At 37.7% G+C, this 1,153,433-nt stretch overlaps 1 protein-coding gene, 1 non-coding gene and 1 pseudogene across 5 annotated transcripts; all 3 read left to right on the forward strand.

Moving 5' to 3' along the window:
- The first annotated feature begins 50,206 nt into the window (after window positions 1–50,206).
- On the forward strand, window positions 50,207–50,266 carry LOC116854836. Its single transcript, XR_004380226.1, has one exon. It is a non-coding gene; the product is annotated as a small nucleolar RNA SNORA40 (small nucleolar RNA).
- Window positions 50,267–87,651: 37,385 nt separating this feature from the next.
- Window positions 87,652–588,683, forward strand: DIAPH3 (diaphanous related formin 3). 4 transcript variants are annotated; one of them, XM_032836998.1, is made up of 29 exons: window positions 87,652–87,949; window positions 115,393–115,425; window positions 134,586–134,753; window positions 166,309–166,413; window positions 211,193–211,323; window positions 236,622–236,696; window positions 236,787–236,856; window positions 241,145–241,281; window positions 243,495–243,600; window positions 259,371–259,481; window positions 259,770–259,888; window positions 260,711–260,827; window positions 264,982–265,100; window positions 267,082–267,146; window positions 273,247–273,351; window positions 276,601–276,909; window positions 277,679–277,793; window positions 302,330–302,374; window positions 312,922–313,017; window positions 318,740–318,834; window positions 322,916–323,017; window positions 360,655–360,894; window positions 375,799–375,928; window positions 394,144–394,268; window positions 402,313–402,477; window positions 423,231–423,366; window positions 457,358–457,453; window positions 457,952–458,011; window positions 587,448–588,683. In XM_032836998.1, the coding sequence occupies exons 1-29, from the start codon at window positions 87,773–87,775 to the stop codon at window positions 587,708–587,710; spliced, it is 3,615 nt and encodes a 1,204-aa protein (XP_032692889.1). In that variant the 5' UTR covers window positions 87,652–87,772; the 3' UTR covers window positions 587,711–588,683. The 4 variants fall into 4 exon arrangements, with proteins under 4 accessions (XP_032692889.1, XP_032692890.1, XP_032692891.1 ...); XM_032836999.1 differs by lacking the exon at window positions 115,393–115,425; XM_032837000.1 differs by lacking the exons at window positions 87,652–87,949; window positions 115,393–115,425; window positions 134,586–134,753 and adding an exon at window positions 136,541–136,604.
- Window positions 588,684–908,866: 320,183 nt separating this feature from the next.
- Window positions 908,867–914,483, forward strand: LOC116854823 (annotated as a pseudogene).
- The last annotated feature ends 238,950 nt before the right edge of the window (window positions 914,484–1,153,433 follow it).

Raw genomic sequence — 1,153,433 nt, forward strand, 5'->3', positions numbered from 1 at the left:
CACATACTTGCTAGCAGGAGAAGGAGAGAGACCGCAATATTGAAGAATAAAAGTTCCATTGTTCTGTTGCCTCTAAAGTAAGTGATGGAAATTATAAGCTAATTTACATATGGGAGATTAACAGGGTATCCCTTTATTCCTATTAATATATTTTCCCTTCCTAATTATAAAGATTTGAATCTTTTTAAAACAACTTTATACAAAACATTTGTGTGGATATAAGAACTGCATGTTAAATGCTAATTCTGGATGAGTTATTTGCATAACCTCACAAAGGAGCTAAATTGCTTGTATTTAATAATAAATAGAGAGTTTAAAAAGGATTGCGGATATCTTGAGAGAATGTGAAACAGAGAAAAAATTTGCTTCTATTTTAAGATATGGAATTTTTTTTTTCCCGCTTTGAATTTAAAACTACTTCTCCATCCTCTAGGGAAAACTTGTCCTAACTTTCTGATAAGCTTAATATTCCAGGGCTCCTACAATATGGCGATTCAAATACATTGAAGGTGAAGAGCTAATAAGTTTTTAAATGAACATGGATAGTTTTCAAAAGAGGATAAACTGCATTCAAAATAGATTTTACATTTGGGAAGTGGAGACTTTTGAAGATTATAGTGTCTGCATGTGCTAGCAAAATAGAAAGAATTATAGAAGTGATGCAGAGAGTTCAGGGAGAATCAAAATTCAGAAAGGAAGAAAGATGAAAGGCTTTTCTTTAAAGGATGGGAATTTGACAGTGTCCCTGACTTAGATATCAGTAGTCATTTCTGCAGGTGAGCAGGAAAAACATGCACGTAGGGAGAACACGTGAAATAACTAAGGTGATAAACATCAAATTGAAATGAGATGTATTTCTGTTGTTGGGAAGACTGGAACGGGTCTCTCATCAGCGTGTAGGATGGTAGCCACTCCGTCCTTCCCTTTCCCCTCTGCCCCTCAGCTCCCTGCTTCATAGACGCTCTATTCTCAGTTAACTTGCCATCTCTTTGCCCATTCCTCTTCATTCTCCTTTGCAGGCCCCTCTTTCTCTCTTTGACCTTTAACCATTGACCTCTAATTCAGTCCTGAGCTTTCTTTTTTTCTCCTGTCATCCGCTCCTGAATGACCTCTTCAGTTTCCACGGCTTTACATTGTATCTCTGGGCCCTAAATACCAAACTGACACCCTAACACCTGCCCTATGCTCTGAGCTGCGGTTTGCGGATGCTTGCCTGTCACCTCTTCTCAGGTGTCTGCCTGCATCCCGCGTGCAGCAAGCCTGTTCAGAACTACATTCCTGATGTGGTCTGCCACCCATACCTCCCCAGACTTCTCCACTTCAGCGGTTCGTATCCCATCCACCCGTTCTAGCTGCCCAATAGCAACACATCTCTGTCAATTCTTTTTTTTTTTTTCTTAAAATTTTATTTATTTTAGAGTGTGTGCAATAGTATTGGGGAGGAGCAATGGGAGAGGGAAAGAGAGAATCTCGGACTCCCTGCTGAGCATGGAGCCCCACACAGGGTTTGATCCCACAACCCATGAGATCATGACCTGAGCTGAAACCAAGAGTCGGCGGCCTAACTGAGCCACCTAGATGCCCCTCTCTGTCACTTCGACGTGGAAAAAGCCTGTCAGATTCTTCCACCATTCATTTCTACCACTGGCACTCCCATGTAAGCCTCCATCTCACACAGACAATTTTGTTGGCTTCTCTGACAGCTACTGTCACTTCCATAACCAGTTTCTTCAACAACAGCAACAAGAACAGCATAATCTTTATATCCTAAATTGTTACCAGCTTCCTCTCCTTAGAATTAACAGGCAGATTCTATACCCTATTGCAAAATGGCTACTCTGGGTTACTGCAAGTTTGACCTGACCTATGAACATGCCACTTTTCTATTAAAACCCTTTCAATGGCTCCCTTTTGCATAAGAATAAAATCAGAACTCCTTACAATGGTGTTACAGACTGAATGTTGGTGGCCCTCCCCCCAAATTCGTATGATGAAATCCTAACCCCCAAGGTGATGGTATTAGGAGATGGGTTCTTTGGGAGGTGATTAGGTCATGAGGGTAGAGCCCTTGTGAATGTGATTAGTGCTTTTATAAGAGAAACCCCGAACAGCTTCCACACTCCCTTTTGCCATGTGAAGACATGACAAAAAGACAACTATCAATGACCCTCACTAAACATTGAATCCCCCGGCACCTTGATACTGGACTTCCCTCCCTCTAGAGCCAGTCTCTGGTATTCCACTATAGTGACCCAAATGCACTAAGGCAAGTGGTCCATAAGGATCCCACGTGATCTGGCCCTTGCTTGGCAAAATTTACCCATCTCCTGTGCTTCTGTGTTTCTGACTTCCCTCCAACCATACTGACCTTCTTTCAACCCCTTAAATGTCCCATGCTTTTTCCAGTGTCTGAGACTTTAAACATGCTTTTCCTCTGGAAGTACCCTTTTCCCTGCTTTTTATGTAAGCGATCCTTTGAATTCTCAGCTCTAATGCCACGCCCTCAGTGAGATCCTCCCTGCCTACTGGTTCTGAGTAAGCTTGCCCGTACGATTTACCATGTAGCACTCTACCTTATCTGTTTCCTTCAAAGCACTCATCATAATTTGCATTTAATGTTTTTTTATTTACTTGTCTATTGACCACCCTTCTACTAGACTGCTAATACCTTAAGAAGAGGGATAATATTTGTTTTATTATCTGAAGAGCTTAGTTTAATACCTGTCACTTACTAGACTTTCAATATTTGTAAAACAAATGAAGAAATAAATAAATAAATAACTGAGGGCCATTATAGAAGTAAGGTTTTCTACAAAATTCTTGGTGAGTGAGTAAAACTAGTCAATGGCTTAGTATCTGGAAATTCAGTGGCCATAGTTTGCTACTTCAGGACTTAATAACAGTTTAGGGAAGAAATTGTGACCTATAGCAATATTTCCATGTCTGGAGAATATGAAAGGTTTTGGAATGTAGTCTTCAAAATGTCAAGTGCCTATTTTATTGAGGTTTTTAATGTTTTCAAATGATTTAAGCTAAATTGCATTCTCATGATTTACTTACAAAACACTTGCATGGCCCCAAGGAACAGAGTTAAGCCCTACAATGAAGACAGGGAAGTCAGCAGACAGAGACTGAAGGGGGCTGCCTGAGCACATCTCCAGTTTTCCTAGCATGAGACAGAAAAAATCATGGCAAAGTGACTCTACAGTAGAACTATACACCAGGGTGGTCTGGGACCAAACAACTTTCGCTCTGACAATATATGATTCAGTGATTGTCAACATTCAATGAGTTGATATGGTTCCTTGCATTTCTATGCCATTTTCTCTGTTCTAATATCATTTTTCCTCAAGTCCTGAATATTGCTTCTGGAGTTATCCAGAATAATTATCTATGCAAGGATTATATCAAACCCGAGGCATTTCCAAAAACAAAAACAAAAATAAAACCCCAAAACCAAAAGCATTGTGACCTGCTAGGGAATAGCCTCCGCCCTGCTGATTCCTTTGAGTGACATTTCAAAGCTGATTACTTAGCTCTATTCAGACAGATATCCCACTGCAATCAACATCCTTCTTGTGTTTGCCTCAATAGGGATTTTGCCTTAATAAGAAATATAGAATTGGGTTCTTAGTGATAATTATGATAATTTTCAAAGGACAAGTCTTTCCCTTAATAAATAATCCTTCTCTAAGAGCAAGCATCCTTGAATCTTATCTGTGCTGTCTTTCAAATGAACATTTAAAAAAATCAATTTTGATACTTGAGACTGATGCAAGGATAAGTGGAACTCTGAGATGACAGACTCTGCTTTTATGTGGATATTAACGTGTGCCTAATGCCAACAGTGGGGGCGGGGGGAGACAAGCAAATTTATTAAGGCCTTCTCTAATCCTCCAATACCAAATAGCCTGAGATTTATATTCCATAAAATACCCCATCTCCATCCTAAATCGCTAATTAAAACCGACGGAGGTTACCAGATCAACATATTGCTACCTTTGTAGTTTAATACAAGGCAGGTGGTGTTTGGATGGTTTGACGTGATTTAGCACCTATTTCCACTCGCCGTCCGTCTACCTCTAATAACAGATAATTCAGTAAAAACAGAGTATTTGCTAGGCTATCGCTATAAGTCCTCTGGCCTTCCTTGAATTCACATTGCTGCCTCTAGGCTGCTTGTATTTGGGAATTCTGGACCCACTACTGATCCAACAAAGTAAGCGTACTCTTAATCCTTTTTACCTATTTCACCCTTTCCCCCACCTACCTCCCCTCTGGTAACCAGGTTTGTTCTCTGCATTTAAGTTTTTTTGGTCTCTCTCTTTTTTTTCTTTGTTCATTTATTTTGTTTCTTATATTCCACACATGAATGGAATCATATTCGTCTTTTTTTGAATGACTTATTTCACTTAACAATGTATCCTCTAGGTTCATTCATATTGTTGCAAATGGCAAGGTTTCATTCATTTTCATAGTTGAGTAATATTCCTGTGTGTGTGTGTGTGTGTGTGTGTGTGTGTGTGTATGTACCACATCTTCCTTATCCATTCATTTTTCAAAGAACACTTAGGTCGCTTTCATATCTAGGCTATCATAATACTGCAACAAACAGGTGTGCATACATCTTTTCAAATTGCATTTTCATTTTCTTTGGGTAAATACCCAGTGGTGGAATTACTGGATCATACAGTATTTCTATTTTTAATCTTTTGAGGAACCTCTATACTGTTTTCCATAAAGGCTGTACCAACTTGCATTCCAACCAACAGTGCAGGAGGGATCCTTTTTCTCCACATCCCCACCAATACTTGTTATTTCTTGTCTTTTAGCCATCTGACAGATGTAAGGTAATATCTCATTGTGGTTTTGATTTGCATTTTCCTGATGTTGAGTGATGTTGTGTATCTTTTCATGTGTCTGTTGGCCATGTGTATATCTTCTTTAGAAAAATGTCCATTCAGAACCTCTGCCCATTTTTTGGTCAAACTGAGGGGTTTTTGTGTGGTGAATTGTATGCAAGATCTTTATATAGTTTGAGTGTTAACCCCTTATTGGATATATCATTTGCAAATATCTTCATTCAGTGAGTTGATTTTTTGTTTTGTTGATTTATTTTTTCTGTGAGAAAGCTTTTTGTTTGAAGTAGTCCCAATAGTTTGTTTTTGCTTTTATTTTTCTAGCCTGAGGAGATATATCCATAGATACGTTGCTAATGGTGATGTCCAAGAGATTGCAGCCTTTATTTTCTATAGGAGTCTTATAGTTTCAAGTCTCACATTTTGAGTTTATTTTTGTGAATGGTGTAAGAAAGTGGTCCAGTTTTATTCTTTTGCATGTAGCTATCCAGTTTTCCCAGCACAATTTATTTGAAAAGGCTGTCTTTTCCCCATTGTATAGTCCTGCCTTTTCATAGATGGCATGACCATGTAAGTATGGGTTTATTTCTGTGCTATCCTGTTTTATTGTTCTATGCATCTAGTTTTGTGCCAGTACCTTATATTTTTGATTGCTACAGCTTTGTTGGGTTTCCTGAAACCTGGGATTGTGATACCTCCAGCTTTGTTCTTTCTCAAGATGGCTTCAGCTATTTGGGGTCTTTTGTGGTTCCATATAAATTTTAATATACTTTGTTCTGGTTCTGTGAAAAATATTGTTGGGGTTTTGATAGAGATTGCATTAAATCTGTAGATTGTTTTGGGTAGTGTAGACATTTTAACATTATTGGTTCTTCCAATCCATAAGCATGGAATATCTTTCCATTTGTTTATGTCATTCTTCAATTTCCTTCATCAGTGTTTTATAGTTTTTAGAGTACAGCTCTTTCATGTCCTGGATAAGTTTATCCATAGGTATTTTATTTTGGTGTAATTTGAAAATGGGATTATTTTCTCAATTTCAAAGATCTGGTTCTTTGAAAAGATAATAACTTTGATAGATTTCCTGTATGGCAAAGAAAAGAGAAGACAGATTATCAATATCAGGAATCAAACAGAGGCTATCACTAAGAAAACTGCAGACATCAAATGATATTAATAATAATTATTATTATTAATAAAAATAGGTATACACACAAATTTGGCAACTTAGAAGAAATGAACCAATTCCTCAAAAAACACAAATTACCACAATTCACCTAATATGAAATAGATCATTTGAATAGTTCTGTAACTATTTAAAAAAATGAATTCATAATTTTAAACACTACCCCAAAATAATTCTCTACTCCTAAGTGGTGCTATGGAGAATTCTACCAAATGTTTAAAGAATTAACACCAATTCTACACATGATCTCTTCTGGAAAATAAAAGAACAAAGAGCACTTCCTAATTCATTTTATGAAGCTAATATTTTTCAGATATCAAAACCAGATGAAGATAGCACGAAACAAGAAAACTACACACCAATATCCTTCATGAATATAAATGTAAAATCTTTAATAAAGTATTAGCAAATAGAATTCAGCAATATATAAAACAGAATTATTATACCATGCACACGTGAGATTCATTCCAGAGATGTAATACTAGTTCACTATTTGAAAATTATTCCATGTAATCAATTTGATATAATTTACTGTATTGAAGAAAAAAATAACATGAAATCAATCAATACAGAGCATTCCTTGGACAAAATTCAATAACCATTCATGAAAAATAAGAGTAGAGGGGAATTTACACAACTTGATAAAGAACATCTACAAAAAAATCCCTACAACTAACATACTAAATGGCACATTACAAGGATGTCTGCCTTTACCAACATTATTCAGTGTAGTCCTGGAATTTGTAGCCAGTGTGATAAGACAAAAAATAAATAAATAAATAAAAAATAAAAGGCATATAGCTCAGAAAAAAAGAAATAGAACTATGTATTCTATTACAGAAGATATAATTGTCTATGTAGAAAATTTCAAAATTTGCTAAAAATCTCTTAGAACCAAGTGAATTCAGCAGTGTGGCAGAATGCAAGATTTACACACAAAAATTAATTACATTTCCATATACTAGCAAAGAACATATGGACACTAAAATTGAAAACACAACACCTGTACATAAGCTCTGTGTGTGTGTGTGTAAATCTAACAAGACATGTACAGGATTGTATACAAAAACTATACAATGCTGATATAAGATCTAAATAAATGGATTGAAATACAGTTATTCATGAGTTAGAAGAGTTAACATAAAGACATCAATTCTCTCAAAATTGATATACAAGTTTGACACAATTTCTGTAAAAATTCCAATGTTTGTTATTGATATATATAAGATTATTCTAAATTTTATATGAAAAGGCAAAGGAACTAGAATAGCTAAAACAATTTTGAAAAGAGAATAAAATGGGAGGAAACAGTCTACCTTGTTTACAGATGTATGACGTAGATATATTAATTGAGACTATGGTATTGATAGAGGGATAGACACACAGATCAGTGGAACAGAATAAAGAACCTAGAAATACACCCATACAAATATGCCCAATAGATTTTTGACAAAGGTGCAAGTGTGGGAGAAAACTAGTCCATTCAACAAATAGTCCTATGGGAATTGGAAATCTTAGATTTAAAACAAAACAAAACAAAATATACTTGACCTAAGTCTCACACCTTATTTTAAAAAATTAGCTCAAAATGGATAACAGGCATAAATGTTAAAAATTATAAAACTTTTAGGAAAATCTTCTATAATGGGAGCTAAGCAAAGACTTCTTTGACCTGATACGAAAAATATCCATAAAAGGAAAAATTGATAAATTGGACTTTATAATTTTTTAGTAGCGCTGGGTGGCTCAGTGGGTTAAGGCTCTGTCCTCGGCTCAGGTCATGATCTCAGGGTCCTGGGCTCGAGCCCCACATCAGGCTTTCTGTTCAGCAGGGAGCCTGCTTCCCCCTCTCTCTCTGCCTGCCTCTCTGCCTACTTGTGATCTCTACCTGTCAAATAAATAAATAAAATCTTAAAAAAAATTTTTTTTAAATGTTTGCTTCATGAAGGACCCTGTTAAGAAAATGAAAGGACTAATTAATTACAGGCTGGCAGAAAATATTTGTAGATCACCTGACAAAGGGCTAGTATTTAGAACAGAAAAAGAAATCTCAAAACAGATGAAAACAAACAATCCTATTAGAAAATTGACAAAAGACACAAAGAGACAGTTCACCAAAGAGGATATAAAGTGGCAAATAAGCACATGAAAAAATGTCCAACAGTATTAGCCTTTAGAGAAATGCAAATTAAAACTGCAATTAGATATCACTGTATGTCTATTAGAATGGCTGAGATACTGAAAAGTGACACCACCAAACATTGGTGAGGATGTGGAGAAATTGAATCACTCATATGTTACTGGTGGGAATGTAAAATGGTACATTCACTCTGGAAAACAGCTTGGCAGTTTCTTAAAAGAATAAAATAAATATGCAGTTACCACATGACCCAACAATTACACTCCTGGGCATTTACCCCAGGGCAATGAAAACTTACGGTTACGCAAAAAACCTGTACCCAAGAACAGATCGTAGCTTTCTTCATGATAGGCAAAAGCTGGAAACAATCCAGACATCCTTCAGTGAGTGAGGGAGTAGACAACTGTGGGCCAGCCATAGCACAGAATACAAAGGAATACAAAGGAATGTTCAGGAATACAAAGGAACAAGCTATTGATCTACAACAACTGGGTGATTCTCCAGAGAATTGTGCTAAGTGGAAAAAAAGCCAATCTCAAGAGGTTAGATTTCTGTAGCTTTATTGAAATGACAACATCATAGAAATGAAGAACAGATTAATTGCCGCTAGGAGTTAGGGAGTGCAGGAGTTAGGGAGGGAAGTGGTGCGGCTTTGAAAGCAACATGAAATATGCTGACTATGATGGAAGTGTTCATTAACTTGACTGTATCAATGTTAATATCCTGATCCTGACATTGAATTTGAATTTCAGTTTTGTAAGATGTTACCTTTGGGGGAAAATGGATAAAGGATACCCAGGACCTCTCTGCACTTTTTTTTTTTTTTTAAACAACTCTGTGGATTGACCATTGTCTCAAAAAAAAAAGGGGGGGGGTGTCAGTCTGGGTAGTCTCTTATACCACTTTTCGATTCACTAACGCATTCAGTTATTATTTGTGTTGAATAATTGTAAATATAAAAATGTAAACTTTAGACATAAAGGCTAATTTAAACTAATAAATTTTTAGCATTTATGACTACAGGAGAAATAGGTTACTGATTTGGAAATTAGTAGACCATATTGAAAATGGCAAATTCTCTTCACATAATCATCTCAGTTTGAGAATAGGAACTTTAGGGTCAACTTGTGATATTCCAACTGCAATAAAACAAAAATCTCAGATTCATTTCAAATAATCCCATAAAAAGCCTGTGGAAAAAAAATTCTATCACACACATGTGGCCTGGTAGGATGACGAGGAGGGAATGAACGACAGTTTCCCATGCACTATAAACATGCTTTTCTAAAGAACACAAGGTTACATAAATACTCTATTCTTTCTGGCAAAAACAATGAGAAAACAAACTGCACACATCAAAATAATACAAAATGAAACAAAACCCAACAACCTATTTGCACGGTATAGCTTTTTCTGAATGTAACTCATCCATTCATTCTAACTGAACTCTTAAGCCAGAATTTAGCAGGATATGGGCTAAGGGAGGATGAGCTCACAATGTGCTATCTAGTGCTGAACTTGTGTCAAGAATCATCCCTCAGGGTCAATACAAAAGAGAAAGTTAGGCAGGCAATCCAACTAATTGCATTCTGAGAAGTCCAAGATAGGAGGTGAAGTCCAGACTTAAAGCCACAGGTCAGAAACCAGGAGGAATAGAAATTCCACTCAGAGTAGATGAAGCCTGAGGTAATTAGCTACACTATTGGGGCATCACCGAAGATACTTCTGTAGGGTACGTGTGTTTTCACTATAGGTAAGAGAGCTGCTAAAAATTCCAGTTCAGTTCAGACATAGTTATTTGACAGATATTTATTAAGGACCTCCTGTCTATCTTGGGCTTTATGCTAAGTATTGGGGGAGCAAAGGACGTTAAGTTCTTACAGCTCAGTTGAAGAGAGGGATAAGGTAGCAATGGCCAACGCCTATGAAAAGTGGAGGGCAAGCATGGGGGGATATGTGTGGCCTCAAAGATGCATTTGTGTTGTTCTGTGGGTCTGTGGCAGTAGAAAGACAGAGAGGGTGGTAGGCCAGAGAAAATGTTCCCAAGAGCATGCCAGTTGAAGTGGGTCTTAGAAGGAAAAACCTTTCAAGGAAAGAAGGATGGGGAGAGAAATTTCAGGCAGAGGGAAAAGAATCTGAAAGAGATGCTGAGGCTTGGAAAAAACCATGGTGCCTCTAGAAAAATTGCATTCCAGAAGAAATTGACCAGGTAAAGCTGGGCCCTTGGAGGACACTAGCTAGAGCCACTGATGAGGGGAGGCAGCAAACTGAAAGCAAGGGCATTAAATGGAAGCCGGCACAAAGCAAGGTATATCTTGGTTGTACTCTTGGTTCAGAATGCCAGCTTCCAGGTTTTACCACCCGAGGTAGTGGTTCTCAAACTTTAATGCATGTTTGATTCCCCTGGGATGTTTTTAAAATGCACATTCTGATGTGTTAGGTTTGGAAAGGGCCCTAAGATGCTACCTTTCTAATGGGGCCCCGGATGATGCTGATTCTGTTCGTCCATGGAAGAGTACACTAGTCTTTAGAGTGGATGTGGAAACGTTCCTTTGGAGTGAGGGAAGAAAATGTTATGACTTATATTTATAGTCCTTATCAAAAAAGTAGGAAATTAAACTTTGCTACAGTAATACACAGATTAACTCTGGCTCCTTCATTCACTCTGTCTGCTAGAGAGTTGGCATGTCTAATATCTAAGGTGTCCTGAAGGAAAGGAAGGCATTCTATCACTTGGAGGCATTGACAGTACACCCTTTATTCTAAGTCAGATTTCAACCTATAGCCATATACTGCGGTTGTATTGTTCAGTGGATATCTGGATTACATAATCTAATGTCAACCAATCTTCATAAAATGAACAAGCGGCTTCAAAGGACTCCTATGCCCAAACCACTGACTAGAAATAATATTGGGAATATAAATGCAAGTGAACATTTCAGTGGTCATGAGAATGCTTCTGCACCCAGGGTGAGCTCTTGAGAACCACACTGTGATGTCAAAACGATTCCAAGATCTGACCCATTGGTTAGAAATAAGTAGAAATGATGAGTAAGACTATTTGCAGTATGGATTTGCACCTAGCAATAGCAACTAATTCAACTGTAAGTGTGTAGTGTTCCCTGGGATCTCAGTGAAACCATCATGATTACCAAGACTTTTAAAAACTAACTTCATAAAGCAGACCTCTACCATTTTTCAGCTAGATTTAAGACACGCGGTACTTAATCTGGGACAACATTTCATTAAATCTGATGAAAGTTTTTAAAAAACCAGTTTTGTGTTTTCTTACATAATAGTGGAGGCAAAAATTCACCTGTTGGGGGATGGCTTGGTCTTTTTGGTGGAGTAAGAAAGACCTGAAAGACCACATGAAAACAGTATAGCAGCCAGCCACATCAAATAGCAGTGGCTCAAGAACCCCAGGTCCTGGAGTCATCTCCATTCAGTGAGAAGTTGAAAATGGTTCATGGGAGATTTTTGACAGGCCTGGAAGTGGCTTATATCACGTTTGCTCATATTCTGTTGGCCTACCTCAAAACTTGACGCAACTCACTTCAAGGGAGGCTGGGAAATACCATCTGCCACCATTTTCAAAAGAACTGAGTTTGAAGTCAACAATTTTATCAAGTAAGACTGGGGGCTGAGAAGAAGTGGGAAAGGGAACTATTGTCTTTATGGTTACACTGTGTGCATATGGATTTTTTGAAAATTATTTCAAAAAATAAGTTTAAAAAGATATTGATAATAATAAATGGGCATCCAGTCAGGCATTTAGAACTGGCAACCAATCTGTTCTGAGTGCATGATTTTCCTTTTCAAGGCTCTATTATTTTTTTGAGGGTATGCACATACTTAGACCTACTTGAAAGTGTAGATAAGGAAATAGGAAAATAATGCTTAAGGTCTGCTAATATTTTATTCAAAATAGATGTAAATGACTTTCTACTAGATTCCTACAAAAGTAAAGACAACATTAATAGATTTTAGGATGTATAATGAAGACTAAGCATTAAAATATATGAATCTAGATGGGTTTACTTTCTTTCAAAATTAGTCTATAGACTAGTATGTAAAATACCCATTTCTGAATGCTTAATTGATATCTAATAATATTCTCTAGAATTTAGGGAATTTAATTAATTTTGCTAGGCTGACAACAAAAAGCATAGAAAACAACTCAAGAAATGCAGACCATGTAACAGATGACTATTCTTATTACCTCTGGAAATAATAATTCCCAGGGAAGATAAAACGTTCATCATAGTGTTGTAAAATGAATGAAAGCTGCAATTTAAAATTCCAAATCCTGATAACATAACTGTACAAGAGGGGAAAGTGAAATTTACAAGGAACAATTAGAAAAATTATAAATACTTAGGTTTTCTAAAATTATTTTGTAATGTATTTGATCGCTGAGCTATTAAGATTTTTCTCTCATAAAATTATAATAAATCCTAGGCAGTCTGAAAAATCCTATCAGCAGGAAGCATGTGTCTTTTTTTAATGCAATGTGGCTTTAAAATGAGCAATTCCCAATTATTAACCTTAAAACATCTCAGCAGACAGAAATAGAGATAAATGCTTTGTTTTTCTGGAGCTCCACACCAGGCACTTTCATCCTCTCCTCTTTCCTTCATAGGAAGCAATTAAATCTTTGCATAGAAGATTAACAAGTCTTTGGGAAAGCAAAAATCATTAGAACAAAACCTGTGGCCATTTGAAAAAAGTACAGGTTTGCCTCACTATCCAAAAGTAGAGCCTTCCCAGAAAACGTTTCGTCATCTAAAATGGACTCAAGGAAGGAAGTAATTACCATTAATTTATATGGAAAAATTTTGAGCATTCTGAGACTCAAAAAATAACCTCTCTTAGGCTTTTCTGATACCTTGCGACACATCTTGCTAACGGATGCACAAAATAAATTGAGATGAAGCACAGATGCTCACAGACACAGTTCAAAGCTATGGTGGCTGGATGCTGAGCGCAGTTCCTGGGGAAGGAGTTCCGTGGTGCCCCTCTCGCTAGAAAGAGTGAATGTTGTCTGTATTAAGGCTCACTCCAAAACAAATGCTGAAAGCTATTTTCACTTTTCACCTTTTTTTTGTAAAAGCAAAAATCCTCTTCAGATTTCTTTCCATTAACAAAAACACACGCATGTAGGTCTTCTATAAAAGCAAAGTGACATAAACTTTCGAAAAGCAGGGGATATTTGTATCACGTTAGGTAATAACAGTTGAACTTTTGAGTTATTAAAGCAATAAATTTTTTAATCAATTTGGGAAGTATGATGAGTATCTGAAATCTTTACTTGGTATTAAATGATTTTTCTCTCCTAAGGCAAGAATTCTCAGACTGACCTCTTCAGGTTTCTTCCAGACCTAACTCAATTATTGTATTTTTCTCTCAGACTTTCTAGAGCAATGAAGTATATTTAAAAATCAGTATGGCGTTTGTCTTATTTTGTGTATTTATGGTAGTTAGCTGTCAAGCAAATGTAGAATACTTATAAACACACTTCTTTTAAACCTGACATGATGTCTAGAGTTGCTAGAAGGAATATTATCCCTGCTCTAATCAGAGTTCAGGTGAACATGTAATGATGTTTGGCAGGTCATAGTTGATGATCTCATGTTGGGACGGTCCCATCAAGACAAGAATGATGGAAGGCTCTGAACAGATCCAGTTTTAAAGGAAGCATATTTGAGGCTGCAAACAGGAGCTGGGAAACCAAGATTGGAATTTGTTTCAGATCTTCTGGGAAACTTCTTCAGCTCAAGAGAGTGCAAGCACCATAAAAAAAATCTTTCGGTTGTCAAACAGCTGAATGCTGATGAACGTGCACCTGAAGTGCTCACACCAGCAGATTTGCTGAATCTGCTACTATTTTGGGGAGTCAGCACATGCTATATACTTTTGACCTGCCAGAGTCCAAGGACAGGCCGCAGCCCAAATACATGAGCAGCAGAAGACACAGTTGAGAAACACAGCTGTGAGTCAGGACCAACTCAAAAATGTCCCAAAATATTTTCAAAGGGATGAAACCATGTATTTAGCAGCTACTTCCAACAAAACAAAAATCTTTATGATACTGCCTCTATCCTTGATTTGACCTGCTATGAGCCAAATGTCTGTGTTGCTCCAAAAGTCATATGTTGAAATCTTAACCTCCAAAAGATGGTATTAGATGGTGCGGCCTTTGGGAGATATTCAGGTCTTAAGGGTGGAGCCCTTATGAATAGGATTCATGCCCTGATAATAGAGTCGCCACAGAACTTTCTAGCTCCTTCTACCATATGAGGACATGGAGAGAAGGTGCCAGCTATAAACCAGGAAGAGTCCCTTCACCAGAATGCAACCATGCTAGCGCCTTAAGGCTTCTTAGACTTCCCAGTCTCCAGAACTGTGAGAAAGACATTTCTATTGTTTATAAGCCACCTAGTCTGTGATATTTTGTTATAGCTGCCCAAATGGACTAAGACATGACCATTATATCTTTTATTAGAGTTACTGACTCAGCCCCCTATCTCCTTCAATCTCTTTCATGACTTCTCGTGTTTGAGTGTGAGTTCTTGCCAACACAATCTTCCTAAAAAGATATTCTCATGTTCCACCCCACCCCCACCCCCCACCCCCTGGCCCACAACTTCTGTACTTCAGTGAGTTTGGCCCATGTGGAAGATTATTTGTAAAAATGGCTGCTCCCTGAAGTCTACACCATGGGCAATGTGACTTTGCAGCTCCTTCCATTGAGAAATGGAATCTAATTCCCTACCACTTTAACCAGGCTTTGTGATATGCACTGACCAAAATAATGTGGCAAAAATGACAGAGTGCCAGGTTCACATCTAGAGGCCTTGGCATGCTTCTGCTCTTGCTCTCTTATGTCCCTGCCCCTGCCAAATGAGAAAAAAACACACAGTAGTCAGCTAGAGCATTAAAGACTGTGGAGACAAGCTTGGGCACTTCAGCCAAGAGCCAGCTGACAAACCAACCAGCAAGCCTAACATATAAGTGAGTTATTCTAGACCAGCCAGTCCCCAGCTGACCTAGTTGACTATAGTCCAACTGACAGTAAGCCCAATTAAGATACACTGAGCCAAGCCCACACCAGCAGAACCACCCAGCCAACCTAGGAATAATAGGCAATTGCAAATGGCCTTTGTTTTAAGTTGGGAGGTGATTTGTTACAGAGCAATAACTAAGGAAAGTGTCCCCCATACAATCGATGTTTATTCCTAGCTCTGTGTTTATATGTTGTTCTTCATAGAATGCCTCTTTCCTCCACTTGTATCTGTTCACTTTTAAGACCCAAGTCAAGTGCTGTCTCATAAAGGTTTCTTTGACTGCAACCCATATGAATCTCTCTTTAATCGAGTAACACATTTTTCATTTTTCTCTGTAATATTTCATGTATCCCATATTCAATTATACAAACCCTGAGTTATATCAACCCCAAACACAGAGCTAGTTCGTTTTGGAGACTTCATAAAAATTTACTAGCTAAAAACAAACAGATTTGCTGTTCTCCCCACCCATCCAACCCATGGCATGGTTTAGGCATCAATACCAAGTGCCACAACTGATTAACAAGTGCAAGAGTTTCCCTGCTAAAGATCTTTATAAAGAGCATTGATGGATATATAAATATAGTTTACTTAAACCATCAGTTTCCTTTAAATAGAAGAACTATATTGATAGATTTTTTTCTCATATATATATGTGTGTATAAATATATATACATACATACATATATGAGAGAGAGATCTATACATCTCCTTAAGAGAATTCTGCCTTTGTAAGGGCTATCAGTTTTTGTTTCTGCTTATTAAGGATGTACTTCATATTCATTTTATTTGACACCATAGGAAATTGTGCATGACTCAAGCTACATAATTCTGAGCTTATTTCTGAGATGCTTTGTCTACTATTTCAAATTGTCACAAGGTCGGTTGACTCTTTACATGCATCAGGTAAAGTAAGAAATATATATTACATACCAATTTAAATACCATAATAAATTCCCAGATTCAGTATCATCCATGACCACCTCATGTTCTAACATCGTCTTTTTTTTCTAGAATGTATGCTACTTACATATAATACTGCAAATGTTATGGCATTGGAGTTTTAGTGCAATAAACAGTTACAGACTATTTATCACTTTGAATTCATCCATCACCTCACTACAATTCCGACAATTATACTGAGTAATTTATTTAAAAATTAATTTTTATTTAAGTGTAGTTTTACAGGCTTTTCCTTAGAAATCAAGAAAAGAGTTTTCATTTATAAAAAATAAACTGTCTCAGCTCAAAACTCTTATGCTAAGATTAGTGTTAAATAATGATATTATTGAATATTATATATAGGCCATTCAAGAGGCAAATTTAAGCCAATTTATAACTTGGCTCAGAAATAGTTATCTGTTAGAAGTGGTACTAGTTAGAAGGGATAAGAGTAGCTCTTGCTTATTTAAAGGCAACCATTTACTGACTTTTGGCTGTGTATCAGGTACCTGTAAAGAACTTTAGCTTCATTATATGATTAAATCCTACTATATTCCCACAAAATGAGGATTAGTATTAGTTTGAGGTATTAGTGTTTGCAAACAAGGAAATGGAGATTCTGAGAAATATCTTGCCCATAATCACATAGATAAGGAACTATGGCTCGTTTTTTTTTCTTACATGCCTCCCAGATTGTTCTTGTTTTCAGTAGTCCAGCTCTATCTCTAAAGTTCCTCTTGAGATCATTCTGATGGCAAAGCTTCTTCCTGTTTCCTGTTTCCACGGCATATCACTTTATCTAGGTAGCTGCTGACTTCTGCACATAACCAGTGCTGGGGAGTGGGTGTGCGGCATATACGGCTTCCTTGTGTATATAATTGTAATGCTTTTGTCATGATTTAAAAGCCTGCTCAACTTAGTTACTCAACTTAAGTAAGGAAATGCTAAAGGAATGAGGATGACACATCAAAAGGAAATAGGAAACAGGTTCAGGAGAATCCCACTGCCTAAATCTGGAGCAATTTGAGTACCAAAATAAATACAATAACTTACTATAATCCATTTAATAAAATAAGAATCCATGAACCCTTACTGATACCAATTTTAAAAATGAAAGTTAAATGAGGGACAGGATATTTACATAGTCTTGAAGCATGTCCCTGCAGAATACTTACTAATTAAAATCGGAAACATGCAACTTTATAGACAAGGCAGGCAGACACCAGTTTACTCAGGTGATCAAAGTTAACATCATCAGTAAGGAGATGAATCAAAGTCACATTCCATCAAATAGGATGCAATGACAACAGCACCTCTTCTGCCAAAGTTGCATAACATGAATCTAATCATGAGGAAGCAAAATGAAGGGGACTCTATTATTTTTAAAAAATTATTCTGTAATCTTCATAACTATTGAGATCCTGAAAATCAAGGAAAGTCTGAGGAACTATTCTAAACTGAAGGACCCTGAAGATACATCACAACTAAATGTAAAGTTTTCTATAAAGGACATCATTGGGAAAGTTGGAAAACCCTGAATGGGGGCTGAGGACTAGATGGTAGGAAAATGTCACTTTTGATCTCCTGATTTGGGTATGTGTTGTTATATAGGAATATGCCTTTGAACTAAATATTTGGGGATTATAAAATATCAAGTCAGCAACTTACTCTCCAATGGCTCAGGAAAAAAAAAAATCTCTGCATTGTATTTGCAGTTTTTTCTGCAAGTTTGAAATTGTTTCAAAAAAATTTCAGTGCACTGGAATTTATTAGGAAAGCTCAGTGAGGTAGAGAGTTGCATTTACATGCTTTTCCCCAAGGAAAGCAGGAAAATAACAACCCTCTAGATACTAGATATGCTAAACTACATGAGAATTTGCTAGGTAAGTATAAAAAGTCTAACCTTCTTGAGTTTGCAATCACTGGTCTTACTATGCTTCTAACATTTAGGACTCCTGGGAGTAGAGGGAGCTCTCATAAGGAGTATGACTATTTTATTTCCTTCTCAGAATTCAGTGGAAGAAGGAAAGCGTCCTTCTGAAGGATTGAAGAGAAAGATACGCCAATAAGCAAAGCCCAAAGTTTCCACAGCAACTATCTAACAAATTTCAACACTTAACTGAAGTTAAAAAAAAAAATCTTTTAAGTACAGACATTTATGAAGTTTCAACAAATATTTCACATATTTTTTTCAGAAGTACACTAAGTTTTTTTTTTTTTTAATGCTACTTCTTCTCAGAGATAATAAAAACATACTGTTCATTGTATCAGACCTTAAAGAGACCTCTGGAGCTCATCTAACCCAAATACCTCCTGCTGGATTACAGCCCCAACCCTTTTGTTCTGCCCTGGTGGGTATAGAGAACAGATGGAAGTCATCCTCTGATCCTGTGAGCTCCAGGGTCGGCAGATTGAGAGCCTGACCCCCGTGCAGGGGGCAGCCATGCCGTGCCTGACTCCCTGTGGATCTCCTCCAGCCCACGTGGATGTTGATATTTCGTGGTTCACAAGCTCCACGGGCAACAAGTTCTTTGGGACAGCAATGCTTACCTCCCAGCTGGTGGTGTTAATCCTCCTGAATTGTGTCGTTTGTGGACCAAGCTAAATGCAAAAGGGCGGAAACTGACTTTCATTATACTCTGAGGCTATGGAGGGGACACACAATGGTCATAGTTCAATGCTTCCCAGAGTACAATCATCTTTCAAACAGGATGGCTTCTGACAGTCATGTTTCAGCGTCTCTTCCCAGGCATCACCTACCCTGCAGAAAGAACATACATTCAGTCTCGTGTTCCTCCTTCTTCACCCCATATCTCTATTAAACAGCCACCAAGTAGATTGACTGAATTATCCTTTCGATTTTTGCTGTCATCTGTTAGGAGAAGAGCCCATGATGTGGAAAGCACCACAGGAGAGGGAAGCAAAAGACAGAAATATTGCTAAAAATAGAGAAATTAGCAGAGAACTCTGTCCCTGGGAAACCTGAATTCATATGTTTTATACCTGAAATAAACCCCAGGAAACCAATGAATCTTCATAAAGCCATAGAGCAGGAAAAGACTGTGTCGTCCTTTGTTTCAGCTGAGTCCTGTTCACCATGGATATTCACAGAAGTTCTTGATCTATAATCCATACTTTTCATTTACAAAAGCCTTTTTCTTTTTCCCTTAAATCCAGAGGAAGCAAATGTCTGTAGTATGACTGAGTCCCTATAATTTAAGTCCTTGCCCTCTAAGTGGATAAGGATGTATAAACCATATTTCTGAAGCCACTTGACCTCCTTATGAGTTAGGAGCTATTATTTCCCCCATTTCTCAGATGAGAAAGGGGATTCTTAGAGAGATGAGTCCCTTACCCAGGGCCACACAGCTTATTAGTGGCAGAGCCTGGAGTTGTGGCCAGAACTATCTAATTCTGACTAAATTATTTTAGTAAACTCATTTTTGAAAAATAATCACATCTTTTGATGTGTACAAAAGAATGTATGTAACACACAGTATTCTGGTTATCTACTGCAAAATAGACCACTTCAAGCCATTTGACTTAAAACAGCAATTAGTTACTATCTCACAGTTCTAAGGATTGTTATCAGTTCAGCAGGGCACATCCCACGTGAGTTTCTCATGTTATTGCAGTCCAATGGGCTAGGATCATCTGTAAGCTCAACTGTGCTGGACATGTATGATAACTTCTTCATACTGCCCGACATAGCTGGTCGGGCATCTCCCTGTCTTCATTCAGTCTCTCCATGTGGCTAACTTGGGTTTCTTCACAATGTGGTGGTCTTGGGGTAGTTGGACTTCCTACATGGTGGCTTGCTTCCCCGGAGTGTGTGTTCTAGAAGGCTATGAAGGCAGACCCAAGTCTTCTTAAGACTTAAGCTTGTAAGTTGCACAGTGTCACTTCTGCTGCATCTTCTTGATTGTGCCCCCAGGTTTAATTGTTGTTCTCCAGGGAGGGAACAACATGAGAGTATAAGTATTAGGAAGCATAGTGCACTGGAGAACCATCCTTGCAGACCGGTTACCAAATATAAGTTGTATAATCAAAACAACAGCAGCTATCAACCAAAGTTCTCACCAAACTCATCCCTTTATCCTCTAGAAGTGGTAAATGCTATCCCAAATTGCGTGTTTTTATATCCTCACATGGTTGAAAAACTGTGTGTATATACAGACTATTTAGTTTTGCTCGTTTTAAAACTCTGAATAGTATCATACTGTAGGTAGTCTTCCATTACCTGCATTTTTACCCTCAAAATCATTTTTAAGATTAGCTTATTCTGTTGCAAACAGACTTGACTCACTCATTTTCATTGCTGTGGAATATTCTATTGTGGGAAGATACCAAAACATATCCATTCTTCTATTAGTGGATATTTGGGTCTCTGTTTTTTGCAACTAGACACACCACATCTGTGAACATTCTTGTTTATCTCCTGAGGTCCATATATTAGACTTTCTCTCAGACATATCTCCAAGAGGGGTTGCTGGGTTGTGGGTCACAGGGAAAATAGAATTTTAATTGGCCTTTCTATCTCTAGGCTCCTGCCTCTCTAGTCCATTCTCTACACACTTGGTAGAGTGATCTTTCTAGAATACAACTATGGTGTTATTCCCTTACCTTAGGGCCTTCAGTGGCTCCCCACTGACTATACCAGTTGTTTTCAAACTTTTGGGTAGATTAGAAGAACCTTAAGGGTTTGTCAAAGCCATTGGTGTCTTGGTCCTGCCACTGGAGATACTGATGCCATCATTAAGGCAGACTTATATGTTTGAAAAAGCTTCCCAAATAATTCTGTTGCATATCAGAATTTGAGGATCACTGGATATATGATTAAGTCTCAACTCCTAAGTATAATGCAAAACCCACTCCACGATTTTGTTTCCTCCTATACCTCCAGCTTTAACTTTTGGCCCACCTTGTCAAATACCCTGAAGCAAGCAAGGCCAAAGGCTTAAAGTTTTTGAAATGCTCCCATCCCTTCCATTTCTTATTTTTGTACCTGTAGTTCTTTATTGTGATTTCTTTTTTTAAGTGTCAATCTCTTTTTACTAAGGGGAAAGAACTTGGAAGTCAAGGGGCCTTTTCTATTGCCAATGTATGTCCAAACATCTTGCACAGTACCTAGGTGCTTAAGAAATATTTATCAAATTCATTGATTTTCCCAAGAATGCAAAACCAGTTAATGGTGCATCTGGGATGAGAACCTGAATTTCTTCATTTCTAGCCCAATGATCATTCTGTACCATGTAGTGCGTCTAATGATGAAACCACGTTATCATAATGTTCTTAGTACCTGGACTGAAAGGAGAAGAATGACCTTCGTTCTCCATTCTTAAGAAAGGAATACACATGCACTTCTGAAGCATTATATTGAAGAGAATGTAGAAATAAATGTAAATCCTCAGACCTCAATTTCACTCCCAAGGGACTAAATTAGTTTTCTCCAAAGCATAGGAAATTTTGCTTCTATTTGCTTTGGTAAACACCTGAACTTGGGTAATCTACTATTGTTTTTAAGGTTGCCTTTGGAAAATCATATCAACTTATGTAACCACTCATCTTGTTCCAATTTGTTATAGCCTTATTTTCCTTCACTTACCTTATACGTATTTACGATATGATTTACAGTAATTTCCATTGTTTTAATAAAAACCCAGACAGAAAATGTGGAATCTGTATAAAACTCCCCATATTTCAAAATGCATTTCTGAGAGATGTTTTTTGAAGATCCTCCATTGAGCTGAATGTGAATGGGTTGTTATTATTGTGCTTGGATTTGGCTGCTAGCTTTAGAATTCTCTCCAAACGCTTTCTCAATCAGACTTTGCAGCTCTTCTACAATGTAGTGTTTTCATGCTTCTGAATTCCTGCTCTTTGTAGAAAAGCCGTCCTATATGCAACTTCAAAGAAAACGTAACCAACAAAAAGATTTATCTGGAAAATCAATTAAGGTGATTATCAGTTAAATGAGGTTAATTCCGTGTTGAAAGAAGCCAAGATATTTCCCCTTTAGTGACAGATCCTATTTTGCTAATATAAATTCTTGCCCTGACCATGAGCCCCGGAAATCACTTAGAGACAAGAATAATTAATTAAAAGATACATTTCACGAAGCGGATGACACTGGCAGAGTAAGAAAATAAGCAAAGTAGAAAGGTAAAGCAGAATTTACCAACTAAAGATAAAGCACCAAAAAACATTCAGCCTTTTCTAGTGCTGACGGTATTTTCTTCTGAGGCCCAAAAATGCAGAGAGCAATTCAACCCTGTAGAGGTCTGTTTTTCATCAGCTTTGATCTGAAAATTGAGACAAGTGTTTAGAGTACTGTCGCTGATAAGGAGGAACGTGAAGGCTGGAAGCGTACTTGAACAGAATGTGGTTACTCACACCCCGAACGATTAAACACTCACTGCATTTTTTTTAAAAGGCAAATTCTGCAAGTCACACGGTTTCAGAAATCATTACAGAGAAAAAGAACAACACACACAGTACTTTCATAAGAGCAAAAGCTGTCATGACCACAGAATACCAAAGTGTAAGCCGTGCACATATTCCCAGTTTCATCTTTAGTTTTTCTTATTTGTTTCTAGACACTGTTTTCTCTGCCACCGACAGTGTTTATAGGCTCTGGCTGCCACATAATGAAACAGAAGCGGAAAGTCTTTATTATGGTGTTAGTACTTTAGAAAGATACCAGCATAGCCGGGTATCAGACTTCCTTTTTTTTTTTTTTTTTTTTAAATTTTGTTTTTTTTTTCTTTTTTGGGGGGGGGGGGGGGGGGGGGGGATGTAATTTCCTTGATCTGAGGCTCCTGGGGAATCCTCAGTCAGCAGGTTGTTGAAAGGTCAAATTCATAGACCAGTTGCGTTTTTGAGATGCAGTCCAGTAGAGACCTTCCATAAGCCAGCCCCTCACTAGACTCCTGAGACCTTAGGGTGCAGGCAAGAGGTAGACTGATAAAGGGTGAAATTTCCCCAGCTGGCCTGGTTCAGCTTGTGGAAAATCTGACCGTTTTTTTTTTTTTTTTTTTTTTCAGGACCCCTCTCAGGTTTTAGGGAGGCAAGTCTTCACACTCTACAGCTGAAACACGGAAACTTCTCACTTACCCATTGGGCTTTAGTCTCCTCTTTTGCATTAGCAGAATGTGTGAAATCTCTTTAGAGTGGTACCTCTTTAGTATCTGTGCTAGCTGTGCATGTGAAACAAAGCAGTATCATTAATGAAATCATTGAAACATTCCTCAGCACCCACAATGTGACAGATACCACAGGGCACCAGAGACATGAAGAAGAGTAAGAAAGAATTATGCCAGGCCTCGAGCGGTCAAGGTCTTTGCTGGGAAGACAGATCTGCAAACAGCCCATTACAATCTAATGACAGAGTGTGGTAACTGCTAGAGCAGGGCCTACACAGGGAGCTGCGGGAGCAGAGAGGGGGTGATCTCACTCTGCTTGGTTTTGAGGAAAAAGGAGCCTGGGACCATGTCACAGAGGAAGGGAGGTATTCATCAGCTGAGCTTGTGTTCTCCCAGTAGAGAGGGCTCGGGAAGCCCTTACAGAAGCAGAGAGCTGCAAAAGCCAGGGCGGCTTGAGCAGTTGAAAAGGGGTAGGGGAAGCAGATAGTTTGGAAAGTTTCCTATCAAGTGACCTCTTCTCATAAGAGGAAACTTTGGAGAAAAAAAATTAATCCCCACCTGTCACACCAGCAGATAGAGGAGAGCAGATCAATGAACATCAGAGCTGCTTTCTGAAAGAAAAGAACATAGAGATGCCTCATCACAAGCAGAACCCCCAGGAGAGGAGTGGAGGGGAGGGTTAAGCATGCCTCGGGCCAGCGCCCTTTCTTTCCCAGCTGTTCCTCCACCCATACACTTATCTGGTGGATTCTGTTTTTTTTCTTCACACATTACCTTAGAAATCTGGTGTTTGGAGCAGTAGTGATCCCTTGAGGGTCTGGATTCAAAGATGTTTCCAGGCTTAACAAAGTCCCAGGGAAAGTGCTAAGAGAGAGGTAGGCTAGAGGTCTTCTCAGAAGATCAAAACTAGAAGAGGGACAAACACTCCCTCCACAGAATTGGGGATCTCAAGGGGGTTGACTCTTTGGGAGAACTGAGCCTTTGACATCAGTAAAATTGAAAAGAAAAGCAGAAGCCTGTTACCTGAATAACCAGTGACACCCAGCCAGAATTATTACTGATGATGAAAATAGTGACTGAGGAGATAGAATTTCCAATCCAGATGGGGATCCTCAACAAGATTAGGGGCGGATTGAAATTTGAATGGAAGAAAAATTTCTCAGGGAAGCCTTCCCTTATCCAATAATGGATCAAGATCCTTTGTTATAGTCTCTCCAACAACTGCTCCTCTTACACCTTAGCACTTACCTCAGTTTAGATGATTCAGTTTCATTTTTAGGATTATCTCCTTAATGTATTTCTTTGGTGCCATTAGACGATAAGCTCCATGAAAGAAAACACTTTTTGTTCATCACCCTGCCCTCAAGTGCCTGGTGCAGAGCCAGGCACATAGTAGGTGCTCAATAAATAGTTGATGACTAAATGCCAAGTTGGCTGCCATCTTTTGGGAGATTGATCCATAATTATCCATGTGATCATAACTGTACAACACATGGTATGTGTTTGACCTATGAGAATGCTATACATGACTTTCAAGGAGGAGATAAAGAGGAGGGTAGAATTTGGTAAGTGTGAGCATCAAGGGGGAACCCAAACCTCTGGCAATGTTGCTGAAGGCAGGTGTCCTTCACTCAAGCTTTTCTCCACTTTATCCTCCACCACACTGAATGTTTTTATGCCTTGAAGGTGGCATGTTCTCACTGTCTCCAGGTCATCACACATACCATTGCACCTGCCCCAACTGATACTGTATCACCAGTTTCTGAAACTGTTTTATTGAAACACAGTCATTACCCCTGCATTTAGTATTGTCTATGGCTGACTTTTTGCTACAGTGCCAGACTGGAGTAGTTGTGACAGAGAACTTACAGCCCAAGCCTCAGGTATTTGCTATGCCTCCATTTTTCCAGAAAAAGCTGGCCAACTTCTGTTCCAGATCTGTCTTACAATTTTCAGGAAACAGAGTGGATGTAAGATCGAGTTAAATGATGCAACAATGATGCAATCAGCCAAATCTAGAATGTGGCACATTCTACCTCAGTTTCTTCAATAAATCAATTGCATTGAAAAGAAAGGAAAGATACGATAGTACATGAGAGACTGAACAAACACAAATGCTCATGAGGGGACAAGGAGGAAAAGAGATGAGTAAAATTCTGTCACATATAAAACAAGAGGGAATGAGTAGTAGGACCTAAATGCATTCAAACTCAGATTTTATATATATATACATATATATATATACACACACACACACATAAAATCTGGCTCCAACAAAACACATTAATGGACTGAATTTGACCAGGTCAACCTGACTTGTGAGCTCCTGTGTAGCAGAGGAATGCTCCTTAATGCAATTGATTGCTATTATTCATTTGTTTCTCAAGCTGCTTCGGATCAAATATCTATGATTTTATTGTATTCGTTATTAACAGGCCTATTTATCACCCCCCAAGCCCTGTGGAATTTTATCCTCTTGGATTTCTTTTGACTTGCAATACCAATGTTTTTCCCCTGCAATGAGTATCAGTAGGTGTTTTCCCAAGATGAATCACATGTCATAATCATCTACCCACACATTTGGAACCTTGTTAGTTCCATATGTGCTGTGTTTCTATTCTTCCCTCTGTTGAAAACACCTTACTTAGTACCATCTGCGAAGTTTAATAAATTCTTTATTTGTTCTTTCATAGAACTCACAAGGATATTAAATGAAACCTTTTAAATAGAAATCAGAAATTGCACAGCTCAGTCTTTGACTAAGTATGCAATCTTAGTGAAGCTGTTTAATCTGATTAAATCTCCATTTTAGTACTTTTCTCCCTTGTTTCACTCTTTCTACTTCTTTATTACCTTGAGTGCAATGACTTAAGAGGCCCTCTCCTACTTTTTAGAAGAATGAGTGTCAGAGTCATAGAATGGCCAAGTTGATATACTTTCTTTCTTAAAAAATGTTTGTTCTAAGTAAATATTTCATGAAGGGATTGCATGAAGGAGTTCTTGCATGAATTTGTTTCTTTGGTTCTGCTGGGTCACTTAGTCACATTGTGATAAAAATGTGTGCTTATACAATGCAAACAGCATTAACTACAATAAAATATGTGAAGTGCCCTAAATTTCTTCTAGTGAAAAAAAAACACAAACCATGGGATATGTACACTAAATGAAACTCTATAAGGTAAATGACATTTATCAGGTAAGCAGTAGAATGTATATAGATTTTCAAATGACTCATCTATAAAAAGATGTCTAAATAGCCCCTTTGCAAGTTGAGGGACAAAAAACAAAGAACTTCATAGAAAAATGGGAAAAGATACAAATAGCAATTCCCCCAAAAGATATAAAAATGGTCCATGGTATATGAAAATATGTTCAATAATATGTTTCTCATAATTAGAGAAATTCAAGTTAAGACAACATTGAGATATAAGTTGTAAACTATGGACTTAGTGGGGTTAAAAAGTATAAGAATATATTCTGTTGGCCATTCTGTGGGGCAACAGGCGCTTTCATATACCTCTGGGAGAATGTAAACTAGTACAACCAGTGGGGGGATAATTTGGCAATATCTAACAAAATTACAACCCACTTCTAGGAATTTACCTTGATGATATATCTTTAACAATATGAAGAAGTACTTGTACACAGTTATTCATTTCAGCATTATTTATAACTGCAATGTATTTGAAACAATCTAAGTGCCCATGAATCAAAGACTGTGTGGAGGATATATGTACACAGTAAAGTATCATGAGGCTATTTAAAAAAGTGAGGAAGATCTTTATTAACTCATATGGATTAATTTCCAGGATATACTTTTAAGTGAAACATCTAAGTGCAAGAGAATATCATAATATATATAATACAGCATGGGAAAATATATGTATATGTTCTCATGCAAACAGAAACATAAGAAGGATACACCAGAACCAAGAAGATTGGTCACCTAAAGGAAATAGGAAGGGACTGGGTGGACAGAATGCCAACAGGTATAAGGGCTGAGGGAAGGGACACCTGAGTAGGTATGCATATGCATATACATATATATATGATTCTGACTCTGGGAATCATGGTAGTTCCATGAGTAATGTTAGCCATACTCAATAAATAGTTAAATCAAGAAGCAGAGGAAACTCAAAATACACACAACAAAAAATTTGGAAAATAGTCTTTGAACTCTATATTGTAAAGCTAAAGGAAAAAAAAACACTGGGTTGTTAGTTACTAAATTTGTTTTTCACTGGGGTGTGGGTTAGCAATTCAATAACTGTGTGTATTCTAGAATGAAGCAAATAAATGAATATACCCTGGATAATCAATGACTAGTTTTTCACTGTTGGAGAAAGGAATGAGGCAGAATAGAATGAACCATGAGGTGAAGGTTTGGAATCAGAGATCTCAGTATGAGCTCATGGTCTTTAATATATTTCGAGATAGAGAAAAAGATAGAGATGAGTGTATATGGAATGTATATAAAAATACACATGCACAAAGTTCTCTCTTTTCTCTACAAGAGCCCAGGAATAGTGACACCTCAGTGAGCCCAACTGGCACATGATTCTTCAATAAAAGGAACCAGGGCTCCCTGGCTGATTCCAGGGATGAGGCAAGAAAAATAAACAAAGCGTGTCTGAAGTATCTTGTGGTGCCAGAAAGTAAAGGAATGCTCAGAAAACTGACCGGGCCATGCGAAAAGGACACAAGCGTTCATTTGAAGGCACTCCCGTGGTCAAAGCTGGGAAAAGCCACAAAATATATAATGAGATTAATAGATTATAGCCTATAGAATAAAATAAAATTCCACGAGTTCATGCTAATGAAAGCAAATAATTACTATTTTTTTAAAGATTTTATTTATTTGACAGAGAGAGAGAGAGGGAAGCAGGCTCCCTGCTGAGCAGAGAGCCCGATGCGGGGCTTGACCCCAGGACCCTGAGATCATGACCTGAGCCGAAGGCAGTGGCTTAACCCACTGAGCCACCCAGGCTCCCCAAATAATTACTATTTTTACGTGAGCCTTTCTTTCCCACAATATCTTTATCTATACAGATAGAGCCAGTAGTATTTATTTTGCAATATTGTTGTAAGGATGCATTGAGACAGAGGATTCAAAACAACAGTTCAAAACATGTGGAAAATATCTGTAAATGTTGACTTCTTTTCCCACCCCATTTTTTTTTTAATACAGTCCTCTTCCAGAAAATCAGAGTTCACAATTTTGAGGTTAAATAGCTGGTAGAGTTTTTATTTAGTTTTAGAGACATCATCTTAGTTCTTTTCAGCAGCCTCCTTCAGAATGGTACTTTCTACCTATTGTCTTGCTGGTGATAGTGAACCTAGACCATTCACTAGGAATCCATCATTTCCCTATGTATTCTGCCACCTGCTTCATCTTCCCTCCAGGTAAGTGGTGGAAGTGCTGCTCAGACTTGAACTCTGTGATTCTGTTTAGAGCCTGGAGAGCTGGCCATGAGAGAACACTGCAGGCTTGGAGGAGGTGACTCATTTCCTCCTTGGAGTACAGCCCTCTAGGTAGAGCGGCTGTCATCTGCATAAAGATACTAACCTACCATGAAAGAAGTTCAGCCGGGCCCTTCAGCACTTTTCTTTTTTCTGCCTTAATATTTGGGTGGTCCCTTTTTAGATTGGTTAAAGTGTTTGATGAACCTGTGTTTTCTATGTGTATTGTCTTCTCCTTCAGAGTTAGTATGATCCTTAAAGGCAGAGAACATTTTCTACTTTGCTTTGCTAATCCTTTAGCATCTAATAATAATTTGCACACTGGAGTTGACACTATCAATCCAGCTTTGGGTGCAAACTAATCTTAGGAAACAGATATAAATCCAATTTTTCTGTAGGAAACAGATATAAATCCAATTCCTCTTCTGTTAGAGAGAGATAATACTACCTGTTTTTTTAGCTGTTGTATAGAGATGTGTGGTCACGTAATTTTGTAAGTTAGAAAAACATACTATGATGTGTGTATAAGTGCTTGGAATCTTTGGCATAAAGACAGATAATTCACTGAATGTACTACTACTTCATTTATTCAACAAATTTTTACCAAGCATTCATGACAGCCCTGGCACTGTGTTACATAGGATAAGAATAAGTCTCAGAGGCAAATAAATGATAGTATCTGACCTCACTGGGTTTGGAGTCAAATAGAGCAGGACACATGTATAAATGTTTGCAGTGAAGTGTCACACTGTATGTACTATGATAACCATCTGTACAAGATACACTAAGGCACAAGGAAGGTCCAGTAATTCCACCAAAATTATTGAGAAGAGCTTCACCAAGAACCTATCAATTTGAGCCAAGTTGGAGAGATCATTCAGCAGCGGCAGGAAGAACAAATAGAGACCTGACTGCAAGCAGGGAAACCGGTTAAAGGACAATTCCAAGAGCCCAGGCTGGAGACCATGACACCTGGAGAGCAAGAGAATGGGGAGCACCCAGCACTATGCAGGGCTTACAGGAGGGGCTGAGTAAATGCTTATTGAATATGCATAAGAGAGAACTAAGAAAGACAATAAATGTTCAAGTAGATGTGACAGGAATTCATCATTCATTCACCTAACAAGTATTTATTGTGCATCTACTAAACGCCAAATACTGTTCTAGGTGACGAAGACATAGAGTTAATACAACAGACTCTACCATCAGGAAATTTATATTCTAACAGGGAAGGGAGAAGAAACAGATAAATATGGATAAGTCAGGCGTGTGTAAGTACGGTGAAGAGAAAGGGAGCAGGACAAGAGCACTGGAGGATAGGAGGGCAGTGGTTGTTATTCTTATTTGATGTGGTCAGGGAGGGCCTCTCTAGTAGAGTTTTCTATCAGCAGACAGCTGAATGAGGGAAGGTGGGGAGCCATGTGAGTATATAGAGGAGAAAGGTCCAGTGAGAAACAGGAAGGCTAGTTTTTGTGGCACAGAGAGAGTACAGGGGAGAGTGGCAGCAGAGGAGGACAGAGAGGAATATTATGATGGGAGGATCTTGGGCAGAAAGCATGGCGGGAGGTCTTTTCAAGAGAGCAGGTGTTGTAAAGGTTCTGTGAGCAGATATTGAAAGGAGTTCTGGGGCCTCCACTGACAGCTCCATTTTATGGCGGAGGCATCCCTGGGAGCATACAGGACTGAAGAGCCCCAGACCGTTGAGGAGAGGGAAAACCGATGTGTCCACTGATCAGTAGATAAAACTATCTCACACACACACACACTGGAATATTATTCAACCATAGAAAAGGGAAAATCCTGCCATTTGCAACAACATGGATGGACCTTAAGGACATTACGCTAGGTAAAGTAAGTCAGACAGAGAAAGACAAATACCTTGTGATTTCACTTATATGTAGAATAAAAAAAAAACTGAGCTCATAGATACTGAGAATGGACTGGGGGTTGCTGGAAGTGGTGGTAAGTGAGGGTGAAACGGGTAAAGATGTTCAAATGTATAGACTTTTGGTTATAAATAAGTTTTTGAATATAATATACAACATAGTGACTATAGTTAATCTTGTGTTGTATATTTGAAAGTTACTAAGGGAATAGTTCTTAAAAGTTCTCATCATGAGAAAACACAGATTTATAACCATGTATGGTGATGGATGTTTATTAAGCTTATTGTGGTGATCAATTTTAATACATATATCAAATCATTATGTTGCATACCTAAAAACTAATATAATAGGTCCATTATTTCTCAGATTTGTTAAAAAAAAAATGACTCCAGGCTTCCTTATTTGATTTCCAGTGCCATCCAACCAAATATTTTATACAGGGAATACAAACTGGGGAGGTGTCAAATGATTTTAATTTGGATATATTGAGTTTGAGGTGTCTAGGGGATGGCCCAGAGGAGATGTTTAGTGAACAGTTTATATAAGAAACTGTAGCTCAGAGAGACTTTGGAGCTGGAAAAGGGAGTCATGTACTTATTTATGACAAAAATATCATGGGGATGGATGTGGTCACCAGGAAGTTTGGGGTGAGGGGAAGATGACTGAGGTGCACCTGAGGATTACCAACATTGGAAGAAAGGAAAGAAATAAATGAACCTGCGAATAAGACTGAGAAGGAATGCTGAGAAACAGGAGAAATGATAGAAGTGTGGTATCAAAGAAGTCAAAGAAGAGATTCCTCAAGAAGACAGGAATAATCAGCATTGTTTCCTGAGGAAATGCCAAAGGGGAAGGGAGAACATAATGACATTGAGCATGAGTTATTTTTTTCAAGAAGCTCTAGTGTAAGAGGAAAATGTGAGGGAGGTGTTAACTAGGAGGGAATCAAGGCAACTTGAGCTTTTTTGGAGAAGACTTCTTTCAGAGGAAGCTAAAATCTAGGGGAGAGGAAATGGCTAACGGAGCAAACTCTCACAAGAGCCAAGAGAAAATGGGAACAAGAGCATTCCACTTGGAAGACTGGTTTACAAGTGAGAACACCCACCCTTTTTACGAAATTACGATCCTGTCATTATTTTAAAATTTAATATTCTAAAAATTGTGGGTTCTTTGCATGAATTTTGATTGTTTAAACATTAAAATTTTTAATTTAATTTAAAAATATTATTTATCTTGATTATAACAGTTTTTGGTGTCCCTTAAACTTTGTGCCAGAAGCAAATGCCCCATTTGCTTCATCCCAGTGCCTGTTTCATACAGTCATATACCTTGTCCACCAAGGAAAATGTTGTTAGGATTCATCCAGAGAAGAAGCTATTCTAGAACAAGCACTTGGGACTGGGCGTATAGGACGTAGGCAGGGATGGACACTAAGGCTTAGGGGTGTCAGGCCTGGAGTCCAAGAAGGGAGAAATGCTCAGTGACTTGTGGATGGACACTATGCAGAAAGGCACCCACAAGTACAAGAGACCCCCCTCCCCTGACAAATTGACCTGGCTTTGAATGTGAGTGTATGTGAGAGTCATTAAGTATTCCCTCAGTCATTCTTCTGTGATCTGACTCCTGTATCTTCAGTAAAGTCTTCTTTCTACCAGTAACAAACTGTTTACTGCCCAGCAAAAATATCACAGATTCTTGATAATGAGCTTACATTATTACGAAATTATGAACCCATGCAGTACATTTCCTTATTTTGGTACATTTCTTTCCTTCCACATAGCACAGTTTATACCCTTCCTCTTGTGATGGCTTTTTCTCCATCTCAGTCTGATATATTCATGCAATAGATTTATGAGTTTCATATCTTTACTCCTTTTCTAACAGTATAAAGTGCTACCCACACAGTTGATTGGCATAGTTTTTATTTCTTGTTTAAACCTAACCTAATTCTTTATTGCTACTGACTTAAAATTTTCACTGGTGATAAAGAGAGAACAAGGGAATCCACTTGTGTGTATCAGAGTTCACAGCATTATAAAAATAGCTAGTTGACGGCAAAATGTCCCACTAGCCAGTCATGTAAACAGAAGTAATTGTTTTGTCAGGTATCGGCAAAGGAGTAGGTATCTATTCATATGTTCTTTGCCAGTGGTGTGATCATAAACATTTAAAAACCAGCTCTCCAGAAAATAAAGCCCCAATTTTTTTTGTGTTTACCAAGTTCACTGTTATAAATCTATGACTGATTTCAAGCTGCCAACCTGACAGGGCAGGATATGAAATATCCTTGCACACTATTGTATGATATTTCCGCCATACAGATACAAGGGACATATCAGGGTAGAGGTATTTGTAAAATAACGAGGAAGGGGTGGGTTTTGAGTATCTGCTACTCTTTTCTGCAGCCAATTTTACTTAGTCCTAAGTTTACGGAATTTAATTTTTAACAGTAGCTTGCAAAATTCCTGAAAACTTAATGATCAGCTCTAAAGAGCCTGTGAGTTCCAGCCATGGGACATCACTGCCCCTTCCTGACTTGAGTGAAAAGGAGTGGGTTATGAGGAGACAGACCCGAAAGCGTAAAATTCCTTATGCAAAGGACTAGTAGCAGTTTGAGGGATGGTGGCTGCCTGTGTTGGAGAAATTGGAAGACTCAGGAAAAGAAACTTTCAGTGTAAGGGGTACAAGAGTAAAATATATCATGTGACTCTCTTGTCCTCTGAGAAACTCACGATGCTTGGACACTCTAGTTTTGTGCTATACCAGGAGGGTCATGCTCCTGGATCTGCCTCATTCCACTTCTCTTCTGGGTAGTTTTCTTTAGGAACTGGAAGGTTTTTCTTCTCTAAGTTTGTAAAAACCAAAGATCTCATTCTGGAGTTGGAAAGTGAAGGCTTATCATAAAGATGGCGAGTCTTCTTAGCCAATTATCATATGGTTTCACTTATTTGTGGAACATAACAAATAGCATGGAGGACATGGGGAGTTAGGAGAAGGGAGTTGGGGGAAATTGGAAGGGGAGGTGAACAATGAGAGACTATGGACTCTGAAAAACAATCTGAAGGGTTTGAAGAGGTGGGGGGGTGGGAGGTTGGGGGAACCAGGTGGTGGGTATTAGAGAGGGCACGGATTGCATGGAGCACTGGGTGTGGTACAAAAACAATGAATACTGTTATGCTGAAAATAAATTTTAAAAAATGATTAAAAAAAATAATACAGGGGGTTAATATTTGTAGAGCAATGTTTCTAGGATCAAGGCTCTTCTCTTTTCTTTTTCCTTTCCTTTCCTTTTCTTCTCATTCCTCTTTTCCCCCTTCCCCCCCTTCCCTCCCTCCCTCCCTTTCTTTCTTTCTTTCAACAAAATAAGACTGGGCACTTGGATAGGAAGAAAAGCTCCATCTTCCCCCGTCTTATGTCCAAGTCAGAGCAACTTAGGAGATAGTCTTTGTACTACCCCTGCTATAGGTACTTCCGGATGGGCCATATTCCAAACATGGGCTGTGCAAATTCTATTTATTAGGAGAAGAGTCATTTGGGAGAGAGGCCAACTGATACTGTGTTGCTCCAGAGCTCTAGCTCATTACACCTGGAGGAAAGTAGGAAATGCAGACTTGAAAATACAGTCTTAAACCCATCCCCTCTTCTATTTCTAGTGAAGCATGGTGAGGCATAATACTGTAATGCAACTTTTTCATAAATTTAGTTACTACACATTATTAGGTTCTATTTATGTGCTACTTAATGAATTCCCATTCTCTGCGCAAATCACATTTTGATGGCTTCTCTGTTCTAGCTGTGAACTCTGCCCATCAAACAAGGCACTTTTGGCTATAGGGCAGTGGTTTTCCAAAGATCTTCCTGATAGGAGAGCCTTGCTGAGCAATTCCACTCTGCTGTTGAGTTCTGAGTAAGAGTCTATTTGATAAAAGAGTTTTCAATACTCAGAAGTCAGGTCTGAAAAACCACCAGTAAGAGAGAAAAGAGGCTTTACCTGTGCTGCATGACAAAAGTGAGAAAGAATTAATCCAGAAGCATTGGAAAATCACTGTTGGAATTTAGACTATGATACAGGCCAGTTGGTTTAAAGCTAAAAGAGATGTGAATAAAGCCCTTAATATTAAATTGAAGATTGTTGTCCTGATACCATTCATACTCAAGGACTATTGATTTTTTTTTTTTTTAAATCAAGCTGTTTAAAAATGTTGTGCTGAGGATGAAACCATATTCAATGACAAATGGACTGCATGAACTGTCTTCACGGGGGCCTTATCAAAGCTTTTCACATGGTGCTTGGACGGTTTGTTTTGATGGGCAGAATCTGAGTCAGGCACCCTTATCTGTCTTCATTATTATGGATATGAACATGGTTCCCGAGACTCTCACTAGTTGCACAAAAGGAGATTTTTTTAAAATGCAGCCTGATAAATTCTCCATTCAACGAGAGCTGGAGAATGTTTTCTTCCTCTGCACCGTAGCTTAAAGACATCTGACCTGAGTTTCTGCAAAAGTTGCTTTTAATAGGGAGAATATTGAGGTTACAGTGTTTGAATATTTCTCTCCTCTCTTCTCTTTCTTCAAATGGGCTTTGAGAGATCCCCCCACCTTCCACATTTAGTAATCTAGGAGAACCTACACATGAAAGACAGCCATCAGGAAAGACGAGAGTGCTGCCAAACATCTGGAAAAAACATCTGGAACATCAAGCTCACTTCATCACTGTATTAACTCAGACCAGTCCAATTCACTCACAAAAAAAACCCAGAAAAGAGTCGCTTAGATCTAAAGCCCCACAGCACCACATTTTCTGCTACTGATGCTTCCTGTTTGTAGGGTAGTTCTCTTCTGTTCTTTCATAATTTGAAAGTTGGAAAGTGTAAGGACCTATTTAGCCAGAGCAGCCCCACCTGGCTTGAACAGCTATTTTGTTGTTTACACAGTAAAACTTAAACTGACCACCTCCCACCCTCCCCACCCCGGAAACTTACTTAAAAGCAAGTCCGGGAAACCAGTCCCAGGTAACAAAGCCCAAATACAAGATAGGGTCAGGCCAGGTGGAGACATCCAATCAGTGGGGGCACATACTGTCTCCTAGCTACTAAGGAGTGTGGGCCCCACCCTTGGGGTGCATTTTGGGCGCCCATTCTGACTAAGGTGATAAGCTAGTTCAAATAGCTTCTATGGGGCTCTTTGAACTATGGGGTTTCTACTTCAATTGTAGTTCAATTGGCCACCCGTGTGTGACCTAGCATGACTGCAGCTTTCTCTGTGTATTGCAATCTCATTGGCCACCTGTGTGTGGCCAGGCTCAACCACATGGCCTTTGCTCTATAACAGTTAGTCTGTGAGGCAGGGAGGGGTTGCTCTCTCTGTAAGGGGTGGCCCCGACCAGTCTGTTTGACGGTCAGTTTGATTCTTGATGCTTGGAGAGAAATAAAGCTTTGCTTGACCTTCAATTTGTATCAGTCTCGCTCCTTTGACCATGGACCCAACACTGGGGACCCAACAGAAAGCACTAACATGGAGGCCAGGAGAACAGGAAGCCTGTCCTTGATATGAGCAACATCGGGTTTTCCTTTTACTGGCAGATATATTCACTCCAGGTGGGCGCTGTGCAGAGATAATCTGATTTCTTTAGGTTAACAACACCGAGGAAGGACACCTTATTATCCCTACTTTGTAGACTATGAAGTTGAGACTTACCCAAAGTCACTTACCTGGTAAATGTTGGAAAAAGGCTACAAATCCAGGCTGTGGGACCCCAGGCTCTGAGCACTGAACTGCAAATAGGAGTACTGTCAAAGGAAGTGATAGGCAACTTTCCCAGCCAAGAGATCCATGCAGGGATGGAGAGACCTTGGAAAATGGAGAACAATTGCTCTCCTTCCAGTGGAGCCCATTTTGAGCCTTGCTTCTGAGCATTCATCTATGCACTAGACTTCTTTTTGTTTCCCTACATAATGTGAAATTTTCTACATTTCTAAAACTGCATTAAGTGTCTCAGGTAATTGTTTATTTGTATAAGGTCACGTTCGTGTAAGTCAAGTGCTGAGTCATCCAATGAGCATCTGTACATCACTATGCTTTAACTATGTTGAAAGGGAAAGGAGAAAGATGGGGAGGATAGGCTTTTTTTTTTATTTGGAGACTCACAGGGAAAGTACTGTATGGCATAAAGAAGTGGGAATGGGGGCGCCTGGGTGGCTCAGTGGGTTCAGCCTCTGCCTTCGGCTCAGGTCATGATCCCAGGGTGCTGGGATTGAGCCCCGCATCGGGCTCTCTGCTCAGCAGGGAGCCTGCTTCCCCCTGTCTCTCTGCCTGCCTCTCTGCCTACTTGTGATCTCTCTGTCCAATAAATAAATAAAATCTTTAAAAAAAAAAAAGTGGGAATGGGAAGGAAAACAGACATGATGCAAGGAACAGTGACTAGAGAGAGCAAGTTAACTCCTACATGTACTAATGCTTCAAAAGCCTCCTGACTTTGGCTTCTTTCTGTGTAAATCACAGCTCATGCTAAAAGGAAGTCTCATTTACTCATTCTTTCCTTCAAAGAATATTCGGCATGAATTACTCATCGCCCTTATACATTCCCTTAATTCTCATTTCTCCCCTGTGTTGAATACTTTCTAGAACATTTGACCAGTTCACAAGAGTCCCCTTAATAGCCCCTGTAAGTGTAGACTCAACAGTCATTTTGTACAACCTGAACCACCCAAGGACAGCCAAGCCCTTGCTCCTGGCCTCATCACAGACTGTTGTGTTTTGCTCCAACACAGACAGAATTCAGCTCTTTTACTAGTTTCCATGACAATTTCTGGTCATCGGGATTATCTTATAATTTTTGTAGTTTCTACAGTAAGTTGGGTGAAAGGGAGACGGGTCATGCAGACTCTTCCCTCCCTCTCCTTCTTAACTTTCTTTCCTGAGTCACACTTGTTCTTCTCCTTGTGTCTGCACAGTAGTTTAGAGTAATCATCTTTTGCAATTTGAGCGTGCCCTGAGGGCTGACCCCCTAAGCCAATCAACTTATCAAAGTATTACTTCCAAGCTAGATATTCTCCCTCAGGGAAGCTCTGGTCAATATAATGATCTTCTTCAGATAGGTTTGTCCTTGGAAGTTGTGACCACTTTTATAATAGCACTGATTGGTGAACAAAAAAATCAATCTTTAGGAAAAAACCAAGAGAAGTAGACAGCAGAGTGAGAAAGAGAACACTTCTTGGGGAGGCATTGGCCCTCCAGCTCCTGGATTCTGTTCTCCCTAAGGTGGGGCTGCGCTCCACCCTTCTCTGCGAAATAGCCCATTACCTAATAATTTCCTTTTTAACTTAGATTAGCTAGGCTATTTACTTGTCATCCAATAACCTTAATTAAAGTCCTTCCCTATGAAAAAGCATCACTTTTTATTTTCATCACCAGTTATTTTGTGTGTACTTTCCACTTCACTGAAAGCTTCTTATGGGCAAGGACAGCATTTATCTTGCTCACTATTTTATTCTCAGCACCTAGCATATTTCCTGGAAACTGAGTAAAAGTATTTGATTGACTGCCAACCAGGTACCAAGCACTACTTTGGGTACTTCGATTATCAAAATGGAAGACATGATCCTAGACCTTCCATGGTTTAGAGTCTAAATTATTCCCAAATCAGCCCAGTTCTACTGCTATTCTAGTTATTCCTTGTACTAGTCTGGAATCTTTGAGCTTCAGTCAGGGGGCAGTGTTGGCTCAAGTGATCAAATCTCACAAGGGAGAGGGAAAAAACTGGGCCTTGGGGATAGCTGGAACCGGAGACAAATGTGGTCAGAACTCTTCTCCCTTTCTTGTCTTTATCTATGGATTGCCTTCACCATGTCAGACTTCTTTCCTCCTGGGTATGTAATAGTAACCACTAGCAGCTTTTATGCTTCTTTTATTCCAACTTCATCATGATTGTCCATGGTTCTACTTTGGGGGAAAATCCTAGTGGAGGAGCCCACCGCCACCCCCAGCTGGTTCAGCTTGTGTTAAATGTGCTTTTCTGGACCAATTACAGTTGAGGGAAGGCACTGGAATTATTTCAGATTGGATCATGACCAGTAGAATCTATAGGACAGTGGGAGCTTCCAATCTCAGGCCCATGGATGGGCCATGGCCAGAAAGGGGGTGGGTGATCTTCTGGGAGACAAAATAGTAGATGTTTGCCCACTCTATCCCCTCATCCTCACATCCACCAACTTCTTTCCTTGGCTTTATTTAACAGGTATCTATTAAATGGTCATTTAGTGCAAAGCATTGTGTTAAGCTCTTTGACTAAGCACTTACATTTTCATTCTCAAAATTGATGTTTTCAAGGAAAACAAACATCTTTTCTTAGTCCTTATGATCATAACCTAGTTTTTCCTGCATTTATTTTTCGGAGTCAAAGCATAGCAAAACCTTCAAGCACTGGCTTATTTGGGCCATCCCAGTGCACATGAATCAGATGATTTTATCTTTTGTTCCTATCCTTGCCATCCCTAATCTGTCAGGCAGTCCTGAATCTATACCATCAGACTTGTTTGTTCTACTTTTCTATCCTTTTATCATGGTTCCATTAACTCACATCCAAGGATGTCAAGAGAATAAATAGCCCAATAAAACAAAAGAATATACTTCCAGATTTAAAAGGAAAGAAACATACAAGAAATACATAAATCATGCTATATGACAATAGCCTGGAAGACGGCATGGGAGGATCTTTGTGTTTTCTGTAAAAGAAAAGAAAAATGGAATTTCCATGCCTTGCATCAGCACTTGACAGCGGGAGTTATAGTATACTGGGCACCAAAAAGGAGGGATGGTCTTCAGGAATAATTTGCCTGAGTAAGCATAATGGAGGATGACAACACATTTCCTCTGGTGATCATCTGATAATCGGGGATAATTGAAGCACGGATCTAACCTATGAGTTGTCTAAGAAATTACTAATCATGAACATTTCTTCCTCATAAAGCGTGGTTCCTTACAACATGGCTTTGGCATGCCAACGTCCTAGCGCTTAATGTCACACCTATGTAATGGAGACTCATGTCTAAATGCCCTCTTTCCAGATAAACAGAAGGTGCTTATCCAAGAGTAATAAACACCTGGCACACAGGTTGCTAAGAGCTCAAATAAAGATAAATTTGTTAGCCTGACCTAACTGTTCTCAGGATCTCAAATTAATCTAATGTTATCTGACATTTGGTACTTTCTCTATCTAAACCAAAAAGACCACTCTTTGATCAAGGTTTCATCCCTGTTTTTCAAGAAGCAATTGTAACTTTGCCTCCTGGTGCTCACCTGCAACTCCGATCTGATGCTTTGTGATCTCCAACTGTAGCACCCAAACTTAAGCAGAATATTATTCTAAGGCATTCTGAATCAAATGTTTGGTTCTTGGGGTCAATACTAATGTCAGCTAAGCCTAACATCAAAGGGGAACTTTTTTTTTTTTTAGGATTCTCTCATGACTTGAATTCGAAATATATTATATTAGCATTTAAAAATGCACTTTAAAGATCTCTTAATTTAAGCTCATAGTTTTACAGTTGAGGAAACTCAGATTCCAAGAAGTAATTTCCCCAAGGTCACACAGATCTTCATAACAGCGCTAACTTATGCTAGAACATAATTTTGTTTTACCTTCATTATGGAGAAAGTGAAACTATTTAACTGTTTAAAATATGTTCTATACATTTTAATATGTTTAGTTATGAAAATCAGAGAATTTTTTTCTCCTGTCAATAGAAAGCTGGATTGGCACGCAGTCAGTTTACCTGCCACTTTCTATAGATTCACAAGTTAGTAATTACCTTACCTTTCTAGGAAATAGGATTCAGTACACCAGGCTCTGAGAAGGAAAAGGCAGTGCCAAGGGGGAGAGAAACTACTGAGAAGGTCACCAGCTGTGCACATAGTAAACACCTGCCCCAATCTCCTCATTCAGTAAGATCAGACTTATAGTACTAATATTATTACTACCATGACTATTATTATTTAACATAATCTAACTTTGGGTGTCGTCCTGGAACAAGCTATGAATGCTCTCAATGTTTGCAACTCTTACGAATTTCTTCTCCTTTCCTGACCAAAGCCTATCTGCTATTGTCTAGAAGCCCGAGGTTTACAAGCCTGAGGTCACTCCCACTAAAACCTAATCTGATCTTATGCTTGAAACAAGGAGATGGCTTTATGATAGGGCAAAACAAGACCTCTGGAATCAGGCTGCATGTGCCTCACACCCAAAGGCATGTGTGATCACCCTGTGTTTCCTGCAAACACTTCCGGGCTTGCAAATTTCCCTTGTGTACCATTTTGGCAGGCTCCGCCTACTCTCTGCACAGGATCACCACACACGGCTACAGATTTCCCCAAGTATCTGGCCATTTTGTTTATTCAGAAGTACCAAGTCTCCAGCTGACTCATCTGACCTCCTATCGGGACGAACTGCATTTAAGGGAATTTTAAAATTATTATTATTTCAACTTTCTCCTCTTTTTTTTTTTTAAGATTTTTATTTATTTGACAGAGAGAGAGAGAGAGAGAGATCACAAGTAGGCAGAGAGGCAGGCAGAGAAAGAGGAGGGGAAGCAGGCTCCCTGCTGAGCAGAGAGCCCGATGCGGGGCTCGATTCCAGGATCCTGAGATCACGACCTCAGCCGAAGGCAGAGGCTTAACCCACTGAGCCACCCAGGCGCCCCTCAACTTTCTCCTCTTAAGAAAGTTTCTTTAATCGTGCATTTGTTTAACATCAGAGGGAAATAGAAATAAAAGGAAATTCGCTAGACTTTCTATGTTCTGCAGGAGGCAGATGACAGAAATTTTAAGTCCAGTGACAATTCTACAAAGCAATGAAAAAGATGGAATCCTCGTTACATGCACATCATGGATGAGTCTCCCAGATACAATGGTGAGCAAGAGAAGGGGGACGTGAAAGAATACATGCTGAATAATTCCATGCTTATCAAGTACGAATAACAAACCTAATCTATGGTGATACAGGTCAGATAGTGGTGGCTGTGGACAGGGCTCTCAGGAGAGCTGTCTTGATCTGGGTGGTGACAAAGTAATGTATACTTATATAAATACTCACCCACGTACAGACTTAGGATTTGTGTACTTCATTATATATGAATGTATAGATTGATATATGAACACACACTTAAAATATTTATATATAATGTATATTACACTCATTTGTATATACTATATAAGTATACATTTACTATGTATAAATGTATATATAGCATGCTTTAATTTTTTTAAATTATAAAAGTATACCTCTATTTTTTAGAAAAGTTTTTTAAAGAACTAGTGACATGCTTCAATCCCCAATACGTATAAAGTGCATTCTTTAGGCTCATCATTCCTGTAATTACAAATTTCCTTTTCAGGCTGCATAGTCTATAGTCCCAACCTTTGTTTCTGGCTCACTCCCAGCATGACTGCTCCTCCGGGGAGACCCCAGCCAGGCTGCTATGCAGAGAAGGTGGGTTCCCCATCTTCCTTGCGGCCCTCGGTTTGGTTCTCCACTGTCACTATGATCACCTCGTGTTTTCTCACCTCGTGTTTTCTCCTGGTCAGAATCATCTAGACATCCGGATCACCCATACATCTTTCTGGATATGCAAGACATAGCCAAATGAACAGTCAGAAATCCTCCTTCGGTCCTCCTTCGAATATTTAAAATGGATTTTACTTCATTTTATTTTTTTTTAGAGAGGGAGAGGACGGAGAGAGGGACAGAGAGAGAGAGGAATCTTAAGCACGCTCCATGCCCAGTGCAGAGCCTTATCTTAAAACCCTGAGATCATGACCTGAGCCCAAATCAAGAGTCACTTAACAACTGAGCCACCCAGGCACCCCTAAAGATTGTTTTACATATAACAACAACATAGCACCAAGAACATTGTGGTGGATTCATATTCCTCACAAAACTAATAGGAGAAACACAGGAATGGGATCCCAGTGATTACAGCATGCTAACAAATCACTTTTTTTTACTGTGTCCCTTTTCTTCATCCAGGTTTTCCTACATGTATAAATAATTTAAAATGTCTAATCATTCATATCTATAACATTTTTCCTTAACAAGTCATCATAGAATATTGGAAAAATATTTCATATTATTATTCAACTCCCTCTTCTCATTTTGTAAAATGTTTGATGTGTTTTCACTTTTTTTGGAAAGAGTATCTTTGAGCATGCAACTTTTTAAATGTTTTGACACTGAGTATAGCCTAATTTTCTAAGTACAGGATTATTGTGGGAGAAGACGTGTGCAGCTCTTGGAACATATAGACAAATTTGTTTTAGAAAAGGATTATACTAATTCCTCACGTGTTAGTAATGTATAATATCTATTATATATTGTTCATGTTGTATAAGACCAGTTTCGTCAACAACCCACACCTGTTAGCAGTCACTCCCCATTTTTCCCTCCTCTCAGCCCTTGGCAACCACTGGTCTACTTTATGCTTTTATGGATTTGCCTATTCTGGACATTTCCTATAACCGGAACCCTACGGCATGTGATCTTTTGTGTCTGGTTTCTTTCACTGAGCCTGTTTTTTAGGTTCTTCCATGTTGTAGCATGAATCAGTATTTCGTTCCTTTTCATGGGTGCATAATATTCCATTGTATGATATAATGCACATTTTTATTAATTCATCAGTTGATGGACAACTGACTTGTTGCCACTCTGGGGCTATAATAAATATTGGTACTATGAGGACTTGTGTACAAACTTTTGTGTGGCTATATCTCAAATTCTCTTGGATATATAACTAGGAGTATAATTGCTACGTTGTGGTAATTCTATGTTTTACTTGATGAGGAACTGGTAAACTGTTTTGGAGAACATCTGTATCATTTTACATTCCCACAGGCAATGTCTCAGAATTCCAATTTCTCCATATCCTGGCTGATGCCCATTATTATCAATCTTTTTTTATTGTAGCCATCCTAGTGCATATGAAGTGGTATCTTATTGTGGTTTAATTTGAATTTGCCGAATGACTAAAGGTATTGAGTATTTTTTTCATGTGTTTCTTAGCCACTTATAAATTTTCTGTGGAGAAACACCTATTCAAATCCTTGTCATTTTTGATTGGGTTATTTACCTTTTTTTGTTGTTGTTGTGTTGTAAGAGTTCACATATGGTTTGTAACTGTTTTTGTCCATTCCTTGGGTTATTTTTCACTTTCTTAATAGTGTCCTTTGAATCACACATGTTTTTAATTTGGATGGAGACCAGTTTATTTATTTTATGTCACTTGTGCTCTTGCTGTATTATCTAAGAAACCATTCCCTGATCCCAGGTCATAAAGATTTATGCCTATGTTTTCTTCAAAGAGTTTTATAGTCTTATCTCTTATATTTAAATGTATGGACCATTTTGAGTTAATGTTTTTGGGAAGCAGTGTCCAACTTTATTCTTTTATGTGGATATTCAGTTGTTCTAGTATTCTTGTTAAAAATCAGTTGGGCTTATGTGCAAGAGTTTATTTTTGGATTCTTAATTGAATTCTATTGATCTATATTTCTATCCTATGCCAGGTACACACTGTTTTGATTACTGAGTCTTTGTATTGAATTTTGAAATCGAGAAGAGTGTAACCTGCAACTTTATTCTTTACCAGGATTGTTTTGGCTATTCTGGATTTCCTAGATTTCCATATGAGTTTTATAAGATTATCAATATCTACCCCAAAAAGAGCAGCTGAGGTTTTGATAGGTATTATGTTGAATCTGCAGATTAATTTGGGGTGTGTTGCCATGTTGACAACATTAAATCTTCCAGTACATGAACATGAAATATCTTTCCATTTTTTTTCAACATTGTTTTCTGGGTTTCTGTGTATAAGTCTTAGACACATTTTGTTAAATTTATTCCTAAGTACTTTATTCCTTTTGATGTTATCACAAATGTGATTGCTTTGTTAATTTTATTTAAAGATTGTTCATTGATAGTCTGCAGAAATTATAGAAATACAATTGATTTTTGGATATTGAACTTATATCCTACAACCTTGCTAAACTTATATAAGTTTTGATTGTTTTTTGTGAATTCCTTTAGATTTCCTATATATAAGATGATGTCCTGTGCAATACATATAATTTTACTTCTTCCTTTCTACTTCTTTTTTTTTTTTTTTTCCATTTTCTTGCTTACTTTTTCAAACCTCTAGGACAATATCAAATGGAGGTGGTGAGAGCAAACGTTCTTGTCTTGTTCCTGATCTTAGGGGAAAGCATCTAGTCTTTCACCATTGAGTATTATGTTACCATAGGTTTTTATAGATGGTCTTTATCAAGTTGAGGGAGTTGCTTTCTATTTTTAGGTTATTGACCGTTTTTCTCAGGAAAGCGTATTGGGTTTTGTCAAATGCTTTTTCTGTGTCTGTTGAGAATATTATGTGTGTTTTTCCCCCTTCATTCTATTAATGTAGTTTGTTACATAGATTGATTTTTATGTGTTGAACTACTCATCCATTCCTGGGATAAAACCTATTTGATCATGGCATATAATCTTTTTTACATGTTGCAGGATTTGGTTTGCTAGGATCTTGTTGAGGACTTTTGCATTTATATTCATAAGCGATATTGGTTTGTAGTTTTATTGTGTTTTTATGTGGTTTTAGTATCAGGATAATGGAAGCACATAGAAGGAGTTAGGAAGCCTTCCTGCCTCTTCTATTTTTTAGAAGAGTTTATGAAAGATTGATGTTTATTCTTTTTAAACATTTGGTAGGATTCACCAGAATATAATTTCCTTTACACATCTAAATGATATGGTATTAACACAGTGTTATTTTAGCTTGTATTTTTTTTTTTTTTGATAACTAACAAGGCTAAGCATTTTCCCATATGTGTGCTTGCTAATTATCTCTGTTGGATGTATTGTTTGTTCATGTCCTTTGCTCATTTTCATATTGGGGTCTCAGTGTTTTTCTTGTCAACTTTAATGAGCTTTTTATAAAAGTGGCTCTTCTACCATTATATTTTATTCTAGTAATTTTTCATTATCTAGAAATACTAATGTATTTTAGTCATAAAGAGGATAAGTCAGATTTTAAAAACTTCTGTTTACAATAATTTTCTCACAGTTTATCCTGTTGACATACAAAATTATTTCATATTTAAGGGCAGAAACAGGAGGTCACAAATCTAATTGACATTTTTATATTCCTTGATGCCCAGACTAATTTTTAAAAATGTATTTTTTTGAATGTTTATTTGTTTTTACTACACCAAGCTAGGCATATATATCAGACATATCAGATCTATAAAGTTTTATCCTTCCTCTGAGTTCTTGCTGATAGTTCCATGTGTGGGTTTGATTCATTGAGTACATGCTTACACACTCAGTTCAACATCAGATTCAATGTCCTCTGACTTTTTTACCCCAGGAAGATGTCAAAATGAGAGATAAATAATTTAATCAATATGTACATTAAAAAATTAATTTTGTTTACCATGCTAATGAAGAGGACTTGATGAGTCCTCTAAGGTGTCTGTCAAACATTTGATTAAAACAAGACCAGTTGGCATAAAGTCTAATTAGGGGATTTTAAGCTATTATAGCATTCCCTGTGGGCCTATCACATGTGCCTAGGACACCTCCCACTGGAAATGTATTATTAATGATTAGATCTGGAAAAGTCTTATTACACATATACTTCATATGTAGCGTGTGTGTGTATATGTGTGTGTGTATGTGTATGAGAGGGAATGTGGGTGTGTGAATTTAAATACAGAAAAAGTAAAACTCTCACAGGCAGAGGGTGCATTTTTGGTAGCACAGATGAGGAACCAAATCACTCTTAGAGTCTGCTTTAAGAAAGTAATTTAAACTAGCTAGTGTAGACGTTTTTTGGTATTTTGCTTTTTATCTCTGCATTGTCACCAAAAACAAATCACAAATAGCAGCGATAGGAGATCTTTTATAAAATGTTCTTCACTAATGTATTTGTTAATTTTTAAAAAGATTTTTAAAAAATTTATTTATTTGAGAAAGAGAGAGAGCACACAAGTCAGGGAAGCAGCAGGCAGAGGGAGAGGAAGAAGCAAAAGCCTGATGGGGGTCTCAATCCCAGGACCTTGTGATCCTGACCTGAGCAGAAGGCAGACACTTAAATGACTGAGCCCCCAGGCACACCGTGTTAGGAAATTTTCATCTCTGACTCTCTTGTCACATTATATAGGTATGTACACAGTTATATGTCATCATTCCACATCTATACAAAATAATATTCGTGCTGACTATATGGAAGGTGGGGATAAAATTTTGTTTTAATCATTCCCATGTTTTTCCCTCCTCTTTGGTCCATTTCTCCTGATCATAAAGGTTACTATTCCTATAAATTTTATTCCTTTAAGAAGCATCTCCACAGAATACATCTCTATTTGTGCAATTTAATCAAGCATGGCTATTGCTAGAAGCTTGCTAGACACTATATTTGACAAAATTCTTTTTGCCTAAGTTTTTCTCATTCCATGTTTCAAACTAGACAAGGCTTCATGCTCTGTCATTTATGTCTACATGGTCCTTGTGCAAGGTACCTAACCTCTCTGGGTCTCAGTTTCCTCTTTCTTAAAGAAGATAATTCTTTCCTTTCAAGGTTGTTGAGAGAGTCCACCACATGTTTGCTCCAGCCCTCTTGGCACATGGCAAGAATAGAGGCCATTGGCCAAAGTACAGATGGAAAGCATCATAGGACAGAAGGAGCATCATCAAAGACCCAACCCTGTCTTCTCTGCTGCCTAGATTATTTATAACCTTTGCCCATTAACTGAAAAATGACTCCAAGTGAAAGGAAGGAGTAGAGAGAGAGAAAACAAATCCTGAAATAATGTGAGTATGTAAAACCATGAGTAAGCCAAAGAAACACAGGAGTGCCTGAGTTCACCATGAATTGGCCAGATTGACTTTTCTTCATTAACCTGCAGTTGTAAGGCTCCTTCCATATAGTTTGGCAAGTGCCTCAATCCTCAATATTCTCTGCAATCATAATTGCATCTAGCTTGGGAGACTAGCTGAAAGATTTGGGGAGGGGGATTTTTAACCCCGTTTTTATACCCTTTCTTCTTATTATATCCTTCATGGGTAGCCTATCCATTATTATATCCTACGTATTGACATCAGCACTCAGGCATCTGCTTCCTTTTGAAGGAGAAAAATCCGTGAGTCACTGCTTGAAAAGTTTTCTCCCACCTTAAGTCACCATTTATTTTGACCTATTACTAATGGAAATATCCTCCCAAAGTCCAGGGCAAATGTCCCCTTTACTCACCTTACTCCCATAATCATCAAATTATGGAAGTCTCTACAGTCCTGACTAAGTGTATCAACACTACAAATAATTCCAACTAGGTCATCACAACTTCAAATAGTAATAAGCGGTACCATTAGCAAGAGTCCAGAGAGCAGAGGTCAGGAGTTAGGTTTTCATACAAACTAAAGGCTTCTGAAAGCTTTTACATAGGAAACTGTTTATCAACTCTTTACATCCAGTCACATGGATATGTTTTATTCATCTGGGGAAGTACATATCAGTGAGGCAAAAGAAAAACTTGCCTCCCTAAAGACAACTTTTTTATTGCCATTGGTAATGATACTTCCTGATAAGAGTCAACACTGCACCTTCACATTATCTCTTTCTACAACTGTGAGAACCGTCCCGCCACATCAGCAAGAGCAGGAAAATGAAGAGCAAATGAAAACCTGAAAACAACTTGAAGAAAACGGAAACACCTCGTGTCTCATTACAGAGTTTAATTGAACTGAAAAGTTCTCCCAAAGTTTGCTGCAAACTCATTTGGCAGCAAAACTTGAACTGATATAAGACTGTTTAAAAAGATTATTTATCCTACTTAGTATGAATATTCATTTCTTTATGGGCCTAAATAACTGTGCTTGATTACAGGACACACATCATTGGGGATGCTCTGTCTCCATACATGACATAAGGCATTTAATTACCTTCCTGAAACTCAAAAGCTTCTGAACCCTAAAACTCTTCTAGTCTCAAAGGTTTCAGGTAAAGAAGTATGAATTAGTACTAATTTTTCCACTTAGGTTATGTAGTATTACTCTAGACATTTTTTTCTTTATATGGTATTGTACTTGGCCCATGTTCCTGATCCTCATTTCTTCATCTGTTTCCATAAATTATAACGTATCTAAATGAGAGTCCTAGGTAATTAATGATAATTAAGCACTTAAAATCATACTATGTGTGCAAACATATATAGGAGACATATATATATATATATGTTCATGTGTATACAAATATACACCTTGAATTTAGCAAACACAAAGGTTATAACTGATACTTTGATTCAACAATCTGTTCTCAGAAGCAAAGCTTTAATCAAGAGCCCTGGCAGTAGGTAGGAAGGAATACGACTGAAATGTTTGGCTTTAGAAAGGGTATCTTCAGGCAGAGAACTCACAAATTTCTCTTCGAATTACTAACTATCTTAGGGGAGCCTGATATTCATGGAATCTAATCTATCTATATATGGTTTAAAGAGCTTATATGTGGCATCTATGTCTATGCCGAGCACTGCAAGCATTTTTTCTTGATTATATTACAGGAGCAACTAAGGTTTACATTCATTTTGCATAATGGGGATAATAATAGTCACATCAAGAGTTGTTTTGCTGATTGGATAACACATTAAATGTCAAGCCCCACGCCTGCCACAGGATACCACTGGGAGGTGATACAGTGAGCATTATTATCCCCAGTTTACAGGTGAGGACCGAAAATTGTAGGTGGATTGCCCAAGGTCACATGACTAGTAAACTGGAAAACTGACACTTAATCTCATTCTGCTGGTGGCAAATTCAGTGTTTTTTCCATATCTTCTCACTATCTAAAATAAATAACAATATCTTTTACCAGTTTTTGAAAATGGAAATGGCTTTGTTGCTTTTGTTATTATTCAAATAATAGACACTCATTATATAAACAATTGCATGGTTCTAAAATTGGACAGATATAAAGAAAAGAGTACAATAAAATAACTCATTATTGAATCACCCAGAGAGAACCATGTCTAATTGGGAGTATAACCTTTAAGACATATTTTTCATGCATAAACACATGTAAATGCAAATGCAACACTTAAAATAGGATAATATATATCATGTCTATAATGTGCTTTTTTCATATAAAATATATTATAGGCAAGTTTCTAATAAATAAATGTTTTAGTTATGAATTTCAAAGTATTTACTAAAGATGCCCAAAACTGTACCTTTTTAAACAAACAAAACAGAAACAGAATCATAAATACAGAGAACAAAGTGGTGGTTGCCAAACTGGAGGGCTTCTGGGGGGTGGATGACATAGGTGAAGGGGACTAAGAGGTACAAGCCTCCAGTTATAAAATAAGTAAGTCACGGAGTGAAAAGTAAAGCATAGGGAATACAGTGAATAATATTGTAATAATATGGTGAAAAAGACCTGTACCTTTCTGAAACTCTACTTAATTTATTCTTGAAGTCTACAAGTCTCCTCTTTTGCAACCCAAAACTCATGGCTCAGTATGAGTTTTGATACAGATAAGAAAGAACAAGATCTGGGGCACCTGGGTGGCTCAGTGGGTTAAGCTTCTGCCTTTGGTTCAGGTCATGATCTCCGGGTCCTGGGATCGAGCCCTACAGAGGGCTTTCTGCTCATCAGGGAGCCTGCTTTCCCCTCTCTCTCTGCCTGCCTCTCTGCCTGCCTCTCTGCCTGCCTCTCTGCCTACTTGTAATCCCTCTGTCAAATAAATAAATAAAATTAAATTAAAAAAAAAAAAGGTCTACAAGTCAACCTGTCCAATTCATGGCAGAATCAGTCACTCCTGTGTTTTCTTGGTTTTACATAGTTACATCACTTTAGGACTTTTGTTCTCTCTCTCTTTTCCTTCACTTGGGGCAATTTTTCACATCATGGGCAAGAGCTATGAATCACTGAAGGCAGCAAAGACAAGATTGGACACTTGAGGATGCTTTTTTCTTCTACGTTGCCTGTTACCTGCCTTTTGGCTGACAGTTCTAATCTTGCCACACCTGCTAAGAAGGTTGCAATCATTTTTTGACAACTGGCTGTCAGATGGTACATTCTACATCCACCTTATTCCAAACACAAGGTCTCTTCAAGTTTTCCCACCATCCCATCTGTCTTAGTTCAGTCTGCTATAACTAAAATGACATAAACTGGGTAGCTGAAAAAATAGATGTGTATTTCTCATAGTTCTAGAGGCTGGGACGTCTAAGGTTAGGCACTAGCAGATGCATCAGTGCCTGAGGAGATCCCATTTCCCAATTCATAAACAACCATCTTCTCACTTTGTCCTCACCCAGTGAAGGGGGCAGGAGAGCTCTCGGAGTCTCCTTCATAAGGGCACTAATCCCATTCATGAGGGTTTCCCTCCCCATGACCTAATCACCTCTCAAAGTACCCCCCTCCTGAAACCATCACATTTATGGGTTAGGATTTCACATATGAACTTCAGGAGACACAAACATTTTGTCCATAACCCCATCTGTGTCCTCTCAACTGCTCTCCATGTGCCCAAAGACGTTGCCCACGGGGCCACCTGCTGACAGTCACTGCTATTCTACTACTAGGGTACCATGTTGTGGTAGGCTGAAAATAACCCCCCAAATATTTACATTCTTCTCCCCAGAACTTGTAAATATGTTACCTTACATGGTAAAAGGCACTTTGCTGATGTGATTAATTAAAGATCTTGGTAAGGAGAGATTATAATGGGTTCTCTTGGTGGGCCCAGTAAATCACGAGGCCTTTCTAAGAGGAAATTGGAAGAGTCAGAAGCGGAAAAGGAGAAATGATGTAAGCAGAGAGAAAGAGAGAGAGACTAGAAGATGTTATGCTGCTGGCTTTAGAGATGGAGGAAGAAATCAAGAGTCAAGAAATGTGGGCACCCTCTGGAAGTAAGAAGAGATGAGGACAGATTCCCTATAGCCTTCAGAAGGAAGGCAGCCAGCCTCTCAGCCACCTTGATTTTAGGCCATTGAGACTAATTTTAAAATTTTGACCACTAGACTTAGGAGATAATAAATATGTATTGTTTCAAGCCACTAAGTTTGTGGTAATTTCTTGTAGCAGCAAGAGGAAACTAACACATGCATGAAACATAGAGTTTCTTTAGAAGTCCCGCAGTGTCCCTGGGCTTTATCTAGGGGAATGAAACATAGGTGTCCTCTCCGTTGGTCCTTCCCCAGTCTGCTGCCAATCTCAACTGGACTTCTATTGTCCCCATTCATCCCTCCTTCAGAACTTGGCCAAGAGAGATGGAGAAAACTAAATTCCTCTCAGCACCACCAGCAGACAAGTCTATTATCCTCTTCTCTGTGAAGAATGAACCTGTTTCCCTCCTTGACACAGGAAATAACTGGCCAATCATTCCTCCAAATCTATCATTTGTTTTAACACTTCAGGGCTTTGGCTTCTAATATACAAAGCCAAATTTTCAAACTAAACCTCTTTCTCTCACAAAGTCCATTCAGGCAAACCTAAAGCTTCTCAATTTGAGTTTACAATTTCATTCACAAACATATGTGTTCTGTTATATTTGTCCTTCTCCCGAGCCAGTGAAGGCACTGCTTCAGTGATGTGTGAAGAGAAAAGCTGGGCAAATATCATGGCAATTGAACCTTGTTCACATAGACCTCCATCAACATTTTTAATATTTGCAGAATATTTCATTATATGGTTACTCCAGAACTTATTTACTCAATTCCCCTTTGATGAGTGTTTTGATTGTTGTCAAATTTTTACTAGCATAAAAAAATGCAGACATGAATATTCTCGTATATACATTTCTGAAGAGAAAAATAAAAGAGTATAAAATCATCTCTTTAAGGAAAAGCCTTAGAAACAGATTTTCTAGATCAAAATTTATGCATATTTTACATTTAGGAACTTACTGCCCACTTGCTTTTCTTTTACAGTGGAAGTAAAAGAGGAGTCAACTTCTGCTTGTACCAATTTTTTCTTTCGTCTGTACTCAGGGTGTGCGGTCCTAGTTTGTCCATATTCTGGCTAATTACAGGTGCTATTCATTTTTCCTTTATCCTCAGTGGACCCAAAATAAGATCAAACTGGTATTTTACTTTATCTATCTTTGATTATTAGTCAGGCTAATTTTTTTTGTTTATTGGCCATTTTATTCCTTCTCTAGATTCACCAATCATATTCTCAGCCCATTTTTCTACATCTTCAGATTAGTCTTTGTACACCATCCCAATTTCCCCCATGCTTGTCACTTACCTTTCTCTTTGTATTTATTTTCCCTTTTTCATTTTCCTTTTTTGTTGTTGTTTTACTTTTTGAAGCATAGTTGACACACAATGTTACATTAGCTGCAGGTGTACAACATAATGATACCACATCTCTCTACGTTATGCTGTGTTCGCCACGTGTAGCTCCCATCTGTCACCATACAAAGCTATTGCTATACCATTCCCTATGCTGTGCCTTTATTTCTGTGACTTACTCATTCCATAACTAGCAGCCCATGTCTCCCACTCCCCTTCACCTATTTTGCGCATCCCCCAACCTCGTTCCCTCTGGCAACCATCATGAGTCTGTTTCTGCTTTGTTTGTTTTGTTTTTTAGATTCTACATATTTTGCTTTATTTTAAAGATTCTACATATTTAAAACTTTACTTTTATGGCTTCTCTGCCCCGTGAGATTGGCAAGTATGTCAATCATTCCTTTAAATGTTCTGATTTGGGTAGTACTCCAGCTTTTAATTTTAGTGCTGTTTGTGATTTGCAGAATGTGGTATCTGAATGCTTGGATCAAGGAGGCATGTTTAAAAAGAAAAACTTTTTTGGTGACACATATCAACAGGCTTTATTTCATAATAAATAAATAAATGTACTTTGATTTAATGGAAGACTTGGGGCCTTTAAAAGCTGTCAGTCATAATTGAATGACTTTCTGAAGTTATATAGTTATGTTTATAACAGCTTGTCCCCAAGAAAGCAGTCATTTAATGTTGTGGTTCAACAAGTTATGCTTCACATTTGGGAGCTCTTCCTTCTGCAAACTAATAGCCTTTCTAAAACCCATTCACCTGACACTTCTCTTCCTGCCATGCCTGTTCTTTGCAGAATTGTTTAGATTTTCAAAAGAATTTGGAACGCTTAGACTCTAAACAGTCTCTCAACAGTCTTAGGTAACAGGACTTGAATCACTACTGAACCTACCAGAGCTACCTATGTGTCCACTGAGAGGCTAGACTGCTTTGTTAGGTAGGCATGTATCTCACGTCTTTGAGGGAAATGTATCCTCTACAGTAACCAGGAGGAAGGAAACCCTGTGAGGGTGTTTACACCAGATGACCAGATCAAACATCTGGACTAAAATGAATGGTTAGTTCAGTGAGGGGATTTATCTGGCATTTGCTGAAGCAGTTGTTGGTGTGGATTAATGGAAACATTCTGCGATTTGGTATTTTGTGAATAGAAATCCTATTTTGGATTTCGCAAAATTGAAATCACTGTCATGGCCTTCATATTTTATTTCGATACCCTGTTGTCTTGATACTCTGGAGTGTGTGTGTGTGTATGCGTGTGTGTACACGTGTGTGTGTGTATGTTGGGAAGGAGAGGCAGGTGGTAAAGAGAGAAATTAATGCAATTGTTTTGTAGGTAAAAGTGTTTCAGCATGGGATTTTTTTCAAACATCAGCAATTCCTTCAAAGACATTCTTAATTAACTGATATGAATAAACAGTTATCTAAAAAATACTAATGTTATTATGTTCCAAACTGAAATATCCCAACTTAAAATAAGCTAAAGATCCTATGGAATATTACACAGCCATTAAAAAGAATAAACATAAATTTAAAACTCATGTTTGTTGAGTTTTTTCCCCCCAATGTACTTCTACCAAGTGAAACCTACTAAATCCAACTGATAAACATTTAAGACTTGTTAAACTATGAATGGAAGCAAAACCAATGCATTATTTAAAAAAAAAAAAAACTTCTGGCTCAAAAATACTATATTGAATATTTTTAAATGTCAGATAACTGGAATGCTAGAAATCTTTAATTTGATTTTGCTAAAACAGCTTGGTTAAAAATTGAGTCCCTGGGTACTATGTTTTCTTCCTGATAAATTCAAGTAGCTTGTATGAAAAATATCTGATATGTTTTCATCTTATAATCTTTTCTATAGACATTCAGAAAGCTTTGGTTCCTCTTGACCACATTCTATCTAAATCAAATTCATTTTGTCCAACAAAAAGTTCGGGAAGACTGCACAGAAATATTATTAATGTTGAAATACCAGACATTTTCTAGATAATTCTATAGAAAAGATAATTCTGAATAGGATTTTTTTATCTTGATAATGTGCTGTTATTCATTTCTCTTGGAACTATTTCTTCCTGATATATACAGTTTTTGTCCCATGCTGGTAAAACCACTATTTTGTTAATAGTTAACAATGTATCTTCCACATGGTCATTCCCTCTGCTTTGTTCCTTGACCTTTTTCTTCAACAGTGCAAAATTTTTTTCAACAGATTCTTCCTAAAGTTATCCACTAACTTTTAACAATGAGATTTCCAAGGAATCCAATAAACCCTCTGTCTAATTGCTTTTCATCTCTGACCAAATTGTCATTTTTGGCTGCTGATTTATGTGTGTCCAAAATACCTAAATTCCTTATGCTTGTTATGAATTGTTACATTGGGAAGATCTTTTCTACTTCCAAATTACACAAATTCCTTTTCATTTCTATTGTTAAAGAAAGATTTTTTTTAAACCAATTTCAGTATTTTAGACATTTAAGGGACATAATTAATTTCATGCTTGTCCTCATTTATCAGCCAGCTTGCTTCCTTTTTCTGTGTCTCCTTCCCCTGATGTATTTGTTAACACTTCACTGAATAGTGTTAATCCTTTATATTATTAGAATATTTTGCTTACTTGCAAACACATATCTTTTCAAGGAAAGTTGTCTCCTTATCTGATGTGTTCACTTGGCTTCCTTCTCATCTTCTTATTTCCCAAACAGATTTTATCAAAGTCTTTTAGTGCCTTTTAGTGACTTTAGCAAGACTTTTACCAAAGTCATGCCACTTGTCCTGTAGAGTTCTTTTTCCTGGTGGAGTTAAAAGATAGGCTGGGTTTTCATTAAAATCCTTTCAGCTAAATAGGTCCTTCATACCCCTTGATTTAAATACATTTATTTCCTGAACACTTAGATTATTTGGGATTTTTTGTGTGAATTATTATATACTGAAGTTTCTACTGTTATACTGGAATCAATGATTTTCTGCACCATATCTGCTTTATTTCCATAATGTTCTATAAACACCCATTTTATGTCATCAACAAAACATTTTTTTTATTTTTTGAAAGTTTTATTTAAATTCCAGTTTGCATACAGTGTAATATTAGTTTCAGTTGTGCAATATAGTGATTCCACACCTCCATACAACATCCATTGCTCATCACAACAAGTCCACTCCTTAATCCCCAACACCTATTTAACTCCTGCCCCCCACCCACCTTCCTTCTGGTAACCATCTGTTTGCTCTCTACAGTTAAGAGTCTGTTTCTTGGTTTGCTTCTCCTCTCTCTCTCTTTTTTTTTGCTTTTGTTCATTTGTTTTGTTTCTTGAATTCCACGTATGAGTGAAATCATGTGGTATTTGTCTTTCTCTGATTTATTTTGCTTCTCATTATATTCTCTACCTCCATCCATGTTACTGCAAATGGCAAGATTTCATTCTCTTTTTTTGGCTGAATAATATTCCATTGTGTATATACAACATCTCTTCTTTATCCATTCATCAGTCAATGGACACATGGGCTATTTCCATAATTTGGCTATCGTAGATAATGCTGCTATAAACATCGGGGTGCATGTATTCCTCTGAATTAGTATTTTTGTATTCTTTGGGTAAATACCTAGTAATGAAATTGCTGGTTCATAGGACAGTTCTATTCTTAACTTTTTGAAGAACCTCCATACTGTTTTCCAGAGTGGCTGTACCAGTTTGCATTTCCACCAACAGTGCATGAAGGTTCCCCTTTCTCCACATCCTCACCAACAATGTTATTTCTTGTCTTTTTGATTTTAGCCATTCTGAGAGGCATGAGGTAGTATCTTATTTAGTTTTGATTTACATTTTCCTGATTAGTGATGCTGAGCATCTTTTCAAGTGCCTGTTCACCATTGGTATATGTTCTTTGGAAAATGTCTATTCAAATACTCTATCCATTTTTTAATTGGATTGTTTTTTATTGAATTTTATGAGTTCTTATATGTTGGATATTAACCTTTTATTGGATATAACATTTGCAAATGTCTTCTCTCATTCAGTAGGTTGCTCATTTTCTTGATAGTTTCCTTTGCTGTGAAAAAGCTTTTTAGTTTGATGTGTTCTCATTTATTTATTTTTGCTTTTGTTGCCCTTACCTGAGGAGACAGATCAAAAACATCTATCTGATAAGATAAATATCAAAGAGCAAACACATTGCCCATGTTGTCTCCTAGAAGTTCTAGGGTTTCAGGTCTTATACTTATGTCTTCAACCTATTTTAAGTTTATTTTTATATATTTTTTTGTGTATGGCATAAGAAAGTGGTCTATCTTCATTCTTTTGCATGTTGCTGTCCAGTTTTTCCAACACCATTTATTGAAGAGGCTGTTTATCCCCCATTATATATTCTTGCCTAATTTGTCACAGATTAATTTACTGTATAATCAATCATGACTTTATTTCTCGACTCTGTATTCTGTGCCATTGATCTATATGTCTGCTTTTGTGCCAGTACCATTCTGTTTTGATTACAACAGCTTTGTGGTACATGTTAAAATTTGGGATTGTGAGACCTCTTTCTTTTTTTCTCTTTCTCAAGATTCCTTTGGCTATTTGGGCTCTTTTGTGGTTCCATCCAGATTTTAGAATTATTTGTTCTAGTTCTGTGAAAAATCCCATTGGTATTTTGATAGAGATTGCATTGAATTGGTAGATTACTTTGGGTAGTATGGACATTTTAGCAATATTAAGTCTTCCAATCCATGAGCACAAAATATCTTTCCTATTGTTTGTGTTGTCTTCAATTCCTTTCATCAATGTCGTGTTTTTCTCCATCTAATGAGATGATCATTATCCTTTGTTTTATTAATGTGGCCTATCATATTAATTACAAGAAGTAATTTTGAGAATAAAATAAGTGCATATTATTAAAGGAATTATGTAAATTGTAATATACTCTGCATAAATTAATTTTTATTAAAACTCCCTCTTTGTTTATGTAAGGAATCAGAAAATGTGATGTTAATTGATTTATTAGTGCAAGTTTGATCTAGGGAAAGTTTATACATAAAATAAGATAAGGCACAGGAATTGAGGTTGGAGAAATGAGGGAAAAGAGAGGGTTTCCTATTCTCCTTTTGGAAACTTTAACTCTCTTTTTGTCACTTCTGAGTGGTTAAAATTAGTTAAAAGGGCTCCTGTAATCTCTCCCTCCATCTTTGTTTTCTACCTTTCTACCTACTCCATCGGCTCAGAATATCTTTGACATTGAGCTAGACAATGCAGCCAGGTCATATCTACACTGTAAGACAATGTATCATTATCACTACCCCAAGGAGCCTTCATAGACATTTTATACCTAATCACCTCTCCCCCATAAATATTTAATACTCTACATTCAGTGTATATATGTTCCTGTACTTTGGGCCTTTGGAAAACCAGAAACCATTGTAACTAACTATAATTTTTTTGGCTCTAATTATCAATTTTAACCCTCTAGAGGATTATTATTGTCCCCATGGGGAATGTGTGATGGGGAACAGGTGAGAGAACTAGTACTTCAGTTCAGCATCTTTCTCCTGTCCAATGTCATTTATAAGTCTCCCTTTAGCTGAAAACAACTGAAAACCAGGAGGCAAAGGAGTTCACAGATAGTCTATGCAAGTCAAACTCCTACAACACAGAGCTGGATGGAGAAAGATCAAAAGTGGATCTGGATGGGTGAATAAAAGATATTAACACAGACAAGAAGCCAATAGCCATGAAACACATTTTCAATGTGTGGTGGTTTTGAGAACAGGTAAAGTCAAAAGTCGGAAGAGCTGATATATCTAGCAGAGACAGGGCAGATGGGAAATGAAGGTAATAAAGAGAGCTTAAGGGGCACCTGGGTGGCTCAGTTGGTTAAGTGTCTGCCTTCAGCAGTTTCATGATCCCAGGGTCCTGGGACTGAGGCCCACATCAGGCTCCCTGCTCAGTGGGGAACGTGCTTCTCCCTCTCCCTCTGCTATTGCCCCTGCTTGTGCACTCTCTCTCTCTCTCTCTCTGTCAAATGAATAAATAAAATCTTAAAAAAGAGGGAGAGAGAGAGAAAGAGAGAGCTTAACACAAAAAACAAACAAATAACAATGGCTAGACTGATTCGTGATCTAGCTCTTCTTCTGAAATCTTAAATGCAGGAGTCCTCAAGCCTCATGCTGGAATTGACACTCTCCTGGTATCTCACTGGGCTCTTAGTTCATGAAGCTTCTATCAGGGATGTGGTACAAGAGAATTGATTGCAACATTTCATTTGATAGAAAGATAGAAGAGGCTCAGGGGAAGTGAGGTGCTGGAATGAGAACTTGTGTCTAAATCTCTAATAGGCCCCAAGACTTTCTTGTACATTATACCATTGTATAGCTCTTGCTGGCCCAAATTTTCTAGCTCTTCCCTGAAGGCTTCTTCTTAATTCTTTTCCATTTCACTTGCCTTCTCTTTAGCTTTTACATGTAGTAAGAAAGTCATAAGGAAGAGAAAATACATTTACAGTACTGTACTATATCTATAAAACAAAAAAATCCATGTATAAGTGGACCCACACAGTTCAAACCCGTGTTGTTCAAGGGTCAACTGTATTGATAAGTTATAAACATTGACATTGGGAAATCACATGTAATAAATTATTCTCAAGCATTCATAAATTTGACTTTTCTCCTTATGACTAATTATGAATGACCCCAAGTTTTCCTGTCACAGAATAATTTGTAATTTCATTAGGGGTGCTAGTTTTAGTTCTTCATGTTACAAGGTGGCTGTCCTTTAGCTAGTGAGTAAGGTGAGCTTACTGTCCTGCATTCACATTCAAATCAGCTTTGTGTTTAGCGACTTTTATGGCCATACACAAAATGAAACATAAACACAAAATCTTTGTGTGTAGTGATTCAATTGTCATTTTATGGCAACAATTATGCATTATGGTGGTATTTACAGACAGAGGGATTTGCAAAGATATGGTGAAGGTCCACTATAGTTGAAAAATCTAAGACTATAAAACATAAAAGAAAGATTTTCTCACAGGATTTTAGTTTTGTTACTGTTGTAGATAGCACATAAGAGAAGTCTTCAAAAGTGCACAGTTAGAAAGGAAAAAAGAAGAGAGACTGAGTCATTATTTTTCTCCCTTATAAAGTCCTAGAACAAGCTGGGTTTTCTTAATTTATCTAAAACCCTTTATAAGAGGCACAAAAATGAAACAAATGGTAATTTTAAGAGAATAAATACTGACTCTGTTCCACTTAAAATAAAATTACATATTCTCTTGTAAAAGAAAAGATGTCAGAGTTAGCACAGAAGAATGAATTCATGTTATTAAGAATTCACAACTAAAATATTAAAATTCTGACATTATAAAAATGCTCATAAACCCACAACCATCACTTGATGTCAAGATGATATTATAGTCATTAAAAAATAATATTACCTAGACATTCCATTCTGAACAAAGACATTAGATATAAGAACTTTATTAAATAAAATTAGCATTTCCAAAGATGTTTGAAATCCACTCTGAGTAACTTCTGTGATTGTGAACTGTAAATATGAACATTAAGTACATATTTAAACTAGGTGAGTTACTTTGACTTTTTATTTTAATCACATATTGGGTTTTGCAATTTGTAGGGAATAGTAGCAAATTTATATTTAGAACAGCTTTCAATGTTTATGTGCATATTTAAATGTTAGAGGTACATTTCTTAGTGATATGACACCTCAATAGACACTATATATAGCCAACTTAGCACTGTGGATAAATTGTATTTATGTATATGTTCACCAGTAAAATGCAGAACATGCTTATTTACTTATTTTTGTCTACATAGTACAACAATATTGGCAGGTAGTCAACGTTTCAATGAACGTCTGAACTTATCCCTTAGGTTAACTGTCTGACATTAGGAGCTAGAATCAACTAGTAATGACGTTTACACAGTTGGAAATGTGTAATTTACCTGCATACTTATTTACTAACGTGTTTAATCACACAAATGATAGCATAACAATAAATGGGCATTATAAAACTATATTTTCCCCCAAGTCATGTAAAATAGAAAAAAACCCATCTAAAGACCATTGCGAAAAATCAACTTTTTTTCATTTGCCAAGTTTCTTTCCATTCTAGGCTATATGCATTAGCAATAAAATTCTCCAAAATGCATTAACAAAGATATCATTTGGTGGAAACACATCTTTTTTCTTCATGACAGAGAAAATGATATTTACTAGTTTACAGAGCATGACATTTGGCATTACCATACCGTGAATGCAGAAACAAGGATTTTATGAATGGTTTTCTTTTCAGATTTTAGGGGATACTTAAATTTTGTATAACAAAATTACCATTTGTAATATACTCCAAGAAACTGTTATTCTCAGTGCATATGTTGACTCTCAAAGGAAACCTATTTTGAAATCTCAAGGTTCATTATAGTTCTACTACATATATCTTCAGTTTAACAAGAAATGTCTTTGCAGATCATACCATGTTTCTTTTTTCCACATCAGTTTTTGTATCCATAGTATACATTGTTTTGACTTCATGATCTCCCTTAATTTGTAAATAAGGCAAATATGTAAGTTCTGCCATAAGAATATTTTAGGTACTTCGAAGTAGAATGCTCTAAGACATAGGACATTCTGACTTCAGTTATTTATTCTACTTCTATGATTAGGAATTAATATTCCATACTTTCTTTTTCACTACTACCCACATAATATCCCTCTTCTCAGCCAAATATAATTCCTCACCTTCTTCACAGTCTTCCTGAAGTTTTGTAATTCTTTTGAAAACTTTTTCCAAATAAATAGAATTATACAATCACTTTTCCTGACAAATAGCAGTAGATATTGACCAATGTGGAAGGCAGAATAATGGTCTACCAAAGATGTCCATGTCCTAATCCCTGGACTATGTGAATAGGTTGCCTCACATGGCAAAATAAAACTAATGGTGCAGGTGGAATTACAGTTATTAATCTGTTGACCTTAAAATAGGGGGATTATACTTAATTATTACTTAAAAGCGGAAAGCGAAGACTGAAGAGTCACTGAAATGTGTCGTGTTACATGAAGAAATAGGAAGATTTGAAGCATGAGAGAGTCTTGATCTGCTCTTGCTGGTTTTGAAAATGTAGGAACAGGGCTGTGAACCTGGGCATGAGGTGGTTTCTAGAAGCTCAAAACAGCTTTCAGCAGACAGGAAGAAGAAATGGGACTCTGTACAACAACAAAGACATGGATTTTGCCAACAACTTGCTTGAGTGTAGACTGGAGTTCTCCTTTAGTGTCTCTAGGAAGGAATGTGGCTCTTCTGATATCTTAATTTTAGCCTGGTGAGACCCATTTTGAAATTCTAACTTTCAGAACTATAAAAGAATAAATTTCAGTTGTTCTAAACCTAGTTTGTGGTAATTTATGTGACAGCAATAGAAAACTAATATGATCATATTCACCTCAAAGCATTAATTATATATTTTTTATTAACATATAATGTATTGCTTTATTCAGGGGTAGAGGTGTGTGATTCATCAGTCTTACACAACTCACAGTGCTCACCACAGCACACACCCTCCCTAATGTCCATCACCCAGCCACCACATCCATCTCCCCCCGCGCCACTCCAGGAATCCTCAGTTTGTTTCCTATGACTAAGAGTCTCTTATGGTTTCTCTCCCTCTTTGGTTTCATCTTGTTTCATTTTCCCTTCCTTTTCCTATGATCCTCTGTCTTGTTTCTCAAATTCCTTATATCAGTGAGATCATATGATAATTGTCTTCTTTTTTTTTTTTAAAGATTTTATTTATTTGACAGACAGAGATTACAAGCAGGCAGAGAGAAAGGCAGAGAGAGAGGAGGAAGCAGGCTCCCTGCTGAGCAGAGAGCCTGATGTGGGGCTCGATCCCAGGACTCTGAGATCATGACCTGAGCCGAAGTCAGAGGCTTTAACCCACTGAGCCACCCAGGCGCCCCTAATTGTCTTCTTTTGACTGACTTATTTGCTTAGCATAATATCCTCTGCTTGTACCCATGTCATGGCAAATGCCAAGATTTCATTTTTGATGGCTGTATAATATTCCATTGTATGTATGTAGCACATTTTCTGTATCCTTTCAGCTGTTGATGGACATCTAGGCTCTTTCCATAGTTTGGCTATTGTGGACATTGCTGCTATAAACACTGGGATGCAGCGGCCCCTTCAGATCACTACATTTTTGTCTTTGGGGTGATTACCCAGTAGTGCAATTGCTGGGTCGTAGGGTAGCTCTATTTTCAACTTTTTGAGGAAACTCCATACTGTTTTCCAGAGTGGCTGCACCAGCTTATATTCCCACCAACAGTGTAGGAGGGTTACCCTTTCTCCACATCCTTGTCAACATCTGTCATTTCCTGACTTGTTAATATTAGCCGTTCTGACTGTTGTGAGGTGGTATCTCATTGAGGTTTTGATTTGTATTTCCCTGATGCTGAGTGGGGTTGAGCATTTTTTTATGTGTCTGTTGGCCATTTGGATGTCTTCTTTGCAGATATGTCTTTTCATGTCTTCTGCACATTCTTGATTGGATTATTTGTTCTTTGGGTGTTGAGTTTGATAACTTCTTTATAGAATTTGGATACTAGCCCTTTATCTGATAGGTCATTTGCAAATATCTTCTCCCATTCTGTCRGTTGTCTTTTGGTTTTGTTGACTGTTTCCTTCACCGTGCAAAAGATTTTAATCTTGATGAAGTCCCAATGTTCATTTTTGCCTTTGTTTCCCTTGCCTTTGGAGTTGTGTCTAGCAAGAAGTTGCTGTGGCCAAGGTCAAAGAGGTTGCTGCCTGTGTTCTCCTCAAGGATTTTGATGGATTCCTGTCTTACATTTAGGTCTTTCATCCGTTTGGAGTCTATTTGTGTCTGTGGTAAAAGAGAATGATGCAGTTTCATTCTTATGCATGTGTCTGTCCAGTTTTCCCAGAAACATTTGTTGAAGAGACTGTCTTTTTCCTGTTGGATATTCTTCCCTGCTTTGTTGAAGATTAGTTGACCATAGAATTGAGGATCCATTTCTGGGATCTCTAGTCTGTTCCATTGATCTGTCTGTTTTTGTGCCAGGACCATACTGTTCTGATGATCACAGCTTTGTAATAGAGCTTGAAGTCTGGAATTGTGATGCTGTCAGCTTTGGTTTTCTTTTTCAACATTCCTTTGGCTGTTTTGGGACTTTTCTCATTCCATACAAATTTTAGGACTATTTGTTCCATTTCTTTGAAAAAACTTGATGGTATTTTGATAGGGATTGTTTTAAATGTGTAGGATTCTCTAGGTAGCATAGACATTTTCACAATATTTGTTCTTCCAATCCATGAGCATGGAATGTTTTTCCATCTCTTTGTGTCTTCCTCAATTTCTTCCATGAGTATTCTGTAGTTTTCAGAGTGCAGATCCTTTGCCTCTTTGGTTGGATTTATTCCTAGGTATCTTATGGTTTTAGGTGCCATTGTAAATAGGATTGATTTCCTAATTTCTCTTTCTTCTGTCCATTGTTGTATAGAAATGCAGCTGATTTCTGTGCATTGACTTTATATCTTGCCACTTTGCTGAATTCCTATATGAGTTCTAGCAATTTGGGAGTGGTGTCTTTTGGGTTTTCCACATAAAATATCATGTCATCTGCCAAGAGTGAGATTTGACTTCTTTGCTGATCCGGATGACTTTTGTTTCTTTTTGTTGTCTGTTTGCTGAAGCTAGAACTTCTAGTACTATGTTGAATAGCTGTGCTGATGGTGGTGGACATCCCTGCCATGTTTCTGGCCTTAGAGAAAAGGTCTCAGCATTTCCCCATTAAGAATTATATTTGCTGTGGGATTTTCATATATGGCTTTTATGATATTGAGGTATGTTCCCTTTATCCCTACACTGTGAGGATTTATAATCAAGAATAATCAAGAAAGGATGCTGTACTTTGTCAAATGATTTTCCTGCATCTATTGAGAGGATCATATAGTTTTTGTTCTTTCTTTTATTAATATGATGTATCATGTTGGTAGATTTGCAGATGTTGAACCACCCTTGCAGCCCTGGAAAAAAATCCCATTTGGTCATAGTGAATAATCCTTTTAACATACAATTGGATCCTATGGCTAATACTTGGTGAGAATTTCTGTACCCGTGTTCATCAAGGATATTGGTCTATAATTCCCCTTATTGATGGGGTCTTTTTCTGGTTTGGGGCTCAAGGTAATGCTAGCCTCATAGAACGAGTTTGGAAGTTTTCCTTCCATTTCTATTTTTTGAAACAGCTTCAGAAAGATAAGTATTAATTCTTCTTAAATGTTTGGTAGAGTTTCCCTGGGAATCCATCCAGCCCTGGACTCTTGTTTATTGGGAGATTTTTTATTACCACTTCAATTTCTTTGCTGGTTATGGGTCTGTTCAGGTTTTCTATTTCCTCCTGGTTCAGTTTTGGTAGTTTATACATCTCTAGGAATGCATCCATTTCTTCCAAATTGCCTAATTTGTTGGCATATAGTTTCTCATAATATGTTCTCTTTAAAATTTTTTTAAATTTTTTCAGTGTTCCAAGATTCATTTTTTATGCACCACATGCAGTGCTCCATGCAATATGTGCCCTCCTTAATACCCACCACCAGGCTCACCCACCCCCACAACATTCCCCTACAAAACCCTCAGTTTATTTCTCAGTGTTCACAGTCTCTCATGGTTTGTCTCTCCCTCTGATTTCCCGCAACTCACTTCGCCTCTCCTTCTCCCAATGTCCGCCGTGTTATTCCTTATGCTCCACAATTAAGCGAAACCATATGATAATTGGCTCTCTCTGCTTGACTTATTTCACTCAGCATAATTTCCTCCAGTCCCATCCATGTTGATAGAAAAGTTGGGTATTCATTCTTTCTGATGGAGGCATAATACTCCATTGTATATATGGACCATATCTTCTTTATCCACTTGTCTGTTGAAGGGCATCTCAGCTCTTTCCACAGTTTGTCAACTGTGGCTATTGTTGCTATGAACATTGGAGTACAGATGGCCCTTCTTTTCACTACATCTTTTTCATTGGGGTAAATACCCAGTAGTGCAATTGCAGGGTCATAGGGTAGCTCTATTTTTAATTTTTTAAGGAATCTTCACACCATTTTCCAAAGTGGCTGCACCAACTTACATTCCCACCAACAGTGTAAGAGGGTTCCCCTTTCTCCACATCCTCTCCAACACTTGTTGTTTCCTGTCTTGATTTTTGGCCATTCTACCTGGTATAAGGTGGTATCTCAATGTGGTTTTGATTTGAATTTCCCTGATGGCTAATGTGATGAACATTTTTTCATGTGTCTGTTAGCCATTTGTATGTCTTCTTTGGAGAAGTGTCTGTTCATGTCTTCTGCCCATTTTTTTTTAAAGATTTTATTTTTTTGACTGACAGTGATCACAAGTAGTAGGCAGAAAGGCAGGCAGAGAGAGGGGGGAAGCAGGCTCCCCGCTAAGCAGAGACCGCGCCAATGCGGGGCTCAATCCCAGATCCCTGGGATCATGACCTGAGCTGAAGACAGAGGTTTTAACCCACCAAGCCACCCAGGCGCCCCTCTTCTACCCATTTTTTGATGTGATTATCTGTTTTGTGTGTGTTGAGTTGGAGGAGTTCTTTATAGATCTTGGATATCATCCCTTTGTCTGTAGGGTCATTTGCAAATATCTTCTCCCATTCCCTGGGTTGCCTCTTTGTTTTGCTGACTGTTTCCTTTGTTGTGCAGAAGCTTTTTATCTTGATGAAGTCCCAAAAGTTCATTTTTTGCTTTTGTTTCCTTTGCCTTTGGAGACGTGTCTTCAAATAAGTTGCTGTGGCCCATGTCAAAGAGGTTACTGCCTATGTTCTCCTCTAGGATTTTGATAGATTCCTGTCTCATGTTGACGTCTTTCATCCATTTCAAGTTTATCTGTGTGTATGGTGTGAGAGAATGATCAAGTTTCATTCTTCTATACATAGCTGTCCAATTTTCCCAGCATCATTTATTGAGGAGACTGTCTTTTTTCCACTGGATATTTTTTCCTGCTTTGTCGAAGACTATCTGACCATAGAGTTGAGGGTCCATATCTGGACTCTCTACTCTGTTCCATTTCTCTATGTGTCTGTTTTTGTGCCAGTATCATGCTGTTTTGGTGATCACAGCTTCATAGTAAAGCTTGCTTGAAATCAGGCAACATGATGCCCCCAGTTTCTTTTTTTTTTTTTTTTTTTTCTTCACCATTTCCTTAGCAATTCGGGGTCTCTTCTGGTTCTATATAATTGTATCTCTTTGGTGTTGGTTGTGAACTCTCCTCTTTCATTCATGATTTTATTTTCTTATGTTCTTTCTCTTTTCTTTTTGATAAGTCTGGCCAGGGGCTTATCAATCATATTAATTCTTTCAAAGAACCAGCTCCTAGTATTGTTGATCTGTTCTGTGTGGTTTTTTGTTTGTTTGTTTGTTTCTATTTCATTGATTTCTGTTCTAATCTTTATCATTTCTCTTCTTCTGCTGTATTTAGGCTTTATTTGCTGTTCTTTCTCCAGCTTCTTTAGGTATAAGGTTAGATTATGTATTTGATACTTTCTTGTTTCTTGAGAAAAGCTTGTATTGCTGTATACCTCCCTCTTAGGACTGCCTTTCCTGCATCCCAGAGGTTTAGAATAGTTGCATTTTCATTTTCATTTGTTTCTGTGAATTTTTAAAAATCCTTCTTTAATTTCCTAGTTGACCCATTCATTCTTTAGTAAGATGCTCTTTAGCCCCCATGTAGTTGTGTTCTTTCCAAATTTCCTCTTGTGATTGAGTTCCAGTTTCAAAGCATTATGGTCTGAAATTATGCAGGCAATGATTCTAATCTTTTGGTATCTTTTGGTACCATTTGAGACCCAATTTGTGATCCAGTATGTGATCTATTCTGGGGGATTTTCCATGTGCACTCAAGAAGAATATGTATTCTGCTGCTTTAGAATGGAATTTCTAAATATATCTGCAATGTCCATCTGGTCAAGTGTGTCATTCAAATCTCTTATGTCTTTATTGATCTTCAGCTTAGGTGATCTGTCCATTGCAGTGAAGGGGGTATTAAAGTTCCTTACTATTATTGTATTATTATCAATGTGTTTCTTTGGTTATTATTAATTGGCTTATATAATTGGCTACTCCCATGTTAGGGACATAAGTACTTACAATTGTTAGATCTTTTTGTTGGATAGACCTTTCAATTATGATAGAGTGTCCTTCTTCATTTTTTTTTTTTTTAATATTTTATTTATTGGGGCGCCTGGGTGGCTCTGTTGGTTGGGCATCTGCCTTTGGCTCAGGTCGTGATCCTGGAGTCCCACGATCAAGTCCCGCATCGGGCTCCCTGCCCAGCGGGGAGCCTGTTTCTCCCTCTGCTTCTCTCTCTTCCTTTGAGAGAGATAGAGCAACAGAGAGCACTCTGTTGCTCTATCTCTCTCAAATAAATAAAATCTTTTAAAAAAAGATTTTATTTATTTATTTGATAGAGACAGAGAGGCAGGCAAAGAGAGAGGGGGAAGCAGGCTCCCTGCTGAGCAGAGAGCCAGATGCGGGGCTCTATCCCAGGACCCTGATATCAATACCTGAGCCGAATGCAGAGGCTTAACCCACTGTGCCACCCAGGCGCCCCCTTCTTCATTTTTTATTGTAGTCTTTGGTTTAAAATTTAATTTGGGGTATGGAGAGAGTGGTTGGGTTATGGACATTGGGGAGGGTATGTGATATGGTGAGTGCTGTAAAGTGTGTAAGCCTGACCATTCACAGACCTGTACCCCTGGGGCAAATAATACATTATATGTTAATAAAATAAAAAAAAAAAATTGGGTATGAGGACATAAGGATTGCCACTCCAGCTTTTTTTTTTTTTATGTCAATTAGCATAATAAATGGTTTTACATCCCTTACTTTCATTCTGGATATTTTACTGTGTCTAAAATGAGTCTCTTGCAAACAACATATCATGGATCTTGCTTTTTTATCCCATTTGTGGATATCCAACCCTGTCTTTTGATTGGGGCATTTATCCCATTTACATTCAGAGTAACTATTGAAAGATACAAATTTAGTATCATACTATTACCTGTAAAGTGACTGTTACTGTATACCATCTCTATTTCTTTCTGGTCTAGGTTACTTTCAAGCTCTCTCTTTGCTTGGAGGGTTCCTTTTAACATTTCTTTTAGGGCTGGTTTGGTGATCTCAAATTCCTTAAGTTACTATTTGTTATGGGAGATTTTTATCATTTCTTCTATTTTGAATGACATCTGAACTAGATAAAGTATTTCTTGGCTGCATATTTTTCTCATTTAGCACCCTGAATATACCATGCCAATACTTTCTGGCCTTCCAGGTCTCTGTGGATAGGCGTGCCGCCAATCTAATGTTTCTACTCTTGCAGTTTACAGAACTCTCGTCCTGAGCTGCAGGACGTGGCAGGATACAAAGTCAACGTACAGAAATCAGTGGCTTTCTTATACACTAACAATGAAAATACAGAAAGGGAAATTAGAGAATTGATTCCATTTACTATAGCACCAAGAACCATAAGATACCTGGGAATAAACCTAACCAAAGAGGTAAAGGATCTGTACTCGAGGAACTACAGAACACTCATGAAAGAAATTGAAGAAGACACAAAAAGATGGAAGACCATTCCATGCTCTTGGATCGGAAGAATAAACATTGTTAAAATGTCTATTTTAAGTATAGAGCAATCTATACTTTTAATGCCATTCCGATCAAAGTTCCACTGGTATTTTTCAAAGAGCTGGAGCAAATAATCCTAAAATTTATATGGAATCAGAAGAGACCCCTAATTGCTAAGGAAATGTTGAAAAATAAAAATAAAACTGGCGGCATCACGTTACCTGATTTCAAGCTTTACTACAAAGCTGTGATCACCAAGACAGCATGGTACTGGCATAAAAACAGACACAGAGACCAGTGGAACAGAGTAGAGAGCCCAGATATGGACCTTCGACTCTATGGTCAAATAATCTTCGACAAAACAGGAAAAAATATCCAGTGGAAAAAAAGACAGTCTCCTCAATAAATGGTGCTGGGAAAACTGGACAGCTATATGTAGAAGAATGAAACTTGACCATTCTCTTACTGTACACAAAGATAAACTCGAAATGGATAAAAGACCTCAACGTGAGACAGGAATCCATCAAATCCTAGAGGAGAACATAGGCAGTAACCTCTTCGATATCAGCCACAGCAACTTCTTTCAAGACACGTCTCCAAAGGCAAAGGAAACAAAAGCAAAAATGAACTTTTGGGATTTCATCAAGATCAAAAGCTTCTGCACAGCAAAGGAAACAGTCAACAAAACAAAGAGGCAACCCATGGAATGGGAGAAGATATTTGCAAATGACAGTACGGACAAAAGGTTGATATCCAGGATCTATAAAGAACACCTCCAACTCAACACACACAAAACAGATAATCATGTCAAAAAATGGGCAGAAGATATGAACAGACACTTCTCCAATGAAGACATACAAATGGCTATCAGACACATGAAACAATGTTCATCATCACTAGCCATCAGGGAGATTCAACTCAAAACCACATTGAGATACCACCTTACACCAGTGAGAATGGTCAAAATTAGCAAGACAGGAAACAACGTGTATTGGAGAGGATGTGGAGAAAGGGGAACCCTCTTACACTGTTGGTGGGAGTGCAAGTTGGTGCAGCCACTTTGGAGAACAGTGTGGAGATGCCTCAAGAAATTAAAAATAGAGCTTCCCTATGACCCTGCAATTGCACTACTGGGTATTTACCCCAAAGATACAGATGTAGTGAAAAGAAGGGCCATCTGTACCCCAATGTTTATAGCAGCAATGGCCACGGTCACCAAACTGTGGAAAGAACCAAGATGCCCTTCAACAGATGAATGGATAAGGAAGATGTGGTCCATATACACTATGGAGTATTATGCCTCCATCAGAAAGGATGAATACCCAACTTTTGTAGCAACATGGACAGGACTGGAAGAGATTATGCTGAGTGAAATAAGTCAAGCAGAGAGAGTCAATTATCATATGGTTTCACTTATTTGTGGAGCATAACAAATAACATGGAGGACAAGGGAAGATGGAGAGGAGAAGGGAGTTGAGGGAAATTGGAAGGGGATGTGAACCATGAGAGACTATGGACTCTGAAAAACAACCTGAGGGTTTTGAAGGGGCGGGGGAGTGGGAGGTTGGGGGAACCAGGTGGTGGGTATTAGGGAGAGCATGGATTGCATGGAGCACTGGGTGTGGTGGAAAAACAATGAATACTGTTATGCTGAAAAGAAATAAAAAATTAAAAAAACAAAAAAACAAAAAAACCCTTAATGTTGACTAGAATTATAACTATGTTAGGGGATGGATTGGTCCCTGGTATTAAATGTAAAGCTTGTGAACTTCAAAAATTCCTTTCATGTAGTCCTTACTATTACTACTACTCTTACATATTTATAGGTTTTTTCCCTGGGAGCATCATGAGGTAGAATAAAGGGGCGTAGTTTAAAAATACCAGATATCCTTCTTTGAGACTCTTTATACATGAAATGAGTATCTCACCAAATTGTTCTAAGGATTGAATGTGTTAGTATATGGATGCCTGATACAGGGACTGCACAATTCTTATTAATATTTCTTTTCTTACTTCAGATTTTTTTTTTCTTTTCTCCCTCTTAATCTCTCCCCACTTTCTCTAACATAGCTTTGGCCCTAGATTGTTGAATAACTGAAAGAAAAAAAACTGTAAAATTCTCTATGGAATTTTGCATTTTAGTTCTTACCTATGTCACATATGAAAAGACCAATAAAATTCTGTTATTGAAACAAAACAAAAAAAGGAAATTGGTTCAAAAAGGAGAGGAAAACTTTTTAAAAAAGGAAAATAAAATAAACAAATATTAATGTTGAAAGACTAGAGAATCATGAAGAAAAAGCCATGAAAAAGCCATGAAAAAGCCATACTACCCTAGTGCTGGAGTTTTGCAGGTCTTTTTGATCAGTAAACTTGGTCTTGGTTGGATGTTCTTGCTGATTTTCTGGGGGAGGGGTCAATTTCATTGATTCTCAAGTGTATTTGCCCCAGGTGATTTTCATTGCCCTTGCCAGGGGCCAGGCTAAGTAATCTTCTCCCTTTTGTTCTATATGGCTTTTGTTCCCTGAAGGCTTTCTGCCCAGCTTTAGAGGATGAGAATGAAAATGGTGGCCTCCCAATCTCTGGCCCCAGAGTGGAAAGCTCACCACTCCTCTATGAGCCCTTGGAGAAAAGCAATCACTCCTGTCTCACTGGGCTCTGTCCGCACTCTGTGGTCACCCAGACTATGACCAAGTATTTCTATCTCTGGTACATGGCCCCGTTTGGATTCTCCAGACCCTGCAGACTCCTGCAGCGTCCTCCTAGGCTGCTACTCTTAGGGGAGGAAGAGGGGGGCGTCTCTCTGCTGCTTGTTGGACTCCTGCTCAGAGACCAGTGGCCCAACTGTGTTGTGGTTCATGGTTTATGGCAACCCCAATATGAGAGGCCACTCCTTGGCTCCCTGATTTCAGCCAGCTTCTCCATTCAGAATGCCTGGGAGCTCTGCCTTACTCAGTCACCCCAAGTCTTCCTGTGACCCTGAGAGTCCTGAGATCACACTGTCTCAGGTAAGGTTTTGTCCCCACTTAGCAGCCTGAGTGATGTCACTCACCAGAGCAGATTCCTGAAAGTTCTGATCTTATCCTCTGCTGCTCTATCATTTGCCAGTAGCCAGCTGAAGGAGGCTCCCTCCCCCTGCAGTCTATCTTCTCATATATGGTCTTGGATTCACTTTTCTGAGCCTCCTACCTTACAGAGGTGGTCGATTTTCTATTTGTAGAGTGGTTGCTATTCTTTTCTTAGATCTCTGGTTAAGTGCACAGGTATTCAGATAGCTATCTAGTGGAATTCCTGGGAACAGATGAAATTAAGGTCTCTTAATCCTCTGCCATCTTGGACTCTCCTATAAACCATGTATTTTAAAAAAAAAAAGTTTAATTGTGGTAAAAAACACATAACACAAAATTTACCCATTTTAATCATTTTAAAGCACACAGTTCATTAGTGTTAAGTATATTCACATTGTTATATAACAGATCTCCAAAACTTTTTCATCTTGCAGAGCTAAAACTCCATATCCATTAAGCAAAATAAATGTTTTTTATGTTTATACAATCATGAAGAAATATCAAAGGATTGTTAATAGGCTGTAAACATTTGTTAATGGGGAAAGGCTATGTTTCTGAATGAGGGAGGGAGAATTACACAAAACAAAAATAAAAATAAAACCCAGGAAAAACCACATTAAGACAAAACATGTACCATATTAGCACATTTATGTGCTTATAAATGCAAAAATATTTGTGTGAATATATGTAAATAAAATAAAGGTAACTAATCAAGCAGAAATAAAAGATTAGCAAAAATTGAGCATAGGAGATAGCAGAGGGAGTAAAAGTAAGATAATTTTCTTTCATAACAGAGTTGGTTGATACTGTTGAGTACCAATAAATTTAGAAAACAAGGCATAAGTATAATATTCAGTAATATAGAGGTAATGACCAGAAGAACTTGAAATTAAAATGGCTAAATATGGTTTATCTCTGCTAAATAGAAATAGGAGTAAAGAATGGGAAATTTTTGCTCGGTGTTTTATAATCTTCTGTAATCCTGGATTTTTTTATTACCATGTTTAATTCATTTTTATAATTAAAAAATGGTAAACTTATTACTTATTCGCTGGGTGCTTACAATGAAGTTACATACCACATAAGAATTAAAGTCCCACATACGGCAGTATCATTCCACAATATAATTATCTGTTTCTAAATATGTATATAATATAATTTTTCCTTACAAAGTGAAGTTTAGTAGCAGCATTAATAAAGAAAAAGGAGGCACTACATTTAAAACTTCAATGATCATTATGCAGACAGTAATGTCTAACACCATAAAATACCAAGATGAACTAAGGTGAGTAACAGGACAGCAGTAAGAACATTAACCTAAAATTTGAAACCAATTTAAATATGCTATGGTCAGCTATACTATGTAATAGAACATCAGTGTCCTCCTAACATGGATCCAGGCACTTTAACATCACTAGTATTAGTCAGACATAATAGAAAAATGGATCCTGATCTAAAAGGCTTTCTAGAATATGCTTGATGTTGAGTAATTTTAGTAGAAGTCATTCATTTCTTTCAAAATAGTCACATGTAAAGCATGGCTTTAAATATAATTGTAGGCAAATTTCCAGATTTCTGGAGAATATGAATATGGGAGGGGGGTAGTGATCGAATTTTCCAGAATTTGTGAGTAAAAATCAAATCACCTTTTACAGATGTTAATTCTAACGTGATAGAGTGCTAGCAGCTGTATTTGTTTGGTTTCCTGCTGCTGTTCTTGAAAGAGTGCTCTTTGGCATTTTTGTACGGACCTAAAGAATGGTGTGGTTGTTTAATCTGTGCATGGTGTAAGGTGGTGGTTCTTTTCTGTAAGTTTTGGTATCGAAAGATGACATATTAATGTGAGAAATTAGATTTTGTTTACCAAGAGGATCAGAAGATTCGATTACAATTTCTCAATACTAATTTTCAGAATGAATCATGTAAATGGACAGAATGAAATAAATTAGCAAACCACATGTAGGAGAACATCTGTTGTCCTATCTTATACATGGTAATTAAGGCAGATAGACCATTTGTTTGATCCCAGCTTTCTCTGAATGCATGTGAAAATCCAGCTTGCAGCTACTGCTTTTCCAGGACCATTCATTACAAAGGCTTTGAGTCCTTGGAGTTGAGAGAGAGAGAGAGAGAGGGAGAAAGAAAGAGAAACATAGGTTGTATATTAAACACTTAGCATGCTTTCTCCATGAGAAAATAAGGATTAAAGAGATTAAAGGATAAAAGAGAAGGCTCCATGAATCAGGACACGTAAAACTTTACATTTTCAATTATATTTTATATTTTACAAATATGCACACCAAGAACCTGCTAGTCATCTACCATGATTAAAATGTTTTCTACTCTTCAGTTTAGTTCTGAAGGTATAGTCCCTATTAACAAAAGTAAAGTAGAGTCGATGATTAAGGTAGTTAAATGATTTTCAGAACGTTTAAGCTTTTTAGAAATCTGGCCGTTTACACTGGTGATTGGGCAATTCTCCATGTTACTCTGTGTAATGAAAACAAAACATTGATTTTACCTTTATGATTTTCTTTTACCAATTCTCTTGTCTATAATTCCCTGCTCAGCTCTTCCTAGAAATTAAGCATAATTCCTTTCTCTCTGAAGGTGTAGAGAGCTCTTTCTAATCTTCAACAAGTTTTCAGTAATGCATGGGTTAAAGTATACTCACACGTAAAAATAAAGGGAATTCTGGAATATTGCTCAAAAGCTGGATGATAGAGGCCCAGACATAAAATAATCTGGGTACCTGAATAGGTGATGGCAGCTGGGAAATGTCCATAAAAGGGCTTTGTAGGATTCTTAGGAAAGTTGCATTTGGTAAATTTGTAAAATTCCCTCTTGTTATCTCCAAATCCTCATAAGAGTTTTGTTTGTCATTACAGACTGTTCATCTTTACTGAACCGAACTGGGGACTGTATGACTATGCTGGTCATATGCTTCAATTTCATGGGTTCCTATGAGGAACTCCACAATTCTTTATGGCTTGACTGTATCTGTGCCTCCCGGGATCCCCCTTGTGGCGTTCCACCTCACACTGCTGGCTGCCCGAAGCAAAGTAAGGCATTTCACTCTTGTATGATCCATCAGAGATCTCTCTCAACTTAATTTGCTTGAATTAGCAAAGAAGAATGATTGGCTAAGCCACTACAAGAAGGACAGAATGAGGAAATCATTAAAAAAAAAAAAAAGAAGGAAAAGAAAAGGAGAAAGAAAGAAAAGTAGATGTGAGATGTCAGGGAGAAAGCGAGAAGGGAGGTTCTGGTTGACTCGAATCTTTAGCAGAGCTAGCTTTACGGGCACACGACCTGCACAATCATACAGGATTCTGAACTTGGAAGGGCTAGCGCATAAGGTTTCATGCTTTGCTATCGTCATCTTGAAATTCTCAATGATTTTTAAACAAAGGCATCTTGTTTTTTCATTCTGTGAATTTTGAAGCCAGTTCTGAGATCAAGTTCCTTCTATAATGTGAACGTCCTTAGTATTTTTCTTTGTTTTGTAGGAAAATAAAAATCCTTCAGTGTTTATGCTAGTTTGAGTTGAGAATTTGTAACTTGCAATGGAAACAGTTGCGACAAACATGTCTTCAAATCTGTGCTTTCTATCAGTCCTCAGGTTGTGATACCAACAAACCCTGATTATCTCTGAAGAATAAATTATTCACTTATGAATGATTTATGACACAGTTTTAACACTAAATCTTGTTTTCCTGTCATCTGTCATGCCTTTAGCTGACTTCACAGCATCAATTAGATAGTCCATGGAATGAAAACTAATGTTAAATACGCCTTAAAAATATTTATATGTATATATATTTCATTTATATGTAATATTTTATTATATAATATAAATACTTAAAATATATTTTTGAAAGTAGGAATACATAGGATACCTATATAGCATGCAACAATACATGTCAGGGAAAATGATTACATTTTTAAAGTATTTTCCAGTTTGTAAAATGCTTTTACACACAATGTATTACTATAAGAAGTTCTCTATTTTGAATTAAACCACTGGGCCATTGATGGGTAAGCCATCTCCCTGGTAACGGGTCCATTTTCTCATTTTAATATTTTGAAAACAAATGAAAATGCTATCTTACTGCCATATAAAGGCAGGTTTTATCTACATCTGAAATTCAGTTTGTGGTACTGGTCATCATAAGTTAGTACACAGAAAAGTCCCTCTACTATCAACCAAAACAATAGAACAGATCAGGTGCTGCTTTATGGAGACAGAACTCAAAGACACGAATGTTTTTGGAGGACGTGTTCAGGATGCAAGAAATCACATGAATTCATTAGATGGAAAGCTCATGTGCTTCACATTCTGAAATATTATAAGGTTCTGTCCTCTGAAACCTCACTGTAGTAAGCTTGGTGGAACTAGAGGTACTACTTAATTTCAAAAAGCAGATGGACAGATTTATTAGGTATAGAAATACGCAGGCCTGAACATTAAGGTTTAATGTAGATCTGATGGAGGGCTGACACAGGTTTCCACAGCTCTGTAGTTTTATCGTTCAAGAAATTTCTGGTCTAGGGGCGCCTGGGTGGCTCAGTGGGTTAAAGCCTCTGCCTTCGGCTCAGGTCATGATCCCAGCGTCCTGGGATAGAGCCCCGTGTCAGGCTCTCTGCTCAGCAGGGAGCCTGCTTCTCCCCTCTCTCTCTCTGCCTGCCTCTCTCTCTCTGCCTGCCTCTCTGCCTACTTGTGATCTCTGTCTGTCAAATAAATAAATAAAACCTTTAAAAAAAAAAAAAAAGAAATTTCTGGTCTAGACAGCTCTGAGGGTTCATCTAGCCAGAGTACTTCAGCAGGGCCCTGAATTGCCTTCCCAGCTCCATCCATAGTTCTCCTTGTTTCTTCCTTTGCGTCCTTGCTCGAGACCACTATCCGGGAGATGAGTGAGGAACAGCTCTTCCATGTCACAGTGTAAATGAAGAAAGGATGTTTTATTTTGTTTTCAATAGTTCACTCCCTCCTGTTAGTAAGAAGTGGAAATTAGGTTGAGGGACTCATATAACTAAGAGAGGTGAGGAATAGAGTTATAGAAATGGCAAGACCTTAAAATGAATTCAGGATTTAGTAACCAGCTGAAGGACAACAGCAGATGGTAAGTTTAGAGGTGTACAAATATAATGGGAGGAGGTCAGATGAATTTCGATAGCAATTGCAGAAGAACTGCGTGATAGTTTTGAGGAATAAAGAAGAGAAGAGAAGCCATATGGTGAGATGATAATTAGGCTCCAGTGTTTGCCTTTAAGAAAAGGAAAACCTTGGAAACTTATTTATGAAGACACAACCTAAGGTAAAGGAAAAGATTTATTGGAAAAGGAAAGAAAGAGAGGTGGCAATCTCGGTCTAAGCTGCAAAGTTGGAGAGAGGTTTTACAGTAAAATTAAAACAAGGGACATGAAGACAGGAAATACTTAGTAATTGAAACAGTACAGAGCTATGAATACAGAACAATAGAATAGTACTGAGAAGTGGAATAGAGTTTTCCAAGAAATTATTTGTACTAAGTAATCAGAAACATTTTGACACTGACAATAAATGAGTGAATTTGGTGCTTATTACAATGCGAATCCGTTCTTCTTGTCCAGAAAGAAAAGACAACATCGCCTTAGAGTGCAGATGGGCTAACCTTTGCAGAGTGTGGTGGTCGTGACCTGCAGAATGAGTGGAGGGATCAGAGTGGAGTCTGAGAAAGCAGACTGAGGCTGACTCAGCCGGGAGGGTGGGCAGGTGACAGAGCCTGATCTGAAGCAGGGACAGAGAATGGGTCTCAGGGGGGATTGAGGAGGAAGAATTGACAGGATTTAGAGACTGGATGTGAAATGAAGCAGGTCTCTGCTTGGATAACTGGGTTGGCTGTGTTGCGATCCACTGTGGTGAGCTCACGGGGTGAGAGGCAGGTAGAGAAAGATGCCAAGTTCACTTTTGTTTGTGGTGCATTTTAGGTGTCTGTGGGATAGTGTCATTTTTTTCTCCTTCCCATTTCTGACCACCAAACTCTTCATGAACACTTTTCTTTTTTAAAAAAATTTTATTGATTTATTTATTTGTCAGAGATTGAGAGAGAGAGAGCACAGGCAGGCAGAGTGACAGGCAGAGGCAGAGGGAGAAGCAGGCTCCCTGCCGAGCAAGGAGCCCAATGTGGGGCTTGATCCTAGGACGCTGGGATCATGACCTGAGCTGAAGGCAGCCGCTTAACTGACTGAGGCACCCAGGCATCCCGTTGATGAATATTTTTCTTTACATGGGTTAAGATACTCTTGACATCGAAGTTGTCAGTCTTCTAACCCAGAGATGACAACAACAACAACAACAACAAAAACAACAACTTCCCATTATCTGCTAATGTAATTAGTTCTATTCTTAGAGAGGCAACCTTACTTCATTTCTCCTTCCCAGATTTTGGGGTGTCGCTCATTGTTCACCCTATATCTCCTCGACTTGGGTGTAATTCATCAGTGAAAAGGAAAAGTCATAGAGAACTTTCAGGATTTCTGCTTGGAATCATGAAGAAGGGCGGTGGTGTTGGCAAACACTGGCAGTTGGAAATGGAATTGTGAGAGGTTCAGTTTCAGTTTTGTTAGGTGTTTAAATGAGGAATATCCAATGGGATTTCATAGAATGTCAGACTGAATAGGGATATCAAGGGGAAGGAAAATTAACACTTATTGATCATAAAACATGTACCAGGCACTTTGCCAGAGCTCTTTCATATATGTTACCTCAATTAATCTTGATAACATGCTTGCAAATTATTTCTCCTGTTTCATAAATAGAAATAAAGATTCTCAGAGAATAAGTAAGTAGCTCAAAATCACTCAGTTATTCAGGCGGTTATTAGAGTATTTTGAACATAGGGGGAAGGTTGATGTCACCCTTTGTGCCCTATACCAAAGATATGAAAATTGTTTTTTGGAGGGAGAAAAAAAATGGTCTCTTTTAATATATAACACACTGATATATAACACAATGATATATACATATCAGTGTTTTACATATATGTAAACAAATATATTGTATATTTAAAATATTAAAGTTTTATGGGGGTATATAAGGAAAAATGTCTGTAATAACTCTTAAAGGGGGATGAGAATAAATAAAAGGTTGAAAAACAGTGATATAGGCCCATTTCATTTAATAAAGTTTTTACTCTTTTTTCCTTTTTTGCACAATTCTTTTTTGTTTCATGTGAAATCTCACATTAAACCATAATACATACAGCAGGTAAAAATGGTTTTGGTTTAGATGTCACTGGGAAGAGGGCCTATAAACATGCCTTTTCCCTCACCTTCTGTGGCAGCCCTTGAGGTCATGATATGAAGGTTAGAACTTTGAGTATCTTAGTTGGAATATCTAGAGGACAAAATTCAACCTCTTTATTATACAGATGAGTAAACTGGGGCGAGCTTGTAATGTGTAAGCATGAACTCCTATGGTAGTTTTATTGTTCACACAAAGTGGAACTGAACCAGGCTTTCTATCCTGAGGCATACTACGGAGGTGAGACACACAAAGGGGAAGAAATGAAAAGTCCGAGCAGAAGGCAGGTAATGGATGTTTAGAGAGATGACGAAAGAAATAAGTGAGAAGAGATATTTAGGAAGGATACTCATCAAAAGAAAAAAAATTGGGGGGAACTGTGTATGGTGACTAAGTGTGATGAACACTTCACAGTATATACAAATATCTAATCATTATGTTGTATATCTGAAACTAATACAATGTTATATGTCAATGATACCTCAAAAGAAATTAATTTGAAAATTAATTTGAAAATACTGTACTTAGCAGCAGCAAATGGAGAGGTCGCAGTTTCAGGATGCTGTGTGGGCAGAGCTTGGTTTCTGGATATTTCAGACACCATCAGCGAATAGGTAAGGATGTTAATTCTGCTAACTATTGCAACTAATTACCCTTCCATGATCGAATAGAAACATCAATACGCTAATCACAGCAAATTGAGAAAACAAATTTTAGTCTATTGTATTAAGATGGATTCAGCTGAAGGATTAGAGCATGAAACAAATAGTGAGCAAAATGGATGCCTTCAGGACAGACCTCAATAAAGACAGTCCTTATGTCCTTATGTACATTTGATTATATAGAATGTCTGGAACACAGCAAGTCACCTGAGGCTAAAAAGGGGAAAACAGAGATGATGATGAGATAGAGACATGGATAAAAGGAAAAGAAAATTTGAAAATCTCTCTCGAGCACCACAGAATTCTTTCAACTTATTTTATATGCATTTTTAGCTTTGAGTGACATTGTTACTGTTTGCTATTGTCAGACAAATTATTATCCAAGTGACTCAACAAATTATGGTTTTAGTGTGTAATTGTGCTTTAGTATGAGGGAATTAAAGTATAATCTTACAAGAGTCTTAATAATTATTTAATTCTTTTTTGCTATTTATTTCCAATATTGGGAGTGTGATCTGGTAGTGACATCTAGCATTTTCAATTGAACCTTAGTTAAGTGTCTCACACTAATGGGAATATTCCTGTTCCTCTTTACACAGCTCTATCATCTACAAACATGGGCAGATTAATTTTCTAATCAAAGCATTCTGGGAAACTATTAAGCATGACATTAAACTGTGTAATACTAATTATATTCCCTATGAAGAATTTCTATCTAAACTTACAGCACAAGACCCTGGAGAAAACTTATCAGAGCACGAATTGCTTAAATGTATTTTAAGAAGAATCACATAGCCATATAATAATTTTGCTTTTTGTCCTTACCTTAAATCAACGCTGTCCTCCACAGTGATTCATTATGGCGGCAAGATCTTGTTGACCTTGTGGAACAGATTTTTTTAAAAGGTGTTAAGGCCTGTGTAAGTGTGTAACACAGCAAAGGGAAGTACTTAGCTCTATTGTGAAAATGTGTCCAAAATTAATAGTTGCTTCTTACTAGAATGCTACTCTCATTGAAGAAATAGAAATAACGGAACAGAATTAATCGTGATATACTGAGGGTGTGTGTGTGGAAATCATTTAGCGGGGTCAGAAAAAATTTTCCATAAAGGGCCAGATAATGAACAGTTTAAGTTTTGCAAGCCAGATGGTCTCTGTTGCAACTACTCTGGTCTATAGTGTACAGGAAAAGGAAGCTCTGGACAATATGTAAAAGAATGGGCATAGCTATATTCCAATAGCATTTTAGTTACAAAAGGAGATGGCTGATCAAAATCACAATGATAGCACTTCAAACCCACTAACATGGCTAGATTCAAAAAGTCGGTTAAAAAAAAAATCAGTAAAGATATGGCAAAATTGGACCCTCATGCTTTACTGGTGGGAATGGAAAATGGTGCAGCCACTTTGGTCAAGTCTGGCTGTTCTTGACAGAGACTTGCCATATGGTCCTGCAATTCCTTTCCTCTGCATATATCCGAGAAAAATGAGTAGTTGCTACCCACAGAACACCAAGTACATGAATATTTATGGTGGTATTATTTATAATAGCCAAAAGAACCCAAATGTCCATCAGCTGATGAACTGCTAAACAAGAGGTGGTATATCCATACAATGGACTATTACTCAGCCTCTTGGGGAATTTCGGCAGTCTTGTGGAATTGTTGGTGACATCTAGTGGCCGGGGTTAGAAATACTGCTACACATCTTAGAAGGCACAGGACAGCCATCTGTCCTTGGAAGGCACAGGACAGCCCTACCCACCCGTTACAAAGAATTATCTGGCTTCAGGGGCACCTGGGTGGCTCAGTGGGTTAAGCCTCTGCCTTCAGCTCAGGTCATGATCGCAGGGTCCTGGGATCGAGCCCCACATTGGGATCTCTGCTCAGCAGGGAGCCTGCTTCCCCCTCTCTCTCTGCCTGCCTCTCTGCCTACTTGTGATCTCTCTGTCAAATAAATAAATAAAATCTTAAAAAAAAAACAAAAACAAAACACACAAAAAAATTGATGACTTTATTAAAAAAAAAAAAAAAAAAGAATTATCTGGCTTCAAACGTTAATAGGGCCAAGACTGAGAAACCCTGGTTTACATGCACACATTTTATGACTCTATCAGTGAGCATTCTGTGCATAGAATTTGCTCTCTCCCCATCTTACATTATGTTGTAGAACAGCAGCAATTTAAACCAAGACGGACAAGCAGGTGGAGAATGTGGCAGGAGCCAGCCCTCAAATCCTGCAGGGGAAGCAACAGTAGTATACCTTGCTACTGAAGGTTTGAAATCAAGGTGCCAGGTCAGTGCTAATGGTCAGCTAATTATTCTAACACCCTGTAATTAAGTCTGAAGTGCTATATAACTTTTGTACAATGAGGTATGCTTCCACTGCCTTTGAGAGGTAAAGCAATGGAAAAAGTGAAGTTATGTAAATTAGGCTTTGAATTGGGCTTGCAATTATGTTTCTTGTTCTAATCCACTGACTCCTCGGAGATCATGCACAGTAAAGCACTGAATTTGTAATTTTTTTGGTAGTGCTTTTGTAGAACTACAAAACTTCTTTTGTAGAACTCAAATTTGTAGAAAAAATTCATAGAGTTTTTTTGGTTCCTGGTTCTCTGTCTTTGATTTACTTTAAGGGAGAGAAAGAAAATGATGTGATAAGAGAGAATAAAAGAGAGAGGAGAACAAGTAGAGGGAAGGGAATAGATTTTATTATTCAAACTTTAAAAATATTAAGGTCATTCTAAAAGGAAATTATTTCACTTTTCCTTATGTGCACTTAATAGCTCGTTGTGGTCTCAATGCCAATAAATGAAGATTTTTTTGGAGGAATGGAAAGAGTTAAGGTAGTTATTTCCAAAGTTCCTATATTTCTGTTAATTTGTATATTTTGTTAAAAACTGAATATGAAATATTTCTGATAAACAGAAAATTATAGAAAATAGTAAAATAGACACAAATACACCCACCGCTGAGATTAAATACTTGTTCATATTTGGCTAGATTTACTTCAGCTCTCTCCCTTTTAATAAATAAAACATTACAGATACTATAGCTATAAAGCTGCAGCTTTGATTTTTTGCCTCTTCTTTCTTTACTCTATGGAAGTAGGTGAAGATTTGGGGTACATTTTCCTCATTTTTTTTTTAAAAGACTTTATTCATTTAAAAAAAAAGAGATTTTATTTATTTATTTGTCAGAGAGAGAGAGCACGCACAAGTAGGGGTAACAGCAGGCAGAGAGAGAAGCAGGGAACCTGATGCAGGGCTCAATCCCAGGACCCTGGGATCCTAACCTGAGCTGAAGGCAGAGGCTTAACCCACTGAGCCACCCAAGTGTCCCTTCCTCATGTTTTTATACACACAAATGCGCACACACATACACACCATATATATATGTATGTATGTATGTATATATGTGTGTGTGTGTGTGTGTGTGTATCTCCACTTGATTTTTCTCTTTATTCTTGAGGTATATCCACAAGTAGACCCAGTTATTTATTTTATTTTATTTTTTTTTTTTTTAAAGATTTTTATTTATTTATTTGATGGAGAGAGAGATCACAAGTAGGCAGAGAGGCAGACTGAGAGAGAGAGAGAAGCAGGCTCCCTGCTGAGCAGAGAGCCTGATGCGGGGCTCGATTCTAGGACCCTGAGATCATGACCTGAGCTGAAGGCAGAGGCTTTAACCCACTGAGCCACTCAGGTGACCCCAGTTATTTATTTTAAATGTAATAATGGATTCTACCATATAAGAACCCTTTGTGTGTTTTATTCTTTCTGTGACTTTCTGCAACCGCAGGCTGTGAAATAGTTTACTCTTTTTTACTATTATGAAACAAGAAGTATCTTCGTATGGTATCTTTGGGTGTCTCCAGGGAGACATGTAGACATGGAAGTGCTGGGCCACAGGTGCATGTACCTTCTTCTCTCCTTGGTCCTACAAAGTTTGCTGCCCAATGTGGCTGCACTCATTGTATATGCTCGTCATCTTTATAGGAATCCCTACATCTTGGCCAAAACTTGGTGATGTGAGACTGTAATATTTGCCAATCTGGTAAGGGTGAAATGGTATCTCATAAAATTGTCATTACAAAAAACCGACTAGGAATGATCCATCCCTTCCCTCAACTTTTCACACCTTTCTCTCTTATATAGCCATTGAGAGTGAACCCTCACAAAAGTTACATTCGTAATTAGATGTTGAGACTGAACAGAAATGATAAAGGAAGAAAACGTATTTTTGGATTCCAAGCTTCTCCGGGCCTGCCTTTTGTCTCATTAAGTTTTGTCCTAGCCCTGTGCACCTAGCACATTTGGAGCATTCCCAAAACTGCTGACTCAGTGAAGTATATCATCTTCCTGTGGGGGTGTCAGAATGAGAAACAGTGCATGCTGTTGTGAAGTTTAAATAATAAATTAAAAATGTTCTTTTAAAAATGTAAAAGTTAGGCAAAAGTATTATTTTCACAGATGCATTGCAGTTGCAAAGAATTTCTTTTTCTTTCTCTCTCTCTCTCTCTTTTTAAAAGATTTTATTTATTTGAGAGAAAGCATGAACAGGGAGCGGGGCAGAGCTAGAGGGACAAGCAGACTCCCCACTGCACAGAGCCCTATGTGTGGCTCAATCCCAGGATCCTGAGATCATGACCTGAGTTAAAGTCAGACGCTTAACTGGCGGAGCAACCCGGATGCCCTAAGGATTTCTATAAGAAAAATTTCAGAGGGATCTATGTGAATCTTGAAAATTAATTATAATAACTTCTGTTGATAACTTGTTTATTTATACTTAGTATCTTCTACATGCCAGGGACATGAGAAAGAAAAGAGCAACCCTTCACATAAGGTAACTAGTTTGACACTTACAGCAAGGGCCCAATGTTTTTAAAAGCTAGCCTGACACTCAAAGCTAAGCCACGTTGTTCTCCTCATGGACATAAACAATCTCTCAGAGCACCAATATCAGATAAGGTCACTCTGACTGTGTTGACATCAGACAGAGCAAGACCACTTCTAATTTTATCTACGTACAAACAACAGCAAGGTCAAGTGCAAATCACAAAATACCAACCCTTCCCTCCTGATACTATGAATTACTGTTGTTTTGTTGTCAGTTACAACTCTAGCTTCATTCATTACCTGTCATTCTTTTAGATAAAATTTATTAAGATATCCAGTCATTAAACTGTCCCCAATTCCTGACAGTACTGAAATCCAGAGTAACCCTTCCCATCCAGTTTCTAAGGAGCCTTACAAATCACCTAACGGAAGTCCAAATCCTTTCAGTCCTTTCTAAGACGTTTTTACTGAGAAACCCCAGGGTTCCCCATAGAGGATGGTCTCATCCCCAGGGAGTAATAAACTCCACCTGCTCAACTGCAGGTCTTTCTCCTGGTGGTCTTTGATGGGAAGGGTTTTCACAGACATTTCTAAGAGCTTTACATATGCTATCTCATGTAAGCCTGACAATACCCCTGTTAGGTATTATTATTATTATTATTATTCCCTTTTGCAGATGGAGAGGCAGAGATAGTTTAACATCATTTCCAAATGTCATAGCTAATAAATGACAGGAATACAATTTGCACTTGGGTCTAATGGTTATTAAGACTTAATGAACTGCTTCAGTTTTATGGTTCCTGATGGTCCTGATTCTCCTGGACTTTTTCCCCTGAAGATGACTTGCTCTTTAAAGATAGAGACTGGCGCAGAAAGTCTGGCACAGTATAAACAAAGAAACATTTAAAAACAAGACTAAAAACAAAACAACAGTGAAGCCTGAAGATATACTTGGAACTAAAGCCTCTTTTCTGAACCTCTGTGCTTATCTCCCCAGAGTTGCTAGAGTTGTTTCTTGTACCCAAATCGGTACCAGACGTTTACCAGAATCTTGGCCCACACCACTTCCATGTAGTCAGAAGATGGATAACTTAAGGAAATAGTTCAAAAGAAAAGATGACTTTAAAGGCGGGAAAAAGCACACCGATGTGTGGGGAAACTGCTTTGGTCTTGAGGCTTGACCTTGGGTTTACACAAGGAACTCTTGCATGGTTGTAGCTCAAGGCCCTTCATTGTAAGCTCTTGAAGTTTTCTCAGCTTTTTGGTCTTGAGTACTCCTGGCCTTGCTCCTGACCTCCAATAGGTTACATCTAATGTCCTGCCACTCTTTCCTACCTAGTGAAAATCCATGGGCTCTTCCTTTTGTCTTTCTAGATCTGCTCCTTCAGATTTAATATTCCTCCTCTTTGTTCTCAATGAATCTTTAAAATAACTGCTATATGTGTATATTATTTTGTTATTCGTGTGAAGATTTGTGAACCACATACTGTCCTTAAGGATGTGGCCGAGCCCCTTCTGATTTTTGGTGGCCCTCTCTGCCACCCCACAGCGGGCTCTCAGCACTTAGGTACTCAGCAGGCGTTCAGTATGTCCAAAAAGCATCCTTTTGGAGCGTCATGGTTGCTGTTGTTCTCACCTTCCTCGCACACTTCCAAGTAAGTACAGATCCTGGAACTACTTTTCCAGGCGGCCATCGCACCAGGGCTTCCCAAGTGGGGCAAGGCAGGGTTAGCAGATGATTTCATATTCCAGCGCTCCTCACTCAAGTAGTGGTTCAGAGGGTCTCGCCTGCCTTCCAAGTTGGCAGGAACCGTTCTCCAAATTCCAAATAAACCCACACTAGCACTAGTGACTTCTGGTAGGTTCTCACGCTCTTCCGACTTGATCCTTGCGGTGCCCTTAAGACGAGCGGCCGGGACCGCCAAAGGGATTGAATGGCGAAACGAACGGGCCGCACAGCCAATCACGTTTCGCTCTGCCCGGAAAAGGCGTGTCCCGGGTGTGTCATTGACAAAGCCGCGCGGGATTGGCGGGTCCGGAGCGGTCCCGGGTGGCGGGAGTTTTCGGATGTGTTGGCGGTGACCTCGGCAGCAGCGGTTGGGCTGAGTTGGACCCCAGGGGCGGGCGGCGGAACCGGGAACGCCAGTCCGCCGCGGATTTCTGAGCTCCCGTCTCGCGGGGCTCACTGCGGACGTCTTCTTTCCGTCCCCCAGAGCTGCGGGGAAGGATGGATCGGCACCGGCCGCGGCTGCACCACCCGAAGCAGGGCTCCGCCGCGGGGGCCCCCTACCCAGCCTCTGCTTCGCTCCGGAGCTGCCGGGAAAGCAAGATGCCGCGCAGGAAGGGCCCCCAGCACCCTCTGCCCGGCGCGGCAGAGGAGCCTGGAGAGAAACGCCCCAAGTTTGTAAGTTTCTCCTGGCGCTGTGGTGGGGCAGCTCCTGCCTTGCGGAAGGGCTGTGGCTCACGTCCTGGGATCCTTCAATTTCGTTACTCTTTGACTGGGTTGACAGCCGTGGGTGGATCCGCGGGGCCTGGGTTGGGGGAGGGGGGTAAGTTTTGTTCTAGGTTTCTAGGGCTGCCAGTCTCCTTATAGATTTACGACGACAAGGTCCATTTCTGTTTGGATCCTCTGACAAACCCACTTGATCCACTGTGTTGCCCCACGTTTGTTCTGGCTGAAAAGCCGTTCAAGTGTCTGTATTGACGTCACCTAGGTGGACATTGCATTTTTTAAGTTGAAATTCTCCCCACCCCTCTAGGGTCTTGAGGGTATGAGACATAGAAAAGTGAACTTTTAGGGTGATAAGAGGTTTTTTTTTTTTTTTTTCCGGTTTACTATTTTAATCCACGAAGAACTTTTTAAGGCAGATGTAATTTTCCAAGTACAAAAAAACTCGTTGCAATAACATGGCGGGCTATGTAGTCACTGCTAAGGAATGTTTCGCTTAGATTGGAAAGAAGTCTAAGTATTTGAAATTCGCTATTCTGGTTGCTTCTCTTATTCACTTTGGCACGCAAGGGAGAGATACCATGATAAGCGGCTTGCGAATCTTTTTGTTGGTGTCATCTAGTGATGCAATGCAATGATGATTGTTTTGCATATGTATGTGCAAATAAATCACTGAAGGTTGATAGCTCTGGGGTGAATCTAACAATTGAAAATTTAATATTTGGACCCGTCCATTTTACTTAGGAGTACGGAAAACTTTTTAAGTTATTGGTAAAATTATACAGTACTGCATGTGCCTTCTGTGAACAAACACTCATTAGGAACTTAAGTCAGGATACACATATGAAGGGAATAGAGATTTGTGGAGAAGGAGTGAGTTGCTAAGTATACAGTTAAAAATGATGGTTGACTAAAACTGGGAGCAGAGCTATGATATGTATCAGAATGCTGAAAATGAGGGACAACATGGATTAATTTTGCTAAAGTAAGTATCAAGGTGGCCATAGGCCATGTGACGTTTTACAGGAGCATCAACTATGTTGTTATTGTTATTTTAGCTGAGTTGAAGAATAAATGGGATTGAGTTAAACTGGCAATGCAGGATTTTAGCCAGTAGGAAGAGAATCCTGGGGCAATGATTTTTCTTCCTTTTAGAGTCTACTCTCTGTGTTAGTGATGTCATTCTATTTTGTTTCTCACTCCTATGCTCCAGAGTGCATGGGATGTGATTTTCTCTGACTTCCCCATCAAGGACGTCATGGAAACAGAACCTCAGCTAGTATTTAGGTTTAGTTTCATTTTACGATGTATCAGGTGATTTGGATTCTAGTCTGTTTTTCATTTCTTAAGTATGTTAAAAGGGTTATTGTAAAGATGAAATGAACTCCAAAAGCAATACTTTGAAGCTTTAAAGTTAATAAACATATCTAAAACAGTGTTTTATTTTTTATTTTTATTTTTTTAAGATTTATTTATTTATTTGAGAGAGAGCATGCATGTGCATGGGGAGAGGCAGAGGGAGGAGGTCCCAGGCAGACTCTGTGCTGATTGCAGAGCTTACCACTAGGCTTCATTTCACCACCCTGAGATCACAACCTGAGTGGAAACCGAGACTGGGTCCCTTAACTGACCATGCCACCCAGGAGCCCCACCCCACCCCCAGTGTTTGTTTTTGGATAGGAGTCTGATTTGAATCACGGCTTCATAATTAATTTTGAGGTAATTTTGACTATTTATAATCCCTGAAACCAATTTAGATTCTTGCTGACATGGTAGTTTCTTTAGCTGTATTTTCCATTTCACTAATTCTCTTATCAGCAATGTTTAATCTGCTATTTAACTTGTTTGGAATATTTAAGTTTAGCAATTACAGTTGACTCTTGAACAACATGGGTTTGAACTGCACGGGTCTAGTTATGCATGGATTTCTTACAGTTCAGTACTATAAAGTTATTTTTTCTTATGATTTTTTTTAAAATATTTTATTTATTTATTTGACAGAGAGAGATCACAAGTAGGCAGAGAGGCAGGCAGAGAGACAGGGGGAAGCAGGCTCCCTGCTGAGCAGAGAGCCTGATGTGGGGCTCGATCCCAGGACCCTGAGATCATGACCTGAGCCGAAGGCAGAGGCTTTAACCCACTGAGCCACCCAGGCGCCCCTTATGATTTTCTTAATAGCATTTTCTTTTCTTAGTTTTTTGTAAGAATAGAGTATATAGTACATATAACATGCAAAATATATGTCAGCTGGTTATCAGTAAGGCTTCCAGTCAGTAGTAAGCTATTGGTAGTAAGTTTTTGGAGAGTCAAAAATTATACACGAATTTTGACTTGCATGGAAATCCATCAGTGCCCCGAAACCTTGTGTTGTTCAATGGTCAACTGCATTTTTTATTTCTGTAGGTTCTATTTGTTTCTTTTTCAGATCTGTGTGGTCATTCCTGATAGTTTGTTGTTTCTTATTTTTTTTTTTTTAGTTATTTCCTATGTGACTCTTTTTATTCTTTCTTTGATAGTTCTGGTGTGTGTAATTTTTGGACTGTCTGTGTTGGCTTGCATTCATGGTGGCTTACTCTCAATCCTCCTGTGCTTATAGATCTTTAGAAGCTCATTGCTTTATCTTAACCTATCTTTCAAGAGGCCTTAGTGGGGATGCTTTTCTCCGGTGTCATTTTCTGGGAGTGCCACCAATTTGGGACCATCTGCTATAGGAGTAGGACTCATAGAGAGCCCAAGGTTCCATGCTTAATCCTAACTCTGTTCCTGGCCTAAGGCGTGGTATGCCAATCTTAAGGCTGCCCTCTGAGCAGCTCTTCCCAGTCAGCCTAGTTCCGCACTGCTCTCAGTCTCACCCTAGTAACTCTTACTTTGAGGTTGGAGATGACCGCTCCCTCATGCGATCTCAGCAATGCCTCTGTATGTGATTGTTCTGTAGTTCTGTTTGCTCTCCCTCCAGATGTCACGTCGGTTCTTGGCTTCTTCTGATTTCATATGGAGCCACATTAGCCTGAGTCTCTTTGCGCCGCTGAGTCATTAGGTCACCTACTTGCCAGGGGCAGCTGCTTTTGACTGGAATAAGTAAGGTAGGTTGGTGATGTCACAGGAATAGGGATAATTTAGGTATTTGGTGTTTTACATGCTCCATAAAGCTGCAAACTGGCAGTTGAACTGAATGGGAAATTGGTCCCTTGCCCCAGTCTTAGATTAGGAAGGCATAAGTTCTGGTGCCCACTGAAATCCTGCTTTACTCTGAGCCTTGATAAAGCAGACACATCCTTGTTTTCTAGTGTAGGTCTAGTCCTGGGTCTCAAGTTACTTTTGAATTGTGTATACAAGTTTGTGGTATAGAATTTCTCCCCATAGATCCTTGTAAAGAGTAGAAATTAGTCTGTTGTAAATGTATGCTAGTTTGGCTACACTGACTTTTGGGCTGTTTGGGAACTAACCAACTTGACTTCAGTAGAAAATATGGTAAGCAGTGAGGTGTTTTTTTTTGTTTGTTTGTTTGTTTGTTTGTTTTTTTTTTTTGTAAGCAGTGAGTTTTGAGATGCTGGGGATAGATACTAGGGGACAGGATGCAACTATTGGAGGCTGGGGGTGGGGGAACAAGGTAGGTGTCTGGATGAAGGTTTTCAGAAGGTAGATAGAATTCAGGAGGATCATTAAACTTTGTCCTGCCCTAGGTCACACTCTCAGTACCTGAGCTGAAGTCCTATTTCCCTTTTAGAATAGAACAAAACAGTTGCCTCTTCATCATGAAATGCCTCTCAGTGATGCTGGGCACTTTGTTCTTACCTTTCACTGCTCTTAGAAGCACACAGCACAGGCAGCGGTGGCCTCCCATCCAGACTGAGAGCAGGATGTGTGGCTTCTGGAGAAGTTCCCGTCTCTAGGCTGTGGGCCTATTTTTTGAGAGGAGGCCTGTGCATTTGGTGATCCTGTTGGGAGAGCAGCTCTTCTTTATAATTAGGAATATCCTTTAAAACTTCTCATAGACTTTAGTGTAAATCTTGCATCTAATCTTATGGTTTCCATCGAACGGATTGTTAATTATTGTTTAATTATGTCACTACAGTACTTTAAATTTTGGTTGTAATTTTTCACCTTGTCCAGTGATATCTGTCTAGTAATATCTGTCTACCATTTTGGACATCAATAATGATAATAACCCTAATAATCGAACCAAGTTCTGTTCTAGGTGCTGTCCACTCACTCACTCTTTTATCCCCTACAACAACCCTATGAGGTGTGTGCTATTACTGGCCTTGTTTGTTGGGTGGGAAAAGTAAAGGACAGAGGTTGAATTGCCTTAGGTCACACAGCTGCCTGTTGGTGGGATGGGGTTTGAACCCAGACAAGCTGTCTCCCACATTTTTAGCCACTGTCCTGTATTATCTCCCATGCAGTTGGGAATTTTAATCTTTACTACGGTTCTCATTCAGGAGCCATTACAAATACTAGCACCTTTAATAAATACAGAATTAATGATTTCCTGATCACAGGCAGTTTGTAAGGTGGGAAGAGGTAGGAAGTTGGAGAGCTGTTTGTTGTACTGGGAACTTGGGGGAGGTTAAATCAGAGTAGACTTGAAGAGATTAGTGCACGCTCACCTTGTCGTTGTTTCCGGTGTATTTGGAGGCCGGTATGGCAGGCTGAATAATGAGCACCTCCCCCCACCCCACCCCAGAGATATTCATGTGTTAGTCCCTGAAACCTCTGAGTGTTACTTTCTATTGCTAAAAAGGACTTTCGGTGAAGGCTTTTAAAATGGGGGAAATTATCCTGGATTACCAGGCCTGGCTCTACATGCGCGCTAGGTGTCCTTTTAAGAGGGAGGCAGAGGGAGATTTGACTGCAAAAAAGGAGAAGGTGATGGGACTCTAAGGCAGAGATTGGTGATGTAGCCCAAACCAAAGAATGTTGGCAGCCATTGGAAACTGGAAGAGGGAAGGAACTGGTCTCCACTCGAGCTTCCAGAGGGAGAGTGCTACTGCGAACACAGTCACTTGAGCCCAGTGCAACTCATTTCTGACTTTGGGCCTCCAGCACTGGTCTAAGTTCTAAGCCATCTGGTCTGGTAATTTGTCTTGGCAGCCCTAGGAAATGACCACAGCAGGTATGCTTCTGAGGGTGACCACATTGAAAGGTGTGGTTTAACAGATTTTATATATATATATATATATATATATATATATTAGGAGAACCGTCGATTCATCTAAATCTCTTTGTTGTAGTATGGTTTTATTTTGGACTCCTTGTGATTGGGGTGGGGTGGATAGAAGATACATACAGTTCAGTCCTCTGGAATAGCAACTAGAACTTGAACTCATCTTGTTCTGCTGCATCATTTTCGTAGTTGCTAGAAAGCGGAGCAAAGGTGGAGGTAATTTCTGGGTGCTTTTTCCTTCTTTCTTTCTTTCTTTTTTTTTTTTTAAAGAATTTTTTTTTTTTTTATTTGACAGAGGGATCACAAGTAGGCAGAGAGGCAGGCAGAGAGGGGTGGGGGTGGTGTGTGGAGAGAAGCAGGCTCCCTGCTGAGCAGAGAGCCCAATGTGGGCTTGATCCCAGGACCCTGAGATCATGACCTGAGCTGAAGACAGAGGCCTCCCTGGTCCTCTTTTTGAGTTTATTTCTTCATCGAGTCCTCAGCTAAAGTGATGCTTTCAGTGGTCCTAGAGTTAAACTGGCAAGAATTGGAGACAATGTTGTTCTTTGAAGGCTTCAGGCACTTGAGTGGCATTCATGTCAAAATCCACCTGACCCATCTGACACGGAAACCTTCAGAGGTAAGATCATTTATTTTATTCAGGTCAGTCTTCTAAGCGAATTGTCTGAATTGCCCAGACTTTTCTTCGCCACCGTTTACCCTTCCGAACAAGAGAAAGGAAGTTTTTTGTTATTGTTGTTTGTTTGTTAATATATGACTTATCAAAAGAAACAAAATATATCAAGTGGCTTTTGGGAGTATGTTTAAGTTGCTGAAAATAGATGATATGTGGCTTTTACTTCTGGATTGCTCTGGATCTTTTGTGTGTGTGTGTGTGTGTGTGTGTGTGTGTGTGTGTGTCGTGGGAGGTAAAAAGGGGTGGGGGTAGGGATAATTGTCTCAGATTTAGAGTAAGGCTTAATTGCTTTTTTCAAAGACTCATGTCTTTAATTATGAAGCAAGCAAACTGACATACATTTATTACAAGATGAAACCTTGCATCTCATCTAGTCTGTCTTGTAGCAATTGCTTCTGAACAGATGTTACCTGAAACACCTTTGTGCCGTTGGTAGAATGCTAAAATTTGTCATGCTTTTATTATTGTTGTCGTGAATTAACTCCATTTTATGGCATAACTTTATTGCTGTGTCCTAGAATCTTTATATATTTATTGCCTTATAAATTGGATTTAAAATTGGCTTTTTATATAGAATGTAAATTAACATGTGTATAACTTGTTTGTGCTTGCAGAATAATCCAAGAAAAAACTGCTACGTATTACACTAATGTAATTGTCTTTAACTCAGCACGTAGTATCCTCCAAACAGGAATGAAATGAATGCTACAGAATATGCTTACCGTCACACTCTGCTTGTTTCTCCCAGAAACTGATTTGACTTTTAGATCTATAAAATATAGATTAAGCATAACCTTTTACTCCATGGGATATTAAGGATCAAAGCACGAGCTTTCTTTGAACAGGATCTACAAAGGTAACTTTTCTCTCCAGAGCAGCAGGGTGGCATTGAAGTGCTTTATCACTGGGAGTAATTTTCTCAAATATCAAATCAAATAATCATTATTAACTTAGGGGAGGATTTAAGAGTTTCAATAAGTTAAGTTTTGGTGTTGGGATGTTTCAGTTACTAGCTAATTAATGAGAACTCTTTGGAAATGCTTGCCATAGATGGTATTCTTTAAAAAGACCTGCTGCCATCCCTTCTTACAGTTTTTTGTAGAATTGGGAATAGCATTTATGAGCGGTGATGTGGGCCCCTGTTATGGCTCATATCCTATAGCTATGTTATACATTCATTGGGGCTAGTTCCTTCTCTCTGGGCCTCTGTTTCCTCATGTGTAAGATGGGATTGTTGGGAAGATTAGAAGCTACTGTGTGATAGGTCTGGAATGGTACCCAGCTCATTGTAATCCCGATGTCAGTCTTTGCCATTTATAGGATTGCTCTTGCTGTCATCATCAGTAGCAATAGTAGTAGGGCACTGTTTTCTAGGTTTTAGGGCCTTGGGGATATTACATTGTGTATTTGAATTACTTTCCTATACTGGAAACTTGTCACAGGGTCAGGCTTTTTCCTCATATTCCTTTATTCCTCAAACTTAGGAAACAAATCCCTGTGATGCTCCAATGTGGACTTGAATGATAATAAAAATAATGTTACTTATATATGTATAGATATCGGCTAAAAATATGACTCCTTATGTTTATGGCTCTTTTACAACTATGAAACTCAAACAGATTTTCACATAAAACCTGAAACAAAACTATAAAACCAATAAAATTCAAATGAATAACAACATTAATTTAATGTGATTGATGATGATGTTTTGCTGAAATTAAGTCATCATTGTTGGATTTAACAGTGGGAAGATATGTGTATGGTTTGTGTTTTCCTTTTTGTCAGCTTGACTTTTGGATGGAAGTGGAATCCCGGAGGCTGAGGAAGCAGAGGACAGTGATAAAGACAAAGACTGTCCCACACTATTGGTAGAGACCTGTCATCTACCATTATTGTCTTTTTCACAAGATCTTAACTTGAGGCTTCGGGTGAAGTAGTGATTATGATATAATCACTGGTTATGATAAAAAAAATGTAGCCATATGTAGATATTTTCTACTCAACTGTATGAAATTGATGAAAAGGAGCGGAAAGAATCAGAACCGAGACCACCAGCATCTATATTCATTTTTCTCTTGAAATTAACCTTGCCATAGCTCTGAGTATTTGGTTCCTTGAATAGGGACATTTTGGAATTATGGACGACCTTTTGGAATGGAATTCTTCTTAAGTAGAGGAGATCATGAAAACCTAGGTAGTGTGATTGCTGTTGTTTGGCCTTCTTCTAGTGCCCTGTTGTGGTGTACACAGGCGCACACACACACACGCCTACATGGCCACATGCACGCATGCAAGTGTGGCCACCAGAAGCCACACTTCTGATGAAGGACCATGGTGTAGAGTGGTCATTCAGATTGTCCAGATGATGCTTATTTTCCTTCAAATGTTTAAGATAATCTTGGAAAAATACAATATTTAAAAAATCGTCTGGACCTGGAGAGTCCGAGAAGGGATCAGCAGACTCAGTTTGAGGAATCCAAGAGGTGACTTAAGAAGTTAGTTGATTACTGCAACCTGGCAAAGGTTTTGTACCTTTAGTTCTTCATCTAACAATGAGCTCAAAGTGATTAGTAAGTGTTTCTCAGTTGTGAAGGATGTATACGGTGTGCTTCAAAATAGTTTACTTCTTCTTGGGGCGCCTGGGTGGCTCAGTGGGTTAAAGCCTCTGCCTTCAGCTCAAGTTATGATCTCAGGGTCCTGGGATCTGCTCAGCAGGAAGCCTGCTTCTCTTCCTCTCTCTCGCCTGCCTCTCTGCCTACTTGTGATCTCTGTCTGTCAAATGAATAAATAAAATCCAAAAAAACCCGCAAAAAACCCAGTTTACTTCTTAATAGTTTATTGAGGGAAGACACTTCCCTTGCAATTAAAAAAAATGTATATACATATATATATTCCTTATATATATTCCTTATATATATTCCATTTATATATATATATAACAAAAGAAATATAGAACACCATGTACTCACAGTGAGTGTCAGAAATGAAATTTTGTAAACGCTATTGAAATGTCTGTTTTCTCCTTTCCTATCAGTTTCCTTTTGATCTTTGCTCTTCACTTCTTTGAGGTAGGGGCTATTTACAGGGCTTTTTATTTATTTCATGAGGGACCTTCATGGGTTAAATATGGCTAACTACCTGTTCAGCTCTCCAAGGAAATTATCATTAATTCTAGGTTATTCTGGAAGTTAAAAAAGAAAAGTACATGCTTCTTTTGGAGTTATGATGTAGAATTTCTTGAAACTCTTAGTGAGATACATGGATTAGTCTAATTATTAGATCTATAATAGTGCATTTATTTGGCTTATTTTATTATAAAGTATCTTCCCAGGATGTGGGGAGTTTATCCTGTAATTGCTGCATTTTCCTGAGGTAGGTTGTTTATTTGGGCATCAGAAAATGTAACTTTGTAACATTCAATTTTTAAGTAGGATTTACAAATTGGTGACATTAATTATGGACTGTACTATACTATTAAACTGTTGTGTTGATCAAATCCTTGGGGAGAATGCAATTTGTAAGGACAATTACGATTCATTTCTAATGTAAAATCTGACAATCTGAGAAATGAACATGAGAACCAGAATGCACATAATCTGCAATCAGAAATTCAATGTGACAGTTTCATTTCCTTATAAAAGGTGATGGTCTCCAATTAAAACCAAGCTCAAACCCTTATTCAGCCTCTCTTCTGAAGGTGTTATTTTGCTATTACTGATATGTTATCTTGAACCTGTTTTCACTTATGTTATGCACATGTCTGTGAGCTTTTGGAAGTCACTTTCTCTCTCTGCAAAGCTTGGCATAGGCTTGAGCTTACTACAGTAGGTCTGTGAACGCTTGGCTAATTGAAAATCTATGCAAAATTACTCCTGTAACCTTACACCACCTGGTTCATTTATCTATTCATGATTAATTTAGATTTAAACGTTATTGATATACCCTAAATGTCTATTTCTTTTTATAAAAGATTTCAGTGGTGGTGGGGAAGGACATGTAAAGGCTACCAGAAACATATCTGGGTCCCTGGAGAACTGAACCTGCCCATTCAGGCTCCTCCAGGGGCCAACAATGTGGCTTTCAAGCCCTACTGTGGTAAAGAGGGCGTAGGATGGATTCAAATATGGCAGTGTATCCTTGGCCAAATCAATGAACTCCTGTGCCTCAGTTTTCCTATCTGTAAAATGGAATAGATAACCACAGCACGGCCACTTGTAGCTTGTTGGGAGGATGAGTTGAGGTAATGGATGCTTCAGTAGCTTGGGTACAGTGCTTAGCAGTTAAAACGTGACAGCTATTGTGAGTTTTACTCTTAATTCTTTCTCAGATACAGGAGTAGGGGGGAATCTCACCTGAAGTGTTGAATCTTCTAGGGCTGGTCATTTGGAAGGAGATGTGATGGGATCTCAGTTATTGGCAGCATTTTGACCATTTTTTTCAGCTTCCCACCTCCCTTTCTCCCTGTGTTCCCGTTAGACCCCTGCATTGTGTCCCTGAACCCGACCTTAACTGGAGTGGGGAACACACCAAGAGGTTTGGCTCCTGGGCGTACACCCCTCCTTTCTGTTTCATCTAGCCCTCCGGCCCTTTGACCTCTCTTTCCCTGTCGGTTTCCTGCTGACTTCTGCTCCACACAATACCCATACTCCACAAAAGTAACCCTAGCACTTTTGAACGAGGACGGCTTCGCATTCCTCACCTCCTCAAGCCTGCCATAGGGTAGACGGTAAATAAGTAGTACAATCTCTGGTTTCCTTGACCACTTGTGCTGATGGCCAAGCCTGCAGCAACCCGACAGGCTCCCTGGGTCTTGAAGTGGGCTGCTACCTCGAGGTGGAAACCATCCCAGCTCTGTGAACTGATTTCCTTACATTCTGTATCTGTGGGTCGGCTGATTGGCTGGGTCCTCAAAGCTGGAGATAATCATCATCATCACAATCGCTTTCCCAGTGGGCTGGGCGCTATCTTAATCACTTAATCCTAATTCACTGCTTTGAAGGAAGCACTTTCATCACCCTGGTTTTGGTTGGGATGGGACTGAGGTGAGGAGAGGGGTTTGGGGCCTTTTCTGAGCTGCCACAGCTGGGGATGGGGGTGATGGATACCAGAATTCAGGTCTAACTCCAGAGCCCTGGCTTTGAACTACCTCTCTGGTTACCTTTTCTATTTCTATTAACATTTATGCTAAACCATTATCATTACTCTCTGTACCTTTGCTATGGGCCTGATTCCTTTTTGTTGTGAGTAGTTTTTTAAATTGAAAAAGTAATGTATGCACCTCTTAAAAAGACCAGCAGTGGAAGAGTACAGTCTCGCTCGGAGACTTCCTTACGTCCCAGACCACCAAATCAGCTTGTTCCCAAATGGTGGCCGCGGTGACTTCTATTAATTTCTTTTGTATCCTTTAATGATATTCTGTGTGTATGTGTAAAATACCCACTTGTATCTACATGGGAACATTCCACCGCTTTCCTTTAAAAGATCTTAGAGATGGTTACCCCTGACTCTTAGCACTCCCCTTGACACCTTCTTTGGATAGAAAATAAAGGCCGCTTTGCTTGAACTTGCTCAATTTCCTGCTGTCTGCACCTGTAATCTTCCCTATCTGCAGCTCTTCCTCCTTTCCCCCTCCAGTATCCACAGAAGAAATGTCTGTTTTCCTGTTCAAGGTTAATCCCTTCACCCCTGTTCTTGATCCAGTCCCATTCCATTAGGTGTGTTTCACTCTTTATAGGTTGCAATCTCTAAGAATGCTCCGGTGCTTCCCATTATAAAAGAAAAAGCAGAAGCAAAACCAAACAGCCTCCCTCTCTGACTTTCTCTTGACCCTTCTCCCCCTCTGAATACTATGCTCTGCTTCCTTCCCTTCTAGTCAGTTAGTTCTTTTTATTTATTCAGTAAATACGTGAATGCTCTTTATACCAAGTAGAGCACAGGTAGATACAATTCGGTCCTTGTCTTCGAGAGGCTCCCATTCAGTCTGGTATAAAGAGAGGTGTGAACCAACAAGTGGGAAGTGTTACCAAGGAGTCCGTTTTAAGTCATCTTGAAGGACTCAGGTTCTGAAATAACCTGGATTTAAATCCTGGTTCTGTATTTGACAGCTGTGTGACCTTGGAAAATTACTGTGTTTCTTTGTTTGTTTCTTCATCTCCAACTTGGGAACCTATATGGTACATTGGATATAATGATTCAGCGTGTTAGAATGAGGGTTGACACATAAGTTTTAAATAGGTCTTAGCCTGTTGCTGCTAGCATGATGGCACTGGTGAAGGGTAGAGTGTTCTTGTTGAGGAGGGATTCAGCCAACTCCCATTGGTTCCTCAACCTTCCTTTGCCTCTGTTCATTCCACTGAAATTGCTTTGGCAGATCCACAATTACCAACCTGGTGGCTGATTTTCAAACTTCATCTTACTTGACTTACTTCATAGGATTAGCACCAACCTCTAGCTTCTTGAAAGCTTTGCCATGATGTATGTGTACTTCTCTTCTGATCTTTGCTCATCTTTCTTTGCACCATTTTAAATTAGTGTTCCCAAGTACTGTCTCCAATCATCTTCTTCCAGTTTATATCTCCTTTCAGCCTGAGCTTATCTATTTCCTTAGCTTTTACTACCTAGATTAGTGTTTTTCAGGAGGACTTTCTGTGATGAGATATTCTGTTCTGCCGCCCCTTAGCATCTTCTCCGATAAGTCAGCTTCCCTGATGGTGATGTGATGATTTACCCCTTTTGGAGAACATGCACATCTTATTCTGGCCAAGATGGTGCACTTTCATAGCCCCTGATGCCACCATCAGTGATAGGTTTATGAGCCAAACAGCATCAGCAATGACAGAACCAGGTGTGAGATCATACCCGTTAGAAGGGCTGTCATCAAGAAGGCAAGAGATAACAAATGATGGTGAGGATGTAAAGGGAACCCTTTGTACTGTTGGTGGCACTGTAAATTGGTTCAGCCACTGTGGAAAACAGTGTGGAGGTTCCTCAAAAAATTGTAAATAAAATTACCATATCATTCAGCAGTCCCACAGGATATATATCCGAAGGAAATTAAGTCAGGATCTCAAAGAGACATGGCACTCCCATGTCTATTGCAGCATTATTCACAATAGCCTAGATATAGAAACAATCTAAATGTCGAATGAACAGACGAATGAACAAAGAAAAGATGCATTATGTATACACACACAATAGAATATTTTTCAGTCATGAGAAAAGGAAATCCTGTCCTTTGCAACAACACGGATGGACCTGGAGGACATTATGCTTAATGAGATAAGCCAGATATAGAAAGATAGATATTGTATGATATCACTTACAATGTGGAATCTAAAAAAGCCAAACTTGTACAGACAAGAGAGAAGAATGGTGGTTACCAAGGCCCAGGGTGGTGGGAAGGATGGGGGAACTGGAGAGATGTTAAAGGCTACAAACTTCCAACTAACACATAAGTTCAAGATCTCCAATGCATAGCATAGTGATTAAACGATACTGTATCATCTACTCCAAAATCACTAAGAGACCAGAACTCAAATGTTCTCACTACAAAAAATAAGTGATAATTATGTGATATGACAAAGGTATCAGCTAACGCAATGGTGGTAATCACTGTAATATATAAATGTATGAAATCAACACTTTGGGCACCATTAGCTTACACAATGTTAAGTGTCATTGATATCTCAAAAAGAAAAGAAATAGGGGAGGATTATCTTCACACCCTTGTGAGATCTGCTGTCCTCAATAATTTGCACTAGTTTATTAGGATCATTGGGCGCCTTCTCATGGCTGTGGCTGTCAGCTGAGCACTTCCCCGTAATACTTGTTGACCTGTTTTATTGGTGTCCTTGAATAGTGCAATTATCAACATGGAACCATGGACTTTTAGAAGTACTTTGCAAATATACTTGGGCTAACGTTAGAAAGAGCTGGATTTTGGTATCGCTGGAAGATTGCCAAGGGCAATTAGGCTGAAGTTGCTTGAGCTTGCAGCTTGACTGCAGAAATTGGTGTGTTCAAAACCCAACTTTTTTTTTTTTTAAAGATTTTATTTATTTATTTTATAGACAGAGATCACAGGTAGGCAGAGAGGCAGGCAGAGAGAGGAAGGGAAGCCGACTCCTGGCTGAGCAGAGAGCCCGATGCGGGGCTCGATCCCAGGACCCTGGGATCATGACCTGGGCCGAAGGCAGAGGCTTTAACCCACTGAGCCACCCAGGCGCCCCCAAACCTAACGTTTTGAACATAAAATGCCATGTGTTGGAAATTCATTGTGCCATGATATGTCACGGTGCAGATTTGGTGCAGTATTGGGCTGCTCTCTATCTGATCCATTCAGGGATTGATCTTTCTGGATACCTCAGGATGACAAGTGCAAAGAAAAGCATTAAGATGAGGAAACTTTGTATTTCAGTATGGGTAGCCCTCGTAGGACCGTTACTTTGTGATATTATTTTTTGAATCACCAGAAAGAGAAAGTAAGTGACCCAGGCTCTTTTTTTTTTTTTTTTTTCTTTAGAGCCTTTTGGGTTGTCAACTTCTTCAGGGCTGCTGACATGTATGTAGGTCTTTTCGGGCCAGGCCTACTGTGGTGTTGGCTAAGCTTAGATGCTAACTGTATAACCAGCTTGGGTAATGTTTCTAGAAGAAATGTAAAATGAACTACATTTTATGCATAATACTAGGACTGGATATAAGAGTTGGGATTGTGCTCTTTTTTCTGTTTTTCAGATGTTAACCTTGTATAATATGCACTCATCCTTTGGGCTCATTTGCAGTGAGGAACCAATGTAGACACTAGTAACAAAAAGTAATAATCAAATTATGCAAGAAAAAGTTTTTGGCGATTTAGTTATTATAGAGCTCAAACTTCATCAAGAATTAAAAATACTTAATTTTCTTTGGTTGATGTTGCCCTGTAATTTTTGATTTGGATATGTGTGTGTGTGTGTGTGTGTGTGTGTGCGCTTTTTCTTGAATGTGGATATTTTTGTGACTTACATTTTAGTCTGAATTGGGACGGCATGGTTTTTCTAAGGCTTGTGGTATATACTGAAGTTTAAATTCTACAAATTAGAAATAAAACTACCTACTCCATCTCTATTAAACCCTTAAGAGAGCAACTTTAAGACATAAATGGGGAAAACTCCCTAGCAAAACATATTCTTGGGACACCTGGGTGGCTCAGTGGGTTAAGCATTTGACTTCAGCTCAGGTCATGACCCTGGGGGGTCCTGGGATTGAGCCCCTACTTGGGCTCCCTCCTCAGGGGTGAGTCTGCTTCTCCTTCCTCTTCCTGCGTTCACACTCTTTCTTCCTCTTCCCCTTCCCACACTCATGCTCTCTCTCTCCCAAATAAATAAGTAAAATCTTAAAAACAAACAAACATATTCTTATTAGTTTATAGAAATCACAATCTGCCCCTTCTTCCCCCCAGCTTGTTATACTCACTCACCAGAACTTTTAAGGTGTAACTTTGTGGTCAGTGTTATAACACTTAATAATCACCCAGTTGGAATTGTGCTCATTTTTCTTGTTAACATTTCATTTTCAAATTTCTTTGCCTCAGAAACTGCTTTATTTCCACTGTGAGACCTCCCTAGATTTGGTAACAGCAGCTGTCCCATTGTAGCAAGTGGGGACTGAGGGAAGGGGAATGAGCCTGGATTTTGGAGTCACAGGGACCGAGGGTCCATTTCCAGCCTGATCACTTTTCACTCTGACAAATAAATCACTTCTCTGACACTTCATTTTCTGATGTCTAAGATGGGGATAATGGCTAATTAATAGGATTGTTGGGTGTGTTGGTAATTACGAAGAGTGCTCAGGAAGTGGTGGTGATTATGATGAGGTAGGCTACAGCATCTGGGTACTGAGGGTCTTGGGTTTTGTCTCAGTCAGAGCCTTTTTTGACTTAAAGAAACAGACCCCCATACAATATCTAGTTTGAAATTGGAAAGGGCAGTTGTAAAGACACAGGGGGGTATATTCTTGGATCAAGCATAGTAAATGTAGCTGATCTTCCCAAGGATTTGGAACCAAGAACTGAGAGCTGGCAACTTCTGTCATTCTCTCTTTTCAGGGGTTAGACAGCCTTGTTTTGCTTCTCACTAGGCATATGTTCCATTGTTGTGTCTCCACAGAGCACAGCTTCACACAGCCAAGCTCAGAGCCTCGCAATTCCAGACCTACATGCTCTCGACCCATGCGAGAAAAGATTCTCATTCTCATCTCCGAATCCCAAATCCAGATTTTTTGGTAGAGTGAGGATCTGGTTGGCTCTGGTTGGATGTGGGGGTTGAGCTCTGCTCACATCTGTGGTCAGGCCTGGCTCACAGAGAACAACGAAGCCTGCTGGGTCCACCCCGCTGACATAGAGAAGGGGTTCTGTGCATGAGGCAGAGAAGCCAACGAGTATCTACCATATCGACATGTGGGTCTTTGGAGATTCCTTGATGATAGTCTTGGCACTGGAAGACTGAGCTCAGAAGACTTTGTCCAAGCTAGTTTTTTTTTTTTTTTTTAATTAACATATAATGCATTATTTGTTTCATGGGTATAGGTCTGCTGTTCATCAGTCCTACACAGTTCATAGCACTCACCATAACACATATCCTCTCCAATGTCCATTCAGACACCCCATCCCTCCCACACCCTCCCCTCCAGCAACGCTGTTTGTTTCCTGAGATTAAGAGTCTCTTATGACTGTTTCCCTCTCTGGTTTCATCTTGTTTCATTTTTCCCTCCCTTCCCCTATGATCCTCTGTCTTGTTTCTAGAGTTCCTCATATCAGAGAGATCATATGATACTTGTCTTTCTCTGACTGACTTATTTCACTTAGCTTAATACCTTCTAGTTCCATTCATGTTGTTGCAAATGGCAAGATTTCATTTTCTTGATGCCTGCATAGTATTCCATTGTGTGTTTATCTATCTATCTATCTATCTATCTATCTAAAACATCTTTATCCATTTAACCCTGGTTGCCCATTAGAGTCACAAGTAGTTTTGACAGGCTTTATAAGTACTTGTGACAGGCTTTACCTTCAGATATTCTGATTCAGTTGGTTTGGAATGTTAAGAAAAGAAAACAAAAACTCTTCAGCTGATTCTCAGGTATGGTCAGGTTGAAAACCACTGACCTACAATGTTCCCTGTACTAGGTCTAGGCATTCAAAGATGAGGAAGAACCAAAGTCCTTGGCATAGTAAAAAGAAAACCAAAGACATAAATACAAACTGCAAACAATGATCAGTGACCCAAGGGAATTGTAAACAAAGAGCTTTGGATGAAGAGTGGCGGGCTTATCATTTTTTGCTGATAATGAAGGGTGACACCGCCCACCCCCACCACAGGTTTATTCATGCAGTACCTACTCAGGTCTGCTTACCTCCATCTCACTCACCCAGCTAGCTGTCCCTGTCCTGAGGCCCAGGCTGTAGGCATGGCCTTGGGAAACTGCCACTGCTTGAGTTCTCAGCCCCAAAGAAAAATGACAACATTGTGAGGCCTCAGCAGCTGTCAAGAGAATGGTCCAGTATAACTGACACCCAGCAAATAGAGCTGCTGGCAAAATGACCATGACAAAAATCCTGCTCTCAGGAGCCTATGCCCACTCTGGGGAGGGGACCTGCACACATTTACAGCAGTAACAAATGGATTTAACTGGATTAGAGGATGATTTCAGCCCTCAGTGAGTGGAGACTGTTGGATGTGGTTTTAAGGAGAATGATGGTGACCTGAACCAAGGTGATACTGATGAAGTTCTAGAATCTAGGTGAGGTTCGGTGGGGCGAGGTCCAGAGCCAATGACCAAGAAAGAATTCTTGAGACCTCTTTGGTGCAAAATGGTGGTTTATTAAAGCACAGGGATAGGACCCGTGGGCAGGAAGAGCTGCTGCTCCCAATTGTGAGGGATGGCAGGTTATGTACCCTGCGGTTGGGGGAAGGTGAGGGAAAGGGAGGTTTCAATGGCGCTTTCATATGCTAAAGAGGGCCTACTAGGTGCCGGGATACTGGAGGTCTTGTGGCTTGATCAATGTTGTCTTTTCTCTTTTGGCCAGCCATTAACATCAAGATAGTTGGGAGATTCCTAAAGAATGTCACATTTGTCCCACCCTGGAGTAATGGGGGTGAGGGGGAGATTGCGAGGTATCAGCCTTTTGCTTTGTCCTCAGCCAGCCTTCTGCTCCCTCATCAATGCTGGTGGGGATGTTAGTGTGGGAAGGAGGGGAACTTGTAGTGATTTTTTCAACTAAGGCTTTCAGACGAGCCTGTGAGGACAGACGCTTCCTACTCAACTGGTACCAGGAGAAACTGATGTTCAGGGAGTTTCAGTGCCTGGGGTCACACAGCTGATCCCTATCCGAGCTGGATTCCAATCTAGGTGAGTTGGCTTCTAGGACCCAGGGTGTTAGCCTCCTGCTGGGGAACGCAGGGCAGTATGTAAGAGTCACGGAAGAGGCGTGCTTGTGTGTAAGTTAGAACCTTCAGGAAGCAGGCGATGTTTGAAAGGTAAATGTGTGAAGGAACCGAGTAGCAAACTGAGTAGCAAACGGCAGGAGCACGGGTATGGAGAAGGACGGGACTAGGACAGCCTCTCAGTCAGAGCCCAGAGAAGAAATAAAAACATTGGTGGAACAATCTAACAGGGGAATTGCTTACAAAAGTGTTGGAGGGGAAAGAGCAAAGAGGGCATGCTGCCCGAGAGGGACCCTGTGGCGGGACTCAGATATCTGTGGGCACTTGGCTCTTTGTTGACCCCTTGGGGGAGGACCCCCTAGGGCTGGGGCTCAGACTCCTGTGGGGTCTGAGGGGTTATGTTGTAATTCAACCGCTGTAACTAAAAATTTTTTTAACTTTTTCCAAACATGCTTGGCTATTCCTTTGACTACTTCTGCCCCCGCCCCCCCTATCCTCTAGTCCTGTATTTGAAAAGTTTTGTTAATGCAGTAGAACTAGGTGAGTTGGTCCAAAAACTGCCTTTGTGGGCTTTACAGTGTTTTGAGAGTATTTCTAATATTTCTTAGTAAATAACGCCTGGCAACAAGCCCCTTAAGGAGCCCTGAAGGAAATGGTTGAGAATAGCCACTGTTCCTTCCATTCCCTCTGGGGCATTCCGTCTGGGGCGTCTTGTATCTCTTGTATTCAACTGTTGTTTATTGGTTAAGTTGATTATTCATAGCATGTTTTTGTATTTTTTGTATTTGTGACTGTTCCCTAAGAGGAATAAAAAAGCCCCTGGCCTTAAAGTGCTCTGGTGTCCACCTGCTGCGGCTCCCTCCCTTTCTTCTGTCTTGTTTGCTGTAGCTGTACTGGTCCCTGTTCCTTGAGCGCCCCAGACTTGCTCCATTCTGGGGGCTGCTTTTCCTCTGAGCTCCTTTCCTCCATGTCCACACAGCAACCCCCTTAGTCCGCTTTCAGCTCTGCTCCAGTTCCACACTCCCTGTCAGACCTCTGCCGGCCCAGTTCCCCACATTTAAAATTGCAAACTGCAGACGCTCCCGCCTGGCTTCCTAGCCTCCCCTCGCCTTGCTTGGCTTTTCGTTTTAGCATAACAAGCGTCACCTTCTAACATCCTCTGTAACTTATTTATGGTGTTTACGGTCTCTTCCCCAAGAGAAGGAAAGTTCCTTTAGGACGGGAGTCCTTGTTTTATTTACCAGTGTACTCCTTGTCAAGAATATAGTAATGTTTAATAAACATTTGCTGAGTGCCTGCCTTCAGATTCTGTTATGCTGTCAGAAGAGGAAATTTTCTGTTTTAGGTTTTCCCCGAATCATGGCTGAAGATGAATGTGACTTCAGTCTTCCATCTTGGTTATAATGTTTGCCTGTTAATAGCATGTATTTAACCAGATATAGTTAGCAAGGAGTGATTGCTTTTCCTTCTGGTCGCCATTGAACAGCTCTGATGTGTGCTGCCCTCACTGTCTCTCACCGCGGTTATTGTCTTGCTGCTCTTTTGGTTTTAAGCTTCTCTGGGCAGGGACTGAGTCCTCTTCATTTTTGACATACTGTCTTGCCCCATGTTAGCAGCCTAATCATGCAGTAGAACGATTAGGAGTAGGAGATTAGGTTTTTGCTTAAAATCCTAAATCCTGTTTTATTTTGGTACCATGTCCTTCTTTGCATGAAAAAGTTACCAGGTGAGTGGTATTTACCTTAACATTCTCAACATAGCATGAGATCGTTTACATTTACAATAAAGAAAAATGATAGATTTCTTTTATCTCTGCCATTAATAAGTGTCATAAAATAGAAAAATAAAGCTAAGTCAATATGTTATTGCCACAGAAATTGAATTTGTGTCAAAAGGATTTGTGCTTGTGATGTAGTGATTCGTATATTTTTCTTGGAATTAAGTCTCCAGCAGGTTGACAACATCAATAATTCACAAAACCAAGGAGCTTTTTGAAATTGGTTAATTTATATATGTGAATTACAAAACCAGTGAATAATGTGCTTAATGTATTCTGACATATTTGCAAATATGCATTAAAAAAACCCAGTCTGTGTTTACAATATTAGATTTTTTAGATTTTTTTTTAACTTCATACATTATTATTTGAAAAGGAGCTTATCTATATTTTCTGCTTGGTATGGAAAGTATTATCCATAGTAATGTAAAAAAGCTTTTCTCATTATAAAAATAAATAAGCTTATTCTAGACAACTGGGAATATAGAGGAAAATGTGGGGGAAAAAATTGCTCCAAATCCCACAATCCGGATATATAAAATTAAAAATAGTTCCTGTCTTTTTCTCCCATAGGAGTGTTTATTAGTGGAGTTGGAATTATATTGCATATGCAATTTTAAATGCATCTTTTTTTTTATGTAACAATTGTATGCACTTTCCTATGTAATTATAGTCCAAATGGCAGGACTATAGTTATATAATCATTCCCATATTCTGGGAAGTTCTAGGTTGATGACAATTCTAGGTATTTAAGATAAACTATAGTAACAAATATCTGTGTACACACTTCTGTTTTTATCTTCTAATTCTAGAAGTAGAATTACTAGGTTAAAGAATGTGAACATAGGATTTATTTCACCAAATCCTCCTCTAAAAAGGTTCAACAGAACTTAATTTCCTTATGGTGATGCTAGAATGAAAAAAAACAAAATCCTTTTTGAACCGATAAGTGATGCATGGTGCTGTGTTAGCTTTGGGAATATTCAGGCTGCATTGGTGTCTGGATAAGACCTCTAGGAGACTGACTCATGCTCAGAAACAACTTATCTAAACTTAGTTTAGATAGGCTTCAAGGTACTCTAGGACCATTTCTGGCAGTGAATACTTTAAATACTTTTCAGCATTCTCCAGATGGCTATAAAGGTCATGGATTCTGGTGACCTAGAACCAAATCGACTTGTAGAGCTGCTCAGAGATCTGAATTGCCTTTTCTTGGACCCATTGCATAGGAGTTTTTGATGTGGTAGTAGACGTGAAAAGAACTGGAATGACTGAGGAGAACATCTTAAAATAGGTATTAAAATAAGTTCAAGCTATTACTAGAATTAGCCATTCTGTTTTTCCTTTCATTTTTCCTCACCATTGAAGTTTATTGAAGGAAAAAGAACACTGGAGTTGAGTTAGAATTAAAAAAAAAAAAAAAGAGAGACAGACTTGTTAGGTGCCCAGCTCCTGTGTTGTGTCATCTAGGAGAGAAGTTCAAGTAACAATTTGGTAATTGGTTTTTCTAGAGAGGTGGTGGTTTTCTAGCAGTTCTGTTACTGCCTTTTGATCCTTCTGAAAATGTTGAGTTTTCTTAGAAATTAATTTTTTCACTTCTATGAATGCTTGGCTGATGTCTCTTCCTGAAAGCTAATGTATCTCAAGGACTCTCCTTTCCCAAAGGAGGAATTATGGAGAAGGGAGGTTAGATTTTCTGGCGGGTGAGAGTAGAGAAGACTGGGGTAATGACCTGGTGTTTATTTTTCTGAGGTAGGCACGGTTTGGTTTTGAATAAATGAACAGATCAAAAGAAGCTGGAGAGATTTTACTCATTCTCACCTGTCCCTAACATGTCTCACCTTCTCTGCCGGGGACTAAAAATATGACCGCATGAAAAGCCAGTCAAAAGCTTTTCTTTATGTTATCAAGGAGCCAGCTCTACTCTTATCCTCGGTGCTATGAAAGCTTCAGTATTATTTTTGGACGTTTCTGAGCTGTTAAATATGGAGTCCTTGAATATTTTCACATCTAGGTATGTTGTATCGTTGCCTGGGAAATGAACCTTAGGCTCTGTAGGTGTGGTTACTGTCATGATTAGTCCTACACCTTTACATTCCTGCGGTCTTCACAATTGGCATTGACATTAAACAGGTGTGTGGGCCAGAAATGTTGTTAGGATAAAGCACGCGTTAGCATTTGGTGGAAAGGAATAATCTGGAATTGGAAACAAGTGTGAGCAGTGCATTACCATAGCATCACCACATCTTTTAAAAGAAGTTTGATCCATTTTTCCTTTTGGATGTAAATTTGTTGCGTTAGTAACCCATTAGGCACTTACTTTGACAGGCAAATAGTTTTATGTCCTGGCTTGATCTAATGAGCAAGCCTTGATCCTTTAGTACTAAATATATGCTTACAGGGTAGAATTATTGTACCTTTAGGGATAGACTAAGCATTTGAATAAATGACGCTATAATTCACCCTACCCCCCTAGAGAGTGTTGAATTCTCTTAAAACAGTACTAATTGGTGCCTCTCACTACATGGCAGTAAGACCTGTTCCAATTGTACCAGCTCAGTGTTTCTCACTTTGAAAAATATCTTGTACTTTCTACCTGTACCCTTCATTTAGCTTGTTTTGGGGACACTGGTTTTTAAGAGAGCCACCTGACAGAGAGTTTCGAATGTGTGTGGGCTCAAGGGATATTTTGTGGCTGGTGGTGGTGGAGTGCAGAGCAGTGTTTCTCATGGGGTCCTGAGCTGGTGGCTGCATTGCCACCTGGAGCCTGTGGATGCCTAAGCCCCACTTTAGACCTACTGAGTCAGAATGTTGAGAAGCCGAGACCTTGTCATCTTCTTTTACAGAGAAAATCTTGGTGTGTTCTAGTGCACACAAACAAGGTGTAAACCAGGTGGCCGAGAGGGTCTCATTGATGAAATTGGGTTTGAGTCAGGCACCTTCAGAGGCTTTAATCTTACAAGTTTTCCTCGCTAGTGATTTGTCATAATGACTTAGTTAAAGGATGTAAATTGATGAAATTAAATTGCAACAGCTAAAAATTATTTTTAAAATTGTACCATGTATTTGACTTTGACAGTGATCAGAGCTTATTAGCTTGACATTTGGTAGTGGGTGCCATGTAACTAATGACATGAATGGACAGATCCTTTGCTTCCTGCTGGTTGCAGTGTGCTATCCAATGAAAGAAAATAGAAAATTTGCTAAAAGTCTTGGGCTACAGCTTGGATTCTTCTTCTTGTCTTCTTCTTCTTTAAGTGTATGTGGACCTTGGGTTTTTATGTTGCTTTGTATTCTGTAGTTTAACTGGTCTTGTTTATTTCCTTGTAAACTAAGTTGTCTGGGGAGAGACCACTTGATATTTACAGCATTTCATACAGTGCTCTGCAAGCTCTAGATCTAAAGGTTTTGATGCCTTGCTTAAATGTGAATGTAGAGACCTATGTTCTGTATTTCTACCTTTTTTTTTTCTTCAAAAGAACATAGGATCCAAAAAAAAAAAAAAAAAAACAACAAAACAACCTATAAAGACTTTTTCTCTTTTAGTTCCAGAGTGATCCTCTTGACCATTCATCCTAGGAATTGTCATTACAGAAAACATTCCTCCCTATCTATATGAGGTGTTCTTTACTTTTTCAGGAGAAAGTAGAATTAGTAAACTGAGCAATGTAGGAACACAGAAAGAAAGGTGAGTTTTTTGGCTTGGGAAAGGAGCCCTGACGTGCTTTAATACCACACCTGAACCATTTACCGATGGTTCTGCATACAGAACTGTTTTTGAAATTATTGCCCGTTTGATTTATCCCATTGCCATAAAGCATAAATAACACCTATACAATCATAGACCAGATAACGTAACTAAAGATCACAAAATCACATTTAGGTATGAATGTTTTAGTAGGTCTAAAACTGTATGCTTTCGATTTCTGTGTATGTGTGTGGAGGTACAAATACAAAAGTTGCTATTAGGTTATTTTTAAAGTGGTCCCATCTGCTTCCGTTGAATGTTTCCATTCCCTTCTTGGTATGGGTATCAGCAAGTGCTACTTGTGAGCTGGATTGATGGGTGCAGTTCCTCCTTCCCCCAAGCAGAAGCCAGAGTAAAAAGCATTGCTGGTAGCTATCAAACAACTAACTACATTTTTTTAAGTGTCTTGGCTAGCCAGACATAAATAGTATCTTCGAGTAGCAGTAAAAAGGCAGTAACTTTTTATAATAAAGTTCTTTATTTTTTAAATTAAGGATGTCACCCTTGTAGTTTTAGATCTACTACAAAAAGGCCGAAACCCCACAGAATTACCTGAGGGTTTTATGTCTATCCTTTCCTTTCTCCTGCCCTTTGGACTTTTTAGGGAGTCTGTGATCTAAACATCGACATAATGTCCACTTCATAGAAAACTTGAACTAACTTTGCAAATATCTTACAAAAGGGTACCTCTTGATAAAACTGTACATTTTAAAACTAAGCCTTGTCTATTTTTCCTTTGGGTCGTGTTTGAAGTTGACTGGGATTGGACATTTCAGTTTTTAGGAAAAATTACTCATGCGTAGATCTATTTAAATTTTTGAGTGCTGATGGGTTTTGTAGTAGTCTTTTTCAGATTGCATGCATATAAACAAATAGTTATGCAATTTCTTTCTTTTTGAAAGCTAAATCTTGAAGTAACGCTTATTTTGGTTTCCCTGTTTTGGAATAGGAACCAAAGATTTTGGATTGGTTTTCCAGCTCATTACTCTGTTAGTCACTACCTGCGGTCCTGTCTAGTGTCCTTGAATTTGCCATCACTTCCTGCCCTACTGGTTTCTCTGGGTCTTGGTATGGATGGTGGGGAGAATTGATAGGCAGGTGCTTTCCAGAGAAGGAATAAGGAACTTGACCTTGGCTTCTTGTTTTTTCTCTCAGACTGTTGTTAGACTTCCTGAACTTGGATCCCTTTGAGTTTTCTTATCCCTGCATTATAATTCTGTCATAATTCATCACATGTTCTTTTTTGTAGAAGATTGTTTGTAATATAGCTAGTAACTGGGCATACCTATGTGCTTACATAGTTTTTAAAAAAACTAAAGCATTGAGCAAATGGAGTCCTTTTAAAAGCTAGATTCTTTAAGTTTTTATTTGAGAGAGAGAGAGAGAGAGCGTGAGCACATGAGCAGGGAGTCCAATGGGGCTCGATCCCAGGACCCTGGGATCATGACCTCAGCTGAAGGCATTCGCTTAACCGACTGAGCCACCCAGGTGCCACTAAAGCTAGATTCTCAGTGAGATGGTTTCACCATCTAAAGAAGTTTTGACCAAAAAAATTGATCTTACGTACCTTTCTTCTACATAAGGGTGACTGTTCTATTCTGAGTTGTGAGTTCAACTCTAACTGAAAGGGCTATGTAGCTTTAGACCTTCTGAGTTTTACAAAAAATGTTGTTTCTGGGTATTTACATGTTCTGTGTTTTGCATTCTGTAACCTCCACTACCCACTTTTCCTGTTTGGTATTGTACTTTCTGTATCTTTTCTGCAGTCTTTAGATCATGAATCTTCCTTTAAAAACTCTAGTTTTTAAAAATTGTTTCTTCCATTCCTTCGACGTTGCTTTTCCTCAGGCAACCCAAACTGGTATTTGGGACTGTTTCACTGAGGAAGGTGTTTTCTTTTTACCATGGTGTACTTCTCTAAACAGGATTCCAGCGGGATCCTTTTTCTGTGGCCTGACTTTTTAAGCATTAGGTCACTTAGAATGCCATTGTCTTGGTAATTGGCTGTAGTCCTCTCCTCTTGTGAGAGGAATGCAGAACGACCCCTTTCAAGTGCCATGCCCATTGGGATTGGGGTGGTATCTCTGGTGGAAGAAGAGAGATGTGTTAACCGCGGGCAGTGGGCTGGAAATCTCTGTTGGCGGAAAACTGGTGCATATAGCAGGCAGTTAGATGGAGGGGCTCCCCACACAGTCTTTCTACTGCTCCTTTTCCTGCAAACTTGAAAGCCATGTAGTCTGGTGTCTAATTGTAGTAATGGCCTCTGGGAGGAGACTGTGACCCTAAGTACCTCAGAAATCTTAATAGTTCTTCCCAGGGGTATACCCACTCTTAAGTACTTCTGTACTTGTTATTTTCAAGGACTGAAGGTAATATTGAAGACAACTTCTAGCCCAGAATTAAATACCAGTTAATTCAGTACTCTCCTTTCTTCCCAATTGAACAGAGCGTTTAGGTTAGAACCTAGTGGTGGGGCTGTTAAGTGTGGTCGGTTAGTTACTCAGCTTTGGTTATACACAAAGCTTTTTCTGGGCCCCTCCAGTTACTGCATTCCTTGCCCTAGAGGAAGGAACGTCTTGGTCAAAGAGCAAGAGAATCTGGGATAGTGATTTGTTCTGTACAATTTTTTAATCTGTATCATCCTTCAGGTAGCTTGATGAGCATAAAGATGTATTCCGGTATACAAATAATGAATTACAAATTTCATCCCATCCGCGTTGAATTCAGTGCCACTCAGGCTGTTAGATGATGAATGCTAACACATGTTCTTTTATACTTCTAAAATCGGTTCTATTTAGGAATGCACTTGACCCTTTCTCTGCCCTTTTAAATGGTCTAATGCTACTGAATAAGACAAGGAAGCATTGGAAATTGATTCCGGCTCCTTGAATACAAAATCTTGCCTGACTCCGGAATTTATAAAACTTAGATTTCTGGTTGTCTTTTTTTCCCCTAAATACTTTTTCTTTTGAACACCACTTTGTAAGAAACTAATTTATTCACTTTGTAAAGTGGCCTTATGTTTGTCTAGCAGGGAAATCAGCAAAAGGGTTCTCAAAGAAGCTAGCAATGAAATTGAAAAGTGTCTACTGTCACCACTGGTGATAAATCAAACTGATGTTAAAGATGCAAATAGTCATTCCAGTACTCTCTTCGTTACTAGAATTGTTTAAGTTAATTAAGCCAGCACAGTACTTCATTATCTACTATGCGGCATGCTAATGGTAGATTTAAAGTTTCACTGTCTTGTAGTTCAGATTTTTTTTCATGTTTTAAATCTCCCTATCCATTGTGTTCAAAGTCCATATACTTAATGGTAACAAATATTGTTAATCAGGACTATATATTTGTTGTAGCACAGGTTTCTAGTTTATCAGGTTTGCAAGTCCAAGAAATCTGGAGAAACGTTTGAAATTACACTATTCAGGGTTCCTTTTGTCTATCTTCTTGAGAAGGTGATTAAAGCAATATATAATTCATTTTTATTAGACTGTCAGGAATTTAATTACATTCAACTTAGCATTGTAGAATTTTTAAATGTATTCTATTAACTAAAATAAAAAAAGCTTTTATAAATTACTGATATGATTGGTTTCTTTCATTTGCAGCATTTAAATATTAAGACACTGACGGATGATATGGTAAGGTTATGCTCAACATTTCTTCCGTTGTGAATCTTAACTAACCATGAAATGTGGATGCCGTGCTATGCTAACACCTTTGAAACTGCTTGTTTTGGAAATATGCTGTTTTTTATAGTGCCAAAGTAAGAGGCAGAACGGATTAAAAAAAATACATGACATTTTTTGCTTTTAAATAGTAAAAGGAACTAGTTGATATGTTAATTTAAAAAATTTGTTTAATTACAAATTGTTAGTCAACTTTGAATCATTCAAATCAGCTCTCATTCTTTGGGGATGAATTGCGCACTTCAGAAAGAGGTAAAAAAAATTGCTAAAGATATTTAGCATTTTGAAATATGTAGTTGCTAATTAAAGTAAATCAGACTAAAATCTCATGCATGTATTTAAAAAAAAAATTGTTCAAAAACGAGAGAACCTTCCTATTTGTTCTGCCTATTGTTAATTATCAGTAATGAACACTTTATAGCACCGTTACAGATTTCTTGTATATTCGAGTACATGTTTTTGAGAAATAGATTTTTGAATGTAACTCGTGGCTAATGATAAGGGATAATAAGAACAACAAGGTCCACCCAAATAATAATATTAAAAAAAGTCAGCATGGTGGGACAAAGCACAGTGCCTTGTTGACCTGGTTTTGAATTTAAATTCACCTTTAATATGAAATAGGGTGCCTAGAACGTAGTAAGCCCTCAAAAAAGTGTTTGGCATCCCTGTTATCCAAAGGACTCTCTTGGGTACTTGGATAAAGTGGACATGTGGAGTTGAATGAGATCTAGATCTTGACATGCAAGATGGAAGAAATTCAATTAGAATATTCTGTTTTATTTCTCTGGGTAAGATCTAAGCAAAGAAGGTTGAGGTAAGTTTTTCTGGATAATGTTTTTCATATAACAGCATTTAGAAAGTTGTAGTGATATGGAATGCTTACAGAGAGGACATGTAATTTCTTACCTCACAAGGTAGATGTTGTCCTCATCTTGGCCCTCGGTTACACGGAGGGTCAGCTAGGTTAAGTAAGCAGTTTGCCCAAGTATGTGCAGCTGGCCAGGGGTGCAGCAATGGCTTGAATCTTGTTCCACAAAGCTCCGAAACCATATGCTTACTGTGCTGACTTAGCCTTCATATGGCTGCTTATGACTGATAATAAAACCACCTGCAATTTTTGGTTTGGACATCCATGAGAATATACAATGAAAGAATTGTAAGAGCCTTCTTAAAATAGTTCATCTAGCATATAGTTCACCCATGTAAAACGTACAACTGAATGGTTTTTGGTGTATTCAGAGTTGTACAGGCATCGCCACAATCAAATTTTAGAACATTTCCACCACCCAAAGAGAAGCCTCCTACTTATAAGCAGTCACTCATCCCCAACTCCGCCAGCCCGAGGCAATGGCCAGGCTACATAATCTAGAGACTGCCACTTCTGGACATTTCCCGTGAATGGCGTCATGATACATGAAAGCATTCGGTCACAAAAGACCGCTTTGCATCATGTTTTCAAGGGTTATCCATGTTGCGGCTTGTATCGCTACTTTGTTCCTTTCTATTGCTGAACGTGATTCTAGGACATGTGAGATTTGTTCATATTTTATGGGCACTAAGCATTTTTTTCCTCTCTTCATTTAGCTGCTGCTCTTACCCTCGTTAGGATTGACCTTGCACATTGCCAACCCACAGCCTCTACTCTAAGTTCTAGAAACAGTCCTGTTTCTTTTCTAGAGTGGCCTCAGCAGGTCATTCTGGAAGCCGCCTTGCTCTGATTGTATAAATGGGCTCCTCCTCAGTGAAGACTGTAGTTTTCTCTCTCCCTTTTGCCTCCATCCCTGCTCTACCCTCATCCTTGTAATCGGGCTTGGGAAGGTCAGAACTTTTGGGAAGTTACCATAGTGTCTTGTGTGGTATTTCTATCAAAGCAGTATATCACTCTATGATCTTCTCATCAGTTTAAACATCTTCAAGGAAGAAGCAGTATTTTAATTCCAGGTATGCTGTCTGGTACATGGTAAGCATTTTCATTAGTTTTTCATTGAAAGAACAAAAGAATGAATCCCTGTTTTTGATTACTTGCGTAGTATTGTGGTTTCCTTGGACATGGGGATAGCTTGGTCCTGGTTGGGCTTTCCAGAAATGGACCCTTGCCTTTGCACAGGTTAAAGAAGCTTTAAAAACAAAACAAAAACAAAAAACAGCTTTGGTAAGAGCTTGCTGTCAGACTTTTGACCACCTGCCTGGATCCCTGATGGTTGCCTTGTCCCTGCTTTTATCTTCAGTGTGCCCGCGAATGTTTCTTCTAGATTCCTCCTTAACCTTTTCCCCCTTGACCATCTGACTGGCCTCCCCAGCTCCCACTGCTCACTTCTGCTCTTGTACTTTAGCCTGGCTCTTGAGGGCTCAAGTCCAGGGAAGGATCAAGCAGGCAGCTGCATGCTTTGCTGTGGAGTGTAGAGAAGAAGCCTGGCTCTGCTGAATAAGAAGCTCTGAAAAGCAAACCTTACTCATCGATTGATGCACTGTGGAAAGGGCATTGGATGAGGAATCTGGAAACTCTTGTGGAAAGACCGAACTTCACCTCTTAGCTCTTTGACCTTGGCAAATTTTACTTATTTGTAAAGCAGGACTAATTATACCTTCTCTACTTTCTTCATAGAGTTCCGAGTTTTGCTTAAGCTGAAATGTGTTGAATGGTACATTCATTTCTGTCCTTTTACACCCCTTTAAAAAATATTTTCCAAAGTATAGACAGTGGGGTGATGTGATAGATCTGTAGTTGAGCCTTATGCACTGTGTCACAGACCAGCGCACAACTTGGAGGAAAGGAGGTAAGGGTAGCTGGATATCTTAGAGCCTCTGTAAAGTGTTTCTGGGGAGTTAGAGCTCAGGGAAGCATTTGCTGTGGAAGCTTTAGTGTGTGCTGCTAATGTTTTCTAATTAAAGTGGCTGCCCCACATACATGTCGCATGTGTATTCTTAATTTAGAACTTTTTAAGAAAGACTTTATTTGACAGGGAGAGGGCACAGGCAGGGGGAGAGGCAGGCAGAGGGAGAAGGAGAAGCAGATTCCTCGCTGAGCGAGCCTGATGCGGTACTGGATCCCAGGACCCTGAGATCATGACCTGAGCTGAAGGCAGACGCTTAACTGAGCCACCTAGGTGCCCCAATTTAGAACTCTTTAATGTGAGAATAGCGTGTTTTGGGCAGAACTTGAGAGAAGGTGCATAAGAATGGTGTCACCTATAGTCACATGTTTGAATGAGTATTTTAGAAACATTAAGTTGAAACATTCTGGGAAGCATTAATGTTAAAAATCCATCTCTTTTTAATTTGTCGTGATTAAGGGCTACAAAAATATTTCACGTTTCAAGTTATTTCTTGAGTTACAGTCAGGATTTCATAGAACACTGTCCGGTTGTGGGAAGAAAGTCCTGCTCTGGTGTGGAGATCCCTGGGCAGAGTTTATATACTTGAAACCATGTTCTTTCTATAAGTATTTGAGCATTCACGATGTATAAAGAGCAATGCAAGGTGAAAAAGTCGGTTAGTTTACACAACCATCCATTGTCTACATCTGGGTTGAAAAGAACTCTTTCCATGGAGAGACAAAAGGATTGAGACAAAGGCAGTGAAGGGAGCCCAGTTTGGGAAGGTAAACAGAAAGAAACTGAACGTGGATGACACGATGCTGAATTCTCCATCAGTGTGTCCGCAGAGTGTTTTTGTGGTCTAGAAGTTGTTTTAACTTGCTTACTGTCCCTCACAACTATTTGTTTAAAGTGTGGGGCTCCTGCTGATTGTCTTGTCTTTTATCTCTCCTGCAGCCCATATTACTATCATAATCTCTGGTGTGGCCTGCAGTAATGATTTACAAACTTTCTTGGCCAGGACCTATAGCAAGAAGTACCCTTCATTTTGTAGCCCAGCACACATACACATATAAATTCTCCCACAACTGAAACAATTTTATAAACAATTATTTAATGTTTCTGAGCATTGCTAACTCTTATCTTTTCCACTCTTTTCTATTGTATTTTTACTCCTCTCCATTCCATTAAAAAAAAAAAAAAAAAGTTACGGGTGCAGATCAGATCCACTGCATTGATTTCTTGTCCCACACATGGCTCACAACCGTAGCTTGAAAATGGACATTGGCTTAGACAGCAACCAGAAGAGGTCCTCTGGTCTCTCCAAGTGTCTGCTCTTTACTTTATGACCTGTGGTTGAAAGTGGAAGTCTGGGTTCAGGTGCTAGTTCTGCCACTTACTAGCAGTGTGAATGGGCAGGACTCATTTAGCTGTGGAGCCTTGGTATCCTTGGTGATCGAGCTTTTTAAGGGAGAAATACTGCCAACATGCTTGGTGAACTATACATTCACCGTACTAGTGGTATAGGTAGGAATATGCCTTTTTTTTTTTTTTTTTTTTGAAGAAAGAGGAAGGATTTACTTAGAACATAGTGCACCAATTTTATGGGTGTAACCTGATGAATTTTGACAAATATATGCGATCATGTATACATGATGATTATGATAGAAAAGCTTTCCATCACCCTCAAAAGATTCCCTTTGTGCTTTTTATGGTCAATCCTTCCTGCCCTCCCCCAACCTCCCTGCTCATTTTGGTTCTTGGGAATCATGAATCAGCTTACTGCACTACACAATTCAGTTCCTAGGATTTCATATAAATGGAGTGTCTGGCTTCTTTTACTTAGCATAACGCTTTTGAGACCCCTCTTGTGCTTTGGTGTATCAGAAATTTGTTCTTTTTATTAATGAATAGTATTCCATTGTTTGGTCATACTACAGTTTCTATATTCAGTAGTTTGGGTCTCTAGTTCCTGGGGACTGAATAAAGCTATGAACATTTGGGTATAGTTCTTGTGGGCTGGTTTTCATTTTGGAAGGGGAATCAGGTGGTAACTATGACTAACTTTATAAGAAACTGACAAATTGTTTCCCCTAATGACTAATGATGTTGAGCATCTTTTACTGTGCTTATTTGCTATTCCTATCTTGTAATGTCAATCACAAGATACAGGGCCATTCAAATCATTCTTGAGTGGGCTTTGGGCTTTCAAGGAATTTTTTCATATCTGTATTTTGAATTAGGTTTTTGTGATATTTCCTTATCCTTTTATATATAGGATCTTTATTGATTTTTTTTCCCCCCCTTTCTAATCCTGATTAGTAACTTGTCTTCTGTCCACCCACCTTCCCCCCGCCTGCTATTTAGTCTGGGTAGAGATTTGTCAATTTTATTGATCTCAGAAAAACAGTTTTAGGTTTCATTAATTTCTGGATGATAACTTTGCTTTTATCTTTCCTTTTTCCTTAATCTTTTTATGGTTTCTTAAAGTAGAAATTTACATAATTGATTTGAGGCTTTTGCTTCCTAATATAAAAAAAATTACACTATAAATTTTCCTCTGAGAGCTACTTTAGCTGTATCATTTTCTGAATATTCAAAATATCTTCTAATTTCCTGTTGATTTCTTTTTTAACCCATTGGTTATTCAGATCTGTGTTTAACTTTTAAATATTTGACTTTTCCTGATCATTCTGTTACTGACTTAAAACTTAATTCTCTTGTGACCAGGGACCATAGTTTGTATGACTTCAATCATTTTCATTTTTGAGTCCTCTCTTTCCAGAATGTGGTCTGTCTTTGTGAATGTTACGTGTACATTCTGCTTATTTTAGAATTAGTCTATAAGTCCTATTGGTTGAGAGTGTTGTTCATATATTCTGGATTTTTCTGTTCACTTGTTCTAATAATTGAGAGAGAAGAGGGAAGTTTCCAACTATAATTTTGGATTTTTATTTCTCTTTTCAGTTATATAAGTTTTGCTCCATATATTTTAAAGCTCTGCAATTAAGTGCATATACACTTGGGATTGCAGTAAATCTTTCATCATTATGAAATGACTACTTTTATCCCCAGTAATATTCATTAAATTATAGTCTTTGGAAATTTACTAGATTTATTGGCTATACTTGATATAGTTATTTCCTTCCTCTTTGGACAAATATTTCTTGTTTTTAGGGACAGAAACTTTATTGATTTTTGTATCCCTATGACCTTTTTCTATTTTGTGTGGTTTTCCCCTGCCTGTCTTAAACTATTATTTATCAGGTTTCTTTCTTTCAGCCACTGCTCTCCTCTGTGTATAGTACTGGACTGGGGTGATCCCCTTAGTCCATGTCTTTGTCTATGACCTTTAAGTTGAGACCTATTACTGCATTGGCCTACTGAATACCTTTGTATGGATGTCTTATCTGTACTTGAAACTCTACATGCCCCACATGAAACCTTTGACTTTCTTTCCTCTTAAGCTTGTTTCTGTTGCTATATTCTCATAGAAGGTAGCTTCTTGATGATGATTTCTTGAATCTATTTCCTTTTCTCTATTCCTTCTATCAGAACATAAGGCTCCCTATCTCTTGTCAGGATTTCTAAGAAACTTTGTTGCTCCCTAAAAAGTCAGCTTCCTGCACACCACGCTGACCCATCTAAATTATATATCTGACCATATTTTACCTCATTTGAAACTGCTTAGGTGCACCTCTTATCTATAAGTCAAGCCCGAGCTCTTTAATATAACCTATAAGGCCTTTATGGTAGGACCCTGCCTCTCTAACTTGATAGGCATTTCTTAGTCAACATAAAGACCCTCTAATTGTTAGCTTTATGCTAAGTAGTGTTCCAAATGTTAGCTTTATAAATACTTAATGCCCCCTTAGAAGCTTGTGAAAATTACTAGTCCCATTTTGAAAAATGGCAAAACTGAGCAAGAGAGATTTAATAACTTGTTCAATGTCATGGGGGCGGTGAGAAAAGACTATGACAGTCTGATTTCAGAGAACATGGTCTTTACCAAAAAAGTTATATTGCTTTTTAAATACTATTCCTTTCTCCACTGAGAGTGCCAGTATAAAATCTCAAAGTATATTTCTTGTTTTCTAGTTTTCCCCCTTGAAGCCATTTGTATGAGACTTCTGACTTTTAAATTGATAAGGAAAAATTGTATCCTAGTCATTGATCTTAATTCTGAGAATTACAATTATAAAAATATTCTAAGAAGTTTTCTATAATTAGAAATGAGTTATTTTTAGGATTTCCAGTAAACAAAACTGAGAGACCTTTATGTGTGCGAATGAGAGATGTCAACGAGTAAAGGATATGAATCTCTTTTTTTTCTTTTTTTTTTTTTAATTGTAAAAGACATGGGAAAACTCTGTATGGGAAACCAATTCACGGATCTAGTAATGGCCTTCGAGCCATTGGTCTTGGAAGCCATTGAAGGTAACACCTGGGTGTGGGTTCTGATGAGTGCTTTGAGAGGCTTTCATTGTTCTCTGTTGGCCCTGTGACTGACTCAATATAACAGCTACCAGATGACTCCAGCGTGTTCCTAAGTGTGTTATTTGAGTGTGATCTGCTCAAAGAAGAGTTGCCCAGATGAATATGTTTAACAGGACTGTGTTTGGCCTACCTGCAGAGATTCTTGGATCTACCTAGATGTGACCTCCCTTGTGGGATAAATGCTAAATTGGACTTTGTACTTATGAAAGAAAATAATCATTTTATCTGATTATGTGCCTCACCTGCAACTCACTTAGCAGAACATAAATCATCAACTTTAAAAAAAGAGCTTAACTTAAAAGGATTACTTAAATTTTCTTTATTGGCCTAATGGGACATAAAACTTCCTGTACTATAATTTAAGTTCATTTTGCATTTTTATGAACTTCTATTTTCCTTGGTACGTTTAAAAACCGTGAATAATAATGCAGAGAGTATGGTATTTTCCAGTTTTTCTTTGAAATGATATATTCAAAAGAAACTTTTCTTTGTGAAGTAGATAAACCAGCATGGCCTGGGACAATTGAATGTATGTGGTGAAATACATCAAGTAAGTTCTATAAGCTTAAATTATTCACTAAGTCAGGTGAGCCTTTCTGAGCCCATTAATATGAGTTAATTAGAGCTTCCTGTACTTAGGTTTTCAGTAGTAACACTTAAGTACTGTCTTAGAACCTTTAAATATTTATGGGATAGTTTAGAGAGCTCCTACTCAAATCAGTAGAAACTTGGGAATAAGATCAAGAGCTCTCAGAGTTGAATATACTAAGATGTAGTGGGTGTGCAGACTTGTTTATTCATCCTTTCTCCCTTCATTCATTAAGCATTTGAGTGGTTAGTACTGTTAGAGGAATACAAAGATAAATATGACGGTCTCTGCCTCTGGGAACAGTGGGAAAGGAGATGTGTATACAGTTTACCGTTGTATAGGTATACAATAATGCTGTTCCAGGCCCATTGCGCTGTATTTAGTGTTCACTGGAAGTGTAAGGTCAGCTTTGATGTTGGGAGAAGACTTGGTAGAGAAGGTGACTTTTCCGCTATTTCTGAAGCACAAGTTGGAATCTAAGCTGGCAGAAGTTGTAGTGATTTTTTACTCTGGTAATTTTACTTCCTGGATACTAACTGAGTGGATTCCTAATGGAAATGTTGGGTTGGCAAAAAGCAATTGTTGATGTTTTTGGGAAATTTTGTTTATCGGTATTACTCATCTATGTCTTCTAAAAGGTGTAATATTTATCTACAGAGCTAATTTATATTTCCTTTTATGTGTATAGTATTTGCATATAAGAAATTAGAATCGTATTTAAAGATGTGAGTAGGTATAACTTAGGGATTGTTTTGAATATTCTTTTTAAGTGACTGTTTTTTCCTTTGAGTGGGTATTTTTCTTCTCACGTGGTGTTGCATTACAGAAGTCAAGGTTGTGTTCAGTCTAGGGGACCAATACTCAAAGGATCAGTGTCGGGAAGAGTCTAGGTTATTTTCAGTATATAAAACCATAACACTTGGAGTTCTTCCTGATATTGTTGGGAAGGAATTGGCAAAGCAAGAAGCAATGGCTTGTATCCCAGACATGGAAGATAGAAAGCTATTTATTATTCACTTAACAAAAACGAATAGAACACCCACTATATGCTTGGACGATGTGGAATTCTAGGAGTAGGTCCAGTAGTGAATAAAAAATAATTCTGTTCTTATACCCTGGTTGAGTAAACTTATGATAGAGGTAGTTTCAGAATAGTGTTGTTACTACGTAATGGCAGGCACCAGACTTGTGGGCATCTTGCCCAGTCTTGAGTTGGGAAGGCTCCTACCTAAGATGGAGTTAACTGAGAGCTGAAGAAGGAGTTGAAATGAGCCAGATTAAGGGGATGGGATAGGAGTTGTGGTTGTGGATAGGTTTTAGGCACAGGGAACAACATGCACTTTTAAGAGACTCTGGCTTTTTCATTACATCTGGATCCTACAACGTAAGAGGGCTGGAGTGGTAAAGAGATTGTCTGGAGTGAAAGTGCAGTTCAGACCTTCTTGAGCCATGGTAAAATTGGAATGTCCTTCTCTGAATAATGGGGATGCAAAGGTTGAAAGTTTTTAAGCATAGGAGTGAGGGGCTGGTTTGGATTTGCATTTCAGTAAGATAAAAATGATGTTAATATAAAGAGTAGCTCAGAGTGTTTGGGCATAGCAGACTTAGAGGAAAGTGAGGAGGCTGTGGCTGTTGTCCAGGTGTCCAGAGGCAGGACAGTGGCAGTAGGGACAGAGAGAAGATGATTTAAGAGGAATCGGTCCGTATGGTTTCATGATTTGTTTCCTTATTGGTTTTCATTATTACTATAATTCAGATGATTTTCTGTTGAAAATCAGAAAGTCATAGCCCATCCATATCAGCACCTAGATGCCTCTCTGACCATCCAGGTCCATTTATTCTTTTTCTCTGATATCCTCTCCCAACTCCTCTGGTCTTCTCAAGCCCTCCTACTTTGCCCGTTGGCAGTCAAAGCCTGTCTTTGAATGTTTGTTTTTCCTTCTTGCTCTAATTGAAACCTAGAAGTTCTTTGAAGACTTTTCATTCCTGTTAGCTTCTTCCTTCAAAAGCTTCTAGCTCTTTTTGAGCATTTCTGGTGCAGTTCTCCTGGTTGGTCTCAACTTGAGGTCTTGTAGTTTCTGCCACCAATGCATGAAAGGCATTAGAACTTGAGTTGTTTACTTTCTCACCTTGATTTCTGTTATTCTGTACCTACCAGGGGTTCTTAAACTGCAGGCCATGGACCACCAGGGGTCTGTAGTAAAATGCATGGTGTCCTTGAACTAGAAGAGAAAAAAAATTAATTTCTTTATCTTCATTAATCTTTAAGTAAAACTTAGGGTTTTTTTTTATTTAATTATGAATGTAGGTGAAAACAAATTCCAAACACACACATACAGTAGGATTTGACCTGTGAATTTATTATACCACAGAAAACAGATACATTCAGAGCACATTAGTGATTGAAGATACTTCAAAAGGTGGTTTGTGTTCAACACTACGTTGAAATTAGATTTCCTATTATCCATGTTCTATTGATGAGTTCATGAAGACCTACTACTATAAAATTTTAAAATATTTTCATAATACTGTTTTTGTTATTATCCCTATTTTAGTCATTTAAAAGTATCCTGTGAGGAGCTCTGTATTAGTCTTCTGTTGTTATATAATTATCCTAAAGCTGAGGGGGTTAAAACAAAAATAAATATATAACAATTCAGTTTCTTGGGTCTAAACTTTGGAAGCAGCTTAGTGGGATAGTGGTGGTTTGAGGTCTTCCATGAGATTGTAAGCACAACCTTGGCTCAGGCTGCAGTCATGCTAAGTCTTGCTGGGGCTGGAGAATCCATTTATAGGGTGTTCACTTCTGACTGGGAAGTTGGTGCTGGTAGTTGTTGGGGGCCTCCGTTTTTTCCTGTGTGGGCATCTTCAGTGGCAGCTCTGCAACAGTTGGCTATAGAAGGCATACTGCATATTGTAATTTATTTTATTTTATTTTAAAAGATTTTATTTATTTATTTGACAGAGACACAGTGAGAAAGGGAACACAAGCAAGGAGAGTGGGAGAGGGAGAAGCAGACTTCCACTGAGCAGGGAGCCCGATGTGGGGCTTGATCCCAGGACTCTGGGATCATGCCCCAGCCAAAGGCAGACGCTTAATGACTGAGCCACCCAGGTGCCCCTGCAATTCATTTTCAAGGAATTTTAATAACCTAGTGAGTATGCTTCTCATTGAATAAGATAAGCTATGAAATTTAAATGTGAATAAATTACTGTAGGTAGGTACATTTCTTAGGGGGTATGATGGTAAACTTTCTTGTCAAAGCCTCTGGCTAAGGAACGTCTTAGAATTTCACTAAAACCTAAATATAAGGGCAGGAAGGGCCATTTCTAACACTGAGGGCTATTAAAGTTAGAGTGTTATAGTGGGTGGCTTGGTGGGAATTGTTCCTGAGTGCTAGGATGTGGCCTCAGACTGGGATGGTTAGTTCTTCACACCTGCAAGGATGAATGGCCAATTTCCCATTAACAGAGTTCTATCTTAGTCCTAGTGATGGCACCAGCACTTCAGTTAAGACCATGGAACAGGCAAGCATGTCTTTGGACTGTCAACATGTACCATCTTCCATAATTCTCCCATCAGCCTCACAGGGTTCCCTGATGTATCCTCTTTTCAAGCCTCTTTTTGAGGTTCCCTCACCCCAGAATTAATCACTTATTCCTTTCCGTTGCTAGTTTATTTGGCTTATGATTTTTTTTTCTTGGGGACATCTATGTATTTTATCTTTATTTTTAGTAGCTTCTCCTGTTTTTTTTTTCTTCAGTTGGTGAGCCTCTTCAGGGACGGTACTGTATCTTATATATTTTATCCAGTAATTGCACATTCACTTACACCACGTGCTAATTGATTGCTAGCTATCTGCTAGCTTCTGTGCTGTAGGCCGAACATACAGCAGTGACTGTAACAGTTTCCTGTTGCTGTGTTAACAATTACTCCAAAACTTAGTGACTTAAAACAGCAATCGTTTAGTTTCTTGCACTTTTTCTGGGGGCAGGAATTTGGTAGTTGATTCAGTATGTGGTTTTGGCTTGGAGTCCCATGAGGCTGTAATGAAGATGTTGGCTCGAGCTATATAACTCTTACTCTCTGAGGACCTAGTAGTCCTCTGTTGCTTTATAATATATAATAAGTCATCTGAAGGTTCAGCTGGGCTTCCAATATGGCACACTCGCATGGCTGTTGGCAAGAGGTTTCTCGGCCTCTTTAGTTTCTTTAGCTCATTTTTTTGCCATGTGGACCTCCCCCAGGTCTTGAGTGCCTTCCTGGTGTGGTCTTTTTGATCTGGTCTTGGAAACCACACTCCATAATTTCCACAGTACCCTACTGTTTATACAAGTCAGAATTATTTGGGACCGTCTATAGTGACTAAGACAGTTGATGGTTTGTCTAGCATGCCCCTTATATTTTAGTGGGGAAGAGAACATCAACTTTCTCAAAATAAATGAAGAAATTACATGTTTTCATAAGTCTTGTGAAAGGACACGAAAAGGGAATAAACTGTGTGCGGTGATGATGGGGAGTACAGAATCCATTTGATAGAGTGGTCACCGAAGGCATTTCAGGTGTTAACCCGAAGCAGAAAGGTGAGAAGGAGCTTCATTTCCTATTAACAACTCTCGGGGATAGGTATTATTATGAAAGATTTAAGTAGCTTCCTTAGCTTTGACACAACAAGCAGGTGGCTGGGCAGGATCCAGAATTCAGACTCAGGAGCCCATTTTTTAATCAGCAAGTTGCTTGTGTAGTAATAAAGATAATTAAAAAGCCAAGCGATTTTAGCTGTTAGGTTTTTTTTTTTTCCTTCTCCTTCCTCAATTTTTTCTTTTTTTTTAAAGATTTATTTATTTTAGAGAGAGAGCACAAGCCAGGGGGAGGGGCAGAGGGAAGGAGGGAGGAGGGGAAGAGCGAGAGAGAGAGAGAGAGAGAGAGAGAGCGCGCGCGAGAGAGAGAAAGAGAAACAGACTCCTCCCTGAGCACAGAGCCCAGACCTGGATGCGGAAGTCCATCTCACCAACAACCCCCCCCAGAGATCACGACTTGAGTCAGACACTCAATTGACTGAGCTACCCAGGTGTCCCATCTTCTTAAATATAGTACAAGATTGCGTGAAAATTGGTAGATAATTTTAAGTAATATTTTTCTAGATTTCAGGTATGCATTCACATGGAATTGACTTATAATTACAATGAACTTTTATTTGCTTCATTCTCTTGGATTGCATGAAAATAGGTACTCCCTTTAGAGGTTCTAAGGAAGTAGATTTAGGATACTTTTTCAGGCTTTTCAAATTTAAAATGCCTAATAATTACAGTATCTTCCCTTTGTTTTAAATTTAAAAAATATCACTGCTGTTAGTATTTAAAACATTGTAAAAGAACTTTGTCACTATTATAGTGTTATACTATAGCTTAAAATCCAGATAGTTTTTTAGAGCCTGTTTTTGGTTTAATTAATTTTATTTAAACTGTAATTACTGATTATCAGTGTGAGATAATACTCAGTAGGGTGCTCATTTAACTTCCCGTGAAGATAAGTGATATTAATTTATAAAACTCTGTACACCCCAGACACAGCTGAAGCCATATTAATTAAGAGTGGTGTACCACCTCCAAACAGCATTAAAATAGAATTCTCTGGGTCTTCTGTGTGTTTAACCAGTTCTTCAGCAAAGGCAAGTCATTGATATAGTTTACCTCCTTGGGTTGTGTTTTTAGCTCAACTTCAAGAGAATTCATGTAAAATGAAAAGTAGCTATGCAAGTGCACAGATTGCGAAACCTCCCAGTGAAACTGCTGAATATAAAATAACCAACTTCTAGTCAGCATAACAGGGATTCCTATTGTGTATTTATGGACAAAATCATTTAAAACTTTTGCTCTTGGGTTCCATTGTGCCTTTAAGCAAATTGAGTAATTCCGTGAAAGAAAAATTAGGAGTGTTTCTCACACCCACCCTCATTTCTGTGTGGAGTCACAGCATCCTTCCTTGAAACAAAAACAAACCCCCACCCCACAACTTTAGAACGTTTAAAATGATTTGATGAGTAAAGTTCATTTTGTACCTAGCTTTGTCAGTAGTGCCCAGATGATGGGAATATACCCATAGGGTTCCGTAAGAGCATCACATACCTGGGGATGCTTTTACTCTAAGCCGGAGGTACTCAACAAATTCAATTAACTGTTCCAGCATAGGAGGATTGTATGTATTTTTCTCCTACTCCTATGGCTCTTTGTGCTAATTTTTCCTACCTTGCCTTTAGCTATCCTAGTGGTAATGTGTGAAATTGTTTTCCACTTGAATAAAATCCAACCTTCCCCCAGAGTTTAGGTGCTAAGCCTATGGGGGCGGTGTGCTCATTCTATTTTATAGTTGTTGTGGTACAAATTATGATGCTGTTTATTGAAACAAATGCAGCTCTACTTCTAAAAACATAATGGAATTTTTTTCATTTATGGGGTTGTATAAGTTAAATACTATGAAATTGTTATGTATAAAAGTGTTTTGGAACTCATCCTTTATTATTTAGCCAGGCAGTTTCCTTATTTTAAAAATTAAATGCAGGACGCCTGGGTGACTGAATCGGTTGAGCGTCTGCCTTCAGCTCAGGTCGTGATCCCAGGTACCCAGGATCGAGTCTCGTATCGGCCTCCTTGCCCAGTGAGGAGCTTGCTTCTCCCTCTGCCTGCCGCTCCTCCTGCTTGTGTTCTCTCTCTAAAATCTTAAAAAAAAAAAAATTTAGCAAATGCATTCAGCCTGATGCTGCCTTTCAAGCTCTGAGCACAAGTGTATAAAATACAGAAGGGGCTCAGTGACTGAGATAATCTTACAAAGTTTTGGCTCGTGGTGACATTAGAATTTTTTTGGTAACTATCACTGATGGAGCCATTGGGTTATATATTTACAAATTAACTTGTGAATTGCTTACGCTTACTATTCCCATTCATTGACGTGTTTACATTCATAATATTGATGCTGCATTAATGCGGTTTTGCTTAATTTCACTTCATTATGAGTTTAACATATTCAGCTACTTTGTGTGTGGTGTGTAGAGTCAGCATGTGTTTAACACTCAGGAATTGATCTCTGGAGAAGTTACAGCAATGAAGTAGTGATTCAGAGGACAGGGGGAGGAACCAATCCCAATTCTTAAATTTTTGGTCTAATTTTTTAAAACCAATATCAAGAATTGGGGTACTGAGGCACACAGAGTCACTTGCTTTGGGACCTCTAATCACGTGGAGACAATTGTGTATTTCTTGGTTATTTCCAAAGTAAAGGAGTATTTATGTGGTCGAGTTGGGTGCCCTTTTCTCTGCTGCTGTAACTCATTGTCCATACCTCTTGCTAAGTTTTTTTTTTAATATCCATATAGAATTGCTTCTTTATATGCTTGTCTCTGCCACTGGATTGTTACTCAGCTTGAGATGAATATAGCTTTTCCTTTTTTTTTTTTTTTTTTTAAATTATAAACATCCGATGGAGTAACATTTCTGTTCTTCGTTTTATGTATCTGGGATTCTATCTGGTGTCATTTCTTTTTTCATCCTGAAAAACTTCTTTTGACCTGTTTTGGAGTATAGGTCTGATGGAGACCGAGTCTCTTAAGTTTTAGTTGTCTAAAAGTGTTACATTCTGCTTCTATTTTCGAAAGGTATTTTTACTGATTATAGAATCCCATGATGACTGTAGTTTTCTTCCCAGGACTTTTAAAGATGCCCTTTCATTGTCTTTTGTTGTAGTTTCTGGTGAGAAATGAGTTATTTGTGTCATTTTTATCTTGTATATAATGTATCTTCATATGTCTGGCTGTGCTTTTATGGTTTGCCCTTTGCTTGGGATTTTCAGCAGCAGTAGCTAGGTGTGGGCTTGTTTGTCTGGATATTCTTCCTCCGTGGCTGTGCTTCTGGTAGTCATGAACCGATTTCTAGAAAATCAATTATTTCAGTCATTATCTCCTGAAATAGATTTCCAATATCCTTTTCTTTTTCTCGTCCTCAGTTACGCTTGTATTACAGTGCTTCACACTGTACCACAGCCCTGGGGTTCTTGGTTCTTTCATTTTTCTTTCCCTTCTTCCGTGGTGTTGGAGTTTGCATGCTTTTTCGTGGGTTTAGGTTCACCAGTTCATTTCTTAGCAGTGTTCTGGTTACCCTGAAGTTCATCTAATGAATTTTTTGTTGATACATCTTAAATTTCTAACATGTTCTTAAGATTTTATTTATTTATTTATTTGTCAGAGAGAGAGAGCGAGCGAGCGTGCATATGCACAAGCAGGCAGAGGTGGAGAGAGAAGCAGGCTCCCTGTCGAGCAAGGAGCCCAATGTGGAACTCGATCTCAGGACCCTGGGATCATGACCTGAGCCGAAGGCATCGGCTTAACCGATTGAGCCACCCAGGCATCCCTCTAACATGCTCTTAAAAATGATTTCCATGACTTTATAAATTGCCCATCTCCTACATTGTGTCTGCTTTTTATTATGTCCTCCAGAATTTTTTCAAGATTTATTTATTTATTTGACAGAGCCAGAGAAAGAGAGTGAGAGAGGGAGACAGCAAGAGCAGGAATACAAGTAGGGGGAGTGAAAGAGGGACAAGCAGTCTTCCTGCCGAGCAGGCTTTGATCCCAGGACTCTAGGATCATGACCTGAGTCCAAGGCAGACACTTAACGACTGAGCCTCCCAGGTGCCCCCTGTAGCATTTTTATAAATATCTTTTGAGATGGTGTGACCCGTGAGTCCATCATCCAGGCCATCTCTAGGTCTGCTTCTCTTTGACTCTGGGTGACACTTTCTTGGTCCTTAGCAAATTCATCAGTAGTTGATTATATGGTAGACATTTTATTTGAATACTGTGGACATAATCCTTCTAAGAAAGGGAGTGCCTTTCTTTAGGCTGCTAAAATGGGGGGGGGGACTGAGTCCATGGGGTGTCTTGTTGAGCCGGGCTTGGCAAAGCTGCCTTAATTTGAGTAGTGTCCTCTGGGCCTTCAAGGTTGTTTAGAACGAATGAGGCTCTGGTACTCTGATTTTAGCTTGACGACTGAACTATTCATTTTCAAGACTGGGATAACTCTTTCTGCTTTAAAGTTCAGATGCCCTTTTCAGGGTTAATGTAAAGTTCTTTGTGTTTTCAGTTTCTTCAGGAGATACCTTGCTAACTTGGTGTCTGCCCTTGGCCTTCAGGTGGTAGCTGCCATTTACTCGTTGAACATCCAGAATATGTTTTGGGGGCTTCTCTCCCATCTTGCGCTTAGTTCAGAGTGTTTGGGAGGACAGTCTCTTTACCTAGGGAGAGGCCTCCTAGGACACTTCATGCCTGGGGATATCTTGCCCTCCCTCCAGCTTTTGGCAGACTAACTCATGCAGTTGGTGAAGGCCTGAGGGAAAGTCTTGGTAAGTGGGTGTAGACTTGCTCCATGACTGGGGCTCCATGGAATTCCAGTTTCTCATGCCAGAACCCATGCTGTTAATAGTTCATTAAAAATTTGGCTTTTTTTTTTTTTTTTTAATCCTTGTTTAACTTCTTAGTCTGTAACATCAGGGATCAAAGCAGCTTGTCACTTCCTAGTAGTCCTTCCAGGTTTCCTTATGTCCTCAGCTGCCTGATGGGTTGAAAACAACACTAACTGTAACTTGGGAGGTTTTCTGGCTTGTTTTTGTTATGAGGATGAGAACAGTGGTGGTATTTTGTGACTACTTTCTAAATCCTGCTGGAAGCTGTCCTATTCTTAGGACTTTCATGATTAGGTCCTGTTAGACGGACCATGTGTGAATATAGTACATGGCATTTTTTTCTAGGCTTTGTATTCACAGTGAATTTGAAGATCTGTTTTGAAAGCTAAATATCTTTGCATCTTACTTAAAGAAATCCTATTTCTTTTGTGAACTAATACTGCGACTTTTTGTCCTTTTAAATTCAGTATTTTGTATCCCATTTCTCTACTGGGCTATACTAGCGCTATCCAGTAGAATTTTCTGTTGGAAATGCTCTTCATGTGCTTTGACCAGTATGAGGGCCAACAGCCACATGTGGCTCTTGAGGGCTTGACATGTGGCTGGTGCAACTAAGAAACTGAACTTATAATTTACATTTATTTCTTTTTAAATTTTTTAATTTTTTTTAAGATTTTATTTTTATTTATTTGACAGAGATCACAAGCAGGCAGAGAGGCAGGCAGAGAGAGAGGAGGAAGCAGGCTCCCTGCTGAGCAGAGAGCCCGATGCGGGGCTTGATCCCAGGACTCCAAGGTCATGACCTGAGCCGAAGGCAGCGGCTTAACCCACCGAGCCACCCAGGCGCCCTATAATTTACATTTAAACAACCATACATGGCTAGTGGCTACCATGAATAGCACAAGTCGATAGATTATATACATTATGGCAAAAACAGTGTAAGATATAGTTACACTGAACAATTCACGGAACCATTGTGGTTTCTGAACATACTTCTGTTAACTACTTTAAGACCTTCTTTGCCTTTTTGATACCACTTGAAACTTTGAGTCTGGGTTTTATGTGAGGAACAGAATTTGTGAAATCAAGCAATTTCCAAAGAATAAATAATTAGTTTTATAAAGTAATATCTACATACTTGCAAATATCAGTGAACTATTTGATTTAATATAAGAAATCTCATCGCAGCAAAATCCCCAGCTTTATCTCCTGAGGCTTTAGCCATCCTACTCTATAGCTGCTTGTGAAATTCAAACACGGACCAGCCTGAATGAAGAGAAATGTGTTATTTATCACACCAACAAGCTCTAGAGATATAAGCAGAATTCAACTCTTAGTGCATATTATGAAATGTGATTGACGAATTCTCTGAAAAGGACCCTGGGCAAGGGGGCTGGGAGTTAGGACACAAAATATTGGTTTGATTGCCCACCCCCAAATTAGCCCAGTTACCTTTGTAAAACTGTTTAGTTTGCTAATCTGTAAAGCAAAGGTCACCTGCCATTAGAATCTTAATTCTGTAATTTAAGATTAGAAGGAATCTTTGGAGGTTGCCTGATCTCTTTTCTGTCCTTAGACAAGATGATTATGGAACACTTTTGTGTTTTAAAAGATCTTAAAGATTCTAGTGCTGAATGCCTTCTGATGAAATCATAGTGATAATGGGATCGACCCTGTTGGGGGGGGTTATTTTGGCAACTAGATACATGTTGTTGGAGGAAATATTAATGCATGTGCTACTTTGCCTTTGTAGCTGGACAAATTTGCCAGCATAAGAATTCCAGGGAGCAAGAAGGAGAGACCTCCGCTTTCCAACCTGAAGACTGCGTTTGCAAGCAATGATTGCTCTTCCGAGGTGATGGAAAATATTCCAAAGCCACTGTCACAGAATGAAGTCTTAGAACTTTTTGAAAAGATGATGGTAAGAATTTTTTTTTTCCCCATAAAATGGTTGATGAAAAAAACCTTACCTTGTTAATGGACCAATGAACATTTAAGGCTTGTGTTCCATATATGATTTCTGATGTCCCTGAAGATAGCAATTTAGGCATACAGACCTTTAGGATTACAAAAAAAAAAAAAAAAAAAAAAGAAAATTGACACACTAGGTTTTGTGTGTGTGTGTGTGTGTGTGTAATATACAGAATACATAAAAACCCTCTCAAGTATCATAATGGTACATTTTGAATCTTAAAGATTATTTAAGTGGTCTATTAGGGTTTGTTTGCATTTTAGAATGATCATCACAGTGCTGTGTATGTGTATGCTGATTTTGTTCATCTTTTTTTCTTGTTTGATTCCTTTCTTAGTTCTCAGGATAACCAGGTTCATAGAGTTCCAGAACATTTATATCTGAGGAGACTAGAACTTACTTATTTTGGGGTGTGTCTTTTTTGGTGGAGATAGTGCTGTACAAGCTGCCTTTGGTTGGTTCCAATAAATGGGGATCCTGACTCTGCTCATGGGTAAACTAATTTGACCAACAACCCACTGTGTTAAGTACGTTCAAAATCATTTATCACAAAATGAATGCTAATTGCATCTAAATAGTTTCTCATATAGTTCTTACCCTCAAGTTGCTTATCTTGGAGGAATCAAAATAAACATTTTGAAAAATTAAATGAGTAAGAAATGCCAGAGGGTTCTAATTAATGGTTAAGTTCCGTGTAAGTTCAGAGTAGGAAGAAATTAATTTTTGAGATACCTCATTAGCTTCAGGGGAAGCCAAAATTAAAAGGTTATTATAGCAGCTTAGGAAAATTTCATGGAGCAGATGGACTTAGAGGCAGGTGTGGCCTTATAGGGTTGGAATAAGCAGAGGGAAAGGGCATTCTCTTAAGATGGGGAAATGACAGTGAACCAGGACAGAGCAAGGTACAAATAGCTCAGGGGGAATGTGTGAGAGGTTTGAAAAATTAGACTGGAGTGATAATTTAGGGCTGATTATGAGAGGATTTTTTATACCATTTTGAAGACTTGTGTAATATTTCAACTCAGGATTTATTTTCTCTATTCCTCTATTATTTTTGACAGCCTTATTAGTTTTTAGGGAAATTGACTTATTTAGTGTATAAAATGTGTTTGAAATTTGAGACAGTTAATAGCTGGCCTCCTCATTATTCAACTGGAATCAACAAAATATTTACCCTTATATTGCCTTATTTTCTATTCATCAAATATTTGTGTTCAGTGTTATACATGGAGCTTTAGAAGGCCCAGAAAGAGAGAACGCCTAAGTTTGTGTCTCCATAGGATTAATTAGTGTTAGTGATTCCTAACTTTTCATCACTGAGCATATGTTAGTATTGTTTTGCATGAACCCTAGACTTGGGACATTCTTACCTATCATGTCAGCTCTTGAAGAAGGACTAATTTTGTTTTTAATTAACCACACATGTATAACTCCTTAATAACTCTTTTGTCTCCATGAGTTGGTATCATTTTAGCCTTGAACAAAAAACCTTTTCTTTCCCCCCAATTTTAGCGTATGTGCCACCAAAGTGAGGACTTTTGTTTGTTTTTGTTTTATATTTTGCTGGCCTTTGCTTCTGTTAATGAGGCTTGTATAATTGTAGTTCTCTTCAATACCACGTTGGAGGACTCAAGATAATAAAGTGCCCTTAGCTCCCTTCTCATTCCATGTACTATGTGTGGAACCACTGACCTGAATTACCTAGGGGATTCTAGAATTGTACTACTTTCATTTCCTGGTGACTACTTTGTTAAGATGTTTTTCTTTTTGATCATGATTGCTAGTGGCATCTGAGTATGAGTGAGTAGGCTATTAATGTAAGGTGTTTACGAGGCCACATCTTAACACCACAAGCCATTAAAAGTATAGCTACCGGGAGTACCGAATACAGTTCACGGTATTCTGTACTGACCATGATTACTGGAGGTATTTTTCAGTTACTGTGAAAAGGGTCAGTTACCCAGAGAAGGGTAAGACTTTCAGTGTTTGTAGTTATGAATAGGGCAGAAGGATATTGACATTTCTGAAGTGTTTACACAATACATATTTAATAACTGGGCCCGATTGCTTGTTAAATCTAAACAGGTATCCCTGTTGGCAGAAAATCATTTGCAATCAAACTCATTTTACTCAGCAGCAGTAAAATAAAATTTTTGATGGGTCAGGGCTGCCTAGTTTGCTAAGTGAGTTTGTGAGAACTAAGGTCTTGTTTTTTTTAAAAAAAAAAAAAAAGGAATTAGGTTCTTCTTCCCTTTCTGATTGCTTGACTGACAATACATTGTAGGGGAAAATCCACTGATGGTTCTGGAGTTGAGGAAGTTCTCTTCCCTTCCCTAAATGGAGATGAGTGATATTTGTCAGGCTTTACAGAGTGCTTCATTTTTGACAAATTTAAAGCTGGTCTATGTCTGTAGAGAATGCTAGATGAAGCGTTGAGTTTGAATTTTTTTATTTTTACTTACATATCTAGTACTTCTTAAAATTTTTAACTTTTATTTGTTTAGTGAGTGGAAGAGTGAGAGAGCAGGGGAGGGGCAGAAGATGGAGAGACAGAGAATCTTGAGCAGACTCCCTGCTGAGTGCGGAGTCCCACAATGTGTGACCCTGCGATCATGACCTCAGCGGAAATCAAGAGTTGTCACTTAACCAACTGCTCCATCTAGGTCCATCGTACCTCTGTCCTTTCGAAGAAGCTGCATCAAATCTGCAATCTTAACGTCTTGGCATTTGCCGCTACAGGGATTTTCTATCATTTAAAATTTACATCTAAATTCCTAGTTTTGATATTGTGCAATTTTTAAAAACTTATTTAACTTTATCAAAGGTATTGAAGTAATTTTTACATAAAGTAAAAACTGTTCTTACAGAACCCTTTTTTTTTGAATAGTCTTCAGTGTGCTGACTTGATAGAGTTAAGGGTATAATGCTTGAATATTTGTAATCCTTTCATGTTTATTTTAGAGATGGATTTACTTGGTCTCTGGGAAATAGTTTATTGGGTTTTTCGGTTGAGGTTGGGTCGAGCCTTATTTTTTTAAGCAGTGATGAATGTTGAGACTACTTTAGGGCTCTTTTTCCCATTTGTCTTTTGGTAAAAGTGGAATTGTTATCTGAAAGCCCTATTGGTTTCTGTGTGGATCTAGCTTTGTGAAATAGCTATGTGAACATCTTGTATATACAACTTTGATTTCTGTAAGTCAAGTTTCAGTGCTTACTATTGGACTCACCGTAGGTCTATGTTAACTGGTTTTTGAATGATTTGAGCATGGTAGATACAAGCTGAAAGTGACTTGATCATTGTAGCTGTTGCCTCTTTATATCAGCCCCCTTGGCTTATTCTTGTGCTCCTAGGTGAAATCCCAGGCAGGTCTCAGACTTTCTCTTGGCTTTGAGATTAAACAGAAAAAAATTATAAAAATAATTTTGATCTAAAAAATAGCTCTCCCTTTCCCCCCTTACAGGCTGGCTTTACTTCAGGTCTCTAGTTGGGGCAGTGGTTAGGGAATGAGCTTGGCCTCTTTTGTTTCTCTACTTTACTTGTCTGTGCTCTACTCTCCAGACTGCCAACTATTTCCTCCAGGACTACATGGGAGGTGAGGAGAGGAGGAATAAGAGTTTGCTTCTGGTCTAGGGTGTTTATAATCTGTCCTTGGTGCTCTGGGGTGATGTTGGTTTTTATTGCTGCTGTAACAAATTACCATGGTTTTTGATGGCTTAAACGCCAACATACTGTCTCCTAGTTCTGCAAGTCAAAGTCCAGGTTGACTCACCTGGTTTCTCATGTTTCACAAGGCTAAAATCTATGTCCAAATGGCTGGGATCTTACCAGATGCTTTGGGAAGAACCTCTTCCAAGTTCATGGTGGCAGAATCCAGTTCCTCGCTGTTGTAGGACTGAGGTCCTGGTTGTCCTCTGGGGCTGCCTTAGCTCCCAAAGGCCTCTTTCCTATCGTTTGTGTGGGCCCCTACCTCTCTGTTATATGAAATCCATCTCCTGTTTAAAATTTCTATGCCTTCTCTTCCTGTGGCATCTCTTGTCTCCCTCTACAGAAAGTTCTCTGCTTTGAAGGACTCCTGTATTAGATTAGGCTCACCCAGATGACCCAACATAGTATTGCAGAGTCCCCTTCTAACAGGTAATGTAACTCATTTATAGGACCAGAGATTAGGGCATGGACGTGGGAGACTGTTCTGCCTTTTACAGGTGTAGGAAATTACAGATGCTGATTCTTTTCTTCTGTAGCATTTTTGTGCTCTCTGGTACCCAGTCTCACCTGCAGTTCCCTTGTCACTGTCATTGGTGATGTATCCTTTGGTCTTCTGCCCTGGTTTTCCATGAGCCTGTTCCTCTGCAGGAGTCGCCTTCTGGATTCAGGACCTCTCAGAGGCCCAGGACTGCTGCTTCCCTGGGATGTACATCCTGCCCATGGGAAGCTGATGTATCCTTTGGCCCTTGTTCTTGTCCTTTATCTCATTTCCTTCAGAAGTTGCCCTTTAGGGAGTATAAACTACTTGATTCTTTTTTGCTATTCCAGATTTACCCTCCTAACTATAAGTGGCTTTCTAATCATTAGATCTTATATGTAATACATTCCACTCCCTCTTGTCTGCAGCTCTCTTTCCTTTAGTTACCATGACATTCCTTTCCTTCTGATTGTCCTGTTTTCTGCGCAGTTTTTACCAGGTTCCATTCCAGGTTTCCTGATTCTGACTTTCATTTCCTCAGGGCGTTACCTCTGGTCCTCTTATCTTTTCTTTGTCCACTTTGGTTCCTTTCACATTTCTCATGGGGGATGGGAGCCCTTTCATGTTAGAATATCCCCAGTATTCTGATGCTCTGCTGTCTTTGCAAGAGCAGCTATAATCAAACTCTGTAAAAGATGCTAAACCTCAACAAACCAGAAACTGATCTCATTCTTTTCTTTTGATGTTTTTCCAACTTTACTGAGATACAATTGACCTATATAACATTGTGTAAGCTTAAGGTATACAATGATACAATGTTACTTGATTGATGCATATATATATATATATATGCTTTATAATGGCCCAGATATTTATTTTATTGTAGTACAGTTGACACACAATGTTAGTTTCAAGTGTACTACATGGTGATTGGAGCATCTATATTTCTAAATGATTACCACAGTAAGGATAGTTAACATGTCTGTCACCTCATTTAGTTACCATACCTCACCCTCAGTCCCACAGTCAGAACTTTTAAGATTTAGGGGAGCCTGAATGGCTCAGTCGGTTGAGTGTCCAACTCTTGATTTCGGCTCAGGTCATGATGTCAGGGTCCTGGGATCCAGCCCCATCTCTTCTTGGGCTCTGCACTCAGCGGAGAATCAGCTTGAGGGTTTCTCGTTCTCTGCCCTTCCCCACCCCTTCAGATAAATAAATTAAAAAAAAAGAACTTTCAAGACTGACTTTGAGCAATTTTCAAGTATACAATACAGCATTAGATTGACCAAGTTGTACATTAGATCCTCAGAATTTGTTAGTCTTAGAACTGTAAATTGTACTCTTTGACCGCCTTCATCCACTTCCCTCCAGCTTCCTTCATCCACTTCATTCACCAGCTCCTGGCAGCCACTAATCTGTTTCTGGGAGTTTGTTACTTCTAGATTGCACATGTAAGTAATATTATGTAGTATTTCTTTGACTTATTTCACCTAGTGTAATGCCCTTGGGGTTCATCCATACTGTTGCAAATGGCAGCATTTCCTTTCTTACGGCTGAGTAATATTCTATTATGTATATGTATACACTAGTTTCTTTATTCATGTATCTGAACTGATAGTTTTTTTTTGCCATTTTAGTTTCATAAATAGTACCGTAAACATGGAGGTACAGGTATCTCTTCCCGAGAGTGATTTTCATTTCCACTGGATGCGTACCCAGAAGTGGGACTGCTGAGATCAGACAGAAGTTCTGGTTTTATTTATTTGGAATATCTGTACTATTTTTCACAGTGCCTGTAACAATTTACATTCTCACTAACAGTGCACGTGGGTTCCCACTTCTTCATTCTCACTAACACTTGATATCCTTTTGATAACTCCCATTTTAACAGGTATGAAGTGATACCTCTTGTGGTTTGTTTGTTTGTTTTTTAAAGATTTATTTATTTATTTAATTGACAGAGATCACAGGTAGGCAGAGAGGCAGGCATAGAGAGGAGGAAGCAGGCTCCCCGCTGAGCAGAGAGCCCGACTCGGGGCTCGGGGCTCAATCCCAGGACTCTGGGATCATGACCTGAGCTGAAGGCAGAGGCTTTAACCCACTGAGCCGCCCAGGCACCCCTCTTGTGGTTTTTTATTTGGATTTTCTTGCCGATTAGTGATGAAGAATTTAGCCACTTCTTTATCCTCTTTGGAATAGAGGTTTATTCTGTTCTCACTTTTTTTTTTTTTTTTTAAGGTTTTATTTGACAGAGATCACAAGTAGGCAGAGAGGCAGGCAGAGAGAGAGAGAGAGAGAGGGAGGAGGAAGCAGGTTCCCTGCCGAGCAAAGAGCCTGATGTGGGGCTTGATCCCAGGACCCCGGGATCATTACCTGAGCTGAAGGCAGAGGCTTTAACCCACTGAGCCACCTGGGCACCCCTGTTCTCACTTTTTAATAAGATTTCTTTGTTTGAGTTGTAGGAGTTCCTTATATATTTTGTATATTAACCTTTTGTCAGATGTGTGGTTCGTAAATATATTCTCCTATTCTGAGGTTGCCTTTTCATTTTGTTGATGGCTTTTTTGCTGTGCAAATTTGATGAAAGCCTACTTGCTTATTTTTGTTTTTATTGCTTGTGCTTTTTTTTTGTCCTATCCTAAAAGCATTACCCAAAACAATGTCCATGAACTTTCCCCCTGTATTTTCTTCTTGGAGTTCTATAGTTTTAGGTCTTAAATTTATGTCTTTAATCCATTTTGAATTAATTTTTGAGTGGTGTAATGTAGGGGTTTAGTTGTATGTTTCTTTTTTGTCTGTGGTTAACCAGTATTCCCAACTGTATTTATTGAAGAGACCATCTTTCCCATTAGGTATTCTTGGCTTTCTTGTCAAATATTAGTTGACCATATATGTATGGTTTCTTTCTGGGCTCTTGATTCATTTGCATTGATCTATGTATCGGTTTTTATGCCAGTATGGTATTTTGGTTACTGTAGTTTTGTAATATAGTTTGAAGTCAGTAAGCATGATCCCTCCAGCTTTATTTTTCAAGACTGCTTTGGTTAATCATGGTATTCTGTGGTTCCATAAAAAACAGTGTAAGACTGTTTTTCCTATTTATATAAAAATGTGGTTGGAATCTTGATAGGGATTGCATTTACTTTATAGGTGGCTTTAGGTAGGATGGATATTTTAACAATACTAATTGTTACCTATGAGCATAAAATGTTTTCCCATTTATTTGTGTACTCATATTTTTCACCATTGCTTTACATGTACAGATCTTTTACCTCCCTAAATTTATTCTTGTTTTATTGACTTTCATCCTATTGTAAATGAGATTGTTTAATTTTTTTTTTCAGATAGTTCACAGTTACTGTATAGAAATGCATCTGATTTTTGTGTGTTGATTTTATATCCTGCCACTTTACTGAATTCATCTGTTCTTGTTTTTTTGGTGGAGCCCTCAGGGTTTTCTATATATAATATCCTCTGTAAATAGGTGACAGCGTTACTTCTTCCTTTTCAATCTGGTTGCCTTTTATTTCTTGCTTCTGCTCTGGCTATGACTTAGAGTACTAGGTTGCTTTAGGTGAGAGTAGGCATCCTTATCTGTTTCATGATCTTGGAGAAAAAGCTTTCAATCTATAACCAGTTGAGTACAGTTGGACTATGGGCTTTTTATACGGCCTTTAATATGTTGAGGTCTGCTTCTATTCCCAGTTCACTGAGTTTTTATCACGAATGGATGTTGAATTTCGTCAGATGAATCCCACTTTTTTGTGGTGTACAGTCCTTTTAATGTACTGTTTAGTTTAGCTTGCTAGTATTTTGTTGAGAGTTTCTGCTTCTAGAATGGATAAAGAAGATGTGGTATATATATACAATGAAATACTATGCAGCCATCAAAAGAAATGAAATCTTGCCATTTGCGACAACATGGATGCAACTAGAGGGTATTATGCTTAGCGAAATAAGTCAATCAGAGAAAGACAATTATCATATGATCTCCCTGATATGAGGAAGTTGAGAGGCAGTGTGGGGGGTTTGTGGGGTAGGAAGGGAATAAATGAAACAAGATGGGATGGGGGGGGAGACAAACCATAAGAGACTGTTAGTCTCACAAAACAAACTGAGGGTTGCTGGCGGGGAGGGGGATAGGGAGAGGATGGTGGGGTTATGGACACTGGGGAAGGTATGTGCTATGGTGAGTGCTGTGAAGTGTGTAAACCTGGCGATTCACAGACCTGGGGCTAATAATACATTATATGTTAATAAAAAAATAAAAAATTAAAAGAGTTTCTGCATCCAAACTCATTGGTGATAATGGCTTAGAGTATTCTTGAAGTGTCCTTGTCTGGCTTGGCATTAGGGTAATGATGGCTTGGTAAAGAGTTAGGGAGTATTCCCTCTTTCCCTCTTCTTCAGTCTTTTGGAAGAGTTTGAGGAAAATGGGTGTTAATTCTTCTTTAAATGTTTGGTTACCCAGTGAAACCATCCAGTCTTGACTTTGGGCAGTTTTCGTTATTGATTAAACTTCAGTGTTCTATTGGTGTGTTCAGATTTTTTGTTTCTTCATGATTATGATCTTGATAAGTTGTGCGTTTGTAGGAATTTATCCCTTTCTTATAGGTTGTCCAATTCGTTGGTGTGTATATATAGTTTAGAGTAGTCTCTTATGACCCTCTGTGTATTGGTGATAGGATTTGTAATGTGTCCTCTCTGATTTCTGATCTGAGTGTTCTCTTTTTTTTTTAAATTTTTTTTAATATGCGCCACACCCAATGTTCCATGCAATACATGCCCTCCTTAATACCTCCTTAATTTCTTAAGGAATCAACAGGCTCACCCAACGCCCCACCCACCTCCCCTCCAAAACCCTCAGTTTGTTTCTCAGTGTTCAGTCTCTCATGGTTTGTCTTCCCCTCTGATTGCCCCCAACTCACTTCTTCTCTCCATCTCCCAATGTCCTCAGTATTATTCCTTATGCTCCACAAGTAAGTGAAACCATATGATAATTGACTTTCTCTGCTTGACTTATTTCACTCAGCATAATCTCCTCCAGTCCCATCCATGTTGATACAAAAGTCGGGTATTCATCCTTTCTGCTGGAAGCATAATACTCCATTGTATATATGGACCATTTTATCTGTTGAAGGGCATCTCGGCTCTTTCCACAGTTTGGCGACTGTGGTCATTGCTGCCACCCAGCAATGAACATTGGGGTACAGACGGCCCTTCTTTTCACTACATCTGTATCATTGGGGTAAATACCCAGTAGTGCAATTGCAGGGTCATAGGGTAGCTCTATTTTTAATTTCTTAAGGAATCTTCACACTGTTTTCCAAAGTGGCTGCACCAACTTGCATTCCCACCAACAGTGTAAGAGGGTTCCCCTTTCTCCACATCCTCTCCAACACTTGTTGTTTCGTGTCTTGTTGATTTCGGCCATTCTACCTGGTATAAGGTGGTATCTCAATGTGGTTTTGGTTCGAATATCCCTGATGGCTAATGATGATGAACATTTTTTCATGTGTCTGTTAGTCATTTGTATGTCTTCTTTGGAGAAGTGTCTGTTCATGTCTTCTGCCCATTTTTTGACATGATTATCTGTCTTGTGTATGTTGAATTTGAGGAGTTCTTTATAGATCTTGGATATCAGCCCTTTGTAGAATCATTTGTGAATATCTTCTTCCATTCATTCTATGGGTTATCTCTTTGTTTTGTTGACTGTTTCCTTTGCTGTGCAGAAGCTTTTGAGCTTGATGAAGTCCCAAAAGTTCATTTTTGCTTTTGTTTCCTTTGCTTTGGAGACATGTCTTGAAAGAATTTGCTGTGGCCATTGTTGAAGAGGTTACTATCTATGTTCTCCTCTAGGATTCTGATGGATGCCTGCCTCACGTTGAGGTCTTTTATCCATTTCGAGTTTATCTTTGTGTATGGTGTAAGAGAATGGTTGAATTTCATTCTTCTACATATAGCTGTCCGAAAACTACATATAGCTTTCCCAGCACCATTTATTGAAGAGACTGTCTTTTTTCCACTGTATATTTTTCCATGCTTTGTCGAAGATTATTTGACCATAGAGTTGCAGGTCCATATCTGGGCTCTCTACTCTGTTCCACTGGTCTATTTATTTTTGTGCCAGTACCATGCTGTCTTGGTGATCACAGCTTTGTAGTAAAGCTTGAAATTAAGCAATGTGATGCCCCAGTTTTGTTTTTCAACATTTCCGTAGCAATTTGAGGTCTCTTCTGGTTCTATACCAATTTTAGGATTGTTTGTTCCAGCACTTCGAAAAATGTCAGTGAATTTTGATCAGGATGGCATCAAAAGTATAGATTGCTCTGAGCAGTATAGACATTTTAACAATGTTTATTCTTCCAACCCATGAGCATGGAATGCTTTTCCATCTTTTTGTGTCTTATTCTATTTTTTTCATAAGTGTTCTGTAGTTCCTTGAGTACAGATCCTTTGCCTCTTTCATTAGGTTTATTCCAAGGTATCTTATCGTTCTTGGTGCTATAGTAAAGGGAATCGATTTTCTCATTTCCCTCTCTATATTTTCATTATTAATGTATAAGAAAACAACAGATTTCTATGCATTAATTTTGTATCCTTTAACATTACTGAATTGCTGTATGAGTTCTAGTAGTTTGGGGGTGGAGTCTTTTGGGTTTTCCATAGAACGTTATCATGTCATCCACAAAGAGAGAGAGTTTGATTTCTTCTTTGCCAATTTGAATACATTTTATTTCTTTTTGTTGTCTGATTGCTGTTGATAGGACTTCTAGTACTGTGTTGAACAACAATGGCAAGAGTGGGCGTCCTTGTCGTGTACGTGATCTCAAAGGGAAGGCTGTCTACTTTTCCCCACTGAGGATGATACTCGCTGTGGCTTTTTCATAGATAGGTTTTATGAAGTTGAGGAATGTTCCCCTTATCCCTATACTTTGAATCGTTTTAATCAGGACCGGATGCTGTATTTTGTCAAATGCTTTTCCTGCATCAATTGAGAGGACCATGTGGTTCTTCTCTTTTCCCATATTGATTCGTTCTATCTCATTAATTGATTTGGGAATATTGAACCACCCTTGCTTCCCATGGATAAATCCCACTTGGTCATGGTGGATAATCTTTTTAATGTACTATTGGATCCTATTAGGATCTTGTTGAGAATCTTAGCACCCATATTCCTCAGGGATATTGGTTTGAAATTCTCATTTTTGGTGGGGTCTTTGCCTCGTTTGGGGATCAGGGTAATGCTTGCTTCATTGAAAGAGTCTGGAAGTTTTCCTTCTTTTTCTGTTTTTTGAAACTGCTTCAGGAGAATAGGTATTATTTCTTCTTTGAATTTTAGTAGAGTTCCCCAGGGAATCCATCAAGTCTTGGGCTCTTGGGAGGTTTTGGTCACTGCTTCAATATCATTACTAGATGTTGTCCTATTCAAGTTGTCAATTTCTTCCTGATTCAGTTTTGGAAGTTTATAGGTTTCCAGGAATGCATCCATTTCTTCTAGGTCTCTTAACTTATTGGCATATAACGGTCAATAATAATTTCTGATGATTATTTCTGTTTCCTTGGTATTAGTTGTGATCTCTCCCTTTTCATTCACAGTTTTATTAAGTTGGGTCCTCTCTTTCTTTTTGGATTGGTTTGGATTAGATTAGATTTATCGATCTTATTTTTTCTTTCAAAGAACCAGCTTCTAGTTTCTTTGATGTGTTCTACTGTATCTCTGTTTTCTAACTCATTGATCTCTGCTCTAATCTTGATTATTTCCCTTCTTGTGTGTGGGGTTGGCTTAATTTGTTGTTGATTTTCCAGTTCTTTAAGATGTAAAGAGAGCTAGATTTTTCAATTTTTTGAATTCTGGATTTTTCAATTTTTATATTCTGGATTTTTCAGTGTTTTTGAGTGAGGCTTAGATGGCTATGTATTTCCCCATTAGGACTGCCTTTGCTGTATCCCACAGATTTTGGACCGAAGTGTCTTCATTCTTATTGGTTTTCATGAATTGCTTAAGTTCTTCTTTGATTTCCTGGTTGATCCAAACATTCTTAAGCAAGGTGGAATTTAGCTTCCAAGTGTTTGAATTCCTTCCAGACTTTTTCTTGTGGTGGAGTTCCATTTCCAAAGCACTGTGGTCTGAGCATATTCAGGGAATAATCTTTTAATATTGGTTGAGCCCTGATTTGTGACCCAGTATGTGGTCTATTCTGGAGAAAGTTCCATGTACACTCGAGAAGAATGAGTATTCTGTTGTTTTAGGGTGGAATGTTCTGTGTATATCTGTGAGGTCCATCTGGTCCAGTGCATCATTCAAAGCTCTTGTTTCTTTATTGATTTTCTGCTTGGTTGATCTGTCTATTACTGAGAGTGGCATATTAAGATCCCCTACTGTTAATGTATTCATATTAATATGACTATTTATTTTTTAAAAGATTTTATTTATTTATTTGACAGAGATCACATGTAGGCAGAGAGGCAGGCAGAGAAGAGAGAGGGGGAAGCAGGCATCCTGCTGAGCAGAGCGCCCGATGTGGGGCTCGATCCCAGGACCCTGAGATCATGACCTGAGCCGAAGGCAGTGGCTTAACCCACTGAGCCACCCAGGCACCTGACTGTTTATTTTGATTAGAAGTTGGCTTAAGTAGTTGGCTGCTCCCATATTGGGGGCATAAATATTTACAATTGTTAGATCTTCTTGGTGGATAGACCTTCTAAAAATGTAGTGTCCTTCTGTATCTCTGACTACAGTCTTTAGCTTAAAAATCGAATTTATCTGATATGAGAATCACTACCCCAGCTTTCTTTTGAGGTCTATTGACATGAAAGATGCTTCTCTATCCCTTCACTTTCAGTCTGGATATATCTTTAGGTTCCAAATGTGTCTCTTGTAGACAGCATATGGACAGGTCTATCGTTTTATCCAATCTGCAACCTTGTGCCATTTTATGGGAGTATTTAGGCCATTCACGTCAAGAGTGATTATTAAAAGGTAAGTTTTTATTGACCTCGTGTTGCCTTGAAGTCCTTGTTTCTATAGATTGTCTCTGTATATTTCTGTTCTATGTCACTCTTGAGTTCTTCTTTTATAGAACCTCCCCCTCCCCTTAATATTTCTTGTAGTGCTGGCTTGGTGGTCGCATACCCTTTTAAACCTTGCTGGTCTTGGAAGCTTTTTATCTGTCCATCCATTTTGAATGTCAGCCTTGTTGGATGAAGTATTCTTGGCTGCATGTTCTTCTCATTTAGTGCCCTGAATATGTCTTGCCAGCCCTTTCTGGCTTGCTAGGTTTCTGTGGACAGGTCTGATGTTATTCTGATGGTCCTTCTTCTGTATGTAAGGAATCTCTTCCCCCTAGCTGTCCTTAAGAATTTCTGTCTGAAATTATGATTTGTGAATTTCATAATTAAGTGTCTGGATGTCTTTCTAGACTCGTTGATCTTGCCTCTAGGACACGAACACTTGTTCCATTCCCCAGATTAGGGAAATTTTCATCCAAAGTGTGTTCAACTATATCTTCTAGTCTTCTCTCTCTCTCTACCCCCACAGGGATCCCAATAATTCTGACGCTGGAACATTTCATGGCATCATTTATTTCCCTAATTTGGTTTTCATGGCTTCTAAGCTGTTTGTTCCAGGCCTCCTCCTTATCCTTCTTTTCTATTAGTCTTCTAGATCACTAATTTTATCTTCTGCCTTGGGTTACTCTAGCTGATAGAGTATTTAGATTAGATTGGATCTCATTGATAGCATTTTTAACTTCTGCCAGATCAGCTCTCACTTCCTCCCTTAGAGATTCTATGTTGTCACTAATGGTCTTCTCCAACCTAGCCATTGCCTAGATAATTGTTACCCTGAATTCCCTTTCCGAATACTGTTTATGTCCATATCCAATAGTTCTGTGGCAGAGGGCACAATCTCTGGATTTTTCCTCTGTTGGATGTTTCTCCTTCTAGTCATTTTGGTGAAAGGTGGTTGAAGGGATCTATAACTGAATATATCATCCATGACCCAGGCAAGGTGCACCCTTCCATCCACTCATAAGATATCCCGGTGATCACACTCTGGGTGTCACAGTAAGCTGGACTATGTGCCTTGATCTGAGAACAGCAGATCTGACCATGCTGACATCCTGATCTTAGACTTCCAGCTTCCAGAACTGAAGCTTGCTCATGAAAGCAGTCCTCAGAAGGGTTGCAGCTTTAAGTTTTAGCTGGCAAGAGAAGGGTTATTTCTGAATACTCAGAACACTGAGTGTTTCTCTTTGAGTTGATCATTTTTTTTTTCAAATCTACCTCTTTGTTTCATGATTTTTCCCCCATTTTAAAAATATTTTTTTTTTAAATTTTTTTTTTAAAGATTTGATTTATTTATTTGACAGAAACAGACACAGTGAGAGAGGGAACACAAGCAGGGGAGTGGGAGAGGCAGGCCTCCCGCTGAGCAGGGAGCCTGATGTAGGGCTGGATCCCAGGACCTTGGGATCACGACCTGAGCTGAAGGCAGACACTTAAGGACTGAGCCACTCAGGCACTCCTAAAATATTTTCTAATCCGTTCTAATCTTTATTATGTCTTTAACTTTGGGCTGAGTTTATTTCTTCCTTGAGATATAAAGCCAGCTTGTTAATTTAGGATATTTCTTTAAGGATTTATTTATTTTAGAGGGAGAGAGTATAAACACACATACACAAGCGTGCGCGTGCATACACACACACACACACACACAGACACACACACACACACTCTGGGGAGGGACTGAGGGGAAAGAGAATCCTCAAGCCAACTCCCCGATGAGCCCTGACCTGGATGCTCTGAGATCATGACCTGACCTGAACCAAGAGTTGGCGGCTCAACGACTGAGCCACCTGGGTGGCCCTAATTTGAAATATTTCTTTTTTAATGTAGGTATTTGTTGCTGTAATCTTGTGTCATACTGCTGTGGCTGTATCCTACTGGTATTGGTATGTTGTGATTTTGTTTTCATTGGTCTTCAGGTAGTTTTATTTTTCCCTTTTCATTTCTTCTTTGTCCCATTGATTGTGCAAGATGGTGTTGTAAAATTTCCACATATTTGAATTTACAGCTTTCCTCTTGTTACTGTTTTCTAGTGTCTCACCATCATGATCAGAGAAGATACTTGATAATATTTTATCTTGTTGAATTTTGAGGCTTGTTTTGTGGCCTAACATATGCTAAATCCTGAAAATGTTCCATGTGTGCTTGAGAAGAATTAGTATTTTGCTATTCCTGAATAGTAGACTTTCTATATATCCATTCTATAGTATTGTTCAAATTTGCTCTTTCCTGACTAATTCTGTCTGGATCAGATTGTGGTGGTATTATATTGTTTAACTATTGTATTGCAGTTAATTTCTCTTTAGTTCTGTAATACCTACTGGATATAATTATGTTCTCAGATGTTGGGTGCATAAATAGTTAGACTTATTTTTAGCTTCCTGATGAATTGATCCCTTTGCCATTACATAGTCTTCATCTTTTGTGACCATTTTTAGCTAAATTCTGTTTTTTTCTGATAAAACTGATTTTTTAAAAAATTAAAGATCTTATTTATTTGAGGAAAGTGAGAGCAAGAGAGATCATACATAAGCATGAGTGTGGGGAGGGAGAGGGAGAAGCAAACTCCCTGCTGAGCAAGGAGCTAGATGTGATCTGGGAGTTGATCCCAGTACCCTGGGATATATGACCTGAGCCACGCAGGTACCCCCAAAATGATATCTCTTGGTTACCATTTGTTTGGAATACATTTTTTCATTCCTTTACTCTCAGCCTATGTATGCCCTTACAGCTATAGGGATTCTCTTGTAGGCAGCATATTATTGGATCTTCTTAAAATCCATTCAGCCATTTTGTGTCTTTTGGGAGAATTTTATCCATTTGTGTTTATTGAGAAGGACTTTCTGTTGCCATGGTAATTGTTTCCTTTAGATTTTTCATTCTTTCATTGTGGTGGTCTTTTGTGATTGACTTTTTATGGCAGCATGTTATGAACACCTTTATAGCCTTGTGCTATATAAAAGATTTTCCTTTATGGTTACCATGAGGCTTATAGTAAATATCTTAGAGTTAAAATATCCTGCTTTATGCTGACAACTTTAATAGCAAATGAAAACTTTATACTACTTTCACCTTTTAGGTTGTGAGTGTTACAGTTGACATTTCTTTTAGTATTGTGTAACAATAACAAATTGTAGTTGTAGTTCATAGGTTTAACTTTTTAAAACTAGCATAAATGACTTGCAAAATCAGAATTTGGCTTTTTCTTATTGATTTCTTATTTCTTTTCCTATATATTTTTGTAGGGATCAGTGTCCTTTTATTTCAGCTTGAGAATGTCTTTTAGCATTTCTTTTTTTTTTTTAACACATGTATAAATATGTATTTATTTACTTTTTACTTTAATTTTTTTATAGACATATAATGTATTATTAGCTCTTTTAGCATTTCTTATAAGACAAGTTACTGGGGATAAACTCAGTCAGCTTTTGTTTTGGGAAAGTCCTATCTCTCCTTTATTTCTGAAGGACACCTTTGCTGGATATACTATTCTTTGTTGACTTTTTTCTTTCAGCATTTTGAATGTTTCATTCATTTGGCTTATGAAGTGTCTAGTGGGTAATCTGCTAATAGTCATATGGGGTCCCCTTATTTGTCACTAGTCCCTTTTCCTCCTTATGCTTTCAGAATTCTCTTTGTGTGTGTCTTGTGGCTATTTAATTATAATGTGTCTCAGTGTAGCTTTTTGGGTTCAACCTATGTAGAAGTCCTTGGGCCTTTTGAATCTGGACGTCTATTTCTCCCCCTAATTTAAGGAGGTTTTTAGCCTTTATCATTGTAGACTTTTTCTTATCTGCACCCACCCCACCGCCACAGAGGTTTATACTTGATATTTTGTTTCTCTTGTTAGTGTCCCATAGACATTTTTTAAAAAAATTTTATTTATTTATTTTGACAGAGAGAGATGACAAGTAGGCAGAGAGGCAGGCAGAGAGAGAAGGGGAAGCAGGCTCCCCACTGAACAGAGAGCCCAATGTGAGGCCCAATCCCAGGACCCTGAGACCATGACCTGAGCTGAAGGCAGAGGCTTTAACCCACTGAGCAACCCAGGCGCCCCACATAGACATTTTTTATTTTCATTTTCTCCTTAGACTAGATAATTTCAAATGATTTATCTTTGAATACCTTGACTTTCTCTTTTCCCCCTTTTGATGGTTTCTTTGAACTTCATTTTGCTCATACTACCTTCTAATTTCATTTAGTTGTCTGCATTGTTTTAGAACACTTTAAAGAAGATTATTTGGAATTTTTTGTCAGCTGGTAGACTTCTATTTTTTTTAGGATTGTTACTGGAACTTGTTTGTTTCCTGTTTACTTGATTTTAATACTGTCTTCACCATCTAGCAGGGGCATGCTAAAGCTTTATTCCTTGTTTCTGGGATTTTCACAGTGCTATTTTGCCTATGGAGAGTTAATGGCCTTTGTGGAGGGTATTATTGACTTTGGCAATGACCTATGTTGCCATCTTGTTGACCTCACCTTTCTGTCATATTTTTTAAACAAAATTCCCCCACAGAAGTATTTCTACCTTAATTCTCTCTCAGAAGCCCGCAGTGAGACTCTGAGATTGGGGAATCCTTCTTGACCACCCCTCGGATATTGGTCACATGCATTCATTTCTGTCCTTAATAGGTCCTGATTTTGTTTCTTCTTTGATGAACCTTTCATTACCTCTTCCCTTGGCAATTGCACTGGACTTCCATCTACCCTTCCATACCTCTGCTCAAGAATCCTTATTCACACTTTAAATCCTGGCCAAAACATTACTTTTCTTTGATGCTTTCCTATGTTCTGTCAGGCCTAGTACTCATTAAACCTGCTTCTCACAGCTGCTTGTGTGTAATCCCTTGTAGAACTTATCCTTTGTGATTTCGATAGGCCTTCCCTACTAGATTAAATTAATGCAGTATCATTCAACTGGTTATCTTAATTGCCTGTTAAATGCATATTCCTAACTTTTAAGATTTCTAAGATCCCACGTTATTTTTACCTGCAATTCTATGTTTGGATGGAAATTAGCCTTAATTGCTAGTTTTCTCAGTTACGCATAAACATTAAAATAATGAATAGAAAGAGAGATTTCATGCATTCATCCCTTCCTGTTTCATTTTTCACTTCTCTCTGAAAGAATGAAAGCTATGCAAGAAAGGTCAGCTATCTAGATGTGATCATTAACAGGGAGTAAATGAGTGCCAATGATGATATAATTCTGACAAAGTTTTTAAATTCTGGACTTCCTGTCATCACTTGTAAGTATGGAAGAAAAATGGTCCCTAAATTGCACAGAGTACGTAAGTATGAATAGTGATGCCCTAATCTTTTCTTGGGAAGATGTTTGTCAGCCTTTATCTAAAAGGGAGAGAGCACATTTATAAAATGCCATCATTATCTCTTAAGCGTGTGCTTTAGGTGTCTACTAGTATTAAGAGCTTAGATGACCTGTTTAATATATATATCGGCTTTTAGTGTGGGGAAACATAGATAATAGTAAAGGCATTCACAATTTGATTTTTTGAAACTATTTTCATTGTATAATGTTGAATCTACTTGTTGAAAGATGCTTTTTTAAAATAAGATATTTCAAATATACAAAAAATAAAACATAATCAACACCACCACAGATACCACTGAAGTGACTTATATATTCATAATTCCGTTCTTCTTCTTTAATTTCCAAAGGTGAATAAAACCCAGAATCTGATGGTTTCATTCCTGTTAAACTTTTTCTCTGTAGTAATGACCAACGTACAGAAACTTTTTTTTTTTTTTTAACCATTTGTTGGTAGGTCGCTGACTCCATGTTCCATAATCTCCTAATTCCATAATCCTCCTAATAACCACACTGCAACCACCCAAATCAGAAAGTTAATAGTGATCAATTTCTATCAACTAATCCTCAGACCCTGTTCACGTTTTCTCTGTAGTACCAAAGTGGTCTTTGTAGGAAAAGAGTATAGTTTAAAATCATGTGTTTCATTCAGCTGTCAAATTGTTGGTGTTTTTTAAAATCTCCTTCATTTTGGAATAGTCCTCAGTTCCGTCTTGTATTTTATGAAGTTGACATTTTTGAAGATTCCACTTGGTTAATTTGTAGAATGTCCCCGAGTTTGCATTGGTACTATAAATCTTTTTTTTTTTTTTAAAGATTTTATTTATTTATTTGACAGACAGAAATCACAAGTAGGCAGAGAGGCAGGCAGAGAGAGAGGGGGAAGCAGGCTCCCCGCTGAGCAGAGAGCCCGATCTGGGGCTCGATCCCCGGACCCTGAGATCGTGACCTGAGCTGAAGGCAGAGGCTTTAACCCACTGAGCCATCCAGGCGCCCCACTATAAAGCTTTTTAATTATAAGTCTGTTCATTGTAAACAGGTTACCTCCTACTTTAAATAATTCATTTTTTAATGATCATGAGAATTTTGACCATCTCACACATTTACCTGCCCTTTGGTTTATTCCTTCATAAATTTCTTGTTCATATCTTTTGCCTGTTACTGGGGTTTTTGTCTTTTTTTTTTTTTTTTCATATTGGTTTGTAGAATTTGCCACTATTTGGACTAATGATCATGTGTGTTTATTAGCTGTAAAGCATCCTTGTCCCAGTCTGGGTCTTGTCTTTTTACTTTCTTTAGGAGTAGATGGATTAAAGTACAGAACTATAAAATTGCATGGGGTCCGATTTATCCATCTCCTTATGGTATTGGCTTTTTGTATATTTAAGTAATCCTTCTCAATACTGACATCGTAGATCTGTTCTGTATTTCAGGATTCTGTATCTTTATTTCTGTGGGATATGGATGCAATTTTCTTCTACATGGATTAACTGTTTTTTCTGTCAGCACTGATTTAATATCCTTTTTATCCTTTCATTTATCATACTTCACTAGTAAACATCAAGTTCCTGCACGTATGTGGATTTGTTGTAGAGGTTTGATTTTGCCCATTAGTCTATTTGTCTAGCTCTCATTTACATTCATTGTCTTAATTACTATAGCTGTATAATAAGCCTTATTATCTAAGACCCCTCCCTCTGTTCAAAATCATCTTCACTATTCTTGAGCCTTTTTTTTTATATTAATTTTAGTATCAATTAAGTTCCATTATAAACCCTGTTGGGATTCTGGCTGGAATCGTGAATTTATTGATTTAGGAAAAATGGATATTTAGTGATATTAAGTTTTCCCATCTGTGATTATTGTATATGTTATCTCTAGATTTTTTGGTTCCTAACAGAGTAAATATTTATTTTTCTCCCTAGGGGCATCGCGCATCTATTAGGTTTATTCTTTATTTCTAATATTTAACCATATTAAAATTTTTTTTTTTTAACTAAGAATATTGTCACTTTTTGTTTATGAATTTTGGTATCTGGTAATGTTACAGAATTCTCATTTTTATTTGTAGATTCTTTTTTTGTGTGTGTCCTCTCAGAGTATCTGTGAAAGCCTTATGTTTTTTACTTCCTTTCTTTTTCATTGTACTGAGTAGAATCATACAGTAAAAGTTAAAACCGTTTTCTTGACAGTGGTGAATATTTTTCAAAACTGAGATTTCCCTCCAGACATAATAATCTCTGAATTAGGGGAACTGAGAAACTGCTCTTATTTCTTTGTACTCCAGCTTCTTAAAGTCCTCTTCTGCCTCCAAATATGTGCTCTACCTTCTTAAAAGTCCTCTTCTGCCTCCAAAATGAAGATGAAATGCAATCCATTCCATAAAGCTCTTTCTAAAAACAGTAGACAAGAGTCAATATGTTCTATTTTTCTCTCCCTAAAGTATTTAGTGAAGGTCTTTTCTCATTTGACATTTCAGTTACTTGAGTTATGGCTAGTTCCCGAGTTGATTGGCCTTCCATTAGAGTAGATTCTTGATCCTGCTAACTTTTTTTTAACTGCGTATATCCTCTATTACTGATTAAATGAGTGACTCTGATATTTGTTTTACTGTTGATTCATTAGAACTATAAGAACTTCTTTAATGGGAACTTTGATATAGTAATTTTTTGTAAGAGTATCGTAGTGGACTATGGACAGTCAACTTTACTCATCTTGTCTCCTTACTGCCTTCACAGTGCTTATTGGATGTTTGTCAAGTGAGCTGATCTGTTCCCATCCCTCGCCCCTTGGTAAACACTAAGTTTAAACAATCAAATGATAAAAACCAGAACAAATACAGTTAAATACTGAGGTGTCTTTTTATAATCAGTTCAGATGTATTTGAAGCATAAGGTCCAGAGGAAGAAAAAAGAGCTTAGGTGAACTTAAAAAATTGAATGTGACGATGTACATATGTTTTGATACTTACCGTAGATGGTGGGAGGAGGCCTCATCTTGCTAACTTTGTACATTTTTAAAGACTATTTGAGTGAGGGAGTGCAGGCCTAGGGGGAGGTGGCAGCAGTGAGAGAAAGAGAGCGCACATATGTGGGGGTGGCGGGGAGAGGCAGAGGGAGACAGAGAATCTCAGGCCAACTCTGTGGTGAGTAGGAATCCCACGTGGCGTTGGAATTCATGACCCTGAGATCATGACCTGAACTGACACCAAGAAGTCAGTCGGTTAACTGACTGAGTCACCCAGGCGCCTCATCGTCTCGCTAACTTTATTCCATGTTCCCACTGTTTGGGTACCTGTGAAGGACAGTTCCTCCTTTTTCTTTCCCTATCATATTTTCTCCTTAATCCTTGGTTGTAAGGATATGCATAGCTATTTCTTTAGTTGGCTAAATGCATGCCTGTTGTGTTGAATGTATAGGTGATAGCTTACCCAGGAGTGGGAATGAAAAGAGAAACCAACAAAGACTTTTGTGTTAATTATGTTTATTGACTGCTATAGATTCCTACTAGCAGTTAGTTTATCTCAAGTATTAGTGTTCTTTACAAATCTGCTTTTCTATATCATGAGTATTTTTTTATTTCTTAAAAACTTAAACAGTGTATTTAGGGTTAGCCAGATAAAATGAGAGTGGTTGTGTGGGAATGGTTTGTTTTGATCTATTAGTTGTCACCTTTTCCCTTTCCTTTAGGTAGAAATTGAAAAATTTAGGGAAAGGTGGTTTAAAAGCAATCTAAATAATAATCCAAATAAGAGGAGGAGGAGGAAAAGCGTATAGAAGTATAAGGCAATTGTCAAGTTGATTCATGGGTTGTGTTTGTCAGGGGGGAATAATGTCAATGCCTAGTTGTTTCTCTTTAGATCCAGATAAATGAGAAAATAAATGATTTAGGAGCAATGGATTTTGCCTGATGGGAGTTCGTTGAACCAATAAAATGGTTAGAGGAATTTTAAGAAGAATAGGTGTTACGATAAAGTTTAGGCATGCTCTTTCACCAATTAGGAAGTGTGCAAGTTGGTTCTTTCCCAACAGTGAGGGCTTTTTCTCTGTCTTCTTTCATCTCTAGAAAAGTTGGCTTTTGTCTGTTCGTTCTATGACTATTTATATATCCTTCAGGTAATTGTTGAAGATACGGCTATTTGTTTAGAAAAGTTGAAAAGCAAATAAAAAATTTTATCACTAGCTGTGTTCTTACCTAAAAGATCACATAACAATTGGTGATTATAGGTGCTTATATATATGCTTGAACAGTTCCAGTAAGATATTTCAAAATAAATTGTACGGTTCCCTACCTATTAATTTTATTTCTTGGCTATTCAGCTAAAACTTATATGGAAGAAGAGTGATGCTTGAGGTTCCCGCCCCCCCCGCCCCCCTTTGTTGGCTTTAGGATGAAGTGAAATTTGGTTTCAAACTGAGCTACTTTACACTTTCCATAAGCTCTAGTTAGAATGTTTGGTCAACATTTTATGTAAGTTCTTTGTCAGTCTCTGGATAAATGCTGTTTTTTGGCTGCTGTCCTGTTAATGAGCTAGCTTGTCTGGTTTCTGATTAATTTTAATGGGGATTGAGTAAAGATACTATGGATAGAACAGTGAATATCCAACGTCATTATTGGCAGAACCAAATTTTATATGTATGTATGTAGATACACACACACACACACACACACACATAAACTTCTCTATAATCAAACTGTTAAGTAAAAAAGTTGCTATAAAGGCATATATAAGAATATAGTAAAAGATCAAGAGAAAGATCAGCTATTCTGTAGCATTAGCATACTTATGGACGTGTTGAATATAAAGTAGTGATAAAGTTAATTCTGAGTTCTTTTTTCCAAGGTTTTTCTAATTTTTCTAATTTTAACGCTTCTCCCATTTTCTGATTTTTTTTTCTAATTTTATGTAAACCTGACTTAAGAATAAAACAAATTGCAGAACTAGATAGATTCAGTTAATGGACACTATTTGAATGTATATAATGATCTGGAATGAGATCATGAAATCTTTCACTTTATTTGGCACTAAACTGTTCATGGTGGTAAACAGTACCTTAATGTAGGGATAAACATTATTAGCAAGACCTTTTTGGCACATGGTATGGAAGATGAATTCCAATGTGGTTGAGAACAGAAGAACACCTTTAGAGGAAATACAGGTAAAATTGTGCTTATAGGTTGGTGAGCTCTTAAGTCTCAGGAGAAGTAATTAGGGGATCTTGTGGACCTCTTAAAATGCTTAACCAATTTGTTGCTGTGGTGATAAAAATGTGAGCACAAGAGAGACTGTTTCCAACAACAATTCTCTTGGTTTTAACCCATGAAACAGAAGCCTTAATACACTCTTTAAATGAGAGGATTATTTTTGATTTAAGACTTCATGTTTGGTTTTGATATTGTGCTCCCAGTTTTACCTTCTGATATGTTGCTTTTTGGTGCACGTGAATGTTTGGATCTAGGACTATACTATCTTCCACATACATTTTCTAAACAGTATGCCTCTGTGCGTCTGTAGAGCTTTTCCTCTCTGGGTGAATTTCCTCAGACCTGACCATCTTCAGCTTGCTCCCTGTATATACTTGCTTAATTCTCCAAATAGTCAATCATTTTAAATTTAATCTGACTCTCCATGGTGTTAACTATCCCACTCAACTTGATGTATGTAAATTTAATGATCATGCTGTCTTGTAAAATCTACATCCGTGAATGAAAATAGTGAGGCTAATGTTTGTAACTTGGTTGAAAGTATGTCCATTCTGTTTGCCATTCTTTGCTTGATTGCTCCTTAGTGCTCTAACTAGTTGCATGTATGTGCGGGAGCATTAAGATTGCATCTTTTTTCCTCCCCTCAGTTTTGCCAAGAAAATGTGGAAAATATTTATTTTTACCAGTATTTTGTCAGTCTAAGATGGGGTCAAGGTGTGTAAAATACAGTAGCAAACTTTCAACTTTCTTGTTGGTGGGAACTAATGACCCCATCCAGCACATAGAAGAATCCTTTGCAGTAGCTTAAAAGCTGCTGACTTGACTTTATTGCTTTGACCTGGTTTCTAGTTCAGGGCTGCTTTTGACACCTAGGGTGTCCATGTGCAATTTAGAAAAAGGTGTATCCTCATTCCTCTGGCTGGACACAGTGCATCATAGAAATGGACACAGTTTGAGGGAAGTCTGGAGGATCTCTACTCTGTTCACTAGTCCCCCAGATGCCACCATTGTCCCAGGTCACCAAGGTTGTGTGCAGTTCTGCTAGTGCTTCCTGAAAATGTCCTGGATTTCAACCTGGCCATTTTTACCTATGTCTGAAGAATCTGTCTCTGGCGCTAGACCTTGTTTCTGTCATTTTTCTCAGGTAGGGAGGTGAGTGTTATCTCTAGCTCCAGCTTCATCCTTCAGAAAATTATCTTCAGCTCATGGTTTGTCCCAAAAGAGGATTAGCAAATTCTGTTTGCAAACCTGTGTTACGTCTTACTTAACAAATACCTGAAAGGAAATCCACTGTGGTCTCTGCATTGTGAAAGTGGCAGCGAGTGTACAAAAAAAGTTCTTTAAAAGGTTACCTGTGAGGGAGAATGAAGGAAGCCATATATAAAGGAAAGCTAGGGTTGAGGGAAGGCTCTTTTTCTTTTTAATTTTGATCCATTAAGGATTAACGTGTTTATGTATTGAGACTCAACCAACTGAGAACAATTTAGTGAGACAGGATTGAAAAAAGATAATTGATATGCAGTGCTCTTTCAGGAGGTGAGAGGAAGGAGGATTCAGAGCATAAATGAATGGAATTATCTTTGGATGGATGCAAGAATTGATAAAGATTAGTGTGCAAATAAATTGGTAATATAGGAAATGGGAAATTGAAAGCTTTCTTTTCACAGAAGAAATTGAAATTTGCTTACTGAAAATGATAGGTAGAATTAATAGTTTCATAGTTCTCTGGGAAGGGCAAATTTGAAATAAGGACCTTAGGGAATGTGAGAAGGAAAAACTAGTTGGATTTCCATAAATGTAGTAAATGATGGATCATGGAATTAACCTGCTTTGGGGAAAATAGAGGGGATCAGGGAAAGAGGTTTTATTGAGGTCAAGACCATGGTGGTTTGGGAGTAGAACAAGTGAAAAGAGAGAAGATGGAGGTCAGAGAATAGAGTTGTGGAGATTATGATGATCCTTGAGGTGCAACAGTTTTTACATAATGAAAAGGTATATAGATGTGGTCATGAAGACTGTGGCTGAGAAAAGGGGAAGTAAAGACTGCTGGTGGTGGGGAGGCTGAAGACTGGATGGCAAGGCATGGGATGGAAGAGGAGTCAACACCAGGTGCTGGCCCACATAAGTGTTAAGTCTGATAGTATTAGCCCCAAAGGTAATTCGATTTTAGATGATGATGGAGACTAATACTATGGGAATAAGAATGGAGAGTTAAGATAGACCAGAGTTCAAATTTCAGCCATAGGACTATGGTCAACTGAAAGAATTTCCCAAGCTTCCATTCTCTCTTCAATGAAAAAGAGGCTATTACATACTTATAAATGTTGAGCGCCGTGCCTTGCCCAAGAACTTATTTAAGATGACAGGAATACTAAATCTTTTTCAAAAGCTGTAGAAAGAATTTTGGGAAGAATGAGGATGATTAACAGGGCAGGTTTGGAAGGAAAATAGGAAGAAATGTGAGCAACATGAATTTGGTTTGGGAAAATTCTAAAGGGTGCCTGGCCTTTAGATTTGGAATGGAATTCTGATACCTGTGTCTTAACTCTACCTTTTAGTAACCTCAGATTTGTTTTGATAGTGGTTTCTGTACTTCCTTCCCCTCTGTCAAGTCTGTATTTATTATAGCCAAATACACTGCAAACGTACATTATTTACTAGACTTAAAAAAAATTTCTAAGAATGAAGGATGTTCCATTTCTTCATTCTGAACTTATTTTAATGGCAAAAATTCTATAAATATTTCAATTTTATCTTGCAATAAGATTTTGAAACAATCTTAGATTTATAGAAAGGTTGTGAAGAGAGCACTGACAATTCTTAGATACCCTTCATCTAACTTCCTCAAAAGTCAACATCTTATATAACTTGAATGCAGTTATTAAAACTGAGACATTAATGTTGGTACAGTACTAAATTACATTATTGAGGTTTTGCCCATTTTTCTACTTGCATTTTTTTCTGTTCTAGGATCCAATCCAGGATCATGCCTCGAGTTCAGATTACCATGTATCCTTCGTCTCCCCCAATCAATGACATTTCCTTATCTTCCATGACCTTTATACTTGAGAAGAATCCTTATTTTGTAGAGTGCTCCTTCATTTGGATTTCTTTTCTGCAGCATTTTTTCTGTTTCTAAAATCTATCCTTAGTTCCAGTCAGACTTGCATAGTAAAATAGCACAGTGGTTCAATTAAGGTATAGTTTTTAATTAGAAAGTAATTAACTAAAGGAAAATTAGTTTTTGATGTTGCAACTCCCAGTTTCCCCAGGCAAAACCGTGTCTCAACATGTGTATGAAGGTAGCACTATAAGTGAGTTACTTTATAATGTATGTTAAGATATTTATAGAACGTTAACAACAATACTCTTCAGACAGTTTTGATTTGATAACTGCTAAGATATTTTTGACATCTAGTCACCTAAATAGCCAACTGATAACTAGAAGTGGGAAAACTTTATCTACTATCCACTAAATATTAGCCTCATTCAAATTACTCATCTGGTCTTTTGCAATTACGTGTTCTCTGTATTTCCTGCTCAGTATTTGATTTATAATATTTAATGAATTACATACATATGTCTCAGTACATTGATACACTGAAGTAAACCACATTTCAGGAATCTCTTAAAATCTGTTCCTGAACTATCTTTTTGTCCCTACGCAGTGTGGTAGATGTCCCAACCTATGTTTGAATGGAAGGATTGGTTCATACCGTGATTTGTATTGCTTGTTGAGGCCCTGTATGTGAGTTTCTGTATTATTTGGTTCTGTTTAAAAATAAGCCTTATTATACAGTAAGTTGTTTTCAAAAGGTGTTGTGGGTGCTGTTGTGCCCCTACAGGACACCCTTTACCAGGCTGGTGCATGCAAATCCCAGTTGATTCATATTGGTTCCTAGTGGCTCACAGCTGCCCTCTCCAGAGATCTGGCCTCCGGGAACTATGATCCTGTAGCTAACTGACTGATTTGGAGGTGTACAACTGCCTTCTCGCTCTAGGTAGTACTGATAGCAGTGTAATTCGGGCTGAAGCAAGACCAGCTGAGGCAACATTTTCACATGTGTCTTTCCCCAGCTCTGTCTTGCTTTTTTTAATTCACTATCATGAAGGCATCCCCTCCATTAGGCATCCCCTCTGCACCAGAATCCCTGTCTCATACTCTACCTCTAGGAAACCTGACCTAAGGTAGTAGAGATGCTATGTGATCATTTTGGACAGGTATAAACTGAGTAACATAAAAATTGATGACTTGCTTTCAAGGGACCTATTAGAATTACCTGGAAGCTGCACTAGACTGGAAGTTGGGGATCTGGGTCTCGAGTTTCAAATAACCAGCTATACCTGAAAAGTCATCTGATTTCTGTGAGCCTAGATTTTCTATTCTGTAATTCATGGAGTGTAGACGATGTGAAAATCAAATTCTCACAATGAAGATTTTCCCCTAAGGCAGGAGGTTATTACATGAAGATGCTAGGCTCCTCCTGAACCCCACTTCCCCACGCCAGTTTCTGGGATAGCCTTCAGAAATGCTCAGCTTAGCTCCTCTGGAATTAAACACAAAAACACTGAAGTGGTTCAGAGCAAGTTTCCCCAAAACGTGTCACTTTGACATGTGCACTATTTGAGCTGAAGGCATTTGAGACCCTGCGGGCTCGAGAGAGATTTTTTTCCCCTCTCTGAACCACCTAGAAGAATCTAAATTGGGAGACTTTCCCAGAGAGGAGTTATGAGAGAGAAGTTTTATCTGAGTGACCTGTGTAGGAGGACAACTATCTGATTACCAAACTTTTCTTACCGCCTGTGAATTGCCCTCCTTCCCTTGAAACCCAGGGCTCCTGTTCCATTCCTTACCTCAGTATGGCATATAAGCCTCATTTTACCTTTCTGTCCTGAAATCTTTCATGTGTGTGATTTTCTCCCATTAATCTGGCTCATGAGAACTTAATTCTTTAATTAGCTAGAAAAACCTATAAAGGATGGAAGGAAATTTTGTTTTTCCACTATAACATAGATGTGCATTTGTTTTGGAAAAAGCTTCTACTACCTTTCCCAAGGACTTTGTAGCCCCTGACCCCGCAAATCCAGTGTCCATGCCCAATAGGTCTCTCTTCTTTCAGACTTTTTCTTTGTAGAGCTAAATTTTGTACTTTTTATGCACAAAAACATATTCTTCCTTTTCAGTGCTCCTGAATTTCCTTTTGTAAATGACAGAATTTCTTTTTCCAGGTTTTTTTGATCAAATAGAGTTACCTGCCAAATGAGAAGGGTCTGTGGTACTGTGTAGCTGATTCCAGACTTCTTAGTGTCCTTTCTTGTTTCCTTTTTGCTTTTAAACTGGTACTGTCATGAAGCGAGTGCTGTATTTAGACAAGAGAGTTGGGGTATGGCAGAGGAAACGGGTTCGGAAAACTCTGGGTTTCTTCCTTAATTCCAAATATACCACTTTTGTATATGAGCTGCTGTCATCTTGAATATACCTTTCCAAAAAGAAAGCATTAGACTTTGTAGTTTTTCTCATATTCTGTATTTACTAAATATTTTAAATTGCTGGTAAAGAGGCTGAGTCATGTTTGCCCGTTGGACAGAAAATAAAAAATACAGTGAATAATTAAAGACAGAGGTTCTCAGTACTCTCATGTCCTTTGCCTTTTTAGAGCAACTACTCCCGTTACTTCCCTGTAACTTCCCCATTACTTTCTTCCAGTGAAAGTCTTTATAGGTAGTAGAAGCCATCTACAATCATAATTTTAAAAATCCATTTAATGTCTTACTATACTGCATAATACAACCACATACGTTGCAATGTAAGCAATTGGCCATGACTGGTCAGGAAGGTACAAAAAAGTCATTCTTGAATCTTTGCTTCACGTGAGTATAATAGCTATTGTGCATGTCAACATAGCTTTGCTATTCCGGTGATTCAGATACAACAACCAGTGTCTTCCTGGGGTACCCAAATTATAAAAATTGAGCACAATTGATGGCAAAGCTTATTTAAAACAAAAACAAAAAGCCAGTATAACTATAACTTGCAGAGTAGTTGGATTCTTAGAAAAATCAATGTCTATTAAAACCACATACTGCAAAGTATTTAATCAGTAACAATTTACATATTAATTCCATTTTATATTTAATTCTATTGAATTAGTCAAAGCTTAGGAAGTTTTTGTGTTTTGTTTTTTTCTTCCTTCTTCTTCTTTTTTTTTTTTTTTTTTTTGGTTTGTGCATCTGTCTGTGGGACACAGAATAGTTTATCATGCAGGATTAGCCCAGATGTTGAAGAATGTCTAGCATACCTTAATAAATGCTGATAGCATCATCTCAGTCATTGACAACCAAAATATTTCAAGATATTTTTTAAAATCCTAAGTGGTATTAAGGCCTATTTAGAGTCCCTGGCATAAAGTAAAAAAGAAGAAAAAAGAGGGAGAACAAAACAAACCATTATTCACATAATAAGATATTTCCAACCTGAATGGGCAGGCGTGACATTACTAATTACTACCTTTTATTAGGGTCAAGTGGAACAACTTCTAAAATCTGAAATATTTATATCAAAGTGAAATGAAGGAAATTTTGACTTTTAAGTGCTTGAAGGGATTAGTAGCCAAAAACTGAGTCAGCTCAAGGCATAAATAACAGTGTCTGATGAGTTGTAGCACTTTTATAAAACATTTATAAAAAATTAACCTGCTGGACTCCACAGGTCATCCAAAGTTCTGATTTTTATACACCTGTTTCTGAGTGGATATAGGGTTGGTATACATTCAGGTGTGTTATATTTGCATATCACACATGACCAAGGGCTAGTATCTGGAGGAAATCCATTTGAGCTGTCATTTTAATTCAGTCATTTTTGTCTCCCTGTAGGCTCCTTTTTCTTTGCCAGAGCAGCCTCTAAATAAGACAGCTTGTAGCAATTCCCACATTTAAGTGGGCATTCTTGACTTGTATTTTTAAAAGTTAAAATGAGACCTGTAGCACGATCTAGGTTACTTAAATCTTTATTTTGATGGGTGCCCTTGAGAAATGTTAGATTTTTGGGTGGTACCTCTTTTTATGAGTACAACTCTTAGATGATTTAGAACACAGAATAGACTAAGTAGTTAATGGATATTTTTGATACGGGTAGACAAGAGACCACTATAGAATGCTTTGCCTTTTGCCAGGGATCTATACCAGGTATTTGATCATATGATCTTGTAGCTACACAATCTGGAAAGTGGTTGGCTTATTTACCTTTTAATTTTTGATACATGGAGCAGCTCTTTCAGAACTAGTGCAAGATAGCTTCAGGTACAGCTATTTAAAAAACAAAACAAAACTATAGTGTGTGTTGCGTTTGTGGGTGTGTATGTGTGTGTGTGTGTGTGTGTGTGTGTGTATTTAAATTGTGACTCTGGATGACCTTCTGAAAGGTAGAAATCTAATCTAAGTGTCTAATTATCTGTAGTGATGAGAATGTAATTTTACTAGCTTGCTGTGAATTTTAAAAAGATTTTCTGGTAAGTGTTTTACCTGTTAAAATGATCTAGAACATGTTTTTGTCTGTATTTCCTGCTCTTTCTTTTCTCCAGGCAGAACTACGTGTAAATCATTCCAAAACAATTAATGCTGCTTTAGTCACAAATTATTGATTTTTCCGTTCCTAGGGTATGTAGAATTGCTACTCTACTTAGATTCTAAAATGAGGCTTTTTAATTGTGTTTTCCAGGAAGATATGAATTTAAATGAAGATAAGAAGGCACCATTGCGGGAAAAGGACTTCAGCATCAAAAAAGAAATGGTGATGCAGTACATTAATACTGCTTCCAAGACAGTAAGTAAAACTGTCAAGTTGAAAAATACTGCTGAACCGTGTTATAGTGTGGAAAACAACACATTTGTCTAACGAAGTGCTTAAATTTTTGAGCAACTGGAATCACAGGGCTTTTGAATGTATAAAGGCCACAAGTAGGATGTTTATTTAGTTTAAAAATATTTCTCCTACCTTCTAAGACTGCTTTTGCTTTTTAGCCCCTGACATTGATGAGGAACATGGACTGGGTTGGTTTCCTCCAAGACTTCTTTCCTTGTTAAGGAAAGTGGATTAGGATGGCTATTGATCTCTGATGTCACTTATAAATTGGGATAATATTTGTATTATAGAAAAGGAGGGCCGATCTTACTCTAACTACCTAAATCAGTTCACATAATAGTGGCTGAGAGGCATATCTTTAATGTGAGGTTCCCTATGGATAAAATTATCTCGTAACAAATAAACGTTAGACGTTGAAAAGAGGATTAAGCCTCCACGTGGCTGCCAGTTTTCCAAGGAAACATGAAATATGTGGGTGGAAGTAATGAGTAAATGTCTAAGAAACCATGACTGGCATGCAGAATCAATTACATTTATTTCATGGGACAACAAATGAGTTTGACCAGTCATATAGAAATTGAACTGATGGATGGGATGAAGTCTACAAAACAGGAGCTAATGAAGAAGCAATCAGAAAGACAGTAGAAAATGATTTTGGCTGAATTTAAAACAGAATTGGTTGGAGAAGAATAACTTAATACGCTGCAGTTTTCACTGGATACTTTAACCAAAGGCCAAGTTACAAGAATGTAAGTTATTTATACATAAGCTCTATTTATCTACTAGACCAGTCAGTGACTTGGAGGATTTTCTTTTAGAAAGCAGACTCAAGTGATATTTAATTTTTAAGCATGCCTCATGTTCTGCAGTTTGATGTTGAGTTGTAGAAATCAGAGTACTGTTCTTTTTCTGGCTCCTTATGTAGATGGGTGTTGTTTCCTGCTATTGTGACAAAAATTGCTTTTGCCCCTTAATGGTCCCTGGATATCACAAATGAACGTTAGGGACTTAAGAGAGCACTTGTGTTGTGGATTGACTTATCATCCCTTTGATACTGGGCATCTTATTTTACCTGATTCTCAACATCCTTCTCCACAAGATGGGACTTAGAGCTATATCACAGGCTTGTTGTTAGAATTTAATTGTTTATGGGGATCCTGGCTCACTCAGTCTGTTAAGCATCTGCCTTCAGCTCAGGTCATGATCCCGGGTCCTGGGATCTAGTCCCACGGGCTCCCTGCTCAGTGGGGAGCCTGCTTCTCCCTCTCCCCACCCATCTCCCCCCACCCCCACCCCCTTCCCGGCTCATGCTCTCTCTTTCTGTCAAGTAAATAAAATACTAAAAAAAATTGTTTATTTCATGAGTGGAACATAACAGGTTTTATACCTGTGGCCGCCTCTTTTGGTAGCAGTGGTGGTTGTTAGCAATTGTTTCTTATTTTTTTCTTTGTGATTTGTTCTTGCTGTTGAAATCATTACACTGTGATTATTGATGGACATTGACTTATATTTTTGAAAATACAAATTGACCATTAGTGAGTCTGCATCACATTTATTAAGTGTCTGTATATCAGGCAATGTTCCAGGCATTGGAGTTGGAGTACCAAGATGGTCAATCATGGTGACTTACGGAGCAACATAAGACACGTAACAGAAACACACAAACACACGTGATAAATGAAATGCGATGTGGAAAAAACATAGAGGACGTGGAGATGGTGTTATTTTCCTTTTTTATTGAAGTGTAGTTAACATGCAGTGTAACATTAGTTTCAGATGTACAAGAGGTTTCACTAATTCCAACATTACTCAGAGTTCATCTCTGGTAAGGGTACTCTTAATTCCCTTTATCTATTTTTACCTGTCTCTCCACCCCTCCCTGTGCTGTAACTGTCACATGGAGTGATCAGGGACGACTCCCCTATTAGACAATTTTAAATCCAAAGAACATAAATTCACTTAATAAAATTATAAGAGATACTGTATTAGTTAGAACTGGTTTAGAAAACATTGGTATAATAATGCATTTTAATTCTTGAATTTCAGATAATAAACAGACTTTTTAGAGCAAACTGCTTTGAACTTCATTAGAGTGGATCTATTTCAGTTTGCATACACTGATTGTAAACTTTAATCCTCTAATCGTTTTGGACTGAGGTTGGAATTTATTTACTAGAATTAGATAATTAGATTATCAGGATTGAAATAGATTAGTTATCTAAAGTATGATTAAAGCATTCACTCATTTAATTAGTGTGTGGAGGATCATGGCTTTTCCTAGGAGGATGCTGAATAATTTGGCGGTTGGTTAACACTCTAGAAAGTTCAAGCTGACCAGTCATCTATTTTTGCTCTGGAAGTAGAAACACATTAACTCTTAGATACAGACTTTGTCATACCAGTGTATTGAGGTTAATGAGGACAAAAAATCTTCTCTGAGGAAAAACCGTCAAAATTTATAGATGAGTTATTCTAGAGAGCATGGGGGTGTTTGTGTCAGATAAACTTTGGTTATAAATTTAACCTTAGACTTGCTTTGAGATTGTTTTGTGGAGAAGCATTAATATTTTTGAAAATAGCACTGATGCCTGCAGTTGATAATCTAAAAATTCTTTAGAAATATTAATGCTCAAACCAACCCTAAAGTAGCTAAGCTGGATTTTTGGAATGGGGGAAAAATAACAAATCCTCAATCAAACTAGGTTGTTTCTAAGACCTTAAGTTTGTTTCAGTAGCCCAATGGTAATGCTGATTTTTTTCAGTTAGAAAAGATTATTAACTATTTTTTTTTTTTTTTAAGCAAAGAGCCTATTTTAGAGGCCGAAAAATGCCAAAGTCACATTTTTCCAATTTACTACAGCATGAGTATGTGAGCCAGGTTTGGCCAGTACTGTCTGCTGGGGCTTCTGAGAAAGGTTTCCCTCCCTCACAAAGAGATCCAGGGCAGAAAACTACTTTTATCCCCGTTATTTGACATGTTGTGAGAGGGCGTGGGATGGTTGGCACATGACTTCTTAGAGTTGCTGCTCTGGCCTTATACAGCCCTGCCTCCAAATTTTTCTGTCACGTGAGGTGATGCATATTCTTATTTAAACTACTTTAGGTGGGGATTTTGCTATGCTGTTGTGCACATCTGGCTGGACCATCCCTACCTATAGCCTTCTGCCTATGCAGGGTCTCCATCTCTAATTCATTCTGAAAATTACTCCCCCCTCATCAAGTAGACTCTGCATACTTGAGAGCGAGTAGTACAGGGCCAAGTGGCCATTCCTTGGTAGATGACTTGCCTCAGATGTTCAGTAGCAAGTTTATTAAAGAAAATTTGTTTCGGAAAGAATGAATACAGTCTTGACTTTTGTTTGATTACTAGGGGGCTGGTAAGTATTCTGCAGTAAGGGGTAAGGACCTTGAAATGAGGCTCTAACATGACAATCCAAATGGAAGAGACTCCATAGTTTCCAAAAAAAAAATGTAAGAAGAAAATTTTGAACCCAACACCAAGGAGCTCTTAAGCCACAAATTGTGTAAAAATTTCCCCTGTTTTCTAAAGGGAACTATAATTTAATAAACATCTACCCTGTAAATGTATTGAGTCATGCTTACCCTGGCTTTGAGTGTTGTTCTCGTTCTTTATTGTGGTCTAGTTATTTTCCCCCTTCAAATTCTGAAAGCACCTTTGCAGATAATGTTAAACGATGGTTTTGTTGTCAGGAATCCTGTACCTTGAGGAGACAAACCAGGCTTTGGAGATAAATCCTAATAGACGAGCTGCCCTCACCAAGTTTTTCTTTTCTTGGTGTTGGTATTTCCTCCCTGTGTCTGTGATACCCGTGTTGATGTTGGTGTTTATATTCCTGCTGGTGCTTGAGTTGTATTCAGGGTGAACTGGCTCTGGGTAGGTGATGTCTGGGTAATGTGAAAGTCACAGGAAGCCATGGGTTACTTTAAAAACCACTGGAAAAGGTGTTAAAAAGGATACCTTACAGAGGGGAGGATTTAGAGCAATAAGATGCTTCCCTTACCCACCCCTCCATCACAAAGGAATCCTAAAAATAAAAAAAAATTCATTCTACTTCTTCCATCTGTTGAGAAGAAAGAATCTTCTTTGTGCTGTTTCAGTTGGCTGCTTTTTCAGGGTAATATGTGGCAATGTAAACTGGAGGAGTCCTGAGAAGTCAACATCTACAGCCCTTGGAAGTGAAAGCAAATCCCCGGAAGAAGAAAGCAGCTCAGAGGGTGAGAGGGAGGGAGGGGGTGGAATGTAACACTTTTGCCTCCAGGAACTAAGTAGTGGGCTTGAGTGTTTGCTTATCAGTGCTTTTGGAGTTGACATTTTCTCCACCCACCCCCATATATTAATTTAATTTATTTATTTGACAAAGAGACAGAGTGAGCATAAGCAAGGGAGCTGCAGGCAGAGGGAGAGGGAGAAGCAGGCTCCCCAAAGAGCAGGAAGCCGGGCTCCATCCCAGAACCCTGGGATCATGACCTGAGTGGAAGGCAGGTGCTTAACTGACTGAGCCACCCAGGTGCCCCTCCACAACTTATTTTTAAACACAAGATATGAGACAGCCCTGACAGTTTATCTCTATACAGATGACAACCAGACTGCTACCTGTCAGCATGTGGTCTTATCTTTTGGGTTGTACCATTAGGTGTCAATAAAAGGCTCAAATAATTTCTCTTCCAAATACATACTTCTAGTTCCTTCTGAATTCATTAGCTTGGAATAAAAAATTCCTCTAAGCTCCTGCTCCTGGACCTCCCTCCCTCCATCTGTATGCCATAGGAAGCTGTATCACATCTGCAAGTAAAGAGCTGATTTTTAGTGGGGGCTGATGACTGGTAAGGCCTAATTTCACATTTCTCAGCTTCTTCATTAGAACGTCCGTCCTTTATTTCCCATTTATATTTAGTTTTTTCCTTTTTGGTCCATCATCCGTCTCTCCCCACCTCTCCCCCAAAGAAGCAGAATTAATCTTTCTGCTCCTGGAAGTCTGCTAGCTTCTTTGGACTTTGTTTTCAGCTTTTCTCTTTCCTAGTCATTCGTGACCACAGACAACTGACTGCAAGCCTCCTCTGAGGCGTGTATTGGAGAAGTTTGCTTCGTGTTGAGCTCTCCTCCTTCAGCCCTTAAGTATTTCTGTAGTTCTGGGTTAGACTTCTTTAGTAAGAAATAAACACCAAATATTAGAACATAACTTTAAAAAGTCACATAGAAAGGGTAACAAGTTTTTTAAACAATGTGATAAAATGTGCCTTCATGGAGTTCGTAAATGTAGGATTGTAGGTTCTTGTACGTATGTGTACCTGTGTGTATATATAGTATATTTTGAAAGGTGTTACCAGGTACCTCTTGTCCTAGCCCAGTAGGGCATGATGTTCAAGTATGAATGACATGGTTTTGTCCAGTGTCGTCCATCTAGGCACATCCTGATCAGGAAAGAATTGTTTTGGGAAAATACTAGTGATGGTCAAATTTGTATATTTTTCCCTAGGTAGAAAACCCGGAGTTCATCTCTTTTAGCTCTGATTTGTTAATATTGTATTATATTGGGGGCATTTTCATACCTTTCAGAGTCTTTTTTTCTTTTTTTGGAGGGGGTTTATTTTCATGTTTATTTTGGAAAACATTGTCAGATGGAGATACACCAAGTTTTGTTTTCTCTCGCTTTTCATCATTGTTATTACTTAAAAGCGTTATATTTCAAGCACTGGGAACTTAGATGAACCAGACAGTTCTACACATTTTTGCTAGTTAAAGTTAACATGGATTATTTTTTGGCTTCCATTTCAGGTTAGGGATTTGATCCAAGTGTACTTGTAACAAAAGCTTAGTAAAAATTTGTGACTGGTACTTGGTATTAGACACTTACCTATTTATCGGCAGTGTCCTTGCTTACATTATTTTGTCTGTTTGTCTCCAGGTCTTTCTTGCTGACTAGGAGGAAATATCAGAGCCCCAGGGCAATGAACCAATTTCTTGTTAGGAGTATTTCTTAATAATCTAATGGCACTTTAATTTCCATTTCTGCCTCCATAGGACAGGTTTTATTTATGTACAATTAAAATGATCTTCCAAGAGTTCAAATCCATCCAGCTTCATTATGAGTTGTTTCTGGGCAGCACCAGGGGCGAATAATGTGCTCTTGCTATTACTGCCCCGTGTTCTTGCTTAGGCAGGAGATGATAATGAGGAACCCAGTCATCTTTTCTTCATTTATTTTTTTTTTCTTACAAGAAATTATATTAGGTTCAAATTAGAATTGTGTGTTTTTGGTCTTTTAAAAATCTTAAGGGTGCCTGGGTGGTTTGATTGATTCAGCGTCTGTCTTCGGCTCAGGTCGTGATTTCAGGGTCCTGAGATCTAGCCCCTCATCGGGCTCCCTGCTCAGCAGGGAAGGAGCCTGCTTTTCCCTCTGCTCTCCCCTCCACCCCCCACCCTGCTGGCGCACACACACTCTCAGTCTCTCTCAAATAAGACCTTACCAAAACAAACCCACCTTAAAGATACCTTTTCTTAAAGCAATTTTTAAAAAGACTCACCTGATATAGAAATAATGTTATTTACTGGTAAAACCTAGAATTTTAGAACCTGATGTGGTCCCCGATGCTTATACCATTTGTGGCATTGGAGATCATCTGAGGTGGTTTTTTATCTTTTTCACTGAATTGTTTCTTGGTCGGAGATAATTTGCTCTGCTCTTGCTTTTTAGATTTTGCAAATGTAATTACACTTATGACCAATTACAGCAAGCGTAGTAAAAACTTGGAAAGTGCCAGAAAAAAGAGGCACGTGATTTGAGGGAGACAAAAGTGATGAGCAATAACCCTATGGAATGAACCATTTGAAAGAAGAAAGAGTTCTGAAGGAATGTGTGAAAATGAAAAAAATGTTATGTATCTATGGTTGCCTTTCATGAGTGAAGGGGACAGGTAATTCATGAAATGAGCGGGGAATGAGAGTGGACAGGAACGTGGGTTCTCAACCTTGATATCCATTAGAATCTTCTGGAGAACTTCAAAACAAAACAAAAAACAAAACTGTGTCTGAGGCCTAGCATTTAGCAAGTTAATTCCTGCAGGTAGGATCCAGGCACCTGGACTTTGTGAATTTCTCTTGGTGATTCTAGTGTATAATCAAGGATGAAAAACTCTCCTGGGCTGTACAAGATGATCCTCATCACTAGAGGTCTATGTAGTGTAACATTAATTCAACGAAAGACTAGGAGTTGATAGAATTTAAAGGCAAAGCATAGAGCATATTTACAAATAAAGCCACTTAGGGTTTAAGGCTAGTTTGCCTGGGCATCAGATCAGAATGGCATACTGTAGCTACGAAGAAATCCTAATGTTTGGCCACTTAACCTTCCCCTCTTCTGATACTGTCTACTATGACAGATGGAAGGACCTGGTCTGTTTTGGGAGATGTCCAATGGGGTATTAGTAAGGAGGAAAAGAGTATGCCTGGTGTAAAAGCTTCAGTGGACTGATTGATATTCCTAGTTGGTGGCTGTAATCTTAAAACCCTCCTTAATTTAGTTTGGGCTTAAGAGACAGCCTTTCAGTTCTTAATTATTCCTAAATAGAATACATTCTATACATACTTAAATCCTTCATATGTTAATCATCTCGATGTACAAAAAGCATTAATTCTTAATTTCATGTTTCCCTGACTTAATACCATTTCCTAAACGGTGCAGTATCATGGTTCCCCTCCACTTTGAAGAAAATAGGGTTGGTATATCTTCTTACCTTCAGTGTAATACAGAACTATTTGAAATCCTTTCAATATCAGAAAGCCTTCCAGGGATAGACCAGGTAAACTGGGAACTCTATCCTTGGGATTCACCAAAATCTGAAAAAATAGTCCAAGAGTAAATATACATGTTATCATTGTTAAGCTAATTTTTTTGGGAGGGGGGAGGGTAGATTTTTTTCTCCCCCTTGGGAAGGCTGTTCTATCACTCTCCATGACTTAAGTCATTTTCTGGCATGATTTTTGTAAAGAATGGCATTATACTCATTTAGTAGACATTTTTATAGTTTATTTATTGTAGGTCTAGAATATATCTTAGCGTACCTTTACATTTTGAGCATGAGTAAAGGCCTAGGAAGTGACATCCACATGTTCTGCAGTTAGAACTAGAAACCAGACCTTTAAAAAACAAAAAACAAAAAACAAAAAACTTTTTTATTGTAAATTAAAACAGTTCTAGAAAACACCAAAAACAAATATGTAGCTTAGTGAATTATCATAAGGGAAACACCGCCAGGTTAATAAATAGAACCTTGCCATCTACCCTAGAAAGCCCTTCAGCTACCCTGTCCATTTCGAATCCCTCCGTCCATGCTTTTTTTGAACTATTCCTAATCACTGCCTTGACTTTTATAGGAGTCACTTCCTTGAGTTTCTTTATAGTTTTATTACCCAAAAGTACATCACCAGACACCATAATTTATTCATGATTTTTTAAAAATTTGGAATGTCTTTAAGGTTCCCTCTCCACCCTTCAATCTTCAGGAGTCCCATCTATTTATTTTTATCTAGGACAGTCTGGCTTTTGCTGATTGCATAATCCTGTTTCTTATGTTTCATTTCCTGCAAAATGGCAGCTAGATCAAGAAGCTTGATCAGACTCAGATTTGATCCCTTTGGCAAGACCATAGGAAATATTATGTTTTATTGTCAGGAGTTTCTTCATGTCTGGTTTATAATTAAAATTCTATAATTTCATTTCCATTTATTAGTTGGAATACTTGTTCAGTCTTAGGTTTATTTTAATTCCAGTATAGTTAATATGTAGTGTTACATTAATTTCAGGTGTAAAATACAGTGAATCAGCACTTCTGTACAACACCTGCTGCCCATCACAGGTGCACTCCTTAATCCTCATCAGCTATTTCACCCATTCCCCCACCAATCTCTCCTCTGGTAACCATCAGTTTTGTCCTCTCTAGTTAAGAGTCTGTTTCTTGGTTTGTCTCTTGTTTTCTTTGCTCACTTGTTTTGTTTTTTAAATTCTACATATGAATGAAATTATATGGTATTTATCTTTTTCTGACTTGTTTCATTTAGTGTTATATTCTCTAGCTCCATCAATGTTGTTGCAAATGGCAAGATGTAATTCTTTTCTATGGTTGATTAATATTGCATCATATATATAATATATATAACACACATATATATTATATATATATTTACCAGCTCCTTATCCATTCATCTATCGATGGACACTTGGGCTGCTTCCATAATTTGGTTGTCGTAAATAATGCTGCTGTAAATGTAGGGGTGCGTGTATCTCTCTGAATTGGTGTTTGTGTATTTTTGGGATAATTACTCAGTAGTGCAATTACTGGATGGTAGGGTGGTTCGTTCCATTTTTAACTTTTTGAGGAACCTTCATACTGTTTTCCACAGTGGCTGCACCAGTTTGCATTCCTACCAACAGTGCATGTGGGTTCCTGTTTCTCTACATCCTTGCCAACATTTGTTTCTTGTGTTGCTGATATTAGTCATTCTGCTGACAGGTGTGAGGTGATATTCCATTATAGTTTTGATCCGTATTTCCCTGATGATGAGTGATATTGAGCATCTTCTCATGTGTCTGTTGGCCATCTGTATATCTTCTGTGGAGAAATGTCTATTCATGTCTCCTGCCCATTTTTTATTGGGATTATTTGTTTTAGGGGTGTTGTATAAGTTCTCTTTTGGATACTAACCCTTTATCAGATAACGTTTGTCTTTTAGTTTTGATGATTGTTTCCTTTGCTGTGCAGAAGCTTTGTATTTTGATGTAGTCCCACTAGTTTATTTTTGTTTTTTGTTTGCCTTGTTCCAGGAGACAGATCTAGCAAAAAGTTTTTTTGTGTGTGATGGCAGAGAAATTACTGTCTGTGCTCTGTTCTCGGATTTTTATAGTTCCAGGTTTCACATTTAGGTCCTCAATCCATTTTATTTTATTTTATTTTATTTTTAAAGATTTTATTTATTTATTTGACAGAGGGAAGCACAGCGAGAGAGAAAACCCAAGCAGGGGGAGTGGGAGAGGGAGAAGCAGGCTTCCTGCTGAGCAGGGAGCCTGATGCGGGGCTCAATCCTAGGACCCTCGGATCATGACCTGAGTGGAAGGCAGATGCTTAATGACTGAGCCACATAGGTAGCCCCCTTAATCCATTTTGAATTTATCTTTGGATATGGTATAAGCCAGTTTTCCCAACACCATTTGCTGAAGAGACTGTCTTCTTCTCACTGCATATTCTTACTTGGAATACACTTATAAAGAGACATTTCCTCAAATACTGACTACTTCATGATATAGGAAATTTAGGATAAATACTTGATTCTTTTCCATTGCCAGTTTTCACTATAGTGGATTGGTTTCCTAACAACCTCTGAAGGTAACCAGTTATTTTTAATATTAAGATATGATAATTATGATAACTTATGCATTACAATTACTATCCTTAGTGAAGCTCAAATTGCCCCATCTTTGACTAGTTGGCTCCTAGTCATTTTGTTATGACCCTAGGAATTTCGGATTGTTCATTCCTGCCTGGTGAGTATGTTGATTCTCCCACACTATGTCTGGGATCCATCTTTTCCTTCAGTGGGAAATGGTATTTCAAGAACAGTCTGGGCATAAGGATGCTTATTGCTGGTGGATTAATCACTGTTTCTGGGCCTCTTCAGCAGAGAGATAGTAAAGGAAAAACATGGTGTGGATATGTTCAAAGAAGTGTTCTTTGACATATGCGGTCTCCACCTGCTGCTTTTGTTACACTCTGTCTCCATTGAACATAGAGCTGTAACATTTTCTAGTTCTTTCTAGTCCTCCTGTAGCTTTCCCGTCTATGAGTAACTGAATTTAGCGCCCCCTCTCTTATTTCTGAGTAACTATATTTTAAGTCTCCCCACCAGTCCTTAAGTTCTTATTTCCCTAGACGTTTGTCTGAAGTTTGCTCTGCAGTGGATTCCTCTGTAGGGCTCCTGGGAAGAGCATTTCCTGATTATTGCATATGGGTAACCGTATACGCCTTCTTTCGTTTAGTCAGTTTTATTGGATATAAAATCTTTGACTCATGTGGTTTTGTTTTTGTTTTTGTTTTCGGATCTTAAATACATTCTTTTCTTCGGTCATAAAACATGACAAAAGTTCTGCTCTAACTAACTATTATCCCTTATGGGTTACTGACTCTTTTTATCTAGTTGTTTGAGTTGGGATTATCTGATAAACAGTATACTTTTATTATGTATTTCTTAAATCTTTAAAATTTTTTTTTCTTAATTTTCATGAAAGTGTTCTGTTGACCTGCATTGGGCTCTTCTTCAGAGGTCTTATTATCTGTATGTAAGATTTTTGTGTATCCCCAATATGCGCTCTGTCCCAAATCTTTCTTCTGTATTTTTGTTGTTCTTCTTTCTAGTTTAGTTTTTACTTCTGAAGTGATTTTCTTAGTTATTCCCCAACCCCCCGCTCCAAATTCTCTCTCTCATTTCAGAGGATTTTGAAATTTGTTTTTTTTTCCACTATGTCTTATATGTTGTCTCAATGTCTCTTTGCACAGTTTGAAATTGTAAGTTACTTTGCCATGTTTTATGGCTTTGTTTTTGTGGCAACTGTTCATTTTCTGCAGGAATATTCTGCTCAACTTCGATTTCGCCGTCAGCACTTTCTCTCATCGTGCTGTACTCTCCTGCAAGGGACCCCAGGCAGCTCAGTGCCGGGAGTTCACGGGACACATCTGCCCCAGTCTCCTTCGTTTTTTTTTGCCACCAGAGCTCATCCACAATTGGAAAAGGCCAAACTCCACCTAGTTTGAGCTGCTGTCCTCAAATTGGCCTACTGAGGCTTCTAATGAGGACCTCTGGGCTATTTTGGGCTTCTGGTGCTTTCATGTTCATCTGCTTGCCTCCTCTGTTTCTTCCTACACAGACATTGTTATTGTGTAGATTTTGTGGTCATTAGTGGTTTGTCTCCTACTGCTTGTATTTTGAGGATCACCGAGATAAGTTGTTGCTTGCATTGTTAGGTCTGTGGTTTTGCCCTTTAGTTGTTTTTTTCTGTAGGAATCCAGTGAGTTTCAAAAACTGTACCGCTGCTGCCATCTGCCCAAAGCCTCTAGTTTTCTTATTGTGAGTTTCATATTCTTGATGTGATGCCAATGTATGTCTTTGGTTAAAAAACAATTCTGGATTTTCAGGATTTCTTCTTCTTGCCTGCCCCCACCCTCCTTGACTCAGGATGGACTATCATGATCGATTAAGGAATGACATTTCTCGATGTGACCTTAACTGATAGCTTTGGCTTTTGCTGTTTTTTCCACCCATAAACTTTCATCAAACCTTGTAATGGTCCATGACCTACAAATAGATTTAAATAAAACACTAGTTTTAGTTTTAATTTCTATATTATGTTTATGCAGTGCTATCATCTTCTCAGACGATTTCGATAAGTTGTGCAGAATGCTTCCTTTTTTATATCGCAGTGATAGTTGGAAAACTCAGACTGCCCTTCTGTACTTTACCCCATCCCTGGAAAAATAGGTCTCATCTGCTTGTGTGTGTCTATAAATTAGTGAGTGTGTTAAATCTATCACAGCATGAAATCACTTCAAGCACTGTGAAAGACCATCTTAAAGAATTTAAATTGATTGCAGATGTTGGTGCAATTAAGCAGGCCTGATGAGCTCAGAATCCTGTTTCTCAGATTTGAATATGAATGCATTTTTAAAAATTACAGCAATGTACTCCATGTAAATGGAGTTCATAGGCACTGGAGAGTTTATTTCACCTTGGATTTTAAAATGGTTTGGTGATGTGAAAAGTACTGTGTGACCCCTTTTGCAGATACCTGTATTACTTCGAAAATGCATTACTAATGAAAATGTATCACTCCTTTTAACTATATAGTTCCATGCCATCCTTAACCAACCAGAAGTGACTTTGAATGATTATTTCCTTTGTTATTTCATTTGTCTACCAATTTGTTGATCTACTTTCTGTGTCTGTAATTCATTTAAAAATTATTCTATAGACAGAGAAGTAGAATAACTCCTCCCCAATTTTAAGGGGGGGGTGGGGGAAAACGTATAACAAGCCAAGGGAATCGGCTTAGAGCATGAAAGCCTGGGACCTTTCTTCCCCTTGAGGTCAGACTTTGTGACTGCTAGAACTCTACCTTCCTGTAGTTGCTTTGGCTTTAAACTGCTGAAATAGAAAAGAAATCTTCTATCTTAAAATATAGCCTACTGGGTTGCAAATTAGAAAGTGAATTCTGAAACAAGACTAACAAGATTAAGTAGAGTGTACGGTGTGTTCATTTTCAATTTATTTCAAATTGATCTGTGCACATTAAGTAATTAAACTCATCAATTTTGGTAACACATTGTAAAATATTATGGACATTAGGACTTTATTATATATACAGTAGTAAAATAGATTACAAAAATGGTAACTGTATTTAGATACTGCTTTTAAATACCAAGAAAATTGCTGAAATATTATTTGAAGTATAGTAATATTAATGACTGGAAGTAGGAACAAAGACTACATTCTATCTTTTGTGGAAGGTATGAATTATTAAATTTGTGTTCTACAATGTTTTATAAAAGCTTGTTTTACTCATCATGGCAGACTATGTCTTTTTGAGTTCAGAATCCCGCTTTGTTACTTTTAGCTCTGTGATCTGAGAATTCATTATCCCTAAGACATGACTTACTAAATAATAAAATTTTAGGGGCATTTGTTTTGGAACATATAGGACGGGAAGTAGGGCAGTGATTACATACGTTCAAGTCATCAAAGTTTGAAGTGTCAAATGGCACTGGGCAGCTGTATGCTACTGCTGAAGCATTCTTACATTGGCTTCATAATGGAATAAAGTTGAATAAATTACTAAAACCAGGCATCATAAAAATTATTTCTGTTCCTACTTAAAAAATGAACGTATATATTCTCATGTCAATCTTTGGATATAGGACCACGTTCTTTTCTCTGAGTAGGAGTGGTTTCTACTTTGGTTTTTTCTGCATAAGGCATGCCCATGAAGCATCGTCTGTGACCCACTGTGTGTTTTAATTTGACCAAGAATGTATACTTACTATTTTTTAACTTAAATTCAATTAGCTAACATATAGTACATTATTAATAAAGCAGTCTAAATTCAAACATAGATTTGTCTGATTTTTTATAGTATGATCTTGTCAGTTATATTGTCCCTACTTAATTTGAAAACAAGTTTTTTTTTTTTTTTTTAAAGCACTCATCCTAATCTTATCTTTTCCAGGCATTAAAGTAATTTATCACAGAAACAATTTATCTTTCATTCTCCTATGTGATTATATTAACTCGAACAGATATCACAGCTCATTAGCAATTTGGGGCACAAAAAATCAACTCTGGGTAGTCACAGAATTCAATTCACAGGAGTAAGTTTGTGTAGTTACTATGGCGGGCTACAGCATGTGTTGGGCACCTGCCACTGTAAGTTATAGAATAATAGAAAGCGTGATACTGATCATCTATATCCAATACCTTAAGGAAGTCACATTTGAATGGATTTTCTTCTTCCCTTTCTCTCTCCAGTGGAGTCATAAAAATATAATTTTCCATAATTTTATTTTTCTCTTAATTGTTCTACCCTCTGTTAGAAATAATGGTTTCCGCTCAATTGTACTCAAAAACAGGAACATATTGGCTGGCGCATCTGAGAAGCTGTTGGCTTCAGATGGGCCTAGATCTAGGTTCTCAAATGACCTAAGGACTTAGTCTTTCTACTTCTGTTAGCTCTGTTTGACTATGTCTTGGCTTCATTCATGCAGGTTTTTTCCCCATGATATATCTAGACGGATAGCAGAAGTTTCTGGCTTAACTCCTATATTTTAGATTAACGGTCTCTATAAAAATTCTTGATCACTTACCCATCAACTTAAAAAAATTGATTATATATGCCAATAAATATTGGCTTACTATAAGCATGTCTACTGTACTGGTACTTCATATTTGTTCTATTCATTTTATGTATAAACTAATGTATTAATATTTTATCTCAAGTGTGTGACATGAATTGAAAATATTAAGATGGAAATGATTTCATTTGAGAATATTGCCTCCTTCACAAATGTTTGGTTTTTCTTTTGTTATGAACACATTTTAGCTATGCCAGATTGATGATATAAGCTGATAAATATGCCCTTAATCTTCTCAAATGTTTTCACACAATCTACAAAGTTATTTAGCGACTTGCTGTTTTTAAGAACTATAAGATTTTCTGGGCTTGGTACCCTTTTTAAGGTAAAAGAAAAGTTAAATTTTTTATCTGTTTTCTTCTAAATATTATACTCCCACCCACCCTAGATTTAAATGTCTTAATTTTTAATTACCCATCCTGTTTTTTCTAACTGAATCAATCCTGTCCATTCAGGAATGTTCTGGGAGCATGCACCCACCTGCAGTACCCATTGCAGTTCTCTGAAGTTTATGTTGACTTCCTTCTTACCCACATCATCCTTTTCTTACTGTTGCCTCTACTGGTTTCTTTGTGGTACCATGAACCAGGTCTCATCCTCTGTTTAGCCACATTGGAAGACTTGCTTGAATTCGCTCTCCTGCTGTCCGCTTTGCTACCTTTTATGTGTGCTGAGTTAGTGCTTCAGGACTAAGCTATGACATGCCCTGACTCTGCCTTTATATGTTATACTTGGAGAAAAATGTCATTAAGGTCCTGTGTCACCTGGACAAGATTGATCCCTTTAGGACAATCTTATCTTTGTGAATTTGTGATTGTCGACGTGTGATCGAACTTGAAGGCTCACAAACTTGATCAATCAACATTGTAAGACTTAGCATACATTTTGTGAACAGGTATACCTTCTAAGCTAATAGAGACTATGTAAGAATGCAAATGCCATTTTAATGACTTAGAAATAGCATTAGGGAGGAAATTGTTTTCTCATCTCTTTGTAGACTAATCTATATAAGAAGCCAAATGGTAATTATTTACTTGGTTTGTTGGATGATGTGCTGTGAAGATAATGGGCTGCGTACCCCTGGCACTGTGTGCTTTTCCTACCTTAACTGTCCTCCCACTTCATATAGTCATCCACTGAATTAATCTGATAGACTAGAAGCTCCATGAAGACAGGGAATAAGTGGTGCAGCGTAAAGTAGGTATCTGTGTTGGTGTGCCTGGTACTCCCTTTCCTGGAAAGTCTCAGTGGAACTCTGCTGAATTCTGGACATGTCACCAGGTAGCCAAGCAGACTGCTTCCTCCTACGTTAGAGTACCCTGAAATGGCTAAGGTCATATTTTTTAATGGTTAAAAAAATGCATTTTATCTTGAGGTCATAGTTGATCTTGGTGCACATGTATAATCTCTTGAGACATTTTAATAGGCTTGTATTTGATAAATTTGGTTTTTCTGAATTTCATTATCTGAATTTAATTGTAACTTAAGTTTTGTGGGTATCTCAGAGTTGGCAAAATGCATCTCCCCTGAGGTTCATTTCTATTAGAATGTGACCAGAATTGATGTTTTCATTTTATTTTTCTCAATACATATTTAAGTTTCATAGCTCATAATTTTTATATATTTCCCCCTGTAATTTTGAGAGTTTTCTTAGGACCTAGAGTGTTTCAATGACTAAAGTGATTAGAAATTCTAAGATCAACTTGTTTAGTAATCAAGTAACATTGCAAGTGTCATTCATTTATTCATATGTTCAAATTTAAAATTATTAAAATCAAAGATACAACTTAAGATAAAATAGCACTTAATGTGATGGTCTACGACCAATGTGGAAGAATTTCTGTTTATGGCTTTGTTCTCTGGTGAAAAAAGATAGATGATTTCTAAGTACTTTTTACATTAAAAGTTCAGGAGAAGGAATACTTTTCTTGTAAGTTATGATCAGAATTTAAATGCCATCTTAAAGCATAATAAATAAAAAATGAATAAATGAATTGAATGGCTTTAAGTAATTACTTTTATATAATGCTTATTTAAAATTAATAACAAAATCTAAGTTAAGAATGTGACTAATGGGAATGCACTAAAGAAAGGTATTTTAAAACAGTAATTTTAAGTTTTTCTTACTTCAAAAAGGATGCATTGCTATAGAAAACTTAGAAAGTACAAGACATAAAGAAGGAAAAAATAAATCCTACCAATCCAAAGAACCAGCTGAAGTGTTAAGGTCGTTTTGATTTCAAAACAGCCTAAAAAGATATTAAGAGAGTAAAACTAAAGTTTCTATAGCAGAAATGTTAACTGTGGCTTTTTCTGTTATGTCAGTTTTGTGGAAGTCTAGAAACTAAAGATAGCAGGTGTCAGACTATTGTGGTCATGGGAAGAGATTGTGAGAGTAATCCTGCTACTGTTAACTTGTCACTCAGTTCTAGGCTATATGAGACTAGGTTCACAAATGCTTTAAAAAATGGAAGATCTATCAAGAGAGGCTTTCTTTGGAGAGAGTGGTGTCATGGTGCTAAGGCATTATCTCTAACTCTTTGTGAGGGAATAAAGCCATATGGGTGGCCCTTTGAGAGAACTTCTCAGAGGTTGACTGCATCCCTTTCAATATGGGGACATGATGATTGGAAAATGACTCTATTTGCAAATGGTGGACTCTAAAGACAAGAGGCTGTGTTAGCTGCTCTGGTGGCAAAGCAAGTATAAAAAAGTAGACCTGCTTTTGGAACAAGTTAGACTTGTACCAAAACATCAACTGGATATGGACCTCTCAAAAGGTAGTCGGGTTTGAGAGATCTTAAGGGCTTCATCTAAGGGGACGATCTGCGATGACCCCAACACAGTCTATGCAGAGTAGACTTAGAAAACCCAGCAAATGACTCTCCGAGTAACCCACATATGCAAATGCTGCTTCTTGGGATGCTTATCAGCCACAGCTGGAGGACAATGGCATCGGAGTATAGCTGCGATAAGCAAGGACAACAATTTCCTGTATCTTACCTCTTCCCTCCCCACTGTTCTCAGCCCTGAAGGTATTGGAGAAAACCTGATGAGTTGGGATAATGGATTTGAAGAATTAGTTGGGAAAATAATGAAGACCCACAGCTCTGTTCAATACTATTTCCTGGTCTGAGTGATGGTCACACTGAGGAAGGGGAGGAACTTTAAGATTGAATTTTGTGATACTCTACTTGTTTTTTTGAGATAAAAGAACTCCCTCTTCCTTACTATGTTGGATAAGTGGTGTGAAATGTAGAGTTTTCTGAAGCAAAATAATCTTGGGTGAATATTGTTAAGTACATTAAATTCCAGAAATTGTGAGGAAAAAGATTGGGTATGTTGGTTAATATAACAACTAAAAATTTCCATATGGGTGGTGATGGGGAGAGAAAGGGAGTAAATATAAAAATTTAGAAGAAATAAAAAAAATGGAGTAAAATATTTGCTCTGTATCACTGCTGGGTAAAGAATACCTACAAATCATTAGGAAAAAGACGAATAACCCAATAGGAAAATTTTCACTTAATATGAATAGGCAATTTACCTAAGAAGAAACATAAATGGTGAATGGCTATTTGAAAAAACATTCAATCTCAATACGTAAATAAAAATCGGTATGGAGAGCATTTTTCATCTGTCAAAATAGAAAAGCTAAACAGTATTGCTGACAGTAGTGTTTAGTGAAGGAGTAAAAATATATAGCAATGCAACCTTATTGTAGTATAATTTGGTAGTATTTAAATAAAAAAACTGCTATACCCTAATGATCTAACAAACCCCACTATTTTGAATCTATTTGTATAACAATAAGTTGAAAGTATAAAGTTGTACAAAGTGAGTCCTTGCAGCACTGTGTAAAATGTCAAGAAACTTACCCAAAATTCCCATCACTGGAAAAGTGATGAATTTATAGCATATTCATATAGCAATGGATAATATAGCCATTCAAATGAGTGCATTAGATATGACTTGGAAAGTTAGCTGATTAGAAAAAAAAAATAGAAGCAGGTGGATGGTACAAGTTTGTGTTTAAAGAAAGTTTATACGTGTATATGTGAGTGAGTAGATGGTCTGTGTGTTCTCTACCCATTGAAAAGGAAATGCCTGATGGCTTCTCCCTAAACTTGCAAAAGCACTCAAAGTGTCCTCTTAGGCTGTGGTTGGAGAAACTGAGGCAAGGACATCAATTTCCTTGTATACTTAAAAAGGTCTAGTGGGATTGTGGGTGACTTGTAGTTTTTGATGTTTTTGTGTATTTCTTAGGATAAACAATTTGGTTATTTTTGGACCGAAAATGAAGACGATGATATGGGGGAAAGAGGGAGGGCAACCATCAACCAGATTATATCCTACTTCTGGTTGTAGTGAGACATGACCAATGAACTTCTGTGCTTGCCCCTTGACTTTTTTTTTTTTTTTTTTTTTTGGGCTATAGCAATCCATTCTATGTATAGGAAATTTGGGGAAGCTAATGTGTATAAGACAAGGTCTTTAGCACTTTTCGCTTTAACAGCAAAAAGAATGCAATGGGATATGTGGGCCATAGGTGCTGGATTCTTGCCCACTGCACCGGGTGGAGAATGCATTCTACTCTGTCTTGGGGAGTTGGTGGAGGAGACCCTGGACTTGCATCAGTCCCCAGCTGGCATCTAAGCAACACCACAGACTGCTGCTGCTGTGGCTTCCTTCTGCCAAGTCTTCTGCCTTGGTCCCAGAAATTGTCTTTTTAGAGGAATATTCCTTAGCAGAAACAAAATCTGATGTTGTTCCTGACAGAACACCATTTTTGTCTTGTTTACTAAGTCATTTTGCCACGGTGCAGATGGCCTGATAACATGGACCACATTTCAATTACAAAAATAAAAACAAATCGGCAGAGCTAATAGTGTGCTGTTTGCAAAGCTTTTAAATGTAACTTGGAATAGCGCACAACTTCATTTTATACTCTTGGAGTAAATTGGCACTCATTTTATAATCACTTTTATTTGCAGACCTTAAGTTTTGGAAACATCTGGATAAATCGCTAAATAAATGTTCAGTTTGTGATCATTGCCAAATAGCGTTTATTAAGCCTTTACCTGTGTGTGACAATGCCGACTGCTGTAAATACCACACTAAATGAGATAGAACCTGGAGACTCGATTCATGAGAGAGGTACATTATTACATTGAAGTACATGAAAATTCTTATTTATATTTGAAGTATTTCATGTGATTTTTCTGTGCCTTTAGGAGTTATTACTTAAACTGATTTTTTTTTCCAATCTTAAAAATTAGGGGAGTAGATCTGATAACCTCCAACTTACTTTCCATTTCTGACAATTCTTTGGTTCCTGCTTTTACCAGGAAATGTCCCTCCAGTACAAACCCTGCTTTCGAAGCCATTTGGTTGAAAACTTGATGTCTTTATCTTAGTGTTTTCACTCAGTAATGTTTTCATTAAGTAACGTATAATCCTTGCAGAAAAAACGTACAAACCAAAAAGAAGAAAATGAAAACCATAATTTCTTTGCCAGAGAGAAGGGTTGTTAGCATTTTTGGCTACTTTTCTTTGAATCCTGCTAAAGGAAGTTGAGAATATCAACCTCAAGATGCTTGTGAAGAGTAAATGAAATTCTGCGCGTTCCTGGGTGTGTGGTGTGTGGCATATATGTTAAGCATTCAACAGTATGTACTGATGATAGGTGTGTATTCTAGTAATTTTTAAAGTGTCGGTCTTATTTCTGATATTTCTTATTCTAATACTATCCTGATAATGTTCCATCTGCTTTTATTCTGAGGCTTATGAGAGACCCTTAATAACTGTGACTTGTAGGAGGTAGTGTTAGGCCCTCTTCGAGAAAAATGCATTTGTCATCTAGTGTTTTCTGGTCTTCTCCATTTCAAGGAAAATTTTAGTGTTGGTATATATAAAAGTGGCGTGTGACAGAACCCTTGGCTGTAGAGAACACCAGGGTGTATAGATTTTTCTCTGAAATTCATGAAATTGGTCATGGCATGCCGAAGATTAGTTTTCACATTATTGGTGTAGAGACATGGTTGAAAACTTACCAATAAAGTTAGGTTAGCAAGGAGAGAAGAGTAGTAGAGACACTGTGAAAGCCTCTGTTAAGTGGGGAGAAGAGGAGAAACAAAGGAGAGGATTTTGTGAAGTTGCTATAGCTAGATCTGCAGTTTTAGGTAGGATGTAGGGCAGTCAAGAAAAATTAGATGGGATAGTGTTAGGGAGAGAAGGGCTCAGGTGGGAAAATAGAACAGAGTCGTGCTTCAGGGAGATTGCTGGCTGGGCCCTGAAGTGAGGCCCAGAGATGAGGTATTCCTTGATGGTCATTGGTAAGAGATACTCTAGGAGAGACTTGATGGGGCAGGTAACCAAATCTGGGAGGGCTTAGGAGAAGTGGATATAGTGAAGAAGGGGAATAAGATAGTGAGATTACACCATGCTTGTCAATTTTGTTGGTAGTGATAAAGAAGAAAAATAGTAGCCTGATAGGAAGCAGAACTGAGGGAGGTGAGTGTGGATATGGTTGAAAGGTTTGCGGATAAGAGGTGCTTGGACTAGATTGATGCTTTAGTGTTCTGTCTTAAAAATAAGGAAGCACACAGTTTTGCTGTGTGGGCGATTGAGTAAAGCTAGAAGAATACTGATTTTCTTGGTAGAGGAAAATGGACTCAGTACTGCCTAGTGTTGCTGTTTTCACAGAGGGAGGGGCAAAGTCATATGTCAAGAGTAGGGCAGAGACAGATAGTTTCAAAAAGAGCCGGTGGCTTTTGAACAGGTATTAAAGGGATGGAACATGAGTAAAAATATCTGAAAGCTATCTTGAGGGCCATTTGAGGCTAGGAAATAGAAACAAATACTATTGAAGAATAATGACTTCTAAATTCTGTTTTGTGAAAGAACCCTTTTTATAAAAATGTAGTCTTCCATGACACTCCCCATCAAATTGCAGATAGAAGCATTAGCTTATCTTAGAGGCCATAGTTAATCCTCATATGGTCAAGCTTGAGGCTCAGCTCCTGAAGCCTAGAGCTCCAAGGGACCCTATCCTGGGAGGAGACAAGTATCATGCACAGAAAAGATGATCTAGATAAATTAGAACCTTGATAATCCCCTTCCTTTTGACTATGAATAGGCCAGAACAATCCCTACTGGGCAAGTAATGCCAATTCAATGATCTTGAGGTCAAGGCTAGGCTGAGGAGTAGATGCCAGAAGATCAAGTCAGAAGCCGGAGCACAAGCCTAGCAAACCACCATGGGAAGAAATAACGTGTGGATCTGAAGGGTTTGCGTTAAGGAAATGGTTCTACAAGTCTGGGGAGCAAAAGCTCTGGAGCATAGGAGGTTAATATTGTCTGGTTGATTTTCGGCTTGTTTTCATACATCAATTGGGCCATTGCAGGCGGATAACAGAGTGTGGAGTGATGTGTGTGTGTGTGTGTGTGTGTGTGTGTGTGTGTGTGTGTGTTTTCTCGGGGTACACGAGGTCTGGTGGCTAAAGGGAAATGCTTCTTCTAGAATTGTGGGTGGCTTTTGTTGGGAGCAGGGTACTGGAAAGCTTTCTCAAGATCCCACTTCACAGGTGCTGCTCGCAGCACCTGTGATTCAGTGACTCTCTCGTTGGCTTTGAGGTTGGCTTCTAAAGCTCAGGGAATGAGTTGCAAGTAGCTTCATTGACTATTGGGTAAATAGGTAAATCGAATGTGAGCATTATTGTAACTTCCTAGAGCTCTCGAGAGGGGTTCATGGATTGATTTTTGCCTCAGATTCACAGTCTTTCATGAATCCTTTTGCTGACCTGTTCGGTGAGCCTGCATGTCTGATTGTTTCTTTCCTCCAAGCGTGAGATGATCTCAGTACAGACTATTTGGGGCAGCAAAAGGTTGATAAAAATTTTCTCTTATGTAGTTTTTACTCAATGGTTATTATGTAGTCCATTTTTTTTCCTCTTCTTTTAAATTTTAAGAAGGTAGAAGGGCATCTGGGTGGGCAGTGAGTTAAGCATCCACCTCTTGGTTTCAGCTCAGGTCGTGATCTCAGGGTTGTGAGATCGAGCCCTGAGTGGGGGCTGCTTGCTTAGCAGGGAGTCTACTTGAGATTCTTCTCCTCTCCTTCTGCACCATCCCCCGCCTCCTCCTCATGCTTTCTCTCTTTATCTAAAATGAAGTAAATCTGGGAAAAAAAAAAAAAAGAAACATAGAATTATGTAGGAATAAAGCTATTAGGAATCTGGGTTTTAAAATGAGAACAAACATGTAAAATTATAAGTACTTTCTAAAATTAAGTATTAGCCATCATATCCATAGCTTGTGAACCCGGGTATCTGGAAGTAAAGCTTCTTTCACTTCTGGTATAAAAATATAGAACATTTTAAAGGATAAAAGTTGTGTGAAATTGTGTGTTAAGAAAACGACACATTTGTCAAACGGAAACTAAGTGTATTATTACTGTAGTTCTTAAGAGTAATTTAAATAATACTGTCAATTATATGTAAGTCTCAAAAGCATTAGCTATTGTGCATTAAGAAATAATTAGATTTCATTTTTCTTAAACCATGTAGTGATATTTTCTTTGTATAAACATGTGGAGACTTAGGAACACTGACATGGGTGGTGAGAATGGGGAATAATTTATATAGTACTGATTTTTTTTTTCCCTGATACATGCATAAAACCTACAGGGTATCAAATGTAGCAATTCATTTGGGAGAGTACATCACAGTGTTAGTCAGACCTGTGCTGGCTCAGTTATGGAAGCCCAGTTTGAACTCCCTTGAGCAAAAGAGGCATTTTGTTGACTTCTACCTGGAAGAGAAGGGATAAGTAGAATGAGGGTCCAATGCCAGGAATTTTCCCCTTCTTCCCTCAGCCTCTGGATGTTGGTGTCTTCACCCCGACTACAGCACGGCTTTCTCCAAGAAATGGGGACCTTGCAGCTATAGGAGAAAACAAAGGCATAATTAATTGTTAAAGCTAAAACCACTTGTTTAACAAACATCATAGGCAAGAGACAAATAATCCTGTAAAAAATAGATTTCTAATGGTTTTGACAAGAGATTAATACCTATCCTAGGTATTATATATAAGTATATATATATATATACACACACACACACACATACATATGTGTATATATATATAAGTATGTATATATGTATATATATTATGTGTATATATATAATATATATATTATGTATATATACACACACATATATACACACATGTGTGTATATATACATGTGTATATACACACATATGTATATATACTTATGTATATATACACATACACATATGTATATACATACATACACATACATACACATACATACATACACATGTGTGTGTGTGTGTGTATATATATATATATATATATATATATATACTTATATCCTAGAGTGAGCTTTTATGAATTGCTAGAAAAAAAATCAATAGAAAAATGGGCTAAGGGTCTGAAAAGACCATTGAAGAAGAAGAAATCTAAATAAATACAAATATCTGTAATTGTGGATATTCAAACTGACACTTTAGTTTATATCCACTTTATACCCATTGCATATTTAAAAATTTTTTATTTACTTGAGAGAGAGAGAGAGAGAGGGTACGTGCTGGATGTGGGCTCTATCCCAAGACTTTGGGATGATGACTGGAGCCAAAGGCAGACGTTTAACAGACTGAACCACACCCAGGTGCACCTCCTCCCCCACCCCACCACTGCCATTGCATATTTTACTATTCTAGTGGCAATGTGGGGGAAAAGTACCTTCATACGTGGCTGGTAGAACTGTACTATGATACAGCATTTTGAAAAGCTATCTGAAATGTCTATGAGAAAGAAGAAATGCACATGCTTTTTGACCCAGGGTTTCCACTTCTGGGATTCTATGAAATAGAAATAAAAGCACCAATAGATGAGGACATTGCACAAAGGTCTGTTTTTTTCAGTAGTAGTTACTATGTTAAAAACCTGGAAACAGAAGGGAATAGGTAAATAAATTACCTGTATCATTGAATATTCTGCCAACATTAAAAAGAATGAATTAGAATAATATTAGATAATTTGAGAAACTTCCATGTGGTATAAACCAGAAAAGATGCAGAGAATTATATAAGATGATGCCATCAAAAAATATACTCTCTAGCTGTATAATTGTTTATGTGTGTGAATATATAGGATTATGTGTGCCTGGGTTAAAATATGGAAAGGTACATACCAGACTTTTTACATGAATTGCCTTACAATGAGAAGGGGGATATAGTAGCTAGGTCAAAGAAAAAAAATCACTTTTATGGGTTTATGAAACATTATATTTTTTATATAAATTATGTATGTCACATTTATTTAAATTATATATTAAATATATATATATATATATAAGTATATATATACACACATACACACAAATGAATAAAGAAGTTAAACGAGTTTCCAAAATTAAGAAAACCATATTAAAAGGGCAATACAATTTTGGTTACACTAAAAAAGAAACTATTAAGGGATTATAGAATGCCACATTTTAATTCTGCTCAAACTGAAGTAATTGAGAAACATGGAAGAACCCTAACCTGTGGGCATAAATTGAAGATGGCAAATAGATTTACTGTGAAGGAAATAAACTTGAGGTAATTCCTTAATCAATCTCATATTTCCTTCTCCTAATAAGAGATCTGCTATTCATATATCTGGCACGTAATGAATGTTGGTTGAAGAGAGTTGTGTATAAGGCTTATTAAACAGTGTATGTGTATATAAAATCAGGCCATATATATATATTGCATTTACCAAATACTGGTTGAGTAAATGTATTGAAGGCTGTAAACTGAAAGAGAAATGGACCTTCAAGAAGAAAAAATTTTAAAACGCAGTTTAGAATACCAGTTACATACATATAATCATATAACTCTTCAGGAAGGAGCTTAATTTCATTGACATTTGATACATTTTGGTTAACTTGGTACTTCATATGGCAATGGGGGTAAGCTGGGATTGGTGGTTGAGCAACTGAAAATAAGTATAAGCCATTGCCAACTGAAGATGAGATTTGTCTTAGCTTTTTAAGTGATTTCAGTACAGACGTCTTTGTGCCATTCCAGTTTACACAAAAACCGTGACGCACCCAAGCACAGGGGTTGTGTCATTGCCCTCATTCCTCTATCCCAACCTGGAAGGCAGTACAGGCACACGACGTTAGCGAAGGATTGATTTCTGACTACAGCATGTGCTGTACACAGATCAGTCTAGCACGATGTACTGTGCATTAGGTGTTCTAGAGCTGGTTTGCCTCACAGTGATTGAAACTGGCCGCCAGGGAGTATGTACATAGATAGAGATTGGCAAACGCTACCAAAAAGTTTTTTTTCCTGAGAGGCGACTGTGAAACACTTTCCAGCAATATCATTTAATTTAATTATGAATCAAGACCTGTGTCATGGTGACTAAAAATTGGAAAACAAATTCTACATTTCAGAGTTTAGTTGTGATTTTTATCAAGAATTAGTAAGTAGGACATACAAAATAGGGTATTTGCTTTTTAAAAGTGTTCAATTTTATTTTGATATTTAATAATTAGTAGGGAATATGTAAATTTCTGCAGATGATCATCAGAGTTATTCTGAAATACATCATTTAAACGATGATTAAGCAGTGCCTCCAGGATCATGTAATTCCTCTTTGGTTTTTGGAAAGATACTTAATTCCACAGCCCTCCCTACCCCCCAGCCTTATATCTGAATTTGTGCAGGTTTTTGTTTTTGTTTTTTAATTAGATCTTATTTATTTATTTGACAGAGAGAGACACAGCGATAGAGGGAACACAAGCAGGGGGAGTGGAACAGGGACTTCTCCCTGCTGAGCAAAGAGCCCGATGTAGGGCTCGATCTTAGGACCCTGGGATCATGACCTGAGCTGAAGGCAGATGCTTAACAATGGAGCCACCCAGGTGCCCTTGTGCAGTTCTTTATAGAGAATCTCTTTTTGTTGCTTAAAGCTGTGATAATGGGCATTTCCCTCCTCCTGAGTTAGCAGTGATTTGGGTAGTTAATGACAGCCTATTTATAAACCACTCTGAGAATTTAAGATCAAATCCAGAGATGAAAAACATGTTGACAGCTTGACAAAGGGCGTGTCTCTTGAGTCATGATCTTTATTGAGTCCTTCCAGGATGAGATGAGTAGAAAGAGTTGATGAGTGGAATTCTTTAATCTCATTCATATATTCATATCCCCTCCCCCCACCACGTAAACAAGTATTTTGTGCTAGGCCCTGTTCAAGGCGGTAGGGATAACTGTGATAAACAGAGCCGACAGTAAGTACCCCTGCTCTAGTGTAGCCTACATTTTAGTGGAGGAAACAGATGTATAATAAAAATATAAGACCAGGTCTGGGAGCACAAAGAATTTTTTTTTTTTTTTTTTTTTTTTTTTTTTTTTTACTGTTAAGGCCTTTGTTCAAGTTCTTCCATAGTACTATAGAGCTTGACATTTGACCCTTTGATCTTTTCTGCTAGGACACGTGTCCTTATTTATCCATGTGATTCAGGAGGGGGCAGTGCTTGTAGATATAGGAATGTGAAGTGTTTGAAGAGAAGTATACTGAATAACTAGTCTGGGCAGTGATGATACAGAAACTACCCTGGAAGGGAAAGTATTACCCCCCAAATTGGTAAAAATCCCATGAGCGTATTTCCAAAGCTTAATAGGGATTTTTGCTGGTTTTGTTCATGATTTGTAATGTGTGAATCACTGCTGGCATTGGAGAGCTGCTCAGCAGATACTGTTGAAGGAATGGGTATAACTACGTTGCTTTAACCAACTTCCCTAATGTGGTTTTGATCAAGATGGGATTTAAAAAAATTTTTTACGCTGGTTTTTGAGTTCCTATTTTCTGCAGTGCATACAAAGATGAGCCCAACATTTATCTTATTCCCAACGAGGTTTTAAGTCTTCTAGGAGTCATATTATATATATATACATATATATATATGTATATATATATATATTCTGCTAAAAGAAGCTAGAAGTAACTAACACACAATAGAGAAATAAACCTTAAAGTGGGAATTGGGAGGTTAAGATCATCTCCTGCTGGGGTGAGAGAAGAAGTTTCCATGGGGAGTGGCATTCAGCAGGATTGGACAGGTAGGGATGGAACCGTTTGGAGGTAGGGATGTGGAAGGCTGCTGGAATCACATCAGCAAAGATGTATTTTATGTGTGGGAAACCATGATGTGCATCTGTGCATTGGAAGTTGTTTATTTTGTCCAGAGTGAGGTTCCTTTCAAAGAGAACAGTAGGATATGAGGCTGAAAAAGCAGGTTTGGAAATATTTTTTTTCCTCCCCTACTGGAGCACTGAATATTTTTGAGGAGAGTGGGATGGTTAGAGAGAGGCTCCTTTGTGTCTGTTAACAGGAGAAACCGTTCTCCCCCTCTGTCTTTTAAGCGCCTTGGAGATACAACATGTTAGGTCTCCTTGTGTGAGACAAACACACTTTTGTGCCCAACTCTAGTAACACTTTCCAGCTGTTTCTTTCTTCTTCTTTTTTTTTCGATTTGTTATTTCTGTTTTTTTTTTTTTTAAGGTTATAATAAAACTGAGAAGATGAAATCTTTCTTACAGATTCACTTGAACTGGCCTTGTGTCTCTAACCTCATAGGCTCATGACTCTGTCTTCCTCACTGTTGCCCTAGGATCTTTCTGACACACAGCTTTTTGATACTTGATTTCCAATTAGGCAGTGGCTTCCTGTTAGCGTGAGCTAAAGTTGACTTCCTTTGGGGTGAGGTAGGCACCGTCCACATTCTGGTACCCGCATGTTTTGTGCCTTCATCGTCTTCACTCCCTGCACCATCTGTAATGTAGCCATCTAGTTTTAAAGTGCCCCATCTCTTTCACCTTATTTTGCCTGTGTTGTATGTGGAATCCTTTCCGCTCCCCATCTCTTAACACTCAGTTCTTGAATTACTTTTACTGGAGCACCTTCCCTGATTTCCTGGGTGACGCTTGGGACTTGCCCCCCTTTCTGCCCACCAAGGATGGATTCCCATCCAGGTTCTCCAACCTTGTAACTGTTCAGGTGCTCTTTCTCACCTGATGATGACTGTCTCAGGGACAGAATTTTCTCTTACTATTTTCTGAGTCCCATTATTGGCCATAATGGTTGGTCCGCAATAGATCCTTCTAGCCATGTTTATTGACGGGCTTGTTAGATGGATAGGTAGGTATTACCAGATACCTTAGAAACTATGAACTTGTAACATTGTTACCATGAGACTGTAAAATTTTTTAAACTTAGCATTTTTGAATGCTCTTGGCAGGAGCATAGTAGTTGAATAAATTTGGAGCCATTAACTTTTTTGTCCTCTCATTCTGGGAGATAGAAATATGAGCCAGTTTTAGCTTTTGCGTGTATGTGCTTTGTTATAAGGTAGAACACAGATGAACAATTAACTCCTTTTTGTTGGACTTCAGTTGCTTCTCCTCATTTTAATCAATTTGTTAATTCATGTTGCTTCCTCACTAAACAACTCTCCAGACTGTGGGTCCCTCCTTTGCTTTGCTGTATAAACTTGGGCAGCTTTAAAAATAGTTAAGTAGGGGCACCTGGGTGGCTCAGTGGGTTAAGCCTCTGCCTTTGGCTCAGGTCATGATCCCAGGGTCCTGGGATTGAGCCCCGCATCGTGCTCTGTGCTCGGCGGGGAGTCTGCTTCCCCTCCTCTCTCTGCCTGCCTCTCTGCCTACTTGTGATCTCTCTTCCTCTGTCAAATAAATAAAATCTTAAAAAAAAAATAGTTAAGTAAAGAGGAATATATGATTTTCTGTAACAAAAATCACATAAGACACGTAAATTCCAAGTGTATTTCAATTTCACAGCTTCGTCCACTCTGTAAGAACTGGGAACATTTGACATTGAAGGAACCAGAAGCCAAAGTGCCACAGCTGATCATAGTGGGATGTGATTCTGACCCCAAGATCTTGTGTTTTCCTCTCTACTATTTTTTTTATCCCATATTTAGCTGTTTTATATATATATATAAAATATATATATATATATATACATATATATATATATATATATTTTAAAGATTATTTGAGAGAGAGAGAAAAAGAAAGAGCAAGGGAGCCCACCAGTTTTGGGGGTGAGGAGGGACAGAGACGGAGGGAGAAGTAGGCTCCCCGCTGAGCAGGGAGCTTGATGTCCCGCTTGATCCCAGGACCTTGGGATCATGACCTGAGCCGAAGGCCAATGCTTAACTGACTGAGCCACCCAGGCGCCCCTATATAATATATCTTAAATATTTTATTTATTTGACAGAAAGAGAGAGTATAAGCAGTGGGGAGAGGCAGAGGGAGAAGCAGGCTTCTTGCTGAGCAAGGAGCCTGATATGGGATTCAATTCCAGGACTCTGGGATTGTTAGGTCCGTTATTAAATGAAATGAGACTGAGACAAAGTGAAAGTTTTTTAAAGCTTTATTCTATGCCAAGCATTAGAAGTCAGTCAGGGCCGCCTCTGAAGAGAGCGACCCCTCCCAGCCTCACAGAATTTTATAGAGCAAAAGCCTGGCCACACATAGGTGGCCAATGAGATTGTAATATTGTATAGTCATGTTAGGCCACATGCAGGTGGCCAATTGAACTACACTTTACCCTTTAGTAGCTGTTTGAATTAACCTATTACTCTGGTCAGAATTGGCGCTCAAGTTTGGTGCCCAAAAGGCGGGGTTTACATTCTTTGGTGTTTGGGAAATAGTATGTGCGCTTTACTGATTGGATGTTTTCACCTGGCCTGACTGGTCCTTGTATTCTGGGCTCTGTTATCAGGAACTGGCCGACCTGGCCTTGTATTCTGGGCTCTGTTATTAGGAATTGGCCGACCATATTTTACTGGTTTCCCAGACTTGCTTCTAAGTAAGTTTCTCGGGGGCAGGGTCAGTTTAAGTTTTACTGCACAAACAACAAAATGGCTTTTTAACCAAGATGGAGTCACTCTGGCTAAATAGGTCCTTACAGGATCATGAACTGAGCCAAAGGCAGATGTTTAACTGACTGAGCTACCCAGGGATCCCTCATGTTAACTACATTAAGAACAATCTGAAGAATGTTACATTTTGTGCTGTTGTATATTGATTTTTTTTTTTTTTAGGTTAGATTTGTAGGTTGGTATGTGTATATGAAGAAGTTGGTTTTCTTCTATAAACTAAGAAAAATGAAAAAAAAAAAAGACTTATACTGTAAATATAACAATGACACTTGAAAGTGCTCAGAATTGTGGAGGCAAATAATTGCAATTACCTGGAGGGACTGAAAAACAAATTGCCTGATTTTAAAGACTGGAACAGCTGGTGTTTTCTTACCTCCCTCACCCTTCTTTTTTGGTAAATGCCCAATGAAGTTTTGTTGTTTTTCTTCTTATATAAACATAATCAACACAATAAAGAAGATAATGAACCAATGACTAAGAGCATCAGCACATTTTTTACTCTGTTCAGATGTGCCAAATAGATCTTTATCCTTCATTGAACCATCAAATAGAGGCTGGCAAATTAGAACATCCATGTTTATTTAATCAGCCCCCCCCATTTTTTTCCTTTTTTTTTTTTTTTTTAGTTTTAAAGTGCAATTTGTTGTTTAGGTTGAACTAAACATTTTCTAGTTTTAAAAAGTTATGTTGAAGATGCTAAATATAAACCAGTGGCCTCATTTGACAACCTGTATCTTGTTTCATTTAATTTTATTTTCAGCAAGAAAACATCACATTCACTGTAAGACCTTTTAAATGGCATGCTTTGAAATCCAAAGATTTGAAAGGGCTTCAGCTCGAATGTAACTGTGTAACCTTAGAAATGGAATGAAGCATAAAAATTAGTCAATTTGAATAGGGTTTTTAAGTGCTTTTAAATGAAATTTATATAATACAGTTGACAAATCTTTAGTATGCTGCTGGATAAAATAACAGAATAAACACACGTGTGTAACCAGTACCCAGCTGGGACAGTGGGACACTGTTGGCCCACATGCAGCTCCTGGTCCTTCTGCTTCCTTCTCTTGAAGATAACTGCCGACTTCTAAGATGACCAGTTTTCTGTTTTATAAATGTCTTGTAAAACTTTTTTTTTTTTTTTTGGTGGAAAAATCTACATAATACAAAATTCACCATCTTAACCATTTTTAAGTGTACAATCCATTACATTTAGTTTCTTCACAGTGGTGTGCATCACCACGGTCTAGTTCCAGTACCTTTCCGTCAGCCCCAATGGAAAACCCCTGCCCTCGAAGCAGTTACTCCATATCCTACCCTCTTGCCTATAGAAACTAATGGGAACCCCTTCAAACTGGTTCCTCTTACTGTTGGCACATCCTTACCGTTCTTTGAGCACTGCTTACCATCTTGTGAAAAATCTTCCAAGGTCCTCCTGTAGTGTCCTAGCCCCAGCCCTGGAATCAGTTCTTTGTCCAAGGAGTAGTTTATTTTAGTGGAGAATGCTATTTAGAAATCAGGTCTTCTAATGGGCATGTACACACACACACGCATGTAGATGTTCATATGTTTATATGCATAAGACACGTGTGTGTGCATATTTGGAAATTGCCTATATCTATGTATATTAAATATAAATCCATATATAGCAAACCTATAGTCTGTGTGTACACACACCCATTTTATATCTATTTTTTTATTTTTTAGCTAGCTGTATCGAAATACCTCTCCCTTTTCCTCAAACCACAAGTTTACACTGTTTCCTTTGATTTTTATATTCTAGCTGATTTTTCTGCAATAAATATCTATTTGAAATACAATTAAGTTCACTTATATGGATTCATCTTACTTTAGGATTTTCTTCCTATTCTCTTTGATTCTATTTTTTCCTTTCTGAGTATATGAAAAAGCAAAAGTCAGAACGTACACAGAAGTAGACTCAAAGCATTATCACTTACCTTCTCTCTTAGGTGTTCTACTCTCTGTCTTACCTCTTATATTCCCATCTGCTCCCTGAAGGTATACAATCTCAGGAATGTTCCCGATTATTTCTTCCTGCTTTTTATAAAATAAACAGATGTTTATTGTCTAATACTTTTTCATAAACAGTTATTAAATTCTTTGCTAATTTTTCCACTTCCAACTTTATCTTTTTTATAACTGCATGTTATGGTTCATGCCATGTGTTCTGGTGTGTGGCTTCTGTTCTCTGGCTATGGGTGGAAGCAGTTGACTGTTAACAGTACATCCTTTTGAGGTTTAAAAGCTGAAAGAAAGAACAGGGGCGCTTGGTGGCTCAGTTGTTTAAGTGTCAGGCTCTTGATTTTGGCTCAGGTCATGGTCTCAGGGTCATGAGATTGAGTCCAGTGCTGGGTGGGGAGCTTTCTTAAGATTCTGTCTCTTCTTCTTCTCTCTTCAACATCTCTCTCTCTTCAACATCCCTACCTTGTCCTGCCTGTGTACTCTCTGTCTAAAAACAACAACAACAACAAAAAACCCTAAAACAAAAAAACAAAACTAAACTAAAAGAACGCCTCAGTTCTGGTCATGGTAACCAGGCAGAAGTGCTATAATAGCAGGATATCGCATTCAGCAGTTGAAGAAAACTTCTTAGATACACCAAATAGTTTAAAAATTCAAGTGTCCTATTGAAGGCAATGGGCTAATGTGAGTATGCTTTCCTGTGAATGCAGGAATGTTGATGCTAGTTAGGTATTGATGGATAATGGGAATGTAACGTGCTGAATTTCTTTTATTACTTCAGGCTAATTTCTGAGTTGCTAAAATTAGTGTTGGATCAATCTGGTTTCTTTTTTTAATCACGTTTCTTTATAAGATGTCCTTGATAATTCTAAACGTTTAACATATGCTGTTTTTAATGTGTACTAAAAGCAGCCTCCAAAATTATAGGCAGAGCTCTTGGTACATAATGGTGCTCATTAAGTGTTTATGGAAAAATATAATAACTCCTAAAAGGAACTCTTTGCTAAACTTTTTTTTTGTTGTTGTTGGTGAACGCCCCTTTCTGCAGTACTTTTCATTGCTCGTAGTTGTCTACTATGAGTTTGCATAATATCCTCTCTGAATAACAGATATTATTGGTACTGGAGCTCTGTTGGGGTTGTAAATGTTCTGAAAACAAGTAATTCATAGAGCAATGACAGCTTAGTGTTTCTGTTGATCAGTGACATTAGAGATGCTAGAAATCATTTGAAAAATGCAAGAAAATTGTTGCAATGCATTTTAATAGTAATATACATGATAGTAATTTAGATTATAATTACCCACTTGGCAACAACTGTGCTTACCCTTATTTTGCACAGTGCTGACTCTGCAGTTTTCTTAAAATACTGTCATTATCGGTGCAAACTATTTCTTTAAATAGTTTCCACATTTCATATTATCTTAGTTATCTCTGCTAGTCTTATCACCTAAATTAGGTACCAAGAATACAGGAGTTACAATGCTAAAGAGAAACTGAGACAGTTAACTTCTAGTTACTGACATACAGAGAGAAAGAGGCATACACTCCCCTCCCGCCCAGGTAAGACTGTGTGTGTGTGTGAGTGTGAGTGTGTGTGAGTGTGAATGTGTGTGTGTGTGTGCCTGTGTGCGCGTGTGCGCGTGGTGCGCATATGCACGCACACACGCTTATATCACTATGACAACTTAGGCTTTTTGACTCCTTTAGCATCACATTGTTGGGAATTTTTTGTTCTTTGCAGAATCTTTTGTTCTTTACCTGCTAAAAATTACAAAGTGAATGTCATGGAGAGGGATCTGGAGTCTAATAACTGCATATAAAAATCAGTTAAGGTTTTAATGCTTTCTTACAGTCCCTCCAGTTTTAAGTTTTTAACCACTAGAGGTTATATATTTTGGGTCATGTTAAATAAAACATGCTGATTTTTTCCTTATGGGTTTAGATGTAAGCGACTGTTACCTGCCATTGAGGAGGTAGTACAGGATATTTGGGTACAGGCTACACTCTGGGAGGAATAGGATATGATTTAATGAGTTTAGTAATAGTTTATAATGATTGTAGTTGTGTGTAAGAATATAATTTCTAACTTCTGTGATGTCTCAGGTAACGTAGACAGACTTGCTTAAAACAAGTGTCATGTATTAGACATTCTACTAGGATTAAAAGTTGATTGTCCTCACCCACATATACCTTAGGGGGTGTCCTCTTCCTACTGAGCATGCAGACTTTCTAGGGACAGCTTTTTTTACTATCTTTGAAATTAGGTCATCATTAAAGGGTTTCCATGCTTGTGGGGGAATCATTCAATATTGTAAAAGTTCTTTAATACTTTCTACTGGTAACTGGAAAGGAGATATATTTTTAATTTATCATAGAAAAGGTATTTCAAATTCTGCAAACAAGTTAATGAAATAGGATAATGGAGAAACTTAGTGAACAGGTCTGATACCTGAACGGAGATGAAATGCAGGCATGGGCATAGGTACAAAAATGACTACCATTACCTTGAATAGTATGTAGCAAAAGAAGGAAAATTTGGTTTTAGAAATACAGAAATTGTGAAGGAAGTATGTGATGAAAGTACGTATTTTTTTTTAATACCTTATTACTTTTTGTACCTTAGAATACATTTAATAAGAATCTGACAAGGGAAATGTTATGTACTTTTCTATCTTGCATTTGGTATTTCAGAATAAAATTTACTAGGGGATTAAAAGATTTAAAAATTATGTTGGATAAATAGCCTTCTAATTTTTGTGATGTCAGGCAGACATCCTTATCTCACTAATGTGTTTTGATACCACAGGGGATAAAGCTTTCTAAGTATTTTCATCTTCATGGCTAATGGAATCAGAGATAGGCAGACGTGAGTGTCCTTCCTCTCTCTCCCTACTTCCTGTTTCCTTTGAAGTTCTGTAAAATGAAAGAAACACAAGAAGAGCTGCACTTAAAAGGAATATTTCTGATTATTCATATATCCTATTTCTCCCCACAATTTCATTTCTTATGTACCTGTATGTTGATAGTACTCTAATAAAAGGGAGAAATCTGCCAAAAGCTGATCACCCAATTATCTGGTCTACTTCCTATGTCTTTAATTTGAGATCTTCTTTTCTAAGTGTTCTTTCTTCCGGAAATTTTTTCTGGTGACTTATCTTCCTATCCTTTTTTGTTTTAATCCTTCGTCTATGCATACCTTCGATTTTATTACAACCTTTCATTCATTCATTCACTGAACGCCTGGCATATTCTGAGGGACTGATGGCACAGTCATGACTAAGGCAGCAGAAGATGTTGTCCTAGTGGATGCATTTCAGTGGAGAAGGCCTCAGACAAAGAGGTGCTGGCATGAACTGACAGACTCCTTAGTTGTAGCTCCCTTCTTATTCATATGGCTCCCGAGCCTTTGCTTTTCCTCCTGCTACTACTGCTGCCCTGCTATCATTATTCACTTAGAGGATCCATCCAACATTTCCATCCTCTCATTCCTCACATTTCTCAGTTCCAACAGTCTTTGTTTTTCTACCCAATCTCAACCACTCAGTGCCTCGGGTTAAGATACCACCTATAAATAGGGTCTCCAAACTTTCTTGAGCATTCTCGATTTTTCTGCTTACTTACTATTCCCACTGTAAGAATCCATAACCGTTTTAGAATGGCTGATCCACTGACTCTACCATTTATTTGCATCCATTGCCTTCTAACAGCCATGCCCTTCTTTTTTTATTGACCTTAGACACATTCTCTGTTGTTACCTTGAGGAATAATCTGTTCGTTTGCCTCTCGGTCCATATAAACCCTGCCCTTGGTTAAACTCAACTTCCTGCTTCCTCTGCCTTTGCATCTCCGCACAGCCTGCATCTGGGAAGAAGGATGCAGCAACACTGACAAGTGTTTTCTGAATGACCGCAGTCGACAGGTAAGCCCGTAACCCCACCACATGGCCCTTGTCAGTGCACTTCGTGACTTTCTGAAAAAGATTTCAGACCTTTTCTTCTATCTCCAACTCTGCGTCCTCACTTTTAGCTGATTATATTGCTATTTCTATCCCCAAGAAGGTGGATGCAATCAGAAGAGAACTTTCATACCTCATTTCCTGACCACCAGGTCTAACAGTCTGCCTGAATCTTTCCCCTTCGTCTCTGCTTTGGCTCTTCTTACAGTGCTGGACCTTACTGGTGACGGTGTAAAATCAACCCTTCCTCTTGTATCCTAGGTCACATCCTGGGTCATCTGCTTTAGTTTTTTGTTTACTTGTTTCTTGTCCTGCATACGTACCTATCTTTGCTTTTTCTTTCCTTTTCTTTCTTTCCTTCCTTCCTTCCTTCCTTCCTTCCTTCCTTCCTTCATTCCTTTCTTTCTTTCTTTTTTTTTTTTTTAAAGATTTTAGTTATTTATTTCACAGAGATCACAAGCAGGCAGAGAGGCAGGCAGAAAGAGTGGGGTGGGGGGCGGGGAAGCAGACTCCCTGCTGAGCAGAGAGCCCGATGTGGGGCTTGATCCCAGGGCCCTGAGATCATGACTTGAGCCAAAGGCAAAGGTTTAACCCACTGTGCCTCCCAGGCGCCCCCATATGTACCTACCTTATGCATTATCAATTTCTTTCCGCCTGCTTAGTTATTCCCATCAGCATGCAAACATGGTGTTGTTCCAACCTCCCCACCCCCCAAAAATCCCACTGTAGGATCCCTTCCAGCTGCTGCCCCCATTCTTTGCTCTCCTTTATGGGAAATCTACTCAAAGGAGTTGTTCATTCTTCTTGCTTTCCCCTTAACCTTCTGACCAGGTTTATCCCCAATCTACGACTCATGCCACTGTTGACAGGGTCTCAGTGAGCAAGTGGATGGCAGTACTGCTCACTCAGTTTTTAAGACCAAAAAACTTTGGCATCTTCTTTGAATTTAACTTCTTTCACACCTCACCTCCAGACTCTCAGCTAGTCTTGTCTGATCTAACTTCATATTGAGCCTATCTTATGCCTTCTGTCACTGGCTCCTTAAACCAGGCTGCTGTTAACTCTTGACCAGACAGTATGCTAGCCCTCTTATTGGTCATCTTGTTTCACATTTTACTACTCAGTCTGTTGCCACACAGTAGCTAGAATAATCTTTTAGAAGTGTTTGATTTTAATAGACCTTAAAATTTATCTGCTGGGTATCTTCCAGTAGCTTTCCATCCACTCAGAATAAAATCCAAAGCCCTCATCATGGTGTGTAAGACTCATTAGGGACTGGCAAATTTTTGCATGAAATGGCCTGACAGTAAACATTTCCGGCTTTGTAAGTCACCCAGGGTTTCAGTTACTTGTACTGGTGTCCATGTTTTGTCTTCCTGTTCTTCCTTTTTATAAGCTTTTAAAAATGTAAGAAATACTCTTAGCTCTAGAGTCCTATAAAAACATTTGGCACTCAGGCTGCAGTTTGTCCGTCCTCTACCTCTGGGACCAGGTACCACCAACCAGTTTATTATGTCTCTCCTTGTCCTCTACAACTCTATGTCACATTCCCTGGCATTTTGAGTGTCTTTTTGCTGTCCTTTGAATCTATCCAGCTCTTTCCTGCCTTTTCCTTTGGCTCGAAACTCCCTTCTTGCAGATGTCCCTTGTCTCCCCCTCCTCTTCATTCTGGTCTCTGTTCAAATGCTATCTCCCACCCTACCTCCCTCCCTTCTTTCCTCTCTCTTCCTCTCTGCCTCCCTCCCTTCTTCCTTTCTTTTTGTCTCTCTTTCGCTCCCTCCCTCCCTTCCTTGATTTATTGGAGAGAGAGTGTGTGTGTGTGTGTGTGTGTGTTTGCATGAATGGGAAGAGGTGAACAGAGAGAATTTTAAGCAGACTTTCCTCAGTGCAGAGCCTGATGCGGGGCCCAGTTTCATGACCCTGAGATCATAACCTGAGCAGAAATCAAGAGTTGGACACTTAACTTGACCAAGCCACCCAGGTGCCCCTCAAATGTTATTTCCTTAGGAAAATGTTATTTGCTCAGACTTTGGACTCTCAAATAGCTACTTCCCTTACCACTTATTTTACTTCTTTCATCTTCCCCATTTAAGTAGATAGCATTACATTTTGGCTTGGGCCAAAAACCTAGATAAGGAGTGGTCTTTGACTTGGACTTTATGTATACAAGGTATCTGCATTGTATCTACATCAGGTATCTACATCATGTAAATGCTGTCTGGAAAGAGTAGGTGCTCAAAATGTCCTTTACATAATCAATAGTAGTTAAAATTATTTTAATACAGAGTGGTGACCATTAAGAACAAGGAATCCATAGATGGTGGCTCATGTATTGTGGCTCACTAAGGGCCTGTTCTAGGAAGTTAGTTTCAGCCCAGGAGTAGACCTGTGCCAGGGTGCAGTAGTGATGGTGAGGGTTTGGGTAAGGGGGAGGGTGTTAAGAGGAAGGAATCTCAGGTGAAAATGCAGAAGTTCTTATATGATAAATTGCTCAAACTGGAAACACTTAACTATGGCTGAAATAAAGAATTATTTTTAGCCAGATTATTCTGTCTTTCCCAGTTTTGATTGGTAAAATCTACTTGCTGTCCAATTTAAAATATTGCCTGTCTTTACCTCTGTCTTTCACCCAAACACAGTAAAAACTGTTTACAGATTTGCTTCTATGCCTTGAACCAGAGATTGTTGCTAGACAAAAGATTGACAGCTTCGTCTTGGCCTTTCATGTACATACAACCTACATTATGTAATTTTTCTTGCTTGATTTAACTCAGCAGGTTTTTGTTTTTGCTTTTGATTCACCTGTCTGGTTGCATTATCATTGAATTTTTTATTGTTGCATAGTATTCTATTGTATAGATATACCACAACTTGATGAATGCTTGGATCGTTCCCAGTCTTTGATTCTTACGAATGAAGTGGCTCTGCACTTTGTATGAATGATTTTTTGTTGTAAGTTTTATTTTTCCTTCTGTGCAGGGGCGCCTGGGTAGCTCAGTGGGTTAAGCCTCTGCCTTCGGCTCGGGTCATGATCTCAGGGTCCTGGGATCAAGCCCTGCATCAGGTTTTCTGCTTAGCAGGGAGCCTGCTTCCCTCCCCCCACCCCGTCCCTCTGCCTACTTTTGATCTCTCTCTCTTTCTGTCAAACAAACAAACAAACAAACAAATAAATAAAAAACAAAGAAAACAAAACCACCTAGTTGTGCAATTGACGAGTCCACTATTCTGTATATATTTAAAGGAAACAGCCAAACTTTCTGTCAAAGTGGTGATACCATTTTACATTTCCATCAGTAGTGTAGGTGAGTTTTAGGTGCTTTACATCCTCCCCATTCTTGGGGGTGTACAGTGATATTCCATTTGTGGGGTTTTTTTGTTTTTGTTTTTGTTTTTTGTTTTTCTTTTTTTAAAATTTACTTTCTGGTTTCAAACTGAATTTCCCTGGTGACAAATGATCTTGAACATTATTTAATGTCATTACTGGCCATTCATATATCTTCTTTGGGGGAAGTCTTTGATCATTTTTTAATTGGGCTGTTTTATTTGTACTGAGTTGTAGGACTTCATTAAATGTTCTGAATACAAACTTTTATGCAATACATTTATTGCTGGGAGAGACAGTCTGCCATGGGCCCTGAGTATCCCTGTATATTTATTCTGGTTACCCCAAGAAGACAAGGCCCAACTGCTCCTTACCCAAACCATTTCTCAGTGTTGCATTTGCAGTGAGCTGCCTAGAGAGGTAGTTAGGTCTTCTTGTAGACAGTGAGCAGACTTGTTATTAGTGAGTAAAACACTAGGGAGTCCCCCAAGCTTAGTGTGCTATAATGCAATGCACTCCATGTGCAGGCATCCGTCAGGGAGGCCTCTGATGCCCCTGTGGGACTTGGGGGGTCAGAGCACCAGTAGACGCATCATAAAGTCCTTTGTCTCTAACCGAGGACTCCTGTGTTTTTTGCCAGCACTAACCAGTAAGGGGCTCACGTAGCTTGTTATGTAGAGTTAAGTCTTATTCTGCACACTTCTTAGTTTGTACTGCAGATATTTTCTCCTAGTCTGTGGTTTACTTTTCATGGTCTTAACGAAACTATCTTAAGAGTTGTTTGCAAAGCAGAAGGTTGAAATTTTAATGAAGTCTAATTTATCAATTTTATAGTTGATGCCATTTGTCCTAAGAAATCTTTGCCTTCCCGTAGGTAGTGAAGATTTTCATCTATGTTTTCTTGTAGACATTAAATTTTAGCTTGTACATTTAGATCCAAGGTCTAGGTTCACTTTCTCTCATTTGGATGTCCAGTTCTTCCAATACTATTTGTTGAGGAGATTCTTGCCCCATTGAATTACATTAACACTGTTGTTGAAAGTCATTGACCACGTAGGAACAAGTGTATTTCTGGAGTCTGTTCTATTGATACCATTCTAGCTTGATTACAGTAGCTTTATAGTAAGTCTTGAAATCAGGGGAAATCCCCCCAACTTTATTCTTCTAAATTATTCTATTTTAGGTTTCCTGCATTTCCGTTTATATTTTATTTATTTCCATATAAATTTTAGAAGCTGCTTCTCAATTTCTGCAAAACTTACTGATATTTCAATGGTGAATGCATCGAAGATATAGATTGTTCTTCAGAAAATGTATTTCTAAACAATGTCTTAAAAATATCAAGTCTTCTGTTGGCATGTCATGAACCTGGCATAACATTATTTATTTAGGTCACCTTTAATACCTCCTCACAACGTTTTGTACTTCTTAGAATATAAGTATTTCTCTTCTTTTCTTAGAAATTTTTCCGAGTATTTTGTGAGGGCTCTTTTGATGCTTTTAAAAATGAGAAATAGTAAAATTTTATTTCCCCAATGTGAGTAGTATTTAGAAATAAAATTAGTTTGAGCTTTTATTCTGTGATCTTGCTAAATTCATGTAGACTATTTCATTTGCAAATAGGCAGTTTTACTACTTCTTTTCTAAATGGTCTATTGCTGTTGCCTTACCACACTAGCTAGTATCTGCAGTACAATACTGAACAGGAATGGTAAGAGCCAAGATGTTTCTTGTGTTCTTGCTTTTAGGGGAACCAACGTGTTGTTTTAACCAACATGGGAATTATAGTAGCTGGAAGACTTTATGAATGGGGGTATATGATGTTGTATTTTGTATCATGAAACAAACTAAAGAATTATTAAGTTCAGTTATCCAACAATCTCTGAATCTCCTAGAACTTCCATTTCATGGAATTGACCTCTTTTGGCTCAATTGAGTTTACCTTTAACTGTAGTCAGATGGTGGAAGAGTACAAATTCTAATGTTTTAAGATGACTAAATCATTACCTTTCATAATAGAAGTCAAAGGTAATACTGAAAACTTACAAGTTTAAAGAGAGCAGAGTAAACATCTGATTTAGACATATTAAGTAGCTATCAGAAGAAAGTTAAGGGAATGAAATTGATTGCCTCTGAAAGATAGGGTTAAGTGGTGGGGCAGGAGACTGCTTTTTTATTTTATTTTTTTTTCAAATTCATTTACTGCTTTTTATTCTTACATTTGAAAAGTATTGACGAGATGGTCTTACCCATTTATTATTGAAGGGAACCAGTTGATCACATCAGTTTTGATTTGTTTTGAACCCCTCTCCCCGCCATCATCATTATTTCAATGATAAATTCAGAGTACTGAATCAAATACTACAAATATCAAGTACTCCAGAAAGATCATCTGGTTCAACTTCTGTTGGCATACATTTGGATTAAAAATATTGGCCTGATAATATGCACATGAAGCTTGAAAAATTAAGATACCAAGAAATTGTGCTAAACAACCTACTTGCCCAATGATACTGGTCTAAATTAGGTAAGTAATTAAGTATGTTAATAGTCTGTAGGCAGGAAAAAAAAATTTAATTGAAGATGCTAGGATGTGTTTATGAAACATGACTAAAAATAAAAGTAGCCTACGGAACAGTGTGTGTGCTATAATATTTTTGAAAGTAAAGTACAGGTGTTTATGAATGTATATGGGATATTATGTACATATTCTTGTATGAGGGAAAAAACACCTCAATACCAAATATTCATTTTGGGGCTTTTTTGTTTTCCCTATTGCTTTTTTGTTTTCCAGATTTTCTGTGTTGAACAGGCAATACATAATTTAAAGCAGAAAAAGACCCTGATAAACACTGTGTCAGGACAAGTTAAATATATTCTCTTTAATAATACATAACATAGTCACTGATTTTTTTTTTAAAGTACTTATTTTCACTGTTCTCACCATTTCAGTTCCGCTTTCCACTTTATTTTCTTTATTCTGAGATTTTGCTCATAAAATTTTCTTTAGTAAATTACCACATTGCTGTTGATGAAAACCATCAGTCTTTCCCATGCCAATTTGTTTTGCATTATTGGGAAAGTTTCCTTGGACAATATTATGGCAAATTAATAATAAGAAAGAAAAATGAAAAAGTGCATCTGATTTCCTGCCATCCCTACTAACCTGCTTTTAAACATGTATTAATTCCTTCCCCTTGGATGTATAATCTGTAATTGACATAGATACAATTCCAGACTTGACTGTTCATCATGCTCATCATTTTCCATCTGGACTGTCTTTGTGTCTTCTTAACGGGTCTTCTGATGCTACTGATCTGAGAATAAAAGTCAAAGTTCCTTTGGTGGCCTGTAAGGTTACAGTCCCTTCCATCACAACTTTTCAGTTACCAGTATGCTTACTTCTTTCTCCTTCAGATCTTTACTCTAATATTCAATTTTGAGGCCTTCGGATTCTTCTGTGAGTCTTTCTGTGAGCACACCGTTTGAAATTGCCAACCACCTCCTGGGCTCCTTAATCCTCTTCTCTGCTTTTGTTTTTCTGGAGCACTTTCTACTAGCCACAAAGCAACTATTTTAACTGCTTATTTCCTTTATTGTCTGCCTGGGTTTCTTCTTCTCCATGGAGAAGAAAGCTCCATGCATCTAGGGATTTTTGTCCCTTGTTTACTATTCTCTGTGTAATGCTTAGAACAGTGTCTGGCACTTAGTAAGCATTAAATACTGCCTGATGAGTGAACTCCAACTCTTACAATCTGCCAGAGTTTGCCTTCCAATACTGCCCTGGAAAATCTAATTGGAGAGTGGTGCTCTGTCCCTCCATGATCTGGCCTCTAGCTTCATTCTGTTGTAAGTGCTTCTGGGGTTTTTTTTTTTTTTTTTTTTTTTTTTTTTTTGTGGTCCTACATGTGTGCCATGTATTAGTCTGGAAGGAGTTCCTAATTCTTAGTCTTCTTTACTGATTTCCTTCTCCGTGTTACTCAAGCTTCCCTCCACCAAATTAGGGCTTTGCCTCATGGCTCTGAGTGTCTTGGTACCCCGTTATAGGAATTAGACTGCACTGAAAAGTGTTATTCACTTGCTTGCATTTCTCTTTCCAGACTTAAGTTTTGATAATCTCTGTGTTTACTGTGCTTAGAACTAGGCACCTGGTGGTAGTTGAGTCAATTAATGACTTACCACCATTTTTGGTGGTGCTCAGAATACTAATTTTAATAGGGTGGTTCCTGTATTGATGTTTGCTTTTTATTTTGCATGGGCCTAAAATGGATGACTATATTTTCAGATATTTCTGTGGTAAGTACTGTCACTCTTTTCCATGATATTTGGGATTTGAAAAAGTCCTTTAAAGTTGCAAATCTTTTTGGTGTTTTTATCTTCTGTGACTATCTTGAATTATGCTCTATATTTGTGGGCAGAAGGAAATCACACGCTCAGGGTAGGCATGTGCGGCTGCTAATATGAAAGGTTGGATTAATGTAATCGATACTACTTTAATGAAGATCGATTTATTTATTTATTTTAATTTACAGGGAAGTCTTAAGAGTCGGCGACAGATCTCACCTCAGGAATTCATTCATGAACTGAAAATGGGGTGTGCAGATGAGAGACTTGTCACGTGCCTGGAGTCCCTCCGAGTGTCTTTGACTAGTAATCCTGTGAGGTAATTCATCTGTCTGAATGTCATCAGGGCATGCTAGTAAATGAAACAGATGTCATTAATCTGTTATTATTATTTAATACTTTCTTCATAGCACCTGTAAATAGGTGGTATATATATCAACGATGTCTCAAGGTAAAGAATGAATATGTAATGTTTATATGGATGATGAAGTACGGTGTCAGTAGGACTTTTTGTATTTATTACCAAGTGATAAATAGCCTATGAACTTTAAAACAAAAACTTTTATTTATTTTTTAAAATTTTTTTAAAAATGGGGTGCCTTCTTGGCTCAGTGGGTTAAGCATTTGACTCGTGATTTCTGCTCAGGTCAAGATCTAATGGGTTGTCAGCTCAAACCTCACATTGGGCTCTGCGCTCAGTGGTTAGTCTGCTTGAGATATTCTCTCTCCTTCTCCCTCTGTTGCTCCCCCCACTCACGTGCATGCTCTCTCTCTCTCTTCCCTAAAATAAGTCTTAATTTAAAAAAAAAAAAAATTATAGTGTTTTTTAAATGAGAACAATCATGATTAGAAACTGAGTTTCACTCTGAATTTGGGTATTATATATACACTGGCTGAAATTTTGTTTGACATAGAAATACCATTAATTAACTTTTCCTTTATTGGAAATAATATCTTTATAGGAGTACATAGGTTAATATTGTCAGATTTAGCAAGTAAAAATAGAAGATTCCCAGTAAAGTCTGAATCTCAAACATACTAACACTAAAAATTTTTGTTGTTTATCTGAAATCCAAGTTTAATTAGGTGTCCTGGATCTGGCAACACTAAGACAGGTGTCTCTGTAAATCAGGTTTTAGACTTTTAGGCTCAGAGTATTTTTGAAAAACTTCAAGCAGAAATTGTTTAAAAAAAAAAAAAGTCTGAGCAGTCACAAAATCAGGATTTCAGAGCTGTAAGGGTCTAAGGTAGATCAGTTTTGGCTGCTTTTGTGTAATAAATGAATGGTTGTTTCTGTATGAGAATGTATCTGTTATATATATATATATATATATATATATATATAAACATATATATATATATATATATGTATATTCATTCTTAGGGCTAGAATGACTGACTGTGGAAGGTAACATATAATAGAATCTCTTTGATATCCTCTCTGATTAGTACTTTACTGGACACTTCTGAAGTTTGGCTATAGTATGAAAAAATCCTTGGCAGTATGACTATTTAAAACAAAAAGACCCTACCTGCTGAGACATGAAAGTGAGTGAGGTTTAACTGGGGCGTATGAAGAGTGAGCAAAGTATAGTTCAGTATATTTCAACTGTATTTTTGCTTTTCCATATTTCTTCACTTCCAGACTCTTCTTTAGATGGAAACATGATGGGGAAGAGGCCAGGACCTTCATATATCTTATTTATTTCTCTTTACCAGGCACTGTGCACAGCACATATAAGTCCTCAGGGAAGACCTGTTGATTGAAACATGAAGTTAAAATTTTAGTCTCCTTCAGTTTCACCTTGGTTGTTGTTAGAGACTAGGTTGAATTGAGATTTTGACAGGTATAATCATACATGAAGAGCTCTGGTTTCCAGTTTAATGTGTACCTGTTTTAATATATTCATTTAAAAAATAATTATTGAGTACCTGATACTTACCAAACACTGTCTAAGATGAAGGGTTTGGGTAAATAGCAAAGCAGATCTAGACCCTGTTCTTAAGGAGTTTAAGTGTAGGAAGAGGGTGTTTTGGGGTTGATTGGGAGATGCCCTATTGTTTTAGTTTATCTGGCAGCCACTGAGCAATGGATTTATTCATGGCTTTTTAATTTAATTAGAAGTAGACTCTTCGGGGGGCGCCTGGGTGGCTCAGTGGGTTAAGCCTCTGCCTTCGGCTCAGGTCATGATCTCAGGGTCCTGGGATCAAGCCCCATATCAGACTCTCAGCTCAGTGGGGAGCCTGCTTCCCACTTTCTCTCTGCCTGCCTCTCTGCCTACTTATGATCTCTCTCTCTGTCAAATAAATAAAATCTTTAAAAAAAAAAGTGTATTCTTCCCTTTATTTTCATAACTTGATTAGATGAAAATGGTAGCAAAAGAAAAACTGTGAGAGGTTTTTATGTATGAATTCATCTGTATTCCAGTGGATACAATTTTATGTGATTTCACCTTAAACTACTGGAAAATAATGCTATGTCTCTTTCACTTGAACCTTACTTTAAAAAAAAATTGTACTATTATTTTTCCAAGAAAGACCAATTCTAGAATGTATTATCAGCAATCCACAAGCTGTGCATGTTTTCTATAAAAGTCTTTTTAATTGGAAATGATAGAAATCTTACCATTAGAGATGTTTTCCTGAAATTGTGGCACATGATGTAGAAAGAAGAGGCTCAAGAGTATCTCTGTGTGTGGTTCTCCAGGTTGAGGAACGACTCACTTCGATGTGTAAAAGTTGAAGTTATGCCTATGTTCAAAGTTTTGGACTTGGCTATTAGTTTTATGTCTGCTATTGTGAAGTCAGGTTTCATATTTTATTATTTTTTTAATATATACTGTGTGACTCAGTTTCAAGAGAAAAAGACTTTTTGTCACTTTTTGAGATCATTGTTAGACCTGTAGTATTGAGTAAATCAGCGTTAAAATTCTTCAGTGTCTGTGACTAGAATTAAGAGGGAAACACGTGAACTGATGAATGATGATTCTGCAACACTGGTTTGGGATTGAGTTTTATTAAATAAAAAAATCAAGTAACAGGAAGGAAATCTCCGTCTACCTCACCCCCACCCAGATATGCAATACTTTTAGAGCCATTTATCTGCTTCTGAAACTCCGCTTACCAATTATGCGCCACATCAGCCTTTGACCATCTGGACAGTGAATTGTATGAAAACCAGCACATTAAATACCATGTTATTTGCCACCTTTTATGAAGTGTTGATTTGAAGATCACAAAATTCTTCTGTTTTGAAGTTTTATTGATTATTCAATATACTTGGTGACAATTTAAAACTAAAAGACATAGTTGCTTTACTTTTGGAACACAAGAAAAGACCAACTTCAAATTGTCAATTATAACTTTCAGTGGATCTTGACATAGGCAACAATTATGTTCGAGCTATCGAACACTTTGAGGTGGAAACATAAAAGAGTAGACACTAACATTATTATGATTGATTTCTAGCATTGTAGTCCATAGTCATCTATGTATATAGCAAATTAGTTACAGAATACATCTTCATTTTCTCAATTTGATGTAGCTGTCAAGGGCACAATTTCTGTCTCTGAAAATCCAGTCTATCAGGTCCTATGTTTTGTGATCTTAGGCATTATTTTCCATTTTTGTTTTGTTTTGTTTTGTTTTTTAAGTATATGTGCTGCTGAAGCGAGCACTTATATTCCTTTACTTATGGTTAACCTGTGTGTTTTGAAGTTTACAAGACCTATTTTCTTGCTAACATCTTTTAAATTTCTAAGGAGGTTTTGGAACTAGGTCTGATGAAGTGAATAACTAAGCTCAAAAAAATCACTTTAGAAAAATGTGCAGTAAAATGTTTACTGCCAAGCAAGTGAGCAGACTTTGTGTGTCATTATTCCACTTGACCAGTGTCATGTTTGGAATCTAATTTTTCTCCATTTCTGGGCTTAAACACAAAACTGGTGGAAGAACTTAATTTTGGAATTGACATACTTTGTGCCATGGTCCACACATGTGAGGAGACAAATAGTTAAGTTTGTGGCAAACAACGAGATGGACGTACCCATTGGTATCAATGTGATCTGGAGAAAAAAGTCAAGACCAATATTTTGAGATTACCAATACTTATTAAAAATCTTATATTTTAAAATGTTAAACATATAAAAAAGGTTTCATCATTGGAGTAAAACAAGTACACACTTGCCTACCAATGAGGGCAAGCTAGAAATACTGCTTGTAAGTTTGAGGTTCCCATGCATCCCTGCTAAACTTTATGTCCCCTTCCTCCACTGTGCTGAGGTTAGCACTGTTTTTAATTTCAGGCTTATCTTTTCTTTCTTTTCATTATCATTTCACCATATATGTCTAATTCATCCATGTATGATTTGGTGTTTTATCTTTTTGAACTTCGTGTCAATAGCAGCATCTTCCATACGTTCTTCTGGGGCTTTTTCCGTTTCTTATATTTATATATGTTGATGTGTGCAACCGCTCTCATCATCACAATTCGTACTGTTCTTTACCTTTATTATTATTTTTTTTAATGTTTTAGGCATAGCTATTGTAAATAGCATCCAAATGTTTTTTTTTTTTAAACAATTCTGATAGTCTTTATCAGGCAAATGCTTTTTAAAATAATTCTGATGGTCTTTGTCTTTTTAACCACTGTAAAAATGTATTGGAACCTGTATCTGATATTTCATTCTGAATTTTCACTTAGTTTACACTTCTTTTACCATGTTTGTCTCCCTTTCTACACCCCCTGTTCTACTCTTTGTTCCTTTTCTGTATTCTTTCTCTTCATCCATAAATTCTTTTGGATAGATTTTTTAATCTCTCATGTCACTTTTTCCTTACTTACTAATTTGGAAGACCTATTGCCTTTCTGATCATAGAAAAGAAAGTTAACTTGTGCATACTCAAAAAGGAAATTTAATATGCATGTACATAAAAGGGACAAAAATCAGCAGTATCCCTTATTTTGAACCTAAGAATAACACAATCACCCTCAGTTAATTTGCATGATAGTTTTATGTGATATTTTAATTGTATATTTTCCTTTTAATATCACAGATTAGCTATTACTATTGAGTTAAACTAAAGATATGTGTATATGTATACATGTTTATACATGGATATAATCATTCCTTTTTAGGTCTTGTGCTTTTGTCTCTGATGATTTTACTCTTGCCTCAAGTATATGAGTAGGTTCCCTTGGGGAAAGTCTTTTGAGGGTAAAACTTTTGTCGGAAAGTGAATTTATTTGCCTCTACTTTTTAAAAAATTATTATGTTTTTTAATTTAAATTCAGTTAAAATATAGTATATTATTAGTTTCAGAGGTAAAGTTCATTGATTCATCAGCTGTTTATAACACCCAGTGCTCATTACATCATGTGCCCTCCTTAATATCCATCACCCAGTTACCCCATCCCCCCACTCCCGTCCCCTCCAGCAACCCTTAGTTTGTTTCCTATAATTAAGAGTCTCTTATGGTTTTTCTCCCTCTCTGGTTTCATCTTGTTTTATTTTTTTCCCCTCCTCCACTATGATCCTCTGTTTTGTTTCTTAAATTCCACAATTTCCATGAGATCTTAAGATCTTATAATTGTCTTTCTTTGATTGATTTATTTAGCTTACTATTAATACCCTCTAGTTCCATCCACGTCATTGCAAATGACAAAATTTCATTTTTGGTGGTTGAGTAATATTTCATTATACACACACACACACACACACACACACACACACCACATCTCCTTTATCTGCTCATCTACTAATGGACATTGGGCTTTTTTCATAGTTTGGCTATTATGGACATTGCTGCTATAAACATTGGGGTGCAGGTACCCTTTCAGATCACTACATTTGTTAGATTTCTACTTTAATACAAGGAGAAAATGTATTAAATTTATGTGCCCCAAATCCAAATTTCTCAGAAGGGTATAAAAAGAAAAGTAAAAGCCTTCCTCCTTTCTGTCATTTGATTTTTGGATCTGCTGGTCAGTGGTGAAATCCTGTTAAGTTTCTTGTGTGTTTTTGCTCCAGATTTTTTAAGTGCATATGTTAATATATTAACATTCTCATTTTACTTTACCTTACTCTTGCATACTTTATTTTTTTTAAGATGAACCCTTGAAGTTGCAGTTTTATTGCTTTGTAGGATATCAGTCTTGTAGTTAAATTGGCATTTTTCTATCTATTAAGTCGCCTTAAATTCTTTGATTTTTCTAGTTCTTTTTGAATCAGGGTCATCATCTTGCTGTTCCTTCATTAATGTGGTAAATGAATATTCGACATTGTTCACTTTTTCTGGGTGAAGTGATATTTATCTTTTTGAAAATCATGGATTGACGTTAGAGGTTTGTGGAATGTGGTAATATTCAAAAATTTCCCTAGAAATTCATGGAGGGAGTGAATGGGTAGAAGGACTGGGTTTCCTACATCCTCTGTCCATCCCTGGGTTGGGGGAAGGGACAATGCATATGAAAGGTAGGGTGTTCCTTGAGTGAAGAAGACCTAGTGTCCCTCCTTGGTTGTCACTGCCAATCCTCCAGGCCTTCATCCTTCTCCCCTGCCCACAGAGCCCCTGCTCTTCATCTGTGGATCTGAATGTTGATGTGTAGGATGAGGTAGGAAAGGGGGTTGTAGGTTCTTCAGAGCACTCAAACTAAATCATGGACAAGTCAAACCTTTCTCTTACCAAGATGGACCTCTTCTTAAAGCTTAATTTTACTGCATTATGATCCTAGAGGAGTCTCTGTGGCTTATGTCAGCCTTACCAAAGATGTTTTCCTAGGAAGGAGATGGAGTGGAACCAGGATGAGACTATGCACATGCATGTGTGTATCTGTGTATGGTGTATATGCTGTCAGAGTCCTAACAGGAAGACAGACACCAGAGAGCATGCTGTAAGGTCGTTTTTTTTTTTTTTTTTTTTTTTTTTTTTTTTTTTCTTTTAAAGTTAACACCAGAAATTGGTTAAATAACTGATGGAGAGACAGAGGAACCAAATAGGAAACAGTGAGGCCCTTGATTAGCAGCAGCAGCAGGAAGCTGCTCCTCTCCTGTGCTAGAGGGAGAGAAACAGAACTCTGTTCTGGAAGGTAATGGGCTGGTGTCAAATGGCAGAAACTGCATTCATGAGGAAGATGCAGCTGTTGCCAGAGAAACCTCCTGGGCAGAGAGAGAGAGGGAGAGAGCATTACCCTTGTTTCTCCCTTCTTCCCACTGCTCAAACCTAGCAGGGAACAGATGATCACAAACCATGGGAGCTGAAGACTGCGGAGTCAGCCCCTTTGAAACTAGAACAGAGCTGCAGAAGGGGATGAGAGGAAAGCGAGGACAGGGGTCAAGCATCTGTACGTTATTTAGTGGGACACAGTAAATGCTGAATTCTCGTTTCTTTCAGTTTTTAGTTTTGTTGGATAATTAGGTTCTTTGTCTTACTACTAGGAGCTGTAAATAAGCGTTCTCATAATATGCTTCAGGACTTGAGTCTGGTCATAAACTTTCTAAGAATACAAAGGACTATCTTACTCTGAATTTCCTGAATTAGCTGAATTTCCTGAAACTGTCTTGATTTGAAGGTAGTCAGCTGGAGTCCCGAGCTCAGCTCCTACATGGCCTTCAATACTTTTTCAGTATCTCACTTTTGTTTTGCCTCACAAAGATCTTCTTTTTCTATTTATGACTCATCCCTTGATTCCATTTAAAAAAAAAAATATTTTACTGTTTATTTCATTTTCTCTAACAGCTGTCCTGTTTCACACATACACATGCAAATGACTGGTTTTGTGGAGATACTGATAGACCTGGTTGTTGCCCTTGAGTTCCAAATATGTTAAAGCAGAGAAGTAAGGTTAGAAATAACCTCTGTACCGATAAAAGACTAAGTTGCAGAGCACAACTGGGACTTCTGAAGGTGAAGTGTAGTTAATCTCATCGAATCAAACTTGCCCACGTTGTCATGAGTAGAAAGAGCAGACAACTGTCGGTCAGAGTCAGTATCCCTTCCCCACTTTCACCAGTTGTATAAATCAGTCCTTCTGGGTAGTGGTGTTGGTGGGGAAAATCTTCCCATAATGAGCTGGAGGGAGTGACTGGAAGTAATCCTAATGTGAAGGCCTCTCCCTTTGTAGAAATGAGAGGAAGAGAATAGTAAATGTTCTCAGTAATAATAGGCTCCAGCTTATTTTTATTCCCCTGATATGTTTTAGAGTTTTAAAGTAAGACATGAGCTATACATTTTTTTTTTCTAAAAGCCTTAGAAAAAAGTTTGAGAATTAGCAATGTACAGATGTATGGTGTTATTAATAGTGATAATTTCTGAAGTGGTCGAGATTAAGGTTTTCCTTCATGATCTACATTCTTAAATTTCTTCCTTCCTTCCTTCCTTTTTTGTCTTCTTTCCTCTAACTAGTGATATCAGAGAGGTAAGTCATTCACATGGTTCTGTTTTCCTTCCTGTGCTGTTTTAGTAAGGTAACTGCTAGTTAGTTATGGCATTTAAACTGATTAAGTGTGTGTGTGTGTGGCGGGGGGATTCCAAAACATTTCAAGTGCTCAAGTGGCACGTGTGGCTAGTGGCTAGCAAACTGAACAGCACCTGTATAAACCATTTGTATCACTGTAAAAATATTCTATTAGACATTGCCGCTTAAACACCTTGGTTCCTGTGTGTAACTGCTTTCTTCTTTCACCTAAGTACTGCATGATGATTCTATCCCCAAAGTAAAGTTTGGAACTATGGGAATATATAAAAGAATTGAAGTCTGGAAGATTAAAGGATTTTTAAAACCTCTAAGGATTAGTGAGCATTTATACCAAGGGTCCTGAAAGAAGAAATGAGTGATCTCAGAGAGACTCTCTTCAGTGGAGAGTGCTGTCTTGAAAGAATAAAGCAAAGGGAATGGGTTTCATACCAGCTATTAAGAGATAGAAATGGAGAGGTGAGGTGTGTCTGACAGACAGTCCAAAAGCTATGGTCCGTGACAGACTTCACCGTAGCTGGCTGTAGCCTGGATGAGGGAATCAGCAATATGGCACTCCATAGAAATCATAGAAACGTCGTCTTTGGTAGGTTAGAAATATTAGTTGGATGCATATTTATTTTACAGGACTTTTCTGAGGGAGATACATTTTTATCTCTTCAAAGTGGTTTTTCTAGGTTGTTTCCAATAAAAATTCATAAAGTTTAGGTAAGTTGTTAATATTCTTTATTCCTTAGACCATAACATATATCTTAGGATATGCTTTGTATTATGTCTAAATTAACATTCAGGATCCATAACTTTTATGACCCTTAATATTGCTTATTACAGAAATATTTGTTGGAAATGCCCTCTAATTTTAGGTCATTTTGCAGTCCTTTCCAAAGTGTTTTAGAAGAATGAAATATTAATGAAAAATGCCCTGAAAGAAAATATTAATGTTTACAAATGAGTACTAACCTGATATTTTAAAGGGCATGCCAATACATTCCAGTGCTTTCACAGTTCTACCAGAACTGGTGTAATTTCTTTGAGAGACCTTCCAGAAGACTGAATGTTCCACCTAAGTAGACTTTCTCTTTTGCTTATTGTCATTCATACTATAGCTTGGTTTTGGCTTGCAGATATATTAAAATGTGTTATAATTATTCGGTTTCAAAGTTAACTCTATCTGTGTCTGAAAAGCTTTGACTTTGCATGCAAGGTTAACATTAAAAGTACAGTACATTGAAAATATAGTAATTGCTTTTAACTGAGAAATACATATTTTCTGTACATGGTGACTAAGAGCTGTAGAGCTCAATTTATACTTGACCTGAAAGGTCCTAGAATTGTAAAATCCTCCCAATCTACTTTATAATATAAATATCTCCTAGTCTATTTAAAGTAAAATATAAATTGCCATTTGAATAGCTAAGATTAATTTTTAAAAAGAATTCTATTCAAATGTAAAGTCAGTCACAATTAACATAGGGTCTCAAACCTCTTTTAAAATACAGTAGTTTGATATTCAGCATAAAAGAAGGAGTATGTGACTGAAAACTAATTATTCAAAAAGACTAGATTACTGTTTAAAAGACAACAAAAGAATAGAGTGTTAAATTTATATAGTTACTTCTGACCATAGAGGTGAAATTCAAGAAACTTTACTTTTTAGTGATAATTGTCTGTGTCCTCAGAGAATGTAAGTCTTCTATGTTCAACCTGTAATAGTTATCAGTATGATGTCACTTACTGAATACTTTGGTTTCTTGTAAAGATAGATACATTCAGTGGAAAAATTACTGAACTGAAGACCCTAACACACCCTGGTTATTTAGAATCCTACATTCAAAGAATCTATATAGTTTTAAATTTATATTCATTTTTCTGCCTTGTTATGATGTTTTAAAAGTATTGCTTGGTGTGGGGTACCCAGGTGGCTCATTTGGTTAAGCATCTGACCCTTGATCTCAGCCCTGGTCTTGATCTTAGGGTCCTGAGTTCAAGCCCTGTGTTGGGCCACATGCTGGGCCTTCTTAAAAAAAAAAAAAAAAAAGTATTGCTTTGTGAGCTAAGTAAAGAATTAAAAATTCAGTTTTTGTCTTGGTAGTCCCTGTTGTCTCTATACATAAAAAAGTACTTAACTGCAGTTGACCTTTGAGTAACACAGGTTTGAATTGTGTGTGTCCATTTATACACAGCTATTTTCTCTTAGAATTTCTCAACATTTTCTGTAGCTTTCTTTATTGTAAGAATACAGTATATAACACATATATAATATATGTTAATTGACTGGTTATGTTATAGGTAAGACTTCTGGTCAACACTAGGTTATTAGTAGCCAAGGTTTTGGGGAGTCAAAAGTTTATACATAGATTTTCCATTGTGCTGGGGGAGTTAGCACCCCTAACACAGCCACGTTGTTCAAGGATCAACTGTACATATAAGACCTTAATACAGAGGTAGGTGAAATAATATTGGAACTAGAAGGAAGTTTTAATTTTTGTGATTCAGAAAATCTTGTGAAATAAAATTCAACTTTATCATCCATATTGGCCATGGATTGCTAGGTCTTTTGTTATGGGGTAATCAATATATATGAGAAAGAAATAGGTGTAGTTTTCATATGTTAAACATCTTTCATATGTTGAAATTCATAAAAGTTAAACACATCAGGGTTAGACCTACTGAGGTCACTTGGAGTGCCTATGTGGAGCTAGAGAAAGTAAGATCATTTGAGCAGAAGTCCAATAGAATTTTGTCCAGGAAATGTTCTTTGTGCTTTCAGTACTCAAAACATGTGACCAGTCAGCACTTGAATCGTGCTTAATATGACTTAGGAATGGAATTTATACTTAAATCCACATGTCACTAGGGGCTTTCCTTTTGGATGATGGTTTTACAGATGAGAAACTCATGTGATATTCTTGGTGCGCTTGTTTTGAGCCTTTGCATTCTTGAGTCTCTGTAAGTATGGGGGCTCTCTATACCATGCTGTGGATTTCTGAGGTGGCGCACATAATATTATGTTGTTGTGGAACTGTGATATGGAACTTTAGATCAGGGTGTTTGTTAAATGGAGTTGAATAGTAAAGAGAACAGAGAAATTAAAGCATGAAGTAAAATGCATGAGATGATATACTGCTCATTTTTCAGGACAGGGCATCAAGTATTTTGAGTGCCTTACACACTTCTCTGTTGGAAAACTAGTACAGGTACAAGAGCTTCTCCCTGTCTTCAAATTACTGAGATTCCATTTGGAGAGAAATGTCTAACACATCATAGAGCAAGTGATATCACCAGCTGTTACCTGATTAAATCTTTGTGTGGTTTGGATAAAATGTAGCAGAGTAGCAGAGGATGTATTTGTTAATGTACTCATGCAGCAAGAATTCTCAGGTGCTGTGCTAAGTATCACAGTAATGAGGCATATGGGGGAGAGATCTAGAAAACATGTAATAAGTAGAAGATATAACTTTAGTTAAAATAAGGGACTGAGAGTAATGGGTAGAGGACTTTTAGATGCAAACTGGTCAGAGAATGTCTTTGAGGTGGTAAATCTTAAGAGCTTAAGAAGACAAGGAATTAGCTAAGAGCAGCTCAGGCTTTGGTGCAGGGCCTGGACCACCCCCTGCGCAGCAGAGACCCTGAGGTGGGGAAGCAGTTAGGCAGGAGGGTGGAGAGAGGGAAGTGGAGTCCCAGAGGCCATGGAGCCATCAGAGAGTTGGGCAATGTCCAGGTCATGAGAAGTCTTAAGGTGATTTGGGAGAGAGAGAAGATTTTTAGTTTAAATATGTGTGAAATGTTAATGAGTTTTACACAGGAAATGACCAATTTCTAAATGTACTTGTTAAAAGGAACTGCTATGGGGAGAATGGATTAAAGGGAGGAAAGAGTGGACAGGGAGATCAGAAAGGAGACTATGGCATAATCACAGGAGTGATGAGCATGGCTTGGATGAGGATTATAGTAGTGGTGGGGCAAGGAGTTGGGTGGGGTTTGCAGACAAATTGAAGGTAGAAACTGTAGGGCATGTTGACAGATTGGATGTGTGGTGTGAATGAGAAGGAGGAATCAAGAATGACAGATTGTGTGACCTGAGCATAAGTGGATAGTAATGCCATTAACTCGGATAGGGGAAGATGGTTTTGTTACTAGTTTCATGCATTTTGGAAAAAATCAAAATACCTGTTTTACCATGTAAAGTTTGATGTGTTTCAGTTTCATAGTTTGAGATATCAAGCAGCTAGATAATGGGGCCTCGAGCTCAGTGGAGAATGTACAAATACTTGCCTATTGTTTATATGTAGACTGCACATAAAGCCCTGAGAATTGTTGAGAATTCAGGTAGGAGAGTGTGTGTGTGTGTGTGTGTGTGTGTAGATATAGAAGGCCCAGAAGAAGTCCTGGGGATCTCCAGCAATTTATCCATGGTCTAGAAAGGCAAGAGGAACCAGGAAAACAGATGAAGGAGTGGTCATTTGGGAGGAGTAGAACCCAAAAAGACTGATTTCCTGAGCGTAAGAGAAGGAGAGTGTTTCAATAGGGAAAGTGATAAACCACCCAGAATGGTCCTGAGACCTGGTGCAAGATATTACTGTCAGAATTGGCAAGAGGAAGATGGTTGGTGACCTTTGAGAAAAGCAATTTTGTGGAGTCTGGGTGGCAGAAGTCAGATTAAGTGAGATGGAATAAATGGATGGTGAAGAACTCCTGACGATTATTGTGATGAAATTGAGACATTTTCCTATAAAAGAAAGACAAATGTGCATTAACCAGAGGGATATCTGGGCCAGGTGGGTAAAACCCAGTAAGCGAATGGAGAAACTTAAATTAATGGGAGTTCAAAGAAGAAGGACACTTGAATTGGCTCTTGAAAGATGAAATAGTTTCATTTGCAGCTGAGTGAACGTAGCAATGAACTTGATAGAATCAGGAGCAGATGATAGACTTAATAATGAAGTTTATGGGACAAGTGTTGGGCAGCAAGTACTTAGGGTGAAAAACAGATGATGGAAGACCTGCAATGTAATGATTTCTTCTTCCCCATACATTTGTGGTCAAATTAGTCAATTTAAAATGAATAATTCATTAATGCTTTCCTGAAGTAATGATTTTTTTTATTTGATACTAAGAAACCTCCTTACTCATATTTCATACATTCCCAATGATTGCTTTTTCTACAATGTTTCTTTTAGTAGTAGACTGAAGTTTTGATCAGAGCACATGCTAGGATATGTTATTTTACCTCCGTAGTTCTCTTACTGTTTTCATCTGAAGATCAAGAGCTCATGTTTCTTATATTGGTCATTTGTTTTTCATCACTGCAGTTCTTCTGGTTTTCTTTTCATTTTATTTTGAACACTTTAGACATTTTATACCTTCCAATATATTAGTTAAAAAGTAACCAGGAGAATAAACTTGTTAGTTTGTTATTCTACTGTTTCATCTAATATCAGTAGTGAGAATAAGTGACTGGTTTAAAATACATAATTCCTTTAAAAGTCAGTTCCCAGGAAATATACATTATGAATGGTTGTATTTTGAAATTTGGTAGATTTTTAAATCAGAATGTTATTTAGTTGCTGAATTTCTAAATTCCCTGTCTGGCTGTATAATTTAGTGTAATCTTTGTGGATGGGCCATTGGTTGAGATGTGGGTATATGTTTGTTTTGCCCTACAGGGCATGTTAATTGCTTTGTACCCCTCTCCCCACCCCGTTCATTTTAAATATTTAGTCACCTTGCTTAGAGTAGGTGAAAATGAAAGGTAAAATAAGCTATAATTATATTCAGCATTGGTGATATATTACTCTGACAGAGGAATGTAAATTGGATTTGGATATTACATAGTATTAAAGCTGCCCTTCTAAGGTTAAGGTATAAAATTTGTTACTTTGTCTCATGTGACCGGTGATATTTTTTTCCCGTTTCAGGATGTTTCTTATATTGATTTTTAACAAACTAACTTTGTGTTTCCCTAAGCGTTTATGTAAGATTATTCTTTGGGGTAATTAAAAATTATTTTTTTCCTCTTTTTTAAAAATTATTTTTCTTATGAAAAGAGTTCATTATAGGAAAGTAGATAATACATAAAAGCAAAAAAAAAAAAAAAAGTACAATAACACCTACTTAGAAAGGCACTATAACTTCTTGGGTGGAAGTGTGTATGTGTCTACTGAGGACGTCCTTTTGTTTAATGCTATTGGTTTTTGGAAAAATGAGCTAAAGCAGGGAATGATAAATGATTCACATGTATCCTAAACATCCTTTGAATTCAAAAGATTAAGAATCCATTTTTTTTTTCCTTCTAGACTTTTGATGTGGAGGTCAAGGTAGTGTCTACTCTATTTCTTAGTAGAAATAGATGTGGAGGCCAGACTTTACCTATTCTACTTCTTAGGGTGGGCACAGGTTGATTATAGGTTGATTATATAAACCACATCCATGATGCATTATTTTCTTCATATTGGTACTTAAAGGTGGAAGAGAAATGTAGAGAGTCTTGCAAAGTATAGAGTACAGAATTCTTAAGTCATTCTGCTGATGTCTCTTAGTATTACACACTTGTCTCTTAGTATTACACACTTGTGTCCATATCTACTTCTGTGGCACTTTTTAAAATGCCACTGAAAAAACTTTTTCAAAGCCTTAAGCTTAGTTTTCATAGAAATAGCTATTTTTACAGTGATTTGTCTGTTTATGTAATTTTAATTAAATTATCTAATTAGGGTAATTAATACCACTGGCAAAAATAGATTTGGAAACAAACCTCACCTCCCATTGGTTCCAGTGGAGGTTACTTGAGCATAAAGAAGCAGTCTTACTTCTCCCTGCCAGGGAGGTACCATGGACGCCATGTGGGGAGCTGACTCCCAGTCATGTCCAGCAATAACAAGAAATCTTTTCCAGGCATCTGGGTGGCTCAGTTAATTTTCTTTCTGCCTTCCACTCAGGTCATGATCCCAGTGTCCTGGGATCGAGCTCTGTATTAGGCTCCTTGCTCAGTGGGGCATCTGCTTCTCCCTCTCCCTCTCCCTCTGCTGCTCCCCCAGCTTGGGCTTTCTTTCTCTCTAATAAATAAATAAAGTCTTAAAAAAAAGAAAAGGAAGAAAGAAACTCTTCCTAAAATGTCAGTGAAGGCCAGTTGGAGATAACGGACCTCTGTTTTCAGTTGGCAGCATTGAGGTGATATCCTTCATCCTATCCTTCATCCACTAGAGCAGTCTCATAGGATGCAAGCTAAAAAAATAAGAGATTGAAGTAAAAAATGGAGTATCATAACATAATAATCTAAGTGTCCAGGTTTCAGTATAAACACTTGGCTTACTAAAAAGGTGGAAGATCACAAGCTGAATGCCAACTCCATATCCATATCCATCCATTAATAATGGGTGCCATTATTATTAGATGCCAATATGGAGTTGACAGAGATATTTGAATATTATTTTAAAAGATTGTATTTATTTACTTTAGAGATAGTGAGTAGGAGGAGGAGCAGAAGAAGAGGGGCAAGCAGACTGTCGGCTGAGCAGGGGGGTCCAGTGCAGGGCTTTATCTCCCAACCCTGAAATCATGATCTGAACTGAAATCAAGAGTTGGATACTTAATTGACTGAGCCACCCAGGTACCCTGATTTGTTTGAATATTCTGATAAGGATGCTTAAAGGAGCCATAATAAAGGTGTTTTAATGAACAATTATGAATATGCTGGGAGAAAAAGAATAGTCTCAACAAATATGTAGAAGAAACTTTATTCTTTTTTAAAGCTCAAATATTAGTTTTAGAATTGAAAAATACAGTAACTGAAATGAAAAACTTACTGGAAGAATACAACAACAAAATGTAGGGATGAGAGGAAAGAATTGGTGAACTGCAGTATAGAATAATAGAAATTATCCAGTCTGAACAGAGAGAAAATTAAAAAACCAGAGCCTCAGTGACTTGTGGTGCTATAATCAAAGATTTAACAGTTTCTTATCTAAATCCTAGGTTTTGAGAGAAAAGGCAGGATAAAAAAGTATACGAGGAAATAATGGCTAAGTATTTTCTATATTTGGCAAAAGATGTAAACCTACAGATTCAGGAAACTGAATGGATCATTAATAGGATGAACCCAAAGAAATCCTATTAAGACGCATCCTAGTCAAACTTCTGAAAACAGAAAGAAATCTTGAAAGTAGCAAGAGATGCTGCTTTAGTTACAGGGAGAACCAATGGAATGATACTGGATTTCTCATCAGAAACCATGGAGGCTGAGGGGCGCCTGAGTGGCTCAGTGCGTTAAGCCTCTGCCTTTGGCTCAGGTCATGATCTCAAGGTCCTGGGATCGAGCCCTGCATCGGGCTCTCTGCTCATTGGGGAGCCTGCTTACCCCATTCTCTCTGCCTGCTTGTGATCTCTCTCTCTCTGTCAAATAAATAAAATCTTTAAAAAAAAAAAAAAAAAAGAAACTATGGAGGCCGAAAGCATGTGGTAAAGCAGTTTTTAAATAAAGAATACAAGGAACAGTCAGCTCAGAATCCTAAGTGCTGTAAAAGTATTCTTCAGGAATGAAGGGGAAATCTAGACATACTCAGATGAAGGAAAACAAAGGGAATTTGTGGCCAGAAAATTCACCCTAAAAGAATGGCTAAAGAACATTTTCTAAATGAAGGAAATAATAAAAGAGGTCATTCTTGAAATATTGGGAAGAAAAAGTGTGCAGTGTCAGTAAAAATAAGCATAAGTATATTTTTCTTGAATTTTATAAGTTAAGTTTGGTAGAAGCAAAAATTATATCTGTCTGATATGGTTCTAATTCTATGTAGAAGAAATATGTAAAACAACTATACTCTAAATGGGGAGGGTAAAGATGCATAAAGGGAGGTGTGTTAGCTTGGGCTGCCATAACAAAAATGCTACAGACTGGGTGGCTTAAACAGAAACTTATTTTCTCACATTTCTGGAGGCTGAAAGCCTTGAGGCCATGGTAAAGTGCCAGCAGGGTTGGTTTCTTATTTGGCCTCTCTCTTTGGCTTGTAGATGGCTGCTGTCTCGTAGTGTCTCCACATGGCCTTTGCTCTGTGGGTGTGCAGTCCTCGTGTCTCTTCCTCTTACAAGGACAGTAGTCCTACTGAATTAGGGCCCTATCCTTACAATCTCATTTAATCTTAATTATCTCTGTAAAGGCCTTATCTCCAAATACAGTCACATTGTGGGTTTGGGTTTCAACATGTGAATTTTGAAGGACACTGTTTGATTTGTAACAGGAGAGAAAGTTTGTACAATTCACTCAAGCTTGTAAAATCATGATTCCAGTAAAAGTATTCCTGAAGAATACTTTTATAGCATGATGTCAGTAAACTTTGATATATTATGATGTACGCAGATTGACCTCTAGAAAAGCTGTATGAGCTATAAATAAAAAAAGTGATGAATAAAAAAAATTTAAAAAATGGCATTCTAAAACATGTTTTAGTAAACCACAAGAAGGCGGAAAAGAAAATGAACAAACAGAATGAAGAGTATCCAAAAAAAATACTAGAGTGAAACTTTAACATTTCAATAATTACATGAAGTGTAAATGGTTATGCCTATTAAAGGAGATTGGCAGAGTAGGTGAAGAAACATCACCTGATTATATGCTTTCTATTAGAAATTCGCTTCAAATATAGTGATATAGACAGATGGAAGTGAAAAGATAGTAAAACATATTATGCAAACATTAAAAGATGCTCCTGGCTATTTTAATATCCTATAGTGTTGACCTCAGAGTAAAGAAAAAGGTGTATTTTTGAGTCAGTCCATCAAAAGACCCATCTTAAGTGTACACTTTAAACCTCAGATGTGCACAGTATATGAAGCAAAAATACTAGAATTGAAAGGAATAGATATATCCACAAATAGATTTGGAGACTTCACAATTTGAGTCACAATCAGTAGAACACCTAGTTGGAAAATCACCAATAAGAACTTAACATTACTATCAAGTAAAAGAACATAATGCGTATTTACAGACCATTCCATCTAACAGCAGAGTACGCATTCTTAAAACATATACCAACATAGACCATATCTTGGGCTACAAAGCAAACCTCATCAAATTTAAAAAAATTAAAATCCTACCAAATGTGTTCTTCCCCCAAAAGGGTCAAACTAGAAATCAATAACAGAAAGATAGCAGGAAGATATCCAAACATTTGAAAAATAGAGAACACATTTGTATATAATCCTTGAATCAAAGAAAAAATCTCAAAGGAAATAAAAAAAATATACTGAAGTTAATGAAAATACAACCTTTCAGAACTTCATGGCACATGTCTAAAGTAGTACTGGGAAGGAAATCTGTGGCATTGAATAACTACGTTAGATAGAGAAAAAGAAAAAGGGCTCAAGTCAATAAATTTTAACCCAAAATAAAAACATCCAAAATAAATAGGAAATAATAAAGAGTTGAAATCAATTAAATTGCAAACAGAGTAACAATAGAGGAAATCAATGAAACAAGGATGTAGTTCTTTGAGAAGATTAATAAAACTGTTAAATCTTTATTGGTGAAAAAAATAGACAAATAACTAAGGTCAGCAATAAAACCGAGTATCACTGCAGACCCTGTGTCACCAGAGTAGTAAGGCAGACAACAAACTTTAAACACAAATTGGAAAACTCGAAAGACCAGTTCTTCAAAAAGCAAAGTACTACAACACCCCATGGGGAAAAGAAAATTTGAATTGTTCTCTATTAAGGAAATTAAATAATGATTTTAAGACTCCCTAAAAGATCTTCAAGTACAGATGACTTCCGCGGAGAATTCTACCAAAGATTTGAGGAAAGATTAATATCAATTCTACACAATCTCATCCGGAAAATACAAGAGCAGGGAACAACTCAATATATTTTATGAAGCTGGGGCTGTTAGTAAAACCAAATAAAGACAGTAATAAAACAAAACCCCAAACCCCAGATTTACAAACTCATGTCTATCATGAATGTGGGCATAAAAATCTTCATCATGATGCATTTAATCAACAAGGCTAAAGAAGAAAAATCATATATCAATAGATGCAGACAAAGCTTTGACAAAACTGGACACTTACTCCTGATAAAAACTGGGGAAAAATAGAAATGTGATAGATTGAGTTGTATCCTGCAGAAAAAAACGTTTTTAAGTCCTGATGCCTTAGAATGTGACCTTATTTGAAAATCGGGCCATTACAGTTGTAATAAGATGAGTTTATAAAGGAACAGAGTAGGCTCTTAATCCAATTTGTGTCCTTTTAAGGAGAGAGACAAAGTGTCATGCGGTGAGAGGTATGGAAATCCTGGATTAGCCATTATTCCCAGAAGCTAAGAAGAGGCAAGGAAAGTTCTACCCATAATCAGAGAGGAGGCCTGGCCCTATTGACTTTTGGCTTCTAGTCAGAACTATGAGAATAAACTTTCAAGTTTTCTATTTTGTGGTACTTTGTTATACCTACTCTAGGAAACTAATACAGAGGAATACTTTCTCCACTTGATAACATGAATCACAAAAATTTTAAAGCTAACATTAAATGTGAGAGGTTCAAAATTTTCCTCCTCAGGCTGGGAGCAAGGCAAGGATGGTTTGCTCTTGCCACTCTTGTTCAACACAGGGCTGGAATTTCTAGCCAAAGCAATGAAGCGCAAATGAAACGAACAAAAAGTATTACTTTATTTACTTTACATATAAGTAATTTACTATTTATTTACTTTACATATAAGTAAAAAAGGAAGGGTTATTAATTGTCCCTATTTGTAGATGGCAAGGTTGTTTACATAGAAAAGTTGAAAGAATCTCCAAAATCTAGAACTAATCAGTAAGTTCAGCAACAGTGCAGATTTAAGATAAAAATCAATTGTATTTTGCAAGATGCAAAAATTTCAGAGATTTCTTGTACAACACTGTGGTAAATATATTTCTTTTACTAGCAACGAACTTTTGCAAAACTCCATTTACTAGTGCTTTCCTCTAACACCACTCCCCTCCCGGGGGAGAAAAAAAAAAAAAAAACGAAAGAAAGAACGAAACTGGTATATATCTAACAAATCATGTAGAGGACTTATGCTGTAAACCACAAAATCAAAATGAAGAGAATTGAATTTCTGAATAAATGGGGAGAGATCTTGTGTTCTTGATGTTTGCTTGATTGTTTGGGTTATTGGCAAAATTCAATTTCTTGTGGTTGTGAGACTGACATCCCTGGCTGTCATGTGAGGGTTGTCTCAGCTCTAAAGCGCCCCTCCTCCAATTTCTTGGCTCCTATTCCCCTTCCTCAGTCTCTAAACCTATAAAGACAGAGTCCTTTTCATGCTTTTACATCTCTCTTCTTTCTGCCATTTTATCTTTGATCCCTCTGGGAAATGCTTTCAACTTCATTGAACTAGGTAATTAGATTGGATTCACCTGGATAATTTAGGATAATCTCTCTATTTTAAAAATATTCTGATTAGTCACCTCAGTTTTCTTTTTTATTTCCTCTTTTGCTATATCAGATAACCACAGCTTCTGGTGTTAGGCCATGGGCATCTTTCTGGGGGTAGGGGTACAATTACTCTGCCTACCACATAGGTCTAATGGTTTCCCATTGCCCATGACGTTGTATAGAGTTTTTTCCAGAAGTTCTTTCCTACCTTTTGGGTTTTATCAGATACAGCGACCTCTAGTAGTCAGCACAGGCACATCTTTCATATTTAATATGTTTGTATGTATTCTCCCTCTGCCTCAGAAACTGCTCTTTCTCTGACTTCAAGACTCAGGTCAGACCTCAGCGGATTTGTTCCTGGGAGAGGTAGATCCTTCTTCTGTTTTCCTTAGCATCATTTAGCTCAACATTTGTTTCAACCACTAGTCTGTGATCCTTTCAAGGACAGAGAACATGTTTTATTCAGTTTTGTATTTGCCATACCTACTGCAGTCTTGGGCACACAATGAGCCCTTCCAAGAGGCTGAGTGGCTTTGTTAACGAACATTTGTTTCAGTGGTAATGAACATCACCCTTTGAGCCGCAGTCAATCAAGTCCTAAAGTATGATAAGGACAAGGACTCTAGATTCATCATCCTTGGTTCAGTACGGATAAGTACCTGTTCCGAAATCAGAACTAATGTTTTCGACATGAAGGTTGAGACAGGCTCAATGAGAACGCAGGGGAGGCGTCACCGCTTTGTACCTTTTTTTTTTTTTTTTTTTTTTTTTTTTACATCTATAAAGTAAGGCTGGGAGCCCGGGCACTAGCAGACCTGGATGCTATTTCTAAGTGACCTTAACCTCTCTCTGTGTGTTCTTTACCTGAAATAGAGAAATGGAAGGAGATTCAATTTTAAAATTGTTACTGAGTGCTTAGTCTGTTCCAGGTGCTGGGGAATTTAAAGACCAATTAGAAATGGCCTTTACCCTCCTGGTGTCTGTAACTGGTCAGGTTGCCCTTAGGATGTGGTGGGTTTATTCCAGCTCTGACTATCTCTGATGCCTTTGTCTTTCTCTTCCTCCGAGCGCATTTGGGAGGAGAGAGGGTAACTCACGGTAGCCTGTGGGAAACCTACAGGGGTAGTGTTCCTTTGGCCAGGGAGTAAATCTGAGACCTGATGATTGCCTCTCCTGCTCAATGAGGTGACTGTATTTGCTTCATAACGCCAACAATACCTAGAAAACCACTTTGCATACCTTTGATTTCATGCTGAGGAAGGAAGAACTGAATTTCAAAGGCTAAGCTGCTTTGAACATTTATTTAAAGATGGTTTGAACATTTAATCCTAGAGACCTGCTCTCCTTCTCCTTTTTTTTCTCCCCTTCTGTTACCTCTTCACCTCTTCTTTGCTCCTTCGTTGAGCCCCCTGCTAGGAAAGTGCTAAATGGCAATATACTTAGAAGATTTTTTTTTTTGAAGCAATTAAAAGAGAAGAGTTTGATATTTCCTGTTATAGAATTTTAAGAGGTAGATTTTGTGTTAAATTAGTACTTAGCACATTTCTTTTTGCTGTTTTAAAGCAATTTTTTCCCAATACAAATGACATACTAATCTCTATGTCATTTCTATTCATGAAGAAGAAACATTTGCTCAGTGCTCATTCATCCATGAATGCAGTTTGTAGCTAAACCACATAATGCCTGATGGTACTGTGCTGACAGGCACAGAAGAAACAGAACAGATTTTGTTTTCTGAAGATTGATCTTTTATAGATCAGTTGATAATTTTTTCTCCAGGTGGCTTCTTACATTGATGATGAGAAATTTTTTACTTTTGTAAGAAGCTATGGATTTCAATGAACCTCTGTCAGTACTGCAGACCTACCTACTCAATATCACTTTTTATCTTGAGCATCTTCTCCAGAAAAGATAAGAAGTAATATTGGTCCCTCATTTTAAAAGTAATATTGCTGAAAATAGTAAGGGTAGGGGGTTGAGGTTTTGAGAAATTGAGTTTGTGAGTGACAACTTGTTCGTACAACTTTATCCTGGCCTGGCAAGTTTTTAAAAAATCAGGGAGCCTTATTATGCATATCTAATTTGTGTTTTAATATTACTTTTCAATAAGTACTTTTACCAGCTTTTTACATTTAAATATAGTGTTTCTTTGTTATCAAGCATCTTTGCTTCCTCCCTTGTGCCCTGTCTTCAATTGCTTGTTTTTGGTGTTTTATGAAATGTATAGTCTGACTTTCATTAGGTTGTTACCCTTCTCTCTGATTTTATTGAGATTCCTGCCATGAGTTAAAGATTGTAGTACAAAGTAATTTGGTATAAGTCCTCTTTACATTCAATTTATTAAGTTTATTTTATAGAGAATTAGTTTATATGTAATATGCATGAGTGGTTGTAAGTTTTATTTTAATGACTCACAGTCTGTAGTGCGGAAGAGTTATTTCGTGGGTCCAGAAATAACTGATTTGAGAACTTATTTGGGTCCCACTATTCTGGTTATAATTGTTATATTCAATGTGATTTTAAAAATAAAAAAGGGATATGTTCTATTAATTACTCAGACCACAAGACTTAACTTGATTTATTTGGTTTGATAGGCTTCCTAAATTTTATAATGGGCTCCAACATAAGCATGTTAAGTGAAACGAAGTCTTGTGATCTTAACATAATTTAAAATTTTTTTGGTATAAGGCAGTTTTAGGAATAGTGACTCTATTTTCCACAATGATTGAAGGAGATGGTAGTATGAACAATCCTAAATCATATTAGCTTTAGAATATCTTCATGGATATACTTGATATATAGAGATTGTTAAGAATTCACTTCCAATAAAATACTGATGTCCTGCTGTGGGTTTAGTAACACAGGGGGGCCTGATGAACAGAATCTGTCCTTGTGTCTCAGTGTCAGCCCAAGTAACACTATCAAGTTACTTCCTTTTTTTTTTTAAGATCTTATTTGTCCATTTAGAGAGAGCAGAGGAAGGGGGAGACGGAGAGGGAAAGAGTATTTCAAACAGGCTCCACATAGAGCCTGACACAGGGCTTGATCTCACGACCCTGAGATCATGATCTGAGCTGAAATCAAAAGCTAGATACTTAGCCAACTGAGCCACCCAGGTGACCCTCTCAAATTACTCTTTATGTGTTTGATTTCAAGCTTTTCTGCTTCATTTGAAATAAAAAATACAGAGTAGGATGTCAACAAGGTAAACAGTTAAGCAGATGCTGTTGGTATTTCCATGAAACATGAAAGTGAGATTTGAAATGCCTTCAGGTAACCTGTGTGTTGTTGACAGTGGAGAGTAAACTCATCACTTTTGAAGTAGCACCTGGTTTCAAAACACTGACTTCTACTTAAGTTGTTTTTCTCACCTTCACTGTAATAGTGATCTTTAGGCTTTTCCTCTATAGGAATCAGTATGTTTATTGCTTAAGTACATTCCTGATTTAGTTAGGTGGTGGGGAGAATCAGATTCTGAACACTGATAGTTAAGTAAGCTGTATTCAAAAGTGTATAAATGAAGATGAATTTTTTAAAATAATATTTTTATTTTTTTCATTTAAAAATGTGTTTCATTTTTATTGTTGTCATGGGGAATGTTCTATCGTGTCAAGAAAATGATACATACGGGTATGCGACTTAAACATGTTCTTCATGTTTAAGAACTGCTTTTAATTATTGGATGAAATTTTGCCCTTAATGTTCCATTTTTCAAGGGTTACACACAAAATCATACATGGAAACATATATACAAAGAAATAAACAGTTATATATCTATCTTTTCCTTCCTCCCTCTTTTTTGAAGATAGAATATATTCTTTATTGTTCACGGATTTTTAAATCACTACTGGAAAAGTATATTAATATCCATTAAGGTAGTTTTTCTATAATCAAGGTGAGCTGCTGACTTTTGGTGGTGATGTCCTCCTTATATTACAGTATTGTGGATTATACCAGTTGGTTTATGAAAAGAGGTGGCTTGGTCAAGATGAATATATTCATTTAAAAATAACCATGAACTTCTTTAAAAAATAAAAAACAATTGAACTTTGAAACTTGGGAAATTAACATTTGTAGAATGCATGTCAGTGGTTTGAGAAATTTTCCTAAGACCTCCCTTTTGATATCTTGAAATTTTTTCAGCAATCTTTATGTAGATCTGAGTCTTACCTCTTTCTCTTTTTTAATTAAAATTGTTTTTTTAGGATTTCATTTTTATTTGTCAGAGTGCATAAGCAGGGTGAGTGGTAGGCAGAGGGAGAAGCAGATTCCCCACTGGGCAAGGAGCCCCATGTGCGCCTAGATCCCAGGACCCCAGGATCATGACCTGAACTGAAGGCAGATGCTTCACTGACTGAGCCACCCAGGCATTCCTGAAGCTTCTCTCTTTAAGTCTTGCCTGATTTCTGCTCTCTGGGTCAGGGGAGATGCTCTCATGGGCAGCATTTGCTGATTTCTGTGGTATAAGACTCCTAACATGGCAGAGTTTAGTTACTACATGATGTCACTGGACACAGAGAGTGGAAGTGATGGGCACAGTCAGCTCTCACAAGCTGTTTGATTCCATCACTACTCCTCCTTTCACGTGATGATGAATCATGATTGATTGTGCACCTGGTGTTATTCTTGGACTGTGTTATAACACAACATGGGTAAAATATTTGTGACTAGTGTTATTGTGCTATTCCAAACTAGAATACTGACCATGTGTAACTGCCTTTTATTTCTGTTTATCAGTTGGGTGCAAAGCTTTGGACACGAGGGGCTTGGATTACTACTGGACATTTTGGAAAGACTGATTACTGGCAAAATGTAAGTATATTGTTCATTTTTATTTTCAGTTAAGCTACATTTATGTGTCCAATTATAATTCCAATACTGATATTTTTTATGCCAATGCAGACAAGAAAAAATTGTAAAGAAGAATCAGCATAAAGTTATACAGTGTCTAAAGGCTTTGATGAATACACAGGTATGTACATAGGTAGTTATATTGTATTCTTCACCAGTTCTTAGAGAATTTCTGTGAAATAGAGTTGTATGTTATGAAATTTGTACTAAAGAGATGTACTGCTTTGATAAGCTTTTGCGTACATAGAGGACAAAATATTACAATGCATTGGCTTCTAGTTTTGTATCAAATCAACCATCCCTCAACAGGAGAAACTTGAAAATTGAGTAGCATCTCCTGATGCTTAAATCCTCATGTGCACATTAATCCTCTCTTTCTACTCTCTTTTTTGTTCCCCTTTCTGGCCATCCCTTCCTTTTCAAAGTATAGCATGAATAAGTTTTGAAATCATACATGATAATCAGACATGGTCTGCAGTAATACTTATTACCAAAGAATCAAGTAGGAAAGACAGTTTTTATAGTCGAGGAACTTAAATCTGCAAAGAAATTAATGTGAACCGATAGGAAACAGATCCCAGAAATGGATCAATGATGTTTAATGTAAGTAATATTGAGGTTAAAGGTAATAGGGCAGGTCTGCCAAGTCTGTAAATGTGTATCTGACAGTGTTTCCTTGTTTAATGGAATTTGTACTGTTAATTGTGGAAATTAGCTCTATCCCATGCCACGTCTTTAGCTTCAACATCTAAACATATCTACCTCATGATGGGTGCAGTAATGATAGGTATTATTAATGATGGTGTTAGGATGATTTCAGTTTTAGGAAAAAAACTGTCGTATATTTCTGATTAATTTTTAATATTTTCGCATTTTTAAAAAAATATGCCTTTAGAAGACTACACCCTTAAGTACTGGTACTTAAATTATTAACATTCATATTTCTTTTTACTAAATATAGCAAAAGCTTATATTTTCTGATTATTTCTTATTTATTTTTCAGCATTTTCTTGAGCTGAGTTTTGTTTTTAACCAATGAAATATTTTTTACCTCCTTGCCTTCTCTAATCAGAGAAGATTTCAAGCAGACTATCTGATGTAGAAATCTGCTCTGTGTTGTTATATATTCAAATATATTCTAGATTTGAACTCTTTGTTCTGTAAGAATTAGATTCCAGGTGTTGTGAACGATCTTGGGCATCGTTCTTTGAATTTGAGAAAACCCTAATTAAAGAGAGGTGAGGTGGTTTCTATAGACCATAATATTCCTGCTCGATTTGAGACTGAATTGGAGAGCTGGTAAACTTTATGTATTTATGTTCTAATTGGTATAGTGTGTTCTTTTATAAGAGCCTGCTTTTGCTTATAGTTTGTATCTGTGGAGCTAGAATATATTGTCTTTGTGTTGATTGCTATCACCTGTACTAACACGAATAAAAAGTTACTGATACTTGGAATTAGTATTCTAATGTCTGAATTCTAAAATTAATAATATATGAAATAATTTTTCAATAAAGACTCTCCTGGGATTTGTTGATGATTTTTCATTTATCTCACTGTGCAGTATTTATAGGAGTTCTTTGAAGGATGGAAAAAATACAGGTTTTAAGAGAACAGTGGTACCTTATTAGGTACCAGTATTTGGTTATTAATGTAATGAACAAATCTGGCAACAGGTGAAAGTGGATTTCATGTAATAAACTAGACTAAATAACATTTTCTAAGTGGAAAAAGACTGAATATCTGGGGGAAACAAAGGGATGAGAAGTTAAATACTTTTGCATTAAAAGATAATTATAACAAGGGTTTCATTCTGGTCAGTTAACTGTTTGAGTGTTGCTTTAAGGTGTGCACCTGCAGCGAAGGTGTTTTGTTCCTGAAGCCAGACCCCTTACCAGTCCCGACCCTTCTCTTTGCTCCTGGGATTAACTCACCATAGGGAATTATTCAGCACCAGTATTCATGTCTCGTTGATCATCCTCCACAGGGATCTGAGGTCTTCCCCTTCTCCCACTGAACACCCTTGCAGTGGCTTGAAATTCCATCTATTAGGTAATAATAGGTCTCAAGTAGAATGCAAAGGGAACCTGGCTTTAGTCTTCGGTTTAGAACACGTGAGTTTTCGTATAAACCTGGGTGGGTCCTTGACATTCAGTAGAGAGACATCCTTAGACCTTCCAAACTTTGTCACTGCCTCTAACCTTATAATAGGCTTCATTTAATGCACTTTAGATGCTAGCACTGGTAAGTTGATGATTTGTCTCAGAGTCGACAGTTTTTGTTTGGTTTTGCTTTTTTTTTTTTTTTAAATAACTGAACAAGAGTAATTTTATTCAAGTAGGCAGGATTTCTGTCTGTAGTTCTAGGTGCTCAGTAGTGCTAACCTGGCCTCATTCCAGCCTTAAAATGAGCACTTTGTGCGTTTATGTTAGCAAAGTCAGAATGCTGCTGATGACGGACCTTCCAGGCTTTAGGGGGTGCTAATCAAAACTATGAAATCTGAGAGTGCTCATATTCTGCTCTCCCCACATTAATGGTTTAGGGGTGGAGGGCTTTGCAGAGAAGGTAGGGAGTATCACCTGGAGGAAATCGGTGTGCCTTGCCTTGAGTGGTTGGAGGAGCCACAGGATTCTGATTCCAGAGGTGCAGGCATTGGTTAAGGACGTCCAGGTGGGTGGGAAATAAAGGGGGAAATGCTTTACTCGGTCATCCTCAGTTTTCTTAGGACAGAGCCAGCCCTTTGGTTCTTGGTAATCATTGACTGATTGACTCTTTGAATTGGATCTAAGTGGTACTTTCTATGCTTCTGACAATTCCCTGGAATGATTATTAAAGAATGTTGTGGTTCTTGGTCCCATGCCTGCTTTTTTTTTTTGTTTGTTTCCAGTTATGAGACAGCCCAGGGCATCACAAAAGTGATCACTTCCTGGCTGGTTTCGCTGTCTGTTTGTAAACTTTTCCCTATCACCAATAAGAGGGGGAAGTTTCTCCAGAAAGCATTTCTTGGGGCCCTTGGCCTCCGTGCTGGTGCTGCTTCCTTCATACCTGTGTTCCTTAGAAAGCAGTTTAAAGCAAATGGGATATTTTGGCACAGTTAACTAATGGCTTCTTTATATAAATGGCATCAGGGAGATAGGAAAATTATAAATAAGATTTCGTTCTCATAGCATTTGGGTCTAAGCTTGTTATAGATTTAACTTTGATACTTATACCTTGTGTTAATTTTGAGTTAAGCCATAGTTCATAGGTCTGTTATTGGGATTAAGGTTCTTTTTTGTGCTCAGGAGTAATTCTAATCAACCAATTTCTCACTCTTTAGAAAGATCCTCGGGGAGGCATGGAAGATAAATCGTATCGCTTTATTGCTTCTATTTATCCTCTGTTATTTGATACTTATCTTCCATAGATTGTAAGTGGGCCCTAAGAGATGTATACATCCTTAAATCAAAACACGAAGTCATTAACATGACTCCTTATCTTCTAATTGGATGTGACATCCTAGCAGTAGCAAACAAACTTTATCCTTGTCTGGCATCATCCCATTTATATAATGTGTTTACAACTGCATTGTCTTTCTGATGATAAAATATTCTGATTAGAATACTTATGCTCTTCATGGCAGTTTCTACATGGTATCTGCCCAAATCATCTTTCAACTTGGGCCCATCTTAGGAACTCAGTGTTACTCTTTAGGTCTGCCCTGTTCTTACGTGGTTACCACATGTGGCTGTTGAGCACTTCTAGTGTGACTTGTCTGAATGGAGATGTGGTCTAAATAGAAAATAGACACTGGATTTTGAATATGTAGCAAAGAAAAGAAATAAAATAATCAACGAATGTTTTATATTGACTGTGTTGAAATGATTGTATTTTAGATATATTGGATTAATTTCACTAAAATTTTACTTTTGGCTTGGAAACCTGACATTGCCTCTGTGGTTCTCATTCTGTTGCTGTGGGATAGAGTTGATGTGTGTGTTTACTTGTGATAGTGTATCCGTTATCCACCTGCCTTCCCAGGAAAGCTCCTCATGCCCTCAGGGTCTGGTTCAGAAACAGACTGTTCATTTTGTGTGCTTGTTTTGGGAAATCTCAATTTTCCTCACTGCTTCTCCCTTTCTCCAGGGGGTTATTTATCTTACTTACTTAATAGTTATATCAGTCCTACCATTATCAAATCACCTTTGAGAAGTTACTTATATTTGCTTGACTCTCCTACTTCTTGATATGAATACTTTTATGAATTTTTATTCTTTTTAAATTTTTTATGATATTTATTTTCTGGCTTTTACTAAATGTAAAAACATATTATCCTATCAACTTTTTAAATAATGATGTTTCCTTTAGGTGTTGTTATTTTTTTCAATAAACTGCTAACATTTAGCTTCTTATTTCCAAAATGTTTATAGTATGGCTTGGAAAGAATTATGAGTGAAGAGAGGAGTCTTTCTCTATTAGCCAAAGCCATCGATCCCGAGCACCCAAGTATGATGACAGATGTGGTGAAACTCCTGTCTGCGGTATGCATTGTAGGAGAGGAAAGCATGTAAGTCTTCTCAACTCATTTCTCTAATACTGTGTAACAGTATAATTTGATTTGCTTAGTGTTTTCGTTATTCTAGACTGGAATTTATTGTTAATAAATGAATACATCTTAAGCAACCGATTTAGATTCATAATTGGCTGAACAGAAATGTTTGAGTAATAATGATTTCTTAGTATAGTAGTTCTAGGCTAACATGTTTCTATGAAAAACTGATTTTGTCATATTTATTTTAAAATGTTCTGATTTCTAACCCTAAACAAAAATTCTCAGTGAAGACGTAAAAAAAAAAAAATACATATGAATGGATATCTTATTTCTTACGTATTTTTGTTTTTCAGATAGAGTTCTTAAAATTCATGTATATTCCCTTATAAAAGCGAACATCATACTATTTGAAAATGTATTTATAATACAGATATGAGAAATGTTCTATGAAAGAATAGTACTTCACTGGTTGAGGGTACATAGTCTGACCATAAAGTACATCCTGAAGTTTTAAACTTTAAAGACATTATCCACATATGTTAAGGTTGTAACTAAAAGACTGTTACATACATATTAACGGATAATTATAAAAATAAACTTTTTTTAAAGGTTGAGGTACTTATTATAAGATGCATTTAAAAATTATTATAAATGCCTTTTAAAAAGACTAAAGATAAAGGCACTTGTGATGAGCACTAGGTGTTACATGTAAGCAATGAATCAATAAATTCTACTCCTGAAACTGCTATCATGCTATATGTTAGCTATCTAGAATTTAAATAAAAACTTGCAACAAAAACAGAGGGGCGCCTGGGTGGCTCAGTGGGTTAAAGTCTCTGCTTTCGGCTCAGGTCATGATCCCAGGGTCCTGGGATCGAGCCCCGCATTGGGCTCTCTGCTCAGCAGGGAGACTGCTTCCTCCTCTCTCTGCCTGCCTCTCTGCCTACTTGTAATCTCTGTCTGTCAAATAAATAAATAAAATATTAAAAAAAAAAAACCAGAAAGGATTAAGACAGTAGAAAATGGAACAACTAATAGAACAGAGAGAAATAGCCCTTTCATGAAGGCTGGGCAAAGGCCTGTAAGCCGAACCTTCTGCCCACATTTGAAACTTGTCCTTGTGGTGAACCTGCGGGGGTGCTGAGGAGTGTCGGGCTGTCCCTGTCCAGTGTGGCCTCACCGGAGAGTCTGCAGGCCCCACTCTGGCCTCGCCCTCCAGCTGTCTGCACACATAGCTACAGCGCGCCTCCGTGGATGAGGAGGTCCCCAGCGGCAGCCCAGCACACGAAGCCAGGCACAGCTTCAGCACATTCCCTTTCCCATTTTCAGAGTACCCTATTAATTGTATCACAGAACCCTAAGAGTTTACTTATCGCTAACACACAGGTTGCTCCTTCTGCTCCCTTTCCTCCTCTTCCATCCTCCTCCTCCTCCCTCTTTCCCCTCTTATTTCTCGGTTCTTCTCTTTTCCTTCTTTTTCCTTCCTTCTTGTCCCTCTGCTTTCCCTCCTCTTTCTTTACCGTCTCTTTTTCGTCCTCTTTTTTTCACTACCTCCTTCCTCCATTTTGTATTTATCATTTCTTGACTTCATAGGTTATCAAGATGATGAAGATAATGTTAACAGCCCACGTCTGTGTCTACAAACTGAGTTTTGCCAGTACGCTAGGTTGTGTTAACACACTGGTCTTTAAAGGAGTAACAAGTGTATTTCTCGTGTTGACTATAAATCCTTACTACGATGTATTTTTGGCTACCAGACTTCTTTATACTCAAAAGGAGGGATAGGGATTAAGAGTGCCGAATTCATGCTCACCACACAGACTGTCTGATTTCAGATCCTTGCTCCATTTAGGAGATGTGAGACCTCAGACAAATTGCTTAACTCCCCCCCCCCCCCATTTCCTGATCTATAATAAGGGATAATAAAACCTACTTCATAGAACTATATACATTAAAAAGAGTTAATATTTGTAAACTGGTTTAAATAGTGCCTGATGTGTAAAAAGCACTTTATAAGTGTTTGATAAATAACCCTCATCATAGGGTTATTAGGAATAAATGAATAAAAACATGTAGCTAGTACTTGATACATGCTATGTACTTAGCTTTTAAAATGTTGCTTCTTGCTTAGGAGTAGTGATTCTGGAGTTCAGTAGATTAAGCAGTTGTAGTTAGGCATTTGGATTACTTGCTATTTGCAATTTAATTAATTTCAAAATTTCTGATAGCCTTGAAGAGGTTTTAGAAGCTTTAACATCAGCTGGAGAAGAAAGAAAAATTGACAGATTTTCACCTATTGTGGAAGGACTCCGACATGATTCAGTTCAACTGCAAGTAGGTTTCATGTCTAATCCTATGTACTGTTTTGTAACCGTTAGCTCACTGGCTTTTATTCAAATATGAAAACCTGCACGTTGTCCAATATTTTATAATATTTCAAATAATGTATAGAATTCTAATAATGTATCTTACAGATGTAACTTGGCGTGTACCTATTATTATTTCCTTAGGTTACTTTCCTAGAAGCTGACTTACTAGAGATCTCTATAAAACATATAATCATAGTCCATAAATTGTTTATTCTTGGTTAGTCTCATTAGTTGACTATTACAAATTTTAAGTTTGGGCAATTAAGTGAATTATGGCTTTTCATTGATCTATTAGTTTTTATGTTGGAAAATTAAGACTTTCCATAAATAATAATGAGACCAAGTTACACTGAGATTTTCAAAGATATTTAAATATTTAAGTTCTCACAGTCACTTTTAGACTTAACCATTATATTGTCCAAGCTGTATAACTAATATTCATTTAATTTTTCCTTTTTTTTAAAAAAGAAGTTTTTTTATTACTGTAATTACTGTTACAAGTATTGCTAATAACCTGAGTATCTTTAAGGAAATAATAGATACCGGACTCCCACTTCCCAATATTTTTAGAATTTAATTGGCGTGACCTGGCTTTTGGGATTTTTAAAGATTCTCAGATGATTCTAATGTGTAGCAATATTCAAATAAACAAAGATGTACTAATAGCTATAAAGTAAATTTATTTCACACTTAATTAGTAAAAAAGTTAGTTGTTTTATTTTTTTTTCAAAGATTATTTATTTCATTTATTTGAAAGAGAGAAAGCAAGAGAGAGCACAGGTGAGAAGAGGGAGAAGTTGGCTTCCTGCTGAGCCAGGAGCCTAGTGCCTGGGCTTGTTCCCTTGGGCTCATGGCCTGAGCCAAAGACAGACGCTCAACTGATTGAGCCACCCAGGTGTCCCTAAAAAATTACACTTTTAAATTTTATTTTAAAGTTCTGGGTAGCTTGACCTTCATATTGTTTCTCAGTGTGGTAGGAATAGAAAAACCAAATCTCCATGTTGCATTTTAAAATAAAATGGTACTTGATTTACAGGCTGAAAATCTTAAGGATAGTCAAGTGAATAAATTTACTGTGGCATTTCTAATGATGGTATTTGTGATGGTGATCTTCCCGATGACAGTCTTTTTGACTGGCTAGCACAGACCCCTGCTTTCTCTGGGCAGGAGGCAGGCCTGGAGATTTGAGTGTGTGGTCCCTGTTGCATAAGTCTCATTACTGGAGCTTCTGGAAAAAAGCCCCACCTGACTAGTCGGGGCTTGTCAGAGAGCATAGGAATGGGAGTCTGGGATGTGTTGTCCACTCTGATGTGGACCCCGCTCCTTCAGTTTTTTTGATGTGTGCTCTAGAGTCTTTTTGCTTATGCACCATTGGTCTCATTTCTCTTCTCGTCTCATCTGGCTCCAGAGCTCCCATTTGCCACAAGTCCAAGGAAAAGCAAACTAAGAAGAAACTTTGTAGAGAAAAGCTGAACACTTACCTTGTCTGAATTTTCCTTTGGTAGCCAGGTTACCTTTTACTCATACAGTATTTGTACAAATAGCACCAGTTTATCAGATTCATATTAATGGAGCATATTAGAGTGGAACATATTAGAGTTCATGTCCAATTCTTAAAATTTCACTTAGGAAATGTAATAATCACATGTAAACATTATGGCCTAAATACTTCTTATGCTAATCTATACTTTTTTTTTCTTTTTAAAGATTTAATTTTTTTATTTGAGAGTGAGAGGAAGTGAGGATGGGTTGGGGATGCATGGTGGGGGGGGTATGGAGCAGGGAGCTGCATGCGGGTCTCCATCCCAGAACCCTGGGATCATGACCTGAGCCAAAAGCAGACCCTTAACCAACTGAGCCACCCAGGTGCCCTTACCAGTGTGTACTATTTGATCTAATAACACACATGTCCCTAGAGTGGGAGGTATGGTGTCTTGTGATGCAAGGACTAGAGTTGCGAGTCTCGCAGCTTGAATTTAAGCTCCAGCCCTTGGCATCCTGGCTCTGTGACTTGGTCGGGATTATGCCCCAGACCACTTCTGTGCTTCAGTTCTCTCACTTGTAAGAGAAGGATAATATTGATCACTACCTCATTGTGGATGTGGGGATTACATAGATTAATTTATTTAAAATGCTTAGTTTTTTTGCCATAAATGTTGAGTAAATGCTAGCCTTACAAAGTAATTTTGTTAAATTAAAAACAAAGTCAGTGGAAAATGGAGATTGAAGGGGATCTTCCTTTTTCAGAAATATTAGCTGTGTTGATAGTCAAATTGTTACATAACTATAACACAGCAGTTACACTCATGAACATAACCCAGATGAATGAAATGCAGGTTCATACACATCCCCATCCCCATATTGTTATAGCAGCTTTATTTGTCATCGGCTCAAATTGGGAACAATCCAGATGTTCTTCAACAGGTGAATGGTTAAACTGTGGACACCCATAGCGCAGAATACTTAGTATCGAAAAAGAATGAACTATTGATGCACCCAACAACTTACATGAATCTCCAGGGAATTACCTTTCTTGAAAAATGCCAGTCCTGAGAGGTTACACACTAGATGGTTCCATTTATATAGTAGCCTTGAAAGAACCAAGTTTTAGAGATGGAGAACAGTTTAGTGGTCGCCACAGGTTTGGGATAGGGTCAGGGAAAGTATTGGGTGTGGCCATATGTAAATGGCAGCAGAGAGTTGTGTGTGGTGAAACAGTTGTGTATATTGATTGTGGTGATGGTGGCAAATTTGTACATACAGCGACCTTGCACAGAACCTTACTTGGACACACAAATGAGTGTAAGGCTGTTGAAATCTGAATAAGCTCTTGTGGGTTGTACCAATTTCAATTTCTTGGTTTAAATGTTACATTATAATTATGCAAGAAGTTCCCATGGGGCAGAATTTTGCGAAGAGTACCTAGGACCTACCTGTAGTTTTTTCTTTTTGCAACTTTCTGTGCATGTACAATTATTTCAGAATAAAAAGTTTAAAAAGACTTGGTAAAAGTGGGGTCCCAATTTGTTTGCAGCAGTATTATTGTCACTTAATATTTTAAAGCTCTGAAGAGGGGCACCTGGGTGGCTGTTGGTTAGGTGTCTACGCCTTTGGCTTGGGTCGTGATCCCAGGGTCCTGGGATCAAGCCCTGTGTTGGGCTTCCTGCTTGGTGGGGAGCCTGCTTCTCCCTCTCCATCTGCCTCTTCCCTCTCCTTGTGCTCGCTTGCTTTCTCAAATAAATAGATCAATCTTAAAGCTTTGAGGAAAAGGGTAAAGAATGTCTTGTTAAGAACAAAGCCATGTTTCATCTAGACAAATAACATGATTGACTCATTAATTAAAAGATGGCAATTACAACCTTAAAATTTTTGGTAACATGCATATGAAATTTGTTTTGACTATTGAGGTAGCCATGTTTAGCAATGGCTAAACATTGAGGTAAACTTGTCTAACCTTGTAGGATTATCATTGATTACCATATGAACCTGAAGGCAAACTACGTGTATCAAAAACGTTCCTGGATATGTTTAGTCATTTCTGTTGGTTAATTACTCTCAATTTATTGAAAGTGCTACCATTTGGAAAATAGATATCTATAAAATTCTCTGAAAGAGAATGGCCAGTTAAAAATTGAGAATGGATTATTAGTTTATAGAAGACACTAAGACTTGAAATTAAAACATATTTAAAGATTTGATGTAATTTTGAAATTATTCCTTTTATAACAGTTTAACTGAGATAAAATACACGTATCATAAAAGTTATCCATGAAAAGTGGGCAGTCCTATATATTTGTAAAATTAGAGATGTACAATCTTCTCCATAATCAAGAACATTCTCATTACCCCTAAAACAATCTCCTCACCCCGTCTCCCAATCCCTTCATTGTCACCTTGTAATACCCTCATTCCCTTTAGCTCTAGGCAACTGCCAATCCACTATCTCTATAAATTTTCATATTCTGGACTTTTGATAAAAATCATACAATATGGGGTCTTTTCTGACTGGTGCTCTCACTTAATATTTTTGGTGTTCGTTCTTGTTGAAATATGTATCACAACTTCATTTTCCCCCTCCAAATATTAGGCTATTGTATGGATATTCCACATTGTTTATCAGTTAGTTGTCAGTTGGTGGAAATGTGAGTTGTTTCTTTTTGCCTTTTATGGATAATGCTACCTGTGAATATTGGTGGGGATGATTTTATTTATTTATTTATTTATTTATTTAAATGATTGCTTGTTTGCCGTATTTATTATTTATTTATTTATTTATTTAAAGATTTTATTTATTTTTATTGACAGAGATCACAAGTAGGCAGAGGGGCAGGCAGAGAGGGAGAAGAGGAAGCAGGCTCCCTGCTGAGCAGAGAGCCCGATGCGGGGCTCGATCCCAGGACCCTGGGATCATGACCTGAGCTGAAGGCAGAGGCTTTAACCTGCTGAGCCACCCAGGCGCCCCTTGTTTGCTGTATTTAATAAGGACTGGGGGCATGACTAGCCAACAACATCTCCCTTAGATAGTTGTTGAAGTCAACCATTTGACTCAGTTTTTAAAAAATTTTACCAAGACATGGGTGGTTGCTTATATTTGCTCTTTTGAAACTAATTGCCTTAGTTGTGAGTAATTACATTTTTTTTTATGTTTAGTTATTTTCCAAAACACTAAAATGTCTTGATATGGGTTGTAAAGTTTGTTAACTGTAAAGTTTAATTTTCATTGAAAAGTGAAAGTTCATTTTAGCATTATTTTTTTTTCATTTTTTTGATAAGTTCAGATTAAAATTTCCATGTTCTTGATTATGAATAAATGATGGAAAGAATTTTTAAAAATTTTTTATTTTCCTACTCAACCTTTTTATTCTGGGTCTTTACTCTTGAAGGAAGGTTTCTCATTACTAAACCTACCTAAACTAGCAGGTAGAAAGCTTAAGTTAGGAGTTAAAGGTATTATTTTCCAGATAGCTAGTTAACTTAGGGAGTTCAGGGGTGGTGGGGAAGTAAGTAGATTGTCTTTCCTGGGACTGCTGGTTGTTCTCTCTTTCCTTTAAAAAAATTAAGCAACTCTTCTTTTTGAGTGCTTCTGAATTTTCTGTAAGTAAAGTATATTTTAGAGCTAACTGGTTATCAGTTTTCCTATTAAGCTATTGCTCTAAGTGTCCATTTTACCATTACCTTTTAATTTGTATTTATTGAAATGTACTAGTCTGGCTGATATTAGCAAGTGACCAAATTAAAAATAAAACTTGTTTATTGTTGAATAAAAGAGAACCCTATTGTTTGCTTTTAAATTGGAGGAAATGGAAGATAGTAAAATTTTAAAAATTCTTATTGTTCTTTTATATATAACAAAGTACTATATAACAAAGTACTTTTTCAAGGAGGATTGTTAGACCTTTTTTGAGTCTGATAATAATAATAATGAAGATAATGTGACTGCCCATGTTTCTGGTAGAATTGAACATCTTTTCATTCCTCCTGCTCATATGATATAGTAAGACAGTTTTAAAAAAAAAAAAGAAGTGAGTGTTGCAAATAACCTAAAATTATTTTCAGGCCTTAGAGAGTCTTCCATCTCAGGAAAGAAAGTACTAATATAAATATCAGACTTAAATATATACTACTCTTCTCAAGTATATGAAAGAAGGGCTTTCAGAGTCAAACAGCATAATCCACTATGGGTAATTGAAGCAGGAAATGTACTGGGTACCTTAACAGAATTTTTGGCAGGCCTAGGGAACTCCATGTGGATGATACTAGCCAGAACTAATGTAGAAGTGCCAGACCACATCCGGGAATGTTCTAAGGGAAACTCCATGCCCAGCATTCTACGCTGGTTAGCATGTGGCACACTAGGACACATGGCTGTGTTTCTGCCACAGCAGCAAACCTTGCCTCAGTCACTCCTCATGTTGGCTCAGTCATCCTTACTAAAAGAGGGTGCGAAGAAGTACGGGTGAGCCAGTCTCTAGTTTCAACCACATGTTGAATTTATCTGTTATTTTCATTTCTTTCCTTTTATTTTTCTTTTCTATGTGTGTCTTGTCTCTTCTCTTTTTAAAGCCATCCTTTGCTAGAGTATCAAACATGAGGTAGATTCTAAAGAGTTTGTCTAAACCCTTGGTGTTGGTCATGGAACTGTTTGAGTTGTGGTAGATTTTTGTCAGGAAAGGAATCAGAGTGGAAATCCTAACGTTCTTTGGGTGGATGTTTGCTTTTCTGTGCATTTGTTCTCAGGCCTGTGGTGACGGCATACTATGTTTTCCTATGGTGTCTTCCTCTCAGTCCTTTTGGACCCATGGGAGGAAGTATCAAGAACATGATTTTTACATCACTTGTTAGTCTGTCATAGTTTTACGGGTGCTGTGAGAAGACATGAATTCCTGGGTCAGCAACAAAGGACTTCATTACCCATAGCAACAGTAGTGTTTTGTATCAGCCTCAGTTTCCAGTCGCAGCAGGTTGTGCTTCAGGAGAGAAACCCCGAGTATAGGAAATTCAAGTCTTACATCACGGGCAGTACTTATTCTGATGGATGCAGGCGATGATGAAATCAGTTCAGTTTCTCTCAGAGTATTTAATTAAAGCTGTTGGTCAGCCAGACTCCAAGCAGCAGGTTGAGGCTAACCTGCAGTATGGATCCCAGCCAGGCCTTCCAGGTCCCAGATGGAATCAGCCGAACAAATCCCCCAGACCGTCAGGGTCTAACTTAGAACAACAGAATCTTAATTTTTTCTATTGATCTTTCCAGTTTGGCTGAGGTAGTCAGGTAAAGAATGATGTATTAGTGATTGCACAGACTTCCCCTGGTTCAGCAAGAAGGAAATCTAGGACAATTCTTTTATCCAGAACAGCCCTAGTGAGTGAGCTGAAGCCGGCTGTTTTCCAGGGCCAGGGCAGTATCAATGGTAATTTCAACTAAAATCAGGGACAGCTATCTTACCTCCTTTTCTAATTGGGCAGCTCCCATCATGGAGATAAATGCCTGCAGGGTACACAGATATAGTTAATTTTTTCTGCAGGACCAATGGTAGCCTCAGTTTGCAGAGCCTTCATGGCTGTCTGAGGACTGAGCGCTTGTGTTTGCTTAGACGCTTGAACATCTCTTAGAATCAGCTCTGAGGTGAAGGGCAGCATTTTTAGACAAGCAAGTTAACACCTGGCTGCTTCATAGCATATATAGTCTTGAAGGTCTACATGGTACTTCTGGAAGGAAAGTATTGTTTGTAGTTACTGGGGTCCTCCAGTGACCTTTATCGAACAGGCGGCTCTTGGGTAATAGTCCTTTCACTGTGGCCTCCTACTGGCTGATAAACTGTAGGATGCTCCGTTCAGGATAAAATTGAGTCCAATCCTTGCTTTTGGAGCATGTGAAGACTTGGTGGAGAGGCCAAGTTGTACTACAGGGGAGAAACTCTTGGGTTTAGAAAACCTTAATCTTTTATAGTGCGTTGTAATTGTAGCTGCCTTTTGCTCCAAAGAGATATTATCTTTATTATTCTGGACATGAAGCATGCCTACCTATTTGCTATTCAAATATCCTCGAAAAGAACAATCAGAAGATGGCCCACCAGTGCCTCTACTTGCAATGCACCCAGAAATGTAAGAGACTCAGGGTGATTTGTCCAGTGGTGGGGAACAGACCACGAAACCTTCTCCTGTCAGCTTCTTGATTTTGCCTTCAGTCTGATCCTCTTGGTGTTTTTTTCCTATAGATCCATTGCACCTTGATATAGGCTGAATAGAATGAAACCTTCATTTATTTTGGTTCATGTGATACTATGGAGTATGTTCCCTACCTTAATTACTGACTAAAGGGACATTGGACAAGGGTGGTAGGTGATATCCTAGGACTCAGGGGACAGAGATGATTGGTATGTCTTTCTAGGATTCTCACAGTAGATACTGCTCTATCCTAGAAGGTATTTTTTAAAGAGACAAAAGGCAGAAATATAATCTAAGTCTTTGGTATCTCTAGAACTGTTATTAGAGGAAAGTCAAATTTCAAACACATTCAGACACCTGGCATGCACGTGGTCTTAACAAATATCTCATGGTTACATATTAAAGTGCATAAGGTGTTCACATTTAGAGAACAGGAGGAAAAAGTGAAAGTATCCTGTTGAATACGAAGTCGCATTTATAATACTTATGAATCATACAACTTGAAAACGATTTTTTTGCTGAAACTTGCTTTGTAGAACAAGGCTGTGTTAATCTGGGTCTTCTGAGAAGCAAGAGATTTAGTATGCATGGCACTAGGGGGAAGGCCTTCTAGAGGGCCTGGAGAGGGCTGGGGAAGGTGGGGAGATGTCCAGCTCCCTGCAGACCTGATACCAGGTGGAGGAGAGAAGGAAGGAGGGTTGAGGGAAGTGTCTTGGGCTGATGTGCACTTCCAGGAGAACTTGGCAGGTTTGTTTTGTCCTCAAGCCAAAGCCCCTTTGGCTTCCCATTTTATTATTCTTGCTGTGTGTTCAGACATTGGCTGGGAAAGGCCCGTGGGGAGTGTGGCCTCAGCTCACCTGCTGTGATGGATTTCACAGGGTAGCAGCTGGGGCTGGGCTGTTGGTCATTTATACTCTCTGTAGCCAGAGATTGAGAATTGCATTCCCATGGCTGCTGCAAAGACAGTTTTTCTTAAAAACAAAACCGAAACAAAACAAAACATCTTCAATTTCTGTATTTCATTGAGTTCAATAACAGAATAGATATTTGTAAAATTGATTGGGTCACATTTTCTTATGTTTCAGTAAGTAGGAACAATTACCTTTAATGGAGTTATGGTCACTGTACTCTGAAATTTGTTACTAGGCAATAATTGAGAAATATGACATTGAAACAAATTATAGGTTACAGTGACTTTTTAGATATAGCCAAGTTTATTTGCTTCTCTTTCTTTTTGTTTCCTGTACCCCCTCAATGCTTAAAATATCCCCAGGTTTAATTTTGCTTGAGACCAAACAAAGGTCTTACTATAATGAATAGTCATATCTTAATTTATTATTTCTTTTTGTTTCAAATATCTCCACCTCCCCCTGCTCCGCCAAATTACTAACCAAAGTTTTTTTCAATTTTAAGTAACTTGTCTTCACATGTAATGAAGAACCAAATAAAGAACAAAGATGGTAGCAAGTTTTTATATTTAGGACCAGTGTTGGGGCATCCCAGAAGGATGCAGAGATCAGTTTGTTTTAATTCCTCTCTGTTTTGACTACTTTTATTGAGGTTTACATCAGTAGGATTAATATATCAATATAAATCCAAACACTAAATGCATTGAAATGGACTGGTAAATAATATGCCATTAAACTAAGACGTTAGAGAAACACAGTGGAATAATAGTCTAATGTGAACTCACGCTGTCCTAGGGAGCACACATCTAAGCATAAATTCGTGGTGAAAATTTTTGTCTAGAACATACAGCCAATTTTCTGAGCTGACATAATAAATTTCTTCATTTACGCTACAGTAGATCACCAGAAAGATAAACTTACCTCATGCTTCAAAGGTAACTGCACAGAGTTTCATAATTAAGCAGTCAATTAGTTAATTGTTCAGCAACTGATGTGCATTGAGTTATACAAGAGCTATAAGAAGTATGCTCCTGCCTGGGCCACCTGTGCGGATCAGTTGCTCAAGCGTCTGCCTTTGGCTTAGGTCATGATCCAGGGCCTTGGGATCTAACCTCACGCATCCCTGTCGGGGCTCAGCGGAGAGCCTCCTTCTCTCTCTCCCTCTGCCCCTCCCCCTACTTGTGTTCTCTCTCTCTCTCAAATAAATAAATAAAATTTTTAAGAAAAGTATACGCCTGCCCTTAAGAAGCTTATACTTGGGAATCTAAGGCTAGCTAATGTTTCATAAGTAAAATGCAGTAGGAGGAGTTCTAGCAAAATGCATGAGAGGACACAGAAGAAATTAATGCTGTTGCAGTGGGGAGTGTCTGAATAAATATTTAAATATCTGTTTGTTTTTCCAATATTCCCATTCATATAAATTATAGCTTTTGAATTCTGCGCTTTATTTTCTGTGTTTGTATGGAAATTATGCAGTTACGTCATGCTCTGATTTGTTCTCTTACTGTGTCGATCATTTGCAGAATACTCAATTGGAAATCTAAATAAAATTAAAAAGAACTTTACATCTGCTGATCTACTTTACTGTTTCTGTGTTTGTCTGCTTAATGTAGGCTGGCTAGTTTTTATTCTGAATTAACGCGTGTGCTTTTTAAATTCTTTGGAGTTTCTTTGCACTAGCGGCAAACTGTTTCTCTGTAAGCATCATTTACTCATTTTAACTTGATAAATATGGAATTTGATTGTACAAAGAGAAACAGATGATTTCTGCTGTGGGGTAGGGAAGATGAATAGCAGACTATGTTGTATCTTCCAGGCCCAGAAAATAATTATTCACAGATTCTGATAGAATTTTTAGGTAAGTACTTGACTGGTACTTGTTTATAGTGTGAATTTAGGTTATAAAGCTGATATATTTTCAGCGTCTTACAGTCATCATTTTACTTGTAAAAACACCTACTTGTGTTCAGGATGAACATGTTGACCAAAGTGTGAGCTTTCTAAAGAATATTCTTGCGTTGGCTGTGAGATACCTTCTCTGTTCCTTCAGCACAGTCGCTGAGAAAGCATTTGCTCTGGTGGCTTTTGAACAAATTGGATGAGCTTTATGTTTGAGCCTCCAGGCATCACACCTGTTACGGTACCTTGAATTTTGTGCTTCACTTTCATCTGAAAGGGTCAAAGGTTTTGCGTCAAAGTTTAAAAATGCATAAAGTATTTATTTCTTTCTCACCTTTGCATTGAGCATGGTGTCAGGGGTAAGTAAAATTGTGTACTGGAGGAAATTTAGGTGATGGGTATTCGCAGATGAAGAAACCTGACTGTTTTCAAGGGCAGAAAGTTACTTTGCTGATGAAGTGTCGGAGATAGTGGCATGTTCCTTTCTTTGTCTTGCTCATTAACCTCTTGCTAGGTCTAATGATTTTTCTTTGATCATTTGCCTTGTTCCTGAGATTGCCTTTGACCGGATCTATTCCTCATATTGACTATCTTTGAGATTTCTGTTTACGGTTTATTTACTTTGCCCCCTGTTGTGTATCTGTGCCTTCTAGTTTACTGCATTGCTGACATTTGTTCCACTATTTGTAATTACACTCTGGCTGCTCATTTTCCTTGGCTTGGTCTGTGGGCTTGGCGGATCCTAGTCCTTGCAGTGCACCTTCTGTTTGCTGCTGCTCTTGAGGGAACCTTCAACTATCCTAAGCCCTAGATGGACACTGGTGCACGTGAGCGCATGTGTGCACCACGCACGCACACACGTACACACCCTTCCAGCTACAAATTATGCTAAAGATACATTTTCTCATATGAGGTTCCTTCTTGGTAATTGAGACAAGAATAACAAAATGAGCTTGCAGTATCTGCTTTCCAAATCATTAGAACTGAGTCCATGATTTAACACCTAAAGACAAGTGTCCTATACGCTGAGACTAGAGGTTAACAAGCAGCATTCCAAAAGTATAAAGATGACTTTGGAGGAAGGAGAATATTTTAGTGCTGATCATCTTGGTTGCATGTGGTACATATGAGAAGGCAGGTGTTTTCCTACTTGGGACAACAACTGTCTCTTTATAAGAAACTGTTCTTGTCAAGTCACCAATTGGCCTAATGCAGTGGTAATTTATTAGTCATCTTAGCTGACCTATTAGAGCCTCTGACTCAGTTGATCATTCTCTCTGTTGAGACCGTTTCCTCCCATAAGTCCTGGGCACCCAAGTTTCCTTTTTCTTCTACCTCACTGATGCCTTTTAACTTTATCTCCCCAGCCTTTAAAACAAAACCTGCAACTGAAATGTCCCATCAGCTCCTGTACCTCTTTTCTCTCTGCTACTGTCGGGTGGTTCCACGTAAGACCGTGAGTTTTATGTGCAGTTGTTGTGGTCATGTTTTTCTTGAACCCGGGTCCCCTATAGCCAGTTTCCTTCTCCACTTTTTTCAGTGCTGCTCACTAAAGATATTTCTAACTTAACATCTCTAAAACACAGCTCCCCTGATCTGTCTTCCCAAGCTTCTTTCTCCCATCTTAATGAATGCTTTATTTTCCACTCTGATCAATGATAACCCCATCCTTCCAATCGCCCAGGCCAAAAACCTTGGAGTCAGTCTTAACTCTTCATCTCTGAGAGTGATTTCTGTCTCTTTCCATAGCTGTATCCCCAGCACTTAGAAGTGCTTAGTGGGCACCAGTAAAATAGGCTTGGAGGGAATGAAATGGTTGAGCAGGTCCACAGGGAATTCTGTATTTTGATGTTCAAACATAGACGCTTTAAATTAGGCTGTTTCCAGGAGGGCAGAAGCTCTTACTAGTTTTCTTACCCTCATCTATTCCACAGGGAAGTACATTTTGTGACGCTGTTGAAACAATATTTTAAATGCAAATTAATAAAGATTATAAAGGCTACATTTTTGAAACCTCAAGCAGCATGGGAATTGTTTGTGATGAATATCACAGTGCCATTATGTCCTTGAACTTCTGTTCATATCTCCAGCTGACACAGTCTAGGTACCCACTAACTAGGTTTTTTTTTTTTTTTTTTTTTTCAATGAATGAATGAGTCCTAATGTACATCTATTTTTTATTTTTTTAGAAGAAATTGTGGTGGGGTCAGAGGGAGAGGGAGGAGAGAATCTTTATTTTATTTTTTTTTTTAAGATTTCATTTATTTATTTGACAGACAGAGATCACAAGCAGGCAGAGAGGCAGGCAGAGAGAGAGGAGGAAGCAGGCTCCCCGCTGAGCAGAGAGCCCGATGCGGTGCTCGATCCCAGGACCCTGAGACCATGACCTGAGCCGAAGGCAGCGGCTTTAACCCACTGAGCCACCCAGGCGCCCCGGGAAGAGAGAATCTTAAGCAGGCTCCATGCTCAGCAAGGAGCTGGATGTGGGGTTCTATCTCATGATCATGAGATCATGACCTGAGCCAAAATCGAGAGTCAGACATTTAACCAACTGAACCACACAGGTACCCCTCCTAATGCACATTTCAATCTCAGAATTTTAAAAGCAGGATTTATCCTATTCTCTAAAACCTCCTTCTCTCCTTACATTTTATAGCTCTGTTAGTGGTATTACCTCCTATTTAGTTGAAGAACAGAGGTGAGGAGGCTCTTCTGAATGCTTCTGCGTCAACCCCATGTCCACCCAGCCATCAAATTCTATCAGTTTCTCTTACATTTTTAATGTTCAAGCTCTTGTCATTGTTCACTCAAGTTGCTTCTACAACAGCTTCTTAACTTATACTGTTCCCTCCACTGTTCCCTATCCTTTACATAGAATCCCTTGTGGTTTCCCCTGTTTCCAGCTGAGCCTGAATTTTCTGACTTGGCACATGCAGCTGTACCTCACCTGGCCTGTCTTCTTGTCCTGCCTCACTTCTTGTGACTCCTTGCACTGCTCTCTCCCTTCTCATCCTCACAAACTGCTCAGGAAATCAGAATTCCTTGTAACTCAATGGAAGGTCCCATGTCCTCTAACAGGTTCATTCTTTAGCTGTTTTGAACATCTTACCTCAGTCCTTCATCAGGCTGCCTTCCTCTTTATCCCTAAGGACCTATGCTTTTACCCACCTGTCCTTGTCTTCAGTTTCTCCACATTCCTGCTATATATGGAACATATCTCTTCTACGTGGTATATTTCTACCATTGCATCTATCTTCATGAGGGTAGGCAGATATATCCCATTTACCTTCATAGTTCCTACTGTGTGTAGTAACTGATTTCAATGACATAGATGCTATATTGGCACCTGCTTCTGCTAGTATGCTGTTTGTATGAAATTCTAAGATCAAATGAGTCTATATATCTCAGTGTACATGCTAAAAACCTAGAAGGAACTCTTTGATCTTTATCTTGATGATAGAATTATTTTTCTGTAAGGAAACACTACATTTTGCTGTATGCTTGCATATGTTCATAGACATATATTTACATGGCATTGATTAAAGAGTGGTTATAGGTAATAATAATGGCAGATTACCATTAGAATCAGAAGGGATTTTAGATAATTAACTTCATTATTTCAGCTTAAATCAATTTTCTGTTTTTCCTTTTATAGGAAATTGCCATTTAGGGTGTTTCCTAGAAATAATTTGGTTTATCTTTTTCCCTTCTTTCTCTTCATTTCAGGCTGCTACTGTTCTGCGTGTATTTACTTTACATTTAAGTCCTATTTCCTGCTAATGTTTTATGCTGCTTATTTTTGCTGCTTTGAGTTGTCTATAATTCACGTCTTTTCCAGAAACCTAGCGACTAATACTAATTTAATTGCTCTGAATGTAGAGAAACATTATTTAAATATCCTTTGAGATCTTTTAAAACTATATACTACTGCTGAAAAACTATTTTTGTGGTTACCAGGTAATGATTGGCATGGAGGTAGAAAGAAAGCATCTTAAACTTTGTGATGTGAGCCAGTTATAGCTGAATGAATGTGTAGTGGAAAGGTCACCTTCATTTTAAGTTTATTCTTTTTTTATTTTAAATGTTTCCCTTTCCCCTGTTTATCTTCTGGCACATTTCCTTCCTCCAGTTTAAATATTCTTAAGTTTTGACAGTAGAGGCGTGCTGGTCAGATTTTAGTATTTAGACATCAAATACAATAATTACGATATATTTCAACCAGCAGGACCTAAGACCCCTGTCGGTGTCTTAATCCAAAAAAAGCATTTTAAATTGATATAAACCTTCCCTTAAGGGATGGAGAAAGGACAATTTAGGGAACAGCATGAGGTTAAACATATTGATCAGTAAGCCAGTCATTCTTGTTAGACTCGGGTAGAATGTAGACTTAGAAAAATAACATCATCATTATTAACAAAGAATACTTTGCTTTTCTTAGAGATGATCACTTTTGCCTCCTATCTCTTTTCCTTTGATTATATGGATTTCAGACAATGAAAGATAAATTTCAGCCGGGCGTTAAAAAAAAAAAAAAGATCCACTTTGAAATTTGGAGTGTTAAATAACTGGAAAATACAGTGATTTTTGCACTTTCATCATTGAAGGTGTATACCAAAGAATTTAATTAGTTATGTAATTTCTTTATACCTTCGGAGTAAACATGACATATATTATTTTTGAATTCTTGCCAAAGTGTTTAAACCATTGCCTGGTTAATTCTAATTAATTGTGCCATGATCGTGAGATAGGGTTTTGTTATAACAACCCCATTAACCAGATTCAGGACAATTACTGACCTTCAGGTGTTGGAAATTTTGGGTTTTTCTTGATGAATGGCAAGTTACCATTGTATTTTAGGTAAGTATTTTATATCCAGTAGAGATCTATAATTTTTCAACTAGGGTGTTCAGTTTTGTGTTGTATGTGCATGGAATGATATTTTTGGACAAGAACTTAACTTTCGGCTAGAGTGAATTTTTTATGGAATGGTACCAGTGCCTAATGTTTCTCTCTCTTAGTCCACAAGAACTCCCAAACAAATGGAAAATTAAACAAACAAACAAACAAAAACTTCACCGAAACGATATTTCTTACTTAATTTGTAATTGACTAAAATAATTTACATATGGATTATTGTTTTAGTAAGTTCTCCCCTGAAGGAAGATACTTCATTCTTGGAACAAAACCTTGATATTTCAGTTCTATGACTCTTTTCTTTAATGTTGGAATCTGAGCCTTCATCTCACTGTGCAATCTATTGTAGGTAGCGTGTATGCAGCTCATCAATGCCCTTGTTACATCTCCTGATGATTTGGACTTCAGGCTTCACATCAGAAATGAATTTATGCGTTGTGGATTGAAAGACATCTTGCCAGTAAGTGCCCTGCAGTCTCCTTATTAATATTTAAATTAGAGGAGTACTTGAATAGGGGGAAATTTAGATAAATTACCTTCAAGAATAATTTATCTGTGGGGGAAAAAAGGGCTCGAGTATAAAAATTTGTGAAATATAGATAAGATGTGAGTATTATTTAACACTTTAAGTGTTTGAATGCTATAAATCCAGCCAAATGGTTGGCTTGTTGTTTGTGTTTTTCATTAATTTTTTTTTGCATTATTAAAAAGAAAACCGTTGATTGTCATTTCTATTTAATATCTCTAGAATTTAAAACGTATGAGGAATGATGGCCTGGATATCCAACTTAAAGTGTTTGATGAGCATAAGGAAGAAGATTTGCTTGAATTCTCTCATCGCCTCGATGATATTAGAGCTGAACTTGAATATCCTTTTGTTCTGAAATTAGTGAAATATGAAAAATTCTTGCTAACCCCCAAACAACCAATCTTCACCCCCCAAAATATTGAACTTCTGAAGCCGTTTCGATATAAACAGTATAAAGTCAAACCTTTATGAATCAGACTGATTTTTATATAAACTTTTCTGATTAGTTTAATGTGTGTATTTCTGAGTACATGCATATATAAATCAATGTTACAACCTACAAATGGATTTTGTTAGGCCGTGTGTGTGTGTGTGTGTGTGTGTGTGTATACTACCTGTTTTTTCTTTTCATGTTTGGCAGCTCCTCTCCTTTAGTGCTTTCCAGCATTAGGGGAAGGGTGTCATTAGCTTGCTTGTTGGCTCCTGCCCTACACCTTGGGGGAACACTCACATGGCCTCTGTTAACTCTGTGTGCTTTTCCAGAAATCCGCCAGGTTCCTGTCCTCTGCTGGGACTACTCCATGGTGGATAATGCCTGGCACCAGCTCTCTTGGTAAAGAAAACTTAACATGGTATTTACAACCAGTTGCCTCTTACTCTTGTCTCCAGCAACATCTTGGCTTGAGAGAGGCAAATGGTTGGAGTTGATGGTGGAGGAGAAGCCAGGGAGTGTCAGGTCAAGTTGTCATTTGCAAACTGTTTTCCTCTACTCTGAAACCTAGAGACCTGTGTTTTATTTGATGTTAAGTATACATGATGCCCACTTTAGACTAAGGCACATAATAGTCTTTTGAAGCCTCACAGAGTAGATTCTGTGCTATGTTATTAGAGTTGTTTGGTGTAGAGGATGAATAAATTGGTGTATTCCTTAATCAGTTTACTGAAGCATATGATATTTACAACATGGTGTGGAACTCAGTTAAGGAAACTAGAGCGGAAGGATATTTCATTTCTATTCTTCAGCATCTTTTGCTGATTCGAAATGATTATTTTATAAGGTAAGAGGAATTATTTTGCAAGGTAAGAAGAAGCTATGTTCTAATGTTTTCTTTCACTAACAAAATTCTATTGATTGTGAAAATCTCCTGATGTTTGGTTTGGGCAAGCAAATAATTTTCAGATACCTATTTATGTCGTAATACTGACTCATGGGTGTGTATTTAGACAGGTGATGGTAAAATGATATTACTGTTATGTTTTAAGCTCCAGCAGATTCTTGGTAACAAGTTTTCATCTGAATAAAAATGCACACTAGCAACAAATTACTAATTTATCATGTGATGGATACTATTTTCTGTTTAGTGTTTAGGTAGTAGGAGTGATGTTGATAAGTTTCTTTATATAAGTTACATGAAGGGTACTAAACATTGCTTTTATTAGTGTTTAAGTAACTAGCAAGTGTCTTGATAATACAGTTGCATCTAATGTTGCTAATGTATCAGAAAAGCTAGACAAATGACATTTCAAGTTTGATTATATCCTAGCCATCTTGAGTTTAACAGATTGTTTATCTCATCTGTGTGTTGTCTATCTGTAGCTGTGTGAAGATATTAGCACCTAAGTTGCTTGGTTGTTATGAAGATGGAATATAGTAGCCTGGGTAAATCTCCTAGCCACATGTTGTATCCTCAGTAAATGCTCTCTATATCCTCTTTCCACCTTGTTACTGTTTTATGAGGGAAGCCGAGATCCTTGAATTTAAAATCTTTTTTTTTTTTCCTTTAATTTAGCTTTCCTGAAATTTCATTCTCAAGTCCTTTGGGCAATAAGTATTTTCTTACTCTAATTTTATGTAGAAGAATTTGCTAGACATGTCTCATTGAGGCCGTGTCCTCTGGTTGATGTCAGAGGGTGTAATTCTGGCTTTTTATATAACTGACAAGTGAATAGAGTAGAGTCAAAAAAAAAAAAAGGTAAAACTTTAGGTTCTTTGGGATGAGTATAGATCATTCATCTTATCTTCTTTTGTAAATACTAATGTAAAATATTAATATATGGATCAAAATATTAATGAAAATAATATGAATGAAAATAATAATTTGATTAAAAATATCGATACATGGATTAAACAATATTTTTAAATATCAGAAGTACCTTGCTGGTAATTATACTACTATTTTTTTCCTAATATTCTTAAAAATAAAATTGAAACTTCCATTTACTCTAAAGTACCCTATCCTTTTCTTGATTCCCATATGGTTGGTTCGGTCAACCTCCAGTTGTTCAGTGCTGTTTGAGTTTTCAAGAATTCAAGAATATTATTTGCTTTCAAAGTTTTCCATGTCTTAGTGCTGCTAGGAGCGTTATATCTTATTTTTGATCCTTTCATTTTAACCTGATCCCTTAATCTGTGCTTCAAGAGCATAGGCGGTTGTGTCTACCTTTAAAACAGATTGAAAAGTGCAGCTCTCCTAGGACCTGCTCAGGAAATTCTATCACTTCAGTAGAATTAAGAGTCTCAGAAAAGTATTAAACCATAGTATCCCCAGAGCAACATTAGTGAGGTATAGAATGTTAGTTATTTCGGTCATTTTTCAAGTATCCCATTTATAATTGATACTTAACCATGCTGCATTCTTCCTTGACTCTTTAAGCCCCAGGACCTTGGTCTTTGTTCCAGATATGGTCCCTGTGAAGGCATCGTTCTTCCTATGACTGCTCTAATCAAGACAGTTCCATCCATTTTTTTGCCCATATTCTCAAATTCTCATAGGTATTTGTTATTGTTATTTATTCTAATAGAGAATATATTTTTATTATAAGGTTGAGTCAGATTAGGGTCACTTAAGTTTTCATATATTCATTTAAAAAATTATTTAACTTTTTATTTACAGTAAAATTTTCATTTAGTGGTGTTCAGGTCTATGGATCTTGCTCTTTTGGTTTTAGCTTCATTTTTTTTGGTTTTCACTTAGAAGGACTTAGAAGGACCTGGCTTATACCTTTTAGAAATCCTTGATTATTGGAACATTTTTTTGTTTACTGAACATTCTAAACACATATTGAAATTTTTTAAAGGTTTTTATAAATGACGTTATTTTAGAATGCAAGTTATTCCCATTTAAAAGAATTAGTGGATTGGGAAATTAGAAATTTTGCTCACCTTCTCATTTGGAACATTTGTTCCTCTTGGAACAAGAGGACATTTTACTGAAATGGAACTCGATTGGAGACTGTACATGAAAGGTAGCTCCTGGCCCCAAGAAAAATGAAATGCGGAAAGATAATTGGAGGGTGGAGTAGAAGATCAAATCCACTTTTGTAATAAATACTCAATGGCTTACATGTGCAAAATATTCTGCTAGTTGAATGTGCATGGGAGATAATTTGATATTTGGTAAAAATACTAAAGAGAAAGTGAAGATGATTTTAAAATTCCTGCAACAAAAATGATGTATCAGTGAAGTAATGACAATTTATGTTCATCCCTTAATTAGGTTATTCACGTATTCCCTGACATAGTCACTAACTCACCAATATTGCTCATAGAGTTTATTTTCTAGATTTATTTGTCTGGAATCCAGAAGTACATTATTTTATTTTATTTTGTTAGTGTTGCCTTTAAAGAGGTTTTGCATGAAATTTCAGCTACTTTGTAAATGAGCTTATCATTGGGGGCTATGGAGTGAGAAAACATACTGAAATTATGACTTTAAGAAAAAAAAGGCCACAAAATTGCCCATGTTAATTTAAAACCCATTCATATTAACAACACTAGGATAGGAATGCCTGGGTGGCTGAGTCAATTGAGCATCTGACTTCAGCTTGGGACATGATCTCAGGGTCCTGGGATTGAGCCCCCTCTGAGTCAGGCTCCCTGTCCAGCAGGGAGTCTGCTTCTCTTTCTAACTCTGCCCCTTCTCCTCTTTCTCTAGAACCTCTCTCTCTCTCCATCTCTCAAATCAATAAATAAAATCTTAAAAAAGCCAACGCTAGGATAGCATTGAATAAGGGGAAAACGGAATCAAATGTTTTCATCTCATCTCAGTTTTCAAATGTGATATAAACGTGTACAGTTTTTGCACTTTAACAGTAAATGTGGTTGGTTATTATGGCAACACATTAGGGAATGGGAGACTACTTTTTAAAGAAAAGTTTAGAATATTGAGGAAAGCATTAGTAATACTATCTTGCTTTGATATGTACCCAGGAAAAGTGTCTTAAAACATTTTTAGTTTATGACAGTCCATGACCATTTGTCATCTTTGCTAATGCTGTGAATTTTATTCAGCATAGTGGGTCATTTATTAGATGTGAAATAAGTAGATGAAGGGCAAGTAGGTCACGGTGTGTAGGGAAGAGATGCTCAAATGACTAGAGACTCCATCACATACATGACGAGAAAGATTTGGTGAGGAAATGTGTGCCAAAAGTCATTGAGGGAAGAAATAAGTCTTGGGGCTGGCTGGGGATGAAGGACTGACCTCACTGAGATTGCACCTACCCTTTCTGTCACTCTAGTTTGGTTTTGTCACTGTAATCTGCTGGGTATTTCTTTTAAATTTGTTGGCTTAAGTTTTAAGGGATGTTCTTTTGCTTATTACAAACAGGTGGACTGAAAACATGATCCCAGTTGGGGATTGTAGTTAAACTTTAATTTTTGGACCAAAAAATGTTATACTCGATTTTTTCAGTTGTCTTTTGAGTAAGAAGTATTCATTTGGTATTTATAATTTACAGTATCAGTTTTTAATTGGACTCCACAAACATTCCTAAAACTCTATAGTTTTAAGAACCTTTTAGAGAATTTTTTTTTGGAGAAAAAGGTATGCGTTTGGCTTGTGTTAATAAAATGAATAGTGATAGCTATGGTAGTGGCAGGTTGATCTCTTTTGAGGACTGCTTTTAAGCACATATCACTTCATCTTACTATTCTTTTTTATTGCTTACTAATTAAGTCAAGGTTCTGATTTTTGTAAGCAAATCATCATTAAAGCACTCTATTTGCTAAAAGAACAAAAATTTACTCTCTTAAGATCATTAGAAGGAAAGCAATGCCTGTTGAGTTTCCTCTCTCATGTTAAATCTGACATGTCAATGGTTGAAACTGCAGAGGTGAATTACTGAACTTAAAACAAGCTTACCAAACTGCTTTGATGGAGAGTTGCACTAATAACTTGGATGTCCATTCATTCATTCTTCTCGGTTTTAGGCAACAATACTTCAAATTAATTGATGAGTGTATATCTCAGATTGTATTGCATAGAGATGGGATGGATCCAGACTTCACATATCGAAAAAGACTAGATTTAGATTTAAGTCACTTTGTCGGTGAGTATTTCTCTATTATTTAAATGGAAATCTTTTATTATCCCTTAACCCACAGGTCAGCTCTGCAGCATTGGTTGTCATCATGTGACCTGTAGAGCCCTGAGTGCCCTCGATACCCTCCCTTTCAGGGGATCTTAAGGATCCTAAATTGTTTTCCATTTTCCATTGTGTTGATACTTGTGCTGGTGATGAAAACAAAGGTGGATCAATCTGCTGGCCCATGGTTAGCAATCAAGGCAGTGACACCAAATTGTGTTAGTAGCCATCATATTCCTCACGCTGAGTAAAACAAAACAATGAAAACTGCCATATTTTACTTGAGTGTCCTTGATAGCTGTTAACTGAAAAACATTTTGTTAAAAATCTAACCCTTGAGTACACGTTACTTTAATATCCCCTAAGACAAAACGTCTTGTCTTTACACATTTAGCACTTCCAGGTCCCCAAGTACAATGAGCACATAGCTGTGGATTTGCTTAAATTGCAAGCTGAATTGGTTGATTTTTACTTTGAAGGAATGATTGTCATGAAAAGCTGGGGCTATTCAGGCATGATTGTTTTGGCACACATTTTTTAAAAAAAAGAAAAGCAGGTCTATAATGTCAGGGAAAACAACTGATAGAATTTGTTACCAATGATCGAATTCAAGCTTTCAAGTAAAAATTTGAGTTTTGGAAAACCTGCATCTGCTACTGTTAGCTTGACAGCTTCCCTGTACTCAAATTTGTTTCTGATGAAATCAGTGGTGATTATTTTGATATCATACGATGAGATGTGTCAGTGTTTAGAGACTCTGCAGACCACTCTTCTCCGAATTCCAGTGCCTGATAACCAATTCTGCATGGGTAAAGAATTCATGGATTTTAAAGTTAGAGAACAAAATAATCATTGATATGTGATTCCACATAGCAACTAATGTGGAAGGAGTATGTGTATGTCAAATTTTGGCATGGCATGAAAAAAGAATATCCCTTATTTGAGTGAGGTGGTTTTTTTCTTCATAGGATATTTGAGTCCAGGAAGAGGTATGGAATCTATAAAATGAGAAAGAAAAGAGTTAATATTAGTGGCACTGATAAAGAAAGTACTTATTTCTCTCCATAGGAGAGAAGCAATAAGTTCCTGATAGTGGGAGGGACAGAGAAATAAGGGAAAACGTCTTATGAATACGAAGCAAACTAAAATGTGGAGCAATTTTGAATAGTTTCTGAAAATCAAGTTTATTCTACCTGGCAATCGATTAGGAATGCTTTTACTTGAGTAGATGAGAGGTTTTAGACATTGAACCCTTGAGAAGGAAACAGATGCCATGACTACTACTTGGCTCTATGAGTGAAACATATTTACTTAGTTATAACAAATACATTGTGTGTGTTGATTTTAAATATTTACAAAAAACTTAGAGGCACGATGCAGAGGACTTAAAGAAGAGAACGTCACTGTGTTCATGTGAATAGGTGAGTGTGAGGACCTGGGGTCGGACATTAGGGTAGAAAGATGATAGAAAGTATGGGATGCAGATAACTTCAGATATTAGAGTGGAAATCAGGAGATGCTGTTTTCATAACAGAGATCAGAGGTTTAAGTATTTAGTGTTCTAGAACCAGCCATTTTTGAAAGCAAAATTATTAAAATAAATGGGATTAGACAAGGAACACTATTTTCATTTTCTATTATAGGAAGCTATCTGTAATATATTAAATAGATAAATCAAGAAATTATGGTATATACATTTTATGTAGAGTTAGGAAGCTAACTGCCAGAGTAATCCAATAAAAGAAGAACTGTAAGAGGTGGCAGTTTGGAAATGGAATTGAGTTTTTAGTGTAGTGATTTGTTGTTACTTTTCATCATAAGCCTTCTGTAATGTGTTTTCTAAAACTGTGTTTATGTATTTTATTTAAAAAAGAAAGGCACTATTAAAGTCCTAACAATTTCAAGAAGTACCACAATAAAAAAAAAGTTGTCATTGTAATTTTAGATACTTGCATAGACCAAGCCAAACTAGAAGAGTTTGAAGAGAAAACATTGGAACTTCACAAGAAAGTAAGTAATTTTGAGTAACTTTGGAAGACTCTGTGAGGAGACTCCTCAGGTGTGCTTCTGCTTCAGGGACTTTGCTTGGTGTTCCCATTCTCTCCTTTACCTCCTTCAGGCAGCGCAAATGCCATCTGAGAGGAGGGTTTCCTAGACTATTTAAAAATTCTAACCTTCCACTCCCAACCCTGACTCTCTCTCTGTTACGTTTTCTTCTGTTGTATTCTTTTTCTGACATGCCACGTGGTGTCCGTGGATGTATTGTCTCTTTCTTCCTCCAGAGTAAACTTTAGGAAGGATTTTTGTTTGTTTGTAGGTTTGTTTGAAGGATTTTGTTTATTCACTGTCCCTGTACCTCGGACAGTTCCTGGCCCTCAGAATTAACAACAACAACAACAAAAATACGTGAATGAATAAACGAACAAAATGTATTTTCCTCAAGAAATCCTGTAACTTAGGCTCTTAGGGTTGAAATTATATCTAAAAGTTTTAAAGCTTAATTTTTGTTTTGGGTAAAGTTGCTTTCTTAGATCTAGTTAAGCATATAAAACTGTCATTTTTATAGGTCAAATGTATCTGATATAGCAGTTTGTTTGTTTCTGCCCAGTATTAGTGACAAGCCATTCCCTACTTTTCTTTAAGGTGCTGTTCTGTGGTTTCATCTTTGTTCAGCATGGACCTGTTAGATTTCTTCTCTGTTTTGAAAAATTTACGTTGGTGTTCTTCACATTTTAAGTAGTCACTCTGATTTAAATTCTTGTGGCTGGTTTCTCACATGGGAGGAATGAATAATAATCACTACTACCAGCACCTGAATGGACATACACTAAATGAATATTTACTCTGTGTTTTGTATCATGCCTGAGGGGCTACTTTTTGGATCTACCAGGACCTAGATAAATCTTGAGAGAATTGTACATTTTTATAACTTTTTTTTTTTTTAAAGATTTTATTTATTTATTTGACAGACAGAGATCACAAATAGAGAGGCAGGCAGAGAGAGAGAGAGGAGGAAGCAGGCTCCCCACTGAGCAGAGATCCCAATATGGGGCTCGATCCCAGGACCCTGGGATCATGACCCTGGGATCATGACCCGAGCGGAAGGCAGAGGCTTTAACCCATTGAGCCACCCAGGCACCCCATAACCTTTTAGGGTAATATAACTTGCAGATGATAGGCAGTCTTTCATTAGTTACTGGGAATTTATGAAAAACTGTAAATGTCCTATGTGAGAAGTCCTGAGATTCACCACTTAGTGAGAGATGACTAACTCCCGGCCGTTGGCTGCAGACTAGGATAACAGCTGCGAATATGCTACTGTCGTTGCCCTGCAGTGATGTAGGAGACAAATTAGTGGGTCATTTAAGTGTCATATGGGCTACAGTTGATAGGTGATTGTGTTGTAAGGTGTCCCCTCACCCTGATCTCGTATTCCAACCTCACTACTTCTCTACTGTTTTAACTTTTCATGAGAAAGTAGTAGTAATCTTTCAAGTACTTGATTTGGTTGCATCCCAGATAGCGTAAATTTGCTTTTATAATCATTTTTAGGTGTATGGTATATAGGAGTATTGTTAAATGTGATACCCTTCTCAACATATTGTTTTAAAATTGTAAAGTTTAAGTGGAAGTGGAAGAAAGACCTTGTTCAAGGTTATTTGTCTCCTTTTAGTTAGAAGTTATATGTCTTAGGTATATTCAGAAAATATTGTTGGCTCCATAAAAGATTTCTATTGCCATACCATTTTGTATATATCAGCAAGAACTTCTTTCTGATAGCTTTATAAGGACACATGTAAATACTTTGCTTTAGGCAGGAAGCTATCATAGTTGCTAGACACATTCTTTATTTTGGTGCATAAATTTGAAAAATGAAGACCAGAAATGTCAGAAAGTACATAGAGAATATTGAATTATCAACCTTCTTGTACAGATGCACTAATACATTTACCCTAGGGAATGAAATTAAGCAGAACTTCAGCCTTAACTGTGTTTCTTGACATTTTTGCGTGTAATTTTGTAAGTGTAATATTGCTTTAGTAACTCTTTTTGGAGAAGAAGGCTATCATATTTGTTTTTATAAAGTATGTCTTTAATGGAGATTCATTTTATCCCCAAGGCTACTGTGATTTGACTATAGATATTATAAAAATGCTAAAGCAAAGTTTATATTTTGTCTCATCCTGTTAATAGGGTAGGATGTAGAAATTTCTCTCTTTGTTAAATAATAGAGATACTTTAAGTAAGACCAAGTTAATAAATTCCTTTAGAGTATACTAATTATGAGTCTGGCAGTTTTGGTAGTTTTATCTTTTTCCATTAAGTAGTCCTTTTTCCTCCCAAAAGTTACTCTATGCCATATGAGATAGGATTGTGTACATATTGATATTGTGAAGAAGACTTCATTTTAACTCTCATAAGACTTTAATTTTTTATTTCTTGCTAAGCAGCAGTAAACATTGAGCAGTCATAAAAGGGAGAATAGAGAACATGACCTCTCAAAGATTTTTCATGCTGGGAGATTGAGGAACTTTAATATATGATATTGACATATTTATTCACAACATATAAAGGGAGATTTGACAGGAATTGGCTCCATCTGTTCATTCAAGAAATATTTATTGAGTTTAGTTTAAAATGTAAGGCTTTGGAAAGGTGATGAATAAAATACGTTCTCACTATTAATAAGCTTCCGGGTTGGTGAGTGTTACTGAGGTATGTGATAGTGCATTTCAATATTTTTATATTACAGTGTAATAACTGTGATGGTAGTTAAACCCTCTGCTGTGTGTGCCTATAGAAAGGGTTCCTCATCTAGTCTTGGGTGGCCAAGGGAGGCTTAGCCAAGGAAATAACTAATATGAGGCAACAAACTGAGATAGCCAAGAGGGAGGTATATGGAAATGTATTGCGAATTTCCTATAGGCCTCTCAAGATTAATATTTCTGAAACCAAATTCATTTTTCTTTTCCCTAAAATGCTCTTTCAGGAGCACCTGGGTGGCTTAGTCATTTACACGTCTGACTGTGTGATTTCCATTCAGGTCACATGGGTCGTGAGATCTAATCCTGCGTTGTTGGGTTCTACTCTTAACGGGGAGTCTGCTTGAGATTCTCTCCCTCTGCCTCTCCCCCTGCTCTCTTGCTCTCTAAAATAATCTTTTTAAAAAAATGTCTTTCCCCCAGGTATTTTATATTCCTATTTCCCCCCTAAAATTCTAATATTTAGTTTCCAGCTTACAAAGCAATAAAACACCTTCATCTTAGATACACTTCCCTTATTCATTTCCTACATTGTTAAACACTATTTAGATTCTGGTTTTTGTTTTGTTTTGTTCAGTTTTTTTTACAGATTTTATTTATTTACCAGACACAGCGAGAGAGGGAATACAAGCAGGGGGAACAGGAGAGGGAGAAAAGCAGGCTTCCCACTGAGCAGGGAGCCCGATGTGGGGCTCAATCCCAGGACCCTGGGATCATGACTGGAGCCGAAGGCAAACACTTAATGACTGAGCCACCAAACGCCCCAAGATTCTGTTTTTTGTTTGTTTTGTTCTGTTTTATTTTAAAAGAGCAAAACGAAACCCTACATTTCTTCCCCCCATCCCTCTGTCTTCTCCCTTTGTTCAGGTAGGCCTTCAGTTCTTGCTTGAATAACTGCAATACCATCCAAACTCATTTTCATGTGTCTGGTGCTTCTCTTTCAGACCACCTTCCACCCTGCTGCAGGTTGGGTTTTTCGAAGGGCAGATTTGATAATGTTAATTTCTTATTTATTTATTTATTTATTTATTTCTTATTTATTCTCCATGGTTTTCAGGTAAAAGGGAAAACTTTTTGGCTTATTGTAAAATTCCTTTGAACAGTTTTTCATTCCTGGCTACATCACTGACTTCATCCCTTGCAACTTCTCTTCCTCCCTCCTTTTATGGCCCTGACATGTGGTTGCTTGTCTTTTATGCACGGTGCTAGACCCTCGATTTGAAGTGCTAGCTGCTCTTCTCAGCTGCCTACTTTAGTTCTTTAAATGTGGGGTCAAACACCATTCCTCCAGGAATCACTCCCATGCCTGCAGTCTTATTTCTCTGTTGCTGGTAATTTTCATAGGTTTTGGGTTATTAGTTTGCTTTTATTTTGCCACCAGACACACTGCACATTCTAAAAACAATCACTGTATTCTATTCAACTGTGTATCTCTAGCACGTACCACTTTGAGGATTACACCAGACACATGCTATTACTTACTATATAATAGGAAATAGGTAGTTTGGGGCCAAGTCCCAGGAGGTTCCTAGAAATAAGGTTGAGTGTAGTCTTTAAATAAAGCCACTGAATGTTTAAGAGCAAAAGGAGTCATGTTTTTTGAGCCATCCTTTAGAAAGAATAGCATTCAAAGAAGTTTGTAGTGGGGGAGGTAATACTGTTTTTAAAAATACTGGTCTTGTTTTTTTGCCTTGAAAGATGTTCATTGACTATTTGAAAATCCATTTCTGGACTGATTAGTGGTGTGGAATTCAGATGAGAAGCTGAGCTAGTGGTAGGGTTTAGGACACCATTGGTGTATGAAGGGAGATTGGAGCATGTGGGTGTAGAAGATACCATTCTATCAGATATGGAAGTGAGACCAGCAGAGGGGTGAAGGAAAAGTCCTATAACACAGAAATGTTATAGGGTAGGACTGGGTAGTAGGAACTATAGAAGAATTTGTAGGAACAGTCAAGGAGTTAGTAGGAGAACCAGAACAGTGTGTTGTAATGGAACACACTGGCACACAGAGAATGAATATTGGGGCAAATTTGCTTACACTAAAATATGGGGGTATGAGGGGAGGAAACACTTATGTGGAGGTGGGTTTCTGAAAAATCTTTGGAACTTTTGCCTAATTTTGTTGTAAACCTAAAGGAGTTCTGAAAAATAAAATATATCTTAAAAAACAAACTATGAAACTTTGCCTAAATGTAAGTTGTAGGAAAGTGGTGTGTTTTCATCGAAACTCCGGTTGGAAGACAAAATCTGGCTTTTATTTTCCTCTTTACTTACTGGCTGTATGATGAGGGACTAGTTAACCACTTCTCTGAGTTCAGGACAAAATAAGATTCATAAATTTTTAAGTGCCTTTTGTAAACTGTTGATTTTTATATTTTTTTGGTGTGTGAATTGAGGTTTGACTGAATTTTAAAGTCTAAAGTCTATATTTGGGAAGTAGTTGTATATTTTTTTGATTTTTTGTTTGTTTTTTTCTTTTTAAAAGAGTCAAATAAATGTTCCTGGTTGTGAGACACTACCCTAATGAAATTCCCTTCTGCTAGGAGAGGTTTTTAGTCATGACAATGGTAGGGTGAAGCTATTTGAATGCAAGATGGGAATTTGTGATGAGGGGCTATATAAATTAGAAAACTCACTGGATTCACCAAATTTTACTGTTTGCCTTCCTTCCACAAGGTATTGTACCAGAGTCTTTGAAAGATTAATTTACCATTAATCTCTCAAAGATTAATCTCCCAAAGATTAATGGTAAATAACACAGATTTTATTCTCTTAAATTACCATTGAGGGGTTAGAACTATATCAGGGCCCTTAGCTTTCATGATGGTGTAAGAAAAAGTGACATGTTTACAAAATGGAGTCCTTTAATTATAAGTAATATTAAAACGGAATTCTTTTAATTCCTATTGATAAGCTTCCCATAAATTTTAAGTAGAAGTTTTTGCAGGTAGGGGTCATGGAACTCAGTGCAGTGCTTTGCTCTCTATTATTGTACACAAAGTTACAATGATATTTAGGGACTTTTAAGAAAAATGTCAGTGTTGAAGATACCTCTGAGCCACTTTGCTCTGCCGAGAGGAGAAGGTCACAGACTCCATCTTTGGCTTTGTCTGCTCTCTTGCAAATTGAATGATTTTTGGTGGTACCTGGAGAGACCTAGGAAAAGACTTTGGGTGACTTAGCAAAATCTGCCATTCTTTTCATAAAAAGTTTGTGTTCCGCTGACAGATCATTACAGTCATATTTTTCTATGAAGAATAGTGCTTTTCAATGACCTCTTTCTCCTGGTTTTTTTTGTTTGTTTGTTTGTTTGTTTGTTTGTTTTTTTCCTCCCTCCTCTGCAGTTTGAAAAAGAGTTTACTGACCACCAAGAAACTCAGGCCCAATTGCAGAAAAAAGAAGCAGAGATTAATGAACTTCAAGCAGAGTTACAAGCTTTTAAGTCACAGGTAAAATACCATCTTTCTTGATTGAATTTGGGTATTGAAAGCTTACCAGGGAAACAAAGGTCATGTCATATCTTCATAGCTCAAAATGTTTCAACTTTAATTTCACTAGTATGTTTTCATGGTATTGTTTCTATGTATTTCTATTCTGTAAATTTTTTAAAAAATGACTTTGCCCCCTTTTTTTTCTACTTGCATTTTTAAGAAATGTACTAATTAATCTGCTTCCTTATGTTTCATTTGGGTTTTGTTCTTAATGTCACGTGTTTTATATGTAACCATAAAGGGTAAGAAAGTATTTTACTCTTCGATTTGTCATTCATCACTGTTCTTTATCCCACTACAGGAAATTATTGCTCAGGCTATTTGTTTTTCAAAACCTTCAGCCTATGGGTACCTTGCAGTGAAAGATAACCTCTAGCTGAATGAGAACATTTTCTGATAATTTTTCAATTTCCAAAAGTAAACAGATTTAAAACATGACAAAAAAGAGAGCAAATCTGGATTATGAAGCAGATAGCTCACATACACCCTCCACACATAAAACATTTAGATAGCAAGAAATATATCATCTGCATGTTGTAAATGGATGACAGTAAGGAATAGAATATTCATAGCTAAATTTCTTCGTGCAGATTTACATATAGGATGATGAGCAGTATGTATGTTTTGGCTCATTTTCTTTCATCCCAGTTTATGGTTGTGTCAAAATAGTCTCAGATGTACCATTTCCTATATCGGGTTACTATTTCCCATATTATTGGCTCTTTTGTTTTCTTTTAAATACTTAGTGGATAGTTTTGTTACGGAGATTGTAAGAAGGTACCCGAAGACATAGTTCAATGTTAAGTGTCCACTTTTAAGGGAAAAAACCTCTTTTCTGTAAGAATATGACTCTCACTGATCTTTCTTTAGTGTGCAAGAAGGAAGTACAACTTATTGAAACTTTTCATCTTTCCCATGTGGCTCCTTGTCTCTCACACTAAAAGAAACATTTGATTGTGTTTTATATTTCAGATTGAGTTATAGGCAGGGGCTGAGATATTTATTTGCAGCTTCTCTTGGTCTGGGCTAATAGAAATTTAAAAAAACCTTTTAATTTCTTCTAGTTGAAGGATTACTTGTAAATCCAATCTAAAGAATCCCTGTTGATTGAAAAAAGAAAATAGCCTCCAAGTTTGGATATATTATTGCTGCTTGTGTTTTATATAAATAAGGGAATAAATTTATTTTACAACTGAGATTAAGCCCAGGAATGTCCTATGTTATTTAAAAATGTGGATAAGGGAGACTAGTTTTGTACATCAGAAGCAAGCCTGGAATTAGACACTTAGTATTGGCCACCATATTAATTTTTGAACAGTAGGAATTTTTTTTTTTGATTGGTGTGTGTTTCTCATGAAATCCATTCATTTGTCTTAAGATTCTTCTCTCTGTTCAAAGCCATTTTAATTATGAAAGGTATGAATAAGACATATTCTGTTTTTTATGATTTTATTCCTTTATTCTCTTAACAACCAACTAGTGTCAGGTGCTTGGGATATGACGGTGAGCAGGTTAATCACAGGATAATCTGACCTCCCGAATGATATATTTAAGTCAACCGTACTCATCAAATGAGCTAATATAGAGCAGAAATCCAACCATATCTTTAAGACATTTCTAGTTAATTATAAAATGCATATTGAGTGTGAATATAACATACATACTTAACATTCAGAGGGCAGTACTATCCATTCTAACAGCAAAGCAGCATAATGCTGGATTCATTCTACTGTGTAGTTAATGTTTTTGTTAAGATACATGCTTTGATTTTTGGTTTCAGTTTCTTTTATAACACTTTTTCTTTGTGCTGATCTCAGATGTCGGTTTCAGGCTTTTATACATGATCTGTTTTTCCATAATTGTGCCATGAAACTTTTAAAATGATTTATTAACATTTATTAAATGCCACCATTTGCAAGGTGTTTTTTGTGTGTGTGTGTGTGTGTGTGTGTGTGTGTGTGTGTCTCAGAACTGAAGTAATTATAGGAAAATAATCCTATCACAAAAAATTGTCAATTCTCATCTTTATAACAATTAAAAGACATTTATTCTTATCATGGCATGGAGACAAAAGGACAAAAGTGACCAGTGACCATATTTAGCTCTTTTTCACTCCTGATTTTGCATTGCTTCTCTGTGACATTGGACACTATAGACCAGCACCCCCCTCCTTCTCATGTGACTCATGAACCTGTACTTGTCTGCTTTTTCTCTCACCTTTCATTCATTCATTCATTCATTCTACACAAATTTCTTCACTGGCTGTTATTTGCCTGTTGCCACTTTCAGTGCTGGAGAAAGAGTAGTAAATTCTGTAGACTTTGTCACTTCCCTCATGGAAGTTACAATCTTTCAAAGAGATAAATGCTTATGATCCAGTGCAACCCAAGAGAAGCACAAAGTGCTCTCAGTGTAAGAGGAGTGGTCAGAGCAGGCTTTCCTGAGGAAAGAATGTGCTAGCTGACTGAAAGGATCGGCGGGAAGTGAGCCATGTGCCAAGACTCGAGTTCCAGGCAGAAGGAATAGCATGTGCCAGGGCCCAGAAATCGCTGTGAGGTTGGCATCTACTTGGAACTGTATGTGAAAGCCAGTTCACGAGGACCATGATGTGCCCCCTGCAGGTCCTACTTAGGAATTTCAGATTTTTTTTCTCTCTCAAGGTAAAGGCATGATGATCTAACAGTACTATTATAGACTCTCTGATCTTTTTGTTGTTTAACTTCTCATTTAAATGCTAGTATTCTATAGAATTCCGTACATAGACTTTTCTTTATGTTATATGCTCTGTTCATACTGAGTGAACTTAGCTACGCTCATGACTTGAACTATCACCTAGAAACTGCTGATTTTCAAATCTTCTAGACTTTATACCCATATCCTTCTTGGACATCTCTTCCTAGATGGCCATAACAATCAAAATAGGAAATAATATTTCTGGCAGTTACAGTTTTATGAAAACAAAAGTGAAATTCTTTAATTGGGGGAGAAAATCCAATTTGGTTGGAATTTTATTTTGTTTTGTGGGTTTTTTTGTTTTTTTTTTGTTTTGTTTTGTTTTGTTTTGTTTTGTTTTGTTTTTGGTTAACCCATGTGAAATTGCTGATAGTGAATCATCTTTGACTTGAATAATAATTTTTGAGGAAAGTGTACCTTTACATGCATTGTAGATGTTTTTAGTCATGTTTCTTGTTTCTTCTTCTCCTCTAGTTTGGTGCCTTGCCATCTGGTACAAATAACGCTTTGCCGCTGTCCAAAGAAAATGGAGCTGGCCCCCCAGCACTGGCTCCTCCCCCGCCACTGCCCTTCTGTGGAGGCGGGCTGCCTCCACCCCCTCCACCTCCTCCTCCTCCACTTCCAGGAATGCCAATGCCCTTTGGTGGTCCTGTGCCCCCACCACCTCCCCTGGGATTTCTCAACGGGCGAAACTCTCCTCCTCCACTAACCCTACCATTTGGATTAAAACCAAAGAAAGAATTTAAACCTGAAACCAACATGAGAAGATTGAATTGGTTAAAGGTAAAACAGAACTAAATGGAAGAAAAATACACTATCACCTATATTAAAATTTAATTTTATATTTGCCTGTATTTAATTTCTAGTGGAAATTCTAATCACAGTGACATTAAATAGACAGGCATTATTTGAATTAAACAAAAGTGTTGAGGCAAAGTCCTTTTCTCTCCACTAAGGCGTTCTAGTTTAGAAATTTGGTAAGAGTTAATAATTGTTAAATGGGATTTGATTCATAATCAAATTGGTAATTCAACATTTCCATTGAGCCCATTGTGAAGTGTTTCTCAAAAGTACAAAGAACGTTAATGTTCTTTGGAACTTTTTTGTGTCGGTAGCCATTGGAAAAACCAACACTAGTTGTCGAAGTTAATATTCATTTAACCAGGACACAGAAATTCTGAATCCTGCAGAAAGATGGTTTCTTGGTCACACAGCCTTGGAAGGGGATATGTAATGTATCCTGCACTTGAATTGTTGCTGTGCACACAAGCATATCAAAGACTCTGAGAGGTATAATTAAGAAGAAACAAATTTTATTTCACTCTGCTTCAAACCCTCAACTATGTGACAGTGGAACTTTTTTTTCCCCCTTAATAAAACGTTAGCTTCTTGAGGAGCTTAGATTTTATTGAACACACTTTGGGGAAAAATATTACAGGGATTACTTCATAAACATCTGCTGGCAGCTATGGGACCCTGGGTCTAAACATACTGATTGAGCTGGGACAGATGAAACACCCAACTATTTATGAATCCATCTCTCTGATTGCAGATCAGACCTCATGAAATGACTGAAAACTGTTTCTGGATAAAAGTAAATGAAATTAAGTATGAAAATGTGGATTTGCTTTGTAAACTTGAGAATACATTTTGTTGCCAACAAAAAGGTAAGTTGAACTTCATGCTTACTTGTTAATTTTAGTACATTAATGTTGCCAATTTTTATACATTAACTTCTAGAAAACATTATTTTAAGAGTCTTAGAGACATTTTTGCTTCACTTATGGTTAAATAAGTTATCTAATGAAAAGAAATGTTTAAAATACAAATTTTGTTATTCGGATTACTGCATGAGAAATCTTTAAAATGCAAATGTTTAATACCGAACTTTGTCAAATTTTCAGTATAATATCTATTTTGAAGATGTTATGAATTGGACTTTTGAAAAGGAGGATGTTTTCATGGAGAATTTTGGCATGAGAATCCCTTTTAGTCAGTGGGGCATAGAAAAACAAACAAAATGTGAACATTTTTTCTAGTCAGAATTTTACCACCCTTTAATATTAGAATGATGGTCACAATAATTATTATGAATCACATGGGACAGAAATAACAAATTTATAGAATACCTTGAAAGTTAACTTAAAAAACAAGGATATGAGTAGGTTATGTGATCTTTTCATTAAAAGTAATAGCATTCATTTCCAATTATTTTTTGTGATAGCTTTTACTTGTTTGGTGTGATTTTTGTTTTGTTTTGTTTTGAAATAACTCAAACATTATTCTTGTCTGAACATTGGGTTTCCACCACATGTTTCAGAGCTGATATGCACTTAAGCTATTAAGTTAATTTTTAAATTATGTAATGCTTACATTTTAGGTCTATATTCAGGGTACTTAGATCAGTGATTACCTTTTAATTTTCAAAAAGAAATCTTTTTCACCATAAACTATGCCACTTATGACCCTGGGCTCATTGATCACAGAGAGCTGGAGAAGAGAGACTGTATTCCATCTGGAGTTGGGAAGGCTTGCTATAGACAGGGAAGAATTAACTTCTTAAAATACCTACTGTGGGGGCACCTGGGTGGCCCAGTCAATCAAACATCTGCCTTTGGCACAGGTCATGATCTTGGGGTCCTGGGATTGAGACCCATGTTTTTGGGGGGGGTCCCTGCTCAGTGGGGAGCCTGCTTCTGCCTCTCACTCTGCTACTCCTCCACCCCATTTGTGCCCTCTCAAACAAAATCTTAAAAAAATAAGATACCTACTAAGTGATAGGCACTATGCTATGTATCTGATTTAACTTGACAATCACGGCAATGAAAGGATATTGACAGATACTAAAAAAAAATTGCATTCCTTTGAAATGCTTGTAAAATAGAACTATAAATTAGAATCTCTTTCTAAAAAGTAGTTGTAAGTTAAAAACTCTAAAAGGTAATTGTGAATGAAGGTGGTTTCCCAGAATTTGGGATAAACTCAAAGCCTTCAGCAGATATTTTTGGGCACTGTCCTTGTTCAAAATAGTAAAACTGATGCATTTTGATCTTTGAAAACAGTAGGAATTTTCTCAGCAAGCTTATCCTAGGAAAACTTGTGAAGTAAGCAGATCTTAATTTTACCTTTTGATTATGGAGAATGAACATTTTCTTTGAATAAGATTAGTGCACTCTTCAGGCAATCAAGGAAAATATATGGCAGTTAAAATGTGTATTTACATGTAAAACACTTCAGAATTTCAGATTCCATAATCTGGAATTGATTAGTTTTCCCTTCGCTTCCCTAGTAGGTACAAATGGTGGTACCTTAAAGCTATTTAAGTAATACTGCCATCCAGCTACTGTCTCTCTTTTTTTTTTCTCTTTACTCTGATTACTTTCTTAATTAATGAGGCTCAAAAGGGAAACTTGTTAGCATGTATTTAATTTAGCTGTAGTGCTAGCCCTAAATGAAATAATTGGACCTTTAAAAAATTCTTAAGTCATCTAACTTTAGCCTTGAGATTCAAGGTTGAAAAAAAAAAAACCAATGTATTTGCTGAATCTAATGTTAGTTATGAAGCGTGAGGTGAGGGAAGGATGATCTTTTTCTGAGTGTCCTGTACTTCCATCCCTCTCTTTTTTGGACATGCTGTCCCCTTGGCCCGGAGTCTCTCATTTGACTTAGAGGCTGTCAGGGACGCATGACTTCTATTGTCTCAGCTCAGATGCTACCTTCTTTCTTTTGTGACAGTGGAAGATACTTCCATTGATCAGATTTCCAAGGTTGTCATCTTGGGTGATGCCAGCATTTCACAGTCACAACAGCAAACAGGCTGAGAAGGTGACAACTTTTTGGTCTGGATTTTAAAGAATAATTCCTAGAGAACATTATTCATGGAGAATTAAGAGCACTTTTTAGTATTCCTAGTACTTAAGATTATAGTGGAAAACAAAATTGCTGCTTTCAGAGAAGCAGGATTTCTTATAGCTATTATGTAGAAAAGATCAGAAAGGAAGGCCAGAGGAAAGTATCTGGAAAGCTTAGACAAGACTGAGGTCTGGTGGAGTGGACATGTCTCTAGTTGTCTCTTTATTCACAACCTGGCCCCTGAGGCTTTAGGTCCAGGTCTTAACTTTTTGCCCATCTCTTGTGACTCCTGAGGTTACTTTGAATCAATTTTGTGATTTTCGCAGAATTCAAAATTAAACCTCGTCACTTAGTATTCAGTCCAAGGTGGCCCTACAGTTGCTCTGCTCCCTAGCTGTGGGAGTTGGGGAAGATTGAGGCATTGTCTACTGGCTGATTTTTCATCACTGGTTTGGATCACATCACAGCTCAACAGGGAAGGTCACAGGGCTCTCATCACTGGAGACTCTACTCGGTTTTAGAGAACTACCATTATCTGGTTTTCACTGCAGTAATTATTTTGCCAAAGAATTAGGGCATTTTGTGACAACATGGATGGGCCTCGAGGGCATTATACTAAATGAAAATAAGTCAAACAGAGAAAGACAAATACTGATTTCTCTTCTATGTAGAACCTCAGAACAACAAACAATAAAAGCAAGCTAAGCTATGGATACAGAGAAGGGATTGGTGGTTGCCCGAGGCCTGGGTAGGGGAAGTGGGCAAAAGGGAGTATAAATTTGTTAAACAAAAAACCCAGAGCTATTTCTCTGTTTACCAAGGTGGAAGTTCCATCCCAGGAATTTAAAATGGTAAATGCCAATCAGTTGTGCTCCCTAAACATTTGAAACAGGTAGAAAATAAAAAGAACTGAATTCAATCATTTACTCTCTATCTGTTCTAATCACGTACTCTTTTTTTTTATTACTTACTGTTATTATTATTATTATTTTATTATGGAAGACACTGCTTTGGGTTTTACAGTCTTTCAGGTTAAGATGACTGGGTTTCACTGGTTTTTAAACCCCTGAAACTTGGAAAAGGAAAAGGGCCTTATGGTAGCCTAATAGTACCCATAAAGCACCTGTGGTGTACTACTCCCTAAGCTGGGCCGTCTTCATATTACTTTGTCTAATCAGTACCACATCTCTGCTGAGATCTTTCTCCTGCACAACAATGCTGAGTCCCCAGAATACCACCGTGACCCACGCTCTGGTAGACATAGCAAGGTATCCTAGTTGTGAGCTTGAACATTTCCTCCTGACTCATGTTCTTTATTATATCTCCATCTCGCCCGCTCCCACCCGTTAGATTTTAATAATGTTGTCTTTTAAACTAACCTCCTGTGATGTTTATAACATTGCTTTAATAGGGAAGTGCCTATGCCCTATCTTGAGGAGTATAAGGAAATTCTCTCAGCCTTTTCTTGTGAAATCAGGAAGTTTCCCTGATTCGGTTGTATCACTTTCTCTTTTATACCTTATTTTGCTATCAGGTATCACTTTGGTTTCCTTGCCTTTCTCAGTCCTAAATTTTCGAGCTCTATCTTAGCTTTCCATATTTTAAAGTCTTCTGAAAATAACACGTAGACACTTTTCCTGGCTATATTTCTCTTTTTTTCCTTCTTCTTCATTCATTGCTCCTGCCTTTTCTCTTTCTTATATTTGGCTACTGATGTTCAAGTCAACAAATATTTATTGGGTGTACATTTTATGTTAGGCCTTGTGATTGGCACTGGGGCACTGTAGAGAGAAAGGCAAACATGTGCCCATCCACATATTGCATTCACAATCTCTGCGAAACTGTCAAGTTCTCCGTCATGTTGAAGCATAAGAATGAGGAATGAAAGACAAATGTTGATTTTGATTCAGAAAGGACTGCCATGATTTACTCTCTTGGGCTCCTGTTAAAATTTAACAAGATTATAAAATAAAATTGTGTATATATCTCTTTGAAATGTAATCACAATATTCATATATTGAACATTTGGTATCATCAAAATAATGCTAATGACCTGCGTATTTTTTACCAGATTGGAAGCATCTGTTGGCTAATTTTTACAGGCTGTTGGGAAATGGATTAACGTATATTAACAGGTTATTGGTGTTGGATTTATCAACTAAAATTAATATTAACTACTTTCATTATTCACAAACTGTTAACTTAATAGGGATTAAAGGGCTTTCTAAAAGTACGTGAATAGTCTAATTCACTTAGACTGATTTATTATAAAAATGTGATTCCACAATTGTTAGCTTTCTGAAGTAATCACATTGTATAACAGGTGCATCCTATTTGCCAGATAGGGCCAATAAACTGGTTTATAAATAATTCCTCCACTGAACAGTTATGGCATATGGAAACAGTTAATGGATTATGCACTTAAAAACAAATCAAGCTTAGATTTCTGACATCATAGTTCAGTGGACAAAGTGTTGGGGTGGGGAGTGTAAACCATGGATTATCCCAGGGACTTGGCTGTGTTCAGGATGTCGCTTTGTATTTGAAACACAATTTATTCCTCTGAACAAAAGTGTATTAAAAATAAATCCTAAACTACCTCACAAGCCTACATTAAGATGAATAATATAATTTATAACCATGTATTTTGGGAATGCATGTTAAAAAAGTGACACCGAGATGAGTGCAACGTATCTTAACGTTTTCTGAAAAGGCATTTGACAAACACTAATTTGGAAAGATTGAGGAGGAAGTGTGTGAAGAACTAAATATTTCCCTAGGGATTTATCCTTTGGTTCTTGTCTGCGTCTGAATCTGTAAAGAACTAAAGACTTAAAAAAAAAATGATAGTATAGGTCAGGAATGTCTTGCTTCACCATTAGGAAGTATCTCATTGTTACCCATTATTTGTATTTTGTGTTGGGTTGCTAAAGAAACAGAATTGTATTCTGAAAGCTTTAAAGAAATAGAACTTAAAGAAAAAGGCTAAAGAGGGTGGGTTTGTTTAGCTGGAGCCACAGGCGACTTTCAGGTCCCAGAATGGTTCAGTTACATGCTTAGTTATACAGCATTATCTTTGGCATAGTGTGACGGGAATGTTAAGGGCCCGTGTAACTAGGCGTATTACTTGTATATCACACAAACGTTGCATACGGAAAGGGAGAAGGCTTGGACGTGCACATGGTGGGGTGAGGCGCTCACAAAGCTCCCCCCACACCCTGCCTTTTTTCCTCTTCTCTCTTTTCCTTTTAACATTGGAGAAAGGAATGTGGTGGGGAGTACTGGATTCACTGGAGTCACTTCATGAGTAGTAGACTGGGGTAAACCGTGTTCCTTCTAGATTACAAAATCACCTTGGTGTTTTAATTCTTGTTGTTTGCACCTATAGCTGTCCTCTATTGACAACATTGTAAGGTTGTTGCATTTTACTGTCCTCACACATTTTTTCCACTCAGGACTTCTCTTCCATTTCCTACATCTTCTGTCTTCTCCCCGTTGACTCAGGGCATCTCTTGTTGCCCTCTGGTTGCTCAGTGGACACTTCCCTATTTCAGGTGGCTCTTCTTTGCCTTGTCTGCATTATGTTCTAGCACTCAGGACTCCCAGTCATAATTAGTGTACAGTATTATTCTCCTGAAAATATAATAGAGACTCATCCTTTGGATGCACAGTTTTAATCTTAAAATAATTTAAATAAATCCGGCTCTTCACTGCCCCTTTCCCTTCCCTCTTCTGCATTCTTCCCTGTCCCCCATGCCTACCTCCACACACACTTGCCAGGCCTGGATGGAATAAGATCCCATGGCGTGAGTATTGCAACCGACGTGACCGCTGGAGCCCAAGGAGAGAGTGGTCGTGGTAGGAGGGTCCTAAGGAGCTAGGTGTGGGAGGCTTCTTGCTGGGTTGCGTGCTGTTGGAATTGGATGCTAAATAAACAATGTAGTAAATTCTTCTGTAACAGGGGAGTAAAGAAAACCCTTTATGAAAATAACTTTTTTTAACCTTGAATTTTCTAAGCTAGATTTTGAGGTAATTATATATTTGTGTTTAGGTGAGCTGGGTGTGTTTTGTCCCTCAAAGTTAAATCATTTAGTCATAGCTTATAATTTGTAACATGTTCTGTGCATTTAACACAAACATTCATGGGTTTGCTGGCATTTAAGGAGAAACACCAGGTAGGAAACCTTTGGTTATCACAGCTCTTGCTTGTCTAGGTGTTTGTGTCTTAAAAGAGTGATTCTTTCTGAGCCAGACATACTCTAATCCAGGGGTTCTTAACTTGGGGTCTTTGAACATGGCTAAGGAAAAATAATCATTACTTTCACTAACGTCTAATTGCAATTTAGCTTTTCCTTCGGTTATAAATACAGGCAACAAACACATCCACACCTATGCCATTTCTACCTGTAAAGTTTATATATCCTTTTATTTATATCCCATTAGAATTATTTCAGATATATTAAAACAGTGTTAAAACCCCTCACTACTACAAAATTAGAGTAGTTGTGAGACCTGCAGCTAGATCTTGTTGTTCAGTACATTAATAAAGAAGCCTCTTTTGTCAGTTGGGTCCTCCAAGAGCAGATGCCGAGAGAGGTTGGAGTACAGGAGACTTTTGGGGCGTGTGCCGTGGGCAATGCACATGAAGGATGGAAGGTGGGGAAAACAGGATTGGGTAGAAGAACTTCAAGCCATGATGTACTAGAACAAATCCTCAGCCACCATGGTTGGGAGGGAGCTCTGGTGCAGAATGCCTGTTAGGGGAGTCCCAGGATAGGCGCTGGGGGCCTGGGCTCGTGCTCCTGCCATGCTCAGCCATTGGCTCAGGCTGCCCAGGAATTGTGTGGCCTGGATTCAGAAGCTAAGGAGTATCCTGAGGGTGGTAACAGCTTGGATCTTGTCAGCTAAGTGTGCTCCTTTCTAAAGGGAGGTCTCCTATATATTTTATTTTCTGCATTTAGGAATTATTTTGAGAAGCCATGCACCTCTCTGACTGCCAATGGGGGCCCATGGCAACAAAGGTTGTGAAGCCTGCTCTAGCCTTTCTGCCTTGTACAGTGCTGGGTGTGAGGTGGGGTCAGGGGCCTTGGCCTGAACTTGACTGCTACCTATTTACATATATGCAATTTTAGTTAGTTTGTTTTTAAGATTTTATTTATTTGAGAGAGAGTGTGTAAGCACAGGCAGTGGAGGGAAGAAGACTCTCAAGTAGACTCTGTGCTCAATCTCAGGGCCCTGATATTGCTACTGAGCCCAAACCAAGTGTCGGAAGCTTAACCAGCTGACCCAGGTGCCACCCCCAGTTTTTTTTTTTTTAAATTCAAGGGACCAGTACCCTATTTGTAAGGAGAATGAGTTACTTCATCCAACTAAGAATATCATTTTACAGTGACTTTAACAAGTCATCCATTTTGGGGTCCACTTTAACAGACTTCTGTAAAGCATTTGTTAATACAAGCATTATGTCGAATCTGGCAGAAATACAAAACTCCTTAATTAGACAATGACACAACAAGTATTGGTAACTTTTTTTTTTTTTTTTTTAGCATTTGTGTTGACCTCCTATTATTTTATTTGTTCCCCAAAACAATCCTGCAGAAGAATCAAGGCAAATATCGCCTAGATTTTATGTGTAAGAAAAAGTTGCACTCTTGAAGCAAAGTTGAGCTAAAAGGATCTGCCACTCTGAATGGAATACAGATCTGAGTCTAAAGCCATTGCTCCTCTGCTGAGCCTTACGGCTTCTCTGATTAAAAGAAATCCTATTATGTTTTATTTAAAGTGCTCTTCTTTGATTTAAAATAATTTCCCTCTCATCTCCCGCCACCTTACCGCTGCCCCACAGCAGTTCACCCTCATCCCACAATTTATATTAAAGGCTTTTAAAACTTGCCATTTTTTATTAAGACCATCTTTCATCATTTGGTCCCTCTATTCACTTCTGTAAGTATTTGAGCTGTAAATACTAACACCATGCTGTGGCATGTACAGGAGGAGAAGAGAGACTGTGGCGTTGCCCCACACCCGTGTGTGACCCCGCCTTTGGTGGCCGTCGTTCTTTATCACATGGAGAAGATGATACCCATCTCACAAGGTGATGTGAGGATTATAGCATGAAGATTTTAAAGCATCTTTTGCAATGCCCAGCTCATTGTAGTTGCTCAGGAATTATGAGGCAAACTTAAATTTTGAGAATGCGGGCTCATTTCCACTTATAAAATTTTGTTTGTTCCACGGGACCTGGCCAGCTTTAGTCTCACTTCCAAATGGATTTGCCTGTCAAACCATAGGACTGCTGAGTGAACTGACCTATGTCAGTGGTCATTTCAGAAGATTGCCGTAACACTGATTTGTACTATCAGTTTTAGAAAATACTCATAGATTCTGTACATCCTGTTTCTTTCATTTTTGTGTATGTCTTCACTGTCAAAAGCTTTATTAAGTTCAGGAGAAAGAGGGATCTGTTGAATCAGGAATAAAGACCTGTCTTTCCCCCCCCGCCCCGAGTTTTTCCATGATTTTTTTTTCTTTGGGTTTACAAGTCATGAATGGAGCTGAGCCAATAATTTTTGTGATTTTATGAAATTTAAAAACAGAATTTTTAACTTTTAACTTGGTGTGATTCGGGTTTCAGATGTTGAGCTAATGATTCGTGCGTGAACTCGAAAAGCTCAGTCCGTACTTTATAAAATCTGACTGGTTCTTGTTAATTATTCATGATTATTTTTGACAGTTATTTACAGTTTCAAAGATTAGCAAGGATGGTATATTTGGCTTAATGTAATTACAGAAGTGGGATGCGTTAAGACACAGGGAAACCGTAGTTGATAGGCACATACAAGAGCCAAGTAAAGCTTATGGCCTAAATCCTCCCCAGGGTTTGCAGGAAGGGTGATAACTGTTAATTTTCTTTTTCACAGAGTGCTAGCAGAAGGTTCAGAGGAGTGATAATTTTTCAGGAATAGGTTTTTTTTCCCCCTCCTTCTCCTTTATGATGTAAGTTAAAGAAATTATTTAGGCAAACCATATACAATTGTTGAATTTCTGTTGTTTTGATCTATTAAGAACTTGATGGGTTCTGGCCAATTCTTGTTTCCTAAAGTGGTGACTAATTAAGGAAATGCAAAGAGCTGTCTTTATAACTTAATTGATAATGAATATTGGTATTTCTACCTTTCTTATAGCATGTCAAATAATCGATAAGGGGGTGGGTGAGAAGTATTTATTTTGGAAGACCTTACAGCCCCCAAATCTAAGATTGGAAGACAGCCTTGGAATTGTACGTGCTGTATTGGTGTATATAAATCAGTGTTTTCTGGTGAATCTCTGAGGAACTTTGCCTGCAAGAAATGGTATCCAGCTGGAAGTGATTTACACAAGTCTGATGGTTGATTGTCTCAGATTTGGTAAATCTGTCAGGACTCAGGATAAACTTCTCTAATTTTTTTAGCTTTCTGTCCATTTCCTGCATAGGGTAGAAGGAATCATTATGCTCACCAGTGGGGCTTTGTATTAATTTTCTATTGCTGCTCTAACAAATTACTGTGAATTTGGCAACTTAATGCAAATTTAGAGTTTTACAGTTCTGTTGGAAGTGCATCATGGTCTCACTGGGCTAAAATCAAGGTGTCAACGGGGCTACATTCTGGGGGGCTCTAGGGGAAAATCTGTCCATTCCTTGCCTTGTCCAGCTTCTGGAGCTGCCCACGTATGTGGCTTCCTTAATTACATCCTCCTCAGACTCTGACCTTTGCCAGGAAAGTTTCTTTTGAAGAACCATGTAATTAAATTGGGTGCACCTGACTAATCCATGCCCATGTCCCAATCTTTGGGTCTCTAACCTTAACCACATCTGCAAAGTTCTTTTTCCATGTAAGGTAACATATTTATGGTTCTAGGGATTAGAACATGGTCATCTTCCATAGAGGAGGGTGGGTACTAGGATGAGTGGTGATCATAAAACTGCAACATTTCACAAAGTACTCGGCCCTGTTAATTCCACTCACTAAAATTCTATCTTCCTCCTTTAACTCTGTGTTCCATTTACAGGAATGCTATCTTAGGGTCCTGGGGTATTTTAACTTTATAAGTTATTTGTTCTGTTCACTAAATGTTACTGAGCTTCCGATCTTTACTGATTGTATTAACATGTTTTGGTTACCACAGCTAAGTGCCTTTCTGGAGTTTTAGGAAAAATCCTATACATGTCTTCCTAAGTGCCAGCAAAGATTGTTTTTCCCCTTCTTCATTCAAATATACTATGTTTAATGAGCAACAGATATCACAGTCTACTATGTATTTCCTGTTTGTAATGCACACTATAAATTTTATTTTTTTGAGAAATTATTAAATTGTGTGTGTACATAATTTTTTTTTTCTTCAACCCAGGAACATCCTTCCAAAACCTTGAGTAAAGAACCATTAACATTTAAAAACAAATTGGTGGGGTGCCTCGGTGGCTCTTTTGGTTAGGTGCCTACCGTTGGTTCAGGTCAGGATCCCTGGGATCTAGCCCTGCATCAGGCTCCCTGTTCAGTGGGGAGTCTGCTTCTCCCTCTGACCACCCCCTCCCCATTTGTGCTCTCTCTCTCAAATGAATAAATAAAAAAATCTTTAAAAAAAATTTTTTTTTTACTCTTATTTGTTACTACGTTTTTTAAGAAAGACTGGTTCTAATTTAGAAAAAGAAATGTGTACTATTTATACATTACTAACTTTTGGGAGATAACTTATGATTACGTTATTAACTTTCTACACTGCCTGTTGAAAAACAATTTCCTCACTTTGAAGTTTAGTTAAGTATGTTAAAATACAGATGATTACTCTTGTTCTATGATGTTTCACAACAAATTTTTCAGAATAACATTTGTTTTGTGATAGAGACCCTGGGAAGAGGGACATTTTCTTGGTCAGGATCTTACTCAGACCTCATAAGCATCTAGAAATGGATATGAACATATAATTTCATTACTACCTGGAAAATATATGTTGTTATAATTGCATATTCCACTAGGCATGTTTCAAATACAATATATAAAAAGTTTATTTTAATTGGAAAAATTCATCACTTAGGAAATCCCATTTATCAGAAAGATCTAATGCAACCACATTTCACACAAAATAAGCAATTTATTTTAATTTAATTGTTGCCTGGCTCCTCTTCCATCATGACGCTGCCTTAGCCTCCTTCTTCCCGGAGCAGAGCTCTTCTTCCTCCTTTCATCTTCTCCTCTTTTTCAATTAGAGAACCAATTATTTTTCAGGGTTTCACAGGTCACAGTGAGACAGTTTGGCGCTCTGCTCCTGTAGCATAAGATTTAACCCAGAGGAGTCAAAATAGCCAGGGGAATAACTGTGTTTGTTTTTAAATGAGGGATAATAGTGTTGGGAAATTTAATGTCTGTCAGTTTTAAAATTATGCATTTTCTGAATAATACTTTTCTCAAGTTTTACTGTGCTTCATTTCAAATCTTGCCTATCTATAGAAAAGCGAATATGAGCTCTTTCCACTGACCAATCATTTGTATTTCCATTACCCGCTTTAGTAGATTGGGCGGTGTTTTCAGTACTGATAACGAGGAAAGCAGCAGTCTGTACCAGGTTCTGTGTGGTAACAACACTTTGGTCATAGAATTTCCTAGATGTGTGTGTGTATGTGTGTTTGGTAAACTCATGTGTTTATGAGAGAATATCTTCCATAAACCAGATAATCCAAAATTGATCTCCACTGGATTGTGGCTTCATTTTTTACCATCTGTTTTCCTTTGCAAGACTGTGAGGTACAGAGAAGGCAACTGATGGGATCATCCCATGCCCATTTTTGTATCTCTGAGGTGTGCTTTATCAAAAAAGCTATTTTCGTGAATGTGTTCTTGATGAATAAGCGTAACTTACAAACTCAATAAATCAAAATTTCTCATTATTCTTGATTATATTAGGGCTGTAAGAAGTCCAGAACAGCTGTTGGAAGCAAAAAGCAATGAGAGAAAGGCGCTGACTCAAACAGTAAAAGGGAAAAGGGATGCCTACTCGGCCATAGTAACTGTACCCACTCCTTACATTGTGATATTCAGGCCTTCATCCCATGTTCATGTGTAGAAGCTCAGAGAAGTTAAAAATCTGGCTCTCTAGGTCACATCACTGTCAAGGAGCTGGAAGTCCAGAATTCACTTCTTCCTGACTTCATACCTTCTTTTCCCTCTCTGCTGATTAGACCAAAAGGAAAGGAGAGAGAGAGTGTTAGTCCACAAGCGCTGCTCTGGCAATGACCTTGGTATCTGCTCCCCGGACTACCTGTGTGGCACAGTGACCTCTTTTCTTTTATTCCTTTTAACCTTCGGAAGCTCTAATAGCCATTTCATCCATTACATACGTACTTCCAACCCTTTTTTCCCTTAAATACCTTTATGTTGTTTTCGCCTATTCTTCCTCCTCCTAAGACAGTAATGCCAGCTGTCTGCAGATTTTCCACCCCTACAAATAGCACATTTATTATATCCCATGTGTGCATGTGTTCTAAAGGATTAAAAAGAAAAAAAAAAAAACAAAACCCTTCTCTGTTATTGGTAGCTTTTTGGGGTCTGGTCCAACTTGTATTTCTAGCTGTATTCTCCTTGTTATTTTTCTGCTTTATACACTAGACTTCAGTTAACTTTGGTCTATTTTTTCACCAAGTTTGGCTATGCATTTCATTGCCTCTCCCTGTGTCTTCATCCTTTACCCTGAATGTTTTAATTTTCAGTCTCTACCCATTCTTCATCTCCTAGGAAAATCTCCACAGGAACTGCTTGCTGCTGAGGTCTTATTGGCAGAATGTCTTCCACTGGGTTAGGCTTGGAGAATTTGCTTGGGTTCTGCCCCTGGCTGCTGCCTTGTGTGCACTTTTTTGCTTTCACATGGTTGAACCCTTTCTCCTTTCCTGGGAGAGTGCCAAAGCCTCTGGAAAGGCTTCCCTCTCCTGCTGCTCTGCTCTCTCTCTCCATCTCCTTCTACCTTCTTTGTTTCTCTTCAGCCACACTGGAGAGCCCCCAAGACATCCCCAGAGGTTCCCTTCCTTGGACATGGGAGAGGAAAAATTAAGTCTCTTATCAACTCTGAGTCTTGACTCCAATGTCACCTTTGCAGTGAGGCTCCTGCACTTGCTTTCCAACTCAGTACTGCCACGGTTTTCCATGAGTTCTGCCCCTAGGTCCCTGTGCCAGTTCTTTCTACCTGGGTTGTTTCTTTCTTCGTAAAAATCGTTTATCAACTTCTGGTGTATTCTCATTTACTAAGCATATGTTTATTTTGTTTATTCTCTGCCTTCATTGGAATTTAAACGTCTTTCGGAGAGAGATCTTTGTTTTCCTTTACTGCTGTGTTGCTATCACCTAGCAGAATGCCCGACATGTTAGTGGACTGTGAATTAATGTTGAGTGAATGAATGATGGTTTCTCATTCCTTTAAAAGGGAAATATGATAATTTCTTCCTCTTCCAACGAGCTATCTTTTTTTTTTTTTTATTTAAGCAAATAGTAATTTTGGAGAGAGAAATATTTAAGTGATCAAGACTCCAATTAACTCTGTCCCTGATGACTTTAGCTCTGAGTGAATAACAAGCTCTTCTGTAAATTAGGTAAAACAAACAAACGAACAAAAATTTGGAACAATGAAAGTGACTGAGAGTGGGATAGGTTCAGGATCTAGATGCTGGAATATCTTGCTTGGTTTAGCAGTAGGAATCTATATAAGAAGGAGGGAAGAGTTGAGGTAAATTTTGTCTTATTGTTGGATGGACCTTGATTCCATTGTGCAAACCAAGAATAACTGTTAACAAATAGATTGTAACATATTTTATAGTCACCACCACCCCCCAAAATTGCACCTTTGTTAGGTATTGATTTTATTTTTTTTGGTATGAGATGAATTTCATATCACATAAAAACCATTTATAAGTGAAAAATTCCGTGGCATTTAAGACATTCACAGTGGAGTGCAACCACCACTTCTGTCTACATTTAAAACATTTCCATCAGTCCAAAGTGAAACCCTGTACCCACTGAGCAGTTTCTCACCCTTCGTCCCCATCCTTTCTCTCCAGCCCTGGCAACCACCCATCTGTTTTCTGTCTATGTGAATTTATACTGGGTGTTTCATAGAAATGGGAGACCTGCAATATGTGACCTTTTCGTATCTAGCTTCTTTTACTTAGCATGATAGTTTTTAGGATCAGACACATTGTAGCAGATATCAGTATTACATTCCTTTTCTGTATATACTATTGTGTTTATATACCATCCTGTGTATATATGAAGTTTTTATTCGTTCTTTGCACATTAAAGCTGTCCCCCCCCCCCCGCCTTTATTTGCTATTGTGCCTAGAGCTGGTATGAATGTGTGTGAACATGTATTTGTTTAAATACCTGTTTTCCATTCTTTGAGAACAGACTTAGGAGTGGAATTGCTGTATCACTTGGTAATTGTGTATTTAGCTTTTTGAGAAACTGCCAAACTGTTTTTCAGAGTGGCTGAGTCTCTTTACGTTCCCTCTAGCAATGCATAAGGGTTCTAATTTCTCCACATCCTTGCAAACACTTGTTTTTTTTTTCTTTTGTTTCTTTTATTTTTATTTTTATTTTTTTGGATAGGTGTTGACTTTAAGCTTTTAAAAAATTCAAAATTTACTTAAACTATTCTTATGTAAAGATTTGAGCATAACAAACTGAAGTATATTAACTCTTCTTATAGAGGCTAATACAAGGTTTAATCAAGTAGAGAAACCTTAGGATACAAATAATATTGCCAGTTTGAATAGTGGTAGAATTCAAAGGTTTTTTTGACAGTGTAGCTTGCAAGTTTACATGAAAGACACATGTATTCTGGGTTATTCTATATTATAACTATAAAATATCACCTGTGAATGAAGTAGACATGAAATATTACTTATGCTGTTTAAAATTTTGTGAAGATACCTGTTTAAACTGCTATAATTTATTCAGTATAAAATAATCATTACAGAAAGTTGAGAAATGGATGAAAGAAAGAAGTACCACCCTAAACTCTACTACCTGAAATCAGTGTAGGGTTTGCCTGTATTCCCTTTTATCTTTTCAAAATATGTGTATGTGATATATTTTCATGTTATTTGCACATATGCTTTCTATATTATTAAATGTTTTTATCGTATCTTGACTGACCATATAGTATTACATCTAGTCATTATATCACAGCTGTTATACATATTTAAGAATCTATTGATTGAAACTAGATTAATTAGAAAAGATCTCACGAGAGGAGGTAGCTTCACCTTGCTGACCCCATGCAAACTCTTTCTTTGCTCTAGTGTCATTTCCTTTGAGAAATGCCTTCTAGCACTTTCTAGATTGGGATAGATCCCTTTGTAATTCAGTCCCACATAGCTCCTTTTCACTCACAGTATTGGTTTGTGATTCTTATAAAATTCTTATTTGTATGTTTACTTAATGTTCTCTTCCTAATAAACTGTAATCTTTCCATGGGTAGAACTAGGTCTGCCTTCTTTCCATTCTATCCCCTTCACTGAGGCCAGTATCTGATGCTTACTATTGCTTCATAAGTTTATTGGATGGGTTAGTGAATGAACACACAGGGAGAAGGAGAAAAAGAATAAAGACATGGACATGTGTGCTGGATGTATTTGGGGAATTATATGTAGGCTTGGGAGCTAAAGAGTATAATGTTGTGTCCTTCAGTTTCCATGGGATCGCCGGAGATGGACCATGAGCCAGGGCACAGTTGTGTCCATATTATGGAGGTCTTTGTATGGAAAATTCAGGCATTTAAATTTAATGCCATCACATAAATATTAATAATTTAAAATATTAAATATATTAAATTCTGTCACGAACATTGAAATGTATCGAATAGAGATAAAATGTGATTCAATCCGTACTTTACCATAACAAGTCAGTATTGGACAACTCTGTGTTGTAGTAAGTAAAATCCACAGGCTGGGGTACCATTAAGAGACCATTCTAATTACCCAGGGAACTGGTGATAAAGTCCAGAATCTAGGTTCCTTCCATGGGAGTACAATAGATATGAGAGAGAGTTGTGGAAGTAGAATCAACCAGGTTTAGGGGATCATTAGCTAGTGGACTTTGGAAAGAATTGCAGACCATAGGCTGATTTAGGGTTAATAGCATGAATTAAGCTGGTGTCTATAGATTTTAGGCTGAAGATAAGCAGCTTTTAATTTTACCCAGTTGACTTGAGATACTGTTATGGATTCTCATTATAGGTTGGCAAAGCTTTTCTGTTTAGTCCACACAGTAAATATTTTAGTCCCTGTGGGCCATATGATCTTGGTTATAGCTACTCAGTTGTGCCGCTACAGTGCAAAAGCAGCCACTTACTTTATGTAAACTAATGGTCATAGCTGTTTCCAGTAATATTTTATTTATAAAAACAGGTGGCAGCTCAGACTTGACTCATAGGGCTGTAGCTTATTGAGCACTGGTTTAGATTACTGAGGTTTTATTTCAGATTATAGTATTAAGTTATAGTGTATCTTAATGTGAATTATGTGATTTCTTTGGCCAGTGATCACTAATTGGAAGTAGGACTGGAGAAATGGGCTCTTGTATTTTCTTAGATTTGACAAATTACCTCAGAGATATCTGTGACTAAATGTCATGGAAGTAAGATAGAGAAAAGGGTATAGTAGCAACTACCTGAAGAAGATTGGTTGGAAAGTCTAATTTGGATGGTGAGAGAAATGAAGGTAGAGGGATGTCAAAGGGAAACTAGTTAAAGTACAAAGACTAGAGAGTATATGAATTTTAAGAACAGGCTTCTTGGACATGACAATAGTGGGAAAATGTAGAATTTTAAGTGCTGTATCTTAGAATAAAGACCTTTCAGGAATTGGTCTAATTCCAGAGAGTCAAATAGTTGTATAGCCAAAATGCTGGAATAAAATAATGGAAATAGAAGCAAGATTCTAATACCAAAAATTAACAATGAAAACTTCATTTTTGGAATTAGAATACCTGGTTGGAATCTTCTCTCTGATTTTTTTTTTAATTTAGATGAATTTGCAAATTCAGATTAATTTTCTCATCTGAAAAGAGGTTAATAGCTATTCACAAGATTATTAAGAGACAATGTCCTGAATGCCTATCATGATACCTGATTCACATTACTTCATAAATGGAAACTCTTCTTACTGGTTCACAAACCGGTTCCCTCTTCACAGAGGGCAAGGAGAGACTATAGAAGGAGGCAGACCATTCCAGATTGGTAGGTGGCAGGTTTAAAAAGCAAGGGAGCTTAGCTTACAAGACATGCTTTGTGTGGCTGCAAGATGAGAAGATGTCTGTTCCTACCCATCAAATCTTGAAAGTTTATATAGAGGCTTTAACTGGGTTCAGTTATGTATATATCTGGATATTTTCAATAAAACCCTACTCTCTCAAGGCTATGTTTTTGGAACAGTGGAGCATGCATTCCAAGGACACAGGTGAGGGATCTCCAGTTGCCTGGGTCAAGCTTGCGGATCAACTGGGGATCATGATTACCTTTTCATTTGTATTGCCTTATGGCAAAGAAGAGTAGCTGTTATGAATTAGGCATTTGGACTGAATATTCTCTAAGTTCCCTTCCATAGCTAAGTTTCATTTTTTATTGATATTTAAGGTTTTTTCAGTGATAAATTAATATGAATTCATCTTTAAGACCTAGTATTCAATGCCATTTTTTTGAATAGTAATGATCTTAGGAGATTTAATATAAAACAACTCTTGGGAAGGTGTAAAATGTTCCCTTCCCTTGTGGTGGTCTTTAAATTAGATCGTAAGTTTAGATCGTATCTGACTCCACGGCATCAAAATGGCTGTTTTCATTCATGAAATGGTACAGTTACTGGGGTCATTGGTTTATATCAAAATAGTGAAGCATTAAGAGAATCAGGCAGTGAGCCATGCAGGGTTGAAGTTAGAGGGGATTGCTGTTTTTGCTAGTGACACTTTCTTAACTTTTTTTTTTTTGAAAAACTATTGAACATGAGCATATGACTCTTTATACTAATTGTAATGCATTACTGTATCCCATAATCTATGAGAATGTTCACCTCTGCACTCTGCCTGTCCAGCTGTTGTCTTGAACAATTATCAGCGAGTTATTATTCCGGTATGAGCTGTGTCATGCTCGAAAGTGGGATAAAAAAAAATGTTAATGAGCATGCATGAATGTTGGTTGATGAAGGTTAAGTGCTTGCAGATATGCTCTCTGCATTCTTCGCCGTGAATGTTCAGACGGAGGCAATGGGTTCTGATGAGGGATTACAAACAAATGGTGCTGATTGACAGTTCTTGATTTAACATTAAAATGGTATCTAAAGGCAAATTCTCTATTTCCGCTGAATAATAGACACAGTGTTGTTGACCTCTGGTGCAGCTCTTCATCATCGGTTTTATTTCACAATTTTTTTTTTTTTTTGCTGCTGTACCAGATTTTCAAGTTCTCTCATTTTGTATTACACATTATTTTAAAGTTGTGCCTGGTGAGGGTGGTGTAGTTTAAAAAGAAACATTAACATGTCCATTATGTACTTGGGTTTTTAGAATAATAACTTTTCAATTTTAAGTATGAACAAATTAAAATCCATACAGTAGCTTTTCAGGCTGATAAGCATGGTCCAGTACTCATCAGCAATATGTTCTTTCTCTTTGTGTCTGTTTGCATGTAGTTTTAAATGAGGACCCAAGTGCTTTTTCAGCATTTGTTATTTGTATGCTAATTAAAATTAGCTGCATATATATTCTTTAGAAATTTTTGGAGTTGATTCTGTGAACATTTCATTTCCCATGCTATATATTGAACTTGAACTTCAAATTTTTTTTTTTTAAAGAAATGACTATGCAAAGAACAATATTAAGTAGTGTTGATGAGGCTTTTTTTCTCATCATTTTATCCATTATTAATAATTGAGAAGTTGGTGTTCCAACTGGAGGTTGTCCTTTATAAAGTGTAAAATGGTACACAAATGTTTGTTTTTAATCAATTTTAGCTGAAAGGACAACACAGAGGGATCACAGTGCTTTTGCATCTTATAATGAAAGTGGGAATGTTGGTTAGGTAAAGAGAATTGTAAAGTTAGTATGATCTATAGTAATCATTTTATCATTTAATAGATGAAAAGTGTGATAGCTGAGCACAAGATTAAAACCTTTGCCAGTAAAACCATCATTGGTTCATGTCTGAATGATGTATCACTCAAATATTTTCTATATGCGTCCTATGGAGACAGCACCCTTTAATTTGGTGCCTATTTAGGAGATTTTAACAATATGCTAGAATATTCTCTGTTTTTTTTTATTTTTCACACATTTTTAATATGTGAAGCTTGGTTTGTAAAATTTATAGGGTTTTTCCTGATAAAAGGAATCATAATTGTTATGGAAAATACTGCTGCCTTAACTCTGAAATCTGAAGGAAACAGGACAGGAATACCCACCTGTAGCTCTTGGCACTGGTTCCCATATCTATCCTGTATATTGATACTCCTCTGCAGAAGAGGGCCTCCTTATCTCCTAGCCCAGCAGCTTTGTGCTTACGGACTTTTTCTCCTTGGAGCTCCGTAATCCCTATTGTATTAAGTGCTTAAGACTTAGTGCTCGTGTGGCTTTTTTTTTTTTTTCTGTCAGCAAGTGAAATTGGATATACAAATCATACTCCCTCAAGGCTAGCTACTTCTTAATACTATGCCTAGGATTGCAGTTATCTGCCATCAATCAGCAGGCAGAGGCTCTGGTTTGGTTATTGAATCAGTCATGGCAAATCATGCAGCCCAGCCAACCAGCCAGTCAGCCAAACGACACATTTCAGACGCCCCTACCCTGAAAGGTACTGTCTTAGCTTCTGGAAGGGAGTGCTGAACAAGACAAATAGAATTCTTGACTTCTTGTAGTGGATTTTCAAATGGCGAGGGTAGAAAATAAATTGGTAGAAAAGCAGCAACAACAACAACAACAACACTGTGGTTTTTTTTTTTTTAACGTCCTCAGCAAGTAATGAGCAAGTTATGGTAATAGGTGCTACATGGAAGAGGCTGGTCACCGAAGACCTCTGATGTTTAATTGGAGACCTGAAGGGGAATTGAGAATTCGCCAGGCAAGCGAGGAATTGAGGGACAAGCTCTACAGATGTGGGAAACAGCATGTTCAATGTCCCTTAGGTTGGAAAGAATTTGTAATCTAGAATCCTTCAGACACTCAGTGTGGCTGGAGCATTATTATATAAGGAGGAGAAAGGCAGGAGATGGGGTTTGAGGTCTGGATGGTAATGGAAAAGCTTTAGGCCAACATTTGAGATGTTTGGGAGGGTGAATGTGGTTTATGAAAGCAGGAAGGAAAAGAGAAGTCTAATCCTACAGAAGGCATGGTTTCATCAGAGGATTTAGCACACCATTGCTGTGTCTGCTGTCCCAGGGCACAGGACCTAGAAGGTATTGCTGACCTGCTGGATGTGGTGGTAGGTGATGTTACAAGGCTACACAGTGGTCTGCTATGAGCCTAGAATGAGTGATGCTAAGGACATGTTCTTTATAGATGCTTTGCCTCTCTCCTTTCTAAAAGATGGTGTAAAGGACTATAGCCCCCCTTTTTTTCATCTTTAAAATTTGATTTAAATACTATTAATTAGCATATAATATAAGTTTCAGGTTTAGAGGTCAGTGATTCATCAGTCTTCTAGAACATGCAGTGCTCATTACATCACCTGCCCTCCTTAATGCTCATTGTCCCACTACCCCATTCCGCCGACCCCCGTCCCTTCCAACAACCCTCAGTTTGTTTTCTATGACTAAGAGCTTCTTACGGTTTCTCGCCCTCTCTGATTTTGTCTTGTTTTCTTTTGTCCTCTTTTCCTCTATGATCCTCTCTTTTGTTCCTTAAATTCCATGTACAAGTGAGATCATATGATAACTGTCTTTCTCTGATTGACTTAATTTGCTTAGCATAATACCTTTTAGTACCATCTACATCATTGCAAATGGCAAGTTTTTTTTTTTTTTTGGATGGCTGAAGCCCCTTTTTTCTAACACATAAGAAAGTTATTTGAAATAAGTTGGTGTTAAACATAGCGGTTTTGACTTAACTATGCTTTAACAAATAAAGATGTATTTCAATAAATTTCAAAATCCTATTGCATACAAGGTATGGATGACAGTAGAAATCAGATGTCTCAGCTCCCCTCTCCAAATCCTGTTGTTGGAATTCCACTTCCCTCTGAGGACTGGTTTGCCTTGTATCTCAGAGATGCAGGATGAGTTCATGTGTGATGGTCATTCTTGAAATAAACCCTTTTGTTCTTCAACTGCCTTGTGTAGAATGAGACTGGAAAAGACGGAAGCTCTTCTCTTTTGGATTTATGTTTATACTAAGATTTTTTTCTACATTAAAAAAAAAACTTAGAACTGTAGTTTACTTCTTTGTATATATGTATATAAACTCACATATTTACACCTAAAAAGTGACTCTTCAGAGCGAGAGGAGAGGGTTGCGTTCTAATCCTGTCTCCTGTTCAGCTTTCAAGGCCCACACCTCAAACCGCTTATTCCACGAAGATTTTCCTGACTAGCCAGATATATTTTTTGCTTCTTTGAACCTCCATGCGTCGTCTCCCTTAATTGGTCTCATTTCTTTCAGTCACTCAAAAATTGACTGATTTTTCAGTAAACTCTTTCAGTGGGCTTCTGACGGATTATCTCTCAAAAGACCCCTTTAAAATGTTTCATTTTATATAAATGATTCTACTATTATATAATTTTTATCTTTGTACCTATTACTGCTCCAGTTTTAATTGAAATCCTTTAAGGACCAGAATTATGTTTTCTTCTTCTCTATCCTTCCTTGGATGTCTCAGTGCCTTATGAATGAGTGAGTGATTGAAATTGCTTAAAATAGTCTTTGCAGTGACAAAGGAGCCTGTCCTATCCTTGGAGGAGCTCTGTATTGATAAGGATTACAATTCTAGTTGTTTTCATTGCTCTGACAGGACTTTCATTGCCCTGGGTGTCCTTTTTCCAAAAACGGAGTTTGGTACAGTGAGAATAGCCTAGAACTGAGAATCTGGTTTTTAATCTTGAATCTGCCACTAGGTAGTTCTTTGGCCTTGGAGAGGGGCAGTTTTCTGGGCCTCAGTTCCATATCTATGAAAATGGGAGTTCTAAATATTTGAGATTTTTTACAGCTACTTATCTTCATTAAAATGAAGAACTAAGCTACCAAAATAAACTTTGGGAAAATCACTTTAAAATCCATGTATCTAGGCTTAGTAGAGGAAGAACGGTAGTAATGATGGTAAGCTTGATCACATATCTTTTCTCAAAAGGGAATGAGATTATCACTTAGGCATACTACACTGGAGATTCAATGAAGGCTTATATACATATGGAAAAATACATTGCAAGAATGTTTACTGTAATAATATTGATGGCAAAAATTTGGAAACACCTTCAATAATCATTACGGAGAATAGTTAATTATGGTAAAATAGGGTACATGGGTGACATACTATGGAGCTTTTTTTTATTTTTTTTTTTTAAGATTTTATTTATTTATTTGACAGAGAGATCACAAGTAGGCAGAGCATCAAGCAGCGGGGGGGTGGGAGTGGGGGATGGGCTCCCTGCTGAGCAGACAGCCAGATGCAGGGCTCCATGCAGGGCTCAATCCCAGAACACTGAGACCATGACCTGAGCTGAAGGCAGAGGCTTAACCCACTGAGCCACCCAGGCGCCCCCTATGAAGCTTTTTTAAAGAATGTGGTAGATCCATACATATGAACATGGAAAAATATTCAGTGTTCATTGCTATATCAAATAATAAAATGTAAAACAACATATATGATATAAGCTTATTTGATTAAAAAGGAAAAACCCTTAAGTCGTATATTTGGATGTGTGTATATACATCTGTTTGTGTTTACATAAATACTTAGATATGTATATTTATATTTTATGTGTAGCTTTTTAGAAGATACCAACAATAGCTTTTGTTACTAGTAACTATTTTTACCAGTAGGTTTTTTTCTTTTTTTGGAGGAATATTTATAATAAAATTTAGTAGGGTAAAGGAACATTTGCTTTATTGTTTGAATCACTTTACAGTGATGTTTAAAAATTCTTTTTCCTAGAAAACATTTTCAGCATAATAGGACAATTAGCTGGATTTTTATGCTTAGTTGTCTGTTTTTTTAAACTCTGTGTTTTATATGTTTAACCGGGAAGTAAAAGGTGACTTTGCCTTAGTCAATGTAAATGAATCTCAAAAATTGTAACAAGATATGTGAGTCATTTGTTTGATTTTTTAAACAGTCACCGCTTAGAAATGACCTTAGCTTTCCAAAGTGAAAGAAATTTTTGTCAAGTATATTACATACACAGGGTTCCATTAATTCAGTAAACTGCATTCAGAAAGCAGTATATTCGATAGTTAATTATTCCAAATGGTGCCAGTGATCAGAAGGGACCCCCATTTGTAATGAAGGGAGTCTGCGTAATGGTTATCCTGAAGAATGTTTGCTCAAGTGTGAGGATATAAGTAATTGATGAAGTGAAAGTTGCATATATCTTCCTCAGGCTTTAGAAGGAGAGCTTGTGAAAAGCTGAGAAAGCATTGTGAGTATCAAGTAACCAAATAAAGAGGACTAAGTACAGGAATAAGATTTTAAATTTCAAATCATTTGATATCAAGTATTCTGTAAGTCAATAGAAATGCATGTGTTGTAGGTCATATTCCTTTGGGACATTTTTATGTATGCATGTTGAGAAGAGTTTTTGCAGTCCTCATTGACTTTGTAAAATTTCGATAGCATATTTGCTGCTGGTATATGTCTTCCTATTGGAATTGTAGGGGAATTTATCCAATGTGAGTCTCTATTATTTGTAAAGTCTACTGTACTATAGCCTGTATTTCTGAAAATAACATGTCTCCTGACCCATGAGCACCTGCACATCTCCCATTCACCACTTATGGAACAGGATAGCCTTGTAGGCAGGTGCACTTGCTGTCTCAACGTGCCGTGCACTGCACTTGCTTTCCAGAACTTGTGGCATATGGGTTGAAGGCCGTTCTTCCTATGGAGAGCCAGATAGGAGGCGGGGCACGAATACCCTCTGCTCTTAGGTTTCCAAACTCTATTCCATCGTCTTTTACCTCAGATCTTTCTCCCACAGCCCATTCCTATGTGTGGGAGGAGGAAGGGAACACAGCCTCTATGGTTGGGTCTAAATTCTGATCCTGTTGCTTCTGGTTTTCTGCAAGTTTTTTCTTGGTCTTCCTTATGCCTGAGACTCTGTCCTTACCTTCTCTTCTGCATCTTTCCTTTGCAGTGCGGGCAGTGGGATCCTGTCCTGTTTTAAGTAAAAGAAAACATGGTGAGCTCATTTAAGCATATTCTCCCTGTAAGTACCCAGCTCCTGAATTGAACCACATAGCTTTCAAGGCCATCGGCTCAGCGTAGACCTTAACAGAAACCTAATTTTACACTCCATGTTGAGGAATGACATCTTACTCTAAGCGTTATCATTCCCCCGGAGGAAATAAATGCCATTGATCCTGAAATGGCAAGGCGATAGGAAAAATCTCTGGATAGAAAAAAAATAATAATCTTCAGTTATCATCTCCAATTATTATCTGGCTCTACTTTCTCTGTAGGGTAGAATGAATCTTAGTCATTCTTCCTTTAATTCCATTCAGCCCACATGTCCTCACATTTGTAGTTTCTGCTGATGTCCACATTGGCTCTGAATGGCCAAGATGATCAATTTCCAGAGAAAAAGCACAAAAGTGGGAGTTTAGAGTTCTGATGTCCATTTGCTGACTCTTCGCTACTCTGCTTCAGTTTTTTTACTGTAAAATAAGATCTTTATTAGGTGATATTTTACTATTCATTTTAATGGGAGAGAAAGGATTTGAAACTTTGAGAAATTCAAGTAATCATTTGAAATATGGATTCCATGTTTCTTGGGTAAACAAAAAAAGTAAAATAATAAGAAAATGATATGATTTATTAAAATATTTTAAAGTTTTGATATTTTGACATGCACCAGAGTCCCCAATTTATGGGTGTTCCTAGATGTCAAAAATATTCTTAGTATTTTGTTTTATGTTCTGTATTGGCTTGTTGGTATATGTGTTTTGAACCTTAATTTTTACTGTTTGACATTTTCGTGAAACATTTAAACCAGAGATAGTTTTTAAGTAGTAAGATTGGGTAGTTTACAGTAAAGGATATTTCATTTCCTATAAAGATTGTTCTCTACTAAGATGTTAATGCTTCTCTGCTCAAGTGTCAGGTGGCCCAAAATCATGTGAAGTAATTGAGTTTAAAGTGAAATTTTCTAATAGGATTTAAGCTATTGCACTCCCATTAATAAAAAGTTTCTTCCCTTTTCCTTTCACAGAATGGTTCTGTTAAGTACTTTCTTCTTTTTCATAGTCTGTTTGGTTAGTATGCTCAGGATATGATGTTTTTGTGAGGCAGGCTGGAAGATACTGGAAAATGATGGTTTTATACAAAGCCTGTAACTTTAAATATGGACATTAGGAAGGAGGTGGAAATGTTGCTTATCTTAAATTCTTCAGAGTTTTCATGGGGGTTTTGGGGATTATAAAACATCAGGACTTTTTCAAATCCTGTCTTGATTCAGCTCTCCTTTTTTCCGTAGTAAGATACCTGTCTAGTGATCCACAACAAAGGAAGATAAAGCACCATTTATTGTTAACATGGTTGTCTGCAGATACTAAAGACTGCCTCTTTTTCTAGAATGCAATATGATAGTTTCTCCATGTGCCCACAACTTATGTGGGGCAAAGACCCAGGAGGTGAAAGGGTTGGTTTCAGTGATGGAAAATGTCAGGCTCTCTTGCCCGTGGCAGCTTTTGAAAAGGGAAAGAGATAAAAGATGAGGGGGCTACACTCCAAAAGGGGCTGAACCTTTTAAAGTGGAGGAGTAAGAAGATGGGGGAGAGAGGAGCTATGATCTGCTTTCCATGTTAAAGACTACCCTTGCTTTCTCGCTCATCCTCCCTGATGACAATAGTTGACCAACGTGGCCATAGTCTTAGAAATCTGAGAGCCGGGCTGTGACATTGGAGAAACTGGAAATGGGATTAGGTTCTTGAGACCATGGATAGCCAAGAAGTAAGGTTCTTAAACAATTTGGAGAGGTAATCCAGACTGAGGTAGGAAAAACGATTCTTCTGGAGCTGCATTTTCTGTACCATCTCATGAGCAATCAGACTGGAGTCCATGTTTGAGGTGCACTGTGCCTTGAAGAAGCACCATCTCTGTCCTTGAGCAGATCTTGAGAAAGACCACACACATTTTAAATGATCCCAGTTTGATCTGATTTGAGATTGAGGGTCACTTAAGATTTATTGTTTTCTTGTTTAAAAAAAAAATCACCTAATCCCTACATACATTTTTAAAGCAAAATGAGGTCAAACTCATATTATTTTAAAAAAAGTGGTTTGAAATCCAGCCAGTCCAGCCTTACTTTTTTTCTATATTTTTTCATGCTTTGTTAACATAAAATCTTATCACTTAAAGCACGCTTACATCTACAGTTCTTTTTTTTAATTTAGTTTTTTGTGTTCCAAGATTTATTGCTTATGTACCACACCCAGTGTTCCATGCAATATGTGCCCTCTGTAATAACCACCACCAGGCTCACTTAACCCCCCAACCCCCTCCCTTCCCAAACCCTCAGTTTGTTTCTCAGAGTCCACAGTCTCTCATGGTTTGTCTCCTCCTCTGCTTTCCCCCAATTCACCTTCTCTTTCCTTCTCCTAATGTCTTCCAGGTTATTCCTTGTGCTCCACAAGTAAGTGAAACCATATGATACTTGACTCTCTCTGCTTGATTTATTTCATTCAGTGTAATCTCTTCCAGTCTTATCCGTATTGATACAAAAGTTGATATTAAGTCTACAGTTCTAAGGCATTACGTACATTCATATTGTTACATAACCATCACCACTGTCCATCTCCAGAGCTTTTTCATCTTCCCCTGCCAACACTCTGTACTCACTAAACACCAGCCCCCATTCCCTTCTTGCTCATGCAAAGGTCATTTTTAAAAACATTTCCATCTTCCTAGTCTATACAAACTCTGTTAGTCCTCCTTAACCACTTCCTTATAGGTAGAAGGTACACGAGGGACATTTGGGTTGCATATAGGAAGAATGATATACTGGAAAAGAGGTCTGAACATGAGCCAAGAGTTTTGTATGACTATATAAGATCTACACAGTATGAGATCTAGCTTGAAGGGATGATAACGTAGATACGTACCAAAAGCCCACATTAAAAAAAAATCTTAAGTTCAAGTGGTTGTGAGATAGAAAAGAGCACTAGTTGATTCTAGAAAACAGACCGGGCAAGTAATGGAACTCTAGCAAGGTAGACCAATTGGAGACCAGAATGCTCTGGAATACTAGCTTGGAGCACCCTTGATCACAGAGGAATAAAGATTCAATAACTGAGACATTGGAGAAATGACTTGAATTTTCAACTGAGCTCTCAGAGATATGAACATGATTATCAGAGGGACAGAGTAACTACTTACCAGAAAGGCATATGATAAAGGCTGTGTAATAAATAATTGAGTCGAATAGATACCTAGGTATTGTTTCTACTTCCTCCTCTTTTACACATGCTCACACACAACCACTCTGAAGTATTTTTTTTTAAAGATTTTATTTATTTATTTGACAGAGATCACAAGTAGGCAGAGAGGCAGGCAGAGAGAGAGAGGGAGGGAAGCAGGCTCCCCACTGAGCAGAGAGCCCGACTTGGGGGTCAATCCCAGGACCCTGGGATCATGACCCAAGCTGAAGGCAGAGGCTTTAACCCACTGAGCCACCCAGGTGCCCCTAAAGTATTCTTTGATCAGATATGATGTATATACTTCTTTCCTAGGGCAATGTTAAGCCCATAGTTAAGACAAGTCCATGGTTCTTATGATAGGGGTAGGGTAAAAACTTCATTTTTCTAATACTAAAACAAATGTTAATGTGAAATATGCATTGATGCTCTACATTCTGATTCATTTTTTTGCAAAAACACAAATCTTGAAGAATACAAGCATGCTGTCATTGAGTCTAATTAAGATCATCGTAAAAGTCTGCTGCTTACCCCTGAAATTCTTTCTCATTATTTTGGAATAATGGTCATTTTTATGTCTGATCACATTTCTTCTATCAAGGTTTAGATAATCACTCTCGCCATTTTGATAAAATTCTGTCTTTGTTTTTTCTGTCTGATACTCTAGGGATAGTCTGCTCACAGTTTAGTACAGCATTGCTTCTTACCTATTAGTTAAGACAATTTATTGTTACTTTTTCTATTCCCAAGTTGCTTAGCACTGTGTGTACAAATACTAATAAGTTGGCTTATTAAGTCTTTCCATTCTACAACATGCTAGATATCCTGAATTTCCTTTGTCCTCATTCGGATTTAATCCTCCTTTACTGAGTTCTCATTCTTTTTATAATAGGTTTTCCCCCCCTTTAGTACATTTTCTTATATATGCATTACTATGCCATGCATTAACTTTTTGAGTCTTTGCTCTGTAATTTCTTTTAGCAGGGATATATTTTTACTTTCTAATATCTGCTGGAGGGTACATGGGAGTAGGTTGGACTGGCAAAAACTAATAGCTAGTAGAAAAATTATGTATTATGAGTACATGTAGTATTCCATGACTGGGAAACAGTAACATCCAGGAATAATTCCTAGGGAGCAGTTCCTTACAGTTGGGAGATTTTGAGGATATGTAACACAAAAAACGCTGAGAGATGTTTTTATGAATCGTGATGAGCTAAGAAAGATCATGTGACAATAGGCCTTAATTTTTTTTTTAAACTGAATTTTTAACTCTTTCCTGATTCTTTATTTTCTTCAAGGATACCTTTGGTCTATTTAATCAAAGTTCATCGCAATTTGTAACTTAATTTAATTATAACATTTAATACCAATATGTACATGACAAATAAACCTAACTGAATCAGTTATTTTTCTCCCCAGTGCATGGCTTGTTAAGTTAAACATTTTGTTGAATATGTGAATTTGAAGGGTATTCGTATTTTCTTTGGTTTGAGTTCCTGTATTTCTGTTATCTCAATCTTGGTTAAGAAGGGGTGTTTATATATAAGGGGACCTCAAGAATGTGGTTCTTTTAGTTTGTGGTGTAAATACCTTTGAGATGAGCAGAATTGCTCATTTCTATGATTACAAGTGTCCTTAGAAATGGAGCAGTTTTTATAACATTCTTCAATTGGCTTATTATTGTCTATGGGAATAAAGAGGGGGAAACAAATTTTAGGTCAACTAGGTAGAGATCATTATAGTTTTGAAGTGTATTTTTCACTTTTTCCCCATACCTTAGTGTTCCTCTTGTACATGTAGTAACTGTTAAAAAAAAAAATGATACAGCTTTAATGAAAGATTTGTGAAATAATGAAATCCTTTTCCCTGTCCATAGAGGGCTTGAGTTGTAGAGAAAAGTCCTTGAAGACCATTTGTTTTGTGACATTGGTTACTGAAATAGAATGTCATATAAAGAGAAATATGTATTTGTTTGCTATACTTTTGATGATTGCTCTAGTTGAAATAATCTATTCCACAAAATTTTAGTTAGCGTGTTATCCACTCTTCTTATTCTATCATTCTTAGTCTGGAATTGCCAAGCAGACATCTCTTTTCTAGTAAAATACTCTGATTAGTTATGGCAGTCATATATTAATATTTGAGTAGGAAGATAGCCTGTTTCTCCTCTGTTTATTTTCTATGTAGTTAGGTTCATAGTCATTTATGTGCCTAGAAATACTAAAACTGGGTTTGACAGATCAGATATGACTAAAGCTATTTATACAATTATGGTTTTCAATACCAAAGCATTTACTTTGACATTTTGCCAACGGGGTATTGCCAACTTAAAAAATAATTCATTCCAAGTTTGCGCTTTCTTCTATGTATTCCATATCTTCTGCCTTCAAGCTGCCTAAATCTTCTTTGAAAAATATTCTCCTATCACAACCACCAGTAGTAGTAACTCTCAAAAATCTATTTTCCTTCCCCAGCTATTAGATTATTCTCAAATTCTGACCCTTGAGATTTCCAGGTATATATTCCTTTCAAAATGTATTGCTGGATAACTGAACCACATTCTGTTAACCACCATTTGAAGAGAGGTAGTGATGGGTGAAATTAAGAATTCCCTTTGGAACTGTACATTTTTTCCATAGCATTAAATCCTGCTCATTGTGCTCAAGAAACGAAGCATCTCTCTCTCTTCCCCTGGATCCATTCACCTTCCTGCTTTCTCTCCCAGTGAGCATGTAATACAAGGGAAAATTCTATCAAGTGTCAATGCGAAGCTTATGTGCAGGGTTGCAGATCATTTTCCTCACGTGGACATTCCTGCCCCTGGCTGCTCTTGGCCTGTAGTGTGGCAATCAGTTTCCTTGTCCCCCAAGGGGGCCGGTCGCCGCCTCGCCCTTTGTGTCACTGTGGGCAAGTAGGTCATACACTCTGTGCTTTGGCTTCCTCATCAGTGAAATGAGGTGGCAAAACTTCACAGATGGTTCTTCTAGAATCTGGACACTATAAAATCTTGATACTCTCTGTTAGCATCTTAGAACCTCAACAGTTAGAAAGCTAGAAGAAAAACAAGTGCCATTATTGCAAAGAATCTGTAGTTTATGGATGTCTTCTGCCTCTGCCTTTTGCCTTATATGAAGATTGTGCTAGGCCTCTGTTGTCATTTCCTAAATACATGATATGTGCTTGCTTTATTTCTGTAGCTGAGTTGATTTTATTGGCTTCTCTCAGTGTCCCAGAGAATGCTTATTTAATCGGGGACACTTCTTTTTATCCTCTCAAGGCTAGTGTAATCTAATGAACAAAGGTAATTTATTGTGAACATCTAACACATAAAATTTAATAGCATTTGTGCCAAATGAATACCAGAAAAAAATTGAAATGTGTAGTATTTTAAAAACATACTGACATGAGTTACGTTTAACCAAGAAGCACCAATAAAAATAGAATAAACAATTATTAGTAGCATTCATTGATTTAGAATATTCCATTATGGAAAGAGAAAACTGTGCTATTACCTTTTGTGCCTCCACTAGCTACTTACGCATTTAGAACTGCATGTTCTAGAAGTTTTTGCAGTGGTGAGATAACATATGATAGAATATGTAGAATCTTACTCCTGAAAAAAGTCACATTTTTAATGACTCTGATTAGAACATAATGGAAAATGAACTGGAATAAACTGTATAACCATGTACCATGGAATTATGATTTTTAATGGAAAATTTAGTATGAAAGCAAAGATTTTGAAAGGAGATTCTTTATATAATTTTGCTGCTATTTTTGAAACTTTGAAAATAGAAAAAGAATAAAGAGAAAATGTAATTAAAAAAGACTTTTTCAGTTCATGGCTCTTGGCAACATAGAAAGTTTTGTCATCTTTGACTTCATTCTGACATAAAATCCTCATAAAATGCGGCATATGCTGTGTTAGTGATCAGAACCGTTTTTGAACAGTATTAATCTTCTGCTGGAAAAATGGCTTCTTACACAACATCTCTAGGAAATAAGATTAAACACAGACCTAATGGCAGAAAAGCTAGATCACAAGTATAGACGGCACTAATAGTCTGACTTTATGATGCAGAGCTTCATCTTGAGAAAATCGAGTCTTTTTTTAGTGAAAGTGTGTTTTATAATAGCCTTAGAAGAAGAGCTCTACCAGTGGATGGGATGAGTCCAAAATGTCCTCTGTCAGCTCATGAACTCTAGTAAGGCCCTCTGATTCTTGTCTCTTATTTCCCTGTCACTGTGAAGGCTGAGGGAAGGTTATGGGAAGGTCATTATTATTCTATTTCCTTCTCACACCTCTTCTTTGAGGTCCAGTATCCCCAGGTCCTAGAGGAGGGATGTAAGCCGCGGTGAGGTTCAGTGGTGGGTATATGGTGGGGCTGGAGACGCAGGACCTGGTTAGAGACGCCCAGCCCGAGTTGCCTGCAGGACCCCACACTCTGTCCTGGCTAGTAGCTCACAGAAATGATGTCACCATGGCTACATGAAATAAGATTTTGTGTATGAACTTCATTTCCATTAAACATCCTCATTTGTTCATATACCTCTTGAATGCATCTTTATTGTTGCTGACAACATTTGGATCCTGCTTTATCAGGACTTCGGCATAAACATTTTCACTGGTATTACACTGAGTTGAGGAAGTCTGTTACCTGGCTTCATTTTGTTTTTTTTCCAATCTCACATTTTATTATGGTTTTATCCAAATTTATTATTAGGTTTTATTATTTATATATTTATATTTATATATTTTATTATTTATTTGTATACTTATTATTATTTATTATTAGGTTTTATCCAAATCAGTTTATTTGGCTAATAGAGTGATCATCTGATTTCTAGTGTGTGTGTGTGTGTGTGTGTGGTTTTTTTTGTTTGTTTGTTTTTTATTTTTTGTTTGTTTTTAATCCTGTTTTGTCTCTCAGAAAACTTTGCTGCTTCGTATCCCTTTGCCCATATTCTGCTCATTTCAGTTTCAGTGAAGGTGGCCGCCAGACATCCAAGTAGAGATGATGTTGAGAGTAGGCCCTTAGATATTCAATCTGGAATTCAGGAAACTGATGTGGGCTGGATTCTACTCTTGGAAATCATCCCTTCTTTTCATCCCAGTGGCTGCTGCTATACATGAGGGCACCAGTTACTCTCCTTTGGATTGCTGTATTACTTTTGCCATTCTTTCACTTCACTTTGAGGAGCCCGAGTTTTTTCTAAAATGCAGTTCTTTTGATGTCTGTCACATACTTGAACCTTGGTGGCTCTTTTCATTGCGTGGAGGATAAAATCCAGATTTCTTAACCTCGCTTAAAAGGTTTTGCATGATACGGTACCTGCTTGATATGGTACCTATGGTTTTGCATGATATGATACCTATGGTAGTTTCTCATGTCCTTTACTTCCACACAATATTCTCTGCCCTTATTGTTCTCACTTCTTTCTGTGCTTTTTAAGTTCTTGCAGCTTGAGACCTTCAGACACTATCCTTTCATTGCCTAATCCCTCTTCCTACCACCTCAAAACCTTCTCTTACACCTAACTCCTTTTCTCTCTCAAGCTTTTGATTAGGCATCATTTATTATATGAAGACCGTCACTGGTAAGTATGGGTTATGAGGTTCTTTATTCCAGTGTGGTTCTTATCAAAACATTGCAGACTTATCTAGGTATTGTAGTTGACATTTGCTTCTCATTCACCACTATTGGTCTCTAGATTCTGTGAGGCCAAGATATCTCTATTTTGTTTAACATTATATCTACATTGCGTAGCACGGTCCCTTTTAATTGGTGCTTAATATTCATTTGAATGAAAGAATAAGTAAAGTTGCTGATTATAAAACATTAATGTAAAATTCAACAAAGTTTCTATATTCCAGCAGTAACTAGTTATGAAGTACAGTGAGAAAGGTAGAATTAAGCAATATCTCTGTCTCCCATCTGAATATTTAAGAGTATATAATTTAGATATATTCAGGACCCCTAACACAAACAATGAATGTACAGGTTGCCGACAAAGAACACTGTGCTGAGTTGAATAATTATAAACACATGTCATGTTGATGACTGGGAATTTTGAAAATTGTCAACATATCAAATCTTGAATCTATTTACAAATGCCTCATGAGTCAAATACAATTCAAATGAATTTTATTTCTGGAACTCTTGAGTTGCTCTAATGGTCATGTGGAAAAATAAATGAGAAAAGGGAAGAAAATTTAAAAATGGAAAAAAAATAATTTGAACGTTCAATTAAGATATAGTACTTCAAACAGTGATACAGAAATAGAAGCCCAGAAAAACAAGTATAGGATAAAAGTGTAATATGAAATCAGTTGAGAAAGATGACTAATAAAATAATTACTTAATAAATATTTTGAAAAATATAAAAGTTGATCCCTGTCTCACACTGTGTACCAAAACATGTAATTATAATAGTCTTTTTTGATATAATGTAGTGATAATGTGCCATCTTATATATATGAAGATGCTTTTGGAAGCTCTTTTCCCTGGTATTCGTGATTTATTTGGACATACCTAAAACACTTCAGTCCATTATTTTTTGTTATCAAGATTTTAATTTTGCAAGATGACTAGCTTTGACCCAGCAGTGGTATCCGTGGATACAAAGGAGAGGGAAGATGATAGGATCACTATTGGTTCCAGCTCTTAACCTTGACTGTCCTGTACTTTGCTGTAAGGACAGGTCTCGGATTGATGTTTAGCGTGATACATTTATTCTCTGGCTTTTTACTAAGGATAGGGAGGTCAGATGCATTTTTTGCTTCTGAAGTCCTCATATAAAATAAGTAAATGTCAAATTTTGACTGTTTTCAAAGATTTGGAAAACAAATTATAAACCACCTACTCTTCCAGTTTAGTAGAGGCTATGTTTTTAAGTAAATGTGATCTCTCAGACATAAAATAACTGTGTGATTGCTTAGCACTCTTAGAGCTAACTTCTTAACCTACCCTAAGTATAAGTATACTCATTTTTATAATCGTTTCCCATATATGGTTCAGATAAGCTAAGTAAGTATACTCATTCTTGTACCCAGTGGCATTGGTTTCCAATAAAGCACATCAGTTCTGTTTTTGCTGTTAGAACTTCCAGTATCTACTCTAAGGTTTTGTAGCATAAGAACGATTGGTGCCTATCTGAAACAGTCTAGGTCTTGGGGTGTTATTTTTCTAACAATGTTATTTAAAAGAATTCTTTTTTTTCTTTTTTCTTTTTTTTTTTTTAATAGTAGTTCACAACCTGTCCTTTTGCTACCGAATGCCTTACTGACATGGATCTATCCTTGGTTTTACAGAGAGAAGAGAAGAGGAAGATTTTGAAGAGAAGAAAGCTATCAAGAAAAAAATTAAGGAGCTTAAATTTTTAGACTCTAAAATTGCCCAGAACCTTTGTATGTATGAAACTTGAGTACTATTACAATAGCAAAACACTGGAAGTAGTTCCTGTAAATTATTTCATTTTCTTTATGACTTCTTTTTCATTTCATTATTTTAATATTTTATTATTTGCATAATAACTTCAAAGATAGTTCCTTTCCTTTAGGCTATTTATGGGTTAAATTCCTCAAAAAATTAATATGTATTAGAAAATAAAGCTAAGAAAAGTATTTAGAATAAAAATATATCTTCTATAACTAAAATCTATATATTTTAGATATATTCTAAAATCTATCTTCTATATACTTTGTCTAAGTATATAAATAACAAGTTAAGAAATTTAGGTGATGACATAACATTTTAAAAAGTGGTAGCAGATTTTTTCTTCTATACCTTCGAATCTCTATTTTTGATACTTGATCACACACAAAAGAGGTTGGAATATTAATGGAAATTAGGATGATGAATAAAATGAATTCCATTATCCCATCTGAGCAGTTCAAAGCCTTTCCTCAAAAGTAATGACTGGAAATATTTTAGATTTAATTACTGTTACAGGAGCTAAATACTTAGTATTGAATTGTCTCCCTGACTGAATTACTGTGGGAGGAGAGGGCAAAGAGTTTTGCTTCTAACTCATTTCTAACTGTAACTTAAAGGCATCAAAGATAGTTTGCTTGGAACTGAGATAATACCCTATGTATATATTGCTTTCTGATGTTGTGAGAGGAATACAATGTGGAGAATCTAGAGGCATGGAAAGTTAACATGGCTTTTAGTCTGCCTTTCAATTATTACATGCCTCAAGAGAGCTTTTAACAAGCATTGGGAACAAAAATTCTTTGGTGTGAGGCTAAAGATCCATGCTATCGATTAAAGAAGGAATTATGTTGGAGGCAGTAAGCGTAAAAGACAGAGTTGGCATTCCTTCTCTGAAAGTTTTGAGATCTCCTTCCTTTCCTGCTTACCATGACAGGGCCACCCCTTTCCTGCATTGTGGGTGTGCCAAGATACTACTCGGTTTCTGGGCACAAATTGATTGCACATCCCTACACTCTTGAAGGTAGATGTCACCATGTGACTTGCTTGGGTCAGTGACCGTGTAAGTGGAAATGAGGTAGCTTTTGTGTGGAAGCATTTATTGCTGATGTGAGAAACTCCAGTGTTCTTTCTCCTACACCCCAGAATGCCAGTCAAAATGGTATCCATCACCCTGATGTGAAGATTGTGTCAGGGCTCTTTCTGATGTGTAATGGACATGTAGTCTGAATTAGAAATGATTTGTGTATGTATGTGTATATGTGCACATGCTTAGACTCCTGAGATTTGGGGGACTGTTACATAATACAGGTATTTCAGGGAATTTTCCCCTTTAAAGGAACATTGACTTCAAAGCATTATTAACTTAGATAATCTCAAAAAGTTCTATTCTCTGGGATCGGAAAGAGATTTTTTCCTGAAAAGTGTCCATGACTTGGGTTACTGATTCCTAGGGTGAACTGTAAATAACCTCGTTAGGGATCCTGAAGAAATACCATTTTATTTATTTATTTACCTGCAAATCTATTTATTCATTTGAGAGAGGGAAAGAGAACGCTTGGACAGGGGGAGGAGCAGAGGGAGAGAGACAAGCAAACTCTTGTGGAGCAGAGAGCCCTATACCCTCAGATCATGACCTGAGCCAAAGTCATATGCTTAACCGACTAAGCCACCCAGGCACCCCAAGAAGTAGCATTTTTAATAGAATTCTTTTCAGATGGGTCAGCCATGATAAGTTAGCACTGATATCCAACTCAAGTTGCATAATTGACTTTGGTATTCTTTATATGTGACAGAACATGTGCTAAATGGGATTTCAAATTTAATAATGGCTAATGATTATTGATTACCTTTATGTGTTAGTTTTATATTTGGCCCTTTAATCTTTACTATAACCCTATCACAGAGGTAGGAAGATTGACGTTATGGGTGGATATAGCAGTTCAGTGTCTTGAATAAGGTGGTTTATTTTGAAAATGGTCAGTAGGTATAGGTTATACTATTCCCGTTTAGAGATAACAAAATCATATTATATAGAGGATATTATTTTTGTTTTGTTTTATTTTAGCTAGAGAATATAGATCCATCCATTTTATTGTCAAACACAATCTTAAAATTTTAAGATTGAGAAGTCTAGAACTTAAACCATGTCATATTATGAACTAATCCATTTCTGGATTCTTCTTGTCCTCTTCGATTGTAGCAAGTGTTATGATTCAAGCTTTAAGAAGCTTTAACAACCTATAATTATAGTCTGATTCACAGCTGGTTTTTGTCTGTGAAATTCAGTCCTTTGAGATACTGAATTCTGAAAAGAGTCTTGTGATAATGACAAGGCTCTATGTTGTCACTTGGAGATCTGAGATACTCTGTCTTAGATTTCTCTTCATTGAAATATTTGATAAAATTTTGAAGAAAGGATCTAAAAATCTACTCCTTTATTTACCTCTTTATTCAAACGTCTGTTAGGTTCTCCCTATATTTGAGTTGATAAAGGGTTTGGCAAAGACCCTGGGCTCAGCATAAAAGGTTGAATTGCAGCCCCTCCAGGCTCAAGAGATGCCTTAGGAGTTTTACAAGGTTCATATGCTTTATCAGATTTTTGGAGTATTAGAGCTATAAAGGGAGGAACCCTGGAATCTATGCATTAATGTAAAGGTTTAAATATTTATAAGTTCCCTTGAAGAAAACATGTGTGACTGGTTCTAAATCTGCACACTTTACACTTCTTCACTGAACTCAGTTTCCCACTGGGATCTATATAATCACATTTTGAAGGATAAGATGCATGTTAGTAAAAATACTCACTTTAATGGGTCTTTTGGAGGCTTTAAATGAGTATCTCATATTCTCAGTAACTTTTAATTTGTTTTTTAAAGGTCTAGGCTTGTCTTCTGAATTTTGTGTTATACATTAGGCCATTTTCAACTCTTCTCTCTTTTTTTTTTTTTTTAACCTTGGAGCAAATGTTCCTAAAATCTTATTCATAAGTTATAAAAATGACATAGTTCAGTTTTTATAAATACAGACATGTTATTTATAACAATAACATGATGTATATGTTATTTTAACTATATAATAATCAATACCTGAAAGCAGTGGGTGGATTAGAAATATAGAAGAAAGACAAACAATAAATTATGTCCATTCCCAAAGTAAACTCTTGTATTAGCCTTTTATCTTATTTTGATATGTTACTGTTTTCATTATGCATGTTTTGTATATATATATATACACATATATATACATATATACACATATATGTTATATGTACATGTATATATATAAAATATATATATTATATATTATATATAATATATATAAAAATAATATATATACTTTAAAAGTGTGTGAGCTTGTATAAGGTTTTTTTCTGCAATTTTTTTTTTTTTTTTTTTTGAATCTCCAAGGCCATCTTTACTTTGGACACCAGTCACAAGTTTGGGGGTCCCCAAGACCACTCTTTTTTTTTTTTTTTGACAGATCACAAGTAGGCAGAGAGGCAGGCAGAGAGAGACAGGAGGAGGCAGGCTCTCCGCTGAGCAGAGAGCCCGATGCAGGACTCGATCCTAGGACCCTGAGATCATGACCTGAGCCGAAGGCAGAGGCTTTAACCACTGAGCCACCCAGGCGCCACACCCCAAGACCACTCTTAAATATGATAATTTGTTAGAAGGACTCACAGAACTCAATGAAAGCTATTTGACTCAAGGTTAAATGATACAGTTTAAGGGTTAGCTGAGGAAAGAGGTACATGGGGCAGAGTCCAGGAGAGTTCTAAGGGTCAGGTTTTTAGCCATGGACAGCTCTAGGTTCTCCCAGAAATGATGAATAATAATACCCACTAATTATTGCCAACCAGGAGGCTCATTTAAGCCTTGGCATCCAGCATTTTTACTAGGTCTTGGTTATGGGTGAACCCCTGCACGACTGACCTTAATTTTCAGACCCTTGAGAGGTCAGGCTAATACTGTGACCCAAACCCCCCCCACCATAAATCACATTATTAGCATAGTCTAGATAGGTATTTCCTGATTAAGATAAAAAAAATATCCTTTTCAGGTTGGAGGAGATAGATATTTCAAGGGCATTTTTCTCCACATTGCCATAATAGCTTAAATATATAAAAGTATGTATTTTTTTTCTCTCAATAACTATGTTATGCTTCAGAGTAATTTTATTCTTTGATCTTTGTATTTAATGTTACAATCTTTTCTGTAGTTCTGTGTTGTATCCATAGACTAGGTTTCTTGAGTGAAATTTATTGCTTCTCAAAGGGAATTAATAATTTCAAAGATTCTGCTTAATCTTACTAAATTTGCAATTCAGGTATATTTTAACAGTTTACATTTTCAGTTTGCTTATGTTAAGGTTTAACAAATTATTACTTTTCTTTTGTCTTTTTTTTCTTACTCTTTTAATAAAGGTTACATATATTTTGCTCATTTTACTTTTTAGATCTCAGGGTATCTTAAATGAAGAAAAAACAAATGCTTTCAATCTTGAGGCAGGTTTATCCCCTCAACTTCCTTGCTTTTTATATACAACTTGTTTTGTACATGATGTATAGATTTAGATTTTTCTCTACCCATCAATTACTTACTGAGGATTTCTTTGAGATCATATAGTTAGCATATTTTTGTGCTTTTTTTTAGTGTCTACTACAGGGTTATCCTGTTAGAATTCCATTAATCTCTGTTGCAATAACATTTATACAATTTTCTTATCCCATTTTGTTGGGATATTAAGGATTATAGCCATCCATAGTTTCTAGCACTGTTTTCCCATATTTATGACTATTTGCGTTCAGAAATGTGTCAACAAAGCTGGTGATGAGAACACAGACGGTACTCTTGTTGCTTATCTGTAGATGATCCACGGTATACTCAGGTATATGGAATACAGCCTTCACGAAATAAGTAGACTGTTTTCTCAGCCTTGCCAAACATGCTGTCTATGAAAATACCTACAGACAAAATGACATAAGTTCAGCATATAAAATAAATTAGTGGGCTAGGGGTAGCCCACTACTACTAATGTAAAGTTGAAATTCTTAGTAATTTTATCCAATCTATATTGGATATGTTACCCAATCTAATCCATTTTTGGATAGTTTTCCAGGAAATTTTGTTTTCCAATATTGGATATTCGAGGTTTAGTTACCTGCAGAGGCTATTTTTATGGGATATTGTGTATAATATTTTGAAACAGGGAAGTGCTCTTATAACTTAACAATAGTGTTAATGCACTACTTAGCAGTTAAAATTTTTTTTTGTGAACTACTTAGTAGGGCTGGAAGATATTATACAAGCTAATAACATACATGTTTAGACAAATATTACATGTGCATCTTGGAGTTTCATAGTTCTTTTTATTACAATGTGATATTTTTATGGCATACCAAATATATTTCAGCATTTTTTTTTAATCACATGAAAATTGGCACCATTCTGTGATAGGCTAATAACTAAGCATTAAAAATCAACCTTGTAACCAGCATAATAATAAAGGACTGTTGCTTAAATAGTAGTTCTAAAGCTAGAATAGAAAATGTGCTAATGAAAGTTTCCCCCTAGTAACTACGTTTAATGTTTCAAGTCTCTCATTTTATGAATTATTTTTGATTTTTTATATAGAACTACATCTCAAATTCTTTCCTTCCCTTACTCATCATGAGCCTCTCTCTCCTCCTTTTAGCAATCTTCCTGAGCTCTTTTCGGGTGCCATATGAGGAAATCAAAATGATGATACTGGAAGTGGATGAAACACAGTTGGCAGAGTCTATGATTCAGGTAAACAAACTGGCAGAGAGCTTAAATTCCAATATTTCATTGCAAGCTTCTCATTAAATAGAAATCTGTAAGTGAAGCAAAATTCTTAAACCAAATCATTCAACTGGAAAATCATTGCTGCATAATTAGTTTTAGCATAACTTCTGCTTTGCCAGGAGATAAAACTCTGTATCTTCTCTTAACTGCAAACCAAATATAATGCTATCAAAATGATTATATTTCAATTATTTTAAATGACTCTTTCTGAAAGGCAACTTGTTTAATTTTACATATATGTTTTTGTTTTGGTTAAATTTCAGTTTAGTAATATGTTAATTAAAGTTTATTTGTATAATCCTTTTAGAATATGTTTTTTTAGACTTTTGTCTTATGAAGTCATATTATGATTTGGTATAGAAGATAGAGGGAGTGTTCTCTTTATTTGAAGTTAGCTTTATGAACAACCCTCCCTTGAGTCGTTGGTGTTCGTATGAGTACTAGAAATTGTGGGCATAGTATTCTGAATCCATTCAGGAGGCTACGAGGTTTTTCATAATCGTTTTTACCCACAGTAGTATTTAAGGAATGCTAGTGTGTGGGGCCAGAGTTACTTGCTGAATTCCACATAAGGCATCAATAATGCATATCTTGATAAAATATAAAATTGGCGAATCAAACCACAAAATATATAGGGAGAGAATAATCTGTTTACTATCTTTCATTCTTATAATGGATGTACTTGGAAAAAGGATTTTTTTTAGCAATAAAATGAAACCAGAGATTATTTGTTAGTGTCAGCACATCTTTAAAATTATTTCGACATTTGCATCAGTAGATGGTATCTTTAGCAGCCTTTGACTTGCCCCTCCTACCTTGTCTTCCCAATATGGTTGTGACATAATCCCAGTAGGAGTTTGCCCTTTGAGTCGCTGAGACTCCCAAACAAACGATTCAGTAACTCTTGAAGGTTTCATCCTCTGGCACTTTCTTTTTACTAGATTTTTGTCTAATTTACTTTAGACTATAAATGGACCTTATTGTTGGGAACAGACTTCAAGTTCCTTAAAGGAAATTTTTCTACTTAATACATGTTTGTGTTTTTCCTAATGTGTTTGTTGAATATTTACAAAGTAGCTTTTAATTTGATTATATGAATGTGTTGGATGTTCAGGTGGCTCTTGGGTAGAGATGGGGGAAGAATTTGCATTTTTTTAAGTTCATGTCCAAAGATCATCCAGTTCTGTAAAATTTCTTGATATATTAGTTTTCTATTGCTGCTATAACAATTTACCACAACTTTAGTAGCTAAAAATAACACAAATGTATCAGCCTACATTTCTATTGAACAGAAATCTGGTGTGTGTCTTACTTACCATGCTTAAGTCAAGGTGTTGGCAGGCTTACATTCTTTTCTACAGGATTTAGAAAAAGATTCTTTTCCTGGCTCCTCATGGCTGCCCACATTCCTTGGCTTGGGACACGTTTCTTCAACTCTGAAGCAATGTTGCCTTTCTCTCTTCTTTATTTCGTAATCACATCTCCCTCTGGCTCCATTATTCTGTTTCCCTCTTTCACTGGTAAGAACCTTTGTGGTTACATTTGGCAGTTCAGATAATACAGAAAAATGTTCCTATTTTAAGGTCCGCTGATAACAACCTTGATTTCCCTTTGCCATGTAACCTCATATATGCACAAGTTCTTGGGATTAGGTGTGGACATCTTGGAGGATGTGGTTTAGGTCATCCTGCCTACCACACCTACTAATATAAAACGAGTTTTGGGGATTTAAGATTTAAGACTTAGTTTGAGTATTTATATATTAAAAAATAAGAATTTCATGCTCTTTGAAGTCTGATTTAAAAAATATGTTCCTAATTGTAAAGTGAAGAACTGCCGATTTTGAAAAGGGCATAGAGAAAACATTACTCGATATTAATCACCATTTTGGTAAGCTCTGTTCACAATCTTAACTTTCTTCCATCATTTCTTGTTACTTATTCATATATAACCAGATGCCAGTAATATGTTGTTTGTTGTTGTTGTTTTTTGGTATGCTGTTTTTGATGTCATCTCTCTACCTCATTCTTTACCCACATGCCTTCATTTGTCATCTAGTGATTAATTCATTTAGCAAATATTTTATTATACCTACTTTGTGCAGGGCATTATGTCAGGCTCAGTTAGACATGGAATTTATAGTTTGGCAAGGGAAATGACATTTGCATAAACATGAAATAAACATGACTGGATCAGGATTAATTGATTTTAAGATGTATAGGCTGTGCTACGGGAGTGCTGTGCCATGTGTGGAGGCGAGGGTTCTTACATGTGTGCATGTATAGAAGTGAGGGTTCTTCAGGGTTGGATACAGTATAGATGTAGAAAAGGCAGTAGGACAATGTGAGTAATGTAGCAGGCATCAGTTATTCTGGCCCTAATAATTCCCTGGGCTGTGAGGGAAAAGCTGGGGGGCGGGAGCAACTGCAAAAAGTTTAGTTTGATAGGACCTTAAGATTTGTGAAAGGATGGTAAATTTGATAAAGGGAGAGAACAAGGAAGTCTGGGCCTCTATTCTTACAAATCATAAGAGTTTCATTACAAAGCAAAGCTAATGAAGTGAAAAATTAATAAATTCATGATAAAAGGTTAATTATATGTGAACTACAGATATCTAAGGGGATCTGATGGTCACCTAAAAGGATCCTGAAGAAATTCAGAGGCCTGGTTAGTAAATAGCTCAAATAATCCAGCTGTCAGCTAGAATGGTTGAAGGAAACATTAACCAGGTCTTTGGGCCTCAGGCAATTTTCGTAAGAGAAATTTCTATTTGTATGGAAAAATCCTCTATTGCTTTTATTCAGTTGGTAGTTTTAATAGTAAATACTTTTTTAGGGATGATCTTAAATTGTCACTTTTTTTGTTTGTTTTTGGCCAGTCAACCAAGTTTTTTTCCAAAGGTACACAGTGAGTCCAAAACTTGTTCTTTGATCTATCTCCTTTGATATAGAATGTCCTCTAACATTATTTTTAACTAATGACACCTTTTGGGGGGGGAGTTTTTCCCCATAAATATATAAATATATATATATGGCATGATGTAGGCTTAATTATAACTTATACTTGACTTGGGTTTGTACAGAGTATACTGATGTTATAATCTGGAGTTGTGAGCACCAACCACTCTTTTTCTTAATTTTAATATCAGGACACTAACTTGCTTATAACACTGTTATAGTCAATTTTATTTTGATACAGAGGATCTGTATAGACTTTGTCTCCAGGATTGTGTAATTATTAAAATTCTAACAAGGAAGATAATTTGTGTGTTTATTTGGCCTTTCTCCATTGGGAGTGTTTCTCTTGTCTAAATGTGTGGCTCGGGAAAGGCCATGGATAAAAGACAAAGGAGCTGAAATAACCCAGAGCCTGTGGTTTCTGGATAGCTGATGATATAGGCAAAAGACCATGGGTACTTAAGTTCCTAAAGGAGCTCCCTATAGGCTTTTTATCTGCAAAGTGTATCATTCTGTGTCTTCAGTGCCTTCCCAAGTTTACCTTCCCATCAGAAAAGTTTGTTTTAGAGATACTTTAATTTTTATTATTAAAACTGTAATCATGTTCATTAAATCTTACAAGCAGTTTCATTAAAATTTCCTGAATTTCATTTCTTTTTCTTGCCTTTTAGTAGCAGTATGATAATTTCTTTTATCCCCTTGAATGAAGCGTTAAAATGTTTGGCTTTGCCTGAAATTTCTGACATTTAATTCCCTAAAGCTGAAATGTAATTGATCACATTTACCCAGGTGAGAAATCTGTTCCTTTGGTGTAGGTTGAGTTTTTCTTTCTCAGTTTTATGGTTAATCAAATAAACATTCAGTAGCACTTGATTTGAATATATAACTCTGGAGAGAGAAGAGGAAAATTGACTGCTTTCAGGATGCAGAGAATGTAGTGTAAGGCTGAGTACAAGGCTGAGGTTACCTAGAACCAAAAGGAAAGGTTGACTTTTTCAGTGGTTTCATTCCCATAGTTGATTAATAAGTCTTTCTAGAATTCAAAAGCACATTTGGTGAAGATATTTTCTTGTGGTTTTAATTTTTAGAACCTAGTAAAACATCTTCCTGATCAAGAACAGTTAAGTTCATTGTCTCAGTTCAAGAATGACTATAACAACTTATGTGAACCCGAGCAGTTTGCTGTTGTGGTAAGTACCATCCATCTCTCAGCGTTTGCTCTTCTGGGTGGGGGTTTTATACTGTGCCACACCGGAAAGGAAAGGTCAGGCCTTTTCCCATCAGGATTGTTTCATAAACCTTCAGTGTCCATCTTGCCTTTTTTTAATCTCAGGATATTTATGAAAAATTATCTTGATTTCAAATATATATATTGAAACTGTAGCCTTAAGGGAAGTCCAAGGAATTTTTTAGAAGCATGAGCATGATTGTGTGTGTATGTGTGTGTGTGTGTGTGTGTGTGTGTGTGTGTGCGCGCGTGCGCTCTCTTTCATGTCAGAATGTAAGGTGAAAATTGCACTCCTATGGCAGAAGGGTATATTTATGTTTTATTCTGAAGCTGTGTATTCCAACATATTGCAAGAATAGCTTCAGTTTCTTGTTCTGTCGTTCACCTCCGTTCATCTCCTATTTTGGTCTTGAATTAGAAATACAGTCTCTTTCTTGGCAATGAAGATGAAAAATGAATACCTTTTTAAGAAAAAATCTTTGAGACCCCTTGATAATCATCTCGCTCCAGCCTCCTATTTTATAGAAGTTGGGGTCCAAAGAGGTGAAAATACTTGCCAATGTTATATATTAGCTGAGTTGCAACTTAAAATTAAGATTTTATCAAGCTTTCTTCTGTTCTTTTTTCCTACCATTATCATTTTGAGGTTGGTTACGTTTAGTCATCATGACAGTACGTTAGTGCTTCATTTCTTTTTAATTTTTTTAAAGATTTTACTCATTTGGGAGAGAATAAGAGAAAGAGAGAGAAAGAGAGAAACAAGCAGGGGGAGGGGCAGAGAGAGAGGGAGAAAGAGACTCTTCACTGAGCACAGAGCCTGACACAGGGCTCGATCCTTGGGATCATAACCTGAGCCAAAGGCAGATGCTTAACCAACTGAGCCACCCAGGTGCTCCCATTTCTTTTTTACATGTAAGATTCTTTATTTCCCTTTTATCTTCAGTTATATTACCAACCTCCAGGGATATGATAGAATGGTATTTGATATAATTTTGAAAATTTGGGTTGACTAACTAAAGGACTGTCTGCATACCATATTTTGCATGTTGTAGGCATTTGCTCTTGAACTATTTCCTGTCCCTTCATAAACCCATTCTCCTCACCCCTCTCCACAGCACTTGTCCCCTTCCTGAATTCACAAAACTCTGATTAGAACACAGAAAGGGGAAAATAAAGGGTTTTCCCCTATTCATTGTCTTAAAATTTTGATTATAAAGTTTTTTTAACTTATTTACAAAAATGTTTTTCTTTTTTCTTACCCAGTTCTCTAGAGTACCATTTTATCTTCTCTTTTTCTCTTTCTTCTGTATTTCCTTCTTTGCTTTATATTCTGTTACCTGATCACATTGTCTTTCTTTCGGTCCCTATTTGATCCCTGTCTTCCATTGGGAATAAGTGAGTAAGGGAGAATTTGCATTAAGTTTTTAACCACAGACTTTTTTGTCCATCTTTTTTGACTTTTGAATGAAGATTACAAAATGTAAAATTACAGTTTTAAAGTATTTCCCATTCACATTAAATCTGAAACACACACAAGCTTATGTGAAAATGCATATTTAGCAAGTAACATTTTACACTGAGCATCATCACAGAGAAAATGTAAAATTCTTGCCATGTTTTAGTGATTTTCACAGAAGAATGAGCTCAAACTTGCAGTTATTTTAGGTATATTTAAAATAGCCAGATTATGCCCTTCTTTGAAAATCTGGAGTTCACTTCAAAGAGCCATGATTTACAAGCAGTGTTATCATAGTGCTAGAGGTTATAGTTTTAATTTTTAGACAGAGATGGACCACTTCCATTTCAAGACATCTCGACTCAAAGTTGACCTTGAATCTACACATGCTATGCTGGGTCGTACCTGATTGCAAATGAAATTTAATGTAAGAAAGAGTAGTTCTATTGAAAAACATTGGCTATAAATAATATGAACAGTGCTTTATTATATGTTGATAGTGAATATTCTTGAAGACATTTTTGTAAATTCTAGTTTGTGTGGTACTAAAATTTTAAGACATAATTGCTTTCATGAAGAAAGGAAAAAGAAATTTGAGGGGGGAAATACAGTGTGTGCGTGTGTGTGTGTGTGTGTGTGTGTGTGTGTGTGTGTGTGTATTTATTTATTTATTTTGTCAAACAATAATGTTCTTCAACTTTACCTTCTTCCATCGTGACTTGTCATCACTGCCAGTCTCCCTCTACTTCTCAGACACCTCTCCTCCTCACCAAAAAAAGAGGGGGAAACCTGCTTAAAGTTCTAAACAGTACTTGAGAATTACCAAAAAATATGATGGCCAAAAATTATAGAACACTGTGGAATGCCTGAAGTTTTTGGTACTTTCTGAATTAAAAGCTCAATATTAAGTTTCTTTAAAGAGTGGTATTTTTTCAATTTTTCAGGGTAATATAAGTAACATGATTTGGTGGTTTTAAGGAACTGGTTATAATGATCATGTATATTTCTTTGATTCCGATTATATTGTTTCACTTTTAAAGTAATAAATTATGTTTTTATCAAAGATGGTCTATTACTTTGGGGTAACTGCAGATTCCTACATGACTTTGATCTTGTAGAAGAATATTTACTCATTGACTAAACTTAGATTTAAAGTACTAATTATTTTTACCTAAAAACCATCAATGTTTCACAGATAAGGAATAGGCCAGGGTTAGGATAGCCTTTGCACTCCCACAAAAGGCCCACACTTGCCTTTTCATTTTCACCCAAGAGAGACTTACTTTTAGCTCTGTGTCGTATTCAGGTTCTATAATCTGATAGTGATTTCTATATTGTTTGCATTTTAACAAAAATCATTAAGGGTAGCTCAGCCAGTTTGTTGTCCCAACTCTTGGTTAGGATGTCAGGGACGTGAGATCATGCCCCACGTCAGGTTCCACATTGGGCGTGGAGCCTGCTTAAGATTCTCTTTTCCCTCCCCCCTTCCTCTTGCTCTTTCACTCTCCAACTCTAACTTAAAAAAAGTCAGTTATAACTCTACAATTATATTATTTGCCAGTTTAAATTTTTCTTTTATCAACTAGTATAAATTTACTGATTTGATTCATGTGAATTACATACAGATTTCTTGGAAAGGTGTGTTCCATTTCAACCAGCATCAAAATTTGATAGAATAAAATCACTATAGTTGTTTGTGTTTTATAATTGATCTTAATTCCACTAAAGAATTATGTAAAACAATAAAAAGCAGCTCCACCAGGACATTGGCATTTGTTTACTTTCTCTTTGATAGAAAGGCAATGTGCAAAAGTAAACATCCAAAAATGCTAGTAACCAATGTCAACTGAAGACCAATTCGAATATATAAGATATAACATGTAAGTTAGAAATATGCTTTAACTTTTGTCATGTATTACTTAGATACAACTTTTTAGGACTCTGTGTCCTGTTATAGAGTGTGGTATACAAATAGGCTATTGAGAAATACAAATAGTCATGAAATTTTATGTTCCTGAAGCTTTCTTTTTAAAATATGTGTCCTGTGTCCTGTTATAGAGTGTGGTATACAAATAGGCTATTGAGAAATACAAATAGTCATGAAATTTTATGTTCCTGAAGCTTTCTTTTTAAAATATATTATATATTTTTTTTAATTTAAATTCAATTATTTAACTTTAATGTATTATTGGTTTCAGAGGTAGAGGTCAGTGATTCATTAGTCTTATATAATACCCAGAGCTCATTACATCATGTGCCCTCTTTAGTGCCTATCACACCTGTTATCCCATCTCCCATCCCACCTGCCCTCCAGCAACCCTCAGTTTGTTTCTTATGATTAAGAGTCTGTTGTGGTTTGTCTCCTTCTCTGATTTTGTGTTGTTTTGGGACTCCCCTATGGTGCGCTGTTTTCTTTCTTAAATTCCACATATGAGTGAGATCATATAATTGTCTTTCTCTGATTGACTTTGATATGTCTGTATTCTCTCCTGGTTTTCTATAACATAGTATTTCATATGCACTTTATTTTTTCCTTGAAACTGGAAGCAACATTTTTTAATGGAGATACTGTCACTATCTAAAAAAAAAGTTTTTAATGCATGAATACCAGATACAGGTACTTCTATGCTATAAAGAGTTTAGTCACTCATCTGTTACTTTTAATAATTCAGAGTCTTGAGGTACCTTTCTGAACTAATTCTCTTTTCAATCTTTATGACTTGGATATTGGCCAGTTAGAGTAGGACAGTTGTTAGCTGCTCTGGGGCTGGTCCCATCTGTGCTCTGTAGTCTAGTTGTGATGGTGATGCTGGTGGTGGTCTGGGACCTTTTGAAATTAATCCTCCAGTGCTATGAATTCAGGGTCTAATAGTCTAATGATACTATTAAGTTGTTTTTGTAGCTGAGTAGACTATACTTATATGTCCTATGTTTTCTGGGAGATGTTGACATATGAAAAATAATATCCCTTCAAAAATCTTAATTTGAAATATTCTTTCCCCTGGACAGTTCTGGACTCTTTGTTGTTGAGATATCTTTTTATATTTGGTATGCCCTCTCCTCATCCTTTATTCAACTTAACTTTCCATCAATAAGTGAAGAAATGAAAACATACCTGCCTACCTCTTTTCTTGGATTTCTTCCTTCCCTCTTAAGCTCTAATACCTCCTCATTTATCCTTCCAAAATATTGCCTACTTACTGAAGGCTTACTCCCATTGAGTAGAACCAGATTTTAGTTGTATAACTATTTTTTTATATTTACAGTTTTTTTCATCAGTAAACCATTAGGTAAAATCATTGTTCTCACAGTACCATGGTTTAACTGTGGGAGAAATCAGATATGTGAATATTCAGAGGGATCAGAAGATGAGCTGAAGTTTGGAAAAATGCCTAAAAATTTGCATTTGAAACTTGATGCATTAGACTTTCTTTGATTAAAAATTCTAGGTTTTTGAGTATTTGTCTCCACATTACTTAATTCTCTTAAGCTGTCTGTTCTTCAAAGGGATTAAAGCATTTATAGGAAGGTTGAACTGAACAAATGCCCTGTTTGTATTCTGTATTTTGAGCTGCCACCATTTGGTGTCACTATAGGGCAGGGTTTTTAAACTTTGTGCAGGAGAGCCCTCCGTTGTTTAGTTTTGTTGTTTTTGTTGTTGTTTTAATCAAAAACTGTTGTAGGATATTTATGCATATTTCCCTGCATTAAAAATGCCTGTTTTAAAATATACCATATTCTTGTTGTAAAACATTCAAATAACGTATAAAAATAGTGAATACAATGTGGAAGTTCCTTGTATCTCACTAGCTCACTGCATTCCATACAAATTATTTTCAACATTTTGTTGGGCTTCCAATCCTGTTTCTTTGTATTCCCAGATACATGCGTGTTCATGTGAACATTTAGAAAAATATATTGTTCTGAAACTTTGTCATTGTAAAAAATATATTTTTGAGATAGTTATTTTCATGATGTACTGGTCTAAAAAATTTTTTTTTTAAGATTTTATTTTTTTGTCAGAGAAAGCACAAGCAGGGAGAAGGGCAGGCAGAGGGAGAAGCAGTCTCCCCACTGAGCAAGGAGCCCGATGTGGGACTCAATTCCAGAATTCTGGGATTGTGACCTGAGCCAACAGAGCCACCCAGGTGTCCCTGGTTTTAAATTCTTGAATGGTATTTTATGGTCTCTACTGTGACTTTTTCTTTTAACTATTCCTCTAAAGAAGGTTGGTTAGTTAGAGGGTTTTAAAATAATTTTGTATACATCTTCCTGTATGTACTTGAAAATTTTATTCAGAAATATTATGTCAATACTCATTTAAAAAAATTGTATGTTCCCGGGTTTTTTTTTAAAAGAGTAATTCTGCATTCATCTTTAAATATACATTTGAAGGCAGTGCATCTTAGATGTTGTGAGTGTGGACTATGGGTTTCAGTCCGAGACAAACCTTATTAGCTGTGTGCTCTTGGATACTTATTTTCTGTACCTCAATTTTCTCATTTATGAAATGGACTATATTATTTCCTGGTACGGTTATAACAAATTACCCACTAACTTAGTGACTTCAAACAACAAAAGTTGTTTGGGGGTCAGAAGTTCAAAATGGGTCACCAGGGCTGCATTCCTTCTGATGGCTATGGAAGGATAGTTGTTTCCTCTTTCTAGCTTCTGGAGACTGCTCACATTCCTTGGCTCATGGTCCAGCATCACTGTGGCTTTTATCATCACATCTTATCTGACCCTCTCCTCTCCTTTTATAAGAGCCCTCTGATTATTTTGCGCCTGTTTGGATACTCCAGAATAATCTCCCCTTCTAAAGATCCCTAATTTAATCACATCTGCAAAGTCCCTTTGACATGTAACAGTGTTAGGGAATAGTGGTTATATTTAAGGGATCATCATTCTACCAATCACAGTGACAGTAACAGTGCCCATCTGCATTGTGTTCTCCTGAGTATTGAAAAATCAATACAGTGAATATGTGTAAATCCACTTAAAATGATAAACTCTGTAAAAGTTAGCTTTGTTATTAATATTATTTTTTTAGGAAAGAGTCCCAGAATTTCAATTACTAGGTTAAAGGTATTTTTTATCTTGATAGTTTTTGCTAAATTACTTTTCCAAGATACACGTGTCAACGTATACTTAGAAACAATATGTGTGGATTTTTTTTTTCCCAGTATAGTCACCGATATTTAATATCTTTTTTTTCCACTTGTTTGTATATGTTTTACTTTATATTTTTTTGGTTATGAGATGATATTGAAGCAGTTATTATATATTATTTTTCTTCTTAGAACTTCCTATAATATCTTTTATTTTACTCTTTTTTCCTTCTAGCTTGTAGAATCTTCTTATGTAATCTTTTTGTTACTTCTTTGTAAATATTTGCAATTTTTCTTAATGCTTCTTACTTGCCTCTCTGCTTTTATTTATGATGTCTGTTGTTTTCTGGCATTTTCAAAGTTTGGTTTTAAAAGTAAGCTGAGATAAAGAAGACCCATGTTACTCATTTAATGACAGGAATTTATCCTGGGTATACAGACAGGCGTGGTCCTTTGTATATAAGAAGAGCATGGTTCCTTATTTATAATAGGACCAGGTGATTCAGTCTTCAGTTTGACTGCAGGAAACATCTATAAAGATAAAAAATGAGTGTGAAATACCACAGACTATCCTTCACTGCCTCCCTAACGTTCTTCATATGCTTCCCATTGCTCTTACATGGATGACTGCAGTTCTTTCAAACAGCATTAGACCTTAAAAAAATCATGGAAGTATAGCTGATATACAATAAAATGCACATATTTAACTTTGTAGAATTTGATTTTGCAGTCTATAATGAAATAGATAATGAAACCATCACCATAATCAAGATAATGAGCATACCCATCACCCCCAAATGTTTCCTCAGGTCTTTCTAGAAGCCCCTCCTTCCCATACACCAAGAACTCAGTCTTTAATGAAGCATTCTTGCCTCCCCTCCTCCTCTAGTCTTAGTTTTCCCTAATTTGGAATACTTTTCCTGTAAAATTCAGTATCCTTCCTCTTTGTTACTGTAATGTCCTATGCATATCTCCAAATGGCTCTTATTCCCCTAGAACATAAGTGTTCTTTTACATAGGACGGTCTTCCATTATGTTCAGAATTTTCTATAAGCTGAAGTAGCTCATGTTTATCTTCATATTTCCAACACATATCTTCCAGCACATGGTAACCATATGATAGTAACTAAATGCATATATGAAATAAAAGATGAACAGAAAGGAGGGAAAATATATGCTAAGAACAATAAAATAACAAAATTTGAGACTTTTTTAAAGAAGATTTTGCTGTTTTAAAGCAGCTTTTGGTTCACAGCAATATTGGGGGGGGGAAGGTACAGAGATTTCCCATATACCCTCCCCCTACCACATCCATGGCCTCCCCTGTTATCAACACCCCAGAGTGGTACATTTATTACAGTTGATGAATCTGCACTGACACATTATTATCACCCAAATTCCATAGTTTACATTACAGTTCACTCTTGGTGTTATACATTTTCTGAGTTTAGACAAATGTATAGTGATGTATATCCATCATATGGTATCATATGGATATTGTTATTGCCCTAAAACAAATGTCTTTTAAAATCACTTTTAAAAAAAGTTTAAATTTAAATTTCAGTTAATTAACAAACAGTGTAATATTAATTTCAGGAGTATGATACAGTGGTTCAGCACTTCCATATAACACCTAGTGCTCATCACAAGTGCACTCCTTAGTCCCCATCACCTATTTAACCCATCTCCCCACCTACCTCCCTCTGGTAGCCATCAGTTTGTTCTTCATAGTTAAAAGTGTTTCTTGGTTTGCCCATCTCTCTCCCTCCTTCTCCCTCCCCCCCCCCCATTTTCCCCTTTGCTCATTGGTTCTGTTTCTTAAATTCCACATATGAGTAAAATCATATAGTGTTTATTTTTCTCTGACTGACTTATTTTACTTAACACAATACTCTCTAGTTCCATCTGTATTATTGCAAATGACAAGATTTCATTCTTTTTTATGGCTGAATAATATTCTGGTGTGTGTGTGTGTGTGTGTGTGTGTGTGTGTGTATGTTTGTGTTGAAACACATACACACACCACTTCTTCTTTATCCATTCATCAGTCGATGGACAGGTGTGCTGTTTTCAAAATTTGGCTATCATAGATAAAGCTGCTATAAACATTGAGGGCCATGTAGTCCTTTGAGTCAGCATTTTTTATTTGAATAAATACCTCCTGGTTCAATAGGTGGATCATAAGGTACTTCTATTTTTAACTTTTTGAGGAACCCCCATATTATTTTCCAGAGTGCCTGCACCAGTTTGCATTCCTACCAAAAGTGCGTGAGGATTTTACTTTCTCCACATCTTCACCAATACCTGTTGTTTCTTATGTTGTTGGTTTTAGTCATTCTGACAGCTATGAGGTGATATCTCAATGTAGTTTTTTTTTTTATCTTTTTTTTTTTTATTTCTTATTAACATATAATATATTTTTATCCCCAGGGGTACAGGTCTGTGAATCTCCACGTTTACACACTTCACAGCACTCACCGTAGCACATACCTTCCCCAATGTCCATATCCCCACCCCCCTCTCTCAACCCCCCTCCCCACAGCAACCCTCAGTTTGTTTTGTGAGATTAAGAGTCACTTATGGTTTGTCTCCCTCCCAATCCCATTATTCTCCTACCCCCTTAACCTCCCATGTTTCATCTCCACTTCCTCATATCAGGGAGATCATATGATAGTTGTCTTTCTCCGACTGACTTATTTCGCTAAGCGTGATACCTTCTAGTTCCATCCATGTTGTCACAAATGGCAAGATTTCATTTCTTTTGATGGCTGCATAGTATTCCATTGTGTATATATACCACCTCTTCTTTATCCATTCGTCTGTTGATGGACATCTAGGTTCTTTCCATAGTTTGGCTATTGTAGACATTGCTGCTATAAACATTCGGGTGCACGTGCCCCTTCGGATCGCTACGTTTGTATCTTTAGGGTAAATACCCAGTAGTGCAATTGCTGGGTCATAGGGTAGCTCTATTTTCAACATTTTGAGGAACCTCCATGCTGTTTTCCAGAGTGGTTGCACCAGCTTGCATTCCCACCAACAGTGTAGGAGGGTTCCCCTTTCTCCGCATCCTCGCCAGCATCTGTCATTTCCTGACTTGTTCATTTTAGCCATTCTGACTGGTGTGAGGTGATATCTCATTGTGGTTTTGATTTGTATTTCCCTGATGCCGAGTGATATGGAGCACTTTTTCATGTGTCTGTTGGCCATCTGGATGTCTTCTTTGCAGAAATGTCTGTTCATGTCTTCTGCCCATTTCTTGATTGGATTATTTGTTCTTTGGGTGTTGAGTTTGCTAAGTTCTTTATAGATTCTGGACACTAGCCCTTTCTCTGATATGTCATTTGCAAATGTAGTTATGATTCGCATTTCCCAGATGATGAGTGATGTCAAGCATCTTTTCTTGTGTCTTTTGGCCATCTCTATTTCTACTTTTGAAAAATGCCTGCTCATGTCTTCTGCTCATTTTTTAATTGGATTATTCATTTTTGGGGTGTTGAGTTGATAAGTTCTTTATTTTGGATACTAACCCTTTATCAGATATATCATTTGTAAATATTTTCTCCTTTTCCATAGGTCTGCCTTTCAGTTTTGTTGTTTCCTTTGCTATGCAGAAGCTTTTCATTTTTATGTCCCATTTGTTTATTTTAGCTTTTGTTTCCCTTGCCTCAGGAGACATAAAGTCACTTTTTAAAATGAAAATGTTAAGTATTTTTGAGATAATTATTTAAATTTTTGTTAACTTGAATCTCTAGATAATGACTTCTCTATGGCAAGAATGGGTGAATTAAAAAGCAGACCAAGTAACTTATAAGCATAAAAATCTGAATTCACTCTTTTTTTAAGAAGTGGAACTTAGGGGCTCCTGGGTGGCTCAGTGGGTTCAAGTCTCTGCCTTCGGCTCAGGTCATGATCCCAGGGTCCTGGGATCAAGCCCCGCATCCAGCTCTCTGCTCAGTAGGGAGCTTGCCTTCCCCCCTCTCTCTGCCTGCGTCTCTACCTATTTGTGATCTCTATCTGTCAAACAAATAAATAAAATCTTTAAAAAAAAAAAGTAGAACTTAACCGCCCTGTGTAATGCTGCTACTTGCTCACTTGTCACAATATGTTATGTTCTTTTGATATCACACCTACATTGGACCCTTACCTTGTTGCTCTTTTAACTCAGAAGGCCATTTTTTTTAAGTACATTGAATATTCAGGGTATTCTGTAGAGTATTTTTTATGGTAGTTAGTGGTTTTGTTTTATATAGGTGTTGAGGAAATTGTGATTTGGTATAAGAATCATGGTTTATTAAAACACCTTTAGGAAAGACTGAGCAAGAGAGGTAAGGAATCTGAAAGCGTATATCCACTGAACTATTGCTTTTCCAGACTAAATATCTCCCAAGTCTGTGTTTCATACTTTGGGTATTGGTTATTTTGAGAGCTTTGCAAATGTCCTGCTGCAAGATCAGTCATGTTTCACAGAGTTCTCACTTTAAAACTAGTAAAAGATATGAAGTTAGTATGATACGATTTCTTTTCCATTTTGGTTTCTTGCAATTATTTCTTCCGTTTCTTTTTGATATTTCATCTTCCATCTCGTCTGTCAATGAGAGAAATCTTGCTAATCTCTTCTCTTGGAATATAGAGTTCTGTTTTGTCTTCTGCTTTTTGGTGCCTGTCCTGGAGTCCAAGTTCTCTCAAATTTCATGATGCTTTAGACAGCACTTTGGCAAACTCATCTGCAAATCTTTCACTACCCAGGGAGGACATTTGTTTAGAATAATAAATGATTATAACTAGAGTCATAGCTATTTAAATCTTAGAGGTCTGCTTCTCTTTGATCCTAAACATTCAGCTGTTGTTCAGTTATTCTTGTCACTCTGCTTTGCAACCTTCTTGACATGCTTCTACCAGGATCCAGGACTTAATATAGGCTCACTAGCACAGATGGTTTTTCTTTCACCTAGTTCAAGGCTTATTAATTTAGCTTGCTTTCAATTCTTGTTGATTTGCAGCTAAAATTCTGCGGACATTTAGAACTTCTGTAATTTTTTTTATGTTCTGATTTTTGTCTTCTGTCACCTTCAGTAGTTTAAGCCAAAATATTCACAATTCCATTTGAAGTTTTAATTAAACTTAAAGAAATTTTGTTGGTGTGAGTAGTTAAAATCAGTTGTCAGCTGGAAGGTATTTTTACCTTGCCGTCCTACTCTAAGATTTTCTAAGAAGATCTTGTTCTGCAAAGATTTTTTGTAGTTCTTCCTACACATGACCCAATGGAGTTAGACATTGACAAAACTTTTAAAAGTCCACTTAACATCTTCTCTTTACAAGTACAGTAGGTAATACACAATAATTTTTAACAGATATATCGATTCAACCAAGTATACTGAAATATACAGAAAATTGGAGGTTTTCTTATGATTGAGTTTAACATGGCTTCACTGCCAATAGATTGAGTATATTTAAGAACCATTCTAATATTGATTGAAGCTTGCATTAGATTCTCAAGAAATGGCTCCAGGTAGCAATTTTTCTAATAGCGTAGGCCCTGGCCTTCTGATGTTACAGGGGGCTGAGATCGCCAGATATTTTATGGAAGAATTGTGACCTTGAAATTGTATTGGTAACTGCACCACCATCTATCTGATCTTTTTATTTTAATACTTGTCTCTTGAAGTTCAGAAATGATTCATTCATTTGTGCATTTGATAAATACTTATTGACTACCTACTGTGCACTGGGCATTGCTCCAAGCCCTGGGTAAAGTGCATTGGATATGTCTCTTATTCCTTGTTGGTCTTACATTTCTGAAGATAACAATATACACATAGACAAAAACATAAGGTAATATCAAGTAATAAATACTCCCCAGGAAGTGGGAGGTGAGGGTGCATACGTGTGTGTATGAGATTAACAAGGCCAGAAGAGATAATATTTAGCCAAAGCTCAAGTGACTGTAGTTAGCTCTGTGACTGTCTTGGGGAAATCACGGTATAATTGGAGGGAACCACAAGCACCAAGGCTTTGAGTGATAAGTGAATTTGGCACAGCCAAGGCCAGTGGTTGTGGCAGAGTTAGGAGATGAAATTAGGAGACCACGGGGCCTTGATGTCATGGCATGAGGCCCGTGGACTTTATTCTAAGAAAGTCATTAGAGTTTGAAATAAGTGAAATGATCAGACTTTGAGTATTATTCTGGCAACTCTGGGGGGGAACATAAATTGAAGGCAATGGCCAGTTAACATGCCATTATAATGATTTAATGATGAAGGTGAGAAATAGTACTGGCTCGATAGGCTGGATGGCATTGTAACTGGAAAGCAATGGTCAGAATCTGGATGTATTTGGATAGATCGGATTCCGGATATGAGAGAAATCAGGCTGACTCCAAAGTTCTTGACCTGTGTAACTAGAAAGATAAGCATTTCCAGTCACAGAGATGAGGAAAAGGCTTGCCAGAGGAACAGACTAGGAAGGAGCATCACTTAACATGTCTGTAGACCTCCAGGTAGACATGAAGTATGAAGTTGGGATGGAAGCTGGGACTTCAGGGCTGGAGGCATAGATTTGGGGCCAGGGTATTTAAAGCTGTGGCTCTGGAGGAGATCACCTAGGGAGTGAATTAGAAATGCAACACAGGAGACTGTGAAGGGCCAAGCAAAATATGCAAACCCTAGTGTTTTTTTGTTTTTTGTTTTTTCCCCCCAGTCTTCTCTTAAGAGAGGGACTCACCATCAGCAAGGTTTTGTTTGTTTTTACAGCTACCACCTCTCTGAGGAAAATTGTAATCCCCGGTCTAGGGAATTGTACCGGGTGATTTTATAGTATGACACTATTGCAGTTTGTTTCAAAAAATAAGTGTGAGCCGGGGTGAGAGGGCTATTTGGCATTTGTAGAATATAATTCATCAGGGACCTTTGGAAAGAAGCTCATGTTCATGAGAATATGTGTGGAAAGAAAGACAAGACTTTTGCCTCTTACTATTGTATGAAAGAGAATGGGATAATCTCTAGCATATCATCTCACTAAAGGTATAGTGCCTATATCATAAAATAAGATAAAGTTAAAATGCCAAAATTATGTAGGCATATTCCATGATAAAATAACCCTCTCATTTCATGAAGGGATTGAGTTCATTTAGTTCAAATCGACATAAAAATAGTAATATCAAATCCTGCCAGCAAGGGGGAAAAAATCACTCCCATACTACCAATTGTATTCTCTGTAGAGTGGGAGGGTAAGTTGAATTGAGCTCTAAACGAATTCTCTTACGAGCTTTTGTTACCCTTGTTCCCTTGAAATTAGTAGAATGTCAGCTATATTAAATAACTTTGCAATTCCTTAATTTATTAGAACTAATGAAAATACAGCATGATCAGAATAATAAGCTCTTTCAAGGAGTTCCTAACTGTTGAGTTTCTCACAAACTTTGAATTTTCAGCTCTGATTTGTCTTGATCCTCCCCCTTTATTCCCTTGATGACAGAAAGGTTCAGTGTTTGCTTGTGTTTTTTGTATAACATGTATGTAAAACATGTGAAAGATTTGATATGAAATAGTCCCTAACTCCATTTATCTTCAACCAGTCTATTTTTAACACAACAGTCAGTGATCTAAGTCAGATAATATTCTCTCTACCTATAATCCTAGAATGGCTTCCCACCTCAGAGAAAAATCCCAAGTCCTTGGCAGTGGTCAATGAAGCCTATAGAATCTGCCATTGCCTCGGTGTTCTTGGCTCATCTTGTGCTGAGCTCCCTTGGCTAACTCTGCTTTAACCACGTGGCCTCTACTATTCCTTGCAATGCCAGTCACATTCTTGAGGATTTTATATTTGCTCTTTACTCTCCTTGGATCTTGCTTGTACCAGATATCCAAAATGCATGCTTCTTAATGTCCTTAGTCTTTATTCCTATGTCAACTTGTGGAGGTCTTTTCTGAGTACTCTAAAATTGCATGACCCCTTGCCCAAAGCACTTCTTTTCCTCATCTCTGCTTTATTTTTCTCGCACGTATTCATCGTCTTCTCATTATATGTCTATTAACCTATCTATTAAGTCTATCATAAGAATGTCATCTCAGGAGTCATTTTTTCAGTTATCTTTTGGTGAATTCCTAATGTCTTGAACAGTATTTGGCATATAATAAGCACTCCATAAGTATCTGAGGAATGAATGAATGAATTTTCCATAAGGTACTTTATGATTTATTCTAAATATGGAAATACTAATGCTATCTAACTCTAGGCTTACTGAGGCTTGCTATGCAACATATTCCTAGTAGTGAAACATGAATCTGGGTTAAAAAACATGGTCTTGGTATTCCAAATCCCTTCATTGCATATCTAGCCCAATTAGACAGGTCTGGGTTTGAATAGTTAATTTACTATATACTAGCTATGAAACTATAAATAATTCTCTTAACATCCCTCAATCTCATTTTCTGTATTTACAAAATGTATGTGAATTTAGAACGTACCTCCTTAGGTTGTGGTAAGATTTAAAGGAGAGCATTTGTGGGTGGTCAGTAGTGAATCAGTACCCAATTCTGTTAGCTGCTATCCTCCTCCTCATCAGACTTGTGTTTTAAATGTTTTTCTTCTCATATGTTGAGATCCAGTTGAGGGCTCACTTTCTTGCTTTGACTCATTTCCTAAGGTACAGTTGGAATGTTCTCTCCTGTTCTCTGATCCTCTTGCATGTTTTATACGTGTTTTCCTCCCATGTGTTAAGAATTATTTTCAGGTTATGCACAACCTTATAATTCCAAATCCAATGTAGTCTTCTTGTGTATTGCCTGTAGACTCTCAACCTGTGGTGAACATTTCACCCTATTGGCTTTATTTACTCACTGCTTGTTTTGTCCTCTGGCTCCCGTGTGCTGCTTGTCTGACTCCTTCCCTGACTCTTTTCCTGTTTCTTCTAATACTTAAATCAGCATCTTAGTGTAATTCTGTCATGTCTCTTTTCATAACCTCCTCTTTCTAAATGATTTAATTCACCCCACAATTATTTATTAACTCCTCTTGAACAATGTTTAGATATTCTAGACTTTTTGTACCTTGTATATTTTTAAAATACACAGTATTCAGTGTTGAACAAAGCAGCCAAGGCAAGGAGAAGGGTGTGAGATAAAAGTGAGAACCGACCGATGAACGTTCTGGTTACCATTAGTTATCCTGACCCCCAGATCTTGCATTGAGACGCAGTGCCAGAATGGTTGTTTTGTGTTGATGAGAACAATCTTTGGGAGTACCATTCCAGTTACTGAAGACCTGATTAGGAGAAGTTTCCTTTCTGATATTAGGTATATATGTTAGAGCCAGAAATATGAGCTAAGTAGACCTGACTAGGTCTATTCAACTGAAGACCTTAGCCTTAGAAATCCCCTGAAATTAAAATCTTCCAGTTGCATACAGTAACAGCTTGATGGTTGTTATAAAAAGTGTGCTCTAAGACAAAGAAAGATACTAGAAATTGAATTTAACTCTATGAGATATTATAACACAGCAGGTTAGACCTCAGCTTGTGAGTCATCTCATGTAGTGGGAGGGCTAGAGATTGGAATCTGACTCCACGTTAGTTTAGTGTGATTATTTTTTTAATATAATATCTGGGAGTTGTTACACTTAGAGGAGGGTTTGAATGATAGCAGGGAGAGTAATTTTGGAGTTTCAGTTCAATGATATAAGTATTGCATCAAATGAGTAACCATAGAGCAGCTAAGTAACTACTTGACAGTTAAATTATTTTTACTTTTCTACAGTGATAATACATTTGCCTAATATATCCCTCAAGGCCCCCCTTTATTATTGCAAGAACTGAAACTACTGTAGAGTAGGGGACCTAACCCCCATATCTGATAAACAGAAGAGAAGGATTCACATTCAGGATTTCTGTATTATATTTTGTTTCCACCATACTGAGTTGTTTCTAGGTATAAGGTTCTTGATATGTTAGCAAAGAAGTAGTTGTATACAGGAGGTGGGCAAAAGGCAAATGAAGGGAAAAGTTTTTAAAAAAGCTTTATCTTATATTGCATTTTTGCTTAGACCAGTTCTAGGCCTCCTTTTCTTTCCAGAAACCAAATACCATTTTTTTTATCTTCAGAAAGTCAGGGCCCAAATGGGATGGAAATCTTCTGTCCTTCCTTGACGAGCCTGATGAGTGTAGATGTTTCTGGAATGTGAACTGCCTTATCAGGCTCATTACTCTTGTGGCCTGACGACTGACTTCATTGAGAAGCCTTTTCCTCATTTTCTGGCCTCTGCTTGACAGAAAACTGGCACTGGGATGCAAAGGGTTAGAGTCCTTGAAAACTTTTCTGGATACCCAGAATCAACTGTATAGTTTCATTTAACTTGATTTGTGCTGTGGTCCTGAGACAGAAGGTGATGGTATTTGGTCTTATATTTTTTCTGGTTCATTGTAGTACTTATCTGAGTTTTGTTTTGTCTTTTCCTTTATCATCTTTGCTTATATTTTCATTTTGTATTGAATTGTATGTTTCATTAAACATCCTTATCTTCCATACCAGACGTGGCCCTTTTGAAAGGATAAATGTGTTTGTTTTCTTTCCTTTAACATTGGGTCAAGTTTCCTGTCCTGCAACTCAACTATTATCCATTATTAATGTTACTTTTCTTTCTTTACCACAGATGGCAATTTTGTATCTAAGTCTACATATTATATTTATTTAAGTGATGGGATAGGGAACAAAGGGATTCCCCAGCCCCCTCTATTAAAGAGCTAATGTTAAGTTTTAGACCACCGGCCTCATCACTACCCAATTATGTGACATATTATATTTGTCCAAGTTCCCATCTGCTAGGAAAATCTAATTGTATGTGTGTGTACTGTAGCACTTACAGTACATTAACTTATATTGCTACATTAAATAGTCACGATTTAGTATAAATTTTAATATGTTTAGGAATTCTTATAGTTGGTGGCTTTATGTTAAAATTGTGATTTTTGATTTTTTTTTTTTTCTATTTTTCCTTACTGATGTCACATAATGTGTGTCTCCCTGCAGTAAGCCGTGTGGCATTACTGAAGTTTTATGCTCTGGGCAAGTAGAGTTTGTCAGTTCTATTTTATCAATGTTTCCTTTGAAGGTAGCTGCCCTTGGAACCACTAGCCACAGTAAAGCACCTAAATCATTCTGATCAAATCAATGCTGGTATGTTCTGAAAGGATGTAAGTTTCCAGCAGCTTTGTAGTCAGATTTTTTTTTCCTTTTTTTGGGGGGTGGCATATTACCCTTTTTTTCTGTTTAAATTTATTTATTTATTTTTCCTTTTTTAAATTATTATGTTCAATTAGCCAGGATATAGTACATCATTAGCTTTGACATAGTGTTCAACAATTCATTAGTTGCGTATAACATTCAGCGCATCACCACATGTGCCCTCCTTAATACCCATCACCATCACCCAGATACTGCACATCCTCAACCCTCTCCCCCTGTAACCCTCAGTTTGTTTCCCAGAGTCCCAAGTCTCTCATGGTTTGTCTCTCTCTCTGATTTCTTCCCATTCAGTTTTCCCTCCCTTCCCCTCTAGTCCTCTGCGCTATTCCTTATGTTCCATGTATGAATAAAACCATATGATAATTGTCTTTCTCTGCTTGACTTATTTCACTTAGAATAATCCCCTCCAGTTCTATTCATGCCGATGCAAATGGTCTAGGGTTTTTTTTGTTTTTTTTTTTTGTTTTTTTTAAGATTTTATTTATTTCTTTGACAGACAGAGATCCCAAGTAGGAAGAGAAGGCAGAGAGAGAGAGGAGGAAGCAGGCTCCCTGTAGAGCTGAGAGCCTGATGGAGGGCTCGATCCCAGGACCCTGGGATCATGACCTGAGCCAAAGGCAGAGGTTCTAACCCACTGAGCCACCCAGGCACCCGGTCTAGGTTTTCTTGACACTGTGTTTATGCTTTGTGTAAGTTCTGACCCAGAATTTTTTAAAAGTGTTCAGTAGTGTGAATGTAATTAAGAGAAAACCAGTGTGCATTTAGCTTCATGACACTCCATTCCTTGATTGTTTAATTTTCTATCTACCATTCTGTTCTCTCTCATTCTATTACTTGATACACTTTTGTCCTTGTTTACTTTTCTAAGTTTTTCTCTTAGGAGTAGCCATATCTACTATGTTCTTAGCCCCTTATTTTCTCACTAGATTCTTAAAATCTTTTTTGAAACTATCTATAATTCTGACTGCTGGTTTTTAGTAGTTACCTCTCTTGCCAGTTAAAGACTACATTCCCCACAACCACTTCATCCTCCCCCCAATTGCAGGTTTCCAGTTATTTTTCCCTAATCTTGGCTCTGTGCCATAGCCTGAACCCTGCCGTCAGACTGCCCTTTGTCTCACCACACCTTAATCAGTATCTACATAGTTCTGTTGTTTTGCCTGAAATGCAGATACAGACCTGGCTGCTCTGGCGTCTTCTGACAATGTAACAGATACACTTAATGACTAAAGATACACTTAATAACAGCGGAAGAGTTGCTGGAAGAGTTGCTGTATCACAGTGATTTGGTTTGAATGCTCCCATAAGCACCCACCAAATCAATGGCTTGAGCTGAAACCTAAACCCAAAAGCCAAATGCGTTTCTGAAAGGCCATTGATTTTATTTTTAGAAACCCATGAATGAATTTTATTTGTCCTCATGTAGAAACAGAGAATAAGAACTGCAAGCAATCAATACTAAGAAACACAGTAAGGTGTCATTCTTAATGGGTTTATATTTGAAATAATACAGAGACATCTTTGCTATTAATATTCTGGAATCGGAGAAAGAGCAAGAATTTGTAAAATGGCATAGGAGAAATTAAAGTGAAGGCCAGGAATTGGTCATTTAAGCATATTTGGGGACAGTTGTCATCTTAAACTATGAGGTAGTTTGCAAATGTTACAAGAAAAGGCCCTCTTGTTCTTCATTACTTTGGGATAATCTGATCTACAACACTGTTTTTTCCTGTGTCCCTATCTCTTACCTCCACCACCCCTGACCCCACTTCCCCCGTATTACCATCCAGAACTTGAATGTCTGCTAGTGAGATCAGCTTCTAGAGATAGAGATAGAGGGTCAGCTGGCTAGAATTAACATCTCAGGATCTGACTGTGAGGTATATATGTGTGTATCTTTCAGTTACAAATTTCTTTTACTCTGTGACTGTTTCTATCTGGTCCACTGATCAATCTTGAGCATGTAATTAATTAACCACTTGCAACTGTAGAGGATTTAGCCAAAGTGGCTCTTAAATGTAAGTATCATGTTTATGGTATTTTGATGATTTCTCATAATCCCTCCTTTATTAAATGAAGCCCTGAAAGTCAGGCAGGGATCGCCATGCCTAGAAGGCTTTTGTTTTACACGTGGTAATGAATGGTAATGGGGAAGCCAAATTTAAAATACAATAAAGTGTCGGTATTAATTTTAGAATGATATTATTGACAAAACATAAACCCTCAAAGATGGTGATACTGGGCCAGTCTGTCATAACTGCATATACTTTTGTTTTTTCGATTTGTTGATTGTCTAGTGTGTTTTGGGCCCTATGCCTCTTGTTCTAAATGTACAGTCCTTTTCCACAGAGCTGCTAGTGATCTCTTATTATAAAACTTAATGGGGGGGGACTAAATGACGTGTCACTTCTAAGCTTAAAATACTCTAAACGTTTTAAAATTTACTTTTTGTTGTATTAATACAGCCACTCCAGCTTTATTTTGATTAATGATAATGTGGTCTCTTCTTTTCATTCTTTTCCTTTTAAGATTCTGTTGTTACAGGCAGCATGTAAGTTTTTTAATCCAATTTTTAAAAATTTTATTGTGTTATGTTCATCACCATAAAATACATCATTAATTTTTAATGTAGTGTTCCAAGATGCATTGTTTACATATAACACCTTCAGAGTATAGGGATAGAGGGAACATTCCTCAACTTCATATATCCATCTATGAAAAACCCACAACGAATATCATTCTCAATGGGGAAAAGCTGAGAGCCTTCCCACTGAGATCAGGAACAGAACCAGGATGCCCACTCTTGCCACTGTTGTTCAACATAGTACTAGAAGTCCTAGCAATAGCAATCAGACAACAAAAAGAAATAAAGAAATAAAAAGGTACTCAAATTGGCGAAGCGGTCAAACTCTCTTCACAGATGACATAGAACTTTATGTGGAAAACCCAAAAGACTCCACCCCCAAATTACTAGAACTCTTATAGCAGTTCAGTAATGTGACAGGATATAAAATCAATGCACAGAAATCAGTTGCTTTCTTATATACTAACAATGAAACTGTAGAAAGAGAAATTAGAGAATTGATTCCATTCACAATAGCACCAAAAACCATAAGACACCTTGTAATAAACCTAACCAAAGAGGTAAAAGGTCTACACTCAACTACAAACTACAAAACAGTCATGAAAGAAATTGAAGAAGACACAAAAAGATGGAAAGGTATTCCACGCCCATGGATCAGAAGAATAAAAATTGTTAAAATGTCTATGCTGCCCAGAGCAATCTATACTTTCAATGCAATCCCAATCAAAATACCAACAGTATTTTTCAAAGTGCTGGAACAAACAATCTTAAAATTTGTAAGGAACCAGAAAAGACCCCAAATCACCCAGGAAATGTTGAGAAAGAAAAAACAACACTGGGAGCATCATGTTGCCTGATTTCAAGCTTTACTACAAAGCTGTGATCACCAAGACAGCATGATACTGGCACAGAAACAGACCATAGACCAATGGAACAGAGTAGAGAGCCCAGATATGGACCCTCAACTTTATGGACAAATATTCTTCAACAAAGCAGGAAAAAATATCCATTGGGGGTGGGGAACAGTCTCTTTAATAAATGGTGCTGGGGAAAATTGGACAGCTATGTACAGAAGAATGAAACTCGATAATTCTCTTACACCATACACAAAGATAAACCCTAAATGGATGAGAAACCTCAATGTGAGACAGGAATCCATCAAAATCCTAGAGGAGAGCATAGGCAGTAACATTTTTGACATCCAACCACAGCAACTTCTTTTAAAACATGTCTCCAAAGGCAAGAGAAACAAAAGTGAAAATGAACTTTTGGGACTTCACCAAGATCAAAAGCCTCGGCACAGCAAAGGAAACCGTCAAAAAAACAAAGAGGCAACCCATGGAATGGGAGAAGATATTAGCAAATGACACTACAGACAAAGGGCTGATATCCACGATCTATAAAGAAGTTGTCAAACTCAACACCCAAAAGACCGATAATCAATTCAAAAAATGGGCAGAAGACATGAACTGACACTCCTGCAATTGAAGACACCTACAAATGGCTAGCAGACACATGAAAAAATGTTAGTCATCATTAGCCATCAGAGAAATACAAATCAAAACCACATTGAGATATCACCTTACACCAGTTAGAATGGCAAAGATTAACAACAAATGTTGGAGAGGATGTAGAGAAAGGGGAAACCTCCTATGCTGTTGGTGGGAATGGAAGTTCGTGCAGCCACTTTGGAAAACAGTGTGGAGATTCCTCAAAAAATTTAAAAATAGAGCTACCCTATGACCCTGCAAGAACTACTGTGTATTTACTCCAAAGCTACAGATGTAATGAAAAGAAGGGCCATATGGTTTCTCTTCATATCGCATAAAGCTTTTGCCTTTTTAATCCAATCTAATGATTATTACTTTTTTCAGTGTAGTATTGAACACTTTCTTCTAATGGGGTTATGTGGGTTTTTTCTTCTAATGTGATATGGTGGGGTTTTGAATCTATTATCTATTATCTTGTTATTTTGGTACTCTTTCTCTTGGATTGAGTATTTTGGTGACTTTATCTTTTTGTTGACTTTCAGTTATTACTCTTTGTTTTATTGATGGTTGCATTACTGTTTATAGTCTCTATTTTTTAACTTCAAGTCATATTATACCATTTTATGTGTGATATAAACTCTTAAAACAATGTCTTCCCTGTTTTCCATTACCAGTGGGCTTTGTGCTCTTGGTACTCTACATTTTACCTCACCGTGGGTTTAAAACTCTTAACACATGGTTACTGTTTTTACTTCCAATTATCTGTTGTCTTTTATATCTACTTACATACATAGCGTTTCCCCGTATTTTTCACTTATCTGTGCAAATCTTGACTTCCATCTAGAATACTCCTTCTCCCTGAAGAAATGCCTGTAACATTTCTTCCAATGTTAATGAATTCTTTCAGTTTTTCTATGTCTGAGCAAGTCATTTTTTCACCTTCACTTTAAAAACTGTTTTCATGGGTATAGAATTCCAGGCTGAAAGCTTTTTCTTTCAGTCTTCCTGATGTGTTCTACACATGTTACTGCATGGTCTTCTTGTTTGAATTATTTCGGGCAAGCAAATTTGCCATCATTCTTATCTTTATTCATTTGTACATGTCTTTTTTCTTTATTACCTGTTTTCAAAAATTTTCTCTTCCTCATTAGTTTTGAACAATTTGATTATTAGGTACCTTGGGTGTAGTTTCCTTTATATTTCATGTCCATGGAGTTCATTGAGTTTGTAGAACTATGGGTCTATAGTTCTCATTGAATTTGAAAATTTTCACCATTCCTTTTTTTCAAATACCTTTTCTCTGCCTACTTCCTGTATTTCAGGGACTTAAACTGTATATATTTTATTATTACATATATATTAGTCCTTTTGAAGTTGTTCCTTACTCACTGATGCTTTTTTGGTGTACTTCTTTTTCATTTGTGATAATGTCTGTGGCTATGTATACAAGTTAGTTTTTTTCTTGTGTGCTGTCTAATCTGCTGTTTTTCCCATTCAGTCATCTCATACATCATAATTTTTTCTCTAGAAATTCAGGCTTGGGTATTTTTAAAAATATCTTTCACCTCCTTAAAATTCTCAATTTTTCCCACAACCTTCTCAAACATATGAAATAGTTTTATAGTAACTTTTGCCTGTTTATACTTATGTCATTTGTGCAGTTCTGTATCTTTATTCATTAACATTTCTCCTCAATAGTTACATTTTCCTACTACTTTGGGTGGCTAGTGATTTTTTTTTTTTTTAAATTTACTTGACAGGCAGAGATCACAGGTAGGCAGAGAGAGGAGGAAGCAGGCTCCCCGCTGAGCAGAGAGCCCAATGTGGGGCTCGATCCCAGGACCCTCAGATCATGATTCGAGCTAAAGCAGAGGCTTTAACCCACTGAGCCACCCAGGCGCCCCGGGTGGCTAGTGATTTTTGTTTGGGTGCCAAAATTTTTCTTTTTAACATGTTGCACTCTAGATACTTTTCTATTTTCCTAAGTATTCTTGAGCTTTGTTTTGAGAGATAGTAAATAATTTGCAAATAGTTTGGTATTTAATGTGGCTTGTATTTAGACTTTGTTCCATGGAATCAAACTAGCTTTCAACCTAGAGCTTATTCAACCCCAAGAGTGAGGCAATACTCTTCTGAGTATTCTACTGAATGTCCCATGTATTTTGAAGTTCTCCCACTCTGGCAGATGAGAACAAGTACTCTTCCCAACCCTGTGTGAGAATCAGCATCGTTACCTCTGGTGCTCTTAGATGATACTTTCCCCAGCCTCCAGTGGCTTTTCTCACATGTGTGTGCTGATCAGTACCAGAGCTAAAAACATAAGGGGAACATCTTGAGATCACCAGAGGTTTGTCTCTGTGCTATCTTTCCTTTCTGGTATTCTGTCGCAATAACTCCAGCTGCTTTAGGTTTATCGTATTCCTGTCTGCCTCTCCTCAATGTATGGGGAATCCCCGATTCCACCTGGCTTCCTTCTCCTTGTGCCATGCTTCAGAAACACTTTCCAAAAAGTGAGTTGGCAGTCATAGCGCTCACCTTGTTTCCCCTTTCTCAGGAGCCACTGTCCCACACTGCCTGGTGTCCACTCTCTGAAAACTATTGCTTCAGGCATAAGTCTAGTCCCTATTTCTCCATCTTTGGCCAGAAGAGGAACTTCTCCTTGCAGTTTTGAATGGTTTCTAATTTTATTACAGTTTGTAAGATGATGGAGTATCTGTTTTTTGAAACTCATAGTTTACTGCTCCCTTCCTTACTTACTGTGTTGCAGTCCTATTCTTTTGCTGTCCCCACCTCAGATTCACCTTTACTCTTGCAGCTGCCTCTGCTCAGCCCAAACGCCACTTCATCATGGAAACACACATCATAATGATCTCCCCCATCATTCTGTATCTCATATACGCTACTTAGTCCTAGCACTTTTCCTTATCTCAAAGGATCTTGTCTACTGCTCTTATTCTCTTCCTTCCTCTGCCTGCTTACTTATAGTACACTCCATCTGGACAAGGAGGATCTTGTCTTATTTTTAATGGGAATCTGCAAGGCCAAAAACAGTGAACATAGTAAATGTTCAATAAATATTTGATATGTAAACAGAAGAGTAATTTTTATCTAACTCCAAAAGTGGACATTATCATTTCATAGATGAAGCAACTTGTTCACTCTACCAGTAAATATTACTGCTCTGCTATGAACTCAGACTTTCATGCCACTCAAAGGTAATTACTCCTCTATTTATTGGGCTGGCCACTGATCTTGTGTTTCTGTTTGCTGTAGCTACCCACTGTCCTGGGGTTGTTTTTAGTGGTGGTTTCTGTATGCTTCATTACTGGAGCAATTTATTTTTAGTATTTAAAGATTAACTGTGAGATAATAATAGATGCAAATTACTTAGAACTTTCAAGTGGAAGCTGAAATTGTTGAACTTGAAATTAAGTTTTTAGAAATTTTCGCTTTTCTTTTCTTTGGGATTTTAAATCTTCTAAGTAGACAACTGAAAAGTGGGGCATTTAAGCCCATAATAGGAAATGTGGTTTCTTTGTTGCTTTTTGGTATGGAAACATGATGCTTTCTAGTTAGACCCTCTATGTAGTATTGAAATTTTATGGCCCAATCTGCTTAATTTGTTTCATTTGCAAAAACAAAACAAAACATCATTACAGTCACATACTAATTACTAGCCATACATCATTCATTTGAAATAAAGCCTAAAGCATTTTGTAGTTATAAGCAAAAAGGTCTCTTATGATTCATCATTTTGCAAACAATATTGTTTTAAGGTTGCTTTTTTAGATCCAAGTATCATCTAGTGCCTGGGAAACATTTTCTGTATTCTGCAAATCTCATTACATATAGGTTTCCATAGTCTCTTCTGAGACTGCTTTGGAAACATAATGGAAGGGGGGAAGCTGGACTCAAGGAACTAAGTCACTATGGAGCCAGGCAGTTGCATCATACTTGTGACTTAAGATGTAATTGTGACTGTTGGCTGCTTTGTGTCTCATTTGTGAGGCCTTCTGTAAGGGTCTTAAAGTGCATTTTTAATAAAATCGTGTAAATACTATAATATTCTGCTCAGTGGGCTGTCCACTAACACGAAGGTGAAAATTTGATGGAAGTGCATTATATACATACTCTTCACATAGACTTTAAGTATCTCCCTATAAATTGTTTATTTGTTTATTTTGTTAGAAAGGAAAAGTATAGTCACGTTACATAGGAAGAACTGGCGAGCATCACTTTAACCAAGTATGTCTGTGTGTGTGTGTGTGTGTGTGTGTGTGTGTGTGTGTGTAGAAGATGGAGAGAGAGTGTGTGTGAGAAAGCAGATAGGACAGCACAGAACTAGCTGAACTAGCTGGTTAATTTGGATAAAGTCTCTTTTTTTTGGTCTTCTTAAAACAAATTATAAGTTTTTAAAATTCCATTTACAGTAACATAAAAACATACAATACTTAGTAATAAGTTAACAAAAGCTATGTAAACCACTAGCAAAGATAAAACCGAGCAAAATATGCAAGTCATCTATTATAAGGCAGTAGGCAACCAGTAGAGGAAAAATTGCAAGCCTCGAGAGAGCAAACTAATCTTAACTTCATGAATGCCCAGCTTTGGCCTAGTGAAAATTTATAGTTAACAGCAGAGAGAGCTGGAGTTGAAATAGAAGTTGTGTTTTTCTCTAAGCAGAAGAGGCAGAGATCAGAATATATAGCAGTAGAAACAGCTGAAATCTTCTGGGCATTGAATGGGGTGGGATTGTGCAGAAAGGAACTCCGGTCGTCCTTGTGCAAATCTTCATGGAGTTTGCACCTGGATCCTGGGTTGTTCCTATGCTGAACAAGATTTGTCACACCGTAGCTATTACAGGTTGTGAGTGGAGCAGAGATCCTGGAGGTCCAGCATTGCTGGGAGGCTTGGATTTCTGGCTCTGCCAAAATAGAAAGGTAGTCTTAACACCTCATTTACTTACTTGGCATTTACTCAAACTAGAAAGGTTATACTTTAGGAATGAGCACCACACCCTAAAGAAGTAACTACTCTAGACCACCTTAAGGAAACCTGTAATCCAGCCTTGCAGACTCCTCTGGGAAGAAGCTTGGGCGGTCATCCGACCAAGTTAGAGGAGCTAGGGCAACTCATTTTCTTCTACCAGCTATACTAACAATGTGTAACTCAGGCGTGTACAACTTACGGTGATCACCCAGTGATTTGCCTACTAAAACAAGAATGAACATTCCTTGACTTACTTTTTTGCTTAGCATAATATAAGTCAGAGAAAGATAAATACCATATGAACAAAACAGATGAACATAGGGGAAGGGAAGGGAAAATAAAGAGAAAAACAGAAAGGGAGATAAACCATAAGAGACTTTTAACTGTAGGAAACTAAGGGTAGCTGTTGGGGAGGTGGGTGGGAAGGGTGGTGTAACGGGGTGATGGGCATTAAGGAGGGCACTTGATGTAATGAGCCCTGGATCTTATATGCAACTGATGAATCACTAAATGCTACCTCTGAAACTAATAATATACTATATGTTAATTAATCGGCATTTAAATTAAAATTTTTTTTAAAAGAATGAATATTCTTTAAAGGAATATTATAACTCAAACTTTTTGTAATATTATAATATTAAATAGTAAAGAAAAATAAAATGGCATTTATCATCAAAAGAAAAAAATCAAACCAGACCTACGATGGCCCAGATTTGGAATTTCACATGCGAAGACTTTACTGTGGATATTATGAATATGTTCAAAGAACTAAAGGAAATTATCTTCTAGGAATTAAAAACAACAACAACAACATGGTTTTAATTGAGAAATCTCTGCAAGGAAATGAAAACTATAAAAATTTACCATATGGAAATTCTCAAACTGAAGAGTTTAATAACTGAATTGAAATATTTAATGAGTACGTTTAATGGTATATTGGAGAGAGCAGAAGAGTCAGTGAATTTGAAGACAGCTCTATGGAGTTTATTTTATCTTAAGAGCGTAGGCCAAAATAATTTGTGTAAAAAGGTGAACAGAACCTTAGGTATTGTTGGGTAAATACCAATCATTCCCAAAACACCTATAATTGGCATCCCCAAAGGAGAAGAGAGTAAGATTGTGGCTGCCAAAATATTTGAAGATATAATGACCAAGAAATTCCAAATTGAGTGAGAAATAGAAATTTCAAGTTCAAGAAGCCCGGCATACTCCAAAGAGGACAATGTAAAGAAAAAGTCACCTTGGCACATCCAAGTCAAATTGCCTACAGCCAGAAATGAAGAAAAAATCATGAAACTAACTTGTTGTAGATTTTTGGGGTGAGGATTGGTGGGGGAGACACATTGCTTATGGGAAAATGAGAGATTTTTGCTGACTGCAGAAATAATGGAAAGTGGAAGTCAACAGAAGGATGTAAGGTATTGAAATAATTTTAAAAAACATGTAAACTCAAATTTTTCTCTTTAATAGATACCCTTCCCAAAACAGGGTAGAATAAAGACTTTTTAGTGAACTGAGAGGGTTTGTGGCTGGCAGATCTGTCCTACAAAGAATGCTAAAGACTGTACTTCAAACCAAGGGGAAATGATACAGGATGGAAACTCAGATCCTCAAGAAGAAATGAAGAGTGCCTGAAATAGTAAATAAGCTGTTTTCCCTTCTTCTATATTACTTAAAAGAACTGATAATTTAAAAAAAAAAAAACAACACCACTGCAGGATAGGACTTATAATATTCATAGACTTAAAAAATATGATGGCAGTTGCACAAATGATGGGGGCACAACAAATGGAATTATGCTGTTAAAACATTACATGCTGAAATGAATCGGGGTGTGAAATGGAGGAAGGCTGAGGCAGGAAAAGGAAAACATGTACAGATGCAATATGAACGTCATAGTAACGCTAAGTAGACTGCTCCAGAAGGATGTATCAGTAACCTAAGGATGCATTTTGTTAGTCCTAGAGCAATGAGAAAAAATAAAATGAAGAGTCAGAACTCAGATGCCAGTAGAAGAAATAAAATGGAATACTAAAAATTGCTTAATTACATCTTTCTCATCCTTTTCCCCGCTTTTGTAGTTGAGAAGAAGAGGGGACAAAGGGAAAACGGCAACAATAAGAGAAATAGCCTAACTATGGCTAGTTCAGAGAAGGTATACTTCAAGGCAAAACCTATTATAAGAAATAGTGATATTACACAATGATAGAAAGAGTAATTTACTAGGAATAATCATCTTAAATATATAAGCTTCTAATAACAGCATCAAAATTCACCAAGCACGAACTGGCTAAATTAAATGGAGAAATAGATAATTCCCTAGTCCTAGTCTGTAATGTCTCTTTTTCAGTAAATTCTAGAAAAAATATAGACTCCCTCCACCCCCGAAAAAAGTAAATATATAGCAAATCAAGACAGTTCTCTCAACTCTCTTGTTCTAGTATTTGTGGGGCTTCCTCAGAACAACTGCGGAATATGCATTCCTTTCAAATAGACATGTAACGTTCACCGAAGTAGGCCATTTGGGAATGTAGAATATATCGCGGTAATTTTCAGAAGATTGAAATCTTGCTGAGTAGGTTTTCTGTTAAAACTTAACTGGACAATAATAATAGAAAATCTCTGAAAATTGCATAATGTGGTTTTTAATTACTTGTGGGTCAAAGAAAAAGTCATTTTGAACTGATTGCAAACACTGAAAAACAAAACCAGATTTTCAAATTACAGATATCAAGAGTCAAAAGAATTTCAGTACAGAGAATTAGACTTGAACATATATGCAAAAATTAACAAAGTATTTTTGTATCAAATATTTCAGTGCATGAAGAGTATGTTATGACCAAGTGGTACAAGGGTGACTTAACATTTAAAAATTAATGTAGTTAACCATATTACCAGGAAAAAGGGAGAAAAATCACATTATCTAAGTAGATGCAAAATGAGAAGTATTCAGAATTTGAATTTGTGATAAATAAAAATTCTTAACAACTAGAAATAGGAACTCCTTCAACTTGATAAAGGATATCCACGGAAAACCTGTAACTCTCCTCATAATTGATGGTGAAAGCTTAAATGCTTTGTCATTTATGATTGGAATTCAGGCAAGGCTACCTATTCTTACACTTCTATTCAGCATTATAATGCATGTTTTAACCTGTATAGTAAGAAAAGTAAAAGAAATTAAGGGCCTGTGCATTGGAAATGAGGAAGTAAACTACCTTTATGTGACCTGATTATTGTAAATCCCTTATGAATTCACATAAGCAAACTTGGTTGAAGTAACCAGTGCATTTAGTAAGATCACAGAATATTCAGATACCCAAATAAGTTGTATTTTTCTCTATAAGCCATGATACACTAGAAAGCAAATTAAAAATAGTACTATTTACTTTAGCTCCAAAACTTAAAATACTTATGAAAAAAATTTCACTAAAACCTGCTAATTTTCTACATCAAAAGCCATAAGACACTGCTGAGAGAAATTAAAGAAATTGTAAATGAGATATTTACCAGGCTTATAAAGTCGAAGGCTCAGTATTAGTAAGATTCCATTTTTCTCTCAAATGATCTTAGATTTCTAATATATGATACACATTCCCAATCAAAATCCCAGCAGGTTTTGTTAAAGTAATTGACAGGAAGTTAGTTATAAAAAATTTGTATGGCATGCAAAGGACCTAGAAGAGTTAAAAATCAGTTTTGAAAAAAGAACATACTTGGAAGACATAGACTACTGATGCAATATCAAGGCAGTAACATTTTGGCTTAAAAATACGCAAACTTTTTCTAGAGAGTTTAGAAATAAACCCACGAAGATACTATTATCGACTGATTTTCAACAGAGACTTCATGGCTAATGAGTGTGGAAAGGAACTTTTTTGCATCTAACTGTACTGCAGTGCTTGGATATCTTACGAACTGAAATGAATCCCAAGTCTTGCATCATATTACACAGGACAATTAATGAGGAATGGAATATAGACCTAACATGCAAAGATAAAATATCAAACAGGTTTCAAGTGGTAGAAACTACTTAGCAAAACAGTTTAACAATTTCTTATAAAGCATACATTTATACTGTTTTTTAGATACTTAACAGAAATGACAAGATTCATACAAGAAAATTCATAAGGTCCTGTATTAGTTTCCATGGGCCTCAATAACAAATGCCCACAACTGTGATGGCTTAAAGCAACAAATTTATTCTCTCACATTTCTGGAGACCAAAAATCCTAAATCGAGGTGTTGGCAGGTTGGTTCCTTCTGGAGGCTTTGAGGATGAATCTGTTCCCTCCCTGTCTTCTCACTTGTGGTAGCTGCTCCCAGTCACGACTCTGTGTTTTCTAGCTGGTAGGATGACTCCAATCTCTGCCGCCTCCCTTGCATCGCTTTCTCCTGTGTGTTCCCCCCAGCTTTTTTTTTTTTTTTTAATTAAAATGACATCAGTTACTTAATTTAGAGCTCACCCTAAATCCAGCATGATCTCATGTGGAGATCCCTAATCACGTCAGCAAAGACCCTCTTTACAAATAAATTCACAGGTACCTGGGGTTAGAACTTGACACACCATTTTTCCAGTCCTTGTTTAACCCAACCCCTACATTGCCTCAGACTAGAAAACAAGAGTCCCCCAACATGGTATGTGTCTGGTATATTTTTACAATGAAATCTTGCTCATTAATAAAAACGAAAAAAGTACCTGATCACAGTACATATTATATGAATCTCAAAGTCATTTTGTTCAGTAAGAAGCCAGACATGAAAAGTGTTTACTGAAAGTTTTATTAAAATAAATTTTAAGAAGAGGCGAAACTAAGTTATTGTGATAGAAATCAAAACATTGGTTTCCTGTGGTAGGGTGGGAATTGTCTGGAAGCAGACATGAATGAATTTAAGGCACCAGAATGGTTCTGGGTTTTATGCCAGCTTTTTAATTCATCAGATATGAAACTTCTGTGTTAAGAGTATTTGCTAAGACTGCCAATTTAAATAAGAAGTCTTTCGCTCTCTAGCTTTCCCACTTACAGATCCTGAGCATCTACAGAACTCATTTGGACCTCCTATGAAATCCTTAGTTGTCCAGAATTGATAAGTACTTGTAAACAAAGATAAAGCAATATCTGATGACTGTAACCAATGTTCTATTTCTTGACTAGCTAGAGGAATATACATTTTGTCCTTTTAATAATTTTTGTGTAATTCTTGGCTTTGCTCCTATGAAAAAATATAAAAAAAATACCATATGTACGTTGCTGTTCTGTAGTTTTTAAAAAATTATTTTAGCTTGAGAGCTTTAATATCATAAGGACACATTTATTAAATTTTTTTTTTGTATTCTGAGCACTACCCAGGCATAAGGTGCTATTTAAATAGCTATGTTTTTGATACATTTCTTTCTTTCTTTCTTTTTTTTTTTTTAAGATTTTATTTATCTTGAGAGCATGAGTGAGTAAGCGGGGCGAGGGGCAGAGGGAGAGGATCTCAACCAGACTCCCCGCTGAGTGTGGAACCTAATGTGGGGCTCGATCTCAAGACCCTGAGATCCTGACCTGAGCCCTAATCAAGAGGGATGCTCAACCAACTGACCCACCCACAGAACCCTTTTGATGCATTTCTTGACATGAAATGAACTGTTTTTTCCCTCCTGAGCATTCTGGAAGTCTTGAAAATAGTGGCCAACTCATAGTAAAGGGTCGCTATTTTTTATGTAGTTTAGCAAGGAATCAAGTTAAAACCTTTTTTCTAAGTGTCTTAATTCTCTTAATAGATTCACATTTCTTAGAGGTCGCTTTCCTCTCAGCCCTTCGTCATTTTCTTTAGTCTTGGACAACGGAAGCATTTGTTTTTTCCGTCCTCCTTGCTTATTGCACCTCTCCCACAGAGAACGGAAGAATTAGCTAATAAGGAAGTATGAGTGGAGAGTGCAGTGTGAGGGGCTAACAAACACGAATCTGGAAAATACTCAAAATTCAGCACAACAGGAGGTAGTCGGGAAAGGAAAGGAGTCTGAAGTAGTAACAGGCAATGCTCACAGCAGGGTCATCTCCATAGTGTTTTGTCTAATAACTACTGCAGTGCAATTAAAGTCCATCTTACTCCTGGAAAAGCATAGGAGTAGGTTGAGTATCAGATGGTTTCTAAGTTGTGATTATTAATTTCCACACTGTGATGCTCTGAGTGGCACGCACACTTGGTTGACGGCAAGTTAGTTTGAGGGCTGTGTCCTACTGGCATGTGACCTCGAAGGAGTCCTTGAACCTTTGTGAAATCCTGTTGTGTTATTCCTGATACATGCACAAAACACATGAAGTAAAGGTTTAAGTCCGTTAAGACTAGAGTGAGTGGCTTTTCCATCAGTTGATTACTTACAGGGTTAGCCAAATGAATGGTTAAAACAGTTTTAAAACAGCCTGAGGGAAGAAAAACAAAGATACAGAGCACGTACTGAAATTTCTTTTGAGGGGAGTCTACGTAGGTCTGCAGGCAAGAAGGTCGGGGGGGGGGGAACCCAGCAAGTTTGATTTTTGTTTTTTAAGATTTTATTTATTTGTTATTTGTTTGGCAGAGAGACAGCACAAGTAGGCAGAGTGGCAGACGGAGGGAGAGGGAGAAGCAGGCTCCCTGCTGAGCAGGGAGTCAGATGCAGGACTCAATCCCAGGACCCTGGGATCATGACCTGAGCCGAAGCAGTCTGAGCCACCAAGAGATATTCAGAAACCAGATTATTCAAAATTCACCCCAGCGAGTTTTGAATAATTTGGTTTCTGAATATCTCTTATCTATAAAACAAAGAGAACCAGATATGGTATTATACATAACTGGTATAGAAATGTCTAATTCTATTTTTTCCTTAATAAAATAATGGATGACATGGGAAAAACATAATCATAATGAGATGATGGAAGAGGACATCTTCCTGGGGACTATTACTACTTTTTACCTTTTTTTTTTTTTAAAGATTTATTTATTTATTTGACGGAGAAATCACAAGTAGGCAGAGAGGCAGGCAGAGAGACAGGGAAGTAGGCTCCCCACTGAGCAGAGAGCCAAATGCGGGCCTCCATCCAGGACCTTGAGATCATGACCTGAGCAGAAGGCAGAGGCTTAACCCACTGAATCACCCAGGCGCCCACTACTTTTTACTCTTCAAGACAGATGGAAGGACTCAGATGATCAAAGTTGGCAGTCCTGATTTAGGTGACTTTCTCAGCGCTGAGTGGGCTCCCAGTCAGTACCTGTTGGTTCATTATTCTCCAAAGGTCTTTCATTTCATCTCTTCTCTGACAACACTCATGTTGCCAATAAACCCAAGTGTGACTGTAATGGTTACCCATGGTGTTCCAGATATTGCTTGCGGTTTGATTTTCACTAGTCACTGTTTGAAAGGTGTTCTCATTGCAACACGGGCCATCTATGGTCATGTGGTGGGGAGACTGTGGGAATCCTGCCCCCTGCTTTCAAACAACAGTGAAATCAAAGTATTTTCACTTTCACTTTTACGCCTTTAGATTGATCTTCAGATTACAATCCATTGATTTGGTGATGCAAGTTTATATTACTAAGACTCCGTAGCAATAAATTGAAAGGCTACCTCTGTGAAAGCGGAATTCTAATTTCTTCAAGCATTCTAATTATTAGCTGTCTTATAGTTTAACTTCTATAACTCTTCTTCTCCTCCTCTTCCTCCTCCTTTTTAGTGACTTTCTGTTACCACTGAGAGGGAAATGGAGTGCTCCATTTCTGCATCCAGCCTAGCCTGTGGCAGACAAATGAGAGGATCCTTAGCAAGCCAACACAATGCAAATCCTGTGTTGACGGATCACAGATCACATAAAGTGACAAAGAAACATCATTCTGGAATTTTTAAAAAAAAATTTCTTTTCTAATTTTTAACTTTTTTTCTTTGATCCAATGTGACAAAAGACTTTAGTTTGATTAATGACAAAGAGAACCCTGTGATTATCCTAGATCTTAAGATTTAGATCTTAGAATGTTAGCGTTCTTTCCCGGTTTGGTTTGGTTTGGTTTTTAAATAACAGGGACAGCCAAGCGTCCTGGAGGACACTTGTCCAAGTAGGCTATTTTAATAGAGGATTCAGGAACTTAACAAGCGTCAGGTGATCTCTCAGGTTCTTTTCCAACTCAGTGATTTTTTTTTCACTAAAATAAGTTTATTTCCTATGCGTCAAAATGTTTTTTTTGAAATTTGGAAGGAAAACAATATGCAAAGGACGTCTAATTTTAAAAGATGTTGCTCCAAGATGTATTTTGCAGGATTCCTTTCCTGACTTTGCTTGGTCAGGCTTTTTCATGAACTCGTAGCATTTTGTTCTGCATTACATCATACACTCACTCTATCTTTTCAAGGTACCTGTCCCCAGTGCCAGGTAGACTCATTACTCATAGAAATCTAGGTTATATTTTTCTAGGAAAATTAATTACTTTATACTGGCTACATATGGTTAGCTTGTCAGCAGGAAAGCTTCAACATATTTTGGGTCAGTATAATATAAGCATTTAAGCAGAGTTTTTTCTTTTTGGGCATAAAGTAGTACATTAATATAGGTTAAAACTAATATGTTTTGTAATACTGATATTTTCCTGGGATACCTCACATGTTTACTGCAAAGTAACAAAGTGTCATGAATGAGGCTACAAGTTGAAAACATGCCATGGGCACATCATACACCTTTTGAATGACCATACTTTGTGTATTCAGGTGATTACTCCTATCTCTTACTATTCTAAAGGATCTATTAAATGTAGTAGAACATTATACAGAATTGGCCCAATATACTATGAATGCCATTTGCAATGTTTAAGGATAAAAATGTAGGGAATTTAGCCCATTTGGGAACATTTAAGAACCATGAAGCGACTTGATGAGAAGTAATCACTGCTGAACTCTACTTCATGTGCTGGACCTAGAAGTCCAAACAGAAGGATTCATGCCCATTCACAATTAGTGTTCTAATAGGGCTTCATTTTATCTTTCTAACATTTTATATTTATTTTATGGAGCCATTATTAGTTTTTGCCCTTTTTTTTTTTTTTTAAAGATTTTATTTATTTACTTGACAGAGACAGATCACAAGTAGTCAGGGAGGCAGGCAGAGAGCCTGATGCAGGGCTCGATCCCAGGACCCTGGGATCATGACCTGAGCTGAAGTCAGAGGCTTTAACCCACTGAGCCACCCAGGTGCCCCCCGCCCTTTTTTTAATCTTATTTGAGCCTACAGTCTTCCTACTTTCTTGTTGGAAGAAAAAAATTTTCCTCTAGACAGGCAAAAGAGATATTTTTTAGAGATCTTTGTAGAGAGGAGTCATTAACTACATTAGTCGAACTCTTAGGATCTTGGCTGTATACACTTAAATGTTTAATCTGTCAGGTGGCTGGGGAGAACACTAAATGTGACTTAGCTCTTTATATTATTTACTAAGAAACTTTTCAGTCACTGTATGGATTTTGTTCATCAGACAATGTTCTCTCAGAGCTATGAACAGAGAGAAAACCCCTAATGCTGGTTAGGCAGGGCTGCTGGGCTGTACTGTTAAACAGCTAACCAGGGTCGGGAATAGCCTTTTGAATCTAATAAATTCAGGCCTTTGTCTGGTCTACTCAATTTTAAATAAGTCATTATATTATGAGCAGATAGTCTTGTGCCTCCAGAACAGAAATCCTATAAGCTTTGTGTGACATTGTCCTTTACTTTTTCCTTTAGGGTCTGTGACTGACAGAACTCTTCCTTATTTTAACCCTCTGGTGTTCTGTCACTTTTTTTTCCCCCTGATCTTGCCTCTCACTGCTTTTGATATTTATAATAGTTGTTGAAATTCAATAGTTTTACTGTTAATGCCTCATCAAGGTGTTTTAAGTCTAAATCCCTAGTATATTTGCCCAAGGAATGCATAGCTTAAATGCCTTTTGTCTCCAGGCTTCAGTTAAATGGCTCTTCTCCCCCCTTGTGATAGAACACTGGGGAGGAAGCTCAGGCAAGAACTTGCTGACCCTCTAGCCTTTTTGTTCTTTTTGTAGTCTTCAACCCCCCACATTTACAAGGGAACCCCGAGTCCTGAACAGGGTTCACATTTGCATGGGATGGATCTGTGGCTCCGCGAGTCTTCTGTCTCTGGCTACGCCCATGTTCCCTAACATGGACCCTGCTCATTTAGTGTGTGTCAGGAGTCATTCTACTTGGCTGTGTTTCTCAGGAAAGTCAATTTAGTACAAATTGGGACCTATTTACTTTCCCTCCATCTAACACATACTGTTAGTCAGCAGGGCTTCTGAGGACAGCGGTTGCTATTTGAAGAAAACAAACCCACTTTGGATCTTTCTGAATGCTTTAAACATGACCCCACATTTTCAATATTGAACAAAAATTAATGGTAGATCGGCTTTGTAATTTGTTGCCCATGTACCCTGTTACTGTTTGAAAATTTGGTTTCTGTTAAGAAATTATATGCACTAGATTACTTGACCATTGTCATCGAATTAAAGCTTTCTTTCCACTGGGCATCTAAATTGAGAATTTTTCTTCTCTGAGGAATGACTCTTGATTGCTCACAAAACACAAGCAGGGCTCTTCTCTCTCCCTGCTATCAGTTTGAAGGGACATATTGCTTCCTCGGCACTGTCATACCAATAAATCATCCCAGATTACTCGCAGTCATACAGTACTAAAGTATACCATGCATTTTAAAGGAAATCTGCTATTTTCTTTTCCATCAGATGAGCAATGTGAAGAGACTGCGGCCACGGCTCAGTGCTATTCTCTTTAAGCTGCAGTTTGAAGAGCAGGTGAACAACATCAAACCTGACATCATGGCTGTCAGTACTGCCTGCGAGGAGATAAAGCAGAGCAGAAGCTTCAGCAAGTTGCTGGAACTTGTGTTGCTGCTGGGAAACTACATGAACGCTGGCTCCCGGAATGCTCAAACCTTCGGATTTAACCTTAGCTCTCTCTGTAAAGTGAGTTTGTTTTTTAAAAACACATATTTGCCTGAACACTTCTTCTGAAATGCCAGCCCTGATTACATTGTTTAAATATTTTTAGTTTGAAGTGCTCGTTATCAGGAATTTGAACGAAACCATGAACCCAAACCCAGAGTGAACTGAGCTAATTTACTTAACCTTGGAGCTAAATCCAAATATTAATTTTCTCTGATCTGCAAATTCAGTGGAAGGATTTTGTTTAATAACAGAATTATGTTGTAAACCCAGGCTTTCCCAAACTAATGAAATGGAACATCAAAATATTATTAAATCTAATATTCAATTCAGGTAGCTGCAAATGATGGTATAGACATTTTGGGAATTGGTTAGGATTGCCACTACATTTTTTTTACCTTTAGGATTTAAATATTTCATTATTTTTGTTTTTGTTTTTGTTTTTGTTTTGGCAAGCTGACTAAAGGCAGAAAAGAATGAGACTGCTTTATATAAGTGGAAAATCATTAGGAATAAACATGCTTCAGGAGTCATTGATGATTTTGAAATGTTTCTATCTAAATATAATTTTAAAGGATGTGAAAATCAAGGAAGTTTAGAGGTTTGTTTTTGTTTTTGTTTTCTCCTGGGTTCTTCCACAGGTTAAATGTCCTTATGGCAAATATATTCACTGTTTTATGTAACAGGAGCTCTTTCCTCAGAAGCAGGTTATAGTAATAGCACTTTATTGATCTGCTTACAACAAATTCTTCTCTGTTACACATCACAAAAAAAGCTTTCTTTTGTTCTTGACCGGCTAACATCTATACTACCTGATTAAGAAATTTGATGACTGGTTTTCCCCACTGTCCAGAAGTTCACTTCACGCAACTTCACTTGTATGAAAGACTTACATTAGTATGCATCTGTTTCCAAACTGAAATCCGAAGAGGATTTCCGCTTTTACGAAATGGTGATGGCTTCTCTGCTTTATGCTATTTGGCTTATGGAGGGTTTCGGTTTCATGGGAACGCTCCACTTTTGGGTAGCAGGGGAGACCTGTGTTGCTATTTATTGCCACTTAGGGAAGGTGAGATGTAAATCCAGTTTTAGCTTTGGGTTTGCTTAAATAGTTGATCTCTCAGTGCTTTCATGACTTTCCTTATACAGTTTTCCTGACCTATGCCTCCTGTTGGTATAACAGCTTGTGAGCTAGCTGCACTCCATCTCCACCTTTTTATTTTCCTCTCATTTTCTGAGCCTGATATATTCCGTTAAGATCCCTAGCATGGGGGCTGCAATTCATAATCCATGTATCGAAGACTTCACACTGGTATGGAGTGCTTACTTATTCCTGTGCCAAACGCTTGACCTCATCGTCTCATTGAATGGATATAATTATTTATGTGGCATACAAGGAACCCCTGATTTTCACATGTAAATCATTATGATTAAAATTTTTTATAGAGCTGTATCCAAAAAGTTATGGCAACAGAGTTGAGAGAGAGGCTAGCTCCGTTAAGGGAGGAGAGCTAACCATTCAGAGAGGAATGGGAATTTGAGCTGGATCTGAAGTATGAGTGGATGTTCCTGAGAAGGAAAGGCATTCTAGGCGATAGCCATCAGTTGGCATGAAGGGTCATATCATGACGTATGTGAGTTCACCAAGGGATCAGAAGCTTAGGTGGCAGAGGCATAGGGAAAATGGAAATGAGGTAGTATATTGGTCTAGATTAAATATCATCTCCAGTGGCACACCTGATGGTAAAGATTAATGGAGACATGTTCTTTAATTCATGTGATATTCTCAGAGATGTCCCGTAGCAACCTAATTCTAATAGCAGTATGGAAGAAAGTTGAGCTGCTCTGTCCAGTCCTGGTACCATGAGCCATGTGGGGCTGTTTACATATAAATTAATTAAAATTTAAATAAACTTAGGGAATACCTCAGTCACCCTTGCCATGTTTCAGGTGAATAAGTGTCCATATGTGTTGGCAGTGTAAATAGAGCACATTTCCATCACAGTAGAATATTCTCCTGGACCACACTGGCCTAGAGGGTTATAGTTGGGAGAGACTCAGTGACTGGCTGACGTTTAGCAAGTGACTGAGGAACTAAAACTGAAAAGATAGATGGGGAGGATGATGGGAGCTGCCTTCATTATTTAACAAGTATTTTGAAACGGTGTGTGTCTATTATTAAACAGTGACTGTATATCGAGACAGTGGAATTACAAGCTTTGGTAGTGACAAAAGGGTTTGGGTTAGGGTGGTAGACAGGGCGAAGGAGAATGACACAGTTAAGGAGCATCTAGGAAACTGTGAGAATATGGTGATAATGAACTTGGAGGTGGAAGGGCGAGGAGGCAAGCACAACTGCCAGATTCAGGCTTTTCCTGAGCAGGGAAGCAAAGGAAGATGAGATGAAGAGCAAGGTCAGGGAGACATTTACATCAGCATATCAACTGGAGTTTGTTTGTTTGTTTTTTTAAGATTTTATTTGTTTGACAGTCGGATATCACAAATAGGCAGAGAAGCAGGCAGAGAGAGAGGGAGGAAGCAGGCTCCCCGCTGAGCAGAGAGCTCTATGTAGGACTCGATCCCAGGACCCTGGGATCATGACCTGAGCCGAAGGCAGAGGCTTTAACCCACTGAGCCACTCAGGTGCCCTGGAGTTTGTTTCTTAGTGTTAAGTGTCTATTCGTCTTGAGAGCTTGCATCTCAGAACTCCAGCTGACTTAAAAAAGTTGACCATATGCCCTCCCTCATACTTTCCTTGTAGAGGAGCTGCTGACAAGAGATGAGGTCTGATTGTTGAGGTAGAGTAGCCCAATACAGTGCCTGGTGCGTAGTAAATATCTGAGTGAATGACAATGCGATAGACAAAATGGACACAAATTTGTTCCTCTTAGTTATGTAGTTGAAACTAGACGTCCTCTCATACTGCTATACAGTAGCTGATGCATAGTAATTTACAAGTGCAATGCATGTTGCTATTATTTAACTATAGTTAATCTGTAAACCAGTTAATCTGTCGCCAGATAAGAGCCTGCTGTATTTTCAGGCAATGATACTAGATACTTTGATTATCCGTATTAGAAGCCTTCTATTGTGCAAGAAACAAAATAAATACCACAACTTTATATTTTTTATTAGCCTACATGTCAAGTTGAAAGCATGTATTGAACAAGATGATATCTCATCATGTTTGTTATCAGAAGAAGCAGCTTGATCTCTGACTATTGTGATTGAATTTTCACACTGAATATAAAGCATTTGGTTTGACGATAAATCTCCATAAAAGGAATTCCATATTTATTTGACAGTAGAAAGACAGGGTAATGTTTTAATCTGTTAAAACATGCTGGGTAATTATATGACATCTAGTATTCTATATTCAAAATCTTTAGCTTTAAATAACCTTTATAAATTTAGCTCTAGAATGAAAAGTGTAGAAAATTCATATTAGGATGTTAACTTTACATAGTTTAGAAATAATTACATGAATAGTGAAGTCTATATACATTATAGTTTAGTTTGGGGGGGCTATAGTACATCTTTGCATACATTTATAATTGAGATAACTAAATACAATAACAGTTCAGAAGGTAAGTTTTGTGAGCTTTTTTTATCTTAAATATTTGATCCGGCCTATGATAAATAAACATAAAAGTAAAATATGAGATATAAGAGAAACACAAGTGAGAATCTGTTAAGATATAGGTGTTTAGGTTTGAGACTCAGTGAAGTGCAAACATGGTAATGAAACTTCACATGAGCTAAAGATGAGTTTTCTTTCATTAACCAAACCTGAAGTTCACAAGAAAATTTGCATGTGTATTGTTATAAAAGAAAAATACGATATTGAGCCGTGGTCTTTAAAACAGGAAACGAAAAGATCAGTTACATTAGGATCTTTCTTTAAGAATTATCTCTCGTCCCCTCCCCCTTTCCTTTCCCTACATGTTTGGACCAGAGCCTCTTAGGGCCTGACACTCCAAGAGTACCCTCATGGTAAGGTACAAACATACTTTTCAGTTGCATAATGCTATTCCTAGTTGAAGTAAAATGGTATAAGTACCTTGCTTTCTGATGGCTTGGCTATTTAAAAGGATAAACCTTAGAATATATAAAAGAATGGACGGACTTCTTTTCATCCATAAAGTCCTCCCAAGATATTGCTAGATTTTAGATAAGAGTTGGATAATATGCAACTGGAAATTATATTCTTTTTTCAGTACCTGCTATTGATTAAATGGAAACCCATATCCTTAGAAATTCAGTCAGTAAATGGTAGGTGATCGCCTGACCAAAGTGCCCACCTAGAAAAAAATGTGTGTGTGCTTTGTGTAGAAGTTAATTTTCTTAGACCTGTTGTTAGGGCAAAGATCCTTTTTTTTTTTTTTTTCTCTTCTTCAGGTAGATCGATATTCTAGCAAAAGAGTGAGCTGACCCAATCATCAAAGTTTAACACCATACTAAAGTATATGAGAGGGTTTTAACTTATAAATTTAAAAAGCAGATGTTATCAGTCTATACACAATAAGTATAACATGTGTTTAATATTTCCTAATTTCCTAATTGGTTTTCTTTGAAATTATTGATTCCATTATAAATGTATCAGTATTAATCACTTTGTAAGAAACTTTTCTATTCTATTTGGTGGTAGAACACGCAGTGAGTTCATCTCAAAGATGAAGTCATCAAAGGATACATAGTATTGAGAGTGTGGAGGGGTTAGAAGTTAGGTATTAAAAGGGTAGGCAGCAGGAGACAAGATTTGTTTTTGTCTCCTCTCTTTATTTTGATTTTTTTGTCCATTTAAAAGATTTTTTTTTTTTTTGGTCTGTTCATTGAAGTGAATGAAATTTTTTATCTCATCTCCTATATGTTCCTTTTACAAGCACAGGCTAACCAAAAGTAGAATAAAGCTGCCCAGAACTGTGATGGAGAAGATTTTTATATTTATTCTTTCTTTCTTTTTTAAAGATTTATTAATTTATCGTAGACAGAGAGGGCTCGATAGTGGGGGGTGGGGAGGAGAAGTAGAGGGAGAGAGGATCCTGAAGCAGCCTCCCTGCTGAGCACAGAGCCCAAATGGGGCTCTGTCCCAGGACCCTGATATGACTTGAGCCGAAATCAGGAGCCAACTGCTTTACTGACTGAGCTACCCAGGAACCCCTGGAGAAGATTTTTAAAGGAAAAAAAAAACCCCAAAACTGTTTAAATTCCTTTTTGCTTAGTGCTCCCACCACCAGTGGGTGATTTCTTGAAATTATGAAGACCTCTTTTTAGAGTATCTTGATTCTCAACCTGGAGTTCTCCTTAAGAAATACTGATGTGTCAGCTCCACATTGGATCAATTAGTTCAGCATGTATGGATAGGGATCTTGATAAGTGGCTTTTTAAAGGTCCCCCAGGTAATTTTAATGCACAGACTGAACTGAGAATCACTTTGTCTTCTGCCCTACTTCTTTATCCCAGCTTGGAAAATCCCTGATGGGTGGTATGGAACCAGAGAACAAACATACAAAAACAAAACCCAACCAACACAAGGAAAAAAAAAAAAAAAAGAAAGAAACAGCTCCTTGTCTTCACTTAAGGATGAGTGGTGAAAATATTTCCAAGAACTGCTGCTTTTTTTTCATGCCAAGCTGAACATTACTCTGAAAGTGAAGAAAAGGAGTGAGTAGAGTGTGACTCTCAGGCACACAGCAGAACTGAAATAAGTTGATGGTTGGCGTCCTGAGTTATTTTGCAGGGCTCTGTCTTGTACAGGTAGAATTTCAGTCATTATTAAAAGCAGGAGACAAATACCTCTGCCTGTCAACTGTTAACAGCCGTATGGTAATACTGTGAAGGTTTTGTGAAATTTCGCTTCTCCTATATGGCCTTTTCCTCACTGTATGAAGTTATTTTGAAGAAAGACTTCTGCCAAACAAATCCATTGTTCCATCTGCATTGTGTTTTAGAAGGATTTTAGAAAGATTTGTATTCTTTATCGGATTGGTAAAATCACACCAGTGAATTTTGGCACCCTTTGAAAGTAAAGCAATTTTTGGCCAAAGACTTGCAGATAACAAATGCCATTCTTACTTTACATCCAGCCAATTAAGTCACTGAAATACTGACTTCCAAAGCAATGTGAAACTATTTAGGATTCTTAAGCCCTTTGATTCATTCATTAACATAATTAATCTATAGCATTTTCTAAGAAATACTTGGTTTTGCTAAGTAATAAATTTTATTCACATTACCTTTGTTTTCTTTTAATTACTATTAAGCATTGTAACTTGAAATTATTCTTTTACTAGAATTAGAGTGGCTTTGCTTGTGAATAGCAAATACACTGTTTGTGTGCTATCATCTCACCATTCTCACAAAAAGCATAGCTAATCTATCAAACTCCCTTTGCCCCCAACACAGAGACTCAACATTGTCCTTAATACTGTACTTCTAGACAGCTACTATCAGTTAGAGGTAGCACCCAAGATGAATCTTAGCAAGCATCCCTTTTTAGTCCAGTCTCCTGTTTTTATACATTTTAACAATGAAAAATAAAAAATTGAATAAGACCCTCTATTCCGGGAGGAACTTATTGTTTACCTCTTCTTTGTGAAGGGTCTGCATTGCTCTTATGTTTTGGGGATAGAGGCAAAACGTGCAGCATTATTATCTCTATAGTTACAGTTAAACAGTGGCATTTGTGAACATTTGTTTTTAGGTGGCAGAAGTGGAGTATGATGATAAAATAGGTGTACCAAAGGCAAAGACATTACAAGAAAGGAAAATTATTGGCCCATATCTCTCATAAACAGATAGATGCAGAAATTCTCAGCAAAATTTTATAAGCCAAAACCAACAATGTATAAAAAAATTACGTACCACAACCAAGTGAGATTTATTAAGGTGCGGGAGGCTGATTAAATATTTGAAAATCACTTAATGGAATCCATTACGTCCACAGGCTAAATAAGAAAAATAATTTGATCATATTAATATATGTTGAAAAGCATTTGAGAAAATCCAACATCCATTCATGCAAAAACTCAACAAACTAGAAATATAGAAGGGGACTTCCTCAAGTTGATAAGGAATATGTACAAAAACTACAGCTAGCATCATTCTTAATGGTAAGAAACTGAATGTTTTCCCTCTTCAGTTGGGAAAAAGGAAAAGCTGTCCCTGCTCACCATTCTTATTCAACATGGTGTTGGAAGTCCTAGCTAATGCAGTAAGACAAGAAAATGAAATAAAAGGTATTTAGATTGAGAAGGAATAAATAAAAGTGTCTTTGTTTATAGGTGAAATTGTTGCCTACATAGAAAATTGCCCCGAATTGACCAAAACAAAAACAAAAACAAAAAAAATACCACTTCCTGAAACTAATAAGTGATTACAGCAAAATTTCAAGATATGAGATTGACATAAAAAAGTTAATCACTTTCCAAACACCAGCAATGAACAATTGGAACTTGAAAGTAAAAATAATATCATTTATATTAGTGCAAAAAAGAGTAATACTAAAATATGAATAAAATCTTATGAGAAAAACTATAGAACTTTGATGAAAGAAATCAAAAAAGATCTAATAAAGAAATAGGTATTCCATGTGAATGGAAAAGAATACTCAATATTTTTAAGATGTTTCTTCTTCCTAACTTGTTCTAGAGATTCAATGTAATCCTAATCGAAATCCCAATGAATTATTTTGTGAGTATTGAAACCTGATTCTAGCGGTCATATGGATATGTAAAAGACCCAGAATAGCCAACACACCACTGAAAAATAACAGAGTTGGAGGACTGAACTACTGGACTTGAACACTTATAAAGCTGCTGTATTCAGAACATTCTTGTATTGGTTAAAAAAAGTAGATCAGTGGAACAGAATAGATAGCTCAGAACTAACTCCACATAAATACAATGAAATCTTTAGCAAAGAAGCAAAGGTAATTCAGTTAAGAATAATCTTTTGAAGAATAGGTCCTGGAACCAGTGCACATAAACATGCAAAAAAAAAAAAAAGTGTATCTACATACAGACTTCCAGCCTTTCATAAAATTTAACTAAAAATGGACAGAGGCCTAAATGTAAAATGCAAACTATAGAACTTTTAGAAGAGAAGAGAAAATCTAGGTGACCTCAGGTTTGGCAGTGACTTTTTAGATAGGATACCAAACACATAATCCTTGAAAGAAAAATATCACTAAGTTGGATTTCATTAAAATTAAAAACTTCGGCTCTGCAAAAAACACTGTTAAGATAGAAGATACACCACAGACTGGGAGGAAATCTTTGCAAAATACCTATCTGATAAAGGACTTGTATGCAAAATATACAAATAACTCTTGAAACTCAACAACAAGAAAACAAAGGGTCGAAAGACCTGACCAGACACATCGCTGAAGAAGATTTACAAATGGCAAATAAATATATGAACAGACAATCAACATCATATGCCAATAGAGAATTATAAACTGAAACAATGAGATAACACCACACACATATTAGAATGGCTAAAACTTGAAACACTGGCCAAGACCAAATCCTGGCCAAGATGTAGTACAATAAGAACTCTCATATATTACTGAAGGGAATCAAAATAGTACATCTACGTTGGAAGACTGGCAGGTACCAAGTTAAACATAGATTTTTTTTTTTTTTAAGATAATTTATTTTACAGAGCACGAGCACGAGTGGCAGATGGAGAGAGGGAGAGACTTTCAAACAGACCCCACCCGAACACAGAGCCTGATGCAGGGCTCAATCTCATGATCATGTGATCACAACCTGAGCTGAAATCAAGAGTCAGAGCTTAACCAACTTTGCCTGCCAGGTGCTCTATGCTAAACATATATTTAACATAGGATTCAGTGATCACACTCTTACTTACTCAAAGGAGTTGAAAACCTGCACAGAAATGTTTATAGCAGCTTTATTTGTAATTGCTAAACTTTGGGAACAACCAAGATGTCCTTTAGTAGGTGAATGAATAAACTGTGATGCCTGCATACAACACCTTATTATTCAGTAATAAAAATAAATTATCTCCCAACCCAAGAAAAGACTTGGAGGAACCTTAAATGCTTATTAAGTGAAAGAAGTCCATACGAGAAGACTACATACTGGACGATTTCAACTATATGTGTCTTTTTGAAAGAGAGAAAATTATAAAGATTGTAAAAAGATTCATGGTTGCCAGTGTTGTTTTGGGGAGGGAAGAAGAAAGAGTTGAAAAGTGGAGCACAGTGAATCTGAGGGAGGGATGTGTGTGAAACTATTCTGTATGACAGGGTAATGATATATATTATGCATGCTTCAAAATCCATACAACTGTAGAAGGTATAGTGAACCCTAATGTAAACAGTGGATCTTAAGTTAATGATGATGCATCAATATCAGCAAATCAGTTTGTACCACACCTAACATAAAATGTTACTAATAAGGGAACTGGTGTGGAGGAGAGGGTATATGGAAACCCTGTTATTTCCTGCTCATTTTATTCTGTAAAGCTGAAACTGCTTTAAAAAAAATAAAATGTGGTGTTTAAAAAATAAAAAGTAAACCATTTAATTTAAAATTAACGTATTTGTTTCATTTATATTAACTAAAGAACAGTGAGCTGTTTTAAATGTCTCGTGGAATAAGGGGACTGTATAAACAAACAGAACATTGAATGATATAGTAGATAATGTAATGAGCTAAAATTTTCACTGCATTGCAAAAATGTTTTTAACACTGCAGTTTCTGTGCTTACTAAAATCTAAGAGAAATAAGTTTAAAACATAATTCAGGGAAATTTGGGGGGATATGGAAGAAATCAGCTTATAATGATAGGAATCCACATTATATAAAGCATTTTCTTAATAATGTTTCAGCTCTCATCATTTTGAATGAACATTACATAATATAGATTATTTTTGTATATGAATATCACAAAGTATTTGTCTAGTAACTTTTTTTACCTAATATCAATTGATCTCCATCTATCTTGAAAATCATTGTGAAAATTTTATTATCAGTATTAATAATTATGGCAGTGACTTAGATGATGCTAATCATCTTATTTTATTTAAATTATGATTTTTATTTCCATTGTAGAGAGAACCAATCTTTTTAAAAAATTTAATCTGGATGCTGATTATTTTCTTAATGTGGTTACATATATCAAAAACATTATTCATTGTATAATTGTGGTTTTCACTAGTGAGTTTTTACTGGCATGTTGACCTTCTGTCTGAAAAAATATATATTCTCTGACAGTATGTTATTAACACATCTATTTTTATATGAATACCTTTAACTTAAATTTAGAGATACTATTGATACTATTTTGTACATACAAATCACTTTATTCTGCATAGGATTTACGATGGAATATGATGTTAGTACATATACTTGTTCAGGTCTGTTAAAGGTTAAACAGCTGTCTTTTCATCTAACCATATTCGTATAATATTGTCAGCACTAATCTACTAGCAATGTTGAAAGACTTGCTGTTTGAGTGATAAGATTCAGGTGGCATTTTATTAATTTATAGATAAAACAGTAGAAAGAATCATGCTCTCAGAACTAGAGATGACCTCAGGGTAGAAGGTGTCAGTTTTAAGAGGCTTTCCAAGCTAGAAGTAGCAGGTTATAGGCTTCGGTATTTTAAATTGCATTGATGTTCTTTTGTTGTCTTACTACCATTTTTGTCCGCTGTGGTTTTGAGAAATTTGTTTCTTTGACACATAATAAACTCAAGATTTTTGTAAAGGAACTGTACTTTGAGGTGGTTATGAACTTTGGATTCACACAGACATGGCCTCAAACCTTGGCTTTACCAGGTAGTAGCTATATGATGCGGAGTATGCTGCATGATCTCTCAAATCTTTTTTATCCTCTTTAGTTATGGGTATAACACTAGTTCTTCATAAAGATATTATGTGTTTTAAGCACTAAATATACCTTTTTTTGGCTACCCCTGGTCTCAGGATAAGTGCCACAGAAGAGCTATGGCTATAATAATGTCGTGGTATTAGTGATAGTGGTGTTAATATTGACTATTGTTAATACTTATAATTTAAAATTAATTTGATTATTAATATTGATCATTATCAATATTAATGGTATTAATGGCATTTACAAGTTAGGGTCTTCTAGAATGTTCATGGGGCAACTACAGATTCTCATAATTTTGTCATGTTATTATGTTCAGCAATGTCTGCCACAGCTAGAGTGTGCTGTTTCAATACATACTTAGATAATAGAAACACAATAATGGGAGCAGAGTGGCCAATTTCGCAATGTTCTTATGATTTAAGTGTCATTAGAGTAAGGGGCCTTTGGATTCTGAGGATCACCCAAAGTTTACTCAGTTTTTATTTTAGGAATTTTCCTTGTGATTAAAACAATGGGATATTCTTTAGATGTCATCCAAATTTTTGCTGAATAGCTTAAAAATATTTCAAAATATTGCATTATAGCTACAAAGGAATTCTACTCCAGAGTGACAACTAGGCCATGATTTATTACAGGATTTTCTTTTAACATTATTTTGTCTGTAATGAACAGAGCAGTTGAAGAAACTCCATCTTTTTGTTTATTTGACATCCATGCTGCATTAAATGTACCTCAAAGAAACAATATACAAATAAGAAATTCTCCTTAACAGCCATGATTACTCAACAAGATACATCTCTTGGCAATAAAACAAAAGGAAGCCTGTCAAGCAATGTCTGTTAAAATTTAAATAAAGCATATTTTTTAAACCTAAATGAATTTTTAAAGCAAATATTTTAGCTTCATTTTCTTTCCAAGAGTTAGTGTTACAAAGTATACTGAAGTGAACTGTTCTTTCTCTTCAACAAAATTAGACCCATCCCCCAAGCTTTCCTTATTCTTATAGCTCAGTCGCTGATTATGTATGATATGAGTAATTAGTGGAAATAGAATGTGCCTTTTTTGGTACATGTTTATCAAAACTGGGAAAAAATTGAACAAGTAGATTAAGACATTGATAAATATCCCATTGTGCGTTCATGCTTTTAGAAGGTGACCTTTTCTCATTCTTTCTTATGAAGAGACTTGTCGGGGGTGGGGAAGGGAGGAATAGAGTAATTGGGGCAGGAAGAATACCTTTGTGTACTTTTTCCTGAGAATGTTAGGACCTGAATGAAGATTCTCCACCCTGGAATTTAAAGCCACGAAGCAGTTTGTGAATGAGACACTATGTTACCAACAATTGGTTACCATCTTTGTTTCTTATCTGAACTTCTTTTCATTTATTAAGTTTACTTTCAATTTTATTTATTTGGAAATTTGATTTTTCTTTTGTCTTACAGTTAAATACAGATTCTGAAAGGATGGGACAATTTTGATTCCATTTACTATTCAGTAGATAAACTTTTTCAATATTGGACTGTTGCCAATACTCAGCTTGCTAACCAGGCGATGTTTTCAGTAACAGAGCCAGTCCAGCACCCTCCTCCACGAATTACTGTCTAGCTTTGTGATGGTCTTTGAAAAACTTGAATCTTTGTTTGACTTGTATACTTAACATTGACGAAATCGATAAACGCAATAAACAATATTATATTCCAGAATTCTTAATTCTGAATTTTTATTGCTCATGAATAAAGATCAAGATTGATCCAGTTGGTTGTTAGATCATAGGGATTTCTTGATCTATTAATCCTAGCAGTTGCTGGCTATTTAGTTGCATCATATATGGTACTGGAAAGCCCTTTCCAGGCTTTACAAATTATAGAGGTAGATGGTGCTTGGGCTAATCAACATTCCATACAAGCTGCACATCTAGTTTCACAGGAAAGAAGCATGGTGAAGAAGGGATGTAATTAGTGGCAGCTGGGAGCTGAGAGTCCATAGAAGGGATGCTATTCCCTGGGCAGTCATTGCTGTCATGGGGGTAGGGGGGATAGAAGAGTTCACTATTAGGGTGTTTTAAAAAATAAAACCAAAGGACAGCTTTTATGGTACGTCTGGGTTATACAAGAGAAAATGACTACATTTATGAAAGTTTGCTAGTTTTACTTGCCTTATCCATTAAAGATGATAATGTGAAGGAAATTATGGATTGAAAAGGTAGCTTAATCAGATTAGCATTCTCAATACATGTGAAAACAGACAAAGATTCTTTTTTTTTTTTTTAAGATTTTTATTTATTTACTTGACAGAGATCACAAGTAGGCAGAGAGGCAGGCGGTGGGGGGCAGGCGGAAGCAGGCTCCCTGTTGAGCAGAGAGCCCGATGCGGGGCTCGATCCCAGAACGCTGAGATCATGACCTGAGCCGAAGGCAGAGGCTTAACCCACTGAGCCACCTAGGCGCCCCACAGACAAAGATTCTAACTGCACTTAGCATGCAAAAAATAACTTGTGAACTAGGATTACAACTAGATCATATACTTGTGTATAAATATATATCTCCTTTCATCCTGTGTACCTGTTTGGGTTCGTTTGATCAACTCTTGAACTTTGGGGGCTAAAGGCTCCACAGCCTGGAGGGCCTAGGTCATCATACTCCTCTGAGTTCTAGCCATGTATGCTCAACAGTTTCCCCAGGGGATAGAAAATTGGTTCTTAGAAGCAAAAGTATCTTGCTATTTTTTATGTGCAAAGCATAGATAAACATACAGTATAGGAACAGATACACAGGATACCTATGATTTTAAAATTTCACAGGTACACATGATTGGGGGGAAAAAAAACCTAAAAATGCTCTTTAGCCAGCAATAATGAAAGAGAAAGATTGAGAAACATTTTTCTACGCCTGTATCAATCTACATCCTTTGTGGGTATTTTTACTTGGATGTTACTTAAAAGCTTCAAATTCGTTCAAAACTGAAACTGATCTCTGCCCACTGCACTCCACCCAAATCTGTTCCTCTGTCTTTCCATTTACTTCAATTAATGGCACCACCTGGGTCTCCATGGCCCCTCTGTCCCATTATCTCCATCCCCATGGCACTGCCCTGACTCAGGGCCTTGTCTTTCCCTGCCTGGATTGTTGTTACCGGTTTTTAAGTTACTTTCCCTGCTTCTGTTCTTTCCCTTGGTTTTTTGTCTTTTATCCACACTGTGCTAGAGGGAGCTTTTTCTAAACTGTAGGTCTCATCATCTCTTACCCTGTTTAAAAACTCCCAGTTCTTAGGGATCAAAATCCTGTTTTCTGGTCTTTTCCAAGGTTCCCAGCTTTGTATCTTTCTACTCTCTCTATTGTCCTCCTCAACACACTTCTTTTTCTGAGTCACTCAGACTCCTCAAATGTGTCTTCTTCCTCCTCAAGTGTGGCATTTTTCAAATATTGTTCCATCTGCTTGTGGTACGGCCCTTTTGAATTTTCTTTTTCCCTTCCCTAATCCATACAACTTCCTGTCTACCAGTGTTCCAGATGTCCTGTCCTCTGAGGTGTACTTTTTGATTATTTCTATTATACTGTTTGTCACATAAGGGTAAATGTACGTGTATGTGTGTGTGTGTGCGTGTGTGTGTGTTTTCCCCCCTACTAAACAGCTTCTTGAGAAACAGCTCTGTATCTTGTTTGTTGTTGTGTCTCTAGTAGGCATGTCATAAATATGTACCGATTATTTTTTTTTTAATTTGAAAAAGGAACAAATGTCTGGGATTGTTTTAAGTACTATTATTATATAGACTTACAGGTTATTCTGTTCTCCTAAGTGTTTATCATGTATTTTTTCCCATAAAATGTTGCATAATAGATTGGATTAAGCTTATACTTTCTTTTCAAAAAATGTTAATGACTTCAAACAACAATCCATAGAGTAGCTTTTCAAGTACATAAACATTTGCAATTCAAAAATAGAATTGACTAATTTTACAATTCATTTATTTCTTACCTACAAAATACAGTATTAACATTAGGTAAGTAGACAGATTACCAAAATATTTTTGACTGTTTTTTCTCCCTCTTGTCCTGTCTAGCTAAAAGACACAAAATCAGCAGATCAGAAAACAACACTACTTCATTTTCTGGTGGAAGTATGTGAAGAAAAGTATCCTGATATCCTGAATTTTGTGGATGATTTGGAACATTTAGACAAAGCCAGTAAAGGTTTGTGCTTTCACAGAAAACATTTCACAACTCTGGGTCTTTAGTTAGTTCGTCAAGACAGAAAATAATGACTTTTGTTTGAACATATTTGTTACTTTACCTCTGTGTTTTAAATATGTTTTTTAAAAATAAAAAGGATAGGTAGTTGTATAGTTTAAACCTTATGACTACCTGCCAGCCCCTCCCTCTGCTGCTCAGCTGCCTCCTCTGTAACCATGGTAATGCTCACTTGAGCTGGGATCCTTCACTTGGGGAGGATCATTGTATCTGGGCTAAGCCCCAGTAATCAATGTCCCTAGTTAGCCTAAGTTAAATCTGTGTCCACCCACACTGAAGGTAGAGACTGCATCCTTTGTCCTAGTAGGGATCAAACAGCTAGAAATTCCCTTCAGTCCTTTCTAATGCCCAGATACCTCATCTGCTTCTTTCCCTACTGGATTTAGATCAGGTTGTAAAGGGTTAGGATAGGACAGGATCTGTTACTAGTAGTCATAGTATGATTTAAATGCAATTTTTGATAACTTGAAGATTCTAGTTTTAATTTATATATCCTATTCTGTGGTAAAAATTTTACTTGCTCCAACCACCAATTTATGCATACACATTTCGATGAATATATGCGTACTGACGTACACACTTCTTGGAAGACAACTCATTTGAAATGGTGGGATAGCTGTATTGTCATTGTGTTGAAAACTGGTCATTAGAAATGGCAGACTATTTTTGTGTTGTTTGTTGTTTATTGTCCTCCTAAAAGTAGAACTTGTCAACTTAAGAATAATTCACCACCATTCCCCGTTTTAGTGACTACTCCTTCTTAAAAAAAATTACTTTTGTCATTTTCTACTCCCTTTGTTTCTTCCATAAAATGAGGATTGTAACACTCCATCTGCAGAGTGGCAATGTGATTACATGAGATGTTCTTTGACAGTTTTTCCTGAGATGTATGTTTCTTTGAAGTATGTAACTCATACAGCCAGTATATTGAGGTGGCAGGGAGGGTAGGGGAGAGTTAGAAATAATTAGTCTGGATGTTTAAGACCAAAAATAAGCTTTTTACTTTACTTTTTGCTCCTGAATGCTAATGTTATAATGATGTTGGAATGAATTACTTTGCCTTTGTGCTACCTAAGAATGTCCTTGACATAAGAAGATAATGACCATGTGTGTGTGTACACACACACACACACACGTATATGGGTGTAAGTGTTTTAATGGAATTTAGGAAGGGAAAATAAAGTTATTTTTTTATACTAAACAATGAGATAGGACAAAAGTGTGCAGAAGAAAAAAAGCATTAAAATAACTCAATAATACTCAAACCAGCTTTTGAGTGATTGATTCATTAATTCAGGGAAGGTAACATCTCTAAAATGAGATTTCTGAAATTTGGGGATAAAATTTAAGTATATGGACCAAAAGAGAATTGAAAGTAGGGAAATTGAAAGTGATGAATGGTAAGCATGATAAGTAAAAGAATAATAGATGAAAAAGTTGTACATAAAGTCTTAAAACATAGAGAAAGCTTTTTTTCTGGAGAAAAGATAGCTGAGTAGAGTAATAGTTTATATCAACATTATGTCTTTGGGAAGAATTAAATCCATGCAAGCATTTTATGTTAATAACAGTTTGCATTCCTGACCACGTCACCATCTTTTTCTCCTGTCTCTAAAGCTGAACGGTGAGCTGGAACATACTTCTCTTTCAGATGTACGTGTTAGTATAGAATTTATTTTCCAGCAGTGGTGCTCTAAATTAAATTTTTAAAATATCATTTATCTATTTTGACTCACTTGATTGTACTTAAAATTCTGTATGAATATTTTATTATTTTGCTTTTGAAAACTAACTTTGATAAGGGCTTGTAGAGTTGTAGCTTGATAATTAGATACCTATGTTTGTTTTCTATTTTAATGTCTCTACCAGGGCATTCTAGGGCTTCGAGATTTTTCATTTCCATCTGTTATAGCGGAGGCATGCATATGTGTATAGGTCAGCAGATAGCATGAATGTGTTACACCGGGAACAGCCAACTAGATATTTGAAATGAAAAAGCCATCGCTGAGATAGATAGATAGATATAGATATAGATGATATAGATTTTTTTTTACATAGTGTAGGTGATTGTAGAGCATAATTTCTTCGTGTGATAATATTACCCTATTAATGATTGAGATTTTAGAGGAATGAATGTAATAGTTTTGGATGAAATAAGTCTATGTTTGCTTTGGAAAATTTCAGTGCTTTTACATTATATATCATCATTTAAAAGTTTCCATATTTGAAGTCTCCTCAGTGAGCTATCACAGGAATTAAAAAGTACCTTTGTTTTTGAGACATAACAAAATCCTGGCCATTAAATCCTTGTGGATCAGCAGGGGGATCTTTCATTGCAACTAATGAGCTTACCCGTATGACAATTTTCAAAAATCTACTTCATTAGGGCTGCTTCTTTTCTAAGAGATAATGGCTTACAGCTTTTCTGTTGTATTTCAATGAAAATATTTTGGGTCATTATTGTATTTCTATATACCATTGCAATATTTCTTTTTTTTTTTTTTTTTTCTTTTTCCTGGTCTTTGAAGGGTTGAATACATTGTTCTCTTGTCTAAACAGCTGAAGTTAATGGACTCCAATCTGTGAAGGTTTTATTGATTATTTCACAATAACCAGCTTCATGATTAACCTGGAATGGTATTTTATTAATGAGTAGAAAATATGACAAAACTTGGGGAATTTGGGGAGTGTATTAAAGTAAAATCGAGGCAAGTTTACAGTGTCACCTTGTTCAGCCCTGTCTGTTTTAGAGTTCTCGTATCTCTGCCATATATTTCTCTTCTTCCCTAGAGAGTCTAAATTCTAGGAATGCTGTGCAAGTCCAGTCTAGAACTCACTTCTTCATTTGATAATCAGGTGTTGTGTGATTACTCAGTGTCAGAAACTGTGCCTTTGTCTTGGTGGTAACACAGGTGACCTCACTGGCATCTAGCTCTTGTCCTAACTGGCTCCTTTTACATTCTCCAGGTCCTTTACTTCTTCCTCCTCTTCGATGAAGCCTCTAACTAAGCCTGTAACTAACACTATTGTGTTATTAGCCTAATACTGAGTCCTTCTTTTCCTTTCTTCCCATAAATCCTGAGGTGATCTCTTCAGCTTCCAAAGGCTTACATACCATCATTTCATTAATGACTTACAGATCTGTACCCCCAGTCGTCCCTTCTAAGCTCCATGCTTGCATATCCAACAGCATATTTGCCATCTTGAGCCACACCACACGCATAGATCACAATAGGCCTATAAAATGTGCTTTTCATTCCTACACCCGTTACCTCTCCTCCCCAAACTTTATTTACTTGAGAAAATCCTTCCTAGCACCCTTTCTTTGGTTTCCCTCTTTTCATTCGCCTTGTCTCTTTACAGCCTTCATTCACATTAACTGCGAGCCGTGTGGTAGATTCTAAGTTAAATCTATGGGAAATGGCGGCTGTGGCCTAGAATGTTGCCTCATCCCCTCCCTCATAGAGCAGCTTAAGAGTAAATGTCATCTTCCCTTTGGTGCTTTTTTCTTGGTGGTTCTGGGGAACGTCACCTAAGTTTCAGTGGGCTCTAGTCTTTCTTCAAGGATAAATTCATATGTTTTCCAGAAAATCTTAGACCACTATCTAAGAACTCAGAGTCTAGATTAGAGAGTATTCCTGGAATTACTGTAGATGGAATTAGCTTCTAGAGAATGGGCCGCCTTCGGTGTATTGTCAGAGTGGATTTAATGATTCCCCATTTCTAATGTTTTTTCACTTTTTTCCATTTCCACATGTTTAGCTTTTGGGAGCATTCTTTGATATCTTACATTTGATATTTGTCCTCTCCCTTTTATTGACATCTCTGCTTTTAAGACTGTTTGTTTGCTTTTGGCTAGTAACTCCTTGGTCTGACCCAAATATTTGTCTATTCAAATACATCTCCAATTCCAGTGCCACATGACTTATCAACATTTTATGATAAATGGCTTACTAAATACCAAATGTTTATCTTTTATTCACCTACTGTGAGCACTTAGAACACTTCATTTCCAGGTGGCTGCCACCTGGAAATGTATAGTGTTTAAAATTTCAAATTCATGTGCTCTAACAAGCAGAAAGCATTTTCAAAGGCTCCCATTAACCTTCTTATACTCTACACTTCTAAAAATGCCAATTAAAATTTATTAGTTTGATGTATATATTTTGAATATTCAGGATTAGTTGTTAATTCAATTGCATTTTAGACATTAAGTATGTACTTTAAATACATAAAAATATTCATTGTGTGGTAGACTTAATAACATAAATAACATTATGTTAGGTCATAGGTTGGGGCCTCTTAATTTTGTGAGATAAATCATTCATCTGGCATTTCAAATTAACTGTAGGATATTAGAGTTTTATGAAAATACTCATTTGTGTACATTTCTGCCAATATAGTGAAATCATTTGAAAGCTCATGGTTGGGGGCGCCTGGGTGGCTCAGTGGGTTAAAGCCTCTGCCTTCGGCTCAGGTCATGATCCCAGGGTACTGGGATCGAGCCCCGCATCGGGCTCTCTGCTCAGCGGGGAGCCTGCTTCCTCCTCTCTCTCTCTCTGCCTGCCTCTCTGCCTACTTGTGATCTCTGTCAAATAAATAAATATCTAAAAAAAAAAAAAAAAAAAAAAAAAAAGAAAGCTCATGGTTGGGGGGCATTTATAATAAAATAATTGATAGATGACAACCACATAAGGTATTGCTTTAACTGAATTATCAATAAACGGCACAAAAATGTATTCTGGTAGGAGCTGAATTCTCTCCACCTGTGTCTAAGCCCTTCATATTTGGAAGCCTTAATCTTTAGTATCTCAGATTGTGATTGAATGGGAAAATAGGTGTTTAAAGAGGTGATTATGTAAAACGAGTCTCTTAGGGTGGGCCCTAATCCAGTGTGAATTGTATCCTTATAAGAGGAGGAAATTTGGATAGATGGACACCAGGGGTTCACATGCACGCAGACCGACCATGTGAGGAGACAGCAAGAAGGTAAGCTGTCTATTAGGTAAGGCCATCTTCTTGCTTCAGAAGAAACCAAATATACTGACACCTTGATCTTAGACTCCAGCACTGTGAGGAATGAAGTTTCTGTTGTTTAAGCTACCCAGCCCTTGGCATTTGGGATGCGCCTCTAGCACATTAATAGAATAACTTAAGGCACTTTTCCTGCTTAGAGCTTTTCGGCTGTAGAATAGTGTATACAGAATGTTGTTTTATTTGATCAGATCACTTAAAGAAACAGTCATAGCCCTGCTGTGTTAGGTGTTCACTAGTAAGCAATTTTGGAATATCAAAGGTTTTTATTCAAACCATGAATTACCACATGAGTTTATAAAATTACAAGTACGCTTTAATTCCTTTTTTGAACAGACACAACATAAATTTGCACATATATAAGGAAATATTGAGGCAATCTAAATAAATATATTCATGAATATTCACATTTAATTTCAGAGTTAGATCTATGATATCTCCTAGATTTTATTTTAGAATGCATTTGTTTACACTGGTATATTAAGTTTTTGTTCTGTTGTTTTTTCTTTTACTCATCCATATATATATATATATATATATATATATACATATACATATATATGTGTGTGTATATATATATATATTTCTTTACCACCTACCTCTGTTTTGCTACTTTAATAGTTGTGATTTTATTATAAGCAAGTAGCCAGTAAAGGCTAGTAATACTCTGAGTTATCCGTTGACTCTTTTCCAAAAGGGAAGTGTGGATGGATGGTTGTACTTTTTTTTTTTTGCATTATCCTGTAGAAATAAAGAAAACATTTGCTATCTTCTACCTATGTAATCTGATTCTGCAGCTAGATGGTAGAGTTACAAGTTATGTCTGGGAAACTACTTTATGACTCCTGTGTAATTAGGTCTCAATGACCTATTTGGATAATCTGTACCGATCTAGTAAGTATACTTAAGAATTGTAGAATAATTTTAACGTCACTACATGCCAAATGTAATAAAAGATAAATTTATTTTTAAAATGTAATTCATGTATAGGTTTGCATATATGTACTAAAAGGGCAGTATTTGTAAAAATTTTCTATTCAAATGAACACTTTTAACATAAAAAGGTAGCATGAAATATATAACTGGGTCCTTCACAAGGTAGCTACAAGATATATGAAAAATACATGTAGTATACTATGAGTTCAGTGTGCTGGTAAGGGGCCACAAGGTATGAGTTGTCTGTGGAATAGGATTTTATTTAAATTCTCCCAGTTAATTTCCAGGGATTAGCTCCATAGAGTTAGCGTCAGAAGTTTATATCAGAGACTCGCATGTAAGGTTGTATTGCACTGTTGCTCTGTGCAAATATCAACTATTTTGAAAAGCGGCGTAATGGAATGTAGAAAGAGCATGACCAAAGTCCCTCGAAGGATTAAGGATTCTATAGACTGATGCTGAAGAACACTAGGCATGGAGGAACTACACTTCCAGCTAAAGATTGCTTTTTGAGATACTGAGCTGAGAACATTTCCTGAATCGGCTGCTGCTGGGGCTGATAGATGATGATGAAGAAGAAAAACACATCAGGAAGACCTCTATATCTTTTTGGAGGTTAGCAGACTGAAAGTGGCATCAATACAGCATTAATCTTTTCAAGAAACTAACAGTTTACAGTGTTTGCAGATTTGGGGCCAGCTACGGATTTGAAATAGCTACTGGAACAGTTCCGTCAGTGTCACCTATGAGCCATAGCTCACATCAAGTCACAGGACATCAAGTCACAGGACAGAATCAACAGTGACAAGCAAGGTCTCAGAGCTCTTCTAGACGGCTGGCCACAAAGCAGTATTTACGGCCCCTCAGTGTTGCAACAGGAAGTGGGAAATTATAAACAAGGCGGATGGAAGAAGATTTCAGAATGAGAGCATTCTGAAGGATAGCTTACCATAACAAATCTGCGCACTCTGAGGAAGCCTAAGCAGGGGATGAAAAACATGCTCCCTCACTGCAATCTGCTGAATGTCGCTGCTCACAAGGTCGCCATATCACCAGCTGGGTGGAGCGCTATGGGGGTGCTCAGATGCTACAGGCAAATCTGCCAGCTGCTCCCCAGAAACCAGGCTGTGTGTGACTTGCCGAGTCTTGAAATAATAGTTGTATGAGCTTCGTAGGGTTGCCATAACGGATGAGCACATGCTAGGTTCCTTTAACCAGTAGAAGTGTATGAATTTATTCTCTAATTATTCAGGAATACAGCAGTCTGAAATCAAGGTGTTGGTAGCATGGGTTCCTTCTGAAGTCTCTCAGGGAAGAGCCATCTCGTGCCTCTCTCATGGCTTCTGGTGGCTGCCAGCAACCCTTGGTGTCCTCTTCGCTTCCATGTCTCTGTCTCTCACCTCTCTTTGTAAAGACACCAGTCATTTTGTTTAAGGCCACCCTAAATCCAGGGTGATTTCATCTCGAGATCCTTAACCGATATCTTTTGCAGAGATCCTATTACCAAATAAGTCACAAACTGAAGTGCTTTGTAGCCATGGATTTGGGGGTGAGAGGGATACTATCCAACTCCCTATAGTCGTCCTTGTCCTCACTCCCATAACTGCATGCAAGTAGCACCAGCCTCTCTGAGTGTCATGAAATGGTGAAGCAGTTACACAGATCGACATACATATGGAAAGCAGTTAGCATGATGTTGTGAAATGTTTTGGTGTTTAAGGGTTATTGTTGGTGAGCTTCTGAAATACCCTTTTCTTTCATCATCACATGCAAATACTAAAGCATTTAAAACTGAAATCCATCATATGCCTCTGAATGTAAGCAATTTTCATTAACAAGCAGTGATAATTACAATAACCCCAATAAATAATTTCAGTGGGCAAAATAAAAAATGGGATCCCCATGAGATTTTGGAGACGTTATATTATGGAGGAAGTTGTTACAGTCACAGAGTCTAAAGTTAGACAACTGGGGTGCAAACCCCATCTCTGCCCATTGCTGGAGGTATAACTTTGGATGAGTTCCTTATCCCCATTGGGACTCAGTGTTCTTACCTGAAAATGGGAACAATAGTTGTATTTCAGAGGTTTGTTGTAAGTTTATAGGTTAATATGTGCAAATAGTTAAATAGTTGTATAGCACACCATAAGGACTATGTAAATATTCTCTGTATTTGCTGTAGTTATAGATGTTGTTTTTCAATGATTATTTCTTACTGACCCACAACTGCCTATTTCGTCAGTAATAATGCAGATAAACATGAGTCTCTGTGATAAACATGAGTCTCTGTGAATAATATAATTACGTCATTTTAACATGTATTCTCAATAGTTATTTGAACAGATCCCGACTGTGTCTTGCCTGAAACTTATTCAAGCTTTTGAATTTCATGGATCTGTGTTATTGAAAAATTTATTTACTTTTCTAAAAATTAAAGAACGATATACACATAGGAAATTGCACAAATCTTAAGTGCACAGCACAATGCATTTTCACTGGTTGAGCATCCTAGCATAGGGAAAGGAATTTGGAAAATGAGTTCTATTTTCCTTCCTCTGCTTCAGCCTGAGTCACTATTTTTATTTCCTGTTTTGAACTTTAATAAAAAGATTTCTTTTGAAAGAGGGCTTCTACTATTAAGAAGCTGTAAAAAGTAGCTAGGGTCCAACAACTCTTCAACAACTTGGAGCTTATTTTTGTCCGGAAGCTTTTGCATGTCATTTAAAAAACAGATTTACTAGCCTGGAATTATTAAGGAATTAGTTAGTTGGAAATGTTTTCCATTTCTATATGAAAATGTGAAATACAAACGAACACTTAAGATAAAATGTTGCAAGTGATAGAAACATCAAAAAAGATATTTCTTTGCCTACATAGAAAAACCTAAGAAAATACGTTCTGGATAATCTTTCCCCCTCCCCTCAGAAGAAGTCATCTTCAGATATAGATTTAAATCGATGAGCAGTTGGACTCTTGTCATGTAAACACATGTGTCCTGCTTCTCAGCAGCTGTCTGTCATACCACGTATTTGAAGGAAAAAAGTACTAGTGCTCATTAATGATTTGGGGTATGTTTTGACCCCACAAGGAAAGAAATCTTTCCAAAAAGTTTATTGAATTCTCACGGCATAGCAAACAGGATGCTAGGCATTTGCATCAATAAGGATCAGACCTGAATTTGACAGCGAAAAAAAATCAAACAGTGGCCTAAATAAGATGGACTCATTTGTTTTTTTTACAAGCCATCTCATGAGTGCCTCCTCTGTCCAGGCACAATTTGGAAGACTGGATAGGGCTGTGAGCATAAAAGAAAAGTGTCTGCTCTCTCGAAGTTTATGTTTTATGGAACATCTGCCACAGGGAGAAGTGCATGTATATTATGTCATATGGTGAGCTCTGGAATTCCAGTGCAGGGTTTTGTTTTTTTCCCCACAATTAAGGCTGAGTGGTCAGAGAAGTCCCTAGAAAGAAGGTGGCCTTTGTGAAAAAATGTGAAAGAAGTGGGAGGAGGAGGCAAGGCAATCTGGGTGTCAGAGAGAAGCATTCTAGTCAGTAGAGCCCTACAGAACTCCCAAGATAGGCAAGTGAGACTGGAACAGAGGGAGGGCATGAGAGAATAGGTCAGAAAGGTCACAGATTCTGTAAGACAGGACTCATTGTTAGACAGATTTTGACTTTACTCTGAGAGGTGGGCCATTAGAAAGATTTCGAGCAGAAGATTGACATCTGACTTGTATTTTCAAAGGATTAGTTTGGCTTCTGCTCTGGGGAAAAATCAAGAAGAACAATGGCAGAAGCAGTGAATTCACTTAGATGTTCTAAGAATCATCCAGGGAGGAAAGCATGTTTGCTGGGACCAGAAGGAGGGAGCAACAGTGGTGGGAAATATTCTGATTTTGAAGGTAGAACCAACAGGACTTTATGAGTGGGTGTGTTGGGTATAAGAGAAAGAGGAGTCATAACACAAACTGTTTACTGAGGTGTAGAAGCTGATTCAAAGAGGAAGATGTGGGGCGCCTCCGTGGCTCAGTGGGTTAAGCCTCTGCCTTTGGCTGGGGTCATGATCTCAGGGTCCTGGGATCAAGCCCCACATCCAGCTCTCTGCTAAGCAGGGACCCTGCTTTCCCCTCTCTCTGCCTGCCTCTCTGCCTACTTGTGATCTCTCTGTCTGTCAAATAAATAAATAAAATCTTTAAAAAAACAAAGAGGGAGATGAGTTCCAATTTGAAAATGTGAGTTTAGGATGCCCATGAAATATTAAAGAAAGAGGTTCAATAGGCATTTGGCCTTCAGCGGAAGGATACAGGTTGGAGGAAAAATTTGCAATTTTTCAGGTCTAGAGATACATAGACTAGGACATGTTAGGCTGTGTGGTCTCTTGTAGTCATATGTGGAAGTTTATCTTAAAATTTGTACATCGTCCAATCTGTACTTAATATTTACCATGGGACACAGTAGAAATGGTAACATCTCCCTCCCATACACATGCACACAAAAGCATTATCCCGAGGGAGCATTTTGAATAATGTGACAGATGTCTCTAGGATGGACCTCTTTTGTGTCCTGTGTACTGTGTTCTTGAACATCTTATTTGCAAGAAGGAATTTTTAAAATCTCATAAACACAGTCTGTTAAAGAGGTTTGTTTTTACTACTACTACTGGTTTCTATTTTTTTTTTTTTTAAGATTTTTAAAATTTATTTGACAGAGAGAAATCACAAGTAGGAGAGAGAGAGGGGGAAAGCAGGCTCTCTGCTGAACAGGGAGCCCAATGCAGGGCTCGATCCCAGGACCCCGAGATCATGACCTGAACCCAAGGCAGAGGCTTAACCCACTGAGCCACCCAGGCGCCCCACTACTACTGGTTTCAAAAAAAGCTGACTGACCTTTAACACTCTCTTCATGATTGTAGAGGATGAGGCTGCTTCTCTCCCCCAGATGGGGGAGCAGGGGAGGAAGTGGAGGGTTCAGAAAACCGACCTGAGCTAGGCCCTTTGACTGGGCTGCGTTCACTCTCTCACCTCTGCTTGCTTTCTACCTTTCCTCTTTCCAGGTTCCAGAGTAGACATAGGCCATACTCTAGCAGCATGATGTTAAAAAAAATAAAATAACCACAAAATTCTCATTGCATATAGTACAGTAAATTAGGAAATACAAGTTAGGACAATTTAGGGTAAGGGGTCCCATCAAGAATAAGAACAGTGGGATGGAAGGAAGACTTCAGAGGAAGGCCAGAGCTTAATAAGGATAACTGACCCTTCATTCCCCACTGCTTCTTTCAGTTTACCTTTGCCTGTTGTGATTTATTTTGAGTTTGTGCTTTTCTGTCCTCTGGTTTCAGTTGTATATTTTCTCAAAATAATCATGGATTTCATAATACTATTCTAGAACTTAGATTTTTGTTAGAGGCCCACTTAATGTGGAGGTTTTTAAAATGTTGCTGAGGTTTTTGTCCATCTTGTCTATCCAATTTATTGTTTTTTTTTTAACTTTCATTTATAAAATATTCTTAGAGTTTCATAAAATACCTTTATTTGGCTGGGAGCCTGAAATGCTTTAATGCCTAGTTTGTGCCCTCGCAAAACAACTGTGTTTGTGAGTACAAGATGGTTCATTTAGGTTGAATGTTTGAATTGTTTAATGGTAATAAGTTGTATAAGCCTTCTTTAAAGAGATCACCTTTCCTGGAATGTTTTCATGATAGGTAAGAATGAATGTGACACTAAGAAGTGTCACTTCTTAGGATGCTTGTTATAAAATAATAACCAGCATCTCCAGGAGATATTCACAGAGGATTGTTATTTAATTGTAAAAATTACATAGGTCTACGTAATTTCTACTCTCCTTTCTTGAAATCTTAGCAAATGGCGGAGGCCATAACATTACAGAAAGTCCACACTTTACTTTAAACTTAAACACTTATGGTTGTGACTTTTAACTTTTATACTTAATACCTCTAATGCATAATTATCATAATGACAAGGCACTGACAATAAATCTGTGTGCTGAATTTTAAGGTTTTAGATATTTACTCTATTAACCTCAAGAGGTGAAAGCTAAAGCCAAAATCCATTCCTTCAGCAAATATTTGACTGTCTGCAGTATGTTATGTAACTGAAGATACAAAAATAAATAAAATATGGTATCTTCCCTCAAGGAATTTGTGGTCGTTTGGGAGAGGAAGGCACACACAAAGATAAAAGTAATGGAGTGTAGTAATTGCAAAGATAGAGATAATTACCAGGTATGATGGGCGGGGAGGGCACCTCAGTAGGAGGCCTAGCTAGAGTTTTTGACCCTTGTTATTACGTCTGAGTAGGAATGATCGAGAGGTGCAGTGGACAAGGCAAATAGACATTTTTTCCAGTGTCAGTACGGAGAGAGTGGATGAAGAGGGGTGGAGGGGAGGGAAACTAAAAAGCAAGGTGTCGCTCTAGAGTAAAATGTAGCAGCAGAGCATGAAATAGTCAAGGCAGCTTGTGGTTGGAGCTCAGATGTTGTCGTGAAAGCAGCTTACTGGCTGACTTGAAGCCATGTTTAAATTAGTGTTTGTCTGGAAGCTCCTAAGTGCAGTGTGGAGAAGGCAGAAACACAATTCATAGTTCTGCTGTCCACCAGGATGTCGAGATTGCAGATGGGCGGTTGCCTGGGGGCTGATACACGTGACATCTGAGGTGACTGAGAGACATCCCATTGACTGAATATTAACTGAGTAAAATGCAAACGTGGAAAGTGCCCTTAAAATAATCTAGTCAACTCTGTTTGATGACGGCTGTGTTTTGTTACTTACAAGTAATGGAAAAGAATAAAAAAGATTAATTTCTTGGTCAAGGAATGTGACAGTGTTGAAAGATAAAATTCATACACAGGTCACATACAAGGACACCAGTAAATTAACACTTCTTTGAGGGTGTACAATTTAAAACTGTGCTGTAGTTGGGATTAATAGTACAAAAAAATATATATATATAATCATTGCTCTCAAAGAACTTGACAGTTACAAACAGTGCAGTTAAAATTATGTTTGAAGATGTATAAAGGAATTATCTGTGGAAATAGAATTGCTGAAAAAGAAAGACACGGAAGAAGTTTTTATATATTCTTTGGTTTTCCCTGTTGGATGGCCCAGACATGATTAGCCTACAGTTTGCTCACATCCTTCTCTCTTACAAGTGTGCTTTGGTCCTTACTTAAAAACCAGTGAAAGTTGGTTACTTACACTTAAATCCTCTTAACCATAATGTACAAATAATGTAACCAGAGACAGCTGATGAAGCATAAAGAATGGCTTAGTGGGGTTTCTATCTGTAGAGTAGCTGCAAGAAACATTTTTAAAGACCACTTGCTTATTCTTTATCATGTCAACGTTAAATGTTTGAATATGCCCAAGCATCCTAATATTTTATCCTTAGAATTAGCAACTTTCCCTTTTTAGAGTGACTTCTACAACACAGTTCCTGGCCTGATGACGATGATTCTTTTTACTTTTTCTCTGAGTCTGCTATTACTTCTTTCAGCCTTTAAGCTCTTCATTTCTTATTGAGTGCTAAGAGTAACACTGCATCGTGCACTCTCTTTAAAAAAAAAATTATTTATCCTATGTTACCGCATTTGATCTTTTATGAAATGTTTATAAGCTAAAAATTGGAGGTAGGATTCTTCCCATTTCACTGATGTGGAAATGAAACCAGTGAGAAATTGCTTCAAATCACAATGACCTGCTAGGGAACAAAGAATTGGATCACTTCATACAGGCTTCTTATGCCTTTCTCTCATCGCCCTGAGAAGTGCTCATCACTCACGGGGATGGCTCTTCAGAGGGCGGCCCACGTCGGGTTGTTAGACCCTTCTGAGCAACACAACTCATGAATCAAAAAATTTACTTTTTTTTTTTTTTTTTTTTAAACACCTCCTCACAGGCACTGGGGTTCTGCCTTTTCTCCAGACATGTACTTCTATATATCCAGGTGGTATATTAGAAATATGAATTTGGTCATTTTCCAGTTTCCTGGTATAGAGGACCTAAAACCTAGACTTTTTTTTAAGTGATTAAAAAATGTGTTTTGTATGCTAATGAGATGACTCAGGCAGATGGGGTAGGAGAGGAGGAACCTAGATAGCTCCAGAATGGGATGCTGGTCACCAGAGTCAACAAGCATGTGATTAGAGGGTTAGAATTATCAACCTACCCTCTGACCTCCAGGGGATGGGGAACAGGGCTGGTGATAGAGTTGAGTCACCACTGACCAATGATTTGATCAGTAGTCCCCATGTCGTGAAGCTTCAGTAAGAACTCTGAAACAGGGACGCTGGGTATATTCATAGAAGCCATGGAAACTGTACTACCTCCTTACCCCCATTCTTTGCTGTATGCATACCTTCCCTTTGGCTGTTCCTGAATTGCATCCTTTATATTAAAACTGTAATAACAGGTATAGTGCTTTCCTGAGTTCTGTAAAACACTAAATGACAGAAAATAAGTGGGAGGAGGGGCATGGAAACCCCTGACTCTATAGCCAGTCCATCAGAAGTGTGGGTTATGGGTGATCTCTAGGTCGTGGGATTGTTTTCTGAAGTGAGGGCAGTCTGGTGAGGCTGAGGCCTTAAACTCCATGGGGTCTGCATTAACTCTAGGTACTTCCTGTCAGAATTGAAGTGGAAGACTACCCACCTGGTGTCCACAAATCAGAGAATTGATAGGAGAGTTATTAAAACATATTAGTTGTCAGGAAAAAAAAAGCGGGGGGAGAGAAAGAATCCAACTGTGTTTCCTTTCAGTGTGTGTTCCCTATGTTCCCTTCCTTGCCTGGTGTTTTTTGTTACATTGGAGTCTCTTGGACTTTTATTTATCTTTTCTGTAGGTATTTCCCCAAAATGACATGTATGTGTAGTAAATTAGATTAGTGGACAAATGGTATTTTAAGTACGTGCCTTTGTTCCATGGCATATGAACACATTAAGTTGAAATGTTCATTTAAAAAATATGGTAGCATATCTATCTGTCATCCAGCCATCCATCCAGAGTGCTTACATCTAGTCCCCTGAGTTTGGCCATATGTGGATTACTTGTGATTGCACGAGGCAAGATTATACAAAAAGACAGTCATTGTGTGAAAGCCACATCTGTGTATTTAAACACTGTTACTGGCAGATAGGTAGCAGTTGTAAAAATAAAATCTCTGTAGAGAAAAACAGTTAAAAATGAAGTCTGAAATTTAATTGCCTGAGTTTGAATTCTGACCTCACTACTTTTAGTTGTTTGACTTTCACTTACTCAACTCTAGTTTTGTTCTCTGTAAAATGGGGTAATAGCAATGTCTATTTCATGATCATCCCGTGAGGATTTTAAAAATTAATGGAATATCCCGGGGTGCCTGGGTGGCTCAGTTGGTTAAATGTCTGCCTTCAGCTCAGGTCATGATCCAAGGTCCTGGATCAAGTCTCCTATTGGGCTCCTTCCTCAGTGGGAGAGTGCGCTTCTCCTTCTCCCTCTGCCTTCTCTCTCCTTCTCTCTCTCCCATAAATAAATAAATCTTTAAAAAAATTAATGGGAGAAGCTTAAGACAGGACCTCAGAACACTCAGTGTATTTTAGCCACTGGTGCTGTTATCCCTACTAATACCATTACAACTGTCACTACTACTGTTTTACTACTAATAAGCTTGTTTTGAACCTGATTTATAGCATAAAGTGGCTGTACAGCTTATAAATTGTTGTGAGCACATATTTACTCAAAATGATTTTATGTGTTTTTGAACTTGTATTTTTTTTTTTTAAAGGTTTTATTTGACAGAGAGCACACGTAGGCAGAGCAGCAGGCAGAAAGAGAGGGAGAAGCAGGCTCCCTGCTGAGCAGAGAGCCTGATGCGGGGCTCGATTCCAGGACCCTGGGATCATGACCTGAGCTGAAGGCAGAGGCTTAACCCACTGAGCCACCTAGGCGCTTTTGAACTTGTATTTTTTTTTTTTTAAAGATTTTATTTATTTGATAGAGATCACAAGTAAGCAAAGACGCAAGCAGAGAGGGGTGGAGGAGAAGCGGGCTCCCTGCTGAGCAAAGAGGCTGATGCAGGGCTTGATCCCAGGACCCTAAGATCATGACCTGAGCCGAAGGCAGACGTTTAACCCACTGAGCCACCCAGGCACCCCTGAACTTGTGTTTATCTAATGAGGAGTTTCACAGTTGAAATATAAAAGTGACTGAACCACCTGTAAGATTTCTTGAGAAATGATAGAGGAAATGCTAATGAAATACTAGATAAGAGATCAAATAGACTAGGAGAGCAAAGGGAATCTCTTCTTATAGTGCAGATACAGAACTTTGAAAGAAGCAAAAAAAAAAAAAAATTGGAAATGAAAAGAGTAAATGAAACACCCCAGGCCTAATTAAATAGAGGTCTTGCTTGTGAATAATTGACAAACAGACATAAAATTGAAAGAGCATAGCATAGGAACTGTGTGTTACCATCATGAGCAATGTACGGCAAGATTTGGTTACTTGAGTTAAATAGATTGAATTAATTAATGCACTAAATGCTGCCATGATAGAAATATTTTATGTACTCTTTTATTTGTGTTTTTCTCTTAAATGTAAGGCTAACAGAGAGGGGAAACATGAGTAGCACAAAACTAATGAGAAAATATGCACCTACTGTAACTTCAAAATGGCTTCACTAGAGTGGGAGGCAAAGGTTGAAGTATCCTTACTCCCGGCACAAACAGGTACTGTATGTGGCTCTCAGAAGAGTTCATTCATTGGCCTCATTGAACATTGGCGCCAGGTGGTTCGGTTGGTGACTCTTGTTTTCCTCTCAGGTCATGGTCTCAGAGTCCTAAGATGGGGCTCCCTGCTCAGCGGAGAGTCTGCTTCTCTGCCCTTACCCCTGTCCCCTCCTCATGCACACCCTCTCTCTCTCTATTTCAAATGAATTTAAAAACAACAACAACATTGTTTCTTCAAATTAGCCTGCTAATTGATTTTACAACAAAATAAGTAAAGATTTTATTAACAGCTAATTCATATGTTTAGAATAGCTAATTAATATATTAGAATAACAAATGTTATTTTGTATACGGCTAGTTTAAAAAACAAAACTCCATGTTCTCATGCAACTTTCTTTTTCATGCTTCCCTTCTATTCCATTTTATTGAACCAAGGCTGTAAATGTGTATTTTTTAACTCAGTCCCATTTTGTTGGGCATTTAGGTTGCTTTCAAAGATATTCCCGTTCTTACAGGTGAAACCTGACTCGTGTCAATTCCTCAGGATTAATTGGAAGCCTAAACATGGTAGCATACTTAGAATTACTATATGCGTTTTTCATCATTATTTCATATAGTTCACAGTAATGGGAAGCAAAAGAAAAAAAGTTTTAACCAAAATTCATCTGAGCACCCAACCTTGGTTTGGGTCACTATATCTTTATATATCATTTTGTATCACTATATAATGATATAAATATATCACTTATATATCATTAATTTTTTTTCCTTGATGTCATCTAAAACTATGCATAGATTTTAGGCAGTGATTACTCACTGTCCTGCTTGGTGACCAGTACATTGTAATAGGGCCTTAGCGCCCCCTGTACCATTTGTTCAGGTGCACTGTGAGAGTAGCTCCCCGTCAAGGAAGGAAAATTGTTCTTAGATAATAAACACACATTGTGCTCAGGTACCAGTAAAGAAAATGTGACATTTGTTCTACATGTTGCTAAAGTAGCTTCTGCTACCTTTTCATTCCTATTAGAGATTAGCTTGGACAATAGAACACTTTACCCTGTCTTTTCCACATACTCATTGTTCCCTGTCGAGAGATCCTGATTTTGAAAAATGTTAAAATTATGTTGAAATGGGCTTAAAGTTTAAGAGTTCATATTTGCTCCTCTTTTTCTGAATGGATTATTTTGTAGTGTTTATGGAGGTCAAGAGCTCTAATTTTAAGTAAAACTCTATTAAATATGGTTTGTTCATTTTCTAAATTTCATCTTATGTTTTTTTAAGTAGGAAATTTCCTTCATTTTTGCATTTGAAAACAAAGATTTAAAAAAAAATTAGTGAAATTTATCTTTAGTTGAAATGTATTTTATTATTGTAAGGTTTTTCACAAATCTTTTGTTGTTCAAGTGTTTTACCTTTTGTATATTATAATTTTGTCCTTTCAAGGCATTTAATATACTCTCTTTTAGTCTCTGTAGAAACGCTGGAAAAGAATTTGAAGCAGATGGGAAGGCAGCTTCAACAGCTTGAGAAAGATTTGGAAACCTTTCCCCCTCCTGAGGACTTGCATGATAAGTTTGTGACAAAGATGTCCATATCCTTCTGATATCTAAATAACTTAAGTCACTAGTCTACTAGAGTTACAATTTATTTAATGTTGTAGGTATATTTGCATAACCAGTGGTTATTCTATAGTGCCAAATAGCAGTTTAACTTTCACCTTCTTGTGGGAAAATTTATCAGTGTGTTTGCCTATCATGAATAATACAGAAATGTGCTTTCAATTCTTTTTTTTAACCAATTTGGATATTTTCTCTCATCTTTTCCCTTTCATTTGCCCTCTCTCTTTCTGATGTTCATTGTAAATTGAAAGGACGTGAAAACTGAGTTTTAGGAAGTTTGAATCTAACTCATGATGTGATTTAGATAATTCTGAAATGTTTTAGGAAGGAAACAAAGGCTTTGTGAACTGGTATAACTAGTCAGCTTAATTTCATGGGTTATTATAAAACATTATCTCATGTTCCAGAAACTTTAATATTTCCTTTAGAAATACTGCCTAGTTCCAAAATGAAAATGGAATTTGTCGTGATCACTACTTGTATAGGTCTTCTCCAAACCGAAAATAAAATGTGTGTGTGTGTGTGTGTGTGTGTGTGTGTATAAATGAGACTTGTGTCCTTAATTTAAGGTTTCTTTTGAATTCGATTATCTTTGGTTTCACTAACTTTGTGGCTTAATCTCTAATGAGTAATTGAAGTAATAAACTTTTTTTTTAATTTCCTGAAATGAATGTTGAGTTGCTTTGCAAACCATTCTGTGAGATTAGAGACTGATATCTTTTGTGTTATAATAAAGTATTACTACTATGCATTATTAAAATCCCATATGGACCTCAGAATTTTATATGAAAGGATAACCCACTTCCAATGAGCTCTTATAAATAGACATTCCTAATATTTTAAACTGAGATACTTGAAATCAGATAACTACTTTTCCTCTTCCCGTATCTGCTCCCCTGAGATTTAGAAAATCACAAAATTATTATTTGGTTTGTCGTAGATTTTATTGTATATGCTTTCAGCTTAATTGTGAATTAGTTCAATTTTTAGCTTTCTTTGCTGTCTCTCTTGGGAAATATCATAAAAATGTACTCTAGCAACAATCAATTCAGGCTAATGTGTTTGTTTCCTTTCATATCTCTCCTACCCATCCAGTTTCTTGTTTTGTTAGATAGGGCACTGTTATCACTACATTTGCGAAGGGTTTTTTTGTTTGTTTGGTTTTTGTTTTTTTAAACTAAAGGTAAAATCTGTATTTACCCATCAAAAAAATACTTTCGCAGCACCTTCTCATTTGGCAATGTATGCTTTTTAAAACTAGATTTGTTATTGCAGAGTTACATTGGCTTCATCATTCTTAGCTCCCCCCCATCATTCTATCATGTTAAAATATTTATATGTGACAGTTTATTTTAATCATTAAGCACTGTTAATTGAAGTACTTTCATTGTTCCCTATAGAGAGAACACATTTTAAAAAAGGGTTTACTTGCATGCAGTTTCTGGTAATACACTGTGAGCGTACTAATTGGGAGGCTTCGGTTTCTGGAACCTATAACCTAAGATAAATTCCTGAGCTTGGAGTGAAGGTGGTAGAATCCCGCTCAGCAGACGATCCCAGTACCTATCCATACTTGTATTCATATGACACAAGAAACTGAACGATGTTGGCTTCTTGAAAGGTATGCAGCTCATAAAAAGCAACCAGCAGGAAATCAGAAACAGGAAGGATGATGCTTTGTTGGAAACAATTTTTCATTCTGAGTACAATTATACTCCATGGACAAGAAAGCTACTACATCCTGTCGCTAAATATCACAACCTAGAAGCCTCTAATGAACTGATTAGCATTCATGTATCTCTTGGAAGTCAGATATATGAACAGTTGGTGCACTTTGCTATTGACAAAGCTTATAATCATAAATATTCTTTGCTGAGATTAGATTGCACTCGTTTGCTTTTCATCTTGGTTAGACATACTAGTTTCGAAGTAATTAAATTCATTCATTGCAAAGCTTTGTTTACTTTAATTAGGACTGACAACAAGTCACATTTTGAATATTAAATGGATTTATATAGATCTTATTAAAATGGCAAATCGTGAGCCTCTTATCAGATCTCAGAAAATGAAAGAATTCGGAAACTAAAATGCACAATGAATAAAAATGTATTTAAGTAAAGTTTGGGTTCTTAATGCTCAAACTTTGTCTTAAGTTTTAGTGCTTATTAGTTGAAACACATGTCTAATTGTTTGGTTCATCAACCAATTCTGAAAGAATTTATGTATTATTTAACTTGTTAGGGATGCATTTTTACAAGTAAATATTTAAACAATCATGACTTAGTAACTTAAATAATCCATTAATTGAATTGTTTTAAATTATAATGATAGAATCTGTTATATGAAATTTCACTATTAGCATTCACTTACAGTATATTATAATTTTATTCTTCTAGTGACTGCTTTTTATTTATATAACTACTGAGTATAAAAATGTGAATTTAGTACATCCTTTTAAAATGCATGTACAGTTATTTCATATATTCACATTGACTTTTTAGTAATACTTATGTTACTTTCTAATTGCTAAGCCTGGGTCAGAAATACAATTGGAGTTGACCGTTAACACTGTAAATATTTGCTTGAAAAATTTGGACATGAATTTGAGGCAGGGCTACCAACATAGTTACATGCAAACTATTACATGTGAAGTATCCACACTTAGCTCTTCTATGTGAGAAAATTAGGAAAAATGCCAAGATTGGTGTCATGTGGTGCCTGTTCGTTTCTTTTGAACTTTAGATTCTAGAATACTTCTTTTAAGGAAAATAACAAATAGATCCTAAAGCATTGCCCTTGAGTTTCTCCTTGCTCGGAATTTACTTTTTCTTCTCTTCCTACCCCATCTCCGGAGTCTCTTAGAAAAAGTCATTTTGCCAGACATTTATATATGTTTGTATTTGTCACACTTATAATCACTTGGCTTTTTCTCATGTTATAGTCTTTAAATTTTTCACTGCAATCTTACTTTATTTTCATACTTTTTTTCCTTGTTCTCCTATATAGCAATGTGTTAGGCACTTTTGAAATTATTACACAGATGCTAAAACTATTCCAATAAATTCCTTGAAAGACTTAGATCTTATAGCTGTATTCCACACTGTGTAAAACACAGCATCTTTTAGGTAAAGGAATTCAGTACCTTTCTATGTGATTGAACGGCAGTTAGAAAGTAAAATAGAGGAATGGGATCTGTGAAATATAAACTCGTATAATACATGTCCATTTGCAAGAGTGGGAGTTTGGGTAATTGGGTGATTTGTAATAGAAGATTTTTCTCTTGAATTTCCCCTCCCTCCCTCCCTCCCTTCCTTCTTAACTTCCTTGTCTTTCCTTCCTCATCTTCCATTGAAATTCTTTTTTTTTTTTTTTTTTTAAGATTTTATGTATTTATTTGACAGAGAGAGACACAGAGAGAGAGGGAACACAAGCAGGGGGAGCGGGAATGGGAGAAGCAGGCTTCCTGCTGAGCAGGGAACCCCATGTGGGGCTCGATCCCAGGACCCTGGGATCATGACCTGAGCCGAAGGCAGCCGCTTAACAACCGAGCCACCCAGGCACCCTTAAATTCAACATTCTTAACAAACTTCTAAAGCTTGTATTAAAATATCCTGCTCCTCATCCAAATCGGCAATGATCTTTTCCTTCCCTGAAGCATCAGGGAAGTACAGCTACAGCTACAGCACTTGGTGCTCGAGGCTCTTTTGTTGTAACACTCCATTTGTTCCAGGCCATGTCCCCTTAGCCAGGAGTTCCCCGACAGCCCAACGTAAAGAGAGCCTCTCTCTCTCTGTATAATATCACACACTTTTATTTTCATCATTACATTTATCACTCTCCGACGATTCATGCATTTCCTTCTTTATCCTCTGTCCCCACTCTCCAGAAGGTATGTGTCATGAAAGCAGGGATTCTGCTTACCTCGTTAACTAGTGTTTTCTCTATTGCCCAGAAGAGTGAGATGCAGTGGAGCTTAGTGAATACTTACTGAACGGCTGGCTGGCTGCCCGGCCAGCTGGATCCTGACTACTTAAGATCTATGAAAGGTATTAGCCGTAGAGGACCGACTAAAGCTGGTCCTTGTAAGATGTGTCCATGGAAGTGATAGCTATCCTTGTGGGGGAAAGCACAATAATCAGGGCAGGACAGGAGACTGAATGTGGAATGTATTTGTGCCGGGTGGTTTCTTTGTCGCTCAGTGAGAGAATAGCCCATCAGCAATGATGTGGAGCACCTCATTAAGGTAACCGTTTATTCTGACCTACCAAACAATCCTTTTAAACTGAAAATTAATTTGACATTTTCCCAAGTTGTTTCTGTTCAGTCACAATTTTACCATTCTTGTGGGTAATTCCAGTTATTCAAAGCTCCACTTCATTCCTTTGGGAGCAAATTGTTTCATAGATAACAATGATAAGAAAATTAACTTAGAAAGCTCTCTAGCTGTTAAAACAAGACCATGTCATTCCCATGATTTTGGCTCTTGGTTTTCTTTCCCATCATATCTTTTTAGTTTATATAGAATTGCAATATTTTTATTAAGAACATTCTGGCAGGCGCCTGGTAGCTCAGTCAGTTAAGAAACTGACTCGATTTTGGCTCAGGTCACGATCTGATCTCTTGTGAGATTGATTCCTATGTCATGCTCTGTGCTGGGTGTGCAGCCTGTGGAAGATTGTCTTTCTTGGGGCACCTTGGCATAGTTGGTTAAGCACCTGACTCTTGCTTTCAGCTCAGGTCTGATCTCAGGGTCATGAGATGAGGATCTCAGGGTCATGAGATGGAGTCCTGTGTCGGGCTGTCCACTCAGTGGGGAGTCTGCTTCAGTTTCTCTGTCCCTCTCCCTCTGTGCCTGTATCCCCCCTCAAATAAATGAAAAAAATTTTTTTAAAAACTTTCTCCTTCTCTCACTCCCCTCTACACTTTCTCTCTCGCTCGCTCTCAAAAAAAAAAAAATGCTCAAGCATATTTCTGATGTTTTATTGACTTGTGATTACTATCTGAAAATCTTAAGAAGTATTACTGGGTAATACTTCACAGCTTGACTTTAATCTGTTGACCAAATTGATTCTTTTTTTAAAAAAAAATATTTATTTGAGAAATCACAGAAGCAGTTGGGTTGGGGAGGTGGTTGGTAGCAGCAGACAGAGAAGGAGAAGCAGGGAGCCTGATGCAGGGCTCGATCCCAGGACCCTGGGACCATGACCTGAGCTGAAGGCAGACACCCAACAACTGAGCCACCCAGATGTCCCCAAACTGATTCTTGAGAATGGGCATATTCCCCGGTATTAGGATAAAATGACTAATATTTGTGAAGTGTCTATTATTAAAATGCAAAGCCTTACCATGCAATGAGGGGGAAGAAAGGAGTAGCTTTAGGACCATGCAATTAGCAACACCCCCTAAAGTAGTATACTTAGCGTGTTGTCCAACACACCTATTTTCAGGGACTCTGTTGGACCTTAGCATTACATCCAAATTGTATGTGTGTGAATGTGTAGATATGAAATTTTTTGAATGGAAGTTCCATAGCTTTCATCACGCTTCTGAGGAGGCCTGTTACCCTTGCCACCAAAGTTTAAGAGTGATGGCACACTAGCGGAAAATGAATAATTGGCACCAGTGTTTTGACAGATGAGTAGACTTAATGCAGTCAAGAAAGTGGAACACAGCATCTACAGACAGGACTGATTGTCAGAGGTGACTGTCCTCTAGAAATGTGGTAGGACCCAAGCCCTAGTAGGGAGTTGGACTAACAGGAACAACTCAACTCTGTTCTAGCAAAATACAATGGATTACAAATGCTGTGTGTTCAATGGAACGAACTTACTGCCGTAGAGATGAGAGAAAAAGGCTTTGCAAAAGAGGAAGAATTGAAGGAAGCTTTGAATGATAGGTTTGGACAAGCAAAGGCAGAAAACAGTTTCTCTTTTAGACAAGAGTTGAGAATATATAAATAATCCATATGGATATAGCCTGTGTCTGAGACATAAATAATTTTAGGTGAGAGTTATAGATTGAATAAATAAACTAATGCTGATTTCTGACCTTACTATATAAATGACGGAATGATTATTTCATGTTACAAATGAATCACCATATGGTCCATTTAATGTTAGTTCCTGAATGTGTTTCAAATGTTTTAAAATTTACATAAATTCACTTTATAATATTTCATGAATATGGATATTTCCTACGACAAAGTGATTGGAAATCCGTCACGTGTGACTGTATTGTTACAATTTCTTACGATTTTGTGATTTGAGTAATTATACAAAATCTTTTGTTACTCATCCAAGCATTAAAAACTGATACTGCACATAAATTCGTCAACTGCTGCTACTATTCTGATCTAGATTCTAGAAAATATAAGGAGGCATTTTGCTATTCAGATGAATATAAACTGAGCCACAGGAAGATCTAAAGATTTTCTTAAGGTTGTTAAAAAATATCAACTTTGCATTAGAATCCAGACTTCCTACATTCTAATTTATTCATTTTTCCCTAAAATACTATATATCAAAGTAAGAAGAGCAGAGTATGGCGTGGGAAAGAAGAAGAAAGAACCAGCATTAGAAGGGTAGTAGGTAATCTGTGGTCTGACACTAGACATGGGTATAAGTGAGCTGTGATTGCCTGGGATGCCTTTCCTTTTGGGGAGCTTGGGTTCTAAGTGTCAGAAATTTTCTGTGCACCTTGGATATCACTACCCATCCGGAACCAGTGCTGTCTCTTACTCAAAGTGAAGAGCTTGAATCAGTTTCCTTATTTTATCTTCCACTGGGGAATACTTGATCAGAGGAGTCCTATCTTTTAAAATTGTGGAAAATCTTTCCTTTAGGTTATAAACATTCCATGTTCAATTTTGTTTTCTTGGTCTTAATCTAGTTGTTTTTACTGCTGACTTGTAAAAAAAAAAAATACTATATTTTTTTTACATTAAAGACAACAAAATGGCTTTCATAAGCTTAATTCTATATGTTCCATATCTTTAAATGTCCCAAGGAGCCATAGAGCAATATGAATGATACTCTTAACAGAGTCATCTTTTCAGAATGAGGTATGGTATATCTAACTGTATTAGTGATCTGTCACACCACAAAGGAAATGCTATGGTTTGTTTAAAAAATGTTTTCTAATGCTATCATTACATTCACTGTTAGCCTTCTAAAAATCAGTGTGCTTTGAGCTGTGTTGTCATAAATAAGTGAGAGAAGAACATTTCTATATGTGCAGGTATATGTGCCAGATCATAATTTTAAATCATGTAATGCATAGAATAAGGTATGTACCAATTTTCCAAAGGAAAGTTAAAACATGAAGTTACATACATTTGAAGTTCTTAATGTAACTCTTAATTTCTTTTTGGATTGATTTTAGAAACTTAAAGCTTAAAATGAGTAAGTGGGCAATAAAAAAGCTAAGTGTTTACATTTACTACAAAGTGCTATTCATCTCTCAAAGAACTTTGCATTATTAACTCATTACTCCTTGGAACAGCCCTGTAAAATGAGTAGTGTTCTCATTCCCATTTTATAGATGAGGAAATGGTAGCACAGGGAGATTGAGGCACTTGCCCACAGCCACTTACCACCAGGTGCAGGAGTCTGAAATTGACCCCAGTTGTTTTGTTTAACCTCTGTGTTCAGTGCCCATGTGGTTGATTTCAGTATTGTTGAAATTACTCCATTTCAGCTACCGAGCTCTACTTTAAATCATACTGCATGATCTGAATAACATAGATACATAAGTTGGAAGTAGAATTTCCTGGAACTCAGGTGTAAAAGAAAAATATTAAATACTTAAATTTTCTGATAATTTTGACAAAGTTATGAGATTGAAGTTAGGATTTCACTGCTGCACAGGATGGATTGAGTTGTTAGAACAGTGACCTGTTAGAGGTACTTCTGGCATTTCGGAGATGTGTAATAGTGCCTAACAGTTCAAACACTGGACTCACAGATTTGTCCTTAAACGTTACTTTGTAAATTTCTGAATCCCTTAACTATAACATACAGCTTTGTTATCACTGCAAAAGAACAATACGAGAAGCTTTTAAAGTTACATGAAAAGATGGAGAAGTTTTACCAGAGTCTGATGGGATACTATGCCATCGATGTGAAGAAGATGTCCGTGGAAGACTTTTTTAATGACTTAAATAACTTCAGAACCACATTCATGGTATGTTAAAATTTTCAATTTGTTTTCTAAAAAGGTGTCTTGTCTATACCATCGCGTCAATTATTACTTTAATTTCATTACTTTAGTCCACTCTTGTCTGAAGTAAAAACCTACCTTTCCCTATGTTGAAAGTTAGCTTTAAAAATTTCTGATTTTAATACTATTGAAAAATAGGAAGTTTGTTCTCTTTTTGGCCTTCCCAACATTAAGCTGTAATTGGAAATTTTGATTGAAAATGTGACAAATTCTGAAGTTTTTCATAAAGACTCCCCTCCTGGCCAATTATAGAGCACTTTTGTAATATGCTTTTGGCTATGAATTTGTTTCTTTATACTTAAGATCAATTTGTATTTTTGTGGTGTAATTTCACCAAATTCCATGAAGCTCATATGAAGCTCTTTTTCTTTTTTTTCCTTTTCTTTTCTTAATGCATTGTACAATAAGCTACCTGTGATTTGCCTCTGAATGGATTTTACATTCCTAGGGTTTCCTTTAGATACTTTAATAGGGAGGTCAGGTCTTTGATGTGGAATCCTTTCATTTAGGCATTAAAAAGATCTTTTGAAAAGTATTAGCTGATTAGATGAGGAAAAAAAAAACCACGCACATATTAAAGTGAGAAAGCATTGTTGCCTCCCCGGGGAAACTGGTGATACATTTCTGCAATAAAAAATTATGTTATTCTTAATAGATGGGTAAGTCATTTCTCTATTTCAGCAAATGTTTGTGGGGATTAAAAAGTTTCTTGAAGGGTAAAGAAAACTTGAATTTTAAAGAAGCGTTTCTTTTTACTCCTAGGAAAAATTTATTGTTGAATGTATTGCACTTGGTTATGGTGAAATAGTCCTTTAATCAAAACTCAGTATTTTAAGGGAAAACTCGTCTACAATAAATACACGTTTGCCCATAGCTTTAGTTTTTTCCCTCTACAAATTCAAAATGATTCTTTAGTTTTTCACTACCAGAAGTAGAAAAATTGGATTCAATTGATAAGTATATTTATTATGTCTCTATATGTGTGAAATATTATACAGTATATTTCACTTTTATATCTTACGAGGCAACATGGCTTTAGTGGAAGTAGCAAAGGCTTTGCAGTCTAAGAAAGCTAGGCTTGGATTCCACACTAATTATGTGACTGTGAACTGATGTAACCTTACTTTCCATATTTGTAAATAGAAATATTAATTCCTTTCTCATAAAAGTGTTTATTAAACCAGCTACTATATATTAAATATTTATTGCATCTCCTTGCACATGGTAGTTGTTAAATAAATTAGTGCGTGGTGAAGGATTAATTTAGTAGGCTTGAGGTATTCCAACCCTGTGTATTTCAAAGAAAGTACTCACCCTCCCCTGGCACCTGGGAGGTCACCTGTAAGCCCTTAGAATACCCTGTCTCCCACAGATCAGATGTTTTTGGATGCCTGGGGCCTTGGACCAACCTATATATTGTTTTGTTTTGTGTTTTTTTTTTTTTTTCCATTTTATTTTATTTTATTTTACTTCTTTTCGGTGTGCCACTATTCATTGCTTATGCACCACACCCAGTGCTCCATGCAATCCGTGCCCTCCTTAATAGCCACCACCAGGCTCACCCAACCTCCCACCCTATCCCCTCCAAAACCCTCAGATTGTTTCTCAGAGTCCACAGTCTCTCATGGTTCATCTCCCCCTCTGATTTCCCCCAACCCCCTTCTCTCCATCTCCCCATGTCCTCCGTGTTATTCCTTATGCTCCACAAGTAAGTGAAACCATATGATACTTGACTCTCTCTGCTTGACTTATTTCACTCAGCATAATCTCATCCAGTCCCATCCATGTTGATATAAAAGTTGCATATTCATCCTTTCTGATGGAGGCATAATACTCCATTGTATATATGGACCATATCTTCTTTATCCATTCATCCGTTGAAGGGACAGTTCTTTCACCATCTTGGTTCTTTCAGTTTGGTGACTTTGGCCATTGCTGCTATGAACATTGGGGTACAGGTGGCCCTTCTTTTCACTACATCAGTATCTTTGGGGTAAATACCCAGTAGTGCAATTACACGGTCATTGGGAAGCTCTATTTTTAATTTCTTAAGGAATCTCCATACTGATTTCCAAAGTGGCTGCACCAACTTGTATTCCCACAACAATTTAAGAGGGTTTCCCTTTCTCCACATCCTCTCCAACACATGTTGTTTACTGTCTTGTTAATTTTGGCCATTCTAACTGGTATAAGGTGGTATCTCAATGAGGTTTTGATTTGAATCTCCCTGATGGCTAATGATGATGAACATTTTTTTCCTGTGTCTGTTAGCCATTTGTATGTCTTCTTTGGAGAAGTGTCTGTTCATGTCTTCTGCCCATTTTTTGATGTGATTATCTGTTTTGCGTGTGTTGAGTTTGAGAAGTTCTTTATAGATCTTGCATATCAGCCTGGGGCCTTGGACCAGCCTATAGATAGTTTTTGCTAGAAATGTGTTTTATGGGGACACCTGGGTGGCTTAGTCGTTAAGCATCTGCCTTCTTCTCAGGTCATGATCCCAGGGTCCTGGGATCGAGCTCTACATCAGGGTCCCTCCTCGGCGGGAAGCCTGCTTCTCCCTCTCCCACTCCTACTCTCTCGCTGTGTCTCTCTCTGTCAAATAAATAAATAAAATCTTAAAAAAAAAACAAAAAGAAAGAAAGTCCATGCCTACGTGACTGACCTTCCCAATAAAAACTCTTGATGCCAAGACATGGGAGAGTTCCCTTTCTTGGTTGTACTTCCTATAGATTGTCACATGTCATTGCTAGAATAATGTAACTCCTCTGGGAGAAGTCAATGGTGATTTTAATCTGTGCCCTTTCACTGTAATAAACTGTAACCATGAGTACAAGAGCTTTTTAGGTTCTGAGTCCTTCCAACAAATTATCAAACCAGAGGGTGGTCTTAGGGACCCTTGACACAATTATGCATAAAAATATAAAATAGATATGTGGAATAATAACATCTATCATATATTGAGTGTTCTGTGAACCAGATATTCTTCCAAATGCCTTATATATGTTATCTCAGTCAATCTTCATAATAGTTGTCCCCCTTTCACTGTTACCATCCCTCTGTGGCACAGAGATGGAACATATCTGGCTTAATGTCATGTAGCTATAAAATGGTAGAACAAGGATTTGAACTCACCCTGTACAGGCTTCCTCCAAAAGCCTGTACAATTAAATGTTATGTAGTGGTCCTTCTCATGTTTTATAGCTTATATTCTGTTTTACAGATAAGATCACTGGCATACAAAGGGTTTTCTAATGAAACCAAGGGTGTACTGCTTTTAAGCATTTAGATTGGCATTTGAATCAAGTCTAATTCCAAATTTTTCTAAGATCTGGCAGGATTAAAGGGCTTTGGGCATTCTGGGGGTAACTTGGTCATTGTGTTACTAAATGATAGGCAGAGAGTGAAAGTGTTGAGTTGAGTGGAGAAGCATTCAAAAGAGGAGGATAATAGAGTAAGAACAATACTTTATTTCAGAGTTCACATGGTTCCTAGAAGTAGATGCTGTCACACACACATATGCACATTGTACTGAATTAACCTCATTAGAGCTAAATATAAAAAATATGTTTTATTTTATTTTTTAAATTTTATTTACTTATTTGACAGAGAGAGAGCACAAGCAGGTGGAGTAGCAGGCAGAGGGAGAGGGAGAAGCAGGCTCCCTGCTGAGTAAGGAGCCTGACACAGGGCTCGATCCCAAGACCCTAGGATCATGACTTGAGCTGAAGGCAGTTGCTTAACCAACTGAGCCACCCAGGTGCCCCAAATATATTTTATTTAAATGAAAAATTTGGAGAGGAAAGTTTCTTTTGCATAAAAATAAAAAAAGACTGGAAGGAAGTGGTTATATCAAGGTGGTGAATTTGGCACACACATTTTATTGTTTCTTCCTTTCTGGTAAATATAGTTATACTGCTTGAATTTTAGACAGTGTATGTTTAAAAAGATGACAGTGTCAATATTGGCCAAAAATTTTTGACAAATGGTTTGTTTTCTCAAATTCTTCTGATCCCTTATGTTGCTATTTAATTCCACACTATTCAGCTTTGAAAATCCAGTTAACTTCACTGAATCAGTGTGCAAATTTTAGCAACAGATGTAGTACTTTAATGTGTTAGGTCTGTTCTGAAAAGGCATTATCAATACAATAAGCAAAAAAAAAAAAAAATTTCCTTTTTAAGAAAATACTGGTAAGATACATTTATATTGTTACTTCATCCACTGGTATTTAGGAATACTCTTGGTCATGAATGAGCAAATTTTACCAATAAAGTGGAGGTCCATTTTGTATTATGTACATGGAGCTGGAGCCACTGTCCTCATTCCATACCTCCCCCACTCCCCCCCACCAACTATGGCAGTTTTCCATGGAATGTTTTCTCCCAAGTTCAGATCATTCTATTTATGGTTTCCTATGCCTGGAGCATTCTGTCCATATTTTGCCTGGCAGAGTTACTATACTCACCCTTCTGCTCTCTGCTCAGACTTTGCTTCATCTAGTTAGATGTGTGTCTATCTTGCTTACCTTTGTTTCTCTATTGTAATTCATGGCATTTATCCATTACTCAGCAGATGGGTAAATTTGTTGAGCAAGAGTCTGATCTACAGTGGGGGCCAGGCTTTAATAGCATATGATGCTAGCCAAGTGCCAGGTGCCCTATTCATTCATTTAACCCTAACAATTACTAGATGTGGTATCCATATCGGTATTATTCTCATTTTACAGATGAAAAAACTAAGGCTTATAGAGGTTGTGACTTGCCAGCAACTGACGGAGCTGAGGGGCTAATCCAGGGAGTCTTGCACCAGTTGCTATGCCATACATGCTGAACTCTATTAATTCCTATTAAACATGGGAATTACATTTAAATGACTAACAGAACTAACCTGAAACTTAATACCTCCCCAAAATAAAAAGATGTGGCCACTTTTATTTTTTTTCCAAATTTATTTTTAATAGTGATTGGTTTGTGAATAATTTATCCAAAAATATTTATATTTTAGAATTGCCCCAGAATTTACTCTTAAACAAAGTCTGGCTCATTTTTATTTAAAGCCCTTTGCGATACCTTTCACCAATGCATGTAAGCTCTTACCAGTGTTACTAAGATCTTTTAACTACATTGTTTATATTTAGCTGTTCAGGTTCTTTTATATATTTATTGTTTTCCTTTCCTTTCTGAGAGTTCCTACACAATAGCTAAAGAAGGAACATCTGTTCTAGACTGCTGCCTCAAGCCATGTAGACCAAGAGGCAAAAGTGCCACGATCATGTAGCTTCCTCCGAGGAGCCCTGCTCATTGTGACCGCAGCTTACCTCACCTCTTTTCTAGCTGGAGATTCTCATCCGGCAATTAATTTGTTGTTGTGTTAACAATCTACTCTAGGTAGATGGTTTCTATTTAGGACTACTGATCAATTTCCAAGAAATAGGGAATAAGTTTCAATTTTCCTCTTATTTAGCTTTATTTTTATTACTGTCTTCAACAAGACAAACCCAAAAACAACTGCCACTGATCGAGTGCCTGTTTCTTGCTAGAATCCATGCTAGATGCTTTATGTGCATCATCCAGCTTTGTCTCCCCAGTGTTCTTGTGAGGTACAGAGTGTCACTCATGCAGTAATGGGGGCTGCGGGGGCTGGCAGTAAAGAATCTGAATGTCTTTTCAGAAGGCTCCAGAATTGGTAGGGGCTAGGATTTGAATGGAAGCCTGCCCGACTCCAAAGCCTGTACTTTAGAAAATATTTCCAGGTAGACTATTGCTCAGAGAGTTTGGAAGAATTGATAAAATGTGATTTTTAAGGGCTTTTTTGGTAATTTACTAGGGGGAATCAGCACAAGACCTACTTTATATCCTCATTCCTTAATAGAATAACTTTCTGTCTACATTGATGGGTTCATGGTACAGAATGTTTGTCGGTCTGGTTCTATTTCACAGCATAAAATGTTCTCTTTTAAAATTAGAGGACTATTAATGCACCCCTAGGCTGGGGATGAGGGTTAAGGTTAGGGGTAGAGAGTCAGCATCTTCCTGTAATAGATTGTTGTTTCCTGTAGGACTCATGGGCACCGTAGAATTCAAATTGGAGATACTAGGTGGGAATACTTGACCCCACACTGTAGGCTGACTATGTTGGTGTCCTCCCAGGCATCAGGCTTCATCGGGTGAAGTTCATGCCTTCTGTTGTGTAGTGTTGTGCAACGATAATCATCATTTTCCACTTGTAATTGGTTTTAGACTCATTGTTACATACAATTACCAATGTACCCATTACTCACAGAGGTGTGGGCTTCTATAGGATGAATTGAGCCCATTATGGAATTCTCATTGGCTTTACTAGGACCCTCCATCCCTCTCCCCACCCTACCTAACAGCTCTAGCATGTTCACCTTGGTTCTTTGAATTTAGACCTAATTTTCATGTGTCTCGTTGGGCCCTGTGGTCTTGAAGCATAATGTTTGTCTTGGCCCCACTTCTCACTCATATTTATATTAGAGAACTTTGCTCAAAGTGCCTTTACTCACACCTGAAGCTTGTGGTCTCTTCTTTAACATTTCTGTTTCTTATCTTGGTGATGCTTTCCTTTTCCATCACTGAAAATTCTTTTGCTGTTCTCTTTCTTTAGCCAGAATTATTAGCACAGTGCAACAACACTCTTAACTCCTTAAGCAAATTTCTACTGATACCTTGTTTATTTTGCTTAACGACCTCATCCTAGAGAAATACTTCTGAATGCTTCCTCTCTTGGCTCTCCTTTGTTATTTGTTCCCTTATAGATAACATGTTTGAAAACAATTTTCCTACCAAACTATACTTAAGAATATGTAATTTTTCTGTGTATTTGAACTATAATTGATACACAATGTTACATTGATTTCATGTGTACAATGTAGTGATTCAGCATCTCTATACATTATGCTATGCTTACCACAAGTGTAGCTACCATCTATCATGACACAGCATCATTGACTATATTCTCGATACTGTATCTTTCATCCTCATGATTTGTTCGTTCCATAACTGGAAGCCTGTATCTCCCACTCTCCTTCACCCATTTTGCCTGTGCTCCCAGCCCTCGCCCCTCTGACAGCCACCAGTATGTTCTCTTTATTTGCAGATCTCTTTCTGTCAATTTTCTGTTTTAATTAGACATATGTAAGCACTGTGATGACCATCTGAGTTTACTATTTCATATATTCCCATACAGAATTGGTGTGATTACACTTAAAGAAGTCAGACTTTTTTTTTGCTTCATGTAGTTCCTTTTCTGCTCACATGAACATTTTCTGTAGGGATTGTGAAGTAGCAAAAAAGATCAATGGACATCCTTCTTTGTCTTTTTCTTAGACCCTGCATATCTGGGCACCCCACTTTCAGGTTAAGAGTTTCAGAGTGAGAAAAGCAATCCTGCCTTAAAAGCGATTACTAACGCATACACAAAAGGTGGGGTAGCCTCTGTTAGATATTTTCTTTTTCATGCACTGGGTTTGGGTGTATGTGCTGAACATTGCAGTTTTTCTTGTCCCTAAAGTCGAAACAGTTTCTCCCTAAACTTCCTTCCCTGCATAGAACTATGTAATGGCTGAATTGTGTAATGACAATCACAGAGGAAGAATTCACTCTCATTTCTTCAGATCTAAAGTGATTTATGAACTTGGCCTACAGGAAGCCTAACCCTGGCTGCTTAATTTTGACAGTGGTATTTTGCCATCTGCCTTACTTTTGGGAAGATGGCCATGGCTGAGAGTGCGGGCTCTGGCATCAGAGCACGTGGGGTGTTAGAACCATGGGCAAGTTACTTAACCCTACTGAGCCTGTTTTCTTTTAATAACACCATGTGTTCCTTGGGGATGTTCCATATTGAAGATCAAATCACATAATGCACATGCATCCTCAAAACAAGTTAGCTATCCCCAAAGAATAGAAGTAATTTTTACCTTCACCATGTCATTATAACAGGATCAATATTTTAAGTATTGTGTCCCTTTTTTATTTTATGCTTCCACATAGACACTTTGAACTAGATAAATAGCTGTGTTTCATCAATAGCTCTGTCTTTAGATTATTTCTACAGTTTTGCTCAGGTTATGTTTCATCCTGTTAAAGATCCATCATTCATGCTACTTGAAGACTTTAAGTTAATTTTTGGTTCATGCAGTTGAAATACACTGTATAGTGAACAAATATAAAATCAGTTATAACTCATTTAATCTTGCTGCATGGATTGATCAAATACAATTTGTTCTTTTACTGAATATTGAGACTAAAGTAGTGATTTGCCATACAAAAATGAACTCATCCAATGAGGGGATATTTTTAGTATAAAATTTTCTTGGTAAAGAGGACAACCAGAACAAAACTGATTATTTAAGTCACACAAATTTGATGCTTGTCAACTTTAAATGTCATTCCTGATGACCATTGTGTGGACTAACTAGCTGACCAATAGGAGCTTCAAAGCACTACGCTTTTCCCTGTGTGCTCCTTAAATCTTGTAGATTGACTCATGGTGTTATCAGACCAATGAAAAGCATGTAAAAGTCCCATGGTAGGATGTTGAGCCCACTTCTGTAATTATTATAGGAAATATTTTCTCTCCTTGCTTGTTTTTGTGAGTTTACAGCGTAAAAAAATGTCTTTAGTGTCAGTATTGTTTTCTGAGATCATACTGGGAGGTATAAAGCTCCAAACCTAGAACAAAACAAATATTTTAGCTGTAGGATGTTTTCTTTATATCCTTTAGCATCTGATTTTTTTAAGGAATTAGAGCTATTCCAGGTGCTGAATATTTGGGGTTTACAACCTTGAAAGTAATTTTGATAGGTTCTTCTAATCTTTACTTTTTAGACTTTTCACAGTGAAACGCAGCTAGACTAATTGACTTAAATTTTCTCTTTGCTGATAGGATTTATTCTTACTATGCCTTACTCAGTTGGGTTACAAGTACATCTGATGACAGGTTCTATATGATTAAATGACTGGTAATTTATACTTTCCTTTTACTTTTTAAATATTTTGTTCACTGAAATAATAATAGCAAAAGGTAAAGACTAGATTGTCCTAATAAAATGATAAGGTCAACTGTTGATAGGCAGTGGAGGGAAAAGAAATAAACTAATACATAATAATAAGTATATTAATCCATGTAATTGAAAAGACAACATTAAAGTAGGAGACTACAAACAAAAATGAATAAAATGGCATCCTCTTTGTACATCAGATATACTGGTCTTCTACATTCTGAACAAGAGAGAGAGCACACACTGTTTACTTAAGCCAACTTGTAATGTTATGTCTTAAACATTTCCAGGTTTACACGGAAATTGTAGGCCTTTAGCTGGATATTTTCCTTGAAAAGATAATTAGCAGTAGCTCAAAAACAAACAAAACTATCCTATCGCTAATCCTCCCTTTAAGCACTACACTTCATGACTACCTTCTTGTGCCTAGCTGTGCCTTTCTTTAAGCCTCACAATTGTGGGAAAACAGTATTTTTATACTACTTCAGAGCACAAAGGAAGAAAACACATTTAATGGAAAATCCAGTTATACCTTGGGAAACTATAATTGTGAATATTCCATACTTCTTCTATTAAAGAAGTTGTAGAATAGGTTGAACTATCTCATTTATTTGAAAATGTTGCAAAATGTGTGACAAAATCACCAACAAACCATTGCGTAATTATATAGGTTCAATAATGTTAAGTCTCTGATAGGCTTATAGGTAATTTGCTGTTTCATCTGAAACTGATTTTACCAAAAAGAGCACCTTGAAGCTGAAATAGTTTAGTCATCAGCACCTGCACATTCTTGGGGGACATTCTCAAAGGATAGTTTCAGTTTCCCATTTTCCTAAGTTTCATGGACATGAAAAGTTCAACCAGTATTTACCTTATATTGAATGTTAAGATGATGAATTGTTTGTGCCAGTATATAGTATATCATGCTTTCCTGTTCTCATTGACAGCATTTTTTCATTGAATTTGGTAATACCAGAGAGTGTAATTAAATTTTTACTGTCATTCTAGATTCCTCTCTAAAGCATCTACTTATACTGTTGGAAATAGGGATTTCTAAGAATAACCATTTTCCACAAGGTAGTTATCGTCCATTGTTTCTGGGTGGGTTTTTTTTGTTTGTTTGTTTTTGTCTGTAGGGGAAATTTTGTATTTAGTTACAAAAGAAAATCTTAATGGAAAATGGGCAAATAGGTCACATATGTTTTATATTCTTAAAGACTGTTGTGACTGGTGTTAATTATAAGAAAAATGATTCTTCCGTGTTTCAGTATAGGAATATGTACAGGAATACATATTTAAGGTTTTCTTAGTTAAAATATTTTCCATTTCTTCCCAAAATGTGGTCATCAGGAATTTCTAGAAAGCAGTCATTTAGTATGTTTGACATTGAGTCTTCTCAAAATTGAGTAACCTGCTAAAAAAGCATTTAATGGGAATGTGTTGGACTCTTGCATGTTGTTTACTCTGAGAGAATTAGCCTGTGTTTTCATAGTACCTGATACCCATCCCTCTGGAAAGCATGCAGATTTAAATTCAGTTTGTCTAATCTTATTTTAGGGATCTGAGATAAAAATTAAATACTTAAGTAAGAAGAAAAACTTTCTGAGTTTAGTGAAAACTGAAGAGATCGCTGGTTTGCATAGTTTAAATATTCATTAATGTTTAAAGAAATATAACTCTGAACAAGAAGACATTTATAAACTTCTCAATGTTTTTTCATATAATAAGCTCTCCAGTCATTTTCAAAGTTAACAATATATATAGAATATTATCATATGTTGAAAATGTTGAGTTGGGTAGACAAAATTATTTAAATGGGCTAAGAGTCAGAAATGGAGTTGCAGTATGATTAAAAAGTCAGCGTCTGTGGAAGTCCACTTGTGTTTTATATTCTCATTTTTATACTATAATTTTTCTCTTATAAAATAAGACAAATATTTTTGACAAGAAAAAGTATGTTTGGAATATAGACCACTAAGCTTTTTGGAAGGAGGTGATACACACATAGATTTTTTAAATTTTGCTTTTGAGGGAAAAAAAAAACTGAATTGTGTCATTGGGCACATTTTTTTTTAAGTTAATTTATCAAAAATGTTTAATTTCGGGTGCCTGGGTGGCTCAGTGAGTTAAGCCTCTGCCTTTGGCTCAGGTCATGATCTCAGGGTCCTGGGATTGAGTCCCGCATCGGGCTCCCTGCTCAGTGGGGAGCCTGCCTTTCCCCCACCCCACCCCACCCCGCCTCTCTGCTTACTTGTGCTCTTTCCCTCTCTGTCAAATAAATAAATAAAATCTTTAAAAAAAAATGTTTAATTTTAAAAGCAAACAATACCTTGGGGGGAAATACTGTAGGAAACTAAACTCTTTATCAGAATAAAATCTCATTAAGTATATTAGTTTTAGAAGTATTAAAAACACTGTATATATGAAAATATAAATATATAATTTTTAATGGTAAATAACTAGACTAGAGAATAAGAGTATACCTTGTCTCCATATTTAATTCACCTCTGTACCTTCCCTGCCAAGTAATCCAGCTGTATTAGATGTATGCTTTGGAGGAATTTCGTATCGAGTCAGTGTACAGTCATATTCCAACATCTCTGAATGGAAAATATTTGTATTCTCATAGGAACCCTGAGAATTGACCCTCCTCCATATGCTTGATAGAAGCATATATAATCAATGCAAGCTAAAAAGTGGCTCTTGCTTGAATTGTTGCTGGATAAATAATTGTGTGGGGCATTTCACCAATGATATAGTAATGGAAATAATATAAGTTAGTAATATTGCTAATATTATTAATAATTGCTACATTTATATAGGTTTTACTGTGTGCCTGGCACTTAATTCTTATAATATTACCGTAAAGTGGGTGTTATTTTGCCCATTTTACAGAAGAGGAAACTGAGACACAAGACTTTAGATTTCTTACCATGTTACTGCCTTTCTAAGAAACAATAATAAACAGATTTTTAAAAATCATTTCTGAAAGTAATAAAATGTCATACTCACTGTATTTTTGATGATATTCTTGATTGTCCGGTCAACAAACTTATTTGAGTGACTGCTCAGGACCTTACATGGTTGTTCAATGATAAATTGTTTACCTTTGGATCCTAAAACACCCATGCATAAGTTACCCAGAAATATATATAGTGTATAAGAACTGCCACATTATACAAAAGTATTTAAGAAATAAAGATCTATGTGTTGATCAGCCTTTTATAAGAACCTACTTGTGAGAATTTTCTCACAATACAGTATAGACTCAAAGATCATTCCCACTACAATACAAGCTATTTTAAAACATGGCTGTCTTGTGAGAAAGTTGGGGAAATCTTTAAGGGCAAAGGATTGTTTTTCATGAACTCCCAAAGCAGGGATTGGCTAACCGTTTAGTGGGCCAGGTGGTAAATACTTGCAAACCAGATGTTAAAAATTACTCAGCTCTGCAGTAACAGTATAAAAGCAATCGTAAGTGGTATGTCAGTGACAGGGTGTGGCTATGTCCAATCCAAATATTTACAAAAACTGCTGGCCAAGTCGCAAGTGTATTTTGCTGACCCCTACTTTAAAGAATATATTTAAAGAAGCAACATTTTTTTTTCTTCAGAAAGAAAGAATTGAGAGACAAATTTCATATCTACTATGAAACTAAATGTAAAGAAAGTATACAATAAAACAGTGTCTAACTTGTTTTGTAGAAAAGGGGCTTCAGAGCTTAACTCCTGGACAGAATTGTGAAATAAGTTGAACCAGGTATTTGTGGAGTTCAGGTGTTTAATCTTTTCTGTATTGTTCAAAGGAGAAGAAGGGAGATAAAGCTATCAGTGAACTTTCAGGTCTTGTTAAATTAATTTGTGTGATAAAATTACAAGGATAACCAGTAAAAGGATAGATGTATCCAGTATACATTCCAAATCACAGGAGGAGAAATTGACTGAGAAAGACATACAAAGAAAATTAATAAGATGCATAAAGAAGAACCAATAGAAGGATTAAAATGAATTGGTAAAAAAAATACTTTATAAACCACAATAAAATTTTTAGAAGACTAAGATTGGGGAAACAAAACCTAGCCTTATGCTATTTGAGACCTACCTATAACCCAGGTATGTGGAAAAGTTTGAAAGAACAGCTAATGAATACAATATTAGCCAAAAGAAAAAGGGAAACTATGTTGATAACAGACAAAATAGACTTAAGAGAATGTTACTTCATGATAGAAAGCTTAATTCATCAGAAAGATACAATTCAAATTGGCATGAGCATAATAACATAGCACCAAAACAGACATGTAAAAATTTTTTAATTTCTAGAGATAACTTGACAGATTTGGCATCATATTGGGGGAAACTTCAACAAAGTTCTCTAATTGATATAGCATTAAAGATATGGGAGATTTAAACAATTCAATTAATAGAGTTGATTTGATTAATATAGAGAGAACCCAACTCGACAATTAGGAGTACACTTCTCAGTCATAAGTGGCGCTTTTACCTAAGTAATCATGTACTAGAGACCATGAATGAAATCTTGATAAATTTCTAAGCTGCAGCTTTCTTCATTAAGTACTATAATGTGCAATTAGCAATCAAATTGGAAAAAGGATGAAATTTTAAAACCTCTATTTTGAAAATTCTGAAATTACATGAAATAACTCATGTTAAGGAAGAAATCATAGAGAAAAATTAGTCTTGAACAATAGTGAGAATACTCCACGATTTATGGAATGCAGTGATAGTGGTATAAAAAAATTTGTACCCTAAGTGCTTATGTTAAAAGATTGGAATGACTGGGAAAAAAAAAAAAAAAAGTAAGCATCTGACCTCAGAAGTTAAAAAGGAATTGTATAATCCTAGAAAAAAATAAGGAAACAAAGGAATGAAGGAAAAAGGACTTAGAGAATTTTTGAAAAGCAAAATTGTCATTATTTTGAAAAGACAATTAGGGGGCACTCGGATGGCTCAGTGAGTTAAGAATCTGCCTTTTGCTCAGATCAGGATCTCAAGGTCCTGGGATCCAGCTCCACCTGGGGCTCCTTGCTCGGGGGGGGGGGGTCTGCTCCCTCTCCCTTTGCTGCTCCCCCACTTGTATTTCTGAAAAGATTAATCAAGAAAAAGGAGCTATTGAGGATATAAGAAGAATTATAATTACAGATACAAAAGATAGTAAAAAGCGGGAAGCATAATTTGTAGGCCAGTAATTTGTAGGCAAGTAAAATTTGTAGGCCAGAATTAGGTTGATGAAATAGGTAGGTTCCTAGAAAAACTACTACATATTGAAACTACTTTAAAAGAAAAAGAAAGCTTGAATAAGCCTATAAGATGACTTCTTTAGACTCTTGGAACAAATTAATACTTGGCTCAAAAAGTCTTAGAGATGAGTTTTACCAAATTTAATGAAATGATTATTCTAAATTGATAGAATATAAATATCTATGCACAATGACCAAATGTTCAGAAAGAAAATGCTTCATGTCCAAGTTGAGTTTATCCCAGAAATGAAAGTGTGGTTTAATATTAGACTATACATTAATATAATTTACTGCATTAAGATTTTAAATAGATTGAGGAAAACATTTGATAAAATTCAACCCTTGTTCAGATTTTAAAACAAGAACAATAAACCAGTCAAACCTCTACCCCTAAGTAGAGTACTAGGAACAGAGAGAACCTTCTTAGCCTAATAATAGGAATTTAGTTCCTGCAGTATGATAAAACAAGAAATAAGAAATAGAAAATTTGATAACCAAGTAACCATTCTATATGGTTGTCTATTAATAATATGAAAAGGAAGCCATAAGAAAATTATTGGAAATAAATTTTATCAATGGAATATATAAAATGTGCATTAGTTACAAAACATTAGAAATCATAATTTTTTTAAAGACACAATTTAAAAGAATGATAGAAAATACAGAGATTAAATCTAACATAAAATGTCTAAGACCTAGATGGAAAAAGTATAATTTTTTTTCAAAAGACTTTAAAAAGGCCCAAGTTAATGGACAGCCACATTATGTTTATAAATAGACTCAATACTGTAAAGATACCAATTTTATTTACATAAAATCTGCAGAGTTAGAGCAAATCCTGTTCAAAATCCTAATACGCCTTTTCAAAAACTTCAATAAGTTTTCTCTGCAAAATAGGTGACTGAGGAAAGGCTCAAGAAAAGTGAAGACAATTCTAAAGAAGAAAAATCAGGCATAAGCTATAATATTTTGGACAGTGTTACTGATGCAAACAGGGATATATTGGACCAGATGGACTGAAAGAGTCACCAATAATAGCACATATATGGCCACTTCAAATCCAGAAGAGATGACTTTGCCAATCAGTGGGCATAGAGTGGGTTAGTTGTGAAAGTTACAGTTCAACCTTTTTCTATAGGAAAAAGTAAATAGGTTCCCTACCTCACACCATTCAAAAACAGTGACTCCAGATAAAGTAGCTCCTAAAGTGTGAATAGGATTATTAAATTTTTAAAAAGAAAGTATAGAAGAATCTCTTTGTCTTTGAAGTAGAGAAGGATTTCTTAAATAAGTTATAAAAGGTGCTAGCAGTAAGAGAAAAGATATTTTTTACTACATTTAAGAACTTCTGTTTACTGAAGGACTACACAAGTAAATGAAGTATGACAGTTAAAATCCAAAATCTATTTACAAAATAAACTGACTAAAGATTACTATCCAAAATATTTAAAGAACTGCAAATTAAGAAAATGATAACCTGGGGCACTTGGGTGGCTCAGTGGGTTAAAGCCTCTGCTTTCGGCTCAGGTCATGATCTCAAGGTCCTGGGATCGAGCCCCGCATCGGACTCTCTGCTTGGCAGTGAGCCTGCTTCCCTCTCTCCCTCTCTATGCCTGCCTCTCTGCCTGCTTGTGATCTATGTCTGTCAAATAAATAAATAAAATCTTTAAAAAAAATATGATAACCTAATAGAAAAGTGGGTAAAAGATATAATTGGCATTTCACAGAGTAGGAAATACAAATGTTTCATAAACATGTGAGAAGCAACTTCAGCTAATTAGTAACCATAGAAATACCAGTTAAAAGCACCATGTGATACTATTACAAGCTTGCCAAATAGAAGACTGATGATAACAATTTGGTTAGTATGTAGGCTATGATTATGTGCTGATGGTAGCTGTATCTTTTGGCACAACCATTTAGGAAACATTTTGACACCATGTAGTAAAATGGAAGAGGAATCTCTCCTTTTATTCACCACCCAGCTCCACTCCTACCTGAGAGAGGAGTGGCTTTCAAACTATTTTGGTCATAATCCACACTGTCAAATAATATTTTACAAGGGGACCCAGCACTCCTTAGAACAAAAACAAAAAGCATCAACAAAGAATACTTAATCCTTACTGCTTGTGTGTTACATTCTAAAACGTTCAGTTCTCTTTCACTTAAACTGTCAACAATTTCTAATCAGATTTAAGAACCACCTAATGGGATCTACCATTAAAAAACTCTTACACATAGGTACAGGGAGACATGTGCAAAATTGCTGCTTTCAGCATTGTTTATCATAGCCAAAAACCCAAAGCAGTTCAAATCCCACCGATAGGTGAGTAAATAATAAAATAACTTAATATTATAAGCAGTGAAAATGAGATTCTGTTTATATCTAAAAATGTGAATGAGTTCGAGAAATATGTTGAGTGGAGGAAGAAAATCACAGAAATTTATAAAAAAGATGATGAAATTTAAACAAAAAATCTCAAAGATAATGTTTAGGAGAATAGTCACAGTTTATGGAGGATTACATTCTTCCAGACCATTCTAAATTCTACAAACACGTACACACGCACATGTGCTTATTGAAAGACACTGGCTTTGGGTCATTTTGGTTTCTCTAGGACAAAAAGGTGTGATGCTATAATGTATATTTAAACTTGTGGCAAAGTTCTCATTATATTATGCAGAACACAAATATTGATGGGAAGTAATTGTGCGCTCATTTTCTTTTGGAATACACACACATATGTACATGTATTTGACATTTATCTCTGTTTGTATACACTTATTAACTATGTGTTTTTATAGAGCTATTGTAGGGTCTCCTATAACCATAAAATGCATGTGAGCCTTAGGAGCTCAGGTAAATTATTGATTATGACTTCAAAGTAAACAGTCAAAATATGACAAGTTTTTTTTTTTTTAAAGATTTTATTTATTTATTTGACAGACAGAGATCACAAGTAGGCAGAGAGGCAGGCAGAGAGAGAGGAAGGCAAGCAGGCTCCCGCCGAGCAGAGAGCCTACTGCGGGCCTCCATCCCAGGACTCTGAGATCATGACCTGAGCCAAAGGTGGAGGCCCTAACCCACTGAGCCTACCCAGGTGCCCCGTGACTGAAGTTTTAAAACTGTCTGTGGTCATTGCCCAGAGATCTTTCAGGCAGGAGCATTTGCCAGGCTATCTCAGGGACATTCTGCAAGCACCCAGAGAAGTTTTTTTGGCACTGCATAACTGAAAGTACTTGGTACAGTTCAATTTATTTGCCAGTTGACTAAATAGAAAACCAGGTCGAGAATAAGGTAAACATTGCATAATGTATATAAACTCGTCAAATCACTTAAGTTGTGCACTTGAAACTAATGTAACGTGTGTGAACTATACTAAAAATAAAAAATTAAAATGAGAGGATTAAAAAATTAATGTCTTATAGCTATATTCATGTACAGCTCATAACTTTTCTTTCTAGCTTTGTATTTAGAATGGAAGTAACCAAGAGGCAATTGTGTCTAGAAAAATGTGGTTCTCTAACTGTTCATCTTTTCTGTTTTCTGCTACTTTTGCTTCTCAACATTTAGAACAAAAGAAAATTCCCAATTACTCTTTGAACTGGGATATTAGTTTCAGACTAAATACCTATTTCTATGCTGTTGGTATTTTTCCAGCCAAAATTCTTCTAATAGTTATAATGTCAGAATAAGATATGTTTTAAATGAGATTGGCTTTTAAATGAAAATCAATAGTGCATTTTCCATAAAACAAAATAACTTTAAGAACTACTTCAGACCTTATTCCTTAAATGTAAACATTATTTTTATAGGTCTTAGGAAGTAATTTTGACTTTTTATTGCCCAGTGGAATACTAAAAGGGTGTGGCAGTTATGTCTGGTAATAGGTTGTCTATTAAGTGTTCTCACTGAAATGCATCCAGTCATTAAAGTAGAAAATTTACATTGGAAAATTTTGTACTTTAATAAGTTTAATAGGTAAGCTACATGAAATATATCTTTTTTCTTTATCGTAGTTTCCTCTTACTCGTTTCCCTGAAGCAAGAAATACAGTTTTGATTTCTGAATAGTTACCTTTTTCTCTACCACAATCCAGTCTCCCTGTCTCCCTTACCTATACGCACGTGGCTACCCATGTGCGTGCATGCGCACACACGTATACCTGCTTGTCTTTGAAACCACACTTGTCTTCTACTTTAATGCTCCCTTTTCTGACCTTTTTTGTGTTGATTTTTATAGCAGCCATTGTTTTAGAGTTGGTTCTGAACACACACTCCCGTACGTCTGAAGCAGCGTGGTGGAAAGGACATACCCTATAGGCAGCCTTCCGTCCTGGCTCTTCCTACATCCATTATAATGAGCAACTCTTGAACCATTCTATGCCAAAGAGAGAATGCAGAATCCATTTTGAGGATTGGAGTGATTGCTTGGGAAAGCATCTATTACTGCCGCTGTCATTTCTTAGCTTAGTAGTAATAGTGTTCCTGTATGTCATGAACTGTGAGGAGTAGGCGAATTTAGCTTGTTAGCCTGCCATCGTTTCATGGATGTTGGCAAAAAACACAAGACTATGGAGTCAAAGGATTTAGTACAGCAATAGCACTAGCCAGAGTCAATGGTTGTATAGATTCCTGAGTCTATATTCCCACAGGACAATGTGAAGAAGGCCAGATTTCATACCTATGTGCACAATGGTTTGTATTACTGGAATGAAATCCTGAACTTAGGGAACCCAATCTTTTTTGAAGGGTAGTAAGATGGCCTGACCTTTGCCCCAGCTTTCCTACTGGTCATTGAACAAATCCATTTATTTAAGAGTGAGACCCTACCTCTATCTTCCAAGACTGTTCATAATATAAGTATCTTTGAAAAGATCATTTGTAACAAAGGTTCTTCTTATACCTTAGAGTGCTTAGTCTTGCACTCTCCTGCTTAAAAATCTCCAGTTGTTTTCCAAGAAAATGCCACCTTCCTATCTTGGCTGGCACACCCTAAGTGATGGCTTCAATGTATCTCCACACCTCCTCTTCTATCATCACACTGGCCTTCTATCTTTCTCTCAAACCCACCAACAGCCTTTGCATTTGTACTTGCCCCAGGTTATCACCTAGTTAGCTGTTTAACATTGAAGATTCAGCATGAATCAAACAGTGAGTGAGGCCTTATCTGACTGCCTCACTGTAATGTAACTTCCCAAGCATTCTATCACATCACTTGTTTTCTTTTTCATGGTAGAATATTTCTCAAACTCTTGTTATTTATTATCTATCTTTGCTTCTTGGTCCACCCTATCACACAGAATAAAAATGTGTTTTAGACCTATAGATACATCCATGCATATATTTGTCATATACAAATATGACACATACATGTGGAGTGCTTTTCAGAATACCACTTACTACTCAGTGTCTTGGTATTTATTGCATGAAGGGATGGATGGATGAATTCATATGGCCTCTACTCTAGGCTTTTTTTCCTCCTTTCTTCCCCCATGTACTTTTCATCATTTTGGTCAACAATATTAAATTTTGCTATTTGATTTCTAATGAAGACCACGCACTTTCTCTAGGGTTAACACAAACAAGATTATGACAGTAGAGAAATGAAAGTTTTCCCCCAAAATAACATAAGCCACCTACTTGTTAAAGTTTAGTTATATAGTTTTCTATTTAATACTATGAGTGATAAATGAACAGTTAGATAGTCTGTTTGAATCCGTTGGTACTGAGAACACAGTCTTTATCAGAGACTATAGTATGTGCTATACTGTTTGTTGGCACATAGAAAAGTCTTCGTCTACCTGTTAATTCATACTAATGCCAGGTGAGAGGGGTTTCTTGATCTATACAAAACTTAGAAAATAAGAAATTAAACCACATATCTATTCAAGGATCCTATAGTTTACATGTTATTGGTTTTGAGGAGAAGTTAGTGGTCTAGCTTTGAAATGCCAAATATTCCTCTAGTCATCCTATGACACTTGCCTTCATGTGAAATTGTTAAGTGATGGACTGTAATATGAAACAGTCATTGCAAAATTTCAACTCTTTTCTGCCATTTCTTTGACTACTTTTCTGGTACTCAGTAGTTTACCTGCAGAAGATGTATGGAAGGCTCTAATACATTTGCTAGACCCTCTTTTGGAAATGTATATAAGGAAGCAGTTTTGATTTGTAAATTAAATGATTTTTATTTTTAGTTTGTCTCCCTTCTCTTAGTTGATTCCACTAAGATGCAGGTGCTTCAAACATACGTTGTATTTATAGATCCATATTTAACAAGGGTTCCTGTGCTAATCTTTTAAAAGACTGTGTTACTAATATTAGAAGTAGCCATTATCTAAAAGATATTTAATCACAGTTCTACAGATTAATAATTTTTGTGGAATCGCTGTGGTTAAAAATTGATCATTTTCCAAAATTTGTTTGTAACAGCAAGCAAGAAAGGAGAACATTAGAAAAAGAGAGGCAGAGGAAAGGGAAAAACGTGCTCAAATAGCCAAAGAATTGGCAGAGAAAGAAAGACTTGAACGCCAACAAAAGAAAAAGCGCTTATTAGAAATGAAGACTGGTGAGTACTATCAGATTTGCTATTTGTACTGGTTATTAACAATTTAATAAACTACTGTGAAAAAAGAAGGTGGGATCACCTATATGTATAGTTAAACTGTAGAGCGTTTCCCCCTTTAGTTTACTCACAAGTAGTGCTTTTATTCTAACTCCTCATTGGTTGTAGATGACACTGGTCCCCTGGTCTATTCTGGTAGTCCCAGTATATTCACACTGTTATAGAACTTGTTATAGAACAACTTATAGAAAACTGGGAAATTCTACTGGACAAGTACAAAATACAACAAAATACTCTAAGGGAGGGAAAAAGTGATGGAGGGAAATGTATTGATTAAAAGAGTCTTAAGAGACTTATCAGCCAATTGCAATAAATGGAACCTACATATATTCTAATCTAAATGAGTATGGACAAAGGCAGTCTGAAAAATTTGAATACTTTTTTTTCCCCCTGTAGACATGACACTGTTGTCGTGAATATGTTATAAAGTATCTTTTAGAGACTTATCCCGAAATTTTACGAACAAAATTATGTCTGAGATTTCAATCAAAATAGTCTATCATGACCAGGGAAATAGGCGGGTGTGTAGATGAAACAAGATTAGCTAGAAATAATAATTGCTGAACTTGTGTGATGGGTGCTTGAAGGGAAGGGTATGTTCACTATACTGTTTTCTCTACTTCTATATATTTTGAAATTTAATGAAAAGCTCTTGGAAAAAAAATATAAAAATTACAGTTTTACAAAGATATATATGTATATATTTCAAAACTAGAGGATACCACTAACTTAGAAGCAAAAGAATTAAGTAAATTGTAGTTACATTTCATTCCTTCAAAATTCTGGCTCTTCCACCTCTAAGCCACTAAGGATTGCAGAAGGCTTTAATTAAAATCCATCAACTTCACTGCTAAATTACCATAGTTTACAACCCAGGGCTGCAAATTCACCTAAAGTTTCCCCAGGGGTAGACAGAGATGCCTTTTTTGCCTTTTTTACTTTCACTTTTACAGACATATTTTATCTTTAATAAAGCAAACTGAGTACCTTAATGTATCACACGTTTCTTCCAGGAGGAAAAAAAAAAATCATCTAAGCACAGTTTCTTGTTTAAAAGAGTACACTTGAAATTCATGAAGTGTTCTCAAAAATATCTTAAAGTATTAACTAAAATGGAGATCAGAAACGTTTAACATTGATTTTAATGTTTATGGAAATCATTTTAAGATAATTGACTACTGCCTAATTTACCAGACATTCTTATATTTGAACACTGATTCATTTAGTATTGGCCAAAGTGTCATCTGGTTGAGTTGATAGCAAGCACAAGAGCTGTATTATTTGTGTGATTTGCCCAGACCCTCTGGTCTATCATATAGAGCCACTCTGCAATTCTCTGTTCTATCAACCTGGAAAGTTAAAACCTGATAGGAAACAAAAATTTTTAACGAAATATTAAATCCAATGTCATCTCAATATTTTCATTTAAGTTTTTCTTCTCTTGAAGGCATTTTATTTTTAAGAATAACCAAGTTCATTCTGTTTTTCCCATTTAAAAATAATACTGTTGTGTTACAGAAAACACCTAAAAAGTAGTTGATCAAAACACCATTATCCATAATCCTCCTATCCAAAAAATCCCTTTTACTATTTTGGCACATCTTTCTTTAAGTTTTAAAATTTTCTACCTTTTAATAATAGCTGTATGATAGTAGTGAATATGCTGTTTAGCATCTCACTGAACTTTCTGAATGTTTCCTGTTCTTTTTGTGATTCTTAATTTGTAATTTGCAATACCTGTGTCATTGCATTCACTGGATATATCATATCGAATGTAATTTTCATTAGTCATAATGAGGTCACAGAACACAGCTATTGCCGTCTTTTCAATGTGATACATTTATGCATGAATGGTTGACAAATATTTGTAATTCTTAGGATATGGATTAGAAAGGGATAGTTTAAGACTTTTTGATGCATGTTGCCAAACTGATTTCCAAAGACATTATGCTAATTTCACCAACTTTTCGTATTAGTTTATGAACATGCTTTGGTTGAATATTCTCGTTTTTATTTATTTATTTATTTATTTATTTATTTTAATATTCTCATTTTTAAAGGTTTTTGTTAATTTAATGAAATAGAACGTTTTCTTTTATCTTAATTTACCTTTCTGTGAGTACTAATGAAGTTGGGCATTTTTTTAAGTATTTATTAGTCCCTTTGTATTTCATTTTTTGTGAATTGTGTTCTTAGTCTTTTTCTTATTGATTTACACACATTAGCTCATTGAGCATCAATATTTACCTTTTAAATATATTTCCTTACTTTGACTACCTATTTTTATATCTTTATATATAAAAATGTTTTATAATTTTTGCTTTTGTAATTTTTTCATCTTTAAATTTAGAAAGTCATCTTTACAGCAGCTTTGTATCATTTCAATTTTTTACTAGCTTCAGTTATTCATTATACTATTCACTCCACTTAATGGTAATTCTTAATCATTCATATACTAGGGTCCATTTCTGAAATGTACCAAAACTGTTCTAATACTTACTCACCAGTTATGGTTAATAATTGGTATTTATATTGGTTTCACATAGGTAATTTTGTGTTGAGAACATTAGTTCTCTTTTTCTCCAATATAGTTAACATACAGTATAATATTAGTTTCAGGTATACAATATAGTGATTCAACAATTCTATGCAACACCCACCGCTCATCACAAAACATGCACTCCTTAATCTCCATCACCCATCCCCTCACCCTCCTCCTCTCTGGTAGCCCTTCAGTTTGTTTTCTATAGTTAGGAGTCCGTCTCTTGGTTTGCCTCTCACTCTCTCTCTGTCTCTTTGCTCGCTTTTGTTGTTATTTCTTAAATTCACATGTAAGTGAAATCATATGATATTTCTCTTTCTCTGACAAATTTAACTTAGCATTACCCTGTTTAGCTCCATCCATGTCATTGCCTATGGCAAGATTTTATGGCTGAGTAATATTCCATTGTATATCTATACCACCTCTTGTTTATCCCTTCATCAATCGATAGACCCTTGGGCAGCTTCCATAGTTTAGCTACTGTAAATATGCTGCAATAAACACAGGGGTGTATGTATCCCTTTGAAGTAGTGCTTTTGTATTTTTTGAATAATTACCAAATAGTGCAATTACTGATCAGATCATAGCATAGTTCTATTTTTAACTTTTTGTGGATGCTCCATACTGTTTTCTACAGAGGGTGTGACAGTTTGTGTTCCCAAGAGGACTGTACTTTCCTATTCCTCATTGTTAAACTCAGTATGAATTTTTTTAAATAATGGTTTCTCTGCATCTTTTGTGAATCCTAGAGCTTGTCTTATTTGACCTATTGAATTATCTTATAAAACGCTTATACTATATCTTCCCAAGCATGATCTGGGTCTCAAATAAGTGTAAGGTTCTCACTTGATAGACGTTCCCCCCAAAACTTTAATATCCTAAGGTCCCTATATGCCCAATATTTTGACATTTTGCAGGAGAGTGTTCTTCAAAAGATAGTCTGGGTAACATTAATTTATATAGATGATATTAAATAAATACTTTAAGACAATATATCTTTAGATACTCTATATTATGTGTGAATATTTTAATAGATTTACTCAGAAACTCATTTGATAGGAAGGAAAACTATCACATAGGAAACTACTTTTAAAAACATTTGAAAATTTTGGAAATCAGCTTTGAATTTCTTTTTTTTCCTATAGCCTATGGACTTTTAAAAATCTAAGGTTATATCCCAAATTTCAGAGCACTTAAACATATAATATCCTCACCGAAGGGAAACATCTCTTCTAAAACCCTAATAAATGATGACTTCTCAAATGGTTTTTAGTTTTCCTTTGAACATAAGGTTGCTAATATAGAAGAACAGTGTAGTCAGTCTCTTACTATAGCTGCTATAGCTAAGTTAGTCATATAAGTATTAAACGTATTATTATTTGTTGATACCTTTTTTACATTTAAAAATAGTACACATATGCAATCATCTTTTCCTTTCCATGTTAGATGCAGAATATATTTTTTGTCAAATCATGATTTTCACAACCTTTGGAGGTTTTATGAAATAGAAGTCAATAAAGTAGTATGTCTAATTAATGCTTAATTATGAAAATATTCTTGTGCAAAATATCAGGTTTTGATACTCTTAACAGATACACTGGATTTCATGCATTTCCTATGCTTGACAAATACTATCTTTAGTTAAAATATTGTATCACTATGAAAAATATAAGTGCTATGGTTTTCCACTTCATTAGTATAGAAAAGAAATTTAATAGGTCACTTTTGTTTTATTTAACAAGAAATAGTTTTTGTATTTAAATGCTGGCATTACACTGATAGATAAGAATAAATACAGTCCCGATGGAATGAAGTTTGTAATTCTAATGGGTCAACCAGAAAACCACATGTAAAAGATAATTTCAGATTGTAAACAGTTATCTGAACTAAAACAAGGTGGGACAACAAGACAGAGATGCTGGCGTGGTGGGTGGTGGTGACAAAATTTGGTCTTCAAGAACTAAGAGTACTACTAATTTATTTAAGAATACATACTAATTTAAAATATTGGTTCTAAAACTCCTTAGAAATTGATAGGAAAAATAACCAGGTTCATGTTCATATCTTATACTGTATACGCTAATATGGTTTATTTTTTAAATACTGTGAGCTAAAACTCTGTCTAACTTTTCCTTGTGGGTGTTCTATTTTAGTACAGAATGTCGTACTGCTTCAATCTTTGTGGAAGTTGTCAGCCTAGCTTTCCTAATTTTCAAAAAAAAAATGTAGAAGGGCGAACTGTTGAATTTACATTAGTGCTTTGTCACCTCTCTATACCAGGAACTTTTTGTTTTATCTTATTTTTTTATGTAGGGCACGCAGCCCTGAATGATAGAGAGAGAGAAAAATGTTCACATAAACCCACAGGGAGCTTCCTTCCATATATTTTCATGACTTGAGTATTTTCACCATGCAAATAAGAACTGTGTTTTTTCACAGATGTACAAATTCTTGTACCACCACCTGAGGTAGTAGAGTAAATTAAATCCCTGCTCTTTCTTATCCACCATAAATCATTACTTGCCCTTGGCGAAAGAGCAGGTAACGATTTTCGAGTCTACTATTTATTATTGCTATCATTTCAGGATGTGATTTTTGTTAATAGAATGAAAATAAAAATAGACTAGTGGGCTAAATTTCCCTAAGAAGAAAAACGAAGTGTTGAAAATCCTTTTGCACAGCAAAACTAAGAAAGCACAGAATCTCGTATTGTCATATTATAGCTTTAAGAGGTCATTTTTCTCATTTTCGTTTTCTTTAAAAATGATGAGCCTGGAGGTTTCTTAAATATTCACACATCCAGTTTTGGTTATTTCTGTTGAATGATTTGTTATTACATTAAACAAGCAAAGATATTAACTACATCTTCGTGATGTCTTTTTTTTAATCGGTATGTGAATTTTGAATACATGTTCAGAGGTTAGTGTTTACATTTGAATTATTTTAATTGAGAAGATACCCAAAGTATTAAACATCTGACGGAGAAACTAGTACGTATAGACACTAGCATTTATTTGTCTGAAGTGCACCGCTATCCTTATGTGTAATCATTTCTAGTAAGACAAATAGTAATAGCAATTTTATGTGATTATGTGCAAGTTTTTCGAGACTGCATTTCTGTTTCTTAATCATGGAAACAAAGAGGGCATTTGATAATAGAATTCAAATATTATGCTTTAAGACTTCCTGAGTATGTAAGTTGATTCACATAATTTTTAAATAGCACATCAGAATGGCCTTGAAATGGACCCAGTGTTGTATAATTATGTTTTGTGGGGGAAGTAAATAAGAGCTTATTTAATGGAGCAATAAAAACTATATGAGCAGCTCCTATATTTCAGTCTTTAGGTTACAATTTGTTTATTATTTATTAGACTTAAATGTCTCATTTGGTACAACTTCAGTCTATTAAATAGAGAGATAATTAGCTTTTAGAAATCTGTTGTTTACCCACATGGCCAAAACGGCTCCTTTGTTTTCCATTCTGCAATTTAGAATAACTAAGCAATTAGGCCTCCATTTTAGAGGAAATGCATATTACATAAATACTACTTGGGAATGTCTCTGCCAATCTCAACAGATAGGCAATTAATGTGTGTACTTGCTTTCATAAAGGCTTTGACAATTACCCTGTCCTCTGCAGATATCATAAAACTTAGATTATTTTCCATAATGGTGTATATTCTAGTTTTGTTCAATGGTGCTTTCAGCTTTCTAGCATTTTTGGAAATTGATCCATAGAAATAGGCCAATGGTTTTAATCATTTTCTCTATTTAGAAGACTAGAACAAATAAGATTGTCTTCACTCTGACATATTCTTTTCTTACCTTCAACTTTTATTGGACAGTAATAGTAGCAACACCCACTTCTCCCACCATTTATTGATCACATATTATTTACCAGGTTCTATATGTCCATTATTGTATGTAATGCTTACAGCAAATTTATGAAACTATTTTTATCAACACTGCTTAATGTCTTTGTACGTGGTCACAGATTTAGCAAGCACTGAAGCCAAGCGTTCTGACCAGAGGGCATATTTTTCAACTATTGTGCTATTATGCCTTTACCTCTGATGATCTAACCATAGGGCAGAAAAAAAGGGACCAAAATGAAATTTAGTGATTAATAACTAGCACTAGACTCTATACCTATGTATGGAGGTTGAGAATTATCTTCTCTGGAAACCTTGAGTGCGAGGGACAGCTGTCTTTGGTATCATGGTCAATGATTTTAAACTATAGATACCCTCTTCCTTTGTGTTGGAAGGTTTGAGGAAGATTGTCAAATTAGGAAGGCTTTTCTAGTCTGGTTCAGATTCCACTTTAATTCTTCTGATTGTTCAAGCATTGGTTTATCCTAGTGCCCAGAACCCTGAAGACACCGTCAGCACCATTCTTCCACTCTAGAAAATGTTTTTGTTTTGTTTTTTTTTATGTTTTTTAATTAACATATAATGTATTTGTTTCAGGGGTACAGGTCTGTGATTCATCAGACTTACGCATTTCACAGCTCTCACCATAGCACATACACTCCCCAATGTCCATCACCCAGCCACCCCATCCCTCCCACCACATTCCCCTCCAGCAACCCTCAGTTTGTTTCCTGAGATTAAGTCTCTTATGTTTTGTCTCCCTCTTTTATTTCATCTTGTTTTATTTTTCCCTCCCTTCCCCTATGATCTTCTGTCTTGTTTCTCAAATTCCTCGTATCAGTGAGATCATATGATAATTATTTCTCTGATCGACTTATTTTGCTCAGCATATACCCTCTAGTTCTATCCATGTTGTTGCAAATGGCAAGATTTTGGGAGTTTTGATGGCTGCATAGTATTCCATTGTATATATACCACAACTTTATCCACAGAAAATGGTTTTTCAATGGTCTGAATAGTTCAGGGCCCAACTGAGTAGCCAAAGCTCAACAGTTCTGAAGCGGTGGTGTGCAAATGTCTGTATTACTTTCATTACGTGACCCAAGTTAGAAGAGAAAGAACCAGCAAATTCTGTTGTGTAGTCGTTTGTGGAAGGGGCACAAATACCTCGGTGTGCTTTATTCAAGAACAAATACCCTTAGACACGCTTGCCCCTGCCACCAGCTCTACCATTTAACAATTTATTTGCCAATGGTATTAGGAGACTTATACTCTATGAATAGTATCAAGGAGTCTCCAGTGGGAAATTTTTCCAAGAGTGTTGCTAATAGTTACTCAGGTTTTCATTTGTGTGCAGGAATCTCTTTCACTGGAATAACACAGTTTCAATGGGGAAAACGACTTCAGAGTCTAACCTTTGTTTGCACTAATACACGTCTTCTCTGTATAGCTGTGCAAGGCCCATACACCATCCTCTGTCTCTTTACAAAAACCCTCTGAAAAGAAAAATAAGGAGAAGAGGCTCTCAGACTTCTTTAGCACAACATATCTTGAAATTTTGATTTTTTTTTTTTTTTTTTTTTGGTAACTTTCTTGAGTTGTGTTACTCTTTTTGAAACATCTTCATGGTACATCCTCATACTAATTGGCTTACTTACAGTATTTAAGAAACATTTTGAAAATGGTTTTCATCACCCTTCTGAGTATTCTCTAGTATTAGCTACATGACAACTAGAAAATGACTCCAATTTGTTGTTGTCGTTGTTTAAATTTGTTTTGTAATGCAAGATTAAATGTCAATTGTAAACTTTTGGGGGGGCAAAATAATTTCAATCTTTATGGTGTTGCATGGGTTACTTCTAAGAATTTTACCAAAGAAAACTTTTTATCAATGTCACTTAACTTGTGACAGATTCACCCTGCTCAAATTCAAGGGCAGAAATCCTACCAATCCATTGTTTTAATCTTAGTACCATGTGGAGAACATTTTAATTTTGACAACGTAGGCTGCAATCACAGTGCATCTTTTGTGTCAGTGACACTGACTACTCCTTAGGTAACTGTCCTTCCCAACCCTTACCGAGAGGGTATATACTTTACAAACTAGTGAACTGTTGTCATGATGAGCCCCCACGTGTTGCATTGCGAGTTCTCAGTAGAATTAGTGTTTGTATTTGAAGTTATTTTTAATTTCAGAGATAGACTGTGAGTATTGTCTTACTTTCAGACATAACCACAGATCTCTTGGTTTTTTGAGAAACTTGTCCCACTTCTACTGCTTAAGGCATACTCTCTACACATCAGGTAAATGTCTGTTTCTAACAGTTACCCTGATAGACACAGCCCTCCTGAGAGAGCGACTTTTGAACTTGATTGGCGCCTGCATGGTGTCCAGTCCAGTGCTTCAAAAAAAGAAAAAAAGATTATATCACAGTTGCAGAAGAGGTGAAATAGATGCCCCCCACCCCTTAAAGCCTGTTACGTATTGGCACCTGTCAAAAAGCGAGTAACAACCAATCAGACAAAATGGTAAAGGAAACTGGATTGCTTAGGTTTTGGGGCAGCTAAATGTACTCTGTGTCTCCAACCTTTTTGCAATCCAAAAATGCAAATTTGCCTTGAAAACCAGAAGTTTTTAAGTAACTTCAGTGTCCAAGCTCATTTGATGCCAGACCTGGCCTGAACTGACAGGAAGCCCCATCGAAGCAGAAATAATAATGAGTTTAATTAGAGGATTCTGCCCTAGGTTATTCTGGACGTGGTGTTTTTTCACACGGTAGACACCTTTTTGACCTTCATCCAATCTGCGGAACAGATTCTAAAACATCTCACTGTAGAGTTTGTGGATACGTACTTCTCAGTGACTGCTCTCTGACTCCGTTGAACTGCTTATACCATGCACTCTTTCCCTCAGGCACACTCGTTCCTACTTCTCTGTGCTTATTTCTAGTGTCCTCTTTGCCGTAAATACCTTTCCTCTAATGCTTAACTGAATCTAACAAAATAGTGTTTGTTTTAAATCCAGCGCTCTCTAAAATGTCTTCTCTGAATATTCATCCTTGACGACAGTCTCTTTTTTGTAAACCATTATAGTCTTGCTACATAGCTTAATGTATGGAATATTTGGCTAAACTCATTTCATTTGCTTTAGCATTATGCTGTTAACCAACTGTACATTTTTCAAGAACTTGGCCTTCAGCATTCTTTATCTCATAGGTCCTAGCATGTGGTGTGCACGTAGTAAATAATAAAAATGTCAGAGAGTTGGTAAAAATATAACCGATCAAATGACATCTCTTCTATTTTGTGTTCAGCTTAGCTTGTTGTCATTTATGTGTAAAGGAAAAATATAGATCCAACTACAGAACATTGAGCCAAATTAGCCGGCACCTGTTTTTATAAATAAAGTTATATTGGAAGATAGCCGCACTCGTTCCTTCACATGTTGTCTGTGACAGCCTTGGTGCCACAGGTGCAGAGTTGAGCAACTAGGACACAGACCATAGGTCCCACAAATTCTAAAATATTTGTTATCTTGTGCTTTACAGAAAAAGTTTACTAACTCCTGATATTGACTGATAATCTATAGAGACTATTCTCTGACTTTTATGCCAGAATGTAAAAAACAAAAAACAACCTATTCCATCAACTTTTCTCTTGTTTCCCTGGAACCAAAAGTATGCATTTGCAAAATTACCAGTGTGTGCTAGAAAATAAGGATCTTGGGACACCTGAGTAGCTAGGTCGATTTAAGCATCTGCCTTTGGCTCAGGTCATGATCCTGGAGTCCCTGGATTGAGCCCCACATTAGGCTCCCTGCTCAGCAAGGAGTCTGCCCCCCCACCCCTCACCCCACTCGTGCTCATTCATACTCTCTCAAATAAATAAAATCTTTAAAAACAAAATTGAGTAATCGAGTATCTTGTAGTTAAAAAATAATGTTAATTGTTAGGGAAAACTAAATCTTTCAGCACAGTAAAAGAATCATGTGATTTTTAGATTCTATTAATTTAAAATGAAAAGTTGTGCAGTTGAACTTTTGAAATGCTAGCAAGCATCTGGACTGCCAATTGTTCCAGTCACCAATCCGGCACAACTATTGTGCTCTTATCCTTTTATCCCAGCTTATAGTCCCCAGTATTGCTGTACTATTGTTTGTATATCTTTTGAGATGAAAATATCAATGTGTCAAAAGGTCATAGGGGAAGCCAGGTTTTTTATTTCTTTTTTAATAGGCTGTGTCTTTTCTCTTCCTATTTTTGGTCATTTTGACATTAAATTCTTAAGGTTGAAGGAAATCCATTCAGTGATGGTGAACTTGGTCATGAAGGTTGCTACGTCTAAAGTGATTATCTTGCCATTTTAAAAAAGGAACTCAGTAGTATTTGGCTTTTGATGATGGATAAATAAACTCTAGGGCAGATGGGGAAAATTAAGCAGAGAAATTGAATATTTATGTGTTACTTGAAAATGGTATAAATAGGCATTAGTGCTTAGATGAAATTAGACATTATTTTGTAATAGAATTTTAAAATATTGTTTCCTGGATAGCTTCCTTCCTCAGATATCCAATGTTCTTCAAGGAAATTAGAAGCAGCATAATATTAACAGAGTTAACATTGAGGGCAGTCTTAACACAAGCTTGGATGCCCCAAGGCAGGAAGAATTTGACAGACTAGTGTAATAACAGAAAATAGATGACTGACTGTTTCTGAAATGAACAATTCTTGGGAGACCATTGCCTGGGTAGAATGAACTATCTCTATAGAACTTCCACCAGTAATTATCATTAATGGTTAAAAGTGACGGTAATTTCAGTACAGCACGGTCCTTTGAAGGCTTACTTTTAAACTTTTTGTTCTACCCATGCAATAACTTCCGAATTCGATTTTATTTTATTATTTTTTTTGTCAAATTAATGTTGAGTTAGAGGCTCCATCAGAAACTTTCAGGTGTTGTGTGAAGATTTAGGCCTTTAGAAGATGGATAGTCTCTCTCCAAAGTCATCCGGACTTGCCTGTAGTTTTAATATGCTAAACATGTGACAGTTCCTCTTTTTCATGGCAAAGTAGCCCTCAAATGTCAAATTCATGAAGGTTGGAGAACAAAAGGGACTATCTTAATTCAGAAGCCAAGAATTAAGAGAAAGGCTGTCTTTTTATTGTAATTCAGGTATATTTTAGAAGCATTGATTCTGCTAGTGCTGAATTGCAATTATGATCTCTTGTTTCCAGTGTCTTGATGCTAATTAGATCGTATTATGTGAATAGAAGGGGTCTTTTTGTTTTGTTTTGTTTTTGTTTTCCTTCGCCTTCATTTATTTTAATGTTGGTTATGGAACAATGTTGATCTTTCAAAAAAAATGTAGTGCTTTTTGGTAGAGGCACTTGGTATTATTTCTTGAATTCATGGAGAGTTTTTATTAAATAAATATTAAGTTAGTCAATAAATAAATCTAAATATTTTAATAGATTATCCTACCATTTTGCTGTGCATCTGTTGATTATACTACGATTTTAGCTTTGGTAGAGGAAAATATCATTTGTGGTAATTAGAAATACCTTTCATTTTTGCAAAAAAACCCTATTGCTGCTCACTTTCCCCACAGACTGCAACCTTTTTAGGGACATTATCCATGGGATTCTAAAGGAGCTTGGCCTGAGGAAACATGGCATTTGGATTACACTGTGTTCTGATCGATTCCTGCATTTTGACACTCTTAAGACACACAGCATTGAGATCTGCATGGTATCTGTTGAGACTGAATATAAAATGTCTTAATGTTCTCTTTGGAGGCATAATGGAGAGTTTAAAAACTGTTCCTTCCCTACTTGGAAAATTAAGAGAGCTCAAATGATACTGAGCTTTGTTCAGAACTGCTTTACTCATAGTGTGGGAAAGCTTGGGAAGGAGTACTGTTTTTCAAATCTTTCCACTCCCCCATGAGAAAAGTCCCATTTTATGTTTGGCACTGTCTTATTTCTAAAGCATCGCACTTGGGATATAATAGAAACGGAATACTAACGGAGTTGCCATTCATCTACTCTAAATAGGGAAAGCCAAGAAAGGAGAAATATCTCCAGCAGTGCTTAGCAATGTTAGAATATTAGGAACCCTTAGAGATATAAAAATTTCCATCCGAGTATTACGGCTTTGCTAGGGAGCCCTGCTCCCATTTGAGTGCAGTTACTATCGAAAACAGAAATAAAATATCTTAAGAATTTGGTGTGTCCCTCCCAGAAACTCATCAGAGGCATCTATGGAATAAAGGTTTAGCTTAATTCATTAATTAGATGATATTTATCTTTTGTAAAATATGAGAAAAGAGGAAAGTGATTTAAAGATTTACTATAGTTACTTTATGTGATATTTCAGTTAATGTTCTAATTTGACGATAAAAGATTTGCTTCTTTCAACAGGAAAATCAAACATAACATTATTTCTCAATAAATCTTACAAAAATAAAACTCTTGTATATAAAATTAGCCATATTTTTTAAAAAGAACCTTTTAAAGTGAGCTGTTTATCTTTCCATAGCAGGTACTTAATAAGCACTTTTAAAATATTTATGGAATTCACTTCTATTGGGCGGAAATTCCTCACTTGTACTACTCACCTGTACATACTCTCTGAGATGACCACTTAGAGGTATATTTGGCTAAATCCTAGGACGAGATATGGCGTCTGTCCGGTTTGTTGTATGTGTTCTTATAGTGTCGGTAACAAACAGGTATTTCATAGTCAGGAGTGCAAATTCAGGTGTGCAAAGATGTAAGTAATAAATGAAGTTTCATTTCTGACTCTGAAACACCCGCCTGCCTAATGGGAAACAACATAGTCATTTCTCTCTGATTATGTGTTTCAGCTTAGTAATGCCAGCATCAGATTCAGTTATTCTTGTCAGAAATCCCGTTCCATGCTCTCTTCTCATTGTCCTTCTCTCTAAAACGGATGCCAAGCTTGAAAGCCAGCCTGTGGGCACTTCTTATGGCATGCAGTCTTCTTGATTGGTTTCTGTCTGGACCAAACCAGCCTCTTGACGTAATTTCTTGTGTCTTCTTTCAGTAAGGGTGAGGTCTCTTCTGCTCTTGAGTGGGAATCCAGGAGATTTTGCTTCTCTTAGACACCTCCTCTGCTCCCAGATAGTGGCAAGTCTAAGAGAGGTCTCCGAATTCTTCCCTTGGATTTATACTTTCTCTCTGCTCACTTCTTTTTCTCTCCAGCCAGTGCCCCTAGAAGTCACTGTGCTCCTCCCATGGCACTCATCTGTGGGGGCTGGAACCTTTCGCTTAGGTGTGTCCCCCAGCCACCTCTCAGGAGTCTGTGCTGCACAGTGCGGCCATGGACCTGCCACTTTCCCATTGCCACAGGCTGGATGCAAGATGCTTCCGCTCTTGGATTCCACTCCCTGTGACTCCATGTGAAATCCTACCCTGTGAGTCCCGATTCCTGTAATGAGGAATGGTGTTCAGGATTCCTACACTGTAGGAAACCTCCTCCCTTCTTAGTTTCTCCCAGCAGATGGGGGCATCTTTTCCATTTATGTACATCCAAGAATGTGATGTGTATTCTCTCCTCTGTGGATAGTTCCAATACTGTGAATAGACCTTTCTGCTTCCACCTTAGGGTAGAGCCAGGAGAGGTGGGTCGGCTTCTGAGCAGTAGTGCTGAGACTTCTATTGGTCCTTTGAAATGCAGAATCTTGAATTAGGATGATACCAAATGAACACAGTAAAATGAGCCAGGGCTTCCAAGTCTGGAAATCCACTGGGCTGTGTAAATTAAGACACGGAGGCATGAAAATTCATATTTGGACAGCAACAAATAATGTAGCAGACCTGAAATGCTCTCTCGGTAGGGCTGTAGGAAGGGGCAAGGCTAAATGGGAAATCGGGAGAGCATGCCCTGTGCATTGAGCAGAGCAGTGATGGGGTCTTCTTTTAGAGAGATGGCTCTGATAGTAAGAATGCATGTAGAAGGCTTAGAGGATGTGGCACGAGTAGAAAGAGTGAGACCAGTTAGGAGACCATTGTAATTTTGTAGGAGCTAAATGCCAATAACCTGAATTAGGAAGTACTGAGAAAGGGAAGACAGGGCGGATTGGAAAGGCAGTGTGAAGCGGTACCAATAGGGTTTTGTAGCTGACGAAGTGTGGCAACACGGAAAAGCTTTCTTGACAGTGTCAATGGTACCTGTCTGAGCTTTAGGACATGTTGATTTTATATCTCTAATTTAAAGCCCTTTTATCTGGGGCATAACTTCGCCTGAAAGGGTCTGGGATAGAATATGTGACCCAACTGCATGTAAATGTTAACTTCTTTCCTAGAAGAAGAAAACACTCTTCTTTGTTAACAGTTTGAGCGTCTTTTTTACCTATGCCAACCAAGAACATCTGAAAACAAATCATGTTACCTCGTGAAGGTAAACTGGGGGTGGGGCTTTCAGGGAGCAACTGATGGAAGCTTGGGATGCGTGTCAGGTAAAACAGAACGTATTCCATTCTCCCCTCAGAGGAAAGAGGGGCAGTCCCACTCCTTTCAGCTGAAATCAGCTCAGGCCATCAGTTCCAAGACGCTGGGATTCTCATTATTGAAGTTTGCATTCACATTTATTTTTCATTGTTGTGTGGTATTGTTTTAGTTCACATTTTGTGAATTTTTAAAAAGCATTGATCACACCTTACCTAGCATTCCAAAAGATATTCCCAAGGCTCCTATGTGATTTGTTCTTGTGATTTTACATTTCTGAAAACGAATGATAAAAATTAGCCTTGGAGTACCTCCTTTATTAACAGAACTGGTACTGTGATGGTTAAAAGAAATTCTTCCTATGAAAAGGTTTTTTTCAACAAATGTTTATTGAACACGTATCATGTTATGGGTACTTTCCAAGGGCCCTGAGGCTATAGCAGGGAACAAAACAAGCAAATATCCCTGTCCTGTGGGTCCTGATGGAGAAGACAGACAACATTTAAAATATATAGTGTTAGAAGTCAGTAAGTTCTGAGGAGGATAAGACAAAGCAGGGATGAGGGATAAGAAGTAAGCAAAGAAGTGACATTTTAGATAGGGCAGTTTTTTCCCTTGCCAAAGTTCTGGATCCTATGGACAGTGTTGTTATTCTCTTAGAACGCAAACGGGATCCTGTATAAGGCTGAGTGCTCCAGCCTAGGGGTTGGGTGACTATTACTCCAGCCTCAGAGCCACTGGTAGCTAAGTAACAGTAAGCAGACCAGTTAGCTTCCCAGAATTTAAGTCTCCTTATCCATCAAAGGTGGTTCCTTCTAGCCTGCAAATTCCATCTAGATTCTTCTATAAATCAGTTTTTAAATAAAAACATGCCTGAGCAGTCAAAATTTGTCTAGAGGCCCTCCACTCATTTTACAACACTATCCTCTGTTAAAATAAAGATAGGAAATTAAGAGTCTCTCTCACCATACAATAGGTTTTTGGTTGGTTTTGCTTTCCATCGAATTATAGGACAGTTTTTTTTGAAAGTTAATCTGTTTAGAATGTTTTCCCCCACACTTTTGATCAATAAAAGAGAGATATGGTCTTAGAAAAAGTTACTAATTGGGGGGAATTTAGAGAAATGCATACATAAGCCAGTATGTATAAGGACAGATCTTTTCATAAATGAATTATCTCTTACGTCAGTTGCTAGTTTGCTGTCCATGCTTTCCTAATTTTCTGAATGGAATGGTTCAGTATATATGTAGAACACAAATGAAAATGTTATATATTACAGAATTGGCTGACCTTTTTACAGACTGACAGCTTCCCATTTTCCATGACAAATACTCAATCAGCACTTCAGTCTATTAAGAGCAGAGCTCATTAACATGCAAAAACTAGCAGCCTGATCTAGTTATAATGCATCTTTAATGTGTGACTTATACAACATAGTGTAGCTCCTTAGTCTTGTAATAAAAGGTAGAGTGTCCTCCAGTGATCAACAGGGTTCCGAGATCAATTTAACCTGGGTAAAACCTTTATCCGTAACAACTGTCATTAGGAATGACTAGCATTTTAACTAATTAGCCCACCATTTACAAGCCATAAGCTTCTCACAGATGGTAAATGTTTATAAACACCCACAGATGTGTGCACAGCTGACTCTCAGTTATCCGCAGGAAAAAGGGACATAGATAATTTTGATTCACTTACAATACAAACCACTCATTTTAGCTAGTTCCAATCTCTTTTCTCTTTGGACTTTTTACGATAGCTGTTAATGAAATAGCAAATCAACTAATGTAATTTCAACTTCTCCTCCTATTGATGCACATACCCTATGGTGGAAACACTAATACGTACATATGTGGCTACAAGATGGCTGTCAAGAAGATGAAAATAGGACCCACAAGCTTAGATAACTATATTAAGCGTGGAGAATTATTCCTATGTGCTCTTGGCTGTATGTCTAGTCACTATCTGACCTCATTGGAACAGAGGAGAATAGATCCCTAAATTTGAGATAAACAAAAAAAAAACAACAACACCATTTCCCTTGGCACTTTGTGTCCTGTGTTAACAATCACTTTTTACCAGATAATTCTTTCTGTAATTTAATTTCAATTTTTCATTAAAATGTCAGCCTATCTACTGTCTCTTACTGAATGAAGATGTAGAGATATAAATATAAGCTAAACACCATGAAGTTATTTCTTTGCCTTATATCCTTCAGTCTAAAGAGTCTTGGGTCTTGCACTTCTTTTGTACATTCTTCTTCTTCTTTTTTTTTTTTTTTTTAAAGATTTTGCTTATTTATTTGACAGAGACCCAGTGAGAGAGGGGAACACAGGCGGGGGAGTGGGAGAGGGAGAAGCAGGCTTCCTGCTTAGCAGGGAGCCTGATTTGGGGCTTGATCCCAGGACCTAGGGATCATGACCTGAGCTGAAGGCAGACGCTTAACGACTGAGCCACCCAGGTGCCCCTCTTTTGTACATTCTTAATCTAAAAGTTTCATTTATTCTCCTCTCTGCACTGGGTGTATTTCACTTGTCCAAGCAAATTTAAAGGCGATATTTGATAGTGCTCACCCAGAGACAAGAGCTGTGTGAAGATAACGTAGTTTACGGAATGTATGGTGAAGGGCAACCATTTTATTTTCTGGCAACCTGCAGAATGTATACTGTCTTCACACTGAGGCATTCATAGGCAACCATTTTATTTTCTGGCAACCTGCAGAATGTATACTGTCTTCACACTGAGACATTCATAAGTTAATATAGCTGTTTTCCAGAGTTTCCTTACTGGAAAAATATTTCTTTCAATTTATTGGAAAGAAAAATTAGTCATTCTGTAACTGCATATTGGGAATATTTCAAGGTGTTTAAAGAAGAAATTTTATAATACATTAAATGGTGGCCAAAATTAGTGTCAAGAACTTGAATGGTGGAAGAATGTGGCACTGAAGAAAGAAATCTTGCACTATTGGAGCACGCCAGTAAGCATGTAACTTTTCAGAAAAGTGATACACTAGTTTTTACTGCTTTTCATTCAGCAGGATTTGTAAATACTAATAGGTTATATAGGAATCATGTTGGATATTTCCCCGGAAAGAAAAGTAACTGGAAACTCAGTGCTTTGAGATACTGAGATCTTTTATACATATTGGCCTTTGACATTTTCCTCTGCTTGAATAGGTGATACCATTCACTGAGATAAGAAATACAGGCGGAAGTGGAATTTGGGCGAAAATGGTAATGAATTCCATTTTGTAGATATTACCTTTGAGATATCTATAGAACACTTGAGTTATCTTGTCTCAGGGATTCAGTTGGGGTGAGGGTAATTGAGTAGTTTGCCTGAGACTTTCCCAGTGTTAGCACTGCGAGCCCTTTGTTCCAAGAAACCCCTTAATCTGGCAAATGTGGATTGTTGGTCATGGGTGCTGGGACTCAGGAGTGGAACTTGTGCTGTTGATAAAAACTTGGGAGTTCTTAATATACAAAGCTGTGGGGTTTAATAAACTGCTGATGGAGAGTGTGAGGAATGCTGTTATGTATGGGTGAAGGAAGAGGAGCCAAGAAAAGCTTGAGAAGGAGTCACCATGAAAGTTGTAGGGAACAAAAATTCTGACATCATGGAGGCTAGGGAAGAGAGCATTTCAAAGGAGAAGAGTTAGTCTGCAATGTCAAATGTTACCAAGAGATCATGTAATAAAGAGAATGACAGTTGTCCCATTGATTTCAACTCAAAGGAGAGGGTTAGAAGGTTGATAAATGAATATGGGAAGTGAGACTGAGATGTAAGAAGGGTGGTAACTCGAGGGGATTTGGAGTCAAGAGAGGACCAAGCAGGTGTTTTAATTTGTTTGAATGTAGTAGGGGGAATGAGATGGGGAGGGAGACTACGAAGGACACTTGATAGAACAAGGTCCTGAAGGATATAGGAACAGTGCAGAGGGTAAGATAACAGTGCAGTTAGAGCAAATTGTGTTGGAAAGCAACCTGTTCTGCTATTGTGATGGGTGGGAAGGAGAAAAGGCTGGGTCCGGGTATAGATACGCTCATAGATTTGAGGTTAAAGAAGTTAATGGTATTTTCATCAAAGGGTTTCTTTTTTATATATGAAATAGAGGAAATCCTCTACTGAGGAAGGACAGTGGTTGGTTGAAAAGTGTGAAGAAAGTGTGTAAGCATTGCAACAACCCCTATCAGGGAGTGGGAGTGAGAGCCTCCTGCTGAAACATAGGAGGAGTGTTGGATAGCATTAAGAATTCAGTTGAGGTTGGCAACTGTGATTATGTACTGGTCCCGATCCTGCAATATTATTTTTCACCAGGATTACTCAGCAGCTGATATATAGTTTCAAGAAGATGGAATCTGGGGTCCATTTATGTTTTACCAGGAGTCTGAAAAAGGACCTCAATGGAAGAAGTAAGATATTGGCAGTTGAGTCATGGTCAAAGCAATGAACAATAGAGTATTAGCAGACAAACAAGGAATGAAGACCCTGGGGCCAGAGCTTTGGAGATTTCCAGGGACATGTGACAGAACTAGTGAGAGAGAGAGAGAGACTATAAGAAGGGCAGGAGTCAGAACAGTTTATATGATTTTAAGTTATTATTAATAAAATAGTTGTGGGTGGTGGCAAAGTTCAGTTATGGATGTAAGAATGGGTAATGGACCGTTAAAGAGAAAGGATTGGTCCCTGGAGATGAGGGAGTCAAAGAACTCATTTGCTATTAGATTAGTTATCCACATGGGGTTGAATTCATGCAGGATAATGGCAGGACTTGGCTGGAAAAGGAAGATTGAACACATGACCACATCTATCTTGAATAGAGGGGAGACTAGTACACAATTAGGTGACATTGACCCAGAGGGATGGCAATGATATAACCAAATGACATGTTTCTCAAAGTACTCTTTACATCCGGGAAAAGAAGTGATACTCTGATGTAGCAGTAAAGATGAGGGAGAAGACTACTCCCCTCTCCCTTAACTACACTCCTATACGCACGTAATGTACGAGAGGATGAGGGATATCTGCTAGGAAGGGTCAGTGGAGATCATCTGTCCAGTTTTCGGTAGAGGTGAAAAGAAAGTTCACTAAAGACATTGAGGCAGTAGAAAAGTTGCTTATGCTAATAAATATTGAGGAAACAAAGGCCAGGAAGAACTTAAATTTTGGCCAAGAATGATAGTGATAGTGGTTTAGCTGGCTTCAAGATTTTAACCCAACTATTAACAGTTACCCAGTGAATGGGTTGTAGGGAGGGACCATGAAGCCATAGGCAGACTAGACTGATCCTAGTATTTCCAGATACTCCTGGTCCTAGGAGAATTGGAAGATGTCTCTGGCCTTTCTCTGTGAGAAGTGAATCTTCTGTGATCTGCATCTCATTTATTGGCAGGTTCCAGAGAAAAGGGAGCGGGTTTCTAGTGAGTTGGGGGAAACTTAATCTGTGCTTGTTGGTTGAGTTACCAGCTGCAAAAGCCACTGTCTGTACCTCGAGGCATTTCCTGAAAACACCTCTAAGTACAACTCAGCAAAGCTAGGGATCTGAGCCCTTCTCAGTTAGCCGGCAACATCTCTATGTCGGGAAAAGTAATATAATGGAAAGAATCAGAAAGATACTGGTTCAGACCGCGCCTCTGTTACTTACCCAGGGGAGGGCTTTGGGAACATTTACTTCATTTCTTGAGCTTCAGTTTCCCTGGCTTTAAAATGGTTGTGATAAGTTACTCTGCAGAGTCGGAGTGAGAATTAAATCAGAAAATTTAGGTAAAAAACTCCACGCAGGTGTTCATTCAAAGCGATGGTTCCTCATATATCTTAATTCATATTTAGAGTTTTTTACTCGTATTCTTTTCTAGATAAAATTGTGCTCAAACATACCTAATATCAGGTTTTGTTTGAGGGCTTCTGTATTCATTTTGTTAGTTTTTTTGTAGTTGAGAGGAAAATCTTCCATTGTTCGCTTGAAAGAGTTTAGCACATTTTTGCCTCCAGTTTCTTTGCAATTGTTAATGAGTTCATGGAAAGTTCAGTTGTCTCCTACTTTCTTCTCTTTTCTGTGATATTTGCTTTCTCTGGAAGCATATGTCAATTCCTTTCCTCCCCACTTTCCTCTCATTCAGAGTTGCCTTTTGTCTTTGCTGACTTCCTTTTTTGAAAAGCATGTTGATGTTACTCTGCTTAGGATTTTTACATTTCTTCAGTGTGTAATATTAATGTCACATTTTTGCATCTGATTGGGGAAGGAATGGGGAGGGAATATCATATTTCTGCAGAATAAATCTGTATTTCTCCTTCAGATGAACTAAAAAAAATAATACTTTGAGCCACAAATTTGTATTAGAAATGAACCTAGAACACGAATCTAGTAAACGTACTTTGGGCAAAGTTGCTAGCAGTGAGGTGGCATTTAAGAACATTCCTGGCACCCGAAATGCTCATATACAAATTTCTGCTCTTTAGCATGTTATCCATAGAGTCTTTTAAAGTGCAATTAAAACCCATCTTCAGAAATCTAAGGGCAAATACGGGTATCAAAGAATAACCTCGACGGCATCACTGGGCAGCCACAGCTGTCCCTCTAATCCACTGTCTCTACAGGAAGCAGTCTCATAGCACTCGCTTTCTCTTCTGGGACATTGATCATACAGGTGGTCACAAATTTTATGTTGAAATTGCCCTTAGACTGTAAGTCCCATGAGAACAAGGGCTGGGGCTGGCTTCAGTGGCTGCCACGTGCTCCTTAGTGTTTCTGTGTGGGATTGACTTGAAGTACAGATTTTATAGTTGCATATTTCCAACCACTTCTTGGACAAAGCAGTCAGACTATTCTGCAAGCACCTCAAAATCAATTCATCTAAAACAGAACGTATCACGTTCCACATAAAACCTGATTTTCATGTTCTCATTTTGGGTTAATGATACCACCAATTTCCCAGTCACCCAGGCTTGACACCTTCACACTATGCCAACTTTAATCATGGTGAAGTACAATTTTGATTATTTCACACCTTTCAAAACCATTCTATGGCAGTTCTTCAGCCTTGAATCCCAGCTCCCTGGGCCTCTCTTCCCGACCTTTTCTCCCCCTCTTCCTGTGTTCACCATATGTTGCTGTCAGCAGTTGATTGTTGGGGCCCCTCTGGACACCACTCAGCGTCCAGCTATGCTTGCTGAAAGTGGCCCCTCATGGCCTCATGTCCATTTATCCCAGCTTCTCCTGAAAGAAATTCCTGTGAAATTACTACTATCCCCTAGTTTATCTTCCTTTTTTTTTTTTTAAATTCAGTGTATTGAATTAAACATTTTTATTTTCTGTATCTGAAATCAATTCTATTCTTTGTACAAAACTTTGAGAAACAAAGCCATTGAAAAATACTTTTCAAAATTCCTCACTCATGTAGTGAGAAAATATTAAGAAAATGTGAAAATAATCTCGAAAATGTTAAAATGAGTCTAAAACACATCCTAACATATTTTCATTAGAGAGTAAGCAATTGCCAAATGTAAACACTGCCAGGCTAATTTCTCAGAGTGAAGTGAAGCTCTTGGGGTATAACAAGTGAAGCTTCTACTCAGAAGTAGTGATGTTAGGCCATGTAATTAACCTTTCGCTGTCTGGGTTACTGTGTGATTAAAGGGTCATGGAGGTTCGCTGGGTGTGAGTCACATCTTGTTAAATGCCATTGTCATTTTGCATCTACATATATATTTAAATAGATACATTATCTTTCCCTTGACAGTCTATGTTTTTGCAACTGAAGGCATCTGTTCAGGATCCTCGTCCCTACACAATACACGAGGATAACTTTGGCGACATTATTTTTTAAACCAGAGTCAACACTGGTTTTTAAATTTTGCCTTCTTTAGTAATTGCTAGAATAGGTCACCGTGAACAAGCTAATCAGAGTTGGCACTTGAGTACTTACATGGGAGACATTTTAAAACACATTTAGCACTGGGAGAATGATTAAGTAATGCCTTTCTCAGCACCATGTGCTAGAGTAATAGCTAAACAGGAAGTCTGAAAATATCCTCCGTTTTATACCTGATACCTGTGAGTAGTCATAGAAAGGTGTATATCCAGTGTCCTTATTGGTCAAATAAGTGATTGACTTTTTTTCTCTTGGTATATTTTGGAGGTAGTCCATATGAACAATTTAAATATGCTTTGGGGTACCTGGGTGGTTCAATCAGTTAAGTGTCTGCCTTTGGCTCGGGTCATGATCCCAGGGTCCTGGGATTGAGCCCCAAATTGGGCTCCCTGCTTGGCAGGGAGCCCTGCTTGGGCTTCCTACTCAGTGGGGAGCCTGCTTCTCACACTCCCTTTCCCCTTGCTTATGCTCTCTCTCTCAAATAAATAAAATCTTTAAAATAAGTATATACCCTTCATTATTTTTTCATTTCTCAGTATATTTTAACTTATGAATATCATACTTTATCTAGTCTGTCTCTTGCTGATGGGCATTTAGGTTGTTTCCAATCTCCTAATACTATAAACAATGTTATAATGAGCATCCTTGTACATATTAATATCTTGTACATGTGAGTTATAAGTAGGATAATTTTCTTAGAAAAAAATTATTTCAAGTGGTATGTGCAATTTTTTTCTGATAGATTGCTAAATTGCATTCTAAAGAGGTTGTATTAGCTTATATTTAGACCAATGTGTGGAGTGACCTATTTTCCAGCCTATACCAATTATCCTCATTTTTTATTGCCATGCTGATAAGTGAAAGATGATCTCTCACTGATGTATTTGGAATAGCCTTAATTATGAATGAGTTTGAGTATGATATCCTCTGTATAAAAGCCTTGCTTATTTATTTTAATGGTGGGTTTCCTGAACATACCATTTGCCTGCTTTTTTGTTTTTTTTAATTGATTTTTTTTTCTGAGTCATAATTTCTTTATCTCAAGAAAACCCATCTTAAGGAATACCTGTGTTCTAAAATTTTTTCTAGTTTCTCCTTTTATTGTTTGTGTAAACTTTGTTCTTAATATTTTTTCAGTTTGCAGACATTTAGTGTAGTAAAATCTGTATGACATTTGGGTATTTAGATTTTTCACAAGATCTTCCCATTCCAGAAGTAATGAAAAATATACTTTTACATGCTATCTGCTGTATTTTCACAATTTAATTTTTTTAATGTTGAAATGTTTTATCAACTTGGAATTTATGTTGGAGTAAGTAGCAGAGTGGGAGCCAGATAAAACATTGTCACCGTAGTGGTTATTGAACATTTTCCTATTCTCTACTGATTTGAAATGCCACATTTATCATAAATCATGAATTAAATTTTTGTATGTATTGGATATGAATTCCCAAGGGCACTATATGCTACACATTATTTTCCAAGCTTATTTGACCAGAGAACCACCCTCCCTTCCACAACAACACAAACACACACAGACACACAGAGTTCCTCATAGGACTAGCATTCTGTGGTCACTTTGGGAAACTCTTTCTTATTGAAAATTTTAATATAGGATGTCTATTTAATAACAGCCCACCTAAGTTTCTGCTGTATTATTTTGTAATAATGGTGAATGAAATCTCATTCATTGATTTTATGGTCACTTGTAAATCGTGTGCCCTTTTTATTTGAAAGGAGAATTAAGTGAGCACACACTTAACTTCTTTTCCTGTAATTTTGCCATTTGTTTATGTTAGCTTTAAAAACAAAAGAGCTCTAATAAAAGATTTCAGAAGAAGATAGATTGGATATCTTCATGAGTTGAACTAAATGACTATGATACTGAAATCATTTTCTTACATCAGAATCTAAATTATAAGAATTGGAAAGTTAAAAATTAATAACAATGCAATATGATTTGTTACAGTATATTTATATTGCCTTTTTTGCCTGGTTGTTTATGTAATTAAAATAGAATCATACTTTATGCATGACATCCAATATGGGTTTTTGTTTTTTTTTTTTTGGAGACTGAAGAGTTTGTATGAGAAAAATAGTTATTTTACAAATACATTTTTAACTTTACTGTACCTTATTTATGACATGAAATTATTTAGATTCTGATTTGCATACAATTTAGTAAATAGTATAATAATCATGGTTTATACATTCAAATGTACCTGTGAAATATGTTTTACACAAGCTTTGAAAATACAGCCTATATTTTATCCACAGCAACTATACAAATGGCCCCATAGTCTGTGCTCAGAGTTATAAGGTGACCGTCACAGGTCCAAGCATATTCAAGATAGCAAGAAGTAAGTAGTAGCATGTGATTGCAGACAGAGTTATGTCACAGCTCCAGAAGATATTCAAGATTGTAAGCAGAACTAGAGAGGTTATCAGCTGTTCTATTTAAAAAAAAAAAAAGAAAGAAAGAAAGAAGAAAATAAAAACTTGTTCCTTTGTGAGAGATTCTATTTTTTTCCTTTTAACTTACAACAGGAAATATGTTGAGTTCAATTTGTACAAATAATGAATAGTAGAGAAAAATAGGTTACAATATTGTGTTTTTTTAAAAATGAAATTCTACTTATGGTTGAGCCACTTACAGTATAAAAGAAAACTGTTCTAATTATCATTTTATCAGTTAAATCCCAATGAAAATTGGCTTTCCAACTCCCCTGCCTCAAATTTTCAGTTTCACATCTAGATTAAGACAAGTTCAAAGACTTTAAGTTATTCCTGTCTTTTTGCTGTCTGGTTTAAGTCGTATTTTGAGCTTTGTTCTAGGTTAAAGACTGAACTGGGTTACCAAGTAAAGCAGATACAATCTGGTTCCCAGAAGGTCTATAACCAGCAGCATAGAAAAATAATTCATGTAATTTTGTAAGGGCAACTGTCACTGTTTCTTTTAGAAAGAGTTGGGTTAAACTGAGCCTATGAAATTTGTTCATGAGCTGCACACTTCCGTCACTTCTTGGGAGAAACTGAGCTTTTCTTTTCTAGCCCCACTCCCAGTGTGGTATGAGTTAATGAAGATATGTAGCAAAAAGGGGAGCTCTCAAAGTTCATGCACCATAAACATGATGGAAAGCAGAGACTGAAAACACTCATTTCTCCCTGAAATCCCCTTTACATGTTAGTTTGCCTTGTGGCTCACCCTCAGCGCTCTTGTCACTCCCCGCACATATCTTCCTAAGTGAGCTCACGCTCTGCTCTATCAATGACCACAACGGAAATCAACTGAGACGAAGCTCTTGCTATGTGCCAAGCTCCCTGCTGAGCACTGCACACCATGCACATCTTTTAATCTTCCAGTAACCTTGTGAGGGCAGGTTCTATTCTTATTTCCACATTAAATTTGATGGGAAAGAAAATTAAGTTTAGTAAGGTTCAATAAATTGTCCAGAGTCACACTAGTGGCTAATTGGAAAGCCGGTATTTCAGTCCAAGTCGTTTGAATTCAAAACGTGAGTTCTCTACCTTTTTGCTATGCTTACATTCTTTCTGTAGCTTCAGGTACAACCGCTATGCTTCTAAGTTAAACCTGTTAGTGGAACCACTTTGCTTCCCTCTTGCGTTAAACCTGGGAAATCATCAGCCTCTGAACACCTTTTATCACCTGCAGTTGGATGTGTCCTGAACATCTCAACACATCCAAACATGGATTCCTTTCTAGGCTCAGCCCCCTTCTGCCACCAAACAAGAACGATCCAGTACTTGGTGAAGGATATTGGTACATACCTAGTTAGCCACACTGGGTACCTGGAAATTTGCCTCAGGTTTATTTTTTTTAATACTCCCATCCGTGCCCACCAAGATTTTTCTGTTCATTTTCTTTCACATTTGCACCACCTTCCATTTCTTACTTGGGCCCTACGATCACGTTTTGCCGAGATTTAAATCCTCAGACCTGCCCTCACCTTATTTTCCTTGCCCTTCATCTTGTCTCTCCCCAGAATTTTCTTTCTAAAACAGGAATTTGACCATGTTATGTCCTAGATTGAAATAATTTGATGGCCCAAATTCCTGTGCCTTACTCAGTGCTTGGCGCCGTTGGCCCCTCCCTGTGCCCTCGGCTCCTCTCAGCTCTGCCCCACAGGCACTCTGCTGTCCACTCCCATACACACCTGGGTCTCCCAAGTGTTTCTTCACCCTCTACCTGTTCTGTGAGCTTGAGCAGGGCCTTCCTTCTTTAGGCATCTGTGACAGACAGAAAGCTCTTTTTAAGTCTTAAGTATCCAGGAGGCCTTCTGGGACTGCTGCCCCTTTTCCCTGCCCCATACCAGCTATCCTTACTGGTCTGGAGAGCTCCGTCACACAGCTCACCATGTTGTGTTGTATCATTTGTTACCTCTCCTCTTCCCCTTATCAGAGGAAATTGCAAGTAGGTCAAATATCAATTTCTTTCATCTCTACTTACCTGGTCATCTTTTTCTGTCATGAGATCTTTCATTGTCCTTATCTTATCAACATAGTGACTGCAAATTCCTAAATGAAATATGTTTAGCTCCTAGCGTGATAAAATATATTTTTCCTCTTTCCTCTCAACTTCCTTCCATTTCTTCTTACTTCCCAGAGGCAGCCAATTTTAATTCTTGGGATTTTTTTTCTGGTATTTATTTACCTCTTCTCTATTTGTTGATAATATGCTTAGACTACCGTTAATTTATTTTATGCATTAACACGTTCCTGAAAAGTGAAGATTTTGTTCTCTTTTGGTTTCTCCCCACCTCGTACTCCCCTTGTATACCCCATCTCCTCCACCCCTGCTGTTCTCACATTACTATTATCACAAATGAAAGTCCAAAAAAATGGTGTTTATAATATCACAACTGTGGAAATATTCCTTACCCCTTCAGTTAGTGTTCCATGATTATTTCCTGTTAGACAACAATGTCATTTCTAGGTTTATATGAACAATTTCTTTAATTTGCTCAGTATTTGTGTACACCTGTTCCAATTTTATCTGGACTCTCAGGTCTGTGAAATTAACAGCAGTCATTTGTGCAAATGGCTCAATACAGCAGGTTTGCTTTTAGTTCCTTGGCCATGGTTCCCTCCTACAATCCAGCTTTCTCCCATGTGTTCTGAATTGGCTGTTCTGGGCCTGGGACACAAGTGTCATCCTGAGAAATATTTTTGCCACTTTGCTGTTTTGTCCCCTCACCTCTCCTGGATCCCATATGTTTCTTTTTCTTACCTTCTTATTTTTTTTGCCCAAGCACACCTTCCAGTAGCTTTCTAAGGACGAGTGCTCATAAACTTACATGTTCATTTTCTGTCCTCCTCTTAGAGGCAGTGTAACGATTTCCTCATCGGAAATCATTTCTCTTCAGAATTTGAAATCCATATCTTGTTTTCTTGGGCTCAGTGTTGGCTTTTGAGAAATCCATTTCCATTCTGATTCTCTACTTTGTGGTGCAACCTATTTGGATTGTTTTTTAATGTTCTCGAGCCTTTTACGATCTTCTCTGTATCTGTAATTATCTGTACTTTCCGTGTTGTACCTTGGCTTGGGAAAAGTAGAACAGAGGAAAGAATATACCTTTTCGTGTCACTGCCTTACCTTTTTTCTCCTCCTGGTTCTCAAGATGGCCTCTCCTGATTCAGTCATACGCACTTCCAGAGGACCATATAAGGCAAGAATAAAGCCAACCTTGTTATTCCCAGGACCTTTCCCAGGGTCTGGCCCACAGTGCTGAATGAGTATCTTTTGTAATAGAGAAATGACTTCTGAAATTATCATCAAAATTTTTGTCTGAATTTGAGGCCAGAATTTCCAGCTTACTTTCAGAAGTTACCAGGAGGTCCCTGCTAGCACCTTGCACTCATGTGTCCAACAAAAAGCTCATTATCTTCAACATTTGTTACCCATCAAACTGAATATTATTTTAAAACATTTTCATATTTTCAGTCCTAGGCCCCTGAGACCTCAGACTTGTCTAACTCCTCAGTAGGCCACCCTCTGCTTGTCTGCATGTCCCATTAATTCCACTTTAGGGATATCTCCTCCTCAGCTCTCTCTCCTCCATTTCCCTTGACACTGTACGATTTTTGTAAATACCATTTACTAATTAAACAAGGTGATGTGTTATTCTGATATAGCAAAGCTTTGACTATTATATTTTGTCTATTGATGTAAAAGAGTTCATAGCAAGAGAGAGGCTATAAATATTTTTGATAAGAGCTGACTTGTAGTTGGAGATGTTGAATTCCAGTCTATAATTTAAAAATACCTAATTTTTATTTCTCTTTGTAGAGGAATAATGTATTAAAGTGATGTAAATTTGAATTATTAAGTTTGTATTAGAATCATGTAAATATAAATCATTTCAATGCTTGACTCTAGCTCACTTTTGTTTTTATTCATATCTTTTGCTTTTGTACCTGCTATTCCTTCTGCCAGGGATGCTATTCTCTCCCTCGTCTTTGCCATGACTAAATACTGCTTATTTGTCAGGTCGTAATTCACTAGGAAACCTTGTTTCTCTAGTACTTCATAGGATCCCTCCCATACCTTTCACACTGTTCTGCTTCTTGAGATCAGAAAACATGTCTTATTAATCCCTGGGCCCTAGGGAATTTTAGTGCCTAATAGTGTCCTGGCATGTAGTAGGCCCTCCATAATCATATGATGAATTATTATAATCTAAATGTAGTTTTAATATTTGGAATAACGCCTCCATTTTATGTCTTTATCTTACACATTGGATTATTTAGAGATTATTTAAAGGGCCTATTTCTGATAGGCACTTTTGATCAGTTTCCCTTAGAAATGATGATAATCAAAGACATAATAAAATACACTTAAAGTCGGTTAAAATCAGTTAATTTATATTGTATCTAAAACAACACTTGAAACCTAATCAAATATTTCACAAACTTCCTGTAGTCTGCTATGGAGTTCGTTTATGTATTTATTTCCCTATATTTTTATATCACTTGGCAATTTACCAAGTGCTCTCATTTGTATTTTCTCATTGGATCCTCTCATAAACCCTAGACAGATGTTCTTTCTATTAGACTTCTCAGGAGCGATTATGTAACGAGTCCCGAGTCACATAGGTTGTTGGTCAAGAACTCAGACTAGCACGCATGTCTTCTTACTTCCATAATTTATTCTTCCCATTGGGAATGATATATTCTTCCCATTGGGAATAATATGTTCTTCATTGGGAATGAAGGCCCAGAAAAGCCATTAGCTCTGGGGAATAAGAGCACAGAGGTTCCTGCTGGACAGGAAGGATGGGAGGGAAAGGTGTGTGAAGAAAGTTGCCTTCAGCTGAAGAACAGGTTGTGAAATTGAAAGAGATAAGATTTGAAACACAATTGGGATCAAGTGTAGGGGCAAGTGAAAGAGTTGGAACTTTATATCGTGGGAGGTGAGAGATAGTGAAAATTCGTGACTGGGAGACTGAAGATCATGGCTCTGCTTTTGAGCTGACCTGTGCTGTATGGAGTGAATTCGAATTTGGGATTAACTGGATGCAGTGTGACTCTTGGCAACTCATGTGAGATTTCAGGTGAAAAGTAATTCAATTCTGGACAGTGAGCTTAAAGTTCAGTCAGAAAAGGAAAAAATCAATCAATTCTTGAGATATTGGAGTGTGTGCATGAACAAGTTTTGACACCTGAATGGTTGTGTGAGACAAGGGAAGAGGAAGAAATGGCGCTGCACTGTTTACAGTGGTGGTGGTAATGTGCTCCCACCACTTCCCAGCCCCCCTTCCCACCTGTGACCTATATTTTCCTTCATGATTACTCCTACCCATTGGCCATATTGGTGCCTCACTTGTTATTTAGTCAACATTTATTAATGAACACTTTCTGTGTAATACTGGCATTTTGCTAGGTATTAAGGATTAAAAAAAGCCGTAATCTCTGTCCTCAGTGAACTCAGTCTGGTGGCAGAAACTGTCAAGTAAATTATATTGTAAAGGATTTATTGCTGCGGCTACCGCATGCCATTAAGACATAGAGGGGCACCTGGTTCAGGTCACATACGTCAGTCAAGGATTCTCATTTCTGTCTTAGAGGAGGAATTAGCTTGGTAAAGAAAAGGGAAGGATGTTCTGTGTAAAGAAGGCAGCATGTTCAAGAGCATGAAATGGAGAACATGAGACAGGGGCAAGTTGTTTAGTGAGCCTAAGTGTGTCAGCAACTATTTCCTGAGAACAATGAAATTAACCTACCTAATGGTAAGATAATTATCATATTCAGGTAACTTAATATTTGCATACAATTATGTAATATCCAGTCCATTTTAAAATTTCCCCAATTTTCCCAACAATATCATTTATATGATACAGTGCAAGAGCTAATCAAAGATTGTGCATTACATTTGGTTGTCCTATCTCTTGAATTTCCCTCAGTCCCCCTAACCTCTTCTTTTCTTCCTTCCTTACTTGTTTTTCATAACTGAATGTCTTTCAGAACCCACACCAGTCACTTTACAGAATGTTCCTCAATTTGGGTTTCCTTTTTTGGGGGGAGGGGTTTAAGATTTTATTGATTTATTAGAGAGAGAGAGAGATCATGAGCAGGGGGTAGGGGAAGAGGAAGAAAGCCCAAGGTGGGACTTGATACCAGGACACTGGGATCATGACCTGAGCTGAAGGCAGATGCGTAACTGACTGAGCCACCCAGTCACCCCTCACTTTGGATTTTATTATAGTTTCCTCACATTTAGATTTAGGATAAATATTTTTGTGCCAAATACTACACAGGTTGAGTCCGTCTCAGGGCACCCTTTCAGAAGGCATTATTGTCAGTGTCTACCATTACTGTCATACTTAATGTCAGATTTGATTATTTAGGTAAGGTGACATCTACCAGATTTCTCCAAATCCTGTTCCCTGACAGCCTTATATCCAATTATTTCTACACCCGTTAATGATTTCTGCCTCAATCAGTTCTTACTATGTGAATTATAATGTAGTAAATTTTATGTTTCCCCCATATCTTTGACACCTGTTGGTTGACATTCTTCTGTAAAGAACTTTCCATTACTCCATATTTATTTTTAATTTTTAGTATCAGTATGGATGCATAATTGTTCTTCCCCCCGAATGTATAATAATCCATCCCTATTATTACTCACTTAGTGCTCAAATCACCCTAAATTTGGCCAAGACTGTCCTTCAGTCTGGCCCCCTCTGTCCTTTTGACACATCCCTGCTTGTCTGTGAGCACTTTCTAATTTTCTGATACATCAATACATTCCTGGCTTTTTTCCCACTTTCTTGGTCTCTGCCCCATTATCAACTATTTCTCTTAAGTATTCTGGTTTGCATTAGTAATGGTATTTAGAAACCAGGATCTGGAGACCAGGCATGTTCATTGCTGCCACAGAGTCATTACTTCTGGGTTATTTTGGAAAGCTAGAAAAAGTGTTTTTTGGTTTGTTTGTTTTTGTTTTTGTTTTTGATTTTGTTTTAAACCTTGAGCCTGTATGATACTTGTAAATGCGATCCAACACTTCATGGTTCTTGCTCTCCTCCTATTCCATATTAGTATTTCCTTTCCTACAGTGAGTTTACCCATCTGCTCAGTCTTGTAATACACACATAATGGGTTCAGAATCACTATGTCAATACCATTACCAACAGTAAACTTACTAAGGGAAGTCTACATTTTCTTTGTAGTCCTTTGATTTTAGTTTTGGGTTTGTGTTTATTTTTTTCCCCCCTTTAAGAGTATGTCATTAATCTCGTGCTTGCTTTCTTAAAGCTTTAGATTTTTAAAATGTTGTCTTTTACTAATGAAATATATCCCTTCAATTTTGAATATCTGGCATAACTTGCAGTTCTTTTTTTTTAAAGTTAAGTTTGAGTGTAAATTTTCAAAGATATCTAGTTACTAATTAAGGTGTCTGAAATTTTTAATGTATTTTAATTAAAATAGCCATCAAGCCACTTTAGAATTAAATTTATCTGTAAATTAACCTTCAGATATTCTACCTGTCACCCAGCTTTTTTTTTAAATTACACCCACAAAGTTTAGTACTTTTCTAAAAATATGAGATAGAACCAGATGGAAAGAGGCCAATATATATTTATATTTATATATCTGTTTATAAACTGTAAATGAATTTGTTATCTGTACTCTCCTGCATTTATTTGTTATCTGTTTCCAATCAAGGGATTGCATTGCAGTAAAAAGAAATAAGAAATCCAGAGGAAAATAGTTTTCTATTACATAAGATGTAACTATGCCAGCCATACAATTGCATAGAGAATCCTACAAATAACCTCTTCCTGAGGGACGAAAAAAGTGTATTTCCTTGAATTTGGGCTTGGATCAGTAGTTTCTTTGAAGCTTCCCCCTGCCACTTCCTTTGAATAATATTTAGCACTGACAACTATAGATAACTATGGATATTACAAGATAATCTGTTCTTTGGAGAGAGGATTGGCTCTATAACTACAGCCTCCATTAAATAGATACAGAATATCAATTTAAACTAATCATAATTGGGTGACAAATACTTAGGTATTTGAGAGCCTCTTTTGGTTTATTTTTCATTACAGAAGACAAACTTTTCATACATTCTATCAGAGTTTGTAGTCATTGTTCTGTGTCGCCTAAAGTCAAAGGACAATTATCTTCTGATATAAAAAATCAGTTGTTAACAATTGTTGCATATTCACAGTAGTTAACCTAGAAATACAATTTCGTGCAAAAAGTTTAGGCAGCATTCTTGGTAACAGCAACAAAACATTTTCACACACCTGATCGATTTTAGAATAGAAGCTGATGCTTTGAAAATAATCCATTTCTACAAGGGAAATGTGATTTATGATAACCGGGGACACAGATATGCCTAGAACCGCATTCTATTTAAAGTTATTGGGCCGCCAGACTATAAAAGCAGTCCTGTGATGTGAATCAGTGGAACCTGGTCCTCTTTAGTGGATGGCAACACAGGCACTAATGAGCCCAATTTCATTAAAAGATACGTGATTTATGAGAGAGTTGAAGTCCTTTCTTATTTTGAAATTGCTGGTTTCGCCCTGGCATCTGATCTTTCTTCCCCCTAACCATCACCATCACCAGTTTCTGTGTATGCTCTGACATTGCTATGGTAACCCTGAGGGCTGACGGAATTCCCTGCCTCTCTTCTCACAGAGGGTGATGAGACAGGAGTGATGGATAGTCTGCTGGAGGCTTTGCAGTCGGGGGCTGCTTTCCGCGACCGAAGAAAAAGGACACCAAAGCCAAAAGGTGAACATTATACTTGTTTCATGTTACTTTCTAGGGAACTATCATAAAGAACCACTGTTTTGTTTTGTTTTTTTTTTTTTTGTTTTTCCTTTTAATTCTTTTCAAGTCATGTGTCAAGAACCTAGTGCTCTGGGCAACAACTCTTCAGAAGTTTCATGAGTTCGCTTAATCCTTCCCTTGCAATGACAAATGTCAGAGAAGCATTCCAGTTGGGCGATGGCAGTAGCACATTAACAAACCAAAGCACTGAACCTAGAAAATCCTGATTCGTGTGACAAGTCTCATCTAAAGAACCATATGCACCTTATCCCTGTGGAGTTTACAATAGCATAATTAAATGGGAAGTAAAAGTCATAACATCATTGCTTCAAGTATTTCAGGGTATTGAAGCATTGCTTTGGGTCCAGACATATTTAACCTTTGAAAACTGTCTAATACTGTTAACATTTCTTGAGATGAACAGACCTCTGTATTAATTTTCTCTCTCTCTCTTAACAGATATTCGGCAAAGTCTCAGTCCCATGTCTCAGAGGCCTGTTCTGAAAGTTTGTAACCATGGTAATAAACCGTATTCATAAATTGCACATTCTTCTTATCTACTTTTATCCTGTTGATCTATTATTTTAATAGGCTGCTGTGAAGGTTCTCAAGTTTAAATATAACTGTAGGAGTAGAAATGTGCGGATGTGCCTATTGCCCTGAGATTGTATATTCATAATATTCCATGCTTACGATATGGCCTGGAGGTAGTATCTAAAGTTCTTCTTTCAGGTCTCAGATGAATTTTCCAATTTTTTATTATTCGAAATTATCTCAGACATTTTTGATCAGTGTTGCTCAAGGTGTCCTTTCAGAAACAGTTTGCTCTCAAAGTAATATTTTCCATAGTGGATTTGCCCTACATCAAGATACAATTTGAAATATTAAATCTTAAACTCTTTTACTCTACCATATTTGCCAGTATAGTTTGAAATACTGTGACCAGCATTTTGGCAAAATCATTAATACAGGTGAGTTTCATGTGCTCTTTTTGTGGAAGAATGTACTAGAATCACGAAAAAGGTGAGTAACTGAGTTTCTGATGTTTATCTGAGATTGACTGCTTTCAAAGTCCCTAAGCAGCACTTGCACATCCACCTGAATGGAGCCCTCCTCTCTTCAAGGTGCCAATTCCTGCTGACCGAGTTTTATTTACATTGGTTTCCTTTCTCTCACTGTTACGTGTTATGGGGTTCTGCTTACCTTCTAAGGTCATAAGCAAATTTATCAATTACGTTGTCATTTATTCAGAGTGAGATTGTCATCAAAACTTGCCAGATTTATAAATGGAAAAATACTTGACAGATTTTCCTTCTAGGGTTGTTATAGATACGGAGGAGTTAAGTTCTGGAAGTGTTAATGTGTGGCTAAGTACAGACATTTGTGTCAAATTTCTAGGGTAGCCTAGAAAAAACTATGAAGTGAATAAGGAAAAAAGTAAATGTGGGTAATTAATCTTAATAGATGGGTAGATGTTTATTGCTCAAGGTGAAATGTTTAAATAGGTCTTTCTAGTCTTTTCAACAGTATGTTTTTGTTCTTGTTTGGCCTTTCCCTATTCTAACAGCAGAAAAGAGGAACTGTAGTATGTTACAGATACTCATTGTGGATAATTAAGTACTTCCTAACTTTGGGTTTATGATTTGGAGTCATTGAGACATAGTAAATAATGGCAAATGTCTAGAGAATAGAGCTATCCTTGACCCTAGAGATTATTTTGTTTTGTAGATGAATAAATGGAAATTCAGAGAAGCTGCAAACCCTCCCAAGAGTGCAGAGCTAGTTAGTGACACAAATATGACCATAATGCAGTTCTGACTCCCATCACGTTTCTTTTTTTGATTACATGTGGGTATTTTGAATTATTTTTTATTAATAACAAAATATGTAAGATAATGCAGTCCCCATTGAGTGTCATTAAAGACCGACAGCCAAAACCATGATCATGAAATGATTATAATGGCATACATATATCCATCCTATGCTTAATTTAAAATAAGTATTTTAGTTATTATGTAGAGGAAGATTATTTAAGGTAATTTTGTGCACTGGCCTTGGGAAACCCAGTCTTTTCTAACCGTAATGTCAGTAAAGTGTCCGGGCTACAAAAGCTCATCTATAATTACTTATAAATTGTGGTGTTTTGGTCCATTGCATAAAAGCAGATGAACCTTGCATTTCTGTCTTTACTCAGGTTGACATGTACTATCTGAAGTTATAAGGCTATTCTGATAATTAAACTCATAGGTTATACAGCAAGCCAAAGGAGATATATCATAAAGGTCAAATTCTTTTCTAATATAAATGTAGTGGATTAAAGTGTTTTTTAACACTTTCTTCCTATCCATACTTCTGTTGTGTTTTCCTTTCATATATCTAACCAAGTGGGGAAAAATCCAAATGCCCAGTTAATCTTTAAGAACTCTGTATGTAAAGATAGATTTATTAGACTAGATATTGAAAAGTGCAGAATTTAAGGAAAATATTGTCACTGAAAGGATCATGATTATTATCAGGAAAAAATGATATTTCAGAGTATTTTGTAATCCTGCTATTTCTAAAAATTGCTTTTTGTTTTGAAAATGCTAACCCTACAACTCAACTGAACTATGCGAATTAAATGTAAGTTGAGCCTATTTTACTTTTTACTCTGCTTTCATGTACTTAAACTAATGTCTGACATTTCCTATATGCTTATAGTGGTTCATATTATCTCATAACCCTTCTTTCTGAAGACATAGATCTTCTACAATTATTTTAAACTTGCTTATATTCTAAGTAAAATAATATTTTTAAGCATTAATAATAATCTAATGTCTACTGAGTTATTCGGTTTACTAAATACCAAGCACCATACAGAATTTTTATACATATCATCCTGTATCTTCACAATAATCCTATCAGATAGTCAATATTTTTATCTCCATTTCGTTGTTGAAAATGACGAAAGATTAAAGAGGTCTGGTAATTTGCTTGTGGTCCTGTGCCAAGTTTTGAACCTGAGCTGACTCTGATTCCAAGTTCTTAATCTTTCTGCCATGTTGTACTCTGAATACATGGCTTGAATCAGCATCTATTCCTTTCACATCCTTGGGCTATAAGCAATCTATGTGCCTTTTTTTACCCCTCTTCTTGACATAAGGGTGACCTACTGAGAAAGACCCTTTCAGAGGTTTTCTAGCCTCTAGTGTATCTTGTCTCCTGTTCCCAGATTTAACTGCTAGGTAGCAGTCTTTTCCAAGAATATACCATCTTCTGGAATTATAACCACTTTTTATTTCTTTTAATATACTTTGTATTAGGGACATCTGGGTGGGCTCAGTTGGTTAAGCATCTGCCTTTGGCTCAGGTCATGATCCCAGGGTCCTGGGATCAAGTTGCACGAATGTCAGGGCTCCTTGTTCAGCAGGGAGTCTGCCTCTGCCCCACTTGTTCTCTCTTTCTCTCTCTCTCTCTGACAAATAAATATATAAAAACTTTAAAAAAAACCTCTGTATTAAAACATCTATATTAATTTTAGCCAATTTATACTCTGTTACAAAGACTATGGATTATATAGATTATAAGTACAGATTTAGATTATACCTAAAGATAAAAATGCAGTAGCAGACATAGATCATTTTTTATTTCAGAATTAGAAGATCCTGGTAGAGTATCCTCTGAGACCTTGCAGCTAAAATATCCCAGGATATATTTTGGCAAAAGATGACCTCAAGCGTTCTAACTGCTATGGCCTTCAGAAGCACAGAAATTCTACATGCTGAGTAATCCAGCCCTTGTTCTGTGTTCCAAACCTCTGCCAAAAAGACTTTGGTTAAAACCATTAACTGTTTTATCCTTTTCTTTGCCTTTGATAGCCTTAGCAGAAATTAAATGCCCAGTATTTTTCCTCATTAAACCTTTATTCGTTCATTCATTTAGCAAAAATTATTAAGCACTTGCTAGGCACTTATAGAGATAGTCCCTAAGCGTTCATCATCTAGTTTGGACAGATGAGTAACAATTCCCATACATTTGGTTAATGAGGGGATAGAAGCAACACATAAACCTTTGGGAGTACCTGCAGATGCGGAAGACCAATCCAGACCTTATGAGGACAATCCAGACTTGACTTCTAGAAGGACCTGAAATCCAGGCTGAGTTTTGAGGGATGAGTAGAAGTGAGGACAAAAGCCCAAGGGCAGGTGTGGGCCAAGAAAGAGCAATAGGTGTGTGCACTTTCTCAGAGGTTCTCCAGTGAACCCCAGTCTATAAAACTATATATTCTAATAACCCCAATGGCTTTCCCATTTTGCAGTAGTCATTTTCTATTAACTATTCAATGTCTGCCCCACTACTGGTGAGTCCCATCAGGGTAGGGACAAGGGGATAAAAGATACCCGACTTACATATCGCTGTAACCTCAGCACTCACTCTGTTGGTGCCTGACACACAGATGTTTAGTAAGAATGCCTTGAATGAACAGACATGTTTATGTTTAGGTTTGAATGGAACAATTAATGTACTATATTGAGCAAAATCAGGTGGCTGGATGTCACCCAAATAAGTGGGATTTAATATGCTAATTGCTAAAGCTCCAGCTGTGAACACTGTTAACCCCTTTCTCATCTCCTCCCTAAAATGTTATCTGTCATCGGAAGGGGCTATTTGATCATCAGTGGTCTGTGCTTCAAAAGGTGTTGTATCAAATAGGGAGGATGCGGTTCGAACTTGATTGGATTATTCACTCCTTAGAAGTGGAGAGTTGCTTATTAATTAGATTTCTTTCCCTTGCTTAATCAAGCAGAGTTTAACAACAGTAAATAAAACAAAGGAAAGCTTCTGCTAATGAGTACAGGGCATTATCTTGTGTCTTTCCACAGTGCATTCCAAATCTGAAGATTTTCTGTAGTCTGTGGAAAATAGTAAGAGTTCCTTTTAAGTTAAGATAATCAAAGTATTTATTAATGCGTTTTTATAAAGATCGTACCATATTTGGTTGTTAGTGAATCAAACGGTCTGGTTAAAAATGAAGGACCAGATAGGAAAGAAGTACATGGAAAGTCGGATGCATGGCCAAGAAATTGGACTGTTGAGGTTTTTGAGCAGGAAAATAACAGGTCTGAGCAGGTTTTCTGGAACTGAAGTGACAAATGTAGGAGAGAAGAAAGACTCAAAAGGACTTCATAGCCACCCTAGATGCCAGCACCGATAGGCTGGCCACAAGGGATGGCGAGTGAATCAAAGAGCTTTTTAAGGTTTGAGGGAAGAAGCCAGGTCCAGAGCTGTGAGTTAAGAGACCCCCACAGAGAACTGCTAATGCTACTTAAGCTAATGAGTTCTCTAAAGAAAAATATTTAAATCTAGAGGATGACAAATCAAGGGATACACATCAGGGGTGGACACAGGTGGGTAACGAAGTGAGCAAGAGGCAAAAGAGAGATGAAGAAATCGGGGAGATTGCATGATAGTCGAGCCAACATTATGAAGGGGGAAAGGAGACTTTCAAGGACTTGGTTTCCTCCTTTTCTGTCTTTTGTTGTTTGCTTCCCTGTTTCTACAATGCAGGGGTATACCACCCTGTTGCTAGTGCATTTCAGGACACATTACTTCCTACTCTCTTCCAGGACATCTCTTCCTCTGCACACAGTGTAAATGCTGTAAAGTGTTCCCAACAAAGGTTTCACAAATAGGAACGGTGTAGGTGTAGCCACACCTTGTGGTACATCTGCCTGCGATTTGATTGCATCTTCATTAGAAGGTTCTCTTTTCATTAAGTAGTACAGTGAGGTTTTTTTCTCAGTTAAATGGATATAGAGTAATCAGAAAGAATTCTATAAACTATATGCAATTAAAGTCCCTAATGATAAAACTATTTAACTGTGACAAAATAAGATAAAACATAATCAAAATTTTAGGCAAACAAGTATTACACATTTTTAGTGAACATCCATAACCTAAACAAAATCTTGCTATATTATCTTTACACTAAATCAATTCTTAATAGCCTTAATTTGGATTTGATTATCTATTTTTACTCTTCTACTTATATGTGGAGCTTTGAGAGATTTTTATAGAAATAAGATTGTATTGCCGCCAGGCACAGCTGCTCTGCTACTCGAAGATTTGAAGTCAGAATTAAATGTGAAGCTAGTTCGATATCATTGAATTAGCATATTTCTCACGAAATAAGGGAGGCAACACAAGACAGGCTTCATTGTGGATCTCTCAAAACTTCACATATAACCACCCCGCCCTCCCTAATCCACTCCGTTGTGGGTCCTCTTTATTTCTTGACCTGCCTTCCTCCAAACAACAAGAATTTGTTTTGAGGCAGAATTATGAAATTAGTAAGGTTTTCAGAATACTGACAATAGTCTACTGAACACTAGCTGCCTTAAGGCTTGTTTGAAAACAATGAGGACAACACCAAGCCACTCCTTGTCTAGAAAACCGTATTTATCAAAGCGAATGTTGACAACTACCATTTTTTTATTTCTTTGAACTGTATCCTAATTCAAAGTAGAAAAGAGCCTAGGGAATAATAAAGTAAAATTATATGATTTTGCCAAATGTCATTGGCTCATGTTCTTGAGAATATTTTTTGTTCTCTTTCTGATGAACTTCTGCTGCTAAATACCTGAGAAAGAAAGGGAGCTATTAAAATACTAATTGTTTTTGACACCCTTACACTGGAGCTTTCAAGCAGAATCAAATGCTACCTGTAACTGTCAAAAAAGACTTAAATATATTTTTAAGGAGATTTTTCTAGGCCAGGAGTGTAAAACAATTTGGGTAATTTCACATTTTATTCAAATATCAGACTCTCCTATTTACTATGTAGTCGAGCAAAAGGAAGCATGGACTCAGCAGGGCTCCTGCCTAGGTAAGGATGCCCTGTGGGCAGAAGGGAAAGGCCTTTCTAATTTATAGTCAAGGCAGGGACAACCTTCTGGCTTAGTGAGTATCATATATGCTCTTAAGCACGAACAGGTTAAAAAAATCCTCAAACAGTGAGGACTTTAAGTTGTTTTAAAAGGACATTTATGCAAGAAATAGCAAATGCCTTTCACTTAATGAGCATTCACAAATGTATGCTGAAGGCTGGAACTAAATTGAGTGAAAAGGGATAAAAGACTACTGCATAAGGAAAGGAATGTCCTTGACTTCCCTGAAATAGTTGGTATGATTAATATGTCTTTTGTTCTGTGTGTGTGCCATAGTGGACTATAATTACATAATCTTTCAAAATTTCTGGCCCACTCTAAATTTCTCCCTTTCCTCGTAATACAAGTTCAGAAGGAGTTCGTGAAGAGATTTTAGAAGCTCCTAGAACTCGGTCCTTTTGTTTTATATTTTGTGTTTGGGCATATTTTCTTTCCTGGTGACAGGATCTCTTGATTTAATCAAATTTTACCCCACAATCCCCCAGAAAGATGAAAGAAGAATTTTTGATTTTGTTTTTTGATTACTGGCTTTTGTGTTGTTTGATTACTTTTCTCTTTTTCTACACTTTATATTTTTACATGTATATCCTTAAAATGGAGCCACTTGTACTGTCATTTTGTCACTTGAGAACTAAAGTTGCACTGACATAATTACAAATGTGGAAAACATGTCAAATGGTTGGCAGATCTACAGTTTTAATGACAAATAAATTGTTTAAGATAAACAGTTACAATTCAGTGAAATGGTGCTACTGGGAAGCTTCTCCCAGGATACCAGCAGGAGAAGGCATCATTTGTGCCTGGGACAGCCATTAGTCTTACTGGGTCTTCTGGGCCAGGTGGTGTACAGGGCTCTTCTGGGCTATGCAGCTTGGAAGGAGCAGGCAAGGGAAAGAGGAGCCTGGGAAAAAGCCATCAGCAAAGTCATAGGCTTCAGGGAGGCCAGGCAAAAAATGGTGGGGGAGCACCTGGACACAGATTGGCTGGCAAACACGGGTGCCATTTTTCACCTCAGGAAGAGCAATTTCTATAGAATAGTAGAAACCGAAGCCAGACATCATTGGATGGAGAAGGGTAGGCTTCTCTTCCTAAATTGCCTGGGTGTGAAAGAAGAAAAACAAGAGAAATAGCAGGAACCAGAGCAAGTCGTGGTATAATGAGTAAGTTATGTCTCTTTGCCTTTTACGTGCCCTTGGCTTTACTGTCTTTACTGTGTTCTGGAGGGGAGCGATGAATATGTACTGGGGCGATGGATAGAGTGAGGTTCTTGGGGGAGCACAGGTGTGGAGAACCTGGACAGTGAAAAAGGAAGGATGTACAGAGAGAAGGGGATGCAAACACTGAGTAAGGGGGAATCTGAAGGTCTCACCTGGTGACATCTGTTTTCCCTGAGAACTAAGATAAAAGGTCTTCTCCTGAAAGTCTGAGTAGAAAGAGAGGCAAGGGTGATGGGGAAGGACCCATGGCATGTGTCCTGTGAGACAAAACCATCTTTGCATCAATCCCGCTGAAAAGGGAGACAATTATGTAATGATAGTCTGTAAAGTCTGGGGAGGAGAAAAGTGGTCGGGGTACTTCTCAGGCCCTGTGACAAAGGGCAGTTGGTTTCCCGATAACCTAAAGGTTCTAAAAGTTTCCCTCCAGATGTAAGCATAGTGCTCAGCATGACGGAAGGCAGTCTGAGCATGCTTCAGAACACCAGTCAAGCAGAATCCTCCCATTTTTTAAGAAGGTAAGATATTCATATTTTAAAATAGTGTGGTAGTTATTTAGGAAAGTAACGGAAACTCTGGTGGGTCATCTTACACCATGTGTGTTTCAGCATTATTGGGGTGCTGAGTTATGTATGAGGCAGGCGTTCTAACAGGGATGGAGAATGGTGACCCTCAAGTAGCTGGTCTTCCTCCTGGTGTGTGTCCACTGTATTACATATCTGAGATCCTCTCTATGAGAACAACACTTGGTGCTCCCCTAGTTATTGCTAAGGTACCATTAGAATTATTTTTATATTTTATCGGCCCTCATTAAATGTCAGTTTGGAATAGGCAAATACGGAAACCGTTTCTCATTATTAAAAATAAATCTTTTGCAAAGTGCCTGCCACACACAGAGTAGTTACCTTAAAAGAGAGCAGTAGTTATTCTTATTCACTGATTATTTGTGAAAGCATAAAACTAGCCAGATTTTTGAATTTTGTTTCTAGAAACCTTAAATGATCTAGCCAAGCAGTTTGACCTTGAAAGAGAGCGTGGTATCAGGCTTGGGATTTAGAGACAGACAGGTCTTGGTTTGACTTCTTGACTTGTTAAAAGGGTGACGATAGCAGGTTATTTAACTTTTGAATGTCCTCCTCCTCAGTTGTAACATAGAGAAATTACACATTTCATAAACTATTAGGACGATTAGGAGGATTTAGTAAAAGTATGGGAAAGTACTCTACTACAGTATCTGGACTGAGTACATGTTCAATAATGTCAATGTTTGTTCCTCTTCATTCTTTCCCCTTCTCCACCTACCTTCTGTAGGTGGAGATGCATTTGTCACTAGAGAGTTATTATAAATTTGTGAGTAAAGTGACAGTAGTGTGCAGAACGGGTATACTAATTAGAGATTGAAATTAATTTTCTTTCTATGAATAGTTCCTATATTGCACTTAAAATGCATTAATTGGTATGAACTGGTTTAGAGGGGGAAAAAAGGAAAAATTAAAAGACTATAGAGATTTTTAGTTTTAAAATAGAATAGTAAAGATGTTTTAACCCCTTTGTCCCTTGGGAATCACCACAGAGGCACTAAGAGAAAGAGTAATAAAAACCAATCTCCAGTCCTCTGAAACCAAGACATCTTTCACCTGGAACAACATATGACAGTGGAGAAGAACATGGTGCCGGGAGAGAAAGCTGGAATGCAGGTGTATTCATTTCCAAGGCCCCCATGACAAATTACCACAAACTGGGGAGCGGGCAGGTGGGGGCGCTTAAAGTAACAGAAAATTGTTCTGTCACAAATCTGGAGGCTAGAAGTCTGAAGGTGTTGGCCAGGTTGGTTCTGTCTGGAGGCTCTGGAGGAGAATCTGTCCTCTTTCTCCTCCATTCTTCTGCTGGTAACCTACAGGCTCTGGTGGTCATTGGCTTGCAAGCTGGGTCACTCAAACCTCTGTCTCCGTGTTCACAGCGCCTTCTCCCTGTCTCTCTGTCTCTTCACATAGTCTTCTTAGAAGGACATTAATCTTTTGGTTCGAGGCATGCTAATCAAGTTTGAGCTCATCTTAACTCAATTATATCGGCAAAAGTCACATTCACAGATACCAGGATTTAGGACTTCAACATAATTTGGGGTGACACAATTCAACCCTCCAAAATAGGTACCCCAATGAGAAACAGACTGATCTAGTCCTCACAGCTCCACATGAGGGTTCAGGAACCACAGATGGGAGGAAGGAGGCATAGAGCTGAAAATGCAAGGAGTATTAGGGAGCTGTTCCGCCTCCAGCTAGGCACGGTGGCTCCAAATCCAGACTTGTAACCACTATGCTGCGCTTACCCTACCACCCCCCCACCCCCGGCCCCAGCCTTTCCTCCGTACCTCCAGGAGATAAAAAGTATGCTGTCTGGAAAAATTGTGCTAAAAACTCTAGAATTAGAATACAAGCCAGAGCTGAGGTACTCCACCAAAAACAGAGATTATGTGAACATAGAGGAAGGTTTTGGGGAGAAAAGGGGAGAAATGAATGACAAAATCTTCTTCTGACCCCATCCCACCACCTAGTCTTTACTACACAGGAGCGAAGCTTATATTTTAAGTAGATGTCTGAATTTTCTTCTGTAGATAATGAACCGTCCAGAGAAAAGGCTTTCAGATAATGGCATTTTGGCTCCTGTCTCTCAAAAAATGCTGGCTTCCTGCAAGAACATCCCATGGAAAAGCTTGCTAGTTAACAGACCTATTCACTCATTCCAAGTGTTTAGTCTTAAATATTAATTTAAGCCCAGGATTCATCAGCTGACATTTGAGGAAAATATTCAACATGAAAAAAGAAGGGAAAAACAAAACAAAACAAAGAAACTCTTAGTAGACAGAGAAAATATAGGGAATAGCATCAATTAGTCTATATTAAATCATAATAATGTATATATCATCCTCTTTTTATCATTGAAATATAAAAACGGTATGTATAAAAAAGATTTAAAAACAAAAAGAACTTTCAGGTATGAAAAATATAGTAGCAGAAAGAAAATAGTACATATTTGGAGAAGCATAAACATAGAAAGTTCTAGGGGAAGATCAGGAGGGAAATGTAGAACTTAAAGATAATCTGATACATTTGGCTATGTGTACAATTGTATTAGTGTGTACAATTGTATTAGTGTATACAGTTGTATTTATATAATTGTATATTTGTGTACAATTTTATCATAAAACTTTGGGGACAAGTATGGGTAGGATGGTAAGTGCTAAGAAAAAAAGAGCCAATTTTTTTTTTTTTAATTTATTTATTTGACAGAGAGAGAGAGACAGCGAGAGGGGGAAGACAAGCAAGGGGAGTAGGAGAGGGAGAAGTGGGCTTCCTGCCAGGCAGGAAGCCCGATGCGGGGCTCTATCCCAGGACCTTGGGATCATGACCTGAGAGGAAGGCAGACGCTTAACAACTGAGCCACCTAGGCACCCCAAAAGAATTTTTACTCCAGGGGGAAATAGGGATATATAATTGTAGTATACTACTTGAATTTGATATAACTTTGTGAGCAATTTTACAGTCATAATAATATAAACTCTGTGGTAGCTAGACTCCCAAGATGGCCCCAATGATTACTGCCTCCTGGTGTTTGTATCCTTATGTAATCTGTACCACCTCCACAAACATTTTCCAGGGTTAGTCTGTAACCAGCTGAATGCAGCAGAACTGATGGTATGTCACATCTGAGATTAGGTTATGAAAGATACTCTTGACTGCTATGTCTTCCTCCCTCCCTCTTCATTCTGGGGGAAGCCATGTTGTGAGCAGCCCTTTTGAGACAACCGAGCTGTTAAGAAGTTAAGCTTTGGTCTATCATACTAGGAAATCAGTAAATAATGTCTAAAACTGACTACTCAGGAGATAGCAAGAGAAACATGTTTAATAAGGCAGAGTCGGAGACAAGGATTGCTGTTTTATTGGAAGCCTTTTGCATTTCTTTGGAAAATAACCATTAACCTTAAAGAAAATTAAAATTAGAAATATTAAAGGTCTTAACTTTTAATTGCCTGCAACGGGGCAGGCAATCGAGATAGAAAGACCTCTCCAAGAGTATCTTAGTTTGTTCCCATTAAAATACAGACAGAAGCCAAATCTCTTCTTTCATTCATTAGTTACCTAATACACTTTTCTACTAAAAGATGCTGACTGCATTTGTATTTTTCCTTTTTCCTTTTCCCTATTCCAATACCATGCGTGAACCTGAAGGAAACGTCTGTCTGTCCTAACTCTCAGCTTTTCATTTTTATGTGATCCAGAGTTGAAAGTGCATTTCTAAAGAGTCACAGGGTATGATGAAGAGTCAATAGTATACTGCCTCTAGCTCGAGATAGTGAGTGTGCTTCTCCACATAAAATGGACACTCTCCCCCCACCATTTTGTGTGTGTTCTGGAGATAACATTGGCCAGTGATTTTGTAGCACATCTCTGAATCTTCTTTCCCTTGTAATTCTTAATGTGAGAGAAAACGGTGAAGGAAATGAGTAATCCAGAAAATCAAGTACTACTGTAGTTTGTTTCTTAGAGCAAAGGTAGCCTTCCAGGGTGTGTAAGAAGAGCCTGAGGGCCAACCTAGACCTACTGAGTCTGTAGAAAGCAAGAGAGTGGGATGAGATCAGTATTTTGAAACAATAGCATTGGTTACAGTCACTGGATCTTTGTATGTAAGTGTCTTCAGCCATTACGCTGGAACTATTTGTGCTTTGGAGGGAAATGTTGGTCTCACTACCTGTTAGGTAGTCTAGGTAAAAAGATAAATATTTTTTACTTTAAAAGGATCTATAAATTTATTGAAGAAAGCACTGATGTGCATTAAGAAAGCTGCATGTCCCATTGATTCCCAAGTAAATTAGAAATTATTAGCATTAGCCATGATGTACATTATTGTGATGTGACAGCATTTGGCTTAAACAGTTTCACCATTTATTACCACTGATATTAGAATAAATGATAATGATCATTAAGTGCTATGTACATCATCATTTAACTAATCATGCTTGCAATCTCCTTCTATTAGTCAAACCTCCTTTGGTTAATTAGTCAGAAGAGCTGTCTAATCCCAATTTTTAGAGGAATAATGAAATAAGGGAATATTGAAATATAGTAAAAAAAAAAGTGCATCACCATTTACATCATGTATCAATTTTATTTACCTTCACCTAATCCATTATAACAGCCTCAAGGTTAAAAGATTCCAGCTTTTTTTAATTTGAAATATGATGATTAGGCTTATTAAATTATATGTACATACTTTTCCCATTAAAACACTTATGCAGCAGAAAAGTGCTACTATGATATGCAAATAAAAACAAAATCTTCATTTACCAACATACCCATATTGGAAGATGAACCAATAAATACTGTTTAGATTTAGCATTAAAAATGTTAATAGCATCTTATACTTTAGTCCTGACAAGCCAATAACTCAATCTAGAACTTCAAGGCTACAAATGTAAGATACAACTAAGAAACTTTTATCATCAGTCCTTTTATTACTTCTTACCTATACAGTTAGCCTCAGGAGTTCTTAAGCTGATGTTTGATAAACCATGCAGTAAGTTTTATTTAATTCAAAGTGTATTTTATCACTGGGTAAAAAACACCCCATATTTTCATGTCTTTCTCTTAATATTCCCCATGGCCCAAAGGAGAAGAAAAAAGAGAAAATGATCTTTTAAAGTTCATTGTGATCTGCCATCAAGCAACTACTTAAATAATGATGATGATGGGCTACCTTTAAGTGAGCAAATACCAGTGAAGGAAGGCTGGTGTGTGTGCAGAGATCCCTTGACAGTCTCGCAGGCAGAGGAAGGCGTCGCCAGCAGCTCCTGGGTCCTGGACTGCCCTGGCCACCCCATGGCAGTAGCTTCGCCTCTACTAGGGATTGGGGTCATCTTCACTTCTTAGACACTGTTTGCTCCTCTCTTGCTGGAAACCTGACACGGCCCATTCCTCTCTGTCCTGTCACTCTTCAGTCACTGATCCCCATTCACTGCTTTCCTCTAAACATAAAAAGACACAATTTGCTCAGGGTGAGAAATAAAGATCACTCGTGCAATGAGGTGTAAGGAAAGTTAGTAAGTCTGGGTACTATGTTGTCGAAATTTTTCCTAGAAATGAACTCTGTGTTTCCTCCATATTTGTTTTAAAGTCAGCAGAAGGGAGGGTTTTGAGAATAATTTTTTTAAAAATTATTCTTTGGTAATGAGCTGTTATATCCTGCTCGTATGCTATCCTTGTGGTGGTGTCTGTGGCCCGGCCCCCATGCCTATCTGTGCTGAAAAGTGTAATTGATTTTTTCTCATTCTAGGCCCATATGGTTCATCACATGTTCCTCTTCTACACAGATCTCCACCCGTCTCTAGAAGCTCTTTGTCATTTTGCTCTAAGGTCTTCTTTAACCCTGTTACCATCCTCTTTCTACAAACACCAAACACTATTTCTACTTTGAAAATCAGGAACAAAAGCCTATAAATGTACAAATTCATGCCTCAGCAAAGCTTTCTCTGTTTACTTAAGTATGTGGTGTTAAGTATAGAGCTGAACGGGAAGGTTTTATTTTATTTTGTTTGAATTTTCTTGATACTCTTGCTTTTTCCCTCATTTTAAATGTAAACTTTGTGTTGAAGAGTCACATAAATATGAGGAAGTACACAGTTCCCAAACATGTGGCTTGATGAAGGTTCTTAAAGTGAACTTACTATGTAACCAACACACAGATCAGCAGAGGATATTATTAGAAACAGGGAGCCCCTCTTGCTCCTGTTCATAACCTCATATCCCACACATACCCTTGATGAAGTTCTAGAACCTAGGTGAGGTTCGGTGGGCTGAGGTCCAGAGCCAATGACCAAGAAAGAATTCTTGAGACCTCTTTGGTGCAAAAAGGTGGTTTATTAAAGCACGGGGACAGGACCCATGGGCAGGAAGAGCTGCGGCCCCGGGTTGTGAGAGATGGCAGGTTATGTACCCTGTGGTTGGGGAAGGTGAGGGGAAGGGAGGTTTCAAAGGAGCTTTCATATGCTAAAGAGGGTCTACAAGGTGCTGGGATACCGGAGGCTTGATCAATGTTGTCTTTTGGCAAGCCATTAACATCAAGATAGTTGGGAGATTCCTGTCTTGCAGTATTGTGATCTCTGCAAGTTAACTATTTGTTTCTCGCTTATGGCAGTCAGGGGTGCCTGAGGAATGTCACACACATTACCGAGGGGGAACGGGTGGAGAGGGGGTGCAAAGCTTTTGCTTTTGCTTTGTCTCAGCCAGCCTCCTGTTCCCTCATCACCCTCACTGTGACAGCATCAACTGGTCTTGCTTTGTTCTTTTTATAAATCGGATGGTATGCTTTGTGTCCACGTTGTGTGAATTTGTAATTTGTTCATTCTTGTTATTTTGTACTCCACTCTGACTATACTGTATTTCTCCCCCTTTGTAGAGATTTCTGTTATTTCTTGATTTTTGCTACTACAGACTAGTCCTAAGAACATTCTCATGTGTGTCCTTGGGCTCTGTCAGGTGTCCACCTAGGAGGGCAATTGCTCTTTCATTGGGCAGACCTAAATTCAGGTCTAGGAGATACTGTACTGTAAACTTCCAGAATGATTGTAGCAGTTTATACTTCCATCAGCGGGTGGGAGTTTCATTTCAACAACTCTGGTCGGGTATCTTACTATGGTTTTTATTTGCATTTTCCTCCTGAGGAACTTGAGCACCTTTTCATATGCTTATTGCCTTTTCAGATATCCTGCTGTTGTGAAGTTCCTGTTCATGATGGGTTTTTGTTGTTGTTGTCGTCATTGTTGTTGTTGTTGTCTTTGCTGTTTTTGCCTATTTTTTTCTATTGGTTCACAGATTTTTTTCATATTGAGAATAGATTTTGATACGACTTAGAATTCCATCCTAAAACTTAGGTCACACTTCCCATTAAAGGAAAGGTTGTGTCATTTTATAGTTTTATAAATGTTATTGGTCCCTCAGATCTTCCAGTAAGTAGCCTTAGAAGGACAGGTCTGCTCAGGATTCTATAATGACCTGTTATGGTTATTATATAAAGAGCAAGCATGTTATAGACTGTGGCCTGCCTGTCCTCTGCCACTAACTGCCTCTGGTCTATCTGTCCTTATTGTCATGTGATAGCCCAGAGCCTTTCTAGCTTCTCTCAACTGCTGACACTCCAAAAACAGTCTTCTAGAAAAGCTGACTGGGCTTCTCAACTACTAAGTCTGATGTACACTCCGTCATGCCTCAGTATTTACTACTAATCAGGAAATATTGCTGGTCTGTAGTGAACTGTTGTCCTGAAATCTTGTCCTCAACTTGTAGCTCACAAATGCGAATGGGGTTCGAACTCTCCAAGTCACAAACTTAAAAAACGTTTAGGTGTTTAGGTTTAGTTTATGATAAAATATGAGCGGCTTCTGTATAGACTACTTTTTTTTTTTAAGATTTTATTTATTTATTTGACAGAGATCACAAGGAGGCAGAGAGGCAGGCAGAGAGAGGGGGAAGCAGGCTCCCTGCTGAGCAGAGAGCCAGATGTGGGCCTTGATCCCAGGACCCTGGGATCATGACCTGAGCTGAAGGCAGAGGCTTTAACCCACTGAGCCACCCAGGCGACCCTAGACTACTTTTAAATAAGTAGTCTATTACCAAAAAAAAATCCTTCATAGTTACCCCAAACACATGATTCTGCTGTTGATGAATTTGGTTTAGAATTAAGCGGCTAAATGTCTAAGTTTACCTAGAAGATTACTCATGTATTTTTCTCAGAAGAGTATATGTTGTCTTCTAGGGCCAAATCTGCAACCTATTGCGATAGTTTTACATTGAGAAAGAGTTAGTATGAAGTGAAAGCTGTTCTTTTTCAATGTTGACTCTATTCTATGGAAAGTGGGAAAGATAGATGCCTTGCTAAGTACGTGTTCTAAAATCCATCACTTACCATGTTTCTTCCTCAGTAAAATGTGATATTAGACTAGTAATTATTCTTTTACAACTTATACCTCCCACTCTTTTTCTTTAGACCTATTTGATTTATAGTTATACCACAATCTGTAGATCAGTATCTATAGATATCAGTATCTATGTTGATTGCTACATTTGAACCATTAAGCTGCCACCTGGCATCAAATATATTCATTAAAAGTAAGCATTGAGTTCATTTAGAAATTAATATATTTGAGGGACACCTGAGTGGCTCAGTCAGTTAAACATCTGCCTTTGGCTTGGGTCATGATCCCAGGGTCCTGGGATCTAATCCCATATCGGGCTCCATGATCAACGGGAAGTGTGCTTCTCCCTCTGCCTGCTGCTCCCCCTGCTTGTGTGCTCACTCTCTCTGACAAATAAAATCTTTAAAAAAAATTAATATATTTGAGTTTTCTCATGGAATTAGCTATCAATAGTAGAATATTAAAAAAAATAAAGAAGATTATAAGGGGGAAAATAAAATCTACCCATAACCCGACTACTCACATATACACATTATTAGCATTTTGGCATCACTTTTTCTAATTTTTAACATACATATACTTTTTTTTTTAATTGAGACATGTTGTACAAAGTAACTTGTGTAAGGAGTTTTTCCCGTGTAATATGAATTCCTCTTTGAATAATTTTTTTTATAAAGATTTTATTTGTTTATTTGACAGACAGAGATCACAAGTAAGCAGAGAGGCAGGCAGAGAGAAAGAGGAGGAAGCAGGCTCTCCGCCGAGCAGAGATCCCGATGTGGGGCTCGATCCCAGGACCCTGGGACCACAACCTGAGCCAAAGACAGAGGCTTTAACCCACTGAGCCACCCAGGTGCCCCCCTCTTTGAATAATTTTTAATGGCTGAGTAATATCCCTATAGTAAGCCTGGGCCATACATTATTTAACCAGCTTCCCTAGGGTTTGACCTTTTCATGGCTTTTAAATTTTCATCATTATAATAAATAACACTATTTCTTTAGGATAAATTAACAGATAGGAACAATTTTAAGGCTTTTTATACGTATTGCCATACTGACCTGGGTAGAGCGAAGGAATTATATTAAATTATACTTCTCCCAGCAGCCTATGACCGTGTCCATTCCTCAAACCCTCAACAGCACTACATGTGTTTAAAAATTTTTACAATTACACAAAAAGATGTCTTTTTTTAATGTTTTTAATTAGAAGTGAAATTGTATATTTTCTTATCTTTTAATAAAACTGACAAAATGTGAGGAACAGGGAGACCAGAAACAGAAGACCGTGGGAGAGAAACTTTTTGGGTATTTTTTTATCAAACTGCCACCAATTAAGGAAAAATCATAAACTTTAGTATTGTTATCTCCTGTCTTATTTCTCCACGAGGGGCAATTATTATTACTGTTTATCTGTGATGATATTTCAGTGCCGCCCGCCGAGGCATAGGTCTTATTTACACATTTTGACCATTAATACTAATACATGCAACTAATACTTGATTTATTAGAGTAATGAGTTAGGAAAAGGAGAGGGAAATCAGAGATTGACCTAAATCCCAGCAGCAGCTAAGTGGTTAAGGCAGGAGTAGCTGGGCTATCACCTGGACCGGTGCGTCCTTCCCAGGGGTTTTGGGGCATTGGGCAGCAGCTTAATAGATCTGTAAGGATGCTCGTGACTAAACTTTGTCTACGTGATGCCCACAGAGCCCAGTGAAAAGAAACTGACCCAATCATCTAATTAATTTTTCTTCTGGACTTTTTATTACACCAATTTTAACAGACTTTTTTTTTTTCTTCACTGAATTTACCACGTGCATCCATTTAATGAAAGATATTTCAAGGATAAAGGTATTTGTATGTTATGATCACTGTTAAAATGTGATTCTTTAAACTTATAATTGATGTATGTGCTTCTAGGAAGATTTTGAGACAACTTTCAAAAGAATTCATGTAACATCCTGCAATTGTAAGAGAAAAAAGATGCTATAATGAAACGAAAGAAAGTCGGCTCCCTTATAGCTGTGGTTCTCAGCTTTGGTGTGTATTAGAATCACGCAGGGGGCTCATCATAGCGCAGATTGCTGGGTTCCACCCAGAGTCAGTGATTCAATAGCTTTGTGGCCGTCACGAGAATTTGCATATCTCATCAATTCCCAGATGCTGCTCCTTCAGGAACTGTGCTTTGAGAACCACAGATGTAGATGTCTGGAATAATTTTTGATATCAATGTTTTTTTATTGAGTACTTTATAAACCATATATCTGGTCATACATAATAATAGCTATGTTCTTAGTTTTATAAGGCTCTTCATATGGATATAAAAGCTGTGATTGATTGTATGTCCTAGTGGTTCTGAAACATGGCCACATTAGAAACACCTAGAGAGTTTTTCAGTACACCAACATGGAACCTTATCTCTGATTTAATTGGGCGAAGACAGAGCCTAGGCACTGTATTTTTTAAAACTCTCCTTGTGATTTCAGGGTGCAGCCGGAATTGTAAGCCACCAATGGAAAGAAAAACAGTCCGTATTGCCAAAAAAGAGTCAGCTTATTTCTTTGTGGCTGGTTTTTGTTGTTTATTTTTTTGTTTTGTTTTGTTTTGTTTTTCCATCAGTGTGCCTAGCCACTCATTACCACGCCCCCCTTTTTTAACCTGTGGGATGTGTTTTTGGTTCTTAAACACACGATTTTTTTCTTCTCTTAATTGAACTTCGTCCAGTTTTTGATGAACCATTCCTCTAATCTATCAAGGTCATTTTAAATTCTGTTTCTTTCTTCTAGAGTATTTAACCCCTGCCCAACTAAGTATCATCTGCAAGTTTAATGAGATTTTCAATTTCCTAATTGAGACTGTGCTCATTAAGTTTTAATATTTTATAGTTTTATTGCAAATTATTTCCACCATGTGGGTGATGCTACCTTCACTTTGCCCTGGTCATGCACATTTTCTTCATTATCAGTGAACATTTAGTTAGTGCTTAGAAGTTGTGTGTTACTGAGTCAAGTTCTATGACTTAGAAATAGTTGAAAATCAATCTGATTTCATGTACTTTTTACTCTTAAGGAGAATATGTATATAACATGAGCTGCATGAGCAGCATACAACACAGAAGCATATACCTACAAAAATTGAACATGGATAATATAGTTCATAGGTCAGATGGATATAATGAGCCTAACTATGACTCTATAGAAGTTAAAGTACCCACTGCTTTTTTTTTTTTTTAATTTTATTTATTTATTTGACAGAGAGAGAGATCACAAGTAGGCAGAGAAGCAGGCAGAGAGAGAGGGGGGAAGCAGAGAGCCACTCATTAGAGAGTCCAACTCGGGACTTGATCCCAGGACCCTGAGATCATGACCTGAGCTGAAGGCAGAGGCTTAACCCACTGAGCCCTCCAGGAGCCCCCCAGCTGCTTCTTATTAGCTGTGTAACCTTGAGCAAGTTACTTGCTCCATGTGCCTAGGTATTGTCATCCATCGAATGGGAACTTAATAATTCCTCCCTTGGTTTGTTGTGAGAATTGAAATCAGATATTGAGTGTGGTGATGAGCACTGGGTATTACATGCAACTAATGAATCACTGAACACCAATAACTAATGATGTACTCCATGTTGGCTAATTGAACATTATTTTATCTATCTATCTATCTATATAGATAGATAGATATGTTAAAAATAAATGAACAAATCAGATAATATATGGAGAAATCACCACAGAACCTACCACATAGCAACAGTTCAAATAAATGGTAATGATTAAGAGTCAGTTGAAGAACTGATAGAAGAAGACATTTTAGGTTTGGTTGGAAAAGACTGTTAATAATCCAAGTGGCACAAGGATGATTGGTCTGGCATCTGCCTTCTTCATTAATGAATAAAACTGATCCTAGAGCCTTTGGTTTTTCACAAGCTTAAGCAAGTTTTCCTATAAGCAAATAGAATTGAGATGTTTGCTCGCCGTGTACTCTGTATATTATTGGCAAGTGTGCTTTTGTAGATAATTACGGCCACCAACTGGCAGATCAGGATTCAAACTCGGGACTTCTGTCTATAAGCTGATAACTGTGAACCGGTAGAAACAAAGGGAAGAGATTGCCCCTGACAAACGAAGTGAAGGAAATAGGAATCTGGCTTAGAAAAATAAGGTTCTCAAATAATAAAGTAGCCAGTATTTGACCACTTACTTTGTGTCAGACTTTGTTGACCCACATTATTTACATTGTCTTGCACTGAGACCTAGAAACCTTAAGGAGCTTGCCCCAAATCATACAGGTGATAAATGACAGAGCCCAGATCTGTGTCATCAGATCTGGAATGGGCCCAGATCTGTGACAGCAAATTCCATCTCTGAATCACTTCGATAAATTGCCTATTTTTGGATGGAATCAGGAACTTACTTTTTCCAGGAGGAGATACACTCAAAAAGATCAGAGTTAGACTACAGAAAGCTAAGGTGGAGCCAGGAGCTGTGTTTAACTTCCTAGCTATTTTGTACAGAGTAAATGGGGAAAATCAGCTAAGGGATATTTTCTCTGGAGTTTACCATGTATTTAAATGAGTTAAATGGCTAAAAAGTAAAAGTGTCCCAGAAGAACGAGGCTGAAAATGGACCAGAAGAAGGTTTATAGATTAGGAGGGGTGGGGAGGGGGGTGAGTTAGAAAGGTAGACAATTTATATACTTCCTTTCTCCATTGATTTACTTAAAATACGTAAACATCAAGAGTGATCTCTCTGAGCCCATAAAAGCTAACACTTTTTTGGTGAAACACACATTTTCATAGCACTTTACAGTTTTCAGAGTGCTCTCACATGCATTATTTTGTTTGATCTTAACATATTGGTGAGCACTTTAACAATTTTGCTCCTATTATCCTAAAATATCCATAAGTACAAGAAATATGTCTATACTAAATTGGATAGAAGTCACAACTGTACTGGAGTTTCTTTGCCCATATCTTTTTAATGCATTTATGTCCTTATAAATGGCAAGTTTAGTTGTGACCAAAATTTAAATTTAGCTATTAATTGGGAAACAGTAGCCATCAGGCAGTGTCATAGAAGATCTTTGCTTTTCTTCCCTCTCATTTTACACCTTCCTTTTCGATCTCAAAAATCTCAATATTGCCATTGCACAAACATGTTCAAAATGAAGTAATTTTCCCTGTATAAACAGTTTTGAATCCCAAAATATCAGTTTGATTAAAAAAAAAACACAAAACTATTTTTCAGGCTTACATTACTATGGCATTTGGAGTCACTTAAAAAAAAAAACACAAAACTTTGTACTGTACTGCATTTTATCTGAAGTGTATTTACAAAAAGTCTTTAGCTAAATTAGAATTGCATATATAAATACTTAGTGATTCATGAAAGAGTAGAAACCTCTGATAATGAATTTCCTGGAAAGTCTTCCAATCTTTCCCCTTTGTCATTAGATTATACTAAAATTAGACTTAGGTTTGTCTGTTTACAGAGAAGATGGGTTTGTTTGTTTTCTCATCATTAACTCTAAAATTCTTTTTGTTGTTTTTGTTTTGCTTTGTTTTTTTCACCTGGCTTGATTAACATTAACCCAGGAGCTAAGTAATACAGTGTGCCTTTAACTACCCACATAGAATTTAAGGAGCTATAAAGTGGGATATTTCTGACAGTAAAATTCTTACCTTTCATTAATGGCTACTTACTAAGAAAGTGTTTACTTCCTAAAGGAATCATTTATGAAGTGAAGATAAAGATCTACATCAGTTATTAAGGGATACAATTCTGTTTAGACCATTTATATGGATCTTTTTAAGCATTTGGTTCTGAAACGAGTGCCAGCAGCGTGGTCAGTGAAGAAGTCAGTTCTCTTTTAACTCACCCACATCCCTAGATAATTATTGAAGAAATTTGATCAAATTGAGTGTCATTATGCTCATACATACTACCATTATTTTTGTCACTTAGACTTTTCCCATTATAAAATGTGCACTTCCTATTATTCTGAAAGGTCTCCGATTTTAAAATTACTACTTTATTACCACTCATGGTGTAATGCTTACAATACCCTTGAAGAAAGTCCTGGAGGGCAGACTTGGTTTCGAATTCCAGCTGTGCTGCTTAAATGCTGGCAGTTACTGAATCTCCCCGCACCTTGGTTTCATCATCTGTCAATGGGCAGAAATCATACACACTTTATAGTGAAAACGAAATGGAACACACCATGCAAAGCTATATACATTCAGTAAGTGTGAACTCTTCTTAACGGTGATAACATTCGGCCCTGCGCTGACAGAGAGGGATATTGGCTGAGAAAGAGACTAGAAATGGTTGAGTATGGGAAATTTTAGAAAAGAAGGAAAAGGAGATCATCATCTGCCAAATTACTCCAGGTAGCCACATTGTCCTGTTGGTGGCTGAACATATCCTCCTTCTTGGCTCATTAAGTGATGCTCCCACCTCCGATCCGCAGAACGGCTTACATGACTAAGAATGGCAATGATCCAGTCATGCAGCTTGACTGCAGAGGTAGCTAATGGTAGCCAAGGTAGCTTACTTTGGTCATTTAGATTAACTGTTTCCATTCTACTTGTACTACCAGAAAACAAATGTCAAGATATTTTCAGTTTTCTGCTTTGAAAGTTTATTTCACAAACACTGTGATATTCTCCGATTTGATTTTTAAGCAATATAGAAGACCTACAAGATTGTACTTCCTGATATAAATTGCTTAGGTATTGTTGCTCCTCCTTTCATACAATTACATCTAGAGTTTGGTCTACTATCCAAGCTTAAGGAAGTGCATGTTAATTTTCCACAGGTTGTATACATTTGTATCATAGCAACCGATTGTGGCCCAAAAAAGGGGGGGGGTGGTTGTAAATAACCCTGTTGTAGAAATAAAAGTAACTAATGCTTCTTAAGGTCAGTAATAAGAAAATCAAGTTAAGAGGAATCTAATTTAATCACTCTGATTATTTTACTGGATTTTAAAAGAATGGATCAATAATGCTATTTTGTTTCAGTCTATTAACAGCCAGAACCTTGGCTCCCAAAATTAAGATATCAGTTCTTGTTAATTAAACTTAAATATGATGGCAGAGATCTTTGTGCCGTGAAGCGAGAGCCTGATCTCTGGCTGTTTTGTTCAGTTCTTGGTATAATGCAGTACCCTGTTCTCAGCCAAAGCCTCGTGTTGTCTGGGCAACTCCCGTTGCCATAGCAATGAAATTCTTTCTCAGAGCAGGGCGGATGCTAATTGTAGCCATTTGTTGTTCCTTCTGTCGATCCCTTAACTAGCACAGTTGCAGAGCAGCCAGAGACTCTGGGTGAGCAGCAGAGTGCACCCAAAAGCATCACGGCTGAAGGCAACCGGCTGCTCTGCTTAAAAAATCATTTGAGCCGCCAACAGTGCTGACAGTGCCACTATGTGGGCGGAAGCACAGCCTGACTCAGACCCTGACAACTGTTGATCTGGGACTATGAGGGAAAGCGAAGACTGTTTAAAACCTGTTGAGAAGGGACTGATGACATGGAGATTAATTTGACACCAGTCCCTCAGAGGTAGGTGCGAGGCGTATCACAACAACTGTTTATCCAGGCTCGACTCAATACTGGGATGCCCAGAGGCTGTGGGCAACCGATCAATGGCTCATGCTTTATTTCCATCTGAAACTGCGTTCCCGCAGCCTAAGGTTAAAAAATACTCATTTGGTAGAAAGCAACCCGTTGTAATTCACACATGTATTAGATTCAGTCTGTATTGGTAACTCCCTCCTCAGAGGGCCAAAATGAGCTGAAACCGAAAATGAACTCGGCGTAAATGAGAACAGGCATCCTTTGCAAAATAAGAGACCAAGTGACACCTACCAATTGTATGGGCTTTCATGCAAGTGTAATTGGAGAAAATGTTCTTAAACCTAGCATGAAGTAATTCATTGTAAAACCTAATTGCTGTAGGTACTTGGGAAAATTATTATAATGGTGAGAGGGAACTTGTGAAGTACAATTATATTATTATATCATATCTTCCTTTAAAAGTATATTGACTCATAAAAATGGTCAGGTTCATGAGATTTTTAAAACCGGCTACTGTGTAAACACAGTAATAAATATCAAGGTAGTTTTGTTTTTTTTTTTTTAAGTATAAATTTAATGTACAAGTCTCCTAATCGAGTAGACTGAAGAAGGTGCATCCTGGCTGAAATGGTCTCAAAATTCAGAGGAACGAATATCACACACTTGTTAGACTGAGCTATTCCTTGCTGTTTGTATTCAGATGGTCAAAATTGGTCTAAAAGTAGCCCAATCGTAACTAGAGATTCCTCTTTTTATTGGAGAACAGGGAAAGAAGGCCTTTCAATTCAATATGATTTCTTTTCCCTGAAAGAACTCCATACATATTTACTGTTTTGATCCCTTGTCCTGCTTTTTCCAGTGAGATAGCCACCAGCCTATCGATCAGTGCCCTGAAGAAATTCGTTTCTGATGACAGTGGTCATGAGTCATTTGTGTGTTTCAAACACTAAACAAGTTAGTCCCATCTCAATTAAAATAATACTCAACCCATCAATTCCAAAGAGAAAAGTCCTGAAATTGTTGAAATTTTGTAAGATTTGTCTGTTTTCTTTTTTTCCTAATTTGTAATTAAGCCGAAGTATCCATATACTATGTAACAAATACTATTTTAAGTATTATATATAAGATATACATATGCAAAATATATGTATATCTTATGTGTGAATTTTGTATGAAAGACATCTCAGATATTCCCTAATAAGTCCTATGAAATATATTTTTAATAGGTTATTTTTATTAAATTCTCAACTTTAAAATTCTTGGTTCTACTCCTACAACACTATATTGCCAGCATAATAAAGAAAAGCTCGAAAAGGTAAGAAAGACTCTTAATTCCTCAGTCAAGAGAGATCAGATTACTGTCAAATTTGTCACCATTCATGGCTTCCAGCCTCCTTAAATGATTAGGTCTCCCATAGGGTTCTGAGAACAAATGAAGTCTAAAATACCCTTACAATGAGTCTGCACGTTCATTTTTCCTTGGCAGGGAGGATTTGTGTTAACACAAAACTTAGCAGTAGACTGGATGATAACTGGCAGGATAAATTTCCATCATGATCAGGGCGCAGTAGGCCTCTGGAGAAATAAGAGTAGACAGTCCATCTTCCCTCTGCCAAAGTTCTTTTCCTTAATGGCCAGAGAGATGAAAGGGCTGAAACCTGAATATGGGATGAGGCGTGCTCTAATGTCAAGGAGTGTTCTGAAAGCACATAATATTAATATTAAGCCTCATCAGGAAAGCCAGCTCTTTGTGGTACCTAGAGCTTTCTGCTAGGGGCAGAATCCTAACCATGGCTGACTACATTCCATACCCTTCCAGTGTAAAAAGGTGCTGCCCATTTTGTCTTACTGGATGGTTTGTAGACCTTTGCCTTTAGTGATGCAACATGCCCACCATCTGGCTAGCTAAGCTCATCGGGGCCGAGACAAACCAAACCCTCCCAGACAATCTCTAGTGGGAGGTGACAGTCCATAGGCTTTCAGAATCAGGTCACTGGATTGGAGTGGGACTTACCCAAGGACTGCCACCTGTTAAGGAAGAGTTGACTATGAGGGAAAGGAATCCAGGGGCCCAATGGTTCTGTTGTCCTCAGTGTGGTGTGGATAGTGGGATAATCACTTCCTGAAATGAGAAGAATGCAGTCACCTATCATTCAAATGTGCATCCCCAGAGGGATGTAACTCTAAAGAGCCAAGAAGACACGTTGTCTGTGTGTTTATAAAGTGAGATGACCATCTCTTTCAGCATGACATTAATTCTGAGGCTGTCCCTAGACCAGACCTGATATGGTTTGAATCACTCCCCTGGGAAGATGAGAGAATGAGTGACCTGAAATTTAAAAATTCTACTCTTAAAAATTCTATTTTAACTCTTGCTCAAGCCACTCATTTCTTGTCCCTCCTCTTAAAGAAATGAAGCTTAAAGGACCCACGTCCCATTAGGTCGATGAACCACTCTAGCAATGCATTGATTGAAGCAGGCTGATTTTAAAATCTTGCTGTAAAATTGCTGTCTTATGTGAATGTTGATTAGAAGACTCAGTCTCCCTTGATCTTGGCCATAGTCAAGCTTTCCCAGGACAGTATCTGGAAATGCCTTCCTGAGTACATATGCCTTAAAGACAGTCCTGACAGAATAATGTTGGTGATTCCCCCTACCCCCCATATGTTGGTAATTGGTAATATCGGTCAACTTGGCAACCTGTTGGATTTTTTTTTGTTAGTTTTGTGTTTTATAGTTTGGCTCACTTTTATAGTTGTTTTCTCAATTATTTTCAGCCAAATATGTCTTATTCGCAGTTAACAATGTTATATGATTTATTTTTAATTTTTATTTATTTATTTATTTATTTGTTTGTTTTTAATAATTTTTAATTGGAAAATTTGAACCAGGAAAACTGGTTCAAAGTTTTTCCAACTACTAAGTATATATTCTTTTCTTTCTTTCTTTCTTTCTTTTTTTTTTTTTTTTGCAGTTAAATTTGGTTTTATAACTTCAGGTGATGGTGGTTCAAGCTTTTAATTTTTAAAACTTAGATTCGTTTTTCCCTTTGCCAGTCATTGCTTGAAATGACTAGTTAAGGGCACATGGGTGGCTCAGTCAGTTAAGCAACTGCCTCTTGATATCAGCTCATGTCTTGATCTCAGGATTGTGAGTTCAAGCCCTGTGTTTAAAAAAAAAAAAAAAAGACTAGTGAGGCCAGAAACTAGCACTATTTATATTATACTTAATGAGAAAAACTGTCAGTAGTTCCAAACCTTGTTGTATGTCATAATCAAGTGTGTAGCTTCTTTAAAAAATAGTTCTTTGTGTCTCATCCAAGAAGACCTACTGAATCAAGATTCCTGGGGCTAGGAAGTTTTTAAACAAATTTCTCAAAAGATTATTGGGTGTACCTGAGATGTCCCTGCTTAGAAAAGGAACGTTTTGGAAACTATAACCTAGAGTAATATTTCTCACCTTTTGATATCAGATTTCAGTGTGAAAACATAGCTTAAAGTCTTGACGTTAGTTCCAGGGATATTCAAAACTAACGAGGTTATATTTTTCTTTTCTTTTCTTTCTTTCTTTTTTTTTTTGAGTTTTATTATTTTTTTTTTTTTAGTGTTCCAAAATTCATCATTTATGCACCACACCCAGCACTCCATGCAATACATGCCCTCCATATTTTTCTTTTGAGTCCTTTGTTGATATTTGTTTCTCTTTAAAGGGAAAATATTTTATATATTTGAATATAAATATATCTGCATAAAGCATATTAAAATCAATAATGTATTACTGATTGAAAGTCAATTTAGAGTATAAGTAATATAGAACATGGACAGAATTGCCATTTTTAAGATGTGAAAATTTCTTAAATTTTTTTTTTAAGCCCTAGAGTCAAAAAAAAAAAAAAAAACACCATTGCATGAGCTAGTGCCTGGAAAGATTTGTTTTCAATCCTTAGCCTTCCAAACAATTTACTTAGAGCTTGAGACATAGTTTCAACATTAATGAAAACTATCAAGCAGAGCAGACATAATTGGCTGAAATTTAATTAGAAAATTTGTTTGAAAAATGGTTTTTAGAAACTCTTAAAGTGTGTATTGATTGTGTACATTCATTTTTGATCTGTTTACTAGCGATGGGTGCCCGGGACCTGATAACTCTAGGTCCAGCCTCCTCTCCCCCTGCTAACAGCAACTCGTTGTTTCAATAAAGTCTGGGCTGCTGGTTAGTGGGATTATAATTAATGACAATTTAATGACAATTTAATTTAACCTATATTTATATGTGCAGCCTTGTTTCACCTGATATGTTACAAACCTCTGGGTACTAGTAACCATTTTCTTGCAGGTAATTTTCATCTGAGCAAGGAATAGCTCTAAGGCACACACCAGCCATTAGTGAGTGTTTCTTCTTTCTATCCACTAAAATCATGAAAGAAACCAACATCTTTGACTCGCTTGTTTGCAATACTTCTAAGAAATTTTGCTTCCCCATTATTGGAAGTACCCACTCCAGATATACCAGAAGAAATTGCTAAACCTCTGGCATTCGCTTTTTAAAAGATAGCTAACCTCCAGGGTAAACAATATTCACACTTGAAATAGTATTGGTTTCTGCCATGTTGTGTTTTGGTCTCCCTTCTATTTTGCCTTCTCTTTCACTTTCTTAGCTTTGTTCTCGTTAAACGTGCTGACAAACCTCAGGCTGTGTGTTAAAGCTAGAGGAAAAAGAAAGACAAAAAAGTAACTAAGTTTTAAAATACTTCCTTCCTGGCGGGCTGAAGTTGTCAGTTCTTATGACAGCAACAACTGCAGGAAATCTTTCTAGAACAAAAAGGTTCTGAGTTTTACAAGTTGTCCATAAACTCCATACTAGTCATTCCTAACTAAAATGCTTTGGTTGTTCCACATCTTGGGTCATTCTGATTTAGATTCTTTTCCTTCCTTGTTGCAGGCACACTCTTAGCTTCACAGTTTCCTTTTTAGATATCACCTTCCAGCCATACTCCTCCCTACTCCTGATAATCCCTGCTGCTCTGTGCTGCAACCCTATGTTTGATCTCTATTATCACTTGGTGGGTTGTTGATGTAGTTGACTCTTACTGGAATATGAGCTGAAGGCAGCAACCGTCTTTATTTTTGGTTCTTTGATGCCTAGCAGAGTGCCCAACGGGTAGTATGTATTAAATGAGTATGTTGGTTTTTATTTCTGCCCACAATGTCATCCATCCTCAGTGTCAGAGATGAGAGAGTATCTCTGTGCGTTGTGTGAATGGAAGTCTCTCTCCTTGGATTCCCAACAAGAAGATTTACATGGGGATCTGTGCTCAGATCAAAGATGGCCAGAAGGAAAGTGGCAAGGACAAAGCAGTTTATTAAAGTGAAAGTACATTCTCAAGGTGGGAGAGCTGGCGGGTTCTGAGAAGTGGAACTACCCACTGTGTTGTTTGGAATTGGATATTGTTGGGTTTCTCTGGGTTTGGAGGAGCTGTACATATAGTGGGGTGAACTCTAATGGAGACTTCCTCCAGTCCTTTGGGAAACTCCTGCAAAGGGAGTTTCTGACCCTACAAGGTTTGTACCCTAAACTTCATGTCAGCCTTTTTATTTGCAAGGGGTTGGGGGTGGGGTGGGGTGGGTAGTTATTGTCCCCGCCACCAGTTTACCTCTCTGTCATTCCTCCCTTCTAGGACTTGGGACTTGACCTCAGGGTATTCTTTCCACTGCTCATATCTAGCTTCTACCTAACACTACAGATTTTTTTTTTTTTTTCAGATAATTGGTAGCATCAATCTAAATATTGGATTTATATCTTCATCTGGTATCGGACTTACTCATGATCATTTTTAAAAGTTGGGTTTTACTTTTGATTGTTCTTTTACTTAATTATTATTTACATACAGAAAATGCACTAATCATAAGTGTACATATAGTTCAATGTATTTTTACAAAATGAACTTACCATGTAACCAGCACCCATATGGTGTTTTTGCAAGATAGGATTTACCAGAGAAAATAAAGAAATTGATCCTATTATAAATTCAGTGTAGGAATAGTATGGTCTGCCGCCATTTTACTTAACTGTGTGTACATCCGTGTATATTTTGAGACAAGGAGGTAACAGTGATGCCTGTGGTATACAGACCTTTTTCCTCTATTAAAGTGCCTTTTTATTCTCCCTGTTGCAGTCCCTTGGCAATTTCAAAGGAAATTGAATTTAAATATGCTTTTCTAGCTGCATTTAAATGTATGTAAATGGATTGTAAATAAAAACTTTAAAGGAAATGAAAATGCTTTACAAATATCCCATTAATTCCCCAAGCATCTTTATATGACTGTGAAAAAGGCAGTTGTCATAGAATCAAAAGGCTAGAAGGGACCCTTCAGTAGATCTGTGAATAGCCATTACACAAAGATAATCAGCCACTTTTTCTAAAATGTTCAGAAAAGATTACTTTTTTTTTTTTTTTTTAAATAGTTGTCAGATTGGGCTGTCATGCAGACCTCATAAGGGGTAAGGCAAGGGTGAACATGTTCTCTCTGGGTGATCACCCCTCAGGTACCCCTAACAGGATGCTTCTGGTTCCTCTTATCTCACCTCCTAACTCCACCCCAACTTGCTTTTCATTTGTTCCCCACCCTGGAAACCTCCTCCCTGACTCATCACTACCACCACAACATACACACCCCATTGGTCACCAGTACAATTTTCCCATCTCCTTAAGGTTGCTTAAATATGGTCTTTCCTCTGGGTGCTGCTGCCTTCTTTAAGGCCATAGTACTTTCTAGATACTTCTCCTGCGATAGCCATCCTGTTCACACTCCCTTCCTCTTGTGTTCCTCCCATCCAATTCATTCCTTCATAGTGCTACTACTGGAGAGATCATCCAAAAACACAAATGTTTTTCTGCTCCGTGTAAATTCCAATAGTTTCCAATGTAAATTTCCCCCATTACCCCTTGTGTTTCTCCCCAGGCTCATCTTTGTGTATGCTATGGCCAGATTCCACCACTTGGCTGCACGTGTACATTTGTAGTTCCCCGTGGGAATTACACTTTTCAATGTGTACAATTCTTTCATCTTTTAGGAATGTTGCCCCTGTATGTTACATTCCAAAATTTCATTAAGATTCAGAATGTTCATCTTGAGACGCTTGGGTGGCTCAGTCTGTTGAGGGGCTGATTCTCAATTTCAGCTCCGGTCAGGATCTCCAGGTCATGGGATTGAGCCTGAGTGGAACTCCACACTCAGCGCAGAGTCTGCTTGTCCCTCTCCCTTCCCGTCTTCCCCTCCCCACCTCATGCTCCCACGCTCACTGTCTCACTCTCAAATAAATAAAGTCTTTTTTTTAAAAAGGATGTTAATCTTAACATTATAACTACTTGCATTAAGAGTTATTAATGCTCTCTTTGAGAACACCCACCCCCAATATCTGTCATTTCTTCAATTTTAATGAGTCTTATTATGATTCATGAAGGGTGAATTGTCAAAGCTGCTTAAATATAAACAGAAAATATGAGAGAATAAAGTAGAAACATTACCTACTGTGTAAAGTAGACAAGTCTTGATCTGTTCTTTTTATACATTCCTTTTCTCTTTTTTTCCCCTCCTTTTAGCAGCATCTATGCTTAGATCACATGCTGGTCTTTTGAGATTACTCCTCATCCGTGGATCGCTGAAAATAGTATGGGGAGGATTTGAGATGGGTGGGTGGTGAGAGCGAGTTTGTATAATAATCTCAAACTGAGATTCAGATTTTCTCAAATATTTTCTTTTTGTTGCCCTGGGTCTTCTCACACTTTTCAGTGTCCAAGTAGTTGTGGCTCTTCGTAGCGCCCTTTAATTCACAGACTATTTATGATGGAGCCTAGTAGTCTCACTTCTTTACCTGTAGCTTTCTCCCTTGGCTGGGAGGGTGCTTGTCCCTGTTATTTCTCCTTCAACCCCATATCCTGTACCATATTTCAGTGCAGCTCTGGTCTCCCTTCCCCAGCTCTTCCCTCACTTGGCCAGTGAATCAAATGCCTTCCAGACTCTGGAACCTTAAAAAATCCGTATTTTGCTAAAAATCAACAGAGGTATGTGTCAGCAATTAGCATCCCCCACTTGGGTGTTTTTGCAGATATGCCTCTCAATACATTATGAGCCTTTCCGTTTTTCAGTGAAATATGAGGAGTTTTTTACATGTTCACTTAACCCATTTTCCGATTTTAGTTTTAATAGTTACGGATTTATTGTTCCATTGTTGAGCTTTTTACTGATATATTGCATGCATGGAGATAAATACATAAATTATAAAAGTATATAGTTCAATGTAATTTCTCAAAATGCACACAGCATGTAGCCCCACCAATACCAAGGAATAACACATCACCAGCACCCCCAGAAGCACCATTTTCTGTCCCTTCCCAGTCACTCACTCCTCTCGTTTCCCACCTCATTTCCTAACGATAACCGTTCTGTACATTTTAGGACCATCAGTCCTTTAGTTTATTTGGGAACTCCATATAAATGAAGTATCACAGTCTGTTCTCTTTGGAATTTGCCTTCTTTCGCTCAACCTGTCTGTTACATTCAATCATAATGTTGCACAGGACAGTTTGCTGATTCTTACTGTTGCCTAATATTCCATTATTTGAATAGTGTATGATTTACCCAACCTGCTGTTGAAGTGCATCTCTTTGGTTTGCCATTTAGAGCTGTTCTGAACAGTGCTACTCTGAACATTTTCAAACATGCCTTTCGGTGAACATAATTATGCATTTCTGTCGAGTGTGCACCTAGGAGTGGCATTGCTGGATCATAGTGTGTGCTCATGTTTCACTTATGTGAATATTACTAGCAGATGTTCCAAGGAAATCTTACCAATTTTTGCTTCCATCAGCAGTAAAGGAGATTACAGTCATTTCATATTCTCAGTAACACTTGGTATTACCAGTCTTTTAAAGTTTTTTTTTTTTTAGCCATTTTGCTGGCGTTTATTGGTATTACACTGGGGCTTTAAGTTGTATATCCTTTAATTCGTAACCTCTTCTATGAAGTGTCATGAGTAAGTCTTTCTTCAATTTTCTAAGGAGTTGTCTTTTTCTTACTCATTTAAGGGGTTCTCGATATATTCTGGATCTGAGTTCTTTGGTGGATATTCTGTAATGCAAATAACTTCTTCTCTCTAGCTTTCCTTTTCAGTTTTTCCTTGGTGCTTTTATGGATACCTTAATTTTAATGTAGTCCAATTAATTGACCCTTTCACTATGGTTAGTACTCTTAGTGTCGTATTTAAGAAATCTTTGCCTATCTCAAAGTGATGACTGTATTCTTTTTTCTTCTAAAGTTTTTTTAATCTTCCATATTTAATACTATTATCAAGGATATAGTGATTTGGGGGTACCTGGGTGGTACAGTCAGTTAAGCATCCCATTCTTGGTTTCAGCCCAGGTCATGAGATCAAGCCCACATTGGGCTCCGTGCTCAGTGTGGCAGCTGCTTAACATTCTCTCTCTCCTTACCTTTTCCTCTCCCTCTACCCCAGCCCCCCACATGCTCACACATGCTCTCTTTCTTTAGAATAAATAATCTTTAAAAACCCTATTTTAATCTATTATTTATTTATATCTTTATCCTGTGTTTTTCATTTTTTTTAATATTTTTTTATTTTGGTGAAATATACATAACATAAATTTATTTTTGACCAGTTTTAAGTGTACAGTTCTGTGGCATTACATTCACATTGTTGCACAATCATCATCGCTGTCCACCTCCAGAATTTTTTCATCTCCCACGATTGAAACTCTGTACTCAGAGGCGGAGATGAACCATAAGAGACTGTAGACTCTGAGAAAAAAACTGAGGGTTTTAGAGGGGAGGGGGGTGAGGGGGTTGGGTGAGGCCTGTGATGGTTATTAAGGAGGGCACGTATTGTATGGAGCACTGGGTGTTATACATAAATAATGAATCTTAGAACACTGCATCAAAAACTAATGATGTGTACTATATGGTGACTAACATAATAAAAAATAATAATAAAATAAACATTAACTCTTCATCTTAAATATTTTTAAAGAATATTTTTATTACTTTCTACTTTTCTTATAACAAAGTTAACAATTCCAGATCTGAATACAAAAACATATTTTAAAATCTTAATTACTATTTTTTTAACAATTCCCAAGTATGAAGTACAAGCTGTCAGAAAAGAATATAGCTTAAATATTTGAAAATGTTTTATTTTTTGTTTTATGTATTTTTAATTTACTTTACATAATTTTGATTCAGCACTGTTATGTTGAAACTACATAGAGGAGGCAGAAAAATATTGTTATGTCAATTTGAGACACTATTAATGATGAAAAAAACTTTAAAAAACTATGAATGTGATTGAGATACAAGTACTTTCCATGGATATTTTTTTCTATTTTAAAATTGTTTTATGTTGCATAATAATCAAATAGGTTAAATTTTGGAATTTAAGAGACTTTATAAATGTTTACTATAAATATATTATTCTTGAATTGGGGCATAGATTTTGTTCTTGCATAAAGTCTATATTATCTGTCTACCTAATCATTTTTAATTTACGATATAGAAATAATTTAGCATTATAGAGTGGAATGTACATCTGAAAAAGTAGCATCTTACATCTCTTTCACTTGCTACCAGCAATACTTAGATCTTTGCCTTCCATTGGTATTCTCTCTGAAATGTGCTTAAATCTGTAATATGTTCCTTATGTAGACATGAGAAACTCAAGTAACTATAGTAGCATAAGTGCTATTTAGGATATATTTTTTCTTGCCCCTTAATACATATTTACTCACATTATCTCTTTGTGCATTTGTCTCCGCCACATACACCTCCCCAAATGTTCCTGTAATGTGAAGAAATTCAAGGAGGGGGGGGGGGAACCTCCATACAAATTTCTTCTTTCTTAACTACCCCCATTCTGTGTACCCGTTCTCTATCTTTTTTTTTTTTTCCGTTCTCTATCTTTTAAATAGCACCTGCTTCATTTCAAAGTTTCTTTAAGTTGGTCATGTTTGTCTTATCAAGGGTGGCAGCTTTTAAACTATAAAAAGGACCTGTTAATGGCTGGGGTAAGACACGGGAAATAATGAGCCGTCTTGCTTTCCTGCAATTCCAGGTCAGCCCTTGACCTCACCCCGACTTGCTCCTCATTCCCACACCTTATTTTCCCTTCACAGCCTTGGATGTGGTTTCCTGGAGCTACTTCGTTGTTCTCGAACTCCCTTTGAGAAAATGCCCTCCATGCTTTCAGGCTGTCACTCTTTTCGTTCATCTTCTTGCTCCCCCATCCCCTTTTCCTCATTCGCTCACTATAATGCGAAGAATAGGAGGAGAAGAGTACTGTTGTTTCTCTAATTTAGGTCAAATGATTGGAACATGTAAAGGAAAGGTAGTTAAGATACTTCATTCTAGGGACGCCTGGGTGGCTCAGTTGGTTGGATGACTGCTTTCGGCTCAGGTCATGATCCCGGAGTTCCCGGATCGAGTCCCGCATCGGGCTCCCAGCTCCATGGGGAGTCTGCTTCTCCCTCTGACCTTCTCCTTGCTCATGCTCTCTCTCATTGTCTCTTTCTCAAATAAATAAATAAAATCTTAAAAAAAAAAAAAGATACTTCATTCTAGCTTCTTAGAAGTTTCTTGGTTCTTCACGTAAAGCTTGTTGAAGTTTTACTCAAGTCAGAATGTACCTTGATTTTATTCTCCTCCATGGCATTTTTATTCACTGCTTTACATACATGTCCACTGTTTGCTAATTTCATAGGCTACAGAAGGCCTTGGTGCGTGATGTGACACTTAGCAGGTGAGACATCCCAGCACACGGGTTAATTAAATGTCACCGGGACAATCATTACAATCAGTGTTAGGAGATATCAGTTACAGAGCACTGTCTATGTGGCAAGCACTGTGTACTTGACTCTTACAATGGTCCGATAAAGCAAGATAAACTACTCCTAGTTGCAGGGTAAAGGGGTGAAATTGTTTGTATTTGATTTCATATGTAGAGTACAGCAGAGGTGAATTGGCACTCAGAAATTTGACTCCAACACCAATATTTCTTAACTTCTGTGTTTAAAATGTTCCTGAATTATTCTTAGACAAGAATATATTTTCCAAGGAGTTAAGGAAAGAATATTCTGAAATAATTCTGCAACCTCCCCTTGAGTAAGTAGGTAAGGTGGGCGTATACATGGTATCAAAAATGTGAATGGTACCTGTCTACTAAAGTGTCCTGACTGGGAGCTAAGTATCCCCTTGTATATTTTCTGGTGCTCTCCGTTGCATTTGGTGATGCTTAACCGGAGTCACTGTAGCACGGTGGCCAGACAATATGCACTGGGATAAGCAGACCCAGGTTCAAATTGCAGTTTGGGTATTAATTTTAATATTGCTATATCTGTTTTCTTTAAAATCCATAAATAAATGTACTCTGTAAGTACTAAGTAAATTCTATGTTTAAAAGCTCTTTACAGAATGCCTGACCCAGAATAATAGTTACAGATGTGAATGAGCATGGAGGCTATCGTACTTCTCATGCCAGTAGTACTGGTGGTATTGTCACTGATGCTCTGAACAGCACCGGGAGGCACTCATATTGATATTGTATTCCCAGTTACTCAATAGTCATTAACTGACCAGCTCACGCTGCCACTTTCAGAATAGAGAATTTGATTCTTCCATCTGATGTGCTTTTTCTGCTATGGCGTGCAGCCTCCGATAGTTCAGTATTAGAATGCTAAATACATTCAAGATTCAAATTACGATTCAGTAGGTGAAATGTGGTTAGTTTATTTTATACAGCATGTTATTCTACAGGATCACATTCTTAACGAAATGCAAATTCGAAACTTTAAATCCATCTACTAATCCCTCTACTAACCGTTGTTAATTTTGCTACTTTGGACCTGAGATTGAAGGGTAGGTCTTTACAGCATGGTCAGGAGAGACAGGCGCCCAGTAAGGAGAGTCACAACTTCACCTCTGAAACATCTTAATACGTGAAATTCTATTACTTCACAGCTGCTAGAAAAAGAAAAGACATCAAGAAGTGGGAAAGCCATTGGTTGTAAACATGTAAATACAGGTTTTTGTGGACACATGCTATGTTGGTGAAAATATTTCAGTATACAAAGAGGCTAATAGAGAATATGTACAATGGTCAAGCCAAGCATTTAAACTTTAGAAAGCTAGGTTTCAAGTCAATCTGTAACTGCTCCTGGAAGAGAGGCAGAACTGACCTGATCTACAGAATTCCCTTATGGGTACTGCAAGATATTATATGAAGGACTAGATTTTTAAAGTGATACCACTTTAAAAATATCTTCATGAATTAATGGAATTATAGGTTTTCATCATATAATGTTGAGGAATATATTATCTCATACATATTTTCTTCTTGGTAGTCTTAGTATTTGAGAGTAGGTCAAATCTCTCTTGGCTGAAGCCTGCCTCGCACAACAACCCCTTCCTCCCCTAGCACACGGAAGGGAAGATGCAAGCAAAAGGCAGTCTGACCATTCGTAAGCAACTTAGGTACCGCTTTGGCTACCTGGTGGCATGCTCCGGGTTTGTACAGTGCATAGAGCCCAGTCTCTGGGGCGGCTGCTCTCCCGAGCCCTTCCTTCTCCTTCAGCCAGCTCCCCCCGGGTCCCCCATCCCATGCACCTGCATCTTCTTACTTCTGTGGTGCCCTCGCTTTGGCAGACCACCTTCCTGACCAGGATCTTTATTCAAATGACCCCAGACCATTATTGCCGGGCTTCCAGTTTGGTCAGGTAATTCTATAAATCGGGTAATTTTGCATTTTATTATTTTTTTTAACTTGACATGTTAAATGAAGAAGATAGATTTTATACATTTACAAGGGTGGAAATTAAACTTGGAAGGTCTTTTGAAGGTGATGACTTTCCCTCAGGGGAAGTGAGGCTAATATTTAAGGATCAACTACTGTATGCCCAGTGTTCTCTTACACAGGTTAATTCATTTTGAACTCCAATCCACCTTTTTGGGGTAAATCCATTTGTTCTTTGTTCTTTTTTTTTTTTTTTAATGTTTATTTATTTATTTGACAGAGAGAGAGATCATAAGCAGGCAGAGAGACAGGCAGAGAGAGAGGAGGAAGCAGGCTCCCAGTTGAGCAGAGAGCCCGATGCGGGGCCCGATCCCAGGATCCCGGGATCATGACCCAAGCCGAAGGCAGAGGCTCCAACCCACTGAGCCACCCAGGCGCCCCATAAATCCATTTTTTCAGATGAGAAAGAGGTGAGTTTAAGAGAGCAACTTACCCAAGGTCATACAACTTGTTAGCTGAATTGAGATTGATATCAGGCTTTTAACTATATACACGTATTGGGGTTTGAAGTTGGTAGCATGGTCACTGTCTTAGTTACCGTGAGGTTCTTTTTTTATATGCCATGGCTGATATGACCTCCTCAGATTTATGTCTGCATTGTTTATCTGTAGTCCCAGGGTGTGAGCTTCATTCATTTTTCTACATGTAATCCTTACCTTAGCATAAACCATGTAGTAGGTGTCAATAATAATAGGTGAGTAAATGATAAATGACCACACAAAGAATATAGGCTTTAAAATCAAGCAGAACTGTCTTCCAATTCAGTTGGATGTGACCCTGTATCTGTTTTCTACATTGGGAATAAAAATGCCACCATAGAGTTTTAAGGAGCAATGAAACCATGTAGACCAAGGTGATATGAGTACTGTATACAGAGTAGATGCTTAATATATGTTTCTTCCCTTTCTATCTCCTCTTCCCTGTATAAATGCTTGATGTTATTATGACTTATCTTTGTTTTACTCTTATTACACAAGATCCCTGCAAGACTCATTCATTCCTGCCTACCTTAGCATCCTACCTAATACGAGGTCAAATGTATCCAGATTTTTTATTAACTATTTTTTGATGTTGAAAATTGCAAAGTAAGGTGTTACAGACTCTCAAAGTGGTTTCCAGATTCTGCAAATTAGATCAGTGTTATTTTCTCTCCCTGCAAATGACTAAGGTGTTTTCATCTCCACACAATAAAGGGTATTGGTCTCAGTCCATAAGTAGTTTTTTCAGAAAATTGTCTATTTTCCTATCTGCAAAGTACGTTCTTTTACATGCAACTAATATTAAATGCTTGTTGACTGATACTTCTTGCATTGAAGTTTTTACTTCATTTTTGCCAAGACTTTCCCAAATAGAAAAATACAATCCTCTTTTTCGAGGTATTTTGAAACAGTCAGTTTAAAACATGACAGCAGATCTGAAATAATCTGAAGAGAAATGTCATTTTTCTCTACTAAATGAAAGATCACAGGATTCCAGAGAGTATGGTTTTCTCTTTGAAAGTTTTAGTGACGTTTTAGGCATTTGGAAATTGAATTAAAGAATAGGAACATTATGTGGTATTAAGTTATGTGATACGTAAATGTGACATCCAGTACTTCAAGAAATAAACTTTTGGCATTGATGTTGTTTAATAGTTAAATTTTCAAAATTTGAAGATAAAGTGAGACTGCGCAGGCTAAGTGGCAGGCCCCTGTCTACAGCGTGCAGTGGCTATTGATATACAACAAATGCCAGTATGAGCAGGCAGGGACTGGCTTGTTGCTGTCAGATGAGAACTGAAAGCAGATAGGTTTTGTTATCAATCACTGGTTGTCGGTGTAAGACAGCAGGGCCTGTTATAATTGATTTGATGGCTTTCAATGACTTGAGCTTTAGTGGCCAAAGCGGATTGTGGCAACTCAGCCATGCAAGACATTGACGTGAAGAGGAAGTGACACGACTCCTTGGAGGCAAAGTTAGATGGTTTCAAGAGGCAAATTTACCCACCAATTCAATAATTCACAAACTTTAGCTTCTGATATGAGATGATGTTGATGAGCCATAAAGAAAATTCAGTATTTGTTTTTAACAGTTAGACTTTGAGATACTTTTTGTTGAATTAGACTAGCCTCATGTGTTTTATTTTTTTTCACCCCCCAGACCCTGTTGTCCATAAATAATACTTATAGTATTTATTTTCATGTAGAACAGCATGTATTATGTGTCATTCCGTTATTAAGCTATTTGATGGGAGTGTGAATTTTACAGGAGGAAAAACAAAAAGGAGATTATATGAACCAGATATCTACTTTCATGTATGACCTTGATTCTTAAGTAAGTTGAGTTTTATTAAATCAAGCATCTTCAGGAATGAACACAGTAGAAGGTCCAAGTTAACAGACTGTATCATGACTCAGTTGTTACCTAAATCAAACCAGATTTCTGAATGCATGTATGTTTCAGTCAAGTGAACATACAAGGGTTGGGGGATGTGTATGTAATGGTAACTTGGTCTCCGTGTCAAAGTTCTCTGACACAAATGGATTTTGATCTGGGTGAGAAAAGGAAAAGGTTTCCTCTCAACAACATACTGACTCACATTAGCTTCCTGGAGCACTGGCTTAGGAAAGGCTCAAGAGGAAAGAGCATTGTGCTCGTTGAGTGATGAGTGTGACGGTGCTGGATAGGGAAGTGACATGCTCTATCCCACACATTTGTACCCTCCAAACAGCACTTAAACCTTTTAAGGCTGATAGTGAAAAAAGATTGGTATCAAAATGTGCTTAGGGATTTCTTCTCCTGAGCAAACGTATGGCTGAAACCTAAGGACTATGATACTGAAGGTATAGAAGACTTAGGTATAATTAAACCCTATCTTGAGCATCCTTCTTCAAATGTTAGCTGTAATGAATTCATCAAAGTTTATATATTTTCCTTTTATAAAGACTCCTCCCAGAAATCTTCAAGGATATTTTTATTTCAAACTTTAGAATAAGACGATAGGACACATCAGTTATGCTACCTTTGCAATAGGAGGTTTTATCTTTGTCTTCTCAGTGATTAGATTAAGATGTTCCAAATTAAAACTTCTTAATGAAAATTAAGCTCTGGCTTTGTTTATTTTGAGGAAAAGAAATTGCTAGAAATCTATTTCTTTCAGGTTTTATTCTGTAATGAACATTTTTCTTATGAATGTGTTTATGTATTAGAATTTTTTGTAATAGTCTCCTTTGGATGAAATTGCATGTGATTCAGTAATAGTTCTTAATAAGCAGTGATATAAGAATAAAGATTAACACCTAGGTGAATACCTTAGAAATTACAGAACGTAGATATTGAAGGAACCTAAAGATCTTCTATTCCCAATGTCTTTAAAAATTTTTGATTTCAGCCCACATTAAAAAAAAAAAAACCTCAAGACCCAATACATATATCTGCACACATACCTACCAAAAAAATCCGAAGATAAAAATTTCACAATTTTTACTTTTATTTTATGTAATACAGTTGATTTTCTAATCCAACCTACTCTAATCTACTGTATTCCATTTATAAAACAATATATAATGCCAGCCTTGGTGGATAGGGACATGAAATGTAGAAAATATCACTCTACTCTAATTCTTTCATTTTACTAATTAAGAAACTGAAGCCAAAACTAAGAGATTTGTTTTGTTACAAAAGGAGAAGGAGAAAATGCAAAAGCCACAGTCTGCTCTTCAGAATAGAAATCAAGTTCCAGACCCTCAAGGAATTTACAAACTAATATGTAAATAGGACAAATACAATTAAATATATTACATCATTAACAATCACCCCCCTTAATACCAGGTGATAGCAAATAGAATTGCAAATAAATACTTAGATTATACTAATGAGAAGATTATAGATAGACTGGATAGACTATAAACAAAGTATTTGAACTACATTTTGAAGAAATGGAAAAACATAAGCTATATTTTTTAGAAAAGGATCTTTTTAGGAAGGTGTTTTAATAATATTCTGTGCAGATATGAAAACATGACACATCAGGTTTTATAAAACAATGAAGGTCAAAGTTGGAGATTAATGCACTCTGGCTCTATCAGGGACCTAATGCTGTTGTTCTGAATTAATCTAATATCCCACAAAGACTCAGGTAGTTTAGCGTAGTAGATAATTTTCACAATAACAGACTATTAAATATTCTCACCAAGATTCTGACAGATGATCAGTAAAGACCATCGAGAGGCTAAAAAATCTTTAAATTCAAGTGAAACCAGCAGAAACTAAGCTAGAAATCTTTCTAAATTTAGGTACAAAAATTTTCATTTCATCTATAAAGAGCTAAACAACCTGACTTTTTGGTTCTTCTTGCTGTTTTCCTTTAGTATATATAAAACTATATTGGATTATAGCTAACAAGCAGCCTTGAATGGTCTTAGAATATGGCAATTATGGCAATTATGTCCTCTACGTTGATTTACCGGCTCATTCTCTTTCTAAGCTTTTTAACTATAGTGATCGGTGTAATTACAGAGCTGCCTCTACTGTGTGAACGTACAATTTGCAGGTCAAAAATGTTATACAGAAGTAGGTATGGTGGCTGTCTAATTAGATTGCTTAATATTTATCAAAATGGCATTCTCTGTTGTTGTTGTGCTTTGCTTGTCTTGGCCTTCCGCATATTCTTAATATAATTACATGATTGGATTTTCTTTTTCCCTTTATGAGACATTAATCAGAGTTAAATGTTTAAGCTCAAAATATGATTTGCAGTTGGACATAAAAATCTCCACTTTCTTCATCAGTGTTTTGTAGTTGAGTTCTGAGACATTCCCTCAGTAGATGTTCATTGTGTAGCTCCCAGGGTTGTCTCTTGTAGTTGCTAGGGCTCTACTATTCCTGTCCGTGTGGACCTTACAAGCTCCATGTTCTCTTGAGATGGCAAATAGAGAAAAGAAATATCAGCTTATTATAAGTGCTGTGAAGAAAATAAATGAGATGTGGTAATCAGCTGGAGAATTTCTTAGTGACATTTGAGCTACAGCATGAAGGGAGGCCCCAGAAGGTGACAGCTAATCAAAGAGCAGAGAAGGAGCAATACTGAAGGAACAGAAGCAGGGGAGATCTGGGCCTGTTAGAGGAATCAATGGAAGAGTGGTGTTGATGAAAAGGTGATGACCGAGCAGTGAGGGTGAATGAATGGAGGAGTCCCGAGGCGTAGCCTGGGACTTAGGATAGTAGTCTTTGTAGGGAAGATAAGGAGCTTAGATTTATGCTGATCGCAGTAACACTATCTGATTTTTTCCTGGGTACTTACCAGGTGCCAGAAACTGTACTAAATATTTTACTCATGTATCCCATTTAATGATCACCACATCCCTGTGAAACAAGTAGTAATATCTCTGGCTTATAGGTGGCAGAAATGAGACTCAAAGAGATAAGGAACTGACTGCTACAACCCCTAGTATAAGGAGGAATCCCTGTAGTCCAGTTCTAGAACTCACGTCCTCAACTACCACAGTAAACTTTTCACTCAAACTTCATTTGACCTTTCACGAAGGCTATATTTGTCTTCCTATTGATAACTTTTAATACTTTACTGAGGTTGCTAAATGTATGAGCAACAAAACAAATAGCAGACTCTACCTTGATGAATTTCTGCCGTCAGTTTTTCCTTTTATAGTAAAAATAGTTGAAAAGGTATTAATTTCTTCCCAGTTTATCATATTTTTATTTTATGTGTCCCTTATGTAGTCAAATGGAATGTTTTCCATTTATAATTTTTTCAAGGATTTCCAGATTTATGAAACATGAGGATGCAAAATTGTCCTCCTGCTTAAGTAAGGACAAAAGCTAATACAGTACTAGAGACAGACACCAACTAGAAATGGACACCCAAGTGGAGGCTGAAGGGGATTGGAGACTCTGTCCTCAGTCTGTAGAGGCAACTGCCACTCAACTCAGCCACACAGTACCTGGGGTGCCAGTTCTTCTGGTTCCCACAAAAACCCAGAAATCTATATTTTTATGTGAAATCCCGCAATTCAAAAAATGTTAGCTCTTTCTTAGAGCAATTCTGACCACATAAAATTTGTCTTCAGTTGTCTGTGTCCCGTGGGCTGGTACCTTTCAACTGCTGCTCAAGAGCCCTGTTAAATTTTCCTTTCGTTTTTAAGAAACATATTTAATTCTGTGATCCATCTGAATTTTATTTTGATTCATAGTGTTTGCTGTAACTTGAAAATTTTTTGAGCTATTTTGAAATAATCATATTCACAAGAAGCTGTTTTAATAGTAGAAGAGAATCCGTGGACTCTTCACCCAGTTCCCCCGAATGGACATGTGTTGCGTAACTTTAGTACAAGGCTGAGAAATTGGCAAGTTGACATGGATACATTCTGCAGGCCTTATTCAGATTTTATGGGTTTCCATACATTCATTTGTGTATGTGTGTTAGTATGTGTGTATAAGTCTGTGAAAATTTATCACATGCAAATTTGTGTAACTACTATCACAATTAGCATAGGATTCCATTACAAAGATCTCATGCTACCCCTTTATAGTCCATTGATTTTTGTATGCTCCCCAAAACACACACATAAATAAACATGCAGAAAACTGCCCAGAACCATTATGGAGTGTATTCCTTTATTTCCTCTCTAGTAATTCCTTTCTAATCCCTATTTAACTATTAATTGCTTCTTTTTTTTTAAGATTTTATCTATTAGAGAGAAAGAGAGCTTGCACAATAGGACAGGAAGAAGCAGACTCCCCACTGCGCAGAACCTGACATGGAGCTCGATCCCATATCCTGAGAGCATGACCGGAGCTGAAAGCAGATACTTAACCAACTGAGCCACCCAGGTGCCCCTAACTATTGATTGTTTCTATATTAGATTTTTTTCTGGTTTACATTGGAATTGCAACTCTCACTTCTCTATCTGCTCAGGTTGCTACAATCTTATCAGACCAGAAAGACTATATGATCTCAGACCAGCCATTCTAAGTAATTTTTACATAGGCTCTTGTTCCTTCAAAGGTGAGCCTATCCTGGGCCGTGTTTCCTGAGCTGGTGCACTGCAGTTAAGCTTCCTTTTCTGCATTGGTGGAACTTCTAAAGTCTACACTTTGCTAGGAAACCTGATGCTTCTTTTCTTCCCCACATGAACATTTCAGTCACAGGCCATTTACCTGCATGTATATATTGTGCCCTCTGAGTACCTTGTAGTAAGTGAAGTCATTCAGAGATTTCAATGCCCTGGAGTTAGGAGGGGTTCAGGATGCATAGTCAACTCTCCTCTCAAGATGTTCTTTGACCTCTTACATCCCTTCTCTGGAACTCTTTCTACTTCTTACAGTATCTCCTACTTTTGTGAAACTGTTCCTTATTTATAGGTTCCTATGTATATGCTTTTCTGTTTATACAGATAGAGAAAAATCATCTTAATGGAGAAAATTAATACATTAGTGTATTGGCTTTTCTCCATTAAGTATAAATACACCCTTATATATTAAATCAATAAAAATCAGCATTAAATCAGCAAAAAATTGAACATTATTAAATTAGTAAAAAAATTGAACATCCTATTATAATCACCTGTTTTTATATTCATGTCCTAATATTAACATTTTTGTAAAAATGGCACAAATGCTGTAATTAACTAGTTTTATACATATTCACCTGGTTCCAATAAACTGTAATTATATTCATTTTATAATTTATCTTTAATAGGTAAATATATTTTTATGGTTCAAACTTTAAAATTTACAAAAATTGAATCCCACCCCTGTCCTTTATACAGTTTCTTTTCAGAGTCAACTGATGTTACCAGTATATTTTCTATCTCTTCTTTTTTTATATCTCTTCTGTTTCTTTATATTCTTGTTCTATCTTTATGTTATTTGGCCTTTTTCTTAATTATTTCTAAGAATTCTTTGTATATTAATTCTTTTTTGTTTGCTTTACGTTGTTGTAAAGCCACCCTTAAACCATATACAATAAAAGTAGCTACCAAATTTTACCTAAAAATAGATAGGCTAATTCTAAAATTGGAATGGAAAAACAAAGAAGCAAAAACTTAAAAAAGTAAAAAGAAAAGAAAAAAGAGTGACCTGTGGAGGTCTAGCCTTAGCAGATATTACAACATGAAGCAACAAATAAGAAAGTAGGACAATATATTTTTGACTACAAAGCACAAATTTCTCTCTTCTTTTTGATGTCTGACTTATCCAGCAGAACCCTCTTCAAGTCTCTGTGTCCTTGTAACACCGTCCCAGGCATTTTTTAATATGTCCATACATTTGGGCAACAAGATGTCTCAAACTCCTTTGGACTATTTTTTTCACCTGCTGCAGAACTTGGAGTCAATTACCCTCCACAGACACTTTAATGGAGAAGACTCTTAGAAACCAAAATGTGAGCCTTAGGGCTACATGTCAAATTGCGTGGGAGGTTGTGGATTGGCTGTTTAAGGCCACAGCCAGGCCCTTTTCATAACAACTGGGTAAGAGATTCCCTGGTGTGCCTGGATGGCTCAGTCCTTAAGCATCTGCCTTTGGCTCAGGTCATGATCCCAGGGTCCTGGGATGGAGCCACACATTGGGCTCCCTGCTCAGCAGGCCTGCTTCTCCTTCTCCTTCTCTGCTGCTCTCCTGGCTGTGCTCTTTCTGTCAAATAAATAAAAATATTTTTAAAAAATACCTTTTATAAGTTACTAAGTTTACAATATCTGTTTTCTCTATATCACATCTACCTCACAGTAGAAAAAATAGCCAATATCTATGTAGCTCCTACTATATATAGGCAGTGTTTTTCCCTTATGTGTAGTAACTTGTTCCATTATCATAAAAATCCCATAAGGCATACACATTTTATACACATGTAGGTATTTTCTATTTATTTATATATAAGGGAGAAGCTTTAGGCACAAAGAGGTTAAAAAGCTAGCAAAAATGGCAGAGTGGGATTCAAACCCATGCATTTGTTCATAGTCTTAAGATGGATGGATGAGGGTTAAGGACTCCTAGAAGAGTTTCCAAATTCCCTGGTTCGTTTTAGGCAGACATTTGGGAGAGGAAGCGGACTATGTATCAGCCCCACAAGTTCTAATAGTCCTCTTCCTTGGATATCAAATAATTGTTTACTCTGTTCTATGTGACCTCATCTAATTATCATCCCAGTTTCCTAAACAACAACATATCTCCCTAAGGAACTCTGGCCTGGGTTTGACCACCTAGCTATTGCCGGGGAGAATAACCCCTTTGGGAACCCCTTTGTTCCTACAGGTCATAGTGACCTTGTAAGAAACCCACAGGGGATGGCTTTGTTTTTGATGAGCTTTCTTCGAATAGAACTAGCTCACTGCCTCTGTTGAGAGACGTGGTAAGGAATAAAACATTTAACGTGAAAGAAGAAGGTTTTCAATCTTTTCATAGGAAAGGTAATTTGTATGAAAGGCCTTTATCAACTGAGTAGATTTTATTATCATCATTGATTTCTAACCTCTAATCTCTACTGCATTTTCTGAGAGCCCTTAGCAAACAGTCCTAAGTGCTATTATTTTTAATATGTTTGTATTTACTTCTTTGTACCTAGGGCTAATTATTATTATTATTATTATTATTATATTTCATTTTAACATCTGCTTGCCTGTTTTTGTGAAATGTCTAATGAAAATACTTAACTAATAGTTGAAGACTGGAAATACTCAAGCAGGAAGTCAGCTGATCACTACTTTTGTGAGTAAAGGGGCCACCAGGTCAGCCATCTGGAGATAGGTGTTAGACAGTGACTGAGCGGAGACAGAAGTAAGTAAAGGGTCAGGGATGGTTGAGTTGGTTCACTGGACCAGGAGTCTCAACTGTCTCATGAGTTCCTGTAGGATGTATCAGGTTCTATGCACATGGTACAGACTCCAGTGATGGAAAGGTCAGGGAAATAAGAGCAGGCGTATGGACCTATTGCCTGGGGGGCCGATAGTTATCCTATCCTGAGGTGTTATGTTCAGATTAACTCGTTTTAGCTGTGAACAACGTAGTCACACAAATTCAGAATTATCTGATGCATTAATTCCTGTCTTATTATATGTGTGTGCTGGAGAAGACATCAGTTTCATATAAAAAATTACTGACGTGTGTACATATGTAAGTCCATACACCCCCCCCACACACACACACATTATTTATATAGGAATGGGAAATGACTGGCTTTGTACAAAATTCCTTCTATAAATCTTGTTATATAAATAATATATGCAAATCTATATACTTAATTCTAGAATACTCATAAAGTTCTAATTTGTGTAATAGAATGGGCTTTGCAGTCTATTAAATGTGGCAGCTATGTTTTCAAAAGGAAAACTTTCTCACCAAGTTAATAATAATCAGATTTGAGTTTTAATAAGTAATTATAAACTTTTAGCAGAGAAAAGGCATCGGTCAGCAAAGCATATGATGCTATTTTTTTCCCCATCTTACCTTTGTAATAAGGCTTTTTCTTAAATTGCTTTCTGCCTTTCAAAATGGTAGCATTCGTGTTCTAGCAATAATTGTAAAGGTTTGAGTTATTATAAACTTTGAATATCAATTCCTCCCCTTCTGTGACAGTTCTACCACTAGGGAAGTCAGGCTTGCAAGGTCTAATTACTGCAGCGTTTTGATATCCCCAGCTACACTATTGGCAGGAATTTAAGCTATGGTAGAATTCATTGGTGACACCGTTGTAACTGAAAAAGCACAGAATCTGTTTTCAAGCTTGTTCAGTATGGAATCAAGTATTGGATGATGTCAAATAGTCCTGCTGTAAGTTCAGAAGTGCCTTGGATGATTCTAATATGAGATGCTAATTATTTGCAATAGAATGTAAATAAGGTGGCACTAAGTCTTATTTGCAGTGACTAATGAAAGCTGTTGTACTTATCAGTGAGATACAGAGCAACAGGGCAATTCATTAGGAAAACCATAGTTGACAAGCAGTTAATGCATGCCAGTCCAGACCTTTCCTCTTGCTTCTGTTTGCCTCTATTATTTCTTCTTGTTGATAATAATAAGTCCCATATGGAAAACGGATAACAAGGATAAGAAGAAAACTAGCAGCTAAATTTTGCCAAGCTATGCCGAATATCTACAGACTGTAAGTCTTCCTTAGCTTTTCTTTGCCTATGAAAAACAACTGCCATATTAGGCTGATTGAAAATATAGTGATTTTCTAGTCAGCAAATTGCTTGTCTGAGGGTTTTTCGTGTGATCTCTCCAGACTTGAGCAGAACTTAACTATGCTGCAAATTATTTTATTTTCCTGATATATATTACATTTCAAAGTTAAGCCTCATTTTCACTTCTCATAGTTGAACAGCAGAGCGCTTTTAACAAATAAAAGCATGAAATTGCTTGATACTGCTCTCTTCTCTGTGTTATAGAGTACATGCCTTGGTAAATAAAAGTTGGAACTCTGGAAAAGCTTTTCTGCTCTGGGGCATACATTCATCACAGCCAACAGTAGTGCAGGATACTACCCTGTTTCTAAACTTGGATAGCCAGATTTCTAACTTCTGTAACTATCAAGTGGCATAATCATTATGTTTTCTTCCCCACAGATGGAAAAATTGGGAAGATGATTTCTGTTGTGTGTCATTTTAGAACCGTTTCTTTCACTGGTCATCCATGGCTGCCAGAAAGGAACGCCAGCTCGCTTGATTCCATCAATATTGTACGACCCATCACTTGTTTTAAAATAATCTGAGGTGGCTTGTCTATTTAAAGGATGAAGAAGAAATGGGGACTTATTTTTGAGCTTCCAGGCAGCCAGGGGGAAGAAAAGAAGCAGCATGGTTATAGAATGCCAGAATGTGGGCTACATCTCCTGGGCAAGAGTGTATTTGGATCTAGGTTCAAGAAAGCGAAATCTAGGAAATAGAGTCTGAGGCCAATTAAGAGTTTCATTTATTCTTTATCCCCTGTTAAATAAAATGTCATAAATTATGCACACTGAGCTCTTTGCTTCTGCCTGCAGTTGGGTGTCTTACATCTTGCTACACTCCCGGGCACCTAAGCTCAGTCTAAGATCACTATGGAGTTGTAGTGCTTGCCAGCAGTGTTCCATAATTAGATATGTTAGTTAAAACACAAGATGGGCAGTTAAATTGGAATTCCAGATAAATAGGGAATACTTTTTTTTTTTTTAAATCACAGTATGTCCCATAAATACTTTTTATATATACCTATGTCCCAAATATTACACGGGATATACTGATACTAAAAAATTACTCATTGCTTTTCTGAAATAGTTGTCAACCTGAAATTCAAATTTAACTGTTTTCATTTTTGTTTTGCTAAATCACACCACCTTACCCACAGCCTACAGGTAAACCTCACAAACTGTAATAGGGTGATCGTCCCTTTATCACAAAAACTGAGGGCCCACAGTGACCGTCCATATAGTCGAGTTGTTTTTTTTTCCTTTTTACTCTTTTTTTAACCTTTGTTTTTAACCTTTGTTAGGGGCACCTGGGTCGCTCAGTTGGTTGGGCGACTGTCTTTGGCTCAGGTCATGTTCCTGGAGACTGGGGATTGAGTCCCACATCGGGCTCCCTCTTTGGCAGGGAGTCTACTTCTCTAGCTGACCTCTCTCCTCTCATGCTCTCTCTCTCTTTCTCATTCTCTCTCTCTCTCTCTCAAATAAATAAATAAAACCTTAAAAAAAAAAAAGGTTAACAGGGATAGATAGAATGATCATTATTTTCTGGCAAGAGACTTAAAGAATCTTTAAACAGTACATAATAACCAAACCAAAAAGGCACCTTTTATCAAGACACTTGAATATTTCAAGTGAGCTATGGTTTGGTTAGGGCAGTACACGTGCGTGCGCACACACATTAACTTTCCAGTCAAAATAGCCGGAGAGAGAGTGGCAGGGGGAAGCTAGCCGGCTGTGTGACAGGAGTGGGTGTCGCGTATCTCAGAACCCCATTGCCTCTAGGAACTAATGGGGGCCTGTAGCTTCTGGGACACTGCCCCAGAAGGAGTCTCACTGACTCTGAGAAGCTTGGTTCTTACTGCACTCACTGTTCTTTTATCCTTGGGGTTTTAAATCTTGGGTATTCTACTCACAGTCTGAACACTTGGTGTCAAGGGGACATTTTAAACACTGGTTTCCCCTTGTCTTTGAACACAGGGCTCAGTGTCACCAATTGCACATCTTCATTTTGCGCTAGCACCAGTGAGTCCCTGACCGTTATTTCGGAGTGTGCCATTCCTTGTAGACCTTTACACCGCATTGCTCTTCCTCTCCACTATGCATTGGAAATCCATTCCTTGGAAAGGTTATGTATGCACTGGCATACGTAGAGATCAGGGTTCAGCTGTAAAGACCAGAATCCAGTTTCAGCGGAAAAGCATTTCTAATAGCATATGAAACGGAATACAGTCTCATTGGGATAAATGAAGAAACGATCTGGATTGAGCATTGATAGGTAACCTCCAAAGCTGTGACGTAAGTACAGGACAGTTGCTCCCTCCTCTGTGATGCAGAGCTGCCTGCTGAATTTTGGAAGCTGTATTTGCAGCTCTTGGCTCCAGAAGTTCACTGCCACTCCCTGACAGAAAGTCCCTGTGTGTGATCAGGGAGCAACCATCATTCCTGCCGCCTGCAGAACCGGGCAGCGCGTGCGACTGTCTGTGCCAGCAGAACAGATAGCCATCTTCCTGCCTTGCAGCACCCACAAAGCTTGTAAGCAGATATTGGGAGTTCTACTAGTGTTAGAAGAGAACTCCAAATGCTTCCGGTCACACTTGCAAGGAAAACCAGCAAAGATGTGACCTCTACTTCACTTCCAACTTATTAACCTTGAGCAATATGGAGATTGGCCAAGCCTAATCACAAACTACAAGAGGATCCTGGATGTGGTTTTTAGCTTTCCAGCCAATACAGTACAAGACACTCCAGTGGGTGGTTAAAATGGGCTGTTGAATGTCAGTGCACCATAACCAGGATGTGTAACCTTGTTTACAAGTGACAGTTACAACATATTAATTCATCTGCACACTAGAGAAAGGAAAAATCAATAAAGGCCATGTCATAAGGATCTCAGATGCCATTTGGAAAATGCTTCTGAGGTCCTTCTGTAACATCATTATTATTTCCATCTATAAGGTCATCTACCAATTCTTAAATAATGGCAAGCTTTTTTTCTGGCCTTAAATTCATAACCAGTTGGAATGCAGAACTTATGACAGATAATTCCATGTCTTACTGGCAGTTTCACAACCATTTTATGTACAAGGTAAAGCTTCTATATGGTTGTATCTTTATTCAGAAGCTTTCGCTGTCAAATGAAGCCTGACTCCCAAAAGGACCCTAGGTAGGCAGTACTATTGTTGCCATTACTGTGAATGGGGCTCAGAAACTGATTTCAGAATTAATCTACCTTGATGGGTTCTACTTTGGTTCCTCCAGACACAAGCAAGTAACTTAATGGGACTGAATTTCCTTCCCTTTTTCGAAAACCTAGTTTGATGATGGCTGGATTGATGCCAAGTGGGCCATACTCAGATCCGCTCTGTTTTTATTTTGTTTCTGGTATAGCCATCATTCCCACTGTCATTACCATTATTTTGTCAAATGGATGCAAACTGAAAAGGTTCTTTAGGAAATGGTGAGGGGCAAATAGGTTAGAATTAGTGATCGTCCAGAAATATTTATAAGGCAATCACACCTGTTTTTTCCCTTGGGATTTTCATTTTGTAAGGCATAGAGAAATCCACATCATCAGTTCACCTAATTTTTATACAGACGTGGAAATGTTGGCAAATAACTTCAAAAGAAACATCACTTAACAGCTTGAGTATTGAAGTATGGTTCTTCCTCTTATGTTACTTGAGGAACCATTGTTGTATAAAAATCACAGTGCAATAAATGCAATAAAAATCATCTTTATTTATCAAAATAACATTTATTACCAAGACATGAAAAATGAAACTGACAAAGTAAGTTACACATTCCTATCAATCTTTTGAGATTTTCATGGATTTTCTCAATAAAAAGGCCTTACTTGCAAATTGCATTTGAGCTATTCTAATCAAATTTTCATATAAGCTGGTTATATTTGTTAACAGTCCCTTTTGGGGAGATAGGTGATTTATATATATATAGAGAGAGAGAGAGAGAGAGAGAGAGAACAACAAAAAGGTATTATAGTATAACTGTAAAATGTAAATCAAAATTCTTGATTTATGTAATGTTTAGAGTGTTATTTATGGAATTTTTTGGTATGAAAATTTTGCCAAGTGTACATTTAGTAAGTTCTATTCTTTTGAATTGCTATACTAGAATTAAAATATTAGAAAAATAAAAATCATGAGAATTAGAGCTAAGTTCCTGTCATAATTCTTTAATAGCAACCCTGTGCCCCAGCCAACATATTTTTTTAAACTTTCACTTGGGATTATTACATATGCTCATCAGTCAATGAATACTTGCAGAGGAAAATGAGTTATTGGAGCAGATTAATCATTTGGCTTATAATGTTTGCTTAGTGGCTTAAATAACTACCAATAACTGTTCTGCTAAGCTTCTACTCAAAAATCCTAATCTTTTTTCTTTGTGTTTGCCTGTCTTCCACACACATTCAGTTGTATAGATTACTGTCAGGTACATATAGAGAGCACTTGCAACGGTAATGTATTTTCTGGCATTTTAGTCATTCAACCAGCATTTTTTAACATCAGCCCATATGCAGAATCCCTGACTAGTGGCTCTTATTATAAAGGAGAACATAATGGTTCCTATCTTAATACACTTAAAAGTTTGAGAAGAATCCTTGAGGTTTATATCATATTGCCCATATTTTTTAAAATATCTATATCCAGATTTTTATGAACTTTTTTGTAGAATAAAATGTTTTCGTTAAACAAAAACAATTACTAGTATTTCAAATTTTCTTAATTTTTTAGAATTCTTTAGATTAAGTATAATTTAATTTAATGTCAACCAAGCAATTCACATGGCTCAAATTAAGATTTTTAAAAGAAAATACAGTGAAAAATCCCTCTCTTTCTCCTGTCCTCCAACCATCCAGTTTCCCTTACCCAGCAAAAGTGAACGTTGGTTTGGGTTAGGTTCAAGTGCATATAAAAGAAAACTCACATATTATTGACTCAAATACTTAAACAGAGTAGTTCTACAATGTCATCAGGGACTTGGATTTCTTTTATCATTTTCATATGCAACTTTGTAACTTTATTTGACAATCAGTGGTTAGTTCTTATCCACAGTGACTGTAGATTTTTGAAGGTGATGACAGGTAAGTAGGTAGCCCACATACAGAGCTCATTTGGTCAATCTTCATCCTCACTCTCTCTTCTGGATAATCACACATGGATTACAGTATAGGACATTCCTGTTCCTTTGGTCCAGGCAGCTTTGTTGAGTCTGGTGTCCATGTGCACATCTGGATTTTCCATCTTCTTCACAGCAAATTTCCAAGCTCTTTGAGTGCCCAAGGTGCAGGCTTGCATACATCGATGATGTGTTCGCTGGTCACCACATCACTGAAGGCAGGCACTATCCTCACCGTCTTTCTTTGTGGGAGCCATTCTGTCAGGCCCAGGTTAGGAGGGACAAAAATGGGGGACTGCCCCTTTCTGTTTTTATCTATCTCCTTTAGCTTCTAATCTCAAGGCTGCTTCTTAGTCCAATTTGGCTGCTGGAATGCCATCTGTCATTTCTGTATTCCAGGGAGGGGAAAGAAGCCAAGAGCCAAATGGCGTGGCTCGATAAAGAGCTTTTTCCAACACCCGGAAGAGGTGATGTAGGGAGACACATTCTGATCTCAGAGTACTTTATATGAAAGGCTTGCCTGTAGTAGGAGGGCCACAAGCAGCGTGACAGAAAGTAGTACCAGCACTGGAATGTCACCAGGGCCAACAGCGGCCGAGGACAGGCTTCACTTATTTATCCAGTTTGCCTAGGCTCAGCTTTTTTTCATCACTTCCGTGTAAAATAGCTTGCCTTTTAATCCATTCTCCATTAAAGCAGAACGTCTTATTAAGTAAAATTTTACTTAAAAATATGAAATAGAACTAATATCGAGTATTGTATTTGATAGATGTCTTTCCTAAGTTAAAATAAATGTAGCTTTTTATACATGCTTCGGTCCAGCTCAGATTACACATGTGCCTATGTCCCATTTCACTAATACCCCTTTTCAAGCAGGACATTTTGTTGTATGGCTTAATTTCAAGGGAAAAAAAATTCTGGAAAGGAGGAATAATATGAGGTATCACAGAAAGAGAGCAGTCTACTATTTATTTGTGCTAAAAACCGTGAGGGCTTTTAAGAGACATCCATTTCCTTTCCAGAGGCTCCATGAGCTAACCCTCAGGAAAAGAAATGGACTATCAGTGGTCATTACAGTATACTTATTTCAGGGCTGAAATTTTGAATATTTTTTTATATAAATTATCAGAGTTAGGGGGAAAAGCTTTTTTTTTCGAGATGGCAGTGTCATTAAAATATACGAATGTGAAGTATCTATTACTTCTCACAGAGACCTTCATAAAACATATGGAAATCTGTGCCTTAATCTGTTTTCTTTTTTCAGCTTTATTAAGGGATAATTGACAAATAAAATTGTAAGGTATTTAAAGTGTACAGTGTGGTGATTTGACATCTATACATTATGACAGAATTTCCCCACTGAGTTAATTAAAACATCCATCAGCTCACATAGCTACCTCCCCCCCTCAAATTTTTTGGTAAATACTTTTAAGATTTACTCTCTCAGCAAATTTTAATTCTGCAGTATAGTGATATCAATTTTAATCACCACATTATATATTAGATTCTCGGGCCTTATTCCTTCTATCACAAAGTTTGTACCCCTTTACCAGTTGCTCCCTGTTTCCCCCCCGATTCTCCAATGCCTGGCAACCCCTTTTCTACTCTTTGTTTCTAGGAGTTTGATGGTCTTTTCGATTCCACACATAAGTGAGATCATTCAGTATTTTGTCTTTTTCTGTCTGGCTTATTTCATTTAGCATAATGCCCTCCAGGTGTTCACCCATGTTGTTGCAAATGACAGGATTCCCTTAGTTTTTTTAAGGCTGACTAATAGTCCATTCTGTGGTGTGTGTGCATACATTACAAAATGGAATATATGTATGTGTATACATACCTGCATGTAAAAAGTACTATTATTCACATATATATCACACTTATTGATCCATTCATTCACTGATGGACACTTCCATTGTTTCCATTCCTTGTCTATTTTGAGTAATGCCACAGTGAACATGGGAGTGCAGATATCTTTTCAAGATAATGGTTTCATTTCCTCCCTAATCTTTTTGATAATTGAAAACCAGCTCAAAGTGTTACTCTTTTGGAATACAGCCTACCAAACGGATTTAACAAATAACAGTTACTTTATAAAAATAATATTACTTGTTTCTGTCTTTCTCTACATGTCCCTACCAAAAATGTCTCAATTATACATACTGTATGGCATTAATATATATTCATTTTTAGAAGACATTACCGTTTAACTTTGGAAGCTTGCTTATTTTAGGAGAAAGAAAAGAACCTAGTGTCATCCTAACACATCACATTAAGCTAATTTATTAAGCATTTAACTTACAGTAGTTATGAATAGGATTAGGTAGTCTGTTTTATTTAGGCCACTTTGGTGTTTATAATTTCTAATGCTTTTCCTTGAATAAAACACTGATACTATTTCTGAAAATTTGAATGGGTTGTCAAGTGCTAAACGGATTTGATTTTTTTTTTTTAAGTTAAATAGATTTCAGAACGAGGAATGTAGCTTTGTTAATTACAAGGACATATCATAGTACCTTCTTTAAAGGTTTAGGGTCTTATTAGAGTTGTTTTTGTTCTGTGATACTCTTTTTAAACAAAGGAAAGTGAAATGTGGGATTTTTCCTCACCGCACGCAGCATGGTATCAGGAAGGTGGCCAATAGCATGACCTTGGCCTTTAAGCCCATTTCCTCACTGTAAAACTGTAATAATAGTTCCAACCCTGAATGGTTGTTATGAGTTTGAAGATGAATTGACATCTAAAAGGACCTGGCTAGCGTCTGGTATAGACTAGTTCAGTCACCATTGATTTTTCTTTCTTTCTAATGTTAAAATTTCATGTTGTGTGTTTAGTGATCTGTGTAGAGATGATTAGAGATAAAAAGTTCAGTAGTGACACTTCAGATTGTCCATTTTAATAACTCTCTCTTTTTGATTTGGAGCTCCAAAGCTAGTGCTTTGGAAGATTTATCCTCCTATACCTATAATTCTCTCCGTTGCTACCATATCAATGGTGGCAGTGTTGGGGTAGGTTGGTGGCTGTGTGGAAAAGTCGCCAATGTTGTTCTTGGATGGTAACTGAAAACATAATCATGGATTTTTGTTTTGTTTTGTTTTGTTTTGTTTTTTTTGTTTTTTTTAGTTCTGTAGATATATTCTTCCTGCATAATATCCAGTTAAAACCTAACGATAGGCACATTGCTAGAAAGTAAGATTTCTCCCCAAGAGTCTGAGTGACTGATCAGACTGTAGACAGTTGGCCTTGTTTGGACCAGAACGAGTGGGCCTTTGGGTGACAAATTAATGCAGGACTTGTAACTAGACGAAACAATAGAGACCACAAGTTTATGCCACTGTGGATCACTGTTTGGCACTGAAGGCGACTGGCTGACAGATGGCTATCCTCTGTGCAGACTCTTAACTAGGCCCCTGAGAAAATTCTTAAAAATACTTCAAGTATTTACAGCTTAAATCAATGCATCTAGATTAAAAATTGAAAATTTAGAAGTTGTACTAATATGTTAAAAATTCTTAACATTTTAATGATAAGATTTTTTAACCGTTTCATAAACTCAGAGTAGTTTATAAGATCATTATAAACTTACTGGGTTCTTTTCTTTCTCCTAAAATTCTAGTTGCCCTCATTAGTCCTCTATTTTGATTCCTATTTCAAATACCAGCTCTCCTGGAGTGTTCTATCAGAGATCTTTGATATATTTTACAGATAATATGTGCATGCTTGATGCCCACTGCCCTGTGTTTCTGCTGCATCTTGTGATCGTTACCACAGTGCAGAAAATTTTAAAGATAAAAAGTTAAATGACAATTTTTTATTATCATTACCTTTTATTTTTTAATAGACTCGCCTGTCACTGTAGTCACAGTCGCCATGAAGGAATGCTGGCGTATGATGTGCATTGTGAAGCAGTCAAGTATTCCCCAGTTGATAGATAGTTCATCTCATTTAAAACAGAAATCATGGACTGAATATATTTTATAATAATTCTGTCAGACCCACTCATTTTATGTGTTAAGGAACCTAATAGAGGGAGCATAAAATCAAAGAGCAGGTTTCAAATCCAGCTTCCGTCACTTATAGTGTGACCTTTTTTGAGTTATTTAAGCTAGCTTAAGTTCAGTTTCATATTTGTAAGATGGAGATAATAACTATAATATCTATTTCAAACGACTTTTATGCACACTGGAAGCTATTCAGATGTAAAGGATTTAGGATGTCGCCCGGTACTAGGCACATCCCTAGGAGAGGGACACTTGTATTTTTGTTGTTGACATCAACTTCATTATCATTTCCTTTGAATTAACATTTCTTATATGCCCGAGCCCAGCATTATTCCTGTGAATGTAAGAAAGAATTATGACTATTCATTTTAATATAAAAATTTTCATCAAAATATTAATATGTCCATAACCAAATTCTTATATAACTGGGGGTATCTATTAAATGACATTTGTGCATTTAGATTTTCATTATAATTGACATTCATATAGCTAGTCCACTTAAAAAAAAATTTTTTTTTAAACTTACTCTTACCCTTTTGCAAAGAGTAGTCTTTACCAAGTCTTCGGTGATATCATTATATTCTTGCACACCCTGAAAAATGTTTTTGTGTGAGCAGGTGCTGTGTGCTTCTACTTACATACCTTATTTACTTCTCACAATAAATGCAGCAGGTGAGGATTTCGTCATCTTCAAGAAAGAGAATATGAGTCTCTGAGAACTTTTAGGGTTTGTTCGAAGTTACACCTGGCCTTGTGTCACTGGATCACTATTAATTTCAGTAAATCACCTCTACTTTCCATAAGTGCTATACCTGGGACAAACTGTGGGAATTTCTTCTCTGTTAACTGGGGAACAGACTGTGCCTCACTCTAAAGAACATTCTAACAGTATCATACAATGATGGGCTGACCTCTCTTACCAGTTGTGAGATAGCACAGACAGCATTGTTGCTTGTCAGGAATGTATGAAGAAATTGAAATTTATATGAATGACTGAGTTTATATGAAAGACCTTCCAAAGCTCCAAATCAGGACTCGCTAAAGATTTGTTTTCTCATACCCTCCTCTAATCAGGTGCCATATCCAAAAGATCTTGCCTTCACAAGGTTTCTTTAGAAACCTCAAAAACATAATGCTACAGAACAGATGCATTAAACAAATATTTGATTACCTACCATGTGCCGGGAACTTGGCTAAGCAGGTAATTTGTGACTTCCTGAGGTGAATTTTGAATAACTCTTTGAGGGCAGAGACAATGATGTGCCATCATTAACATCTAGGTAATAGATGGTTCTGTAATAAATGGTAACAAATGTCTACTCACCAAAAGCATTTTTCTTATAAAATGAGCTGTATGTTCCTTGCTGGCAAATGGAATTGCATATGCTCCATACCCCCAGACAGCTCCTTGAGCACCACAGTCCGCCTCTTAGAAGACAAAAAAGCTTAGATGTCTTAATGAATGAGATAATAAGTACTCCTCTTATTTAAGGCACTTTAGTCACAATCTGTCTCTTGAAGGTAGAGCATCCTCACTGATGGAGACAGGAGGAGTGGAGGGGCACTCTGAAGGTAAGATTGAGGATGTAGCATCTTGTTAGAGGAAGAGGGAGAAGGAAAAAAGTAAACACATAAACAGAGATTTGAGATCTTGAAATTTAAGTAAAACTTGTTTTTAGATTTCATTGGGGGTGCGACAGCACTATCAAAATTTTGGATTCTTTTTAACCTTCCTCTTTTCTCCCCATGGCTCTTGTCCTTGGGCTCATGGACTCATGCTTGCAAGATAATTGGCCTCAGCCACAGTCAGCCATGTCCAGAGACATGGGGTCTGGGGAAGGATTCTCTTCTCTTGAATTTGTGTGTTTAGGAAGGCAAATCTTTCTCAGAAGTCCTTTAACAGACTTGTAAGTCTTAGTGGCCAGAACTAGGATAACTCTTCAATCCAAAAAGCCTCTTACCTGGAGTATTCTAACAGCCCCGCCAACTACTCTTCCTCCCTTGAGTCTTAACGCACTTGAATCCAACGGAGTGCCACCATAGTTTTCTACCGAAGACACAGATCGAATCATATCATTCCATTGTTTAGAAATTGTTGGGGGCTTCCCTTTGGATACTGTTCCCCCCCCTTCCCCATCCCAGATCACCCTACATGGAGCACGCATTATGGCAGTCCTCAATGGAAGTGGATTGTATTCTAGTTCTATTAATTGTGAACTATTCATAAACACATTTTAGATCAGATATTGAGGTTCTTTTTTTATTTAAAAAAAATAGATCTTCAAGTCACTACAGATGGTGTATTATAGAAAGAAATAGGATTTATTGAGCAAATACTTATTATGCACTTCTTGTAGGTCACGTACTGTACTTGGAGTCCAGGATTAAACCAAACACAGTGTTGACTTCAAGGAGCCTGTAGTCTAGAAAGGAAGACTTGTTCACTAGAATGAACAAGTAATTTCAAGGGTGATAAGTGAAGAAGAGGGTGACAAAAGACCCAATACCAGGAAGACTTTGAGCTTTCCCAAAGAGATGATGTGTTCAATAAGAACTGAATGTGTCTGCGTGCAGAAGGTGGGTGTGTGGCATAGGGTCTGGGAGAGGCAGGGGTAGGTTGGCTGGAGGACACTAAGGAGGAAACTGCGATGATCTGGATAAGAGATCATGGTGGCTTGGACTACAATTTTCTTTTTAAGATTTATTTATTTATTATTAAGGGTGGGAGGGACGGGGGTAGGAAGAGAAAGAAGCTCAAGCAGACTCCCCACTGAGTACTGAGTCCCATGTGGGCCTTGATCCCACAACCCCGGGATCATGACCTGAGCCAAAATTAAGAGTCTGACGCTTAGCGTCTCACTGAGCAACCGATGTGCCCCTTGGACTAGAATTGAAGCAGTGAGGGTAGACAGAAAATACCGAACATGGTAAGGGGTTGTATGTGCAGAATAAACATGGGACTAATGAGTTACTGACTTGAGCAGACCGATAAGACTATTGTTTCTTAAGGAAAGGATCAAGGCTTGGTTAGAGAAAGAGGATCCCAAAAACATTTGGAAAGAGTATGTCGGCAGCCACCCAGTCAACCACCTGGAGAACTAAAGTGCTGTTCAGGATATTGCCATTGCCACAAGGGTGTTGTGCTGTCCTGATGATACACCCTCTTCATGTCCCTGCCTCTGTTTCTCTTGTCATTGCCATTAGATGTAATGTCTGTACCTTTCTGGCATATGTTGACCCTGGTTTTCTTGACTTTATGGCTCTAACTCACTGCCTTCTCTCTGTTTCTTGATTTTAATGTCCCTATACTTTTTGAGCCCCTCTACGTGTTTCATTGTCCCACAAGGCAAGTTGACAGGTTGAGTTAGAGAATACGAAGTACAGAATGTCCTGTAGGGCAGCATCTCCTACCTGCTGCCCAGGGAGCCATCACCACTGCTGCAGAACTGAAAGCATGGCACTTTTTTTTTTTTTTTTTTTTTTTTTTTTTGGTCCATTTGTGCTATAAATTGTTTTTGGCATTAACTCTAAGTAACACTAGGTCATGGGAAGAACACATGCCTTGCAGTTATTAAAATTTTGATCTAACTTCTGGCTTTTCTGTTCATCAGATATATGAACATGGGCCAAGAATTATTAAGTTCTCTTTGCCTTGATTTTCTCATCCATAAAAGAGATACAACATATCTTGGCTTGTTCTAAGGATTAGAGGGAGTAATAAAAGTAACGGGTCTAGTGTATTCTTATCTGGTATTAGGGGTGGTGGTAGCAGGAGTGATAGCCAACGAGGGAATCACTGAGGCAAGGGGAATAGTGTGGTAGGCATGGAGGTAATGGGAGCTTGTAATCATGACACTTGTGAGGGTGGTAACAGTAGATTATACACAGAAAAAACTGCCCTTGGCTCAGAAGGGCTATGGGTAAGAAAGGCACTCAAAGCTTCAAGGACTGTCCAGTACAAAGGAGTTTTTAAATTTAGTTGGGCTCTATTGTTAGGAAACAAATCACTATGCTCACTTAAACTTGGACCTTGGAGAGTGTATTTTATGAGTTCAACGCTGAATTACTTTCACAGTTCAAGAACACTGACAAAGTGACTTAAAAGTGTACAACAATTATCTAACTATTTCAGAAAGTCAATTTAGGGGTGGAAACTCTGTATTAAAATGGAAAGAACAATGCTCAGTTGCATGTACTTTAAAGAGCAAGTTAAAGCCTCGCTTCTTGGCCAGAGTGCATTATAGTCATTCAATTACATCCTTTGAGCTTTTCTGTCTTTTTGACAGAACAAACTGATTTCTAAGTATAGCTTTGTTCTCTGTAATAAACTGTTTTGTATAAAAACTTGCAGGCAGAATTCAGATCACAGTGTGAATATTCTCTTTGTTTTAATTATTTTCAATACTTGTTCATTTGAACAGCTTTAGTGAAAAAAAAATTCTCAGAAATAAACAACATGCAGTAAATATGTTTAAGAAAGTAAATATAGGGATGTTAATCCTAACACTTGTTAAGCCTTTAGTTTATAGACCAGTCACTATGCTGAGATATTTACATATATTATCTTAGTAACCATAACAGTCATGAGATGGAAACCAGTATTATCTTCATTTTAAAGATAAAGAAACTAAAACTTAGACTTCCCCAAGCTCACATGCCTTGGGAGAGACGGAGCCAGCATCCACACTTCATGTTTTTAACTACACTGTTGATTGAGAAAGTTCTTTATTATTCCCTCTTCCTTGATTATTTAGCGATAATTGGATTAATAAGGACTGAGTTCAAATTCAATGGAAGTTGGATCCTATACTTTGAGAGTCGAATCTCTGATCTATTAATATACCCCTAATCTCCTCCCATATTTTTAATTGCATGCCTTTTTCAAATTACGGCTTGGGTTATCATTGGTTATAGATTAAAGGCAGAGAATACATTTAAAACAATAATAATGAAGTTTGGGTTTTTTCCTTGAAGTCTATAATAGTAGTCTGTAATAGTAGGATGTTTGCATGGTATTTTTTTTAAAGCACAACTTTTCTACCTTAGATGTCCTCATTCTCTTATTCAGAAAGACCAACTTAATAAAAGTAAATCATGTTAAATTAATAATTCTATAAAATTACACGCTCATTTGGAAATAAAAGTTACTCATTCAGAATATGAAAGAGTACAAGGATTGTGCCCATTTAAAAATTTCAATTAGGTACTATTTCATTTCAAATGGCTATAGATTTTCTGCATTTTTTCATAGATTCTATTGAGTTTCTATGTGTCTGAATGTAGTTATCTCTAGGTTATGGAAAAAACAGATGATTTTTAAGTTTCCTTATTCATTTTATCTCTCATACCTAGCAATTAACAAAAATCTTTGTCAGTAATGTTTTTTTTTTTTTAAATAAATTCCCTTTTAAATTAGTTTTGATTGTCCACAACAAATAGAGTTGTATTTTGGGTTTTTTGTTTTGTTTTTTAAAGGTTTTATTTATTTATTTATTTATTTATTTGACAGAGAGAACACAAGTAGGCAGAGAGGCAGGCAGAGGCAGAGGGGGAAGTAGGCTCCCTGCTGAGTAGAGAGCCCGATGTGGGGCTCGATCCCAGGACCCCAAGACCATGATCTGAGCCGAAGGCAGAGGCTTAACCCACTGAGCCACTCAGGCACCCCTGTTATTTTTTTTTTAATCCAGAAGGAAAAGCAGCATTTTATTTATTTTTTTTTAAGGGGTGAGACAATTATAAAAACAACATATCTTACTTAAAATATTCAGAAAATGTGTTGCAGAAACAGTTCAGAGCTATGGAGATAAAAATTTGGGAATTCTCAGTAGACAAATGGGTACAGTAGATTACTTTAGAAGTAAGTGTGGATAGAAAGGAGATAATTTCCAAGGACTGAGCCCTGAGACTCCCTCCTAACATTTAGGGCTCGGGATGGTGAGGAGGACATATCAGAACACTGAGAAGGAAAAGCAAGCAATGCTGATATCCTGAAAGCTAAAGGGAAGGACATTTCAGGAGGGAGAGAGGGAAAGCTGTGCCCAATACTGCTGAGCCATCAAGGGAGCTGAGAACTGAGAAACCACCATTGGATTTATGAACCAGGAGGCACGTGACTGAGGAGGCTGGTTTGGGTGCAGTGGGTAGGACACATACTAACTAAAATGCGTTCAAGAGGGCACAAGAGAAATTAGAAACTGAGGTTCTGGGTAATTCTTGGAAGGTAGTTTGCTATAAACCGAGAGAGAGAAACGGGTCAGTAGGAAGAATCAGGGTCTAGGTGAAGAAATAGTATGTTGGTTTGCTAAAGAGACCAGTGACATGAAAAATTGATGACATTAGAAAAAGAAGAGTGGATTGCTGGGGCTTAGTCCTCAGATGAGAGACTGAGGTCTGGATGCAAATGGAGAGGTTGACCCTGAAAGTCTGTGCAGTCTGTGAGTAGGAATGGGAGGGAAGGTAGGGTATGTGGGCCACAGTGAGGCAGGTGGAAAAATGTCCCCGGTGAAGAAGTTTTGTGGAAGGGCTTGTCTTCCTGGTGGAGTGACTAATTTTCATTTCTTCTCCTGTAGGTGAAGAATTTTCTAAAAACGCTTTTCCAAATGGTAGTTTATTTAAGCCATCTTCACAGACATATTAAACCTTGCTATGAGATGTATCATCAGCTCTTCTGGGTTAGAAACTTGGGGGAATTTAAACTTTCCAGAAATACCAGATTTTCTACTTCAGTCCCTTTGATTCCAATTGCCTTTAATATGTTCACCCAATTTTAACTTTCTAAAACCTTATTCGGCAGTTTTCTTCCTGATACGTTGTAACTGTGAGAAAGTCCATTTTATTTCTTGGAGCTTTCACATTTAACTTGAGAAAGCCCTGTTTTCCAGATATTTAACCAGTTTCTAAATTACTTAATCAGGTGCCAGCGTAGTGCATTTAATGTACCAAGTAATGATTACTGATTGCTGGTCAATCCATATTCTAATTGCTATTCTCCTCAAGGTATAGTTCTCTTGGGGGAAATTGTCAGCTGTTCAATGTTTTGAGACCAGAAACATTTAAAAATGCATTAAAACTTAAACTTGGAGCTTGCTAGAAACACATTTAGCTGGCTTTACTGCTAGGTTCTAATCACTTCTTTCATGTAATGAATATGACTTCATTTTGTGTTAAAGTCTGTTTTCTCAGGCAGATGGATATAACCATTTTCTGAAATTATTGCCACAATAACTGCTAATAATATAATCATAATTACTTCCTTGGATTTATATGTATGTGTCAATTCTACTCAATCAAAATATTCCCATGGAAAATATGCTGGTAATATAAAATATTAACATATTTTTGTTGGCCGTTTCAGTGTGGGGAAATCAATTTAACTCTATTGTCCAAAAAGGCTAATATAACGAATCTAAATTATCAATAATAATCTGAGAATGACTAACAGGAGAGAAAAAGGAAAAGGAAAAAAGGTAACCTCTCCTGGCTACTTTATTTCCTGTTATTTGTAGCAGATCTCTCATAGTTGAGGCTTATTTTGTTCAGGAATCTAGATAACAAAAGAAGTAGTCTCTTAAAGTGATGGCTTAGTGCTTATGGACTAGTGCTTATGGATTTTTTTAATAGTCGGTGAATAAAAATGTCGCAGCATTTTGGAAGGTATATGAAGAAAATATAATGAACTAATTTAATCATCATTATTCGCAACAAACATTCGGTTTCATAGATTGTATTTTATTCGGGTTCTTAATGTTTCTCTTTTCTTTCTTCTCCCCTATTTGACCTAGTAACTTCTTACCTGAAAATGGGAAAAGTTGATTTTCTTTCTTTACTGCTGTCTCTTGTTAGATACATTATTAAGTTTGCAGGTGATTCAGAATCGGAAGATGTAAAAAAATACATATATGCATGTGTCTTAAGTGGGTAACAACAACATATGAGGAAAACTGAAGCATTATGGGCACAGCTCAGTATGAGGAAACACAAAATAGAATTGTTAAAGACCTCCTTACTAAGATTAGCACAGTAAAGTGTTGCCGCCTCAGCTGTGAAATACAGGCTTTGTGAAATCTAGAAACTTCTTATACCGTCAAGAAATTCCTTTTACTATTCTTAATATACTTCTGTATTGTTAATATATGAGTTGTTCCTCCATGTATTCTTTATTTCTCACTTTTCACTAGCATTGCATCTTCTAAACTGTGTGTTTAACCATAGACCATGATAATGAAACAAAATACTAAAATACTTATTTCAACAATATTTTGACTCTCACAAACGTTCCAGTTTCTTGAAATTACCTTCAGAGTCAGTTTACAAGCCACACAAGAAAAGGCCTGTTTACTTCATAGTCTTCCCTCATTGATCAGAAATGATTTTATGAGGTTTTGTTGTTGTTGTTGTTGTTTTAATCAAACCTTCAAAGGGCTTCTAATTTTTTTTCTAAGGTTAAATCTACCCTCAAGGGAAAAATTTTCTGCTACTGTTGAAAACAAAGATGCTGTGGGCCCTGAGGGCAATTACAGAAAAATTGGCAGATTGTTCTGAACAGAGAGAGGAGCATCAAGGGAGTAAGAGTATGACTTCCCCCAGAAACTTTCCAAGGGGTTTCTTGTTAATCAGGGTGCTCACATGTTTAAAACTCCATCGTTGCTCTCTTGCCATGAGTCAAGAAAGTACATTTTGGGTTTGGGGATTTTTTTTAAATCTCTTTTTTTGCTCATCTGTTTCTTGGGGGAGGGAATATGTTGTATATTCACTTCTAAATGTCCAACCTTTAATATACTCTTTGGCACATAGCAAGAGCCCAGGAAACGATGGCAGAATGAATATCTATTTCTTGGGAAGACAAATCAGTTCATCTTTACTTAAGAATCATGTTTTTTTAGGTTTTCTTGATTTTAGCAATGTGGTGGTCATAAATTCATTCTTCCGATCTTTTCACATTTTTGGAGAACTGAGGATACAGATGTGAAAAAGAGACATAAACCTCCAGCCCTCCTGGAGAATAAATTCTAAAGAAAGAACATGATAAACTAAATAAATAAAATACATACTGTGTTAGATGATGAAGTAGGCTATGGAAAAATAAACAAGGAAACACTTGCTTCGGGATGGTGGTGGAGCTGGTAGCCAGTCATTAGCCCACCTGGATATTAGAAGCACTGAGGACCAGAGCAACGACCATTGCGGAGAGGAGTCTACGTATCTCTTACAGCTGCAGTCGAGGCGTGTATAGCTGCTCCTGTGAGGTGATGTCTGTAGCTGCTAAGGCTAGAGACTGGGAGTGGTGCCTTGACCCTGGAAGTGGGGTATCAACTTCAGAGCAGTGAAACTAGCCAAGTTTTGGCAGTTGTATGCAGCTGAACTGGCAGAAAGAAAGACTGGAAGGGCCTCAGCAAAGAGTCAGTTCCCCCTCATGATGTTTACTGTATTCTGAAGTCCAGGAAAGTGAGAAGTTGCACAAGATTAAAAGTAAACAGAAAATGTTTTGTTGACGTTTCCTGAAGTTCCTGCCAGGAAATCGCATAAAGCTCTAGAGTACTATATCCTAGGAGCTAGGAACTGGGGCAAGTCAGAATGGACTCCTACTTAATCTGCTACTTCATCTAGAGTCAGCTCAGTCCCTGACTGGATTAAGGTAATCATTCCCTCCTCCTAAAAGAGGAAAGTATGAACCCTGCGTAAAGGACAGTGTCATTTGAGGCATACTGTGCCTTGTTTTGATCTTTGTTTTTTAAAATGTAGATAATATCCAGACTTCTAATAAAACATTCCTAGGAATGTCAAGAGATAGGATATATGAACATACACACACACACACACACACACACACACAGATTAGTAATACACAGAGAATTCTGACATTAGAGTAATTAGACAAGAGCTCTAATTGAGATTAAAATATTTAAGAAAATAGATGAGAAGATGGAGTGTTTTACCGAAGAATTAGTATCTCAAAATTAAGAATAAAATGGAAATTCTAGAATTGAAAGATACAAGATCTGAAATTAAGTAGATGGGTAAAATGATGAATACATGTCAATTTAGACAAACAGTAAACAAAATTGGTGAGCCAGAAGACAGCTGGAAAACATCCAATCAGAAGCATAGAAAGGAAAAATAGGAAACACAGAAAAGAGTGTAATTGATAGGAGACACAAAAAGGCTTAACAGCACTGTCCAGTAGACATGTCATGGCAGGACACATATGTAATTTAAACAGTTGAAATTAATTTTAATTTACTTAACCTTATGTATTCAAGTATCATTTCAACATTAATAAGCATATAAGTATTAATCAGTTACTTTGTTTTTATTCATGCCAAGTCTTTGAAATTGATACATATTTTATACTTTACCTCATCTCGTTTTAGACTCTCCATTTCAAGTGCCCTATAGTCATATGTAGCTATGACTACCATATTGGACAGCTCAGATTTACATCCTTATAATTAGAATCCCAGAAGGAAGAGAGGAAAGAATCAGAAGCAATATTTTCTTAACGGTGGGTAAGAAAGGGGATAGAGAATTAAATATTGACATTGGGGAGGACACAAGGAGATACATAGTTTTAAATAAAGACATGGGGGGGAGGTGTCTGGGTGGCTCAGTCATTTAAGCATCTGCCTTCTACTCAGGTTATAATCCCGGGGTCCTGGGTTCAAGCCTCGCTTGGGCTCCCTACTCAACTAGGAGTCTGCTCTTCCCCCAACTCATGTTCTATTCTCTTTCTCTCTCTCTCAATATAAGTAAATAAACTTTAAATAAATAAAGACATGGGAGGGCGTCCTCGCAGGGCAATATTTGAGGATAGAAATGAAGGAGATGGGGAAGTAAGTGAGCCCTGCAAATGGATGAGAGTAGAAGACTGAAGGCAAGGGCCTGAGGCAGGAGTATGATGGGATTTTTTAAAAAACATCAAGGAGCCTGGTGTATGAAGGAGGGATTAACTGGGAGACAAGGAGATTATATCAGAGAAGCACAGCGAGCCAGATCATATAAAGCCTCAATAGACTTCTTAACGTTTATCTAGAAGTAAGGAATACATATATTTCCATATTTTGTTTACTCGCTTTATAATAAGGGGGGGGACCTCAAGTTTTAAAAATTAGCTTTGGTTTTTCTGCTGTTGTTAATTTAAAAAAAAGAAAATGTGTCCTGAGAGTGACTAGTACAGTCCTATAATGCCTTTATAAGTATACCACTAAATATGTAGTGTGAAGAGTAAGGGAAGATGTGGAGGTTTTTTTGAGGTTGGTTTTCAGAAATCCATTTCTTTTTCCCCTAGTCCTTAGAATATGATCAAACTCTGTTAGCATACTTTTTTTTTTTTTAAATAACACCTTTTCCACACTGTGAATATATCTAGCAAGAAAATCAATACAGTTATTCATTTCCAGATTTGTTACATGTGGGTTTTTTTTTTTTAAGATTGAAAATAACCACATTCCATTAGTGAGTTAAGCGTGGATTTTTTTTTTTTTTTTTTAATTGTAAGTGGCTCAATCTACAGTACATTATATGTTAGGATCAAGAAGAGATCTAGTTGAAAAGGTAAAAGACATTTCCTTATCTGACAAATGAAAGTTGTAAAACTGAGGATGCCTCCTAGCTCTTGTATATGGTCTTCTTGCTTAGAAGTATGTAAAAATGTAATTCCTATAGCCAATCTGGGAAAATAAATATGAATCTTCATTTTCTGAGGTTGGATGAGACAATTATGGTAAAGGATCTGTCTTAGAAAAAGAAAAGTGATAAGAAAAGGTTGACGAGTGTGAGGACTCAGTTTCTTCAAGGATTGATATTAGCTTGCTTTACACTTCTACACGTAATCTAGAGAAAAGTAGGACTCAGTGAAATATCAGAGGTTTTAGAGAACACAGAACTTTCTAGTACAAAGTCAATAAGTTGGTAAGGGTCCTTGGGAAAAACCATGCAGCTCTGTGTAGGTGGGCATTCGAGTGTTGAAATGGGCAAATGCAACATTCTATAGCTGGTCATTCAAAATCCAGTATACATATATCCCTATATATGACTTTGAAGAAGTGGCTTTTTTCCTTTTTGAAAGGTACCTGGCCAGTTCCTTTGAAAATTCAATTAAAATTATGAACCATTTCCCTAAGGAAAAAACTCAAAATCCCCACAATAAGAAGTCAGGTTTAAAGGTAGTAGTCTTAAATTCACTAAAAAGTAACAAAGTGATTTTCCTCAATCCATTCACTCAGTAAGTGAACAAATATTTATTGAACTTCAGTTATAAACTTGGTCCTAAATTAAGTACTGGAAATACACAGAGACCAAGACAAATTTGGCAGCAGACCTCACATAGGTTACAATTTGGGGAAAGAGATAAGAATGCATTTATGTCATAATGTGATAACTGCTGCCATGCCCTTGCCAAAAATGTTTTGGACAACTCTGGAGAGGCACCTAATTCAGACTGAAGGGTGGACAAAGGGATTTCAGAGATAGTTGTGAGGGGCATCTAATGGACATCCAATGGTTACTTTCAGTCAAATTTTTAAAAATTCACAGGCACAATGTTATTATATCTATATTTCAAAGATTTAGTAATTGTAGGTCTGGCATACATCAAGATGGATAAATGGAATGAATAAAAACTAAAATGAATAAAAGGATAAAAACAATTTTTAAATGCATGATTTTTTTGGACTTGAAGATAGAAGCTGAGTGAGAGCACAATAAAATAGACATATATATGCATACACATATGAAATAAGTAAATTAACTTATTTACTTAAACAGGCCTGGAGAAAACTGATATTGTGTTAACAGAGACTTATTTACCAAATCCCCCAATACTAAAATAAAAGATAGTATCCTTGAAGCTTGGTCTGAGTAACTTCCTTTACAATGTAAATATTTTTGGACTCATTATCCTAAAGATTGTACTAGAAGGGATTATTAATGGAATTGAAGATTTTTTATAAATTACAGAAAGACAGGAATACTAAAATACTGTATTTTACATTTAAGGTTGATTCCACAAGGATGACTAAACAATCTTTATTAGTCAGTGTAAGAAAGACTTCCTGTCATAGCAGACAAGCCCTGGAACCTCGCTGACACAGGACAGTAAAGGTTGCTTTCTCTCCTCCATGAGATGCAGTATGCACAGGGCAGCCTACCTCTATCACATAAGCAAATCCTCAGAAAGACCACGGTTTCTTCTGAAGGGAAAGAAAAGTGGAGAAGGCACTGCCTCTTAATCGCCTGATCCCAGATGTGACACATGTCACTTCAACTCCTTTGAAGAGATCTGAGGTCGTCACACAGCCCAACGTCATTGTAGAGTAGTCCCGGAAATGTAGGAAGGCCCGTGGAATATTTGGAATATTTGGTGAGCCCTCTCACACCCTTTGTCTTTACATTCTTTGAGGACACTTGTCAGTAAAATATTATTGAGGCCTGACAAAGCAATGAATGTGTATGTGCTTGTGTTACACACCCCTCATGTACATACACGTCCTTTTTTTCCAGAGCTCTCTAAAACATGAAATTTTCTCTACACCAGAGAAATATTTGACTACTATTACAAAGCTCTGTGGCCAAGTGATCACAGGATGAGAAGGAAGGGGGCACTTCACTGTTAGACGCTGTAGAGAGATACGCTGTTAGGAGAATTGCTATTAACTCCCCTTTATCCTTCCTCAGGATGGAAATAATGGGTTAAGTAGGAATCCGTGGCACCACTGAACAAAATAGGGAATATGAGGAAGAAGAGCTGCCCCCTCACACTGGGAGTAAATAAGTCTGCATTTAGACATCAGGAACTGGAAGAGGGAGAGGGAGGCGGAGGAGGCAACATTCTGTACACAGATAGAAACGGAGACCTGTAACTCAAAATAGTATTATCATAGAGGAGTAAAGTTTGGAGCTAAAAGCCACAGGTTGAGGCCACGGAGCCCCATGCACCCTCCAGCGGAAAGACTCACATTTGGGGTTGATAGTGGGAGAAGGAGGAGGAGTAAGAGGATCACAGGGGCAAAGAGAAGTGGATGAGCAGAGTTACCTCCGGGCCAGCAAAGGATCTGCTAAGAGGTCTGGAAGGAGATGGATGAAAAAGAGTAGCTCTTTCCACCCAGTTTAGAGTTTAGAAAATACGAATGAGGCATCATTCTGGATCCACGCCAACAGCCCGTGCAGGGTCATGAACAGCCAGTCCTTCCTCAGTGGGCTCTGCTTCCAAACACTGAACTATACACAGTCCACGAGCTGTGAGGAAAAGTCCAGCTACTGAGTAAGACAGAGTGAATGACAGAAAGCACTTTTTCTAATAAAAACCTGGAATTAAGAACCATCTCTGCCTAAAAGTGTTTCTGGAGAGACTGGGATGCAGGGAAATAGATTACGAAGTCAGTATTCAAATGATGGTGGTGGAATTACCATCTCACGATCTGGGCGGCTCTCAAGGAGGAGAACAAATCTAGTCACACCATCTCTCATGCGGATTATTGGAGTTGTCTCTTCTCTGGCCTCCCGGCTTCTCTCCTGTCCTCCTCCAGTCTGTTCTGAGCATAGCACCCAGGGTGGGCTTGCCTGTGTGCAGGTCAAACCAGGTAACTCTTCTCAGAACCCTCGGTGGGGTAAAAGATGTACAAGGCCAAAGCATCTGTTCCCCTCGTGTCTCCAGCCTCACATCAGCTGCTGCTGCCCTGGCTTCGTTCTTTGCAGCTGTCTGGCCGACTTGCTGTCCCCAGAATACATTCGGTCTATGTGCGCAGTTCCTGCTGCCTGGAACATTTTTCCTTTTAAGATATGTGCATGCTCACCCCGTGGGTCCCTGCAGATCTCCGCTCCATTTACTTTATCCGAGAGCTTTCTTCTGACCATCCTTCGTAAGATAGCGAGCCCGATCCTTGGCGTGTCTGCCCTGCCTGGGTCTCTGCATGCTGACCCCCCTCAGACGGGATTTGTATGTGTCTGTCTCTGGGACCCTCCTCCTGCCTTACCCCCAGAACACAGGCTCCAGAAGGGTGGGCGTCTTCTCAGTTTCCCTCTGTTCTTCCTAAAACAGAGCTTGGCCCGTGATAGGAGCTCGAGATGCTTTGCAGTCACCTATATTTCTTTTTTGTTATTAGAAAAATATGTATCTATACCTATGTTTCACTTTTTAAGTAACTTTAAGTAATTTCTACCCCCAGTGTGGGGTTTGAGCTCGCAACCCTGAGATCAAGAGTCGCACACTCTACCCCTGATCCAGCCAGGAACCTCTATGTTTCACTTTTTTTTTTTTTTTTAATTTTATTTTTTATAAACATATATTTTTTCCCCCAGGGCTACAGGTCTGTGAATCGCCAGGTTTACACACTTCACAGCACTCACCATAGCACATACTCTACCCAATGTCCATAACCCCACCCCCCTCTCCCAATCCCCCTCCCCCCAGCAACCCTCAGTTTGTTTTGTGAGATTAAGAGTCACTTATGGTTTATCTCCCTCCCAATCCCATCTTGCTTCATTTACTCTTCTCCTACCCCCTTAACCCCCCATGTTGCATCTCCTCTCCCTCATATCAGGGAGATCATATGATAGTTGTCTTTCTCCGATTGACTTATTTCGCTAAGCATGATACCCTCTAGTTCCATCCACGTCGTCGCAAATGGCAAGATTCATTTCTTTTGATGGCTGCATAGTATTCCATTGTGTATATATACCACCTCTTCTTTATCCATTCGTCTGTTGATGGACATCTAGGTTCTTTCCATAGTTTGGCTATTGTAGACATTGCTGTTATAAACATTCGGGTGCACGTGCCCCTTCGGATCACTACGTTTGTATCTTTAGGGTAAATACCCAGCAGTGCAATTATGCTGGGTCATAGGGTAGTTCTATTTTCAACATTTTGAGGAACCTCCATGCTGTTTTCCAGAGTGGTTGCACCAGCTTGCATTCCCACCAACAGTGTAGGAGGGTTCCCCTTTCTCCGCATCCTCGCCAGCATCTGTCATTTCCGGACTTGTTAATTTTAGCCATTCTGACTGGTATGAGGTGGTATCTCATTGTGGTTTTGATTTGTATTTCCCTGATGCCGAGTGATATGGAGCACTTTTTCATGTGTCTGTTGGCCATCTGGATGTCTTCTTGGCAGAAATGTCTGTTCATGTCTTCTGCCCATTTCTTGATTGGATTATTTGTTCTTTGGGTGTTGAGTTTGCTAAGTTCTTTATAGATTCTGGACACTAGGCCTTTATCTGATATGTCGTTTGCAAATATCTTCTCCCATTCTGTCAGTTGTCTTTTGGTTTTGTTAACTGTTTCCTTTGCTGTGCAAAAGCTTTTGATCTTGATAAAATCCCAATAGTTCATTTTTGCCCTTGCTTCCCTTGCCTTTGGCAATGTTCCTAGGAAGATGTTGCTGCGGCTGAGGTCAAAGAGGTTGCTGCCTGTGTTCTCCTCAAGGATTTTGATGGATTCCTTTCTCACATTGAGGTCCTTCATCCATTTTGAGTCTATTTTCGTGTGTGGTGTAAGGAAATGATCCAATTTCATTTTTCTGCATGTGGCTATCCAATTTTCCCAACACCATTTATTGAAGAGGCTGTCTTTTTTCCATTGGACATTCTTTCCTGCTTTGTCGAAGATTAGTTGACCATAGAGTTGAGGGTCTATTTCTGGGCTCTCTATTCTGTTCCATTGATCTATGTGTCTGTTTTTGTGCCAGTACCATGCTGTCTTGATGATGACAGCTTTGTAATAGAGCTTGAAGTCCGGAATTGTGATGCCACCTACTTTGGCTTTCTTTTTCAATATTCCTTTGGCTATTCGCGGTCTTTTCTGGTTCCATATAAATTTTAGGATTATTTGTTCCATTTCTTTGAAAAAAATGGATGGTACTTTGATAGGAGTTGCATTAAATGTGTAGATTGCTTTAGGTAGCATAGACATTTTCACAATATTTATTCTTCCAATCCAGGAGCATGGAACATTTTTCCATTTCTTTGTGTCTTCCTCAATTTCTTTCATGAGTACTTTATAGTTTTCTGAGTATAGATTCTTAGTCTCTTTGGTTAGGTTTATTCCTAGGTATCTTATAGTTTTGGGTGCAATTATAAATGGGATTGACTCCTTAATTTCTCTTTCTTCTGTCTTGTTGTTGGTGTAGAGAAATGCGACTGATTTCTGTGCATTGATTTTATATCCTGACACTTTACTGAATTCCTGTACAAGTTCTAGCAGTTTTGTAGTGGAGCCTTTTGGGTTTTCCACATATAGTATCATATCATCTGCTATGAGTGATAGTTTGACTTCTTCTTTGCCGATTTGGATGCCTTTAATTTCTTTTTGTTGTCTGATTGCTGAGGCTAGGACTTCTAGTACTATATTGAATAGCAGTGGTGATAACGGACATCCCTGCCATGTTCCTGAACTTAGCGGAAAAGCTTTCAGTTTTTCTCCATTGAGAATGATATTTGCGATGGGTTTTTCATAGATGGCTTTGATAATATTGAGGTATGTGCCCTCTATCCCTACACTTTGAAGAGTTTTGATCAGGAAGGGATGCTGTACTTTGTCAAATGCTTTTTCAGCATCTATTGAGAGTATCATATGGCTCTTGTTCTTTCTTTTATTAATGTGTTGTATCACATTGATTGATTTGCAGATGTTGAACCAACCTTATAGCCCTGGAATAAATCCCACTTGGTCGTGGTGAATAATCCTTTTAACGTACTGTTGAATCCTATTGGCCAGTATTTTGGTGAGAATTTTTGCATCTGTGTTCATCAAGGATATTGGTCTGTAGTTCTCTTTTTTGATGGGATCCTTGTCTGGTTTTGGGATCAAGGTGATGCTGGCCTCATAAAATGAGTTTGGAAGTTTTCCTTCCATTTCTATTTTTTGGAACAGTCTCAGGAGAATAGGAATTAGTTCTTCTTTAAATGTTTGGTAGAATTCCCCCGGGAAGCCGTCTGGCCCTGGGCTTTTGTTTGTTTGGAGATTTTTAATGACTGTTTCAATCTCCTTACTGGTTATGGGTCTGTTCAGGCTTTCTATTTCTTCCTGGTTCAGTTGTGGTAGTTTATATGTCTCTAGGAATGCATCCATTTCTTCCAGATTGTCAAATTTGTTGGCATAGAGTTGCTCATAATATGTTCTTATGATTGTCTGTATTTCTTTGGTGTTAGTTGTGATCTCTCCTCTTTCATTCATGATTTTATTTATTTGGGTCCTTTCTCTTTTCTTTTTGATAAGTCTGGCCAGGGGTTTATCAATCTTATTAATTCTTTCAAAGAGCCCAGCTCCTAGTTTCGTTGATTTGTTCTACCGTTCTTTTGGTTTCTATTTCATTTATTTCTGCTCTGATCTTTATGATTTCTCTTCTCTTGCTGGGTTTAGGGTTTCTTTCTTGTTCTTTCTCCAGCTCCTTTAGGTGTAGGGTTAGGTTGTGTACTAGAGACCTTTCTTGTTTCTTGAGAAAGGCTTGTACCGCTATATATTTTCCTCTCAGGACTGCCTTTGTTGTGTCCCACAGATTTTGAACCGTTGTATTTTCATTATCATTTGTTTCCATGAATTTTTTCAATTCTTCTTTGATTTCCTGGTTGACCCATTCATTCTTTAGAAGGATCTGTTTAGTATCCATGTATTTGGGTTCTTTCCAAATTTCCTCTTGTGATTGAGTTCTAGCTTCAGAGCATTGTGGTCTGAAAATATGCAGGGAATGATCCCAATCTTCTGATACTGGTTGAGACCTGATTTAGGACCCAGGATGTGAGCTATTCTGGAGAATGTTCCATGTGCACTAGAGAAGAATGTGTATTCTGTTGCTTTGGGATGAAATGTTCTGAATATATCTGTGATATCCATCTGGTCCAGTGTGTCATTTAAGGCCTTTATTTCCTTGTTGATCTTTTGCTTGGATGATCTGTCCATTTCAGTGAGGGGAGTGTTAAAGTCCCCTACTATTATTGTATGATTGTCGATGTGTTTCTTTGATTTTGTTATTAATTGGTTTATATAGTTGGCTGCTCCCACGTTAGGGGCATAGATATTTACAATTGTTAGATCTTCTTGTTGGACAGATCCTTTGAGTATGATATAGTGTCCTTCCTCATCTCTTATTATAGTCTTTGGCTTAAAATCTAATTGATCTGATATAAGGATTGCCACTCCTGCTTTCTTCTGATGTCCATTAGCATGGTAAATTCTTTTCCACCCCCTCACTTTAAATCTGAAGGTGTCTTCGGGTTTAAAATGAGTTTCTTGTAGGCAACATATAGATGGGTTTTGTTTTTTTATCCATTCTGATACCCTGTGTCTTTTGATTGGGGCATTTAGCCCATTAACATTCAGGGTAACTATTGAGAGATATGAATTTAGTGTCATTGTATTGCCTGTAAGGTGACTGTTATTATATATTGTTTCTGTTCCTTTCTGATCTACTACTTTTAGGCTCTCTCTTTGCTTAGAGGACCCCTTTCAATATTTCCTGTAGAGCTGGCTTGGTGTTTGCAAATTCTTTCAGTTTCTGTTTGTCCTGGAAGCTTTTAATCTCTCCTTCTATTTTCAATGATAGCCTAGCTGGATATAGTATTCTCGGCTGCATGTTTTTCTCGTTTAGTACTCTGAATATATCATGCCAGTTCTTTCTGGCCTGCCAGGTCTCTATGGATAAGTCTGCTGCCAATCTAATATTTTTACCATTGTATGTTACAGACTTCTTCTCCCGGGCTGCTTTCAGGATTTTCTCTTTGTCACTAAGGCTTGTAAATTTTACTATTAGGTGACGGGGTGTGGACCTATTTTTATTGATTTTGAGGGGGGTTCTCTGAACCTCCTGGATTTTAATGCTTGTTTCCTTTGCCATATTGGGGAAATTCGCTCCAATAATTCTCTCCAATATACCTTCTGCTCCCCTCTCTCTTTCTTCTTCTTCTGGAATCCCAATTATTCTAATGTTGTTTCGTCTTATGGTGTCACTTATCTCTCGAATTCTGCCCTCGTGGTCCAGTAGCTGTTTGTCCCTCTTTTGCTCAGCTTCTTTATTCTCTGTCATTTGGTCTTCTATATCGATAATTCTTTCTTCTGCCTCATTTATCCTAGCAGTGAGAGCCTCCATTTTTGATTGCACCTCATTAACAGCTTTTTTTATTTCAACTTGATTAGATTTTAGTTCTTTTATTTCTCCAGAAAGGGCTTTTATATCTCCCAAGAGGGTTTCTCTAATATCTTCCATGCCTTTTTCGAGCCCAGCTAGAACCTTGAGAATCGTCATTCTGAACTCTAGATCTGACATATTACCAATGTCTGTATTTATTAGGTCCCTAGCCTTTGGTACTGCCTCTTGTTCTTTTTTTTGTGGTGAATTTTTCCGCCTTGTCATTTTGTCCAGATAAGAGTATATGAAGGAACAAGTAAAATACTAAAAGGGTGGCAACAACCCCAGGAAGATATGCTTTAGCCAAATCAGAAGAGATCCCAAATTGTGAGGGGGGGTGGATAAAAAGAGGTTCAGAAAGAAAAAAAGAAAAAAGAAACAAATAAAAAAAAGAAAACCAATAATGAAAAAATATAAAAAGGAAAAAAATATATATATTAGATAAACTAGTTAAAAAACATTAAAAAAGAAAAGGGTGAAAGTTAAAAAAATTTAGCAGAAGAAGAGAAAAAAATTGAAAAAGAAAAAAAAATTAAATTAACTGCAAGGCTAAAGAATCATGGGGAGAAAGCCATGAGCTCCGTGCTTTGCTTTCTCCTCCTCTGGAATCCCGCGGCTCTCCTTGGTATTGAAACTGCACTCCTCGTAAGTGAACTTGGTCCTGGCTGGGTTTCTTGTTGATCTTCTGGGGGAGGGGCCTGTTGTAGTGATTCTCAAGTGTCTTTGCCCCAGGCGGAGTTGAGTTGCACCGCCCTTACCAGGGGCCGGGCTGAGTAATCCGCTTGGGTTTGCTTTCGGGAGCTTTTGTTCCCTGAGCGCTTTCCGTAGAGTTCTGGAGGACGGGAATGAAGATGGCGGCCTCCCAGTCTCCGGCCCGGAGGAGCCGAGAGTCTGGGGCCCCACTCCTCAGTGCGCCTTCAGAGAACAGCACCCAATTGCTCCCGTCACCCTGGCCTCCGGCCGCGCTCCGAGCTGACCGAGCCTGTGACCAGTTCAAGGTAACCCCGAGCTGAGAGTCCCTCCTCGGCTCCGTCTCTGTAGCCGGTTTCCCTGTTCTAATACCTGCAAACTCTGCGACACTCAGACACCCCGATCCTTCTGTGACCCTGCGGGACCTGAGGCCACGCTGACCCCGCGTGGGCTTCACCCCGGTTTAGCCTCTGGAGCGATGTCCCTCAGCGGAACAGACTTTTAAAAGTCCTGATTTTGTGCTCCGTTGCTCCCCCGCTTGCCGGGAGCCGGCCCCTCCCCCCTGCGGTCTATCTTCCCGTCGCTTTGGATTCACTTCTCCGCCAGTCCTACCTTTCAGGAAGTGGTTGATTTTCTGTTTCTAGAATCGCTGTTCTTCTTCTCTTCGATCTCCCGTTGGATTTGTAGGTGTTTGCAATCTTTAGATAAGCTATCTAGCTGATCTCCCGCAACCTGAAGTAGTCTCAGCTGCTACTTCTCCGCCATCTCGACTCCTCTATGTTCACTTTTTTAATAAGACTCTTTTAACACTCCCCCAAAAGAGAACATAATGTTAGTTTAGATTTGTATAAATTTAACTTTAGGCATCATTATTTTGTTTCATTTTCCCTCAGCGAACACTTGCGAGCAGCTGCTGGAGACCACTGCACTCTGCCATCCCCATTCTCCTAGGCCAATTAATCCTTGCCATGTACTATTTGTGTTGTTCTTAGGAAATAAATTACTTCAAGCTGACTTAAGGAAATAATAATAGTGCTGACTTTCTGTTTCTTTTAGGAAAGTAGGAATATGGCGTATCACGCTATTCCTTTTGTCAAGATCTACAACGACAACACTTTTTTATGCAGGAATATAACAACCCTTGTTTTTTGACCATTTGCACCACAATGTGGGGCAGAGATTTTTAAAAAGATAGATAAGAGAGAGATTTGCTGGTGCTTTGTTCTCTTTCATTTTGTCAGATATTATGTTCTTATTCAAGTTCCGTCATCAACTGCTATGTCCTCACATTCTGACTTCGTGATGGAGCTGTTGTCATAGGCTTCCCATCACTTTTACTTTCTCCTCCTTTTATTGGTTGTATTGAGGCAGTAGAGGAGTCTCGTGTTTCTTCATTAGAAAGATACTTTAAGTTATTCTGAGTCCTTGAGAAGACCGTTTACCACAGGGAATCAGAGATAGCAGACTGGAAAAGACTTTAAAACCCCACATTAAGCTCAGAGTGAAACTGTCATCAGACAACCAATTATTTAATTTTCTTAACAATGCACTTTATAAATGTCAATGCAATAACTTGTCATAGGGAGAGAAATAATAAAAGCGTGAAATGTACTGATAAATGTAAAAAGCAAGAAAATAGATCTTTGAAAAGATGCTGCCCCCTATTTCAAAAGCCATAAAAGAGGCATTCTTTGGCTTATGCACATTTGGATGTATGTATTTTACTGGACTTTCCTGAGAGTTTAATTCTTGTCAATACATAATAGAGTTCTCCTTTCTTTGACTATTGTAATTTAGATACTCATTTTGTTTTGTTTTGTTTTATTTTAAAAGGCCAGGAGCATCATTTACTTCTAAACCAAATTTTTTGTAGAAACAACCATTGTTTACAAGCACAATTAACATCCCAGAATGAAAGCGTAATTATCCACTATTTCTAACCCCTTTCATGGAAATATAAAACCATTAACACAATAAACAAGTAGCTGTTAATCAGTTGGATGATTCAAAGTTGTTTCTAACATCACGAACACTTGTTGTTCTTTGCTTTTGTCGATAGGTAGTCTTTATTCACAGCTTGTGTAGACCTGAAAACCCAGCTTTCCGTCCTCAGATTCAAGGTGGTTCCAATTATCAAAGGGGAGTCACATTCACTAAAGGGAGAAATGATTCTTAGATCTGTCACATGTTTACAACCCTACATCTGTCACAGCCAGAGAAGTATAGTCTCCTGATAGCTATGATGACTAGTGGGCCTCTCTCTCTCTCTCTCTCTCTCTCACACACACACACACAGCACACACACAGGTGTAATATTAGAGATATTGCTACACAAGCCTCAAATCCTTCTTTGGAAAACCTTTCTGCCGTCTTTCTGACCTTACGGGCAGCATGCGGAGCACTTTGGGGAGGCATTACTATTTCATTTCGATGTGTCTGAATTTTTTCAACCATCATTAGGTTATCCACCCGTCCATGTATCACATGCCAGTCAAGTTTTTAGTCAAGTTCAATGATTCAGTGGTTTGGAATGAAATCATCCTAATCTCTTAGGAATGTACGATTCCTTAATTCATTTGAAATATAATTAAAAGTTCATTTTGCAAGTAACTAGACTAGAATTGCAAGTTTACTTTGACTTTCTTTCAGGAAGTAAAGGCAAATACATCTCAATTAGTACAAAGAGAGTCTGGTTTCTGGTTTCTTTATTAATGGTTTGCACAAGATCAGGAGCCTCATTATATACAAACAGAAAATATAAAGTACTGTAGAAAATTCAATTTAGCGCTACAGGGATTACTGCAACCTAGCAGCTCTTTATCTGTACTAGTATATAAAAGCACTCCTAACAGTGCATCAATTTTCACAACCATTTAGTAGATTAGAAAGCAATTGTAAACAGCGTAAAACCCACATTAACTCCTGTCAACATCCTGCCTTTTGCTCAGTTATGGATTTGTTTGAAATAACAGATCTGAAGTGATGGCATCGACATCACAGATTGTATTATAAATATGAATGAACCTGCCGTAATGAGATGCGTAGCACTGTACGGCAGGAGTCTGTCCTCCCTGTCATGGTAACAGGTTTGTGACATAAGGGAATATGGCATTGTCTCTAAGAAATAACTCCACGTGTTCTTAGATGGTAATAGTGTCAACTGACATGTTTTCAGATTGCCCTAAATTTCATATTCTAATATTGTACCATTAATAACCATCTGCTGTTTAATGTTCAAAAGTCAGTCCAGATGATGTGAAATCCGTTGGGCTATTCCTAAAAAGTGATTATTAATTTAACTGAAATTTTTGGTTTTGGGTAGATTATCTTGATTGATCTCTGCCTAAAAGCATAAGATCAAATAACCATCTCATCTGAATAGAAAACAGGGAGTGGGACTGGGTGCTATTAAAATGGAAATTCCTTTGCCTGACAGACGAGAACTACATCCTTACCTTTCAGGCCTCTTCAGTAAGGATTTAGTAAGCTGTTGTTTTCTTCTGTGTGAAAGATGAGGGTGTATGTATATCTTTCTGATTTTTGTTTTGCTTTTAAAGATAACCACATAGAGAGCTTTTGGTGGTAGAACAAACAATTTTTAGGAGACATCTTTTCATACTGTTAGATTAGAAGAAAGGGTACCAGTGCATATCTTTTTAATTGCTTGATTCAGCCTGAATTGTCATTCTTTTTTAGATAAGGGTCATTTTATTCTTCTGCTTAATGTCTTTTTTGTCGGAATACTCGTATTCTGGCAAAGTTTCATACTCACTTTTTAAGTTCATCTGTTAGTCTTCAGGAAGAGTCACATTTTAGTATCAAAATTGCGAATCCAGTGGGATTGTGACCGTTCACTTATTAGGATTTACCCAGTTGTCCACCTCTCTTCTTTGTTAGGAACTTTGCGGATACAGTTTTCTGAGGCTTAGAACGGGGAGCAAGTAGTCGCCTGATGGCACTAATATTTGTTTAGTGACTTTCTTGCTAAGTACTGTGCTTTGTGCTTTATAACATTTTATCATCCCACTTAACACATTCTCCTTTTAACTGGTGAATCTTTGAAGGCAGGGAATCATCTGAATGTATTGCAATAGTGGTTCTTCTTCCCAAATACACAGTTTACTTGCAAAAGTAAATTCCAGGAGACAGAATATAAGATTAGTGTTTTTCTCTTGGCTTCTCTGTTTCTGGCTGTGGCCATCACGCAGGGTCTGGTATGGGGGAAGAGGAGGATCATTACCATGGTGCCCCTCTGAGGGAGAGACAGGTATGCTTGCCTTCAAGTAAATAACAGCTGTGCCCACGAATATTTGCTCTCACCCTTTTTCCTCCAAAGAGAACGTTTATGGGACTGGCCACAGTATCCATGTGGGAATCCTGTTTTTCCCGCTGAAACCACAAGCATGATGAAACCTAACCAGGAACCTACAAAATATATTCACTAGAAGCTGTGGCAGTGGTTCCAAGTTAGAAAGATGATGAGTATATTCATTTTTATCAACTGTAACACTTTATGATGCTTATGGAAATATTCTTAGTAAATTATTCAATCAAATAAATTTTACATGAGGGTTTTACTAACAAGTCTAAAAAATTATTTTCAACTAAATTCAGTCAGACAGATGGATTTTGTTCTCCAGGTGGTTGCGTATTTTTTGCTTGATAAGCTATTTGGCGGCACTCTTTTGAACCTGTGAATATTTATATTTCAGGACCCTCTCAATAATTAAGAAATCCACATTCAGTACCAGATGTTTCAAATGACTAAACAACTTTGTTTCATTCTAGAACTGTAACATTTTTTTTTATTCTGTTTTTGTTTTTAGTAACACTTTCCCAAGATCAGAAACAAAGCAAGTTATTTCCTAAAGTCTTAGGTTCACTAAGAAACTATGTTAAGGTTAATTTACCTTATTAAGCAGAAATGTAGGCATCCCAAAAGCATTATTTATTTTAACAACTAAGTATTTTAGAAGCTTTAAAATTAGCCATTTTATAATGTTTTCAGTTACTTTTATTCTTAGGTTGTTAGAGTACCCAACTTAGACACAAATTTAACTTAGAAAACTAAAAACGTGCTTTCTTGCAATTATTACCTTTTTGGTAGACCTTTACAATTTTCTTTTAAGAATTTGGCAATGATGAATGGCATAGCTTCCTTTCTACTAAGCTAGACCAAAATCAAAGTTTATCAACCTCATATATATACTTATTCTTAGTATAAATACTGAAGTGAGAAGAGATTTTTTATTTCTAAAGCCAGTAAATCTTGAGTGTTCTGTGGATGTCGGGGTTCATAAACAATTCTGACTTTTGGGGGGTCTCCTATATTATTTTACCTTGGTTAGATCCATTCTAAGAATTATTTTTCTTAGTATTACTGGGGTTGATTATTGGTTATTAATATTAATTTCAAAGTCAAAGATATTTCATAGGATCTCATACCTGTGCTTTCTCTATAACTGTAGGTTAAATCAGAGGTGGAGAATTTAGAAGCTTTGGTTCATAAATAGCACTGAAAGAATAGTTCAAAATCAGAAAAATAAAGTCACTTACTTGAAAAATCAAGTTTCAGGATATTACAAAGGTTTTTTCTTTATGATAACTTTAGAATATTATATACTAAATCATTTCATAGTTTATTTCAGATACTATTTCCTTCAAAATTCATTTTAGGCCTTTTAGAATAAGGATTGTAAAGATCATTTGAAATTCAGATTAGAAAATATCATTTCCAATATAAATTGTGATTTCAATTTGATTTTGCAGATGAAAATCTCAAATTTGTTACAGAATTTTTAACAATTTCCTTTGTCTTTTTATTAAAATACTGTGTTGTTTTCATTATTTTGAAGATATCACATGCATCATGAATTTTGCAGAAACTTTATTACTTTTTTCTAACTTTAACACTGCAGTTTGTTCTCATGTTGGATTATAATACTAGTATACCATATATTACATGATACTATGATACCGTATAAAAACTGTCAGAAGAGCTTTTGTTTCAAATTGTTTTTACAAGTAAGAGAGAAGGACTTGCACTGATAATTGTCTTCATTGTTTAGACTAATGACATATCCTTTTCATTTTTTTATTTTATTTTACTAAAGTGCGCATGCGTGCGAGGAGGGATGGGGGGAGAAAGAATCTCAACCAGACTCTGCACCGAGCACAGAGCCCATGGTGGGGCTTGATCTCACTACCCTGAGATCATGACCTCATGGATACCAAGTGTCCCATTCTTTGAAAATTGAGTTCTGTGACAAAGACCATCAGAGAGACACATATCTGGCCAGGTCACACTCCCACCTAACATCTTTTTAGTGGCTCCCCATGGTTCTTGGAATAAAATTTCATACCCCTCCAGTCTCTGTCAAGTCACTCCTACTTTTGGTCACTACATCCCACACAAAAGAGTTTTCCACCCATTGCCTTCATGCTGTTCCTTCTGCCTGGAATGCGGTTCTCCTGCTAAACCTGTCTTGCTCATTCTTGGGGTATCTTTCTGGTCTCAAATATTTTTTTCTCATAGGAGTTTTCCTCTTGCTGCCTTGCCTCTAAAACAAATCAGGTCCCCCGTTACACTTCATAATTGCATCCTTTACTTTTCCTTCATTGCACTTACAAGTTATAATTACATATTTGTTTGATTATTTATTTAATGCCTGCCTCTCCCAATAGAGTGTAAGCTATATGATTAAAGAAAGAGTTGGAGTCAGAGGAAAGACTTTATTATAATCAGTATTTCACACTTTGACAGGTAAATTAGACCAAAATAACTCTCAGGGAGCAACACACAGCCTGATAACCATGAAATCAAGGCAAGGCTGTGTGGTGAAACACAGGAGATACACAGATTTCATTTTCAGAGGCCTCAAAGAATAGGAGGCTGGTGATGGGGGAGGAGGGTTTACATAGAAGGAGTCTGCTCTTAATAGTCATTTGGGTTTATCTTTTGGCCTCTCTGGGCCTCAATGTCCTTGTCAGTAAAAGGAAACCTAAAGTTTTGTGATTGGAATATTGTCAACCACCAATAGAATAAGATGAAGCTTGGGCTCCAGTCTTCTTCCAGAAGATAGGTTACACTTGTGAATCACACCAAGGATTCCAAAGACAGGCAAGAACATAGAGCTTCAGGAGGCCTGGAAGGATGTAGAAGGGCTGGAGGGAAGGGTACAACTAGGAATGAATTGTGGCCTCTTTGGCTCCAAATTCACACTCTTTCTTAGCCCCCTAGTCTTAAATCTCAATCATTTCTCCCACCAAATTTCATAGATAAATTATTAGGATTAAAAAAAAGAGCTAAGAATTCAACTACAAAAGCTAATATTTTCTTTTTAAAAAATTTAAAAAAAGACTCAACTGATAATTTCTCAAAGCTATGACGAATCTATACCAAGTAAGATGGTGGGGGGGGAGTTTTATTTTTGGTTATCAAAAGCATAGAACAAAGAATACCATCAACTACAGCTGTGGTATTCTATATACTAAATTCTATTCTTGGCTTTTTAAAACCCTTTTTAACTCATCTGAAGCCGAATGAGATATTTTAGTCCTAACGTGTACATTGCATAAGCTTTATACCAAAGGGTCAGGATTATTTTTAACTAATGTTTACAGGGGATCAATGGACTGTATCCTTTTGTTTGTGTTACACATGAAAGGAATACAGTTTACTTAGTCCTAAACACCCTCAGTCAGCCATCTGCAAATGGATTATGTACTTGAATATAAAAAAGTTAGTGGTAAATTTAGAATGTACTTGAGCTGAAACATTCTTTCCTCTTTGTTTCCTCCACTTACTTTATTAGTTCTACATGGATTAATAACTAAAATTGATCTACATACTGACTGACATGTCAGATGAAATTTTCTGAATTTTTCTGAAGCAGGTATTTATAGTGAAATGGTTTCTTAAAGTCAGAAAGATTATACTTTTGCTAATAAAAAGCTTATTAGGTTCACAGAAATAAGCATAAGGAAATGGTTAAAATATGCCAGATTTTAAATTCTAATCCTTTACTATATTTTCTGAAACACTAAATATTAGGTAAGCTTTATAGTCTGATTTAATATAGTTCAACAAAAGATTGGTGAAGGTTGATTATACAACACGAGGAGACAAAAACAATACTAATGACATGAAAAGCAGAAATTGCGATCTTTCATGCAGGGAACAGGTCTATATGATTTTCTCAATCTAGTCATCCTCTTTCCTTTGGAAAATCCTAGAAGATTAGCTAATTTAAGAGGCCCCCATATGGACTGATTTTGCTTTTATGCTAATTTTGATCCTTTCTTTATCAGTCCTTTATCCAACAATTAATTTTTTATGACTAAAAAAATCTGACAGTTCACAGCCCAATCCCCTCCCCCAGTACTCTTGTCATTTTTTCCTCAGACCCACCAGAACCTTTCACACCTGAGTACAGATCTTCCTCATCTTAACAATGGAGTTACATCCTAACTGAATACATTTTATACACATAATGCATTTAATGTACCTAAACTACCAAACCACATAGCTTAGCCTCACCTACCTTACACCTGCTTACCTTACACCAACACTTACATTAGCCTGCCGTCAGGCCAAGTTATTGAACACAAAGCCCATTTTATAATAAATTGTTGAATATCTCATGTAATTTACTAAATACTGTTCATAAAGTGAAAAACAATGCCTGTATGGGTACAGAATGTATCGGTTGTTGTGCATTGGTTGTTGACCCTTACGATGGCAAGGCTGACTGAGATCACTGGGAACGGCCACTCCCTGCTGCTGCCCAGCATTGTAATAGAGTATCATCCTGCATGGTACTATCCCAGCAAAAAATAATAATTCAAAGTCTGAAGTATTGTTACTGTTGAACGGATATTGCTTTTGCACTATCATAAAGTTGAAAAATGATAAGTCCAGCCATCATTAGGTAGACACCCTCTGTATTTTGTATGTTCCTACTTCTACCTGAGATGTCCTTCTTACCCTTCTTTAGTTGGTAGGTTTGGACTTACTTTTCAAAACTCAATACAAATATTATTTCCACAGTCAGTTCTTTGGAGGCTTAGTTCCTCTGTCCTCTGTATTCCTGCAACATTTTTTTCTTTCATGGCTGTTTTAGTATTTATTTATAATTTATTTATTTTAATAAGATGCTTTTCTCTGCTATATATGAGTGCCTCAGGGTCTAAGACCTCCTTCATCTTTGCATCCCCAGCACAATGGCTGGTAGGTACATAGTAGGCAGTCCATTATTGTTGCTTCGATGCATGAATTAAGTAACCAATTACATGAAATATCTGACAGACAATCTTCTACTTTGAAACCAGTTGTATTCCCAAAGTTAATTTTTAAATCAGTTGTTTTGGAACTCACAAAGCAATTTCCCACAGAAACAATGTTATAAATGTTATAAATGGTGGTTAGGTTCCCAGGCTAGCCCTCAAGAGTCTATTTAACCCATAATGTAGCTGAAACACAATGCAGTTGTAATGAAAAATAGCAGAAAACAGCACTGTTACAAATGTGCAATGTTTTCATTACATTAAGTAAATACAATTCCTCTTCTGTGTAGAAACTGCAATTCAGGGCAAATTATACCAATGGGCAGGCATAACATGACCTAGTGACAAAAGCATGATCGCTGAATATAAGGCAAGCTCTTTCACTAACTTGTCTTGTAGATCATTTAACTTTACTATGCCTGAGTTTCTGCAACTCTCACCCCATCTTGTCATTTGTTGCCTGCTCCCCCTGAGGAAAAAGCAAGATAATGTATGTAAGTATACATTGAAACATTCAGAGCACTATGCAAATGCAGTGTGTATCCTGGTATAAAGTACTCACAAGTGAAATTAAACTGAATTATGAACATTTGATGGAATGAAAAAGAAAGTGACACCTGGAGTTTAAGCTTCCGTTGGCCTGACCCCCAAAGCCTGGGAACTCGATAACCACCAGGTTATCTTTCTTCCACCCTGACCAGCCCTGAGATGTGTAAGTTAATCTCTCTGGAAAATAGTCTCCTCTTGGACAAAACAACATTTGGATTAGGTGACTGTCTGGTTCTTTTAATCTGATTGTCTGTATTTAACATTATTTGGACAGAGTGGCAACTTTGGTGGAAGCAAAAATGTCCTGAAGGACTCATAAATACGATCTGAATTTCTTCACTGTATCTTCCGTGATGAGTTTGCTTCAAGTACCACTTGGGTACATTATCTCTTCACTGCTTGATACAGTTTCTTCCTTCGTCTGCTGATATGTCCACCTTAAAGCCAGTTTGTTCCCCAACAACCACCATCAAAATCTACATAGAAACTAACTTCTGTTATGTAGTGTCTCCATCCATACTTACAGAAGAGCTGTCTTCTCATTCCTTCCTCAGAATTCTGGTTTCTCCTACGAAGACTCAAGTTTTCCCTCATGATTTGCCTGAGAGATTCTCTGAGAGTTGATTCTGGTGCTTTTGATCTATGTTCCAGCTAAATGTCTAATCAAACCTTATTCTCTATTAGGAGCCATCTGTTTGCTGATGACTACTGCTTTTTATTTCTGTGCAATCCATTTTAGTCTGTTTATACCATACCACCTGCACTTCCCACTTTCCTACCCCTTCTTCCTTTCCTGTGGATGAGGGAGGGGACAGAAGGTGGCCAGCAGGGGTCCACTGTCCTCCAAACAAAATGCTTGAGGTTCAACCCTTTCTCTCTGGCCAAAATGCCTCCTTTATCAACTTTATATTCTGCCCTGTGTTTGAGCTTCCCCAGAAATCTTACAACTTTGAGGAGACACTTCAGGAACAAAAGAAAGAAGTTAGTAATTATTAGAATCTTTAACTTTTTTGTAACAAGAGGTTCACATTTGTCTCTTCCTCAGTTGTTGCATAATAAATATGTAACCCCTTCTATACAAACAATTGTTAGTGGATCTTACTCCATTACAAAAACATGTTCTGTGTGAAATTCCCAATGCAATTTGATACTAAAAATATTTGTATTAGATGATCAATGTAAGGTGTTTGTTCTCTTCATTGCCTTCATCTGTTCATCAGCAAAGGTGTCACTTTCTCTAAATCCTAACATCCATGAGATAGGACATTTGTAGGATTTTTAGCAGATTTCCCCTTACGTAGGAGTTCCTGCACGTTGTTTCAGATGTATCTTAAGTCTTCCTGTTATTGCAAAGCTCGACTGAGACCTTGACATTGTGAAGCCTGCCTTCACTTCACTATCCTGGTTTAGACCACACTCCTCTAAAATCCTGTCGCATTTATTGTGTGCACATCTCATTTGGCATTTCCATTACACTAAAGATGAGCCAGCATAAGCTCTTCTTTTGTCCATGGTGCTTTTCAAGTCAGCAGGAGTGCCTTAAACTTCTTGGTAGTATCTAACTCTTGTAGCTGATACGTATAGGTGCTCAATAAACATTTATTGATTCATTATTCAATTACATATTGACTTATTTGTTAAGTTGAAGTTTTCAGCTGATCCATTTTTGACCTGTTCAGTTATTAGTTTTTTGTCAGTGTTTTGATTACTCAGTTGCATTTTTATCATCAATAGGTTATGTCTATGAATAGAAGTCTAGAGACATTTTTAATGTGTTTGGGAAAATAAATTGAATAAAGAAGTACAGATTTTAAAATTGCAGATGAATATTATGTTAGTGATTAACTGTAGCAAACATATTTCGAAACCGTTTATATGGCTGAGAAAAAGACAACAATAGAGCCATCCCTTGTGACCATTTTCAATGGCTTCCTTCAAAAATAGTCATTTTGAAGTTTTTGTTTCCTTCTTCCTTTAATCTCTCATGTTATGAATAATATTTAGTTGAACTCCCAAAGCAACTGGGGGAAGAAAATCTTTGGTGTTGATTTTGGATAAAATATGAGACATTTACTTTTGTGAATGTTAATGTCAGAAGACTTTAACACAGTCTTTTGTTCTCTGGACTCCTGTGTCATTCAAAGATTTTAAATTTAAACACCAGTGTGGTTTTGACCACAAGAAAGCCCACTGGAACACCTAAGTATGAAATTTTTAGTCATTGGTATCTATAGAATTTCATTATTCTTTTAATTACCATTTCAGCAATTCTCAGATGGGTAATAATACATTTGGTTGTCCTGCCTGTCTTCTATAGGCAGTTTGTAGAATAAGTGCCCTCCTGTTATACCACTTTATAGTTTATTATTTCTCTGAGCTTTTTATTTTACCCGTATTTGCTTGGCAACCAAGTTAACTGATTAAAAATTATATTCTAATCAATTACTCTGTGAATCCTTTAAATCTCTCATTTCAAAGCACTAAAAATGTCAGATTTTGCCCTGGTTTCATGTCAAGAGTTAAAGCTCTACTTTCTGAATTTTTGACTTTATAAAATCCTTTCTGCCTATAAATTTCCAGATCTTATTGATCACAAAGCCCGCTAATCTGAAAATTCATGCGTTCTTTAAAAAAAAAAAAAAAGTGTATTTGTTGAGGGCAAATACTTGTCACACTTGTATTAGATCAAAAGTTTGATCACCTACAGTCCCTTCGATGGTTGTTTTTAAGAAGTCCAAACGAAGTTATTTCTCTCTGGTTTAAACATCTTGGCTGATTTTTAGAGTTGGATGAATTTCACTGTAAATTGCTGGTCGATGTGACTCGAGTACCCAGGAGCTGTCAGGATGGCTCAGTGATTTAGCATTGGTGTCCTGCAGCTTTGACTATAATCAGCAGATGCTGTGGTATTACCATAAATGTTTTCCTAACTGCTTCTGTCAAAAAGAGAAAATTCTTCCTGTACCGAGTCTGCTGCTTCTGATTAAATTCAGTTTGCCTTCTTTTGCATAATTAATGTCCCATGATGATCTCTAACCTTTTGTTTTTAATATTGCCTCTTGGTCCAGACTCACTCTTGATGGGGAAGCTCAGCTAAGAGCAGACAAAGGGAAATGGATGGCGCTTTTACACGAACCCCCAGCACCTCCACGCCTCTGAAGTTGTTACTATTTTATACACCACCGCTTGTCAAAGATCATGAAAGGTTCTGGTCTTTGCGATGTTTTTCATTGTTGTGCCACGGCTCTGTTCTACTTCTGAAGGCTGTTTCTGCCATGCTTTGGTGCACATGGTTTTGCCTGAGGAAGTGGGATGATAGGATCTGCTTCCAGTGTGCTTACCCCAGGTGTGTGTAAACTGTGATAAACCTCGGACACAAACTGGGCACAGGGCTTCCTATTCTCCTGCTGAACTTTCTATACCTGGAGCTCAAAGCAAGTCAGGCACTACACTGGCCCACAACAAAGTCAATGTATTTAAACACACATACACACACACACACACATGAATATGTTAAAAATAAATGCCCTATTTGTCAGTGAAAATATTTTTTGTACATTTTCCCAATGGGATGAGATCTTTGAATTTGGTCAGCAGTACGTTTCTCCTAAAAAGCCCCAATCCTTCACCTTTTTCCTATTTATCCTTTTAGAACCCATGAATACTCCTGCCTGCTAACCACCTGTGAGTTCATTTTTTTTTTTTTTCAAGTGCAACATTGATGTGAATAGATATCCTTTGTGATTTGGTTCTTACAGTTTAAGATTAAAAAAAAAAAAGGTACATGATGTCTCCTAAGGTACTAAATCAGACCAGTAGTAACTGGCAAATTTACAGCTTAGAACTGCTCTGGAATCATATTTTCTGTTATTGGGATTCCGTCTCTTCCCTTTGTTTCAGAAGAAAGGACAAATTGCTGAGCCTTCACATTTTCAGTGGCTTATCTCCTTTCTGCTGTAGGAAATTTTACTAGCAAATATCTATCATGTTACTTATTATTTTCTTACTAGAATCAAAGAACCTTAGAATGGGAAAAGATGTTAGAAAAGTGGTAATTTCGTGACTGATGAAGCTAAGTCTAAATGAGGAAAAAACCACAAATCGTGGCATATTTGGTTTGGTGGGTTTCCAGCCATTAACTATTAAAATGTTAACTTTGAATGTAAATTTTAGTTTATCTCAGATTAAAACCAAATAAAAGGGAAACAAGAATTCTGAAATAAATACATCATTCCCTCTGGGGTATCCCCAGTCAGATGGGAGCTGGCTTCATGGGTAGTAAAAGAATTCACCCAGAATAGAACAAAGGAGAGAGGGTGCCTGGGTGGCTCAGCTGTTTGAGCAACTGCCTTCAGCTCGGGTCATGATCCTGGAGTCCTGGGATCGAGTACCGCATCGGGTTCCCTGCTTGGCAGGGAGTCTGCTTCTCCCTCTGACCCTGCCCCTTTTCATGCTCTCTCTTTCTCTCTCATTCTCTCTCTCAAATAAATAAATAAATAAATCTTAAAAAAAAAAAGGAAAAGGAGAGAAATAGAAGTTTATTGAATACACTGTGAGGGAGCAGCAGTCAGGACAGCAGAGGAGACACTGACAGCCACAAGGTGGTGGTGAGAGGCTATAGTTATAGGGCAGAGTGAGGAAATATGAGAGCCTATGGAATTTTCTCTTTTTTGGTAACTGTGCCTGATTGTAAGTAGCCCATTCATTGATTAGGACTCATGGCTATTTCAGGAGGGGTTGCCTAAGGAGCCTGTGTGCATTTCAGTTCAGGGAACGTGGGCCCTTTTGCCTTGCTGTGGTTTCCATCGTTCAAGCCTGTTGCCTATAGAGATTCCACATAAAAGCAAGTTAGGGTCAACATTAACTTCTTCTTATGCAGACTGTGTTACTATAAACTCTTTAAGCGTACAATTGCTTAGATCTCCTGCAGATCCAGTACATCTATGCATGGATGTACGGGTGTGTGTTTCCCCCACACAACCACCAGCTTTTTACCACAACCACTATACCACTTTTCCATCTCCATTCATCATCTCTTTGTATTAGCCAACCACTTCTACAAGAGAGAGCACTCCCTTCAGCAAAACAGCTAATCTGTGACCTGAGAGACAATGGCAGTGTGCCAGGTAAAACAGAAAGACTGTTAAGTCTTCATTGTGCATCCCCTTTTCCCTGGCTCTGTCACTAAAATAATCCACTTAACTTCTGGTCTCAATTTCCTTGTCGATAAATGGAGATAAACAATAACTACCTCACAGGAGGATTAAATGTGTGCTAACGTGTCCATATCCCTGCCTCTTTGGGACTTGCATCTGACAGCCAAAGAGAACCAGGGAGACACGGAAGAGGCAAGACTACAAGAACAAGAGGGCTTATATTTAATTAAACAACTGATTTCAATGGTTCTTTTAGTCTGTTTCCTTATCTCAGTTGATTCCTGAATATAATGTGTTAGTTACCACTCAAAACAGAAAAGTCACAGATGTGTCTCCTTCAATGATATTTGAAGGTGACCATGGAAATCACTTGAAAAGCCCCAAGATTTTAGGAAAATGGGAAATGTTTCTCTCTCAGAAGAAAGAATCTCCTTACCGCCCTCCTTCCCTCCCCCCACATAAAGCTTTTTATAATTTTTTAATAACTCTAGATGACCTGAAATCCTCAAACTTTTATGTGTGTGTGTTTTTTATTAACATATAATGTATTATTTGCTCCAGGGGTACAGGTCTGTGAATTATCAGGCTAACACATTTCATAGCACTCATCACAGCACATACCCTCCCCAATGTCCATAACCCAGTCACCCTATCCCTTCCCCCCAGCCCCCAGCAACCGTCAACCAAACTTGGTTTTAAATGTATTGTTGTCATGGTGCTTTAGGGGGAAGATGTCAGATTAAATGACAAAGAGCTTTAATGCATAAGTATTACAGCTGCCATTCTCTTCAGATATATTCAGCATTTGGATATCCACCCACTTTATCCCCAGCAAATTAACACATAAATACACATCCCTGGATTTATCACTTTCACTGTGAATTTAATGTTACTACATGTAAGCATAAGCCAGTTTGGGTTTGTTTTTTTTTTTCTTTTTTTCCTTTTTCTTTCTTTTTTTTTTTTTTTTTTTTTTTAAACATTAAAAGACATGTCTTGGTCAATTATTCCAAAAGCATCCATGGCTCTGTTTCACCCTGAGTTCTAGAACTTCAGGAGAATCCATCTGCTGTAACCAGAAAAGAGGCCCAAACACAGCCAATTTTTTTTTAAAGATTTTATTTATTTATTTGACAGAGATCACAAGTAGGCAGAGAGGCAGGCAGGGAGAGAGGGGGAGAAGCAGGCTCCCCGCTGAGCAGAGAGCCTGATGGGGAGCTTGATCCCAGGACCCTGAGACCATGACCTGGGCTGAAGGCAGAAGCTTAACCCACTGAGCCACCCAGGCGCCCCAACACAGCCACTTTGAAGGTTTGTGATTAGAGGACACCTTACAGGGCCTTAGAATTGTATGATGGTCTGTATTTATCAAAGACTTCTTGCGTATGTTGTTTTGGTCATAAAAGTCCTTTGTAGAGTTGGTTTATTTAATCTCCAGTAAACAAAGAGAGGTGCTAAAGTCTAGAGATGAAACGCATCATTCCACATATAAAAAGTGAATGATAGAGCTAAGAAGAAACCCTTACAATTTTTCCTTTTTAAATATAAATTAACTCCCTAATAGAGCACCCTCTGATCTACAGATGTAGAGTTTGCAACCAAACAGATGAACCAGGGAAAATTGTTTTTGTTCCTCTTTCATGTAAACCCAAATAACAAATCAATGAGCGTGCACCTTGGTAAATAGAAAGGTTGTTCCGTGACAGTTAGCTCAGTTAAAATCACATCTGTAGAGACAGCAGGGAAGGAAATAAAGCTACACTTGCCTCCCGCCAAAGGGCCTTTAACATGCTTGAGGAGATCATCCGAGCCCTCTGCTCTCCAGGAAACCCAGAAGAGAGTCACAGCAGTAAAACTAGAAACATTGTCATGGTGTCCCACAGAGTAGCTGACCTCTCCGCCTTGACTTTTTCCCTGTATAATTGGGATATTAATAACAAATTCATAGAGTATGTAAGCATTAACTAGGAAAATGTTATTAAAGCAGCTTGCCCTGCCTGCGAGCCCTAAATGGTAGTATTGTCCCCACAATTCAGATAAAGACCCCGGGAAATGTTTCTTGTGTCAAACGTAGTAAATGAGACAAATGAAAATGCAGTGAAGGCAAAGAACAAGGTGCTATGAGATAGACAATGGAGGGTGTGGGCCAGGGGTTCCTCAGAAGTGACTTCCTGTGCCAAAGCACTCTGACCTTGGTTCGGACTAACTATGGAGAAAAGGGGAAATTTGAACACCAGTTTTTTGAGAGACTTGGGTAGGATGATGAATTCAAATCATTCTTCTGCATTTATTATGACATTGGCAACAAGGAAAAAAGATACGGCATTAGCAACAAGGGAAATAAGTAACAGTCAACTCCTTTGAAAGAACATTGCCGAGGGAGCCATTATCGTCAACCACATCTGGGACAAAAGTGTTTCAAACTCTGAATTTCTGATTACAAGTTTATTTTCTTCTTCATGTGTTCTGTAAATCCTGTCCATTTCCACTTCGTAAACCAGGCCCTATTCGATTATCTCCAGACTTGTACTTCTACATAGCTTACTTTTCCCTCTCCCTGTCTCTTGTCCTTCCATCCCCCAAATTGCCTTGTTCACAAACTTTCCTTAGATTTCCGCTTATTAGGCCCTGTTACCCTCACATTTCTTGTGTTCCCTTCATGTGTAGTCCACTGCCACAAATGACACCCCCCACTAAGCCCTAAGCATTTTCTTTTGAAATCTAGCACACCCATAGGACTTTACTATACATTTGTGTTTTGTATTTGCAAGGCATGGATCCTAATTTTGCTAAAAGCCATAACAGGTACCAGGTTCAATAATGCTTTTTTTTTTTTTTAAGATTTTATTTATTTCTTTGTCTGAGAGAGAGGGGGCACAAGCAAGGAGAGCTGCAGGCAGAGGGAGAAGCAGGCTCCCAGCTGAGCAAGGAGTCCAATGTGGGACTAGATCCCAGGACACTGGGATCATGACCTGAGCCAAAGGCAGACAGACACTTAACTGACTGAGCCACCCAGCCGTCCCTCCCCTCAATAATGCATTTTTAAAAAGGCATAAGTGACTACACAAAACACCTTGATTTTTGCCATTTGTCCTTGCTATACAGAAAAGATAATAAGCAAAGATCTCTGTAGATACCAATATATTGATGTGATAGATTTTAGGTTTCCTGTAGGCAAGAATCACATGTGCACATTCTTTGCTACATTCCTGACAGTTACACAGCATGGCTCCCTGTGTTTACTCCCAAATAAATGAAAGCACATTGTTCATCTTGCATCCTGCAGTATGCCAAAGAATTATGAGACATGGCCTTTGCCCTCTTGAATGTAGAGTCTTAAGACGCAGTGTCCCACATGCGCGTGAACTACTGCTTTAACACCACAAGGGAGGAGGAGAACAGACCCTCCAAGTAGTTTGTGATCTCACTCGACTCTCACGTGAGGCAAGGACACAAAAAACCCTTACCACCAAACAGACCAGGGTACACAATACATGAGAGAGGGACACTGGATGTTCATTGGAAAGTGACATCACCACCTGTTTAGGGGAATGTGCAGGGAGCATTTGATGAGATCTGACAGGTTCTAGGTTATTATAGACAATGGTTAGGACTGAGGATTAGCGGGGGCTAGTATTACATAGCTCACTGCCTAAGTACAGCTAAAAGAAGTTAAAATGCATGTCTTAGTTTAAGGAATCATGCCATTCCCTAAAGGAATGGTAGGTTCTCAAGCGTGGATTAACAGTGAGGGGAAATGAGATGCTAAAACTGTAACATTTTGGATAGATTGAGGTTTGGGTGTTCATTTCTTTGTTTTTAGAAGATAACTTTATAACTCTGGGCTCTCAGCACCAACTGGGTAGTATTGAAATGTAGAGTGTTTTTCTTTAATGTGTAATACTGTCAAAATAACTAGCTTCGAGTATTTTCTAATGTACAGGTGAATCTGGGCCACACATTTTGCTTCCTCTGTGAGTCACAAGTTGCAGTTTTAAGTATAGGTCGTACTTTATACCAAACAAGCAAAAGCCTTGGGAAAAAAAAATACTCCCCATTCCATTTAACTAGAGAGCTCAATAGATATTTAAGGCATTTGTCACAAACAATATTGGTAAAAAGGAAGTATCACATAAGTTATCTTTGACTCCTTGTATTAATATAGGAATGCTATCTACTCTTCCTTCAGCATTTATAGTTTCTTTTTCAAAAGTTAAATATAATGGGGGTGCCTGGGTGGCTTGGCCAGTTAAGCATCCAACTCTGGTTTCTGTTCAGGTCATGTTCTCAGGGTAGTGAGCTGAAGCCCCACATCAGGCTCCCCTCTCAGCAGGGAGTCGGCTTGTCCCTCTCCCTCTGTTCCTCCCCAGCTCATGCTCTCTTTCACTGACCACCCCCCCGTAAAAAAATAAATAAATAAATAAAATCTTAAAAAGAAAAAAAAAAAAAATACCACAGCTGTAGTTGGGTGCCTGGAGCTGAATCAGAGGTTTGGGGCTTGCATGGAAGCTCCGCCCAAACTCGCCTCCTGCCCTGGAGCCAGTCGCTTAGTCCCTCAACTTCTCCTCCTCAGCTGTGAAATGGAGAGAAGAAAAATCATCCTTCACTGGGCTGCCTAGAGCTGCCGAAAAAGCCCTTCCTACAGCTGGGGCACTTAGTAAATGCTCAACCACGTTCACGTTGTTTGTATTATTAGTCTTTTGTAACATATAACCTAAAATGGGGGCCAGGGGCTTGCAAACAAGTATCTTACCAATAATGGAGGAAAAGTGACTATTTTTTTTGTTAGAACTGAATCTGAGTTCTCTCTCTTTGGGGGTCATACTGAAAATTTTATTTTTTAACAAAATGTTTTTAGTTTGTCACATAGTAAAACTCATTGGACAAAATCATAAGTAATTCTTGACTCTGATAAGTAGGGCCATAAACGTGTAAGATCGCAGGACTTGTGTATTTCTGGAGAAAATAGGCACATTTCATTAGAGAAATAAAATGATACATGTTAGAATTCCCACGAATGTTGGGGGGACCAAGTGGACTTGATGAAACTGCAGAACACATTGTTTCTATGTTCTACTCTAGAGGATGCCTTCTCGTGTCATGGGATTCCATTAGTTCAATGGTTTCTTGATTCATTAATTGGAATTTATTTTTTCTTCCAGTGAGAACCAGTATGGAAAGGTACTGAAAAGTCCAGGACCTTTAGAAACAGAATAAATTAGCAAACATATTGTTATTACAGTGTAATAGTTGTAAAAGAATGTATTCTATTCCATATTTTTTCCATTTTATTTTATTTCTTCTCAGTGTTCCAAAATTCATTGTTTATGCACCACATCCAGTGTTCTATGCAATATGCCCTCCATAATACCCACCCCCAGGCTCACCCAACCCCCCACCCTTCTTCCCTCCAAAACCCTCAGTTTGTTTCTCAGTGTCCACAGTCTCTCATGGTTTGTCTCCCCCTCTGATTTCCCACAACTCACTTCTCCTCTCCATCTCCCCATGTCCTCCGTGTTATTCCTTATGCTCCACAAGTAAGTGAAAAGATATAATATTTGACTCTCTCTGACTTATTCACTCAGCATAATCTCTTCCAGTCCCGTCCATGTTGATAGAAAAGTTGGGTATTCATCCTTTCTGATGGAGGCATAATACTCCATAGTGTATATGGACCACATCTTCTTTATCCATTCGTCCGTTGAAGGGCATCTTGGTTCTTTCCACAGTTTGGCGACTGTGGCCATTGCTGCTATGAACATTGGGGTACAAGTGGCCCTTTTCACTACATCTGTATCTTTGGGGTAAATACTCAGTAGTGCAATTGCAGGATCCTAGGGTAGCAATATTTTTAACTTCTTAAGGAATCTCCACACTGTTTTCTAAAGTGGCTGCACCAACTTGCATCCCCACCAACAGTGTAAGAGGGTTCCCCTTTCTCCACATCCTTTCCAACACTTGTTGTTTACTGTCTTGTTGATTTTGGCCATTCTAACTGGTGTAAGGTGGTATCTCAATGTGGTTTTGATTTAAATCGCTCTGATGGCTAATGATGATGAATATTTTTTCATGTGTCTGTTAGCCATTTGTATGTCTCTTTGGAGAAGTGTCTGTTCATGTCTTCTGCTCATTTTTTGACAGGATTATCTGTTTTGTGTGTGTTGAGTTTGATGAGTTCTTTATAAATCTTGGATATCAGCCCTTTGTCTGTAGTGTCATTTGCGAATATCTTCTCCCATTCCATGGGTTGCCTCTTTGTTTTGTTGACTGTTTCCTTTGCTGTGCGGAAGCTTTTGATCTTGATGAAGTCCCAAAAGTTCATTTTTGCTTTTGTTTCCTTAGCCTTTGGAGACATATCTTGAAAGAAGTTGCTGTGGCCGATGTCGAAGAGGTTACTGCTTGTGTTCTCCTCTAGGATTTTGATATTTTAAGTCACTAAAAATTAAGGTCCTATAATGCCCCCTTAAATGTAATGGTTGGTGACAGGTATAATGTCTGACCTCTAGTGGCTGTAGCTTATAGTTGCATCTCAATTGATAGGGTTTTAAAAATAAGGGGCGCCTGGGTGGCTCAGTCTGTTAGGCATCAGCCTTCAGCTCAAGTCATGATCTCAGGGTTCTGGGATTAAGCACCAGGTCAGGATCCCTGCTCAGCAAAGAGTCTGCTTCTCCTTCTCCCTCCGTCCCTTGCCACTGCTGTGCTCTCTCTTGCTATCTTTCTCTCTCTCTCTCTCAAATAAATAAATCTAAATCAATAAATAGATAGATGATAGATAAATAAATACCATAGGCAGGCTGTGGAACGAAATCTTAGATTCTAAGAATTGAGTTCAAAATGCAAGCGTAATGTTATTATCTTCCCTGAAGTTCTACTAGTCTAATTGTTGAAGTAATGGCTCAAAGAACAGAGTTTTAGAACCAACTTTGCTCATTAGTGAGTTCAGCAGATGTATCAGCAGATATATGTATCTGTTGTATTATATATGTATCAGCAGACCCCTGCCCTGAGGCTCAATAGCCAAGTAACGTCTATGGCATTTTTAGTTGACATTCTGAGGTTCATAGCAAGGTTCATAGCAAGCTTCCAGCATCAACATGCAACATTATTTGATTGGCTTTCCTGAAATATTTTTAAAATACCGACAGACTAGTGATGTGTAATTTTTATTAGATGTCTGTATAAGCAATAGGTCTTTGATAATGCATAGAGGTATGTGTTTTTATGAATATTTTCAGATTTAAATTCAACAGCCTTTCTGTATGTCATGTACTCCATCAGAGTTAAGGATGCTGTTTGTGACCATGGAAAAGGTTGGAATTAATCTCTGATTATTCTGAACCACTGAGCTAAATGGATATGGATTCTACATTTAATGCAATTTCCCAAACTGAAAAAAGACTAAAAACAATTTATACTGAGGTTGAATAATAAAAAAGAGCATTCTGCCATGTGATTGGAATACCTTTTCCTTTGTCTTTGACATATACCATGTTGGAATATTTTATTTATTTTTTTCTTTTTATACTTCGTATCTCAATTAATGGAGAACTTTTATCTCAATAGTTTAGTGAACTATAAATTGCTACTTATTTATGGCTCATGTGGATCTCCAATATTTTTTTTTATTTCGAATACCATGTGGTTTTTAAAGTTCCCTATGTTTCAAGGTTCTGTGCTAACACTTGTAGCTCTTTAAAGAGAATATGAGAAATGGAACTACTAACAATTGCTACAGCTTGTTCTCTGTCCATTTTCCTGCCGTCAGCACCTTCTTGAGCTTACCAAGAGTACTGCACTTTAATTTTTCTTTTCTGTCTGCTGTATGGTACATTTCCAGTGTTTTGTGTTTCATGTTGCCATAGAGACAAGAGGTGCTCCAAAGCCCTGGGAAGACGAATAGAAGCAGGTCTTTGAGGAAACAGTCCCTGCTGGCGGGAGAAGCCTAAAGCAGGAATCTATAGCAATAAATGGAAAGAGGGAATTGTGTGGTCAGATCTGTGTGTCCATAGAGTCTGAGGAAGTTCACAGGCCCAGCCATGCTGCATTCAAAATGAGTTGTTTACAGAAACCAATTTTTCAAAGATCTCAGGGCAGCCTGGGGTTTTATAGGAGCCAAACTTAGTGTTTTATTTGCAAGAAAACAACTGAAGTGACATTGACCTATTCCTTTTCCTGTTTCCTCATTAAAAGGGAGCAGCTTCTAAGAAAGGTCCTCTTTGCCTGACTTACTTTGCCGATCAAAAATCTCACCTTTAAAACGCAGATCGATATTCTTAGACTCAGCCGAAACCATCAGAAGTCAAATTTCAGTCTCAGCACAAGAGACTCTAAAACCAGCATCCAAATCATTGATCCAGATAAGCTAGTTCTAGAAATGGGTGGTTTACATTTTCGTTAAATTGTCATGTACTCCTTCCATGTTTAGATATGTAACAAAGATTTATTGCTTTTTTTTTTTCCGATTTAATGACTTGTTAAAGCTCCAGCTATATTATTTAACTCATAACTGTAAATATCTATCATTTAGACAAAGCTGCTAAGAGACTTTAATATAGATTTTTTTTTCCTCTTCCCTTTTCCAGATAAGTATGCAGTAAGCCTTTAAAAGAAAAGGGGAAGAGAAAAATGAAAAACTTAAGGAAAACATGTGACACAGATCTTTAAAAGAACAAATATTATTTTGTGAAAAACCAGTTTTTTCCCCTTTTTTTGGATAAGATCCATACTAAGAGTGTTTGCTGCATTTTCTCACAGATCTAATATCTAAGCAAGGAAAGAATTCAGAGAAATTTTTTAAAAATCAGCATATCTTCCTAGGTTACTGGTCCAAGGGCATAGTATGCAAAATTGTACTTTGGAGCAAGTGGGCCAGTGAGGTGTAAAAAGTTTGAGGGAAGACCTTGGAGGCTCTCATTTTCCTCCAACTGACAGTAGGAGGCAGTCGTGTACCAGCCTGAGCTGCTTTCTTTAAGGCACTGCCTGTGACTCATGCCAGAGTTCTTTTTTTACTCACTTTCTAGAAATACATGAAACCAAAATCTTAGAGGTAGTGTCAGATTTCGTAACGAAACTTATTACCATCAATCCAGTACAAGATGATGCTGCTGGGCTATGAATAGAACTATCCAAAAAAAAAAAAAAAAAAGGCAAGTCTATCCCTTTCTGAGTGGCAACTCTGTGGACCTTGGGCCTCCATTACAGGCCACGTTCCAATTTGAATAAAAATAGAAAGAATGGCAAGAAATAAAGGGCAGTCACATTTTGGAAAGGAAAGTCACATTTAATAAGGTAGAGCCTTCTAATTTTCACTGACTTCCTAAAATGTGTACTGGATGATGAAGTAAAAGCAGAGTCCCTGAAAGGTAACCTGGCCTCCCTCTGCTTGGGTGGAGGGAAAAGCATGTGTTAGAACTTGGCTGGTAGCAACAGGAAGCACTGCCGTTACTGGCACGCAGCTTTCATGACTGTGTTCTACATCTTAGCCATCATCTGTTCTACCTCTCATGGCAGCTACATAACTCCAGATTACCAAGAAATGCATAACTGTTCCTTCTTTATGTAAAACAAAATCACAGTGAAGTGTTAAATTTTGGAACATTGCGTTCTTTCACTTGTTTTTCATGTAGCTACAAGATGACGTTGGGAAATGCATTTTCTTTAATGACGGATTTCATTAATAGGTTATCTTTTATTCATCGTCCTAATCTCAACAGGTTATATATTTTGTGGGGCTTTTGCCAGCATAAGGAATGTATTTATATCTGAAATTTATTTCTCCATGTAATTCAAACGGCAATGTTTATTTGATAACTAACCACAGTTAGTGTACAATCTATGACCACAGAGCAAAGCCAAGTCTGCCAGTATGTACAAGGATGGAGCGAGCTTAGGATCTTGATCTTGTAACTTTTTTGCTCTAGCCAGGTGAACTACACATTCTTATACGGTGACTTACAAATAAGGTGTAGAAGTATTTTTAGGAAATACAGAAATATGAACAATGTTAATTTCCATTAGGATATGGATTATTCCAATCTGAACTTTAAGTTTTAACTAAAGCTTTTAAACTTTAGTTTTTTAAAACTTTTTAGTTTATTTTTGTCATAATTTTTAAACCATTTTTATTAATAATTACCAACTTTCCGATAGAGGAATATCCAACTTGAAATAAAGTCACCAAGATTTTCTATAAGGATCTGACTCAAAAATGTTACAGGTAACAGCACTGGGAGAAACCCCAGGTTCTAGTCTTACGCTATCCAGTACAGTAGCCAATGGCCTGATGTGGCTAGTCTGAATTGAGATGTATTATAAGTATAAAATACATCTTTGATTTTGAAGACTTAGTACATAACAAATCAAGAAGAACAGGCAAGGATTTCATTAATGTATTTTAAATTTGCTTACATGCTAAAATAATAATATTTAACATTTGATTAAGAGAATACATTATGAAAATTAATTTCAGGCGATTATTTCCCACTATTTAATGTAACCTCTAAAAAATTTTAAGTGGTGTATATAGCCCACTTTTGTGGCTCTCACTATATTTCTATTGGACCGTGCTGTTTTGGACTCAATGCTAGGTCTTCAAAGGGCCAGAAAGTACAAAAATATGTATTAAACAAAAATGATATGTCCTCAGTTTGTTACCCAGGTAATGTTATTCCAAAGTGTTTTCTTTAGAAAGGACTAATAGAAAACATTAAGTGAAACAGGATAATAAAATTGTGCCATGCTTAGGTTCAGTCAAGAAATTATGTATTGAACACTCATAAGGGAGGCACTGTTCTAAGTACTTGGGGTATACCAGTGAATAAAACAAAGGTCTCTGCCTTCATGGAGCTTACATCAGAGCAAGTTAGGTCAGATTCACATGGATATGAGCTTGTTTTTCTTTATCTTTGAAGATATTACTATCTTGTAGATATGGCTAATATTTTAATAATAGGCTGGGGAAAAGTAAAGGAACATTTCTATGAATACAATCATACCTTAAATTATTTGAGGTTAAAATAGTATTCAGCACAAATGTGTCTCAGGATGGAATTCTCCAATGAATAAAAATAGATTGTTTAAGAAGATTTTATTAGGCACATATTGAAAACCAACCTCACTATTAAGTCCACACTGTAATGTTTTAAAGTTTGGATTCAAAATTATTCTATGGAGCATAGAATTCTATTATTTTATGATATTCGGTATGGTAGTTGGGTTTGTACCCCCCCCCCCAATTTCAAACTACTAAATGGATATGATTTTGTATTTTCATAATTTAAGTGATAGGATCCTAAATGTTTGAGGGACTCAGCACCTACCATGGTGACTAAACCCTCATTGAATTAACTAATAAATTGACATAATCATAACTTCACCTCGTGATCTCTGGAAGAACAGTTGAAGAAGCTGTGGCTATTAGGCTTGGCAAAGAGGTTGGGGAATAGGATTACTATCTCTAAATAGTGGAAGGGCCAGTGCTTGGAAGACCACACCCTTACCACACCCTAATGAAAAAAAATCAGTAGGCCAGTGATGAAGATTTCAGGGAGATAAGCACTAGATAAATGTAAGGTAAAACAATTATTAGACCTGTCTAAAGGAAAAATATATTATCTTGTGAGGATCTGACTTGAGGTCTTCAAACTTAGATAAGATGACCATGTGACAGGATGCTGAATACATTGAATTCAAGTATTGGATAGAGAGTTCTACCAAGTAATTCAGGCTTTTTCTAATCCTGAGATTATGTGACTCTGTGAGTCAAAATGAAATAGAGTCAAAATAGTATAAGTTACTTGCTTAGAAGGAACATCTGTACATTGGAAATATCTAAAAGTGTTGAATTAGGGAAGATAAGTAAAGGAAAATACTTGAAAACACACTGTAAGATACTATTTAGAAATGGCTTCAGGAAAGTATTTAAGTCCCATAGTATTTATTTAGCTGGTTATTTTCCAAGATAGCTTCCAAGTCCTTAGCATTGGAAATCAGCCTTTCCTCAAACCCTCATCTCAGTGAAGTGCTCTTCATTTCACAATGGGTCTATTTTCCGTGGTCTAATCATGTGCCCCAGAGCTGTAGGGGAAGACTGTGACTGAGCTTGCCAGAGGTAAACAGCAAAGTCTCTGTGGACTTCACAGTTTATGGACTTCTCAAAACTCCATTTCCTCAGTTATAAAACCAGATTGTTAATACCTATCTTTTAGAATTGTTGCAAAAATTTTCAAATAACATGTAAAGGGGTTTATCAGAAATATAGTATGTATTCAATAACTATAATATCAAACCTTATCCCAGTGTTATTTCTCTATCTCTTCTCCATGAAACACCAAGTTATTTACTGTCTGGTATTAACTGACAGGCAAATGCATACTTGAGAAATATTTACTTAAGAGCTGCTAAGCCTCACACGGTGACCACAAGTACATAGTAGCATGGGACTGCTGTCAGGAACAGATAACAGGACTGGCAAACATGCTGTGGTTGGTTTTTGTATGTTAGTATAAAGAGGAAGCTGCTTTGGATGTGAGTTTTGTTTGAAAATGTGTTGTTTGAAATAATGGTAGGTCATTCAAGGCAGAAATGCTTCAGGAACCCAAGATGAACACAGGGTTAAGGCTCTGCCATTAGAGCTGCAGATGCAGATGTGGGAATCTTCTTATTAGCACAGATGGTTGGAACTGTGAGAGCTTGGTGAAGAGAATGTAGAATGGACAGAAAAGTGGGCCAAGTATCTAACCATGAGAAATGGCCACACAAGGCCACATTTCCATTTGAGAGGGGCTAGGAAGGTGGAAGAAGTTACCAAAGAAGATTAAAAATAATCATCAAAATGTGGGAGAATAAGCACAGTAAAGGGCATTACCATGAGAGAACATGCTCTCAAACCATCTGAAGACTTGAGTTTTGTCCCCGGCCTTGCCTGAAAGTTATATCTGCTACTTCAGCTGTATGTAAAACAAGGTATATATATCATCTCCATCACAGAGTTTTTACAAGAATCAAATGAGTGAAGTATAGGGAAAGTGTGAGAACTGCAGGATAGCCATATATCAAGGTAACATGATGATACTGACTTTATCAATTATATAGTATTAAAAGTTATGAGTAACATTTGATAATGACTTACGACACCAACTACCCAGAGTTAAGCCAAGCTTTAGAGGGCACAGTCCTCTGAAAAACAGCCCTCACTTCAGACACCTGCTGTAAGCTTGGGGGTCCCCAGGCCACCCTCACTTCTGACCAGCTGGCTATAAATTCAGGGGTTTGCACTACACCCTCTGGTTCAATAATTCATGACAATGAGTCCTAGAATTCAGGAGCTTACTGCTCAGCTCAGCTTACTATTACAGCTTTATTATAGTAAAGGGACACAAGTCAGAAAACCAGCCAAAGAAAGACCACACATGGAGTGAGGTCTAGGAGGGTCCCAAACATGAAGCTTCCATTGTCCCCAGGCATATTTTCTTTTTCCCCAGCACATCTGTGTGTGACAATCCACATCATATTGCCACCTAGGAAAACTCAGCATCAGTGTCTAGACTTTGTATTGAGGCCTTATTACGTAGGCATGACTGACTTAATCATTGGTCACATGATTGAACTTAGTCTCTACCCTCTTCCCCTCCTTGAAGATCAGGCTTATATCACTTGACTCAAAACCCCAGCATTCTGGGGCACCTGGGGTTTTGATCCCACAATTCTGAATCACAATTACTATAAACTATCTAGAGACCTACCATGAATGACAGACACACTTTTATCACTCTGGAAATTCTAGGAGTTTAGAGGCTACCTCCCAGGAAACTGCATAAAGGCAAACCAAGTTTTGTTTTTTTTTTAAAGATTTATTTATGTATTTGAGAGAGAGTGTGAATGGGAGGAAGGGCAGAGGGAGAGAGAGAATCCTGAAGCAGATTCCCCTCTGAGCACAGAGCCCCACACAGGGCTTGATCCCAGGACCCTGAGATCATGACCTGAGCCTAAATCAAGATGCAGCCACTTAACCAACTCCAGTTGCCACTCCAGTGTCTCCCAATTCTTTATTATATATATTCTAAAATGTTGCAAATTGCATTGAGTTTAGGAATTTTCAGCCCCTTAGGTCTCAATAGAGAGATGTAGATAAAAACCAAATTAAAATTTTCTAAGATTCTAAGAATTGAATAGAGATGGGGGGACAAGGGAAGCAACTATAGAGAGGGGCATTCAATTCAAGTAATATATTACAAATAGATTACATATCAGAAAGATAAGGAATTGAATGGGAGGGTTTACATTACTATTCACTATAGGAAAAAAAAAAAAGAGGCTGGAGTTAACCTGGATGCTCTGTAGTCAGGTACCTGCAGCATCTTGCGTTCCTTCCAGCCTCATGAGCAATTAGGAAGGCCCAGGACAGGAAATTGTAAAATGGAAGTGCTTTCTTGAATTTATATTTAAAGGGCAATTATATGAAACAAGACTGAATAGAAGTATATATATATGATGGGTTTCCAAAAAGAAAAAAAAAAACAAAAACAAAACTAATTATGTTAAACAGTTCAACTAAGTAAATTTGAAGATGAAACTGGCTTTATTCAGCAATTTATGAATCAGGCAGCATACCATGTAGCACACAGAAAGGAGCTTTGATGAGCTGTACAAAATGGAGGTCTTACAGGAAGAAAAGGGGAGAGACAAGGAAGCAATGAATTGTTTCAGGCGAGGTCATCTTCCTATGAAAGGGGTCTATTGAGCAGACTACTTCACTGGTGCTGACCAGGTAATTCCAGATGGAGTGGTTAAGGGTTACATTCCTGAGTGAGGCTGAAACTGCTATTAGGTTAGGTATTAAGTTTTGGTTTGCTGATACGGGACTCAGCACAAGAGACTCCATTTGGAGCCTGTTAACTTTTTAAAAAGTCTCCCCCCCCTTTTTTTTTTAAGATTGTATTTATTTATTTATTTGACACAGAGAGAGGGATCACAAGTAGGCAGAGGGCAGGCAGAGAGAGAGGGGGAAGCAGGCTCCCCAGCCTCTGCCTTCAACTCAGGTCATGATCCCAGGGTCCTGGCATCGAGCCCCACATCAGGCTCTCTGCTCGGCGGGGAGCCTGATGTGGGGCTTGATCCCAGGACCCTGAGATCATGACCTGAGCCGAAGGCAGAGGCTTTAACACACTGAGACACCCAGGTGCCCCAAAAGTTCCTCCCTTTTGATTAAACTTTAAACTTAACCGACAGATGTTGATGAGGAGAGCAAAGGCAAGAGAAATGTAGATAGAATTATATTTCCTTACAACTTGAGGCCATTGATAAATGCCTGACACAGGCAAAGTATGACATTCCTCATGGGACTCACAGCTGCCTTAATGTTAATGCTTTTCTAGAGACTGAAAGCAACTTTAACTTGACTATAGCCAGACATTCAGGATCCTGTAAGTGTTCTTTAACATATGGAAATCTGGAAATCCCTTCAGAGACTTCTCTTACCACTACCTCTCCCCAAACTTAAAAATATATAATCAGTTACTTCCCAAAATCACAAGTGCAGCTCTTTCTGCCCACGGGTCCTGTCCCTTGATATAATAAAAGCACTCTTTTGCACCATAAAACATCTCAAAAATTCTTTCTTGAGCCTTGTGCTCAATGGCCCTGCATCAGTGCAACCAAAATTTAAGTACTAGTATCACTCTCCACTACCTCTCAGTAGTTCTCATAGCTTTCGTTGATCCTCTGTGTGGTATTCACAGTTCATGATGGGTCTTGCTTAGCAACAACTTCAGATTTACAATTTTTAATTTGGCCATTATCTTTGTTCCTTTTCTGACATTCCAGTCTTAGGTGGGTCATTTGTTCGGTGGTTAGGAGCTGGGAACATACATTGAAAGCTCTTGAGAACAGAGCACTCCAGCGAGATTACAATAATTATTTTAAGTAGAATAATTCCCAATGTCTGGAGTGTACTTTGGAGCCATGGTCCCTAGGACCCAAACCAGTCAAAATCAGATGACTCCCAAGAATCCAGTGAGGGAGTCACCATTTTAAGCCACGTGGCTTGCTCATGATCTTTATGTAACTGTGTTTCAACTTCCCCAGAAATTTTTTTTTTAAGATTTTATTTATTTATTTGGCAGATCACAAGTAGGCAGAGAGGCAGGCAGAGAGAGAGGGGGAAGCAGGCTCCCCGCTGAGCAGAGCGCCCAATGGAGGGCTCGATCCCAGGACCCTGGGATCATGACCTGGGCTGAAGGCAGAGGCTTTAACACACTGAGCCACCCAGGCGCCCCTCAACTTCCCCAGAAATATTGATCAAGATGCAGCAGGTGGCGGCCATAGCACAGATACCTCCTTCTTTGAAGATAATCAAGAGCTATCCAATAATCAAGATCAGCTTTTACCAGTCTAGGGCTTTACAGCTTTAGCAGCTGATTCAGCAGTGCTTGTCAGGAATTAAGGAGAGGTTCCAGATCATAGCCTTATTTGAATTCAGTCCTGAATTCAGTCCTAACCAGGATGTAGGGGACCTACATGGTCATGAACTCCTCCTGTAGATCTTTTCTAACTCGACATTGTAAATTCAGGGAAGCTGAGCAATGAAGTGTCTTACTCTGTTTATGACCAGTTAGGAAACAGTTCAGTAACCTCAGCGCCATGGCCGAGCATGTGTCAGCCACCTAGGCATTCCTAGGCCCGGAAGAATGAGGATCACAGCAGTCAAATATAAATTCTGTTGGGACATACACCATTTCTGCTAAGGTGGCACTCTTAATGTTTTTAGTATTGTAGACAGATTGGAGTTTTTGAGGACAAATCCAGCAGTTTGATATGTTACTCCTTCTCAGCAATGGCCAGGGAAATGTGGGTGATAGAATTATCTTTCAAGGCCATTGCCAGGGTAAAGGAAAGAAAGAGGAAAGAAGACAGTGTTTTCTATTAAAGTAAAAAGTATTGATCTGGCATCTTTGGTAGAGGCCATCTACCTCAATGTGAGCTACTGCTTTTCCCCATCAGTTTGATTCAGAGGTTGCCAGCATCTGCACGGGCCTATATGTCAGGTGGAGCCTGCCTTGGCTGTGAGATGTGTATCTGAAGTTCAAGTCCCTGAAGTTTGGCTGCCATCTAGGTTGTGAGGGGGATCTGGTATAATCCCTTCCAAGGAGATTCAAGGACAGTATTTGTTCTTAATTATTCCACATCAGAAGAGTGAGAGAAAATTGGAAACATTAGTTTTGAGTCATAGCCAGATATGTGAGGAAACAAGAATTCAGGATCTAGTCTTAGTTTACAGGTGTAAAACAAAATGTCAAAGACAACAGGATTAGAATTATCTGCAAAGGTACAAACATAATTTTTCTCTCTACAATGATCCCCCCCCCTTTTTTTAAACCAGAGATAATCATAGTAAAAGTGGCTTGTTTGCATTAGACTTGGTCTGATTATTTACATAAGTGGAGCAGGAATAGTGATTGGCCATATAAACTTTTATTAAAGACTGCGTTGATGGAACGTTTCATAAGGAATCTCAGATTGACCTCTTAAATGCTATTAGATTTTACCTACAAAATTTGTACTTTGAATGCCTTTCAAGTTCCCTAAAAAAATCCTCAGGTTCCTGGGCCTGCCAGGCAGTGACCATCCTTATTTACCTGGTAAGGCTGCTAGGAACCCTCAAAGCAAGATACCAGGTTGATCTTTCCAGGCATTTCCTCAAAGCTGTCTGGTCATAGCTCAGTCTGTACACATTTCTCTTAAACGTGGTGTTCCAGTCAAAGCACTGGAGGTATAATCAATGCTTTCCAGCTGTGTCCTGTTATGAAGAGAAAGATTCTTACTGAATTTATGCAAATAACCAGTTATATCTCCATATAAAGAATATTCAAGAGTTTTCAAATTCTGGATGAATCCAAGAAAAAGTAAATGTTCACTCTTCATTTAGAAAGATAAACTTTAGGCGTGCCTGGGTGGCTCGGTCGATTAGGTGTCCCACTCTTGATTTTGGCTCAGGTTATGACCTCAGGGTCCCGAGACTGAGCCTTCCGTGGGGCTTGCACTCAGCACAGAATTGGCTTGAGAGATTCTCTCTCTCCCTCCCCTCTGCCCCTCCCTCCTGCTCATGTGCTCACCTGCTGGCGTGTACATTGTACGTTCTCTCTCAAATGAATTTTTTAAAAAAATCTTTAAAAAAAGGTATACTTTAATAAATTGCTCTAAGTCATAGCTCACTTAAGATTTCCTTAAATTTGATAAAGCAAAACATTAAAGAACCAGCAATGTTTCAAACAAAACATCATAAAGAATTATAATCATCTTCCTTAGTTCATTCAGTCCTGTGTATTAATTACTTGTTCTGCTTGAATCTGGTTTTTCTATTTGTTCTGGAATTTCTTACCCAGCTCAATTTTTATGATCTTAAAGGTATCAGAAACTGGTACTTGTCAAAAGGCTATATATGAATCTCCTTGAAGACGATGCATTTTTGCAGGAGCACTTTTGCAAAAGCATCTGAGTAAAACAATAACTGTCTGCAAATGACAAAATACTTGAAAAATTCCCATTGTAAAAGATGTGATGAGAGTTGATTATAATGAAATTGACAAGGAAATCTGGTTGTTTCTGTGACACACATTTTAAAATGGTAAGTGGAATTATGATAATATTGTAGCAGGACATAGGAACTTAGAAGACTTTAGGAATTTAGAAGACTCGGTTTTTCTTAAGTAATCAAAGACCCAAAGATAAAGTTTAACATGAAGCATAGTAAGTTTTTGCCTTAAGATGCAAAGTCTTTGTTTCCAAAGCAGATTACTTAAAGAAACTTTCACAATCCGTTAATAAAAGCAGACCCAAAGTCCAGAAAAAGTTTGTCCTTTTAACAGAGAAAGCCAATTGTAATTTTGTACCAGTGTATTTTTGATATTAAAACTCATCTTTTTTATAACTTATTCACATCTTAGCCAGCTTGACTACCATAAAACTCCTTTCCCAAGATTCAAACCTTCTACAATTTTGTCCTTTTTTTTTTTTTTTAACTCTTTCACTTCTGAAATAACCAGTCTCACTTTAGGACAAATTACTTTTTTCCTTAACAAAAGTACATCTCCATTTTTCAGACCTTCCTTTACTAAAACACACATCCTACTTTTCTTACATATGGAGATGTTTCCCTTATATTTCTAGCAGCTTTAATTACATATATTGGTATTTTTAACACAAAAACTGTAATTTTTAGTGAAAATAAAAAAGTAAGCAATTGTGAACTTTTACATGAGCATTCTGTGGCTTGACGAATTACAAATAATATTTTTTAATTTGTAGAAACATATGCTTTCTTCAGTGTGGCACATAACATGTTTACTAATATATCCAAATATCTTTAGTTCCTCTGTAAAAGGAAGCCAAAAGTGGATAAACCTGCAGTCAGTAATTGTTTCAGTACTTAATCTGCTTCAGAAATAATGTCGGTAATTTAATGTCTATCCATCATTTAAATTAACTTGGCAGACTTTAAGCTTTCAGGCTCCAAAAAAGATTTGGGGACACTATTTAAAAAGTTGACCTAAAACCTTTTCCTCCCTCTTACATCTATGTAATTCACTGTACTCAATAATTATGTTTAAATTACCCACAAAAATTTCTTGAGACAAACTCAACCATCATCTCTTGCTCTTTCTTGCTGACAAATTTTGTAACAGAGATAACATGACCCAATTTGACTAATAAACTCAAGTAGAATAAAGTTATATATGGTTATATATGTCTGCATTAATTTTAATGCTTATAATTCTGAAGACACATCTATTTTAATGATTCCAACAAATTTCAACTAGCTTCTGTTTACCAGAGATTATCTCAGATCACATGACCTTAAAAAGCATCTGGGTTAGGGCACCTGGGTGGCTCAGTCAGTTAAACGTCTGCCTTCAGCTCAGGTCATGATCTGAGGGTCCTGGGATGGAGTCACACATGGGGCTCTCTGATCAGTGAGGAGTCTTTTCCTTTCTTGCCCTCTACCCCTCCACTGACTTGTGCTCTCTCTTGTTCATTCATTCTCTCAAATAAATAAATGAATAAATAATATTAATTTAAAAAAGCATTTGGGTTATTTTCTACTATATTTCTGAGAGTTTTAGGAGTCCTTAATGCATATGAGGGCTTCATTCTCTTAAAGACAATTACGTAGAGCTCTTTTATAAAAATTACTTTTAATAACACTATCCAGAGGTAGAAAATATCACATCTCTATAGTACATACATAGAGAAAAAACATAAAGACAGACACAGAGACCTTGTATCTTCCATTTATAATCATTAGTTACAAAAGATGTTGAATCCAAATTATGTTTCTGGTAGATAGAATATTTTGAGGTCATCTGCTTAGATGGCAAAAGCCTTTTAATTACATTTGTGAGAAAGGTGCAAGGTTTTTCATTTGCCCAAGTTTTAAAATAACCCTGTCTCCTTTTGTTTTTGTTTTTGTTTTTTTTTTTTCTGGTATTTTCCTCCTTGAAGGTGGTATTTTATTTTTATTGAGGAATAGTTAACATACAATCTGACGTTAGTTTTAGCTATTTAGCCATGATTTGACAACTCTGTAGGTTATGCTGTGCTCATCATAAGTTACCATCTGTCACCATGCAGCAATATTCTAATATCATTAACTATATATTCCCGTGCTGTGCCTTTTATCCCTGTGACCTATTCATTCTGTAACTAGAAGTCTGTACCTTCCACTTCCTTTAGTCCATTTTGCCCATTTCCCCACTCCATCCCCTCTGCCTACTTTTGTTCTCTGTATGTATAGGTCGGTTAATGCTTTTTTTGTTTGTTCATTCATTTGCTGTCTAGAGTCTACATATTAGTAAAATCGTATGATATTTGTCTTTCTCTGACTCATTTCACTTAGCATAATACACTCCAGGTCCATCTGTGTTTCTTAAAATGTCAAGATCTCTCTCTCTCTCTCTCTCTTTTTTTTTAAATGGCTGAGTAATATTCTATTTTACATATAAACTATATCTTTATCTATTTATTTATCTATATATAATATAGATATATATATTTATCTATTTATCTATTCTTCTATCAGTGCACACAAGTTGTTTCTATATCTTGGCTATTGCATATAATGCTGCAATAAACATAGGGATGCATAGCTTTTTGAATTAGTATTTTTGTTTTCTTTGGCTAAAAACCCCATAGTGAAATTACTGGATTGTATGGTATTTCTATTTTTTATTTTTTGAGGAACCCAAATTACTTTCCACATGGCAATACCAATTTGTATCCTCACCAACAGTGCACCTCCTTGCCAATACTTGTTATTTCTTGGTTTTGGTATGAAGGGATATATCAGTGTGGTTTTGATTTGCATTTCCCTGATAATTAGTGATGTTGAACATGTCTGTATATTTTCTTTCTTTTTTAAAATATTTTATTTATTTATTGGACAGAGAGAGAGAGATTACAAGTAGGCAAAGAGGCAGGCAGAGAGAGAGAGGAAGGGAAGCAGGCTCCCTGCCGAGCAAAGAGCCCGATGCAAGGCTCGATCCCAGGACTGTGAGATCATGACCTGAGCCGAAGGCAGAGGCCCAACCCACTGAGCCACCCACGCGCCCCTGTATATTTTCTCTTGAAAAATGTATTCAGATCCTCTACCGATTTTTTTAATCAGATTATTTGGAGTATTTTTAGTGTTAAGTTCTATATATTTTCTATAATAACCTCTTACTGGATATATCATTTACAAGTATTTCACCCATTCAGTAGGTTGCCTTACCATTTTGTTGATGGTTTCCTTTGCTGTGCAAAAGTTTTTATTTTGGTTTAGTCCCAGTAGTTTATGTATGCTTTTATTTCCCTTGCCTGAGGAGATGTATTTAGATAAATATTGCTAAGGCTGATGTCCAAGGGATTATTGTCCATATTTTTTTCTGGGAGTATTGTGATTTCAGGTCTCTCATTTAGGTCTTTAATTTATTCTTAGTTTATTTTTGTGTAGGACATAAGAAAGTGGTCCAGTTTCATTCTTTTGCATGTAGCTGTTCAGTTTTCTCAATGCCATTTACTGAAAAGACTCTTTTCACCACCATATATTCTTGCCTCTTTTGTGGTGGATTAACTTACCATGTATGCATGGGTTTATTTCTGGGCTTTCTATTCTGTTCCATTGATCTATGTGCCCATTTATATGTCAGTGTCATATTATTTTATTATAGCTTTGTAGTATATCTTGAAATCTAGGATTGTGATACCTCCAGCTTTGTTCTTCTTAAGATTGTTTTGACTATATGGGGTCTCTTGTGGAGCTATACAAATTTTATGATGATTTGTTCCAGTTCTGTGAAAAATGCTATTGACATTTTCATAGAGATTACTTTGAATATGTAGATTGCTTTAGGAAGCATGGACATTTTAACAATAATTCTTCCAATCCATGAACATGGTATTTTTCCCATTTGTGTCATGTTCAATTTACTTCTTTTTTTCCTAAAGATTTTATTTATTTATTTTAGAGAGAGAGTAAGAGAGTGTGCTTGAGCAGGGAAAGATTTTGGTGGGGTTGTGGGCTCAACACAGGTTGAGCCTCCATGCAGGACCTGAGATCATGACCTAAGCCGAAACCAAGAACCAGATGCTTAACTGACTGAGCCACCCTGACGCCCCATCTTCAATTTCTTTCATCAGTATTTTATAGTATTCAGAGTATATAGGTCTTTCACCTCCTTTGTTAAGTTTATTCCTATGTATTTTATTTTTGGTGCAATTGTAAGTAGAATTGTTAATTTCTCTTTTTCCTACTTTATTATTAGTGTATAAAAACAACAGATTTCTGTATTTTAAGCTTGTATTCTGCAACTTATTGGATTTATCCTAATAGTATTTGGTTGGAGTCTTTAGAGTTGTCTATGTATACTATCATGTCATTTACAAATAGAAACAATTTTACTTTTTCCTCACCAATTTGGATCCTTTTATTTCTTTTTCTTGTCTGATTGCTGTGGCTAGGACTTTTATTTTATTTCCACCAATAGAAATAGTGAGAGTGGACCTCCTATCTCATTCCTGATCTTAGAAGAAAATCTGTTTCTCATCATTGAATATGATGGTAGCTGTGTATTTGTCATATATGGTCTTTATTATGTTAAGGTATGTTCCCTTTAAACCCACTTTGTTGAAAGTTTATATCATGAGTAGAGGATGAAGGTTGTTAAAGGGTTTTTCTGCATCATTTAATTCTTTTTCTAATTCCTTTACGTGCAAGGTTGAGATTGTTTATTTGAGCTTTTTCTTATTTCTTGAGGTAGGTCTGTATATATTTCCCTCCTAGAACCATTTTTGCTGTATCTTAAAGATTTTGAAGCATTGTGTTTTCATTTTTATTGGTCTCCATTTATTTTTATTTCCTCTTTGATTTCTTCATTGACTTTTAGGTTGTTTAGTAGTATATTATTTAGCCTGCCATTTTTCCCTTTTTTTTTTTTTTTCCTTCTAATTGATTGCTAGTTTCATACCACTGTGGTTGGAAAAGATGCTTAATAGGATTTGAGTCTTCTTGAGTTTATTGAGGTTTGTTGTATGGCCTAACATGATCTATCCTGGAGAATGTTCCATGTGCTTTGACTTTCTCCCTGTATGATCTATCCATTGATGTAAGCGGGGTTTTAAAGTCTCCTTGTATTTATTGTACCACTGTCAATCTCTCCCTTTATGTCTGTTAATATTTGCTTTATATCTTTAGATGCTCCAATGTTGGATGCATGGATAGTTAAGCAACTATTCTATTCTCTTGTTGGATGGATCTCTTTGTCATTATGTAAAGTCTTTTTTTTGTTTGTTTGTTTGTTTGTTTGGTCTCTTACTGCAGTTTTTGTTTTAAAGTCTATTTTTTCTAATTATTACTACCGTACCTTTTTTTTCCACTCTGTGTCTATTTGCATGAAATATCCTTTTTTCTCACTTTCCATCTAAATATATCTTTAGGCCTGAAGTAAGTCTTTTGTATACAGTACATAAATGGGTCTTGGTATTTTCCACTCCACCATGCTATGTATTTTTATTGGAACATTTAGACCATTTACAACTAATTTGGTCGGTATGTACTTATTGCCATTTTGTTAATTATTTTCTGGTTGCTTTGTACTTCTTTTTTTTTTTTTACATTCTTTCCTTATGGTTGATGACTTTCTGTAATATTATGCTTGGATTCCTTTTTATTTTTTGTGTAGCTGTTACAGGTTTTTGATTTGTCATTGCCATAAGGTTCATATATAACATCCTAAGTGTATAGCAGTCTACATTATATTGATGGTAACCTAAGTTTGAACAAATTGTTTTATGTATATGTTTTATGTTTTTTTATTCTGCAAGTTCCTTTTACCAATTGTTTACATATAATTGGTTTATTGCCTTTGTCTTTGAATCTTTATGCTATCTTTATAAGTAAATGCTCTACTACCTTTTCTGTATATTTGCTTTTACTCATGGATTTTTTTTCCTTTCATAATTTTCTTCTAATTATGACCTTTGGTTTTACATTTAAAGAAGTCCTCTTAACATTTTTTGTAAGGCCACTTTTGTGGCCTTTAATATTTATCTGGGAAACTGTTTATCTCTCTCCTCCAATTCTGAATGATAACTGTGCCATACGGATGTTTTTGGATGTAGGTTTTTTCATCACTTGGTATATATTATGCCACTCTCTTCTAGCCTGCAAAATTTCTGCTGAAAAATCAGCTGATAGTTTCATGGGGTTTCCTTGTACATAACTAGTTGCTTCTCTCTTGCTTCTTTTAAAATTCTCAATCTTTAAGCTTTCACATTTTAATTTTGTGTTGTAGTGTGGACCTCCTTGGGTTCATCTTGTTTGGAACTCTCTTTGATTCCTGAAAATGGATGTCTGTTTCCTTCCCTCTGCTAGGGAACTTTTCAGCTATTATTTCTTCAAATAATTTTCTGGCCCTTTTTCTCTTCATGTCCTAGGACCCCTCTAATACATTTGTTTATTTGATCTTGTCCAAGAGATCCCTTAACCTATCCCTTTTTTTAATCCTCATTTTTTAATTTTTTTGTTTTTGCTATTCAGCTTGGGTGCTTTCCATTACCCTGTCATAGGGATTGCTGATCTGTTTTTCCATATCCTCCAATCCACTGCTGATTCCTTCATTTGTATTCTTTATTTCATTTGTTATATGCTCCATCTCCAATTGGTTCCCTACCACTTTGTTGAAGTTTTCTCTGAATTCATTCCTCTTTTCTCAAGTCTGGTGAGCATCTTTATGATCGTTCTTTGAATTCTTTATCAGGTTGATTGCTTATTTTCATTTTATTTACCTTTTCTTACACTTGTCTTAGTCTTTTGTTTGGAGCATATGCTTCTGTCTCATTTTGCTTGACTTTCTGTGTTTATTTCTATGAATTAGGCAGAAAAGCTACTTCTAAACTTGAAGAAATAATCTTATGTATGGTCATTCCCTGTGTAGACTGTGTTTATTTGGTGACTTTGGCTGGCCGGAGCTTGAGCTGTCATGGGCTGGGGTTCCTGGGGCCCTCTGTGCTAGGGCTGCCCTGGTGGGATGACCATAACTGAACTAGGCATGCCAGTGTAGTTTCGGGGCTCTCTCCTTGGAGGGTGCCCTGGCAGGACAGCTAAAGCTTAAGTGAGTACAAACCGAGGTATCTCAGGGCCCTCCATTCAGGGTGCACCCTGGTAGAGTGGCTAAAGTTGAGGCATGTGAAGGCCGAGGGCCCATTCTTCCCAGGTGGCAGTTGGAGCCCAGAAGTACACAGGCCAGGATCTCCCAAGGTGCTCTGTGCTGAAGGTGCCCAGGCAAATTGTCTGGAACCAGAGTACGGGTCTGGAGTATTTCAGGATATTTTGTACCTATGTCATCTTGGTGAGAGGGCTGAAGCTGTAGTGAGCACTGATTAGGGGTTTCCCAGTGTGTGCCATATTGGGTTGCCAAAGAATGGCGTGGCTGGGTCTAGTGCGGACCCAGGGTTCACTGAGGTGGTAGGCCGGCTAGGGTGCCTGAACCCTGGCTGTCCATACTATAAATGTGAAGGGGATATGGAAACTGTACCACTTCGCAGCCCATTCATCCTGGAGAGCTCTCGTGCTGTTTGGCCAAGTTCCAGGGCTAGATCCTTTATATTCTAGTTGCTCTTTTAAACCATGCCGTCTGGGGCTGCTATGGGCTAGGTGCCCAGGGCTCCCAAAGGTGGCAGTCTGGTTATCGAGCCTGGACCCTGCTCCCATCTGCACTCTCAAGGTGGAGGAGGAAAAATAAACAGTGGCACTTGCCAGCCCCTCTGACCTAGAGAGAGTTCCAGCAGCTCTGCTGCCATTTGCTCTAGGGCTGGTTCCTTTATATGTTAGTTACTTTCTTAAACTATGGTGCTTTTTTGTTGTTGTTGTTCCCCCTGTGTCCCATAGCAGATGAACCTGCACAGGTCCTTTGTCTCCATCTCTCTTTCATTCTCTATCTGAGCTCTTTTGTTGTGCAGAAACTTCACTCAACCCTCCCTTCTTCAGGAGGAATTGTTCTATAAAGAGGTGTAGATTTGGTGTGCTCATGGAGGAGGTGAGTTCAGGGTCTTCCTACATCCACCATCTGTAGCCACTCATATCCCTGAAGTTGATATTTTAAAGCGATGACCTAGGTAAGAAAGAATTCCTGGAGGGATCTAGTAGATCTCAAAGGCACAGGGAAGGAATGCAAGTTCCTCTGTGCTTGACTTTTGTTAACTAGGACCAAATTTTACAACATTTACAATCCTTTTAAGATAAATTGAGGAGGTCTGGGGATTGATAGAAAGAATAGGTGGGCTTTAAATTTTTTCTGGAGCTACTTCTCTGGTTTTATAAAGATTTGTAAGGTAAGGACAGTTGCTTTTAATTCCTCAAGAAATTGGGTTGCAACTTAACGTAGTAGGTTGATCCACTCATAAATCCTTTTATGAAGGTGCTAGAAAGTTTTTCTTGCCTTCTGGTTACATAGTTCTATTTTAGCTAAGGGGAGAAAGACTTAAAAGTATTCCCATCAGATTCCGATTTTCAGCTTCTGACCAAAGAGCTACTTAATTTGAGCTGATGTTAAGAATTTGCATAGGACCTTTGAGTACACTTCTTTTTCCAGTGTCCCAGTTGATTACAAATGTAACATTGACCCTTGGGCTATCATTCTAATGGTGGATGACTAGAGAGTATGGTGTGGGCAGCCAGGGGTTATCTCAGGTGACCTTGGATCTATTGTAGCTATAAGGTCACTCGGTAGACTTTTGTTTGCAGTTGTGTTCCAAGTACCTTACCCAGTATTCAGCTATGGATGTGAGTTCAGACATACCGGTGATCTCTGATCCTGGTTCTGCCTTTTTATCAAACCACTTAGGAGATAATGTATTTACTACTAAGGCAACAAGAGCAGTTTGGGTGATGTTTATTGTATGGAATCTGGAATGCTATAGGAAAGATAGCTTCCAGACAAGCTATAAGGTTGGCCACGGATTTAGCTTTTGTGTTTGAGTAACAAACCAATCCCTGCAGGCTCAGAAGACCCTAGGAATGGCTTGTAAAAAGTTGTTAGCTGCTATTTCGTGAGATTTGGTCCATGAGGGAACCATGCTGAAAAATCAAGCATCTCGAAAATCTTCCTGGGTGTTTTGCCATTTTGCTTCCCACATCCGTTCTTGAGCTTCATGGGGTCCCACCATCATTTGTACAAGCTGATAAGGATCTGACAGATTGGGGTCAGAGGCCCCAATAATGACTAAATTCTTCAGAATACTTTAGGAGACCCTACCTTTAGGAAATTCCCATCATTATGGCCCTTATTTCAAGTTTTGACCAAGGAGTGAGAGATACCTGAGAAGGATCACCCATTACTTTTGGTGGTTTTATTGTAAAGGTAACTGTTTGATAGTCTCTTCAGAGTGGAAAAGGCAGTTCAGAGTTACAATGTGAGTACTCAGGTAATGGAAGGTACAGCAGTAGGAGTCCTGTCAGTGTTATCATCCTTTATTTTAGGCACCTCTTATGTCTTTAGTTTTTCATGATCCTTTTGCTATAAATTTTTTTAGTGGAGTTAATTTGGAATCTTGAAACCTTTTAGAACATACCCCATTCTGTTTAATTCAGGAACTCTTGATTTTGAGTGCACTTTTTAGATGAATGATCTTGGTTGCCATTAGTAAGAATTTGCTATTTTTGTAGATATTTATATGTTCTGTAACCATAGTTCTTAGACATGAACTCAACAGGTATGCTGGAAGGTGGTACGCTCAACTTTTTGAAATTTAAGGTTCTCATTAAAAAAAAAAATCTCTTTTTTAAAGCTAAGCCTTTGGATCTCTAGGAGTCAGACTAATACTTAAAAGGGATGCGCCTCTGTGGGTTGTGTAGTGTTTGCTGTGTACCTCACTGCACAGAAATTGAGGTTGTCCAGTGACAACCTCAACCGGTCAACCTGACCTGTCCCATGACCAACTTATCCTAACATGAGTCTTTAGGTTAGGTGGCAAGAATTGTAACAGCTTTTAAATGCTAGACCTTTCCTTGCCAATTTTGAAGTTGCTTCCCAGACTCCTTTTGTGTAGATAAAGGCTGCTACTAAACAAGACAGACAAATGTGTGCGCCTTAATACACCAGCAGTAACCAAAAGATGTTGCTGCAGCCCAGACAAGAAAAGCCCCTGTGTGGCCACTATTGTTCCCACCATGGAACCTTGAACCGGGGGAAGTATTAAAGCATCAGACTTCAAATGGGGACTGGGGGTTCCACATAACTGGGGAACTGCTAACTCCCACTAAGAGTTCCCATGTGGATTTGGGGACTGAATCAAGGGCCGGGAGTTTCCACCAATTAAATAAGAATTGTGACCTAAACTACCAGCTAGCTGCTCCAGATGTCTAACTGACTAGAAACCCAATTAGATTAGAAACTCAATGCAAGAGCTGAAGTCAGAACCAAGAGGAACTTGGAGCCCTCAGAAATGGCAAGGAAAAAACTCAAAAACATTCATGGGTACCATTCCTGTGTTTCTCGTGGTTTCCAAAGCTCCCAAAAGTTCGCTTCATATCCCATTGCTGCCACTAAATCTATTCAAAAACAAAATTCAACTGAGTAAATGTGAAGATCAAGCTGGCCTTATTCAGAAATTCATGAATCGGGCAGCATCCCATCTAACATATAGTAAGGAGCTTCAAGGAGCTATAAGAAATAGAAGACTTTTATAGGCTGAAAGGGGGTGAGGTGAGAAAAGGGTATATTATTTCAGGCAAGGTCAGCTTCCTTTGAAAGGAGACAGAAAGGATCGATTGGGCAGATTACCTCACTATGCTGGTCAGGTAATTCCAGATTGACTGGTAACCTTTAATTATGTTCCTGGATGAAGCTTAAACTGCAGTTTGGTTAGATATAAAGTCATGGCTTGGTGACATGGGGCTCAGCACAAGCAGCTCCATTTTGTACATGTTTCTTTAACAAGTATCAATTATTTCCTCTATTCAGATACCTTTTATCATTCTCTTTGTCTTTTTTGAATTGGGGGAGTAATTGCTTTGTTGTTTTTTGTTTTTATGTAATGGGTTTCCAGAAGAGTCTCTTAGCACTCCCAAAAGATTCTGACTGTATACAAAATGCCCTTTGGCTCTTTTTGTCATTTTTACACATTTTCAATACAAAAGGTAAAATGAACAGCAAAATGAAACTAAGGGAAGACAATTATTTATAGCATCAGTAAATCAACAGTAAGGAAAACCATAGGGAGATGGGCTGCTGGTGGCCGCACTAACTTCAGTTATTGCATAGATTAAAAACATATATTTGTCAAACACTTTACTATCATGTACACCCAGTAGTGCTTTAAAAATTATATTTATGGGTTATTTTTTCCTCATACCAAAGTAAGGCTATTTCTGGGGTGAAACAAATAGCTACTTAGTAGGTCAAAGTAATAGTTAAGAGCAAAAGGTAAAAAAAAAAAACAAAAACGGGGAAAAGAGACCAAACTTCAGGAAGGCTGAACAGAGGCAGTCAATTTAGGACACGAGAGTCTTGTATTCTTCCTCCTGTCAAAGCTGCCACAGGCTCACCAGTGACCACAAAAGGCAGGAGTTCAATTTTATATTTCACCTGAGAGCTGGCACTTCTAAGAAGACAGGGACCATGAGAACCACAAGGTAATGGGGGATCAATAGGGACTTAAAGGGAATAATACCTCTTTCTAAACCATAACTGAGATTTCCTGCCACTGAGAGGGTTTTCTCCAAGGGCCATCAGCCAGGGCCTCAGCCTTGTCTTAGCTTAAGCATAACAACTGTTGGCTGGAAGAGTTCCTCACCTGGAGGCCTAGTCGTGTCCGTTTATGTTTACTCTCTTGTCAGCAACTTTCCCAGTTTCCCGTGTTACTCGGGGGAAACAAGGGGGAAATGAGCTTGGGATGGTAGGTGTTTTTGTTTTGGCTTTCTTCTGTTTAGTTGTCATCCACATCTCTAGTCTGCCAAAGGTCATGTGGGATCCACCCCTAAATCTAGTTAAAGGTTTTTATTCTCATGTTTAAGTCCAGGGGTTTCTCTGTATTTAAGAGCCATTCAACTTTTCAACAGGTTTCAACTTCTCATACAGTTTTAGCAGGTGGGGGGCTGAGGGGGACGCTCTTGTGGGACTCCAGAATCAATTCTTAGAATGAGAATCATTTGAGGAATTAAACTGAAATTAGGATTTTTTGTTTTCTTTTTTTTTCTTTTTTCTTTTTTTTTTTTTTTTTTTTTGTCTTAAAGGAAAATCACATGTATCCCCATAGTTTATTTCCACAGAAACTTAGAAACAAGATGCGTGGATTAGATTCCCTTACTGACCTACTGCTAAGAATAGCAGCTGGTCCTTGCCATCTGTACCATAATCACCAATGGTCCTGTGTATTGGCCATAGTCCTAGAGATACTTCCCTTCACAAACATCCATTTTAACATCTTGTAAAGCCCTGGATTTGATTCATAAAATAATAGCACAACCTTCCTCTCTCTGGAGAGTGAAGCAACCATTCTGCTTTGCTTAATATGTTTTAGTTTCCATTTAAGAATGTATACTGGCAGGGATTTGAATTGATGGGATATAGAAAAGTCTTTTTTTTTTTTTTTGATACCCCAGGCTTCTCTTTCATTGAAAGTGTCCAAGTGTGTCATCTTGTATTTGGAACGTTCCAATTTCTTGGGAAAAGGCAGTGAGCCCACTGGCTTCAAATTACAATTTATTTTATGCCTTTGAGCACCTATGGAGAGTTCTCTCCAACTTAAAGCACTGTGCCATCCCCCAATATTTGAAGCGAACCATTTAGAAACCAAGTGCATGTTTTTGTGTGGAATTTGTATCTATAGGTCAGCCCACACGAAGGCACCAATAGCTGATGTTTACTAGTAATGGCAAAAGCCGCCTAGCTTTGAACCAGCATTATAATCAAAGTGAACGAGCCTCCAGCCTGGGAGCTTCCTTCTACCTGTAAACATTGTGGCTAGTGGCAGTGGGATGTCAGACTCCTCCATCTCAACTTTATCAGCTTTGCAATTTCAGATGAAACTTCCTCAGCTTCACAGTTCGAGACTCCCGTGACTGGGAACAAAGTGAAGAAAAAGAAACTGCAATCGTCTCCCACCTGGAGACTACTGAGGTGTGGAGAGATAAATGTAAGGGCTGCAGTGAAGAGTTGTTATCTAAGAACTCTAAGTTCAGTCTTAAAGAAGCCCTGGTGCACTTTCTTTTTTATTTCTTTGGTGGTTTCAGGAATGGCCGCTCTCCGTTTTGTGTCATCTCGTCTGTCGCTTCTCATAAAAGATTCTCCACCTGAAACCACAGAGGAGTTAAATGCCAGCTTGGTTTTTCTCTTATCTGTGGGCGTGCTATAGGAACAAAATAATATTTGGAGTTTCCTTAAAAGGGTCGAAATGCTCTTGCCTGCATTGACCCGCCCAGTGTCATCCACCTGAGCCTCCAAAGAGTTCAAAGAGCCCACAGTTAAAGAAAAGCCAGGTTCTGCTAGGCATTTCATCCTTGGATCTGGCATAGGCTGAGTGAGGGAGGACTAAAATATCCAAGTGGATATACAGTCCTTGCTGTTAGCAACACACAGTTTATTAGTGACCTTGACAAGAGCTGTTTCAGAGGAGTAAAGGGTCAAAAGCATGATTGGAGTGGATTCCAGAGAAAAATAGGAAGAGAGGAACTGAGTAAGAATGGGCAATTCTTCTGAGATGTTTTGCTGTAAAGGCAGTCAACAATTGAGGTAGTAAATGGAGGATGTGGAGTCAAATACATTTTTTTTCTCTAAAGATTGGGGTTATTACAACATACTTGTATGCTGAGGGGAGTGATCACACGAAGAAGGAAACCTTTCCTATAGAGAAAAGACACAGCTGCCAGAGGGATGTCCTTGAACAGACAAATGACAGTAGTATGTGGTACTCACTGTGAAGGTTTGTCTCAGAGGGGAGTACAGGAGACCCTGAGGAGGGAAGGAGTCTATATGCAGTGAGTAGCTATCGGAGGCGGGTGGAAGCTTATGGGAGTTCTTTTCTGATTGTTTCTCTGAACAAGTTAAATGACAGCATAGGAGAACACGTTGGACATTTGATAAGAAAGGAGAAGGTGTGAAATACTGGTCTAGGAGAATGGAAGAATGAATGGATGAGGGAATTGCAGTAGTAGTAAGGTCATACTTGAAATTCACGGTCACAAATTTCAGTAAGACCCAGAAAGAAAAGGAGCACATGTATGACCTTGGACATACTGTACTGAGATAGTTTACATGGGTCTGTGATCTGCTTTACATAGTTATTGAGAGAATTAAATGTGACAGAAAGCGTTTTGAGGTATAAGTACAGGATGTGATTATTGTGAAACTTAGCTTGGAATTACTTAGCACTTTTCTTTGGCAAAAAGCTTTTCAAATTTGTTTAAGACAGCCTTAGTGTCTCTAGAGACAGCATTTGGCTTCTGCCACTGATTTACTCAGTAACTAAGTCTAACCAAATGCCTTAACCTCCTTTTGCTTTTACCTCTCAGTCTATAAAATGAGGGTGGTAATGTTTAGAGTGCAACAAATGCGTTATAAATAAAGGTACTATATAAATGCAAGCTGTTAATAAAATGATATTTCAGGCCTCACCGGTACAGTCACCAGAAAATCAGAACGGTCAGCTTTGGGTGATAGATGCATCCCTTAAGAAGCTTTTATAGATGGGTGCCTTGGTGGCTCGGCCGTTTAAGTATCTGCCTTCAGCTCAGGTTATGATCTCTGGGTCCTGAGATAGAATCCCATCGGGCTCCTTGCTCTGCGGGAGTCTGCTTCTCTCTCTCTCCCTCCTTTTGCCCCTCCCCACTGCTCCCTCCCTCTCTCTCTTAAGTAAATAAAATCTTAAAAAAAAAAAAAAAAGCAGCAGCAGCTTTTATAGAAGTAGAAAACAAGCATCTTGAAGCTAGTGTCACCCACATTGGTTGCATTAATTCTCACAACTACTCTTTGATGTTGATTATTAGAACCTAAGACACAAAGTTTAACTTGCTAAAGCCAAGCAGAAGTGTGGATTTCAATCCTCAAAATCCCATGCTCTTTTTTCATTTTGCCACATAGGGAATTGGCTTGAACCATTCATAGCCAGAGAAGGTATGGAATACTTTGTGTCTATGATGCACCCATATTTCAGCCAACTTAGTGTCATCTTTGCCATAACAACCAGAGCTAGAGTTGCCCAGCATCAGAATACCAGCGACTTCATTGGCGGCATCCTCCTGATAAAGTCGTTTACCAGAAATCAAATGACAGGAAAAGACAGGAGCATCTGTGACAGTAAGCTGACCAAAGATTTCCACTTAGCTACAAATGCAGTTCTCAGACATTCTGGGGACAGGAGGGTGGATACTATAAAAAAGAAATAATAATAAATTTGCACAGTCATGGCAACTGCAGGAATACTATGACCTCTGTCCTCTTTACTGCAAACACAATATGTACATTATAAATTATAAAGCATAAACAGCTCTAAGAAAATCAGTGCTCTGTTAGATTTTGATTTTTGAGTAACAATTGGCCACCCGATAGAGGAGGTGATAGGAAAACTGTATTTATTTTCTTCCAACAGCTAAAAGGTGATCATACTTCTAAAATTTGTTGAGATTGTCCAGGAAAGTGTGTAAAATACTCATCCATCACTGGAAGCCCCTGGTCAGGAAATGACAGGGCAGTAAATATCTTCAGCAGCCACCTTTTAATGTACAAGCTGTTTTCGGTTGGAATTTTCAGCACTCACATAAAACACACTGTCATGAGTGACTGCTTGTGCTCCAAAGTCATTACTATTGGGATAATGGAACATCTCTCAGCGAATAACCAAAAAACTTTAAATGTCATGTCAAGTTTGTTGAAGCCATTTTCAAGCCCGTTCAAGGTTACATGAATATTGAGGATGTCTGTTTTTTAACAGCTGGAGGTCTAATAACTCATAAGGTTGTGCGATAGGCCAGTCAGTTAATTAAAAGAAAATCCAGCATTCCCTGTGAAAGTCAATCAGTCAGAGCCATCAGTCCTGAGCTATTGCGACTCTCCCCTTCCAGCCTTCCACACCGGGCTCAGTGTCACTTATCAATAAGAGAATACTTGTGTGCATATGTATACAAGTCTGTGAATATATGTGTGTATATTTGATGGAATAGGCCATAGTTTTGATTTGCTAGTAAGGTTTAATTTGCCTGCCAAATGCAGTATTACTTTTGAAGGAAATCATTGAGTTTTTAAAGACCTAGTAAAAAAATATCCTTTCTGTTTTAGTTTTAAGGAAAAAAAAAAATCTCATTATTATTGCAGCTAATGTATATCTTAGATCCTAGAGTATGGAGAGGATTTCCTTACCCAGTACCTATCGAGCACCACTTTGCCCCAGGGCCGTTTTAGGCCCTGACATTTAGAACAACGTCCCTGTCATCTTGGAGCTCACATCCTAGTAGAGATACAGACAGTGGACCAGTAAACAGGTATATGATGTGTCTGGTGGTTAGAAGTTCTGTGAAGAGGGGTCAATGTGTGATGGAAAGGGGCGGCACTCTTTCTGTTGAATGGTCCTAGAAGGCCTCTCTGCTTAGTAGAGCATTTGAGCAGAGACCAGAAGGATATCAGCATGGATGCTAAGGAAAGGGTTGTGTATTTATACTTTATTCTTAAACTACATGTATTTATTTCCAACCTATCTTTCTCTGAATTTTTTAAGAGGACTTGAGAATAATTATTTTAAATTAATGTTTCATAATGTGCAGTCCTTCCTTATCACAGTGATAAGTCTCTGTTTCTCTCTTCCTTACTATAGAAAACCAGAAAGTGCATTTGACAGAAGGGTCACGTTCACACTACAATATCAATTGCAACTCAACGAGGACTCCAGTCGCCAAGGAGCTTAATTATAATCTAGACACTCATACGTCTATGGGGAGGATCAAGGCAGTTGAGAAGAAGGAAGCCTGTAATGTAGAAAGCAACAGAAAAAAGGAAATGGAACTTCTTGGCTCTGTTTCTAAAAACGAATCTGTTCCTGAAGTTGAAGCCCTGCTGGCAAGATTACGAGCTTTATAAATTAAACTGGTAAAAAATGATTAAGCCAAATATAAAACCATGCTCTAAGCGATACCACTTGAAAAAAATTGCTTTTTATATAGGTGACTTTATATAGTTTAAATTATGGTCTATATTAGAAAAATAAAGCTAAATAACATGATTGCAGTGCTTTTTCTATGTACTTGAGGTCTTGGCGTATTCAAGATGGTAATGGGTTTTAATGCTTTTCTTGTCTCCTGGTATTCATGTGTTCTATATTTGGTGGTGAAATTATACATAATGCTTTAGAAAACAGGTAGGTGGCCATGTGTTCAGCAATGTGTCCTGAAGAAAATACCATTTTTCTAAGTCACCGTAGTTTTTACTGTACTGTTTTCAGCATTAATGAATCTCAAATCATCGGTGTTAACTCTTGATATATATACATATCCCATGCATGTTGTTTATATGGGTCCAAGTTTCTCTTTCATTGGATCTTCAGGCTATCAATGTAACATCAGAAACACAAAATGGAATGTAAGAGAGCTATGAGGAAATGCATGTAAGCTCATTGCTATCATTGTTGAATTCATGCTCATTAGACCCTGTAAGAGACTTTAAGGCCATTGGGCACATATCTAAAAATGATGTACTAAGAATGTATGCACTTTTTGTAAAATACACCTGCTTCTGTATCAAGAGGATATATATGATACTACAGTGCTGCCCAAAGTCTGAACTGAGAGAGAATTTTTCCTTTGGTAATTGTGACTCTGGGATAGAATTGCCATTTTGAAACTTCCCAAGTAACAGATTTTTTTTTTCTGTGAACAAACTTGAAATTGCAGTTTCTTTGATCTGACAATCAATAAGTTTAACAAAGATCTAAAGTGTGTCAAGGAAGGTTTTCCTATGCAAATGTTGCAATTTTACCTCATTTAGGGCATCACATTAACTCTTAATTCTATAGTCAAGAAAATAAAACTTGCTACTTGCACTAAGTGAAAAAAAATTGGTTGTTTTTTGTTTGTTTTGTTTTTTTGCAGTTAGCATATTCTGTGGATAAGCTGTAACTTGACTGTGCTCTGCCGTCTATCTAAACATCTATTTGGCTTTATTATGTGCAGTAAGTAAATGACTGCTCTTTTACCTTCAGTTAAAAAGCAGTTATGTGGAACCAGTCTGTGAGGTCCACTGCTTTTTATTTCCTTGTTTAAGTTGCCACCTCCTTTCAGCTCCAAGTTAATAAAGTTAATTAATTAGAACTATGAACCAGGCCCCATTTACAGACATTGGGGAACGGTGCTATCCACAGCCTGTGTAGGAAGAAATTGTTCTCCTATGCATTGCTGAAATAAGAATTGCAACTGGAGGACAAAAATGCATATTTTCCTGAGAACAAATCCTCAAACTCAGAAAGGTGAAGGACATTGACACATTTTAGCAGACAGGACCCTAATGACAAGAAAAGAAGCTAAATAAAAGAATGCTGCCAGTTCTTCATGTGATTCTGCAAAGACTGGGGCTTTTCAGAGACGAAGCTAAAATCCAATCAGATAGTTTGGACATACCAGGGGGCAGGTAAACACTCCAGAAACTTGGGGCCAGAGAGCAGCCACTTGGGAGCAGCAGCCTGGCAAGTAAAGGGAAGTGAAGATGACACAGACCCCCAGGGGCAGAGAAATGCAGGCCAGGCCTAAGCAGAGCCATCAGGCCCCAGAGCATCTGTCTGCAGGAGCTGAAGGACAACCATCTAGCAGGAGGACCAGGAGCCCAAAGCTAGCAGAGCACCAGCGGGGGCTGGCCTCCTGCAGCTTAGCAACCCACTCTCTCACCATCACTGACAGGAGTCTGAGCAGGCCTGAATAGGGGACCATGTATTTTATTTTCCTCTCCACAGCTAAAGAGTTCACAGCGGTAGGAGCCAACCAAGAAACAGTCAAGTGCTTCTGCAGAGATTTCACTGATAAATGTGCCTTCAACAATGGGTGGGAGGGTACGATAAGGGTTTTATGAAAAACTCTTAATATTCCTTTAGCCAACTGTAGCTGGAAACTATAGTGATGACTTTTAATTGGAGGGCAGACATTGAGATACAGTTTCATGTTTTTGAGCAAACAGTCTATTCATTTGAATTAGCAGGTCAACTTGAAGCCAAAACACAGCTCAGCACCTGTGATGAAGATGTTCCACCCAGGCCAGTGACAAACCCTGAATAGGTTCTCAACCCCTCTCTGGTCAGTGTAGAGAATTTGGCAAAAACACACAGAAAGCTAAGTGATAACTGAGTTGTCCAAAAGCAAAGACCTGCTAATAAGTTTTTCCAGTCAAATAATTGAAGTGATTTAAAAATAAGGGAAGCAATCTAATCATAAAGCACATCCCATCTCCCCACCCCCATCATCTTCAGGGGATATATTCAAAGATAACCCCCCCAAGGGATGCCTAATTGCAGATAATACCAAAGCCTATATATATTTTGCTTTTTCCTATACAAAGTTTAATTTCTAAATTAGGCATAGTAAGAAATTAATAGCAGTAACTAATAATAGAATAATTTTAATAATATGCTATAATAAAAGTTACATAAATGTAGCCTCTATCAAAATATCTTAATGTAGGGGCACCTGGGTGGCCCCATCAGTTGAGCATCTAACTCTTGATTTTGGCTCAGAGCTATGAGATTGAACCCCATGCCAGGCTTCATGCTCAGCAGAGTCTGCTTGAGTTTCTCTCCCTCTGCCCTCCCCCCACTCTCTCTCTCACTCTTTCTCAAGTAAATCTTTAAAAAAATCATAGTATAATCATAATGTACTATATTTTTCATTCTTTTTGTGGTGTGAGATGATAAAATGCCTCCCTGGTGATTTGAAATGAGGGGAAGGACACAGACATAGTGTTAGGCTGCTATTCACCTCTGACCTTATGTCAGAAGGAGGATCCTCTGCTTCCAGATCATTGTTGAACCACAAATAACTGAAAGCATGGAAAGTTAAACCAGAAGTGGAGGCACGGAGTGTACTACCCTATATGCATGTATGTCCTTTGTTAACATTTAAATATTCAAAAAACTATATCAAAGTTTATATGAAGTAGACATTTCAATAATTTATATCAAAAACATTGAGTTTCCTGTTAAAAAATAAATCATTTAGGCTATATCTATGCTATATTTCATCATATTAAACTCTCCTTTATGGGTAACCACAGGTAGGCTGGGAGCATATTTCATGGCTACTTTTGTGCCAACCTTATGTACTGACTATGCAACTTTTTGGAAAGTAACAGGTCCTAAAAAATAAACAGCTAATTTGATTGAAACTCAGAAAGGGGTATTCATATTCTTTTTCTTCATATTAATTATTAAAATTCTTGAAGTCCATCAGTTGAAATCTGGCAGTGTAACAATACTCAGTTTTGTCTAGTTAATTGTTGAAAGTAGTTATCACCTGTCCTTGCCAGGCAAGAGTGTTCTTAAAATGTGTACTAGGGCCAAACTCTGACACCGTTTTGCTGTAAGAGTTACGCTTTAGCAAAAACATATGATGTTGCCAAAGAACCACAAGACTGGATGGCATTTCAAAACAATCCAAATCTCCCCATAAAACCTAATTAATACGGACATTAGTAATATGTCAGAACTGGAGTTTAGAATGACAATTATCAAGGTGCAAGTTAGGCTTGAAAAAAGCATGGAAGAGACTAGAGAATCACTTTCTGGAGAAATCCCTTTCTGGAGATATAAAAACTAAAATCTAAGCACGTTGAAATCAAAAAAGCTATTAATGAGGTGCGATTAAAAAAACAGGCTCCTACTGCTAGAATAAATGAGGCAGAAGAGAGAATTAGTGAGATAGAAGACCAAATGATGGAGAATAAAGAAGCTGAGAAAAAGAGAGACAACTACTGGACCTCAACGGGAGAAATGGAGAGATAAGTGATACCACAAGATGAAACAATATTAGAATAATTGGGATCCCAGAAGAAGAAAGAGAGAGGTGGGCAGAAAGCATATTGGAGCAAATTATGGTAGAGTATTTCCCTAATATGGCAAAAGGAATAAGCATCAAAATCTAAGAGACACAGAAAATCCCCCCTCAAAATCAATAAAAATAGGTCCACACCCTGTCATCTAATAGTAAAACTTACAAGTCTTAGTGACAAAGAGAACATCCTGAAAGCAGGTCGAGACAAGAAGTCTGTAACATACAATGGTAGAAATATTAGATTGGCTGCAGACCTATTGACAGAGACCTGGCAGGCCAGAAAGGACAGTGCAATGATATATTCAGAACACGAAAAGAAAATTACACAGCCAAGAATACTATATCCAGGTAGGCTGTCACTGAAAATAGAAGGAGAGATAAAAAGCTTCTAGGACCAAAAAAAAAAAAAAAACTAAAAGAATTTGCAAACACCAAACCAGCCCTATGGGAAAGATTGAAAGTGGTCCCCTAAGCAAAGAGAGAGCTTAAAAGTAACAGACCAGAAAGGAACAGAGACAATATACAGTAACAGTCACCTTACAGGCAGTACAATGGCAATAAATTCATATCTTTCAATAGTTACCCCGAATGTACATATGCTAAATGCCCCCAACCAAAAGACACAGGGTATCAGAATGGATGGGACAAACAAAAACGAAAACAAAAACAAAACAAGACTCACCGATATGCTCTCTACAAGAAACTCATTTTAGACGCAAAGATACCTCCAGATTTAAAGTGAGGGGGTGGAAAACAATTTACCATGCTAATGGACATCAAAAGAAAGCTGGGGTGGCAATCCTTAGATCAATTAAATTTTAAGCCAAAGACTATAATAAGAGATGAAGAAAAACACTATATCGTACTAAAAGGGTCTGTCCAACAAGAAGATCTAACAATTTTAAATATCTATGCCCCTAATATGGGAACAACCAATTATATAAACCAATTAATAACAAAATCAAAGAACACATCAAAAATAAGTAATAGTAGGGGACTTTAACATTCCCCTAACTGAAATGGACAGATCATCTAAGCAAAAGATCAACAAGGAGATAAAGGCCTTAAATGACACACTGGACCAGATGGACATCCCAGATATATTTAGAACATACTTTCCCAAAACAACAGAATACACATTCTTCTCTAGTGCACATGGAACATTATCCAGAATAGATCACATCCTGGGTCACAAATCAGGTCTCAACCAGTACCAAAAGATTGGGATTATTCTCTGCATATTTTCAGACAACAATGCTTTGAAACTAGAACTCAATCACAAGTTGAAAGAACTCAAATACATGGAGGCTAAAGAGCATCCTACTAAAGAATGAATGGGTCAACCAGGAAATTAAAGAAGAATTTTAAAAATTCATGGAAACAAATGAAAATACAACTGTTCAAAATCTTTGGGACACAGCAAAAGTGGTCCTGAGAGGGAAGTATATAACAACACAAGCCTTTTTTAAGAAATAAGAAAGATCTCAAGTATACAACCTAACCCTACACCTAAAGGAGCTGGAGAAAGAACAGCAAAGAAAGCCTAAACCCAGCAGGAGAAGAGAAATAATAAAGATCAAAGCAGAAATCAATGAAATAGAAACCAAAAGAACGGTAGAACAAATCAACGAAACTAGGAGCTGGTTCTTTGAAAGAATTAATAAGATTGATAAACCCCTGGCCAGACTTATCAAAAAGAAAAGAGAAAGGACCCAAATAGATGAAATCATGAAAGAAAGAGGAGAGATCACAACCAACACCAAAGAAATACAAAGAATTATAAGGACATATTATGAGCAACTATACGCCAGCAAATTTGACAATCTGGAAGAAATGGATGCATTCCTAGAGACATATAAACCACCAAAACTGAACCAGGAGGAAATAGAAAACCTGAGCAGACCCATAACCAGTAAGGAGATTGAAGCAGTCATCAAAAATCTCCCAACAAACAAGAGCCCAGGGCCAGACGGCTTCCCAGGGGAAGTCTACCAAACATTAAAACAAGAAGTAATACCTATTCTCCTGAGACTTTTAATAGATGCTGGAAAAGCATCTTTTAAAGTACAGCATCCTTTTTTGATCAAAACTTCACAGTGTAGGCATAGAGGGTACATACTCAATATCATCAAAGCCATCTATGAAAAATCCACAATTGGGGGCGCCTGGGTGGCTCAGTGGGTTAAGCCGCTGCCTTCGGCTCAGGCCATGATCTCAGGGTCCTGGGATCGAGTCCTGTGTCAGGCTCTCTGCTCAGCAGGGAGCCTGCTTCCCTCTCTCTCTCTCTCTCTCTGCCTGCCTCTCTGTCTACTTGTGATCTCTGTCAAATAAATAAATAAAATCTTAAAAAAAATTAAAAAAGAAAATCCACAATGAATATCATTCTCAAATGGGGAAAAACTGAGAGCTTTTCCCCTAAGATCAGGAATACAGCAATGATATCCACTATCACCACTGCTTTTCATCATAGTACTAGAAGTCCTAATCTCAGCAATCAGACAACATAAATAAATAAATAGTATGTGAATCAGCAAAGTAGTCAAACTTTTACTTTTTGCAGATGATAGGATACTTTATGTAGAAAACCCAAAAGACTCCACTCCAAAACCTCTAGAACTCATACAGGAATTAACAGTAAATGTCAGGATGCAAAATCAATGCACAGAAACCAGTTGCACTTCTATATATCAACAGCAAGATAGAAGAAAGAGAAATTAAGGAGTCGATCCCATTTACAATTGCACCCAAAACCGTAAGATATTTAGGAATAAACCTAACCAAAGAGGCAAAGAATCTATACTCAGTAAACTATAAAATACTCTTGAAAGAAATTGAGGAAGACACAAAGAAATGGAAAAACTTCCCATGCTCATGGATTGGAAGAACAATATTGTGAAAATATCTATGCTACCTAAAGCAATCTACACATTTAATGCAATCCCTATTAAAATACCATCACTTTTCAAAGAAATAGAACAAATAATCCTAAAATTTATATGGAAGCAGAAAAGACCCTGAATAGCCAGAGGATTGTTGAAAAGGAAAACCAAAGCTGGCAGCATCACAATTGCAGACTTCAAGCTCTATTACAAAGCAGTAATCATCAGGACAGTATGGTATTGGCACAAAAACAGACACAGAGATCAACGTAACAGAATAGAGAGCCCAGAAATGCACCCAATCAATCAAAATCCTTGAGAACACAGGCAGCAAACTCTTCGACCTCAGCTGCAGCCAACTTCTTCTAGGAAACATCGCCAAAGGCAAGGGAAGCAAGGGCAAAAATGAACTATTGGGACTTCATCAAGATCAAAAGCTTTTGCACAGCAAAGGAAACAGTCAACAAAACCAAAAGACAACTGACAGAATGGGAGAAGATATTCGCAAATGACGAATCATCAGACAAAGGGCTAGTATCCAAAATCTATAAAGAACTTATCAAACTCAGCACCCAAAGAACAAATAATCCAATCAAGAAATGGGCAGAAGAGGTGCCTGGGTGGCTCACTGGATTGGGGCCTCTGCCTTCGGCTCATGTCATAATCCTGGAGCCCTGGTATCGAGCCCTGCATTGGGCTCTCTGCTGAGCGGTGAGCCTGCTTCCTCGTCTCTCTCTGCCTGCCTCTCTGCCTACTTGTGATCTCTGTCTGTCAAATAAATAAATAAATAAATCTTTAAAAAGAAAAAAAAAAAAAAAAGAAATGGGCAGAAGACATAAACAGACATTTCTGCAAAGAAGACATCCAAATGGCCAAGAGACACGTGAAAAAGTACTCAATATCACTCGGCATCAGGGAAATACAAATCAAATACCACAATGAAATACCATCTTACACAAGTCAGAACAGCTGAAATTAACTAGTCAGGAAATGACATGTTGGTGAGGATGCAGACAAAGGGGAATCCTCCTACAGTGTTGGTGAGAATGCAAGCCGGTGTAGCCACTCTGGAAAACAGTATGGAGGTTCCTCAAAAAATTGAAAATAGAACTACCCTACAAACCAGCAGTTGCACTACTGGGTATTTACCCTAAAGATAAAATGTGATCTGAAGGGGAATGTGCACCCAAATGTTCATAGCAGCAATGTCCATAATAGTCAAACTATGGAAAAAACCTAGATGTCCATCAACAGATGAATGTATAGAGAAGAGGTGGTATACATACACACACACAATGGAATACTATGCAGCCATCAAAAACTGAAATCTTGCCATTTGCCATTTGCAATGATGTGGATACAACTAGAGAGTATTATGCTAAGTGAAATAAGTCAATCCAAGAATGACAATCATCATATGCTCTCTTGTGAGGAAATTGAGAGGCAGGGTTGGGTATGATGGAGGGTAGGGAGGGAAAAAAATGAAACAAGATGAGATTGGGAGGGAGACAAACTATAAGAGACTCTTAATCTCATGAAACAAACAGGGTTGCTGTGGCTTGGGGGAGGGATAGGGTGGCTGGGTTCTGGACATTGGGGAGGGTATGTGCTATGATGAGTGCTGTGAAATGTGTAAGCCTGAGATTCACAGACCTGTACCCTTGGGCCAAATAATACATTATATGTTAATAAAAAAGAATAAAAACAAACAAATCTCCCCATAAAATGAAAATAATGGAACCTAACCATAAAGGTTCATTATTCCTAAATAAAACTTTGCCTTTTACAATGGGTATAAGGAGAGTATATCTCAGGATTTGGGAAGATGGCAGAGTAGGAGGATCCTGAACTTACCTCCTGCCACAGACACATCAAGTCTGCAAATACTTAGAGTGCAATTCACTTAGAACAACCCAAGCCTAGCAGAACAGCTATTCCACAGCTAAAGATACAAAGAGTGATGTTGAGATGGGTAAGAGAGACAGAGACACAGTTTGTGAACAAAATCCCCAGCACAGTGAATCACAAATAAGAGTGATAGCTCAGACAGGACATCTTCCCTGAGGAGCAGAGGGATCAAGCCCCACATCAGGGCCACATAAGACCTATCCCCCCATGGGGATGTGCATTAGGATGATAAGCCCTCATAATTTCCACTTTGAAAATCAAAAAATCAGCAGTGCTTAATTCTGGACAGCATGAGGTCTCTAAGAAACAGAAAATCTGCCCTTAAAGGGTCAGGGGACTCCATTACTCACTCCAAGACCCAACCAGAGACAGCAATATGAAAAATTTGAAAAAAGTCTGAAGAAAATTATTGGCTAATTTTAAGGCATGTGTGACCCCCTCCAGAGCAGCTCCTGCCCAAGGAAGTGGAAAGCCAGCCCCACCAACTAGCATACCCAACAGCTACATCCAGGCCTCTCAGCCAGCCACACTGAAGGCTACCCCTGTCCAAAAGTGTGCCCACAGCTGTCACTGCTGGCCACTGCCCCCAGCTTGGCTGAGGGTCAGCTCCACCCACCAGTGAACTTGCAGCAGTCATGACCTAGTCATGACAGGATAGAAAATGTCTCTGAATGACATATTAGATCAGATGGACTTCATAGATATATATATATGGAACATTTCATTAAAAAACCACTGAATACACATTCTTTTCAGGGCAACATGGAACACTGTCCAGGATAGATCACATGTTAGGCCACAAAACCAGTCTGAAAAAATTTAAGAAGACTGAAATCTTATCAAGTATCTTTTCTGACCACAACATATGAAACTACAGATTCATTACAAAGAAGAAAAAAAAAACTAGAAAAAACACAAACACATGAAGGCTAAAACAACATGTTACCAAACAACCAACAGGTTAATCAAGAAATCCAAGAGAAAATAAAATAAAACACATAGAGAGAGAGATGAAAATGGAAACGCAATGGTCCAAAATCTTTGAGATGCAGGAAAAGCAGTCCTAAGAAGGTTTATAGTGATACAGACCTACCTCAAGAAGCAAGAAAAATTTCAAGCAATCCAAGCTTACACCTAAAGGAACCATGAAAAGAAAAAGCAAAGCCCAAATTTAGTAGAAGAAAACCAATAACAAAGATCAGAGTGGAAATAAATGAAATAGAGACCAAACAAAAGAAAAGATCAATAAAACTAGGAGCTGGTTCTTTGAAAAATAAATAAAATTGATAAACCTTTAGCCAAATGCATCAAGAAAAAAAAAAAAGAGAGAGAAAGGACTTAAAGAAAATCAGAGATGAAAGAACAGTACAATCAACTGAAATTAAAAAAAAAAAAACAAACACACCACAATACAACCAACACCACAGAACTACAAGGAATCATAAGAGACTACTATGAAAAATTGGACTATTACCAACAAATTGAACAACCTAGAAGAAATGGATAAATCCCTGAAAACAACTTCTAAGACTAATCAAGGAGAAATAGTCTGAATAGGGACACCTGGGTGCCTCAGTCAGTTAAGCGGCTGCCTTCAGCTCAAGTCATGATCTCAGGGTCCTGGGATAGAGTCCCACATCACTCCTTGCTCAGCAAGGAGCCTGCTTCTCCCTCTGTGCTGTTCCCCCTGCTTGTTCTAGCTCCCCACCTTATCTGACAAATAAATAAAATCTTTAAATAAAAAAGTCTGAACAAATAATTACTAATAATGTGACTAAATCAGTAATCAAAGAACTCCCAGTGAACAAAAGTCCAGGACCAGATGGCTTCACAGGTGAATTCTACTAAATGTTTAAGGATGAGTTGATATCTATTCTTTTCAAACTATGAGAAGAGGAAGGAGCAATTGCAAATTCATTCTATGAGACCAGCAATACCCTGATACTGAAACCAGACAAAGACACCAACAACAACAAAAAAAAAACTCTAGTCCAATATCCCTGAGGAACATAGATGCATACATCCCTAACAACTTTTAGCAAACCAAATTCCACAATACATAAACATTCACCACAATCAAGTGGGATTTATTCTAAGGATGCTAGAATGGTTCAATGTTTGCAAATCAATCAATGTGATAAATCACATTAATAAGAGGAAAATAAAAATCCTATCATCATCCATCTCAATAGATGCAGAAAAAAGAGTTAACAAACTATAACATCCATTCATGATAAAAAAAACTGTCAACAAAAGTGGTTTTAGAGGGAATACAATAGAGGCCATATGTGATAATCCATAGCTAATGTCATGTTCAATGAGAAGAACTGAAAATTTTTCCTCTAAGGTCAGGAATAAGACAAGGATGTCCACTTTTATTCAACATAGTACTGGGAGTCCTAACAACAGCAATCAAAGAGAAATAAAAACATCCAAACTGTTAAGGAAGAAATTAAACTGTTACTTTTTGCAAAAGATACAACCCTAAAGACTACCCCAAAAAAAGGAAAAAAAAAAAAAAACCTATTAATAAATGAATTCAGTAGAATTATAGTACAAAATATACAGAAATATTTTGCATTTCTATATAACAAGAACAAAGCAGAGAGATTTTTTTTTCTAAGTCTCTTTTACAAATACACACACAAGAAAGAATAAAATACCTAGGAGTAAATTTGACCAAGGAGAAAAAAGACTTATAGTCTAAAAACTATAAGATATTGATGAAATAAACTGAAGACAACACAAATGGAAAGATACACCATGCTTATAAATTGGAAGAATTAATAGTTAAAATGTCCGTAGTACCCACAGCAACCTACAGATTATCAAATATTATTATTTGATAAATAATATCAAATATTATTATCTATATTATCAAATAGAGCAATATTTTTTTACAGAACTAGAATAAATAATCCTAAAATTTGTAGAGAACCACAAAAGATGCCAAAAAGCCAAAGAAACCTTGAGAAAAAAGAACAGAACCAGAGGTATCCCAACCCTAGATTTTAAAATATACTACAAAGTACAGTAATTAAAACAGTACAGTGTCAGTACAGAATAGACACAGATCAATGGGACAGAATAGAGAACCCATAAATAAACGCACACTTACATGGTCAATTGATCAATGACAAAGGAGGTAAAAATACACAATGGAGAAAGATAATCTCTTTGATAACAGTGCTAGGAAAAACAGGACAGCTACATACAAAAGAATGAAACTGGACCACTTCCTTACACCTTATACAAAAATAAACTCAAAATGGATTAGAGAAATAAATATGAGGCACAAAACCATAAAACTCTATATTTTTTCCAGTAACTGTTAAATGAAAACATAGGCAGTAAGCTCTTGAATATTAGTCTTAGCAACATTTATGGATCTGTCTCCACAGGCAAGGGAAACAAAAGCAAAAATACGCAATATGGACTATATCAAACTAAAAAGCTTTTGCACAGTAGAGGAAACAAAATAAAACAACAAAAAAAATGGTAACCTGAATGTGAGAAGATATTTGCAAATGGTATATCTGATAAGGAGTTAATACCCAAAATCTATAAAGAATGCATATAACTCAACACCAAAAGAACAATCCAGTTTAAAAATTTGACAGAAGATATGAATAGATTTTTTTTTAAACAAGACATACAAATGGCCAGCAGACACATGAAAAGATGTTCAACATCACTGATCATCAGGGAAATGCAAATCAAAACCACAATAAGTTATCACCTCACTTATGTCAGAATAATTAGTATTAAAAAAAACAAACAAGAAATAATAAGTGTTGGCAAGAGTGTGGAGAAAAGTGAACCTTTGTACTGTTGGTGGGAATGTAAATTGGTGCAGCCACTGTGGAAAACAATATGGAGGTTCCTCAAGAAATTAAAAAGAAAGCTACTATACAATCCAGTAATTCCATTGAGTATTTACCTGAAGAAAATAAAAACACTAATTCAAAAAGATTTATTCATCCCCACACTTACTGCAGCACTATACATGATAGCCAAGACATGGAAGCAGCCCAAGTGTCTACGCATAGATGAATGGACAAAGATGTGGTATATATATGCAAAGAATACCACTCAGCAATCAAAAGGAATGAGATCTTACCAATTTTGACAACTTGGATGGACCTAGAGGGCATTATGCTAAGTGAAATAAGTCAGAGAAAGACCAATACCATATGATTTCACTTAGACGTGCACTCTTAAAATCAAACGAATAAACAAAATGCTGAATCAGGCCTATAAATACAAAGAACAAAATGATGGTTGCCAGAGGGAAGGTAGGGGTGGGGGGATCAGCAACATGGGTGAAGGGAAGTGGGAGGTACAAGCTTCCAGTTATAAAATAAAGAAGTCCAAGAATGAAAAGTACAGCATAGGGAATGTAGTCAAGAACATTATAATTCCGTATAGTGACAGTTGGTAACTACACTTGTGACGAACATTTCATCATTATGTAAATATGTAATCACTATGTTGTCACCTGGAACTAATACAATATTGTATGCCAACTATACTTCTATTAAAAATTTAAAAATAGGGGCGCCTGGGTGGCTCAATCAGTTAAACATCTGCCTTCAGCTCAGGTCATCATCTCAGGATCCTGGAATCGAGCCCCATGTCATCCGGCTCCCTGCTCAATGGAGAGTTTGCTTCTCCCTCTCCTTCTGTCCCTTCCCCCCTTTGTCCTCTCTCCCTCTCAAATAAATGAATAAAATATTTTAAAAAATAAAATGGGTGTAAGGATGTTAAAACTACTATGGGAGATGGAGTTTGAGGTAGATGAAATTTAACTGTGTCCTCTAGGGTTAGCCCATAGGTGCTTCTTTGTCTTCTATTTACCTTACTAGATTTGAATGTAATGTTTGACACTTCAACGGTACCCTCCCTTTCTTTTTTTTTTTTTTCTCACATTCTTTAAAGACTTTATTTTTCTAAGCTATTTTAGTTTTACAACAAAATGGAGAGGGAAGTACAGATTTCCCATATACCTCCTGTCCCCACACATGCATAATCTCCCTCACTATTCACCTGAATGAGTACCCATCCTGGAGGCATCATCAAGGGATGAGAACTTAAAAGGAATCTTGGTTTCTTCCAGTAAGTCTTAAATTTCTCCCCCTCTACTATCCACTTTGAAATTCCAGCCATTGAACAAAAAGATATTGTAAAATTTCCAGGTATTTCCTCCTTGCAATTAATATCACCAACATTCTCCATGTTCTCCTAAGTCTACATTATCATATATTTCATGTTTGAAATCTTAATATTTTAAAGGCAATCTGATGACAGAACTGGAAGCCAAATTTATCTCCTCAGGGCAGCTTATTCATTTTCTTTTACTACATCATTCTAAAGCATTTGGGTAAATCCCCTACTACTTTTTTTTTTTTTTTAATTTTTAATTTTTATCCCCAGGGGTACAGGTCTGTGAATTGCCAGGTTTACATACTTCACAGCACTTACCATAGCACATACCCTCCCCAATGTCCATAACCCCACCTCCCTCTCCCAAACCCCCTCCCCCCAGCAACCCTCAGTATGTTTTGTGAGATTAAGAGTGACTTATGGTTTATCTCCCTCCCAATCCCATCTTGTTTCATTCATTCTTCTCCTACCCCCTTAACCCACCATGTTGCATCTCCTCTTCCTCATATCAGGGAGATCATATGATAGTTGTCTTTCTCTGATTGACTTATTTTGCTAAGCATGATACCCTCTAGTTCCATCCACGTCATTGCAAATGGCAAGATTTCATTTCTTTTGATGGCTGCATAGTATTCCATTGTGTATATATACCACCTCTTCTTTATCCATTCATCTGTTGATGGACATCTAGGTTCTTTCCATAATTTGGCTATTGTAGACATTGCTGCTATAAACATTCGGGTGCACGTGCCCCTTTGGATCACTAAGTTTGTATCTTTAGGGTAAATACCCAGTAGTGCAATTGCTGGGTGGTAGAGTATTTCTACTTTCAACATTTTGAGGAACCTCCAAGCTCTTATCCAGAGTGGTTGCACCAGCTTGCATTCCCACTAACAGTGTAGGAGGGTTCCCCTTTCTCTGCATCCTCGCCAGCATCTGTCATTTCCGGACTTGTTAATTTTAGCCATTCTGACTGGTGTGAGGTGGTATCTCATTGTGGTTTTGATTTGTATTTCCCTGATGCCGAGTGATATGGAGCACTTTTTCATGTGTCTGTTGGCCATCTGGATGTCTTCTTTGCAGAAATGTCTGTTCATGTCTTCTGCCCATTTCTTGATTGGATTATTTGTTCTTTGGGTGTTGAGTTTGCTAAGTTCTTTATAGATTTTGGACACTAGCCCTTTATCTGATATGTCGTTTGCAAATATCTTCTCCCATTCTGTCAGTCGTCTTTTGGTTTTGTTAACTGTTTCCTTTGCTGTGCAAAAGCTTTTGATCTTGATAAAATCCCAATAGTTCATTTTTGCCCTTGCTTCCCTTGCCTTTGGCGATATTCCTAGGAAGAATTTGCTGCGGCTGAGATCAAAGAGGTTGTTGCTTGTGTTCTCCTCAAGGATTTTGATGGATTCCTTTCTCACATTGAAGTCCTTCATCCATTTTGAGTCTATTTTTGTGTATGGTATAAGGAATGGCCCAGTTTCATTCTTCTGCATGTGGCTGTCCAATTTTCCCAAGACCATTTGTTGAAGAGACTGTCTTTTTTCCATTGGACATTCTTTCCTGCTTTGTCGAAGATTAGTTGACCATAGAGTTGAGGGTCTATTTCTGGGCTCTCTATTCTGTTCCATTGATCTATGTGTCTGGTTTTGTGCCAGTACCATGCTGTCTTGATTATGACAGGTTTATAATAGAGGTTGAAGTCCGGAATTATGATGCTACCAACTTTGGCTTTTTTTTTCAATATTCCTTTGGCTATTCGAGGTCTTTTCTGGTTCCGTATAAATTTTAGGGTTGTTTGTTCCATTTCTTTGAAAAAAAAAAATGGATGGTATTTTGATAGGAATTGCATTAAATGTGTAGATTGCTTTAGGTAGCATAGACATTTTCACAATATTTGTTCTTCCAATCCAGGAGCATGGAACATTTTTCCATTTGTTTGTGTCTTCCTCAATTTCTTTCATGAGTACTTTATAGTTTTCTGAGTATAGATTCTTAGCCTCTTTGGTTAGGTTTATTCCTAGGTATCTTATAGTTTTGGGTGCAACTATAAATGGCATTGACTCCTTAATTTCTCTTTCTTCTGTCTTGTTGTTGGTGTAGAGAAATGCAACAGATTTCTGTGCCTTGATTTTATGTCCTGACACTTTACTGAATTCCTGTACAAGTTCTAGCAGTTTTGGAGTGGAGTCTTTTGGGTTTTCCACATATAGTATCATAACATCTGCAAAGAGTGATAGTTTGACTTCTTCTTTGCTGATTTGGATGCCTTTAATTTCCTTTTGTTGTCTGATTGCTGAGGCTAGGACTTCTAGTACTATGTTAAATAGCAGTGGTGATAATGGACATCCCTGCCGTGTTCCTGACCTTAGCGGAAAAGCTTTCAGTTTTTCTCCATTGAGAATGATATTTGCGGTGGGTTTTTCATAGATGGCTTTGATAATATTGAGGTATGTGCCCTCTGTCCCTACACTCTGAAGAGTTTTGATCAGGAAGGGATGCTGTACTTTGTCAAATGCTTTTTTAGCATCTATTGAGAGTATCATATGGCTCTTGTTCTTTCTTATATTAATGTGTTGTAGCACATTGATTGATTTGTGGATGTTGAACCAAACTTGCAGCCCTGGAATAAATCCCACTTGGTCATGGTGAATAATCCTTTTAATGTACTGTTGAATCCTATTGGCCAGTATTTTGGTGAGAATTTTTGCATCTGTGTTCATCAAGGATATTGGTCTGTAGTTCTCTTTTTTGATGGGATCCTTGTCTGGTTTAGGGATCAAGGTGATGCTGGCCTCATAAAATGAGTTTGGAAGTTTTCCTTCCATTTCTATTTTTTGGAACAGTTTCAGGAGAATAGGAATTAGTTCTTTAAATGTTTGGTAGAATTCCCCCAGGAAGCCGTCTGGCCCTGGGCTTTTGTTTGTTTGGAGATTTTTGATGACTGTTTCAATCTCCTTACTGGTTATGGGTCTGTTCAGGCTTTCTATTTCTTCCTGGTTCAGTTGTGGTAGTTTATATGTCTCTAGGAATGCATCCATTTCTTCCAGATTGTCAAATTTGTTGGCATAGAGTTGCTCATAATATGTTCTTATGATTGTCTGTATTTCTTTGGTGTTAGTTGTGATCTTTCCTCTTTCATTCATGATTTTATTTATTTGGGTCCTTTCTCTTTTCTTTTTGATAAGTCTGGCCAGGGGTTTATCGATCTTATTAATTCTTTCAATGAACCAGCTCCTAGTTTCATTGATTTGTTCTATTGTTTTTTTGGTTTCTATTTCATTGATTTCTGCTCTGATCTTTATTATTTCTCTTGTCCTGCTGGGTTTATGCTTTCTTTCTTGTTCTTTCTCCAGCTTCTTTAGGTGTAGGGTTAGGTTGTGTACTAGAGACCTTTCTTGTTTCTTGAGAAAGGCTTGTACCACTATATATTTTCTTCTCAGGACTGCCTTTGCTGTGTCCCACAGATTTTGAACCATTGTGTTTTCATTATCATTTGTTTCCATGAATTTTTAAAATTCTTCTTTAATTTCCTGGTTGACCCATTCATTCTTTAGAAGGATGCTGTTTAGTCTCCATGTATTTGGGTTCTTTCCAAATTTCCTCTTGTGGTTGAGTTCTAGCTTCAGAGCATTGTGGTCTGAAAATATGCAGGGAATGATCCCAATCTTCTGATACTGGTTGAGACCTGATTTAGGACCAAGGATTGATCTATTCTGGAGAATGTTCCATGTGCACCAGAGAAGAATGTGTATTCTGTTGCTTTGGGATGAAATGTTCTGAATATATCTGTGATGTCCATCTGGTCCAGTGTGTCATTTAAGGTTTTTATTTCTTTGTTGATCTTTTGCTTGGATGATCCGTCCATTTCAGTGAGGGGAGTGTTAACGTCCCCTACTATTACTGTATTATTGTTGATGTGTTTCTTTGATTTTGTTATTAATTGGTTTATATAGTTGGCTGCTCCGACATTAGGGGCATAGATATTTAAAATTATTAGATCTTCTTGTTGGACAGATCCTTTGAGTATGATATAGTGTCCTTCCTCATCTCTTATTATAGTCTTTGGCTTAAAATCTAATTGATCTGATATAAGGATTGCCACCCCTGCTTTCTTCTGATGTCCATTAGCATGGTACATTGTATTCCACCCCCTCACTTTAAATCTGGAGGTGTCTTCAGGTCTGAAATGAGTTTCTTGTAAACAACATATAGATGGGTTTTGTTTTTTTATCCATTCTGATACCCTGTGTCTTTTGATTGGGGCATTTAGCCCATTAACATTCAGGGTAACTATTGAGAGAGATGAATTTAGTGCCATTGCATTTCCTGTAAGGTGACTGTTACTGTATATTGTCTCTCTTCCTTTCTGATCTACTACTTTTAGGGTCTCTCTTTGCTTAGAGGACCCCTTTCAATATTTCCTGTAGAGCTGGTTTGGTGTTTGCAAATTCTTTCAGTTTTTGTTTGTCCTGGAAGCTTTTAATCTCTCCTTCTATTTTCAATGATAGCTTAGCTGGATATAGTATTCTTGGCTGCATGTTTTTCTCATTTAGTGGTCTGAATATATCATGCCAGTTCTTTCTGGCCTGCCAGGTCTCTGTGGATAAGTCTGCTGCCAATCTAATATTTTTACCATTGTATGTTACAGACTTCTTTTCCCAGGCTGCTTTCGGGATTTTCTCTTTGTCACTAAGGCTTGTAAATTTTACTATTAGATTACAGGGTGTGGACCTATTCTTGTTGATTTTGAGGGGGGTTCTCTGCGTCTCCTGGATTTTGATGCTTGTTCCCTTTGCCATATTAGGGAAATTCTCTCCAATAATTCTCTCCAATATACCTTCTGCTCCCCTCTCTCTTTCTTCTTCTTCTGGAATCCCAATTATTCTAATGTTGTTTCGTCTTATGGTGTCATTTATCTCTTGAATTCTCCCCTCATGGTCCAGTAGCTGTTTGTCCCTCTTTTGCTCAGTTTCTTTATTCTCTGTCATTTGGTCTTCTATATCATTAATTCTTTCTTCTGCCTCATTTATTCCAGCAGCGAGAGCCTCCATTTTTGATTGCACCTCATTAATAGCTTTTTTTATTTCAACTTGATTAGATTTTAGTTCTTTTATTTCTCCAGAAAGGGCTTTTATATCTCCCGAGAAGGTTTCTCTAATATCTTCCATGCCTTTTTCGAGCCCGGCTAGAACCTTGAGAATCATCATTCTGAACTCTAGATCTGATATATTACCAATGTCTGTATTGATTAGGTCCCTAGCCTTCGGTACTCCCTCTTGTTCTTTTTTTTTGTGGTGAATTTTTCTGCCTTGTCATTTTGTCCAAATAAGAGTATATGAAGGAGCAAGTAAAATACTAAAAGGGTGGCAAAGACCCCAGGAAAATACACTTTAACCAAATCAGAAGAGACCCCAAATCATGGGGGGGAGATAGGGGATAAAAAGAGGTTAAAAAAAAAAAAGAAATAATTAAAAAAAGAAAACAAATAAAGAAAAAAAGAAAAAAGAAAAAAAATATATATATATTAGATAAACTAATTTAAAAATGTTAAAAAAGAAAAGGGTAAACATTAAAAAAAATAGCAGAAGAAAAAAAATTGAAAAAAAAAATTAAATTAACTGCAAGACTAATGAATCATGGGGAGAAAGCCTTTAGTTCAGTGCTTTGCTTTCTCCTCCTCTGGAATTCCGCTGCTCTCCTTGGTATTGAACCTGCACTCCTTGGTAGGTGAACTTAACCCTGGCTGGATTTCTTATTGATCTTCTGGGGGAGGGGCCTGTTGTAGTGATTCTCAAGTGCCTTTGCCCCAGGTGGAATTGCACCACCCTTACCAAGGGCGGGCTGAGTAATCCGCTCAGGTTTGCTTTCTGGAGCTTTTGTCCCCTAAATGCTTTCCATAGAGTTCCGGAGGACGGGAATGAAAATGGCGGCCTCCCAGTCTCCGGCCCAGAGGAGCCGAGAGCCCGGGGCCCCACTCCTCAGTGCACCCTCAGAGAACAGCGCCCAATCACTCCTGTCTCCCTGGCCTCCAGCCAGGCTCCAAGCTCACCCAGGCTGCGACCGGTTCAAGGTAACCCTGAGCTTAGAGCTCACTCCTCAGCTCTGTTTCTGTAGCTGGCTTCCCCGTTCTAATACCTGCAAGTGCTGCGACACTCAGCCACCCCCCAATCCTTCTGTGACCCTGCGAGATCTGGAGCCATGCTAACTCCACATGGGCTTCACCCCGGTTTAGCCTCTGGAGCGATATCCTTCAGTGGAACAGACTTTTAAAAGTCCCGATTTTGTGCTCCGTTGCTCCCCCGCTTGCCGGGAGCCAGCCCCTCCCCCCCGCGGTCTATCTTCCTGTCGCTTTGGATTCACTTCTCTGCCAGTCCTACCTTTCAGAAAGTGGTTGATTTTCTGTTTCTAGAATTGCTGTTCTTCTTCTCTTCAATCTCCCGTTGGATTTGTAGGTGTTTGCAATCTTTAGATAAGCTATCTAGCTGATCTCCCACTACCTGAAGTAGTCTCAGCCTTCTACTTCTCTGCCATCTTGACTCCTCCCCTCACTTTTTTTTTTTAATTGTATCTACAGTTTATGGCTATCAATCTTTCTCCTGGCATCTTTGTCCCATGTTACATTTGGATTATAAACCTATTTTTAAAAATTTCTCTTTTATCCTCACTTTCTAACTATGAGTTACTAAAAATTTTCTTCAATGATTTCTAATTGGTGTCAATCTAATCTTAATATTTTATATAATCTAACCAGGTGTGATTGATGGTCAAACATGAAGCTACAATAAAATAATTAAGCAGATTGAGGGCAACTGGCTGGCTCAGTCCATAGAGCACGTGGCTCTTGATCTCAGAGTTGTGAGTTCAAAGTCCCATAATGGGCAGGCACATACATATATACATACATAAACAAACAAATGTATGTATGTATGTATGTATGTATGCAAATAAAAACAAAATAATTAAACAGATTGAAACAAATGTTCTGGTGAATTATTTCTTGACAGTTGGACCAAGTCCTCCAATAGCTATATTCCAGTTAATGTCTCCCTACAATGTCTGTTTTCAGACCAGGCTGGGTTCTGGTGGAACAGGCATATCTTTGCATCAAAAAAACAGTAGATTAAGTATAAATGATAACATGCATTTTTAATTTAAAACATTTAACATGTATCAAGACAAAGACAGGTATAAATATATATTAATAATATGGAAATGTCTATTTATATCCTTTATAATAATTTCAAGGCTCAATATGTATAAAGCATTCCCTGGTAAAATGCATCAAAATTAGGCAACAAAAGTTTGGACCTCATAACTACAAGTACTCAACCTCTGAGGGAAGTTTGATTTTAAAATGAAATATCTCTTTCTTTCCCTTGTATCAACCATACATACTTGGCCCTTACTGCAAAACCAACTAGTTACCTAATAAAAGCTAACATGTGCCTTTCCACAGGGGGGCAGTCAAGGTTGCCAGAGGAGGCATTTTCCTTGGAGGGTCTCATCTTGATTCCTTTCCTTTTCTTAATGACCTCACAAGAGCCATTCTGATGATCATAAGCCATGACTGACATCCCATACCTGTGGCCTACCCAGAGCATGAGAGTCCAATTTGACTGGGATAATAAATAAAATCTTGTCATACTATTATAGGATGTTTGGCAAGGACAAGAATTAAGGAACCCTTTATAACTCCCGAAGGAATCTGATGATATTTCTAACGTGATCTCACACATCATTCTGTCCCTCCTGACCTTCCTTGTATCACCCTCCTGAATTATATCTTGTATCTGTTTCCCTCTCCTCCTTCCATAGTCTCTTCCCAAAATAAAGGATTGCTGACCTGAGAAAACAAATCTGATTTTTTTCAGTCTTTATAAGAAACTCAGTTAAAATGTCCTACAAGTCACTCCCTATGTTTTCTGCTGAACATTTACTGCATCCATTAGATTAAATGTCTCACTTTATGAAATGAATACTGAAGGTCTCTTAGAGATTACAAGACCTCTTTAAGAAGGGTCTAGCCTCATTCCTTAATAATTTCTGGGGTCCTAGGATGTTGTAGGACACATTATGTATTCCCCAAGTTCAATTTACCACCTACTTTTTCAAATGATTAGTTCCTTTACCCTAGCTGGCACTGGGGAGAGTTGCCTCTCAGGCACTTCCTCATGATTCCACCTAGAAAGGGAGTTTCTGATATGCTGTAATAGCTTTTCTCATACTCTCCAGAGAAGCTTAACAGCTTCTGTTCTGATGAGCCAAAAGAGAGTACACTTACATAAAAACAGACACACTTCAAAGACGCTGCTAAGCATGAAGATGCTAGGGTCACATGGGAATGGCAGGCATGCCTGTGGAGGCCAGAGGCCCTGTTCAAGTAGGATAACCTCAGTTAGGATGACTATTTTGGGGATGTATCTCAAGTACTACATCAGCCCCAGTGTTCTCAAGAAGCTAGGCTTTTGTTATCCTGTGGCTTCTCTCTATCTGAGCCTCCTTTGAGTACTTTAAATGGATGGTAGCAGCAAAGTGTTACCCTTTCATGAGAATATGTACATTTTAACTTGCATCCAACCTAAAAGGATTGAAAGTTTGCTGATGGAGAATTGAGAAGCCACAAACTGAGGGAATCTACATTCACTTCCTAAACTGTACCCTGAGCTGAAACTTCCCTGTGTTCTTTCTTTCTGAATACCCTTGTTACGATCACCTTGACTTCAAGGGAAACTTCCACTTTAATGCTGAGGTCAGAGCATGGGCAAAAATCCCCTTTTTTCATTCTCTTTTGCAGACTTGAGACAAGATGGGACTTTTAAAAGACTTTACCAAAAAAAAAAAAAAAAAAAAAAAAAAAGACTTTACAAAGCTCTGAGGAGAAAAGTGAAGGGATAGCTAGAAGCCACAAGAAACATAAAGATACCATGCTAATAAGCAACAGTCCTCCTCCTCCACAGTAAAATACCCCTCCCATTTTGAGAAGCTGGGGAGTGTACTTCTCAGGCCCACGGGGATGAAGGGGTCTAGTGGTGCTTTTGTGAGGAACAACTCCATGCTCTTACAGCTTCAGGTATCCTACAGAATGGCGACCATTGATTCAGTCTCAGAATGATATCCCACATACCCGTAAGGATTGTCTGGGCACCCTAGCCTTGCCTCAACCTCAGAAATGAGATACCAGCCTTGCCCGAATTACAGAGCATTGCTGGCCATACCAGTCAGTGGAATCCTTGAAGTCTTTGTGGAAGATGGGTATGCAGTTCTCTTGCTAGAAGCCACACAATGCTGAATGGTAAGCACCTCCAGAAGCCACACATGCCCCGGGCCAACACTGCACTGACAGCAGGGTGTGGCTGTGAACAGAGACCACGCACAATATGGGGAGTTAGGATAAAGGCAGAATAGGGAGAGTGGGATTGAAGAAAGTTTGCTGGGTAGTCCTTCATGAAAGGAGTCCTCCATGGTGAGGCCTGGAAGCAATGGAGATGCACAGTGTGTCCGATCATGTTCAGAGAGAGGGAGGACACAAAAGACAGGCTAAGCACCTTCAAATCTTTCAAAGGTCCATATGAAAGAGACACTGAATGTGTTTGTGTGTCTCTAGAGACTAGAGCTCGGCTCAACAGTACATATGAAGCAGTGTTTTAACTGGAAAGCTGCGCAGTGATGAAAGGCCATGCTTCAAGAGTATGAACCACTGAATCCTAGAACACAAGCAAGTCCTCAAGAGAGATGCTGGAGGCCATCCAATTCAAATTTTTGATTCTCCATCTGAAGGGTGAAATGACCTGCCCACCTTGAGAGCCCACATTCCTTGCTCTCTGCACTCCCTCCCTAACATAAGGCAATCACATTAGCAAGTGACCCTCTTACCTCGACAAGCAGAGGCCATACTCTGCTTGATTGGGAGATAATGAAAGAATCTACTACTCAGGTAAAATGTTGGCATATATGAGCACTGAAGGACTTTATCACTCTTAGAATCTGTGTTGTGATTTTTATAGAATCATAAGTAGGCACCCTTGCCTTGGGGTTTATCACCTTCCACATGCCGTCACATATCCTGCTTGCTTATCTCTTGGAGGGACATAATAACTGTCTTCGTTTATTCATGTTCCATTGCCAGCTCTTACAACTGAAATAAATCAGCCCTACGCTAGAAAGAAGTGATCTGAAAAAGCAGAATTTCTCGTGGGAAAGAATGGCTGCTTAGGACTTGGTCTGGTGCTTGGTTGGCCTTGATCCGAGTGATAAGGCGGCTCTTTTCCAGTGTGTAGAAATGCAGCAAGGAATGAAAACATGAACGTGAGTTCCACACGTTTGTGACCTCATGAAGGGGAATTGTTGTTGGAGCCCATTTTACCAGTGGAGAAGCTGAGTCAAGAAGTAATTTATCCGTGGCTGGAAGCTAGTGAGGAGTGAACTTGAGACCAAAGTCTAGGCATTCTCCAACTCTAGACCTCATGATCTTAAGCTATGCTGTCTCCCTGTATAATTTGAAGCTACCCCCTGGGAAAAACACCAGGGATAAGAATCAAACGCCTTGCCTCCCTCACAAAACTTGCTGGTAGTTTTATAGCTGCCCCTTATGTAAGACTCATCACTCAGCTTCAGTATTTTGGACCAAAATGCTTATGATTTCCCAGAATCTCCAATACCTATACACCGAAGATGAAAGTGGACAAATTTTATAAAGTATTTTCTCATATACATTCCTATCATCGCTGCTTCTTCCTGAATATGATACTGTCAAATAATCATGCATATAAATTTAAGGTGACTAAGTTTAAACATGAACATCTGTTGCCCAAGTTGGTCAAAATGACCAACAGTTGTCAGGAACTCACGGTCCTCTGAGATTAGCCAACTTTCCAAGCACTGCTCCCACTAGGAATGCTTTTCTTGCACAGATGAGCAGCTTGTCAAACCCTCTGTGTTTGGGAGACTCCTGAGATTTCTGTTAAGTATGGTATGTACAAGAGATGAGTTCTTCCCCAACCGTTAGCCTCTCGGCAAAATAACAGTGTTAATCATTTTTGTTTCTCCCTTGGCTTCCTTATTTCTTTCCCTCCTTTCTTTCTGAATTTAGTGGGAAATAGAAGCATGATACGTAAGCAGTAACTTTGACAAGACTTCTTTTTTTCCTAAAATAACTACTTTGTTTAAAATAGGCCTTTTAATATCTAGAAATTTGAGTGCATTGGAGTTTTGTTTCTTTAAAAAAGAACTTCAGAATGTATCAGGTGTTTAGATTTAGTCCATTCATCAAGGTATTTCTTTGATTAGTAGTAAGCCATGCATTTGAAATGATGCATTTGAAGAGATTTCTGAGTTTCATCATTTGAGTAAGAGGCAATTTAGGTTTCAATCCTATTCAAGTTAGGACATTTATTGTGGATGAACCGAACTTGGTATTGGCCTCCCATAGGTATGCTTTTTCCATTCCATAGCCAGCAATACTGACAAATAAATAATTGAATTTAAGACAGCCTAAATGAAATGCAAATTTGCCTGTTATTACTAAAGCATTCCAGGAAAAAGTTTCTATTAGTCCTTCCTTTTTGTTTTCAGTTTAATCCTTCTAAAGGTAGAAGTTGCTGACATCATCTTCAGCGCACAAGTCTAACAGTGTATGTATCCATTATCTGACTTGCTTATAGGGACCAAGGACAATGTATTGTTAATCACCATATCTTCAGTGCTGTATATGATACCTGCCACAAAGCTTAATAAAATTTACTTTGACTGTGTTGAAAATAATTCATGAGCAATCTGTTTAATGAAAGAAGACCAAAGGATCCATTAGGGAATGATTTTGGTTTATTCTTGGACAACCCTTATTCTTCTGCTGAAATCTCCATGTACCAAAACAAAATAGCAATTACATATGAGAGTCCATCATAAACTGTTCAGGTGTCAATCCTTAACATCAGTCCATTAATTCAGTAATGCCAGGGGCTATGCAAAATACTGGAGATATAAAGCCCGACAAACAAAGATAATCCCTACTCTAGAGGGGTATATAATACACCAGGGAAGAATGAGTTTGCTCAGCATAGGAATGCAGGATTTGAGAGGCAAATATAATGGGAGGCTACATTGATGGGGTGGGGAGGGAGGGATCAGGGAAGCTCTCTTGGGTAGTGACTCAAGTTGAAACAGGGAGGATGGGCAAAATTATGTGGGCAGAGAGTGCCAGTTAGAGGGAATAGCATGTAGAGAGGCTTTAAAGTGGGAAACAGCACAAAATGTTCACTTGGGGGTACAAAACAGATCGAAGTTTAAGGGGAAGCCAATCAAGTTAGCATACTGCTTTCTCTATAACACGAAAACTCATACTACTTTTCCTGAACAATTCTGAAAAATTTTTTTAATAAGACAGGGTTGTATAAATTTCTCTAATCCACCCCCAAAAGGAAAACAAGTAACAATTACTTGTGGTATTGAATGTCCTTAAGTTTTGTTTCATAAAAGTAAAATATAATTAGATCAGGAGGCTTCAAATTTTCATAAATTTTATATACATCAAGGTTTCTATGTAAGGTATTCCAAGGTGAACACCTGTTATATTAATTATTGCAAAAATCATTCTGCACTAGATAACTTGGTATTTAAGGTGAGTGTATCACCTTCCTACTTGATACATTTTCAGTATATGGTTCATATACTTCATGTACTGTATTTATATGTTTATTTTAGAAAATAAACATAGGGTTTAAGTATGTCACCCTAGTTTTTAACACTACTGGTATAAAATGCCATATAAAATGATGTGATCACTCACATCATTGTGGGATATATATTCTTTAGAAATGATTTTTCCAAGAACTCTCTCTCACTCCCTTTTTTCTTCTCCAGAGATGCATACTTTTATGACAAATACTAACAGTAGTGTTTTGTCTAGGATCCATGCAGGCAAGGTTGTATCCACTGGGGATTTTCCCAGAGACAGTAATTTTCAAACAATAGAGCAAAAATGCATAGATCAGCCAACTAATTTATGTTACATCAACTTTCATACCCAGAAAGCATGAAACTTTAATATGATCTCACCAAAGTCAAATAAGCCAAACAGAAGCTATCAAGACAGGCCTGGCCCTTTCATCTAAACAAGCTGCTGTCATGCTGCCTTTGAGAATGCAACGTATTTGGTAAAGGGCAGGGTGGCCATGCTTCTAAATGTGTGTTCTATTAGACAGCAAAGAACTACAGAAAATGCTCAAAGCAAAGTTTGAGGAACCCAATTTGATTAATGTGATCCTTTATTTCACTTCAGGGGTAAAGGACTGGAGGGATAAAAGACCATAAGCTTACTTGACTACTGTAAAGGTCGCAAAGGAAATGATGATAAGTAACATGAAGTTGTCAAGGAGACCAGAGACTAGTACTCACACATGTGTGGCAGAGTCTCCAGCAGGGAAGGGCCAGGTGGGCTCCAATCATCAGAGGGTTCGGTCCAAATGAAAAGGGCAGTGGAAATACAAACCCCTAGAACACACTTGAATAAGTTCAGGGCCTTATTCCCAAGTAAGTGAATTGAACCAGATGAGGGAGGGGGATTCTCGATTGCTAGGTCAGAAGACTTTGGGTCTTCACTGTGGCCAGATAGCTCACATTCTGCTCTCATTGGCTCACGGCAGTCACCTGACACAGGCTTCCAGGTCCACTGAGACATAGAGATAGCAATGCTGGGTAATCACCAGCATTCCCTGTTGGAGAGCAAGGATGTGGACAGAAGCACAGTCATCCTAGGGCTGGGGCAGGTCCTCCCACTGGTTTGCTTTAGGGAAAGCTCTGGGCAACCAGCTTGAAGGAGTTGCCTTTCCTCTAAGATCACAAGAAGAAGGACAAGCATTTCTTACAGAACTGCTCTTTTATAAACTCCATAGAATTAGAGTCCTGGGTGACATAAACTGAACAGTTCTCAACTGTTTCTATCAATGGATAGAAATGCTTCAATGGATAGCATTAGTATCCATAATCAATGGATAGCATTAGTCAACTCTGCTCCCCCCAAAAACCCAATAACTAAGAATTATAATAGATACTGGAAAAGAACAAAGCCTCACCCTTTCCTAAAACCTTCCTAATTCACTTAGCTAGAGGCTACATGACTTTGGAGAACTAAGAGCTTCTTTTTAAACAGTTGAAAAAGCACTGGGGTGCCTGGGTGGCTCCGTGGATTAAAGCCTCTGCATTCGGCTCAGGTCATGATCCCAGGGTCCTGGGATGGAGCCCCGCATCGGCCTCTCTGCTCAGCAGGGAGCCTGCTTCCCCCTCTCTCTCTGCCTACTTGTGATCTCTATCTGACAAATAAATAAAATCTTTTAAAAAAAGTTGAAAAAGCATTAAAAAAATCATATGATCAATAAAAACTCATAAAGTATATATATTGATATGATAGGGACAAAGAAAAACTGTGTAAGAATTCACATCTTCTTTCCAGGCCTGCTTGCATCCCTTTCACTGGCTCTCCCCATGGAGGTGAGGACACTGAGCGACGAGTGGGATATGTGGGGGTACTGCAGAACAGGGTAGCAGGGTTTCCACTGAAAAGAACAGAGAGGGGCTATCAAAAGGAGGGGGAGGAAGGGAGAGAAGAGCATAAAGTGATTACCCCAGGGGGAAATGGTTTTGCAGCCACTGTAGAGATTTGGTGGAGACAGGTGAGCAGAGAGGAATCTGAAGACATCTTTCTGTGTGGACCATGTGTGAAGTCCAGCAGGTCTCCTTCCCCCAAACCCTTAAAAATTATCGCTATTAGTTCTCAAGGCTTTGGGAGTCAGACTTGTGGGCTATGTATAAACGACTCTACCATACTTGGGTAACATCTGAGACAGGCTCAAGAAAAGTAATCAAAACAGCAGGCGTATTCTAGGAGAAGCTCTTCTGAAATTTCTGCAGACTATCCCAGAACAGCACATGTTAGTTTTTGTTATAACCGTCGTTCCAAACCTTTTGTTTCCTCTAAATAGAAGACTTGTTGCTGCTATTTTTGCACTTTGAAAACTGCCGTTTCAGCTTCCAGATCACACTCCCCATCCGTAATTGTAACAAGCCAAATGGCTCTGGTGGAAAATGCTGCTCTGCTCAACTTTTGGCATCTGAGATGTACCCCACAGAGTGTGCCTCTGCATCACACTGAGCAAAAAGACGAGCGGCTTCGCACCCAGGAGATCAAATTAACTAATGAGGTAAATCTGACATTCATGGGTGAAACAACACCCAGTGTTTAAGGACTCATCTGAAAAGAACTTTACGAAAAGTCATTTAAGAAATTTCATTCTCAGGCCATTACAAGCAGCTCTTGAGAATTTGCCACTTTTCAGTTAGGGTAGACAAGACAGAGGAAACAAACAGACCCAAAGACTCCTGACTCAACATGATAGCCGTTAGCTTTCTGCTCACCCAACAGTATGGTGGGGGTTGAGGTTGGTTGGTGTGAGGGTAGAATGACCCACAAAGCTGTGCAGAGCCCAGGTCAGTGGCAGCTTGGTCATTTCAGCCTGTGGTTTTGCAGTTACCGTGGGTAGGGTAGGGAGCGGGGGAGGGACCGAGGACCGGACGGGAAAAAGAGCATGAATGAGGGGACACGGGAGATTTTCCTGGCCATGCTTGGAAGTAGCAGACACCATTGGCACTCACGTTCTGTTGATGAAAACTTAGTCCCTTTTCTATAAGAAAAGCTGAGAACTGTACTCCAGCTACATGCCCAAGGAGGGGAGAACAATATAAATGCTCATAATCTCTAGCACAGCCATTTCTCTGATTCTATTTTCTGCCCTGAGAATATTATTTACATGTACTGTGTGTCTACGGACAGACCACCCTGAATGAACTCAATCCTGTCTGACCTTGGAAGCTAAGCAGGGTCAGGCCTGTTTAGTACTTGGATGGAAGAATATTTTCCACATGTACTCGTAGTTACAGAAGGCCCACAATGTATGGTCCTCTGTCATAAGGTGACATAGTATTATGTAACAATACAACTTATAGATGTGTTTTATTAAAATGATCTCTTGAGGGAAGAATGATTGCTAAATACTATCAAAACAGTATGGTACTAGCACAAAAAGAGACACATAGATCAATAGAACAGAATAGAAAGCCCAAAAGGAAGCTTATGAGCCCATCCTCACAAGGTCAATTAATCTATGACAAAGCAGGAAAGAATATCCAATGGGATAAAGAGTTTCTTCAGTAAATGGCTCTTGAAAAACTGGACAGTTACATGCAAAACAACAAAACTAGACCACTTTCTTACACCATACATAAAAATCAACTGAAAATGGATTAAAGACCTAAATGTAAGACCTGAAACCATAAAAATCCTAAAAGGGAACATAGGCAGCAATCTCTTGGATATCAGCCTTAGTAACATTTATCTAAATAGGCATCCTCAGACAAGGAAAATAAAAACAAAAATAAACTCTTAGGACTATACCAAAATAAAAAAGCTTTGCACAGCAAAGAAAACCATCAAAAAATTGTAATGCAATCTACCAAATGAGATAAGATATTTGCAAATGACATATCCAATAAATAATTAATATTCAAAATACATAAAGAACTCTTACAACTCAATACCAAACACATAAATAATCTGATTAAAGTTGGGCAGAGAACCTGAATTTTTTTTTTAAAGATTTTTTATTTATTTATTTGACAGAGAGAGAGAGAGATCACAAGGGGGGGTGGTGGGAAGCAGACTCCCTGCTGAGCAGAGAGCCCCATCCTGGGCTTGATCCCAGGACCTGAGATCATGACCTGAGCCCAAGGCAGAGGCCTAACCCACTAAGACACTCAGGCGCCCCATGAATAGATTTTTTTCAAGAAAGACATACACATGGCCAACAGACACATGAAAAGTTGCTCAACATCACTCATCATCAGGGAAATGCAACTCTATACCACAATGAGATACCACCTCATGGATGGCAGAGGGGCTAGTATCAAAAAGAAAAGAAATAACAAGTGTTGGTAAGGATGTGGAGAAAAGGGAATCCCCTGCACTGCTGGTGGAAATATAAGTTGGTGCAGCCACTGTGGAAAATAGTATGCAGGTTCCTCAAAGAACTAAAAATAGAGGGGCTCCTGGTGGTGCAGTTGGTTAAGCATCAGACTCTTAGTTTCAGCTCAGGTCTGATCTCTGTCATCAGATTAAGCCCTATGTCAGGCTCCATGGGGAGTCTGTTTGAGTTTCTCTCTCCCTCTCCCTCTGCTCCTCCCCCCGCCCCCACACCCACTCTCTAAAATAAATAAAGGAATCTTTAAAAAAAAAAAAAGTAAAAATAGAAATACCACACAATCCAATAATCCTACTACTGGGTATTTACACAAAGAAAATAAAAACACTAATTCAAAAAGATATATGCACTCCTATTTGTTTGTTTGTTTGTTTGTTTTTTAATACACGCCTATGTTAATTGTGGCAATATTTACAATAGCCCAGATATGGAAGTAACCTAAGGGCCCACTGACCGATGAACAAATATGTGATGCACACACATGTCCCCCTGCACACAGTGTAATATAACTCAGCCATAAAAAAGAATGAGATCTTACCCTTTTCAACAATGTGGATGGACCTTGAGGCTATTATGCTAAGTAAAATAGGTCAGGGAAAGAAAAATACCGTGTAATTTCACTTATATGTGGAACCTAAAAAAATAAAACTACTAAACAAACAAAAAAGCAGAAAAAAAAACCCCATGAATACAGAAAAGAAACTGATGACTGTTGGAGGGGAGGGGAGCAGAGGCAGGGGCAAAATGGGTGAAGGGGTGGGAGGTACAGGCTTCTAATTATGGAAGGGTCAAGGTGTCCTTCTCAGTCCCTCTTGCCAGTGACTCCACTGACCCCCAGACTAGTGGGGACCATGCAGAGCAGCCATACTTTGTGTCCAGCCTCCATAGCCTTGCTCAATCTTGTGTTCATTGTCCACTCACTTTTCTTTGTAGTTTTTCCATATATTATACATGTGTATATGAATATATATGCATATATGAATATATGTATATATGAATACATATATTCCTAAACAATGCATTGTAGCTCCACTCCACCCACCCCTAACTTTTCTCACTTCATTTCTCTCCTCTTTAAATTGGGAAGTTACATTCTTATTCTTTTAGTAATTTCTCTAGCTATCTTGATAGCTAAACTTTAAAAGTCTGAAGTTAGTTAATTACTTATATTACTCTTTGTGACAGGCTCAGTTTTTTTTCCTTCTCATGTAGGGAAAAATCCAATTTTTCCCCCACCATGTTTTTATCCCACATGTCTGCCTCCTTTGCTTCTCAGAGGGAACACATCACCTTTGACACTTCTGGTCACTAAATGTGTGGAGTTTTCCCCCCACAACAATTAGAGAGTCTCGGACACCATGTAGGTTTAACTCAATTCTGTCACTATTTACCCAGAAATAGCATCAGATCCTACAGGTTAAGAGCTCACTCCCACAAAACTGCCCTCCTCCCACCCCCAACACACATATTTCAGACACCAGACCTCAACACAAGTTTGTGCTTCAACACAAGGCTATAAAGTGGGAGTGCCAACACCCATTCCTTGCTTTGGGTTTAATTTGCTAGCGTGGCTAACACAACTCAGGGAAAAATGTTGACCAGTTTATTAAAGAAAATGATAAAGGAGACAGATGAACAGCCGGATGAAGAGATACAGAGGGCAAGGTGTGGGGTGTCCTGAGCATAGCAGTTTCTGTTCCCTGTGGAGTCGGGCCGCATCACCCTCCTGGTGTGGATGTGTTCACCAGCCTAGAAACTCTTTGAACTCCCTATTATTGAGATTTAATGAAGGTTTCCTTGTGAGGGCATGATCAATTACTAGCTCCATTTCCAGCCCCTCTCCCATCTCTGGAGGATGGGAGGACTAAAAATCCCAAGCTTCTAATTATGGTTTGATCTTCTGGGTGACCAGCTCCCATCCTAGAGCTGTCCAGGAGCCCACCTAGAGTGTCTCATTAGAACAAAATATGCTCCCAGTGCTCTTATCACTTAGGAATTTACAAGGGTTTTAGAAGCCCTGTCAGGGATGAGGTCAAAGACCAAATACAGAAACAAGAGATGTCTCTAGTGTTCTTATCACTTAGGAAATTACAAGGGTCTTAGTAGCTCTGTGCCAGGAGCTGGGCGCAGAGGCCAATATATATATATATATTTCTATTATTTCACGTTTCCCCAAAAATATAACTCTTTAACATTAACCCTTCAAAACTATATGCTTAAGTTGTCCAATACTTTTCCTGTGATTTTCCTTTAACTCTGTAAGTTAGACATTGTTATCACTGTTTTACTCATTTTTTTTCATTTATCATATGTTTACTAGTATCTTTGCTTATTGTTTCCTTTTCATATCATAGCATTCTGGAATTATTTTGCATCTACCTTCAGAATTTCCTGTAGCAAGGAATTATGAGTGGTAAATTCTTTTGATTTTTATTAAATTAGGAAGTTCTCCTTATTTCACTCTCATTCTTGAAAGATTTTATGTGTGGGTATTTTCTTTTATCACAGTGATATTATTCCACAAGTTACATTGTTGCTGTTGAGAGATCAGTTGTTGGTCTAACTGCTGTTCTTAAGAGGTAATCTTGCTTTTCTCTCTGAGTGTTTTAAATTTATCTTTGGAGTTCTACAGTTTCACTGTGACTTACTAGGTATGGTTTCATCTTTATTCTCCCCAAGATTCACTGAATTTCCTGAATTTGACCTCTGGTGTCCACAATTCTGGAAAATTCAGGATATTTTCTCATTGAGTATTGCTTCTTTTCCGTTCCATATCTTTTGGAACTCCTATTAGATTTCTACAAGACTTTGCCTATCTCCTAGGTCTCTTAACTCTGCTTTTAAATGTCCTATTTGACACTCTGTGGTACTCTGGATAATTTCTTCCACTCTATCTTCTGGGACACTAATTTCTCCCCAGCTGTGTCTAAACTTCCATTTAACCCACCCACTGAGTTTTTAATATTAACTATTATATGGCTCATTTTAGAAATCCGTTTGCTTCTTTTTCAAGTCTGTTTGGTTGCTTTTAATAACCTCTTCTTCCTTTCTCTCATTTCCAAACTTCTCTGGTATTTACCTACATGTATTAAATATGTTATTTTATAGTTTGTGTCTGATAATTCTGATACCTAAACACTTTGCCAGTGTGTATCTGCTGGCTCTTGCTTCTAGTGTCTTATTTCCTTTATTTTTGCCTGTAAGCTCATTTTCATTGGAACATTATCTCTGAGAATTCTTCGAAGCTTGGGTTGAATTCTCATGCCCTCAAAGAGGATCTGCACTTGCTTCTGTCTCTTGCCTGGTGCCTCTGTCAGCTTGAAGTTTCTTGGACCAACTACAATGGATAAGGAGAACTCCGCATTACAGAGTCCCAAAGGTCTGGCAAATTCCCAGGGGAAGATTTTCCATTCAGCGGCCATGGACTTCTCATTCTGCACAAAGATCGTCACGGGCAACTTTCCTTGCTCCCGCCTTCCATGCAACAGGACCTGGTTCTTGGGAATCTTTACAGTAAAGGTGCAGCCTTAGCAGGCCGAGTGCAGCTCTTGCTTTGTCTTTCCCCCCTTTCCCTGTATGATCACCAAAAAGAGAAGATTCAGGGCAAAAAGTTTGGCAGACACCCTTAGAGTGAAAACTGTTCCAGTCTAAGTAAGGACTTAGTTCACAGGGTCCTACTTTCTCTTTAACCTCCCCAAGCACTTTATTTTTATCCCAGTTCCACAATACATTGAAAGAGCTTTAATTTTTTTTTTTTTTAAGCCAGCACTTTTAGTTGTTTTCAATGGAAAAAAAAATTCAGGTTATCCCACAGAAAAGTTCTGTCCGTAGTTTTTCCTCAAATATGTCCTCTTTTTAAGTATACAGAATTCTGTATTTTACTTAACAATAATGCACCTTTTATTATCCTGTATTTTCTTGATATACTTAGAAACACCCATACATATAATCTTGTTCTAAGATTATAAAAATGTTTTAATATGTGTTCTTCTAGTATTTTTCCTATCTTTTCTCCCCATTAAAATCTCTCATCCCTTTGCGATTTGTTGGGATGTAAGTAATGAAGTTGAGAATCCAGTTGGATTTTTTTCTTTTTTTTAAACAAATGGCTAGCCGGTTACCTTAACATAACTTTTCATTAACTATATTCCTGAGTAGTGTTTCCAGATTTTCCTGTGTGGGCTCTCTGTTCTCTTTAACAGATCTGTCTTCTTGCACACAAGTGTTCATTTGTTTCAATTAGTGAAGTTGTATAACCAACTGTAATATCTGCTAAACTGGGAGCTCTGTCATCACAATTCCTTTAAAATTTTTTTTTTCCTTCGGAATTTTCCCGAGTCTATTCTTGAGTATTTTTTTCTTCCAGATGAAATTTAGAATTAGTCTATCAAATTTCCCAAATTTCCCTGTTAAAATTTTGGCTAGGATATGCACAGTTATTTCCAGACTCCCCTTTACATTATTTTACAAATGGTATCATTAAAACATGGCTGTTGTTTCCTTCTGGGAGCAGTCAGAAAACAGATGGCACCCTTAAAGGGTTTCTCTGAAGAGAGGTTAATGAAGGAACTGCTTCCAGAGGTATGGGCAGCGTCTGAAGAAAAGAGCAGGGGGTGGGGGGGAGCACTCAGGGGCAAGCTACTGGACGGACGTCCTTAGCATCTCTGAATCTGCAGTGGCAAAGGGAGAAAGCCTGCAACCGGAGCCCACAAGAAGGGCCAGCTGGCAGAACGCAGCCACTACCCAGATCTGGGCAGGGGAAGGAGGGAGTAGAAAGGGGACAGGGAATTTGGTCCTCAGATCTGCTGGTGTCTCCCTTTGGACAGACCCAATGGGAAGCCAGAAAACAAGGAGCTTCGGGGAAAAGGTCTGGAAAGGTCACTCTCTTGAGCAGCACAGACAAGGCTGGAAAATGGATCTGGAGGGATAAGTGGCAAATGACTAGCACAGCTAAATTTACGGCCCGGTAGCTTTTACACTTGCAACACTGTAGGGCTGTTACATTTTGAAATGTATTCAGAGAGAAACTCTATGGAAAGTCACTCTGGAGAAATAACTGACTCATTATCCTGTAGCCAGATGACTTTGTGAAAATCAGATGCATTGTTACCTGAATTGGTAACAGTTGTTTTTCACTTGAAGTATGACATGTTCCAGGCTGCAAACCTTCCTTGTCAGATGGCGAAGCTGAAATTCTTCTGGTGACAGAGAACAGCAGCGGGCCGATTGCCTGTTTCCTCCATCCCTTCGCTCTGCAGACACAGAGTCTCATACCCCATCTATTACAGGATGATCTCTCATTAGCTTCAACTTTGAAACACAATTTTCTACTTCCTGATTGTAAAATCCCCAAAGATGCCTCAGAAGTTTGTATCTTTTTCTTCCAAGAAATGCAGAACGGTAAATCTTCCCACAAAGAAAATCCACAGAAACTAATAAACAGTAGTTTAAATTCAAGAGCACTTGGAAAGAGTGCAGAAATCAGCAGATGAGAACAAATTGGGCTCTTTCCAGGAAAGGTTATTTGAGATCGCTTTCCTCCTTCCGCTAATTTCTCTGCTGGCCTAAACACACGAATCTGTGGTCAGATGCCTTTGACTTGGAGAGTGGGAAGTAAAAAACCCAGTGAAATCAGCCTTTTCAGTGATCTTATCCCTCCTGATTTTAGCCAGGGCCATGGAGGAATTGGAGGCTTTGTTCCAAAGAACAGACAAAGCACGCTCTTCTTGGAACACAAAGACAGAGTGAGAATGCGGAGCAGACCATCCACGGAAGGGTGGATGTGGGCTACAGTGAACTCCAGCCCAACGTCAACAGCAGTCACCTCCCTATTATACGCCAACAAGGCGGTGTTAACCAGGAGCCCTTGTTTTCCAGGGAAAAAACTGGCCTTCAGTTCTGATAACATGCTTTGGCATCAGGGCATCAAAGCAGAGAACGCCTCCTTGCTGGTCTTGGCTGCTCTGACAGATCGCCCATCGATAGAGTCTCAGAAAGAGACTCTAGCAAACAGATTATTGAATTTTTTTCAGGTCATTTGAAGTATGGGAACCTGCCTAGGGTACATAAAGCAAATAAGTCTGTCTCTTTTCTGTGTTGTGCTCTCTGTGAGGAAGTTTCTTGAATGGAAAAGGGTGGTTCCAACCCCAAGACCAGGCTCAGTCTGGCTCATTTTAGTACATCATTTCTGGTAAATGTACCACATTGTGGATAGACGTTCTAATAATCCCAGAAACAGAATTGTTTCTTGTTTGCTTTCTGAAGATGGATTTGTTTGGCCTGATTTTATTTTCTTTCTTGAAACTCTCCCTGTTTGCCCCCTGTGGCCCTCTGCTATCCTGGGTCACTTTCTAAAGCTTTCCTTCTTCCACTCAGTGTCTAAATGAAGATTATTTCCAAGGTCTGCCCTCTTTCTGTCCACTGTCTCAGTCTTCCACCTAAGTCAGTGCTCACAGCAGAAATCCCTCACCTGAGCCCTAAATTTTCTCTCATCCACCATAGGTCCTTCTCACAGCTTGGGAACCTGGTTGGCCATTTCCCCCCAACACCAGAACTATTCCTCCTCCTCACATCCCTGTTTCTCCCCTACCAGTCCTGTACCATTTTCTAATACCCAGGATGAAAACAGAATTAATTTGTACTTTTCTGTACCTCTTTACTTTCAATCTCTTCAGTTGGAAAAACTCTTATCTCTTACCGAGATTATTACAGTGGACTCCTAAGAGCTCCTCCCCTGTCTCTTATCTCTTCTGATTCACCTCATCAGAGGATTCTGCCAGATTAGTGATACCAAAGAACCACTTAATCACACACTGCCTTTTCCCAAAGACTTGCCATAGCTCCCTATTACCTGATTTGGAAGTTACTAACTCCACAGCTTAGCATTAAGGGTGATGACCAGCCTTATATTAAAACCAAACTATTTTTCACTGCTTTCCAAACAGTAAGCGCTGAACTTCCCATTCATACATTCTTCACTTTTCCTGGAATATTTTTTCCTGCCCCATTTCTACAACTGCTTAAAAAAAAATCTCCTCAAAGGTCACCTTCGAATAGGACAGGGAACTTGATTTAAATCAATGAATCAAGACTCTTCTTTGAGGCCATGATGGAAATAGGTGAGCAAAGAATTAGGGGTGAGAAAATTCCACAGTCAGGGAGCAACTGGGGAGACAGCCATAGTGCAGAACAGAGCTTGGCACATCTGAGAAACTCAAGTGAGGTCATGTGTCTGGTTCAGAAAGCAAGGAGGAGTGTGGAGGTGTGTACAGGTATAGAAGGCTGAGAGGCAGACAGGGGCCTGATCAGGAGGAGTTTTGGAGGTCATACCAGGAGTTTGATTGATTGATTGATTGATTGATTTTGAACCTGGAAGGACATGCTCAGTTTGGTTTAGTTTTAAACTCATTTTGGCTCCTGTGTAGAAAATCTATTAGAGGGGATAGCAAAGCATGCCCTCTATCATTTAACTCCCACTGTACTTTGTTGATTTGCTCACGAGCTCCATCACCTTCTACCTGTTATAGTTATTTGCCTAATCTTGTAAACTGCACTCATGTGTACAAGAATGTGTACAATGTACAATGAACGTGTCCCATTGACCAGCTAGATGGTAACTTCCTAGAGATCCTGGATTCTTACCCATTTTAGAATCTTCTACACCATCTGCCACAGCACATCGTACAAAGTAAACACATAATAAATTGATGAATTTAGTTGAATTAGTTGTCCACATTGCCCTGAATTCACAAAAACTCCACATTTTTCTGACCCATAATATTTAGGCTCAGCTTTATTCATTTGTCTCATTGGAAAGGAAATGAATGTCCCTTGGGTATCTTTAGACGCAGAAGCAAGACTGATGGGGGAAAGTTAGAGTTGATTTGGCCACAGTATTGGGTACAGTAGGAAGTGTATCTCTGATGAAATTAGAGTTTGCAATGATGGAATCACCTGGTCCTGTGAGTTGCAGATTGTTACAAGTTTAAACTGTGATGGCCAGAGATGCTATAATGGATATCATGGGTTGAATGATGGCTCCCCAGGAGATATGCTTATGTCCTAACCCCAAAAACATGTGACTAAGACTTTATCTGGAAAGAAGGATCTCTGCAGATATAATGAGCAGTTTCAAGATGAGATCATTTCAGATGATTGGAGTGGACACTAAATCCAGTGAGAAGGGCTCTTACAAGGCACAAAGGCTGAGAAGACAAACACAGTGGTCAAGACCACATGAAGAGAGAGGCAGATGTGCTGCCATGGGCCAGCGAACACCTAGAGCCACCAGAAACAGGGAGAGGCAATGGCAGATGCTCCTGTGGACAGTTTGAAGTAACTATTACCTTACAGACACCTTGATTTTGAACTTTCAGCCCTCAGAATGCTGAGAGAATACATTCCTGTTATTTTTAAGTTTGTGGCAATTTCTTACAGTGGCAATAGGAAACCAACACAGATGGGATTCCTGCATGGGGAAAGAAGTTGGCCTAGATCCACGGTTTTCAAGTTTTTTAAGGTTTAGATCCCATAGTTCAAATGGAAGATTACTGATAAAACAGAGAAATTTCTCCTGCTCTAGTTGAAGGAAGGAGCCAGAGTCCTGCCTTCTTGCCCTGATCCCCACCCTCAGATCTCTAGTGAGTTAGATGGTGTAGAAGGTCCAGTCCAAGTATGATTCAATGGGTCAGTGTTTTATATGATAAGAGAAGACAGAGTCCAGGAGACAAGTGTGTAAGGTTGTGTTCCCCCAAAAGCAGACCCTGGGTCTATTTGGGAGGTTATCACAGAAGGCACTGGCAGGGAGAAGGAAAATGAGACAGAGAATTGAAGAAAACCAAATATAGGGTACATTAGTAAGCTGGTTACTTCTGTGGGTGATGAAGTTAAATCCCATAACAGGCAATGGGAGATAGTGTAGAAAATGCCTCAGAAGGGTTCTACCTGAGAGGCAAAGCAGATGGGATATTGATCCACTCTTACAATTCATCACTGGGTAGGGCTGCTCCAAGGGTGGTAATGGCTCTGTGTTTCTGACCTACCCTCTGACCAAGCTCAGCTCACATGTGGCCAGTGGATATTCTTAGAGCCCTGGGTGCTGGCAGCATGAAGCCATTCACACATACTGGAATGGCGTGAAGTGAGGGGACATGACTGGGGCTCTGCTGTCATGTCTGGGAAACACTCCAGTTGGCTGCAGATACCCGAAGAACCAACACTGTGTAAGACCATCTATGCTGTCCAGGAGGAAAACAGACTGAATAAGCCCCTTGTCTCCCATTGTTAATCTTAATCCTGGAATGGAAACTTTGCTCTAAAATGGGCTTCTGTCCACTCAGTCAATTATTTATCTGCATAAATAACTCATAGAACAACTGAGCATTTGCAGCACACTAGTGACACATACAACATATGGGTATAGGAAGGAAAGAAATAGAAATGTTAATTATCCGAAAAAAAAAAAAAAAGAAGAAGAAGAACCATTTTTGTCTTAAATAAGTTCCCAGGAAAAAGACCTAGAAACTATATTCCTAATATTTGCTAGAGGTTGTTGAGGATAAGAAGCCCTTAAATTAAGAGAGAAATGGGCATGTTTATCAGGCTCAATGGTGGGATACCAAAGACACAAACAGCACACAGAACTGGCATATCGTATGTGCCAGGAGGACAGTGTCTGGCTGGCAGAGTCCATGGGTCACAGAACACTTGGAAAACTCACAGAGCCCAGAACAACAAAGGGGAACGTTGTATGGTAGTTAAAAGTAGGTAGTTAATCCCCCATCAGACCTGGGACTGAAACCCAGCCCCACCCATTACTGGCCTTGAACAAATGACATTTTGTCTTGTGTAACAACAGGGGCAGCCTAAATTCCCATGAGGCCATGGGAGGGACACACGGAGACTCATGCTTACTCGTAGTGGGTGGTCCAAACATCATTCCATTCACCTCTGTTACATACAAGGTACTCAAGCCTTTGGTTTCTCTGTCACTAAGGGACACACAACCCAGAGAACAAGCAGAGAGAATAAGATTTTAAACCTCCCCCTCCTGCAAGGGCACAGGGGAGGGATAAAGACTTTAAGTTACCATAGGTCTCTATAAAAGACAGTCAAACCCAGGGTCTACCAGTTGGTCGACAGTGTGTTAAGCAGAAGCTGAAGAGCCAGAGCAAAATTGAAGTCTGCAGAAAAGGAAAGTGACATCTGTGCCCAGGAATGGGATTTCCTGAAAGGCCTGGAATTCCCTGGACGGAGGGAGATGTATGGTTTCTAGTGGCCAGGCTCCTGTGGGGAACTTCTGGCTTACCCATCAGCCTTGTCCCCCCTTTCTTTCTTTTTTTTTTTTTTTAAAGATTTTATTTATTTATTTATTTGACAGACAGAGATCACAAGTAGGCAGAGAGGCAGGCAGAGAGAGAGGGAGAAGCAGGCTCCATGTGGAGCAGAGAGCCCGATGTGGGGCTCGATCCCAGGACCCCGGGATCATGGCCTGAGCCGAAGGCAGAGGCTTTAACCCACTGAGCCACCCAGACATCCCCTTGTCCCCCCTTTCTAAGCCATGCCCCTGTAGGCTTTCCCTCGAGCATCCACATTTCCCACCAACTTTGCAAAAATGCCCCCACTCTGAACTCTTCTCTCCAACCCACCAACTGCTCAAAGTCTGTTAAGCAGATATAGTGGAATTAACAAAATCTATTTATAGGATTTGTTTTTCTTGAGGAACTTGAAGATAAAATTTGAGTGGCGCAAAAGCTCTCCTGGAGCTATTCCCGTACCTGCAGAAAGGTAGATTAGAGAGAGGACCATCATCCGATGGACGGTATGAATCGTCTTCAGGCTAAGAGCCCGGAGCCCCCGTGCAGGCTGCGCTGCCAAGCTACTGGCGGCCAAGGCGAACGGCTGACACTCGCTGTGCCTCAGTTTTCCCATATGGAAAGTGGAGATAAAAATATACTTCCCCACCGGGGATGTTCTAAGGATTACCGAAACAGTATCAGTGAAGCACTTTGTGGTGTTACATACCCCAAAAGGTGTTACCATTATAAAAATGCACAATGCAAAACTCTGTTTTTTACTTTGTGACTTTGATGGCATGAACCAACTTTACCCTCCAGCTTTTTCATATGCTTATAAGCCCTTTACAAGAATACAGCTTTCAGTCTGCACAGCAGGATACATAATATTTCTTATAAATTTAATTTAGAAAACGGCAGGAAAATAATGTTAAGGATTTGCCTTAAACCTACTAAAGCAAGGCGATTCCATTAATACTGCCACTCCATCTTTAACTCGACACATTGTGCTTTAAGATGACAGTCTTCTAAGATCCCTGCCTTTCTTTGGAACAATAAAGGTAAACTCGAGATACAGGACACATTTTTGTCTCTCAATTTTTTTTCCCCCCTTAATGCTGCAGACTCAGATCCCTAACAAACCTCTTAATGTTTCTTTCTTCTTTTGAAGTGGGGGTCTGAAAATTTCTGAGATAAGTTTCCTGTTGACTTCCAATAAGGGATGTGCTTCCCTGAGCATTCTGCTGCTCACTTAGAACTTTTGAATGCCTGCCGTCAAAGGCAAGGCATTTGCCCTAAGGGAACGTCGAACTGGAAAGCTTTTAGCTAAAGATGCGGATGAAGGTCCTCCCTTCAAGGACTGGAAAAAAAAAAAAAAAAGATTCACTATTTTGGACAAATTGTCCCCGGTGGGAGGGCCCCTATATCTCCAAACGCAGGTCCCTTTTGAGATGTTCTCTAGGACTACTGTAATAAATTATCGCCAATTCAGTGACTTAAAAGAGCACACATTTATTATCTTACATTTCTGTAGATTACAAGTCCAAAATGGGTCTCACTGGGCTAACATCAAGGTACTGGCAGGTCAGTGCCCCTTCTGTGGGTTCAGGGGGAGAATTTGTCCTTGACTTTTCCTGCTGTCTGCATTTCCCGCCTCACAGCACCTTTCCCCCACCCTCAAAGCCAGCAGTGGTATAAAAAGGACTTGCCCTATCACTGACCTATTCTGCTTCTCTCGTCTACCTTTAAGGTTCTTTGTGATGACATCTGGCCCAACCACCTTATCGAGGAGAATCTCACCCACCTCCTGGTGATCTGATTTGTTACCTTTGTTCTCCTTTCCCATGTCATTGTATATATTCAGTCTCCAGGGATTAGACAGGGACATCTCTGAAGGTAGAGGCTATTCCTCCTGCCATGGGATGCACATATATTCCCTAACTCCTATGGGGGAATGGATGGACTCATAAGGATGGCATGGGTCCCACTAACTCCAGGGATAGTGTGATGGGATGTTGTTCCTGGTGATGGAAGGAGTGCTGGGCCACTGACCTTCCCTACCCCTCAAGTTTCCCATCCCATGAACAATGACTTTTTCCTTACCAGGCCTTGTATTCCCCAAATCTCAGTCTCCACTCTATTCATGGGTGAGAAGCTCAGCTCATCACACCCAGGTCAGCGCCCACCTGAGTATCTCGTGTAGACAACAGTTATCTTCCTACAGTGATCTGAATAGGTTTCAAAGGCTCTAAATACTGAACGCTGAGGCGGAATCCTCATTCAAGACCTCCGTTCTACATTTGTTGAAATAGCAGCTGATTTGGGTTTTTGTGACCTTGACCGAAGCCAAGTCTGGCCATAGTTAAATTCCACACTGAGTGGTATTTGTTTCTATTCTCACACAGCTACCCAGCCCCCCAGGCACTATGGGAAGCTCTTTGCATAGGGGTTAGTGTATAGTCTTTCCGATGTAGAGATCTTCAGAAAAGTAACATCTCTCACCCAAGTCACATAGTCTTATCACCCCAAACAAATCCAGATTACTCTGACTCTAGGATCATGTGGTCCCCTCACTTGGCCACCCACTACTGACAGGTAGCCCCTGCCCTTCTAGGTCTCAGGACACTCCATCCCGTCTTCAGTGCACTTTGTCATCCTCTTCCCGTTCCCCTTGCATACCATCTGTCTTCAGGCACTCTTTGGCTGGATACAATTAGTTAATTATTCTAGGAATACCTTATCCTTGCAAAGAAGCCCCTAGGATCAACTGAAAGGGGTAGGTTCCTACACCCTGACATTCTGATGAGAAGAGACCTTTGGTTGCCAGGGGTCCTTGAATCATTCCAAAGGGCAGCTGTCTCGGCTTCAGCCCCAGTTCACCACCCCCGCCCCCGCCATGTGGAAGCAAACGAAGCCAAAGCATTGCCTCTGTGAGATTCTATAGTATTCAAGGAGAGAAGTGAGTTACATTGACTGGCAACCAAAGATTAATTGGGTCTGTGTGGGTAAGTGGTTGATGGGACAAGGTCAGCCTCTGCTCTGTGTCAGCTTGAAAGAGGATGTTGGGAGTGGAGTCAGAAGGCTGTGAAGGGCAGCCTCAGGGTCAGAATGACAGCAGCTCGGGGAAGGCTCTGGGCTGTGAAGTAAAACAACCACAAGTGTAAATGACCCAGGGCTCTGATGATGTGCAGCAGAGATGTTGGTGCTTTTAGGCTGACATTCAAATGACTGAAATATCACCCGCCTCAGCGGCCTGATCGACACCAAGGGAAAGTGAGCTCAGATCATCAGCCAAGGGTTTGCCGTTTACTAAACAGAGTGTTAAAAGGTTTCTCAGTCCCTAAGGTCTCAGGCCTTTGTGATAATGTCACAGGAAGGTACAGTTAGTGCACCGCATGGGTGGCCCGCTTAAAATATTTACCTCCAAATGAGCCTATTAAATTTCTAAAAATATTAAGTCTCTAACAGATATAGCTCTTTCCCCCAAAGACAGATTAAAAGAAAAACACATCAAATGCATCGGCAGGCATCACTCCTGATGCATTTGAAGCTCGCCTCTGTAAAACAGCGCCAGCCATTTTTTCTCCTACGCGGATAACCGTTTTCAAGGGGAGACTCAGGGGAAGGAGGTAAAAGAGACACAGGAAATTTCAGGTATAGGAAGCTTTCTCCTGCAGAATGGTTACAGTCCAAGCACACGATTTCCCATGGCACAGCTGGGAATGGTTGTCCAGAGCAGCCTGATGCCCCCCTTTCCCCTCCCCCAGGAGGGCAGTGAGCTTCCTTGCTGTAGCCACTGGGCCAGGGCCCACATGTCAGGCTTGGAGACCCTACAACTTTTTTTTTTTTTTTTTTTTCCCAAGATATCAGTTAAGTTCAGGGGACAGATTTGAGCAAACCAAATTGAAAGAGACTAAATATAAACCCACTGTTATCTTATTAATATTCATTGGAAAATAGGCTTTTATTGGCAGCCAGGATACTGCTCTGTCAGCTATGTAGGAAGTCAGGGAAATATTCTGAGTTTCCTGGTTTGTGGAGAATCACATCAAAAGAGATGAAGGCTATTGGGGCACAGTTCATCCAGGCCATGGGGTGACTCAGTAGAATGAAGCAAGCCCATAACAAAGCACAACCCATGATATAACAGGATGGACATTTATCTAGCACCCATCCTGTAACAGGCAGAGCACTGGGCAGTTTACATGCTCGCAATTATTATTCCTACTTTACGGAGAGAATTGTGGCTTCAGATTGATAACTTGTGCGAGATCACATAAACTACGGAATGATAGATTTGAGGTTAAACCCAGGTCTGTCTGACTCCAAGCCCAGACGCTTAACCACCATTATATACTTCCTCTGCACTCACTGGAATGCTCAGACTCTCAGATTTACTGCCTCTTGCCTGACAGTGTTGGAAAAACACTGCCAAAACCTTGCTTTCTGACTCCTCTTTGTTTAAGCTGCCACACTGACCATTCCTTTCTGTTAACATAATTTTTCTTCTGTCTTCCCTCTTCTAATTCATGCTTTAGACTGTAGCCATAGTGATCCTTCTAAAACACAAACCTGATCCTATCACTCCCCTGCTTAAAACTCTTAATTGGGTTCCGTAGGATAAAGCACAAATACTTTTGCTTGGTTCCCAGACATCTTGATGCTCTGTCGGGTGCTTGCCTCTCCATCTTCACCTTTCCACCCTCTTTCCCACCCCACCTTACACTCTTGCCATATTTAACTTTCTGTCTTTGGAATCTCAATCTTAAACTCAGTTCATTTCTCTCACGGTCTCTCTGGCTCTTGTGTTTCTCCCTGTTTAGTCAACACCTTTTCTTATCCAGCTCTCCTTTTCTTCTCAACCTTTCTCCCTCCAGCTCAGTCCCCCATTCACTCCACAAATATTTGCTGAGCGCCCAGTACATCATCGTGTACTGTTCTAGGCACCACAGATAGCACAGACTAGGTAGACATGGAGCTTCCATTCTCGTGGTGGTAGACAAACCATCCACTAATGAATAAAGAGGGAAACCCCAAGGTGGTGATATGTGGTATACGGAGAATTAAAGTGTTAGTGATAGGATGATGAAGGGAGAGAGTGAGGAAGAGTTTTGTGATGAGGGAATCAGCTACATAAAGATCAGAAGGACTAGCCCTTACAAAGCTCAAGTTTGGGATGGAAATTGGTGAACTTAAGGCACGAAAAGGCTAGTACGGCTTGGGGTGGTCCATATTGGTAAGAGTTGAGCTAGGAGGGAAAGTCCAAGGCTACTGCCTATGTGCCTTGATCACCCTCAAGGGTGTTTCTGTATAGGGGGAAGCCACTTTACACTGGAAAGTGTAAACAGTCTGGTTTCCGTTGTTTTAATTGAGATATAATTGACATAACTGGTCTCCATTTTTACAAGTTGACTCTTCCTGTTGAGTTGAGAATGCATGATACATGTATGGGAGTTGGAAGGGAGAGTAGAAGTAGCGAGACGGTGAGGACTCAGTTGTTTGGGTCAGGGGTGAGATGGTGGAGCCGGACAAAGACCAAGACTATGGAGGTCCAAGGAAAGGGGAGACTCGGGTGTGTTTTGGAGTTGGCAAAGTTTGCTTTTGGATCGTGTTGGGATGAGAAGTCATAAGGTTTAAGGTTGAAGGAGAGAAGAATGGAGAAGAACTCCCACAATTGGGTGTTGGGAACTGAAAGATGTGGTGATATTTTTACTGCTGGGAAAAACTGAAGGAGAAACTGGCCAACAAGTGCTCTAAGTTTTGTGAGGGCAGGGATGAGATGCAAGCAATAAATACTTGGTGAGTAAGTTCATTCAGTTAATTATTTCAACTACTCCTGTTCACTGTATCTGGATTAGAGAAGGGCCTCCATGCGATACCAGCATGTGTGTTTATCGGCTGTGTATTTGAACATCTTGGCTGGGTGCAGACAGTTTTGTGAGAGCAGTCATTTCTTTATCTATTCATCTCCTAGCTTTTGATTCTAATTTTACTTTTAGTGGCTGCTGAGGGTCCTGTGGAGGGCAGGGCTATGATTTGTTTTATCACCAGTACCTCGTGCACGATCTACCATGTGGCAGACATTCAGTAATAACTTATTAAATTAATAAATTGACCAACATCTAAAAAAAAAATACTTGGAGGCCAACTTCATCTATCAAATATTTTATAATAATTGGGGCATTAGTGATGGCAATCTGTCATCTTCCAAATCTAAGTTTTTCCCCAATAGAGATGGCTAGGTGATGTAACGTATGTTCTGATGAAGGGAGATTATTTAAAGGAATGTATTATTTACAAAGAAACAAAATGAAGTTTCAAACATTCCGAGGACTCTATTTATCATCTTCTCTTATCTTATGGGAAAATCACCTGGAAACTCCTCGTACTGAGGAGGAAACCCTTGGGAACAAAATGATGCTCTGAATGACAGAGGCAGAGACTTCCAAATTTATTTCAGGTAACTCAATTCTTCAGGGGTCAAGGGACGGATCAGATCACTTCCTACCTTCTACCTACGTATTTCACGGAAACCTCGATGTGAGGACTGAGAAGAGAGTGTAAAATAAACAACTCTGCCTTAGTAAGTGCTAGTTTTGCAGGATAACCTCCAGTCAGATCAGCATCCCTATTTATCTAATGAAGTCCGCCTTCTGATAAGCACTCAGTTGTTCCATAACGCCACGGCTCAAGTCATCTCGGCTCCAAGTTCTAAGGTGGAATAAATACACAAAGCAGCCTGATACTGTGTGTGGGGTCTGGACTCCAGAACAATTTTGGTCTCCATTTCAGTAATCAGGCTCAGGCAAGACTTGGTTGTGAAACTGTCATATGCTGAGGTTTGTTGTGGTTATAGAACAGGTGACAAAAACTCAATACACACTTGAGGACACAGAATACGCACTCTTCTGGAAGTGACAGAAGTTGAAGTTTCTTCCAAGACTAATTAGAGGTTTTTAACATCAAGGAAGGAGATTGTAGTCTTAAAATCTTCCCTGGGAGCAGTGACATTAAAATGACGAAAAGATCATGGAAGTCAAGCAACCAGATTATATCTAGTACTATATTTAAGTCTATCATTTCTGAAGTTTTTTTTTTTTCTTTTTAAGACTTTATCTGAGAGAGAGAGAGAGAGAGAATGAGCATAAGTATGTCCAGTGGGAGAGAGAGAGAGAAGCAGGCTCCCCACTGAGCAGGGAGCCCAATGTGGGGCTTGATCCTAGAACCCTGGGATCATGACCTGAACCAAAGGCAGACACTTAACTGAGCCACCCAGGCGTCCATGTCTCATTTTAATTTTTTTTCTGGAAAGAAGACAAGACTCTCCTCTGAGCTTGAGAATGGATACCAAGGCAGACTAACTGGATAATTGGGAATTTTTTTTTTTTTTTTTTTTTTTGGGCAGCAAAGGAAAAACAACAGCAACAAAAAAGCAGGAGTTATCTTGTTTTTACATGCAGGAAAACAAAACAAACTTCAGTGTAGCTAAGTCTTGACGATTTTGTCTTCCAACAAACCCCCAAACATAGATGAAGTGCTTCAAGTGCCAATTTGAAGTTGGCAGGCAAGTTGGGCTGCAAATGATCTAATTTATCTCAATTCAAATCAGCTTAGCAAATTTGGAAGATGCTACATGAAAATAGGTAACATGGGAGTCACAAACACATGAATTTTAAGGTCTTTAAGCAAAAGTGACTTCCTAAGCCCAACTACTTCCTGTTATGCTCCCAGTAAACAGTGCACACGGAAACCAGAGAGACAGGACAGGCTACCGGGTTAAAAACTTGCCTATTTAAATGTTTGGCTCAAAACTAAGAATTACAAACCACCTGCCTCCTTTTCAGAAGCAAAGAAACTTTCAAAAGGCAACAATCTAGCTGAAACCCTAGGAAGAAGTGGGAGTACAAAGAGAGGGCACAGTGGGAGAACACAGTAATTATTCAATAATTATTGGCAGTGAATAAAATGCATGAAATGCAGGTGTAAATTATAATGCAAGAATGCCATCATATTCTAATGGCAGTGCTGTCTCAGTCCAGGAAAGAGCACCCCTATGGATTCCTTTTCTGAACCCTTTACTTTGCTTAGGGGAGATTTAGAAAGGGCAGCAGACTATGGGTTTATAAAAGTCACAGCAAATTTAGTAAGAGGATTGGGGCTCAGGTCACCTAAGAATGTTCTCATTCTGCTTCCCTTTTCTGAGTTTGGCAATTTTCGTATAAAACTTAAACGATAATGGGTGATTTGGTTCCTTAACCTAAAAACAATAACATGAAACAGACCAAAAGAAAATTGCACCAAAAAAAAAAAAAATAGTCTTTCAGGCATGGGCAAATGTATTGTTATTTTTATGGCAATTAAGGTACAGCAAACAAGCGATTAGTGTTCTACGGTGCCTGATGTTGGCACATTGCTTTATGGTTTGCACACTGCTTTTGGAGCCACCTTGTGTGTGGCGCTCACAGCAATCCTGTTCCAGGAAGGAATTATATGAGAAGCATATAAGGTGTCTGTCACGTGCTTGGCACATAGCTGGCGCTTCCTAAGTAAAAACACAGGTCCAGAGAAGTGAGAAACCCAAGGTCACATGTCCTGTTTGTGTCCAAACCACCTCAACTCCAAGTCTTCAGATCCACAGTACAAACCATCCTTCCACTACCTCATCCTGACCTTCTGGGTTCTCAGGGCAAAGAGACAACTTGAAAACTCACACTTAGGTGAGGGTTTCTGTTACTTCCCTCTACAGAAGCTGTTAATTGGTAGTAACATCAAATGATTTACATATCACCTCCTTATTCCTTTGTCCTCCTTCTAGAAGTGATGATGGGCTGGAAAATGAGCCTTCCAAGGGGGAGGGAAGGGGCATTTTCCACCCCCACCCCCGACTCATTAAGGAGTCCCGCTCTACTCAAAAACTACAGAAGATTCAAGACTTTTTTCCACACATTCATTTCTCGGTATACAACCTCACTTGAGTAATGTACCTCTTCCATCTGTGCATGGTAGAAACTTTGTCTTCCATTCTGCAGCATCTTGGTGCCCATCTAGCATAAAAGGAGGATGGGATTTGGAAGACCTGAGAATGATTTTATCAATATATAAAACTAGAAACCTCAGGACTCAGAGGGGAATTTTAAAACTGAGTATCTCAGCCTGCCCTTCAATATTCCCAGGGACATCTAGTTGGAGGCGATCTTTCCAACTAGAGCCTGGCTGAGACTTGAGCATAGGATCCTTCCCAAGGAGTATGCCTTCCTCTGCATGTCCCACCCATCTCCACCAGATATTTGCTGAGAGCAAGATCCCAGCCCAATTGGCTCCTGGTCATCTCTACTTTCATGTCTCCTAGATGATTCAAAGTCAACATCATATATGAAATTCATCTTTCCCTCAAAAATGGTTCTCGCTCATCATTTGTGTCTTGGAGGAAGATTTTACCATTCAGACATTCTACCTAAAACCCAAGAGGGCATAGCAGGGTCTGAGTGGACCCACAGAGATCCAAACACCACACAGGAGAGGACCTGGCAGGACGGAGGGCCCTAAGATCACATGAATTTCCAGTGAGAATATTCTTCCTATCACCCTTCTCCTGTACCACTTCTGCCTGCTTTATTCCACCAACTGCCTAAATAAAAGTCCCTAGAATTAATTGACCAACTCCACCTAAGGCAGGGGTCAGCTCACTGCCAGTTTATTCCAGTGAAGCGTTATTGGGACCCGAATTCATTAGGCATGGTCGAGGCTGCTTTTGCTCGGCAATGGGAGAGCTGAGTGATTGTGACAGAGAACTCAGGGTCCACACAGCCTGAAGTGTTTACTATCTTACAAAAAAGGTTCACCTACCCCGGCCTAAAAGAACATCAGATTAATCCCAGGATTCCCTATCTCCCTTGTGACTGCAGTCCCCACAAAAAGCCCAGGCTCCCAGGGCATTAACCCCATTATGGCTCTGTGTAGCTCTCTCCTGGCTTAATCTCCTACTCCTCCCAGCCCCTAAATTTTGCAGCTGTATTCTCTAGAACTCACAGTGTCATCAGCAAAATCCCCTAAATCCTCAAAGTTCCTTTAATCTTCTTACTTTTATGAAACCCAGCTGTCCCTTGAAGCCAGTGCTTTCCCTGTAGCTCTCTTTAAATGATGGCTGTTATCTTTCCCACCACCCTATGTAGCGCCATACCAAGAGTGGTAGTGCCTTGTATGACCATGTGTTACCATTATTCTCCCTGCACCCCACTCAGATGCCCGATTGTCCTATTTGATAACTGCCTTCTAATAATCACTTACCATCCTTCCAAACTTTTGTTCTCATTTGTTGAAGAATTTTGGTGCTGGATTACTGTAAGTTTCCCCACCACTCTTCTGTTAGCATCCTTTATGTTTTTAAATATCTGTATGGGATAACTCATTCAACACCTTGGCCTTACCTCCAACAATTTTATCTTCCATTATAGCTTAGTTATCCACACCCATGGTATGCTTAGTTACTCGTACACAGATCCCCTCCAAAACCTCATTTTGAGACATCCCACTCTGATCACTAGTTCCTATTTTTCCAGCTTGCTTACTTTAATACCCTCATATCAATAATTTTTTTATACCACCACCCCCAGACCTTCTATCCACTGACACTACCTCTTTCTACTGTCCTTCACTGGCCCATGCCCTCAGTTTCCATCTTTATCCAATTTAGATGCCACAGGCCATACTTAGATTTTCTCCCTTGCATCACCTGCAAATCCCTTCCCTTCTCCCTCCATTGTATTCACATTCATTCGAAATCCTAACCCCGATTAAATCCAACTTATCACACATTCTCCATTACTTTTCCCAAGCCCCTGATCATAGCTGAGAAAAAACACACACTCCGCTGGCTTTAAATTAATGACTACCATCCTCAAGGGCTTTCAATATTGCCTAGGACATTTTCAGAGTCAATGCATTCTCTCACTTTCTTGGATAAATATTTCATCCTTACTTTTCTTTCTTATAACCACTCCCCCTCCTCTTTCTTCCCACACTCACATTTACCAATGTCTTTGCATTTTATTCCACCAGGAAAGTAGGTACAATGTACTGGTCTCTCTGTCTCTGTCCCTTCTACCTTCCCCTCCTCCTTGTTAACAAGGAAAGAAGGGTCTCTGTTCCTTTCAGACTAACCTCTCTACTTGTGCACTGGATTCTATTGTCCTCTTGCCCAGTCGGGGACTATGCCTCTGCTTTAATCCTTTTTCTTCCTGTATCATCTTTTCCCATTCTTTACTATACTATTCCCTTTAACACACAGACTTGCTAAAGTATCTCCAATTAAAAAAAACAAAACAAAACAAAAAAAACATTCAAGGGTGCCTGGGTGGCTCAGTGGGTTAAAGCCTCTGCCTTCAGCTTGGGTCATGATCCCAGGGTCCTGGGATCGAGCCCCGCATCGGCCTCTCTACTCAGCAGGGAGCCTGCTTCCTCCTCTTTCTCTGCCTGCCTCTCTGCCTACTTGTGATCTCTGTCAAATAAATAAATAAAATATTTTTAAAAAATTCAAAACAGCAAAAAAAACCAAAAACAAAAACAAAACACCTTCTTTGACCACACATTGCCTGTTGGTCTCTTCTCTTTGTTCCTCTTTGGAATAAATTCCCTTGATATTCTCCACATAGCATCAAACGAATACTCAAAACTGTAAGTCCAATCATCCCACACCTAGCCAATCCTTCAGTTTTTCCATCACACTAGGAATAAAATTCCTAGTCTTTACATAATCAAATCCCCTATTTTACCTCATTTTAATTCTTTTCTACCCAGTCACACTTCCTGTTTCTGTTGCTTTGTCTTCATACTAATCAGTACTTGAGTGTTGTTGGCTTAATAATAGTCCCCAAAGATGGCCAAATCCTAATCCCCAGAACCTATCAATAGATTTGTTACCTTACACGGTGAGAGGGATTTTGCAGATGTGATTAAGGGGAGAATATGGAGGTGAAGAAATCATCCTGGATAATCTGGGTGGGATAAGAGTCCTCATAAAAGGGAGGCAGGAGGTTCAGGCCGAAGAAGGAGATATGACTAAGGAAGAACATAGAGTGACACCGTCATGGAAAGGGGGCTGTAACCCAAGGAATGAAGATGATCTTGAGAAGTTGGAAAGGTGAGGAAATAGATTTTCAGAAGGAATAGTCTTGCTAACACTTTGATTTTTAACCATGAGATCAGTTCTCAGAATTCTAAACTCTGGAATGGCTATAAATGTATTTTGTTATGGCAGCAAAAGGAAGCTAATACATTGATACTGTGTTGTTTCTTTACCAGTTTAATTATCGGTCTTCCTAAATGCAATATAAGCCCCATGAACTAAGGGGTTCTCTTTCTCTTTTCTCTGCAATATGCCCAGCAGAGTAATGGATATTTACCAAATTAAAAACTATACGCAAGATTGTAGAAAAATGGGCGCCTGGGTGGCTCAGTGGGTTAAGCCGCTGCCTTCGGCTCAGGTCATGATCTCAGGGTCCTGGGATCGAGTCCCGCATCGGGCTCTCTGCTCAGCAGGGAGCCTGCTTCCCTCTCTCTCTCTGCCTGCCTCTCTGTCTACTTGTGATCTCTCTGTGTCAAATAAATAAATAAAATCTTTAAAAAAAAAAAAAAGATTGTAGAAAAATGAATGGAAATCACTTCCTTCCTGGCTTTCATGCTTCCTTTTTGCTATGTGTCACTGGTATCTGGGACCAAAGACCACAGTAGACAGCCCAGGGTATCTCTTCGACTGCCTTGTGTCTGGATTTCCATGTGGAGTCTAACAGTATCAAAAAAATGGGTCTTGAACTGCCCCAAGCACCCAGCTAATCTGCCTCAAGGATCACCATTAGAATATTAAATTAAAGAGTTCATTTTATTTTCTGGAAAAGTGTCCATTTCTCCTATATACTTCATGATAAATGAGAAGACAAATTAATAAGAAAAGCTTTAACTGGAAATGGAGTTTAAAACTCACTTAAATCCATTTGTTTTTCTTCCTCATTACACTATAAGCTCATGAGGGCCATAAATGTCTTATTTACTGCTTTATCCTCAGGGCCCAGAAACATGCATTGTGCTTAGTAGGCTCTCAATCAGAATTTAATAAGTGAACAAGTTTTAATTTCTCCTCCCCTCAAACTCAATCCCAGACAATCTCCAAATCCTATAGATTATCTTTCTTAGCATGTTTAATCTGCCCTCTCCCCTCCATCTCCTTTGTTCTCACCTTACTTTGGGGCCACCAACCTCTCGCGCTGGGATGAATGTAGTATTCTCTACCTCCCCAACTCTTCTGCACACTGCCATTAGAAGGCCTTCCCCAGATACAATCATATTAACCTCTCTCCACCCCCAATCCAAGAGGTCAATGACTTCCATGTTGCCCATATGATAGAGCCCTTCTCCCTTGATGGGGCATCAACAATCATCCAGATCCCACAGCTTTATACCACGCTCTCCTTCTTTACCCTCTCATTAGTCTCCATGAGCCTGTGATGCCCAAAGTCAGGCTGTTGTTTAGTGTCCCCTGTGCCGTTTCTTTGGCTTCCTCCATTGTCTGTGTTCTAGTTTTCTATTGTTCATAAGAAACCACTGTAAAATATTAGGACTTAAAAAAACAACAGTCACTTACCATTATTACTTTTCACAGTGGTAGAGGTTGATTGGGCTCATCTAGGCGATTCTTAATGGTGTTCTCCTACGAGTTTGCAGTCAGATGGTGGCTGGTGCTAGAGTCATCTCAAAGTTTCCCTCCTTTATCAGTTTAGCAATGAATAGTTTGTGCAGTCTGGGAGATCGGCCAGGGCTGAATGCTGGTGGCCCTGGGCTCCTCTCTACGCAGTCCCTCTTTGTAGCCTGGGCTTGCTCACAACATGGTGCCTGTAAAAGCAAGCATCGCAAACAAGCTAGGTCCAAGTGGCATGGTTCTTTCCTACCTGCTCTAGAAGTCACATAGTATACTTTTGCCACATTTTACTCATTAGGAGGCACATTAGGGTCAGCTCATATTCAAAGGTAAGGGAATTAGCTCTAGTTCTTGATGTGAGGAACATTGTGAATGTACATGAGGCGCATAGAAGGAGGGAAGGAATTGAAAGAATGGACTGTGACTCTCTTTGGAGACTAGCTACCAGTCAGGAGTGCTTTCTTTTCTTTCACTCTACAAACACATCATTTACCTTTCATGGTCCTCTTCATCCCTGACTCCCATACCAAGAAGCAGAACTATGGCCCACCTCCTTTGTGCCTATTCTTCCCTTTCGGGGCTTCTCTCCTGGAATCTGACATATTATTTAACTTACTAATTTCTACTTCTGCCCCTCCTAAACACTGGAGGACTTGACTCTGTTTTCTCATCTGTACCTAGGAAGGTGTCAGATAGAAGGTAGGTGCTTAAAAACATTTGCTGGAGGAAAAACAAACAAACAAACAAACAAACCTGGGTCTGAGGATTAAGTTAACCAGAAATATATTTCACAGTCAATATTTGAGAGAAGGAATTGCAGATGGAGATGCTGATGGGTGAGTCCTAGGAAGCACACACACCCGCATTTCCATGTATATCGGTAGGATTTCATAGGATTGTGGGTATATTCAAGACAAAAGAGAAAAAAGATTATATCTGTCAGGAGGTATTTTCAACTCTTTTGAAGAGGTCAAGTGTCACAGCTGTCAATGGAACCTTCAGCTCAAGGAAAGGGGAATTTTGAATGTTGCTGAGCATTTCAGTGCTCATGGGCTGGAAATGCCTTTGGAGGTAGAAAAAGCTTGAGTGCTTCCCCCCAACCCCAGTGGACTCCTGCTGTTTGTGGTGAGTACCCACGGGGCGCCAGGGCACCTACAGAGATAATGGGCAGGCTCTGGAGCTCCAGCTGACAACACCACTACAAACGATTCCCAAAGTTTACCAACTGATCAAGTGTATAATAAATTAAGAGAACGTTTATCCAGGAGTGATAAGAGAATCTAAAATACTTCTCTGCTCAGATTTAATTTTCCAAGCAATAAAGTTTCTAATATTAAAAAAGGTTGTGGAGCTCCTAAATTATTTCTTTAAATCTTTAAAAAAATTCTTTGAATATCTCATTCCAATGACTAATCAGAAGATGACACCAAAAGAGCAGGTGACTTGAATTTTTCCATCAGCATTACAGAGCCAACATTTTATGGATTCAGTCCTTTTGGATTTAATTTCCTAATTAGCTTTTAAAAGAGAAGTGCAAAGGTTAAAAGCTGGTGCCTTTCTACAATTCAAGTATTTAAAATTCCACTGCCAACCTGGAAACTTAATTTCAAAATTAAAGCAATTGTACAGAGCATCTAAATAAATATCTAATAAAATCTGTTTATAGATCAACCAGACTGAGACTTATGGCAAATCTTGCTACGATCTGCTCCTTTTTTAAATTCAGCACTTTGTGGGCATAAACAGGGTCTTCAGAAACCCTATACTAAAGCTTATTCTATGCTGTTGGCAAGGTGCGAAACAGCAATTTTATGCATCTGTCTGATATTCTTCCAGCTGGTGCTGTAGATCAGACTAACAAAAGGTGCTGAATTTTTCTAGCAGTGCTTAGAGGAACAGGGAGGAGGTGAATGGGAAAGGGCAGGTTTGGAGACCTAATGACTTGTATTCCTTGAGAAACCTATCTATATAGTACAATTTTATTATTACGTTTAACTAAATTTTCATTTTTATCCATCAAGTGTATTTATCTTTTCCTCTTGTTTCTTTCATGATTTTATATCTAGAAAACTCTTCCAAATTCAGATTTTAGAGCATGTACCCTCATATTTTTTCTGTAATTCTAATCGTTTCCATTTTTATTGAGGTGAAATTCACATAATTAAGTTACCAATTTTTAAGTGACATTTAGTATATTCACAATGTTGTACAACCATCACATCTAGTTCCAAACATTTCACCACCCCCCAAAGCAGATTCCAAAACCATGAAGCAATCACTCCCCACTTCCTACTCCCCCAGCCCCTGGCAACCATGAATCTACTTTCAGTGGCTGTGAGTTTACTTATTCTGGATATTTTGCATAAATGGAACCACACAATGTGGGACTTTTTTTTCTGTCTGGCTTCTCTGACTTAATATAATACTTCTGAGATTCAGCCACCTTGGAGCATGTATAACCTACAAACCTTTATATTTTGTTTTTCCATTCATCCATTGATAAGACATTTGGGTTGTTTTCACTTTTGGCTATTGTGAATCATGCTGTGATGAACATTCATGTACCAGTATTTGTGTGAATATCTGCTTTTCATTATTTTGGGTGTATACCAAGAGTGTAGTTTCTGGGTCTTCGAGTAATTCTATTTCAACTTTTTGAGGAACTTATTTTTATGATTAACTTTTAAAATTCACCTGTAGTTTCTAAATGGATTATTTCTAAATTGTCAAGTTTCCCCAAGTCATTTGACTGATTTCTTCCTTATCCTATAAGTTTATGTTTGTACTGTTTTGCCTGAATCTCTTTTCAGAACCCGACACTTTAAAAATCACCGCTGTGGCCCTGAAGATTTTACATATCTGCTAAAGAAAGACTTCCTTTAACATTCATGTGTTTCAAGATTTTCTTGGCTAGTGTTACCTTTTATTTTGTCAGATTAAATTTAGAATCACTTCTGTCAAGGTTAAAAAAAAAATCACTACAATTTTAATTGAAATTGCATTTAAGCTATAGGTTATTTTGGAAGAAACCAAGATCGTATTCTGTTTAGTTAGTATGCCTCTCCATTTATTGGTATTTTCTTTGGGATCTTTCTGTAAACTTTATATATTTTTCTAAAGATTTTATTTATTTATTTGAGATAGAGAAAGAGAACAAACAGGGGAGCAAAGGCAGAGAGAGAGAGGGAGAAGCAGGCTTCCTGCAGAGCAGGGAGCCCATCACGGAGCTTGATTCCAGGACTCCAAGATCATGACCTGAGCCGAAGACAGATGGTGAACCCACTGAGCCACCTGGGTGTCCCTATACTTTCCTTTTAGAGGAGGTTACAAAAAAAAACCTCTTCCTCTATCTTCCTAGGTTCAGTGGCTGGGGCCTGAGAATCATGCTAATAAAGAGAGATTAGCAAGAGAAAAAATAATCTTAGTTACTTACGATAACTGATGATTGGGACTTTATGTAGAAATAAAACTCAAAGAAGTGGTCAGATGACTGGAGTTTCGGGGCCAGCTCACGCCAAACAAAGGCCAAGGGACTTGGGGCTTCTGGGCTGAGGCGGCAAGTTACCGGAAGGGGAAGGGAGGAATTGTGTGATAAATAAGGCTTGTCCTACGCAAACAAAAGTCCCTCAGGTGCTGAAATCATCTCAGGGCTAGTTTGTGTTCCAGGTGGGAATACTTTCACGAATGGAAATTTTCTCTATAAAAAGGAACCTTTATGCTCTATTTTTTTAGGTAGCTAGGAAGAGAGGTAAATCCTATCTTGGTCAGCCCTCACTGGTCTTTAGTTCAAAATCATCCGTATGCCCAAGAGGCATATTTTGGGGTGGCTTCTTCTGGTACCCTTCACCTGCATTCTGGTGTTGCATATTCCTTGGTAAGATGCCTAGCTATTTGAACTTTTTATTACTTTATGAATAATCTTTCTTCCCAATGTTAATTTGGAGACATTTATGCTTTTTATCTCACTTGTCAATTCTAGTTCATTTTCAGTTTACTATCTGATTTTTTCTACATAAATTATTACCTACATAAATGTACACGGTCTGTCAGCAACGTCAACCTGCATAAACGGGGAAACTGAGACAAGCTCGAAAATGTCAAAAAGATGAGTTTATTTGGGAATAGCAGGGGAATTGCAATTCGGGACATGCAAACCACCGCAAGCTACCCGTGACTGTGTGGAGGGTTTGGGGTGGGTGATGTTTACCTGCCGGGAATGTAAAGAGGAGAGAGTTGAGTTAGCCTGTTAAAATAAAAAATGAGTGGAGACCAGCTTTGAGAATTCCCTGAGCAGACAAAACTGATCCACTCACACAAACAAAGCTCAGTTCAGCTTATTTGGTGAGACCACCCTGACCTGCGTTGTCTCTTGTTCATGCCTCCGGAAACCGTAAGTAAACCTTCCCAAGGGTGACGTAAGGCAACCCCTGAGCAACTCCCTTAGCATTTTTAAGAAAATTCCAACATTATCAGTTTTCTGTAAATCAGGTATTCAAAGGAAATATGTGTTTCAGTCTTTAAGTTTTGTTTTCCTGAGGGCAACAAATGCATGAGGTTCTTAAAGTTTATAACCTCTGGTTCCATTTGAGATTGAAATTCTATCACATTAATGAGTTTCTTTCTCATTTCCAGTAGCTGTGTCTTTATATCTTTTTGTTTGGTGAGAACTTTCAAGACAATAAGCTATTTTGTTCATCTTTATACCCCACAGTGCCTGGAAATATGTATGGGCTTAATATATATTTTTGAATGAAGAAATGCATTCTGTGTAATAATTTTGTGGTAGGCATTCTTGCTTCATTCAGATTTTACTAGAAATGCTTACATATCTTACCATTGAGTATATTATTTTTTGGTTCGAGACTGGTGTTCATCATTACAGGAAGGAAAATGGTTTTTCTATTCCAAATTTTTAGAGACCTTAAAACTAAGAATGGGAGTACATTTTTATCAAATGTCTTTTCAGAATGTACTATTATCCTACAGTATTTCCTACTTATTTTGACTTTTTAAATGGTGCACTAACAAATTTCCCATACAAATATGCTTGAGGATGGTGGATTATTATTTTAATGTACTGTTGGATTTAATACATTAGTATTTTATTTAGAATTCTCAAGTAAAGTTTCAAAATTAGTTTGGAGGGTGGAAAGTTCAAATGTTTGCCTCTGAGTTCACTTCCTGCCTCTCTTCTCTAGGGGATGTGGTCCATGTGCTCCTGGAAGGAATGGAACTGATAGCAGAAAGCATAGGATTAGTACAGCCCTTTAAGGAAGTAGGGCCCTGCTATTGCACACTGGAAACCAACGTTCATTTTCTTCAATCTCTTGGAAGCCACAGACTGGCATCACCTACAGTAAAGTCTGATATCTATTATTAGGTCAAACCTCTTCCACCAAGCTCCAAATGCCTGCAGATTTTTCTATGGTCATTTCCTTGAAAGAGACTTGAGCTATCATACAACTTTTTCCATTTCTTGGGGTAGTTTTATTATTGTTGCTTCTTTGAGATAGGTTCAACACCATCATTTACATACATTTTGTTGGGCATTAGGAATCAAAACTCATTCAGCAGAAGCCAGAATAACTGGTAGAAAGAGGATTAGACCATTCATATGCAGAGCACAACCACACAGGGAAACCTGAGAAGAGTATTACCAGACTCAACCATCTGGTGTCCCAAAACCACAAGCATAGTGCTAAGAATGCATAATGCAACTTACCCTGCAAATTTTTGCAGCCTCGGAGTATGGAATAGTGTTCAGGGCATGGGGAAAATCATCTAGTAACCATAGGGGAAAGAAAAGTTTCTGCTATAAGCAGAGCACTTTTGTCATCTACCACCTCTCTTCTTTCTCACTGCCAAATCCATATATTGAAATTCTAATGCCTACTCCAGTGTGTCGGTATTAGGATGTGGGGGCCTCTGCAAGTTGCTTAAGTCATGATAGCCAAGCCCTCGTGAATGGAATTAATGTTTTTACAAAAGGGACCTCACAGAGCTCCATCTGTCTTACCATTTGAGGACTAAGATAGTTTCAGACATTTTTTTTTTTTTTTTATTAATCAGTACCATCCATGGCAGCATTGAATGTAATATGCATGTTTTAGGACAGACCCCAAAGACAAACAGAAATGATTATTTTTAATAGTATACCAACTTGAATTATAGAAGATATTATTCCTTCCTTGTGGATAATGTAAAGTTGACTATAACCTAGGTCCATTTCTATATGCACAGTGGATAAGGAAAAGGCTAAACTAATTTTGGGTTGAACAACATTATCTTTCAGCATACTGTAGGTGGGGGTTGTTGAAAACATTTTTCATATTCCTAGGCTGTTAGGACCTGCCTAAACAAGTTGTCCTGACCCAAAGTTAATGTCAATCCACTTGATGTGGTATTCACAATCTCTGGCATGTTCTAACTATTCAAAAAATATTTGTGGACTAAATAAAGGGGCATTCATCATCAAAAGATGCAGGCAAATGTTTGATAATATGAAGAAAGTGGCCAATATTTTCTACCCATTTGTGGAATGCTATAATCTTTGACATGAAGGACCAAAGGGAAAAAAAAATCACCTCTTCTATGAAGCTTCTTAAATAAAATATGGCCAGAGACCCTGGTAGGAACAGCCCCAAAAGTTATGCATTCAAGGTTTATGTTGGCACATCCCCTTCACCTCCTATCTTCTTACTAACCAAGACAGGGACAGGAGTGGGTGGGGGTGGGGTAGAAATTCAAAATAGGCTTCAGGGAAGAGTAATAAAAATGGTGAGCTGGTTAGATATGATTGAAAGGAAAGCTGAGGGAGTCAGGTCTCAGGTAAAAAAGGAGAATGAGGAAAACCTTACGTTTTTCTTCAAGGATATGAAACGTTATAATGAGGAAGGTGCTCACCAGCTATTCTTTACTGTTGTAGAGGACAGAACTAATAAAAAGAGGGATACTTTTATATTTTTATAGAACGTCATAGTTAGGCTCCTTACCAGAGCAGGTGGGGGAGGGTAAGAATAAAACAGTAGTTCTCAAGTGTTGCTAATGGACCAACATCCTTAGCATCACCTAAAATCGGTGCTAACCATCCCCTTTTAGGGGATGGTTAAATTCTGGTAATTGATGCCATGGAATATTAGGCTACCATTAAAAAGAATAAATTTGGGGGGGGGTAAGGTTTTATTTATTTCAGAGAGTGAGCACAAGAGAGATCACAGAGGGAAAGGGAGAAGCAGGCTGCCCGCTAAGCAGGGAGCCCCATGTGGAACTCGAACCCTGGGATCGTGACCTGAGCTGAAGGTAGATGCTTAACCAACTGAGTCACCCAGGTGTCCCAAGAATGAAATTTTTTAAAACCACTGGCTTGGAGGAATTTCCATAATGCACTGTTAAGTGATAAAAGATGAAGGGAAGGGGCGCCTGGGTGGCTCAGTGGGTTAAGCCTCTGCCTTCGGCTCAGGTCATGATCTCAGGGTCCTGGGATCAAGCCCCGAATTGGGCTCTCTGCTCAGCAGGGAGCTTGCTTTCCCCTCTCTCTCTGCCTGCTGCTCTGCCTACTTGTGATCTCTCTCCCTCTGTCAAATAAATCTTTAAAAAAAAATAGATGAAGGGAAGAATTTATAACGTTTTTATTGAAAACAATGACAACTCTCCCACATATGTGTATGTATTTGTGTATGATTATACTAGACTTCAATAAGTGTGGAAGCCAAATACGTTAAAAATGTGTTAAAAAAAGAAATACAGTTATGATAAAGCTAACATGTTTAATAAGGTCTTATTTATTTAAAATTATACAAATTTGTGTATTTATATGTGGGAAGACAAAAGTTTGCTAATAGTAGTTCTCTTTTGGTTGTAAGATTTAAGGTGATTATTGATTTATTCCTTATTCTTTTACATATTGCTTGATTTCTTCATATAATGAACATGCAAAACATAACTTTACTGTAACAACAAAGAAAACACAGGAGGAGAAGTATACAAATGAATGGAATCCACTAGTTGTCATCCTTTAGGAAGTTGGAAGTGGAGGGAATCTGTGTTGGAAAGTAGCAACAGCCAGATATCACTTCTCCAGAGAAGCACTGACCAGGCTAGAGAGGAAGGACAGAGCTGTGAGGAAACCTAGTGGAGGAGGGAGTGACAAGGCGTGGGAGAGCTAGGTAGTGGGAGGCAGCAGGGCTCTCGGTGTGTGGAACTGAACGCATTTTGAGGAGTCCTCCTGTCTCAGGACCACCGAGACTGCTCCATAAGCTTTGCTGGTTCTGGGGAAGCTATGAGGTAGGGTGTTTTCAGGAAGCTTCCCTGCTGATCTCTGGCACTAATGTTACCTGTCCTCTCTGACTTCCAGGATTCCTATTCTTGCCACTTCCCTGAACACTCTCTGCATGGCATTACTACTTGTGCTTCTGAACAACTGAGGCAGTAAGGCTAGGAGAAAGAAAAGTAGGAGAGCTGATCCCTGACTCTCAAACTCCCCTCCCCTTGTCCATCCATGGGGCCCCAGTGCGATGAAACTGATTTGCCTTCTAATTCTCTGGCAAAACACCCTGTAATGGGCTTCTTTAAAAGTACTTACCATGGTTTCTAATTTCCTATTTGTTATTATTACAGTGCCTGTAATTATCTTTAGAGTTCTTTAATGTTACAATATGATATGATAAAATGCAAAACTCGGGTTAAAGGGATACCCAGGGATTGATGTAGAAAGCAAGGTGAAGAGGTGGTCAGCTAAGTGTGCTAATTAGGTACAGCAGAGAGGTCAGATAACATTCTATCAGGAAGGATTGGACTCCAGAGGTAGCTACCACAGACCCTCATGTTATCCACATCTCCACCAACAACAGATTGTTTTAACTAGCATATTTGCTGTCAGAAACAGGTCTTGATTTACATAAAATGTAGCCTGTTGCTTAACGTGGGGAATGGAAATGAGCTGTTGGTTGTGAAATTAAGGCATTTAATATACACTGAATGTCTAATAAAAAGCATGTATAGGGTATAAGAATCCAGCAAGCTTTTGACTGTATCCTTAGGGTTTGCACTTAAAAAGATCTGGTTGTAGCCATGAATTCTGTATTCTGTCAGGGTGTTGGGGTGACTATCCTGCCTCTGGAAATTTGCCATTGAACTAGAAGGAGCTTTTCATGCAAAGTTAATGGTTAAAGCATTTGAAAGGAAAAAGAGTAGAGGCTTTATCCAGTCTATAGAAGTCCTATGAATTGTTTTTTTGATACTTGCTTTGCTAATAGTTTTAGTTAATAAACAGCTATTGGTGGGGCACCTCGGTGGCTCAGATCGTTATGTGTCCGGCTCTTGGTTTCGGCTCAAGTCATGATCTTGGGGTGGTGAGATCAAGCCCCATGTCAGGTTCTGCACTCAGTGTGGCATCTGCTTGAGATTCTCTCTCCCTCTACCCCTCCTCTGCTCTTTCTCTCTGTCCCTCTCTCTCAAGAAATAAGAAAATAAAAATAGACATCTATTGGTCTGAAACTTTCTTTTAGCATAAACTGTTGTAAGGAAATAGCCTACTTACCCACTTCAAACTTCTTTGTTGGCTACCACAACCTATAAAAGACCCCAAGGACTGTGCATATGATCAACAGGTCCGTTCGCAACAGTTGGTATTCTTGTTTATTGTCTTCCTCCTTCCTTAGACTGTAAATTCCTCATCTGGTTTATATACTGGCACCTAGCAGAGACTTCTATAGTACATGTGTGGAAGTAATTTGGCGCACGCTGTAAATCAATTGGCGGACCTCTCCAGCTTCTTTTCTACTCTTTTCCAACCTTCCTGCTGAAAGTAATCAAATGGAAGCTTCCCCGCATACAACCCAAAGCTTCAGTGGTTCTGACAGGAAGAATGACTCTTTGCAGGTTGAGAATGCTAACCTTGGGTACTTGGGAAACATGTATTGTTCCACGTGTTTACCCAAACTTCTTTTCAGGAGTGACGGTGGCAGACTGGATAGATGGAACATCTGGAAATGGAGTAATGCAGTGACGAAGACAAGTATAGAGTCAAACAGCGTACTGGTCCTCTGCTCATTGGTATGACTGTGGGTAAGCAGATGCCTCAGTTTCCTCATAAAAACTTTCAATGACTTCTAGGTCTGGTGGGAAGATTAAAGGAGATACTATATGTAAACTACTAAGAAAAGAGCCTGCCAGACCTGAGGTCAACCCTAGGGGATAATTAGCATTTCTTATGACTATCATTATTTACACCAGGTCACATAGATTTGGGAATAAAGTATTCTGTGCCAGGTGCTCCTTTCTCTAAATAAGTGTTTTTAAACTGGAAAGAACATTGAATTATCTGCAATGCCTATTTAATATTTGGATTTTCAGCCCCTGCCCCTGGAGACTGATTCACAAGATCTGTGATCTGTAGACAGAGATTCGCCTCAGGTGATCCTTCTGAGAAGCCAAGATGGGGAAACACTGCTTTAAATTAGTAAAAAGATGAATTTCTAAGCACCTGCAATCATCTGGTTAAAAGTGGGCTTCTGATTAAGAAACCTGCCGAAGGCAGTGTTTGGTGCCTCAGGGTACCTTTTGGTAGTGAGAGCTAATTTTCTTTCTTAAAGCAGTAAGAGTATGGACTTTAGTCTCCAAAAACACTTGAGTCTGATTCTGTTACTAGAGTATGACATCCATCTTCTCATGTTCCATTGCTTTATCTGTAAAATGTAAACAGTGACACTTCCTTCCCTTCTGGGATTCTTTTTTTTTAGATTTTTTTTTTTTTTTTTTTTTTTTGACAGATCACAAGTAGGCAGAGAGGCAGGCAGAGAGAGACAGGAGAAGGAGGCAGGCTCCCTGCTGAGCAGAGATCCCGATGGGGGACTCGATCCCAGGACCCTGAGATCATGATCTGAGCCGAAGGCAGAAGCTTTAACCACTGAGCCACCCAGGCGCCCCCCCTTCTGGGATTCTTATAGGATTAAATGAGATCTATAAAGCACAGTTCCTACACAGAGTAAAGGCTCCATAATTATAAATCATAATTAGGATCAGTCAGGGATGCCTGGCTAGTTCACTCAGAAGAGCAGGTGACTCTTGATCTCAGGGTCATGAGTTTGAGCCCCACGTTGGATGTGGAGATTACTAAAATAAAATAAAATAACTAGGATTTGTCATAATCAGACTTCTCCTTCCAGAATGGATGAGTAGCTCCTACTGAGCCTCACCCTCCTGCTGATAACTGTAAGTTCTGAACAAAACAGAAAAACCAATAGCTTAAGGGCACCAAAGAGTGAACAAAAGCAGGCAGATTCTCTAGAGGAGTCGACACTTTAAAAAAGGGCACTTAATGGAAAAATTACCCATTTTTCAATAGTATTTAGTTTGGGGGCAAGCCAAAGTTTGCACCAACATGTCAGTAAAATTCTGAAAGAAAATTCTCAATTTTTTTGTCTTACAGAACCAGAGGACAGTGTTGGGGACAACCAGAGCTATTGGCAAGTGAAGGGGAAATCCCAGAGATTTCAAGACAGAGAGCAAGTTCTATTATAAACTCTGCCTAAACCTCTGGCTGTCAAACCACGCATGCGTTGGGGAGACTCCAGCTAAGGATTAAAGAACTGATATAACCTATGAGGTATTGCCCAGGAGGCAGTGTTTTCAGTTTGAGTGCAATCAAATAATTGCTTGATAAAAAAGAAAATCTACATCCTTCACAGGAACATGAAAGAATTCAGTGTCTAAAACATAATACTGAGGATACAATCCCAAATAACTTGAAATTCAAAGAATCAGGAAAATAGGACCCATTTTCAAGAGAAAAGACAAACTCTGAGGTGAGCAAGATGTTAGAATTAGCAAAGATTTTAAGCAACTATTCAGTCATGCTTAAGAACATAAAGAATAATACATTTGTAGTGAATGAAAATACAGGAAATCTCAGCTGACATAATGAAGAATCATATGTGTATTCTAGAATTGAAAAATGCAATATCTGCAATTTAAAAAGTTACTGAATTAACTTAATAGTGGAATATAGGTAATAGAGGAGAGTCGGTGAATTTGAAGATAGATTGATAAAAGTTATCTAATCTGAATAATAGAAAAGATGAAAAAACTGAATGGAGCCTCAGGGACATATGGAATGATATGAAAAGGTCTAACATATAAAATTGGAGTCTTGAAAGCAGAGGAGAGAATGGAATAACTTAATTCTCATCCTCATGTGATGAACAGAGATGGGTAAAGATAGGAGGAAGCATGGAGAAATTTACCAGAATTTTCCCTGTGTGAAGAAACTCTTCAGATGTCTTACTCTATTGTCTGTTAAAACCCTTTAAACTTTTGAAGTACAAAAGCATTTCCTATTTGAAGGGTTGATTTTTTTTTTAAAGTTCTCTTTCTCTTCCTTCCTCCCTTCCTCCCTCTCTCCCTTCTCCTCTGTTCTCTCTCTCCCTGTCAGCAAGTGTTTTGAGTCCCTACTATATTTTCTGAAGAACAGAAGCTTTATGGAGTTCCTATGGCTAGCCCTCCACTAGAGAGTACCTGGAAGGCTCTTTGATTGTAGAAGCTCAATACTGCTTGAGTTGAATCGGAGTAAACTTCCACCGTGTTTCTCTTGCTAGACCTAGTTGAGATGTGAAAAGTTGAAGGCAAAGGACCACCACTGGAGAGTCCCTCAGAACTGCCCTGGAGCCTGGTTTTCATGGCATCATGGATGTTGATGCTGTAGACGCTGGTTTGGTTTTGTATAGCATGGTTGGGAGGCCTGCAGTTGTCTTAGCATCCATCCATCATCTTTGGTTTATTGTTGCCACAAGATTTCTTTCCTGTTTTCCTTAGTCTCTAGCAAAACACCTCTTAAACCTCTTCTCTACTGGGCAACTGGAGTCTTTTCTTTCTTTAAACCATGCAACATTATATGTTATTATGTCTGGGTTTCTAAAATTATTTCCTTAATCTCTCCATACATTGGGAAAAAGCAGTATACTGTTTAATATATTGGAACTTGCAAGTATTGATCATTGTCTAGAGAAGGGAAAATTATCTCTAAAACATGCTTAACCAGGAAGTCGGCTCACTCATCTGCCAACCTTCAAGAACATGGAGATGAGCATGATGGACAGACAGTTCCCCATCTGAACCTTCATTCATTGCTATTCGATAACCCTTCTTCAGGCCCATAGCAGCAGCACATTTTGTGCCAACAATGATTAAATGCCAAGAAGACTTTCATCATCACCTTCCGCTACAGAAATCTGGGATATGTTTCTTGGGTATCACCAAAAAATGTGTTGGTGCTTGGGGGGAAATGTTATGGAAAGCAAGGCACTGGTTGCCCTCGAAAAATGATTTTGGCTGGGATTTCCTTGCAAATGATCTTGCTGAAGATTGTGTGGCTACCAGGCCAGCTGGCCTGAGCCTTGATGATCACAGCCTCGGCCTCCCTCCCGTGAGGCCACCTGGGGACTGGAGTGTTTTCTTTCTGATCAATGTAACTCCACTTTAAAATTTTAGTTATTCATGGAGTCTGCCCAACAAAGTCTAAGCTTCTAATTTTTTTTAAAATTCAAATGTAATTGGCATACAGTGTTATATTAGTTTCAGGTGTACAATGTAATAATTCAACAGTTCTAGACATTTATCAGTACTCATCAAGATAAGGATAATTTTAGTCCCCTTTATCTAGTTCATCCATCCCCCCACTCACCATCCCTCTGGCATCCACCAGTTTGTTCTCTTTACTTCAGTGTCTTTTTTTTTTCTTTGTTCATTTGTTTTCTTTCTTAACTTTCATATATGAGTGAAATCATATGGTATTTATCTTTCTCTAGGACTTATTTTACTTAGCATTATGCTCTCTTGGTCCATCCACGTTGTTGTAAATGGCATGATTTCATTCTTTTTTATGGCTGAATTATATCTATATCTATAAACTTATATCCATATGTCTCCACACATACTGTCTCTTCTTTATCCATTCGTCTATTGATGGACGCTTGGAATGCTTCCATATCTTGGCTATTATAAATGATTCTGCCATAAACATATGACTGCATATATCTTTCAAGTTAGTGATTTTTCTTTGGGTAAATACCCAATAGTTGAATTACTGGATAACATGGTAATTCTATTTTTAATTTTTTAAGGAACCTCCATACTGTTTTCCACAAAGGCTGTACCAGTTTGCACTCCCACCAACAGTGCCCAAGAGTTCCCTTTTCTCCACATCTTTGCCAACATTTGCTACTTCTTTTCTTTTTGATAGTAATCATTCTTATTTGTTTGCGGTGATATTTCATTGTGGTTTTGATTTGCATTTCCCTGATGATTAGTGACATTGAACATGTTTTTTATGCATCTGTTAGCCGTCCGTATGTATTCTTTGGAAAAATGTCTTTTCAGGTCTTCTGCTCATTTAAAAATAAGATTATTAAGGGTTTTTTTTTGTGTGTGTGTGTTGAGTTATATAAGTTCTTCATATATCTTGGATGTTAACCCCTTACTGGATATATAATTTGCAAATATCTTTTCCCTTTCAGTAGGTTGCCTTTTTGTTTTGTAGAGGTTTTTGTTTTGTTGTATGAAAGCTTTTGACTTTGGTGTAGTCCTAATAGTTTAATTTTGCTTTTGTTTCCCTTGCCAGAGGAGACCTATCTAGAAAAATGTTTTTATGGCCCATGTCAAAGAATATACTGCTTGTGTCTTCTTATAGGAACTTTATGGCTTCAGGTCTCACATTTAGGCCTTTAAATCCATTCTGACTTTACTTTTGTGTATGGTATAAGAAAGTGGTCCAGTTTCATTGTTTTGCATGCAGTTGTCCAGTATCCAACATCATTTGTTGAAGAATATCCCCATTGGATACTCTTGCCTTCTTTTTCATAGATTAATTGGCCCTGAAAGTGTGCATTTATTTCTGCACTCTATTCTCTTCCATTGATCTATGTGTCCATTTGTGTAGCAAAACCATGTTGTTTTGATTACAATAACTATAGTATATCTTAAAATCTGGGATTATAGTACCTCCTGCTCTGTTTTTTTTTCCTCAAGATTTCTTTAGCTATGTGGGGTCTTTTGTAGTTCCATAAAAATTTTAGGATTAGTTTTTCTATTTCTTTGGAAAATGTTGTTGGTATTTTATTAGGGATTGTATTAAATCTGTAAATTGCTTTAGGTAGTATGGACATTTTAACAGTGTCAGCTTTTCCAATCCATGAACATGGAATATCATTCAATTTCTCTCATCAGTATTTTATAGTTTTCAGAGTACAGGACTTTCACATTCTTGGTTAAGTTTGTCTCTAGGTATTTTATTCTTTTTGGTGCCATTGTAAGCGAGATTTTTTTCTTAATTTCCCTCTTGCTACTTTGTTATTAGCATATAGAAATGCAACATATTTCTGTACATTATATTTGTATCCTAACTTTACTGAATTCATTTCATTTATCAGTTCTACTGTTTTTTTGGTGCAGTTTTTAGAGTTTTCTATATATAGTATCATGACATGTGCAAATAGTAACAATTACTTCGTGTCAATTTGGATGCCTTTTATTTCTTTTTCTTATCTGGTTGCTGTCGCTAGGACTGTCAGTACTATCTTAAATAAAAATGACAAGAGTGGGTATCTTGTTCATGATCTTGGAGGAAAAGCTCTCATTTTTTTTTTTAAAGATTTTATTTATTTGTTTAGAGAGCACAAGCAGGAGGAGGGGCAGAGGGAGAGAGAGAGAATCTCAAGCAGATTTTGTGCTGAGTGTGGAGCCTGACCCAGGGCTCAATCTCATGACCCTGAAATCATGACCTGAGCTGAAGTCAATAGTGGTACACTGAACTGACTGAGACACACAGGAGCCTCTGGGACTGGACTTTTGTTTTTTAGGATATATTTTTTTATGGCTGAGTAGTATTCCTGTCTGTGTATGTATGTGAGTGTGTGTGTATAACACCTCTTCTTTATCCATTCATCTGTTGATGAGCTCTTCCCATAGTTTGTCTATTGCAAACATTGCTGCTATACACATTGTGGTGCACCTGCCCCTTCAGATTTACATTTATATCTTTGGGGCAAATACCCAGTAGTGCAATTGAAAGGTTATAAGGTAGCTCTATTTTCAACTTTTTGAGGAACCTCCATACTGTTTTCCAGAGTGGCTGCACCAACTTACATTTCTACAAACGGTGTAAGAGGGTTCCCCTTTCTCCACCTCCTTGCCAACATTTGTCATTTCCTGACTTGTTAATTTTAGCCCTTTTTATTCCTGGTCTTCCAGATCATTGATTTGTTCTTCTGCCTCCTCTAATATGCTGTTGATACCCTCTAGTGGATTTTAAAATTTCAGTTATTGAGTTCTTCATCCCTTTTTTATATTTTCAATCTCTTTGTTAAAGGTCTCACTGATGCCCTCCACTGTTTTCTCAAGTCCAGTGAGTATCTTTTTGACTATTACTTTGAATTCTCTATCAGGCATATTGCTTATCTCCACTTCATTTAGTTCTTTTGCTATTATTTTGTCCTGTTCTTTCATTTGGGACCTATTTCTCTGTCTCCTCATTTTTATCTTTTTTCCTTCATTAGGAAATTCAGCTCCATCTCCTTATCTTGAAGTAGTGGCCTTGTATAGAAGAGTCCTATAGTGCTCTGTAACACAGTACCCCCTGTTCACCAGAACCAGGTGCTTTAGGGGTATGTTTGTGTGGGCTGCATGAATCTACTATTGTGGCTGAGTTATGCTTGCTTGTATTCGAGTCAGCTGCAATGGCCCACTTCTCCAGTTGTTGGCAGAATTTGGTTCCTGTGCTGTTAATGGATCAGTCTGGACCTGCCCCATTTACAGTTGGGCCATGTCAGTGGTCAGAGAGATCCCTGCCCTCAACCCATTTGCTGAGGCTGCAGTAGCACAAACCAGCAGGGTGCTCGCCATGCCTTGTCCTCTGAGATGGTTTTGGTGGTGGGCAAGGCCAGCAGACAGACCAGATGCCAGTCTCTAATCCATCTGTTGGGGCTTCAGTGACCCCAAACTAAAGGGTTCTCTCCCTGTGCTGCCCACTGAGAGATTTTGTTTTTGGGTGGGCTAACAGATCACATGTCTGCCTCCTCTGTGTGCTGGGGCTGCAGCCAAACTGATGTATGTGGTTATCTTCCCTTCTCTCCAGAGCAGGAGTCACTCTGGAGTGGCACTGGTCCCTGCTGGGGCTGATTGTGGGGTGTGTCAGGGCAAGAGCAGCTTTGGAGAGATACCTGTTACGTCAGGTGGGTTAATGTGGCAGATCTGCGAAGAATGTGGGGACTGGGTATGCTGTGTTATCGAGATAGTTGGAAAGTATTTTCACAAGTGTCTGCCTATCTATGATGGCACGGGTGGAGGGGGGGAATGCAGCACGTGCCAGCTCCTTTGTTCTTGAAGAAATCTAAAGATCTGTGTCCCTCCAGCATATGTAATGAAGTTAGTAAATGAATCTCCATACATACCCCAGGCACTTTTTAAACTGCTGTTTCTATGCTGTATCTCTGCTTAGGATCCTCCTACTCTGCCATCTTTTCCAAGAACTTAAGCTTCTTATTTTGAGATCTAGGATCCTTGTGACTTCCAGGCTTATTTAAAGCTCATCAACTAATTTATACCCTGTGTCCCCTGTTGCTTCATATCACCATGTTTTCTCCTCCCCTTCCTTTTACTTGCTTGATGGAGACCTCTCTAGCAATAAAACAAAACCAAAACCAAAACAAAACCAAAACAAAAAACATATTCAGGCATGACCCTGTCTGAGAATTATCCCAGATCATCTTAGAGAAAATTAATCATTTCTTCATTTATACTCTCATATTAAGTCAAATCTGAGGCACACTACTTGCCCCCTATGCCTTTATCATTGCTGGTGTCTTGTGATCGCTGGTGGCCAAGCAGCAGTCATAGCATGCTTGTTGCTTCACGCATGTATGTGGAGTTAGTTATTGCTTGTGGAATTATGACTGAACAACTGCAAAACCCTCATTGTCAACAAACCATTTTAGGGAGGCTTTCAAAGAAGGATCATGAGTCTTAATTGTTTGGAATCTTTTGTTGACAACTTCTCTTTAAGGTCTAGAAAGGGTCATTATCAAAACTTGCAGATACTTGCAGAAAGAGTATCAGCTTGAAAGAAAATCCAATACTGTGTCGAAGGACACGGACATTAGAAAATCTGACTCAAATAGTGGTATTAAAAAGATAAACTTTGAACTGGAAGAGATTGAGGAACACCTTAATTTACTTACTTATAGTTTCCTTTTAATGTATATTCAGTATGATAGAGCTCTACATCTAAACAAGTTTTAAAAGTCCTTTAAGTAAGCATAAAATAAAGATTCTAAATGATAAGAAAATATTGTGTCATAATTTGAGTGGTAGTACTTTTCCTTAATGGTACATAAAATAATGGTACATTTTATAATCCATCGTATCTTAGATTTGAAAAATACAGTGTTTCTGTATATTCTATTACTGCACCTTTCCTTCACTACTTCATTTATTTGTTTGGTATCCATTGAAATCTATTAGGTGTAAGCTTCTTGAAAGCCAAGTGATGTGTGTGTGTGTGTGTGTGTGTGTAAAATCTTCTTGCATGAAGTACCATCTCTGGTGTATAGATTTTTTATAACTGTTTCTTAAACAAAATTTGTAAAGAAGATCAAGAGCGGAAAAAGTCACCATTAAAAAGATCAAATGGGTGAGAACTAGTCCTAGGCCAAATGTGCTCCAGACGCAAAACCTCCTTGACTAACCCTCTCATTTAGTCTTTTTTTTTTTTTTTTTTTTTTTTAAGATTTATTTGAGAGCTAGTGAGCGAGAGCTCACAGCCAAGTGTGAGTGGGTAGAGGGGCAAAGGGAGAGGAAAATGAAAAGAAGCAGACTTCTGCCATTTATTTATACTCTCATATATCTCATATCTCAGCCTGGTGCCTGTGGGTTGGGGGCACTCCATCTCATAACCTGGAGATTCCAACCTGAACGGAAATCAAGAGGCAGACACTCAACTGACTGAGCCTCCCAGGCTCCCTCCCCCACCCCGTTTACTCTTTGCTTAGATGACAATGAAAGTCTTTTTGTCTCCACATCCAGGACACCTGACTCCAAGACTGGCTCTAGGAAGGTCCAGTAGTGACTAAGACAGAAGTGAAAACAGGAGAGAGATTGAATCCTAGAAGTCCAACGTGAGTGGCTATGAAGTCACGTGGTGGTGATAGATGGTCAGTGCCCAGAGTGGTCTGGGGAAGAAGGGCAGTTCTGTTAGATACTAGGCTTATGTATACGGTCTTTAGCATTTTTTGCTTAATCGACTTCCCAAACATTTTCAAATTGATCTCAAAGATTTTTCATCATAAGTTTAAGTAGTTGCAAAGGATGAGCTTTCTGGTACTTTATAAATACTTATATTTAAATATGAAACTACTATATCACTATTTGAAATTTTTTACAAATTTTTACTTATTTTTGAGAGAGAGAGAAAGAGAGAGCGAGCACAGCAGAGGGAGGGACAGAGGAAGCAGCAGATTCCCTGCTGAGCAGGGAACCCAATACAGGACTGTATCCCAGGATCATGACCTGAGCTGAAGGCAGACACTTAACTGACTAAGACACCTAGGCATCCTACATCACTATGTTGAATGTATCCAATGGGATTCTAATATCATAATGATTTAATACACACTATCATCCAGTTTAGATATATATGATTAAGCTCTTCTTTAATTTGGAAATTTTTACAATTTTTTCTTGTATTCCTGAACTCAAGTTTCCAATTTCTGGAAAGCACAGTATACCAAAAAGACTTTATCAGACTTACCAGATGGAAATTGTACTTATTATTTAAAAATTTATAGGCACTCTGTTTATCCAAATACAATACACACTCAGAAAGGATGGGGAAAATAAATATATTGTTAATTTTATTATATTTTGCTAGAATTATATGTTTGATAAAATACTTTTATCATGTGGCTTTAAAGCTTAGAGTAGAAAATTAAGCTCATTAATGATCAACATAGAGCTTATTGAGATAGCAATAGCACATTGTCAAACCAATCAACCAAATCAGACTTCATCTCAGAAGATGTCTGACCTCATTTTTTAAATCTAAAACTAATTATGAGGTAATTATAGATTCACAGAAAATTGCAAGAGGAGTAGAAAGATATTTCATGTACTCTTCTCCCAGTTTCCCCCAATGGTTGCATCTTACACATCAAAACCAGGAACCTGATATTGGTACAGTGTGTGTGTAGAGTTCCATGTCATTTATCACATGTGTATATTTATGTAACCACTATTATATATTTATGTAACCACTATGACAATTAAGATACAGAACTGTTCTATAACCACAAAGATATTCCACATGTTACTCTTTTTTCCACTGCCAACCTTAACATTTCTGACTAAAGTGTGTCATTTTTTGTTTGTTTTTTATTTGATCCCTCTGTTTTTTTGTGTCTTTTTCTTATTTTTCTCCTGTCTCCCTATGGGTTTCTCAATGTATTTTAGAATTCCATTTTGATTTATGTATAATGTTTATGAGTAGAGAGCTTTGTGTGGATTATTTTTAGTGGTTACTCTAGGTATTATATAATATATAATATATATAATAGATATGAGATATATCTATTATATAATATGATATATAATAGATATAATATTATATAATAGATATATAATATCTATAATAGATATATAATATCTACTATATATCATATCTATTATATATAATAGATATATTTTATATATAAATATATATTAAAATATATGATTTTATATTATTATATAATTATATACAATATATTTTTATATAATAAAGCATATAATTATTATATATAATTATATAATAAAATATATAATTATTATATATAATTATATAATATTAATATATAATTATAGATAACTATATATTAATATTAAATAATATTAATTAATTACATAATAATATATTATTATATAATGGTGTTGGGGTATATTGGTTATCTTAACTTAGTTAAGATTTTTTTTGGTTCTTGTTGTGATGATTTTTAAAAATTATATCCTGCACATTTTGAGTGTTGTGTAATGAGACCCTGAATTTTGTTTAAATGTTTAGTTTTAGCAGATCTCTTCTGACACCATACCGGTAGGGAAAGGTGGACATCACTCAGTTGTTCTCAGGTAGGGTAGATGTCCAGGTTCCATTGAGACCCTGGGAGAGGGTGCCTCCCTGTTGGGCAGGAGTCAACATTTAGTCTCCCCATGTGGACTTCATTGACACCATGGAAGAGGGAGCTCTCCTTATCCCTGTTGGTAGTGAAGTTCTGGCCCCATACTTGGCCTTCTCTGACACCACCCTTATTATCATAGGAAAGCATACCTTGTTATGGCCTAATGAGCTGGAACTCTAAGCTCTCCCTATGGTCTTTCCTGGTGGGAGTGGGAGCATGGCCTCATCTTTTCCCATGGCAGTTGAAATAGGGTGGTTGTTGCCTATATTTTTTTCTCTTGATAGGCATCCCTTTTTTGATCCTTGGTTAGAAAGAACAGATTTTTTTCCCCATTTCCCTGTTGGTGTTTCTGGCTTCTTTGGTGCCCAATACAGGGTCTACAAGGCAAACAGAAAAAGCAGGGAACTTCATTGCTTTATATGTCCAAAGTTCCTTCACTAGAATGCCTTCTTCATTCCACTTTTCAGTCTTTTTGTGTTTTATATACGGTCCAGAGTTTTTAGCTGTACTTAGTAGGAAGGATATAGAGAAGTATACCCCACTCCATCATTTTCTAGAATTGCAAATCTGACTTCATTTTTAAAACAAATAAATGTGCCAATAAGTAGATTTTGAGTTATATACTAGAAACTATGAAGAAAGGAATTATAGAATGCATTACATAAAAATGATGAATAAAACAGTTGAATCCATAATTAAATATTTTTAATCTAATAGATCTGATTTATCCTGTTTGTACTAACAAATAAAAACAAAATAACTCAATATATAGTTTCTCATTACTTAATTTGTAACAAGGTAGTGTAATGTATAGGTAAAATGAAGAGTTGCCAAAGAGGTAGAGATTATAGTCAAATTCATGGCATTTCATGGGTAAGTATGTGTGCATGTTCATATGTGGTGTGTGTGTTAAATTTTGATGTCTGGCTTTTAGGTATATTTCAATAATGTTTGGGTATAAACATAAATAACACCATAATTTTAGTTTGACCCTAAAAAAATGTTTAATAGAATCCAGGTTCTTACCTATGAAACAAAAGAGAAAACTATATAAACTGCTGAAAATGAATTGGTATGGCAGCTAGTATAATTTTATGTTATTAATAAGGGGTGGAAATATTAAACTTTTTATAAGATAAAGATTAGAATATTTCAAAGTATGATTAAATAAAATAGATTTAACTGCCTTATTTAATACTAACACAAACCAAATCCAAAAAGAAACCATACAGAAGTTTATTGGTGGGTTTCAGCTAATATACCTCAAAAAATTAGAATTCTCAGAAAACATTCCAGTAACATTTACAAGATCTACAGCACTACTCATACTGTTTTGGCTGATGAAAGGTACTTTTTTTTGTTTTTTTTTTTTTGGCTGATGGAAGTTGCTTTTCCTCCCCAGCTAATAACATATCTTAGGATGAGCATTGAGAATAGCTGAAAAGAAGTGCTTACATTTAAATACATAAAAAAGGAAAAAAAATACATAAAAAAGGGATCATTTTTGGTATCAAATATTTCCCACAGATGCTCTTTTTGCCTTGCTCTCTACAGATTCTACCTCATGAATAATGAATTCTTTGATAATAAGGGATAGACAAAAGTGAAGTCATTAAATAAAAGTTATCATTACTCCCACTTTATTTCATTTTTATTTTTACTATGAGCTCCTTTTTATTGTATAGCTGCACTTAGAACACCTAAACAGGGACTCAGTTTATTTTTATTTTTATTTTTAATGCCCACCTTTATTCTTATCAAGAATACATAAAAGAGAAGGAATGACTGGAGCCCTAACTTACAGTATCTTGAGTAGTCATGAAAGGAGGTACTTTCACCTTTTTTTTGTACCCTGACTGTTTTATACTAGAGGTGGTGAATCATGTCTTGGCTCATTCTTGGTCAAGTGAGAAAGGGGCTTTTGGTGAACACAGGTGCATGATTATGTAAATCTGTTTTAGGAAAGGGTATGAGTTGAGTTTGAGAAACAGGAAATCGATTGCCCAGAATTATAGGGGAATTCTGGTTCATGGTGGCAACATGCGATCCTGAACTCGCCTCCTCCCACAAACGCACCAAATCCACAGCTACATTTGGAATAGCTTCCTCTGGGAAAAACCTTAAAACCAGCTGACTGATCAGGTTTACATCAGGACTGAAATTTTGTTTACATCAGGTAAATCAAAGAAGGCCCACAATGAAGCAGTTTGGATGGGCTGGGACAAAATTTAGTCATAAATTTCACACAGTGTGGGGACTATAGTTAATACTGTATTGCATATTTGCGAGCATCTAGGAGGATGGATCTTGAAAGTTCTCATTAGAAGAAAAAGATTTGCAACTAGGTATGGTGATAAATTCAAATTGGACTTAGTGTGGTGATCATTTAGCAATATACACAAATATCAAAATGTTTCATTGTATACCTGAACCAGTATGTTATATCAATTCCACCTCAATTTAAAAAAAAATGCTAAAAACAACAACAACAACAACAACAACAACAACAACTATAGGAATTTCTATGCCTTTTGGAAGGGCTTTGCATGTTTCCAGATCTGTGAGTCCCCCAGTTTGACCATCTCTGCACAGATCACTGCTCGGTGTATGGGCCTTGAGATGTGAGAAGGAACAAGAGAATGGAGCTGATATTAAGAAACTATGAAGAGTGACTCTTCCAGTAACTATAGGAATAACTTGATTTATTGTGCTTCACTCTACCATATTTTGCAGATGCTGTCCTTTCTACAAATTGAAGGTTTGTGGCAGCCTTGCCTTAAGCATGTCTATTGGCACCGCTTTTCTAATGTTATTTGCTCACTTCATGTCTTCGTGTCACATTTTAATAATTATCACAGTATTTCAAACTTTTTCATTACTATCATTATGGTGATCTGTGATAAGTGATTGCAAATCACCGAAAGCTCAGACAATGGTATTTTTTCACAACGAAGTAATTTTTAATTAAGGTATGTACATTTTTAAAGACTGTTAGGTTGCACACTTCATAGACTATAGTGAAAATTAACTTTTATATGCACTCGGAAGCCACAAAATTCATTTGACTTGCTTTATTGAGATATTCACTTTATTATGATGGTCTAGAACCAAACCTGCAATAATTCCATTTTATTAGATTATCAGTGTGTTTGGTGACAACACTAACACAGAAGATGTGGGAGATACTAGAACACTTGCTGAGTTTAAAAACTTAGAATTGGCTTTTTTCATGTTGGTTAGAATAACTACATATTCCATTTTTGAGCACTCTTGCTTATTTCTGAGAATTTGAATCTCTTCACTGAAGTTATATGGGGTAATCACTCACTGACAGAGGTTTAAAATTAGCGGGAAAGGTACAGGGTCACTAATTGGATTAATCAAATCACAGGATGAAACTCTCTCAGGGCTAAAAATTCTGTACAATGCTTTCTTTCTCATAAAGGTGGTGAGTTTGACCTTTATTGATAACACTGGCATTTGTGAAGAAAAAAAGACAAAAGAATTTGCTGGTTGCTTGTCCAGCAGTTAGAGAAGTCTTTAGAATTTTTGCAGCTGGAATTAAAATCTATTGGTTGCAGATGATTAACATTCTAAAAATCAGAGCCTGGAAGCTGGTGGTGCATAACACCCTTGAGTAGGAAAGAGTGAATTGACATCATCACTGCTCCTGAAAAGCCAGAGTCAAAAACTTGCATGACAGAACCCACAGACATTTATTTGATCAGCCTTCCAGTCCTCCAAACCCCCATTCATTAACTTCATCCAGGCCTAGCGTGGTTAGTTTGCAACTTGTCATTTCCCTTCTTTGCAAAGTCTTATGAGAAGCTTATCAAAACATTTGAAGAGAACATAAGATGGAAATTATATGGAGTAAAAACCAGGCAGCTGAGACCTATGGTGGTCATCACTAAATACGGACATTTTGACAAAGTCAGAATTTCAGCTCCCTGAAGATAAATTATGCATTGGGGTGTAAGAACTTTGTGTCTGGATGTCATTTATTCACCCACTTTGTTCTGTATCCAAAAAATGATTAGTTTGGGGAGCAGTATTTCTACCCACTCTGGAAGAACCCCTCTTTTTTTTTTTTTAAACTTGAATTCAATTAGCCAATATATAGTACATCATTAGTTTCAGATGTAGTGTTGTTATCATCAGTTGCGTATAACACCCAGTACTCATCATACCATGTGCCCTTATTGATGCCCATCACTCAATTACCCCATCCCTCCAGCAACCCTCAATTTGTTTCTTATAGTTATGAGTCTCTCGTGGTTTGTCTCCATCTCTGATTTCTTCCATTCAGTTTTTCCTCCCTTCCCCTATGATCCTCTGTGCTGTTTCTTAAATTCCACATTTCAGTGAGACCATATGATAATTATTTTTCTCTCATTGACTTATTTCACTCAGCATAATACACTCTAGTTCCATTCATGTTGCTGTAAGATTTCATCCTTTTTGATGGCTAAATAATATTCCATCATATGTATCTTCTTTATCCATTCATTTGTGGATGGACATCTGGGCTTTTTCCACAATTTGGCTATTGTGGACATTGTTGCTATTAATATTGGGATGCAGATGCCCCTTGAGATTGTATCTGTATATTTGGGGTAAATGCCTAATAGTGTAATTTCTGGGTAACTCTATTTTTAACCTTTATACTGTTTTTCCAGAGTGGCTCTACCAGTTTGCATTCCCACCAACAGTGTAGGAGGGTTCCCTTTTCTCTGCATCCTTGCCAACACTTGTTGTTTCCTGACTTTTTAATTTTAGCCATTCTGGCAGGTGTGAGATGGTATCTCATTGTGGTTTGGATTTGGTATTTACTGATGATGAGTGATGTGGAGCATTTTTCATGTGTCTGTTGGCCATTTGTATGTCTTCTTTGGAGAAATGTTTGTTCATGTCTTCTGCTTGTTTTTTAACTGGGTTATGTGTGTGTGTGTGTGTGTGTGTGTGTGTGTGTGTGTTTAAGATTTTATTTATTTATTTGTTTGTTTGTTTGTTTATTTATTTGAGAGAGAAAGAGAGAGAGAGCACACATAAGCAGGTGGAGAACCAGGCAGAGGGAGAGGCAGGCTCTCTGCTGAGCAGGGAGCCTGACTTGGGGCTCAATCCCAGGACCCTGGGGTCATAACCTGGGCCAAAGGCAGACAGACACCTAACCAATTGAGCTACTCAAGCACCCTTGGATTGTTTTTTGGGTGTTGAGTTTGGTAAGTTTTTTGTAGATCTTGGATACTAGCCCTTTATCTGATTTGTCATTTGCAAGTATCTTCTCCCATTCTGTAGACTGCCTTTTAGTTTTGTTGACTGTTTCCTTTGCTGTACAGAAGCTTTTTATCTTGATGAATTCCCAATAGTTCATCTTTGCTTTTGTTTCCCTTGCCTTTGGAGACATGTCTAGCAAGAAGTTGCTGTTGCCAAGGTTGAAAAGGTTGCTGCCTGTGTTCTCCTCTAGGATTTTGATGGATTCTTTTCACACATTTAGGTCTTTCATTTATTTGGAGTCTGTTTCTGTGTATGGTGTGAGTGAATGGTCCAGTTTCATTCTTCTGCATGTGGCTGTCCAATTTTCCCTACACCATTTGTTGAAAAGACTGTCTTCTTTCCATTGGATATTCTTACCTGCTTTGTCAAACATCAGTTGACCGTAGAGTTGAAGGTCCATTTCTCCACTGATCTATGTGTCTGTTTTTGTGCCAGTACCATGCTGTCTTGATGATTATAGCTTTGCAGTAGAGCTTGAAGTCTGGAATTGTGATGCCACTAGCTTTTGTTTCCTTTTTCAAAATTCCTCTGGCTATATGGGGTCTTTTCTGGTTCCATACAAATTTTAGAATTATTTATTCCAGCTCTGGGGAAAACGTTGATGGTATTTTGATAGATTGCATTGAGTGTGTGGATTGCTGTGGGTAGCATAGACATTTTAACAATATTTGTTCTTCTAATCCATGAGCATGGATTGTGTCTTCCTCAGTTTCTCTCTTAAGTGTTCCGTAGTGGAAAAACTCTTCTAAAGCAGGAAGTGGAATGGAGTTCTTGATGCTTTTATTTAAAACATGACCAAGACTATAATTTTGTTAGGTCCTTCATTAAAAATTCCTTTGAATAAACTATAATTAATTTATGCCAGAAGACAACAGAAATTGTGCTTCTTTTCACATGTTATGTCTGAGTGAATTGATTCTAATCAGTGAATCTGTATATTTGAATTGTACTTTTGTGCTTTTCTCAGTAAGCCTATAGTAGTGATGAGCTTGGGATGGAGGGTTTATAGAGATATCTTTTAATGGATTTGATGTAAAGCACCAAGAAAGTTTATAATAATTTTAATTGATAATAAGGAAGCAGAGGAGCAGAACAGAAGATAGTGTCTTAGTGTTTAGAGACCTTGAATTTATTGTTTCTTTTTGCAAAATCAATTAGTCACCTCTGACAAGAAGCCTGCAATTTCAGGTGCTCCCACTTGCTTGACCCTTCAAAGCTACTCTCTGTGGGCTCTTTATGTAGCCTGGCTGCTGGAGGCACTGGCTGTTTTATACCCATTATTTGATTAAAGATTTAACAACTTTGTTAAGGAGATAATTTCCTTATTTTCCATCTGGGAATTGTAAGGTTCAGAGAGGGTTTGCCCTTGGGTCACAGCTAGAGTTACCGTAAGAGTAAGGATTCAACCTTCTTCTGCTCAGACTCAGCTGGACATTTTTGTCCTACTGTGTTTTTCTACTCACCATCCACTGAAGCAAAGGGCTGAGTGAACCCAGTCAAAGGTTGTCAGGAGCTACCTGACACTTTATGTGAGATAGAGCTGAGAACAGACAAATCCCTAAGAGCATTCCTTACTGAGCAGTGAATCCCAACTAGTTCCCATAGTCCTGGCTTGTAGAAGAGGTTTGAACTCTAAATTAGTATTCACTGCCCTAGCTCTATGTCTCCTGCTCATCCTTTAGAGGTTTGCCTAGACTTGATTCCTTCAAAAAAACCTTCTCTGACACCCCTCTAACGTGGGTTTCCAGATCACAGTGCTTATCATGTCATGTTTAGTCATCTGTGTCACCCATTACATTTGTGAGGGCCTTATTATTATTTTCTTGGGAACTAGCAAATTGTCTGGAACTCAGATGTTTATGGGATAAAGGAAGAATGTCACTAGCTTCTCAAGAGACTTTGGAAAGTTACGTGTGTCTAGGTCTCAGTTTCCCCAGTGAAAAATGGAGAGCTTGTCCTTTGTGACTTCTAAGATTACTTCAGATGTAGTTTTTCAATGCTAGCTGTACACTGTGCATTCTATTAGAAGATATTTGAACTCCTTGATCTAAATTCCTGGAACCTCTTCTTACTTATTCCTGTAGGGAGGGGAAGGCACCTATGTCTTATTTCCATTATTTCCCAGAACTTATGTTATATGCTCAGTATATACCCATTGAATGGTTGGATCCTTAGTCTTTAGTTTCCAGCATCTAGTGTGCAAAGACAACAGACTCTATTTTATTGGCATGACCATGTCGCCTCATACAGGCAGGATTCTACATCTGGCTCTGGCACAAAGTCAAAATGCTCCACAGCTACCTTCATTTAAAGATATCTAGTTAGAGGTGGTGGGCAAACTTTCAGTGCCACATTATGCCATAAAAAATGTAGGCCTTTAGTGACTTTGAATATTGGATTAACATTCACAGCTGAAGAAATCTGAGATCCTTAGAACTGGAGTGATTTTTCTAGGGTCCCATAGGCAGGAGTGGCAGAGCTACAGCTCTGTGGCAGGCCTTCTGACACTAACACTAGCACATTTTTAACTTTCCACGTTGCTTACAAGAAGTCAATTTTTTGGCTCACCGAGACTAGCATTCTGAATATGCGTGTCACAATCCCATACAAGAATGACTTGCTGTTAAGCCTGTTTCCATTCCTTGAAACAATGGCAGACGTATACCCTGCCCCTTAAAAGGACATCTTCACAATGATGACATTGAGAGGAAAACATGCTCACAGGGACTCCCGTCCATACAAAGACTTTCTTTAATACTGCTGAAATACCCACTGGGAACCAGGAATTTCATGCCTCTCTTTACCTCCTTCCCGAGGAGCACTGAACTAGTATGATCTAGCTCTACACTGAAAACTAATATTACACTGTATGTTAACTAACTGGAATTTAAATAAAAACTTGGAACTCAAAAAGAACCAAAAAACAAAAAACAAAACACCTAGTGTGTTCTATCCATCAATATTGTGTATGTTCTCCAGATGGTCAGACTCCTGAACACGGTGACTGTGAGTATTCTACTTGAAAATCCATGTCCATCACAATAACTATCACACTGAAACTACCAACCCATGGGTGCTAAAGAGCCTGGAGAACTAAAGTGACTTGTCTCTACTGAATTAGCAGTGAGGAAGTTAAATAAATATTGTGTTATTGAAACAAAGCAAAAACTGAAAGAATTGCTTATTTAAGAAATGCTATTTTCCTTCAACATTAGGGGCCCCCTCCAGCCTTGCCAATTTGATTCCTGAGACTGCTGTTTCCTTGGCTGCTATTCTGTGGATCAGTCTCTCCTGCTCCATCAATTGTCACGCTGTTTCTCTTTTAATGCCGCATAACAAACTATTTTAATAATGCATTTGTTATACAATGAGATCCTCTTAAATCTAGTTCCGACGGCCATTTAGAGACACAATATGCTTATCTTCTCAAATTTTACTGTGGGAGAAAACTGAAATCTGAATATTTCCCTATCATTGTGACAAATTTTCATCATGGACCCTCATGTGAATACTACAATTTAGCCAATGGCCTCTTATAGATAATAGACCAATATATCAGAATTAAACAGAGCTGAGTCCATGCATCTTTTAAAATCATCAAATACAAAGTCCTCCTGGTCACATAAATATAAATGAAAGCTTGATTATATCATAGTCTGCAGGCGTACAGTGTGTGTGATGATAGTTGGCATGCCAGCATAAGCTATTGATTATTAAAGTCAGATATGAATTTTTCTAGCAGTGCCTCCAAGTTTGGACTCTTTGGTTTCCTCTTGTTGGCTACATTTTGTAAAATCTCGATTTTTTCCTTCTGTGTGCAGGAGGAAGGGATCATTTTTAAGAGCCCAGGACAGTGCTTTGGATGTCCACACAAACTCTGGTATAAGGGGAAATGCATCCTCCCCTCCTACTACCATGTGCTAGCACTGTGTCCTCAGTGCAACAAGACTGATATGGCTCTCAGTGGGGAGCTTCTGGGAAGCTGGAGGAGGATTGCAAACCACTGCACTGGTTCTGCAGGCTAGACTGCTGATGGCTTTTCTTTAGTGTTTTCTAAGAAAATCCTGAAGTTCTTCAGAACTCCTTTTCATTTCTTCTACAACTCAACACAAACCTTCTAAGAGGGAGAATCCACAATTGGAGCAGGAGGCCATGGGGATTCAGAGATGAGCAGCAGGTGGCATTGGCAGAAAGAGTGGCTTAGAATGCCTTTCCACCCAATGATCTCAAGAAGAGACACATTTTGGATGTGAGTCCAGAATTTTGACATTAACTTGAACCAAGTGAAATAATTTTCATTCAACTCTTCTTGACATATAAAAAGGGTTATTTAATATGGTTCAACCTAATGGAAAAGTCTTGGGAACAGCAAGTTGGAGGTGGAGACTTGGAAGGGTTGTAATTTCATGTGCAAAAAAAAAAAAAAAAAAAAGACAAGGGAAGCACTAATGGAGATTATTGGGTGGGGGCACTGAAACCCTCTCTGTAGCAACCCTTTGACACCACCACCTGTTCTGGGCTTGATGAAGAAAAGGCAAGTGAGTGAGGGCCATGATATAACCATCAGTAGCTAACACTAGTTCAGGGGACTTTCTCAAACACAAACACAGACTCTACTGACCTTTCCTTTTCAGTTCTTCCTATCTTTCATTTGCCAGTGACCAATAGAAGAGAGAAAGGGGAGATTCACAAGGAATTAAAAAAATGCCCCAAATATATCAGCTATAAATAGAGTCAAAATTCAGTAAAACAGAATCAGACATCTGAGTCATAAACTGTGATTTTACTGTGCAAGCATTTACGGGATTAATTTTTCTGTATGGAAGAATGCATTTTGAAAATTAAAGAAAATATACTAGAGGAGCTCAGTGGCAGAGTTCTGTGTATCCCAAGAATGCTGGCTGTACAGACCATGTGCACATGGCACTGAGAGGGCCTTCTCGCCACTCCCGGGACTCAGCTTGAGTGTGTGTATGCACACTGAGGAATACATTTATGTTGGTGTGTAGTTAGGACACTACAAACACAGTTATAGTATATAAGCTTCTTTGTGAGATCTTTACCCCACCTCCCAAATATTTCTGCTTCAGCCTTGGAAGGAATTTTGTGGAAAGAAAAGTCCTAGTGTTGTGTCCTCAGCCCAAGACCAGCTAAAGCCCTCAGTGGGATGGTCCTGGCATGTTAAAGCTGTTCATTCCACAATTTAAATCCTCCATAAAATATAAGCATCCCTAGGAAGAACAGCAAACGTTGACGTTTTCATTTCCATCACCTTCAATCTCCACTCCGTTATCAAGTCCAGCTCTTTTTAATTTCTTACATGGGCTCCTTCCTTCCTTCTTTCCTTCCTTTCTTTCTTTTGTTCATTTGTTCGTTCGTTCGTTCTTTCTTTCTTTCATTCTTTCTTTTTCTCTTTTACTTGCTGGGTCTTAGAATCACTGCTTTAATTCAATCTTCTAACATCCTTGTCCTGTACTCCTGAAACCACCTCCCAGTAGTGTCTCTGCCTCTAAGTTTCTGGTCTTGTCCTCCTCAAATACATTCTCCACACTTTGGCCAGGGTGATCTCTCTAACATTCAGAGCTGACCAGTTCCTCAACTGTTCAAAACCCTTTCCTCACAGGATAAAATCTAAGTGCCAGTCTCTACATACAATGGCTCTCTCTCCAGCCCCATGATAGGATTCCCTCTCTTCTACTGTCCCTTCACTCTGGTAATTTGCCACATCTATCATGGTGCTTCATACCTTCTCCCTTTGCCTAGGCCCAAAATGACCTTCTCCAAATCCTACAATATTTGTGCCTCGTTACACCAATGAGGAAATATGCTTGTATAAATTCACTCATTTCCTCATTCTTTCTATCTCTGCTTCGTTGTAATGGATAGAAGGCTAGGCTGTGGTGGTGCTGAACTTCTACCTCTACCTCTGGATAAATACTAAGTTTCAACAAGTGAGGCTTTGAGGTAGAAGGGAAGCAAGAGGGTACTTGGACTGGGATTAATTGTTTAATATTTTTCTTTAGGCATAGATTTTTAACTTAAAATCCATGCACCTTGTGTGTCAGTGACTTTCTTTCTGGGGCAAAAGTCCATAGCTTTATTTAGATTCTTAAAAAGATTCAATACCTAAGAAGACTAAGAATCATGACCCCAGAGAAAAGAGTGTATGTGTCTATGTGTGTGGGTATGTTCCAACCACTCCTTTTTTTATTCTCGGAAAAATTTCATTCCATTTCAGACCATTTCTATTCACATGCTATTTGCAATAAATTGCTTTTTTTGTGCATTCCCATTTATGACTCAATTGAAAATTCCTTGCTGAAATTTTAAGCCATTCTTTATCTTTTCCATAAAACCATATTATTAGTAAAAACAGATGTTTGACAGCCAATAGAGAACATTTATGCCTGGGCTTCAAAGTTTGTGAAAAATGTCAGATTATAGAAATAATGATTACTTTTATCACAGATCTATTACTAAAATCAAAGTCACAAAACAAAATTTGTCAACACAAGTTAGAAAAGGGTAAAACAACAATGACAGCAGCAACACAGATAGAAGAAAATGCTTAAGGTGGTTAAAAGTACTGTTTCTGAAAATCTATATTTACAAAACTAACACAATAAAACCAACAAAGGACTGTGCAGACTAAAAGCCTATCAAATGCTCAGGTTAAACTATTATCCAGTAAGACTATGGAAGTAAAAGAGGATTTTTATTTTGAAAAAAAATTATCTAGGGGGTTGAAACTGAGAACATTTGTAAAGATTGTATAAAGGAATTTGTTAACACTTCCCTTGATATCTAAATGCCTATGTTTTACAGTGAAAGAATGAAAGTTTGGAATTTTAAAAACAAATGAGAGAAATTGATGTTTTTATGCTAGGGAGAATAATTTAATAGTCTCAAGTCTATTTCATTGTTACTGTTTTTCTATATGTGTTGAGATTCCTCTGACCTAGTATGCTGGCGGGGGCTTGGGGGTTTGGTAGGATGAAGGTTGCTCTGGGAAAATTAGGTAGGGATTGGGCTTCCTGCAGGATGAATAGGCAGCAGACGGTTGAAACCACAAAAATGATGAAGAATGTGCAAAATGAAGAAGGAGAAGAAATAATTAGAAGGGGAAGGAAAAGAGAGAGAGTAAAGGAAGAAGAATGGGTCTAGAAATAAAGGGAACTGGGGAGGTAGAGAGAGGGAGGTGGAGGAGGGGAGAGAGAAGTTGAGAAACTACTGTGACCTTGGCCTCTCAGAGCCCAGTTGGGAAACTGAAATCCCTTACTGTGCTGAGTCTGAGCAGTCTTGAGAATTATCTTCTTTGGCTCCCTCAACTAACTGGAAAATTTAAGGAAAAAACTATGTAAGGCTAGAATCCCAAAAACCTGCCCATTTGAGAAATGTAAGATAATTGCCCCTAGTTGAGGTCTGTGTTGGGGCCAGAGCTGACAGAACAGAAAATTTATTTCAGAACAAAAGACATGAGCCAATGTGCTTGAGCCATGGAATTACTGGTCCTACTGTATATTGAACCATCCTGAAGCAGCCAGCCTGATAACTCAGTGGAATGGTCCATTGAAAACTCAGATACCACTCTGGTTGGGTAGGTAATAGCTCCTTGTGCAGGTTGTGTGATATTCTACAGATGTGTTTAACTCCAACCAGGGACCAATATCCCGTGCTGTTTCCTCCATAGCTGGAACACAGGGGCCCTGAAACCAGGAGTGAAAGTGGGTGTGGCATATCCCAATATTATAATTAAATCACTCTAATGGCCTTTTATTTATTCTCCTTGTATCTTTGAAATCTGGATTAAGGGTGTTAGTAACCCTGAAAGTTTTCCTTCATCAAGTGATGCAACAATGTTGGAAGCTGAGATTGCTATTTGGCCATCTAGCCTTCCTCTTGCTTCTGGAAAACAAGCAAAAATAAGGGTTCCATGTTAACTGAAGTGGATGATCCCTATTATCACTGGAAAATGGTGTTGTGCAATGGAGACAAGGAGGATTTTACAGGGAACTCAATGGATGTGATGTCTCCTAGTTTTTCCTTATCCGGTGCTAAAGATAAAACTGCAGCAACCTTTTTCAAGCAAGATTACTATGGGTTTATCAATCGTGGGAATGAAATGTGGGTTATGTACTGGGCAAAGAATCCTGACCAGCTGAGTTACTAGTTGATGACAACGGGAACGTGAAACAGGTAGAAGAGAAAGGATAAAAAATAGTACTATAACCTTGTGACCCATTCAGAAATAAAGACTGTTGTAGCTACTCATATTTTCTTTTTGCTGTTTTATGCATATCCTTGTATATTTTAACTAACTGTTCCTTTCTATATTTTCTTTAGTGTGAGTGAAGTTTACAAAGTAGTGCACAGAAAACTCCAGGAAAAGACTCCAGAAAAAAAATTGTGAAAGATGTAGAGGAGAAACAGACTTGACTCAAAAGACTTGGATTTGGACTCTAGGAAGTCAGTAGCAGTTGAGACTTTGTCTTTTTGGGGATGCCTCATACGCGGGACTTATTCAGTGCCTGTGTTTTGTGCTCGATAGTTGCCAAATCTGTTGTTATTTAATTTTAAATATGGAAAAAGCGTGTGTATGTTAATGTTTCAGAGCCAAATCCTTCAGTAGGTGTTAGTCATGTCTTGGGGCTGCCCAGAATCTCTTGAGAGCTTATTTGGAGGTTCTAACAAAAGACAACAGCTATTCATAAAACCCTTGATTGAAGAATGATCCTCCTCTGTTGGGGAAGGTCATCCTCTTTGACCAAGGAGCACTCAGCTTGGGTAGGGATACACATGGAGAGATGAGGAAGAGAATACTCCTCTCACCAGCCCGATCAGCTGAATCAGGATATCACAGTCATATTGTCCACATATCCTGTCCACTATCTCTTGAAAACCTTCTTATATCTGGAGAAATATTCAGCTTCATGAGTCCTGTCTCCCACATGTAGAAGTAACAATACCTCTTCCCAGATTCCCTTGCAGTTAGGACACAGACAGGTATCTAGGCTCTATCAATCAGACATGGGAGAGTTTGATTCAGAACATAACTGCACAAGGAAGTAGGCTGTAAGTGGAATCCATTTGATAGGAGATGACAGCCCAGGTATTTGGCTGTTACTAAAAGCAATGCTACAATGTCATTTTGGGGCATAATAGTTCTGAGAGTGCCAATGGCAGCCATGGGTGCTGTCAAGTTGAGTTTATGGCCAATGTGTGAATGACAGCATCTCAAGATGGCAGGAGACTTTGCTGGTGATAGGGATGATGACTATATCCATGATGGACCCGTGGTTTTTGCGGTGAGGTTTGAGCATTGTTCCAGAAGCTTACCCTTGAGCTCATTTTCCTGTCCTCGACCCCCACCCCATTTTACTGAGATATAATTAACATATAACTTTCAACAGTACAAGATTTGATACATGCAATATACTGTAAAATAATTACCACAGTTAAGTTGAATTAGCATCCATCACACTACATATTTACATTTTTATGAGAACTTTTAAGATCTAGTCTCTTAGCACCTTTCAAATATATAGTACTGTAAATTATTATCATCATGTTGCACACTACATCCCCAGAACTTACCTGTAACTAGAAATTTCTACCTTTGACCACCTTTACCCATTTCCCTAAACCCCACTCTGATTACCATCATCAATCTGTTCTGTTTCTATGAGCTTGACTTCTTAAAATTCCATGTGTAAGTATGATGATATTTATTTTTCTCTAATTTCACTTATCATAATGCCCTCAAGTTCTGTTCATTCATGTTGTCACAAATGACAGTATTTCCCTTTTTACAGCTAAATAATATTCCATCGTGTGTATGCACGTGCACATGCATGTGTGTGTGTGTGTATGTATCTCCAGTATTTTCTTCATCTATTCATCTGTTGATGGACACTTAGGTTGTTTCCATGTCTTGACTATTGTGAATAATGCTGCAATAAACATGGTAATACAAGTATCTCTTTGAAAGAGTGATTTTGTTTCCTTTAGATGTATACCCAGAAGTGGGATTGCTGGACAATGTGGTAGCTCTGTCTTTAATTTTTTGAGGACCCTTCATACTGTCCTCCATAGTGTTTGTACCAATTTACAGTCTTACCAACAGTGCACAAAGAATCGTTTTCCTTCATATTGTCAGTGACACTTGTATCTCTTGTCATTTTGATAACAGTCATCCTAATAGGTGTGAGGTGATAGGTTGCTGTGGTTTTAATTTGAATTTCCTTGATAACTGGTGATGTTGAGCCCCTCTTCATGAACCTGTTAGTCACTTGAATATCTTTTTTGGAAAAATGTCTGCTTGGGTCCTTTGCCTACTTTTTAATCTGATTTTATTTTGTTTTGTTATTAAGTTGTATGAGTTCCTTATATATCTTGGGTATTAACCTTTTATCACATGTGTGGTTTGCAAATATTTTCTCCCATTCTGTAGGTTGACTTTTCATTTTACTGGCCATTTTCTTTGCCATGCAGAAGCTTTTTAGTTTGATGTAATCATATTTGTTTATTCTTGCTTTTGTTGCTTGTGACTGAGGTGTTGTATCTTGGCAAAAAAATTATTGCCAAGACTTATGCCAAGAAGTTTACCACCTATGTTTTCTCTAAGCGTTTTATGGTTTTAGGTCTTACATTTAAGCCTGTGATCCGTTTCAAGTTCATTTTTGTGAGTGGTGTATGAGAGAAATCTAGTTTCATTCTTTTGCATATGAATATCCAATTTTCCCATACCATCTCTCTTTTAAATGTCCCTTTAAAAAATCCTTAACATTTTTTTAATTAATAAAATTTTTTTTATCATCTTTTGGTGATAAAATGGCTTTTGTTGCACGTGATCAAGAACTCTGCCTGATGTGCCATCCATTGCCCACCTCCCACCTTAGAAAACTAAATTATTTACAAAATTAGTAGTTTATGAAACTATTTTATTTAGGGGATTGGGAAGATTCCTGGCTGTTGGGAATCATAGGCAAATGGCAGTTTCTAAATATTATTATAACACCTGTTTTTATAGATGGGAAATCTGAGGCTCACAAAGGTTGGGTAACAAGCTAACAATGTTGGGCTGCTCTATGGTATAATACTTTTAACTACCCAGAAGAGATGGAAGGAGGAATTGTCAGATCTCATAGTATGTACAAAGTGCATTTTAAGTTAATTGTTGTCAGAGCGTATCACTATTCAGTTGAAAGATTTGTCTGTTCTCAGTACACTTGTTACTGTGATGAATAAACTACTTGCAATCACTGGAAAATTAATTCTTAGAGGACCCCAGGAATATGAGTCAGAGATCTCTTCTAAGTATTTCACATAACATATGAGTAGAGACTTTTTAGGACTGGAAGGAGGGGTTCTGGAATACATTTTCTGTAATGCATTCCCTTAGCTTTGTAAACCCAGGCACACAGCTCTCCATCTCAAGGCCCTAGGGATTTGTTAGTTCTCCTGAGCTCCAGATCTTTGCTTTCGCTACTCTTTGCTCCCTGGTGGGCTAATGCTTTTCCTTAAACTACCTTACGATCCTTTCCATTACTTCTTTTCTTCCCCACAGGATGGAATATTCTAGAATGTTCTTTGTACCCATTGCTTAGATCTTACAGTTTTTTTTTTTGTGGCTGAGAAAAAAGTTTCCAGATATTTCTGAAATAATGTCATCCTTAACTTCATTATTTCTAGTTACAGTCCCTTTCCCCAGACTAAATAATTGCTCTTCTTTGTAGTGTTTGTAACTTCCAAATAATTGCAGACTTTTTAGTCTTGAAATTGTAAATATTTATTCCCATTAACTTTTTAATTTGCATTACACTTGGTGATTCTCAGTTCAGCTTTGTTCTTTTTCCTGACTCTTCCAAGCTGAATAAAGGGCTCCAAATTAGACATGCTGTTCCAAGTTCAGTTCCATTGCAGTTGGGAAGGAGGGACATGGAATTTTCTCTTTCCATAGGCACTGTCTTCATATTTACCCTAATCTAGGTCTCCCTTGTAGGGGCAGGGTAACTTCCATATACCATCACAAAGTGTGCCTATTCTGTATCTTTTTTCATTTTATTCCCTGTATTTTTAACTATCATGAGTTTATTTATTACTGTGTTGTCTTTACTGGTATTAGCAACAGCTCTTAATTTAGCATCATCTGCAAACTTCATTTAAGTACCATTTGCTGTCTCTGCAAGATCATTAATAAAGATGTCAACCATAGCAGCTTGGAAAGTTGCTACCACACTTCTTCATCTTCAGGAAAAAGTGAAGATATAAGAGAAAGTTTTCCTTGACATAAAATATTGAGATCCTCCTTCTCGTTTGCTTGACTTTTGAGGCCCTACCAAATGTCTGCTGAGAGGCAGCCTGTACGTTTTGCAGAGCCTTGGCTGCATGCTGCTTCTTGTCATGTTTTTACTGCATTCAAAGGAATTTTCTTAAGTAAAAATTAAAAAACAAAAACAACAACAACCCACGAGTTTGTGTTAAATTGACAGGAAAAATGTCAAATATTTCTAAAAATTTGAAATGTTGATGTTTGGGAAGTCAGATAGGCAAAGAACTGAGAAATAAGAGATTTGATTCTTGAAAAACTGATTTTGAGAAAGAGAGCTTTATTCTCTTAGGGGAGGGAGTGTGGAATGATAGAAAGCTGCCACAGGAATGCAAGGAGTCCATTTACTTGCCCTGGTTGCGAACTGGGTAAAACTTACTTTTTTTCTTATGCTGAGGTCTCCCTGTGCTATTCCATATCCATCTGGTGACGGATATTTTGGTAATAAATAAATGCTCTCCAAGCTTCATGACAGCCTCCAGATTTCTTTATCTCAAACCACAGGCAAACTTTGTAGTTACAGCAATTAAATAAGTAGCCTTTTCCTCTTTCACAATTTCCTCTTGCTGCTCTCCCATTTTTATCCTCAAGGAACTCAGACACAGATACATCACTTAGGTGCAGGTTATCTGACCTTTTCAACTCTCTAAAGTCTGACCAATCATGAGGAACCAAGCACAATGAAAAAAATCTCTGTGAATTTAAAATAGTTCATACATAGACCTACACATACCCCCAAACGAATGCATATAAAATCTGGTGAAGCTGAATAAGTTTGTTGTCTAGTTAGCAGTTTTCTGCTATTGTCAGTATGTTGGTTTTGAAGTTGTACTATAGTTTGTAAGATCTTACCACTGGTGGGAACTGGGTAATTTTACATGGGACTCACTGTACTATTTTTGCAACTTTCTGTATATCTATAATTATTGCAAAATAAAAAGTTAGAACTATTGAATAAAAAATAATTCATATACTAAATTATACTGTTTTGATTTTACTCTAATTCCAGAAGTTGGTGGCAGATCATTTTTATAGGTGATTATTTATGGGTTGTTTGCTATATGTCACCCTCCTTTCTCATTTTAAGCCACTAGAAACTTTGCAGGGTGGAAAGGAGTCCTGCTTAAGGGCTAAAGCATTTTCTGCCATTTGTAATGTTAGTCTGGACTTTGGGCTTTCACAATATTTCCCTGATCAAAACTGAAGGAGAAAAGAAAGTTTCACATGAAACTGAGAAGGTCAAAACAGATCCATAGATCGGGAGAGGTGAGGAAGATGGTGGAGGAGGAGGACCTGAGGTCACATCGCCCTATGGATACACTGAGCTAAGGGCTTCCTCTGTACAACTAACTCTGAAAATGACCCAAAGATGGTAAGACCAGACCTTCCACGTTAATATAGAGAGTAGGCTACATTGGAAAGAATAGGATGGGTAGACATGGTTTGGAGCCAAACTCCTGGCAAGACTAACCACAAACAGGAGGGATACCACATGCATGGAGAAGCAAGAGGATAAGACTCCATACCAGGTACCACAGGCACTGGAATCCCACACTGAGAAGATGAGTTCCCACAATATTAAGTTTTGAAAACCAGTGGGTTTATTTTCACAAGCTTTAAATATCAGCAGGCTTAGTTCCAGGAGAACTAGAGGGCTATTGGAAACTGAGTCTCCACCCTGAAGGAGCAAGTATAATAAATAAGGGGAAAGGCTGGGATCTTCAGTAGACTTCTCTAATAACAAAGGCACTGGCAGGTGCCATTTCTCTTCCTCTCATCCTGACTAGATAGCCAGATATTTGTGGGGGCCAGTGCAAACACTCTCTGCTCATCTTGTTAGTACTGTGTGCCCCAACCTCACATTCCCCTGTGGACTTAGCCCACCCAACCTGCCCACCTCTCTCCAAAGCATCAGCTGCCCCACTACATCATGCAAGCAAGCCCCATAGGGACAGGTGCCTCTCCAAAGTGACCCCTGCCCTGTGGAGAAGGGGAGGAAACCCCACACACCAATGTGCCTGCAGCTCTAGCCACAAGTCTTTCAGCTGGCCACACGGGGACAAAGCCCTGCTGTTTGGTGCACCTGAAGCCCTAGCAGAGAGACTAAGTGCAGACATCTAGTCTGCATGCTAGCCCTGCCCATCTACAAGCCGACTGTGGCCTCACACAGGCCACTCAACAGTGCAAATTCTGACGCAGCCCAGTGCACCAACAACAGCCAAAGCAAGTCACTGCAATGAACTGGATCAAAAGCAAATGCAGCTCAGCCACAACAGTAGGACATACACAACCCACAGAGGAGACACCCCTAGAGTGCCTTGTTCTGATGACTGGGAGACATTGTGCTACAGGGCATCACAGGGCCTCTTTTATACAAGGCCACTATTTGCAAGACCAGGAGATATAGCTGACCTTCCTAATATATGGAAACAAACACAGAGTTAGACAAAATGTGACTGAGGAATATGTCCCATATGAAAAAACAGGACAAAATAACAGCAAAAGAGCTAAAATAAATGAAGATAAACAATAGGTCTGAAAAAGAATTTAAACTAATCGTCATAAAGATATTTACTGGATTTGAGAAAAGAATGAAGGATCTCAGTGAGAACTTAAACAAAGAGTTAGAAAATTAAAAAAAGAACCAGAGATGAAGAATTCAGTTATTGGGGAAAAAAAATACACTAGAGGGAATCAACAGCATACTAGAGAAAGCAGAAGTCAGATCAGTGACGTAAAGATAAGGTAAAGGAAAGCAACCAAGATGAACAACAACAACAACAAAAATTGTATCCTGCAACTTTAATGAGTTTATCATTTCTAGTAGTTTTGAGGTGGTCTCTAGGGTTTTCCATATACACTATCATGTCATCTACAAGTAATGACAATTTTAATTCTACCTTACCAATTTGGATGCCTTTTACTTCTTTTTCTTAGCTGATTGCTACATGCAAAAAAACGAAATCAAATCACTTTCTTACACCACACACAAAAGCTAACTTGAAGTGGATTAAATACCTAAATGCAAGACATCAAAGTATAATATTCCCAGAAGAAAACATAGGCAGTAATCACTTTGATTTTGTCCATAGCAACATTTTTCTAGATATGTCTCCCAGGCAAGGAAAACAAAAGCAAAAATAAACTACTGGGATTACACCAGAATCAAAAGTCTTTTGCACAGTAAAGGAATCCATCAACAAAACAAAAAGGTGACCTATTGAATGAGAGAAGATATTTGCAACTGACAAGTCCAGTAAGGGGTTACTATCAAAAATATATAAAGAACTCCTACAACTCAACATAAAAAAAAATTAATTAAATAATCAGATTTAAAAGTGGGCTGAGAACCTGAACAGACATTTTTCCAAAGAAGACATATACATGGCCAACAGATGGACGGAAAAGATGCTCAACATCACTAATCATCAGGGAAATGCAAATGAAAACCACAGTGAGATATCACCTTACATCTGTCAGAATGTCTAGAATCAAAAAGACAAGAAATAACAAATGTTGACAAGGATGTGGTGAAAAAGGAAACCTTGTACAGCCAGTGTGGAAAATAGTATGGGGGCTCTTCAGAAATTAAAAACAGAAATACCATATGATCCAGTAATTCAACTACTGGCTATTAACCCAAATTAAATGAAAACACTAACTGAAAAAGATATATGTACTGTTTAATGTTTATTACAGCATTATTTAAAATAGCCAATAGATGGAAGCAACCTAAGGGTCCATGAATAGATGAATGAACAAGTAAGATATAATACACACACACACACACACACACATTCAGTATTACTCAGCCTTAAAAAAGAATGAGATCTTGCCATTTGCCACAACATGAGTGAACCTAGAGTGTATATGCTAAGTGACATAAGTCAGAGAAAGATCAGTACCATTTGATTTCACTTATATGTGGAATCTAAAAAACAAACAAACAAGTAACCCAAAACCAGATTCTTAAACACAGAGAACAAGCTGGTGGTTGCCAGAAGGGAGGTGGGTGAGGGGATTGTGAAATAGACAAAGAGGATTAAGAGGTACAAACTTCCAGTTATAAAATAAATAACTTGCGGAAATGAAAAATACTGCATGGGGAATATAGTCGATAATATTGTAAAAATGTTGTTTAGTGACAGATGGTGACTACACTGTGGTGGTTGAGCATTGAGTAATGTATAGAATTGTTGAATCATTATGCTGTACGGCTGAAACTAATATAGCCCTGTATGTTAATTATACTGCCAAAAAAAGAAAAAAGAAACCAAATCCAGAGGCCCTGCCTAAGGGTTCTGGGAGCTATTCCTAGGGTTGGGTGGGAATTGATGGCAGAAAGATCCCAGAGGTAAGACCTGTGTCATGCACCTGTGGCCTCAGAAATATTCCTGTCCCATGTGCAGAGGACAGCACTTGAAGGAACACATGACTAATGTTTATGGACGGCTGATGACCATGGGGGCTTGGTGGAAGTCTGTGACACAACCCCAGGAGAAGAGTCCAGTAATACCTATGAGTGAATTTTTTGCCTGGAAGACTGCATGGTTTGGAGCTAGATTTAAATAGATTAGAAGGAAATAAAGGAGTATGGTTACTTTTTCTCACCTAAGTTTTTGATCTGAGATTTATCCTTGCTATATTTGATTATCTAATTACTCAGTTAACAGTAAATCAATGTGGGTGGCTCATTCACTGACAGTCACAGTTTCCATTACTGACATAAAGGTAAAACAACAACAACAACAAAAACAATAAAAAAACTTAGATTTTTGAGAAACAGTTAATAAAGGTTTCCTGAATAGCCATTATATTCTAGCAGATGTGGAAGAAATTATTTTCCTTAATTATCCCCTCTCTTCTCCTTTTAAGTCATAGAGCACATTCCTCTCACTCTATCTTTTAACCTCCCTTATGGCTACGTGTGAATATGTGATCAAATTTTGGCTAATGGGATATGAATAGAAGTGAGGCAGGCAAATTTTGCTACATGTCCTTAGAAATAAAGTTGCTCAAATTTGTTCTTTTTTCCTCTTTTCTTTAGGCTGGAACAGGGACATGGCGCAAACTCAGCTTTCAGAAGGAAAGAAAAATAACCCAAAGGAAGGCAAAGAACAAGATAAAAAAATCTGGTTCCCTGCAAATACCTTGCAAAGTGGGGCTACCCAACAGGCCTATACCAACCAGACAATTACATGAGAGAGAAATAAACTTATTGAAGCTGTACTTTTGTTATAGCAACTTAGCATTTACCTTAACATATATAGCAGATACCAATACTATATCTTTGTCAAGAATGTAAACAATAAAAAAAGAATGAGACAATAATGTTAATTTCTTCTGTTTAAGAAGTGGAGACTGAATTATCAAAACTTTTAAAGATTTAAGTTTTGGACAATACCATAAACATAAACATTAGCGTTGTCCTTGAATTTTGCATTTAATATATGACAAGTATCTTCACCTTCCTTCCCTCCATATCATCAAATATTCTTTGGAAACATTCTTTTTAATGATACAACATCTGGATATACATAATTTATTAATGAATCTCCATGTTGTGGGATATTTAAATCACTTCCAGATTTTTGTGTTATTTGTAGTGTTGCCATAAATATTTTGGTACATAAATCTTGGGCTTTATCTTTTATAATTTCACAAAGATGGAATCTTGGAAGCAGAATATGCTATACACATTTTCCTCTTTTTTCTAACCCTGGACCACTCAAGACCCATTTTCAAACAGCCCTAATACCAAAACTTCTCCCCATGTACCCAAAATAGAAAATACTTTACAACCAACTCTTATCCAAATTTGGTTCTAGAATCAAATCTATTCTCTATAATACAGATTCTGGGACCATTCTCAGTTGGCCCACAACTTACCTTTTACAGCCTTATCTTTTATTATACTTGTATATGAACCTTCGATTCCAGTTTAAATACTCTTTCTACCTTAATGTTTCCCAACTTTATGCCTTTTTGCCTGAATGGAATCACCTTTTATCTTCTTTCCAAAGCATCATACACTACTCAGTCTTCAGGCTATCACTTAATATCCACCTCTTCTATTCAGACTCCCTGGAGCTTCAGTGAACGTGGGTATCTGCTGCCATGAATTATTGAAGCACTTTTGTTTTTATTACCTATTTGGCATATACCTCACACAACACCTCTAAAATGGCCCTAAATGACTGCACTTGTATGGTTCTTGGACATTTATACATGTATGTACATGTATAAAGGATATGTTTGGAGGTACTTACTTTCCCACAGCCCTATAAAGGTTAGCTGTTCACAAACCCCCAGTTAAACCAATTAACAACAGATAAACTTCTGAGCCAAAGGCAAACAATGCAGATGGACAATAATGGTAAGGAGGATGCTGCCTGACAGATGAGAGGGACAATGCTGGTCATCACAAAGTGATGAACTCTAGAGTTAAGAGCAAGTCTGTGTTGGCCATGTTCATATACGCAGGTAGAGGAAACCAGGCAAGACAGAACAGAATTCAAAGCAAAGAATCCAGAATGGTAGCGATTAGAGAATTTATCCTCAGGAGAGGAAGAGATGAAGTGTCTGCCTCAATTCCTAATGCCATCCTACTTTCCAATTCTAGTTGCCCTGAGATGCATCCATATTACCTTTTCTTCTTTGAAATAGCCTTATAATAAATCACCATTTTACTTGAGTTTCTTGAATGGGTTTTTATTTCATGTGATTTAAAGAAACTTGAATAGGACAAGTACAACTAGGGGTCCATGTTCTTTAACAGTAGGAAGAACATCTTATACTTTGTTGCCTCTCCTGCAGCACTGTCCTATAAATTAGCGATTTCTTAAAATTATGTTTGTCTCTTTATAATCTCTTATTTCTATAACAAATGGTATTATCTCCAAGAATGTACTGTATAATCCATATATTCTCACAACTTTAACATTTATATGGGTCTGATTGGATTGGAGTCCCAGTTCTATCATTTACTAGCTGTGAAATCTCACTATAAAGTGAGAGGATAATGCCAGAAGACTGCCAGAAAGCCATTTATACCACTGGGATTAGAAACCATGATTAACCACCAGGGGAAGAATTTGAGTTAGTGGCCTAACAATTACATCCATAATTTTCCCACTGAGCAAGAGCCATGCATAGAATAAAAATATAGAGCATATGAAAATATTACTCTGTTTAGGGTGGGAAGATGTAGCACTCAGATAAAGTGTGCATTTTTATGAAATATCATTTAAAGGAAACACAATTGAAGGTAATTGAGATAGTGCTACCAGATGAAATAAAATAAAATCTAAGACAGATAATAAGATCTTTAAGGTAATGCATTACACTGTTTGTTAAAATGTTCCTATTTAACAGATATCTTCATTTGGGGAGTGTGATAACAAGAGCTCTTACAGAGTTCTTCCTATGTGCTCATCATTGTACTTACTTATATATATTATATAAATCAACCCTCAAGCAATCCATTCATATGACTTCTGTAATATTTCCCATTTTACAGAAAAGAAAAACTGAGGTTTAGGCAATAAAATTATTTGAACACAAATAATCTCTGACTTATTCACATCAGAATATATCACTTCATTCATAATGTCCTTTTGACATGAAAGAATGAAGAACAGCAACAAGATTTTATATATATAATGATGTTTCTTGCTCATGTCTGCTAGTATGGGACCTCCAGAGCCTTGTAAAATTCAGCCTAGTTATTTCAAGCAGTGTCCAGAAGGTGTTTCATATGTGTTAATGACCAGATCTGATTGGCCACCATGGAAGGTAGCAATTACTCGGGGTCAAATAATTGAAAGGACTCACAGGACTTTAACAAGGTTTACTCATGAAAGATTTATTACAAGCAAAGGATACACAGCACCAGGAGCAAGAAAGCACAAAACAACATTGCAGACGTCTGGAACATCAGGCACAGCTTCCAGAGTCCTCTCTGAGTTGCTCAAAATATGCTCCATCTGGGCATCATGACCCACCAGTATGAGAACAAGATCTGTGTTTTAGGGAGGATGAGGCACAAGTTTGCATGGAGGTTTTTACACTGCATGGGTCTCATGTCAGAATCAGTCTGAGCCACCAGGTAAACCAGGTGGGGACCATCCATCTCTGCATTTTCACTAAACAAGGCAGACTCACTGACACTGGGTACCTCCAGGGGAATTTTAGGCTTTTAACAGAGTATCATTAGCTAGTATGTTTCATTCCCACCTTGGCCAAAGATGTATACCATGACCCTTAGGCATCCCTAAAGATCCTTGGAGATGAGCTATAATAGAATCCCATTTCTACATATGTGGATTTGTCATTTAAGAAGTTCTTCCCTTGCTCTATCCCAGCATGGTCCAATAAACTTTTTGTAAAGATGGAAATGTTCTTTATCTGTGAGGTACAATATGGTAGCAACTAGCTGTAGCAACTTGTGAGTAATGCATGCTTGAAATGTAGGTGGTGCGACTGAAGAACGGAATTTCAAATTTTATTTTAGTTCAAAGAACCACATGAGGATACTGGTGATCATATTAAACGATGCCCCTACGGTCTCCCTGTGCCGGACTTGGCTGTGTCTGGTGGGCACATTGTATCCACCGGCCCCACTGAGAGAAGCATACTGCCTTTCCTTCTGGGGAGTGCTGCTGCTGGTGGGCATTGCTGCCACTTCTGCTAGTGATGGCCCTGTTGGCTGGGCACTGCTATGGCCTCTGCAGGGTACAGTGGTGGATGATCTAGGGCACTGAACGCCAGTGGTAGGCACTGTGGATTACCTTTCCAACAGCTATGCTTGCTTGCTGGCAAAACTTGCCTCCCACTGTAGGGATTGAAAATCCTAGGTTCTCATTTTTCCACCGCCTTTTGCATGGGACTGAACCCTGGTGAATGTGACCTGAAAGAATGTCTGATTTGGGGGCACCTGGGTAGCTCAGTGGATTAAAGCCTCTGCCTTCGGCTTGGGTCATGAATTCAAGATCCTGGGATCGAGCCCCGCATCAGGCTCTCTGCTTGGTGGGGAGCCTGCTTCCTCCTCTCTGCCTGCCTCTCTGTCAAATAAATAAATAAAGTCTTAAAAAAAAAAAAAGAATGTTTGCTTTTGTGGCCAAGAATTGTTTCCTCTGTAATGAAATGGAGATGCAACTCTCTTCAAGTAGACTTTGAGACTGTGCCAATCCCCATAGTACTGCAAGGGGCAAATCTGAGGGTTTATTCAGTGCTCTATGGATGGCAGGGTAGGAGGAGCTTGGCTCCTGATGACAGTGTTAGATGACTGAACCCATCCTGGTGGCCGCTACTTCCTCTTTTCTCATAATGTTCAATGACACAACCGTGTTTCAAATCTCACAGTGGTTTTAGGTAAACCTCCTACTATCCAAAGACATGATTGCAGGTGGACTGGGGTAGAAAACATTTTAATTGATGATATTGTATTTTTCTCAGAATTACTCCTACTGAGGCCTTGCTAGTTAAAAAAGCCACCACAAGCAACTTTAAAAGCTGATGGGAGGTAAGGAAATGGAGACCCTCTCAAGCAGTGTGGCAAAATGGGACCGTCATTGGAGGGAGGTAGAATCATTGCAAGAGCATGTTGGAATGCTGATGGAAAACCCAAACAAACACGACACCCAAAACAACAAATGCAAAACAAAATAGAAGAGAAGTGAAAGTAAAATGGAGGGACTCTATGGAAGTCCCAGGTGTTGTAAGAAAGAGGAACCCTGGGGCGCCTGTGTGGCTCAGTTGGCTAAGCAGCTGCCTTCAGCTCAGGTCATGATTCCAGGGTCCTGGAATGGAGCCCTGCTTTGGGCTCCCTGTTCAGCGGAGAGCCTGCTTCTCTCTCTCCCTCTGCCTGTCACTCCGCTTACTTGTGTTCTCTCTCTGCCAAATAAATAAATAAATAAAATCTTAAAAAAAAAAAAAAAAGAGGAACCTATCTCTGATTTTAATGTTATTATTGCTGTTCATGCTTATTCTTCTCTTTCTTGCATCTTTAACTGCTTCTTGCTTTGTCTAAAGGTAGTACTTCCCCTCATTTGTTTATAAGAAATAAAATACTCTAGAGCAGAAGCACTTCCAGGACCATTCTCTGCTCTCATTGTTCTTCCTCCAAGAGGCAACCACATTCTGAATTGTTTATTTTTCTCATGTGAGTCATTAATTCTTTAGCACATATTTATGTATAAATAAAATGTAGTATTGCTTTCTATCATACCCTATACCTCTTTCTGCAATTTGCTGTTTTGTTTTCTTGCTTAGCATTGCTAATAACCTTTATCTACCTTAAAACAGAAATTTTCACCTGATTACTTTAAGAGTTATAGGAAAATCCATTGATTAAATATACCATTTACTTATTTTCCTATTGATAAAAAAACTGCTTATTATTCTTAAAAACTAACTTAAAAAATCAAAGTGCTATACATATACAGAGTTTCAAAGACTTGAATTGTCCTACAAGTCTTATTAAATCTCTCGTTACCCCTAATCCAGAATACCCAGAGATAACCACATTCAACTTTTGTAGATGATTTGTTTGGTATTTATCTCCAAAACTCTAAATGTTTGTAACATTATTTATTTTTATAATTTAGGTTTTATCTGTCATCTTTTGATTTTCCGCTAATGGAAGACAAAGTTTTAACTCTCTGTTCCACAAACACCTGCCTCTACCACGCATTGCCATTCCTTCCCTCCATCTGTTCAATATAGTTCTACCATAATTTCAATTAGATCAATATAGAATGTTTATTAATGACTCTGAGACCTCTGAGTTAGAATTATATAGTTACCAATGATTAATTTTTTTTTCCTGTGCAACTTTTTGTTTCCTATGGAGTTACTGTTTTATTTAGTTTTCCATGTACTTATAATTAATGCACACCCAGAACCTCTCCTGTTGTATAAATACCTTCTGGATCCATATAAACACAGTTGGCATTCTCTCAATTTCATTTTAAAGCAGTTTCTTTCAAAACCCTATGATCTACTCCAATGGAGAATGGTTGCCTTCTGTGTTGGATGACCTGCAGGCTTGGTATTTGATATGGTATTGTATTGGTACCATACCATTGATATGGTATTGGTATTATGATATGCTATTGGTATTGATATGGTATTGGTATTATGGTATGCTTTATCATAATCTGAGTTCCAAGAAATGGCACTAATTCCTGGTTTCAGGATCCCATGTCTTCTTAAATTTTTTTTCTGATTTCAATGAAGCCCACTATCAGTTTGAGTCAAGTCTCGTGGAAGATTACATTTGAGAATTTATTCATAACTCACATTTGATAATTTCTCTGGGAATAGAATTCTAGGTGAAAAATAATTTTCCTTTGGAATTGTACCAACATTGAGCAATTGCTCTCTAGTCCTCAGCCTATTTACCGAAGTCGAATGCCATTTTGATTCTTGTTTTTTTATGCAAGTCAGAGGTTAGCAAATCTAACATAGAGGCTATTTTTGTAAATAAAGTTTTGTCAGAACATAGCCGTGCTCACTCATTGACCTATTGTTTAAGTCTGCTTCCCAATATAAGAACAGAGTTGGGTGGTTTTGGCACTTACTTTTACGGCCCTCAAGTTCTAAAACATTTATGATCTGGCTCTTTACAGAAAAGTTTGCCCATCCTGGGTATAAGTCCTGGGTTTGTTTCCTCTCTAAAATTTTGTAAGATTTTTGTCCCCAGTGTTCTAAGTATTTTAGCTTATGTTCATTCATTGTGTGGAGCACAGTGTCCTTCATTTCTGATATATCATCTTGAATTATTCCCACTAAAATTTCTTCTCATTTTATAATTCCTTTTTTTCTTAATTTTTGGAAATTCCATCATTTGAACCATTCTCTATCTTTTCCCTCCATTTTTGTTTAAAATCTCTAAGTTTTTTACTCTAAATTTAGGGATACTATTTTCTAAGGTTTCTAGTAAGGTTTTTATTTCTGTTATCATGCTTTAATTAAAAAAAAACTTTCTGTTCTCACTGCAATGTATTTTCCTTATTCTCAACAGATAGTTATTATTGGTGTTCTTTTTGACATTTTCTTTTTTCCTTCATAGCCTCCGTCTTTCATGTTTTTTTTTCTTTTTTTTATTTTGGGCTGCAATTTCCATGTTTGCTGCCTTCCTCAAATGTTGATGATCCTTGGCTCATATTTAATGTAGGAAATTAAATAGTTTAAAGCTTATGCCCATGTATAGGGTTGCCATTGTGGATTCTCTATAATGTGATCTGACAGGGACATTTCCTGGAGAAACCCCCGAGATCAGTATCTCTAAGGCCTTTTCACTTGGGCTAGTCAGGTTTTCTATAAAAGGCTCATCCAGTGTCCGGCTCAGGGAGTTTAATCCCAGAGTTAAATGGGAAGAGAGGTCTAATATATTCATTTTTCTCTCACCATCACATTCCCCTACTACCCCATATGAAGAACTGTCTCCTAGCTATCATCTCTATCTGGCATTCCAGTCTAAAAACCATCCGTTCTACACCTCATCTTCTGCCTATAGAGGGAAGGGTAATTGCCAGTTGTTCAAAGGGGAGTGGGATCTGGGGGACGGCTCTATGCTGGACTGATGGATAGCAACTCAGTTCCAACATTCCTCCTGCTCTTCCTATCACTGTGATTCTTCTAAGCTCTTTCTTATGTTGCAGGAACTAGAAGCCAAGGAACTATATTTCCAGAATAATCTGCTGGCCAGTTCTGAATTCAAGTCTGCCAATGAGAGCCTACAAAATTGGAAGGCATAAGAAAGGTAGAAACCATATTATTGCTTTCTGGCAACTGAAGGCAATTTATGGACTTTAGCAAAGATGAGATTTTTCAGCAGCCGAGGAGCATTTCTTTGCAAATCACTCGCTATGATGCTTCAGATAGTTGTGATATCTTTGGCAGCATCCTGAAGTTCCTGCAAGGCTTGATTCTCTGAAAACTGCCAGTAAATCTAAGAAGTAGCCATGGCTTTCTCGGACTTGTGCCTCTCTAGTTCTTCCAACGGTTTTATAAGTGGCTCATTCTCTGTATTGAACCCCTTCCAGACCGTTACAGAGTCTGAGTGCTCCTTGAATGGGCTTTCAACTACTCCTTCTGTGCTTAGCTTCACCTTTACCCCAGTTCTAGAGGTTACTTGGTAAATTGGGTCACTCTCAGCCTTTCCCCACTACAAACTCTCAGATTTGATAAATCAATCACCATTTGCTCACGGGCTTTGCGGAAGCAAGATATTTTGATGCCAAGGACTCCTCTGCCTCTCTTTTTGTTCTTGGGGGCTTATACCTTTTATAACAATTTTCTTTTCTGTCTGTCATTCTTTAGTGAGGTTTTGGGAGGAAGCAGAATTCAATCCTGCATTCAGTCCACCACTATTCTATATCAATTCTTCCATTCACTCTTCAACAGCTCCAACTTGGACACTGGTTTCCTCTTCACCCTTATTTTGTACCATTTTTTCCTTTATTCCAGCTTCACTGACCTTGGTGACCCTGAACCCCCCAAGGTCTTCCTTGAGTCAAGATCTTTTGCATGTACGGTTGCTTTAGACTGGTCCCCCTTTCTGTCCTCGACATCCCTAAATATGCACCCGCTCTTTACATCTCTCAGAAAGGCCTTCCTTGACTACCTTCACATATAATCTCCTTTTTTTCTGTCATAGAACACAATTCTTTTCCTTTATTGCACTTCTATTTAAAGTCATATTTATTTATTTAATGTCTCTCTCTCCTACAAGAGTATACATTTTATATTTACTATACATAAATATCTCTATCAATAACTGAATAAAGAAAAGTGATTTGTAAGAAAACTTACAGAAAAATAACATTATGTATTGCCTGGCCTGGCTACTGGGATAGCAGCAATTTTGTTCAAATAGAAAGGACACTACAAAAGTTCGATTTCTTAAAAGACTCAACCTCAAAATATATTTTTTCCTATCCTGTTTTAATTCCACAAACTATCATCAAGGAAAAAAGAGAACAAGACCAATTTATAGGCTATGAGGCTTAGCATCCCCATAAGCCTTTTTCTTCCTATTTTTTTTTTTTAAACCAAAGAAACCCATTCATTTTCTCTTTCATCCCCTTAGGCTTAAGCCTGTTGAAAAAACTTCCTTAATAATGTTGAAATTTAAAAAAAAGGAAAAGGAAAAGTGATGAGAAAATTAATATAATGAAATAATCAATGCAAATGACATTCTATTGTCCAGGAAAAGCCCTCAATCAACTCTCTTAGAATTACTGAATCTGATGGGTAATTGTGGCTTAATTTCTAATTGTAAGATCAAGGCATGCTATCAGAAGTACTGCCAACATTAAATAGACATTTTATGGTGCTCATTTTAAGGTGGAACTTTAAAGAAATCGAAAACCATTAATCAAACACATAAATCATCCACACCGAGTATTAACTGAAAATCCCTAAATCTGGTAAAACTAAAATTTATATTCAGCATCAAAGAACATGCATCAATGCTTTATTTTTCTCAAGTCTTCAAAGGCGGGAAAAGTTCCGGGAAAAAATTTTTATAATTTCAAACTCTCCTTATAGGATGACTAGCTTGAAGTGTGTCCACAGAGCTAAAGAATCAGTTTTTCTGGTGAGAAGAAATTTACTTATGTTATTTGTTCAATGAAAATATAGAACAATGTGTCCATTGTTTAAATTCCCCTATGTTGTTTGGAGAAAACAATCTAACACTATGTACACACATAATAGGTTACAGTTGATATTTTCCATATATCACTCATTTGACAATAAATTTTTATGATGATTTCTTAAACTCATTAGTCCTTATAAAATGATAAGAATGGGTTAAATAATCATTAAGTCTCTTTCCAGCTTTGATTCTATTAGGTTTTCACAGTGGCACTGCCTAATGGCAAACACAGCTCAGTAAATTCCTCTCCTCTGTGTGTTTCTGTTTGTCTCCGTCACTTTGGTGATCTCCCAGTAGACACATGGAGGGGCATGCTGATTAAATTAGTCAAATTAACTCTTTGCCTGACTCCATCCTCATTAGGCTAATGAGCACACTCTGGAGTACATCTGTATGTCTTAGTCGTCTTAGGTCAGAAGTACTGTCACTAGGAGCACCAATGAAAAGTTGTAATTGTGACACTCTTTAGGATTTGGGTTTTTTTTTTTTTTTTTCGTTTTGTTTTGGTTTTTGGTTTTCTTTCTTTTTTTTTTTTTTTTTTTGGCTGGCAGCTCATTTTCCATCCTATCTCAAGAGGGAGCATGTGGCTCTGCTGAATAGAAGCTGTAATGCGCTGGGCAATCTCATTTTCTCCGCTGGATCATTGTAAAAGAAGGTGTAATTTTGTTTTCTCCCCCAGGAAAGGGTTTGTGGGTAGGCAAGTGTGAGAGATGTTGAACAAGAATTAATCAAAGGGCGGGAAATCCTATTACAACCATAAGGTGCTGTGAAGTGATAGATCCTAATGACAGAGTAGCCGTGCGAAGAGCTGCTGCACAGACTTGTTTTGATTAAGTGTGTGTTTGTGTGTAGGGGATAAGAGAAGGGGACTTGGAGATAGATTTGGGGGAAAGACAGATGAGGAAGGGAGAGGGAACAACCAGTTTCAAAGGTTGAGCGCCCTCTGATTCTAAAAGGCGTACTCTGTCCAAATTATGCAACAGGGTGTCGGTTTCCCCCACTATCTGAAAACGGAGCCTTCCTAGGAAAACTTCTGTGAGCCGGAATGGTGTGAAACGAGGGAGCCATTACCATTAACTTATATGGAAAAAAATGTTGAGCATTCCCAGAACCCCAAGATAACTTCTCTTAGCCCCTTGGGATGCCTTAGGACACATCTTGCTAACAGATGCACATAATAAATCAAGATAAAGCACAGACCCTCACAGAACTCTGGCCACTTGGTGTGGAGATGCTGGGTGTCAGCTCCCCGGGAAGGACCGTGGTGGCGCCCCGTTGCTCTTCCGGGGCCACACTACCTCTATCACTAGTGGAGGCAAAACAAATGCTGGACACTATTTTTACTTTTTTGCCTTCTTTCATGCTAGTGCAAATCTCTTTGGATTTCTTTCGGTGAGTGAAAACAGATACAAATGTAGGTCTTTTGTCAAAGCGAAGTGGTGTGAGGTAAACTTTTGAGAAAGGGAAACCTGTATTTGTTTGACTGGCATTTCACAGACTCATTAAGCACAAATCCTCCATTTTTACACTGATTAAATGATTTTTCTGTACTTGGATACATTTATAAAACTTAAAACACTGAGGGCTAATAGTAAAGTGGCCTGCACATGGTAGGTGCCAAATATATGTTTTTGAACTAACAGAAGGACATCATGAACAATAGTTAAGCTCCTACAGCTGGCTGAGTACCAGTGGGAGCTGGCAGTAACCCATACAGCAGCTTCCTCTGGATGAGCAAATACTGTGGCTGAAAATACAGCTATATAACTAGGATTGTGGTCCGTTTAGGACAAAAGCCCTTTATTGGTTTTCTAGAAGGAAAAAAGTTTGCCATCTCTAACCCTGGAATACTGGGTGAGGTAAAATGTTCTTTCCTCAGGGTGCTCAGTGGTACAACTTTGTCACCGTAGAGGCTTGGGAGTAGAAAATGTGCATAGATACAGGCAGACGTCTAATAGTCTAGAAATTACGAGAAAACTCTTTGAATATTAGACAATTTAAAAAAAAATTATGGCTTCATAGGGCACAAAATCCCCCTTTTATAGTTCAAATCTTAATACTTCCTTGTTGTGCAACAGTCTCCTGGACAGCTCGGAGCACCAATCAGTAGATCCCTGTGTTTATGGCTCTATGACAGCTGAGAAAGTTGTCTGTTGAGAGCTATAGCTGATCCAGGGAATCCCTGGCCCTATGCCTACATCAATAGAGTCTAAGTTTTTACACCTCCTGACTTTTTATTTGCCCACATCTTGCCAAGATGCTTCGCCACTGTGGAACACGTAGATCTATCTTTACAGTAGGGATCAGGCGTACTACAGGGACAACTTCCATGGGAAAAACAAATTTTTTGGTAATGGAACATTTTTTTGGGTCACCGCACTGTTTTAAATATCACTAGAGGGGTACATGGGTGGTTTAGTTGGTTGGGCATCTGCCTTTGGCTCAGGTCATGATCCCAGGGTCCTGGGATCAAGCCCTGCATCGGGCTCCCTGCTCAGCGGGAAGCCTGCTTCTCCCTCTCCCACTCATCCTGCTCATGTTCGCTCCTCGCTGTCTCTCTCTCTCTCTGTCAAATAAATAAATAAAATCTTAAAAAAAAAAAAAAAAGATTTCATTAGATTTATGTCCTGGCTCTACCTCCTACCACTTGTCTGTTCTTACCGTCAGTTTCCCTATCTATAAATTGGAATAATTAAACCCCCTACATCATAAGGTTATTGTGAAGGTTAATGAAATAATCCATACAAGATGCTTTACACTCTGCCTAACTTGTAGTAAGCACATGGTAAATGTTAGCTGCAATGACCAATGTAAGCCACTAGGGCTGGGACTGTTCTTGAATCTCAAAGTATTAAGGTGATTAACCACCAAACCTTTTTCTTTGATGAAATAAAATCCCCTAGGCCAAGAGGATGTCATAGCTCCTGTGGGTCTATGGAACTTAGACTGGTTGGTTCCTTGAAGATTGGTTACTACATTGTCACCCTTGCAAACTATTTTTCTCCCTTGGAGGAAGGGCTGTGCCAGCGAAGTGACTTAAGCCCCACAGAACAATTGAGTTTTATTATGTAGCTCTTTTAGGGACCATGGGCCCATGCCTACCATGTGGGCACAGAGGAATGGACTTTTAAAGTGGTACTGAAAGTTTTGTAGGAGTTTATTGGGTATGGTGAGCATTTCAGACCAAATCATGTTCAAAGGCCCAGAAGTTTAAGAGGATAGACCAAGCTCAGGGAAATATGAGGAGGAATGGTTGAGGGTATATTACATAGGGCAACAGTGAGGTACAGCTGAGAACTTGGAAAAATTACCCTCCAAATGTTTCTATGAAAAACATTTAATATATCAGAGCAAAGATATAGGATTACCTCCTATATAGCCTACCTCCCAGGCTAAACCCGAGGAGAAAATATTCATATGACAAAAGAAAAAAAAATCTTAATCTGAAAGCCAATTGACAAACACGAGGGCAGGTCAAAGGGGGGCAAAGATAGACTTTCTACCTCTAGCTCTGTCTAAAACACTGGGTTTCCTGAACCATGAGCCCAAGGACCTAACCTCTGATGTACAGATGTCCCATAGAACTCTAATGACTTGGCAACCATTCAGGTTAGGCAGTAAGTTTCTGATTCCAGATCTATCAAACAACCTTCTGATGAGCATTGTGTGTCCAGATCTACCCGTGAAGAGTTAGTTTTGATTATAAGTTAATAAATTGACATTTTAGATTTTTAATGACAGACTTATGAGTTGAGTTGGTATGACTCATGTGCCTGAGCCCAGTGACTTCTGATATACTAACCCTGAATTTCCATCCTCCATATCCATGACTGAGCCCCTTGAAAACCATACCAGTGTTCTCCCTCTCTATGGGAACCTGTTTGAGGCCAGTTGGCTTTTCCCAGGAAGTATTGCTTGGTCTCTTTTGAACTGCAGTAGACACAGGACATGACCATTAAGGGAAATCAAGGTTTTTATCAATGCAGGTAGGGTAAATATTATTGTTATCATCACCACTGAAATATTTGTGGAGATTCAAAACTTGTCTCTGAATTGGAACTTCTTCCCAAAGTCATCCAAATACTAAAACTGAAAGTCTCTACAGCAGAACTTTTCTACTTATAGCAACACAAGGACAAAAGGCAAGTCCCTTTGCAAAAACCATCTCAGGTACTATTTTTGAAATCAGAATGTGTTAAGATGAAGTTTGAAAAATATAACTAATATCAATGCTGTCAACTGCTGTGAAAGACGATCCCTGAGCAGATGCAAGAATGGTCTCTGGCACCTGTGATCAATACAGTATCCATCTCTTACATTTGTAAGTGCTTTTAATCTTTTCTAAGGCTCTTTTACTTAATTCAGATCATTGGCTATTCCTAACCACCCAGCGAGGCGGTAGATAAGGGACTTATTATTCCTATGTGAGAGCTGAGGAAACTAAAAGGGAGTTTATAGGGCTTCCCAAATAGGACATCAAATGGCTGGTTAGTGAAGAGCAGAGAAAGGGGCGAGGCCTCACCTCATTCCCTGTGTGTGTCTCCCCATCACACCATACTGTTTGCTCAGGTACACTTTGGCTACTGACAATAATCATGGCTGTGGAACTGATGGTGGAACAATCTCTGCAGACAGCAACAAGGAGTAGATTTTGCCATAATTTGTTTACTTCCTGTCTGTAGAGTATCATATAGCTAGGAAACCTTCAGCTCTAATAATCATTCAGATTAGTCTGAGGGAACAGTTCTCAATTAACATGATCACTCTGACCCTTAATTATGCAACATTTTCCCACAAACTGTCATGGCAACTCTATATACTCAGTTCCATATTTCCCCACTTTTTCAAGATGTTTTACCAGGGATGGAAATCTAGTTTGATGTCATGGAAAAGTTTGATTCTCACAGAGGCATCAAATCTGTAATTCTGGTCTTTTCATTATAGTCTCAGATAAAAAATATCACCTTATCCTTTCCAACACCACTCTCAAAATGGCTATGTATTCTTTTATAAACCCTTTTTACTTTGTTGCAGTTTCCTTTGGAGGCTTCTGTTTTCCACTGATTCCACTCTGGTCAGTTGAAAACGCTAAAACATTTTTCTTTTTCATCAGATCTGTTCTCTTCAAATCCCTATGCTGCCTTTCCAAACCACATTTAAACTTTGTGGGATTTTTTTTTTTTTTTTAAGATTACTATCAAACTGAAGTTTTAAACTAAAAGGAATAATGACTATAATATAACTCCTCAATTTTCAGCAATAAATAATTTTGGCAAGAGAAGGAAAAGAAAATTAAACTGCTGAATGCATTTCCATACTATGTTGGGAAGGATAACTACAGGAAATTATTGGATTCTCTTCTGTAAATGTCTTAGTATAGAACCTGGCATTTTGCTAAGCTTTATTTTTCCCCAAAGTATGTGAATTATCTAGCCAAAAATTTCTATAAAGGTAAATGTGAACTAAATGGGGAAGGGGAAGGTGGGGGGAGAAGGAGGAAGTATAACTCAGCACAAGGAGGTGTTATGCAATCATCTGATATGCTACTGCCTAGTAGGCGATCAGCAGGATTTTTTTTTTTTTTTACATCTACAGAAGCAGGAAGTTTAGAAACTTTCTGGGATCTTTAGAATAGCATGTGATGACTCTGGCTCCTGCAGTTTCTGCATTTGTCCCAAGGAATAGGAATGTATATATAAGGAGCAACCACAGAATAGTTCACTGGAGACTCGTAATCAAATTAAAAAAAAAATAGAATTTTCATTCTTCTTCCATTTTGTAAATGCATTGTTTACTGAACAAAATGATCAAGGCACTCTACACGCATTATAAATATTTCCACAGGCAGTCATAAAGGATATTGCCTCTGGAGACAAATGCTTGTGGTGTTTTCTATAAATATGCCCTAGGTCAAGCCCTGTCGATCACTGGTATTTTGAGCTATGTTACTGGAAGTCTGGGGCAGGTGGTATATGATCTAGTAAACATCAGTTCATTCCGAACTGACAGCATATGTAACCTGATATCTGAATACCCAGGATAAAAGGATATTTAAATCATATCAGTCTTCCTTTAGTAGGAACTGAATGCAATAAGCTTAAAGTTTTCAGAATTACTTTGTGGAAAATGACATAAATCAGAAGAAATTAAGATGAAGTACAATTTTGACCAGAGTACATTACAATTAACATTAACCATATTGACTGGTCTATAACTAAGCACCATTTACCAATGCAATCCAGATGCATCTGCTTTTCTGAAACTGCTTATTATTTTGGTGGAAGTTTATGAGTTTTCTATGCTGAGTGTCTTGCTTTAAATCTTTTTCATTCATGTTAGTAAATAGAAATAAGAAGGCTTTCCCTTACAATTTCAGACCAGAAGATCAATGGAATGCCGGTAATATGTTTTTCATGATTAATAGAGGTTAATAAAATGAAGGTAATAAAATTGCTAATTAAATTCAGAAGGTAGAATTGTGACAAGAAGTATTTTTCAGAGGGTTTAAAAAATTACTCTTTTGGGGACGCCTGGGTGGTTCAGTCAATTAAGCATCTGCCTTTGGCTCAGGTTATGATCCCAGGGTCCTAGGATCAAGCCCCACATGGAGCCCCACATGGGTGGGGGGTTCCTTGCTCAGGAAGGAGCCTGCTTCTCCCTCTGCCTCCTCTCCCCCTTCTTGTGCTCACTCTCTCTCTGTCAAATAAATAAATAACATCTTTTTAAAAAAAATTACTCTTTTATTCAAAAGAGGGAGGTTGGAGGACAGCCCTAATGTTGGGATCTAGAAGGACAGAACTTTCTTTGGAAAGTCTCCCTTTGTTGGTTTATTGAACCCTGTATTTGTAACTTCTTGGAGGAGGGTGCTCAGTTTTCTTAGACTTTCTTCTCTGTTGCAAAATGACAGGGCTCAAAATTACTTGATTTCAAATTTCTACTACTTGCTCTGGAAAGCTGCAAAAGGCAGCAGGCAACAATTATTTATGCATTTACTCTTTCACTGCCCGTGCCCTATTACCTTCCAACTGGAACTGCGAAAAACAAACATTTCACATGTGCCAGCCTTCACCATGATGGTAATCAGTAGTATTTACTACTGCTACCTTTGTAGATGTGTGCGTATGCATACATACATCTCTCTGTATATCGTTGGAATAATTCAATTAAAAAATGGTTAGAACTTTGATTTTAAGATAGGATGCAGAGAAATACATTTTTAGCCTTAGGCCTACTGTCAAGATAATTTGAGGCCTAGGTGTTACAAGTCTTTCACTACTATATTTATTTGCAGACAAATTCTTCTGGGAATATTTAGTAGATGAGGAATTCAGGGACAGTGAATGAGTCCTACACCTTGTCATTTGCTACAGTATCTAGTAAATGTTCTGATTACCCAACCTGGCAATCTGTCAGCTTCTTCAAAAGGTATTTAAGGTAGATTACCACTGAAGACACATATAGAGCAGAATTGCTAAAAATAAAAGCAAAAAAAAAAAAATTAAAATTTGATAGGCAGGTGGAGAATTATGTCCCAAACCTGGCTAATATTGTATCCTACAATTTTAGCTCTAAGCTTCCAGAGACAAGAAATAAAACATGATGGATAAATATTTCTCATTATTGGATGCAAGTAAGTAAATCACTTTGACAAGAGCAACAAAGTTTTACTGATTAAAAAAATCTGAAATTAATTCATCACATGGAATTGTATGGGGAGAATATTGAGCTGCATAAAGTCTATCTCGAAGAGGAATTGTTTCTAAAGCAGAGAGGTTCTTGGTATGATTATTTCATGTGTTCATACTTGAAAAAAGAAAGTACACATGCTTGTCTATTATTAAAAGGTAACTCAGCAGTCATCATGAACAAAAAACGCCGCCTGGAAAGATTGTCACAACCTAGATGGGAGATGTCTGTCCAGAGAGTTACATAAACAAAGAAGAGTTGGAAAGACCTTGGCGTAATAGCAACAACAGCAAAAATAAACTTGAGCGAAAGGGCACCAAACAAAAGCCTCACCCGGGCAAGCAGCCAAGGGAAGTTACTCAGACTGGGCAGAACCTTTCCTGAGAGGCCTCTGCTTCCAATGGGGAAAGCTCTCCCCTCAACTCTGGAGCTTTTCTAGCCATTTTATCTAAGAATTCTGCTCAGGAAATAGTTGTCAGGCTCCACCTCGCTCACCTCATCCTATCCAGACACCGGGTAAAACAGCTTTCTTTTACCTCCATTCCTTGGCACACATGGTGGCCTCTGGTAAAAACCTCCACCTTCCTCCACCCTGCCCTTGCCCCCACGCTGGGCCAAAACCTACTTACCAGCCCCCGGGGAAGCCTCTGCTTAAATACCTTGTACCTCATGAAATCTTCCCTGACCGCACTAATCCACATCAGGTGGCCCCAGCTCAGTGAGTCTCATCCCTGGCTATGTGTTACAATCACCTGGAATGCACTGGGAACTCAATGAAGCCCCATCTCCACTTTCAGAGATTAAAACTAGAAGGTTCCTTTTGATTGCTCTGGATGAAGCATAGGCATGTAGTATTTAAAGTTCCCCAGGTGATGAAAACGAGCAGGAAATGGTATGAACCTCTGTTCCTTAGGATCTATTAGCTCTCCAGATGTCCATATCATGACACTTACCAATTCAATTTACCCCAGTATTCATTTATTGAGCATTTACTATGTGTAAAGAATGATTTTGTAATAATGAGTAAAACAGGATTTCTATTTCTTTTAAGATTTGTGTTTATTTATTTGAGACAGGGAGTGTGTGTGCACACATAAGCAGGGGGAAGGGGCAGGGGTGAGGGAGAGAGAAAATCTCCAGCAGAGCAGAGCCTGACATGGGCTTGATTCCACAACCCTGAGATCATGACCTGAGCTGAAATCAAGTCTCAGAAGCTCAACTGATTGAGCTTCCCAGACATCCCCAGGATCTCTTTTTTTTTGTTTTAAGATTTTATTTATTTATTTGACAAAGAGAGACACAGTGAGAGAGGGAGCACAAGCAGGGGGAGTGGGAGAGGGAGAAGCAGGCTTCTCACTGAGCAGGGAGCCCCATGCGGGGTTCCCAGGGTCCTGGGATCATGACCTGAGCCGAAGGCAGACTCTTAACGACTGAGCAACCAGGCGGCCCAGGATCTCTGTCTTTATAGAGCTTACAGAAGAGCAGGGAGACAAATACTGAACAAGTTATTTATGATGAATAATTTAAAAGAGAGCTCTATAGGGTATGATGATCTGCTGTAAGAAAAACAGTGATCTAGTGTCGTAGATTGTTTACATTCTGCACTTTCCTATTGGAAATATAAATCTTACCCTTTACCATGTAACCTTGCAGTGTCCTTACACATGAGGCTCTTTCCTGCTCCACTGATGTTGATCTTGGTCATGAGACTTGCTTGGGCCAATGGAAAGTTAATGAACATCATGGAGCAGACATTTTGCCTGCTCCATGAATTTGACATTTTGTGTTCCAGTGATCCACCATGAGGAGAGCATGCTCTAAGAAGCCTGTGCCCTAGGATAAATGCAAGTGTCTTAGACTTGAACCCAAGTCACAGTGAGGAAGCAGTGCCAGCCATCCTTCGGCCTGATGCAAACCTCCCCCAGGGGTGCCGCCTGGTTCCCGCAAACTATGGAGAACCTGCAGACTCATGGCATGAGAATGCATTCTGGTTATTGTAAGTCACTGAGTTTTGGAGTAGTTTGTCATATAGCATTACTGTTGCAATGGGTAAGTAATACACTAGCCTGGGGTTTGGCCACACTGCATTTGCCTAAATAAGCCACGTTTACCTTGTGTCATCATTGTATTTCCTCTTCCTAACACACTGGGTGATTTGTAGCAGGTGCTCAAAAAATATGCGTTGAAGGAATGAAAAGACAGTTCCTGACCTTGGTGATCTCATAGGCTACATGTAAAGCAGTTCTGTGAAAAAAAAATTACAGTATGAAGTGATAAATGCACTAATAGAAGAGCTATTCTAGCATAGAGGTAGAAAGCCTTCAAGAGTGTTACCTACACCAAAGAAAAGCGTCAAAAACCAAGCACTCAGATTTAAACATAATAAGAACCACTTATTCTATCATCAGAAGCTTTTATTAAACTTGCTGGTGCAAGCTGGGTTACTTTCAAAGTCACATAAATAGACTTATAGTTCCTACCATAAAGCAATAAACTGTGTGGTTAAAGATTTTCAGCATATGTACCGAATAAAATGAGATATTTATAATCTATGTTGCATGCAAATTAAAAGGGCAGTGGACTGGAGGTAGGGTCTAGTGAAATGAAATACCAGAGAATAGTAGATTGGAATGGATGTTTACCCAAAAGAGACAAGTTTTTGCTTTACGAACCAAAATGAGAACTCGAGAAACTGGACAGAGGGATGGGGAATGAGAGTCGGAAGGAGGAGAGGAAGACCACAGTATAGGATATGCCTACACACTACATCTTACTTCTCATGAAAAATAAAAGGCCTTCGCAAATAACCAGTGACCAACCAGTATATTCTCTCTTCTGTCTGAGAGTTCTACTTGACCCATCCACCCTCTTTGCAGGTGGCCCTTTGAGAACTTATTAATTCTTAACTTGGTCAATGATGTCATTTTTTTAAAGGGTGAAAGAAAAGTAATTAATTGATCAACTATTAATTAAAATTGAAATATATTTGACATGTAATGTCAAATTCAAGGTGTGTTGTCATTCTTACCCGGGTATTGCAGGGAGAAATACTTAAGAAAGGTTACCTATAATGAAGGTTATCTATAATGAAGAAATAGCAAGATATTTCCATAGCCAGTGACTCCTCTATCCTCTTTTATTCTTTTTTAAAAAGATTTTATTTATTAATTTGCCTGAGAGAGAGCACAACCAGGAGGAGTTGCAGGCAGAGGGAGAAGCAGGTTCCCTGCTGAGGAAGAAGACTGATACAAGACTCAATCCCAGAACCCTGGGAGAATGACCTGAGTTCAATTGGTAGAGTATGAGATTCTCAATCTCAGGGTCATGAGTTCAAGTCCATTTTGGGTGTAAAGCCTACTGAAACAAACAAACAAACAAACAAACAAACAAACAATAGTATGGAGAAGAACAAGAGAGTCTGTGATGTGGTGGAGCTTGGCATTTTCAAGGAATGGAAGGAAAACCACTGTGGCTGAAGCATAGGGAACAAGGGAATGAATGGAGACTCATTCAACCTGTGACTGGAGAAGTTGTGACTTTTCCACACAACCAAGACCTCTGATGTGAACATTACCGACTCTTGTGTAAAGTGTTGGTCCAATGCCCTGTGTTCATAGGAGCCAATGCTACATGGCTCCTCCTGCCAGCTTTGTGCCCAGCAAGTCGGCACTACAGTGGGTGAGCAGGAGGCATTGTGATGCACTCTGGTTCCAGGACAGAGTTCTGTGTAAAAACCTTCCCTGCTGACTCAAGACAGCTTTAGACTCAGAGCTACTTCTTACAAGCCTGCAGGATTATCCTGCTCCAGACTCTGACAAGGAGAAATTTAGAGATAACCAGAAAACAAAACAAAACAAAACAAAACTATGACTCATTCAGTAAGCACGCAGTCCAGTTTGTGAGAAATTCATGGATTTTCCCACACAGGGATAGGATGAATGAATGGGAGACATGGGGAAAGAAACCATTAATGTCCATATCGTCCACTTAACTGTAAATCCCATTAAGAAAAGGATGATGGAGGGGCACCTGGGTGGCTCAGCAGGTTAAGCCTCGGCCTTCAGCTCAGGTCATGATCTCAGGGTCCTGGGATCGAGCCCCACATCGGGCTCTCTGCTTGGCGGGGAGTCTGCTTCTCCCCCTCTCTCTTCCTGCCTCTCTGTCTACTTGTGATCTCTCTCTCTGTGTCAAATAAATAAATAAAATCTTAAAAAAAAAAAAAAGAAAAGGACGGTGGCTAGGTTTGCTTACTGTCATATTGGTGAAGTCTAGATAGAAGAGTGCCTGGTACATGGCAGGTACTAAAATAGTGTTTGCGGAATGAATGAATAAATAGCTGATTGCAGGTCTGAGAAGACAGGAGGTAAGTCTGGATCATCCTGCTAGGCTGGAAAGTAAGGAAGTGATCTGCAAATGCATGGGCATAACAAAAGCATCCAGCTTAAAGAGACTTTCACTAGCCAGATCAGAGGCAATTTTAAGCATCAAAGTAAATAAGGACAGTGACCAGTAAATAAAATAGAAACCTATGAGTCTATATTGGTAATAATTAGATAGTTTAAAAAACTGGGGAAAGGGAGAACTTTTCCTTAGAAGGTAATTCACAGATAAGTGTGAGTGGGGTAGTAGAATTCGAAATTCACCATTTTTTCAGTTGTCATAATAATTTGGCCAAGAATCATCAATAGATGCTAAATCTGGGGGAAGAATGTGATGAAGAACAGGTTATAACTGTGAACATATAAATATATGTTCTTCACATGACTAACCTTCAGAATGCTTATTGGTTGCAATAAGTGCCAGCTAATGATACGACTGAGACGAAATGTCATCTAAATACAATGTGTGATCTTAGACTGGATTCTGCACTGGAGGTAAAAAAAAAAAAAAAAAAAAGAGAGAGCTTTTAAAGGATTTTATTGGCACAACCAACAAAATGGGAATACGGACTGCTTAGATAAAAAGTACAGTATCAGGGTTAAATTTCCTCAAGTTGGTTACTGTACCATGGTTCCATAAAGCAATAGCTTTATTCTTGGGAAATAAATACTGAAATGTTAAGGGATAAAGGGACGTAATAGATGCAACCTATCCTAGAGAAGTTCAGAAGGGAAATATTATACATAACACATGCATACAGACAAAGAAAGAGATGACAAATATGGCTCATGTTAAAATTTGTGTATCCAAAGAAGGGTGTTATGCTCTGTATTATTTTTGCAACTTTTCTGTGAGTTTGAAATTATTTTCAAATAGAAGTTTAAATAATGTAGCAAATGCATAATCCAAAACAAAATAAGGTCAGAAAGGGTACAAGTATTACTGCTGGTCAAATAATGGGAGAAATTTTGACCAGAGGAAATGAGAGAACAAGGAGGTCTTAAAGTCAGGAAAAAACAAACAAACAAAACCCCAAAAAACTTCAGGAGCAAAGATAAGGAGAGAGAGTAAAGGCATAAGGGAGAAAAGAGTCCCGTTTAGCTAAAGGGTACAAAATTATAGAAATAAATCAACAATAGTAATTTGGAGATATCTTGAATATCCAACTGCATATTACCAACTCAAATTCATGCTTATATTATTAATAATGCATTCTGTCCTAATGTATGATAAATTTCAATAAAGGCCATAAAGGAATTTTTGTTAGTATGATTTCAGAGAACAAAAGATTATTTCCAGCTCTTTCTAAATCTAAACAAAAAACAATCAAATAAAAAAGTCCAAATATGCTGCTCATATATTTAGCTATGAAACTAAAACCCACATAGGCCGCTCAGAAAATTAAAAACAACAACACAGAGGCAAATTATTACAGCGAGCTTTGGAATTCAAATTCTCTCAAAAATTTCATTTTCTACAACTATTTGTTAAATTGCTGAGAAATTATTTGAAAGAAGTTCTGCATGTGCTGATCATCGGCAGCTCTTTTCTTTCCTCAAGTTACTTGAGCCTGCACGATCAATCCTTTATTCAGCTTTTAAATGAGAAACGAATTCTCATCTCAAGCCTCCCCTCTTTTAGCTGAGAGCTCCTTTGCAGCATGCAAACTACTCCAGTTAGCCAGCTGCATGCTGACTCCTCTACACTCTAGGCAAGGAAAACATTCTGCCTATCCCTGGTGGGAGTTACCAATTGACCCAACAACACAATGTTTCACAAGATCAAAGGCAGTGGTGAGGTCAAAGGGGCTGAGGCTGGAGCAGCCGCCAGGAGGCTTAGCCCCTGAGGAGGGTGTAATTGGTAGCTTTGTGTTTCAATAGAGAGAAGTGGGTAAAAGCCGGATTAGAGAAGGTCAAAGAGAGAATTGAAGGAAAGAAACTTGGGGGAACTGGTGTGAACGTTAGCCTAAGAAGAATGACTTAACCAAAAGAACAAGGTTAAGAGGAGAAGTAATCAAAGCCCGTGGAGTCCACAGGGGATATTGTACTCTCCTGGGATGTAACTCAGGGTCTGGGCAAGATGGATGTAAGGGAAATGCAGTCTAACCAGATGAGGGAGTTGAAAATAAGGGCTACAGGAAAAGCTACTGATTATGAAACAGAGTTGGAAAAATCAGACCTGGAGAAGTTGAATCCAACAGAGTGTAATAAGAAGGGCATTTAAATCCATATGTCAGAGTGGTTAATAGATTAGAAGCTGTGAAAAGTACAAGTGGGACAAGGATAAAAGAGGAAAGAGTGTTGCTAAAGAAAAAGGAACAGAGGCTTCCAAGAGGAAATATTTTATGTTAAAAACAGTGGCTAAGCCAACAAAAGGAGCTCAGCACAATGTTCTTTTATATAGGTGCCTGTAAGATTTGTTATTTAAAAAAATTTTAATCACAGAATATTTGTTTCATAAAAAGATGGTGTTTAATATACATTAAAAAAAGAAGGTATATTAATAAAATGAGTACTCATAAATCTACCGCCCTAGCTAAGAACTAGAACATTATCAACACCACATGAAAGCCTAAGCTTCCTTCCTTCCTCTGACTCTTTGCATAGAGGTTATGTGAATTCACAAATATGGGGCTTAACCACTCCTTTTTTTTTATTAAAGATTGTATTTATTTATTTGCCAGAGAGAGCATGAGCAAGGGAGGAGTACAGGGAGGGGCAGGCTCCCTACTGAGCAGGGAGCCGGATATATGGGGCTTACTCCCAGGACCCCGGGATCATGACCTGAGCTGAAGGCAGACATTTAACCATCTAAGCTACCCAGGCGTCCCTAATCATTCCTTTTAAAAATACTTTTTCCCTATATGTATCCATCTCTTAACATGATATTGTTCAATTTTCCTTCTTTTTAAGCTTCATAGGTATGATTCTGAAGTTCCACTGTATGTGGTTTTATATACTTTATCACCAATGCTTACGTTTTGTATTAGTCAAGGTTCTCCACAGAAGAGACCCAGTAGGAGATATTACACATGGATACACAAAATTTAAGGTAAAAACACATTTTATGCTCATTTATATTATGTTACATTTATATTAATTTATAGTAAGAAATAGATACATCTTGGGGCACCTGGGTGGCTCAGGGGTTAAGCCTCTGCCTTTGGCTCAGGTTATGATCTCAGGGTCCTAGGATCGAGCCTCACATCAGGCTCTCTGCTCCGAAAGGAGTCTACTTCCTGCCCCATGAGTTCATGTCAACTCAGTCACTATTTTATCATTTCCTCATTCTCCTGTCAATTGACCCTTAGGTGTTTCCATTTCTCTGGTATTATAAAGAAAGCTGCACTAGACATTTGTGTGCACATCCCTTTGAGCGCATATGCAAGAGTTCCTCAAGACTATAGGAATGGAATGGATAGTAGACAGAGTATGTAAATTCAACTTTAAAAAGTTTGCTACAGTGATTGTATCAACCTACATTTCTCTCAATACATCTAAGTAGGCAGAGTTGTGCTTTCAATATTCAAGTTCCAAAAAACGGGGTTAGATACATGAAAGCAGTTAAATTCATTTGACAATTTGATCCGTATCCACTCTCTCCCCCCTTATACAACCATACTTACCCCTAGACTATTTAGAAGTTGGAATGAGAAGTGAGGCAAGTTTGATGAGATGGTTTAATAGAGACATTGTAAACCATTCCTTCCTGCAGCAAGTATTTATTGAGCATATGCCATGTACCCAGCACTGTGCTGAACATTGGGGAGGGCACATAATAGATGCCCCGTCTATGGTTTCAGAACTAAGAATCTGGAAGGGAAGTAGATGGATTAATAGGCAATTATAACAGTGCTAAGATGGAGTTAGTATATAAGATGTCATTCACGTGCGTTTGCCACATGAGACAGTTTATTTCTAAATGACCCGCTCCTTAGAATAATAAGCATTGATTTCTAGGGTAGTGGTTCCTAGCCTGTTGTTTCTTTGCTGCATATTTGTTAACAAGTATATTTATTAAGGATGCAAGATCTTTCCTTTGCATAATTCATTTTCTGCAGCTACTCTTCATAATCAGGTCTTCGCAGTCTGTAATAAGCATCTTTATAGGAATGCATGACTATAAAAATAGGCTAAAATTCAATACACAGAAACAGTGAGCTTTAGATCAGCTACCAGGAAGATTTATTTTAGCAATATAGCTCTATGCGAGGCTGCTGCCTGGTACTTTTTATCCAGCTTACAACATTTTATCTCCTTATGTTGGCCAGAGTTAGTCCTAAGAGTAGGATTCATCTTTAGAAAACCGTAAGTGTCAATAAACTACACTGGTCTTACAGAAGACTCCAGCCCCACGATTTTGAGTATGGCACAACATCCCCAGAACATAACACCTCCTTCAGGCTCCATGCTTTACTGTCAGTTTGCCTGTCTCCTTCTGGGAGTAACACAAGGTGTCACAGGACTTGCAATGGCACCACAGAAGGTGGGAGGAGGGAGTGGGTAGAGCACAGAGCTGAAAGCAGGGCCATTGAAATGTACTAATCTTTTGAGTCTTTGGCTGTGTTCCCCTGCCCTACTTTTCCAGAATGCTGTAAGCCGGTCATGTGATGTCTTTTCACCAAATTCCCTTGCACCCACCAGAGGATTAGACAATTTTTGGAGAAACATAATCCTTCCAGAGACGAGATCTCATACTGATGATATTTCTTTCTCACCAAAAGCCTTGTTTACTTCACAGCTAAAAACCTTCCAGTTTAGCTCCTAAGTGGACAAGCCATGCCCACGTATGTCACACTTCCAATATTGGGCAAGTCACACAAACGCTGAGCTTCTAATCAGCAACTTTGGAATCACCGGCCTTAAATGTGAATGTTCAGCTAAAGGATCACTATATATTTGAGGAACTCATCCGACATTAAAGAGAAAAACAAACAAATAAACAAAACAAAAAAAAAGGACCCGTAAAAAACAGAGACAATGCAGAAGAAAACAAACAAAAATCTATATTTAATATCTTCAGAGCAATAAAAGATACTACCTCTATAAAACAAACATAAGAGGCTATAAAAAAATCAAGGAATTAGAAAGAGCCCTTAAAATTAGAAATATGGTAGCAGAATAAATAATTCAATAAAAGGATTGGAGAATGAAATTGAGGAATGATCAGAAAACAGAACAAAAAGAGACAGAAAATGGAGGAGACTGGAGGAAATTAGAAAATCAATGCAGAACATCTAACATCAAACTAATAAGAGAAAAAATAAAAAAGGTGGGGAGATTACCTTATTATTATAACAAGACATTATAAAGAACTTTCCAGCTATACAGTTCTTTAAAAAAAAAAAAGATCTTCCTTTTTTCCCTTAGTAGGAGACTACTGGGAGATACATTCAAGCAAAGTAAGGAGTAAACAAAGAAAGAGTAAGATCAAGAAAAATGAGTATGCATCAAACATGAGAGAAGCAGGAAAGGGAAGCCCTAGGAAATTCTTTGAGGAGGAGTTAAACATCTGGAAACACAAGAGAGTTAGAGAAAAAAGAAGAAGCAATGATTAACTTTTTAGGAAAAGTACTATACATGAAAGGAAACATAAAAATAGCTCCCTTTTTGACTCAATTCAATACCTGCATAGTTATAATAACAGAGAATAAAGATTGTGAAAAAACAGGACTGGAGGAAGAGGGGACAGGACGTAAGGATGAGTGGAGATGATGATGCAGGAGAGTTGAAGTCTCAGCCACCATAGTAAGATCAACGTACATCTAAAACTGATGAACCAAGAAGTAGCAGGATAAGCATAATATGGAAAAATATGGGGGCGCCTGGGTGGCTCAGTGAGTTAAGCCTCTGCCTTCAGCTCAAGTTCTGGGATTGAGCCCTGTGTTGGGGGGCTGGAGGGGTTCCCTGCCCAGCAGGGATTCTGCTTCTCTCTGGCCCTCACCCTACCCCTACTTGTGCTGTCTCTCAATCTTCCTCTCAAATAAATAAATAAATAAATAAGATCTTTAAGAAAGAAAAACATGGAGTGACACATCAGAAAAAACCTATCAAAGAGCAGAGAGAGGTGGAATCTGAGGAATGGTCTTAGGGAGACAGGAAATGTTGGAGCAGGGGCTGCTGTGTTAACCATAAGCCCTATAAACTTCATGTTTATTGAGTCAAAGGATTTGATAATTTTGAGTCTTTTTAAATATATTAATCAGTTTTCTCCACAGCTCACTGGCAATGCAGAGTGTACCATTTTCTTACATCCCCCTCAATGTGAGGTACCCCCTCAAAAAGTTTTTCCCCATCTGATGAGTAAAATCATTTTAAAATTAGTTTAAAAAATTATTTTAGGACACACACACACATACACACAGACACACGCACATATTTGGGGTGGATGGGCAGAGGAAGAGGGAGGGAGACAGAATCTCAAGCAGGCTTCATGCTCAGCATGGAGCCTGAAGCAAGACTTGATCTTATGACCCTGAGATCATGACCTGAACCTAAACCAAGAGCGGGACACTCCTCTAACTGAGCCACCCAGGTACCCCTAGACTTCATATTTTATTTTGTCTTATTTTATTTTACTCTAATTATTGGTAGTGCCTTAGACAAATAGAATACATCTAGGATAAATGATTCAAGCCTAACATAAGTATGCAGATTGAAACATGATGGTGACCTTTTAATCTCTTTATTCTCTATCCCCTTGCCCAGGAGTGAGTTGACAGATTTCAGTTCATTTTTCTTTATATTATATATGTGTATGTGTGTATATATACACACATTTATGTACATTTTTATATATATGTATATACAATATTACATTTATATATATAAACATACACTATATGTAATTCTTATTTTTATATAAATGGAATTATACAATCCATGATGTTTTGCAAATTGCTTTCTACGCTTGACTATATCTTGGAAATCTCCCCAAGTCAAGTTTTTAAATTTTTTTTAAGGTTTTATTTATTAATTGTTCATAGAGAGAGCACAAGCAGGGGAATAGCACACAGAGCAGGCGGAGGGAGAAGCAGGCTCCCTCCTGAGCAAAGAGCCCAATGTGGGACTCAATCCCAGAACTCTGGGATCATGACCTGAACCTAAAGCAGATACTTAATCAACTGAGTCACGCAGGCATCCCACCCCCCCTTTTTTCCCCCAAGTCACATTTTATAAACAGTATTTGCTCTTACACATTTTAAACAATGTGCTGAGGTCAATCCATGGAGGTAGAGTGGATCCCTACCTCATACTAGTTGTGATCATTTCACACATGCACCAAGAAGGTGAGAAAAGTTTATAGTACACACATTGAGGGTTTCTGGCAAGGGCAAGGCAGGCGCCCAAGCTGGTCTGACATTTTGCCTTGAGAAGGCAGAGAAGGGAGGTTTTTTTTTCTTTTTTTTTTTAAAGATTTTATTCATTTATTTGACAGAGAGAGATCACAAGCAGGCAGAGAGGCAGGCAGAGAGAGAGGAGGAAGCAGGCTCCCCGCTGAGCAGAGAGCCCAATGCGGGGCTCAATCCCAGGACCCTGAGATCATGACCTGAGCCGAAGGCAGCGGCTTAACCCACTGAGCCACCCAGGCGCCCTGAGAAGGGAGGTTTTATGGTGGTCATGGGGTGTGGCTGGGATACAGTTTCCCAGACCCAGACTGTGGCTTGCATGGTTTGAATTTGCTGCTGGTGTCAAAGGAGGGATCACTGGGCTTTCTTATCAGCTTACTCAGCTGTGGGGTAGGGAGCAGGGGAGGGTTGGGCCTTGAAAACTGTCAGCAAACATCAAAAATGGAGTCAGACTCTTTATGACACAGTATTTGCTATTCCTTGAGAGTTTAGTTACACAGATCCTTTTTACTCTTGGAAAATGATCTTCCTGATTTCGAAAAAGTATATTGAGTTAAGTGACAGACAAAGGTAATGAATTGGTGTTTTTTGTTGGTTTAGTGACCTCCCATGCATGAGAGCCATGCTCCTGATGGCAAAGGAATGGTAGTGACAAGCCACCATCACGCTGGCATGCATAGCAGCATAAAGCACCATTGAGAGTCTCCATCTGGAGATGCCAATGTCCCCGTACTCCTCTGGCTCAGGTCTTATTTTATTGCTTTGTGCAAACCAACCGGCCTCATTCCTGAGAGTCCATTGTGCCGGCATGGCTGTGCCCAGCTTCCAATGTGACAAGTGTTGCTTCAAGCTTGTTTTCCATGTGTCTCTGCATGGTTTTCTCGGTCTCTTTAATGGAAGTGAGTTAGAGTCTGCTTTGGTCCCAGGAGGAGGACTCATCTCTGGTCTTCCCCCCTCCGAGTTCTGTAGTCACAGAGATTAAAGGTGGAAGGAGGCCTTCTCTTTTTCCAATCTCAGAACCACAGAACTATTGTCTACTCAGCAAGTGTAAAGGGCTAAGCAACAGTATCCAGAAGGCATGCCGACTAAGGCTTAATCACTGAATTTTGGGTAAAAGCTTGAAAATGGCCTGTTGATAGTACATAATAGCCAGAACAATTATTCTCTCCCTTGCAAAGAGTTGTAATTAACATGGAAATGTAGAAGAAAAGGCTGAGTTGTGAACAGAAGGGCTAAGGCATGAAGAGCTTGTCTTCCCCAGCAGCACTAAGAGCACTAGGAAGGCCCAATTTGACATTTCAGATCAAGCAGATTAAAGCCCATGGTTTTTTCCACCTGGCATAATCCTAGCCCGTGGAAGCCACAGTTAATAATTATTTCCCTGAGCCTACAGAGAGTTCCACAATAGAATACCTTTTATCCTGGCAAACCGAGCATGTATTGTGGCCAGCGTTTTCAAAGCTGGCAGACAAAGGTTTGGCCTGCTCGGGGTGAAATGTCCTTGGCATGACAAGTGCTTTTGTTCTCTTGTCCTCTACCACTGTCTGACCACTTTTGCATCACTAATTTCTCAACTCCACTGTGCTTTTGCGCTTCAGGCGGACTTTGCACTTGGAGGAACTTATGGGCCCGTGGAGAAGTAAGGAGAGTTCTTATGACTGAATAGGTTAAGGACATATCAGCCACAGGTGCACCGTGGGTATTGTCTGGCCTTGTTCAGTCAAGCGTCTTGGGAACCTAAAGTGCTGATAGACTGAAGGGTAAGGATTCAGTCACTCACAAATGACAACAATGCAGGGTCACCCCACACGTAAGTTAGAATCTGAGGCAGACCCACAGATGAAAGTGGGCAACTGCTCTGTCCAGGGTGCTGAGCCAGGTATGAGGGGACATTCAAAGCAAAGTTGACAAGATGGCAGACAACGCTCCTAGAATAAAAAGCTCTATGCCAGAGTTTCTGCCATTGACTCACTGTTATCAAACCACAGGCACTGGCTTGTCACTTTTTAAAGATAAACTTTTGCTCAGTTACTTTTCCTAGAGGTAAGTCTTTGAAGACAGGTACTAACCCACTGATTATTGCAGCTTCTTCCTGGAGTTGTAAGAAAAGGTCACAAATACCATCAAATAAGATAATGTGTGTAAAGCACAGCACTGTGCTGGGAACACAGTGCTTAGTTAACCATTGTTATCATGTACTTAAAGATATTTGTTTTATTCCTTCTATTTCATGCATGTACGTCTTCCTTTCCCACTCATGTCCCTTGTCCATTTCCTTCCTCTCCCCTTTCCTCTCACTGACAGATCTTGATATTATTGTTGGCTATCTCTCTACACAGATGCTCTCTCTTGTTTACTTGGCCATAAGCTCTTGAGGATAAAACCTGTGTTTCTTATCTCTACTCAAATCGCCTAGCACACTAGCCTCACTGGTGGTTTGATTTAGACACATCAGAAAGTGGCCTGTAAATACAATATCTTATCCCTAGATGGGGTTACCTTTCAATGGGAAATGCCCTCCCCATTATATTTTTACTCAGTTTAAAGTGGGGCTGGATACTAAGCCCAGAGTTCCTAAGTATCACCACCTTGCCCTGCCCAGCATGTGTAAAAAGATGTGGGGAAGGGACGAGCTAGGCATATGTGTTCCTAAGCAACTGATATCACTCTTTTCCTGTATTTTTTTTAAAGATTTTATTTATTTATTTGACAGAGAGAGATCACAAGTAGGCAGAGAGGCAGGCAGAGAGAGAGGAAGGGAAGCAGGCTCCCCGCTGAGCAGAGAGCCCAATATGGGGCTGGATCCCAGGACCCTGGGACCATGACCTGAGCTGAAGGCAGAGGCTTTAACCCACTGAGCCACCCAGGTGCCCCTTTTCCTGTATTTTATGGACTTCAAACCTGACCACAGGGCCTTCCCGAGGAAGCTTGTAGCAAACGGATGGAAGGAGGATGGTTTATTTGGGAGCTTTCTCTCTGCTGCCTGAACTCAGAAAAAGATTTTCTAAAATCATGGACTTTTTTGGCTAAAGGATTGACCACCTGTAGGTAATACATGCCCAGAGAAAAGTCTTGGGCAGGAGTCCTTAAGAAAGATGCAGGAGTGTTCTTCCCTTTTCTGAATAAGAAAGAGATGATAAAGGAAAATGCTTCATAGAATTAGAATTTTCCTCTGGAGGAGGAAATACCACTCATTGGTCATTATTCTTGGGTTCTGGTGTGTGGGTATCAGTCACTGACTCCAATCCTTTTTTATCAGAGTCTCTTCCCCTCCATGTTCCAACCTATTTGAAGCACTCATTGCTGTCTCTCTGAAGCATGTTTCCTATCCAGACCTTCAGATTCCAGGGACCCATTATGGTTCCTCACCATGTTCAATGACTCCTCCCTCATACTACTGCATCAGTCACATCCATCAAATATTATCTTTCTCTTGTGCCATTCTTTCAGGCCCTGATTGCTGACTTGAAATTCATGCAGAGGATTCCTTGGGCCATTCCAAGGCCTAGCCTCTGTTGTATAACACATTATTTCCATCTTAAAAAGTTTCTCCTGGGAACACAATGGTTCAAATCTAATAAACAATTCTTTTTTCTTTTAAGATATTTTTAAAAATTTATTTGACAGAGATCACAAGAAAGCAGAGAGGCAGGCAGAGAGAGCGGGGGGAAATCAAGCTTCCCGCTGAGCAGAGAGCCCTATGCGGGGCGGGGCTCGATCCCAGGATCCTGGGATCATGATCTGAGCTGAAGGCAGAGGCTTTAACCCACTGAGCCACCCAGGCGCCCCTCTAATAAACAATTCTTAATGGTGAAATTTTCAGGCATAAAGCCAGACTAGTGGGAATGGTCTATCTGGGTGGAGAAGGAGATGGAACTTGAGACTTCGGTGTTCCATTTCTCACATCAGAGCAAAGCTTTACTTTGTAACCCTCAGCTACCATTACTGAGAAGTACCCTAGTGTGTTGTGAGAATGATTTTCTGGCTTGGGCATCAGGAAACCTGAGTTCCAGTTCCCGTCTGTCGCTGTATGGCTGTGATATTAGGAAAGTCTGGGTCTGAGCTTCTCATCTCCAAAATGAATATGAGAGATTAAGTAATCTGCAAAGTTCCTTTCAGCTATGATTCTATGAGTTTCTGATACAGAGCTTCATAAGATTTGATTTAAGCATGGCAATAGGAGATAATCAAATAGTACTTAGAGAGGAAGGATGGGTGAATATGAAATGCCACTGTAAATCTGGTAGTTTCGTTGGCTCTGTGAAAGGCAACTTTGGAGGCGGTCCTTTCCTCAGCAGCTCTAATTTGTATGGAACTTCTGTTGCTGAAGTAGAAAAACTCAGTGCAAACACTTTCAATTAAGTTAAATGACTTCATGTTCCGTTAAGTTCAGGCTGGCTAGGAATTTCATGACTTTCCCTGACTTTATTACAATAATGCTTAGCACTAGGTTCACATGGGTGATGTCTACTCGACAGTATTTTCATAATTGTACAGCTATCATCAAATTATGTTGATTCATGGCTGAATGAAAAATGACAGTGAATAGCATAATTGTGAAATTTCACAAAGCACTGACATTTGTGTTTAAAGCACAGAAAATTTAGCAAGTATGACTACTACAATGGAAGTGCAATTGTGAAGACTTCATGGAAAAGTTCACGGATTCAAATGTAATTAAGCATGAATTAAACATGATGAGCTACAGGGCTAATTCCTGCACGGCGAAGCTACATTATGGAAATCTGCTTCAGAAATATGACCAGCTCCTTTTTTAACATATGTCAGATGCCTAACATATGGTCTCCTAAGGCCTCCAGCATACCTTGGGTGATCCAGGGCAGTCAGCGTATGCTTGGCACTGTTGAAGGTCTAGCTTATTGAGCCAAGAAACTAGGGAACATAATGGGAAATCAACCCATGCTTGTCAGAATCTCTCTGCTCCTTTAGAACAAGTATTATAAATTCAAAGAGAAATTTGAGCCTTTGTAGGATATAGTGCTTTCTTCTGCTTTTCATGCTGGTGCAATGAACAACAAATCATGAATATAGACTAATGCCTGCTTATAATTAATTACAGAGATGATGACGAAGTAAAGAAGGAGATTTCATAAGCCACACCTATAAACAAAATAAACTGCTTGACAACAATATACTTTGCTCTGACTGAGGAACTCCGACATCCTGGGAAAGCGCTTCCTATACTATCTCCCTTTCCCTGCCTTCTCTTGCCACTGATCCCCAGTTTCTTTTGTACCCTTCCGTCAACCTCAAAGAGAAAGAGTAAGAAAGTAGGAGTCTGAAAGGTAAAATTACAGGCTCAAATCTTTCATTGACTGCTGTGATCTGCTTCCTTTGGTGTCAGTTTCCTTATATGTCACATTAGGATAATTACATTACCTTTCCTGACTGACAGGGCTTCTAAGTGAATGTGATGTTGTGATAAATGCAGAAGTCTTTCATCTATATCCATATATTCTTCCATCTCTATCTCTATCCACCTCTATTACCTAAGTAGAAGACACACTTGTGATTGGCTGTTTTTGGTCATATCCCCAGTGGACTATGGGAGGTGATGATCAGAATAATGAAAATAACAATATCGATGATGACCATTTATTACATTTACTGTGCCAGGCACTTTATAAACACCTTATACTTGCTTTTTATGTTTATATAGAGAATTTAATTATATGATATGATTCTTTCTGAATCCTGGAACAGTGAAGAGTCAGAAGACTAAAAATGTCTAAAATTGAATAGCTAGTTTTTCTTTTTAAAACAATGTACTTTTCTGGCCATAATTACTAAAGTGAAATACATTTCTTCATTATCAGCAGTGGTCTGTGGTCTTTGTGTTAAAAGCTGTGGCTATATCCTGTCCCAGTGAAAGATCTGGGGGAATATTAGGTCTTTTGTTGTCAGATCTCATAGTACTACAAAGGAAGTTTCCCCACCCAGCCCTTTTTGTTTCCCCTCAAGCCCAAGTACACACAAGTGACCCCTTTCAATTTGAAAGAGAGAAGTTTGGAACTTGAGAAGCTCACTGCCCACAAATGGTGAAGGAGACTAATAACATAAACAGCTCTTAGGCCTACTTTAGATAAATAACAATGACAGATCATTAATGGAAGTTCAGGCATGTCTTAGAGGTTAATGTGAATGAGCACAGAGATGTCCTTTTGCAGCATAAATTTCAGTGCCTCTGACAGAGACAGGATCTGCCACCTGTGACCCTGCAAGATGGTTGTTTTTTTAAGTAAGATCTTCCTTAAGGTTATAAGGGTTAGATGTCTCTTTTGGCAGCCTTATGTAACGTTAGGTGGGTGGGAGAGGGGGATTCTGTTGATCAGCACATTCTCATCATCATGTACCTGGAGAACATCAGTTGGAATTTCAGTTTCCACTGTGTGCAGTATAGTCTTTTCCATGCATGTGTCTAGGCCCAAAGATTTCAAATAGGTGAAAATGCAAAGAAAATGAAATTGAATCATTCCCAATTGAAATAAAAATAAGAAACAAAGAAAGAGATATTATAATGTGCTTTTTAATCCCAAATTGCCTGTCTACCCTAAATGGGTTGCAAAAACCAGAAATATAGTTTGAACCAGCAAGGTCCTTAACTTGGCATCATATTAGCAGTTTTTCCCTATTAGCTTGGAATCTGAAGCTGACTGTGCCCATACTTGGCTTTCTGTGTGCCTGCACAGCTCTGGGATACAAATCATGAAATCCTCTGTTGATCATCTCAGTTATCATTTATTTATTGAACATTATTAAGTTCTTATTAGAATATTCTCTAATTTTTCTGAGCATTCTCTTTGTATGAGACACTCTCCTAAGCATTTTATATGTATTAACTCATGTATACCTCACAAAAATCTTTTGAAGTAGGTATTATAAATATCCAAATAATATATTATTAGAAGTAGTAAGGGTGTTTTTTAGATTGTGAATCATTTGTATGACGTGCTAGGAAGTTTTATTGTTTCCTTTATAGTATGTCTTTTAAGGAATAAAAGCAGAGAAGAACTCTGGAGGATATATTTAAGAAGGAGAGACAATGGGATATTTAGGAGTCCAGTGCTTTACTTTCAGGAAAGTAATGATGAGAACCTGACCATAGTGATAAAAGTGGAGACAGACAAGAGCAGAGCTGTTAAGTACTTAAGAGGCAGAATCAATAGTGTTTGGGGACCAATTGGGTGTGAAGGACAAAGGAGAGTCAGTTAACTAGGTGGACTCTCAGGCTCCTGCTTTGGGTGACTAGGGGTGATCCAAAGAGTGATCAGGGTCAGGCTTATCAAAGCAAGCATTTTTGTGAGGAAGCATATTCATTCAATTTGGGATGGGATGAGATAGAAAGTTCTGGGAACTCCAAATAGAAATTTTTATGAGATTTTTGGGCAAAATAGTCTGGAACTAAGGAGATCAGTGTTGCTATTTGGAAGTTCTATATGGATACATGGTCTGTGATGGCTGGAATGGATGAGATTTTGTAGGTAATGTTACACTGTGAGAAGAGAAAGGGGGCAGAAGGACAGACATCAGCAAAAGAGACCACAAGGGAATGGAGAGGGGAGAGAATAAAGCCGGGCAAGATTAGTTTCACAGAAGCCAAGAGAAGAGAAAGTGGCCGATATTTTCAAATGCAGTAAGTTAAATAAAGAGAGAGAAGTGTCCATTTGATCATAAGCACGTTGTTGTTGATCTGGTGAGCGCTGGTTCACTTGTACCAAGCAACGAGGAGGTGACAAAGTAAAAAGCTTTGAATGCAGACATACCTCAATTTATTGCACTTTTATTTACTGCACTTTGCAGAAGCTGTACTTTTTACAAATTGAAGAGCTGTGGCACCTCTGTACTGAGCAGGTCTATTGGCACAAATTGTCCAACAGCATTTGCTCACTTTGTGTCTCTATGTCACACTTTGGTAGTGTTCACAATATTTCAAGGTTTTTCATTATTATATTTATTATGGTGATCTGCAATCAGTGATCTTTGATGTTACTCCTGTAATTGTTTTGGGGTGCCACAAACTGCACCCACATAAGACAGCAAAATTAATCAATAAATGTTGTGCATGTTCTGGCTGCTGCACCCACCAGTCATTCTCCCATATTTCTCCCTCTCCTTGGACTTCCCTATTCCCCAAGACATAATTATATTGAAACTAGACCAACTAATAACCCTACAAGGACTTCTAAGAGTCCAAGTGAAAGGAAAATTCATGTGTCTCTCACTCTAAATCAAATCTAAAAATTATTAAGCTTGTGAAGAAGGCATGTTGAAGTCCAAGATAAACCAAAATCTAGGCCTCTTGCACCAGTTAGCCAAGTTGTGAGTGGGGAAAAAAAAAGTTCTTGAAGGAAAGTAAAAGGGCTACTCCAGTGAATGCACGAAATGATAGGAAAGTGGAACAGCTTTATTGTTGACACGATTTGAGTGGTCTGGTTAGAAGATCCAAACAACCACAATATTCCCTTAAGCCAAAGCCTAATCCAAGATCTGGGCTTCAACTTGCTTCAATTCTAGGAAGGCTGAAAGAGGTGAGGAAGCTTCAGAAGAAACGTTTGAAGCTAGGAGCTATGATTTCATGAGGCTCATGAGGTTCAAGGAAAGAAGCCATTTCCATAAAATAAAAGTGCAAGGTAAAGCCCCAAGTGTTGTAGAAGCTGCAGCAGGTTCTCCAGAAGATGTGGCTAAGATCGTTAGTGAAGACAGTTATGCTAAATAACAGATTTTCAATGTAGACAGAACACCCTCCTATTCGGAAGAAGATGCCATCTAGAACTTTCAAAGCTAGAGAGCAGAAGTCAAGGCCTGGCTTCAAAAGTTCGAGGGACAGGTTGACTCTCTTCATAGAGGCTAATGCAGCTGTTGATTTAAGTTGAAACCATTGTTATTGGCCATTCCAAAATCCTATGGCCTTTAAGAATTATGCTAAATCTATTCTGTCTGTGCTCTATTAGTGGAACAACAAAGCCTGAGTGATAGCATATCTGTTTATATGTTTTACTGAACATTTTAAGCCCACTGCTGAGAGCTACTTCCAGAGGAAAAAAAAAAGAAAGATGGCTTTCAGAATATTACTGCTCATTGACAAAACATCTGGTCACTCATGAGCTCTGATGGAGAGGTACATGGAGAGATTTATGTTGTCTTCATACCAGTTAATATAACATCCATTCTGCAGCCTGTGGATCAAGAAGTAAGTTAGAGTCTTTATTTAAAAAATATATTACATAACGTTATAACTGCTACAGATTCCTCTGATGGATCTGGGCTGAGTAAATTGAAAACATTTTGGAAAGGATTCACTGCTCTCAGTGCCATTAAGAGCATTCATGTTTCATGGGAAGAGGTCAAAATACCAATACAGGAATTTGAAAGATGTTGATTCCAACCCTCATGGATGACTTTTAGGGGGTTAAGACTTTAGTGGAGGCGGTAATAGCAGATGTGGTACAAATAGCAAGAAAACTAGAATTAGAAAAAGAGCTGGAAGATGGGACAAAATTTCTGCAATCACGTGATAAAACTTTAATAGATAAAAAGTTTCTTCTAATGAAAGGGCAAAGATGGAATCAACTCCTGGTGAAGACTGTTGAAATGACATCAGAAGGTATTGAATATTACATAAATTTAGTTGATAAAGCAGTGGTAGGGTTTGACAGGACTGATTCCAGTTTTAAAGGGAGTTCTATTGTGAGTAAAATGCTATCAAACATCATTGTATGCTACAGCAAAATCATTTGTGAAAGGAAGAGTCAACTGTCGTGGTAAACTTAGTTGTCTCAGTTTAAAAACTTGCCATAGTCCCCCCACCCTTCAGCAACCACCTCTCTGACCATTCAGCAGACATTAACATCAAGGCAAGACCTTCAACCAGCAAAAACATTACACTTGCTGAAAGCTCAGATGATGGTTAGCATTTTTTAGTAATAAAGTATTTTTAAATTAAGGTACATTCACTGTTTTTTTAGACACACTGCTATTGCACAGTTAATGGTATAAATACAACTTTTATATGCCTAGGAAACCAAAAAGTTCATTTGATTCACTTTATTGCGATACTTGCTTTATTGCGGCTGTCTAGAACTGAACCTGCAATATCTTTAAGGTGTGCCTGCATGAAAGAGCCTTTTAAGTCACCTGGGAAAGTAGGGAATAAAAAGTTAAAGGGATAACTTAATTCTTTTAAAGAGGGAGAGACTTCTTTGCTAAGAGTATGTAGCAAGAAAGAATTTGAAGAGAGAGGAAAGGAAGGGAAAGCCTTTGATGGAGCAAATTCTCTGAGGACTTGGAGAGAGTGTGATCCTGAATGCATGTAGGGGGTTCGGCTTTAAGCAGCAGAAGAACTGCCTCTTCTCGAGTAGAAAAAAAGAAAGCAAAGATCTAGGCACTTTTTCAGGTTAAGTTGTAAGGGCAAGAGCTTGAGGTATTTCTTGCTCTATGGCTTTTGTTTTCTCCATAAAATAGAAGGTGTATTTAGCTGAGAGTCAGGGTGAGAATGGGGCCTGATGGGAGCAGAGACAGTTTAAAAGAGTCTACTTGGATGTGAATATTTTTGAGTGGGACCTTGAGAAAGATGACTGTATATACTGGAAGCTTGGATGGGGGGGGTCATTAACTAGTAATTGTGCCATCTTGGATAGTTAGGAGAATTCTCTCTTGAGGTACATGATCACCAGGCCAGCTATATGAATGGAAAGTAGCTGGCTGAAATGCTCTAATGTTGGGAGTTTTCCCAGCAGGTTCATCAGAGAATCAAAGAACAGAACATGACCCATTAAGATGACTGTAATCTTATAGAATCTCAGTAAGATTCAAGGACAAGTGACTGTGATAGGGAGGGGGAGAGTCTGCCCTGTTGACATTCTATCCTCTGTTTCTCATTGTCCCCTTCCCACCATTCACAAACCATTTGCTTGGCCATGGACCTTGATTCCATTTTACTAGTTCCCACTATCCTGTTTTTTAACACTGAATTCTGCTTTTAGCACCTTTCATAGTCCATGCCTCAGGAACCACCTGATACACAGAACTTCTACCACCTGGAAATCCCTTGTGATGCTCAGCCAGCTCCCTGGGAACAAATCCCTGCATATTGACTCCATTCCAGAGCAGACAAGCATTCACTACACACACTGTGCCCAGTGTTTGACCTATTGGATCCTTCCTGGAGGTGGTGTGTTTCCTTTCCAGGTAGGTCATTCTTCTGCTATCCATAGTCCACATGGTCAGGATATGATATTTTCATGGGAACTAGAAAAGAGAGACTCAGAAAGCATTATCCTCATTTTTCTCTAACTAAATATGTCACCTGGAAATGGCAGAAAGAAGAAAAATCACTGTTGAAACATGTAGTCTCCTGCTCTTTGAGATTGAAAAGATGATAGCAAATTGTCAGGTAATACTGAGTGGCTGACAAATGGTTATATATTCAAATATTGGTAATATATCCAAATTTTCTGGAATAATTCCAGGAAATGAGCCCATCCCTTCTCTACATCTTTACCATGTTTTACTAGACCTGAGAGGGTCAAAGCCAGAGCTAGTCTTGTATTTTATGGATGTCAACAGGCTGCTGGCTCTCTGCCTGGAGTGTTCTGCTCTCTGCTTTGTATGCAGGTCATATCTGAGAGCCATTCTGTGAGGATGCTGCAGGGTTTCCATCTGTCTTGAGCTCAGCAGAACTTCAGGGATCGCAATAGGAGATTCACGTGCACTGACAGGATTTTTATTCCACCTGCTGTTGATGGTTGATAAAGAAGACAAAAGTGAAAATTCCAAATACTTAGACTATTCTTTTTCTTTTCAGTATTTGTTCAATAAATATATATTGATCACCTATGAAGTGCAAGGTACTTACTCTCCTTGGTGCTAAGCATACTATAGAGAACCCAAATAGACATAATTCTTTATAGTCCAGTAGAAGTAGAAAGACAGAAATTAAACTTTTTTTTTTCAAATAAATGCAGAATTTCAACAAGTGCTATGAAAGAAAAGTCCATTGTATTTTGAGTATATGTGAGAGGTAGCCTGACTCATTATGTAGGGGTTAGGGAGGATATCTTAGAGGAGGTGGCAGTAGAGTTGAGATATGAATGATCATTAGGAGCTAACCAGGTGCAGCAGAGTGGGAGGGATGGGCAAAGAACCTGAGCAGAAGGAAGCATTCCAGGGACTGAAGGATGGTTGTGGGCTTGAGTTCAAAGAGTGAGGTTAAGTATGGGGTAAGAGCAGTGCCTCTAGTGACTCATGTGGTCTCTCACCCACAAGGAACAGGGAGGCATTGAATACTCTTCTTTTAAAAAAAAATGAATAAGGTGGTGATCAGCTTCTATTTGTGAAATAATCAGTCACTTTGGCCTCAGTACAAAGGATGGATTCAAGGTAGGAAAAATGAATATTGGGGAAAAGAGTCAAGGGGCAACTGCAGTGGTCCAGCTCATTAATGACAGTAGGCTGGATTATGTTGTGTCTGTCATGCTACATTTTGGAGATAGAACAAATAGGACTTATTGATTAAGGTGCCCTAGGACAGAGAGAAAGTGAGGAATAATGGATAATTTCTAGGCTCTGGCTTTGGTGACTATGTGGGTGATAGTGGCAGTTAGTGTTCAATCAGAAGACTGGGGGAGAAGGTATTTTGGTTAGTTGAATCCTGAAATTAATATCATATAATAATGTGAGTCTCCCCCCCATTTCATGTAAAATTCAGAACTCATAAATTATTACTATTAATTTTTAGAATTGGAAACAAGTTGTGAAAAGTGTACTTGTAGGTCATTTGACATCATCTTTGGAAACGCTTAGAGTCAGAGACAAAACAACTCCATTTCCATAATATTTATATGGAAATGTGTAGAGCAAAAACAAAAAAGGAAGTAGGAATTTAAGGCTCCCACTAAGGAAGTGTGTGTGTATGTGTTTTTTCTGTGTGTAGGGGTGTATGTGGGCAGATCATAGTCAATAGATGAGCTTATTTCCTTAGCTACTACACCCATAAATTTGCTATAGTCTTCCCCCACCTTAGTGTGTCATAAATATAGTAAACCTTATCCTCCTGTGTAGTGATAAATTGAGACAGATTTTCTCCTTATTGGTTTTATGGATATTTCTTCTCTCTAAAATCTGGAATAATGTTTTTTCTTTAAGTTACTGTAAATAACCATTCAACTTCAATGCTGAGTTTTTCAGCTCTTTCCCCCCACCCCCCACCCTAGTTCATTCCTATTGCTATTTCATGTTAGATGGGGCACTGGGTCCAATTACAGCTTTGCATTTAATTACAAACTTTGCATATGTGTGCATTAATTAGAAGATTTTATTGCTTTGTATTTTATGACTGGAGGTTGTGAACTATAGCAATCCAATATACCACTTAAGGGGATAGTACAAATTTAGAATAATAAAAAGAAATTTATAATGATCATCTCAGGCATTCAAACTATTGTATAGAAAAATAATAAAGCATAAATACAATATACACAGGAGTCAAGCCCATTCTCCTTCTTTAATTAAGAGGTTTTATCTTGTAAAGAAGACACTTAAAAATCTGGCACAATATATGACATTTATTTAGGCTAAGAATCTTAGCCTAAAAGTGGGACCTTTAAAGTATGTTTAAAGGTGTCTGCCTTTTAGAAAAAAAAAAAGGATCATGATGTTAAAACCCAAAGCTCTACAGGCATTTGCATATGGATAAAATCGGTCACAGGACTGTAAGGAGGACTACAGGCTGCTTGAAAAAGACTTCAGAGTCAAGAATCCTCCTGCTAGCAAAGAATAAACCTAAGTAACTTTGGAAAACAGTATTTTGATTGAATACTGTAAGACTAAATACAAAAATAACTGTATATAAATGCTGTAATCAAGGTAATAAATGTGTTTCTCACAGGGGCATGGGATAGAAATTCTGAAGTACTTTATGTCTACTAGAGTTGAACAAAAGAGATCATAAATTTAGTTATATAATAAATAATAAGGTAGATAATAACCCAAGTTTCTCACTATTGGAGAAAGACATTTTAGATAAGGAAAGGAGGGAGGCTAAAATAAAACCTGCGGTGTTGGACTGGAATTAGAGCTATTAGTATTTATTCATGGACTTTGATATAAAAATATATCAAAGTCCATGAGTAAATATATATATCTCAAACTATCATGTCAGTAGCATTGTGTTAGGGTTGGGAACTTTTATTTGCCTAAAACAATGCCTGACACATATTAAGTTTCTCTCCATATTTTTAACTAAATGAATAAGTGGTATCCCTTGAACTCAGCATAGACTATGTTATATACATTACAAAAATACAGATACATATGTATGTATGGGTTAGTATTTCATAGCTCTGCTGTGAGGGCCCAGAGCAATGCCACTGCAGTAACAGTGAGTATACCTGGTGCCCAGGTCTTGGCTCCTAAACACCATTCTTCGAGGAAGGAAATCAGGGCTTCATAAAGAAATTATTAATTCCTGGGGTAGGGCAGGAAAGTTCAAGATTAATCTGGATTACCTTGTGATAATGAAAATTGCTCAAAAAGGAAGGGCGCTTATTGTAAGGACACAGGAGTCAACCTGAAGGAACTCTTACTGACTAAAGCTGAAACAATTTGAGAAAAAAAAAGTAATTAAAACATTGGATTATAACTAGGTATCCTCAGAGAGAGTGCCTAAAAAGGGACAGGCTTCATTGAGATGAGCTGATTCTAGAGACCATAAGGAATCCCAAAAAAGAGCTTGGATTCAGGCAAGGAGCTTGAGCAGAAGTTTTCTCCAGTTGCCTGGGGAAAAGGGGACAGAAGCAGCCCCTGAAGAAGCAGAATCTGAAAGGGACAATGATGACAATGGCTAAGTGGGGCAAGAGACACTTGAGCTCTGAGGAAAGCCCAGCATTATGTAGGCAGAACAGGTTCAAATGGGAAGAGTCTGGGTTATGCTGGGTCATAGTGATTGAGGAAAAACTATCCCACTCTCAGGATTTGGGACAGATAGGCCAAATGGTCCCCCTGTGTCTTTCCAAGAATAAAGAAAGTTTCCTTGGAAAGAGAATGGGAAGGGGTTTTGGGCACTGACATAAACTAGGTCCTGATCTGCACCTCTCCACAGTGAATATATGGGCTCCTTTCTGAGTGTGGGGCCTTTGGAAGGAGGACTGAGAGACCTGATGTTCCCCGACCTTGGGGCTCTCAAGAACTCTGAGGGCAGAATGTGAGCAGGAATATTACAAATTATGCTACAGAAAGCTGATGTTAATCAGTGGAATATGATCCCCTGCTGTCTTTCTTCAAACTCTACTCAGACTTCTCCAGGTGGGGTAGTTTGAATAGCCAAACATCAGCCTAATGACTTTCCTTAGTTCCTTTTACTACTTCAACTAATTGCTTTAGATCATCCTGATTATTTCCAGGAAAAAGCCCCTTCTTATTACTATGTCAACTTTAAGTTAATTTCTTCTTCAGAATTATAAGGGTAAATTATATAAAAATATTACAAGTATCAGAAGAACCAAGGATTAAATAAAGCCACTGGACTTACAGCATTGGTAACCTCCCTTAAACATCAAATGATGATAGGATAGTTGGATGAATGCATCTGTGATGACAAAGTTCTAGAAGACTGGTCCTCAGATCAAGATTCTTAGCAAGAAGATCCAAGACCAGTAATCCCTTCTAAGACTCAGTATGACCAAATCTCTGTCTTTTCAAAGGTACTCCAGGCCAATATTAGTGACAGCGGTGGTAGGAAACTGGTGTTGAGTAAGGATGTTGGTTGCCTATTTAGCATTCACTTCCAAGGCCCCCATATTCTTAACATAACTCAGTTTTGTTTAGTAATCCACCATGCACTGCAGCCATATGTGGAAGTGGGTCTTACCTTGCTCCAAGGGCCTCATCGGTTCAAAGAATATCATTTATTCAATTACTTAAAAATATTGAGGGAAACTTATTATGTGCCAGGCATTGTTTTAGGTAAATAAAAAAGTTCCAAATCCCAAACACAATGCAGTTGACATGATAGTGTGTGTGTAAAGAAAATGTACAAATAAAGCAAAACATATGGATATAAAAGCTAAGGAGGAAAACAAGGCCTTGGTGAATTCGGAAGGGAATGCTGGAAGACACGTGTTGGGGAGTGGTTGTGATTTTAAAAGAGTGATCAAGGAACAGCTTGATGAAGTGACATGTTCTCCTTCCTTGTCTTGCTTTAAAATTAGGTCAAATCTGCTGATGAAACCAGAGGAGAAGTCTACCAGGAACTCACAGGAAAACATTTCCTCAAACAAAGATAGAGGCACAAGAACAATCTCTTTTCTTCCTCCAGATGTAGTTATAATTGGATGCGATGCCAGGAAGAGCTGCAGACACCTTGCTACCAGCTTGATGACACCAAGAAAGGCAGGGTGGAGAGAGAGAGAGAGAGAGAGGAAATGAAATTGGGACCTTGATTATTTTTCTGAGCCACAGAATTAATTAATCCTGAAGTCTGATCTCTGGCTGTGCTCCTTGTGATGTGAAATAGTAATTTTTCATACTGTGTGTACCTGTTTAAATCAGGATTTCTTTTACTTGCAGCTGAAGGCATGCTAACTGATATAGAATGGGTCCTTGTAGCTTCAATCAACTGCAATACACCAGTTTGTAAAATTCCAAGTGGCTAGGGGTAGGAACTTGGGACATTGGTTATAACACAATCTTTTTCCTATACTAAGTTCAGCCACCTCAGGCTTGAAGCAGTTGGGCTAGAAAAATGATGACCCATTAGAGCTCATTTCCCCAAGATGACATATGGCTTCTCGACGTCATTTTGGAAAACCTCTTATTCAGGGAATCATGGCCCACAAACCCTAATTTACAACTAAGTATGGAGAAGAGCTGGGTGATAGAGGGGTCCATAGATGTAGGTGGAGCTCACTCTGCCATAAAAGTAAGAGTGGCGTTCCAGAGGATGCAGGGAGATCACAGTGGCTGTCATGGTAGCTGGGGGAGGAATGGGAGGGGTGGGGGTGCAGCCACTCAGAGAACTGGCATTTAGTTTTGTTTTTTTTTTAATTCTCAGTGTAACTGAGAAACACTAAGAACTGATTTTATTGCCACAAGTTGCCACCTGTGTTGGAATACCTGGCTTCTTCCCCACAAGAGGTCCATGCCCTAACCCTAGAGCCTATGAAAAAGCAATGTTATGTGGCAAAATGGACTTTGCAGACATAGTAAAGGTTATGGACCTTGAGATGGGGTGATTGTTCTAGATTATCAGAGTGGGTCCAATCTAATCACATGAACCCTTAAAGGCTGGAAACTTTTCCTGACTGGAGTCAGAGAAATGTGATAAATGACGATGCAGCAGGGATTCTAAGTGTAGAAGGGACTTGGCCACATTTGCTGGCCTTGAAGATGGAGGAAGGGAACCACAAGCTGAGACATACGGGCGGCCTCTCGAAGTTGGCAACAGCCCTTAGCTGCCAGCCAGCAAGGCAATAGGGATATCAGTCCTCTAGCAACAACAAGGAACTAAATTCCGCTAACCATGTGAATGATCAAGGAAACAGATTATCCCTTAGAGGCACTAATAAAGGAACACAGCCTGCCAGCATTGATTTTCCCCGGAGACATGTGTCAAACTTCTGACCCACACATTTTGATATAATGTGTGCTGTTAAGTTGCTAAGTTTGTGGTAATTTGTTATCACAGCAATGGAAAATGAATATACCGGCCTAGCACAGAGTGGTGTCCATAATGGATGAAGGTCTCGATTGAGTTACTGGATGGTGTGGAGGGAGGAGAAAAATGACATGTAGCTTTGAAGCAAGAAACAGGAGACAAAGAGGTGGGTCTGAGTGTTGGCCTAGAGAAGACATGGCAAGTGACTTGGAGTCATATCTGTTGTATATAACAAATTACCCCCAAATTCAGTGGCTTAAAACAACAAGTATCTTGACTCAGCCTCTTGGACTGTCTCAGCTCTTTGGTTCTTCCGCGGAGCCCAGTTGGGCTCTTGAACCATTGTGGTCAGCTGCCAGTAAACGAGGCAGCCAACTCGGGTTCACCTCACCCATTGTGAATGGATGAGTCCAGATTTGTCCACCAGGGGGCTCAAGAGAAGCAAGCGAAACTTTTCCAGTTGTTGGTTGTGTCATAATTGCTATTGCCCCATTGGCCAAAGCAAGTCACTTGTTTGGTCCAGGGACACTGTAACTGTTTGGTAGGGCCACCATAACAAGATACCACAGTCTAGGTGGCTTAAAGAACAGAAACCTATTTTCTCACGTTCTGGAGGCTTGAAATTCAAGATCCAGGAGATGGCAGGCTTGGTTTCTTCTGAGACTTTTCTCCTGGGCTTATAGAGGGCCTCCGTCTTGATGCCTCTTCATATGACTTTTTCTGTAGGCGCCTCCTTGGTGTCTCTTGCTCTCCTTACAAAGACAGCAGTCCTATAGAATTAGGGCCCTACAGGCCTGAGGGGGGTTGTTTGTTTGTTTGTTTGTTTTATAGTCACCTCTTTAAAGGCTTTATCTCCAAATGTGGAGAGACATTCTGAGGTTAATTGGGACATTAACATATGAATTCTAGAGGGACACAATTCAGTCCATAACAGTCATTATGATAGGAGACTACCCAAAGTTACAGACGGGATGGTGAAATGCATGAACAAATTGGGGGGCGGGGGCATTATTAAGGATCTACCACAGGTTATCAAAATGTGGGAAAGGAACTGAAAATTCACAGTATTTCCCAGGATTGATTTTGCTTAAGACACAATGTCTTACAGGACGAGTCTTACAACTATGGCTGTAGGCTAAATATGGCCCCCAACCTATTTTTGTAAATAAAGTTTTATTAGAACCCAGACTCCCCATTTATTTGGGCACTGTTTGTGGCTTCCTACTCTAAGGGCCAAGCTAAATAGCTGTGGCAGAGACTGTACGTTCTGCAAACTTTTAGCCTCATCACTATTCACAGAAAAGAAATTTACTGCTCCAGTGTTAGAGAACAATTAAGAAGGGCATGCATCTGGTGAAGGAAGGGTAAGCAATCAGATAACCAACAGCAGAAAACATATGGTCCCAGGGAGGAAGGGAAGGTGGCAGGTACAATTTTCCTTGCTTACTTTAGGTAAACAAATTACCAGGTAAACAGCAGCTCTGGAACTGTTACAAGGATGGGTCCTAAAATGTGGCTTCTGAAGTGCGTTGAAACTCTTAGAGCGTTGTTTTACACATGCCTTGGCCACCCATCCATCTGTTGCCCACACATCTTCGTCCTTTCAAATATTATCTAGAGATATTCAATCGTCGAACAGGGAGAACAAAGCGGGAGTCTCAGCTTTGATGGGGATTCCCCCTCCTATGATATTCCCTACTAAGCCTCATTCACACCTAATACGAAGGCAGTGCTGCTTTTAAAACCCATTTCACATTTTAAAACCAATTCTGTTAAGCATGACTTCAGCTGTCACTTCTTGTTATTTTGGGAGAAGCTTGATGCTCATAGGTTTGAAACATCCCATCCATTTGTTCAATGGGTTTCTGATAACTATCCCTGCCCACTGGGTATGAAGTCGACACCAATTATGCAGCTGACTGCCTTAACGATAGAGTATTTTAGAACAGGCCACAATGTCTTGCCATTCTCACCATGTCTGGAAAGGCCTCCGAAACCAGTGCAATTTTACTCCTGCTGCAAGTGCAAGGTGTAGGAGACCGGGTGGAGTGAATGAAAGTAGGTAGCAGGCTCAGGGCTGTCTGCACGGCCGATGTGGTCTATAACCCCACTGGAATCAAGAGAAGCAGGCTTTTCAAACACTTGCAACAGCAGCCTTGTTCTCGCTCAAGCAGACCACTAGAGACAGAGGCACTGACGGGTGGCTGCCGATGACAGCTTACCACGACCCAGCTCTCCAGTCAGGTACACTGATATGCGTATTCACCCTACTGGAGGGAAAAAAAAATCATCTCCTCTTCTACCCTGGGACACTACTTCTGTAGGCTCTGAATCCGCTGTTTTACACCCACCTGCTGGTACGATATAAACAGCCGCAATAGGCATCAAGCTATGAAAAGCTCTGAGGAGCGCGACTGCAGGGCGAACTGCTTCCTTGCTCTGTAATGTTTGGCGATTGTAAGATGGATTGCCAGATTAGCACAGGCACACAGCGTTTGTATAAGGAGCAGGGAGGGTGATTTTCCCCTGCTTCTCCTACCAGCTATTTCTTACCAGTCCCATTGCTTCCTATAAAAAACAAGGTATTTGTTAATGTCATTTCTTAGCGGAAATCCAAAGGACAGGATCACTGACTCAATCCCAAAGTGAAACTACTCTGTTTCTTTCTGCTTTCCTACTGCCAAGTGAGAGCTTCTGATGCTCCTGGCCCAACAGTCCACTGGCCTATACAACTGCTGGCTCATGGAAACTTCCAGAACAGCCATTTGCAGTCCTCCGATGTTGTATATCATGAACTAAACACAGCCACCTTTCCCAGATGCAGAAAGTTGTTTCCGAACACAAAAACAAGTTGATGAAGCAGGTAGAGCTGCAGGCAGCCTGGAGGCTGCCTCCTTCTTTTGGAAGACTTCTGCAGTTGTGTGGGTAACCTATGTTAACATCTCGAGAGTCTTTAAGACATTGACCTCACTTTGATTCAGATATTCTAGAAAAGGATTCATTTCTTCTCCATTTCAAAGCTGTTTATCTGGCTCAGAAAATAGCTGCTTTAAACAGAAGCCTTTATACTTGTCTGGGTAAATTCTGTTCCAATTTTTGTTTTGGCCACAAGTCAAAGATAACAGCTGTGCGCTTGTGGGTTCACTGAACTCTACGTGCTTGTTGGCTGCATCACCAACCAGAGGGAATAACCAATAATTAGAACATTTCGGGTCATCTTGGGAAGAACAGAGTTTTCTCATGTTTGGAAAGGTGATGTGACCTCCCTCTGATTTTCCCAAGCGTGGATCTGTCAGCGAGCGTGCGTGGTACTGAAGAGACGAGCTTGCTCTCACGGCCACCGTGTCCTCCCTCTCCCAAAATATCACCTGATAAATGGAGGCTTAGAACTATATTTAATGTTTTCCACTTCTCTCTGGCTCTGCAACAGGCCTGAACTGTGATAATAAGCCAAAGTACTTGTGTATTCCTAGCACTTCAGCATTTCTGATCATAATGATTTGTGACTCAGACCTTGAAAGCTGTGGGGTTTCTTCCTAGTTGAATCAATACAAGTTTACATAAATATATGTTTCTGTTTTCCTTTTGTTCTTGCTTCAGCATTTATGTTTACTTGCTGGCAACAAGAGACTATGGGAGGGTGGGGGAAAAGAGAAGTGGAGCAGATAGAGAGATGATTCAGAAGAAATTACTTGGGTAGATTCTAATTTTTTTTTCCCTGATCATGACTTTTTTTGTTTGTTGCATTTATGAAAGGTAATGCATTGGGATTTTCATTTGGAAAGTATAAAATTTATCCAATGTCTTTAAAGAATATAACCCTTCATATATTAAATTTGGTTATAAACGAAAGCCATTCCTATACAGTATAATGGATATTACCACCTTTATGTTACATTTGATTACAAACTATAGTCCTTCCTACACAAACAGCTCGTGTATCAGGGTGTTGGGTGTGCTAGAGCTTTTCATATCGGTGACAAGTATTCTAAAACATTATAATCCACCAGGGAAATGGAGGCTAGTTTGCTGCTGATGGAACGAGCCAAGTGAGCATTCCTTCTGCATTTAAAATCTCTCCCAGTCAAGGAGACAAGTTTAGTGGGAGATACGGTGATTATTTTTTGCTTGATGTTATGCCATGGATGGCAAAACCTTTCACTTCTGCTTGAATAACCACAAGGATGAGGCAGAGGCCACATTTTTAAAGATTCGCCAGTAGGACAGTCCCTATTAGGAAGCAAGAGCCCACTACTGATTTCCTCATTCATTCTGCTGTGGAATGTGCCCTGAGCACATGAAGGCCTTCCTGTGGCTGTGCTCTTTCCGGCTGAGGTCTTAGGTGGGGTCTGAAATTCAGATCCCCCTTCTTCTCAGCCAACTGGGTCCATAGGGCTGCATCTGCTCAGGGTCAGGGTGGGGATGTGCCCACATTTTCCTTTGACTTGTGGCATCTCTGTGCATGTTTGTACTTTCTCACGTTGGTTTGAACACAAGACCCACCCCTGATTTCCCTAACTTCATTTATTTAATTTAATTTAATTTTTTTATCGCTAGTTTTAAATCCTATTCCAATAAGAAAGCAAATGAATGACTAGTACTATTGTCTAATAGAGATAAATTTTCTATGTTTGGGTTCGTTTAGGTCAAGTCCAGCTACATATAGATATTTGTGTGGAATAGCTACATAGTTCCCCTTTATTTAAGAATACTTTCAATGACATTTTATGCTCCAGGGAAAAATTAGAACTAATTTGAAGGCTATGTGCAAATATTATATTCACTCTATGAACCAGCATGTGATAGTCGAGATAGATTCTTGAAGTGTAATCTAGTCTAGGACTGATAGTCCTGGTTGGTAACAAGGAATCGTGCCTACAGTGCCATAATAGGAAAACATCAGTTGCATATCCTGATCCTTGAAGATATATATTCAGAACACAGAGCACCCAACCAAGCAGTTTATTGTCTTTGTGCCTCTGAGGGCTGCTTCCTAAAGTGGTCTTGAGAACAAAGGGCCAGAACTGTTCAAAACTTTCCTCAGAGATGGAATGTGTGAGTTCAACTGCACGAGACTGAGAAACACTCATCTTCCTGAAACAAGACACAAATGCACTGCCGCACTTCTGGGTCACATTTCCTGTCTGCTTGGAGCATCTCTCTAGGACTGAAGGAACAAAGGGAGGTGGTAGGGAAAATTTATCGAATCCCAGAGATGCCTGTGCTTGCAAATTATTTCTGCACGAAGATTTAGAATCCGGTGAAAGACAGGAACGTGTGCAGCAGGGATTTTTTTTTTCCCTCCTCAGCACTTCTAGCCATGGAGAGATTGGTGTGAGAAATCAGCTGTCCTGTGGAGGGTTAAGTGTAGCATCGCAAACAGTACTTCAAGACAGCCGTTGCTTCTGTTATTTTGATCTTGAGATGGTGGGTCCTCTCTAGTGGATTCCCTCAGGACCTTTGTCAACTTGTCACACAGGGGATGTAGTAAACAGATTGTGGGTCTCTCTCTACTAATATGCTCCATCTGATGAATTGTTATGTTAGTGCCTTTTTCTCTTTCATTCCTCAAAGTGCCTTTTTCTTTCTTTCACTTCTGGCAACACCACATAGGTGCTCATTTAATGATGAAAAAGGCCCTCCAGAACGTCTCCTTCTGTGGTGTGAGCTTAAATGAATTTAGTGACTACGGCGGAGCACATCTCTTCCTAACACGTAGGAATAAATCATAATTTAGTTTTCTAGGGACCAAAAGAGAAAAATATAGACATTTCCATTAAAGAGACAGAGGCCCATTTTCTTACATATCTGAAGTTAGATATTATTAATGATCATTACTCTTATTATCCTCATTTTAGTCCCATGTTGAAGACATTCTTTCTGGCCTATGAAAAACAAGCATTTGGGAAAGGGATAAATCTGTAGATATGGTATAGGCAGCAGTGTCTTAATGATAGAACCAATTCCCTGCTTTTCATGAGAGCTTTACCTTAAATAATTAGTCCCTTAACAGTGTTTAATAAGAGCTATCTTTAGCTTAAGGAAAGAAAGAAGGAAATAAATATTTTTTTAATGACCTACTATGTGTCAGGCACTTTGCTGGGTGACTTTTATTTATTATCTCATTTAATACTCAATGACCCTGTTAGGTGGATAGTGTTTTTATTTTACACATGAGGGAACTGAGCAAAACAGAAGTGGGAATAGAAGAAAGAAGAATTGGAATCTTAGTTGTTAATCATTGGGTTCACTTGAACAAGCTTTCTGATCTTAGATTTGTAGTGGTCCTCTTGTGGCATTTGGAAATGGCAGACAGGGTTTTATAGCAAAGTCAAGACCTGTGTCCAATGGGAAATCACAAATACACCATTGGATCCTTATTTCTGAGCCTTAACAGGGGGATCTGGACATATGATGACATAACTCCACCCAACTCAAGAGCTCTTAAATCCTGGCTTCTGGGCCAGATACTGTTCGCATGGCTCAACAGATTTCAATTCATTTAACCCTCAGAGCCTAAAAGGTAGATGCTAACATTATTCCCATTTTACAGAAGAGAAATCTGAGGTAGCATCTGAGTAGCATAGAGGTTAAGCCACTTGTCAAAGGCCACAAGACTAGTAAGTAGTAGAATTAGGGTTTGGTCCAAGGCAGGCTGGCTTCAGAGTCACAGCTGTTTACCACTTTGGTTGATTGTCTTTCACCCAGGCCTTTTAGAGTTGTCCTTTGGGAAGGTGACTTTCAGGGATGAGGTTCCTGTCCCCATGCTTTTTCATGTAGTATTTAAAATTTCAAACGTGACTAAGGTAGTAAGTGAAAAAAAAAATTACAATTCTTTAAATGTCATTTCATTCAGAACCACACATTGTTTCTCCTCAGCAAGTGGGGAAATGAAAACTTTCATTCTGAGGGAATCCCTCCTCCTCCCTTAGAGGGACTTCAACTTTCGTGAAATCCTGTTTTCTTTTTCTTACAGAATGGACTGTACATTATGGGCTCAGCACCCTTAGAACCCAAATTGTTAGCCACTGATAAGTTGCTTTCCTTTCTTAGAGGGCAGGGAGGTCTCAATCTGAAATTAGGAAGTGAGTTAAAATGTTTGCATTCCATCCTTTGAATGTATAGAAAAAGAGAGGAATGACAAAACAGTTGAATTTAAACAAGTCACTTATGATCCTGCTACAGAGATAACCAAAGAGTAGTCCACACAACTATAAGAAAAGCTTAGGTTCTGGTATCTGCTTCGATTCACATCTCCACTCTTCTACATAACTAGCTGGTTGAATATATAACCACTCTTAATCCTGGGCTCATCAACTATAAAACAGGTTTAATTTCTAGCTCACTGTGAGAATCAATGGATATGGTATGTTTGTGTAAAGTGCCCGTCACAGTGCCTGGCAGTGGTAAGCTTTTAATAAAAGACATTTTCATTAATTACAATAGTCCTGGATGACTAAAAACCTGGTAAGCCTTTTGCGTTTTAACTCTACAGATGCCTTGAGCACACACACTGTGATCTGGAGTATTTGAAGTTGGTACGTCCCATGGTCTGACGGTGCCTCTCATATTCCCCACTTGGCTACATGGGAAGCACTGGACAGAGTACTTTCCACACACCTTCTATTCTTTGTGAGTTTCCCATGGGACATGTACCTCCCTAGCTCCATTTGACTCCATGGTTAAACCCTTTCTCTAAAGTGCCACAGCCGGGAAGGAGCAGAGACAGACTTTGAATCCAGCCTTCACATCTTGACCATTATATTTCACTTCCGGCCGGAAAGAGAACCAAGATGGCTCAGTCACTGGAATCCCGGTTTTGGATGCAGCTGTTTAGATTCCAATTCCTGATAGCTAAGTGAGGTCAACTGTTCTGAACCCTTCTGAGACTCACTCAGTTCCTTCAAGTATAAAATGGCAATAAGATGACCAATCCTTTAGGGCTTTTTTCAAGAAACAAATGAAGTAACAAGGAGAGTATGGCATGGATGTTCAATGGTCTAGTGTAGAACAAGACTCATCTCCTAGAGTATAAAGCACTTGAAGCCGGAATGGGTTGAGGTATTACTGTCGTCTTGCATGAGGGGAAATGAGCAATGGGTTTACTTGGTATAATGAGGCTACTTCAGGAAAAAGTGATCTGCTTGAAAGATAGTAGGGCAGGCAGTATATTTCCACAAAACCTACTTTTAAATTACAGAAGACGACAAAGAGAATATTCTAAATATGGCAATCATCAATGACCAATTATCTTCTTCAAGGGGTAAACCTGCTTCTTCTATGATGTGAAACTGTTAATTACTTCTAGCTCAGCAGTTAGAATAATGTGGTCATGAATCTAAGCACGGGCTAGATCCTGAAGGCATAAGATGAGGATTAAAAGAACGCAGGTTAGGGTAAGTGAAAACTTGGATAAATTTGTAAAATATTGCCCAAAGACCCTGCATTTTCTACTTGCTCAGCCTTTTGATGCCATTAAATGTATCATTTTGACAACAGACATAAAAGGGTATGTTGAGTAGGTGAAAATTTCACTTCCTTGCAAGGAATTTTACTGGTTTGATTTCAAATATGTAGGGAAGGATTATTCATGTAGTATTTAAAGTTACAAATGTGACTAAAGTAGTAAATGAAAAGAAAAAAATCATAATTCTTTAAATGTCATTTCATTCAGAAGCACACATTGTCTGTTTCTCCTCAGCAAGTGGGGAAATGAAAAATGTCATGTACATGCAAGGTTGACAAATTGATTTTTCTTTGTGAGTACACATCTTGGCGTTAAGAATCAGAAAAAAATATATTTGTACTTTGTAGGTTTAAATGCTGAGTTTATACCATTTGGCCCACTTAAAAATTGCTAAGAAGAGCATAGAGGTAAAACATCAATATTTCTGTGATGTTTTGATATTTACTGGTGATGCTTTCTTAAGTATCACCTGCTCCACTGAAGCTGAATTCAGAAGGTACATCATAATTTTCAGGTATTATTATTTATTTTCAGTGTTTCCAGATAGAAAACATAAAATGTTAAAAATACTTCAAAAATGACTTGATATGTAATTTTTTTGCTCTTTCAAAAATGGCTTGCTATGTAATTTTTGTTCTTCTTCACTCAGAATTCCTCGATCCACATGTGATTTTTGCTCTCAACTCTGCTCCTGTGAAAGTCCAACAGCCCTTGGAATAAATACAAAATAAACAATTTTTCCCCTGAGGCCACCCGGACGTTGATTTCCCAAAAGAACAAAAAAATTGCTTTTAAACAAAGGATAAACATGGAGTTTAGGAAAGTCTGATTAAACATCTTTCAAAGTTTTAAGCCAAGGCAAAAGGGGACAAGTGAGATCGTAATGGAATTCATCTTGCCAGCAGCATCATACAGCATTTGCTCTCCTGAACACTAACTTCAGCTGTGATTTATTAGGGGACCAAGTTCATGTCATTGCGCCTGATCTTCAGAGACCTGGCTTCAAATTCTGATTTTACTCACAATTGAAAATGAGGCTGGTGGTCAGGTCCTAGCCCTTCTTGACATGATTGTCAGCCTGCACTCCAGAGAATGGCTGTCTGGAAAAACAGGGAGTGTTAACTTGCAGGTCAGGGACTCAGGCGCCCATGAGTGGAGTTTTTAATCTGCAGTGAGACTGGGAGGGGCTTTGGGCTCCTGACCCTCTCAGTGGGATACTTATTAAACTGCCTGACAAAGGAGCATAATACAATCTTAATGTCCTCTTAGGAAGCTTTTTCTTTTTCTTTTGTTTTCTTTTTTTGGTCACAGCTGAAGAAAGTGACCAATTATTAAAATTTTGAAAAAGAAATAGCTCTGGGACTTGGCATGTCTGTATAAAATCTTAAAGGCAGCCAATTTTGCTTCCTGGCATTTACTTGCCCTGTGCAGCTTATAAATAGTTTCCATGTGGCTGCTGCTTTGGTAGAGACCCCTGAGAACAGGATGGAGAAATTAGTTTTGTAGAAGTCTGTCAGTCCAGGTGTAATGTGTATGCCTAAGTGTAATTTTTATTTTTATTTTTATTTTTATTTTTTAATTAATTGCCTAGAGATGAAGGGTTGTTTGCTAACTTTTATGGAGAACAATAGGAAAAGCGAAAGATTTATAAAATATTAGTTTTATAGTTGGAGATAAGACAAAGCCAATCAATGCTTGCATTTAAGAGAGGGCCATATAAAAGGATATGACTCGGCAATCAGAGAAAGACGATTATCCTATGGTTTCACTCATACGTGGAATTTAAGAAACAAAACAGAGGAGCATAGGGGAAGGGAGGGAAAAATAAAATAAGATGAAATCAGAGAGGGAGACAAACCATAAGAGACTCCTAACTATAGGAAACAATCTGAGGGTCACTGGAGGGGAGGTGGATGGGGGAATGCGGTAAGTAGGTGATGGGTAAGGAGGGCATGTGATGTGATGAGCACTGGGTGTTCTATGCAAGGGATGGATCACTGAGCTCTCCCTCTGAAACTAATGATACACTCTACGTTAATTGAATTTAAATAAAATAAGTTTTTTAAAAAGGATATGACTAGCGTTTAATGCTAATTTGCTATCAGATCTTGGGATCTCTATTCCCTTAATATGGGACTGCCTCTTCTGGTTGAATTTAGAGAAGGGGGGAGATGATGAGCCCCACCATAGCAAGAGTCTCTTCTGAAAATGTATCCCATTCATTATGCTGTAATTGGGGGAAAAGGGACCACGGAGCTATTATATTTGAATATAAACTGAGGGGAACTTTTTTGATAGAGCAGGAGGCTATTTGAGACAGATGGTTCATTTCCCTCATAGAAAGGTCATCTCATCCATAGAAAAAGCAGATGTTATCTGGAACAAATTATGATTCAGCTACCTTATCTTGATAGACATGAAGTGGAGGTCATGATACTGACTTTTATTTAATATAGCCCTTTCAAAGCACTTTCTAAAGGCCAAGCACCGTCCTAAAGACTATACATACATTGATTCACTGACTTCTCATAACAACCCTATGAAGTAGGGAGTGTTTTTTATTATCCCCATTTCCCAGATGAAGAAACTTAGAGAGAGAGATTGAGCCTAAGGTCAAATATCTAGGAAACAGGAGAGCCAGGATTTAAACCCAGGCAGTCCAGCTATGGAGTCTTGTTCATTCTAAGCTGCTTGGTGGTGATGCACCCCCTAACTTGCTTTTCCCAGTAAACCAACCACAGACTGCCTACCACATACTGGTTACATGAGCACTTTCTCCAGTGCTGCAGGAGTCACCCTAACTAAAGGTTTTAACCTTTGCTGAATTTGACATGTGATACTGGGATAACTCATCTTATACACGACCATGACTTCAAACTCGTTAGTCAAGCTCTCGGAGCTGGTTAACACTGCCTGAGCATCTACAATACCCAAAGCCTCCATCAGAATGGACTTCGAAGAACAACTAACGTTTGGAGGGATTTCCCCTCCAACTGGTCAGGAAAAGCTACCCCTGTATTACAATTACCCTATCCCTATTTATCTTTCTCATAATACGTAAGTTGTGGGAGACAGGGCTCATGCCTTATTTATCTTCTTCTAGGCTCTGCCTAGCAAAGGCACTCTGGGTATAGTGGGCACCCAGAGCAGTTTGTTGACAGCTTCAGACCAGCTTCACTTTGCTGCCTGGTCTCTGTGCACTTTCAGGCTGTGCCAACGAACAAAGACTGTCTCCTCTCCACCTCAGGGGATAGAGCTTATGACTGATTTTACAAAGTTAGGAAATAACTTTAACTTGTGGCATTCCTTGTCAAAAAAAATTTAATGATTACTAGAAATGGGGCAAACAGAAATGAAATAGAAATGGGGCAAATGGAATTTGTATTTGGAGAAATACCCAGAAATACCAATTTCACAGAAGTAACTAGAGGGACTTTTAATTGCCTCTGGATCCCTTTTGCCAAGTCTAAGGAGCCTTAGAAAAATTAAAATCGAACCAAGTAAGAGGTTATTGTGAAAGTAGAAGAAGTCCTTTAGGAGGAGAAAAGCTTCCCTCGCATCTGTGCTATTTGTGATTCGTGATATCTAAATTATAGGACATGGCATAGTAACAAACCTCCCTTGACCTAATGTCCAACATTTCCCAAATAATCTAAGTATTCTAACCTCTTAGCCCTCAACCAACGTGCCTACTCACTCTAATCATCTCTGCTCCCTGCAGTCTTCCAAGTCTTGTCTCCTTTACTGTCATCTGAGGTAATTTTCAATTTTTATGTGGTTGCCTGTCTCCCTCCTACATGACTGCCCATGGGCTCATGTAAGCGTGCGCACGCACGCACACACATGTAGGAGAGATTTTATCTTCCTTTAGCTCTTTCTCTCCTCTCCGCAGTTTCATAGTAAAGATCAGAAGATAGCAGGGCTGTTTTGTGGATGTGTGTGGGGGGGATAATTGAGGGTTAAAATTGGCTACTCCTCACCTTCTAGATGTGTGGCATTTTCTTATCTGCTTGTAGATGGTTAAGGTTTACTCAGCTAGTAAGGAGTTACTTTCAAAAGTCCAGAGGATTTTCCAACAGGAATGGGTTGGACTGTTTGCTGAAGCAGTGGAGATTACAAGCAACCCAGCGAGGGCGTTCATTGTGCTGACCTCTAAGTGGGGATGCACATGTTAGCTATGGCCTTGCTCTAAGGTTTCTAAAGCTAAGCTATTTCTGTATCTGGTGGGTACATCACTGTTTAAAAAATAAGTTAAGAATTTTGAGAATAACCACATCCTTGACAAGATGTATCCTTTTCTAAGGAGAAATGCTGCAGCTGTTTAACAAAGAATTACAACCTTCCACAGCTGTCTAGGCAGGAAATGAAGAAAATGAGCCTGGCTATCTCAAAATGGTTGTTTGGGGGATGGAGGAGGGTATAAGAGTTGCCATAGACTATTCTAGAATTGGGGCTCTGGGCCTGCCGGATTAATTTTTATCTCATATTGGAGGGTCCTTGGCTATCAGATTTCAAGTAGCATTAAAAAATTTGAACCACCTAAAATTAAGCAGAACGGCTACATAGATTCCAGACAAAGAATTAAAGTGAAAAATATATTTTTCTTTCAGCAACAACCAGGTTTCTCTTCTTCATCTTCTCAACTAGTGAATAAATTACATTAAAAAATTAATATCTGCATTATCTCAAAGTCAAATGTGATGAAATTCTGGCTACAGGAATATCATGTAATAATCATCATCCCAGATGACAACTGTTCATCTTTTTGCAAAGAATGTGGTCAGTGAAAAGCTGTCTATGGAATGGCCATTTTGTGTGTCCCCCATGGGGCTTTACAAAAAGGTGCATTTCCCAAGCACAGCTAAGGTCAGATCACTCATCTCCCCTAGAAACCATCAGTGGCTCCCATTATTTTTAGCGGTCTTTCTCAAAACATAGTGATCAGGTAAAAATGCAGATTGTGATGCTATTGGCCTAGGGTGGGGTCTAGGCATTTGCATGCCTAACAACTTTCCAGGTGTTCCTGAGGCTGCTTTTCTTTGACCACAGTCTGAGTAGTGTGGGTCTACAGGACAGGCCTGACAATGGTTGCAGTGCCCACTTAGCTTCCAACCTTCTTCCCAGACCAACTGCCCTGTGTTCTCTTACTTTCCAGAGCCACTCTACTCTCTGGCCTCCCAGGGCTATTATTGTTTTTCTGGACATATACACACCTTCTATGCTTTTGAGATATTAGTACCTATCAATTTCTTACTTGCCTTTATTAATCCAAAGAGCCCACACTTTCATAAGCCCTTTTCAGACTTTCCCTGATGTTTTTTTTCCTGTCCTGCTCTCCTCTTGCATTTTGGCTGAAAATTGATTTCGTGACCTACTTATCTGCCGGACTCTTAGTGTATGGGGTGTGTACCTGTCTCTCCGAATGAACTATGAACCCACAGTGGACAGCAATCTCATCCTATACATTTCTGCCTCTTTGGCAGCATTTTCCACAATTCCTGCATAGAACAGGTGTCAATAAAAGTTTTCTGGCATGGGATAAAATTCACAAATTATATAAAATCACTTCTCTGGGTGGCTTTCTCTTGAATAGCTGAACCTCACTGGAGTTCAGATAAACCTCCTCAGTGTTCTTTCCTGAAAGGATATGTCTTACTCCTTGGTAGTTAGGGATCACTCATGGGTGTTTTTTGAAAAGGTTTTGATTTAGAGGATCTATGAATATAACTATGTGGGCTAAGCTTCTTAGGGGCAACCCAGCTGAGACTCACAAAAGAAAGCTGAGGCTGCTTCCTTTGCCAACCATACAAGCTGGTTTTTTTATTGTTGCTAATGAGAGGCACTGGTGTTGACTGTCTAACAGAAAGTATCTTAATCCTTTCTCATTAGACTTCTAAAATTAGCCTTATTTTGCCCTGCCTGAAAAATCATGAGATGTGCCACCTTTCCAGTTCTAGTTGGGATAACTGGAGATTTGAAGATCCAAACCTATGGTCTGGAAGGACATTCCTAGCTGGGCGTATTAACGTGGAAGCTGAGTGGAACGTGGAACCAGGAGTGAACTGGGCTCTAATTTTTGTACGTCATGTGTCAACTTTGTTATCTTGAACACATTATTTAGCCAATTTGAGCCTCAGTTTTCTCATCTTATACTGGGGTATATCATACCCATCTAAAGAACTGATATCGAATGGAAGAACATGAGTCAATTGTTATGGATATAGATGTGCAAAAAATCATGGTGGGTGCTATTATAATTAGCTTTCTGACATATTATCAGTGCTTAAAGTCCTTCATCCATGTTTACTGAACATATCTCAAGTATTAAAAGTTGGGGATAAGACAGGGGCTCCTGATTTATGCATTTAAGTTCTTCTTTTTATAGATCCGTGGACACTGTGTTACGCCCTATCATTGGCCCTTTCTCATGGCAGAAGCAGTATGTCATTGGTGACTTGATTACATTCCAAGTCCATTGAAATTGGGACTTTCTAATCTCCTCTGGATTGTGGATTCATTTCAAAATCTCATGAAAGCTATTAACCTTCTCCTAAGAAAAAAATTCATGTATTCATGCAATTTTGCTCTTGTCTTCTGGGGGTTGATGAAAATGACTGGTTCCTAGATCTGCTTATAATCTTCTGGTTCCTCATGAGGTGAAAAGCCAAGAATAGCAAAACAAAGTTGAATTGGCACAAAAGAAGACCAGGAAGTTTAGGGGAAAATCACCCAATCATTCCCCAATTCATTTCCCCTGCTTAGGAAAACCTAGAAAAATATGGATTCTTGAAGTGGGAAAAGGGGTGATCTGATAACCTTTTTTTAAACTATAGCTTATGTTGAGAATTACTATCAAACATATCTGGGTTTCTGATATAAAAATGTTTATGATGGGGGCCTCAGTGGCTCAGTTAAGCATCTGCCTTTGGCTCAAGTCATGATCCCAGGGTCCTGGGATCGAGCCCCCTGCTGGGCTTCCTGATCAGTAGAGAGCCTGCCTCTCCTTCTCCCTCTGCACCCTCCCACTCATGTGCATGTGCACACTCTCTCTCTCTCTCTCTCTCACTATCTCAAATAAATAAAACTTTTTTTAAGACAAAGGTTTATGATATAAAATGATGATCTCAATAGGGTTTGTAATGAAAGTGAGTAATAACCCAAGTTAGAAGATGTCTTCTGTTTAAGACGTGGAAGGGAAGTTGCCCAAGCAACAAGGTATACTGTTCACCATTTATCTTGGTCCAGGTGGTAGATCTGTGTGCAGGCTGACTTGCATTAATAAACATTAACACAGTGGATGTGGAAACATGTCCAGGCTTTGCTCATCAGTTCCCATTTTCATACTTCCTGAGTAGGTTGGGAAATGTGGAAGGACAGCATGAATTCAATTTAACAGTCCAGTAGGTGCCAAAGAAATGATCACATCTCTGAAACTAAGTGTTTCAAACAAGATTTTTCAGATGGTGAAGAAAAGACAAATCCCTTGTTTAGTAGATAGCAAACACGTTATACATTAATCATCCATCAGACATTAAGTATAATCAAAGGTTCCGTTTTAGTTCAAATACAACTTATGTTCCCTAATTAATTACTTATAAGACTATGTATTTTGCATTTTTAAGTAAATTTTCTGCTTCCCAGATGTCTTCTTACAGGGACGTTGTGACACTTCATAGAGAGGTTGGTTCTCTTATCACAGTGTTTTCAAGGCCTCTTCGGGTGTAAAAAAATAGAGTTTAAGTACCACCTGCCATGTTGGATCCAGTAAGGAATTTGTGAAGTTGGAATGCAGTTCCTACACTTAAGTAGGTTATATTCTTGGCAAAGAGTCTGTGAGCTGAGATGATGTAATTCAAACTTGATTTTTTTCCAGAGAAACATTATTATAATGGAGTTATCTTCCTGATCAAGTGTCAAGTCTTAGTGGATTCACAGAAACGAAGCTATCGTACTAGTAAAGAACCTCAAAGAAAATCTGGCTCAGTCCTCTTTCTTGAGTCAGAAAAGTGTTATTCTCACTCCTCAGATGAGACAAGTGAAATTTATTTAGAAGCTCAGAGTTCTGCTAATATGCCAACTAGGGGTGGGGATTTGGAGGGTAATGGGAGGATCTGGAATAGTCCTGTCCAATAGAACTTTCTGCAGTCATCAAAGGTGATCTATATCTGCACTGCTCAATTCAGTAGTCACTAGCCACATGTGGCTGCTGCGTTCATGAAACATAGCTAGTGTGACCAGGGAAAGTGAATTTTCAATTTTATATAATTTTAATTAACTTAAATATAAATATAAGTAGCATGTGTGGATATTGCAGGTAAAATAAACTGAATTTCAGGTCTTTTGAAAGGCAAGGGCTAGGTAACAAAATAGAAAGTATAGCCAAGAGAATAAAACCTGAGGAGATAACTACCCCTCTGACTGAATTGGTTGTTTTATAATTAAGTTTAAGGATCATCAATCTGCTGGTCAATATCAAGGAATTTTAGTAGTTTATAGCATGATAAAGTCTCAGAGCCATTTAAAAAATTTTATAGTACAGGGAAGAAAAGATACATGATGAATCCTCAGGGCGTGGCCAAGTACCGAGTCAACAATTTAGACTTAGGACAAGAAACAAATGCTATATCTCATTTTAGAGTTAGGAGTACTTTAAAGAAAAATTTCCTAAGGATAATGGAGGAAGTTACCATGAAAAATTGTGGAATATATTTTGTTTTTGTTTTTATTTTTTTAAAATATTTTATCTATTCATTTGACAGACAGAGATCACAAGTAGGCAGAGAGGCAGGCAGAGAGAGGGGAACGCAGGCTCCCTGCTGAGCAGAGAGCCTGATGTGGGGCTTGATTCCAGAACCCTGAGATTATGACCTGAGCCCAAGGCAGAGGCTTAACCCACTGAGCCACCCAGGCACCCCTGCGGAATATATTTTGAAAAACAAAATAAAAAATGGTTTCGACTGGGTATAGCCATAAGTCTAGAAGCAAAAACTATGGTTCTTATCATTCTTTCTACTAATTTGATTTCACTTTCAATTTAATATATCTACTTAAAAAAAAACAAAACATAGTAAAAAGCATGAGACCAGTCTCCTTACAAATTTGTAAGTGTACATCACAATATTGGTAACTATAAATATTGGTCACTAGAATGTTTTCATCTTATATGATAAACTTTATACCCATTCAACAGCGACTCTCCATTTAACTCTCCTCCTAGCCCCTGGTAATCACCATTCTACTTTCTGCTTTGAGGATTTTGACTACTTACATATAAATGGAATCATGCAGTATTTATCCTTTTGGAACTTGCTTATTTTAATTTGCATAATGTCCTCAAGGCTCATTCCTGTTGTAGTATATGACCATATTTCCTTACTTTTTAAAGCCTGAATAATATTCCATTGTATGTATAAATCACATTATTTATTCATCAGTCAGTGAGCATAAGGTTGCTTCCATATCTTGGCTATTGAAAACAATGTTGTAATAAACATGGGGTTACATATATCTCTTGGAGATCCTGATTGCAATTTTTTTGATAAATACTCAGAAGTGGGATCACTAGATCATATAGTTGTTCTATTTTTAATTTTTTAAAGAACCTCCTTACTATTCTCCATAGTGGCTGAGCCGTTTTACACTCCCACTAATAATGTTAGGGTTCCAATCTCTCCACATCTCACCAACACTGTTATTTTCTATTTATTTATTTTTATATGGCCATTCTAATAGGTATAAGGTGATAGCTCACTGTGGGTTTGATTTACATTTCTCTTATGATTAGTGAACTTCTTTTCATTTATCTGTTGGCCATCTGTAGATCTTCTTCGGGGAAATCTCTATTTCAATCTTTTGTCCATTTTTAAGTTAGGTTATTTGTTTTCTACTATTGAATTGTGGGCGTTTTTTGAATATTTTGGATACTAAACCCTTATGATATATACACTTTGCAATTATTTTCTCCCATTCCATAAGTTGCCTTTTTATTCTACCAGTTGTTTTCCTCACTGTATACAGAGATTTTTCATTTGAGATAGTCCTATTTATTTATTTTTGCTTATGTTGCCCATACTTTTGGTGTTATATCCAATAAATCATTGCCAAGATCAATGTCAGAGAGTTTTTTCCCCTAAGCTTTTTTCTATGAGTTTCACAGTTTCAGGCCTTGCAGTTAAGTCTTTAATCCATTTTTTAATTGATTTATGTATACAGTAAAAGGGTTCAATTTCATTCTTTTGCATGTGGATATACAATTTTCTCAACATCTCTTGTTTTGTTGACAAGATTATACATTCTCTTTTTAAATTTATTTTTATTTAAATTCAATTTATGCCTTCTCTATTGTGAATTCTTGGCACTCTTATTGAAGATCAGTTAACCATATGGGTAGGGGTTTGTTTCTGGGCTTTTTATTCTGTTCCATTGGTCTATATATCTGTCTTTACGCTATTGTCATAGTGTTTTAATTTTACTGTAGTTTTGCAGTATGTTTAGAAATGAAGAAGTGTGAGACCTTTAACTTTGTTGTTTCTCAGGATTGTTTTAGCCATTTGGAGGCCTTTGTGGTTCCATGCGAATTTTAGGATTTTTATTTTTTCCATTTCTGAAAAAAAAATACCATTGGGGTTATGATAGAGATTGCATTGAATCTGTAAATCATACTGGGTAGTATGGACATTTTAACAATATTAAGTCTTTCAATCTACAAATATGGAATATCTTCACATTTATTTTGTGTCTTATTTAATTTCTTTCACAATGTTTCACAGATAGATTTTAGTGTACAGGTCTTTCACCTGATTGGTTAAGTTTAATCCTAAGTATTTCTTCCTTTGATGCTATTGCAAATGGAATTGTCTTCTTAATTTCCTTTTGGATTGTTCACTGTTAGTGTATAAAACACAACCGATTTTTATTTGTTAATTTTGTAGCTTACAACTTTGCTGGATTCATTTATTAGTTCTACCTTTCTGTATGTGGAATCTTTAGGGTTTTTTCTTTGTTTTGCTTTTGCATATAAGATCATATCATCTGCAAACAGAGATAATTTTACTCCTTTCTGATTTGGATGACATTTGTTTTCTTGCCTCTTTGCTCTGGCTAGAACTTTGAGTACTTTAAAAGTGAATAAAAGCAGTGAGAGTGGGCATCCTTGTCTTATTCCTCATCTCAGAGGAAAAGCTTTCAGTTTTTCACTGTTGAGGAGGATGTTAGCTGTATACTCTTCATACATACCTTTTACTATGTTGAGGTATGTTCCCTCTATTCTTGTTTATTGAATATTTTTATAATAAAAAGGTGCCCAACATTTTGATAGATGCTTTTCTGCATCTATTAACATATGAATTTTTATTCTTTGGTTTTAGGTGATTTTTATTCTTTGTTCTCTTAATATGATGTATCACATTAATTGATTTTTCGTATGTTGAACTATATTTACATCCCAGGGATAAATCCTACTTCATCATGGTACATGAATTTTTTTTAAGGTGTGTTGAATTTGGTTGAATTGATATATATCAATCCTCAACAAAATACTAACAAACCAAATATATATATCTATAGATATATAGATATATATATATACACACACACACATACATATATATACAGTCTCCTATATTCATCAGGGATATTGACCTGTAGTTTTCTTTTTTTTTTTTTTAAGATTTTATGTATTTATTTGACAGACAGAGATCACAGAGAAGCAGGCAGAGAGAGAGGAGGAAGCAGGCTCCCTGCTGAGCAGAGAGCCCGATGCGGAGCTCGATGCGGGGCTCGATGTGGGGCTCGATGTGGGGCTCGATCCAAGGACCCTGGAATCATGACCTGAGCTGAAGGCAGAGGCTTTAACCCACTGAGCCACCCAGGCGCCACTGACCTGTAGTTTTCTTAATAGTGTCTTTTTCTGGCTTTGATATCAGGGTAATGCTGGCCTTATAAAATGAGTTCTTAATTTTTTGGAAGAGTTTGAGAAGAACTGGCATTAATTCTTTAACTGTTTGGTAAAATTTACCAGTGAAGTAATCTGGTCTTGGGCTTTTCTTTTTTGGGAGGGTTTGATTACTAATTCAATCTCCTTACTAGTTATGGGACTGTTTAGATTTTCTATTTCTGCCTGAGTCAGTCTTAGTAAGTTGTATGTTTCTAGGAATTTATCCATTTTTTTTCAAAGTTATCCAGTTTATTCGTTTATAAGTGTTTATAGTTGTCTCATGATCCTTTTTATTTCTGTGGTGTTAGTTATTACTATCTTCTGTTTAATATCTTTTTTATTTGAGTCTTTTCTCTTTTTCTCAGTCTAGCTAAAGTTTTGTCAATTTTGTTGATCTTCTTTTAAAAAAATAGTAACTCTTAGTTTTGTTGACTTCTTAAATTATATTTCTGTTCTCTATTTCTGCTCTAATCTGTAGTATTACCTTCCTTCTGCTAACTTTGGGTTTAGTTTGCACTTTTTTTTAATTCTTTGAGTTGTAAAGTTAGGTTTCACTTGGGATCTTTTTTTTGTTTTAAACGTAGGCCTTGTCACTATATACTTCTCTTTTAGTACTGCTTTCTCTGCATCCCATACATGTGGGTATGCTATATTTTTGTTTTCATTTTTCTCAAGATTTGTTCTAACTTCCCTTTTGATTTCTTCTTTGTCTTATTGGTTGTGCAAGAGTGTGTTATTTAATTTCTACATATTGCACATTTTTCAGTTTTCCTTCTGTTATTAATTTTTAGTTTCTGTGGCTAGAAAAGATGCTTGGTATGATTTCAGCCACCTTAAATTTGTTAAGAGTTATTTTGTGTGTTGTGATCTAAAATGTAACCTATCCTGGAAATGTTTCATGTGTGCTTAAAGAATGTATATTCTGTTGCTGTTGGGTGAAATGTCCTTTATATGTATATGAGGTCCACTTAGACTTTAGTGTTGTCCAAGTTGTCTGCTTCCTTCTTGATCTTCTATTTGGACAGTCTATCCATTATTGAAAGTGGAGTATTGACATCTCCTACTATTATTGTGTTGCTCTTTATTTCTCTCTTCAATTTTGTCAATGTTTGCTTTATGTATCTAGTTATATATACCTCTGATGTTGGGTGTATATATAATTGTTATATTCTTGTGAACTGACCTTTTTATTATATATAATAATATATAATGTCTTATCTTTGTCTCTTTTGACAGTTTTTGTCAAAAATAAAATAGAGGGTCACCAGGTGGCTCAGTGGGTTAAAGCCTCTGCCTTCAGCTCAGGCCATGATCCCAGAGTCCTGGGATCCAGCCCTGCATCAGGCTCCATGCTCAGCAGGGAGCTTGCTTCCTTCTCTCTCTGTCTGCCTCTCTGCCTACTTGTGATCTCTGTCTGTCAAATAAATAAATAAAATCTTAAAAAAAAAAACCAACAGAAAATTCTTTTTTTTTTCCTGATGTAAGTATGGCTATTCTTGCTTTCTTTTGGTTACCATTCACATAGAATACGTTTCTCCACTCTTTCGTTATCAGCTTGTGTGTGTCCTTAAATCTAGAATGAGTCCTAGTTGACACCACATAATTAGATTTTTTTAAAAAAAGTCATTCAGCCATTCTATGTCTTTTGATTATGGAATTCAATCCATTTATATTTAAAGTGATTATTGATATGGAAGGACTTATTGCCATTTTGTTCATTGTATTCTGTCTATCTTGTAGGATTGTTTTGTTCCTTATTTTGTTTAGGTTATTAAAACAAAAGATCATAGACTGGGTGGCTTATAAACCACTGGAATTTATTTCTCACAGTTTTTTAAGCAGCTGCCTCATAAACTCCCCTGAGGGGGCTGGCAAGTCTGAAATCTGCTGGGAAGGCTGGTATACTGGAAACTCAGGTAAGAATTGATTTTGCTATTTTGTGTCCAATATTAGTAGGGTAGGTTAGAAGTCTGGACACTCAAGCAGGTTATCTATGTTACAATCTTGAGGCAAAATTACTTTTTGCCTCTGGAACTGCAGTTTTTCTTTTAAGGCCTTCAACTGAATGAATAAGACCCACTCACATTGTTGAGGATAATCTTTACTTAAAGGCAACTGATTGTTAAATTAATCACATCTAAAAAATATCTTCCCAGTATCACCTAGTTTTAACCAAACAGTTGGACACCATAGCCTAGCCAAGTAGACACATAAAATTGACCACCACAATACTCTACATTATATAAATTGAGTAAACCTAAGGTCACAGAAAATCAAAGATTATCAGGGTAGAAAAGGACATGAAAGATCATTTGGTTAAGGTCTTCATTTCACAAATGAGGAAACTAAGCAACAATAAGGTGGAGGCAATGTGAGGCAATGTGAATGAGTAAATAAAGGACTTTGAAGACCGAAAGATATAAATATGAGACTCAGGTTCATCCTTTATCAGTTATGTATCTTTTGACAAGATATTAACCTCTCTCTGCCTCAGTTTCAACATCTGTACGATGGGAATTATCTACCATTCTTAACAGTAACATTTTTTAAGAACAGTCTGTAGTAGAGAGTAATTACTCAATAATTAGAAATTAATTATCACTATTGACAACATCATGGGGACCTAAAATGTAGCTTTAAACTTGCTTAAGAACTCAGCGAGGAAGTGAGAAAGAGTATCAACGCCCAAGTCTTTTGTTCCTTATCACAATGGTGCTTTCAGTAATAACATGAAATTATGCTAACTGTGATAGATTACCCAACCACCTGCATATACTTTCAAATCCATATATTCCTTACTTATTCATTACTTATCCATGTTCCTTACTTATCAATATTGAATTTATTATTCCTTACTTATTTATACTGAATAAGTATCCATTCCTTACTTATCCATACTGAAATAAAATAAGGCAATGTTCTGTCAGTTGCAGATTCATATCAGGGTTGGGAGATTCAGGAAGGTATTCCCAGGCAGAGTTTGAAAAGTATGTTGAGGACTGTTCTGGTGGGGAGGTCTGAGTTCACATCGGATGAATTTCTGAGATGTTGATCCAGGGCTGTTTATTTTGTGGCTCTCATTTTCTCATCATGAATGTACTTTTGTAAGCATGGGCCTTAGAGATCATGGTACTGTCCTCTCTTAGAATCAGAATGTCTGCTTTTGCTACCTTGAGCCATTGGCTCACCAACTTAGGAGCTTCCCCGTGCTTGTGGATGTTATGTAAAGAAAACCTGTGTTGGCAGAGGTGGACCTAGCTCTTTCTTGTGGAGAATTCTCCATTTTTCATCCTGTACCATCTTGTTGCTTTACAATGTCAAGAGCCTAAAAGCTTTGGTTTGAATGGTGGCCAAATGCCTAGACATTCAGGACTAAATTTGATCCTTAATCCACAAAATCAAAGATTCCTCTCTCAGCCACAGGTCCTGCTTGTTGTCTTATAAAATTGGATTACTACTGTCACTAGAGCACTGCCTTTTTCTTCTATCTGTCATTCTAAAAGCTTGACTATAGATGTGCCAATAAAGTAATGAGACAGCCCCCACTCTCCTCAAACAGCAGAAAAAGTGCCAACTGAATTTGTCTTTGAAAGTCATTTTTCTTCAAACATTTTTGAAACTAACTGTTTAGAACTGTTTTTAAAATGTCTTGTAGTGACAGTTCTAACAAAAGAAAAAAAAATTAGTGTTGTTATGTTGTAGTCATAGGACATTCTTTCAGGCTCTGCTGTATTTTTTCCCTTTCAGTTTTTTCCTCTCTTTCTTCCATTTCTTCTTGGAGGATGGGAAGTGGAAGAAAGAATGGGAGTCAAGGTTAAGGAATCAAAGAGAAGCTAGGGGTCCTGGATGGGGAGCATTTCAGAAGGACTACAGAGGGTAATGCTTTTCAAACGTTAATGTGCATTGAACTCTCTCGGGATCCTGTCAAAATTCAGATTCTAATTCAGTAGGTTAGAGTGCAGATTGAGGGTCTACATTTCTAACATGTTTCTGGGTGATGTCATTTTTACTGGACCATGCTCAGTATTCTGAATAAAGGACACAAGGAGAGAGGGAAGCCAACATATAAGAACCACTCTCAAGGAGATGACTTACGTGCTCACTCAGGTACTCCTCACAACAGCCCCTGCCCCCCCGGTAAAGTTACTTTTCCCTCATTACAAATAAGGTTGTAGACTCAGAGAGGTTAGGTAATGAACCAAGCTGGATACGAAGGTGGTTTTTGGTGACATCAAGGATCCCAGTTGGCCTCTCAGCACTGCCTCTCATTGTTAATATGTGTGCTGCCCTCCTTGCTATGGGTGTTCCATCCCCAGCAGAGCACCTACATTCTGCTCCACAGAGATTTCTCACAGCCTTTTCCACCCTTACTTGCCCAGGGGCTTTGGTTTGGTTGTAGCTCCTTTTCCTGCCCCCAGTCTCTTTTTCTTTTCCCAACACCTTATACACTACTGCCAGAGTGACTTTTTTTTTTAATTTCTTATTTTTAAAAAAGATGTATTTGTTCTGGGGGGAGGGGCAGGGGAGAGAAAGAGAGAATCCCAAGCAGACTCCATGCTAAGTATGGAGCCTGAGGTGGGGTTCAATCTTATGACCCTGAGATCAGGACCTGAGCTGAAACCAAGAGTTAGACCCTTAACCAACCGTGCTACCCAAGCACCCCCAGAATGATTTTTAATGTGCAACTCTCATCAAGTTCTCCCCTGTTTGGAAAACTTCAGCATATCTGACATGCTCTTTGGCTTGACACTCAAGGCTGTCTATGATATCCCTGCTTTCCAGATCTCTCCTGGCATATCTGCTGGATTGCAACCAAATGGGCTACTCCTTTTTGCTTGAATAGACCCTGAGTTTCCCTGCCTCCCAACTTTTGCTTATTTGATCTTTCTCCTGCAATCCTCAATCCTCCATCTCAGCATGTTAGCTAGGATCATTTCCATGCCTTATCTGTCTCCCTCAGCCAGAAACCAGTGCTCCATTCTTAGAAATTTGCAGAGTCCTTTCCTGACAGGATATCTCTTATTCCATCTTAGGTAGTATCAACCCCATTCTAAAGCAGGATGTGCAGCAGTCTTCATGAACATTGCCATCATTTAGTACTTGTGTAATCCCTTCTCCTTCTGGGTGTCAGGGGCCCAGAGAGCACAGCAAGCACTAAACCATATTCGTGAATGAAGTTGTATGTGTAAGACTGGGAACTATGAATGAGATTAGATGGTGAGTACATTGTAAGTTAAATACTCTCGGAATATTAGCTCTTTGGTTTTAGTGTGTTTGCTTTTTTTGAGTCTTTAATGAGCTAACTAAAGAGCAGAATAAAACCTACATATTTAAGCGGTATATAATGTGTCCAGAGCTTATTACCATTATCATCTGTAACATGCAACAAAGAAATCCCCCGTTCCCAGAATATCAGGGGAATTCTCTGAATGTGAAGCCATAGAACACCTAGAACAGTGCCTGGCGTATAGGAGAGGCTCACCAAATGTTGCTTTCCATCACTTTGCTCTTTAAGTTAATTGCATAGGACTGCTGAAGGGATTTCTTTGATCTAGAAAGCTTTCACAGCAGTGAGAAGGAAGCATTTGGTTTTCAGCTTTTTTTTTTTTTTTTCTTAACTGCCAGGTGTAGAAATATCTTGTGAAATAGAAAGTGGGAAGCCACATCTCCCTGGAAACCATTTGATATTCTTAGACAAATCAGAAGAGCAATGAGTAGCCACTGGTAATAATAATAACTCACTAGGCACCATGTTCCTTTGTCTTGGCAGAATGTTTTGGAATGACTGCCAGTCTTTATAGTTCTTCCATAAAGCAATCCTCCTGCTATGATTCAGTTTAAGGGAAGACTACCACTTGTTCACCTATGGTGGAGGCTGAAGAAGGAAGATGAAATACAGTACAGATGCCAACTTAGTAAGAAAATTATTTAATTCACCAGCCCTCTGCATTACTAGAACTGACCTTCATGTCACTAGCACTGGTATCAAGAGAGAAAAGATTGTTTCCTATGTGAATTTATAATAGTGACCCTTAAATTAAAATGTGCATAAGACTCACCTGGGAAGCTTGTTAAAAATGGAAATCTCTGAGAAATTCTGATTCAGTAGTTATAGAGCAGAACTTAAGGATCTCATATGGATCTAATATAAGTGGTTCTTGGACTATATTACAGTTTTCATACACAGTTAGGGAAATTGAGGGTCAGATTATTAACCAGGAAAATAAAAATGGAAATGCCAAGTGATTTTCCAAAGTCCATATGGATAGAAATATAGAGGAGCCAGGATTCCACCCAGAGTTTTTTTTTTATGCCAATCTACAGTTATTTCCTTTCACTGTTGCCTCCAATTACCTATGGATGTGTGTCTCAAAACTAAGGTACATACACATCAGCTGGAAAACTTGTGAAAATGTGGATTCAGATACAACAGATCTGAGGAGGGGCCAGAGCTCTGCATTTCTAACAGACTCCTGGGTGCTGCTGCTGCTGTTCTGTGCACCACACTTTGAGTTGCCAAAATGTAGGCCATCACTGGGCCTGGATTGAAACATTTAAGTAAATGAGAGATGGCCATGAGCTAAAATGAAATGGCCCTTTCTGACTCTGTAGCCTCTATTGTAGATAACACAGGACTGAGAAAATAGAAGGCTAGTAGATAAATAAGAATACAATTTAGTTGCTGAAAGGCACCAGGGAATCAGGTGGTGGCCCTGAGTAAAGCTTGCCTTTTTTCCCTCTTTGGTGTAGTTTTCATGGTGATCTGTTTCCCTGGGAAGCTGTTGAGCAAGTCTGATGAAAGCAGATGATTGTTCCTAGAAATATGAGTGAAGTAACGGGAAATGAAGAAGATGCATGAGAAGAAATAGAACAGAAAGCATGGTTGGAGTTAATGTGAATTTTTTAGATTACAAAATGACCTAAAAACAAAAATGAAATGAAAAACATTTATGTGTGTTCATAAGTATAGTTAACAGGGTTTCAAAAAATACCATAAAATTAGGTTATGGAGTTGAGATTATTAACCAGGAAAATAAAAATGAACACATAAAATTACCTGCTTCTTTTCCCAAAGTCTTTGAGACTAGTTATATTTTATACCTTTACAGAAAAGGGAAAAGAAATAAAAATTCAAGTAGAATTACTTCTGCATTGAAGGAGAAATATTTCATTTGGCATAACAGAGAAATTCAGAGTCTCTAAAGACTGAAAATAGTATATTGGGGGAGGATACAGACACAACATTTTTAGAAATTTTTAGAAAGCAATGTTTCTTCTCTGAAGAACTTTAATCAATTAAGATTTGAGTTCCTATTATGTGCCAGACACTAGGCTGGTTACAGGAATACTGCAATGATAAGATACAGTACCTCTCATGAGACAGGAAACAGATGTACAAATAGGTAACTGTAATGTGATGGAATGACTGAAAAAGTGAAATTGTGACCCAAATGCAGGAAGTGAGAAAAAGAACTCATTTTATCCCGGTGAGTTAGGGGAGTCTTCAAAGAAGACATAATATTTAACATAAGCCTTGAGGGACAGTAAGAGATGGCCTATAGAAGTTTGTTAATATCCACTTCAGCAAATATTATTTATTATTACATAAAATGGGTAATAAAGACTCCCTGTGAAAGCTGACAGTCCTGAGTTAAAATCCCAACTCCATTGCTTCACAATGGCACAGCCTTGGGCATATTATGGAATCTTTTTGAACCAAGATTTTCTCTTTTGAATGACAATATGGTATGTTCCATGAGGAAATAAATAAGACAAATGAGGAGACAGTAAGTGTATGACTTCCAGTCTTCTAAATATACCTGTATTCCAGTGTCAAGAAATTTAGGCCCAGACTAAATTCCTGAACACATTTTCTTTGGAATGAGGCTGTTCCTTTGGTAAGTGCCGCATCTGTTGGTTAAATTCTCTGTTCTAAGACTTCCGTTCATTTCCCGATCTAGATTTTCCCTCATGACATTTGTACTGGCTTTCACAGTGTTTCCTACAAATTCCATATCCATGCAGAACCTCAGAATGTGACTTTATTTAGAAACAAGGTCTTTACAGACATAATTAGGTACATTACAGTGGGGTCATACTAAATTAGGATGGGCCCTAAATCCAGTATGACTGGTGCCCCTATGGGAAGAGAAAAGGGTGCACAGAAGCATGAGGAAGAAGCCCAAGCAAGGACAGAGGTAGAGATTGGAGTTATGCTGCCACAAGCCAAGGGACACTAAGGGTTGCTGGCAAATGCCAGAAACTAGAAAAGGCCAGGAAGGATTCTTCCTGAAGCTCCAAAGGTCCTTTGGAGGAAGCATGGCCCTGACAAGACTTTGATATTGGATTTCTAGTCTCTAGAATCAGGAAAGAACAAATTTCTGCTGTTTTCAACTACCCAGTTTGTGACACTTTGTTACAACAGCCCTAAGAAACTAACAAGACACCTGTATATCATCTGCTTTCCACTTAAGAGTCATGAGGTTAGTTCTGAAGGCACACAGTGGCTTTGCAACTATTGACTTGACTAGGCTGGATTGCATTCCCTACAATTCTCTTCCTCATATGCTTTTGGTTAATGTGGGCCTCAAGAGACATTTTTGCACAAACTTTGGGGGTCACCGCTGTAACAGCCATATTGTTTCTGAGTTCAAATCAGTCCTGAGTTCAAATCCCATATTGTTTCTGTGCTCAGAAAGTCGGGCCAGGGTCACCTGGTGCTTTTGTCATTCATACACACTGGTGTAGGGCAGCAGTCTGGTCCATAGCTGGACCACAGTGTTACTTCCCCCTGGACACTCCTTCAGCTTCTCTTCCTCCTAGGCCAGGTATGTTAATTAACCCTGTGAAGAAGGATCCATTTTCTCTTGTGGGAGACCATGAGAGAGTCCACATGGGTTCTAGCTTGTCCTCTCTCTCCCTACTTCACATCCATCTTCCCTTCCTAGCTGCATGGCCCACAGACATCAAGGTCCTGGATCAGTTGCAAAGACAACAGCCTTACAGAAACTATTTCCTGGAAAACTTCAACTTTGTAAGGTCAAGTCCCTATAATAAATTACTTTTGTGATAGGGTCCTCACAGGTACAGGCCCCCGGTGCCCCAACGTTTAGTCCGAAGATTTCAGGCAAGATAATCTCTCCCTGTCTACAGATGAGATGGCTATATTGTAAAAATCAGTGCACCTGAGGTTCTTGAACCTGTTGAAATGCCAAACAGTGTTTTATGTGAACTTACCTTTTGGAGTTTTCAGCCTCTGGGAAATTTAGTGGCTCAGAATAAAGATCTCCCATTTCTTCTCCTTCATGTTTGTGACTTTTTTTTTCTCCTTGCTTCGCTACCAGAGAAAAAGAAAATTATAGTCAGCTCCTGCTGTTCTCTGCTTCTACTCCTGCTGGGAGCAGTAGGCTTCAGGGTTCATATTCTGTTTTATAATGGCTTTTTCAGCCATCATTCGGGAAGACCTTGGCTCAACTGTCAGCATGGAGCATGGCTGTCTACAGCTGGAGCCTCTGAGGAGAGCCCCTGACTCTGTAGTGACAACCCCTTCCTTTCAACCTTGTCCTAGATCTCTTTCCTGAAAGCCAGACAATGTAATCAGAGACGTCCTGATGCTAATGGGAAGACGATGAATCACGATAATAGGCGTTGCATTTTTTTAAGTTCCCCTGCACTTTGTGCATAAAAGCTGGCCATGACATTTGCAGCTGGCTCTACCGGGCAGTTCTTCTTGTGCCAGCACTGAGTACAGTCTCATAATATGGCCCGCAATGAAAGCTTCATGCATTTATAATGAAGATCTTGTAGCCAGAGTGAATGACTCCATTCACTGCAAACATAGAACTTCCTATGGCTGTTCAATTACATTTGATGCCTCCTGGATAGAGTAGAGGAGGAGGTGAATGGTGATGTCATCTTGGGAGAAAATGGGTTAGAACAAGCAAAAGGAGTCTTGCTGTTCTCAATTCTAGTCAGCATGCCAGTAGAATGATGTCTACAACATGGCACTCTACACTTAATAGGTTATAGATACCAGTCTTTACTTTTTTTTTTTTTTTTTTTTTTTTTTTTAAGAGAATCCTTCCATAGCACCCTTTGGCCCACAGGGCTAAGCTTCAATTCATTAACTTAGCATAGAGGGCCCTTCCAATCTAGCCTCAACTTAGTGTCTCCAAACCACTGACCATTTCTTTAGAATACCATTTGCCTGAATATTTCTGTGCCTTATTTACCTTAATTTTTCTGTAAGGATTTTTCTTGCCTCTTTTTCTACCTTGGGAACTCTAAGGTTTTAAGAACTAGCTCAGACATTACTACCTTTGATATCCTTAGGCAAAACTAAGAATTCTTTCTACTCTCTTCCCCGCAGCATCTTTTATAAACTTCTATTATAATCCACAGTACAAATCATGTAATCATTGATTTATCTGTCTAACTTTTTAATTTTGTGTTTTTTGGTGGAATTGATGGATTCCTTAGAATCTAGAATAGTTCCTGGAACTAATGTGGAATTAATAGTTTCTCTTTTTGAAGAGAATTGAATAGTATTGTGAAGAGAACAATTAACTAGGCTAAAAATATTTAAATTATGAGTTTGGGCATCTGGGTTCTAATCTCCATATGACCTTAAAATATTTTTAATGGCTGGTCAGAGCTGAGTGACACTGACAAGTATGAAAAGCCTCAATTTCTCCTTGCCTTGATGTCTTCCTTTGTTAATTGGTGAATGTGATATCTACTGTTGCTAACTCATAGAAACGTCTTGTGAATCAAATGAAATAAGAAGTATGAAAATGACAATATGACAATACCCCCCACGACTTCACTACCCATAGAGCAATGCTGGGTATTTTCAATAACATCTTCCTTGTATCTGGTTCAGTAGCTCTCTGACACTGGGCTGTTAGAACAGGCTGACCCAGACTGAGGGTTTGTTCTTCTGACACCCATTACTAGTGGGGAGAACGTCCAGTGAAGGCCAGTGGCTTCTGGAACTTAGGAGAATGAACTTTGGTATGTGGTTTGTTTGTTGTAGACTTCTCCTGTTCATTCCCCAGGCTTGTGCCACATACTCAGTCAAGCTAGTGGTGATCAGGAGGAAGATATGAGTTTGAAATTCCAAGTCAGTTAATGGACTGCACTCCCTAAGAATAGTATTGAAATAAATAAACATTTCTTGGGAGGCTCTGAAGATCGCTGAGAGACAGCGTGGCTCTTCCCAAGTTTTTATGAAAGAAGAAATTCTTATTGGTCCAGGATGACTCAGCACTCTCTTACTTGAGGCTAGCTATTTCTACCTCCTCCTCAGATATGACCTGGAATAACTATTTTCTTGACAATTAGGTCTACGATAACCCAGGCAAAACCTTAAAAAAAAAAAAAAACAGATAAAAATGGTCTCTGGTGTCTTCACATCCCCCTTAAGTTCTTTCTCCAACATTCCTATAGGCTTTTCCCTTACCTTATAGCATGCAGGAGCCTCATTTCCCCCATGGCTGTCCAAATATCACTCCTTCTTTTTGCTTTTCCCCAACAGTAGAAAAAAGAATTAGTAGCTTACTGTTCTAATTATGAAAGCTGATCACTGCTTTAAAGATTAAGGTGTCTTTATTTTCTGTGTCTCCAGGTTTTTATTGGGGTAATATAATTTCAAAGCAGACTATAGAGATATAAACCATGGAAGAATGTTTTTCTCTGATAATTTCAATACCTTTGCTCGTTAGTATTTGCAGACATCTGCACATTAGATTATGATATGTATTGTCAGAGTTTTAGTGATTTCTCTTGTGTCTACAGAGAAAAGGTGAATTTCAAACACTCTCAAAATTGAGATTCTTAAAATTAGAAAACAGTTCATACCTCTTGGGCAAGTCAAAATACGATGATTATTGGATTGGGGGAGGCAGTGGTAGACATAAGATAAAAGGAACAGGTTTTGTTTTGCTTTTGTATTAATAACCCAGATGGTCACACTATTGAAGACAATCACATCTTAATAAATTATAGTTACACTGGTAGTCATGAAGAAACTAAAAATGAATACAAAGGGAAGGCATCATGCTTTCACATGAAGTTGAGTAATAGGAGTTGCCATTAACATGATGCATTTTCAACTGGTCAGGTAAAAATAAAATTTGCTAATGAAATATGACCATCTTAAATAAGGCACATGGAGAGAACTCACATATTAGGTACAGAAAAAAAAAGGAGTCTTCAAGTTATAAACACAAGATAATTGTGTCTCCTCAGCAAAAACTAAGCTTACCCATAGGTGATAGCTTTATTATATCAGTGACATCGAGTGTCTTAATTGCCATAATTCCATAGAAGTGCCTTCTACATGTTAGCAAAATAGACTAAAAATATCCCCCCTGTGAAAATGAATGATTTATTGCTATTCCCTGGAGAAGAATAGTTTCATTTAAAGTAGTAATGAACACCTGACATTTGCTCATCTCTACTTTTTTTTTTTTTTTGGTCCAGCTTCTGTCTCCATTTCATAGGCTCTTGGTTGGAAAGGAATAGTAAAAGGGTCACCTTGTTTATCCACTCACGTGATGCTTGGATCTTTTCCAAAGAAGAACAAACAGAAGGACTTGAACTATGCTGGCAAGTGACCTCCTAAGGTCACCTAGTCTGCCTTCCGATGCTCCGATTGCTCAAGGTCTCTCTTTCCTGCACCTCCTTCTCACTGGCCCTGGCTCTACTCACTGGCACTTCACAGCATAGTGCCAACCCTTCAGGAAAACAACAGCCCTTCAAGTATCCATCAGGTCACGTGGGGCCTTTTTCTTCCCACCTCAGGCTAAACATTCAGTGCCCTTCTATCATTCCTCCTACGACAAAGTTCAGAGTCTCTTCACCACCCAGGCCACTTTTTATTGTCCATATGCTTCTTAAATGTGGTATCAAACAGGAGGGGTGCCTGGGTGGCTCAGTGGGTTAAAGCCTCTGCCTTCAGCTCAGGTCATGATCCCAGGGTCCTGGGATGGAGCCCCACATCAGGCTCTCTGCTCAGCCTACTTGTGATCTCTGTCTGTCAAATAAATAAATAAAATCTTAAAAAGAAAAGAAAAGAAAAACGGGAATGCACCACCCTGGATGTGATCTAACAAAGCAGAGCAGGACTATAATTTCCTTAGTCAACTTAAAATGAACACATATTAATGCTGCTTGGGCTCAAATTAGACTTTTCAAAGTCAATTGAGACTTGATGGGAATCAGTGAATTTTTAAAATCATATAACTGCTAAACAATGTCTTCATTCCATTCTGTTCTCATCCAGTTGTTTCTATAGACCCACATGTCAGACCTTTCATTTATTCCTAGTAAATTTAATTTTAGGCTTGATGCATTATTCTCACCTATCAAATTTTTAAAAAATATGTTAAGACATCGAGAGATCTTGTCCAATCCCAGCCAAAGGTATAAAGTTATTGACTCCAAGAAGTGACAGGGTCCAAGCTCCTGATGTTTCATTGCATCCTCTTCCCTTCCGTGGCCCTTCATTGCTTACAACAATCTCTCCTCTCAGCAATATTGCCTTTCCCCTTTGGGTTGTTGAATGATTGATTTTATTTTATTTTATTTTATTTTATTTTATTTTATTTTTTAGAAGAGGAAAAAACTTTTTTTTTTTTAAGATTTTATTTATTTATTTGACAGAGAGGGAGAGTTCACAAGAAAGCAGAGAGGCAGGCAGAGAGAGAGAGGGGGAAGCAGGCTTTCTGCCAAGCAGAGAGCCTGATGTGGTGCTCGATCCAGGACCCTGAGATCATGACCTGAGCCAAAGGCAGAGGCTTAACCCACTGAGCCACCCAGGCACCCTGAATGACTGATTTTTAAAAGCCCACTAAATTTAGCTTGGACAACTACAATAGAGCGTTATTATGAAAGATGCTTTTTCTTTTCCTTTACAGAAGAAGTCTTTTTTTTTTTTTTTAAGATTTTACTTATTTATTTTAGAGAGAGAGGGAGAGCATGAGCAGGGGAAGGAGCAGAGTGAGAGAGAGACTCTCAAGCTGACTCTTTACTGAGCAGGGAGCCCAATACGGGGCTTGATCCTGAGATCATGAATCAAGCTGAAATCGAGAGCTGGACACTTAACCAAATGAGTCACCCAGGTGCCCCATAGAAGAAGTCTTGAAATGACATCCATTCTCTAAAATCCAGTCTACTCTTGACCTTTTGGAGAAGACAAAGTTAATGATCATGCTGATTAGTTATCACTGTCCTCAAATTACAGTTGCCTTTATAATAACAATAAAAAGAAGAACCTCTTTACAGTTGAGATTCAAGAAATATTAATTCCAACCCTGGCAGCATCTTCTTGGACAAGTGAGATAATCTCTCTAGGCCTCAGTTGCTAAAACCAAAAGAGAGTTAAGTTTCTTGGCCTCAGGTCAGTGCTTTGGCTATTTATAGAAATACCATAGTTTCCTTATTATGGAAAGATGTTTAAAATTTCGTCATTAAAACTATATGCTAAAGCAAGAGTTCTCCATTCAAAACCAAATACTCCATGGGAGAGTTAATACATTTAAATTAGCGGCTAATACTTTAGAGCACAGCTTTTTGGAAGGTTGCCAACTAAATTACTGAAGAAGCTTTGAATTGGATGAGAGTCATAGTAAGAAAGTATAGGTAGGAGATAGTGCAGAAGCCCCACCCTGGGGAATAGGCTGAAATCAGAAGGTGTAATATTCTATATGAGGGTATCTCGCCAGTAGAGATGGACTTAGAAGCTGTGAGCCCAAGTGTGGAAGGATGATGACAAATTATCGTAGGGACTGGAAGGGAATTAGGAAAGCAGCCAATTCAATTCCTTCATTTTACGGATGAGGAGACTAAGCCTTCAGTGCCTTGCCCAAGGTCATAGAGCTGGTTAGCAGTGGGGTCAGGTCCCTGATTCCTGCACAGTGCCTTTCCTCTATATTATGAAGACAAACTACACAATTTTGCTTAAAATGGCACTGCTCTCAGGTTCTAGCACCATGCAAAGTGAGCGAGATTGATGAGGTGGTTGAAGTAGTCTATTTGGGAGTAGAAAATGCCTCTCCCTGAGGCCGCACAGCCATTCTTGTCAATAATGTTTGGGTAAATGCATCAGTGTGGTCTGTCTCTGTAGAGATTGGCAGAGAACATACAATATTCACACGTTTATATTGTTCTTACTATTGATTGGTCTCTAAGTCCTGGTTGAGGACATGCACAGGATGCTTTTGCGGCTGAACATGTAGTCCCACATGAAGACAAATATTGCCAAATGGATCCTAGATGAGTAGAGAATGGTTGTGGAATGGTGTGTGGAAGCCATCACCGATGGCATCTTCAGGGAGGTGACCGGCCACATCATCTTTGCTCTGTCGTAGGGCAGATGCTGAGTTCTTGTACAATCGGCACTTTTAGAGTCTGTTTCTCAACCATTGCCTTTTTAGAATTTCTCTTGAAGCATCAAGCTTCCTCACTGTGGCTGAATAATCATTGGTCATCTCCTTTCACCTGCCTTGTTCTCATTTTAAAGAAAAGCTTTCAAGGACACCCCCCCCACACACACCCAGTTCTGTGGAACTTGGACCCAAAGTCAGTCTTGTTTCTCAAGCAGCCATCCAGGCAGGTGCTTCTCAAACACAAAGGCGCATATGAACCACTGGCCATCTTGTTACAATGGAGATTATAATTCAGTATGTCTGGGATGAGGCTAGAGATTGCACCTTTCAGACAAGCTCTCAGAAGATGCCAGCGCTGCTTATGGGCAGACCCCACTTTGAGTAGCAAGGTTATGGCTTAGCCTTGGCCTGACTTGGGGAGACACTTGTGAGGTCTGCTTGGGCAGGCTTTTCCCCACTCCATTCATAGGAGAGTGTTTAACCAGGACCTTCCTGGGCCCAGAGGGAAAATTATTGAGCCTATTACGCACTAGCAGTGAACATGGATCTTTGCACCTAAGCCTTCTTAATCAAATCTGCAATATTTGTGGGTGGGACTGTTTGCTTGCACAAACACCCTACACTTGCCCACAGTAATTAGGTAATTGAATTGCAAACAGTAATTAGCTGCCTAACTGCCTGCTTGTTCATGCAGGTATCCAATTTGCTTTTGAAATGTGGGCTTACACTGGTGAGAATGGAAGCTGCCGTTAAAGACTGCAGACACAATTAAGAAGGCCCATTGAAAACCTGGCTCTGAGTGAGCCGGCTGTTGCATACTTCTCCCTTATTATTATTATTTTTTCCTCCCTATTTCAGTTACTCTGATTACATTTTTTCTCTGTGACTTGGAGAATCTCAGTTCCATTGTGTTACTGAAGAAAAATGAGAGGTGGTATTGGAAGCCCGTTTTCGTGTCTTCAGGATAAAATTAAAAACTAAGCGTTGTGTAATAGAGTGACAGCTGGTCTGCTGCTTTCTTAGTGAACTGACAAGCTTGTTTACTTCCTGAGAGCTTGTCTCTCTGCACAGCCCATCATGAAAACAGGTGAGGGCTCCTGATGCTGTCTCTCCCACACAAGTGGGATACGTGCTCCAAAACGTGGCCCCAAAAAACGCAGTTCTCTTTTAACCCATCCGTGTTTGTTTTCATAACAAAGAAGAAATTAGAAATCAGAAACATCTGCTTTTCCGATGAAGCGAGTTCATGTCCGGCCTTCCCATGAAGCTTCAAGGACGATGTTAAGCGATTTCCCTCCAGCCATTTGGAACTATTCATTCTTTTAAAACATGCCTCCCAATCCACTCTACCCACTTACCTCCAATGTCTGAGATTTGGACTCTCCTGTGTCCTGAGCTGTGGGTCCCTGGGCGTCAGTGCGCCAAGCCCTGCTGAGGGCCATAGAGCGGTGATCTGATTCCCATCATGCCCTGGGGCTCTTCAGCTTCAGAAAGGTGACCTTGAACCTGCTGACCTCTAAAACCCTGTCCAGCTGAGCCAGCCCATCCTTTCTGGCAGGTGAAAATCTTAAGAACACACAATTTTTCCTAACGTAGAACAACAGAGAGTTTTCAGATAGCATAGCGCAATCTTTGCAAATTATATTATAATAGCATTCATTTACTAATACCGCCTGCGGAGTCATGGGGGCTTTTCAGTTCTTTAACGTAACAACAGTTTTGATTCGACTCGATTCCTGCACACAGGCTAAGTTTTTAGAAGAACATATCTTGCAAAATCTCCCTTCCTTTTCTTTTTTTTAAATAATTGGCAGGAAGACCATTGTGTGGTCCCCAGCTTTAAAAGATGTCTATAAAAGAGGATTTAGAAACATTTAAACTAGATTGCTGAAATCCATTTAGTTTTAATTTCATTATGAAGTGTACTAAAGGGCCAGTGGTCAAGGCTGTTACTGGAGATTTCGGAGGTGGAAATCTGAGGCATCATTAGGAAAAAATTAAAAGGAACAAAAATCAAGGGCATTTTTATATTCAGTGCAAAAGAAAACACTTGGATACAGAAAACTATGACTATTAAAAATAATAAGGAGGCAACTTAGATGTTAAGCTGAGAAATTAGAACATTAGTGATGGTTGCTCCCATTAGATAAAGGAAGAAGTGAAGTATGTAATTTTAAGAACCCTCCTCCCTTCACACAATAATCCTCAACAAGCACCCTGAAAGTCTCCTTAATATTGTTTCTTATATATTAGGGAGAGCAAAAATCCTGAGGATTCCTCAGAGAGTTTCCTTCTGAATTGATTTTTTGAAGAGCAGGGAGTAAGCTTTCCTGGTGAATAAATCACAAAATTGAACCCAGTCCTTCCTCTTCAGCCCTCCTGGAGTGGCCTTTGTATGGCCTTCATCATTTTTCTTCTGGACCATGACAATCTCACTGAATTAGCCATGCCCTCATCTTTTTTTCTCTTCTCTCACACACTGTCCACACTGTCACCAGAATTATTTCTTTGAATCAAAAATCAGCATGTTACTTGAACGGTTTCTTGATGCTCAGAAATAAAATCCTTATTGTAGGGGCACCTGGGTGGCTCAGTGAGTTAAGCCTCTGCCTTCAGCTCAGGTCATGATCCCAGGGTCCTGGAATCGAGCCCAGCATCAGGCTCTCTGCTCAGCAGGGAGCCTGCTTCCCCCTCTCTCTGCCTGCTTCTCTGCCTACCTGTGATCTCTTTCTCTCTGTCAAATAAGTAAATAAAATCTCTTAAAAAAAAAACCCTTATTGTAGCACAAAAGGCTGTTCACATCCTGGCTCTTCCCTATTTAGGCAACTCACCCTCAGCAGCCCTCTACCCAGCCATGCATCCCGCACCCTGGTCATACTAAAACTCTGAACAGTCCCTGAATGTTATGTGTTCTTGTCACACTCTGTCATTTGGTGCAGGGGTCAGGGAATCAGACTGGGATAAAACAGAGACCAGTTGTAGGGTATGGTCAAAACTCATAGGAAGGGGAGAACTTATGGGCAGATAATTGGGAGTGATTGTACTTTAATCCTTTCAAAGGTTTATTGAGTAGAAAGAACACTTGTCTAAATAAGCTCAGTGCATAGCAGTTACCCATATCACATTGCTTTATAACCAACATTCAAGGAATTATATTAGCCTCTTGGCTACAGAGCATATGGAAGTCCAGATGGGTGTAGGTTTTTTTCCCTTTTCATTTTGTTTAACTTGTGCTGACGGTATCAGATTTTCCATCTCCAGAGTCATAGCTTGTACTTGTAAACACAGTGAGTTCAGTGGAAGAGGAGAGGGAAAGGCAAAAAAAAGTGTTTTATGAGGAGAGGACAGCATTTACCTTCCTTCTTAATGTCCAGTAATACAAGGTATCCGTGAAGATCAGCTCCTCTCTAGCAGGAAAAATTCAAGGTTTGGTGCTCTTTAGGAAAGAGACAGTTTATAACATCTGCAGCCTCATAGAGCTGAATAAATTTTTTGATTGAGTTAAATTTTTCTTTTAGATAATCTATAACCTGGGAAGGAGAGTAAAACATTTGGAAACAGTCTCCAGTCTTTCATTTCACTGCTTGTTCTGCATTCTTTTCCCTGCTACTCTGCAGGCCAGGGCCCCTTGGTCTTCTAGCAAAGAGAAATGACCTTCATTTCCAGGAAGCTGGAGAAGAGAGGAAGTCAGGGATCAGGGCTGATGACCGGATCTTCTTATAGTTGGGAGATGTCTCTACTGCTTGTTTGGTGCTTCTTTCCTGGGAATGGAGGCAAACAAGGGGAGTAAAATAGTCCTTCCAATAGGAGGTAGGACCCTGAATGGATACAGACTTTACCTTTGCATACACCACAATAAAAATGCACATGGACATAGTCTCTTTAAGGTCACAAAGTGGAAGGGAGCACATATCCATCCACCTATTAGGACGGTACTTTGGGTCACTTTTCCTGAGATATTTATTAAAAGGGATCATGTCCATTTAATTTAATTAGAAGAAACAAAAATTACCTGTGTTATGTAAAGTATAAAAAGCACACGTACACTTACTGCCAGCTGCCCTCTGGTGAGGACCCTCCCGTGACTGGGATTCAGACTACTCAAAACAAGCAAGTTCACTCAACAGAGAGTCACTGATGTCCAGAGTTGTCTCCTTTAGTTAGATGAGAGTGTTAAAACTAGACTGATAGAGCAATGGGGTGGGGTGAGGTTGGAGAGTGAAATACCCATGATTTCTGACAAAACCAAAATGCCTTTCTTCCAGCTAGAACGGGCAGAAAATCTTAATCTGATTACTCAGAAAAGCCAAAGGCAGTGATTCTGGAAGCACAGAACGTGCCTCCCCTATCTATAACTGTGCTAGCTCTAGAGCAGCCCCTAAAGGGGAGGAGGTATTTATTCATTGGGTGGGTTCTAAGTAAGTGATTACCCTTATATCCACTACCATGCCAGGAACTGGGAAAAGCTAATGAATGTGCTAAATCTCTGTTCCTGTTGGGGTTGCTGTCTGGTGAGAAACAGAAATGGGATGGAGTGTGATGGGGCCAGTCTACTTGGAGATATAGAACTCAGGTAGCTCGTAACTATACCAGACACTGTGCTAGTCAGGTCTTTGATATCCACCAGTAGATCCCATATTCTAGTTCAAGATTTCTAAAGCTCTGAATCTCATAACCCCCATTGCATTGATTTATATAGTCATTTTACCTTTATTTGAAGAGCAGAAGGGAGAGGCTGGCAACCTTCAAGTCCTGAAGAAAGTAATGCTGCCTTTGTAGGTCATGTTTGGCTAATTCTTCCTTTATTCAGTCAGATCATAGATTTGTAGCTTGTACGGTTGAATAAGATGCCATCTACATTCATCCTTCAAGCAGGAAGAATGTGAAAACTTAATAAACAGGGGAGTCGTGATCACTGAGACTAACAAATGATCCCCACCTTGTCTGCTGTTATGGTAGAATGATTCCCCCACCGCCATAATTCATATGTTGAAGTCCTAACCCCCAGGATCTCAGAATGTGACTATATTTGGAGAAAAAGCCTTTAAGGCAGTAATTAAGTTAAAATGAAGCTGTTAGTGTGGGCCCTATTCAGTCCACCCGGTGTCCTTATAAAAAAAAAGAGATTAGGACACACAGAGAGACATCAGGAGTGAGTGTGCATGAAGACCACATGAGGACACAGTGAGAAGGTGGCCATCTGCAAGCCAAGGGGAAAGGCTTGGAACAGCTTCTTCTCTTGTTCTCTTTCCTCTGTTCTCAGAGGAAACCAACCCTGCTAGCACCTTGATATTGGACTTCCAGCCTCGAGGACTGTGAGAAAATAAATTTCTCTTGTTTAAGCCACTCAGTCTATGGTATTTTGTTATGGCAGTTCTAACAAGTAATATATTTGCCTTTGTATCTTTTGAATATGCTGTGGTTCAGTAACTTGATGGACTAACCTTTCAAAAGAAAAGAACCATACTTCTCCTTAGTTCCCATTCAGATAAGGAAAGGTGCTTGAATTATTCTTCTAACATCTCTTACGGTCACTAAACTGGACACATCATGAACACTATATTTACTATTTGGCAAGCTCCCAAATCCAGGGGGCACTATTAACTTTGTCTCACATGGATTGAGTTCTTTAAGGGTTGAACCTGAGAAGTCTTCTAATATTTGATATTTGAATATTGACATGCTTGAAGAGAGGGCTCAGAAATAAATGACCACTTCAGATCTGTTCTGGCTCAATGATCCACAAGTATATATACCTTGAAAGGACTTTGATCTTCTCCAAGTCTTTATATAAATTCAAAGTACCTAGTATTTTTAAAATATCATCTGCCATTAAAATTATTTTTTTTTCTATTAGATGTGGTTGAAAATCACATAGATAATATTTAATAATCAGGAGATTGACGTGGAAATCACCATTGTTTGAAAAAGCTCACTGATGCGAAGATGTAATTTTCTCTCTCCTCCCCAAACCAGTAAGAAAGCAAATAACAACCTTCTCGTAGTCCTGTGGTTAATAGATTGAAGATTTGTGTTGGGAGAGGGGGTATAAAAATGCTTTGTTTCTGGTGCTTTCAGGTTGATAAAGCGTTAGATAATCCAGGCTTTTTACCGAAATTCATTTCCTCTGCTTAATGACTAATTGTGGCAAAATAGACATGGCTTCAGAATCCATGTCTTTTCTATTTGCATTTTTTCCTTCTGATTCTTAGATTTAAAATTCCAGTTGTGCTAGAAATCATGATATGTCTAACACTTTTTGAAAATTATATAGATCAAAAGAGAAAGCGTGTTCATAAAAAGCTTTGATAGTCTCCTTCTAATAAACCCCCCTTTTAGACATTTTTAATTTATACAGAAAAGCAGTGTTCAGTTGGGAAATGCTCAGATATTGTGCTTTAAAGCCTTAATTTATGTGATCAGCTTGATCCACATGGTGCACATTATCCCTAACTTGTTGGCAGAGGGAAAAATTTAGCTTGATAATATTTTCTAACCTTTGTGAAAAGAAAATATGCTTATTAAGGAACCTGGGAGGCAATGTTGGGCTGCTACTAGCACAGGGACCAGCCCAATGTGGGCAGAGTTGCTGCAGGGATGTCAGGAGACCTTTGCCTGTTCAATTTTCTGCTGCCTGGTCCCTCAGAGATCACTAATTCCTTTTTTATGCTATAGCCAATCCAATACCAATGAAGACAACATCTATGTTCGATAGGTATATTTTTGCCAGCTTATATTAAATAATTCATTATAAATGTCTGAAGGGCTGAAATTAGCCTTTATTAAATATAGAAGTAGACATCATCAGCATTCCCTGATGAAAGCAATCAACCCCTTTAATGATTCCTCTCTCCAAGTGGTATTGTCAGGACTGTTAATTTTAATTTTTTTAGAGCATTTCTTATGGGTTATGGGTTATGAATCATGTCTCCCCATACCCCGCCAAAAAAAGGTGTTGAAGTCCTAAATGCCGGTACCTGTTAAATGCGACCTTATTTGGAAATAGGATCTTTCTAATGATCAAGTTAAGATGAGGCCATTTGGGTGGGCCCTAATCCAATATGACTCGTGTCCTTCTGAAAAGGGGAAATTTGGACATATAGAAAGACATGCCTGGAGGGAAGGTGACGTGAAGACATAGGGAGGAAGCTACAAGCTGAGGAAGTCTTTTTTTCTTTTCCTTTTTTTTAAAGATTTTATTTATTTATTTGACAGAAAGAGATCACAATAGGCAGAGGGGCAGGCTGAGAGAGAGGAGGAAGAAGGCTCCCTGCTGAGCAGAGAGCCTGATGCAGGTCTCCATCCGAGGATCCCAGGATCATGATCTGAGCTGAAGGCAGAGGCTTTAACCCACTGAGCCACCCAGGCGCCCACAAGCTGAGGAAATCTTGAGGCTACCAGAAGCAAGGCGAGAGGCACAGACTATGTTCTTTCTCATAGCCTTCGGGGGAATCAACCTAGTCAACACCTTGATTTCAGATTTCCTAGCCTCCAGAGGCATGAACCAATACTTTCTGTTTTTAAGGGCACCTGGTTTGTGGTACTTTGTTAAGCAGCCCCAAGAATCTACCACACCAACGAAGTCTCCTCTACCAGGGTTAGGATATTTTCACTCATTTGAAGTCTTTGCATGGATGCCATGTGCTTCCACATTAAATTATCACTTCATTCAAAATGGCACAAGCGGACATTTTTTATCACCATTTGATTTTTCTCCTCAGCATTTACTGTTTAATGCACAATATGTATTACTTATTTACACTTTTTTCATCTTTCCCCTCACTTTAATGTGAGTTCCACAAAGGGAGGGAGTGCTGCCGATTTTGCTTCAAGCACAAAGCTGATCCTCAGATAGTTGCAATATAAGTGATTGAAACAATTAGCTGTTTCCTCACCTCACTCCGTTCCGTATCATCTTCAATACCTATCTTACTCCGAACACAACCACGTCACAAAGACCACTACAAGGGAAAAACAAAGAGGAGGAATGAAAGGGTGTTGCCTATTTTCATGTATGATTTTTTTGTTAAGGTTTTATTTATTTGCAAGAGAGAGAGAGAACACAAAAGCAGGGGGAGCAGCAGACTCCTTACTGACTGGGGAGCCTGATGTGGGTCTTAGTCCCAGGATGTAAGGATGATGACCTGAGCCAAAGGCTGACTCTTAACCAACTGAGCCACCAAGGCACCTCTGTTGGCTAGATAGTTTACTGCTATGTTTGTAACTTCTTTTTTGCTTTTTTAGTGGAATCTTTTCTTTTTTTTTTTATTTTGTTTTATTATTAACATATAATGTAGTATTTATTTCAGGGGTACAGGTCTGTGATTCATCAGTCTTACATAACACACAGCACTCACCACAACACATACCCTCCCCAACGTCCATCACCCAGCTACCCCATCTCTCAACCCCCTCCCCTCCAGCAACCCTCAGTTTGTTCATGTATGACTTTTTTGTTTGATGTGTATGTACTTTGCTGGCAAAGCATCAGATTCAGTAAATGAGATTATTTTTGCAAGATGAAAAAAAAAAAAGCAAGAAAGAAAGGGTGTTGCGTAGGAGATGCTGGGAAATTTGCCTAATCTAGGATGTAGTTCATTTCAAGTTATGAGTAGTAGAAGAGTAAGACAGATGTTTTTATCTTTCATTTCTATCCATGCCCATACCTTGGTATCAGCCCCTTTCAAGTCTATGAGATTTCAGTAATTTTTAAACAAGTAACATTTCTGAAAGGCTAGCACAGCAATTTTGAATATTCTTATTTTATCCAAAATCTCTGGTTTTAGATTAACTGCTCAAAGGGAAAAATCCTGGATTTATAATCTGCTTGGGTTCAGATTTTCATCCAGGACACTTTGGTAGGCACTATGTGTGAGTAGATGAGTTGTTTTTCATGCCTGTGACCTTATGGTCTCATGGGAGAGTGAGCAATGTTCCATAATACTGGTCCCTGAAGGCAAGTATTCTATTATTTGGATAAGGTTATGGTGTCCCAGGCTGAGCCCCTTCTTCAATCTCTTCTAACCTAAAATAGTATGGTCTGGGCTGCTCCAGGGTTTTGTATAATTTCTGTCAGGGTTTGTTCAATACAGTTATGCCTAACTGATCACCATATTTTTATGTTGCTTAAAGTACACTTTTTAATTCACTTGTGAGTTCTATTTCCAACCCCGGAATGGAGAAAAGCAGTTGTCTGGGATCAGAATGTCTTACCCCTCATACATATGGCTCTGGGCAAATTATCTAGTCTTTTGAAGCCTGTGAAAAGGGATAACCATTGCTAACCCTACAGGATTATTATTTAGAGAAAAAAATGTATATAAGGTTCTGGAACATGGTAGGTGTTCTGCAAATGACAGAGATTGCTATTTTCCCTGTAGGCTGGCAAATTCAACAATATATTTACTTAACCTACAGGCTCTAGGCTGCTCAGATTTCAGCAGAAATATTAACAGTGGAGCCTTCCCTCACAGGTTCAGGCAGCGAGCTTATGCCTCTAATCCAATTTGCCTCTTCTATATTACAGATATGGATGTGATTCTGTCCTGGAAATTTGGGTTGCAGGTGCCAAGAGGAGAAGAAAGCGTATGTGTGAGTGCTCAGAACTCTCTGGTACAGTCTTCCATAAAATCCCACTTGGACAATGCCCCAGTGACCAAAAAAAAAACAAACCCCAAACATCCCAAACCTCTTGCTTTGATAGTAGCTGAGATTGTCCCAAACATACAGGGGATCTGTGAGTCCACAGCCGTGTTGCTCTGGCAGAAACACTGAGTGTGTCCTTGAGCTGCAAGCTCCCCTGTTTTTCTCAAACGGTACTAACTTCCAATTCCACTGAGGTGGGTGGATGTTCATTAAAGCATTTCACTAGCATACAGAGAAAAAGGAAATCAACTTGAAAGATAATTTATGAGCAACCTTTTTTAGTGTTTGGAAATATGCCAGCACATCTAGCAGCAGCCACTCAGGTTTTTATGGATTTTTTGTTATTGTTGTTTGTCATTTTGGTACGATAACCACCTGTAGTCATTAACTCTCCCCATTTCTAGCACAGGGTCTCAAACATCTGTCACTGCAGCCAAAATGTCCCTCAACGGACCTCGACTTTATGTCCCTGAAATGGGAATTTCAGCTCCCAGCACTGGAATTATGCATATGTCCTCTTTAACGGGCAGCCTGGTGATTCTCACCTCCAGTTCCGCATTCCTAAAGTGGGGTTCCCTGCACCCCACTCCTCCTGGGAGCTGTGCTCCAGTTTTTAGGTAATCCCTAAGTATCTTATCTCTCCTGCTGGACTTCAGGCACACTGAGGGCAAATATGAAGTTTCCTGCAGTTTTATGTCTCATTCTGCACCAGCAGAGTGGGGGCTCAGTAAATGCTTATTGAGTATATTTTGCATATAGTTCTATAGACATAATAATACTGAGAAGTGACAGACAGGGGAGGAAGGAGAGGGAAGACACTAAAAGAAATCGTTTTGGTTGTTTCTTTCAATGAAAAGATTTTACACCATCATATGTTGGTTGAGGTCCGAAATTTTCACAGCTATTTGAATTATCCACACTTACAATAAGGGATGAAAATTCTATGTTTATATATAGGAGGTCTTTTTTTTTTCCTTTCACCCTAAACATAAGTTCTCAAAATGAAGGATGCTAGATCAAATTTTCCCTGTAAATGGTTTATCCTGGAAATCTTTTCTTTCCTTAGTGTAACGCTGGGTATTTACAGCTGCTACAGCTCATCAGTCTTACGCCAGTAAATTATCCTGAGAGATCACAATATTGAGGTTTTCAAGATATTAACATTCTGGTATGATGCTTTTCTTTCTTTATTTTCCTTTTCCTTTTTTTTTTTTAAACTGGAAAGAAACTAATGTAATTTGACCTTAAAATATGAAAATGTGATCCTCCATTCAGACCAAACAGAGGCTCCGTATCTCATGGACCACATTTCCAGTAAATGGCCTATGTGTGTTCTAAACGATGTATTTTTCATGGTCCCTAAGTGAAACTCAAATCACGTGTGCTCAGAAAAGTTGTTTTCCTTTCCAGAATATCCTGAAGGCTTAAAAAATATTTACAAGTATGAACCTCAAAAGGAATGTAATTTACCATCTAGGTGACCGATATGCTGACTAAAGAATAAATGTTTTTTTATTTTCTTTAGATACAAATATATCATTCTTATAAAGGATGAATATTACACTTGTGTGTTTATAATAATGACAAATGTAGAAAATTAGGCAAAAAGGCAATGGTATAATTAAGTCCACACATACCTCTGTGGGATTCCCTGGCAAGCTGTAGTCCCTGTCCTGGTGTATACACTGACTTTGTCCAGGCTTAACACGGGCAATTTCTAAACGGGAAACCAGATGAAGCTGGGGAAACCAAAATTTATTGATTTTGCTTAATTTAAGACATAAAAAAATCAGGACATCATCTGTAGTCGCCAAGGACAATGCTGCCCAAGGCCCTGTTTTAGGCCTTTTGAGATAGCCCTCCTGGCACACTTACTGAGCTCAGAAAAAATCCAAGTTAATCTGGAGAATCAGAACTGTTTCTGTCAGGTCGTTAGAAATGGAAGGTAAAGGAGATTTGCACCATTCCTTTGCTGCAGCCTCAGGATTCCTGACCATGTCCAGTCTGTTCAGAGAGGCAGGAAATAAAGAATGTAAAGAAATTTTAGTGAGCATTGCTCAGAGCCGGACTGCCTGAGACTTTGGGCAGTTTGCGCCATAGACGAGCTGCTTGACTTTGGGCAAGTTACTTGATCTCTCTGTTTCCACACTTATACAGTGGAAATGACGATAATACTTCTTCTCAATGGAGAATGAAGGTCTTCAGGAGGATGAAGAAGTTAATATGTAGAAAGCACTTAGAATAGTGCTGGGCACCAAGTGAGTGCTGTGAAAAGACTTTGCTATTATTTATATTATCCCAGGACTCTCACGGGTCTCCATATTCCTTTGGGATGACTTTCCCCTTCATATACATGTTAAAAATCCTTCTGGTCCACCTTAACTATCATCATCGGAGCCAACTATAAGAGCTGAACTAAGGAAGTATTATCGGTCAGTGGTTTAGTGCTTGGGTCGGGATCAGAGAGATCTGAGGTCAAATGCATTCTCTATTCTATATCAACAACTCCTTTTTAAAGTGTAGCTTTCTCATTAGGGTACTACTAATGAGGTACTACTAGGCGCTCCCTTTTTGGGTACTGCCCTTGTTAAATGAGGTAATGTATGGGAAGCCTGTGGTGGAATCATCTCCTTCATTTTGATTCCCTTGACATTTCTTTTTCTTGTGGACACACACACACAATTATCCTCCTTGTGTTACGCTTGCCTGGTGCATGTCTGGATTATATCAATTATTTTTCTTTCCCTCCATTGCTTAGCCCAGTGCTACGTTCGTGAGAGCCTATCAGAACACATTTGTGGAAAAAACAAATAATAAGAATGAAAGAGGAATCAGAAATGAATCATGAACTTCTAGGGTCAGCCTAAAAGCCATTACTGTAAGAATATATAACGATATTGATAAACATTCAAAGAGATGCCTTTAAAAGTTCATAGCTCAAAGATACCCTGAAATCTTTGGAAGGCAAAGAAGACTTTTAAGAACCCACTTTAATTTGTTTTCATCCCCCATTTCTTTTGTTGTCATGTGGTGAGGAAGGCTGATTCTCAGGGTCATTGCAAATTGATTTTGTGCTGTGCACTCAAAAGAACTGAAGTAGGTTCTTAGAGTTTTGTTCACTATTACTGCTCCTAAGGATTCTCATTCTGATCATTGATTTAATTTTTTTTCTCTTGGTAATAGGTTTTTGAACTACAACAAAAAATTATTTTTAGCAAAAGTATTAGCCCTGTGGATAATTGCTATGGAATTTTTTTTAGTGTTGTAAATATATGTTTAGATATATTGTAATTCATATGATCCTCAAAAATCAAATTTGTTGAGTACAACAAATATGATATGTTTTTGCTGGTTATGTTTTGAAATGCCTTTAAAGATCTTTGTATAAATTGTTATAGAAATTTTATAATCTGTGGTAGTAGTCAAAGTATGGAAGGTAAGAGGGAATGTATATAAAATATTATATTTTGTCATTTTATTACTTATATACCTTAAAGAGAGTGTTTTAAAAACTGGCGTTTTATTCTTAATTTTTCTCATTATACTTGAAAAGTGCTTTCAGGTTGCCTGTTCTAACAGTTTATAGCAAAACCCAACAATCGCCTTTGTAAATATCAGAACTGGTGCATAAACTCCAGAGGGACCCAATCTTTAGCAGCCCGAGTTGGTCACTGGGAGATTGATTTTATGAATTGGTATTCAAAGTGTTTCTTGCCCTGATAAAATATAGCCTCTTCCTCCACCTGAATAGGGTTCTATAATCCACCATTTTCTCAGATTCTTCAGCTGTTTTTTCAGATAATATTCTGCTGGGAGGCTGTGTCCAGCCATCCTACGAAACAGTAATAAATGGACCGTCTGCCCTTTGCTGTGGTTTTAGTCAGCACCTTGGAGAGTAGAGGTTAAACCTTAAAAACGGAAGTGATGGAGAATAAAAAGGCAAATTTCACAAGGTGATGAAAAAAAAACCATTCCAATTATAAGTGGGAGATGTATACAAATGCTCCATTGATGAAATGGCTTTCCTTACTGTGTGAAAATTAAAGAATCCCTGGACCCAAACCCCTTTAATACCCACAAACAAGACTCCTGCCACGGCAGGAAGTCAATTATCTCCATGGCAACCAAAACAAATAGTGAATATTGCCTTAGCAGACAAGATGGATAAAAGGTGCATCTAAAATTAATTTATGTCTTGGGATCAGACACTTGAGATGAGAGAACTGGTCCATAAAGTACCCAAGAGGAGCTATTAAAAGAGAAACAAAATAAGTCCCTTGTTGAGTTCCCAAGGGAGCCGTGGTTGGAGCATAGAAATCCTTTTTGCTCAGCCTTTAAAGGGGAAAAGTTGTCAATATTTCCCCATTTACATACCAGCTTTGATGATGGCCCCCTGTAAATCTCAGGCCTGCCAAAGAATGTTTATTAAGAAGGGCCTTCAAGAGTGATCTCTTAATCCATCCTCTAGTACAGTTGGGGATATTATTATTATTATTATTCTTGTATACCTCAATTCTGAGATGCAGAGATGCAGATTAAAGTTCAGAAAATTTAAAGACTATAAAAATCTTGCATTAAAAAATATATATATATATATAAGAAGAAGAGGAAAAAGAGAGAACACCATCACTAGTACACAGACTCCTTAGAAGCAAACATGGAGCTGTAAATTTTTCATTAAGTGCAAAAATTTTAAACACTAATTAAACCTCTGTTTGGAAAAGAACTCCAAATATTAAAAGGAAATTTTCAGGAGAGGAAAGGTGTGTCTGCTCTTCTGTGCCTGGAGACGTAGCTTTTGAAGTCAGGGAGACTCCAGCAAGAGTCTCCAGTAAGAGTCCATTTCTTACCCTAAGTAGGAAGATGGTGGGACAAGAAGGCTGAGTGGGATGCAGATCTCCAGCACTCCCTGCTAGGGCAGAACTCTTCTCCCCAGGCTGGAATCACATTTAATAATTAAGCTGATTTAGGTTTCCTCTTTCTAGTAGACAAATCCCACACCCTTTCTCCAAGGTCACAGTTCCCTCCTTCCGATGCAACATCTAATCAATCCCACAGGAGCTGTCTCTTTCTTCATGGGATCTCTTGTCAGTTTCCCCCTCCTTTCTATCCACCCTCATAATTGCATAGCTAGGTGATTATTATAGTTTCCTAATTTACCTAGCCACCTTCTTGCTCTCCTCACCTGTATCTTTCCCATGCACTTGGGTTCATTTTTCCAGAAGATCATTTTATTTTTTATTCCTTTACTAAAAACACGACAACAAATCAAAACAAAACAAAGCAAAACAAAACACAATGACTTCCTGTTGCTTGTAGCATAAAACCAAGATTCCTCTGTGTGACATTTACGGTTCTCCACCAGCTGACCTTAACCTTTACACTAACATATCTCCCCACCAAGTGCTTCCACGCATCCATCATTCTAGTCATTATCACTTACCACAAATGCCTTATGTTCTCCCATGTGTCTTTACTCCAGCAATTCTTGTTACTTACTGGAATAGCCTCCCCTATGGGCTTTATTTCTTTCTTCCCAACACAAAGAGCACCTCTTATACATCTCTTAAAAGCCAACTCATATTTTACATTTCTGAACACTTCCTAACCCTCCACTTCCTAACCTTGTGATCTCATTTTCCTCTGAATCCAGTGGTACTTAGTATCTGTGGTGGGCAGAATAACCTCAAGTCCCTGGAATCAAGTGATGTGTTATCTTACAGGGTAATAGGGACTTGGCAGATGTAATTAAAGTCATAGACCTTAAAATAGAGAAAAAAAAAAAATGGTCTCAATCTAATCACAGTGGCCAAGTCCTTAAACGCAGAGATGGCTGCATTCAGAGAGATGTGATAGAAGGGAAAAGTAGAGAGATTCTTAAGTGTGAGGAGGACTTGAGGCACTGTTGCTGGCTTTGAGATATCGGGGCCCACATGAGAGAAATGGAGAATGTTCTCCTAAGAAGTTAGGCCATAAGGGTGGTCTAGAATTGACAGCCAACAATGGAATGGGAGCTCAGCCCTTCAGCTTCAAGGAACCGGACTCTGCGAACAACCAGGATGTAGTAGGAAGAAGGTTCTTCCCAGAACTTCTCAATGAGACCCCAGCCTTGATTTTAGCTTTGTGAAACCTGGGGCAGAGGAACCAGCTAAGCCAACCACAACTTCTGACCAATAGTACCGTGAGATAAGAAATTTGTGCTGTTTTAAACCGCACATGTGGCTATGTGTTATGAGAGTTTGTGGCTATGTGTTATGAGAGCAATAGAAAATTAGTACGTCTTTACTGTGCATTTCACAAAGTGGGGTGTTCAAGAGATTGGGGTTTAGAATTGGACTATTGGTCCAGAAATTGCATGATTTTAAGGCAAGTTACTGAATCTTTTAGGTTCTACAGCTTCATCATCTTTAATAAGGAAACCCATCATCACTCATGATAATTCATAGGATTATAATGAGAATCAACTTAGATATGACATAGGAAGGCATTAGAAACATGCCTGCCACATACTAACATTCAATAATGCTATGCTTTATGGCTATTTATATTAATGATGAGTTTCTGCAAGTAGATTCCAAGTTCCTGAGATATGGACAAGCAATGGATTAAAAATGATCACAAAGTCTTCACAGTTCTTCCCATGAAGTGACAAAGCTGCTTTTTCTCCATCACTTGCATCTGGGCTGGTCTTTTTGACTTTTCTTGTCTAAAAGAATATGATGGAATTGACTTCATGAGAGTCTCAAGAGGACCTGCAGCTTTTGCTTCTTTGCAATGTTTCCACCATCATGGGAAGAGGCCAGGGGTGAAAGACAAGCTGGGGAGAAGCCTGGCTACCTCTGTCACTTCAGAGAGCCCCACCAACCATCCTCCTTACTAACCATCAGAGCATCTAGCACCAGCCAAGTCCCCAGCTCACCACAGCCACAGAAACCAGAACAAGATCTACCCAGTCCACCCACAAGATCCTGAAATATAATAAATTGTTGTTTTCACCTGCTCAGTTTCACTTTTGCTTGGGCAGCAATACGTAGCTAATGCTGGAGATGACCTTAACCTTCCTTGCATTTTCCCCTGTTGCCTCTTTAGAACTTAGCTCAGAGCCTTGTACATTATCAATACTCAAGTGTTTATTAATGTAATTATTACCTACTCTTTTTCCTTGATTTTTTTCATATTTTATTTATTTATTAAATTAAAATTTTAATTTAGTCTGGTTATAAAGAAACCTAGACATGTATTTGCCAATGAGTTTCATCATTTGGGTAAAAACACACTTGTCCTTACACTGTGTAGTCAGGATAAGGCAAGTAAGAAAGATGTTATTGGTTATAACTGGATAAAAGTGTGAGTAATATATCTTTGACTTATGCTGATTCTGTGCAAGTTATATAGCCTCTATGGGCCTTGGTTAGCTAATCTGTAAGTTGGGAGGCTCGTATTAGAAGCTCTACATTCTTTTCCAAGCCCCACATTTCACCGTGGAACCCTCTGCCTATGGATCTGGCATAGGTAGCTGTGCCCAGGGGGCAGAAGTGCTGAGTTCATTCCAAGTTTAAAGCAGTTGTCAGAGAGGAGAGACTAGCCTTTGTGGTAGAAGCCAAGACCCAGTGGTCCCTGTTTTAAGCAATTCTGTTTCATGATATATTTTGTCATTGGTTGGGAAGGAAATTAATTGGTGGTCTTTGTCTAGTTTGCTCTGCCATATCATAAAGTACATCACAATTGGCAGATGGCTGGCAGCATCAGCAGGGAAAAGAGAACATGGAATCATTTTAAGAATGAATGTACCTCTTTTACCTTGCCTCATGGCACTTTCTTTCCCATTTGTGTTGCAATAAACACATGTTCTAGCAATGCTAGAAGATGCTAAAACTTGTTCTATGTTTGGTCAGTAAGGGAAAGGAAGAAGGTAATTTTCTTAATCTAACCTAATCTAAATAATGTCTTATGCCTCTAGGGAGATAGTTTACGAATACAAATTATTTTTTGTTGTATGATTACTGTGCTCTCCTAGTAAGTGCATGCTGCTGATCACAACAGAATGAAAATGATCTGTCCCTCTGGACAAAGTATCTAAGTGCCTCCTAATGGAGAGTCTCTGAAGTGTTCCATCCACTTCCAGGTCTGAGGATACACATAGCTGCCGCCTCTGGCCTCCTGTTCTCTACTCTAGAACACCTTCTTCTTCCTCCCCCTCCTCCCCCTCCTCCTCTTCCTCCTTCCCCTCCTCTACTCCTTCTTCTTCTTCAAGATTTTTTTTTTTAAAGATTTCATTTATTCATTTGACAGACAGAGTACCCAAGTAGGCAGAGAGACAGGCAGAGAGAGAGAGGAGGAAGCAGGTTCCCCACTAAGCAGAGAGCCCGATGCAGGGCTCGATCCCAGAACCCTGGGATCATGACCCAAGCCAAAGGCAGAGGCTTTAACCCACTGAGCCACCCAGCACCCCTCTTCATCAATATTTTATTTATTCATTTGAGAGAGAGCATAAGCAGGGGGAGAGGCAGAGGAAGAGGGAGAAGCAGACTACCGGCTGAGCTGGGAGCCCAACATGGGGCTCGATTCCAGGACCTGGAGATCACGACCTATGCCGAATACAGATGCCCAATCATCTGAGCCACCCAGGTGCCCTACTCTAGACCTTGTAACTGTGGCTGGCTTCTCTGGTCTCCATCCCATAGCCATGAATATGAACCTTCATTCTTCTTCTTCATCATTCCCACCTCCTCGTCTCATTCTACACTAGCGTCCTACAGTTTGAGAACCACAGACCTTCCACCCCTGAGGTGAGTCCAGGTTTCTAGAACAAATACCTTATCCCTGGACTGGGAAGTAAAGATAAAACATCTTTTTTTTTTTTTTTTTTTAAGATTTTAAAAAATTTTTACTTGAGAAGAGAGAGAGCGTGAACAGGGAGGGGCAGAGGGGAAGGGAGAAAGAATCCAAAGCAGACTCTGCACTAAGCACAGAGCCTAATGGGGGGCTCTATCCCACAACTGTTAGAATATGACTGGAGTCAAAATCAAGAGTCGGACACTTAACAGACTGAACTACGAAGGCACCCCAAGATATAAAGATCTTTTAAAGTTCATGTAGCAATAGAGAAAAGTAAACTAAATTTCTTAAGTTTTCCACATCTCTAGCATCCTTCATGCAAACAGAATATACTTCTACAAATCAATCAGATGGAAACAATTTCAGAACGCAGCAATTTCCAGTATCTTTCGTCATGAATTGTTATAGACAGCCATGTGACACATACTTGCACATTATATCTAACTTCAGTGTACTTCCCATAGCAGTCTCACAAGTAATTATCAAATATTTTTAGACTTTAAAAAATCAGTGTGATCAAATAAATGGTCACCAGGCCATCAGCCAAATGTTAATACGGATTTAAAATTATAATACTTTTAGAAAAATTTTGAAGACCCTCTCCCAAACCAATATAAATTGAGGTAGACTAGGGAGCTTGCCATGGTTGCTGAACTTTAGTTTTTATCTCTAGTTTAGTTTTTATCACTAGAAATAAAAATATACTTCAAAACTCTTGTGAGTACTTATGCTTCTAGCAATAATGGATCACAGGGAACATAATTACTCTTAAACAACTAGATGACCCGATAAGATGTAGGAAACAATGATATTCAACCATTGGAACACACGTAGAACACAAGAGTGACTCCTGAGAGAAGGAAAACAAATGAGGTGTGTTCTATAATTGCCCCAGTTTACTGACTAGAAAGCATTTTCAGGCTACAAAGCAGGGAGGGAGAACCGAAACAGAGCCTGTAGGTCCCATGACCTCAAGATACGCAGCTCAGAATTTAGGAGGGATAGGATCAGGGCCAGGACAAGGGTAACCAAAGTAAGCACCTGCCTTAGGCACAAAATTTAGAACAATGCCCCAAACTGGGTAATCAAGATAGATAATATTTTAAACCAATATTTTAAAAACCCAAATTAATGTTAAAAATCACAATGGACAAAATATCAAACTTTTAAATAAAGACAAAATCTGACTCTGAACTTGCACACTTTGGGTTTGCTTGCCTTATCCTAATCCTGGCCCTGTCCATTTTTAATTTTGATGAAATCCAATTTATCAAAAAAAATTTTAAGTAGGCTCCACATGGTACTGGTGTGGAGCCCAATGTGGGGCTTGAACTCATGACCCTGAGATCAAGGCCTGAGCTGAGATCAAGAGGAGAACGCTTAACTGAGCCACCCAGGTGCCCCTATCATTTCTTTTTTATGCTTAGTGCTTTGCCAATCAAGTTTACAAAGATTTTCTTCTATGTGTTCTTATAGGAGTTTAACATTTTCACTTCTAAATTTAGGTAAGATTGTGATCAAATAAATTTTTGTTTACAGTGTGAGACAGGGGTCAAGATTTGTTCTTCTTCATACCGATATCTAGTGGTCAAGGACTCATAAGAAAGCCCATCTCAACCTTTTGAAGCCCTCATTCTGTGCTACTTTCACCTCTGTGGTCCTAGCCCTGTTGAATTCAGCAGCTTCAGTTGCCCCAATTCTGATCTCTGCCTTCCCAGCTCAGACCAACTTCCATGATCTGCTTGGATTCCAGCTTACTGCACTGTAGTCAGAAACTTGTTCCCGGTTCAGACAGTGTGCAATAGTTCTTTTTCTTAGGGATCCCAGCCACACACTGCTTGTAGTCCAATGCCTGAACACTGTTGCCTCATGTATTTGTCTCAGTGTTATGCTTGTTTATGATGGGAGAGCTACTTTGGTACCCATTACTCCACCATTGTCAGAAATCATCTTTTTTTTTTTTTTTTTTAAGATTTATTCATTTATTTGTCAGAGAGAGAGAGAAAACAAGCAGGGGGAGGGGCAGGCAGAGGAAAAAGCAGGCTCCCCATTGAGCAAGGAGCCTGATACAGGACTTGATTCCAGGATCCTGGGATCATGACCTGAGCTGAAAGCAGAAGCTTAACCAGCCGAGCCACCCAGGCAACCCAGAAATCATCTTTATACAATATTAATGAAAAAGCTCTTTTATAGTTATTTGATATAGTATTTTTAATCATACTGATCACGCATCATACATGATGATTATATACCACTTCTTTGTATACATGACAAACAAAATATAAGTGAAGTTGGATAAGGTATTACTGGAATTTCAAGCTCTTTTGAATTACTTTAATTGAAGTTGTTGGTGCTTGCATTTTCCCCATGCAATAGTGGTCTCAGTGCCTCTGAGATCACTGGCAATGCAGCATTCCTCAAAAGACTGATCTATTGATTCTGTGGTTCTCTTCCAAGTTTCTGTCACTTCTGAATTCTGATGTTGGTACTTTTAAGGAGGGTCAATGTGCAGGTGGTGTCACTGTGTTATGAGTGCCACCTGGTCCACTGTAATTATTAAGTGTAATGGATAGTAAGAGCACATCCAGATTTCAAAGATTAGAATGTAAAAAAAAGTGTGTATTAGAATTAGTGTGATACACCACTTGCTGTTTAAACTATATGCATCTGAATAGTGAGAAAAGTAGAAACCAGCTATTAAAAACAAAAATATTTTTCTTATATAATGGGGGAGTATAGTTAGCATAACTCTAGAATTGATTGACAATCTTTACTGTTGCAACGAACTTATTCCACTGGTCATTTTTATTCCTGTGGCTAAATAGAGAGTAAAAATTAATTTTGAATGTCAGTGTGAAAAAGAAATGTATAGAAGAAAAAAATAATATCTATATACAAGAATCATCTCCCGACAAGAAGTTAGGAAAAATGAGTTCTAAACTTGTATATTAGTAGCTAATGTGTGCTGCCATTGTTCAGGGAGCTTTCAGTAGAAGCTTCCTTAACCACCTGCATTTAAAGATTTACTTATTTATTTGAGAGAGAGAAAGAGAGAGAGGGAGGGAGCATGCATGAGCAGGGGGAGGGGCAGAGGGAGAGAGAGAGAGAGAGAGAGAATCTCAAGCAGACTCCTCTCTGAGTGTGGAGCCTGACACAGCTCCTTCTCATAGCCCTGAGATCACGACCTGAGCCTAAACCAAAAGTCAGACACGTAACCGACTGAGCCACCCAGGCACCCCAACCACTTGCACTTAAAAGACAGCTTAACTTTCTGCATTCCATCCACAAAGGACATTGACATACTTATGGCACATCAACTGTCCCAGGGTGGGCCTGTCTCCCAGAAGCTGATCACCATTGCTCCCCCAAGTCAAGGTGTAAGTTATTGAGTGTCAGAGGGGTATGGATCCAAATCTGATTATAACAGTTGTACCTGTTAATGCAATTGTCTCGTTTATTAAATATAACACAATTCAGTGAAATAAGAATCCCAACAGAATAAAAAAGTTATTTTTATAAAAACTAAGTTGAGTGCACAGGAAAGTTTCAATCAACATGATATGTTTTTAAAAAAATGTTGTTGAATTAGGTACAGGTGAGATGACCATTAAAAATTTGGAAACTGTTAAAAGCTAAAAGAATCCTGTGCATAGGTTGATTCATGAATGTCTTTAAAATTTTTGTGCTCCTTTGAAGGAAGGAAAACTTTTTGGATGACTAGAAACCCAATCAGAGGGCCCACACTCAAAGAAAAGACCTTGGTCCTACATGAAATATAAGTAAATGAATACACACACACATGCACACATACATAAAATATACATATTTTATATTTATATTATATATTATAAAAGTATACATTAAAATATATAAAACATACTATATAAATATGTTAATAAAAATAGAATAATCTGATAATATATTAGGTTTGTATGCAAGTGTTAGATTAAATATATAAGATAATACATATAATACATGATTCAGTGTTTGTATTTATCGTGAATCACGACTTACACTGACATTTTTATATCCTTGTCTTTATCATGTTGAATAAGACGGCTTCTACAATACTATTAGTGTCAGTTTTTCAGACAGAAAGAAATTGAAACCAAAACCAAGAACCTCATTTGTTCAAGAGCACCAAGTGGCGAAGACAGGATGACCACCCTGCTGTAGAATCCCAGACCCTTCACCCTCAAGCTTCACAGCCTCCCACGGACTTGCTTCATGGGTTTTATGTTCTGGTGTTTATGTTCTTTATGACTACTTTCGCCAGATAGGTCCCTACCAACAGCAGGTGAGGAAACACACCCCAGTCTCTCCTTGCATCATCACTACCTTACACAGATAACAGCATGGCGACATTGAAACAATCCTACTAAGTGATCCTGAGCTTTTCTTTGATTATTTTTCACTTATTTCAAGTTTCAAAATCTTTTTTTAAGAGCTCAAAAGTCAGGGCAGTGATGGGGTAAACAAGCTGGAGTCTAACCAGTGATGGGTGTGAGGTATGAATCTCTGACAGAAAAAAATGACTCCTACCCAGGTGGCCAGTATTAATCTTTGGCCTCTCCTTAGGATCTTTCTCATATTAAAGCTTGCTTTAAAATGTCCCTTGTCAGATGTCCTATAACTAATGCCATTCAAGTTTGTGGTGCCTGAATTCAAATATCTTTTTTGAGTAATGGTCACACACTATTCCTCTGGTGGCCTTATTAATCTTTTCTGACTTTGAATAACGAATGTCCTTTGGTGGATGTCTAAGACCACAGTCTAGTAGCACAGCACTTGTTACTGAACCTTCCAACAATCTCTCTGTGTTGGTCAATATGTTTTAGGTATTCTCATTCACTTTAATCATAACTAAAAAATTCACCATTATTTAATTTCTTCAAAGATTTAACATTGTCAGCCTCTATTAGGCAGCATATAAAGACGAGATTTTCCCATAAAACTGTGCATGTTTGGAATCCTAAGTATCCTTATAAGTAAAACTGGACTAAAAATGTATATATAATAAATGATGTTGATCAGTCTAGAATATCATTAAAAATGTATATAACACTACTTAATAAAACAGATATCACCAGGAAAGTACAATTTTGTAGTGTATGAAAAGAATTCTATTTTCACATAATTTATCATTTGATTTAGGTCAGAGAATTTTCTAATTAATTCCCAATCAATTTTTGGCAAAGTTTGTTGCTTCTACTTCCAGAAGATAAAGTGCATAGCAAGAATAAGCCATTTCTGAATTTTTTTCATGTTCTTGTATTCTATTACCTTAGCCCTGCATTTATCTCTAGGTGTTCATGTACAATGATCTAAATGAAATTTTTGAGATGAATATTAGTTTTTCACAACGTACCAACATCTGTTCCCAGTCAAAGTAATAGGGTTATAGTCAACGGGATATAAACAACTCATGGAAACATTCATGTTGAGAAGGAAACTTCTGGGAAAACTGAAAGATAGATTTGTCATTTCCTAGGTGAGTGGCTTCCATTCGAGGCTGAGGAAGCAGTACTACTAGAAGGGAACACAGATGAGAGCTGATAGGAAGATAAATTTCCCGCAAGATCTAAGATCAGCCACCCACGGAGCTTTGTTTATTTTTAAAATGGATTGTTCAGATATGGTGTTCCTTACGTAGAAAAATGCAGTAATGAAAAGACAGAGAGAGAAGGGTGACTATTCTCAGATAAGCCTGAAAAATTTATTAAACATTGTTTTATCTTAAACATTTCACCAGGAGAGTATACGTGCAACAGAGACTTAATATCAGGATAGGGACTAAGGAAACTAAACAAGCGTATACCAGAATATTTATCTTTAAACAAATGTTTGAGTTATTTTACTTTTTAAACAATTTTTTAAGGATTTTATTTATTTGAGACAGAGAGATACAAAGAGAGAGAGCATGAGCAAGGGGAGAGGCAGAGGGAGAGGGAGAAGCAGACTCCCTGCAGAGCCAGGAGCCTGATGTGGGGGGCTCAATCCCAGGATGCTAGGATCATGACCTGAGCCAAAGGCAGACACTTAACCAACTGAGCCACTCAGGCACCGCATGTTTTAGTTATTTTAAGAGGAGACTTTGTTTTGGTCCATGTGGAGGTCACAGGTTTGAGGAACAATATGGGATAAGTTACTAGCAAATGCAACCAAAATAATTATATACTGTCTTGGCTTTTTATATTTGTTAAATTTGTTTAATTCTATTTTAAAGTGCTTTTGTATCCAATGGCATATTGCTTATTATTTTCAATGTAAAACCCAAGAAAGGGTGAGGCAGTGTGTTCCTGGATGCTCTGGTCTCAGAGACATTGTTTTCTTCTGTCCTGAGACAACATAGGAATGTTTGCTGCCTCCCTTTTCCCCAAATCCCTCACTCTCTGACAGAGATCACAAACTATGTCTGAGGATATTGTAAGTACTGTGGCCCCCCTTTATCCGGGGGCATTATGTTCCAAGAACCCCCCGCAGATGTCTGAAACCGCCAATAGGACTCAACCCTACGTAGACCGTGTTTTTTCCTATACACACACGCCTATGATAAAGTTTAATTTATAAATTAGGCCCCTAACAGATTAACAACAATAACTAAAAAGAAAACAGAACAGTTATAAAAATTACCGTACTAAAAGGTATGTGAATGTGGCCTCTTTATCAAACTATCTTAGCGTACTGTACTCACCCTTCTTGCGAAGACGTGAGATGATAAAATGCGATGAGTGAGGGGAATGGCGGCAGGTACTGTGACAGAGCCTTAGGCTACTATTGACCTTCTGACCCTAAGTAGAGGGAGGATTATCTGCTTCCCGGTCAAGGTCCACAAGCTTCCTTTGTCACAGCTCTTCGAACAGTGTGACTGGCTGGATTTCCTCATTATGTGAAAGAAAACAATGTTTAGTCTATATCCCCTGGAGTGGGCCCCTGGGTGGCTCAGTGGGTTGGGTCGCTGCCTTCGGCTCACGTCTTGATCTCAGAGTCCTGGGATCGAGTCCCGCATCGGGCTCTCTGCTCAGCAGGGAGCCTGCTTCCTCCTGTCTCTCTGCCTGCTTGTGATCTCTGTCAAATAAATAAATAAAATCCTTAAAAAAAAAAATAAAAATAAAAATTATATCCCCTGGAGCATGCACAGCCTCTGGAAATATTTTTGAATAAGCACTGTTTTTAATCCAGTGACTTTTTTTTCCTTTTAGCTCTTTGTCATTCTTGGAGATTGATATCCCAGAAGCTTGGCTTCCAGGCTCTACTCTGCCAAGAATGCAAACAATGCCACCCAGTTTAGGTCATCCTAGCAGGAATAGCTACTGTTTTCTCAAGGAATGTTCGCTGGTCACTTATTTGAGATTGACTAATGTAGGCACTGCTAAAGAGTTCTCCTCCGGTTTAAACATATACAAGTCTGTGGAAAATAAAGCCTCCTTCCTTCTGCCTCCAGCCATTCCCGTCTATACCTATCCTAAATGGAAGTAATCTGTAGGTTCTGAGACAGTACCTCCTGAGCTGTTCAACTTTGCCTCAAACCAGAAAGCCGCTTTTGAAGCTGGGATTGTCTTTAAGCAGAAACCTCAAAAATGAACTCTAGAAAGGAAATGCGTATGTGTGTGTGCCTGTTCAGGGATAGAAGGAGAATAATACCTTTTAAGAATTTCTTACAATAAACTGTTAATTAGAAAATTTCCGAGTTCACCTAGGTCCTAGGGGAAGTACATGGACAAAAGCAGGCCCCAAATAGTTGGATTCTTCCAGGACCTAAATTATTCTTAGGGTTTTATCAAATGGCTTTATCCCTTAATTATATGAACAGTTTTTGAACATAAGTAAGTCCTGTGAGTCACCACTTAGTTCATTGTAGTAGTAATTTCAAAAACGGCACCCAGGTGACTTGACAGATTTTCTGCCATTTTTAAAAGTGCCAAGTTTATACTCAGACACAGGAAAAATCTGGAATGTTATCTGCATATACCTTAAACAGCTCCTTCCTCTCGAAGAGAAGACAGTTACCAGTGTACTACAAAACCAGGGTTTCTGAAGATGTTGTCAGTGCCTTTTCACTGAGCTCTCAGAAATAGTGACCTTGGTTCACCTTGAAACTATGATGCCTTTGCCGTGTGTTTTACAAGGGTTTCACCTCCACGATGCGCTTTCACTGCCCGACTCTTAACTCAGTGGAGAGAGTCAGTGCCAGTGCCCCACTGACATTTCGAGAGGGTAAAGGAAAGAACTCTCAGCTCAGGTCAGAGGTGTCAGGATTCGGAGACCTTAACACTGGGCTCAAGGCCTGAAATCTGGTTTGAACAGGAGAAGTCAAGACGAAATGGCCCAGCATTGTTCAACCTTTGCCTATCAAGTCACTGTTATTCAGAAAGCCATTTAGAGAACACACGCGCATAACATAGAACAGGAGGATGTTGAGTTGAAGGACAGAGTACAGAGAGGGTAACTGCGGCATTTTCAGAGTTGCTGGCATGAGTTTAAATAAATGATTTTGAGCTCTAATCTAACCCTCAAATCTTTCTTATTCCTTACAATTTTGTTTCCCCATTTATTATAATATCCTCCTTCCGGGATTATGATGAGAAAATAAAGAAACATTTTTAAAGTGTTTTTTTTTTCCTCTGAAACAAAATATTGCTATTTAAATGTGAAATAAGAGTTTCTGGTTTCATAATTTATTTTGCTCCACCTAAGGTTGGAAACTGTTCGAGAATGAACCCGTCAACCCACCTAAGATCTTCCTGAATCACCTTCAGTATTCAGCCTGGGTTGCAAGATGTGTTTCCAGAATGCTCAACAGATATCCAGTAGAATTTCTCATGCTTCAAAGTCTGTAACACGTGGCTAGTGATTAAATGTTTTTTTTTTTTTAGAGTAACTAAAAAATATATCAATTGCAATAGATCTTTTATTCCCTACAGTGTATGTTCAGAGCAGATCTTTTTTTCTTTTCTTTCTTTCTTTTTTTTTTTTTTTTTCTTTTCAGATCTTTTAGATCAGTAGATTTCTAGAGAGAATGAGCTGTGTGCTTAACTGTGTGCATGGGAATGGAACCCAGGCAGAATCAATTTCAGCCCTCAGGATAACGGAGGCATCCTGTATTCTTCACGCATTCTTTCCCCAAATCCCATTATCACATTATACACAATAAATTTTTTTTGGAGACTTGACTTTCTTTCCTCCACCCCAGTAAAAAAGAGAGCATAAATTTTGTAGAGTTAGTACCATCTTCCTATCATGGGAATTTTTGGTTACAGGACTCCTTCCCTTCAAGTACTGTGGCCAAGAGCTTGATGATTAAATCTCGGAGGGAAAGGGTTTTTGGCTGGGGCTTCGTCACTGGGTGGTAGGACTCTTTGGGGAGTCTAGGTATTCATGAGACCTAAGTATTTGGTGGTTCGTACTGACTGGACCTACTTTCTTTCCTGGGAAAACAGGCAGCCCTTGTTTGGGATGGTATCTGAGGATTAGGGTTACTACTGAGCAGGAGAATTCTTCATTGTGGGAGACTTGTCCTGTTCTTTGCACAACATCCAGCCGCATTCTTGGCCACTCTCCTGCAGAGGCCAGTAGACCCTCTCCCCTGCTCCCAATGTGGCTATCAAAAATGTCTCCAGACATTGCCAAATATCTCAGGGGCAACAGAATCACTCCCCTCACACCGCCATCTGAAAACCAATGGGTTGAGAGGACTGTTTGACAACATCCTGATGTTAGTACTTGGCTTTTCCATCTCTCTGGAGTTAACACATAGTAACAGTGTATTGCATATATAATTTGAAAACTGCTTTTCACTTAGAGCATTATATTTAAGTCTCCCAAGAGCTCAAGACACATTTGTTGATAGTCTTCTTTTAAAACTGAGAGACTGACTCAGGACTGGTAAGTAGGTACATTCTTAAAGTGACAGGTGACAAAACACTTCCGGTGGGTTTTCTAGGACACTCATTTTGGACCCAACCCCCACACTCCTGTGGTTCCCTTTGTCTGATGTAACTGTGCACTGGTTTGTCTTAGTAATTTCTCTTATGCTCATGCTGGGGAAGGGATCCTAGAATTTTTCTGGTCCATCTTGCATCTCGGGAGAAAACTGAGTCGTAGGGGAAATTATTAGGTAACTTGTCCAGGTAACAAATGTTCCAAAGTTGGGACTTAAAGCCAAGTCTCTGAACTTCTTCACCAGTGTTCTTTCATTAAGTGCTACTTGGTCAATATTACAGAAATAAATGAAGAAATAAGATACAAATGTTTTAGGGTGTGTGTGTGTGTGTGTGTCTGTACATGCGCGCACATGCATGTGTGCGTATATGCGCTGATGAGGGTAGTTCTACTGGCTGTGTTCTCTGTGTTCAAAATGGTTGTGGCTGATCTCTTCCACTATTATCAGGCATCATATTTCTGCCTTGAAATGACTATCAGATGGGGGAAAAAGGTGGTGGGAGGCGGGAAGCCCTTTAGGGAAAGACTAATTACTGTGCTTAAGAAGACAGCCTTTCTAGTAAACCTTTTTCCACACCCTAACTCCCTAACCCCTTCCCTTATTGTCAATGAGAAATTGTCAAATCCTATAAACTCAACGGGTGTGGTGAAGGTGCCGGATTGTTTGCCAGGCTGGGCTGTCTGAAAATCCAAATGCTCTATGCTAATAGAGCTCTTGTCATGCACACTGATCCTTTGTTTCCGTGCCCCCAAAGTCTTTGGTATGCAAATCAAACCACAGGGGCACTTTAACATGTAAATCACATAATCTCCCTCACGTGGGATGAATTGACAAGATTTTAAGCTCCTTGACTGTTGGGAGGCAATGAGCGGTACTTATTTAACTGGCATTATTGCACCGGGCACATCTCCTACATTGGGCTTTACTCGGTGGTACCGCCACGCCAGGGGAAACTGGTGCGATTATTAACATTGCTGTCAAAGGAACCAGCGGACCTCAAACTTCAAAAATTCAGACCCCCACTTTGAAGAGGAAAATAAGGCACTCCTCAGCAATGGTGCTGAATTCTGTGTCCCCCTGGAGGGCGGGTTTTTTTTCTTTGATTAGTGAATGAACACTAAATTTTCCAGGGAATGGCTGTTTCCAGCCTGTTTCACAGGTAACAGAGCCAAGGAGAGTTAGAGGGACTTTTCTAGCCCCACAGCTGGGGGGCAGTCCAGGTGGAGGTGGAGAGCCAAGCCCTCTTGGAGGCTGGGGCGGGGGGTGTGCTTTCTCCAGCTGCCTGCTATAGACTTGACCCTTAGTTTGGGGCTAAGTCGCTTAAGCGCCTCATGCCAGCTTCCTTCCCAGAAAAACAGGGATGATGCTAGGGATAGAGGGAGCAGTGACCAGATCCTGTTTGTAATGACAGCTGAGCTGCCTGGGCAAGATGTGCTTGTTCCGGAAATGAAGTGTGATTCCATTAAAATGTGTGATCTCTTGAAACAGGCTACCTTGTTTTGGAGTGTGTGGTACTGGATTTATTTGTTGGGAACAAATTGATGAGAACAATATTTTGCCCTCCAGTGTCAGTTTGTACCAGGCACAGTTAAAAGGCAGCTTCAGCTCTTAATGGGCTGATGCTCTCCCTACGTGTGTTTGAAGGGTTTGACAATTGTAACATGCTCATTGCAGCCATTACCTGGGTGGCCAGCCCCCACTGGGCACCCTTCCAAGACTTCTTTTGAGCTTTTGGAACTCAATATACATTTTCCCATAGAAACAATGGCTATAAGGCTTCTTGGACGGTGGACAAAAATCGATTGGACCCAAATGTAGCCAAAACACTGTGCATTTGCAATTAACAGCTAGCAAGAAAAATTAGAAGCGAGTATTAGAAATTATCTTTTTTTTCTCAAAAAAACAAAAAAATCACATAATCTATTTAAACCTATCAAAGCACTGCATTAAGTTTTGCAAAGTTAAAATCGCAAGCTGCCAGCCTTGGTCTAACACTTTTGAAGGCATGGAAACAGGAGTCTACTGGAGCATTTCCCTAATACACCACTAGAATTTAGGACAGAGGAAAGGGAATGAAGGAAATGCTGATCTAAATAGGGAAGAAAAAGCAGTTAAATCACCCCCAGCCAGATAGCCTCCACCGGGTCGGGCTGCTCCTCACATTATTGGGGTGAGGGTATGGATGCTGCTTGGGGCACTGTTTGTGTTTTCTTGGTCCAAGACACCCATTGCCCAGATTCTGGGGATATCACTGCTGATGCCTCAAAGTTGAGCCCTCCCCAGGGATTGCCTTCTCCAAGAGCTGCCTTGCCCAAGGTCATGACCCTTTCCATCTGTCAGTTTAAGAATATAAAGCCTTGCATCCCTGCCTTAATATGGGACAACGCTGAAAGGGGATGTTCGCTTCAGAGCTCCGTGTAAGATCTGTCTCTCCCGTGATTCCTTATCAGTTCAACTTCTTCCTCTACCTGAAGCCTGTTTGCTACACTTCCTCGAGCAGGTGGGTGGAAGGGCTGATCACTCCTCAAGAGGAAAGAGAAGAACCTGTAAGGGCATTAGCAGAGAGAACAGAGCACTAGAAATAAGAGCTCTTCTGGCTGGGTACTCATTTAAAACCATTTCTAGGTGAATTAGATTCAATGCTTTGGCCAAAGCTACCACAGATCCTTACACAAAGGCTGGTAGGGAACTCGAGCGAGCAAGTCCTTTCCGCCTGCAACCGTCTGAACTTCCTGCAGAACTTCAGCTGTGTTGATTGACACAGCTCTGTCTCTGAACCAGTTCGGGAGCCTCCTTGCTTTCTTGGGAAGATTCTCTTGGTGAGTTCTAAGCCTGGTATTTCTGAATAGGATATTCAAAGATCATTAATTACAGAAACATCTTTTCTCCCAACGACTTCTTGCTGCCAACCACAATCAGTCGTGGTACCAGGTCCAGGTGGGGGTTTTTGCGCCTTGTCAACCCGAGGTCTGAGTCACAGTGGCACTCATGCCATAGCTCTAGTTCTTAGTTTTATCCCTCTGAGCCTTTCCCTGGGTGCCAGACACACATGATAGGAAAAGGACAGTCTGAAAAAGTATCGTGAAGATTTGCGAGAGCTAGCCATCTTCCCAAAGGCTGACACTAAGGACTGTCCAGCATGCCTTGGACTCTCAGCAGTTGTGAGTTCAGAGTGCCGTGGGAGGGTCGTGGAGGTGAGTCCAAGAGCCTGAAGTCGAAGTGGAACTGTCTCGCATGCTTGGCTGGCTGGAAGGGTCCACCTAAGAAAGTGGCTGTCAGGGTCCATCACCTCTTGTTTTCGAAGTCTGTTTCCTGAAGATCAAATGTGGTGCCTTGCTATTATGGGAGTTCACAAAACAATTCGAAGGCCAAAAAAAAAAAGAATAGAATTTGACCTGATATGCCTGGCAGACCCCTGAACAAAACATTATTTCATGCTCTGTTGTTTAGCTATTGTTTTCCGGAAGGATGAAAAATGTAAAACTGTAGTGGTAATGCCCCATCCAAGAATCAGCAGCTTGCAGAAGGTACAAGAATGCCCAGAATTGTTGTGGAGGCCAGAGTGGATTAGGTTTAAACTTGATCTTCACAAATCTAGCACTGTGTTGGCTGGTCTGCAAGGGCTCAGTTTTAGGAGGCAACCTAAACGTAAACCTGAATTTTAGGGAAGAATTATGTGGATTGCTTCAGAGAAAGGCTCTCTTACCATGTCAATAACAGATCATTAAAAAAACCCTCTGATTTGGAACCGTGGGCACACTGTGATGGTAAGACGAGGATTATAATATCCTCAGAAAAGGCCTAGACCCATCATTTATTAAACAAATGTCACTGAAAGCTAACCATGTGGTGCTGAGCAAATGTTTGAAAAACTGCGAAAGTGGAAATTTCCTTCCAGATAGTTTGCAAATTACATAAAACAAATGATTCCAGTTATTATTAATTTTTAATATCTTAGGAACATTATAGAATTTTTATGGATCTCAGGGTAAAATCTAAACTTCTTATGAAGGTTTATGAAAGACCTATTGTGACTGCCGCTGCTGATTCATGTGCTGTGCCCCTCCCACTTGATAATCCACTCAGTGTGCACCTGTTCTTCTGTGCTTGGCAAACATTCTCTGCTCATAGCTCAGTACCTTCCCCCAGCCCCTCTATCACCTCTCCCTTCGACTTGCTAGCTCTTACTCACCCTTTAGAGCTAATAGTAAATTTCATTTTCTCTTAGGAGGACTTTTATGATCTCCTTTGATTGGGTTAGACACTCCTGTAACGCTCTGTGATCTTCCTATTGTATTAGTCAGCTGGCACCGCCATAACATAACACCGCAGACTCCATGGCTTAAAGAACAGCAATTTATTTTCTCACATTTCTGGAGCCTGGAAGTTTCAGATCAAGGGTCTCCCAGCTTTGGTTTCTTGTAAGATCTCTCCTCCCAGTTTGCAGACAGCTGCCTTCTTGCTGTGTGCTCACCTGGTGGAAAGAGATCTCTGTGCTTCATGTACTTCCTGTAAGGACACTAATCCTAACAGATTAAAACACAACTCTTAGACCTCACTTGGCCTTAAGTACTTTGATAGAGGCCCTCTCTCTGAATGTAGTCACATTAGGGATTGAGGCTTCACATATGAATTTGGGGGAGACACAGACATTCAGTCCACGATACCCATTATATTTCTCATTCCGAATACCACTAACATTATGATTTGTATTTAAGGGAAAATGCAAATGCCCACTGACCTAGAAAACAATGTACCCTCTAAATAGTGCCCTCAGCACATCACACCGCACTGCAGTAGATTGTTGACTTGTCTTTATCCTTTATTAGAGCTTAAGCTTCAGGTGGGCAGGATGATGCTTATCTTTTTTATCACTGTCTTCTCAGTACTGACCACAGAGCTTCATCAATATAGACCCTCAGTGAACATTTACTGAGTAAACGACCTTGACAACAAATATAATGAATTGAACCTGTTTGCAACATTTGCTCCATTCCTTTGGGGACCCTAGATGATCTTGGATCATGCGTTCTGGTACAAAGTCTTTCGCTACATCCTCCTGTCCTACTGTTTTCCTCAAATGGATGTCTTTATCAGTTGCACTTTCTCTAGAATGTACTTTACTTTCCTTCCAACATGTTATTTCCTCTCGGATGTTATCTTCCTCCACCAGCTTACTTTTTCCTTTTGTGCCTCATAGGTTCTGACTATCTTGACTTTTAATCTTGACTTCTCCAGATGTTTCTGTGAAAATTTTTATAGGTAGGAAGAAACCCATAGAGGTTGAGACTTCCCCAAAGCTGTTTGGTAATGCACAGGCAGTGCTAAAACTGGAAACAGGGAGAATTTTGAGCATGGCAAGACAGAAGTATTCTCACTCCTTTGGAAATTTCCAAGCTTGCTTCTCTATATTAGGTCAAGTGGTGGAGGGGATCGGGCAGGGGAACCAGAAACAAGGTGGGTGGTCAGTGTACTGGAAAGAGCACTGAGCTACCCAGGGGCTATTTGAATAATTGCTACAGAGCTAGGTGGAATAGAGCTATGAAAAAGCATTCTTGGAGATTATAACCATTTGGAAGATGCACATTTATAAAAAGTTAATCTTTGCTGTAAGACAGGATGTGTAAGACTGAATGGTTATCCAGAGAGCTGGAATATTAGGAGTTCAAAGGAGGACGATCACCCTGGGCAGGAGTAGTGCAGCGAAGAGTTGTCTGTGAGGTAGACTTAGAACTTTTCCTAAAGGATGGCTTTAGAAAGATTGACTTCATGGGTGCGTGGGTGGCTCAGTCGTTTGGTGTCTGTCTTTGGCTCAGGTCATGATTCCAGGGTCTTGGGATGGAGTCTCCCACCGACCCCCACCCTGGAGCCCGGCCATGGAGCCCCACCATCAAGCCCTGTGACACCTGCCTTAGGGTCAGGTCATGATCCCAGGGTCCTGGGGTCAAGCCTCACATAGGGCTCTCTGCTCAGCGGGAAGCCTGATTCTCCCTCCCTCACTCCCCCTGCTTGTGTTCCCTCTCTCACCATCTCTCTTTCTGTCAAATAAATAAATAAAATCTTTAAAAAAACGATTTAGAAAAGTTGACTTTAAATGCCTTTCAAATTTATCCTTTCCATTCAAGGCCACAGAAGTAGGTCATTTGGTCATTATTTTTCTAATTTTCTTTCTTTAAGTTTTACGACTCAAAATTCTCATTTAAAAAAATCGAATATATACAGTAAAATGTGAAATGACACATAGGCACGTAATGAAGATTTAAAAAAAACTAAAATAAGATCATCTTATATAAATTATTTTGCAATGAGGTTTTACTCATTAGAAATAATCCTCTAAAATATTTTTTATGTCAGAATATACAGCTCTTTCTTTTGACTTCCCTTATTGTGTGGATTCTGGTGAAAGACTGTTCTACTCACTTCTGGCCTATCCTGGTACATCTTCTTCCCACCTGCTACAAGTATTATTTTTATAAAAAATATATATATAGGGGCGCCTGGGTGGCTTAGTGGGTTAAAGCCTCTGCCTTCGGCTCAGGTCATGATCCCAGGGTCCTGGGATGGAGCTCCACTTTCGGCTCTCTGCTCCGTGGGGAGCCTGCTTCCTCCCCTCTCTGTCTCTACCTCTCTCTCTGCTTTCTTGGGATCTCTGTCTGTCAAGTCAATAAATAAACTCTTAAAAAAAAAAAAAAAAATATATATATATAGTGTTATGCTGTTTAGCTTAGAGTCTTTCATTGGTAGCTGTATCAGTTTAAAATCCTTTTCTTGAAAGTAACAGAAGATAGAACTCAAACTTGTTAATATAATAAATAGAATTTTATTGGTTCATGTAACTGAAGATTTGCAAAGTAGGTGGACTTCAGGCAAAGTTAAACCCGGGGGATCAATATAGTCATCAGAAGTGTGGTTTCTTCCTGTCTTCCCAGTGCCTGCCAGTGTGTCAACTTTATTCTAGGGCTGTTCTCCCTGTTAGCCACAAAGCTTCTTGTACAGTTGTTTCTGTATCATCAATAGTGTTCTTGGGTATCATACTGTTTGTACAGCCCCTAGGGCTATGCAAATCTCCAAATGAAAACAAGGAGATGATAGAAAGTGATGAAGGTATGCTAAGGCAACAATCATATATTTGTACTAAAGCACTTAATTGTTTTTAAGAGTAAAGTGTAAATTCTTTGGCCTGGTTTGCAAGGCCATTCACCATGTAGTCTCTGTTTATCTTTTCAATTTCATTTTTCTGTCTTATATACACTTTATCTACTATGGCAGGGGCACTCTTGCAATGTCATATTCGTTTCATGCATTCTCATGCACTTCTTCTCTTTTCTGAAGTGACCTAGATTCAATATGACCTCTATGAAGCTTTGATTAACCTTTTTCTGTTACCAGCAGGATTGCTGTGTATGGCTTCTTGGGTGGTACATTACACGCCTCCAGGGTTGTCATCACTCACATACACTGGGACATGAAGGTTGTCCCCTGGGTTGTGCAGTATAAAACCTTCACCGCTGTACATGGTGGCCCTGGCCTGCTTTCCTTAATATCACACTACATTCTAAAGGTTCATTGAAATGTCCACTATCCTTCACATCTGTGAGCTTCATGAAGGCTGGCACTGTATCTTAACAGGATAGCTGTATTACTTGCCTCTTCTAGATCTGTATTTTTCTTATCTGTCTGCTGCTAAAAATGGTAAAGTGTTTGTTAAATGAGTGAATGAATAAATAGCCATAATTTTTGAGTGCTGTTATTTCCTTTAAGTTTATTTAACTATCACAGCACTGTTAAGAGGTAGGTATTATTTCCTTTATTTTGCAGCTGGGGAAACTGAGGCTCAGAGAAGTTTGGTCAGTTGTCCAGGGACATACAGGTAGTAAGTAACAGAACTGAGTCTCTCTCTCTCTCTCTCTCTTTTTCTCTCTCTCAAGTCAGTTTTTCTTTTGTGATGAATGGTGGACATAAAGTTTCAGCTTTGAGAATGAATGATAATGTCTGGTTCAGTTGCTTTAACTACACAGTGGAAAGACAAATCATGCAATCTACCACACCAAGTTCCCAGGATTAAGTGAGATTATGTCTGTGACTGTGCTCCAAATCACAGGGGTACATAACACTATGCAAATACAAGATAATATTTTATAATGATGGCTTGGTATTAATAGCTTCCAACTTCATAATTAACTTAGGATGCATGTTTTAAAGAGATGCATGTTTTAATATTTTTATGGATGCACAAATGGAATCTTGAAATACATTTGCAGATCGGGGATGCAGCCCCAAAGGGAAGAAAGAGGCAGCCTAATCTTATGGCCCACGTCCAGGGCCAAGACCAAGCAGTCTTGCAAGACATCTTCCTTTGCTGTTCGTTCTCATTAGCTGAATTCAAATTCCAGTGGTGATAATACATAATTCTTCAGCTGCATATAGATTCTGCCTCTATAAAAGGAAAAAAAATCTATAAATGTAATCATCTCTCCCTTGTCAGCTAATGTAACACAGTAGTAACTATAAAACAGTTTTCTTTAGGTTCTTTTGTGCGATTTGTTCCTCCTGGCATGGATGGGGATATGAGCAGCATTTTGTTTCAATAGAGCTTTTCTGTAGCTTTTAACCAGTTACAAAAGGTGTCTGTCTGTACCTGGACACAATCCGGCCGCAGAAATCAAATAGGCTTTTAAGCCTTGAAAGAAAGGAAACTAGAAGGCCAGTGGCAAATATTTCATCATTTTATGGGGGCAAATATTATATATCTGGGAAAAAGAATTTTTTTAAAAGTATATAATTTAGGAGTGTCTAAAGGTGTTTTGTTAGGTCAATTGTGTATCAGGAATTTAAAAGGAAGGGCCTATAGATCTTTAAATGCACCCCCCCAGATAAGGTGAACCTAATCTATTGTAAATTATACTTCCCACTCTCTGTTCTGGGAGAAAGGCTTTCTGTCTCGCTTTCAGTATTTAAAATCTGAAATAATACAGACCTGACTACCCAGGGGTCTGCCTCTTGGCCTGGTGCTTTGTCACCACAATTGAGAAGGGCAGGTTGGAAGCAGCAGCATGTCCCCCAGTGTAATTCATGAGAGCAAGAGACAGTGTTGTCTGCGGTTTTTCCAGAGGCTGGCTGTAACTATACTCCCCTTGAGTTTCTGCCAAGGCACATCACTAAATAAGGAGGAGGTAAAATAAGGATAAGATTTAACTGCTTCTTTCCAGGGAAGCTTGGAGACAGTCTCACTTCCTTTTTTAAAGTTGGAGGCAATTTTATTTGTTTAGGCAAATCCTATGGGAAATGAATAAGTAAAGTACCAACTGACATGCTTCAGTAGGCTGAAAATAGATCCCAGGACAGGATTTCTTTTTTATTTATCAGCCATATGTATTTATTCCAGGTTTCCTTCTCACAGACTCCCAGACTGGGAGAATCAGAGATAGTAATAGCTAACAAGCACAGATTTTTTTTTTTAGTTTGTTTATTTTGGAGGTTACCTCCCAACCTTTTTACTTTGAAAAAATTTTAAACCTACAGAATAGTTGAAAGACTAATATGAACATTTTGCACACTTGCTTTCTCTCTCACTCTCTTTTTGCTTAGAGTATGAAAGTAAGTTTCATGCAGAATCCTGATAGCTCATCTCTAAATACTTCAATGTGTGTCTTCAAAGAACAAAGACACCCTATCATGATCATAACCAAGGAACTTAACACTGATATAATATGTTGTAATATACAGTCCACATGCAAATTTCCCCCAGTTGTCCCAATAATGTCCTTTATAGTTATTCTTCTGTTGAATTCAAGATCCAAAGAAGGAGTACACATTATATTCAGTTATCCCATCTCTTTGGTCTCTGTATGTTCAGAACAGCCTCACCCCCAGCCCTGCCACCTAATCTGTCAATTGCAACATTAATATTTTTGAAAATTCCAGGGCAAATGCCCTATAGAAATACCTATTTCAGAATTGTCTGGTAAGTTCTTACCAAGTGTGTTGTCAGACTACTGTGTTCAAAACCTACTACTTCTCTGGGGTTATATCATCAAGTTACTATGTGGTTAGGTTCATTTTTTTTGTCTGTATTCAATTTTAGGTTTTGCCTTTGGTTTATCTTTTTAAATTTAAATTTAATTTTTGGATATGTAAAACATTCACATGGCTCAAAAGGCAAAAATTAAAAATAAAATTAAGCATTAAAAATACCCACCAAGAGAAGTCTTCTTCCTATTTCTGTCTTTCTCCCAATTCCCATCCACCTCATATGAGTAGCTATTTTCATTAGTTTCTGGTTTATCCTTGCTATATTTCATTTTGCAAAAATAAGTAAATAAGTTACATATATATGCATATGTATGTTTATATGTATATCTATGTGTATATAGATATATATATGTATATAGATATATATTTCTGATTTTTATTTTTTGATTTATATTTTGATTTATATTTATTAATTTTGACTTATTTTTATTTTTTTAAGATTTTATTTATTTATTTGACAGAGATCACAGGTAGGCAGAGAGACAGGCAGAGAGAGGAAGGGAAGCAGGCTCCCCACTGAGCAGAGAGCCCAATGTGGAGCTTGATCCCAGGACCCTGGGATCATGACCTGAGCCAAAGGCAGAGGTTTTAACCCGCTGAGTCACCCAGGCGCCCCTCTGATTTTATTTCTTATGATGAAGGTTATATAGATACATTACAATATAATTGTGCATTTACTTTTTTCACTTACTATATTATAAAAATCCCTCCATAGCAATTCATAGAAGTACTTCTAATTCTTTTCATAACTGCACAGTACTTCACTGTGTCAATGAGTCTTCTATGATTACCCATTTTGATTTTTTCCCAATATTTTGCTATTACAAATAAAACTTTGACAAGTAACCTGTACATTTGTTGTATTATTCTTATGGAGGTGCCCTTATAGGTGTGATGCTGGGCCAAAAGGTAAATGCTTGTGTAGTTTTGTTATAGACTGCAAATTTCTCTCCATAGGGTTGCATTATTCTGTACCTTCCCAAAGAATGTATGAGCGTGTCTGACACAAATAGAAATACCTTACATTATCTTACTGAATTTTCATTAGAATCTTCTCAGGAAGATATTTTAATTGTCCCCATTTTATATGTAGGAGGGTAAGGCTCAGAGAGCTTGACAAACATCTCCAGGTTCACATGGCTAGAAAATGGCACAGCCAGGATTTGAACCCAAGCTCATGCAACTAACACCTCACTGTGCCATGTGTCACCTGAATTTAACTATATAAATCATAATTTTGTATCTTGACAAGATTAATGGAAAATATTTTGTTTCAGGAATGGTTTTCTTGAAAATATCAAGGGATACTGAGGAATCAAGAGAATTTATAATCTCAAGGAATGTTAGATAAGTAAAAGAATAATCTTCATGTTTCTTAAGGAGGTCAGTGTTCAATCAAAGTTTCTAGGTATGAGCCAAAGATTCTGACCTAGTGAGTTTAGCTATGACAGCAAGTGTCTCTTAATGATAAGAATTTTCAGGAAGACCCCTCTGTGAAGACAAGGCATGAGGATATAGAATGCCATGTCTAGTTCCAGTCCCAGTAGAGAGTTGAGGGAACAGACCAGAAACCTGGAGAGAATCTAGGGACAAGACTTAGATGATCAAGATGAAGGAGAAAGCCTCCCAAAGTGGGGAGAATGAGGCTATCCAGGGACTGATCCTAAGGCTGACAGCAACAAGTAAATAAATGATGTCAGATACAGATCAGGTTCTGATCCAGCACAATGGCACAGGATGTTTAGAGAAGACCTCTCCAAGGATGTGTCCTTTGAAGTCAAACATGAATGATGAGAAACAGCTAGCCATCTAAAGATTTGCGGGAAACAACTTTCCCAAAGAGGGAACAGCAAATGCAAGGGTTCTCAGGGGAAAAATTAGCCATGCAGGTCATGTAACATATAGACTGCTATAACTATAAGATGTTAAATAAAGCAGAGATAATTTATGAGAGTGGGTGCATGGACAGAGCAGGCAGGGCCTTGTCAGAGTAAAAGAGTTTGGATTTATTCTAAGTGCATCTAGGCAGGTTTAGGGGAGGCAAGTTCCAACGGACTCCTGGAATGAGTTGCATTTTAGTCATTACAGAATGTATTTAAATTCAATTCTATGAGGTATGATGAGTTCCAAGGAGATAGAAATAGAAATATGGCTATTGATTGCCATATATATTTATTTATTTATTTTTAAGGCAGAGTTATTTTTTGTAAAGCAGCCTATAAAATGAAGCTGAACATGAAGTTTGGCCAGCAGCGTGGGTTAAAGGACATTTACACAAACATAAATACTTTGCTATTTACATTTGCCACCTCCAGATGATTCATCAAGAGATGTACGCTCTTCATATTCAAGTATGAATAACTATTTGTTTCAGGGAAATATGCATAGTAAACACACTTCGTTTCATGGAAAGAAGTAAGAATTTTAAAATATCTTGTAATGTGCCACATGTGAAGCTCGAAATGTATGCCACTGGTGATTGAAATAGACAGTAGCACATCCCCATCTTGTTCATCAAATCTTCATATTTTTGTGAAATCAGGTAATAGAAACTGTCTTTTGATTATCTCTCTCATTTGGCACTCAGTATTTTTTATAGATTCCTGAAATCAGGGAAGTTTGTAACATTAAGTAAGAAATCAAGCTAAGTTAAAGACATAAATCCTTCAGAAATAAAGAGTGAAAAAAGTTAATGAAAGAATGACAGTAAATATATTTAAAAAGGCATGAGAGGTATGCCAAAAATAAGGATAATTTAGTATCAAGTCAACTTATAAGAAAAATAACCCAAACATATTATTTAACTTCAAAGCAAAATCATGATTGGCTAAGTAAAAATTTAGTAGGAACACTAAAAATATATAAATATGTTGCATATCCTAATTTTCTTTCTTTCATAGTCTGAGCTATAAGATATATCAGAGCTCCAACTATTTTTTTTTTTAAGGTTTATTTATTTATTTGAGAGAGAAAGAGCATGAGTCAGGGGTGGAGCAGAGGGAGAGGGACAAGCAGACTCTCTACTAAGTGCAGAGCCCAGATGCAAGGCTCAATACCAGGACCCCAAGATCATGACTGGAGCACAAATCAAGTTGGTTGCTTAACCAGCTGTGCCACCCAAGAGCCCCCCAGGTATTTTTCAATATCTAGGTGTTTGATTTCATGTAAAGCAACATGCAGACATTTAACTGAATTTTGTACTTTCATCTAACTATTGAAAATCCTATAAAGGGACACCTGGGTGCTCAATCGGTTGAGTGTCTGCCTTTGGCTCAGGTCTTGATCTCAGGGTCCTGGAATTGAGTCCGGCATCAGGATTCTTGCTCAGCGGGAGCCTGTTTCTTCTTCTGCCTGTCACTCCCCTTGCCTGTGCTCTCTCCTTCCCTCTCTTCCTCTCTGACAAACAAATAAAATCTTTAATAAAATAAGATAAAAACATATGGTAATAGCCTGAGCCACCTTTTTAAATCTATAAATTAGGCACAGATAATTTTCCACATAGGTAACATATAATGTAATGAAACTTGAAGAGTGATCATGCAATCAGCTGAAAATTTTAACTGGTTGATTACGGGAGAAAACTATCATAGATTTATTTAATAAGAAATTTTTAAAAAGTCTTCCTGTGGAAATGAATCTGTGTGGTTGTTGGAAGTACCTACTGAGACAAGAAAAATATTCAAGTTATTTTCAAATTATTTAAATACAGGTAAAGGATTACAACTTACTGTATATAGATGGCCTTCTCTCTAGAAGTACAATAACCCTCATGGTCAGAATGACTATTTCCTGGCCGTCAAATCCTCCTGAGAATATCTGATGGCTCCTGACAGTATGTAACTGGGGTGAGGATCACTTCAAGCTCTTCAATGCTCCATTTTTGGAGAGATTCCCTCTTGGCCTCCACTATGTCTATGGAGACTCTGGCTCCCTGCCTTCTCTCTTTCCAGTATAGCACTTTCCAGAGTGTTTGCTGTGAGATTGGCTGAACTGTGGGCCAGCTGTCCAAGCATCCCATCCCCCTAATAGGTCTACTCCTATAGGCTTTTACCAGTTTTTTTTTTTTTTTTTTTTTAATAATGATCAAATCTACAAAACAGAAAAGTGAGTTCAAGGCTATAAAATGTAGTCAGTCTAATTGGCTGAAGTCTAATGAAACCCAGGGTCTGAGTTAGGAGTTTAGATCTGGTGTCTGGTGGGCAATAGGGAGTCACTGTATATTCCTTAGGAAGGAAGTGCTTCCTCTGTGGACTGACCTGGAGATGGGAGATATGGAAGAGAGGGAGAAGAAGGGATAACATGATATGTATTGTTCTGTCACTTATCTTTACTACCTTTGGTTTCAATGATATTCTCACCTAAGTTATAAGGCTGGGTATAAGGTTTTTACAGGTGATCCTGCAGAGAGGTTAGAAGCAAGGGGAAATGGTTGGTGGCATCCTGGTATAAGAGACTAATAACTAGGAAGCTTGGCATAGGTACTAACCTGTGTGCTGGGTATCATAAATAGAGCAGAGTGATCAGAGGACACTTGCATGAGCATTCTTTGACAGAACATGATTGAGACAAATGATGAGCTCAGGGCCTCTTCCAGAACAAAGACATATACTTCTTGAAATTTGGAGAAGCTAATGATGAATAATTATAATACTGTCAAGAGCACCATTTCATAAGCACCTTTTATGTGCTAGGGAAAGTTATGAATATTATCTCACTTACTTTTCATATCCATGGAGTGAGGGTAGATATTATTATCTCCATTTTGCAGATGAGGAAAGATGAATCAGAAGAGACATCAAATATGATCATGATTCAAACCAAAGTCTTTCTGATTCTAAAGCATAGATAGTAAACTACTATTTTGGGTTTGATTCATGATTTTTAGCTCTATCAAATCTCTTAAAAATAGCTATTGGGTATTGCTTTAGTAAATTTTTTGCTCTCAACATCAGAGAGTGTGTCTAGAAGAACATGGGTAGAATCAAAATTTTTCTTGAAAATGGAAAAGTCCCTCAAAAAACAGGAGCTATTGCATATGGGGACTTTGCGGCAACCCTGTGAATGCTCTATAAAATTATTCAAAACAAAACAAAACAAAACAAAACAAAAGCAATGCTTTCTTTCTCCTACGTATGCTTTTTCTTCTGGGTTATTTTGTCCTTTACTTGGTGGTTTTAGCATGTTGTAAGTCTTCCTCAAAAGTTTGTTGATATTTGGTTGATCATTCATACGGTAGTGTGAGTCACTGAAAATCTAATGAAACTGTGTTTTGTTGATAGAGCTTGTTGACTGGGGTCTTTGGCGATTTACTGACTTTTGGGGAGTAGTCTCTAAGTATCAGTAGCTGTAGGTATTTTCTCTGAGGGCTAAAGTAGAAAAGCAATTACATTTACAGAAAAATGTTAATATTGCAAGTATACATTTTTCTCCCCTTGCACCATTTGAGAGTAAGTGACTGCCATATTTTTGTGTGTATTTCCTATGTACCATTTAACCAAATTGTATCCATAAAATCAGGATATTAACATTGCCACCATCTGATCCCTAAAAACCCATTATGTCCATTTAAGGAAAAGTCCAGGAAGAATTATGTGTTGTCTTTTGCTGTTATCTTTTAGTCCCCTTCAATCTAGAAAATTTCATCAGTTCTTGCTCAACTTTTATGATTTTTTTTTTAATATTTTTGAATGTCAGTTATTTTGTGAAATGTCTTTCAGTTCTATGTTTTGTAAATATTTCTTCATGATTTTTTTTCCAGTTATCCGCTTCAGCAGGAATATCACAGTGGTGGTTTCTTACTGCATATTCTTATGGTTGTGCACGGTTTTCATTTGTTCTATTATTAAAGATACTGAGTTTGGTCACTTGAATAAGGCAGTGTCTGCCAAGGTTCTCCACAGTAGTGTTATTCTTTTTCTCTTTGTAATTAAGTGTTTTGTGTGGGAAGTACTTCAAGATTTATAAATATCCTGTTTTTCATCAAATTTAATTAGTTAATATTGGTATGAACTTATAGATTTATATTTTGTTCAATGTTTATAATTTGTTACTATATTAAGTTTTTTTGATGCTTAAATAATCTCAGATTTGACCAGTAGGAGCGCCTTTATGATGACCTCTGTTTCCTTTTTTGAACCTCAACTGTTCTTACACTACTTATGTTCTAACTTCCCATGTGCTGTTTCTGTGGCTTCCCTCCTTCTTCATGCAAAACTACCTGCCCCAGATACGGATTTGAGGTAAAATTTTCAAGACAGGAATAGAAGAAGAAGATCTAAGACCCATATTCTAGGTGAAACTTTCAGAGGAATGGAGAAACTTCTGGAATTTGGAATGGGAAGGCAGAACCACACTGTTGAGCTCCACTACAATTTCAACTCTAAGAATATATACACACGACATATGTACACATTTACATGGTATACAATCTCTAAATCAAGTCAATTATATTAACAGGTCCTCAGCCAAAAAGGAACAATTTGTTTCCATATTCATTGAGTAAAACATGGCAATAATGGATTTATCTAAAGGTGTCTTGGCTTGGATTTCCCAGAAGCTGCCTCTGAGACAGGACTCAAGTCTACATAATATATTTGGAGGGGTCATCCAAGGAAATACTGGGAGAGTGGAGATGTAAGTCAGGAAAGGGAATGAAGACAATAAAAGGTGTGTTCTGTACCACTTATCTGAAGATATCCAGCTTAGCTCCTCAAGGAACTCTGGAAGACAGTGAGAACACATCTAATTTATCCTGATTGATGGCCAAAGAAGCAGTGATATTTGCCTTTCAACTCCTTGTTTGTCATTGGTTAAGGATTCTGAGAGACATTAACTCTCCAGACTTCTGGTTGACCCCCACCATAGGCTTGAGGGTGCTCCCACTGACAGATGAAAAGTCCTTACAGAAAGTTGCAGGTGTCTGCATGCAGTAAGTGATGCACAGAAAAGATATCAACGGGGCAGTGACAGTTTGTTGAAGATGTTTTGTCTTTTCAAAGGCTCTGCACCTGAGAGGGTACATACTACTTTAGGGAAATTTTCAAAATCACGTTAGATTATGCTGTAATTTGTGTTATACCCAAATGAGACTCCAGGGAACCAGAAAGAACTAATAATATATAATATGAGTAATAAAAGCTTATAATATCTCATATTTTTAGAGCTTACTGCAGTGTTGTCATATTTTATACAGATTAGTTAATGATCAAAGCAACTCCTTAAAAGCCAACATTGTTAAGTACTTATATTTAATGTATAAGGAAAGGAAGACTTTGAGGGGATTAGCAACTCGCTCAAGGTGACACTACTGGTAAAGGGTGCTGTTGGGTTATAAATTGAGGCCGGGTAGCTCCAGAGCTCATAGTCATAGTCATTTTCTTGGCTTACTAAAGCAAAGCCATCAGAGTTTCCTCAAAAACAATAGAAAGAAGACCTCTAAGGAGGAACCTCTGAAATGCTCTCACAATCAATCATCTAGTGGAGAAACATCGATCCAGTGATGAAGAGAGCTAGGATTTAGACAGGAGGCCTCTAAATTCAAGTAATCAGCCTTAGGTTCTAATTGGAGCCCTGGTGTAAAATTTTACCCTGAAGAAACCTATTGAGTTCAAAGCATCAGTCCCTTCTGTGGAACTCACTTCCAGCTTCTGGGAACTGCTAATGAGAGCATCCCAACAATTGCAATGGGGAACTTGAGGCCGACGAAATGCTGTTTGCAGTTCCAGCACTTTGAATTGAAAGCTGGTAAGTGCAAGCCATACATTTGGGATCATACACTCATTTTTCAGTTAAAAAAAATTTTTTTTAAAGTCTTTTGATGCGGATTCTGACAGGGTAGAAATTCTTAAGGCAAGTAAGACTGTTTGCAACATAGAGAAATAATCCTTGTCTCCAAAAAATCTAAAAAAAGAATGGAAGATGAGTATCGATTGAAAAGTCAATCTAAGTTTCATTCTGAATGGAAGTGATTGAAATCCATGTTAAGATGCTATAGGATAACATGTTGCATTTTAAATGTCTCTAGGAAATTAGCCAACTGTTCTTGGAACATACATGCAGTACGATGTGAGTAATTTTTGGTTGAAACTAGGTCACTTTCTGTTTTAACTAGGAAACTTTTGTTTCAGCTTGGTAAATGCTTCTGCTAAAGAAGGGGAAGTAGATAAAAATTACCAGAGAGTCATGAGGAAAAAGAAAACTATGGGAGGGATGATGCTCACATGACATCAAAAAACTATTTGTAGCCTCCATACCACTGTCTACCAGACTTTTCACACTGTAAAGCTACCAAATAATTATCTAATTTTGCAGGTCCTCAACTGGACTAGTGCATAAGTCATTTAACTTTGATCACTGTGAGGACCTTGTTATGCCCCAATAATGGGTCCGTGATTAAAGGAGCAAGACTGATATAAAGTGAAGGTCAAGCAAAGCTTTATTTCGTGCCAAGCATCAAGAATCTAACCGAACGTTCGGGGACGCAACCCCTTACAAAAGAGGGCGACCCTTCTCTGTTTCACAGACTAGCTTTTAAGGGCAAAGACCATGCGGTTGGGCCTGGCCACACACAGGTGTTCAATGAGATTGTAACACACACAGGAAACTCCACAGTGATGCTAGGTGACCAAGTGAATTACAATTTACCCTAGTAGACATTTGACCCAGCCTATCACCTTGGTTGGGATTGGCACTCAAAAGGCTCCCAAAGGGTGGGGCCCATACTCCTTGGTAACCAGGGAGACAGTATGCAACCCACCGCTGATCAGATGTCTCCACCAGGCCTGACCCACCCTTGTATCTGGACTTGTTACCTGGAGCTGGTTTCCAGGACTTGTTTTTAAGTGAATCCCCTGGGGGAAGGGGAGGAGGGACAGTTTAACTTTAATGAAAACCTCTTGCTAAATAGGTCCTTACAGACCTAAATGGAGTACAAAGACATTTTTTGGTTATATTCAATCCCATGAAAAAAAGAAATGTGTACAAACAAAACCAACCAACCAACCAACCAAACAAACAAAAAAACAAAAAAAACCAACATGTCTGTGCCTTTTATCCTTGAGGAAGATGGATACAATTTGGAAGTGCTGATCTTGGCTTTACTGAGACATATACTCCAGTGATCTAAGTGAGTAAGTGCTAAAAATTTCCCAGTTCATTTCTATAGATTTTGAGCAATTGTCTTAGCTTCTTTCTTAACCCTGTAGAAGGAAACTTTCAAATAGTAACACTAAAATCCCAATAAAGTAAAGAGATAATAAAAAAAAATGAAAATGTTTCCATCTGGAATCTCTTCAGATTTCAGGATGAATAAATTGGCAGATACCTGGTAGAGCCCTGGGGCCAAAAACTGAGCTTATTTTGTTTCTGTTTTCATTTCTCTCTCTTTTTTTTTTTTTTTTTTTGCCTTGTCAGTTGAATAACATCTCTGCTGATTTTCTGGAGACTCAAGTCTTCCCAATGGCCATTTGTCACTCCCTCAGCTTCCATGGCTGCTGGCTATGGGTACTCAAAAAACACCAAGGTGAAGGGGAAAAAAAAAAAATCAGGGAATAATGTAAATCTGAACGTTCTCTTCCAGAATTTCAACTAAATTTGGAAACCGAAGCCAAGTGGCAAAGTAAAGGTTTTCTTTCCATGGATCCTCTAATTGCCCCAAAAAGGCAGCCCTTGGGAGCGTTGCGGATTTTAAGCATTCAAGGTGTGTTGACGGTGGACTGGTAGTCATAAGGCAGATGGCAGGGAATCTGCTGGAAGGCTGAATTTTCACTGGTGCCAAATAGGGCTGACTGCACACTAGTTAAGTGGGGTAGCTGTCAAGGAAAGAGACACTTTGCTTTCCCTCCCCTACAGGGACAGTTGAACCACACACTTCCCTCCTTCTCTGGTTCCCAGTTGCCCTGGGCATTTTTCTCTGTTACAGCATTTCACTCCTGAAATGAATGGCACTTAGCAGGGAAGGTGTCTTTGGTAAGTATTTTACAACAGCGCAGGAGTTAACAGTTTCTTTTTTCATTAAAAGTGAGTTTTTGGTGGCTTTGTGACTGGCAGCCTGGAAACTTCTTGCTTCCCTTTGATGCAGTGATCTCATAAAGAGTCTCCTTTTCCCAGACATCTGCCAAAGGGAAGGTTATGCTCCTTTCCTCCCTTCCTTCTGCCTTTGTTCCCTGCTTCCCTTCCCTCCCAAGAGTCATAAGAGAGATTTTTGTAAAATTCCTATGAATATGCACCAGTGATAGATGCCAGGTAATGCCACAAACAACACACCAAATGATTAGTTTATAAGGGATATGTGTGTTAGGGGTGGGGGTGGGTGTGGGAGTTTCCAAAAAAGCTTGGGGGACATGGGAGGTAGTTATAGCTCATTCAAAAAGATAGTATAAAGAAGAGGAGAAGAGAAAAGTAGCATTTAGCCACCTTTACAACATCAGTGGACATACCATTGGTAACTTTTTAAAATGTAGATTTGCTGCTGTTAATATTCCACTTACAGCCAATTAAATATTGACAAGGTAATTCTATTGCAAGGCGGATAACGTAGTGTTCCAAAGTCAGAATGTATCCTCCTTAAGGACGGGCATTATATCACACTTATTACTGCTGCCCAGAGCTTACCACAGGGCTTGGCACAAAGAAAGCACTAGATAAAGATTTGTTAACTTGAATTGAAAAAAAAGTTAGTAGATCACTACATCATGAACTCCGCAAAAGTATTTATGAGAATTAGGATAGCGATTATGTGTAAGTGGAAGCTGATTTATCTGTTATGCCTTTGACCCACACTTCATTAGCACAATCAGTCTTCTGCAGGACGATGCACCTGAGACATTACAAGGGCTTAAAGTATCATCTGAAACGTCCAAGAAAAATCTGATTATATTCTGTATAATTTTAATACTTTTAGTCTTCAGGGTATTTTACTCGACTTTAATTCTTTGAGAATTAGCAATCCATTAATGATATATAGGATAAATTGCTCTAATCAGAGGCTGTGATTAACCAGAATGTCTAATGTGTAGCGATTAAAAAAATGTTTTTAGGTGGACCGGGCTGGGTTGGAAGGCGGATTTGGCTGTCGCTAGCCTTGTGATCTTGGGCAGGCCCTTGAGCCCCTCTACGCTTGGCATTCCTCATCTCAGAAAATGGGAAGAATGACACTTTCTCCCTCCAGGGCTGTTAGAAGATTAAAGGAGATGATGTGTGTGCTCAGTATGGTGACGGGTACTTGGCAATCCCTCACTAAATAGTTGGACTAGGAATAAGTAGCCACCCTGATGTCCCTCCTGTGTTCCCCACTTGTGCTGTGTGATTATTATACTGACCATGGACCAGGAAAGAGGAAACCCTGGTGTATGCCATTGGACACCCCATATTCCTGCTCTAGGGCTTGTAGCTTTATACTAAAAAGAGAAGTGTTAGGTACTGAAAAAGCTTCCCCTGTTTTTGGCAACATGTTATTAGTATCACAAGTGGAATTAGTCTAGATGTATATTTTCCAAATATAATTTGTTATTTTCTAAGGTAGATCTAGACACATACCTGTATTTTTTCCTCCAATCCCACAAGCAATTTCAGATCCATTCACGGAAATGCCATCTGTTCTTTGTAGTCAGAAATGAAAAGAAACTGAGTTTTCAGCATCACTATGAGATTTGCATTTGAATAATAGGTGTCAGATATGTTGGTACCCATTTCTTTTAAGTGGGAGGTTAAATGCTGGTGACTTCACTAGTGTTGGGAAGCAAGATGTTAATATTGCAATTATCTCTTTCCTTAATGAGATGATATTGAAAAGCAGGTTTAGAAAAATTTACTAAATAAGATGATGAGTAGGAAGGGAAGATGGCTTGGCTGGCTTTCCTCTCTTTCTCTTGGTGGAGCCCAGGTTAGAGAGATGGAGAAGAATCTATGTGTTGTTGCTTAGAAACTTGAGCTACCTTTCGTGGATCCCCAGATCCCTTTCTGTGAGCTGGATAAGGACTGAAAGTCTGAGGAGACTTGCCTTCTGACAATGGTGCCATTTTGTGGGGATAAAACCCTCAGAAATTCACTGTAGACATTCTGGAGATTTCACATTCTCCCCCGTCCCTCTACCCATCTCCACCTGCAGTTTCAGGAGTCCCTAAGACCACCCTCACTTCTGACACCGAATGCAAGTTCTACGTTCCCAAGATCATCCTCAAGCTCAATAATTCACCAGATGGACTCCCAGAACTCAGAAAAGCTGCTATACTTAGGGTTTGTTTCAGTGAAAAGATGCAAATAAAATTAATGGAGGAAAGACCAGGCATGGCGCTTTGGTTTTCTCCCAGTGGAGTTACGGAGGACAGCACCTGTTTCTCTCAACAACACATGAAGTATTGCCAACCACGAAAGCTTACTTGATCCTGGGTGGCCAAAATTTTATTGGGGCTTGGTCAGAAAGACATGGTTGACCATCCGTGCAGCTAACCTTATAAGGCCCTCCACCATAAATCACTTTGTTAGTTAGAATAGCCTACCTAGTGTGGCTCAAATCCCCTTGATGAACAAAGACATTCTTATCAGAGACGACATCCCAAGGGTTCAGAGATTACTTCCTGAGAGCTGATGGCAAACACCAAACCTCAATCTGGGCAAAGTTAATCCTGTACTGCACATAGCCCTGTCCTCTTCCAGAACATAAAGATATTTTAAGATCCTGCTATAGAACTCAAGTGAGATGGCTAAACAGAGCAAGTCAAGAAATATCACATCCAGGCTAGGTTCAACACATTTCCGGTCCTTGATCTTCTCAAAGAAATTGCAATTGTCAGTGACACTTTCTATGTAGGTGGGATCCTACCAAAATTGAGGAAAAGGACAAATTTTTGTAATTCCACTGCCCATTTTACTCAGACATTACCTTACTGCACCATAAAACACAGTCTGAGAATCCATGCAATTTGATTTAAGAGTTATCTATAAATATTATTTTCCTGATCCTTGAGCCAAGTTGAGCACTGGACAGCAACAGCCTCATATTTGAGAGAATGTGCCTATCATTGCAATGTCTACTAAAGGAGAGAATTCTAAGTATGCAGATTTACTCATACCCAATACTGCAGAAGGCTCTCTTGGGAATAATCAAGAAAACAGAATAGCTTCCTTCCTTTAGGTCACCTGTTTCTTCATCTATATGAAGAAGGTATGGGAGAGGGAGCCTTAATCAAACTTTGCATTTTCTTACAGCATTTCAAACAAACCTAGTGTTAGGATACTTGGAGCTATTATCAAAAGCTCATGTTTCTCCATATCTCGCCTCCCTCTTGGGTCCAACTTTATACTCAACTTAGGAATCATAAATCCAAATACCCATGGAACTAGATGAGCATATCAACATGTGAAGTGTAACAAGAATGTGACAATAGATATTACTGGAGAGTGTGGCAAAGTGGATATTGGCAGACTGTGTGAGAATTCATATACAAATTTTAAAATATTTATCAGGCAAATCAGATACATCTTTTGGTGGACATAGTCCACAAAGTACTGGTTTGGGACTCCCATAACAGGAGGATAGAAGAGCAAATATCCAAATATTAGTAAGATAAAAGATAGAACTTATCCTTTGCCTCTACATTTCAAATATTTTCAGATTATGCAATCTGGCTTAATGTTGACTATAAAGATTCCGTTTTCCAATTTTCCTAAGAAATGTAAAAGAAAAGAAAGTTAAACAAAGAAATGTACTCAGTATTGAATGGGAACATCAAACAAAAAGAATTACCTTTGCTATCCTATTCATCTTTTATTCTTAATGGTATGGATTTGACCCAGAAAGGGAGAGCCAATGAAGACTTTTGATTTAAAAGCACCTAAGCTGCTCTGTGATGGGAATAATAGAAATACACATTTTAAAGTAATGGAAGTAAGTAATAATATCTAATCTTTAAATTAAATTCTAGACAGTGAAATAAGAGTGGTAGGGAGACTTACACAGTAACATTTTTGACATTTCCAGTCTAAGGTCACATGAAGTATACAATCTGTAAAATATATTTATGGAGAATAAATCTAGAATTATCTCCTGGAAATTGAAGTAAAGTCCAGCTTTTTATATTTCTAGCACATAGTAGGCATCCAATAAATCTTTACTGAATGAATTTTTAAAAAAATGCTTGTTTGCAGGGTACCTGGGTGGCTCAGTGGGTTAAGCCTTTGCCTTTGGCTCAGGTCATGATCTCAGGGTCCTGGGTTCGAGCCCCCCACATCAGGCTTTCTGCTCAGCAAGGAGCCTGCTTCCTCCTCTCTGTCTGCCTCTCTGCCTACTTGTGATCTCTGTCTGTCAAATAAAGAAATAAAATCTTTAAAAGAAAAAATGCTTGTTTGCGTCCTTCTCAGGGCCCTACTGAGTTTTCTAATCATGCACAACCCATGTCAAATGAAAGATAAACTGTGCACAGTGAACAATGGCCATTGTCTTTTCACCTTACCCAAAATAAGAACCATAAAGGCCAGTGTTTGAGGGGAAATTATTCTCTTGATAAAACTCCAAGTATTTGAACTTTTATAAGGCGGGCCTCCCCAGTGAGATTTTAGATCCAAAGAGTTTCAGTAAAGAGTCCACGTAAGCACGCACAAGTTTGGATGCTTATCCAAACTGAAATTAATATATGAACCTTTTGAGGTTTTCTGCATTCTAAAGAAAGCTGAGAAAGCCAGAGAGGGCAGAGAAATCACAGAGAAAAACCGAGGAGAGTGGTCATAGGAAACGCTGCAGAGGCCAGAAAGATCACAGGGGTGAGGGGGAGGGGAGGAGGGCATGGAAAGGGGTTCCAGAAATGGAAGAGGAGGAAAATGGAGGAGCAGAGGTAGCTTGGAGGGAGCCAAGGAGGCCAGAGCAATCACAGCAGAGAAGCTGAGGGCAGAGGGAGCACTAAGAAAACAGAGCTAAGTGGAGAGATTACAGAGGTGCAATCAGTACAGAGGAGGAGGGCAAGAAACGTGCCCTCAAGAAGGGCTCCACTTCAAACTCCGACTGCTTAACGGGAAGAACTGCAAGACCTTTCATTTGGATTGTGATCCTTTGAAATCTGGAAAAAATTTTCCTCTCTCTTCCCTTCCTCTCTTTTCTTCTCCCCTCCCCCTGTCCTATCTCCTCTAAAAAATTGGTAAGAGAGGAAAGAAAGGAGGTGATTTGATTTTTCCCCCTAGTTGTTTTGCAGTTTGAGTACCAATATGTCATGCAAGACTTAAGATGCAATGCAATGCGAGGCTTAAAAGATGAAACTGACTTGAAACAGAATATAAGCGATCTTTCTTCCTGTGGAAAATTGCCCATCCTTCTTCCCTCCGAAAACTCAAGGTGAAGAAACTACTGTGTTTGAGAAAAAGCATATTTTAAAAAAATAAACAAAGTGCTAGTAATACTACAGCCAACTAAGTGTTTGCGTGTTTAAGTATTAAACGATGTTATTGTTTACTGGACAGGCCCCCTTCCTTCCACCGTGAGAGAATAGTTTGAATGAACCACGTCAGTGAAACGCAAGGTGTTGTGGACTATTTAGGCGTGCCCTAGTGCCTCGCACCACAGCTTTAGCTGATCTCCTTGGAGTGCACATCTTTCCCAATTCAATCCCCTCTTTCACAGGTAGAGAAATAGACATCCAGAGAAACTGGCATTCTGTCTTAAGGCCACTACTGAATAGTAAGTCTTTAAACTCTATCTGTACTACACACAGTTCTGACAAGATGTGTAACTTTTTACACCTTCTCAGTTTCTAAATCATGATTCATTTGTGGGCTGTGTTGAGGTAGGCTGTCAGAAGTAATTGAAATTAGGAGCAGAGAAACAGCTATTTTAGTCTGACCCATAAAATAACCCCCTTGGCCTAGCTTCTGGGTACTCTTGGTGGGACGTCTGTTCCATTGTAACAGGTTGATAAAAGCCAGCTCTCTTTTTTTCCCCCAGATAGGTCTCACGCGGACACCCTAACCCAGTCCATCCGGGTTTGTTTTGTGCTGTTCTTTGATTGTAAATGTGTGATGTTTATTGAAACTCAGGGTGGGAAGACAGGGTCAAGTAAGATAGTCCATGAATAAATCATACCTATCACCAGTATAAAAACATGCAACTAAGATTGGAGCAGGGAAAGGCCGTTATCTTCATATTCAAAATACCATGCGGAATTTTTATCGTTATAAAACCTTTCTATTCTCCTCCTTGTTTTACTGCTGAATAAGAAATCAAGATGGCCAGAACGTGAAATCTTGCCATTTGCAACAACGTGGCTGGAACTAGAGGGTACTATGCTAAGTAAAATAAGTCAATTAGAGAAAGACAATTATCATATGATCTCTCTGATAGAAGGAATTTTAGAGGCAGGGCAGGGGTTTGTGGGGGGAAGGAAGGGAAAATGGAATAAGATGGGACCAGAGAGGGAGACAAAACGTGAGGGAATCTTCGTCTCAGGAAACAAACTGAGGGCTGCTGGAGGTGGGGGTGGCAGGGAGGGATAGGGTGGCTGGGTGATGGACATTGGGGAGGGTATGTGCTATGGTGAGTGCTGTGAATTGTGTAAGACTGATGATTCATAGACCTGTACCCTGAAGCAAATAATACATTATATGTTGACAAAAATAATATAAAAAATAATAAAATAAAATTAAGAAAAAAAGAAAAGAAAGAAACCAAGATGACACAGTCCTTACTCTACCTGATTTCTTAGACTTGCTGGGTCTAAGACCTGATTTCTTAGACTTAGCACATGACACTGTTAAACTCCATCATTAGTTTTCATTTCAGATCTTGGTCCCAAGTTAACACAATGGAAACTTTATTTTTAGATCTTATTTTTTTTTCAAGATTTTATTGATTTATTTGACAGACAGAGATCACAAGTAGGCAGAGAGGCAGACAGAGAGAGAAGAGGAAGCAGGCTCCCTGCTGAGCAGAGAACCCGATGGGGGGCTCGATTCCAGGACCCTGGGATCATGAACTGAGCCGAAGGCAGAAGCTTTAACCCACTGAGCCACCCAGGCGCCCCTTTAGATCTTATTTTTTTATTTGAGAGAGAGAGAGCAAGTGGTGGGGAGGAAGAAGGATAAGCAGACTCCATGCTGAGCGAGGAACCCAATGCAGGGCTCAATCCCACAACCCCAAGATCATGTCTGAGCTGAAGTCAAGAGTTGGATGCTTAGGGCGCCTGGGTGGCTCAGTGGGTTAAAGCGTCTGCTTTCAGCTCAGGTCATGATCCCAGGATCCTGGGATCGAACCCCACAATCGGGTTCTCTGCTCAGCAGGGAGCCTGCTTCCCCTTCTCTCTCTGTCTGCCTCTCTGCCTGACTCTCTGCCTACTTGTGATCTCTGTCTGTCAAATAAATAAATAAAATCTTTAAAAAAAAAAAAAGAGTTGGATGCTTAACTGACTGAGCCACCCAGGTGCCCCAATACAACAGAAACTTTTAAAATTGCTTCTAACTTTCAGCAACAACTGGATGACAATAGCTCCTCAAACTAAAGCATTATTGTACTCATCGAAACTAAGCTTTTTCCACCCGTTCCAAGATTGTAACAGTGACTTTATTATACTATTCTTTTCTCAATAATAATATAATAATTCTTTAGTAATAACCACATGCTAGTCATTTATTGGAGTGAAAGGATTCAAAAAGTTGGAAGGTGGTAACTGTTTTCAAGTCTCTTCTTGGGAAATAAGATGGAGCTATGTGAAACCTTGTTCTTATTTATATTGACGTACACACATCTGTCTCATCTTCAAACTGGAAGCTCTTTAAAGTTAGAGAGTTTGGTTTCTCCTCCTTGTCTAACTCCCTCTAGCCCATGGTATGGCATACAGAACACAATCATTGTGATTTGTTGGCTAGCAGGCTTCTGCCTAGTCTCTCCAGGATGAACCATCACGAGGCTTCTGCCTAGTCTCTCCAGGATAAACCATCAACTTGGTATGGGCAAGCCAGCTTGACTTTTTTCAGTTACTATCTCATTGTTTTCCTCCTTCTTATATTTTCCAGAACAGATCCTGGTGACTATTTGATTTTCCCATGCCTAGTTCTCTTTTTTCCTGAGAAAATAACACCTACATTACTTCGTGGACTTGCTGGAAGGACCAAATGCAATGCTGTATACATTTGAAAGGTAGGTATAGAAAATGTTACAAGCAGGTACTATTTTTATAGAGCTGTTTCCTTTGGTGTGAAAGTAGAGAATAAAAGCAATGTACTTATGAAACTGGATACAAAGGTATCATTCATAAATTTGGGACATAGAAATGCTAGTAATTCCATACATTTAATAGCTATTAAAAATGAACTTTTATCAAGCCAACCGTCAGTAACGGTAATCATGAAAAACAACAGGTAACAGAAAAGCAATTTTGTTTTACTGTTCAGCGGACCAGAGATGTGCAATTAGATGCAAACCCCGCTTAAGTGTGCATGATGCACGATTGTATTCACACTCCGTTATCCTTGCAGGCTCAGTAAATACTGTCCAGTAAGAGTGCACACTCTGCAGCAAAATTGCCTAGGTCAGACTCTGTCTCTTTCACTTAGCATTTGAGACTTCTGCCCCCTGTTCCCTATCTGTGAGAGGGAGGGGATGGAAAAAAGGAGTACCTACCTTTTCAGGTTGTTGAGCTGATGAAATGAGATATCTATACAGTAATAATCATAGAAAATGTTCTGACATATAGCAAGCACCATGTAATTGTTAGCTGGAATTATTCTATTGTCTCACAACATCTCAGTGAATCATCAGAAAGGTAACCAGCCATTCTAGGTTTTGTTCTTTAAGACATTGAACATCAGGCCAGGGGAATAGGTCGATGGTAAGGTGGTGCTGCACGCTCACTTCCAGCCCTAGCTGAGCTTTCCCAGTGAAGGGGTCAGATTCTGGTTTGTTTGTTTGTTTCTTTCTTTCTTTCTTTCTTTTAAGATTTTATTTATTTATTTGACCAAGATCACAAGCAGGCAGAGAGGCAGGCAGAGAGAGAGGAAGGGAAGCAGGCTCCCCGCTGAGCAGAGGTCCCCATGCGGGGCTCGATCCCAGGACCCTTGGATCATGACCTGAGCCAAAGGCAGAGACTTTAACCCATTGAGCCATCCAGGCACCCCCAGCTTTTGGTGTCTGCTGAACGAGGATGAGGATGGTAAGGAGCAGAACACAGTGACTGTTGAGTGAACGTTGTAAAAGATGAAACCAAACTAGATAAGCTGCCACTGCTAAATGGCCAAGAGCACAGGCATTGGAGTTACCCCTGGGTCCTGATCACAGCTCTGCTCTTTGACCACCTGCATGGATGACACGTTCCTAACTGGGTGGCTGGGTTGTTGTAAGCACAGCACTGAACACGGAGCATGGCTGCTAAGGCATGTGCGCGGAGGTTAGTTTCTGTTCAGCTTGGCCAACTTCACATGGTTCTGTTTTGTTTCAACTCTCTGGCTTTGCTTTAATGACTTGAGAGAAACAGCAGATTTCCATTCCTTTTTGCAAATATTTTAGCACTTAAAGATTGTCATTCGCACAGTTGTTACATCGATAACAAAGCGAGCCTGAGCCCTGCTTGAACAGGGTCTGTTTCTGGGGAAATAGCTTGTCTGTTTCTGCTTTGCCTCATCTGCCATGTATATTTCAGCTGTTAATTGGAGATGGAAACATTTCCAAGCTTTCTTCTTCCCTAGGTATTGATCTTTTGGGTGAACATAAAGTCTTAACCCCTTAAGCTTTATCACCATGCTTCCTCTACCTTATCAATTCAAATGGATTTAGCACTATTATCTGTATTTAGATCTTGACTTTCTTTCTACTTCTTTCTCCTTTAAAGCAATCTGTCTAGCTGCAAACCTCTTGTTAGAAGAGATTATATGATTGTTTTTTGGTTTTATAATCTGTTTGAAGAAGAAGTGGCTGCACACTTGAGGATTTAAAATGATGTCTCAACAGGAAACAGCTTTTCTGTTGAAAACCCGATTTCTCACAGAGCTGCCTTTTCTTTCTTTATAACAAAATTTTCAGATTTGATCACACTGCTACCGGGACATTTCGTTTTATTTAAATGCAACAACGCAAACATCACTAATCTGGTTTCCCCAAATTCATTTGCGCACTCCCTGTCAACAATGGTTTTATCAGCCATCAAAATCTAATTGAAATGGCAGTGCCGCATGTAGTCATCCAATAATTATAAAATAAACAGACTGAAAATTCAGATGCATTTGAACAAAAGCCATCAAAGTAACATAAACAGAAGAAAAGGTAATTAAAGAGCTTTCTCCCTTCAGCTTTCAACATTACAGGTTTATTTAAATGCAGCTCTAGCAGGAGACCTGAGGTGGATTGATTGGCCAAATTTGTTGGCTGACGCTATTCTGAAATGTGTCCCATTAAAAATGCGGTGAAGAAATTTAAAAAGCACGATTAACAGGGCACCTCAAAAAGCATGCTTTACTTCCTCCTCTGAGAACTTCTGTGGTCATGCGCACAGGTGACAGTTAATAATAGATGACAAAAGGCACTGCCCTTTATCATTTAAACACCACATCTTCAGAGGCTGGGGCAGAGAGAGCAGTCTGGTCCCTGCCTATAGAAGTGTGACGTCAAAGGGCTGCTCAGCGTTGCCTGTGCAAACCGTCATTGAATTTTTCACCTGCCGGAGAAAGGGAAGCTGACTATCAGAGGCTGTAATGCCTGCATGCAAGTGGTTTAGCAATAAGAGATTCAAAGTTTTGAAAAAGAGGTAACAAAGCCCTAAGAATAAGCCCGGGTCATGAATGTATATATAGTCCCCGGGCTGGTTGGCATAGCAACTGTTTCTGAGAACCCCGGGGCTGCTTAAGTAAACAGCTGAAGCACAGAGCGTACCTCAGCTAAGCTGGGTCCATCTGTAGTATCAGCATGTGAGGATCAGAACGGGAACATTTTCTCCTGTGAACTGATGATATTTTGATATCTCCTCCTAATAACTCCATTGTTCTCAACACTTCGTGGCAAGCCTCTAGTTCTGTTTTTCCGTGGGGCCTTTTTGTGGAGCAATCTCAACATAGATGAATCTGACTGAGTCGGTTTGGGGATAACTAGAAGGGATCCAGGCTTAGTACCTGGCCTCAGTTATTTGTCAAAAACTTCCAGGGAAAACAAATCGATGATGCAACAGATGTGATAGCTGCCTGAGTTCTTGGAGGTTCAGCATGCTGGGTCATTGCCGAAGTTTTGGAATCAGCCCAACCTAGCCATAGTTTCTGCTCATGCTATGAAAAGTGGTGTGGCACTGGGCGTATTGGGCAAGTTATCAATCCTTCCAGCGACTGTTTTCTCAAATGTTAAATGAAGATAGTGATAAATACCTCATGGGCACTGGAGGATAAAAGAAGATACTCTATTTAAAATTGCTACATGCAGTACTCAAGAAATGGTAGTGCTCACACACCTTCCTGGGTTCTTACCCAAAGGCATTTTAGAACTTGACCTGTTCAGGGCTCCCTGGGTGGCTCAGGTGGTGAAACATCTGCCTTCGGCTGAGGTTGGGATCCAGTCCCATATTGGGCTCCTTGCTCAGTGGGGATCCCGCTTCTCCCTCTGCCTGCTGCTGCCCTTACTTGTGCTCTCTCTCTCTCTCTCTCTCTGAAAAGTAAATAAATAAAATCTTAAAAAAGGAAAAAAAAAAAAAAAAGATCTTGGCATGTTCAGTGCCTGTCCTTTTTCATGTGATTCTGCAGTAACTCCTGACTTATTTAAGCCAAGTGTTGTCATCTAATTCCCCTCACCAGTAGCTGATGAGTGGTCCTAGTTCTTGCCACTGTTATAGGAGGGGAGTTCTTAGAAGACAGATTACTGCTAAGATATTAGATCCACTTGGACTAGAGTAGTAAGAGATCACCACAGGATTCACGGTTACAGAATAGATGAGAATACACATTACGAGGGCTCTTATGTGCTTATAAGTGAATGTCCTTATTTTATCTAAGATTTATAAATAACAAGTGGACATTTCTGTTTGGGATAGGCTTCATTACGTGCGATACTCTTCTGGAACTGAACTATGCAAACCATTGTTTTAGAAGTATTTTAAAAGCACACGCTATAATGCTTTGAAAAAATATGTAGTCGAATAATTCACCTGTGTCTTATCCCTGTGGAGAAAGAAAAAAAAAAAAAAAGGCAGCTCTATCTCTTGGAAACTTGAGTTCTTTCCAGAAAGTTCTTTTTAGACATCTGAGAGAATATAAGGGTTATAACTAATGGGTCGTTCCTTTCTTGAGGATCTGCTCTACCACCCGTTTCTGATGAGAGAAGAGACTTTAATGGGAAAGGCCAATTGGAGTCTCTTTTATTGATATCAAAACATCTGAGCTTCCTGAGAAAAATGAACTGAGAATCATTGTAATTCTGAGTGTCTGGAAAAGAATTCTGAATGTTTTATATTCACACTCCCATTCCTTGATCACCCTTATAAATCTTTGCCCCCAAAATAGTCCTTCTCAGCCCAAAATGATTTATTTTTATCTTGCTTTTACCCTGATAATTTGAAAGTGTTGTTTCCAAAAATTTGTATTGTTTTCATGAATCACATCTTTTTTCTGAATATTGTAAGTTAAGATTTTTCTTACCCTGTACAACTCAGGACTCTACAAAGAAGGATGAGATAACAAAGGAGGAAAGTTGGCGTCTGTTTGTGAGCCATGAGTTCTTTTCCCTGGGAGTTTCACTGAATAATCTGCCACTAATATGATGCATGATATTGTCTTGGCAGTTTATTATTTTGAGGCAATAGAACATAACAGATTGGAAGGAACTATCTTGATCTATTATATCAAGAATCCACAATTTATAGCTCTGTCTATTTGCTGGTAAAAAGACACTCCCTGAAAGTAGAAGACATGTGCATCTATGTAGTGATAAGAATGCAGTCCTTTAAAAATGTTTTGATGTCCTTACATTTGTACCGTGCTGTGATTAGGTACAAAATTCCTTGTATTTTATGTAAACACACGAAATACATGTATTTGTTAAATATATATTATTACGTTGACTCTCCACAATAACTCTGTGAGGTAAGTTCTGTAAATTGTCAATGCAGAGATGAAGAGCCTGAGGTACAGAGGAAGTTAGATAACTTGCCTAAAGTCACGTAGCAAATGAGTGGCAGAGGGACTCCACCCTGGGGTCTCTTGATTCTTAATGATATTGTTCAATTTATTTTTTCTTCACAGCTGCTTCTACAGGTATGTGTGGTTGAGCCTAGGGCTAACACTATTTATTCATAACCCCTTGTAATACAATTTTTTGGAGATGCTGTCTTTGCCCGGTTTAAAGTCCATGGCTAAAGGCTGATCAGTTTCCCTTTTCAAAGAGGAACAGCTAGTTAAATCCACATGTCAGCCCCTGTGGAATCCCCACACTCCCAGGCTACTGTGCATTCACCCCAATCACGGACCAGACACCAGACATCTTGGGTGGCCCTTATGCCCTGGAACCTGAGGAATCATTCAAATTATCCTGTCCACAGAAAACTCAAAAAACCTAGCTAACCCCACCCCACCTGCCTTACTTAAGCCACCTTCTCCATCTCCAATCTACTCTTAGTCTTCCTCTGTCCAATCGCCTACGTGGCCCTGCTTGGTAGACTTCTCTCATTTGGACTTGAAGTAATAAAGATCTGCCTTTCATTTACCCGACTTTCATTGGGTTGTGTCTCGCCCTCGAAAGAATCTTTAAATCTTATACAACACCACTTTGGAGTTTAAATTTGTCTCTAACCTTTTCAGATACACTGTGATATAACTGGAAAAGCTTTGGATAGAGAGACAGGTGTCTGAGCTTCTACTACAGGATTTGTGTGGCCTTGAGCAGGTTCACTTAACCCCTTGGAGCCTCACTGTTCTCACCTATGAAATGAGCAATCACCCTCAGTGCAGTGGTTCCTGTTCTGGGTTGATCTATCATTTTGTGGTATAAATGAGTGGGATAAATCATTCGGGGTATAGATTTCTATCATTGTGTGGTATAAATTGGTGTTGCCAAAGTGCAAGGGTATCTGAGGACAAACTGAAAGAGGAATATTTGGCTGGAAGGCGATGCCTACGTCCTGTAGATGTGAATCTTTCTGTATGGCTGATTCACATTGAAGTCATTATAACATGATAACAGTTATCATGAAGAAATCCTTTTGTCTAAATGACAGAATAGCTCACAAAACTGGACTCGAGCTAATAAAACAATAATGGCCAGTATCTCTCCAGGCTGGTTGGTCACCCATCATCATAGCACCAGAAACTTGCTTGTTGTGGGGTTTTGAAAGTCTCCTTTCCAGAATGTAACCTATGAATTCTGAGACCATATGTTAAAGTTCCTTTGATTTTTTTTTTTTTCCCCCATTCTCTCCTTCTCTCTCTCTCTCTTTTTCTTTTTCTTTTATTTTTCTGGTCAGGAACTTCAGAAACGGCTGAAGCTGCAGATTTTGGTGACATTGACCTGCCTTCCTCTTTGTTTGGTGGTTGATGAATCCTTGGGGAGAGGTGTCTGCAAACCTGATGGAGGGCCAGAAAATAGAGCTGCTGTGAACGGCAGTTCCCGGACGCCTGATTTTTCTGGAAGATAGGCTCTTGATCAGGCAAGCGGGACTTAATGATTTATGCCTTTATGCTCAACTCCAGATAAAGTTAGACTATATCCTAAAGCGTATGAAGGAGGAAAAGCTATTACATAGAGCACTTGGCTTGTCAGTGATAAATTTTAAAAAGGGAAAAGAAAGAGAGAGGGAGAATAAGAGAGAGAGAGAGAGAGACATTAAATAACCTGTACTTGAAATGATTTCCAAATTTCAGCAACCTGGGAATAATAATAGAAGAGAGAGTCTTAAAACACTTGTGTGGCCTCATCCTCCTCCACCAGGCTTTCTTTTTATTTAAGATTGAACTCAGGGTTTTATGATGTATTTGTATTTCAGAACCAGAATGAATAAAAACTAGCATTGTGAAGGCTTGGAAGAAACATAGATTTTTTTTTTTTTTAACCTCTCCCTATCTCTTTTCTAAACACAAATGATTGTGTTTTAATAACCTAAACAAGACATGGGTTTGAGATTCCTCATTGGGATTAGAAATAGAATTAAGAGTCAAAGTTATAATACCAAATCATCCTAGAGTGCTTGAGAAGTTCTGCTAGTTTTATAATTGGTTAGTTCTCCCATTTAGCTTCTTTAAAATACTTTCTCCTTCTTGTCTAGCCTAATTTTCCCTATCCTGTAAGGGTCGGTACAGGTGACGAGCCATCTCCTTGAAAGGAACTTTCTCTAATAGAGCAGACCTTCATACTCCATGCAGACGGTCTCGCATCTCTTCACCATTTCTGTGCATTCTCTGTTGGTTTCAGTGTGCTCTTTCTTCTGACCATGGACATCTACTTTCTTCCTTGGAGAACTTCCCCTGAGCTATTGTAACCATTTTGGCTGCATACTCAAGAGACTTTGTAGACAGCTGGAGTGCTTATCTATTCTTCAGGGGTCCTTGGCCAGTGTGTGACTGGTGTAGAAGTATGGAAGTTCATCTCCTCTGCCTTGGTACATTCCACACTTACCATGCCGGATCAGACTGAAGCCATCATTTGTGAGACTTTGAAATATTACCCTGGCTTGTCTTCTTCCCCATCCCAGTCCTGCTTTCCTCCTTCCCTTAGCAATTTATTTTGAGAGTACATTCCTAATGCAAATCCTATCTCAAGGTTTGCTTCTGGGGAACTTGACTTAAAACACCTTTCTGGCATCACTTTTCTTGGAATTCTAATAGTTTCTATGTGGTTGAGCACTAGTATTAGACTGTGTCACATGACTTGCTCTTTTCACTCCAAGGAGATTGTGATCTCTCTGATGGTTGATGGAATCCTATCTAGTGTCTACTATTTTTACTTTATCATTTTATCCTGCATCTATTTCAAAAAAGGCTTTAGGAGCTTATAATAAATGAGTAGGTAAAATAAAACCAAAATCAGTGGACAGAAGATAAATGATGAGAACCAAAAAATAAGGGGAGGAGGAAGAAGGAAAAATCAACAACTCCACACTGAGGAAAGCTACCAAAATCAAGAATAATATTTAGCTTGTACTTCTTAGCAGCTAGGATAAAGATAAATATGATTTTTTTTGTAGTTTTCAATGTTTCGTAGGATGAAGTTGTCTTAGTTATCCATTGCTATGTAACAAATTGCCACCAAAAGCAAGCAGTTTGAAACAACAAACGTTTATTAGCTCTCACAGTTTCTAAGTCACAGGAAATGGGGAGAAGCTTAGTTGAATGGTTCTGGCTCGTGGTCTCAAGCTGAGGTCAAGCTGTTGTAACAACTGCAGTCACATCAAGTCTTGACTGGGGGTGGAGAATTCATTTTGAAGCTCACTCACATGGTTATTGGCAGACCTCAGTTCCTCACTAATTGCTGTCCAGAGCCCTCCCTTCTTTGCCACATGTGTCTCCTCACAGGTGGCCTGAAAGTCCTCAAACAGCTGGTTTTCCCCAGGATGAGCGATCTGAGAGAAAGTCAAAACAGAAGCTGCAGTCTTTTCTAACGTACACTGGGAGATGATATACCATCGCTTTTGCTCTCTGCCACTGGTCTCACGGACAAACCCTCATGCAGTGTTGGAAGGACTACACAGTGTACAAATGCCGGGGGTGGAGATCCCTGGGGCCATTTTGGAGGATGATAACCGAAGAAGTATATCAGAGGTGTGCATTTGTCCTGAAAACTGAGAGAGTGAAAGAGATAGTTCAAAGGAGGAACACTATGTGCATATTTTTTTTGGTATGCTCCGAGTACTTGTCATATAAAGGGTTCTTAATGAGTATTATAGATACTCAAAATACACCAGTCTTCCAGGATATTTGCTCCATAATGAAGAGTAAGTCGACTAAAAACTATTGAGGACACAGTATCTGTACTAGATACTACATTGGATGCTGATCTGGGTACTTATAAGTCAATCTTTTAAAAAGTGCTGTAGGTGTACCACTTCCTCTATGTTTCTAATGTGGGTGCTCAGATCACTTCCATCCACCTTCCTCGGTCTCAATTATCTTCATCCTATATTTAATTTTCATCATGTCATTATTGCTTAATGAGTCATTACTAATATAATAAAATCCAATCTCCTTGACTTTTCCAAAGCAGAATTCATCTACTCAAGTCTCTATTCCATTGCTTCTTCCATGATGAGCCCTTGTCTTCAACCTGGAAGTATTCTCACTGTATTCCAAGTGTCCATCTAATTCTTGACTCATACCTTGTTCTTGTTACCATTTCACCTACTGAGAATTTCTTAATTCTATTGTTATCTCCAAGTCCTCGTTGAGTTATCTTCCTTAATATTTCCATATCTTCACCACTTCTGCATTAGTTCAAGTCCTAATATTTCTTAGGTGGATTATTATCTTTTTTTTTTTCAATTTTTTAGGTCTTTTCTGCTCTAATCCATTCTCCATATTGCTCCATTATTTTTATAAAACATTATACTGATTATATCATATCCTTGCTTAAAGTGAACAAATCACTTTGAGGGCTTGGCATTTAGTAGGTGCTCAGTAGTTGTTAACTGCATGAATGAAATGACCTAGTAAAGTCCCACTCTCTATTGCCATGAAGGCTTCCTATAATTCTGACTCTCATTTTGATCTTTCTCTCTTTTGAGGTCCTGTGATTGTGTTGTCTCTCACTTATTTTGAAGTTCTATTTTGTGTTTCTCCTGTTATCACTTAACTTTTCCTTTTTCTAAAGATTTGTTTATTTTAGAGAAAAAGGGAGAGAGCTCAGGGCTTGATCTTGGGACCCTGAGACCATGACTTGAGCCAAAATCAGGAGTCTGATGCTTAACAGACTGAGCCACTCAGGCACCACCAACTCTTTCTTTCATTCATTTATTCTTCGTTTGTTTATTAACTCAACACATTTCTTTAGTACCTAATATATGCCCTACATCATGCTAAGTCTTGGGGTACAATGATTAGGAAAAACAGAGAGCCTTTCTGCCTTCATGGCCCTTAGAGTTTAGTTGCAAATAAGGATGAAATTAAATAATTACAGCAAAGAAGGTATGACGACAGACTGAGGAAATGCTACAAAGGAGTGGTTGTATGAAGGCATGTAACACTGGACCAAGCCATGGACTCAGACCTCAGAAAGTTTTCTCTGAAGAAGTGATTTTTGAGCTAAGATCAGAATGATGAGTAGAAACCACACAACCAAGAGAGCTGGTACAAAGAGTGAGGGTAAAACACCCTGTTGTAAACCATGCAGTGGAATACATAAGGACTGTGTAATGGGATAAAAATTTATAAGAAGAAAAAAAAAATAAGAAGGCCAGGTCGATTGGATCCAGGAAGAGAAAAAGGACATTAATGGAAAAACTGGTGACTAACACATGGCGTTTAGTTAATAGCAATGTACTAATGGTAATGTTAATGGTTTCTAAGTTTTGACCAATATTGCGATAATGGAAGATGATAACATTAGGGGAAAACGGAAACAGAGTGAGCAGTATAGGGGAATGCTCTACTCTCTATGTGACTTTAATGCAAATCTAAGATTATTCCCAATTAAAAGTTTATTTAAAAAATAATAATAAGGCCAGAATGAAAGAAACTCTGTAAGGGAAGAAGGGTGCAAGATAAGGCTGAAGATTAAGACCGGGCCAAGGTTTCTGCAGACCTTGTTGCACCATCTTAAGAATGTTAGTCTTTATCTTGTAGTAAGGGAAGAGCCATGATAGTTTTCAATAGAGGATGTCATAGCAGAGCTGCATTTGAAAGTATCAGTAACCTGGGGGCAGTGCAGTGAGTGTATTAGAGGATTCTGGGGTGGGACACTCTTCCAGTCAGACAAGAAATGAATTAAATAAAGGTGGGGCAGACTCTTCTCAGTGACATATATATTTTTGGACTTCATTTACCTTTTATTTCTCTTTAATGTCTGTCTCAGAATTCTGCACATAATATCTATGGGACACATATTTATTGAATGAATAAATGAATAGGTAAATAGATGAATTAATGAAAAAGGATCAGACCAGGTTAAGCAGCCCCTTGGTGATATCATGGTGACCCTGTCGAAAACACGAGGGCTGGGACTGCTGATTTCTGACAGAATCAATAGGCTTTCCCCCAGAGTTTCCCCTCTTGCTTTCAAAAACCCTTACTTACTCCAGAAATGAATGATTTCTTATCTCATTTTTGGAATACACAGTTTTTGCACAAAGGTTTAGGGAGGAACACTGATGGAAAAGCGTAGGTTCAAGAACACTTTGAAAGAAAACTTAGAAGCATCTGATACCTAGAAATGCAAGAAATCAGTTAAGACGTGGCGAGTCATCGGCACAATGGCTTCTTTTTTTGAGCATTTTCGTTCTGTGTATAATTCCTATTTCTCCCATGCTGCAATAGAAATAATCCTAGCTTTCTTAGAGACATCCTTAATTAGGAGTTCTTCACCTCCTGGGGGAAAGTTTCTAATTTCTCAATAGATAAAGGAAGCCCAGGGAACGGCTGTAGTGTGTGTATGAGGAAGGCACCATACCATGAGTTCTGTTCTCTCACTTCAGCTGAGAGCCAGCAGGTTAGGCAGTGGCTGGTCTGAGTTTTCTGCGAGCCTTTTTCCTTTGAAAAGACAGTGCAGGTTTCTGAAGAACCATCTCTTGAGCTAATTGGTTTGAAGATCAGGAGACTGCTGAGTTCCTTTCAACCTAGACAAAGAAGGAACTAAGAGTGATTAACATTCCAAGATTGTTTCAGCCAGGTAACCCTAAAGGTCCCAGTTTCTCATTTGTGCTCAGTGTTTGGGGAAGTCCATTCCTGCCCATGTTTGTTTTCTAACACATGACCCGTTTTAGCCAATGGAGCTTCTGTCATGGATCTCAGAGGTTAATCTTTTCCTTTTCTTGTCTCCTCTCCTTCCCAGACATGCATTCATTTGACTGGCAGCCTGGAAAATTGAAAAATGCCACAGGGGTTATTAAGGTTGAAGTCGTTTCTGCTCTTTGAAGCTCTGCAAGCTAGTTATTGCTGCACCTATAATATCCAGGCATCAGAATAGCACGTATTGTTCTTAAGCTTGCCTGACACAGGCCCATATCAGCTGTAACACCCAGATAGAATGAAGGGGTCTCAAGATGTCATTTCTCCACTCTGAAATATATTCCTCCAGTCGATTAAAACAGAGTCCCTGAAGTTATTAGAATGTATTCTGTGTCTTTGTGCACACACGTTTGATTTACTTTTGTTCTTATTAAAAGGGTAAGCCTAGAGAAAAGGAGAAAAGAGAATCTTCCATAATCCATATTTTAATAATTGCCTGAGTGCACATTTACTCTACAGAGACTTTCCTGTTTCTGTAACTATTTACTTGGCTCTTCTGCAAAATGTGTATTACTTACCTGGCCTGGTAGACCATGACACAGCTTCTGGCCTATCATGTAATCCTTCATTTGGTTCCCCCTGAGCCATTATGGTGTTTTGAGTCTGTCTGTAGTATGGAGATATTATTTCAATGGGTCTTTTTTTTCCACAATAATGGCTCCATATTGTATAAATTGTATTGAGTCATTATGATGTTAATACATAAATATTAAGAAAACCATTGGGAAAAAGTAACTGTGTAATTGAGATAGCCTATTTTCCAATGTTAATAACTTCTTCTTTAATTTTTTCTCCATAAAAAATATTGAGGGAGTTTAATCCACATAAAAACTTACAAACATTTATTTAAAAAAAAAAAAAAGAAATCGTTTCATACCCTACCTCAGTAACAGGAAACAATACCACCTCATCTACTGGAAAACTTCTATGAATCATTTAAACAAAAGAAAGAAAGAAAGAAAAAAAAACATCCCAAACCCAAAGTACACTATGGTAACAAGAAACTTCCCAGATTCTTCAGGAAAGAGAATTTGTTTGTTTCAATTTAGCTTTAGGGCAATAATCTTTTTTACCATGTTGCTTCAGGCAAACGATTCAATATTAGCAGTAGTACCTACCTATGACTAAGAATAGGAAGATGTAAAATCATCTATAATAACAAACACCCTGATCATGAAAGTGAACTTAAATTCATGTTCTTCAGAGGTGCCTGGATGTCTCGGTTAAGATCTGGCTCTTGGTTTCAGCTCAGGTCATTATCTCAGGATCAAGAGATTGAGCCCCGTGTCAGCCCCAGGTCCATGCATGTAATTGGACTACTCCTATATTGGTAGATCAGTCAGGGTCCCAGTAGGAAACAGAACTCATTCCAGATGGTTCAAATAAGACTTGGATGAAAAGATAACTTACAGAGGTATGGGGGCTGCCATCCAAGGGAATGCATGAAGGATAAGTGAGGTGTTCCCTTCAGTGACTGAAAGTAAGAAGCCATTACCACACCCTCCACTGTGGGGCGGAGTAGAGGAAGTGGTGTAACTGGAACCCAGTAAGCCCTGGAAGTGTGGAGAGAAGGCTGCTGTCACAGTGAATCAGCAGAGTTGCCACTGTAGCTGCCGTATGAAAATAGAATGAGTGGGGAAGAAATACTCCAACTTCTGTCCTTCTGCCATCCTTCTCCTGCTGTATATTTGTTGGACAACCTCACCTAGGAAGCAGCCAGAGAGCCCAGGAGATGTGGTTTGCCAGGGCCACCTCCTGAACATCAAAGACAGGCAGAGCAAGGAAGGAAGGGGGCACCCAAATGAGAAATATTCAGAACAATTGGTTTTTACATTACTAGAATTAGCATTATTGATGTCTAAAGAACTAAATTATTACTAAGGAATTATACTTTTTACCCTTCATGAGAAAGGAGCTAGAAGTTTCATATATTCTTTCACATGAGGTAAGAATTTCAAAATGATCTTTGGCAAGTTTTTTTATTGCTTTGCAAAAATATTCAAAAATGTATCCAATAGTCTAATTAATATCCATTTAGGAAATGGCAATTTTCAAAGGATTTTATCACAGAGGGTATCTCATTTAACCCTAACTGAAGCCCTAAGAGGTAGCTATTATTTGATTTATTTTCCAGATGAGGAGACTGTAGCTTGGAGCATCAAATGACTTTCCCAATATCCTAAGTCAGAATGAACGGCATCGAGATGCAAACCTGGGTCCCCTGACTCCAGCCACCTGGTTCTTGGCATTATACCATTCTGCCTTTCTCAAAATAAGAATGTCATACACTTGTGATGGCAGATACACTGGAAGAACAGAACTGTCTGTACTTTGCAGGAAATTGCATTTGTAGGGGAACTAGCGTCTTCGCATTAGATGAGCTCAGTCTCAGGAAGTCAAGGGCAGTTTGAGGCATCAAGGCCAGTGGAAGGAAATCGTTCAGGGAAAGATGCAAGATTTGAGGCAGAGGCTGGAGTTATATCCTGAGGAAATAGTAAAAAGGAGTCTTTCATGAGGAATGTACATTCCTGAGAGTGGTTGGGAAGAGAATATTAAGGATATAAAGCAAAGCTTCTCAAGAGTTATACAGACTGCTGCAACATTTCTCAAAATATTGTTCATGGACCACTTCTGTCAGAATCACCAGGGTTACTAATTAAAAAGGTCTGCACTGGATCCCCCTCTGACTTACAGGGTCAGTGTCTATTTGAGAGGAACTACACGGTATGACATTTTGACATGTCCTGTCTATTAGCCCCCTACTCTTCCACTGCTACCGCACCCCCTCCCCAACTACACACACACAGAGGTTGAGAACAACTGAGAGCAAATTCAGGCAGCTTGACTAAAAAGAACTCTGTAACAGGACTGTAAATATTTGGTCTGGCATAGCTGAAAATAACCCATCTGATTACCCATCTATCATATCAACTTCTGTTTCTTTGCTTCAATCATACCTTTTGAATAAGCTTTTGAAAATGTATTTTCTAATTTTATGCTTTAATAAACAAGGTATATTAAAGACAAAATGACTTTTCAGACTCCTCCAGTGCCTTGAGTTAAATATTTTAAACATCACTTATGGTAAACGTTGAGGATATTTACATCTTTAGTAAATCTGTAGTAAACTGAGAAATCTGGTTGAAACTGTATGGATGCTAAGATTGCTTTTAAAAAGGAATCCCTAAGACAGGCATGTGTTCTGGTTATTTAATTTCATTTTCATAAAAGTAATGTGAAAAATAAGTAACTGCAAGACCTCTAAAGTGAGATATTATGGCTGTCTTTTTTTTTTTTTTTTTTTTATAAAACTATCGACAACAGATGAAGTCACTTGCAAGATGTTTTCTAATCAACACTAAAAGCTTCTCCTCTGTTTTTATCATCATCCTTTTGCAGCATTCAAAACATTATTGTTTCGGCATCAATAACACTTCAACTTCCGGTTAGCTTGCTTTACACTCAAGTTTCTGGGTGCCAGATATCTGAGGTTATTGTGTTTATGGTATGGGATGGAATACTGATTTTCATTGTTTTCAGTAAAGGTTTTGTTGTCATTTAGAACTTCATTCTGTAGAATATGTGTGTCTACCTTCTTACCCTATGAGAACTTCCTTGTCAGTTGGAACCCTATAATCCGGGTCATATCTCAAACAAATGGCATTTTAAATCCTGTTTAATAACAGTTTTAAAACAGTGACTAAGGCTGGCTATAACATAACTTAACTGTGAATCCACAGGCTATGTCTACAAGGCTATAAATCAGCCTTGTTGATTTATAGAGAGGCACAGATACTTTATAACTAGTAATCTTAGGTTGAATTTGAGCCAATTGTAGAGTTTTACTTTTTTATTGCAATTCAGAATGGCAAACATAGAGTCCCCCCCCCCCCCCCCAAAGATGGTAGCATTACTGATCAGCCACAAGAACAAGATATACTGGTTGATTTTTTGCTCCATTAATGGATCATTAGGGAAGGTCTTTATACTTGGAATTGTTTTTAGGGAGGGTCTGTGTACTCAGAATTGTTTTTCCAGTAATGGTCATGGGTTTTTGAGTTGATCCACTTATATTAGAGAGTAGTCCCTCTTAGACAAACATCTGTGGTTTTGAGTTGGCTGGCCTGGGTTGAAGCTACAATTTATAGACATGGAAGTAGATCAAAATAAACAGTTTATTCCGGAATTAACTCAAGAGTTAGACCTCATTTACAACATGCTCTACCCCAGAGTTTATTGGTTTTAACCTAATGGGTATTTTTAAAATTAAAGTCCTTATCTTTGGGGGACTTTTCCAGAAAATCCAGCAATTACTTTTTCAAATATCCATTATTTCTTTGAGGACATATTTGATAAGAGACAGAAGAAAATATAAGCATTATATATTTTGGTATAAAGATAACACAGTGCAATCTCTATAGTAATTTCCTATAAGTTCTTATCAAAGCAATTTAAAGCAAACAATTGGAAAGTGAAAATTATATGTGATCATCCTTTTAGGAGAGGTATGTTCACAATGCCAATTAATCAATTTTATTGATTTCCCCCTTTCTGAGCTAACCAGTTGTTCTTGTTCCCCTCAGTATCGCCTTAATATGTATCTCTGAGAGCTCTCTGTACATTAAGAGATTCTTAACAGGTGTTACCACTGGACCAGGCCATTATGTCTACCATAGCCCTTTTATAAGACATGACACTTACTTGAGTATTATTAATTCTTAGACTGTACAAACAAAAATCACTCAGCTATTCTTTTAAGGTTTAATTACATATACACACGAGTATATGCTGTTTCTCACACCCAATTTTCTTTTCCTTCTGTTATGCTATTACAGGAAGGCAGATGTTTATTATAAATTATATTTCTTTAATATATAACAAAGTAAAGATATGGGGTTGAATTATTTATTTTTTGAACTTCTGCCTAAAACATTAAAATCATACTAATATCAACTCTGCAGAATCTGTTTAAAAATAGGAGCAACTGGGGTGTTGTATTTCATGACTGAATGCCAAAGCTTTCATACTGAAAGAAAGCCGGGAGGTAGGAACTATTGAAAGACTCCAAATGCATCATGTCTAAAAAAGCCAAAAGACAAGCTAAGTCTATAAAGACTTCCTGTCATATTCATTTCTTTTTTCCATCCATACAGTAAGGGTACTGTAAGGCGATTGAGTTCTTTCAAATCTCTTGGCTGGAAATTTATTTTCAAACCATAACAAGTTATTTATTTTATTTTATAAATAGAGATTCTTTATTCTTAATTTGGTCATATTCTAAAATCAAATAAAATTAAGGTACAGCCCAAGACTTTCTCCCAAAGGTATCTCTCCTTGCACTATTCAATGGAAAATCAATAAAGGACTGCGGATGGCCATCCCCTCAAGTTGACAGTCATTGCTATTTTTCCTTTTTCTGTTTACCATTTGAAATTTTGGCATTTTTTCCTTTATATTGATATGAAACAGAAAAGCTTGACATGACAAGAAATTGAAACTATTTATATATTTCTTTCCTTGTGGTTTAAAACATACACAGGTCCCTGCATTCTAAGCAGTGGCTTTCAACAGGGAGTGATTGTGTAGCACGTTCCTCTCTCTCTACCCCACCCGTCAAGGACTTTTGGCAGTGTCTGGAGACATCTTCTATTGTGACTTGGGGCCGGGGGGTTCTACTGGCATCCAGCAAGTAGAGGCCAGGGATGCTGCCAAACATTCTACAATGCACAGAACAGCTCCCACAATAAAGAATTATCTAGCCCCAAACATCAATACCACCCAGATTGAAAAACCCTCTTCTCGAACAAGCCCTCTGAAATCTTGCTTGGCCTTTGTCTGCAACTCTGGCTTTCAACTGTCAAGCTTTCACTGCTTATTCGGCCATTTTCTAGGTATCACTGGCAATCCCATTTCACTTCACTCTTGGGAGTAACAGTTTTGTAAAATTCAAAGGCTTTTATTTTTTTTTTAAAACCCCACCTTCTTTAATTGTGGTGCATTTGATCCTTCCCACAGATCTTTCTCTGCGTTTGTTTTTTCTGATTTCTTCATGCCTCTGTTACCACTCCATTTTTATGTCCTTTCGGGTCTCCCTTATGTCTTTCTATTCTCTAAACCACTGGAATCTTTGACATCCTCTCTCTACTGCATTTCTTGTGTGCTGGAACACTCCTGACCCTAGATTAGCTATGTTCTTTTCATTAGGCAGCACTGAACCCCAGATTGCTCTATTCTAGATTGTCAGGGACCTGGAGAACTGCCCTACTGACTCGATTTCCCTTATCCCACTTTGGGGTCACACCTGAGGAGGTTCTGGAACCACGGGATATCAATCTGTGGACGACATGGTGGTAACACTACTAATGTTTGTTGTCCTTTGTAGAGTGCTAACCACATGTGTTAGGCACTGTGCGAAGTGTTCTTCGTACATTATTTCCCCCGGGTAGACATGACCAACCCTGTCTGCTCCCAAGAGGAGAAGAGTCAGAGAACTTCAGCAAGTAGCTGAGGGCATTGGCTAGCAATGGGTAAAACTAGGACTTGCACCCAGGACTATTTGATTTAAAGCTCCCACTTTTTCCATGGGGTCCTCTTGCCTCCGTGTCTGGTAAATAGTTAAGGACATCCTAACATGCTTAGGTTTATCTAAGGTAGAGGTTGGTGACTTTCTCTGAACTATAAAAAGTCTTTCAGGGGCACTTGGGTGGCTCAGTGGGTTAAAGTCTCTGCCTTCGGCTCAGGTCATGATCCCAGGGTCCTGGGATCAAGCCCCGCATCGGGCTCTCTGCTCAGGAGGGAGCCTGCTTCCCCCTCTTTCTCTCTGCCTGCCTCTCTGCCTACTTGTGATCTCTGTCTGTCAAATAAATAAATAAAATATTTGAAAAAAAAAAAAAAAAAAGCTTTCAGATGACCAGAAAGGCTTAAATCAAACGGACTTCATATTCTCAGAACTGGAAAATATTTCATTGGTTCTACACTCTTTTTTGAGGCCAAAGCAAAATTGGCTTCATTCACTTATTTCATATCTAGCATAATCCAGCAATTATGCTAGTTGCTGCAGTCCTTGGCAAGTCTCTTAGAATTCCAGAGTCAGGGCAGTGCCCAGGAAAAGCCAGGGCTCTGCAGTCCGACTGGCTGGTTTGTGCACCAGGCTGCCCCTCCGTGATATGCTCCGTGTCAGTCACCTGACTTTACTTCTCTACCCTTCAGGCGCTCACCTTTCAAATCCGAATAATACATTTCAAATCACAGCATTTTGGAGAGCCTCATAAGACCTAACACGTGCAGACTCCACAGACAGGGAGTAAGCAGAGAGCGGAGCTCCTGTCTTCTCCTCCCTCATTCAAGGTAACAGGACAAGGGTCCCCATCAGGGTGTGCACGTGAATCAATAAAACATCCACAAATTATACGAAGTACCTTGGCACTACGTGAAACGGATGTCACTTGCGTGATAACAGCACAGAGAAGAGATAGGGTGAGATATGGAAGGTGAGCGGGAGATTCTTTAAGTAGATGCACTCTATTCTTATAACCCATTTTTGTAGTTTTGCTCTGAGGAAAGTGGTTTCCCTTCCCTGCTTAACCGGTGTCAGAGAATTCCTGTGTGCAGCACAGCGAATTACTGCTATATCCTGTTTCAGAGATGGCTGCTCTTCTGTCACGGGTGGAAAATTTTCCAGTGCATGAAAGTGTGAAAGTATATTATAAGGGTATGAATGTTTTTGTAAACAAGATATTCTAGATGTTATTTCTACCCACAATTTACTTTTGTGCTGTGTGTGTGTGTGTGTGTGTGTGTGTGTGTGTGTGTATGTGTGCTTGGCAGGATCTTTCAAAATACCAGCCAGAGAGTTTCAGTTCCTCAAACTAATCTCACCATCTCCCGTATTTTCTATCATTTGTCTGTCTAATAATAGCAGGCATTGACCTTTGGTAGATCATCAGGCATTCCCAACCTCTTTCTGCCAGCCATTCTGGAGACTGGAAAAACTCAAGGCGCACCTAATCAGCTTCTCTGTGATAGAGAAATGAAAATAGTTCTGACCAATAAGACAGAGGGAATGGGGGCTCCGGGAATGCTTTTACTTTTCCTAATAAAATCAGAATAATAACAAATAATAACAAAAGTGGCCTATGCTATGTATACTGTGATTACTATTCATACCTGCAGAGGGAATGGGGGCTCTGGGAATGCTTTTACCTTTCCTAACAAAAGTGGCCTATGCTACATATACCGTGATTTCCTCCTTTCCCCACTCCCATCTTCTATTTTCTTTTTTTTTTTTTCTTTGTTTTTGTGATTGTTTTTGCCTTGAATGAAGTTATGATGACTGGAGCTGCAGCAGCCATCTTGCAGTCGAGAGGAATGACCAAGAAAATCACAGACATTCCAGCTCCTATCTTTTAAGACTGCAAAACAGATACCTGCAGCTGCCCATCTCCAGACTTTTTGTTTTGTGAGACAAAGGAATCTTCCATTGCTTCAAATTGCTGTCCATCACATTTTTCTATGAACTGTGTGTGGCTGGGTATATTCTGATAACAGTACCTTTGAACAACACATTGCACTCACCTGTGAATTATCATGGATCTTCTCCATTGATTCCTTCTCTGTTAAAAACTCTCTTTCAGGGAAGGTGTAAGTGATTGAATCCACATCCTCATCTCAAATATATTCTCTTCATTTCACAGTACTTACTGGACACCAGCATTGGGCAAACCTTTACTTTTGACTTTTCACTATTAATACATTGCACACTGCAATATTAATGCCTTCTATTTGTTGTCGTATTTCCCTGAAGAGGTATTTTTCTTTTTATGTTTTGCTTTTGGTCTTCAAGTCATAATGTCTAGTTGTTGTTGTTTTTTAATTCCCTTAAGATGCATAATACTGAGCTCTCTTATTGGACCCATCAGAAGATATTTTTGATGGATGGACACGCTGCACACAGAGTTTTACCAGCTGCTACTAGGCAACCAAAAAAGGGTGTCAGTGTGTAGTGGTATTCACACACACAGCTAGGCCTAGACGTACTTTCATAGTGTCACTTACTTCAGCTGGGAAAGAGCCAGACTTGAATCTGGCTTTGCCCCCCTCCTCTTTTGCTCAGAACTGCTTTTCTCAATAGCTCCCCACTGCAGGATTCCTTTCAGAGCTCAAGCCCTGAACGTTTATGTGGCATGTACATTAAGAGAGTTCTTTTTTTCAAAGTACAGATCCTTTTTTCTTGATTTGGCATCTGACTGTGGTTATTTCTATTATTAAACATCAATGATTCATATTATATAACAGTAGTTATTTAGAATGAGAAGGTATAATATAAAGTAATAAGGTACCTTCAGCTGTGCATTGCTTCATGGTACCTGGATGATTTCATTTTTTTTCATATTTCATTTTTAGCTATCCCTATCATTTCCATTGAATTGTACACACAGCATTTCCTTTTTTTTTTTCTTAAAGAAAAACATTGAAAAGGGCAAGAGATTCCAACCCTTTGAATGTCGACTTCTTTTCTATACACAAATACTTGAAAACCCTTGTTAATTAGAAACAAGATAGTACGTCCCACATTCATTTGGCTTCCCTGCGTCATCTCTGACAGTTATGAGAGACAAATACGTTTCTGCTCATTACTGGCACTGTTCAAGCAGTAAAGCTCAGGGAAAAGAAGATGTGAACAAATCAGTGAAATATGGTCATGGCTCACACACACAATGATTTAATCCCACAAGGAGACAGGAAACAACCAACATCATCCTATTTTTCTACCTCATCAAGAATTTGAAGTCTTAAATAGCTTTCCTATGTCATTTCTTCAGGAACTGACTTCATATCCTTGTTTCTGATCTGAAAGCGATAAGGGCAAGGCAGAGAGAGACTTCTGTTTTCCTTTTTAAATTCAAAAGGAATGAAAGCTGGGAAAGACTAGTTGGAATGGGTTGTTCAAGCCCATGAGGAAGACCAGGACACATCTTTAAAAACTCTCGTGCTCTTTGCGCCCTCAGTGCAGGACTGTCCCACACTTGTCCTACTGATGTAGATAAAAATCTGACTTCCAGTTAGCTCCTTTTTAGGAATCTTCCTGCTAGATTCCCTCTTGAAGGGCAGGAAAGCTGCTGGCAAATGCACATGACATACAACTGCGCTACAAAATGAAGGTCTATGGATCTAGCACTGTGCTCACACCCCCATTCTGTCTTATTTTCACTTACGTCTCCACTGTCTACACATAGCTTCCTGGCAGTCCGCTGGATTACAGTGGAGAAATTTCCAGGGACAAAGTCAGGCTTATGTCCTGATCTACTCATGGAGGTTGTTTTTCCTCCCTCTGTATACTGCTCTGTTTTGACCTCTTTTAATGAAAAGAGCAGAATCTTTTGACTTCTGAATTCTGGGTTCCAGTCTCTTTTGTTGTTAATATGTGGCAACGTCACAGCAAGGTTTCCTGGAAACGTGTTGAAAAAATGTGAGGAGAAAACACTGCTGGCTGGAGACACCCCTGGGCATGTCTCCCTCAGACATCCGTCTGGAGATCAGAGGCCTGCCACCCAGAGCACACAGAGCACTCACAGCTGCTACCGCCATCACCTGTTACCACTGAAGTGTTGTTTCTTTGTAACCAACCTGCCCTGCTGCATTGCCATCTCCTCATACCCAACTGTCTCTGTCTTTGTAAACATGGCAGGAGCACCCGTTATGGGTAACGAAACCCCTTGCCCAGCTTATCTCACTTGTGGCTCTGGAAGGGATTGTTTCCTGAGAATAGTTCCTTGGAGTGAGTGGGTATGCTCTCCTGAGCTACCTGTGGGAGAAAATGTTTGAGAAATCACTAATAAGGGCAGCTGCCACTAACATCTGGAAACGCTTTGCCATTACAGAGTACCATCTCATAGAGCATGGCATTCTGAATCCTTACACAATCCCTCCCAAGAAATGAGATTATGAAGATGGTGTTATTGTCCCCACTTTAAAGAGAGAAGACACTTTAAGTAAGTCACACATCTAGTGAAGTCCGGACCGGAATGAAGTCTGGTGCTGATGTTGTGCTCTCGGCCATGCCATCCCATCTCATTTAGAATAGCGATTCATGACCTTTCTGAGGCCATCTGTGCCTTTGGAAATCTGATAAAAGCTATGAACATTTCTGAACCTATAGGAACATAGAGTTCCACATAAAACATTTTCATACAAGGTTAACTGCTTATGGTCAACTGTACCCTATTTATATGCCCTGATCTGGAGAAAGGCAGCCATATTTGGGGATGGGGAGGTAGAAACAGCAATGGCACAACCCACGCCACTGATAAGGCCTATCCGGGCAGGGGTACATACAACTGTTTATGTATTTCAAGGATGATTTTGATTATGCAATATTATTATTTCTATTAAGTGCTTATTTGTGTCAGACGTTCTGCTAAGTGCTTCCATCTCCTGTTCATTACAATTCTTTAAGTTTTACTGTCCCATTTTTCAAAAAGAAATGAAGTTTAAGCAGTATCCCCAGTGTCACAAAATCATTCAGCTTGTCAGGGACTGAGCTGGAATTTGAACCCAGGCAGTTTGCCTCCAGATCTTACCTCCTTATCCACCATACAAACCTTTTCTTTGAGTTATGATATGAAGCCAACCCGTCCTCATTATGATTTAAATGAAGGTGTGCTGGGCAGTTAGCTCACCACCAGTCTTCTGCACACAGCACCTAAAATGAGGGCTCTGTCTTCTCTGCCTAAGAAATACTGCATTATTTTATTCACGATGGCTTCCATTTTATATCAGTGCTGTTCTCTCTTTGCCCTAATCTACTGTATTTTATGACTGGGATGATTTTTTCTTTTTAACTTAAATTGCAAGTCTCTTGGGTGGGAATCACATCTCCATACATACTATGTATTCTAGAGTTAGTGCTCCCCAGATTTCACCATGTACACTAGTCACTCAGGGATCTTGATGACAGGCAAATTCTGATTTAGTAGGTCTGGGCGGGGCCCAAGAGCCTGCATTTCTAGCAGCTCCCTGGTGAGAACTATCCCACTGGTCCATAGATCGCCATCTGAGTGGCAATGTTCTAGAGTATACTCTGCTCTCTAGACAAGTAACAAAGAATACAGGAGGCAGAGGCTAGTTATATGCTAGAACTGGACTTAATTATTCAGCAAACACTTACTGAGCTCCTACTCCATGCCAGATATTAGAAACAGTAGACTTTAACTCTGGTTCTCCCATTATCTAATTTGAGGATGACAGAATGAATAATCTTATCTCTGCTTTATGAATGGAGTAAGGACATTTGTTCTCAATTAGCTGGGAGCAAGTGTGGTACACTGGAGGAGGAAGGCCTTGGAAGCCAGGTAGACTTGAGTTGTAATCCCTCCACAACCCATGACTACATAGCTATATGACATTTATTTATTCCTGAGGGGTCGTTAAACTTTTGCTGAACACCTTGCAAGGACCAGACATTAGGGTAACCCCTGGGGGTCTAAAGGGCTTGTGGGCTTAGTGCAGACACTGGAGGAAAGACACCCAAGCCAATCAAGCAGTGTAGATGAGCATGACGAGTGCTGTGATAAAGGCTGTTTAGACAGAACACTGACGAGCATCTAAATGAAATTATGGAGTAAGGAACTTTGTTTGAGGTATGAGTTAGCCAAACAGAAGGCAAGGCATGACATAATACATGCTGAAATGGACTTTGGAGGCAGGTCTCAGGGCATTAGCCCTTAATTCAACTCATGGCTGTGAAGGACTGGGAAAGTGTCTTAACTCTTTAAATCTCAGTTTCCTTGTCTATAAAATAGTAATAATCACTGGAGCCTTTTCATGGGGATTATATGAGCAATTCACATTGAGCACTTTGGCACAATGCCTAGCATATGTGAGAACTCATCAAACAGAGGCTTGGGTGGGAGGATGTAAGTGTGAAAGAGCATGTTGCATGTGCAGACTGGAAATTGCTTCCATCTGGCTGGGGTGAAGAGTGAGATCAGAGAAAAATGCAGGAGGTAATGGGGAGGAATGCACTGAGAAATCTCTTCTGTACTAAGATAAGGGGCTTGAGCAGAAATGCACAAAGACGGGAGTGAGGATGGGGTGAGAGTAGGGTGATATGGGGGCTGATGGGGGAATTAAACAGGATGGAATATGATTTGGTCAGCTTTAGTTTCCCCTTTGTATTAGAGCTTTCCTGAACTTAGATGAAATACCTTTCTGCAAAGCTTGGTGGGTCCGCTGGTCTGAGGGCCCAGGTCATCTCCTTGGCTTCATTACTTTGCTCAGATGTCTGATCCTTGACTTTCTTCTCATTCGCCTGAATTTCTGATTCCTGTTGACTGCCTCCCAGATGTGTCACCTTTGGCCAGCTGGACAAGGTTATCAGTGAAGTCACTGAAAGCAGTGCTTGAGCTGGGAATATTGTAGGTGTTCACTCTTCATGAATGTTGAATGGGTGAAGCATGGGTATTTAATAAGCTCTTGATGAATACTTTATTTGTCTGCACCTTGTCTTTCTGATTTTCCTAAACTGACCACTGCTTGATTTATGCCCCTTGTCTGACCATCTCTCATTCACCTAGACTCCCACAGAATCCTACTTGGAAAGATTCCCTCGCCCCCATTCTAACATGAAACGTATTCCCCCTGAATCAAATATACTATTATTTCGTAATTATTAAGTACTTAAACATTACAAAGAATGAAAAAAAAAATTTCGGTCTCTGGGTTCTCTCTTTGTGGATTTTCTATAGCTTTGTTTTGTTTTGTTTTGTTTTCCCTCTCTCTCTTACATATGTGTGCATACATGTGCTTATGCCAGGCTTCATGAGAAAAGTATGTTAAATTTAGAATTTGGTAATTAGTGTGTGTGTGTGTGTGTGTATGTGTGTGTTTGGGTGGAGTCAACTATGTTTCCACAAAAACAAATCCATAATTTATTTGAAATTGGTGTCAATGCAACATGGAATTTTGTCCTCTCCAGGATTTCAAAGTGACTGGCTCCCAAGGCTTTAGTTGTCTCCTTATAAAGATTTGTTGTAAACTTTGCCTGTTTAAATCGAGAATATAGACTTCCTCACAGAAGAAAGTCAGAGACAAGGCTGCAATATGGCTGCAGAGAATAGTCTGTGTAAAATGAGAAACGCCAGACAAAGAATGTCCATTCTTATTTTCAGTTGATCTCTTCTGGCTGTTTGGCTAATGGCTGCTCCTGGGACAATTTGGCTTCCTTCCTACACTCCTGTTGCTTGACCTGTCCGTGCATCCCCTCTGACTATGAGAAAGAAATCTCTCTCTCCTACGTTTCATTGTCTCTGCTCACTGAACAGCCCAAGTTTTCTTCTTCCCAACCCTCTCTATAAGAAGGTCAGGTAAAAGTTACCATTCCTAGTTGATTGCTGGAATCTTCGTCGGACTCGTAACAGCCATAGACTTATGAGTGCAAAAAGGAAGGATGCAGGTAAATCTAAGATGACTAAAATGAAACCTTAACATAGGAACGATTTTAGTGGCTGGGTCACTTGAAGTTTGCAGGACCTCTTTCTTTTTTGGGTTTGTAACAAGGTGTCCTGTCCTATGTGGCTTTCTTCTCACTGGTCATACAAACCTTAAATGAGAAACTGAGACTGTTATGGTGACAGATTAGGCTCCTATTTTTTACATTTTTCACTTTACATATTAATTTTGAGTCCCATATACATCAGCAGTTTCTGAGACATACACGGTAGATAACTTTATGGCAAATGGAAAGACATAATTCTATCTGCCACCTTTAAAAACTGTCATAGCTTCAGTTGTTTCTCCCTTCCCCATTCCTCATTTTATTCCTTTCTACCAGCCATTCCTTAAATTGGTGTTCTTTATTAGGTAGAAAAAGAGTAGTCCAAATTCCAATATTTGAAAATTCCCTACAAAAGCTACATTAAAAATAAATTGTTCATAAGGAAAAGTATAAATTTTTCCTACATTAACTGTCAGCACAGCTTGGGACTTTATTTTCCCCTAGATGCAAAGTCAGTTCATATATCAGCACCTGACTGTTCACTGGGAGTGCCCTGCTGTGTTGTGTGTGTGTGTTATGTGTGTGTGCGTGTATTTCAACGAGATAATGAATTTTAGTTCATTCTGGGAAAATAAGGATTCTCAACTCAAAATCAACCTAAACTTTTTATGTTTAAATCATTGCACATAATCAAACTAAACCCTTTAAATCATTGTATGAAATTACTTAGTACGATATTTGTGGGGCAAAAACTCTAGGGGTAATGTTTATCCTTTGTTAATTTTGCATATGTAGAGTCAAGAAAGGGAGGTAAAAAGGACTCTGCTGTGGGTCATCGATCCCACCCTGACCTGGACCAAAGGTCAGACTTCTGCGTCTTGGGCTTTGCTGTCTGAGCAAGTCAATAAGTATGTGCTCTTGATAAAGATGGAGGGAGGATAGAATCATGTATAATTTTAATGCTTTCCCTGCCGTTTACCAAAATGTGTTTCAAATTTTTCTGAAAAAGCATTTACTTTTCTGAATTGTAATTGCCAGTGCTTATGCAAATATTGCATAAACCTTAATTTCTTTTTTGAATGCTTTCCACATCTGGTCTTTGCCCTTCTTTTTATTATTTAACTTCACAAGGCTTAACCTTACTACAGACAATATTCTCCCCCAAAATTGCTGTGCTGAAGTAGACTGATTATCATTGCATAAATATCATCTCCAGATAAGATTTATTGACTGCCCACCCGTGGAAGGCACTGAACTAGGCCTCGCAATAAATGTTATTGAATAGCTTCCACCTCTGTTCATAAGATCTGTGCTGCTCAAAAAGTAAGGCAAAAATTACCTCATATCCTATTTCCCCCGCTGTACTCTGAATATAGATTTATAGTTGGATTTCTTCTTTCTACTTTGTGATCTGGAAACTCTCATTATGAAGTAGTTGTTCTTTCCATAAACTTTTTAGATCTTTGTGAGCTCTCTTTTATTACTTTTTTATGCTGATATGCTCTGGCATCAAGGAGTCCTTATAAGGGATATCTACAGACCTATTCCTTGGTCATTATAAAAAATAAGACCTTTTTCTTTTCATCAAAGTAAGAATCTGGTGCAGATGTGAATCATAACCTCAAGTTTCCTTCATTCATCAGAAAGTTCATCGCTGTCCATCTATCTGATGATGTTTCAGATACTTTTGATTTTTTTAAAAAAGATTTTATCAGATATTTTTGATTTTAAAAATTATTATTATGTTTGGATGCAGGATTTATATTCTTTGAAACAGTAAAATAAGTTGGGTTTAGATTTTTTTTTTTTTAATTTATTTATTTGACAGAGAGAGATCGCAAGCAGACAGAGAGGCAGGCAGAGAGAGGGAGGGAAGCAGGCCCCCCGCTGGCAGAGAGCCCGATGCAGGACCCGATCCCAGGACCCCAAGACCACGACCCGAGCCGAAGGCAGTGGCTCAACCCACTGAGCCACCCAGGTGCCCCAATAAGTTGGGTTTAAAAGAAAAAAATTAAAAGCATGAAAGGCTTGCTTGAGTTGAGCATCATTTAGGAAATATATTAAAGGATTTGTAAGAGAACATTTTGGATGTAGGTAAGTCATAAATATACCCATAAATTTGTATCTTGGAGGACATTATTTCATTTGCTTTTTCATTTTTAGAGAGTATTTTATTCAGTATCACACTCAGGGCATGGCACCAAACGGATTAATTCAAATCGTGGTTTTGTCCTGCTTTACGGCATGACTTTGGACAATTCAACTTTTCTGACCCTCAATTTCCTTACCTCTAAAACTGGAGCAGTGGTATCTATTTAGCAGGGAGGTTGTTATGAATATTTATAGGTGGTGTAAAATGCCATCTACCTAGTCAGTCTTAGATAAATTGGTAACTATTAGTATAGCTTTTAGCAGCCCTTGAAAATGTGTTTAAAAAAATCATTTAGGCCCTCAAAATTATATTTGATCTCTAAATTTTATTAAACCTTTTGTGTTCAGAGTGATGTCCTTCCTGCTATTCTCTTAGTTTTCTTGTTGCTGTATATTGCTTTCCCTAACCAATTAGTTTATAGAAAATATGCAGTGTGTAATCACAAATGAATTTTTTAAAAGCCTACATAGCAGGACTTAAACATCCAAATGAGTCCTTCAAAGTGCCCCATAGGGAAGCTCTACATTACACTAACATCACTACCATTGTTTCAGATCGTCTTCAAACCTCTCTTTGAAAAATGTCTTCAAAGTCAATATGCAAGCCACCTAAGAAAATCGATGACATTGCTTTAGAGTCGCTCCTTATTCATATCGAAAAGAAAAAGTGTCACCTCGCTTGACTCTTCGCTTTATTAAGATAATGTTTACCCTCAATTATGTCTAGCTCTTCCCCTTCCTTTTCTTTTTGTATGTGTGGTGGTGAATAGTTAAAACAGCTTGAGTAGTAAAAGGCATCAAGACCCTCAGCAAGATGGACATCCAAACATTTGCCTGGATAACCATTTGTTAACCATTGTCAGGGTAACCTGACATGCAACAAAGGATGTCAGAACCTCCAAAATAAGCCACAATTAGATGACTATTCCCTTTAGGCATCAGTAATACTGGGGGAATCTCTGGAAATCTAGGCTTTGAAGTTTTAAGTAGCACATTTAATCTCTCTGGTCTTCACACACACGCTTGACCAGGCAGTAGACATTCAACTTCTTCCTTTTTCCTCAGAGCAAGTCTTGAGTGTGAGTGTGTTGATGCTCTTGGGGGCAGTTTTGTGGGTAGAAAAGACTAGTCAGTAGTCATCATGCTTTTAAGGAATAGTGGTCAATTTATTCAAGTTTGAGATTTAGAAGCCTAGTTCTTCCTGAAGCTTTTAGGTTCATTTTCTAAAACCGACTTTATGTTTGTATGTCTACAGTAACTTTTAAGGGTCTTTGAACAACATTTGGATCTGTTTGCAAGTGTATATACCTTTGAATCACTTAAAATTCATGGATAGATCAAACATTTTCTTGTCTTTTCTGCTGTGACAGTGATATGATTAAAAGGTCTCAAGAACTTAATAATTTCTTATGAAATCTAATAAATTAAAAGTACAAATATGGAAAGCTCTAAGTTCTTCTAAACGATCTGATATGTAAATGCCAAAATTTCTACTTCAAAATAATATATTTAAATTCTGCTTATACATTTTAGCTCAGATTTACAAGGCTAACATCTTACTCTAAGAAACTAAATTCTCCTAAACTTAACACATATTTAAAATACTAATTGTTCACTGATTCACCAATAATGCACTGGGTGTGATACTTGCTTGATCTTTGCCCTGTATGCTAGACATCTCAAAATTCTCTTGAATTTTGAACTGAATTTTGAATTGAATATTGAATACACAGCAATTTGAATTTGGATATCAATACACAGCTCAAACGTACATTCAAAACTAAACTCTTGATCTTCTACCCTAAGCATGTTCTCACTGCAGTCTTCCTGTACCTATAAATGGCAAATGTATTCTTATGGTTGCTCAAGCCCAGAACTTTGGAGTCCTTTATTACACTTCACACTGACATCTGGTCATGAAATTCTCTGATTCCATCTATAACATATGTCCATAATCCTACCATTCTCATCACCTTCATTACTAGCCCAGCCCTCTTGTCTAAACCGTTACTATCTTTTTTTTTTTTTTTAAGATTTTATTTGTTTATTTGACAGAGATCACAAGTAGGCAGAGAGGCAGGCAGAGAGAGTGGGGGAGGCAGGCTCCCCCTGAGCAGAGAGCCCGATGTGGGGCTTGATCCTAGGGCCCTGGGATCATGACCTGAGCTGAAGACAGAGGCTTTAACCCAATGAGCCACCCAGGCGCCCCCATTATTTTCTTTTTAAGTACTTTTTTTTTTCCTTTTTAAGATTTCTTCTTTTAAATTGAGGTGAAGTTCACATAACATAAAATTAACCATTTTAGAGTGAATTATTCAGTGGCATTGAGTACATTCCCAATGTTGTCAACCACCTTCTTTATCTAGTTCCAAAATATTTTCATCATCTCAAAGTAAAACCCAATACCCACTCACACATTACTTCCCAAATCTGCTTTCACCCAATCCCTAGAATCTAATCTGCTTTCTGTCTGTATGGATTCACTTATTTGGGCTATTTCTTATGTTGCGATGTGTAACCTTTTGTGTCTGGCTTTTTTCATGTACCATAATATTTTTGAGGTTCATTTATGTTGCATCATGTATCAGTACTTCATGCCTTTTTATGGCTAAATAATATTTCATAGTACGTAAATACCACAGTTTATTAATCCATTCATCTGTTGATGGGCTGCCACATGCATTTTTGTAATAGATGTCTCTCTGGTCTTTCTGTTTCTGTCTTTGACCTCTTGTATTCTTTTCTCAACACAGTAACTAAAGAGAAGCTTTTAAGGTGTCAGATTATGTTACTCTTCTGCTCAAATTCTTCCATATCATTCTATCACTTAGGCTAGCATCCAAAGTCTTTACAAGACCTTATAAAATCTTTAATGCCTCCCTACAACTGTTCTCACTCTCATATCCTATTTTCCATGACTCTCTTCTTTACACACTCTATGACAGTCACAAGGTCTCCTCCAAAGTCTTGAAATCACCAGACATATACCACTTCAAGACCTCTTCATTATCTTTCCTCTAGACAACCCCACAGTTAACCCCTTTATCTCCTTCAAGTCTCTGTTCAGATGCCCTCTACTACACTGTCCCTTACCTTCTAATCTAGATCCTTCTTAATGTGCTTTACATTTTTATTTCTATTTTCTATATTTTTTATAACATAGCACCTTTTAATATACTATACAATTTACTTGTCCAGAATTAGACAAGTTCTTTTAGAAGCAAATCCTGAGACAAAATTTGAGTGCAGTAATTTAACTTGGGAGGTGATCTCAAGATAAAGAGACAGGCCAGTGGTGTAGTGAGTCAAGGAGAGGTAGATTACTAAGCAGATTATCTCTGTGGACAACTGAGGCTTCCCACCAAGACATGAGGAAAGTGAGGTATGTACCTATCAGCACTGTTCCTGCCACTGGTCGATGGCTATTTTCAGGGCTTCAACGCTCATTTCTGTCCTTCCTCAAGTGTGGGAAGGAAGAGTGTGCTCCCTGGACTCAGGCAGAAAGTTGTAATTGTTCGTTCATAGTTAATAGTCTTCAACTAATGAGTGTGGATGAAATGTAAACAGGGCATTGGCATGATCAGTTTTACTCATTTATTATGGTTATTGTATTTATTCCTTGACTAGAAGGCAAGGTTTGCAAAGGTAGAGACTTTTTCTGCTTTGCTCATGAATGTATCCACACTGCCCAGAATAGTACCTACCACCTCGCTCATAGTCAACACACATTTTTGAAGAAAGGAAAGAAGGATGGAAGGAAGAAAAGAAAGAAGGAGTGATTGTCTTAAATATCTTATATTTAATTCTAAATCTGCATATCTTGAGCAATGTTTCTTCTGGGAGATACAATTTTGTTGTCTCAAACATTTTTTAGAGTGCATTTCTCAAGAGTGATGTTTCTGGTTGCCTTCTCAGTTTGCTGAAGTTACAGATGATCAGAAGTTGTAGTCAGGAAAAAACTGATTCTTTGTGTTGTGGCTAGGATGGACTGACCCCTATATACTGTATGTGACAAAGACTTCACAACTTTTTCTTTTTTATTGCGATAGAGTTGACATACAATGTTACATTAGTTTCAGGCATACAACATAGTGATTTGACAAGTCTATGCATTATTCTGTGCTCACCACAAGTGGAGCTACCATTTATAACCATACAACGCTATTATAATACCATTGACTATACTCCCTATGCTGTAACTTTCATCCCCATGACTTACTCATTCCATAACTGGAAGCCCATATCTCCCACTTCCTTTCACCTATTTGGCCCACCTTCCCACCCTCCTCTGGTAACCATCAGTTCTCATATTTATGGGTCTGCGTCTGTTTTTTATTTGTTTCTTCATTTTTTTGAGTGTGTGTTTTTTGTTTTATTGTTTTTTAGAGTCCACATGAAAGTGAAATCGTGTGGTGGTTGTCTTTCTCTGCAGGACTTCATAACTTAAAGCTACAGCTAATCATATACTCCAGAAGTCAGATTACTCTATAATCCTCTCTCAAGTGGCTAAACCTCTTGATTGGATTTTGCATTGCTTTGACCCTTTAAAATATGCAGAATATTTTTCCTTCTAACATTAAAGACCCCTGAACTTGACAAAATTGTGCATTTGTTCAAATAGTTAAAGAATTTAGTATTTCAACACTAAGAATTTATATATATATATATATATATGCACATATACATATATATGTATGTATATATACATTTGTGTATATATATATGTATGAAGAGTATATATACTGTTCATACATACATGAATTTTGGATACCTTTTGTAGCTTCCAAGGCTATTCACTAAAAGAAATATTTCACCAAATAAAAGCTTATGTGGAAGCCCAGTGCCCCATGGAAATAAACTCTGAGATTCCTTGATGGAAGAAATAGGGAGTTTGGAATCCTGTCCTCTTGAAACTATATAACCAGTAAAGAAGTCTTAGAAGCACAAAGTAGGTTCATAGGAATAGAATATTGGAAGAGACCCTTCCAATTTCAACTTCCATATCTTCTGTGCAAGAATCTGCTGCCTTCTTTTGGACTCCTCTTTGGCTTTCTAATGCACTTAATTAGATTATAGATACAATTTTAAAAGCTATCATTCATGTGTATCTGCTATATGCAAGATGTCATAGTAATTTGATTTGATCTCTAACCTTTGAAGTCATCATGCAACATAAGTAAAATTAAACATTGCAGAAATAGGTGAAGAGTTGTCAATTTATACAGCTAGAAAGTGGAAGAATCAATATTTGAACCAATCCTGTCCTAAACTTTGCTAGGTATGAACAATGTTTTATCAATTAGTGGATATTCAAAAAAGAACAGAAGGCATAGAATTTTATACCAACAGTATTACTGCTTTTTGTTTTTTTGAGAAGGCTCAAGATTTAGATTCCAGAGAAAGCATGCTATTCTTGACTCTGGTGTCCAATTCATAAATTCACAGTATTATATGTGAGAATTAAAGATTGCATTGGACAAAAGTTTTTAATCTCCAAAACAGGAGCTTTAGTGAGAAAAACTCCTTGAGCAGAAAGAGAATGATCACTTACCTCTGCAATTTTATCCACAATGGGCAGATGAATGAGCCCATCATGAAAGAATATGATGTTGTTCTAAATGTCCTTCAAGATCTTTATAGCATGAGAAAACAGAATAATGGGGCACGTGGGGAAATATCCCCAGTGGAATGGAGCTGCTGTGTATATGTTCCAAGTGGTAATGGACATAAGAGTTGAAAGAAGAAGTCTTATATCAACTGTAAGATCATTAGTCTGGCCAGAAATGAAATATTCTTTCAATGATACCAGTTCAGGGAAGGGAGAAAAAAAGAGAGAAAAAGAATACCAAGGCATATTGAACTATCTGGAAGTTATATGGCCAGAGGAAATTATAATCATTGGATTTTTTATAAGAAGCAGCATGAATGCAATGTCTGTTTTGCAACTAGAATTTTTTTGTATCTCATAAATACATCTTTGAATAACGTTTCTGAATTTGGTGTGCTTATCCTATAAGTGATATAATTTAGGTAATTGTTATAACCATGACCATGTTCAAAATTGCTTTCTTATTTCCATTTCTGACTGCCAGTTCTTTCAATGAGACCCAAGAGATGCAAAATTTGGGGATATGATTATATACCCAGCTGCCTCTATTAATGAGATTAATCTATAGTAGACAGAAACTAAAAATTAAATTAATCTATATTAGACAGACATTAACTATTCTCTTAGAAGTCCCCTAGTGTGATGTTTCCAAAGCAATGTTATGATTTATGTAAATCATATGCTATAAAGTAGTTTAGAGACTTAATGTAATACTCCACATCTGGAAAAAAATTTCACAGATAGTCACAAAAAGATGAAAACTAAACTATTTAGAATTTTAGAAAGTCTCTAGAGAGAATATTCCTTAGCCTTTTACAGTGTGTGTGCTGATGTTAATTTCAGTCATTTAGCATAAAATTATCCTTATTCCTAATTATAATTTCTTTTCTGCATCATAAGGTTATTTCTTTAGTCACCAACCATTATTTTCTATTAATACTATCATCCCAGCCCATCCTATTTAGTTCCTTCAGAGCCTGTGGTAAATTTCTAGGTTACTGAGGAACAGTAAAGCTTCTAGGCCCTGCAACTAGACCGTCAGAGTTTGAAATCTGACCATCAAAATTTGTGGTCCAAATTACCTAATTATGCTATACCTCAGATTCTCCTTTGTAAAATGGAGTTAATCATAATATATAGCTCTTATGATTGTTTGGGTCCTAAACGAGATTTTTTTTTAAGTAAAAAAATATTGCATAGTGCTTGATAGATGGTAAGTCCTCAATAACATTTGCTAATATTTTCCCTACTTTTTCATTCTGAGATAACTGAATTTTTACAAAGTGGGGATTCATCGATCCCTGGAGTTTGTAACTTTAATCTGAATTTCTCCAGCTGTTTCTTTCAATTTCACTCTTTTAGTAAGTAATCTCACTAGATGTCATAGTATAGAGACCATAAAACCATATAAATACTTGAAGGTATCCTCAGCCATGTGATCATTAATCAAGATCACTTTTGAAAGGTTGAGTACACTAATTATTTTGAATACATCCAATGACTGGAAGCCCAGACATACCTTTAAATCATTGCATGCTTGACTATGTGCTAGGGATTTTCTTTTCTGGTTAATGTAAATCATTGTCTGAAACAACTAGAATCCATTTGTTGTTGGTTCTACAACTGTCTGATAAAAGGCAAGGGTCCATATCTTCTTCTTGGATCTTGTTCCCTTTATGCATTTGCTTTTACAGTAATTGTATCTTCCCTTATCTGGTTTTGGCTTTGTTTTTGACTGAACGTAGGCTTAGTTCACCTTGATTTCGCAAAGCTAGTCTGTTTTTTTTTTTTTTTTAACTTTATGTTTTATGTTTGTCAATCAGCCAATCAAGCTATCAATATATCTTAATGTATTTATTTTTCTTTGTGTTTGCTTTTGTTCTGCAAAATCCACACAACTTTTTGTTCAACAGTTGGGCCCCAAAGTATAGGTGCTCTTCTAATTTTGGCCTAACCAATAGTGTTCAGAACTGCTGCTGCTGCTGCTGCTGCAAAAATCGCCATGCTTGTTTTACATGATATGTCTATTAATGCAATCCAATATAGCATTTGCCTTTTGGTGACAGTGTTACACTGCTGAATCATATTCAATTTTTCATCCATTATTTCTTCCCTGGTGAATCACAGAACATGTGTCTTTATTAGCTCTCACAGTATTGATTTCCACCCTTCCTTTCTTCTATCGATATCAAACCACATTTTAATCATATCTTCCAAACTAGATTCTTGTGTCTTAACATAAAAAATGTCCAAATGGGAAACATTTTCTTAAATGGATTTAAGCAAGGTATATTCCATTGCATGGCGTTGTGAAGTACTAGGTATTCAGAATCTTGGAAGACAGTAGGAAAACTTCAAGAAACAACTACACTAGTTTTCTTTTGCCCTGGAGTGGGCTTCATAGATGCAAATTGCCAATGGTAACTGGTTTAGGCTAATTTGCCACAGAAAAATCAGTTGAATTGTAGGTTTATGAAGTCTGTAGGATGGGTAGAATTGTGCTTATCAGCAGCCAACATTATTGTCTACTGTATGTAGGGCTTCATCCTGGAAGTAATGTTGAATTGGATAGTTTTCTTTTTATAATGAATTTAAAACATACTTCCAGGTTATTTGAGTGTGATGGGGCAATATTGAGATTTATTTTTAGCTAATGAAATGTTAAAACTATGCAAGAATTATGGAATGCTTTTTCAAAGCATTTTCAAAATGTTTTTCAAATGTATGCTTTTTCAAAATATAAATAGAATCCTGTTACGTTACGTACTGCACACCATTTTCCTTGAGTCTCTGTATTTCAGAAACGAGTTCCTTTTCCGTTTTTTTTAATGAAATAGTTGGCTATTTATAACTTGGCCATTAGAAACTTCCAAAATTTTTTCAATGAAAAAAAAAAACCCCTTCATTTTGAAAAAGTTCATCTGATATTAAATAACCGAGTAGGATCCAAATCACCAGGTAACAGTTCACATCTCAATAGAAACAAAACATTACAAAGTTTCATGACAGAGTTACTACAAAGAATGATTAATTGGATGGGGTTTCTTTGGCATATGACTGCACTTTCTTTATGGCCTCATTTATTTGTGGCCTCTAAAGGAGTGTTTCAGTCATAGTAGCTATAGGCAATTCATTATTCCTTTTAAGAAAAAAATTAAAATGACAACCCTTTATTTTTAAATGATCGGCTGCATTGTCCTTCCTATTTCTAATGATAGCTATTTGTTGAAAGTGATTGTAAAAGCTGGCAGAACCTAAAAAGACTACTGGTTGTATCTCTTCTGGCTGTGAAGATTTTTCAAATAGGAGATGCCTAATTTCATTTGGTTCTCCATTTTTTATATTAAATTCATAGAACTTGACAAGAGTCTCCGGTGGGCTTCGTCAAAATGCAGAGACTGGTTGCTTCACGGTAAAGATCCAACACCACCTCACAGGGCTACAGCAGCGCAGCCAGCTCCTACCTCCCAGAGACAAAACAGGAGGCCAAAATCCCCGTCCCTGTTTCTTTTGAGTATAATTTACTGTGCAACTTACACCCTGGACCTGTTTAATGGTCCTAACAGCAGAGTTTCTAGGCCAACGACTAAATCAGCGGCAGTGCTCTGCATTTGCAGACAAGCCTTATGATTTACAAAATTTAATAAGCTGGGCCTTCATGACATTTCCCCCTAAGATTCTGCTTTTATGGTCACTGCCAAGAAAGCTGTCAAACAGGCATATATACCCATTGGCATAATGAAAGCTTACATTTTTTTTCTTTTTTTTGCACAAAAGCATATAAATATACTCCTACTATTGATAATTCATTAACAAAGAATAAATTCTAAAGCATTCCCCTTGCCGGATATGGTAATACATTAGTGACTTTTTTGCATTGCTTTATGGGAGTGATATTTCTTGGGTAGTATTTTTGCAAGTGTCTGCCAAATAGAGTACAGACGAAGGTCAAATGACTTAACAGTTTCTCATCTGCACACTGATCCTTTAAGTCAAGGTTTGCCGTAAGTCAAAGTCCCTTGTCACAATCTGAAAGTTCATCTTTTGTATTGAGGGAACATACAGAGTTTTGTTTGGATTTCTTCATCTTTGTTTTCTTAAAAGTTACAACTGGTTAGCAGCTTTGCCTAAGAGGCTTCTATTAAATCAGCCTGGATTATGTTGCTTTGTTATATCAAGATGGCTCTTTGGGGTCAGCTTTGGTTTTCAAATATAAAACCCCAAAATGCACTGAAATGATTCTATTTTATTAAAATAGGCACCACTCCCACCAATCATGCTTTGCTGGCCTTGGGTGCCCTAGTTTGTCCATCATGTGATCTTGCTAAGTGAGAAGCTTGCAAAAATCACAACCTGATCCACCTGGAATTCTTGGCTCAGTTGCTAGTCTCATGGTAACCGACACACCTGGTGGTGGTATTTTCTATTAAATAAAATTATGAAATTCATCAAACTTGAATTAGAAGTACCCCTGAGGTTATTCTTTTGAAAGGATGTTGTTCCTGTTGAGATTGCATACAAAAAATAATATATCTTCCATTGTTTTAGGCTTAATCACCCTTCCTTTTAAAGATAGATTTCCTGATACCAAAATAGACACACTCCAAATCTTTAAATCGGTTTGTGTTCTGTGTCCTGTTTCCTGTTTCCCATTGTTCTTGTCTCTTTTATTTCTTCCAATCAACGTCTTGTTTTCTCTGTTACATGATTCACATTCATGTAGATTAGTTTTGCAGCTTTTCCCCCCTGTTCAACCCAGTCCTGGGGGAACTGCATTCCTATTACAAATGTATACATGTTATACTGTTTGGGAAGCCTAGCTTACATATAATGATAAATGTGAGGAAAAATAGGTATATTCTATTATCATAACCTGCCTACTCTATTTCCTTTCCACTACAGGGAGTTTTCATGGGTGCATGGCAAAACAAATTGCAATCACCTGGGTGTTTTCCACTCTAGTTCTGTCATTCTGAATGATAAATGTATTTATTCTTTAGTTGAGAATTAATATGTTTTTCTATCTATTTCTATGTATATACATTTATGTCTTTGTATATGCATGGGCAGATGATGAGCAACAACTAAAGAGAACAGTGAAAATATTATTCCCCCCGGAATCAATGAAAAAATGTTTTATGTTCACATTTAAACGTTTAAGGCCTGGGGTAAGACAGCTTTTAAGGTCAACCAGGCAGGAAGATTTTCCTCTCCCAAGCATCTATCAACAGTCCTTGGAAGTGCAGTCAGCACTAGCATAATTTAATACGGCTTCTCTGTGAAAAGAATGCCTCTTTGACATCATGTCACAATTTGTGCTTCAACTGAAGATTTTCAGGTGGTCTATGTTTTGCTGCATTGATTTCCTTTTATCATTTTAGTCACAAACAGTTTCAAATCCCTTTTTTCTTATGTGTTCTAGAAATCAGGAAAATAAAGACTCATAAAAATGATGCATTCCTCTGGTGTTCCCTTTCTGCACTGAAAACAAGGAACAGTTGCTACCCTGCAGATGGTAGGCAGCCCCGTTCCAGGATCTGCTGAACCTGCAGGTCATTTGTGGGCTAGGCTGTGGCTTGGTTTGGGATTAAGCACCAGGCTTGACAAGCGCAGTTTGGGAAGGGACAGATAAATTGATGATTTTTTTACCAGCAGGGGGCGCTGCAGAGCAAGAATAGTTGGGGATGTTCAGCAGGTCAATCCAAAATAAAATGTGTGTGAATATTCCTTCTCTTGGGACAAGAGATGCAGAAGAAAGAAAAAGACAGAAGATGATGAATACACTTGAAACCGATCAAGGAAGTAAAGTATGTGTTTGTGCGTGTGTTTATCTAGCAATATATAACATAAAATTCTTGGGAAAATAAGGAAACTATCAGAAGAATTAAAAATCCATACATGTCAAAGACAACTTTTTTTAAAATTTAAGAATCATAAACATTTTTGCAAATATAGCTAAAGATGTCAGTTTAAGACTGCTGGAAAATGACCCTCCTCTTATCCCATCCTCCTCCTCCAAAGACAAACCCTATGCCTTGAAGATACTGCAACACATTTTCTTCTGGGGAGCTACATACTCAGAGAAATAAATAAAAAATTTGTATACTTTTCCCATTGTTTGTTTCTATAGAGAGTGTCTGTGAATTGTGGTGCTTTAAAAATATATGACTGTTGCATAGAGGAATAACACAAGTTATATATTTACTGAAGAATGTTATCTAGAATATATGGACTTATACTGGTACATCATATTTGGAAGGGGAAATTTTAAGCTATATTTTCTTACAGCAGGATTTTCCTCTGTGTTTGGAATATTGAGAGCTGTGACTATAAAGACATGTTCCTGGAATATCTTTTTTCCCCAGCAGAACCTCAGAGCTGAGTGAGGGTGTAGGAAAACAAACAAAGAAACAAACAAACACCCTACCAGGATATTATCTGACCACATATCATACAATGCTGGGGAGCCATTGGTCCTTAAATTTTCAGTCTGTATGTAATCTAGAAGAAACTTGTTTATTTAAATAGATCTGGTCTTTAGAGCAATCAGAGTAAATTCTTTAATAAAGAATTCTAATTCTAGTAAAAAAGCAAGTAAAGGGAAAATGTACATAGAATGAAGAAGCTGGAACACCTGTTGGGAGACTCTCATGGGGGAATACTGGCTCTGATATAAATGCATTTGCTTTACCCAGCAGTTCAGGAATATCAGCTAAAATGTCATGCTAAATGAAAGAAAGGAAATGGAAGAAACTGTTGAGTTTAGTTTTATAAAAATACTGCAAACACTTATGTATGCATTGGGTTTTCTGATATCTAATTTAAACTAGTATTGATCAGAATTCTTTTAAAATGACATTTGGTATCTTGAAAATGGTCCGGAAAGTCTTTATGAAATGATATGTTATCATTCCTTCCAGGTATGGACAGGGATTAGCTGAAAACTGGCTGAAAGCTAATGCATGAGTGAATTAGGTTATAAAATTGATACCATCTATGAAAGTCTTCAAGAATTCAGTTCACTTCAACAAAAACTTATTTAGCATCTACTAAGTGCCAGATACTATGTTAGGAATTAGAGACCATTAGAAGAATAAGACAATTTCTTTGGCCTAAAGGACTTTGGAGAGTGGTGGGGAAGACATCTTAAATTTCAAAACAATAGGACAAAGTGTGGTTTGAGATATTTATACAGTGCAGCAGAAGTTCTTGGGGTGGTAATTTGTTTGTAATTCAGGGTGTAATGGGTAAATAATCCAGGTGGGGAACTCACGACCAGCTTTCTGGAGGAGATGATGCCTAAATTGGTTTTAAGGATTCAGTTAGAGGGTGACAAGAATTGCTATTGCGATCAACTAGAGATATGGGTCTTGAAGTTCTCTTAAAGGGATCATTTGAGTGCTTCACCTTCTTAATTTTAAAAAAACACCGCATATATGTGACTCTGTCTTATTTTTTGGAATCTTTCAATTAAATCCCTCTAAGGACAGCCCAACACTTCAGAGACTTGGATTCAATCATTCAATAAAGTGTTCCATTAATTTAACTTATTTTAATATGAGGAATAGCCATTCATTAATTGACAAACAATTAGTGAACATCTACTACATGCCAGGCACTGTTCTACATCCTGCATGTGAATGAAAGCCTTTCTTTTCTCTCATTAATCTTATATCACATTATATAGGCTTAACCCAAATCTATGAACAACAGCTATTACAGCTTAAAAAAAAAAAACAACTTTCTCATGCCTACTTTTTTTTTTAATTTTTAACAAGTTCTGTTAGATGGTAGACTGTCTTTCCTTCCTTTCTTTGAGGCAAACTGTCTTACTTGCGCATCTGTGAAACATTAAACGTGAGGTACAGAACCCCAGGACTACCTCTTCTCTAGTTTGACCCCAACATGATCCTGAAATTTGATTTTTAGAACTGCAGCCTCTTGGTCCAATATGACAGATCAAATTCAATAAATATTTGTTGTTACTATGGACTAAGCCCTGTTTAATATTAGGAATACTATCTCAGGGAGCTTATAGTGTAACTAGAGAGGCAAAGAGTTATACAATCTCAAATAAATGTATAATTGCACATTCTGATAAAACTGTAAAAGAAGGTCACATTGTGCTGTTAGGAGATGTAATGGGGTAAGGGAAAGACAAAGGGAGGTATGTTAGTGAAGGTTCCTGGTAAAAATTTGTTCATGTGGGCATTCAGGAAGAGTATTTTGTAGTCGACAAAGAGAAGGGGACATGGTGTGTGTGTGTGTGTGTGTGTGTGTGTGAGAGAGAGAGAGAGAGAGACTGAGAGACAGAGAGAGGGATACAGAGATACAGAGAGGTGGGGGAGTGGGAAGAGGATTCCAGGAAGAGATAAAGAGTGTGAGCAAAACTATAGAGGCAGGTTGGATTATACAAATGACATTCACTGGAAGAAAAAATTCTGTAAGAAAACCCTGTTTGGAATGGGAGAAGGTTTTGAGTTCATTTTGGGACATGATGAGCTTGAAGAGTCTTTATACTACTAGAGATTTTTAAGTAGGAAGTTGGGTATCTAGGACTAGAGGTCAGAGGGAGCACTGGAGTGAGTATATACAACTGGAATCATTAATATAGAGATGTCTTTGAAACTATAGTCATGGAAAAGATCACTTGGAGAGAAAGAGGAAAGGGCATGGAAATAATGCTACCAGAAGCCAAATATTAATAGCTAACAAAAGGAAGACTGAGAAGAAAGAAACAAAACAAAATAAAATGAAACAGAAGACTGTGGATGTTGTCACTCAGGCTAGGGGAAGTGGGTTTCTAGAGTGAGGGGTCACCAATGGTATCAAATTTCTAAGAGGTCAAATAGAATGAAAAATGAAAATACCAATGGACTCTGGCCCAGGACAGGTTGATCATAATGAGAACCAGAGGGTCAATGGCTATGGCCTTGGAGCCAGTGGAGAGAGTTAGAGAAGCCAATGACAATAGAGGGTCAATAAAGCCAAACCTCTCTACTGATAAATCTGTCTCTGAAGGAAGGTGAAAGATAGGTTGTAACCTGAGGGGGATGCAGGCCTATGGAGGGTTTCTAAAACGGAATGAGAGTCTTGGGCATTTTTAAATAAAAATAAATAAATAAATAATATTTAAATTAATATTAATATTAATAAAAATAATAAATAAATAAATAAATAAATAAATAAATAAATAAAAATAAAAAGGATCCAGTTGAGAGGGCAAAATGAAGATACAAGAAAGAGAGGGGATAATCAACAGGGTATGGTAGAAGAAAGAAAATGTTCCTAAGAAGGCAGGAGGGATAGAATCCAAAGTGCGGGTAAAATGATTGACCTAAGATAGGAAAAAGGACCCTCCTGTATAATAAGAGGAGGGAAAAGGGGAGGAAAAATGGGTGTAGTGCAGGCAGTTTTAAGAGTCTGACAGTGGAAGTGATGATATATGCAATAAGAAGTTATGAAAAGGGGAAAAAAGTAACATATTGCCAACTTGACTTGGGTCAGACCTTAACTTAAAGGATTCTGGGAGGCTAGACTGGAGCACATGGCCCTGGGGCCAACTCCTACTCTGTCCAACTTTCCATTGCTATCAGCAAAACAAACAGCACACTTGAATTTTAGATCTTCTCTCATCCCAGCTGATCACATGTAAATGAGAAGACTGTATGAGGGTACATGTGCCCTGAGTACCTTGGACAAGCTGGCTCCAAGCCCAACATGGGGCCAAAGTCTTGGCTTAGCTGTTACGGCAAGAAGAGTATGGGCTCTTTTATTCCAAGATGGCTCCATTATTGGGGCGGCATCCAGGGAGTAGGGCCCTGATCAGAAGTTCCGGAAAGTGTCCTAGTCTTTTATATTTGGGACATATACCCTGAACTTTCTCCTGCAGATGTATACTTCTCTGAATCACACAAACAAAAGCTATCCATGAGTCTTAAATTTGGTGGACATTTCTGTGTTTGGGTAAATTGTTTTATAGTTAAATAAATTATTATGCTTCCCCACTTACTTAGTGTTAAAAAAATACTCTGAAGACAGTACATTTAAAACACCTTTCATTGCCCTTATTGATCCAGGTACTACCACCTTTGTTCCCCTTTCTTTCATAGCCAAACTTCTCTGAGCTCTAGATCTGGTTCCTTCGTTTTCTTACTGACTTCATCAACTCCTATTATCTGCTTTGTATCCCAGAAATGCTCTCAGGATTTACTAGCAACTTCTCGATTATTAAATCCAATTTTTTTCTTGGTGCATATTACTTCTGATGATTACAGAACTACAATTTATCTTCCTGGTTCTGCTTCTTTCTAAATAGTCTGTTATATCTACCTGATTCTTCTTCCTCCCGTTCCACCTCTGTAGGTATCTGCCCTCAGCCTCTATTCCTTCCTCCCTCTATTTCTTCCTAGAACACATTTCATAACCACAACTACCATCTCTATGCAAATAAATCCAAAATTTATTTCTCTACTTCAAACATTTCTTCCCAGGTGTGGTCTCCTATCTCCAGCTAAATCATGCAGAGATCCTAGTAGGTGTCCTTTCACTAATCTTGAATTTAATAGATCAAATGCTGAATTAATTATCCCTTGGACTTAGTTTCTTTTTCAGTAACCAGAAGATCATCTGGATGACAGCAGAGTTTCCCACACCTGACCGATAATCAGAATCCTTCCGATGTGTGATGCTGGACTCCGTGTTCTAAAGACTTTTCAGGTGTTTCCAGTGATCAGCCAAACTGTTCAAGGGAGAGGATCATCAAAGTAACTGACCTTAGGTCCTAGGATGTCATAAATTTATTCTATGCTTTCTCTTTCCCCAAATTAGCACTGATATTTAATAGCAACATTGATACTGAAAGAGCTATTTTATTTCCCTGAGCCTCAGTTCTCTCATCTATAAGATGAATATCAAAATATCTACAGCAGATTATTGTCATGGTGAGAAAGTGAGGTTAGATGTGTAAATTTTGCAGTATTGTAACTTATATACAACAGGGGCTTTCTGATTTGCTTGCTCTACCTCTACTTTTTTCTAGTTCATTCTCCACACTGCTAGCAAATTGATTTTCTGTAAGTGTCACTTTTATTTTGTCACTCTTCCTCATGACCTCTGTGGTTTCTCATTACTTTCAGCAATAATACTCAGACCCGTGCTCCAAAGGCAAATATGTTTCTTCAAGAGTAGTGTTGTGGTGTTTAACCACCTTTAATGCAAAATTTGGAAAGAGATTGTTTTTTATAAGTATGAATGTCTGTAATTTGGAAACTTGAGTCACACCCCCCCATTGAACAATATAAAAAATAATCATTATCTTGTCATGTAGTTCACAAAAATGCAATTGACCCTTTGTAGCAAAAAACCATAACCTTGTCATAAAAATATTAAAAATAGGGAAAATAGCAAAAACCAGTTCCACTGCATGTGTGTATTAAATACTTGAGCCGCATGTACTTCTCTAGCTCAGGAACTTCTGGGGATGGGTCCTGAGCGACTTAGCCAGGTCTACCTTGGCTCTGAAACACACTGCCACTAAGCTGTAAATGATTGATTTCAGAGCAGCCTTTGAGCTGATAGCAGGAAGGGAGAGAGAGCGTGAAAATGTTGGATCCTGGATGGAATGAAAGGTAGCCACAAAAATAGATGTCTTACTAGCCTTGCTTTACTTAGTTGGTTTCATGCAGGCCATTTATGTTTTATATGGTCAGGTATGTCACTTTATTTCTTCCAGTTACCCTTAATGATTAGGGTTGCAGAATGATGGGAGTAGCTGTTTGGGGTAAAAGGCTTTTCCCCAGAACAACCACCCAAACAGCTTGCTGACCCCTCTGGCTAGGATGGTCTTTCCCAAATCCACAGAAGAGAAGGCTGTTCTCTCTCTCTCAGCACAGTGGGTGTGCCCCCCTATACACAGATACCACCTTACCCAATAAATTTGCTTCAAAAAGAGTGTTTACCTCCAATTTTGCTTTTATAAAGAAGTGATTGGTGAGGCTTTAGGCTTTCCAAGCTACTTGCCTCTTTGAAAGTCTCCTTCTTTGTTATTCTCTCACCTCAGCTCTGGGCGAGACTGGGAGGAGGAGGAAATGGGGAGTTACTAATCAAGGGGTATGAGGTTTGTGTTAAGCAAGATGAATAAGGTCTAGAGATCTACTCTACAACATTGTACCTATAGTCAACAATAACGTATTGTACACTCCCAATTTGTTAAGAGAGCAAATCTGGTGTTAAGTGTTCTTGCCACAATACATACAATAAATTTAAAATAAATAAGTAAAACTGCTGCTTAAAAAAAGAACCAAGGTGAATAGAGAACTGGCTAAAAACCCAGCTTGCAACTAATGAATTTTGGTGACCTGAGCAAGGAGGTAATTGTTCAGAGCCTCAATTTCCCTAACTGTAAACTCGTAAAGGGTTCAGATGAGAGAGTCTATGAAATCATAACGGTATTTTCTGTTATCTTAGACTCCTGCTTTGGCTCCTGGTACATGCGAGGTATAGGACAAGTTTTGGTGTTTTAACCAGTACAGGCATTAGTTGATACCAAATTGCTTTCCCTTTTGATATAACACATGCTGCTGAAGAAGGGCACAAAGGAAGCAGGAGTAAATAGAAATTATTGATGATTTCTCCTAATTCCCTGAGGTCTGCTTTTACGACTCTCCTTTGTTTAGGGCTCTCTTGTACTTTCAACCTGCAGGCAAGGCAAATAAATGCTGTTTACAAGATATTTGAGTTCCTCCATTCCCTGACAACATTTTGTTTCACCTTCCCTCCACCAGAAAGGCCATAGCAATGACCAAAACGGCTTGCACAAAAGGAGGCTGTCAGTGGAGAGGCGCCTGTCCATTAACTCGCCCAGAAAGGATTCTGATTCAAGATATTATTCTTTACGATGACACGGGGAGTTACTAATTTGATCTTGGTTTAATCTGATTTTGATCTGATTTTATTTGATCATAACGTAAACATAAAATTTTTCCTAAAAGTGAAAATGTCCCCACTATTTTTTTTCTCATATACATAGGCATGTTCTTTGAAAAAATTGAGAAATGAGGAGTATAGGAAAGAACTAGAAACAAACCACAAGAGTATCACCTAGAGATTCTTTTAATTAACAGAAAGTGTTTTCACCCTCTGAGTCTACCATGACATTTCTTGCCAGACTCCTACAGATGGATATTTAAGTTGTTTACAGTTCTTAAAGATAAAAACCTGTACATCCATGTCTATAGCAGTATTGTTCACGATAGCCAAAAAGTGGAAACAGCTCCAATGCACATCAGTACTTTAATGGATAAACATTATGTGATATATTCATGCAATGGAATATTATTCAGCCGTAAAGTTCTGATACACGCTCCAACAGCATGAACCTTCAAAATATACTAAGTGAAAGAAGTCAAACACAAAAGACCACATACTGTGTGATTCCATTTATTCGAAATGAACAGAATCAGCAACTCCACGGAGACAGAAAACAGAGTAATGTTTCTCAGGGGAGGAGAAAACAGTGAGTGACTGCTATGGTCACAGTGTTTCTTTTGGGAGGTGAGGGGAGAGTGATAAAATATTCTGAAATTAGGTAGTGGTGAATGATGCAAAACTTTGTGAATCTACTAAAAACCATTGAATTGACTCTTCAAAAGGGTGAACTTTATGGTATGTGAATTACATCTTAATAAAACTGTTATTTAAAAAAAAAAAACCTCAAGGAAGAAAGCATTCAAGAAAAATATCTGGAGGTCAAAACATCAATTCCTGTCAAAATGCCAAGCTCCTGTTGTAACAAGTAATGTTGGCAAGAGCGGTTTGAATTGTCTGGTGAGGCTGAATATCATCTCAAAGAGTAAATGAGAGGTGACAAAATATAGACTGAGTCTAGACAACTCTTTCAAGAACTTTTAATGGGAGAGGAGGAGAACTAGGGCAGTAACTGGAGAGGAAGTGAAGAGGAAAGATGCATTTAACTTTGAGTTCTAGTTTTGTTTTCATAGAGACTCATGCATGACTCAGTGCTGATGGAGAAGATCCAGTAGAGTAGGACAGAGGAGCGAGAGGAAAATACATAAATGGCAATTCTTGAGAAAGGAGGAGGTAGGGCTTGGAATTTGATTATAATAGAGGATTTGAAAGAACTGCTTTGAGAAAAAAGAGAGAGATGACTAGGACCCTAGGAAATGAAACTTTGAGGTAGCTCTGAGGATCCCATCAAGGCCTTGAATATATGGTAACATTCATTCATTCATTCACAATGCTGTCCACTTACGCTATCCTAAGGACGGCAAACCAAGTCATACCTTTCTGGTGTGTGTGGTGATCTAGGGCTGGGGTTTTGCAGGGAGAATGCAGTAGAAACACAGTGGGGGAAAAGAACTGAGGATGTTGGCATCAGAGTGACCACAGTGAAAGACCACACCAGTTAAGACAGAGGGGGAGGAAAGTGCATTTAGATATAGGTAAATATAGAAGTGAGAAGAGCAAGTCATTAGAGGTCTTGATAAGGTCAAATAATAGTAAAAAAGACTGATTTGTTGCATGCTTTCTCAGTAGCATCATGCTGTTATGGGGTATATTATTTATTCAGGAACAACTGTTATTTTCATTAAAAACAAAACAAAACAAAAACAGAGGTTTAGATTAAGAAACTTGCTCACGTTCATACATCTTGAACATGGCAGAACTGCTACTCAGCCTGGGGCATCTGACTCCAAAGCACTTGCTCTAATTGTTGGGCTACTTCGCAGCTACAGGTATTACATAAGTAGCCGAGTCAGAGAATTGGAAGGTAGGAGTTGTGCTTGTTAAATGATGACGTTGACATTTAGGAAGTTGGACATGAACATTTCAAGCGCTGACAGAGGAATAGGGCCCATCCATGGGATGTGGCAGCAGAAATAGAATGGGAGGGAAGACCATTGAAATTATGGAAATAAAGAGAGGTTTGAGAGGAGCTTTTGGACATATTGTCCATCTGTAGGCTCAGCTCTCTGGGAATGTTAACAGAACTTGGAATGGAGATGAAGATGTAAATTAGGTTCTAAAGTCTATAGTTAATGAAGGGCAATAAAAAGAAAGTTGGTGGAGGGCAGTGATGCCAGAAGGATAAACATGCTATGGGATCATGGGTGAGAAATGGTTTAGAAAGTTCAGTGGGGACCGTATCCCAATGCGGCTTGTGAAATTTGAGGAAATTAACAGACTTTCCTGGAAAGAACAGAAGAACTATTCTCAGAACAGAGCTAGGGATCACTTTCAGGCGTTAAGTAGGCCTTGACTTTTTTTTTTTTTTTTTTTTTGATTCCTTTGAAAAGCACTTGAGAATTTGATGGAAGCCTCAGTCTTGTTCCCAGGAAACTGCCTGTAAACACATGTATACACAAAAGTTGCATACAATGTATTTTATTGGATGGAAAATTGATTTCTTTTCAGAGACAGAATGTAAAATCAATCTCTGCAAATAACTGTATCTTTTAATCTTGCTTTATCATACTAACAACAAACGGTCATTTCCTAAAAAATTAACATAATTCTAAACTGAAAATTTTTAAAAGTAAATTTTTATGTGCTTTAAAGCAAATGTTAATGGAAACCTCAGGTTTATTCACAAAAAAGAAGAGAGTGGAAGGAATGAAGGAAGGTAGGAAGGGAAGGAAGAGAGAGAGAAACTTTGCAGGACTTTGATACAGAAATACCCTTGTCCATGGGTTTATTGGACATTTATCTTTATTTTGATGCTAAGAAATATGGAACACTCTGACTTTTGAAGGTTTGAGGCAGGAAGTGGAACCAAACCTCTCATAGTTCAGTTTATCAGATGAGGGTTGGCTTACATAGGGAATTCCAGAGACCATCCAACCTTCCGTGTTGAGTAGCTGAATTCATGTAGCATCATTTTCTTTGTCCTCAAACCAAAGATACCTTTGAGAAGGACGATGACATGAATCTTGCCAGTATCAGTGAGAAAATTTTAATGAATTCATGTTTTGATTTCAAAGTCTCCTGAGTAGAAGAAACTTCAAAATTTTTTTTGTTTTATTTTTTTAAATTTCCAGGTATATCTGCTACTTTCTGCTTACAGAGACATTTAAGCTTTGCCATTCTTCATTCCAGGCTGTAGAAACACTTCATTACCATGACATAATTACGGTCCTCTCTCCCCAGTCTTCCCTGAATGCACATATTTTTGCAATAGACTCCCTGGCAATGAGGAAAGACCTGAAGTAAAATATATGCCACACATGTCTCTAAACATGGCTTCCAAATAAGGCAAGTCAGTAATGGACTCTGTTCTGAAAAACCATTCTTGGAATTATCTTTCCTTTTCTCTCTCAAAAAAGAGAGAGAGAGAGAGAGAAATATCTGCATGGAGATTAATCAGACGCTGCAAGATTTGCCCTGTGGAAAATCAGAAAACTCTGGTATGCACGTAAAGAATTGCACATTCTGCTTCCATTTCTTGATGAAACTTTGGGATAAGCTGGCCAATCGTGTTCGGGTTTCTGATGAAGTTAATGACTTTCTCAGTGGAAAACAAGAATCGGTGCCAATATATACTGATGGAGATAGCAGTGAGTCACATGGACATATGGAGCTTCTTTCTTTACTTAGCTATCAAAAATATCAGGCACACTCCAGTCTCAAGTCTTTCCACTTGTTCCCTTTGCCTAGAACATTCTTCTTGCAGACATCTGTAGAGCTCACTCACAACTTCCTTCAGATCTCTATCAAATGTCATTTTCTTAGAGAGGTCTACCTAATCTCCTTTTATAAAATGGCATGGAGCCCTCCCCCAGCAGATGCTACCCCTTACACCATGCTCTGTTTTCTTCATGGCTCTTATCACCACATGACAGCATTTATGCTTGTTTGTTTATTGTCTGTTTCTTCCACAGGGACCTGTGTTCCACAAAGCCTGAGCCATGGTAGTTTTGTTCATGCATGTTATCCTCGGCACCTAGAATGGTGTTAAAGATGATATAAATTTGTTGAACACGTTTCATCTGTTTAAAGTACAAATTTTTGTCTGAGGATCTCGACAAAAAGGAGGGTTTCTGTTTTTTCTAGTTGTTGCCCTTCACTGTTCATTCCTTACTCCTGCTTGAGGCTTCTCACTAACCCTTCTGGGCTTTCCATCACAGCTCTGCAAGCCGCTGTCCTCTCCCCATGCTGTTCTGCCTCAAGCATAAATAGAGCCTATTTATTTCTTTCTCCAAGGCTATACTAACATGTTTTACTAAATATGTGAGGCTTTCATAAGAGGATTACAGAGGAGAAAAAGAAAACTTGGAATTCAGTTCATTTGTCATTATCTGTCATACAGAGTTTCTTCCTGAATTCTTCTCTTGGCTCCAGTCATCCCACAGGTCAATGCAGTCTGTGATCTGTTCTTTGAGAGCAGAGCCTTTTTCTCCCACCTCCTCCCTTTCCTGAGCCTCAACTACCCATGAATCTCAATCCCAAGGAGAACAAAGGAGGCACTCCTTTCTCTGGCTGCACAGGTGACAAATGAACATAGCCTAGTCTTAAAAATAAAAATGGAAACAAAACAAAAAGCTAAGTTACTGCCATGATCCAGACCTTCCCCAAGGTGAAATACAATCTTCCCACCTTGCCCAGGATCATGAAGCTCTCTACATCACCATACATTATATACGTATTTCCAGATGAAACTCTGACTCTGTACATGAAAGTCACATCACTTTTTCCATATGTCTTGTAATGGCAGAATTTCTTTGTAATGGCCACATAGTTATCTTCTTTACCTCTTTTCAGATCCCAGAAAAACTGCTCATCTTTCATATCATCACATACAAAGAGTGTGGTCCTGGGGTACTTGGGTGGCTCAGTCAGTTAAGTGTCTGCCTTAAGCTCAGGTCATAATCCTGGGGTCCTGGGATCAAGCCCCATGTTGGGCCCCCCACTAAGCAGAAAGTCTGCTTCTCCCTCTGCCCCCACCTCCTGCTCGTGAGTGCTCTTTCTCTGTCCAATAAATAAATAAAATCTTTAAACAACAACAACAACAACAACGAGTGTGCCAGTCAAAATCCAGCAATAACCAGATCATTCCATGAGTCAGGGAGCTAATAAATGTGGGGTCAAGAGTGAAAGATACTGAAAGTCAAAGATGAATCTTGGATCCTGCCTTGGCAAATTTTTATAATGTTTTAGTTACTTCAATGCAGTGCTTTCATTAAAAGACCCCAAAACCAAAAACAGTCCACAAATTCAAGGTAAACATTTATATTTGCTAGATTCATGCGTCCTTTCATACAAACTTTTCAGCACAAAAAATATTGTGTCTTCTGTGTCCCACTTCAAAGATAAAAGTAAAACCAAAGAATATGGAAGTGTCCTTATAATTTATTTCCTTTAAAGTTTTCTGTAACTTTATGCTTACAGTAAGCAATGATATATCTCTTTAATCATGAGGCAGAGACCTTTATTTAATTTTTGTCAATAGGAAACAATTCTAGACATTGTAATATGGTTTTAACAATGATCTTATGCTCCTTGATTATACACACGAAGAAACCTAGACCTTTTTTAGTACAACAATACTCATAATATGGTAAATTTTTTTCCCCCACAAAATCATATTTCAAAATAACAGGAAGAAAACTTAAAAACTTAATCTTTTTAAGCATGTTACTGAGCCCATGAAGCATTGTCCACAGACCTTACTTCAGGCCTTTGAGTTCTAACCAAAGTAGAATATAGATTTTTCAGGAAGAGTTTGAAGATGTAATGGCTAATCTGATCGGTGTTCCAGAGAAAACAGTTGAAAGATTTGGGAGGGAGACGGAACAGTAGGACATGGATTGGAGAAAACAAATACCAAGCAGTTTGGGTGTTAGAGGACTGGATGAAGAAGAAGCCGGGGTATGTCGACTAACAATGTGAAGTAGCTGATTTGAAGATTGACACACAATTCATCTTAGCCATTTTCTTAGTGATGGGAAAATGCATGTGTCTCAGAAATTATCAAGGACTTGGACTGGTTGCAGCTCCAAAGAAAACTTAGTTTCTAGAGATGGGAAACTTTGCCTTGTAGAAGGAATAAGTAGGGCTCCATATTGATAACTTGGAGTCTTGGGAGCAGCTAATATGTCTTGAAAGCATTTCAGAATTATTTAATACTTCTTTCTTTTAATGTTTCACCTTGGCTGAGGTAGTCTCTTAAAAGGACATGTAAAGGAAGCACACTGCTCCTTGTTTTCATTAATTTAGAAATAAGAAACATGGATTCCTTAAAAGAAAATCCACCCAATTTTCCTTTCATATCTGTTACCAAACTGCCTTGTTGAATGCATGTCTCAAAAGGTTCTTGAAGTGATTGTACCTGGCTTGTTGAAAGGATCCAGGAGTTTCCTCATGTCTTTCATACAAATGACATGCATTTGTTATGTCATTTCATATAACAACACTTATGTTGTTCCTGTTTTTCTCTGCCATGGTTCCTTCCTCCTTTCCTTCATATACTTACCATAATTTAACAAATCAATATTGCAAATTTGATTAATATCTATCTCTCACTAGACTATAGATGTTAAGGGAGCAAGAATGTTTGTTCTAGTTCCTCCTGTATCCCCAGTACCTAACCCAGTGCTCAGCATGGGTAATTGCATAAGATAAACTTTCTTGATTGATTAAATGTATGCTCAAAGACATATTTGCCCCTTTTCTTTATTTCTCTCTCTTTTTTTTTTACATAATTTCTATACCAAAAAGATTCTAATCTCACTCTAACAGAACATTTTCTCACTTGATGAGGGAATCTGACTATGTTTACAAGGAACAAATTGTGTGAGATGGTTAACAGCATATGTGTAAATAATAAATTAAAAAAAATATTTGGGTGTTCATTATTCAGGTCAGATATTTGCCTTTCAAATTCTCATTGATATGGCTCGATTTTCTCTTTGGGGGGATAACTGAACTTGTATTTGTTGCTAAAAAGAGAAAAGAGTCAGGTATCATTAGATCTTGGTTTCATTTCTGGCTTTATATATGACTTGGGAGCTTAAGCCTTGTCAGCTGTAGAAGAGGGAAAAACTCAAACAACTATATTTTTTCCACCACAGAATACTGTCAAGAACAAATGAGATAATTATACATGAATATTTTGATGGTAAAAGTATCATTTATATATCTATATACATCACCCAATATATATATCCCTTCATATATATGAATATGTATGTATATATTAAAAACTTTTACTAATAAAATATCCATGTATAAATATACACACATATAGATAATTATTTCTCTTGGTCTGGCTGTATATACAGTTAATATTCAAATGATGGGGGTGACTACATAACAATATAAATAATGATGATAACTATTGACATTTTGTAATATGTCAAGCATTGGGCTAAATGCCTCACTTTTATTTTATTATTTAATTATCACAAAAAATGTTTATCATTTTTTCCCTTCCCACTTACACTCCTCTCATTCTCTCTTGCACTCACTCCATGAAATTAGGTGTTTTATCCATCAATCCACTGAATCTTTTCTTCTCAAGGTCACTCATGTCCTCTGTGTTGACAATGTCAATGGTCAATTCTGCTCTCCTCTCACTCAACCCTTCTGCAGCACATGAACAGTAGATGATTCCGTTTTGTGCACCACTTTATTTTCTTGGCTCTATGACACTACCTTCTCGTGATTTTCATCTTCTTGACTCTGAATATTAGAAATCCCTAGAGGCCAGAGCCAGGATCTGTGCTAGATCTATTTTAGCACATTCCTACTGGGATCTCACTCAGTCCTGATAGCTTCACTATATTTATACCCTCACAATGCCTAAATTTTAAGATACATTCTTGACCTTTTCCCTGAATGTATACTTGCATATCCAGTGGCCTACTGAATATTCCCACATGGATGTCTAATGAGTGTCTCTTAACTAAGTTCTTGTAGTTCTTTATAGTTTCCTTCCTTTGTACCTATTTCTTCAGTCACCATTCACTCAAGTGCTTAGGTCCAGAACTTTGGAATCATTCTCATTTTCTTTTTCACAACTCATACTAACTCTATTAGAAGTTATATTCAATATATCTACCTTCAAACGTACCATGAATCTTAGTACTCTTAGCAGCTGCTAAATGCCGTCTCCTATTTGAAGCGACCACTGCCTCTTGCCTGCACTATTGCAGTTACCTTTACTTGGTCATCCTGTATCTATTTCTGGTTCTCTAGAGTCTATTCTCCACAGAAAAGCCAAAGTTATTTTTTTCAAAACATAAATTGGATCCTGAGAGAGAGATCAAAAATGTTCAATGGCTTCTCATCACAAAGTAAAATTCAAAACACTACTATGGCATCTAAGTTTCTAAGAGTTATTCCTTGGCTATCTTTTCAATTCGATTCAGAAGTCACTGAGCACCAGTCTCACAGATCTTGCTTTCTTGCCTTTTTCAAAACTGCTGAAGTATTCCAGACTGAGGATGTTTCCATTTCTTTCTTCTGCGTGGAAAGCTCTTCTCCACATACTCACGTGGATCACTGCCTTACCTCTTTCAGGTCTCTGCTGAAATGGTACCACCTCTGAGGCCTTATCAGCTCCTGTTCTTGTTGGACTATTATCAGATTATCTTGAGCTATATATATATATATATTTTAAGATTTTATTTATTTGACAGAGAGAGACACAGCGAGAGAGGGAACACAATTAGGAGCAAGAGAGGCAGAAGCAGGCTTCCCGCTGAGCAGGGAGCTTGGTGTGGGGCTCGATCCCAGGACCGTGGGATCATGACCTGAGCTGAAGGCAGACACTTAATGACTGAGCCATTCAGGCACCCCCAGAACTACTTGAACAATTACTGCTACTTGAGATGATATTTCATTTTAACTTTTTAAATTATAAGGTGCGTGAGAGTAGTTCACTGCAGTATCCTTACTATCTAAAACAGTGCTTGAAATATGACAGCATAAAATAAAAAGAAATATTTTATTTTTGGAGAACCCTGTGTAGTCAATCAGATTTGCCTTTTTTTTTTTTTTTTTGAATAGGAAAGGTAATTGAGACTCAGAATAGTCACATCCCTTTGTCAAGATCCCATCATTAGTAAATGGTATAGTCAGGATTTGAATACTGATCTTGCACTTTAAGCCACTTTGCCATAATATACTATACTGTCTTCACTCGCTATACACTTACCTTAAAAATTCAGGAACCCCAAATTTCCATAAACATTTCGTCAAAATACTTGTGTGTGTGCTCACATTTCAAGCATCTCGTTGCCTTTCTAGGGTTTTTTGAAGGTCTACACACATCCGCACTTAACAGCTTATGTTTCACAGTCCCTTAAGGGAGGTTTAAAGAAGAGAAAACCACCTTCTGAAACACATCGATGCAAAGATTGTTAAAAACAATCAATGACACTTCCCTGACAATTGGATAAATGCACAGATGCTAAGAATTTTGGACTATAAAGTGAAAGTGATATAGTCAGGTGACTTTTATCTCTCTGATCCCGTGTTTGAGCTTTGCAGAGGCCTGAAGCAGTACTTAAACCCTAACACAGTTACAGGAAAAGCCATTGACTTCAGCATTAGACAAGACCCAAGGCCAGTTCCTGAAGTCAGGTTTTACCGATTTTTAACACTAAAAAGATTTCTCTAAAAGCATATCTGGCAATTGTCTTTTTAAGGTGCTCTTAAGAAATGCTAAATTTTCTTCTCTTTCAACCATTATGCCATTTTCATTTTGTGTCCATTTAAAGAAAACCTTGAGTCTGGAAGTCAAAGCATGCAACATATCAGTTTTGTCTAGATTTATGTCAATGATTGGATGAAAGTAGAAAAAAAATTTTTTTGGTTATGTAATGCCAAGAGTTGGATATTTGAAAATATCTGAATACTATTTGAATAATTTTTCACTTGTCCATGAAACATAATAATCGTTAACATTGAGTGTGTTATGCTATATGAAGTAAGTGAGAGGAAGACAAACACCATACGATTTCACCCATATGTGGAACTTAAACAAAACAGATGAACATAGGAAAAGGGAAAGAAAAATAAAACAAGATAAAGACAGAGAGGAAGGCAACCCAGAAGAGACTCTTAGATATAGGGAACAAACAGAGGGTGGCTGGAGGGGAGATGAGTGGGGGGATGTGGTAACTGGGTGATGGGCATTAAGGAGGGCACTTGATAGAATGAGCACTGGGTGTTAACATGCAATGGATGCATCACTAAATTCTACCTCCAAAACTAAAAACAAACAAACAAACAAAAACCCCAAAACAAAAAAACTAATCGTTAACATTTATGGAATCCTGGTTCTACCTCTGCCAGTTGTGTGACCTTGTGTACATTACTTAACTTCTTTTTTGCATGTTGGTTTCCTAATGTATAGCCTGGGGATAATACTAGTGCCAATTGCATGAGATTTTGGTGAGGGTCAGATGAGACAAATGTTAAGCACTTAGTGTCTAGCAGGGTGTGAAGGTTCCAGAAACACCAGCTAGTATAATGTGTATGTGTGGTTCCTAGCTCAGGGTTTCTTATTCTTGGAGTAGGTGACATTTTGGATCAGATAATTCATTGTTGTAGAGTGCTGTACTGTGTCTTGTAGAGTGTCTAGCAGCATCCCTGGCCTCTACAAATAGATTCCAGTAACAGCCACCCCCTCCCAGCTGTGACAACCAAAAATGTCTCCAGACATTGCCAGATGTCCCCTGGGGGATAAATCACTCCATGGTGAGGACAACTACTAGACTAATGCTTTACATATAGTATCTCATTAGATTTTTTTGTGTGACAAATTTAAGGGGTAATTAATAATTTCATCCCATTTTAGTAAATAAGGAAAGTGGAATTTAGGAACATCAATTATTTGCCCTAAGACGCATAAGACATACCTGGGGAGATTGAGTCGTTACCACAATGTGACTGCTGCTGACAAAGCTGCAATGGTGTGTTCCTTAGGTGTGTCTCCGGTTGTTGGGGTGCTCCCGTGTACAAGGCCAAGAAGTCAACATTCCATTGTATTTCCACTCTCCCCTGCTCAGGAGTCTGCTGTGGGCTTGCTCTATGTGGCTTTATAGCTCAGTGTCCTTCTTTTTTACGACTGCTGTTTTTCTCTGTGTTATAGAATGCTATACTTTTCTATTAGGATCAACTGATTGAGTGAGGCTTCTCTCTAGGGAGTATTCTCAGCTTAACTTCAAAGCAGAAGTTTCCACCCTTAACTGCGGTAGATATAATCTGCACTCTTGATAACTTTTCAGTGAGATGTAACAGTGAACTGACTTTTGCTTAACATTTATTGCAAACTTAATTGAAAAGAATGAATTCAGGAATTTTATCTAAAGAATTTGTGGTGCTTTGAGGACAAGGTAGAGAATAAACAAATTAACAAAATAAACTGATAAGGCTTCCCTTGCTTAAAAATTAGCAACAGACAATTCTCAAGTAATCTGTGAGTATGTGGACCTTGCCCTTTCCTGGATGTTTCCTGGGCTTAGGTTTCTAAGTTCTTTCCATTTTTAATGATGCAGATTTGTATTCAGGTAAGAGGAGGCAGAGTGGGCGAGTAATTTCGTTTTCCATCTTCATCTTACTGGATTCGTCTGCTACATTTTTCACTTTTGTGGATCCCATAGTAGTGTTTTGTTATGGCTTCTCTTATGTCTGGTCAACTCCTTGCTGTTTCCTTTCTTGGCTACTTTGTTTTGTCAAACTCTTAAATTATTGAACCCCAGGGTGGGGTCCTTAAACTATAACTCATCTCACTTTCTATATTCTTTGGGCAATCTTATACAGTAACATGGTTTCAGATATCATTATTTTCCAGTGGTTTCCAAGTCTGTGTCCTTACTTTGGGCGTGTGCCCTGAGCTTCGGACTTATCTATCCAATTACTAACTGGGCATCTCCATAGGAACATTCCATAGACACTTGTTGCAACATGTTCCCCCCACAAAAGGATCCTTTCCCTCAGTTGGTGACACCATCGTCCACCCAGTTGCTCAAGGCAGAACTGCAATCTCTCATCTCTCTGTGAGACCATCAATCACCAAGTTCTGATTATTCTACTTCTTCTACATAGATTTGATTCATTTTCTTCTTGCACACTTAACCGTCACCGTCAATATCTTCCATTGGAATCACTGCCTTCACCTCCCAAGAGGGTGGTGAGGACAAGACAGCATGCAGGTTAATAGTGACTGTGAGCCCTCCTTGTTGGGGCTTCTGCTTGTCTCTCTGTCACTGTTTCCCGGGCATGCCTTACACTGGGCACTCAGGCAACACTGAGCAGTTTGTGGTTGTTTCTGCCTAATGGATTGATTTTCACTTCCTGCTTCTGTTTGGCTGTCCCCTTTGTGTGGAATGCTCTTTCCCTAATTATCTCATTCAGAAGGCTTTTGTTAAACCTTACTGCTCTCTCTCCAATAACCTCTTCCTACAGTCCTCCATTACAATGATTTTGGTTGCCTTTTTATAGCTATCTGCCATATTGCTTTATAATCATTAGATTCTCTATCTCTATCTCTATACATGTTCCATACACACACTCAACTTTCGGGGGGCAAAACCATAGCGAATACACCTAAATGTTTGTTGAGTGAATAACGACACCAACTTTCTCACTGAATTGGTAGCAATCTATTTTACTAAAAGAGCTTTTTAAATAATGATCATCTCTCCGTGCTGTTAAAATTTTATGTGATTTACAGATGGAGGTTTGCCCTGATTCCTACATTAAGTAGAAGACTATTACTTCTCTTCACCTAAACATCCTCCAGTAAATGTTTTCTCAGCTCATGGCAGAGATTCTCAGCTATCGAACTGGACGTTGGTATAAACCTTTTATGCCACAGGGAGCAACATGTGGCCGTCAACAGGATTAGATTCTCTGTAGGAAAGTGGGAGTTGGATCCTGGGCCAGCACTCTTGATGAAATCTCTTTGCATCAACATGCTGCTCTTGAAGTTATACGTCTCAGTATCACCTCCCACTGAAAGAGTGGGAAAAAATGCCAACAACAAAAACATGTACCTGCTTTAAACTTCTTATCTTAAATATACCATTTAAAAATCGTAAGTATAAAAACTATAAGTTGCAAAACATACATAAATAGTTTTTCATACTACAAACATCTTTCTGGTTTTACTAAAAGAATCATTGAAGAATTTATTTAAGTAGTAAGGTCTCAGTAAATTAAGAAACTATGTGATTAAAAAATATTGCACACAACAATATATATATACAATGGAATACTATGCAGCCATCAAAAGAAATGAAATCTTGCCATTTGCGACAACGTGGATGGAACTAGAGGGTATCATGCTTAGCGAAATAAGTCAATCAGAGAAAGACAACTATCATATGATCTCCCTGATATGAGGGAGAGGAGATGCAACATGGGGGGTTAATGTGGTAGGAGAAGAGTAAATGAAACAAGTTGGGATTGGGAGGGAGACAAACCATAAGTGACTCTTAATCTCACAAAACAAACTGAGGGTTGCTGGGCAGAGGGGGGTTGGGAGAAGGGGGGGGTTATGGACATTGGGTAGGGTATGTGCTATGGTGAGTGCTGTGAAGTTTGTAAACGTGGAGATTCACAGACCTGTACCCCTGGGGGGAAAATATATATATATATATATATATATATATATATATATATATATATGTTTATAAAAAATAAAATTATAAAAAAAATATTGCACACAACCTTTTAGGAACAGATTGGAAATATTAGAAGATACCTGCTCTTTAGATTCATAAATGTATATATTCTTTTTTTTTAAGATTTTATTTATTTATTTGACAGATACAGATCACAAGTAGGCAGAGAGGCAGGCAGAGAGAGAGAGAGAGGTGGAAGCAGGCTCCTGCTGAGCAGAGAGCTCAATGTGGGGCTCGATCCCAGGACCCTGGAATCATGGCCTGAGCCAAAGTCAGAGGGTTTAACCCACTGAGCCACCCAGGTGCCCCAAATGTATATTTTCTTAACAGTGCTTATATTGCTATATGACTATGTGTTCAATATCCACATTTAAATGGGACCACGTTTATGGTAAATTATGTATTTGTATATTATGTTCATACACAAAGTAGTAAGCCTCTTTAAATGTCATTGTCCTGAATATTTATAAAATGTCCTGTCAGTGTTCAAAAGAATTTTATGTAATAGATAGTCTGTAATATATGCAATATATAGGATAGTTGCTGAGCACATCACTTAATGTGAATGATGAGATAAACATTATTGGAGCTTATAGCATGTTTTGCTTTTGACCAGTTTTAGCCCGAAACTCAAGAAGTTTCATGATAATTTTGTCAAAAATCTCTCTCACGAATGCCTGAATGACATTGATACAGTTGTAAATAGTGTCACAAGGATGTCAAACTTGACTCAGGTGGATCAACAAGCCATTATTCCTCTCATTTGTACTCATTTTTAATGATCAGCAACTGAGCCTGACAGTATTTTTGTGACACTTTCAATCTACAGGACTGAGAGAGCTGCTGTTTATCCCTATCTCACCGGAAACATTAGCATTAACAAGCTGACTCCTGCACTGCCTGGTGCCAGCCGCAGGTCACATCGGTGTGAAGGCAGCTGTCTCTTGGGTGGGCCATGCCATCTCTATTTTCCAGACAACAGCTGGCTGAGGGATCTCACACTATTAACATCCATGTGAACTGAATACCAGCGACTTGCGTACGACGTTCGGTGCAGGAAGGGAAGCATGGTGCTACTAGCAGAACCCACCCACATTGCCCATAAGAAGCAGGAGTTCCATACGGCAGGTGAACGAAAGAAGACATGGGACGTCCCCTTGTCCATATCCAGTCAACTGACACTCTTGCCCCCGCTGTTTTAAATCAAGATGAACAAATTCAGGGCTACCTACACATTGATTTTAGAGTAGCATGGTTTCCTTTTCTAATAGTTTATAGATGTCTGCTGCCAAACAACTAGAGTTTATTCATTAAAACAATTACTTTGATTTTCAATCATGTACATTCTTTGAGATCCAATAATATTAGTAATTTTTTTTGTGCTTTGGTGTTAGAGAGGAAGGAAAAGAAAATTACCATATTCTTTTCAGTATGAGAATTCTGTTAGAGAAATTAAGTTCTCAGAGCAAATATGACCCTGAAGAAGAATTCTTAACAGAAAAATGTACTATTGTATTACTATTTATTGAAATAGTTAAAAAGTAGTTCTGATTGGCAGATCTTTGCATAAAAAGTATTAAATAGTTTTCTTCTTTACTGCCTGTGAATCTCATGGTCCTTTGCACTTTGAGTCTTAGATTAATTTCTGATCGGTTTGCTAATTATTGGCGGTCTGGGACATCTCCCTAAAATTTCTTCCTGCTTCAAGCAAAGGATGAGTAAATTTGGAAAAGAATGTAAATGTTCTTTAAATTCATGGTTACACAATGCCAGAACAAAACAATTGAAAGTTGAAAACTGGTTATTTGCCTTGTTTTAGGTGAAAAGAAAGACAAGGGGAAAAAATCCATTATTTGAAATTAATTTTTAATATGCACTAAATTAGTTACTTGTTGAGATACAAACTTAAGCTAGATTAGAAATATATGTTTTGAGGGACCATTTTTCTTACTTCATATACTTCAAGAAAATCATTGCATATCCAGTTTTTTTCTGGTATGAAGAGACAACTTATTTTTGCTATTTTCATCATTTGGAAAACAAAACCATCAGAATCACTTGTTTATTTTTTGATCCCCAAGGAAATAGTAGTGTTATCATCAAATTCAGGAAGTGGATAAATACTGGAATAACATAAACAGAAACCATTGTATATAAATAAGCCAATTTAAAGTAATTTAGTCAAAGAAGGGCTCTATTGCTTTCTTAATTTTTTCCTAAACACTTTGTCTCATTGTAACACGTACAGGGCCTAGAAGTTCTAATGTTCTTTTTCTCTTTACGTCCCCCTCTGGGGTTTTGGTCCAGTAAATTCAGAAACCATTGCCTTTGGGGGAATTACTGGTATTTAAAAGCAGATCTCAACATCACACAAATCGCAATTGTAGTCTGCGTAAGGTAATGGTCAATAAATAAGCGAGAGTAAGAACACTAAAGCTAGATTGTGAAGAAAGAAAGGGGGGAAAAAGCTTACTACATTCTTTCTAAACAAACAAAAAGGCATAATTGGAAAAATTCATTTTTATGTTTCCTTACATTAGATGGGGACCACTGAGTGAAACATTCACTGATGAATTACTCCTGTAATCTGTGTAGGAAAAACAGCTACTGGCAAATTAAAGAGTCCTGGAACAGAGCCATGAGAACTAAATGGCTAAAAATGAAAACAGGCAAACATTTGAGAGTATTCTACAGAATACAGATCTTTCAACACCTCCCCCTTTTCACTGGTTAATTCATCGTCATGGAAACAGAATTTATCAAAATGTTCTTGCTCACTCCTAGTGACCCAGTGAGTAGACTTAACAGAGCTGGTGAAAGGTAACTCAGGCTGAAGCAATTTTTACAAATGATATGCTGCAGTTCATAAATTGGTGAATTTTGAATGGTGCCATTGTGTCAGTGGAACAGGTTTCCAAGTCTCAAGGGGTGCACTTTTTTGTTTGTTTTTTAAAATCTGCCAGGCAGAGAAACCAGAAACCTTTGCTAGTGATTGAGCATGGATGACTAACCCCAAGAAAGTGGCCAATTTTAGGTTTTAACTCACCTTTTCCCCCCTCAGTCTGTCTTTCCTCCCTTGTCTAAAGGATGTTTAAAGCCGGTATATGGTAGCATTTCTTTGGTTTGTTCATCTGTCCCAGCAGCAGTCTCTGCTGTTCCATAACTCAAAGATGCAAAAATCCTTCACTCCTCATCGTAACTGTCTTCCCTTATCTCCAGCGGGAGCTGGGTGTTGGCAATCACAGCCTAAAAGATTTGGATAGCTCTAAGCTGACACTTTCCCCACACTGGAGTTAACCCCACGATGAAGTGGATTCCTGGTTTTAGGAAAATGACCTGAGGAATTCCCTAAGGAAAAGTGCCATTTTACCATTAAAAAAAAAAAAAAAAAGACATCATCCATGCAGCTGCCAAATTCAGGGAAGGTTGATTTTTTACTTTATTTTATGTTTGCAATTAGTGACTTGTTGTCATGGAAACCACGCTTCAGATGATTCTTGAACTTAAATGGCTGGATGTGATCAGGCAGAAGCCCTCCCCCTTTTTAGGCTCAGTAGTCAGTGTCTCTCTCTTTAGTTATTCTGATAACAGAATCACATAAAACATCTATAAACATGCAAAATAATAGCACAGGGCAGCATCAATTAAAACTGAATATTCAATAATTCATTCTTTAATTAAGGCCCTTTTCTTTTTTCCTGAAGCTGTAACCTTTCAAGTGTTAAAACAGACATAAGAACTAAATCATTTAGTAAAAGAAATCTTTTCTAATTAGCAGTTGGTGATACACTAATAAAAAAAAAAACCGAGATTTGAAATTCCTTTTTGGTTTTTACTGTTTTATATAGAAAGCAAAATAAAAGGACTTCATTTGGAAAGTCTATTCAAGGTGAAATAACTGTGGATTGAGGCACTCACCTTTTATGGGTGTGTGCCTGTGTGTGCGCGCGCGCGCGCCTGTGTGTGTGTGTGTGTGTGTGTGTGTCTTTTGTCTCTTGAGTAGGGAGGGTTAGGGTTTATCAGGGAAACAGCATAACCCACGGGAGGTTCTGGGCAGCCAGAAATAATTAATCTATATTGAGATTGCAGGCATAGTGTCCGTGTTTGCATATGTGACTACCCTGTGTCAGAGCTGGGAAATGAAAGCCTCCAACCAAAAGAGAAGCTCATCTTTAAAAAGGAAAAATCAAACACTCAGGCACTCTGGATTTATTTGCTGACCTCTGTTTGAATACAGAATTCACTACTCTTCAGAAATACTATTATGCAGCATGTACACTAAGCTCTCTATACGTGTCTGGGTTTCTTTACTCTCCAGGTAATGGGGAATTCACTTCCCTCACTACCTCTATTCATGCCAATTCAGGGAGAAGAGGGCTTACAGGAGAGAGAGCAAAGTAAGACTGGTCACTTTTCTTTTTTAATTTAAAGGACATACTGGCTTTTGTTTTGTTTTGTATTGTTTTGTTTTTACTAGTGGAAGATAAAGTTGACTTCAAACATCTTTTCAATTAATTAAAACTGAGTGTAAATTCACACTAAATTTTCTGTAGCTTGAAGGGAAAACAAATAACTACATAATGTCACATGAGATAGGACATACGTGACATTCATCTTGCATGATACACATAATATCACAGGTCCTGAAGTATGGTAATATTTGTAGCTGCTGTATGAAAAGGTAAGTGAAATTATTTGGCTGACAACCAGTGAACCAAACTCCTCGTTATTGTAATGAAACTCCATTTCTTAGTTTAGATAGATCATCTGACCTCTCTGTGATTTGGTTTCTTCAACTCTAAAACGAGAAACCTGCCTGACCATTTTTTAAGTTCCCACAGACATGTATTAAGGCCACTGGTGTCGAAGCACTCAATACATTTTGATGAATGAATGACTTTGGTATTTTCTTTTGCAGATTGAACAGTGACAACTCTAACAGCTTTTAAAATATATTTTTTATTTTTTAATTTTTTTTTTCTTTTTAAGATTTTATTTATTTATTTGACAGACAGAGATCACAAGCAGGCAGAGAGAGAAAAGGAAGCAGGCTTCCTGCTGAACAGAGAGCGCAATGCGGGGCTAGATCCCAGGACGCTGGGATCCTGACCTGAGCCAAAGGCAGAGGCTTTAACCCACTGAGCCACCCAGGTGCTCCTATTTTTTATTATTATTTTTTTAAGACAAAGGTGTTTGCCTTCTCTTTCCTAAAAATCTGTCCTAAGAAACAGATTAGGATGAGATACATTGTCTGTGGGCAGGAGCCATCAGGTTATAAGGTATGTGGGGCCAGAGAAGACTGGCAAAATGGGAACACAGGACTGCTGCACATTTTGTGTCTCTTTCTTAAGTACAAATCTCTATTGAAAAGCAGAAGGTTTCACTCTTTCTCACCGAGAAACAGTATGCACAGCGGCCAAAGATAATAGAAAAGATGTGATGCATGAGGGCACCTCTTTTGATTGTGAGGCCAGAGAGAGTAGTTAAACAGGAACAGGGTTCTTGTCTTCTATCTTGTAGCCTTTACTCGTACCCTGCCCTCTACGTGGAGGTAGAGCAAAGCACGCTTTCCCTCTCTTAGAAAGGTGCCCCAGAAGGTCAAACACAGTCAAGAACTAAGAAGAATGATGCTGGTGCCTGGTGTCTCTTCCTCACTGCTGTGTGTCATCTGTGCAGAGAGAAGTTAGCTGAGTATGATCCCTTGAAAACTAGTGAGGAGGAAGCATATTCATATTTAACTTGAATTCAAGTTAAGAATACTGTGCTTTCTTCCTACGTTGATTTTATTTGCTTCAGAAAATTAGCAGCCTACATTTAAATCAGGTAGATGAAAAATATATTTATTCAAACATATTGTGCTCTGGTGGAGAAAATTACACACACACACACACACAGAGGTACACATACACACACCCCTGTTTTAGAATATGTCCATTTTCCTTTCTTCCTTTTCCAGCCACATGTTTAGTAGAGGAGATTCAAAGTATTTTGGGACAGGTGACACAATGAAATAACTAAGGGAATGGGACCATCGAGGAAAGGGGATGTCACATCAATCTTTATATTCTTTGCAGCTGTCTGCTCTGACTTTGGGTGATATGAGCAGCCTGGTCCTGCTCTGTGACTCTCAAGAGTATACCTTGGGGTGGTCATCAGTGTTGTTAATTTGTTTACTCCTTGTCCCCCTATCCTTGTCCATTGGTGGTAGTGGTGGTGGGGGTGATACATAAACCAGAAATGAAACTCAAGGGTTAAGGTTAGGGTTAGGATTAGATAAATGATCACTAAATCAAAGTTCCCATTTTCTTTGGGAACAAAGTTTGATCTTCGCAACCTGCTACCAAGATGCCAAGGAATTCAGATAAATTCATAACATACTAAGAGACTACCTTGCTAATAGTACTAGGAAGCAGCTTCTTGTTCTTAATTCATTTTATCACATGATCTGTGTGCTTAGCTCAGAGGTGTCTAGATCAAGAATTAGCACCTGAGCCAAATACAACCAGTGTATGGGTTGGCCAGCAGCCTATCAGGTGTTTGATGAAGTGATTTGATTCTGTTCAATGAAGATGCTGATGCTGGAAAGTGAGGAACCAAGCTGGATTCTCTCTTACTGAGTAGAATAGGGACCTGTAGAGAGGGACACAGAAAATCAACTGATCAAAGGCTAAGACACAAAGCAAAAGGGGAGGCATGAAGTTGTGAAAGCCACGTAGACAAAGAACATGAGGTAGAGAAGAAGAAAGAAAATATAGTTAACCCTTGAACAACACAGGGGTTGGGGCTTCCACACCCCACACAGTTGAAGAGCTGTAGATAACTTTTAACACTCCAAAAACTTAACGACTAATAGCCTACTGTTGACCAGAAGACTTACCGATAACATAATTAACACACATTCCGTATATGTATTATATACTGTATCTTTACAGTGAAGTAGCTAGAGAAAAGATGTTACTGAGAAATCACAAGGAAGAAAGAATACAGTTACAGTACTGTATTGCTTTTATTGAAAAAAAAATCCATGTGTAAGTGGATGTGTGCAGCTTAAACCCATGTTGTTTAAGGGTCAACTGCAGTCAGAAAACAGACCAGACCCACTCACAGCAGAAAAGTGGTCTGTATGAGGCACCTGAGTGGCTCAGACAGTTAAGTGTCTGCCATCAGCTCAGTCATGATATCAGGGTCCTGGGATGGAGTCCCTCATCGGGCTCCCTGCTCAGCCAGGAGTCTGCTTCTACTTCTTCCTCTGCTGCCCCACCCTCCAGCTTGTACTCTTTCTCTCTCTCAAATGAATAAATAAAATCTTAAAAAAAAAAAAAAAAAAAACAAAAAGTGATCTGTGAGAATAGCGGTGGCTACATTATGGTTTGTGGCCAGTAGATTATGTTGTGTGCTATGATAGAATGAAGGGGATCTTAATTCTCCATGAAACTGGTTCCGTTGATAGCTGAGAAGTTTTTCTGGACTCCCTCGTTTCCCCTTGTGTCCTTGCAGCACATATCCTTAACTTGAAAATTCTCAGCTATTCATATTTCAAATATTTATTCTGTTCCTTTCTCTCTTTCATTTCCTTCTGGTATTCCTATTATGTGTATGTTTTATTTTTGTATTTGTCCCCCAGTGTTTGGATATTGTATTCTCTTTTTTGTTTTTTGTTTTTAAAAATCTCTTTGCTTTGCAATTTGAGAAGTTTCTGTTGACATATCTTCAAATTCTCAAGTTCTTTCCTTGGCTGGGTACAGTCTATTGAGGAGCCCATCAAAGGCCTTTTTTCATTTCTGTGACAGGATTTTTGATTTCTAGTCTTTCCTTTTGACTCTTTCCTGGAGTTTCCATCTCTCAGCTGACATTACTCTCCTGTTCTTACACATTGTCTCTTTGTTCCATGAGAGACCTTAACATACAAATTGTTGTTAAATTTCAGGTCTGATCAGTCCCAGTATCTGCCGTATCTGAATCTGGTTCTGATCCTTGCCTTGTCTCTTCAGACTGTGTCTTTTTTGCCTCTTAGCAAGCTTTGTAATTTTTTTGTTGAAAGCCAGATGTGATATCTTGGGTAGGAGAACTCAGTAATCTGACCTTTGTGTGAGATTTTCTATTTATCTGGCTAGGTGTTGAGCTATGTTTACTGTTGACTATAGCTGTAGATGTCAGAGACAAAAGGTGTCCTTCCTTTTGTCATCTCTGCTGTCTTTGAGTTTTCCTGAAGTCTCCTTTGTAAATAAGGTCTGAGCCACACAGTTTTTCTCAGCTGTACTCCTCTGTTATTATTCAGGGAACCTATTCGTATGGTGCAGGATGCCCATGTGGGGGCGGGGAAATCATTTTAGCGGCCACGATTATGTCTAAGTCTCAATTTTATTATTTTAAGTCTCACCCCCCCCGCCAGGTGAGACCGAAAGGCTAGAGGGCACTGGAGTTGGGTATTTCCCATCCTCCACATCTGTTAGACTCTGATAAAACCCAAGTCAGTTTAGTTTTTCCTTCAAGAAAAGATTTTGTTAAGTAGAACAAAATGCTCTAGGTATATTTTGAAATGGCTACTTCTCTCTTTTCCTTTTGGGAGCATGAGAAGATTTTTCTTCAGTTTCTCAGTAAGAACCTGGTTGGGCTCCTGGAGTTAAAACTCACAAAAAGTACCGGGAACACCCCAAAGGCTGGGTCTCCAGGGGTTTTTATCTCTTATGCTTGTCTAAGCTCACTCTTCAGCAATTAGTCAGTTCCCTTTAAGTATCCCTGACGCATGCTGGCTCTAGCTGAGGTTTCTCCTCTGTATCCAGTGAACTGTGATTCCCTGTATCTGCCTTTCTCTCCAGGATTTAGGGTAGCATTTGCTCTATCATCTCAATTCTCTAGTTGATTTGAGGAAACTTGCTGATTTTCAGCTTATTCATATGTTTACTTATTGTGAGGATGGGAGTGATGACTTCCAAACTCTTTACATGCTGGACTGGAAACAGGAAGTGAACCCTGTCACTTGAAATTACCTAAATTCCCCTCTGTCCTTTGCAACCAGTAGAAGTATAAAGAACAAACACTGTTTTAAAGCCACTGGTTGTACCTTGTTTGATTGTTCATTTCTTTCTTTAAGTTGACCTGACATGATCCCTCTTGTCATATTTGAAAGTTATCTTACTAGATGTTTAAAAACTTGTCTTTATTTGGTATGAGCTGAGGCAAGTAACTTGACTCATTTTCTCAATTTCTTCATGGGAAAGAGAGACAGAGGCAGAGAGAAAGATTGATCTAATACATAATCAAGTAACCACAGAAGAACCCTACTGATAATTCATGCATAGATGGCATTTGAAAAAGGTGGGGTGCTATATAAATTTATATAATGTAGTGTTGCATGCCATTTTTGGACTATTTTGGATGAAGCACTTTTATGTAGAGTATTAAAAAAAATTTAAGGTGATATATTTTAGTGTCATTTTTTTTCCCTTAAACTCCTCTGCCCACCTCTTATTTTTAGATAGTTCATTATTCTAGAAAACTCTCTCATGTCTACAGTTTTGTAGAATTAGATATGGGCAGGTATACTCTTGAGAAAGTATTTTCTTATTATCATTTTTGACAGTAGATTTGTTCTATAAAGGGAGTCTTTGAAATATAAGCTATAATATCAATCATCATTTTAACAATGTAATTTATATACTATAATAAGGACTCTATCACTTTCTCTGCATTTAGGTTGTTTCATACATTTTCAATGCCAATACTTATTAACACCTCTTGTTGTACTAAAGTGATTGTTTTCATGAACGTATCAAATTTTATCTCTCTGTGCACTAAAAACATGCTGGTGAAGAGGATCAACTTACTAATTCAAGTTTATAAAGGATGAAGCACTTGCCCTTGAATTTATATTATCATGATTGCTTTGCAGTGTCTTCAAAACGGAGAAAAAAAGTCCTTCAGAATGGCACTGTTTCTGTTTTTCTTTTTATTTATTTAGCCACAAAGTAGCCTTGAAAGATCAGCTATCACACAATCGTGGAGATACTTTTATCGTTTATTTCTTTATTTTATACTGGAGAGGAAGGAAGGATGTGTATAAAGAAAAATAATGAGGTATGACAGGTTATTTGACAGTTTGCTAACACAAATTAACCTTCTTTTAAGACTGGCTTCATGTGAACATCCAGTTTCACTTCAGCTTGACAACACAGCCTCTGTCTGTGGGACTGTCCAAAAAGAAGGTAAAGTTTGGAAGGTGGCGGTGGCAGACAGCGATGACATTTCTGCCCTATTCCGAGCACTGTGAAGCTTTCCATGAACAATACGATATTTTTGCTTGGTTTAGGATCTGTCTATTGATGTGCTCATCTCAGAGCCATCTCCAGAAGATAGGATTACTTTGGGCAAGAATGCCGTTTTCCTTTCTTATTTAATGGTTAAAGAAACTAATGCAGGGTGAAATGATGTGGCTAAGGCAGGGTGGTAAAACTGAGGTCTGCGCTCACTCTGCTCATGTTTGAATCCTGTTGTTTCACCATTAGCCATTGTCTTAGTCCATTCCTAGCAGCTCAGGATGCTGTAACAAAATGCTATGGGCTAGATGGTTTATAAACATCCACAATTTATTCTTCACAGTTTGGGATACCAGAAAAATCCAAGATCAAGGAGCTAGCATGGTCCTCTTCTGGTGAGGTCCCTCTTTCTGGTTCATAGTCCGTGCCTTCTCACTCTGTCCTCACATGGTGCAAGGGGTTAGGGATCTCTCTGAAGCCTCTTTTATAAGGGCACTAATCCCATCTGTGAGGGCTCTCCACCCTCATGACCTAAGCACCTCTCAAAAGCCCCACCTTTCAATATCATCACATCGGGCTTTAGGATTTCAACATATGAACTTTGTGGGGATATAAACATTCATATCACAGTTCCCATTTTGCTTATGGTGTTCTTGAGTTCAGAATTAATCCTTTCTCTAAACCTCTGGGCTCTTCCTTGCCACACTATAGATTATGTACTAGGTATTCATGTGTGTCTTATCTTCTCTCTAAGTCTGTGGGATCTTTAACTTTTTTTTTTTTAAGATTTATTTATTTATTTGACAGAGATCACAATTAGGCAGAGAGGCAGGCAGAGAGAGAGAGAGAGAGAGAGAGAGAGGAGGAAGAGGCTCCCCGCTGAGCAGAGAGCCCGATGAGGGTCTCCATCCCAGGACCCTGGGATCATGACCTGAGCTGAAGGCAGAGGCTTTAACCCATTGAGCCACCCAGGTGCCCCTCTGTGGGATCTTTAAAGACAGAAGGAACATATCCTTATTCTTGTACAAAAAAAAAAAAAAAAAAAAAAAAATCAATGACCCACAAAGCTAATAAAAAAATAAGTTATTTTTCATATAATAGTGGCATAATTTAAGCAATTATTTCTTAAATGCCATGTGAATGAGAATTCCAGAATAGTATCTTACTATTGAACTAACTTACTATAGAACTACATGTTCTAACATGTTTTTTTCTGGTCTTTTTTTTTTTTTTTTTTTAACATGAGAAGAAAAAGTGGATCAATGCTGAAGTGAAAGCCAGTGATGGACATGAGAAAACTTAAAGACCAAACTCATCCTTCCCTCCTATGCCAGCAAACTTCTGGGATCATAAGAAATTACATTTTTAGGATGCACATGATTCAAAAACAATTTCTTATAGCATTCAGCAGGAGAGAAAATGAGTCCCAGAGCTTGGTGGAGGCTTTATCTCAATTCTGAGCATGCATTGCCTCGCCTTCTATGTACTTAACCCTCTCTAGGCACATCTGTCTTTACCATCAACAGCATAAACCTCAAATAACCCAACTCTCATCTTCTCCTGATTCCATCCCAATTCATACTTATCAGGTTAAAAAACTGATATCACCACTGTGGTCATCATCAGCTTTCCTTTTTTCCAGCATGTCAGCATCTGACCTCTCCCCTCCCTGACAGCTTGGTTTGAGGGATTTGAAGTTTAAACTATATTTTATCTCTGTACCTTCCTGATATTGGTAATAAAATAGGTTGGCTGGAAAACAGATTGTGAATAGAAAACTATGTTTCTCTTAAACTGTGAACCGAGCTTTATACTCTTAAAAATCTAGCCTGAAAAATGACTTCTGCTCTCCTGGTATAGGGTAACTGCAGTTCCTGACCATTTTCATTTTGCCTGTTTGACATAATACCAGTGGTAGAAGCAGAGAAAAGTAGCAGAAGTTCCCTACAGAATGTCTGCCCTTAGGTGTCAAACCCAGAGATTAGGCCCAGATTAAATTTACAATGCCCTCATTTCTGGCTAAATTTCTATTTCATTTTTTAAAAATTTTAAAAACAGCTATTTCAGGTTACATTTATTTTGATTATCAGTACATCCTGTGGACTCAATATATTTGATTATAGCTGGTAACCTAGCAAATTAGATATCATAACACAGATGGTAAATATGTGTCACCAAAAACTGGTGTCACCAAAGTTTGGTGACTATGGTCTGTTTGAAATATGGTAATGGGAGAATAGATCTAATTGAGTAGAGACAGACTTTGCTGAGTAGAGAAATTTGCAATGTCATTTATGCCTGCTTAGAAATCCAAAACCCTAAGAGCAGAAATTTGCTAGAGATAACTGGAGTGTGAATGAAAGGTGAAAGTACAGGTGTGATATTATTGTGAAGATGTATTAAGTGTCATTTGGCCTGATGTAAGAAATAAATGATATGTTTCCGATTTAGGTCAGACATGTTGCACAGGTTTAATATATTGTAAAAAGGGGAGTTTCAAATATTGGGGATGTATAAAGGGACTCTCATTCAGCTAGTAGTACTACTTCTGACAAGTTCTTGACCTGCTTTATCTCAAAATGTATCTCCCAGAGTTACTAAAAGCAATTGGGAATAATGATGACTTTGTATCTGTATTTGAGTAACTCTGAGAACATTTTTGGCAAAATAGAAGTTATGCCTCCAGGGAAGACATGGTCATATTCTTCCAAGGTATATGATAGCAAGGAAAGGAAAGAGTAGGTACAGTCATACCTACTCCCTGGATTCTGGGAAAGTAGATCTCAACATGTTCAGAAACATGGTCAGCAGGATTTTCTGGCATGAAAATCCAGAAGGGCAGCTGTCTCAAGAGGAGTGTGATAATTGAAGCCTTGTCATTTAGAACAGAAATTGGAAGTACTGAATATGGCTCTGAAGATGAAAGCTAGGATGAGTGGATAGAAGCTAGAGGAAAACAGATTTTCAGCTCAATGTAAGAAACAACATTCTAACTTTTAGAACTGTCCAAAGATAAAAATGGACTGGCGTGGGAAGTAGAGAGTTATTCATCACTTGATGTAGCCAAGCATAAGCTGGATGACTTCTTACCTAAATATCCTGGAGAAGAGTTGAGCACCCGATGAGTAATTGGACTAGGTGATTGATGATTCTTTTCCATACTGAAATGTGCCGATTATTGACAAAAACACTTCCTATGGTACAGCTCAGTTGTTTACTCCACAATGGGTAACAGTGCTCTTACAAGAAGTATTTCTTTAAATGGCACATCATATTTTCTTTGGAACCGTTAATAATTACTAAAAATGTCAGTTAAAAATTCTAATTTCCTTTTTTCTTCAAAGTACACATATTTAGCTTCTACTGATGCTAGAGGGTGCTTATGCACCCCTCGGGCAGTTCCAAAACTCCTATACACACCCACACCATCTGATCTCTTCTAAGGGTCATACCCTCCAAAATTACCTCTCTCTCCTTTTCCCAAAATTTCTCTTAAAAAGTACTCATCTCAGGGCACCTGGGTGGCTCAGTCAGATGCTTATCTGCCTTTCACTCAGGTCATGATCCCAGGATCCTGGGATTGAGCCCCATATGGGGTTAGCTGTTCAGAGTGGGAGTCTGCTGTCCTTCTCCCTCTGCCTCCACCCCCACGCTTGTTTTCATTTCTCTCGAATAAATAAAATCTTTAAAAAAAACTTTTTTAACTACTCTTATCAGGTGTTCAGCAATTTGGTTACAGTGATTTTTTGAAGGTCATGGTTATTGATTGTTGAGCTAAAGCTCACTGGATCCTCACAAGAAGTCTATGTAGTTGGTATTAATATTAATATTTACAACTTAACAATTAGGAAATTGAACCTTAAGGACGTTAGAAAAAACATATTTAAGATCAGTGAGTGGTTTGCTGGACTCTAAGTTCTTCCTGGCTCCAAAGCCCCACTTCACCACTACATGCATATGCTTAATGCCAGATGAGCTTGATTCCCTCAGAAAGCATTTGGATTATATTTCTTTAAAAAGGTTGCCTATTAGCCTAAATACCTAAATGTATATGATGTATCATTTTCTTTCACTCTCATGTTGTTCTGCAAAGAACTGTTGTCCATATGAAGGCCAAAATGCAGTTGGTATCTATTCTTCACTCTTTAGGAAGGTGAATGTCAAAAAGTTCTGAGGAAAAAAAAAATGTGACTACCCCTGGCCTGATCTAGATAGCAGATATAGATGATTGGAGTTAGTAGAATAAGCTTTAAACGTGGCAAAGTGTGACATCAAGAATAGTGAGCTGAACGGAAACGGAAGAAAGCTGGGGCAGTGGAACAAAGATTTCAGAGATAGGTAGCTCAGAGCTTCTGTCTTGCCTTCATTACTTCCTAGCTGTAAAAACATATGTTACTATGTCATTCCAAGTATCAATTTCTTCATATTCCAATGGGAATAATAATACCTGCTTAGCCATATTGTGCGAACTAGGGGTAATATGCTAGGGGTAAATGTCCATTGAGTTTGTCTGTGGTGGGACCTAGGTATCAGCATTTAAAAAAAAAAAAAAAACACAAACCTTACCTTATGAGGAATTCCAGTTAATAAATGTTGAAGGAAATAGGGAAAGAGAAACTCATTTCTGGACAGAGACCACAGCGATAATTGTTAATAAGATCTACTGATAGATGTTAAAATAGTGAGTAAATATCTGAGGAGAAACAGAATTTGTGTGGTTTCAAAGTATTTATTAACTACTAAAGGAAAGATATCTATAGAGGAGAAACCCATTAGATATGACTTTAACCAAGTTATCAACGTTAGTATTCCCCAAAATAATACATCAACATTATGAACTCCTTGATATGCCTTGAGAAGGGTATATCATTTCTGTGGTATTCTTACGAAAATGCATCCCTTTGTTCTGATCACGACAAAACATCAGAGAAACCCCAATTAAATCTAAATAACCGATTAATACTCTTCAAAAGGATCAAGGCTATGAAAGACAAGAAGAGGCTGAGGAAATATCATAGATTGGACAAGGCTAAAAAGAAATACCAGTTCAATGCAATCTTGAATCCAAAAAGGAAATTAGTGGAACAACCGGTAAAATTCTAACAGGACCTAATTTATTTACTAATATTATATCATTAATGTTAATTTCTTGGTTCTGATAATATCACATGGTTGTGTAAGGAGTTAATATTATAGGAAGCAGGTGAGGGACATATGAGAACTTTTTGTACTATTTTTGCAACTTTTCTGTAAGTCAAAAATTAATTCAAAATAAATAGTTTAAAAATACGTCTCCAGTTATTCTAGTGCATAACCAAGATTGAGAATCTCTGGTCTAGAATGTAGTAAATTCTCAACAATTGATAGCTATTACCAAATCTGGCTAAATGCCATGCATGACCAATCTGTTTTACTGCTCAGGAAGCATGGTTCATTTTTTATGTTTGTCTGACCTGGATTTGTCTTTCCAGATAGTGATAGTGGAATTTATTCAAATATAACATAGTCTTGAACAATATAAGTAGTTGGAGAGACTTTTTACATGATTCAACCTTAGAAATTCAATGTTTTTCTAGATAACAAGGGAACAATGAAACTCTCCCAATTTCCCTGTCAAATTTTCCACATTAAGAATGTGAATGACCTTCACCTCTGTACAACCCTTGTCTTAAAGCCTGCATTCTCTCATTCCTTGCTAGTTTTGTGATTTCTGATGACTAGGATGGGCTGCCTCTTTAAGTTTTTCTCACAGGAAAAAAAACAACACAATAGTATCTGTTAGTCATTGGATATTTTCTAGGGCAGAACAATTATCTTAGTTTGATTAGCAAGCAAGGAAGGAAGAGGAGTTGAGGAGGAAAATTTCTGTTTATTCTCCAAACCCAAATTTAGAATTCAGATTATTTCTCTTAAGTAGAAAATGTTAGATAAAGCATTAAGTATTTTCTTCAGGGTGTGTCACCCACAAGAGAGTTTGGGAAGGAAGGAGAACAAAGTAGCTGTTTATCTGTTTGTAGAGTTTTAAAATAATTACTTGCATAGTCAAGACTGTTCAATTTACAAAAGTAGATAATTTGGAATAATAATTTCACTCAAGTTTATAGAAGAGTTTAAAGCTCTTCTTCCAAGGATCTTCAAATAAAAAACTGGTTGCTTATGCATTAAAGTGAAAATGGGAAATTTAAAATATTTTAATGGAAAATGTTTTATTTTTTTCCCCAAGTGATAAAGGCTTAACCTGTAGAAGCAAGGGGCTCTAAAGCCAGTAGTTCTGAAGGTGATATTTTGAGGTTGCTCAGCTCAATATCTTCATATTCTTTTTCGTCATTTGCACATAGGGCTAATAATAGTAATTTCCTCATAGCATTGACATAAGAAGAAATAAGATCATGTTTTTATAAAAAGGCCTAGTGTAGTACCTGACACATGGTAAATATTAAATTTTTTTTGTTTGGTGTGTGTGTGTGTGTGTGTGTGTTTCTTTTTCCAAGAAGGATGACAAGAGAAGAAAAAGGAAGTATGAGTTAAATAGAAAATCTGCACTTAGCTCTGGTGGAATCCCTAGATAGTGGCCTGCACCTACATCTCCATCACTTAGCCAGGCATTTTTGACTAGTTCTTGACATATATTGGGAGTTCGAGGATTATTATTGAATAAATTAATATAATCATGTTCTTGCAAATGCCCTCAATTACTTTGGCCCTCTATTTCTCCTCCATCTTCAGCCAGCGATAATCCCTACTGACTTGAAACCACATACTTAGCTTTTCTTGGATATCCTTGAGTATCTGCCTATTGCTAGAGAAAGTGACATGACTGGGCTGACTGGTTTCACTTGGAATTAACACACCTCAAATGGACCTTCAGGACTACTCAGAAATTGTTTCCTCAGTAACTTTGCTTCCCAGGGAGATTTTAATTTCAAGTGTTCTCTCTTTTCACACCTCCCACCCTCTCATTCTTAGCTGAATACTTCACTTCATTTTTCATTCAGAAAATAGAAAACATAGAATGAAAACTCCATCTGCCCACAACTAAATCTAGAAACCCAAGTTCCTTTGCCCCCAACTCTATTATGTTCCCACCTGTTACTATGGCGGCCTGTCTTTCCACTGGTACTTTGAATCTTAAACCACTGACTCCCAATCACCTTTACTGATACCCATCTACTTTCCTACATCCTCAATCTCTCCCCTTTTCCTTCATTATTTCCACACACACGTAACATGTCCCACTACTTTCCCTCTTAAAACCTAACATTCCATGGATCCGACATCTCCTCTGGCTATTGCATCATTCTTCATTCGTCTTCAGAGCCCAACTTTGTGAATGATCAAATCATATTTTCTATCTCTGCGTCTTCACTTTCTGCTTGCTCTTCATCCCACTCTAATCTGATTGTACCTTTACCATTACAGTGGAGGTGTAGGACTGTAGTTTGGTGGGTTCGGTGTAGTTCAAAAAGAAACATTAGGAAAGCCATTTGGGGGGCGCCTGTATGGCTCAGTTAGTTAAGCGTCTGCCTTTTGCTCAGGTCATGATCCCAGGGTCCTGGGATTGAGGCCCACCTCTGGCTCCCTGCTCACCAGGGAGGGAGTCTGCTTTCCCTCTGCCTTGCCCCGCTGGTTGTGCTCTCTCTCCCTCTCATTCACTCTCTTTCTCTCAAATAAATAGATAAAACCTTAAAAAAAAAAAAATAAAAAAGGAAAGCCAAAAGCCATTTGGCCTTAAATCCAAGCCCAAGTCTCTAGTTTAGATCTGTCAGTAAATGGTAATTTGATTTCTAGTTCAGACTCCCATTCAGAACTTGGAAGAAGAAGAAAGGAAGATCATTTTATTGGACCCTTAAAACTGCAGCATCTTTATGAGTTAGCTAGGAACACTGAAAAATAGACAAGTGCTAGAAATTGGGACTCAAAGTAATACAGAGAAAAGGTTTCCTAAATGACTGGTTATTTGGCTTTAGTAAGGAGGGATCATGTTGATTTTGACCTTGGTGAATCACAGTGGCTAAATATGGCTGATGTCTCAGAAGCAAGGATCATTTTGGTTAGATGTGGGCCTTGGTAAGCACTGGCTTTATGGACAGGCTGGGACAGCAGATGCTGACCTGAGCCTGGCAGGTGCGACTTCCACCTAAATGGCATAGTCAATGCTTGGATTAGATTATCTGGAAAGTCATCCTTTTCATCCTAATTAAGATTTGTCTCAAAATAAGCAGAGCTTTAACATATGGAGTGAAAGTAATTGCAGTTGAGGAACTCAAGAAATTGACAGAGAATGTGTCAGATGGCAGACAAAAATGGAGAATAGGACCCTGAGTCGAAATAGCAGTTCGTAAATTTGTTGGGATTTTCCATAGAAGAAGATCAAGATCAAGATTTTTTTGTATAATTTTGTATTATTTCCATGAAAAATAGCAAGAATATTTTAAAATAATTTTGGTGTTGAGAGTGTGCTAGCTATTTGGAAAATTCACTCAAATGAATTACATGAAGCATCCCAGTCTTAATGGGTACTGTTGGCTCATCCTGTAGCTCTTATCTTGAACATAGTCACTTCTCACTATCTCCACTGTTTCAACCACACTCCCAGGCATCCGCATCTTTTACCCTACTGCTGCAGTACCTTCCTGGTCTCCCTCCTATGCTTGTCCCCCTGGAGTCTATTCCTCTGCACAGCAGCCAGAATGACCTTTTACAAATGTAAATCAAATCATACCATTCTCTGGCTTAAAATCCTACAGTGGTTCCCATAGCAATTAAGTTCAAATCCGTATTACATACCACGATTTGCAGGGACCCTACGTAACCAGTCCCAATCATCCCTTGTCATCTTTCTTCCTGACGATTATGCATCAGCTATGATCCTAGACCATTCCCTTACCAGAGATTTTTGCATGTTTTATTCCTTCTGCGTTGGAATTCTTCCTCTTTCTTCTCCTTCTCCCCCTCCATCCTTCCAGACCTTAATTCAAATGTCATCTTCTTTGAGAGACATTTCCTGACCTCATTATCCAAAGCAGTACCTAACCTCAACCTTTCGTCTTGTTACCTTCTAATGTATGACCTTGTGTTCTTATTTCACAACCCGTATCACTCTCTGAAATCAGCTCGTTTATGTATTTGTTTATCGTCTGCCTTGTCTCACTAGAATGCAAGTTGTATAAGGACAGAGAATTTGGTTCATTCTTGTGTCCATGATATCTAAAACCATGCCTGACAGACAATGACTATTTGTTATGCTGGTGAGGAAGCTACTCACCTCTCAACATCAAACTCATCTTTCCATATTCTGCTTTGTCCACCTGGCACTGGGACCCTGCAAATCCCATTTCTCCCTTAGAGTTGGGTCTGCCAGTTCTCCCTTAGAGTTGGCTCTGCCAATTGGGAACAATGGAGGAAAACTGCAAAGAACGGAAAGGAAAAGACTTCTTCTTCCTTGTTTTTCTGGGGATCCTGTCAGCAACACTGCAGTAGCACTTCTTTGCTTTAGGGGGCGGGGATGGCTGATTCATGACAACTGGCTCCAATTTGCATATTTCACACAGCTTGAACCAGCCCCAGCATCCTATCTCTGATACACTAATACTATCCTGCAGCTCCCTTCTCAAAAGACTGAGTCCAGCTTCATGGGGTCCTTCTTCTAGGCCTGTCAGCCAGCACCATCCAATAGAAAGAAAATGTAAGTCACATATAAAATTTTAAGTTCAAGTGGTCACATCAAAAAAGAAAAAAAAAAGGGGTAAAATAAATGTTATTTAACCCAATGTACCCCTAAATATTGTCATTTCAACATAATCAATACAAAAATTATTAATGGGATATTTTACCTTCCTTTTTTCATAGTTAGTCTTTGAAATCTGGTGTGTATTTTATACTTTTGGTGCATCTCAGTTTGGAGCAGTGGCATTTTAAGTTGCTCAAAACCAAATGTTGGCAAAAACCAAATGATGGCTACCATGTTGGACCATGCAGCTCAACGCAGTTTAACATTCCTAACATCTCTCCTCATTTTCCAGGTCTAGGGGAAGGCTTAACTATCTGTGATGCCTCCATTTTTCTGGTTTTGTAATACCTAATTGATCATCATTTGTATAAATCCCCTTTGTTGAAATACCTGGCCTGCTTTCTATTCCTTAACTGGATCCTACCCGATTCTTTTGTCCAATAAATGAATGATGCTGCTGGAAAAAGAAGATCATTATATCTTACAACACTACACAGATGATACAGTTTAATTATCCATTTGGGACAGGGTAAAAGAACTGTGTACTATTGAAAAATCGGAGCATGGCAGAGTCGATATGTAATCTGAGATCTGCTCATACAGGTGCTGGGGACATTCTATCTTTCCTTTGGATGATGTTTCCTTTGGAACAGTACAATTTTGTCACTTTCCCTCTCTGCTCCCCATTATACCTCACATCACAAAGAGAGATGCGACTCTTATCTGGTGGATTTTGGCCAAGGTTTTTATAAAACCATGAGATGGGTTTTGGAATTGTCTAGCACAAAAACAAAATGAGGTATATAATACCTTTGCCTCTAACAATTTAGGTGAATTTAAAAATGTTACCTTTTGTAGGCTCTACTATCAGCTACATCTGTGTAACGCTTAGACAATTTAGATTAAAAAATAAACATACAGATAAACAAAAAACCTAACCATTTGCTTGATTATAGAAGCCTAGAAACCAATTTAATTGTATTCAACTTTTTAATGGAATTCTGCCAAATTGTTTTTGAGTGTGTGTGCAAACACTGGTCGGGTGGTCAGTGTATTTTATGTTAGGAACTCTGAATGTGAGTCAAATATTTCTTTTTGCCATATGCCAAGAGGCTAGACCATATCTCCATTTGGTCTGGTCAAATCACTTTTGAAGCAGGAGGGTGACAGCACGGACCAGCTCTGACTTCATAAAATCAGGGCAACAATTCTTGCCCTTAAAATGTATTGGGGACGAAAGGGCTCTTCTCCTAGATCCTGTTATAGATGTTATGAATTTCATTCTCTATTGTCTTATTATGTCCCTTACCCTCTCTTAACCTTTTTGTTCTTTGCCCTCTTTTTTCTTCTGTCACTCTCTCTCTCATATTCTCCTGCTGCCTTTTCTCCACTTGGAATCATTATTCTTTTGTTGCTGAAGGATATACTTCCCTTTAGGACTTGAAGAACACGCCTAAGCCAACACAGATGGAGGAAAAGTCTTTCTTTTTTTGGCCACTTTTCCTACCCCCTACCTTCTTGCATCTGATCTCTCATCTTTCCCTTAGACCTGCTTCAATTTCTATTTCTCATTAAAACTTTCTGTAACTTTCTATTCCTTTTGCCACTCTCTAGTCTTTCCCCTCCCACTAATACAAATTTTCAGGACTTAAATCAAGACTTTTCTCTTCAAGGCAGTATGTGAACTTTAGTTAATCCTTGGTGTACGCTCTTTTATTACCACTGCTCTATAAGGCAGGGAGGAGACTGAGACTTTCCGAGCTCCCAGAGGGGTCAATTTGGTGTCTGAACCAGAAGTCTGATACGGCTTATGCTTAGTTCTTTATTAAGACCGGGAGATAAAGGCTCTGTCTCTCTCGCATAATAGTTCCCTGGATTTATACAATGCCCTTTTCCTGAGGATCCGAAAGCATCCGAACGCAATTTGCCAACCACCTCAGTGTCCAAGGAAATAAATGCTTACCCGTATACCTGTTTGCTAAACACAATCAGAATATGTCAAACGGGGCTTAGCCAGTGGAACCAAAACGAGTGTTAATAGTCTCCCTCTTCATTTCTTTCATTTTATTGAGATCTTGCAGGGTATCTGTCTTTTAAAGAGAACTCTGCATTTGTACTTAATGCGGGCAGATGCTTGTTTCCTTGGCAGAGCTGCATGGTATGCAAATCAGCAGCTCTGGGAGATAAAAATCTCACAGGCTGAATGGATTTTCCGCGGGCCAAAGGGCATTTACAAATTAATTGCAAAGCTGCCCTCTGACACTGTTGTGAAGTAGGTTAGCAACTCGCCCAAAGTCACATTGCTTCTGAATCGCCGGCCTGAGAGAAGAGTCTCGTCCCTGGAAGCCTTCCCAGCGCTCCACACTTGCCTGTCTGGTTTCTCCTCACCAGTGAGTCATACCCACGGACGTGCTCCCAGAATGGTTTCAGCTGCGACTGACAGCAGTTAACTGTCCTGAAAAGGCAGGCCGTCCCTTAGCCGAGGCCCGACTCTGCTACTGAGCGGCGCGCAGGCCCGTTCCCTTTGCCTCCGGGGAGGGAAGTTTGGGTTTCCTCCGTGGCGAGGGTGCCCCCGAGGCTGTCTGCAGCGAAAGCGGTGGAAGTTCCGCCTCTTTTAGGAGGTGACACGCCCCAGCGCGAGCACCTTGCATCGTCGCCGCCTGAGACCTGCTGAGTGGCAAAGTGAGTGTCATGAGGCTAGTCTCCCTCCCGGGCTGTACGTACCCAAGCCTCTGTTTGACCTCCCCGGGGCTGCTGTGATAAGGCACCCCCAAACTTGGTGGCTTCTCAATCACCAGAAATCCATTCTCCCACAATTCTGCAGGTCAGAGGTCCCAAGTCAGGCTCACTGGGCTGAAAACGATGTCGACGGGGCGGACCCCCTTTGGAGGCGCTGGGAGACCAGCCATTCCCTGCGTCTTCCAGCGTCTGGTGATGCAGAGGTACCTTGGCTGGTGGCCGCATGGCCGCTTTCTCTGCCTGTGGGGCCACGTTACCTTCTCCTCTTCTGTATCGAATCTCTTGCGGATTGGATACAGAATTGCAGTTAGGACTCGCCCTGATAACCCCGGGACATCTTCCCATCTTAAGAACTTTTAACTTAAATCACATCTGCAAAGATGCTTTTTCCACATAAGGTAACATTCACAAGGGCCCTTATATTCTTCCAAGGTAGGGTGCTAGATCAAGGGAGGTGTTTGTCTAATTTCTAACCTCTCTAAAAATAGCGTGGGTTTTTTTTTTTTTTTTAAACAGAGTTTTACCTCAAAAATTTAAGCCAATTTCTTTTTTTTTCTTTAATTTTATTTATTTATTTGACAGATTGATCATAAATAGGCAGAGAGGCAGGCAGAGAGAGAGAGGGGGAAGCAGGCTCCCTGTTGAGCAGAGAGCCCTATGAGGGGCTGGAACCCATGACTCTGAGGTCATGACCTGAGCCGAAGGCAGAGGCTTTAACCCACTGAGCCACCCAGGTGCCCCTAAGCCAATTTCTTTCTCTATATGACCAATGAATACTGCTTAGAGAAACTTAAAATACTCCTGGTGTTTATTGTACAGTTCTGATGTATTGGTTGGAGAATTTTCTAGTTTGGTCATATAGTTGTTTTTCCTAGACTCAAACCTATTAATATGCATTTACTGGACTAGTACTTTTGATCATTCAGAGAAGGGGCAGTATAAAAATAAAGTTATTTGAGTATTATGCAGGTTAGTTTGTTATGTGGGGACTGGGGAAGATTTTTCTTTATGAGCAACTCCCTTGCCTCGTTTCCCTTCTTGTTATGTAACTGATATTTTTAGTACCCCGTGGCATTTATACTTTATCAGAAGTCTGTGTTATTTTTATTTCCTTAAAGGAGACTATCAGGGTAGTATGTTTGTTTTATTTTTTATTTTGTTTGCATTTTTAAAAATTAATTTTAAATTGAAACATAGTTGACATACAATATAATATAATATGTTATAAGTACACAACATAGTGATTCAACAGTTCTGTACATTATGCAGTGCTCACTGAGATAAGTCTAGTCATCCTCTGTCAACCATACAAAGGTATTATAATATTGTTGACTATATTTCCTATGCTGTAGTTTACATCCCAATGACTTACTTCTTTTATAGGTGGAAGTTTGTGCTTCTTAATCTCTTTCAGTTCTTTTGCCTACCTCCCAATACCCCCCCCCCCCCCCCCCCGCAACCATGGGTTCTCTGTATTTATGACTGTTTCTGTTTTGCTTTGTTTGTTCTTTTGTGTTGTATTTTAGATTCCACATATAAGTGAAATCATATGATATTTGTTTTTCTCTGACTCATTCCACTTAGCATAATAAAGGTGGTATGTTTAGATTTTCACTGTTATTCCTTTTGCTTGCATGCACAAAGAACTTTTTTCCTATTTTTTTTATTGTTGTTGTTGTTTGTTCAGGGCTGATATAATAACAAGGAGACTGGATAATGCTTGGGACATTTTGAAATTTGCTTGCATTTATCTTTGGGTGAGACGTCTCTTAGAAGGGAACCATACTTTCCATATAGATTTCATGCAAATGTGAGAAGAATTTAAATTTAGTCTCAGATTTTGGAGGAAAAAAACCGAAAGGCTTATGATTAGTCTTGAAGTTTGTTTGAATTATAGGTTGAAAGAAAGAATCATGAGACATGAACTTATATATGAAATAATAATTATAGCAACTCCTTTTGTTTTGAGTAGAAATAGCAACATTAAATTCAGAAACATATCAGATTCACTGAGGCATGTATGGCTGGCTTATAAACTATTAGTACTTACATGGGGAATAATAATAAAAACAAATATTAGTTCTTTTTTTTTTTTTAAGATGTATTTATGTATTTTGAGAGAGCGCATGCATCCTCATGGGCGTTAGCGAGCAGGGAGGGGCAGAGGGAGATGGAGAGAGACTCCTCTAGGGACTCCCTGTGAGCCCGATTTAGGACTTAATCCCAGGACTCTGAGATCATGACCTTAGCCAAAATTAAAGACACAGCCACCCAACCTACTGAGGCACCCAGGTGCCCTTCAGTTATTATTACTCTTAACTTTTTGGATATTTTTCATTCAACGTCCTAGGTACAATGTTGAACATTCCATTTTCCTGAACCAATGAAAAGATACCTGCTAAATGGATAAAATTTCATTTCTTCTATCAGTATTCTTACCCCACCAATAGAAACAGCTAGATGTAGCCCACCCAGCTACTTTGGATGACTTCATAGGATGTGTGACCAACATCATTGTTTAAGTTCCGTAGATCATATAAAAAAAAAAAAAAAAAGAAGAAGAAGAAGAAGAAAAGAAAAGAGAGGGAGAGAGAGAGAGAGACAGGGTATAAGGAACCTGGAGGGCAATTTCTTCATTTTTAAATTCCTACACCTACATATCAAGCCTCTTTATAGCTTTTTTCTCCTTGATACCATCCCAATTTATCCAGGTCTTTCCATGTCATTACTGCTTTCTTGAGTTAGGCCATCATTGCCTCTTGCCAAGGTTATCAGAACAATCTCCCAACTGTCTCAATTCCTGTCTTTTTCTACACTAATAGCCTATGGTCTTTCTAAAATCCAAACTATGTGATTAAAACTTTTTAGTACTACCCACAGTCCTTAGGATAAAATCCAGCTCCTACCTGTCCTATCAGAATTTTCGTGATCCTGTTTATCTTTTCGGACTCTTCTCCTATCTCTTCTTCTATCACAGTATATATTACAAGATACTGATATGTTTGTAAATCTCTTCAAAATATGCTTTTCCTTTCTTTTGCAGATACTGTTCCCTCAGGTAGGGAAATCTTGTGTCTCTGTTCCATCTTTCTTTATCCCATCGCTCTACCACCCTTCTTTGCTTGATTAACTCAGTTTAGCAATGACCTTCACCTGGAAATCCTTACCAAAACCCCCGTCTCCAGATTAGGTTATTTTCTCTCTCCACCTTCTTCTTCAATTTAGTTAGCTCTTATCACACCTTGATTTTGTCTCTCTCTCTCTCTTTTTTAAATTTACCTGCTAAAGCTTCAGGGCAAGGAATGCATTTTGTTAACCATTGTGTTCATATAATAGGCCTGCAATAAACATTTATTGACTGAATGAAGAACCCTAGTCAAATAGGTTTGTCAGGAAAATGAAAACAGACAAGGAAAAGACAAAACAGATGCTGAGTGGAAGTGTCAGCAGTTACATATTTGCTATCACTGGGAGGAACTTTAATTTTCTTTGTTCTCCTTTCTTCGCCAAAGAAACAAAAGTGCTAACAGCAGAACTTTGCAGAACAAAACTTCTTGTTTTCTTACAACTTATTTATCATCTATCACTCTAAATTGGTCTTAACAGATGATATGGTACCACTATAACCTCTTCCTCTGGCTTTACCTTATTTAACCACAATGATTTTTGGGAAGTATTTTGTGTATTCTTGTTTTTTCCTTTAAGAATTTTTTGAAGGAACTTTGACTTTCATCAGAGAAAAAATAGACTCTAGTTTAGTTTTTAGAATGTTATATTTCATGATTGTGACCATGATTATGAAATGCAACTGCCCAGAGAGGAGGCAGCAACCAGACAATGTACTGAAGGAACATGACACTTTTTCAGTGGTATAGGGAATTGTCAAATACTTCATAAATGGAGTTGAATTTGACCTTACTTACTTTTTATAGTTGCGCCTTTTAATTGAGCGTTAGACATACTCTGACTTTCTAATTCCACATGCCTTAAGCCAAAATGAAGAAAGTCAAGTATTTAATAAAACATGGTTTTCCTTAAAATATTTGTTTTTACTGTTTCCTAACAACTTAAAATGCAACTTAGAATGAACCCTCTAGTTATTGAATTGTTTCTGAAGGCCTAGTAAAACAAAGTAATGAGCAGGAAGACAGAGGAATAGATGCTCAACCTTCTGTCCACTCCACCCTGTGGATCTATTGGACATTTCTTAATGAATGTTCTGTTGAAGAACTCATTATGTAAAATATCAAGCTTGCTTTTTCTTCCTTCCCTCCATTCCTTCCTTTCTTTTGTTCTTTTGTCATTTACTGAATGTATGTGTCATTCAATCCTGCTTCCAGAGATGAAGATCTGTGAACCATTTAGGAACTTGGCATTTATATGGAAAGAAAGAGGGGAGCCACTATTATGAAGCAGCTGGATAAATGCAGTGTTAGTGATATGCATATTGGAAGAGTCGACTACTCAGTCTGGGCTCGTGGTGTGATGAGAAGGAGGAATGAAGGTTAGGAAAGGCTATTTGGAGGAAGGGGGTTACGAGCTGATACTTGGGAATATAGGTAATTATAGGAAATACAACGAAGTGGAAAAAAAGAACAAAGAGAAGGGGGCAAAGACAGAGTACAAATGTGAGAAAAGAGAAGAGAATACTCAGGCACCTGCAAATAGTTAGGTATCTCTGGAATTAGAGCTTGCATGAGAATTAAGCAGGGATTGATGGGGCTGTGGCAGACAGGACCCAGAGTTGGAGAAATGGGCAGGGCCAGATGTAAAAGGGTTTTGTACTGGTCAAAATACATTTTTGAGCACAGATGCATTGCTAGGCATTGGCAATACACAAATAAATTAGAGAAGGTCCCTGCCATAAATGAACCCCAAAGCTCATAGAATAGGAAGACATGACAACACATAAGGGATTTGCAATAAATTCAATACTGACAAGTACTTGGATATTATTCAATGACTGGGAGCATGTGGAGAGTTTTAAGTGTCAGCAGAATGTGATTACATTGTGTTTGTGTTTTATAGCATTGTACAGAATGAAATGGAAGGTTGTGAAACCAGAGATTAAGACGTCACTTAGGAGATTCTACTACACTGATACCAGGGAGATTCGAAGAAACCGTCAATGGGGACTGGCAAGTGGTGAAAGAGGTGTGCCGCAGCTTCTATTGAGTGACTGAGTGTCATTAGCCAACATAAGGGGACACAGAGTTAACTGTTTTATTCCTCTAAGTCTTTTATTCAGCCCCCTTTTATTCCTTTCCTTTCTCAGGTGATCTGCCTTCACTCAGGCTCTGGAACTTGATCATCATCTGTAATTTTTTACTCTCTCTCATCACCAAGTTGCAGCAATTTCATCCTTGAAATGACACTTGAATCCATCACTTCCTTTCTATTTCAGTCATCACAATTCTGGGTCAGGCTCCCATTATCTCTGACTTAGATGACTGCAAAAGCTTTTTAACCAGTCTTTCTCTCTCCAGTCTTTTCTCACTGCTTTTGGAGTTTTCTAGAGTGTATGTGTATCTGATCATATCACAGTCCTGCTCAAAAACTTCAAACTCATTATTGCTTATAAGAACCACCTGCCATGATATGATGCTAGACAACACATGGGGTGGTGCAAAGGACTGGTTTGGATGGTGGAAGCTTTGGGTTCACTTCTGGCCAGGTCTAGTTATCCTTGTGATCGTACGAGTTTCTCTAGCTACTTCTTGCTTCTTCATCTATAAAACAGTAGAGTGGAAGTAGATGTTCTTACAGGTCCTCTCCAGTTGTAGGTGTCTCAGTGGCCACATTTCCACTTTTCTGGCCTCCTCGTTTACCGGTCAGTCTTGACTTCCAGCAGGATAACTGTGGTACCATAGACACATTCCGCGCTCTCTTGTGTGTCATGGCTTCACAATCACATTTGTTTAACAAGTGCTTCCTTTCCTACCCGTCACTGATTTCCCCTGTTGAAATCTTACTCATCTCTCAAGACCCACATCAGATTCAGCCTTCTCCAAGAGTCCTCTCATGATCTCTTCCATTGAAATTAATCATTCCTTTGTAGATGCTCTCAGAGCATTTTGTTTATAAATCTTTGGTGGTTTTCTGCAGTTGTCCAAGTAGCTATTTCTTTCTCCCCAGTGTACTTTAAAATCCTTAATGGGGAGGGTGCATGTGTATTCTTATTTATAGGTCTCCATCTTGACCCTTAACACCTGGCAAGATCTCAGTTGATAAATGTTGCTTAACTGAATGGATATAATAAACACGCTATTCATAAAGGAGTGTTGTATTTCAACATGGTCACTTTGAGGGCCCTCATTCATCAGACCTGACTGATGGATTTCTATATGAATTCTGGAAGTTTTCGAAAAATCACATTTGGCATCAAGGGACAAATACTTAGAGAGTGGATGTATTCTAATTTTTAAATTAAATTCCAAAGTAAAATACCAAAAATTCTAGCACAGTAGAAGAATGCTTAGATTGAGTGTAGCCTCTTAGAGTAACACTAATGCATTAAAACCATCTTGGTTGCCTGGTCTTTGCACTGTTTTATGGAATCACTAACAATATATTTATTTGTACTATATAAACCCTCCAAAGATGATTCAATAACTTTCTCTCTCTTTTTTTTTTTTTTAAACCTTTTCACTGAAATGACTTATCCTCATGTAGACTGAAAATTTCTTGGTCATTACACTCTGCATAAACTCTTATTTTAATGGTGAAGATTCTGACCATGTTGATGATTCTTTACCCTAAATACTCATCAACTTGGAGTTCGAATACAAAGCTCTAATTGTTTTTGTAAGCAGAGAGGAGTGATTAATTGCTGCGTATTCAAAAAGTCCGTTAATGGAAAGAAAAAGAAACCAGTCCAGTGTGGGATCACGTCCTCCTTTTCTCAAGCAGAAATGCTCATCGGGCCCTTGTCTGTTTTAGGCTTTTCAGATGTGGAGATAAAAACTTCAGCTAATTGTATCTTTAGAATGGGATAAACACGGGCCTTTCTCTGAGTTTCAGCAGAGAAGTTCAGCGTCATTGATGATGCTTGCCATCTGAAATTGTACTTTCACAGTCAGAGTAATTTTCCATTTAGGAGCCTCCTGCAGCAGCTGAACCCTGGCGGAACGCTCTAGTCCTTGTGCTTGATAACTTCATGGCCTTTGCAGCATTGGGGGTGAGGAAGAGGGTAAAGAAAATCTTCTTATATCTTAGCAACTAATTGATTTAGTAGTATTCATGACATTGAACAGACATTCTTATTACTTGCGTTGTCTTGTCCTAAATCCATCTCAGACCACTGTGACATGGAAATGCAATTTCTTGCTGGAGCTACTTAAGTAATCCCACAGTGTCTAATAATGTCCACTGTTCAGTCTGTTTTCCCAGCATGCTAAATCTTCAGTTTTGTGACCTGATTTGAGTGAATGACACACATATTGGGGGAAGAAGGGCTGATGTGTGGATTTTAAAAAAAGAAAAAAGGAGAAAAGAAAAGAAAAGGAAATTTCAGAAATAGATTTCATTTTACAGTGGGAGAAATGATGCAGTACCAAGATTTTGATATGCAAACCAGCCAAAATAAACCGTGCTGTACAGTGTTTGACATGCACAATGTCATTTAATGAGGCATAGTTATCCAAGTTATTTGAACTGCTTAAAAATCATTGTTAGCATCTGGCGAGAGTCTGCCAAGTTTTACAGCTAATCTTTACACACACGGGGCTGCATATCGCTTATAAAACAGAATAGATATACTTGCGCATTTTGCCATGTGGACTTCCTTTTCCCCTTTTCCCATAAATTTTAAACCAAATTCTCAGTGGTCACGGCCTGATTCAGGGAATATTACTTTGTGCCAAGGTCCCTTCTGCTTATGGTCCTATAGTTAAATATTGGAAAAGGGGTGTGTAAGTACCTAAGATGCCTGGCTTGAGGTAGAATTAAGTAAATGGTCTGTGGGTAAGAAAAATAAAAAAGGGGATGAGATTTATCCAGTGAGACGAGGAGGGGTTACAGGGCTTCTAGGCACAAACATTCCCTGCATCAGATATTAGATATCAGTGATACATATAATCGTCCTGGCTACATCATCCTGGCTACACTGGTGGGTGGGGTAAGATCTTGTAGTGTAGGGAGAGGATAAAATATTCAAGGTGTAGTAAGGCCTATATAGGAGGCTGTGTTGAATGATTTATTCACCTGGAAAACACATTTTCAAGTTGATTTTTAATAGTCCTGTTGAGGGTGGGTGTTGCCACATTAATTTCAAGATACAAATTTATCTGAGTAGCCTAATCTATGTAAGAATCTTGGTTTCCTTTCCTATATAAATGTTGTCCAAATTTTTCACCACATTGCCAAACCAATTTCCTCTTTCCTGGAGCATGTAAAATGGTTTTCTAGTGGCTCCCACAAGTGGAGTTTGTTTGAAAACATCATTCTTTTGTCCTGTTGGCTGGCCTTAATTATTTTTTATTCTCCTCTGGGGGAATCAGAAGATTTGGCTGCTTTTTCTCCTTGAGGGTAAAGCAGGAACTTCCAAATGCCCAGGAAAATAAATGTGTTCCTGACTAGGTGCCCAGTAGAATAATGTAGCTAAAATTATTGTTTTTTTATGATTATTAATACTGAATTATGCTGGTAAAATGGCCTAAGATCCTATGATGAGAAGAGCTGTATAAATATGAAATCACAGTGTTTAACAACAGCTGCATCCTCAAAGGATATTGGAAATCCACTTATCTAGATTTAAATATGAGAAAGAGCATGAAATGTGTTAGCTTTTGAGATAGGGATGTGGATAAATTTTCAGGTTCATATACAGTGATTATCTGAAGTCTATTCTGATTTATCCAGCTGGTTCTTCACTACTGGATTGATAGATTTTTTAATATACTGCATTTCTTTCATGTTTCAGCTACCATATGACTCTTGCCATTAGGTAGTATGACACAGGGCGTGCTCTGGTAACTGCTGACCTTCAGTAATCAGGGAGCATCATCTTGGCTCTCACGAAATAGAATACCAGTAGCAGATTTGCTGCTATTTAAATGTAGATTTGCTACATTTAAATCAAAGATTTTTAAAACACTTCATTAGGAAAGGTTTCTTCCATCTTTCCTTTTTCTTAAAAACTCTTTAGGGTAAAAAGGTATAGAATATTTATCTATCCAGGGCTAAGCCACAGACCCCACGGGGAAGGCCAGTGCTAGGAAAAGCCTGTTAGCAGGCTGGGGGTCCATGCCTGAGAGTGTTTCTTTTTTGTCGCATTCCTCTGGGCTCTCAGTGACACTACCTTCTAATGGTTGTCACATCCAATCTCATGTAATGATTCTCTCCCCATTCCCTAAACCATCACTTGCAATGGCAGGGACATAGGGAATTATGGGGTGCAGGGACGAAGCAGAGAGGGAATAAATTAGGCGACTTGTGCCTTATTTCAGCTTTGCATGTATCTTTCCCAACCCTATGTTGGTGACATAGGAACCCTAGAATAGGTAATTTGGGAGAAGAGGCTTTAAAGCTTTTCCACCGTTTCTCAGGCATATTCATTTGGCTCTTGCTACTTGAAAACATACCCAGTTTAGTTATTCATACATCCCCATTAATTTTAAAACTTCCTGTGGGGTAGTGTTGTCAAATATAGCAAACAAACATACAATAAATAAAAATATTGCATGGGACATACTTATACTAAAAAAAAAATTATAGTGCATCTAAAATCCAAATTTCATTGGCCATTCTATATTTTATCTAGCTACCCTATCTAGGAGACATTCTGGAGTTTACTATCATCCCCCAGTTTCCTCAGGTTGGTCTTGATGTGTTAACACTCGGAAAACATTTTAATAACCAAAGGAAAGCAGATAGATGGGGGTAGGAGTCAGAATTCATTTGTGTCACTGGCTGTAGGTCTCTCAATATTCCCTGCTTCCAGAATTGATTTTGGTAAATATTTCATATACTCTATCGAGCAGGACAGATGTACATAGTTGGGGTTTTCTTTAGAACTCTCCTGAAGCCTCCTCAATGATTTCACTTTCTATGGACACTTTCTATGGACACTGGAGAGGGAGGTGAAGACCCAAGGGGGAGCCATCACTGTGGCCTTTGTGGTCTCAGCAGCCTAGAAGCCTTGCTGATAGAAGTCAAGAAGGGTCAGAAAGCTCGGGACATCCACTAATCCACAGGCCACAGCAGCAGGGTTTAGGAGAAGAGTTGTGCCATAGGGCTAAGACTGTCCCTCTGCAATATCCACGTTTCCATCATTAGGAGTCTAGAACTCTTCAAACACCTGAAGAAGAGCTCATTCACATGAATAAGAAAGAATCTACTCTTAAAGGAGGAGAGAACTCAGGACCCATTGAGGACTCAGCTCACCATGACCTTTACTCCTATTGCCTGGCTTTCCTCTGATGGCATTACTTCCCCTGGAGGCCCCTCAATATGGCAGTTTTCTCTCTTATACACCTTGTAGAAAGGGACAAGAGGTGGGTTAGGCCGTTTGCTTGCTCCTTCTGATCACTTCTAGATCATTCTTTCTATCCTCCTCTTCCTCAGAAATACTCACCTTTTACCCCCATGTCATCAGAGTACAGTATCATCTGTACACCTTTTGTGACAACCATCCACTGCCATCCTCCTTTTGAGTAGGGTCCCTCACCTCTTGAAGATTTTTGCTTAGTGCTCCTTTCACCAATGCCACTCCCCTCGCATTCTTGGTGCTTTCAAATCCAGGTATATGATCTCTCCAGAACTCTGTATTCTGTTTCTTCGCCTCACTGGACCTCAGTCAACCACTCCTCTGGCTATAATGTGATCTTTTCATTACCCACACACATCTGTTACATCAATTTCAGACATCCCATAAACTCCTTACCACCCTAACCCTATTTCTCCAGTTTACTCCCCCAATTACAGGTTTCCCCATTAGCTGAAAGTAGAGCATTCCTATGAAACCTTTCCTAAGCCAAATTGCATAAAACAAAGAAGCAATTGCCATTCATTTATCTGGGAACGTTTTTGAGTATTGAAAGACCCAACAACAACAACAAAAAACCTCCTTGGCTTTTCTGATCCCTTAGGACACATCTTGCTAACAGATGCACAAAATAAATCGAAAAGCACAGATACTCACAGACACAGTTCAAAGCTATGGTGGCTAGAGGCTGAGATGCTGAGTGTAGCTCACCGGAAAGGAGCTTGGTGATGCCCCTCCTACTGCTCGATGTTGTGTGCTGCCTCCGTAGCTGCTCACTGCAAAACCACAGTTTTCATTTTCTTCATAAAAGCAAAAATCTTTTGGATTCCTTTCAGTTGGCGACACGGGTGCTAATGTTGGTCTTTTGTAAGTGATGTGGAGTAATGCGAACTTTAAGAAAGCAAGGGATACCTGTATCTCAACTGCAGCAATCTTTTAAACCTCCCCCCACCCCAATGTTCCTACTACCTTTTCACTATTCCTAAATCCCAAACCTTCTCTCCTAGTCCCTTGTCCAGTTTAAAATATAGGGCCCATCATTATACTCACTCCCTTGCATACTCTCAACTCCCTTGCCCACTTTCCCTTTCTGATACTAGGCTAAATCACACTGGGCTAAATCACAACCTTGGTTAAAACAAGCTCTCTGGGGGCACCTGGGTGGCTCAGTTGGTTAAGCATCTGCCTTCCGCTCAGGTCACGATCCTGGAGTCCTGGGATCGAGTCCCACATCAGGCTCCCAGCTCCACAGGGAGTCTGCTTCTCCCTCTAACCCTCTCCTGTCTCATGCTCTCTTTCACTGTCTCTCTCTCAAATAAATAAATAAAATCTTTAAAAACAAAACAAAACCAAAACAACAACAACAACAACAACAACAACAAAAAACAAGCTCTCTGAGCACTTCTGTGATTGAACCGAGGCTGATACAATGGGACAAAACGCACAATCACTGATGACTGGTTTCACATGATCATTACTTTTGAGGCAGACCTTAATGCTACCAGCCATCCTACCAATCTACTCATTGTCACAGGCTCCTAGATTAGCCCAGGGTACTTCTTCCTCTTCTTCGGTCCTCCCAGCTCCCTCCCTCTCTCTCTCACCTAACAACCCTGTTTTCTGCCTCCCTGAATATAAAAGCCAGCAGAAGAAACTTCCACATGCTCTGATCGCCTGTTTTCATCTTAACCTGTATACTCTACCCTCTTTTCTTTGATTATCAATAAGCATGATATTCTTGGTGAAGGCCAAATACTCCTTGAATGATTAGATCCCATCCTTTCTTCCTTATTCAGAGACATTTTGACAACTCGCCCTTTTCTTTTTTAGCTCACCTGTCCCCCTCTGTTGGATTATTCTAACTAGCTTGTAATTGTGTCGTTATTTTCCCAATTAAAAAAAATATCCTCATGACTTTAGTTTCTCCTCTGGATATTATCCCATTTTTCCTCCAGAGAGTTATCTATGCTTACTGACTTGCTGTTTCTAATTACTCCCTTCTTTTCTTAACCTACTCAAATCATCTTTTAACTCCCAATATACCACTGAAACTGGTCTTATCAGAGTCACCTATGATTTCCTTATTGCTTAATCTAAAGATTATATCTCATCTTGCTGGAGTTTTCAGAAGCATTTGACATAAATTCCCTCTTTGTCCTTGAAATATTTTCTCCATTTGTCTTCCAAGACACTACATTTACCTAGCTTTTCTTCTACTTTTCTAGGTACTGCGTCACTATGTTCTCCATCTTTTCAATTTCTACACGTTGGAATGTGCCAGGGCTTACTCCTTAACCTTTTTCTCCTTTCCATTCATTTTCCTCATTTCCCAGAGGATGTCAACCTGATTCATGATTTTTTTTATTTTTAATTTTTTTCTTAATTTTTAAAAAGATTTTATTTAGTTATTTGTCAGAGAGAGAGAGAGAGAGAGAGAGTTAAAGAGAGAGATAGAGAAAGAGCCCACCAGCAGTGGAGAACAGCAAGCAGAGGGAGAAGCGGGCTCCCCACTGAGCAAGGAGTGCAATGTGGGACTTGATCCCCGGACCTGGGATCATGACCTGAGCAGAAGGCAGATGCTAAACTGAGCCACCCAGGGGGTCCCTCGTGATTTTTTTTTTCTTTTTTTAAGATTCAGAGAGAGAGAATGATCAGGAGGGGGAGCAGAGGGGGAGGGAAAGAGAGAATCCCAAGTAGCCTCCACACCCAACACAGAGCCCACACGGGGCTTGATCCCATGACCCTGAGATCAAAGCCTGAGCTGAAATTAAAAGTCAGTCCCAGACTGAGTCACCCAGGAGCTCCACTGATTCATGATTTTAAATATAATCTACATGTTTATGATGTCTATATTTATGTCTCCTGCCTGGCCTCCTGCTCTGAATTTCAGTATTTAAATGCATCTGAATATATGCCATATGCACAATGCTTACTTGATGTTCTGTGGGGATGTCTAATAGATATAACATGCTTAACATTTCCCAAATCCATGTGCTGAGATATCCCCCCCCACCTCCAAATCTGTTCTTATAGTTGTTTTCCTATCTTTTTTAATGGAAAATTCATCTACCTACTTGTTCTAGCCCAAATCTTTGTGTTATCCTTGACCTGTCTTATTTTCTGGCATTCTACATAAGACTTATCACAAATTCTATTGATTTTACCTTCAAAATATTTCCTAAATTTATCCCATTCTTACCTCCCCTGCTACAACACCCGAATCACATGCCTGAATTAATGCAGTAGACTCCTAACTGATTTTCTTATACCTGCTCTTGCCCTTTTTGGTTTATTTTCAACCAAGGAGATAGAGACGTTGCTAAGTGTAACTTAGTTCCTAACACTCTCTGCCCACATGGTTCTCCATCTTTTACTAGGCGCTATATTAATGTCCATGGTGTCTCACTGCCTTTACTTTCTACCACCATTGTCCTCATTCATTCCAGTCTGACCACATAGACTTCTCTGTTGTTGCTCGAAAATGCATTGACAGGGTTCCACCTTAGGGCCTTTGCACTTGCTGTTCCTTTATCTGGAATGGTCTTCTGACAAATATCCACAGGGCTAGCTCTTCTGCTTCACTCAGGTTTTCACTCAAAAATCATTTTCCTCAGCTAGGGGCTTTTCTATGCACTTTATCTAAATTTCATCTCCATGTCTCTGTCCCAACACTTCTTTCCTTCTTTATCAAATTTGTATCTTTTTAGACTAATAATTCCATAAATTTCTTAGTTAACTTTGTTTACTGTCTGTCTTCCCTGCTAGAATCTAAGCCCAATACAGGCAAGAACATTAGTCTGTTTTATCCTCTGCTACATATCCTCAGTCTTGGCACAAAGGAGGTGCTCCAATATTTATTGAATAAACAAGTGAAAATATGAGCACTCATGGAAAATGTTCCTGAATCTGTGAAGCATAAAAAATGAGCAACATTGTTGGTTTTATTCACTTTATTCTTTACTGTTTTGTGGATGCAAACATGCTTGTTCAGAAGACTTGGAAAACAGTCCTAGAGAAATGTGTGTATGAGGGATCATTGCTTAGGATATGAGACTGTTTTAAAAGAACGAAGGTTGTTTTGTGGAGTAAGTAGCATTCCAGGGGCTAAAACTCTCAGAAAGAGAAGGCAGGGCATTTAAAATGGGGTAGAACATTTAAATGAAGTGGCAGAGGAAGGGGGGAGGTTTGTGAATAAAATGACCAACTTGCTTAGCTATAGTAAATCATCTTTCATTTTGAAAGGGACCAAGAATCAGAAGTTGCAAGCACTTGAGGAGAAATAAGCCTCGATTTCTCATTTTTCAAAAGGAGATATTAATATCTGGCCTACCCTGACTTCTGTAGTGAGCTTCTGTATTATCAAATGATATGGTTATAGAAATACACTGTAGCTTCTGAAATGCTACACAAATACTAGGGATTATTTTAGGGTGCCATCGTCCAAGAAATGATCCAGTAGGGAGTGTGAAGCAATCAAACAGTCAACAAAATGAAAATCCCGATTTATCTAGAGGCTTATTGTTGGCTATTAGGGAGAGGTAGAATGTGGTTAAACCAGCGTGGTCTGATGGATTATTGTGGTCTACGGTGCGTAAGAGGTTAAGGCAACTGATTTGAAATCTAATGGAATTTCTGTGTGCGGTGTGGAGTCTGCTGCCAGTAACTCCGCAGGGCTATAATGTGATTTGAAGTGGAGGAGGGATTGAAGGCGTAAAGCAGGTTTCAGGAATCTGCGTGCAAAGTAAACAGCATCTGGCCAATCACTTTGGTGGGCATGAATTCCAGAGAAGGGATCACCAGAGAGTTCATGATAAATGCCCTGGTAATGTTATGTGAAAGACAAAAGATGGTAGGGCAACACGGAACAAAACAAAAGGTCACGGGCTTAGAGGTTGAGCAGATCTTGGGTTTGGCTACTAGGAGTGAGAAATCCTGGGAAAGCCGCAGAAAATGTGGAAAATCGAAATACTCTGATTATGCCCACACCCGGCTCTTACTACCTTTGTAGGTATGAAGTTTTTCCTCATTTTCTACCCTGCTGCTGCAATTTAAGCCTGTCTCCTCTTTTATAGTGGTCATAAAATTATCCAGCCTCCTTTTAAAATACAGCTCCTGCATTTGACTCTCTGATCTCCTGCAGCACTGAATTCCACTGTGTGCACAAGTATTTCATTTTATTGGTTTTTAAATTTTCTTGCTGCGCCATTCATATGAGTACTTATTCTCATATTGTGCAATGGCATTTTAAGCTTGGAATTGATAACTTTGTTCCCCCTGTACTTTTCCTAATCTTAAGTGGTGCAATTAAGTTCCTTTCTAACTATGCTCATTGTCAGGCTGGAGAAACCAGGTTTTTATAATCTTTCATTGCATGTCAGTCTTGCCAGACATCTCACCTCCCTCATGGGCCTAATCTGGACCTTTCCGCTAAGCACACTGTGCCCTACCCTATAATCAACACCAGGTAGCAATTGTGAAATACTCTGAAAATTGTGAGGTCATTACCTGACAAAATCTTACATTTAGGTAATGCTTTTATCCCTGAAGATACCTGTTGTTCTTTGCCAACAATACCAATGCTGCAGACAGCATCATTACAGGTCAAAAATGGACATCAGAAACGTACATGTCAGTATGTGTCTGTGTGCACCTCCTTGAAAGGGGTGTGCTCCATTTTTGCTCACCTGCCAGGGAGGGGGTATGAGGATGGATAGAAAAGTTTTGTGGGTCTTGTGGAAAAGAACCATGTTTGCTGTCGCTGCAGGCTGGTCGTTTTGGGTGGCCGACCAAAAGCCAAATAATAAAGGCAAATAAAATAGAACATTGAGCAGTTGCTCGAGGCAAAGAAAAGTGTCAGTCTAGGCTTTTGTCATGGCTGTGCTGTGAGCATCAGTGCATGGGAGAGGCCCTGGAATGGCACTAGGATGATGCTGTGTAATTTGAAGCAGGCAAAGTGCAGATGCTGGTTCTTATTAAATATCTGCAGGTTTTAGTAGTTTCATGTACCTTCCTCTTAAGAAAAAGAAAACAATCCTTCCGAAGGGGTTCACAATTTTCTGTTCACCTGATTTGAAGCTCTTTGATGTGTCCGTGTAGTTCCTACTTCGGGGAGGATTTAACCAACTCTATTATGAACCTGCCTAGGGAAGATGGGGGACTTGTATTTTTGAGGACAATAACAAAATTGCTTTGAGGATCTTTAATGTCAACTTTTTCAGAGATCATGCAGGCCCAGGCTTTTCTGAAGCTCAAATAATAATGTGATGCAAAGAAGCATCTGCTGGTCTCAGATGTTCTAAGGTCCAGAAAAGCAGATGAACTTGATGGAAGTCACACATATATCCAGTGCTAGACTCTGAAATGCAGAGCCAGGACTAGGGTGATACCCCTGAGACCATTTTATTTATCCTCATACATTATTGTCTTGGGTGCCAAATTTGGGAAGGAGCTAATAAACTCAGCACTTGAGAGAAATAATATTCCAATGCAATATTTAAATCAAAAGTAGTATAAAAAAATCCACAATGAACAAACTGTCAAAATTTTAAGTAAAGACAATCTAGGATAATTGTTTTTTTCCTTTTTACTCGGGCTTCGGTGTAGGTTGGTATGATACCATTGCAATGGTGCAGACCTCCCCATCCCTCATCTACTGGGACATGCTAACACCTAACTGTGCTCAGCTGTGTAAGACTTACTCCATGGCATGTTTCTTGGGAATATCTCAAGTTTGGTATCTGTGTTTCCAAAAAAATGTTGAATGCTGGAGTTTTACTCATGTTTCCTTGAGCATACATTCCTATTGGTATCATTGAAGACATTGCTCAGTGGATTGAAAATGGTACTATTTTGTAGTGCTTATTCTCAAGCTCAGGTCATTAATATGTAGAGTGGTGATGCTTTTGAGTATGTTTTTTGGATATACATATTTTTTAAACACACTGGCCCAAAGAAGAAGAAGAAAGAAGAATATAGGGTTTTTATGGAATTTTGAGAGAATCAAAATTACTTAAAATGAGCAAATATATAGGACTTGAGAATTAAAGGCCAATTTGGTTCCTGATGTGACTTTGTACTGATATACTATGAAAAAAGCTCGGCATATCATTTCTGGGGTAGCCTCAGCAGTCACTCCTTTTCTACTTAAGGCTCAACCTAAATTGGTAACAGTCACAACAGGGCAGGAGGGGGATTAAAGTGACTGTCCTATTAGTTTAGCTCAATTGCAGAGTTGGGCTCTGCTAAGAGGCCAAAAATGGGTCTTCCTCTTTCATCCCCACTTTCTTGAATTAATCTACCCACTTACAAAAGGGTACAGGATGGGGGAGACTGACTGACTTTATTCTTTCTTGGGTGGTTGGTTTTCAGGCAGGCAGAGCCAAGAAACTGAGCCATGAATGAATAGAGCCACCCCCATGTTAACTCCACCCAATAGATAAATGTGGCTGGTGCAAATGCGGTTCTTACTGGATTAGTCGCTAGGAGAGAGAGAGCATGAAAGAATAGGCTTATGGATGTATTTCCATAGAAGGCAGAGATATTGGTGAAAAGGTTAATTTTGTAAGCCTGACTTCTTTTCCTAAGCAACAGCCATGTACTTGCTTGAGACCACTATCCAAATAAGCCATTATCAACAATTTCAAGGGTCATGGTTATCAGCACACCACAGAAAAGATTAGGTTCAGCTCTTAAAGGTAAAACAAAACAGAAAGGAAGAAAACTTAACAGTAGTTTAGACAAGATGAAAATATGTTTATTTTCACAGAAAAGTCTAGAGATGGATTGTTCACAAATGCTGTGGTGCCAGGGCTCAGATCTCTTCTGTCTTGTTCTACCATTTGTGTCTTCCATTCTCTCTCTCTCTCTCTCTTTTTTTTTTCTTTTTTAAAGATTTTTAAAATTTATTTGACAGAAATCACAAGTAGGCAGAGAGAGGGAGAAGCAGGCTCCCTGCTGAGCAGAGAGCCTGATGCAGGGCTCCATCCCAGGACCCTGAGATCATGTCCTGAGCCGAAGGCAGAAGCTTAACCCTTTGAGCCACCCAGGTGCCCCTGTGTCTTCCATTCTTAAGGTCACCTTATGGTACAGTCCAGCTTTTGTTATCAAACTGGCATCCCAGATAACATCAAGAAGAAACAGAGTAAAATAGGGTAAAAGGTGGACGTTAGCTGACTCTTTAAAAAAGCATTTAAAAAACTGCCATTTGACTTGTGCTTATATCCCAGTGTGTAAATTTAGGCCCGTGGTGACATGTAGCTGCAAGGGATGCTAAAAAGTTGAAGTATTCTGGGTGAGCAGGCACCCAGGAAAATTTGGAGGAAGGAAATATTAAGGCAGAATAAGAAAATACTCTTTGGGGTACAGCTAGCCGTCTTCATATGAGAAATATTGGTCTTAGAACTTTGAAACATGGAATTTATTATGGCAACAGCTCACAAGTGTTTCCTTGTTGAAGACTGAATCACCACATTGGAAGGGCTGGATTCTTAATGACAGCTGTCCAGTTATTCAAACCTTAGGTGGTTGAAATTGTAAATGCATCAGTTTTTGTGTCCTGTTTCTTAATCTTTTTTCTTTGATAAACCTGTTTTTGTTATGTGACTGCTTTATTAGCACATGATACAAATTCTTATTTCCTTTTTTTTTTTTTAAAGATTTTTATTTATTTATTTGACACACAGAGAGAGTGTATAAACAAGGAGAGAGCAGAGGGAGAGAGAGAAGGAGGCTCTCTGCTGAGCAGGGAGCCTGGGATCATGCTCTGAGCTGAAGCCAGACGCTTGGACTGAGCCACCCAGGGGTCCCTAGCTTCCTTTGTATTTCTTAATGATCATCTGTTAGATTTTTTTGTCTTTGCTTCTTTTAACTTTGTTTCTCTAGATAAAATTAAGTGTGAACTTTTTAAATACTGCATTCTAATTTACTATAACTTATGGTTGAATGAACCTCCACCACTTCTTACTTTGCAGATTACTTGAATAGATTGCAAAGCAATGTATCAAACTACCCCATGAAAACAAAACAAGGCTTGGATGTAAATGCATTCATATGTGAAACATGAAGAGTTACTGCTTGGTATTCAATGGCAATGCATAAAACGTTACTCAATATCTACTTTAAGGTAACATCAGGCTTAAGTTATTAATGCTTTAACATGAACAATATGTTTGCTCCTACTAAAAGCAATAAATATTAAGTTTAGGGCTCTTTGCAATTGTTAGCTTTAGTAAGTTAATTGATAGTTCTCACATTTTTTCTTTTTTTTTAAGATTTTATTTATTTATTTATTTACTTATTTATTTATTTGAGAGAGACAGAGAGAGAACAGGGGCAGGAGGAGGAACAGAGTGGGGAGCAAGGTGGGGAGAGGGAGAGGAAAGAATCTTCAGAAGACTCCACACTGAGTCTCGTATGGGGATCACCAACGCAGGGCTGGACCATGAGATCATGGCCTGAGGTCATGATCTGAGCCAAAACCAAGAGTCAGAGGCTTAACTGACTGAGTCACCCAGGTGCCACTGGTTCTCACATTTCTTGAGGGATCCAAATTCACGTCAAGTAGAGTGAGGAAAAATACCTACTTCCTGAAGAAACCAAATGATATGCCCCTTGGACATACCAATATATTTTGAGTCATATGGCTGCTAGGCTAGAAACTGGATGAATTCGATTTACTGGTGAGGAAACCCAGCCAGATGTCCAGCAGCTGTATCTCAGTTAATGGAGTTTATAATTTTGAGGATTATAGAGTTCTAAGGATGTATCCATTGAGAATGCATCATACAACATCATTTCAATTTCATGATGGTCAAAACCTGCGTAAGATAATGTCTCTTAGAATTTAGAAATAAGAGTCAATTATGTTAGAAGCTGCATAATGTTTTTGATTCTCCAGCTTTTTGCTAGAAGGAATTCTTAAACAGCCAGGTGAATAGAGAGAAAATTTGTTTGCTCAGGTAAATAAATGGTAAATTTAGCAGTTTTGGAATGGGGCAATATTAAGATGTGGTGAGAATATTCATTTATTAAATTCTAATGACCTGATAGTAATAACTTTAATGATACCAATTATTAGGGCTGTGGCAGCAAATTTCTCTTCACCACCCTTGGTTTAACTCATTATTTTGGTCATCATATGGCCAGAATCTGTCCTGTGTTCTTCTGCTCAGTCTATTCCTGCATAATGAATGATACTATGTCGGCAGGAGGTAGGAAAATCAAATGAAATTGAGACAACCTCATCTTGTCACAAAGCAATATTCTATGTGTTTTCCTCTGGTGGATTTCCAGTTTCAGAAGTCCTAGCACTACTGCCCTTTACAATTTTACTTTACCTGGGTAAAGTCATGAATCTCCATCAAGTCTTTGATCCTCAAGCTGAAACAGCTATTTTTTTTTAAATTTAAATTCTTCTGATAAAGGTAGAAACTGTGCTTATTAAAGTTAGACCTATAGACTATAAATTTTGTCCTGCATTCAAGATTAACAGTGTGAGGCCAGTGAGATTTTTGTCTTCCATAAATAAAAAATTGTCTCGAAGTCAGATTTTAAGGATAGTCCAGGAGGCTTAAGCAAGCTCCTTATATCTTGTGGATCTTATTAATGTTCCCTCTGGATAATTGTTGCTACATAAGCTAAATTTATCTGCCAATGAGAAAAAACTAAATCAATACAATTGGCCGAAAGAAAGAAAGGATATGATGCTCTTGACTGTGGAATTCATTACCTAAGTTGATAACAAGTAAGTAAATAACACTGAAATACAGCCAGCCTCCCCACACACTAGAAAGTAAAGAGAAACAGAATGATTGGGGCAAACTTTGATGCTTTGTTATTTGTTGCTTTGATTAGTACTAAGCTTGCTATGCTGGTTAAAATTAGACTTGGAAGCTTAGATTAGCAGCCCACTATTGTTTCCAGTGCCTTTGGTTCCAGTTTCCACCTTTTACATCTCCTGTTTCTCTTTGTGTTAAATGTTTGTAAACTTTTCTCATCATTAAAAAAATTAGATTGGTTTCGAATGTTATAAAATAATATTAATTTGCAACTGTCTTTTACACTTCTGCCAATCTTTTACTATTTGTAAAGTAAATAAGGAATTTATAAAAGCACAGGTGGGGCAGCATGAATTTTTGTTTTCCTTGAGTAAGAAAATCCTTATAATCTGAGAATGCCTCAAGCAGTGTTTATGGTAAATTCTCGATAAAGGGAGCAACAATAATCCCCACAAAATCTTTCTTAAGGCACTGTGAATATACAGTCAAAAAATGTCTATTCTCTCCTTTCTTGGAAATTTTAAGCAGATCTTTCTCACTGAATACTCTGCCATTGCTTGAGGGGCTGTACAGGACTATTGTAGTACTTTGGGCTCTCAGGGCGTTTGCTTCTTTAAGAAGCATCTTGTCCTGAAAAAATGTTTGGAGATCCATGGCTGTGATATAAAAGGAAGTACTGTGCAGTGAAAACACACTTTATGATAACTCGTCAGTTGGCAATAATACCAGAAAACATTTCTAAAACATGGCCATTCCTATTTTGTTTTATTTATGTTTTAATTTATAATTTTTAACTTTTTTTGCTTTTATTTTTATTTTTGGCAGGGAGCTAGTGGCCCAACACATTCTTTCAAGCTGTATCATCAGGACTTTTACACAGACACACACAGGTCCAGACATGCACACATACACACACACACACACACACACACACACACACACACAGACACATGGACTCACATTCACAGATGAAGCTAATTGAAGATACAATCACATGACTGTAATTTGCTATCTCCTTGCTAGTGTCTGTTAGTGGCCACTTTGCTATTTAGGCTATCATTTTTATTGCCAGTGGGAGTCAGTGATAGGCATAGAATTATTGCCCGATAATGACACCATTACTGGGTGTCACTACTGTATTTGGACTTGGGGCTATTTGTAACTTGTTTGATTCACGGCACAGAGCTGTAACTGAACAGAATATTCTAAATGTGCACATTTGTTTTCCAGATACCATAGATCAGGGTCAGCTGGGAAGCAACAGACAGTACATTCAGGGCTGCTGTAAACTCAAGTTGAATTATGTCTGGGCACCCAACTCAACACCATTCACTCTTGGCATTTTCAGGTGGCACAGCCTCTGCACTGGTATTTTGTGAGTATTTGTGATCAAAAGTAGGTCCAGTAAGGAAGCCATATGGTTTGTCTTTCAAGTCTGATGCATTTGTGAAGGAACAGATGCAAAATTGAGCACACCTGGAATTCAGAGGCAGGAGCCCTGACAGAGCAATCTGTTGAATAACACCATATATGCTTGAGGATTTGTGGGGATGAAGTCCCTACAGACAAAACCTGCCTTGATGTCACTCACATCTTAATACATAATCTACATTGGCTGTTGGGCATTTATTTTTCATGGTTGGATACACTTACACTCACATTAGTTTTCTGTGACAACTGAATAAATGTGGTAGCAAACAGTTTACTTGAATGAATGAAAAGCGTAAGATGTATCAAATGAAAATTCATGCAGTGCTTTAGCTGTATTATTTTGACGCGTTAGAATGAGTGGTGTGTGTGTGACCTTTGCAAAGTTGTGGAACTACATGCCAGTGGCTTCTTTTGCATGATTTTTGTGTTCTACTAGTAGTAGGAGAACCTCCGATACAGAGGTAGACAGTGTTGCAGAATATCACATGGGTGTCACATATGAGCTTATTGAGGTCAAATATTATTGTATAGAGCTGGACTCAGAAGGAACTGAACTAAGGCACAGTCTAGTTCTAGTGCATTTGGCAGTTAAAAATCCCTCTTCTTTCTCTATTGCATGTTAATGCAGTAACACTGAATGACTTACAGTCACAGGGGTAGTATAGACATGAACAGTTGTAGAAGCTTCATGATGTGGGGATATATAGAAAAGGCTCCTTTGGTTAAGATGGTATGTTAACATCTGAGCTGACTCCCCGACGATACATTAGCTCATCTTGGAAGAAACTTCAAGACTTTTTTGACTGGAAAAAACAATCAAACGAAGAAAAAGTGCAAGGAGAGCCACAGTGGTCAAAAGATGTGCTTCTGTATCCAGTAATTGAGTTAGGTAGATTAAGAAGAAATGTCAAGTTTTGACAAGTTTTATAAGAAAAGTATGATAAAAGAGAGTATCATTATTCTTTAACTGATCCTATATTCTAATAGCAGTAATACAAGATGAAAAAAGTAAACCAAACAATTTTTTTAAGTAAAACTTAATAATGGGCTTTTTTCTTTTTTTACTGGGGAAATAGAGTTTTAGAAATTTCTTGAAAAATGGGAGCTGTTGGGACACCTGGGTCGCTCAGTCAGTTAAGCATCTGCCCTTAGCTTGGGTCATGATCCCAGGGTCCTGGGATCAAGTCCCCCACTGGGCTACTTGCTCAGTGGGGAGCCTGTTTCTCCCTCTCCCCCTGCCTGTCGCTCTACATGCTTGTGCTCTCACTCTGTCAAATAAATGCATAAAATCTTTTTTAGAAAATGAGGAGATGTTGAGGAAGAACTGTGGGTCAGAGAGACGAATCTACACAGGTCATCTAGCGAATAATGAGGGACCAGACGAGGAGAGAAGAGATTCGGCTGTGGGAGAATTTGCAATCCTCCAATCCAAGTAGGAGGGCAGTCAGTAACAGGAAATACACCGACCAAATGGAGTTAAATTCTTGATCAGAGCTGTTCCCTTGATGAAAAATAACCCATTCCTGGTTGCTTTGACAATAGGACCTTTATCTTATGTTAATGGCATTATAAGCAGGAACAAAGCATGTAGATTTTTAAGAGGGTGGGGCACTGAATTGCCTCCACTTTGGGGAGAGTCTGAGAGTAATTTTGGGAGATTCTTGTTCCACAAGGTATGTAATTAGTGGAAAGAATATTACTTTTATGTAGATATATTAACGAGAGTACTTGTTCAAGAGGGCTTCCAGGTCTTGCTGATCCACTGATACCCTACCAAATCTTAACATGCAGTATTTTATATCCAGCCAACCTCCCTGGTACTTATTACCACCATGGTGCTTTGGAAGAAAAGCCAAGAAATCAGAAATTCTGGACTGGAAAAGGCAGAAGCTAACACTCTTGGGGTCCTGGGAAGGGTTTGGAAAAATCTAGGTAGTTGCTGCCTGAGTTTCTCCCCAGTCCTTGACCTCACAGCCATAAGATCCCCCACACAACTCTGTATCAGCTTAGTTCATGCTCTTTGTTTTTCATAGTATTATTATGCATTTGGAAAATAGTTACCAGGACATATATTTTGTTTCACTAGTAACTAGGCCATGTGACAGCAATATATTTTGAGCAGCTACAAAGAGGATCAGGGTTATTTCAAAACAGTTTTATTTATGTAATGCCTTTGTCAAACACATACAGTATTCAATATGTGCCAGGAGCTATTCTTAACATTTACCAGTATTAACATATTGTCATAGATATAATTAGATGGATAATTCCTGGTGGGTTGTGACAGAATTTATTTTACCTTGGATAATTCAGATTATTGAAAAATTTATTATGTGTATGTTGAGAGAGTTTCAAAACGTTAATGTGGAGAAATCAGACCTAAAATCCACATTCATTCAGGGTTCCTTATGTGTGGTCCATGCTTCTCAAAGAAGTCCACAAATGTGCTTTCAGGACCCTGCACTTATAAGTCTGCCTATAAAAGCCCACCTAGTCATTTTTTATGGGGGAAAGGGTATATCTTCTCTATTAGATTCCCAAAGGCATCTGCAATGCCTGGTGGCAATGTTGGTTTACTTTGCTTAGCTCCCATCATCATCTCTTCCTTTTAAGTTCAATCTTATGCAAACTGAAGAGGAAAATTAAGATTATTTACTGTGTATGCAGATGCAAATTGATGGTGTTGGCTTAGAAGGATTTTAAAGATTTTATTTATTTATTTGGCAGAGAGAGAGACAGAGAGAGAAGGAACACAAGCAGGGGGAGTGGGAGAGGGAGAAGCAGTCCTCCTGCTGAGCAGGGAGCCCAATATGGGGCTCAATCCCAGGACCCCTGGACCATGACCTAGGCCAAAGGCAGATGCTTAACCACTGAGCCACCCAGGTGCCCCAGCTTAGAAGAATTTTAGTTAAATTTCTTCTAAAAATGCATCAAAGCCAGGAATGGCAAGAAAAAGTAAAATAGAGGTAAACTCTGTAAAAACTACCAATAGTGCAATGAGAATAGAGAAGCAACCCCAAACTGAAAATATGAAGCATAACTCTCAAATCCTTGATGCCTAGCTTGAGACAAGAGTGTTTGCTGGCATCTGACACAAGTCGGACAAACTGGAGAAAAGTGTACATTTTCTCAAAAGTGTCATAGCACCTGGGTTGCTCAGTCTGTTAAGCATGACTCGATTTCAGCTCAGGTCATGATCTCAGGGTCCTGAGATCAGGCTTCTTGTTGGGCATGAAACCTGCTTAAGATTCTCTCTCTCCCTCTATCCCCCTCCCTCACACCCATTCTCCCTGTCAAAAAGAAAAAAAGTGTCACAGTGAATAGAATTGGTAAACAAAACATTCCTGCTATCATGGAATTTACATATTGTGGGAAGACAGAAAATACTGTGCTCAACAAGCACTGGTTACAATAAATACTCAGAAGAAAATAAAATGAGGGGCACCTGGGTGGCTCCGTGGGTTAAAGCCTCTGCCTTCGGCTTGGGTCATGATCCCAGGGTCCTGGCATTGAGCCCCACATCGGGCTCTCTGCTCAGCAGGGAGCCTGCTTCCTCCTCTCTCTTTCTGCCTGCCTCTCTGCCTACTTGTGATCTCTGTCAAACAAATAAATAAAATCTTAAAAAAAAAAAAGAAAAGAAAAGAAAAGAAAATGAGGTAATCTCTGTTAAGTATCTGAGGATCTGTGGTCTCTGAGATGGTGACATTTGAACTGAGACCTGACTGACAGAAAGATGACAACCTGGCAAATATTTGGGGCCAGAGTTTGCCAGAAAGGGGGAAAAGTAAGTAAAAGAAATCCAAGTCAGGGATGATTTTGGCAGGGATAAGGTATAATAAGAAGGTTAGCATGTCTGGCTTAAGCCAGTGGAAGAAATGGTAGGAAATATAAATGTTAGAAACCATGATGAATACCATTTATTACTGAAATAATTGAATAATTATTATTCGATAATAATAATCAAATACCATTGATTTTTATTATTATTTTTACTCTGGAGGTAGAAAGAATTGGTAGCTGACTAATCTCTTCATCTTCCATAGCAGGGCATTTATGTGTTCTTAAAGTTAACACAGGGGCGCCTGGGTGGCTCAGTGGGTTAAAGCCTCTGCCTTCAGCCCAGGTCATGATCCCAGGGTCCTGGGATCGAGCCCCACATCGGGCTCTCTGCTCAGCGGGGAGCCTGCTTCCTCTTCTCTCTCTCTCTGCCTGCCTCTCTGCCTACTTGTGATCTCTGTCTATCAAATAAATAAATAAATAAAATCTTTAAAGTTAACACATGTTGTTAAATAGCATAATGATTCCAATCTCTTAAAAATTTAGAACTGATTTCTTAATATTTTAAATATTAATATCTCTGTGATGAAGAAAATGTTAAAGTTCTTCAGCATTTCCTTTAGTTGCATTTTTTTCTTCTTCTGGTTCAAAGGAAATTTAACATTTGTTAAAAGTAACAGTGTGGTTATAGTTTTGTAACATTATGCTCTATTTCTTTCCTTCCTATTTCCCTCCCCTTTCCCTTCCTTCCTTCCTTCTCTCTTCTTTCCTTCCTTCTTTCCTTCTTTCTTCCTTACTTTTACACAGGTAGGATATGTATAAGATATCTGAAGTGATGTCCATCTAATGGCAATGATGAATATTTTCAGTTCTTTACTTCTTTATTCTTAGTTTTATAATAGGCCAGAAATGTAACTTAATTATGTTATTCATTAATATTTTGTGGGTTTTTTGTTGCTATAATTTTTTTTCTTACTTTCTTTGGCCTAAGAGATTGAGTGATTTTGTGTTTGTGTTTCTTTCTCACTTCAATTCTAGCATTTACACATGTTACCCAAGATCTTTGATTATCTTTTATAAATTGTAGCTTTCTTACTTTTCTCAGAGACACTGCAGTATGAAGAACTTCATCAAGATATTTCCTAGCCTTTCCTATACTCATGAATTTGGATAATTTCTTCTAGCACATCATATTAGATAGAAACTTATATTTTTGCATTGATCTTTAATATCTTTCTACTGGTGAGACCTATAAACTAACACCTTATGACAAATTTTAGTAGCTAATGGCTGTTGATATGACAGGTTTAAAAATGACTCTTGCTGTTCATCAATTTTTCTTTGGATATGGAAGTTTTAGAACTGCCTGCTTCTATTTTTGAAATGTTCTGTGTAATAATATTCTCAAAACAATTGTATGTGCTTATCTGTAAGTTTGTATGTAAACACATGTTTAAGAATAAGCATTTTTGTCAGTAAATTAGTTTTTAAAAGGTTGGTCTAGTCTATTCATTTTATCTCATTTTTAAGTAAATGGATCCAAGATTGCTCCTTGAATTAATTATGAATGTTGTGGTAGATTGTTTTTTTATTCCCAAGTCTTCACTTTCTTCATATTATATGCCTTTTATTATGTATTATTTTAGTACCACACATAGTCCACTAAATGAAATGTAATTCCTTGCTTACTTGACTTTGGACGTGGCCATGTACTTTGGGCTTGTTTTGGCCAATGAAATGTAGAAGTAAGCCAAAGCTTTAAATATGTTTCCATTTGTTGCCATTCTCTTGTGCTTCTGCTGCCTGCCCCAGGTAGTTCTTGCCTCAGAATGATGGAAAAAAAAAAAAAATAGAACAGACCTGAATTTGACCTGCATTTGGAGTGTGGTCAAGCACAGAAGAATCTAAGTGAGACCAGCCAAGATCATGAGGGGCAGTGGGAGACAGAGAGGATCTCTAGCAGACTTTGTGCTCAGTGCAGAGCCCTATATGGGGCCCAATGTGGGACTTGATCCCCTGACCCTGAGATGACCTGAGCGAAAATCAAGAGTCAGATTCTTAACTGACTGAGCCATCAGGTACCCCAACTACTCACCACTTTATAATAAGTCTTTAACTGGGATTTTTGAAAATTACTGCAAATATTGTACAAATAACAATTTTAGGTTGAATAAATACAGACTTCTGAAAGAAATTTCATTTAAAAAAAAGGTCAGGATTATTAGATTCTGTTTTTTTTTTTTTTTTTTTTTTTTTTTATCGTACCCTCAGTAAATATTTATAAAATATTTGTAAAGCCTTTGTCTGGGTAGCAGCTCAGACAAAGAAATGCCAAGATACTTATTTTTGTGAGTGACATGTCAGTCAAGATGAGACCACATGACATTTCAGATCAACCCACAGCCCGTGGAGAACAAAACTTAGGGAGAGGCGCAGCAGAAAGAAAATATGAATCATGGATTCATTAAATATAATTTAAGTCTGAACAAAGTTAACAAAATTATGCACAGATAAGCACCAGTGACTACAGATAAACCATGTGTATGTGAGGTAGTTAGATACAAGTTTCTGCAGAGAACACCACATATTTTCTGTGCCATTGAGAAATAGAGATTAAACTGAGTAAATATTAATCAGTAACGTCCAAAGTGATGTTTTGTACTTGATTTCAAAGGTGATAATTTTGTCCAGCATGTGTCCTCGGTGACTTTTATGTACCAGGTGCTGTTTCTATCAGCCTAGGGGAATTGGTGGGTAAGACAGAATGGCTCTGCCTCCGCGGAGCCCACAATCTTTTTGGGGAAACACAAAAACTGCCTTTTAGAATGTTGTTTTTCAATTTTTTGGAGATACACGATTCTTTCTCATGTCTAATCAGAACCCTTGCACAGGTTTGCAGCTGCTCTTAATTCTTCCTGGAAAGCTCTTCTTTCTCTTGGCAGTCAACTAGATGTAGTTGCAAACTGGAATTGTTACAAAGCAATGGAAAGGAGTATAGAGATGGAAAGGTAATGTGTACACAGAAATGGCAAGGAGGATAAGGAGCAGGGCATGTGAGGGAGAGGGGAGAGAGCACGACATCTCAGAGAGGAAGGAGCTTTGCCTGCCTTGGAAGTGAAAGGATGATGCTAGGGCATGCAGGGTAAAGGTGAGAGCAAGAGCCAGGTTACTGCCAGCTTGTGGGTAAGTGTACTTCCTGAAAAGGGTAAGGATGTTATTGGAGGAGCAGTGAGAAGCTGAGTAACTTATTTTAAAGGAAAGGGGTATGCATCATTAGTTTCCATTTTAAAAATCTTACTTTCCTAAGTAGGGAATAGATTGGGATTGGGAAAGAGAGAAAACAGGGAGAAATCCAGGTGACAGGTGGTTGGTGACCGGAAGTAGGGTGATGGTTTTGGAAATAGAAGTGGGAATATTCAAAAGATATTTTAGATCTAGAAAAACAGCACTTGATGATGGATTGGATGTTAGCAGTGACTTAGGGGGGAAACTTAAAGATGACTTCTAGGTTTCTACAAAGTTGAATAACAGTAGTCAAAGGAGATCGCTGGCTAGATTTGCAGACCAGGCTGCCAGCTGCAGACATGCTTAGATGAGTGATCAGGAATAACATTGATTTAAAGAAGGGCTTTGATCATAAAAACTGAAGTACAGACAGAGCACAGTGGCAGGTGGGACTCAGAGAAGAGAGAGGCACAGACAGGCAAAAGTCTAGACAGGTCATGTTCAGAGGCTATTCTTAGTCTGGAGACCTGGTCCCACCATCATGTTTCAAAACAGCACTAGGCACCCAGCAAGGGTGGGAAGCAGCATCAAGGGAGTGAAAGAGGTTGCAGAACCAAGCATGGCTGAGAAACAATTACAGTTGCACGAGTTTATATGAATTATTGAATTACTTAACCTTTCAGAGCCTCCGATTCCTTATTTATAAAACAGGATGAAAATATTTACCTTGTATGTTTGTTATGGAGATTAATTTGAGCAACATTTACAAAATACCTTGCATATAGTAGATGCTAAAAATGGCCTCCCCACTGCGTAAATTAATTCATATCATTGAGAGCTCTCACTCATTCAGCTACATGACTAATCAACCTGACACTAAAGGGCTTGGTTCTCATCCAGCTCCCCTCAAGCTGCAGAGTGGGAAGTCAGAGATAGGAAAGAGAAAGGATGGAACTAAACATTGTGGTATAGTCTAAATCATACTATAGGGTCTAAATCCCACTTCATTATACACCATATTACATGGTGGTAAATTCTTTAATTTTTATATCTTTGCAGCGACTTTGTGAGAACAGTATTACTTGGTTTCTTTTATAAATAAGGAAACCTGGGCAGAATTTGGGAGATCAGAGCAAGGTTACTAAGCACCTGCCAAAAGAGCCAGGATTGGAACATGCTGAGCTAGATGCTTGTGCATTTCTCCCTCTACAGTGCATGGCTTCTGCAAAAGATGGGTCCCAACACAAGTCCAATTCTCAAAGGAGAAAACTTGTCATGTACACAATAACTTTTTTTTTTTTTCTTTTTTTTTTTCCTGGGTTGGACAGGAGGGCTCTATTTGAGGGGAATGGTTTGGGAGGATTTATATCCTCTTTGAATTTGGAAGAGCTGAGTCATTCAGTCATGGACTTTAGTTATACGTTATTTTAGAGAGAAGAGGCTTCTGAGTCCCTGAAAAGTTGTTTGACACCCTGAGATCATTCAGCTGGTGGCATTTCGGCATTTTCACTATTTCAGTTCAATAGTCTTTCAGTGTTTCTCTGATGCCTCAGGCATTTCTCCTCTGACTTTTTTTTTTTTTTTTAATTTAATCTTTGATTCAATCCTTACTTGTGACAGCAGGGGTTTTTGTCAGTAATGTGACTGGTGAAAGACACACTTATATGCACATCTCCCCTTGGAGAGCTAATTGTCATCTTAGTTTTGATATGATCAAACTAGAACTCAATTTTCTTGCCTCAAGTCTGCCTACCTTCCCTGTAGTCTTCCCCCTTAACAAATTTCCACTCCAGGACATGAACCTCAGCTATCCTCAATCCCTCCTTCTCTATGGAAATCAGCACCCAGAAGTATGTCAGTCCTGTCTTTGAACTGTTAAATCCTCCACTGACATCTCCTAGAAACATCTTTTGCCTGGGCTACTCTGATAACCTCCTAAATACTTCTCCCTTCCTCCTTCCACTCCCCTGTTCCCATTCTCTTGGCCCAGACTGCTCCATTCACAAGGGAAGAGGAAAAATCTGAGCAGTGGTTGCCCACACCCTACTTGATCTGAAGTCTGACATCATGGACAACTTTTCTCTTATGCCCCCTTTCCTCCCATACACTTGACTACTTTTTAGTTCCTCAAACATGCTGACCAACTGCCATCTCTGGGCTTTTCTACCTGCTGACTTTTCTGTGCAGAATTCTCTTCTTCCAGATAGACAAATGGCTTCTTTCCACACTTTATTGACATTTCTGCTAAAATTTCACCTTGGGGGAGCCTGGGTGGCTCAGTTGTTTGGGCCTCTGATTTGGTTTCAGCTCAGGTCATGATCTCAGGGTGGTGAGATCGAGCCTTGCTCAATGCCTAAGACTCTTTCCCTCTTCCTGTGCCCCTCATTCTGCTTGTGCTCTCTCCCTCTCTGTCAAATAAATAAATCAATATAATCCTAAAATATCACCTTGTCAGAAAGTCTTTCTTGACCATTCATTATAAGAGGGCAACTCTGTCCCCATACTTCAGCTCTCTTTCCACCATAGTGTTGATCACTGCTTAACCCAGTATAAATTTGTTTATTGTTTTTCTCACAACACCCTCCATCCTGCTTTGTATGTATGGTCCATGAGGACAGGAGCTTTTGTTCATATTTGCTTACCATTAGAATCATGCTTAGCTTGATCCAATTGATATTAGCTTGATTCAATTCATATTTGCTGAATGAATAAGTTGATGTTAATATTTGTGATATAAATTGTCATTCTTGTAGATTGGGTCCAAGTCCTTAAGTATATTAATTTTAACTTTTTTTTCCTTTGATTGTTCTTGTCCCCCTGACCTCTGGTTTTATTATAATTAACCATAGCTTTGATAAGAAATACTCCCAATTTTGGGGAATAGCAATTTCAACAGTAAAACATTAGCATTGAATGGATAATCTGAACAAGTCATTTCTGGAAAAATATTGTGAAATAAAATACATCTCTTTAGAGAACACTTTTGTCATGTAGAATATTTCCTTATTCCCATGCAACACTAGATTCTGCTGCGTTTATTTGCTTTAGAATTTAATGCTTATTATATTTGGGGAGCTGGAACTGAATGAAAATGAAAACCTTTTCTAATGTTATCAAGAGATATCATACCAAGAATTTTTAATCTATTTTAGTAAGTTTTAACATGTAGTAGAACCAGTAATTCCTGCCCTGACTTAATTCCCATTGACCATCGTTTGTGCTGCAAAGATGAAGCTCGGTACTTTAGCTCGTCTTTCAGACAAAGTGAGACAGTTGTATTGAATTCCGAAGCATGTGCACTTGAAATTGGAAGTCCACTGTCAGTGAGGAGAACCTGTGGTAGCTGCACCTTGTTTCCTCTTCTGTGATGTGATACAGCTAATCTCAGCTGAACTACTTGAGATGCTTGTTACTGCTGCAATCTCAATGAATTTAGAGTGGTGATCAATTAACAGTAAATAGGTTTCTTTGTCAATTTGGAAGCATCCCAATGAAGGTAAAGAGAACGTGGAATGAGGTGATAAATAATTTATAGCTAGAGAGGATCCTTAATTCCTTCTGCCCACTCATAGGTTCTACATTATTTTTTAGGGGTAACATGAGACCAATAACCGGAGACCTGAGACACAAATTAGTTCTGTTTAAGAAAGAGATTTTTAAACTTAAAGACTTGCCAGTTTTGCTGCTTATACCTGGATTTTATACAAATGATGCAATTGCAAAGGGCCACTTGCCTGTGACCCTCCTGAGGTCTCTTTCTGCCATTTCTCTCGTTATTTTGATTTTTCTCTTGATCTCTCCTCCAGGATTATTTTCCAACTTGCTTGCATCTCATTTTGTACCAGTAAAGTGCATATGTTAGTGCACACATGCACGATTGCTGTTTTTATCCTCCTCTGGTAACTCTTTTTCTATGTCTCTCAGGGTCTCATCTTGGCTAGGCTTTACTTTTATTAGTATCTTGACAGCTTAGAGGTGGTGATTAGGACATTTAGAGCTCTGAGGCTTGGATGCCCAGCATGGATATAATTCCCTGTTCATTACCTGTCTTCCTTCCCCTGCTCTGCCTAGGTATGGGTAATAAAGGCCTGTCTTCCCTTGCTCAGTTCCTAAGGCAAAGGGGACCATGTGGTAATGTTTCAGCAGCAACTTCCTCAATAACATCTGGGCATAGTGAATTCACAATGTATTTTGCCCACCCTCACAATACACCAATAAAGTCTGTTGGCTGACAAGGAGCTCTGACTTCCTGGTGTTCTCCTCTCTCCTCTGACCCAGCCCCTACCCTATCCTAGCTCTAACTGTTGACTAGGGCTCTGGGTCGCTCTTTTAGATCCCAGCAGCCCCTTCACCTGGTTTGGATCCCACTTTTGAAATGTCTTCGTTTTTGTCTTTTTGTTTTACATTGTCTTGTGTGGACTTCCCTTACCCAGAGCTCTCATGTACATCATACTGAGAACTGTTCCCACCTTGAACTGCCTCACTCCATAGGCACCTACACTTCACCCTTGAACTGAACCCTTAGATTTTGACCTCTGGCCCAAGGTGAAAAATGAGAGCTCCCTGGTTCAACTGAACTTGGTGATTTTGTATTCTAGAAGGGGGATAGCTCTTCTGTTTTTCCAGATGTATCAATTCTCTGCTAGTTTTAGTTATCTGAGAGCTTTGGGGATTTAGAAGTGGGGGTTAGACTAGGTCTTAATGCTGGTGCATGTCCAAAGAAAATCACCACCACCTATAGAAACAGAAGTAGATTTATGTGAAGCTAAAGAATCTTAAGTTTCCAGGTCTTCATTTGCATGGGCCCCTTCTGATGCCCTGGCAAGGGCTTCAGCGACGTGTTCACATAGGCATATAATTTTGTAAATTTGCAGAAGATATTTTAACTGCAATTGATGATAACCATTGTGTCTTTTCACTTCATCTTCCAATCTGTCATATTTCCATTCATGCCTGGTGGCATTGCCAGTGGGCCGGGACACATTTTTGATTTGACTAAGGAGAATGCGAGTGAGATACATTCAGTTTGGGTTTATTAGCATGGATTTATGTGCATAGCAAGTACTTCTATGAGTCAGCCACGGCTAATGGGCAGCCTTGAAGGTGCACAGCTCAGATGTCCCTTCAAGAGAACATGTTGGCATATTTCCTCCAGCCTCTGCACCTTCAGCCTCTCAGCGAGACTGTGCTCTCTCCAGGCTGCTTTGAGCCAGTGACTGTGTGGTCATAGTCCTAGAGCCAGACCATTCCTGCCCATTATGGAATGGGCAGTCTTTGCCATGGAGCCTCGACTTTCTCAGAGCTGTACTGCAGCCATACAGTCCTCCATCCAATTCTCCTTCCTTCTCTCTTTCCTTCCACAGGTGTCAGATCCTCATCACATTTGAAAGCTTCTTTCTATATTCCATTCTTTCTCTTTCTTATCTTCCAAGGGCATTCTCCCTCAACAAATCTCTTGTACATCTAATTCCAACCTGGAGTCTGCCTCAAAGGACATGAACTGACACAGTGGAAGATTTCACAGGTGAGTGAGTGTCAGATCTTTGTTTAAACCAAAGGTTGGCTATTGACTCTGATGCTAACAATTTTCACACCACACTATATTGCCTTTTATATGCCTAATGGTCTACCAACCAATCTTTGATTCCTTAACCCAAACTTTATATCATGGTCATCTATTTTTAGTCACTTGCCAGCACTTGACAATATTTCCCACCTCCCCTCCTGACTCCAGAGCATTTTTTTTTCCCCAATGTTCTCATCCACTCCTGGCCTACATATACACCACACTCTACCCAAACAGACTCTGCTATTTATAGGGCAAACCTTTGCTTATGCTCTTTTCCCTGTCTGAAATAACTTTGTCCGAACTAGATGTGTGCTTATTTCTTACTAATTTCTTGCTGATGTGACATTGACAAAGGAAATATAAAACTAATAATATACCACGACAGTGAGGACATCTGTGATGAACTGATAAACAAGCATCATTAATTTAAGAAGCATATAAGATTAATCATGGCTCTAGAAAACTTAAAATGTCCTAAAATTTTATAGGCTGTTTATGAAAGAAACTTGATATTTTCCCAAATTTGATAATAACTGTAAAATTCATATATTACCAATGGAGTTGTGAAGCTTGTAGAAACTTTTCCCCAAATACTATTTTTTTTTCTTTGCCTAACCATATGAGAGAAAAGACTTAATTATTATCTGCTTGCTATTGAATTGTGTTGTTCCCAAACTTCATATGTTGAAGCCCTAACCCTCACTGTGACTATGTTTGGGGATAGGGCCTACAGTAAGAAAATAAAGATAAAAATGAGATCATAAGAATGGGTCGATAGGATTTGTGCCCTCATAAGAAGAGCTATCACAGAGCTTGCTCTCTCTTGCTACTTTCCCTTTCTGCCTCCCTGCCCTGGAAGGACATAGTGAGAAGCAGCTTTCTGCAAACCATAGTGTTCTCATCAGAAACCAAACCCTGTTAGAACCTTGATTTTGGGTTTTTCAACCTCTAGAACTGTGAGAAAATCTCTGTTGTTTAAGCTGCCCGGTCTGAAGTATTTTGTTATAGCAGCACAAGTTGACTAAGGCACTATCTTTCCCTTTTTTTCTACAAAAGAGTGATTTTCAACTGGGTGTGAAATTTGTCCTTACAGGGAATATTTGACAATGTCTTGAGATATTTTTGATGGTCACAATTGGGGGGATGCTACTGGCATCTAATGGGTAGAGGTCAGAAGTGTTACAAAAATTCCTATAATTCTTAGGGCAGCTTGTCTCCTCTTTTCCAATTTAACCTGCTCCCAACAAAAAACCATCTGGTTCACAATGTCAATAATGCAAATATTGCAAAGCTTGAGAAGCCCTGCTATAGAAAATATATAAAATCATGTCTTATGAAGAGGTGATTGAAGAGGCTCTAGTCAATTACATGGGAAAAGTATTAAAGGGAGATATTGAGCATATAGTTAATAAATATCTTGTATTTGCTGGGTTTTGTTGTGATATCTTCATATTTTTAAAACTCATAATTTATATATTTTTATTTTCCTCAGTAAAAAATTGTTTTTGTACCTGGTTTGGTACTCTTTTTTAAAAGACAACCCTCAAACTTTTATAATCTTCAGTTCCCCAAATCCTGAACTCATCCCAGTTTAGAATTATGATTACATACTTATATACAACACTAGTAAATTTTTACTTCATTATGATTCTGAATCTCAACATTATAATTTTATTTTTTGGGTATAGTATGACTACCTAAAAATGCTTAGTAAAGTTTAATGTAACAGAACATTTTTATAAGTGGAATAAATGCTGTCATTATTGTATATGTAGGCAAGAGATTTGGCCTTTCTCACTAAATCCTCTTTGCCCTTTGCAGAAGATTTTCCTAAGCTGTTAAATAATAGAGCATTCATGTGATGTATTCTGGGGTCTCTTCTTTAGTGGAGTATGTTCACATGAGAGAGAGTAGAGAGTCACATGAGAGTCACATCTTTTCACCCCAATCCTGAAAATTAATTAAGAAGTCATGCCAGATTTTGAGATTTCTCAAATATTTCCCATTATTTCATTATTTTATTTAAGGCCTCTATCATTCCTCCGCTGGACAGCTGAACAGTTTCCTATTTGGATCACCCAGTTCTACTTTATAGTCTATACATGTACCAAGATGATCTATGATCCATCTCTCTATAGCAAGGTCATCTATCCATCTGAGCATGTCTTTGCATGTTTAAGAGCATTCAATGATTTTCCATTTTTATTTGTGTTTGTATCAAAACTTGTTCTTCAGAAAAATCTCTAGCAGAAGCCCAATGAATAACATTGATAAAATTGTATCAGGGGAAGGGCCAGAGCCTCCCTTCCTTAAACCATCTTTTACTCTTTACCCTTCTCTGTGGTCCCTGAAGCACCTTCATGATACCCATGTGTGACTAGAATGAAAGCAATAATTTATCATCGAAACAGGCACACTTCTGAAAGTGAATGGTCAAATCATTGCTAGTTACTGGGATAATAGGTGAAAAGTGAGGTTATCCCAGGCATATTGGAAGTTACTGGCTCCTGTGTTTCTTAAAGTATAATTTGCAGATCTCATCTGTAAATCAGTCCAACCAACTTGGCTTGCAGATTTCTGAGCCACAACCTACATCCAGAGAATCATCATCTTGAGCACATGAGAGGTGCACAGGATAGCTCTAAGAAGCACGGTCAGCACTGCTCTGCAGGATCCTCAAACTGATTTGCTAACCCTTTCTGACTGCCCTGACCATGTCCTCTCCTCTCCAGACACTATACTGGTTTTTGAGATTATGCCTTGATGTACATTGCGTCCTCTTTCTGGACAGCTTTCATTTTCTACCCAGAGACTGTCAACCCCCCTGGGGAGCCATTCCTCTGCTCCTCAGGTAGAGTTTAGTGCACTCTTCTATGGTCCAACAGAACTTATTGCATTTTATTGCTGACTTATCCTAGTGGATTTTTGTTACATTATTTTAGGTATCTTTTTTTTTCTTTCATTAAATTGTGAGCTTTTCAAGGGCAACGGCCACATTTTACGAATTTTAGAACATAGCACAATACTTGGCCCATAGTAATTGCTCAGTGGTTGACGAATAAAAAAGTTGGTAGATGAGTGAAGATAATGTTCATTACCTCTCCTAATTTTGGCTCCCTAAGTAACTGTTCTAGCTTTAACCTCAAACAATCCAACAATTTCTTTTTTACTGAGTGATTATATTATTATGTCATTTAGAAAATTATTTAAATGACTATGGATATTAAAGTCTTAAATCTAACATACGTTTGAATATCTCATCATATGGCATTTTTAGAATCAGAAAAGGGTTAGAAATCCCTCAGACTTCTACATATTACAGATGAGAAACAGGCTCAGTTTCTTCTTCTATCAGAAGTAGAGCAAAGATGAATCTGTAGCCCTGAGGTGACAACATAAGGCCGTCCATATTCCTGACACTTTTTAAAGTCTCTGCCCTAAGAGGTAATGCCCGGCCCTAATATTGGGACTAGGTACTGAATAAGATAACATTAGTATATCATAATGTTATAGATTGGATTCCTTAGGAAGCAAACTCTGGCTGGGGGTGTTTATTAAGGAGCACCTTCTCGATGAACACCTGTGAAATGGAAGGGAAGAGAAGCAGGATTGGGCAAAGAAAGAGGTCAAGCTTCAATACAGTCCTAATAGTGGCCTCTTTTGATTCCAAAGGAATTCCAGAGCAAGAACAATCCTTCAGTGTTGTCCTTAGTGGGTTAGGATGGTCAGCAACTTACACCCCTGTGTTGTATGTGTGCCACCTCAGAAAAGGTGTGACGTTGGGTGAGGCAGTTCCCTGCATTTGAGGTAATCCCTGGAGGCTGAGAGCCAAAGGCTCTCTGCTAGTAGTATTCCTAGCATCTGGGCAACAACATTTTCCTTGAAGGGAGAATCTAGGCAACAGAGCAGTGTTACCACACCAAGTTTTAGATTCTGGTTTGAATCCGGTATACTCAGTTGACAGAGGAGCTGGAGTTGTCAGTTGGGTCTCAGTTCACAACACAGCTGTGTATATAATGATACAGTATACCAAATTTATAGAGACCTCTGAAATTCTTGCTGTGATCTTTTGGAGATTTTCTTTGCTAATATGTTGGGATATGTAGAATTTTAGCAAAGTATGTACTGATGAAACTATTTTCTTTTCAATTACTATTTGACAGTTTACCAAACTTCTTAATATAAAATAAGCTTTTATTGTATTACAAAAATAAGTCTTGCAGTTAGGGTGAAAAATTTTTTAAAATATAATGTTGTAATAGGTTTTGTAAGATTTTACTTAAAATTTTCAAATATGTACATGTGAGGTCAGCCTGAATTCCTATTTTGTCTATTTTTATATTCAGGTATTAAGATTATGCAAAAAAAATTATAAAATAAGCTGGAAAACTAATCATGTATTTTTATTTTATACAGAGGCGTTTATCCAGTATGATATCTTGTTTTAATTTGGAACATTTTTCCCAGGTAATTTACTAACTTTTAAATTCTTCCCATGATTTCTGCCTCTTCTGGGTCAATTGATTAACTATATTTCCTATGAAAAAATGTAAAATATGTTGATATTTTCAAAGCTTTAGCATAGGCCAATACCTGGTATTATTTTTAATCACCTCTGTATTATACTGTATATCCTTTCTCTTTCTAAATTTGTGTATTAGGATTTATTTTAAAGTATTACTATTATTATTAAGATTTTATTTATTTGACAGAGAGAGAGATCACAAGCAGACAGAGAGGCAGGCAGAGAGAGAGGGGGTAAGCTGGGTCTCCGCTGAGCAGAGAGCCCGACATGGGGCTTGATCCCAGGACCCTGAGACCACGACCAGAGCCGAAGGCAGAGGCTTCACCCACTGAGCACCCAGGTGCCCCTTAAATTATTTTTTGGAGAAGAGTTATTTTGAGTGATTTATTTTCAAAGAACTCCTTAGATTAAGTAATTCTACTTTTTAATTTTTATCTTAAATTGTTAATTTATACATTTAACAAAGAATTCATTTCTTCTGCTCTTCTTAAAATTGCTTTGTTGTACCTCCTTTCCAATTTGTGTAATTAAAGATCTGATTAACATATTTATCCTTTTTTTTGTACACAGATGTTCACATTTACTCATAATAGCAAAAAAAAAAAAATGGAAACAATCAAATGTTCTTCAATATGTAGATGTCTAAATAAACTCTGGTGTATCCATACATGAAATAGCACCCAACAACAAGAATTGGTACATGTAACAGCCTGGATGGATCTTGAGATAATTATGCTGAGTGAAAAAAGCCAGCCTACTGTATGATTTTATAACATTCTCAGAATAGCCGAATTATAGAGATGGAAAACAGATTAGTGGTTGCAGGGGGTGAGGGATGGTGGAAGAAAGTGGAATGGGTGTGACTATAAAGAAAGAGGTAGAAGGAGGGAGATCATTGTAGTAACAGAATAATTCTGTATCTTCATGCTGTAGCAGTTATACAAGTCTACACATGCTACAGTATAGCAATACAATTATGCGTACTCATAGCCTTAATGTAATTTCCTGGTTTTGATGTTGTGTTATAACTAGGGACAACATGACCATTGAGGAAAACTGGGTGGAAAAGGTCCATGAGACCCCTTTTTACTATCTTTGCAACTTCATTGAATACATAAATTTTCTGCCTTTTTTTTTTTTTAAATAATTTGAAGCATTTTAGGTTAAAAAGAATAGTTCTTTTGAGTAACTTTGGCCACTTCCCAGGTGTTTGGTATGCATTTTTAATCATTAGTGCTACTTTAAAATTTTTCTGTAATTGTTATTTTTATTTTTTAACAGAAGCTATTTATGAGGTTAATAAATTTTTCAAACTTGAAATTTTTTAACACTTTGATATTAATTTTTAGGGTTGTCACTATTATTGTTTTTGATTGGTTTCAAACAATATACACCATGGAATTTTTGGAGTTTTATTTATACTAAAAAAAAAAAAGATTTTATTTGAAAGAGAGAGAGAGAGGGAGGGAGAGAGAGAGAGCCCACAGGAGTGGAGGGACAAGGCGACTTCCTGCTGAGCACGGAGCCTGATTGGGGCTTGATTCAGGACCCTGAGAAAATGACCTGAACTGAAGTCTGATGCTTAATTGAGCCACCTAGGTGCCCCTATCACCTTTTTTAGAATGTTGAATTAAAATCTGTACCTCCTGTTGTGTTTCTGTTATTTCTTATTGTATTTTTAACAGATTTTGCTTCCTGTGTTTTATATTATAAAGTATAATTGCTAAACTCCAAAGTCATTATTATAGATTATATCTTCATACAAAGATAAGGTATTGCATATTTCATTTTTGTTGAAGACTATTTTTCTGTTATTAATATAATTTGGCAATTTCTTTTTCCTTTGGTTTAATTGCTGCATTTTGTCCAAATATTTACTTTTAACATTTCTTTGTTATTTTGCTTTACGGAAGCTAGCTTTTGTTTTGTAGCCAAGTCTAAGGGTTATCTTTTAGCAGAGGTGTTTATTATTAAAAATGGTATGTTTGATATTATTTTGTCATTGTTTGGAGATTTCTGTATTTGGTATTTTGTTGTTTGTATATTTTGCCTTTTTAAAGACGTCTTTGTTTGCTTTTTTGTCATATGAAATATGTTAATTAATTAGTTAATTAATTTTGCTAAACAATTTGGAAGAACTCCCCCTCCCCACACTGAAAGCAGTATTTTAGAGGTTACTATTAAAATTTTAAAATAGCATATTTGAACATGTATTTTGCTGATTATTAATGTCATGAATGGACCAAAAGCTGTTGCTATTTTTCTACACTAAGTACCCACTTTTATTCACCCCATCTATTTTATAGTTTTTTTCATATGATATGGGATTTCTGGATAAATAGATACTATTAAATTATATATTAACATTAAGAAGCTATTCTTTCTGAGCCATTGCTCATGTTTTATTTTTTGTTTTACAACTGTTACTATATTTAAGTGACTTTAGTGCCTTCTGTGCATCCTTTCATATGACAGGTTCATTACTTGGTTTCCTTTTTGACTGATATTTTAAAACAGTTAACATTTTCATGAATAACCTTGGAAGCTATCCTTTGTGAGCCTGTGCATTACTATGTAAGGGCCTACTTAGCCAGAGGGAGCCATTTTGTTGTTTATGCAGTAAACTTAGATTGGCCCTGCCCCTCCCAGAGGAACTTACTTAAAAGCAAGTCCGGGAAACCAGTTCCAGGTAGCAAAGCCCAGATACAAGGGCGGGTCAGGCCAGGTGGAGACATCCAATCAGTGGGGCGCACATACTCTCTCCCTAGCTACCAAGGAGAGTGGGCCCCACCTTTTGGGTGCCAATTCTGACCAAGGTGATAGGCTAGTTCAAATAGCTACTATGGAGTAAACTGAAATTCAGTTGGCCACCCATGTGTGACCTAGCATGACTGTGCAGCTTTCTCTGTGTGTTGCAATCTCATTGGCCACCTGTGTGTGGCCAGGCTCAAACACATGGCCTTTGCTCTATAAAAGTTAGTCTGTGAGGCTGGGAGATGGCCCCGACCGGTCCATTTGATTCTCGATGCTTGGCGAGAACTAAAGCTTGGCTTGACCTTCGCTTTGTGTCCCTTTCGCTCCTTTGATCACAGACCCATTATTGGGAGACCTATCAACTACGAATAATTCCTCTTGTCTTTAAGAGAAATTATTAAATTTCTTGTCTTTACTTGAATAACTTGGCTGAGGATAGGGTTTCCTGGTAAACCTTTTCTTTTCCAAAACATCTTTAAGGGTTTGTTTTTTACCTTTCTTTTAATGGCTTGTAATGTCGTCATAGAGTAGCAAACTTCACAGGTTTTCTCCCGAGAGAGGTTAATTTCTCCATGTTCCACTCCCAGCCTCAGGGATGCATGATTTGCTCCTTTTTCTTGAAATTCACTTTACCAGAATGTGATCTGGAAAGGTAAGACCTCAAGTCTTTCTTGAGATGTTTCTTACGTTCCCTTACATAATTTAGAAAACATTAAGAATGTTTTAACCCAGTGGTAAAAACGTAAGAACCTTTTTACTTCTTTATTATATAGTTTGTTATTTATTATCATATTTATTGTGGGTTATTTTTATATTAATTTTCCAGGAAATCAATTCTCATTTCTTAATCCTTATTTCCTGTCTTCCATTTTAATCATCTTTAAACCCGTAATTTTTCTTTTCTTCTCCTTCTATTGGCAGAGGTCACTGAGATGACCTGCCAGTTAACGCCAGAGCTACATCCCAGCAATCAGAGTCCAATCCCGGCAATCAGAGCACAATCGGGGCAGTTGGAGCTTCTTCACCCCACCTCCCTGTTTCCCGGATGTGCCTGCTGTTTTCTGGGCCAGGGGATCCCCACAGCGGGAAGCGTTTCCAACAGCCTGGACAGAATGGGGTGCCACTGAGACTGTCAGGATGTGTTCGTGACTGAACCCAGCTAAGGCTTCTGTTTAGTCTTTTAAGACTCCCGACTGGCAGGTGCGAGTATCTACTCATCATCCGGCTGCTCCAGACCAGTGTCCGAAGTGAGTAAGTTCCCTCCCTTATCAGATGCGCTAGCTGTCAGTCTGGAGTGGTCTGCCTCTTCCTCCTGTCTCCTTGCCCTCTGTGTGCGGGCCCGTTTTCCAACCAAAAGAGTCTGTCTTTTTGAAGTGCTTAAGTTTGTTGCCTGTTGGACTGATTTAATTTTCTGTATTTCTTCTCCCATCTTGCTTAGCTTTTGATTCTGAGATTGCCTTGCTCTTCATAAAGATACATTGAATGATTTATTGTAATTTCATATCATTATGGTCTTAAAAAATCTAGTTCCCTAACCCATTCCATTTCCTTAATATCCAAAGGTTGACATATTATTTCATAGAGTCCATGTTTCCTTCCATGTCATTGGTAATAAAAATAAGGTTCCCGCCCCCGAAAATATATATATACATATATACATATATATATATAAAATCAGTTCCCATAATAGATCTTTCCTCAAAAGTTTGTTTTTCTTTTACATTTTTACTGCTTACGTCCTCTCCCTTTTTAAAGTGCAGGTAACTTTCATAAGTGCCATGCTTATTTTTGTTTGGTTTTGTTGTTTTTCTCCCCTGAATGAGCAGACTATGTCCTACTCTGACACTGACCTGCAGACATTACTGGTGGTTTCTCTTGGGTTATCCTCACTCCCCGTTTAATAGCTGTTGGAGTTGTTTCATATTTCAAGCTGGAGACAAGAGTTGTTGGTGTTGAGTATTTCAAATTCCTGGTGTTCAGATGTTCTTTCTATGGTATGGTTTAGCTGGCTTTGAAGAGCTCTATTTCTGGGCCAGCTACATTACATTGCTGTGAGTTGGGGAATAAATTCCTGAGTAATTGAAGCACTCCTTAATTCTTCCTTTCCTAAAGACATCAAATAGATAATCAAAAACCTGCCCACTGCTCCCAGATTTCCCAAAGTTAGACCTTCTGTACGGCTGCATTAATGTCATTGGAAGTCAAGCATCCCATTTTAATAAATCTTCCATCCCAGCCATAATTTTTATATTTCTGGAAATTTTATTGTCTTGCAGTGTGTACAAAAAGTGGTACCATTTTCACTTGGGGATTTACCACAGGAACATAGGGAGGTGTTGGCAACATGACTCTGACCACATCAGAAAGCAAGCTGGGGTCTTCCCTTTATTGCTTAGAAATGTGTCTAAGACAGGGACAGAGGTCAAGTGCTAGTGAGCTAGGTTGGTACTGGCCTTAACACTGAAGCCTTCCAGTGTTGGTCCTTTAGTTTCTGACTGATGGGGACATTTAGGAGATCCCAGGTATGGGACTGGGTACTCAAGGGACTAGAGCAAGTGGCAGTTAATCAAACAGCTGAGAAATACTGCAATATTTTACTGATTCTGATGGCCTTAGCAGTACAGGTATCTCCCATATACCTCCTACCCCCAATTTACAATTACCATAGGAATCATTAATTATTTCTAGTTTTTAATGGGAATAAATCTTTGCATCACTTTTTGAGTTTTCAAGAGTACTTCATTGTGGGATGCTATGAGGAAGATAAATTATGAAGTATTATGACTATTTAATTTGTTTCACAAAGGGGGAAATAGAAATTCAAGAACTTTGTCTAATTTAACATGGCCTGTGACTAGAATCCTGTTTTATTTATTCTTTTGCCTCCTGCCATATTGAAATCTTGTATCATATACTTTCCTATGTGCAGCTGATCCTATAAGACATAGAGTGATTGCCAAAAAAAACACTTGGTTAGAAACTATGGGTTTGAACCCCAGCTCTTTACTTACTGTCTGATCTTAAAAGATGCAACCTCTCTGAATTTGGTTTTGTTCACCTGTGAACTATTCTGTCTGAAAGATCAAATAAAATAAGGAGTATGAGAAAACTTTGTGTGTTCTAATAGTGCAATGTTAGTTGTTTATGAACACATGTATGTTTTGTATTTTCTATGAGGTTTAAACCTTCCTCATGTTATTTGTTTGATCACCATTTGAAGAAGAGTGCATTGTGCATGGTAGGTATTCTACATATTAGTTCACTGAGTGAGTATGTTCATGACTTGTCAGCCTGCTCTTAAATGACTAGAATGAACTTATGTCCCCTCACTCTTCAGATAAATTCTATAAAATCCAGGAAGAAATATGTAAATTGAGATTTTTCACAACTGTATGTATATAAGTAATGTTAGTGCCCTAAAATTATTCTTGTTTCTTATCATATACTGTGACTGTCATTATTTAAATTAGCATATGCTTATTGTACTGTTTAATACGTATTACACTTAAATGCTCATCTCATTAGTGTTAAATGGCAAGTTTCTTTTATAGTACATTTTTGTTTCCTTCCTTTATTGCAATTTTAAAAAATCTAGGCATTCTTGACTATAACGAGGGAGGAAAGTATCTTCTATAAAATGCCCAAACATCATTTCTCTCTTGAGCATGTGGTTTCCTTTTTGATACAACAGGAGAAAACTTAACCCATTTCTTTAATAAAATGAATGCCAGATGTTCTGTAAGGCCAACAGTTAAGGAGGAGTGCTCATAGTGGAAGAGCTGCAGGATGTTAGAGTCTGACTCTAGATACCTTCCTCCCTGGTGATATCTCACTGGACTCAGTTGTCTCAGCTCTCACTTTGTTTTTGTTTTTTTCCTCTTTATGTTCAGGCGCCAGGGTGGGCACTGGTCATTTAATTCTGCATAGCTTAGTTGAGGGTACTCTGAACATTTAACCAGTCTTCATAAACAAGAAGTGATAAAATAGGAGCCATGGGACCCTGGCTTGCTAGTTCCAGTTGTGCTCAGTTTGGGCTCTCTCTCCTGGGCCCTATGCTGGGATCCATTCCTCACCCTAGGATTGCTGTTCTAGCCATCCCCCAGTGTCCTGACCCTGTGACCTCAACTTATGTATATCAGAATGTTGCAGCCCTTTTTAAGTAGCAACACAATATAATTTATCATCCAGACGAGGACATTTATGAGAATAAAATGTTGGTGCTGTAAATCATTTCACTATGATAAGAAGAATAGCTGTCCTAGGAAAACTGGGATACATAGTTTCCAAAATGGTAAGAGAATCAGTACTTGAGGAAGGCTTCATTTCCCTATAGGGTAGGTTGTTTTTTTTTGAAAGTCATCTTTATAAAAGAGTCAGATAACCATGCTTAGATTCAATCAGCCATAAGCATTTTGACATTCACATTTAGAAATAATTATTTTATCTTGCTAGGAGGACATGAACCTAAAACTTGAGATTTGGCTTGCCAGCTATATTTTTTTTAGAGGACAAATTCAAGAAATTTACATAACAGTTTGGATATTCCATTTGTAAAAATATTAACTCATAAACTTAGAAAATATGGCTTCATATTCAGAGATCTAATTTATAAAGTAGGACTTTGCCACCCACTTTTAGCTGTGTCTGCTAAATGGAAAAAAAATATCGTCTCCAATAATGACTCCTAGGAATGTGTTTCTCCATCCTGGCTTATTCTTTACTTCTCAGACACTTTTTACTATTTAAATTGTTCATGGAACTTTTGAAGGAAACCTTACCTGAAACCTAAGCAAAGCCCTGAACCGTTCCCCTCCATTTTTCATCAAATGCTTCCTCCACTCCCTAACTTCTTTCTTTCCCTCTACCCCACACAGACCTTTATCTGGCAGTAGAAAGGAAAATACATCTTATGAAAGCTTTGGAAAAGGATTCAGTTCCCTACATCAGAGCTCCACCTCTCCTGGGACCTCATTATTTCTTTGAGGTTCTTGCCCTGCAAATCAGGTCTGTCCTATTGGCCCTCCTTCCTGCTTTTTTAGCCCTCTGCCCTCCCATCAAGTTTGTCTAAATGGGTGGAATGCACTGTTTTTCCAGCACTGGCTGATTCTTGGATGCTGTAATTGTACTTCAAATGTTTAAAACAACATGTTGAAAATACTGGGTGCTTTAAAGATGGAAAACACCTGTGAAGACAAGAGAAGTTTGGAGTTTAAAAAATTTCTTAAGAAGATTAAGAAGACATATGGATTTGGGAAAGTTTGCTTTCTTGTTAAGTGTAAAATAAACAAGGCAGGGAAGAAAGGCTAGGGGTAGAAGTCACTGAGAAATGTTACCAGAAGCCTGAAACCAAAGAACATACTTAAAAATCCTGTCTGCTCAGGTGAAAACTTGACAGGTAGCACCCTGAAGGTAGCTTGGACTTCCTCAGTCTGCCCTACCATGTGGCTTCTGATGTTCCTGAGCCTTTCTGCAGTAGCCAGACAGCTCAAGTGGCATCTGGCCAGAGCACAGTGCTCCCATACACTGTTTGCAGGACATTAGTACCTGGAGGCAGTTGGAGGCTCCTTCTCAGTGGAGGATGTCTTTTCCCTTTTCCTTTTTGTCACTGGTGGTGTGGAACTGCTTCTGCTCATCATTCTCTTTTAATCTGGCCCAGTGATGAAAAAGACCTACTGGGGCACGCCTGGCAGGTGAAACATCCAGATGCTAAGCTCCAGGATTAATTTTGCTAGCAGTGGCATCTGGGAGTCAGCTCCTATCCCTGGCTTGGCTGGCAGACTGGGTTAACCCCTCACAGTCCAGAAGACTCATCTGATGTGTCAAATTAGCAGTCCAGCTCTCTTGGCAGGAAAAGCCACACCAATGTTCTTTCAATGCAGAAATCTGTATTTAAACATCAGAGCCTTGAAGTTTTATCAGAGCTTTTGTCCCACTAGGGACGAAGAACAAGTGGTCCCTGGAAATGATAAGGAGTCTGAGTGATGTGCATACTTTTCTAAGCAACACCTGCAGAGTGTATTCTGAGCAGGGGAGGCTGTTGTCAGTATCCCTCAAAGGAAAGAAAAGGCAAGGCAAGGCAAGGCCAGACCAGGCCAAGCCTAGGAAGAAATGTTCCACTAAGTAAGAATGAAAGTGGATGGAAATATTATTTCAGAAAGCTACTAGATGCCCTCACCACCCCATTACTGCACATGTACACACACACATAAACACACACACACACACACACAAACAGGCATGTGCACATATACATATACCACACTCACTTCACACTTTCTTTGCATTTGCATTTTCCTTTTGTTCAGTAACACTGTCTTTCTTATCCCCAAAAGTCTAGAAAAAGATTTATAATCTGACTCTGCCTTCATGAAATCTTGCCTCTACCATGGAATTTTTTTGTTGTTGTTGTTGGAAAGTTTATGACTGAGTGTCTGCAAGCAACAGTACTTTTGAAAGGGGCTCTAAATATTAAACTCATTTCAAGTGTGACTTGAGACTCAGGCAGACTGCAGGAGTGGTGACAATTTATTACTCTTCAGAAGCCCTAAAGCAGAGTAAATATAGATTTACCAGTGATAATATGAGAACAACAGATCAATTTGATTTTAAGTAAATCCTTCCCCCCAAAAGCCAGAATTTGATTAATCCATCGAAGCTTGCTAGAGTCACCAGGAACTAATTGAAACATAGATTAGTTCTTCTTCTTCCCACACAGTTAAAAGTGTCTGGCTGAAGACGGGAATATTCTGAACTTTTTTGTTGGCACAGATTGTCAGTTTTTCAGTAATTGCTTACCCCAAGTTTAAATGTCATATGTCTAGTTTCAAAACAGTCGGGAAGCCTGAGATAATTTATTCATTATGATGTAGGTAAAATGGCCTCATCCAACAGTCTCATAGTGGAATTCAGAGGCTCTCTAGCCAGCTCTGGCCCCAGTCTGTGCTCATACATGGCTGTCTGGAATGGCTCCTCAAGACCCAAACCCTTACCCAATTTATTCTGCTTGTGTCCTAAGGACAGAAAAGCTATACAAATTCCAGAGAGATGTGGTAATACTTTAGTGTCATGACAATCTTATTGGAACTTTGAATTTGCAGTCTGCTTTTTGCTCTGAGTCTCTCAGAGAACTTTTGAAACATTTATATGTTTCATAGATTTTTGTGACTGGTGGAGATCAACTCAGTTTTATACCAGGAAAGAATGAGAAGAAGAGAGGGTAGGGACATATCCAGCAAGGCCCAAAAGTCAATGCCAAGATGGTGTAGAAGTAAATATCCATGGGGTCAACTGAGGAGCCAGTATCTAAGAACTAAAGGTCAGACAGACTTTATAAAAGTGTGGTAGTAGGGGCCCCTTATATTTTAGAGTTTGCAGAGAATGCTTCTGTATATATTCCTGAATTTGATGGCTGAACACTTCTAGGATGAGACTTGATTTCCATTTTAGGTGAAGAAACTGAGGAACAAAAACTAACAATATGTCATTGAGCAAATTGTTGTATTTAGTATATCTAAGTCTGGGGCCAAGTTCTTTTGACTCATTACCCAGTATTTTTCCTTTAGTTTGACCCATTAGTAAATGTGATGTGGGGAGCTGAGAGGCTGCTTTTTTCTTTTAAAAAGTGGCTGATGATTATAATGAGCTTTTTACCCAGAGAACTTAAAAAAATTTTTTTTAAACATTGAGACTTAAGCTTTATTTATGTTCATGGGCTCTGCCAGTTAATTTACTGTTTTTCCTAGGAAGTGGCCGTTATTCCATTTATTTTAAGTAATAACGATGGCAGTGATATTAACTCCACTAAGTCAGAGGGTTGGAGAATGGCTGTATAATGGCAAAGTCTTCCAATTTAGGCCTGATTTTTATTCTGGAGAATTTGATAAGCCTTCTTTTATAGGGTTATTCTTGAGAGTTAAGTGGGTATTTTCTGAAAGTGCCATGAAGTTATGATTTTATTCTTCTAAAAAAAGAAAAAAAGAATGATTTATGCACAACTGCATATAAATGATATGTGCACTATATTCCTGTGTGTCCTGGAAGCTCTATTGCTTTTTAATATTGCTTAATAAAATTGAGTATGGGTTTTTTAAAAAGGTCTTACTTTGCTTTGCAAAATAAATAATAGGCCCAGGTGGCTTTTGTTCTGCTATAAATTTCCTCACGACTTCAAGAAATTTCCCCAAATCATGTTGCTGCCCACTTTGTAGGTGAAATATGGGGTGAAGGATTTGCTTTTCTTTTAATCTGTTCATCCTGGAATTTCCTGAGTGAGAGGTAATTGTGGGAAAGGGCTGTAGAAGGGTGCTTTGACTATTACTAGGAAGGAAGTGTCAGGGAAAATGTTGACTAGTGAATTTTTTCCAGTGAATTATGAGTCCTATAATCAAGCCTTATCAGTCGGCTGCTCCATCAAATCTAGTTAACTAACAGTTTTCACCACTATTAATCCCTGAGTGGGATTCAGTGCTTTGGATTAAAGCTCTGGCCCATATAGAAGAAGTAAAACATAGAAAAGTAGTCTACTTTAAGAGTCTCACTCAAGGTATTGACAATCTGGGCTTTCATAAGCTAACAGTTCAGCGAAATGTATAGACCTTGAATTAATTTCCAGTGACCTGTATGCTTTAAAATCTTTACTCAGATTTGTTAGAAGAGGTAGCTCAATTAAATTATGCTGTCTTGGAGCACCTGGGTGGCTCAGTGGGTTAAAGCCTCTGTCTTTGGCTCAGGTCATGGTCTCAGGGTCCTGGGTTGGAGCCCTGCATCGGGCTCTCTGCTCTGCAGGGAGCTTGCTTCCTCCCCTCTCTCTCTGCCTGCCTCTCTGCCTACTTCTGATCTGTCAAATAAATAAATAAAATCTTAAAAAAAAAAAAAAAGAAATCTTCTGTCTTTAAAAAAAAAAATTATGATGCCTTAATGAGTGGGAAGAACTTGAGAGCAAATCCTAAAACATAACTTCCTCTTTCCCTTCTGCCAAATCTCAGAGGGTATTGATAATACACATAAAGAAAATAATGAGTCATGTTGGAAGAAGAGCTCTGCCTTGCTAGATCAGGGCAACACTAAAGAGACAGATTTTGCCTTATGTGGATTAGAGCTAGGCTCATGTGTGTATTATCTACCTGGATTTCAAACCCAGTTAGTTTTCTTTTTCTTTTTTCTTTCTTTCTTTCTTTCTTTCTTTTTTTTTTTTTTTTTTCTTTTCACAGATTTTATTTACTGGAGAGAGACAAAGCAAAACACAAGCCATGGGAGGGAGAGGAAGAAGCATTACCGCCCCCTGCCCCCCTGCTGCCCTGTTGAATAGGGAGCCCAACACGGGGCTGGATCCTAGAACTTGGAGATTGTGACCTGACCCTAAGGCAGATGCTTTAACCAACTGAGCCCCCCAGGTGTCCCCAAGACCCAGTTTAAATATACCTGCTCCATGATCCTTCTCTGATTTTCCTCGGTTGTGATTTCTAATTTTTCAGATTTTGCATATCTTTTTATCTCTCTCTGATGCTATTTCTCAGTCTTATATTTTATTGATTATATGTGAAACATTTTCTACTTTTTTATTATTTTTAAAAGACTTTATTTATTTGTCAGAGAGAGAGAGGGCAAGTACAAGTGGGGTTTGGGGGGCAGAAGGAGAAGCAGGCTCCCTGCTGAGCAAGGAGCCTGATGTGGGACTTGATTCCAAGACTTTGGGAACATAACCTGAGCCAAAGGAAGACGCTGAACCAACTCAGCCACCCAGGCGTCCCATACGTTTTCTACTTTCAGATCTGAGGGTTAGTTCTGTGTCTTATTTATTTTTGAACACTAATGACATTTACACCTTACTTTACATGTAATACGTTTTCATCATATATTTGTTAAATGACTCATTGGGTTCCATGATAACTGAATTCTTCTGTCCTTCAAAGTGAATTCTATGATGAACAACCAAATAATGAAATTTGAAAATAATCATATATCAAATGAGATACAAATATAGCATATTATTTCATTGTAATAGGTATGTTCTAGTAAAGTTTAACGTATTTTAAAGACAAATGAAATTACCTCATGTGTTTTCATTTTAAAATTAAATACAGAGTCCTGTGGGAGAAATTGCTTAAGAATTAAAAATTTATGGATGGTTAAAATTAATGAAGTACATTATTTCTTTTGTTGCCAAATTCTTACTTTGCTTTATATTTTTTGCTCATGTTACTGTTTTGGCAAACTTTTTGCACAGGAGGAATCTTTTAAAATCATATATCTTACAGAAAAATAATTTTCTAATGAAATGAATGAAACTTTTAAAATAAATATTGCACTGAAATGTGAAAACTATGACTATAGTAAATGAGGGAAGAGAAGTCTAATTCTGTAAGAGGAAAACTCATTTTTTATGGGGGTGGGCAATTAAATTATAACTATTTGTTTTCTTGTGTGATCTCCTATAGCTATAACTTATGTTTATAGGGTGTATAATTTAGCTTAGTCTGACTTACTTTGTGTTTACGAAGTACCTTTGCAAAGTACTTGGCTCACTTTATAATTCTCATTTATGTTTGATGTCCCTTATGGATCAACCATGGCTCTGCTCCACATTCTCTTCACTGGGGAACCCAAACTGACAGAATAACGCCTTTCTGATCATTTTAAAAAATGTTATGTGTCACAGGACAAGACCATCTCTCAATATCTGAAACAAAAACCTTAACGTGTATTTATTGCTTATTTAAGTGAGGGAAAGTTCTGTGGGTCAGGCATATGGTTTTCAAGTGAAGCAGGGAACTGATCTCTTTTAGAGCTTTTGGGAAGGTGGAATTTGGGGACTGACTTTCAAGATGGGAGTGTGCTGACATCAGCTGTAGAAGCATGGATACTACAGTGAGACTGATGGATAATTGACATTCAGATAATGTTTCTTCTGAAAGTCCAGTCCCTACTAGATGACTTTTAGAAGCAAAATGCCTTCACTGATTGGCTGGTGTTCCTAAGCAGTTGTGATTATTGTTATGGCTGTCGAACTGTCACTGACTGATCAGACAGATTTAAAGAATTCTGGTGTTTACCTGTTTCTGTAGTTTCAGAACATTTTTTAAAAAGGAATATGGAAACTTCATTATTTCATTCTCTCTTGGCAGTCAGAAAAGAGAAGGTGATGAAACTATGTGAAGGCTTTTCTGGCTTATACTTGGAAGTGATATTTGTCACTTCTAGTCACATTTTGTCAGTGAGAGAGGATCACAGAGACAAACTTAATAGCAATCTCCAATCAACTCCCAGGAAGAGACAGGAAATACAGTTGACACTTAAACAACATGCATTTGAACTGCACAGGCCTATTTATACACAGATTTTTCCCCCCTTTGAAACAATAATGCAAATGTATTTTCTTTTCCTTATGATTTAAAAATTTTCTTTCATCTAATTTTATTCTAAGAATATGGTAATAATGAATATAACATACAAAATATGTGGTAATCAACTTTTTGTGTTATTGGTAAAGCTTCCAGTCAATAGTATGCTATTAATAGTTCAGTTTTGGGGGAGTGAAAAGTTATATGCAGATTTTTGACTGTGTTGGGGAGGGGGTCTTTTTCCCTCACCCCTACATTGTTCAAGGGTCAACTGTATTTTTTTTAATAGCATCCAGTGTTCATCACATCATATGCTATCCTTAATGCCCATCATCCAGCTACCCCATCCCCCTACCCACCACCCCTCCAGCAACCCTCAATTTCTTTCCTATAGTTAAGAGTCTTTAATGGTTTGTCTCCCTCTCTGATTTCTTCCCACTCAGTTTTTCCCTCCCTATGTTTTTCCCTATGATCCTCTGTGCTGTTTCTCATATTCCTCATATGAGTGAAACCATATAATTGTCTTTCTCTGATTGACTTATTTCGCTGTGTAAATACCCTCCACTTCCATCCATGTCAATGGAAATGGTAAGATTTCATCCTTTCTGATGGCTGAATAATATTCCATTGTGTATATATACCACATCTTTATTCATTTATCGGTTGATGGACATCTTGGCTCTTTCCCCAGTTCGGCTGTTGTGGACATTGCTGTTAGAAACATTACGTGCAGGTCCCCCTTCAGAAGACTATATTTGTGTCTTTGGGGTAAATACCCAGTAGCCCAGTAGTGTGATTGCTGGGTCATAGGATAGATCTATTTTTAGTTTCTTGAGGAAACTCCATACTTCCATACTTTTTTCCAGAGTGGCTGGACCAGCTTGTCTTCCCACCAACAGTGTAAGAGGGTTCCCCTTTCTTTACAACTTCACCAACATTTGTTGTTTCCTGCCTTATTAATTTTAGCCATTCTGACTGGTGTGAGGTGGTATCTCATTGTGGTTTTGATTTGTGTTTCCCCAATGCCAAATGGTGTTGAGCATTTTTTCATATGTCTGTTGGCCATTTGTATGTCATCTTTGGAGAAATGTCTGTTCATGTCTTCTCTCCATTTCTTGACTGGATTATTCGTTTTTTAGGTGTTGAGTTTGGTAAGTTCTTTATAGATTTGGAGACTAGCCCTTGATCTGATATTTCATTTGCAAATATTTTCTCCCATGCTTTAGGTTGCCTTTAGTTTTGTTGACTGTTTCCTTTGCTGTGCAGAAGTTTTTTATCTTGATGAAGTCCCAGTAGTTCATTTTTACTTTTTTTCCCATTGCCTTTGGAGATGTGTCTAGCAAGAAGTTGTTGTGGCTGAGGTTGAAGAGGTTGCTGCCTGTTCTCTCCTCTAAGATTTTAATGGATTCCTATCTCACATTTAGGTCTTTCATCCATTTGGAATCTATTTTTGTATATCGTATAAGAAAATGGTCCAGTTTCATTCTCCTACATGTGGCTGTCTAAGAGGGTCAACTGTATTTTGAGCAATAATATGATCTACTACACAGAAGTTATGGTAGAAGGGAAATGTGGTGCACTTATGTCAGTAGAAAAGGTATAATATTTCTTTAAAAAGAGAGCCAAACATTTCTACAGGAAAAAAAATACATTTCTGATAGGTTTTTAAATCCATCTTTTTGTAAGTACCTTCATGTATAGTGCTATTAGAGTGATTGTTAGCTAGGGAATTGTATTTATAAATGTCACAAATTATTTTTTAATGTATATTTTCTATGGTAAATTCTGAACAGCAAAAACATTCTCAAGAGCTTTATTTGTGATCTCATCTGCCTTGCAAGAAGAAAAACATGACTCAATAAAAATAAGGCCACATAATAGCTGAAAGAGCAACCCACTGAGATACCATTTTGATCATCTCACTTCTTAAAATGTCTTCACTGGCTTTCCATGGGCTAGAGTGGAGAATTCAACTTCTTTAGACTGACATTTGTATCTTAGTTATATTTATTTTTTAACTTCATATTAAGGTGATATATGGCAATGAGTTTGATAAAATTCCATTATTTTTTTCTAGTGTTGATGAATCTTTAAAAGTGCTTTAACATACAGTTGCTCAGTATCACATAGCCTTTGCTTATAATTGAAATGAAAATGAAGCAGCCCAGCATTGAGGCTCCAAAAAATCCAGTATTCCTACTGCAGGTCAGGGAGTGGAAGCCGGGATTTGTGGTAGGTCTAGTGTGATTTAAATCACCACCTGCTGAGTCAGACAAACTGACCTATTTCTTATTCTCCTGCAATACCTTTGGCTTTGCTTCCTTTTTATCTTTAATCATCGTGTCCCATCTTTCATAGCATGAATCAAATGGGCCATAAATGGGTAGATGAGACAATGCTGATTTATCCAAGTTGTCTAGCTGATGAGATTTATGATTATTTAGCAGATCTTTTCTATTAATTAACTGGCCATTTGAATAAGTTTGGGCTCTGAATCATTTTCCTGAGTTTTATTTTATAATATATATATATTTTTTAAGACCTCATTTTTTAGAGCAATTTCAGGTTTTCAGGAAAATTGAACAGAAGATCCAGAGATTTCCCTCATACTCCCTGCCCCTAAACATCAGAGTCTCCCTCATTACTGATATGCTACACCAGAGTGGTGCATTTGTTATAAATGATGAATTTACACTGATACTTCTTAATCACCCAAAGTCCATAGTTTATATACAGTTCACTCTTGGTACTGTACATTCTCTGGATTTGGACAACTATGTCATGACATGTATTGACCATTATAATGATATACAGAGTAGTTTTACTTCCCTAAAAATTCTCTGTGCTCCACGTGTATATCCGTATCCTGCAAAGGCAACCACTGATCATTTTACTGTCTCCATAGTTTTGCCTTTTCCAAAATGTTAGATAGTTGCAATCATGCAGTATATGGCCTTTTCAGATTGGCTTCTTTCACTTAGTAGTGTGTATTTGAGTTTCCTCCATGTTTTCCAAATTTTGATAGTTCATTTCTTTTTAGCTCTAAATAGTATTCCATTGTCTGGATGTACCACAGTTTATTTACCCAGTCACCTACTGGAGGGCACCTTGGTTGCTTCCAGGTTTGGGCAACAGTGAATAAAACTGCCAGAAACATCCACGTAAAGGTTTCTGTGTGAACACATTTTTAGCTCCTTTAAGAAACACCAAGGAGTGCAATTGCTGGATCCTATAGTGAGGTATGTTTGTTTGTTTGTTTATTTATTTTAAAGATTTTATTTTACTTATTTGAGAGAAGAAGAGAATGAGTGAGAGGGAGAGAGCACACAACCTGGGAGAGTGGCAGAGGAAAAGGGGGAAACAGACTCTCTACTGAGCAGGGAGCCCAATGTGGGACTTGATCCCAGGACCCTGAGATCGTGACCTGAGCTGAAGGCAGATGCTTAACTGACAAAGCCACCCAGGTGTCCCAGAGTATGTTTAATTACAAAATTACAAATCTCCAAACTCTTCCACAATGTCTGTACTTTTTTTGCATTCCCACTAGTGGAGAATGAAATTTCACTCCTGTTGCTCCATATCCTCTCCAACATTTGGTGTTTTCAGCACAGTATTTTTAAAGAAAAAGTTAACATAATTTCCCCAAATTCCAGTCCTGTCTTAAGTTCATAGTCCCCTAAATTTGTATACAAACCTAGGGATGCTACTAGTTGTATAGACATACATTAATAACCAAATGTATGCATGTATATAACAGCAGTGAGGATAGTGATATGATGATATCACTTTTTGCCACTTAGTCTGTGCCTCAGATTGCATTTTTCATGCATTCTCCTCATTAATGCTCATCACAAAAGTATTTTTGAGATATTAGGTAATTACACAAAGTTTGCACAGCAGTAAATGTTAAACCTGGGATTCAAATCCAGGTAGTCTAACTCCAGAGCTAATACTTTAAACCACAAAGCACTATGTTTTCTTATATCAATAAATATGTGTGTATGTGTACATGTATATGTGTGTGTTCCTTCATATGCTCTTTGTTATAAGAAAGATGGAAACAAAACTAGGAAGAATAAATTTAACAGCTTGCCTGAGGAGGTTATCTGTATATGTATACGTGTATGTGTATATGTATATGTATCTGTATATATCGTTAGGTCAGTGTTTCCATGTCAGTGTCTTTAACTCTGCCATTAAACTAGTTATTTAGCAAACCAGGTACCGTGTTTCTTAGGTTTTATCAGCTATATTTGTCTGACATAAAGCAACTGCTTCACACTTTTTGCCCTTGCCTTTCTCCTGAATTATTGTGGACTGCTTCTCTTTGGTACACAAATTGCCAAACAACCTAAACTTTGCATGGTATACTGCTAATATACTCCAGACACCACTATGTGAGTTTAAATTACCCAATGCCAATAAAATACTCACTTTCTGTGTCAAACAATGTGTGGAAGAAACATGCTTCACTTCCACTTATGGTGGACATGATGAATTGCCTCTATAAACGTAGTACTTAGTATGAAAAAACAGTTTTCAGATAAACAGACTATTTTATTCTCTTCATTTTTCTTCCCTGCATATTTTTCTCAAAAGTGTATGAAATATGTTTTGTTGTTGCTTCACTTGGCACTTTCAGGTTGGTTTCTTTTAGGATAAACAGGTTTAGATTCCCAAGCAGAACAATGAAAGGAACACTGTGAAACCTGCCTTCTGCATCACCCCAAGGGGATGGAACAAAGTCAGTTTCCTGGTAGAGGTGGTCTTTAAGTAAAGGTCAAATAAAATTGTACTGGAAGTTTAGAGACTAGCTTCATGTGGCTGTTTTAGGTAGGGGGGTGCGCATTGGAGGGGGAAAAACCAATATTCTAAAGCTAAAGCTCTGTGTTCCTTCTGACTCCTCTCTTCCTCATTCTAAGAAATATGAAATGCCAATTTGTCTGTGATTCTCTTCCTCTTCATTACATTATACAAGGTATTCATAGGGTATTTATTGTGGAAGAAGTTTTTTAAAAATTGGAAGAAGTTGAAAGGTGTATCCTAAGGCTGCTGTAACAAATGATCACAAACTGTGTGACTTAAAACAACAGAAATTTATTGTCTCATAGTTCTGGAGGTTAGATGTTTGAAATCAAGTTATCAGCTGGGTTGTGCTATCTCTGGAGGCTCTAGAGGTTGATCCTTTCTGGCCTCTTCCTACCTTCCGATGGTTTCGGCAACCCTTGGCATTCTGAGGCTTGCAGATGCATCACTTCGATCTCTGCCCTGTTGTCACCACCTCAATCTTTTTCTCTCTTGTCATGTGGTGTTCGTCACTGTCTGTCTCTAGGTCCAAATTTCCCTCTTCTTCTAGGGACATCTATTTTTGGATCAGTGCCCACCCTTATCCAGTATAACCTCATCTGAACTTGATTACAACTGTAAAGATCCTATTTCCAAATAAGGTCACCTTCTCAGGTACTAAGAGTTAGGACATTGGCATAGCTTTTTGGAGGACACAGTACTACTCACTACAAGAAGCAGCAATGTATGGTGGGAAGAGGACTAGATTTGGAGCAAAGACATTAATTACCAAGTATTGGCTTGGTGGGAATGGGTGGTGGTTCACTCTCTTCATAACTGCCATTGACTCCACTCATTTTTTTGAGTGCATGGTTAAAGTCTTTCCAAACTTATGTTAAGTGCTATGCAACTATAGCTTTCAGAGAAGCTTCTGCTAGTTCCTATTTGCAGCCTAAGTAGAGGAATTATAGAACCACAACTTGGAATCAGGAGACTCAGGTTTAGTTTGGGCTCCAGGCTGTGTGCCCTTGAGTTCTGGACCTTAATCCTTCCAAAATTTGGTCTGATAAATGAAGTGAAATTGCAACTTTATCTATCCAACCAGATCAATTGATATAACAATACCATAATAATAGGATATGGAGTGGGATTATTCTTTTTGCTCTATAACTATATCCCACAGTTAAAGAAATATGAACAAAATACGTTGTTTAAAACAAAACACTCAAATTGGGGCCAGTTTCTAGAGCTCTGAATCTATATTGTTGTTCTCATTCACTGCTAACATAGTGCTTCATAAACTCCTACCTCTTTCTGTACCTTCCTGGTCCCCATTACATAAGCAGAGGACTGGGGATGGGAATAGGAGCTGGAGATTGGCCAAGTTCTGTGTCCTTAGGTGAGGAGGGATGCTGTGATTTTTCTCTCTACTGCCTTCAGGTGCTCCATGTCTAGCAGAAAGACTGCACAGCAACACCAAATCCCTCCCCTGTCTTACACTCATATCCTTTGCAATGTGACTTTTCAAGTTCTTCTAACAATAGGGGTATCTTTCCATTTCTTTCTTTTTTCTTTTTCTTATTGTGTTAAATACATAATGTAAAATTTTACCATCTTAACCATTTTTAAGGGTACAGTTAACTGATATGAAAATGTCCAGATTGTTCTGCAGCAATCACCACATCCATCTCATAACTCTTTATACATCTTGTAGAACAAACACTATACCTACCCATTCTTAAAAAAAAAAAAAAAAGTAACTCCCCATTCTCCTCTCCTTGTAGCCCTGGAAACCACAATTATAGTTTTTATCTTTATGATTTTGATTACTCAAAAGTACCTCAATAAGTGGAATCATACAGTTGTCTTTTTTTGATTGACTTCTATCACCATAATGCCCTCAGGGTTCATCCATGTTGTAGCGTATTGCAGAGTGTCCTTTTTAAAAGCTGAATAATATTTCATTGTATGTATACACCAGTTTTTCTTAACTATTCATCTGTTGATGGACACTTCGTTGCTTTCAGGTTTTACCTACTGTGAATAATGCTGCTATGAACTTGGTTGTACAGTGGTCTCTTCAAGACCTTGCTTTCAGTTCTTTTGAGTAATATTCCCAGAAGTGGGATTGCTGGGTCACATGGTAATTCCATTTTTAACTTTTTGAGGAACCACCATATTGTTTTCTGTAACAACCGTACCATTTTGTGTTTCTACCAGCAGTGTGTGAGGGTTCCAGTTTCTCTACATCCTCATCAATGCATATTGTTTTCTGCTTTTTTTTTTTTTTTTTGATAATGGCTATCCTAATAGATATAGAATGGTATTGCATTGTAGTTTTGATTGTTTGCATTTCCCTAATGATTAACAATATTGAACATCATCTTATGTGCTTACTGCCCATTCATGTATCTTCTTTGGATAAATGTCTACTGAAGTCCTTTGCCCATTTTTAAATCATTTTTTTTTTTTTATTGTTGAGTTTTAAGAGTTCTCTATACATTCTGGGTATTAATCTCTTATCAGATACATAATTTGCAAATATTTTCTCTCATTCTGTGGGTTGTCTTTTTACTCTCTGGATAATGTTTTTTGATGTACAGGTTTTTTTTCCCCCTTTTAAGTCCACTTTGCCTCTACCTGTGCCTTTGGAGTCATATCTAAGAAATCATTATTAAATCCAATGTCATGAAACTTATGTCCTATGTCTTTTTATTTTTTATTTTTTAATTTTATTTATTTATTAGAGAGAGAGAGCACAAGCAGGGGAACATCAGGCTCCTCACTGAGGAGGGAAGCCCATTGTGGAGCTCCATCTCAGGACCCTGGGATCATGACCTAAGCCGAAGGCAGATGCTTAATCAACTGAGCTACCCAGCACCCCCTATGTCTTTTTCTAAGAGTTTTATTGTTTTAGGTCTTACATTTAGGTCCTTGATTCATTTTGAATTAATTCTTGTATACAGCATTAGTAAATAAGGGTACAACTTTATTCTTTTGCACATGGGTATCCAATTTTTTCAGCACCATTTGTTGAAAAGACTATGCTATTCCCATCGAACGGTCTTGGCACCCTTGTCAAAAATCATTTGACCCAATACGCAGTGGTTTATTTCTATTCTATTTGTATGTCTGTCTTTATGCCAATACTATGCTATTTTGATGACTGTAGCTTTGCAGTAAATTTTGAAATCAGGTAGGCCCTCTTATTTTGTTGTTCTTTTTCAAGATTGTTTTGTGCATTCAAGACTCCTTGAGATTCTTTATGAATTTTAGAATGGATTTTTCTATTTATGCAAAACACATCATTGGGAATTTTTAAAAAAATTTATATATTTTAAAGAGAGAGAGAGAGTGTGTGTGTATGGATGGGAAGGGCAGAAGGAGATGGAGAGAGAATCTCAAGCAGACTCCATGCTGAACACAGAGCCTGACATGGGACTTAATCTTGTGACCCTGAGACCATGACCTAAGCTGAAACCAAGAGTCATATGTTTAACCAAGTGTGTCACCCAGGCACCCCAGCATTGGGATTTTGATAGGGATTGCACTGAATGTGTAGATTGCTTTGGGTAATGTTGACATTTTAACAGTATTAAATATTTCAATCTATGAATCAGGGATGTGTTTCCATTTATCTATGTTATCTTCAGTATCTGTCCTCCTATAATGTTTTGTAGTTTTCATTGTATAAGTCTTTTAGCTCCTTGGTTGAGTTAATTCCTAAGTATTTTATTCTTTTTTAGCTCTTATAAGTGGAATTGTTTTTGTAATTTCCTTTTCAGATTCCCCATCCTAGCTCCCACAAGCTGTGTGCAAGATGCTCCAGGAACACATGCAGAGCTGCCTGCCATGTGGCTGGGGGTGGGGAATGGGTAGCTGCTGCTGTGCTAGGAGCTGAGATTGACCAAACTTAATCTCAATTTATCCTTCAAGACTTCCCCTTCAAGTTGCAAACCTTCAACAGACCACAGAGTTCCAAAATAATCATATCAGATGGATTCTGCCCATGAAATTACTGTCTAGACGGGGAGATAGATTCCTGGTGCTTCCTATTCTGCCATCTTCCCAGACTCTTTGACTCCTCTCTCTTCTTCACCCTCTCTTGTATATGGATTGGCTTCCTGGTTTGCTTTGGACCTCAGAATACAGCATAAGGGAGTTCTGAGTATAGGCCTCTTACATATTTTCACTTTCTCTCTATAATCCAGGTGCCTTCCTGAGAAACATATGCAAGCTGGCCTCTCACCTCTCAAAGAATATGAAAGACACAAGGATTAAAAGTAGACCTGAGTTATCCCAGGTGGGTTTATCTTCAGGCAGACAGTTTCCAGCCGACCTACTAACTGACTATAGTGCCCTGGTGATTATAGGAGTTCAGCTGAGCCTAGACAAAACTGGTAGAAATGTCCAGCCACTTTTGGACTTATAGAAGTAATACATGGTTGTTGTTTTAAGTCACTAAGTTTTCGAGTTGCTTTGTTATGAAGCAATATCTAACTGATACAGAAGTTGATACCTAGAAGCACAGTGTTGCCATAACAAAATCCCAAAATATGTTGTATTGATTTTACAGCAAGGTGACAGGTATAAGTTGAAAACAATTGTGACCCTTGTAATGCAGGAGCAAAACATTTGCTACAGTTATGGCCTGTGGTATTTGGAAGATAGAAACAGTTCCTAATGCACATTTGGACCTGATCAAGATGATTTCCAGGCCAACAAATTGTCATCTGGTTGCTCTTAGCTGTAGATGATATATAACATAAAGAGATGAACTAAAGAAAAATTGGCCAGCTAACACATAGAATTTAGAGAGAGTATAGAGGATTTCTTGGTTGGAAAATCAAACTATTTCTTATTTCTAGTCTCTTTTGCCAGTAACAGATTCTTAAAGTAAGGCGAAGCCTGGAGAGAAAGATCAAATTAGATTAAGGCAATGGGATCCTTACTGTTAAGACTTCTGGAAGAATTATGACCATGCTTAATAGACCTTCTCAGCTGGATAAAAAGGGGTTTAAGGAAACTTAAGAATGTGGTCCCACAGAAGTCTGATCTCAGAGTAATAGTGATTTAAATCTAGAAAGTGAAACTAAGAAACAATTTGGGGTGTGACTTTTGCAACATGGAGAATAAGTAGATATATGGAAAGCTCACAAAGTTTTATAGTGGGTTATATTGACAAAAGATCAGGAAAATTGAACTAAAATTGACTAACACTATTCACATTGTGAAAGTTACTTTGTATTCTCAACTTTATATGCATAGGAATCAAATTGATGAAGCTACTTCTCAGCTGTAAACTTGGGCCTTTTTTTCAGAAATAAGATGCGTTGGAAAAAGAAGGATATCCAGAGGGGTGCCTGAGTGGCTCAGTTGGCTAAGCATTTGACTCTTGGTTTTGGTTAAAGTAAAAATCTCAGAGTCATGAGATAGAGCCCCACTTGAGGCTCCACTCTGGGAATGGAGCCTGCTTAAGATCCTCTCACTCACATGCACGCATGTGCTCTCACTCTCTCAAAAATGAATGAATGATACCCAGAACCAAGAGACAAGAGATTGGTAGTAAGATCTGAGGAGAATGCTGAACAAGAGAATCATTTTCAAGGAGTAGAACCAAGACATAATCAAGCAGCATTATCCAAACATGGAATAGGGAGAGGTGAGGGAGTCTTGTCAATATTTGCCTAGAAGGATTTCGGAACTGACATTGAGCAATGATTACTTTCTGCTTCTCATTCTCCAAATTTTTAAATGGCAGTATTGCTGTGGTTATTCTGTTCTAGGTTCAGTTTTGTATTTTGGGTTATGAGAGGCTTGTCTTTTTAGTTTAAAAATCTCTGCATCTCATGGGACCACAAGATCTAATGTAGGTCATGATCATGATGCTATGATTAGGTGAAATTTGGAAGTCTGTGGAGGTAATGAGTGTATTTTGCATGTGGGGTGGTTGTGAATAATTGTGGCCAGGAGGGCTCTGTGTTAATTTGATTGTAAAAATTACCTTAATTTTTCATCCTTTTTTTAATCCTTGCTCTTTGCCATCAAGAACAGGAGTCTGTTTCCTCCACTTGAATCTGGGATGACCTAATGACTTTCTTTGACCCAAAAAATATAGCAGAGGTGATGTTATTCCAGTTCTACCCCTGTGCCACAAAATGCCTTCCTCTCTCCCTCTTGGAATCTTGCTACCGTCAAGGGAATAAACCCAGTTAGCCTGCCAGGTGAGAGAAACATGGAGGAGTGCTGAGTGTTCCAGTAGGTGCCTAGCAGAACAGTCAGTTTCTAGCTTATGTACCATTGACCCCATATGTGTACATGAACTCAGCTTAGATATGCTCAGCAGGACTCTCTAGTGAGATCCAGACTTGTGAGAAATAATAAATGTTGTTTTAAGAACACTACAAATTTGGGCAGTTTCTTATGCTGCAAGAACTAACTAATATACAACCTAAACCAGTTGGTGGGGGTGGGTGGGTGGGTGGGGATCCAGTAGACTCCTTCACAGATTTTGGGGATGCCCATTAGAAGGGATGATTAGCATGTATTCCATCATGGGGATTCTGGTTATGTTGTGGACTTGTCAGTCAGCCTCTGTGACTATTTGAACTAGTATCCTAACCAAGAGGAATGACTGGCTGCTGGGCAAAGGGCCCCCGCAGTAACTGCCTGTGGTTTGAATCCCTGGTGCAAATGGAGGAGGTTAGAACACTTCTTGCTCTAGCTTCCTTATCTATTTGGAAGAAATACATGGTAGGTAGGTGGTGGTGGGTGAGTTATCAGGGAACACCTCCACGGTGCCGGGGAGAGCGTTAGATGAGTTGGTGTTAGGCTTAGTACACTGAAAGCCAACACAGGATGGCAACCAAGTGAAAAGCTCATGCCCTTTTCCCTTTCATTTTTCTATGTTTTCATCCAGAGAGAAGCCAGAACCAGAAAGAGCAGTAAGAGGCAGATCATTCTCACTTCCCTCTCAAAGATTCATGTTTGGTTTTGGGAGTAAAGGGGAATGTGGGATTGGAGTTTTGAACTACTCTAAGTTATATTTTTATGACTGAAAGTGATCCCAAATCTATAGGATCTGTGTAAGATAAACTTAGTGAACAGAAAAGATTGAATTGACAAGGATTGGAGGAAACAAAAAACTATTTCAAGGCATAGCTGAGCAAGTTAAAATTGTTCAATAAAATGACTTTGAATAGCTATCAATATTTTACATTTGCATCTGTGTTTTGCAGTTTATGAAAAAACTTTGTACAAACATCTGTTGGTATATATTAATAAACATACATAACATCCATTTATGTGTTTTATAAAGTGTAAAGTTCTATGAAAAGGAAGTGTTCTATTGGTTATAATTTCAAATATTTGCTATTTTTTTAATTTTTTAAAAAAATTTTAGAGCTTTTATTTGTTTCTTTGAGAGAGATGGAGATAGTGACAATTTAATACAGATATATTAAATTCTGTTTACAGACTAAATTATTGAATATTTGCTTCATATCTCCTTTGCTAAATATTCCCATGTCTTTTCCATTGCATATTCAATACTGGGGTGAGGTTGCTTAGGTGTATTTTGCTCTCTGTGTTAGGGTTCTCCAATTAAATAGATCCACTGGATTCATATATATGGAATTGGCTTATGCAGTTACAGAGACTGGCAAGTCCCAAATCTTCAGGGGAGGTTGCCAGACTGGAGATCCAGGGAAAAGCTGGTGTTGTAGTTCAGAAGTCATCTGCTGGCAGAAGTCTCTCTAGCTTGGGGGAGGTCAGTCTTTTTATTCAGGTCTTCAGTTTACTGGATAATACCTAACCATATTATGGAGGGCAGTCTGCTTTACTCTCAGTCCACCAATTTTAATGTTAATCTCACCTAAAAACACTCTTCAGTGAGACATCCAGAATAATGTTTGACCAAATATCTGAGCATCATGGTCTTCCCAAGATGCCATAAAAATTGACCATCACATTCTCTTTCTGTGTGTTTATTCCAGTTTGGGTGTTGGACTAGCTTCTTCCACAAGCTTTTGGGGTGAGTTCTTTGGGCTGTTTTTTTCTCCTCTTTAATTAAGAATCTAGCAATTCTTTAGTGATAATTTTAGAGTGCCTACAGCAAAACACTGACATTCTACTATTGGTAATAGTTTTTTTTTTTTTTCCTATTGATAATTCTTCTTCTTCTTCTTTTTTTTTTTTTTTTTAAGATTTCATTTATTTATTTTACAGAGACACAGCAAGAGAGGGAACACAAGCGGGGGAGTGAGAGAGGGAGAAGCAGGCTTCCCACCTAGCAGGTAGCCCAGTGCAAGGCTCAATCCCAGAACCCTGGGATCATGACCTGAGCTGAAGGCAGATGCTTAATGACCAAGCCACCCAGGTGCCCCTCTATTGGTATTATTCTACCATGGACTTCTTCACTCTCTTCATTGTGTACTAATCTATTGGGATAAAATTTTACATATTTGGGTCTTATATCCAGGTATAACTTTATTATATTCATACCATTTAAATATAAATATTGATTTTCCAAAGCATATTTTCAAACTGTTTGGATTCCTCTTCTGTAATGCTATATTGGTATTTAGTTACCCATACTCAATAAAGACATGATACTATGGGCCTCTTTCTGAGAACTATTCATCCCTAGGACTGATGGACTCATTACCATACATCTGGCCAATCAAGCATGTCTTTCTCTTGTGTCCTAAGGGCATACTCTTATGTTTTTGAAGTTTATACTAATGCCAAACTCCTTACTTATGAGGTTGAATTCATCACCCCTCCTCTTGTTTCCTATCAGTACTTTATTCCTTAAGCTTTTTTGGAAGTCTTTATTTCTGAATAGACCAGAGTAGCTTTCCTTCCTTTCTTCCTCTTTCCCATCCTTCCTTCTTTCTCCCCTCCTTTTCTTTTTCTCCCCTCCCCTCCCTTTCCCTTTCCATTATTTCCACATGGAAATAGCCTTACAACCGATCTCTGTGCTATAAACTTTCATCTTTAATCCAATGGATATAATTGGGTTTATTTTCCCAAAATTCAGTTTGCCTTATAATATGTTATTGGTTACATAAAATATTCTTTTTCCCACATGAAATATATTATTATCTACCTGAAAAAGCTGAAATTTGCTATGACCTTCAAAGTCTTCCACACTTGGAGCTCTTTAGCTATGCAAGTTCATCTCCTGTTATTTCCAAGAACAAACATTCAGTTCAGGCAAGGGTAATTTTTTTTTTTTAACTTTTCCCCAAATAATCTGCTTCTGCTACACTTTAAGCCTTTGTTCAGAATGTTTTTCCTGCCTTTCACCTGTTTCCCATTCAAGACTCAGAGCAAGTCTGACTTCTTATAAGCCCTGTTCTCTGCCCATTTCCATTGTATTAATCTTACCTGTCAGTCTCTCTATACAAAATTGGGTCTTCTGTCATCAGGTTTTCTTTAATTATTAGGTGAAGATCACATCTAATAACTAATTATTTATAATCTATCTTTTTTTGGATAAGGGTTTGTAGACATTTCCAATATATATATATTTGAAGTTCATATGCATTTTGACATACTTTCTCTCTCATTTGATCCTGACCACATTCCTACCAGGGAGGCAGGACAGATATTAATCTTATTTGAAGACAGGAAGACAGGCAGAGAGTCATAGTCTCAGGCCAGGTATCTAGTAATGACAGGGTTTTGAGTGCAGGTCTTTTGACTGTTTTTTTGTCATTCTTAAATATGCATTAAGACTGTGTATAGATGAAAAGAATGGAGTATGCACATGGAAGCATTTTACATGCTGCATAGAAGTATGCAAGTGGGGTTTGAAAAGTTATATTTTATATGCCCCATTTCAGGAGCAGGGATCACATTTTATATTCCCAATATTGATTTGTTCAACATGTACTTATCGTTAGTTTATTGTGTGTTTGAAATGCACTCAATTCTAGGGATATAAAGATGACAATACATGTTCTTGCTCTTACCAAGTTTACAGTCAAGTGTCAAACAAGTAAGGACAAATATGATACATGATAATACTAAATGAAGGGATGAAAGATTATGCTGTAGTGAGAGAAATGGAAGGGGCCTTAATTTCTGTTGATTTTTTTGTTCTTCTGCAAGTCAGAAAAACTTACTGTCAAAAAGGAAGAAAGGAATTAAGGAATAGGATGAAGTAGGCAAAGAAGGAAAGAAGAAAACGTGTACTCGAAGTAGAAATAAAACCAACATAATGAGTATCTGCCTGTCTGGAACTGTGCTAGTCTCTCTGACATATTTAATTATCAGAAAATGTTATGGACTATCATTGTCACTGTCACTATAACTGAACTCAAGAGAAATTAAATAACTTCCCCAAAGTTAGATGGATAATGCTGAGTTCAGAGTAATGATAACAAACTATTGTTGAGTCAGATACTAGCTATAAATGTGTTGTCTCACACATACTTTTTAATTTAAAGGAACAAACCTAGGTCTTTCCCCTCATCTATTTTTTATTTTAAACACAACATGTGAACACTCCTGAAATATCAAGAGCCTGAAGTCCATTTTGACACAATATGGTCTTAGTTATACTGGATGAGAAAATGAGAGATATATCTTAGCAAATACAGAAAACATCCAGAAAAGCTTCAGTTTGTGATATTACTATTTTAGGACATTTTGAGAACTTCTGCATACTTAGTCTACTTTGAGAGTTCAACCAGCCATTGATAATTGAATAATAAGCCAGATTTTTGCTAATAATACATCTTGGCTGTGCTTAAGTGTTCAGCTGCCACCAAAAGCAATCTGCTGAGGGTAGAAAGAGTATTACGTATCTGAAATATAAAGATATCCACAGTAGGATTAGCTGGTGGTGATGTTCACCTGCAAAATTACATATTAGATCTCTGTACCCTGTCAAATATTTAAGTAACAAGTCAAGAGAGCCTTCGTCAGGTTCTTATTTGTAACCAGATGTACCCTAGACTTTTGTCACCATCTGCATATTTAATCTTAGATATGAAAACATCATATTAATTATAACTACCCCATTAATTACATTGGATTGTTTAAGACGTGAGGTGGCAAATATATCTTTCAGTGCAGGTGGTACGATTTTTAGTAGAACTATAATATGTATGGCAAGCTGGACAATTTATTTATAATTCATCCTGAGTGAAATTCATTTCATCAAGAAAGTATGTAGATACTTCAATCATTAGAGAAATCACAGTCCCTTTCATTGTAGTAATTTTTCTTTTTATAATACATTTTTTTTTCTTATGGAAGAAAAACGACTTTGCTGTAATTGGTTTCTACTATACTTTATTCTTTTATGCATACACCTGTCTTCTTATCTCATGTCTCTCAGATTTAAGGCTGCAGCATTGGCTCTAGTTCATGGTGGTATTTGTGATGCACTATGGATTGAATTGAAATCCTTTGAACTCATTTAGGCTGTGACATTTTATGGCAGATTAATTAAAATGATTCGTAGTTACTTTAGCCTCAGTGGGAAAAGAGAACAGGTTTCTGATATGAAATTCTCTCTCTGGTCTCCTTTGCTTCCTGCCTGATTATCTTAGCACTCTGCATTACCATGTTTCCTTTGCAGGTTATTTAACATCAATATTTGGGTTGCATAAATAGGGAATTAGTGTTTGTGGATAGAAATGTCTGTGGATAGAAAGTGTCTGTGGCTAGAATCAGAACCCTTGCAATACCAAGTGTTTGTAAACCAGTATCTAGCCTTGAATCGAGGGACACACTAACTTGCTGGGAATGAAGCATCACAAATGCTGCATCAGGCTCTGTTGTTAAAATTTGTTCCAGTAATGCTTCAGACCAACCTGCTTGAAAAGTGAAAAGTGGAGAACGCCTTATGCCACAGCACCAAGTTGCTAAGAAACTAACTCCCAGGAACTATTTCATTCTAGACTGTTCAGGCGCACCATGGGTAACATGAAATTCTTCCACTCTCTTATCTCAGACTGGTAATCCTTATCATGTATGAATCAGGAAGTGACAGTTGTCTCCTGTCTCATTACCCATGGACATTTAAGCTTCATTCCTAATTTACAAACGTTTTTGTTTGTTCTAGGCAATCCAGTGATTATGTGAAATATATCTAATAGAATACCATATTAAGATGAACAGAATGTTAACTCCTGGTTACTTCATTAGCTGATTTTTCAGTCTGTTTCTCTTTAAATCTTTGTCCTCTTATTTCTCCTCTTCCTAGATTTCTGCTCCCATTTGATTATTTTAACTCCTCATTGGCTCTGGTAGAAAACTGAAAATTAGACTTTGCCCAAACTAGTTAACAGTAATTATATGGATGAGATGACTTACGTTGTTTGTTTCAGTTGCCTGTTTTGGTGAGTACCACAATAATTACTACTCTTTTTTATTGAAGAGTAATTGATGTACAATGTTATAGTATGTTTTATGGTTTAGGTGTGCAATATAGTGATTTAGTATTTATATACACTATGAAATGGTCACCACAGTAAGTCTAATTACCATCTTCCACCATACAAATTTGTTGCAATATTATTGACGATTCTCTGTGCTACAAATTACATCCCCGTATCTTATTTATTTTTTAACTGGAAGATTGTGCCTCTTAATCCTCTTCATGTATTTTGCCCATCCCCCGTCCCCTCCTGACAACAAACTGACAACCATCAGTTTGTTCTCTGTATTTGTCTGTGTCTGTTAATAATTGTTCTGTATGTTTTGTTTTTTTTAATTTCCACATATAAGTGAAATCATATGGTATTTATCTTTGTCTTATTTCACTTAGGGTAATACTCTCTAGATCCATCCATGTTGTCACAAAGGGTGAGATTTCTTTCTTTCTGTGTTTGGGGAGTTTGGTGCTTTCGTTTACTGGTCTGATGACCTCTCTGAGATACAGTCTCTTCTTCCTTTGTCTCCACAGATGGCTATATACCCTAAAATGTCTTGTTTCTATTCTCCTCTCACCAGCTGGTGACTGAGAAGTGCCAGTGTGGCATCCTTTTGACTCATGTGAGATTTATGAATCCTGGAGTGCTGACTTCTGAGAATATAAGTTAGTTGTTCCAATGTAGTATCTCTCTCAAGTTCACTCACTTCTGGCCATCTCCTGGCCACATCAGGCACATCTGCTTCTTGATCACTTTGCCACATTCAGGCAGAAGGCAGGTGCTAGTCTCCAGTCTGGGAGTTGATGGACAGAACACCATGACAGGAGAAATAAGTTAAATGTTCTACCACTACCAACCTTACCCTATGGAGAAAAGGGGAAAGAGCTAGTTATTTCATGATTTAATTCTTCTCGGGAAGACAACCCTCCCTTCTTGGCAGGAAAAATTACTTTTCAGAGGTTTATTTAAACTGTGAGATTCTAAGACCATGACTCAAATTTCCTTTGACCATGACTCTACAGAATTTAGCATCTTTTCTTTTTAACTCTTAGCCATTTCAACAGATATCCTCTGACCAGTTAGTAGCCCCTTGGGGGCAGAAATACATCTCTGGTACTTTATGTGGTACTCTGTGTTTAGGGAGATAAATGAATAGATATGCATTATGCACGTATACAGATTAAGTGTTTTATTCCTATGTTTAAATAAAGTGATTACAAGTCTTAATGACACTTGGTAACAGGTATTTAATGTTCAGGTATAGACCCTAAGAGGAGCTGATCTCTGTCACAGGATGTTCCTCAAAGAGCTCAATAATAAAACTAATATCAAATTTTTGTATGTTAAAAAATTAAGGTTCTAGGAACCCACCACTACTGAATCAGAAAAGGAAGGGGCATACTGGAATCTCAGTTTTAAATAAACATCAGACATGATTTTCATGCAGGTGAAATTTGAGAATCACTGTTGTAAGCAGTGGGAAATTGTTGATGAATTCTGAGTAAGAATGCAACAGGACAAAAGCAATGTTTTCATATGCCAGGTTGGTATGGAGGATGCATTGGAGGAGGGAAATAGGGTAGAGACTTAACGGAAGACCTCAGGTATGGAGCCTTATAATTGTTCAGGTGAAAAAGTAGATTTGTTGGTGCCAGCATGAAAGGAAATAAAAAGATGAGTATGAGAAACAGGAGTTACTGTGAAATCCTAACAGAGAGAAGGCATCAAAGGTGATTCCAGGCTTTTAAGCTTGGATGGTGGGAACACTGATACTCCCCTCTTCACAGTGAACATAACTGCAGGGGAGGATAATGGCAGCTGCTGCCTGTAAATCCACGCGGATCTGTAGGAGGTTTCATATCCCACACGTGTGAGTCATGCTCTGTTTTGGCATACGCATACCCATAACAAAACTCGGGCTCTGCTCTGCGTGTGACATCTCCCTACCCTCCTCAGGATGGAGAGGCAGAATTAGAGAGGTGGGTAGAGCTCAGCGACGCTGATGCTGCCATGTTTAGGATGAAGTTCACCTTTAAGCCTTATCTAGCATTTATCCTATTCAGTGATTTTATTTCAAAGCATTTTTAATTGCTTATAATGTAATTAAAATCTTTCAAATTTATATGTTTTACAAACATATTCCATCTAATCTCAAAGCAGCATTCTGGGCTAGGCTGAACAGGAGTTCTCATTATATCCATGAGGAGAGTTCCCATGTCTGCACTTCCTTTATATGGCCTACGTCTCAATCCTCCCCTCTGCTATGTGGCCTTAAAAAGACCCAGTGGAAATGTTGCCTCTTTGGAAGTTTACTCAGTTCCCCTTGATGATCTCTTATTATTTTATTTCAGTTGCTCTATTTTATTTCATTGCCCTGTGGTTATTTATTACTTTTCATTCTCTCTGTCATTAGACTCCGGACCAGGAGAGCATCTCTGAACCAAGGCTGTGATTATCTTTGTTCTTAGTTAAGACCAGGGGTGTCAGAGTTGAGAAGGTAACTACAAACTTGTTGCATCAGATTCTGGTGGAAGAGGTGATCTTTTCAATGGGCATGAACAGATTCCTGCCATACCATATTTAATCCTACAGTCTGGGGAATGAATCCCAGGCAGCAAAAGAGTCACAGAAACTGCAATTAGAGAAGATGGAAAGAGAACACACCTAGGATTTCTTGATTATTGGTCCTGAGGGCTTTTCCCTTAGCTAAGCCTGTTTTATTTTAGTGAAGAGATAGTTGCAGGGATCTCACTTAAAATACTTTCAGATTATCCATTGTATTTCAAAACCTGCCTAATTGCATTTCATGAAATATGCTATTCACTAAGTATGTTATACGTAATTCTGATACACCTTTTCCCTTTCATCAGTTTAGGAAATGCAGTGAATGTGCTTTATTAATTCGAGCATCCCACAACGGTTTGCATTGTCATTATCTATGACATTTTACAATTTTTTTTAGGACTTTTTAGAAAACATTCATAGCTGAATCAGTTTTTATCTATGGTTGAATTTAAAACTCACAGGGACCATTTTAAATGCATTGTGATGGTGCAAATAGGCAACATTTACCTGATTCCCTTCATCCTCTAATTTTATCATTCTGTTGAAAAGAGCTATTGATTGTGTCAGGCACGATTTGTTCTTTATAAAACCATGCTACTTATTGCTCATGATTCCATCATCCTCCAGATTTTGATAAATTTCATCTCATTGGGCCTGTTTCATTATTTTACTGTTGATATTAGACTTACCAGGCTATCATTTTCAGCTTCACTTCTCTTGCCTTTAGTGAAATGTGTACTTGCCCCCCCATATACTCTAAGATTATCTGTCTCTGTTATGCAGTTGATGTTACAGTGACTGAAATTTCACTACTTGAGACTTACACAATATAGAAAGCACAACTATTACAGAAAAGCCTCTTTTAAAATGCAAACATTGTGGGAAGTGTGACACACCTTTAATACTTTGGTGACAGTTTTAATCACCTTGTTTTATATTGAAGTAACATCATGAGGACACAGAGAGCACTCAGGAAGCAGGGATATTAAAAGCAGGGAGGGATGGCAAGAGGGAACAAAGGGCAAATGAAAGGTTGTCAATTCCAACTTCTTGTCCTCTAGGATTTTTTTCAAGGAAGGGATCTTGCTAGGGATAATTCTTCTACCCTCATCCTCTACAAACATTCTTATAATAATGCTGGACCAAGAATTAAATACAAAATATAATCCACATTAAATTTAGGAAAGAAGAACATCCCTAATGCACAAGTGAACTTTAGGGCAAGCAATACTGAAAAAATACATGTAATTTGAACATGTCTATATCCCAGAAAAGCGTATAGATTCTCTATAATGATAATAACAGCTAACACATTTTGGAATACTTAACTGTATGCATGTTCCCACTTAATTCTCCTGGTAAGCTGAGGGGGTAAATGCTGTTATTGTTTGCAGTTTAACTATGAGGAAAGTGAAGCACAGAGAGGTTACTTGTCCTCATAAAGCTAAAATGGAGGGCCTGGGATTTAGACCCAGTCTGACAGAGCACATACTTCTCAGCACCACCTTCTGTGCTCAAGCTATGGCTGGTGGTGTTAATTCTGTCTTCCGGTGTCTTAACTTTCTCTTATAACCTTGGAGGGATTCAGGCTTTCAACTGGTACTTACACTTACTTGTTCTACTTAGTTTTGTCTATTTGTTGTTATTGGTAAACATAGCCTTTCAAACTATGGTATATAAAATCAAGAGGGGAAAATGGACTTAGTGTATAATGGAGGTGCCACTTATGAAAGCCTATGGAAGAAATTAAAAAGGCTTCTAGTCATTTTTAATGCAGTGAAAATTTATTAATTTAAAGTGAACAAATGTGACTTCTTAATGTGGTTGTTTGGAGGGGTAACCATAGTGTCTTAATAAAAACAAATCCTTATGTAATGACTAGAGTTTGAAAATTACCATATTGGATACAGTAAGAGATCTAAAGAAGTAGAAAAGCTAATACAACAGTTTATTCAGTCCTGATTAGGCATAGTAATATTTATATTTTTATTCAGTCATTTATCTACCTCTTATTTCATTCACTTGTTTGATAAACCATTGGGTGCCAGTTGACCATAGGATATCTAGTTCCATCTAATAAGAAAGAGAACAGGATAATGATACAGTTAGTTTGAAAAGAGCTACAGTACATATAGAACTAATAAAGGAAGGAAAGTCTAGCCCTTGTATGGTCTCTGAACACTATTTCAGGAGTTTTTTATATTTTGTTATTAATTCAAATGTTTACTTTTCCAAGACATACGTATCATGTTATGTCATGAGTTTTCTGTTCCCATTAAGAACACACAATGTAATGATCAGTTCTTGCTGATGCATATTAATGTTGGTCAAATGATGTGGATGGTTTTATCAATAAAATAAAATAAAATAAAATAATTTACAATGTAAATATATTAGAAATTGTTCTCAGATATTCTGAGAGTAGGATTAAACCCTACCGTGTAATTAAATACCTAGCAAAATAGCATACTTTTCTTAGAAGTATGTGTTCAATTTGATTACTCAGGGCTCAGACTATGAATAAAGATATTATTATCAAGATGTAATAGGATCATGATAATATTCCACAATCTTACTTGTTTTCTTTTGTTATATATTATAATTTGACAGTTGAAGTTACCTCAGAACACTAGGAAAAAAAATGGAATTATCTAATTGTCTATCAGTCTGAGCCATTAAAATTGTGCCTAGAATCTGAATTGGAAGCATAAGTATAGTTTTCTAATGTGTGATATTTTAGAGCATTAATGTTATTTATTTTTATTTTTCTTTCCCACAGCAGTAGACAGATTCCACTGATATAATTACACTGGTCAAGATAGCAAATTATTTTTCATAGTTTTGATCATTTCCCATTTTTTTGTTTATATGAATAAGCTTATTAAGACATTTTATTTGCAACTACAAAGACTCCCATAAGCCACTCTTTACAGCCTCCATCTTTTATTCCCTTTGTGAAAATTGTGAAGTCCTCACAGCTGCTTTAGAGACATAAAAAGCTCTGATTTGTTTGAAAAAGCTTCAGTGCACATAGGCAATGTTTAAAGAGGCTTTGGCAAAATTAAAAGTAGAAAGCTTTTAAAGCAGAGGTAGGGATTCTGTCAACTGTGAGGCAAGTCCAAGATGGCAGAGTACATTGGAAAACCATCTAACTTGAATCATCAGTTGCTTCTTCTTGAGGTTAGTTTGATATTCTGTTTATTGACTAAAGACCCTTACCATGCAGGACTAAATACAGCCCTATCTTCAGGGTCCTTCAAACTGCTTTGCTAAATAATGGTGGTCCAAAATAAGAAAAAAAGCAAATAAGTGTAACTGCCCTTACATATATTTTGCCAAAGCAATAAGAACTTATTTCTATGATTTTGGAAGGTCTTTTTAATCATTAAAGACAATTAAAATTATGTTGTCATATTTTTCTTTTAGTATTAAAATATTTCTTTCACTTTAAAGTATTATTTCGGTTCTCTTCGAAAATATTATAGTATGCATAATAAAGTTTCATCTAATAATAGGAGAACTGATGTCAGTTTTCTTATTCGGTATTTACTAAATGTGGATTTATATTCAGTGCTAGATGCTGTGGAAGATATAAAATTTAAAAGCAAAATCTCTGCCTTCAAAGAGGGTATGTTCTCTCTTTGGGAAAGAAAATAAATGCATATATGAATAATTAAATAACAATGGAAGGAAGTCTAAAAAAATATACTGAGCTCTTTGTGCTAGAAAATGCTGATAACTACATACCAAAGTGATTTACATAGTTACAATAATCTTTTAGAACATTATAGCAGGAGGTAGAAATGGTGTAGAGAACATTCAGATTTTGAAAAAAAAATTGAGATTTAATATCTGGCTCTGCTACTTACAAGTTGACTTACTTTGATTTCCCTGAGATAATTCTTACTTTATGGGGTTCTTTTAGCCATTGAGAAAATAGAAGTCAAACATCAAGCTTGATAAATGTGGACCTGCCAAATTTTAAAAAAGTTATTTATTTTTTTACTGAGATAACATGCATGTGTGGAGGATCAGGTAGACTCATGCTTTTTCTTTGCCAAGAGAAGAAAGGGAATAGAGAAACCAAGTGGAGAGGAGTGGTCTAAAGGTGAGTATTAAAAAAGATTAAGGAAAGGAAGAAGGAAAACTAGTTGACAGAATATCCTCTAGTTCATCACTGCTCAAAATGGGATGATGAATTAATGTTGGCTCGTGGACTACTTACACTGCAATTTGCACAAGACTTGAGAGTTAAGTGTTTAGAATTTTTTATAGAAATATGATAGAATAATTCTATGTTGATTTAGTCATAATGTTTGGGGTTATATTTTTTTGTCTTCATGGTTTTTCCTTTTCGTCTTTCTACTAATTTATTTTTATTGAGTTTTACAGACATATAAGTCTGCAGTTGGTTCTTTAAGTACTTTTTAAAAAGACCTATTGTAGTAGAAAATTTGAATTCCATTAATTGAAGGTTGATGTTTAACAGAATTTTTTTTTTTTAACTAACTGCACAGTTCCTCCTGTTTTCCAATTACGATGTGTACAATATGCTATTGTCGATATGATATTGGCAGCTGGGGCTTTGAGGACTTCATGGCACCAGCCTGTTTATGACTACTCAAATGAAAGACTTCCGGGAGACAGGGGAAATTGACAGAATTTTTGCCAGTGTCATAGATGAGATGGAAAGCTTACAAACAAATCGGTGAAGTTTAATAATGCAGAATATCACAGCAGCAAGGGAATAGTAGTTGTCCAACAAATAGCACTGAGGCAAATGCCAGGTCCTCTACAATACTCATAGGACCACAGACACATTGATTCAGGCTGGCCCATGCTACTCAGGTAAACACCAGAAGTCAGCACTTCCTTCCCTGGTGACTTATTCTATCCAGTCTCAGTCTGGTAAATACCTTGAGGAAGTTAAGACCAAAAAAGAAATGTCTGGCATTGAAGTAAACAAGGTGGGAAGGGCAAGAAAGACTTGTACAAACAAAATCTCTGCTTCCTGCTCCTATTTCCTTCTAATGTGTGACTACTCTATGTGTGTGTGTGTGTGTGTGTGTGTGTGTGTGTGTGTATGTAAAGTTCCCATGCACGATTGCTGAGATTCTTAGATTATAGATGTCAGGAGTTTAGGATGAGCTATTTTTGTATCTGATGGTTGAAAAATCAGGCAAATCTGCACTAACTGACAACACTCAATCCATAGATTGCAAGTAAACTGTCAATGAATGCCTAATTTTTTTCTTCCTTTTCAAAGGAAAAACATAGTTGGCAAAGTCATTTATTTGCCTATCAATTGTAATCTTCTATTTCTACAGGATTTTCACTAGCTGTAAGATACACTTTTACCAACATATTCTTTTGTTTGTTAATTTTTCTCCTTCTTGAATGAGAAAAGACCAAAGATAGCATGACTTAGTTATAGGATCCCCAGAAAATTATTTTAGTGTTGTTTATTTTTTTTAACGTTTTATTTGGAGATAGCCATAAATTCATACTCAGTTGTACAAAATAATACAGTTATTCCATGGAACTTTCACTAAATTTCCCCCAAAGGTAATATCCTGCATAACTGAAGTACTGTATCACAACCAGGAAATTGACATTGATGTAATCCACAGAACTAATTCAGATCTCATCAATTTCACATGCATGCACATGTATATGTATGTGTATACTTAGTTCCCTGCAATTTTATTACATCTATAGATTTGTGTAACTACCACCACAATCAAGATTCAGAACATTTGCATCACGAGGATCTCTTGTGTTATCAGTTTATGGCTAGAATCACTTTACTCCTTTTCTCTCCTGTAACCCCTAGAAAGCAGTAGTTTGTTCTCCATCTTTATTATTTTGTCATTTCAAAAAGGTTATGTAAATGGAATCACATAGTATGTGAGATTAAGTGATTGGCTTTTTTAGTTAGCATTATTCCTTTGATATCCGCCCAGTTATTGTGTGTATTAATAGTTTATTCTTTTTTATTGCTGAGTAGTATTCCATGGTAATGAAGTACCACAGTTTTAAATCTTTCATTTCTCGTTGAAAGACATTGTTTCTTTACAGTCTGTTCTTCATGATTGAAATATGTTCTCCTCCATTATGTTCTTTTAGAAGCATAGTAGACATTTACTAAGTGTTCATAGTGTACCAGGTGGTATGCTAGACATTTTTCATGTGCCAACTTACTTAAAGACTAGCTCCATGCAGTTGATTCTGTTATCTCTGCTTTATACTTGAGAACATTCAGGTTCAGATAAGTTAAGTAGATTGTCCAGGTTACCATGCAAGCAAACAGTAGAAATGGTATGTGAACTCGGGCAGTTTAATTCTTGTACCTATAATTTGATTTCATCATTTTCCAAAGTAACAAATTAAATACAGTTATAGTTTTATATTTAATTACTCTTACTTTTCCCAATGTATAATTTCATATATTTGTCCAAAATTTCTGAATACATAAGTAAATAATGAAAAGAGATCAAAACATATTTGACATATAAATTGAAAACATTTACTTAAAATGACTGTTGTTTATTCCTGAATGCCAACTTTATATTATCATCCCATAGAGATCTTAGTTAAGCAAAGGGATTTGTAAATGTTTATATCCTTTAAACTGTTCCTTGGGCTTCAGCAATGAGTGCAGAGTGGGTGGTGAAGAAGAGTAGTGTATGTGCGGGGTGGTGAAGATGGAGACAGCTAAGTGTAGAATTCCGAGTTAATGAATTTACAGTTGTCTCAGGGGCAGGGCCCTTCATTGGCTCTCTCTTCTATTTTGGGTGATGTTTTCTATATCAGGAAGGAAGCTCAGATCACCCTGGGAGACTTGGGATTTTCTTCTGTGTCTGATGCTTATCTCCCCCTTGACTCAAAGTTTCCTTTTTAGTGAGTATGTCTAGCCTGAAGTACTAGGGCGTGATCTCAGTTGCTGATAGAGTGGCAGTGTGGGCAGCAAGGTCTCATTTATGGGGACTAGGCAGCAAGTGACCCAGGCGCTCTTAAAAGCAGCATATGTGCAGGAATGGCAGTGGGGCCGTCACTGGCAAGCCGAGGTTTGCCTTTCTGTGGAGAAACTGAAAAGCCTTGTTTGAGTGATTCCGAAATCCAGGGGTCACAGTCTGCATGCTTAACCAGAATTTAAACATATGGTATGTGAGAGATAGGGAGTGAAACAGTGAAGTGTACCCAGCAATTAGGTGACGAATATGGTGGGCAGAGCACTATAACTTGAGGGGATGTGAGGTCCACTAATTCATATTAAAAATCTGAGTGATGAATCCTGAGTGGGTGAAGGGTCCAAAGTGGATGTCGCCAGTTAGGATAGGGGAACTACAAGGTAAGCAGGAGGACAGGAACTCTGGCAGGTTCTTTCTTCTCTTGTTTGTCTCTTTTGATCCTTAATGGAGTTACACTGGCCCCGGTTAGGTCTCAGGTTGAAAATTTCAATAACTATTACTCAGTAAGATTTATAACAAGACCTGAAAAGGCTGTGATGTTGTGTAAAACACATACAGCACACACAACCAACCTCAACTCTCATTCTGATTTTGCAAACTCCTTTGGATAAATCACTTTATCACTCAGGGTTCTTACACAGGATATAACTAGCATAATTTTGAGTGATTTTTCAACATTCAAATCGTAAAATTCTGTGAAAAATGCTGTAAACATTTCCGTGTTCTGTTGAAGTATCACACTTCATTACTAATACTGAAATTATTTACGGTTAACTCATTTCAAAGTTATTTTATTAATGTTTTACTGGATACATAGATCTTCAGAAGATATATATATATACATATATATATATATACATGTATATTTATATATGTATATAAGTATGTCCATATATATAATTTCATATAATTTCTTCATTATTACGAAATGTGTAAAGAAGACTCTTTCTGGGGCATAGCATTATTGGCTTTCAATATTTGCCTTAAATCTACTGAAATAAAAATGATACTTTTTTTTTATGCTGCTTTTACTCATATTTCAGCTGTGAAAGCGAGATTCCACACAGGACAGGCAAAGATGGTACTGGGTGACTAGATGCTGTGAAACAGGCAAAATCCATTTGCTGAATGCATTGAACTGTGTGCTGGGGAAATAGAGAAAAGGAAGTGGCATTTGACTAAGAGGAGTACCAGAGGTACCAAAAAGCTCGCAAGCTATAATTTTTTTTCCTCAAATATTAACAAGTACTTTTTTTTTTTTTTTTTAATGCTTTGTGGCTATTCTGATCAGCCTCAATGAATAAGTTGTAACAGCAAGTTTTGACTTTGGCATTTACTTCTGATTATCTTACTGATCATTCCACCATTTTGATGAGCAAAGCAGTTCACACATGTTAAGAAGAAAACAGTATATTGGAATATTTCTATTTATGGAATAAACAGTTGTTATAATAAGGCTAGCTTATGTTGATATAATAGTTGTAGCAAAGAAATTATCTGTTTATTATAACAGAAGAAGTAGAACGGCTGCTTTTAATTTTTCCAACTTCAGATGAGGAAACAAGCTCTAGGAGTTTAAGGACATTGATCAAGGCATAGCAGTAACAAGGGTTCAAGAGGAATCTTGATGCTCTGATTTCTGATTACTTGATTCCTGAGCTGGTTATTTGATTCCTGAGTTATCTTTTCCTTTCTTTCACTACTTACACATTATTTTTTTTTATCATAAAATAAATTGAAAACAACAGTGATCATTTAGGACCTGTCAGGCTTCTTCTCTGTGCTCTTTATGGTTTTGTGACAGCTCATTAAAGTTGAAGCACCTGATGAACCATGAGAAAAATCTTCAGAGTGGTAGTCCAAGGATCTTATGACCGTTTTAAGAATGTAAAAGAGTGAAGAAGCTGGAGAGAGGGAAAGTGACTTATGAGACCTCTCTGGAGAGAAGGGATGCTATATGTGTAGCTCTTGGCCTCCTAGGGAGGTGAGGGGTGCTGCGGCCTCCGCTGCTTCCTCTGCCTCAAGTTAAAGAAGTCAGGCTTGTAGCCGCTCAGCATACACTATGTGGTTTCTCTTCATTCTTGTCTCAAGGGAAAGGCAGACAGAGAGAGTGTGTTACTTTTGGCTACAGTAATCCCTGGGAGCAAAGGATGAGTGTGCATTTCTCATGGGTGAAATGAAGCCAAAGAGAGAAAGAGCTGATTAAAATTCTGTCTAAACAGGAGTTAGGGATAAATATGTAGAGCTCAGAATAGTTTTAGGACAGTGAAACTACTCAGTGACATACTATAATGGTAGATACATGTCATTATACATTGGTCAAACCTGTAGAATGTGTGCTACCAAGAATGAACTCTAATGTAAACTGTGAACTCTGGTGATGACAGTGTGTCAGTGTAGGTTCATCAGTTGTAACAAATGTACCCCTCTGGTGGGGAATGTTCAGATTGGGGGAGGTTATGTAGGTATGTGGGCAGGGAGAATTTCTTTACTTGTCCTTTCAGTTTTGTTGTGAGTCTAAAACTGCTCTAAAAAAATAAAGTCTATTAAAAAAAAAAAAAATCCTGCCTAAGAGGACCACTTTCAAGGGTGAACAACACCAACAGCAAGAGGAACCTAAGTCCCAAGTTGACAACCTAGGGAGAAGAAGCAGGAAAACAGTTAAATCCTTCGCCCTCCCCAGCCCCCAGGTTCCGATCCCAGCTCGGGTAGGAATAAAGGGTGTTTTATTTTTGAATGAGGAATGGAGTGCAGATTAATATATTGAACTGGATACTTTTACTTACTGACTAGAGATTGTTAGTTTATAACTTAAAAGAATTGAACATTCTTTTTATTATTTAAAAATGTATTAATGGATTATCAGTTTAGTGCATTTCTTTCCATTTTGTTCTTTTACTATTATGTGCATCATTTTATATTTTGCTTTTGTGTTTTCCTATGATGAAATTATCATAAGTATTTCCATGCTGTTATGTAATCTTCAAAATCACCATTTTAATGACAGCATTGAGTTCCCTTATGAATGCCGTAATTTGCTTTCTCATTCCTGTGCTGTTGGATATGCAGGCTATTTAGAAATTTTAAAAATGACCTTTTCCATGTTTTAAGGTTGTATGTTTGTTTGTTTTTAGGATACGGGCTTACTATCATTAAGATTTTTACAACACTTTATAAGTATTGCTTTTAATTATAAATTGCTCTCCAAATTGGAGTTTCAATTTCACGGTTTCCAAATACAAATGAGAGAAAATTTCTGCTATTCCCAAGACAGCTTTGGGGGTTATCTTTTTAAAAAATTTGCTAATTTGGGGTGCCTGGGTGGCTCAGTCGTTAAGCATCTGCCTTTGACTTGGGTCATGATCCTGAGGTCGTGGGATCAAGCCCTGCATCGGGCTCTCTGCTCAGTGGGGAGCCTGCTTTTCCCTCTTCCACTCCCCCTGCTTGTATTGCCTCTCTCGCTGTCTCTCTCTGTCAAATAAATAAATAAATAAAATCTTTTTAAAAAAATTGGCCTATTTAACAGGCAGGTATACATTTTCATTGTAGTCTTGACTTACATTTTTTTGATAACTAGTGGGGCTTGGTGCTTTTAAAACTAATTTTGTACAGCAGCAGTATCATCTGCTTTATTTATTAAAAATATTTTTTCCAAATATGAAATAATTAGAAAAATATTAAAACTCTAATTGACATATGTTAAAATAACATAAATAGGTAGCACACTAGGTTAGAATTACAACTATGAAGTAAACATGCTAATCTCAGTAGTTGTCAAATAAATGCAAATTAAAACAATAGTTTGGTTTCTGAAAATATTACCTCTTTGTTTATTAATTATTCTTTGTAAATTTGAACCCAGTCTTCTATTTCCCTTTTAATTTCTACAAACTTCTTCAAATGCAAGCATTTTTATTTTTAAGGTCTTAAATATGGGATTATTTCTTCTTTTTTTGGTATGTTTGTTTCATAAAAAATCAGACTCTCTTCAAAAAGATATATATTCAGATCAGTCTTGTATGATTTTTCTTACTAAAACTTTTTAACTCATAAAAAATGAATTATGCTGTATGTATGAACTGAAGATATGTGTAGATCTCCCTCCCCTTAGGTCATATATTGGAAGATCTTTTCATTATTCTTTGATATGTGATGCCTCTTTTATCATATATGTAATATAATTTCTATTTGGTCACTTCTTGCTGTACTCTCTATATTTATCTGTAGACAAATAGTCCAGTGGTCTAATTATAACTATATAATTTGTTTTTCTTTTGAAAAATTTCTAAGATGTTCTCTGATCTGGTAATTTAATCTTCATCTGTTAGAGTATTTCCTCAGTATTCAAATTTGATCCTATTACAATTTTAATCTGATCACATAAAACTTTGGATTAATTTGGCAAGATTTAAAACCTTGATATTAACACTATTGTGAAATATGAAAGAATAATGGAGATGCTTTTTTTCTTAGAAACAAATATAAAATAGTTCTTTATAGTTTTATCACTGTAGTTTACTCACATTTTTAATTAGGATAATTCCTACTTAATTTTTTATTGCTATTTCTTTTTGTTTTTTAAAAAAGATTTTATTTATTTATAGAGCACACAAGCTGTGGAGAGGCAGAGGGAGAGGGAGAGAGAGAATTCTCAAGGAGATTGCTCACTGAGCTTGGAGCCCAATGCAAGGCTCCATCTCATAACCCTGAGATCGTGACCTGGGCCGAAATTAAGAGGCAGGTGCTTGGGGTTCCTGGGTGGTAGAGTTGGTTAAGCCTCAGTCTTTTGGTATGGGCTCAGGTTGCAATTTCAGGGTCATGAGATCAAACCCCACATTGGGCTCTGTGCTCAGCTGGGAGGGTGCTTAAGCCTCTCTCGCTCTCTTCATCTGCCCCTTCCCTCCCTAATATGGCTCTCTTTCCTTCTCTCAAATTAGTAAATCTTTAAAAAAAAAAAAAAAGTCAGTTGCTTAACTACTTGAGCCACCCAGGTATCCCTTGTTGATATATTTTTTTTTAATTTTCTTTCCAAAGATTTATTTTATTTATTTTAGAGAGAAAGTGAGCACATGCATGAGAGCATAGGAAGGGGCAGAGGGAGGAGGAGCAAATCCCCCAAGCTGACTCCTCACTGAGCAAGGATCCCGAGGCAGGTCTTTTTTTTTTTTTTTTTATTTAATTTAATTTAATTTTTTCAGTGTTCCAAGATTCATTGTTTGTGCACCACTCCCAGTGCTTCACGCAATACGTGCCCTCCTTAATACCCACCACTAGGCTCACCCATCACCCCAACCCACTCCCCTCCAAAACCCTCAGTTTGTTTCTCAGAGTCCACAGTCTGTCATGGTTCCATCCCCCTCCGATTTATCCCAATTTACTTTTCCTTTCCATCTCCTAATGTCTTCCATATTATTCCTTACGCTCCACAAGTAAGTGAAACCATATAATAATTGACTTTCTCTGCTTGACTTATTTCACTCAGCATAATCTCTTCCAGTCCCATCCATGTTGATACAAAAGGTGGGTATTCATCTTTTTTGATGGCTGCATAATATTCCATTGTATATATGGACCATATTTTCTTTATCCATTTGTCTGTTGAAGGGCATCTTATTCTTTTTTTTTTTTTTAAAGACTTTCCATTTATTTGTCAGAGAGAGAGGGAGAGAGAGCGAGCACAGGCAGACAAAATGGCAGGCAGAGGCAGAGGGAGAAGCAGGCTCCCCACCGAGCAAGGAGCCCGATGTGGGACTCGATCCCAGGACGCTGGGATCATGACCTGAGCCGAAGGCAGCCACCCAACCAACGAGCCACCCAGGCGTCCCATGGGCATCTTATTCTTTACACAGTTTGGCAACTGTGGCCATTGCTGCTATGAACATTGGGGTACAGATGGCCCTTCTTTTCACTACATCTGTATCTTTGGGGTAAATACACAGTAGTGCAATTGCAGGGTCATAGGGTAGCTCTATTTTTCTTTCTTTTTTTTTGTTGAATTTAACTTTAATCTTTATAAAATACTTATTTTACTTCTGGGGCTCTTTTTATTTCTTAAGGAATCTCCACACTGTTTTCCAAAGTGGCTGCACCAACTTGCATTCCCACCAACAGTGTAAGAGGGTTCCCCTTTCTCCACATCCTCTCCAACACATGTTGTTTACTGTCTTGTTGATTTTGGCCATTCTAACTGGTGCTAGGTGGTATCTCAATGTGGTTTTGATTTGGATCTCCCTGATGGCTAATGGTGATGAACATTTTTTCATGTGCCTGTTAGCCATTTGTATGTCTTCTTTGGAGAAGTGTCTGTTCATGTCTTCTGCCCATTTCTTGACGTGATTATCTGTTTTGTGTATGTTGAGTTTGAGGAGTTCTTTATAGATCTTTATAGATCTTTATAGTCCTTTGTCTATAGTGTCATTTGCAAATATCTTCTTCCATTCTGTGGCTTGCCTCTTTGTTTTGTTAACTGTTTCCTTTGCTGTGCAGAAGCTTTTAATCTTGATGAAGCCCCAAAAGTTCATTTTCACTTTTGTTTCCTTTGCCTTTGGAGATGTGTCTTGAAAGAAGTTGATGTGGCCGATGAGAAGAGGTATGACCTATGTTCTCCTCTAGGATTTTGATGGATTCCTGCCTCACGTTGAGGTCTTTCATCCATTTTGAGTTTATCTTTGTGTATGGTGTGAAAGAATGGTCGAGTTTCATTCTTCTATACATAGCTGTCCAGTTTTCCCACCACCATTTATTGAAGAGACTCTTTTTTCCCCCCCATTGGATATTTTTTCCTGCTTTGTCAAAGATTATATGACCATAGAGTTGAGGGTCCATATCTGGGCTCTCTACTCTGTTCCATTGGTCTATGTGTCTGTTTTTGTGCCAGTATCATGCTGTCTTGGGGATCACAGCTTTGTAGTAAAGCTTGTAATCAGGCAATGTGATGCCCTCAGGTTTTTCTTTTTCAGCATTTTCTTGGTGATTCGGGGTCTTTTCTGGTTCCATACAAATTTTAGGATTGTTTGTTCCAGCACTTTGAAAAATGCCAGTGGAATTTTGATCAGGATGGCATTGAAAGTATAGATTGCTCTGGGCAGTATAGACATTTTAACAATGCTTATTCTCCCAATATACATGATCATGGAATGTTTTTCCATCTTTTCATGTCTTCTTCATTTTCTTTCATGAGTGTTTTGTAGTTCCTCAGGTCTTGATGCAGGGCTTGATCCCAGGACCCTGAGATCATAACCTGAGCTGAAATCAAGAGTTGGATGCTTAACTGACTGAGCCACCCATGTTCCCCTCCTTGTTACTATTTCTAATGGGAATTCTTGAATTTGGTGTATGGAGTTGGAATAGATGTTTTTGATATTTATCTTTAACTATTTCTCTTTGCTGAATTCCCCTATGAATTTTATTTTTCAATTGATTACTTTTTTAGTGCTTCTGGATCACATCTTCTGCATCTAGCAAATATATTTTCTACGTTTTTTGTATTATGGTTTCACTTATTTTTGGTTCTTAAATTGTGAAACTGATCAGTTATGAAATATCACTGGTTTTGAGTGAGTAGGAATTTTTTTTTTTTAAGATTTTGTTTATTTATTTGACATAGAGAAAGACAGTGAGAGAGGGAACATAAGCAAGGGGAGTGTGAGAGGAAGAAGCAGACTTCCTGCTGAGCAGGGAGCCTGGTGGGGGGTTCATGTGGAGCTCAATCCCAGGACCCCAGGATCATGACCTGAGCTGAAGGCAGATTCTTAAAGGCTGAGCCACCCAGGTGCCCTCAGTAGGAATCTTAATTCCTTTGCTACTGATTTTGAAAAGAAAAATGTTTAGCACTTCTCCACTCAGTATGATACCAGATGTTTTGAAATAAACACTCTGAACCCATCCTTCTTGTCCTTATTAAAGTGTTTTAAAATATTTGGGCATAATATTTTATCAAACATCTTTTTTTTTTTTTGCCATCCCAGTAGAGAAATAATACAAATTTTTCTTATTTATCCTTTTTATGTGACATGATGTTAATCAATCTTATAAATTTAACCACTTTTCATTCCTCTGATGAATGCACTTTAGTATAATAAATTGTTGACTTCTTGTTGTGCAAAGTGATCATGGACAACATCACTAGCACAGTAGATTTAACACAGGGTTTAAATTTATTGGCAGAGAAGAGCATAGCACAGGCGGGTCACCCAAAATTTCACTGTTCCACTATTTGGGGAAGAATGTAAGACTCCTGGTACATGGTAGCTTTTTTGCCAGTAATGGGAAGCCCCTTCCTCGTCTTGCTCTATGCATTCATATTGAGAGCCAGGACATATCTGTGAGCCTGTAAGAAATATAAGTTCCTTGGTCTGGAATGGATGTTTTTAGATAAGGGGTCTCCTAGTATGTAGTGGCTGGTATTTGCCTTTCTTCCTTTGAGGCAGTTCTAATCTGAATCAGTTCTCTGCTAAATTATCAAAAGAGAGAGAAAATAAACTAGGGCTATATAAGTTTGATTCTCCTCTGTTCCTTATTACTTCAATTACAATTTTAGCATCCATGTTCATCAAGAAGATTGGACTGTATTATAGTAGTTTTTTCTTTTATTTTTTAAATTTTCTATATAGTCCTGTATTTTGTACTCTGAAATAATAGGCATTTAGGATTGTTCTGAGGCTCTGGAGGAATTTTTGTTTGAACCATATGATTAATTTTGAATTTAACTTTATTATAATTGATTCTAATTGTTTTTCTGCATCTGACTTGTGTTAATTTTATGCCTCTTTCAGCCAAGCTCTTTCTTTTTCTATTTTGTGTTGTATTGTATAGGAAATACTCTGTATGTTCTTGTCTTCTACAATAATTTATAAAAATGGAGATTTGATTTTAACTTTACTGGTGGCAATTTTAACAGTTTTCATAGATTTCTTAGTTGTATTTGTGATGCTTTTATGAAGACAAAAAAATTACAACTTGACTTCATTTTATGGAAAAGTAAGAAGTATAGTACTTCTGCTCTTTTTCTTCCTACCTTATGTACTTTCATTAATTTAATTTGGATCCATAAGCTCTTATTCAAGAAAAAAAAGTGTTCTGCTATTAAGGCATATTTTGTCATTTGTATCTGATGTTAGTTACCATAGTTACACCAGTTACTTAGACTTATAGCATCAGCCGTTCTCTGAGTAATGTTTAGTGAATTCTGAAGTTTTTTCTCTTGGTAGTTTTAGTGTTTTATTGGTAGTTCTTTTCTATTCTACTATGACTTCCAAATGAGAGAGATCTGAATTTGATTTATTTTCATTTTTCTAGTTGACTAAGGAATATCTTTAATTTTCTTTCATAGACAGATTTGAGTATATTTTCTGAAATAACCTCTCTGAGGTTGCCATTCTGTTTTCAACTATGAATGCCAGCTTGACTGGTTACCATGTGTTTAGTGTTATCACTTCTCTGTCTTCACTGTCAAAACTCAAAGATATTTCTCTATTGTTTTCTGCAGAGAAAAGAACAAAAAATGGAGCTCTTTGCTTTATTAAAGATTAATTTTTGGAGGATTACTATTTTTCAGTTTTGGAAGTTTCAGAACCAATTCTCTTTTCTTGGAATTTAAATAATAAAATTAATAAGAAACACATTGCTTATTAAATTGCCATGAACACAGTCATATTTTTCAGTATCTTTTGCTACTCTGGGAAAATCGTTATTAGAATTAGCTTTTGATCCATTATTTTTTCTCCTTTGGGGATAACCACTATTTTGAGTTGAATATCTGTTTTTTAACCATCCGTATCTATTATCTTTTGTCATTTTATGTCTTCATTCCAAATTGTATGATTACACCTGAGACTTACCCTTTTTTCCTTAAAAACTTATTTTTCTGCCATGTCAAGTCTGCTATTTAGTACTTTGAGTGGAGAATTTATTTGGCTTCTTAAATTAAAAAAATAGGTTTACTCTCTTCTTATTTTTGTCTATTTGGTAAAGGCATGCTTTTGCATCTCCTTGAGAATGTGTCAGAAATTTAAAAAAAAATTTTTTTTCCATTTCATCGAGTAAGCTTATTTCTGGAGAAGGACTTATTTTTAATATCTTAAATTGTACAATACAGAATACATGCCGAAAACTGCATAAAATATATGTACAGTATAACAAATTATTTAAAGTCAGCACCCATATAATTCCAGTGTAGGTCAAGCAATTGAATGTAGCCAACACCCTAGAACTCCTTTGAATGACCAACTATATAATTTGTAATGCCCAGAACAAAATGAAAATGTGGTATCCTTTGTTTTAAAATTATTAAGAATTTCAAGACAGCAAGAAAAGAGCATTAAATCAAGCCCAGGCCCTTCCTGAGCATGCAGTCCTGAACAAGCAGCATGCTTAACTTTCAAAGATGCTGTGAGGAATAAATGAGATAATGCATGTGTGGCTAGTATGTTGAATAAGCATGATGCATGGATTTTGATAAAAATGCAGTTTTATTTTCTTGTCTCCCATATCAAAGCAGAGTGTAGTATTCTTCTTTCCTTGCAAGAAAATCCCAGGAGGCCCAAGCCTATAGGGCAGATTCTTAGATAAGACACAGTCCTGAAGAAACATTGTCAGAAATATTGTACCAGTTACATAATTGGAATGTATAATCCTGTATAATAATTGGAATTAATAACTTTTCAGCTTCAACTTCCCTCCCTTACTTGGGTATACTTTGGGCTAGAGAACTGTAATGAGAAAAGTAGGATCCTCCACTTGTTCTCCCTCACTATTCTTTACTCTGAGTTGAAGTGGGGAAGATATTAAGAGGATAGGACAGTATTGCTTGGTTCTCTGACTTAGATGGTTGGCCTTGGCAGATGATCTAAGTTGCCTTTCTTTTCTTGCAATATGTTTAATGGACACTTCACTTCAGAGGTTTTCTGCTGGCTCCTATCTTATAGTCCTGTGGTGGTTTGTGCTTCCTTTCTTGATACCCACCTTTGTTATTGCTGTATCTCTCTACTATAGTTTTTGTGGATTTTCAGACAGCATTATTAGACAGGACCCAGAATGAGCCTATGCCAGTCTTTTCTCCCCTGTGGCCCACATGTAGGCTCTGAGGGAAAAGTTCAGTTTCTCCTGCTCTGATGAATTTGGAGACAGACTGATCCCAGCGCTCTGCCATTCTGTGAATTAAGCCAGTCTTTGTATCACCTAAATAAGGGTAGACATCAGTTAGTCAGACATCAGTCAGATATGCACATGAGTCAGGTTCCCAACTGTTGAAACACACTCTCAAACACTTAAACACATTCTTTAGTCTTATTGAAAACCATCCTGTCTTCCTCACACTATCCTTCCCTTCCAGCGAGGCTCCAGGTCTGCAGAGGAGTTTTAGGAGGGCAAAACCTGACTCTAGAGATATATAGCAAAATTCCCACAGTAACACAAAAGTTTGGCTCTAGGATTCAAATGCATAAACCATGAGGTTATGTTGTTATGAGTGTAATGAGAAACAATACTTTTTGGTCTGGATATAAAGGTAATAAAAGTTACACTAGGTAAGCCATATATTGTTGTTATATATGGCAAGCCATATATTTATAATGATCAAGAATCATTCATGTACTACAAACCTCATGTCATATTCTGGGCATTTTGAGAATAGGGAGCTAAATAGAAAATGGGAGCCAATTATGAGTAGTATCAAATCTGTGTTATCTTGGGGTACCTTATATTTTACAGTATTGCTCACCAGTCTTCTCAAATCCCTCTCTGAGTGCTTTTTATAAGTTCAAGGTCTCTAGGAGTCATGAATAAGATTTCCTATACCTCTTTGCAAATCTTGCATAATTTGGAGTAGGAGTTGGTTTTATTGCAACTCTGCTATCTGCTAACTGTCCATTAGAGCCGTAGCCCTTCTCATACCCTAAAACATATATGACATTTTCAGAATACTTAATAGTAGGTACTTGTATTTCTCCAAAGGTCTTATGTAATTCCCCCCACTACTTAACCCTTAAATGAAGAGTTAGCCACATGGATTTATTGGAAAAGTTGCTGTAAACCACTTAACAGTGGTGGAAAACTTGTTCCTTCAACAACTGAAGCAGAAGGAAAGTATGTATCACTTATAAAACAGTTGTGGTGAACAATAGATATTTAAAACTTGCTGTTTCTTATTTCTAGGGAGCATAAAGAAACTAGTGGATATCCTGGAAAGAACAAATGGGGAGAACTTATATTTAAGCAGCTTGATGAATTCCAATGTTCCAAAAAAAAAAAAAAAAAAAAAAAGAGCCAAAAGAACCTTAAGAGATTTTGTACGGAAAAAAAAGAGAGCGAGAGAGAGAGAGACTTTATATGGAACCTGAATGAAAAATGCATTTTAGTTTGAGGCAACTGAGCTTACATCCTAAGTGGTGGAACTCCAGAACCAGTTAACCAGAGGGAGAGAAGTGACATTAAGAGAATAGTTTCCAAAAGGGGTCCTAACTCATGAATAAGGCATAAGGGGAGTGTAAACCCTAGGAGAACACATTTCCTTGTTTTTTGTTTTTTTTTTTGTCATTGAGGTACACAGAAAATCCTTTTCAAAAATTGTTTTATGAGTATTTTAATGGAAAGTTTGGAAATAGATTTCTAAAACAATTTCTTGAACATTTTTCTTACACATCAGAAGCAATTTCTTAAAACCAGAGAAAATATTAAAATTTACATTATTATAGCTAATATCAACATTCACTTAATCAGTTTATTGTGATGTTTACTTATTTATTTCTTTATTTTTTTTAAAAGGTTTTTATTTATTTGATAAAAAGCACAAGTTGGGGGAGCTGCAGAGGAAGAGGGAGGGGCTTGATCCCTACATGGGGCTTGATCCCAGGATCCTAGAATCATGATGTGAGCCGAACGCAGATGCTTAACCAACTGAGCCACCGAAGCACCCAGTGTTTACTTATTTAATAGTTCCTGAACCTCCATCATTATCAGGTACTTTGTAAGGAGAGGAGCTGCAGCAGTGAACACAGCAGATGAAGCCCTGTTCTCATAAAGCTTGCTTTCTCAGGGCAGCAGGAATTGAGAGTAAACAAGCAAATGCATAAATATGCAATATCTCATTTGGTCACAAGTGCTAAGAAGAAAAATAAATCCAGGAAAGGAATGGAATGGTGAGCATTAATAGGTGGAAAAACAGAGCAGGGTTATTTAAGATAGCAAAGAAGTGATGTTTCTGTGATAAAATTCTCAGATACCTAAATAAGGTGAGAAAGTTAGCTCTGAAGATATTTGAAGGAAGAATATGCATAAGAGCAAATGCCAGTTCGAAATAATAAATTAAAGGTAGTATTTATAGAAGTTGTAATAATATAGTGACAACAGTAACAGCAGGGTAATTTATTAAATACATACTATGTTTTCATCCATTATTTAAACAATTTCTGTGTATCTTTATCCTATAAGTTTTATTTTGTAGTTAATGTCCTAATGGGATTTTTTGTGTACGTGCACAGAAGGGTCTTTTCAGAGATTTCTTTTTCTTTTTATATTTAAAATGTTCTAGTTATGTTTAAAAAAATCAATTACAGATTCATGTATAGTTATAAGAAATAATGCAGAGATTATGATTACATTTCACCTGATTTCTCTCAGTGTTAACATCTTGCAAATATAGAGTTGAGTAAGACAACCAGGATATTGGTACAATCCATTGATCTTACTTGGATTTTACCAATTTGACATGCACTTACTTGCAGCATGTGTACTTGGTTCTCTGCAATTTTATCACGTCTAGATTTGTGTGACCACCGTCACGTCAAGTTAAAGACTGTTCCCTCACCATAAGGATTCTTCACATTGCCTTTTAAGACATACTCCCTCCCTTTCCACTTAATGCTGTCAGTCTAGCTCTCAGTAACCACTAATCTGATTTCTGTCTACAATTTTGTCATTTCCATAATCTTATATGAATTAAGCCTTACTATATGTAAGCTTTCAGGATTCTATTTTTTTATTCAGCATAATTTCCTTGAGATTCATCCAAATTGTTGCATCTTTCGGTAGTTCCTTCCTTTTTGACTATTGAGTAGTATTCCCTGGAAAGGAGGTATCACACCTTATTTAAATATTCATCTCTTGAAGACATTTAGATTGTTTCCAGTATTTGGCTCCTACAGATAAAGTTGCTATGAACATTTATATACAAGGTTTTATGTGAACATAAGTTTTATTGCCCTGGAATAAATGCCCATGGTTGGCATTGCTGTGTGTCATGTTTTAAGTACATACTTAATTTTGTAAGAAACTTCCAAACTGTTCTCCTGAGTAGTTGTACATTTTACATTGCCAGTAGCAACTTATGAAAGGCTAAGTTTGTCTGCATCATCTCCAGAATTTGGTATTATTATAATTTTTCATTTTAGCTATTTAATAGGTGTTTCTTTGTTTTTTAAAATTAGTGTTCAGTTTATTACACTTGCAAATCAGAAGACATATTTCATCTTTTTGCATGTAAATGCAGCTTGTGTGAATTATTATTCTATTGATATGTCTACAAAGCTCTAGTAATCACTCTTAAGGGGCCTTTCAATACTATGTGGTATTATTTACATATTTATTTAATCACTTTTCAACACTTTAAATGGAATTTGTACATTTAATGTGATTGATTTAAAAAAAAAACATTGATTGCCAGACCAAGAACTAAAATTTTGAGTATTTATTTAATTAATTTAAAAAATTATTTAAATTCAATTAATTAACATATAGTATATTACTAGTTTCAGAGGTAGAGCTCAGTGATTCATCAGTCTTTTTTTTTTTTTTTGCAGATTTTATTTATTTATTTGACAGAGATCACAAGTAGGCAGAGAGGCAGGCAGAGAGAGAGGAAGGGAAGCAGGCTCCCCGCTGAGCAGAGAGCCCAATGCAGGGCTCAATCCCAGGGTCCTAGGATCATGACCTGAGCTGAAGGCAGAGGCTTTAACCCACTGAGCCACCCAGGTGCCCCAATTCATCAGTCTTATATAATACCTAGTGCTCATTACATCACATGCCCTTCCTAGTGTCCATCACCCAGCAATCACATCCCCCTACCTTCCCTCAGTTTGTTTCTTATTTGTCTTCCTCTCTGATTTTGTCTTATTTTATTTTTCCCTCCCTTTCCTTATGCTCCTTTTTTTATTTCTTAAATTCCACATATGAGTGAAATTGTATGATAATTGTCTTTCTCTGATTATTTCACCTAGCATTATACCTTCTAGTTCCATCCATGTTGTTGCTAATGGCAAGATTTCATTTCTTTTGATGGCTGCATAGTATTCCATTGTGTATATATACCACTTCTTCTTTATCCATTCATCTGTCAATGGACATCTGGGCTCCTTCCATAGTTTGGCTATTGTGGATGTTGCTGCTATAAGCATTGAGATGCAGGTGCCCCTTTGGATCACTACATTTGTATCTTTTCTATTTTTTCAACTCTATTTTCAACTTTTTGAGGAAACTCCATACTGTTTTCCAGAGTGGCTGCTCAAGCTTGCACTGCCACCAACAATGTAAGAGTTCCCCTTTCTCCACATCCTCGCGAACATCTGTCATTTCCTGCCTTACTAATTTTAGCCATTCTGACTGGTGGGAGGTGATATCTCATTGTGGTTTTGAATTGTATTTCCCTGATGCTGAGTGATATTGATAATTTTCTCATATGTCTGTTGGCCATTTGTATGTGTTATTTGGAGAAATGTCTGTTCATATCTTCTTGACAGGATTATTTGTTGTTTGGGTGTTGAGTTTGAAAACTTCTTTCTGGATTTGGAGACTAGCTTTTAATCAGATAAGCCCTTTATCTGATAAGACATTTGCAAATATCTTCTCCCATTCTGTCAGTTGTGTTTTGTCAACTGTTTCTTTTGCTGTGCAGAAGCTTTTTATCTTGATGAAGTCCCTATAGTTCATTTTGGCCTTTGTTTCTCTTGTCTTTGGAACATGTCTAGCAAGAAGTTGCTGTGGCTGAGATTGAAGAGATTGCTGCCTGTGTTCTCCTCTAGGATTTTGATGGATTCTTATCTCAAATTTAGGTCTTTCATCCATGTGGAGTCTGTTTTAGTGTATGGTGTCAGGAAATGGTCTAGTTTCATTCTTCTGCATGTGACTGTCCGATTTTCCCAACATTTGTTGAAGAGGCTGTCTTATAATATATTGTCTTATACATACAAATATATGTATATCTTTGCTCACATACACACACACAACCAAATATAAATTATATTTAGATTATCTGACAATTTGAATTAGGTTTTAAAACTTTTTTCCAAAAATGATTGTATTTAAAGTTTTTTTTTTAATATATTTTAAAAAAATTAACATATAATGTATTATTAGCCCCAGGAGTACAGGTCTATGAATAGCCAGGTTTACACACTTCAAAGCACTCACCATAGCACATACCCTCCCCAATGTCCATAACCCCACCACTCTCTCCCTATCCTCCCTCCCCCAGGCAACCCTTGTTTGTTTTGTGAGATTAAGAGTCTCTGATGGTTTATTCCCTCCCAATCCCATCTTGTTTCATTTATTCTTTTCCTACCCTCCAAACCCCCCACATTGCATCTCCACTTCCTCATATCAGGGAGATCATGATAGTTGCCTTTCTCTAATTGACTTATTTCACTAAGCATAATACCCTCCAGTTCCATCCACGTCGTTGCAAATGGCAAGATTTCATTTCTTTTGATGGCTGCATAGTATTCCATTGTATATATATACCACCTCTTCTTTATCCATTCATCTGTTGATGGACATCTAGGTTCTTTCCATAGTTTGGCTATCGTGGACATTGCTGCTATAAACATTCGAGTGCACCTGCTCCTTTGGATCACTACATTTGTATCTTTAGGGTAAATACCCAGCAGTGCAATTGCTGGGTCATAGGGTAGCTCTATTTTCAACTTTTTGAGGAACCTCCAAGCTGTTTTCCAGAGTGGTTGCACCAACTTGCATTCCCACCAACAGTGTAGGAGTGTTCCCCTTTCTCCGCATCCTCTCCAGCATCTGTCATTTCCTGACTTGTTAATTTTAGCCATTCTGACTGGTGTGAGGTGATATCTCATTGTGGTTTTGATTTGTATTTCCCTGATGCCGAGTGATATGGAGCACTTTTTCATGTGTCTGTTGGCCATCTGGATGTCTTCTTTGCAGAAATGTCTGTTCATGTCCTCTGCCCATTTCTTGATTGGATTATTTGTTCTTTGGGTATTGAGTTTGAGAAGTTCTTTATAGATTTTGGATACTAGCCCTTTATCTGATATGTTGTTTGCAAATATCTTCTCCCATTCTGTCAGTTGTCTTTTGGTTTTGTTAACTGTTTTCTTTGCTGTGCAAAAGCTTTTGATCTTGATGAAGTCCCAATAGTTCATTTTTGCCCTTGCTTCACTTGCCTTTGGCGATATTCCTAGGAAGAAGTTGCTGCGGCTGAGGTTGAAGAGGTTGCTGCCTGTGTTCTCCTCAAGGATTTTGATGGATTCCTTTCTCACATTGAGGTCCTTCATCCATTTTGAGTCCATTTTCATGCGTGGTGTAAAGAAATGGCCCAATTTCATTTTTCTGCATAAGGCAGTCCAATTTTTCCAACACCATTTGTTGAAGAGGCTGTCTTTTTTCCGTTGAATATTTTTTCCTGCTATGTCAAAGATTGTTGACCACAGAGCTGAAGGTCCATTTCTGGGTTCTCTATTCTGCTCCATTGATCTATGTGTCTGTTTTTGTGCTAGTACCATACTGTCGTGATGATGACAGCTTTGTAATAGAGCTTTAAGTCTCACATTGTGATGCCACTAGTTTCGGTTTTCTTTTTCAATATTCTTTTGTCTATTTGGGGTCTTTTCCAGTTCAACACAAATGTTAGGATTATTTATTCCAGCTCTATGAAAAATGTCGATGGTATTTTTATAGGATTGCGTTGAACGTTTAGATTGCTCTAGGTAGCATAGACATTTTAACAATATTTGTTCTTCCAGTCTATAAGCATGGAACGTTTTTCCATTTCTTTGTGTTTCCTCAGTTTCTTTCATGACGGTTCTATAGCTTTCAGAGTACAGATCCTTCTCCTCCTTGGTTAGGTTTTCTCTTAGGTATCTTATGCTTTTGGGTGCAATTGCAAATGGGATTGACTCCTTAATTTCTCTTTTATTTGTGTCATTGTTAGTGTATAGGAATGCAAATGATTTCTGTGCATTGATTTTACATCCTGCCACGTTGCTAAACTCCTGTATGAGTTCTAGCAAGTTTGGGGTGGACTCCTTTGGGTTTTCCGCATAGAGTATTATGTCATCTGAGAAGAGTGAGAGTCTGACTTCTTTGCTGATTCAGATGCCTTTTATTTCTTTTTTATTTCCTGATTGCTGAGGCTAGAAATTTAGTACTATGTTGAACAACAGTGGTGAGAGTGGACATCCCTTTGTGTTTCTGACCTGGGGAAAAGCTCTCAGTTTTTCGCCATTGAGAATGATATCTGCTATTGGTTTTTTGTATATGGTTTTTATGATATTGAGTATGTTCCCTCCATCCCTACACTGTGAAGAGTTTTAATTAAAAAGGTTGCTGGCCTTTGTCAAATGCTTTGACTGCATCTGTTGATAGGATTATATGATTCTTGTTCTTTCTTTTATTAATGTAGTTTATCACATTGATTGATTGTGGGTATTGAACCACCCTTGCAGCCCAGGAGTAAATGCCAGTTGGTTGTGGTAAAAAGTCTTTGGAGTAATTTAAATATCAAAAGATCAAGTTGTATTCCTTAAATATAATTCACATTTGTCAATAGGACATGAGGTATCTCAATAAAGTTGAGATAAAGAAAATTTTTTAAAAAGAAGGAAAAAATAGGAAAAAAATTCTCCCCCCTCACATTTAAAAAAATAAATCTAAGAAATTAAATTTAAATAAGAAACTGAAGTTCTCTTAAATATTACCCTATGCCACAAAATAGCTTTACAGTTGTGATTTTAAATTGAAAGTTAATTAAGTTTATGCATGTTAAACTGGAGTTGTAGTTTTTTTGTTTTTTAGATTTTATTTATTTAATTGACAGAGATCACAAGTAGACAGAGAGGCAGGCAGAGAGACAAAGGGGGAAGCAGTGTCCCTGGTGAGCAGAGAGCCCAGTGCCAGGGCTTGATCCCAGGACCTGAGATCATGACCTGAGCTGAAGGCAGAGGCTTAACCCACTGAGCCACCCAGGTGACCCTGAAGTTGTAGTTTTTTGACAAACTTGCAAAAATAATTCCATGGAGGTAAATAATCTTTTTAACAAATGGTAGGTAACAATGGATATCAGTGGCCAAAAAATGAACCTTGACCTAAATTCACATATCAAAACTGAACTGAGAATGGATTGTTATGAACTAAATGTGTAAGATAAAAGCACAAAACTTTTAAAAGAGGATATAGTAGAAAATCTTCATGACTTGATGTTAGATGACAAGTTTTTAGACATGATACAAAAACATAATCCTTTAAATAAAAAATTGATAAATTGAAATTCATTAAAATTAAAAACCTGCTCTATGAAAGACCCTGTTAGACAGTGAAAAGATAAGCCACCAAGTGGGAGAAAACAATTTCAAATCCTATCTTTGCAAAGAACCATATTCAGAATAATTAAAAAACTCTCTAACCTTAAAAGTAAAAAACAAAACAAAAAAATCCCCCACAAACAATCCACTTGGAAGTAGGCAAAGAAACAGAAGACTTTACTGAATAAGGCATATAAAGGGCAAATAAACACATGGAGATATGTTTAACATGACATTAGAGAAATTCAAATTAAAATCATTACGAAATACTGTAGAAACAAGAGAGGACTTCCTTGCCTTGTTCCCAGTCTTAAGGAGAAAAGTTTCTAGTTTCTTACCATTAAGTATTATGTTACTGCAGAATTTTTATAGATTGTTTTTATCAAATTAAAGGGAGTTTCCCCCTGTTTTAATTTTGCTGACTATTTTTATGATGAAAGAGTGTTAGGTTTTGTTACATTTTTTCCTGCCTTTATTGATAGATCATGTTTTTTTTTTTCTTATGATGTGGTAGATTACATCATCTGATTTTCAAATATTAAACCAGCTCTCTACTCTCTACTTCCTTTGTTTACACTGCTAATAATGGTTTACCAATTTTAGTGATCTTTTCAAAGAACTAGCTTTTGCTTTTGATGATTTTCTCAATTGGTTTCTTATTTTCAGATTCATTGATTTCTGCTCTAATTTTTATTATTTTCTTCTGACTGCTTTGGGCTAAAACTGATTAAATCTATCTTTATTGGGCTCGTGTCTTGGCTCAGTGACTGACTTTCATGTGTTTCTCCAGTGGTATGATCCCCTCCAAAACCTATCACTACACCTACCCTTCTCCCTCCCCTGGGTGCAGCCTTTTTCCATCTTTTTCCTTATTGATTACATTTTCTCCCCATTTCACCATGACTAGGAGGCTGAGGGGGATAGAATGGGGAGGGATTCGTTTCCCTCAACAGGAAAATATTTCAGGATTATGCTCTGGCAAACTTTTCATCCCTGGAGAGTAGACCTTTTTTATGGAGAAAGTTTTAGGCATGTTTTACAACATTACTCTTCTCCTCCTGCCAGAGACTTTATATACCTTGAGAACCCGGTGGAGCTAGCTCCTGGAAGTAGATTCCATAAAAATGTGGATACCCTCAGATGACTGGGAATACCAGGAGTTTTTCTGTCAGTAGTCCACACTCAACTTCCAGCAATTTGCTGAAAATTACTTTTTAAGTATTTCTACCAGTTTATGGCTCTCCTGGCTTCTGCTCCAGGTATGAATATCTTACTTGATTGTGTACTTCTGCATGTGCCTGTGTTTCTAGATTTCAGAGTGGTATTCTGGCAATGATCTCAGTTCTCTCATAGATCCAAGAAAAGTAATTGATTTTTGATTTGTCCGGATATTTTTGTTGTAAGAATACGAGTGACAACTTCTCGTTTCTTTACATGATGGAGCTGAAACCAAAGACTCCACTGTGTTTCTTTTTTTAAGGTAAACAGATCAAGTACTTTTATTTGCTCTCTGCGATATACTTTGCTGGGTATTATGAGGTATACAAAAAGCATGGAAAAAAGCAGTTCTTGTTATCTAAGAGTTTTAAATCTATTATTTTTTCCCCTTTTTTATTGAAGTGTAGTTGACATACAATATTATTTTAGTTTCGGTATACAACATAGTGATTCAACATTTATATACATTAAGAAATGAGCACCATGATAAGTCCATTTACTGTTACCAAAGTTGTTATAACATTGTTAACTATATTTTCCCTGATGTACTTTCCGTTCCCATGACTTATAACTAAAATATTGTATCTCTTAATCCCGTTTTCCCCACCCCCTACCTCTGACAAACACCAGTTTGTTGTTTGTATTTATGAGTCTGTTTCTGTCTTTGTTTTATTTGTTAATTTTTGCTTTTTAAATTTTATATGTAAGTGAAATTATAAGGTATTTGTCTTCTCTGACTTACTTCACTTAGCATAATATCCTCTAGGCCTATCCATGTTGTTGCAAATGGCAAGATTTCATTATTATTTATGGCTGAGTAATATTTCAGTGTATACTACATCTTATCTATTCATCTATTGATGGACACTTACACTGCTTCCATATCTTGGCTATTGTAAGTAATGCTGTTGTGAACATAAGGATGTATATATTTTTTTGGATTAGTATTTTCATTTTCTTTGAGTAAGTACTAGGAGGTAGAGTTGTTAGATCATATGGTATTTTATTTTTAATTTTTGTGAAACTTCCATGCTGTTTTCCATGCTGGCTGCATCAATTTATATTCCCAACAGTGCACAAGAGTTCCCTTTTCTTCACATTCTAATCAACAATTGTTATTACTTGTCTTTTTGATACTAGCCATTCATTCCTGATATGCGTGAGATAATAGCTCAGTGTGGTTTTGATATTCATTTCGTTGATGATTAATGATTTTGAACATCTTTTCTTGTGTCCGTTGGCCATCTGTATGTTGTCTTTGGAAAAATGTCTGTTCAAGTCATCTCATTTTAAAGTCAGATTATTTACTGTTTGGTGTTGAGTTGTATGAGTTCTTTATATATTTTTTATAATAACCCCTTACAGAATATATCATTTGCAAATATCTTCTCTCATTCTATAGGGTGCCTTATTTTGTTAATAGTTTTCTTCACTGTGCAAAGGTTTTTTAGCTTGCTATAGTACCAATTGTTTATTTTTCTTCTGGTTGAGGAGACAGATCTAAAGTATAGTTTATACTTATAATATAAACTTATATAATAATTTAGTATTTATACTAAATATTAAACATAATGCATAATTTATATTTATAATATAAATATCTATCTATCTGAGTTCACTGTGTTTTCTTTTAGGAATTTTATGGCTTCAGATATTACATTTAGTTTTTTTTAAATCCCATTTAAGTTTATTTTTATATATGGGGTAAGGAAGTGGTCCAGTTTTATTCTTTTGTATGCAGCTGTCCAGTTTTCCCAACATCATTTGTTGAAGAGACTCTCTTTTCCCCACTGTATATTCTTTGTTTTAGGTTAATGAACCATAAAAGCATGAGTTTATTTCTGGGCTTTCTCTTTGTTTTTGTTGATCTATATGTTTGTTTTTGTGACAGTACCATACTGTTTTGGTCACTAAAACTTTGTAGTATAGTTTGAAATCTGGAATGTGATACTTTATTCTTTTTCAAGATTTCTTTTGTTATTCAGGGTCTTTGTGGTTCCATACAAGTTTTAGTAGTATTTCTTCTGTTCTCTGAAAGATACCATTGGTATTTTAGCGAATTTGAATTTGTAGATTGCTTTGGGTAGTATGGACATTTTAACAATATTAATTCTCCCAATCCATGAACATGGTATATCCTTTCATTTATTTGTGTCATCTTGAATTTCTTTCATCATCCTCATAGTTTTCAGAGTATAGGTCTTTAATTTCCTTGGTTAAATTTATAAATTCATTGTCTTAGTTTGGAGTTGTGGATTTTAAAATAAGTAATAAGCTTTATAACTTCAGTGTGTTTATTCTTAGAACATAAGGCATATTAGGTAATTTTAGAAATATATTCAGGAGCTACAAGAGTAAATATCAATTATGATCTGGATATAATGCTGTTAGGATAAGTAGTAGTTGAAATAACTTTGCAGTTGTTTCTATAGCTGCTTTGTTTTTGATATAAGTTTCTGCTGAATCCAGAATTGTTTTATTTCATTATAATCACTTTTTATAAGTCATAGTTCTTTCCATTAATCTTTACATAGACTTTTATATTATAATTTGCTTCATAGCTGTTTTCTCCAAACCTTACTGCAAGGTAAATTAGAATAAGTTGTACTACTAAGGGGTAGAGAGTTTGAACGACTTAATATGTGTCATGCTGAAAGCCAATTATGTAAGCAGAATTTAAAGATATAGGCCTTGCAATATTAGCCACCAGAACCATAGCAATGTTAATGAAAATACTACATTTTAAAATCAAACTTTGATTTTTTCCAAGACAAACTAGTAGTACTCTTTTATTTCCTTTTCTGACTTTGATCAGTTAGAAATCAAGTTCAAATATACATTTCCTGTTTCTTATTTAGGAAATGCTATTATGTACTGCCCTGCATTATGGGTACCATGTTACATAAGACAAAGTTCTTACCCTCCAGATGATCATGGCATATAAAATGAGACATACTTATTAAGAAGTACAGTAAAGTGTTATGTACTATGAGAGAAGTTTGAATGGGGTATAAAGGGGGTGGTAGTCAAATTTCCCTGGGTGAGGAGAATTAGACATTTCTCACTTCCAACTTTTTAAAAGATTTTATTTATTTATTTGAGAGAAAGAGGGAGAGAAAGAGAGAGAGCATAAGCAGGGTGAGGGGAGAGGGAGAAGCAGACTCCCTGCTGAGCAAGGAGCCTGATGTGGGGCTAGATCCCAGGACTTTGGGATCATGGCCTGAGCTAAAGGCAGACACTTAACCAACTGAGCCACTCAGGCGCCCCTAGACACTTCCAACTTTTAATAGTTATATTCATTAAAATGATTTTTAACAGTCATTAGTGGTTGTTGAAGAAACAGATACTTTATTCAGTGACTACAGTGATGCCGCATTGATTTGTGTTGACTCAACTTTCCAATATTTTAATTTTAGCATATACACAAAGGGAGTAAAAACCTGAAACAACATTAAACAAAATGGCCATAATTATGAGGCTGTCTCTCCTAGAATAGGATGGTATTTTCATGTTTATAAAAATACTTCACTCTGTCTCTTTCGTTCATGGTTTTGGTACCTGAGAAGAATATTTCCTTTCCTGATTGTGCCCTCTTGTTTCTATTTTTATACGTTCAGCCCGTATTGATTTTTGATGCCATGTTGGTATTTCTCTGGTCTTCTGACCTCTTATTCACAGTGAAAAAACCCACATATCACATGCCTTTTACAGTAAATGATGTTTCCATAGTTTTGAACCCTCTTTCAGCACTTACAATCAAATATACAAAACCTAATCTTATAGTAAAAAGGTAAGTTAAAGGTAACTATTCACATTTCTTTTGATAGGAGTGTCTGGCATAGATTCTGCCTATAATGGGCTTTCAAAAGTATTCCTGAATAAATAAATAGGAGGTGGTCCTAGTAGGTGTGGCTGTCCCTTGCAAATAAATGAAAAATTATGAGAGAAAAATTATGAAAGTTTCTATTTGAAAAACATAAACTTTGCAAGGATTAATTGCATATAAGTATTTTTTTAGAATTATGATTGAACTGTTATTTTTAAACTGCATGCATTTAAAAATGATTGCGAATGTTGATGTTCATTGAAGATTAATTAACACAGTTGTTTTAATGAAGATCATTTGTAATGTCTCCCTGTTCTCTCTCTTCATACTCATTTAGTCCTCTAATTTTTTCTTTTGTGGGACACTTTTCCCAAGACTATATGCGGCTTAGCTGACTTTTGCACATTTATTCAGTCATGTTTGGGGACAAATATGATTAAGGGCATTAGGATGGAAAACTTAAAAAAACTGATACTATGTTTTAGAAGTTGAAATCTTTTGTATCTGGCTCTGTTTCAATTTTTATTTATTTTTTTCACAGTTTTGCTTTTGGCATGATAAATAAAATGTGTGTCAATATTTTCACTGGTTTTTGGATGACTGAAAAAATGTATTACAGAAGGTGGTGGGAGAAAGATTTGAAGGAACATTAACTACTAGAGCATGGGTGATTACAGTCAGAGATTTGCCAGTATTTGGGAAAAGAAAATACTTAACCAGCTACTCAAAAATATGGAGAATTTATGCCTGCTAATTTTTTTATATTGTAATTCTCTTTTTCAATAGTGTTGATTACATTTATATTTCCTTAAGAATCACTTCTTTGCAACAGCTGTTCATCCTGATACCAGGTTTTTGTCAGAATGGTTGCTAACTTAAAAGTTCTTGCAATACACTTTATTATATATCTAATGAGAACTGACATATTACTACTGAGAAATAGGGCACCACATCAAAACATCTGTATTTGTGCTTGGATAGATTTGTTGAACTAATGCAACCAACCTCACCATGAATCAGGGCTATAGCATTTTATTGAATATTAATTTTAGAAATATTTTATGTTTGGAAGTCATAAATCTTGGCATAGCAATGAATGTAAATTTATAAAGAGAATTAAAAAAATAACATCAGAGATAACCAATCATCATTCAAGAAAGTATTATTATTATTATTACTTTTTTTTTTTTTTTGAGAGAGAGAGTGCATAAACTTGTGAGAGCAGGGGTGGGGGCTGCTGGGGCTGTTGAGGGGAAGGAGCAGAGGGAGAGAGAGAATTTTAAGCAGACTCCAAACCCAGCATGGAGCCCCATGTGGGGCTCGATCTCATGACCCTGAGATCATGACTTGAGCCAAAAGCAAGAGTTGGAGGCTCAACTGACTGAGCCACCCAGGTGCCCCTGTTATTATTACTTTTTAATGTGGTTGTTGGTGTGGTCAGGCAGGAACTGTGGGATAAATTTAGAGTAGGTGAAAGTTGTGAGCTCCTCGTTTGTCTCCCAGGTATTTGAGCTAGCCAGTTTCATGACAGTATTAAGGTTAATAGTGAGGGTGTGGTTTGTTTTCAGTATATTCAGGTTTTAAATAAGGCCACAGGCACTTAACAAACCATGATTAGCCTGACAGTTTGATTAAATGATTTCCCAGAGGGTTGGTGTGGTTGGACTAAATTCATTCTGAAAGCAATTTTCCTTAACATGGTTAAGTAATGTTAATAAAATGATTCTAAAAGTCACCTTATTTTAGTGTGAGTTAGAGAAGGTGCATGATGAAATGTGAGAGAAACTCTCCTACACAGTCACTATTCGCTTTCACTGAAGATTTTTGGATGGCTATAGATTCAGTATTTTTTTTTTTTTTGAGCAACCAAGAAGTCCTGTAACATGCTATAGAAAAGATAAATAATTGATATCATTTTCCTTGATGTCTTGGAAAAGAAGGAAAGAAAATTTTTGAGAGAATCGTGGATGGAGCAGTGCTTTTCCCTTAAATATGTTATGTGTGCAGCAAGAATCATAGGTGTGTTAGTAATCTTGGGCTTTACAATTAAGTTGGGGAATTTTTTTTAATAATTTTTTTTGGCTAATTTAACTTTGATATTAAGTGATATTTTCTGTTCCGCTACTGTCAATGAATAATTTGCATAAAAACCCTGTACTCATTCAGTGTGGCATCACACCTTGCCAGAAGATGAAAAATGTTTCATCTTTTCTAAGAGAACGATAATGTAAATTAGGGAATAGGCAATTGGTTTGTTGAAAATATAAAATCTGTTTAATTTATTACAGATGCAGAGGAAGGAAGCACCAAGTCTATTGAGCCATCTATAGTTGGTAGTCCTTTGTTTTAATAATTATTAAAATATAATGGCAATGTAATGATACTAATCTTTTTATTTTTTATGAGAGCTTTACAGAATTAGTGATGCATATTTGCTCATCTACCCTGTAAATTGAAGGAGACTGCACTTTGACCCTGAGCAGAAAGTTGTATTAAGCATATACCAGCATTAGCCGTATATCTGAGTGAAAGGAGAAGAAATTCTTATTCTTGAGTACTCTTACCATAAATTCATCCTCAACCGCGAGACAGACCTTTATTTTAGTTATTAAGCCTTGACTTTTATCAAGAACATCCTTTTCTTCATGGAGATATTACAGGAAATAATCCACGACTTTGTGCATGCGAGGAGGACATGGTGACCCCACGAAAGTGGCTGTTTCTTATTTGCATTGTTTAAAAAATTTCTTTAGTGAAATTTCAAAACATTTTTTTCAGCACATTCAACACATTCAAAACATTTTTTTCAACAATAGAGTGGTGGAGACCTGCTGAACTTCTTTTTGCCTCCTTGTGTGATCATCGTTTTAATCTTTATGCCTTTTTGCAAGTATTCATAGTAAAATATTTAAAAGAACTAGTACTATTAAATACTATCAAATACTATTGGGAAAAAATAAATATGGACTCTATTTTTTAATCGAAAATTGGTCTGAAATCATTAATCATTCCCCACTATTTCCTTCTTTCTTTTACCCTTTACACATGTAGTTATCCCAGATTACTATTTTATGCCTCTGTGCCCTTGCTTATGCTTTGTCCCTTTCTGTGGAATGTTCTCTTCCATTTCAGGAAGTCTCAAACAGGAGCTTTATGCTACTAAATTTCTCTGCTTCTGTATACTGCTTTATATTCTATAAGACTTTTAAATTGCCTTGAAACCCATATATGGTTCTCTTCTGATTGCTCCATGCATCAGGCATGAAACAGCACTGGTCACTTCTTTGCATTCTCCTAAAAGAAAACATAGTTCCAAAGGCATTAGTAAGAAATGTGGAATTCACTGAAGGATCCATTGAGAAACTGAAGAAGAGTCCTGCACCACACATATCATACATGTTTCACCTCCAAATATCCACTGGCAATCTCTTCTCAGATGCCAGTTACAGTGTTTCCCTCTTTCTTGATCTTTCCCAAACTGCTAATTTTCTGTATTTCCTCCTATATTCCTATATTGGATAGAAATTCCATGTACTTGGTTCCCAGGTTTGCAGTTCCTAGTTATTATCCCAGACTCTAAGCAGAGTTATCCAAAGACTTCATGAGCATATGATGGTATTTCCTTAAGATACTCTCTTTCTTCAGCTCTTAAGAAAAACAAGGTTTTCCTGCATATTACCATAAAAGAGGTAGCAGTAGTGTATGTCTTTTATTAGATTGTATGTTCTAAAAGGCACTCATCTCCATAGCACATTTTTCTCCTAATATGTCCATTGTTTCGGTAAATTCTCTTATAATCCACTCAGTCTCCTAAGCTAGAAGGGAAACCTGCAAGTGAAAAAGAGGGGATCCCACTGTATTCAGAGAAAGTACAGACTAGAGTTCTTTGAATAGCACTTCAGCAACTTGGCAGTTTCATCCCAATTTTTTTGTTTTATCTTGCATCACACCCCCCTTACACTACATGTTCTAGACACAATGAAGCATTTGTGTTAAGTTCCTGATACCTGCCATGAATGTCAGTATCTTTTTGACTTTGCTGATACAATTTTTTATGCATAGAATATCTTTATCTCAATGTCTTCACCTCACAAACTCCAGATCATCCTTCAAAGTCTAGCACAAATGTCAGCTTTTCTTTGAAGCCTGCCTGCCTTTGTCCCTTCCATACAGAATTAATTGGATCTTCCTCTCCACAAACTTGGATAGTACATTTCCTTATTACAATACTTATAACACTGCATTATGCCTTAAATTATTTGCCTAGGTTTCTTTCCCATCAGCAAGGAGAGAAGGAACTGAGCTTTATTTATTTTAAAATCTCTCTTGCCACCTCAGTACCTAGTACATATTAATTAATTATTCATGTATTCATTCATAATATATTTTAGGCAGTAACGGGGTTGTAGCTACAATTTAAAACTAAAACTGTGAGAACTACCCTGAAAAAAAGGGTATTATGAGACTTGGTCTATGCTGGAGGAGGTTGATTTTGAAAAGTCAACTTAAGTGATATAAGAATGTAAGTTATATATACTAAAACGTAAGACTTGAGTAAGAATTAAATAATAGCAATGAGGTATCTTCGTGATGAGCATTTCAGTTAGGGTGAAAAATGACATGCACTCTGGAAAGGTGGAACTTGTTCTCTTTAAGATGTGGAAGAAGTTAACACGCTCTGAGCACAGACATTAGGTAGAGATGGTAGGAGAGGCAATGAAGAGAGAGGCAACAGCTAGGAATGTGAATGGTATTTTAGAACACATAAAAGATGCTTAATGAACTAATAGAAACCCCTTTCAGGTTTCTAGCAGAGAAGGACATCGTCACACTTGCATTTTGAAAATATTCTGGTTGCAAAATGGAGATTGGAGGGAGGCAAGAGTGAGGGCAGCAAGACCAGTCAAGATATGATAGAGGTAAGAAAAGTGGATACCTTTTGGGAAGCAAAAAGCAGCCAGATTAGGATTTATATTGGACAAGGAAATAGTAAGGGGTGTATAATGAATGATGCTTAAATATATGGTTTGTGCAACTTAATGAGATTTTACTGTTCCATGAAATAGCATAAGAATAGAGTGAAACTAGGAATAGTGGTGATGGCTGGGGTGGGTGTGACCGATCATAAATTGGTGTAGTTCTGAGGTGTCTTTTGAGGTGTAGTCTCTGAGGTGCTCAGAGAAATGGCTAGAGCTTCATATTTAAAAAAAAAAAAGACACATAATAAGATAACTACTAAAAAATATATCTTGGACTTAACCATGGATAGAGAAGTGATTGGGAGAAAATACAGTGTAGACAGGAACTACAAGGAAGTCTTTTGAGATGTTGTGGAAGGAGATAAGAGATCTAATGTTTGTTAGAAGGCATTAGAGGATTTTGCATTTATTATTTTTGTATTTATTTTATGGGAGAGAAATTCAGTCCACTTTCTTGCCTTGTGGGAAAGAACTAGTTAAAAGTGAAAGGTTAGAGCTTAACATGCCAAAAAAAAAAAAAAAACCCCATAAGAAAAAAGTAAAAGTTGGTAATCTAAAATCCTGAGGAATTTGGTGGGATGGGCAGATAAAATCAGAGATGGGAAATAATAGATGTAGTCATAACATTTTCAGAGGCTGGAAGACTTAACTCTGTTGGCTTAGTTGTGATTGATATCAATCTGAACAATTGTGATCTCAGCTTATTCTGCCTGGAATTTTGACAGTGTTAGTAGCTTTATACTCTATGCCTGCACAGTTCTGGCTGTTAAGTCTTTAGAAACTGCAAAAGCTCAGACTATGATGATAGGATTTCTATCAGTTAAGGATAACTAATTTTCAAATGTATGGTAACTACAAATGAACTTGGAACTTACAAAGAGGCTCCAGGATAATTTTGTCTTGATAAGTCTGTTGTATCAGCTCATTTGAAAGTCAGTAGTGTATTCATTGGCATCGCATATGCACACACACACACACACACACACACACACACACACAGAACATATACCCCAGAGTATATAATCAAATAAGATTTTTTTTTTATTAGTAACACATACTGGACAGACCATTCCCACACGTAGTGATAAAGTGGAACTTTGTGTAGGGTCTACTTATATGTAAAAATGTACAATAGCAATCTTCAGGTCATTTCTTACACTGTATGATCATACTGCAGAAAATTGAGCAGGCTTCATTCTTTAGGTAGATCACAACTTAAGCTTCTCTTTATTTTGGAGTATATTTTTCCTATTTATTAGCTTTGTGATTGGTAAAAAGTGATCAAAAGCAAAAATCACAGAAGAAATATGTGCTTATTTTGAAAAATTTGAAAAATGTGGAAAAGTATGAGAAAGTAAATGGAAGTTTCTTATTCTGAGAATCCACATATAGCCATGGGATACATTTTCTGTGTTTCTCACCAGCTTCATGTATCTGCTGTCTGTTTTCTGTATCTAAATATAGACAGAGAGACCAAGACAGAGACCATAAGAATTCCAGTAAGCATATAATTTTGTATTCTACTTTTTTGTTCTCCTAATAGCCTTTTATCACTTCATTGATCATGCATTGAAAACATCATTTCAGTAGCTGCATAATGTGCTGTCTTGAGTATGTGGCATCATTATTTATCCATTCCTGGACACTTAGGATAATATTATTTTAATAAATAATATAATATTTGGCATATTTACACTAAGATGTATTCATATTTCTGATAATTTCAGTGGGATAACATCACAGAAATGGATTTACCGGAAGATTATGGGTATAAACAACGTCTGGAAAAGCTAAACCAACTCAGCCCTACAGGCAGTTTGTGAGCTTGCTCATCTCATTACATCCTCACCAACATTGAGTATTTCAGCATTTATGCACTCATTAAGTACTCCTATTTTCTTTTTTGTCTTCTCTAGGATTGATGTTTTTTGCTCATGTTTAAGGTAAAATGTTTACCATATTTATTTGCACAACTCTTTTATTGAGTATTTTATTACTGTTTGTCATATTCATAGCAATATTTGCTGATTAATTTTTACATTTAAAATTTTAAAAATATTTTTTAAATGTTCATATAGGTCAAGGAAGCATCTTAATAATAATCTTTCATTTCACCTTATTTTGTTAGGTATTCTCTTTCCACCTAGTGATCAGAAAATATTTCCTTCATTTCTTGTCAATTTTTATTGGAATAATTTTTTTATATTGAGTTTTTTAATTTATCTTGATTTAACTTTTTTTAATATAGAACCTGATCTCTTATTTTTTTAGGATTCCAGGTATGGTGAAAGATTCCCAGTGGTGTCATACAGATGGATATCATGTATTACATATCATATATATCAGCTACTGAACCAGACTTAGCATATATATTTTGCTCAAAATCAGTACAAGAATAGAATTCCACTTTGCAACTGATTTTAAAAAGAAGCCCACTCATACCAAATCTTTTATAATTCTGTCAAGTTTACTTAAAAAATTACATGGTCATTCATTGCTATGCTGAAATCCACAACCTCATTTGCTTTTTTGTCTGTACTCCATTTTTTTTTTTTTCTTTTCTTCTTGGTCTGCCTTCTTCCGCTCTCCAGTCTCACCATGAATTCTCATCTCATCTTTTGGTATCTGAACCTACCTTGGAGTATCACCTTCAGCCTAGTTACTTATCAAGCTATTTATTTCAACAAATACAGTCTTCTTTCTAAAATGAATCCTGGTAAACCAAATTTTCTCCATAGGTTTTAAAGTGTAACTGTGAAAATGATTCATGGAATTTCTTATCACTTAAATAAATCAAATATTGAGTAAAAAAGTTGAGAACTTCCAGAGTTACTTTTCAGGTAAATTATATCAGTGTCTCTGACTTTCATTCCATTTAAGAGAAGTCCATCTCACAGTTGATGACAGGACAACTAAATAAGAAATAAAATCCCTAAGTTTTCTGTGTATGGATAAGCTTCTTCACATTCTACCATGATGCTGTCATAACTATAGAAAATGAATTTGTGTCCTGGAGACCAGCATGAGGACAATTGCTAAGTAGTCGCTAAGCTGCATCTGCATTATTGCACTATCTCTACAGAACAGAGCAGTTGCTCAGCTAAGGAGTTTTTGATTTAGCCAAAAATGCCATAGGTGATGAAACCCCAGTTGTCTGTTCTTCAGTAAGTTACTGCTCAGGAACCAGACTTTTCATGAACATTCATGTGACCTGTTTATGCATAAAGCATACATTATTATTTTTTTTAATTAACAGATGATGTATTATTTGCTTCAGGGGTACAGGTCTGTGAATCATCAGTCTTACATAATTTACAGCACTCACCATAGCACATATCCTCCCCATATCCATAACCCAGCCACACTATCCCTCTTCTCCTACCTCCCAGCAACCCTCATGTTGTTTCCTGACCTTGAGTCTTTTATGGTTTGACTTCCTCCCTGGTCCCATCTTCTTTCATATTTTTCCCTCCCTATCCCCCATGACCCCCGCTCTGCCTCTCAAATTCCTCATATCAGAGAGATCATGTGATAATTGTCTTTCTCTGATTGACTTATTTCACTTAGCATAATACCCTCTAGTTCTGTCCATGTCGTTGCAAATGGCAGGATTTTTTGATGGCTGCATAGTATTCCTGTGTGTGTGTGTGTGTGTGTGTGTGTGTGTGTGTATAAAGCATCTTCTTTATCCATTCATCTGTTGATGAACATCTAGCTTCTTTCCATAGTTTGGCTCTTTTGGACAGTGCTGCTATAAACATTGGGGTGCACATGCCCCTTCGGGTCACTACATTGGTATCTTTAGGATAAATACCCAGTAGTGCAATTGCTGGGTTGTAGGGTAGCTCTATTTTCAACTTTTTGAGGAACTTCCATACTGTTTTCCAGAGTGGCTGCACCAGCTTGCATTCCCATCAACAGTGTAGGAGGGTTCCCTTTTTCTGCATCCTCGCCAACATCTGTCATTTCCTGACTTGTTAATTTTAGCCATTGTGACTGGTATAAGGTGGTATCTCACTGTGCTTTTGGTTTGTATTTCCCTGATGCCGGGTGATGTGGAGCACTTTTTCAAAGCATACATTTTTAAAGGGGGGAAATTATGTTGCTCTTCTCAAATGAAGTGATCGCGTTATGTTTGCCACACTAAACACACACATGTTTGCGTAAAAGCTTTGGCTTTAAAATGTAGTTGTCTTGTGGAAGTGATTCTGATATTTATGTCTTTAAGGGCACATAGCACACACCCACATGCCAGTTTGCAGTTGTAACATAGCCAAAGCACTTACTCAGCTGGGTAAGGGGATGAAAGAAGGCATAGTTAAGAGCTCAAATTATTTTGCTAGATCATTCTAGAGAAAATGATTTATGATTCTGGGAGACTGTTCAACATTTTTCCAGGTACTCCTAGTTCTAAATCAAATCTCTGCTTCCTGGGCACCATGGCTTCTGTGTCACTTATTTGTAGCACCTCAGACAGACAGACATTATTGTTTCTTGTTTCTGTTCTTTTTTTTTTTTTTTAACCTTAGTTGAATTTGAGGACGTGCAGACAACAACCATATGTAACTTGTCACAATTGTGCCTCATCACCCTCAGACAAATGGTGAGGTTGAAAGCAGAACACAGACAAGTAAGGCCTTCTGAAATAGATTGTTGAAAAAGATTGGCCAAAAAGACTTGCCAGATTTCTCATTGCTTAACCTTTCACTCCACATTCAATAAGAACAACCCATCCCAGTAGTGGTTTGACAACATAAGTTTCCTCCTACATTTCCATCCACATTTAACTTAAAGGAATATAAAGGAAATAACATTTTCAAGAGAACTTTTTGTCTACACCTTTGCTTATGCAATTTTCGCTGCAGTGCTAAGTCTGCTAAGAACTGTACACCTAGATTATAGTTCTTTGCTAAGAACTGTACACCTACATTAGGATAGGTTTTTTCCACCATAGAGAGGAAGCTGTGGTGGCTGTGCTACTTTAAGTTTAGAGTATCTACAATCAGGATTACTGGGTTGATCATCTGGATAAGTTTCAAGAGCTCTGGCTTTTATTTTGTAGTTTCATGTGATGTAGATTCAGTGGGTGAAATGTGGAGAAGCAGAAATTTTTCTCTGTCCATTCAGAGGTCTGGATGGCAACACCTCCCATCCCTATAACTGCTCCACAGAGCAGAGTCCTCACACCAGGCTACTCCTTTACTGGCTGAAAATAATTTTAGCTCAGGAATAAAGGATGCCTTGTTTCAAGGGGCACGATGGTCCAATGTGTGTTTATTCCTTTTAATTTGTTCTTTTTGAGGACTCATTAATGCTTCAGGGATGTAGAGACAGCTTAACCATAAGTGATTGTTATAATCAAGTACTATTTTTCTGAACACCCTTTTCACCACTTGTATAACTGCTACCAAAATAAACTGATAGGCATATGAACACAAAACCGTCGATAAAAGTTGTGTTGAAGACTTCAGCATAGCTTTGTTTTTAGTTTACACAGGTGTTATCCAACACCTAGTAAGGTATTCATTTCCTTTTATTCCTTTTCCTTTCATTCTCTCTTTTTCCTTCCCAATTCAGATGGTCATTCATATGATCAGATTCAGATTATTATTACTCAAATTATTTTATTATTATATATTATTTATAATATATATTATAAATATAAATACTTTATTATTATAAAATAATTTGAGTAATAATCCAAATCTGATTATTACCCAGATGATATATTTTTATATACATAAATTTCTAGTAGCCTCTGAGAGCATTGGGAAACAGACCTCAGGTTTTTATTATTGTGAAGAACTGGGACTACCCTGTAGTGGTGGTGGATGGAGGGTCATGGGTGGAAAGCAGGTAAGAGGCAAAGCCAGTATGCACATACTGTATCCTCTTAAACCAGAAGGATGCCTCCTTTCCCTCTCTCTCATATTAGGTTTTGCTTCAGTTTTGGCTCAAAGCAAGTAAACAAAATCACAGAACTATCCAGTAGTCACTTGGTCTCTGAACCAGTTTGTGGTAGTTGTGAGGGCCTCTATGTGTGTTCACAGAGGTATGGCAGATGTGTGGCAGTGGGGTGGGCACATATCTGTATTACCCTAAAAATAAAGTCAGTTTGCTCTTGCTAATCCCCCAATTCAGATATGTATCCCTGTCGGGATGTGCATATTTATGAGATAGGCAGAATAAGAGTGGGAGACTAACAAGAATTTGAATGTTCAGAAGGAGATGTACGGAGGAGGATGGGGTACAGAGGTGGCAAGTGACTACCAAGACAGAGTCAAAGGACTTATAAGTATTCCATGGGGCTCCCTATCACATGTTTAGAGAGAGGAATTAGAAGAATGGCTTGGTCATGACCATGAAATGGGGCACTGAACTAAAAGACATGAGCTTTTATTTAATGATTGTTAACATGGAATTATCCAGCAGAATTTGGGAAACCTGATTACTTGTGAGAGGAAAAGTAATTATAGTGAGAACTATTCTAATTTTCTGACATCTCTGTAATATGTGGCTGGAATGCGAATGTTTTTGTCCAGGAAAAGGAAACAGAAGGTGGAAGCAGTTATAGGGAAATAAAGCTGCTTCTTAGATCATCCTCTTCTTGACTGGAAGGGCCAGAGTGTTAATCAAACAAGCAGGACTGGGTGAATAGTGATATGAGGAAGGCATGTATGATGAGTAAAATCAGCACAACCAACTTTGCTTAGGATTTTCCTCCTTCTGAAAGGCATGTGCCCCATCCTGATACCTATTTATTGTTGGCATAAGTTCTTCAAGTTACAGTTAAATTTTTTTATGTCTCTTTGAAAACAACATAGGAAAGTTAGACTATATTTATTGTTTCGAAATGTATATCATTTACTTCTTACTTAGTAAATAGTGAAATTATTATTTTACTGGATCTTGATGACCATTTAAAAATAAATAGAATAGCATAAAAAAGAAAGAAACCACAAATCTCTTGGGACATCATACGTAGTAAGTATTGTTTCAAGAAACTTTTGTGTCTCTTTTTTTTTTTTTTTGCATGCGTGTGTTGTGGGGGGAGGGGGGCTAATGATGTGAAATCTATTTCTCACCATATCTTCAAACACGTTTCAAAGCCACTGACTTTGGTTTATAAAACAACATGACTGTTAAGTATGATGGAGGAGAGAAAAATAAATCCCAAAAACTGTTGATGGAGAATTAGAAGATTTGAGTTCTACTAGTGGTTATACCACCAAATAGCTGAGTGAACTATGTTGATTCCCTTTACTCAACTATAAAATTAGGCATTAAATTAAATTATCTCTGAGACCCTGAAGTTTAGACATAATCTTACCATTAACTGAGTGGCTGACATGATAATGAATGAAGAATTGTTCAGAGATTAAAGATCTGAAGCACGGCCTTGCATAATGTTGATTCTCTTACTGTTCTTAGCCAGAAGAGGAGGAGAGCTCCAACTTCTATCTTATTTTAATAGATGAACAGAAATACTAATAATACTCTTTTTATAGGTTTTTTAAAAAAAATCCCTATATTGAAAAGCTGAAAGATTTATACTGATTTTACATCTGTTAATGAGACTCTTGCTTGGCAGCCAGGGCCCAAAGTACATTTACTTTTTTTTTTTTTTTAACTTTAGCCTGTCACTCATAGAGGTTGAATCAGCAGGCTATTAATTTGTCCAGTCTCAAGTCCCAGGGAGCAAGGGCTCACAGCCACTAGACTTTCTGACTATGGAATTTACCTTTCACTTTTACTTGGAGCATTGTCTTTGGATTTAAAGTGAAAACATAAGTGTCTGGCAGTGAATTTGAAATCTCTTAAGGAGAATGTATTTTAATACATCTTGCTAGTGTTGAAAAATACAACATCACCATGTATTAAAAATGTGACAAGTTCTTATTTTTTAGATTACGTTTATGATATATAAAATCATAGTCATTATAATTTGTCTCTCAGTCAAGTGAGTAGGATTCATTTTAATATTTCATATATGCTTTCCTAAAAAGAAGAAAGATAGTCTTCAAAAGTGGGAAATAGATGAACAGTAATAAGAAAAAAAAAAGACTATCAGCAGAACAAGAAATATTGCGTCTGTGCCCTTTTAAAGATGCAGTGGGGAAGCAATTCTTTTGTCATCATTTAAATGTTTCTGAGATGGCGTTTTGTATGCTAATTGCATATAAATCCTTTTTTCTTAATTGAACCTCCACCATGCAAAATCTACAGTTTGATAGCACAATAAGATTTATATTCTTGAAAGAGCTTTTCTTTTGGGGGTAAGGTGGTTAGAATAGTCTATATTTTGGCACTTTGTCTGATTTTCTTTCTTAATCCTGAAACTTAACACAGCTATCAAAATTTATCAACTAAAAACATGAACCCAATACACCATGCACCCATCATTCCCAAGAAGGTTCTGCATTTAATGCTAAAGTGTTCAGAGGGAAATAAAGCAATTCACCCTTGTACAACATGGTTCAATTGTTTTTGCTTTCTAGCTTGTCACACAACTCCTTCTCTAAATACAAGTTATCTATTTCTCCATGCTTAGTCATTTCCTGTGCAAGCATTTGCAGTATATTGTGGACAGGCAAATTATGTGGTTAATAGAGACTTTTGATCAGAGTTAAAAAAGCATAGATCCATTTAATTTAGTTAAAATCTCTTTATCTAAGAATGTATTAGTTTCTACCCTTCAAATTAGACTCCAAAAATATAAAAATGATTACAAGATCCTGCTGTGGAATAATAGCCCATTATTAGTAGTTGAAAAATAAAACAGTAAAAAGGCATATCTCTCCCTGCTGCAGGTCTAGATTTTATCCTATGAATACTGTATATTTACCTCCATAGAACCTTTCAATGTGTTATATTTATCAGCTAATACTTGGGGATATTTCTTCTATTTACATATGAAGAAGTTGACATTCAGTGCTTTGCCTGATGAAAATTTCAAAAAATGGTCTTATTGCTAAATTTCCCGCAAGTTCTACAGCTACAAATAAAGAAAACTCCAATTACTTTCAAAACTGCCTCCCTTTGTATTAGATTAGAAAACCACTAATAGCTTTTGAGCATGATTGTCTAATATTTTATTCAGGTCTTGCTTAGAAACACATTGAAATCATTACCTGACTTTTAAGAAAGAGAAGTTCTTTTTCCAATTAAAAATAAACCCATGGGCACACCCAAGCTCTTACTCCTTTTGCCTGGAAATGCTCATTTGACTTTCAGATTAGGATATAAAGGGATATCAACCAGAAAAGAAGTGATGTTTCTGGAAGTGACGTTTTGAAAGGTGATTTGGGCAGTACTTGGACACAAAATTAACCTTTTTGTTTTCCTAGTATGGTCAACAAAATAAACGAAAAAATACATATCACATAGCACCTAGCATTCCGTTTTATGTTTTCCAGGAGTTTATTTTGTTTGGAATAATGGTAAGCAAAATCCTGGAAATGAAATGTTCAAGAATATATCATGTTAAAATGGAAGTTCAAAGATGAACTTTTGGAAATTTTTTGCTAACATAACAGAATTTGTGACAAATCATTATGTCTCTATTGAAATGAACTGTGAAATCATGAAACAAATTGTAGACACACCAAACCTCAGCCTGGTAATTGGTGCTTTGCAATTTGAGGACACTAGGGGCAAATTTTGATATTTTAGCCCAAAAATGGTAAAATCAGATGGCTTAATATACAGTGTAGCACTTAATTGTATACTCGTCTAATTCTATGCCTTTGTTTAAATGCATAACTTATTTGAGAAAATAAACTTTCATTAATGATACATGACCTTGAATATATTGTTTGCTTCCCCCCTCCCATTCAACTGGACTTTTGTGTAAAATGCAAAGAATCGAAGAAAAATGTAGTGCATATTATCTTGTGTATTGCTTTGCCAAAAGAGGTAATTCACAATGTGTATTTTGGAGGTTAGTTTATAGTCCAGAGTGACACAATCGTATTCCTGACTTAAAAGATGGGTACATGTGTCTTAGAAGATTGAGAGAACACTAAGTAAGTATAAGGCTGTTTGGGTGTGCAGGATCCATCTTTGCTCCAGCAGACAATTGGTTCTGTAAGATCAATGACTACACTATACAATTCTTAAGCTTGTTTTCTATTTTCATAGAGTATTGTTCATGTCTATGACTTACAGATATATTGCAATTTTGCAGTCTCACACTTGATGGAATAACAGTGGAATAGTTCTATTAAGTTTTATTAACAATTTTTGGAATCTTAGAATAATGCAATATCTCGATATGACATTATAGGCACACAAGAAATTCCAAATCAGCCCATTGATCACTAAGCAAATCTTAATGGCGTTTTGAGCAAGTGTCAAAATAAAATACATAAATAAGGAATTTTCCTTCAGTGAAGTTTATTTTGAACTTCTGAGGTTTTAAGAGTTGGTGGCTCTTAAGAGTTGGGTGGCTCAGTCGGTTAAGCGACTGCCTTCAGCTCAGGTCATGATCCTGGGTACCTGGGATTGAGTCCCTCATTGGGCTTCTTGTTCAATGAGGACCCTGCTTCTCCCTCTGCCTGCTGCTCCCCCTGCTTGTGTTCTCTCTCTCTCAGACAAATAAATAAAACCTTAAAAAAAACCAAAAAGAGTCAAAATAAAATGGAAAGCATTTGAAAAATAAATAAATGCATGAATCTTTAAAGACCATTAATTGCTGGATAAAGCCAAGTTCTGGAAAGAGTTCTTAGATATTTATGTTTGATATTTCATTAGTTATATACATTTTAAAATATGTAGTCAATTTTTTCCTTGTTTTCTTCCTTGATGTTTTTATAGCTTTCTGTCTTCAATTCCTTCATAGTGGTTTTTGTTCTCTTTTATAAATTATTTTTATTTACTTTTTATCTTCTTTGTTAATACATCATTAATTCATAATTCAAGTGTGTCAAACATTCAGAAATAACCAAAGTAAAACCTGTGAATCACTGAAGTAGTAATTAGTAAGAATTTATTGTGTACACATTAAAAAGATAGTTCATGAACTTGGAGCCCTCAAATCAAAACATAGAATGAGGCTCAGGGGCATAATGTTATAAAGTAGCTTATACAGTGAGAAAGCAGTGACTGTTTACTCCTCACAGTGACTGGTTATATTAGATATTGATATACATATAGATATTGGATATATTAGAATTTTCTTAAATGATAGGCATTTGGTCAGTGGTTATTTCATGTTAACCTTGGGGAAAGAGTTCAAGTTTTGCTTATAATTTCAGAGACGTAAGCAAGAAGGGACCCAGGTAAAGTTAGTCTTGCAAAATAAGCTAAATTAAACTTTGTGTATATGATTGTGCTGCTTTTGTCCACTAGGGAGTTTTCAAAGTTTTCATTTGTTTTTAATTTTAACAGTTCTCCTCTCCCCTCTGCCTTCGCCTTTTGGTTATTCTCCCAGCAGGCTGAGAGTGTGACCAACCAATATTGCCTTATTCTCATTTACCACTGTTGATGTAATCAGGCTGAAGAAGCACGTATTTCCTCTTTCCATTAGTTGAAGTTTAGGTTAGAGGGCCATGTAATCACCATCTTCATCATTTATGTGGTTGTTATTATTATTATTTTTTCTCATTAAACTTTTGTTTTAATGGGTCTCAAAATTCTGTGACAGGTTTTTGGTCAAGTTGTTTCCATTAAAAAGTACTGATTTTAAAAACTAATAACTTAAAACTGCCACACACACACACACACAAAAAACAAATGGTCCTTATGTGGTTATTATTGATCTCATCCAGTTGTGGGATCCTGATGGATACTGTTTGGCATGTGAATGGCTATCACAGGCATTTAAAACCCTCAAGAGTATACAGTGCACTAGAGAGGTTAATGACTATCCAGAGAACAATAACCAAGGACTGACAAATTCCCTGGAACAGACATTACCCTAAGCCAAGATTAACCAGTTAAATAACTCAAATGGATTATAATTATAAAAAGTTTTATATATATATATATGTATATATATATATATATACATATATATATGTGTGTATATATATATATGTATATACATATATATATAAAATTTATATATGTACAGCATGATGTATTAATAATCACATATAGTGTTATGACTACTTAGGACAGGATGAATATGAAGATGTTTTAGTTTGAGAGGAGAGGTTGCAGGTCAGCTCCATAAGATGTAAAGAATCAGGTAATTTAGTTAGAGGCATTTCTATGAAAACAACATTTCTATGAAAACAAAAAAAAACCCCACAAAAGTTGATAGTTCAAGCAAATTATAAATTCAGTTTCTGAGCTTGGGGAAAAGCCAGTTGAGGTTTCTGGATATTGGTTTCAAAACATCTTCAGAGGGACTGGGGTTGGGCAGTGACAATCTGACAGACATTCCTGAGTTGCAGTTTGAATGTCTCTGGTGAGCTTTCTGAGTGGCCGTATAGCAACAGGCATAAAGATTGTGAGATATTGTGATTTCTCTTAGGTTTATATTAAGTTGTCTGGCTTTAACTTGTGTGACTTTGGGAAAGGGGCAACTTTAGTTCTGTAGTGATTCTAAGTCAAAAAAATGGGAGAAAATTGGAAACATTAGTTTGGAGAATTCTAACCAAATATTGGAGGAAAGTAGAGGAATTCAGGATCCAATCTAGTTTACAGGTAAAAACAAAATCTCAAAGACAATTAATAGGATTAAAATCTGTTATCCACAAAGACATATTATTGAAATATAATTTTTTCTCTAGAGTCATTCCCATTTCTATTAAAAAAGAAAGATTAATTTGTTTACAAATTAAGTCTTTTTTCAATAAATTTGGTCTGATTATTTATATAAGTGCAGCAAGAACAGTGTTTGACCTTATAGGTTTTTTAAAATCTGCTTTGTGGGAACTTTTCATAAGTAAACTCAGATTGGACTTTCATAAGCCTCTCAAGGTTAGAGTGCCAAGACAAGAACTTGACTAATTGTGTCCTGTTACAAGGAGATCAGATTTATATTGAATTTATGCAAATACATATATTGTCATAAGAGATAAGAATATTTAATAAAAGTTTCTGGATTCTGGAGGAATCAGGTAGGGAGAAAAAGAAAAATGTTTCAACTTTTGTTGCAAAGATGCACTTTACCAAATTGCTCCGGGTTATAGATAGCTTAAAAGAGAGGTGAAAAGGGGGCCCTTTAAATGTGGGAAATAAAACAGTAAAGAACCAGCAGTGTTTTAAATGAAGTCGTGAAAATTACAATAATCTTCATCAGTTTATTCACTGTTATATAATTACTTCTTGTATTGCATCATTTTGGGTTAGAAGCTTTATTAATCAATCAGTCTCTATTAGAGTTTTAGAAATTCTTACCCAGTTCAGTGTCATGATCCTAAAGTTACGAGAAACCTGGCATTTTAGAGTGTTTGCAGGGAACTTCTCCATGAATCTCTTTGAAAATGAAGCACTTTTTTCTCCAAAAGTATCAGAATAAAATAATGACTGTTTATAAATGACCAAAGACTTAAAAATAACCATGGTTAAAGGTCTGCTAATAGTTCACACACGCACACACACACACACATACACGCAACTGACAAGTAAATTGTGACGTATATTGGAAAATTATGACTGATAACATACCAAAACACATCAGATTTTTAGAAATTTCATATAATTTCTGAATTATTTATTTTAATGATATATACCCCATATAAATATGAGCTAAGAAGTTTAAACTTTACTTTTTAATCAACAATATTTTTCATGCAATTTAACATATTAAAAGGCCAAAATAAATTAACATTTATATTTTACTTCATTCAGAATTTAATTTGGGGAAGTTAAAAATGTCAAAAGATTTAAAGCATCTGATCAAATAGGGTCATAGTTCTCTGTGAAACAATATTTAACTATCCATTCAACCAAAGACAATTAAAAGGTTTCAAAGACAAATATAGAAATTAATATAGTTGTTAAAAAAAAAACCTTTGGATCTTTTAATAGAAAAGACTCAGTTATTTTTCTAAGTAATCAAAGACTTGGTAAAGATAACATGAAACACAAGAAATTATTTTCTTAAGACATGGAATCTTTGTTTTCTATGCAATTACATTAAAGGTAAAGAAAAACCTTTGTTTACAATCTCTTGAGAGTGGAACAGTAATCTAAGAAAACCCTATCCTTTTAACAGAGACAAAATCAAATTCTGATTTCATACTAGTGTTCTTTTTATATTAAAATTTCTTTTTTTAACACAATAAATTGATTCCAATCTTAGCTTGGCTACACACAAAATTCCTTTCTCAGGAGTCCTTTCCCACAAACCTACAGTTTTTACATCCATTTTGATTTGTCTTATCCTTTTCCTTTCTTATTCTGAAATCATTTTACTTTAGGACAGACTTTCTTTTTTCCCTTACCAAAACCAAACCAAACAAACAAAAAAAATGGATTGGATAAATTAATTGGATAAAAATAAATACATTGGATATAAATTTGGATAAATTACTGATCCAAACACATTCTATTTTTCTTATCTATTTTTCATATAAAATCACTTTCTTTCATCATCATTATTTTTTGTAGTTTTATTTTTACATACCAATTATAAATCTTAACTATTAGTAATCTCTGCGTTCTAGTGAAAACTAGGAAGCTGACAGTTGTGAACTACCATATTTTAGCACCCTTTAGTAAATTTATAGATACATTTCATAATTTCTAGACATATATATTCTTCCTCATAGAAACATTTTTCAATGTGACACAAAACATGTTTATTAATAGATGCAAAAGACATTTGTCTCTCTGTGAAAAAGTTAAAAAATTAACTTATTTTAGCATTTAATATTAATCTTACTTGAAAATGGTTTTGATATTCAGTGAATATAAGTTATTTAAATACACTATTCACTATTATCTTCCTTATGTTTATTTAAGTTACTTGATTTTAACAATTATGCTTAGATTAGATATCAAACAGCTGTCATCTTGTTATTTTTACCTTTTGGCAAATTTTAAAGACAGGCCTACTTTTGTTAAACAGCCTTCGCTTAGTTTTTATTTATCAAGATCATCCCAGATCATGTGAATTTGAAAAATATTTGAGTAAGTTTCTATATTTCTGAGAGTATATTTGATTTACGTAAATACTTAATTTTTTTCCAGTTATTTAGAACTCTTTATAAACTAGTTTTGGCAATATCATCTGTAGGTAGAGAAAATAACATACCTTATAACATACATATGTACACATACATAAACATACAGACAGACCCAAACAGAGATCTTATAGCTTTTGTTCAAAAAATTTAAGCCATCATTGCAACTGCACTGTGTATAAACCTTCTTTCAGTTAACATCTTCATTTTCATTAAGATGTGTTTTTAAACTTATGTGTGGAAGCATATGGGAATAGCTGTATACTTAACACATTGAAACTACATTGTGTGTAAACCTTCTTTCAAGTAAGATCTTTCAGTAAGATACAAATATTTGATCAGTTAATCTTTGACAGAGAAGGAAAGGATATCCAATGGGATAAAGATGGTCTCTTCAACAAATGGTTTTGGGAAAACTGGACAGCAATATGCAAAAGAATGAAATGGACCACTTTTTTATACCATACAGAAAAATAAATTCAAAATGGATTAAAGACCTAAATGTGAGGCCTGACACCATAAAAGTTCTAGAGGAGAGCACTGCTAGTAGTAACTGCTTTGACTTTGGTCATAGTAAATTCTTTCTAGATACATCTCCTGAGGCAAGGGAAACAAAAACAAAAATAAACAATAGTTTATTGTTTACAGTCCCAATAGGGACATCATTAAAAAAAAGTTTCTGCACAGCGAAGGAAACAATCAACAAAACTAAAAGGCAAACTATGAAATGGGAGAAGATATTTGCAAACTATATACCTAACAAAGTGTTAGTATCCAAAATATATAAAAAACTTACTGACTGAACACCGCCCAAAAATGAATAACCCAATTAAGAAATGGCCAGAAGACATCAATAGATATTTTTCCAAAGAAGACACACAGATGGCCAACAGATAAATGAGAAGATGCAATCATCAGGGAGATGCAAATCAAAACTACAATGAAGATATCACCTCACACCTGTCAGATGGCTAAAATCAACAACATAAGAAACAACAGGTGTTGGCAGGGATGTGGAGAAAGGGAAACCCTCTTGCACTGTTGGGAATGCAAACTGGTGCAGCCATAGTAGGAAACAGTATGGAGGTTTCTCAAAAAGTTAAAAATAGACCGACACTATGATCCAGCAATTGCACTACTAGATATTTACCCAAAGGATAGAAAAATACTAATTCAGAGGGATACATGCACCCCAATATTTATAGCAGCAGTATCTGCAATAGCAGAATTATAGAAAGAGCCCAAGTATCCATCGACTGATGAGTGGATAATGAAGAGGTGGTGTGTGTATATATATATATATATATATATATATATATATATATATATATATGTATAATGGAATATTATTCAGCCTTAAAAGAATGAAATTTTGTCATTTGCAATGGTATGGATGGAATAGAGAGTATTATGCTCAGTGAAATAAGTCAGTCAGAAGGAGACAACTACCATATGACTTCACCCATATGGTGGAATTTAAGAAACAAAACAAGCAAATGGGGAAAAAAAGAGAGAGGCAAACCAGGAAACTGGCTCTTAACTATAGAGAACAAACTGATGGTTTCTAGCAGGGAGGTGGGTGAGGGGATAGGTAATGGGAATAAGGAGTGTACTTACTGTGATGAGCACTAGGTGTTGTATGGACAAGTTAAATCACTATATTGTATACCTGAAACTAATATTAAACCATATGTTAGCTAACTGGAATTTAAATAAAAACTTTTAAAAAATTAGCCATGTCTCAAGTACAAAACTCAAAAGAATAGTTGTATTCACATTGTGATTTTGGCAGGTGAACAGATTTAAGCTTACCTGCTCAGACTGGACAGAAAGTTTTTTTGTTTTTTTCTAAAGATTTTATTTATTTATTTGTCAGAGAGAGAGAGGGAGAGAGAGCGAGCACAGGCAGACAGAATGGCAGGCAGAGGCAGAGGGAGAAGCAGGCTCCCTGACGAGCAAGGAGCCCGATGTGGGACTCGATCCCAGGACGCTGGGATCATGACCTGAGCCGAAGGCAGCTGCTTAACCAACTGAGCCACCCAGGCGTCCCTGGACAGAAAGTTTTACTAGAGATTTTTTTATTTGCATGTTGTAAGGATCCCTTTAGAGCTATTTTGAGAGTCATTTTATCTTTTAGAAGCTTCTGCATTCCACTCAAAGAATGCATTTCATTGTCTCTGAGGGGTTTGGAATCCTTTCTTCCAAGGGTGCCCCTTAAGGTGGACTTATCTAAGTTAAGCGTTCCCCAGAGTAGCTGCTACAATTCTAAAAGTTCACCCATTTTCCAAAAAGCCACAAGATCTTGGTCCATAGACCATGTTTGCTTTAGATTCCCTAAGATATCTTAACAATAAAGGGCACTGTTTTCCAACAACTCTTTCAAAACACAGGGAATTACATGTCTTCTTCACTTTTGAACATAATAGGGTGACTTGCAAAGAAACTTTACCAAGTGAAATACAGGTATGAACAGTAAAGGTGGAGAGCTCAAAATGCAGAGAGAGTGGCTCAGATCCAAGAGAGGTTTCCTCTCTCATTCCACAGTCAGGGCGAAAGCAGTGAGCTCATTGGGTTCTGTGGGCACCAGCACCTGTTTGCTCACCAACCTTGGAGTCATTTGGGATCTTCTTTGGATACCACTTCTTCTTCTATTTATTTATTTATTTATTTTTTTAAAGATTTTATTTATTTATTTGACAGATAGAGATCACAAGTAGACAGAGAGGCAGGCAGAGAGAGAGGAGGAAGCAGGCTCCCTGCTGAGCAGAGAGCCAGATGCAGTCTGGATCCCAGGACCCTGGGATCATGACCTGAGCTGAAGGCAGAGGCTTTAACCCACTGAGCCATCCAGGCGCCCCTGGATCCCACTTCTGATGCCATAAAATATCAAGAGTTCAGAAACAACAAATAAAACCAATGAATCATCAAAGTTGTTATTAGTAAAAGTTTATTTGCATATGCCAAAAAAGTTTGTAAACAAGGAGCATTCAGACTAAAAGAATGAGACTCAGGAGTATATTGTTATAAAGCATCTTATAAAGGGAGGAGGCAGTGACTGTTTATTCTTCACAGTGATTGGTTATAATATTGGAATTTCTCAAATGGTAAGCAAATGGTCGGTGGTTACCTCATATCAACTTTGGAAAACAGTTTAAGTTTTGTTTATCATTTCTGAGGCATAAGCAAGAAATGACCCAGGTCATTTTCATCTTGCAAAATAAGCTACACTGAACTTTGTTTGTATGATTAAACTGATTTTATCTGCTTGGAACTTGGTCTTCATTTGTTTTTGGTCTTAACAAGTGCAGCAAGTCTGCTGTACTAATAATACTAAATATGTTAGTTATGTTATTTACAATATAATGTTAATCTTGATTCACATTCTTTACTTTTGAATCAATTAAAAATGTGTTAATGATTTGTTAAAGTTTAAGAAGAAAATAAAATTACTCAATATGTTATTTTCTCCAAGTCTCAGATGGTTTCATTGTAGACCAGTGCATTTTACAAATGTATATTAAGGAAAGAGTCAACATCACCAAGTTCCTCTTTCTAATGGGCTGTGCTTTGGTCTGGTAAGAAAACTTAATAATATAAAGACAGCAAGGGGAGAGTTGGGCTGTTTCATGAGGTAATGAGTTCTGTCTTAACAAAGTTTGGGTATAAGCTAGATGGCTTCCCAGGAACAACATGGTAGAAAAGCATGTGGATGAGGTAGCAGAGAGGGTATGTTTAGTAACTTCCACTTCCAGATTTCCATGATCCTTTCAAATTCCATAGCTTACTTGGGGTAATTGTTATCTCCTTTTGATGGTCTATTCAGAGGGGCTAGTGACTGCGAATGAATGGAAATAAGATGCTTTGCTTTGCCACAGATGAGCAGTGGGGTTCTTTCAAGGGTCATTATTTCAATTTGAATACCTTCATCTGTAAGTAATAACACTTCAGAAAAAAAATGTATTGAAGATAAAGAAAATTTATTATCTCAGATAACAAGAAGTCTGTATGTAGCTTTTCCTGAATGGTTTACTAGCTCAATATACATGACCCCTTTGTCTTTTGTGGAGGCCGAGAAAATTAAGGCCATCCCACCTCAAGTTTAGCTGATGTGGGAAACAGAGGCAGAAGAAAATCATTAAAATTCCTTACCTACTGACAAACCCTTGAAACAGAGTGGCTCTCCCCTGGGGACTTAACTGCCCTCACCTTGAGGTTTTGCTAAGGACAATCCTAGCCTGACCGACACCCTTCTCCAACAGGTCGACCAGGATCCTGTAAGTCTACTTTAACAATTCCTTTATCTCTAAACCTCCAAGATAGTGTCGAGAATCATTCCCAAGTATATGGCCCACTGATATACATCTAAAGGGTCTCATGAGAATTATTGGTAATAAATAACCTTTCTCCCAACAATAGCTAGCCCCTCAAGGTCCTGGAGACCTTACTTGCAAAAGTCCTTAGAGACTTACATCATCCATAATCCCCTTTGTCCTCACCCACCGCTGAGTCCACCCCTACTCTGCCTTTAAAAACTCTGACTGTAATCTGGTTCGGGGTCCAAGTCCCTACTCCCCTGTGTCGGGTATACTTGGGCCCAAGCTTAAGCTCGTCAAATAAACCCTCGTGTGACTGCAGCGGTGCTTGGCTCCTTAGTGGTCTCTCGGAAGCGAAAACTCGGGCATAACACTTTCTGTTTTGTCACCCATAATTTATCATTGGTCTGCCTTTTTGGTTGGAAGATAGTGACAGCAGCTTCAAACCTCAGTCCTCAGGCTGAAATAGGAAGAAAGATTGAGGTTGGGGGTGGGAGAGAGTATTGAATCTTTTGTCCTGGCAGGTATGCTTTTATCAGGGATAAAAATATTTCCAGGCTCCCTCCAGTAGGGGGGTCTGTTGTAGCATCTGAGGGGGGGGGGGGGGGGGGTGGAAATTAAGTATATTAAAGTTCTGGCATCTTCACCCTCAGAGTTTAAGGTTTTGACATTAAAGAAGAAAGGACTAGAAATAACAAAGCTATTGGATAGTGAACAAAAGTGTCTTTAACAAGTTACAAGAACACTGTGGCTCACCAAATAAATTTTCAACATTATTTCTAATTAGAAATGAATTGCTGCCATCAGTGGAATTGAAAATAATCCTCTAATTTTTGCCAAAGGTATAGATACGTGACCAAGATTGTGGGTTAGAGAGGTGACTGTCAGGGCAAACTCATCAGAAGTAGTCTTGGAGTTATAATTGGTGATATGATCTTTTGTTTATACAGTTCCTAGCTAAATGATGTCCCTGTCAGAGTCATGCTTCAATCTGTTCCAGTAATTTCCCCATTCAGTTGTCTAGTCATGTGGTGACCAGGCATTCTCTCAGACATATGCAGGCTGTCTCCTCATCATAGCGTTGACTCTACACCTTGCTCTTCAAGCCTCCACCACTCATGTTTCATTCTTCTTCCTCCCCCTTTGGGTTTGTCAAATAACCAATGTTCAAACAACATAAGCAGAGAAAAAGAGAGGAAAAAGGGCAGAAGAGCAAGAACTGGCTGGAGAATGGTTGATACTGGGTTTTTGGAGCCAGAATCTTGGGCTTTTTTCTTCTTCTTTCCCAGAAGAACATGACATAGTTATAGATCCTGTGGGTGAATCAGGAGGAAGCTAGTGCCGGTAGGCAGTAGGTGAAGTGGTAACTAATGGATTCCAAGTTATTAATTGAGACAAAAACAGAAGGTGAAAAGAAAATAAGGGGGGCAGAGTACAAACTGCAGTTACTGATGGACAAGGTGCTGGGCTTGTTTTGCCAGGAGAAAGGCAGGCTTGGAATGTTCCCAGGAAAAAGGGCAGTGGCAGGCATGGGAAGGAGGGGCTGGAGGTGGTAAGAGACACATTTAAGAGAGTATGACAAACTGGGCTTCACTGCCACTTCCTGTAGTGTGTGCTCTTCCAACTATTAAATGTGTTTTGGATGGCTGTCACTTGATTTTCCACAACTTACAAGGAAGGTACTACCCACCAGGAAGTAAGTTATCAAAAATGCAAATACCTTTAAAAATTCTACTGGAGAGCCCACTGCTTGGGCTTTGACAACAGCCCCAGCAGACACCCATTCAGTACCTGAGCATGTTTCCTTCTCAGTACATTACGGGCAGCTATTGTGGAGATTTATAAATAGGTCCTCCTCAGTTTGGCTGTGTAGTCTTTTCTCCCCCTGCACTGTAAATATTAATTTTTTTTTTGTATAATATGATGTTTTGATATTGTAAAAAATATCTTTTTGGCTGGAGAGAAGCTGCCTCTCCCAGGGCTAGCCAGTTTTTAGAGATAGCAAAGGAGCCAGCCAGATGCATGTCTTTGTATGTAAACTAATCAGTCCAGAGTCACTTCCTCTCTCTGGCCTGGGCATGCTTAGAGGCAGCATCTCTCTGCTTTAATCCTTCCGGGCTCAGGTGCCAGGCAACTAGGGACCACTCTTATCACCCGAAGCCCACTGAAGACATTACTCTAACTAGCCAGTCCTAAACTGTCAACCCTGCCCTGTCTAGCATTTCCCACAGAAGCGTAACCACAGAAGTCTAAACCCTCCCCTCACAATTATTTTCTGTCTCTTGACCACCCTGGTGCTTTCCCATGTGATCCTTCATGGTATGTAATGACTTCTGTCTCTAGAATCTGTGAGTAGAGTAAACTTTGGTTTTCCCTTAATCTCCTCTCTGGCTCAGCTTGAAGCTGCACCACCTGCCTGACCTTTCATAAGAGTTCAAAATACCTACCCCAAAATGTTACCTATTACGTTACATTTACATTTATATATACAACTACTTGAACTTTGTAATAAATGGTAAGATTTTGGAGCAGGCCTTGCACTCTAGGCAGTATCTCTTCTAGGAAAAAAAATGTCCTAGAATTGCAGTGTATGTTGATTTCTAAAATAAAGTGCATGTGCTGGAATTTATATTATTAATTCATGTTACTGCTTGTTGCAGCTGTTATTTACCAATCAGCATGGAAGTATTTAAATATTTTAACAATCAGTACTGCCATAACAGTACATCCTGGCTAACTTCAGACCTGGATCCTCACCAGGTGAATATTACCCTCAAGATTTTGGCCCCCTGTACAAAACCAGGTCAGTAGCACCTCTTAGACAATATTGCCTTTGCAGTGTTAAATAATATCCTTCTGGATTTTGATGCTTTTATATTTCACATACACACACACACACACACACATACACTATATATATACATACACACACACACACACACACACACACACACACACATAATGGGATCTTAACTTTTTATGGGTTCCAAGAGGGGTGAATTTGGGGTAAGTTTGATTCACTAGGAACTTTACAAGAGCTTTATAGAATTTTGGATACTTATTAAAGAGGAATCAGATACTAAAGTACTAGATATTTTGTTGACATGATATGATTTAATCTTCAATTTCATTTGATTTTCTCATTTATAAGTAAAGGCTGTTGTTAATCTGTTTCATCTAATCTCATTATTTTTTACTAAAGGCTATTACAAAATAACAAATGTGACATTGTCTCATGTCTTTTACTACAATTTGTACTAACAAAAGCTCATCTTTGGTTTTGGAAAGGGTTACTCACACAGATCCTACTCCCCTTCCAAAATACTCTGAATAGGGAAGAGAATAAGGTGCAGAGGAGAGAATACAACCTTGAACAACAGAGAGACCTTGTTCTATATTCTGCCTCTGCCACTTCCTTGCTCTGTGAGTGTAGAGATTATTTAAGTTTTCTTAGCCTCACGTTTTTAATGTTTTCCTTTCTCAATCTTTTTTATTTTTTAAATTAAAAAAATTTTATTTATCTCTTAGCTGAGATATAATTGACTTTACTCAGTATTTTGTGTGTGTGTGTGTGTGTATGTGTGTGTGTGTGTGTGTATTAATTGCCCTGTACTTGTCTACCCCCCTAGGGCTCCATAAGAAAGCATCAGGAGGCACCATGAGTAGATCAAGGACCAAGGACTAGAGTGGGATATTTGGTATACTAGCTGAAATAAAGATTGGAGGCTGAGAAAGGAAAGACAGAAGATTTAATCAGTAATTCGAAGTTGGGTGATCAGCTTTACATAAGAGCTAACTGTATGTAAAGGTTAAGGAGACCCTTATACTGTGTCCTTTTCCTCATCCATGCAAATACGTTTAGTTCACTATTTTACACTTAAAGGTCTACTCCCCCATGGGCTATTTTGACTTTAACTAGATGAAGGAATTCCTTGTTCCTGATCTCTTTCTTGATCTGGTCTGCTGCTCTTTTGCTTCTGCTCATATTTTAGCCTATTATTTTCTTCTTTTGAAGGTTTGTTAGTAAAATGTCTTGAATTTTAGCTATTTTTTCCTCTAACATGACTCAGTTTTATATTTTTTCATCTGTCTGGGAAACTTTATATGATCTCTGTAACCACTCTTGCTCCCTACATCTATCTCTCCACGAATCAGCCACCACTACCAAAATTTGTGGGTAGAGGAACAGAATTAGTCTTATAATAACAAAAATGCATATCTGTATATAGTCTTCCTATTGGTTTCTAGATATCATCCTGTTTTTATTTTTAATTTAATTTTTAAAAAATTTTTTATAAACATATAATGTATTTTTATCCCCAGGGGTACAGGTCTGTGAATCACCAGGTTTACACACTTCACAGCACTCACCATAGCACATACCCTCCCCAATGTCCATAACCCAACCCCTCTCTCCCGACCCCCCTTCCCCCAGCAACCCTCAGTTTGTTTTGTGAGATTAAGAGTCACTTATGGTTTATCTCCTACCCAATCCCATCTTGTTTCATTTATTCTTTTTCTACCCCCCAGACCCGCCATGTTGCGTCTCCACTTCGTCAATATCAGGGAGATCATATAATAGTTGTCTTTCTCCGATTGACTTATTTCACTAAGCATGATACCCTCTAGTTCCATCCACGTCATCACAAATGGAGATTTCATTTCTTTTGATGGCTGCATGGTATTCCATTGTGTATATATACCACGTCTTCTTTATCGATTCATCTGTTGATGGACATCTAGGTTCTTTACATAGTTTGGCTATTGTAGACATCGCTACTATAAACATTTGGGTGCACGTGCCCCTTCGGATCACTACGTTTGTATCTTTAGGGTAAATACCCAGTGGTGCAATTGCTGGGTCATAGGGTAGTTCTATTTTCAACTTTTTGAGGAAACTCTGTGCTGTTTTCCAGAGTGGTTACACCAGCTTGCATTCCCACCAACAGTGTAGGAGGGTTCTCCTTTCTCCACATCCTCACCAGCATCTGTCATTTCCTCACTTGTTAATTTTGCCTTTCTGATTGGTGTAAGATGGTATCTCATTGTGGTTTTGATTTGTATTTCCCTGATGCCGAGTGATGTGAGTTGGCCTGTTGTGTCTGTTGGCCATCTAGATGTCTTCTTTGCAGAAATGTCTGTTCATGTCCTCTGCCCATTTCTTGATTGGATTATTTGTTCTTTGGGTGTTGAGTTTGCTAAGTTCTTTATAGATTTTGGACACTAGCCCTTTATCTGATATGCCGTTTGCAAATATCTTCTCCCATTCTGTCAGTTGTCTTTTGGTTTTGTTAACTGTTTCCTTTGGTGTGCAAAAGCTTTTGATCTTGATGAAGTCCCAATCATTCATTTTTGCCCTTGCTTCCCTTGCCTTTGGCGATGTTCCTAGGAAGAAGAGGCTACGGCTGAGGTTGAAGAGGTTGCTGCCTGTGTTCTCCTCAAGGATGGGGATGGATTCCTTTCTCACATTAAGGTCCCTAATCCATTTTGAGTCTATTTTCGTGTGTGGTGTAAGGAAATGGTCCATTTCATTTTTCTGCTTGTGGTTGTCCAATTTTCCCAACACCATTTGTTGAAGAGGCTGTCTTTTTTCCATTGGACATTCTTTCCTGCTTTGTCAAAGATTAGTTGACCATAGAGTTGAGGGTCTATTTCTGGGTTCTCTATTCTGTTCCATTGATCTATGTGTCTGTTTTTGTGCCAGTACCATACTGTCTTGAGGATGACAGCTTTGTAATAGAGCTTGAAGTCTGGAATTGTGATGCCACCAACTTTGGCTTTCTTTTTCAATATTCCTTTGGCTATTTGAGGTCTTTTCTGGTTCCATATAAATTTTAGGATTATTTGTTCCATTTCTTTGAGAAAAATGGGTGGGATTTTCTTAGGGATTGCATTAAATGTGTAGATTGTTTTAGGTAGCATAGACATTTTCACAATATTTGTTCATTCAATCCAGGAGCATGGAACATTTTTTCTTGTTCTTTCTTTTATTAATGTGTTGTATCACGTTGATTGATTTGTGGATGTTGAACCAACCTTGCAGCCCTGGAATAAATCCCACTTGGTCGTGGTGAATAATTCTTTTAATGTACTGTTGAATCCTATTGGCTAGTATTTTGATGAGAATTTTCACATCTGTGTTCATCAAGGATATTGGTCTGTAGTTCTCTTTTTTGATGGGATCCTTGTCTAGTTTTGGGATCAAGGTGATGCGGGCCTCATAAAATGAGTTTGGAAGTTTTCCTTCCATTTCTATTTTTTGGAACAGTTTCAGGAGAATAGGAATTAGTTCTTCTTTAAATGTTTGGTAGAATTCCCCTGGGAAGCCGTCTGGCCCTGGGCTTTTGTTTGGAGATTCTTGATGACTGTTTCAATCTCCTTACTGGTTGTGGGTCTGTTCAGGTTTTCTCTTTCTTCCTGGTTCAGTTGTGGTAGTTTATATGTCTCTAGGAATGCATCCATTTCTTCCAGATTGTCAAATTTGTTTGCGTAGAGTTGCTCATAATATGTTCTTATAATTGTTTGTATTTCTTTGGTGTTAGTTGTGATCTCTCCTCTTTCATTCATGATTTTATTTATTTGGGTCCTTTCTCTTTTCTTTTTGATAAGTCTGGCCAGGGATTTATCAATCTTATTAATTCTTTCAAAGAACCAACTCCTAATTTCATTGATTTGTTCTATTGTTTTTTTGGTTTCTGTTTCATTGATTTCTGCTCTGATCTTTATGATTTCTCTTCTCCTGCTGGGTTTAGGGTTTCTTTCTTGTTCTTTCTCCAGCTCCTTTAGGTGTAGGGTTAGGTTGTGTACCTGAGACCTTTCTTGTTTCTTCAGAAAGGCTTGTACCACTATATATTTTCCTCTCAGGACTGCCTTTGTTGTGTCCCACAGAATTTGAACCATTGTGTTTTCATTATCATTTGTTTCCATGAATTTTTTCAAATCTTCTTTAATTTCCTGGTTGACCCATTCATTCTTTAGAAGGATGCTGTTTAGTATCCATGTATTTGGGTTCTTTCCAAATTTCCTCTTGTGATTGAGTTCTAGCTTCAGAGCATTATGGTCTGAAAATATTCAGAGAATGATTCCAATCTTTTGAGACCTGATTTATGACCCAGGATATGATCTATTCTGGAGAATGTTCCATGTGCACTAGAGAAGAATGTGTATTCTGTTGCTTTGGGATGGAATGTTATGAATATATCTGTGATGTCCGTCTGGTCCAGTGTGTCATTTAAGGCCTTTATTTCCTTGTTGATCTTTTGCTTGGATGATCTGTCCATTTCAGTGAGGGGAGTGTTAAAGTCCCCTACTATTACTGTATTATTATCGATGTGTTTCTTTGATTTTGTTATTAATTGGTTTATATAGTTGGCTGCTCCCACGTTAGGGACATAGATATTTAAAATTGTTAGATCTTCTTGTTGGACAGATCCTTTGAGTATGATATATGTCCTTCCTCATCTCTTATTATAGTCTTTGGCTTAAAATCTAACTTATCTGATATAAGGATTGCCACCCCAGCTTTCTTTTGATGTCCATTAGCATGTTAAATTGTTTTCCACCCCCTCACTTTAAATCTGGAGGTGTCTTTGGGTCTGAAATGAATTTCTTGTAAACAACATATAGATGGGTTTTGTTTTTTTATCCATTCTGATACCTGTGTCTTTTGATTGGGGCATTTAGCCCATTAACATTCAGGGTAACTATTGAAAGATATGAATTTAGTGCCATTGTATTGCCTGTAAGGTGACTGTTACTGTATACTGTCTCTGTTCCTTTCTGATCTACTACTTTTAGGCTCTCTCTTTGCTTAGAGGACCCCTTTCAATATTTGCTGTAGAGCTGGTTTGGTGTTTGCAAATTCTTTCAGTTTTTGTTTGTCCTGGAAGCTTTTTATCTCCCCTTCTATTTTCAATGATAGCCTAGCTGGATATAGTATTCTTGGCTGCATGTTTTTCTCGTTGAGTGCTCTGAATAAACCATGCCAATTCTTTCTGGTCTGCCAGGTCTCTGTGGATAAGTCCTCTGCCAATCTAATGTTTTTACCCTTGTGTGTTACAGACCTCTTTTCATGGGCTGTGTTCAGGATTTTCTCTTTGTCACTAAGACTTGTAAATTTTACTATTAGGTGACGGGGTGTGGACCAATTCTTATTGATTTTGAGGGGGGTTCTCTGCACCTCCTGGATTTTGACGCTTGTTCCCTTTGCCATATTGGGGAAATTCTCTCCAATAATTCTCTCCAATATACCTTCTGCTCCCCTCTCTCTTTCTTCTTCTTCTGGAATCCCAATTATTCTAATGTTGTTTTGTCTTATGGTGTCACTTATCTCTCGAATTCTCCCCTTGTGGTCCAGTAGCTATTTGTCCCTCTTTTGCTCAGCTTCTTTATTCTCTGTCATTTGGTCTTCTATATCATTAATTCTTTCTTCTGCCTCATTTATTCCAGCAGTGAGAGCCTCCATTTTTGATTGCACCTCATTAATAGCTTTTTTTATTTCAACTTGGTTAGATTTTAGTTCTTTTATTTCTCCAGAAAGGGCTTTTATATCTCCAGGGAGGGTTTCTCTAATATCTTCCATGCCTTTTTCGAGCCTGGCTAGAACCTTGAGAATCATCATTCTGAACTCTAGATCTGATATATTACCAATGTTTGTATTGATTAGGTCCCTAGCCTTCGGTACTGCCTCTTCTTCTTTTTATTTGTGGTGAGTTTTTCCTCCTTGTCATTTTGTCCAGATCAGAGTATATGAAGGAGCAAATAAAATACTAAAAGGGTGGCAAAGACCCCAGGAAAATGCGCTTTAACCAAATCAGAAGGGACCCCTAGTTGTGGGGGGGGGAGAAAGGGGATAAAAAGAAGTTCAGAAAAAAAAATTAAAAAAAGAAAACAAATAAAGAAAAAATATAAAAAAGAAAAAAAATGTATATATATATTAGACTGGTGACTAGAACAGGGTCACCCACTTAATTTTGGGAGTATTTGGTCCCTTAGATGAAACTACCTCCCAAAATTTTAAAGAATGAAAAATATATATAAGGGTAAACACAATGAAGGGATGGAATATGCCTATAAAGATGAAAAACATTTTTTTAATTATTTTTTTAATTTCTAAAAAAGGAGTTGATAAAGTAAGTTGGTTGGGGGAATAATGAAAAAGAAAGTGGAGAGAATTTGCTTGGGCTGGAGACTAGAACAAGCCTGGAGCTAGCTTTAGGGTATATTTTGATCTATTAGAAGTCATACCCCAAATTTTTTAGAAGAAAAAACCCTATGTGTATACAAAGAGTTAAACACAATGAAGGATAAAATATGACTATAATAATGAAGGTTCAAAAGTGATTATTATTATTTTTTTATGAAAGGTATTGTTAAGATAAGCTAGTTAAAAAAAGTTAAAAAAGAAAAGGGTAAAAGTTAAAAAAAATTTAGCAGAAGAAAAAAAATTAAATTAAAAAAATTTAAATTAACTGCAAGACTAAAGAATCATGGGGAGAAAGCCATGAGTTATGTGCTTTGGTTTCTCCTCCTCTGGAATTCTGCTGCTCTCCTTGGTAAGTGAACTTGGTCTTGGCTGTATTTCTTGTTGATCATCTGGGGGAGGGGCCTGTTGTAGTGATTCTCAAGCATCTTTGCCCGAGGAGGAATTGCACCATCCTTACCAGGGGCCGGGCTACGTAATCCACTGGGGTTCGCTTTCAGGAGCTTTTGTTCCCTGAATGCTTTCCGTAGAGTTCCAGAGGATGGGAATGAAAATGGCGACCTCCCAATCTCTGGCCCGGAGGAGCCGAGAGCTCGGGGCCCCACTCCTCAGTGCGCCCTCAGAGAAAAGTGCTCAATCAGTCCTGTCTCCCTGGCCTCTGGCTGCGCTCTGAGCTCACCCTGTCTGCCACCGGTTCAAGGTAACCCCGAGGTGAGAGCTCACTCCTCGGCTCTGTCTCTGTAGCCAGCTTCCCTGCTCTAATACCTGTGAGCTCTGTGACACTCAGACACCCCCAATCCTTCTGTGACTCTGTGGGACTTTGGGCCATGCTGACTCTGCCTGGGCTTCACCCCGGTTTACCCTCTGGAGCAATGTCCCTCAGTGGAGCAGACTTTTAAAAGTCCTGATTTAGTGCTCCAGCCGGCCCCTCCCCCCCACCATCTAGCTTCCCGTAGCTTTGGTTTCACTTCTCCGTGGGTCTTACCTATCAGAAAGTGGTCGATTTTTTGTTTCTAGAATTGTTGTTCTTCTTCTCTTCGATCTCCCGTTGGATTTGTAGGTGTTTGCAATGGTTAGATAAGCTATCTAGGTGATCTCCTGCTACCTGATGTAGCCTCAGCCTGCTACTTCTCCGCCATCTTGACTCCTCCCACATCCTGTTTTTTTATTGCTTTAAATTTGTTAGGAAAACTATCTTTTCAGCTTTGGTATTGGTATCTATTTATATCATAATGTATCATATCATATAATTTCATAGCATGTTGTAAAAGCTAGCTGATACTAAACCCTGATGGAATAGGGAAAAAGTGATAATGGGTGTATTAATAATTTAAATTGTGTTATGCTCATTGCCTATCTACATCCTTGGCAATGACATTGATGGGTCTGTCCTCACAGGGCCACGTGTGTGTGTGTGTGAGAGAGAGAGAGAGAGAGAAAGAGTGGTAAGGATTAAGGATGATTATACACAGAGTAGGATGTGAAACACCTTGAGCTCAGTGAGGGAAAACTTGACATATATCTAGTTTTGCTGTACAAGCTCAAGAATCCAGAAAATTCATAAGGGAGGAAAAGAAGTGAAGTCAAATATCATGTATAGGTCAGTTCATATTTTCATTTCCAAAAGTCACATTTTGTATCTTCTTTACTTAGAGTGTATACATGTACAATGTATTTTAACTTTTCTTAAGTGCTAGTGGATATTTTAAGTTGCTCACATTATATTTGAAAATTCACTTAGCTGGAATGTAAAAAGCAAAAGGAATTTGTTTTGCGTTGGGATTGATGACACCAGGAAATTTATTCTTATAGAAGTATGGATTTTTATTTTTATTTATTTATTTATTTTTAAAGATTTTATTTGTTTATTTGACAGAGAGACAGATCACAAGTAGGCAGAGAAGCAGACAGAGAGAGAGAGGGAAGCAGGTTCCCTGCTGAGCGGAGAGCCTGATGTGGGGCTTGATCCCAGGACCCTGGGATCATGACCTGAGCCAAAGGCAGAGGCTTTAACCCACTGAGCCATGCAGGTGCCCAGAAGTAGGGATTTTTAAAGGGAACTTTTATTAAAAACTTTGTCCCTATATAAGTCCCTATATAAGTCCCTATATAAGTCTTGACATTTTCCTTGCTGGCATTTATGTTTTGTGTTAACAGTGCATATTTACTTTCATATATAACATCTTGGGAGACTTTTGCTGTAGCATGACAGAGTAATTGGCACTGGGCTAGCCCATGCACTATAAACACTGATCAAACTGGACACAGTACATAACAATCATTTTATTCATTCAGCAAGAACCAACACAGGACTGAGATCTCTGAAAGAAAAAGAAACCATAATCACCATTACTTTTTCTTGGGGACTATTTCCAGATTATAAAGCATAAAGATCGAGCTTTTAATCAGAGTTTGATAGTCTTGGAGTTTAGGGGGTTAAAAATTAGAGTGCAGGGTTTCCAAATGGGTTAGAATTTGTAGAACCAAGGACCAGAGAGAAATAAGCCATGCAAAGAAATAAATCTGCCAAGGAATCATTTTTAAGTTTTTCACCAAATACTAAGTTGTGAGTGTGCAGGGGAAGCTAGGGAGCTATGAAAGTAAACATAGATTGTGGGGATCACACATTTCTGAGAAAGATAGGGGCGACAACCAGCTGGAGCCTTGCTAAACACCATGGACATTCAAAGTAGATTCTTGCATGTTTATGAATTAGGAATAGGGCTACTCTAGAGTTAGAATAAGAAACAATGTAGAGCTATTCTGGCAATTATACTGATTCACAATTAAATTAACTTTCTGTCTGAATAACACTCAACAGTCTTTAATGAAAGATTAAGAAAAAAACTTGTTTTCAATAACATAGCATTTGTAATGGTTTGGGTTAAGATAAAATATCACTACTTAGGCATAAGCATATGGCATAAATATAGAAGCAAGAAATTCTGTGATTCGTAATCAGGGATAAAAATAGTAGTAGAGAGAGGTCCAGAGCTGAAAAGATGTTAGAATTAGTAGACACACTGTTCAAACAGTTATTAAAATATGTCTAAGAATTTAAAGGAAAGAGTGAATATGATGAGTAAACAGATGGGAAATCCCAATAGAGAAATAGAAATTTTAAAAAATGAAAAGCTGGAACTCAAAAACACAATAACACAATAAATAATAATAACACAATAATGAAAAATTTATAATTTATACCTGATAAATATTAAAAAGTTTTGCTCATGAAAAGACTAAGACTGAAAATATTTATGATACATATATCTGATGTTGGACTTCAGACTATGTAAAGAACTTTTAAAAGATCGATTTAAAAAATTTCAAACCCGTTTTTAAATAAATGAGCAAAAGACCTGAACATTTATGAAGGGATAAATAGCACATGAAAAAATATTCAAAATCATTTGTCATTAGGCTTATGAAACTGAAACCAGTGATTAATTTTAACATAATTTTAGAAGGTTGACATGAGTGAATATTGCTTCAAAGTATTCAAGCAACTGGAACACTGATTAGAGATTGGTATGTAAAAATGATAAACTAATTTGGAAAGCCATTTGGCAGTTTCTAAAAAATTAAATTCAGTTAATTAACGTATAATGTATTATTAGTTTCAGGGGTACAGGTCTGTGATTCATTAGTCTTATATAATACCCAGTGCTCATTACCATACATACCCTCCCCCCAGTGTCCATCACCCAGTTACCCTGTTCCTTCACCCCTCTCCCCTCTAGCAACCCTCAGTTTTTTTCCTGATTAAAAGTCTGTTAAGGTTTGTCTCCCTCTCTGGTTTCATCTTGTTTCACTTTTTCTCTCTTCCCTTATGATCCTCTGCCTCATTTCTTAAGTTTCACATATCAGTGAGATCATATGATAATTGCCTTTCTCTGACTGACTTATTTCACTTAGCATAATAGCCTCTAGTTCCATCCATGTCCTTGCAAATGGCAAGATATAATTCTTTTTGATGGCTGTGTAATCCCCCCGCCACCCCCCATATGTGTGTGTGTGTCTCTCTCTCTCTCACATTTTCTCTATTCATCTGTCAATGAACATCTGGGCTTTTTCTATAGCTTGACTCTTATGGACAGTGCTGCTATAAACATTGCAGTGCATGTGCCATTTGGATCACATTTGTATCTTTGCGGTAAATACCTAGCAGTGTAGTTGCTGGGTCATAGGGTAGATCAATTTTCAACTTTTTGAGGAATCTTCTTGCATTCCCACCAACAGTGTAAGAGGGTTCCCTTTTTTCTGCATTCTCACCTACATCTGTCATTTCCCAAATGGTTAATTTTAGCCATTCTGACTGGTGTAAGGTGGTATCTCATTGTTGCCAAGTGATGTTGAGCACTTTTTCCCGTGTCTCTTGGCCATTTCTATGTCTTCTTTGAAGAAATGACTGTTCGTGTCTTCTGCACATTTCTTGACTAGATTATTTGTTCTTTGAGTGTTGAGTTTGATAAGTTCTTTATAGATCTTGGATACTAGCCGTTTATCTGATACATCTTTTTCAAATATTTTCTCCAATTCTGTTGGTTGTCTTGTGGTTTCCTTTGCTGTGTAGAAGCTTTTTACCTCGATGAAGTCCCAGTAGTTCATTTTTGCCTTTGTTTCCCTTGCCTTTGGAGACATGTCTAGCAAGAAGTTGCTGTGACCAGAGTTGAAGAGGTTGCTGCCTATGTTCTCTTGTAGGATTGTGATGGATTCCTATCTCACATTTAGGTCTTTCATCCATGTGGAGTCTGTTTTTGTGTATGGTGTAAAGAAATAGTCCTGTTTCATTCTTCTGCATGTGGCCAGTTAATTTGCCCAACACCATTTGTTGAAGAGACTGTCTTTTTTCTGTCGAATCTTTCTTTCTTTCTTCCTTTCTTTCTTTCTTTCTTTCTTTCTTTCTTTCTTTCTTTCTTTCTTCCAAAATTCATTGCTTATGCATCACACCCAGTGCTCCATGCAATAGGTGCCCTCCATAATACCCACCACCAGGCTCACCTAATCCCCAACCACCCCTCCCCTCCAAAACCTTCAGTTTGTTTCTCAGAGTCCACAGTCTCTCATGGTTTATCCCCCCCTCTGATTTCCCCTCTCTCACTTCTCCTCTCCATCTCCCAATATCCTCTGTGTTATTCCTTATGCTTTACAAGTGAGTGAAACCATATGATAATTGACTTATTTCACTCAGCATATTCTCTTCCAGACCCGTCCCGTGTTGATACAAAAGGTATGTATTCACCCTTTCTAATGGAGGCATAATACTCCATTGTATATATGGACCATATCTTCTTTATCCATTGTCTGTTGAAAGGCATCTTGGTTCTTTCCACAGTTTGGTGAATGTGGCCATTGCTGCTATGAATATTGGGATAGAGATGGCCCTTCTTTTCACCATATCTGTATCTTTGGAGTAAATACACAGTAGTGCAATTGCAGGATTATAGGGTTCCTGCTATGTCAAAGATTAGTTGACCATAGAGTTGAGGGTCTATTTCTGGGTTCTCTATTTTTGTTCCTTTGATCTATGTGTCTGTTTCTGTGCCTGTACCATACTGTCTTGATGATTACAGCTTTCTAATAGAGCTTGAAGTCTAGTATTGTGATGCCACCAGTTTTGGATTTCCTTTTCAGCATTCCTTTGTCTATTTGGGGTCTTTTCTGGTTCCATGTAAATGTTAGGATTATTTGTTCTATCTCTATGAAAAAAGGGATTGCATTGAATGTATAGATTGCTCTAGGTAGCTTAGATATTTTAATAATATTTGTTCTTCCAATCTGTAAACATGGAACATTTTTCCATTTCTTCATGTCTTCCTCAATTTCTTTCATGAGGAGTCTATAGTTTTCAGAGTACAGATCCTTTTCCTCTTTGGCTAGGTTTTTCCCCAGGTATCTTATGGTTTTGGGTGCAGTTGTAAATAGGATCAGCTCCTTAGTTTCTCTTTTTTTCTGTGTCATTGTTAGTGTATAGGAATGCAACTGATTTCTGTGCATTAATTTTATATCCTGCCACGTTGAGGAATTCCTGTATGAATTCTAGCAAGTTTGGAATCCTTTGCATTTTCCACATAGAATATCATGCCATCTGCAAAGAGTGAGAGTTTGACTTCTTTGCCTATTCAGATGCCTTTTATTTCTTTTTGCTTTCTGATTGCTGAGGCTAGGACTTCTAGTACTATTCTGAACAGCAATCCCTGTTGTGTTCCTGTCCTTAAGAGAAAGGGTCTCAGTTTTTACCCATTGAGAATGATATTTGCTGTGGGGTTTTCATAGATGGCTTTTATGATACTGAGGTATGTACCCTCTGTCCCTACACTGTGAAGAGTTTAATCAAGAAAGGATGCTGTACTTTGTCATATGCTTTTTCTCTATCTATTGAGAGGATCATAGGGTTCTTGTCCTTTCTTTTATTATGTAAAATAAATTTATTGATTGATTTGCATTTGTTAAATCAGCCTGGCAGCCCAGAAATAAATCCCACTTCGTTGTGGTGAATAAGCCTTTTAATGTACTGTTGGATCCTATTCGTATTTTGGTGAGAATTTTTGCATCCATGTTCACCAGGGATATTAGTCTGTAATTCTCCATTTTGGTGGGGTCTTCGTCTGGTTTGGGAATCAAGGTAATGCTGGTCTCATAGAAAGAATTTGGACGTTTTCTTTCAATTTTGATTTTTTGAAATAGCTTCGGAATAATGGGTGTTAGTTCTTTAAATGGTAGAATTCTGCTGGGAAGCCATCTGGCCCTAGGCTTTTGTTTGTTGGGAGATTTTTTTTATTAATCCTTCAATTTCCTTGCTGGTTATGGGTCTTTTCAGGTTTTCTATTACTTCCTGATTCAGTTTTAGTAGTTTATACATCTCTAGGAATGCATCCATTTTTTCCAGGTTGCCTAATTTGTGGGCATATAGGTGCTCATAATATGTTCTTATAATTGTTTGTATTTCTTTATTGTTGATTGTGATCTCTCCTCTTTCATTATTTATTTGGGTCCTTTCTCTTCTTCTTCTTCTTTTTTTTTAAGATTTTATTTATTTATTTGACAGAGAGAGATCACAAGTAGGCAGAGAAGTAGGCAGAGAGAGAGAGAGAGAGAGGGAAGCAGGTTCCCCGCTGAGCAGAGAGCCCAATGCGGGACTCGATCCCAGGACCCTGAGATCATGACCTGAGCCGAAGGCAGTGGCTTAACCCACTGAGCCACCCAGGTGCCCCCTTTCTCTTCTTTTTGATAAATCTGACCAGGAGTTTATCAGTCTTTTTAATTCTTTCAAAGAACCAGTTCCTAGTTTTGTTGCTCTGTTCTACTATTCTTTTGGTTTCTATTTCATTGATTTCTACTCTAATCTTTATTATTTCTCTTCTCTGCTGGGTATAGGCTTTATTTGCTGTTCTTTCTCCAGCACCTTTAGGTGTAAGGTAAGGTTGTGCATTTGAGACCTTTATTGTTTCTTGAGAAAGGCTTGTAGTGCTCTGTACTTCCCTCTTAGGACTGTCTTTGCTGCATCCCAAAGATTTTGAACAATTGTGTTTTCATTTGCATTTATTTCCATGATTTCTTTTAATTCTTCTTTAATTTCTTGATTGACCCATTCACTCTTTAGTAGGATATTCTTTAGGGTCCATGTAGTTGAATTCTTTCCAACTTTCCTTTTGTCATTGATTTCCAGTTCCAAACATTGTAGACTGAAAATATGCATGGAATTTTCCCAATTTTTTCGTACCAGTTGAGACCTGATTTGTGATATAAGATGTGATCCATTCTGGGGAATATTCCATGTGCATTTGAAAAGAATGTGTATTCTGTTGCTGTGGGATAGAATGTTCTGAATATATCTGTGAAGTCTGTCTGGTCCAGTGTCATTCAAAGCCCTTATTTCCTTGTTGATCTTCTCCTTGGATGATCTGTCCTTTGCAGTGGGGGGGGAGGGTTGTTAAAGTCCCCTACTATTATTGTATTATTAGTGATGTGTTTCTTTGATTTTCTTATGAATTGATTGTATAATTGACTGCTCCCATCTTAGGGGCATAAATATTAACATTTGTTAAATCTTTGTGTTGAATAGACCCTTTAATTATGATACAGTGTCCGTCTCATTTCTTATTACAGTCTTTGGTTTAAAATCTAATTTGTTTGATAGAATGTGATTGCCACCCAACTTTCTTTTGATGTCTATTAGCATGAAAAATAGTTTTCCACCCCCTCACTTTAAATCTGGAGGTGTCCTTGGGTCTAAAATGAGTCTTTTGCAGACAGCATATTGATGGATCTTGCTTTTTTATCCAGTCTGATATCCTGTGTCTTTTGATTGGGGCATTTAGCCCATTTACATTCAGAGTAACTACTGAAAGATATGAATTTAGTGCCATTGTATTGCCTGTAAATTGACTATCGCTGTATATTGTCTCAGTTCTTTTCTGGTCTGTGTTACTTTTGTGTTCTCTCTTTGCTTAGAGAACCCCTTTTAATATTTCTTGTATGGCTGGTTTGGTAATAACAAATTCTTTTTGTTTCTGTTTTTACTGGAAGTTTTTTATCACTCCTATCCTAGCTGAATAGAGTAATCTTAACTGGATATTTTTCTAGTTTAGACCCTGAATATGTCATGCCAGTCCTTTCTGTCCTGCTGGGTCTCCATGTATAGGTCTGCTGCCAATTTAATGTTTCAATTCTTATAGGTTACAGACCTCTTGTCCCGAGCTGCTTTCAGGATTCTTTCTTTGTTTCTGTGATGTCAGTGTTGTTGGCCTATTTTTATTGATTTTGAGGGGGGTTCTCTATGCCTCCTGGATTTTGATACGTGTTTCCTTCTCCAGATTAGGGAAGTTATCTGCTATAATTTGCTCTAGTATACCTTATGCCCTGCCCCCACTTTCCTTTTCTTCTGGGATCCTAATTATTCTAATAATGTTCTGCTTTATAGTATCACTTATCTCTCAAATTCTCCCCTTGTGATCCAGTAGTTGTTTATCTTTCTTTTCCTCAGCTTCTTTGTTCTCCCTCATTTGGTCTTCTGTATCATTAATTCTCTTGTCTGCCTCATTTATTCTGGCAGTTAGAGCCTCCATTTTTTTGATTGCATCTTTTTAATTGCCTTTTTGATTTTGACTTGGTTAGATTTTAGTTCTTTCATTTATCCAGAAAGGTATTCTTTAGTGTCTTCTATGCTTTTTCTCAAGCCAGCTAGTTTCTTTATAATTGTTATTCTGAACTCTAGTTCCGAAATCTTACCAATGTCCATATTGATTAAGTCCCTGGCAGTCAGTACTGCTCTTGTTCCCTTTTTTTTTTGAGGTGAGTTTTTCCTCCTTATTATTCTGTCTAGGGAAGAATAGATGAATGAGAGAACAAAATACTAAGATGGCAACAATAATCCAGAGACATATACACTAAACAAATCAGAAGAGACTTGAAACCAGGGGTGGGGGAAGAGAACATGATCAGACAGGTGAGCAGAATAGAGTAATACACTGGATTCTCTGTGAATTTTGGTCTGTTTTTTTAGAAAACTAAATCCCAAATTGTAGAGAAAGAAAAACTTGTATATGTACAAAACATAATTAAATGCAGTGAAAGGATAGGATGTAATTGTAAAAATGGAAATTAAAAGACAACAAAAGAGAAAGAAAAAAAAAATAAAAAGGAAGAGATATAAACAGGTGAACAGAACAGAACAATAAACTATGTCCTGAGTGTATTTTGGACAGTTTGTTAGAGGAAGCTGTATCTCAAAATTGTAAAAAAAGAAAAAACTTAAATATACAAAAATAAAATTGAATACATTGAAAGGATGGAATGTAAGTGTAAAGATGAAGATTAAGAAAGACTTTAACAGCATAAAAAATAAAACAAAACAAAAAAACCCACACCAAACAACAACAAAAAGGAAGAAGAAGAAGAAAAAAAAGAGAATATGATCAGCTGGGTGACTAGAAGAGCCATATACTAGATTTTGTGTGTATTTTGGCCTTTTAGAAGAAACTGCATCCCAAAATTTTAAAGAAAAACATATATATATATATACACACACACACACACATACATACATATGTATATATATATATATATATATATATATATATATATATATACACATATACATACACACACAAATAAGATTAAATACAATGGAGGCATAGAAGGTAACTATAAGAATAAAAATTTAAAAAGATTTTACTCTATTTTATTTTAAGATTTTATTTATTTATTTGAGAGAGAGAGAGACAAGAGTGAGAGAGAGCATGAGAGTAGAGAAGGTCAGAGGGAGAAGCAGACTCCCCATGGAGCTGGGAGCCCAATGCCTGACTAGATCATGGAACTCCAGGATCATGACCTGAGCTGAACAGAGTCACTTAACCAACTGAGGCACCCAGGCTCCTGAAAATTTAAAAAGACTTTAAAAAGATGTTGATAAAATAAGAAATTGGTTGAAAAGGAAAGAGGAAAAGTTAAAGTTAAAAAAGTAAAATAAAAAAAAATTAAAGTTGAAAGACTAAACAGTCATGGAGAAAAGCATGAGTTCTATGTGCTATATTTCCTTAGCATTGGGGTTTTGCAGTTCTGTGATCAGTAAATTTTGTCTTGGCCTGATGTTCTTGCTGATCTTCTGGTGGAGGAGCCTATTACATTGATTCGCATGTGTCTTTGCACCAAGTGGATTTGCATTGCCCTTGCTGGTGGCCAGGCTATGTAATCGGCTCTGGTTTGCTCTATGTGGCTTTTGTTCCCTAAAGGCTTTCTGCACAGCTTTAGAGGATGAGAATGAAAATGGTGGCCTTCCAATCTCTGGCACCGGAGCCGAGAGCTGGGGGCCCCACTCCTCAGCAGGCCCTCAGAGAAAAACAGTCAATCACTCCTTTCTCCCTGGTCTCCAGCTGCACTCTGTGCTCACCTGGCTTGTGACAGTGTGCATCTAATTCAGGCATGCGACCCTGTTTGGAATCTCCAAACCCTGAAGACTGCTGTGGTGTGCTCCCAGGCTGCTCCTCCCAGGAGATTATTGGAGGTCTCTCTGGTCTGCTGCTTTTTGCGCCCCTGCTCAGAGAGCAGTTGCCTGTGCCACCATTCATGGTTATGGCAACCCTGCGCTGAGATCCCACTTCTGGGTTCCCACTTTGCAGCTAGCTTCCCCGCTGCAGTGCCTGGGATCTCTGCCACACTCATGCACCCCCAGTTTTCATGTGACTCCCGGAAATCCTGAGATCACACTGCGCCAGGTAGGGATCTGTTCCTGCTTAGCAGCTTGAGCAACATCCCTCACCAGAGCAGACTTCTGTAAATTCCGATTTTGTACTCTGCTGCTATATCACTTGCCAGTAGCCTGCTGAAGGAGGCTCTCTCCCCTTGCTGTCTATCTTCCCATATATGGCCTTGGATTCACTTCTCCTCACCTTCCTACCTTGCAGAAGGTTGTCACTTTTCTATTTGTAGAGTTGCTGCTATTCTTTTCTTAGATCTCCAGTTTAGTTTGCAGGTGTTCAGAATTATTCGATCGTTATCTAGCTGAGTTCCTGGGACCAGACGAAACTAAGGTCTCTTACTCCTCCATCATCTTGGACTCTTTCTGGCAGTATTTTTCAAAGTTACATTTACACTGTGGAGCAGTTCTACTTCTACTCAGTTATCCAAGAGAAATAAAGACATACATTGACAAAAATAAGAATTGCATAAGAATGTTCATAACAATTTTAATAGCCTCAAACTAAAAATATCATAATGTTCATCTACAAGTGAATAGCTAAATAAGTTGAATTTATACAATAAAAAATACTACTTGGAAATAAAATGAAAGAACTATTTGTACATTTTTAACACATGGATAAGTTTGAAAACCATTATGCTGAATAGAAGAAGTCAATCATAAAAGTGTTCATTTATACTTTTTAGTATAATTTTAGAATAGGCAAAAAAGAATAGGCAAAAAAAAAAAAAGTGTTTATAAGGGACTTCCAGGGAAGATGGCAGAGTAGGAGGGCCCTAACCTTATTTCATCCCATGGATATAACTAGATAACACATCAGTGCAAAAAAGAATGTAAACTATGACACCATATACCTAACATATGGTGGGGCATGGAGAAAGAAGGAAAGAATGGGTTCATATTTAAGCAATTATCAACTTCATATAAACTGTTATATGCAGAAGATACTATATACAAACCTAATTGTAACCACAAATCAAAAACCAGCAATAGATGTGCAAAAAATTAAGAGAAAGGAGTTCAAGTATATCACTAAAGAAAGCCAGAAAACCATGAAAGAGAGCAATAGAAGAGATGATCAGAGAAAATCTATAAAGGCAATCACAAAAGAGTAACAAAATGGTAATAAATACATCTATCAGTAATTACCTTGAAAGTAAGTGGACTACATGCTCCAATCAAAGATATAAGGTGACAGAGTTGATAAAAAAATTAATAACAAGAAAACAAGATCCATCTATATGCTTCATACAAGAGACTCGTTTCATATCTAGACACTTGGGGTTGGAGAAATACTTATCATGAAAATGTATGTCAAAAGAAAGCTGCTGTAGCAATACTTATATAAGGCAAAATAGTCTATAAAAGACAAAGAGTGTAATAAGAGACAAAGAGACCATATAAAAATAAAGGGGACAATCCATCAAGAAGATAAAACAATAGTAAATATGCACCAAATCTGAGAGCACCAAAAAAAAAAAAAAAACACAACAACAAAACAGTTAATAACAAACATAAATGAGCTAATGAATAGTAATACAACAGTAGGAGATTTAAATACTCCACTTATATCGATGGACAGATCATTAAAGCAAAATCAGTAAGGAAATAGTGTGGGTTGCCTGAGTGGCTTAGTTGTTAAGCGTCTGCCTTTGTTTCAGGTCATGATCGCAGGGTCCCGGGATCAAGCCCTGTCTCAGGCTCCCTGCTCAGCAGGAAGTCTCCTTCTCCCTCTCCCACTCCTCCTGCTTGTCTCTATCAAATAAATAAATAAAATCTTTAAAAAAATAAATAAGGAAATAGTTGCTTTGAATGACACACTGGACTACATGGATCTAACAGATACATTAAGAATATTCCATCCTAAAACAAAAGAATACACATTCTTTTCAAGTGCATATGGAACATTCTCCAGAATAGATAACATATGAGGCCACAAAACAAGTCTTGACAAGTTAAAAAAGATTAAAGTTATACCATGTATTTTTTCTGACCAGGTGCTATATATAAAATTAGAAGTCAATCACAAGAAAAGATATGGACAGAGAACAAATACATGGAAGTTAACTAACATGCTACCAAACAATGAATGGGTCAATCATGAAACCAAAGGAGAAATAAAAAATTGCATGAAAATAAAAACACAGGGATCCAAAATCTTTGACATGAAATAAAACTGGTTCTAAGAGAGAAAAAGTTTATAGCCTTAGAGGACTACTTCAAGAAGCAAGAAATCTCAAAAATAACCTAACCTTACACCTAAAGGAAGTAGAAAAAGAACAATAACAACCAAAAAAACCCTAGCACCAGTAGAACAAAGGAAATAATAAAGATTAGAGCAGAAATAAGTGATATAGAAACTAAAAAACAAAAAAACAAAAAATAGATCAATGAAACCTGGAGCTGGTTCTTTGAAAAAAAGTTAATAAAATTGGTAAACCTTCAGCCAGACTCACCCCAAAAAAAAAAAAAAAAAAAAAAAAGAGGGCTCAAATAATGAATGAGGAGACAGACAAAATGAAAGAAGAGAAATAATGAAAACCACAGACATACAAACAATTTTAAGAGGATATTATAAAAAATTATATGCCAAAAAATTGGGACAACCTAGAAGCAATGGATAAGTTCCTAGATACATATAGCCTATCAAAACTAAATCAAGAAGAAATAGAAAATTTAGACAGACTGATTACCAGAAATGAAATAGAATCAGTAACCAAAAAACTCCCAACAGACAGAAGTCCGGGACTAGACAGAGTCAGAGGCGAATGTTATCAAATATTTAAAGAAGACTTAATACCTATTCTTCTCAAACTATTTCAAAAAGTAGGAAAGGAGAGAAAACATCCAAATTTATTCTGTGAGGCCAGCATTACCAAGATACCAAAATCAGAGAGAAATACCACACACAAAAAAAGAAGTAGAACTGTAGGCCAATATCTCTGATGAACATAGATGCAGAAATCCTCAACAAAATAGTAGGACACCAAATCCAACAATACATTAAAAAAAAATCATTCACCATGATAAAGTGGGATTTATTACTGGGTTGCAAGTTTGGTTCAGTATTCTCAATCAATATGATACATCACATCAGTGAGGGAAAGGATAAGAACAATATAATCATTTCAACGGACACAGGAAAAAAAATTTGACAAAGTACAACATCCATTCATGATTAAAACCCTCAACAACGTAGTTTTAGAAGGGACATACTTCAACACAATAAAGGCCAGTTATGAAAAACCAACTGCTAACATCATACTCAATGGGGAAAACCTGAAAGTATTTCCCCTAAGGTCAGAAACAAGACAAGGATGTCCTCTGCACCACTTTTATTCAACAGAGAACTGGAAGTCCTAGTTAAAGCAATCAAACAACAAAGAGAAATAAAAGGCATCTAAATTGGTAAGGAAGAAGTAAAACTTTCACTGATTGCAGATGACATGATACTGTACATAGAAAGCCCTAAAGACTCCACCAAAAACCTGCTAGAACTGATAAATGAATCCAGTAAGATTGCAGAATACAAAATCAATGTACAGAAGTGTTGCACTTCTATACATTAATAATTAAGCAGCAGAAAGAGAAATTTTAAGAAATCCCATTTATAATTGCACCAAAAATAATAAAATGCCTAGGAATAAACTTAACAAAGAAGTACGAGAACTGTACTCTGAAAACTATAAAACAGTGATGAAAGAAAATGAAGATGACACAAATAAATAGAAAGACATTCCATGCTCATGAATTGGAACAACAAATTGCTAAAATGTCTATACTACCTAAAGCAATTTACATATTTAGTGCAATGCTTATCAAAATACCAACAGATATTTTCACAGAACCAGAACGAACAATCCTAAAATTTGTATAAAACCACAAAAGATCTCAAATAGTTAAGCAGTTTTGAAAAAGAAAAGCAAAGCTGGAGCATCACAATTCTGGACTTCCAAGTTATATTACATAGCTGTATTAATCAAAACAGTATGGTACCAGCACAGAAATAGACAATAGAGATCAATAGAACAGAATAGTAAATAAACCCAGAAATAAACACACAGTTATGTGTCAGCTTACCTATGACAAAGGAGGAGAGAGTATGCAATGGGAAAAAGAAAGTCTCATCAACAAATGGTGTTGGGATAACTGGACAGTTGTGTGCAAAAGATGAAACTGAACCACTTTTCTTACACCATACACAAAAATAAACTCAAAATGGATTAATGACCTAAATGTGAAACCTGAAACCATAAAAGTCTTAGAAGAGAGCTCAGGCAGTATTTTCTCTGACGCTGGCCATAGCAACATTTTTTAAATGTCTCCTAAGACAAGGGAAGTAAAAACAAAAATCAGCTATTGAGAGTACATCAAAATTAAAGACTTCTGCACAGCAAAGGAAACAATAAAATGAAAAGGCAAACTGTGGAGTGGGAGAAAATATTTGCAGATTACATATATAATAAAGAGCCAGTATCTAAAATATATAAAAAACAGCCAAGTGATGGTGAATATGTTATGTTGATTTAATTCTAGCAAAAATATACTCTTCAGTATCTATGGGGAAGAAAATTTTAGTTTATTAAAAAGAATTTGGAGAGCTTTAGGACTTCAAACAGTTCCTACAAATCATTTTACTGATTTTAAGTATTTGATTCCAGCATATGGATTAGATTGTAGAAGAGTATAAACAGGTCAAATATTAAGCTAATAAAGCCTTGAGAAAAAAAATAATAAAATAAAATAAAATATATAAAAAACTTATAAAACTGAACACCCCCCAAAACCCCAAATCCTACTAAAAATGGGCAGGAGACATGAACATATATTTCTCCAAAGAAGACATTGAGATGGTCAATAGGCACACAAATAGATGCTCAACCTCTCTGATCATCAAGGGAATGCAAATCAAAACTATAATGATATATCACTACATATCTGTCAGAATGGATAAAATTTAAAAAAAACACACAAAAAATAACAAGTGTTGGCAAGGATGTGGAGAAATAGGAACCCTCATGTACTGTTGATGGGAGTGCAAACTGGTGCAGTGACTGTGGAGAACTGTCTAGAGGCTCCTTAAAAACTTAAAAATAGAACTACCCTGTAATCTAGGAATCACTCTAATGTGTGTATATCCAAAACATACAAAAAATCTAATTAAAAGCTTATATGTTTACAGTAGCTTTATTTAAAATAGCCAAATTATGGAAGCTGTCCCAGTATCCATCAACAGATGGATAAAGAAGATGGTACATACACACACTATGGAATATTACGCAGCCATAAAAACGAACGATGTCATGCATTTGCAATGACATGGTTGGGGCTAGAGGATATAATGTTAAGTAAAATAAATCAGAGAGAGGCAAATATCATATGATTTCAGTCATGTGGAATTTAAGAAACAAAGGGAACAAAGAGAAAACAAGAAACAGACTCTTTTTAAAAAAAGGTTTATTTTACGTGGAGTGGTGGGGGGGCAGAGGGAGAGAGAGAATCTCAGGCAAACTCCCCTCTGAGTGTAGAGCCTGACTCACAGCTGGACCTCACGACCCTGAGATCATGACTCTGAGATCATGACCTGAGCTGAAATCTAGTCAGATGCTTAACTGACTGAGTCACCAGGTACCCTCCCAAAACAGACACTTAAATATAGAGAACAAAGTGCTGATTACCAGAGGGGAGGTGGGTGGGGCAAATGGGTGAAATAGGTGATGGGAATTAAAGAGTACACTTACCATGTTGAACACTGAGTAGTGTATAGAATTGTTGAATCACTATATTGTACACCTGAAAGTAAATAGCACTGTATGTTAATGATACTGAAATTAAAATTAACTTCAAAAAAATAAAATAGGACAAAAGAACATTGGTCCTTCCTTGATAGGAGCCACTAGATTGAGTGGAAGGGGGTATGTGGGAACTTTCTGGGGTGATAGAAATATTTATTTTATAATAGACTTGTGGGTTACATAATGTCAAACTGTACCATATAATGTCTGTATTGTTTTATAAAAATTATACTTGAATTTAAAGTATAGGTACATTTTGGATTATTTAATTCCTTCTCCTTGTGATTTCAAAAGAATTTTATAGTTACCTCTGTGCTGTTTGAAATCTGTAGGTTAAATAGGATATTTTTTAACCAATTTAACAATATTGCAGTATAAAATTTGTTTAAATTCATTTTTTTTCTAAGGTGTTTTATTAAGCATTAGTTATTTTTGGAACTCTAAGACCACAACAGATTGCTTTGGAGTCAAACACTGTTTCTGTATGGTACTGGTTGTGTAAGCCATGTTGAAGGTCTAAATCCTTAGACTAAGTTTTTCCTGATGGTTTAGGGAAGGGAAATGGGACACAGTGGTAAGATAAGGGAAATCCTGCTGGAACATTTTGAGAATTGAAGCCATTTATCTGCTTTTTGCCAATCAATGGTTGGACATTAACTAAAACTTGGCAAAAAATATGTACTGTATCATTTCTCCTACTTGACAAAAGAGGAAACTAAATTTCAGACAAATAAGTTGCCAGGATCAGACAACTAGCAAAGCATTGTTAATATGCTGTCAAAGGAAAACATGAATAATTAGTTATAAATAAATTGTGGGGGCATGTAAATGGTTCAGTCAGTTAAGTGTCTGCCTTTGGCTCAGGTCATGATTCCAAGGTCCTGGGATTGAGCCCAGCATTGGGCTTTGGGCTTCCTGTTCAGTGGGGAGTCTGCTTCTCCCTCTCTCTCTGCCCCTCCCTCTGCTCATGCTTTCTTTCCTTCTCTCTCTCTCTCTCTCAAATAAATAAAATCTTAAAAAAAAAAGAAATTATGATCCTTTTAAGCAATCCATTTTCAGAGAAATAAGTTTGGAAGAATACATTTCTCTGAAAAATTGGGCCATAATTGTGGAGAGATTAAGGCCAACCTTCTGCCTAAGATCGACCCCTCCCTCTTTCTTTCTTCCTCCTTCTTTCTTTCTTCCTCCTTTCATTCTTTCCTTCTCTCTCTTTCTTTCTTTCTTTCTTTCTTTCTTTCTCTCTCTCTCTCTCTCTCTCTCTCTCTTTCTTTCTTTCTTTCTCTCTCTCTCTCTTTCTTTCTTTCATATTTTATTTATTTGACAGAGAAACAGACACAATCAGGGGATCAGCAGGAAGAGGGAGAGGAAGAAGCAGGCCCCCTGCTGAGCAGGAAGCCCTAAGCAGGACTTTGGGATCATGACCTGAGCCAAAGTCAGAGCAGAAACTGACTGAGCCACCCAGGCACCCCTAAGAACCATTTTTTTCATTCATCTAAAATCCAAAGATTTATCAGAAACCTCCCACAGGATCATTTCTTTTGCTGAGGACATGAATGACATGCAATTGTTGAATCCAGTTGATACTTTTGAACACAGTTGATCATTCCCTTCTTGAAACACTTTTTCCTTGGCTGCAATGATGCAACACTATCCTGGTTCTCCTTCTGCCTTCCTGTTAATTCCTTCTCAGTTTCCTGCCATTTGCTCCTCCACCTTTTTATATTAGAGCCTTTCAAAACATTTTTATTTTTTCATTTCTCTTTCCCCTATAGATGCTCTTTGCCTCATCTTCCAACACTTCAGAGCTACATGCTAAGCTCTTTGCCTCATCTTCCAACACTTCAGAGCAACATGCTAAGCTCTTTCCTGAGGCTCTCATGTATTTTCTCATCTATTTGGAGTTATTTTCCTCTCCCTCTTTGCATTGTTAGAATTTATTGCCAGTTACATTGTTCATATCTGTGTACACTGGTACGACTATCTTTCTTCTAATTTACTGCCATTTTTTAAAATCAGTAACTTTTTAAGAATTAAAATTAGTGTATTGGAAATTGAAATCCAATATCATTATAATAAATGAAAAATAGAATGATTATATGCCATAATTAAAAGGAAGTTATTAAAAGCAAATACACTGTGTAATAATTAATTCTATCTGCACTTAACTGAATTTGGGATATAATGATCTAGTCATTTTCTTCTTTTTGTAGAGTTTTTTTTTTTCCTTTTTTATCTGTCAGTGTCCAATTACATTGCTTTTCTAATATTAAGCTAACTTTGCATTTCTGCTATAAACCAACTTGATCATGATAAATGATCCTTTTTACCAGATGCTTGGTTGAATTTGCCAATACTTTTGAAAGATATTTGCATCTACATTCAAAATGAGATTGGACTATATTTACTCTTATACTCTTCTTATTTGGTTTTGATATCAAGACAATACTAGTTTGATCTACTGAATTGGAGTTTAACCCATTTTTCTGTTCTCTGGAAGTCTGTAGGATTTAAATGAGTTTTTCCTTAAACTTGCCAGTAAAGTGAGTTGGGCCTGTAGTTTGTTTTAGAGAAAGCTTTATGTTACTGGTTCAGTTCCATTATTTTAATCTCAGTTTATTATTTCTTTTGGCAAATTTGTATGTTGTATTTTTTGTAGGAATTTTCTAGCACAGTATTTACTGAATTCCAAATTTATAGAAATAAAGTTATAACATACACTTAATATCTTTTTAATATCTGTAAGACTTATTTATGCTTACCCTATTTTATTCTTGATATGAATTATCTTTTTATTTTTTGGTCAATCCTCATATATATATATATATTCACATGATATTAATCTTCAAATTTTGGCTCTGTTTGTCTTCTGTATTATAGTTACCATTTTATTTCATCATCATCATCATCATCATCAATGTTTGCTCTTTTTCTCTAATATTTCATTCTTTCTGCCTTTTTTCCCCCTGTTCTTTCTATAATTTCCTGAGATGGATGCTGAAATCATTACATTTAAACCATTCATCATTCTTCTTTTTATATGTATATATTTATTTTATTTTCTATGCCATACTTCAAAATTTGATCTTATATTTTTCATTGTTGTCAGCTCAGTATATTTTTAAAATTCTCTTGATTTCCTTTTGACATATGTTTTTATAATGTTCAAACATATGGGGATTTTCTAATTATATTTTGATTGTTGATAGTTGACAAAGATCATAAACCTTATGATTACTTTTATGTTTATTGATGCTTGCTTTATGGCATGGAATTTGGTTCAACTTTTATAATTGTTCTGCTTGTTCTTAGAAGAATTTAACTTGCAATGTTGGGTGCTCTGATACACACTAAGTCAACTTTTTTCCTCTACATCTTTCTTGAGTTTATATGTGCTCCCACTGACTGTACATTTGGCTTTTACTCCTTGTAGTCCTTTATTTTATAAATTTATACATTTTAAGTCACATTATTGATTACATACATATTTTAAATTAAAGTTTCTTGGTGATTCTTTTCATTATTATGTCCTTTACATTTAATGTAGCAATTGATATATTTGTCATATATTCTAATTCTTTATCTCTTTGAATTCTTAGATTTGTTATTTTATCTGGTCAGTATTTATGTACAGATCCTATTATTTTACCTCTTTATTTGTTCATCATTTCTTCTTATATCTCAGCCTTTTTTTTTTTTTTTTTTTTTTTAATACCAGTTTTGTTTTGTCTGATGCAAACTCCTTATTTGCTTTCCTTGAGACATCCCCTTTGCTGAATAATAGTCAGGACTTTCTGATAACTATCAGGACTTCTTTATATTTCAGGAGCTAACCTAAGTGAAAGAAAACAAAAGTTGTGCAGCATCATTGAATACCTATAATATATTAGGTGTCATGGCAGGGGTTAGGGATAGCACAATGAACAATAAAATCAAGGAACTTTGAAACAGGAAGTGAGAGGTCAAGACAATAAAAATATAAGCAACATAATTATGATAATTGCTATGAAGTATAAAATAAGCTGTGTGAAAGAATAAAGGAGGAGGGGGTGTTGGATATACTTGAGGGTGAATAGTTAGGAAAGGCATCTCAGAGGACTTAACTGAGCTCTGGTTGAAGAGAAGTTATGCTGGCTAAGAGCAGAAGATGAAATATTCTAGATAAAGGATGGAGCTTGACTTTAGGCTCTTGGATGACTTGTTTTGGGAGAGAAAGGAAGTGAGGGTGGTTGAAATGTAGTGAGCAAAGAAGAAAATGAAGTTTGATAAGGTAGGCAGGGGTCAGATCATGGAGGGCTTCTTAGGTCTTGACAATGAGTTTGACTTATATTTGTAATGTTTTTGGGAAGCAGGTGGAGGATTGAAATAGGAAATTGGTATAAAGTTCACTATATATTTTTAAATACCACTTTTGCTATTATACAGAATAAGAAGAATTGGTGGAAGGTGGACATGGAATTTGGAAGACAGGATTAATGATGTTTTTGAATAGATTGGTGGCGGTAGAGATGGAGATAATCGAACCAATTTTAAGTGTACTTTGGAGCTAGAATGGACAGAATTTACTGATGTTGATGCATCCTACTTTATTATTGTTGTTGTTATTATTGTTATTACTATTTTGCTAGGGACACTGGGGTAAAGTGTGATCTTGTTAATTAATTGAGCCAGAAAATGTACAGTAAATGAGAAATTTGGAGAAATTTAATATTCTCTTTTGGATGAGTTAAGCTTGAGATATCTGTGGAATGTTTAAGTCAAGATGTCAATTGAACATTTGAATGTAGAAATCTGGATCTCAGAGGAGCTGTGGGCTGAACATAAAAATTTAAGTGTCATCAGCATTAAGTGTTTTTAAAGCTCTGAAAGTGGATGAGATTACCTCAGGGGAAAGTATGGTGAAAGAATAAAGAGCTAGGACTGAGTCCTGAGGAATTTTAATATCTAAATGTTGGGTATAGGAGATAGCCAGGTCAGGGAAAGAAGAGGAACTCAAGGTGCCACAGAAGTCGAAGACATAAGAATTCCGAAAAGAAGAGTAAAGGTTTTCCCTATGTTGGAGGATTGTTCACTAATTTAATCTTACAAAATGGAAAAAGGAACCCTTTCTTTCTTGACTAGTTTAGCCTCAAATCACATAACAGTGTTTACTATGCTCTTCAGTTTTCTTAAACCTCTGCTCAGAAGACTTAGCTATTGCTCTTACTGAAAACATTTAAGCCATTAAGACATTTTGAAGGTAAAAAAGATGATTTTTCAACTCCAAGATAAAATAGGCCATCATGGTTTGAAATAAGTAATAAAACATTAATCAAAATTCTATTTTGAAATTGCTCGAAAAAAAAGAAAAACCTGAAACATTTCTTTCAGTTTTCTCTGAAAACTAGCAAAAGAATTATGCTGGATTACATGAAATTAAAGGGATAAGGTAAATTTGCTTTGGGTTTCTCCATGCCCTTGTTTATCATAGTTAGATCAACTTTGGTGATGGTTATCTTTAAATGATATTATCAGGAATACCTCGGGTTTCAGATGACACAGAAATTGCTAGAAGTCTGATTGCAGTTAAGTAGTAAACATCTCCTATTAGGCTTTTATAAAACCTCACCACTGATAGAAATGCCAATGCTTAGGGGAAAAAATGTCTATTGTTGGTCAGAGCTGTAATTAAAAACTATACTTTGTTTTCAATCCAATTTTGGAAAGAATACAGGAGAAAAAGCAAGATGTAAATTTTACAATGCCTTGGCAGTGTATCCAGTTCTCAGTTGAACAAAGAAGCTTATATGCAGAAAATCTTGTAGGAATAAAGCATGTAAAATAAATAAAAAGCTTCCAGTGCTTAATTCCAATCTTCTCCACAGCAACTGGAGCTGCTGATAAGACACCTACTTGGAGTAATGATGCATAATGTGAAAATGCAATAACCCAGACCTCATAAGTACGGACGGATGCCATCTTTTTAAAGGAAATGGTTGCAAATGTGAAGTGCAATGTGCTGAACCATTTTCAAAGGTATTTTCATAAACACGGCAAAATGCCAAGGTTTGGTTTTTCCCAACATGATAGGAAGAGCAAGTGTTGGTAACTATTATAGGGGCATCCGGTATTTGTCCATGTTGTATCATATAAATGTTTATGTACTGTCGATTCATTATTAGTGGCAGTTTTAATGGGAATATAAATATTATAAAGTGTGTTTACTACAGATAAATCATAGGGGTACTGAAGTAATTTGCAGTACTAAAGCTCATTTTGGATAATTACAGTGCCCCTGAAGAATGTGTTTATGTATTACAAAGAAAGAGATTGTTAAGGAGAAAACTTTTGGAGTTAGTGACATTCTGAAAAGAGTAGAGGCTAATACTGTTTGGGACTAGTTTAGGAATGTGTGAGAATATTAATGAAAAAATATTTTGTGAGTTGGAAAGAGAGGAAAACCACTGTAATTTCAGTTGCTGGGCTAACATTATTCAGTCAAATTTCATGCAGATGACTTAGTGTTAACTACAGAAATAACATAAGAAATGATTAGTTAAGATTATGCTGGCAATAAAAATACTAATATTTTATTGCACATTGAATTCTAGCTTACATTTTATGCGGATGTAAATTAGACTGAAATATTGTTTATCCTTTTTTTTATGAAGGCTATTTTCATCACAATATTAAAGGTTATTATTGGTTTACCTCCCACTTCCTATTTTATTTGAATAAGGTGATCTTTAGCTTCCTTATTTTCCTGAAATTAATAAGCCACAGTAAACTTTAAATACAGTGAGTTAAAGAGAATTAAACAATTGTGTCCTAGGCTTTGGAAGGTGATGTTATAATGAGATTAAAATTCCCCCTTCAAGTATTGTTTATTTGTAAACTAGTCTGGCTTGGTCTTCTTATAAATGTTCTACTGATTAATTTCCTATGAAACATAAATTTCTTTTCCTTTTTGACAAGCTAGTCAGAATCTGCCAGTTTGGAGATTGTTTAAGAAAAATGCAGCATAGAAGGAAAAAAAATGCTGCAGCAAAGTGAAATGAGCATAAAATTAGATTTAGCTGAGATTGAGGTATCTATATTGTCATTTAAAAGTGAATTCAGCAGGCATTAAGTGAGTTTTGTGTTTAGGTTGGAAAGTGAATAGCAGCTGGATAGAGAGAAACAATGGGCTTTTCTCCTCTGGCTGCTTCCCCCATAGCTATCTGCCTTCTGGAATGACTCCTTTGCCTGTGCTGTGTGGTATACTGTTCTACGGTTTGGCTTTCAGGGTTCCATGCGTGAGTGCATGCACATGTGTACACTGGTGCAAATAGATCAAATAGAGTTAATAAAGAGTACTACTTGAATAAATTTGTTGTTTATGTTACTTGCCCCTAAGTGTTAGCTTTCTCTCAGTATCAGTCTTTCCTCAGGGAAAGAGTTTAATCAGCTCTACCTGGCAAAAGTATTCACATCCTTTACTGGTAAAATTTCCTGACTTTCTGACTTCAGTGGAAATTTGGGAAGCCTGGTATAGTTCAGATGAATTAACAGACATTTTGGTTCTTCTACGTCTTATCACATTCACATTTGGTTTACTTAGTATGGCTTCGAAGCTCTTGGTGGTATCTGATGTACAAATTCATTTCATTACTCATCCTCTACCATTCATTCTTTAAGAAAATGAGTGTCAAGAAAAATATTTATTTTTTTAAGTAGAGAGGCTCTGAGCCATTAGTGTTTTCACACCTGTTTCAGTTCTCTTCACAATCAAATATGATACCGCTTTGATTTCAGATGTGAACTCGGGTTAGTTTAGTGTTAGAACTGAATCTTTATGTTTCGTTAGTGTGTAGATGAATGCCAGCTAACTAGTTTGGAAAAATAGTTTTTAAAAGCAAGTCAGTTTTTTCCACTGGTTATCATTAGAAACTGGATTTGCCTTTCCTTAGGGAAAAAAAGAAATTGAGACTGTTGAAAATTTGGGGTGGAGATAGAGGATTGCAACATTATATGAGGGACGCTGTAGTGTAGCAGCATTGTTGGAACTTCTCAAAATTACTTCATCCAAATTTTTTTTTCTTTTCCAATACTCTTCTTACTCTGAGAATGTATTCACCTTGGTAAACAAATCTTGTAAATTGAGGGAATTTTTAAGATGCTTATGTACTCACCCTATAAGCATACATATGATATCTAGGAAAATTTTCTTTCATTTTCTCCCAGCACCCAGTCGATTCACTTTTGTGTTTATTATAGATCATTATCTAAGTAAATTTAGAAGGATTTATGTATATCAGCAATCAAAATTCCAGGATAAACCTGTGGCCCACTGGTAACAGGATCCCATTAGTGTAAGGATTCAAAATCTTTACTTTGGAGCTTCCAGATTAGTGAACAAGGACACATATACATGTTGAGAGGGTGATGCATCCCAGACTCCATAGTGATTGAAGCTGCTGTGCTCAGGACCCTTCCAGACTTTGTCCCATGAACCTCTTCATCTGGCCCTGCATTTGCAACCTTTAATATCCTTTGTAATAAACCAGTAATCTATTCTACTTTGCCCAGGAAAGGAGAGTAGGATTCAAGGTGATGCAGCAACAAATGTCAAGGGTTGTCTTAGGTGGACACGATGATAGGATGCAGGACTATAAACCAATGCAGAGCTAAGACATAGCCTGGGGACTTTGATTAACATGTGTAGCAATAGCAGACAACATTCCTGGATAAACATCAGCTATAATAAATCTGTGATGACAGAGGCCATGGAATAAAGATGATTGATCATGAAGAAAGAAGAGCCTGGGAACTTGATGACATTCTTGAACAGTGGTACTAGCCTTGGAAGATTTACCTCAATACTCTTATTAAATGAAATACATCAACTCCCTTCTGTTTTACCCACTATAGTAGAATTTTCTGTTATAATGAATCCAAATCTAGTTGATGAGGCTGGCAAATTGGTATGTGTAAGCACCTATTATGTGTTAGTGTGATTACAAGCACTTTACCTACTAACTTCTGAAATTCGCACAATGACCTTTTAAGATAGATCAAAGTTTCTCAAGGTGTGGTCCCTGGACCAGCATCATCACCATTACCCGGCAGCTTGTTAGAAATGTGCATTTTGGGGCCTCACTCAATTGTTACGAATGAGAAACTCTGGGGTGGGGACTTAACAGTCTGTGTTTTGATAAGATCTCCAGGCAATTCCGATGTATGCTGAAGTTTGACAACAACTGAGATAAGGTATTGCATTTATCTCCATTTTGGAGATAAGTTGACTGAGCTGAATTTAATTGCCCAATGTTATATAACTAGCAAGACTGACTCCTAAGTCTGTATGTGTAACTACCACATTATACCCCTGATGCCCATCATGTGTTAAGAACTTCTGCTCTCAGGAGTGGTCTTTAAATTTTGAAAGCATACTCTTTTGAAAAAATACATAAATCCTTGTACATTTTTAAGTTGACATCTAAAAATTCCATATCGCAAGGTTAAATAATTACAAAGAATATGATTTTTAGTACATTGTAAATTGTGACATTTTAAAATGTGTTCCGTCGGTCTTCTAAATGTATCCTGTGAAATGTAAGTGCTGTAGCATTTTAAATTTACTATCATCCATTAAACAAAATCTTTTCTCTAATATTAAAAAAAATTCTTACATAAATTCAGCCCCACCTACTTGTACAAACATGGATCACAACAAAGCACAAATGAGATCTGGAGATACGGATTCAAAAAGACCAATTCTGCCACTTGTTGATTGTATCATTTGGCAAGTTATTTTATTATATAAACCTCAGTGTCCTTCTCTATAAAGTGATCATATTAATATTTCCTTTCACGGGGTTGTGAGGATCAAATGAGGCATAAAATACCCAGTGCAGACTCTGGCAATTATAGGAGCTCGTTTCCTAAGTATATCTTTTTTTTTTTTTTTTTTTTTTTTTTAAATCAACTGTCATGATTGACTCAAAGATTCCTTTCTCTCTCCCCTTGCTACTTTTCCTTCTGTTCTTCATGAGATTTCCTTCTGGATCTGGAGGAACTCATTTTGCATTTGACCTTCCTCTGCCCATGTTTGTAAGACTGGGCATTGGACTCAGCTGGTGTTGGGCTGGTTGCAATACCTGCTAAATTAGGAGGACTTGTAGGTCACCTAGCATCACATCTTCCACCAGTGTAATGACACCTCTTATTTGGCTGTTTTCTCCTATTACCCCTGCACAAAACCCAGACCCATGAAACCCAGACACTTTCTATTCAGAGGGTGCCAGAAATATGTGAGGGTGAGTGAGTAGAGAGGTATCACTACTCATATGGAGTGAGCAATATGCCCTACCCTGACATCCACTATTTTATGTAATCCTTACAGTATTCCTAAAAGGGGGATATGATGCTTCCTCTTATAATTCAGATAATATAAATATTCTGCCTGCATCCATGCAGCTAATATGTCAGAACTAGAATAAGATACGGATCTTTCTGATATAAAGTCCCAGAACTCCCTACTATACCACATAGAGGTTGGTCTCAGACAGCTATGACTTCAAAACTGATAGATGCATGCTAGAGGGGAATGATATCGGAAGACAACTCCAGCTGTAAAGATGCTAAATAAGCTGTGGACCTCCTGGCTCCACTTCTGTCTGCTCCTTAATTGTCAGTGGGTTTATTGCCTGATTTATCCCATATATTCTATAAATCCCCATCAAATTGGTCTTCTCGAGCATCTGGTCATTTCTGTGCTTCACATTCTTCTTTCCTTCAATAGTCAGGCTGTTGCATTTTGCCCACCAGTTTCTGGACTTGAAACACTTGATGAAGACCAGATTTTACCTTGACTTGGTTATCCCAGACTCTGTTCTACATAGTGGAGATGGGAAATGTCAAACAATGGACTTGACTTTAGGATAGATAAGCTTTTAAAAATAAATTCAAAATGAAGGATTCCCAGACATTCAAAATTCAAAAAATTACATATGTTGGGGTGCCTGGGTGGCTCAGTGGGTTAAGCCGCTGCCTTCAGCTCAGGTGATGATCTCAGGGTCCTGGGATCGAGCCCTGCATGGGGCTCTCTGCTCAGCGGGGAGCCTGCTTCCTCCTCTCTCTCTGCCTGCCTCTCTGCCTGCTTGTGATCTCTCTCTGTCAAATAAATAAATAAAATCTTTAAAAAAAATTACATATGTTAAAATGTAATTTCACTAATTATATAATATTTATTTTCCTCCTTATAATTAATGATAAGCTACTGGTTAGCTGAGCTCTGTGCTCTTAAAAAATTCCCTTTTAAAATAATGGTGATTAGTTTACTTGAGTCAGTCTTCCCCTTGATTTTTAGCTATTGTTTGTGCATCCACACTTCCAAGATTAAGTAATTTTAATAGTCATTATGGTTATTATATAGTCATTCTGTGGTTAAACTTTTCATATCATGAGTGTTGGTCTTCATTTCCAGATCGGATTGTCTTCTCAGTCTGGTATAACCTGAAGAATTACTTCTTGGAGTGAAGCTTTATAAAGCAAACTTTTTGCCAAGCTTCTAAAATAGCCTTTTATACAAGAGTACTTTATGAATTTTTTTTCCTTTAGATTTCCCCCCCTCTCCGCAGTTGTTTACTTAAAGACTACTGCAACTTGTTTTTTCTTTTTTTAGTGGGTTTCTTTAGAACCATAACTGACATTATCATTTAGGATGTAGCTGTATATGGCCCTGGTGACTGCTATCGGATGAGACATACAAGGAGACTGGCATTTTCAAGAGATGAGCCTATAGATCCGTTTGCATACAGAGGATGAAGGGGAGTCTGAAATGTACACTTGATAGCCAGAGGCCATGCTCGTGGAGAATAGCAACAGTCTGAATACTGAATTCTCAAAAATGTATATATGAAGCACAACCTCTGGGATTTCATGGAAAATAATCAAATGGGAAGTGAGAAAGTATAAGTCTCGAGTCTAGAGTCAGAACTCAGAGGAGAAACGTTAAGTGTGAAACTCTCTGCTTAGTAGGACTGAGATCTAAGCAATATACTGGGATTCTAAACAAAGGGGAAACATTATGGGAGTGTGGGTGAGGTTGAGTTTCAGGAATACATCTCAGGTCTCAGAACAGGGCACAAGATAGATAACCTGAGACCAAATTCTACAGTGTTAGGCAAAATACTACTGGTTTCAAAAATCTCATCTGCTTGAAGTTCAGTTAGGTCTTGGGAATAAATCTTGTAAGAGTCTGCCATGGGAAGTTGAGACAAGTGGAATAAAGGTATCAAGGCTGGACCTAACTAGCATTTTAACGTAGAATGCAGTTAACTATAAATTTTACCTTGTTCATGTGTAATTATAAGTGAAGATGTTTCTTTACTACAACTATGTGGAGATACATTTGATACTCTGTCATTTCCCTGAAAACTCCTTTATTTTCCAATGTCACTTCTGCATGTGCTGTTTCTTTAGAGCATTCAGCTTTGGATCACCTAGGCCAGGTGGTGAGCAAAGAGTGTTGTAATTTATGTTTTAAGAGCTCCCTGCATGATCTGGCTGAATTGGGGTTCATTTGAAAATTCACCCTCTGGCTCTTTTCCAGTGCCTCATTTCTCTTAGAAGAAATTTCCTACTAAATAGCTTGTACATGAGTCTTTCCCTTATTTGCTGTTTCTGGGGAAACTGAGTCAAGATAACCCACATTTGTGATAGTTTAGGAAATAGTGAAAATATACTCACAGTAATGTAAGTATGATGTCATAGAGAGTATTAACTGTAGCTTTGAGAATGCAGTATGGGGATGGAATTTGGATGCATCAGTTCCTTTGTTTTATAGCTCTGAAACTATTCTTTGTTTTTTGAGTTTTTTTTTTTTTTTTTTTTTTTACAATTGGACTGTTCTTGAAATACTTTAATCTAAATCCCAATCTTGTAGTCACTATTACAGATTAGCATTCAGCTTGATATTTGGTGATGTATACCATAGCAGCTTAGAAAGTGACTGCACCTTTTCAAGTAACCTCTTTTATATAAAAAGAACAAAGAAATGTTAGGTTCTTGGTATTGTGTACTTACCTTTGTATTTGATAATCCTTCCATATTGCTGCACTGTTGTTGCTGGCTTATTACTGAAAATTTAATAGTATTTAATTAAAATCCGGAAATGTGCTTTCAATGCTATTACCCTAAAAAGTGGGGAAAAAAAGGCTCATCCTTACCATTTGCATTATATTGGAAACTGTTAAACACTTAATCTTCTCGCATAGTGGTTCTGTGCTTTTAAGAGGATTACATTATTAATTGTTTAATTATTCATTATGCCGCATTTTGCCATTCAGTACAAAAGCTTTTTTAAAATTAATTTAATGTTTTATCCTTCTTAGCAGTCATTCTTTGTACTGGTCTCTCTGTTCTTTCATGGTAGGATGTCGCAGCAAAGAATCAAGAGGACGCCTTGTTGAAAGCTAAGCCTTTAGCTTTAGCAAATAGATCTTTTGCCAGAGCAATGACTCAACACAACACAAGGCAACTGAGTCTTACTGTACTCCAGAGACTGTGGTAAGAAATATGTCACCAGCGGGAGCATCATTAATCATAATTGTAGGAGTGACAGTCAGTTTCTTGACCTCATTGATACCGGCAGGGAGGTCAGTGCTTCAAGCAGTTCATCTATTGAACTATTGGGAAGATTTCCATTTTTTTATCGCTGGCATTTTTATTTAATCCCATCATTTTCCCCACAGTCTGGGCAGAAGTACAAAAGCTTCAAGCAGGCACAGTCTGGCCCTTTTTCTTTTTCTCTCTGCCAGAAGTAACCTTGGCAATTGATGGTTTGGGGGAAAGCTGCCACACCCCTTTTCCTCAGCTGTGTGTTCTCTTGTCCTACCTTTCCTCTTCTGCTCTTTTTTTCCACCTCTTCTCTCTTGGCATCTGAAGAGCAGGAGGGAAGAAAAAGTCATTCTAAAGGAGCCTGGTGATAGCAGCCCTGTGCTTTTCTCCATGCTGATTGTAGGGGTAGTTTACGAAGCAACTTTTTTCATGCATGATGGTGCATATACCCCTCCAGCAGTGGTAAGTCTGGTAGCCTGCTGCTAGAAAGGAGCTGGTGCTGATTTTAGAGCCCGTCTCAGCTAATGAACTTCATCCCAGCCCCACAGAGGAACCTTCATAAAAGAAAACATGAATGAATGAATGAAAGAATTCATTGGATGAATGGATGAGTTCATTCAATGAATGAAAAGAATTTAAGGACCTTAGTTTGTAAATCTGAATGTATATTCAGACATGAAAACATATTTGATTTCATACAGAACATCATCATGATACCCTAATAAAAGACAGATAAAAAAGTAGTGAGTGAATGCCTGAAAGGCAGTTTAAATAACTCATTGTCTTGCCGCTCTGCCAGACATATTGTAGGGTCATGGAGGTACACAGTTAACAGGTTACACATGATCCTGTGTATATAATGTGCACATTCTTGGGGGATGGAAGATGGATAAATAAATAATTAATTAATTAATTAAAATAGTGATAAGGAAAAAAGAATGAGATGAGAGTATGTGGTCTTGGGTGGTTAGTTTATTTATTTTTTGGAGGGGTGGTTACTTTAGATGTGATAGTAAAGGAATGCTGACCTGGGGAGGTAGAGTTATAAATGATTATGGTATTTCATGAAAAATTTTTTTTTTTCAAAGATTTTACTTACTTATTTGACGGAGAAAGACACAGTGAGAGAGGGAACACAAGCAACGGGACTGGGAGAGGAAGAAGTAGGCTTCCCGTGGAGGAGGGAGCCCAATGTGGGACTGGACCCCAGGAACCTGGGATCATGTCCAGAGCTAAAGGCAGACGTTTAACAACTGAGCCACCCAGGTGCCCCAGTATTTCATGAAAATTTTAAGAAGAGTCTAAATGTGCTAGCTTCTCTTTAAAAGAGAAAGAACACCACTGATATGTGTTTATTGTTATTCAAAAGAGATGGTTGTTTTCAATTAAAAATTTAGATAATGTTCTAAAATATTTGGCTAGATTTTTCTTTCAAAGAAAATTTTTTAAAGACCTCAACAATCTGATCTTAGATCAGACCTATTCTGTAAACATGTAGAGTTTTCATTCTCTTTCAATTAATTAACCTCTGGTAAATGACTATCTTATGAGAGATTTAAGTTTCTTTGCAATGCTTTGCCCTTTCTTCCAGTCCCAAGAATATGCATGCATTAGGAGCCTATAACACCAGTGTTATTGAAATAACAGCATCTGCTTATATTATGTGCCGTGCTTTTTCTCTCCCTCTCCACAAATCACTTTATTTTAAAAGTAGCAAATGGACTTGGCCATTTTCTTCAAAGAGATCTGAATGATTGAAGCTATTTTTTCTCTTTCTTTTTTTTTTTTTTCACTTTTGAAAGATACTACCTTTCTTCTTGCCATCATTGAGATGTGTTGCAAGATCTCTCTGAGGTCCTGTTGTAAGGATTTTATTATTTTAGCCATAGAAAATCAAAGTGTATGGTAACATGTACCTCAGAAGTTTCAAAGAACCATGTCATCAAATAGTCATTTAAAATCTCATTTAATGTGAGTTTAGTGCATGAACGCGAACACTTGAACATGAAGGTAGTGAATTAATTTATATATAAATAATTGCAATGTGAAAACAAAGGAGTTATACATTTATAGCTGAAGTTTAATTATTTATATTTCTTAAGATTTTAAGTAATCTCTACACCCAACTGGGGCTCAAACCTACAACCCCTAGATCAAGAGTCACATGCTCTACTGACTGATCAGCCATGGGCCCATATAGCTACATTTTCTATTGTGAATGTCTTTACTCTTTTTTTTGGGGGGGGGTAAGGTTTTATTTATTTGAGAGAGAATGAGAGAAAGAGAGAGAGCACGAGCGAGGAGGAGGGTCAGAGGGAAAGGGAGAAGCAGACTCTGCTGAGCAAGGAGCCTGACGCAGGGCTTGATCCCAGGACCCTGAGATCATGAACTGAACTGATGTCAGATGCTTAACTGACTGAGCCACCCAGGTGCCTCAAAATATCTTTACTCTTTCGTTTTCATTAATGATAATGAAATGAAATGCAAGTATTATAGGAAAAGTTACATATTTAAATGTGTGTGTTCTGAATTCTGTCTCAGTTATATCAGTTCTGTTTAGTTTATTCTTTAGGGGTTGTTGGGATGATTATATCTTTAAGAAATTGGGGTGTGAGTTTTCTGAGGATTTTTCCGTTAGGCTTAACACCTATATCTCTATGTTTAACTGAGAATAGTAGTATTAATAACCCATTTCAAAGGGTATTTTGATAATCAGAAAATCTTCTAGGTGATTATTTTAGCACATGAGGAATGTTTCATCCAGCATTTGACTTATTGCTTAACTAGCAGGGAATTTAATAAAAGTTTTAATAATAGGAATGCCAAAAGATCTTTGGAGAGAATTTTACCAAAACTCAGTTCTAGTGCAATTTCCCTAAAAGATGTCATGATTTCAGCAAATCTCATGTTATCTTTTTCTAACTACAAAATAAGTTACTGTGGATTTCAGCCTTGTACATGAACACAAAGCCCTGAACGTATGATGATAGTAAAATAATTTCTTTAAAGCACTTCTGTTTTTCTGAGGAGAAAAAAGAAAGATGAACTCTTCTTTTCCAAAGAGCCTTTAAAGAGATTAAATTGAATTACAGGAACCTTTACATAAATATATTTGTTTTTCATTGGAGGGGGACAGAATTTTGTAGAACGTGGTTAGTATGAGGAGGGTGTGGTCACAGGATGAAAAGGAGGAAGAAACAAGGAAAACTATTTATAGAAGACAATCAGTAAATTTGAGCTTTGACCTCAAGTTGTTTATATCAATTACAGTATAATTAATGGGCTACCTGAATTATGCTTTGCTTTCCTGTTCCTGGCTGATGTGCTTTTGCACATTGATGAAGAATTTCCCATCCTTCTGGCTTCCTTTTCCTTACTTTCTTTTGAATGTCCTTTTGTGAAATAAGGGAATTACTTGTAGAAAGCATCTCCCTTATGATAGCATGTCTCTCTTTCCCTAGATGATGAATTAGAGATTATCATTATTTACAACACCAACCAAACAAAATAAAAACTAGCATTTTTTTTTTGTATGGAAATTCTGAATATATGTGAAACAACATAGTTGTATTTTAGTACAAAATACATCTTTTTAAATAAGAAGCTGTATTGCATTTTTAAATTTATTATTTAGGCTTGCAAAATTAATGGGTAAAAGATAAATGTTCCTAAGCATTGAATAAATCTCTAATGTCAGATTTGATTTTAATACATTGAGTCATCTTTCTACAAAGAAAGACCCTCTCAACCTTTAGTGTTGCTTGGAATGAGACAAGGTTATTTGGTAATTTTCAGTTCACTGTTCTGAAAATCAGATAGTGTTCCTATAGCTGGAATCATTACAATAGAACTGGACGAAATTCGACTTCTTTCCTTAGGTTTGGAATTTCTAACTCCACTTTAGTGGCAAAATTTTGTTTTGGGTTATACACAGGCAAGTAAGTAATATTTCTGCTGGTAAACAGACATCATTAACTTAGTTGTTAAAATATTTTAGTAACTTCTTAACAAATCAAAGAAAGATTGGAAAAATGTGCTCCTTCAGAAATCATTTATTGAATATCTGTGGTGTTTTGGGCAACAATGGCACTGGTAATTTAGATATTAAGAGAAAGATTAATACTCACATGCTAATTGACAAAGACAAATAACAAAGCAATAATTATAGAAATGTTAGTGTGCTGTAAATGATAAGGATGTGAGAAGGGCGACCTGGCGGCACAGGAGGGGCACTGATATCAGCCTGAGGCAGAGATCAGAAAACCAGAAATCTAATGTTTCTTGAAGATTGAGAGGCAAAGAATGAAGTACTTGCAGGGAGAAGGAGAGGTCTGTGGATAGGAAAGTCTTAGTGGAGCGGGCACATTTGGAGGGCTTCCATTTTCAACAAGACTGGAAATTAGAGAGGCAGCTCTAGAAGGAAACTGCATCTGGGGAAGTCTGCATGGAGGAATTCCATATTTCACCCTCACGATGGCTGTAAGTTTAGAGAGATTTGAGAAAGGGATTACCTAATCAGATGTATATTCCAATGAGAGTATTTTGGCAGCACTTTGAGGGATCAAACGGAATAGTGGGGTTGAGGACAAGGAGATGTGTTAGTAAGACTTTTCTTAATTCAGGAGAGAAGTGAAGGCTTGAACCTCAACAATGTCAATAACAATTGATGCAAAAGTTTGGCACTAGGCAGTGTTAATGACATGGAATGACCAAGGCTGGTGACTAGCTGGAAGGAGATGATAGAGAATTAGATAATAATGGAGAGTGGTTCCAGCAACAAGAATGCAAGAAAATTGGCAGATTTTAAGAGGGGAAGGAGTGGATTCTGACTTCGAGGAACTTGAGGAGCCTGAGAAAGACTCTAGAGTAGAGATGTGTAGAAATCAGTGGGTTTTAAGTGGATGGAATTGTGAACAAGACAATTGTGAACAAAAAACGGGTGATCACTGAAGCCATAAACTGAATTTCAGGCTTGTTTATAGGACTGTTTCTTTGAGACAACAGGAAGAAACTGAGGTGGGTGTGGGAGGGAGGAGTCAAAAACCTAATATTTATATAGAGATTTTATAGTGCAAAGTATTTTCAAAGGCTTCATTTTTGTGCCCAAAGCGATATTATGAAGGAGGCATTATTCTGCTTACCTTTCCCCATTCATGAGGATGTCTGAAGCTCACCTGAATTAAGAGAGTTCCATAAATAATGAATAAATCCTAGCTACAAATATAGGTCTGTTGTCTGCTTTTCAAGATAATATTTCTTTCATTAAATCAGAACTACGTTGTAACCATACATAGCTAATATCATCTAATATCTCATACATGTGTTATACTCATGAAATTGTTGAAAAATGCTCACTCCTTCTGTGCTTTCATTTTGTGGAGTAAAGGGAAACTTTCTAAGGTCAGTATTGTGACAGGCAAGAAATAGCAGCTGAGTTATGGCAGGGACATTGGCATTTCCCGAGGGAATTCTGAGTTGGTATTTTCAACTGCTGTAGTCACAACAGAACAGATTCACATTTAAGATGGTCGAAAATACATTATTAGCCATATTATAGTCCATTTGCCAATGATTTGGCTTCTGTATAGGCCTCTTTTGTCGTGGCAGTTTGGTTATTTTAGAATTGATTTAGATAAGGGGAAAACACAAACTAAAATACTACCATGTGACTTAATGTCCATCCAGTCTTATTAAATCAGAATGTCCAATCTTGGGGGAACTATCTGAGAAACTCGTTAAAAAAGGATAAGTTAAAAGGGGTGCCTGGATGGCTCAGTAGGTTAGGTGTCTGACTCTTTTATTTCTGCTTGGGTCATGATCTCAGGGTCATGGGATGGAGCACTGAGTCAGACTGTACATTGAGTGTGGAGCCTGCTTTAGATTCTCTCTCTCTCTCTCTCTCCCTCTGCCCGCACCCCCTCCCCCACACATGTGGTCTCTCTCTAAAATAAAATAAAATAAATATTAAAAACAAAGAATGGGTAAATGGTAGAAAAATATTCAGTAAAATCTTACATGCCTTTTACAGAAGGCTGAGTCAGAAGATAGTTTCCTTATCCTCCTCTACCCTGAAAAAATAAATAGTCTCTGATATAGATATATCAAGAAAATATATGTCTTAGTAAAGAGAAACATTTTCCAGAATTAGTATAGAGTTAGAACATGAGATATATACTTGCTAATTTCATGTTATTATAGACATTGTTTCAAGGAAGACATATACCTGGCCAATAGGCACATGAAAAGATGTTCAACATCCCTAATCATCAGGGAAATGCAAGCCAATGAAATATCACCTGATGCCAGTTAGAATGGCTATTACCAAAAAGGAAAAAAAAAAAAAAAAAGCAAGCATTGGACAATCTATAGGGAAAAAGGAACCCTTGTACACTGTTAGGAATGTATATTGATGCAGCCATTATGGAAAACAGTATGGAGGTTCCTCAAAAAAAAATTAAAAATAGAACCACCATGTGATGTAGCTATTCCACTTTTGGGTATTTATCCAGAGAAAAGGAAAATAATTTGAAAAGATATATGTGCCATGCTCATTGCAGCATTATTTACAGTAGCTGAGATATGGAAACAACCTAAATGTCCATTGATAGATGAATAAAGAAGATGTGATAAATATATGCAATGGAATATTACTCAGCCTTAAAAAAGGAGGAAACCTTGCCTTTGCAACAACATGGATGGACCTTGAGCATATTTGAGTAAAGTAAGTCAGACAGAGAAAGACAAATATTATATAAGTTCACTTTCATGTGGAATGTAAAAACAAAACGAATACACAAAGCAGCCCAACCAAACTAAGTTAAACCAAACCAAACTCAGATACAGAGAATAGATTGGTGGGGAAGAGGGTTGAGGATGGACAAAATGGGTGAACAGGGGTGCGCCTGGGTGGCTCAGTGGGTTAAGCCTCTGCCTTTGGCTCAGATCATGATCTCAGGGTCCTGGGATCGAGCCCTGCATCAAGATCTCTGCTCAGCAGGGAGCTTGCTTCCCCTTTCTCTCTGCCTGCCTCTCTGCCTACTTGTGATCTCTGTCCGTCAAATAAATAAATAAAATCTTTAAAAAAAATGGGTGAAGGGGTCAACTGTATGGTAATGGATGGTAACTAGACTTATTTTGGTGATCACTTTGTAATATATACAAAAATTGAATTATGTTGTACACCTGAAACTAATACAATACCAGTTTTATCTCAATTTAAAAAATAAGTAAAATATAGTTAGTTGGAAGAAAACTCTTAATGCTGTATTTTTTGGAGATTTCCATCTGAAAGAAAGAACTCTGAAATTCCTTTGGGTAGAAATAGAGCTACCCATTTATTCTGCTGCATTTTTAGTAATGTTGCATTTAATATGCAAAATGATAGGCTTCTAATATTGGTGAGAGGACAAAGTAGTATATAATTTTAAAAGATAGGAAAGTGGCACTCTTCTAAATATGGACACTGCCTGAGTACAGTTGGCTGATCATAAAATGTGCAATTCAGGCTTTCATATTGATATTTTAGATTGACAGTACCCTTGGGTTAGTGGGGTGAGCTTCATTTACTGAGAAGTCATAGAAAGTCATGTTGATTGTCTGAGTAGGTGGCTGTACTTGAAGGATAATGCTAAAATGCAAGAGAATAGAAAAGCTAGTTCTTACTATGAGAAGTCCACTATACTCTCCTGCCTGACATACACAGCAGAGGAAAAAAATGGAAACAGACCTCACTTAAGATTCTGTTGGGTTTTAAATATTTCTGCTTTGATGTTGTTAGCTTTAGTTCTTCAGTTTCACCAAGTACAAGAAAATGGTGTAAACGATCTCTTTTGTGGAAGAAAACGTGACTAGTTATTACAATATAAGAAACTTTGCTTGTTATCCTCTCCCTTATCCTTACCACTTATATCTTACTGAGCACAGGCAAGGATTTGTGTATTAAAAGTGACTGGAGTGATAAAATGTTTGTTTTTTTCAATTTCAGAAAGCATGTTTATTTTTCTGTGGCCATAGAGCCAAAGATTATGGTAATAAGTTTCACACACACATATATATAGGCTACCATTAAGGCAGTCTCTAGATGTTCAGTTCTCTCTATCACCCAAGAAGTCTGAGCAAGGGCTTGCACAATATTTTGTAGCCATATTTATTGCCATATGGCCATTTCTAAATTACATCGTGTTATAAGTTGAGATTGTTTGAAGGAGTTTGGCTAACTTCCAACTTGGGAATACCTTTCCACAGAGGCTGATGCTAATGGGAATGCATGATCATCTGGTAATGTAACAGCGTTAATATTGTTTTTATTGAGTTAGCTGGACTACTAGCTATTGGGTGCTGGAGAAAATACAGTTTATGGTACAGAGATCTAATGTAGCTATCTTGCCAGGCATCTGTCTTGTTAAGCATGTAATTCATCTAAGCAACCCCGACTGTATGACTTTTTGCTATGGTCTGAACCACTTTCTAGCAAAAGCTTCCAAAAACTGACATTGAAATGAGCAGAGAGAGACAAATGTTTGTGAGTTTATCTTATTCTATGGTCACCTTTATATATTTTATGGCTACCATTTTTGTGTGTGTTCGCAGAACAAAGCTGTTCTTTAGCTCAGTAGTTCTTAAAAGTGTGGTGACTTGATCAGCAGTATCACCTGGGAATTTGTTAGGAATACAAATTCTTAGATATAGCCTCAGTCCTACTGAATCAGAAACTTTAAGGATGAGACCCAAAATTCTATATTTTCACAAGGTTTCCATGTGACTCTGATGCTGATTCAAGTTTGAGAACCGCTGCATTAGACCTTTATTTTAAACTTTATTTAAATACAACAGAAGATGAACATGTAACTTCAGAGTTGAAAATCGATCATCATACATGATTCTTCCCTAGAAGTTTCTAAGACGCGATCTCAAAATTTCTTTATATAATTCAGTTAAAATACTACATTTTATTGAAAGTGATATGGCTACTTTTATATTTATTTAACAAATGGAGAGAACAAAGAATTACAAAAAAATCCTGTATTTCTTTAGGGGCCTGAGGTGACTTTTTACGAGAAAGAAAAGTCTGATTGTAACCAGTTGTCTTCTATTCTGCTGTGTCCCAATGATTAAGACAACCATAATACAAATCAGAATTTCTGATACACACAGAAATTTTTACCTACTTTTATGTACCTCAAAAAGTCCCAGCTGATGATGTTATAATTGAAAAGGAATAATTTTAGAAATATGGGTAGTTACAGAAAAAACTGCCTGGTGATAATAAAGCAAAATATACTTTAGTCCTTTCCTTCCTTTTTTTTCCCCAAATGACTGGTACTTTCATGATGTTACCAACCTGAGAAATAGAAAATGACTAAGATGGAGGACTGCTTTTCAGCAGAAAAACAGTTCTTTGAATTAAACAAATATAATGGAGTGATCTTCCAGACATATTTTGTATGTACTTTTCTGATAATGTGGCATAACTGAATATGATCTTCAAGACGATCAGCAAGTTTGTTTTCATTTCTCTACTATGTTTAATCACACTGTTGATATTTTGTAATATTTAGGGTTTATGTATTTATTTTTTGTTAGTCGGCTAGCAGTATGTTGCATGATAAGCCATATCCATACCAATTCTTTAATCAGTGTTGTTCATGAATACTAAATGTGGAGGAGAAAATAATTGGGGGGAGATTACTTTTCTACCAGAGCCAGGAGTGTTAAGTTTCATGATATTAAAAAGAAAAAAAAGAAGAAGGAATTGTCAAGGCTGTAAGTCAGTGGCAGAAGCAGGAATTACTGCTACTCAGGGACCATAAATTTTGGAGTGTGAATGTGACTTACCATACATGAATTTTCAGAAAAATTAAAATATTTAATATCCAGCCAGGATATAGATTATCCTAAAGTTACTGAAAATTTATTTCCAGTGTATTTTGGCTACTTAAGCAACTTGGGATGCCAGACCAAAGCCTTAAGTAGCCACCACTGTAAGCAATTGTATAAAGAAAATGTGATCATTTATTTTTTAATCAACCTTTTCTACTAAATTTAGCTACCTATTCTCCATAGGCCTGTCCACTATTTTAAAATTAATTCGTGGTGGGGCTCCTGGGTGGCTCAGTGGGTTAAAGCCTCTGCCTTCTGCTCAGGTCATGATCCCAGGGTCCGCATGAGGCTCTCTGCTCAGCAGGGAGCCTGCTTCCTCCTCTCTCTCTGCCTGCCTCTCTGCCTACTTGTGATCTCCGCCTGTCAAATAAATAAATAAAATCTTAAAAAAAAATAAAAAAAATTCATTCGTGGCTAGCAACTATTTCAAAAGCATGAATTCCCTGTTGCTATAGACACAGGCAACTGAAAGCTCACTTACTTTTTAAATATCATACAGATCAGATAAAAATTTTAAAAATGACTTTTATAAACTTACATTGCACATTACTAGCAATACCTCCAAAGATTCAAAATCTATCAAAATATAATACTGGCAGCTGAAATTTTATCTTAATTTAATGTTTGGTTTTTGAGACTGCAAATCAAAGAATCAGGTCAACAGTTTAAGAAACTGTCCCGAAATGTAGATGCTGGTTGCTTCAAAAACTCTCGGTAGGGAAATAGATGGATTGAGTGATTGAAAAAATAAAAATGTCTATAACATAAAACTTTGTCTCTATCACATAAGATTTGTGGATAGCCATGTTGGTTGGGTATTAAGCCATAAGGCATTTCTTGCTGTAAGAAATAGAAATACAAGAGGATTTCTGAAATAAAAAAATTCCATTTTCTCTATAAAGATTTCTAGAGTGAAATATCTAAGATTCATTTCTGCTAGTCCATTCTTGAAAAATTTAATAATTATGACTGGACTTTGGGAAAATATGAAGTGGCTTGAGAGAAATACAGATGGTTACTGTTGTGGGAATACCATGTATAAACAAGCAATCCTTAGGAGTCTTGCCTTTAGTTGAATAAATTGGTAGATTTTGTGATAAATGCCAATAACACTATACTTGAAATTGTTGAAATTGTTTATTAAGGAAAAAAAAATCAACCAATATAATTATTTGACCTCAGGCACAGAAACCAGTGATTACCTAGAAATTGGAAATGTTTGTTGTACTATTGATATTATTATTGTATTATTTGTATTATTTTTAAGTTGGCTTTAAAGTAATGTTATCTAAGAATTTAACACCCAATTTTTCTGGATGAATGGAGTAGTATTATCCCTTTTTTTTTTAATGGGTTTCTGAAGACTAACTTTTTTAAATTGCAAGTGTCTGAGTAATAAGATTACTAATAGGAATTTTGATACCAGAATTGGACATTTCTTCTCCATTTCAGCAAATGATCTCTGCTTCAGATTTTTGAAACTCTGCTCAGTATACCACATATTTCTGATATTTATGTGTTTCATAAAGAATAAACCTAGAATGGAGTTGAAAAGAAGTTAAGCTCAGTCCTAAATTATTCCTTATGTATATTGTTGTAATGTGTACTGCTTTTTAACAAACATGGAATTCCAGTTCAAAATTTCTACTCAAAAGAGCTTATGAATACCTTATAGGATGGAAAAAGTCTGTGAACTGTAAAATAAAGAACTGTGGGCTGCACTTCTACTGCAATTTGATTTACAGGATTTATATCTCATTCCAAAGTGGAGGGCATTAGATCCTGAGGATGCTTGTCTTGTGTCATGAGCACTTGTCACATATAATGTACCACATTACACATATACATTCATTTCAGAACCTGTCATTCCACAGTAAGACAGACATTTGTGCAAATTATGTTTGTTCCTCTTAAATGGTTAAGTTCTTTGTGGGTCTGAAATGTGATACTTTAAAAAAATGTGTATGTGTGAAACAGGTTTGGAAATGTGGTAAAGTTGAAATTCATATACTATACCCAGATGTGCAAAAATTTCTCTGTAACTCATTTGAACTTTTTCATAACCTCTATCCACAGAGTTGTTAGATAAAATGTGAACTTACTAAGTGAATGTATCTCAGTCTTATCTAGTTTAAGCCCTTCTCCTTTGGGATAAATATTGAGTCAATATGACCTCAACTGTTTGAGAGTTGTTTTTTTCCTTTGTCTGCTTATTCCCAAGATGCTGTGTGGGCTAGATGGGGAGATTGCTGCGGCCTTTCTCTGTGTGTGGGTGGAGAGTTTGCATCTAAGCATGGGCCTTCATGTGGTCTTTTTGGCTCCTTCTTGGCCTCTGTGATAGGTGTGGTATTCCATATGCTCATTGGGTATTCTGACACCATTTTCTACAGAGCTGGGAAACCTAGTGACACTTGGAGTAACTCCTGGGCTGAGTTGGCCTCTCCTAAGCTTGTTGTCTATAAATTCTCTGAGTCCCAACCAAATTCTGTTTGTCTTGGCTTAGACTTTTCATCTCAGTCTCTGACATAGTTCCTCATGATGTTTATCACACTGTCCCATGGTAGGTAGACTAACTTTTACCTCTCAGCTACTTTTAATGTCCCCTGTCAGCATATCACATCCCATGGAAGTCAAGGTTGTCTCAGTGACACTAGTCCTAGATCTTCCTCTCCCTGTATATGTCACCCTACCATTCCTGTGCAGTGGTCAGTTCATATTGATGAGAAACATTCTAAACATTCAGTAGGGCATAAGATCCTCTATAGGAACCCAGTTTCCTTCTAAGTTGTCTGGTGTCCTTTTTACCACACCTCCTTTCTACTTAAATATGCTAGGATGACAGATTATGAGGATCGAGATTTTTCTTTTTTGTCTCTCTCTTTTTGTCCTCTTTTCTTGGAAACAGTTCCTATTTTCCTTTTTTTCCCCCTTCAGGATTATTTCCTTTATCATATCTTTCTGCCTCTAAGATAACATTTCCCAGGGAGGTATCTAATTACTGAGAAGGAAACTATGTCAGAAAATATTAGAAAATATTATTCTCATTTTTCACAATATTGAGCTGACCTGAATTACTGAATTATATCTTAGGGAAAAACTCTCTAGTGCCATTAAGTTGATATATCTTTTATATATTATATGTTTTAGTTCGATAGTTACCAAAATGGCCCGATCAAGCAAAGAAAATTTTTGCATTTGAAACTTTAATGACAAAATTTAGAAATGCCCTTGAAGAGATGCTTTACTGAGACCTGTAACTGTTATAAATATATGCCACATGATTGAGCTCTGAAAAATATTTTTAATAATATTTATTTGATGCCTTTTACTTTTTAAAGTAGTTTTCATTCATTATCTTATTTAATCTTTCCAACATTCTTGTGATATAGGCAAGTCACATATTATTATTTCATATTATAGATGGGAAATTAAAATTTTAAAATAATTTAGTGAATTGCTCTGTATCCCATGGTAAATTGATGTTTGTGTTGGAGCAAGGAGGGATCCGTATTTGCTGATTCTACTTCTGGTTTGGTAGTCTTTCCTTGAAATTATGTTTACAATACTTTATTACTTGAGAAATAGAAGAAAAAAGGAAAAGGAAACCACTTTTTCTTGTTTTCTTCAAAAAGGAATTGCTGATATGCCTGCTTCTCCCACATAGATCTTATATGTCTCTGCAAGAGTCTTTAACCTAGCTTGCCCTTGCTCCAAATCCAAGTGTGCTTCTTTCCCTGTTGTACTGATACTCCTGCCCTGCACACATCTCAGCATTTCCCATTCCGGGCTTCTCTCGACATTCTCATCATTTCCTTCTTGACCTGTCTACTTGCTTACAGTCTTTATCACTTGGAAGAAACATTTAGTGTTTCTCCTCCAGCTCTGACTGCTATCTTCTCTCCATGATCACGTTTACTATTGATCTTGATTACTACATTTTCAGTTGCCTTACTCACACACTTGGTGAAGTTACCCTGGTCCTTGATATCCTGCACAGTTTCTCAGGAACTCTTTTGTCTTTGATCTAATCCAAGATAAATGTAAATCATTTCAGAAAAAAGGTTTATTCTATGCCTTAGATGAATTGTTACATTTGTATACCCTGTTGGCCTGGATGACTAAATATGCTGAGAATGTCTGCAATGCTTTGCCTTGCTACAATCCAATCTATATAGCTTTCTTTGGTTTTGGTGAATCTGGGAAACCAGCACTTTGTTCAAAGTAGATAATAATTAATCTCAGTGAATAGAAAGAAGAATGATTAGATTCTGTTGATCACCCTGCATATCAGTCAACATTGAGGAAGTAAACAGATGGCACACTTGAAAGAAACTATTTACTAAGGTGTGGGCAGGATTTCAGGAATAAAACCAGAGCTGTTGTGTTCAGCAACTTCTAAGATGATCCCAGTGATCCTGACCTTGTAGTAGTTGCTGCCTTATGTAATTTACCCCCTGCCTTGAGTAGATTGTTTACAAGCAACAGAATATCTCAACTTTAAGAATTTACCACTTGTATGATTAAATTACAAAAGATTCTGGCTCTGTCTTGCTAGCATTTTCTTTTGTTGGTGTTGATGAAGCAAGTAGCTATGCTGGGGAAGGCCACGTGGCAAGGAACGGAGGGCAGCCTCTGGTCAACAACCAGCAAGGACCTGAGACTCTCAGATCAGCAGCCCAAAGGGAATTAAATATAGCTAACAACCATGTAAATGAATTTCCTTAGTTGATCCTTCAGATGAGCACCAACCTTGATCAAGACTTTTATTACAGTCTCCTGGGAGACAATAAAATCCAGGATCCAGTTAAGCCACCCCTGATTCTTGACCCACAGGAACTTTGAAATAATGAATGTATGTTGTTTCAGGCCACTGAGACGATGATATTTTCTTATGTAGCAATAGACCAGAAGCCTGAAGGCCGAAGGGGACAAGGTAGTTAGTAGACCTGGAGGGCATAGCTCTCTGGAGAAGGGTAACTGGCAGGAGCTGTGGCCTTTGGGAGAGAAACAACAGAGTCGAAGCAAGTAGCAGGAGGTAACTAGGGGAATTAAATAGACAACCTCATTCTCCCACTGCCCTTGGCATTTCCTGCTAGTACTTTATTTTTGCCTAGCTGAACCAAATGTGAGAGGAAGCCCATTGTTACAGCCTGTATGGGTCATCTTCCTGGGCACAAAGCAGGATAGACAGTACATTCATTTCTTAGCTGCACAGAACGACAAACTGGGTGGCTTAAAACAATAGAGATGTATTATTTTACTCTTTTTTATGGTAGAAGTCTGAAATCAAGGGGTCGGGAGGACCACGCTCTCTCTGAAGCCTACATGGGCAAATCCTCCCTTTCCTCTTCCCAAATTTTGGTGTTTTGCCAGCCACCCAGGATGTTCCCTGGCTTGCAGCTGCTTCAGTCTCTGCTTCTGTCATCACATGACATGTCTGTGTCCTCTTCTTACAAAGACAGAGTAGGTTAGGGCCCACCCGATTTAGTATGACCTCATTTTCAATTTGATTACATCTGCAAAGACCTTTTCCAAGTTAAAGCCACATTTACAGATACTGGGAATTAGGAAATCAACATATCTTTTGTGGGGGATACAATTCAACCCATAACAGGGAAGGGTGGATGTCTAGAGGGGCAAATAGTACGTGGGGAAAAAAGGTGTGTTCTGAGTACTTACATATGATGCTGATATGGAACATAAGCCTATCACTAATAGAAGTGACTATTTTCTCATCATTCTTGAGGACAGATTTCTTTTACAGTCTATGCTTTGTGAGGAAGAGCTATCAAAGGAGAGTAACTGGTACAGGCTGTTTGAACACTATAGACACAGAAGACAGGTTTGTTGCCTTTATTGAATGTACTGCCTTGGGCTTTGAAATTGGCATGCTTTTTATAAATCTTCCCAAACCACTAAAATAAGATTCATGCAATTTTGAAAGTTGTGGGAAGAGGGAACTATATCACCTATAGTAACTACATCTTACATGGCAGAAAATCTAGACTTGTGAAATGCATTTTATGAAGTATCACATTATTCAAGCTCTGTATTTGTTTCTTTTTTTTTAACTTTGCATATTTAGATTGGAGATAATAATTCCAGGTAGGAAAAAGTTTCATGAATTTTGTGGCTATATTTTTTATATTACATAGACCTTTTGTGACATTCATTGCAAAGTATTTGTAGTTTAGCCACCATTTTTTTTTCTTTGCATAAACTCCTGAAATGATTTTTTTTTCTCTAAAAATAATTGTGTTAATTTCAGGGGCATAAGAGAGTAGGAAATATCCCATTCTCAAATTTTAGGACTTTCCATATTTAAGTTTTAATTGCTTAATCTGGAAGGCAACTTTGGTAATTTAAAATTGTGGTGAAAGGCACTGTAAGCAATCAAACCTACAATCAATTTACAAAAATATGCCAGTTCTGAATCTATTGACCATCTGTCAGTCTTCACTCACTACTAGCTAGCTGTCAGTGTTTATTATCTGATGCACTCTGTAATGAGTCACTGCAAGGAACAACCCGTATCTCCATCACAATGATTTATGAAGTCATTGTCTATCCACAGCCACCTCAGCCATCATTCTTTCCTTCTAGGCATGGGTAAATGGCAATCCCCAAATCAAAAGGAGATTCCCAAAGAGGTCCTAAAGCACAAAGTTACTTGTGTACTGTGCTAATTTAATTGGCATGTAATAAATTCAGCTATACTCAGTCAAACCTTTTCTGTGACAGTACTTTTTAAAAGTAATCATTAAAAAGGATATCCTAAAAATTCAGGGCTTGTTTTTACACACACACACACACACACACACACAACACACATACACACAACACACCCTATATAGTTATATGCTTATAATATGCACCATTTTGAAAAATGATTAGATCTAAAACAAAGTGACATCTTGGGATACTGCTGGCTCTGACTTATTTTTTTGTTAGATACACAGGTAAACTTAAAGCATGAAGGAGGTATTCTTACAGTGAGACAATCTGTTATAGTGGAAGGGCATGGCCATTTGAATTAGACATATCAGAATCTGCTACTGATTAGCTATGATGCATGGCACAGCTACAATTCTTCTTTCATTCTCAGTGTCTTTGAATGTAAAATATGGATAACTTTCACTCCTTGGTATGCTTGTTAGTACTATTAAGTGAGATAAGATAACAAAGCTTCTGGTATATAGAAGCACTCAAAAATGTGTATCCTGAATCCTGGTTGTTGGTGGCAACAACAAGTAGACTACAGGGACCAGAGAAGAAGGAGGTAGGAAAAAATTTGAAGTCCAAGATTCACCCAGGTTAATCTCTGTGTAAGAAAGTTCTGTGATTTATATCTTTAGAAATCAAGCTCTGATGGTTTAGGAAAGAAACTCTAGGATTTAGGTAGCGGTAGTTGATAGTTGCTTTTTTTTTTTTGTTTGAAGAGATACAGACAGGTTTAAGAGAGAGGGAAAAAATATGGGGATGAAATGAATAAGAGGGTATCTATTTATCTATCTAGCCATCCATCCATCCATCCATCCATCCATCCATCCGTCCATCCATCTATCTGTTAGGGTGTCCATACCTGTGTACTATTCTTAAAGTAGAAGAAAAGCTATCAGATGGGAGGTAGAAGCCAACTGAAGAGAAGCATATAAAAAAAACCCAGAAGAAACAAATATGGTTATACCTAGATGAGAACCATACCATGTCAACAGGATGACTATAGAGGGTGTCTTTAATGTGGCTTAACTTATTAACACATCCTTAGTCTCTTTAGTGACATGTGACAAAGACCACTTCCAGGTAAGTTACTGTTTTTACCTGGATACCCCTGTGCAGAATATACAGTAGACTCATAAGCAGGTAATGAAAGTGGCATGGCGGGAGAAGTTTGGTCCAGGATGAGGCTGTCTATTTTTTTTGACAAGGCTAGTTGAACATTAGATATATACCTTCTCTAAATGGGAAAAAAAAAATATCCAGTATCTTGAAGTGAAATAGCTCTTCTTTAGGCTTTGTGCACCGGGATGTGCTGCCAGGTTAGGCATATATATTATTAGATAAACCTGGATATTGGATATAACTTAATGATTTAACTTTGGAAAGCTTCTTCCATCATTCACTTTAATATCCCAGGCCCTGGAATAATCACTTTGTGCATTTGTGTCTTTTCATATTTTGTTATCTCATATTTAAATAGAAAACATTTAGTTTTTTGATTGGTGGCTCTTATCTAACACTAGTTTTCTATCAAGTAAACCTCTAAGAGTCAGGTACAAAATTGCTAGAGTCTGTTTTATCTGAAAAGCTCCACTAGTTGGCTTGAAGCTAGCAGAAATGTCCAGTGTAGAAAAAAATAGCACATTCTAAGAGAAGCTTATGGTGAGTGAGATTATCCCTGTGGCAAAGTTTAGTGACTATGATCAGACCCCAACTGTCTTGCTGTACTTGCCAGGTCTTAGGCATGGTAGTTTCGCTCCCAGTCATATAGGAACTTGTTTTTTGTTCAGTATTCTAGAGACAGCCAAACCTGAAGGGGTTGGTTCATACTAACCAAACTTAGGTGAGAATGAAATATTTACCAGAATGCATTTTGTTGATATTGGGGAAATTGTCAGGTAGGTTAGAATGTTCATGCAGGCTATATGAAAGCAAATTTTCATGCAAGTGAAATTTGATTGTAATAATAATAATTATTACTATAAGTATTTATTTATTATGATAATTTTTATTATAATAAGAAAGGAAAAGATTTATTAGTTGAATAGTGCAAATGTTTATTGACAGAAAGGAAAAACATAGACTATGTAGTAAAGTCTCATGATTTGATTTTAATAATTTGAATTAGTGATATTTTATTTTTGATCATAACTAGTGTGGAATTAATGATACTTTAGGCTAAGCTGAAGTAACATATACATAATTCATTAAAATAATAGAGACAGGATGTATGTGTTTAAATATATATATATATAAGGAGCAGGTGGGTTAATATATATTAAGAGCAGAACATCGTTATTTTAATATAATGTGCTAATTGGGAATGTAATCAGAATTTAAGAAGTATTATCAGAATCAGAACAGCTTTTCCTTAGGTTTATAGAATTTTAGGTCTTAAAGAAACCCAAGAGATGATACTATCTACCTCTTTCCTTTTAAAGAAAATCAGTGTGAGTGATGGTTATTAACTCACCCAGTATCACATAAGTAATTAGTATTGAGCTGAATCTGGACATTGGGTCTCCTGACTGTTAGGCCTCTAGAGCTTTAGTTGATCTCCAAATCATCTCAGATCTATACAGGAAGCAAAATGCATCTAGTAGGACCAATTAACTTGTTTTAATACAAATATTTGAAAACAGTGACATTAATTTATTAACAATTAATATGTAATTAGACATTTCTGATTTCTCATTTACTCCATAAAGGTAAAATTTTGTTCTATGACCAAAAAGTAAATAAGTTTTCCATGATCATAAAGTGGTAAATGGTAATAGCTGATTTTATATGTCAACTTACTTGACTAGCCTAAAGGTTGCCCAGATAGCTTATATTTATTATTAAATATAAATATATATAAAACATTACTCTAGATGTGTCTGTGAGGGTGTTTTTTGAAGAGATTAGTATTTGATTCAGTAGACTGAGTAAAGAGATCCACCCTCATCCATGTGGGAGGTTATCACTCAATCTTGAGGGGTTGAATAGAGCAAAAAGTTGGGGGAAGATTGAATTTACTCTCTTTGCTTGAGCTAGGACCTCCATCTTATCCCGCCCTCAGATATTGGTGTCCTGGTTCATGGACTGAATTATACCAGACTCGGACTGAATTATATCACTACCCACCAGCTTTACTCATTCTCCAGCTTGCAGAAGGCAAACTGTGGGACTTCTTGGCCTCCATAATTGCATGAGTCAATTCCTATAATAAACCTGCATACAAATATGTGTGTGTGTGTGTGTGTGTGTGTGTGTGTGTGTATATCCTATTGGGTGTATATATCCTAATTGGTTAGTGCATATCTATATATATCTATATATCTATATCTATATATCTATATCTGTATATCTGTATATCTCTATCTCTATCTATATATCTCCTATTGGTTCTGTTTCTCCAGAGAACCATGACTTATATAGTAAACTTAAAAGTTTTTTATGACTCATTTGGCACTCTGTTGTGTTGTTCAGAAAATTTGTGTTGGGAAAAAGAAATAAAGTGGTTCCATAAATGCCAAAATATAAAGGTCTTGAGGAAAAGTATAGATTACAATTTTGAAAAAACTTCTGAACTTCCAGGCATGTAGAAAAGCATCTTTGAAAAAATTTCGTCACATAATTTTCTGAATGCCCAACTATCGTGCCAATTACAAATCTAATTGTAAAAATATAATGTGATTTCTTCGGTTTTCTCTTGAATTTCACAGAAGATAGACCTAGAGATTTCTTCAGAAGCAGGGTAATTTTTAAAAGAAAAATATAGCATAAAGCTTGTTAATGAGTATATCTAGACATTCTTCTCTACTTTTCAGGGGCACTCAGACAATGTTATTCGACTAATCTTGTTCTTGGTAGGTTCCAGTCTCCTGTCTGCTATTGGAGACTATCAGTTTTGTCTGGATTTAGTGTTCTTTGTGATGGGGTTTTAATGCAGTTCTAAAATTATGTTTCAAGAAGATGCTGTCTTATGATGAATATCTAGCTTGTAAAAAGATGTATATAACAGATAAAAATATTTTCCTCTAATGCCTTAATCAGTGGTTTCTCTTAATATCACCTGTTAGATAAATCAACTAAAGATTAGCTTATTCAAAATTAATAACAAATGAAACCATATGGTTAGGTCTAATAAATGTAGAAATAATCAGAAAATCACCCTTTGGCAACCTCCATAGTAATAATTGTTTTAGGTACAAATCATTGTTGCAAGGTAAAACTAGTGGAGGAAAAATGTAGTGAGCAAGAGGACATTTACATAGTTTTAAAATATTTCCTCACAGGATACTTACTGATTTAAAAGGGAGAATGAGTAACTTTACAGTGGAAATGCCTGGCATACTACCTTAATCTAGTGACTATCAAAGTTAATATCACCATTAGTGGGACAGATTGACCTCATGTGCCTCCTGATATGATGCAGTGAGGCCACATCGCTTTTGTATTATTTTTGCCAAAATGGCATAAACTGAATATAATTGTGAGAAAACCTTGGGAAAACCAAAATTAAGGAACATTTTATAAAATCTCTAAAATGTCAAGTTGAAGAAAGACAAAGGTAGATAGCGAAAATTTTCCAGTTTAAAGGAAACTAAAGTGACCTCACAGTTAAATGTGTGACCCTGGATTGGATTTTGGACCAGAATTTTTTTTTCTCTTTTGATGTAAAGGAAAACAGTGGGACAAGAGGTAAAATTTGAGTAAGGTCTAGATATTATTTGCAGATTTGCAGAATCATAGGGAAAGTTGTATGAAGATTTACTGTACGGTTTTTGCAACTTTCAGATCTTAAATAAAATAAACAGTTTTTAAAAGGCCACTGCCAGTATTAGAAGATTTTGAAATATTCAATGGTTATCTTTGAATTGTTTTCTCCTTCTACTCAGTTCTTACTTTGCTTTCTGATTCCCCATCCTTTCAAGGTGCTCAAATAGACAAGTTCTGTGTGTCAAGATCCTTACAAGGATTTTTTGTTTTCATTTTGTTGTTAACTATTCTCTCCTAGGCCTTTCTCTTTTTTGACTAAATGATTATTAGCATCATAAAATAAAAGAAAATAATAATAACAATAAAAAAGAAATATTGCTGGTTAAATTTCAGACATTATAACTTGAGATATATTTATAGTTATAGTTATATTTATATTTATGGAAAGGTGCTATGCCTGTTTTTAAATCTTCTTGTAGGCAGGTTGACTGCTTCCCCTATATGCGTAAGAACATCTCTAATTTCATCTCTATGGTTTTCCCATCATCTCTATTCAGTGTCTGTTGGTAGAGCAGTATAGGCAGACAATGTTGCTCTCTTCTTATTGCTTACTTTGTTATTTCACTGTGATATTTGGTGAATGTCACTGAATTGTATAGACATTTTCTATGGCAGTGTTTGCAAAACAATCAGAAATGTTCTATTTAGTAGATAAAAACTATTATTCTCTCTTACCTTTTCTGTGACCATAAGTCATATTTCTCATTAAAGAAAATTCAACAAATGTGAATTAATGGAAACAAAATACAAATTCCTTTTTATTAACCGCTGATTCTTTCCCCTTGGTATTTGCTTCTGAGAAGTTCTCATTACAAATTTTTAGCCTGAGGTCTGCTGAAAATCATTCAGGCCCTTTAGAAATGTAGGTGTCAAATCCTTCCAGATGTATATTTTAACACTCTAGCCTTGTTTGAAACATTTATTCCCTTTGGACCTTTTCACTGTCATGCTTTTAATCACTTTGCCTTGAAGAACTTACTTTTTTTTCTTTCTTTTTGACTAATAGCCTTGAATTTTTATTTTATTCTCTTTGCCCTTTCCTGTACAAATTCACTTCTGTCAGTTCCTTTCAATATCATGGGTATAAACACTACATCAAATCAGCCCCTCTCCCATTCAAAATATAGGGAATTTTTGTGAGGTGGTGGTGATGGCCATAAGTGTTGAGACCTCCAAGGCATTATGAAGACAGCACCTGGATCATTTATCACGAAGCTTTTTTCAGTTTTAGGATTTGTATAAACTTTATACAGAAACGTAGACTCTGGAATATGTTTTCATGTGTCTGCATTATAATGACTAATAATTGAAACAGGAACATCTTTTTAAAAATTTACTATTTCAAGGGCACCTGGGTGGCTAAGTCAGTTAGGTGTCTGCCTTTGGCTCAGGTCATGATCTCAGGGTGCTAGGATCAGCCCCATGTTGTCAGGTTCCCTGCTCAGTGGAAAGTCTGCTTCTCCCTCTCCCTCTGCCCCTCCCCCTGCTGGTCCTCTCTCTCCCTCTTCCAAAGAAATAAATGAAATCTTTAAAAATTTACTATTTCATGTTGTTATTTCTTTAATTTCTTTTGTGGCCCTGGAAATATTTCTGTATTTAATAATCAAAGTGTTCACTCTATGTATTAATTTATCTTTCTCCTTTTTATTCACTCCTTCAGAACCTTCTGGTTTATTATTTCTCTTCTTTGGTTATCAATATATTAGATGTAGACAACTAATCAATTTGCCACTTTACTGATCCCAGGTTTGCTAAATTACTTCCATTTACAATTATTCCGGTATTTCAAACTGGCTACATAGTCTTAGTGTGTCCCTTGACCTTGTTATTTTCCGTGGGGTTTTGAATGCAGTCAGTTCCTCAACACAGAAGTACTTACAGTATGTTGCAGGAGAAACTCCTCTGGGTGGGGCCTGTGTGAAAGACGGATGACAGCTGGATGCTTAAGCAGCTGCTTGATGGCAAATGGAGGAGGGAGCTTTCTAGGATGTGAGCAGAAGGACACAGTGAAGAAAACTCAAGCAGTGAGGCATGGCTGTGAAACCCTGGAACTTGTCAGCAGGACCCATTGCAACCGGAAATCAGGGCCTCATTTAGAAATTCAAAATAGCAGCTAACTCCACTGTCTCTGAAGGCAAGTCTTTTTATTTTATTGTTTTTTTAATTTTTATTTTTTTAAAGATTTTATTTATTTATTTGACAGGCGGAGATCACAAGTAGGCAGAGAGGCAGGCAGAGAGAGAGGCGGAAGCAGGCTCCCTGCTGAGCAGAGAGCCCGATGCGGGGCTCAATCCCAGAACCCTGGAATCATGACCTGAGCCGAAGGCAGAGGATTAACCCACTGAGCCACCCAGGGGCCCAAGCCAAGTGTTTTTAAAATAAGGCACACTAACTGCTTGGTTTATAATCAAGGGAAGTCTTTTGTTCATCAGATGAGCAATCCTTGCTGGTTGGTATTAATTTCCTCAATTCCAGTAGTAAGACTTAATTAAAAAATTCCTATATCTGAAACTTTTAGTGTCCTGCACATTTACAAAGACATTTAACTTACAGTGTGAAATGCTCTTACATTTAGTAGGCTACTAAGTTTACATATGGTACAATGATGTTATTGCCTTGTAGACAATTTGCAGAAAGATTTGTAAAAACTTTTCAGGCACACAATTCTATAGAATAAATATTTCAAGTATATCTACATGAAACATAATTCATTATCAAGTATATCTACAGTCAGACAAAGGACATAGTATATATGAGCTCTAGTATTAAGAAATTTGGCATTCTGGAATTATTACATATGAAATTTTAGTATTATATTGGTCTATGGCTAAAATATAAGGATTAATACTTGATATTTAAAATCTCAGACTTTTTTTTATGTTTCCTATATTACCTCTAAACAAACATCTATAAGTTTGTTCAAATATTTATTGGGAATCAAATTTGTACAGTAGCATGCTAAGCATTTTTTGGGGTAGCATAATAAATAATGCTAAGTTTTTTAAGGTGCTGTCATTCTATTAGAAGATAAAATACCAGGGCATCTTGGTGGCTCAGTGGGTTAAAGCCTCTGCCTTCGGCTCAGGTCATGATCCCAGGGTCCTGGGATTGAGCCCCACGTAGGCTTCTCTGCTCAGCGAGGAGCCTGCTTCCTCCTCTCTCTCTCTGCATGCCTCTCTGCCTACTTGAGATCTCTGCCTGTCAGATAAATAAATAAAAACTTAAAAAAAAAAAAGAAGAAAAAAAGATAAAATACCATGTCAATATAGTGTGGTGTAAGAGGAGTACAAATTAAAACCCCACATTTGAGATAGTAAACAGGGGGGCAGTTTGGGGGACAAATTGATGCTGGAGAAGTGAGTAGAAAATATCTCCCTTATGGCAGTGGCCAACACCATCAGGTAGTGTCATAAGTATCCCAGTGTCATGAGGAGCTACAAATGTGCCTCAGATTCCATGGGATTATTTGAGAACTATGCACAATTGGTGGCAGGGTCCAGGATTAGGTTCAGATATATAAGGGGTTTACCTTCTAGAAAGATATAGAGGTCGTCAAGAGCCTGTTATAATATCGAATACTCTTTTATGAAGGAGTCTGTTATTGGAGAAATCAAAAAGGAGACAGATGGAGTAAGTTATAGGTAGAACCCAAGGAAACCTAGGGAACTGTAGGATATTTTCCTGGACCTAGGTGCTCCCACTGCAGACTCAGAGACAAGCTAGCTGCCCAGCATTATGCAGAATCCCTGGGTGTTCAGCACTTGACCTATGATTATAATTCCCAGAGACTGAGCATAGTTACATCAGGTTTGGTGATGCTGCAGAGAGCTGAGGACTGCCTCTAAGGAGAATGGCTGGGATCCCATAAAGACATTGGCATCCTGATACGCAAATTGATTGAAGCAGGCCGTCTTCCTCTTCCTGCCTCATGACCTGTAGATGATGCTGCAGGTGCTCAGGGGTTTTGTTTTATGGAAACCTTCTCAACTCAATAATATTGATGACTATCATATTTTAATTTTAAATTTGTCATATCCACAAAAATATGTATCTATATTTATATCTATCTGTTTGTTCATCTGTCTGTGTATCATCATGAGTCTAATCTGACAAATCTTTGTGCAGTGATTCTGTTATATCCCTTAAGATAAATTACTAGATTCTGAAGAGGGAAGGCATATTTAAATTTTGTTAGATACCATCCAACAGCTCTATAGGAAATTTTTATTTGTTTATATTCCAGTAACACTGTCGGAAGTGCCTGTGACCTGTATACTCAGAGTCATTTGTTATCTTTTGTTTTTCACAGTCTTTTTAATCTTGGGCAATTTGAAAGGTAGAAACACTATATCACTGTTGTTTTAGTTTACTTTTTTCCTGGTAGAACTTATATATATTTCACACATTTAGTGGCCATTTATCCTTTCTTTTTGGTAAATTTCTAGTTCATAACCTTTGCTTCTTCCACTGTTAGGGTATTCATGTATTATGCACAGATTTATAAGTACACTTTTAGAATAGGCTATTTGTCAAATGTATACATTCATTCAAAAAAATGTCAAATAACGTCTCAGTGCTAGGTACTATGCTAAGAGTTATAATATTAATTTTCTCATCATTAATTGCATCTTGATTTTGATGATGACAATTTTGGTCATACAGAAATTTTGTTTTTACCTTATTTCAGTAACATGTACTAATCTCTTAATCAACTCTGGATTTGTCTTAATGCTAGAATAGTTTCTCTGCCACACAAAATTATGAATAAATGTAAAACTGAGTTTTTGTAAAATTTAAAAATGAATTATTTGGAATTTTTTGTACTCAGTATAAAGTAGAAATTCAACTTTTTCATCCTAAGTACTTCCGTTATCCTCATTCCTTTTATTTACTAATAAAATTATTGTCAACCATGTAAAATATTACTTTGTCATATCTTTGATTCCCAGGCATATTTGAGATCTTTCATTTTATCCATCCATGTGTTCATCCATATGTTGATTCCTCAGCATTATTGAATACCATTCTATTTGGAAATTTTAAATGTTTTATTAGTCAATGATATTCTTTTCCCTTCCTTCCCTCCCTCCCTCCCTTCCTTTCTTCCTTTTCTCTTTTTCTTTCTTACTGTTATTGGCAAAAAGTTTTTTTAATTAACTTTATGCTGGCTTAAAAAAATCAATTCACCATAATTTCTTTTCCATGAGGTGTTTTATTTGGAGGGGTAGTTTTCTTACAACTTTCTAATTTCTTCTTACAGCTCTTAGTATAACTAAGTTTTTTTTTTTTTTTTAAGATTTTATTTATTTATTTGACAGACAGAGATCACAAGTAGGCAGCGAGGCAGACAGAGGGAGAGGAAGCAGGCTCCCCGCTAAGCAGAGAGCCCGATGTGGGGCTCGATCCCAGGACCCTGGGGATCATGACCTGAACCTAAGGCAGAGGCTTTAACCCACTGAGCCACCCAGCTGCCCTAAGTTTTTTACATCCTTTTAAGTCAGATAAGTATTTTATTTTCCTAGAAATCACTCATTTCATCCAGATTCTCAGATTTACCATCAGAGAGTTGTATAAGACATTTTTAGATATCTTTGATTCCTTGGCAACTGTGGATATAAACATGTATATGTTATGTATTTCTTGATTAGGGTAGCTATTTTTTTTATTATATTGTTTTGTTAAAAAAATAACTCTGGATTTTTAAATCTGTCCTTTAATTTTGGATCTCTTATAATTATGAAATCCTTCTTTGCACTTATTCATATATGTAAACATTTACAAATATTCAAAGACTTGGAATATATGAGTACTTTGTATTGGACTGTATTAGTGTTCACTATTTTCTGCCCCTTACTGAAAGAGGAATGTATTTCTCGACATTGTTGACTATAGATGTAATCATGTGATTTGCTTTGGGTAATGAAATATGAGAATGGATATCATTCTAGTTGAAAACAAGATAGCTAGCTTTCAATTTGCCTTGTTCTTTTTAATCCCTCTGCCATGATACCAGCACTGTTTCAGATGGAGGCTGTCTACAGTCTGGCTCCCACAATGAAGGTAATGTGATTCAGGGGCAAATGCTATGCAGGACGTGGAGAGCCAGAGTGAAATAAACCTTTGCTCTTGTCAGCCACTGGAATTTAGGATTTGTTTCTTACAGCAGCATAATCTATATACTCTTTGTCTGACATATTTCTTTGTTGAAATAAACAAGTAACAAGAACTTCAAGAGTCAAGTTAACAGATAAATTAAATGAGAAGAGAGTTTCTCCATATATAAGTTGTTGTATCTCTGGGCAGAAATTTGGAGTAGATTTTTAAATACCAGCTTCTGAATTAGAAAGACATGGCTTTAGTTCCCTGTTCTGCTACCTACTAGATGTAAGTAAAGTTGAAAACATCACCGAACCTCTTTAAGATTTATTTTCTCATTTGTAAATTGGGAATTGTAAATTATAAATTCCTCCTTTGTAAATGATAACATCTGTATTATATAGTCCTGGTAGAAGAACTTTAGTGAAATGAAAGGTATAAAGTTTCTGGCACACAGCAAAAAAATACTTAAATGGCAATTACAACTCTGTTGACACTACTGATAATACCTTAAAACTGTTTAGGACTTGACAAGTATGTTTTTCTTGTCATATGTTCTTGGACTTCTTGGCATTTGTATTTGGCTTTGGAGATATTTTATTTGTAATTTTCAAATACTGTAATAATTTACTTATATTATTCTTTAACTTTTTATCTGCTGTTATTTCCAACATTCTGTTTTATTTTGGGACCACATGATTTCCCTCATCTGGGATTTAAGTTTATTATACTATGGATTATCTTGAAGTTTAAGATTTCTTAAATTTTTTATGCCTTACATTTTTTAAAGGGTTAAAAAATGCATGTGTGCATAACTGAGTCATTATTCCCTAAGTCATCAGGAGGTAAGCACAAGCAAATACATTCTAAAGGATGCTATAATATGAAGAGCTTTCAATAGGGGGCTTGAGAACAAGATTTGGTGAACTCTCAAAGGTTGCTTTGATTTTCTCCAAACAGAATGATTCGGGAATCATTCTGAAATCTTTTATAAAAAACACAAATCTGTCAGCTTTCTCTTGCTGAGTAACAAATGCAGCGATGTAAAACAACACCCCCTTATTATTTCATGGTTTCTGTGGTGGGTCATGAGTCTGGACATGGCTACCAAGGGTCTCACAAGGTGTCAGCCAGGGCAGCATTTTATCTGGAGCTGAGTCCTCTTTCCAATCCATTCATATTGTTTATAGAATTGTGTCCTGAGGTTATAGGACTGAGGCTGTCAACTCTTGAAGACTACTCCTAGTTTCCTGCTACGTGGCCTCCTTCTTCAAGACCAATAAGAAAGTTTCTTTTTCCAGTCTGATAGGATGGTCTTATATAACATAACCTGAGCAAGGAGTGAGATCTCGCCTTCCTTGTTATATTTCATTAGTTAGAAGCAAATCATAGATGTCACCTATACTCAAGGGGAGGGCATTGTAGAAAGGCTAGAATCATTGTGGGATCATCCTAGGATGTCTTCATCATTGAACTTTAGTAAATTGATTTTATAATAAAGGGTAATATATATGTACTAAAGAAACCCCTGTTTATCCTGAGCACTAGTTGTAAACTTGTAGAATATTTTATTTGTAGTAGAAAGTGTCATGTGAAAAGTCCTAAGGATATTAGAGCTCAGATGTCTGTCAATTAGGATTATATCTCCTGGCATTTCCTAACTATGCATATATAGAAGCGGTTATGTCCTGGTATTTAGGTACAGTGTGCTCAATGATAGATATTTTTAAAATTCTGGTACATAGTTTTTAAACCTCTGAACAATATTTTTCTTGAATGTCAGTGAACAGTTAGGAAAGAATTTGGTTGAGAAGTTTAATGTCTGGTGTTATGCTTTAGAATTTTGTTTCTTCAAAAAGAAGTTTCTCCTCCTTATAGTCCATTTAGGGAAGAAACAATAACAAGAAACTCTATTTCGTTTCCCTTCCTGTGTTATAGTAAAGTATTCTGTGTGTGTGCTTTTACACAATTAATATATATTAAACATTTATTTATTCATGCATGCATACATATGGGCATCATATAGATGTACTTGAAAGAGGTCTGCTGATAAGATCAACAAATCCTCCAGGCCATATATATGAGCTAATCATCATGAATTACTTTTCAAAACAGAAATCATTCTTCCTGCTGTAATTTACCTTGATCTCCAGGGATGATTTTTCTCTTATATTTTATTATTTCTTAGTTTCTTATGAAAATGGATATTGTTAAACATTTCCCCAAAACTTTAAATATGAACTTGAAGTTTCCTTTTAAACAAACCCTGACAGTTACCTTGAATGATTATATATAATTTTATCTATGGATATTTGAGAATAGTGAGTAAAATAATTATAGGATTAGTAGTATTAGTAGTATTTTCTCTCTCCTTCTCTGTTTCCATCCAAAATGGTTTGAGTCATAACAATAAATACAGAAAATGATGTATTTTTGACTCTGAGAAAATAGGCTAGTGTTAATGCACTCAAAACTCTTTGCATTGACTTTAGACTATGATTTCCAGTAGAGATAGTACTTATCTTCTTCAACACTTTGCTAACCTGGGGTTTGCAAGATAGTTATTTAGAAAACTGTTCTGTATTCAGATGTCTTGGGAACATTTAAATCATTTCAAAACAATGTTCTATTTAAAAGTCAAACAAAATTCTCCCAAAGATGACAGTTCACCCTCCAACCCCTTTATCAATTGGTAATAGATGAGATCACAGTGACAAAACTATGGGCAAAAACAGTGTATTGCTAAAATCATATATATGTTTTAAAAAGAAAAAAAATGCAAAATTTCTCTTTGAAAATTAAAGATATATATATATATATATATATACCCAAGTCTTTTCATTGTTTTGGCTATATTTCCCTTAAGAGAGCAATATTTGAAATGGACAGTTTATTACATCTTAATTGTTCCTTTTTTAAGGATCACTTCTCTTTTTTTTTTAATTTTATTTTTTATAAACATATAATATATTTTTTTCCCCAGGGGTACAGGTCTGTGAATCGCCAGGTTTACACACTTCACAGCACTCACCATAGCACATACCCTCCCCAATGTCCATAACCCCACTCCCCTCTCCCAACCCCCTCCCCCCAGCAACCCTCAGTTTGTTTTGTGAGATTAAGAGTCACTTATGGTTTGTCTCCCTCCCAATCCCATCTTGCTTCATTTACTCTTCAGGATCACTTCTCTTACTCTTATCTCAGACTTCCTGCTCTTCACCATTTTAACTCATATCTATTTCTGTGTGTCATCTCAAGACAATTCTATAGTGACAGTTCATGGGTATAGTTGGGAGTCATTAGGGTTTTCCTTAACTTCCAAACTTGACCTAGAATTGCTGTCATTTCTGGGTGTGCCACCAAAAAACTCTGTTTATAGTATAGCTCTTCAAACTTTTGCCCATTTTTTTTTTCTCTTTGTGACCAACTTTGTGGAAGAGTTCCCTAAACTTGCTGTCTGTATTTGTTTATTTTCTACTCCTAAGTCTCTTTAGTCTAACTTGTACTCCATTACTCCCCAAAGAGCTCTCACTAAGTCACAAAATTCCTCCATAGTTCTCTGTTAAGTGAGCACTTTTCAGTTACTTTTGAATCTGACCTTGTAGTGTTATTTAATGATATTGACTATATCCTTCTTAAAACTCTCTCCTCCCTTGGCTTTCTGAGCATCACATTTTCCTGAATTCACTTCTACGTGTGCATCTTTTCTCTTTTTTTTCTTAGCAGACTGTCTTCTTCTATCTGATTTTAAGTGTTGAAATTTCTTAAGGCTTAATTGAAGATGTCTTCTATTCTTACTCTATATTTACCCCTAGGGAAGCTCATCCATGCCATAGCCTTAGTTACCGAATATAAAACTAGTACCTCCAGTTCAGTCCTCTTCTCTGAGCTTTAGAACTCACTGCACAACTGCTAACTTAATGTAGTTACTTGACTGTCTCAATGTAGTTCAAATGCATCAGGTAAAAAATTGAACTCTCTATCACCAAGCTATTGCCCAGTTTAGAAAATGACACTTTACTTCTTAAACAAGAAAGCTGCTAAAAAACTGTGACTCCTTCACTTCGTCAACTGCCATATCAAATGCAATCTATTTCCTTTTCTATTTTTAACTTTTTAAATTAATTTTTTTATTAAGTAAGCTCTACACCCAATATAGGGCTTGAGTTCATGACCCTGAGATCAAGAGTCACATGCTCTGCTGATTGAGCCAGCCAGGTACCCCTTATTTTCTTTTCTAAGTATTTCATGAATTGATCCACTTTTCTTTACCTCCAGTATCACAGTGATAGTCCAGATTACCCTTGTCATTTGCCTATGCACTAGTCAAAGAAACAGAACCAATAATGTGTGTGTGTGTGTGTGTGTGTGTGTAGAGAGAGAGAGAGAGAAAGAGAGAGAGAGAATGAGAGAGAGGATATTTTTGTATAGGAATTGTCTCACATGATTATGGAGGCTGAGAAATCGGAGAATCTGCAAACTAGATAATCAGGAAGGCTGGTATTGTAATTCAGTCTGTATCTGAAGACATTAGAACCAGGGAAGTTGATGGTGTAAGTCTCAGTTCAGATTTAAAGGCCTGAGAATTGGTGGGGAGGGTTAATGATGTAAATCCCAAACGTCTGACAACCAGAAACACCAGTATCTGAGGGCAGGAGAATATGGATGTCCTAGATCAGGCAAAGAGAACAAATTCATCCTTCCTCTGCTCTTTTGTTCTAATTAGCCCCTCAACAGATTGGATTGCAGGATGCCTACCTATACTGGTGAGGATGATCTTTAATCAGTCTACTGATCCAAATGCTAATCTCTTCCAGAAATGCCCTCAGAAACACATTCAGAAAGAATGTTTTACTAGCTAACTGGGTATCCCTTAGCCCAGACAAGTTGACACATAAAATTAACCATTACAGCCTGGAATACAGGACTAAAACCTATTCTCCTCATATCTTTTCCTCTGCAATATAGTCTTTCAATAACAACCAGATATTTAAAAATGCCGATCATCAGACACACATCAAGCTTAAAAACTTTTATTGAGATATTGTTGATCTTAGAAAAAGTAAAATAAAGACCACAGTCCTTGAAAATGGCAATGAAGCCCCCAGTAGTCTGGCTCCTTGCTATCTCTGAGGTCTCTGGCCTCCCACCTTCTATTTTTCTCTTCATTGACCCCAGGTCCATAGGATCTGCCTTCTCACTTCTGCAACACGGTTTTTCATGCTCCGTTTTTCTCTGTGAGGAATATTTCCGTCCTCCTTCCTTGTTGTGTAACTCATTCATCCTTAATATCCTGGCCAGCTGTATTTCAGGAAGCTTTCCTTGATTCCCTGTATAAATCAGGTATATGGGATATAGTCCCTCAGAGAACTGTGATTATTTCCCTCAGTATACCCATCTCAGTTCCTAATTACATGTCATCACTGTGATTATTTGATTAATATGTGACTCCCCTACATGCTTTAGACTCACCAAGAATAGGGACTGTGTACTTGTTGCTCATGATTTGTATCACCAGCACATAGCTTAATTGCTACCACATTATAGACATTCTATAAATATTTGTATAATTAATAAATTAATCTTGGCAGATGATAGGAAGCAGAAGGGCAGCTACTTAAGGAAAACTAATTTGGAAGGAGAATTTAGTTGGCCAGATAAAAGTAATTAGTAAATTCAACTCTTGATGTGAATGATATTTTATTTTATTTTATTTTATTTGCTTTTTCTACTTTGTTCCAATATATTATCATCCATCATATTGGTGATTTTTAAGTAGGGCATAGCAACAATGAATTACAAGCAAAGTTTTTCAAAATAACCACTCTTTCCCCCACCCACACCTCTAAAGGACTAACATAATCTTGCTGTGTGATAAAATGAGAGTTACAGAGCAACAGGAGTAGCATGTGGGACTGTACAGATGTTCTTATGTTTCTGCAGTTAGAGCTTTCTGAGCAAATTTTACTGAAACTTGGGATCTGAAATAAAAGACAAGTTTGGGATTTAAATTATGACTGAGTGGATAGTGAAAAACCATCCAGGGAGATTTACCTCCCTGGAGGCATGTGTTTTTATTTTAAGAGGGGATAAGACTAGATATACTGGTCCTACATTTTCCCTGGAGAATTTACATTCCAAAAGTTTAGGATTCAGGATCCTTTCCATTACATTCCTAAGAACACTTTCTTGGGAGGGGAGGAAACAGTGTATCTCTCCTTCATATGAATACCCAGGTCTATATTTTTTGAGTTCTTCACCTGTAATACTGATGCCCTATATGATACATACATTTCACCACATTTCCACAGAAGTAAAAATTGGGACACAAGAGAACTACACGTTTATTATTTTTGTAAGTAAATTAAAAATCAGTTCTTCAGAAATCTTGTGTGTGCATTCAGGATAATATTAAATACAGATATCAAAAAATTTAACAAGGTTTTGTCATGAAAAAGAAGGACAGTAAATTGTGCCAGCTTATATAATAAGGCATCCTAGTGATAAATGTAAGAATGTTCCTGGTGATAAAAGGAGGAATGGAGAGTTGTGATATTCTAGAGGGGACTTCAAAAATTTTTGTTTTAGTTAAGCAAGAGAAGATGAAAGTCTGTAGTTGCTCATTTGCTCTAAGGAGGGAAGGAATTTGAAAACATGTTTTAGAGATTTAGATTGTCAGGAGTTGGTAGTGGAGTAAATACAGAATGTTAGGAAGGGAGAAGAATCAAAAATGACTTTGTAACTCTCCTTAAATAATTGGGTAGTTGATACAATTGACATTTAAAATATAGATACAGGAAAAAATTGAGGAAGGGAAGATAATGGATTCAGTATTTGGTATGTTGACATTTTTAAAAGATTTTATTTTATTATTTTGTTTATTTATTTTTAAAGATTTTATTTATTTGCCAGAAAGAGAGAGAGAGAGAGAGTGCACAAGCTGGGGAAGCAGTAGACAGAGGAAGAAGCAGGTTCCGTGCTGAGCAAGGAGCCTGGGACTCCTTCCCAGGACCATGGGATCATGACCTGAGCTGAAAACAGACACTTAACTGACTGAGCCACTTGGGCATCCCAGGACTTTATTTGAGAGAGAGAGAGAGCGAGAGCGTGGTAGTGAGTGCGTGTGAATGGGGGGAGGAGCAGACAGAGAGGGACAAGTAGGCCTGGCCCTGATCCCAGACCCTAAGTGGGGCTTGATCACAAGAACCTGAGATCATGATGTGAGCCAAAATCAAGAGTCAGATGCTTACCCAACTGAGCTACCGAGGTACCCCTGATATGTTGATTTTTTTAACATCAGTGTTATTAAAGTATAATTTACATGGAATAAAGACAAGTTTATTTGGGTGCAGATTAAAAATTATGACATATATATGATTCACTATCAAAATCAAGTTATAGAAGACATCGTCACCTCATATGTTCCCTTGCTTTCTTTTTCAGTAAATCTTTCATAGACATCCAATATCTGGAAAACACTAAATTGTTTTCTGTCACTGAACTTTTGTCTTACCGTAATGTTATAAAAATAGAATCATACAGTATATAACTTTTTGTATCTCATTGCTTTCAGTTAGCATGATACCTTTGAGACCCATGGGCACTACTCCATATATCAGCAGTTTTGTTTTGTTTTACTGCCAACTAGTATTTCATTGTATAGTTAGATTACAATTTGTTTATTCATATGTTTAGTTGATGATATTTTTGTTATTTCCAGTTTTTGGTGATTATGAATAAAGATATTATAAACATTCATGAAAAGGTCTAAACTTAGAAGAGATACCTGAGCTGATTAAAACTTTAAGAGCTACTACTTGGGGGCATACATAAAATCTATGACATATATGTAGAGTGAAATGAGTAAAGGACCAAAAAAGAAATCCTTAGAAAATCAACCTTTAAAAGTTAGACAAGGAAGAGGGAGCTCTGGTGGAGACAAAGAAAGAATAATAGTGAGATATAGTGTGAACCATAAAAAGTATTGGATCACAGAAACCCGGAGAGCACAGTTATAAGAGGTCAAACAATGTTTAAAAAGAAAGAGATGCAAAGCATGTCTCATGAAGCAAAAGCCAAGTTAAAGTTAACAGTGGTGAACTGAGTTGGGTAGTTCCATCACCATTAAAGAAATGAATTTAAAATAATTTAATGTGGGGAATCAAGGAAGCTTAATAGATATCTTCAGGTTTAGACTATTGCCTTAGATGAAAAGTTTTGTTTTTTGGGGTTAGGACTATATTTCTGGGCTTCATTGTCTCCTTATGAGACTCAGTTCTAATGAAGGAGAGTTGGACAACTCCACCCAGGAGGTACATGTCTGTGGTGTGCATTTCTAAGTTAAAGTTGCTAAATGCTATAAATTAGTGTTTTTACTCCCCTTGGAGAACTGGTCGTTAAATATTTACTAGCACATCCCTGCGTCAAAAATCAGCAGGGATTCCTTAGATAGATATGAAAACAAAAGTCTCAAGAATGAAATTATATGTCACGGAAGGGAACAAGATTGGTCTCATGAAACATTTGATCAGTTGGCAGAGGATACCAAGAATAGAGCTTAATAGAGAACTGGGTCTTTTATGCTTCATGCTAGGGCCAGAAATTGTGTCTTCAGGTAGTTATGCATTGCTGAAGTGCAATAAGTGGTAAGTGCCAGGCATTATTATGTGGAGCAGGAAGTGACAAGCAGTGTAATATTTCTTCTTTATTTTTTCAACTAACAAAATTATTATTATTAAGTCATCATTGTAAAAACAGCACTGGTACATAACATTTTACTGAGTGCAAAATTCAAATTATTTTTTTCAAACCTGAATGTGATGGAAAATTGCCCCAAACAAAAATCTAGAATAGAGGATTAGTTCAGATTAAGACAATAAAAACAATGAATTTATTCCCATAATGAAATTAGCAAATGAGATTTGTCTAATAGCAAATACGTTGCATTCATTTGGAATTTTTTTAATGTGGATATTCCATTTTACATTCATATGTACTATTAATGATAATTGGGAAATAAACTTTACACTGCTATCTTTGTCTTAAAATTAGAGAAGCATTTTGTTTCTTTGTAATATTGTTTATTAATTACAGCTATGTGTATATTACTCATCATTTGTAACAGCAAAGTGTTGCTATTAGAAAGATTGAATAATAGGGTATTCTGATAAGCAAGGAGAAAGGACACAGGAAAATAGAATGCCAGAGAAACTCAATATATTGATAACTCAGGGAAACAGATAGGCAGCCAGGTAAGTATTGTCAGAGGTATCTGTCGGCATGAAGCAGGATTTGGGATTTAGAAACAGGAATTTTCAGTTCCCAGGGCAAGACAAAGAGGGATGGCTAGTAAGAAGAAGGAAAATGTCATGGCACAGTTGCTGGAGGACCAGTCACATTACAAAGCTGGGCCGAAAGCACAAGGAGAGAAAGGTGGGAAAGAGCTTCACGTTAGAAACAGGAAGATGACAGAAACTCAGTTATGCAAGTGAGCTTTAAGGCTGGACCGAGATGAACAGTAGGAGTCTGGGCCATCCATCTGCCTCTAGAGACCTCGACAGAGCTCCTTCTGGGTCTATAAACTGTAGTTAGCATTGTTCTTTAAAGAATGGAGAAAAGCTGACTCTGCAAGCAAAATTCAAAGTGCTTAGCTCTAAGGAAAAACAGTCAAGGGCAAATGAGTTTCATGGTTAAGCTTGAATTTATTTGCCCATTACTGCTATGTACACATACATGTACATGTATATATATACATATACATATATATATATATATATATGTTTGTTTCCATCTCTGTGGGCAAATAAAAAATGAACATCGATGAAATTTAGGCAAAAAGTCACCTTTGTTCAATTTTTTCGTATTGTAGGGAATGTAATTTTTGAGGTACTGTTTTAAATATTATTCCATGACTTTCTTGTTGAAATACAAATTCTGTAGTGTTCTTTTGTTTTAAAATGTATTTTTGAGCATATTTGAACTAAGTACTTTGGACTATACTTTTTATAGATTGATTCTCGGATTTAATGGCTCCAGGGATTTAATTAACATGTTGTCTCTTCTTTCCTCCTGATCATTGATGAAGCTGTTAAAAGAGCCTAACTGGACCTAACATTGGTCCCAGTGATACACATAAGATCCTCCAAACAACTTCATAAACTGTTACTTGTCACGACTCTTCAATAACTTTCAAACAGCTTGCAATTCATGTGTTAACACTGGCAAGCAAACAGATGTGTTTTCTCAAGTATTATTTCTAGAGACAAATATGTCTCTAAAATATGTCAAAATATGTCCCTAAAATTAAACTTGCTATCTTCAAAATATTGCTTCCAAAATAATACAGCCAAATAAAACTATGAACTTCATCTACTTATAAAGATTTAAAAAAATTCTAGGTATCATAGTTTTGTAAATTACAATAGATAAAATAATATTTGCAAATATTTTTAATTTGTATATAATAGAATAAAAGATTAACAAAAAGATTACAGGCAGGCAATCATAAAATTAGAGACATTCTCATTTTTGGTTTAACATTCAGTCTAATAGATTGGCTTCATAGTTGAGAAAAAAGTTATATATATAATTTTTAGACTACAATAGGAAGAATTTTCTAGCTAATAGTTCTTATGAAGAACTCTTATCTGTAATACTTCCTCCTTTTCCATTAATTATTATTCCTAGAATCTTTTTTTTTTTTTTTTTTTTTTTTTTTTTTAGATTTTATTTATTTATTTGACAGACAGAGATCACAAGTAGGCAGAGAGGCAGGCAGAGAGAGAGGGGGAAGCAGGCTCCCTGCTGAGCAGAGAGCCCGATGTGGGGCTCGATCCCAGGACCCTGAGATCACGACCTGAGCTGAAGGCAGAGGCTTTAACCCACTGAGCCACCCAGGCGCCCCATATTCCTAGAATCTTTTAAGATAACATCTAAACAGGTAAAAGTAAACAATGTATATGGACATATTTGTTGAGTATTAGAAGCTGATATGCAGTTGTATTTTTGAAGAACAATAGATGACATTGGTGACACCTAAGTGTATGCCATTTTTAATGCTTTTCTTTTATAGGCAGAATAAGTTTGGCATTAATTGCCAATGGAAATTCACTGGCTTTAAGAATTTATATAGTACAATCTATCTACTGCTACTCTGAGATGACTTACGCAGCCATTTTATGAATAATGGCAGTTTATATCAGAGACAGAGTTTACTAACTTGACTACATATTCAAGCATTAGTCTACATTAAGCTTTATTATCTATTTTTAGGTTTTATATTCTTACCGTTTTTAAAATACATTCTTGGCCATTTTCCAAACTCAACACTATTTTAAGTCCAAGGTCCTTGCCAAAGATAGAGAATTTATAATGAAATGAACACTTCCTGTTGTTATCAAATGACAGTATTTCCTAGTAGTTATTCTAAATTGTAAGTATAGCTTTTTATTTTATTGACAAATAAAGAATCATATCCGAAAATAAATTTGAAGCCTGTACCTTCAAAATTATCTTTCTAAGATTTTTATGGCTCCTCATTTTTCTTGTGGATAAGCAATCTATAAGCAAAGAGATTTAAAATATTAAATAATTATACCATGTTGGTGGATGAGATTAAAAATGCTACTTCTAAGTACCAAAGGATAAGGAAAAAAAATTAGAAAGGGACTTGGTAATGGAGACAGAGAAAGAAGTCTTTTACATTTTTATCATTAAATACTACAAGCCCCAAGATGGGTAAGACCAAACCCACAAGAAAATGTTTTCTACCTTATAGTGAAAATTTCTTTGTATATTTCAAGATACCTTTTCATGAATTACAAAAGAGAACTATACTAATGAGGTGAATACTGATTGACTGGATTGTTCTCACTTTGTTAACCTGGCCAATCACGTTGAGTTTTGGCTCATCATCCACACAGTCCCTAGCAGAGAAAATTGTCAATAATCAGAGAAAATCAAGGTAGAAAATTGATGCTTTTTGGACACTTGGAGCAACATAGGTCAGGATGCCCTTCAAGAGCACACTAACAAGATGATCCAAGAAAGATGCCACCAATTTGGTTGTATAGTGTCATTTGATCATTGTTAGAGTTTTCAAAAGACCTTAAAGCTAAGCAGAGTATTATTTCAAGATGGTTATAGACCTAGGATTAACTTTAACCATTTCCCTTTTCATGCTTTTTCTGTATTTCCCTGGAAATAAATGTGGAACAGAAAAATAGCCTTATATGTTTATAGCTAAAAATGAATTGGGATATTTCTGTCTCCTTTAAATCAATATTAAGGAAGAAACACTAGAATGGAATCTCACACACATTTGTTATATTATTCTCTGGCATAGCCCTTGGGTGGATATCATAGCTTTGTGACAGAGGGGGAAGTAGACCTGGTTCCAACACTTGAACAACGCTGTGTGATTTTAAGCAAGTCATTCAACCACTCCACACCTCAGTATCTTTTTATGTAGATTAGAGGTAACAATCTACAACTCACAGAATTTATATGAGGATTCAGTAGATAAGAAATGCATAGCATTTGGCACATTAAAGTCACTAAGTAAAGAGCATAAACCTCTTATTATTGATCGTGTTGTCAAGCTCCCTGCATGAAATTTTATATTTCCAGAAGTTGACAAAGAATTTCAAACACACAAGGTCTCACTTCCATGTACTAAAATCCTTAAAACATAATGCAAATACATACAATTAAAGGCACATACAAAGACATTAAAATATAGAAGACCTACAAATGAAAACATTCCTTGACACCAACTTTAGACCTAGGATAGAACAGACACAAGTTCTTTTCTTTGCCCAAGTTGATTTTCCTTAACCTAGGAGTTATCTCTGTAATCTTAATAAGTGCAGTTCCTTTAACTTGTTTTATAACACTGTATGACTTGAATGTATAAACAAAATTATAAAACGTATCTGAAGTGCGAGATATAGTTGAAATCCATTTGTGATATATGTTAAAAGTGTTAGGGAAGTGAGAGTCATGTGATTTGCTCAGGAGACTTAGTATTTCATCTCTGATATAACATTTAGAGTGTTCTTCAGCTGCTGAGAAAGTAACACATAATGTGTGGCATACCTCTCACTTCAGTAATCAACAAGCATACAACAGTACCACTGCATGAATAACACTGAATGTATCGGTATCATGAGGGTGTTATGCTGCTGCTCCATAAATTTCACTGATTAAAATACCCTTGAATCAGATTGTGTCCAATTCAGCTCATAGCTCCATAGAGCAGCCACTATTTACATTTCAAATAACAGCATTATGCTGCTAAGTAATACAGTTTAGGCAAAGTTCTTAGTGCTAAAAAAAAACCCCAAACCAAAAAACAAACCACCAAAACCCACATGTACTATCATAGCATAGTTCCATAGATAATATTCCCATCCTATAATATTGCTCATATTTGCACTGAATTTGTGAAACTTTAATCAGTGATGTCACATACACTTTGTTGACCCACATGTATCAGTCTTGTTTTTCCATTAAATTTTTACTAATATTTATTAGTTTTTATTATTATTCACTCAGAGCAAATAATGTTTTTTTCAAATCTAGATATAAGAAATTAAATGTTCTGATTTTATTGGTACTCATCAACTTCACTTTTGTGTAAAAATCAAGAGATTCTGTCAGAGAACTACAACAATACCATCTCCTCATTTAGGTACCTGATACCAATAGATATTTTTTTCAAATTTCATGCTTCTGTATCTGGGAGTCAATATTTGATCAATATCAAACACAAAGAGAGGCAGCAATGACTAAAAAATAAGCCATATAGACTACTAACCATCAAGAAAAATTACAAGTGAAGCTCTAACTTCAGTACCCTGAAAAGCATATGATTCAGATTTTTAAATTTTCTTTCACACAAATCTAACCATAGGTTTACCTAATTTCTTAATCTATGAAGATAGTAATTTGAAAGAGGGAGTCATACAGAGCATTTTTAATAACAGTGGTGCTAGATTAAGGAAAGAGAGAGAAAAGCTGATATAGAATGTATAATGATAAATACATTCAACAAGTATTTGTTGTTTTTGCTACATATATGGACTGAGAGGCAAAGATGTACAAACACATCTTTAGCATTAAAGAGTGATTCACATTTGTTCATAATCTTTTTAGGAAAAAAATGGAAGTTTGACACATTAAACTTGGTACTGAATTTTATTTTTATTATCTGCAGAGTTTTCTTATGTGAATATCCTTCCAAGAATCAGACAAATTAGGTGATAACGAACATTTAAAGTCTGTTGCTCTGAGTAATAGTGGATTATGCTAGGGCACCAAACCTTAGCTTATTTTCAGAGAAATTGTGTTTACTGTATTTCCTTTAGGTGTGTATTTATTTCATGTAATGATACATTTGCTATAATTTTGAGTTCATCATTCCTACAAGTGAGTTTTTCTTACTTAATCACTATATCAGCTTGTTCACTGTATATATTACTATAGTCAATTTTCCTCACTGTTTTTAATAGCTGCCATGTCCCAGATACCCTAGGGTTTGCTTCTAAAGAGGGCATAAAAATGAGCAAAATTAAATTTCTTCCTAAAAAGTATTCTTAATTTAGATGGGGAAACTAACACATAAATAATGCATCACAAAAACTATAATGGAGATAATGAATTTATTGGCAAGAAAGCTGAAATGAGCATTTCTACCTAGGGTATTAAAAGATGAGTAGGCATTTCCAGTTGGAGAACAACTAGGAAATATTCCAGAGTGTAAGACATAGAGTTTGGAAGTAATGGTAAAAGTTGGCAAAGTTTTGGAGAGTACAACTTTCTTTAGGTGGATAAGTGAATAAAAAAATTAACCAAGGATATAGATTATTTCATGTAAAATGATTTGTGGGATCTCTGCATTGTCAATGTGGATTTTTGGTGAGGCTGATATCAGGGTGATTATTAAAATAGAAAGCTATTGTTTCCCAAACCTTCATATTAATTTGGGAAAAGGTAACTGTCAGTCCTCTTTCTAAGTATAGAAAACTATTATTGAAATCATTGAAAACACCTAATTCCAACTTCTTTCTTATATTTATGTTTTGTTTTGTTTTATTACACTGTATGTTCTATCAGCTGCTGAGACAGTATTAATAACTTGTGTTGCCAGCACACCTAGCTTCATCCTAGGGAGTAGATACCAATGCCATGTGGGAAGGAGGATGTAAGATCTGAGGGCATGCTCATTAAAGGAGAATTGAATTGGGGGAAATTGGAGGGGGAGACAAACCATGAGAGACTGGACTCTGAGAAACAAACTGAGGGTTTTGGAGGGTAGGGAGGTGGGAGATTGGGGGAGCCTGGTGGTGGGTATTATGGAGGGCATGTATTGCATGGAGCTCTGGGTGTAGTGCATAAACAATGAATTCTGGAACACTGAAAAGAAATAAAAATAAAATAAAATAAAAAGAATAAAAATTGGTGGACAGATATTTATATAAGGTGTATACTAATAATAATGCAATGTATAGAACCATAGACTCTTAGAGTGAAACAAACTAGGAACCATGAAGTGTTAACTTCTCTCACAATTAAGAAATTTTCCCACAGCACCCTGATGCATGACCATTTTACATTTTGTCATTTTCTCAGCTTTCATTTCTTTTAAGGAAATCCATTTACCAGTTCCTATCATTTAAATGTCTTCCTTTTATGGAGATGTAATCTGCCTCTCTATAAGTTTTACTCATTGAACCTAGTTTTGACTTTCAAAATGTTTATAATAAGTCTACTTTCCTTTATACACAGTAGGCTTTCAAATATTTGGAGATCACAGGCCAGCACTTCTCTTTCCAAGCTAAATATTGCACATTCTCTCAACATTTCTATAGAGATGTCTTTGGGGACCATCACCACCCCTGCTTCCATTCCCTGCACACTGCTGTTTGTTAACTCCATGAAATAAAGGTATAGAGGGTTTACACTATAGCCTTGTTTCCTTTTTGGAACAGTAGAATACCTCTGGCTCACACTGATCCTGTGATTTCAAATTGCAATCAGTTGCAGGCTTGTCTAGCCTGAATTTGTATATTTAATTGTTGAATCAAACAGGGATATGTGAATCTAGATGAAAGCCTTAAATGCCATGTTTCTGCTATCCAGAAATTTAGCCATCCCACTGAAATTATTGCATCCTGAAAATATACTAAATAGGGCTTGTATGGCTTCATCTGATATGTGATTAAAGACACTGCACAGAATGAAACCAAGGATACCTTCTAAGACAAGTTCTTAGAGTCTGGTTTCTAGATTGGACGTAATCCATGAGTCATCTCTGTTCATGCATCTGAGTATACCTGTGGGTACTACTGTTAACTGTTATGTAGGAATATCATGAGAGATTTCGTCAAATGCTACCTTCCCAAATGGTTTTGTATTAAACTTGATGGCCTGGCTTTCTTCACTTCTAAGGTGCTGTATTTTCCTTTTTCCCTTGTTTGTAACACATTTTCTTGTCCATTCAGTTTTTAGTGAATGAAATGTAAGTTATGCAAGAGGTGACCTTATTATGCAGGTGAAATGGTTAAGCAGAGACCCAAAACGTTACCCATTCTTCAAAAGATTTAAAATATCATTAAAAAAATTTGAGGATTCTTGAAATAAACATAAAGAAATTAACTAAGATTAAGGGTCAAAGTCATGTTAGCTAAAGATACTTGCTGAACTTGTAATTACAATAAACTTAGAGACATAGTTTGTTGTTGCTCATTGTCTGATCAAAGCAATTATTCAACAGTTTGACTTCTTCTTACCTTGGTCTCTGTATCAAAATATGACTATAGAACTTGTATGGTCTTAACATTCCACTTCAGAATATAAGTTTCTTAAGGGCAGGGACAGAATCTTTTTTTTTTTTTTTTGAAGATTTTGTTTATTTATTTGAGAGAGTGAGTGAGAGAGCATATGCACGGGAGCATGGGCAGAGGGAGTGGAAGAGGGAGAAGCAGACTCCCCTACTGGGAAGGGAGTCTGACAGAGGGCTCCATCCTAGGACCCTGGGATCATGATCTGGGCTGAAGGCAGACACTTAACCAACTGAGTCACCCAGATACCCCAGGACTGAATCCTAATTACTAAGCAACCTCAAATCCTTCCTAATACACAATCTGGCATGTGTTATCTGTTTATTCAATGAAAATGTAGTATATTAATGTTTAGCTCAGATACCTAAATTAAAAATCCTGTTGGATGGATTTCACACATTTTTTTCAACTGCATGTTGGGACATCTATCTCAAATAATTTGGGGTTTTGGTACAATGGGTATTAAACTGACAGTGTTTAGCCAGCAGGCTTCGTAGTTTATCAGGGCAATTCCTGGAACCTAATGAGAAATCTGTGTCATCAGCACAGAAGTAGGTGCTTGTCTTCTTATTTCCTGTGGCAGGAAGGTATTCATTCAGATCATTCGAAAGATGTATCAAATTATTTGAAATAAATTAAAAAGAAGTAGGGCTAGAACACAAGTCTCTTTCTTGGTTTCCGATTGAAATTTAATGTTGAGAGCCCATTCCTACCTGCTCTCTCACAGTGGTATTATGGTTCAGACTTTGAAGGGACCTTCATAGCCTAAGACCTGTGCTGAGATCACATAGTTTGGCCCATAGTGATGCCTGTCTTTAGAATCAAAGACTAACTGTAGATCAATACTGCTGACAAAGGCTTACATTGTTCTCAAATGTTTTTCCAGTAAAGTAAAAATTTCTCCACAAAACCTAAGGTGAAAAAAGGGTAGATGTTTGGCAATGGTCAATAATACAATAGCTTTATCTGAGACCCACATTTCTCTTATAAAGAATATTTTGTCGAGGGACACAGTTCTGTAACATTTCGAAGTATAATCTTTCCCAAGGATGTCCTCATTCATCCTTTCTAAATGAAGATATTTGTAGTTTTAAAATATTTTTAAAAATTTATTTTCTTTTGAGAGAAATGGGGGGAGGGGCAGAGGAGAGACAGAGAGATAATCTTTAAAGTAGGCTCCACACCCAGAACAGAGCTCTGTATAGGGCTCCATCTCACAACCCTGAGATGATACTCTGAGATCATAACCTGGACCAAAATCAAGAGTCAGATGCTTAACTGACTGAACCACCCAGGTGCCCCTTTTAAATATGTTTTTAGCAAAGACTACCCTCCCCTCAAGCCAAATTATGTGTATTCAACTTTTTAAATCCTAGAACCTAGCATAGTGCCTTAGTACCTTAAAACAGAATTTAAAAAAAAAAATGGCTTTTGCTCATTTATTTGAAAAGTCCCAAAGTAGAACTATTGTCAGTCCAAGCCTGATCTAGTGGCTCAAGTGATGCCGCTCATTTCTGTGTCTTTCTACGCTGCTTTCTGTTATGTTGGCTTCAGTTCAGTCCTCCTACAGTTTTGTGTCTGGTTCACTGAAGTATTGTCTTTCTCTGTACTTTTCCACCTGGTCTTTTCTTTATCCAGAGATAAATGGAAAAGTTAATCAATTTCCGGTGACTTTTATATTGAAGCCATGGCTTTTTAGTTTGTAGACTTTCTCTTATGTGCAACAGTTACCTGACAGTTTTCAAAGCACTTTCAGATCCGTGATTTTATTGGATCTTAACAGCCATTCCATGGAGTGGGTAGAGCCTTTATCATTGTCTTCCTTTCACAAAGCTAGGGAGTCAGTTTCTTGTTTGAGGTCACAGTTAATAAAGGTCTAAATACAGATTAAATAAACTTTCTCACACTAGATCTTATGCACGTTTGCCTCTACCATGATACATCTGAATTGGTCAGGAAATGAGGTGACACAGTTTTACTAACAGGAGCCCAGTTTGCAATTGGGGTTGATTATAGTGTTCTGGTGTATGCTGGCAGTGAACCTGACCATTTGATAATGGCACCTCTGGTTCCACATTTGAAAAGAAAAGAATAAGAAGGTGGATGAAAAATAAATAAAACAAAGACACATTGACAGATAAGACTTTAAAGGAAAATGAGATGAAACAGTAAAAGTAGACAAGGTGAACACACAAAATTCGATTGAACAGGATATCTTCAAAGGCCTAAGTTAAGTCTTGTCTGAATTTAAAATAGTTAAAAGCAAGAAGTTAATGCATTGCCAGAGCAAGACTGAGGACTATAGTAGCCATCAAAGAGTAGAGTTGTATTGAGGACTATAGGTGATTTCCTGATCTAATATCACCAAACCTTTCTGGCAAGTGAGGATGGAAATAGAAAAATGACCAAAGTTGCAAAGAAGAGAAAAACTTTTTTTTTATAAAAGTTAGAAACTTAATCAGAGGTTAAGAAGAAGAAGCCTAAGTTCTAAAAACTTTATGGATTTTCGTTTCCTACAGTTTGAACCAATTTAAGATAAGTAGGTAACCATAATGCATATTTTAAGACTGAAAGCATTGCCGTTTGTCAGGAAAAAAAAACCCAAAACTTTTAGAACTATAGGAATTAGCTGATCATGATTTCCAACTACAACTGCAAAGCAGAAGCAGTTGGAACTCCTTTTAAAAATGGAAATGCTTCAGATTCATCCCTGAAGATTTTGATTTAATATTTTGAGATATGGCCAAGAAAAATTGGTATTTCTTAACCTGGGTGCTAAGAAATTGTTAGGAATTAGGTCTGTCCTTGTTAGTTGGGGACTTTGGGTTAAGTGAAATCTCATCTGTGAAAAAGAGAAAGATGCAGAGAGAGAAGTACCAGTTCTGCTAAAAGGATTTTGAATTAATTGAGAATGTCCTCGGTTTTCAAGTGACTATCTACAACATTGTCAAAATATGGAAAGTCTTTGTAGTATTTCATCTATAACTCAAATAAATTATGAATGTGATGTCTTTTTTTTTTTTTAACCAGAACATTGATTTATCTGTTTTATCAAAGGTTGTCCAGTGTGAAGCAAATGAAATGTTTTGTCATTTTCGGGCATCCTGACCATCTTAGCAACATGTTAATGCTTCTATGAGTAAAGCTTAATGTGTTTCCTTACCTTGATCCTTTTTTTTTTTTTAAAGATTTTTTTTATTTATTTGTCAGAGTGAGAGAATGGCAGGCAGAGGCAGAGGGAGAAGCAGGCTCCCTGCTGAGCAAGGAGTCTGATGTGGGACTCGATCCCAGGACGCTGGGATCATGACCTGGGCCGAAGGCAGCTGCTCAACCAACTGAGCCACCCAGGCATCCCTCCTTACCTTGATCCTTAAAGCAGCAGAAATTAATAGTAAAACTTAGTATATATGGCACTTTTCATCTTCAAAATGCTTTAGAAATATTAACTAATTTGTGCCCCTCTGCATAAAATGTAGTGCAAAACTTATTACTGCAGGGGAAGAAAATCTGTCAGAAATCTGCTTTGGGAACTGTTGCACAGCATGCCATGGTTCCTGTGGATTCAGCACTTTGTCAGATTGCCAATGGACATTGACGGAGAGCAAATGTAATTTGGCAAGAAATGGCAAGAGAAACCCAGAGCCAGCAAAATGGGGCTTGTGGAAAACAGAAGTTGTGGGCTTTATATAATGTGCATACAGCCTTTGTTTGAGATTCTACTTTTTACCAAACTTGGTATAATAAGTGTATTATTATTACATGGTGAATTCCAAGTCCAAATCAAGACAAGAAGATCACAGCCATTGAGAACTCTTAAGATCTTGTTAAAAAGTCTTGTTGACTTTTCCAAGGAGAAAAATACTTATATGCTTAAATGAAACTTTTCTGTGGATATTCTTGTTCTTTTGTTTTAACAGCATACAAACTTATCTGAAAGTTTCCTTTTGTGGGGGACCACTATAAGCTATTTTAGAGTTTTATGTTCTCTATTCTGGAATTTTCACCAATTTCTCTAACTCTCCACCCGAGTTTCAAAGTTTTGTTTCTGTCAAACCAAATCACATTTCCCACAATTTCGTACAACTTCCCAGACTTACATTTGGCTACTCCCCAGCCAAGTTCATGTTCTAGTTATCTTTTTTTTTTTTAAAGATTTTATTTATTTATTTGACAGATAGAGATCACAAGTAGGCAGAAAGGCAGGCAGAGAGAGAGAGAGGAGGAAGCCGTCTCCCTGCCGAGCAGAGAGCCCGATATGGGGATTGATCCCAGGACCCTGGGATCATGACCTGAGCCGAAGGCAGAGGCTTTAACCCACTGAGCCACCCAGGAGCCCCCCCAGCCAAGTTCATGTTCTAGTTATCTTTAACAACCATTCTAGATCAATCTTATGGAAAGGTGAAACTTGAATGAGGTATGATTTTGTAGCATTGCCTTTGTATAGGTGTTCTCTCAACACATTGATTTATTCATTTATTTAGTCAATCAGAATTCCTATTAATGAAATAATGTATATAGGATACTTAGCATCATCACAATATGAGTACTCAGAAAAAAAATGTTTCCTATTACAATCATATAACATGTACTGAAAAAATATTCAGTGTCTAATAGGTGCCTGTCATATTTAACTTGCATCATTTCTTTACAATTTTCCATGATTTTTTTTATTCTTACGTGAAGAGAATTGTACTTGGAAAAAATGTGAATAAAGTTCACCTGCTTCTATATCCTGTATCCTTTTAAATTTGACCTAATTATTTTCTTACTTTGTTTTTATTCTAGAGCATCTAGTCGTAGGGTATGCATTGATGATCTCTTACCCAACCCTATTTTCTGAAGTTGTTAACCTACAATGAGCCCTGTTCCTAGCCAGCTTTCACTATTTTTTCCCTTACTAAAAACATCCATTTTCTCTAGGTCTTGACCTCTACTTCTTTTGGTCATGTGCTTCTGGCAAGTTGATTCCATTTATTAATTGGAGTGTGCATTTTAACTGGTATAAGTTAGTCAGTGCCTAGAAATGCACTGGTAATGTTAATCTTCTGGAGGTGACCTTATATCCTTAAAGGTCCAGTTGTAACAAAGAAAAGAACAGTTAGGAGTGAGGAATGTTTATAAACCAGAAAGCATGGTTCCCCAATTGTGGCTGGCAGCCATTTTATTTTAGGACTATGAGGAAAACCTGCTTTAAGATGAAAAAGACCCTGTTAATGGAAGAAGTCATAAGAAAATTGCTAGATAATTTATTTAAATCACTCATTTATCTAATCCCAATGTAATCTGTCCTTCAACTGTTATAATTAAAATAATTATATTTTCTTATTGCTTGACCAATGTGAGTAAAGGTGTTTGCTACTTGAACAGAAGACTTTACAACTACTACATAGTGCAGCATTCCCAGTATCTTCAGCCCCAGGGACACGACACCTGATATCTCTTGAAAGATTGCTGAAAAACTGGGGATCTATTACATAGATCCCAACTGTCTAATAATTTGGGCATAGGATTGTAGACTCATAGGCTAAGAGATCTTAGTATTGCTCACCCCATCACTCATCTGATATTTGAGACTTTTCTATATCATTCCCACAGACAGGATCTTTAAACTATACTTGTATGAGGGTTACATATCTTTTCAAGATGGTACATTTTATCTTTGAATTGCAAAGCTTGAAAAGTTTTTTTTTTTTAATTGAAATTAAAATAAAATTATTTTAAGTAAACTCTGTGCTCTATGTGGGGGGTTGACTCATGACCCTTATTAGATCAAGAGTCATATGCTCTACTGACTGAGCCAGCCAAGCACCTCAGGAAGTTTTTTTTTTTTTTTTTTTTTTTTTTTTTTTTAATTTAGCCAAGATAGATCACTATGCTAAGAAGATTTAACAAACTTTCACTGAATCTTCAGAACCACCACATGAAGGTTATTGCTATTGTTGCTGTAAAGAGTTGAGGAAACAGAGGCTTAGAAGAGTTAAGCGAGTTGTCCATTGTTATAAAGCTAATAAATATTAGAGCTCATACTTAAAGTTAGCTCTGTCAGATTTCTAAGCTGAGTGATGTTCTCTGTAATTATTCTCTGAGCGTGGTGTTAAAACACTTACTAATTCATTTAATTCATTTACTTTTTTTTCTTTCACTTTTTTTAATCACTCTATTCCTAATTCCCATTCTACAAGAGAATCTTTGTCTGTTGCCTTGCCAAACAGTGATGTACTGTGTCTACCACATTTTTTTTTCCCAATCACAACTCTAATAACTTGGCAAAGAAGGTTAATCTGATATAATTTATAGTAAAATATTTGATTTATCTCTGAGGCTGACAGTTGAAGAAAAAGCCAGGGACAGGACCTAGTGATTGATCTCAATCATCATAAAATTCAGAAAGGGTGTGTGTGCGTGTGTGTTTGTGTGAGAGAGAAAGAGAGCAAAAGAAACTGTGAGTATGTGTATGAGTGAGTATATTTGAGTGTGTATATATGTGTATTTGTTCAAGAAGTTTCGAGCTAGCAAGAATTACCTTTGACCTTACTTTTTTTTCCAATTTCAGTACCTCAGATGCATATCCAGAAATTTCCAGGTTTTGCTGCTCTTATATTTTCTCCAAATGGAAATTAACAAACTAGTAAATCTTACGCTCCACTTAGAGGCCAGGAAAGATTTGGAATTATTTCATCTTTCCTATAACCTAAATTAGTTTAGAAGTGTCAGACTCTTTCTACAAATTGGCTAAAGTTTCCACGGAGTAGTTTTGGAAGCAATGAGCATTTCAGCTTTTCCACAACTTTTCAGGGTCCACTTTTAATTCTTAGACACCTTGGGTGAGCCTGCCCTGTGGGGTTGCAGTACTATTATCTTTCCTCAGTACCCTGAAAGAATTTTCCCCATATCACATTCCCTAGAGTTCTACTGCAACAACGACTTACAGTGTCAGTTGTAAAATTCAGTTTCTCTGGCCTGCAACTTGCCTTGTTCTCTCACATTTTTGTCAGGTCCTGCCCCTTATTTCGTAAAAGTTAATTCTTCTCATATGCCCAGCTTACCTTGAATGAAAGTGGTAGATGATTAACTGCAATCCACAACAAATTAGAGCTAAAGCTTGGGTTTAGCTTTAGACACTGGAATACCAAAGAGAAAATAAGAAGCTCAGGTGGATTTGCTGACCTAACAAAGAGGGTCTAGGGACAGGCTACAATGTTAGGATAGGGGTAAGAACCTGGAGACTAAGGGCTTACCCAATGTACATGGGATGCCAAACCTGAGATACTTAGGTATCAATTGTGCTGCATCCTAACCAGTAGTAGGGTGGAAACTTCTGGCACACTCTGTCCTGGTCAGTCTTGGCTCTGTAAGTTTGTAGAAACAGCTGGACAAATCTGAAAAAGGCAGTCTCATATTCCTGAAGTTTATTTATATTTTTATTATGCAAAGAAAAATAACCCTCATGATTAAAAAGACTGAAGAAAGATAAGATATATTTATATCTATATGTTTTCTATTAATAGTGCAGTGTTATTCACAAAAAGGACACTTACCCTAGCCTGTCTGAATATCATCATCATTATCATGTTCATTAGGCTAAAGTTACATTTTATTTTTATTATTGAGAACATTTTAGATATTGTGCTGAACACTATATAAACATTGTTTAATTAGTTGTCTACCAACTGTATGAAAAAGAACATGAATTTTGGAAAATTGAATGAACTATCCAAAGTTAAATAGGTATTTAACTCAGTCTGTTTGAATACAAAGCCTGTGTTGGTAACCACTGCCTTTGTGGTAGTGGTAGAAATCACTCCCTGACATGCCCTATCCTCACTTTTCGTTTTTGTTTTTAAGACGATTATCTGCTGTTTGGGGCTTCCAGATGCTATTTTTGGTTGGATTGATATATCTCATTTTGAATTCTTTTCTGTTTTTGGTTATGTTGCACCCATCTGGCCTCCTGTCACCTTGGACAGATTTCAGGATGATCTTCTAGACTTATGCCCATGCTGGTCTAGACCCAGAGTCGAATTTCTCTACCTTTTACCCTTTAGTTTGGACCCCTACCCTATGTAAGACCCAGCAGATCTGCCCTCTGGTTAACCTGGCCCATTGGCTGTTGCCTAAACATTCTGGCAGCTTGCATCCTAACCTGCTCCCACCCCCAGTGTCCTTGGATAATTGATCTAAATTCTCATTATTATTTATTAAATAAGAGTAAGCTATCAGTGTTGTACATTAAAGTGACAAAGTTAAGTTGAATCTAGATCTAAAAATACTTTTCACCAACAACACCTGCATTGTTACTTACATGTTCCTAAGACAGAATGTGAGAAGGAAACTGATGCCAAGTAATTAAAGGAAATGCTTTTATCTATGATTTCCTTTCCTCAACATTTAATGTTTGAAGTTCATAAATATCTACTCCATGAAAAGGAGTAATGAATGTTGTGTCTCTGGCTTACTGGTCCTGACAGGCCTTTATTCTTAAAGACTAGAAACCCCAAAACTAAATAACAAACTGCAATTAGCTTATGCATTGGCTTAATTCATGCAGTTTGCCCAGAAGCTAAGACAGAGCTTTTAGGACTCAGTCTTATACGTGGAACATATTTTTTTTTTATCTGGATGCTTATTATAGATGTAAAATAATATGAAGGGTTCAGATCTCAGGTTTTTCATCTGTGAAGTGTTTAGTAGTAGTTGTAGTACCACTTTACAAATGAAAAACTGAGACACCAACAAGATGAATAATTTATTTAGAGTCTCATAACTGAAAAGTAGATGTCCTGGAATATAAAGAGAGATGATCTGAACCCTGCATATATGTATAAACATTTATACAACACATTAATAAAATAACAATATCTTTGTGTTCATCACAGTTGTCATGGTGAGAATTAAGTATCTATATTTTTTAGACAACTGTCATGAACATGAAGATACTGTTATTTCATTAACTACTATAACTTGACTAATCAAATTAAGTAAAAAAAAAACTTCTAAATAAAAAGGAGTGTGGAGTAAACATTTAGAATTTTTTTAATGGCTTTTTAAAAAATTAACATATAATGTACTATTTACCCCAGGAGTACAGATCTTTGAATCGTCAGGCTTACACATTTCATAGCGCTCACGAAACCACATACCCTCCTCAGTGTCCATAACCCAGCCACCCTATCCCCACCACCCACCCTCCAGCAAACCTCAGTTTTTTTCCCTGAGATTAAGAGTCTCTTATGTTTATCTCCCTCCTGATCCCATCTTGTTTCATTTTTCCTTCACTACTCCCCACATACCCGGCCCTGCCTCTCAAATTCCTCATATCAGAGAGATCATATTATAATTGTCTTTCTCTGATTGACTTATTTCATTCAGCATAATACCATCTAGTTCGATCCATGTTGTTGCAAATGGAAAGATTTCATTTCTTTTGATGGCTGCATAGTATTCCATTGTGTATATATACCACATCTTTATCCATTCATCTGCTGATGGACATCTAGGTTTTTTCCATAGTTTGGCTATTGTGGACATTGCTGCTATAAACATTTGGGTGCACGTGCCCCTTCGGATCACTACATTTGTATCTTTAGGGTAAATGCCCAGTAGTGCGATTGCTGGGCCATAGGATAGCTCTAATTTCAACTTTTTGAGGAACCACCATGCTGTTTTCCAGACTGGTTGCACCAGCTTGCATTCCCACCAAAAGTGTAGGAGGGTTCCCCTTTCTCTGCATCCTCGTCAGCATCTGTCATTTCCTGACTTGTTAATTAGCCATTCTGACTGGTGTGAGGTGGTATCTCATTGTGGTTTTGATTTGTATTTCCCTGATGCCAAGTGATGTTGAGCACTTTTTCATGTGTCTGTTGGCCATCTGGATGTCTTCTTGGCAGAAATGTCTGTTCATGTCCTCTGCCATTTCTTGATTGGATTATTTGTTCTTTGGGTATTGAGTTTGAGAAGTTCTTTTTAGATTTTGGATACTAACCCTTTATCTGATATGTTGTTTGCAAATATCTTCTCCCATTCTGTCAGCTGTCTTTTGGTTTTGTTGACTGTTTCCTTTGCTGTGCAAAAGCTTTTGATCTTGATAAAATCCCAATAGTTCATTTTTGCCCTTGCTTCCCTTGCCTTTGGCGATGTTCCTAGGAAGAAGTTGCTGCAGCTGAGGTTGAAGAGGTTGCTGCCTGTGTTCTCCTTAAGGATTTTGATGGATTCCTTTCTCACATTGAGGTCCTTCATCCATTTTGAGTCTATTTTCATGTGTGGTGTAAGGAAGTGGCCCAATTTCATTTTTCTGCATGTGGCTGTCCAATTTTCCCAACACCATTTGTTGAAAAGGCTGTCTTTTTTCCATTGGACATTCTTTTCTGCTTTGTCGAAGATTAGTTGACCATAGAGTTGAGGGTCCGTTTCTGGGCTCTCTATTCTGTTCCATTGATTTATGTGTCTGTTTTTGTGCCAGTACCATACAGTTTGATGATGACAGCTTTGTAATAGAGCTTGAAGTCCAGAATTGTGTTGCCACCAACTTTGGCTTTCTTTTTCAATATTCCTTTGGCTATTTGAGGTCTTTTCTGGTTCCATATACATTTTAGGATTATTTATTCCATTTCTTTGGAAAAAATGGATGGAATTTTGATAGGGATTGCATTAAATGTGTGGGTTGCTTTAGGTAGCATAGACATTTTCACAATATTTGTTCTTCCAATCCAGGAGCATGGAACATTTTTCCATTTCTTTGTGTCCTCCTCAATTTCTTTCATGAGAACTTTATAGTTTTCTGAGTACAGATTCTTTGCCTCTTTGGTTAGGTTTATTCTTAGGTATCATACGGTTTTGGGTGCAATTGTAAATTGGGTCAACTCCTTAATTTCTCTTTCTTCTGTCTTGCTGTTGCTGTATAGAAATGCAACTGATATCTGTGCATTGATTTTATATTCTGACACTTTACTGAATTCCTATAAAGAGTACTGGCAGTTTTAGGGGCACCTGGGTGGCTCAGTGGGTTAAGACCTCTGCCTTCGGCTCAGGTCATGATCCCAGGGTCCTGGGATCGAGCCCTGCATCTGGCTTTCTGCTCAGCAAGGAGCCTGCTTCCCCCCTCTTTCTCTGCCTGCCTCTCTGCCTACTTGTGGTCTCTGTTTGTCAAATAAATAAATAAAATCTTAAAAAAAAAAAAAATATAGATATATATATATATATATAGAGAGAGAGAGAGAGAGAGAGAGTACTGGCAGTTCTGGAGTGGAATCTTTTGTGTTTTCCACGTAAAGTATCCTATCATCTGCAAAGAGTGAGAGTTTGACTTTTTCTTTGCTGATTCAGATGCCTTTTATTTCTTTTTGTTGTCTGATTGCTGAGACTATGACTCGTAGTACTATGTTGAATAGCAGTTGTGACAGTGGACATCCTTGCCATGTTCCTGACCTTAGGGGAAAAGCCCTCAGTTTTTTCCCATTGAGAATGATATTTGCTGTGGGTGTTTCATAGATGGCTTTGATGATATTGAGGTTGTACCCTCTATCCCTACACTTTGAAGAGTTTTGATCAAGAAAGGATGCTGTATTTTCTCAAATGCTTTTTCAGCATCTATTGAGAGTATCATATGGTTCTTGTTCTTTCTTTTATTAATGTATTATATCACATTGATTTGCAGACGTTGAATCATCGTTGCAGCCCAGGAATAAATCCCACTTGGTCGTGGTGAATAATTCTTTAAGGTATTGTTGGATCCTATTGGCTGGAATTTTGGTGAGAATTTTCGCATCTGTGTTCATCAAGGATATTGGTCTATAATTCTCCTTTTTGGTGGGGTCTTTGTCTGGTGTTGCGATCAAGATAATGCTGGCCTCATAAAAATGAGTTTGGAAGTTTTCCTTCCATTTCTATTTTTTGGAACATTTTCCGGAGAGTAGGTATTGATTCTTCTTTAAATGTTTGGTAGAATTCCCCTGGGAAGCCATCTGGCCCTGGGCTCTTGTTGGGAAATTTTTGATGACTGTTTCAATTTCCTACCAATTATGGGTGTGTTCAGGTTTTCTATTTCTTCCTGGTTCAGTTTTGGTAGTTTATATATCTAGTAATGCATCCATTTCTTCCAGATTGTCAAATTTGCTGGTGTATCATTGCTCATAATATGTTCTTATAATTGTTTGTATTTCTTTGGTGTTGGTTGTGATCGCTCCTCTTTCATTCATGATTCCTGTTTTTTGGAACAGTTTCAGGAGAATAGGTATTTATCTTCTTTATATGTTTGGTAGAATCCCCTGGGAAGCCGTCTGGCCCTGAGCTCTTGTTAGCTAGGAAATTTTACATGATTGCTTTAATCTCCTTATCGATTATGGGTCTGTTCAGGTTTTTTATTTCTTCCTGGTTCAGTTATGGTAGTTTATATGTCTCTAGGAATATATCCTTTTCTTCCAGATTGTCAAATTTCCTGGCATATAGTTACTCATATTATGTTCTTATAATTGTTTGTATTTCTTTGGTGTTGGTTGTGATCTCTCCTCTTCCATTCATGATTTTATTTATTTGGATCCTTTCTTTTTCTTTTTGGTAAATCTGGCCAGGGGTTTATCAATCTTATTAATTCTTCCAAGAACCAGCTCCTAGTTTTGTTGATTTGTTCTACTGTTCTTTTGGTTTCTATTTCATTGATTTTTGCTCTGATCCTTAGGATTTCTCTTCTCCTGCTGGGTTTAGGCTTTCTTTGCTGTTCTTTCTAAAACTCTTTTAGGTGTAGGGTTAGGTTGTGTACTTGAGACCTTTCTTGTTTCTTGAGAAAGGCTTGTATCGCTATATACTTTCCTCTCAGGACCATCTTTACTGTGTTCCAAGATTTGGAACCATTGTGTTTTCATTATCATTTGTTTCCATTAATTTTTCGATTCTTCTTTAATATCCTGGTTGGCCCATTCATTCTTTATCAGGATGCTCTTTAGCCTCTATGTATTGGAATTCTTTCCAATTTTCCTCTAGTGATTTGAGTTCAAGTTTCAGAGCATTGTGGTCTGAAAATATGCAGGGAATGATCCCAATCTTTTGATACTGGTTGAGACTTGAATTGTGATCCGGAATATGTTCTATTATGGGGAATGTTCCATGTGCCCTAGGGAAGAACGTGTATTCTGTTGCTTTAGGATGGAATGTTCTGAATATATCTGTGATGTCCATCTGGTTCAGTGTGTCTTTTAAAGCCTTTATTTCCTTGTTGATCTTTTGCTTAGATGATCTGTCCATTTCAATGAGGGGGGTGTTAACGTCCCCTGCTGTTATTGTATTATTGTCAATGTGTTTCTTTGATTTTGTTATTAATGGTTTATATAATTGGCTGTTCCCATGTTATGGGCATAGATATTATAAAGTTAGATCTTCTTGTTGGACAGACCATTTAAGTATGATATGATGTCCTTCCTCATCTCTTATTATCATCTTTTACTTAAAATCTAATTTATCTGATATAAGGATTGCCACTCCAGCTTTCTTTTGATGTCCATTAGCATGGTAAATTGTTTTCCACACCCTCACTTTAAATCTGGAGGTGTCTTTGTGTTTAAAATAAGTTTCTTGTAGATAGCATATCAATGGGTCTTGTTTCTTTATCCATTCTGATAACTTGTGTCTTTTAATTTGGGCATTACCTCATTTACATTCAGGGTAACTATTGAAAGATATGAATTTAGTGACATTGTAGTACCTGTAAGGTGACTATTAGTGTATATTGTCTCTGTTCCTTTCTGGTTTGTTACTTTTAGACTCTCTCTTTGCTTAGAATATTCCTTTCCGTATTTTCTATAGGGCTGTTTTGGTGTTTGCAAATTCTTTTAATTTTTGTTTGTCCTGGAAGATTTTTATCTCTCCTTCTATTTTCAATGATGACCTAGATGGATATAGTATTCTTGGCTACATATTTTTCTCAGTTAGTGCTTTGAATATACCATGCCAGTGTTTTCTGGCTTGTCAGGTCCCTGTGGATAGGTCTGCTGCCAATCTAATATTTCTACCATTGTATGTTACAGATCTCTTGTCCTGACCTGCTTCCAGGATGTTCTCTCTGTCACTAAGACTTGTAAGTGTTACTGTTAGATGACAGGGTGTTCACCTATTTTTATTGATTTTGAGGGGGGTTTTCTCTGCCTCCTGATTTTTATGCTTGCTCCTTTTGCCATATTAGGGAAATTCTCTGCTATATTTTGCTCCAATATACCTTCTGCGCCTCTTTCTCTTTCTTCTTCTTCTGTGATCCCAATTATTCTAATATTGTTTTATCTTATGGTATGACTTACCTCTCAAATTCTCCCCTCATTATCTGGTAGTTTGTCTCTCTTTTGCTCAGCTTCTTTATTCTCTGTCATTAGATCTTATATAGTACTAATTCTCTCTTCTGTTTCATTTATCCTATCAGTAAGAGCCTCCATTTTTTATTGCACCTCATTAATAGCTTTTTGGATTTCAACTTGGTTAGATTTTAGTTCTTTTATTTCTCCAGAAAGGGATTTTATTTCTCCAGTAAGGGATTCTCTAGTATGTTCCATGCTTTTTTCAAGTCCAGCTAGCACCTTGATAATCATCATTCTGAACTCTAGTTCTGACATATTACTAATGTCCATATTATGTCCCCAGGCAGTGGTACTGCCTCTCGTTATTATTTTTTTTTTTTGGTAGCATGTTTTTCTGCCTTAATTTTTATCCAGATAATAATAAATGAATGAGAGAAGAAAATTCTAAAAGATGGGCAAAGACCCCAGAAAAATATACCCTAACCAAATCAGAGCAACCTGAATCTAAGGGGAGAAGAAGAGGTAAAATAATAAAAAAAATAAAAAGTAAGAATATATATACACACACACACACACACACACATACATATATATATTTTAGATTCTAATTATTTTATATATATATGTATGTATTAGACTGTTGAATAGACAGAGCTACCCACTTGAATTTAGGTGTATTCTTTTCTTAGAAGAAACTACCTCCCAAAATTTTAAAGAAAGAAAACTTATATATATAAAATCAAAAATAAGGGTAAACACTATGAAGGGATGGAATATGACTGTAAGGATGAAAATTAAAAAAGATTCTAAAAAAGGAATTTGTAAGATAAGAAGTTGGGTGGAAAAGGAAAAAAAAAAAAAAAAGAGAGAGAATGTGATCAGGCTGGAGACTAGAACAAAGCCATGAACTAGATTTAGGATGTATATTGATCTATTAAAAGAAGTTGTATCTCAAGATTTTAAAGGAAAAAAAAACCCTATATGTATACAAAAAATAAGGTTAAATACAATGCAGGGAAAAAATATGACTATAACAATGAAAACTAAAAAAAAAAAATTTTAATGTTTTGATAAAATAGTTAAAAAATGTTAAAATAGGAAGGAGAAAAATTTTAAAAAATTGAATAAGAAAAAAATAAAATTACAAAAGTTAACTTTGAAAGACTAAAGGATCATGGGAAGAAAGCCATGAACCCTATGTGTTGCTTTCCCCTAACTCTGGAGTTTCGCAGTTCTCATTGATTGGTGAACTTGGTCTTGGCTGGCTGTTCTTGCTGAACTTCTTGGGGAGGGGCCTGTAGCAGTGATTCTCAAATGTCTTTGCCTGAGGTGGAATTGCCCCACCCTTGCCAGGCACCAGGCCGAGTAATCTGCTGGGGTTAGCTCTCGGTAGCTTTTTTCCCCCTGAATGTTTTCTGTACAGCTTTAGAGGATGAGAATGAGGAAGGCCACCTCCAAATCTCTGGCCCATAAGAGCCCAGCATTTATGACCCCACTCCTCACTGCACCCTCAGAGAAGAGCAGTCAATCCCTCCTGTCTCCCTGGTCTCTGGCTGCACTCCTTGCTCACCCGGCTTGTGACTGAGCATTTCTATCTCTGGTGCATGGCCCTGTTTGGAGTTTCTAAACCCAGCAGTTTCCTGAAGCCTGCTCCTGCACTGCTCCTCCCGAAGGACGAAGGAGGGGGTCTCTCTGTATCTGATACTTGTGGTGTCCCTGGTCGAAGAGTAGTAGTCCGACTGTGCCTTAGATCTTGGTTTATGGTAACACTAAGCTGAAAGCTCACTGGTAGGCTCCATTGCTACAGCTGGCTTCCCCACTCCGATACCTGGGGGCTCTGTCACACTCAGATACCCCCAGTCTTTCTGCAACCCCATGGATCCTGAGACCACACTGTCCCCATGAGGGCACCACTCTCCACTTAGCCTCTGGAGCAACATCCCTCAGTGGAGCAGACTTCTAAAAGTTCCAATTTTGTACTCCCCTGCACTCTCTCAATTGTTGGGAGCTGGCCCCTCCCTCTGAGGTCTCTCTTCCCATTGCTTCAGATTCACTTCTCCACACATCCTACCTTCCAGAAAGTGGTTGATTTTCTGTTCCTAAAATTGCTGCTCTTCTCTTCTATCTCCTGTTGAGTTTGTAGGTGTTCAGAATGGTTTGATAACTATCTAGCTGAACTTCTGGGACCTGATGATATTTCAGTCTCCTAGTCCTCTGCCATCTTGCTTAGACATTTAGAATTTTTAAAGGAGTTTTTGTCACAGGGAGACATTCAAGCATATGATCATTTTTCTTCTAGTCTTTCATTTTTTTATTCTATTTTCCAAAAACACCAACTTCTCCTGGAAAAAGAAAAAAAAAATAACAAATAAAAAGCATAACCAAACAGAATCTGGGCATACATTGAGGAGCTCTGGTGGAGGGCTGTGACATCTGTTGCTTCAACTACAACAGTGCCTCCTAAGGACTCCTCCTCTTCCCCACTTTCCCTGCTTGATCCAAGTCCCATTGGACCTGAGGACTTTTTCAAATGCAAATAGTTATGTTATAATCATGGATCCCCTTTGGTCCACTTAATAACCTCTTAACCTCCCCTTAAGTTCTTAAGGAGGAACAAAAAACTCCTTGAGCACATAATAAATGTTTATTAAATATGTGTTGGATATTTGTGGCCTGGGTTCCCCCATGTACTCTTTGTCCTATTTCTCTCTCACACATCATTCTCTCTCTCTTGCTTTCTCTCTCTTTTTTTTTTTTTTTTTTTTTGACTCTCTTCACTGCCCTGGCATTGTCCTCCATTACCTAATTATTTTACTGTATAGAACATGTATGGCTTCTGGAGGCTTCCCAGAAAGCTCATTTCTGACCCAAAATGTCAGAACTTATGTTTGCCAATCACCTACAAAATCCCTCCCCCCCACCACCCTGCCTTATCTGGTAGTTGGGAGTGACAGAGATCTGGGTGCTGTAAGAAAATTTTGCTCTATCATAGAGAAGCAGTCCTTAATATCATACTGTTGTCATCTAGGATGTTAGAAGCAATTAGAAATTCCCTAACACTTTTTGAATTTATCTTTCTGAGAACTTTCGCACACACCCAATATATTTCAGTAAACACATGTAACTAAAACTTATTTCCTCTCTCCATTGATTCGTTTATCTTTCACAGCATGTAAAAAAAATACTGTGGTCATAGTGGGAAACTGCGAAGATAATCAGTTTCCCCTCAAAAATTCTGTGCAAGAAAATAACAAACTAATGTGTATTGTGCACATGCTTTATGTCAGGTACTGTAAGCTGACTGATTTATATATACATTGTTTCATTTAATAAATACAGTAAGGGCCTACCAGGTGGGTAGCTGTTGGATTTCCACTTCACAGATGAAGAGTACCTATTGAGATTCAGAACATCCCACTTTTTGATTCATTTTAAAACTAATTTTGGCCATATGCTTGTTTTGTTGTTTAATCTGCATTAAAGAAAATCATGGGGCTGCCTGGGTGGCTCAGTGGGTTAAAGCCTCTGCCTTCGGCTCAGGTCATGATTCTGGGGTCCTGGAATTGAGCCCCACATCAGGCTCTCTGCTTGGCAGGGAGCCTGCGTCCTCCTCTCTCTCTGCCTACCTCTCTGCCTACTTGTGATCTCTGTCTGTCAAATAAATAAATAAAATCTTTTGGGGTACCTGGGTTGCTCAGTGGGTTTAAGCCTCTGCCTTCGGCTTGGGTCATGGTCCCAGGGTCCTGGGATCGAGCCCCACATAGGGCTCTCTGCTCAGCGGGGAGCCTGCTTCCCCTTCTCTCTTTGCCTGCCTCTCTGCCTACTTGTGATCTCTGTCTGTCAAATAAGTAAATAAAATCTTAAAAAAAAAAAAAGAAAATCATGTAACTGCAAAAAAAAAGTTGTAACTGCAATGAGATTCCAACTTAAGAATAGACTAGCTTGATTGGAATTGCTGATGATAGGTTAAGGGGGCAGGAAGATTTGTGTCATGATTTATTTGCTCACTAAATTAGCCATTCAGGTCTTTATATAAATGTCTGCCTCAGTATGCTACATCTTTCATGTTAAGGTGTTAAGAAAAGAAAAATAATACCATATATAAGGATAGGAAAAAGTTAATTTCACTGTGGCTTTCTTTGTAGTGCAAGTTCCTTGATTTAAGATCTGAGGCACTTCAAAAGCATTGTGAACTTGGAGAAGTAATACATCAGCTAAAATCTAGAGGCTTAAGGCTTGCACTCCATCACCCCATCAGGCTTTGTGTGATATGTAACAGAAAATGTCTTTTCATTAGTGCAGTTGATAAAGTTAAAACTTTTCTTGATTAATATTCTCTTGCGGAAATCAGTTACTGCCATGGATTTACACTGCAGATTTGCCATAGCAGTTCTAATTTCTTTTGTGCTAAGATCAGCTGATACAGATTTTATTTAATAAGGATAATTGTTGTTGAGGGCTGAGGTGGTTAATATTCCTGCTGTATCTATGCTTGCAGATCTAAAAAAAGTTAGAATATTTGATACTCGACAATGACCTGATTCAGTGATATTATGGGGATTTTTACAAGTCTCATTCAGGGAAATGATGCAGGGAATAGGCCGTTTCATTGTTTAAGGCAATGCAATGTGTAGCAAAGGTAAATGCCAGATAACTGTATAAGATTCTGAGAATTACATGAAAGTTTCTGATATTCTACTTAGGTTTTCAGATTGGTACTTTGTAATAATATATCACTGGATATATTTAATTTAATGCATAAATCACATTCATTTACTTTAACATTGAAGAATAAAGTATTTTCTGGAAGTAACTTTCTTATCTCTGTAAGGTAAATTAACCCTATCAAGGTATCATATGCTGCAGTGGGACAGCTAATTCATAGGTGCTCCACAGAACTGGATTCATTTCCCATGATTGATCACTTGCTTTTCTCTTCATTGTCCTGTCCCATAGAGAGAACTTTCTCTCTTTCTCTAACTGTGATAATTTCTTTTCACAGTTTCTTCTAAAAAAGTGTATTTTTTCCAAAGACGTATTTATGAAAGGAATAATGATTTGTTCTTCAAAGGAAAATTTTATTTTAAAATTAATTGTTCATAACATTTTTTAATAATACCTAAAGCTTATGATCAGTTATTTTAAATTGTTAGGTCTGTACCAATCAAGGCAGAAAGATGGGTGCATTAGGCAGAAAGGCATGACTCTTCTGGCAAATTCTATCCAAATTAGATTGGTCTTATTTCATGGAATCAAATATTCTCAACATAATTGTGTACCTTGTATTTTCCAGGAAGGTTCAAATATACTCTTTTGGGAGGGAGAAAGTCATATATTCACCTTTTGGTTTTTACTTTTAATTGGGAATCAAGATTCATTAAAGAAATATATTCTTCACTGGCACTCAGTATTTGAGAAGTTCTTGTGGAAGTGTTTTCTATGTTAATTTGAAGGCTAACATCATTCCCATGTTTGTACAGGCTGCCTTCTTTATATAAGTCCACCCAGGTAGTAAGATCATATTCTCTTTTCACATTGAACTTTTAAAAAAGTATTTTTCCTCAAAAGCAGATTATTCATATTAAATATCTACAATAATTGTACAATACAAAAAGCTTCCAAGTGCTGGTTATCAATACATTTTTGAGTCAAATCTTTTTGAGCCTCTGGAAAAAGTGATGAAATCAATGGATTCTTTCATATTCATGTATGTAGGCACTTTACATTTTCCGACTACAATTTTAGAAAGCCCATAAATCCTTTGGAGGCTATCTTTGGACCCCAAATAAGAACTGTCAGTTCAGGAGTTTGTTCAGTCTGGAGTGTCCTGGAAACTCCATTTTGGAATATCATTCTAGAGAGAATGAGGATGAATTAAAAGCGTGTTGATTATTTGTCATTCGATGCCATGTCAAATGACAACAAGAGCGTTTACTAACCACCTACTATGTGCCATGCACACCTGCTTCATGTACATTATCTTTTTAAAATTCTTTCAAGTCCTGTAGGTTGCCAGTAGTACCCACATTTAAAAGTTATGAAAACAAAGTTTCAAAGACAGTAAGAAGCTTGTGTATAGTCATGCAGTTATTTTCAGTTACAAGAAAGAGAACACCTAGCTAAAGTGTGCAGAGTAATGGTAATGTTTTTTATAGTATGTAAGAATGCTTAGAACTGTTTTTTTTTTTTTTTTTTTTTCCCTAATGGTGACAGACTGTGCATAGGTAAATGCTGGTTTTCAGCAAGAGCTGCATAGCCCTGGGGCTCTGGATCAGCAGGCCAGCTAAGCTTTGACTTCCCTCTTATTCTCCAAAGATGGCTGCCTTATCTCTAAGCAAGACAGCTTTCCAAACCGGGGGAGGGGGGGAGTTTTTTTAAGGAAGACAATCATTTCTAGGACTTTTTCATTATATTTTTGCTTTTTCTGATTATAGTTGCGTTACCTGTCCATTCCCAAACTAAGAAAAAGATTTATTATTTATCTTCAGTGGTTCTAAACTAGGGCAATTTTGTCCCTCAGGGAATATTTGGCAATATCTGGAGATATTTTTGTTTGTCACAGCTTTGGAGGTGGATATGCTTTTGGCAAGTACCAATTAAGAATTCCTGATATCATGTGTTGTAGCATTGTATTTTCTTTTCCAGTGTCTCACTCGAGTAATCAGTCTTTCTTCTAACAGATTCCGTTTTTATTTAGTGCTGAATATCTGATTGAAAATTTATTTGACATCTTATTAGAAACATAAAGCCTCGATTAAGACTTGGAGTTGCTGCCTAAGCAAAATTTTTCTACCTAAAGCATAGTGAAAAAATTTTGTTATCAAAGTGATACATGAAGTTCACTATATTTTTGCTAAATTTAATTAATTTGTATTAAATTAGAGAGGATATGCAGAATATATATTTTTTACCATGTACAACCCTCCCCATGCCCAAATCAGAATATAGGTTTTACATGCTCATGCTTTACCCTAAGTGTATTATTTTTAAAACTTCTGTTTGATGTGTTCAGGGAGAAGTAGTTTCCATGGAACAGTTGTAGTAACCCTGACTAAAATGAAGATAGAAAAATGAAGGATCCAGAGAACAGATTTTTCGGGCAGTGCAACTACTCTGCATGATACTATAATGGTAGATACATGTTATTATAAATCTGCTCATACCCATAGAATGTACTACTTCAAGAGTGAACTAAGATGCTAAGAACTGTGAGTGATAAAAATGTGTCAATGTGGGTTCGTCAGTTTTATGAATGTGCCACTCTGGTGGGGAATGTTGACAGTGGGGAAGCTTATACATGTGTGAGTGCAGAGGTCATTATTATTTCTGTACCTTCTGCTACTCAACTTCACCATGAACCTGAAAGTGCTCTAAAAATCAAAGTGCATTAAAAAATTAAGGATCAATAAAAACTCATCCAATAAAATATTGGAAATGAGGGTGTGTGTGTGTAGACATACTGCTTGTTATTTAATCATGAGTTTCAGAAAAGATGACCTTTGTCTTAAGGTGTTACTGAGAATCACCTATAGATAATGAAGACCGGTACAGATGCAGAGGGCCTGTGACCAACTGTTCTCATTATATCATTAGAAAGAAACATCACTGGTCTTAAAAAAATGTGTTTTTTGTTCATTGTTTTTAATTTAAATTGTACGTTACTGAGATATTTATGACTGACTTGGATTTTTTCAATGACTCTTAAATTTTTTCATTAATTACATTAAATATCATACTTCCCATTCTTGTTTTTCTATTCTTTAGCCACTTTAGTTAATTCACAGTGCTTTTGGCCATAGGAATTGGAGCTGTTCATAGGGAAAATCTTGAATGTGTGAGTTCCGAGGTTGTGGGTATTATGTGCCTGATGGACTAATACATGAATGGGTGATTTAGTTGATCATATTGATGGTAAGTCATTTGTATGACATTTCATTAAGGGATTTAAAAAGACTAGTGTCTTTCCTTTTTGAGCAATCATAAAAATGGAGCAAAGGAATGATAAGAAAAAAAAAAAAATCCAAAACTAAAATGTAAATGCTAGGAGACAAACCCAAATCTTCTAATAGTATCAGCCTTGCATGCAAAACTCTTGCTTTCTCTTATAAATCATGTAAATCATGTAAAGCTTCCTGCTTTTTTCTTCAAGTCAGTGTTGAAATAGTGGGATGTTTTCTGAGCACCTTTCTATGGCTGGTGCATTTGTTAGGATTCATTTAGTGCTTACAACAATTCTAAGGGATAGGTACAGTTGTTCATCCCATAATACAGATGAGCTAATAGAAGCAGGAAACGGAATTTGCTCAAGTTTATTTAGCTGGCAATTAACTGGTAGAGTTGGCATTTGAAACAGAACAAGATTTGGAGTTAGACATTTTTTTAACCAGTATGTTATGAAAACGAGATGTTTCACAGATTACCTTTGACTTTTTCCTCTTTCTTATCCCCCTGCAGTTGGCCAGTCAACAAGTGATATTAATTTGACCTCTGAAAAGTTTCACATCTTCCTCCTTTAATCCCTCATTCTGTTACTCCATTCTCAGTTTTCATGTTTCTCACCAGAACTATTTATTTATTGCTAGAGTTTCAATGTGTCTCCTTCCTTATATCATCTATTTTCTCAAAATCTACCTGTTACCTGCTGTGGATTCTAAAGTGTAGTTTGAATCTTGTCATGATTACCCACAGCGCTCAACATCTCCTCTCCAACCTTAAAAATCCTAACCCAGACTTGCCCTGTCCCCAAAGATCTGCCCCAAATAAACTTCCCCGCCTTGTACTCCACCATACTTTTTCAGATTTCTGAAATGTGTTACTCCTATTTCTTGAAGTTGTGCTTTTTTTTCTGACTTTGCTTCCACTTGTTATTTATCACATATATCCATGTCTTCTCAAATTGTATACAGTGCTTGAAATACAAAAGGAACTCAATGAATATTTTCTTGACAAAGAAGTAAAAATTGTGAGGAAATGCCCCCTCCTTCATGAAGTGTCTCCTGAGACTGTCTCTATGAAATTACAGGTATATTTTCTCCCCTTTGTGAATTCCTGTGGAACTAATGGTCCTCACCATTTTCAAAATGTTGGTTTTTTTTTCAGAAGGTAAGACAGGCAAGAGATTTGCTAGTAACTGCTAGAGTATCCTCAAATTACACTTTATTATTTAAAGTAGCTGTGGTATAAAGATAAAAATACTGCAATTGCAGTAGATATCCAAAATATGAGTTCTGGTTCTGTCACTAATTTTTGAGTTTCTCTGACTTTATCTTTTTACAATCAATAAAATATATCCAATAATATTTTTTATCACAAGGCTATTGTGAAGGCTAAAGATATGATTAAATAAAACATTTTACAAGTTATAAAGTGGTATATACTCTCAAAGGAACACTGGTATTCTCAAATACAAAATTTTATTAACATTCTTGAAGGCCAAATCAAGCCAGGTATTTCACATGTTTGATATCATCTTATCCATCCAATTGTTTCATATTACTATTCTTATTTTATAAATATGTACTGTAAAATTAAGGGACTAACTCAAAATAAAAAAAAAATCACAAGGCTAAGAAGTTGAAGAACTCTCATTATATCAATCTCCTTGTTTTAAATCTTGCATTCTTTCCACCACCTATAGTGGTACCTTCATTTGGCAGACATTCACAGTAGTGGAGTATAGAGGCTCAGAGCATGCTGTCTCAAGCTTAGCAGTGCCTGGGGTCAAAGCCAAGATTTACCATGTATGAGTTGAGGGACCTTGTTCATGCTTTTATTCTATCTCAGCATCATTTTTCTCATTTGTGAAATGCGTATAATAGTAGTAATTTCCCCATAAGGTAGTTGCAAATATTTAATGAGTTCATATATGTATCTTAGGTCTCATACCCTAGAAGCAGAGCTTGAGGCAGAGCTTATTGTACAAATGATTTATTGAGAGGGGGATCTCAAAGAAAGGAAAGAGAAGGAAGGAGGAATGCATAGGGGTAGAATGTTGGGGAGGAAGCTAAGCAAGGAGGTGCTTTCTGCAGTAGTCTGATCCCATTGGGAGTGGAGTACTACAAATTATACCATAGGTCTGGTTCTACCTTGGGCTTCTACCTTAGGAGAGAGTTGTCCTTTTGTATATCCCTGTGTTAGTCAGTCATTGGCTGCAGCTTGCTCCAGGGAGGTGGAGGTACGTAAACTCCCAGACTCCTTTCTATAGAGAGTAATGTTTAGAAGAGTAGGTCAGCTTTGAGTAGTTTGCAGCCAATGCATATAGCAGCTAGGTGTTGGGTGCACAGAGCCACTAAAGCTGTTCTGGGCAACACACCAACAGAATTCGCTGCAGTAGACAAAGTGCTTACAACTGTATCTGGCTCATTGTATTCTGCCAATAAAAGTTAGCTTTCATTACATTATTTTGCTTGTAAGTCTTCTCACATTGTTTCATATGTTTAGGTTTGGCTTTCTAACCAGAATGTAAGTTCCTTAAGGTCAGGGACCAATTCTAATTCTACCTATTGTGCCACTCACCTACAGCTATAAATCGATGCATTGTGATGGCCACCTAGCAGTTCTGATTTATGTCTGGCGCTGAGAGCTGGACTTCTGGCTACTTTTTTTCTTTCTTTCTTTCTTTTTTTTCCCTACCCACATGCCTGCTTTTTATTACAAAATATAATAATAAATTAGAATTGCCTTTATTTTGGGGGGAAATCTTCCCTTACAGAGGTATGTGTGAAAGGATATAATTGTATTTTTATCTGTACCAGACACATTTTCTGCTAACTTTGTGCTCAATACAATTCCCCCAAATTTGTTATTTTATTTGTGAACTGAGTTTGTCAATATTTAAAGTTGAAGTTATTAGACAACGCAGATGTACTCTTACTTTTGCCAATGCTGACTTGTTCTGGAATAATTACTTTTTAATATCTAAAGCAATTGAATTGATCAGAATATTGATCCTATTCTCATTTTTGATCATTGTGCCATTGATTTAACATTATCACTGGCTTACCAAGCAGGGTAGAATACAAGGTGTCTTGTGCATTCATCTTTGTTAAAAGATAAATGCATGAGACAGGCTTTAAAAGCTTTTTAAAGTGCAAGATGCTGGAACTGCATTTTCAATCTGCATTCTCTCCTGCTGTTTTATGGAATTTATTGAAAATGTGCCTCTTAGAGGTCAGATCACTTCTTTCTTCAAGTGGAAAAAAAAGATATAAGTAATATATTAAAAGGCCTCTAGGATAATATCAAGAAATTAGAACAACCTCATTCTATATTCAGATATCTCTTCTCTTGAATATTATGAGTCATCAAAAATAAGAATCACAATTCATCTGTTTCTAGCTAACTTCAGACTTGTGCATTTTTAGGTTTTATTGGAACGGAGCATATAGGACGCATTTTTTTCCCCCTCTCTTTCTCTCTCATATTTTCCCTACTGTCAGTCTCCTCCCATTAGGTAATTTAGAAGGCTGCAAATCAAATTAAAAATCTTGAGAAACTTGGTCTTATCTAATTTGAAATCTATTAATTGATTAAAATTGTTCTCAATTCTTCAGTTCCCAAACACTTTATCATATTATTCTTTATTAGTAAAACATTCACTGTACAGACTATTCAAAATGTATTATTTGTATTGTGCTTTTTTAAAGTGTAACATCCAAATAATTGGTGTCTAGAAAAAAATACAACTAGGGGCACTGGAAAAAAATGACAGTGGTCTTTCAAAATAAGAAAGTAGGCTAAATTATTTATTATACTAGTTTTCTAATCTATAGATATGCTACAATAGATCTTTTCTTCTTATGAGTAAGGGTATATATCTCCCTCTCTACACACATATACACACAAACACACATATGTATTAATTTATTCAGGGCTGATTGCTGCCCCTTATTTGTGCTTCTAATCTGGAGAAAAGTTTGTAATCATTTCTGGTCACAGTTTGATGAAAATATTTCCTCCTTTTTTTGATTGCCTATCTTATAGTTTGAAGTGCTTCAGCAAGTCTTCCCTAAACACGAACAGTTTGCTTTCATCTATTCAGGGAGAGTCCCCTTTCATTTACTCTAATTAATTGTTAATAGATTGTTTTCTCTTAGTTATTAAAAAGTAATGGTAATGATTCAAGAGCCACTTGGGAAAGGATCCTATTTTTAAGTGCTAAAGATGAGCCAAGCGTGAGAAGTTTGTAGACCAAATAGAAGTAGCAGAATTCCTCACTGGTAGGGGAACTCACTGGGAGTTTTTAAGCTGGGAGCTTTATGAAGCACTGCTTGAGGAAGACCTAGCAGGTCGATGGGGAAAAAATTACAAAGAGATGAGTTTCATGAAGAACATAATAATGTGATGTAGTGGGGTATTAAAATGGAGTTCTTTCTGTCTCACTTTTGGTATAAGGTCCTAAGACTGAGAATAATGGGTACCAAGTGCCTACAAGACTTGTTTGTAGTTTTTGTCAAGGAGCTCTTGCCAAACTGCCTGGTGAGCTGAAATCAAGAATCTGACACCTAATCAACTGAGCCACCCGGGTGCCCCCAAAAGTTTGGTTTTAAACAGAATTTCTTCAGAGGCATTGAGGGATAGGTGTTCAGTGGGAGGAAAAAATGTGGAACTAAGTTGCATAATGGCAGAGATGGAGATGCCTTGGTGCAAAATATCCTTATGAAAGTGATTGTCATTTCTTCCAGCATGTCCACTCTTGTTTTGGGCTATGTTCCCTTTCACCCATCTCTTAGATGATTACCAAACTGTGCACAGTTATACCCATGCACTTTCCACTTTGTTTGTTTGTTTATTTTTTTATTTTTAATTAATATATAATGTATTATTTGCTTCAGGGATACATGTCTGTAAATCATCAGTCTTATGCAATTCACAGCACTCACCATAGCACTTACCCTCCCCAGTGTTCATAACCCAGCCACCCTAGCCCACCTCCCCTCACCCCCCCAATGGTCCTCAGTTTGTTTTCTGAGATTAAGAGTCTCTTATGATTTGTCTCCCTCCCAATCCCATCCACTCTGTTTTATAACACATCTCTGTGAAGTGATTTTTCTAAGAGACCCTGAATTCTTTAAGGGCAGAGCCTGCGTCTTATTCACCTTTGTATCATCAGGTCCTGGCAGAGTGCCTGCCATCTAAGTAGGTAACCAATTGATATGTGTTGAATAAATGAGGGAGTAGACGAACAAATGAATGTGAAATAGTGAGTGGGGTGATATCATTCAGGATGATAATAAAGAGAAAAGAGAGGCTTTAGCGCCGAGTTTTAGCAGTGGCCACCAGAGATGATATAATAAAGGATACAAAAATAAATGGCAGAGATCAAGTGGGGAAAATAGGAAGTGTTCAGGAAAAGGAATACAGGAAGAGCCTCCAGAAGATTATTATGTACTTCAGAGAAATCAAGGAAAATGTGGACCCAAAATACCACAAGACTCAATGAGGGACTGGGCATTTGTGATTTTTAGGAATGCAGCTACTATGGAATAGCGGGAACAAAAGTCAAGGAACATTTTGGAAAGAGAACATGAAAACAACACAGTAGAATGAAAAAAACAATGCAATTGGTTAAAGATATAGAAAATAGCAGGTAGTTGGAGTAGCAGATCAGTCAAATGAAGGATTATTTACTAATTTATTTGTTGATTGATTGGAGAGGGAGAAAGCAACCTGTTTCGCTACAGAAGGAAAGATCCATTGTCACAGGGGTAATGAAGATGCTGCTGAGAAAAGAGTTAACTCACACCAGCAAGGATTTCTTCTTTCTAGTGTGGCTTATATTTGGTTCTGCATAATACCTTGTAGAGAACCTGAGCAGAACTAAGGCTGATGGGTAGTGTTCTGTTAACTAAGCTCAAGAGTGGGTATTTGTCATGTTTTGTCACTTAGCATCTTTTAATCACTCTCTGTGTTTTGTTAATTCCCTGTATCAGAAGATAGTCCTCATCTTACCCAGACTCACAGCTGGGAACAGGACTTATCATCTAGAGTCAATTAATTATACACAGCTGAGTTCAGACACATCTGAGCATCAAGGAATGCTGTATGGAATCTGCACTGCTGCTGTCCTTAAACAGGCAAAGTTGAGGAGGTGTTGAGTTTTAGCTACAACAGGCTGATGGTTGTATAGGGGTCATGATCTAATTTCAGTCGCTGTGAAACAAGATGGGATCCTTTTGCCAAAGGGCCTGGAAACATACCTGCAGCAGATTTGTGTTGTGGCTTCCCTATAGCTTCCAATTTTTGACCTTTTGAGAGCTTGTATACCCCCTCTTCCATGGCCTTTCATTCCTTTTCAGCTTGAAGTAGAGTGTCAACCAACGTGTACATAATTTTCCCCATCTTAAGCTCCAGAATCTTGAAATACATAGCCAAGTGATATTAACTTGGCTAGTTAATTAATTGTTAATAGTCAGCAATGTTTTCTCTAACCTCTACTCCAAAAACTGGTGGTGGTAGAATTGGGAATCCAAGGATTTAGGACTATATGTGAAGTTTAGGGCCAAGGAATAATATATGTAAAATTATTTTTATTTCATAAAGAAATATTTTACTTAATTTCAAACATAAAGTATTAATAATTATGTATAAATTTTGTGTTTACTATTCCTCATTTGCTAGAAACTTTTCAAGATCTTCCTTTACCATATTGATAGGTTATAATTTCTTTCTTTCTTGTGCATACTAAAAGCCTGTGTTCTTTTGTTTTGTTTGTAGTTCCACATCAAAATGTCTTAAGGCTTCTAGTACTTTTTTTTTTAAGATTTATTTTATTTATTTTAGAGAGAGAGGGAGAGAGAGCATGAATGGGAGGGGCAGAGGGGGAAGGAGAGAGAATTTCAGGCAGACTCCATGCTGAGGGTGGAGCCACACCACCCAGGTGCCCCTCTAATAATTTTTTTTTCTATAAGTATTAACTTCTGTCATAGGACTTGCCTATTAGGACTATCCTTTAGGAGCTCTTGTTTTCAAAAACAAAGTACAGTTAGAATGCTTGAGATACAAAGAACTTTGAATAATGCTTATTTAAATATTTGCATATTCCAGATAGGATTTTTACAAGCCCTTCCTCAGTGTATGGTGTTATCCTATTTTAGCATTGCTTATGCTATCCAGCCTCTCTATCCAGATCCTATCATTCCCTATGGACATGGCTCTTTTTTTAACAAGCAAAGAAGTGTGCATCTAGACCCAGTTTTCCCTTTTATTTAATTAATTAGCTAATTAAATAAATTAATTTTTAAAAACATTTTTAATTTAAATTCAATTAATTAACATATAATATACTGTTGGTTTTAGAGGTACAAGCCTGTGATTCATCACTCTTATATAATACCCAGTGCTCATTACATCACATGTCCTCCTTAATGTCCCTCATCCAGTTATTCTATCACTCAAGTGCCACCTTCAGTTTGTTTCCTGTGATTAAGAGTCTCTTATGGTTTGTCTCCCTTTCTGGTTTGTCTTGTCTTATTTTTTCTTCTCTTCCCCTTTGATCCTCTGTTTTGTTTCTTAAATTCCACATATCAGTGAGATTGTATGATAATTGTCTTTCTCTGACTGACTTATTTCACTTGGCATGATACCCTCTAGTTCCATCCATGTCATTTCAATTGGCAAGATTTCATTTTTGATGGCTTTGTAATATTTCATTGTACATATGTATGTACAATGGACTATAACATATATATATATACATGTATATATGACATCTTCTTTATCCATTCATCTGTTTTTTTTTCTCTTTCAATGTTTCTCTCAGTGACCTCTTCTTTTCCTCCATGAGGTATTGATCTTGTAGTTCTTACATCTTCCAGGTAGTCTTCTGTTTTAAAAATAATTCCAAGGAGAAATAAAAAGATGACTTTTAATGGGCCCTGGCATAATCATGTGTATGAATGTGTGTGTATGTGACCAAGTATATGTATAAGTCTGTGCCTGTACCTGTATCTGTGTTTCTATGTCTGTCTATAGAGTGGAGTTCTGACAGGCTTCTAATTCCTTTTCACTAAAGAATTGTTGAGTATTATACCAAGCAAAGCTAGGAAATGGTTTTAGTTTGTGTTAGCCTGGACTCATTCTTCATGTACTGTGAAAGTCAAATGCTCTTCCTCTGTTTATGTCATTATGCTCACACTACCACTGTCTGTAAGAAATGTCACTTCCTTATATCACTATCTGCAGGAAATATTTGGTTGTCTCACATATTCACTCAAATGTCACAAAAACGTATTTGATAAAAGTCACAATATTCCTTGCTATTCTTTTTAAAGTGCTGATATGGATAGTAATTTGAAGTTTTTGTTATAATCCATAGAATAAGAAAATTACCTGAACCTTGAGATAATAACAATAGAATTATGTGGGGACTCTGGCTAGCTCAGAGGAACATGTGACTCTCGATCTTGGGGTTGTGAGTTCAGGCCCCATATTTGGTGATAGAGATTACTAAAAAACCAAATAAACTTAAAAAAATAATTAGTGCATATTAATTTATTAATTCAATCAACAAGAAATTATTTAGAAATTACTAATTCTTATTTGGAGCAATGATACAATTTTTTAAAAATA

Source organism: Lontra canadensis, unplaced genomic scaffold, assembly GCF_010015895.1.
Source record: "Lontra canadensis isolate GAN:19392208 unplaced genomic scaffold, GSC_riverotter_1.0 scaffold95, whole genome shotgun sequence".
NCBI classification, from domain to species: domain Eukaryota; kingdom Metazoa; phylum Chordata; class Mammalia; order Carnivora; family Mustelidae; genus Lontra; species Lontra canadensis.

Coding starts and splice junctions, on each gene's coding strand:
- DIAPH3 (XM_032836998.1), top strand. CDS start 87,773: ATGGATCGGCACCGGCCGCGGCTGCACCACCCGAAGCAGGGCTCCGCC. Junction 402,478..423,230: donor ACTTCAGAACCACATTCATG/GTATGTTAAAAT, acceptor TGTTTGTAACAG/CAAGCAAGAAAGGAGAACAT. Junction 457,454..457,951: donor AAGGACACCAAAGCCAAAAG/GTGAACATTATA, acceptor CTCTCTTAACAG/ATATTCGGCAAAGTCTCAGT.